Source organism: Callospermophilus lateralis, chromosome 9 (genome assembly GCF_048772815.1).
Source record: "Callospermophilus lateralis isolate mCalLat2 chromosome 9, mCalLat2.hap1, whole genome shotgun sequence".
Taxonomy (NCBI): domain Eukaryota; kingdom Metazoa; phylum Chordata; class Mammalia; order Rodentia; family Sciuridae; genus Callospermophilus; species Callospermophilus lateralis.
The window spans coordinates 22,058,126-23,072,232 of NC_135313.1; the positions used below are offsets into that span (position 1 = coordinate 22,058,126).

The following is a 1,014,107-nucleotide window of genomic DNA, read 5'->3' on the forward strand; positions in this document are numbered from 1 at the left end:
TTGTATTTATCTTTTAAATTTCAAAGGTTTGGTTTTGTCTAACTATATGAAGTGATTTTACTGAAGTTTAAAGTGAGTATATGGAGCTACTGACAAAGAGTTCAATAATATTTGAACTCACATGCTCTATTTTTCTTTTAACTGCACTAGTCAATGGTAGAAGGAATGTATGTTATCATCATCTGCATCAAAACTCAAAAGATGATTAGTATAAAGTAATGAATTCTAAAAGAAATGGAATAAACCAACAGTTGACTGTAGGTTATAATTGGGATGGAGCCAGTATAAAAGCTCTCCTACTTAGTTATATCAATAGTTGGATTAATACAGTGATTTGAACATGAGTTACTTTTTTCAGTCAACATGGATCTGGACTTGGAAACATAGCTAATAATAAAAACAGTGTAACTATTTCACAGTGAATAAGAGAAAGAAAAGTTAAAATAATAATATGAAAAAATCCATTTATTAAAAAGGATTTGTTAAAATCAAATGCATTTGTACTTTTGTCCACATCTTTGTTTTACTCAGGAGGTAAGCTCCTAGTGGGCAGGAAAGATATGCCCATGAAGTTTTTTTTACAGCAACTTGAGTCTAGTAATTTTATAATATCATTTGAACTAATTACTTCCATGTAATATATAAATATCATCATACAGTCTTGGAAATATAACCCTTTGAAATGTCCAAAATATTTGCATTTAGGCAATTTGCACAAAGATGCCACCATAAAAACTGTTTATGGAAGTTTCTTTAAATAATAATGAGGCATTGCCATTCATAGAGAATATGCCTTCTTAAATGGTGACCCTGACTGGTAAACTTCACTTAATATTAGTGCTTGGAAATGTTGGTAGTGGGGCTCTTATTTAAATGCTTAGAGTGACTAATTCACACAAAAGCTCTGGGGAAACTGTAATTTTTAGGAATATTAGATAAGGAAAAGTGTTGTGAAATATTTCATGTGTTTATCAAAAAGCTATCAGCTTCATGACAATATCACTAAGACTGCATATAGGACATTTTCAAATCACTTACAAATGTCACTCATTGGTTTATTTTCACATTATATTAAGAGCAATGGTAAAATATCTCATTTTATTCAATATATACAGATGATAATATTAAATAAGGTGAAGATAATGCTAGGCAACTTCATAAACTATTAGGCTATATTTGCATTTTAAGTTAGATATGCAAATTGTAGTAATAGTAAGATGGAAGGTAGTATATTCATGCCCTTTTTTAGAGAAAACTGATATTAGAATTCCTTCTAAAATTCTCTGACATTAGAATTCCTTTTGGGTAGTAGTGATAAAGAAGATGGATTTCTCTTAAAATATGTCAAAAATAATGAGTCATGAAAGAACAAGAAATTGCAAACCTATAATTCTACTTGAGAAGCTAGGAGCTCCCTTTGACAAAGCATTTTTTCCTCCTAAATTACTACAGAGGCTACAAACATAATAGGAGCATCTTAAAAAGCATAAATATATTTTACTAATTAGAGGATACATTTATATACATCTTACATATTTAGAAAGTTTATCTTGGAAGAAAGGGGAGTTTCTATGCGTCCTTATAATACTCCAGGAGTATCTGTCAATACATGCAAGATAAGCCATATAAAATACACATATGATTCTGCTTCAAAAGGACACAGAAAATGATCTCTTTGTAAGCCACAGGTAGGCATTAATGTGTCAGGTTATGATAAATGTACACTAAAAGGTAGAAATAGGGGTGTTATATCTACTTTATATAAACATTAAACATGCTTTTATTTTGTGAAATACATTTTAAAATCTGCATGGAGAATACAAGGCTTTCTTTTTAATATAATGAAGTTCTTAGGCTATTTTTTTTAAAAGCCTTCTTCATAATTGAGTGCTCTAGTGCAATTTAAGACACTATTAAGAAAAAATACATTAGAGAAACCAATAACATGATTATCTGAAGATTTTTTAATAAGAAAGCAAACACTGCTAAACTGAAGATTACTTCCCAGCTAAACTTTCACCCCTCCCCATATTGCTACATATGCTTTAAAATGACTGCATCTATATAAATATTTTTAGAAAACAAACATAACTCATATCATAAGATACACTTACCTAGTCACTGTGGAGGTTAATGGTGGTGGTGGGGGTCAAAGACCAATATGAACTTAAAGGTCAGGTATGTTTTAGGAAAGCAGTTCCTCTTTAATCACCCAAAGAATACATTTTCAGGCATGAACTAAAGGCAATCCATTCTCTCTACCTCCCATTTCAAAACACAGTCAAGAAGCAGTCTCCCACCCTTCCAGAGAGAAACACAGCAGACACACATAAGAAATACGCTTTGGACCTGTCTTCAGAATTCAAAGAAAGAAGCAATGCTGGTCCTGTAGAAATCCAGACCCCAGTAGCAGAATCATGTTGAACTTATTTTTAGCATTTTCTTAGATCCTTCTATGAAATTTCCTGGCTGATTACGCCTCCTCCACACATGAGTTCACTTACACAGTGTTTGCTACAGCAGTAGAGGTGATTTGGCTAGGCTCTGAGGATCACAAACAGCAACAGCGTACTGTAGCTTAAAGCCCGCTCCACTGGCAATACCATCAGCATCGTCCACGATATGTTGCTTGAATCCCTTCTTACACACCAGATAATGCTAACTGTGGACATGAAGGAAAGGAGCAACTTTAGCTGGGTTTCTGCATCACTGAGAGCAGTTTGCAGACTGCTGATTTGGAGCTCATTCTGCCGGCAGCCGGGAATTCCTCAGCACCACGGACAGCGCCAACAACTGGCTTCTGAGACCAGCTTGGTCGAAATCCCCGAGCTGCTTCTTTAGACCAGGCTAGAGTGTTCTCTAAGCAGTCGCACTTTATACAGCGATGCGTGCATTAGGAGGGGGGGAAGCATTCTACGTGCGCGACACTTATTTGCATTGAAATTACAATACAAAATTTAAAAATTATAATTATACCTAATGCATTCTTGGATGAGTTGCAGAAATGAAAGTTCCGGAAGAGAGATGCATTTAGATTTAAGCCATCTGCAGTACTTGATTATTATTAACAGATAAGGCATAATCGTTATCAAAGAACCTGAAAATGTATGCTCGCCTATTCTATGTGCCCCTTTGGTTGACAAAAGACTTTCCCTGTGCTACATGATTAAACTTCAGTCTTCTGCAGCTTGGGTCTTATTTAAAAAAAAAAAAAAAGAAGAAGAAGAAGAAGAAGAAGAAGAAGTAGCCGCGTTTTCCTGCAGTTTGTTCTCTAACATTAAAAATCAATCTCCTGTAATTCATCTAGTCTGTCATTAGGCGTCATTGTAAAGCTGTTTCTTCCAAAACCCTAGCAGAGATGCTCTGCTTCTAAATTCTTATCAAAATAAGGGAGGGGGGGGGGTTGGTGGGAAGACCCAGACACAAATAAATGAGCAAAAAGTTTTTTTCTTTATTTTATTGGTAACAGTATGAACACTACAAAACATGTCCAAAGCATGCTTTACAGCAAATTGTAAATGTTACCTAGTGGCATATTTAACCAGTTATTTACTGCTTTGGGACTCCAAGAAGCATTTTTAAGTCTTCAAGGGAATGCCCTCTGCAGTGGGATACGCTGCTGACTATTAAGACCACATTCGAATTGTGCCGTCTGAACCTCCAGAAAACAGACTCCTTCCATCCTGGGAAAACACCACCGTGTGTGCCTCACTCTCGTGGCCCATCAGTTTGTGAATCTGTCCAGATTTAAGATCTAGCAAATGGATAACCCCATTGCCACTCGCTTGAGCTAATACTCGACCTGAGAGAGAGAGAGAGAGAGAGAGAGAGAGAGAGAGAGAGAGAGGGAGGAGATTGATTTTATTTCAAGCAGTCACATCTTATAAGCAATAGAACTTTATATTTTATTTAATTGTGTTTCAGCAGACTATCATTTTACTATGTTAGATGTCAGTCATTTAATATAAACTAGCTCCTGCCTGTATAAAAACAATTTGAGTAAAAATTTAGACACATCAATGAATAGATTATAAAATTTTAGAATGGGAAAATGAAGTTTAATCCTCTGCCTACTTTATATGCAGAGGTCATCAAAGTGCTCTGCCATTCTCCTTATATTTGTGATTAATAAATCATTCTGAAAAGATGAGATTGAAAGCAGCTAAGCAAGGCAACTTTCTTCTTCAAATGACTATGTCAAAAAGTTTAAAATGGCATAGTTTTCAAATTTTACTTATGGAAAAATAGGATCTATATCTACAAGTATGTATCATGAATAATTTATATGGTATAATTGGTATTCTACTTTAAAATTATTTATCAAAATTATGCTAAATCATTGTTCAAAACTATAATAATATATATTTTTACTTTAAAAATGATAATACTCATGAACTCAGCAAATTTTCTCTGAAGTTGAAGTGAAAATAAATATCTCCATTTCAAAATGACTTGGGATTTTTATTTTAAGTTAAAATTCAAAAAAATTTTGAATAATAAAAATTTTTGTTATGTATTTTAGCTAAATAAAATACAGGGGATTACCATAATTTTTATGTTATATTCTTTTTAGTGAATCATTCCTTCATAGTGAAAACAAACCAAGAATTCAGTTTTGCTTTCTTTTGCTTTTTGAGGGTACCAGGGATTGAACTCAGAGGCACTCAACCACTGAGCCGCATCCTCAGACCTTTTTTTTTTGTATTTTATTTGGAGACAGGGTCTCACTGAGTTGCTTAGTGCCTCACTGCTGCTGAGACTAGCTTTGAACTTGGGATCCTTCTGCCTCAGCCTCCTGAGCCACTGGGATTACAGTTGTGCATCACCGTGCTCAGCAAGAATTTAGTTTTAATTAAAAGTTTTATTTTAAAAGCCTGGTAATAAATTATCAGGGAACTTAGAGGCAAATGAAGTCAATGGAAGGTTTTTATATAAGTTTAGCATTTACGATAAATAACTAGAACATTAGTTCTATCCACTGGAATATCTAATCATAGAAAACATGTTATCATTTCAGCAATGATGTTTAAAAATTTTTAAGCTCTCAACGTGCTAGATATCATACTTAGTGCTCAGTGTGGATAATCCCACACATTTCTTACAACATTCTAATGACAAGGAAAACAGCATTAATGCCAACGTGTGAGTGAAGAAGGAGAGGCTACAGAAAGCTAAGAAACCAGATCATGATGGCATTTTAGAGATGGAAGGAGCCAACATATAAGTACAAGTACTTCAAATCCACAGCCTGGGTTTTTAGCCACTATTTTTCACAAAAGGTACAGCATGGTTATCAATGATACCTTCTTCACAGATTTAGGTAGGTAACATATTGTGGAAACAGAATTTATCCATTTCATAATATGAATTCTAGAATGGTATCACCATGAAACCCATAGCGAAATATTTAATTCCAAATTATATCCCAAACATCATGAATATCTTGGAAACAAAGAGAATTTTAAAAGTTTAAAGCTAACCATGATAAATATGGCCTATTTGCAAACCTTTATAACTACTGGGCCTCTTCATCTAGAACAAAGCCTGACACAGCAAAGATCCTTAGGATGGATTAGAGTGTCCAAAGCAGCAGAGGTGAATATTTATTATAAACCCTCTTCTAGTAAGTCTTTGCTGACAGAGGCATTACATATGGTTTTCACTTCTTGCCACACTCTGTAGCAATTGCTGTTTGTGACTTTTCTAGGAATCAAAAACATAACTTTTTTCTTGTACTATTTTAAAAAATCTTTTTGTAGTTGTAGATGGAGAGCCTGACTTTATTTTTATTTATTTATTTTTTATGCAGTGCTAAGGATCGAACCCAGTGCCTCACATGTGCTAGGCAAGTGCTCTGCCACTGAGCTATAGCCTCAGCCCTCTTGTAATCTTTATACAATAGCTGTGAAGGGAGTCAATATTATTATTATTTTTTAATTTTTGAAACAAAATAAAACCAAAAAGGATCAAAGCTTATAATGGAAAAGGAAAATATTTAGCTATAAGCCATTAATATTTGGTTTACATATACAAGTCATTTGTTGTCCAAAAAAATCATAATTGGAAATGTTTATGAAGGCTCTGGGTAATTTCTGAAAGTTTTTTTTCAATAAGATGGAGAAAAATGATAATACTGGAACCTAATGATAGGAATATGTAATTCAGCAGTGCTGTGCCTCAGGTGTTTCAAAAAAAATATGTCTTTACTAGAGCAGATTTTGAATCAGCAAGTTTATGGTGAGGTTTTCAGGTTTACCTGAACTCATTTTCAAAAAATCAAAAAAATGTATACATATAATAACTAATTTCTAAAATGAATATAAATTTACAATTGCCTTCAACCTTATTTAAAGTAATTGGATTATTATATAGCATATAATGTCTCACTTAAAGATCAGTTTGGCTGGAAATGGGGAACTGAAATCCTTAGGTTACAAGATTGTCAAAATTGCTTCCCAGGATGTGGCAGTGACTACATTAATATCTAGTTGGTGTGTGAGAGAGGTGGTACTCTAAAAAAAAAAAAAAAGAAAAAAAAAATCAGCCTGATTATTTGTAGCATCTTTAGAAAGTAGAGTGTTTCTGGAAATGTATAAGGTCTCTTTTAAAACATCATGGTGAGGGGCTGCGGTTGTGGCTCAGCGGTAGGTAGAGTGCTTGCCTAGCATATGTGAGGTCCTGGGTTCAATCCTCAGCACCACATATAAATAAAGGTATGCAACTACAACTAAAAAATAAATAAATATTTTTTAAAAATATCGTGGTGATTGGTAAAGAAAACAAGCCACAATACACATCATTTGTCATCTGAATGTTAGAGTCTTAATGATAAATTTAGGAAGAATTAAATATTTATCTATATTAAAACAAGTCAATAGAATGAAAATATAATGGGATAAAATTTTAAGTAGTGCTGGAAAAATTCATGTAGAACCTGCATTAAAAATGTTCATGTTTAAAGAAAGTATGTCTTCTTAAAAATGTAAAATAATAAAACATAGGTTATAAAGTATATTTATTTCCACTTTATTTTATTACCTGGAAAAAACAAAATATGACAAAATTATTTTAACAGAAATTTCTACATAAATTATTTACTGTGTTATTTTAGTAGGAATAATTAACCAAAGTCTGCATATACACATTCCAGAGTTATGACATGACTGAAAATATATGATTTTTAAGAAGAGTAGTATAGTTTACTAAGACTGATTAAAAAAAATAAAATTTGCCAAAAAGTGTCTTACTTTTTCTCTTTTGTTTGCATTGGGTTTATTAAGGTGCACAAATTTTTCACAGAATGAGAAAAAAAATCTGATGATAAGATCAATTTAATTTTGTAATTGCTATTTTTATATGAATAACTCAGTATATATCAACAATGTCTGATTATGACTACCTCTTCACTCATAATCAATACTTATTTTTATATATCAAGACTTAAGAATATTTCTCATTGAGTAAATCAATATTTTTGTGGACCAGTAGAGTTCAATGAGGATAATATATCCTGCTATTTAGTTTATTTTTATTGGATGAATTCAACAACTTACTTTGGCTTTGGAAGGTAAGAACTAAATTTCTCCTAATCTCTGCTATTAAGTGAGCCAAACCTTATAGCGGCTCAACAAATAATAGCCAAGCTATAGAAACAACGTAGGTGTCCTTCAATGAAGGAATGGATGAAGAAAATATGGTATATATGCACAGTGAAATGTTACTCAGCCATAAAGAAGAAATAAATTATGGCATTTGCTGATAAGTAGATGGAACTGGAAATTATCATGCTAAGTGAAATAAGCCAATCCCAGAAAACCAAAGGTTGAATGTTTTCTTTGTTTTGTGGATGCTAACCCAAAACAAGGGAGGTTGGGAAGGGGAATAAGAGAAATCCATTGGATTAGAATTAAAACAAAGAGAGCCAAACTTTATTAGTGGAACTCTTGAAACTCAGTTCAAACAAATTTATAACCTTTATAAAACTAATAAAGCTTCTTTTTTTTAACTGTTGAGCATAAATTTTTTTCAAATTCTGCTTTTGTTTGTGAAATCAATCACTATATTTATTTAAATGTCTCCCCTCCAACTTCTGCTGGAATTGAAAAACCAAATTACCTGATTAAACCTTCCACATTATTTGACTGGGTTTTTTTTTTATTTTAATGTGTTCCTTTAGTTATACATGACAGTAGGATGTATTTGACAAAATATACATACATAGAGTATAACTTATTCTAGTTAGGATCTCACACTTGTACATGATGGAGAGTTACCCTGGTCATATATTCAAATACAAGGCAAGGAACGTTATTTCCACTTAACTCTACTGTCTTTCCTATTCCTCTCCTCTCTCCCTTCCCTTCATTCCCCTTTGTCTAGTCCAATGGATTTCTGTTATTTCCCTTTCCAACCTCCCTTGGTTTGGGTTAGCATCCACAAATCAGAGAGAACATTCAGCCTTTGGTTTTCTGGGATTGGCTTATTTCACTTAGCGTGATATTTTCTAGTTCCATCCATTTACCCATAAATGCCATAATTTCATTCTTCTTTATGGCTGAGTAACATTCCACTGTTCATATATACCACATTTTCTTTACCCCTCCTCCACTGAAGGATATTCTAGGTTGTTTCCATAGCTTGGCCATTGTGAGTTGAGCTGTTATAAACATTAATGTGGCTTCATCACATAGTAGTTTGTTTTTAAATCCTTTGGGTATAAACTTGAGGAGTGGGATAACTGGGTCAAATGGTGGTACCATTCCAAGATTTCTGAGGAATATCCATACTGCTTTCCTTAGTGGTTGCCCCAAACTGCAGTCCCACCAACTATGTATGAAAGTACCTTTCTCCCCACATCCTCACCACTATTTATTGTTACGTGTATTCTTAATAATTGCCATTCTGACTGAAGTGAGATAAAAATCTCAGTATAGTTTTAATTTGCATTTCTCTAACTGCTAGAATTTGAATATTTTTTGCATATATCTTTGACCATTCATTGGTTTATTTGTGTTTTGGGTTTTTGGTGTTAAGTTTTTTGAGTTCTTTCTATATCCTGTAGAATAATGCTCTGAGTTATAGGTGATAAAAAAATTTCTCTCAGTCTGTAAATCTCTGTTTATATCCTTGATTGGTTCCTTTGCTGTGAAGAAGCTTTTTAGTTTGATGTCATCTCATTCATTGATTCTTGATTTTACTTCTTGTGCTTTAAGAATCTTATTGAGGAAGTCAGTTCCTAAGCCAACATGAGAGTTGGGCTTACTTTTTCTTCTAGTAAGCACAAGGTCTCTGGCCTAATGCTTAGGTCCTTGATCCACTTAGAGTTAAGTTTTGTGCAGGGTGAGAGAGAGAGAGATTCAATTGCATTTTGCTACATATGGATTTCCAGTTTTCCCAGCGCCATTTGATGAAGAGCTATATTTTCTCCAATGTATGTTTTTGGGGCTTTTGTCTAGGAAGACATAACTGTATTTAATAACAGCTTCTTTATCCTTTGTTTCAACAAGCAACTTTTTGCAGGGGAACTAGTTCCACTAATATCTTGAATGAGGCAGTCATAAGTGGATTTGTTATAAAAAAATCAAATATTTGAATGCACTTACTAATTTAAACACCATCAGCAATAGAAGCCCTCAAAAATTTATAGAATGAGTTAACCCATGAAAATAGAGTGTAAAATTTTATCTGAGTATAATAACCACTGGATTAACAAACATAAGTAGGAAACTTATTATTCCATGCTAATTACAAAGAATAATAGTAAAGAATGCAAATAAAATATTGGCACTTTTTTATACTAAAGAATTTATTTTTATTTTTTTATTTATTTTTTTATTTTACTTTTTTATCTTTTTTTATTGGTTGTTCAAAACATTACAAAGCTCTTGACATATCATATTTCATACATTAGATTCAAGTGGGTTATGAACTCCCATTTTTACCCCAAATACAGACTGCAGAATCTAAAGAATTTTTAATGAACTTTAAGTAGATACATGTGTGAAAATTCAATTTGATTTGAAAGCCATACTGCTGGAATAGCTGAGTTATCTTAAATTCAATACTTACTTGCCTCCTTATTTGGAAAAATCCTCCAGGATTTGGCATGCTGCCTAGTATAGCAATAATTTCAATAGTTATGGAACTTGACATACTCATGGAAACACAGGAAAAGGTAGGAGCCCATTTCTTTGGCATTCATGTTTATTGGAGAGAGCTAATAGTAGCCATCAATTTTTCTGTATCTAGAACTCCACCTTTTACTTCATGTTTTCCACTCGCCCTTATGAAGTAGACATTCTCTCCTTTTAGTAAATGAAGCATGAACCCAGAGAAGGTCAAGCTTGGATTTGAAATGAAATCCTTATTATTTAAAAAGTCTTGGTTCATTTAATGGCGTTAGCATTTCTTTCACAAATTAAGATTCAGATAAGTGTGACACTTTGGGGCTTCTCTATGAATACCACTGAATTCCCTAGGTAAATAAGTTCTTAAATTTAATGCTGATGTAATCTCATAATTGTTTTACATAGTTTTGATTTTATTACTTTGTGAATCTCTGAAACTAAAACATTTATGTTCTTACAGGAATCATTATTCATGTGTGTGTGTGTGTGTGTGTGTCCATTAATCCTTAAATACATATATTTTAAAGCAAACAGTATCCTTACTAAAAGTCATACTTGATAATTTAAAAAATAATTTTACATATCTTCCCACATCTCCAGTCAAATTATCTCCTTAGTTCTCCCATTTCTATTATGAATACTAATTCTGTGTTCCATACTCCAAATTGTAGAAACATTAATTTCTTTCTCTCTCTACACTCAGGTTTGATCATTCTTCTTTATCAATTTTCTGTAGTAAACCTATTTCCATCTGTTATGTCTACCATTTTAAAATCTTCATTTTAAAATGTTGGGCCCACTGAAATGATTGCCAAAAGGAACTTTTTTTCATTAGTTTTTTTTTTACTTTTGAATCTACCTATATTCCTTCATAATGTATTTCTTCAATTATGTTACTGCCATCCTAGAATGCCATAAATATAAACAAATCAATAGCAAAAGCAGCAGCTGCAACATCAAAGAGGCACTTTACATCTCTTGACAGTCTTAGGGTTTTGTTTTTTGTTTTAAACCAACCATCTCATTTTACAAATGAAGGAGCTCAGGTGAAATGACTTGGCCAAGGTAGAAAGCACACACTCTGAGCCAGTTACAGTATCTGACTGAAATCAGAGCTTCAGCTCCTAAGTTGGTACTCTTTTTGCTATTTCTTTCTGACAATGGATGGTGTCCAAGACTTTCAGCATGATTTCTGATGCCTTGACACTCCCATATAAATCTGCATTTACTCACTCAGTACCCTCTCACATGAACCCTATGTTCTTCATCAATTTGCCCTCATTTCTTAAATATATTTTTCATTTCCCTACCTTTGGATTCTTGTTTCTGTTATTACCTCTGGTGGGATACTTTCCTTTCCAGTGATACTTTCCTTTTCAGTGAAGGAAAGTTATCCCTGGCCATATCTTTAACAAAAGTATTAAATCTCCATTCAAAATTATTTCCTTAACTCATTTGGTATAAGACATCCCTAGTAGCAGATCTTCCTCTCCTGAGCATTTCTTACATTTTAATAATGCACACATGGTAATAATATGCCATCAATAATGGTTAACCATGTATTTTTCTTATATTCTTTGATTAACTAAGGGATGGGTTTCGTGTCATGTTTTTGCATTTGCCTAGTTTAGCGAGCAGATTGTCATAATCAATACTTAGTGGATAACAGTAATAGTTGTCACAAGTATCAGTTCTAGAATGTATTATTTACCAAGCACTCTGATAATTCCTCTACATGCATTATCTCATTTTATCTTTACAACAATGCTTATGGGACATGTATATACCTGCATCACCCATTATAATAGGCACAATGCATGTGTTGCTATTGAGCACTTGAAATGCAGCTGGCACAAATTGAAATGTGCTGTAATTGTCAAATGCTCACTTGATTTAAAAGACTTATTATGAAAATGTAATATGTTTCGTTAATAATTTAATATTGATTATATGTTGAGATGTATTAAAATAGATTTATACATATTTTAAATATGCACAATATATTAATATAAACATACATTTTTATAAATGTAACTACTATTCTATTCATAATTATATTGGCCCACATTACATTTCTGTTGGATAGTGCTAGCATATACTCTGCTTTATAGAAGAGGAAGATGCGGTGTAGAGAGATTAAAGTGACTTCGCCAAGGCCTGCAGCTCATGACGTGGTGGAGTTTGAATCTGGGGTCCACGTGGCTCCAGAGCTCATGCTCCATTCTCCACGTCACGCTCCAATACCTCTGGATGAATTTTTATTGATCGACTCCCGTTGTCTCTCCCACTGTGATCAAGCCACCCTTACTAAAATGCAACATGACTCAGTAAACATCTCTTCTGTGGGCAGCTCCAATTTCCAGCTGAATATATGTATGCATGCTTCTAGGAATAATTTAAAATTAATTTTTCTTTAAGTATAAGAAGTGTTTAAAATTTTGCATTCCCTTTTTTTACTCCATTGGCTTTTTTTTTTTTTTTTTTTTTTTTTTTTTTTTTTTACTCCAAGTATCTGATTGCACAACTTGTGTCAGAGAATAAGTGAGGGAGTTAGAAGGGCTGCCTTTATTCTTTCAGAGCCTGAGGAGCCCATTTAATGTTCCCAGGATTCAAAAGTGCCTTAGTGGGCAGAAAAGATACCTCCACTTCTTTAGGTAAGTGTTTTATATTAAGATGTTATAGAAAATTCATTTCATTTTTGCTCTAGGGGAAACAAACCAGAATATGTCATCCTTCAGATGCCTATGCTTTCAAAATCGCAACTATCCTTTCAGTCTTACCTAAATAGTGAATACAATGGACATATTTGACCCAATTTCTTATACTAATTATTACTATAAAGAAAACTGTTCTTGTTTTGCTGAGATACTTCAACTGAATCTGTTTTTGCACGAAATACTTCTTAAAAATTAATAAGAAAAGAATTAATTTGTTAGCTTGATAAAGTCAAATTACCTAAGGTAAAGGCATTGAAACTCACTTGTGAACGTGGCAATTCCTAGCCCCTGAAAATTCAAGCAAACCTCACTGCAATGCATGAAACTTTTTAATGAAGCCATATTTTAAGAAGATGTATTTCAGAAACACTTTTCATAGCACTGTATTCACTGGTCAGAATCATGTCATTTTGTAATGGAACATCCAGATAAAAACATACATGATGCTGGCCATGAAATTATGCTGGCAGGAATCTGAATTTTTGTTGTTGGAGGAATGATTCACACCAGTGGTTAACATATCGAGAGCCAGGAACTGAGCTATCTTGGAGGACTCTCAATGAGCAATCAAATTTCCCCAGTGAAGCAGCAGTTGCCGAATACCAGTTGGCCACCCAACTGTGGATACATACATTAGTTGAGTCAAAGGTAAATATAGCCCTTTTAAATATGACTTACTAAATATTCTATCTGTTGAAACTTCAACTTTCTCTTTAGAAAATTAATTTAGAAGACATGATTTTCTTATTACTCTATACAGTGAACACATATATTAGGAAAAATGTTTCAGATTTCATTTATATGTTTGAACATGTTACAAAACATTATTTGCTAGCAATATTTTGAGTCCACAATTGGCTACAATGGCATATTTATACCATTAGAGACAGCATTATTCTGGACTGGACTCATGGAATCTGCGTGAACAAAATTCTGTCATAAGAAATAGAGGTAGCCTCAAAACTTTAAGGCTTATTATAAGTAATGAAAATGTGAATGAAATACATCATTACATTTCTCATTAGAATAAATTTCTCGTGGTTGTTCATGCTTTGATTAAATTTCAAGAACTATGTTCCCCCAAAGAAACAAAATCACTCATTTTATATTTCATTCAAATTAGTCTCACTCACAGATCTTAAGAAATTTGTTTATCACAAACATACAAGAATGGAGACTAAAACAATTGAGTGCCGTATATGAAATAACATATCAGAAAGGGGAAGACAGGCTTTGATCAATAAGGAAATGATTTTTATACACATCAGAACCAATTTGAAGCAATTCTCTCAATCAATACAGATAGGCAGAAATGCTTCTCAGCATTTATTACCTGTGGAGAGTGTTATTGATTAATTGTATTGATTTTTTGAATGCATGTGGAGAGGCATCTGTTGTTTCTTTAAAAGATGCCTCAAAATGAAAAGTATCAAGAAACTACTTAAATTTTGAGGATTTGCATTAATGGCCCATCCTGGGCCATTACTCGGAATTTCAAAAACACCACTGAAGAAGATGTGAAATGTGATTTAGTTTATTTTGCACCCTACTGTTGATCAATATAATATTTTCAGAAAAAATATTACTTGGAAATTTAACTTGCCTAAGTGCTTGTAACAATTTATAAACTTTCCCAGTATTTTTGATTATGTATACTCTTGCTGAGGGGACCAAACTTTTCCCTTGTAGGTAACACTACTTGAAGGAAGATGATTTGATGTTGCAGTGTAAATACAGAGTACAATAGTCCTAAAAATACATTTTAAATTTCTGTTGGAAGAAGCTAATTTCATAAAAATGATAAGAGAGAGGGCAAGGAAAACTGCAATGTCTTACTTTAGGACTTTGGTCAAGTAAGGATGTGGACTTTACTTAGAATACATGATGTGTTTAAATGATACAGCAAGCTGTATCTACCATTACTTTAACTTGGTATGGAATGTTATTTATTAAGCAAGTGAATTCTCTACAGAGAAGTTTTATAAGTTTTCCCTAAATAGACACATAGAAACAAAACAACATAAAAACCTGTTTTTTTTTTTTTTTTTGTTGTTGTTGTTGTTTTGTCTTTCACATAAAATTCACATCTTTCTTAGGAAGGCATTTCTCTCATATTTCCAAGTAAAATTTTTTTTCTGAAAATATTATATTGATCACACAGTAGGGTGCAAAATAAACTAAATCACATTTCACATATCTTCAATGGTGTTTTGAAATTCCCCAGAAGCATCTACACTGCAGCAGGTAAATAATTCCAACAATTTAAGCATCCTTTGCTAGGGACAAAACTTTTGGCCTTACTGTGTACAGTTTTCAAAATATTTCCCCCTTATTAGGAGAACATAAATGAATAGATTCTTGAACAGGTGCTTTCCTACATGAGCTGTCTTCTGGATATTACTGAAATCCTCTGTGAGATGCACCTAAAGTCCTAAAAATGTTCTAACTAATTATTGAATCTATTTAGAATATCAACAGCCACCTGCTTTCATTAAGAAATCCTTGTAGACCTGTTTCCTATCTTGGTCTTCACCTATGCAGCTGATCAGTGTTGGAACAGTATTTATTCAGGGACCCTATGCACCTGGAGCCTTGCAAAATTTCAGAAAAGCTTTTGCTGATGTCAGAGGAAACTAGAGTTTTGGTTTATTACTGAGGATCTGAGAAGCTATGGCTAAGTGTAGTTCAGATCAGACCACAGACCATACGGATTCTTCCCTATTGTTCTTGAGTAGGGAAAGAGCCAAAGACATCTGTTTTATACCAAAAAATTTAATTAAAATATAATCACTTATTATCTTATGAATTAATAAAATCACTTTTAGAATTTACCATATTTTAAGACTTGAAAAGTCAGAGCTCTCATATTTGGGGAATTTTTTTCTTAGTGCCAAAACTGGTGTCAAGAAAAACTTCATTATAAAGGAACCCCTGCTTCTTGAATATGGAGGTTTGTCTATTGGGAAAGAAAATAATCTTAACTTCTGCTAGTTAATATTAAGGTGGTGAATTGTTAGTATTTGCATCTTTAGTTTTAGAACTTCATTTTTTCCAACTCCAGGGAAATTTTGTCTGTTAGATAAAAGTGGTTAAGTGATACATCGGTGTCACTACACTATTATTATTTATAGTAAAAATGATGCAAATATGTGAGAACATAATTGTAGCTGAAGTGGATGCCTTCCCCACAGAGAAAAAAAATAGCTGGAAAAGTTAATGTCAAACTCTGTATGAATTTGTGGTGGCTAACTTAATTAAACATGCTATAATCTGCTAAATTTAAAGAAAGACCAAACTTCTTGAAATCGTAGAGAGATTAGTCCTCAATTCCACATCTTTCACAATTCATTTGCTGAGGAAGAAACACAAGCTTGACTCCTAGTGGCTACATTACCTTCAAAATCATTTGAAGTGATTGATAAGAAAAGGTAAAACCTCTAGGTTCCATTTACTGAATATCTACTTTTTTACTTATATTTTACACTTATTACAAGTTCATTAGCACCAAATTTGAAGGAAGCATCATTGCCATGTTACAGAGAAGGATAGAATCATGGAGAAATTAAGTGACTTTTTAAAGATAACAGGGTTATTGCGGAACAAGGATGCCCACTCAAGATTGTCCATAAAGACTTGGCTATCCAACAGCCTGAAGAGAAATGACAGTAGTTAGGTCAGGAAGATCAGCTAATTTGGCTGCTAGGTGAGTGCTCAATACATTTAGGTTAACTCATAATTCTGTAAAATCATCTTTGCAAATGTAACATTCTGTATATTATAGTTTGATGACCTCTAGCTTTATATTTCAGGGACAACTTAAAGCAACATGTGACTAGTTTGTTTACTTTCAGCATCTCTCAATCATATGTTCTTACTCTTTTATTATTATTATTATTTTTATTTGTTCTACTCAGTTGTACATGACAGCAGAATGCATTTCAATTCATCATATACAAACGGAGCGCAACATTTCAATTCTCTGGTTGTACATGGTGTAGAGATGCACCATTTGTGCAATCATACATGTACCTAGGGTAATGATTCCGTCTCATTCCACCATCTTTTCTACTCTCATAACCCATTCCCATCCTCCCCTTTGCCCAATCCAAAGTTCCTCCATTCTTTCCATATACTCCACCATCATAGATCAGTATCCACTAATCGAGAAAACATTTGGCCTTTAGTGTTTTAGGACTGGCTTACTTCGCTTAGTATAATATTCTCCAACTCCTTCCGTTTACCTTTAAATGCCATAACTTTATTCTCTTTTAATGCTGAGTAATAGTCCATTGTGTATATATACCACAGTTTCTTTATCCATTCATCTATTGATGGAGATCTAGGTTGGTTTCACAGTTTAGCTATTGTGAATTTAGCTGCTATAAACATTGGTGTGGCTATGTCACTACAGTATGCTGATTTTAAGTCATCTGGGTATAGACTGAGGAGTGGGATAGCTGGGTTGAATGGTGGTTCCATTCCAAGTTGGTTGCACCAATTTGCAGTCCCACCAAATGTATGAGTTTCCCTTTTCCCCTACATTCTCGCCAACATTTATTATTGCTTGAATTCTGGGTACACTTAATCTCTTCATCTAACATTCCACTTGAATAAAATGGGCTTTTGCTGAAAGCTAGTAGACAATTTGAGATTAAGGACACTGATGAATACTTCAGGTTAAAGAAATGAGGCAGACAGGATTTAGATATGTACATGAGGCATAAAAATAGCAAAGTTAACATTGTAATTTTTCTGAAAAAAAAATAGAGTGTCTGACTTGTCTGAATACAGGAAGTATCAGTTAGGACACTTTTAGTAGCAAGTAAAAGAAAATCAACTCAATGTGGCAAAGGGAAAAATAGTCTTAAGAATGTCTTTATAACATGCAGGACATTGGAGTGGTGCCACATGTGTTCCCCACTCCCTGCCTTTAATTTGTACTTTCTACAGTGCAAATTCACTTGCAGGCAGGCTCTCTACTTCGCAGTTCCATCAGGTTCACACCATAGCTTCCCAAATCCAAGGTACATAGAAAAAGTACCTCTATTTCCTCACAGTTTCACATTGGGTAAAAGTTGCTTCTAATTTTCTTGCATGGATCATGGTCTGTTTCTGAACGAACTAAGGTGACAGGCAGGTGGAAGGGTCTCACTGAGAGTCCACCATGACATTTGAGAGTGTACAATGAGAATGTTCAAATGGGAAACAAAATGCTCTTATTGTAGAATGAATGGATGCTTGAAATGGGGGAAAAAAGTCAACTTTAGATACTAATTTCAGATGTACAATTCGAAGTCATTTGTGGTGCTGGGAATTGAACCCAGGACCTTGTTCTTGTGAGGAAAGTACTCTATCAACTGAGCTATATCCCCAGCCTTCAAAGTCATTTTTGTAGTAAAAAAATCAAGCAAAACTAGCCACATTTTAGGCCACAGAAATAATGCTTTACCTTTTGTTCTATTTCTATTTGACATTCCATCTCATCTCATCCTCTTGCCTGCTTGAAAGACTCCTGTGCAAACAAACTCATCTGGACTTCTCAAGAAATCAGCACAATTATTTTGTTGAATAGACTGCCAGTGTTTGGAGTCCCTTGATTTATAATGGGGCTAATAAAATGCAAAAAAAAAAAAAAAAAAAAAAAAAAAAAGAAAGAAAAGAAAAGAATTCCAAGGAAAAACTATAGGGAAGTTGGAGGCAGGACTGGAAATTAGAGTCACAAAGAAACATAAAAGAGCTTGAACTAAAATATGGAAAATATTCCATAACTCAGGCTTTTTTCATTAACTACATATTAATAATCACATATTTAACATTATTCATATCTGAATAGACTATATTCAGGGTATACCACCTCAAAAGGCACACTATCCCAGCAAATTACATTGAATTTTCTGTATTAAATTAAGAAGAAAAGGAACCCATTATAATTATGAAAATAAGAACATGTCATGTTTTTATAAGGCTATCCTAATAGTCCTCATATTTTTAGGGGAAAACTTAAGAAAACTTTTTAAAGAGCTATTTTATCTAGGTTGATATGTTTTTTAGTTTCAGTGAGAATCTTGTACATATTCAAAAGATCTTGATTTGATTCTGTAAGGAGTTCTGAATACTAAAACAATTATCTCAACTAGTTCTAAAATAAAAATTACATTTAGAATACACACAAATACTCAGTTTTGGTTTAGATATGAGGTGTTCCCTAAAAAATCATGTGTGAATCAATGTAAAGACAGTTCAGAGGTAAAATGATTGGGTTATGAGAGCCTTAAACCTAATCAGCATGTTAATCCACTTCAATGGATTAACTGGGTGGTAACTGCAAGCAGGGTGTTGCTGGAAGTCACTGGAGGTGTTTGGGTGTGGTGAGGGGACCTCTCTCTTTGCTTCCTGACTTTCATGTTCTGGGCTGCTTTTCCTCCACACTCCCCACCATGATGTTCTGCTTCACCCCTGGCTGAGGGCAAAGAATTTAGCCACCTATGAACTGAGACCATGAGGCCCAAATAAATTCTTCCTCCCCTAAAGTGGTTCTCACCAGTTCTTCCAGTCACAATGGCAAAAAAAAAAAAAAAAAAAAAAAAAAAAAAAAAAAAAATTACTAAAACAACCACGCAAATTGATAAGGTTATTTTGTGAAGTCATTATCTTCATAAACAATGTCATTTTTTCTATAGTCAATATTTAAACTTGAATCAAGTTCTTTGGAAATTTTTTCAGAAATTTAATATAAACCATGAAAATGTGAGTGGAAGAGATCAATGGAACAAAATTCACAAAATGTTGACAATTGTTACACATGGGTGAGGGGTGAATGTGGTTTTAGTATACTATTTTTCTACTCTTATAAATGTTTAGAAAATAATAAAAACTGAAAGTTTCAAGAATTTTAATTATACAATAAGATGCCCATTATTGTTGCTGTTAGTCATTGTTTATATTTAGAAATAAAAATGTTTGATTATTCTCAGAATAGACAAAGTATTTTAGAACTGGGTACCTAAACAATGAGTTTAAGTAATTCTGTTAGCACCTATAGAAGCCAAATAGTGATAATTGAAGTTATTTTTTTTTTTTTTTTTTTTGTGGATTGGAGATGTGTACCAGGGATTGAACTCAGGGGCACTCAATTACTGGGCCACATCCCCAGTCCTATTTTGTACTTTATTTGGAAACAGGATCTCACTGAGTTGCTTAGCACCTTTCTTTTGTTGAGGTTGATTTTGAACTTGTGATCTTCCTGCCTCAGCCTCCCAAGCCACTGGAATTACAGGCATGCACTCCTGCTCCTGGGGATAACTGAAGATATTAAATATGATAATGTATTAAAAACAATCTGGAAGTCTTCACTAAAATGAAAAAATTCTGCTTTGCAAAAGACACCATTGAGAGAATAAAGATGAGCATCAAGGAAAAAAAGTATTTGCAAAAGGAATAGTGATAAAGAACCATTCTTTGAAATATACAAAAAATTCTAAAACTGAACAAAAGAACAAAAAAACCTGGATAAAATTGGGCCAAGTACCTTAACAGACACTTCACCAAAGAAGATATACAAATGGTAAATAAACATATGAATTTATGATCCACATCATATGTCATTAAGAAAATTCAAAATAAGTGACTATGAGATACTACCATATCCCTATTAGAAAGTCAATATCCAGAACACAGACAACAACAAATGTTGGTAAAGATGTGGAGCAACAGGAATGAATCCCCATTCATTGCTGATGGAAATCTAAACTGGCACAGCCATTTGGCAGACAGTGTGGTAGTTTCTTACAAAAATAAATAGAGTTCTACCATATAATCAAAAAATCATGCCCGTTGGCATTTACATAAAGGTATTGAAACCATATGTTTACACAAAAATCAGTTTAAAGATGTTCAGAGCAGCTTTATTCATAATTACACAAATTTGGAGCAACAAAGATATTCTTCAAAGTGAATAAATAAATAAGCTATGGTACATCTAAGTAATGGAGTATTATTCACTACTAAAAAGGAATAAGCTATATGTCATGAAAAGACATGAGGAATGTAAATGCATATTACTAATCACAAGAAGTCAACTTGAAAAGACCACACATACTGTATGATTCCAGCTATCAGACATTCTGGCAAAGGCAAAACTTTGGGGACAGTGGAAAGGTCAGTGATTGTCAAAGTTGTAATGAGGAGAATGAAAAGGCAGAGAATTTTTAGAGCAGTATTCTGTGTGATACTATAGTGGTGAAAACATGTAATAATATTCAAAACTATAGAAAGTGCACCACCAAGTGTGAATGCTAATGTTCCCTATGGATCTTGGATGCTAATAATATGTCAATGAAGGGTCACCAATTGTAACAAATGTGCCACTTTGGTGGAAGATGTTTATAATGCAGGAGACTATGTATGTGAGGGGACAGGAAGCACATGGGAAATTTCTGTATCTTCCTCTTTATTTTGCTGTAAACCTAAATCTGCTCTAAAAAGATAAAGTCTTTAAAAACAAAACTGAAAATTTCTAACCAAGATGCAATTACCAGCTCATTTCCCATTGTTAATTAAAAATAAAATTTATACATCACTTAGGATGTGTTATCCTAAGAGCTGAGAAATAGGAGCATTAAATGTTTCTTGAAAGTCTTTTATTCTTGCACATAATTTTGGATCAACATTCACAAATACAGTGCCTTCTCTAAATTGTGAACCATATGATTGTGAACCTTATGATTTTAAATAAATGAAGTATTCAAATTTATACACTAGTAGAGGCAGTATTTATTTCCTCAAAAGATTAATAGTACTAAGCCCAACTGATATTAACAAGTAAATTATAGCTCATACTACTCAATTCCTAAAATCATCACTGTATAACTCCAACTGATTTGAAGAGAGAGAGAGTGGGGTGGGGGGAGAGATTTAGATGAAGCTTATACAATGAGAACTAAATTAATATAAAGATTGTCATTAAAAAAAACCCTATCATAACAAGAAAGCAGGTTGAAAGCACAGAATGAATTTTCTGGCCCATATTCTATGAATTGGCCATTGGTAGTGCCCAATACACCAGATAATTGCTCCACCATCTGCTTCACATTGATTACATAGTTCTGGTGATACATTTCCTATGACTGAGAGGAATCCTATTTAAAAAATTAAAAAGAAAAAGAAAACTAGAGATCTGAGTGTTTAAAATTAGAACTCTCTTCAAAATAGTACAATATTGGCCTTTAAAACTCTTTGGAGCAAATCTAAAATTTTTTTATGTTTATTTTTATACTTTCAATATCTCCCAGGTATAATAGTTTCCTAAGTTTTCCCTATGTGAGTATTGTAAAGCACAAGGGGTCTAAACTAATTTTACTCTTAGTTTCAATCAAATGCAAAGCACCCTAAAAGAAATATAACATAATGTTAAATTCTATGCATATCATACACATACATTTTGACTTAAATTATTTTAATTGATAGGTATGACAGCTTCTTTTACTAGATGATTATTTTGCTATTTGGTAAAAATGTTTATCAAAATATTTTTCCTTTGGTCTAAAAATACTGATTCCCATCTAGTACATACTTAATTCAATCAATATTCTATCTTTTATGCTTATTCTTTAATGTATTAGAAAAAAAAACTACTTTTTTAAACCCAATTTTAGATTTCATTGACAAGGCTTCTCTGCCTAATAATAGTTAGGACAAGGTAAAATAAAACTAAATCTTACATGTTTTCTCCAGGCAATTCCAACCAAAGAACAGTGCATAACTGTAGGAAGACAACTATAACATTTAACCAAGACAGTTATAAGTTATCTACATGCTCTTTGAGATTAATGAAATATCATTAAACTACTTTCAAGAAGAGAGATTAGGGGATGGTTTACATGCAATATATTTATGTTTTAAATTAATTTTCACTTTTACCTGGGAAATATACATTTTAAGAAATAAACAAGGTTTATAATTAAAAATAGTTTGCATCCCAAGCCCTCTCCTACCACACACAGGTCCATTTCCAGAAGCATCCACTTGGAATTCTTTTATCTGCTTCAGCTGATGCTACCACATTGAGACTTTGGTATATATTCTATAGTTACCAATGTTTCAATGTGAAATTTACATTTTGGTTGACAAAATGTAGTGCCAAATTTCTATCTTTTAGTAAATAAATGAATTAATCTAAGTTTTAAGAATACCAACCTGCTCAAGAAGCTGAGGCAGGAGGATTCAAGTTCAAGGCCAGCCTCAACAACTAAACAAGGCCCTAAGCAATTTAGCAAGACCCTGTCTCAAAATAAAAAATAGAAAGTATTGAAGATGTGGCTCAGTGGTTGAGTGCCCTGGGTTCAATCTCTAGCATCAAACTAATTAGTTAAATAATATAGTGTAAAAGTTATTCCCCCAAATTCTGAGAAATACTAATTTGAATGAAAAACATGAACCCCCAAGTATTTCTATTTCTTCTTACTTAATTCTCACACACTAAGAATGTTTTACATGTATTCACCAATTTGTTCATCAAAATCGTCCCCATGATTATCCCAATCTTAGGGAAAATTAAAGCTACAGAGATAAAGAAAATTGCCCCCAAAATATCAGGGGCAACATTTTCATTCAGAAAGCTTGGGTCCAAGATGTCGTCTCTAAACCCTCTGCACATATCCTACCTATGCTCATACAGAGTTTGTGATCTCTACTGTAAAATCGTACCTTCTGGATCCCTTAATGTATCTAATCAAGTGTCCTCCATCCATGTCTGGTCACTACCTCAGAAATACTCTGGTCTATTTTCTGCATTTGCTTCAAGGCTTCTTTCCCATGGAAAACTCCTTTTATTTCCTGCCTATTAGTTTCATAGATGGGCTTGTCTCTTTTGGCAAGCCTGCTATAGATTGGCAGCTCAATTTTGGATCATCTTTTTGACTCTGATCTGGCTCTTCATTTGGAACTGTGCTTCTGGTAATGTTCCCCTTGGCTCTGCATGGTCCATCTAGTTGGATGCATGGTCCTGACCAACATGTCCCTCGAGAGCCAATGTTGTGTTCCCTGAATACCAGCCTTCTCCCATCTTCATTGGGAAGGGAGATGATGATGTTCTTCTGTGGTTCTAATTGGTTGGTATTGCATTTGAACGGTCCTTTCAATTTATAACTTTCAGTGATATTTAATTTGGCAATCAAAATATGACTGTTTTTAACCAATTTATGTTCAAAATGAGCCTAAAAGAAAATGGAAGCAGGGTGGTGTAGAAGAATAGTCACTTGTTTGGCTATCCAGAGAGCCAAGTTTAATTTTAGCCTTGAGAGAATTTGGAATCATTATAATTAGATGAGTATTAAAGCCTAGAAGTGAAAAGGACTCTTTCTCTTTTTCTTTTTCTAAAGCCTACCCCTTCATTTAGCATCAATTTACAACTGGCACTTCATCTCCCAAATGCTGTACCACTGAGCACACATACAGAGTTAAAGTACAATATATCTAGAGGAGTTCAAATAACTAGGAAGTAGGCCACTGCTAGAAGTGAGATATAGACTATGTAATTAACTTGAATGTCTGTAGATATGTAAGAAATATAAAATTTATATTCATTTGTGAAGAGAAAGATTGTATTATTGCATACATTTTATTTGAGATACATAATAATCAGATAGTTGGTTTAAAATGATATGTACCCTGCACACTGTGCTGGGCTTCCAGACAAATGTTGAGTAATAACCATTCCTGAGCTTGGGCTCCAAGGTTAATTTGAAGTGCACTCCAGAAAAATAGGCAATCATTTCACGCTCACTTCAAAATTCTATGTAAGTTCTGCTTCAAGTCCAGACTAATGCCCTGACTGAAGAATGTCAATGATATGATGTTCTGAGGAATCTTGAAAAAAAGATGAGACAATATAATGGGCAGTTTAGTTTTCTGCCCTGCAAAGAACTAAAATGTGTATGAGTGTTTTAATATTGAGGAAAAAATACATTAAAAAAAGACTTTGGAATTTCCAGAGCAAAATGAAAGCAGGCTCTCTTCTTTTAACATAAGCATGTTATTGTCAACAGTGGCATCTCTATTAAGCTTGTTCTCTTACCTAAACACTCCTATTACTGTCATCTCTCAGGTTTGTCATAACCACCACCCTGACAGTACAAACATTGCACTGTAAAATCTGTCAGAGAGGCCAGTAGATTTCCTACATCTTCTGACACATGCTGCTCTTTAATATCTGCCTGTCAGAACACCTGTGAGAAAGACACCTGCTTTCAGGCTTGGAGCTGGGGATGGGACTACACTGTAATCATTAGCCTTAGACGGCTAGGAAACTCTGCCTTTTGGAACTGTACAGCCTCCTGCTGGGAGATGCTGTTGGCATAAATTTATCACTCAGGTCAGACTGCACAAATTTTGGTAGAACCAGCTATTTTGAAAAACACTTTCTTTATGGTATGAATCTGATTTTAAGTTGTCTTTATGATAAGCTGTTTTGAAATGTGCATTGTATTTTCCTTTGCCACAATCAGGTGGTACCTGCATGGAAGTCTAGTGGTATATTTTTGGTTTGACTTTTCTTGATTATGTTCTATTCTTGTGGGTTATGTATGCCTCTGTATTCATTTTAAGTTTGTCTTATCCAAAGAGGAATATCCCCCTGGTTTCAAAATGTGATTGACTTAAGTAATTTCAGGGTGATATACTGGGCAGTCTTTTATTTACCAGAGATAGTTTTCCTGGAACCCCATTGGTAGGTCATAGAGCTTTTATGTTCTCTCCTCTTATCTGCTTCTCTTGAGGCATGTGTTTATGAGAGGCCTGGGGAGCAGTCTATTAATACAGCCGATGTTCTCAGAAAAATGTGGCTAATTTTGTCACAAATATAACAGAGTTTCTGAAACCAGTACATGTAGTATATTCGCATAGTCACCTTGGGAGACTGTGGGCTTATCCCAAAGACGCCTCCAAAGAATTACTTCTTTGGAATTCCTTGCTGTGTACATTCCTTGATAACCCCACTCAAAGCTATATTCAGTATTTGAAATTAAAAAGTTAACACATTATCACCATAATAATGAAAATCAATTACCTAAAATGAAAATGATGATCACAAACACACACACACACACACACACACACACACCCCAAACTCATCTTACCCCTGGTTTAATTTCTAATGAATGACACAGATTATAGTAATATGGTTTATATAATTCCATAGTTTTTATTTGCTTACAATTGCATATAAACAACATATCGTGGCCTTAAGTTTTTAGGAGGTATATATATTCTTTATTATATATTATGCATAATCTTTATATCTATGTATATTATTTACATATTTATAGATATTCTTTATATCTAACTATATATATTCTAAAGACCAAGTTAAAGAAGATCTTTATGCATATATAGTTAAAGAGGATCTGTATATGTATAAAGATCTTTTTTAACTTGGTCTTTATCCTTTTTTAATTTATTTTTTTACATTTTTATTTTGAAATAATAATAGATTCATAGGAAGTTGTAAAGGTAGTACAGAGGGGTCCCTGTGTTCCTTTTATTCAATTTTCTCCAATGTTATAACCTAAAAAACTTTAGAAAAATATCAAATATGGAAAATAGACATGGATGCAATGTTTGTATATACTTCTATGATATTTTATCATGCGTTGCAACCACCACATTAAGGTATAGAGCCATTATATCACCTCAGAGATTCCCATACAACCTCTCCCCAACCCTTTGAAACCACTCAATATTTCCTTATTATTTAAATTTTTTTCTTCTAATTTTTTCTAATTAGCTACACATGACTATTGAATGCATTTTGACACATCATATAAAAATGGAGTATAACTTCTCATTTTTCTGGTTGTACGTGATGTAGAGTTACAGATGTCATATAATCATGTGCATACAGGGTAATAATGTCTAATTAATTCATCTATCATTTCTACCCCCATACCCTCTCCCCTCCCTTCAGTCCCCTCTGTCTAGTCCAAAGTACCTCTATTCCCTCCCTCCTATTGTGAATTAGCATCCACATATCAGAGAAAACATTTGGTCATTGGTTCTTTGGGATTGGCTTATTTCACTTAACATAATATTCTCAAGTTTCACCCATTTATTCATTTTAAAATTCCATAACTTCATTCTGCTTTAAGGCTGAGTAATATTCCATTGTGTACACATAACGATTTCTTTTAATCCATTCATCTGTGGAAGGGCATCTAGGTTGGTTCCATAGTTTAGCTATTGTAAATTGAGCTGCTACAAATATTGATGTGGCTGCATCACTATAGTATGCTGATTTTAAGTACTTTAGGTATAAACCTAGGAGTGGGATGACTGGGTCAAATGGTGGTTCCCTTCCAAGTTTTCTAAGGAGTCTCCATATTGTGGTCTTTACCCTTTAATAATAAACTCTGGACACAGGCAGTTTTACCATGAAATTAGTGAATCATGAACTTCAGGGCCTCTGTTGGGTACCGGTTCGTTCAAGGCCTTGGGAAACGGAGATCAAAGCAATTTGCTGCTATAAATTTGTACTGTTTTTTCTTTAAGAGGGTCTCTGATTTTTTATATATCAGGATTCACAAAATATGAATCCATTCCTCGGTTTAGAGATGTTTTTAGACCATTATATCTAGAATATGTGCATTCCTTCAAAGTGTGAATCATTTCAACAGGGAAAAAGCAATATAATATGCCCAAAGATAACCCTTGCATTATAAGATATTAAAACATAGTAAGAATATGTCTTTTAATTATTTGGGGAGCAGTAAAGAAAAGTTATGATATAACTACCCTTGTTCTCTAGCATGCGCTTTTGCATTTTCAGAGATGGTGAATTGTTGGTTTCTAAGGATGGATTTCATTTTTTTATGGTGTCTTGCTTTTTTAAACTTGTTCTCATTAGTAATACATAACAGCAGTATGCATTACAGCTCATTGTACACAAATAGAGCACAACTTCTCATTTCTCTGGCGGTACATGATGCAGAGTTACACTGTTTGTGCAATCATACATATACATAGGATAATAATGATCATCTCATTCCACCATCCATCCTTCCCATCCCCAAAACCCCACCCCTCACCTCACTCCCCTCTGCACAATCCAAAGTTCTTCCCTAGGTGCCCTCCCCATGATGAATCAGCATGCCCATAGCAGGGAGAAAATTTGGCCTTTGGTTTATTGGGATTATGTGATTTCATTAAGCATGATATTCTTCAACTCCATCTATTTCCCTGTCAGTGCCATAATTTCATTCTTCTTTAAGATTAAGTAATATCCCACTCTGTGTGTGTGTTTGTGTTTGTGTGTGTGTGTGTGTATCATATTTTCTTTATCCATTCACTTAGGTTGGTTCCATAGTTTAGCTATTGTGAATTGAACTGCTATAAACATTAATGTGCCTGCATCTGTGTAGTATGGTGATTTAAGTCCTTTGCTTATAAACCAAGGAGTGGGATAGCTGGGTGAAAAGGTGGTTCCATTCCAAGTTTTCTGAGGAATCTCCATACTGCTTTCCATCGTGGTTGTACCAATTTGCAGTCCCACCAGCAAAGTATGAGTGTACCTTTCCCCCCATATTCTCACCAGCACTTACTATTGCTTGTATTCTTGATAATTGCCATTCTGAATGGAGTGAGATGAAATCTTAAAGTAGTTTTGATTTACAATTCTCTCATTGCTAAAGACGATAAACATTTTTTCATATGTTTGTAGATCAGTTGTATTTCTTTCTCTGAAAAGTGTCTATTCAGTTCCTTAGCCCATTTATTGATTGGGTTATCTGCATTTTTGGTGTTAAGATTTTGGAGTTCTTTATATACCCTAGACATTAGTGCTCTATCTGATGTGCATGTGGTAAAGATTTTTACCCATTCTGTAGGCCCTCTCTTCATGTTATTGATTGTTTCCTCTGCTGAGAAGAAACATTTTAGTTTCAATCCATCCTTTTTACTGATTCTTGATTTTATTTCTTGTGCTTTGGGAGTCCTGGTAAGGAAGTCACATTCTAAATTGACATACTGAAGATTTGAGCCCAGTTTTCCTTCTATTAGTCATAGGGTCTCTGTTCTAATTCCAAGGTCCTTGATCTACTAAAGAAAGAAATTGAAGACCACCTTAGGAGATGGAATGATCTCCCATGCTCCTGCATTGGCAGAATTAATATTGTCACAATGGCTATGCCACCAAAAGTGTTATACAGATTTAATGCAATTCCTATTAAAATCCCAGTGACATAGTGGAATGTGATGCACATCATTATCCAAAGTACATGTATGAATTGGGTGTCAACCTACTTTATATACAAACAGAGATACAAAAAATTGTGATATATATGTGTAATAAGAATTATAGTGCAAAATAAAACAAACTACATGTATAAAACATGAATTGGTGTGAACATACTTTATATAAAAAGATATGAAAAATTGTGCTCTAATCTGTGTAATAAGAATTATAATGCATTCTGCTCTCATGTATTTTAAAAAAATAAAATCAATAAAATCCCTGAAAATTTTATATATATATATATATATATATATATATATATATATATATATTACATCATAAAAATCCCAATGACATTCTTCATAGAAATAGAAAAAGAAATCATGAAATTTATTTGGAAAAATGAGACCCAAAATAGCCACAGCAATCTTTAGCAAGAAAGGTGAAGCAGGAGGCATCACAATAACCAGAACTTAAACTATACTACAGAGCTATACTAACAAAAATGACATGGTATTGGCACCAAAATATACTTGTAGACCAATGGTACAGAATAGAAGACACATAGACAAACTCACATAAATATAGTTATCTCATACTAGACAAAGACATCAAAGACATTGGAGAAAAAGATAGCCTCTCTTCAAGAATCAGTGCTGGGAAAATTGGAAATCCATATGTAGCAAAATGAAATTAATCTTCAATCTTTCACCCTGCACAAAGCTCAACTCAAAGTGGATCAAGGACCTAGGAATTAGAACAGAGACATTGTGGCCCAATAGAAGAAAAACTAGCCTCAAAAGTCAGCTGAGGATCTGACTTCCTTAACAAGACTCCTAAAGCACAAGGAATAAAAGTAAGAATCAGTAAATAGGAAGGATTAAAACTAGAAATTTCTTCTCAGCAACAATCAATAACATGAAGAGAGAGACTACAGAATGGGTAAAAAACCTTTACCATCTTTACCACATGCACATCAGATAGAGCATTAATGTCTAGGGTATATAAAGAAATCCAAAACCTTACACCAAAAAAAGCAAATAACCCAATCAATAAATGGCCTAAGGAACTGAATAGACACTTCACAGAGAAAGAGAATTCCTGGCAAGAATGCAAAATGGTACTTTTAAAGACAGTCTTAGAAGTCTAAACTTTTACCATACAATCCAAAAACTATTGTTTTCTGTTTACTCAAATGAATAGAAATTTATGTTCATTCAAAAAAAAAAGAAGAAATACAATTCATGAACAAACGTATGAAAAAAATGTTCATCATCTCTAGCAATTAGAGAAATGCAAATCAAAACTACTCTAAGATTTCATCTCACTCCATTCAGAATGGCAATTATCAAGAATACAAGCAATAATAAGTCCTGGTGAGAATATGGAGGGAAAGGTACACTCATACTTTGCTTGTGGGACTGCAAATTGGTGCAACCATTATGGAAAGCAGTATGGAGATTCCTTAGAAAACTTAGAATGGAGTCACCTTTGACCCAGCTATCCTATTCTTCCTCTTACAACCAAAGGACTTAAAATCAGCTACAGAGATGCAGGCACATTAATGTTTATAGCAGCTCAATTCACAATAGCTAAGCTATGGATCCAACCTAGATGCCCTTCAACAGATGAATGGATAAAGAAAATGTGGTGTATATACACAATGGAATATTACTCAGCCTTAAAGAACAACAAAATTATGGCATTCGCTGGTAAATGGATGGAACTAGAAAATATCATGCTAAGCAAACTAAGACAATCCAAAAAAACCAATGGCCAAAGTTTTCTATGATAAGCAGATGCTGATCCATATTGGGGTTGGGGGAATGAAGGAACTTCGGATTGTGTAGAGGGTAGTTGAAGGGAGGGGTGGGGCGCCAGGGATGGGAAGAATGGTGGAATGAGATAGACATTATTATTCTACCTACATGTTTGATTTCACTACTGGAGTGACTTTTCACCACTTACAGCCAGAGGAATGAGAAGGTGTGGTCCATTTGTGTATAGTGTATCAAAATGCATTCTACTGTCATATATAACTAATTAGAATGGATTAAAAAATTTTAAAGACTAAACACCCCTTCACCCCCCAAAAAGGAATGACGTTGGCCCTGGGATTAGTGTAGATGGCTTTTACCTTTTTTAGGTATGTTCCTACTATCCCTAATTTTTCTAGTGGTTTGACCGTGAAGCGGTGCTGCATTTTGTCTGATGCTTTTTCTGCATCTATTTATGATGATATGATTCTTTCCTTAAGTCTAATGATGTGATGAATTATGTTTATTGATTTCCATATGTTGAACCAACCTTGCATCCCTGGGTTGAACCGCACTTGATCATGGTGAACTATCTTTTTAATATATTTTTATATGAGATTTGCCAGAATTTTATTGAGAACTTTTACATCTATGTCCATCAGGGATATTGGTCTGAAGTTTTCTTTCCTTGATGTATCTTTGTCTAGTTTTAGTATCAGTGTGATACTAGCCTCATAGAATGAGTTTGGAAGGGTTCTCCTTTTTATTTCATGGAATAATTTGAGGAGAATTGGTGTTAATTCTTCTTTAAAGATCTTGTAGAACTCAGCTGAGAAACCATCTGGTTCTGGGCTTTTCTTTGTTTGTTGGATTTTGATGGCATCTTCTATTTCATTACTTGAAATTGATCTTTTAAAATCATGTATATACTCCTGATTCAGTTTGGTAGATAATATTTTTCTAGAAATTTGTTGATGTCATTAATATTTTCTATTTTATTGAAATATACATTTTCAAAATAGATTCTAATTATATTCTGTATTTCAACAGTGTCGGTTGTCATATTTCCCTTTTCACCATGAATTTCAGTAATTTGAGTTTTCTCTTTCTCTTTCTCTTCATTAGCATGGATAAGGGTTTATCAATTTTCTTTTCTTTTTTCCAAAGAACCAACTGTTTATTTTGTTAATTTTTTGAATTGTTTCTCTTGTTTCAATTTCATGATTTAAGCTCTGATTTTAATTATTTCCTGTCTTCTACTACTTTTGATGTTGATTTGTTGTTTTTCCAGGTCTTTGAGATATAATGTTTGAAAATTTATTTGTTGACTTTTTATTCTTTGGGCTTAATGCAATGAACTTTAGGATGGATTTTATTTCTTTGGAAAAAAAAACATTCATAGTCTGATAGAAAGTAGAGGATCAAACTGGAACAGTTCTACATTTGGCTGAAAATTGAATGTGAATGTATACCATTATCTTTCCTGTAATAGGTATACATTAAGAATCTACTATTTCTGGTTCCTGATGGATAAAACATGACCCCAGGTTTAAAAGTATAAGTAACATGTACATGGTAATCTTTATATTATGTACATGGCATTTTAAAAGCACCCACAAAAAAGGAGAGTTGGTAAATGTCCAAGAGTGTCAGACAATACTTGCATCATAAAGAATATGATGTTTGATATAAACCTGAAGACATAAAAGGAAGTTAAAGGGGAAGATGTGGTATATATACACAATGGAAAAAAGTAAAACTTTCCTGGTACAGAAGTGGTATGTAAAAAGATGCAGGTGTGTGAAGTTAGTTGACCTGTTTGGAGAAGTTACATTAATTGGTTTTGGAGTACTGGGCACTTCTAGCTACATGACTTATAGGAGCTATGATAGAAAAGGTAGGCAGGTGCTAAAAGACAAGCAGTTCTCCTCATTTTGTATTTTTATACACTGTCCTTATTTTCATACCTCAATGGTCCCTCTTGGAACAAAATTCATCCATTTGATAAACTTTGCTTTCTGTGGTGGTTAGCTGGTTTTTCCTCTGAAAATCTTCTATTTAAAAAACTATGTTCATGTCTTTGCTCTTTGGAACCATTTCACAAGGTGGTTATTATAAAAGGGACATATACCATAATAATCAAATTGAAGTATTAATAGAAATTCAGAATCATGAAAACAGAGAAAGCCCAAATGGCAACCAGCAAATTTAACACAATGACTTCATTACTGAGCTTTAACTTTGAATCCATGCTTGCTGACAGCTGAGTCAAAAATATAAGTTATAGTTTTTTTTTTTTTAAAAAGGTATAACGAAAAATAAAATATTTTGAATCCTTACATAAAAAACAAATAGTTAAGGTCATGGACTCTGAATGCCTTTGTGGTAGTTACTTATGCTTTCTTCATAACTCAAATGGAAATTTTCTGTAGTTTAAATAAGAGACCAATAAGTAAAATTTACACGGTGTTGACTATGTGCCAGGAACACATCTAAGAACTTTACATAAACTAAGTCACATAATTCTGACAATAACCCCGAAGGTGGGAACTGTTGTTATCTTCTATCCCATTTTCCAAATGAGGCACTGAGAAATTAAGTAACCCTCAACACATAACTACTTAGTGACACAGCCAGAGTCTGAACTCAGGTGCTCTGATGCTGGACCTCTGCTGCCCATCTGAAACAATGACAGCCATGAAACAGTGCCTGGCATCCCATGGGGACTTGATACCTCAGGACTCAATGTTATGACAAAGGACAGAGGATATTTTTAATACTATTTGATGGTAGACCATGGATTTTCTATGGCTGTCTCTTGTTGTCAGTGTTGAAAATATAAACACGACAATGAAATTCAGGGGCAGCAAGTCTGCAAAGGGGAAAATCTAATGTGTTCCTACTATGAGGACTTTAGGAGGGCCAACCCGCCCCAGGGATAGAACTGAGAGGAGGGAGGCATGACTTGGTTGCATGAAATGTATTACCTGCTCCCAAACATGATTTATTTTAGTTAGCTTTCAATATAACCAATTGACGAAGCAGCCATGTGCTTTGGAAATGGGATCAGCAGATGGCATGTTCCACGAACTTTTCTGTAAACTGAGGAAATGAGAAAGATTTCCTGCCTGGAAAACATGTTCTGCCACCAGCAAGTAAGTATATACCTTCTGCCTGGAGAGGGACGCAGAGTGTTCATGGTAGGGCATCCAAGATTGTGAGACATTGTTGAAGAAATAGGAAGGGAGGAGGAAAGGACAGATGTCCACTATGGAAGGAAAACTGGCCCAAACTTCCTCCTTCATGTGAATATGGCATCATTCTGAAACCCAGCACAGCTTCCTGAGTGAAAGATCACACTGGGGACAGGGAGGTGGAGTTAGTGGTACATTCATCCTCTTATTGCTCTGGCAATGGTCCTGTTTAACTTCTATAATCTGGTTGTCACAGGATCATCTTTAGAAAAAAAAAAGTGCTAATAAGTGCCAAAGTAGAAAAGGAGAATTCCATAGATAAAGTAAAATTTATTGGGGAAGAACTATTAGAATAAAAATAGCCCAAGCGGTAACTATTGCACTTTTGTGAAGAGCAAGTCACACCGACACGGCAATTCAGATATCTTCTGCAGTCAGAGGAAAGGAGGCACAGTGTATTTTATTGTATTAAGCTTTTTTGTTGCATATTCTTGAAAGAATGGGGACTTGGTTTTAAATTGAAATGCTCTGAGATGGTCTTGGACAGGTTAGTAGCTCCTATCCAAAACAATAATACTCTCAGTCTGAGTCTAGTGTCTTAAATATGTATTAATCACCTGGAGGAGAGATGCAATATGTCAGTGATAACACACTGATGGGCAAAGCTATTTCACCAACAGATAGTTGCTGTGTGAGTGGTTACATCAGCTTCCACTCTGGTCATTAAAATCTTCTTTTGTCTAAACAATTATACACAATAGCCAGAGTGAATTTTAAGAAATCGAAATCTGATCAAGTCACTTCCTATCCTTTGGGTTTCTGGTTGCCTTGTGGTCTACTTGTGGTCTACATAATCTCCCACTTACTTTTCATAAGATTTGCCCCCATCCTTGACCATTTAGATTCTCTGGCTGGAATGTTTTTCTCTTCACCTACCTCCTTCCTCACTGTTCTTCAAGTTCTAGTCTAAATTTCCCTCTTTAGAGGTACTTCCTTTGATCTTTCAGGAAATAGCTAGGACCCCTTATTATAGACCTTCAGAGTATCTGAACCTCTTTCTAGCACCATGCAACATGTAATTGCTTAAATAACTATTTGTGATAATCTTTTTTTCCCTACTGGACCATAAGTTCAGCAAAGGTTGGAACACGTCTGTTTTGTTCACTCTCTATTTCCAGGGACACAGAGTGGTATGCTCAGTAAGTTTCCTGACAGAATGGAGGTATACTTAGTGGGATCTGAGCGTGAGGAAGGGTGCAAGGTAGGATGGGGACTTGAGCATGGAGTAGAGCCATAGACATGGGTAGGCATGACAAGCCCTTGGTTTTGTGATGCACAGTGCTTTTTAATGAAAGGAGTTAGCAGCAGTACTGTTAGAGAGGCAGAGCCCAAAAATGCGATCTCAGGCCCCTTCTAGTCCATGATTTTCTATATCTGGTGTATCTTTTCACAACTCTCAGAGGAAAAAACCTACTCTTTGGCTGCATATTGAACAATTATTTGGAGACACAAAGGGACATGGACACAATCCTCTTCATTTAGAAAAAGACATAGAATTCAATATGGAAACTTTCAGTAAGCACAGACCAGTGTCATGTGCTTGATGAGTACTCAACAACTGAGCCATTGTTGCTGAGAGAGGATGGTGCCATCTTGAAGAATCTCTCCACCACTATTATCTTTTTCAAGCACATCCTCTTCCATGAGAGCGTTTACGTGTGAAGCCTATTACCTGCAATCACAAAATCTGCGGCACATAGCACCACCTGCCATGAGTTATAAAGCTACTTATTACACTTAATGTTGAGTCACTGGATAGGGACCCACCAAATCTAAAGTTAGATCTTGAAAAATATAGTTTCTGTTTTTCAACAAATATGTTTTGGTTTAAAGATGCTGAAGACTTCTATACAGGGAAGTTATGTTAACAAAAAAACATTTTACAAGGATGGATTATGCTTCTTTGCACATTTGCAATGGAATTTAGCCCTTAGTCACACACCAACAGGTTAGAGATATTTCCTTATTAATCAGATTTCTCTGAGATGTTATCTTTTTGGTTATTGACATCATTCAAGTGGGTGAGCCATAAATATTTTAATTATTTTCTATTCACCACATGGCATGGACTCTAGTTATAGAAGAGAGATTCAATGATTCTGTTGCTGCAAAACTTGGCTAACAAATCACTGTGATATTTGCTTTTCTTTTTCCAAATCTACAGGGAAATAAATTTATGGATCACTTAACCTTTCGCCCAAGGAACAAATCCAAGTCAGTTCTGAATTAATATTGCTCTCAGGATGCAAAGTGAGGCCTGGTTTTCAAAGCAAAGCTGAGGGTTAAGCAATACTTCAGATAACAGAGGCAGAACTGCTTGTCCTCACTGGAATTAAATGGTGTTCCAGCCATTGGTGGATTAGCACTGACATCTAATAGAATACTTTTGTTTTGCTCTGTTTTCTTTAACTTGAAATAAACAACAAATTGCCTATTGATTTGAATTGGGTTATTCAGGATCAGAAATATTGCAGTGGACCAGTATTCTGCAGATGACATGGTTGCTGATGTTGCCTATCACCTGAAAACCCTCATCTACCTTCACCCATCAAATCTGGCTACACTCAACATCAGAAATTGTGAAGAAATCATCAACAATTTTATAGATTGTTCTGTTTTCTACATTACATTTCAAAGTTTGCCAAATATTCTATAAATGTGATGTTCCAGCTCCCTATTCAAATAATGAAATTTCTCGAGCATTCTGAAAATATTTTACTCAAAATGAAAAGTGCTGGCAGAAAAAGAGGCAACTGACTTTGGGAAATATGCCTCCTCACGTCTCACACGTTTGCAGAAATTACTTGCCCATGTGGAAAAGCATCATTGCTCTTTCATACTTGCAATAACTTTATTGAGAGAAAAGTACCTCTTAATTTTGTTAAGTTACCAAAGATCTGGTTTGCTGCAAAAACTGTTGGAAGTTTAGCTTTAGCATGTATGTTCTTAATAGCAACTGAGGATTTATAACTCTTTAGAAAAATGGTCTCAGACTATTCCTTTGAACACAACTATGAATACATCATGAGTGTCCTTAAAACACCTGATAACCAGTACTTTGAAAGGTGCTGCTTCTTATATTTGTTTTTTTTTTTAAGCATACCAATTTTCTTGGTAGAAAAAGTGTCACTCTTCTTTCCCTTGCAAAGTGGAGAAAGAGTTTTACACATACAATTGTACCAAGAATTCCCTTAGGATCTGGAATCAGATCAGAGATTATCCGTACCCAGTGGATTCAGTAGTTATTTGGGGTCTTTCTCCCATATTTACTGAAACTGTCTTAATAAATTCTGCTTTGGAGAGCAAGAACCAATTACATCAGCGCAGAAGTGAAAGTAATACTTGAGCTTATGTCATGGAAAACATCCACTGGAAGTGGTGAGGCAAGCAGTGACCACCACATTCAAACCACAGCTGTGGTCATTTCTATTCTGAGATTTTAATTCACAACTACCGTGAAAAAATATCTGGTAAATTGGGAGAGACATTGAGTCATCTCATTTGAAAGACATACGCTGTTTTAATTTCTTTATATCTTGATTTGTCTCAAAATTAGAAATAAATTAAACAATGTATATGCCAGTAAATGATCTCTGGAAACCAACTCTAAGAGGGTCTTGTCTTTACTTTTTTATTAAAAAATAAAATAAAAGAACCTTGGGTCCCATTCTGCTTCTCATTTTCTGATATTAAAACTCTCACTCATTATTAACAGTTCTTGAACAATAAAGCAGAAGCAATCACACAGGACTGCATAAAATGTAATTTCAGTAGAGTTCAATAGAAGCGTTTCTGAAAATTGTTTTAGGCATTTTCTTGCAGATTGCCAGAAACTGGAAATGCTTTTTAAACACTAACATTTTGCAAAGGCTGAAAATTCTTGTGATGCTTATTGGGTAAAAAGACCTTTAGTTTCTACCCTACAAACACCAATAGTGGAATTTGCACTGTTTTGAAGGTCATCACTATAGTTTGGTCTTCATTGTTTGAGATCACTAAGTGATCCGTAAGTGTAGTTGAATAATGATACCAATTTCCCCCCTTTCAACACTGTATCACCATCTTGCTCTATTCTGGCCTTCCTCTCTGCTGATCAAATGTAGGTTTACAAAATTGTCACTTCTTTCTTTAGTTTATGCCTTCACATAACAATAGTGATTTGTTGTTGGTCAAGCTCTGCATGTGTAACAAGGATGCACTGTTCATAAGACACAGTGCCTACCATTATAAAATATTACAGCTCAGCCTATTCAAATTTAGTATTATTGGAGCTCTTTCTTAGAGACCTGAGCTATCTTGAGCTGTACACATGACCTGTGTACAATTTGTGTTGTTGCTTCTGAAAGATCTCTAGAAACAGAAGGATGTTAAGGGACAATTCTCTGTCTGATATCATTCCTCTGTAAATGCTTAGTGCTAAGGTAGAGGAAAGGTATATCTATCTAGAAAGCCAAACTATCCTAATCATTCCTAACAATAAATGTTATTGCACTTAGGTTTCCTTTACAATTAATTTTTGGGTAAAATAGATCTAAGGGGGTCACTATGCTACTAGATCCATTCTAGACATTTTTTTTTCTGGAACCAGACTATAGAAACTGTTTTTCATCTCTCTAATCCAAGAAAATTTGGGGAAAGTTTGCTGCTCTTCAGATTTCTCAGTCTGCTTATAGTGCATCAGAACCAGTCCTGGGATAACTCTTAAATTACAGGCACAGTGTTAAGAGAGGACAATTCCTGTAGGTTAATTCTATATAGATATCCAACTCTTGGAGTGGTCACTAAGCATACAGAAAGAACACAGGGTTTGGAATCCTACTGCCCAAAGGTTAATAACAGCTCTGATATTTACAGGGTTTGCAACTTAGCTTTCAAATTTCTGTGAAATTGTGGAAAATAATTCTCTGAAAGTTAGAGATTAAATAAAATAACCCAAAGTGTATAGTTCCATCCATACCTTAAAAGTATCCAATTAGTATCCTCTGTGTGTCCTCTTTTTTCCCTGTATGACTTTGTCTAGCTACAAAAGTGGTTAGGGAGAAAATTCTCCAGAACTACCATGTCGGATACTTGTAAAATATATATTAAAAAGTAGATTTCTTAACAGAAGTACATCACAGAAGACTACAATAATGTATAGACAGGAATGTATGAATAGTTATCAGTTTTCAAAGGGAATGTACCATTTTTAGGGATGATTCACAAGAGGTTATCTGCTGTCAATCTAATCCAGAGCTCAGTGACTTGCAGCAGGTATGCCAGACGGTGGGATGATGAGCCAAGGTGCTGGGCACATTGCCATTCCCCAGGTGGAGAAAAGTCCACACTAACTGCCAGTCTCAGCCTGGCAGAATGAGTCATGAGTTTTTACTAATTGCTGCTGCTTCTATTATACAATTGTCCTTACAGAGCAAGGGGAAACATGGCCAAGTAAAGGCTGGAGCTTGCTTCCTAGACCTGGAACTAAGGGCACCATGGAGCTTGCTTAACCACTTTCATTCCCAAGCTCCCCTAATCACAGAATTTTGAGATATGCCCTTTTCCTTTATTAATAGAACCTGATCTTGGTCAGCCATCTTCCCTGTCATAGGTAGCCCTTGATGGAGGCTCCCAGGATGGACCCTGATTAGTTCAAGTCTATCAAGGTAATTATGAGAAGTCTGATTCTTGCCTGCTAAAAGTGAATTAAAAAATGTTTAATTCCAATTGCTACTGGGAGCCTTCCCAAGTTAATAAGGGAACATAAGGTAACTGGTCTTAAGAGAAAAACAGAGATACAGAAAAAAATTAAGTGACATCATGATGACATTGCTGAGCAATGAAGTCACTCATTCTGCCCCGTATCAGAATTCTTAATATGTGGGCCACTGCACTTTTTTTTTTTTGCTGTTTTACTATTGAGTTTCCTGCTACTTAATGCCAAATATTATTCCTAATTGATTTACATGCCGTATAGTTCCCCACATAGTAACACACATTACTACAGATGTAGTTCCTTCTAACACATACGAACTCATGACAGTTCTGGAGATCAGAAGACTACAATGGGTTGTCAGAGCTGCATTCTCTAGGAAAGTTCTAGGGAAGAATCCATTTCTGTGCCTTCTCCAGTTCCTCCAGGATACTTGCAATTAATTCTTGGCTCATGGCTGCGTATTGCTCTATCTTACCTCTGCTTCTGCCATCACATTTCTTTCATTCTCTCTGATTCTCTTGCCTCTTTCTTACCAGGACCTTTGTAATTATATGGGGTTCACCAGAATAAACCACATGAATCTCTCATCTGTAAAAATCTTGTTCCCAAGTAAGGTAATATATTCTCAAATTCCAGGGGTTAGGGATGTGGGCATCTTGGGGAGAGGGCAGAGTCTGCTTTCCACATCTGCTTGACATAGTTACAAGGCCATCTTCCTAAGGAGGATCTCTGTGGTCTGCTACCAATAAGCATTACTTTCTAGGCTCTTCAGTTGTGTCATTTATCCAACACAGAAGACCGGCGCTAGACACTGTACTAAGCAAACATCTCAGTTATGAAGATGAATGTGTCTTTTTCCCCTCTTCATAAAGGTAAGACAGTTGGGAGACTTTAGAGAATGATGAGTCCTGTGGCAGAAGCTTTGTGAACAAAGGAACAAACCTCAATCTACTTTATAACAAAGTCTTTAATCACAGGTGCAGAAGATAGTGTCACTATAACACTAGATTATTATTAAGAAAGAAAAGTCAGGACTGGGATTGGCTCAGTGGCAGAGCACTTGCCTCACAAATATGAGGCACTGGGTTGGATCCTCAGCACCACATGAAAATAAATAAATAAAATAAAGGTATTATGTCCATCTACAGCTAAAAAATATATTAAAAAAGAAAGAAAAGTCAAAATCATCAATTTCTAATTGGGTCCTGTTATTTTAAATTTCAGAAAGTCTGGTTTTCTTAGGTCAAAAAGGCATGGTTGGATGAATGCTAAGAAATCTGAGAAATGTGAAAAAAGGTACATATGACTTTTTACAATATGCTTAATAGTTAATTCACGTCATAATCCATTTATTCAACCAATGTTTACTAAGTTATGAAGTTGTTACCAGGCGATGTGCTGCATCCCAGAGGCAATTCAAAGGTAATTAGGATGTCATAGTCTCTTGTACTCTAATTAGAAATAAGACAGGTATACAAATAACTAAAATGCACTTAATGTGTCTTATAATATTCAATTCTGCCATGAATTATTCAAGTATTAACTTCTGTTTTACCAGCATTTTGCTTTTTATTCACTTTATTTCCTCCTTATTGTTATCTAAAATATTTTAAAATACTAAAAATCATAAGTAAAAATATCCCCACAATGCAACTGCTTTAAATATAATGTTTTATAGAATCTAAGGCACATTATAAGATGTACTAAAACTTAAGTGACACTAAAGAAGATTAAAACATTTTCAGTTAAGTCAACATTATTGATTTTAAAACTATTTAAAATTAGAGTGATGTTAACTTGTGAAACTGCGGAAATATACCATAATATGGAGAAATCTCCCCTATCGCTTTCTCTTATACTATATGTAACCACTGTACTTAGTTCAATATCACTTTAGGTGTGGAAAAGTCATAAGAGGTGTGATGTTATATAGTTTCCAACTTTCCATGGCTCAGAATCTAAAACTCCAAAATCTATAGATATATTGATAGACATGAAAGCATACAGGTTTAATTTCTTCCTTCTTAACTAATTCACCACAAGTTAGCCATATGCACCCATAATATTTTAGAAACAGTGTTATAGAAGAGTGCTTTTTCTTGTATGTAGTTTGTGTGTATTTGTGTACATGTGTGTATCTGGGCTCTGGCATGCATTCATTCATTTATGGGTTGAGAGGCCGTGTGATGTAGGAGGTGATATGTTATGTAAACTACTTTCTAGGCACTGGAAATGAAGAGATAATATAAAAGCAGAGATAAAGAAAAAATAAACAAAGTAAAAGAGAAAAATCTTGGCCCTGTTTTATAAATGAGTTTTGGGCCTGCTTTCTAATAAGCTTCCTGAAAACTGTAATAGCACATTTTAGAGATATTTCAGCTTTTACATTTTCTAACATTTTCTCATATTTCCTTGGAAACCCAAACTCTTTTATTTACACTAGAAAACGATTTAAACTGAAGATCCATTTCAAAATTAGTTGAGGTTGGGAAAGGCCAGCAAGCACCGAGAAAAGAAGTGAACTGAGATTGCTGTACTTCCTAATCTTTGATACCCAAGTAGCTGGAGACTAGTTCTGTGACTGATTAAAGGTGAGGAGTCCTGCTCTCTGTTCCCACATGTGTACTCAAAGACTCAGATTCAATGCATACTAACAGGCTAATACCACACTTATGGGGTTTTTAAACTTAAATATCTAAATGCATAGGTTATCTTTCCACTCTACACTAAGGACTTAGGTGAAATTCAACAGTTGAGGATGTCATGCAGACCTTGTCTCATACATGCAAAGAAGTGGAAGACACAGTGCCTTCTCCAAGAAAGGAATTCAGATTTATTGAGTGCTTACTAAGAATCTCCCATCGAGTTCAATGATTTTGTTTGTGGTGTCTTATTTAATCGAATGAGGTATGCATCTACTTCGATGCAACTTTGGTGCAGAAATCAAATGTTCTATTTCATATAATGATTAGCTGAGTAAATTACTCTAGTTTAGCTCTGTTTGGGATCCCTGATTATTCAACACATTTGCTCTTGGGGCTGCAGGTGCAGTCTGCCTCTCCAATGTTTTGTACATTTTGAGAAATTTTTGATGTTCTGTTTGGCTCCATTCCAGCTGATAAAAGACTTTACGATATGAAATATTTTAGAAGAGTGAGTTTGTCAGGCAACAGGAGCTGGAGGAATCAGCTGATGAGGGATTTAAATGTGGACAAACATATTTCTTATTTCTGCTAAATATCCAGACAGGCTGATATCCTTATACTGGTAGCCCCTCAAATTTGCCATCCTTTTTAGTGTATAAATAGATATATTTCATTGTCAGGGTTAATTTCACCTCTGCCAAGTAGATTTTTGGATAATTTGCTTACTTGGAAATTCAATCTGAAGAAAATCATTCTGGATATTTTTAGAGTCATTTCCAGATTCTCTTCCTGGTATGTGGATGCCAAGCAGACAGTTTGGGAAAATCATTTAAAATAATTAGCATAAAGGCAGTGTATATGAAAAGATAAAATCCAAATTCTGTTGCATACTGCTCAAGGTGGGTCTTGTGCTAAGCTGGCCTGACCCTACCTCTGGGGCCCCCATTTCAGCTGTGGCTCCTCCTTGTTTTGCTTTAGCATTTTATCCAACATTTTATTCCTGTTTCGCTTGCTTTTAGTTCTTACTAGACTGACAAGGTCAAGGGCAAAAACTGTGTCTATTTTACCAGCTACTATTTCCCTGGAACTTAGTTTGATTTATACATACAGTGGATGCTCACAGAATTGTCACTGAAGGAACAAATTCCCAATCTTTCAGTTATAACTATAATTTATGAAATCATCATTTTAAAAAAGTAAAATCTGAAATTCTTTTATTACCATTCATCATTGGCAGTATATATTTAAAGAAATAAGAGAGCAGCAAAAATAGAAAATGTCTTGGACTGGGGTGTAGCTCAGTGGTAGAGTATTTGTGTAGCACGTGTGAGGCCCTGGGTTTGCTCCTCAGCATTGCAAACAAAGATATATATTATACATATTAATATATATGTATATTAAATGTTACACATCCCGTTGTATATGTTATAAACTGCCTACTTTCTCCATCTCTGCCTCTTCATGAAAGAAGGATCTTTTCTCACCTTAAACTTCAATTAGCAAAGTCATCTAGATCTCTCTTTTGCTGGGGCACCTACCAGAACTTTTGAATTTGGACCTTAGGACCATTGTTCTTGTGTGGTGGGGGCTTTGCTCTAGTGTTTCTCTGTCCCTTATTCTATAAATGACAATTAATGGATGAGCATTCCAAGTCATGTATAACTGTCTGAATGACAGTTGTAGATATTTTGTTTTTTTCAAGTGAATAATCTGTTAATTTTGACCTCACACAAACACATTAGATTTGATATTTTCCTTAGAGAATAATCAGCATCATGTTAAACCCCACAATGCAGGGCTCTTGTAATCACTTTCTTTGTTTTATAGTCATATCTCTTGTAATCATTGGTATCACGAAAGGGGAATATAATGCTAAATTTTGGTTTAGTCATATATCACTTCTCTATTACTGTCATAATATTGGTTAGCAGTAGGAAAGAGATATTTTTATTAAAGGTATCAAAAATTGCTCAAATTCCTCAGTATTATTATTTTATTCTGAAAGCAATTTTCTGAAGTAATTATTTCTCTTTATTAAGAAAGTCTGGAGGCATGTTTAACCTCACCAGGATTTTATAAATATGAAAAAACATATATTTTTACTTCATTTTCAATAGAACCTCTGATTTTTCTCACAGATGTGGGACTACCTAAAATATTCATCATGATTTTCCTTCCCTCTTGAATGTTGCTTTCCCATTCCAGAGCATCAGTAAATGTAGGTACTACCATTTGCTGGCACATATATTTGAATATTTCAATTTCAATATAAGTTTTATTTCTAATCTTAAAAATTGCAGCATAGGGGAATAAGTCTCACAGCATTTATTTGGGGAGGATGGTGGGCAGTGATAATAGAGGAATGGCTGGGAGTTTCTACTACATGATATATATATATATATTGCACTTTCTTTACTCCTTTTATCTAGGATATATGATATTATAAAATACTATAAATGGAAGAATGGCATATTCTTTTGTTCTAAATTGTAACCTTCTTGGGATCAAGTTTCTGAAATCCATGTAATCTCTGCATGTGTGAACAAATGACACAGAGAAAATGCTTGTGTGCTGACCTTGACACCCAACCTTTGTATCCTCAAGAATTTTCAAAGTTATGTTTTAAACAATATTAAACAGAAAAATTACTTGTTTTTTTTCTTACTTTTTTCCACAAACTTCTGTTTCATCCTTGACTGTATGCAGTTCTATTTTTTTTCATTTGTTGCAGGAAAGGAAGTCTGGTCTTTGATTTTGAAGCTTAAATGATGGAGACTAGTTACTTACACTATTATCATTCTTCAAGGAAAGCTGAGATTACTGTTTTTCCCATTTGGCCATGGAAAGGAAATAGATCACCTGACAGGATATTTATCCTTTCTAACTTAAAAATGCAACTTAAAACAGCATGGGATTTAGGTTGTTGAATGAGATTTATATAAGATTCTCAAACTTCAAACCGGGTGTGTGAAGAATCAGTAATATTTGATTGTGGTATAACTCTAGTAGTCCAAGTAGAAGAGACCTATGAAACTGAGAATCAATTCAAAATTAAGAGGAGACAAGGAAAGTTCTACTAATCAACTGTACATTATAAACATATATATATTTTATATTTCATATTGTTGGATTATATACATTTATTTTCCTGGCATAGAGCAGGTGCTAATGTGCAACATATCTTGATAAAAAACAGAGTAGTCTATTATTACATAAGAATGATGGCATTTCCCTGAAGCCCACTTGTGTTAGAGCAGATGCATTGGAGGATATCTTATAGCTATACTATATTTTAGAGGTCTTCAGTCAGACATAATGCATCCCCACTAACTGCTCACTTGAATCTGGGAACCTGACAGTTACCACTGCAGTGGAAGACCCTTAAACTCTGTAAAGTGACCTGGAACAACCACAGTGGATGGGAACTAAATTCCTAGAAGCAAAGCAGTCAGCTACAAATAGGCTTCAAAGTGGCAAAGAGTGTGAGGCCATGATAGAAAACTAGTTTGAAGTCTCACTTCATTTGTTCATATCCGAAACATAAGCTTATTATTATAGTTTCTTGCCACATAGGCCCATGAGAAATGTAGTAAGTTGGATTTTCCAAGAAACTGAATCTTTAAAGAAAGATCAACAGAAAGGCAGAAAGTTTGTGATCTTTCACCAACATCTCCCATTCCTCTACCTTCTAACTCCTGGTTTCTATGAGTGTGCTCTTCTCAGATTCTATATATAATTGAGAACATAGCATCTTATTCTAGGCTGTTTCTATGAGTGTGACTTTTTCAGATTCCACATATAAGTGAGAATATAATATGTTAACAATATTATATTATATACTTGAAAATTGCCAAGAGATTAGATCTTAAATGTTCTCAACAGAAAACAAAACAAGCAAATAAAAAAAAATGGTACCTAGGTAAGGTGATAGATGTATTTACTAACTTGGTTGTGATCATTTCACTCTACATGTATTACAAATCATCATATTATGAAGCACATGCAATGTTATGAATCAGTTGTACCTCAGTAAAGGTGAGGGAAAAATCTATATCTATGGTGAGCACTGTTGCTTTGCAATATGCAGCACAGCAACCAAAGTGAGAGGCAGGTAGGAGACAGGGTTACAGGTATGGACGGGATAGACAAAGAGGAATAGCTTTAATATACTTCTGTGACTTGTTTACTTAAAAAGTCCACTGAAAAAAAGGGCAGAATCCTACCATTTCTTTACATAATGACAGCTCAATGTGGAGATATTTATAGTGGAATTGCAAACAAACAACTGGTAAACAGGGATAAACAAGATTAGTAAAGAAACTAGAAGGTAAAAAACCTAGCAGGGATATATTATAACCATCAGAGAAAGATATCACCATAAAGTAGGTTCTGGACAACTATGTCAAGAACTATAGAGATAAGGACCAAGTGAAGGCCTAAGACTTGCCAATTTTCACATATTTGATCTTTGAAGAGAGTTTTAATACTCAGGTGAAGGTAGGAATATATATTCTCATTTTTAATTTTTTAAAGGATGAAGTAGATTGGTAGAGTGGGCAAATAATCCAAAGATGAGAGATTACTGATACCAGAGAAGTTATTGATGCAAGATCTAGAGGAAGAAAAATGTGACAAGATCAAATTACAGGTAAAGGGGTGGGGGTCAAGGAAATGAGGTACTTCACCTCGAGAAAGCATGGATAAATACAATAGTCCCCCCTCATTTGCTAGTTCACTTTCTCTGATTTGGGTTACCTTTGATCAACTGCATTCTAAAAGTATGAAGTAGAAATTTTTGAAAAATAAACAATTCATGAGTTTTAAATTGTGTGCTTTTCTAAGTTGTATGATAAAATCTTGTGTCATCCCACTACTCCATCTCACCTGGGATGTGAATCATCCCTCTGTCCAGAGTATCTACACTGTATATGCTACTTACCTGTTAGTCACTTAGTAGCTGTGTTGGCTACCAGATCAGTTGTTGTAGATGAGTAGCATTTGTGTTAAAGTAAGAAGCCTAATGCTATATTATAATGCCTGTTGTTATTCAGTTTGCCTCCTCTCATCACATTACTACTGTATAATCTCACAACATCACAAGCAGCAATGGCGGGAGGCTATGCAACTCATTGAGACCCTTTCTCTAAATACAAAAAAAAAAAAAAAAAAAAAAAAGACTGGGGATGTGGCTCAGTGGTCAAGTGCCCCTGAGTTTAATCCCCGGTACACCCCCACCCCCTCAGAAAGAAAAGATAAACACAGTACAATAAGATATATTGTGAAAGAGAGAGACCACATCAGATGACTTTTATGATAGCATATTTTATAATTATTATATTTCACTATTAGTGACTGTGCTTAATCTCTTTCTTGCTCGATAAAATTTATCACCTAAATTTTATCCTAGGTAGGTAGGTATTGAAAGAAACAGAGTTTAGGCTTCAGTAGTATCCGTGGTTTTGGCATCCACTGTTGGGGATGGTCTTGGAACATCCTGTGGATAAGAGAGAATAACTATTTTTAGATAAGTTTAGAAGGGAAATGAGGGGAATTCAAACCCTAATGATTTATATTATCTGGGTAAGAAAAGAGACAAAAAGAGCATATCATTTGCTGAGAATCAGGGGGCGTATGTCTTGGGACAAAAAGGAAATATATTATTGTAGAGAACAGGAAAAAAGAATCAGGAAGCAATATCAAGATAAAGTTGAACAGCATATAAGTCACAGACCCTATATCAGTGGAGAAAGAGGTAGAAGAAAACAGAGCCATTACTTATCAAGTGTGTGTCTGAGCCCATGTTATTTGCATCCTGTAACTTTCATAAAAAAAAAAATCCTACAAGATGATAATAAAAGTTAACTTCCTTTTAAAGAAAATAAAACTGAAACTTTCAACACTAGAAAACTAGCAGAGATTAGATTAAGATTCTGGTCCAAGTTAACTCCAAACCTGGTCTTTGTACTTTCCTTCATATACGGTCTATGCATTGAGATGGCCCTTAGATGGAGCTTAGTTGAGATTGACAATAGATGTACGAGAGATAAAGGAACTAAATAGGACCCAGGGTGCAGGAAATGAAACATGAAATGATTAACCATGGGTTCTTTCAGGAAAGGTGAGAAGTAAATCTAAAAGGGGGAAGACGAACTACGGAAAGTCGAAGTTATGATAGGAAAATTTCAATACTGAGATCACTGCCTTTCAAAAGAGAGCATTTTGTTGAGTACAGAGGAAATATGATGAAGGTTTCTGATGAAGAGATGATTAAAGGGATCGGGGGTGATGTGGGGGGAGCTAAAATATTGTAGGCAGAGATAGGAATTTCAGAATTCAAATTCTAAGAAGTATAAGGGTTTCAGCTAAAGACAAAGGTCCCAGGTATAGTCATGTGACTTGATTTCTAATTTTAATATTGGAGCATAAGGAGTTTAATTCATTAGTGTACCATCTTAGGATGGTACACCATCATCTCAGGATGACAGTAATAAAGGAGAGAGGGTAACAGTGAACCAGGTGCTCAGTGTTCCAAGAATAGGGACGGATGGCCCAGGGCTTGGTGGTTAGAGTGGGACTAAGTGGACATGTGTGGATGCTTTGTTTTAAGGCAGGAAGCTGCTTCAGGCTCATTGGAGACAAGTGATCCTGGATCAAATAAAGTGAAACAAAAAATCCTGTAAATTTCTCCTCCTTACCCTCTCAAAGAAAAAAAGAAAATGAATGACTTCCATTTGTGAAAAGTGCCTGTTGAATATTGTTATGAGAAGAGACCAAGTTCCAAGTAAGAAAACATATTCAGATATTCCTGACCATAGACTAGGAAATCAGAGGAAATATTAATCAGAGGAAATCAGAGAAAAGATTTGATAGGATTAATAAAGGGAGGGGCAAGATGGGGCAGGAAGCAGAAGGATATGTTTGAAGTATGGGCAGAAAAGGACACAGGATGTGACAGTTTACAAAAGAAAAATGTAGCTAGTAAGGTGGAAAAAAGAGTGATTTCAAAAATATGCTGATGACAGGGATTGATAAAGAGCATTTTCATGGTCTACTTATGAAACCAAAGGGGAAGACCAGTGTGCTTTATGGAAAGTTCAAGTTATGAGAGGAAAAATTCAATACTGGGATCTCTGCCTTTCAAAAGAGAACATTTTTTTCTATCTGCCGTATCCACACAAAAGCTTTTAAAGCTTTTAACCATGTATGTACATCACTTTGGCCTTCAAGAGATAGGTAAGAGAACTGGAAAAGAACATTCACATTTTGTGAGAATGACATTTATTGTGAGAAGAGATGGAAATTTATAGGATTAAAACATTCAGAATAACTATATTTTCTCAAGAAAATAAAATGGAGCAGGCTGACACAACAAGATTATAATCAGAGGAAAATTGTATCATAATGGAACAAATGGTCAGAGAAGAAAAGGGTACCAGAGAGTGTGGAGTATATTAATATGAGACAGCAATATCATTCTGTCTACACAATAACAAAAAAGATACGCTGGGAGTAAAGACCATTAGTTACTTTCATGCCCCAGAGCGCAGTCCTATTCCCTGAAGTAGCTTTTTTGAGTTCAGGGAAATTTCATCTCTTTTCCTTGTGGATCTTCTATTTCTAATCACATATCATAGAAATCTTTTCTGTTTTAACTATTGACAAAAAAAAGAATCATTTGCACTAAAAAGTCATTGATCCATAGGCTAATTACCCATTTAAGATTGATGTAGAATTTTTTTTCGGTTTCATAGAACTATTCGCACCCCTATTCACCCCTTCAAATGTGCATGAAGGATAACAACAATATGTATTTACAGATACTGAAATTAATCTACTGCAGCTAACTTTAAATTGTTTGCCTTGTCATAATAGACATGAAGTTCACTTACTGTATGTATGCTTTGAAGGAACTTCCAAATTTTCCACCTTTGAGAGTAGAAGTCATTTTTTTTTTTAACCAAATTTCAATCTTTTCTGTGCAAAGGCACTAAAGATGTCACAGGTTAAATTCCTTGACATAACATTTTAAGACAACAGAATGTTGTCTGTTAATTTTCCAATCCTGTCTCCTACTTGTTCCCACTCCAGGCCAAAGAAGAACAGTTGGAAACAGGCTCAGAGAAATGCAAGATAAATGTTTCTTCCTAACCATCTCTGTTTAGTTGTGCTCAGGAATTTAAGGCTTTGAGTCTGAAAATATTCTTGCCAATAAATTTTGGATTGTAACATGCTAGAAAGAACTGCTTAGGGGTAGCATTCATGCTAACAAATGTGGATTTTTCAACTGTATCGAGCTGTTTAGATAGTATATGTAGCCGAAGTGACAGCAGGTGGCAAGATCTAAAGCAGTTGGTTTAATTCCATGACTTATCTTTTTGTGCATTTACCTTTGTCCCTATTGTTCTATTTCCTTCTAGGGATTGGAAAGGCAGTATTCAAATCATGCTCTGATACATTTTATGGTAACTTAAACATAAATGATACACAATAAAATGTAAAAATATATATATAAATGATACAATGTGCAAATCTTAATTTAACACATATTCATTAAATTCCCCAATTCCCCGAGTTTGACATTGGGATTCTCATTTTTGGGGTTTATGTATACATTATATAAGATATATAATCCAACAGCATACTACAGGGACACAGTCACATCAATATTTATAGCAACACAATTCACAATAGCTAAACTGTGGAACCAACCTAAATGCCCTTCAGTAGATGAATGGATTAAAAAATGTGGCATATGTACACACAGGAATATTACTCAGCAATAAGAGAATAAAATCAGGCATTTGAGATGGATTGAGTTGGAAAAGATAATGCTAAGTGAAGTTAGCCAATTCCCCCTAAAAACAAATGGCGAATGTTTTCTCTGATATAAGGTGACTGACTCATAGTAGGGTAGGGAGAGGGAGCATGGGAGGAATAGAGGAACTCTAGATGGGCGGGAGGGGAATGGAGAGGGGAAGGGGTTAGCAATGATGGTAGAATGTGATGGACATCATTATCCAAAGTACATATATGAAGATATGAATTGGTGTGAGTATATTTTATATACAAACAGAGATATGAAAAATTGTGCTCTAAAAGAGAATAAGAATTGTGATGCATTCCGCTCTCATGTATTTAAAAAAATAAAAGCAATTTAAAAGGTGACTAATAAAAACAAAACAATACATATAATTCATAAATGAAAATTTGTATGCATACATATATACACATATGTGAGTACGTGTGTGTGTGTGTGTGTGTAACAGTTTTTGCACTGTGTTGGGTAATTGTTATCTGAGGAAATATTTGAATGTTCCTGGTAAATATTTATGGTCTTAAGAATAGTTTGCAAATGTAGGTCCTATCAAAATTCTTAATAGTGAAAAAAATCTATTGGCAGAAGCTATATACCTACTATGTGACTACTGTTGCAACTTTTATGATATATGAGTCTTTTAGAGATACATGACAAATACTACTGTTCTGATGACCAGTCTCTTGCATTGTTTTGAGGTACGCATTTACGGAAATCATTTTTATATTCAGTTTTTAGAATAAATTTATTGATGCTTTATCAAGGCTACTTAGAATTTGATAATAGAATACATCAGACTGTCACTTTGGGGAAGAAACAGACCTTGAACAGAGTGAAGAACTAGTTGTATATGACAGACTAATAAAGATGTCATCTCTTCCTACAACCTTTTTTTTTGAATGCCATTTTTCACAGCAGGGGAAATTAATGGATTTCAAAAGATACGAAGTATAGAAAACAGGCATCAGTCACCTCAACATTTTTAAAGGAAATACTGTGAGAAACTCATAATTTTAATCAACTTGTGGAATCTAAGATTTTTTTTCATTTACTCAGTGCTTAACACCACCCCATATTATATAAGGAGTAATACTGAAGGCGGATTTTCTTCTACTTAAAATGCGCAATGTTAGATTTTCTGTGTCGTGTTTTAATTTTGCTATTCACTTCACTGGTACTGATGCTTTATGCTTCAACTGTTATACCACATTTGGATGGCAACTTCCAATCAGTCAAAATGGCAGTCGTTTATTGAAGGCTGCTGTTAGCAGAAGAGTATGGTCTTGAATATCTTACCAAGTGACAGTTCCTCAAGTCGCTTAATAGGAAAAAGAAAGCAATCCTGATATGAAGAGTTTAAGTAAGTGCTGATATTCAAGTTCAAATTCATATTTGCTCTTCAAATTCACTATGTCCAAAATTGAACTCATAATCTTTTCCTGCAAACTCATGCTTCCTCTTGTATTTCCTATCTCTTGTTAAAAGCAGGAGTGTCCCTTCTGTCACTCAGGCTTGAAACCTCAGTTATCTTTTTTTCTCCCTTATCCTTTAGCAGCCACATTTTTTAGTTCTTTGGATGGTACCTTTACAATGTATCTCCTTACCATTCTTTTTTTTTCATTTCTCATTTACACATTTCTTCCTTTTTAGAATGTTGCAATATCTTTCTAATAGCTTTTGCAGCCTACATTCTATTTCATATGACATACTGACATCAGAATAATCTCCTAAAGTTATTAATTTGAATAAGCTGCTCCTCTATGCTTACCAATGTATAGAGCTCACTTATTTCCTGAGGAAAATAAAGTAAAATAAAATAGATACATTTATCTCTCTAAGTACCCCACAATCATTTATGAGCTACCACACCATTTTATTTGCCATGAATCCTTCCTCTAAACTCTCCCCTCTAAATTCTCTTCCTCTAAACTCTCCCCGTAGCCTTCTGGGCACTCTAAAAAACACTATACTTTCAGCTTAATCAGAGTGACATTCTCATCATGCCAGAATTGAGTCTGTTTATAAAACTACCCTGCTCAAATTCTATCTCCTCTATGAACATTTTAGTAAAATCACATTCATCTAAATATCCAAGCTTGTACTGATTGATCTTAGCATTGTAAAGATAATGAGGAAACCAAAATAAATATCATTCTGGTGCCTGTCCTCATGATGTTTGATGTCCAATGGGGAACATACAAACAATAACATTAATGTCACATAAGTGGAATATAATACTTACCTATAACAGAGTTATTAACAAAGTACCATGAGAACACAAGTGAGTAAGTACCTCGTCATTGGGGAGATGGAACATTTTATAGAGAAAGTATGATTTGAACTATTACTACAAGTAGAACAAAGGAAGGACATTCACCCCGGGTAAATAACATCCAAAGGCAGTAATCAGTTAATTAATTCAACAAATACTAATTTAGAGTCTACTATATGTCAGACACTAGTAATGAAGATAGCAATAGCAGGATGGAAGGAAAGGAGCAGGAAGTTTTGAGAAATGAATTAGTAGTATCAAAAGATAATGGTGACCCTTTAGAGGTGTGAGGGTATGAACACAGAAAGTCTACTAGGTATTTTGTTTATTAGAAGGTATGATGGACTAGAAGATATTAGGGAAGGAATCTCATTAAGTTATTTTGCACCTATTAAGTTTTAATTACTTGCAAGATGGTGAATGGAAATGTGGGTCAATAAGTCTCATGATGATCTAAGCAAAATTTTAAGGTATGGAGATTGACTTTAAAAATATGGGTTTGCAGATGTAGCTCAGTAGTAGAGCATTTGCCTAGCATGCATGAGGCCCTAGGTTTAATCACCAGTATTATAATCAATGAGTCAATAAAAATATGTACACTGATACTAGATGTTTCAGAAACAAAGAGAAAAGATGGCTCAAAGAAAGCGGGAATAGTCAGCAGTTCCATAGGAAGAGCAATGAAGACTGTTACATTAAAACATTAGAAGCTATTTTGGTTTTGATCTTTGAGAGCACAATTTTCAAAGGCTTCAGATATGAGGTGCTCCCCAAAAGCTCATGTGTAAGAAAATGCAAAGCAGCTCAGAGGTGAAATGATTGAGTTATCAGAGCCTTAACCCAATTAGTGAATTAATCCCCTGATGGGATTAACGGGGTGGTAACTGAAGACAGGTAGGGTATGGCTGGAGGAGGTGAGGCAGTAGGGGCATGGCTTTGGGGTATTATCTGGCAAGATGATTCTCAGTTTCCTAATCATCATGTGAGCAGCTTCACTTGGCTACGCTCTTCCACCATGTTGTCCTACCTCACCAGGAGCCCTAAGGAATGAAGACAGCTGTCTATGGTTGGAGACCTCTGAAACCACAAGCCCCCAAATAAACTGTTCTTCTTCTACACTTCTGGTCAGGTCTTTTAGGTACAGCAGCAAAAAAGCTGACTAAAACAGGTAGTTAGAAGACATTTCTATTTCAAGAAGCTTTTGAACTTTAAGGAAAGTGAAAATAGATGGAGAAGAGTTATTCTGGATGGGGAAGAAACTTGAGGTAAAAGTGGTAAGTTGAGGAAACACAATAACAGGAAAGTGGAGATTAAAGCTATAGGACAGAGAGGAGAGCTTGGCCTGACTCTGAACAGCACAGAGGGGATAAAATTCACTCTTGGTTGGAAAACTAGTCTAAGAAAGTTAAAGGAAGACAAGTAAAGATGAATGGAACTTTAGAGGGAGAGAAATGAGGGGAAAAGGGAGTTAAATAACCCTGATTGTACGTGGGTACGTGAATGGTTCCTAATTTATGTCACTATGGCATTTTTGTATTTCTTGATGAACATTCATCAAATTATGCCCTGACTCCTAGTTATTTGTGTTTATATTTTAATGTTCCAATAGCATTTTAAGATGCTTAAGTTCATGTATCACAGCTCTAGTTTACTGCATGTCCTCAATGTTCCTCGGGCAGTCTTGGCATATTGAAATTTAGGAAGGAATATAAAGTAACTTTATAACTATCTCATTAGATAGTAACTCTTAAACATAAGCATTACATTCTTTAACTAGCCAAAGTATAGAGGAAATGATGGACAACACTATAGACCAAGAGGCTGCAGAAGGTCAAAAGATTATCAGGATTCTGTGCATTAAGGAAAAAAAATGTGATATTAAGTGAAACCACCCATGGAAATGAAATAACTAGACAAAGTCATATTCACATATTCTGTTATCATCCTATACTTTCTCTCTATGGTGCATTGCATTAGTCCAGTGTAGTTGTTGCCCAGTTCCTTATATAACGAAATTAGGCTTGGCCATAAACTTGTTTTGGCTCCGCCATGTGAAAGAAGAGTATATTCACATTCTGATAAACTTGGGAATGGCCGTGTGACTTGCTTTACTCAATAAAGTGTGGAAGTGACAATTTTCCTCAGTTTTATTTTTTACATTGATTGTGATAAAATTGACTATGTCCCAAAATATTGGTTACTCCCTCAACCTGGGTCCAGTCCTACAGATGACCCAGAGTAGAACCTCAGCTCCTGCAATAGACATTTATGTGACTTTGCTCCTAAAAATTACTGAACAATTTTATTGATTGGTACATTCTCTGCAGATGAAATGGGATCATCAAAGATATTCTTCAATTGTAAATATAAGGGGCCTGTTACCTAGCATATACACAACCTGGCTGCAGCTAAAATATACACAAATTAAATATTTTAAATAAAATGAATAGAAATTACCACTAAGTGGAATATGATGTAAATTTGAAGTAAATATTTTTGTTCATAAAGATTGGGGATAGATGGAAAAATTGGTAAAAATCTTTACAGAATAATATATTTGGAATTGGGTTTTAAATGACATGACGGACAGAAACTAAAGAAAATAATAGGAAAGTGGTCTCCGACATACAAAATTGTTAGTCCAGAATCTTTTGAAGCTTGCCAAATTTTATGCTTAAAATGCAATGCAAAATTTGTGAGTATAACCATCTATACTAAAATAATCTTTCAAATTAGGTCTCTGCTTAAAACAAAACAGCTTAGAAGTAGAGTGTAAGTTGCTCTTGTTAAGGATATTTTTAGGAATAACTAAGGTTGAATGGAGGAACATGTCACAGTTTTCGACTGGCAGTTCACATTCAATGTGATCTGTGATGATAGACTAAAATTAGCAACAAAGGCAAGAACGTGTGTGTGTGTGTGTGTGTGTGTGTGTGTGTGTGTTCCTAAGAATTCTGCATTACCCTATAGCTACACTTCTAAATGATACAATTGTTGGCATTTCAACCAGTTGAGCAATAATAAGGTTTTATCAAATCAAAGTACATAACAGAGAAGGGTTTTTAAGTGTACATGTTGAAGAATCATATTGGTCATGCAGTCACATATATACATAAAGTAATAATGTCTGTTTCATTCTACTATCTTTCCTATACCCACATCCTCTCCCCTCCCCTCCCCTCCCATCACTTCCCCCTACTTAATATAAGGTAACACTATTCTTCTCTAGTGCCCCCTGCCTTATTGTGAATTAGCATCTGCATATTAGTGGTTTTGTGGGATAGCATGATATTATCCAACTACATCTATTTACTGGCGAATGCCATAATTTCACTCTTCTCAGAGAAAGGTTTTAATTTGCTGATTAATACTGAACTACAGGCAGTTTCTGACTACTACAGAGCAGAAGGCAATTTCAATTTCTAACTGTATTATCTTAAGGTGATTTCATCCATTTCAAAAAGTTTTGGGCATAGTATACTAATTTTAGTATGTAACTACATGGTGGTGGACTTTTGAATGAATTCATTTGTTTCTCCCTCAGAGTACCCTATTAAGTGGCAATTAAAATTTTGTTTACAAAATGATAAGGTGGCTCTAGAATCTTGTTTCTGTGAAAATGTTAGAGCTGAAAAAAAGATTATTCTAAATAATCTTAGAACTTTTATTCATATAAAACTTAGGGATTCCAAATTATTCAAGGTGGTTTAACATGACATGTCAATACCCCAGAGCTAGTTTATCTTTAGTGACTTTTCAGCCTGTAGCTGTTTAGAGGTATAAGATGTATGCTTGATTATCTAAATTTTTTTTTCTGTTGTTCCAAGGAATATTCATATACTTTAAATCTATTGAAATATCAGTTCATGTTAATTCTTAAAAACTAAGAATGCCTCAGTTATTTGGCTGGGAGAGCCATTAAGGCGAAGACACTAAAAACCTCCAAAAATCACAACTCATCTCATCTTAGGATAATTGTCCCTTTTGCTTTGTGCTGACACAATTGTGATTTGTGGCTGGCTGAAGGTAAGAGGGTAAAATTGCTTACCAAGTTCTGCTCAACAAGTTGAGAGGAAAACTTCCTGCCTGCTTTGAGTACAGCACCTGAGACCAATCTGCATTTTGACAGTGCTCATTAGTGAGCCAATTGTAGACTCAATCCTCTCCCTCAGAGGGACTTTAACCAAGTCAGAGCTCATTAGGAAGGAGTCCTTGGTGGCCAAACAAGTCTCCTGCAGATTATGCAGACCAAGCCTTCTTCATTTAAGCCTGGTTTTAATAATTTCTCTCAAAATTTTTCTCAATTAGAGCAAATCGACACTACATTTTCCTTAATACATTTAATTAATTCTTTAATGATAGATAGGGCATTGGGATACATTCTATTGCTCTGATCACTTATTTCTCTTGAAAATTCTGTTGAATTTAACTTAGGCCTTATGTTCCTCTGATATTTCCTCTATTAAAAATGTAAATAGAACCCTGGAGCGACCAATTTGAAAGTTAATAGTTCATCTGCAGTTGATGTAGAAATACAGGCTAGGGATGGCCATGAGAATTAAATGCTCTTCAAAAAGCCAAAGCATCAGGTTTTTTTTCCAGTTGTTAAAAATATTCTCCTTGTGTTCTAAAGTCGTATTAACTCTTTAGCATCAACAGAATGCCTTTGTTGTTTTGTCAACGAAAAATCCTGTTTTCTAAATTATTCAATATGATCTTAGGAGAAAAGGCTATTTCTTATGCATTAAAAAAGACACTGAGGCTGCCGTAGGGACACCCTGAGTTTAGACCCACCCCATCACTCAGGACAGCATGAACTTGGGAATTAACACTTCTGAGATTACTTGTCATTTTTGAAATGGGGATGGAAATGACACTTACTACATGGGTGGTTATGAGGGTTATAAAACTTGATACATGTGAAATAGCAGTGCCTGACACAGGGTACATCTTAGAATATGTAAGTTCTTACTACTGTTACCAGAGTTGTTGCTGTTATCATTATCACCTGGAAAATAGGAATAATAAAAAACAATATACACAGAAGCTAGCAGGGACTTACTATCCGTCTTCAATATTTGATTCTTCCTTTCCCCTTAAAAGGCTTAGCTATTAAAAATAACCAGTCATTACAAGAATAAAGGCAGCAAATTGATATGAATGCATTTCTTGTTATGATGTCAGATGGCTTCATACTCAGAAGGCAGAAATGATCATGGGAATATGAAATAACAAGATACATGACAAAGGGACACTGAAAATAGCCAGCAGAGTCATCTGATAAACCTGACAAATTTAAAGCGTATCTTTCTATGATGTTTTAGATGTGAGGGGTCCCCCCAAAACTCTTGTGAACCAAGACAATGACATTAAGAGGGGAAATTATTGGGTTACAAGAGTGTAAACCTAATCAGTGCATTGATACACTTGAATGTATACCTGGGTGGTAACTGTAGGCAGGTAGGGTATGGCTGGAGCAGGTGGGCCACTGGGGGTATGCCTTTGGGGCTTATATTTTGTCCCTGTTGAGTGGAGTTCTCTGCATTTCCTGATTGCCATGCTTTTAGCTGCTTTTCTCCACCACACCAATCTGTCATGATGTTCTGTCTTACCTTGGGCACACAACACTGGAATCATCTGTTTATAGACTGAGACCTCTGCAACTATGAGCCCCAAATAAACTTCACCCCCTCTAATTTTATTTTTGTCAGGTCTTTTGGTAGCAGCAACTAGAACATCTTCCTCCTGTTCTCTCTCTCTCTCTCTTTCTATCACCCAGCCATCCACAACTCCTATAATTACTACAAGTTGTTATCAACTCTCCATGATGAAATAAAGCCACCACAGCACTCCATTAGGGGCAGAGCTGGTCACAGTCCCACTCACAGAGGTGGTGTGAACAGCAGCAACACAGTCACTAGGTCTCTTCCTTGACAGGCATGAACCTATAGGTTCTGCTTTTGATAATAAAATAATATACATAAAATATACATTAAAATCCCTTTTAGTTCAAAGCATATAATGATACTATACAGATTAGGTTAAAAATAATTTTTACAAATGCATTACTTGGCTTGCTGGGAAGAGTAGGGTATAGTTAAGGAGTGAAAATAGAAAAAAATAAGCCACAGTTCTGAAACAAAGGGATAAATAAATCTGGAGTTTTCCCAGGGGCAATTGCCTATTTGTTTTATTTATTATCTCTTTTATATATTTATCTATTTTCCTAGCAAATCTTGTCCTATGGTGGACCAGTGATCTAGGGAAGAAAACCAAGCTTGGGTCTAAGCAGGGTAAGTAGGAAGATCAAAAGCTCTCATTTAAAAATGAGATGTCCAGGTGGTGACACCAATATCCCCAAACGAGGTTACAAACATCGCACACTGCACATCTCCAGGAGGTTCTTTTTACACTGCCCACGGTGTGAACGTTTCCCACTGAAGGAATACATGGCAGCATGGGTGACATCAACATTTAGTGAATTAGAGAAAAATATATATTACAGAAAGATATATCAAAGATAAGAGCATGTTCTGGCCATGGTTCTGAGAAGAAACATATTTTAATCTTGAAAACACTGCAAATCATGAATTAGCACTCCTAAGAATGTGAACCCAGAATTCTCATTAACTGTGTTTGAGGAGAGAAGCCTTGATTCCAACAATTTGGTGCTTTCTCAGGAAAGAAACATCCCCAGATGCTTGCCAGAAGCACAAGCAGATTCTTCTCCCGAAAGGAATCCCTTTACATCCAATTACCAAATAATTCCATTGGAACAAAGGTCACATAAAAAACAAAATAAAATAAATCAGATACCAAGCCACATGAGGGAGAGTTAGCATAAATAACAAGCAGCAGATCAAATCCATAAGGACTTCAGATAATGAAATTATCAACACAGAATATAAAATAAACACGTTGAGTGAATTTAAAAAGTAAAAGCATCAGAATATGATGACAAAACAAAGGCTATAAAAATTGACTAGTCATATCTTTAAAATAACCAAATGGAATTTCATAAATTAGAATAACTAAAATTAGACACTCAGTAGATGAGTCAAAGAATAGATTGGACTCTGTCGAATGGAAACTGGATAAACTAGAAGATGTAATAGGATGAAACACAGACAGACAAATAGCTGGAAACACAACAGAAAAGAGTGAAAGGAACCCACCTCTCTCTCATTGGCTGAGAGATTACAGAAAGGATGGGGAGATAAAGCATCCAAGAGAAAATGACTGTTAATTTTCCAGAACAGTTGAAAAGCACCAATTCTTAAAAAAATAAAAAAAGAAATCCATACTATGCACAAAATATGAAGTTTTAGAGGACCCAAGACACAAAGGAGATCATAAGGCAGCTAGAAAAAAGACAGGCATCACTCAAGGGGTGACTATTACTTTGAAAATGATATCTTTGTAACAGTGAGAGCCAGAAGAATGAGGAATGTCCTCCAAGTATTGAACAAAAGCTATTGACCTGCACATCTGTACTAATAACATTTCCATGGCCATAGACATATGAAGGTATTAGAGGCAAACATTGGGAGTACTTAAGATGAGCACATCACCAGTAATACATTCCAGAATGAAAATGACCACGAAAGAAAGGTGTGAGATGGAACAAGAAAACTTGGCTAAGAATATAGTAATCCTGTGGATAATACCACACCATTACTAAAATTTCAAAATAATCTATACTGTTAAAAAATAAGAAAGACTGAAAATACCACCTTACAGAAGTTTAGCTGAGAGGAAACAGGGTCCTGACTTAAATTGCTTGCAGGTCCTCGTATTGTTCTGCCATAGATTATCTTTATGGTGAATAGCTATGTTGAAATGTCTAGTGTAACTACTCAAATAGAAATAGAGATTGTAACTTCTGAGTTAAAAAGAGAGAAAAGCGAACTGAGATGGGGCTTCCAGTACAACCAAAAGAATTACAAAAGAAAAACTTAAAATGCATTTGAAAATGTGAAAGTTTTTAAACAAGTATTGTGTATTGTTTTGATCCCTGATAGGCACCAAATATCTTTTATAAAGAATGCTGATACATTATTGGAGGCCTAGATATTTCTATAATTTCTTACACTTCATGCAAATTAGAAACACTTGAATGTAAACTTAACTGTGCACATGAATTTTTGCACCCTCCAAGACCCCATAATTTCTGACTTTGTTCAAAAAAAAGGAAATGTGTTATGTGATGTTTATTCCACAGAAGAAATGTGTATTATTTGTAAGGAACATGATTGGGCAGAGACCACTGTCAGTGGAAATAATTGATTTCTCCAGCCCTTATTTTCAGATGTACACTTCTCATCATCCTAATTCAATCATAGCTAAGAGATATTCTCCCATACTAATACAAATACAACAGAAACAAGTTAGAAATTACAGGCTTTGATGTATTTTATGATAATAACTGCAATTATATGTTATCCCTGACCACATAAATATGTTGATTTTCATGTGATTAAAGGGGTATTGAGATTCAGGGGAAACTTAAATATCCTCAAAAATCTAAGGGAGGCATCACATCTTTACACAATTACATCTTTCATTCCTGAGTGATTCAGCTCTTCCTATTAGCATTTGATCTTTGGCTGACTGGGTATTTTGTTATCTATGAAACACACGGCTTAATTTATAAATGGAGTATCTGATCTGCTGACCTTCCTCTTGAAGAATGAATTTACTGAGACCTTCATCAAGGATTGCCCATATCTCTTGCAGATTGATTCTAGGTACTGGAACATTCCACAATTTAAGTCCTAAATTGTAGGTTTGAAAATGTGACTTTTTTTTAAATCCTTGATTATCCTGTGAGCCTCTGAGCATGGTAGTTAGGCTATGGAAATTTATTATACTGATCTCTCCAGGCACAGTATTATCACAGGATTTAGAAAATGAAATCAGTGCTGATTTTTTTCCTTCAAGTAATTTCATATATAATTAGTAGTAAATTTAAGAAATGTCGAATTAATCAGCTTGATTTTCATTCTTTTGGTGGAGTTATCTCCCTCTTTCTTGTCTGCAGGTTTTACAGGTTACTATGAACTTTATGTAATAATGTAACACTGATAGTTGGATTAAATCAATATTTATATTGATTTATCATGCCCCATTTGTAAGAGGATGATACAAAAGAATTCTATAGACCGCCCCCCCACACCCAGAAAAAGAACCAAGGAAGAAGCAAATAGAGAGGGCAGTTACTATATACCTCATGTTAAGTGTATTAAAGGATTTATAATGGGATCCTATAATAAGGATTTATGTCTAAAACCATTCAGGAGAGCTATGAACATGAGAGTGATAGAACATTACCTATGTGGACCTTTATACTATTTATTTACTTATTTAGCGGTGCCTGAGATCAAAGCCAGGGTCTTATATGTGCTAGGCAAGTACCTGCGGTTAAGGCACACCCCGAGTCCTACCTGTGCCTTTAATGGCTGCCTGGTCAATGTTATGAGAAAATAATTGAAAGCAAATTCAATCATAATATGAAAGTATGTTAAAATTAAATAATTAGCCCAAAGGCAGTATAAAAACTGAAGGATTATAAATAGTTTATACAGCCAGCAGTGAAAGGGCAAAAATATAAATAAAAAGGGAGAAGCAAAGCTCATATATTTACCAGGATTTTAAAAGTATACTTTAAAATGTCAAACAGTCTAAAATAATACAAACTTTAGAGAATACAAAATTCTGTAAGCAAGACCCAAAGAAGAAAAAAGAAGAAAATGTTAGGTAGTACTAAGTTACACACTTGTATACGTAACACACACATTATGCACCACAGAGGAAGAATGGGGGGGGATAAATCTCGTGGGTAACTAGTGTTACATTGCTGAGCTCTGAGTACTCAGACAGGATTTAAAGTCTAAGGAAAGTCCCAATAAAGGCAACATCTCTTGAAAAATGCTGTGAAAGCATTTGGAATTTTCAAATGTATCAGATAATAAAATACTTGGTTTTTATAATGTGTCACATCACCAAAATTAAAATGGCAAACATGTGAAGACCTTCAATACCCTATCAGAATTCTTGGGATGCTTGTTTACTAATGGATAAACATGAACTTATTGCTAGGTTTGGAATGTTGGTGTCCTTTCCAAATTCATGTGATGAAATCAAAAGCCCCAGCATGATGGTGTTAAGAAGTGAAGCTTTTGGAAGGTGACTGTCTCACAAGAGCTAAGTTTTCAGGAATGAGATTAGTTCCTTTATAAAAAAAGACCCGAGGGAGATTGTTTGCCCCCTTCAACATATGGCACAAGAAGCAGCCATCTAGGATCAGGAAATGGCCCCTCCCAGGACACCAAATCTGCAGGTCCTTTAATCTTAGACTTTTCTGACTCCAGATACCTTTCACATTTGGACATAGGATAGAAGTGATTCTAAAATAATGTGAAATGCATACACACACACACACACACACACACACACACACACACACACTTTCATGGTTTGCGTCTGGAATGTTCCCTAAATGCTCATGTGTTGAAGGCTTGGTCTCCAAGGCAGCAATGTCCAGAGTTGGGGCTTCTGAGAAGTGACTGCATCATGAGGGCTCTTACCTCATCAGTGGATTAATCTAGTGACAGATGAGTGGACTATAGGAGGTGGTGGAAAGAGCAGGCAGGTGGGACATGTTTGCAGGAAATAAGTCACTGGGGGCATAACTTTGGGATCTGTATCTTACCATTGACACCTTCACCATACACATCTCTCCCTCACCCTCCTTTGTGGCTATAATGACATGAGCAGCTTTCTTTGGGCACTCCCTTTTACCATGATGTCCTGTCTCACCTTCAGGCCTACAACAATTGAGCTGGCTGACAATGGATTTAAACCTCTGAAATTGTGAGCCAAAGTAAGCTTCTTCTCCTCCAAGTGTTTGTGTCAGATATTTTGGTCACAATAACAAAATGCTGCTAACACCCACCCACACACACACACACACACACACACACACACAGACTCCTTACTCTTTCTCCTTTAATAATTTCAATTTTGCTTTGCACATTAATTTTTTTTTCTAGATCTTTAGCTGAAACATTAGGCCTACTCTACAGCTTTTCTAGTCACAGTAAGAGTACAATAAAGCATTCCATTCAACATCTTTAGCAATTAGAGAAATGCAAGACAAAACTATTCTAAGATTTTATCTCACTGCAGTCAGAATGGCAGCTATTATGAATACAAACAACAATAAGTGTTGGTGAGGATGTGGGGAAATGGCACACTCATACACTGCTGGTGGGACTACAAATTGGTGCAGCCAATATGGAAAGCAGTATGGAGAATCCTTGGAAAACTGGGAATGGAACCATCATTTGACCCAGTTATCTTACTCCTCAGTCTATACCCAAAGGATTTAAAAAGAGCATACTACAGGGACACTGCCACATCAATATTTATAGCAGCAAAATTCACAGTAGAAAAACTATGGAACCAACCTAGATGCCCTTCAGTAGATAAATGAGTAAAGAAAATGTGGTATATATACACAATGTAATATTATTCAGCACTAAAAGAGAATAAAATCATGGCATTTGCAGGTAAATGAATGGAGCTGGAGAATATAATGCTAAGTGAAATTAGCTAATCCAAAAAAAAAATACTGAATGATTTCTCTGATTTAAGGATGCTGATTCATAATATGCTAAAGGTGGTAGGGAATGGGAGGATTAAATAAATTCTAGATAGGGCAAAGGGGAAAAGGGGAGGGAGGGGAAGGGAAGAGGTATAGAGAGGTAGGAAAGATGGTGGAATGTACCCTAAGTACAAGTATGAAAACACAAAGGATGTGATTCTACTTTGTATACAACCAGAGATATGAAAAATTGTGCTCTATGTGTGTAATATGAATTGTAATGCATTCTGTTGTCATATGTAGCAAATCAAAATTAAGAAAATTTAAAAAATCAAAAAAATTAAATTTTAAAAATAGCATTCCAACTTCTGGATCACCTATCCCCACTCCCAAGTAGTATCAACATCCCTATTTTGATCTAATTAATGCTTCTCTCCTTGTCTCAGTTCAGGCCTTCAGCAAGCTGGATGCTTGTAGTGGAGGAGGGGCATTCTTCAGTGTGAGTATAGTTGGTCCTCTTCAAAGTTTATGTACAAATTTAATCCCCATTGTGAGATATGAACTAGACATAAACTATATCAGATGATGGCATTGAGAAATAGAGTCTTTGGGAGGTAATTAGGATTAAATAATATCAGCAGGGTGAAGACCCCATGACTGAGTACCAATAGCTCTATAAAAAGAGGGAGACCAGAACACATGCATGTCCTCCCTGTCTCTGGACATGTAAAGCTGTGTACTTCCTAGAGACTTTGCCAGCAAGAAGAACATCACTTGGTGTAGCCCTCCAACCTTGAAACAGAATGATAAGCCAAAATAACCCCCTTTTCCTTATAACTTTCTCCATCTATGCTATTATGGTACTAGCCACAGAAAGTGGACTAAGACAGGTGTTTGGTCCAATTCTGTTTTCTTTCTTTACCCTAATTCTTTTTAAATTGATGTTTTGGAGGCAATACCAGAATGAGCTCAGAGGAAGATTTCTTTCTTTCATGGGTTTCCTTTGGAGATTTCTTAGAAGTCTCTTGCTGGGCTTGGAATGCCTATTGCAGACCCAGTGACCTGACACTGCCTTTATTCCTCCTGGCTACAAAGTCCTCTTCAGTCTTTGGGTTTCCAAAAGTTCCTTACTATATCAGGATCATATAGTATCCATAAGATTCTTTTAGGTATGGTAGCTCTTAAAATGAATCTGAGTCCTTCAGGGAGACAATGTGCAGACCCAGGGAAATACATGCTGTTGCTTCTTTCTATGGGAATGAATCTCACTCCCAGCCTAGCTTTTAGATAGCTTTCTTTCTTTCTTCTTCCTTTTTTCTGTTGACTCCATATAGCCTTTTGGTTTCAAATTTTTCCAAGTATAAGTAAGAAAATAATACCTGTGTCCCTCCAATAACAAAATAATCACCCACTGAGGATGGTTCTTTTTGGAGCCTGCTTCTAGGCTTAAGGAGAAAGGAACATTCTAGAACTCAGCAAGTATTATCTGTAATAAAAATCCCCTGGTTATACTTGACAACAGAAAAGACTTGACAAAGGAAAGAGAGAGGAATGGTAAAGACAGAAAAATAAAAAAGTATTCAATATGAACAATAAATAGAAGTAAAAATGCTCCCAAAATATCAGAGCTTCAGAGACCTGTGGAATATGTTGGAGGGCCTATTATTTTTGTAGGTGGAGTTGCAGAATAGATCAAAAGGAATGGAGCAAGAAAAGCATTTGAAGAAATATTGCTTGGCATTTTCCTAAATTTGTTGGAAGACACAAATTATAGATTCGGGAAAACCAGGAAACTAGACAGGACAACAGTAAGTCCAGTCAGCATCTTCAACATCCTGTCTAGAAGTCTCCTCAACTTGATCACTGGATTTACTAGTGCATTCCCTCTTTGGCACATTGCCACTGGCAGCACTATTGTCAAAATATCCCCAGATGTACAACCAGCAACTCCTTTCCTGCAGCTCCAATAATATCGCTTACAGTTTCCTCATTTTCTTCTGAATTTTCATCAATAACTCCTCAAGACTGCTGGCCATTTTCAAAACTAATGCCACACATTTTTGGTTTTAGTTTAATATCATCTCACTTTCAGTTACCACATTCTGTTTATCTACTGCTATGTAACAAACTAACCCCAAATCGAATGGCTCCAAATAACTATTTTTATGATTCATGATCTTTTATAAATTAGAAAGTTATGTAGAGTGTGATGATTCTTCTAGATGATCCTTTTGTTTCAAGTGGTATCAGTGGAGGTTATTCAGTGTTTTCATTTGATGAATGAACTAGTCTTGAGGGCCCCAAATAGCTTCACTCAAATGTCTGGTGCTTATTGGGAATGGCTGAAAGGATGGACTTGGCTGCCAGACGGTGTGAATATGAATGACCTCTTTAAAATGGTAGTGTCAGGGTAGTCAGGCTTCTTTCCTTGTGATTCAGGGCTCCAAAAGCAAGGTTTCTAGTGAATAAAATGTGGAAGATGCATGGTCTTCCCTCAGTTTTCTTTTAGCAAAAAAAAAAAAAAAATCACAAGCCTGTAGATATTTTGGAAGAGGGAACATAGATCCCATATTTTGATAGCAGTATCAAAGAATTTGTGACTATGATATAAAACCATTGCAAAAAGGCCTAGGGATCTGTGCTAGGGAGCACTGAGAAGAAAAAAAAAAGAAAGAATTAAAAAAAAAAAAAGAAATATAAATAAGAAATTTAAACCAGACACTCTTCATAAAAGAAGATACCAGGGCTGGGGAGGTGGCTCAGGCGGTAGCGCGCTCGCCTGGCATGCGTGCGGCCCGTGTTCGATCCTCAGCACCACATACAAACAAAGATGTTGTGTCCGCCAAAAAAAACCTAAAAAATAAATATTAAAAATTCTCTCTCTCTCTCTACCGCTCTATCTCTCTCGCTCTCTCTTAAAAAAAAAAAAAAAAGAAGAAGAAGAAGAAGAAGATACCAAAAATGACCAGTAAACATTTGAAAAAGTGTACCACACCTCACCAGTCATCAGAAAAGTGAATATTAAGCTGGCCATGGTGGCGCATTTCTGTAATCCCAGCAGCTTGGGAGGCTGAGGCAGGAGGATCATGAGTTCAAAGCCAGCCTCAACAGTTTAGGAAGGCTCTAATTAAACTTAATGAGACCCTGTATCTAAATAAAATATAAAAAGGGCTGGGGATGTGGCTTAAGTGCCCCAAGGTTTAATACCTGTTCCCAAAAATAAAAAAGAAAAAGAAAAGAAAGAAAACGAAAAGTGATGACCATTAAAACCTATAATGAAACTCTAATACACACCATATGGAATACTAAGATTTGAAAGAGAGACAAGACGAAGTGCTTAAACAGCACATAGGTAATCTCATATACTACTGGTTTGTATTCTGGGTACCACCATTTTAGATAACATTTTGGCATCAGTTTTATCAAAGTTAAACCTATACATATCCTATGTCATACCCTAATCATTACCCAACATACGTGCATGCACATGTTGACCAAAAGTTTGCACATGAATGCTCATACTTGCATTATTTATTAAGAGATAATCTGGAAACCACTAAAAAGTGAACAACACAGTGGATAAATAATTTATTCCATATTCATATAATAGAACTCTGAATAGCAGTAAAACTGACTAACTACACCTGGATGCAAAAACATGAATGAATCACTCAGATGTGATATTGAATCGAAGAAGTTGAGAATAGAATACATATGATGCACATTTTTCAGTTCAAAAACCAGCCAAACTAATATATGGTGTAATCAGGATAGCATTACTTCTGGAGAAGAGGGTGCAGAAAGAATTTGGGAGTGGGCCTGTGGGTGGCTTTTAAGAGGCTGATAATGTTTAATTCTGGACTTGAGTAGAGATTGCAGGTATACATTCATTTTTTAATATTAAGAAAAGTGCACACTAGGATCTATGCATTTTTTATTTGAGTTATAGTAAGTTTTTTAATAGAGCAGAAATAATATTATACATTGGAATGCAAGATAGCAAGCTGTTCAAGAGAAAATTCTGTCCGGGCAAGAGTATGAGTATGAGTTAAGGCAGAGACGGTGGGAAAGAAGGCAAAGGGAAAGTGGAGATTCTGATGGAAGCTTGTTTAATTGCTTGTCACTAACACAGACAGAATGGGAATTATCACATCCAAGAACTCAGAAATATTCATAGGATCTGCCTCTGTGATCAAGACAGAGACTAACAGCAGATAACGGCCAAATGTCAAGTCCAGACAAATGTAAGTCACCTTCAACAGTCTGCCAGAAAACTGTCGAAACCCAACTGTGGAGGGGCTGGGCTCTGGGTAGGTCTACAGCCCTAGAAGCATTGGAAGGACTGGGTTCAGGAAGCAAAGCCGAGACACTGGATTCACTAGTCAAACAAGATTAGCAACTTTCAAGTACCTCTTGCATTGGACTTTAAGTTCACCAAGAAGATTATTGTCCCCCATGACAGTCTAACAAAATGCAAGTATCTGGAAAATAATAGGCATGCAATAAATATTGACAAAGGGTCAATGAATAAAAAAATGAGGAGGAAATAAGCTAAGAAACCCCTCATCTCAACTGAGGTGTAAAGCAATGTAAAATGTGCATAAAGTAAAATTCCAGTTACTAGAACAAAGGTGAATTGCAGGAGTGGGAAGCAGTATCATTTGGAACAGGTAGCTCGAGATTATCTGTTTTCTTGGTTGTCAGGGATGTTGTCAGAGTATAGTTTTGGTCTGAAATTGGCAGCAAGTTTCCAGTGGTTCCAGGTTTGAATGTTATTCAACTGGAAGAACAGAGCCATGCATTCAGAAATGCTTATATTAAATCCCCATGTTACAGACTATGTGAATTATGGTTTGGATGACACTTTAGATAAGATCATGTTAGAAAAATCCAAGTTTAACCTTGATTTCCATTATTTATTAAAAATAAGAGAAACATTAAACTTTAAAAATATTGACCTTGCTGCTGGCTAATACTAAAGAAGGGCATAGAATCCTATTCAATAAAGAAGATTTTCAAAAGAACCTGTCAAAAGTTCATATTACAGTAGTAAAAATGATAATTTCTCCAAGCAATTCATATCTATAAAAAGCTAGGAATTCTATACCCAAACTAAAAGTCTTTTGATTTTTAAAGCTTTAAAAGCAAAGTCAAGTTGAAGCTTCCATCGTACTAGGAAAGCCAGTTTTTATTTCAAATACTTCAAAGCTATGACATTCTGATTTTTTAAAAGTTAAACAATTGAGAAGACTTTGACTTTATTAAGTGTTATCTCCTCTACACAAGAAAGTAAGGTTTTCAAAGGTCATTCAAATGCACAGCATCTACACATATCTTCCTTTTTCAATATATACTGATACTCTCTTGAATATAGAACAGTATTTTCAATAAATGGTACTTGATGATAAATGTGCTTTTTAGCAAAAGTATATGGGTTAAGAAAAAAAAAGAAAAGTTCTACGGTGGAAATGGAAACCTACTATTATTAAGGTAGGAGAACAAAAAATCCATTTGTTCTTCACAAGTTCGTTTGCATATGGCTGGGTTTGGGACTCAGAACTGCATCCCCAATATACTCATCTCAGTGTCATTGCTGGGTTTTGTCCATCTCATTGTTCATTCTCTTTTATTTTAAGCTCAGTAAGCCAGATATTCAATTTTATTAACTGCTCAGCAAAATTATTTACTGTATGGGGGTCATTCAGTTATACATTTGAGGTTTATTTGAAGTTTTAAAGTTAATTTAGAGAGCATTTTGTGGTAGAAAATAAATTGACTAAATAGAAAGAGCATTTAATTAATTTTTAAATCTATCACCTCTTGTATCTAAGTTTGTCTTAGTTGGCCTAAATGTGTGTGAGCGCCATAACCTGACAGGAATAATAGTATAATTACCGACATATAACTCCTAAACTAAAATTTGGTCTAATATAACTTATTTGTGAAAACATGCACAAACATTTCAGGATCTACAGTGCTTGGCCAAGTATTTTATATTTTACCTTTCAAATTTCATTTTTTTCTATCAGTTTCTAATGACGCAATATAGTCAAGCTTAAAATAATTTGCTTTATCCTCCTAACTCAAGCATATTAACAAAAGTAATATAGAAGAATCTGTGATTAAAAGAGTGTCTCCTGACACTTTTTTTCAGATATCTGATTCTGTAGTTTCTAATTTTACTTCTATATTTAGCTTGACTACTCTAGTGAATATGTACAACCCCATTTTTTTGCTTTATTTTCTTAAGTCAATATCTATTACTTGCTTCATAAGATAGAGGAGGACTTTTCTTACCATACCTTCTCTTCTTTCTCCTTCTGCTAATGTTTGATACAATCTTAACATATTTTTGACAATATCTTTCAACTTGCCATTTTGTAAGATGTACATTTTAACAACTGCAATTTCCTTCAATTTCCCTCCCACCTTTACTCCTTTCACTGTGACATCTTCCAAATCTCATCATTAGCCAGCTAACCTTTTATATCCTCGGTGTTGCTGAGAGTCACGTTCTATCCTTTGGCTTCAAAGAGTACTCACAATTTTATTCATGATTTGGCTCTAAAACTTGATAACAAATGGAGAATGTTTATATGCTTATGATTATATACAATTTGCACAATTAATGTACAAATATTATGACAGGCCAGGTAGATTTCATCCTGTCCCTAGGATGCTGTCACCTCTCAAGACACCCTTAGAGAAGGGTGTTCCTAGCATGAAGGGCAAATGGAGTTTTGCTTTATTAACATGTTAGTTACATAAAATTATTTTAGTTTATCTCACAAGACCATGAGATTTTGAGCAATTTGTTTTTCTTTTAGAGTTTCTAATTTTCTTTATTATTTTTCTTGCCCCAACTTTATTATATCCCCCAATTAAAAGAGAAAAATTCCAATTATATTACCTAGTCTTCTACTGAGTCTGATTTATGCCCTGAAGCTCTCCCTGCCAGGGTCCTGAGACTTCGAACTTGTTTTCCAGTTGTGCACAGAGTTAATCTAGAACATGCCTCCAGCTCTGTCCAGGGATGGGATGGATGTTTCCTGGACAATAAGTTTTTCTTGTTCTGTGGTTAAGAGGAAGTTCTTTTTCTACAGTATTCCTTAGCAAGCTACTAAAAGGGTGCAGTGAAAGTAAACTCTTTTTTTATGTCTGAAAATGTGTTTGTTCTGACATACTGTCAGATTGATAATTTAGCTAGCTAAAGACTTCTACATGGAAAGTATTTTCTCTCAGAACTTGAAAACTTTGATTTTTTTTTCCACCCAGAATCTGCAGATACTGATGAGAAGTCAAGACACTAATCTGATTCACATTTCTTTCTAAGTGATTTTTTTTAATCTCAAAAGCTTTATAATATTTTCATTTACAAGTTTTCTTCTCTGCAGACTCCTTGAAAATTTATAGTTCAAGGGTAATTCTATCTGTGGGTCTCTTATTCATACATTGTGCTGGGTTTTTAGTGATTTCTTTGAGTCTAAAGACTTGGATCTATCAATTGTGGGAAATTTGGTTCTATCATTTATTTTCTACCCTTACTGACATTTAATTTATTATTTCTAGTACTGCTGTTGAATGAATATTAGACCTCTTGAGTGGATCCTGATGTCTCTTATATTTTTCCATCTCTTGTTTTCTTTCTCTCCTCCTGCACACCCCCTTCTCTTACTACTTTCTAGAAGATTTCCAAATGGTTACGATTTCCTACTCTTTCTACTTAAATTTTCAAACTTAGCAATCACAATTTTCAACCTCAAACTGTTCTTTCTTTTTAAAATTGTTCTCTTAGTGACACTATGCAAGAAAATGAATATAGTATATTCACAAATCATTCTGGGCATAATAATTAGAATAGTAAAAGGTCTCTTCTGTTCCCCAGAGACAGGTTTTGTTTATTATCTTGATATTTTTTTCTTTCATGTTTATTTTAGTCAGTTTTTCATTGCATTGACCAAAAGAGCTGACAAGAACAACATAAAGGTGGAAAAGATGATTTGGGGTCACAATTTTAGAGGTTCAGTCCATAGGTAGCAGAGTCCATAGCCCTGGGCCCAAGGTGGGGCAGAACATCATGGTAGAAGGGCCTGGCAGAGGAAAGCACCTCAGAACATGGCATGGCAGCCAGGAAGCAGAGGAGAGCTCTCACTCACCAAGGACAAAAATAAAAACCCCAAAGGTATGAACTCATCGACCTGCTTCCTCCAGCCACACCCTTCCTGCCCACAGTTATACCCCCCAGTTAATCCTTATCAGTGGATATCCCAATGATTAGATTATACTTCCATAATCTAATTGTGAGAATTATGAGGCCTGCTGTGGCAATGACAGAAGTGCAGTTTCCCCAGGGCCCATCATGGTCTGGGGCAGTGCACTGCAATCCAGCAGGGAAAACTCCAATATTCACATTCACATTCAGATTCCTCTTCTTCTAAGAATGTGGAAATATTTTACATATATTTGAAAACCATTTTATTTTGTTATTTTTCAAATTAAGATCTTGTAAATTATTTAAGAAGAAATGCATATTCTTCTAGGATTATATGTTAACTATGATTTTAAAGACCACACGTACAAAAATGGATAATGTTGGAACAAATAAAAGGGTGTATGAAATGTTTGAAGAAAGTATCTGCCAATGTGTACCCTTCCCCCACATACTGTACATGGAAAGCAAATGATTGGAACAGAAGAATGAAGGATGTATGTCTGTCTTCAGGGAAAGTTAAAGAACAAAGACCTGGAGGTGAGATACCTATGAGTGATCAGTTACACATGCTTCTTATTCTCTTGCTTCCTTGTTTTTTTTTCAATCCTTTTCTTTCCTTTGGATATAATGCATTAGTTTTCAATTGCTATGTGACAAATTATCAAAAATTTAGAAGTTAAATAAGGAAATTTTTTATTTTGCAATTTCTGTGGGTCAGGAACCCATCATAGTGTAGATGGATTCATTGCTCAGGGTCCTCGTGGTCATAATCAAGGGGTCAGCTGAAGGTCCCATCTCATCTGAGGCTTGGGCTCCTCTTTGACAGACCCAGATGTAAAAAGGCTCATGTGATTAACTCAGGCCTGCTGGGATAATCTCCTTTTAGATTAACTGAATATTAACTGATAAATATAAAGAAAGTCACATCTACAAGATTCCTTTTGCCAAGAAATAAAACATAATCTAGGGAGTGTTATCTCATAATAATCATAAGTTCTGCCTACTGTGATGAAAGAATAGTAGCCTTTCTTCTTGCTATCACCCAAAAAAGTCCACAAGTCACTTCTTAACTGTTAACCCAAACTTCAGACAATTTTTGAACAATGTCATCAACCTCCAAATAACAGCTTACTTGAGGGGAAGGAATTATGGAAGGCAGGTATCATTGCCGGTCATTTTAGAATTCTGGCTGCCACATAAAGTCAAGTATAAATTGCAAGAAGATAGGGTGGGGTTTTAAAAACAATATGTCATTTCCTAAAAGGGAGTCTTCTCGGGATTGAAAAGTTTAATTTGCAGGAATGACAGATAAGTTAGGCATAAGAAAGAACCAGGGATGGGGTTGTGGCTCAGTAGTAGAGCACTTGCCTAGCATGTGTGAGGCACTGGGTTTGATTCTCAGCACCACATATAATAAGTTAGTAAAATAAAGGGCCATCGACAATTAAAAAACAAAACAAAACAGTAAGCATGCTTTTGGATACTACAAGCTGAGCTAAGTATTTTTCTGGCTGAAATAGAGAGGTTAAAGCCCTGAAAAGGCTTTACCACAAATTTCCTGTCAATAATTCCATAGAATGGCTTGATGTTCTTGAGGAGAGATGAAATCCTGAAGTAAAATTAAATTACAATATTATTTGACTATATCAATAGAAGGCCCATCCAGCATAAGCTCTATACTTATTTTACAAAATTAGTAAGCTTTGTCATTCTTCCTTTACTGTCATATTTTGATCAAATGCCTGGTTTATTTATAGACAAAGAGACATTGAGGAATGAGTAAATACATTAACATATACCTTTATAGTATAATCAACAGTTTTGAATAAACATGGCTTTTTAGTTTTCCATGATGAAAGAATAGTAGCCTTTCTTTATGGAATCACCCCAAAAGGCCACAAGTCACTTCTTAATTATTAACCCAAACTTCAGACAATTGTTGAACAATGTCATCAACCTCCAAATAACAGCTTACTTGAATCTAACCCTTTTGAGCAGAAGCAATCGCCCAAACTTCAGTCGATTGGGTATGTATTGCTGCGATAGTCTTAGAACTTGTGATTGCTGTGGTTGGGTTATCATTAATTAAGAACAGTTCTGTCTTGGCAGAAACATCAAATTATCAGTGACATTGATAATAGTAGTTACGGTCCAAATAACTGCTTCAATTGATAGTTGTCCAAGGAAGTCATTAAAAACAAAAATAAAGGAAATATTCTTTAGTGGCAATACTATATTCTAGGACCAGGGAAAATTAGGAGAATTATAGACAGGTTTTAGCTAATTACAGATAAAATGTAAAATATTTCACATTATTTCTTCCAAACCATTTTTAAGGACCCATTACAAATGGAAAAGCTGACAGAATTGAGGTTTGCTTTTTCATTCTTATTCCTGACCATCCTTATTCAGAAGTAAATTGATAATAAAGATTCCAGAGAGAAGCAAGAGAAGAGAAATAAAGGAAAGACAGGACCAATAACCTCATCTTTTAACCATAGGAATTCTATTAGAGAAACTTTTCTTGAACATTATAGAAAATTGATATCCCATCAATTCAAAATGGATTCTACTGATTTGATGAATGATATCAATATCATTTATTCCCTTTTCAGAGTGCATGACTAAAATAAATTGTTTAAAAATAGAAGAAATGTAACTTTGGGTTTCACCCAGATATAATTTTTTAAAGTGAGTGGAATCTTCAAATCATTAAAATTGAACAACGCACTTGCATTTGTACCTATTTAGGCAAATAACACATAATCTCTGGCACTAATTATGTGCCTTTGGAAGAAATAGGCTTTAAATTTCTAGAAGTAACTCAAGTTCTTTGCTAGAAAGAAAGTCCATCTTAAGGCCTCAAGTAATTCTTTAGTCACCTGCTTCGAAACCTCTTGTTTTCAAGTGGAAACATTTAATTTTCAGCTTAAAAAGGTAAAAACAAGAGAAAAAAACCAAAAACCTTGAATCATAGTGTTTGCTGATTTCCAAAGTACATATATTCTCATTATGGTCAAAATCAAACTATCAATATAACACCACTGAATGGAGGATTAGGATCAGATATGCACAGGAGACTCTCATGAGCCAGTGTGAATCAGACTGGATCATTCTCTACAGCCATGTGCTTCCTTATAAATAATTTCCACAGGGGATCTGTCGTTTTATTCACCTCCCTAAAATATAGGAATAGTTGAGCTGGTGTAACAGGGTGCAGCCAACTTTATATCTTAAAGATACTCCTCAATTAATTTGAAGTATAAAGCACAGTATTGCTGTTGACATGCGACTGCTCTGAAACTGGGAATCAACCACAGCAGTCCATATCTCTAGTATCTGCCCAGAAAATAATAAAATATACTTATGAAGGTCTTCTATCTAAATGTATCAGAGGGGAGAAAACATTATATGACAACATCGTTCAGTGTGTATAGCTATTTAAATCCAAAGTCAGTGTTTATCACCGGACCAAAGTCCAGAGGCTATGAGAAATGCATAACTGAAATATGCACACCAGCCTAAATCATCATTTGGATAACCATATGCAGTTTTTAATTTTTATTTAGATGATTAAAGGTATAAATTTTTATCTTCTTCCCTAATGTTATTTTAAAATGCTTATTTGAAAAAAAAAAAAAACAAACAACTTGGAGTTCTTTCTTATTTACCTGGGAAGTTCTTTCACTTTCAATGATTCTCCAGATTCCTGTGAGCCTTCTGGGTGATGGAAAGTGGACCTCATCTTTCTTAAATTTTAATAGTTTCTCCTTATTTGTAGATAATTCAAAGTCCTGAGTCTTGTGAGGCAATAATTTCCTCCATCAGAATATATTTTCATTCTCTCTTCTAGCTATCTGGCCAATAACTAGAGCTGGATCACACTAGGACCCACCTGGAGAAGTGCTGGATCTGCTACAAGAGAAAAGGAACCAGATACTGAAGGAGCTGTATGACCTAGCCAACCTATCATCCAGTACTGCGAGAGTGTACAAAGGACCAATTCAAGGAGCCCTGCAACTTCATGCAATGAAGATGTAGTTTCCAGAGGAAAATTCTTCAACTAGGGACACAGTAAAAGTTCTATTTAATTTTAAGCTATGGTGGCCACCTGGTCACTTCAGGCTCTTCAAGACAGGAAGCCACAAGTTAATCAGAGGACTCACCAACCTGGCTAGACTCACCCACCTGATGATCAGGAAGGGGTTAGGATCTTATAAAAGCAAGCAGGAAAGAGTATGTTTGGGGCTCAGGTGACCCACTTTGGCATTCTGTGGTTCTCCCTCTGCCCATTTGTCCAGATTTGGGCAGTAAACAGATAAGGCTACTGCAGCCTGAAAAAGCCATGGTGTCTAGATGCACAGGTACTTCAGCAACGAGGGACCAGGTCGCCCCACCAGACCTACAGAGATGCTGAGCAAGGGTGATGGAAATATAGAATGATGGTAAAGGGAATCTGTGAGAGTGTAGGAATAATTTCAGTATTGGAGCTGCAGTCTCTATTAAAGAAACCTTCTCCTAAAAGTTTCTTCAGGAGAGAGATTGACCAGAATATTTGAAGTACTGCTCCCAAATAGGGTGAATTTATTGCATGAAGCAAGTAGATCTGAAAAACACAGAGTAAGCTCCAGAGGATGTTATGATACTCCATTTGTACCTCCCATTCTGGGTCACCCATTCTCCTAGCTGCAGGAATCTTGAGTCCTTGGGAGAACAGCTGGGTCCACCTTTAGCAGGAAACTTCAGCTAAAAGAAGCTTCCCTGTCAAGAATCACCCCCCCTTCCTAAGGTCAGCTACTGAAGAATGATTAGTTGATACAGGCTTCAAAAGCTCCAAGTTCTTGATTTGATCTGGGACAGACTTGAAAAGACATTTCATCCCTAGAATGTCCTGTAGGATCCACTGAACTTCTCTTTCCACTGCACTGAACTTTTCTTTCTGTCCAATCTGCTTCTCCCATTCTCTTTCACGTGTTCATAAGAGCACTTTGCAAGAAGACTCCCAGATGCAGATCTCCATCTCTGAGTCTTACTTGGGGAGCCGGTGATAAGGCATTTCCCCTACATTTTCTTGTAACAATTCAATCTTCCCAATTTATCCCCAACTCTTTTCCTATTGAGCTAAAAGACCTAGCTGAGCTTGTCCCATAAAGTTTTTATTTTAAATTTTCCACTTTCTGACCTCTTTCATCTATTTCCCCTTCCTTTTCTCTCTAATGGTTCCACATACCTGGACTTTCAACTTGACATCTCATTGATGATACAGGGGCAAAGTTGAGACCTCTGCTAAAAGCATTCATTCTTTTATAGTCTTGTGATATTTCACCAGGTTAGGATACATCACAGGGCAGTGTTGCATTGATTTCTATACTCCAGGGAGAGTTCTTGGAAGAAAATCCTACTCGAAGGCAAGGCTTCAGCAGGAATCAACAAAAAGAAATGTCAGTCTGAAACTTCCTTTTCCATCTTTTTTTAAAAGTAGTTTGGTTTTTACATTTCCATACATAGTAGGTAAATTTTTAACTCTGTTCTAGAAATTTTTTCATTTCTCTCCCACTATCCAAATATGAATGGATTTTGGACACTCAGCAAAGTAATGTATACAAGCATCCACTGATTTCAATTTGCATTTTTTAACCTCTTTAGGTTGCTCTTTCTCATCACAGAAAATGTTATTTGATTCTTTGCTATCTATCTGTTTAATTTAATCAAGTAGAATAAATGAAGAATGTTGAAGGTTAAAATGATTTGCCAGAAATATCAAAGAGAAGCAAACAAAGACAAGGCAGAGAGATACATAAAATGTAGTAATGATCCTTTAAGGACTGGCTCCAAAGAACTGTAAATAATTTTAGAGGTTTTGAACTTTATTTTCTGCTGTGCTGGCCCCATCCTGTTGCACTCTGTGTCCCACAGAGCTGATTTGAGATGGAGCAATCCTGGGCTTCAAAGGCAGCTTTGTTCTGTAAGCAGCTCTGCCTCAGAATGGAATGAGAAACCTCCTTTGTTTCTGCATCACAGATTTGCTATTGTTCTTTTTGTCACAAAGATGCACTGCTACAAGGACATATTTCTAACCATCTTTGTATACTTGGCTAATCAAGTACCCTAGCTTCTCTGTGCCCCAGTTTTTGTATTTACATGATGAACAATTTAAGTTAGTTTCCTAAAAGGTCACTTCAAGCATTAAAACACCATGCACACATTTATTGGCCATTTGTATTTCTTCTTTAGAGATGTGTCTATTCTGATCATTTGCCCATTTTCTAATTGAATTACTTTCCTTGATTTTTAAGTATATTCTGAATATTAATTCTCTGTTAGGTGAGTAGCTGGGCAAATATTTTCTCCCATTCTGTAGGTTATCCATCAGGGAAATGCAAATCAAAACTCCAATGAGATAGCATCTCATCCCAGTCAGAATGCTAACATAACAAATGCTGGGTGGGGGATATGGAGATAATAAACAATATACACCTGTTGATAGGAATGCAAATTAGTACAGATACTATGGTAAACAGTATGGAGGTTCCTCAAACAGCTAAAAATAGAACCACCATATGATTCAGCTATACATTTCCTCAGTATGAATCCAAAGGATATCGGCAGACAAAAAAGATATCTGCACACTCATATTTACTATATTTCACTCACAATAGTCAAGATTTGGAATCAGCCTAGGTGCTTGTGCAGATGAATGGATTAAAAATATGGTAGATATATATACACAATACAGTATTATTCACTCATAAAGAAGAATGATATCCTGACATTTGCAGAACATGGATGGAACTGGAATATTCCATATTAAGCAAAATAAGCCAGGCACAGAATATAAGTATCACATGTTCTCTCTCACATGTGGAAACTAAAACAAAAAGTAGACCTGAAAGTAGAAGAGGGGCTGGCGAGTTTACTGGGAGAAAGCTGAGGGTCGAGGGGTGAATGTATATGATAAATGCACAATGTGTATAATTGTGGAAAATCATATACACAATGTGTATACCTGTGGAAAATCATAGTAAATCCCATTAATCAGTATAACTAATCAGTGTTAATATTTAAAAAAACACACACTAAATAAAAAATACACACCATGTTATTTCTACCATTCCTGGAATGTAATAAGTAATCAATGGATGCTGACTTTTATAGAATAATTATATGTAATAGTAATAATTACATGAAGGTAAGCTTTCACAAAATTAAGAAGTTCTAAGAGAAAAACCAACCCACAATATATCTGAAAAATAATAATGACATCATCAAAAGATAAACAGAAAAGTCCTGGATTATCATAAATAATTTTTATGTAAACTTTGATGAAATAATAGATTTAAAAATAGAGATGTCAGATTGAAATACACTTGTATCCAGCTGGACTGATCCCTTGTGTAATTCCTGTCTTTCAGTAAGCTCATGAAAGGAAATTATAGGAGTTTGAGGACCCAAAGTGTCCTGGGATACAACCTGGCATCATTTAACAAAATTCTCTAAACCTCTTCTAAACTTTGTCGGGTAACTCATGCTCACAAACTACTATCCAACATGAGTTCATAGCTTCTCTTTATTTCTTTCTTATTTAGATGGCTGCTCCTATCACAGAAGCTCCAGTAACATATATAAAGATGACACAGAATTAATTGATTGTCAGATCATTTGTTCCATGATCTCTAACCCACCCTGCTGATGCTCTAGTAACAATCAGACAAGTGACTGATTAGCCAGATGGGCCTTTTGCAAGGTCCCCTGCAGACCAGCAAAAACCAGACTTTTCAATCAGGAAGGATAAATCAATTTCAGAAAAAAATGAGCACTTGACAAAAAAAAAAAAAAAAAATCTATCCTAGATTTTCCCTTCTTACTCTCAAGAAAATTCAGGATCTCTTAAGGTAGTCTCTTGAAAATCTCATGACCCAAGAGGCGATGCAAAGAAAAAAATTATTTCTTTGATATCTAAAATCTGCACTTTATGACTTCAGATAAGTTAATAGCTTGCATTGCACTTAAAATGTATATGATAACCATGGGACTACTTGAACAATCAAGACTGTTAAAACATCTTCTTAAGAGTGCAAATGTAGGTTTGAATAAATACATTCAACAATTACTGATTGAATTCTTACTGTGTGCCAGTTACTAATTAGCAACGACAACCATGTGATTGGGTCTGTGTTCTGTGCTATAAAGTACAGTCTCTTTGATCCTCACATTTCTTAAAAGAATTACAATTTTGATCATCAAGAAACTGAGACACAAAGGAATTAAGTGACTTGGCCTAAGTTCTCCATGTACCCAGATGATGGAGTCAGGAGTCAAGCCCTTGTCTCTCTTTCAGTAGGAGCTGCCTCCTTACACTTTATTCATATCTGCTTCCTCTCTTTATCATGCAATTGGAATAATTGATCATCTAGCTGAATTGATTACAAATGTTGTATCTCACACACATAGTCTAGTTTGATTATAATAAGTATTTTTAAAAAATTCTTAAATTTAAAAAAAAACTAGAGGTTATAAAAGTATTTTTAAGGATGATGAATTTATTTGAGAGAAAGATAGTCACAATCTTATTGGTACTATAAAATATTCAACATATTCACCTAACATTTTGTCTTCTGCAGACTATTTGTAACAGTAGAACACTAGTCTAGTTAACACCAGGATATGGAAGAGTTGTAATATTTGGGACACACTTCATTCTGTTGGGGCTGAACAAATTTAGGCAAGTTCATTCACCACTCTGAACTTCTCTGTCTTCATCTTTGAGATTAGATTGTTTTAGTATCTGTCCCCCTTTGGCTATTCAATCATTCTATGAGTATTTGCACTTTGCTTACTCTGTTAGGTGACTATTACTAAAATAGCAAATTCCCACAAACTCTGTGGCTTAAAACAATACAAACTGATAATGGGCACGGTGGTGTACACCTGTAATCCCAGTGACCAGGAGGCTGAGGCAGGATGATTGCAAGTTCAAGGCCAACCTGGGCAACTTAGCAAGACCCTGTCTCCTCCTTCTCTTTCCTTCTTCTCCTTATCCTCCTCCTCATCATAAAATCTGGGGATATAACTCAGTGGTAGAGCAACCCTGGGTTCAATCCTAAGTACTAGGAAAAAAAAAAAATACAAGTTGACTTCCTCACAGCTCGGGAGGCCAGAAGTCTAAAGTCAATGTCACAAGGGCTGTACTCCCTCCTAGGGAGATTCTGCTCCTGGCCTTTTTCATACTCTGGTGGCTGTCAGCCTTCCTAGGCTTGTGACTACAATCCCCCAGCCTCTGTTCCCATCTTCACATTGTCTCCTCTGTGTGTCTGTGCTGTTGCCTAGACATAAAACTGGAGTTAGGTTGTACTGGAGTTAGGTCTCACCTGGGTAGAATAGGATGATCTCCTCTCAGGATTCTTAATTACATCTGAAAAGATCTTTTCTTCAAATACATTCCCATTGACAGGTTCTAGACTGCAGACATATTTGAGGGGGCCAGTCAACCCACTACACTTATTGGTATTTGGCAGGCACTGGGTTTGTTTTCTTGGCTACTTTGGAGAAAAAGATATGATCCTTACTCTCATGGAGGGCAGTTCAATTGCTGTAAACACTTTGGTAATTACAAAGTACTACAATAATGGACATTATTATCTCTTTAATATTACTCTTTCTGTTTTTGCTTTTTATCTCAGAAAAATAATGGAATTTTATACAAATATTACTCCTCATTTGTGACTAGAATACATGTAAAAGGAGGCTGATCAATATTGGGAAATTGTCTGGGAGTAACTTGAGGAAAGGATTGATCAGAGACTTACATTGGTAGCCGGGTGTGATGATGCATACCTGCAATCCCAGTGACCTGAGAGGTTGACTCAGAAGGATCACAAGTTCTAGGCCAGCCCCTGCAACCTAGTGAGGCCCTAAGCAACTTAGTGAGCCCCTGTTTAAAAAAAAAAAAAGAAAAGAAAAAGAAAAAAACGGGGTAGGTCTTGGTGTTGTATATGACTAAAAGAATAAATTATAAATTTAAAAATATTAATTAATTTAAAAATGCAATAAAGGGAGGATGGTAGCTAGGGATGTAGCTCAGTGGTACAGTGACCCTAGGCTCAATGCCCAGCACCAAGGAAGAAAGAAAGACAGACAGATATGTTGATCGGAATATCTTCCAAGTAGAATAAGAATAATGATGCTTAATGTGGCAAGATTTGACCCAAAGCCAAAATAATTTGTCAATGAATTTTAATTTGGTCCAATTTGTCAGATTTAATGTCCCTTCAAATGATGCCTCAATTTCAGACTTTTACAGATTAATTTATTTTAATCTTCAAGGATATTTATTATAATACCTCCCCACTTATTCCCACTTAAAAAGTCTAGAAAGAATAATGCCTTACCGACTAGCTCTCAAGACTTGGGAGAAAATAGTTTTGTTTCTTGATACTCAAAGTCTGGTCCACAGATTGGCATCATCTGTATCACCTGGCAATTTGCTAGACAGACAGGTGGGTTCTCATGTACCACCCACTGCTGCCAAATCAACACACATACTCAACAAGATCCATAGTAAGTAGCAGGCACATTATATTTTGAGAAATTAGTATGATTCTTCCCAACTAATACAATAGGCTGAAACAAGGCATCTGGTATAGCCCAACTACAGACTTGATTGGAATGTAGCAAGGTGTGAGACAAAAAGAGAAAAATAAGCTTATTTGTGAGTTTATGAAGCTAAACTTATTCAATTTAAAGAAATGTATTTTTCTCTGATAAAATGTATTTTCTATTATATTTGGTATTAAAATGTCATTTTTATGAAGTGATGGCAGCAGATGGTCATCTGTGACATATGCATACACATGCATATATGTTTCATTATTTTATTCATTTTAAAAATAAAGTTGATAAACCCCCACAGTAATCTTTCTGCTGAAATTACTGACCCATAAAATCCAAAAGTAACCTGGATATAAGATGAATAAGATAAAATTAGGAGAAAAGGAGAAAAGAGGGAAATGGGCAGAATATCAGAGAGGAATTTCTCTTTACTTGTTACATTTAAATACATTTTCTCTACCCTTTCTCCCCTTTGAGGCTGAACCTCTTTGCAGAGATCACACAGACATGGCTTGGAAAATAACCATAATGCCACTCAGCTTGGTAGTACTATTTGATAGACACTTTTTCATGCTAGAAATGTTCACAAAAGACATATCATATCTCATGAGCTACTAGGAAACTGCTTTTGAAGTAGTAGTTTCCCAACAAACCTCATTGTTTTTAATGCAAACAAAGTGGAAAAATATTAAGACCTAGAGTTCCTTGGGCAAGAAATCTTGCATGTACATTTCCATCAAATGTTCCCTCCTTTAGTTGTTTGAAAATAGAGGTTCCTGTTGGGACCTTACCCTGTGCTTCAGAGTTGACACCATTTCAATTATTCTTTATAAATATCAAAATATTTAAACCTCAGAATGAAAACTATGCACATGCATACTATTTCTTCAAAAGTAGTCTTTGAAAGAAATATCAAGGGGAGGTGAGAGGTTATGAAGTTCTTGCAAATGAATATAAAAACGTTTATGCATTCTTTGAATTAATTAGTGACATTTAAGGTGACTAAATTAACATTCTAATTTTTGTAAAGCAGTTCAATGATTCTAGAGGAAAAGTCTTTTTCCTTTTCCCAACAAACCCCATTGTTTTTAATGCAAACGTACACCATGCATTCATTAATTAAAGGTTACTCTATAACAGGTTCTTTTCTAATTTTCTAAAGATCAGATCTTTTAATCATTAGGACAAGAATGTTATTTAGTAAATAAAAAAATGCTTATGGATCAAAGACCAAAAAATTCAAGTCTGGAAATTATTCTTCTGTGGATTCCTTACAAATAGTTAATGTTCCTTACCTTTCTTATAAAATTCAAAGTAAAACACAAACACATGAGTAAATAAATATTTGATCTTTCCTACCCCATGCATTTTATAATTAATAGTGTGATGGGATTTTAAATGTTAAGGAAATAATAATTTGCCATCAACAAGGATGAGAGAATTTTGTTTATTAGTTCAGTGTGATTCAATTTGTGAAAATGTGCTTCATTGATCTTTGCAAAAGAACTTTAATTGGAAATGAATATCACAATCTATTTGCCACACCAATAAGTCCAAGTTGCTGCAGTTCATTAAGTACTACACCTGCTATTTAACTTTCTAGGCTGAGAAAAAAAAATCTTGGTTTAATACATTTAGGGGTGGCAGGTGTGGGAGCTCAAAAACAACAGTTTAGACTGCTTATTTTTCTACTCACTCAAGTAGTTAAAATGTGTTCTTATTCCCTGCTATGACCTAATACTTTATATGGGTATTCCTTCATATAGTTCCAAATTCTTAAGTAGAAGGATAATCCATGTAAAGAATATTACTTAAAAAGTATCTCAAATAAATAAGGAAAGTGTATTTTTTAATACCCGAGTACACAGTGTGTTTTATTCAAGGGTGCTGGACCATCTGTTAAAAGCAATCTGAAGCTCAGTGGGGTAGAGAGAAGAGGAAGCACAGGCTTATTATATCAGGATAAACCATGGAATGGACCCCAATAACTGCCCTCAAAGGACAGGTAACCTTCAACAAATACTCAAGAAAGAACTAACAAAGAACAGGGCAAATTCCTGAGATCAAAGAATTAAAAATAATTGACTAGCTTGCCCAAGAAATAATTCATAGCTTTTGGTATATTGAGGAAAAAATGAATTCTTAAATCACTGAGTAACTGGATTTGTAGGACTCCTCTATGTTTAAACTTGAAACAAAAGTAGGCTCATGAGCTTGATCCCACAAGTGTTAGTGCCACCAGGAAGCAGTTGGGTACTGATTCACGGTGTAATTGTAAGGCGACAGCGGGCCAAGGCTTATCACCCACTCAACCACCATTTTCCTGGAGAAATAGCTCATACTGAGTACTTTTAGTTTTCACAAATAATGGCTAGCACTTTTTTGGTGGCAGATCAGTGGGAGGGTTAGTATTTTAACCATATTTTAATTCTATTTGGAATAGTCAATAAAATTTATAATTTTAAATTTCTAGAGTCAAATGTCCCTCCATTAAAAAATAACCCCAATTTTATATAGAAGTCTATAAGAAAACAATTTACCTTTTAGAAATATATTTTCTTATCACTTTTCTTATTAATAAACTATTTTCACAAATAAAAATAGAGCTTCCTTATAGTATTTATTTGATTTCCAATAATATTTCACTCTATTAGGAAAACTCAGAATGAGTATAAGTAGAATTAAAAATAATTATAATTTAATATACAAAGGAATTATGTTCCAGATTTATTATTAGAATCTGTTAGAATTTTGACATATTAAAAAGTTTTCTAAAATTATTAAAATTCATGAAGTAATATTGACGATATTCTGGCTCTAAGTAAATTACAATGGTTTCGGCCATAGATCCATGTAGCCTTGTAAACAGGATGGAACCAGATCCACTACCTTCAACTGTGACTTTGGCAGCACACATGATGTCTCTGGTATGAATTGTGCCTACAATGGTCATTTGCAAATATGAATACTAACATTGAAAAATAATGCTTCCTTTATCCTACATGCTAACACTTATTAATATCTTCAATGGTGAGAATAAATATTCAAATATAGTTTTATTCATGTCTACACATGAATTTTACAAATTCCCTCTTCTCATTGAGACATGAAGACATATATCCTTCATTGCTTTTGCTATATTAAACCTCCAATGTGAAATTCTTTTATTCATATTCTTATCAAATAAGCCTATTTAAGATTAAGATATTCTAATTACTCTTTCTCTGATAAATGTCCTGGTAAAGAGCAAGTTTTCTTTTACTAGGAAAAAAGGAGCACAAGATAGATAAAATACTGCTTATTATAGTACTTTCATTATGTTCCAATATGTAGGCAGTATTTTTATTTACTAGCATATCAAGAGACTATAAGGGGATTAATGGACTTTTAAACAAACATTCATAAGTTTGCCAACTAATATATTTTAAATTATTTTTCTTCATTAATTAATGCATATATTAATTTTTAAAAAATTTATTGAGCAATTTCTAGGTACCAGGCTACATGCTAGACATTTTTGAGCCTGTTTACAAGGCTACATGTATCTATGGCTGAAACCATTGTAACAAGAAAGAAATGTAGTCAAACAGAGAGGCAATTAAGTCGTATGATGAATATTATGAAAAGAAAGGCTAGTGTGTCATGGAGCAAAGTAGAGGCCCACATGTGGTTGAGAAGATTTGGTATAATTTGGATTTGGGATATATTCTAAAGGTTTATAATAGTATCATGCTATTAGGAAGTGGTGGAACCTTAGGAGGTAGGGTCCAGTGCAAAGAAGTTAGGCTATTGTGTGTGCACCTTTGAAATATAGTCAAAACTCTATTGGGAGCCCAGGCCCTTCCTATCTCTGTTCTTAGATTTTTTTGCTACCATGAATTCAGTAGCCTTGCTCCAATACACAATCCTAGCATGATATCCTGCCTTATCAGGCCCAGAAACAACAAACCCAAGTGATCATAAACTAAATCTAAGAGCCCAAATCCATCTTTCCTCCTTCTACATTGTTTATCTCAGGTATTTTGTCACGAAGGTGAGTAACACATGAAAGTTCTGAAAGGAGGTAACTGCTGAATTCCTTAGGATGAGCAGGACTAGGACAGGAAAATGTATAAGTGGAATTAAAAATTCCAGGCAAAGCTGCCTACTGATACATAAAGACCCCAAGGAAAGAGCAGGCACTGAGAAATCCAAAGAGTAACTGTGGCTGATCAGAGAAATTTAGGGTTAGCACTAAGGTAAAGTAGTAAGAGATGAGAATCGATGGCATGGCAAGGGCTGGATCACACAGGTTCTTGAAAGCAATGTTAAATATCGGCCAACAGAAATAATCAAAATAGGCTGGGGATATAGCTCAGTTGGTAGAGTGCTTGCCTTGCATGCACAAGGCCCTGGGTTCAATTCCTGGCAACCCCCCTCCCCTGCAAAAAAAAAAAAAAAAGAAAAAAAGAAATATACAAAACAATGCCACTTGATATAGTTGATGATACTCGTTTTGATAATATATACAGGAAGCATCACAATACCATATCTTAAATTTTACTACAGAGCTATAGTAACAAAAATAGCATGGTCTTGGCACCAAAACAAACATGAAGACCAATGGTACAGAATAGAGGACACAGAGACAAAACCCACATAAATCTAGTTATCTAAGACAAAGGAAGCATAAACATACATTGGAGAAAAGATAGCCTATTCAACAAATGGTGCTGGGGAAACTGGAAATCCATATGTAGCAAAATGAAATGAAACCCCTATCTCTCACCCTGCACAAAAATCAACTCAAAGTGCATCAAGGACCTAGGAATTAAAACAGACACCTTGTGCCTAATAGAAAAAAAAAGTAGGTCCAAATCTTCATCATGTTGACTTAGGACCTGGCTTCCTTAACAAGACTCCTAAAGCACAAGAAGCAAAACTAAGAGTCCATACATGGGATAGTATTAAACTAAAAAGCTTCTTCACAGAAAATAATCCAAATTGTGAAGAGAGCCTACAGAATGAGCAAAAATCTTTGTCACCTGCACATCAGAGACAGCATTAATCTCCAAAATATATGAAGAACTCACAAAATTCAACACTAAAACCACAAGTAACCCAATTAATAAATGGGCAAAGGAACTGAGCAAACACTTCACAGAAGAAGAGATATGATTGGTGAACAAATATATGAAAAAAAATGTTCAACATCTCTAGCAGTTAGCGAAATGCAAATTAAAACTGCACTGAGATTTCATCTGACTCCAGTCAGAATGGCAATGGTCAAGAATACAAGTAACAATAAATGTTGGTGAGGGTGTGGGGGAAAGGTTCACCCATACATTGCTGGTGAGACTTCAAATTGGTACAGCCACTCTGGAAAGCAGTCTGGAGATTCCTCAGAAAACTTGGAATGGAACCACCTTTTGACTCAGTCTTCTCACCCCTCAGCATATACCCAAAGGACTTAAAATCAGCATACATTCTACTGTCATGTGTAACTAAAAAGAGCAAATAAAAAACATTTAAAAAAGAGTATATCCTGAAAAATGCTCTACAAAATAAAATTTTGTCTTAATTTATCACTGCAGTTAACTTCTTTCACTACTTCCAGCTGGTTTACCATGTCAGGTATAGCACTCCATTAATTTCCATACTTATTCCTTTGTAATGGGTTCTTCTGCTGCCATAATCTCCTGGGTTTGGGATTTTATCACCTCTATATTTTATGATTCCCAGTACTAGCCTCTTCTGTCCTACTCCCCTGTCTCACACAGGATACAGTGATTTCTCTGACACCCGGATTGCACTTTTACCTCTTTGTAAGTATTTCTTCTGGATCTCTCAGTTGGTTTTTATATAATCCAGGTAATTAAGCATGACATTAAGGAACTCTTCAGAATCTAAACCTAACTCTGCCTTTCAGATGTTTTCTCCACTTCTTTGAAGCATAACTAGAAGGGGAAGGGATAACTCATCCCAAACACATTCTTTGGCATTGTTTCAAGAGATAGCAAAGTAACATGAGCTTTGAACAGATTCTGGCTACATAATGGAAGAGTTATAGAAAGAACCATGTAAAACGTAAGATTTTGATAAAGTTTTAGTTGTGCATAATTTATGTAGCATCTCAGTCTGGACTTTCTCCCCTTCAGGTTTGGTTCTGGCAAAACTTTTAGAAGTAACTCTCTGCTGGAGCCAGTCTACTCGATGTGTTTTGAAGATATGCTGTCTACTCTTATTTCTACCTGCCCCACTTATAGAACTTGAAGCATCATCCTCTGCTTGAGATCTTGTCTAAACTCTGAGGCTCTATGAAGCCTGATTGTTACGAAGTTCACCCTCCTCTTCAAGTGCAGTCTGAGAGGGGAAGAAGAGGACAGCGAATCAAATCTTCCATCACTGCTTAAGTTAAAAGACTTGTTCTCTAATTGCCAGGATTCCTGTGTCTACGAGTAGAATAATGATTCTTCCAAGTGTGTCAAATCAATCATAATTGAACAGAAGGACATTTTCCCAGGTGCCATGTTATTGTATGCAACTGATGCTTTCATATTTGTAGCAAGCAGTAGGAACTTGTCAGATGCCAATGAATCCTGGGTTCTGATGCTTTACATCCTAAATATCTTTAAAAAACACAAACACGTCTAGTAATTATGAAATATGTCCCAGTTATATGATCTATCACTATTCTTCCCCATCACTTCCTAATTCCGTTTTACCATCAGAATTCTGATTTTGTCCAAATACTTGGAGGCTTATGCTTCATAGGAACTGCATGATGATTGCTCCAAATAGTTGTAGTAATTACATTTCCTTGGTGGTGATTGGTTTAGGTAAAGTAGCATGATACAATTCTGACTAATGAGCTATAATACCCTGGGAAGGGGAACTGGAATTAGCCACTCTCCCCAGCAAATCTTCAATTGAACATGATACCTAGATAGAGAGAGGTATCTGGAAAGCAAAGCCAATAAAATCACAGAGAACTAGATTATTTTTTGTAGTGCTTGGATTTATTTTTCCATCTGTGTATTATAATGTACAATGTACAATACATTATTTCATGACACATTTTAATGTAAAACTCAAACACGCAGAACTCTGTCTTTGATGGGTTTCACAAAAATTAGGGGGAAATCTTCTGCAACTGAAGTAATAATTAGCAGGAGAATCAAAATTTTTAAACTGATGAATTAACTACCTCTGGCTCTTCCTTCCTCTGGTCTACTTACTTGTTTTCTGAATAAAGAAACTCTTGGTATTTACATCACTTTTAGAAGTAACCACAGCTATACTTGTAGTCTAAAGCATCAAAACTATTCTAGAAATTTACTCACATGGGTTTGGGACTTGTAAGAGTCATGAATGATGGACAAGTATCTCTACTTGTGCTTGCTCATTTGAAAGACCCATGTTTCAGTCACATCTTGGATACTATAATATGGTCTGTTTCTAATGGAGCATGTGCTCAAATTATTTTTATGTTAATGTTAATGTTAATGACTTGCAATTTGTAGCAGTAAAATGAAGTGGAAAGAGCATTAGGCTGGAAGTCAGAAGACTTTGATTCTTGGCCTTATGTTGACAAAAAGTTTCCTGGTGACCTTGGTCAGAAAATTGAACACTGGCATGAGATTTTCTTAACTCCTAAATCAGGAATCTACACCTGGTTTTCTCTAGTGGGGCTCTAGTTCTAATTCTCTAAAGCTCAAACATACATGCCATTTTCATCCAGGAACTAGCAGCAGACTCTATGACCTGGAGTATTTCTAACAAGGGGATGCTCCTACTCCTAGTATATAGTTTTGTTATTAATACAGTGCTTAGAACTTGCTTAAAAACTGATTTGGATCACAGTTCTGTGTGCCCAGGGTCTGCCAAACTGTGGTCCATTGACCACTTGGTGAAATCCTGGACATAGCAGAATTGTGTATGAAAGTAGGGACTTTGAGAGTGCCTGATACTGGGCCAGTGTATCAGCTGCTTTTGAAGTTACCTGGGTGAGGGTAAGAAGACAAATATTTACATCATATAACACTAGTAATAGACAAAATATCCAAATTGAAAACTGAAAAAAGCCATTTTTTCCTTTTTCTTTAAGATAGAGGATCTAAAAATCTTATCCAGAATTATAAAAGTTAATATAGGAAATATAAAAATCTTATAATCAAATCTCAGGACCTTCTAAGGAGTGACAAGTTCTTCAAAGCTATTACCTGTAACTTGCATTACTCGTCCTTATGAAAAGTGCCCCTCATAAGAGAATTAGCAACAAAGCAGGTGAGAGTTAAAGTGGCTTGTAGTAGCATACACAAGAGACTCTGTCCCTAAGTGAAAATTAGGATCCATATTCAGCTTTTCTGCTGACAAGGTTAAGAAGGGTCTCTTGACCAGTAGCCCATGAATAAACTGGGGAGTCCTGCATCTCACCAAACTGCTTTTGATGATATCTCTGATGCTGGCTTTATTTGTTAATGGGTTTTCTGCTATATTGCATTTCTAGTACATGGTTTTGCAGTCCTTCAGTTCTACACAATAGGCCACCTAAAGAGGCACTTATTAAGCCACTTGGGAATCATAAGCTGCAAAGAAAATCTTTTAAAAAAGAAAAAGTTCAAAAGAGAACGTGGTCACCAAGGTGACCAAAGATTGGGTGATAGCCTAAAGAAGCTCATTACACAAAAGACTGCAACATCAGTACAATCACCTCTTCATTATTAATACTCCATGAACAAAACAAGTGAGGATGGATGACAAGATATTTCCAAATCTCATTCTATTCACCTGTGTCATTGGCTCAGAACAAGAGGTCTGTGCTACCTTGAAGCACGCATTTCCATATTAAACTAAGTCTAAGCAGACACAGCCAATCAGGGAAATGCTTAGGCATGATCTGGTAAAAGAACACAACTGCCTCAAGTGAACCCAGGTCTCTCCCCAGATGACCTCATTTTTACACTTTTTCTTCCATTTAAGTGGTAACACAGAACCTTTTTGAAATTTTTAAACTCAGGTTATGACAACTAAATGGTCAATAGGAAACAATAGTCTCTAAATCAGTTAAAGACGTTTAGTAATAAATAAGACCTATTCACAAATTCAACTTCAGGCTTGATTTGCAGAACAGTGGTTAAAAGGTAGAGAAAATAGGTAGTATGAATCTGCATATTTTTGGTGCCTGTCTGCACAAAAGAAGGCCCCTCAGGATGGCCTGCCTTTTTTCTGTCATTTCACTCTTAACTGCTTTCTGCCCCTATTGATGCTTGCCTCAGTTGGATCTTAATTTCTTTCCTTGCTATTGGAAAAAGTGGCTGGGGAAAAAAGGTGACTAGGAATGGTGACTAGAAAGTGACTAGGCACTTCTCTAATTAACATTTTTCCAGTACCTTCTGTTTTTTCACACTATCATATCCAGTTTAACCTTCTGAATGACCCATCTGGATTTTTAGTAGCTGCCTTCTTGTTTTCCTGGTGCTCACCTTTTCTTCTTTTCACATGCATGAATGACTCTCATGACAGTGTTCTAAGAGCAGCTTTCCTCATGACAACCCTCTGTCCAACTGATATTTTTCTTGATGTTCAAGGTCTCCCCTAATGTGAATTTACCTGACCTAAATACTACCCAACCCAATGGGTACATTTGCTACCTCAGTCTATTGTTTCTCTGGGTCTGTTGACTACTTCTTGGCCATGTCTTACATATTCTGTTCCATTTTATAGAATTTCATCTCTTTTTTGCCTCTGCTTATCTTAAAAGCAGTCCTCCTTCTAAATTCAAAAACACATATAACAAGATTTTAAGTCACATGCCTAGGACTTCTCTACAAGTGGTGAAGGTAGGATTCAAACTCTGGAAGATCAACTTAACGGTTTTTGCTCCTGACTGTTAAATGAATATTCAATTAAAAAATCTGAAATGGGACTTAATAATTTCATTCATGTTATAGAATTTGGAGATACTGATTAATGTCAGCATTTAGTGTAAACTTGGGGCTTCTCAGGGCAATTTCAGAATTCCTGAATAAATAAGCAGAAGTCAATTTTGGTGCTAATTTTCATCCCAAGTTTGAACATTATGCAGCCAAAGGCATAATTACATAAATGGAACTAACTTCAGAAGAAAATAATATTTTAATATGTAAAAGATGTTGTTCATGGGATAGTGATGAGTCCCTAAGAAAACATAATTCAAGGCAAAATTAAAGCTATGTACTTATTTTTAGAAGTGGAATAAGATAAACTCCCATGTGTTTTTAAAAAATTATCCATCTATTATGCAGTAACAATGTAATGTTAGTTACTAAACCACAGGAAAGTTGGAAGTAAATACAAAGTTATTAGGCCTAGATACAAATGCAACACCTCAGGTAGCAAAATCAATATGCTACTATTTAAGTAGTCTCATTTTGTATAATTATTAATGCAGAGTGGCATATTTAGAATCAGTAATAATCTCTTTAAAGTACTGAAGAATTATTATTGGCAGCTTAATGATGGTATGAAACATTGTTTAGTAGTATAGAAGTAGAAAAGAAAAAAGAAATCTTTTAAAAACTAAAAATCAAAGGAAAAAAATCATAAAATGCTATGCTACAATTCATTATTGAAGCTAATCACCATAAATATGGTCTTTATGTCTGATTTTTCATTTCAGGAATTTTATTTTGGAAATAAAAAGAATCTAGAGAAGGATATGGGTAGAGTAAAGAGATTTTAGATATTACAGAGAGTTCATATTAAATAAGAGAAAAATATAGAAATTATTTAGTTTGAAGAACCAGTCTTTAAATGGTAGAGATAATCATCAGAAATAACAAAAAACTTTTAAAAATAGCATTACTATGGACTGAGTCTAATACTGTCTTGTTCAAGCCTTGCTTAGGGTTAGCAATATTATATCCTATTTACTAAAAATAAAATTGTATGCTGAGGCTGTGAACTGTATCATTTAAGTCTTACAACAAGGCTTAAGGTTGGCAAAATTATATCATAAATTTTGTAAAAATAAAATGATATTTTGAAGAAGTTTCCTCAAATATATCATGAAATATCTGAATAAAATGAAAAAAATAATTGAATCCTTGGGAATACTCTGCAGGTGTAAATGAAAGATCTGGGTCAAGGGGGGAACTTAAAATAAAAAGCGCTGTGAAGTTCACAAAAGTTATTTTAGAAATGCACATAATTTAGTAGCTAATATTACTATTAGTTGGAGCAATTAGTGTCTATTGCACCATTCAAGAATATTGAGAGTGATTCTAATTTTCTTGATGATGGTGTTTAGGTCGGTAGATCATGCTTTCAATTTCATTAAAGTACATTTTGATTTGATATACCTATTTTTTTAAAAAAATGTTTCTTGATTTCTCATAATAATTGAATGTTTCTAGAATAGTTAATTTGTTTAAACCGATGTAACAAAGAATTTACAAGTGGTTTTTTTGATTTTCCTTACTATGGTCACAATTTTTTGATACTGTGAATTTGTGTTGTTTGGGCTTGTAATAAAAAAAAGGAGTAGCTTCCATTTTCCACTTCACTTTGACAGTGATGACCCTAACTTGAATGCTTTGTCAGCAGATCTGTCTCAATAGAAATAGAACTTAGATAATCTGTTTCAAAGAAAGCAAGAAATGGAAAGACTATCCAGAAATAGAATACACAAGAAAGCACTAATTATTTTACACTGTATTAGACTTTTTTCTTAGAACAAATGGATGATACTTCAGAAAATAAGTATATCATTGTTGTGTTCTAAAAATATACTGCAGTTAAAGCCAAATACTTTTACCACATACATAAAGTGGTAAAAATTATTAGTGTGAATGATCAACCATTTAGAAGTCAAATCAGCACAACCCATAAGGTTAGGGCACACAGGGGTCAATATATAGTTTTCATCCATGAGAAATTAGCATTTAGAGGAAGATTAATTTGCTCAGGAATGCACTAGGCCTATATCAAACAATAAGAACTCTATGAAAAGGGCTCAAAGTCAACTCTGGGTACACCTGGTGATATGATAAATTTACTCAAGATGAAAACTATTTTCTCTCTAGCCATTTGGGTTGAAATTATTAAAAGGATATAATGAGTTTTCTTTATCTCTGCATGAAACCAAATACATCTTAGTGCAGAAGATGAATTTACTAAGTGGTATTCAGTTGCATGAACAGAGATAGTACATCTCTAAAAATTACTGACTCACCCTGGGAAGGTTTTACCTTTGTTTTTAATTTGGATGACTCTGACATATAATTTTCAGTTTGGATTTAGGAAATTTATCATAACTGTTAAAAGATATGATTCACATCATTAAACATGATCATTTTCATAAGAAAGAAAATGATTTGCACAATAAAACCCATGTAAAATATTTTATTTTTTCTCTGAATAATTCATCTTGTAGGTATGGAAATACTTTTAGACTTATAAATTTACAATTTTTCATTTTCAAATGTACATAGTTTGTATTAATCTCTTTCATGTAGTAGTACTTTCTATTTCATTCTCTATAGTTTAAAAAGAATAACAAGGGTTTATGAAGGTAGGATCTATACTTTCTCTAAGTATACTGTGTAGGACTAAGAAGTTTCATTTATGCATTTCAGCCACACACCAGCAGAGATATCATTATTTCCTGGAGAACATCACATTTTGAATTTACCTAATTAAAGAGGAACATTTAGGAAGATGAATTAACTGAAGGTGGCCAAGAAAATGTTTGAGAATATGTAAGAGATTGGTTGGCTGGTCTGATCTCGTATTACTCCCATTCCAATTAAGAGAACTTAGTTTAGAGCTTGTGTCTAAGGGAGGGAAGGTATGCAAAATCCCTTAAGGATCTGTTGTTCCATAAATTGCTTATTGAGAGTAAGATTTAAAAAAGCTTAATAAATGTTAGCATAGTTAGCAAAAGTTGTTTCTTTAGAGTGTGGAATATGTTTACAACTTTGTTAAAATTATTCCTCGTGTATGTATGTGAGCAGAGCATTGGCTGTGTGATGAAGCATGCATTAATCAGAACTATCACATGGATTCATTAGCTGCAGAATAGCCTGCCTACTTTTGCTCCTTAGATGCCTACTTTCTGAATTGTCAGAAATAATAATTAAAGCAGAGATTCTGATGTCAAAAATTGAGTGTAGAACAAGATCTAATTCTTTATATTAATTCCAGGTGCCACTTCTTTTTACTCCTTAAACTCATTAAATGGTCAATGGACCTGACTTCAGTAGATCCTGAGCAGACAGCACTGAGACCATGACTAGATCCAGTGCCCACACAAGGATAAAGGCAAAACCATTATTCTCCACTAACCAAGTGTTCTCCATTCTGTGGACCAATGTAAGCCAAGGGTGCATTAGAACAATCATTAATGTTGGTAACATGCTCAAGGGTCCAGTCAGCTAGATTTGTAGTTTGGCATCATATATGCATCAAGGGAATGGCATTATGATTATGAGCATTACTGTCTCTTAATAAACTTGGGAGAAAAGAGGGGCATGTACAGGAATAAATTAGACTATTAGGACCAAGTAAGAGAATGCCCCTTCCATGGAGCCCCTGAAACTAACCCTGGGATTTGCTGCTGACATAGCATATTACCCAGAGTGAAGATTGACAGGTGGCAAGTGGGTTGTGGCAACTCGCAAACTCAAGTAGATAGATATTAACTGCCCATACCAAAGCCCAACTCACCCATACATTTAGTTGCCATTTCAGTTAGAACACTTGAAGCTAATATTCATGAAAATTGGGCATTTTAATTTCCATACCCACTGATTTTTTTAAGTACATGAATTAATTCCATTTCCAAAAGGTAATTTTCTATTGGTGTTGATATTTTCATTGAAATGCACTAATGCAAAGCATTCAATTGTAATGATTAGACAGAAAAATCAATAGTTTAAGATATTAATAGTTTAAAACTCAAAAAATAATTCTACCTCAAGTAGATGAGCAAAGGAAAGTGTTGCAATCTCTGAAAGCCCATACCCAATTATGGTTTGATCAAGTCACATTGGCAAGAAAATCCTACTCTGAGAGGATTGATTCCTTTTAAGGAGATTTAATCTCTTTGGATTCATTTAACTGCAGAACATCATTCTTTAAAATGTGAATATATCAAATACAATAATAAATCTGTGAACTGTCGGCTTATATTTTATTTCATGACGCTATTCCTATAATAGGATACAGAAAGAAATCACCGATAAGTTCTTGGAAAAAAAAGATAAAAGAAATGAAATTTGAAGAGTAGAGTTATTTCTGCTTTCAAGTACTATCAGTGCTTATGTGGATGGAGTTCAGCAATCATTCAAAGTCAACATTTCAATGCATGTAATCAATAGGAAGTGGTTTGGAAGGTAACAGCTGACGGTGCAAGGTGCTGGCATAGCTAAATATCCAAGGAAGAAAGACAAATAGGTTTGGACTTTTGATGATGTGATAACCAGATCCAGGGAATCTTATACCAAAATAAATCTGTGATTGAAAATACCCTTTATGAAGGACTTTATTTACTTATTACAGAATTCATCTTTTAAGTCTTAATTCTTGGCTAATCTATTAACTCTAAAGTCATTATAGTACACAGTGTTTCAAGGTAGTTATAATTCAATATAAGGAACAGAGAAGATAGGATCTACTGTTAGCCTACTAAAGGAAGCATTAATACTTTTGTGGGCATATCAATCTTTTTTAAGCATTCTAATGCGGTCAGTCAAGGAACATTAAGACAGGATATCATCATCATTTAAAAAACACTATTTAGTCCATTATACTATTATTTAAAGCTTTATGTAGATTTTGTGGAAAATATATTAGATAAGCATTTATAGAAACTTTTGTGATCTCTGGAAATTGTGTATGTGTGTGTGTTTTCGCATGCGTGTGCATGTGTGACTGTGTGTTGAGAAAACACAAGATCTGCTTTCTTTTAAAAATTCCAAGTGTACAATATTACATTATTACTTTCATATCAAATTCCAAGTATACAGCACAGTATTGTTGACTAGTCACATCACTATGTATTAAGTATTCATGACATGTTTATATTGCATAACTGAAACTTTGTACCTCTTGCCCAGCATTTCTCCCCTTACCCGCTCAGTCCCTGGCAACTATCATTGTATTCTCCACTTTCATGAAGTTGAATAAATAAGATCATGCAGTATTTATCTTTTGTATCTGGCTTACTTCATTAATGTCAAAATGATATGAGAAATCAACTCAAAATGGGTTTAAGACATAAGCATAAGGCCTGAAACTATAAGACTGACAGAAAATATAGAGTAAAAATCTTCTTAATATTGTTCTGGACAATGATTTATTTTGGACACAAAATTTAAGAACCAAGTCAAAAAATCATTTTGACACGTGAAAAATGCATCAAAATTAAAAGCTTCTGTACAGCAGAAGAAACAACCAGACGAGCAAAATTGCAATCTCTGGAATAGGAAAATATTTTCAAGGCAGATATCTGATAAGGGATTACTGTGCAAAATACATAAGAAAGTTTTATAACTCAATAGCAACAACAAACCAAAAAACACCATAAAATGATCCTTAGGCAAAGGACCAAAGTAGACATTACTCAAAAGAAAACATACAAATGCCAATGGGAAATATATGAGAAAGTGCTCACCATTACTGAGAGCTAACTGTGGTGTGTGGACTGCAGTGCTGTGGATGGTCAAAGGAGATGGAAAAGGTCACTTAAAGAGATGAAATTATTAAGGTGGGCTTTGGATGACAAATACAACCTATTAAGACAAAGGGGAGAAAAAAGAACAATATGACATAAAATAATGATTTTCTGTTAGTGATTTAGAAGAGGATATTTATTGTATTTTCCAACAAGCAGTCCTTTCCAGAGGACATTCACTACCAGGTTCCCTTCCTGCCTTGAAAAAGAGGGAGAAGAGAGGCTGTGGGATCCCTACTTAAGAATGTATGGCACCATTGCTAAATGCTGTTTGGAAGTCTCCTTACTGAAGAGCTCTCAAATCAATAGAATAAGTTTTTTTTATTAGTGTTTTCAGGACAACATCTTAATGAATGCTTCCATTGTACTTTATTTAATAAATTACTGATTTTATTGCCTCCTTCATGCATTGGTAATTTTAAAATTTTATAATGTTAATTTCTTAAGTGTTACACTTTTTTTAGTTTAAACTACAAGTGCTGCTGTACAAATAGGAAGAGTTGAAATTATCACACATGAGAGAGAAACTGGATAAAATCTTTATCCTTAGCTCCACAGTGTTCTATGTGTACTTAAGGCAATTTGCTCATTAAACAGAAACTAACAGAGCAGTAAAAATTCTGCCAATATCAGCAGAAAGTATTTGTTTGGAATGCAATTTTTACTTTCATTTTTGGCCAAACTGGTGAGCTTTTTCAAATTTGGAGCCAATTTTATTCTTTAAAAAAGTGACTGGCTAAAAGTATTATCTACAGACTTTTTTTTTTTTTCCTGCTCCACAACTTAATATTATCTTCTTCAATTTCCACGTCTATCACATGGGGGTAATGATAGCTTCAAACATAAGTGGTTTTTTTGTGACAATTAAAGGAATTTTAATATGTAATTATTTAGGAATATCTGAAGCATTTCAAGGAGTGCAAATATGTAAAGCATTATATAGTGCTAATATATAGCAGGCAGTAATTTAATCTCTCTGTTTTTGTTATTTCTTTTGTTGTTACTGTTGTTTCTTTTAGTGCTAAACCATAAATTAAAAGGAAGAAACCAATGTTACAATTTTAAGAAGTGGTTCACACATATAATTATGATAGCTCAACAAAATAACTGATACAGGAATGACAAAAAAATTACCCAGTCAATAAACCAGCGTACAATTTACAGACAAAAGACTGGTAAGACTAGTGACTGGGAATTGTTAATAATGACCACATTTGTGTACTTTTACTCACTCAGCTTCATTGTTTTGCTCATACATCAATGTTTTGGAATATTGGCTGCTGCTATCTATATATTTCACACAGAGTCAGTAGCACATTTAGGTAGTGATTATTATAAATTTTCCATCTGAACCTTTTTGTCTTTTCTCAACTAACCTGTCAGTCTAAGGTAAAGGCTTGTTACACCTCTTTAGATAATCCATTTATGCAACCACACATAATATATCAAGTTGAAGTAGCCTGCATGATGTCCCACAGCTTTAGCTTGGATACTGTCAGTCTTAGATTCTGGTTCTATCCCTATAGATAACTATCCTTTAGATCCTAAGGTAGTCATTTAATTAGGGTTCAATTTGCCCTTTGTATATTACATATTGATGCAATAGACTACAAGATTTATGTATTACTTTTCAACTCTAAAACTTAGATTCTAAGATTGTGAAAATATTAAATTTAAAAATTAAGCAACCATGTATATTTATCTCTATAGTCAAAGCCAAGAAGGATACATCTGGGAAAAAGAATATGTAGCCAGAAATATGAAATTGCACAATTTCAAGACAAAACTTCCCCTAAATTGAGAAATAATCTACCAATCGGCTAAACACAAATGTTTTGTAGAAAGCTAAATATACATCCATGGAATAAAGGATAAAAAAAATTACAGAATTAGAAACAAAACCCATTGGTCTTTGTTGGTGATACTCAAATTTTTTTTTCCTCACTACACTTATTGGGGCCATATTAAAGTGGCATTTTCTTCTTCCTTTTTTTGTTATAATCTTTCTTTTTCTTGAATTGAATCAATTTTACTTGAATTGAATCAATCTGAAACATTTTTAAGTTCTATTTCATTTTTGAATTCATAAATTCCTCTAAGTTTTTAAACATGCATTGTCACATTTAAAAAAGCATTATTAAAAAAATAAAATAAAATAAAACAAAAAGCATTATTGATGTATAATTGATCTACAATGACAAGTACATATATAAAATTTGATAAATTTAGACCTACATATATACATTTCCAAAGTCATGATCACAATGGAGAGAGTAAACATATCCAATGACTGTGAAAGTTCCCTGTGATCATTTGTGACTGCTTTAGTGTCATCCTGTAGCTTTTGATACATTTGCATTTTCATTTTTATTATTTTAATATAGTTTTTCCCTTTGATTCATCTTTAAGTTGTGGTTTTTCTGATTTCTAGGTATTTGAGGATTGAGTGAATTCTAATTTAATTTCATTTAGGTTAGAGAAATAATTGTGTGGCTTGAAACTTTTTAAATTTGTTAAAGCTCATTTTATGGTCCAGAATATTATATATCTTGGGAAATGTTTTGTATTCACTGAATGACTATTTATTGAGGTCTTGGTGGGTGGAATGCTCTATAAATATCATTTCGGTTGAGTTGGCTGACAGTGTTCATATTTTCTATGCTCTCACTGAGGTTTGTTGGTCTATCAGCTCTGGTTCTCTGAATTATTTAGAAAGGCATATTTACATTTGAAAATATAATTGTAGATTTACATCTACCATCTGCTTCATGTGTTTTGAGGCCTTATTAGATAGTTAAATACTTGATATCATTTCTTCTTAGTAAATTGATTATTATTAAAATTTTTATCTGTTAATATATTATTATAAGGTAATTTCATGCTGTTCTTCATTCTTAAAAAAAGAAGTCTAATATAGGAATCTAGCTTCTTTTGAATATTTGCATGGAATATCATTTTCCATCTGTGAACTTAACTTTTAACTATTTGTAACATTTTATTTAGAGTATGTCTCTGTTAAACAGAATATAACATTTACTTAGTTTATATGGTGAATTATATTGGTCTCATTATGTTTATTTAGTGTGATGGTTAGTTTTAAATCTATAATCTTTATTGATTCATTTTTCATTTTTACCATCTTTGTTCCCCCTTGGATAGTTTTGTCACTTCCTTTAAATTAACTGAACTTCTAATTTTCTATTTTATTCCTTGGCTCATTAGCTGAAATTCTTTTGGTTTTGTGAGTGCTTTAGAATGTATAGTACATTCTTTAATTTAGCACATTGTATCTTCAAGTTATATTGTCATTTCACATGTAAGAACAGGTGATGCAGCCATGTCAATGTTTATAGCAACTAAATTCACAATAGCTATACTATGGAACCAACCAAGGTGTCCTTCAAAAGATGAATGGATAAAGAAAACACTTATTTTTGATGTGTAGACTTCTAGCATCTGCTAGACACACATTCTTTTAATGATTTATATCTGAAAAACTCATTTTTGAGCTTTAATTTTATTTATTTATTTTTTTGCTGGGCATAGAATTCTAGGATTATAAGGGTTTTGTTTAATATTTTCAAGGTTCTAAAATTCTCAAAATATTGCTGACAAAGAAATTTGCCATAATCCCTAATTTTGTTCCTCTGTAAATAAATACCTTTTTGTTCTGGATGTTTTAAAATATTTTCTCCTTATTAGTGTTTTTGAAAATGCAATTATGATGTATAATTAGTGCAGTTTTCTCCACATGTTTTTGTGTTTTGGGTTCATTATTAGATTTGGGGGGTATACCCCTTCCATCAGATTTTGAAAACTTTGGTCATCATTTCTCCAATTTTATTCCTCCTTCTTCCATTTTAATGTATGCATGCATATTAAAAGTTGTCCAAGATTTCATTGAGATGATGAGATTTTCTTTTCTGTGTGTCAGAATCTAAGTATCATTATATTTGTACTCAGTAGTTTCTATTCCCTGTCTATCATTTTGGATAGTTTCCACAGCTTTGCCATTAAGTTCAAAACTTCCTTTTTATATATAATTTGCCATTGATCTTCTCCAGTTATTCTTCACCTCAAACTTTGTCATTTTTATATTTAGAATTTTTATTTGAGTCTGTCTTATAGCCTCCATGCCTTACTTAATATTTTTACTATAGGGAAATTTATTTGTAATAAATTTTAAAAACTCCTTATATGCTAATTCTAATGTCTATCTCCCTTCTGTATTGCTTTCAAGTGATTTTTTGTTTTCTTCCTAAGTATAGGATGTGTTTTTGTTCTCCTTTGTGTATCTGTTTATCTTTCATCACAATGGCAGACACTGGGGTTATTATCTTCTTAAATGCTAGACATTTTTTTAAAAACATTCATTTGAATATTCTTGAGCTTTGTTTCAAGATGTAATTAAGTTATCTGGAAATAGTTTGATCCTTTTGATCTAGATTTTAATATCTGTTAATAAGATTCAGAGCAGCATTTAATCTAGTTCTGATTTTCCCACTATTGATACAAAATCATTCCAAATCCTCTCCAAGTACTCTTTTCAATGCTCCATGAATTTTGATGTTTTTTTTTTTTCCTTTCTGGTTGAATTCAGAACCCTGCATGAGTGCTGGGAACTTTCATTTAATACTCTCAAATGTACCTATGTATTTTACTCATGTGTCCAGATCAGTACTCTGATGAATACTTGAGGATCATGTTATGCACTGTTTTCTCTTTTCTGGAGAGTTGTCCTCTCCAAAACTCTGTATCTGAATTCTAGAAGCCTTGCTATGCCTGCACTCTCATTTCATTATTTAGAGTTCACCAAGCTCCACTGGACTCTTCTTCCTTGAGTTGTAGCCCACAAACTTCTTCAGTGCAGTAAACAGACACAAATGTTAGGCTCAATTTATTAGTTTATCATCTCTGATAACTGTTCTACTTTCCCTGATGTTCAGTGTCTTGAAAATGCTCATTTTATACATTTGTTTTCTGTTTTTGTTATTTTTGCTATTATTTTTTTCTGGCATCAGGGTAAATTCAACCCTTGATTTTAGATGGAAATAGAAGTTAAGTACCATGTTCAGAATGAAAAATCTGCAAGGTTGTATAAAACACATTACAGGGTCAGCAGTGTTTGAATGATTTGCTTACAGAGACACTGATAATCATGGTTCCATATTTAGGTATTCAATAAATCTTGTTTTTTGAAGTTCAAAATGTAACCATGAAAACAATTACTTTAAGTTGACTATAGACACTAAGAGAAATTACTCTATTTGGAAAGTGATATTAGTGTATATGTACTATAGCAGTGCCCCAATATAAAAACGAGATTTAAAGGGAATAATTGAAAGCTAAAAATTTTCATGTTTGTCCTTCATGTTCCCTCATTTTATTTAACACAACATAATTTTTTTCCAAAATAGTGTATTTTAAAAGGATCAAGGTCTGTAATGCATTTTGATAATTTCCTTATATTTGAACAACATTTGAACAACAAGGACTGTATTAGTACTATAGTAGCTCAACTATAATATTGTATGATATAGTCCCTCTACTTAAACAAAATAAGATTGATACTATTCTGTATCCTGTACCATGTTAAATAGACAGGTTAGCCAACATCAATCATTATTTTAAAAGCTATGCAGACATAAATGAAACAACATAAAATTTTAAAGAAAAGCAAGAAATAGAACTTGTTTCTATGAAATATCAAATACATGGAGCACTATGCATCAATATTAGAAAAATTTTTGCAATGCTGGGTATCAGATCTAGAGCCTTATACATGCTATTCCTTTACCATTGAGCTACACTGCATCCCTAATTATTTTTATTTTGAACAAAATTATTCTCATTGATTTATTTTCAAATGAGACATACATTATGAGAAACACATGTAGACCAAAAATTATTCAAAGTTCAAACTTTAGACTAGTAAAGCTCAATGATATTCATATAAAACTAAATTAATTCTGCTGTTCTTTTTTCCTTCTTATTTTTTTGGTCCCCTAGGATTTTTCTTAATAAGGCTTCAATATATTGTTTGAAGTCATTTTCTTTCAAATTATTAGAATATTAAAAGTAACAACTTTTCAACAATCTTCAAAATTTATGAACTTTACTCAATCTAATTATTAAAGTGTATATAGATATTAAATTCAAAATGATTGATATAACAAGGAAACTGTCTACATTCAGAAAAAAATTTTAAAAATTTATTTATTCGCTAAATAAAAACAAAGCTTGCAGAAATCTTTATCTATTTCCATCATTAGTTTTGGGAAACCTACCTTCCTATGTTCCACAGAACCAAGTGTTTAAATAATAATGCACATTGGCTATGGATTCTATCTACTCATTAGTTTCAGAGTAAACAAAAAATGTAAATGAACAAGAGACATATACTGCGTCCTTCAAATTAATTTGCTGTCATATTCACATCTCAACTGTTACATTTTTTTTCAGCAACTGTATGCATATTCATTCAGCAAGTATTTGCTGGTTTTTCTTGTCTATCAGGCATTGTTTTCTGCATAGCGGGTATATAAGGTAGAGAAAGGTTCCTGTACTTATGGAACTCATACTTTGTTGGAGAAGATAGTCCAAAAATGCAATCTTTATTGTGATTAGTTCTATGAAAGAAATAGAAAAGGTCATTGGACAGAAAGTAACTCTGGAGGAGAAGCGCTCTAGATGAGTGGGTCAGAAAACATGACCTGGAGGAGGGATATTTAATCCAAGACCTATATAGTTATGGAGTCAACTATGAAACCAAAAAAAGGATAAGAATCCTGTGAATATGGGGAAACAAGTGGAAAGTCCTGAGATGGCAGAGAGTTAAGATATTGCAGAAATAGAGAGGCAGCCAATACTTTTGAATCTTAATAAAAGACACATTGACTGGAGATGAGTTGGGCATGTAGTCAGGAGCCATGTCATAAAGACTCGTATGTGCATTTTGAGGGATTTGGTTTTCTTATGTAATATATTGAAAGTAGAAAGTGACAGAACACTCATGTTCATATCTAGAAAGAAAATCCAGATTCCAAGATAGTTCTGTCATTTTATAAATCAACAGATACAGTGTCACATTTCTCTTTTGAAAGTACAAACTGCCAACAAAGCATTTCAAAGGTGTTCAATTTTGATTTTAAATATGTTTACATTATGATTCAAGAGAAAGTTCTAAACTGTTAAATACTTGAACAAAGACTATGAAAATGTATTAACTGGGCAGTTGTTAAGATGCAGCCAATGGTCATAATGCTACTATTTCATGTCTAATCTGGAATTTAATATTTATCTATATGAATTGACTACATTGGAAAGCTATACAATTTAACACAGTTTTGAGTGCATAATACTTTGCCTGGTGTTCTAAGAAACACAAAGATGAGTATGATAGATTTCCCACTTTAAAAAATTTAAAGTCCAATGCAGGGAGTAAAATATAACACCAAACACATTGAAACGAGTGGACCTAAAAATTAAAAGACATTTTGTTCTCACTTTTCTTAGTTTAATCTCTACGACCAACACATGGAAGGATCTTGATGAGGAAATAACATTTGCCCTTAAGCAAGCGTTTCAAAATAAGCTTAATTTTGAAGTAACTATCAGATAAGAGATCCCTCCTGTGACTCAGAGGTCATTATCTGGACTTCTGCTTTCAGCTTAACTGCTTGAGGTGGATTCATTTCTCAGACTTTCTTGATTTTGCAATTATTTTTCTCCTGAATGAAGATCTTCTTTTGAAATGCTTGGGGAAAAAGAATCTTCTATTATAACTACATGATATATGTTTTACCACCTCCTTCCCCCAATAAAAAGATTGGAGTTATAAAACACATGTAATATAATTCTATGACATTATAATTTGTAGTTTGGTGTAGAGTGGATTAAAATAGTTTTGAAAAAATTGAATATACCCTAACTTACTGAATTAAGTAAAATATGTATGCTTTAGAAAATATAGACATTTAACTAATTAAATAATAAATATGATTTATTAAAACAGTGCATACACACACATGAAGTAAGCATCTATAATTCAGTATAACCATGCAAAGAAACAGGTATTATGTCCAAAGATCAAAAGGAAATGACCTAAAACAGAAAACAATTATTGTATTTGAAGGGGGGCTTAGGCTGGGTGATTTATTTTCTACTCTAAAAATCCTATGAATGTCATAATATTTTATAACAAAAAATTTAAATTTAATTTCTCTTCAATAAGATACCATTCAGCATTTTTTATTATGATGTGATAATTTAATTTTCACATGCTTAAATTCAAACAAACACATTTGACTATCTATATATTTCCTGAATGCTCTAAGAAATAAATTCAACATTTTGATTCAAATTTATAGTGGAATTTAGAAACCTCCCAAATTGTTCTCATAAAATATCTTCTTGAAAAGGCAAGTGGTGGGCTGGGGTTGTGGCTCAGTGGTAGAGTGCTTGCCTAGCATATGTGAGGCACTGGGTTTGATTCTCAGCACCACATATAAATAAATAAAGTCCATTGACAACTAAAAAATATTAAAAAGAAAAACGAAAAAGGCAAGTGGCTGGTGGCTGTATTTACGTGACTCTATTTTTTTCTATAAATGAAAAGCCTCAAAAATAGTCACTAATTACAATTTTTAGGGTTTGACACTATTATTTTAATGATAAGACACCATTTTAGGTACCAAGGTAAAGAGAGTAGTTGATTTGGTGGATCAATATCATTCAAAAAAAAATTGTAACATTTACGTGCGGCACCTTTTTACTTAAAAATTATTACTGCTGAAGAATTAATATTGTCAAAATGGCCATACTACCAAAACTGTTATTCAGATTTAACGCAACTCCTATTAAAATCCCAATGACATTCTTCACAGAACTAGAAAAAAGCAATCATGAAAGTCATTTGGAAAAATAAGAGACACAGAATAGCCAAAACAATCCTTAACAAGAAGAGTGAAGTGAAAGGCATCACAATAGCAGACCTTAAACTGTATACTACAGAGAAATAGTAACAAAAAACAGCATGGTATTGGCACCAAAATAGACATGTAGAACAATGGTACAAAATAAAAGACACAGAGACAAACCCAAATAAATATAAAAATCTCACTCTAGACAAAGGTGTCAAGAACAAATATTGGAGAAAAGATAGCCTATTCAACAAATGATGCTGGAAAAATTGGAAATTCCTATGTAGCAAGTTGAAATTAAACTTCTATTTTTACCCTGAAAAATAATCAACTCAAAGTGGATCAAAGACTTAGGCACTAGAAAAGAGACCCTACTCCTAATAGAACAAAAATAGGCCCAACTCTTCATCTTGTCAGCTTAGGACCTGACTTCCTTAACAAGACTCCCAAAGCACAAAAAGTAAAATCAGGAACCAATATATGAGATAGATTCAAACTAAAAAGATTCTTCTCAGCAAAGGAAACAATAACATGCAGAGAGGCCTACAGAATGGGAAAAAAAAGTCTTTACCACACAGACCTTAGATAGAGCACTAATCTCCAGGATATATGAAGAACTCAAAAATCTTAACACCAAAAAATCAAATAACCCTATCAATAAATGGGCTAAAGAGCTGAACTGATACTTAACAAAAGAAGAAATGAAATTGATCAACAAACATATGGAAAAATGTCCTTCATCTCTAGCAATTAGAGAAATGCAAATCAAAATTACTCTGATTTTATCTCACTCTAGTCAGAATGGCAATTATCAAGAATACAAGCAATAATAAGTGTTGGTGAGGATGTGAGGGAAAAGGTACACTCATACATTACAGGTGGGACTGCAAATTGGTGCAACCCCTTTGGAAAGCAATATGGACATTCCTCAGAAAACTTGGAATGGAACCACCTTTTAACCCAGCTATGCCACTCCTTGGTTTATACTCAAAGGATTTAAAATCAGCATACTACAATGACACAGCCACATCAATGTTTATAGCAGTTCAATTTACAATAGCTAAACTATGGAACCAACCTAGAAGCCCTTCTACAAATGAATGGATAAAGAAACTCTGGTACATACACACAATGGCATAGTACTCAGCCTTAAAGAAAAATGAAATTGTGGCATTTGCTTGTAAATGGATGGAACAAGAGAACATCATGCTAAGTGAAGTAAGCCAATCCCAAAAAACCAAAGTCTAAATGTTTTCTCTCATAAGTGGGTGCTGATCCATGGTGGGAGAGAGTAGGGAAGCATGAAAGAAGTTTGAATTGTGCAGAGGGGAGTGAGAGTAGGGATGGGACTGTGGTGATAGGAAAGATAGTAGAATGAGACAGATATTATTACCCTACATACATGTATGATGACACTAAGGGTGTGACTCTGCACCATGTTTAGCCAGAGGAATGAGAAGTTGTGCTCCATTAGTGTACAATGTGTCAAAATGCATTCTAATGTCATCTATAGCTAATTAGAACAAATTAAAAAAATACAAGGGAGAGCTGTAGTATAGAAGAAGAGGATCAGGGGGAGGAAGGGGAGGGAACTGGGGAATGAAATTGATCAAAATATACTGTTTTATTGTGTGCACATATGGATGTATTATAACAAATCCCACTGTTTTGTAAAATTATAATGTGCCAACAAAAAGAAAAAAATACTGCTGAATGGCATAGCAAAAAAAAAAAAAAAGTTGTGTATTGGTCTGACATGCATAGGTGTGTCTGTCCAGAAAACCAGAGACAAATGGCATATTTAACAACACAATGAAGAACACACACCAATTTATACACAGAGATACACACACACACACACACACACACACACCTCATTCCCAAGTGTCCTACATTATATTTATTAAACAATGAATTCTCTATTTTTACTTTTTGTATAAACATAAAAGCAGCGACACTGGTTCTTCTTTCCAGGTTCTGGAAAGTAAAACATTTTCTTGGAATTCTATGATTCATTCTTCTATCACAGTCTACCTGGAAGGCTCTTTCCCCACCCCACTTCTCATCTTCCATCCACTTCCTAAAACTCTATCCATGTTTTTTCCCTTACAAAACCTATTGAAAATTATACTGGACTGTTCTGTTTTATTCTGACAAATGGCTTTAAGCCATAATACTTTGTATATCACCTGATACTTTTGAGTATCCCCCTATAGAACAAATACCCATGTTGTTAGTGGGGGAAAGTAAAAAAAAAAATACAAACAGTGTCTACACATCTAGCAGATGCATAATCAATTGGGTAGCTGGATGTTGGGTGAAACTCAGGTCTGATCTATTTAGACAGTAAATATTTATTCAGTGACTGTGATATGCCAAGTTCTGATCTATGTACTCATAATTTCTTCCTCAATAAAGATCACAATCTACCTTTAGGTCTATTCCTGACTTAACCACCGAATGACTTTGAATGAACTTCATTTTGTCTCTGTCTCATTTTGTCCATTTTAGAAATCAGTGTAACAGTACCTTCAAAAGTTATTGTGAGAATTAAATAAAACAAAGGATTGAATGTAACTGGCCAATTTAAAAGTGCTAAAGAAATTGCAGCTATCTTATTGTGGATTTTTTGTGTATTTTCATTTTTATTTTTGAAGTACTTTAATTTTATGTCCCCCAAAAGATAAAACAATTCTTGCATACAGAAGCCCTGCCATGTATTTCTTTGTAACCACCACAGTGCTTCAAGCAGTAATAATCATATTGGAGTTTGCCCTCCAACTGTTGCTGACTCTAATATGCTTCATCAAACCTTAGAAAAAAAGAAATATTTCACCCTTGCCTCCCTCATAAACATATGCAAATGACTGGCCATCAGAGTTTGTGGAAAAGTCCAAAATGATCTCAAATTTTCAAATAGATTATACCATATAAAATGACCAGAGAGAAATATTTAAGTGGCAGATGGTCACTTGGTCCCATTGGGTATATTGTGTGTTTGTGTGTTACTAGGGATCAAACTCATGATCAAACTTGCTAGGAAAGTGCTCTATCACTAAGCTATTCCCCAGTCTCCCCATTAGTTGTAATAACTCTCTGATGATAATATTTATAGTGTAAACAAGGCTACTCATCTCTTGTCTGTGGTAGGCAAATGTGCAAAGATATTTCATACATCAAGAATTTTACATAATGGCCTGAAAGCAGTCAAGGAATCAATTATGAAGACTCCTTGACTTTTGGCTTGTTCCAAGATTCAGTAGAAGCTATAAAAAGATTAGGTCACATGATTATTTCCCCATGTAGGAGAAAGAAAAGATAATTTATCAGTTAATCTAGCCCAGATTAGAATACATTCTTTCCCAATATTTGCTTAATAGAAACCCAAGTAAAATTAGTTGAAGCTAATTTGCATTTTGTAGAAAGACAAAGCAATCTATCTGACTCTTCTATTGACTGTTCAAAATGATTAAATACACCTTCTTTAAAAATAAAGTCTATTGGCAATAGACCAGGGGCTCTATAAACTTCCATGCAAATCATTTAATTTTCCTAAGAGTCACATTCTTTCTGTGGCATCATGCTTTAAATTCAGCTGGGCTTAATATACATTATAGACAAAACAAGAAAAATAGCTACACTTTTGTTCTAATCTTGTTGCATCTTCTATATGCTCCTTTTTCATTCCCATAAATTTTCTATCCTAGTTACTTGTAAAGACACTCATAGTTTAGGACTTTAATGTATATCATTATGCTTGAACGTATTAGTAAATGTTTTTCTTGTTCATTCATTTATTCATTAAATATTTACCATTAAATAATGTGCCAAGTACTCTGTTAAGACAGTGGAAATGGAGCTGCAGACAGGATGGGAACATGCATTCTAGACAAAGAAAAAGTAAGCATGCAAAAAGTTAAAGGACAATATGATTTTAGATAATGTTAGTGTTAGGGAAAAGAAGTAGAAAAATCAGACAGTGACTGGTTAATAGAGAATGCTTTACATAGCATGATCAGGAAAGATCCATTTAGTCATAATACAAATGAGGAGAAATAAAAAAAACATTAGAACTCATAAAACTTAGCTCAAAACGTGTTATAGACCCAAATGTAAAATGCAAAACTATAAAGTTTCTATAACATAACATAGGTGAGAATCTAGATGACCTTGGGCTTGGTGACAATTTTTACACATACAACACCATTTTTCATTCACAAAATGAAAAATTGATAGATTGGACTTCATTAAAATGAAAAATGTCTGCAAATGACGTTAAGAAAATAAAAAAGAACAGCCACAGCATGGAAAATATGTTTACAAAAATTGTATGATAGAGGACGTGTGTCCAAAATATACAATGAACTCTGAAAACTTAACAATAAGAAAACCATTAAAAACTGGGCAAAAGAGCTGCACATACATGCCATCAAATAAGATATGCAGATGGCAAGTAAACATATGAAAAATAGGCTCAATATCATATGCTATCAGGAAACTGCAAATTAAGACAACAATAATATACTACCATACCCCTATTAAAATGGCCTAATTCCACAACAGACAATAGCAAAAACTGGTAAGGATGTGGTGCTAACAGTAACTCTCATTTACTGTTGGTGGAAATGGTACAGCCACTTTGGAAGATAGCTTCATGGTTTCTTAAAAAACTAAACACTTACTCTTGCCATGAGATTCATCAATGGTGTTTTTTAGTATTTTCCCAAAGTAATTGAAATCTTATGTCTCCCCAAACCTGTACACAAATGGTTATAGCAAGCCTTTTCATAATTGGAAGCAACCAAGATGTCCTTTAATAGATGAATGGATAAGCACACTGTGGAATAATCATACAATGGAATATTAGTCAGTGTTAAAAATGAATACACTATCAAAATATTGAAAAGACATGGGAAAAACCTTATATGCATACTGCTTAGAGAGAAGAGCCAGTCTGCAAAAGCTCCATACTATATGATTCCAACTACATGACATTTGGAAAGGGCAAAATTATAGAGACTGTAATGGTGAAGGCGTTCCTGTACCCGCTGACTGACAGGGTCACAGCTCGGGAGATGCTGTGGCAAGGCCACACCATCTGGAAACTAGACCATTAGGAATATTAAGTGTTTTGTTTCTGATACTCATAATATCGATAACAGGGCATACATAAATCAATAATAAAAGTACATATTACCTGAGATTACAGGAAAATTCCCAGAATGAGACTAAGATACAATTGAGACATGTCATGAGTGCGTTTCAATGTCTCTCAGGATATAAACAATGGTGTTATTCCTCAGGCTTAAACAACAAGAAATATTTATCCCCTAGTTAACAATTTACACTAACCCCACCACCCCCCAACCCCATCCTAAAGCCACAACCTGTACAATAGCCTAGCTACAGAAAAACAATTGTGCCAACAGTACAAGGACCACCCTACGTAGCTTATGGTATCCCCTTGAGGGCAAGAGGCTAATAAAAATACCTTCCCCAACCAATAGACCCTCTTTTGCTTTACACAGAAACTTATGATGAAAATGGAAAACACATAGTTAATATAAATGACAAATGAGTTGAGGTGTAAAGCCTGCCCTTTAGTTAAAGATTAAAAACACATAAGAATTGGTGTGCTTTGACCAAGGATCAAGGAAGTTCTTTAAGAAAGCAGTTGAATAGGTCATATGAAAAAAGGAAATTACCTTGGAAATTAAAATAGAATAATGTAAAATTAACATAGATATATTTTAAAAGCACTTAAGAGTACTAGGATTTTAAATAATAGACTTTCACTACTTTAAGTGTGTTTTACTGGGATTTTAGTTTAGAAATAAGAAAGCTTACCAATAATCATAAGTATGCTTTAAAATTAAAGGTTAATGAAATAATTACAGGTATGCTTTTAAGTTAGAAGTGAATAATAGGTTAGGAGTCATGTAGTCTAGTTGCGTCGCCTAGCACTTAGTGATTGACGTGAAAATGTAAAAGCTTAATCATGATTGTCTAAGGTTACAGAAAAATATTTTGAACAATGTACTCAATATCTTAGGAAATCAATGTATGTCAGAAAAGATTGTAAGTCTTGAAAATTATGTAAATCAAAAAAGTTTGGGGCTTTGAAGCTATCCATTAATTACCTGAAAAAAACACATGTAAAAAAGGTATAAAAATAAAGGTCCCTCCAGGGGCAGAGAGATGTCTTCTGGAGGTTGCTGGTAACTTGAAACCTGTAGTCCTAACTCTTCTTCTTTTGCCAATGCCACTCCTCCTTCAGGACCACCCTGGACCCTCACTCCCCCCACCGGGACTGGACCTTGGCACTAAACACTTGCTCTTGCCATGAGATTCATCAATACTGCTTCTTAGTATTTGCCCAAAGTAATTGAAAGCTTATGCCTCCCCCAAACCTGCACACAAATGGTTATAGCAAGCCTTTTCTTAATTAGAAGCAACCAAGATGTCCTTTAATAGATGAATGGATAAACACACTGTGGAATAATCATACAATGGAATACTAGTCAGTGCTAAAAATGAATACACTATCAAGATATTGAAAATACATGGAAAAACCTTATATGCATAGTGCTTAGTGAGAAAAGATAGTCTGCAAAAGCTCCATACTATATGATTCCAACTACATGACATTTGGAAAGGGCAAAATTACAGAGACTGTAAAATTATCAGTGGTTGCCAGGTATTCATGAGGAAGGAGGAGAGATGAAAAGATGGAGCATGAGAGAATTTAGGTAAATGAAAGTATTCTGTATGAGACTATAATGATCTATACATGAGGTTATGTATTTGTCAAAACACATTGAACTGTATAGCACAAAAATGGATCCTAATGCAAAGTGTGGACAATAATGTATTTATATTCACTCATCAATCATAACAAATGTATTATTACACTATAAGATGTGAATAATAGGGGGGATATTGTATACCGAATGTGGAGAGGTGGAGAGAGATGGTATATGGTATATAAATTATATACTTTATGTCCAATTTTTCAGTAAATCTAACACTACTTTAAAAAATAGTCTATTAATTAAAAAAAAAAGCCATTAGAAGATCCATAGATCCATGGATCCTTGCTGGAATGCAGGGAAGAGAGGAGTGGGAGGAGATGAGTTCCTAGAGTGAGATGCAGCCATGACAGCTCTCAAAGGTCATGGAGAGGCTTTTAATCTATTCCAAGTGTAATGGATAACTATTCTGGGTTTTTATGCAGGATATTTGATCTATGATACCAATTTGACTATTGGGAGAAACGTGGATTTAGAGAAAATGAGGGGGATTATAGGCACAGAGAGGATTTTAACAAGGAAAACAGGGAGTGGTTTCAATAGTCCAGGCAGCCATGAACATTTCTGTAGTTTAAATGTTCTGCAAATGAGTTTCTTGTTTGTAATTATGATAGATGCCATTCTGTGCTTAATTTTAAAGTGCGGACTTCATAATTCTGATGAATTGTTCATAGATTTATTTCCATTACTCATTTAATTATATCCAAGATGTCAGTGAACTAAATTTCCCCCAAATGTATGCAAGTATAAATCAAATCCATTAAAATACAATCCTTTATAAAATGACCAATTTTGAAAGATATAGGCATAAATGTCTGTTATTGTCTCTATTTTAATCCAACACTACTTATTTTCACATGCCTTTCTATTTGCATTTTAGAAGTTAAAGAGCTTTTGAAGAAGTCATCCTGAGGGAATTTAGCTCAAAATTCCCAAATTAACTCTCTTTCCAGGCAAGTGCTAAGGAGTCCTCCATATGTTGATGTTAAGCCTGAAAGAATTTGGATTACCCTTTGTTTGTAGTTGTGCAGCTGTAATGCAATTCTGATCAATTCCATAGCTGCTAATGACTCAACACCTGAGACCTTGAAGTATAACAGCCAAGGTTATTTTGCAATGTGATGCAATAAATTATAGCACGATCTTCCAAATATGCAAAAGTACCCTGGAATTGCAAAGCTGATACAAAAACATATGTTTCTATCAAATGCTCAGAACATAAATGATTTCACTGCTGTAGACCTATGCATTCACATACATACAACCATAATCAAAATTCATTGCAAACCTTGTGAACAATTCAAAGCAGGTAAAGATATAAATAATCAGTAATTAAGAATTCACTTGAGAGGATAGACATGGGAATTATGCTGAGTCAAGAAGCTGAAATGCAAATGTGAAATTTATTCAGGTGTGGGGCCATTGCACCTGTGCCCTGCGTGAACCATTCAATCAAGAACAAACTTTTGGTTGTAAGATGAATAAGTTCTGGAGGTCTAATGTACATCACAGTGACTATATTTAAGAATATAGTATATATGTAAAAATTGCTGAAGCAGTAGATCTGGTTTTCACCAGAGTAAAAAAAATGGTAACTGTTTGAGATAATAAATATGTTAATTAGCTTGATTGTGGTAATAATTTCACAAGCATGCATTTCTCAAAACATCACATTGCATACCTAAAATATGTACAGTTTTTATTTCTCAATTAAACCTCAATGAATCTGGGGAAAATGAAATAAAATGAAACATAATATTTAAATAAAATCTTTATTTAAAATAATATTTATTTTTAAAAAGAAGCACAATTTAACATTAAAATTGCTGATTTATAGTAATAGGTTGAGGATGATCACAGTAAAGAAAGATTATATAGTGTAACACCACATCATCATTAATAATTTTATACTTTTTAATTTTACTATTTGTCATCATTTAAGTGTTCATCAGAATCAAGTACTCTTATTAGAGTCAGTAAAGCTTGGGATCAAATAACTAAGCTTAATCCCTTTTTATGAAAACAGAGGCCCACAGTGAAGTAAAAAATAGTCATTGACATGATATATAATAAAATTTTAATTAATTTAACATGATTCTTTTCAAATATTATCACTCTAAAAATATTTAATGACAAGTTTATGTATAACATAGGAATCATGAGAAGTTTATTTATTTCAAAAAATCCATTGCGATTGCTGATTCTGAGTGATCAAAACAGAAATATACCCATATCAAGACAATGACAAAAGAAAGACTACTTCCTTCAAAGTACTTGAAATGTTTTTTAAAAAATTATAAGTGAACATCAAGCTAAAATCATTTAAAGTATATGACAGGTAATTCAAGAGGATTTCCAAACATGGTACAGTTAGTTGGACACAATAGAATATTTTATGCACATGCTAGGTGAGTGCTCTACCGCCCAGCCACAACCCAGCCCCTATGGTACAGTTTTTTTTTTTAATTTTTTTTAATGGACCTTTATTTAATTTATTTATATGTGGTGCTGAGAATCAAACTCAGTGCCTCACACATGCTAGGCAGGTGTTGTACCACTGAGCTATAACCCCTGCCTCTATGGTACAGTTTTTAACATAAAAATACTTTCAAGAAATTAATCCCATAAGTTTTGATTTATCTGTCCTCATTTCTTGTTTCCTTGTACTATTATATATTTTTTTCATGGTAAGGATAATTTCAAAACATCTTCCTAACAGTATACAGAGGAAGTTGAATAGGAAAAGAAAAATTTTAAAAATAGAAAGTGGTTAGAAATAAGAAACATTATAGAAGAAGAACAATGATACCTTATGAGGTTATTTAGTGAATGTTAGATATGTATTTATAGTAGAAGTTACAATATTTGAAGCTAATAATATTTAGACATTATAGTGTCTAAAGAAGAATAAAATAGAACTATATGAAAATGTCCTTTATTCATGACAAAAATGAAACAATCTCACTTATAGAGATTTCTGTCTCATAATTCAGCATATGTCTTGGATTAGGCAGATGGTCTATGTTACCAAAATTTTTTGTTTGGTATTTGCTTCTAAATTGCATAGAAATCTCTCATGCAATGAGTTCAAGTTCTTTAGCATAAAAATTAAAATAGAAAATAATCTATTAAACTCTTGACTATAATTACAAATACACATATATTTATATTTTGATTTCTATTTTCAAGATGATAGAAAACAAAAATATTATTTAGTAAACTTATAAATGAATAATCTACTTTAAAATATTACCCTATAATTTTTATCTGAATAGCAAAAATTATAAATGTATAAGAGACAAATGCATATGGTAAAATAATATTTTAAAATATTAAGTAATATTCTCTAGTTTCCCAACCCCAAATCCTCCCCATCTTATAACCTTACTCTCTTCTAGCTAGCTTTTGACCATTCCATGCTTTTCAAAAGCAAAGCTTTTGGGTTTCAGAAGTCTAAATCCTTAGCATGAAGAGTTTTGCTTTAAAAACAAAGCTTCTGTAGTCATCAGGTAAGAAGAATCTCTTCTCTAGGGAAGTGCACCAAGATTAGCAATTGCTAAGATGCCAAGAAAAGGGGGGACTTCCAAAGCCTAGAAAGGTGTGTGTGTGTGTGTGTGTGTGTGTGTGTGTGAGAGGGGGGGGGGACTTCCAAAGCCTAGAAGGGTGTGTGTGTGTGTGTGTGTGTGTGTGTGTGTGTGTGTGTGAGAGAGAGAGAGAGAGAGAGAGAGAGAGAGAGAGAGAGAGAGAGAGAGAGAATGAATGGTGTTGTGAAGGGTTCACCAAGATCCCAGTATTCCACACTTTGTGGTGCCCAGAAAAAGGCAAAAATGCTGCTTTCCTGGAGCTGTCCTCAGGCTTTGTGTGCCTGAGCGTAGCACCAGAAATGGGGACAATGCTAACATATCTTGGAACTGTAGAACAAGGACCCAAGCTCTGGAGAGGATCCTGTGAATCAACCAGGAGAGAACAGGAATCCAAAGGGGTCCTGAGGTTGAAAAGAAAGCCATGCACAGATGGCAAATACCCAAGAAATAATTGATATTTTGGTGGATGCCAGTGTAGTTAAGTAAAGCAAGGAATAAATTATTTTCTTTCTTCTTTGGCACTTAAAAGCCATCTAGATTGAGGATATAACCTTTGGGAAGAGGATGGAGAGGATATTGAATTAACTGAGATCAACTTCCTACCTGGTAGCAGAGGTTTATAATAAAAAGTAAGGGTATTTTTGAAAAATTTAAAAAATTACATTGTCTCCATCCCTGAGGCTGAGATTCTATCTGCTTTATAAAAGAAAACACTGTCCCCAAATCAAAGCAAAGTCTTTATTATAAGTAGTTTTTAATTTATTTTCTTTAGCTACAGTGTCATAGCAGAGTAGTTTAACCCTCTCCTAAATGAATTTGTTTTCTTTCTTTGCATTAAAGCAGTGAAAATTACATAATTTTGGTAAAATGACACTCTCCTTTACCAAAGGTTTTTAGAACACCTTATTGTTCCTGAAATTTCATAATAAAACCATTTGGTCAATAGGAGGACTGCTCCAGTTTTATGGGACTCCCTATGTAGATAACTCATCTGGGTAATTCAGGAGTTCACTTAGAAAACAGATACAAGCACATATTCTGGGAATTCTGCTTTGGGTATTGTAAATACTCCTATCAAAACATACAACTTGAGAAAACACAAATACACTTGTGTATCCAAAGGCACTAGAAATAACAACAAAACAAAACAATAATCAACCAAACATAACCCCTCCTCCCAAAAATTGGGAGACAGAAAGTGAAGGAGAGTGAACAGTTTGAAGAGGAAAATGGCTCAGGGTATGCTGTGCATTATTTAGCTTTTAGCCAGAGGAAAGCCTCCCTCAGTCTATTTGATAGGGAGAGGAAAACGTTAATATAGAAATGTGTTGTCTTATTAAGAAAGAATCAAGGGGTAGAATTTGGGGCAAATATACCTAATGAACAGAATTGTGTGTGTGTGTGTGTTTGTGTGTGTGTGTACAGACACAGAAGAGAGCCAAAAAGTATATGAACATGAATTTTTGTATCCAAGCACAGTTACACATAAGTATATAAACTCTTCCCAAATATCTGGTTGATATCCGAATCAAGCATCCACAAGACAGATTTCAAGCAACTCAGGTATAGTTAAAACAACTAAACTGAAATTTGAATTTGTTGGTCACCTCCGAGGAGGTATACTTTATAGTATGAGTCTATTGAATTCAAATCAATCAACACTCTTGAGGGAAAAAAATATAGAAACCCAAATATCTACATCTTTTATTAGGGAAATCCAAGAGATATACACTCATTCTAAAATAAGTTCTCATACAAAGAAAAATGTGGTTCATTATTAGGGAGAAATTAAAATAGACTACAACCTCAAGAAGAACTAAATACTAAAATCAGCAAAGAAGGTGTCTGAAATAGCTATGATAATTATGTCCAAAGTCATAAAGAAAAATGTCCACATCAAATAAATAGAAAAAGTTTCAGTATAGAAATTGAAACTACAAAAAATTTGGAAATCGTACAAGAAAAAAATATCTGAATGGGATCTGAGATAGGATGAACAGCAAAGTAGAGATGACAAAAGGAAGAGAAGACTGAAGAAAAGACAATGACTGAAGATAAACAATTGTAAGTAATCCATTCTGAAGAGCAAAACCTAAAACAAATGAAAAATACCAAACAGTGTTAATTGCTAAAATGTAGTTAGCTTTGTGTCACTGAGACCAAAATACAGATGAGAACAACTTACAGGAGGAAATGCTTATTTTGGCTCCTGATTTCACCTCAGTCCATGGTTGGCTGGCTCCATGGCTCCGGGCCTGGGGCAGAACATCATGGTGGAAGGTCATGCCAGAGGAGAGCTGCTCAGCTCATGGCAGCCAGGAAGTGGAGAGGCTGGCAGGCAGGGACAGACATAGTCCAAGCCATGTCCCCAGTGACCTACTTTCTGCCACCACACCCTACCTGCCTATATTTACCACCCAGGAATCCATTATCTATTAATGGATCAATACCACAGATGGATTAGAACCCTAAATACAGGTCAGAACCACAAACACTGTCTAAAATCTTTACCTCCAAACCTTGGTGCTAGGGATCATGGTTTCAAAAACTGAGCTTTCAGGGGGACATTCCAGATCCAAACCATGACAATATGCCAAAAGGTTCTACCTCACAGGTAAAACAAACAAATAGCTTGAAAAACCAAATTTATAAAAACAGACACAAAATGAATCATAAAAATTTAGTAACTCTATATCTGCTATATATACTATTGTAAAGATAAACATTTCCATTAAAATATAGCTTTAGTAGTGAATTCTAACATTTAAGGAACAAATGACATCAATTCTACATAAACTCATCACACAGTGAGGAGAAAACACTTCCCACTGATTTTAGGAAGGTGATAAGTTCATAATACAGAATTTGTAAGACATAAACTATAGTCCCCCTCACATCCCTTGAAAATAATGTTTAAAAATCCAGTAATATATGAAAATAGCATGATCTTGTTTATGTTGAATTTATTCAGGGTTGATTTAACATTCAAAATTCAATCATTATATTCTCTTAATGAAGAATAAATTCTAAAATTTAATTAAATGATATTTTTGTTGTTACATTTTCATTGCTACAACAAATGCTTAGAAGAGTACCTGCCTGGCACATAACAGCTATTTAAGAAATATTTGCAGAGTGAATGCATTTCATTTAATCTCTTACTTTTAGTATTCTTGTTAGATATATATCAGACCTCTCAATATTTTTATATTTCTTTATCATATTATATTTTTTAAAAAATATTTTAGTTGTACATGGTCACAATACCTTTATTTATTTATTTATTTTTAAAGTTATGTTAATTAAGTATATATGACAGTAGAATGCAGTACAACTTTACATTTCTCTATGTTGTACATGATGTAGCATTGTACCATGTGTGCATTCATACATGTACCTAGGGTAATGATGTCCATCTCATTCCATCATCTTTCCTACCCCCATTACCCCCACCCCACCCTGCCCTTCCCTTTGCCCCATTCAAAGTTCTCCCATTTTTCCCATGTCCTCCTCATTGTAGATTAGCATCCACTTATCAGAGATAACACTCAGCCTTGGGGTTTTTAGGATTGGCTTACTTAACTTGGCATAATATTCTCCAACTCATCCATTTACCTGCAAATGCCATGATTTTATTCTCTTTTAATGCTGAGTAATATTCCGTTGTGTATATATACCAGTTTCTTTATCCATTCATCTATTGAAGGGTACCTAGGTTGCTTCCATTGTTTAGCTATTGTGAATTGAACTGCTATAAACACTGATGTGGCTGCCTTACTATGGTATGCTAATTTTAAGTCCTGTGGGTATAGACCAAGGAGTGGAATAGCTGGGTCAAATGGTGGTTACATTCCAAGTTTTCTAAAGAATCTTCATACTGCTTTCCAGATTGGCTGCACCAATTTGCAGTCCCACCAGCAATGAATGAGTGTGCCTTTCCCCCCACATCCTCACCAAAATGTAATGTTCTCTGTATTCTTGATAACTGCCATTCTGACTGGTGTGAGATAGAGAAAAAACCCACATAAATACAATTACCTCATACTAGTCAAAGGTGCCAAAAACATACATTGGAGAAAAGATCGCCTCTTCAACAAATGGTGCTAGGAGAACTGGAAATTCATATGCAACAAAATGAAAATAAACCTTTTCTCTCACCATGCACAAAACTGAGCTCAAAGTGGATCAAGGACCTAAAAATTAGACCAGAGACCCTGAGTCTAAAAGAGGAAAAAGTAGGCTCAAATCTTAATCATGTCAGATTAGGCCCTGACTTCCTTAACAAGACTCCTAAAGTGCAAGAAATAAAATCTAGAATTAATAAATGGGATGGACTCAAACTAAAAAAAAACCTCTTCTCAGCAAAGAAACAATCAATGAGGTGAACAGACAGCCTACATTTTGGGAGCAAATTTTTGCCACATGCACATCAGATACAGCACTAATCTCCAGAATATATAAAGAACTCAAAAAACTCAACAAAAACAACAACAAAAAAAACCAACCCAATCAATAAATGGGCTAAGGAGATGAACGGATATTTCTCAGAAGAAGATAAACATTTAATTAACAAATATATGAAAAAATGTTCAACATATCTAGTAATTAGAGAATTGCAAATCAAAACTACTTATTTATTTATTTTTATGTGGTGCTGAGATCAAACCCCATGCCTCACACATATAAGGCAAGAGCTGTGCTATATTTTGAGTGCATTTCTCAATGCCCTTTTATATACTATCTAGAGCTTACTCTCTGTTTTGTGTTTTTTCATTTTGATGCCTATAAATTTTTTTTGAGAGAGAGAGAGAGATGAGAGAGAGAGAATTTTAATATTTATTTATTTTTTTAGTTTTCGGCAGACACAACATCTTTGTTTGTATGTGATGCTGAGAATCGAACCCGGGCCGCAGGCATGCCAGGCGAGCGCGCTACCGCTTGAGCCACATATCCCCAGCCCAATGCCTATAAACTTTATTTTCATGACTTATTGAGTGAGTGTGTGTGTGTGTGTGTGTGTGTGTGTGTGTGTATGCATGCATGTGGGCATGCACATCCAGGGCCTCACACATGCTCTTATTGATCTTTTAAAAAAAATACCATCCTGTATGTTTTTGTTAGCTGTCTTCCTTAATATTATATTTTTTCAAGCATTCTTGAACTGTGTTTTCTACATTCATTTTAATTTGATTTTCCCTCCTCTACCTATCAATTTTCTTTTTCTCTTATGTTTACTTTTCTCATTCAAGTTGTTTTGAAGTTGCCTAGTCCTTTGAGACTCCGATTTGAAACCGGGTCTTAAATGTCACTTTAGACCTATTGTTCAGAGATGATATTGAGTCTATTGCACATACTGTCTTGTCTCAGCTTCAGCTTATAAAAATGTGCCCATCCTCCTATATCCTAGTTCAACATTTACTAGAAAACTATAGTTGCATACAGCAGGCAGAATTAAGTGGAGTAGAAGTAATGTCTCAAAGTATAAGTTTTACCAAATGTAGTAATGTCTCAAAGTATATGCTTTACCAAAATGTAGTAAGTGGATATTCTACATGGTTAGTTTTTAAATTGATACCCTAATTACTCATTTATTTCTTAGAGGCTTTTATTTTTTACTTTGGGTATGGGAGATTGATCTCAGGGGCACTCAACCACCACTGAGTCACATCACCAGCCCTAGAATAAAAAATCCATTCATTTGACAGTTAAATCAAGATGCTCTTAGTGCAGTAAAGATCTACACTAATGCAATATGAAAACTAGAAATAAAAACTATTGGACCTTTGATAAATCTATTCAAGATTCTTCTTTTTGGGGGGGGGGAGGGGCTTAAGGGAATATATCATTTCCATCATAATTAACATACAATTTTCCTGATACGTGATGAAAAAAAAATTTCAGTGCTGGTTATAAAGCTCATATTCTTGCATGTACTGGGCAAATGCTCTACCACAGAGCTATAGCTTCAACCCCATAATGAACTTCTTAGAGATTTCACTGATGAGAATTCAGGGAGGTTGGTTCAAAGTCACTTGTACATATATTTTGTAACCCGCCTTGTTGTCTCTAGGCTGGTGGTTAGCCCGTAGTATATCATGGATGAGAGTATACAGTGGAGCAAGATGCTCAACTCATTAAAGCTAAGAAGGAAAGAGAGAAGCATGGAGCAAAAGGGTTAAGTGTCAAAAGGCATATCAAGGGTACACCCCCAATGGCCTGAATTTCTTCCAGTAGGTTCCATCTCTTAAAGGTTCCACCACCTCCCAATAATACCGCAGGATGGCAACCAAGTCTCTACAACAGAGACCTCAGAAGGGCAAACTTATATAAACCATAGCAACTCTCCTGAGACTGTATTGGTTCTTGCTCCTTTTTTTTTTTTTTTATTGTTGGTTGTTCAAAACATTACATAGTTCTTGATATATCATATTTCACACTTTGATTCAAGTGGGTTATGAACTCCCATTTTTACCCCGTATACAAATTGCAGAATCACATCAGTTACACTTCCATTGATTTATATATTGCCATACCGTTCTTGCTCCTAATTAAATGAAAATACATGTTCTGTTTTTAAAGAGCTCATGATATAATAAATAGGAATATTGTAATAATATGTTGTCCTGAAATAATTCATGGGGCTTAGCTAACATATCTCTGCTAAAAACACGTCAGTAGTCAACTAAAAAGGCGGTTATGTTAGTTGGATTTTTGTCATTGTGACAAAATACCTGAGAAAATCAACTTAAAAGAGGAAAGATCTATTTTTGGTCCATGGATTTAGAAGTTCCAGTCCAGTGTTGGCTGGTTACATTGCTATAGATCTATGGGGAGGCAAAACACCATGTTGAAGAAGGCTTTGATGGAACAAAGGTTCACCTCATGGTGGCCAGGAGGCAAAGAGACACAGTAAGGAGTTGGTGAGGGCATTCCCCCCAGGACTCACTCCCTTCAAACTAGGTCCCACCTCCTACATTTTCCACCACCTCCCAATAGTCCATTAAAATTATAAATTATCAATGAATTATTCACTGATGATATTAGAGTCCTTACCACCCAATCATTTTCAAAGAGCCCTGTCTGTGAACACTGCTATTCTAGAGACCAAGCCTTCAACATAAGAATCTTTGGAGGACATTTAAGATCCAAACTGTAACAGTAGGATTTCGCTTTTTCACAAAATATAGAATTTGTGACATGAAATTATTTTTCCTTTACCTCATGAAAGCTACTGTATATGTAATAACAAATTATTCCCCAAAGAATATTCATGTAAAACAAAAATATGTCATATTTTTATTTCATACTTTTCATGACTGTAGAATTCAAGAAAGCCACAGTGGGAGGACTTCTTGCCTAAGAGTCTCTCCTGTGACTCTTAATTCAAGTCACGTGACTTGAATTTACACATTCTCACTCTAATGAAAGGTTGCATGAAGTTGAAACAATGGGAGCTGTGGAAGCTTGCAGTTTGGCGAGTCTTTCATGGGGCCTACTTAGAGCTTGCTAACAGAACAGTGGACTTAGGGCAGTCAAAAGCTGATAGGACAGCTCTAAGCTCTAGGGCAAGTGCTTCAGTAAACAAAACCTGAATTGTACAGCCCTTTTGACCAAGCCTCAAAGTCACCTAATGTTACTACTGTCATGCTCAGGGAAGGCACTGTAGACCTCAACCCTTGATGGAAGGAGTTGCAGGATCACATTGTGGTAAAGCACATTATACTACATTGTCGTAGAGAGCTATTGTTACCAACACTTCTGGAAAATATAATCTACCTTTGCCACTGAGAAATGAAGAAATCTCTTGATTCCTCAGAAGTCCCTCTGTTACTGGCAAAAGCAGAAACAGAAAATAAATATACTGAAACTATTTTTTCCTTTGTTAAAAAAAGGGCCTCCTAGAGGGTGCTAAAAGAAAAGTCAGGACTTAAAAACATACACAATGGGGGCATATACTAAAACTTTATCTATACAGGAATGTTTTTCCTGTACACATATATTATATAATGCAGATTCATGCATTTTATTATTTATTAACTCAAAAATTGTTTTAGGTCATTTGAAGAAAGCTAGTGATATTGGAACACTTATCAGGTAAATTAAAGTAACTTGTATATAAGGTTTTAATCCCAGTTTTAAATAAAAGTACAAAGGTCTGATATAATATATTGACATGAATACCTAATTTGAAGATCTGAAAATTATTTACTTGGACTAATTTGAAATATCCTTAGATTCTACCAGTAGAGGTCAGGTGCTACTATATGTACACACTTGAATTTACGCATGTTCAGTATAATGTAAAAAATGAAAGGATATCCTTCTTATGTATTGTGAATATGTACTTTAAAAATCCAAGATAGTTTTTTTTAATTTTTTTTAGTTGTTGATGGTCCTTTATTTTATTTTGCTTATTTATATGTGGTGCTGGGAATTGAATGCAGTGCCTCAGGTGTACAAGGCAAGCGCTCTATCACTGAGCTACAACTCCAGCCCCCCAAAATAGTTTTTTTAATAAAAAAATTTTAGACTAGTACCAAGTTTCTCTATAAAGCTGCTAGTCACTACATTACTAATTCATTTAATTTTATAGAGAAAAAAAATGTTCAATAACATCTGCTTTCCTAAACACCTTGATTTTCAAAATATAAAAATGCATCATTACAATACAGGGCCCAGGCCCTTAAAAATGTAGTGTGGAAGCACTTTCATCTAAGATAACTGGGTTATATTTGGGGGTTAGGGGAAAGGGCTGTTGGTGGAGAAACAAGAGCTCATTGGGGAAGAACAGAATATAGAGAGGATAACTACTAAACCATGCTGGGGTAGAGAGATATTAAAAGCATCCACATAAATCCTAAATCCATGGTTTCAGAATGTTAGTAAGAATAATATTTTTTTGTGCAGTAATTTGGCAATTATGGAGCAGCATGCAGAGCAGAAATTTACAGGTGGCATTTGAGGAGCATGCATAATTTATGGTTAGGAAGCAGATCCAGAGGATAGTTGTCCAAGCACATTGGAACAGAAGAAATGCAGCCAGTGGTGGCAGAAAGAGTGCAGGCTATCTCAGCCTCATGTAAGATTTCAAAAAATAGGGGCTGACGTTATGGCTCAGTGGTAGAGTGCTCGCTTACCATTGCATGAAGCATTGGGTTCAGTCCTCAGCACCACATAAAAATAAAATAAAGATATTGTGTCTACCTAAAAAACTAAAAAATAAATATTTTAAAAAAATAGCTTAGAAAGCTTAAAGTTAGAGAAGTTTGGATTAAAGACTCTTCTAGAAGATATAGGGAAGATAAGACAACAGAATTTTAAAAAAAATTATTTTAGTTGTAAATGGACACAATATCTTTATTTTTATGTGGTGCTGAGGATCAAACCCAATGCCTTACACAAGCGAGGCAAGCACTCTACTACTGAGCTACAGCCCCAGCCCAAGACTACAGAAATTTCTAAACCTAATTCTTGTTTTGCTGTACAAAGAATAAAAATAAATGCTGTATAACAAAAATTGATGAAAGTATAATGATGATCAGCTAAATTAGTCAATAGGAAAGATCATTATAATAAAAACAGAACTTCAATGTTATTAAAAAAAACACTGGTAGTCATTGGATTTTTTTTCAAAATAGCAATTTTTTTATTTAACTATTTTAAAGTTATCTAAAATTATTTTAATTATGTTTCAAAAGTTTTAATAATATTAAATTTCACTTATAATTATTTTAATATATGATAATAAGTATTTTAATATATGATCATTATTATTTAATTATATCTTGTCTACTTCGCTTATATCAGAGCCTCACAAACTACCAAGCTTGTTTTTTAAATTTCTACAAACACATGTAGAAAAATTTAAAAATTATATGAATAGTCTTTTTAAGTCTTCATTTTTTTTTTCAGAACTTCAGCTTATCATTAAAGAAGTTACCTGCTGAGTGAGCTAAAAATTCTAGTAATTAGTTACACACTAGTAAGTAAGCCTTTAATCCCAATGCCAATTAAATCTATTTATAATTGCATCAGAAGCTGATAAATAATAGGTCATATTTCCAGTTTTCCTATGGATTCTTTTTTTTTTTTTTTTTTTTTTGTACTAGGGATTGTACCCAAGGGCACTGAACCACATCCCCAAACCTTTCCTTTTTATTTTTTATGAAGAGGCAGGGTCTCATCTCACTAGGTTGCTTACACTTCACTAAATTGCTGAGGCTGGATTTGAACTTCCATTCTCAGCCTCCCAAGCCACTGGAATTTCAGTGCACCACCACACCTGCCTCAATTTTCCTATGGATTCTGATCCATGATAACATATAAAAAGGTATTATTTTACATATATACAATTTAAATGTGTTTATCTGAAGGCATTCTTTTGTTTTCTATGTGTATATAACTGGTTGAGTAGATTGCCAAGAAAGCCATTACAATAGGAATTTGTATCATACAAAGTATACTAAGATTTAAATTATAAAATAGGTATAAATGGCTGTGAAATTTCTAAATTTCAAGTTCAGAAATATAACTGATGATCACACAATAGTTTCCTGTCTTTCTGTTAGATAGGTAAAACCTGTCCCAAATCCTAAGGTGATTGTGAAGATCTGAGGAAACCCTTAATTTTAATTCACAACCTGTCCAGAGGAGTCAATACATTGGAACCCTACACACAACCATAAATTCAATAAGTACATCTTCAGAGAAGTGCCATGAAAATGGGGAGATTATCTGTGCTTTTTTTACTGGATTGCTAGTCCAAATTCTGCATTGTTTGACGCTTTGTAAGATACAATTTAAAAATCATTTTATTTAAAGTCTTAGTAAACTATTTGCCTATGTATTGATTGTTTATGATTGATAAACTCTTGAATACAATTGTTGACATATAAGTAAAGCATAAACATTAGTTCCCAAACAAGAAATATATAAATGCATATCCTTAAATACTTGTAACATATAAGAAATCAATAGCTTTATGTGATTATATCAAAGATGTCACCAAAAGACATATTCATCAATACAGAAGACTAATTAATGATTCACATTAACGTATAATTCCATGAAACACTCGGCCAGGTTCTTTAAATTAATTTTATGAACCCCTGCTCTAAGAAGGCAAGATTATCCAAAAATAAGCCACTATACTTTGAGAATATTTTGTGATTTTATATGGGAAATCTGTATGTTATAATTATGTTCTTTTTGTTCAGATCTTCAGTTCATCTCAAGGGGCTACTGAAAAGATAGTAAGCACTTAATGCCAGGATTTTCTTCCTTGATTATTGGAATAATGCACTAGAATAATGCTCCTTTTGGTTCTGTTTTCTACAAATTGATTAAAACTCATTTATCACCATAAAGAGACAAATTTTTCAAGACCTTGCATTAGGACTCTAGGCTCCCTTCTCTCTCCTCCTTCTCTGGACACTTAGTTACCCCTTCTATAAAATTGTATGATGCCTCAGGCTTTTATAAAGGCTTTTTATACCTGTTTTTCATTATAACCTAAAACATTTATCTTTTCCATTATTTGATTTTCCCCAGTCCCAAGCTTAAGAGAATTTAGTTATACTAATCAGAAAGTCATTCCTGAGGTAAGTTTTTATTTTATCAACCAGATAAAACAATAAATGCAGGGCTGCATCTACCCAAATGATGGTTAATAGATCACATTTGCATCTTATTAGAAGATGATGAATATGTCCTGACACAAGTCGTTACACATTTTGAATTTTTAATTTAAGAGACCTATGTATTTGAATTATGGTGACTTGGTGACATACGGATTTTGAATTATTTTTACACAGTGGGGATTTATTTTTTATTTATAATATAAATTAGTTATTGTGGCATATTTTCATTTTATCATAGCTGGGGATTAGAATACTCTTCTATTCAAAACTAATGGAAAATGCAGTTATTTCTTTTTTCAATTGTTTATATTTGGGATGAAATATTTAGGTAAATTCAGTGATTAGAGTTGAGAGGGTTCTTCCTGATCAGAAATTAGAAATTAGAAAAGAAGCAAAACTCAACATAACTTGATATGTTTCTGAAGTTCTTTCCCTTTTCTTGATATAGCTGAATCAGAATTTGATGGACTAATCCTTGTCTGCTTGTGATTTTGACAATCGAAAACTGTAATGAATCATCTCTGCCTTTGCATGTATTTTCCTTCGGCATTGAGAGTCCAGCCCACACCTTCATAGATCTGTGGGATGATTAACTGCCTGTCTACTCGAAATAGCTTATCTCCTGACTGGGTGAAAGTTATAAGCTAATTGTCTGAGGTTTGGAGTAGAGTCCCTGATCTCAGGAGCAAGAGAAGCTAACAGGTTGAAATAAGAATCGGATCTGTGACCTTAAATTCATAAAGTTCTCATTTTCTAACTGGCTGACCAAACCAGTCTGGGAAATACAGGAATGTAGTTATAGAAGGTTGGATCAGTTTTCTTAAGGTCTACTAATTTACCTCCTTGCCTCTAGGCAAGAGACCATTAAGTTGTATCAGACAAAAACTCTAGGATAGGAAACTCCAAAAGTTCTATCTCAGACTCTGACCATCACAGTGTTTTTAATGTTTTTTTTTTTTTTTTACAAAACTTAACATCTCTCTTATAGCAGTTTAAGTCTGCTTCCTTGTCCTATAATAATGGAAGATGAAGGGCAGTTGGTATGCTCTGTAAAATGATTAACTGCAAGGTTATTAAAGTATTCTCCTCCACTTTCTCTTCCAGTTGAAGCAACTGATTTTATTTCTTAGAGTAGTTATAGATTGATAGAAAATGAATATAGACTATGGAGAGTTCTTAATGGCAATTTATTTCTTTTTAACTAAATAGCAAAATTCCTATTTTTTTAAAAAAATGTGGTCACTGAAGAATGTTGAGTCAGTAATTAAGCCTTATATACTAAAGATACTTGGAAAGGGGCAATCACCTTTGAATAACAGTACACAACAATTTACTAGGCTAACAATATTAAAGTCTACAAAGGCAAAGTTAAGCTAGAAAAGATCTAATGGTTTCACATTTTCCAAAAGATGCATTTTCTGTGTCAATGTATAGCTGAGGGAAAATAAATTACCTATTCTTACTCATATACATATTTCATACAAAGAGTTGAGACTGTAGATATAACTTCTAATCTACTCTCAAATATTAAGACAGATATTGAAAGGAAAAGTTTACCAAATAAAAGTCATCCATCAGGATATGTATTTTTCATGATTATATTTTTCAGCATACAATTTACATTTAATTATATATGTGCTGTGTAATGAATTTCTCTTTCATATAAAATAAATGCTAATAGAGCTTATATAAATTCTAGGTCTCTATATACATTTCTGATGATGAATGATTTGAATTATGATCTCAATTATTATCTCAGATTCTTTTTATCTGGTGCAACTGACCAACTAATAAGAAGATACTGAATAGTATCTAGAAGGCATTATCTGAAAGAGATTGTATAGGTAAATTTTATGAATCCTTAAAGAACTTATATAAAGAAAACTGTATTTCTTTAAGGCTTTCAACTTGATTCTCATTTCCACACATACTTTCTAAACATTGCTTTAGTAGTCATATACATTAGGTAATGCGCTTGTGCAGTGTTTTTATTATTATTATTATTATTTACAAAACTTAACATCTCTCTTATGGCGGTTTAAGTCTGCTTCCTTGTCCTATAATAATGGAAGATGAAGGGCAGTTGGTCTGCTCTGTAAAATAATTAACTGCAAGGGTATTAAAGTATTCTCCTCCACTTTCTCTTCCAGTTGAAGCAATACTGTTTTAAGCTTCTGTTACATAAACTTTATTTTTTGATATTTTCTATTAACTGATTTTATTTCTTAGACCAGTTATAGATTGATAGAAAAATGAATATAGACTATGGAGAGTTCTTAACGACAATTTATTCCTTTTAACTAAATAGCAAAATTCCTTTTTTTAAAAAAAATATGGTCACTGAAGAATATTGAGTCAGTAATAAAGCCTTATGTACTAAAGATGCTTGGAAATTGGGGTGAATCAGATTGTTTCACAGGAACTTTATCTAAAAGTAAATTATTTATTCATTGTCCAAACTTGCTTATTCATCCAACATATTCCAGGCAATGAAAAAGTCTGAGGTGTACAATGATCAGTCGGACATCATAGACTCAAACCTTAAAGAGTACATGTTCTGATGTTGGGGTGGCTGGGGTTGTGGCTCAGTGGTAGAGTGCTCGAGTGCTTGTCTAGCATACATGAGGCACTGGGTTCGATCCTCAGTACCACATAAATGTAAAATAAAGATATTGTGTCCACCTAAAACTAAAAATTAAACATTAAAAAAAAGAATACGTGTTCTCTTTGGAAGTGTGCCTAAAAACAAGATGGATTGGACTTCATTCCTTGGAATTAATATGAAGGAAATTGCAATGAATAATTCAGTCTTCTTTCTCCTTTTTTATTATAATTATTAATGCAAATAAAGTGTACAAATTGATGGGTTTCACTGAGACACTTCCATATATGAATATATCTCTTTTCTTGTTCCTTATTTTACAGGAACTGCATTCAGTTTTCGCCCATTTAGTATTATGTTGTCTATAGGTTTACCATATATAGCCTTTATCATGCTGAGGTACAATTCTTCTGTACCTAATTTATTCAGGGCTTTTATTATGAAGGGATGTTGAATTTTATCAAAGGCTTATTCTGCACTTGTTAAAATGATTATGAGATTTTAATCTGTGATTCTATTTATATGTTGTATTATATTTACTTTTTGCAAATGTCAAAATATCCTTGCATCACTGGAGTTAAACTCATTTGATCATGATGTATGATTTTTTTTAATGTACTCTTGAATTCAACTTGCAAATTTTATTGAAGAATTTTGCATCTATGCTCATCAAAGATATTCATCTGTAGTTTTTATTTTTAGTTGTGTACTTATCAAGTTCTGGAAGCAGGGTAATACTATCTTTGTAAATAAATATGGAAAAGTTATTTTCCATTCTATTTTATGGATTAGCTTGAGCAGCATTGGTATTCTTTAAAAGTCTGATGAAATTCAGCAGTGACTCTCTCTAGTCCTGGGATTTTTTGTTTGAAGAATTTATTACTATTTGTTATTGATCATTGTTTGTTAGTGATCTATTTAGGATTTTTATCCTCTTAAATCCTAAATTTTGGTAGGTCACATGTGTCCAGAAATCTTACCATTTCTTCTAGATTGTCCAGTGTATTGTCATATTGTATTTCATTTTACGGGCATTCTGTTTTTAAAATATTCTAGGTTAATTTCTTCCTCTTGTTAATAATTCTCATTTGCTTACCTATTAGTTTAGTGAAACTTATTCTTTCCTGTTCTCTCTCATGATCGTGGTTACCTTTCTTACTCTTCTGGGTGTAGGATTACTTTACGTATCATCTGTGATGCTTGTTTAGTGTTAATGAATTTTCTTAGTTTGCTTAACAGAAATCTTTATTTTCTTTCTCAATTTTGAAGGATAACTTTGCTGGGTATAGTAATCTAAGATTTTTTTTTTTTTCAATACTTGAAAGACATCACTCCATGCTCTCCTGGCCTTTTGAGGTTTTGTTTAGAAAACTGCTAAAATATTGATGGTTTCGCTTTTAAATGTGACTTAGTACTTCTTCCTTCAGTTTCTTCCTTCATTTCTCTTTTCTGTATTTTTGGAAGTTTAACTACAATATGTCATGAAGAGGTACTTTTCTGGTCAGGTCTATTTGGGTTTCTAAAGGCCTCCTGAATCCGGATATTCATCCTTTGGCAAAGATTTTGGAAATTTTCTATCATTTGATTGTGATGGTTAACTTGAATTGTCGACTTGATTGGATTAAGAGATGCTGAAGGCCCTCGGCCCATTTATTTATTTATTTAAATTCAAAACATTTATTGAGTCCCTTTTATAGGTTAGGTGCTGTTACACTTTTGTTTTCTACAGTTTAACCAAATCTACGCATTTTTAAAAAGTTATTATTTTTTCTTTTTGGTTGTTGTGTATGGACACAATGCCTTTTTTTGTAATAAGAATCCACATTAATTCATTTTCTTTTTTGAAGTGACATTCTTTTTTATCATTGATTTTTAAAAAAAAATAAATGACAGCAGAATGCATAACAAGTCTTATTACACATATACAGCACGATTTTTCATCTCTCTGGTTGTATTTAAAGTGTGTTGACACAATTTGGGTCTTCATACCTGTACTTTGGATAGTGATGTCTATCACATTCCACCATCCTTGCTAATCCCATGCTCCCTTCCTTTCCCTCCCACCTCTCTGCCCTATCTAGAATTCATTTATTCCTCCCATGCTCCCCCTCCCTACCCCACTATAAGTTCAGCCTTCTTATATCAGAGTAAACATTCAGTGTTTGGTTTTTTGGGATTGGCTAAATTCACTTAGCATTATCTTCTTCAATGCCATCCATTTACCTGAAAATGCCATGGTTTTATTCTCTTTTATTGCTGAGTAAAATTTCATTGTGTATATATGTCACATTTTTTTTTTATCCATTCATCCACTGAAGGGCATCTAGTTTGGCTCCACAGTTTAGCTATTGTGATTGTGCTGCTATAAACATTGATGTGGCTGTGTCCCTGAAGTATAGACCAAGGAGAGTGATAGCTGGGTCAAAAGGTGGTTCCATTCCCAGATTTCCAAGTAATCTTCATGCTGCTTTCCATATTGGCTGCACCAATTTGCAGTCCCACCAGCAATGTATGAGTGTACCTTTTTCCCCACATCCTCACCAACACTTATTGTTGCTTGTCTTCATAATACTGCCATTCTGACTGGAGTGAGATGGGTGCCAAAAAACATGCATTAAACATGCATTAAAGATAGCATCTTTAACAAATGGTACTGGGAAAAATGGAAATCCATATGCAACAAAATGAAATTAAACCCCTCTCTCACCATGCACAAAACTCAACTCAAAGTGGATCAAGGACCTAGGAATTAAACCAGAGACTCTGTGTCTAATACAAGGAAATGTAGGCCTTAATCTTCATTATGTCGGATTAGGCCCCAGCTTCCTTAATAAGACTCCTATAGTACAAGAATTAAAACCAAGAATCAATAAATGGATGGAATCAAACTAAAAAGTTTCTTCTCAGCAAAAGAAATAATCTGTGAGGTGAAAAGAGAGCCCACATTCTGGGAGCAAATTTTTACCCCTCACACATCAGATAGAGCACTAATCACTAGGACATATAAAGAACTCAAAAAGCTAAGTACCTGGGATGGGGATGTGGCTCAAGAGGTAACACGATCGCCTGGCATTTGCATGGCGCTGGGTTCAATCCTCAGCACCACATTAAAATAAAATAAAGATGTTGTGTCCACTTAAAACTAAAAATTAAATATTAAAAAATTCTCTCTCTTTCTTAAAAAAAAAAAAAGCTAAGTACCAAAGAAACAAATAACCCAATCAACAAATGGGCCAAGGACCTGAACAGACACTTCTCAGAAGATGATATATAATCAATCAACAAATATATGAAAATGTTCATCATCTCTAGCAATTAGAGAAATGCAAACCTTGGCCCATTTATTGATTGGGTTATTTATTTATTTATTTAGTTGGTGTTTAGCTTTTTGAGTTCTTTATATACCCTAGAGATTAGTGCTCTATCTGATGTGTGAGGAGTAAAAATTTGCTCCCAGAATGTGGGCTCTCAATTCACCTCATTGTTTCTTTTGCTGAGAAGAAACTTTTTAGTTTGATTCCATCCCATTTATTGATTCTTGATTTTAATTCTTGTGCTATAGGAGTCTTATTAAGGAAGTTAGGGCCTAATCACCACTACTTTTTCTTCTGTTAGATACAGGATCTCTGGTCTAATTCCTAGGTCCTTGATCTACTTTGAGTTGAGTTTTGTGCATGGTGAGAGATAGGGGTTTAATTTAATTTTGTTGCATATGGATTTCCAGTTTTCCCAGCACCATTTGTTAAAGAGGTTATCTTTTCTCCAATGCATGTTTTGGACACCTTTGTCGTATAATATAATTGTCATTTTGTGGGTTAGTCTCTGTGTCCTCTATTCTGTACCATTAGTCTATCAGTCTGTTTGGTGCCAACACCATGCTGGTTTTGTTACTATTGCTCTTAAGCCAATCAATAAATGCACCAAGGACCTGAACAGACACATCTCAGAAGATGATAAACAATCAATCAACAAATATATGAAAAAAATGTTCATTATAGCTAGCAATTAGAGAAATACAAATCAAAACTATTCTAAGATTTCATCTCACTTCAGTCAGAATGGCAGTTATTATGAAGACAAACAACAATAAGAGTTGGCAAGGTTGTGGAAAAAAAGGCACACTCATACACTGCTGGTAGGACTGCAAATTGGTGCAACCAATATGGAAAGCATTATGGAGATTCCTTGGAGAACTGGGAATGGAACCACCATTTGACCCAGCTATTCCTCTCCTTGGTCTATACCCAAAGGACTTAAAAACAGCATACTACAAGGACACAACCTCATCAATGTTTATAGTAGCACAATTCACAATAGCTAAACTGTGGAACCAACCTAGATGCCCTTCAATAGATGAAGGGATAAAAACGTGGCATTTATACACAATGGAATGTTACTCAGCAATAAAAGAGAATAAAATCATGACATTTGAAGGTAAATGGATAGAGTTGGAGGAGATAAGCCATGTGAAGTTAGCCAATCCCAAAAAACCAAATGCCAAATGTTTTCTCTGATATAAGGAGGTTGATTCATAGTAGGGTAGGAATGGGGAACATGGGAGGAATAAGTGAACTCTAGATAGGGCAGGGAGGGGAGGGGAAGGAAGGAGGCATGGGGTTAGAAATAATGGTGGAATGTGATGGTCATCATTATCCAAAGTACATGTATGAAGACATGAATTGGTGTGAATATACTTTGTATACAACCAGAGATATGAAAAATTGTGCTCTATATGTGTAATATAAATTGTAAAGAATTCTGCTGTCATATATAAATTTTTAAAAAATTATTTTAAAAAAAGAGATTCTGAAGATTAAGATGCTTCTGGTGTGTCAATGAAGGTGTGTCTAAGAATGAGTGGCATGTGGGATATCAAACTGAAGTGGACACCCTCCCTAAGTGTGGTCAGCACCATCCAATAGGATGGTGGCTTGGATGGAATAAAAACCAGAAGAACAAGGTAGTAGCAGCAGATGCAATCTTAGTTCTTCTTGAACAGGTTCTTGATTGCTGCTGCAATCACCCTGAGGACATCAGACTCTTACTCTTAACTTTTCCAAAGCAGACTATGCCAGGGATTCTCCAGGGAGTTTCCAGAAGGCTTTAATTTTAGACTAGGGTTGCATCATTGATCCCTCTAATTCTAGAGCTCCAAGCCTCTTGGACTGCACAGCAGCTACTGGTTCCACCAGCTGTCCAGCCTATAGATAGCCACTGTGGACTATCCAGCTTGTGGTCATGTAAGACAATCTAATAAATCCCCTTTTTATAATCATACTTCCTGTTGATTTTGTTCCTCTAGAAAACCCTAACACACTCACTGAACAGGTTTTCTATGCTTTCTTCCTGTAGTTCTTTTTTGTCTATTGTGACTATGCTTATGTTTGGTTTCTTAATGGTGTCCCAGAGATCTTGCATGTTCTGTTCATTCTTTTTTATTTTTTTCTTTATTGCTATTATGAATGTAATGACTCTTTACTCTTATATTCAGGCCTTGATAGTTTTTCAATCATTTGATTTAGTTTATTGGTTGGTTTTTCAACTGAGTTTTTAATCTGATTTCTTTATCCTTTTGTTTCCAAGGTTTCTACTGGGTTCTTTTTCAAAGTCTCTGTCTCCTTATTAAATTGCTCATTCATTTCCTACATTATCTTCTTTAATTCATTCAGCTGTTTATTTTTGAATCACCTTGGAACTGAGCTTTTTAAAAATTGTCCCTTTGAATTCTTTTGTCTGGCATTGTATTTACTTTGAAATCTTCAGAATCAGTTTCCAGAGAGTCATTAACTTTAGGAATTGTTATGTTGCCTTTTTCCTCGTATTTCTTGTCTTTCTGCGTGGAGATTTTTAGCATCTAATGAGATGGATATATCACTTCCTCTTTTATGAGAGAACATTCTTAATAAACATCCTTCTCTTAATGTTGTGCCCTGTGATACTGAGCTGTTGTATAATGTTGAGTTTAATTCTAATTGGACTTCCCTGTGGCTTCTTCGATTGTGATTTGAAGGTTTTGAAACAATGCATAATATGTCAGAGGCTGATGATCCCATTTTCTCTATTTTCTCACAAGAGTAGGGTTCACTCTGGAAGTTCAGGCAGGTATAGTGTTGATAGCAGAATACAGGGTGCAACCTCCTCCAGTTTTGTCAGCAATGTATGTTCTCATAGGGTGTGGGATTGACCTATGCTGAGGCTGCACAGGTGAAGTAGCCACAACTACTGTGTTATTTCTCTTTGTTATTGCTATGAGGGTGAATGTCCAGTAGGAGACTATTCAGGGACAAGTGTTCAGCCACCTAACCATGCATACTTGCGGCTGGTTTAACAACTGGGGGTGGGGGGTGGATGGGGGTTATCTGCTGAAGTTTTGAGCAGGTTTTGGTCCTATGGGAAGTAACATGCAGTTTTTCTGAACTGGGCCAGGAGTATAGCTCAGATGTAAAGCACCTACCTAATGTGCTCCAAGTCCCAGACTCAACCCCCAGTGTTTCATAGAAAGAAGAAAACAACAGGAAAACTAACAACAAAACATAAAAAAAGTAAAAAAAAACAACAATCACAAAATCAACAACAGAGGAGAAAGGTGCAAAAATATTACAGAATAAAGTGAAAGTTTAAAAAAATAATAAAATAGAAAACTTTAAGAAAGTAAAAAATTTTAAAATAAAAGCAGGAGGACTAAGAAAAATAAAAATATTGAAAAGTAAAGAAGGAGGGGAAAGCAGGAGAAATGTGAAAAAAGGAAAACAGAAAAAATAAACATGAAAAGGAGAAAATGTATACTTTGTGTGTGTGTGTGTGTGTGTGTGTGTAGAGACAGCAATAACAGAGAAAGCATTAATAAAAAATAAATATTTTCTCCCCACAGAGGTGCTCAATTGTGTAAGCAAGAAGAAAGGATAACAACCTATGCCCTATGTAGATCAGAAATTTCTACAGGACCTTCTTAGGTTGTGTATCCACTGGAGAGAGCAAAGGCCAGAAGTTCTTTACCCCTCTTATTTCCCCTCTTGTGCTCACCAGCAGACCAGCAGGAAAAGTTTGTGGCCTCAGTGCTCTATATACCTGTCAGCTACCCCTTAGGCCCAAATGACCTGGGCAGAACTCACAGCTCTCCTGGCAAAGATTTGCTTCAGAGTTTGGGCTGCACACTCCTTGAGTGGGACAGACATTAACATTACAGCATGTCAAGAATGTGGAAAAAGCTGTCTTTTGTGCTGTGTACTGTGAGTGCAGGGAGAGGTTATAGAGTCATAACTCTCTGTTCCTGGAAGGGTGGCCACAGGCCACTTGTGATCTGTCACTGGTGACTCTGCTCTGACACTTAGCTCCTACTCAAGATCACACTCTGGTGCTCATTTTCCTGGACTCCTACACCTGGCTTCCCAAACTGTCCTATTTTGTTAATTTATTTTTATGTGGTATTGAGGATCGAACCCAGTGCCTCACATGTGTGAGGCAAGCGCTCTGCCACTGAGCCACAGTCCAGCCCCCAAACCATCATCTTTAATAAGGAAGCATCCTCTTTTCCCTTATATGTCATCCAGTTTCCCCAAACAGAATTATCAGCAGGTTTGTGTCAGAGGCTCTTCCAAGGGCCAAGCTGACGTGACGTCAAGGCAGCCACCCTCTGAGACAGTATAGTAATATTGTTGTGGGACTGAAGACAGGAAAATGCATGATACTTTCACTCCCAGAGCAGTCAGCTCAGACAAGATCTTCTCAGGATAGCTCCCTGTTCCAACACCATAAGAATATGCTGGAAAGTGCAGAGAAGTGCAGTTTGCTATGGAGATCCCAAGTCTACTGTCTGTTTAGATTGTATTTCTGAAAGGTGCCATTTCCTGTGCTAGTGGTGCTTACTGGGACTCTTCCTGTCTCTTCTATTCCAGTCCTCTGCCACACTTCCATGCGATCAGTGCTGTGGCATTCCATTTTATTCATGGTCCTCCCAGAAGTCCCCAGGTTTTCCAAGGATGTCTGTCCATTACTGAACTTCAGTATCTTCCACAGTCACCCAACTCAATACAAAGCTGCTCTCCAGTTGTATTAATTTTATCTCATGAGAAGTAAGTGTGTATGTGCCCTGTGCTTCTAATTCGCCATCTTAAATCTTCAAGAACTCAGTCTTCCAATGATAGTTTTTGATTGTTTTGAGACCCCTGGATAGGCAGTGATAGGGTTAAGCCTTTCCAACATAGCAAGATGGAAAGGGCATTGAGACATGAGGGAAGGATCTAACTGTAGTCCCTCCCCAAATGATCATGTGACTTGGGGATGACTAGTTGATTTATATACCTCTGTTTTCTTTCTCTAACAGCCATTCCACAGAGGCATGCAGTGTTTATCCTGAGTAGACACTAACTATTCAAATTTGATGGTGGAGGGTATGACTATGGTATGATGGTTTAGATATGAGGTATCCCAAAAAAAACTCACGTATGGGAAAATGCAAGAAAGTTCAGAGGTGATATTATTGGATTAGAGTAGCCTTAACATAATCAGTGCATGAATCCACTGATAATGGATTAACTGTGTGGTAAATGTAGGCAGGTAGGATGTGACTGGAGGATGTGACTGGGGGTATGCCTTTTTGGTTTTGTCCCTGGTGAGCGAGAGCTCCCCAACCCCTCATTCCTGGTGGCCATGTCCTGAACTGCTTTCCTTCACCAGGCCCTTCTGTAATAATGCCCTCTGCCTCACCTCCTTGGGTCCAGGGCTATGGATTCAGCCAACCAAGGACTAAACTTCTGGAACTGTGAACCCCCAAAACATTTTTCCTTCTCTAATTGTTCTTGTCAGATCTTTTGGTCACAGTGACAGAAAGCTGACTAAAACATATGGGTAGCACTTCCTTTTTGTTGTTGTTGTTTTCATTATAAATGAGATTTCAGATTTTTACATTCTCATAGTGAAGAGGAAATGTACCTGTGCTTCCCAATTTAGGTAGCTGATTTAAGACACTTTAATAACTAGATCCTTTGTTTGTTAACAATGATCACTCCTCTCAGAGATTCTGAGTGGAACAAACCATCCTCGTACTCTCTATCCCTGTCCCAACACAACTCTGATACTGTGCCATTTATGTCAAGGTCCTCAAGTAAGAGCTATCACATGTCTGTCAAAGTATCCAGCAAACTCAAAACAGAAAAATGTATCAAAGTTTTCTCTGATCATTAAAACTGTCTTAATGTATACCTATTAAAAATGAGTGTTTATATTTTTTCTCAAAGTCCTCCTTCATGCAAAATAAAAGAAATCATGAAGAGCGAGAGAGCTAACTAAATCTAGAGAAGCTATCTAGTTTTTAAAATGGGGATTCATTGTTTATTGGGTGTGAAGTTTTAGTTTTACAAGTAAATAATTCTAGAGATCAGTTGCACAACAATATGTATATGGGGAATACTGCAAAGCCATACACTTAAAAATGGTTCAGATTATAAATGTCAATTTATAATTGACACATTTAAATAAATGTGTCACATTTAAATAAATAAATAAGCCAGTTGTGAGTAACTATTTCAGAGCTATGACTCCAGTAGCCTCAAAGAAGACTTCATAGTTAGATTTCTAACTGGAGTTTTATGATGAATAACCATGTGTGGCAATTGAATACCAGGTGGTTTTTAATTTTTTTTTTTTTTTAGTTGTTGATGGACCTTTATTTTATTTATTTATATGTAGTGCTGAGAATCGAACCCGGTGCTTCACACATGCCAGGCAAGTGCAGTACCTGCTGAGCCCCAGCCCCAGCCCCTGAATGCCAGTTTTCATATAACAAATATCACTTCTAGAAAATGTTAGTTGTATATATGCTTATTGTTAGGAACTAAGATATTTCTATCAGGGAAAATAGTTGCTTAAAATATTTATTAGTCTTGTGAATTACATTTTTGTACGTAAACCACATAAGGAAATGAATATATGGAAAAAGGCAACTAGAAAACATGAAATTCTAAACTATCTCAGCTATTTATTATTTTATTTAATTTATATAATTTTCAATGAACAGTGCCTTCTTAATAGCAGCTATGTTAATTTAACAAAATATTATCAGCATATATTGAATTAATTTTTCTGATTAAAATGCAATTACAGTTTTACCATCTGAACTTGGCATCACTACTGATGGAACCCATTAACACTGGGAAATCTAATTCTTACGCCATTGAAAAGGTGACGTTAGGATTGTTTATAATGATATAAAATAATTCCTGAATAAAGCACAGCCTCATCTAAAGGGACTGACAGGATTAGAGGGGCAAATTCTATGAAAATTGTGCAGTATAAAATAAACAGTGTGTGGGGGGGTGATAACCCAAGCAGATGGAAACAGGCATAATTATCTCATTATCATATCCATTCATACTGTACAGTCCTATGATGAATTTGCAGAAGCACAAAAAGTTTGAAATAATAAATATTTGAGTTGCTAGCTTACATGGAAATATTGTATTTCTAAAATAAAAACAAATTGTATGATTACCTAAATGAAAGGTTGCTAATGTGGTAAATTTTCTTGATTTAGTGACAGTCTAAAACAAATTTCTGAAGCATAAGTTCTAATTTATAATTCAAATATTTGTTTTAGAATTATATATATAATGCTTTAATTTCTAAATATATAGCAACTATCCTATCAATTTATAAGAATAATACGAAAGTAGGGGAAGATGGCTGCTAAAGGAGTGCAGCACTCCCTTGTACTGCGTCACTGAGCAGGAAAAAGACAAGGTAGAATGGATAAAAGCTAGCTTGTTAGGAATTTCCAGCAAAATTGGGGTGCTCCGAAACCTAGAGGAAGGATTTCCATTGCATAAGGACCTGCTACTGGAGCTCAAACGCGAGAGATTTGTCCGCACGGAGGGTCACGCTGCGTATGCAGCAAAACGCCCCGCGGCCAGAGTCTGCAGCGCTCGCTGGGAAACGACGGTAAGATAACAACGCAAAGATACAGCACTACGGATTCTGCAGGCTCCCGCCAGCTGTGCAAATACTGTACTCAGAGCTGAATTCTGGGCTTGAGACGGGGAAGGAAGCCATCCAATTCGGTTCTCCACATCGGTCAGACCACAGAGGAAGCCAGCGGCCACCATCTTGGAGAGCTGACGTCATCATCTTTTTTTTTTCTTTTTTTTTTTTTTTTTTTGACTGATCACAGCTCTTTCAGCTATAGATCAGCGGGGAAAACTTAAGGGCCCCTCCCAGCTCTCCTGTGAGCGCAATAGCCAGACCGAGGGCGGCACGGGAGCCGGCGGCAGCCGCAGCTGCGGCAAGGAAGCCGGCGGCAGCCGCGGCTGCGGCAAGGGAGCCGGCAGCAGACACGGCTGCGGAGAGGGAGCCGGCCGGAACCGGCGGGAGCCGCAGCAGCGGCGCGGGAGCCGGTGGGAGCCGCGGCGGCGCTGGCACAGGAGCCGGCAGGAACCGCGCGGCGCGGGACTCCCAGCTACGGCTCCCACCAGTGCTGACAACTGAGGTCTCTTACACCGACTCGCCTTGGCGTGGGACTCACGGCTACCACTCCCACCAGTGCTGACAACTGAGATCTCTTGCATCAGATACGGGGGCGTGGCTACCAGAAGGTAAGAAAATTTGCTGGGGGTTCTCAGCCCCAAGCTCTACAAACTTAGGGCCTGAGGGAGGCAAACAAGGAGAGTGTGCCCAGGCACTAATGAAACAGCTGCTCCACGCGTGTGCAAGGTAGGCGGAACTGTGACCATCGACAAAACAGGCCCAGTGGACTGCCAGACACATCGCTCAGATTGGGGGAGGGGCAGAGCCGCCGGGCGCCTGCAAGTTACACAGACCTGCGACTCGCCAACAGATCAGGCCCAGCAACCGCGGAGCTGCAGAGCCACCCCCGGGCCTGCAAGGTAGGCGCACTTGCCACACACCAGCAGGTCAGGCCCAACAAACTGCGGAGGGGCACAGCTGCCCCACGAGCCTGCTAGGTAGGCAGTACCCTGACCACCAACAGAACAGGCTCAGAGGACGGCCAGACACATCGCCCTGCCCCGGTTGGGGGAGGGGCAGAGCCGCCAGGCGCCTGCAAGGTAGGCAAACCTGCGTCTCACCAGCATATCAGGCCCAGCAACCCGCGGAGCGGCAGAGCCACCCCCGGGCCTGCAAGGTAGGCGCACTTGCCACCCACCGGCAAGTTAGGCCCAGCAACTCTCGGAGGGACACAGCTGCTCCACGCACGTGCAAGGTAGGTGGAACCGTGACCACTGACAAAACAGGCCCAGTGGACCGCCAGATACATCGCCCCGGTTGGGGGAGGGGCAGAGCCGCCACCAGCACCTTTTAGGTAGACAGACCTGCAACCGACAGACAGAACAGGCCTAGTGGCCAGCGGAGGGGCAAAGCCGCTGCTCACGCCTGCAAGGTAGGCGGACCTGTGACCACCGAAACAACAGGCCCATCGAAAGTACAGGCACAGCGGCCTCCCGGCGTGGTAGGCACATTGCCTCAATTGGAAGAGGGGCAGAACCACCGCCAAAGCCTGAGAGGGAGACTTTGCAGCTATACAAGAGCAATATAAATATATAGGGGGAAAAATCAATAACACAACAGTTTCACCAAGCAGAAAGAAACGCGATCAATATGAAAAGACAAGGAAAGAAAGGACCACAAGCAATGCAGGTCAACTCAACTTTAGAAGAGGTAATAGCTGCAGCAGATGGAATGTCAGATAAAGAATTCAGGATATACATGCTGCAGATGATCTGGAGTCTCAAGGAAGACATTAGACAGCAAAATCAGACAATGAAAGACCACTTCGACCACTTTGACAATAAATTACATAAACAAATCCAAGAAGCAAAAGATCAATTATACAGGGAGATAGAGGTTATAAAAAACAAACAAACAGAAATCCTGGAAATGCAGGAAACAATAAACCAACTTAAAAACTCAATTGAGAATACTACCAGCAGAGTAGATCACTTAGAAGATAGAACATCAGACAATGAAGACAAAGTATTTCAACTGGAGAAGAACATAGACAGCTCAGCAAAGCTGTTAAGAAACCATGAGCAGAACATTCAAGAAATATGGGATAACATAAAGAGACCAAACTTAAGAGTCATTGGGATACAGGAAGGTACTGAGGTCCAAACCAAAGGAATGAGCAATCTATTCAACGAAATAATACGAGAAAACTTCCCAGACTTGAAGAACGAGACAGAATCCCAAATCCTAGAAGCCTACAGGACGCCGAATGTGCAAAATCATAAGAGATCCACACCTAGACACATTATAATGAAGATGCCCAACATACAGAATAAGGAGAGAATTTTAAAAGCTACAAGAGAAAGGAAGCAGATTACATTTAGGGGTAAACCAATCAGGATAACAGCTGATCTTTCAACACAGACTCTCAAAGCTAGAAGATCCTGGAATAACATATTTCAAACACTAAAAGAAAATGGGTTCCAACCAAGAATCGTGTATCCCGCGAAATTAAGCTTCAGGATGGAAGATGAAATTAAAACCTTCCATGATAAACAAAAGTTAAAAGAATTTGCAGCTAGAAAACCATCTCTTCAAAACATCCTCAGCAAAATATTACAGGAAGAGGAAATGGAAAATATCAATGAAAACCAACAGCGGGAGGTAGTACAGTAAAGGGGGGGGAATAATCAAAGAGGAAAACAAACCATGTTTAGTAACATAAATAAACAAATATGGCTGGAAGAACAACCCATATCTCAATAATAACCCTAAATGTTAATGGCTTAAACTCACCAATTAAGAGACACAGGCTAGTAGAATGGATCACAAAACAAGACCCAACAATATGCTGCCTTCAGGAGACGCATTTGATAGGAAAAGACATACATAGACTGAAGGTGAAAGGGTGGGAAAAATCATATCACTCATATGGACTTCGGAAACAAGCAGGAGTGTCCATACTCATATCAAATAAAATAGATTTCAAGCCAAAGTTAATCAAAAGGGATGAAGAGGGACACTACATACTTCTCAAGGGAACCATACACCAACAAGACATAACAATCATAAATATATATGCCCCAAACAATGGTGCAGCTATGTTCATCAAACAAACTCTTCTCAAGTTCAAGAGTCTAATAGACCACCATACAATAATCATGGGAGACTTCAACACACCTCTCTCACCACTGGACAGATCTTCCAAACAAAAGTTGAATAAGGAAACTATAGAGCTCAACAACACAATTAATAACCTAGACTTAATTGACATATATAGAATATACCACCCAACATCAAGCAGTTACACTTTTTTCTCAGCAGCACATGGATCCTTCTCAAAAATAGATCATATATTATGTCACAGGGCAACTCTTAGACAATATAAAGGAGTAGAGATAATACCATGCACCTTATCTGACCATAATGGAATGAAATTGAAAATTAACGATAAAAGAAGTAAGGAAAAATCATGCATCACTTGGAGAATGAACAATAGGTTACTGAATGATCAATGGGTTATAGAAGACATCAAGGAGGAAATTAAAAAATTCTTAGAGATAAATGAAAACACCGACACAACATATCGGAATCTATGGGACACATTGAAAGCAGTTCTAAGAGGAAAATTTATTGCTTGGAGTTCATTCCTTAGAAAAAGAAAAAACCAACAAATAAATGATCTAATACTTCAACTCAAAATCCTAGAAAAAGAAGAGCAAAACAACAGCAAAAGAAGTAGAAGACAAGAAATAATTAAAATCAGAGCTGAAATTAATGAAATCGAAACGAAAGAAACAATTGAAAAAATTGACAAAACTAAAAGTTGGTTCTTTGAAAAAATAAATAAAATCGACAGACCCTTAGCCACGCTAACGAAGAGAAGAAGAGAGAGAACTCAAATTACCAGCATACGGGATGAAAAAGGCAATATCACAACAGACACTTCAGAAATACAGAAGATTATCAGAAACTATTTTGAATCCTTATACTCCAATAAAATAGAAGATAGTGAAGGCATCGATAAATTTCTTAAGTCATATGATTTGCCCAGATTGAGTCAGGAGGATATTGACAACCTAAACAGACCAATATCAATTGAGGAAATAGAAGATACCATCAAAAGACTACCAACTAAGAAAAGCCCAGGACCGGATGGGTATACAGCAGAGTTTTACAAAACCTTTAAAGAGGAACTAATACCAATACTTTTCAAGCTATTTCAGGAAATAGAAAAAGAGGGAGAACTTCCAAATTCATTCTATGAGGCCAACATCACCCTGATTCCTAAACCAGACAAAGACACTTCAAAGAAAGAAAACTACAGACCAATATCTCTAATGAACCTAGATGCAAAAATCCTCAATAAACTTCTGGCGAACCGGATACAAAAACATATCAAAAAAATTGTGCACCATGATCAGGTAGGATTTATCCCTGGGATGCAAGGCTGGTTCAATATACGGAAATCAATAAGTGTTATTCACCACATCAATAGGCTTAAAAATAAGAACCATATGATCATCTCGATAGATGCGGAAAAAGCATTCGACAAAGTACAGCATCCCTTTATGTTCAAAACTCTAGAAAAAATAGGGATAACAGGAACATACCTCAATATTGTAAAAGCAATCTATGCCAAGCCTCAGGCTAGCATCATTCTGAATGGAGAAAAACTGAAGGCATTCCCTCTAAAATCTGGAACAAGACAGGGATGCCCTCTCTCACCACTTCTGTTCAACATAGTTCTCGAATCACTGGCCAGAGCAATTAGACAGACGAAAGAAATTAAAGGCATAAAAATAGGAAAAGAAGAACTCAAATTATCACTATTTGCAGATGACATGATTCTATACCTAGCAGACCCAAAAGGGTCTACAAAGAAACTATTAGAGCTAATAAATGAATTCAGCAAAGTGGCAGGCTATAAAATCAACACGCATAAATCAAAGGCATTCCTGTATATCAGCGACAAATCCTCTGAAATGGAAATGAGGACAACCACCCCATTCACAATATCCTCAAAAAAAATAAAATACTTGGGAATCAACCTAACAAAAGAGGTGAAAGACTTATACAATGAAAACTACAGAACCCTAAAGAGAGAAATAGAAGAAGATCTTAGAAGATGGAAAAATATACCCTGTTCATGGATAGGTAGAAGTAACATCATCAAAATGGCGATATTACCAAAAGTTCTCTATAGGTTTAATGCAATGCCAATCAAAATCCCAACGGCATTTCTTGTAGAAATAGAGAAAGCAATCATGAAATTCATATGGAAAAATAAAAGACCCAGAATAGCAAAAACAATGCTAAGCAGGAAGTGTGAATCAGGTGGTATAGCTATACCAGACTTCAAACTATACTACAGAGCAATAGTAACAAAAACAGCATGGTACTGGTACCAAAACAGGCGGGTGGACCAATGGTACAGAATAGAGGACACAGAAACCAATCCACAAAACTACAACTATCTTATATTCGATAAAGGGGCTAAAAGCATGCAATGGAAGAAGGATAGCATCTTCAACAAATGGTGTTGGGAAAACTGGAAATCCATTTGCAACAAAATGAAACTGAATCCCTTTCTCTCGCCATGCACAAAAGTTAACTCAAAGTGGATCAAGGAACTTGATATCAAATCAGAGACATGGCGTCTGATAGAAGAAAAAGTTGGCTATGATCTACATACTGTGGGGTCGGGCTCCAAATTCCTCAATAGGACACCCATAGCACAACAGTTAATAACTAGAATCAACAAATGGGACTTACTCAAACTAAAAAGTTTTTTCTCAGCAAAAGAAACAATAAGAGAGGTAAATAGGGAGCCTACGTCCTGGGAACAAATCTTTACTCCTCACACTTCAGACAGAGCCCTAATATCCAGAATATACAAAGAACTAAAAAAATTAGACAATGAGTCAACGAATAACCCAATCAACAAATGGGCCAAGGACCTGAACAGAAATTTCTCAGAGGAGGACATACAATCAATCAACAAGTATATGAAAAAATGCTCACCATCTCTAGCAGTCAGAGAAATGCAAATCAAAACCACCCTAAGATACCATCTCACTCCAGTAAGATTGGCAGCCATTAGGAAGTCAAACAGCAACAAGTGCTGGCGAGGATGTGGGGAAAAGGGTACTCTTGTACATTGCTGGTGGGACTGCAAATTGGTGCGGCCAATTTGGAAAGCAGTATGGAGATTTCTTGGAAAGCTCGGAATGGAACCACCATTTGATCCAGCTATTCCCCTACTCGGTCTATTCCCTAAAGACCTAAAAAGAGCACACTATAGGGACACTGCTACATCCATGTTCATAGCAGCACAATTCACAATAGCAAGACTGTGGAACCAACCTAGATGCCCTTCAATAGACGAATGGATAAAAAAAAATGTGGCATTTATACACAATGGAGTATTACTCTGCATTAAGAAATGACAAAATCATAGAATTTGGAGGGAAATGGATGGCATTAGAGCAGATTATGCTAAGTGAAGCTAGCCAATCCCTTAAAAACAAATGCCAAATGTCTTCTTTGATATAAGGAGAGTAGCTAAGAACAGAGTAGGGACAATGAGCATGAGAAGAAGATTAACATTAAACAGGGATGAGAGGTGGGAGGGAAAGGGAGAGAGAAGGGAAATTGCATGTAAATGGAAGGAGACCCTCAGGGGTATACAAAATTACATACAAGAGGAAGTGAGGGGAAAGGAGGAAAAATATAAGGGGGAGAAATGAATTACAGTAGAGGGGGTAGAGAGAGAAGAGGGGAGGGGAGGGGGGAGGGGGGATAGTAGAGGATAGAAAAGGCAGCAGAATACAACAGACACCAGAATGGCAATATGTAAATCAATGGTTGTGCAACTGATGTGATTCTGCAATCTGTATATGGGGTAAAAATGGGAGAGCATATCCCACTTGAATCAAAGTGTGAAATATGATATATCAAGAACTATGTAATGTTTTGAACAACCTACAATAAAAATTAATTAAAAAAAAAAAGAATAATACTATGGTGTCTAAATGTGAAACACAGGAATTAAAACCAGTGTAACTGTGAGTTTTAATCTGCACTCATAGAATTAATAAAAGTCACATGAAACTTCTTTTCTTATCTGTGCTCTTTCAAAAATGTACTTATATACTGTATATTTATATCCCAGATGACTTTTCATAAAGGAATTTAGGAAAAATAAGGTTATTTCCAAGAGAGAATTATCAAATCAAATCGTAGAAATGGAATTATGTTTCATATTATGCATACCATTATTTGATTTAGTACTCGTGACAAACAGTTGAATCAACAATATTTTGTTCCCTAGTTTATTAGTGCATTTTAAAGTAATGAAAGAAATAAACACAATTTTCAATGTAATTTCTCCAACTTTTCAGGAGGATAATATGCATTAATCATCTAAGTAAATGTATTAACGTTTGAAGGATATTCATAGTTCTTTTCAGAAATTCAGTAATGTAGAATTGTGAGAGCATCTCAGAAATACCTGAAAATACATGCTCCAGAGAGCAGTCCCCAGTGATTACATTTATGCCATTTATCTCATGAATCAACATTAACAGCCATTAGTGAATTAAGAGCCTGTATATTTTAACACTAGGAAGTTAAAATTTTTTTCCAAAGCCCTATAGACCATATCTCAGAATTCTCTTAAGATGTGCTTTATCTGTAGAAATATTATGTAAGATAAGAACAAACCCCTAAATTCAGAACATACGAATAATGATAATGGTATTTTTGCAAATGTTATAAAATTGTGCTTTCCTATGACTGCATTATTGATGACCCATCAGGGTTCATAATACTCCTGATTAAAAAAAAATTCTTAAAATAATGTTCTACCTGTTCTTTAATGATGAGGTTAAGGATCAGAAGTATATATTGTCCAATAGGAGAGAAGCGATCACTTTGGAGAGAATGTGTTCCTTTGAATAAAGTAGAAAATGCCAGGTAGAAGATTCAGAAAAGATATCATACACCTTTCCTAAAGAGAAGGACATGAGCTCTTTGACACTCAGCTTAGTTATAAGCTTCATGATTAGTTGTTATTCCACAGTCATTTTGGGGATGTAGGATGTGTTCAGGGAATTCCTTTGAATCCAAAGAATATTTAAGTTTCATTATCTAGAATCCTCTACATATGATTGTCACCTTATTTGATAAGCCATGATGATAAATGCTGGGAAATCAGATATATGAGTGTGAATGCAAAATTATATCTTTAAAAACTGTATTAATATCCAGTGTCCTTATATTAGTGGTTCTTTATAAGCACCCACAATTTTATAATTTTCATTGTGTTCAACTTAAATAGCTTAAACTGTATCTATCATGACTGTACCCAGGAAATAAATGCTCACTAGATGTAGCTGTAATTACTATTGAGCTTCAATTACAAGTACTAATTGATCTAAGTTTGCTAGCAGGACACCTGATGGGAATTATTTACACAATAATATGGTGTGGCAGATGGTTAGGCCCCAGTCATCAACGTCATGAATGAAATAAGTATATTTATACCTCTAGCATATTCTTTTAATATAACATGAAGAATTTAATGTGCATTTTCTTCCTCAAGAAAACCAATTATTTCCCGCCTCACTTAACACTTAACATACTGTACTACTGCATCTTTAAAATTAGTTTAAAAATTTAAGAAAGTTAAAAATAGACTGGTAAAAATTCTAATGGTACTAGTGCCAGTGGAGTGCAGCTACAGTGGGTATATACTGTGTGATATGGTAGCTATAACACAAAGAAACCCAACAACTCGATTGTAGGGTTGGAAATGAATGTTATTGCTATGACCAAAAGGAAATGAAACAAAAGCCGAATGGTTTAAACATTGAAATTGGCGATTCCTTTCACACTGGCATGAGGTAGAAAGAAAGGTGAATTAAGAAAAACTTGGTGAAAATTGGCCATTCCTCTGCTTCACTAGTGATAAGATTATTAGTGGAGTAAAGAAGAAGGAAGAAACTCTTGTTAAAACTCCTTTCAACACATATTTATTGAGTCAATTGTAAACTGGGGTCTAAAAAGTGTCTTTAGAGCTTTAGGAATTTAGTGCAAAACATCTCCATACCCAAAGGACAAGTTTAGCTCAGTATTTATTTGAGAAAGATAGTGTGCCATATGTATTTTAGAAATAAATATTTGAGAAAGGTCTAGCATGATATTCATTTTGGAAATTTTTGAAATCATTGAAATGTTAAGTTTAGACTTTATATTAATAAAATCACCTTATATTTTATTTCAGTTTGCTTTTCTCTAATATGTCACTGATGTTTTAGCTTGCTATCAATTAAAACTGACTAAATCAATATAAACATTAAGGGGCAGCCTTTCTACAAATACCACAAGATCTAGGTATACATTAATTTCTTAATCAATAGTGGCAGTCAACTGCAAAATAAATATATTTCCAAATTACTTTCCAAAGGATCATTATTTGAAAGAATTTTTTTTTTGTAATTTTCAGGACTGTGACTTCAATATTACAGAAAAGAAGTGAAGGGGTACAGGATCATTAGTTTTTTATTTTCTTTTCTGTTTTTTTTTTTTTTTTTGGTACCAGTGATTGAACTCAGGGGCACTCAACCACTGAGCCATATCCCCAGCTCTATTTTGTTTTTTATTTAGAGACAGGGTCTCAGAGTTGCTTAGCACCTCTAGGTTTCTGAGGCTGGCTTAGATCCTCCTGCCTCAGCCTCCCAAGCTTCTGGGATTATAGGCATACACCATTGTGCCCAGATGGTTGTTGATTTTCTTCCCTTGCATGTTAGAGATGTGTATGTGTTTGGGAATGGGATTGGAGTGAAGGGAATTATTTTGCTCTAGTGAAATCAGGTAAAGTTTAGGGTGAAATTCCGAGGCTGCTATTGATCTACTATGAGTCCTTGGAACATCACTTATACTCTTGGAATCTTGATTTTTCCTGGAAGTGTGTTCTGAGGTTAAATTGAAAATTATCAGAAAAGGGCATCTAAAGCATTTATACAATGCACATCCAGAAGAGAGAGGGGGAGAGAGAGAGATATTCGGCTGGGGTTGTGGCTCAGCAGTAGAGCAATCGCCTAGCATGTGTGAGGCCCTGGGTTAGATCCTTAGCACCACATAAAAATAAATAAATAAAATAAAGTATTGTGTTCAACTACAACTACACACACACACACACACACGCACACACACACACAAACACAAACACACACTCATTCCTTTCCCCTTACTCTAGAAGTGCATATTTTGAAGTGCGCCAAGTTGATGCCTCAAATATTGTGTTTCTTTGCTATGTTCCTATAAACAGGAGTGGCAATAGATGCAGCCCAGCTAATAATCCTTTTGTTCCTGAAATTTTCCCAGCATACTGAGCTTGGAAAAAGGGCTGGATGAGTTTGTGTAACTGTGTATTGCACATGTGCAAGTGTGTGTGTGTGTGTGTGTGTGTGTGTGTGTGTATGCACAACAAAAATAATAAAAAAGCAAAATCATTTTTTCATTCAAAGTATCTCCTATGATTCTGATACATTTTCTGTGGTGTTCCAAATGTACACCTGAATAAAACAATCTAAAAAAATGCCAAACTCTGGGTTTCTTGATTTTAACTTAAATTGTCTTCTCTTTTACATCCCTTACTACTTCCCCTTTCTTCTTCCTCCTTCTCCTTCTCCAGCATCGATATCGCCACCACCACCATCATCATTTGCTTTTACTGAGAATTAGGGCACACATACAGAAAACCACAGGGATTAATGACCTGTGTTACGGCCATCCAGGTCAAGAAAAAGAACACTGCTCACACCCCATGAGTACCTATCAGAGCCATTTCTACCACCACCATGGCTCTCCTCCAAAAGGAACCGTGCTAACACATAGGGTCACCCTTTTCTTGTCTTGCTGTGGAGTTCTGTATGGTACACATCCCTAAATCATGTCAAATAGTTTTGCCTGATTTTGAACCATTTATTAAAGGAATCAAGGATTATAAGAATTTCAAGGAACTAGAAGGGAGATCAACAGAGTAGAGGAAGGATAACAAAAGGGAGAGTGGAAGGGAGAGCATGAAGAAGTCCTGGGGAACAAATTCTACCAAATTATGTCCAGGTGTGAATATGCTGTGATGAATCTTGTTTTTATATTTAACTGTAATATACTAATTAAGAATAATAGAAGGGACACCAGTAGAGTAAGTAGAGCAAGGGAATCAAGAGGGGAGAAGAGGAGGAATAGGGAAGGTGCAAGTGACTGAGATAGATCAGATTATGTTAAGTACATGTACAAACATGGCATAATGATAATGAGTTCCACGATTATATATATATATATATATAATTGTAATGTACCAATAGAAGCTGTTGAGTGGCTTCTTTCATTCAACATGCTTTTCTGTGTTCTCATTCATTTTCATCGCTGCCTGTTTCCATTGCATAGAAAGGAACATTACATCGTATTTATCCATCCTACTGTTGATTGGTATTTAGGTTGCTTTCTTAGTGTTCTTCTAAACAAGAGGCCCTCAATTTTTGTAGTATGTATAGAAGTGGAGGAAAATATGTCACTTTATAATCTGGTGATAATTGTTTATATATAAGGTAGTCTTCTAAAATTGGCAAAGGAGCAATGGTAGGATGATACTAAATGATACCAAAAAGTCATTAGCTATACATTAAAATTCATTTATTATCTTACATATGTGACACTAATGATATTTAAAAGAGTTTAAGATGAGCTATGGTTCAAGACTATATTTAGCAGTTTTAGAATAGATTGAGCAAACAAGCAATACAATCAGAACCTCTGCTTCCACATCAAGAGGTGGTTGGTGATTTTATTAATATTTGAATGCATTCCTTTAATTTATACTCCTTAACACAGTTTCTGAAATATTCTCAGAATTTCTTATATAGTTATCAACTGTGACTATTTGAACTTTCCACTGTCACTGAAAACTCTAAATCAAATTTACCACCAATCCTACAGTTATCAAAAGACAAAATTAAACAGGAGAAGTAAAATAATAAAACTGAACTTTATTTCAATTTTGGATGAAATATTGAAATATTTAATACAAACAGAATACATTTAAGGTAAATGTATTTTCTGAGATGTATATTCTGCATTTTCTGAGATGCAGATTAAAATTGGTTTTAGGACAGAGACAATTATTGAAAAACATTGTTCCTCCAAAACGCCTTAAACTGGAATAACCACCATATCCTAAAACACTGCTTATCAAAGCAACTGAAATGAGTGTAGGATCAGATCAGGGCTTCATATGTTTATATTACTTATTGACAAAAATATTTTTAACATAATGTAACCTGGAATGGAAAAATAAAACAAATGCATCTAGAATGATAATAAAAATTATTACACTTAATTTTACTAGTGAATGACTTAAATGCAACAGTGTAATTCCAGATTAAAATTCTAAATTTGGCTTTCCATATTCCCAGAAAGGATAACAAACAAAATCTACCATATGTTTACTTTTTCCTACAGTGTCTTTCTTAGTTATGACTACAAGAACAAGAAAGTGTATTTAAAAATTTATGTGACAGAAAATAGTTATTAGTGCAAGCTAGTGTACTCTAAAACCAGTTTTATGTGATATTCAAACACCTTCTATCTTAAAAATATATCTGTTGAATTTTAAAAACATATCTACTATATTACAAAATAAATTATATATTTTGTTATATATTAATTAAGCAAACACTATTTGAATAAAGCCATATATGCTGGGATTTTTTGTAAAAAAATCACTTAAAATTTTATTCTCATTCATTGAAATAAAATGCTGAATTATTTTTTCTATTTTCATTGGTTCATTGTAGCTATATATAATGGTAGGATTGTTTATACATGCACATAATATTACAAAGTAATTTGGCCAATTTCATTCCCTTTATTTCTCCTTTCTTTCCTTTCCTCTCTCCCACTTCATGCTGAATCTTTAACCTTTAGTCTAGCAGTCAAAATACATGAATACATTTCCACACTCAAAAAGAAACCAGACAGTGGTCCCAAGGGAATTTCCCAATTGGCTTGAGAAAATTTTTAAGTTTCTTTAGGGACAAATGTGTGTGTGGTTTATTTTAAATTTCTTTTTTAACATCCCACATTGCCTCCCTTCTTCCTCTTGGGGTTCCATATTAGAGTAATGCCATCTGGCTACATGAAACCGACTACATAGATGATGTACTTTTCCCTTATTTTGATAAAAGACATAATTGCATAGGACTAAAACTCCTATTTAAATAGGAATTTCAGGGTTGGGGATAGAGCCCAGTTGGTAGAATGCTTGCCTCCCATGCACAATAAATAAATGAATAAATAAATAAATAAATAAATAGGAATTTCAAAATTCCAATTTTAATTGTAAAGTTTCAAAATAGAAAAATGCTTTAACTTCCTACACAGAGGAGCATTATAATATAGTATTTATAAGTTTATAAAAGCAGAATTGAGTATTGTCTATATCACTGTACCCTTCAAAATAAATAAAATTTTTGTCTCTTTTCTAAGTCATAGGTTTCTTCATCATTATGAGTTCTAATAAATAGCAATACTTCATATCTAAGGTAGCTTTTTAAACAATCTAGAAATCATGACTAATACATTGTTGCATTTAAGACATTCACTAGTAAAATTAAATGTAATATTTTTTATCATTATTTAGATGAATATGTTTACTTTTCCATTCTAGGTCACATTATGTTGAAAATATTTTTTGTTAATAAATAATATAAACAATATGAAACCCTGATCTGATCCGACACTCATTTGAGTTGCTTCTGTTAAGCAGTGTTCTAGGACATGGTTGTTATTCCAGTCTAAAGCATTTTGGATGAACAATGTTTCTTAACATCAACCATTAATACCCAAGATAGTAGAGATGGATTGGGTCTATTTGTCTCCCCCACTCTTTTTTTGGTGGGTGTTTACCAAGAATTGAATACTCAGGGACACTCAGCCAGTGAGCCACATCCCCAGCCCAATTCTGTATTTTTTTTAGAGACGGGGTCTCACTGAGTTGCTTAGTGCTTCACTTTTGCTGAGGCTGGCTTTGAACTTGCACTTGTGATCCTCCTGCCTCAGTCACCCAAGCTGCTGGGATTACTGGTGTGTGCTACCATGGCTGGCCTGTCCCATCTTGACCTACTTCCACTACCACTTCTGCTATTTCAATAATATCCTTTGCTTATTGTCTTCCCATTCACCATATGCCCAAAATAATCTCTCTGGGGAGTTGGATGCCAAATTAAAACCAGCCTATACTTAACAATATCTACTTGGATCTAGTCTAAGAATGATTGTTGTCCTTGGCAGAGTTCTTTTTTTCTTTTCTTTCTGGTACTTGGAATTGAACCCAGGGCACTGTACCACTGAGTTGCATTTCCAGCCTTTATATAATTCTTTAAGGTTGGCCTCAAATTTGCAATCCTCCTGCCTCATCCTCCTTAGTAACTGGGATTACAGGTGTGCACCATTGTGCCCAGCTAAAATTTTCTCTTTTAAATCTCATCCCTCCTGTACCATCATGTGCAGAGAGGTGTATTGTAATTCACTTCTGAGAGTAAAATACTATATTTATAAATGTCTAATACATTATGAACTTATTCTAAATGATCATAATATTTCTTCCTGAGATTAACTGTTGTTTTCAATACTTAGTGATATTTAATATTTATTATATTAAACTTCTGACAATATATTTATTTATCTCTTACCTTGCTGCAAAAAGAATTTGAGGAAGAGTCATAACTGCAGCTAACATGGACATTACTTGACTAATAGTGAAATTAATGTATCTCTCAGATATTCTAGAACTCAGTAATCCATAGGTTCACAAAGGACTAGCAATACCTCTCCTAACCTTGTCATGTTTATTTGTCTATCAGCTACACATTTTGGCTGATGAAGAAATTAGTTTGCTGATAAAAATATTTTCCAGAATCAAGTAAAAATAATGCCACACAATATAATTTAATACACAAAATACTCTAATCACTGTGGGTTCACTGCTGTAGAATAATTACAATGAAAAGACTGCTGCATATTAAAACTTCATTTTCATTGCTTCACATACGGAATATTTAGGGAAATGATTCTGACTTAGCTATTTTTTCTCCATCTGCTCCAATATATTAGGTGTTTGTCTGTTTTACATGCATCATACATAATTTTGGAAGGTAAGAGAAAACTCAATATAAACTCAAATCTGCAAAAATGAAATGGTTCAACATTACTGTGTTGAACTTAGCTGAGATTGTTATGAAAAGGATATATTTTGATTAATTTCATAATGCTATACGAACTCAGTAGCAGAAGAGAAGGTTATATAGATAATAGGTTTTTATTATAATTTATTCCACAATATGTTCAAGGTTGTCTTCTACTTCTGAATTGACTGTGCAAAGATTTTTTAGTGGCCTCAGGTCACCTTTTGTATTTGATTCCCCCCAGTAAAAAATAAGCATTGAGCCATTATTTTTCGTTTTTCAAATTAGAGAGGTTTTGTAAACATATTGAGTATACACTTAATTTTTGTGCTGTAAATATTTAAACTGCTGCATTCCAATAAGACTCAATTTAAAACTTTTTTTCTGTATTTCAAATATATATATATATATATATATATATATATTTATATATATATATATGTATATATATATATATATATACACATATATATAAAGATTCTTGAAAATGTCTGTACCCTTCTTTAGATAACAAATGGCAAAACAATAAATATTCATGCCATTCATTCTTTGTCATATGTATGTAGCTATTTTTATGGGTTAAGATCTTTTATCCTCTATTCTTCTGTCTGAGTAGGTATCACATATTCCAGGAAGTCATCTTTGACCTGCCTGACTCCCCTTCTCTTGAACATAGTCAGAAGAAACAAATTTTCTTTGTACTTATTTTGGTGCCCTTTATACATAGCACAATTTTTACATAGCACGCTTTATATATATATAGCATAATTTATATATGGCATATTTTATATATAGCATAATTTATACACAGTACAATTTATAATAGTCTCCTTTACATACAGTAATATACATATATATCTAGATAGATATATGGATATATAGATAATTTTGGTTGGTTTGTTTCTCCCAATAGACGCCAAGATCTTGAAGGACAATACTGTTTTGCTTATGGTTTTCCCACCTGTGCCTACCACAGTCACTAATATAAAGTATCTGCTAAAAGAGTAAAGGAAAGTTCATGGCAGGAACTAGGTAACATAATTCCTTGCAAATTTTCATTCCACCAGGGGAATAAACATCCTTTAGTATGTTCCCAACCTGCGCATCAATCATCTTTCCCTCTCCTCTCAGCATCATGCTGAGAGGCAACTCCTTACCTATCTTGGACTTTTCTTTCCCTTAGTTTTCTGTCCAATTAAGGTGAAAATTATGAGTTTATTATTTGTTAATGGAGACAATTGTTAGTGGAAGTCATATCAGGAACTGGCTATGTCATCAATTTAGTTGTGAAATTCTGAAAAAGTCAACCTTAACTTTCCTTATCTGTTAAAGTTTCCTAATAATGCTTTTGTCTTTTAATGCAGATTAAGTGATCTTTTGATGGTGAGAGTTCTTGAAAAGAAAATATAGGTCAGTGGTTGTCCAATGTTAGAAAGCCTCAGATGCACTTTGAGTTTAGAACACTGATGGTCAGGCCCCATACCCCAAGTTACTGATTTAGGAGTTCAGGAGCAGGGACTGACTATGAGTTTGTTCACTAGCTCCCAGGTGTTCCTGATGCGGCCCGTGTGGGTACCACACTTTTGAGAACTACTGAAGAGTGCATTACTAATATAAAATGGTTAAGTAGCTTTGTTTGTTCTTATAATCCTGCCTGTAAATATTCAAATATCTTGGTCATTCTGCTTTCCTAGCTATGCATTTTCTTCTCAATCTTTAGTAGTTTGAAAAATTATCTATGGAAATTGAGGTGAAATATCTCCTACCAAGACCTTATATTAACATGACAAATTATTTGATAAGCTGTGATATAATGCAATCCAAATTTTTAAAAGTGAAGAAGCATGCATTGAGAAAGAATTTCAATGGTATGCATATTGAATTATGGAAATCCATGGGTCATAAAATACAGTTGAAATTTGAAGAAAGTTAACAAACTCGAATAAAATTGATTAATGATGGGACTAAGTTCTTAAGAAAAAGTAGTTTGGATCATGAATTTAGACAATTTGATACATTAATCTACTTAGCCCCATCTACTAATTGGGATGCATGCTTACAGCATACTACACGACAGACTCCGTGAAAGATTATTTCTTTGCCAGGGCATATTCAATATTCAATTATTTTCTTGTTAATAATTTATCCTGCATAATAGAGAAAACACTGTAAATAACCATCTGTCTCAAGAAGCAGCTTTTATATTTACAAACAGTCACAGAAGAGAATTTTAGCAAGAAGCATGTAGAAAGAAGGGACATTTCAGGCTAAGTGCTTAAATGCAGGAATTTTCTAGACTTCCACCTCTAAAATAGTTGTTATTCTTAGCTCCTAGTTCAGATAGGACAGTGGCAATCTAAGATGAGTTTACAGGGGGAGAAGATAGTGAAGTAGGAAAATTAAGGACTTTAGGTGTGTACACTTATGTATATGTACATACATATAAAGGTAGTCTCCATAAGAAAAAAAATTCTTAATAGCACAAATGCCTGGCTATTCAAGGAGATGCTGGGATTTTCAAAATGGCTATCATTTGTGGTAGAAAGGAGAGAAGTGCTATAGAGAACCTGCAGGTGCAGCCAGTATTAGCGTAAACCAGGAAAGAAGAGGAAACTGCATAATATACAGAAAGTGGGGCTGTGCCAACAGACATGTTTGTTTTTGGCAGATGGGTAAGTACATATTGTAATACTGACTGGGAAAGGGGTGAAGCAAGAATGATAGGAAGAAAGATATATGTAGCTCTTTGGAATAGTGAAATACATTTTTAATATTCCTGGCTTTTATTTATTTATTGCTTTCTTGTTCGAAATGTAGTTTAGGTATATTTGGAAGAAAATGTTGAAACTACTCCTATTAATTTTAACATTAGTGAGGCAGCAAATTACTCTGATCATGATTATTCAGGATAAGATGTAGAATCTTTACAACTTCCATAGTCATTATTATTGGATCACAAATTAGTTGGAATAATTATCAGGAGGAAGGAAGAAATTTAGATGTTTAAGGCATGAAGTCTATATGAATTTTATTACTCAATTAGCAATAATTAATAATTTATGTTAAAAAACCTTTGTGAAAACCACTATATTAGACCTATTTACATCTTCTGTACTATTTCTTTGGAATGGCACATTGTTATACCTTTGAGATGCTCTTAACATTTAATTATCCTTGAGTTTTTGTTATCCATCCTTTATTGCAACTTAATCTGTTGTCTTATATCAATAAAAGATCAAAAGTAAAAGAAATCAGAGCATGTAAAGTGAAATTTTCAAGGTTGAAATTATTGAAATTTGAAAAAAAAATCAAGCATATCTGAAGATCCAGGGAATCAGTCCCAGCCACAAAGCTCCTTTTCTTTTCCCAAAGACTGAAATACTATCTGAGCAATCATTGAATTTCATGCTTTGTATCTCTGGTTTTTCAAAGTGCTGAAATATGAATTTAGGTGATTGTTATTGTGTTTAGCAAAATCAAGTTTGGGGGAGTTCTTGGGAGTGCTTTAAATAACTTTTGAACTACTCTGCTCTCCTTGACACAGCAACCATATTTTGCTGAATAGCAAAGGACCAAAATTTGGAGTGAGGCCTTAACCAAAGTTGCTTGTCTTTCAGACCTGACACTTCAAAACTGTAGCTGTAACTGCTTTCTGTTTGTGGCTGATGCTGTTTCGTGCACCCTTTACATTTGACTCTCAAGTTCTTTCCACTAAACGATGAGAGCCTTATTCCACACTCCTTAAATCTGGGCGTGGCCATGAGACTTGATTTGGCCAATAGAATGTTATCAAACTTCACAGAAGCAGAGGCTGAAAGAAATGCATGTACATCTCCGACTTTCCCTCTTCAATTTCACTATCATTGTGAGAAGAATCCCAGGCTAAACTGTCATAGAATGAAAGACCACAGGGCAGGGCTGAGTGACCCATCTAAGACTATATTAGACTATGTGAATAGCCTACAGGCAAGTAAAGAAGCCCAGCTGAGAACCGGTAGAACTTTAAAGAAGAAATGTCTCATGTTGGAGGCAATATGTTTGGATTGGTGTGATACACAGTGACTTGCAAATCAAATCCTTTACAAATGCTATCTCCAGCTCAGAACTGAAGTCCCACAGTTGGCTTTTTAGCACAAATAATCAGGCTCATGGATTCAAGAAGGCTGTCTATCCAAGGTTGGCGGGGGGGGATAGTACAAGTTCTAAACTGTATTGAACCAGAATATAAGATATTATATTATTAACTCATTTGTAATTGCTTCTGAGCATCTATCTACATTGACATTTAGTTGGTAAATTTAATTTGATAGCATACCCAGCTGAAGTGAATGAAATGAAACACACCTCCATATTTTATTCTAACAGTCTTTTTTAAAAAATCAGACACTATATTACAAATGAAATAAATGTTTTATGGGCCATCACAAATATGAAAGCACAAAAATTACAAACACTATTTTGCTTTTCTACTTGTTAATGTTTGAAGTTAATGAAAAGTATATGAAATAATGTGTGAACAGTTCTAGATATGAGGAATCATTTGTGATTGTTATATTTTTGGTAGCAATAAAATTTTCCCATATGTATGAAGAGAATTTAAATACACAAGTAAATTGTAATTCATGCATTGATATTTAATATATTGATATGCATGCCTCTCTTGTTTTCAATGTATATTCAGAATGCAGCCCTATGTCACTGCCTTTCCTGCAGCCAAATTCTAATACAACTTCTGTGGGTCATCACAATAGACTCCATATATCCGCATTCCCTGTCGTCTAATCTAAGGAGCAGCTAGATCAGTTCTTCTAAAATGTGAGAACACAGAGTGGATTCCCACCTTACTGACATTAAAAACACAAGCTCCTGAAAATAATCTGTAAGGCTCTATAAGATGTGGCCCCATCTCTTAACCCATGCACCACCCCATTTTGTCCACATTTCCTGTTACTCATCCTATTATTGGCTGTTTGTCTCCTGGATATGTTGGGCTTCCTTCCTTCCCCTTGAACACAGCAGAACATGCTTCAAATTTAAATTTTGTTCTTGCTGACCCCATCTCTCTACATGGCTTATTATGTTTCTTTCTTAATAAGTCTTTCCCCAATGATTTCATAAAAATTAGTAAACTCTTCCTTCTGGCAGTAATCCATACCCCTTCTTGTTTCAACTTCATCCATTGTCATCTGATATATTTATATATACATTTATATATATTTAGTTTATCTGTTAGTTTATTTTCTTATCATTGAACTTTGCCCCATGTCGTCTGGCAACCCTCACTAGAATGTAAGCTCCATGAGGTCAGGGTTGGTTTCACTCTATTCAATTGGTGCATGTGCTCTGCTTAGAATGCTGCCTCACCATATTAGGTGTTTGATAAATGAATAAATGTTTGTTTGTCATATTCATTTGGTTTCTTTGAACAAGAAAAATATCTTGAAAAGTCAAAATTTCCACGATTCTGCAGTAAACCTATGACTAAAGCCATTCTTCATATCCAAGAAATAAACAAACTAAGCTCTGTTTTCAGGATAATTATCTGTCTAGCTTTTCTTCAGAAATCTCTTAGCTTGCAGCTTCTCCTGCTGACTTAACTCTCAGGTTTTTCAGATGAAGTACATATTATTTGTTGATGGGAAAAATCACAAAATAGTTTTGAGTATTTATAATAAAATAAATTTGTATTAGGTACATGGTCGCCAAAATTATAGTATTCGTACCAAAGGATAAAATCATAAACCTCAATCATAATGATTTGTTCTTAATAGGAAATAATAAATATGCATCAATATATAACTTTATGGGACATTCACTGTTTTAATTTTAAGAAATTAGGTCATTGCAAAACATTTTAATTATTTAGTAAAGTGATCAACATGAAAGAAAAAATATGACTCTGGGTAGATAGATGGATTTGTGTAATGCCAAGCAAAGTGGTCAAAGAATCAGAAGCCTTAAGAAACTAGAATTGTATTCTGTAAATGGGTACAAGTTTGAAAAGTTTGATATTCAAAATATCAAATGATAATTTAATATTCAGTTTCTGTACAATTTTCCATTGAGATAGCAGCCACAGGAAGAGATGGTCTTTGCTCTTATACTATAAGTTCTAGCCAGAGTACATATATAGTATTGAACAGCAGGCCTTTCTGGAGAATACTATTTTATTAATTTACCTTATTCATTCTGCTCTCTATGGGAAACTTCTCTCCTCATCCTTTGAAACCCATTTGAAATGTTTCTTCCTATGGGTAGCCTTGCTCAATGCCTCAAATCCAAAATGTGCCCTCTGCTGATTGCCATGCTTTATTTCAATTTTTATGCATGTATCTCTCATCCACTACACAGTTCACTATGTAAAGGTGGAAAATATCTCTTACTCATACTGATAACACTGGTACAGTATTAGAATAAATATGACACCTAATAAATATTTAAAAAAATTATAATTGGAAGTAGATATTTTATTATAGTAGAAAATTCTTGATGAGAGGAAATATTTAATTTTGTTATCTCAAATGCTATTATCTAAATTATTCTATGCTTTAAATATCACCTCTTGAATTAATCAAACATTCCATTCCAGTAGATTGCATTTTATTGTTCTGAAGCAAAAATGCTAGACTTAAGTTTATGGGGTCTTTTTAAAGAATATCCCTCTTTTCTATGTTTTTTTCCTTGCAAGTTTGATTTTGTTTATATACCATATTATTTAGAAATAAATTTAAAAGTGAGCTTGCTACAATAAAATATCACAAGAGCCTACATGGGAAAATTACTATTCTAAGAAAATAAATCTCATAATAATGTAGTATTTATTATTATAATGGATACTTCAGTGAACACTTCAATTTTAGCACTTTACTAATGACCTGTGTTCTCTCAGCCTTTCTCAAGAGCTTTCGTTTTTTGAGTAAAGACTAAACATAGATTACCTCCCAGCGAGATAAAATCCCCCCAGGAAGATCCAAATGATCAGAAATAGTTCATAATAATGGAAATCTTTTAAGATGCAGATGTTTGTGATTACCAAGGGTTTCTGTAACATATTTCATATTTAAAAATGAAAGAAAAAAACATTTGATATTATCCATCAAAACTAAGTAAATGTCTTTTTTTTTGTCAAGAAACTCTCAACAAATGACTAAAAATTTAATAATGCAATTCTGAACATCCATTTCATCCAAGGAAATGGTTATTTCACTTTGCTTGCTTTTTAAAATCACCTGAGGAGTTTTTAAAAAATGCAACACAAGGCTCCACCTTCAAAGATTGCTTTTAATCTGTATGAGGCATGTCCAGTGGGCATTATTCAGAAGGTCTCAGGTAACTCTAAAGTGCAGCACAATAGAGAATCCTTGGATAGTTATTCCTAGGGTGTATCTCTTGAAAATGTATGTATTAGCTGAATTAGTCACAGGACTTGACTAAAAATGGATACTACTTAGCCTGTTGCTCTTAATTACATTAATAGCAACAAGTATTCTTTATATTGAGCAACTATGTCATGATATATGCAATAACAAATGCTATTTAAAACAAAAAGCACTGATTGGATCTTGTGATTCACATATTAGGTAATAAAATTTTTATTCAAAGATAAAAATATCAGGTTACAATTTGACTAAAAAGGATTACAAGATTTTGTGTTGATTGTCTAGATTATTTCTGACTGAAAATTCGTCATTTTACCCACTATGCTAAAAATAGGAAGGAAAATAATTTTCAGCACCTATTAATGCCTTGATTGATAATCACAGCTATTAGCTATGATTGATGGTATATCATATCACATTCACTAACACTTTTCAATGAAAATGGAAGTCATAAGGCATAAACATCTTTATTTAAAGTGATTATTTAGATACTTGCTAGTTCTTTTAATGTATTTTTCTCCAACTGGCACTTTACTAATTCTAATATAGTTCTCAAATAACATTGGTTGATTTTGTAATCAAACTAATGTTCTAAAAAAAATCATGATATTTCACTTATCAAAAACAAACCAAGTCATGAGAAATATGCACACTACTAAGAATGCAATTAATACTAAATTAAAAAAGAAAGAAACAAATATTTAGTATTCAGCAGTAAATGTCTTTTAATATAGAGAGTTCAAAGAGGAAAATACAAATCTTTACCAATATTTATAATGCACAGTGGGACCTCTAACATTGTGTGGGATTTTTTTGATGGGTTTATATTTCTGAAACATAATGATGAATATTTTGAATAGGGGAATTCTAAAATAAAGACAATATTTTATCCAGGATGCACTGAATACGCATGATGCCCAACTGAAAATATCTAAAGCAAAATGAAGAAATATGGGATCTCAAAATTGAGAAATTAGGTGGGTTTTGGTCTATTTCTATTTCTATAACAAAATACTGTAGGCTGAGTATTTTATAAAGAAATCTATTTCTCATACTTTTTGAGGCTTAGAAGTCCCACATCAAGGTCCTAGCCTCTGGGGAGGGCCTTCCTGCTCATCATCCCATGGCAAAGGGCAAGAGGGAGAGAGAGCAAGAACGAGCACAAGGGGCCAAACTTGACTTTATAATAAATCCACTCTGTGAATGACTAACCGTTCCTGTGGTAATGATGTTGATCTATTTATGAAGGCCAAGCCCTTAGGATCTAATCACTTCTTACCAAGCTCCACCCCCAAAACTGTTGCCTTGGGGATTAGGTTTCCAACACGTGGCCTTTAGGGGAGAAATTCAACCCAAAGCAAGTCGGGGAAGAAACTCCACCACTAATGCAGAGAGATGGAGATGTTCTTAAGACATGAGATGAAATGTCAGTGTAGTTTTAATTTACATTTCTCTAATTGCTGGATATGTTGAACATTTTGTATACAAATGTTTCATTAAATACAAAATTTTATTTTAGTGCATTATATTTATACATACTACTGGGGTTCATTCTCACATTATTATACAATCACGGAATATAATTTGCTCCAGTTCAGTTCCAAGTATTTCCCCTTCCCCCCTCCCTTGCCCTGTTCCTATTCCTCTACTGGATTTTCTTTTATTTATTTATAGATTTTTAATTAGTGCATTATAGAGATACATAAAGGTGAAATTCACTGAGGTATATTCACGTATGTATGTAAGACAGGATAGTTTGGTCAGTTTCCTTCTACCATTCTTCTTTTCCCTCCTGCTTCCCCCTCAAGTCCCTTCCTCTATTCCACAGATCTCTCTTTTATTTTCATAGGATTCCCCACCACCACCTGTCCACCTGCTCCCACCCCAGATTGGTCTAGTTTCCACATACAAGAGAAAACATTTGAATGTTGACTTTCAAATCTGGCTTATTTCAGACTTATTTTCAGACTAGCACAGTGTTATCTATTTCCATCTATTTATCAGCAAATACCTTTAATTTCATTCTTCTTTATGGCTTTGTTATGCTTTTAAGTTAAAAAAAAAATCCTTTGTGGATTAATTCATGACACTTCATTTGTACATAAACCATATCTTCTTTATCCATTCGTCCATTAATGGGCATCTGGGCTGGTTCTATAACTTGGCTATTGTGAATTGTACTCATATCAACATAGATGTGGCTGTATCATTATAGTTTGCTGATTTTAGATCTTTTGGGGAAATACCAAGGAGATAGCTGGGTCATATGGTGGTTCCAGTCCTAGTCTTTTGAGGAATCTTCATGTTGCTTTTCAGATTGTTTACACTAACTTGCAGTACCACCACCAGTTCATGAGAGTATTGTTTTCTCCCCATCTCCACTAGTATTTATTATTACTTGTATTTTTGATAATTGTCATCCTGACTGGAGAAAGATGAAATCCTGATATAGTTTTGATCTGTATTTCCCTGACTGTTAAGAGGTGTTGAAATTTTTTCATATATTTGTTGTTCATCTGTATTTATTCTTTTCCAGCAATATGGGGAAAATGAAGTAGGAGGGTTTCTCAATAAGATAAAGAAGGCAAAGCACAGAAAATAAACACATAGTAGGAGGGTTCTACACTGCATACTGTAGACATCTTTTACTGTGCTAATTTTATTATGTTTTTAAGTAAAAAAGCCCTTTGTGGATTAATTCATGATCCCTAAAATCACCTGAGAGTTTCCTATTTCCCTGGCACTACCTGAAGCTTAGAGAAAGAAACCAAACAGAAGTCTTGGTTCCCCAAGTCTGAAGTCCAGTTTGAACACATTCAACTCTAACAAATCCCATAACACTGGTGCGTACAAAGGGTCCTATTGAGAATGTGCAGAATCTTATTGATTTAAAAGTAACAATCTTAAATGCAATTAAAATTTGCCAGATTTTAAGTATTTCCATGCCTCAGGCAGTCAGTCCCTGGTAATCTCCAATGTCTGTAACTGCATACACCCAGAACCTGAAGACAAGCAGGTTTTCAGATGGCTGTGGGCAGGCTTGGAGGGAGAGCCGATTTTCTAGATAAAAGTTCTTAGCAGCTCAGATAGAAGACCATCTGCTTGAAGGATTCAGGCTTTCAAAACACGTGTTAGCTTTCTTATACAATACAATTTAAACTATTACCAATTATAAAACTTATATTAAAATTGGCATGCAATCATATTTCTAGACTTCTGTTTTTATACATTTTATTTTATATCTTGTATTTTATTAAAATCAATATTTAAAAATATTTTTTAGTTTTTTATGGACCTTTATTTTATTTATTTGTGTGGTGTTAGAATCAAACCCACTGCCTCATGCATTCGATGCAAACATGCTACTACTGAGCCACAACCCCAGCCCTTAAAATCAATATTTTGATGTACTTAGTTTTTTCATCTATATGGGCAAAATGTCCTTAATTAAACCATAAAGAATGGAGTATTAATACATTGAAAAACAATTCAATTATTAAGAGAGTGAACATGCCAATGCGTTTTGCTATGCAGCCTTTCTTCATGCCTAAGCTTATTCATAAGGTTTATGCTGTCTAGCTTCCATTATCAATTAACAGCAACTAAAGAAATAGTTGGTTTAGCATTTCAGATGGAAAATAAACATCTGGGAGCTTCCCACATACAGCAAATTATTTCAATAATTTATTTTAGTGTGAGAAAATTCATGTTACAGCAAACACACAGAGGGAAAATAAGAAGTTTTTCTAAGAATTTGGAGACGTTTATGAAATTGAGTGTGCTGAGAAACACAACAGCTGTATTCTAGGCACTCTATCCCTGATGTCTAAGAGAAGCTGGCACACAGTAGGTTCTCAATAAATTATTTTGATTTTCCTTTCTCATTTTTATTAATATTTGTAAAAATAGTATAAAATTAGTGAATATTTATATAGCACTTTATATATGCCAGGGAATTATCTTAAGTCCTCTAAATAAATACAGCCTTTTGTGTATATCTTGTTATAGACAATATTTTACACACACAAAACTAATCCCTATTTTATAATTTATTAAGTTTTTAATAAATACTATCCATTGTAAATAATAATCAATACTTTCTAACTTGTATTTGAAAACCACACAAGGTGGGAATTAAAAACAACCCTGATTATTCTAAGGCTGAATTTAAATATTGACTTAATATAGGAGACTCTTGACATTTCCAAATGCCCAAATTTGTGAATATCACAATTATATCTAATTATCCTCATAAAATGCAGTAAAGCTTAAATTTAAGTGATATCTTTGGATCCTTAATTGTTTCATAAGTATTAGACAAAAATAAAACCGTTAATTTTTGACAAGCACTATAGCTTTACTTTTTCTTATTTCTATTACCAAGACTGATAGTTGGATTTTTAATTTCCCCAGGCCATTTCTCACCAAACAATAATACTATCCAAGTCTCAAGACTTCCAACAATGATTTTAATTATTCTAGTAGCAGCTCACACAAGAAGAGTGGCCACTGGTAAATTACAAAGGATTAGAGGTGCTTTGTGTAAGGCCCTTGCTTAGCATCTGGAGGGCCATCTTAAGTGACAACTGCTAGTAAGGAAAAAGTTTCCCTTTCCTGCCCAAGGGCCTTTCTGAGAAAGGCTCACAACTCCCTCAAGCCAACCACACCCCTAACCACCCACATTCGGACCTCCCTGGCTCTGATTCCTGAACCCAAGGCTGTTTTGCCCCTCTCTCTGTCTATAGAGAAATGGCCTTTATTTGTCAGCTCTGACAAATAAACGCTCCTGTGTATCTCTGCCTGGTCTCCCCGTCTTTCATTTCTCACCCATCTCTCGTTCCTTGCTTTCCCTTCACTTGGGATCAGCTAAACCCCTGCCAATGACAGGTTACACAGGAGGCTGGCAGCCTGTTCTAAACTCATGACTCAACAAAGTTACAAATGATTAGACACATTCATCTTCATGGTCACTTGTGAAATTGCAAATGATCTGTCTTTCTATCTCAAGGATCTATAGTACATAATGACATATCAAAGGACATTCCAACCCCAAACGCCCTGCAGCTTAAAATCTCCATGATAGGAATGTGACATGTTCTACCTCTAATCCTTTCTCCCCAGCTTCTTCTGTCACAAGAGTGCAGGTTGGAGTTTTGATCTTAGTGGCAGGAACAAGGTGGGGTTGCTAACCAGGACAAAGACAGACAACCAGGTTAAAGATAGCCTGAAGGCAAAAGGGTAGGTCTTCAGTTCCTAGTATTTTCCTGACATTTCCTCTAGATTTGACACAACACCAATGTTTTAGGAGTCTGCTCTGCTCTCCATTGCTTCTACTCCCCAGAATGGCAGTTCTCAAAGTATGATGGCAGTTCTCAAAGGCTTCTGGGGGGTCCCCTAGACCCTTTTAGGGGCACCTTGTGATCTTCCATGTTCCAAACTCTGATCAGTGTGAAGCCTGATTTCCTCTTTCCATCAAAACAGCATATCACCAAAAAATTGACTACAGAGACAGATATGAGAAGATTTGAAAACTGAAACAATGCTAACATTTACCTTTATTTTTTAAAATACAGATTTTTCTCAAAGTGTTTATGCTAGGATGTCAAGAGCTTATTATACTTACTCTGAATAACTTAATATATATTTTAATATAAAATATAGTAAGTATCAAAAGACATAATCCAAATAGGCAAAAGGACTTACTGGTTCTCAATAATTTTTAAGAGTGGAAAGAGGTTTGGGGAATGAAAAGGTGGGAATGATAAGCTCTGATAGAAACAGTTTCATTACCACTTCAGAAGTCCCCCCACACATATGCACCTCATTTAAGCTACCTGGCACTCAGCAGACACTACCTCTGCCTTCACATTCTCATGATTTTCTCATCAAATAGCTCTCACCAATCTCAATTTCAAATGAAAATATGGAGGTTTATACACATTAGATGGTGGTGAAACATAACCCAACAAAATTGTGGCCTGTTCCTTTAGCATGTAGGAAGTATGTATAGCCTAGTGGAGTTGATTCGAGTAAGTCCATCATAGTTCCTGTGTTTATTAAGCACTCTTAAGCGTGGTAAGATAACCAACCTTCCTACATTTAGATTTGGAAGTGATCATTTCAAACTAGCCAGATAGATAGAGGATCAACTTTTGGAGCACCATGGTATTTAAAGCATTGGCATAACCTAGTCAGAGAGGGTCACTTATGTGCATTTAAATATGCAGAGCCTTTCCTTTAATTTTACAACTTCTTTTTCTTTTTCCCTTTGCTCTTCCTCAAGTCAATTAAAATGCAAACAGGAGGTTTGATAAGAGGCAGCAAGACAAGTGAGGCATGGGATAGCACTAAAATATGACTGGCTAATGTATGCAGAGTAATAGGAATAATTGGATTTTTAAAGTCTAAGCATTGCATGCTTTACCCTTTATCTCCCATTAAATCGATTGGTGCCTTGCTCTTTTTATATCTAAAATGTTAACCTTTATGAATTTTTAATAACTAAAACTTTGTAACACTTTTATTAAAATGTGAGGTTGTGTTAAATCTGCCACTTGGCTTTTATAAATCAATGTTCCTTATCTGAAATAATGGATTTTAATGTCTGATGGAAGTTTGTATTTGTTAATCTATAAAATAATGATTGTAAAAATGACCCTATAATTTAACATTATCTTAATCACACTTTTATATACCCTGTGTCTGTGCAGGGTGCCAATATAGAATTCTCATTACATGCTCATTTCTTTTCAACACAATATCTTCAACCAATGAATGATTAAGTTCAAACTGTACTAAAATGTTCTTAAATGATTATTGTTCTAAGTGTTCAAAACATTGAAAATTTTAAATATGCCAGCTTGCAACCTATAATTAAAATAAAGTTGTAAAATCAGTGGAGAATTCAATTAATGTATTTTGTAAAAGTGACAAAATATTACAGTTTTTACTCAAAAGTGGAAAATACATTTGTACTGCAAGAGTTCCCTGTGCTCCAGAATTTCTTTTCAAGATTTCCAGAACTCCTTCAAAGATTTTTGAATGACAAAACCCAAATGTCCCCCAAATTACAGTCCCAACACTTTTTCATTCACTGTAAGATAGTATTGTTTGTACATTTTGCCAATATCTGAAATTTCACACATAAAAAGCAGCGCTCATGATCTTCCTCCAGTCAATACTAATTTCTAAAATGATTCTTTTTTTTTTAACAGCATTCCTGTAAATCAGAATACTGATCACCTGAGGAAGCATTGTTTCCTCAGTCTGAGATCTGGATTATTTTATATTTTTCCATCTGCTTTCCAAGATCTTCCTACCTCCACCAAATCTAATGTCCTAAACAGGTTTGTAACATCATCACCATGATCAAGCAGGTGTTTTGTATCAAGTTCAATCACGTCTGCCTGTTAAGCAAGGATAACACCCAAATCCCCAACCTTCTCTCATTATCCTGCCAATTTACACTAAAATGTAGCTAATTTTATTTATTCATGTCTTTGAGACATGAATTTCCAATTCCTGCTTCTAAGATTTCATATATAACTCTTTGCATCAAGAAAGGTCTTTCCCTAACTTTTTGCATTAGTATCTGTTAGGCCTTTTCAAATTAACTCACCTTCTTAATTTTAATAGAAGAAAGATTGTCAGGTTTTTCTTGGAAACTAAGCCAAGAACTAAGATCTAGACTGAGTAACAACAAAGGTGAAATTTAAGCAAAAATAAAAGTAGTGGTCAAAACTACTCAGCAATATTGACAGAACAAGCTTATAGTGATGGCTGACAGGGAAGTGGATTGCAGCAGGCCGAAGAAACAGGGTCCTAATCAGCCCACACTGACTGTTTAGCAATAGCATTCTTATTGCAGCAACACAATAAAGTCACAAAGGAAACCGGCTGCTGTGACAATGGCTCATGCTCATTCATTCAGTCAGTCATTTTCTCCGATAATTCCATCATCAAATAAAAATTTTAAAAAATTCAGATTTAATGAGGAAAGACTTTATTTGAAACTCTGTGATAAAAGTCTTCATCCAAGACTTAGGAAGTTCCTGATGCAATAAGGAGAAGATGCTATGAGCCTAGAGAGAAAAATGCAAGATAAGATCTTCAAGCTTCTCAAGAAAGAAGTTAACAAAGCCAGACAGAATTGGGTATGAGGAAGTGGGATGAGAGAGCAGGAGGGAGAATTTCTTACTCTGAGGCCAATCTATTCTTTTCTTGGGAGGGCTTCTTTCAACACAATTCCAGAGGCAACTGTCAAACTCTGGAAATTTTTTTAGTTGTCCTACTGGGATAGTGCTACTATTTAGTGGGTTGAGACAACTAAACATCACACATTGCAGAGGAAAGCTCCTGTACTTGAATATTCAACCTAAAATGTCAATAATAGTTCTGCCGTACAATCTGTGCCTGCCCCTAGACTTGGGGAAGAATTCTGCCAGCTGGTCTCCTGTCCTGGCCCCAACACAGCTCCCTGCTGGTTCACCCTGCCTTATGTCCTTAAAGGGGTAGTTTCAGAGTGCTCAAGTGCTGTGGAATTGTGTGAAGTTATCATCGTTGCCTGAAAGTTAGGTTTAAGTGGCAGCTTCATGTGAACACTTATATAGACAAATTCAAGTGTGGGGAAAAGTGGAAAATTAGTCTGCTTGATGATTAAATATAAAGGTGTTAGTCTAGACTATGGTCCATGCATTATTTGGTTAGTGTGTAAAACAGGGAGTGGGTAAAATCAATTTTAAATATAAGAATTTCCTTCACGACTCTGACATGATCTGGAAATCTGGAAGGGTAGAGGAAGGGTCAAGAAGGGTGATGATGCAGCTGAGGCTGCGCTGTCCAGGAAGCTGATGAAGGGAATATGCAATCACACACAGAACAAAATGCTCAACAGGGGGGGAAAGGGTTTTGATTATTTTGAAAATAATGGTGGTCCAGGTGTTTCCAAAGGTTAATCTGAGAGATGAAACATCCATGTGGGGTAGAGTTTTCCATTCCAGTGATTTAAGCACAAGTCATGGTATTTCATGGTTCTTCCCTCAAAATTCCTGAGATCCCAAGACTCGATCTTCATTGGGTATTAGGAATCTTTCAGGATCTTTTAGTTTCAAGTGATGGAAATCAGATTCAAACTAACCAAAGAGAAGAGGACTGTTTTGAAATCACCTGACCAAGGGATGAAAAAGAGCTAGTTGTGAAAATTCTGGGAATAGACTACCACTTTCTATTTGTACCTCTGCTTGATGGCTTCAGCCTGTCTTTCTCCAGCCTGAGAGTGGTGATCTAGGGCCTACCTACAGTTTTGTACAGGTACAGGGCATAATCCCAGTAAATAACACAGAGAAGCTCCAGCCATTGTGGAGCTTCCACTTTAAAGGAGCCAAACAATGACATGTAACTGATGTATCAGGCAGTACCAAGGGCTGTGAACCAAAATGTAGGGACAAGCCAGACAGATGGCAGTGTAGGAGGGAGAAATTGCTTTAAAGGATAAGTCAAGCAAGTTACCACCTCTACGGAGGTGATATTTGAGCTGAAACTTGAAAGAAATAAGGGAAAGTAATTTGGATACCTGGGTGGTGAGCAGTCCTGGCAAAAGAAAGAGCAAATATAGACTGGGGTTGTGGCTCAGCAGTAGAGTGCTTGCCTAGCATGTGTGAGACGCTGGGTTCAATCCTCAGCACCACATAAAAATAAATAAATCAAATAAAGGTATTGTGTCCATCTACAACTAAAAAAAATAAAGAAAGAATAAATACAAAAGCAAAGAAAACTTGCCATGGTTAAGGAACAGAAAAGAAGCTGGAGCCAAGCAAGTAAGGGGGGAAATGATGAGTGAATTTGGAGAAGGAACCCAGGGGTAAACCAAATAGGGGATTTTCAGGACACAGAAGTATGGGTGCTATTTTAAATGTAATGTGATTTCGTTGGAGAATTTCGAGCTAAGGAATTACATAATTTGATTTACATTTAAAAAATATGATTGGCTCTTTGGACAATGACTTTCAGCTAGACATGAATGGGGATGAAGAACAATTAGGCACTAAATGGCAGGGATTGCCCAAAACCAGAGTGGTAAATTGGAAGTCAGAAGTGGCTCAGCTTTAGAATGCATTGCAAAAGAAAACCAACGGGACCTATGGATGGATTAAATGAAAGGTGTTATAGTTTGGATGTGAGGTGTCTCCCCAAATTCATATGTAAGACAATGCAAGAGGTTCAGAGGAGAAATAATTGGGCTCTGAGAGTCTTAACCCAGTCAGTGAATTCATCCCCTGGCAGGGATTAACTGAGTGGTAACTGAAGTGGTAGGGTGTGGCTAGAGGAGGTGGGAATTGGGGCATGGCTTTGGGGTATATATTTGTCTCTCTCTTTCTCTGTTTTCTGATCATCATGTGAGCCACAGCCCTCTGCCATACTCTTTTTTATATAACTTTTTATTCTATTTATTTATTTTTATGTGGCGCTGAGGGTGGAACCCAGTGCTTCACACATGCTAGGCAAGCCTTCTACCACTGAGCCACACCCCCAGCCCCCTCTGTCATACTCTTCTGCCATGATGTTCTTCTGCCTCACTTTGAGCCCTGAGGAAGGGAGCCAGCCATTTATGGACTGAGACCTCCAAAATGATGAGGCCCTAAATAAACCTTTCCTCCTTTATGGTTGTTCTGGTCAGGTCCTTTAGTTGCACAGCAGCGGAAAAAGCTGACTAAAACAAAAGGTATGAAAATTTTTACTCTGATCACATGCTCCTTTGGTGCTATTGTTTAGGCAAGAAAACTGGATAGAGCAGGCTTTGTTTACAGTTTGCTCACCATGCTTGGAAAACCCTTGGTAATGACTGATTGAGCAAATCCTGGACTACTTCTTGGAGCATTAGGGAGATGGGAGACTATAGCTTTCCCACACTGGTGTGTAATCAGGGAGATGAGGTTTGTTACCTCAAGAAAGAAATGAAGAAGTGCTAGGGGTACTACTGCTTCTACTAACCTGCTCCTTCTGAAAAGAAGTAAAACCTCTAAGAAGCCATCTTAATGGAAATAGGTCCATAATGGATTAGCCATCTATCATTCTTTGATCATTCACATTAATTCACTGGATTCTCAAAATATCCTAAAGACTTACCAGAATTTTCCTAGAGGTTGATTGTATACGAATACCAGTTCATTAACTGATACTTGCCTGCCTACTTAGGAATCACTTGAGAACCATGTGAAAAATATTACCACCGCCACCAACAAAAATAACCAAATTTTGATTCAGGGGATTAGAATGGGTCTCAGAATATTTTTTTAAATGTTCTTCTGGTGATTCTAATAAATAACCAAAGTGATCGAGGCTAATATATTCAATATTGGGTTTTGTGAGAGCCCTTTGCTAAAAAAAATAGTTATTTCATGACTTAAATCATTGCATGTCAATTCTAGGAAGAATGGAATATTCATAAGAGTCAAAAAATAAAATAAGTTACTTGCAATACCATCATCAATACAGTCATCATCAGATCAGTTTCAAGATCAATGTATCACATATTTAATGCCCTGTTCATCACTTAATATATGATTACTTCTTCCCTCTGTTGTCAAATATACTCTACCTATGAAGCACACAGTGCTTTTATTACATTAATGTCAACATATTTATATGCATGTATGCACACACATATTTACCAATTGTGGAGCTTTTGTATATGTCTCTATTTCAAATAATGACCATTTTACCTATAACCTTGAAATGTGCTTGATTACTTATTTTGAAAAAAAAATCCTGGTAACAGAATTCATGTGTCAAAGATATACACATTTCTAAAGTTGTTGATATTTACTGACTCCCATACACCTAAGAAAAATTATCTTATATGTTCACTAGTATGTACTGAACAAAATACTTCTTTCTATGTAGAGAGAGACTATCATTATTCTTTAAAATATATATATATATATATATATATATATATATATATATATATATATATATATATATATATATATATTTATATATTGTAGGTGGACACACAATATTTTTATTTCATTTTTACATGGTGCTGAGGATATAACCCAGTGCCTCATGCATGCCAGGCGAGCACTCTACCACTGAGTGACAACTCCAGCCCTATCATTATTCTTCAACTGTATGTTATGATTTGATTGAGACTGATTTTTCAACATCAAAGTTGAAGTTTTTCATATCTATCCTTTTCAACTGCTGCATTCTTCTCTATGACATATTGTCTATTGACCCACTTTTTATTGTATTTTTCTCTCATTGACTTTTAAGATCGATTTATAGATTAAGAATATTCATCTTTTATTTAAGAATTGTCACCTTTTCTATTAAACATTGAAGTGTTTTTCCCCTCAGCACATCTTTTGCTCTAAAATTCATCTTTTTCGTTTTTTAAATATTTATTTTTTAGTTATAGTTGGACACAACACCTTTTTTTAATTTATTTTTATGTAGTGCTGAGGATTGAACCCAGTTCTTTGCGTGTGCTAGGCAAGAGCTCTACCACTGAGCCACAACCCCAATTTATTTTGATTGTATGTTTTGAAGTACTTTTAGCTTTAATTGATGTCAATATATATTTTTAAATGTCTAGCCCAAGTTTAATAATAACCAGCATGAGACAATATGACTCTTCACTTTATTTTCTTGCAAGTATCTCAAGACTACCACATCAGGTCTTCAGTGCACTTAAGTCATCATCGCCATGGTGGAGGGGCAACCAACTTTGGATTATACTCCTTTCCTCAATTATTTACAATGCTCAGGAGGATGTGGTTTTTAGACTAATATAAACATGTTAACCCCCAATCAAATACACACTTCTAAAATGCTTAATTAGATCTTAGAAATCAATTTAAAGTTATGTTAAACAAAGATAATATCTTATGGTATTAGACTAAATGGCACTTTCAAATATTCAATATTATCATGAGGATCTGAAAACACAGTCTTTCATGAATGCCTTTTTAAATGTTTTCTTTGTGATATTGACTGGGAGATATGACACTTGCCCTCCTCTCTCCATCACCCTCTAACCCTGTCCTGGAGTTTCAGTTGATACAAATCACGGCTGACTCAAGTTGATCAAGCAGTTCGAGAAAACTGAAGGAGGGAGTATTGATTTCAGATGGTAATCTTGTTCAACATCTGGTATGTGTTGCAAACATTAAATTCTCCATTTTTCTTGACAAAGAGGATGAGTGCAAGATTGGGGTTGGTAAATGTTGGGTAATAAACACTGTTGCTGGGTTTTAGGAGGTTCCTTGGGGTTATCTCCATTTCCAAAATTAAACTTACTTTACTGGAATATGGACCCTTGTTAAATTAATCAATCAAGTAATCTTACTGGCTATGGAATGTTGCAGGTTAAATAACCTTAATTAAGCTCAATATACGTGGTAATGTCTAAGGTTTCTGGGCAAGGCCAAAACATCATTGGTATGAGCATACGTGCTAATAATTATTGGTTATAGTATTTTATTAGTATATTATTAGTATTGGTTATATTAATAAAATACCTGAAACTGGATTATGTGGTAAGACCAGGTCTTTACAGACCATTGTAAAGATACATATATTTCCATGGTCCATAATAGTTTATCAAAATGTTAAAGAGCAAGAGAAAGGAGCAGAGGACATCTCCTAGTAGCTTATTCATGAGTGGGTATGCTTTTAGTTTGAAATGGTTTTCTAAGAATATTTAAACATCTTGGGCTGGGGCTGGGGCTCAGTGGTAGCATACTTGCCTGGCTTGTGTGAGGCAATGAGTTCAATTCTCAGCACTGCATATAAATAAATAAAATAAAGGTCTATAAACAACTAAAATAATATTTAAAAAATAATATTTAAACATCTATTGGTTAATGAGAGCTTCTAAATTTTCAAATAAATCAGGGCCTTGTCAACTGTTATTTTATGGTTCTGGAGACAGTGGTAAGGGAGGGAGAGGTATAAGTGAAATTCCTAATTCTCAGGCTGTTATGGTTGTATACAATTACACTGGAGAGTTTCTGTTCTTTGGACTCATCTAGAGTTTCAGGTGTATCCCCAAGACTTTGGGCATGAAGAAAAGAAATAACAATCTAAGATACCATAGTAAGTACAGGAAGTAGAGAGGCACTTGAGACTTATTTTGAATCTGGAAACTAAATAGCAAAGGATCCTTTTTGCTAATGGGATCTAAGATTTTTATCATAGCAAGTGGAAAAAAAAGATCTATGTGGCAGCCATAAAAAGGAATGGTAAAAGACAAATGATTATTACAGAAAAAATTGGTTCAAAAAATAGAAAACTTCATACCATATCCATGAAAACAAAACAAAAAAACATATTAACCTACTGAAAGTTACTATGTGTCAGGAAATGCTATAATTACTTATTTCTTCCTCACCACAAAACTACTAAGTAGGTGCTACCATAATCCCCATTTTACAGAGAAAGACACTGATGCACAGGAATATTAAGTGCCCTGCTCATGGGCACAGAACTATTAATTCAGTTAGCAGAGTTGGGATTTAGATGCAGGCATTCTAGTCCTAAAACCAATATTCTTAACCATTACAAAATTCTCTTATAAGCATTATTCTGATGACTCCATTAAACAAAATAAAGAATAGTTTGAAATAATTTGAAAAAGATGAAGCACTTAAAGCCTTTGCTATGAGCACATTTATGAAGAAAAGCTAAGCATGAGAAATAAGGATCCTCAATGAAAATAAGGCTACCTTAGGAAGCTGATATTTGAGAAGAGCACCAAGGTACATGTAGATTGGTCAGCTCAGTGGTGAAGGGATAGGATCCATTGTCCAAGGAGGAAAAAGTCAAAACTTCCGAATCATAAATCACTGTTTCTTTACTAATTATAATATATACCCAACTTTATTGAAGGGGTAGGTAACATGATGAGAAAAGGAACAGGGAAGGAAGAGGATGGTCACAATAAATCCCAGGAATTGTTGAACAGCAAGCATCTGAACTGGGAGCATGCCATCTGATGACTGGAATCACTATTCCAGACCCAGAGTGGTGAAATAGGGAAAGGACACACTTACAAAAATTCTTTTTTGAAAGTACTATTTTGACCTGGGCATGTATCACACTTGGATACAAAGCTCTAAGAAATATTTCAACCATCTTTTGTGGTAAGGCTCTGAAGCAATTAAGGTATGTTCTTATCTTTAAGTATCTCAATTTTGAAGAACAAAAAAAAGGTTTAATTCTCAAATGTCATAGGTTGAAGTCCAACCACTAGGGTCTAGGTGACAGAAGTCCTTCTAGTGGAATTGTTTTCAGTAGGGATTTAAGTTTTCCAACAACTCTAAGAAACCTACTCCTTTCAGCCTTTCATGTGCTATTATATGAGAATTTACTTTAAGGTTGAGATGAAACCTTTGGCAATGGTTTCTATGACTTAGATCTTTCTATTTATTCTAGAATTCTTCTTCTTCTTTTTTTTTTTACATCAGTCTCTATATCCCCTCAATGACAACATATGTAGCCTTATTTAGTACATACCAACATATTTTATTTTATTTTGGAGTTTTGTGTCTTTGATTAAAGTGTAAGTGTCTTCAGACGAGATGTGCTTCCAAATTTTTTTATATAGCCAACTTGGTGTACAACAAATGCTTCTGTACTAACTATATAGTTTAAAGTCATACTTCTATGAATAAAAATTACCCAATGTATGCAATTTACAAGTATAAGTTGAAAAGATGAGATTACATTTGTCAGAAACTTTTAGTTTTTAACCCCCATATTAATAAAGACAATAAGATATCAAAAGCAAAATATGTTACCAATATAAATGTTTTAAAGAACTCTTAGTAACATCCCAGTGCCAGAAAATTAAATAAAACACAACATTGGAAATAATATTGAAATTTATTTTTAAATTGAATATTATCCAATTATCTTCATTATGATATGGTTATCTTCATCTTCAATAATAAATCCCTCAGATAGAGCAAAATGATGACTGTATTTTCATTTAATGTGAGTACATCATCTTTGTTGACAACATAAAACAGAATAATTTAGATTGCCAAAGCTGAAAACCTGTTTTGATATTCAACACTGATTTCACCTGGTGTGAGATTTTTTAAAAAATAGAACTTTAGCTTTTTTTTTTTTTTTTTTTTTGTACCAAAAGAGAAGGCAATTCTCTCAGGTCTGTTTCCCAGGATCATATTCTTTAACAGCTTAGCAGATAGAAGAAAAAATATCTGTAATGCCTCCTGTGGTGTCACCAAAGGAAAACTCAAATGAGACTATTTATTTCCTTTCTCTTCTATTTGAATGTGTTTTGATATTGATGCACTGGCCATATATACATGAATCCTAAATGCTGTTCTCTGTGTCTTGGCCTAGATAAGATTAGCTCAAACTCATGCTTTGAGGAAAGTACAATGTCCTTTTTAAAATTTGGTTAAATTTCCTCTCGTGCTTGTGATTTATGATCATCTGTGGCTCCTGCTCCCCACCTCTCTGCAGAAATCTTGGGCTTTGGTTGTTTTCTGGCATGGTTCCTTTTTCTCTGCCCGAGAACTCATCCTGTCCCTTATACTCATGGAGGGCCTTTTCGGTATTAGCACATCTTATCTTATTGAAGGGTTTTATATTCTAGGAATGCAGGCAAATTGAATCTAAACATTAATCATTTATTCTCTTAAAAGGCCATGAGCCATGTTATTCAGATCTTTATTTGCCCCTTCCTTCTTTTCCCAGATAGTTTTGTCCTCAATTCAAATATTGATATATCATAAAGCAACCATCAAATTAATGTCTCTGGGTTGTAAAAATATTTTTCACTTACACACTTCTCTCTAAATTACTGCTTTTGTTGGTAACATGACTTCTCCCTAAAACAAATTAAATGATAATGTCATAAGAAATATGATATTTGATATTACAATTCAGTGACAACAAACACATCAATTTATTTTTTCCAAAAGTTTATTGTCAGGGAATATCATGCAAACTATTCTAGAATTTTGGTTGGTATTGTGCAGTGAAACGCAGCTTACCATTCATTGTAGAGGACATGCTGAAGTGAACTAACTAGTATTATATGCAGCATGATAGTTAATGGTTTGAAAATAGATGCTTTTAAAGACATGAAAACTTTGTTCCTTTTAGGAGCTTAAACATTCTCCTTAGACTGTTACTTATTCTTTTCAAAGGTTTTCTTCAGAAATTCAAATTGTTGAGCATATGTAGGTCCATGATGTCATATTCTGTAATTAATAAGGTAAATTCATTCACACAGGAGCACAGAGGACAGTGCAGATGTCTGTCACGTACTCAGTGTCTAGAGAACTGATGACTTGGGATGGAATACATCATCACTTTTCAAATTAAAAGTAAGAAGAAGGACTGGGGACACACCGCAGTGGTAGAGTGCCCAAGACACTGCGTTCAACCCAGTCCCAAAAAATAAAAGTAAAAATTAGATTCTTTAAATTATTTGAACAATTAACAGCTAGATTTTACAGGAGCTAATTCAAAGTATTAAGTCAGAAATCTCTACTTCAGATTTAACTAATATCCTGAGGCAGAAGAAATGTCTTTGGAGTAAGAATTTATTGTACTCAACTGTAGCCATGTAGACAAATTTATCTCTATCTTTACAAAAAGAAGTGCCTTCAGTTATTTTGCTAATTGATTCATTAAATGGTGGCAGTCTGTATCCATACAGTACTGACACTACTTATCAGCAGACTTTTCTAGTATCTGGGCAAACACAAGAGCTGAGTTGATCCATTGGATCACCTATTAACTATCTGGAAGAAGCAAGTATCTTTAGAGTTACTCTATGTTTCAGATAGTGTCTTTACTTGTGCTGTAATTACTATTGGTCAAATATGTTGAACTTAATTTAACTACTTAAATAAAAGTTAATAGGCTGGGGGAGAAAGACACAGGCATTAAAGGTTAAATAATATTGCTTGTGTATTCAAGTTCTATATTTGTTTACTAAATCTTAAAATTAATCCCACCTTTTCAAAAATGTTGAATTTATAAATTTGTTATTTTTATTATTATATTTCTATAAATTTATATCTTATCATATCTTTCAAAAACATAAAGAAATACATAGTTGACATTATATTTAAGTTTTACTTCACATATGATTTAAACTAAAACAGTAAAATATTTCATGATACTTTGAAAATAAAGGATTTGAGTGAATTTGAAATTAATTTGTGCTTCTGAGGATTTTTACTTAGGATATTAGTTTAGAGTTCACTTGTGTGTTTGGCTTAATTCTACATTTAAAATAATCAAACAATAGGTCAATTCTCCTACCATGTTTGAAATGAAGTAGAAGTAGGTGATGTAAAAGATTAAGCATCATTTATGTGAAATCACAGTATTAATTACCTTTGGACCATTTCCAACAAATGGCTGGGTAAAACCTAACAGTAAATTTGACCTAAACATTACTGATAAAAGATGTAAGAATGGATGTGATCATACTTCTTAGTATAGTCATGATTTTTTTAGAGTCATGGTCTTCAATATTTTCATAAGAACCTTATCAATTAACAGAAGAAACTCCCTGGAAGAAACACAAAAACACCACAATGGTATTGTCAAGCTAACTGATATTATCACAAATAACTATTCATGTGATTTAAAAGAAAAAATATTAATATATAAATAACAGAAGTAGAGATCTAATGAAACATCTGAGAGAAGATTCATGAACTAAGTTGTACAGAACATTTAGAAGAATTTTATTGGTAATGCCAATAGTATTTTATTTGCATTGGCAATGATATTTTACTTCTTTAGTCAATGTGTAGGAAATTTAAGATTAGTCACTATGGGTATCTGCTATTAAGTACATTCACATTACAGACTGTGTCCAAAAGATGATGTTTTATTTTGAATTGAATCTTATTACTTTAAAGTGTCTGTGATTTCTAAACAGGGCTAACTGCCTTTTAAAATGATATTAACAACAAAATGTAAATATACATTCAGTCAGACTCCTTTCCATTTATTTTGTCTGTGAAAACTGCACATTCAGATGTATTCATTGATTTCAAAGTTATGGCTGAATAATATTTAATTTAAAATATGTTGTGTCAGAACTCTAAATAACATTGCAAGTCAATATTCGACCTACATTATTTTATAATATTCATCTGTTCTCAGAAATTCAGTGGATCATGGTCAGCTTAATTGCCCTAACTTTCTCTAAGTAATGTTCCGAAGCTCCATATTGACAGGTGGACCTGTCTTCTGTTAACTGTAGATCCCAGGGCAATTTACGTCTCTATTATTAATTGTGGCTGTTGGATTTGCACATTACCATACAAAGCTAGTATCAAGTGGTTTTCTCCCAACTTAGATTTCTCATCACTTATCCTTATGAGAACATACTCTGAAGTCATTTTTCAATCTTAAATAAAGCCAGAAAATTATAGGCTCTGTGGTTTTGATGGATTATGTTGTGCTATATGATTCACTGCATTATACTATCTTTCAGCTTTCTTCTACATTATTTTTAGCTGAAGCCTAAATTAGTGTACTGATTTTGATACCTAAATGTTAAATACAATTAAATTAAGATATTTGCCTCATTTGAATACGATGTATTTTGTTTTTATTCAACCTCTGATAATGCAATAGACCTAGAGATTGGTTTTGGATTTTATTTTTTTTCTTCAATGATCTTCTACACAATTTCCAAGCATCTTCTGCATTTTTCCTGGTTTGTACTGTGTTTTCGAGGTGGAATTAGGAGAATGTTCTGGGACTGAGTGGTATTCTACCTCTCTTCCATTGTAAGTTTAGCAATGATGGGTATCTCTATTCTGCATTTCCTTAACTATTATAGTCACCTAGGGATAGACTCTGTGTCCCCTATAATTATGTTAGGGTAGTTTCCCTTTTTATGCTAGTTAAGTGGAATCTAAACCATCATGAAGCTCCTTTAGAAATGGAAGTGTCATAGTAGCATCGAAATGTCAAGTCATTTCCTGCTTAAATTCTGATGTTAAAGATCATGAGATGCCAAGTCCTCATAAGGAGAAACAGGCGGGAGGGAGTTCAAATCACAAAGGGGAAAGCCTACATGGGCACTTTGGTTTCTGTCTCTCTGAGATGCTTTATTTTCCCCTCTCTACTAGATCATCACCTTCCTGGAGCATATAATGCTGGTGGCTCTGAGATGAAACATGGGATATAATTAGGAAAGCAGTGACAATCTTTCAGAAACATTTTTTATTATTATTAAATATGAGTGAATCTGGCTCTTGTAACTATCTGCACTTACTTTGTAAACTTTTATAGGAAAGCAATGTGACAGAGTGGAAAGACACTAGGTATTGCAGTTCCTCAGGCTGACTCCTGGGTATTTTTGCTACTCTCTAATGTTCTGGAAGATTTTATTTATTTACTGACTTTAAATGAAATTGTAACATTGGTGACTTCCAATTCATAACTACAGATTGAAATTCCATTTCAGAATTTAGACATATACAGTTACTTTTGAACTGGAATCTTCTAAAAGGAATCTCAAAATTGCTAAGTGAACTGCTGATTTCTCTCCTGAATCTGTTGTCTACACTCCTCAAGTCCCCTGAACCTCAGGGGTGGCACAGCCCACCAGTCAGTCACTGGGCCAAGCCAGAAACCTAGGGCTGTGGTCACTTTCCTTACACCCCACCTCATCCATAATCCATCACCTCGACCTTTCAGTCATCCCTCCAAAGCTTGTTCACCTCCACCCTCAGCCTTGCACTTCTATAATAGTGCCACCAGTGGTCTCTTCCTCGCCACCTCAGCCCCTCTTATTCTTTTCCTACAGTTGCTAGGGTGAATTTTAAAAATATAGATGGGATCATAGCAAGTCCTCTATGCTTCAGAGTTGTTAAGTCTAGCAATTCTTCAAATATATATATATATATATATATATATATATATATACACACACACACACACACACACACACACATATTTCAGCTTGGAATAAAATCCAAATATTTTCCTGTGGTTCCTGTCTGTAGCTTCATTTTCATCTCTCCATATTAGCATCCATGACCAATCATTCATCATCTCCTACACTTGATTTCTTTGTACTTCCTAGAGCTTTCAGGGAACTTTCCACCCTCAACACCCTCATCCTCATCATTTCTTGTGCTACTTGATAACACTTGTGCTACAAGTGTTACTTGATTTCCTGGCTGAATATTCTCATATTTTAGATCTCATATTGAATTCAAGAAGCTGTCCCTATGGGTTTTGCTGGTTATTTGCTCATTGTCCTTCTTTCATTTAATGTCATTAACATTTTTTATAATATAGTTATTTTTGCATTTTATTGCATCTGCACACTACATTAGACTATGAGCTTTGGAGGGTCCAGCTATCTTGGTTTTACTCACCACTCAATGTCAAGTATCTAGTACAGTGGCTATCATATATGGAATTTGTGTAATAAATCTGTATTAAGTAAAAAATATATATTCAGTTCTAGTAGTAAATGTGCAGAATTTTTTCCTTTACCAAGTGGATTCAGAAGCAGAGCTTTCTGACTAAAACAAAAAGCAAACAGACAAAAAAAAAAAAAAAAAAAAAACCTTTCCTTCCTTAATTCCTAGCACCACGATAAGCACACACGCAACCTTAGAGATCTAATATTTGCATCTGAGATCCACTGTTTGTGCTTACTAACTTTGAGACTTTGCAAGCGTCAGAAACATGGAGTCATTCTTCAACATGTGAAATGAGAATATTTATTTGATTGGGAAACCTCTCCTGTGTTATAAAGATCTAAAGTGATAAAGTATATAAATTTGTCTTGGACTAGTAGAATATACACAAATTTGAAGAATTATTGTTCTCGGGGATCAAATTAGGTGCTAATTTGACAATGTGCATTTTATTATGGGTACCCTTCCGCTCTTTTTCCTGCTTCAAATTTTCTTGTAGTTTCTGATACCAAATACTCATAGCTTACCAGAACGATTTATAAAGTTAAGTTTTCTGAGCCAAGTGTGGGGGGCATGGTCTATGAGTACATGACTGTGTATTAGTGCATATGCTTTGTGATTAGCATCGACCAGATAGATAGATGGCTTCACTGCATCTGACTTTGGAGACCAGGCATTACTTTTATCTTTAAACAAGCCTGAAGTAAACTTTCATACATCGCCATCTAGTGGTGACCACTAGAAAAAGCAAAAAGGCCTGCCATCTATCTATTTGAGCCCATCTGTCATATAATAATGCACTGCTCTAGAATCCGTCAGTGACCTTCTTAAATAATGCATTGCTTGTCCAAGTTGTGTTTGCCATTTGCTGACTATAATATTTTAGTATTATATAAAGAGTAAATCTCTTTAGAAGTCTCTAAAGAATGCCAACCAATATTACTGATGCAATGATACAGCTGAAAGGTACATTACTTTATTAACATTAAAAATGTAAAAATAAATGTTCTGGTTTTTGTACACAGAAATGACAACGTTGGGTGTTTTTTTTTTTCCACTAGAGATGACATTTTCACCAACATTGCTACATTTTCTCACTTGGCCTAATTTTGTTTACAAGCAAGTCTGAGAACACGAAATGGAGGATGGTGACCTGTGTTAAATATTAAAAAGGAAACACCATTTAGTGAGTCACTCCCTCTCATTGGCAACCTTGCACACATTCTGCAGGTAGGTGTTATGACTGCAGCTGCAGAGATGATGAACTGGATTCAGAAAAGTTAAGTAACCACCCAAGGTTACACAGCAGGTAAATCACACAGATCTATTACTGCCAGGGGACATCATTATAAAAACTGAACCACTCTGCCTGAATTCTTGGCAATAGCAGTTCTAAGTGCTACCAAATGAGCTAATACACACATTCACTTTCCCTCTTATGTGTGAAAGCATGTCCATGCACACACACACACACACGTGCATGCACAGATCTTATTTTGGATTGAATATTAATAAATTTTAATGAAGCTTTCAACATTTTAATTGCACAAATATATTTGACGGTGCAGCAGCAGCTGTGGGAAGTGCTTTTGGAGCCCCTCCCAGGTCTCTCGTTTCTGGCCAGTGCAGCATCCATCCCTCAGCTGCTGGAGGACTGGCTGCTAATTGTTCATAGGTGCAATTTTCTTTAAAAAAATAATAACTTTTGCTAAAAGCCATTTTTCCTGGAAATGTCTAAGAAATTATGCCTCACTCTGTATCCCCAGGTGACCCTTGAAGCCAATAGCTGAGTGATTCAGAGGTACAAAGCTTTGCCTCAAGGCTGGACAACTCAGTTGTCAATCATGTCCCAGAGCTCCCTGTGGGACCAGGCTGATGGTAGACTTCAGCTAAATCTTCATCAGTGCTTGGCTTCTGCCCCTTCTCTGACCTGCTTCTCTCATTCCATTATACTTTTCTCCTAAGAGCTCTCTCTCTCACAAATAATCTCCTCCCAGTTGCAAGGTCACAAGTTCTTTTTTTAGGGAACATGATGAAAGACAAAAGCATATTGCTGTTTCACTACTTATTTTTAAAAATGTATTATGACAGCAGAGCAATAAGCACATATAGGCAAAACTTGGCAAACAGAACATTTTGCTCACCCAAGGTCTCTGTTAATAAGGAGAATATTATACGAAGGAAATTTAAGGACAACAAAACCACCCCAAATACCATAAACTACCAGAAGGGTCTTTTTGGAAAATTAAAACACCAAAAAAATGATATAAAGATTATACAAAACTTAAAAATATAGAGGGTTCAATGAACAGAAAAAATATATAGTATATGACAAGAAAGAAAATGGCTTTTGGTAAAATGTATTACAAAAAAAAAAAAAAAAAAAAACATGGCTTAATGTGGCTAAATAAACTGAGCACATTAAATTCTATTTTCTCCTTGATTTTTGCTGCTGGAGATGACAGGACCAATCTTCATTAGAAGAACAAATCTTCATTTCTTTTTAATAAATAGAATTTAGAAGATTTTGCCAGCATTGTAAAGTTTCTCAGTAGTAAGTTTAACATTATTCATTAGTTGTTTTATATAGACACTGTTTTCTTAAAGTATCAGGAAAAAGAAAAAATATTAAAGAAAGTAGAGACATGAAGGAGAAAATGCCTATATAATTCTATACCAATCACTAACATGTCTTCCTTAGTATTTTGTGAAGTTATCACCAAAATGAACCCCATCACTGGAAAAGTCAAACTATTTAGTCTCCTGTTACCCTCTATTTTTTTTAAGATGATCATAAATCACTATAGAAGGTAATCATGGACTCGCTTGCCTTGCTCAAAGTTTTTACTCTTCACCTTAGTTTCTCTTGGAACAGTATTTACTGTCTTTATCAGTTCATTATTTGATCCTAGTTCTGATTTCTCAAGAGGAAATCCAAGGATTCTTTCAGACTGCTTAAGAAGCTACTAGAATTGAAACTCAGGAATCTGCACATTAAGAGCATTTTAAGCAATGGTCTTCAGATTGGCTTACATGTAACATCATCAGGATCATACAATATTTCATATGACTAGATGGATACATTACATAGGAATTATTTTTTAGAACCTGAACTTCAGTATGAATTCTTACCTAAAATTGGTTCACAAAATCCTATTTTTTTCTTTCCAATTTCCTTTTTATTAATCACATTGTCCCTACTTTGCTCAAGAGAAGTATATGAGTGACTTAGTTGCTATACTAACCAACAGGCAATTCAAAAATGCATAGCTCCTAATGGAAGAGTCAACAAGGAAGCAAAAAGAGCTCTGTTATAGAAGGTGACCACCCCCTCCCCAACCAAAAATGTCACAGCAAGTCCCCATGCTTCTTTCAAATGGTCTCCTATCTATCTATCTATTATCTAAATTCTACTTTTATACAGTTTAGATCATTTATACAGTCCAGAAGAATGGTCATCTGAAGCATATAAATCAACACTTTTATTTGAATTGATAATTATGTTAGAATTTTCTGACACATTGTCTGAATTGGCTAATTGTTTTGATGATGAATACAGAACTTTTACCATTTGCCATGTACTGAATAATCTACATCTGCAGCTAGAAGCTTTTGGCAAAATGTATTTATAGTACCTTTCTGTTTTAGCTAAGGCTGCGGAGCTACCACAGTATGGGCAACTTAAAAACTAGAGATTTCTTTCTCACATTTCTGGAGATTGGAAGTCCAAAAGCAGGGAGCCAGTCCCAGTTGTGGAAGGATTCTCTTCCTGGTTTACAGAGAGCTGCCTCCTTGGTGTTTCCTTTCATGGTGGAGAGAGAGAGGGATCTCTGCCCTCTTCCTCATCATGTGAGGCGTCTAATCCCACCACAGCGACCCCATTCTCATGACCTCATCAAAACTTAATTATGTCCTAAAGGCCCCACCTCCAAAAACCATCCCACTTAGGGTTAGGGCTTTGCTATAGGTTGGATCTGGAACACCACCAAGGCCCCTGTCTTAAGGCTTGGTCTCTACTCCAGGGCACTACTGGGAGGTGGTGGAAACTTTCATAGGTGGAACCTTCTGGGAGGAAGTTAGGTCATCAGGGGTGGGACCCTGGGATGGGATTTTGGGACCCTGGCTCCTTCCTGTCTATGTCTTTGCTTCCTGGCAACCATGAGGTAAACAGGCCCCCTCCACCATGTACTCCTGATGTACTGTGCTGTCACCGGCCCAAAACAACAGGGCCAAGCTGTTTGACTGAATCCTCTACATCTGTGAGTTGAAATAAACTCTGCCTCACTTTAAATTGGTTATCTCAGGAATCATGTCACAGTGACAGAAAACTGACTAACAGTCTTCAACATACAAATCTGGGGGGGACACAAGAATCTGGTTCATAAAGATGTATAATAGACAACACGCTGGAGGTAACAACCTTTGTGACCCTTTAAGCTGATGAAAATAATTTTAGATATCAATTTTGTATGAAGTATATATTATTTTTTTAAAATTTCAAACATATATGAGGAAAAACATTGAGATGCATGTTCAAAAATGTTCACATTATCTTTCCTAGATAAAATTCCAAAGCAAACAACACAATCTGGCAAGTGAGAAGAAGCTTGCAAAGGCCCCGCACATTTACTTTCCATCTTCATTATCTGCCTTTCAGTCCAAGGGGAGTACTGGAGGGAGGAGACAGACTATCCTTATTGAGACAGATATACAGGAAAGACCTGGAGAAAAGTCCAGTAACAATGTAGTATTAATGTTTTAGAGTCTGACCTATCTAACTGTATGTGACTTGGTGTGCAAGTCAATGTAGAAGAGCAGAAAGGGAAGAGGTCAGGCAGATCTGGATAATGCAAACAGGGATATGCAAGATGATTTCCAGGTAGTATGGCCATTTTGCAGATTGGTTCACTCAATTAAAATTGTTAGTCATCCCATTATTTCTAACCAGAAAATCCTAATTTGGGAAAATTCTAAGTGCTATTTACTGTGTTTTTAAAGGAGTTGTTAGTAGTTTTGGTAATGCAAAATATAATCTCTATTAGCTTAGTTTTTGACAGATTAGCACAGATATCTGCTTTAAGTAGTTACATAAATTAATTTACATGTAGAGGAATTAACTGTATAATTAAGTTGATTTTCTGAATCTCTTAAAAACCTCTCTCTTCCCTGGAGTATTTTCAATCACTCTATCAAAATATCGTGGAGAAAAATGTAAAAGAGGCATTTATGTATTCAAGACAGAAAAAAATATATATTTAGCATTTGCTGCTTTTGTGATAGCCTCCTAGGATCACATTTCACTGCAGTCTTAAAATTTTCTCCCAATTCAAGCCCATATTTAAAATGTATAAAATGCACAGGTAAAGTATAAGTGCACAGGGTTTTATCTAAAGGGTGTGGGGGGGCACTGTTTATATGATTTGGCATTTAAAATGGATATCAAAAAATTCTCAGTATCAGGATTTGTAGCATGACAATCAGGAATGTCCTGGAAGAGACACTGATAACCCTAACTGATGTGAGAAGCATTTGGTATTTTATGGCTTTGGGAATTTTTTAAGTGTGAACTGAATATTTTATAAAAATTCTTTTTAGTCTTCTGTTCTCAAAAGCCAGTTCTCCTGTTATTATTCCACATTAGTTCCATTTGCTGACTTGATGACTAAAGGCTTGGTGGCCAGATGCAAATTCTGCTTTCTGATGTTAATCTAACAAGCAGAATTGCTGGGGAGTCTAGCACTCCCCAGCCAAAATCTTGGAGGAGTCACAGAGAATCATTTTGAGAAGTACTTCACAAATCTAAGCAGTACAAGGTAATTATATGAATTGACTTGTTAGTTCTGAAAGTAAGCATTCATGTGGCTAAGAGAGAGAGAAAAAAAAAAAAAAACAACTACAAATTTTATACAAAGATCTGAGCTTTTTCTTGGTTAAGAGATGTTGCTACTTATAAGATACTACTTACACTATCTCTCCCAGATTATGTCCAGATGTCACAACATGCTGTTGATGAAGGACACAGAGAGATGAGTCAATGTGTGAATCAATGATTGATCAATGTGTGATCATCATGAAATTCATTGATGATTCCAGCATGAATAAAGGACGAGGTACAAGGATAGATATGTTGTTGAAGAAGTCTGAGATTAATTGCATTAACAGAGATTTTCACATTTGAAAAATAGGAGTTCAGTATAACATAAGAATAATTCCTAAAATTAGTATTCAGAAGCATAGCAGGTAAATATGAGGGTAAAACAGAGTTAAAAGTAAAGCCTTCTTGTCTCTGAAGACTGAGCACTTACATTTTCAAAGAGTTTGCATTTTTATGGGTATGAGAAAATATTCCATGTGGATTAAGTACCAAAGAATGTTTAGTTTTGAAATATAGGAAAATAAATCCAGATACTTAGTTTAATAGGTACTTTCTATTCTGAATGTGGAATTTCAATTATTCTAATTTATGGTTTGAAAAATCAGACATAATTAAAATAACTGCATCTAGACTTAATTTTCAGACACTGCATTATGATTATGCCTAAACTAAGTGCAGGAAGCATACACTTTGTTATATAGTGCTTTTGGCACAAGATGTGTGCTTTATCAACTTGTATTGAATGACTGCATACACAACATCATTGAGGAACGATAAGGAGCAAGAATAAGTTTCCCTTCAGATTTCTATTATGTTTTCAAATACACATAATGATAGGTCTTGTCAATGCTTTATTGGCAGTGCCTCTCAAATTTCTGTGGTAGACTTTTGTTCTCTAACATTAGTGAAGCAATCTTACCTGATCAAGCTGGTGATTTAGTTATTGGAAACACAGATGTTCAGAAGTGGAGATGCAAAAGAAGGGGGTGATATGAGCAAAGGGTCAAGTACTCTGACCTATTCAATTTCTCATAAACTCCAGTCTTATATTCTTGCAGTTCTAAATGAGTGGGCTGAAAAAAGCCTCAGCTTTCAAGGTCCATCTCATCTGAAAAATCTCTCAAGTATATTGTAACACACTTCAATGACAAATGAACAGAGCTTGGATAGAGAAAATGTACAAGTAGGAGACTTCCCCCGCCCCCCATTTCATTCTTTTCGGTGGCCAGCAGGAAAATGGTAAGGTCAAGAGATGTGGAGTTACAAGAGCAGCCTGAAAAGCTAGACAGCTGAGATTTGCTAAGGCAGATAGGCCTTAACCAGAGGTTCTTTCCCTTCCTTATTATTGCTTATGGTCCAATTTCCAGCCCTTCTCTTCCATACAGGACATGGAAGAGCTCCTGTTGCAGTTTCTCTTGCAACGAGGGGAGATATATTGTTCACACAGGTATAAGATATAAGCTTAAAATGCCAATAAGTTCTGAAAAAAACCCTCTGGATTTCTGATAAAAGGAACTGAAGTTTACGGGATGAATGAATGAAAGAGTAGATAGATGAGAACTTAGCTTTTATAATCAAAACAAATGGCAAAATTTGTTTTCCAAGATTGTGTTTTCCCATTTTTGAGCGATTTAACATGAACACGCATAATAAACGCAATTAGATAATGCACAAAATATCACCTCTTACCTGTGTTAAGTTTCTTAATCAAGATCAAAGAATAATTGAGAAATATTTAAAGTAAGCAATTCTTATGGATTATAATAGGAAAATACCATAAGTTTGTGCATGAATTATATATTGTGTATAAACATATACTTAAGATATAAATAGGTAGAGTATAAGAGATAAAAATAGGTGGAAAGGAGACATAAAGAAAGGATGAAGAATATATAATTTAAAGTTCTTCACCCTTTTCTACCCCTGTGAATCCTTAAGCCAGTTTCCTCCTAGGATGTCACTTCTAAATTTCTAGGAAATTATAAATCTGACTATGTATTGTTAATTAACAACTTCCTCCAACAGATTAAGCAAAGAGAGATACAATATTTAAAGAAACCTATAACTTTGGTGAACTTTTCAGTGCCATGTATTGATCAGTATTGATATGTATTGATAATGAAGACCAACTCAGCTAAGGATTCTGAGATTGACCAGATCAGCAAAAACCATCTTGAGGTCAGTAAACTGATATCATTTGTACATACGTTCCCATCTCCACTGTTCAATAAATTTCCTTTAAGAGAAGAGCTGGGAACTCCAAAAGGTGTCTCTCATTCTGGGAGATGGCCTGCATTCTCTTTTCAGTGTGTATTTCTTGCTTTACCTCAAAAGGCATTTCTCTCTTGAGATTGCCCCCATTCACTCTTGAATGTGTACTTTCTTTCTTTGACAAAATTCTATCTATGCCTGTGAAATTCTTTTCTCACATAAGTCAAGGACCCCTGTTGTTCCTGAGTTGATATCTCCTTTCTTTCTGGGAACTACTCAGACCCTTTTCTGGAGAAACCACCTCTTCTGTGACTTGGTTATTATTGAACACAAACTGTGCTTTTAACACATTCAAAAGAATGGTTCTGAGTGTGTAAACTTTGAAAAACTTCCACTTTTCCCTCCCTGTGAAACTAAGTGCATACTGTATATTTTGTGTTAAGCCCTTCTCATTCCCTCAGGTAGAACTCCATTTTGACAGTTCATGGTAGACTTAGTTTAACATGCATTTCCTCTATCCATCCCTTCTTTTCCAAGTGATATATAGGTGCCAGAGCACTTATATAACATTTCAGTGAGAGGAGATGATGACTGTGTGGTGCTCAGTCACTGTCATTCCTTCATGGCAATATTTACTGATTCACCTCAAAATGCCTGATTTCCTGGCTATACAATTTTTACAAGTTTATTAAATCATTTCAACATTAGTGTCACCATTGGTCTTAACCCAACAACTTCTCTTTCTTTCATCTGCTATCCCCCAACTCTGTTCCTCAATGGATTCCTTAGTTTAGAAAAGGGAAACATCCAAAATAACTAGGTTCTAAAACATCCTTCTTTCTTATGCGTAGACCATGGAAGTTACACTTGAGAGGTAAGAATCTAATGTTTTAAACAGTGGCTTCACTATGAGTCATCATAATTATTCCTCTGTGTAGCAATAGAGGGATCACTGAGAATAGTTCAAAGCGGTAAGTGAAAGTTGCATGGAAATCTTTGATTAATACATATCATTCTACAATTTACCCTATAAAGTGTGTTGAAGAAAAGAATTTTGTTATCCATTTTTATTTTTTGAACGTTAACTATTGTATTTCACATCTCTACCATACTAGGTAATGCTGAATGATTGGTAAAGAAGGCAAAGACTTTGCCCTAATAGAACTTACTTTTAGTGGAGGGGGGCAGGTTGTAAGCCATCAAAAAATAGAAAATGATGATTATATGTAAAAAATGAAAGAAAGGAAACAATGAAGGGATTGGGTGGTGTGTTCTCAGGCTGCCCAAATGTTGAGGGGAGGTCCCTCTGTTCTCTGATTCCCACATGACAATATATCCAATCAGCCTTGTGCCCCTTTGTCATGAACTGCATGGGAATAATTGAACAGGTGTCCAGTAACCCAATTTCCTTCTATCCTTTAAGATTTGCCTTTTGTGTGAAAACTTCTCATAACACTATTCAGGTATAGCTCTCTGCTTCTTGAAATAAAACAATGTATGTGCTTTTTCTATATCTGCTTAATGTTTAGGGAAATGCTTCTCCACAATTTCTCTAGTTTTCTTGACATTTAATTCATTTCACCATCATTCTATAAATTCCTTCTACCAGATAGGAATTCATTCAGGGACATTTATAACTAGTATATCTATTTATGCTAATATGTTTTGCTCTTTTTCTTATTTTGCTCCAAATTAGTACTCTCAATTCCAAATGCAAAGTAGTTCCACCTAGTAACTAAGAAATAAGCTTCTATATAATAACCAAAAGTTATCAGTTGGCACATTATGTGGCGGGAATTGTGCTCAATAATTTACATAAAATGTCTCATTTTATGCATATAATAACCTTATGAAATAGGTAGATCCACACTCAGAACAGTTATTTTCTTGTCTATACATGTTAGATTTCTGTGGAGTGTGCTTAGAAAGCAGTACTGCTTCTAGAATGAGCACTCTGTGAGGCATTTTTCAGTCTCTGTAAAAAATGTCCATTTTTGTTTGATGCAAATTTACCTTGTCAGCCATGTATGTTAATTATTTATGTTAATAAACAATGTCAATAAATATCCAGTTACCATATTCTTAATATTTATAGAACATTCTGGATGCAAAAATATTCACTTTCTTGAAGACTTGAAATCATTTCTATTTTGTGATTGTTATAAACTTCAGTGAAGGCTTTCTAGTTAAATTAAAACTCATTTTATAGAAGACCATATACCTAAAATCTGCCCAACTAAAAAGCAAAAAATTGAAGGCTTTAGGTTTTCAGTGATAAAAATGATTTGTTGAATTATGTGGCAATAATTATACTTATAACTTCTAGTATGAGATCAGTCAGCCATGTGCTGCCCTTTAAAAGAAACCAAAACTGCTGACAGATGTCTGCGAGCTATCAGGCAATAAGATTTTTATCAAATTATGCCCTTTTGTTTTTGGCTCTAAAACTGCCTGAAGATTCAACCCTAAGTAACACACAGGTGATATTCAACCAATGACTGGCCTCTAGTGTGCCACAGCTCTCCCTGAGAACATTGTGGGTTAGAAAAAAAGAAATGTGGACCTCTTTTTGCCATTCTGCAAGGCCAAAGAAATAAGCCTAACATTAATCTCTAATGTGTTAGCTCATGTCACCCAGTTACATTATATTAAAAATAAACTAGTGAAAATTAGCAACTATGGAGAACTATGGTTAGGCTAAGTGACTGATACTATAATCAACAAAGCTTGAAAGGGTTTCAACTAACTTTACATTTATGTGACATAAATAATCCTTGTTGAATTTCAATATCATATAGTGATGATCAAATTTTATGCAAGTGGCATACCAAGAATTGTACATTTTATCCTCTAGAATAAGAAATACAGAGAGATGTTTAGCATGTGTCAATGAACAGCAGAATACCAGACTATCAGCACAGACACTTCACGTGGCATGTGGCTGGTAAGCTGGCTCTGATGTGTCCACCCTTTCTTACTTTTCCATGACGAGGCAAATAAAAAATTGAAAGTAAGCATTTGAGAATATGTTCTGAAAATTGATGTGTAGTAAATATCACACTTAGAATAGCATAGACATAAACTTTATTGGTATAATGTGGCAGTTTTATATGAAAAACCTCGAATATTTTAAGAGATGTACTACTCGTGTATGTGACTTGGATTTACCTTAGCTATTGTTTACAGTTTCTTTATAAAGATGGGCTACTGTACTCAATGAGGCTTCAGTGAAATCTTTGGTCTTCAAAACAATCTATTTGGGGAAAAGACAAAAATCCTCCATTCTTCAGAGTAAAAAGATTTTCAGTACAAGCTTGAATTACATGGATGAAGAGAAAATGAACAGCAAGGACAGGTTTCTGAGATGAAATGAGAGAAGAGAGAGAGGGCTGAACTGTTCCCTGACTCTTTCACGGAGGCTTGCCATGTAGCAAGGTTCAAGTGAATGGGGAACAGTCTGTGTTCCCCATGTCTGTGTTCCCCCTCATCAACACAAACAGACATGTTCCAAGACCCCAGTGGATGCCAGAACTCATGCACAATACCGAACTATATAATGTTTATTCCTTTGCAAACATCCTATGATAGAGTTTAATTTATAAATTAGGCACAATAAGAGTTTAGCAACAACAATAAAATATAATATTTATAATATACTGTAATATAAGTTATACGAAAGTGATCTGTTTCTCTTTCTTTTTCTTTCAAAACATCTTATTGCATCGTACCTACACATTTTTTCTTGTGATTATTGTAGATGATGCTTAAAGGAAGAAAGTTTATGGCTTCACTTTGGTGTATCTGAATTACCAGCATTACTTCTTTTGCACTTTGCGAGGGGCATTGTTAAGTAAAACAAGGGTTACTTGAAACACATGCACTACAATATGATTAACTGACAACCAAAAGGGCTAATGATTGACTAATGGGTGGGTAGTATATACAGCTTGGATATATGTTGGTTCATGTTCCAGGTGGGACCTAGTGGAATGGAAAGATTTCACCTTGAACAATACACAATTTAAAACCTGTGTACTGTTTATCTCTGGAATTTTAATTTAATACTTTTGGACTGTATTTGACCAAGGGAAACTAAAACTACAGAAAGCAAAAGTGCTGATAACAGAAGGCTCTTCTAAGCAAAAATATGCTAGGGTTTTCTGGGAGAGCTTTTTCTTTCCTTGTTGATGGGGAATAAAAGCCACTGTCCCTTGCTGACTTGAGCCAGCCTGAAGCTACAGAAGCCACCTTTTATCCAAGGGAGAAAGGCCAAGACTTGCAGACACATGTACCCTGAGATTTTGAGTCACTGAGTCAATGCTAGGAGTTACTTGTCTCAAGAACCTACATTATAGAACAAAAGCAACTATTTGCCTACGCTTCTCTTCAGCAGATAGTCCATTATTTGTTCATGAGTGAACACCTATCTGATAATACAGCATATTAATCTCAAGAAACAAATTTAGACTCCCTGTGGGGATAGAAATGGATCTGCCTGTGGTTAAACTTGGGTTTAGATAACCACAAATAGACTAGGAGGTAGAAGACGTTTAGATTTTCAAAGTCAGAAAAGCAGGCAGAAATTCAAACAAAAATGGGCTATTTAAAAACAGTAAGGAAGCTTTTTTAAAGGAGCACTCAAAACTTATAGTTGCATTTCTATTCTCAATGAGTTTGTGTGTAGGATGGGAAGTATATGTGTGTGTTGGTGATGGATGGAATTTAATACAAGGAAGTTGTGATACCTAGAAGACATACAAATTTGGACTTCAAATCACTGTAATGCAGGAGGCGTGACAGTGAAAGGGGATTTTAACCACAACCTTGATTAGGTCAGAACCATCTTTCAGACATTTCCTGTTGTTTACATTTTAATGTGAAAATTATACCAACCTGCTTGACTTTTGGTTATTTGCCTAGACTAAAATATACAATTTCACATCTTATGGAAGTGACAATGACAGAGAATTGCAAGATGTTTTGCTTTATAAAATTTAAATTGGACATGCACAGAAGATAGTAGAAGTGGAAGAAGGAAAAAAAATGTAAAAATAGGACCCCGTCCTCTGGAAGTGCTTATGACCGTTATAGAGAATGTCTATGAGTGACTCAGATTTTACATGTTCATTCATAATGTCCCTTGAGTTCATAAGGCAGAATCAGTGACCAGCAGAGGCAGAAAGTAAGACAAAAGAGTGTCAAAAGAGGAATCTATGTCTAAAACCCACTTTGAGATGCCTAGATGGAGAAAAAAACAAATAAATGAAACTTCATGATTTTTGCCATGTCAATCAGGGATCTTTAATTTTGTATGACTACAGTAGCCAAGAACTATGGCTTCCCTTCTCTTTGCTCATTACATCATGTTCAACTGACATATGTTGACATAGTATGAGAAGAGATACATGTACACATATTTAATATGTAAATAACACATTTCTTATTTTAAATGGTCCTTTGTTTCATCTATTCACATTTATCACTTCCTCTTCTCAGATGTTTACTCCTAACCTATATTCTGAATTTTGTGTCAATTCAATACGTGGCAAACAATATTTGTCTTTTTTTTCCTGGTATTGGGGCACTTTACTACTGAGCTACATTACATCACCAATTCTTTTTATTTAATTATTTTTATTTTGAGACAGAGTCTGAGTTGCTTAGGGCCTCGCTAAGTTTCCTAAGCTAGCCTTGAACTTGTGATCCTCCTTACTCAGCCTCCCAAGTCACTGGAATTACAGGCATGCAACACCACACCTGGCTAATATTTGTCACTTTTTAATGAAAGTATTTCTAAATTTAGTTGGAAACATGAATTAATCTTAAGTAAAATTATCCAGATTTTTCTTTACTTTTAGATAGTTCAGAATGTTTGTATCTATTATAAAACCAATTTAAACTAATTGGTGATGAGTACATCTGAGACAGAGCACAAATTTGTAATGAAATTTACTCAAGACCAGAGATGGCTCCAGGTAGATTTGGTGTGAGTTTAATCAAGGCAGAGGTCAAAGCTTATGTTGCATCTAGCCTTCTATTTGTTCTAATATTGGAACTTTCACATTCAACCTTACTTGTTAATTATTCTGGAGAAGCTCCTTAGTGTATGAAAAATCTTATTCCAGGACCACTATCAGAGCTACATTGCAAAAAAAACCATTCATAATTTGTACTTAATTATAATAGTACATGGCTAGGTGGTCCAACTCTTGAGTATCCACTCCTTTATTAACTTTGGTCATTTATTCTATATCATTATAGGCACATTGGTTTTTTGACTGATACTTTGTTGTTACTGAATCAACTGGTCATTTAAACAGAGGCTAAAATGAGTCTTCAAAATGTCTGTTGATAATTGAATTAGATGGACACCATAATCTAGTTATGGCTAATTCAAATTTGTTTTGGTAATGCATAAGCACTGAACACTACTTCATAGATTATAATAGTACTATATACAAATTCTGAGTTCTTTATGGTCAACTGTCTGTTTGTACATAGATACCACAATATTGAACTTACTGCAGCCCACAGCATTGTCATGTGAGTGAATGGAGTTAGGACAAAAAAAAATTCCCATTCAGTTCTGTAAAAAAACCTAAAGTATCATGAAATATGCAGAAATGTCAGGCAAGCTTCATTCTTCCCTCAAGATATGTATAAAACAGGGGCTGGGGTGTGGCTCAGGGTTAGAGTGCTTGCCTAGCAGATGTGAGGCACTGGGTTTGATCCTCAGTACTACATAAAATAATAAACAAATAAAATAAAGTTTTTTTAAAAAAGATATGCATAAAACATATGAACTTGATCACAGGCTACTAGGTAAGTCCCCAATTTTCCTCTGAATTACACTCCTCTCATAGGAAATGAAGGTGTATGTTATAGTTTAGATTGGGTGACCAGAAAAAGCTCATGTGTAAGATAATGCAAAAAAATTTAGGGATGAAGAGATTTAGCCAAAGAAGGGAGTTGGCCATCTATGAACTAAAACTTCTGAAACTGTGAGCCCCCAAATAAACTTTTCCTCCTCTAATTGTTCTTGTCAATTATTTTGGCCATAGAAGCAAAAAAGCTGACTAGTATAGTGCTGTAGTTTCTGATGGCTCTAAAATATTCATCCTCATATTTAGTTATACAGATGTTAGTGTGTCATGAGAAGGGAGATGAAGGACATAGAACTTTATCTATATAATCTAGCATACACTCGTGAAATTTATCTATGGGGACATATATAAAATTGACAGTCTTTTTCCTGAATAACTGCTAACCTAGAAAAGGCTTAGTAATATCTGAACTATTCTAACACCAATTCTGTTTTTTTCTGAAAAATAATATTAAATATAAACTTAAATTCTAGCTACATGAAATCATTTTCCCATTCATAACATTCCTTATGATTTCAAATTAAATATTTAAAATGGTTTTTTTGGTGCATTATAGTTATGCATAGCAGTGGGGTTCATTTTGAAGCTATCATACATTCTTAGAATATGATTTACTCCATTTTAGTCCCCACTGCATTCTCTTTCCCTCTCCTCCTCCCTGCCTCTGTTCCTCTTCCTGTGTTCTACTGTTCTTCCTTCTAATTATTATTTACTTTAAATTGGTGCTTTATAGATATAAACATGGAATTCTCTGGGTATATTCACTTATGTGCATAGTGTAATTTTGCCAATTTAATTCCACAGTTCCTCCCTTTTCCCTTCCTTTCCCCATTCTCCTCAATCCCCTTCCTCTATTCCACTGATCTCCCCTATTTTCAGGAAATGTGTAACCCCACCCCGATTCTTTTTCCCCTCACTTTGTTTTAGCTTCCCTATATGAGAGAAAACATTTGATACTTGACTTCCCACATCTGTCTTATTTCACTTAGTAAGATGTCCCCAGGTTCCATCCATTTAACAGCAAATGACATAATTTCATTCTTTAGGGCTGAGTAAAACTCCGGATTTTCTTGATCCAGTAATCTGTTGACAGGTTCCTGGGCAGATTCCATCATCTTGGCTATTTTCAATTGTCCTGTTATATAGATTGATGTGGCTGTACCCCTAGAGTATGTTGACTTAGTTCTTTTGGATAAAAACAAAGTGGGATAGTTTGGTCATGTGGTGGTTCCATATCTGTCTTATGGGATCTCCATAATGCTTTCCATAGTGGTTGTGTTAATTTGTACTCCCCCACCAACAATATATGAATGTATCCCCACCACCATCCTCGCCAGCATTTAGTATTATTTGTACTCTTGATGATTGCCATTCTAACTGGATAAAATGAAATCTCAATTACATTTTGATTTGCATTTTCCTGATTGCAAGGCATATAGGATATTTTTTCATATATTTGTTGTACATATTTCATTTCACTTATACATATTTGCATTTATTCTTTTGAGAAATGTCTGTTTAGTTCTTTTGTCCATTTATTGATTGGGTTCTTTCTTTTTTTTTTTTTTTTTTGGTGTTAAGCTTCTGAGTTCTTTATATATTTTGGATATTAATTACCTACCAGAAGAGCAGTTAACAAAGATTTTCTTCCATTCTGCAGGCGCTCTCTTTATGCTTTTAATTATCTTATTACGGAAGTCAGTGTCTGTGCCAATATTTTGAAGTGTTGAATCTATATTTTCTTCTAGCAGTACAAAATTTCTGGCCCAATTTCTAGGTATTTCATCTATGTTTTATTTATTTTTAGTTATAGATGAACACAATATCTTTATTTTGTATATTTATTTTTATGTGGTGTTGAGGATCAAACCCAATGCCTCACATGTGTGAGGCAAGCACTCTGCTACTGAGCCACAACCCCAGGTCCCCTTGGTCTACTTTGACTTGACTTTTGTGCAGGGTGAAAGAAGGGGCCACATTTTATTCTTTCACATATGGATATGCAGTTTTTGCAGCACTGTTTGTTAAAAAATGCTATTATTCTCCAACATATATTTTTGGCACCTTTGTCAAGTATCAGATGACTGTAATTATGTGGATTGTCTCTGTGTCTTCTAGTCCACTGAAATTTAAATAAGATTTAAATTTAAATATACCCGTTATACGTGATTGACAAATACCAGCTGGCTAACTATTGCCAATAAACCTAGAGTCACGGTACATGTAAATATTTTCTGATAGTTATTGTCCTCAAGAAAATTTTCTGTAGTCATAAATAATTCATAAAGTATCTACTCTGTCAGAGGCATTATCTATGAGACTTATTTTATTTGACCTCTTAAGTTACCTACTACCAGCATTACTGATTGTATAAACAAACCAGATTAGAAGGAGCAGAAAGAAGTGAATACAGAGAGACCATTTAATGGTGAAAGGTGCTTTGACGTCATGGAGCAATTCTTTGTGGAAGAAGAATAATTCCTCTAGGAAAAGACGTGGCTTCAAACAGATGGTCTTCACTAAGCAAAACTGACAGAACTCCAGATATCTGGTTTCTTCTATAAAAGAGGCAGTTTATCCACTGGGGTTTCAGCACTAGAGGGCCTAATTATTTCTGACATATTGCCCATTTCATATGCTCACAACATTATGGCCAAATGGAAAAAAAATAATTATACCAACTGGTAGCATAGAACTCAATGGAACAACATAAACTTTACAAACATTACCAGAGAATGTGTTCTGTAACAATGCAGTGCTAGCCATATCTTCTAGTTTGGTAAAATATAAAGATCAAATAGTATTACAACAAATTCCTTGGCACCAGATGATTTTATTTCTGTCTTATACAATTTAGTTTTGTGTTACAAAATATTTCTATAAGTAGACAAGCTTTTAGAATTTGGCAATATTTTGTGTATTCAGTTCTTATAGCTATAATGTCTTGTCCTGGGCAAATGCATTATTTATTTTGGTGGAAATTTAAGATTTTATAGTAGGTCATCTTAGTTTGCAAAAGAAATGCCCAACAGTCCAAAGTAAACTTTATAGACATTCTATTCTATGAAAATGACAGCTATGCTTTTATTTACATAATATATATAATATAAACAATACTTCCAGGAGAAGAACTTTTGGAAGAACACATTTCAGAAGAATTTATCTCCAGAAAATGTTTCTTGTCAATAATATTTATCAGAATATTTCTATAAGAAAGTTTAGGGTATTAGAAGTTGGAAATCAGTAGTGTTACTATAATATTTTTTAAAAAAAATATGTGTGCTATAAAAAACATTTATACGTGCACATGTGATACATCTACAAGATATTTTTTAACATATTTTCATGAATAGTTCATATAAATCAACCTGCTTACATTTTAGGCATTCAAAAGAAATACACATTTTAAAGATCATCTTGAAATTCATTTTTAATTCAACTCTATCCACTCAAGAATTTTTTTTCTTGTTAGCAAGTTCTAGCTTTGGGATAAAATACACATATCCAGATGTTCCTTTAGCAAAAGAGTGCTGAACCAAGGCCATATTATTTTTTTGTTCAACCACCTGTGTATTAGCATCTGTTTCCAATTTTACATATTCAGTTTTCCACATTGATTACTATCACTTTCATTACTTTACTAACTATATAATATAGCAACCATAAGATTCTTACATTCCAATTTCCTAGATTGGTTTATAATAAAAATACAGCAGAGGGCTTGCAAAAATGTAATACATCCTGTCTAAAGAGAGATAATTCAGTAAAACAAGAAAATTTATTTCAAAAATATTCTAGTTAGTTCTAATTAGATTTAATAACATTTTAAATGGGATTTTTAGTTAGTAAAAATAAAAACCTATATTTTCTCTTATCTTCTTTTTCTTCACTGTATTATGCAAATATGTATAAATGCTTACATATTTGAGTTTATGTGATACAAATGAATAAAGTATAAATATATGCACTTTACAAAATTATATATCTCAATTTGGGCCAAATATACAGATACACATCTATATCCTATCTTTAAAACTTAAAATTTATCTTTAGCATTTCTCCATAATTAAGATATGTAAAATATTTACTTATAGAAATAAAATTATGGTCTTTATTCATTATTGCAAAGCTTTATTTGACACTAGTATAAATGCTATCAATATGCGGCAAACCACTGTGCTACATCATTAGTCATACAAGCAATACATCAATGCAAACTGGGAAAAACCAAATATACTAACTTCTGTAAGAAGATTTTTTTTTTTTTTAAGGCTACCTCTGGCATAATTCTTACACCGATTAGAAAGGAATTTATTTTGCCTAGGATGAAGTTGGGAGGAAAGTAAGGGAATGATGTTAGAAAAATTACCATTTGAATTGAATACTAAAGAATGAATAAGAGTTTGCCAGGCAGAATAGTGAAAGATGGAGAGTGATGGAGAATCCTGGGGAGTGCCTACAATTCTAAGATATGGCTGGTAAAGTGGTAGGTCCCATTAAGGATTTCAGAAAAGGGAGCTCCCATAGTCCATCAGTCTTCTCAAAGATAGTTCATCTCAGGAGGTAGATTTGGAAGCATTTTTACAAACAAAATAGATAGCTCTTGGTAATGGTCCATATGTTAAGAAAAATAAGTCAAAATTATTCAGGGGTTTTGAGCTTAGGCAATGTTTGAGTGGTTCTCCTTTCTACAGGTAGCAGGGTACATATGTCAAACAGGACAACAATTTCATATCCATTAGCGACAATCTGCCATTAACAGACTGTCATTCCAAATACAATCTTGAAATAACCTTAATTAATTTTCTAATAATTGCTCCATATTTATGATCATTTCAGGAGTCATTGTTTAGCACTAATTATAAACAAATATTGATATCTACAAATAGGTGTGTAAAATAAATCTAGTTTAAGATTTTAGCTCCTAGAAAAATAATGCCTAGAAAAAGAATAACAGAAAAGAATTGTATAACACTTTTCTTTTCTTGATAAAGAATGTGTGTGTGTGTGTGTGCGTGTGCGTGTGTGTGTGTGTGTGTGCGCACACAGAAACAAAATCCAAGTAGAGTCTCTTGTGGAACAGTGAGAAAGCCTAGGAAGCTTTCCAAAATTGACCATTACTGTGTTATTGTTATATTAGACAGTCAACCAAAGATTTGGGGAAAGATTGTCTTTTTGAGCTCCTTAGGAAAAAGAATATAAAACTTTACATTCTTAGGAATCAAAGGAAAAGTAAAGACATTTTTTTGTGAGCTAACTTTTAAAAAAATCTACAAAATTACAGAGTTATTTCACTTTCTTTGAGCATAGACAGAAGAGCCATTTGCTAAAATGAACCTTTGAAAGACAGCTTAGTAAGTTACTTGGAAAAATATAACTATACGGTAGAGTGAACTGATAAGTGAACTGATAGAGTGAACTGTTTGGAGGATTTTTTTTTTTTTTTCATTGTAATTTATATAATCCCTACAGGGCCGACTAAAGCTTCCAAACCTGGTATTCCTTTTCAGGTAGGACTACCTACAGCCCCTCAAATTCCAGTAATAATGTTGTTTTATTAAAAAAGTCATCTTCCAATCTGTAAAAGTATCTTTTTTATCCACTTTGATATGGTTCATGGGGTCTATTTCACTTCATAGCTCTGTGTCAGGGAATGGTGGTAAATGTTATATTTGAGTATACTGTCATCAATAAACAAATTTAATAAGTGCCTATGTAATGTGAAATCAGCCTAGAAACATAGTTAACAAATGTATTTTTCAGTGGGACACAAATGAATATCTTCTGATAGCTCCTGGACAAAACATACTCTTATTTATAAATAGTAGTAATCTTTTATTATGATAGAATACACCAAGGAAATCACACCATATAAAATGGCATACACCCCAATTCTCATTATTGTTTCCCTACCAGTCCCTGAACCCAAATGCCATTGCCCCTCATGACAGAAAGTATTCTCATCTGCACTTTTATATATAAGAAGATTTAGCTATTGAGGAATACAACATTTTATGCAAGGTCATCAAATAACAACAAAAAGGAAGGAGCATCTCACTCAGAACTAATGATATTAACATAATTTTTTTCTTACTGTTCAGATCAAAAACTATTTTCTTGCTTTGGTATCTAGCAAACTAAAAGTAGTCTAGAATGTCTGATTTTTCAAAAGCATTTAAATTGTTTGTTTCACCTATCTTCTATCATCTCTTTTTAAATGACTTCATTTTTGTTTTGGCCTTTTGGGTCTTCCATGCCCTGAGGTATACCAATCTCCACTAGCCAACAAAAGGGGAGGTGCTGATAATTAGCCCTGTCCTCTCTCAATCCTCATCTTGAGCAGCCTTAGTGCTGTACACTACATAGTACACTAAAGACCATGTTCCTTCATTGTTCAATCCCAGAACTTCTCTGAGTCCAATATTTCAGATGCCTGGCTCTCAAGCTTAACCTTCTTTTAGATTTTCCAAACTGTATCATGCTCCTCTAATCAATTCCTTGCTTAACTGAGGTAGGATATTCAGTTTCGATTGGTTACAACCCAAGAATTCTAATTACATAGTGTGGTTGGTACTGTTAGCTCTCCACCAATGGTTGAGCTCCGCTTCTGTAAAATAAAGTTGCTGCTGGAAATTGGCTGCTATGCAGAGAAATGGAATTCTCAGTCCTCCTACAAATTGGTAGGGCCAGGACACCAGCACTTTTCAACTGAAGGAAGTGGATATTTATTTATTGAGGCTCTTTGCCCCTGGTAGTAAACATTTATACTACATTTATGCAAAGGTAAGGATTAAGGAGCAAGTTTTCATTTTCTTCCTGCCCCTTTCCTGTCCACTGGCTAGATACTGATGCCCATAGTGATCTTTGAAGCAGCATGTTGAAAATGGAAGAACTTTGCCACTTGGGCCACTGAATGACTGTGTGAAACATAGTCATCTACACACTGATGTGTGTGAAAAGTAAATGTTTGTTAAACTATTTGTAATTAATTTTTATTATTTATAATTATGCTAAAATTTGCAGGTAACATTAACAGAACTTTTTTCAATACAAATAACTTTTCCTTAAAATATATAATCTTTATTATTCTTAAAGAACTTCAATCAATCTTGATATTTTCATCAAGAAAACATTGGAAATCCGCATGTTTAAGCCTGAGTTTTTCATGATTTATGGAACCATTCAATCTGTAGAACAGGATACAATCTCTTTTTATTACATAAGAGTGAGGGCTAATTGGCTGTTATACCATGTTAGTGTAAGGAGTCAATGTTCAATTTTGAAGCAAAGCAAAGTTTCTGGAAATGTGCTCGAATTTTAACTTTAAATGAGTTTAGTGAGAACTTTTCAGAAATTATCCAAAAAGTTTTTGAAAAAATACTGGATGATGACAAGAGCCAAAGGCCCTCAAAAGCCATTTTTATGTGTGTAGTTATCAATCAATGATATGTCTTCATTTGTTAGAATATATAAAAGGGGAAGATGAGTAACTCAGCAAAGTGCAGCAAAAGAACAAAATATGTTCTGTAAATCAGAAGAAAGAATACTAAAAAAGGAGAGTGTGGACATTCTCAACACCCATGAGCAATTTGTTTCTTTGTAAAGGAGTAAAAAATTGTCGATTTCAAGTATTTGCCATCATAATTTAGATCCAACATAACTACAGTGGTGGCACTAAGTAAAAGTCAGACCTTCAGATGAGAATTTCCTTATTTTCATCTCATTTCCTTAAAGTTGCAGTGATCTTGGAAAATTTTCATTGACTCTAGTTTCCAGGGTTAAGAAGTCCCAAAATATTGGCATCCTGTGATATAAAGGCAGAATGACAATTTTCTGACCCTGGTTGTCTTTCAGGAAAATCCAAATCCATCTCTGTTTCTAATATATGTAATACGAGATGTCAAGAGCTTTGTAATATTTTGAACAACCAATAATAAAAAAAAAAAAAAAAACAAATGGGAGCCTGTTCAGGATTTTAATGATAGAGTTTCAACTGGAATTAGAAATTTCTAATGGTAGAGGTGGTAGGATTTTATAATTTCTAACATTCTGAAGTGGCTAGAATTATATCATAGGTTCTTTCCTAGGAAAACTGGCTGCCACAGTTGCACAGCACCAAAGAAGGTACCTCAGCATGTCATGTAATCAAATTCACTCCTTCAAACCACAGGACATAATCACAAGCCACTTCTATTTCACACATCCAATTGACCTGAAATTGATCAATACTTGTTATATCCTGGAGATGGGTAGTATGAATAGCATAAATAAAAGAGTCATTTGATGATAACCTTGTTTCCTAAATCATAGGTTTTTATTACCTTCTCTGAATAAATGTTCCTTTTTCTGTAAGTATAACAGAGCAAGAGACACAAAGGCAACATGAACTGGCTAAGCTGTTGAACTTCCAAGGGATGCTTTCAGAAAAAGGATATGATGACCTTTAGAAGGTTTCAGTATCAATCCGGTGGTCTGCAGGAGCTAGGTAATCAGTAGATGAGGCTCTTGTATTTAATTCAGACACTAGATAGAACTGTAGTTCTAAAATTTTATATATATACACACATAAATAACATTTATCTATCTATCTATCTATCTATCTATCTATCTATCCATCCATCCATACCCCCTCCCACATAAAGTAATTTTTAATGACAGAAAAAATCATTTGAATTAAGATTTTTGCTATTGAACTTCTCTGAAATAGCAACAATGCATGTGGAATCAAGTGGTATAAAATTTTTAATGTTTATATGGCTTCATCTGGCTTCTAGCAATTTGTAACATTTTTAAATCAAAGAAAGGCACTTTGATGAACTCACCCAGGAGAGACAGGTATTTGACCATCTTAGTCCTACTGATGGACAGACCTTCAAATAGTTTTCCTGTATATTTTTCACTGTATTATTGGCAGAGATCATGCCATCCCCATTCTTTTCCCTGCTATGATCAACTTGCTCATCGCCAAGTTGGCCAGCTTAATACAAATACAATCCAGTCTCCAACCCTTTTAAGGATATTTTACAGGCAAATGATCCTGAATTTAACTTTGCAGATTCAAACAAATTAGCACATCAGTGTAATGAGGCTCTCAAGCATCTTGGAGAACTTTCTGATGATGTACATATGTCTTTTAGAAGAGAATATTTAATACCATACTATCTGCTAGACAAAAGCAGCTTCTGTTCAATAGCTGTCCGTCTTGCTACACTCAGGGGAAGGCAGCATTTCTCTCTAAAAAAATGAAGAGAATATCAATGGGGCTAATCTCTTCAAAGTGCATAGAGCTCAAAGCAATTGCCTGCAGTTGCAAAGAGTCCCCACCCTCATTATCTCCGCAAAAGAAAAATGACCAAAATGCAAAATACTGCCTGACTTTTGGGACAGAAATGCACTAAAGAAAGTTAAAATAAACATTCACCAACTCACTTCTTAGCTGAACACTTTGAATTTTAATTTGCTTTCTTAGAATAAAAGAGTCAAATTATGAACGTGTTCTTTCTCAATACAAAAATTAGGAGTTCAAGCAGCACAAAATGAAACTATATTGGTTAGCATCGAATAAATACATTAATTTACATCTCAAATACTGTGATACTTCAAGGAATGATGACTTTTACAATATGATTATAAATATCCAAGGGTTATCCAATTTTGAGTTACATGACATAACAAATTCTTTTCTGGGCATCTTATTTCATATGAGATTTTACTTAATGTTCTAACCTATAAAAGAAAAATTGGTGTTTCTAGAAATCACTAATAGAAGAAATTGGAAATTATCACACAAAATCATGATGACTTAATTTTGCAAATGAAATAAAATGTTTAATTCAACACTTAATTGTAGCATAGCATCCCACAGAAGAAATCCTCTGGTGAAGTAGCTGTATTTGAGATGAAAACAGTTGCTCAGGCTGTTCTGTCACAATGTCCCATAATTGTGCTTTCCCACCAGTCCTGCCACGTCCTTTGGAGTGTGGCTGGTACAGAGACCCTGGATCCTGCCTGGGAAGTTTGTTTCCCTCTGCTCTAGGCACCCTGCCCCGCATACCTCACTGCCCTTATTCATTCCACTGTAGTCACACAGTCACACCTTCTCAACCTTACTCTAACTTGGGTCTGTCTCCTGGGAGTCCCCTTTCTAGAATGCTCTCTGCCAAGACCTGTGTATGGCCTGTTGGTTCACTTCACACAGTTTGCTCTCTCCTAGAGGCTTTTCCTGAACATCTCATCTGAAATATCAAATATTTTAGCCAGCTTTTTGTCACTGTATCCAAAATACTTGGCAAGAAAAATTTAGAAGAGGAAAAGTTTATTTTGGCTTGTGGTTTCAGAAGTTCAGTTCATGGTTAGCCAACTCCATAACTCTGAGACTGAGATGATGCAGAAGAGTATCATGGCAGAAGTGTATGGTGGAAGAAAGTAGCTCAGGATATGGAATAATCAAGAAGCAGAGAGGATGCTCTGCTCACCAGGGACTCCAAAGGTATGCCCTGGAGAACTACTTCATCCAACGTCACCCTGCTTATCTACAGTTACCACCCAGTTAATCTATATCAGTGGGTTAACCCACTGATTAGGTTCAGGTTCTCATAACCAAATCATTTCACCTCTGAACAATCTTGCAGTGTCTCACACATGAACTTTTGGAGAACACCTCATTTCTAAACTATAACATGCTCTATACATTGAAATTAGCTTTGTTTTTTCCTATGTAGATTATAAATGCATGTGTGTGTTTTGTCTACTCACAGGTGAGACAGAGAGATGGAGAGAGAAGGATAGAGAGAAACAGTTACTTTACTGCTTTTCCCATTTGAATGTAAACAATGAGGGCAGAGAGTGTGTCTTGTTAACCATGTTATAATATGGATTATCTCATTAAAGCTCACAGAAACCACAACAGGTACTATTTTGTTATCCTCATTTTACAGAGGGAGAAATTTAGGCATAGAAAGATTAAGAAACTTGCCCAAGGTTAAAGAACTAATTGGTAATGGAATCTGGATTTAAAACCAGTCAGTGTCACTTCAAAGGCTACTGTTCCGAGTTGTTCTACTGTCTCTACACATAATTAAAGTGAAAACAATTATGAATATAATTAAAGTTAAAATATTATATTATCAAATACATATTAGATTGCAATTTTATATAAGTTTCATGATAAATATATAAATTGTTAGCTGATTAGTGTGATTTTATATGATTTATTTTTCTTTTATATATTTTATATTGTTTTTCAAAATTATCTGTAGTGATTATGAAAAATAACAAAAATAAACAGTTTAAAAATAACTGATGCCTCCTATAGCCATATAAAAGAAATTTGAATTTATTGTGATTTGACAGCATTAGTACAATATCTTTTTCTTTCCTCTCCAGTTTGGAACCACTTGAGGCATAGATACTGAATTTATAGAAATGGAGACCAAAATATCAGCAATAATGTGATCTAGCTGAATTAAAAACATAACATGAATTTTCAGCCTTGCAGGCATCCTAACACTTTTGACAATGAATTAACCTGCCCACTCAATTATTAGCAGAGTTGTAATAATTCAAATATCTACTACTGGGGATGTTTGCTGACAGCCATGGATGAAAAAACTGTGCAACCAGAGGACAGGCTGTCCCTGGAGGAAGTCCACCAGTAGAAGCTACATAGGGGAACCTATTTGTTTCCTTCTGAACTTGCCAGTTAGTGGAATACTCCTTTCACAAAGAAAGAGAGGAAGAAGGCACAGAGATGGAGCTGAAAGGGGATAGACGTTTTCTACTTAAAATTTCTTAACCCTGAGACAGTAGAGTGGAAATTTTCTTCCTTCCAGATGTAAATGGAGGCTAGAGATATGAAGCATCAACCTTTAATAGATGTAAACTTTCACTTGGCTTTTGATGAGACATGCTTATCTGCCTTTCTCCTTTCTTTCTAACATATTTTTGGAGGAGATTAGTAGGAATTAAATGCAAATGCAGGGAATCATTATACAATATAGCCAATTACATCAAGTTCAAAAGATTCTAGCTTTTTATGGTTTCATATCAACATTATTTATTTTCATGGTTTTTTTTCCTTCTTTCACATATAGGAACATTTTTATATTATTTTCTTCATGTTGAAAAATATTGTATATTTTCTTTATGTAATTTAGACATTCACAGAGAATTCCTACACTCATTTTGCTGGATGTCATACTAAGCCTTTTATGTGCATTTTTGTTAGTCAAGGTGTTGGCAGGAAACAAAAAGTGCATACTCAGATGTACATTTCAAAGAAACTTGTTAATGAAGGGAGTATTTACTGAGGGGACAAAAATAGAGGAATAATTGATGAAATAAATACATGAGAAACACAGGGAAGTTAGTACCAACACTAAGCTTCAAGGGAACTAGAGAAGAAATGACCCAGCTGGATCCTGGCTAATAACTGGAGCCCTGGAAGCTGGGGCTGCAGCTATAGAGCAAGTGGTGCAGCCACTGCTGTGAATGCACCAGGCAGGATGTGAGCAGATGGAGTAAACACCCCACTTCTCTTTCAGTCTACCCTCTAATCTCCTGTCAGTGTCTCCCATGGGACATTTCTAAACATATGTCAATGGGCAAGTCAGCTTCCCTAGGGAACAGAGGAGGGCAAAGAACATGGAAGGATATGAGTAGAGGGATAGGGCCAATGAGCATCACAGCATCCACCTGTCAATCTATCTAGACACTTACTATGAAATCATGTCCTAAACTCTCTTTTAATACTATGTTTATTTTTACTACATCATCGCTCCTATTATGCATGGCTCTTCTAAAAGGCCCTAGCAGATGCCTGAAACTGGGGATATTATCCAACACTACGTATGCTATGTTTTTTTTCCTATACATACATACTTATGGAAGAGGCTTAATTTATAAATTTGACATAGTAAGGAATTAACTACTAATATAATAGAACACTCATACAAATATAGTGTAATAAAATTTACATGATATGGTTTCCTCTCTCAACTGAATCACACAAAAGGGTGAGACCAAGTCCAGGTTAGATGGAACAGGATGGCATGAGATTTCATCATGCTACTCAGAACAGGAGGCAATTTAAAATTTATTGTTTATCTCTAACTTTCCATTAATACTTTTGAACTGTGGTTGACCAAGAGTATCTGAAACTATGAAACGTGAAAGAGCAGATAAGGAGGAGGAGACTAATGTGTACTTTAAAATCTTTTTGTTTCATTATATACACATTTATGCTATTTTAATAGTCACATGGTATTCTTTTGTATTTTTTTTAGTCATATTTGGACACAATACCTTTATTTTATTTATTTATTTTTATATGGTGCTGAGGATAGAACCCAGCATCTTGAACATGCTGGGCAAGCGCTCTACCACTGAGCCACAACTCCAGCCCCCACATGGTATTCTTTTAAATGGATTTTAGGTACTGCATTTGGACAAGCCTTATATTGAGACCTTTAATTTATTTTTGAATTATCTTCAGAGATTATCATCTTATGATTGATATTCAAAGATGCCCTTTCAAATTATTTTTAAAGATTATTTTATAATTAATATGAATAATGCTCTCTTTATTTTATTATTAAGCACCTAAATGAGAATCTCTAATATCATCACATGAAAAAGCTAATTGACTTTGAATTGTAGCAAATATGGTTCTGTTAAAACAAATTCTGTCATCATTATCAAAAATAGCAGAACAATGTGTAAATCTGGTTGACTGACATACGACAGGGTTGTTAAGCACTACCATCAACATATTTATCACATTATGACTTATTGGCCATTCCAAACTATAAAGCCAGGCCAGTGCTTTCTTACAAATAACCATATTTAACTGGGACTACAATTTTGGTGGTGGGGAACAGAGAAAAATTACAGGGTAGTTTGTGTCTAGGTAAAGGGAGAATGAAGGTTATGATTCTAGAAATATATGACTTTGTTCAACTGTCTTTAACAAACTAGATACCAACTTTGGCTTTATATAAAAGTAGTGATACAAAATATTTTTAAGTAGAAGTCATTTTTGATCATGAAAAAAATCCACAGGACTGAGGATTAGAAGATATGCTGGTAGAATGATATAAAAATCTACGAAGAGTTATACAGATATAATATATTGTCATATTTAAGACCCCTTTCTTGTTGAGATGAGATTCCTAAGCACTATTTTCCATTGCTTCAAAATTTCAGAAAAAATAAACAAAATGTTTCCAAATTCCTACCAATTCAATAAGTTTAAAAATGTATATAAATGCTTTTTACATACAAGCTTATGCAGGTGCAAAGATCTTCAAGGACAGTCTTAAAATAAGTTAATCATGAAATATCTGTCAGGAAGATAATAGTAAAGTTATGATCTTTCAAATGTTAGCAATATTAAAATACCTAAGTCTGTTTTGAGGTATTGATGGGGAAATTGCCTCTTGATGTGAGCCAGAAGAGGAGCAAATCCATGAGTTCATGTCTCCTTCTCAACAAACTCAGCAACTCATATAGTAATATGCCAGTTTTTGGAAGAAGAAAGTGTTGCAAACATAACATAGTTTAGGTAATTATTCCTTATTTTGATATTACCATTTGTTATCTAAAACATTTATATTTTTATTTTATCTAGTTGAGTCTGTGACTTAGGTCATACCACATTTTTGGACAATTCACTATGGTTTAACCATCCATAATTAACAGCAAACCAATTTGGTGGCTGACTTCATCAAATATATTGGCTCTCTTTTTAAATTACACGTTATTTTCTTTTGACAAGATTTTAATTGCTTCAGATCCCATCAAATGTACATGCATTTAAAAATTAAGATAATTTATTATAACAATCTTTTTAAGAATAAAAAAAGCAGACATTATTTGTGACATCTAAAAATGAATCAAATGTTATTGCAGAGTTCAGTGTTTTATTCCCTGCTCTGCCCTTCTATGAAGACAACATGTCCCATATACAATCTAGAATGAGAAGATACATATGGATTGGCTGAGCCTAGGAAAGTTGATTAGGCCTGAATTGTCCTGAAGCTCCTTCATAAGTGAACAAAATACAAATATTTCCAGAAGGAACATCATGGGTTTGTTTGTTACTGCAAAAAATATTGGCTAATAACACCTTCTAAAAAGTAAAAGGCACCATCAGAAAGTGAAGGCAGGTAAATAGAGAAGAGTTTTTTGTGACCTAATGTTGTGAAGGGTATTCTAAAGCAGTACTCTGCTGAAAAAAAAATTATTAGAGAAAAAATTGTTATGATATCATGAAGTCTTAAGATTTCAATTCAATAAGAGACAGGGTGGGTGAAATCAATAAATAGGCAACTGTTTGAGAAAAATCTACAATATTGAAACAAGTGTAAATACACAGATGATAGCAAAATCAGCAACTCCCAGGATGCAGGAGATCTAGTAGCAAGACCATGCAAAGGCGCTTCACAAATGAGGAAACCAGAAAGACTGACAAATATGTAAAAAAGGATGCTCAACATCACTAGTGATGAGGAAAATGTAAAAGTACACAATGCCCACTATATTGCAGGAGTTAGAAGACCAAATCTACCTAATTTTATCCTGATCCAGCTGCAATATTAAAATACCATAGACTGAGTGGCTTCAGTAACAGAGATTTATTTTACTTTATTTAGTGAGGAGGTCTTAGAAGTCTTAGATTAGGGTGCCAGCATTTTCAGGTTCTGGGTGAGGACACTCTTCCTGGACTGCAGAAAGCCACTTTCTGGCTGTGTCCTCACATAGCTTCCCTCAGCATGTATGGCAAGAGCTCCTGTAAAGCCACCAATTCGTGTGAATTCGGATCATATCCTTATGACCTCATTAATTTCTTAATTACCGTCTAAAAACCCTATCTTCAAATATGGTCCAACTATAGAGTTTATGATTTAAATATATGAATTTGGGGTCAGAGAGACACAATGTAGTGCATAGCACTACCAAATAATGAGAATGAAATTTCTTGAACTATAAACTAGTTCAGAAATAATAAATGGGAAATGTGTAGGGTTTACTAAGATTAGAAGATGATTACTCTCTGGCATAGCAATCCCATCCCTTAGTATATGCCAGGAGAAAGGCTCCCAGAAGCCCATTACTGGGATCTGCGTGAGAATGTATAGCAAAAACACCAGGAAGTAGCAGGGACTTTTCAGCAAGTGACACCAACACAATGGATAAATAAAGTGTAAAGATGAATAAAATGTAGCTCTTGTCAGTAGGAAGAATTGATAAATTTGATTATCAATTATTAATAGAATAAAAATTAAGAACATATTATGGAATGAAAAAATAAGAAATGTAATTGAGTTTATAGCAAAATAGAGGTTTTAGAAATCTTAAGTGACAAATACACAAAATAATTCTATAAATATATTCTTTAAGGACCCTTGGAAATATAAGAAAATATATCAAAGAGATTTGAAAATGTTCATGAAGATGAGACAGGAAAGGAGAAAAGTAACTAAATCTGATGATATTTATCTAATACATGCAAAGAAGTATGATTCACTGAGCTCTTTTTACCAGAGAAGCAGGTGGGACATATGAATGGAGAGAAAGGAGCTAAGAGGAAGAAGTGGAAAAGAAGTAGTAGAAGAAGTAGAAACTTCCATTATTACATCTAATTTGGGTAAAGATGCATATCTTGATTATCAAATATTAATAGAATAAAAATTAAGAACATACTATGGAATGAAAAAATAAGAAATGTAATTGAGTTTATAGCAAAATAGAGTTTTTAGAAATCTTAAATGACAAATAAACATATGCATATCTTTACCCAAATTAGATGTAATAATGGATGTTTCTAATGCAGTATGGATATAGGAACAAGTCAAATATTCTGGGAATCATACTGACTGAAGGGATAGCGAAGAAAGCAGGCATACTCAAAAGTGAAACTGAACACTGAGTTCATAAATTAAATTAAGTCCATTAGAACATATATGGGTGACTATAACTAACCTTATAGGACTTCCCCCTATCTTTTTTCCACCCCATATACCTACAAGGTATTCTTTTTTATAAACAACACTGGAATAACACATATAGAATATTATAGACAGAAGAGTTTAATGTATGGTTTATAGTATTCCCTGGTATTACTTGCAAATTCATGTCTATTGTTTTAATCTATCCTATAAATGGAGTCTTACCTATATCTTCATCACTGAATCCCAGAATTTAGTAAACAGCATATAATTGGCTTACATTAAATATTCATCACTTGAAATAACATAATTTCTATTATAATACCAAAAAAATGAGAGGGAATGATAACAATCTTGGACTAGAAGGCATATCTATTATACTAAGATATTTATCAAACTCATCATTTCAAAACATTTATAGAATTTTGATTTTCATAACAATACACTATGTCATTTTTTCCCCCATGGGTGGTAAAGTGTGTAGTAGGGAATGTTGCATAATGATATTGAGCAATTTTTATTTATGCTCTTCTTACATTACAAGTGAATGGAGATACTTCTTGGCTCAATCAGATTGAGCAGATAATATTGTAATATTGTTTGAAATTCAATTTTAGATAAATATAACTGCAGGTTATCACAAGTGCCAACTGTGCAGGCACCATCTCCAAGAGTAGTATGGTATTTGTTCTGGATTGATTTGCACATTTGTTGAACTGCATCTTCTCTTAAAGGATTATCCTATTAAAAAACATCAGCTTGGCAGATTAAAGATGATTATCTGTTCAATTTTGTACACACACACACACGATTAAAAGGAAGACAGATTCTTAGGCTTCTTGACTTTGGGCCACGTAGTATGTATGCTCTGCAAATTTTAACTATTACTTTTTAACCCAATAACTTGTATGTGCTATTTGATTAAAATAACATATTCTTCTTATGTTTTGAAAATGTGTATCCTTAGGAAAATTCAAAAGTCTAATTGTACCTTATTTCTTTATATAAATGCATTTTTATTCACTAAGATATGTACAAAAATGTCATTTTCCATATTTAAGAATGACCTGTGCTCAAAATATACACATAATTTCCATTGTATCTACAAACATACTAGCATAGCTAACTATATGTATTGGGATGTTTTATTTCCTAGATTATATTAAAGCATGGCTGGCTATACAACTCATTTCTCATACTTGTTACATAGAAATAAATCTTATTCAAAATTATTTAATTAAACTTGTTGAAAAATAATTTGATATTAGCACATACATTGTCAATATGCCTATAACTACCATAAATACCTTTGAAAATTTTTTTATTAAATAGCTTAACAAATTTATGTGAAACATGATGATATTAATTTAGGATTCATTGCTATTTGGGTATGTGCTAAATTTAAATTTTTTGTATATAAGCTTTATAAAAAAACAACTTCCAAGGAAATATTTTATTTATGTAAGAAAAAATTCCATGCATTTTTTAATTATCTGTACTCATAATGTTACAATTATACTTCTATGCAGTGCAACTGCATCTAAAATTATACTTGTTTTAAAATACTACAAAAAATGAAGGAATTAACACATGTGTGACTCTGTATCATTCATGTAACTGCAACTGTAATAGTTCATTGCACTTGTATAATACTGCACCTTTTAAAGCTGGTAAGTATTTTCTTCTCTAATTGTACCACAATTGGTCAGTCTTATATTATCTCATAGAATCCTATAGGAAGATTTGATCTAACTATTAATTTATTTATTAAAACACTGGAATTTGATAATTTTTTACCAAAATTCCTATGCTAGAGAGAATAAATATGTGCTGCTAGTATGTGAGAATAATAATTTAGTCTTGATGAACAATAGAGCTGCCACTTAAATCTAAGGCTCAATTTTTCAATAATATTGATTTTTGTATCAAATTCTATTTCTTTTTTGAACCAGTGAAAAATGAAATATTTTACTTTTATTTTGATGCTTCATTTTCATGTTTTAAAAATATCATTTAAGTGTTGATATTATTATTTTCATCCCAGTATACCATGTTCTAATTATACTGAACATAGGAACTGTAATAAAAATTGTCTAAAAGTTAGGTTGTAAACCTGGTGAGTCACTTAATCCAAACTTCTCATTTTACAGATCACAGAAGTAAGGTCAAGAGAGGTTAGATGTCCTGTTCAATTTCATATTACAAATCATAGACAAACTATAATTTCATTTCTTAGAACCTCCCCTTGTGCTTGACTCATGTCCTTTTCTGATTCATGAGATGTTTCTACAAATTCAATTCAGACACGAAAAAAGGATTTGTGGGAATTCAGGACCATAAAGCATTAATCCTAAGGCTATGAGGACAATTCCAAGAGGGAGGCTATATGGATTATGCAGTGATGTTACCATTAGATTAATATACAGTCTCTTGACCACATTTGAAAGGAAGAAGATTTAGTTACAAGTATAAATTCAATTATATTTTTGTAGAAGTCAGTTACTTTCATTTATATTAATCTATCATAAATTGTGAAATTCAAATGCATTTTAGTTCTCAGAATTTATGATCCATCAATGGGGTGATGTATAAATATGTAATAATTGATATAGCATGGTCACCAACCAACCAGAATTAGCATTTAGATTTATTAGAACAAGCTCATGGCCATAATACTCTTACTACTCTGAACTATCCCAAAATTAATGTATCTTTGGTTAATAAGTCTTTAACTAGATATTTCATGGTATCTCACTATTATTGGCATGTTATTTACAATACTTGCAGCAGGTAAATTAAATTGCTTCTAGCCAAGGGAATAATAAGAGAAAATCAAAGAAAAAATAGTTTAATTTAATAGGAAGAAAACACAACCAGTCCCTATGAATCTCCAGTTTTTTCTTTACAATTTGGAATTTATAGTAATTAAGCAAAATGCAATTCAGGCTTTCACAGAACTGTACAAGCATATAAATATATTATTGTAAATATGTAACTAAAGCTCTCAAACCCAACTCATAGTGCTGTGATGATTGAAAGGGCCTAGTTCTTAGAGCACAGCATACCTCACTCCAGGTATTGGTCATAGACCTGCATATCCAAAGGACTTCAGGACCAGATTTCCTTTGGTTTCTTTAGTATCAGAGGGACACATATCCTACTTAAGAACAAAATTGATTTGCACACACCATAGGACCACTCAAACAGGAAACTGACTAATAGGACTATAAAATAATGGAATTGGGTCACCTGGTCACCTTCTCTCCTTCATATTTTATCCTGTCTTTTTGTGATGCTGTCCCTAGGAGTGGGATGTGGCAGAATGGGCAGCTCCTCCTGAGATTTAGAGATAAAAGAAGTTGGCTTGCATTCTTCCTTTCTTATTTAAATTTCTAATTTTTATTTTTAATCATGCCATGCTTTAAATAAAAAACAAAAACTGAAGGGCCCTGCAGGGGTTGACACAATTCAGCCCTAATTACCTGGACAGGACTTTCTACTAGTGTGTGGCATTGAACTTCCAGCTCCCTGTAGGAGCATAAAGATATTTAGGATGCCTCCTATACACAAGACACACAAGAAACCTGGTAGATACACCAGGGACAGTCTCTTTTCCTCTTTTTCTTCCAGAGACAAGTAATTGATAACTAATGTCAACAATAGGATTCAGGTCTTAGCTCTGAGTAAAACATCTCCAAGTAGTCATTAATGGGATTATTTCAATGTTCACAGCAAATAAATCCTTTCTCCTAACAGATGTAATATATCAATATAAAACCAAACACTCTGATTACCATAACAATCATAGTATTAACATAAGTATCTAAATTCAGACTTCTTGGCTTGGAATTTCAACTCCAGATTTGTTTGGGTAGGTAATTTTGAGAGGATAGCTTTAATGTCTCTCAATCTCAGTTTCCTTATTTCTAAAAAGTAGACAAGAGTAACAGTCTCACTGAATTATAGTGGGGATTAAATAGATTAATACATGAGACAATTCATATGGTTCAAAGCTATTAATGAAAGGACCAGCTCCAGAGGTGTGAGCTAATGTTGCCTCACCTTGGAGGCAACACCTATCTCAGCACTCTATCTTAGCAAGTTTTTTTCCTCTAAAAAGCCAGATAGTAAGAATTTTAGATTTTGGAGGCCACTCAGTCAGTCTGTGTTACAATCTTAGACAATCTATAGATGAATGGGTGAAGCTCTGTTCCAATAAAACTTTGTATCTAAAAAGAGGACAAGTTGGCCTATGGACATAGTTTGCTGATTCTTGCTCTACTTTCTGTTCTTTTGAACTGCAGGGTTTTCCTGCTCTGGTTGATGGGAAGATGAATCATTTCTATACCTGTGCAAACTCCCAGGATTGTTTTTCTCTAATGCTCAAGCTGTCATGTACCTGTTCTTCTAATGCTCAAGCTGTCATGTACCTGTTCTTCTTCAGCTAGAGACTGGAGGGGACCCAACCTCTCCAAGGATCGCTCCCCGCTGCTCTCACCTCTCCAGTCCCTGACTGCCTCGGCCTCCAGGGACTGTCCATTCAGGCTTCTCACCTGGGAGATGGCAAAGTCACATTATGTCCCTCCCTGTGAGACCTACAAACTGTCTCCAGGCCAATAAACTGGAGCAGTCTTATGGCTTATGTTGCTTACTGACCTTACTGACCATCTCTCAGGAATCACTGTTGTTCATTTTGTCTCTCTCTGTCTCTCTCTCTCTCTCTCTCTCTCTCTCTCTCTCTCTTTCTCTCTCTTTCTTTTTCCCAGTTGTTCCAGGTGGAATGTAAATCAAATTGGTCCTTGTTACCACTATTAGGGCTGGAAGTAAAAAATCCTTATTTATTTAATTTTTTAAAAATACTTCAATATAATGAACTGAAATGTTTAGAAATTTCACCAAATCACTCAGCCACAAAGTAGTGGAGAAAAAATTCAAAACTAGGGCTCCTAACTTCTGAATGGGCACTCTCTCCACTATACTTTGCTGCTTGTATCAGAGGGAATTAACCATAATCTGCCTTTTAAATAGAAAACAATGCATTCTGGCCTTCACTAATAGAAGCTGATAAATCAAATTCAAACTGAAATGTGGGGGGAGGTAATTTCCTTTTGTTTTGAAAAATTGGGGCAGGGAGGTCTGATGTTTTTCTTGTTTTCCAATGAAGTCATTATTCACCTTCCATTTTAGCATTTCTATTGTGGTTCAGCCTGTGGAGAATATTTAGGATTTTCTCCAAATGATGGGAAACTTTGCCCATTTTAATGATCTGATACTGATAAGCTTTCTACTGGAAAGTCCCCATCTGGCTCCAATTTCAGCCTCTGCATTTTCTGGGGATGTGACTTCTTTACAAATGTACTGGAATTACCTTTTACAAAAGAAGAGAAAATATTTCTAAACCACATAAACACAGTAAAATGAGAGATGTATAAAAGTGCATGTATAAGTTCTCATTTTTATTACTTTCACTATGTAATTCCATTTAACATCTTCTGAAATAGCAATAAATTTTTGAATGGTAAAACATATGGCATTTTGAGTATGCCAAGTGAGAGATATTATTTAGATAGTGAATATTCACCAGAATTTGTGGCTTTATACTACTGGGACGCTGTTTGTTTAATGAGAAAGAAACACTTATCCCTTTACAAACACAGAGTTATAAATATGTACTAATATATGTATATATCTATAAACACAGATTATCCATATTTGTCACAAGTAATGTATCTGCAAATAAAACATTACTTAAATAATGTAGTGCCACATGCAACTTCTCTTCAATGTGTGACTGCTGATATAGCAACAGAACTCAACCCTAGATGGTGAGTTATATGTAACTTATGTAAGTTATATGTAACTTACTTCTTAGTTAACCATTTAATTTATACTTACTACTACATGAGAGTGTGGTTGTGGCTTTTGTTTCTTTTAATTTTTACTCACTGGTATTCACGTGGTCAATAGAAACATCCCATAGGGACACACAGCCTCAAGCATCTTGCACATTGATATGCTGACTCACTTTTCTTATTCCTAAAATGAACAAGACAACCTCTCGGAGCTCTTCCAGCTCTAAAAGATAAAACATGGCAGATGACTATGCTAAGAGTTCTTTACTGTGATGACGTAGGGTAAAAGAAATAAGAAATACAGGAAGGACAGGGAAATAAGATTTTCAATTCAGGAGTTCCACATGCTTTTCCACGCCTATCATTCTCTGGGCCAGCCTCTCTTCCAGCCCTGTCACTGCCAGATTCCTGAGAAATCTGTAAATCTACCTGTGCACTGTTGATTAAAGCCCCAATAAACAGATTATGAGAGACAAGGGAATTTCCAGCACTATTTACTAACCAGATAATGAAGACCACATCAGCTAAGGATCCAGAGGCATAAGACCACCAGAAATCATCTTGAAATCATCAGAGGGATATTATTGCTAGGTATTTTTCCATACCCACCCCTCACCAAGTTTCCTTTAAAAGAAGTGCTGGGAACCCCAAAGTACGTCTGTCTCTTGAGAGAGCCCACATTCTTGTCTAAATGTATATCTGTTTCCCAAAATAAATCTCTATATGCCTCTGACGGGCATGTGCTGGAATTCTTTTCCACCACATATGTCTAGTTCTGCCTTCTCTCTGGGAACTCCTCAATCCCTTCTTTGGAGATATTCTTTCTCTAAGACCATAAGATACTGTCATCCATTTGAATCCACATAATAACTGCACAACAATTATCTCCTTCATTATTTCTATGATGAATATTAGTTCAGGGAGATTAAATAATTTGCCTAAAGTCTGAAAGGTGCTGAATATGTGATTAAACCTAACGGTCTGAATTATGGCCTGTATTCTTTTTCTATACCTCTGGTTTTCAAATACTTTTGTCAAAGCTAATTGATATGCTATTAGGAATATTAATTTTAAAACAGATAAAGTACAATTCAGTAGAACATACTTACTTTTTATAAATGCAAAATGGAAATATTTGCTTATGAGCTTAATAAATAATGAAGCAATTTTGATATACATGAAAATTTGAAATGAAAGATAATGGACAACAGTTTCAGATTTTTATGGCCTTCATTTATAATTCATTTCTATATTGTGTTGGATTTGAAGTGATGAGAAATCTCTTATTTATAAAAATTGGTCATTATATGTGGAAACATTTTTTTAAGATACCTCATATCTTCCAGCTCTAGGATAAAACATGGCAGATGACTATGCTAAGAGGCATCTCAATATGCCCTTCAATTAAACTGATCCAGAAATATGAAATATGATTAGAAATTTTTAATTTCTATGATGGTCACTTAGAATATCGAACAACTGGATGCTATCCATAAATTTACATGTATTACCAGTATATATTGTTATGATAATACATGTATGTTTTCAATGACTTTTACTCAGATCCAAGAGCACAGCTAAGATAATCTACCAGACCCTCCACTCACACTGGGAAGTAGTCACAAGTAATGCTCTGAGTGTACATAAATACACAATTTAATTCCATCAAAGAATTAAACTTAATTAATGTGAGCACTCAACAAATGTTCATTACTGTCAGCAGTGTCAATGTATTCTGGAATCTTGGACAATTATTATATCTAATAGATTTGTACTGACTTGCCATTGGGAATAAGTAAAAGTATATTCACATGAATGCATATTTTGAATTTACTAATTTACTAATTTTCATTTGATTTTACTTTTAGATTCCATACATTTTCACAATATAATTCTTATACTTCTCTTTTAAATAATCCTTTTCTGAATAAATACCAAGTAGAAAAGATGTATCTCCATCCTTATTTCACTTTTGTTTGGCTCTGGGTTTACAGTCTTCTTTATTCTCTTGAGAGAGACATAATTTCTGGTGCTTTGTGATTTTCACCTCTCTGCTCAGACTCTCATTAGACTTTGTGTTTGCTCTCCTGAGTTTCGCCCACTTTTGATATATTTCAATCCTTTTAAATGAAGAGTCATTGAGGACTACTGTACAGAAGCACAGATTTCTCATTATTCAATGAGAAAAGCCTTATGACACTAATTTCTCAAGCACATAGAATTAAAACTAATTATCTCATGTTCCTTGAAGAAGCGGTCAAAAGGATGGGAAGGTCAGGTTCAAATTTTATTCCCTTAGACTAACAAAACATTTTTATTAGCAAGGGCTCTAGTTTACACTCTTTGTCTTTTGTTTCTTATTGTTCCACCCTTGATCTTCTGCACTTTCCATGATATTATCATATTACCAGGAATGCAATAGTCATGGAGAGAAAAAGTACATTTATTGTACCAAGAATTTTAACATTATATTGACAGAAGATGGATACTGATATTTATTTAAAATCATGTTTGTCTGACTATACAATGAACTTTCCAGCTGGATAACAAGGTCAGTAAAAAGCCAGTGACAATATATTTAATAATGACAATAAAATAGACAGCTATTTTAGTAGCAAGGTATCTCAAAATAGCTTTTAACATTTATTATTAGAAAGATCAACCAAAAGTTTTTAAATTTCAGAGTTCAGTTTCAAAGGTATGAATAGTTAAGTGCTTGCTCAAGATAATAAGAAAGGATTTAGGGATGTGAGATGCTTAGAGCTATGATGTTGGTGTAGAGTTCCATGTCAGAAAATATAAATTATATATTAATAACCTTTCACAGTATAAAGTAAAATTATTATAGTTAGGATCTCTTATTTTGTACAGTGTTTTCTTTTTGAATTCTGGCAGACCATAAATGTCCTAATGTCAAGAATGTTTCTAAAACTTTTTTAAAGGAGCTCTGTTAGTTATTTTTTTGTTACTGTGAAAAAAATTCCAAATAAGAACAACTTAGGAAAGGAAAAACTTATTTTGATTCATGGTTTCAGAAGTTCAGTCCATGATTAGCTGATTGCATTGCTCTGGGCCCAAAGTGAAACAGTCATCATGCAGAAGGGTATGGCAGAGGAAGGTCACTGCCCATGGCAGTGAGAAGCAGAGAGGAGCCAGGGAAACAAGATGAAACACCCCGAGACCTACTTCCTCCAGCTATGCCCAGTTACCAATCCTTTTAAATTATTAATTCATCCAATATGTTAATTCAATGATTAGGTTACATATCTCATAATCCTGTCATTTTAGCCATGAACATTTCTGTCCCAGAAGCTTGTTGGGGAACACTTTATGCCCAAGAATAACAGGAGCCATTGTTGTTAGGGTGGCTTTATACTGATTTACAATGAGAACATAGCTTCAATTTTTTTAAACATTTTTTTAGTTGTAGATGGACACAATATGTTTATTTTGTTTATTTATTTTTGTGTGGTGCTGAGGATCAAAGCCAGTACCCTCACACATGCAAGGCAAGCACTCTACCACTGAGCCACAACCTCAGGCACGTAGCTTCAATTTTAAGAAAAAAACTTACCATTTTCTAAATTTCAGATGAGTCATGACAGTATCATGAAACTAGTCCCAAGAGACATACAGCAATTATCTTATAACTAGAATTATACTTTTTTGTTGTTGTTGTTGCTTCATTTTTTTAAATTTATTTATTTTTATGTGGTCCTGAGGATTGAACTCAGTACCTCACACATGCTAGCTGAGCGCTCTACCACTGAGCCCAACCCAGCCCAACATAGAATACTTTTTAAAATAAAATTATTTCCTCCATATAAATTCTTTTTTACTTTTCCAAAATTTAAGTTTTTGCCATCTCTAAAATTTTGATCTACCATGAATAACTACATACATGAAAAAAGTCCCACATAAGTACATCTCACTCCGTGTATTTGTAAGTAGTTAGCATTGGTAATTTATATATCAGATAAAATAAAGTGATCTCAAAGAATTTAAAAAATTCTGAACACTTAAAAAAGTTTAAAACTTATATCTCACTAGCAAAGGATATTCTTTATTGAGCAAAAGCTCTCATTAAAGATACAGATGCAATTGTATTATCTGATTGATAATGTTTATATCAGTGCAGAAAAATGTTTCACATAATCATACAACAATGTTACAGAATGCTAAGCACATAATTGCAATAATCAGATAAATATACTTTTCAAATTAAATGTAAAATCTGGACAACATGTAGCAATTTATTAAATTTTATGACTAAACTATTACATTTAAAATGTTTCAAGTTTATTTTTACCAAACTTTTGTTCTTCTCTATTCTCAGTTATTTTTGCTTCAGAAAACCCCATTTTCTTACCTTGGATGGTGATTCCACGGGATGTGGGCTCTATGGTCATATGTGACAGCAAACCTGTGTCATCTATATTAACACACACGTTTCCCATCCTGTTTCTTTCTTTAACTATATGATTAATATAACTCTCCATAATATAATATTTGATATGTAATATGATCAAATATAATATATTGTAACACATTTTAATATAATGTTAAGAACAAATTTACATATGAAGAAATACAAGAAAATTTAAGGGGAAGCAAAATAGTTTCAGAACAAATACTAACATTTTCAGTTTGGTTACAAAAGTTAAAGCAAAACTATCCTACCTGATGAATCGAAGTTCACCTCATTGCCAGCACTTGGTCCAACGTCAATGGATACAATTGGTAAGAGTTTCCGAAAGTCCCACAGTTTTATAACCCCGCAAGCATCACAGGATGCTATCATGTGACCCTTCAAAATATAAAATAAACAAAAAAGTACATACATAGAGAAAATATCTATAAATATATATAGTAGACCACAGACAAGAGATGAAACCCTATACTAAATTTTAGAAGATAATATTTTCAGGAAGGCCTCATCATTATTTTAATTATATGAGAAAAAGTAAAAAATATACATACACTTGTGTAATTTGTCTACATATTATATATACATAAATATATACACACGATCATGTATCATACAAACAATATTTGTGAAAAATAAAAACTACATACATGAAAAATTACCTCATAAGTACATCTCACTCCATATATTTATAAGTAGTTAGCATTGGTGATTTATATATTAGATAAGATTAAAACAGAGGTTGGAAGAGAAATGGACACAGTGTGCCACAGTTGATGACAGGATGACTAAAGCCAGGTGAAATGGACTATAATTAAACTGTGCCCATTGTGGTCTGTTAGATAAAATTCACAGTAGGGATATTTGTGCTTGTTTGGACAACATATGGTAGAATAAAAAAGGAGGTACTTGAATAAAGGGAGACAAAACAGAAGGAAGAGTGGATGGATTGAAGTGTAATGGAAGTGAGGAAGGGTATTTTCCAGTGTAGTGGAAGCAACTGAGGCTCAATGTTTTGGGGCTCAGGGCTGTCCATGCTTTTCCTGCTCCCTGTCAGGAGGTATTCATTAAGCATCCACCTCTTATCAGTAGCCAGGCAAACATTGATGAGTAAGAGGGATTTTGCTCTCCAGCACCTCATAATCTACATCAGTCAAAATTCCATCATTAATTTCCTTGCTCATTCATAAATGTAATGAGTATCGCCTATATCAGAATCATCATTAATGTTTACCATAAGTCAATACTCTGTTTTCAATTTGATTTACAGTTTCTCTTTCAACTCCAGCTTAATTTTTTAACTGTCATGTCAAAGAAGGTCCTCTCGTTTTCTTTCTCAGTTTTTAAAAATGTTAAAAACTATTAACTTTTTATCATACAATTATTGTTATTATTGCTTTGATCTAGCTCACTTTTTTCTTATTCCAGTCCCGAATTCTTTCTATAAAAATTGCACATCCTGTATTTCAGTTCAAGTGGACATTTTGTTTTTCCCTAAACATCCAGTAATGCAATGAATGCCATTAGTTTTAAAATTCTATAACTGCTGTCACCAGCAAAGTAATACAAACGGCCTTGTCCCCAATCTAATAAATGAGATGCTTAATCTTTTTTATGACTTAAAAGGAACATAGAGAACTTGGAATGTTTTCAAATATGTAAACATGTATTGTAAGAATTGTGAGGAATCAGTGAATTTCATTTCAGAAAATAAAAGAATATATTTCTGTCTTAGCAGAGAATATTAATGTTATAAATTAGAAAAAAAACTTTTCCAAATATAAAGGCTTTATCTTTAGAAGTTACAAAATGGAAACACTTTCAATTTTGAGGACAGAGTAGATAATTTTTAATCATAACTTAATTTGGATGTACCTTTTACCAAAGACAAGTTATTGACTCAATGTGCTTAACTTGTCTGCCATCTCTGAATTAGGGATCATCCTAAAGTATCCTTTATTCCACTGTATATTAAAATTTGAGGAGTATACGAAAAATAAAAAATAGTTTCATCATGTGAAGTGAAATAAATACTAAACTAGTTTAAATATTTTTGTGTTTGACTGCTTCCTAATGATCAGTTGAATAGTTCAATAATATTAAAGTAACTCAATATTTATTAAATGCTTTTAATGAACCAAGCACTATGCTAAATGCTCCATTAATAAGAGTAGATACTAATTTACAAATTCTTTTGAACAACTAATAACATATTAGTTAGAATTTTCCATTGCCACGACAAAATATGCATTATGTAAAATGAATATAATAATGCATATTTTGTATATAATAACTTACTGAGTGATAGACATCAGTTTGTATTTAGATACAATAACTGAAGGATATTTAGTAATGAAAAAACATGGTTATACTAAGCAGGTGGAGCAGAGGGATGGCCTATAGCAGGCTTTGGAGCTTAATATAGTTCAACAAAAAATATTTGTTGAACTGATGAATTACTCAATGCTTTCTTAAAACTTAAACCTAAACATTTTATTTAGTCTGAGTCCCCCAGTAACAGTCTTGGGGTAAATGTCAATTCTAACCCTGATGGTTCTGAATCACTTATAAAAAAGAAAATGCTGAAAGAGGTAGAAAATACAGAACCCAAACTTGGAATATTCTCAAGACCCTGTATCCCTCCACCTCCCATTTCAGGCAATTTGGAGGGTCATCTGCCAACCTCCCTCCCTGGGATAAAACAAGAAACTGAAATAGTGCTAATCCAAACTGCATGGTGTGAGTCTGGAGGAGCCTGGAGGTAGAGAGATGTGGGAAAGGGATCAGTTGATGGACTGGGAGAAAACCATTATATTTAGAACATATGTAAGAAAGCAGAGAGAGCTACAGTGAGGTGCTTACCCTAGACTGAGAAAGATTTCAAAGAAAATGTTTTTTAAAGATAGATGGGACTGCATGATGATTTTAAAGAGAGTGAAGATTCAGGAGCTTTGGGAACCTCTCTAAAAGGTAGTTCTGGTTGTGTTACTGGTACTGGCACTCATGCTGAGGAGGGGAAGGTCCTGAAGGTGGCTGAGTAGACAACTCTCAAAAAAGTCCAAGTGCAGGTCTGTGGCTGTTTACAACAGCACCCAGCAGAGTTTCTGTTTCATGTTAGCCCTCGATTTTGAATAAAAAAAATGGAATGAGAATAAGGAAATAGAGAGTTATCAATGTTGACTGTATATCATTCGAAGCATTTTGTTCAAAAATATGGAAATGTTAAATGAGCTGAAACTCAGAAAAAAACTTTAACAAAAGACTCTAAGGAGATAAACAATGCAAATAAAACTTAGCAAAGTGAAGAAAGGTTAAAGATGTTGCCACCCTGACTGCCCTGGTTAAGCCTCCCATCACCAAAACAGATGCTATAATGGGAAAAGTCACACAGACATGAAGTTACCTAAAGAGTAGAAGAACACAGACCAAACTGGCTTCACCTAGGCTGAAGAAATATATTATAGGAAAGTTTAACTATACATAGCAAGGATCACGAGTGTGTTCATCTCTTAAAACTTTTACTATTGCTTCTGAAACTTAAATTAAATCAAATTTATAATAAAAATTAATACAGTACTATTTCTAAATAAAAATGAACATAAGTGAAATTTATAATGACAATCTAACATAGAAGAAATAAGCCTATTGCTACTGTGGATTCAGAAAACTTCTTTTATGCAAACCTGATACCAACTGCTGCCAGGAAACAGGTGAACTGAACTTCTATCTCTCTGCACAGAGGTTTCTAGCATATTTATATATTGTAAAACAAAGAAAGCAAAGGAGAAGAATGGAATGGTAATGGGGTAATTTATAATTTAAGTGAATTATAATTAAAATTTCAGTAAATAATAATTAAAAGGCTATTTTAACAAACCAATAGTATTCTTAATATAGAACATGTTATGGCTTTATATAATTTTTAAAGCAGATTTTACAAAGTTGGATATTAGAATAAGATTTGGGGTTAAGGGTCTATTTTTAAGAGAGGTTAAGAAATGTCATATATTCATATAATTTTCTAAAAGAAAGTTCTTATAGCATTGAATTACATGTTTGGAAGTTATAAAGAGGTTATCAAATGAAAAATACAGGTGCAATTTAATTATTATTTGAAACTTCATCCTGATGAGTCAGTTATGTCAGCTAAGTATTTTCTTGATTCAACTCACTAGGTTACACACACACACACACACACACAAATACATATTCATGTTTTATGTGTGTGTGTGTGTGTGTGTGTGTGTGTATACAACATGCATATTACTTATGTAACTTTATGCTTTTCTTTTTACCCATTTTCTTTTGGTAAGAAAACTTATAGAACATCTAAATAAATAAAATATTTTTAGGACTCTCATATTGCTTCCTTTCTGCAAAATTTCTTCAAGGTTAAACAGCAGGATAAATGTGTATAAAATGTTCTTTTCTCAAAGAGTTATACCGTTCATGATGGAAAAAAATAAATGAATGACCATATATCAACTATTCACCTAAGAATGGTATAAGCTCTGTAAGTTCCAAATATATATATTTGGAAGCAGACCTGTAAGGTAACAGAGACTAAAAGCTTTTTTTCAGATGGGAGATAAAAGCCAACTCACTATTAAAATCATGGGCAATGGAAAGTTTCCTGACGAAATGGTACTGACTGAGGTTGTTGTTGGCTGATGCTGTTTGAAGCTCCATTTTCATGAAGCTATACGTTTAAAGAGTCTGGTGGTAATATGCAGTCTCACAACTGGATCTAAATGAGGTTATATACTCAGATCTGGTTCTGTGGATTCAATATCAGAGAGGAGATTTTCTGAATCATAAGTGGAAAACCTGTCCTAGGAGATCCTGGGGTTACTGGCATGGGAGACCTGGAGACCTGGCACAGAGGAAATTGCTTCAGTGCTGATCATTATGAAAGGGTAAGTACAAATAGAGAGCAAAATGGAGAGAAGGGAGAAAAAGAGAGTCAGTTCTTTTAATCGCTGAAAAGAAACTAACACTTCTATAACAGGTAAAGAGATTTAAAGCTAGCAAACAGACAAAAATTGAAAGATGAAAATAGTCTGGGAAGATTAAAGTTATGAAAGACTGAAAAATATTTATAAGTTAGCATAAGAGTCTCAAGGATTTTAATGAGGAGCTAATTCTCATCCAAGAAATGGAAATTTAACAAAAATAGTCTAAAATGACTTCAGAAAAACCAACAGCAATGAAAAGTCAGTCATTGAAGGAAAACATTTCAATTGATAGGATGTCCTCTAATCTGAAGAAGATGAAAATAAAGTTAATGAACTCAGATATAATCTGGCAGATTCTACTGGTTTGGGACATGGATATAAAAAGATGAAAGCATGTAACCATTAAGAGAGTTGAGAGTAAAGGTGGAGTTGAGTTTGAATATTTGTCTAAAAAGCATAGCAAAAAATGGTAATGGAGAGAGAAGCAGAGAGCAGTATTTGAAGGCATGATAACTGAGATTTTTCTAGAATTCAAGAAAGATATAACATAATTGTCCCTCATTACTCATGGTGCATTAGTTCCAGAGTCCCCTACAGATGCAAAATCAGCAGATGTTCAAGGCCTTTGTATAAAATGGCATATTTTTTTTGTTACAACCTTTTTACATCCCCTCATATACCTTATCTCTAGATTATTCATAATACTTAATATAAAATATAACTGCTATGTAAATAATTGTTAGGTTGTATTATTTAGAGAGTAATAACCAGAAAAATAATGTCTATACTATTAAGTGGAAGGATGAATTTTTCCTCAAATCTTTTTTATTTGTTGTTGGCTGAATCCATGGATGTGGAATGCAGAGGTACACAGGGTCAACTTTATTAAGAATAAAAGTACACTCCGAATATTGATCTTGAGGCATAAAAATAAACCCCACATATACATTTTAGTAAAAAATCTGATTATTATGAAGAAAAATCTACCCATGAGAAAAAGATGACAGATTATCTATAAAAGAAAGACATTTTGATTTATAACCAAAAACTATATGTTAGAACCCATGAAATAATGTTCACATTGTATGGGAAAATAAAACAACCTAAAGTTGTATGCTTAGTTAAGAATCACAGGGTTTATGCATTTTCAAACCCTTAAAACCTAAAATGTTTAAATCTTCATACCTCATGGAAAGAATGTTAATGTTTGTATTTAACCTCAAAGGGAGAAATATCCTAAAGATAGCATATGTCAGAAGACACAATGAGGAACACAAATAATGAAACTCCAAAATGTTTTAAAATCAAAGTTAGTTAATTATTGACTATAAGAGAGAAAATTCTCACTGTAAACCCTCTTAACTTTATTTTTAAACATAGTTAGGAAATAAAAAGAAGAAAAAAAAGAAGATAAACAAAACACAATAGAATTATAATAGTAATAACTGTTAGTATATAATAAAATGCATATGTGCACAAATGGGATATATTAACAATTAAAAGTAAGAAAATCAACTGGTTTAAAAAATACAACTATGTGCAACTTATGGGAAAAACATTAAAACAAGCAACAACAGTAGCAAAATCAAAATACTCAGAGTAAAAATAAAGAAATTAAATTACTTAATAAACTATATAATAGGAAGCTGGTAGATGATATCAGTACCTGAAAAGATAAAATTTAAATGAAAAATAGTAACTAGAGCTAATAAAAGAAACTTTTATTACTATCTTTTGATAGTAACAAAAGAAACACTGTCAATAAGATGTAACTGATACATTTTTATAACTACAAATAAAGTTTCAAAATATAAAGGTAACCATAACTATAAATAAAAATTACAATTTTTCCAAAAAAGGGAGAAAGATTATTGCATCAGAATAATGTCACCCCCCCAAAAAAAATCAAATCAAATAAAAAACAAGGCTATATAATATTCAAAACTAAAAAACTAAAAACTTGATCTAAAATAAAAACCAGTGTTTTAAATATGTTAAAAAGTACAGACCACAAAATAATTCTCAAGGAATAGCAAAGAAGAAATGTTATAAGGGCTACAGTTTCATATAATGATGCAATTAAATTAAAAACTCAAAATTATAATTTTTTTTAAACAATGAAAGATGAAAGAGAAAATCACAATGTAAATTATATGTTTAGAATTAATCAAAATGAATGAATTCATATTATCTGTGTTGAATGAAGCTGAGCCATCATTAAAAAATTTATGATTCTATATGCATTTTAAGAATATAAATTTAAAATAAATATATAAAATATTCAATTGAAGACAGTTGAATAAAGAGAAAAATGTAGCAAGAACTAATTAACTGTGATAGAAATTTATGAAGAAACCAAATTAAAATAAGTTGATAAAAATAATAAAGAAAAGGTGAACAAAAGAAAAGTTGGTCTTTGAAAATAATATATTGATAGACAAATTGAAGAGTTTTGTCAAAAGGAGATACAGAAATTTTTATAAAGAAAAAATAAATAATTAAGCAACAAACTAACAGCAGCAAACTTTGGAAAGATTATCATAAATAGAACTAGAGAAAAGAAACTCAAGAAGAAAAGCACTAAGCCAGTAGAAAAATTGCTCTTTAAATAAGTAGTAGACAAAAGAAGGACTAATATATGAGACTCTTTTTTATAGACCCTAGTAATATAACAGTCTTCTGCTTTTTTTACTGGAAATATGTTCAAACCCCCAGTGGAAGCCTAAAATCTCAGAGAATTGAACCCTAAGGTACTATGATTTTACCTATCTATACATATCTATGATAAAGTTTAATTTATTAGTCACAGTAAGAGATTAACAAAAACAACAAAATAGAATAATTGTAACAACTTCCTCATATTTCTCAAACTAATGTTGAGAAACATAAGCTCTTCTGATTAAATGTATAATTTAAATCTACAAACATAATATTATTCTAATGTTCAGGTAGAGAACAATGAATAAACTGATCAGATAAAAATCTTTCAGAAAGTATGATGGTATTTTTGTTTTGACTTCAGCTTAATATCAGTAGCAGCAGTCACCTGCCCCATCTGCAGCTTAGCTTTGTGAGCCAATGAACACCTTAATTTTGCTTAAATTAGTTTAAGTTTGGAGTTTCAATTAAAACATGTCCTATTTTTCTATCAAATTAGAATTTTTTAATGATAACATTGCTATTATTAAGGGTACAAAACAAGCCCACTTATATCCCTTGTGGGTACACTAATAGATTAACAGTTTTTATTGCAATGAAATATTCTCAATGCTATTTGTAGTATTAATTCATTATGTGCAAAACATTATTCAGATGAAGAAAAATGGCTATAAAGGTAACACAAATTTCCTAAAATTACTTGGATAAAATGATTTCGAGTGAGAATTTGATTACATGTTCGGTTGACTTCAGAGTCAAAGATTTTATCCACCATAATTCAATTTGTTTCTGGAAATTAATACAACATATCACAAATGTTAAAAATATTAAAGATATGCCCTCACTAGAATACATTTAAGTGGTAAATAATTCATAAATTTTTGCCATATATAAATATTCCTTATACATTTTTTTTGTACTGGGGATTGAATTCAGGGGTATTTGACCACTGAGCCACATCCCCAGCCCTATTTTGTATTTTATTTAGAGTCTCACTGAGTTGCTTAGCACCTCGGTTTTTCTGAGGCTGACTTTGAACTCATGATCCTCCTGCCTTAACCTTCCAAGCCACTGGGATTACAGGTGTGCACCACTGCGCCTGGCTCATTTTTTTTTAAGGTAGGTAAAATATAAGAAGATAATTATCAATATATAATACACACACACACACACACACACACACACACACATATATATATATATATATATATATATATATATATATATAATATGTAACTATAAAATTAACCTACTATTTCAATTTTTATTATGGCATTGCCAAAGGTTACTAAAGGCAGGGGAAAACAAATATGTAGATCAATTTAAAAAGCAGCAAAAAAATATTGTCTACATGATACAAAAATATAAAGCATATATTGAAAACAAGATGCAGGAATTAAATCTGAATTGGTATGTTTAGATAGTAGGATGATTAATTTTAACTTTATTTGTTCTTTTTGAATTAAAAAATCAGAATTTTTGGATTTGGCATATAATAATTTTTATAATCATAAGATATTTTTAACATATAGCTAATGAAATCAGAACATCATACAGAATACCTGCCAAGTGACATCATTTTCATTTCCTAAGGTTCTCCTCTGTAAAATGGACAAGAACTCGGGGTCATCAAGCAAATGAAAGACACATTAGGCCCTAGAAAACATCAGCTGCTTCAATATGTGAAGGTAATGACCTGCAACTTGGTATTAAGGTATAACTATAATAAAATGTTTAGGCTCATTAGGAGGAAAATTAGTATTTCAAACATTTTTAGTACTGATACATTAGCATGTCTCTTAGGACAGGCCTATGCAGCATTAAGCAATAGCTCATTGCACCATTTCCCTGATACTGATGACACAAATAAGGCAAAGAAATTGTGGAATTAAAATGGAAAGGGAAGGTAAAGTTTGGTAATGTTCAAGGAGTTCAAGGAAAAAGAAGAAATACATAAAGCTCTGGAAAGAAGAGGATAAAAATCGCTGTTTCAGATATACTTCTTTCCTATCAATCTTTTAGGCATTACTAAATGTTGTATCACTAATCATGCCCCCTGGATATAGGGTTTGGAAATCTCAAAATAATGACTTAGCAGCTGAAGTACATAATGGAGAAACTACATATTCACATGATTTACTTTATGCAAATTAAAAGTGATATATGTGTTATTTAATTCTTTATCTCTGCTGTTAGATGTTTATATTACCCCATTTTATAAATGAGAAAATCAAGGCTTAAAATGTTATACAACTTTCTCCAAATCATTTACTTCATGAAACTGACTCAGGATTTAATCACTGGCAATCTGACTTAAATGCCCAAGCTTTTGCTTTCTTAATAAGGAACATATTCTGCATGCCTTGATGTACATGCTTGGGGAATGAGAGCTAATGAAGTGTCATTTAAGTGCCTAAAAGGCATTCTCTTTAAGGTAGATCATGCCAAAATAGCTAATCTAATTTAGAGAATATCAACAAGTGTGAATTAACAAAGAATAAATTGAGCAAACTGGTATTTAACTTTATAAGGCAAAAAAGTGACAAGAATTTGAAAATATGTACATAAAGGAACAAGCAATTTTTGAGTTCTATTGTTTCCCTCTCTTGGGACCAGTAGGAAGAGCTCTAAGAGATATAGACCCTCAATAACCTTAAGAATTAAATGCTGGAGGTAAGTAAAGGGGTATTTAGAGCACAACTTAAATATATACCATAAGACAGTGGGATCTAAGAAGTATCCTCTGGGAGTGTAGCCCAGGGCTGGGTTCATTGGGGGATACAGCTTCTGGAAATGATATTAGATAAATTAAGACTATGAACAAACAGTAAAGAGAAGGAAGAAGGGCATCATTTGTATTGAAAATGGCACAATGTTAGAACACAATAGCAGAAATGAACATATTACTCCATTGAAAATGTGGTAAATTTGGGCTGGAGATGTGGCTCAAGCGGTAACGAGGCTCGCCTGGCATGTGTGCGCCCCGGGTTCGATCCTCAGCACCACATACAAACAAAGATGTGTCCACCAAGAACTGAAAAATAAATATTAAAAAATTCTCTCTCTCTCTCTCTCTCTCTCTCTCTCTCTCTCTCTCTCTCTTTAGAAAAAAAAAGAAAATGTGGTAAATTTAAGAGGATTTTAACAATGTTCAGAAAGTCTGAGATTTTGAAGTTTACACTGATGAAAATGAAGTTTATATATGTTGTAAAAATGTTGTCATGCATTTTAGACATAAATTTGGATATGTTAAACAGAACTTGGAAAGCCAGTGGTAGTCTCTGAGTTAAGCAGCTATTATCAAGTGCAAAACTGTGTATCTGAGTCCTTGAAAAACAAAGCAAACATTTCTTTCCTGTTGTTTTAGTCAGATTTTCATTGCTGTGATCAAAATACCTTACAAGAATAACTTAGAGGAAGAAAAGTTTAAATTGTCATTTATGATTTCAGAGATTCAGTCCATGGTTGGCTGGCTCCAAGGCAGAAACCTCATAGGGGAGGGGGAAAGGCATGGTATAAGAAAGCTGCTCAGCTCATGGCAGAGGAGGCAGACTTGGGGGAGGGGGAAAAGAGAGAGAGAAAGAGAGAGAGAGAGAGAGAGAGAGAGAGAGAGAGAGAGATTGTTTGAGAGAAAGAGAGGAAGAGAACCAGGAACAAGATTTAGACCCTCAATAACTTTATGGTTCCCAAGGACATGTGACTTGTGACCTGCCCCACTTGCCTACAATCAGCCCCAGTAATCCATTCAGATTATCAATTCATCAAACATATTAATCCACTGATGAGTTTATAGTTCCTATGATCCACAATTTTCACCTCTGAACATTGCCTAACACATGAGCTTTTGTGGGGTACATTCCAGATGCACATAGTAACATCTGTGGTATTCTATTTCATCATAATTCTAAACAAGAGATAGACTGAATTAAGGCACATTTGTCTCAACCAGTAGAAAACCCATTGATTTATTCATCAAGTAAATATTTATTGAGCTTACTAGGCATTAGACATTAATGGGATGAAGGGTGACCCAACAAGAGGGAAAAGTTAGGTCAAAGGAACTGGGGCAAAAACACTAAAAGTAAATACTCCAGTACAGTTAGACTTCAAAGTCCCTGTTACCATGAGAAATCAGGGGAGAAAAAAAAAAAAAAAAAAAAAAACTAAAACTGAAACAAGACCATTGCTGTATGTTAAATGGATTGAAAAGACATATATATGGACGTCATTGGAAATTAAGACAGTTGTCATTAAACCTAGATGACTGGGGGCAGAAGAAGATTTTGCAATGATTTCAACTGTTAGCAAGGTATTTATGACTCCTAAATCTACATTTCCCAATTCACACCTCTCTTGAATTCCAGATCTTTATTTCTAACTATCCAAGTTACCTCTAGGTCAGCATACTCAAAGCCAAATTAATTTCTTCTTAAGACCTGACCCTCTGACTCTACCTCCCACTTTGATGAAAGGCTTTGCCTTCCTGTGATTGCCAGATCTTTCCTTCCCATTTCCTATCCCTGTCCTTTCCAGGCCTGTTCAGTTGAATTCTGCCTCCGCTCTGCACACGGGTTTATTTCACGCCCTCATCATCTCACACAGGGACACTTGGAGTAAATTCCTTGCTTTCGACCCTATATCTTTGCAGATTTCTCACAGCAATTTTCTTAAGTGGTGGCATTTTTTCCTCTTAGAGGACATTTGGCTATGTCTAAAGACATCTTTGGTTGTCACAGCTGGGATGAGTATCACATCATGGAAGTTCAGTTTTGGTTGAGGCCAGGGATAAATATCGTATACTATACAAGGCCCAGCCCCACAATTTGGAATTATTGATACATAAAATCAGTGTTGCTGTTGTTGGCAAACCTAGCTCTACATTAATGGCAGAGTATATTTTTCTTAAAATGCAAACTTAATTCCTCCCTAACTTGTCTCCTTCCTGCCTATCACCTCCTAAGTCTTCCCCACATTACTCTCTTTGTTATTCCTTAAATATATCAGGCCCACATGCTTTTCCCACTTCCTGAGATGCTCATTCCCTATTCATTCTCTGTTAAATATTCAATATATTTACTGCTTGGTTCAAACACAACTTCTAAAGTCCTCTAGGCAACATGTTATATTCATTCTCTTATTCTCATAGAACTAGGTCCCCAAAATTATACACCAAATTAATTTTTTGTGTGTGCGCCTGTCTTTTCCTCCTAGACTTACATTGTTTATTCTGTGTGGCTAGTTGAGTAATTTAAATGTAACCACGGCAACTGAGGAACTGCAATTTTAGATTTATTTAATCTTAATTAGTTGAAATTAAAATTTCCTCATGTAGTTGTTGACTACCGTGTTAGATGTTTTAGATAAAACATATTTCTATCATTACAAGAAGTTCTTTTGGCGAGTCCTGATCTAGAATACCTAAATTCAGTTGTGGGCTTACACTCTTAGCTAATATTTGAATAAATGAATGGCTGAATCATTTCTGTATCTGGATAGTCAAAACAAAACTACTTCTAAAGATTGTGATTGAACTCTCAAAAGTTATATAGGATATTCCCATTGATATTTTAAAATACCACTTTTAAAAGCAGTTTTAGGTTCACAGTATAATTAAGAAGAGGACTTTCCATGTGTTCCCTACTCCCTACATACAACATCTCCCACTACCAACATCCCTTTTAAAAGCAGTTTTAGGTTCACAGTATAATTAAGAAGAGGACTTTCCATGTGTTCCCTACTCCCTACATACAACATCCCCCATTAGCAACATCCTCCACCAGAGTACATTTATTACACTTGGTGAACCTACACAGCACGTTGTAATTACCCAAAGTCCATAGTTTAAGATTTACTCTTGGCGTTGCACATTCTATGGATTTGAACATATGTATATGTATTCATCATTATTTTATAATAATAGAGTAGTTTCATCATCCTAAAATGTTTTTATGTTTTCTCTATTCATCCTTCACTCCCTCCAACCTTTGGTAACCAATAGGGTTTTTTTTTTTTTTTTTAACTATCTTCTATAGTTTTGATTTTTCTGGTATTCCATCTAGATGAAATTATAGAATGTATATATAATTTTCAAATTGGCTTCTTTTACTTATTAATATGCACTTAAGATTCTTCCATGCTTTCTTCATGATGTATATAGCTCATTTCTCTTCAACACTGAATAGTATTCCATAGTCTGGATGTATCAGGGTTTATTGATCCATTCACCCACTGAAGGACATTGTGGCTGTTTCCAAGTTTTGATAATTATGAACACACTGGTTATAAACATCCTTGTGTGAGTTTATATGTAAACATAAGTTATCCACATTGACTTTTAGTTAGATCTCTTTCGTACTTATAATCCATTACCATGTACTGTTTTCTACTGTATGTATAAGATTTTTATTCTTAATTATATCCTGGTTCATTAAGGAAAAGGATTCTTTGAGTCTCTCACAGAACCTCAAATAATGCTTTTCATTTTACAGATGCTAAATACATTGAAAACACTTTTCTGGAAGAATTGAGGGTAGATCCCATCTACCAACTTCTTGTATGACAAATACATATAAAACTAGTGTCTTTCTGAAGGTAAAGAGAAGAAGAAGGCTTAATAAATCACTCAGAGTCTTTCTACTTAAAGGATAATTTTAAAACTAGCATCTCCTTCAAGGAGAAATGGAAATCCTTGCAGGGCCTATGAAATTTATGTATTCTGCCTTTGGCAATGAGCCCTTTCCAACAGCACTAAAGGTAAATTTTCTGACTTTCATGTGAGTTTTTTTCATTTTCAATGTCATTTTTGGCATTATTTCAGATATTCCTGTATGAGATCTTTGTCTTATAGACCCCTTGGTGATTTCTTTCGATGTGGCTTGTCCCATTGAGCAATCTTCAATGATATATTTACATAGTAACATATTATGTCATCAAAGTAGGGCAGAAGGATTATTGATATATGAAATAATAAACAAAATAAATGTGAAGTAAAAACTAAACCTTAGTACTTAATATCTAAGGAAAGAATGGTATTAAACTTTTCAGTTTGTCATTGCTACATATGTTGAACAAAGATTTCTGCTTTGTTGCTGGGCCTGCTAGTGAGTATTGAGTCCCAAAGACTTCCAGGTTCCAGAGAGGTCAGGCATTGAAATGAAATTCTTGCTTCCTTAAAAAGCCTTCTAAGTGGTACATTCATATTCTATGTTTTTTTCTCATTTTCTACAGAAAATATTAATGATTATTGATACATTTCTGAAAGAGAATATAACATTATCCAGATAAAAGACTTCCACAGATTGGAAAAAATGAAGGTTTGAGAAATTCAGGACTTATCTAAGGCTTCAGTGATATTCAGTGTCCAATTAGGACTACGATTCAAGTCTTCTGCAAACATACTATCAACCTTTATCTTTTACAAGAGGAAGGGACAACTGTAAATTTTAAAAAGCATGCTATTATTATTTCAACCACATATCTTCTAGTTAGATCTGCTGAAACTCAAAAACATATGGTAAGAAGACCTCTTTTACTAGTCACATGGAGTAACAGGGACCAGGTTACCTTCCTGCCTGAAACAACCAAAAAATGAACAAGGTGTATAAGACACTATGCATCAGACAACAAAGGACAATAATCAACAAGCCACAGCAAATAATTGAGGAGAGATAAAGCTAGAGTTTGGAGAGACAAGGAAGCTCAGGCTTGCAAGGCAAAGTACAAGAAAGGAGAGGACTGCTCAGAAAGGACCCTGGAGGACTGCAGAGCAACCCAGTATTTACCTGGGTATTATTTGGCATATCTATAAGTGAGGAAAATACTTAAAAACATGGGGAAAAAATCTGAAATTATTAGAGGGAACAGGAATAGGTCAACACACTAGTCTGGGAACGCTGCCTTTCCCAGAAGCCACACTGAAAACTTTGATTAAAAGTCATCGGGTAGAACAGAACACAAAGAAAGGTCTTGCTTTGGTAGTGGTAATCAGCACTACCCTGAGTGCTGCTCCAGTCCCACCTGACAAATCCTATGAGTAGACCCAAGTGTACCACACAGTTTAAGCACCCTAGCAGCATCTCAGAGCAAAACTGATTAATATTTATAGGACTACAAAAACATCTAGCATCCAAGAAGATTAACTTTATGGATTTATGAGAGATTGAGTAACGTCTCTGTTTTACATATAAGAACAATGAGTCTACTTCTAATATACACAACTTGTAAGTGTCCGCTGGAATCTGAAACTCAATCTGGTTGAGTTCAAATCCATTTGATAAACAAGTAGAAAGTTAGGTATATATTAATATGAAAATGAGATGGAAGGTCTTTATTCTGACCTTTTTGATTCATTTTGATATAAGTTATTTGATTTTGGCACAGTGATCTTGGACCTAACCAAAGTTGAGAATGGAACTGGGAGAGAAGCAGAGAAGTGTCAGCCATCAGTGAACAAAGCTAGACCAAGAAAACCTGGGTAGAGCTTAGAGTTTTATAATTACAATTTTCCTTTTCACCTGTCCCATTAAACGAAGGACTAGAAAAAAATAACAAAAACATGCTAATAGCTTTCCTATCCAGTCTTATAGCAATTACAATATCACATATATACATGATTAATATTGTCATCCAACAGGGCACTTTGAAATACACATGCATAGTATATATTTTTCAGAAATTATTATAACTTGTGACATTTTTGCCTCTGATCCTGAACTTATTTTCTTCTAAACAACTATCTTTAAATGAAATACTTATGTCATGTATTTGCAGTAGAATAGAGCCTGCACTGATAATCTTAGCTTCTGAAACAACCCATGATGATGGCTGGTCCAACTTGAGATTTAAAGAACATTCAAATGCTTTTAAATACCAATTTGCCAACTGCTGTATTTCTATAATCCTTTGATCCATTTAATCAAGCTGCTCTAACTGATCCTATTTCAGGCATATTCTATTTCTATTGCACCACTAGTCAATTTTCTTTTGTTATGATGAAAACATAACAAAAATGACCAAAGACATTTGCATATAATTTTAAAATATGAGAAAATCTTTTTTTTAAAAGAACTTTATTAAAATGATTGCCATTCCCTGTTAAAATGGCCTACTGGATGGAGTGTGGTAATGGAGAAAACAAGAAGGATGAGATAGTGAGAGCACAAGACATGGTACTAGACCTTGAAAAGCAATTTGAATCAACTTGGAGAGGTTAATTTGTAAATCACCTATGCAAAAATGACATGATCTGGCCTGCAACTGAACATTTTAAGAATATTTATAAGTTAAGAACAAAAGAAATATAGGTGAATCTTTTGATTCAGCACACTTGAAAATAGACATTATGGCTTTCTTCCCAAATTCTTTTCATTCCTGGACCAATATTCTGTTTGTTAACCTGGAACTCAGCTCCCTCCCTCTCTGCTATTTGCATTACCAAATCAAGAAAGGCAGCATTCCTTTTGAGGTCTGAAATAAATAGCATGTGATATCCTTGGAGCAGTTTTTGCATAAATTTACATAAGAAACTGAAGCTCACTGGGCCCCCTGAAGAGTAAAAGCTAGCCACAGTTGATACTGCTCTTGAAATAGTACACCACGGATGACAATTGTAATGATGCAGGCACTTAAATTCATTAACCTGTTGTCTTTTATCAAGGGAGGAAGCCAGTCCTCTTATATTCCCTAAGTAATGAAGGGGGAAGACAGGGAAAGTGACTAGAGGGCCAGCTAGCCTTCTCTTGCAAGGACTTGAGGTCAAAGAGGGACTTAGAACTATTGATGTCCACCTCAGTAGCTGACTTAACTACAGACTGCAGCATTCCAGATGAATCTATTCATTTCTTGGTTGGAAAATTATATGATTTTTTAATTCCTCCTAATTCCACAAACATTTACAAACAGCTTCCTATGAAAAATCTATAATACTAAGAGTAGTTTTAAAGCAATCATTTAAGTGTTTAGATATAGCTTTACCAAATAGGTATTTTTATACTTTATGGAAAAATAATTCAAATTATCTAGAAAAGAGGGAAGTTGAGTGTTAATTACTATTCTTAATAGCAAGTCTTTTTACTCTTTGATTGCTGCAGACTATATTACATGTAGATCCCCACAAATTCTCTCAGATTTATTTTATTCATTGCAATGGTGACCTAAGGTTTTACACTATTTGGCAAAAGTCTCTTTTAAAGTGGCCAATTATTATTGATTAATAGAGTATACACTGCAATAACTTTGCTAGGATAACCTGCAATGGATTTATTTTCTTTTAATTCGTACATAAGTATAGAGACATAAATTCAGAATAATTGTATTGTATAGATACCTCTGATAATATGAATAGGTTTGTGTCACCATAATGTTGACAGTCCTAAGGTCCATGTTCATGACAATAGGCTGTATCTGGCTATTGCCAAATTGAAGGAATTAGTTAAAAAAAACAAACAAACTATATTTTAATTCATAAAAATAGATTAGAGGATAAAACTTTATGTTTAACTAAATTTATAATCTTTCTAAAAACTATTTCTAAGATTTATACTCTATATAGGCTATTCTTCTGCTTGCTACTCCTAATTCTTTTGGAAATTCAACATTTTTTTTTCACTAGTGAGAAAATCATATTTCTTTGAAGATAGAAATTGTATCCATGAAAATGTTCTTTGGAGAAAGCAAAGTTATAATCTCAACAATGCATGAAAGTTTGTTTTACCATTTTAGATATACAAAACATAATGTGACAGGAAGCAATCCCTAATTTAATGACTTGGTTTCTTTAATAAGTTTGTATTTCGGTTAGTAAACTGAAAACTATTTCTAAGAAAAATAATCCCTTAGCCTAAGAGAAAATTTTGAATACCTTTTGCTAATTTTCATACAAAGCCCCATCAAAAGAAACAGACTATATCTAAGAGTCTTTGTCCTAATTTTTCCCAGCTCAGGTGTAAAAAAAGATCTAGACTCAATCAGGTATTTCAGTCAGAAACAAAAGTTCTTCTGCCTCACTATGACCGAAGCAGGCAATCAGGGATATTTGTTAATTCTTAAAAAGCAAAATATGAGTATGGGTATGGATAATAAATGTTTTAGGAAAAATATAATAAATTTCAGTTTCTGAATGCAGTGTAGATACAGCAGCATAGAAAGCTGTTGAGGTTTTGGATGGGGTGGGGTGAAAGGTGGAGCATGGTGATGATGAGGAGACCAATAACCTGGTAAAAGCTGCCATGGACATTCCAGCCCATTTTGCAGAGATGTAACTGTTACATCTCCCTGCAAGGTCACCCTGGTGAAACAAATTAAATCCCTTCCAGAAGAAGGGCAGCCTCTCCTGCTCTGCCTGTAGAGTAGCATGCTAACTAGCAGTCACTTATTAAAGTGTGGATTCACAGGGTCACATTCATTCGAGAACACACAATTAAGTGGGGAAAATTACATTAAAGGGGATAATCAAGTTTTCTTGTAATTATGCTTATGAGTAAATTGGTGTGACAATTCTTTTTGCTCTAATTATGCGATTCAGGAACAATGTATGATACATTAGACATTATATCTATATTTACAACAATCTTAAAAAATACATGCTATATTTTAACTCTATGTACAATAATCTTAAAAAACACATGCTGTATTTTATATATGTAGTTTTCATACTTTTAAAAATCATATGCAAGTTAAGACAGATCACAATTAATTCTAATAAGAAATAAATGTATGATTTTATACTGCTGTTCTGTAACTACTTAGAAAATTTTTTGCATATAAAACCTGTTTCAGACTTCTTTGTGCATGATCATTTGCCTAAATGGCCAACATTCTGAGAACAGACATTATTTCTTATAAAAATAATAAATGCATTTTGAACAATTTTGGCTATTATAGACTCAAAACAATCATATAGATACTCCAAATTTTTAAAATAAAATTTAAAATGAATAGTACAAAACAAATTCAATCATGTCATAGCAAACAATGTCTTAACTTTGTCCTCTTAAATATCCATTGAGTTCTGATCTGCAGTGACTTTCTGGTATTTCCTAATGAATATTTGTTAATTAGTTTCTGTTAACAAGAATTATGTCAAGATCTATTGGGTTAAAAAAAATATCAAGGTAATACACAAAAGAAACCATTATATTTCTCATAGTCATGGATCTTTGCATAAATAAACATTTTGGAAACTACAAGTGCATAGATAATGCTTTGGACTTATTCTAAAATGGTCTCAATCATATCGTGTCTCAGAAAAAAACAAAAACAAAAAACAAGCGAGTTAAAATTGCTTATCTATTAGGTGCAAAATAATCCACCTGCTTAATCTAACCCTAGCCCACTTCATGTTTCCTGGTTTTGCTCCCTCATCAGGAATTTGGCATTTGCTCTTGCTTCTGCCTAAGTTTTCTTCCTTCAGGTCTTCGCATCTTTCCTTAAATATAATTTTCTCAGAGTCTCTCCCTGTAAGTCTCTCCATTGTAAGTCCCAATTCTCACCTTGTTACCCATTTTTACTCTGATTTAGTCTTTTTTGAAAATTTTATTTTATTGGTTCTTCTTAGTTATATGTGATAGTAGAATTCATTTTTATAAATTATACAAGCACAGGAGATATCTTATTCTATTAGAATCCTATTCTTGTGAGTGGGCATGATGGTTCACTTAGGTAATTTCATATGTGTACACCAGTAGACTCGATTCATTCTACTGTCTTTTCTATTCCTTGCCTCCTTCCCTTTCTTTTGTTCCCCTTTGTCTACTTTAATGAACTTCTTATTGTGGTTTACCTTGATTTATCCTTGATAGGTACCACTTATTCTTGAAAGTATTCATATATTTATTCATTTGTTTAATTATTGCCTCTGGTTCTTCCCAGAATATGAGGCCAATGAGGACAGAACTTGATATTCTTCATTGCTGAGCCCTCAGTTTTTAGAGCAGTGCCCAGGACATAGTAGGTGCTTATTAAATGGTTACTGAATAAGAACTTCATTACTAAGCTTTTTTCATATGTGGTAAAATACCTTAAATCACCCATAAACAGAAAACAATTTATTAATTTTATAGTTGAAATATCAGGAAATATGATGTAAGCATTTCTAACTTTCAAGTGCCTATCAGGAAAAATACAAATGTATTCATTCATTTCTGAGACTAGGAGCTATAAGATTTTAAAATTGAGGGGTGATGTGGTGTTACTTTTTAGTCACTTACAGAATTAAATTTCTAATAACAAAGCAAAGTAGAAAAAAAGAGAAGACTTCTATGAATTTATTACATTTCTTTCATAATTTTCTAATTAAAATTTGAATATCTGGTTGTATAAACTCTTTGCTTTGCTTTACCTTTTTCAAAGTGTCTCATTTCAAGGAGGTTATTTCATAGAAGATTTAGTACAGAAAATTATATTGTATGGGATAAGCTTCAAAGACATAAAATAAATTGTTGAATACATAGGAACATTGAAATAATTCAAATATTATATAAAATAAAAGTGGCATTTTACATTTTCTTAAATTTCCTATTCTGTTCTTGTTTCCAATTTCTCTAGATGGACAGAACCTGCTTTAGTGTTTTTCACCACACATCTAAAAGTTTTGACTTATGCATCATCTAGGTGCAGTAATGAATAAGAACTGACATCAAATATCAATATTATTGGCTCAGCTAAATGGTAGCTGACATCAAGTTGGATTACTGAAGAAGTAAACAAAATTGAAATTTTTGTAGTGTATAAATACTGCCTGACATCATTTGTCCTTCAGAGGATCAATGACTGCATGACCTAAATATTGTTTTCATTTCTGTATATAAAATGGCTAGAAATTGAAACTAAGGACTTTCTGTTTGAGCTGAATCACAATATTAAAAAAAAGTCTGAAATCAACAATTTGGCTTCTTGTGTTAAAATGGAATAACCATAACTTCTTAAGGTAAGTAATTACACATACTTGTTTATGAATGAGGTTTTAAAAGTTAATGTGAATTAATGTATTTATGTTCACAAACTAGCAAGTTTGGAAAGCAATTAACCTATCACAGATAAAATTTGAAAGTGTAACTGCCTATTAATTGCATGTCATACCTTGATTTGAAAGGGACAAAATATTTCTACTGAATCATATCTATTCTTTAGTCAGAGTTAGATCAAGTTTAATATAGTTACAAAGTTCATTAGAAATAATTTTTAGAATTCTAGTATTTTAAGGTGCAAAATGTGTACTGCATCTTTATGTTTATCTTATTGATAAATATAAGCAATATGTTCAAATATTGGTAATACTTTCTTTGTATGGCAAAGTTAGAATTTGAAAAGTTCTAGGGGGAAGAAACATTAGTGAAATGGGTAATTGTTCCATAGTTCAAAGGCATGAGACACTACGATGCCATAGAAGATTTCTAAGGAATAGCTAATCTATCCTGGTAATTAAATGTGTATTAGCTCAATAGCTACAGAACTTGGAAGGCCAATGAAATTGAAATAAATAAGAGACCATGATATAATGCTGTAATAAAAGCCTCATGCTTACATTGGTTCAGAACTCTGCATTCATTTATCTGTTCATTGCTTTATTAGAATATTAAATGTGGAAAATAAGCTCTGATAGATGCTGGAGATATTGAGAACAAAATTGAAAATATCCTTTTCTCATTTATTTGCATTGAATTTTATTGTAGAGAAATTTCTGAAACATAGTAAACAGAAAGACCCAGGAGGTTTGCTAACTGTGACTCATTCTCCTGCTGCTATATGGGAATGGTACAGGATGGTATTTACTAAACTGATACAGGGGGAGAGGGATCAACTGGGATGGAAGAAAAGCAAGCTTTTTGTTTTTTTTTGTTTTTTTTTGTTTTTTTTTTTGTTTTATTGTTTTTTTTTTTAAATGAGAGGTCTCATAGATATTTACACTGAGATACAAAATAACTAATAGTGAATCTAGGGTCAGAGTGAGATTGACTTCAAAGTAGATCAGTTTTAGATGAAACTAAATGTCACAAGGTGCATGAGAGGAATTAAAAAAAGAATATGCTAGAGAACATGGTTTACTGTAAGAATGGGATCCTAATTAGAATAAGTGATACTCTGTGTATTATACTGTGTCAAAATACATGTAAAAAGAACAAATAAAAAAAGAAGAGAAAGTCTTCTACAGTGTGATATTGACCTGCCAGCCTACAGAAGATGCAGAACCTTGGATGGGAAAGAAGGATTGAGGATATTTTACTTCTCAGGACTCAACAGAGAAGAATGCTTTGATTGATGATGAAAAGTAAAGTTGGATGAAAATGGAACCAGCCACTGGATATAAGGATGTGGAAATCAAGAGTAGTATCTTGGACTGGACTTGATATTTACACTGGAATGGATAGAGAAAATGATATTAACAAATGTTTGAAAAACACGGAGGAATAAGATAACGCATAAATAACTGCCACAGAAAACTCATAGAAATTATGGATTAAAAGGAAAAAAAGAATGTAAAACCAGAAATCAAATAAGACATAATGAAATAGAGAGGAAAATTGAAGAATAATCCAAAAAAATATAGGAAAATATAGTAATTTAAATATATCATATTCAACACCAACTTTAAAAGTTTGGCTCATCAAGATTTAATGAATCGTAAAAGAGATCTGTAGAAATTAATCAGAATGTAACAAATAGAACTAAAGCATAAGAAGTATAGAAAAAGTATAAGGACACAGAGAATCGAATAAGTTTCAGTAAATACACAAAATAAGCTTTGAAAGGAGAGACCAAAAGAAATTCTAAGAAAACAATATTTAAAGAAACAATGGTTGAAAATTTTCCAGAATTGTAGGAAATCAAGGGTATTCAAATTGAGAAAATGAGGACATCAGGTCCTGGGAAAGACCAAAAAGAAACAACTCCACATGCTGATATATCACAGAAAAATGGAATATAAGAAAGATGTCAAAGATACTACAGTGTATCAGAGAAAGATCAAACAGATCATTTACAAAGGATCAACTACATGATTGAGAGTAGAGTCTCATCTGCAACTAGAGTGCCAGAAGAACATGGAATATCAGAATGAAAAGAAAATAATGGCATTTTCAGGTATAAAAACACCAATAATGTTTACTAGCTACACACTCTCCCTGAAAGAACTGCCAGAGAATATTCTTTAGCAAGAAGAAAATGAAACCTTGAAGGAAGGAGAGGAAAATAGTCAATTTTAGGCAAAGAAATAATAAAGCATACTGGTATATCTAAAATATACCAACTGTTTATATGGCTAAGTGCAAGGTGGTAATAAATGCCAAATAAAAATAATATGGGAAATAGGAGGACAAAGTCCAAAAAGAACCCCAGTCATAACAGGTCAACTTCCTGGAAAATGCGTTACAGGAGGCTCCTCCAATAGGGACACTGTCACTTTCCTGCCATGAATACAGGACATATACACATCTGTGTATTTTTTTTTAAACCTTTCCATATGTTCTCCATTAATACTTTCCTAGCAATCACTGTTAACATCCCTTTTGACTTGGGGTTTTGTTTTATAAGAAGGATTTAGTAAAGGAAAAAACTTTCAGAGTTTCTCAAAATATTTCATTACAGATTACTGTAAAAATAGTTCAAAATAAATATCTACTTTCAATAGTGAAGTCAGTCAGAAATGAAAACCTCAAAGGTCTAACATTATAAATCAAATAAAATTCCCAGATTTTCAGGGACATACATAAATATTGCATATTGTATATTTGGTTTTGTGACTCTTGATTGCTAGATGGATAACAGTGAATTCTGTATTTGTGATTCATGCTTGCAAATCTAAATTGTAGAATTTTCTTAAAATTGTGTCCACATAAATAGCTAACTACAATTTTAGCTAGTCATATAACATAAATGCCTCTCTCTAGAGGTATCAAACAATTAGCAAGTCTAATTCTGACTAATCAAAATCTCTCTCTGTGCACCATATAACACATTTGTTACTGCTACTTTGATAGATTATTTGAATGTGAACTATGTCACATTGCCATGTTTTCCAGAGACCTAAAGTCTTTGTGCTCTACAGTCACTGTGCTTCCCAACCTCCTGATGTTCCTTAGCAGGTATGTGACATAAGACAAATTTGAATTTTATTGTAGAGAAATTTCTGAAAAAAACAATACAAGTGACCAAAACTTTCACTTAGGAATATCAGTCATCATAACAAAACACAGTTTTCTTAATAGCTAATAAATACACACAGCAAAAAAGAGATGCACTAACAGAAACTTTTAATAAGGCTTTCAGATGTTGAAACAGTGTTGTTAATGTCCTTTTGGCTTGAACAAAGTGTGAAAACCAAAACAGGTTAGTCACTTTGATATTTAATACCTGGACCTCATATCATCATCTCACCTTTTGAAATATGCCTAATTAATGTGTGTCTCCCTTGATTGCCAAATCTAATTTGGCTATTTCCATATTTATTCATTCACTATTTAGAAAGTCGAATGGTGTGTCTTTTTCACCTATAGTATTGCCTATCAAAATAAGATTCCTGATTTACAAAAATGTTAGTTTACTTCATTTCAGCTTCCATTTAATTTTCCTCTAGCATGAGGAGCTATAACCATTTAATAGAGTTTTAATGTAAATATCCATATCATATGGGTCCCTGGTGTTTAAATGTGTCTTTATTCTGCTAGAAATAAAATTTTACTTGGTATCTAGAACCAGTTCATCCCATAATATTTTGGGACTAATTGGCTCACTACAGTCAATTAAGTGGAATATTTCTTACAAAGACAAATCTATTAAAGTCTAATTGTGGTTGAGCCCATCGTTAAAATTCTTGGGACTGACAGTGACAGGACACCAGAAAAATTTCAGCTGGAGCAATCAACATTTCTTCCTCAGTCAACATATAATTTTTAGTGAGCATATTTCTTCTTTCTAGAAGAAGAATAATAGCATGATAGTAACAGAATTTTGACTATACTGTCATTTTGAAGTTAGATGTTAGTAATCTATCAGATTTCTTTTTTAGCTAATTGGAAAAGAAAAGGAATAGGGAATCGGGGTTCTCATTCTACTGGGAACTTAGAGACAAATTAAGATGTTAGATATAATTAAATCAGAACTTTCAGGGACAGGAGAGGCCGTCTATCTAGTCAAATTGCTTTCATCTGAGAAGGTACAAGCTTAAATCATTCTTTCATGATTATTATCTGAACCCTTTTACAGATGTCCTCAATTAGCTTAGCAACTCAAAGCAATGTTTCACAGTTTTCACAGTTGGTGAAATCATCCTTATATCTGAATACCTCAAGCTGCAGATAAAATACTTTTGTTATCAGTTTATATGTTGCAAAGTGAAGAAAACTCCCCTTTTCTTTAATTGTTCTTTATTCTTCAGGTTTCCTTCCAATCTCCTCAGTTATTTTATGATTCTTCATTAAAATTTAATTCAGCCTCTCTTCCATTTGCTTTTCTTGATGCTCACACTGGACAAAGGGCTCTTAAAATGTGTTTTTAAGTAAAACTGAATATGACAGAACTCCTTTCACTGAGAACTTTGTGTATGTGTGTGTGTGAATGTGTAAGTTTCAAAGCTCAGCAATCCTTTACCAAACACACATTTTAATGATATTTATAATTAATTTCTAGATTTGTTCTCCACCCCAATGTTAAATTACCATCTACCTTGGGAAATTATTTCATAAGAATGAATTCACATATATGAAGAACTACAAGGATATATTAGAGAACTGAACTCACAGTAGGAGTGAAGGTGGCATCATTGATGGAATGCATGTGGCCATAAAGTGAATGTTCACATCTACCCTAGAAAGACAAAGAAGGAATCAAGTCAAATAAATTCCATTTGATATATGAAAGTGAATTGAATAATAATTGTATTCAAGCTTTAAAGTTTTTTTGTCCTGTAATAAAATTAATACATCCTCAAGATAGAAAATATTAGCTTTTGCCCTGTAGTACCACTCACAATCGGAGAGGGCTGATGAGCTGTCAGAGTACTGGTATCTACTCTGAAATTCCATTCCTGCTTTTATACCATGAGTGGGTTGTAAATCTTTCACATGGCTTCATTGGGCAGCTCATTTCAGAACAGCATTTCTACTATTGCTGGGGTGGGGGCTGGGTTTCTTCCCCCTTTTAAAATTATAAGACCACAGTTTAATTACAAAATTTTGTAAGTTCAGCATTAATATCATTCCATGTATAAAACTGTTATAAAACATACATGTTGACATTTTTAAATACACAATAAGCATTTGTTTTGTGAAAACTATACTTTGTATCAGTTTATCTCCCCTACCTCCCCACCTCAACTTAAATTTAACTACAAAACATTCAAAATTCAGCTTAAATGTTTCCAGGAACCATGGACCGATAACATGTTAGATTGGAGCTTTACACAAGGGGCCTTCATTTTGACACAAATGTTTCAAGGGTATTCTTGACTGTATTAGGCAAATAACCCAAATACTTTAACAGAACTAGGATAAATTATGTCTGGACTATTGTTCAGATAGTCTTGAAATTTGAAATCAACAATGATTTTTGAGCAATTAATATGTTAGGCACAAGTCTAGGTAATCAGTTGTGTCAACAAATGAAACAGAACTTTATCCTCTTGGACCTTCTATTAGTGGGGAGAGACAGATACTTTGCTAAAAAGTCATAAAGAGTGTTAGGGGATGAAAAATGTGTAAAGAAAAAAAATGTCTGACAGGGATATCATTATTTTGAGGGTTGGGTATATTAGATCTCAGAAAATAATACCCCAAAGTGTGATACTTTAACATACAGAGCTGAAGGAACAGTTTCAGGATCAAGGATCTCTGGTCTTCCCCGTTCCTCCCCCAGACACAAGGAGGGGCTCTCTCTGAAGCTTTCTTACCTGACTAAAGGAAGTCTTTCAAAAGTAATATGGTTATTTTGGACTTACTTCCCAATGTCTCATTATCCAGGGAAGGGAGACTGAGGATTGTTACCACAAGGAGCCTGTCGCAAGCTATTGTCCACTGTTCAGCTTCCAAGAGAACTATTTACAGTCTGGTGTCTATCCTTTGGGCCCAGTTGATTCCTCTCAAAGTCATTTACTTCTCCTCTGAAATTGCCTGAAGCTTCCCACTTCCTATTTCCTCATGAAAAGGGTACTTAAGCCTCAACCATTTGTCCCTTCTTTGGGCTTCATGTTGGAAGGGCTCCCATGCTGAGGCAGGTTAATAGCTTTGTGTGTAAGTTAATAATTTGTATGAAATTTCCCTCAGCCCCTTTGGCAGCCATAGGCAAATCACACTATCAAGCAGAGTGGTCTAGTTTGACCCGGCTCAAAAGGCAAGGTCTGAACAAAGACTGAAGATAGTAAAGGAGTTAGCCAGCAGATATCTGGAGGAAAAGGGTTCTAGGAAGAAAGACAAGCTGGAGCCAAAGTTCTTCAGGGTAGAGTTTGCCAGAAGCTTCTGGAACATCATGGAAGCCACTGGAGAGAAGTCAATCAGCAAGAGAGTAGATTTACTCAAAAGAGTAAATTGACATTCACTGTCTTATATTTACTAAGGCTAGAAAAGAGCTCATAGAAGAAAAACCCTACAAAATAAGATACTGAAGATAGATTATCATGATGTCCCCTTGTTGTGACCAGTCACTTGTTTCTAAACTAAATAAAATCGGAAAGGCTGCATAATTAAGTTCTACTTAGTCCGCACTTTCCCCATTATTTTCAGCAAGTACAATTTCAAATAGCTATTTTATAGAATCAGTGCATGCTATTAATCTCTATTCATAGAATAGAGAACTTTCCCCACATAAATTTCACCAAAAATATGTAGAAACACTTTGGCATTCCCTCAGGATCTTCTCTTTTCCCCGTTGTTATTCTACTTCCATATCTTGATACCATTAAAACTTTAAAGCAATTATACTGAGAACTTCAAATCATCTAAATTCCCAAAGTAGAAATAAATTACTCATAAAGCCAAATAGGCAAAATGTAAGATGTTATAATTTTTTTTATCTTAAGGACTTTTAAGTTTGATTTTCTTTAAGACCTAATACATAGTGATATAATATTATACTTGTAGAATGAATGTTAATATTTTTACAAAGTTTTAAATTGACAAATATGTCTTAAAATATATTTGTACTAATAAAAGTTTTGTATTTGGCCCTCTTCTAACTTGAGAATCTCTTAAACTATTTGATTAATTGGTAAGGAAAATGTAGCTTCCTGATTCAAATCCTGAATGCCAAGTTTTAATTCAAAGGAGGTCTCTAAGGCACTCTTGAAAAGTCCTGGAAATATGGGGTTATAATGGAAATGCTGACGGACCATATTTGTGCCGCTATAACAAAACCTGACTCGAAGATAAATGTTTCATGAATTAAGAAAAGTTAAAAAAGCTTTTCTTTCCAGCTTTGTTCCCAAGATAAAAGTGAATCTACTCTTTTTGAGGTAGAGGGAATATGTGGGTTACTAATATTCTAGTCTGCAAACAGCCTTAATCAAAAGCAATACCCAAACCAGGACATTAAGTTTTGGAATACCTTCTCTGATGAATTCTTGTCAGAATTGTTTTCTTTCAAAGGAATGGAAAAAAGGAAAAGGAGGAAAGAATTTAAAAAATATATATATCATGTGACCAAGAAACACTGCTTTAATATTTGATTCTCTCAAAGAAACTATGCCCAATAATGGTTTGTTATCACTGGCCCTGGGGGGTGGAAAGGCCTGGCTCTTGGTTTCTGGGTCTGCCACCTAATGGCCTTGTGACCTTAAACAAATTGCTTCACTTCACTGTGCTTCAGTTGCCAGCTGTGTACAATGATGTAATGGTATTTAAGCTTCAGTTTTGTTGGGTTAATTAATTGAGCTAACAATGCATTTGAAATGCTGGTATTCTGGCTAGCAAAAAGTAAGGGCATAACAAATAATAGCTCCTAATGCCACAGACATAAAGGCTGAGGCTTCCAGATTAACATCTCCCCCTTGTTCTCTCCACTGAGCTCTCAACTGAGTATCTTCGCCTTCTTTAAAGAGGTCTGGAGGCATCTGGGTGGTTTGTTCTGGGCCCTTAGGATTGCTCTACAGGCCCCCAACCAGTGGCATGACCTGTTCTCTGTGGACTCCATCACCTGGGCTCCCAGACTCTCTGGCTTCTGCTTGGATTTGGCAGGAAGAGACCTGCAGGATTCAGCAGAGCAGCAGGGTAGAGAAAATGGGCGAATCACCTCCTTCTGCTCTGTTCCTATTCAGCTTTGATTTTGTTAAAGGTCCCATCCTTTAGCAAATTCCACAACTCCTGCTGTGTGGGGCCTCTCCCACGCCTGCAGTGCCCCCTAAGGCCAGTAATGTCCTCCTTGCCCTGCCTTTTCAGACACAGTCAGTTATGGCTTCCCAGTTTTCTACCCATGTGTGTCCCTGTGTTGGTTCCTTAGCTTTGCCCACTTCTCTGGACACCTTGTGCATTTTACTCCCTGTGTATTTGTTTCCTGCTGGTGACCTTTCTGATAGAGCATGTCAGACACACCAGCAAAAGGAGACTTTGGGATTACTATTTCCCCACTGTATATCTTGACCCTCATCAAAGCTTTCTGTTATAAAACATACACACGACATCACCAGTTGCTCACACAAACAAGACACAAGGCAATCAAAGCTGGTGATCAGAATGCATCTCATTCTTCCCCAACGTCCCCCAACCCTCATCCAGCACAGTCAGCCCTACTATGTCCACAGCTGTCACTCTTCATTACTTTACCATGGGCAGAACATCATCTCATGGAAGCTGACGACAGCAGTCACCTTCACATTGGCCTCTTTTCTCCCACTCTTACACGACTGGTTGTCCATTCTGTTTGCCACAACCAGGGAATCAGTAAAGCCTGTATCAGAGCACATTATGCTCCAGCATAGTATGAGTACATTACCATTGTACCCAGAATCAATCCCAAGCTCTTTACTGAGATCCAAACACTCTATATGTGTCTACCTGTCTGACCTCTTTCTTTACCACTCTTCCTTCTCTTTTGCTGTGCTCCTTGAATATTTATTTTCATTTCTTCATTGTCAGAACTTTCAGAGTAAAGAGCAAAGGAATCTGGGTTAAAAGATGATTGAAAAACAACCATGAGATAAAGACATCCAGCAAGATTTCAGAACTACTCTCCCTGAGGCATTTGTTGACAGTTCTGTGGAATCAAACCTAGATGCTTCTCCTCCTTTCTAGGAGTTTTTTTTTTTTTTTTTTTTTTTTTTGTATTTCAGGGTAAAGTTTTCTTCAGTGTGCCTTTTCTGTCTATCCTCTACCTCTGTCTACCCACTCACCCTTTCCTGGAATTTCATAGTTTGGGGACTCCTTTCCATGGTACATAATAAACCCATGTACACACAAGGTACACCTGGTCTTCAATGCTTCCCCCAGGGGAAATTGGGTCATGGAAAATAACAAGCTGCTCTGTGAGTAAATAAATGGTTTGAGCTCAGATTCAGAAACCTCCTGTTTCCATCAGGAGAATGAATAAATAAACAGAGATATAAAACATAAAGCTGTCACACTGGCCTTTCCAATTATCTAACAGGCCTATCCTGCTGCTGCCTTAACTTTTTTGTTTTCTCTATTTTGGATGTTCTCATGCAGGTATATACACGTCGTTGTCCTCATTCTGCTTTCAATGCAAACACAATTTTCTCGGTGGCATCTGAGATCTAATATTCCTGACCACTCTGCTCCCTGTCATTTTAGTAGCAGAAAACATTTTATGAACCCCCCCCCCCTTTTTTTTCCCTCTTGGGGACAAAAGCTAGTCTTGAGTTCAGAGGTTTTCATGTGTTTCCTGCCCAGCGAAATGCAGGCCATTCTGAAAAACAACCCCTATAAGCCTGGCCTTCAGACTGTTCCACACAATCCTCCAGGCTCTTTATTTCCCCCACTTTATCAGCTCTAAGTATAAGGGCCCTAGATGGTGGAGAAGCAGCAAGTGGAAGGAGCCTGTATTTCTACACCACCACAAGGAGAAAAATCAGCAATTAGGATATTCCAACTGGATGGTCTTTAATGAGAACTGATCCTGATCACTGAACCTGAAACTTCAGGGTTCAACTATTTCCACAGCTGTCAAAACCCAACAAATATGTTCCCTTGTTTTGTTTCCTTTGTAACACTCATCTTTAGTTAAAATAACTTAATGAACTTCTTTATTGATTATTAGTCTTCTGCCACTAAACTTAGAATAGAAACTAGTTTTTACTACCAGATGATCCCCAAGACTCAAGACAGTTCTGCTAGGATTTGATAAACAGTTGTTGAGTGAAAGAGTGAACATTATACATGGAGATCACAGATGAAAACTGGAAAAACCTCCCTGTGGGTTATACCCATGGTTTTCAAGTGGCTTCTTTCAAGCTGATCAGTCATGGCATGCCACGTGTGCACTTCTGCTTCTCCCAAAACTTTGCTGCACATTGGACCATCGACTTTGCCACTGTCTCTTAACACTTGGAACAACTGTAGGAAAACAATGACTGCAGGTGGAGAAGGGTACTTTCCATTTATTGAGTGCTCATTATGTACTTAAAGTATTGTAATGGCGCTTTACCACCATCCTCACATTTAATTCTCAAAACAACTATTGTATTTACCATTCTAGAGATGAGCAAACAGACACACTTAACCCATGCTCACATAGATAAAAAAGTTACAGAGGCAGTAGCAACCCCTTTTTTTCTAATTCCAAAGTCATCTAACCCTTTACGTACAAGAAAAAGTGTGTGAGCCCATTTGTCACATTTTTCCTCTGTTCTTCCTTTCTGGTTAGAGATGTACATTCTGGTCCCACATTTGGTCATGTGAGGCCACATAATGAGCTCTGGTCTAAGAGCTGAGAGAGAAAATTCCATATAATACCCCTGTGATCTTGTCCCAACCCCTGTGACAATGTGTTTGGCTACTTATAATTTTATTATAGGCCTCTGGCCTTTGGTTGAGGTGCAGTACTCTCCAGGAGTCTCTTTCAGAAAGCAACATCAGTTAAGGCAATGGCTGCTAGGTCATCCTAGATCCCTGCATGAGTAAGATGAGTAGAGATACTCACCCCATTCACACCTATGGAGGATGCAAAAGAGGAACAAGATAAAGATGTTGTCAGATTTGGAGGTTATTTGTTACCATATACAAAAAGTTGGGTAGCCTAACCCAACTAACATAAACCCTATGTATGAAGACTGAGCTTGTTTTTACAGAATATTAAAAGCTTTGCTACTATTAATAGTGCCATGAGAAAATGTAGAAAAATATTAAAATAACATTAAAAGCCTAATAATGAAGGTGAAAAAAATAAAAACTTAAAAATTAAGCCTATAATAAAATTATAAGTAGTCAAACACATTATCACTAAAGTTATTAAAGAGCTAATGCTTATACATTTTATTTCTCATTATAATGACACTTATGTAGCCAATATATTCAATACCATTTTGAACATTTAAAACTTAAAAATATACAAGTAAGTCCATTCAACTCAGTTTCCTTCATCCCATGTGTATAATTTTTAAATGTCCTTTTTATATGTTAAAGCTATTTTTCTTAGTGGCATATATTTATATATAGTAAAATGCACAAATTTTAGGAGCTTGGCTCAATGAGTTTGTGTATATATATATATATATATATATATATATATATATATATATATATACAAATTAGATAAGTAAATTAGATAAGTAAAATTAGGATATACTCCAGAAATTCTCTCCTTCCTGTCTCAGGAAAAACATGCATTTTTAAGTTATCTATATTTTTGTAGAAAAAGAAATATAGGCATATGGCCATAAAATGAGAATAATGGAAGACTACCCAATAAAGAGTTGGTCTCCTGTCTCAGATGTGAACTCTATGAAGCATGACTGGTGTGCATTTCATATCCTAATCTATGTCTACATAACCACATTCCTCACTGTCTCAGGGGTCTATTTCAGTAATCATATAAAATAAATCATATCATCTGTGCATTTTATTACAAGGGGTAGTATACCATGGTGGTGAAGAACACAGTACTGGAGTAAACTTCAGAGCTTAGAACTTGGGTCATTGGGAAGTTATTGATAACATCTCTTACTTGTATAAGCCCTATGCTAAATACTTCATCCATGGTAACTCTTCATCTCTGTCATGTGAGATTGGTGATATTTTAAACCTCTACTTACAGTTGGAGAAATTTGTATGAAGTGATTAGCATAATGCATATGCAAGTAAGAGGTATTGACATTTTTAGATTAATTTGTAGTTTTCTTTTCTATTCCTTATTCTCCTTATTCATTTTTGTTGGCCACTGAGAATAAAAATGTCACCACTCTCCCAGGAGAAGATTCATTGGTCTATATCCATGGTAACAAACACAGGACTAGTTTTAAATTCATCTAATCAATTAGTAACAGCTTTGTAGCCCTGCTTACAACTAAGCAATCAGAACTGGTTTTAAAGCTATCTAATTAATCAATGACAACTAACTTCAGTGAACACTTCTCTAAATGCCAAACAGCAACAGACTCATGATTTGAAAGTCAGCCAATTGGCCAGAGATTCACTACAGTGAACCTGTTTCTAAGGCTGCTGTCATCCTCCTTCTGTCTTTGTAAACCACAAAAAGCATTGAAAAACACCATCCACTCTTCAAAGACAGCAACATACTCCCACCTCTATGAATCAGCATAATCCAGAGTAAATTCTTCACACAAACTACATATGAGATCAGCAAATGAATTTGCTCAATGAATATATCTTGGATCAGTTATAAACTGTTCTACCTGTAACTATACTATATATTCAGATTTTTGGATTTAGATATTGAATATTGTTTTCATCCTTTGAGACAATTAAGGGTGTATTAGTTTGCCTGGGCTGAGTTTCACATACTGAGTAGCTTAAACAACAGAAACATATTTCCTCACAGAAAAATATCTTCTAATTTTTGGAAGAGAGAAATCCAAGATCACAGTGCCAGCAAAGTTGGTTTCATTAATTCCTGAGGCCTTTCATCCAGGCTCACAGATGGTTGTGGTCTCCTCTTATCTTTACATGGTCTTTCCTCTGTATGTGACTGTCCTAATCTCTTTCTCTAAGGACATCAGTCACATTGAATAGGGCCCACTCCAATGACATCATATAACCTTAATTACCTGTTCAATTACCCTATCTCCAAATATAAACTCCTTCTTCAGTACTGGGAATTAAATATCAACATAGAGACTTGGAAGGACACAATTCAACCTATCACAAAGAACTTGGGATATCTTTGTTCTGCATTAACTGGTTGTAAATATTAAGTAGACATTACAGTTATCATATGTAGGAGGTATAAATTACATATATTACATAAATATCCTTTGGTATTATATGAAAGAAGTCTCAAAATGAAAAATTATGTATTTGTTGCCATATTTGAGTATATATGTACACTAACTTGAATACTGTATAAGCACAAATCTAATGGTTAAAAACTCTTTGTGAATAAGATAGGATAGATAATGGGCCCCTATTAAAGTTATTTTTTTCCAAGTGTAAAAGCCATTCCATGAAAATAATCAGAAACATTCCAAATATTCCAGCCAAGCCTTTGTCCCAGAGTGGCAGGAAAATGGAAGCAGGGGCAAACATGGATGGAGGTTACAGGAAAGTTTAAACTCAATGGCTTAGATGTCATAGGCCAAACTAATAGCCTTGATACTTTTCCAATACCTGTGTAGCTTAGGTTTTGACCAACAGCATTGGCACTTTTCCAAAACTAGAATTAGTATAGATATTGATCAATGCCCCTCCCCAGTGGCTATGTAAACCCCTAGACTAATACACTTAAGTAGCCACCCCAATTGGGTCCCCTATTGCATTGTGGGAGCTCTATCTCTTTTCTTCTCACTTAAATAAACACTACTCCTTTCACCCTTGCTTTCCATTATTGTCCCTGGATTTCATTCTTCAAATTTATAAGACAAGGAACTGGAAAGAAATTGGTGGTGAGCTGCTGGGGCCTGCTACAATACTGGCAGGCATAGACTGCCATTAAAAACTGCAATAGGCCACTGGATAGTAGTGGAGAAGAATCTGGCTTTGTCAGCTGTGACCCTCAGAGCCAACAGGCATCCCCTGCTGTGATTAGCTGCTAACACCAAAACAGGCTTTCTCAACTTTAGAGACCTGTAGCTTAGGTAGAGCCCACCCATCAGCTAAAATGGAGAATTGAGTTTCCTCTCAAACTCCAGTTTCATTTGGGTGTGAATTTGAGCTTTATTGCTTACTGTGTCCTTGGAATGATCTGACCCTGAGGGTTTTTTTTTTTTTTTTTTCATTTGTAAAATAGGAATAATAATAGGTTCTATATAATAATGCTATTTTTTGAAGATTTCACAAATTGATGCATGAAAAGTGCTTAGATTGTTTCCTACTAGTACACAGCAAGTAGTCAATCAGTATTAATTATTGTATAGTCATAATATGCAGCTTGCAAGGTCTATGGATAGCAGAGATGATGTTTATCATCTCTTCATAATCCCAACCACAGTGAATTTGCTCAATGAATATATCTTGGACCAGTTATAAACTAATGAACTGGCTCATAAGAGTGGTCAATAAATATTTTTAAACACACACATATACACACACTGATCCTAGGAAAGGTATTAAGTAAATTTGTTCTTCACCATTTTTCTTTTTGCTACCTCATGGTCCCTGACTTTTCAAGGTAATACGGGCAAACAGGTTAATCTGTCAGGTCTTTTGGTTTTATGAAAGACTTTTCATGCAGAACTCTAGGAAATGGAGCCTTGAGATTAGAATTTCACACCTATTAGACAGCTCCACAAAATAAGGTATTATGGACTGATTTTTGCCTGTCCACAGCACCTCCTGCTCTTCTTTCTCCCAAACACACCTGCTCACCCCACACATCACAATATGGAGGCACCTCTCCTTATGACCATTCCTGTGTATACTTTTAGAACAAAATAGAACTTTTTAAAGAAAACTAAATAAAGCATAATGAAGTTAAAAGATATTGTATAATTGTGCCCTGTGTATTTTGATATCAATTTCTATGACCAGTAAAGAATGCCATTGAATAAAAAAAGGAAATGATCTTCTTTCCCACCATAAAAAGAACAGTAGCCATCTCATAACCAGGTGGCTGTGGCTTGTTTCTACTACAGCTGCTACTTTAGTTACAAAGTTAAAAATTAATGTCAAAATAATTCTATGAGGACTCTTTAATTGAATAAGGTTAAATATTTTAATGTACTAAAGTAACATATAACATTCACGTTTCTGCCAATTTCTTAAAATATTTTTGTGAGGCCAAAGAATTTTAAACTCATAGGTTTATAAAATATTGAAGAAAAAACATATTCCATTGTTATTAGTGAAATAATCCCACTGGTATATAAATTAGAAACAGTAATCATTAACAAGGCTCCTGGTTTTTTGTTATTTCATGTAAATAACTAACCATGTCTGTGAAAGATTGATTGCAGCTTTAAAATGTTTGCTGAATCCATGTGTAATTAAGAGGAGTTAAATATGCAAATCAAGCCTAATTAGCTTCATTTATAAATGTTAGTTTGCCTTCCCTCTACAAAATTTCTCCTGTGGATCTTTTTTAGCACATAGGATTTTTGATTTCTTTGTTCTAGGTTGAATTGCCAAAGAAACAAGCTGTTTGCAGAAGAGGGAAATGCTTTCACGCAGGGTTCTTTATGTCATTTAGAAATGAGGTTTTAAAAAAATTCTCTCAGTAGCATGAAAACTGACTAAAATGCTATTTACGTGTGTGTATGTGTATTACATATATATATTTTTTCCACCTTACCTTAAACTATATTTAATTAATTCCATTTCATCAAAGTAGCAAACCCTCTGGGAATTTCTTTTGATGAAAATGAGCCTTTTGTTGCAATATGTCCAACACAGTGATTGAGCAGAATAGGGTACAGCGGCAGCATCTAATGAACCAAGGTTGTCTGTGGAAGTGCCTTTTGCTTGACAAAATATCTACATTTTCTTGCATTAACAAAACAAACCTCCAGATATAAAACTACCAGCCTCATGAAATTCATGTGGAAAACATCGCATGTCAGGTCTCCACATGAAACACAGTTATCAGAAACGATGCCAAGGGGAGTGAGTGTAAGGGTCCAAGGGAACAGGAGTGAAAACAAATATTAAAGTTCAGAGTCAATGTCACTGACTCCTAATGAACAAAAAGGAGCAAAAAAAAAAAAAAAAATCACCTCTCAGGGAAAATGTTCTGAATTTTCACACATTTCTCTTCTTTCATCTATTTAATCAATTCTCCTCACCACAACAACCTACAATTCAAGTTCCCCAAATTCACAATTGTTTCACATTATTATTGATTTTTTTTGCTTTCTTAAGAGCTTATATTACTTTTTAAAAGATTGTTTTTCCCAGTGGAAAATAATTCCTTTTTCTACAGCTTCTGGGGGACTATCTCTATATACAGCATGTTATGGTTAAAAAATAAATAAAATCTAGCATCTTAAATTTTTAACTGTAGAGACATTTGTTAACTATAAGTTCAATGTTGTATGACAGATCTCCAAACTTGTGTGTGTGTGTTTTTAATCTTGTAGCTAGAATTTTTTTTAATCTTGTAGCTAGAATTTTCATGACAGTATTTACTTCTCACATCATGAAGGCCATATAAATTTTCTATAATACTCAGATTGATGTTTAAGAACATTGATTAAAATTGAATAAAAAAGATTTAAAGAAAGAAAAAATTCTCAAATATTGAATATTCCTTCCCTCAACAAATATTCATTTAAAATCCAATAAGTGCCAAACAGCCTACTATAGCAATGGATGTTTACATTGGGAGTTTGAGCTGAGCCTGAGACAACAGAATCCTATTCTATAGTGGGAAACCACCATCACGTATGACAGTCATGTGTGATGAGCTTGAGGCTCTTTATCCATGTGGAGGATATAAAAGGGTTAGTAGTTGAAGTGGAGAAACAGGGTTTCTGTTTACCAGCATCCTCTGCTGCATGCCTCTGAGGTAAGGAAGGAAAACAACATGTCAGAGAGAGGCACAATTACTGAGAGGTGAATTTGACATGTGAGATCCCAGCAGTGTGGGGCCTGTGACAAGTGAATGCAGTGAGTGGTCAGCTTTAAACATGTGACTACTTCAGAAATGCTGAGCTAGACCTCTAATACACTAAGAGTTTGCAAGTTCCTTCTACTCATCCTCCTTCCCACACCCCAGCAATCCTGATGATTCTGAACCATCATTAGGCAAAGTAGGGAGGTGAGGGAGTGCAGGAAGTCCTGAAACAATTCTCCTCAGGGCCCCCATGATTCATGTCCTCCTACATACAACCCCCTTCCAAGTCCTATCAAAAGTTCTCATCCCATTACAGTGTCAGTTTAAGTTCAGAAACTTCTTATCTAAATCAGATCCAAGTGCTGGTGAGGCACCTGGGGTGTAATTTCTCAAACGTAGTTCCTGAAGTTTAATTCCTGTCAATCTGTTGATCTGAGACAATGAAAGACAAGTTATGTGCTAGCAAATACCCACTCTATGCTGAAGAGATAGGTGCAGTACAACCACTATAATGTTTCTATTCAAAAAATGGAAAAGAAGACATAGAGGATTCACCATTGCATAACAATTCTGAAATTCACCTGCACAAATTTTGTAAGTTCTGATTAGATATCAAGACCTGGGAATAATCCATCATGACTCTTAGTTATGCTCTGTAAATTACAGAAAAAAGCATGCCATGGGAGCAGGTATTTTAGGGCAGTAATCACAAACCTTTTGGATGCATAAGAACTAAGCAGTAAGTTTGCTTGAAATGTGTATTTTTACAGAAATGGAGTTTTCTTAAGAGCCTCCACTTAAAGAGTTTCTAAGTCATTATTACACACAAGGCTCAGGAATGTGTATCTTAATAAGAATGCTATGCCATTCTATCATGTACTTTTAGGAAAAAAAAACTGATCTAGTCCAGAGCTTCTCAAATTTTAATGTTCAACTAAATAACCCGAAGTTATTATTAAAATGCAGATTCTGAATTACTGTGTGGGATAGGCCAATGATGTGCTATCAAACTTATTTTTTGAAACAAAACAACCATGATTTGTAGCCTTTGCTAATTTCCATGATGTAAACATTCCCTTTGTGGACAGTTTCAAGCTATCAGCTCAATTTCACTGAACTCAGATTTGGGAAGCATCATGTACCTTCAGCTCTTTTCAGATGAAATGAGCCAATTTCTACACACTTCTGCATGGAGCTCAAGATTCTGAATTTCTAATAGCTCTCAAATGATATGAATGCTGCTGGTCCACAGACCATACCTTAATCATAATAAATTTAAAAACTAAAGAGTAAAATTGTAAATTTATAATGATAATAAAGGTCCAGAAGAGAATCATATCATAGAAAGCCTCCTGGGGAATGTGTGGGTATGTATTTGTTGTTGTTGTTATTGTTATTTTTGTTTGTTTTCTTCTGGTGCTAGAGATTTAATCCAGGTCCATGACCTTGCTATGTGTTCGCTCTACCACTGAGCTGTACCCCTAGCTTGGAAAGAGATACAGACTATATTAAGCAAAGTAATGGAGGACAAAGATCATCAGAGAGCGACTCTAGAGCATGCCCATTTATTTATATTGCTTATGGATGATTCCATGTTTTACAATGGCAGAGTTAAGTTGTGCAACAGAGATCCCACACTTGCTAAGCCAGAGTTTTATAGAAAACACTTTGCTGAATTCTGCACTAGAACCTTAATAACTGCTCTAGATATAACTATATAATGTTCTTATCATTTTGTGGTGACATATAGCTATAGAAAACACAAATATGTACACAACCATCAAATAGCAGAAACACATATGAACAAGTTTGCATACATATGTGCACAATACACATAACACATAAACAAAACATACATATACATGCACCAAGAATATAAGTATACTGTTATTTTAACTAAGTGAAATATATATATAGTATATGATATAAGTATTATATGTTTTATAATATATATACACACATTTAAATCCCAAGGGACATTTGATCACAAATATAGGAAAAATAAGAGCATATAAAAGAAAAATGCAGGTATCATTATGGTAACAAACTTGAAAAATCTAGAGTAAATGGATTAAATCATAAGAAAATACAAATAACCCAAATGAATTCATGAATTATTATATCAAGAGGCAATAGTTACAAACCATACCTTCTATTTCAAAACAAAGAATTAAAAGAATTTTATATCTAAGCATAAAATTGCTGCCTGGGTAAAGAAAAGGATTAAAAGAGAACGCTAAAGTATAATAGAGCTAGTAATTACAGAAGTGGGTGGGTACAATTCCTAGGGCTGAGGGACCAAGGGAAGTTTTAGTAATTAAATTAAATTAAGGACTTTGAGGAAGGGCTTAGACTCAGAACTCTAAGAGTGGTTGCTGTTTGGCAAGTGTTAGTGTCTCTGAATTGAGTGCAATGAGGTTCTACAAGTTTGGGGAAAACTGAAAATGGATTCAAGGCCTGCTGCTGCTGGAATGAAGAAGCAACTCACAAGAAACAACAGGAAGTAGACAAGTAGACAGCAAAGACCACGTCCTGGCTTCCTCCTTCAGCAGCATTTTCCCCTAGCTCCCCTGTAGGCAGAGTCAGCATGGAACCCACCTGTAAGCAGATGGGGAATGCAGGCTCTCCACCCTGGGACCACAGAGCCAAGATGGGAAGGATGATTTTGGATCTGACAAAATAAAATTAATAACTGGCATAAGTATAAGATGTGAAGACATTAACTGCAAAAACCTCAAAACAAAACTTTTCAATGGAAAAATATAGTATAAATAAGGTAATAGGAGAAAATTTGATTTGTTAAAAAAATACAATGCAGATAACAGCATGTATATATATTTATATATTTAATATAGAGAGAAAATATTCCTATAGAAATATGGACAAAGAATGTGAATAGATCCTTCACATAAGAGGAAATACAAATGGACAATGGATTCATGAAGAGATATTCAAATTCACTAGTCAGAGGAATACAAAATAAACTGATAGCTGCCAATTCACCTAATTTTGGCAGGCCTTCAGAATGAGGGTACTTTAATTTACTCATGGTGGAAATGTGAATTGTTATAGGCTTTTGGAAAGGCAAGTTGATGACATGGTTCTGACAGTTTTATAAACGCATACTTAATGTCTCTGTATGTATACAGTAAGTAGATACATTTAGTAAGTTAGTATGTACATTATCCTAGGAGATTCTGATACAACATCATTTGAATTTTTGTTTGAATACTAACTCTACTTTTGACCAGCTGTTTAATCTTCCCAGCTTGAGCAAGTAGCTCTATACTTCATTTTTTTCATTTGTACAATGAAATAATATTAGTACTTTTATTATAGTTTTTGAGAAATAAGTAAGATATGTAAAAAGAAAAAAAATGTATATAGTAAGTACTCAACAAACTTCAGCTATTATTGTTATTATGATGATCAAGGAGAGAGTTATGGAAGGGTTTATACACAAGCTGCTAATTTAGCTCAGCGGGATTGAACTTAAGGAAGTAAGAGAAATGTTGGGCTGGTGATATTGCTCAGTGATGGAGTGCTTGTCTATAATGCATGAGGTCCTGGGTTTGATCTCTAGTAGGCAAAGGAAAGAGAGGGAGAGGTTTATCTTTCTTTTTTTTGTTGTTTTGTTTTTCTATGAATCACTGATTGCCTTTCCTACTCTAGTACAGATAAAATGAATTTAAATGTAGCCAGCATTTTCAGAACTTAAAGATAAGATTTACACTCAGGGAGCAAAAAATCAAAATCTAATACTGTGAAATTTCATATTGTTCATTTATTTCTTCTCATTTTTGTATATTCCTTTCTTCAACACATATTTGTAGAATGTCTTCAAGGCACTAATGTTGGCCCTGGGGATATATCGGTGTGTACTTTTCCTCTGAAAGGGACTCAAAGATTTATGAAGGCAAGACAGACTTTAATAAAATGTCCACAATTGCTATGGCAAATATTAAGAAAGAAAATCAGGATGTTAGTCATAATATCACATAGGTTCCAGAAGTCTGGCAAAGCTTCACTAAGAAATTGCATTTGAGCTGAGATCTGAATGATAGAAGGAATAAAGTCCACAAAGAAATGAGGTTGAGGGCAACATTTCAGGCAAAAGCAACAGCTGTTGCTGAAGCCATTCTGTCTGAACTTATTCTTTCATTGTCTGGTTGATTGGTTCTGGATTCTGCTTGGATCAGTTCACATCCCACTTCCTTTTCCTTTGACCATGGATACTGTAGTTGAGAGGTATTAATAACTAAGTAAAGAGAATGTGCCTCTCTGGTGCAGTTGGGCTAGATTTGATGCACAGAGACCATCTTCCCACAGTGGATGCTTTTGAAAGACTTGTCGAGTTTCTCAGAATTGCAGAAGAATCTGAGTATTGCAGTCCATTTATCATTTTATTTTGAGCCTTTAAAATATCATAAAAATTACTCTACAAGTGGTTCAATCTCCTTTATGTTCTTGTATCTTCTTTTCCTTGTCTCCTCCTCCTCCATCTCCTCCTTTTTGAACTGTTTCCTCTTCCACTTCCTCTTTTCTTTCAAGTTTTCCTTCTTTCATTATCATCATCACATTTCATATCTGATATTTTGCAAAATTTATTATTTATTTTTATATGTATTCACATTTTATGATTATTTGTACAAACTTATGCCTGTGTATATATTATCAATGGGAAATATTTCTCATTAAAAAAAATTGAGGGGCTGGGCTTGTGGCTCAGCAGTAGAGCACTTGCCTTGCACATATGAGACCCTGGGTTCGATCCTCAGCAACACATGAAAATAAATATGTGAAATAAAGGTATTGTGTCCAACTACACCTAAAAAAATAAATATTTTAAAAAAATCAAAGCTTTCTTATAGTGGTGAAAAGAATAGACATTGGAAGAACAGGCCCACACATAGAGAGATTGGTTAGTTAACCCAGAGTAGATACTCATATATTACCATTGGACAGTTTAAATAGAGGAAGGAAGTTGGTAAGCATTTAGAAGATACTATCAACAACGTTAGGTAAAGGAATAGGCATAGATTGAATTTAGTGATGACTCCCAAATTTGGGTTTGTACAATTGGATGGTTTTTCTTAGTAAACTTTGAAGAAGAGCAAACTTTAAGGGAAAAAAATCATTAGAAGTAGAGTTTTATAAATGCTGTACGTAAGATATCTTTGAAATAATTAAGGGAGTGATGCTGAAAATGTCAGTGAATATGGAGTTCTAGACCCAGAAGACACAGTAGAATTGTGGACCAATGGGAAAGTCATCAGTGAGAAGACGGTAGTTTAAACAGTGGGCCTAGGTAAGAATGCAGAAGGACACTCCAGGTAAAAGGCCCAAGCATGTGCCTTAAAGATCTCCAACTTCAAAGGGAACTAAGAAGGAAGCAAGGCCAACAATGAAAATGTTTATATATGACCTTTACTATTTATTGAGAATAAGTTGAGAGGATAAATTACTAGATCAGACCCTTAAAGCTTTTAATTCATAATGCCAAAATGCTCTGCTGACCAAATTTATCAATTTGAATCCAACAATGTTTTTTTAACATTTTTTTACATATTGGTGAACCTTTATTTTATTCATTTATTTATATGTAGTGCTGAGAATGGAACCCAGTGCCTCATACATGCTAGCAAGCATTTTATCACTGAGCCACAATTCCCCCAACAATGTTTGTTTAAACATCAATCTCCCTTTACTCTTGTCCCAGTTAGAAATTATAAGTTACGGTTAGGCTTAATTTATTTGTATATTCTTATTTTGCCTAATATATTCTCAAATTTTTAAAAGTTTAAACAATAATTTTGAAGTCATTTAAGCATGTAAGATTTTGCTTATAATAAAAATGATTAAATACTAAAAAATAGCAGCCCTTGCATAGTCCTCTATAATTCCATTCTCTGGAGACACCAGATTGCAACACCTCCAGCTGTTTCATTTTATATAATCTTAGTATTTTCTACCACATGTTTAAACTGTTGTCAATTGATGCAGGCACATTAGATATCTTTTGATATATCATTTATTATAGATAATTATTAATCTCTCAAAATAGCATCATGTACTCCTCGCCCATACTTCTAATATAACATTTGTACTCACTTCTATACCATGGCTACATTGTTGGGGTTATGTTCATAAAGTTCACTTCTAAGCCAAAGTGATGTATGAAGACTGGAAATTACATTTATTTTCTTAAACTCCCCTCCTCTCAAATAATAATTAATTAGTTTAAAATTCTTTTCTAAATTTTATTTGGATCTCTTGTGAATAGCTCCCCTCCACTTCTGACAACTTCTCCATTCAATTTCCACATATTGAGAGAGATTTATTAATTGCTCTGGCAAGATATTAGAATGGGCACAGAGGATAAGCAGTAGCCAAAATGGACATCATCCCCATCCCATTTTGCTATAAAGGAGTTTACAGTTGAAGTTTTTTTTTTGTTTGTTTGTTTTTTTTTTTTTTTAGAGAGAGAGAGAGAGAGAGAGAGAGAGAGAGAGAGAGAACTTTATTATTTATTTTTTAGTTCTCTGCGGACACAAAATCTTTGTTTGTATGTGGTGCTGAGGATCGAACCCGGGCCACACACATGCCAGGCGAGCGCGCTACCATATGAGCCACATCCCCAGCCCCACAGTTGAAGTTTTTGATGAGGTGAGAATGGAAGAGATATAGAGCATGTCAATATATTTCATATTAAGAATATATTACTGTTTTTCTATGATATGCTTGATTCTGAGATTATTTCAGTATATGACTGAATTTCAGCTTTCAAATGTTACATTTTAGTTTACATCTATATTTTAAAGTGAAATTGATCTTCTGTTTTTATTGCTCTTAATTTTCTTTGCCATGTCTCCATTGCTGTCTTACTAGTATTGTAAAATGACCAGAGTACTTTTGTATTTCTCAGGTCCTGGAAGAATTCAAACATCACTGGAATTCTTGTGTCCTTTGAAGGGTGAGAAGACTCATTTGTAAAACCATCTGGTCTCAGCACCTGTTTCAGAGGTAGATACCTAGCTATTTCCATTTCTTCCACACATTTCTTCATGGTTCTACTGAGTTTATCTACTTAATTTTATTTTATTTTTTAAAATTTATATTTGTCCAGAACTTAACTCTTTGAACAAAGATTGAATGCTACTTTGCTGGTATTTGTCTTTGTTATGTCCTGGATTTTCATATATCAGAGGCAAAGTGTTTATTTTTTATTATAGCTAATGCATATTTCTTCCAGTAGACTTGTCATTTGTACTTCATTCTTTCCATTAGAAGGTATCTACTTGAAGGAATGAATGTAGTACTGTGACTGCTGGGGGCAGGGTCCACAGCTATGAAACAGGCTTGGATATGGTTTTATCATCTATGCCTACAGAAGTCTGGTAAGCTCTTTCAAACTATACACACAGGTATCTAGTTAGGCTGGAAAAAGTTTTGGCTATGAGTTGTGGTATTTTCTTCTTAAAAACTACTCATCTCTGTGATGACTCTTTGTTTTTAACCTTTGTAACTGCCATCTTCTATCTCATTTTTCCAACTGTTTCTTGTGTGCACGTGAATGTTTCCATTTTCATCCTCCACTCCCTAGTAAAGGTTATCAAAATTATCTTCCACACATTGATTCGATTTTCTATGGTATCAAATCTGCTGTTTTATAGTTAATATCCTTTCAATATATTATTAAATTGTATTTCTCTTCCTTTTCACATTGCAATTTTATTTTTATACATTTCCATCTTTGCTCTTTTTTATGTAACTATAACATCCTCATGAATTTTCTTTCTGGTATCATTTTTTAATGCATTTTTCTAATGTTCTCAGAGAATTATTTCCCAAGAACTATCCCTTTGTAGATCTTCTAGTTGTCCTTTCTGTTCATGGTCTCCATGTGTTTTCTATTTTCGTTCAGGCTCAAAAAAAAAAGGCAAGATTTGTCTAACCACTGATTTTGCCTATGCAACCAATATCTGAATGACACACTAAATTTTACTTGTGCTGCAGTGATCGACTCCATTTTCAAACTTCTAACTAGAGGTTTCTTTCTGTTTGCTGGGTAATATCTGCTCTTGAACAGGGCCTGACATCTTGTCCTCTGTCTCCTCTGGTCCTCCATGATAGTGATGGGTTACTCCTAGCATACCCTGTTCCCCAGTTTGTGCTCAGTGCCATTTTTCACTTGTTAATTTACACAATCATGGTGACATTTTTTAGGAAAATGTCCATATATTCTCACTCATCTCTGGTAACTTGTACTATTGCTTGAGACATATAGTAAGTACTTAATAAATATTTGAGTGATTAAATTAAAACATAAACTGTCCCATAATCAATTTGTGATAATTGTTGATAGTTTATTTATTTTTGGCATGTTGAGTAGGAAGAAAAAAAAAGAGGAATAATATAGTATGCATCACTTTTTGTATAATGTCTTACTTTTATTTGGCCTCTATGTGTATGTCTGTACATTTTCCCTACATTTTTGTGTTGCTTATTTAGGTAAAGGTAGGATAGGACAAAAATTTGCATTTAACTATTTTATTTATTCTCACTGTCATTTTGTTTCAAGATTGGAAGTTTTTAGAATGGAACCAATGGAAATATTTAGACTACATAGTAGCAATATGTTAGTTATAGTCCAGTACAAACCTGAGTAGAGGAGTTTAGAAATCACATAGTCAAGCCAGAGAAAGGAAAATAACAAAAGGGCATTGGTTTGAGGTAAAGGATCTGTCTTGTAAATTCAAAATAACTACTTCACATAAGTGAGCTGAATGGTGAAACAAACAGCTAAATCATTTGGTTTATTTGACACTGAAAAGTTAAAAATGCTGTTCTTTTACTGAATTTAATTTTCTTTTTTCTCCTTACCATGGTACCTAAAGACACTTTCTGAACATAGAGTTTGAAACATGGTTGATCTAATTTGCCTGTTTTAAATTTCATCTTCTGGGGGCAGTAGAGTATGGTGGAGACATAAAAAATATATGCAAGTGAATATAAACTATAAGGCTTTTACTTCTTGCTTGGCACAAAAGAAATTATCATCATAACTGTTAAACAAACAGTTATCTTGAACTATGAAGGTTCAAAAAAAAAAGACTGTAATGACCTTTGAAATAATGTTGAAAGCAATAACTCTAATTAATAGATACTTCATGTAAGGCAATATCTTGAAATGAAATTATATAAAATGCAAACCTCTTAGATGTTACTGTCAAAAGTAACACTGTATGGGAATGGACATGGGATGGTGACATCTGATAAATCTTTAAGTCACATTATTAAAAAGGTAGAATGACTATTCAGCAATTAAAAAAAAAGAGGGAAATCCTGCCATTCCCAGTAACATAGATGGAGCTAAAAATCATGTTTAGTGAAATAAGACACAGAAAGACAAGTATTACATCATCTCACTTATATAAGGAATCTAAAATAAAGTTATCTCATAGAAATTGCGGGAAGAATGGTTAATAGAAGCTGGGAAGAGTGGAGTGGAGGAGGAATGAGAAAAGCTTGATCAACGAGCACTTTGCTCAGTTAAATAGGAGCAAGAAGTTGTGTTGCGCTATTGCATAGTAGGGTGACTACAGATGGTGATAATATTCTGTATACTTCAAAAGGCAGAGGAAAGAATTTTGGAAGTTTTCATCATAAAGAAATGATAAATGTTTGAGGAAATGATACACTTAACCTGACCTAAACTACACAATGTACACATTATCAAAACATTACATGGTACCCCATTAATATGTATAATTTTTGTCTTTATGTTTCAGTTAAAAATTAAAAGGCAGAATAATATATGCAAGCAAAAAGAGACAATGAAATATGTTTAGAATAGTTCAAAATTTTAATCTTGAAAGCAGATGCATTTTTAAATAAAATGTTAAGGATGGACGGACTTTCAGAAGGCGGAGGAGGGAGACAATCTTCCAGGTAAAAGTAACACAAATCAAAGGCATAGGGAGGACAAGTTGGTGTCTTGTATAAATATCAGGCAGAAGTGTTGCTTGACTGGGACAATAAACCTTCCTATTTTGTATCAGCAGCTAATTAGACAGATAGGTCACTGGGGAAAGCCTTAAATGTCACAATGAAGAATTTGTCTTCAATGTAGTGGAGAGTGGGGTGCCCTGGAAATGTGACATGGCATGATAGGAATTGTTGTCTTTGTAGTCTGGATATTCAAAGGAAAGGAACTGAACCGTGGAATGAGGAAGATCAGAAGAAAATGAACAACAGGGGAAAGATACACAAGGCAATGTAACGGGAACATCTGCAAGATTTTACAAGTAATTGAATGTTTTGGAAAATTGGAAATAGAATCAAAGGTGATTATTATTTCCATTCCATATTATTACTACAATGATTGCCCTAAAAACAGGGCAATCACAGTTTGATCACTGCTTCAGTACATGAACATTCACAATGATCTTGGACTCATTCTTTTTGACCCTATTTTCTTTCCACTTTATACTCCAGTCAAACCACATTTCATAGGGCTTTATGCGTCTTTGACTTTATAACTGCTGTCCCATTAGCCTATTGTACTTGCCATCTCAAGTGACTAGTACTTATTAAAGACTCAAGTACCAACCTGATGTGAAACATTTCTTCCAGGTCCCTCATACAACATGAGTCACCCTCTTCTCTGACTCCCAACAGTCTTTTAGTGGTTCCTCTACAACAGCACTTAGGGCATGCCTTATTTACTTTTCTCACTCTGTCTTTTCCTCCAATATATGATAAGATCACTGCAAGGGGCAGTGTTTATTCTAATCCTTTGTCACCCCCAGGATATAATGCAGCCCTTGTCCAGAAGCAGATCCATAAAGAGTAGTAAAGAAATAAATAAACAGAAATATCAATGACACAGACATTTTGAGCCTAAGTCATTAGGAAATAAAACTCTCTTTTATTGAAACAGGAAATTGAATAGGCTAAGAAATTGGGGGAGAGACCAGTTGCCAAGTACAGTAGGCTACTGGGACGGCAGTTGAGTTTCAGCCCAGGTGAATAACTATAAAAATGAATATAAAGTGGGTATAGTGACAGAACCTTAATACTATCACCCACAGAATGAGCTAAGCCTAGAATATGGGAGAATAGATAATAGAAAGAAAAGAGATAGACCAAAAAGAAAGAAAGTTGTCAATAGGATGTTAATGATTTACTTGATGGATTATAAATGACCCCATTGATTCAAAGGGAGTTAAATAGTGTTGTGAGGTATAAGGAAAAATATCTTTAAATTAACTAAAAATCAAGGTGATTTTTTCAATAAGTATATAAGGGTGTGGGAGGGGGGAGAACCAAAAAAAAAATCACTTGAAGGAGTAATAGTATTGAGGATTTTTGTTGTTGTTGTTCAGTTTACAACCTTTCTGTTAGGTCCAGATTTTCAGGAAGAGAAAAATTATTTTTGCAGAGGGAGAAATTACAAATGTAATGAATTGATAAAGTCTTAGAGAGGGGGGAGGTTGAAGACACAATGAGAGAGCCACAGGAAAAGAATAGTCCTAAGGGGAAAGCACAAAGAGAAGAAAGATGGAGATAAAGTAAGGAAGAGGAAAGTAGGGAGTGTAATTGTTATACGGTTTCCTCAAAACTGCATGATCTGAGGTTGTTCACTGAAAATTTGGCAGGGGGGAGTGGTAGGATTTGATATTAGAACTCTAACAGTAGAGAAGGTAGAAATAACTATGAAAAGGAGGTAAATAATAAAGATATATAAGGAATAAAAATGATGTAATAATGAGGATCTATATTGGGTTAAAAGTAAGAACTACAGTATATTCAATAATATGACTTTGTTTCTCTAACAGTATGCAGCAAGACGAGTGGCTGGGGACAGGAATACTGCTCAATGGACTTCCAGATCAGATATGCAACACAAGGAAAACTGAGGAGCTTCATTAGTCTAAAATGTGTTGAGGTTCTCTTCCTCTCCTACTTTAAGAACCAATGGAGAAAAAGTTCCTGGCATCAGGGATCGGACACCAGATTTGCTATTGATATAGCTGAATTAGACAATACAGATCAGAAAGTCTTTTCTCTACGTAAATAATGGCTTACCATTGGTAGACCTATTGGCACAGCTGAAAAACTGCCTGGCAGAGAAGAAAAAACTGCAACCTTAACTCAGGAGAAGAATAAAGACTGACACATACATGCACAGGTCCTCCCCTAGCCTACCAGTCAGATGACTGCCAATCACATCCCCCTTTGCAGATGTGTCTGCCAGAGGCTCTGGAGAACAGGCTCCAGTATTCACCCAACACTTTCCTACTTGGAAGCATAAAGTCCCTCCCATCTGTGGAAAAATAACGACAGAATAGGCATTCCTTCCTGCTAGAAAGACCACATGTGCAGCTAGGTAGAACTAAAAGTGAAGTCATCAGGAAAAAATGAATTGGAAAAAGTCAAAGGACAAAATAGGGTCATAATAAAAACTAGGAGCATATTCCCCTTTAAAAAAACTGTTATAATTAGTTCAATGTCAGTTTGAGATTATGCTGGTGGATGGTAGAGTCATTTCAAGTGATGAGCTGCACAGCCTGTCTGAGTGATTAGGTGGGCGGAACAAAGTGATGAGGGTTCAGTTGGAAGTGAGGGACACTAAGCCTGGGAAGTAAGGCAAGTCTTTACCATAGAGGTGGAAACTGCTGAGCATAATGGTAGGCTGGTGATTATTGCCTGGAAAATGATTTTAAGAAATATGATGCTCCGGCCATCTTCAATTAAATTAGAATCTTGGCGGGGGAGGGGGCACTACTGGAAAATCTATTTTCTAAAGCTTTCCTGGTAATTCTATCTAATGTTAGCCAGAGTCAAAAACCACTGTACCTGACAATGGTGACAGGAAGACGAGGGTGAAACAAGTTCTAAAGACAGTGGTGAGTGTAGGATGAGGTTCTGAAGACGGAACACAGACAAGGACCAGAAAAGGGCAAAAGTGGGAAGATAACTGAATAGAGGCAATGGAACCGCAGCCTAAAAATAGGTAGTAGAACGAATATAAGACTCCACCTATCAGGGCCCCAAAAGTCAGGGGACAAGGAGGCGGTGGGGGAATGGAGTGCAGAGGAGGAAATGATGTTGTGTCTTCATTTAATGAAATAGACTGACAGAAATTTATGCAAAAGCAAAGTTGAGTGGACCTCTGAGGTAAGATGAGGACACTTCTATATTAAGTGTGGACTCAGGAATATATAAGAACTGGCAAATTAGGGTGGCAAGAGCCAAAGATCAAGGGCAAATGGAAAGTTTTACCAGATCCAGCTGCAGGACACTGCAGATATCAGAGCCAAGAACAGGGGGCAAGAAGACTGAGGAGAAAAGCCCAGGATCAGAGCCAAAACCAAATATTGAGCCAGGATGTTGAAGCCAAGGACAGACAGTTAAAACAGGGTCCAGTACTTGCCATACTTGATGTGGAGCCGGGTGTAATGGTCAGAAGAGTGTTCCATCAGGGAGAGCTTTCTTGCGTTCTGAGGCTGCAGGCTGAGGTGGCCACACTTAGCCCCACCCTCTTCCCCAACCCCCACCCCGCATCCTTTTTTTTTTTTTTTTTTTTTTTTTTTAGGTAAACACTCCTAAGGAGGAAAAGAGTGGGAGAAAACACTAAAACACTGTTGAGATTTGAGATTGGAGACAGATCTGAGAGTTAAGCTGAAAATCTCCAGGTACTGGGGAAAGGAGAGTGTGTTAGTCTCCTAGGGCTGCTGTAATGAAGCACCCTGAACAGAGTGGCATAAAGCAACAGAGCTCTACTCTCTCGTCTTGGTAGAGACAGGAAGTCTGAGATGGGGGTGTGAAGATGAGCCTGCTCTATGCCTCTCGGTACCGGTACCTGCAGATCGCTACAGTTCTGGACGTCCCGACCTTTGCCTGTCTTTATGTGGCATTCTGTGTATCTGCCTCTCCCTCTTTTTATAAAGATACCATTTTTGTTGAATTAGTGCCCACCCTACTCCAGAATGACTTCAACCTAGCGGATTACATTTTAGGACACTCTTATTTTCAAGCCAGTACCACTGAAAACAGCCACAAGTACTGGAGGTTAGGATTTTAATATATCATGTGGGAGGACACAATGTAATCAATATCAGAGGGTTTGTTATTAGGTAAAATTTGATTAAAGAAAGGACTTTAAAAACTATGTAGTTTAGAGCTATGCTATGTTCCTACTTCTGGAAAGATCATACTTAGGAAGATATCTCAGGTGAACTTTGATTTTCAGTGAAGGAATAGAGTCATATGGTGTTCTAAAATATATTCTTATAATTCTATGAATACAAATATATGTCCCTATTTATTTTACATTACTTTCTAGTCTTGTATTTGAAAGCATAGTATACACTACTATTTATTATATATTGTTTCTCAAAAGCGTGGCTCCCAGACTAGGCCCAAATTTGATAGAAATATTCTCCAGACCTATTGACATAGAAATTCTGGGGCAAACTGACCATCTGTTCTTTTATGAAACTTCCCATTATATGTGATGCTGGTTAAATCACACAGGTGATTTTGGTTAAAGATCCTTGCCTGATATTGAGAGAAATAGCTGTAAGATGAGGGTTGTGTTTATTTTGGTTGTGGTAATTAGCCTGAACAGCTTATGTCTAGAAGAGTTTGGTGAATAAAGAAGATAACTATAATACACTGTTATACTTCATTCTTCATAAGAAAATTTAAACTATCTTTCACGTGTTTACTGCTTTAAAAATGTCATCTTCTATAGAAATTGTTATTTGAGAAAGTTCTGGAACTAGTATCTTTCACTGAAGTCTGTTGAAGGTTTTAATGCTTCAAGTCTTCAGATGATTTGGCTGCCAATAAATCCTTGGCCTCAATTTTGTTTACTATATGCCAGGTACCCTGTATGCTTCATATATTAAATGATATAATTGAATTCTCACAAAAATCTTAACATAAATATTGTCATCACCCTTTTAAGAATGAAGAAACAGAGACTCCAATAGGTGAAGTAAAAGTAAATTGCCCCCATTTACACAAGGAGGACTCAAAAAATATATATATCAAATCCAGTTTGACTGCAAGGTTCACATTCCTTCAACTACATTACTTTGATTCTATTTAGAGACTTAAATTGCTGCCAAAATCAATTAGTTTGCTTTCTCAAATTCTCTTTTCCCATCTAAAACAAAAGCAAAAATCAGGGTCTTGGGAGGGGCAGAAGAAGCTCACAGATTCCTTTCAGACAAAAATCTGGTTCCTAAAATAAAGCAAGTCAAAATAGATAACAAAAGCTAAGATTTATATAGGGTTTCACAGTGCCCTTCATCTCATCAGTAGAAAACTTGGCTGGTTTTCCAACTTTGCCTGCTTGTTGCCATTCAATAAGAATAGCCAGATTCTACTGATTTCTTAAACTTGGTGGGAATATTAATGCAATGATTAAACTTATTCATTAATGCCTTCTGTGGAATTCTAACTAGCGGGGTTTATTTAGGAATTGCTGTACATAAGAAAACATTTTAACTGTAGTAAAATTTAGTGTTTTAAACATCACAAATTCAGAACACGACAAATTATTTAAACAAAGCAATTTCCCTACCAGATTGTGCAATTATTATTCTCAAGGGCAGTGAAATATAATTTGGTGAGTATTTATAGGCCTTCTATGGTGCCCTACATATTGTAGATTTCAAACAATTTGATAAATGCGTGAAAACCAAACAGTGCCTTCTGATGGTGAGGTGGGAAGAGAAAAAAAGCAATATATATATATTTTTCTCAGTGGTTGGAATATCTGGTTTTGATTTTATGTTTTCCTATCCTGCTGTGACTATCTTTACTCTTGACTATGCTTAGATGTGCCTTAGGCTTCTAAAAAGCAGTGGAAGGGCAGATATTTGAGGTGCCCTGAAAGATCAAACATTGGCCTCACAGGCCACTCAAAGAATGATGACCAAACCCTACCCCAACTTGTCACTCGCTTTTGCTTCATTTCACTGTGCCAGAGAGGGCAATGGTGCCAGTATCCTATCTGTCTCACCTTAGTCAATTGACTTGACTCCATGACTGTATGATTTCTGGAAACCTTAAATTCTCTTTCTTGTACTGATTTTTTTTTTTTTTTTGTGTGTGTGTGTGTGTGTGTGTATGTGTGTGTGTTTCTGGGGATTGAACCTAGGGCGTTGCGCATGTGAGGCTAGCACTCTACCAACTGAGCTATATCCCCAGCCCTCAGAAATTATTTTAATAAGTTCTTAGAATTACACCTGAAAATCAATTTAAAATATTTTGGTAGAGAAATATTCTTTAAATAAAAATCTGATAAATATGTATTATGTCATTGCTTCATTCTACAAAATAATCAGTAACAATTTCCTAAGGATTATTTTCTTATAGAAATGTGCCATTCTTATAGCAATACCTCATCAACTTAGAGCCGTTCAACTGTTTAGAGGGGGAAATGTCAAATGGAAGCACTTGAAAATTATCAAATTCACAGGGAAGGAGTAATAGCTAACAGAATAATCCCTTATTAATACATTTTTATTCTTTGTCAGATATCTTTTGGGATATCTCCCTGATGGCAATGGATCCTTCTCTTCTGGAAACAAGCTCCCTTGTACCCTGTAATTCACAGAATCATTTAGGTGGGTCCCTTTGTTGTGAGGACTTTGCCTTCCTCCCTTATGCACATTGAATCCTAGGGTTTCTAGAGCCAATGTAAATAAAAGCTCACTCTTATAACCTGAGTCCTCTAGAAAAAAGAGCTAGAATCAAGAATTAATGTGCTGATGCTTTATTTGGAAGGTGCAAACCTAAGAAAATTTAGGTAAGCAAAGACAGAAGTGAGGCAGGGATAAATGTGGGATGAACCATCACCACACTGGCCATACACAAAAGGGACAGCAAATTGCTCAGCCATTGTATGGCTTTCCATATGGGATTTCTGTGGACAGGACACAGAAAGATCATGGATATTACTCTGGATAATTTGTTGGATAAGAAGTGGCATTAAATTTAAGCTTGCTTCTTAGAAATCAGACTGCCACAAGCTTCTAGTGTGCATCATCTGGGTACTTTCACAGCCGGATTCCATGCCCACCCTGTGATGTTTCATGTAAGTCTGAAAGTGGTCAGTGGTGTGAGAATTCTTGGCACATGGTGGGTCCCTCTGCCTGCATGGGGGCAGCTGAAAGAGAGGGTAGAGTTTAGCATTGCTGGGATGAGTAACTGGATGTCTCTGGAGATAGTAGTGCTTGGGGCAATCAGTGCAAATGTACAAGACTTATATGTGAAATGATACCCTTTTCCAAAACTCAGAATAAGGACTTGAATTCTACTTTCATTTTGAGTTGTCCACTTGGAGGGATGGGACATAAAATCCAGCTTCTTTGGGAACATTTTGGACACATGTTCAGAGGAACAAATAAAGTCTGTCTATAGAAGAATAAAGAAGATAAACAGATTGAAGCAGAGACAAGAGTGAGGGAATATATTCTTAGGATCTCAGGCTTTTTATTCCTGGTTCCATTCCCTTGTAAGATGCTGTTATATTCTTGTCCTTAGGTATCCAGAGGATTTGATAACATTATTATTATTAAATATATTTTTCTAGTTGTTCAATTTTGTTCTGTCTGTTTGCATGTGGAGTCAAACCAAGATTCATATCAACACCTTGTAATATGCAAAATAAAATCTCTTCTTGGCTTCCCTTAAATGTTGTTCTTCTTCAGTTTCTAGATTCTAGGCCTTCCTCCACTGTCATACAATGCTCTCATTCTGGGGGCTTTGGTTCATCCCATAGCTTCCATTGCCACCTATGTATGATGATTCTGAAACCACATCTCTAGTTCCAATCTCACTAAATTCAACTTGCTATTGATTATTATTTGTAATAGCCCAAACCTAGAATACCTACAAATGTCTATAAACCATTGATCAATAAATACATAGGGCAGTTTCATTCATTGGAATACCATAAAACTATGAAAAATAATGAAATACTGATGATTCCCACTGATTATATCCCAAAGAGAATAAAGAAGATAAACAGATTGAAGCAGAGACAAGAGTGAGCACAAACCTCTTTATCTCCTTATGTGCCCCTGCTAACTTATTGACTTTGCCCAACCGAAAATGAACTATTAATTTATGTATTGTAGTCAAATTCTCACAATCACAGGTGCATATTCTTACAAGAACTGCAAGAGGTCAAGCAATTGCTTACAGATCCTAAAAGGAATGAATTCAGTATTTGAACACTATTTCAGCAGAATTTTAAGCCTGTTGGCCTTTTATTACAGCACACATTCTTTCTCAAAGCACACACATACAAAGGAATAGAACCAAGAAAGATTAATTGAGATACCACTAGTTTTCACTTAGGCCAATTTCTTAATTCTGCTTAACTTTTGGGCATGTCCTAATTTTAATTATTGATTTAATGATTAATTTACAGCTAATTCTCATTTATCAGTATTCTGCTAATAGTTTTGGATGAATATTAGTATAAAATACTTAATCCCTAGACAGCTTCTTTATGTTAACCATATGTTTTAGATATAATTCTTCAAGATCAGGTGTTGTGTCTTCAAGTAGTGCAGCCTAATTTTAATATCAGTCTAAACAAGCTCTAATCAAGAAGATAAATATGCCTCAAAAATCATGCAAAGCATTCTAAATTCAAATAGAAATGATACTTGGATTATTCACACCACTTTTTTTCCATTTATTTAAAACCTAAATATATATGCATTTTTGTGTCTGTATTTATATACACTACTATATAAAATATACATTTAAATATATAAAATAGATGTTCACATATAAAAAATACATTCAAATATAGACATACATATAACTTATCTTAATAAGTTCTTAATTCCATATAAGGGGATATGACTGAAAGAAATTTTCATTTGCTAATCAGTTGTAATCAAGGCAGAAATCTTTGCCTAAGAAAATTAACAATTACTATTGAAAAGTCTTAAACTAAAGCACAGTTCTTGAATTTACAATCTGTTGTTTCTTTACTGCAGACATCAGGATGCATTTTTTCCTTAAGCACAACACATGAAGACATAAAGAGAGATGATGATGTATACTGAGATAAAAATAAATCAGTTTCACTTACTCATCATCATGTTTGTATTTCCCTGTGTTGGACTAAATGAGTGGGGCTGCTTTTGAATTTTGCCTGTCTTAAGGATGTGTGTTTTATTTTTCCCCTGAGGGTGTGCAGTTTTTCTCTGCATATTTCTATTTTATTTTGTAAGAAAACATTTTTATTGGAGTATATAACATACAGCAAAGTGCTGAAATCGTAAGTGCTTAAACTGCTGATTTTATGCCAAGTGACTTGTCAATCATTACAGCATTATGAAACCTTCTTCCTGACCTTCCGATTTCTCTCTCTCCACAAACTAACTGCTATTTTGATTTTTATTAATGCAGATTATTTTTATGGTGTTGAATTTTTTAGAAATGGAATTACTAACTATTTACACTTTAATGTTTATTTACACTGTAATATTTGTCCATGTTGTATATAGCAGTATGTCATTATTTTTCATAGTTTTATGATATTCCAATGAATGAAACTGCCCTATGTACTTATTGATCAATGGTTTATAGATATTTGGAAATATTCTAGGTTTGGGCTATTACAAATAATGAATATGAATATGAATAAAAAATACAAATATTCTTTTTTCTAGTTGAAGTACATCCTTCCAAAGTTGAGATTTCACATGGTTTTTACTGTCAGGTATTTTAGTGGGTACATATTAATATCACATTGTGTTTCAATTGGCATCCCTGATGACTAAGGTTATTGAATGCTTTTTCAAATATTTATTAGTACTTTGAATATCTTTTTTTATGAATATCCTGTTCAAATATATAAGTTCAGAATTATCTTTTTCATATGATTTATAGGAGCACTTTATATTTTGTACTCTAAGGATTTTTTCAGATATTTTTTCTACTCTGGTTATCTTTTCAGTTTAATTTTTTTTTAATGGACAGAATTTCTTGACTTTGACAATATTCAATTTGTTGAGCTCTCTTTTTTTATGTGACCTTATAATTAGTCCTTACTTACTGGTCAAAGATGATTCATTCATTCTATTATCTTCAAGAAAATTATTGATTTACATTTTACCTTCAGATTTATGATTTGTTTAGAATGAATTTCTATGTATTATATAAATTGCAAAAAGCTTTTCCATATGACTATGAAATTGATCCTGTGTCAGTCTGGCAAACACCAATGTGCTATAACAGAATACCATAGAATGAGTGGTTTATAAACAATAGAACTTTATTTCTCCCAATTTTGGAGGGTGGAAGTCTGTGATCCGGGTGCCAACATTGTTTTTTTTCTGATTAGGACCCTCTTCCACACATGTTCTGTTTCATTCTCACAGAGCAGAAAGGAGGCAAGAGATTACTTTGGGGTTTCTTTGCTCAGGACTTTAATCCCATTCTTGAGGGTGTAGGTCTGATCTAATGACCTCCCAGATGTCCCACCTCCTAATACCATCACATTGGAGGTTAGGATCGTAACCTATCAGTTTTAGGGGGTCAAAATATTTAGTCCACTGCAATTATGATATCTCTTTTATTGAAAATCAGATGACAACATGCACATGGGTCTATATTTTTTCTTCAATCTTGTTCTATCACTGTATTTGTCTATATTTTAGATAATGCCACAATGTAGATAAATTATCAATAAGTCTTGATATTCGGTAGTTGAACTCTTCCAAATTTGTTTTCCTTTAAGATTGTTTTGACAACTCTTAACACTTTGAATTTCCATATAAATTTTAGAAACTATTTGTCTTTCCCTAAAAGAAACTGATGGAATTTTTTAAATTGGCATTACACTGAATTTATAAATCAATTTTGGAAAAATTGGTATCTTTATTACATATATATAATATATAATATATATATATATATATATATATATATATATATATATGGCATGTTCCTATAAAAATTTAGATTTTTTAAAATTTCCACCAATAACATCTTTTTAGATTTGTAGAAACTTCTACATCCTTTATTAAATTGTTGTCTAGGTGTTTAATTTGTTTTAAAATGCTACCTTAAGTAGCATATTTCTTTAAATTTTCTAGTTTTTTTCTGCAGGTTTATAAAACTCTAATTTATGTTTGCCCATTGATCTTATATCTAGCAGCTTTTCTAAAAGTGATAAAGTACAAGTAATTATTATTAGAATGTTCAATTATGAAAAGTTGGAATGGCCCTATACTTTTGTGTGTGTGCTTATTCACCCATGTGTTAAGGGCTTGATACAAACTATTAGGCTATTCCAACTTTTCATCGTAAAGTAAAACTTTCTAATTAGAATTACTCACAGTTTATCATTTTTAAAAAAAGCTGTTTAAAATGAACACTATCACAAAATACCATCTCCACGTATTAACTGATGTTGGAAATGTGTCTAATTGTGTTAAGTCTATGGACACATCTGAACATTACTGCTTTTTGGTGATTTTGTAATTTAATTAACACCTTTGGTCAATAAAATGAAGAAACACAAAAATATGATTATACTAGAAGTATAGAGACAAAATGTTACAGAAACTAAAATCAGGCCAATATTTTAGAATTGGGCTTTTTTCCTCTCTTATCCTTAAAATGTACTACTTTTCAATTTTAAAATTTCAAAAATAAATAAATAAATAAACCCTAGCTTTCCTCATTAAAAAGTATTTCATTCTGTTTATTTTCTGAGAGTTTTTACAACATAAACTTGGATTCTATTTTTAAACACATTAACTGTCAATCTTCAAGTTCATTCATTTGTCACCTAGATTTCACCATACACCTACATTTCTACCTACAAACACCTATATTATTAAATTTATATCAATTTTATTCAATAGCAGATTTCCCTAAACAGATTTCTAGTCTAGTGTTTTTCTTTAATGCCACTCTTAAATAATACAAAGCTGAAGGAAAATTCCTGACAAATAACATTTGGGGGAAGATGTTACTGGAGGTGAGTGGGATTGTTGTGGGTGTGATGTGCTGTGCTTAATAAGAACATACCTGCTAGCAATTTTCTTCAATAGAATTTGAGACATTGAGACAATAGAACATTCTTTTGAAATTAGAAAGACAGACCAGAAATAGCAACAACTTTCCTCATATCCTTCATTAGATATTTCTATTTTCTTTTTATATAAGACTTAAAACTTTGCTTTTCGTTGTTATAATTTTCTATGTCAGAATATTTCAAGGGACATTCACTTCTCTTTTATAAGAGGTACAAATTTTGTGCTTGCCATCTAAAGATGTGTGATAACTGGAAGCTGGAAATGCTAAGGGTCATAGATTTATTTTTAGAAAAGTACAGGGACAAAAAGTAATTTCTTGTAAATATTGCTTTTTTTGAAAATTCTGTTTGTGATTTTTGTAGATGTGAGGTTTTCTGAAGATAATAGCTTGTATATACTTCTGATGAATTAACTTTCAAATCCAAGATAAATGTCTAACTGAATTCCAGTGCAGTTGCCTTCAATAAATGAGGCAGAAATAAAAAGATAAAGCAACAAATGGGTTTCTCATCCTAGGTCCTAAACAATCAAAGGAAAACATCAAATGGAATCTAAAAATGAAGAAACAGGTCCACAAGCTCACCAAAAATCTTAGGGAATTTCAGCAATCCAAACCACTAATTGAAAGGAGCTAAGAAAGGCTGTTTGGCAGCTGAACCTCCTGTGAAATTAGCGTGATAAACATGGAGACATCCACTGATAACTGCCAAATTCATGTGGTATTTACATTGGGTTACTACATAAAAGTAAGCATGTTAGCTTTCCAAGGTCAGTCATCTATGTAAATAGTTCTCTGTGGATGTTTTCATTTTTTTTTACTTTCCCTTAATTCTGGATGATATCTAACTTGTCTTCCATATTCCGTAAATAAAATACTGTATTGTTTTATTTGTTATGGCTTTTCATGACAAACCATGGAGAAGTCTCTCTGAAGGTTTTGTTTTTAAAATTTTATTTAATTTTTACTGATGCATTATAATTATACACAATAGTGAGACTCATTATGCCATATTTGTACATGTACCTAACATGATTTGATCAATCTCATTCTTCATACCTTCATTTTACCTCTGGTACTTTCTTCCCTATCTGCTGGTTCTACTCTATTAATCTCCTTTCTATTACTTTAATTAGTGCGTGCACACACACACACACACACACACGAAGGAATGATTGTGGTACAGGGACACACCATAATGTGGTTCCATTCCCTAGTACAGTCCCTTGCCCTCCCCTCTTCACTCCCTTCCTATCCCCTTTTTATAATGTATTGGCCTTTTTTTTTTCCTATTTTTTCTATTGTTTTTGTAGATTCCCCCTTTTGTTTTCTGTTTTCCTTTTTAATTTTATTCCTTTCTTACTTGCTTCCTCTTTCTATTTTCCACATATGAGAAAAACATTGACTCTTGCCTTTTTGAGTCTGGCTTATTTCACTTAGCATGATTTTTTCCAGTTACATCTATTCACCCACAAAGGGCATGATTTCATTCTTCTTTATAATTGAGAAAAACAGCCGTAAATGTGTTATATGTATACCATATTTTCCATTTGTCTGTTGACAGACAGAATTTGCAGTCCTCCTGTCTCAGCCTTTGGAGCTGCTGGGATTACAGATGTGTACCACCACACCCAGCAGAAGTAATGATATTAATATACAGAGTTCTTTCAAATCCATTATAAGGAAAAAAAATCCCCAATAGGAAAACATGACCAGGACAAAAGCAACTAAAAAGAGAAGAAACACATAATTGTGAAAATAGTTATAAAAAGAACTCTTCTGGGACTGGGGTTGTGGCCTAATGGTAGAGTGCTTACCTAGCGTGTGTGAGACACTGGGTTCAATCCTCAGCACCACATAAAAACAAATCAATCAATCAATCAATAAACCAATAAAGGCTAAAAAAAGAATGCATTAAAAGAAAAAAAGAAAGAAGAACTTTACTGCACTTAGAGTCCAGTGTTACTAAGTAACATTACAGTCACCACTTTCTTGCACAAAGATCCCAATGAGAATGCCCTGGCTTTGCCCTAGTTGATATAAGGATCTAGGTTGTCCTCGGCATCTGTCTTCCATCTGTCCAGTGTTAGACATCAGAGAGGAAAGTGTTGAGATTTTTATATAAAAATTGTGACATCTTAGCAACTCTAAATTCCTTATTATATAGAGTGTATGTAGAGGTTTATAAAACGCTGAGGGCTCAAAGAAGATAGGAGGTAACAAGGCTGAACAAATGAGAGCTCATTATCATGTTCCCCCTGATAATGATCCCTCTATGCCTGTCCCCTGCTTTAGATCTAAACTGGGGTGAGGGTGAAGGAATGGAATTGGAAGGGGCCTGGAGAATTTCTGCTTAAAGCAGCTCTGAGTAATACACTGTCCTGACTCATCCTTGGACCCAGCCTTTGCCTGACTCATAGTTTATGGATGGATAAACCTAGCCAATAAAAAATCCTTAGATGCCTTTTGCCAAACAGTCCTTGCTTAGTCACAGGTATGGGGGAAGACTAATGGAAGCAAGACCAGAGAGAGCTCTGGTTGAACTCCCAAAAAGGAAAATAGAAATTTGACCTTAAGATAAACACCAAAGGACTCTGAGATGCTTATAACACACACTGCCAATAATAAAACAATATGCCAAGGGGAAAAAATGAAACCTTTCCAAATATCCTTAAACAATTGGTAGCAAAACAATATCCATGTATCAGAACGTTTATTCTCAAGCATCATAAAATTTTACACAAAATAATTTAAATATCCTCCAGGGTTTTACATTTTATCTTCCATAGGAAATAACCACATAGAAAGTTTGTGGAAGAGTAACAAATGATGTAGCATCAAGAGCAAAGCTCATGGAATATAATTTGATCATGTAGCATGTATAAAATAAGAACATATAGTTTGAGTATTTAGAAAAACAAGCTTTATAATTTCTTTCATCCTAAAATGGCATATCCTTGGCATATATATATATATAGTGTGACTAATTTCAGAGGTCATTTTGACCTTTACTTTCCAGAGTATAAAGTATTAAATTGGTTAAAAAAAAAGTTCATGGTTTAATGGATAAGGTGTCAGGGAATTGAAAAAAATGAGACTAAGCAAGAATACCCTGGTTCTTGGACTCTCTGTTATAAATAATGCTCTCATTAAAATTCTGCTTTGGAAGAAAGGCAAGTCCATTAGTCTGGGAGCTAATTTTTACTGGCTCCTTCAATGTATGCATATTAAAAATTCAGCTTTTATAATTGCCAGTCATCAAACACCTAGTCAATGCTGTTCTTGGAGTTTTTAATTATTTACTTCATTTGCATAGACACTCCAATTTATGATCAACCATTTAGTTGTCAAGGGACAGTTTAGTAATTTTTCTTTTACGTTTTTATTTATCCCTTTTGTATTCCTAGGAAAAGCTCTGAGTCAGACCTCGTACCACAGTGAGTCTTATTAGGAAATAAAAACTATGGCCATTTCCATGAGTACTATGTGGAAACCATGGTTACTGATAGAACTTGGGCAGATCGGGTTTTATTAGAACAAATCAAGTCTCTACATCCAGTTAAAATATGCTTCCCCTGAGTTCAGCATAATGGTTTGTGTGAAAACATCTAATAGAACAGTGCACACTAACAGTGCTTATTTTCTGTAATTTACTTTTGGGAGAGGATCTTTTCAGGAAAATATTAACAAAAAATAGCATAACTAAGCAAGGAAAATATAGTCATGTGTTGTTTATCATCCCAGTAATCGAAGGATCTCTTGTTAGGAATATGTGTGGTAATTTCCACTTTTAGGAATATGACTGCAAGATGCCAGAAATTAAGTGCCTATCTTTAATGATGTAGAAGCCAAGGATTGTCGAATGAATTCTGTGTTCCATACTGTACTATGGAAGGTTTTTTGTTGTTATACCACGTGGCCTCTATACAGATTCAATGTATTTGCATCACTTTTTAAATAGAGAGAGATGAAGATAGGGAGAGAGGAAGGAAGAGAGTTGAGTTCTAATTTGAATTCTGTTTACAGAGGTATACATATTGTTATTTTTTATTTAGTTTCATGTCCTATTCTCCAACTAAACACTGTCTCTCTAATCTCTGAATAATGTTTTATAATATCTCTTGCCTCAATTATAGTTAATGAATATTATATTTGGTGATAATAGATCGAAAGAAAGAGGGAGTAGGGAGAGCCCAAAAAGCAAACAAAAAGCACTACAATTACTTTATTTAGGACACTTAATGGCATAAATTTTTTTTCCCCAACAAAAATATGACTAGAGTTTTCTTGAACAGACTCTGGTGTGTCCAATACAGATGATTTTATTTCTATATCATTAAGATACCATACTTATAATGTTAGTTTTTGATGTTGTTGTTATAAAGGAATATACACACATATCTACATGCATAAAAATCTGTTTTCTTATCATTGACTGACTTTTGAGTGAATTTTATAAATTATTCAATAACAATACCTTAACTGAATCACCCCTAAAGTAAGGAATGTGAACCTTCCTTTCATCATGTGGACAGGTGTCCCAGATATTTTGGTTATATAGCTGAGGTAGAGCAGATCCTCCCCCAAATCTCATCAAAGATGCCTTGTAACATTTGATGGTCACAATGAGGGCCACAATTAAAACCTCCATTTCTATTGTGTGCACCTGTGTTTGAAACAATATACATATTTTCTCAAAAGAGTGGCATATTGAAAAAGGCTTCATCCCTCCACCCACCTAAGAAACAACTCAATTATTGAACAAAACCATTGCTTTGTCCATCATCTGTGTTCCGTTACTGGCTCTAGCAGCAATAAAAGTGATTGATTTGCAATCACTGTTCTCATTGCTCACCCTCCCTCTGCACTTTCTGGAGCTTTCTTCATACTGAACACTGAAAAGTTCATATGAATGGAGCCAAATCGCACCACCTGGATAGTGGGGAATTGATTACCAAGCCTTCCTGCACTGCAAGACTTCAGGGCCATTGTGTCCCATGCTCCTGGCATGCAATCTGCTGAAAATTCCCCAGAGAGCATAGTAGGTAAAGGACAACAGTGTAACAAAGGATGACACTTCTGGAAATTACAAAATCACTCCTTCCCCATGCAGACAAACATAGTAGCTGAAAATAATTTCACCCCGAAAACTTGAAATCAAAGAATAATTTTGGTTTATTTTTCTCTCTGCTCTTTTATTTCCCTTTTCTGAAAAGACATCCATCTAAATTCATCCAATTATCAATATAAGTGTTATCATGCTCCATTTCTATAATATAGAGTTATATTTTCTTTCTATGGGTATCTTTATTCTTTACATTTAAAATATTTTACTGTAGTTTTTAAGTTTAATATTTTTTCAGTAAACAACAAATATTTATTGTACTGGATTTTTTTTTCCTATAAATATTGCCCTATCCTAGGCACTGAGTAACAAAAAACTTAAATGAGCAATTGTACTCATTCATAAAGAGTTTGATATTAATAGGAAAAGAATAATGACAAGTAAAATAAATACACTGAGATGATATGCAGTAAGTTGAGTTTGAATAAAGTTTGATGGGGATATTTATTCTGATTTTGGGGTAAATGGCAGACCCTTGGAACAATGCCAGATGGCATTTTTCCTGTGCTTTGACACTTGAGGACAAAGGAAGAGCCACAACACTGCAAAAGCAAGATTCAGCATGAGATGATAGTAACTGTGTGTTAATGAGGTGTTCTCCATGCTTATAACCCAGGTGTCTTGCAGACTAATGGGAAGGTGAGCCAGAAAAGGTGGGTATGGCAAATATCTTTAATTTTGTGAAGAAGCTTTAGACCTTAATTTTATATGTAACATGGAATTAACAAGGTTTAATAACAGGTACATGTCTAAAAAGATAAACCTGGTGACAGTTAAGAAGGTGAACTTCTAGTGCAAGGACAATGACTTAAAGGTGATTTCTTTAGTTCCAGCAGCAAATGAGGACCTGCACTAATACACTAATGAGAAGATGATGTATATTCAAGAATCAGTACATACATAGAACCGAACACGACGTGATAGTTTCAAAGGGAGGGACAAGTTTGTGGGAAGGAGTGGGTCAAGGAGAAATTGAAGCATCATTAGTTTGCTGGACTATGTCAGAGTGATATTCCAAAGAAAAGTCTCCTAATGTAATGGAGAGGAATGGAGGACCCATCTGATCTTCAGAGAGGGTTTTATATTTTAACCAGACCCTCACTTGCTTCTGATGAATACAACGAACAGAGGAAATATATATCTGTTAGTTATGCAAATACTTTCTTTCTTTCTCTCCCCGCCCCCTGTCTCTCAGTAGCTTATTATGGAATATCTAGCATTTTCCATCTTTCTCTCTTTTATTTCTGATCCAATCGAGTAAACATTAGTCCCCTTCATTCGATTATTCCATTCTGAAATACTCACAGTTCCCCACACCAGTATCTTCTGCCCTTTCCTTCACTTTAAAGAACTAGAATGTTACAACAGAAAAAAGTTTCCTATATTTCGTTGATTTAAAATTATTGTGTACCTGCTATATTCCAATCACTAGGTATTATATTATGGAAGTTTATTTTTTTTCTATTTCTTTGTAGTTGTAGATAAATAGAATGCCTTTATTTCATTTGTTTATTTTTATGTGGTGCCCAGGATCAAACCCAGTGGCAAGTGTCTGCCACTGATCTTACAGCCCCAGCCCCTGCAATATGGAAGTTTTAAGTGAATTATTCATAATATATTTAAGGTCAAAAATCTCTTTTTAACTTAGGACTATTTTTAAAATAATTGACAATATTTAGTTTCACTCAGGGAAATGCATTAGTGACACAGTGCTTATGAATATAGACTTCAAGTGAAAATGCATATAATATTTAAGTTTTGACTATATTCCTACTAGCTCTGTTGACATGGGAAAATTACTTCATCTCTTTTAAATTTTTCATCTGTGAAAGTGGTAATGACATTGTTATTCACTTTATAGGTTTATTAACATATTACTATTATTAATATTTTGATGTGCCCAAAATGGATTAAAACATCTTACAAGTGATAAAATAAAAACTATTGTAAATTGTCCCTCTTTTTTGGTGTGTAGGAGCACATTTTTAATTTTAATCCATAGTTATTACTTGAATAAACACAATCAGTTGTATTACTACACAGAGTATTTAAACATCTTAAAAAAAATTAAAAATAAAAATCTTCAGTGATTTTATAAAATTATATTTAATAGTGGTTATAGTCTAGAAAACTGCCATGGAGCCCATGAGAACTAATTCAAATCACTACATCAAATGGACAAATGAAATATATTCATTTTCATTTGTATCTGATTTCTGTAATTCAGTTAGTAGGTCAACTTGCAATTTAAATGTAAAAGACTCTGAACTCAGGAAACAGCTTACCAAATCAATCCCAGAAATTAAAATGATGAAATACAGATGGTTCTATATATTCAAATAGTAAAGAAAGAAAAATTATATATATGAATAGTGAATATATATGAATAGAAAGAAAAACTATATATATATATACGAATAGTGAATATATATGAATATATATATGAATAGAAAGAAAAAAAATATATATGTATATATGTATATGAGGTCTCAGAGTTCTCTGCAGAAATACCTGCAGGGTTACACAATGGTGACCTCTAAGAGATGGATTTTAGCTAACTACATGACTTAGTTTTCAAAACATGACAATAATTGTTCATAATATCATATGAAATTAACAATTTTATACCTATAAATATTTAAATTATCACAAATAGCAGACTTATTATTCTAAAGTGCAATACAAAACTTATTATTCTAAAGTGTAATACAAAACTATGAACGTATCCCTCTCCTCTCTCTACTAATTCTACTTTCCAGAGAGATGTAATTAATAACAGCAACTAGATATGGGCTATTTTTTACAAATATATTTCTTCTTAAAAATAGCTCTCTTTATATTCACATATATTTTGACCAATAAAAGGATATACATGTATACAGATCTTCCACATGTTTTTTTCTTTTACCAGAAAATATTGAATGTCTTTCAAAGCCAAGACACATGACTTTACCTTGTTAAATCACTACATATTATTATACTGCATTTATTCTTTTCATTTATCCCACAAGTATTTATTGAGCTATATATATGAGGCATTATCTGGGAAGCTGAAGATACATAAATGAACAAAATAGTCCCAAATTCTTGCCCTCATAGGAGAGATTCTGGTGAGAGTAGAGACAGATAGTAAACAACAGATAAGGAATTCATGTATAACGAGTGATCAATGATATTTTGTACTTAGAGTATGATAAGAGGAATAGGATATGCAAAGGTAGCATGAGAAGGGGGTATATTAAATAGAAGAATTTGGCATGACCTCACTGAGATGGTGATATTTGAAAAAAGACTTAAAGGAGGTTTGAGAATAAGACATATAATTCTGGGGGAAGCAGTTCCAGGAAAAAGGAAATAACTGGTTCAGAGGCTATGCTGTGGTTTCCAAGCACCCCCATATTCTTGTGTTGAAACTTAGTCACTAATGGGATAGGATGGAGATAGAGCCTTTGGGAGGGAAACAGGTCATGAGGATGGAGCCCTCAGGAACAGGATTAGAAACCTTATGAAAGGGCTGGATGGAATGTTCCCATCCATCCTTCCTGCCTCATGAGGACACAGTGCTTCTCCTCTCTGGAGTACACAGCAACAGGCTCCATCTTGGAAGTAGGAAGAGTATCCCTCATCAGAGACCAATACTGCCATCACCTTGATCTTGGACTTTCTAGCCACTAGAACCATGAAAAATAAATATCTGTTGTCTATAAAATGGCCAGTTTGTGGTATTTCATTGTGGCAGCACAAATGGACTAAAATAGGTTATGTGGCAAAAGTGTCCCTGGTATGTTTCAGGAATATTATGAAAACTAGCTTAGAAAGGAGTGGCCTGGTGCTGGCTGTGCTGCCCAGTATGATATTCACTCTTCATATGTAGCTCGATGTAAGGAATGCTATGCCTGATATACCCTTATGTGGAAGGCAATGTATCAAAAATACTGAAAAAATGATTTTATACAACATGTTACTAATTTTTAAATTTTTAATTTTTTTAAATGTCATATTAAAAACTTTGAAGTTGTATATGTGATTCACATTATATTATTCGATAATGCTGAGTTGGAAGAATAGTAGGATGTGTGTTCAGAGACAAAGGGAAAGGGTAGATAATGGATGCTGGAAGGAAACTAGGATTTATTTGAAGAACCCTTGGTAAGCCGGGTGTGGAGTGAACACCTGTAATCCCAGTGGCTCCAGAGGCTGAGCCAGGAGGAACCACGGTCCAAAGCAAGCCTCAGCAATGTAGCAAGGCCCTAGGTAACTTAGTGAAACCCTGTTTCAAAATAAAAAAAATTAGGGCTGAAGGGCTGGGGATTTGGCTCAGTGGTTAAGTGCCCCCAGATTTAATCCCTGGTACCAAAAACAAACAAACAAACAAACAAACAAACAAAAAACCCTTGTTGAGACTGGACAGAGGAAGAACTGATGAGATTTACATATTGCACAAATTCCTCGGCTTATTACATTGAGAATAACTTAGGAGAGAGCAGAGACTGAGTCAAGAACAATTAGGAGGCTGATACAGTAAGAGAGATGCTGCCAACAGGATTTGTGATGAATTGGATGTGGAATCAAAATGGACAGTGCAGAGAGAAAGGCAGGTTTGAGGATGTGGTACTGAAGACCAGTTAAGTTTGAGTTTGAAATTTTAAGTCCAAGATCCATATTTAATATCAAAATAGAAATGTTATAGATGAATAGATAAAGAGGTGGTACATTTAATTTTACTCAGTCAAAAAGAACAAAAAATGTCAATTGCAGGAAAATAGAAGGAACTGGAGGACATCAAGCTAAGTGAAGTAAACCAGGTTCAGAAAGTCAAAAGCCACATGTTTTCTCTCACATGTGGAAGTTAGAAAAAAAAAAAGAAAAAAAAAAAAAGAAAAAGAAAAAGAATAAAAAGGGAATATCAAGAAAATAGAAGACCAGGAGAACAGAGGAAGGGGGGTCGGGGAAAGGGAGAAGGAGGTTTGAAATGAGAGGTACTGGAGAATAAAACTGCCCACATTATGTTATGTACATGTGTGAATGTATCACACTGAATTCCACTATTATGCATAATTATAATGCATGAATGAAACATAGAAATGGTGAGGAGGCATTTTAATATATCAGTGTAGAATTCAAAGAAAAGATATGTAAGTTCAGTATGTGCTGTTTTCCTGCTTCTTTCGATGCCTAGTAATTTCTGATTGCTAGTAAATATTGAAAACTGTACACTGCTGACTGCTAGTTGTTTTTGTTTGTTTTATTCTAATTTATGCCCTTGCATGAGGGGTTTTTCTGGGATGCAGTGATATTAGTTATAAATAGTTTCTTTCTTTGTTAGTTGGGTCGGAAGCAGCATTCAATCCAGAGCTGCTTATTCCCTACAACTCGGGCAATTTCTGAGTACTATAAAATAAGGAGTGTGTGGTTGTGTGCCAGCATGGCTAAACCCAGTATCCAGTTTTTGGTCAAACGCCAGTCAGGTATATTTTAGGTGCAATCGCTTATTTCAATCATTAGACTTCAAGTAAAGAGTTATCTTCCACAATGTGATGAGGCATTGTCTAATAAGTTGAAGGCATTAAAAGAAAAAAGACTGAGCTCCCCAAGGGATAGGAAATTCTGCCTCAAGACTGCTTTCAGATTTGAACTGCAATATCAGCTCTTCCCTGGTTCTCCAGCCTGTCAGGATGCCCTATGGGGTTTTATTTGCCACCCTCCATAATCACACGAGCCCAATGCCTTAAAATATGTGTATACACAGACACACATCCTAATGATTTGGTTTCTCTGAAAAACCCTTATAATGTGGTAAGAAAATAATAATTCCTTGCTGAGTTCTCAACACAATGCCCAATGAATTATGAGGTTTAGAATCTCTCTGGTTCTAACAGGCACTATGCCAGCACCATATGAGCTCCAGGCTTTCTTCCTACTAATCCTTTCATGCTGTCCTTTCCCCAGCCTGAAGTATCTTCCTCTCACTTGTGTGTTCATCAGTGTTCTGTTAAATGGTTGAGGAGGTCCTCTTACAGACCTTCACATACCTCTGTGCAGCATTCAGCTCCCAGTACGCTGTCCAGCAACCTCTGGCCCTTTCAACAACTCCCCCTTAGCCCAGGGAGATTGCCATAAGCCTTTGTCTGGAAATTGTTGAAAGGTTTGATCCTCAGGTGGGCTCCTCTGCCTTGTTCCCATCATTCAGGTAACACGCTGCTTCATTGCCTGATGATCAGTGTCTTAAAAAACATTGTTTTGGTCAAATATTTCTTCATTTATATTGCATGTTTTGGAATGCATTTTACTTTGGGAAGGAATTTTTCTGACACTTCTCATTTGTAACAGATAATTGAGATTCATTTTTTTTTTTCATTGTGTGGTTCCAACTCTCTGCCCCATGACCTCAAAGCAATCTTAATGGAATTTTGAACATTTGTTCAGATTTCACCAAGATATTTTAGGATTTGACCTTTTACATCATTAAATATTCCAACCTAGTGCAAAGAAAACTTATCCTTTCACACAAGTCTTTTTTTATTTCTCTAGAGAGTTTTAAAGTTTTATAAGTATTAAACATTGTTTATTGTTTCTATTCTAAGACTTTTATGGTTTCATTGTTATTATAAATGATCCTTTTTTCTTTTTCTTTTTGTTTTGTTTTCTGTCTGATATATGAACGTCCTGTAACCTGTCATCTTACCAAATTCTCTTATTTTTAAAAATCATTTGTTTTATTTTCTTGGATTTTAGAAATATACAATGACATGGTCCATAATAAACATTTTAATTTCTTTCTTAAGAAAATAAAGAACCTTGGGAACTTAAGCTTAAACACTTGTTTCTTCTTCTCCAAACTCTCTCTGGAGTAATTGAGATGGGGCTACAAGTTCACAAAGTTGGAGGATGATGTTAATATTCTGAAGATAAGGAAGGAAAATTCTCCTTAATAAGAATCAATTAAAAGAATCCTATAAATCTTCCTGGTGAGGAAGGACAGTGGTTTTGTGTGGGTTTTTAAAGGTCTCCTTGATCCCAGTCACTGTCTTTGACTTGGGGGAAACTCAGTCACCTTCCACATAGCTTCAATAGTTCCTGTGACTGATATAGGTAGGATTCTTACCTACGCCCAGGAAAAATAAGAATGAAGAATGCTGCACTAGCATAATTCAAGAAAGAGCAGCACATCTGGCAGAAAATGCTACTAGGCCCTAAGTCAAAAATGATTGCGCCTAACACTCTATTCTACTACTCCTAACCCCTACTGAAAGTCTGCCAGAGCTTGAAACTCACAATATTCCCATGTGTATCAAGGCCAAAAACATACATAATGAAAATATGTCAAAGAAAAAATACTTAAATGGCATTTTTGACCTTAGGGATGGTAAGTAGACTAAATACTATCTGCAAGTGGTATTTCCCAATAAAGTAGAATTGATGAAATTAACAAAGACACTAACATACAATAAATAGAAACATCAAAAGATCATAGACAATTTATGATTAAATCATGATTCATATATTATAAAATAAAATATTACATTTGATAAAATAAAAGTCTAGATCTGACTCAAACCTGTATTTAATAATAAGATTTAAAAGTGGAAGAAATAACAACAAAGGAAAAAAACCCACAAGAATACGATAATTAAAAGTGAGAGATTAAAGAACTAGAAGACAGATCCCAGAGATCTAACATGCCAATGGGAAGTGTTTCAGAAGAAAAAGTAATAAATGAAAAGGAACCAATCATTAAATGAGAATAATCTGTAAACTGAAAAAACAAAAAGACTTGATTCTTTGACAGTCCCAGGTTAAGAGAGAGTTTTAAAAAACATCCTTGATGACATCCCCCGATAAATCAACATAAAGAGCAAGATATTTTAAACAGGTAGGACATTTCATTCATGTCATATTTTATGTACATTATGGCAGAAAGAAGACAGAGAGTAGACTGAGAAAACAGAACTATCATGCCCAAATCCTATAACAAACCAAGAGCACAATGATCTCCAAACATCATTGTAGCAGTGGACTTTCTGGGCTCCCCTGTTTTTTGTTTTATTTTGTTTTTCATTCCAATAGGGTATATTTTCCTTTTTTAAGGAAATTAAAATTAAAATTTGTTCTAATTTGTCATACATGACAGCAGAATGCATCTCAATTTGTAGTACACATATGGAGCATAATTCTTCATTTCTCTGGTTGTACACAAAGTAAAGTCAAATCATTTGTGTCTTCATGCATGTACTTAAGGTAATGATGTCCCTCTCATTTCACCATCTTTCCTACCCCTTGTCCACTCCCTTCCCTGCCTTTCCCTTTATCCTATCTAAAGTTCCTCCATTCCTCCCATGTCCCCCCAACCACTCCAATTATGGATCAGCATCCACTTATCAGAGAAAACATTCAGTCCTTGGTATTTTGGGATTGGCTTACTTCACTTAGCATGATGTTTTCCAAATTAATCCATTTACCTGCAAATGCCAAGATTTTATTCTCTTTTAATGCTGATTAATATTCCAGTGTGTATATATACCACAGTTTCTTTATCCATTCATCTATTGAAGGACATCTAGGTTGGTTCCATAATTAAGCTATTGTAAACTGTGCTGCTATAAACATTGATGTGGCTATGGCACTGTAGTATGCTGTTTTTAAGTTCTTTGGGCATATATTTTCCTTTTGTATTCCAAAAGTTTTTGGAAATCTCTGATCTGTGATACCCTCTCATCTATTCTTTTCAGTATTTCAAGGAATCTTTTATTTGTTTTTCTTTACTTCAATGGGATTTGGAGTGGGAGGGGAAATAAATGTCCCTTTCCTTCCCTTCTCTCTCTCCCTACCCACCCTTGCCCTGTGTGTGCAATGTGTGTGTGTGTGTGTGTGTGTGTGTGTTACTGTATCTGGTAAAAACAGATATGGCATTTTGATTACATGGCTTGCATCACATAGGTAGGACCATTTCCACTTTGTACATAAGGAATTTACTGTTGTGTTCTTTCAGTTATTAGAAGACAAATCACATACACACAGTAGAGGGGGTATCAGGAGTCAAAGCTTCCTGTCTATTTGCCACTCTGTATTCCACTTAATAACTTGAAATTACCAGACATAAGTATAGTAATTATCTGATCAGCAACCAGGGATCACATCATTGAACTGATTATTTTAAATTGCTGTTGACAGAATCCACTCCAACTAAACAATAGTCTTTAACTTCATACTAAAATTTTCCAATTTAGTGACTTTTTTCTCTATTAAAATATGTCTTTCATAAATGATTGCATAAATGTTTGTTTTTTTCCTTTAATTTCTCACTCAAAATTTTTTGGAGGATAAGCCAAGAAACATGCTCCAACATAAGGATGACTGGTTAGGATGTATTTATTTATTAAGTTGGTTTGGTTGTAAGCAAAAGGTTTTTATAAATGAAGGCAACATCTTGTTTTTGCTGGAAACTACTGTTGGCACTCAGCCACCTTTATCCTAATTTTGCAATTTTTATGCCTCTGTGCTAGGCAGATGTTTATCTAAATCATTTAAATCTCTGTCTCTTACATTTTAGACACATTTAGTATTAAGAGATGCTCCCTGTGTAACACCATAGATTAAAAGTTAATTAAGAAGAAGTTAAAGAAGGAGAAAAGTAATTAGTTTTTCCATAGGCATTTGTTTCATTTTGGCAGGTTAAAATCAAGGTAATGGAATATATTCTTGAAAATAAGAAATATTTTTAAAAACAAGTATTGTTTTCTTTTTTGTATACTAAGAAGTGCCAACTTAATTAAGAAGAGTAATCCATTTAGTAATGCAGGATGGGCTAATGGGTTTTGAATCCTTAGTTTATAGGGATGATGTTTTTAAAGTTCTATACCTAAATTGTCCATAAAAATTGAAACCATAAATACATAATTGGAAATTTTCATAGGATCTCGAATAGTATAGGATGTGGAAAGAGGAATTTGGAGTTTTTATCCTGGCACTTTAACAACATATATATCTTTCTTGACAAAAATAATAAATTGATTTTACATATCTAATTTTATGCTACTGTGGCTTAATGGGGGAAAAATCCTGCTGAATAGCTGCAGAATTTTGGTATCCCTCACATGCTCTGCCACTCTCCTACTGTGAATATCACTTTAACCTTTCTATATCCCTAGAGATATTGTAGGCAAAAGTGTTATTTGGCCAAAGGAATTAGTGTATGGATATTATGAATCTCAGAAAAGTTCCAAATTAGGACAAATTTATTTCCAGCTTTCCCCAATAGAACACTGCTAATTGTCATATTTATATTAAATTCTTCATGATAATAAATACTACAATTAGAACTGTAAAATTACTGCCATTATAAACCAGCTTAATCACCTTAAAATGACACAAAGAAAATCTCTTTGGAGTGAAGGGATATACATAGCTATATAAGCAGAGAGGAATACCAATATCCTGATTTACAGATGCAAGTACTTTATAGGAGTTCAAGCTTCTCTATTGTTCATCAAAACAGGTAGCAAAAAATCATAACAAAACTATACTATATGTTTTAACTCTCATTCTCATGGGGGTATTTAATATGTTGGTATATATTTTCTTTATTGGGATCCATTCGACCTTAAAATTATGTTGAGTTTTGAAAAGTAAATATATTATTCCCATTTTTCCTCTTTTCTGCTTTTTAATGCTGCACAGAACAATATGTCTGATAAGAACAATTACATATCTTTGTATTAAGAATTATTGATGCATTTTAGTCATTAATTTGTATTTGACCATAAAGCAATGAAAGATTTTAGAAATTTTTTAAAAAGGGAAAATAAGAAATTACTTAATTGTTTTACTATTAACCTTTGAATTCCAAATAGCACATAAACAAAAGTAAATCATTTAAATCTATCACTAGTTATATGGATTAGTAAAATCTGAAGTTTGAAAGGACTTTTAAACTTCACCTACGATTGCAATGCGGAATAATGGGAATAATAGAAGCCTTGGAATCAAGAACCAAGGTTGCCATCTGAGTTGGTCGTTTATTGGCTGTGTGAGTCCATCTGGTCAACTCATTTCTCTGAGCTTCCGTTTCATCATTTGTATTGTTGTGATCACCACATGAGCAAATTTGTGTCACTCTGTGCCCTCACTACAATAATTTATGTACATCATCAAAATCAGTGATGGGACTTTGGTGCCACTAGGTCAGTTTTCCATGGGTAAAATAATCGAACAGTCTATAAATGGATTGTGCTCCAGGGAAAGGTTTCTCTTGCTTTCTATTTTTCTATCATAATCTTGCTTTAATTATGTTAAGGGGAATCAGAAGCAGTGATACTGCACAGGGATCCTAATACTTCCTCAGGGACTACCCCACCTTCAAAGGTCTGGTGAAGTACTGCACATACAGCCATACCCATTCTCAACTTCAACACATCTTTGCTTTGGTTTTAGGCAGCATTAATCAAAGACAAATTTTGTCAATTCTTAATTATAACTGAAGTATTTTATATTATAAAACAGAAGAAAATATATAAAAATCAACTAAATTATGAAGTTTTTCCTTTTTATTTCCTTTGAAGTTTATTGTGTACTCATGCTTTTTTGTTTATTGTTTTTATCTTTTATTTTTCTGTAAAGAGCAAGGAGAGGAGAAACATGAGAAAGAAATCAGTTTTGCATGGGAATGGGGTATTATATATAAATGGAACCAACACATAATTAAAATCAGAAGAAGGGACTTTTCCTTTTAATATTAGGAAAACAATAGCTCTTCCAGGTTGAATTCATGCTCTTGTGTTATTATATGATACAAAAGGAAAAATATACAAAACTAAGTCTGGAAGAGACTAGACTTCCTTAACTCCAGAGATCATTTGTATGTAATACTGCAGTCAGCACTTGGGTGGGTGACTGGTGCAGGTGAGAGTTTTCCTGAGTATGCATTATCTAGAAGTAAATTGGCTATGCCCCCAGGCCAAGGCGTCTCCTTTCCTTGGTAATTCTCTGCCACATTCTGAATTAAACTAGAAAAAAGCAAAAAATGTGGTGTGATTGAAACAAAGGTCATAGGACTTCTAACAGGTCCACTTTTGTATCAAAGAAGACTATGTGATAGCCAAAATACTTCTCTGGTCACCAAGCTCCTATCCAGTTAATTCAATTAACTTCAGGAAGCACTAGAGGAGGTTTCAGGTGGAAAACAATGTTAATGCTTATATTTTAAGAAACCTTATAAATTGAAGACTCTTCTCCATGCAAAACTAGTTTTACCAATACAAAAATAATTTCACAATAAAAAGTAAATAAAAATCACTTTAATAGAAATCAATAGAACTAATATGGTATATTCATGTGTTTGAAAATCACATGTAAGTGTATTCCATTTATTTTCTCTTACAAAATCATATTAAAATCATATATAAAAAGGAGAAATATATTTTTCATTAAATAAGTAGGACTATGTTAAAAATCTGCCTCTTGGGCAAAATTTTTCAAGTACATTTAACCATGTAGCATAAAAACCCTGCTTGCCACTTGACATCAGATTACCAAGGAAAGGAAAATCATGTACATCAGCCCTGAAGGCAGATTATCTGCAGGGATGTCATCTGTCAGACTGGAAGGCAGATCCCCTTTGGGTATGTCAGTATTCTTGCTGACTCTGTTGAAATACTTCTGTCTGAACTTCTCCATCATAGGTCACCTACTCTAGGTGGAAGAAAAGTTATATCTTAAGATTTTACTCCATCCAAATAAAACTGGAAAGAGCCTCGTTAGAATACTACAGTGTGGATAGTTCCTAATTTAGAAAACCAAATGAAAATTAGCACCCTCAAAGAAATAGAAAAACTTTGAAGTGGGTGAGATAGGGATAAAATAACAACCCAAAGAGCAAACAAGCTTGATAAAACTTTACTCTCTGAAGACTTACAACCCCTTAAATCTGACCATTTCATTATTCACACAATGGGCTTCTGCAAAGATTCCTCATTAGAAGCAGTAGTAAATGCTTTCTTGGCAATTTCTTCTTGAACTCCTTGTTCTACCCTTAGTTTGATAAATATCTTTTATTTTTGAGATATTATTCCTTTGCTACAAAATATTTTCAGAGAGAAAAAAAACAAAATAAAACAATGAGCTGGGGTTGGGGGTGTGGCTCAACGGTACAGCGCTCACCTAGCACATGTGAGGCCCTGTGTTCCATCCTCAGCACAACATAAGTAAAATAAAGGTCCAACTACAAATACAATATAAACAAATAAACACACACACACACACACACACACACACACACACACACAAAGACAATGAGCTGAGGAAGACACTGGTATGTAACACACTTGCATTTTCAAAATCATAGCATACCATTCTTGAAAGAAGGCCACGGGAGAGTTAACTAAAGTGCAGAGATACTCTTCAAGCTAAATTAAAATATAACAAACCACTGTGTTGTCAATATGAAAGGTTAAGACATTGCTAGGATTGTGTGTTTAAAAATAAATGCAGTCATAGTCCTCAGGGCAAGGAGCAGGCCATTCTACTGTCATGGCTCATTCATGGCTCATCCTTCTGCACAGTGTCTACCAGTGACTTCATGGTTTGGCTTAAAGCCTATAATCTCTTTTGGAGGTTAAACTTTTGTTTCAAAGCCAGTAGTGATTTTGGTGGGAGAAAGATTTCAGTTTGATCATGGAGGAGAAGAAATAGTGACAGATGGTAAGAGATGGAAGGAAAAAATGGGGGAAAGGAGAAAAAATTGGTTGGCCATGGAGTCCACAAAGTTTCAAGTGAATATCAAGAAATGATATTTTCAGAACATGACTTTTTTTTACTCACAGTTGTATTCCATAGAAATAAATGTATTTTTTACGGATCTGTTGTGAGGTGGGATTAAAATTTACCAACTCAGCTCTGAGTTTTGTATGGATTTAAAAATTATTAGTAAATAAAGCTACACAGTAGAAGTTAAAACATACAGTAATAATAACGCAGAACTATATTCTCTTTGAGATTTTAAGTTCATTCTTTCATGCGTGGAAGTAATTATTCATAAGCATGTATTGTTCTCCTATTCAGAGTTAGTGCGCAACCCATAAAGATACAAATGTGAGTGCAGACAGACATAGGCCCTGACTCTTTGAAGCTTACAGTATTGGGTGAAGAATTTCACTTCCGTGAGTGACTGTAGCAGTGACATTCTACCTAGTAAGGCTTATATGAGGAAGTGCTTTCATAGGTGTTGACTAGGAAAAGAGAGCTGGGAAGACCATTTGAGGGGACAGAACAATGTATAAAAAGACGCTGCTGAGGATGTACGTGGTGAGTAGAGGGACTGGAATCTCTTCCAGTTGGACTGAGTGAAGAGTCAAGGGGATTATGATGTGTCATGGAGTTGGAGAGGTAGGCAAAGGGCTAGGTTTTTGAGGTGTCATATGTTAAGGAGTCATATGTCAAGAAGTGAGGACATAGCCCTGCCTTTGAAGTCCTTTTCTTGAAAGACAGAACATGTTCATAGCCATACAGCTCTGTTATTCTATCCGTCAGATACTCAGAAGTGAGACAGTCTTGCTTTATTTTGTCCTTTCTCTTCTTTTAAATCCAAGATGACAGTACTTATGTGGTAATAACCATCTCTATGCCTGGACTCTGATGATTAAATCCATGAGTCATACCCATGACCTCTCTTTAAGAATCATTGTTCAAGGCTCATTTGATGTTCCCTCCAGAACATGCTTTCTTATTTTTTATAATATTAATAGGTTTATGATTTCCCTAATTTTCAAGTTCTGATTTCTTTTTGCTTAACAGTTCCCTTCTTAAATTCTTTTTTCTCTATTCACTTATCAAGAAACCAGGCCACAGCTTTGGCATTTAGCTTAGAAATCTCTTCAGTTCAGTATCTAAGTGTATCATATATAATTTCTGCTTTATGCAAAACTCGGGAACACAGTTCAGTCGAGTTCTTTGTTACTATAATAACAAGGGTTGCCTTTCCTCCAGTGTTCAATATGTTCCTGGTTTTCATCTGAACTCTCAGCAGAAGCTCCTCAACATCCAAGTATCTACCAACAATCACTTCAAGGCAATCTTTTAGGTCTTTGTTCCTGTATCACCCCCATTGCTTAATGCCCAAATCTATATTTGTTGTCTAGGACTATCATAACAAAATGTCATCAACTGGGTGGCTTAAGCAACAGAACTTTTTTGTTTGCTTTATTTTTAAGAAACAGGATCTATCTGGTATTTTTAAGAAACAGGGTCTCTCTCTGGCTCCAAACTACTGGTCTAAAACAACATAAATGTATTTTCTCACAGTTCTGGAGGCTTGAGATCTAGGCTCAGCAAGGTTGCTTTCTTCATCAACCACTCTAATTTGCTCACAGTGACTCCCTTGTGTCCTCTTATGGCTTTTTTTCTGTGGATGTGCATCCCTACTGTCTCTGTGTGTGTTCAAATTTCTTCTTATGATGATAACACAAGTCAGATTGGATTAGGGTCTACCAATCTGACCTCATTTTACCTTAATTACTACTTTAAAGGACCTGTCTCCAAATATAGTGACTTTATGAGGTACTGGAGGTTAGAGCTTCTACACACAAATTTGAGGGACACATTTGTGTTTGCAATAGTACACTTCTCATGCTCCTACTTATTTTCATAGTCGTCAATAGGGTATTCACCTGTTTGGCTGTAGTTTGATCATCTCATCTCATTTGTCTTTTGTTAGTCCTTTTATCCCATGGGTCAACCCTACCTTTACTATCATTTTAATCATCTGTGATCAGTTTTATGTTCAGATACTCAGTTCACAGATCTGAAATTCTGAGTTTTTGTAGTGAGAATGAAAAAAGTGTTGTCAGTATATATACAACAGTTTTACATAAATATGTGTTCTGCATAGGCTGTTTTCTAATTTTCTGCCATACATAATAAGAGTCTTAATTCTGTTCTGATTTCATGGATAACCATCTGTTGTTTAAGCAACATGATTATATCAAGTTCTTGAACAAGAACAAGATAACCTGAAGCTTTCCTAACACATTCCACCCGAATTCCTCAGATCAGACCATTAAAATACTGTTGTCAGAACAGAAAATGCCAGGTCACTGTTTCTCAAAGTATGCTCAGAGGAACATATATTGACTAGAAGTACTTGGAATATTTGTTAAAACACACATTCCTGGGATCCTCAAGATAAAAGGAATTAGGATTTCTTGAGCTGGAACCAGACTGCATTTAAACACACCTCATTAGATGATTCTTAAGCAAATTGGAGTGAAAAAACAATTATACCAGAGTATTATGCTCCTGCAGGTCTCCATGCTTGAGACTGCCACCTTGTCCCTAGGGAAAACAATTCTTTGTCTCTGGTTTTAGTTCTACCCTCTTGACACCAATTGGAGCTTAACCAGTCTTCTAATTGTTCTATGCCAGCCATGTAGAAATGAAGCCAACTCAAATCAACTTTGTACCTGTTCCTAATGAAAGGAACAAAATACTATACTGTAACAGGTACAAACTTTGATAATACATAATGTGAAAAATACAAAGCATGGTCACTTTATTAATATTTTCTGAAATAAAAAAATTCTAGGGCTGGGGCTGTATAGCTCAGTGGCAGAGCACTTGTCTTGTATGTGTGAGGCACTGGGTTCCATCCTCAGCACCACATAAAAATAAGGAAATACAATGAAGGCATTCTGTCCATTTACAACTACAAAAAAAAAAAAAAAAATCTAGCTGAAATGTGCACAAATAAAAACTAACTTTTATATATTTTTTCCATCAACCATTTCTTAAAACAAAACATGTCTTGTATCACTTCTGGATTTTTCAAATAATATTTCTATAAAATGTATTATTCAGCAAAGTATAATTTTTAAAATTTGTTTTTGTAATTACGCCTCGTAATTTGAGGTATGTTATATCAATTCTCTTCAAACATTATTTCCAAATTGGCCCAGTCCTGCCCTCTTGGGATTCTGCCCTCCGGAGTCCTGAGAGCTGTTTCTTGCTTTCTCACAGGAAACTCACAACAACTGTGTAGCTTGCTGCTTTCCAGCTACCTGGCAGGGAGCTTGCTGAATGTACATCAGCAAAATATAGTTTTGAGACACCTTGAAAAATTGTTCTATATGAATGAGCAACATTTATCTACAAGCATGAGGTTTTTTAAAAATTTATTTATTTATTTTTGCATTATAATTCTTTTTTTTTTTGAGGGAGGGAGGGAGGGAGAGAGAGGGGGGGAGAGAGAGAGAGAGAGAGAGAGAGAGAGAGAGAGAGAGAGAGAGAGAATATTTTTTAATATTTATTTTTTTTTTTAGTTTTTGGTGGACACAACATCTTTATTTTATTTTTATGCGGTGCTAAGGATCGAACCCAGCGCCCCGCGCATGCCAGGTGAGCGCGCTACCACTTGAGCCACATCCCCAGCCCTGCATTATAATTCTTAATACATCATTATATCATAATTTATTATATCTCTGATTATATGTAAGGTATGTTGACATCAAATTCACATCTTCATACATGTATTTTGTATAGTGATGAGGGTCTCCTTTCACCATCCATGCTATTCCCCTTTTCCCTCCCTTTCCCTCCCATCCCTATTCCCTATCTAGAGGTAATTTTCCTCCCTTACTCTCCCTCCCAACCCCATTTTGAGTCACCCCCCTTAAATCAGAGAAGACATTTGGCATTTGCAAGCATGTGATTTTAAAGTTTATAATTTTTATAAACTTCTAATATCAACTAGCAATAGGAATATATTATGATGAATATATATGGAACCAGAATAATTAATTCATTTTCATATATGTGTGTATGTATATTTGTTTATATATACACATATATGTGTATGTGTATATATATTAGTGTGTTTATATATATACACATATACATATGTATGTGTATATATATGTATGTGTGTGTATGTATGTAAGCATGTATGTGTATGTATAGATATATGTGTGTGTATGTGTATACATTTCTCCCAAATAGCACTGTTATTTCTGAAACAGACTTAAGAGATTACCAAAAGTCAAGAGAGTATAAGAGTTTTAAAAAGCAGCTGTTGTCCAGGTAAGATGTGGCAATCATTCATACAATCCAGATAAAAAATGATAAATATCTAAAGAAAAGGAGAGATGCTTCTTCTCAAAGGATAAAGATTGCTGTAAGTTTATTTTTATTTCAGGAAATGTCTGAACTACTGAGTTGTACTGAAATTTCACCAACAGGGAATAATGGATAAGAGCTGTTTGTTCCTTTCTTTAAAGCCATCTACCAAATTGTCCAGGGGTGGCTGTGACTTCAGAAAGCCTCCAAAGGCAACTGCTATTGATTGGGAGAAACTATAGCATTGTGACACAGGGAAGGTAAAAGTCAGTGAGTGGTGCGTCATTAACTGAGATGACTGAGATGATATTCACAGCACTTCTTAAAATTATTTTATTAGAGAATTGTAGAGTATGACAGTTTCTAGAGTTCTGTAGTGATTTATACATACACACCCACACACAGACAAACACACACATATGTTAGGACGGCAACTGCTTTCTTAAGATTACAGTTTTGTGGATGAAATAAGAAAACATGAAAAGTGTTGACACACAGAAGGAGAGAGTGAAAAGACAAGACCCCGCCAGAGTAATCTACAATATCTTTTGCTCAGAAAACAGGATGATAATATGTCATAATTATTTTTATATTTTAATAGTGCATTGCAATTATATATAATAGTGAGGTCCATTACGACATTCATATATGCACATAATGTAATTCATATATGCACATAATATAATTTGTTCCCTAGTATTTCCCCTCTCCCTCCTCTTTCCCCTTTTTTACTCTTCAGTTCTTCCTTTCATTTATTCATAGGTACTTTTTTATTGGTGTATTATACCTATATATAAAAGTGGGATTCAATGTGTTATATCTGCACATGTATACAGTATAATATGTTGGTTTTATTCGCTAATAATTTGTAGGGAGTAATTTGTTGTAATAATTTGGAGTCTCAACAACAATACGTAAATGTTTCTTTCTCCTTACATTCACACCAGCACTTATTATTTATATTCTTAGTGGCTGCCATTCTAGCTGGGGTGAGATGAAATCTCAAGTGCAGTTTACATTTGCATTTCCCTGATTGCTAATGATGTTGAATTTTTTTTCATATATTTATTGGCCATTTAATTTCTCCTTTTGAGAAATGTCTGCTTGTTTCATTTGTCCATTTATTGATATTTCTTATTCTGTGTGAAATTAGAGACTAAAAACAGGGAAGAACAAAAGGGGTTTGTTTGTTTGTTTGTTTGTTTGTTTATTATACCAGGGATTGAACTCAGGGGCACCTAAACACTGAACCACATACCTAGCCCTTTTTTTATATTTTTGAGACAGGGTCTCACTGTGTTGCTTAGGGCTTTGCTGAGACTGGCTTTGAAATTGCAATTCTCCTGCCTCAGCCTCCTCAGCTGTGCCACAGGGCCCAGCCTGGGGTTTATGTTTAAATAAGAAGATTTTAAATTTAGGACTTTTATTTACTAGAATGAGAATAAGGAAACACATGTGGATATGTGTAATATATATGTGCATTACATGAAATTACATGTATACACATATAATCTCTAATGCTACATGTACTGGGTTATATATGTATATATATGCATATATATGTATATATGTGTATATTTAATTTTCAAAACGGTATTTAATAAATCTCAGTTCAGTCTCAGATACAATGAATAATACCAATTACATAAGCAAGTAAGGTACTGCAGTGTTCCTTCAAATGAATGAATCTTCAGCTATGAAGTCTGCTATTTACATAGACAAAGGATAGAGCTAAAACCAAGTAAATGAATAATTCTAATTTCATGATCTAAATGAGCAGTCTTTCTTCCCCCTCCTAATATACTCATTTTTCTTCTAGTTATCTATTCAACTTAATAGATATTTTGGAGAAAAGAATAGGAGCCAGGCACAGTGGTACATGCCTACCATCCCAGGGGCTCTGGAGGCTGAGGCAGGGGAATTGCAAGTTCAAAGCCAGTCCCAGCAACTTAACAAGGCCTTCAGCAACTTAGTGATACCCTGTCTCAAAAAAAAAAAAAAAAAAAAAAGCACTCGGGATGTAGCTCAGGGGTTAGGCAACCATGGGTTCAATCCCTGCAACCAAAACAAACAACAATAACAAACAAACAAACAAAACAGGAAGTGCAAAAATGCAGCGATGAAAAGACATCAAATTTTTGGAAAGAAGGAATTAAAGCAGCGATCCATTAACAACCATAAACATCCGAGAGGTTTAAGTGCTGGGATAGAATGCCAGCACAAGCCCCATCCAATTTCCTTGTGAATTGGACATGGGTTGAATAGACTACTGATATTTGTTAGGAAGAAGATAAATTTATCTCTGAAATATGCTTCACATGGTGTTCTGAGTAAAAGTAAACTATAGAACCCCAGATCTATGAGGTCAATTGTTTTGAAAATGCTATCTAAGCTATATGTTAGAGTTGGTATGGAGATTTTTGTCATAATTTAAATCTTTTCACTGCATAAAGGTGATCCCAAAGCCCTCACATGAGATTTTATCTAATATTGTCCAGAAGCACATGGTTAATATGTAAAGATAGTCTCCATTGTAAGATTTTTGACATTATTTAGTAAAGCACGAATACTAGGTAAGATCTTAGATTCTCATTAAGTATGATTTCACAATCCTTTCCCTCACTACCCTCAAGTGATTCTAAGACCTTTTTTTAAAACAACTCAGTGTATTAACAAAGTAAAACTGTACTGTATTTGATTAAAACTCCCCTCTAATAAAGGTTGACAAGGAAAACCTTTTGTTTTTTTTTCTGCTAAGCACTTCGACCAACTGTGTAAACAAACAAACAAAAAAAGTGAAAAGAGCTTCATTGCTTCCCAAACTAGAAAGAGACTTTTGGATTTTGCCTCACAAATCAACAGGTACAAAATGAGAAGCAGATAAATAAGGTGTGGAGTGTGAAGCCAGAGCATCTCCGAGATTCTAGTGAGCATCTCCTCCACATGCTCAAACCTTCAACAAAGCCTACCAATTCTCAGGAGTAGTTGGGCTATGTGTATTTCTTGTAGGAACTCACCAAAGATAACATTATTTTCTATAATGAGGTAGGGAAAAAATAGAGAAGTTTTGCTATGGCATAGAAAGGAATCTGAAGGCCCTAAAACATATAAAATAGAAGTAAGGGTAATTTTTACTTCTTCATGTGATCAGATTATGGATTTGAAACAAGTTAATAAGTCTCAAAGGTTTGGAGAATTTCCAGTTGATAAGTTGTGATATATATGTTTTATATATTATTTGAAGTAATGTATTTATATATTATGTATTTATAATGTAGCCTAATTCATTTATCTAAAAATACAAGAGAAAATATACCCCCATGTATGAAAATACTAAGGAAGAAAAGCTCATAGCAATGATTACTGGGAAGAGAAAAATTACACAGGCAGCCAGAATACAATCTTCATGAAGATCATCAAAAAGAAGAAATAGTGTCTTGTGAGAAATTGTATGGTGCTGGGGTAAAAAAAAGAAGAAGTGAAAGGGAGAAATTTAGACTCTGCAGGACACAATAATAAAATACAACCAAAGAACTAATAATCTATCCCTCCTTAATATCCGCTTATTGCAAAAAAAAAAAAAAAATCCCACTCTATAATGAAACTATGCTTTCCCACACTGACAGCATAGGGCAGCTTTGAACTTAAAAAAGCAACACAAATCATCAGTCCATCCCATTAAGATGCAGAAGTAAAAACAGTCTTTCTTTAAGAAAAACTACTATAAAAATAAATCAGAGAATGAAAATACAATCAGTTCAATTTATAAGTCCCCCTTCCACAACTCACCAAAACCATCAGAGAAGAAGATAACTGTGACACAACACTCCACACTAAATTCCTTATCTCTAGGAAGCATAGTGAAATATGGAGGTGAGGTGGGTCAATCAGAAAAAACAAAACTAGAAAGAGAAAAAAATGTTTTTTTAAAAGACAAAATTATATATATATAAACTAAATTATAAGGCAAACAAGTAAAATATAATACAAAGGACAATATAATAAGGTTCATTAAAAATGAAAATGAAAAGAAACAAAAAGGGCAAGAAAGTGGTTGAAATGGGAGATAAGAAAAGGAAATCCAGTTTACTATAATTGGTGTCTCTAACCCAAGTAAATAAAATAATGGAAAAGAACTAATTTTTAAAAGAAGAAAACAGGAATTTCCTGCTCACAATAAGCAGGAGTAAGTCATTCAAACCTGCAAATGAGAAAGAAAGGAAGGGAGGGAAGGAGGGATGGAAGTAGGGAAGTGGGGGTGAGGGGGGGATAAGGACATTTAAAAATAATAATAAGTAAAAAGTTAACCCCTAGAAAAAAAATATGGCTTTCCCTAAACACCAAAGGAAATTTTAAAAAGAGGTAAAATAACCCTCATTTTATAAACATAGTAAACATAACATACTATACTTGATTATAGAAAATAATATGACAGTGTTGCAATCAAACATTTAATAATCATGAGAAATAATTATGAGATTAATAAAATAAATGAGAATGGATAGGCTTAGTTCTTCTTTTTTTTTTTAAAGAGAGAGAGAGAGAGGGAGAGAGAGAGAGAGAGAGAGAGAGAGAGAGAGAGAGAGAGAGAATTCCAATATTTATTTTTTAGATTTCGGTGGACACAATATCTTTGTATGTGGTGCTGAGGATCGAACCCGGGCCTCACGCATGCCAGGCGAGCACGCTACCGCTTGAGCCACATCCCCAGCCCGGCTTAGTTCTTCTATTAAAAGAAAATTATTTTTAATTTGGCTCACAAAGTAAATACCCAAATATATTCTGTATACAAGACACACACTTAAAATATAATTGAGAAAGGCTAATCATAAATGGACATAGGTACAACAGGCTTCTGGGAATAACAAAGCAAAGACAATACTGATATTGAACAAAGTAAATTTTAAATCAATAAGCATTAAATATGGCAAAGAGTACTCTTTTAATACTAAAAGTCTCAATACACAATGAACTATCAACTTCTATCTACCAAAATAACAGAGCAAACATCTTCATAAAGCAAAATTGAAACAACATGCAGAGAGAGTAGGAACACGTTGATCATAGGAAATGTTATACATCAGAATTAGTATGAAATCAATCAAATGGACACAGGACATGATAAAGGAGTCCTGCAAAACCAAATCAATAAGTGAGATAAAAATATAAACAGAAGTTTACATTCAGATAATAGTGAATGTTTTACTCAGGCCTTCATTGAGCACTCATAATTTAATCATATGCTGTCACAAAGATAAGCTTTCTAATGAAAAGTATTATAATTACAAAACTCTAATAATGTTAAAAACTAGGAATTATTTAAAAATAAAAAGGTGAGACTGTCATTTGACTGAAATAACAAAATATATTTCAAAAACTCATAAATAAGGACACAAAATAAAAATTAAAAATTTCTAAGAAAAGGAATAATAAACACTAACAAACATATCTGTACTACATCTATCTACCTATATTCAGGAGTCATAAAACAGTGTTCAAAGAAAATTGGACAACCTTAAACCATTTCTGAGCCCAAGTTTTAAAAATCCCTAAATGCATTAAATTATGTGCTTTGAAATATTTAAATATATAGAAATAAATCAATAGAAAACATAGGAAGGAAATAATTTAGAAGAAAGTAAAAATTAGTGTGGTTCTGACTTTTAGAATATTAATATTTCATGGACTAAAAAGTAAACAAAAAGGAATAGTAGAAAATCCTAAAATTAAACACATATTCAAAAAAACAAATGATCTAAATAACATTTTGAATAAAAAACATTAATGAGGAGGGCAGGGAGATATAAGTAATTGTAATTGTGGCGCACAGTACTTGAACGGTATGCTTCAGGCCAAACAAAAAGAACTCTAAACAAATAGTGAATATTACTTAGTGGGCTTCCTTTCTTAGAGCCTTGGCTAGTAATACCTAATCTACCTTCTGTAAATGGAGATAAAAAGCATATAAATAGTTATGTTGTAAATAATGGAACCTATGTTTGTCATGAGTGGAGAGAAGAGTTATAAATATTGAAAGAGGAAAAATTAAAACGAACCCTGTCATATTGGATTTGAATCAGAGGTACATGAACTCAGAGTTTTAATATAGCTAGTTGGTGGTATAAACAGATTCAGGTAGGGGTGTGTGTGCATACATTTATCTTTATATCTGCTTCTAGCTCTGTTTATTGAGGATGGCTCCTTTATGGTGATGGAAGGAGGAACCCAGATCTTGATCTTTAATGCCATTTTGCATCAAAAGGAACTAAGACTTTTGGAGAAAAGCTAATAACTCAGCCAAGACATGGAAAATACATCAGGACCCTGAAATACCTTGGCATAGAAGCAAGGGAACTGCTCAAAGATTTATAAGACAAGTCAAATGTACTCTGTGGCCTCATTAAAGGAGCTTCCATTGGCCAAGAAGGTGACAATCCGAGCATTCAAATAATAAGAACACAGGATTATAATCTGTCACGTGAGATAGAAATACTTTCATTTACTCTTATCTAAGTAATGAGGAAGAAGGGGAAGCTCTTCCTTTCAGGTGAAAACCAACTAATAAAAGAAAACATGATGGAATTATATAATAATCATAACTAATAATGATAATAATGAAGATGAGAAACATCAATAGATGTTAAAACTTGCTGATGAAATTTTGAGAATACACAAGATAGTTATATGGTCTCAAATTACTAAGATATTTATTAATTACAAAGTGATATATTCAATTTTCCAATGGAGAGACTTAGCTAAGTTTACCATGTTTAAGTGATCAAAGTTAACATCCCCAGGAATGAAGAGGTCAATAGCCTAGGCCTCCTGATATAATTCTCCCCAAAATCATCACTTCTGAAGTATTCCTGTTAAAATTGCATAAACTGAATCTAATCAAAAGGAAATATCAGACAAACACCAATTGAGGGACATTCTTAAATCACTGATCTGTACTCTGCAAAAATGTCAATATGATGAAACTATGAAAGGCTGAGGAACTGACCACTCCAGATTAAAGGAAACTGAAGAGATAAGACAACTGAATGTGTCACTGATCCTGGGCTTTCTTTGATTATAAAGGCATTATTGGGGCAGCTGCATAAATTTAAGGTCTGTATATTAGATAATTTAGTATACATTAGATAATTTTAATCTAATGCCAACTAACTGATTCAGATAATTTTTCTGAGGTTGTTTGACAGCATAAATAAAATCTTTCCTCATCCTCTTCATTGTTGCTATTTTTTTCTAAGCCCAACAAAGTCTTCTGATGAATTACCATTTCCTTATCCAAGTGCAGTCTCTTCTCAATAGGACTTCCAGAGTAGTTTTTTTGAAAATACACATCAGATCATACCATTCCTCCAAAAGAGCTCTGTTGAAGAACCAGAGCCCTTTCACACTGTACTCACATAACCTATTTATGTGTCTTTTCCAACAGTTAAACTGAAATTCCTTAAGTAAAGAATTGCATTGTATTCACACTGGCCTCACTTTCCCTTCCCCACACCTACACACCCATCAGAGAGCTGACACTCTGTAATGTTTGTTTTGTGAAATGAATCTATTTTTATACCAGTCTTGCAGGAAATATGTGATCAGGTCTTTGCTGCAATTTTCACCTACTTTACAAGTTTATTAGTTCTTATATAATACTACCTTAATCTATTAACTCTGCTTTGATCAAAAACATTTAACATTTCCTATCATTGAAGGAAAATGATATAGGTTTGACTCTGGAGTTCTGCTTTGTGTCTTTCTTTACTGTCTGATTTATCTGAAAGTTTTTTTCATGGCACGGTATGTGTGCTCTTTGGTAATAGTTTTTCAGATTTCTAAACAAGAACTTTGTTTCTTCTTTTTTTTTTTATGTAACAGCAAAAATGATTTTTTTTTTTTACATAATGGATAGTTTCATTTCTGAGGCCTAGATTATGCCTGAAGAAGAAAAGGATCATTGAGTATTTACCTATCCAAAGGCCTCATATCTCAACTTCTTCAAACTAGAAGCCCTATTATATCTCAAAGGTATATCTACATGTAAATTAATATAGAGCTAGGATTTTTATTTTACTTTCATCTTTCCTAAATTCTGCATTTTTCTATAGTTTCTGGATCTGATCCTTACCAAGGGATTACAACATGTGATTTCCGAGAATTCTGCCAAACTGTGACTCCAAAACTGCCTCCTAAATTACTTTGAAGCCTTATTCTAGGTGGCAGCACCTCCTGGTCCTCTGGCAAAGCCTTCCTTTTGTAAATTGGCCTAGGCTCCAAGAGTACCTGCTGCTCTGTTACTGATACAAGTTATCATTTTATCTTCTCAGTACGTCCCTAAATTTTCAGTTTCTTATTATTCATTCTGTACTTCATGGCTGTGTTCACTTGTAACTATTGACAAAATGATTAATCACAGAAAAAACACCCAATTCACCATTTGTGAAATCTATGCTAACATCACTGCAGTTGGTAAGGGAATGTTGAGCTCTACTCGATCTTTAAGAGTCTGTAAGCAAGAGACAGTGATTCAATAAAGGCAAGGAAGGGTGGAAAGCCAAAGCCACCCAGTATCCTTGCTTAATTTTCTGAGCAACATCCTCTTGTTTATCAACCAACTTGATTAAAAGCCCTCTGATTGGCTTGGTATGGGTTCCGTCAAAGTGTACCCTGAGAACAATACTTTGAAGGTCAGTCATCTATTTATGAAGTGAATCAGAAAGCACATGCCAGGGATTTAGGAAAGGGAAAAGAAGGGCAAAAGCCAATAAAGTGAGTGTTACAGGAAAACTCTGAGACAGGGACTCAGATTTATTAATGACTCTCTGAAGAACCACATGAAACTTGCTCCACACTTGTTCCACTGAGATACAGGGATGCCTAGGTACTTGTCCAGTGACTTTTATCTGTCCCCAAGAGCATAAGCTTCTTTGAACTTGAGCCCATGAAGCTGTGGCATCAGAGGAAGAGCCCTTACAAAGAGAGATACAGAAAGAAGCTCTTGCAGCATCAGTTTGATGATGGCCCCAGGAACTGTCCTGTAGGATTGCAGATGAATGTGAGGTTCTGGAGTGAAATACCAACAGCATCAGCTGCAGTATCCTAGGTTGAAATTGGAGGCTGACCTGGAGGAAACATACCTTTCCACTGATGTCTTGTAGAAAAGAATTAACTCGAAGGATTTAAATTATTGACAGAATACTTTGCACTTGATAAAACTAAAAACCTAGCATTTTATAAATGCAAAATAACATAAGTTTACTTGAAAAATAACAAAATAACATTAGTTACTTGAAAATCAAAATATGATATCAAAGTAATAAGTGAAAATAAATGTGTCTATCCATTCATCTGTTGATGGGTATTTGGGAAGTTTCACACTCTGACTATTGTGAATAATGCTTCAGTGAACTTGGGAGTGCAGATCTCTCTCAAGATCCTGATTCCAATTCTTTTAGATGTGTGTATACAAGGAGAATTGCCCAATCACATGCTGTATACATATAATATTTTTTAGCCATAAAAAGAAAATCCTATCATTTGTGACAACATGAATCAATTTGGAAGACATATACTAAGTGAAATAAACCAGTTTAGAAAGATAAATGCCGTATGATTCAACTTATAAGAAATAACCAAAATAATCCAACTTGTAGAATGAGAAAATAGAAGTGTAGTTGTGGGGGTTTGGAGGAAGGGGAAGGTGGAGAGATGCTGCTCAGTGTGTGTAAAATTTCAATTATGGAAGATGAAAAACTTTTAGAGATTTGCCAAAGAATGCCAACAGTTAACAACACAATATCGTGCAGTTAAAATTTTAAGAGAGTATCTTTCATGTTAAGTGTTTTAGCAATAAAAAACAAAACAAAACAAAACAAAAACATAAAAAAAGAGGAGAAAACTTTTGGATGTGGTGAATATGTTTATTACATTGATGGCAGTGGTAGTATGCATGGGTGAGCATATGTCCAGTGATCAAATCTATAACATTTTCTAAGCCCCTGTTTGTCTTCTCTTCTCCACATTTTTTCTCTTGTGTGTGTTAAATTTTCTTTAACCAGGCTCCTCTTTTTGCTACCACTCTGGTCCAAACTGCTGCTGTCTTTTGCACAGATGGAAAACAATAGCCTGATTTTGGAATACAAACTGATATTTCTGTTTCTACCATTATTTCCCCACCCCCTGCCCTCTAGTTTGATAAAAGCCAGACCCTTGCTCAAACCCTCCATTTTTTGCTTATATTACCCCACGTAATGGGAAAAGTTATCAAAATGACCTACTGAACTATGGAATTTATCCACCACTTCCTACCCCTCAACATTTCTCTAATCTCATTTTATGTTTTCCAATTGCCTTTCCTTTTATTCATCCACTCCAGTTACTCCTTGCTTATTTCTCAAACACACATAAGCACACTGCTACCCCAAGATTTTGTACCTGGAGTTTCTTCTATTTGGAATACTCTTTTTTCGGGTATCTATTGGTTCCCCTACCAAACTTTCTTGAGGCCTTTGTTCAAACAATATCATAATCAGAATTAAAATACCCTTCTTCTGCACCTGCCAAAGACTTATTATTCCCCTTTTTTCTCCAACCATATGTATCATCATTTAGTCAACTAGCTATTTTTGTCTTCTTACCTCCATGAAAAATCTCAACAAAGGCAGGGACTTTTGTCTGTTTTATTTTTTAAATATTTTTGTATTTAGAGAACTTGAATATTATCTGCTCCATGTTGGGCATTCAGTTTTTACATGCTTATTGGTTGTACTGCATTCAGTAGTAGATTTCAGTGTTCTAAAAACACACACATGTACATTTTTAAAAAATGTAAATCATTTTCATATATAACATTGATAAGTAGTAAAACTATTCAGAATGCCAGAACAACTGAATTCAATTTCACTACATCAGAGATATAAAGAATTCTTATTTAAGAAAATTCAAATATACCTTAAAATTTTATCAGATGCATATTAAAATTAAAATCTTGGGTAGAGACATCTTCTACAAAATTGCAACTGGGTATCAGAATGTATGTGACATTCTTTAAGTACAGAAAGAGAATAAAGGATGCAAACATTAAAAAGTAATAATGGACAACCTAACTTGTAATTTTGCTGAACTAAGAATGGTAATCAAGTTTTTGTAAATTCCAGATTGTTGTTTTGCTTCCTGAAGTGAATGGTCATGAAAAGTCCCCACTATCTGTCTCTTAAGTCCTGCACTTCTATGAACTACAGCACTGACAGCACTATGGTTCAAATCCTATGAGCCAGTGCATGAAGACTATCTCTGTTCCTTGGCATTCTGTGCCAGGATTCTCACAAACACCACTATTTCCCTCCACTGAGAGACTGCTAACCCCAGAAAATAACCATAAAAAATAAGGAGAAGATCTTGCTTGTTCACTGCAATTTGAGAACTGTAGTAGAATAATTTAGGTACAGCAGGGTGCTAGCTACCCACAATCTCACACTGTCATCTAACAACTGACAGATTCCACAAATTCCAGAAAACAACAGGGAAAAAAAGTAGGGGAAAGTGAAGTTACATTAAAAATATAGTAGTTACCTCATAGAACACACTTAATCATATATTTTACCATGTAGGCAATCAAACACAACACACACACACACACACACACACAAAAAAAAAAATGTAAGAGCACTTAATTTTCTAAGACAAAAATAGAAAAAGCTACCTAAAATTTAACCAAAAAATGTTAACTAATTTTAATTTTAAAGCAAACAAACAAGATATTCATATTATATATTAAAAATCTTAACTTCTATATCAAATAATTTAAATATGGAATACAGATTACATAGAAATCAATGTCAATGATAGACTGCATGACTGACTTACACTTAATGAATATAAAAACATTTTGACCATCCCAGAAGTTATACAGTTATTTATAAAGAATGGACAAGATCATTTTAACCTTTCAGATTGGCAAACTTGAAAGTGACTAGAGTGTTGAAAAGTAGGTACAATTGTGGATTGTAGAGGGAGTATATAACTAGATTTGGTCAACATTTTATAGAGCCTTTCCCATTTGATTCAAGTACTTTTTGGAAATGCAGCTCACACTACCTATAAACCTATCTTAATGAAACCCATTTGGCAAATGTGAGAAAAAAATGTCTTCTACAGTCTTATTTAGAGGATCAGATAATTAGAATCATTCCAAGTATCAATTAGTAGGAGATTGTTTAAACAAATAGTGATGCATCTATACATTTAACTGCAATGTATCCATGATACATTAATAAAGGAAAGGATGTATATATAATATTTAAAATATTCAAGATATGTTATTAAGTGAACAAAAATCAGCTCCTTTAATATTAGCTATGGAACAATCCTAAGCACACCAATAGAGGAAATTCAAGTGGAATTAATATCTATATAAAAATATAAATGGTTATAATGCTAAAATGTTATCATTAATCATTTTAAAGATTTTTAAAAATATTTCTTGTAAATTACACTTTTCCTATCTTTGACATTGTTTTATTGTGTAATAAAGAAATTGAAACATTAAAAAGCAAAACCTCATGAACAGTGGCATAAAGATTCTTCAAAGTAGATGAAACTCTAGCCCGTTATCCAAAGGTACATGAGGTTTAGATAAGGATTTAGGGATCAGCGACAGGAAGCTGAAATGAGGAAAGCTGGAGAAAAACAAATGACAAAGGATGATTCTACCAAAAGTCTCCAGGAGACTTTCCTTTGGAAATCAAGGGTTTCTATTATATATCACATATTTAGGACCTACTTCATAGATTAATAACCCAATCAATGTGATAGAATATCAATCTTTCTTTCTTTACTTCTATAACATTTTCTTTTATAGTAACTTTATAGTTTAGTACCTGGTAAAATAGTCATCCTTATCTATCTTTATTTCTTTCAATTATACTTCAATTTCTCTTATCTAACCATATATAAAATTTAGAGTATGCCTGACTTACACTTACACAATATCAAAAAATATTTAATGCAAAAATAATATCAGGATCTCCCCTGGAATTTCATTAAATCTATGAGGTATTTTACCAAGAAGCTAGGTATTGTGTGTCTCTCTCAATCAAAGAAACTGGTGTTTCCTTGGTGCATGCATGTCAATATTTATTTGTATCTTTCATTATTACTACTTAGATTCTTTCTATTACAAAAACATTTTTGTTTATATAGCATCACTTTTATTGATGTTGTTAATTTATATGTTTTTTGTTTTGCCAGCAGAGAGGAAAACTGCTAATTTTTCTATTTAATTTTATTGGGCTACTTTTGGACATTATTGCTTATAAAATTGTACATAAATATAACTTTTAGATTTAAGACATGTCCATATGTAGCAAATCATATACTTATATGGTAATAGTAAGGCAAAGTGGATTAAGCATGGTTTGTTATTGTCTTTTCCAAAGAAATAGTTTATGGATAAACAAATTCTACTTTCTCTTACCCCATTAAATTATGTTTTAACTTTGCTGTTTTTCTATTTGCCAATATTTTTCGGCCCTACCTCCCACCAAGTTTCATACATTGTAGGTATCTCAAAACCTGAAGTTATTCTTAGAAGCCGAGTTGTCAAAAAAACAAATGGCCATTTCAGTATATCTTTTACAGAAGCATTTAATTTTGTTGTGTGACTAAATTGAAGAGTTTTTGCCTTTATTTATAAAATATACAACTGCCCAAAACAGGAGGGTACACAAAGCAGCTTGTCTTCCTTTTTGGTGTTTTCTTTATTGAATGAAAGGCTTAAGTACAATGAACAATTTTAAAAAGGAACATGACTAGGTGCAGATTTTGTGATTATCCAAGATAAGTGCACTTTAATTTTAATTGTTAACAATTTTCTAGTGCTGCAGATTTATATAACAAGAGGTGTAGTTTTGCCTTATACCAATCACAACCACAGTAGGATGCCAGAAATACTTGCCAAAAATGCTGCATTTAATTTCTAGTTTCATCAATGATACCTAAAATTTATAATTAACACATAGTGCTACAATGAAGTTAAAGTTAAGTTTATCTTGAAGTACAGCCAAGCCATCATTATTGAAGCTTTAATGGATTGAATGTATAAAAAAAATAAATAACAGTGACAAAATAATTCCCTAATTTCTATATGTTGAACTGAATTAAGGAACTATAAGCAAGATGGGTCAAATAAACACTATATGGGCTGTGGAATTACACAATGATGTGAGGAATTACAGTCACTGAGTTCTCAAAGTAACAGCCACAGACAAAACGTGAGTCAAAACAATCTACAATGAAATTGTTCAGTTTCATTAAGCATCATTTAACCCATCAACCAAAGAGACAGAACATCAAATCATGAGAAGACTTGTCAGGAGCTTTCTCAGCTATCAGCTAGCAGAAAAATGACTGACCCTTTTTTACTTTAAAATCTAAAGTCTCAATGCTAATATTGAGATTCAAATATTATTTCTATTTAGAAAAAGAATGTTGAACTTCACAGGTATTAAATATTATGCTGTACCATACACAACCAGGAAGTAATGAAACCTGAATGCAAACTCTATTCTGTCTGACTTCCATACCTATATTTTCTCTATACCATACACAAGGCAGAAAAAAGCTGGAGGCCAGAAAGTATTTCTTTTATATACACACACACACACACACACACACACACACTCGTAGATGGACACATTAACTTTATTTTATTTATTTATTTTTATGTGGTGCTGAGGATTAGGGAAGCACTCTACCACTGAGCCACAACACCAGCCCCAGTTTCTTTTGGTGAAACACAGTCTGTGATTAAAGTACTCTCAATTTTTTATGTGATAATCCTATTAATTATGTTAATCAAATAGGTGCTGTTTTTAAAGAGACCATGCAAGATTCTACTACATCTCAAAATGTGGGCCCATTTCTCTCCTCTTGGTTTTAACTCCCCATCAATCATCTACACATATAATTCCACTGGCAATCTGAATAAAAGGAATTAATATCTGAATTCAGTAGAGTAAATAAACAAATATCTCTATTAAATTTGGGAAATAATAACATGGTTTTTACAAGAAAATTGCACTAAATGTTTGAATTTCACAAGATGCTAAACTTTTCCCTTTCCTAAGAACATATTTGGTGACACAGGGGAAAAGGCGATGAAGTTAAATTACACTCAGAGTGTGCTAATGTAATTTGGAACAGGATCGAACTCAGTGTCATAAGCAGATGCCTACAAATGTCTTAGATAACGAGGTTTCATTCATTGGATGTCATGTTAAAACTGAGATTGTATGATGGAGTACTAGTATGGCAGTATGTAAAAACGTGGATGTGCAGCCGATGTGATTCTGCAATCTGTATACAGGGTAAAAATGGGAGTTCATAATCCACTTGAATCAAATGTATGAAATATGTCAAGAGCTTTGTAATGTTTTGAACAACTAATAAAAAAATGGAATAAGGACTTTGATGCTGGAAGGAAATGTGCTGTGATCTCAAGATAAGCACAGTTGTAGACCTTTTAAAAAGTTATTTAATGTCTCTGATTTTCAAATTCTTCATCTATAATGTGGTTAAACAATTCTCTAACTTGCAGCATTGTTTGTGGTAGGTCCTGTCTAAAGTATCTGATAGAATAAATACGGGCTATTTTTATAACAGATATTGAAGAACATAACAGAAACAATTACATATTCTGTATTCAAATTTCATACCCTCCTAAACAATACAAATATTGTAACACTGATGAAAACCACCTATTTCAGCAATGGAATGAAAACTTCAAGCAAGCATGTGGGAAAATTATTTTGCAAAGATTTACCTCATGTTACCCCTACTCAAACGTGAGTTCTAGTGCCCAGTATATTTCTTTTGACCTCTTCCTTCTAATTCTAGAATGTAATCTGAGTCATACAATTCTACATAAAATATAGCACAAAAGTATCTTAACTATGTCAAAAGTGAGTGTTGTCAAGATTAAATTATTCTAAACAAATGATAATGGATTCTAACTATTCATATGCCCACCCACACCATATTTTTTGCATCTTTTTTGGGGAGAAATTTGAATTAAGTGCATGAAATAGGAGAGGATTACTTCTAAATCTGATAGAATTGAAATCTCATGGAATTTATCTGCATGTTAAGTTGGATATACAAAACTATGAATCATTGTTTCTATATCATAATATGATAATTTTTCAAAGCCTAATACCCAGATACAAAAATCTAGTCTTCCTCTTGCTAGACTCTATTATACTGTTTATATTAACTATAAAGGAAAAGAGGCAAAGATGATGCTATTTGATATATCTAGACAAAGGTTTTATGTCAGAAGTATGAGAAATACTACAAAATGCAGTATTTTATCAGAGAAATGATAATCTTTCAAAACCTTAAAGCATTTTAAATTGATCTATTAGTACACAGTGGTTTTACTGTGTATTGAAAATACTTATTTTAATTTTTTAGAAAACTAGGTTATTCATGCAAAATGCATTTCCACCTATAATACACAAACCATCTAATTTATAGTCTACGAAACAAAAATCTATGTATTTACACCTAAATTCAATAACAAATTTAAATTCTAACTTAAGTTCTAAAAAATCTTAGGCATTTCAGAAAACAAATATAATAAGTTGATTATTTAAATGAATATCTTAAGAATCAATTCATAGCTATCTACAGGCTACTTCTGCTAAGGAAAGATATGAAGGATAAGTCAATTGATGATATTTTTGAAAAACTTTCATTTTTTACACTTATTACTGAATTATTCTGAAAAAAGATACAATGTCTATCTTAATCAGTATAACATTCCTTAGCACACAGTTTCTACTGTAGTTTTAATGAAGTGAGAGGTACTATTTGGATAGGAGAAGCCTGTTGTACCTGATAACACTGGAGACTACACAGATACCCAGAGAAGAGTAAAGGGACAGAAGAGAAGTTTCATTTTTCTGAAATAAAAGCCATAGTGAATTAAAATAATTGAGAAAGAGAAAAATTAAATTATTTCAGAGGCAATGTTAGGGATGGATTGAAAGATAACTTGAGGATGTACTGGGGAATAAAATAGACCAAATTATGTTATGCACACGTATGAATATGTAACAATTAAACTTGCTATTATGTGTAATTATAATGTACCATTAAAAATCTAGTTAAATAAAAGAAGAAAGATAACTTGAGAATTCTGATGAGGATTACAGCAGCAGAGGAGGTAGATTATGCCATTTTGGGGAAAGCAGGGAGAGGATTGAGTTTGGTTGTAACCTGGAGAAACAAAATTGTGTAATTTATGTAGTTCATCTTTATTTAGTGCCAATTTTATGGTATGCCTTTGGCCTCAGTCTAACTGAAAAAAAAAAAGCAAAGCCAATGCAAATGAAATAAACTATATTTAAGGAAAGTGAAGCAAAGTATTTAGTTAGAAAAGACAAGATAGTAAGGTATTATTTCCCCTCCCTCCTTCCCACTTTTCCTTCTTTTCTATCCGACTCCCTTCTTCACTCTCTCCCTCCTTTCCTTTAACATTTGTTGAGCACCTACTATGCCAACCACTGTAAAAGCAGACAATAAATCTGAGTTTCATGTTAGAGAAAAATCAAACAAGTATAATGTGGTATGATAATTACTATAAGAAAATCTAAAACAGGTTGAGTTCTTATTAGTCACGCTGCTAAACATGTTGTGTAATTAATCACTTAAAGACCATCATGTCTGTTTTAGTCATCTTTTGTATCACTGACAAGAACAGTGAAGAGGAATAAAGGCTTATTTATGATTTTGAAGTCTCAGTTCATAGATGACCAACTCCATTTTGCTGGGCCTGCGGTAAATGTATCATGACATGAGGGTTTGGTAGAGGAAAGCAGCTTAGGACATGGCAGTCAAGAAGCAGTGAAATAAAGCTCCGCTCACCAGGGACAAAATATAAACCCCAAAGTCAGGTCACGAAGGCCCACCTCCTCCATTCATATCCTATCTGCCTACAGTTACCACCCAGTTAAGCCTTATCAGTGTATTAATGCACCTATTAAGTTAAGGCTCTCAAAACCCAATCATTTCACCTCTGAATTTTTTTTGTATTATCTCACACATTAGCTTTTGGGGACACCTCATATCTAAACCATAATAACATCCTTATATGAATAGTACAATTAATATTTAAACCAAAACAACATCCTTATGTAATCAGTACCATTATCCACACTTTACAAACGAGGAAATTGAAGCAAAACATTTTGTCCAACTGTCAAAGGTCACACTGCTAATAAGCAGCAAAATTTAGGTTTGAATCCAGGCAGAATGGCTATGTGCCACCACTGTGACTCTTTGATACAACATGAAGTATGTCTAGGGTTACATAGAAATACATAAGTACTGTCATTTTTTTTAAAAAAAATACATCTGCTTGTAGCACATTTCCAAAACCACTTGTCATTATATAATAATTATGATAGAATTGAAATCTGCTGGAATTTTTCTGAATCTTAATGGATTATACAAAACTATGAATCATTGTTTCCATTATCAAAATGTGATAATTTTTCAAAGCCTGATACCCAGATAAAAAAAAAAATCTAGTCTTCCTCTTGCTAGCCATTATAATGCTATTTATATTAACTATAAAGGAAAAGTATGAAAGAATGATATTATTTGTAATATCTAGGCAAAGGTTTTATGTGGAAGGTATGAGATACACTATAAAGAGCAGCATTTTATCAGTCTTGCTTGCAAATTGGTCATTCTTGGTTCTTGGTGGGAAAAGCAATTCGGCTCTCTCTTCAAGTTCAACATTTTAAGTAATTTATAAAGAAATAATTAGAAAAATAAATTCTAAGCAGTAAAGTTTTCTTGGTTGCCTCCAAAGAAGCAGTGGAGAGCCTGTGAAGGAAAATGAAGTAAGTCTTTCAAGACAGATGCAAATTCACCAGTGATAAGGGGAAATTATGTTAGGTAGATGAAATACCAAAGCAAAGCTTTTTTCCAAAAGTAAAATCATCATATGTGTTGTATAATTTCATGTGGTTAGGACTCGGTGTGTGTGATAACCTAGAGTGGCTAACACATATGAGGTGAGAGGACAGTAAGCTTTTTGCATAGTGTTTGTGCAATATGAAGATCTCTGAATAGAGGTCTCCAAAGCCAGTACAACACAATATCTGGGTACGATGCAGTAAGGCTTCTTTTACCTTGTGCAATACAGTCTGATGCTGCAGTTGAGAGAACTAAGAACATTTTTAAGTAGTTAATTTTATGCAAACTCATTCTTTGATGATTAGAACCCTCACAATCTTTTTGTAATAAGTCAAGAGACCAAGAAAAATGCTTTCTAACTCCAGAGAATTTCACAATTATTTTTTAACATAAAAAGCAGTTTTAATAATTGACCTTAAAGATAAGTTGTGCTTTTTTCTCAAAAATACAGGTATTCCTAATTTTTTGACCTTTTATGTGATGATGAGCATTTGGTAATGGTGTGCTATATGCAGATATTTTTGAAAATAATAATACAGTTAATCATCCCATCAAAGGAAAGGTGACATTTTAACAGTGAACAAAGACACTATTTTCAAAAGAAACTTGTGCTATACAACATTTGATAACATGTTTGACAGTGTTTCCCTTGCTGAATCTATGTAAGGACAGTGAACTTTAAAAGTTCTTGTATCTTTTTTCTTTCTATTTTTTTAATATTTGAAAATTTCTGATTATTTTATAAGACCAGTTGATGTACCTCAAGATAAAAGAAATTCCTAGCAAAAGTTTACAAAAATACCCCTGCATAATTGGTAGCTGCATTTGACAATCCAATCTGCCAATTTATAGGTACAGATTGTGGTGCTTTACTTTGCTTTAAGTTTTCTACCTTTATGAAGGATCATTTGCAGCCCTCATAGGTGCTAAATTCAATCACAGTTCTGACTCTTGAGTTGCAGTTGTTAACTGCAATCATTAAATTCAGTTTTTTTTTAAATATAAGCATAATCTTTTCTTACCATAGAGTCATTTTAATATTAGTGGTTCTTTTTCTTTCTTTCTTTCTTTTTTTTTGTCACAACCAACCAAAATTAGAGGCCATAAAATAACAATATGGAATTTCAATCACTGCCAATTGTATCCTCCTGTCATCTTTTATTTCAGTGGTATATGTGTATGTATGTGTATGTATGTTATTACATAAATGAAATGCCAGTTTAACAGCAAATGCTAATAGCACTCCCCCACCGGGAAAAAAAAATGGAGACTACTGTGGTAAAAACCTGAAGGTCAGGTTGATTATAGGAGCCACTGAAATAGCCAGGTACATGAAGAAGGTGGACCCCAGTTAAGAGGCAGCTTGGTTCCTGACTACAACTGACCACTTGGCTGATTTGGGCTACATATTTCCCAGAAGCTCTTTTTTTTCAATTCTGAAATAAAGATAATAACAATACCCACCCTAATCAGATTCCGATAAGCATTATATAGCTGTTGTAGGAAAAGTGAAGGCACATAAGATCTTCAGTAAATATAATTTCAGAATCAAACCCTGAGAAAAAAGTCATGAACTGGGCTTTTGTTTCTACATTCAGAGCTTCAAAGACTGTCATACTCCTCTGTGAGTTCACCAGAACCCGTGGGGAAAACCAACAGGGCTAATGCACCCTGAGGCTGGACTATGAAGTAGATGGGTCAGGCACAAACAGGAGCCAACAGGCTAACTTTTGGTGAGTTCATAGATTTTGACTTTATAGGAACTCACAGTGATTAGTTATTGGCTCATTTGGTCAAAGCTAAGACAGAAGAATGCTGAGTGCTGGATCCATGCATGAAGTTAGCTAGTTTGGGGAGTACGGCGTGGTCACTAAAGGTAACCCAGGCCACCAACACTCTGTCGGGTCACAAGAGATAAAATGTTAGCAATTCTGACCAATGCCACCCATCTCTGACACAGCTCTCAGGCAGATCACTCATCTCATTCTCATCCTGTGCTATACTATACAGAGAACATATTCTTTACTTCCAAAAAATTCCAAAAGCCTTAATATTTTCATTAGACTTGTGAATGACTAATAATCTCATTGCTATTATTTTAAGCAGGTTTCCAAATCAGTCATGTACTTTGGAATTTTTATGCTGCTTTTTGGGAGGACATTATAATTTTTCACTAAATTTATCACACAAAATATAATTTTCTGACAATAAAGCAATCTTTTTTTTCAATCTTAGTTGAATAGTTTTACTATTTAATAATGTTAACGAAAAATAAGGCAGCTCTATAAAGCAAAACAATTTCATGAGTTTCCAAACTACAAGTTCTTTTATAGCCTCTATTTGGTAATTATAGAGATTTATATCTCCCTCCTCATCCCCCACAAAATTCAAAACTGATCTGTCCATTTGACTTAGAGACTGACTTAGAGGTCTCCACATTCATTATCTTACATAATAAGCTGTTCAATTAAGTTAGTGATTTAAGACTAGTATATGTTTGAGAGTAGAAGAAAGAACTTTAAAACTTATTTATAGGAATATAATCTGCTGATCATTTTTACGTTTCATCAAAAAATATTTTAGAGGGAGTCTCGATAGTAATTGATCACATCAACATGACAAAATTCAGCATTATTGCTTCAGTAATAAGAAAAGGAAGTCATTCATCTTCCTTTAGGTCCAGACCTTCAGGATAACATAACAACTTACCATTTATCAAGGGATTAACATATTTTAAAATTATCAAGAAGGATATCATAGGTGTAGTTGATGTCACAAGTCAAAGAAAGTCATCTGTTATCAATACATTATGTTATTCGTACTATTACAAAGAAAAACCTATAGCAATCTTGGTTACCCTCTTCAATGGCTCATAATATTCAACTACAAACATAAATCAACTTCAACTCTTCCCTGATCCATTGGGAAAAACAACTAATAATTCCAGTCTTAGTAAAATATTCAGTTATATTATGTAAACAATATATCAGATAGCTTTAAAAACTATACATATAAAAGGCTAGGGACAAGCTCAGTTGATAGAGTGTTTGCCTCGCATGAATAAGACCCTGGATTCAATCCCCAGCACCACAAAAAAATAAAACTAAAAAAATAAATTATACATATAAAATGAATTTTTTAAAAACTGAGTAAATCATGGATTTTTCTTGTTTGATTTTTAAATAAATAATGTAATCTGAAACAAAGTTATCAGAACTACCTGATGCAACTCTGGTGAAATAATTCTGTTTAATTCTAGAGTTGTTGTATTTTATGTTTAAAATTTTGTATCAATATTTTAATTAACAGACTGCATTATCTAATTTTTAAAAACAAATTAATTACTACTCTTTTACAGAGTAGTCTTCTATAATACATAGTTATCAATTTAATTTTTTAAACCACTTGGTTGAAAATATTTTCATGAAATAATTTATTTCAATCAATAATGCATTTACCGTATACTTATGAATAACATTTAATTTGTATCAAAACATCTTAGAGTTCTTTTCCTGTATCAATGATCATGAAGCTAGTATGTATAATATTAATAACATTATAATATTAGCAATATAAATTTTAATTTGCCATTAAATCAATTAAAAATATATAAGCTTTTTGAAATCATATCTCTGGGACTCACTGACCAATGCACTTACATTTAATCCACATGTAATGCCACTACTATGCTTAGGCACATTGTTGTGCTGAGTCCCTCCTTTTCTCCTGATAGTATGGGGAATAAGAGTACCAGAGAAGGAGCTTTGCAACATCAGGGTGGAAGGTCACACTTGATAAGTAACTTTATGTATTTAAGGCACATATAGTAGAGGCAACTTTTCTTACAGATAATTACCAGAGATTCAGTTTTTCACATGAGATAAAGTAAATAAGAAATACGGTTTCTGAGAACATTCAGTTATAGCACTTAAAATAAGAATAATAATATAAAGTCAATAGAAAATGAGTCTTAAATTTAGGTCACTGAATATTTTCTCTCTTGGTTTCCTTTGAACAGTTACTTTTATTATATATTACACATTTAAGTTTTTAGAGCTAAATGCTTTGAAAATCTTGCTTTTCCATTGATGGTCCATTAACAGGAACAAATTCCCTTCATCAGGGTCTAAGCTATTTAAAGCAAGGAGGGGCATGTGGGAACTTTGAATCAAACAACAAATCATTCTGACCTCTTTCTTAAGTCATGTCTGGTACATTCTTCCCACAATGTCCCCCTGACTTCTGCTACCTCAGAATTCTACATCTCTGTGATACATGAAGCTGGTGATTAAGACACATGTTGCTCTGCTATTTTATCATACTATATAAGGCTGAGGACGTCTTATTCCCCACTGATCCGAAATGAATTCACCTCAGTGGACTAAGTAGGGCCTCACATACTGAACCTGCATCCCTGCCCATACCATTTGTATGTCCATCATAATACTCCTTTATGTCAAATATGCTTTGTATAAGAGAAGATAATGATATAAATTATAAAATGCTCTTCCTAATGGATCCTGGAACTAGAACTAGGGTTATTTTATATTTTCTTGGATAGTCACCTAGAGTCATTTTCTCTTTAATCCTCATCAAATGTTGCTAAGAATATGAATACATTGTCTTGCAAATTGTAACATTCTTCAAATGTAACATTCTTCAACAAACTTCTGTGCTCTCTCTTGTTTCCTGTATTTTTAGTTCTTTCTTCTCTGCCCTCTGCTCCCTAAATAAACATACATACTGGCTCCTATGGAACAAAGAACCTTTTATTTGACCTCTAGAGCTATAGTCTCTTCTCCTAAATCATTAGAAAATATAGTCTCCATATCCTGTTTCCATTTTTTTAGCATCAAATTCATTCTTAAAGCCATGTAATCCAGGACTGTCTGATTTTACCTATGAAAATCCCATGAACCAGGAGAACCCTCAATCTCAGACTAATCAGGAAAGTTGATCACTCTAAATTCCTCCTCATCCCATATCTCCACCTCTATTCACACCTCAAGTTCTGATACTTAGACTTATCTTTAGTACTTTCTCTCCTTTTCATCTCATAGTCAAGCTTCAGTTCAAATTCTCATCCACTCACAGCTCCTTTAGGAGACTAACTCCTTGCATTACTATCAAAGTAATCTATTAAAGGCAAACCTGGTTGTTACAATGTTTGTACAGCACTCTTCCTTCTATTCCTCTGAAATAATTCGAAACAGATACTTCATACATATACACTCTGGCCTTCCATTTCTCCTTTCTTCCTTTAGTTCTGAGAATGTGGCACTGCAGCCTCCCAACTCCATGGCTTTGTCATGTGCTCCCTGTCCTAGAATTCATCTCTCTCCAGATGCCCTGGTGCATCCTCCTTACTCTCCAAATCACAGCTCAAGCATAGCCTTCCTGGAAGCTGCTTACTCGCTCACAGCAGACGAGGCTCATTGCTTTCCCCTGGCATGTGTATGTTCTTATTTTATCACATACCTCACTTCATTAAAATAATCTCATTTCTATTTTCTTACAAACTGACAAACTCCTTGAGGGGAGCCTCATGCTTTCCTGTTTTTATCACCAGCAACAACAGAGTTTCTATCCCATATAATTGTTGAGTTAATCAAATTAATATTTGATGAAATGATTATATTGCTTTTATGTACTAGCAGTTAAGAGGCAGGATTTAGACACTGTAAGTAGGAACTTACTTTTACCCTCCTTTTAAAATCATACCCAATACCTGCAGAATGACTGAGTGACTACTTATCAAAACCTGGGAAAAGGGAGATGATTTGCTTACTGTTCGTGCATCCCATAAGGAGAGGGTCTTGTCTGCTGAACCTGTGAGAAGAGTGTTGGAAAAAGGAAAAAACTCAATGCTGTTCACAGAATCTGTATGTCCATACAAAGTATATCTGCATCTTTCACTGTATGGAGAGAAAACAAGAGGTAAAAATTTACTATCTGAATGTGTATGCTGTCTATACAAAGCTAATAAAAACAATTTTAGTATTTAAGGCATAACATGTAATTTTGTAAATGGAAAAAACCTTTATAAGTACATGTTAAAAAGGAAATTTAATAACCACATTTTATTCTAAACACTTTACAGAATTAGTAGCATCAACTTGACTAAATCTAAATTACCTTCAATTTATAGAATCACTTGGTAAAGTCATCTTTAGATTCTTATTTATATCATAAAATGACTACATACAAATTGTTTCCATCTAATAAAGAAAGGTGTTAAGAAAAGAAATCTAACACTAATTCATAAGATTGAATATACTTTTTCAGGTCATACTCTTTATTTTTTTCTTAACCTTGGCTGTATATTAGAATCACCCAAGACACTTAGAAAATATTGATATCCAGTTTCAAGCCCCAGATATTCTATTTCAATTGATCTGAGATGGAGCCTGGTATTAGTGTATTAACACCTCCCCTGGTAAATTGTATCTTGCCTTTAGGGATGAGAATCTGAGCCAGTGATTCTGAAAGTGTTTTACTCAGACTAGCAATATCAGCATCACTTGGGAACGTGTCCAAAATGCAAATTCTCAATCTCATCCCAAACTTGTTGTAACAGAAAGTCTGGAATAGGGCCCAACAATCTGTTTTAGCAACCCCTCCAGGAGATTCTGATGCTGAAGTTTGAGAAACACTGATTAAAACTATTAGAAATGATGGAGAAAAAAATACAACTGCCACTTTGTCTTTTGCCATAATTAGAAAGGGTATTTCTCAATGAAGCAAGGTACACACAGAATAGAATCACTCTTTGTTTGTAATGATTGTTTTTAAGTAACTTTAATAATAAACCTATTTTAAAAAGAGAGAAAGGATAGAAACAGAATAAGTTCTGAGAACAAAGGGCTAAATATAAATGCAATCCCTAAAATGATAATCATTTGATCTCTTGACCATCTGGTTCTTCTTTCACCTAAGTCATGCCTCATGTTATATTGTAAGATTGTGGGCAAAACTCTGTATGGGAGCCAAAAGATTGGATTCCAGTGCTGAGTATGACAAATCATAAATAAATAATTTAATTTCAGTGGCAGATTTCCTTCTTGCATGAATGAAATAATTTAACTCAATGAACTCAGAGACCCAGTCCAGTTCTAGCATTCTGAGATTCTTTAACTAAAGTAGTAAATATAAAGTAAAAAGGAAGAAATCAATTTGAGCATAGCATCTAAGGACTGTTAGGCATAGTTTGTTCTTTCCTTATTAAATTTTGGCATTTTTGAGAAGGCAAGAGAAATTACTGTTCATTTGTATATGAGTATGTATGTAAATTACTTAACAGCATGCCCCTTTACATATCAAGGCTAAGTATTATAGTAATTAGCAACTGGAGCAAGGAAATAAAATCAATAAATTTGTTAATTAGGGACATTTTATATAGTTCCTTTACCTCAATATCGAGCTATGCTGACAATATTTTGATGATTAAAGTTGATGATGTGTCAAAATATAGCAAGGTCAAGAAACCATGACCCATAGATTAACTGCTTATTTTTGTAAATAAGATTTTATTGGAACATGTTAATTTGTCTATACATGGTCTATTTCTGTTTTCCTAGTACAGTCACAGAATTGCATAGTTACAACAGAGATCATATAGTTCACAGCCTAAAATATTGAATACATGGCCCTATGCAAAAACTTTTGCTGCTGGCTGGGGTTGTAGCTCAGTGGTAGAGCACTTGCCTAGCATGTGTGAAGCACTGGGTTTGATCCTCAGCACCACATATAAAAATTAAATAAAATAAAAGTCCTTTGGCAACGAAAAAAATTATTAAAAAAAACAAACAAAACTTTTGCTTATCTGCTGTCAAATTCAAGAGTAAAGCCTAAGGACAGTAATAAAGAAAGTCTGTACTGTTGACTTGCTTGCATTCAAAATACCTGAGGAAAGGTATCTGAGTTAGGAATGGCAATAGTTTGTATGAGGATTCACATAAATTCTTGGCAAGGGTCATGACAGCATTTCCACAGAGTATGATTTCACAGGGCCTAGCAGAAATTCCCTTCTCTATTGTTGAGAGATTAGCAATGATACCAGAGATCAGACCCTGCTAGAAGACACTGGAGTTGAATGTTACCCAGAGTGAAGAGGCTTCACTGATTATCTCAGACTTTCAGGTGGCATTACAGAAAGGCTCTCACAGCAGTAAGGGTCAGGGTCATGAACTGAGTTTAAAATTAAAGTTTACTTATCTTACCAAAGAATAAAATCAAACATGGAAGGGCAAAAATAAAAATAATCTGTCCAGAATTCCACTGCTTGCTAGAATAGAAAGTATTAGCTTTTACAGGAAGACAACTAGGAGTTGTTCCCAAAATAATTATGTCACTAACAACATCCAGTGTGTATATATATATATATATATATATATATATATATATATATATATACACACACACACACACACACACACATACACATATATCTCATATATATGATCACTACATATATATACACATATATATAAAATCACAACATATATTATATATGTGTGTGTGTGTGTGTGTGTGTGTGTGTGTGTATGTATGAAATCACTGCATATATTAAGAGGTAGAAAGTTGTGAGCCACATCAAGGAAAACAAAGAGTAATAAAACTAGAAAACCTGAATCAGTTGTTGTAAATCAAAGACAAAGACTTCAAATGATCTATTATTTATTATTAAGTAATTTGTGCAAATTAATTACTTTGGAGAATGGAGAAAAACATTGGAAAACCATGGATATAGTCTCAGTAATAATTAGTGAAAAAATAAAACCACTATAACATGTATTATTAGGCTTTTGGAGGGGAGTAGAGAGGAGAAAAGGGGAGAAAAGGGGCAGAAACATTGTAAAAGAAATGATGGCTAAAATTTTCCTCAATTTAATAAAGGAGGTTAAGGCACAGATCCTAAAAGTTCTGAAAAATTCAAACAGGTTAATCACAGAATGTACCTAAGCATATCATATTCCAACTGTCAAAGCAAAATGTAAAACAAAAAACTCTGAAAGTATCCTTAGATAAAAGAAAAATTACTAGCTGGGGTCAGTGACAGAAATGGCAGCTGACGGTCAACACAAATAAACAAGGTAGAATAGTGTTATGGCAGCCTGAAAAGTCAATCTCCAGGTACAAATATATTTAACCATGAGCATAAAACAAACTTCCAAATCAATGAAAGTTGAGAAAATTCATCATCAGCATATCTTTCCTATAAGAAATTCAGAAAAGAAGTCATTCAGACTGAATGGAAATGACTCCAGATGCAAATATCTGTATGCAGAAAAGAACGAAGAATTGGAAGTGATCAACTTGAGAGTAAAAATGAAGTAATGTTTTCTTAATTTTTATAAGATGCAATCTATAGTAAAAATAGCTTATTTAGTATGTAGATGTAGAATACAAGATAGCAGTACCAAAAAGTGTAGGAGTATACCTAGAAATATATTATTTTAATTTCCTTGCATATTAGATGAAGTATCATATTAATCATAATGTTATGATTAATAAATAATAAGACATCGATTATTGCAATATTCTTTTAATCTCAAGAACACTTAATGAAAGAATCCAGGTTAATAAGCATACATATTATATGATTCAATTCATATGAAGCTCAAGAGTATTCATTCTATGACTATGGAAACCAGAATAGTAATTGCTACAAGGAGTGGGCTTTCATTAGATGAAAGCACAGGGAAGTAATGTTTTATATTTTTATAGGCTTTACTGATACATATGTTTGTCAAACTTCATCTGATTAAACATTTAATAGCTGTCCATTTCATCATATATATAATTTCAATGAAAAAAAAAATAATTATGGTTTGTCAGAATTCTTTCTCTTGTCTTCATTCTTCTGATATTTGAACCACAATACTTTGGAATATATATTTATTTGAGTATATGAATATTTTTGGTTATCCTGGCTTTTATTTTTTCTACTTTTTAAAGCTCATATACATCTTAAAGCACTTATACATTATAAAAGCACATATACATTATGTATATGCTGGGAAATGATTTTAATTAAAAAAGAAATTAAAAAAAAAAGGAAAGAAAGAATTTTTTTTAAAAATCCACAAAAGATTTATGAGAAAATTAAGTTAAGGAAAAGAAATAAAATAAATGTAATCAAGGGGAAAGAAAGATGGTCAGTAATAGCAGCAGTGAAATGTTAAAGTGGGATGAATATTTCTATAGAGTTCCACTTGTAACTAACATGAGGTTACCACATGTAAATACCTTATTAGTGGCCATTTTTAAAATAGAAGTAAATCAAAATTGGATTTTTATCATTTTTTTGTTATTTATTGGAAAGTTAAGCCATTTCAACTTATATAGAATTATACTTTAACCTTAAAATTTTTGCATATAGAATTTATCATTAAGCTAAAAATCTTCAATTTGAAATTTTGAGTAGTATTTTAGGCAAATATAGAAATTAAAACATATACATGTATCTTGTCACAATGATAATCTGATAAATATACATATACAAAGAATATATAATCTGGTAATATACATTCTGAAATACATATACACACTTTTGGTGAAATACTGTGCATATCAGAATTTATAGTATTCAGACATTGTCTTCTGTCATTAAAACCCAGTGCAATTATTTGGGAGTGTATTCATGTTTGGTAGTAGGATGGGGATAGCAGTTCTTCAATGATATATTATAGCTCACATAGTTTCCCCAAAAGATGGAAAAGCTAGGTCTTCACATAGCTTAAGGGAAGAAAGAACTGCTCAAGAGAGGAAGAAATCTGCTCAGGAGTCACTGGCTTAAGGTGTGGAGCATCCTGGGCAGACAGGCTGCAAGAGCAGGCTTGTGAGAGATTAATTAGCTGCCAGAGAAGGAAGGCCCATTCAGAATTCCTTCGCAAGGTGAAAATGGACTAAAGTGATGGAGCATGACAGTACCGCAAAGGATGAAAATGATTTGTACATTTCCATCAGCAACATAAACACTGGAGCCTGATGCAATTTTCTGTTTCTCTGTCTGCTGTTTTCCTATCATTTTGCAGGAAGAAGTTAGTTCATAAGCAATAGCTCTTTCCTAACTTACCTCCTGTTTTTCCTTTATTTTCTTTTGTCTCCTCTATTCGTTTTCCTTACACCCTTGATTTAATTTATTATTCTGGCAACTGAAAGATGGATATTTCTCTAAACTTTCAAATTGCTGTAAAACAAAGTTATCTGCTCCTCTAGGCCAGATATATTTCACTTAAAATGCATTTCCCATACATATGCAAACGCTAAGAGGACACTGTTTTAATACATGATTTTCCCTTGTGAGGCATTAAATTTTAGGGTTTTAATTTTCTTTTATATGTTTGTTTTAGTACTATTAATATTGAATGTGAAATGGCACCTTTAAAACCTTAGGCTTGTATGAACATGAGGGTCAACAAAATGTGTTTAATGGAATTATGGAACATTTACAGAAAGACAAACAGCAAGGTATTTTTGAGAGAATATGAAAAAAAATTAAATATATCTGTTTCAAAAGCAAATACTAGAATTCATTGCCATATTAACTGTTAGTAAGACTTGGGTTTTAAATAGCATTTAGATAATTTAACCAATATATAATGATAAAATTTATTTTTTTATTTTTTTTTTAGAGAGAATTTTTTTTTTAATATTTATTTTTTAGTTTTCGGACACAACAACATCTTTGTTTGTATGTGGTGCTGAGGATCGAACCCGGGCCGCACGCATGCCAGGCAAGCGCACTACCGCTTGAGCCATATCCCCAGCCCATGATAAAATTTATGATAGGCTTATCCTAAATAACATGAAATACCTAAACTTAATATTCCAACATGAACATAAGTGAAACCTATTTAAACCCCCATATGTGATTCATAACATCCAAGTTTAATGAGGGATTTCCCTATTTTCTAGTTAATTTAGAAATGTTATTTTTAAAAATTATTTATAAGTTATTTTTAAAAACCCATCAGAGTTCTGCACCTCAGCAAGGCAAAGTCCTCAGGTGACACAAGTTTTGACTTGAAGAGTCAAAATTATTTTATAATCAAAGTGCCTATTATCAAAAATAATATAAAATACTTCATCATACAATAGCTTCTTTCTCTGTGACCATGAAATTCAATTGAACATTTAGTGGTGGAGATGATATCTAAGTAAAATCTATCATGGAGTCTGCTGCAGGCACTATGAAAAACTTTATCACCATTTGTGTCTAGGTGAACATCAGTGGTTTGAAAGCATTACTCAGGTAGGGCAGAGACCAGTTCTCTCCTAGACAAGGCAATTTCTTGGCCAAAGCCCTTGACCCATAAACATAAGCTGAGAATCTCCCCCACATGGTCATAAGACCTAACGTGAAGGGCAGATTCCTGACAAGCTCTGCCTCTCAGGGCTCTGAGGGTATCTGTAGATTCAACCAACTAGGGATAGAAAATATTTGAAACAAAAATTGTGTATATACTGAACCTGTATAGACATGTTTTGTCTTCATTCCCAAAAAAATACATCATAACAACTATTTACGTAGCATTTGCATTGTATTAGCTATTGTAATTAATCTAGAGATCATTTAAAGTATAGAGGACAATGCTTATAGGTTATATGCAAATACTACTACACCACTTTATATAAGGTACTTGAGCAACATCAGATATTGGCGTGGGTTGGGAAGAGGTTGGTGGAGGGATGAAAAGCCTGGAGTGATGCGCACACTGATAACATGAGAAAAAGTGGAACAATGACAATATACAGGGAAACAAATTATATGTTATGTATTATTTTTATGCAAACTTTTAATTTGATATAATAAAAAGATCAAATAGCAAAATGGTAACTGAGGCAAGTTAATAAAGTCAAAGAAAATAACTTTATAACTAAACAATTCCTACATTTTATGTTATAGTTTAATTAACACTTATTGAATGCTTACTATTTTAAGCAATTTATACACATTAATGTAACAGTCAATTTGACTGTCAACTTGATTGGATTAAGAGATGACGAGGATTAAGAGGATTATAGATGTGTCTAGGAATGGTTGGCATGTGGGATAGCCAATTGAAATGAGATCTTCCCTAAATTTGGGTAGCATTGTCCAATAGGATGATGGCTTAGATGCAATAAAAATGGAAGAACAAGGAAGCAACAGCCGATATAAACTTGATTCTCCTTGATGGCTGCTGCAATTGTCTGAGGATATTAGACTCTCACTTCTTCACTCTTCCAAGCAGATTTACCAGAATCCTTTGGTCTTGGACTAGGGTTGATCTCTCTTATTCGCCGGCTTCAGCCTCTTGGACTGCACAGCTACTGATTCTTCCAGCTCTCCAGCCTGCAGATGGCCATTGTGGACTATCCAGCTTCGGGTGGTGGAAGCCAACCTAAGAAGTCCCTCTTTTATAATTATACTTCCTGTTGATTCTGTTGCTCTAGAGAACACTGACTAATACATTAATTAACAAGGACATGAAGTATAATCAACCCTCATTATTCATTGGTGATTTCATACTTCCAAATTTGCCTACTTGCCAAAATTTATTTCTATAGCAAAGATTTCTACTTGACAAAATCTAGTCAGGGTCCTGATGGTCTTTTCTCCACTAGGTATCATCCCTTGCCTATAAAAACTAGAAGAATCCTAACATAAATAATTTCATCTACTCCCCCTTGCCTATACTAAAATACTTAAATACTACCACAGCTTCCAACAGCTCAGGCTGCATGCAGAGGATGACCCTAGCCTTCCTTGAAGTGTCTGCCTGAGAAAACTCAAGGCTGTCAGGAGAATTTACTGGTTGTTCTAGCCAAAACCTGATGATAAGCCCCTGACTACCATTTCTTACAGGATTTACTAAAAAGGGCTTACAATTGTGAATCCTTCCTTTATCCCTTTGAGATGTATATGAATCGCTTACAACTCAGGAGTATCTCGCTCAAAGGACCTAAAAGCCATTCCTTTAGAATGTAATCATCAGCTAAGCTACAGTGAGAAGTAATAAATTCAAGTATTCTATTGCACAGTAGGGTAACTATAGACCAAGATAATGCACCATATGTTTCAGAAAAACTAGAAAAAAAGCATATGAATGTTTCTACCACAAAGAAATTACACATTTGAGGAGATATAATATATGTTTATCCTGATTTGAACATTGTATAATATGTATATGTATTGAAAAATCACAAGGTAACCTGGATATATGTACATTTTTAATGTCTTAATTTTAAACAATATAATAACCAGAAAGGACAGAGCTCTGGCCCAGTCTCAGCAGGAGGACAGAACTGTCTACACTAACTGACCTTTATGACTTCCACTATTCAAATTCTACTGAGTCACTTTTCTAGCTATTCCTAGTGTTCACTTTAAAATTCACCTTTACAAATCAGAGTGGAGTTCAGGTGATGCTGGACCCTCTTCCCTTTGACAATAGCATGACAGTGATTAAAATGTGACTTTACTAGTATCTAGCTTCATTTACCTTTGACAATAACCCCCAAATTAAAATGTGACTTTACTATCTTAACTAGTATCTAGCTTCATTTACCTTTGACAATAACCCCCAAATTAATACCCATAGCAGTATGTGTTCTTTTGCAGACAATGGGCTTGTGCGGAATGGTGAGAAATTTGAGTCACTGGATGTACTTTTCAAGCTGTGGTCAAACTAGGCAAAGTTCTGCCTTTTGCTTCAACTCTGACCTGTAAATAGTGTCACTTTCAGTCTATTTTGTACCAGGGTTTTCATATTTTTATATTTTTTCATTGGTGATTTTGCTCTTTAGAATATACCCAGGTGTGGTGTTGGAAGTGCTGCCTAAAGTTCCTGAGTCCAAGAAGGTTGTGTTGGTAAGTGTGTTAGCTTCATTTAGGTCTGAGCTATAGTGCCGTACTCTGCCAGTTCCATGTTAATAATTCTATAATGTCTATTGAATAAGGTATCTTTAACACATTGTGTCCCATAGTCCTATATAGAGGACACTAATAGAAACTTAAATTGAGCAATTTATAGGTATCCAATAAATGGTATAGGGTTTTACAGGCATCCCCTCCATACAACAATGAGACATAAGAGGTTAAATACAAATTCACAAAAAAGAAGGTTTGTATATTGGCTAATAAATCAGCTTGCAGGAAAATTAACCCAATATTTCTCCTGAAAACAATGATTCATATTTACTAATTCAGAATTTGGCAACACTAGAGAATGTTAACTAACTTTAATAACAAAAATAAGCAGCACTTATTATTTCCTTAATTTAAGAAAAGATATGAAAAATGAAACATAAAGAATCAAGATAATACTCCACATTTCACAAGGTTTGGAGTCAAGATTTCATCTCAAACAGTTGGCTCTAGACCAGGTAATTTTAACTAGTATCTACAGTAGCTTCCTTATTGTTCGAAGTAATATTAACATCAATTAAGGATCTTGGGTCATAAGCAATTGATGAAATTATGCTATGCAGGCACAAAAATATACCTAATACCATTTTTTTAAGTAAATAGTAACTATTGGAAATATTTTAATGCCTTCAGGTAAAACAGTGACTATCTGGAAAATTTATTTATGTTAATCTCTCCCCCACAATGCTCGATAAATCAACTTCTATGGATTGGAAACATTTTAAATTTAGATAAAACAAATGTTAATTGGTCTGATACAGTGGTGCATGTCGTTCATTTGTACTGGTCACATAGACAAAGGTACACATCCCTTCCCAACTCCATGTTCACTGAGTTCACTTGGTACCTTGAAATTGGTCATAGTGGGATTATTTAAACCAGGGAAATCAGCATATGTTATACATCATTGCTTTCATTTTGAGAGTGAATTTAAAAGCATACCATTTGCAGATGCTCAATATCCTCAATGGGATGGTTAATTTTATGCATCAACTTGACAAGGCTAACGAATGTCTATATAGCTAGAAAACAATAATACTGGGTATGTCTACTTCAGTGTTTCTGGAAGAGATTGCCATTTAAATCAGTAGACTAAGTAAAAAAGATCCACCTTCATGAATGTTGAAGGGTATCATCCAATCCACTAAGGGCTAGAGCAGAATAAAAAGGAGGAAGGGCAAATGTGTATCTGCTTCCATCAGGACATCTATCCCCTTCTGCCCTCAAACAACAGAATCTGATTCTTAGATCTTAGATCACAACTTCCATCAGTAGTTCCCTGGTCTCAGGCCTTTGGGTTTTACCCTAAAACTATACCAGCTTTCCTGGCTGGGTCTCCAACTTGCAGAGAGCAGATTATGGGACCTCATGGTCTCCATCATCACATGAGCCCTTCTCTCATACCTATTTCTGTATACCCACATATATTCTATTGGTTCTGTTTCTCTGGAGAATCCTAATACATTCAATTTACCTACAATTTATTTACCTTTTACATTTATGCTAATTACTTAAAAGATTTCTCTTAAAAACCCATTAATCATCTGCTTATTTTTCACATGAGTGAATTTTCTTGGCCTTCCTTATTTTATTTCTTTTGTGTTTTTTGTTTGTTTATTTTTAATATAGTTCATTTGATACTGTAATTCATACAAATGGATATGAGCACTAATATAAGTTCCTCTGCTTTTAAGAAAACAACTGCAACTGTTTCTTCAGTATTGCTACAACTCTGGTTTTTAGAACTTAGGTTTGTTACTGCCATCTGTATCATCTAGGTAAGTACTGTACATACCAAAGACTAAGTTGATATGAAATAGTTTCTTTGGATATTTTTATAAAGCACAAAACTAGAAGTAAAATATCACATTGCTGAGTTTATTCTCATGGTCTGGGGTATTGAAAGTTAATAGACTAAGCAAAATGGTTACTTGTGCTTTAGAGCCTGTCTTATGATGTGGAGCCATGAAAGCCAATCCTTCATGTGCCTGAACCCCAGGATTGAGTGAGAATGAACGAAAGCTCCTGGCTTCAATCATACGGCACTGCTTTTTTATGTTCTGCAGTTAGATCATTTTCTAAAAAGAACTTCAGCTTAAAAGTTCCATGATTTCAGTCCATTGCATAACCATTTATTGTCTTGTTTTATACATTTATAAAACACACACACACACACACATATATTTAAAGTCTAAAAAGTTCTTTTGAAGCATTTCTAATATATTATTTTGAAAAAATGTTTTACATGTACAAAGTAACAAATAATCATTGAAGGTGATTGTGACTAACTTCATCAACTCTTAAGTTGATAAAGAGACAAAACTTTGAATATTTTAATTCCAGAAAATACTTGTGAAATCTTTTATTCAAACTTCTTTCTACCAAGTGTTTTCACATCATGTACTCACAATAACCACATTGATATATTGAAATATTATACCTCTTAAAGCAAATAAAACCTTTGAAAATCAGTCTGAAAGTAGATGACCCGGCATGGGAAAAGTTAATGACAAAGACAAGATTTCAAGCACAGTAGCTTGGCTCTAGGAGAGTAGAGAGGCCAGCAAATGTAGTACGATGGAAAAAAACGTGGTCAAAATGAAGGGGCATCATTGTGAAGACATATTTCAACCCAGGTTTCCCTTTATATGCAAAGCTCAGTATCTTCTTACCATAAAGGGATGGAAAACTGAGAAGATCCCCAGTGCTCCACTCCGGCACATTATTCTATTTATTTCCTTATGTATTCATGTTCTGGTATTCTCTTGCTCTTGCCAGCCCTGCCTAGGGAGCACACCATGAGCACTCACAGTCTATGAATGACTACACAGTGGTACACAGCTAGCTGATAAAAGGTACTAAATAAAATTTGTTATATTTAATGAAACTAAAGATCTTCCTAATCTCTGAAGTGACAGTATTACTTTCCAACACTCGCTCCTCAATTCCAGTATATTTTCCTTTAAACTTTATATTAACACACCGAATCTGTTGTTTAAAAATAATTAAGCCAGGCGTGATGGCGTACTCCGGTACTCCCAGCTACATGGGAGACTGAGGCAGGAAGATCACGAGTTGAAAGCCAGCCTCAGTAACTGTGAGGCACTAAGCAACTCAGGTGAACCCTGTCTCTAAATAAAATACAAAATAGGGCGAACCCTGTCTCTAAATAAAATACAAAATAGGGCTGGGCATGTGGCTCACTGGTTGAGCGCCCCTGAATTCAATCCCTGGTTAACTACCCTCCACAAACTAATAGTCTTACTGAAATTTAAATGGATTTCAATGACCATAAAAGAGAAATGGTTAGAACTGGGGATATAGCTCTGTAAAGTGTGTATTCAGTATGTGCAAGGCCCTAGAACTGATACCTAGCACAGTCAAAAAATAAAGTTAAAAAAAAATTAAAAGGAGAAAGGATTATATGATCAACAAAAGGGATGCAATAATCAATTCCTTCTACAGGAACTACAGAAATGGCTGGTATTTTAGAGTTGTCTCCTCTTCTAAAAGCATAAATCTAGTAAACTTAAGTATCTGACTTCAGTTCACACTCCTATTTTTAGGATTGAAATATCCCTATGAGTATTAAATTGATAAATCCTTTGTTGCCATCTTTGATGCTATCAATCTGAGGGTATTATTTTTCTATTGTATTGCTTTCAAATGTTACCAAACATGAGCACTTTTACATGAAAGACAGAAGGCAAGATTTCAAGCACAGTAGCTTGGCTCTAGGAGAGTAGAGAGGCCAAAGAAAATGTGGGAAAACATGTAATCCCATCAGGGGACCTTTGGTTTGGGTATAATGTCAAGTACGTGACATTCCTCTTGATTTTCTCTTATTTTTGCTCCCATAATCTGTCAGAAATGATTTGATGCAAAATGGTGTAATCTCTCTCTTCCTGCCTCATTGGCTATATTCTTAGTTGAATAAGTCTTTCTGTTTTGCAGTGTTTGGTATCAAACCCATGGCCTTGCACCTGCTAGGAAAGTGCCCTACCACTGAGCTATATCCTCAGCCTTGAGTGGAATAAGTCCTATGTACTATTTCACATGGACTCATGGTGACATTCATTTTTTCATCATGTCAACAGAATACCAGATACAGCCTTCTTATAAAAAAGAGTTAGTTCAGAGTTTTGGAGCCTGAAAGTCCACGTGGCATATTGCAGGCTTGTCAAGGACTACTGTTGGCTGCATCACCTCATGTTGGATCTCAATGGCAATAGTACATGTCAGAGCAAGTGGGGACAGGAAGCAGAGAGTTGGGTGGAGCCAAGCTTGTTCCTTTTATTATATCTCCCAGGGAGAACTCAAGAGGCCACAGGAGAATTATCTCATACCCTCCAATGACATATCAACCTCCTGTTAAGTTTCACCTACCAGTAGTATAACCCTGGGGGATCCAAGTCTTTAATTACAATGGACTGTTGTAGACATTTTCAACATCTGAAGGCAAACAGTATGTAACTATCTATACAGTGCATTCCTTGGTTCCTGGGGTGTTTGCTATTTTCTTCATTTCTTACTCTTTCATAAAGTTTATAACAACTGAAGCCAAGGGATAAAGATGGGAATCAATGGCAAGGAAGTATGGAGGTGATGTGAAACTCTAGAAAAAAAATTTAGCTCAGTTTGAATTTCCCAAATTAGGATACATTTATTTGCAAATGACCTCCCTAGAAATTAAAGTACTGGAAATAGTAAATCAAATTTAAACACAAATAATTTTTCTCAATTTGTGCAACTTTCCTGTTTATCCAAAGATATCTTTGGATAAATAGAAAAGTATTTCTCCAGTATCCTTGTCCACTGAACAAGAATACAAAAATATGTGAAACATGAAAACAATACAAAATAAAACAGAAAAAGAAATCAGATGCACAAAACTAGAAAGGGCAAATATATTGGAACCAGCATCAGTAGGAGAGCTTTCTCATTATTTTATTTTCTTTGCCCTCTCCACCCTGCAGCCCACTGCCCATACTTGGTTGAACCCAGAGTCTTATACATGGTAGGCAAGCACTCCATCCCTGAGCTATATGCTAGACTTTTGTTTTTTTTTGAGACAGGGTCTTACTAAATTGATCGGGCTGGTCTCACACTTGTACTCTTCCTTCTATAGCCCCCTAAGTACCTGGGATTATAGGCATATGCCACCATACCTGCTACTATCTCTTATTTTTAGTACCTGTGATTCTATGGCCAACATACTTTTGCTTTTATTCAAGATATCTTTATGCTGAGTATTTTCTGGCAGTTCTTATTTTGTATAATTTTATTATTTTAAATAAATAAAATACATCAAATATCTTAAAGATCATTTAATTCCAATTTCTTTGAAATAGTTACATGTATAATGCACAAACCAAACTAAATGCATTGTCATAACTTAGCCATTAAATCTTTATGTTTTAAAATTGTACTTTGGAATTAATTTCTGCATCACAGTATTCCTAGTGATATCAATGTGGGAGGCTATTCCCTTATGAGAGCATAACTTATTGAAGTTTAATTCACATTAGAATTTCTGGTGATTTTCTCCTTATCTCTCTGTAGAAGCAGGGAAATAGACTTGGCAATCCCTTGTCTGGAATGTTCAATGGACAGAGAGCAGGCACTGCCTGGAGTCAAAGTGTTTCTCATCCTTTGTAAATCTCAAGCTCAAGCTAGTCATCTCTGAAGGCTGAGGAGACGCCTTTAAAGATAAAAAATGATGGTCTGTCCTGAGTCCCTTCGAGTGAAAGGGAAAGAAAGGAAAGAATTTAGTATCACTCCATTGCAGGGAAGTGATCAGATCTTAGGGAAGGTGGTCAGATCTTAGAGCAAACGGTCACCTCATTAATCTGAGAGCCTGGGTCCCAGGCCAAAGGCTCATCATCTGTCCAAAGATACTCCTTTTGTGACATCAAAGCAGCAGAAACAACCTGAAGACAGGGCATTGGACATCTCAGGGGTGGACAGATAAACCATATCTAGAAAAGGCTACTGAGGCACAGTGTTTCATAAGAAGAAAGAGACTGAGGACACAGAGACTGAAACCCACGTTAGCTTGACTTCTAGGGAACAAATGCAATATATCTGATTTGTAAGCAGAGAATCATTCATAGTGTGGTATGTATAAGTGCATACGTCACATCAGTCATAGCATTACTACCTATATCATTGATGACAAGAAAAGGCAGCAGTTAGGACAGGTGAAGTCAGACTCTTCTTGACTGCAGCATCAACACTTTGGAAATGCTTTCCTTGACTTCCCTGTGTCACCCTAAGATTCCTTGGGCTCCTTCCCTATGGAGTTTTACCTGACAATAGTCCTTGTTGCAGGCTTATCCTTAAAGGATTCTGCTGCTATTTCTAATACTTCGTGGCTTCTCCGATTCATCATTCTTACACAAGTGGATTTGTGCTGATGAAATGGGAGGGACACCTGAGATGGCTTCCTTTACATGGGAAAGTTCCCTCACTTTCCCCTTGGATCCATTCTACACGAGCATATTTTAATATTTACCTTTTAAATACCATAAAAATATTATATGACCACCATCAGAAAACTCCTTCTTCATTCTTTTTCTAAAAAAAATGTTATTACACTTGAAGAAATCTTAGTACATATAAGAAAAGACAAAACTAAGGTAATAAACAGATGGTAAAATATATACTCAGGGTCATTCAAGATCTTGTCATGACCCTTAAATTCTATGATAAAATTTAAGGATCTATGATTAAATTGCCTGAGTTTGAATTTATTTTCACTATGGAAATTATTTTGCTCCATTAATATATTTAACAAAACATTTATTTCCTTTATATTGTAATGGTAACATGGAAAGCAAAATTCAGAAGAGAAGCTACTTAATGCATCTATGAGCGCATGAGTAAATCAGTGAGATCTTAACCAGTGAATGGAAACAGAAGATTTAATGTAATTGCAATCATTCTTTTCTACTTGCTCCCTAATTTCCTAAAAAACAAAAGAAAAAGGAAAATTCATCGAAATAATAATTGGGCTATAAGATGCATAACTTATAACATCCTACATTTGATCTGTAACTAACTAACTAATGAAATTGTTCATTCCCTTGGTCTGAATTGACCCATGAGATTTTTAAGATGTTTTTTGAAGAATCTCTTCTCTCATTTTCACTTCTTTTATCCAAGTGACCCTTACTTTTATATTGAAAAAGAAGTCCTCTTTTTCTTGACCATTCATTTACTAGTGAGATAAAATAAGTCACTTGGCGATGCTCCTCACTGTCACTACCATGGATTGTATTAGGGTGGGTTGCATTTCACTGCCATCACAGTGGCTATTCACATTCCTCCCTGCAAAATCACACAAATGTGAACTAATTGCTGCTTTTAAATGAAAGCACAATTGGTTTGTTAGGCTCTGAACAAATTGTTGGAGAGGTTCTGTAGGATCCAACTGATTATTCTAAAGGTATATAATCTCATTGGTTGCATTGGGGGAATACCCCCAATTTTAAGGGAATCATAAAGAGAATGACATTCACATTCCTATCTCTCATCTGCCAGGTGCTTTTTACTTGTCACATGTGATATGTTGAAATCAGGGATGAAACTTTGTAGTAAGGACCTATATACAAATGCAGCAAAGTGGTCTGTTTAAGATATTAAAATGCCAGTTTGTTTTATGAGGTGATAAATATGTTCTATCATGTCTTTACATTTTATGATCTGTTTTATTCTTTGGTAGGTTCACATGTGACATCCATTTATTCATGTGAAGATTTAAAGCGAACAGTTTTTCAATAAAGAAGCACATCCTCTATTATTTTTTATTTTTTACTATGCTTTTATCTTTGGACTCAATGTTTTTTCTTAAATAAAACCCAGATTTTATGCGGGGAAACATTGTTTTCATTTTGAATACATCTCTTTTAAAAGCTATGTAGATTTTTATGAAGTCAGTATTTCTGTCACTTACTGTTGGCTCTCCTCTGCTTTCTGAACTGAACCTAGAATTGGATTCAATATGCATAAAATTTCCAGAACTGAATTGAGATTGAAAGAGCAGTTCCATTACAGTTATGCTTTCAGGTGTTTACTTTTGAGTATCTATTTTCCTTAAGAACAATCATAATCAGCACATTGTTTATACATATGTGAGTGACACATTGACAGTATTTCTGGTCAAATGACTTCACCTGTTTCATTAAATCATATATATGTGGCAATATCTTCTGCACTGTGTGATTGGGCTATTAACCTTGATGTTTCCTGGTCAAAAGAGGGTATTGGAAAGGCTGATTCATGTCACACAACAGCTTCCTCACAAATTACATAAATAAATAAATATGACTCCTGTATATTCTGTCCTTTGGGTGTTAGCAGCAGCTGTTACCTGCAGGGTGTCATTCTCTGCGAGCTGTCTCCTAGTTTCACGATGAACGTACTCTTCTGTTTAAATGAGGCAGTGAAGCAGCTCAAGCTCTGCTTGCTTCAAGCCAACATGATCTGCTTATGCTTGTGCCTGTCACTTCTTAGCTCATTATGTTGCTGTTAGTTTTGCTTGAAGTATTTTGTTCATCCTTTGGGTATGACTACCCTCCTTCAGATAGCCACATAATTGTTTTCTCATTCAGGTACCATCCATTTTCATTACATGACTGGTCAGCACGGCTGAAAGTTGATAAGGATGACTTATATGCCTATTAGACATCTGTATTATAAGACTAACTTTTATATGACTTTGTTTTATCATTTGTAAATAGCACCATTTATGCATGATAGAAATATCAACTGATGCATGTAAACATTGTCAGTTATTCCCAACAAATCTTCAGGCTTATGTAATTAGCACTTCTTTAGTTCAGCTAAATAACTTATTATGAAATTTCAGTACCTATTAGTTGGTACTAGTCTGTTAATTTTTGTTCACACAGTAATTCTTAATTCTGTATGAATTGATAGTCTCTTTGGAAAAAAAAACCCATAAAGCTCCATCTACTAAATTGAAATGAATTATTAGATGATATAGGCCTGTCTATAATGCAAAAAATAAACAGAAAATAGTTTATATCAAAATAATGTGCTTTTCAAAATATAAATGTTTATGCCCAACTGTGCTAAGACAAATAATGGTAGAGACAGAGGCTCAAACTACATATGGAATCATCATAGTTGTAACTACCATAAATGTAAGCTATTAAGGTGTGCTGTTTAGAAAACTCAAATTTAAATGGTCTTACTGCCAGGGAGGTGATTTTCTACATTGGTCAACAACTTTTGGTGAAGTTCTGACAAAAATTCAGTAAAATATTCCCTTGATGTATATAGTAGTTTAACTATACAATGTTTAACTATGTATCCTGAAAAAGGATACATAGTTAAACATTGTAAACAATGCTTGTGTTTATTTTTAAAGTGGATTTGGGTCTAGGCTAAAAATAAAAAAATTAAAAAGATTATAAATAAGCTTTTTCTTTGACTTTATGAACACAGAGAGGACTATTTGGAAGTCATGCAGCAGCATGTTTTCATGTGCAGGATGGCCCTACTCATCACATGACATTCAGTCTGCCTGATCCCACTCACTATATGAAAGTGCTGATGATTCACTGACTCTAGGAAAAACAAAACAAAAAAAAACCCAAAAACCTCTGGTTTATCAAAATATCCCCCTGGAGTGGTACTGCCCACTGTTCTGGAGAACCACTGGCTTAACGATTACATAGACTTTTCTATTTATTGTTATTGCTCAGTGTGTTGCCCAGTAAAGAAGACTTGGAAACCAGCCTGTGGAAGATTCCATGAAAAGCAGTTTTGCACTTTTTATTGCTCTTTCTAAATCAGTCTAAAATATAGAGTGGCTGCAGGTGGGTCATGACCAGCTCCCAGTGGCTGGAGTATCAGAAGTTGGCAAAGCAGCAAAGGATAAGGGGAGGGGTGTCAGGAGGACTAGGATGTGGGAAATAAACTGAGTCCAATTAAAAATTGGAATGTGAAGAAGCCAAACCAGAGAAAGGTAGGAGCAGAAGAATTTAGAAAAGAAACTAACTGGGAAGGTCCCCACCTTTTGTTGTCCACTTCTTTTGGTTCCCTCACTCAACGCTCATTGTGAAGAAAGTGGCTCATGTGACAAGACTTCTCAGCTGTTTTAAAAGTCTCAGAGAGTATCTTTTTGCATGGCTTCTCAGAGAAATTAAAAAGGATATACTACAAAAAAGTAAGACTTTTTTGAAAAGTGAAACTTCTAATAATGGTCTTTCTCCACAATGCAACTCTAGTACTTTTGCTAACTGAAATTTATCATTTGTATACATATACAATAATGTTCAATTGTAAATATAAAATACACATCTACGTATGTTATCTTTATATAATTTTCCATTTGTAAGTACACACATATATCTAATTAACCTATTTCAAAGCAAAGAGATGAGATATAAATTGAAAGGAGAAGTTATTCAATTTAGATCTGTCATCTTTATAGAAAATTAAGATTATAACTTATTAAATCCCTCTGAAATCAGGTAGGAAAAAACATATAAACCATTTAAATCAATGAAAGACTGAAACATTAATGGCTATTCCAAAACCTTTAAGGTAAGTTTTATTTGTTGCAATACTGATGCTATATTCCACTGACTCTATAATAACACTGCACTTCCAAAGCTTTTTGCTGCTGTTGTTTTGTTTTGGTTTTTGTAGGAGGAATCAAACCCAGAGGCACTTAACCATCAAGTAGCATCACCAGCCCTTTTTATGTTTTATTTTGAGACAAAGTCTCACTAAATTCCATAGGAACTCACTTAATTGCTGAGGCTGGCTTTTGAATTTGCAGCCCTCCTACCTCAGCCTCCTGAGCTGCTGAGATTACAGGTGTGTGCCACTGTGCTTAACGCTTCCTAAGGTTTTACAAAAGAATACTAGGTATGGGATTTGGGCTTATAAACCAATTTTGCCATTGATAAAACCATGAGAATATAACATTTACTTCCCACATTAATGTATAATGAAGATAAAATAAAACATGTCTGAAAACCATTAGAAAATTACAAAATGTTGCCAGCATTACTAACCAACATAATTAACTCCACTTATATGCATATTGAGGAGATAGGACTTTGATTATTCCCATCTGAAATTATTCCCATTTGATTATTTTTCCATCTGCTAGATGCCACATCTTATATAGATAGAATAGTCCACTTCAGAGTTGGCTGGTCAACTCTGAAGACATGAGGATTGAGGAAAGTAGGGTTTTCTACTAAGGCCATGCTCAATTGAATGCTCAAGATAATTTTTTTTAAACCCAGGGAAATCCCCATAATGCACCTTATGATAACACAAATGTAATCCAATGGATATTTGCTCTTGCTTCCTACACACTGGCCTGGCGAAAGTCTTATCTTCTATATAGCGGACTTTGAGGATACTGTGAGAAAGGGAGGCAGGTAAACATTAGGAAACTCTCAGAAAAGGCAGAAGGATGGATATTGTATCCTCAGTATTCTCATGCCCAACTTACAGAGTTAGAGTCCACAAAACAGGCAGTAACTAACTGGAAGGGACATTATTCTTACTATCCTGGTAGTCTCCTCCCATTATAGAATCTATATCATCCTGATTGCTATTTTATCCACCATAGAAGTCCATTATAAGACACCATCCTGCAACTTGGCCCAGCAAAAGTTTGGATTCATCAGGTAAATAGCTGAAATCCTGGCCTGTTAGTTACATAGTTTTGCCCTGTCATTTCAACAGCTGCAATAGTATGTTCCAAATTTTACACAATTGGAGTTTTTCATCTATCTCTATATTCGTCAGGTTTTTCTTTGTTATGACTGAAGACCTGACAAGGACAACTTTAAAGGAGGAAATGTTTATCTGGGGGCTCACGATTTCAGAGTTCTGAGTCTGTAGATAGTTGACTCCATTCTTCAGGCCCAAGGTGAGGCAAGAACATCATGATAAAAGTGTGGTGGAGAGAAGCAGCTTACAAGATGATCAGGAAGCAGAAAGAGACTCCACTTGTCAGATACAAAATATATATCCTAAAGGCACATCCTCAGGGTCCTACCTCCACCAGCTACTCCTTACCCACCCTCAGTTTCCATTCAGTTTATCCTTTAAGGGGATTAATTCACTGATTGGTTTAAGGCTCTCATAACCCAATCATTTCTCTTCTAACCCTTCTTGAATTATCTCATACATGAGCTTTTGGGGGATACCTCACATCCAAATCATAACACTCTACAAAAATCATTCCCAGGATTTTGATAGGAAATATATGAAACCCATATATCAATTTGGGGATACTTCATATCTTTACCATATTGAGTTTTCTAATCCATAAACATTGTATGCCATTTATTTAGATCTTCTTGGATTTCATTCTCTAACTCTCTTTTTAGATTAATTGTGAATGTTATCTTTTAAATTTCTGGTACACTGAAATGTATATAGAAATAGTATATAGAAATAAGGTGATTGATTTTTGTGTGTTCACTTTGTGTTCTGTAATCTTCCTGAATTCTATCTCACAATTTTTATGTAGTATCTTTTATCCTGATCAGATTTTTTTCTAATTCCCTTCCATTTTCTTCTTTGACCACTGAGTTATTAAAATGGATTATTTAACTTAAAAATGTGTGGATATTTTTCCGGATATCTTTCTGTTATTGATTTCTAATTTGATGCCATTTTGTTCAGGAAACATACTTTGTAAGACTTAAATCATTTTAAATGTATTGATCTTGTTTTTTGGCCCAACTTTCAGTCTATTTTGGTGATGCTCCATGTGTACTTAAAAGGAATACACATTCTGGTGTTGTTCAGGGGAGTGCTCTATAAGCTTCCATTAGGGAAATTTGCTTTATAGTGTTATTCAAGATGTTTTTTAATCTTTACTGATTTTCTGTTTATTTGTTCTATCAAGTACTCATAGAATGAATTGTATGAATGATCTTGGTTTATTTTAAGGGATTAGAACACCCCCTTGCAACAGTTTAGGCATTTAAAAGCCCACTAATTGTATATCTTATTTGTACAATCATTTCCAGTCCCCAGGTTTTCGGTCCCTTCCTTCTCCCATTTCAGTTGGCTGGCTCTTGCAATTGTAAAATTTACCTTAAAATGTTTCCTTCCTAGAAACTCTAGAAATTATTTTCAATAATCTGCTCAAATTAGATACAGATCTTCTATATGCATTTCTTTTAATAACATTTATTAGAACTTAAATCCTTTATAGTTAGAGAATGAATTTTTTCTGATAAGTGTAGAGCTCATGATAAGACCCTCCCTTCATCACATTGTCACATCTATGCTTACTTGAGAAACCAAATAATCAACCAAGTAGGTAAAACTACAATTGTCTAGCATTAGGTTTCTAAACTAAGGCAGAAGCCAGAGAGCTAAAAATTGGAAAATTAATGGAGGTTATCTCATCAGTCTATGAAGAGCATTTCTAGAGTCAAACCAGCAATAGAAGTTCTGATCTAACTTTGGTTTATCAAAAATGTTTGTTTTAAAGTTAACTCAATTTATCAAAAAATCAGTTTAAGAAAGTATAGATAGCATGAACATTAAGTAAGATCAGGACTATACAATTACTAGATGCAAAATTCAGCCTGATTATCCTTTGATGATTAGTGAGACTTGGAAGTTCTAATTCAGATCTAATGATATCAACAGAATAAAGTAAGCAGGCAATAACCTTGGCAAAAAAGTTGGGAAGTATCCATTTCTGAGCTGATCCACATGAAAAGGAGTGTAACAATCAAGCTGCACAGCATACAGGAGGAATTCAGACTAAAGTGCATAAATGATGAATAAATATAATGCATGACCTGAGAAAACTACCTTGACTTTTTGCCAATGAACTTCAGATGTTCTATTTTTCCCTACTGAGATTCCCACAGTGTATAAATATGCTCAGATCTCAGGATCAATAAAAATAAATGCCTTGTAACATTTTGTTTTGTCCCATTTTTGACATAAAATAAACTTTATTTTTAAAAGTCTTATGATACTTTCTTAGACTTTTTTTTAAAAATATCAGGGGCAAAATAACTAACTAGAAAGTCTTCAGTTAACTGGTGTTACTTAAAAAGACAAATTTTTATACTGTTTTATTAAAATGCTATAGTTTTATATATATATATATATATATATATATATATATATATATATATATATATATATAATCTAATTTCTTTTATTCCAAAATTCACAAGGTAGTTATAAGGCATGGTTTAAAACCTGTTATATTTCCTAAAGAAATATGAAATACTGAACATTTTTCAATTTAAGAGTAATATGAAAATAGTTGCTTGAAAGCAAAGTTTCTCCCAAATGGTATACATTATTTTTATCACTGAAGTTTTCCAACAAATCATTTTAATTGTGTTTTGTAACTGCTCTAGTATTTCATAAGTTTTAAAATAAAGTATTTCATAAGATCTTAATTTTATCTTATGTTCAAAATATGTTATTTTTTCATAGATTTCTGTGTATTTCTAAGGCAAAATATATGCAAATCTTATTGTATGATCCTTTAAAATCATTATACTTAAAAGTATATGTCACATAAATGTCTTTAAAATATGTGGATAGCTTATAATTAACCAAATGAAAATAAAACATGGCACAGAAGAAACTAAATAATGAGAAAAATATAATTCAACCAATCATATCTACACATGGCTCCTTTGAATATTTCTATTCTGGAGCTCTGTTTGCTCTCTTAAAATATCTTCCTGATCCTCAGGTTATCTAAATTGTATCCAAACTTCAAGGCCTAGGTCAAGTTTCACTTTCTATGTGAAATTTTCCTGTATCACCATGAAAAGGCAAAGTCTTTTCGTCTGCATTCCTGTAGCCTCACTAATCTTTTAGCATCTCCACTCTCTGTCTTGCATTCATCACTACAGTCAGTTTAAATATTGAATCCATATTTCTTGCAGTGAAGGAAACAATGCCTTTTCCTAATGCCTCCATATAGAAAGAGGAGTTAGAATTTGATTTATCCATATACATGACAGAAAAAAGAGCAGACTCACTAGTGTGTGGGTCACTGCATCTTGAAGATACATTCCCATACAAAACTCTGTTCTTTCCCTGAGCTCATGAAGATACGACTGGCTCTTAACAGCCTCTGCCAAGTCCCTGACCAACTTTTATTCTCCTCCATATAAAAGATTTCATTAGTAGAATGATTATCCATTTGGATACTATTCTTTTATTTCTTCTCTATGTATATGCTCTAAGAGTGCTTGTTATTGTTATAGTTTGCAGCCAGTCCAAAGTTTGCTTCATCTCAGTTTCTAGATTTTGTCTACTTGACTTTGGTGCTTTTGTGTATAGATAAATAGCTCTGTGGTCACTTTCCTTGGAGAAAGATATTATAAATAAGGATTTGGGTGTCATACGAGTTCTTTAGCAAAATAATATAAATGTTTATCAAAACTTCACTAATACTACAAAACAGATTACATTGGTCAGCTTTTCATTGATGTGACAAAATTACTGACACAACTTGAAGGATGAAAGTCTACTTTGGCAAACAGTTTCAGAAATTTCAGTCCATGGCCAACAGATTCTATTGGTATGAGTCTGAGATGAGGCAAAACATCATGGTAGAAGGGCATAGGGAAAGGGTGAGGCAGAGCAAAACTGCTGACTCACAGCAGCCAGGTAGCAGAGATAAAAGGTGGGGGGAAGGAACCAGGGACAAATTGTACTGCCCAATGGCACACTCTAATGACTTTCTCTAATCATGCCCCACCCGTCTACAATTTTTACCACTTCTGAGTAGTCCATTCAAATTATTAATCTATCAAATGGATTAATCCCTCATGATCCAGGTATTTTTGAAAAGCCCCATTCCTGGACATAGCTATATTGGGAAGCAAGCCTTCAACTCATGAGCATTTGGGTACACATGAGATCCAAACCAGAATACAGGTTTAAATTTCAGTATAGATTTGGCATTTGTTGGATATAAGGATGGTTTTATAAACTATTTTTATTCTAATTTTAAACTGAGTTAATAATTTACAGAATTCTTTTTAATAGCATCAAATAGAATTTGTGCTACATAGCATGCTCATTTTAATAAATCAAATAATTTTTTTCGAACTGTTTTCAGACACAGAAATTTTATTAAAAAATAAATTTTATTCAGAAGCCCATTTTGTTAAACAGGGAAAAAAGGTTAATGTATGTGTAAGGAGCCTATTTCTTAATTTAACCATTCATTCAGCAAATACATTTTGAGGATTTCCTATTTTCTAACCTCTATTTCTAGCAGTAGGATATAGTGTAATTGTGATAAACCCTTCCTCTCAGAAAGCTTCTATTCTTGTATTTGTGTGTATGAAACAGTAAGCAAATAAATTATTTAAAACATCTTAATAAGATAAGTTTAATATAGAGAACTAAGTTTAGTGGAAGGTACTATTTAGGCAGAAATTTGAGAAGTCTTCTGTGGTACCATGATTGAAGAACGGAGATTTGAATGAAGTGAAGGAATAAGTCTTGTGGATATCTGAGAAAGTAACTTCCAGATAGAGGAAGGCCACTGAGGCATAGGCCTGTTTGGGGAAGCAGCAGAGAAACCAGTGGCATCAGGACTGGAGCAAGGTATAGGGGAATGGTGGCAGAAAGAGTGAAAGGCCACTTCTCATATGGTGCTAGAACCACAACCAGGATGTTGGCTTTCCTCCCCTATTAGCCATTTGCTTCACCAAAGGTACAACTAAGGCACCTCCTCAAAACACCATGGCCCCATGAAGCCTAGTTTTATAATGATGATAGACATAATGAAAGATACTCCAACTAGGATGATCCGTTGACCAATTCCTGCATCCTATACAATGCAGTGGGTTTTGGAGATACAACATTGTATAAAACATATCAAGAACACCATAGAGCTATTGTATAGGCCAGAGGAACTAAGGAAACTAGTGGTACTGGAGGATTATGGTCTAGTCATCCAAGTTTAAAGGGTATCAAGAAAGTCTGATGAATTGTATCAACTTCTATACATTGTATATGGGTCTGTGAGTATATATGCATATACATGTGTATATGTGTGTGGGTGTATACAGGGACAGTCCTGTAGGCAATGTCAATTTAAAACATATCAAAAAGAACCTCAGTAATAAGTTCTCTAATCAGCAATTAGACTTTTAGTCTGTTGATAATATTTGTATAATTGGATTTGATAGAATAACATATCAATTATCTCAATCATATTCATTCATGTGTATAATGATATAAGCAGCATTTCACTTCTCTATTGAGACTTCTAGCTAAAACACATGGAGTCCTACATGAGTCACAAAATCCTGAGGTTAATCTCACTCAGTTCCACATTTCTTTTCTTTCATTGTCTCTTCTATTTTGATGTATATTATTTTATACATAACATCATAAGGATTTTATCATAACTTGCATGCTGATGATATAATTAAGATACCCTATGTTTAGTAATCTAAAGTTATCATGTTCTATCTATGTGAAATTCTAAACACGAGGACAAGAACAGTAGGTCAAGGGCTTCCACCACTTCTCAATTGTCATGGCACACAATCAATATCATTTTCTAATGACAGAAAAGCTATATGAGGCTCAAGAAAAACACATTTTATTTGAGGAAAGTGTGAAAATGTTGATTCAAAACTCATACTGTTTATAGATGGTACAGTAATTGGTTCTGACAATTCTTCTTTCATGAAACATCATCATCTTTTCAAAGTATCTTCACAAGTATGCTAAATTTGATTCTGATTTGCTAATTCATAAACTATTAGAGGCTTTACAAATTTTGAGAATGTTCAGCAGTTTCTGGCAGGGGTGGGTGGCTGGGGAGATAGGGGGGTAGAGTCATCTAAGGCATGGGTAAGAAGATAACAAGTAACCAAGGACAAAAGAGGCTGAATTTGACATAAAGTAGCATCTGGGACTAAAATGAATTACTATTTTCATTTTTATTTGTGGAAAACAAGCTACCCTCAAAACTTTTTTTTTAAATGAAGCTTGAACTAGCTCACTCTAAACTTATTATTTTCACAGCAAAATACAAGTGCCTTTTAAATGACTGGTATGTTTAACACTTCCAAGTAATTTTAACAATCTTAAAATCTATAAGGTATTATAGTTATTTACATTAAATCATAAGCAAACAGGTAAAAGCATAAGCCTTTGTTTTTAACAATGATTCTTTTAAGTTCACATATTTCAATAGCAGCAGCTAATAATTATTCTGTAATGTATATCATTATTTCCAAAGCTTAGAATTATAGAATATAGTATGATTTAAAGAAAAGGTTCAAGATTGCAAAATTGTTAGGAGTTGTATTTTGAAGGGTGAAAAGTAATTTTAGGTGACTATTTTAAAGTATAGTAATAATGAAAATCATTAATATAATCACAATGCTGTTACAATATATTTTGCAATTTTTCTATGATATACCCTTTCCGAGAAATTTTTTGTTGGTCTAAATTAGCAAATCAAGAGAAGAAATGAATGTGATATTTCCAAACTCCGTAAGGTTAATTTTCTAAGGTATTTTATTAATTATTTCTGAGGTATATTCTCAATTATCTTCGGCTGGTATGTTGTCAAAATTATTTAAGTTAAATACTTCACTATTTTATAATCTTAAGTGAACTACACCATCCCCATGCATACTACCTCTCTCTCTTTCTGTGTCTTACACAAACATATAAACTCACTCACACACACTAGAAACTATACCTTGGTGATAGGTTTTGTGTTTCTTTTTTGCAATTTATTTCAATTTGTATTACTACATTATAATAACACATAATAGTGTGACTTAATGGGACATATCCACACATGCTCATAATTATACATAATAGTGTGATTCATTGTGACATATTTTTGCTTCCTTTAAATAAGGGAAGATTTATTTTATTTGTAAATAGGTATTGTTTCCTATTAAAAGCTAAAAAAGTGCTTTATATTTTTTTAAATATAATATAAATATATTTACATTTTGCTTTCATTTGCCAAGGTAATAATATAATAATATCTTAATTCATTAGTAAGAATGGTAAAATTGAGAATGTAATTAAGATAGTTAAATAATTGACTTCACTTATTTTGAGAGAAAAAAACAGATTTTGTGAGTTTTTATTGAAAACAATTTCAAAAATTGGATCAAAATATATGGATACATGATAGCTTGTTACTATATTTGTTTTTTAAACTATTCTGTTACAACCATTTCTTTTATTGACCTTAAAATACAAGCTGATAGCCCACAGGATGGCTCACGCCTGTAATCCCAGTGGCTCCACAGTCTGAGGCAGGAGGATGAAGAGTTCAATGCCAACCTCAACAAAAGCAAGGCACTAAGCAACTCAGTGAGAACCTGTCTCTAAATTAAATACAACATAGAACTGGGCATGTGGCTTAGTGGCCGAGTGCTCAATCCCTGGTATTCCCCCCAAAATAAATAAACAAACAAATAAATGAACAAATAAATAAATAAAAGCTGATAAATTTAACTTAAATTGTAGCTAATATGATATATAATGCTACCTAGAACTTAAAGTCATTATAATGGCATCATTTTATATTTTATCAAGAATGTATTTCTTACACCTTTACTATAACATATTTGTTAACTTTAGTATATTCAATATCCTGTCAATATCTCAGTCATAAACTTCATATTTTCCTTAAAAACAGAAAAATATATAATTTCTAAAAACATGTAGTATTTTGATATGTAAAAACTCAAAACTTGAATATTAATCCAAGAAACTGGAATCCTTTCTGAATTAAGTTGATTTACTTATAAACTTTTTGCCAACTAAGGCATTTGGGTATTGTGAGCATGTGTATAGTCTGTCTGGAAGGATTCCCTAAGATGATCCACAGAACACCAGCAGCTTTGTGTGAGAGTGAGACTGCTGCATGTAGTGAGTAGCTGTGCTCACTGTTCTACTAAGAAGCCACTCAAATTAGTGAGGACATATTTGGTCCTCTAGAGGTAAACACTATTTTTAATCTATTACTATTGGTATCATACAGGTATATTTTGTCTATTTACTTTTAAAAAAAAAGTGTTTCAACTACTATGTACAATATTAAACAAGAACTTTTTAGAAAACAAAACTGAAGAAATATGCATTTCCTGAGAAGTAGCAAAAAAGAAAGTTCATATGCCATAAGCAATGAATTTACTGGTAACACGAATATATGAAAAGCTAACAATCTGGACTCAAGTTAAGAAAAACAATGTAAATAAATGCACATCCTTATAGAAGAACAAAGCCATGTGAAAACTACTATATCCCCCAAATCCAAGCACTATATTCTTTTTTTCTCAAAACAAGCACTGTAGACTGGATTATTCCCCTTCCAAATTTGTATGTTGAAGCCCTATTTCACCCTTTTGAATAATTGCAATAGGGGGTTAATATGCACTAAATGAGTTCATATAGGTTAGACACTGATCTGATAAGATCAGAGTCTTTGGAAGCAACAACAGAGAGCACACCCTTTTTGCCTGTGAGATCAAAGCCAAAAGGCAGCCCCCTGCAAGCCAAGAAGAAAGCCATCACAGGAGCTGACTCAGCTGGTACCTTATTTTGGACTTCCCAGCCTCCAGACTGTGAAAAACAAATACGTATTCTGTAAGTTACCCAGTCTTGGGTATTGTGATGGTAGCCTACCGTGGCAGGGAGACCTATATAGATTTTCATCAGAATGTATTTATTCTTATTATTCATGTGATTCTAGTTAGTCTGGTTCTATAGTATACACATTTATTTCAAGCAAAAATATAGTAATCTGGAAGAACAACGAGAGAAGTTACCAGTCTGGACACATCCCAGCGAAGTAAGACAAAGGTAAATTGAAGGCTAGACATAAAAGAACTGGAAAAGATAGTGGTGACGATTTGAAAAGCTCAGCAATATAGGAACATTATGAATGCTGGAAAATAACACTACACACAGCAGGAGATCCCCCAAGGCATCCTATTTTAATAAAGGAGAAAAGGTGTGAGGTTTTAGGTCAGGTATAATGTTTTGGTAGGTTAAGCCTCAATTGTTTCAGTAGTACTATACTGAATAAGAGTCTTTTCTTCCCCAAGACAAACTATCCTATAAAACAAAATATAATCCATTATTAAAGATATTTTTGAAAGAAGTATATGATTCCTTGGGGCTGGAGGGTGTTACTGTAGTAGTCAGTCTCCAAGAGACTCCCATGACCCCTAACTCCTGAGAGTCACACTTTCCCATATTCCCTCTCACATTATACCTGAGATGCTATATGTGACCAATAATAGACTCTGTCACAAGTTATGGTATGTCATTCCTGAGATACCTTTTGAAAGATAATGTATTTTCCATTTTTAATATATATTTTCTTTCCCTCCCTTCCCCCTCTTTCTTGGTGCCTCCCCCACCCTTCCTCATTTCTTCCTGGGAAAGCTGGCCGATCCTTCACATACAGCACTATGAAGAAGACCATATAGTGAAAATTTCCCTGCCAACATCCATGAGACTGAACTTGGAAACAAATTTTCCTGCCCCAATTACATTTTCAGAATATTTCAGCACCAAATAATAATTTCTCTGAAGTATCATGAGAGAGTTTCTGCCAATAGCACCTCGCTAAGCCACTCACAGACTCCTGGCACTTAAAAACTGTGAGGCAGTAAATGTTTGCAGTTCAAATCCACGAAATCACTAAGTTTTGATGTAGCTTTTATGCAGCAATAAATAAATGTTGCAGTTTTGGGAACTTGGAAGTAGTGTGGTGCCATAATAATCACCTAATGTGTGGAATCACTTTGGAACCACACAGTGTGGAGTAGCTAGAAGGGTTTTAAGAAGATTTTAAGTGAATGCCTTGAACAGATGTCCAACATGTTGGACTCTGAGGAGACTGCATGTGAGGACCTAAAGGAAAAGTGAGGAAGTTTTTATTAGAAACTGGAAAAGTTTCCATGATATTTAGTGGCCTAATATGCAACACTGTTATCTGAAACAATATGGATGACAGAAAATGCACATGGTGACTGGGTGATCTAGCTAAGGAGACTTTCAGTCAGAATGCTGAATATACTCCTTGATTCTCAAGCTACTTAGAGTAAAATAAAAGTGAAGAGTTGTAAGATAAAGAAAGGCTACTAAACCAAGAGAAGTCAGGACTTATCAGTTTGGAGCATTTCCATGTCCCAGGATAGAAAACCAGGCTAAAATTAAACAAGCAAACAAACAAACAAAAAACAATAGTGCAGCTTTCAAATCCTTTGCTATAACTTCAAAACATCAAAGGTGGTGCCTCTTAGTACTTTATGGTCAGGAAAAACAGCCCTCTGAAGAATTTATGGGTGTATTCATAAAGCACCCCCCCTCCCCTAAGTGAACATGTTAATATGGGGGAGAGAAAGAAAGGAATTGCAATTGTATAATCTTTTAAGAACATTAAGGGTATAGTAACTCATCTCTGTAGAAGGATGCAGAGAAACAATTTCTGGAAAAAAAATGTATGAACATGGATTTTTGTCAATGGAGTGATCCTCAAAAAGATACACAGCATTTAAAATGGATCATATCACCAGAATTGTCAGTTTGAATTGAAAAGGACAAACAGTCCAAAATGAAAAGAGCTGTTTAGAAAAAATAGAATCAGAGGGTGGATGCTATGGTTTGGATGTGATTTGTTCCCCAAAAGTTCATGTGTTCCAGCATGCTCTTCAGTGTGGCCATGAACAGAATGGCGAGAGCATTAAGAGATGAAGCCTCATAAGAGGTCATCAGGTTGTTGAAGATGTTGCCCTTAAGAAGGAAATAATACAGTTCTCATGAGACCCTGGTTAGTTCTCCAGAGAGGGTTGATATAGAGAGTGTGCCTACTCTGGTGTGTATTTACTGTCTTACTGTGCAATCTCTTCCCTGATACATACTTCTATCATGATGCCATCTGCAGTGATGTTAACAAGCAGCAGGGCCCTCACAAAAGCCAGATTGGTGGGGCTACCCGATATTTTGACTTTCAGCCTCCAAAACTGTATCCTGAATAAATCTCTGTTCTTTGGAAAGCATCCTGCCTCTAGTAATTTTGTTGTAACAATGAATAAAGAACTAATAAAGCATACTATCAAAGCTGCTAAGTGAGGACATATGCTACCTTTCATGAAAAGAAATAATGACTCAAAGGAAGAAACCAATATCCCAGAGGCCCAAATCAAAAAGTATGGAAGGCATTCAACAGCACAAGCAGGAGTCAGTAATAATCAAAAACTCCCAATATTTTTCCAGCTGGGTTTAGAATTGCTATGGATCCATGTCTCTTTTGTGCCTTCTGTTTGCTTCCCTTTTTGAACAGTAACATCTACAGCAGTCATCCTCTATCTAACCACTGTATGTTGGGTATGTGAAGCCAAATAACTTGCCTCATTAGTTCTAGATAGAGGAGCTATACTTAAGAATTGTATTTTAGCAACTTTACCTGAAGTGCCATACTTTGAACACTATACTCCTGGAATCTCATATCTGTGTCTGTGCCAGTTTAGATGGCAAGATTTAGATTTCAGACTGATGCTATAATGGGTAAAATTTCAGGGTGCCCTCAGAGTTGAAGAGAGTATTCTTCAGATGCAAAGGATTGGTATTTTGGGGATCAGAAGGTAGGGTATAGTAACTAACCTCCAATATGGTCCCTGATGATCCCACCTCATTCCTACTTCCTACTCTTACCTTTATAGAGTATTGTATAATACCCAAAGCAAAGAGGGGAGGTAAACACCCTGGTTAAACAACTTCAAGAAGAGTGAAGACTGGCAAGTAAGCACATTTAACTCAAGGGTTAGGGTTAGAGAAATTACTTGCTCCTGAGAGGAGTATTGGTGAAAATTGGTAAACTCTAGCATGCTGTTCTGCTAAACTAATAGTTAATGATTATCAAGAGCTAAGTAAGGATGATGGTTACTCAAAGGGACTGGAATCCCCATAAGTTGAAGCCCAGTGAGGCCTGTACTTCAGAAGAAGACGAGGAGGACTGGGATGAGACAGGTCATGACTCAAAAGGTAAGACAGATCAACCACAGTCAGTGGGAGTGGACATGGAGGATGTGCCCCCTCCTGTCTGTCACATGTATACCTCTATGAGAGATTATATTGCTGCTGAGTTGGTACAACTATAAGAAGTTTAGGCAGAAAGTCAGGAAAGATCTCATAGAATATCTGTTGCAGCTTAGGAACACTGTTGTTGAAATATACTCTTATCAGGGAATGAAATGAGTAAAATCACTTGAATCACCACATTCCCTACTCTGGATGCATTTCTCTTCACCTGTTAATGAGAATTATGCCACCTCTTTATTGTTCTGGCTGATATCTGCCTGTAGAGATGCTTGGCCTGATACAGGGGAGTTACTCATGATTCTTCCAAGATATCCATAGAACTAGAGATGAAACAGGGCATTTATGCAGCAAACTACCCTAGTCCTGATAATGAAACATTCACAGTAGGGATAAGGAAACCATTTCCCAAGCAGCTCCAGAGCAATATTATGAAGCTCTGCTACAATTCGGAGACCTTTAGTGGTCCTTCTTGTTTCTTAAGCAGCTGATATGGAGGAAACAGAAATCATTAGGAAGTGAGAGATATGAAGTATGGATCAAAAGGTGGAAGAAATGGAGTGCAACACTAAAAGCAACTAAATATAAAAGATGGATCCTTGACAATGTGAACCCACAACTCTGGATGGCCATCAGGACCATCAATGAACATAGCTATAGTACTGCCTCCTGAACCTGCATGATATTGGCATAAGTACCTGATAAATCCATCTGGATTCAGATAATGATTTTAAGGACATCTGCACTCCATAAATGGTAGCACAAGATAAATTGCTGCTGCTGCTGCCACCACAGAACCTGCCATAGTGGACTCATGGTCTACTGGCCATCAAAATAGCAAATAGGGCCTTGATGCTGTGGTTTCATAGTCCCATGAACAAAGACATTAGAACAAGACATAGAAATAAATAAATATATATCCTGGAGATAAGCTCTCTATCTATTAGTTTTATATATAAATAGTTCTCTATCTATTAGTTTTATATATAAAACTAACCCCTGGCTTCTAATCTTTGAGGGACAATCTGTCATTTCATTATTATCTGTAATGCCAAAAACACAGCAACCACTGGGGTAAGAAATGCGGTATTATAAAGCTAGGGATGGGCCAAAGACTGGTAATACTATCACTCAGAATGATCTGATTACTCATGTAGTATTGAATGATCAAGACTTGCCAGTTTTAACACACACCACAATGCATCCATCAAGCAAATACATTTGCAGAATGATCAAATACCATTGTGGAGGTGCAGAATAAAAAGGGGATTGCTGAGGATGCAGTGAGTTGCCTCTGTCCTCCTCCCCTGGTCTTCCATGTCATCTTCAGCCAGCCACAATGGTACAATGGAAGCAGATGTTAAAATAGGACAATATTCACCATTCACAGAAAGAGCTATACAATTCCCACATGAATGTAGATATAAATTTACCTTCTTATTTATTTATTTTTATTGGTGAATTATATTATACAGCAGTAAGATTCATTATGCCATAGTCATATATCCACATAATTTGATCAACCTCATTCCCTAGTACTTCTCATTCCCCTCCTCTCTCCTCTTCCCCTGATAGGCTTGCTCTACTCTACTCTACTAATATCATCATTATTTTAATTGTATATAGTTAAAATTTATATATACGTATATACACATTATTTATATATATGTATATGCACATATATCTATATGATCATTGTGGAATATTTGTACATGGAAACAGCACCATTTGGTAGATTTCATTCTCTGTATTTCCCTGTTTGTTCTTTCCTCCTCACTCACTCTTCTTTTTCTTCCACTCTATAGGTTTTATTTCTAGTTTTATAAAAACCCCTCTAATTGTTAATTTGAATTGTCAACTTGATTGAATTAAGATATGCCAAAGATTAAGAAGCTTCTGGATGTGTTGATGAGGGTGTGTCTAGGAATGACTGGCATGTAGGATACCAAATTGAAGTGGAGATCCTCCTTAAGGGTAGGCAGCCAGTAGTTTGGAGGCTTGGATGGAATAAAAACTGGAAGAACAAGAAAGGTTCAGTAGCTATAAGCTTGATTCTTCTTGAATGGTTTCTTGATTGCTGCTGTGATTGCCTGAGGATATCAGAATTTCACTCCTTTACTCTTCCAAAGTCAACTCTATTAGTGATTCTCCAGGGAGTTTTCAGAAGCCTTCAGTCTCAGACTTAGGTAGCATCATTGATCCTTCTTGTTTTGAGGCTGCAGCATCAGTGTCTGGATGTATAAGCCAATTTCATTAATCCCCTTTTTATGATCATATCTCCTGTTGGTTCTATTCCTCTAGAGGACCCTGACTAATACACTCCCTTTTTGTTGTTCAGTTTTCCCCAAATCTTTTTAGTTTCTTTTTAAAAATTTATTTATTTATTTAGTAGTAGAATGCATTTTGACATATTGTACACAAATGGAGCACAACTTCTCATTTCTCTGGCTGTATTTGGTGCATAGTTGCTCCAGTAGTGTAATCATACATGTATATAGGGTAATATTGTCTCATCCTACTGTCCTTCCCATCCCCACAACCACACACCTCCCCTCATTTCCCTCTAGATAACCCAAAGTTCCTTCATTCTTCCCTATCCCCATCCCACTATGGATAAACATCTACTTATCAGAGAAAACATTCAGCTTTTGATTTTAGGGGATTGGCTTATTTCACATAGCATGATAAGTGCTTTCCCCCCCCCACACATATCTTCACCAACACTTATTATTGCTTGTATTCTTGATAATTGACATTCTGACTGGATTGAGATAAAATCTTAGAGTAGTTTTTATTTGCATTTCTCTAATTGCAAGAGATGATGAACATTTTTTTTCATACATTTGTTGATGACTGTATTTCTTTTTCTGGAAAGTGTTCAGTTCCTTAGCCCTTTTATTGATTGGGTTATTATTATTATTTTTTTGTTATTAAGTTTTGTGAGTTCTTTATATATCCTGGAGATTAGTTCTCTATCTGAGGTGTGTGTGGTAAATTTTTTTTACCATTTTCTAGGCTCTTCTCATCACATTTCTGATTGTTTCAACATATGAGAGAAAACAATCAACCATTGACTTTCTGAGTTTGGCTTATTTCATTTAGCATGATGTTTTCCAGTTCCATGTATTTACCCACAAAGGACATAATTTCATTCTTTTTAGATCCGAATAAAACACCATTGAGAATATAGACAACATTTTATTTATCCAATAATCTGTTCAGGTGCCTAGGCTGTTTTCTTAACCTGTCTATTATAAATTGCACTTTTAAAAACATTGGCATGCATGTATCACTAGAGCATGGTGATTTTAGATCTTTTAGATAAATACCAAGGAGTGGGATAGCCGGGTCATATGGTGGTTCCATTCCCAGTCTTTGAGGAATCTCCATACTGCTTTCTAAAGTAGTTGTACCAATTTCCATTCCCACTAATGATGTATAAGTGTACCTTTTCCACTATATCCTTGCCAGCCAAAGCTAACGTCATACTGATTGCAGAAAAATTAAAAGCATTTCTTCTCAAATCAAGAACACAACAATGTCTTTTCTCACCATTTCTATTCAATGTAGTTTTTTTAAAAAATATTTATTTTTTAGCTTTATGTGAACACAATATCTTTATTTTAATTTTACGAGGTGCTGAGGATTGAACCCAGTGCCTTGCGCATGCCAGGCGAGCACACAACTACCTGAGCCATATCCCCAGACCCCTTCAATATAGTTTTTGAAATTCTAGTCACAGAAAACAAACAAGATAAACATACTAAGGAAAGTATCAGAAAATAAGATCAACATACAAAATCAATAGCTTTCCTATAATCCAAAAATGAATATTCTCAGGAAGAATTAAAACAATTCCATTCACAATAGCCTCAAAATAAAATAAAAGAATTTGGAATAAATTTAACTAAAGAGGTGAAAGATATCTTTAATGAAAATTATATAATGCTGAAGAAAAAAATAAAGACCTTAGAATATGTAAAGGCCTCTCATGTTCATGGATAGGCAAAATTAATATTGCCAAGATGGCCATATTATCAAAAGCAATATATAGCTTCAGTGCCATCCCCATTAAAATATATTTTTCAATGACATTTTTGAAAGAACTAGAAAATACAATTTTATTGCTTGTATTCTTGATAATTGCCAAGAACATGAGAGGCCTTTCCATATTCTAAAATCCATATGGAAAAATAAACTACTCAGAATAGTCAATGTAATCCTGATCAATAAGAGCAATCCTGGAGACATTATGATAGCTGATTTCAAATTATATACTACAGAGCTACAATAATATAAACAGCTTGGTACTGGCATAAAACAGAAATGAAAACCAATGGAATAGAACAAAAGACACAGATAAAAATCCACATAGATAAAGTTACCTGCTTTTGACAAAGGTGCCAAAAATATATGTTGGAAGAAAGGTAGCCTTTTTAACAAACAGTGCTGGGAAAACCGGATGTCCCTATGTGAAAGGCCAAAACTAGATTCCTACTTCTCACTCTGCACAAAACTCAACTCCAAGTGGGTCAAAGACCCAGAAATAGGATCAGGAACACTGAAATTAATTGTTTTAGTCAGCTTTTTGTTGCTATGACCAAAAGGTCTTACAAGAACAACATAGAAGAGGAAAAGTTTATTTGACTCATGGTTTCTGAGTATCAGTCAATAGTCATCTGACTCCATTGTTATGATGAGCCCAAGCTGAGGCAGAACACCATGATAGAAGGCGGGCAGAGGAAGACAGCTCAAAATGTGGCAAACACCTAAGAATCAAAAGACCAAACTAAGAGTTATTGGGATAGAGGAAAACACAGAGTTTCAAACCAAAAGAATGCACAATCTCTTCAATGAGATAATATCAGAAAATTCAAAGCATGAAGAGTGAATTGGAAAACCAAACATAAGAGGCTTACAGGATACCATATGTACAAAATTACAACTGATATACACCAAGGCACATTATAATGAAAATGCCTAGCATACAGAATAAGGATAGTATATTAAAAGCCACAAGAGAGAGGAATTAGATCACATATAGGGGGAGACCAATTTGTATCTCAGCAGATTTTTCAACCCAGACCCTCAAAGATAGGATATCGTGGAACAACACATACCAAGCTCTGAAAGAAAATGAATGCTAACCAAGAATCTTATACTCAGAAAAACTAAGCTTTAGATTTGATGAAGAAATAAAAACCTTCCATGATAAGTAAAAGTTAAAAGAGTGTACAACTAGAAAGCCCACACTTCAGAACATCCTCAGCAAAATATTCCATGAAGAGGAAATGAAAAATAAAGATAAAAATCAGCAGAGGGAGGGATTATACTAAAGGAAAACCTAATCAGAGGAGAAATCAAGTAATATTAAATACCAAAAATAAACAAAAATGGCTGCAAATACAAACCATGTCTCAAGAATAACCCTGAATGTTAATGAACTAAACTCACCAATCAAAAGACAGAGACTAGCAGATTGGATAAAAAAAAAAAAAAAAAAAAACAGAAAAACCCCAACAATATGCTGCCTCCAAGAGACTCATATCATAGGAAAAGACACCCACAGACTAAAGGTAAAGGGTTGGGGAAAATCATACCACTCACATGGACTGTGGAAGCAAGCAGGGGTTTCCATCCTCTTATCAAATAAAGCAGACTTCAAGCCAAAGTTAATCAAAAAATGTAAAGAAGGACACTACATACTTCTTACGGCAACCATACACCAGCAAGACTTGACAATTATAAATATACATGCCCCAAACAATGGGACATCTACATTCATCAAACAAACTCATCTCAAGTTCAAGAGTCAAATAGACCACAACACAATAATTTTAGGTGACTTAAACACACCTCTTTCACCACTGGATAGATATTCTAAACAAAAGCTGAACAAAGAAACTATAGAACTTAATAATACAATCAATAACTTAGACTTAACTGACATATACAGAATATTTCATCCTTCAACAAGCAAGTACACTTTGTTCTCAGCAGCACATGGGTCCTTCTCAAAAACAGACCATATATTATGCCACAAAGCAACTCTTAGCAAATATAAAAATGTAGAGATCCTACCATGCATTGAATGAGATCATAATGGAATGAATTTAGAAATCAATGTTAAAATAAGAAATAAAAGCTACTCCAACACTTGGAGACTAAATAATATGCTATTGAATGAACAATGGGTTGCAGAAGACATCAGGGAGGAGATTTTTAAAAATTTGGAGGTGAATAAGAACACAGACACAGCATATCAAAATTTTTGGAACACGATGAAGGAAGTTCTAAGAAGAAAGTTCATTGCATGAAGTTCATTCCTTAAAAGAAGGGAAAGTTAACAAATAAATGACTTAACATTACATCTCAAAGCCCTAAAAAAAGAAAAACAAATCTACACTAAAAGCAGTAGAAGACAGGAAATCATTAAAATCAGAAATGAAATTAATGAAATTGAAACAAAAGAAACAATTAAAAAATTTTAGAGAACAAAAATTTAGTTCTTGGAAAAATAAATAAAATTGAAAGACCCTTAGCCATGCTAATAAAGAGAAGAAGAGAGAAAACTCAAATTACTAACATATGTGATGAAAAGGAAATATCACAACAGAAACTAAAGAAATACAGAAGATAATTAGACATTATTTTGAAAACTTGTACTCCAATGAAATAGAAAATATCAAAGGCATCAACAAATTTCCAGAGTCTTATGATTTGCCCAAATTAAATCAGGATGATATACACAATTTAAACAGATCAATTTCAAGAGATGAAATAGAATACACCATCATAAGCCTACCAACCAAGAAAAGCCCAGGATCAGATGGATACACATCTGAGTTCTACAACACCTTTAAGGAAGAACTAATACCAATACTCTTCAATTTATTTCAGGAAATAGAAAAAGAGGCAGCACTTCCAAACTCATTCTAGGAAGCCAATATCACCCTGACTCCAAAACCAGGCAAAGACACATCAAAAAAAAAAAAAAAAAAAAAAAAAAAAAAGAAAGAAAAGAAAGAAAGAAAGAAAAAAAGAAAAAGAAAACTTTAAACCAATATCTGTAATGAACATACATGCAAACATTCTCAATAAAATTCTGGCAAATTGAATACAAAAACATCTCAAAAAGATCATGCAACATGACTGAGTGGGATTCAACCCAGGGATGCAAGGATGGTTCAATATACAGAAAGCAATAAATGTAGTTCCTCATATCAACAGACTTAAAATAAGAACCATATGATCATCTCAATAGACACAGAGAAAGCATTTGACAAAATCCAACACCGCTTCATGTTCAAAACACTAGAAAAATTAGGGATAGCAGGAACATCTCTCAACATCATAAAGGCTATCTATGCTAAGCCCCAAGCCAACATCATTCGAAATGGAGAAAAATTGAAGGCATTCCCTCTAAAAACTGGAATAAGACAGGGATACCCTCTTTCGCCACTGATATTTAACATAGTTCTTGAAACACTGGCCAGAGCAATTAGACAGACAAAAGAAATTAAAGGGATACATATAGGAAAAGAAGAACTCAAATTAGCGCTATTTGCTGATGATATGATTCTATACCTAGAAGACCCAAAAGGTTCTACCAGAAAGTTTCTAGAATTAGTCAATGAATTCAGCAATAGCAAGACATAAAATCAACACCCATAAACCAAATGAATTTCTATGTATCAGTGACAACTCCTCAGAAAGAGAAAGAGAAATGAGGAAAACTACCCCATTTACAATAGCCTCAAGAAAATAAAGTAAAATATTTGTGAATCAATGAAAGAGATGAAAGATCAATACAACAAAAACTATAGAACCCTAAAGAAAGAAATTTAAAAAAGACTTAGAAGATGAAAATATCTACCTTGCTCTTAGGTAGGCAGAATTAATATTGTCAAAATGACTATACTACCAAAAGCAATGCAATTCCAATCAAAATCCCAATGACATTCCTCATAGAAATAGAAAAAGCAGTCATGAAATTCATCTGGAAAAATAAGAGGCCCAGAGTAGCTAAAGAAATCCTTAGCAGGAAGAGTGAAGCAGGTGGCATCACTATACCAGACGTTAAACTATACTACAGAGCAATAGTAACAAAAACAGCATGGCATTGGCACAAAACAGACTGGAAGACCAATGGTACAGAATAGAGGACACAGAGACTAATTCACAAAATTACAAGTATCTTATATTAGACAAAGGTGCCAAGAACACTTATTGGAGAAAAGAGAGCTTCTTCAAAAAATGGTTCTAGGAAAATTGGAAATCCATATGCAACAAAATGAAATTAAACCCCTATCTCTCACCATGTACAAAACTCAACTCAAAATGGATCAAAGACTTGGGAATATAACCAGAGACCCTGTGTCTAATAGAAGAAAAAGTAGGCCCTAATTTCCATGATGTGGGATTAGCCCCAACTTCCTTAATAAGACTCCAATAGCACAAGAATTAAAATCAAGAATCAATAAATGGGATGGATTCAAACTAAAAAGTTTCTTCTCAGCAAAGAAACAATCTGTGAGACCAATAGAGAGCTTACTTCTTTTGAGCAAATTTTTACCCATCACATATCAGATACAGCACTAATCTCTAGGGTATATAAAAGAACTCAAAAAACTAAACACTAAAAAAAAAAAAAAAAAAAGCAAATAGCCAAATCAACCAATGGGCCAAGGACTTGGACAGACACTTCTCAGAAGATGATATACAACCAATCAACAAATATATGAAAAAATGTTCATCATCGCTAGCAACTAGGGAAATGCAAATCAAAACTACTCTAAGATTTCATCCCACTCCAGTCATAATGGCAGATATTATGAAGACAAATAACAAAAAGTGTTGACGTGGATGTGGGGGAAAGGTACACTCATACACTGCTGGTGGGACTGCAAATTGGTGAAGCCAATATGGAAAGCAGTATGAAGATTCCTTGGAAAATTGGGAATGGAACCACCATTGGACCCAGCTATCCCTCTCCTTGGTCTATACTCAAAGGACTTAATAACAGCATATTACAGGGATACAGCTCATCAATGTTTATAGCAGCACAATTCACAATAGCTAAATTGTGCAAGCAACTTAGATGCCCTTCAATAGATGAATGGATAAAAAAAATGTGGCATTTGTACACAAATATTATTCAGCAATAAAAGAGAATAAAATCATGGCATTTGCAGGTAAATGGATGGAGTTGGAGGAGATAATACTAAATGAAGTTAGACAATCCCCCCCCAAAAAAAGAAACAATGCCAAATGTTTTCTCTGATATAAGAAGGCTGATTCATAGTGGGGTAGGGAGGGGGAGCATGGGAGGAACAGATGAACTCTAGATAGGGCAGAGGGGTGGGAGGTAAGGGAGGGGCCATGGGGTTAGAAATGATGGTGGAATGTTATGGTCATCATTTTCCAAAGTACATGTATGAAGACATGAATTGGTGTGAATATACTTTGTATACAACCAGAGATAGGAAAAAATGTGTTCTATATGTGTAATATGAATTGTAATGCATTCTGCTGTCATATATAAATTTTTAAAAATTAATAAAATAAAAAAGATTTCTACACCAAAAATATAAATAAATAAAGGCTAATTCAGAGGTACTCTGTTTGATGGTTTGGAGTGGCTAAGGGCAAGTGCAAAAAAGGTAGAAATGAGAAGGAAATTTTCTCTCTTTATAGAAAGAAGCAATGACAGTAATATCTCCAACTTCTGTAAGTATGAGTTAGACTGCTATCAACCAATGTATTTCAATCTTTGTACTCATAGACCCTGACTACTTGGGATTGTAAAATCAAATAACATGTTCTGGGGTATATGCCTCTCTTGGGGGATGATTATGGACATGTGGCACCCTTGGGTAACCATACCTGCTTCATAACTGGATTTGCTGATGCACTTGAAAATGACTTTATATACCAACCTTTATACCTCCCACTTTGATCCTCACTAATTAGTACCTAGTAAAAAAGGTTAGATATAATGTAACTCAAACTGACTGGTAACATTATTCACTTCCCATACTTCCTTCTCAAGCAGTAAACGCTGACATTGAGTTCCAGGACAAGGCTTCAGCTAAACACACTGCTACTGTCTTCAATAATATTCACAGAACCAGAATTTTACTTAGTGAAGAAACTATCCAGAGAAAAATGGTGCTAGATATGCCTACTGCAGCAAGGGGTGGGGGTACCTGTGCACTCTTTAAAAAAATATTGTGTATGTATCCCTGATAATTAAAATGTGTCCTGTCTCTGCATAAGTTTCAAATCCATATTATAGCTACAAGTAAACTTTGTATTGATTAAGTTTCTCCTTCAGTACAACCTCCCTGGAAATATGTTACACTGTCTGCTTGTTCTTATAGCAAGGCTCCTTACATTCTGTTGTTATCCCTATGGCTGTCATGAAATTCATTTACAACATATACCATGTTATGGTTAAGGTATGAACCTCCAGAAACTCATGTGTGAGACAATGCAAGAAGGTGCACTGATCAGAGATGAAATGCTTAGATTATGAAGCATAACCTAATTAGTAGATTAATCCACTGATAGTAATTAACTGGGTGGTAATTGTGGGCAAACAGAATGTGACTGAAGGAGATGGGTCACTGGGGTCATGGCTTTGGGTTTACACTTTGTCTCTGGGGAAGGTAGAGCTTTCTCTGTCTGCTACCTGGTGGCCATGCCCTTCCCCCATGAAGATTTTTTCTCACTCAGGTCCAGAGCTACAGCGTCGGCCGTCTATGGATTGAGACCTCTGAAATCATGAGCCAAATAAACTTTTTCTCTTTTAATTGTTTTTGTCAGGTCTTTTGGTCACAGTGATGAAAAAGATAACTAAAAACATACACTGATATGTCCCATGAGGGACACTAAAAGATGGATACCATAAGATTGTATCATCCCCAAAGCAAAGCAGGAACAGAAAAACTTATATTCCTGAATGTCCCTTTTCTATTCCCCCAAATCTAGCCAACTCAAGGGAATAATGAGAGAAATACTGGGCTGGAAAATCCAAATACATATTATCTGAAAGGACACTGGCTTTCTCTTAAGCACACTGGGAACTAGGACAAGCTAGGGTTTTCTGTAGAAAGCTGCTTTCCTACATGTACACCAGGACAGCTGCTATTATGAAGACAAACAACAATAAGTGTTGACTCTTCCCCCATGAAGGGAAAAAGGCACACTCATACATTGCTGGTGGAATTGCAAATTGGTGCAGACAATATGGAAAGCAGTATGGAGATTCCTTGGAAAACTGCGAATAGAACCACCATTTTACCCAGCTATTCCTCTCAAAGGACTTAAAATCAGCATACTACAGGGACACAGCCACATCAGTGTTTATAGCAGCTCAATTCACAATAGTTAAACAGTGGAAGCAATCTAGATGCCCTTCAATAGACGAATGGATAAAGAAACAGTGTTATATATACATATGAAACATTACTCAGTATTAAAAGAGAATAAAATTATATTATTTGCAGGTAAATGGATGGAGTTGGAGAATATCATGCTAAGCAAAGTAAGCCAATCCCCCAAAATCAAAGGCTGAATGTTCTCTTTGACAAGTGAATGCTGATCCAGAAAGGGGAAGGGAAAGGCAAGGGAAAACTGGAGGAACTTTCATTGGCAAAGGGGAGGGAGGTTAGGGAGGGTGCATGGGGGCAGGAAAAATGGCGGAATGAGGTGGACATCATTATCCTAGGTACATGTATGACTACATATATGGTGTGATGCTACATTGTGTACAACCATAGAAATGTAAAGTTGTACTGCAATTGTATACAATGAATCAAAATGAATTCTGCTGTCATATATACCTAATTAAAATAAATAAATTAATAATAATAAAAAAAATTTCAGAGGTGCAGTCACAATCAACATTGGCTACTTCCTCATAAGAGATCCTTATCCAGAATCACCTGGCTGCATTGCTTCCAGATTCCTAATGCTCAGAAACAATGTGAAATAAAAATAGCTGTTTCAAGCAACTAAATATTGGAATAAATTATTATGGATCAATATATAACTGGTACAATTGGCCCTATATATATGCAGGTTCTACATCACTGTATTCAACCAGTCACAAAGTGAAAATGCATTAAAAAAAGAATTTTTTTATGCTAAAAGTGTACAAGCTTTTTTTCACTCATCATCATTCTCTAAATCAAATAGTGTAACAACAATATATGCGGCATTTAGACTGTATTAGGTATTGTAAATAATCTAGAAATGACTTAAAGTTACAGAAGGACATACACAGGTTATATGCAAATATTCCACTTACAGATATGGCATGGAACAAATCTCATGGATTCCAAAGAACAAGGTACAATGTTTCCTCATTGGGTGTGCATCCTTGCACATGCTTGTGTGGTTACTTGCTTCCTCACTTTGTTTTTTCTTTCTTTAGTAGGCACACTAGAGTTTTTGCTATCCTATTGTGGTGGAACTCTTCTTCATCTTAACAAAGAACCATTCCATGGATTCTTAAAAAATATTTTAAAAAATTCTTTAAAAATTATTAATTTTTAAATTTTCTAATATATTAACATGTTATTTTTCTTGTTTTCTCCTATACATTATTGAACATGTTATACTTCATCTATTTCTACTATACTTTATTTAAGTATAAAATTCTTTAGGGTATTTCTTTTTTCTTTTTCTTTTTCTTTTTTTCTTTTTTTGGTGGGGGCTATTGGGAATTAAACTCGGACACTGAGCTATGGAGCCACAAACCCAGCTCTATTTTGTATTTTATTTAGAGACAGCATTTCACTGAGTTGCTTAGGATTCACTAAGTTGCTGAGGCTGGCATGAAAGACTGCACCTGGCTTCTTTACAGTATTTCTTTAATAATTTTTTCCTCATCATCCACTATAGTTGAAAATATAATATTGACATTTCCCTTAGTTAACCAAAATTATATATTTACATGTTAAAATTCCATTGGGTTTATTTTAGGAGATGTTATTAATTGTCATGTTGTTAAATATTTTGGTTAACATTTTACCATTCATTTCTAGTTTAGTATTAATAAGAACTGGGAATGTGGCATACCCATTTCAAATATATGCTGGGAGCCATTAGCCAAGTAGGTATGACAATTTCCTTGCCAGCGTACCCCCATGTTGGTTAGTGGAAGGTGACCTTGCTCAAGGACCAGGGCGGATTCGAGTTTAGGGCGTTGCTGGTTTAGGAAGATTATTCCTGCCCGGAATAGGGCGTATCCTGCTGCCTGAGTTCCTCTTGAGTTCTTAGGGACAGTATTTTTGGGAGACAGAAGCCCAGTGGAGGTGTGGATTTGGGCAGAGAACGTGGATTTCCCCAGAACGTGTTTGTAGACGGCCGGTGTGAGTTCGGGAATAAAGAATTGCTGTTTGAATCTACAAGCTGTGTGGAGGCTCGTGATTTGTGCCCAGCCAGAGACTGCGGCAAATATATTTCTATATTTGGCCCAATATTATAAGTTTATCAACTTAAAAACATTCTATGAGTATTTGAGAAGAGAATATATTGTTTGATTTTTAGGGGAGAAGTTGGTTTTGTGGGGGGTTTTTGTTTGTTTTTTGTTTGTGTGTGTGTTTGTGTGTGAATATCTCATTAGTATTTATCACATTTAAAATCAATGAATTTTAATTTATTTTTTCTCTTTAATCCCTCAAGGATTTAGAAAGTAAACTGTAGCTATTTCTCACTGTGATGGTAGTTTTCTTAATGTCTCTCTGCAGATTTTGATATTTGTGTTAGTGATGTCTTAATGACATTATGATGTTTGATGAGTGTTACAAGGAGAGACAGTGATATGTAACAGTGTTAAAGACTGTAGAGCCTGAATGAATGGATTCAAATCCCAGCTTTTCCACTTTCTGGTTATATGGCAAGACAAGTTCCTTAATTTATTTAGGTCTCAAGAGTCCTCATTCTTAATATGGCTCTGTTGATTTAAAAAATAAGTACAAAAGATGTAATCATGTAAACTAAATGGGTGAATACTCTTTTATCAAATATTCATTCAGCACAAATATTGTTGAGCATTAACTCTGTATGATAAACTTATACATGTAACACTACGTTAATTTTCTATATTCATTCATATCCTTGGAAGAAGGACATGCACACATTATTCCAGTGAGATCAGGTTGTACTTTTTCCTAAAGCACAGTGCCTACAGACCCCATGTCCAGGCACTTTCATTAACTGCATAGTATTATAAAGTTTTAGCATTGTTCAACTAATGATGTCTCACTACTGCTGAGGTCTGAATGCTTGTATCCCCCAACTTTCAAAGGTTGAAGTCTAATTTGCAACACACTAGTATTAACAGGTGGGGCCTTTGGGAGATTAGGTTATTAGAATAGAATCCTTACAAAGCGGGTTAGTGCCCTTATAAAAGAAGCCTGAAGAAATATTTCTGCCCCTTCTGCCACAAGAGGACACATCAACAAGGTGTTTTTGTTTGTTTGTTTGTTTATTATCAGAGATTGAACCCAGGAGCACTTAACCACTGAGCCCACATCCTCAGTCCTTTTTATTTCTTGAGACAGGGTCTCTCTAGGTCACTGAGGCTGGTTTTGGAATTGGGTTCCTCCTGCCTCAGCCTCTTATAGGTATGTGCCACCACACCCTGTAGCAGAAAGTGCCATCTTTGAAGCACTGAGAAACCCTAACCAGACACCAAATCTACTGACTCCTTGATTTTGAACTTTCTAGGTTTCAGAACTGTGGGAAATAAGTTTCTGCTTTTGTAAATTACTTAATCTACAGCAGTTTGAATGGACTGAGACAATTACTGTGCCATTTGTATCATTAAGAATTCTTATTTATTTTATCTACTTTCAGCTCATTCATGAGTTCAGGTTGTGAGGTGTTCATAATTATCTTAATCTATTTGTAGTGCTAAAACAAAATACCTGAGGCAAGGAATCTTTAAAGAAGAAAATTTCATTTATAATAATTTTAGAGGTGGAGAAGTCCAAGATCAAGGTACCAGCAAGGTCAGTGTCAGGTGAGGGTCCAGTCTCTGTTTGCAAGATAGTGCCTTACATGACAAAAGGGACAGGAAGAAAAGCAAAGCCAAATGGTATGCAAAGTTTCTTTTATAAATGCCTTTTATAAATAGCTACAAGAGAGGAGCCCTCAAGACCTAGTGACCTTCTGGGGGGCCCACCTTTTAATATTGTTGCATTGAAGATTAAGTTCCAGCGTGAATTCTTCAGGAAGCACAAACATCTTCTATTGTCATCAGATTTCAAATCCAAAATGTATAAGATATAGATATCAATTGTATATTTGGGGTGAATTATTAAAGAGCTCCAATAGCTCCTTACTCAACACAGGAAAAGGTCCAGTTTCCTAACTTGGCCTCCATGGCTCTTTGCCTTTTGTCTCAAAATGTTTTACAAATCTCAGTTGCTATTATGTCTCCTACTATATCCTACTGTACCAAAGACAATCTCACCTCACTCTACACTGTGCTACCTGTAACACCTATTTCTTGGATTGTGTTTATATCTTCATTTTGCACTCTTTTTCCCTCTCCCTTTAAACACAACTCAAATTTTAGACAGCTGTTCCTCTGCAAGACTCCTATACTATTCGCACATCTATATATTATCTGAGTCTTTGTATGAATACTATTTATATTTGTCTCCTCCACTAAGATGAGAGTGCTTAAGTCAAAAGGCAACTCAGGCTGGGCATGGTGGTGCATGCTTGTAATCCCAGCCACTGGGGAGGCTGAGACAAAAGGATTACATCCAAAGCCAGCCTCAGCAATGGTGAGGCATTAAGCAACTAGTAAGACCCTGTCTGTAAGTAAAATACAAAATAGGGCTGGGGATGTGGCTCAGTGGTTGAGTATCAAAAAAAAAAAAAAAAAAAAAGCAACTTAGCATAAAAATTGATGTTTAATATCTATGTGCTATGTGCAAAAGTTAGAATAAAGCTCTTCAGTTTATAAAACATTTTATAGTTGTTATTGCAATTGTTTATCTTAAGGTAATAGGTATTATAAATCTCATTTACTTAAGAAATATGTCAAATATCTAGTAACATCTAACAGAGCCAAGATTTAAATCTAAAACTTTCAACTTCATATTTGCAGCTATCACTTAGAGAATGGAAATTAAAATTACTGCCCAAGGATATGACTTGACTTCAGTTCTTCTGATTCTAAGCCAAGTGAATTTTCCATTCCATCTGTAGCCTGACAATGCAGGCTTAAAACCAGTAGTTGATATTTTGATTTGTGGATGAATCAATGGATTCAGACACCTATGTGGACGGTCCATACAGTATTTTGTACATTGTAGGACTAAATTTACATGTTGAAATATATTTTAATTGGCCATTAAATAAATAAAAGAAGACGTACAAATGAACAGCATATATATGAAAAAAAATGTTCAATATCACTAATCATCAAGGAAATGCAAATTAAAACTATAGTGAGAAATACCTCACTCTAGTATGAATGGCTATTACCAACAAGTCTAAAGATAATAAGTGCTGACAGGAACATGGAGAAAATGAAGCTTTTGCACATGATTGGTGGTAGTGTAAATTTGCATAGCCATTATGGAAATAGTACGGGTGTTCCTCAAAATATTAAAAATAGAAGTACCATTTCATCTAGCAATCTCACTACCAGACATATAATCAGAAGAAATGAAGTCAGTGTGTCAAAGAGATTTCTACACGCCCATGTTTATTGCAGCACTATTTAAAATAGCCAAGAAACAGAAATAGCCTCAGTAAGCATCAATTGATAATTTAAAAAATAAAATGTGGTACATACACAAAATAAAATACTATTCAGCCATAAAAAATAAGTAAATCCTACCAGTTGAGACAACAGAGATGGAACTAGAGATAATTATGTTAAGTGAAATAAGCCAGGCAAAGAAAGATAAGCACTGCATGAGCTCATTCATATAGGGAATCTGAAAAAGTTGATTATTCATAGAGTTGAGAGTAAATTGGAGATTTCCTGAGATTGGGAAGAGTAGAAGAGAATCAGGGATGGGGGAAGATTGATCAGTGGGTACTAAGCTAGAGTTAGGTAAGACGTTCTGGTGTGTTATTTCACAGTAGGGTGACTGTTCAAAATGATAATGTACTATGGACTTCAAAGAATTAGTAGAAAGAAGTTTAGATATTTTCACCATAAAGAAATTCTAAACATTTGAAGGGATAAGTATATTTAACCCAATTTAAACATTATAATATGTACATATGTATCAAAATATTACATGGTGCTCTATAAATATGTATAGTTTTGTTTTATGTATTAATTAAAATAAATTTATATTTTAAAAAGGAAAAAATAAATCATTAATGTGACATAAAAGGAAGGACAAACATCATAAACCTCTGTTATCATTTAAAGTACTGCTATTATCCTTCAAATTCCATAAAAATGACCTAGATGTAGTATACACAGTGATTATGCAAACTGCCTCTACATTCCATAAAATGTGCAGAAAGCCCATAAAACACCATACTCCTACAATATATAAAAACTTAAAATTAAAATACTAGTTCTAAAAAACATAAAAATTGATGACAATTTCATTTATATTTTTTTATTTCACTCTTTAGTAATCATAGCATAGCTTAAAGTGGCATTTTGATCAGTGCTCTATCAAAAGTTTATATTTAAATATTTTGTGTCTATATATTTTTTGTATTGAAGTTAACTATTTAAAATTGACGTTACAATCACAAATTATTCTTTTTTTTCTTCTCAAATAGCTGCACTAGCATCTGAATATTTTAAAATCCTAATTATTTCATCTGTGTGTTTAGCATATGTCTCCTTTTGTTTCTCTTTGATCATTTATTTACCTACAAGATTTGGTTCTGTTGCATTTGAGGGGTTTATCTAATAAAATTCAAAGTGACAAAAAACCAATTTCCTAAAGTATACCTAAAGACAGAAAAACAGATTTCTTGACTGCCATATTTTATGAGTTCAACATAAAGATGGTGCTGATGGGGCACTTCTGTCAGAATATAGTTTGAGGTGAAACAGTGATAGAACCTAGCATAATTTTTATATTCTTATAAAAGCATGTAAATAAGTATATTAAGCATGTTGAATATAACAGATTCTAATAAAAAATCACATGAATACTGAAGAAGACTTGAATTTACAGGCAAACAAATAAGTGGAACTGATTTGCACTAAATTACTCAAAAGGTAAAGCAGCCTGAGAACCTCCTGTGGAGTCCACTTAAGCTCTGGGCTCCAAAACTGAACGCTGTCTGAATCTCTCTAAGCTCCATTCGACCTGCAAGAATTATAGCAGCTTGCAGCAAGAAAGGAATAGAAGAAATAACTGTCCAGGTTTGAATTTCATCATACTCCATGCTTCTCTTAATCAACGGAGGAACAGAGGTGACTGAGGAGGTCACATGCCATAGTAATCAAGATGAAATAGTAGAGTCAGCAAAGACAGGCTCAGATGACTGGAGAAAAGCGATGGAGCAAGCATATCACCAAGCAATTAGTAAATTTCATGTGGACAGTCTAAAACAGGCACTACATTTTGAACAAAGTTTATTTCTTCAATTACTAAACAGTTAAATGTAGATTTTAGGAGATTTGGAAAATATGCAAAGATGTGTTGAAGAAAATAAAAATAACACTTAATCACATGGCTCACAAATAATTATTTTAAATTATTATTTTTATACATTTTAGCAAATTTAAGAAATTACCTCTTGCCTATTATTCTCAGTTATGTCTGTATTAATATTTTTAAAGGGACTATATAGTATAGACACTTTGTTTCTGCTTTCTAATAATTTGATATTAGGGATAGTTCCTTGTTATGAATTAATGTTTTGTGATATAGATGTATATATTTTATTTCATACATGTCTTTGTATATAAATATAAGAACTCTATAATTTCTGACATTTTTGGTTTATAAAACTCAATTCATCCTTATATTGTTTTCCTCTAAACATTCCCTAATTGTTTCTAATTTAATTATTATAGACTTAAATACACTTTATATGCTCAGTACATTGTATATTTTGATATACAATGGGTTAGTCTCTGTTGCTTTCAATTATGAAATTGATTTCTCATTTTCATATATCTAAAAAAATTTAAATCTATTTTATCCAAATTATTAAAAAAAAAAAATCCCATGGTTGGAAACCCGGTAGTAAGGGAGATGATAGTTTCGCCAGCCTGATTTTAAGAGGAACACCTCTAAAGTTTTACCACTGAGGAAAAGATTGGCAAGAAATTTTAGACAGTCTTATATTTGTTAAATAATTCTTCTCCAATTGCCCGCTTGTGAATTATTTTGGTTTTGAATCAGAAATATGTATTAAAATTGATCCGTTCATTTTTGCAAATAGGCAAATGAATGCATATATATTTTTAAATTGTGGTAAAATACAAGTAACATAAGATTTACTAACTTAACCATTTCAAGAGTAATGCTAAGCGTACTCACATGATTGTTCAGTCCTATCTCCAGAACAGTCTTCATCTTGTAAAACTGAAACTCTGTGCTCAATCACTAAATAAAAATTCTTCATTTCCCCCTGTGCCCTAAATCCCTTGCAACTACCATTCATTCTCTCATCTTTATCAATGTGGCCATTGTAGACAACTCCCATAAGTAGAATCATACAATATTTGTGGTTTCCTCACTGGCTTATTTCACTGGGCATAAAGTCCTCAATGTTCATATAGGTGGCAGCATGTTACATAATATCCTTCCTTCTTAAAGTTGAATAATTCCATTGAATGTTTATACCACATTTTGTTTATCCATTAATTTGTTGGTATGCACTTAGGTTGCTTCTATCTTTTGGCTTTTGTGAATAATGGGTGATCGAATCATTAAAATGACTCCACATTTAGTTCTCAAAGGTTTGTATCCAGAAGGGGAATTGCTAGATCACATGATAATTTTCTTTTAATTACTGAAAGAACAATCTATTTTTATCCATAGCATGTATACCATTTTACATTTCCATAAGAGTATAGAAGGATTTCAATTTCTCTACATTCTTGAAAACATTTGTTTTGATAGGGGTCATCCTAATGGGTGTGAGGAGGTATTTCATTGTGGTTTTGATGTATATTTCCCTAATGATCATCCTAATGGGTGTGAGGAGGTATTTCATTGTGGTTTTGATGTATATTTCCCTAATGATCAGTGACATTGAACATTGTTTCATCTTTTTCTTTTTTTTTTTTTGCCATTTGTAGATCACCTTGGAGAAATGTCTATTCAAGTCTTACCAAGTTTTTAATTGAGTTGCTTATTTTTTGTTGTTGTAGGTGTTCTTTACATACATTTTCTATAACTCCTTATCAGATATAAGATTTAAACATTTTTTGTATTCCATAGATTGTTTTTCCACATTCTGATCATGTCATTTGATGAATAGAAGTTTTAAATTTTAATTAGGTACAGTTTATGTATTTTTATTTATAATTCCTATATTCTTGGGATCATATCTAAGAAATCTCTGCCAAACCCAATATTGTGAAGATGTTTTATTCCAATAATACAATAGTTTTAGGTCCTATTTGTAGTCTTTATTCCATTTTTGAGCTAACTTTTGTTTATAAAGGTCCAACTTCATGTTTTTCATGTAGATATGGAGTTTTCACAAAATATTTGGTCAAAAATCTGTCCCTTCTCCACAATATTGGCATGCTTGTCAAAAATCATTTAGTCATATATACAAAGATTTATTTCTGGGCTCTGCCTTCTATCCCATTTGCCTATATATCTTTGTTTATGCAAGTACCAAATTGTTTTGATTACAGTAGCATTGAAGTGCATTCATTTACTATATTATAATAACTTTCTTAACATAAAACTAGCTTGAATTTTTATGTAATTCACTCTATTATTTTAGCATTTCTAGACTAGACTTACCTAAAACAATGTTCAAAATTTTGAAATTTATGTTGATAAAAATGTAAATGTATGTTTGCATATGAATATTGCTATATTTACAATATTCTGTTTGCTATTTTCAAGCACTAATTGTTGTTGTATTCCTCACAACAAAAACACTCAGGGGCTACACAAACTAACCACACAAGAGACAGAGATACCTTTTTCTTTGGGGCCCTGTGACAGCTCCTCTGACAATACGGGCCCCAAGAAAGAGAGCAAGTGAGCATGTGCTGAACCCTTTTATTAAGGAGAAGCCATTCAAATGAGGCAAGGGGACAGGTTTCAGGGGGCTGAGTCTAGCTTCATGATGTCTGCTGTCAGCAGGTTGACTGACATCTAGGAAGACCACACCCAAAGTCAGAGCAAGAGAAGGGGACACACAAAGGGCGTTTCCATGGAACATTCTATCCCAAACAGGGCAAAGGGGTAATATCACAAAGGAACAGGTGAGCGTAGCTCAATTCATGGGGCTACACACCTACGTCTGAAGACACATTCTGCTACTTCAAGGATGGGGCAATATCCAGGTCACTACGAATGTGACTGACAGAGTCTCTCCTATCATGGGAAGGACACCCTCAGTTACACAAAAGAGAAGAAATATGTCCTTTGCTTGACTATTTGAAAGCCTAAATGTGGATCAACATTAGCTAAAGAGTTATTACAAGACACAATGGGTATGTTCCTGGCTGCATTTCGTCTATTCAATGTCTATTCCTTCTTTTTCTTTCCAACTTATACTTTTGTCATTTATTATTTATCCTTGTGAACTTATTTAAATCACTTCTGGAAAAAAAATAACATAGATAAATAAAATTAAGAGTGGAAATTAAGACTGGCTCACACATTCTACTGCCTCTTATTCATATTTTCTCTGTTCTATGTTTTTCTTTTCAGTATAGATATATAAAATAAGTGGAGAAATTGTGGCAGCCTTTGCTATGTTTCTACCTTGACAGTTTCTCTACCTTAAAGAGATGTGATATTATAGTGATGTTGAATTCATATCCACTCTAGAATGTCTACTATATTTAGATTAATTTTAATCTAAATTTATTGTAATTTGTATTCATATTTGAATGTCAAGTTTATACCATCATTGTAGCCAAATTTTAAATGCCACAAGTTTTTTTTTAATGTAAAGGAAAGTACATTTTATACACACTAAAATTTTCCTCAATTTTCTTATTCATTCAGAGTTTAAAAGTCATCCTCAAATTATAAAATTTTAAATTTCTAATAGGAGAATTTGATTACTATTATTTTACAAGTTTGAATATGAAGATGGTATTTTAAAAATCTTGGTTATCAAAGTAAAAGTATTTGAAAGGACAAATATTAATCAACTGATACGAAATGCATTATAAAGAAACAAATATATGAAAAGATGTTCAACATCTTTACCAATTGGATAAATGTAAATTTAAACTATACTGAGATTTCATCTTACTTCAGGGGGCCGAGTCTAGCTTCATTGCCAGAATGGCAATTATGAAGAATACAAGCAACAATAAATATTGGTGAGGATGTGGGAAAAAAATCTACATTTATACATTGCTGGTTGGACTGCAAATTAAAGCAATCACTCTGGAAAGCAGTGGGGAGATTCCTCAGGAAACATGGAATGGAGCCACTATTTGACACAATTATCTCACTCCTCAGTTTATACCAAAAGGACTTAAAATCAGCATACTACAATGACAAAGCCATATCAGTGTTTATAGCAACTCAATTCACAATAACTAAACTATGGAACCAATGTAGGTGCCCTTCAACAGATGAATGGATAAAGAAAATGTGTTATATGTATACAATGGAATATTACTCAGCCTTAAAAAAGAATGAATTATGGTATTTGTGGGTAAATGGATGAACTAGAGAATATCATGCTCAGCGAAATAAGCCAATCCCAAAGAACCAAAGGCCAAATTTTTTCTCTGATATGTGGATGATAATTCACAATAATGGGGTGGGGCTAGGGAAGAATAGAGATAATTTGGATTACACAGAAGGAAATGAAAGGAGTAGAGGGAGTATGGGGTTAGAAAGTATAGTAGAATGGATTGCACATTATTACCGTGTGTGTGTGTGTGTGTGTGTGTGTGTGTGTATTTACAAGACCTGCATAATTCTTCATAATGTACAATCAGAAGAATGAGAAGTTTTTTATACTCCATTTATGTATGATGTGTCAAAGTATACTCTATAACTAAATATAACAAATTTTAAATAAGGAGAACTATGTATAAATGGGAAATGAACAACAACTCTTTCCTAAACAGGACTGTCTTTAATTATTATTAATTAATTAACTAATGGTACTTGGATTGAACTCAGGAGTGCTCTACCATTTAGCTATATCTCCAGTCCTTTTTACTTTTGAGACAGGGTCTTGCTGAATTGCTGAGGCTGACCTAGAACTTGCAATCCTCCTGCTTCAGCTATGTGAGTCACTAGGATTATAGAAGTAGGTCACTGCACCCAGATTGAGCATTATATTTTAAAAGCTTTTATTAATGCATTCGAGTTATACCCAATAGTTGGGTTCATTTTAACATATGAGCATAGAATCTCATTTGCTCCCTTTCAGTACCCAGTGCTGTTTCCCCCCACTACTCCCTGTCCATTAATTTACTGATCTTTCTTCTATTTTTTATTTTCTTAAATTGGTGTTTTATAGATATTTAAATATGGATACACTGTGTTGTATTTATACATGTACAAAGCATAATTTTGTCAAATTCATTCTACATTTCCTCCCCTTTCTCATCTTTCCTCCTTTCCTCACAATCCCCTTCTTCTATTCCACTGATCTCCCTTCTATTCTTGTGAATTCTGAACCCCCTTTCCCCCCTTACTTTGCTCTAACTTCCACATATGAGAGAAAGCATTTAATCCTTGATTTTCTGAGGATCTTATTTCACTCAGCATGATGTTCTCCAGTTCCATCCACTTACTTACAAATGCCATAATTCCTTTTTTTTATTATGGCTGAGTAAAATTCAATTCTGTGTGTGTGTGTGTGTGTGTGTGTGTGTGTGTGTATCTCTCTCTCTCTCTCTCTCTATATATATATATATATATATATATGACATATACTTATATGATATATATAATATGAGATAGATATCTATACCTATATATCTATATCTATCTATCTATCTATATATCTATATATGTATCTTACATTTTTTTATTCCTGTTGATGGACATCTGGGCTGGTTCTATAACTTGGTTATTGTGAATTTGCTGCTGTAAACATTGATGTGCCTTTAAAGTATCTTGAGAAATACAAAGGTAATTAGGAAACTCATAATTAGTCAAATCCCTGTAGACTTTTCTAATGTGGAAGCCATTGTTTAAGGGCTTTGTGAGGCGTTTCCATTTCTACTGTATGGAAGCCCACCAGAGATGAAGAAGAAAGGCTTAATGATGAGATGACTGTGCCTGTGCATGCACCTTGCCAATAGCACAGACATGTGGAGCAAGAGCTCTGTGTCTCTGTGGAAAGAAAAGAGGTCATTTGGCATTTAAATTTTTTTTTTCAAAATCTCATTTTTCTTACCTTTTAGAAGAATATAGGGAAATAATAATGCATTTGCAAAGCTTGGCGTAGGCCACAGGAACTAGAATCCAAATGAGAAGAGCTGGTCATTGCATGAAACTTTTTATTTTATATAATGTGACCAGCTTATCTAATTTAAGCCAGAATATATTAGCAGTGCATAACAGTTTAAGATTCAGGAGAATCCTCCTCTCGTGAAACAGAACTCATGAATAAGAAATATATGCCAGTTTGTGTCACCTAACCATAGATATATGCAATAAAGGAGACTTCAATTACTTCTAATCCAACATTATGTATTTTTATGTCATCTGAATAAAAACTACATTTTGTTCAAACGTGTAAGGTTTGTATTCAGTGAAGTATAGTTATACAGCAAAGATTTGCTATTGGGGCAGAAAGAAGTCATTTTAATTAATGTTAGTTTTAGAAAATAACCTGAATCTGTTGCTTCGCATTTCTTCACCTACACGTAAGATCACAAACATCTCTGTACATAGTTTTTGTGTGAATTTAATTTTGTCAGACTCAAACTTTCTTTCATATGCTTCATTATGCAATCAAAATAAAGGGCACACGTGGGCATGGTTAATAATATTTAAAGTTAAATATTCAGTGAGACTATTCTTTCAATCCTCCAGTCAAAACTTATTTACTTTGATGAGCAAGGTTGAGTACCGAAGACTTCACAATGCAAACAAATACATGTCTGAAACTAAAAAGTTGTGATCATTTTGGCAAAGTTATTTTTAATTAATTAGCAATTTTCAGTGTTTGATTGGTAAAAATTGCACATTACAATGGACTGTTGTGGTTGAATGGTGCCCTTGCCCTAGAAAAAATAAAGAATAGTAGACATCATTTCCATTCAATATGAACACTTTCACCGCTCTCTTTGTGAACAGTATATTAATAAACTACCTGAAGAGAAAAATTCTTCAAAAATATCCTTATTTAGTTCACTCAGTACAAATATGCAAAGACCCTAATGCAGGAGATAGGGAATGAAAAGAAGTTACATTGGATTATTTATTTAGGATCATGCCCTGCAGGTTACATACCATTCTAAGAAGAAAGGAGTTGTGAGGAGTATTAACTATAATGCAATTTTACAAAAGCTGTAACAGAAGTATATATGGGAGATTGCAGAAAATAGTCATTTATTTTGAAAAGAGATCAAGATTTAAGAAAAAATTCTAAGGGAACACGTGAGGCAAAGGATGGGATAATATGGTATTAGTTAACTAGTACAGGCTCCACAGAGTATTTACCAGGGAGAGAAAACTAGCAATTGTGATGTGGCATAGACACAGTAAAGATAAAGAGAACTAGAGCAGAAACATGAATGCTTTATGACATAGAACAAATTATTCATAAAACTCAGTAGAAAGAGGACGCATGAGCCTTAGGCACCAGCAAAGCAGCTGCAACAAATTGAGGAGGGTTATAAAGGGCAAAGATAAAAGGAGGAGGGTTAAATAGTCAGAATTTTTTAAATAATTTAATATTAATGATATAATAGATTAGTAACAATTGAATCTTCAGGGAAAAATATCAAAATTTGATGGGCTTTCTTACATATTCATTTTTGCTTATTTCAATTTTAAAATTTTGAATGATATATGAGAATAGTACATTTGTGTACATTTGAATTTTTGTGTATATGTATATGATAAGGTCTTAAAAACTCACAATTGAACCTCCTAAGGAAAAAGAAATAGGAAAGAAAAGTGTGGACTTCAGAGATTGAGGTTAGACAGGAGAAGTTTCCTAGAAAGGGGGAGTGTTCAACTCAAATTTGGGGGTAAGGTATAAGTGGACTGCTGGACTGAGTCTAAAAGGCAATTGAGTCTGAGAGGCAGCATGAATAAATTAAAAAAAAAAAAGAATACTTTGAATCCCAGATAGATTGATAAAACCAGATTCAGGCAATTGCAACATCTTTATTTACTCCCCCCCCACAAAAAAAAGGATTAATAAGACACCAAAGCAAAACTTAACTAGAAAGGGAATATGGAAATGTACTGATAACCAGGTAAACAAGACTGATGTGATTTTTCATTAGAGGAAAAAATAGAGCCACCAAGACAAAGAAACCAGAAGAGTCAAAACAATAAAGAAAACGAGGGAAACGCACTGAAGGAATCACACTAACTGATTTTAAAACTTATTGTATAGTTGTTTGTAAGAAAATAAACAATAAATAAGAAAAAATTTGAAAAACTGATATTTCACCAAAGAGGACATACATATAGCAAATAAATACATTTAAAAAAAAAAGATGTTTGAGCATCATTATATATTAGAGAAATACCAGTTAAAACCCATGATGAGACATCACTACATAGCTGTTAAAATGACTAGTATTTTGGTACTATTTGATAGTACCAAATGCAGAGAAACTATTTCTCATGTATTACCAATGAGAAGGTAAAATAACATAGTGACAATGTTGTAAAAGTTGGCAGTTTTTTGTAACATTAAATATACATTTACCATACTACTCGGCATATCTCTTGGATAAGTACCCAAGAGAAATAAAAACTTAAGTTCACACAAAATCGTGTACATGAATTTTCACTACAACTTTATTTGTAATAACTCCAAATTAGATTCTAACCAGATGTCCTTTAAGGGGTGAATGGATAAACAAATTGTGACATACATGTACAATGGGCTATTTTTCAGCAAGAAAAAGGAATGAACTATTGATATGTACAATATATGGATGTATCTCAGGGGCTTTAGGCCTAATGAAAAAAAAAAAAAGACAGTCTTCAATGATACATACCATATGATTCTTCCATGTAATAATTTTAAATTGACAATTATAATAATAGAGAGCATAGTTTGGTCAGTGATTGCCAAGGGTAAGAGTTAAAAGATTAAGTGTGTTGACTTTTTTTTAAGTATTTTTTTTTTAGTTGTAGGTGGACACAATATCTTTATTTATTTTTATGCGGTGCTGAGGATTGAACCCAATGCCTCACGCATGCAAGGCAAGTGCTGTGCAAGGCAAGCACTGTACCACTGAGCTACAGCCCCAGCCCCATGTGTGTTGATTAAGGAAAAACACGAAGGAATTTCTTAGTGGTGTAGGATCCAACTTTCGTTTTCAATGTTTATTCAGATCCTCATATTAATAAAATTTCATATAACTACACATACACGCATGTGTGCATGTACACACACACAAACTACTGAATGTTGAAACTGGTGAAATCCAGTTAAGGTCTGTGCTTAATAGTATTGTAACAATATAAAAGTCCTGGTTTAAATAGTATGCAATGGTTATATAAGATATTATCACTGGGAAAATCTAGGTAAAGGGTACAGGGAAAATATTTCATTTTCAAATTATTGTAAGCATTAAACAAGTTCAAAATAAGAAGGTACAAAAAAGTAAAGGATTATTTGAGATTTATTTAGCAGATAAGTACAAAAAACCTAAAATTACTTCAACAATTGATTTGTGAGAATTTCTTCAGTAATCTATGTGTAAGAATTCAGAAGTCAGACCCCGTTTTATCCTAAGAATGATATTTAAAGTTGTCTTCATGCACCTATACTAACTGAAGAATCATCAATTCTGATTATATACAGCTAACAAATTCCCACAATACTGTATTTACATTTGCAAGCAAGATACTGTTTAAGAAGAATAATGGGTTAGAAAGAGGGTATATTATTTACAAAATGGTTGCTTAGTTTGATACACTGGATAGCTAAAATAATAAGTATTTATTTCTGATGGCTTTGAGGGCTAGAAAATCCAAGGTCAAGGTACCAGCCGATCCTATGACTAGTAAAAGCCCATTGCATTGGTTTGCAGATGGCTGTCTTCACAATCTATGTGCACCTGGTAAAGAGCAAAGAGAGAGGAAACAAGATCTTGTCTCTTCTTGTAAGAAAACTAATCCTATTCATGAGGGATATACCCTGATCACCTAATTATCTCCCAAAGTCCCACCTCTAAATACCATCACACTAGGATTTAAGTTTCAAGGTGAATTTTAGGCTAATGCATTTAACCCACAGATATTGTCTTTTTTTTTTTTTTTTATATTTTATATGCTTGTTCACTCCTATATACAGTTCTCCCACATTAACTCTAACCCCAAGTCATGTGACTGACTTTGGTCTTTAATGAATTTTCAAGACAAAGATTAGGCAAGTTCTTGTGCACTTTGCTTTTGCTCTATCCTGTTGTTGTACCATTTCTGCTACCATGTGGAAAAGCTCAGGCGTGCTTGCTAATGGATGAGAAATCACATAGAGTAACCTCAACTGCCCGGTTGAAGTTTTGGGAATCTAAATAAGTCCATCTCAGACAACCTATAGGTAAGCCAGTCTAGAACAGAACCATCCAACCAATACCCAGGGATAAAGACAGAAAATGTAAGTCATTGGTGGATTTGGAGGTAGAAGATAGAGTAGTTTTCTTCTGATTCCTTCCATTTGCTTTGTGAAGTAAAAATCCAGACAATTAGCTCAGAGGGTAAAGGAACAGGGAACGTGTTAAGGATTGAGAGACAGAAGAGAAAGACATGAAATCTTTGTCTCATATAGTAGAAAGTAAATTGACAGAGGAGATGCTATAGATTCAGCTTGATGAGTTGAGAGTATAAATACAGTGTTAGCACGATTCTGTGATTTTTCTTTAGTCATGCTCAGAAGACCAAATGCAGGCAGAGAATTTGGTTTAACCAGAGTTGGGGTTTGACAGGGAATAAATTTAGGGGAAGAAAGAAGCAAGGGAATTGACAATGTGGGAGAATGAGAGATCCATATAGTGGACCCTAACAGTTACCCACTCAATAAAAAGGCAAGGAGAGGGAGACCTGTTATCAAGGGAGAAAAATGGTAGAGACAATTAATTTCCACTACCACTGGAATCAACACATTTTTTCAGTGTGCTATTAGAGTATACCAGCTGGAGAGAAGAAAAATGATGCTGCCTAAGATCAAGATTTGAAAGTTGTTGAAAATATGGAAGTAAATAAACTAAAGCTCAAGGGTATTTATTGGATTTTCTGCTTGGATATTAATGTTGCAGTTAATGAGGACAATAAGCCAAGTGCTAAATTAGTCAAAATATGATGAGGATGACATGGAGGAGTGGCCAATGGTATAGTCTCAAAGCATGTACTTACATAAAGAACTGTGGTTTGTGGTCAAGATTAACAGTGAAGAGTAAAGAATGATTATAAATAATTAATTTAAATACTAATTCAACAAACATTTTCTTTCCCAGTATATGTCCAGATCTATTCTAGTTACTGGTAACATAATAGTGAAGGAACCTTACTGTCCAAGAGGATTGAATTTTTATTAGTATTAACTTTATATTTATCTATGTGTAAATTAATATATGAAAACTCTAAGGTGAGATTATAAATGTGTTAAGAGGAAATAAAAGCAAGGAGTAAGAAGTGATTGCATATATAATTAACGTGTTTGTCACTTGTGTTAAGAGATTTATAGCTAATAATGAATATTAAGCAATAAGTTGTATTTTGGTTCTACAGAAAAATTATTATAATTTTATATACCTATGATACATTAATTCATTTATGTATAATAGTAAAATTAAATTTATTTTGTAGATACTGACACTAGTTTTTTTCCAAATGTGTATTTAATTTGTCTTATATCCAGGAAAATAGGCAATGAAATAAACTGTAGGTCACCTCTAAAATTAAATGCTTTTAAAGACTTGTCCACTATTTGGGTGATTTTAATCAAGAAAAAGTGTTAAATACTCACTTTATTTTATGGTAATTATGCTTTTATATAAAGTTATGTGTTGTGTTTCAAGGCTCAAATATTATACCTTTAAAATGCATATTTAGAAAATTGTAATGAATTTCCAATGGTAAGTTTAAGTTTTGAATTTGTGGATAAGATATTTTATTTGGGCAAGTATTGAAATGATAATAAACAAAATATCTATAATTAATACATTCTATATCTTCAACTTTCCTATAGTATTTCACATAATGAAAAAACAAAATTTTAACCTCTCTTGAGTTCAACTGCATTTTTAAGAAATCAAATAATTTAGTATGCATTTTCCTAACTGTAGGTAAAAATTTTAAACAGGTTGGGATATAACACTTCTTCACATTTCTAATTCTTATTTCTGAACAGCATTTTAGATTGATTCTTGCTAATGTATATTATTCTTCTTTACTCAAAACAAAAAGCAAACTGACATAATAACCCCAAAACAAATTGAAATAGAACCATCACAGGAAAGTTCAGCCTTCATGTGAAAACTCCTTTAAACTATCTTAATTGGATGCTTTTTGCGTGACAGGTACCTACGCGCTACTAATAAAACCAAATGCCAATGATTAAAAACTCAATTTCTGAGAAAGATTAGAAGACTCAGCTCAGCGCTATTGTAAATGTAAACCTCATTGTTAGCTTATTACTCCTATTTCCAGCCATAGAGACCTAGGTCTCACTTGTGACATCTGAAAGACAGTCACTCTCAGTAGTGCTCTGTTTTGATCTCTAGAGAAAAGGAATTTTTTTATTTTTTTTTAACAATGGCAAAATCAGAGCTTGTCTAATGATTTATGTGGCATGGACAATCAGTGACACTTTCCTCTAATTTAAGCTCCACAAAGATGAGAGCTTATATTATCCAAGTCAGTGCTACATTATCACCTTCAGGGATATAAACCAGCCCACGGTACATAAACATTGAACAAATAAATAACCAGTTTCTAAGACAGAAAGAGGTTTTTGGTTCTTATGTGGTGAAATCCAGTGAATGATAAATATGGGGGAAATCAGCTGTGATGAGTTCTGTAGAGGGTGAAGCTCTCCTAGAAACATGCTTTTGCAGTGTTCATTCTAGATTTCTGGGGGACCAGAGGTCAGACTAGATGATAATCATTCCACGTTGCTTGAATGAGGATGGCCTGGTCCACTTTTACCCAGGTCACCAAATTCTGTTTATTAGGAAATGTTAGGATTTTGCACAAACTCATGTCAGACAATGTGATTTATATTATTTAAATTTTTCTATGGAAATTATATTTTCCAATGCTTTAGGAAAACAATTTTACCTTTATTATCCACATAGAATGGAGAAGGAAAAGTTTATTTGGGCTCATGGTTTCAGACCTGAGGTGAGGTAGAACATCATGGCAGAAGAGTGTGGTGGAGGAAGGTTGTTCTACTCATGGCAGGCAGGAAGGATTGGGGTGGGAGGGCAAGGAGAGAGAGAGGGCGGGTGGAGAGAAGCACCAGGGACAAGATATAGTCCTGACTAGGCCCCAAGGGATCTATTTCCTTTAGCCATGTCCCACCTGCCCACAGTTATCACTAAATATTCCTTTCAATTATTAATCCAGCAAATGGATTAATCCACTGATGAGGTTACTGTTCTCATAATCTAATTATTTCACCTCTGAACATTCCTGCATTGCTTAACACACAAGCTCTTGGGGGATATTAAAGATCCAAACCCACAACATGGGTATTCATATATCTGCAAACATATAAAATTAAATCTTAAACATAAAGAAAATAAATTGTTTGCCTTTTATCTCATGTTTACTATGGCTGCATATAATTTTATTTCAACATATATTAGTGAAGAAATGTATTTAAACCCTTTTAGTCATTAGCATTACATGAAGATTCATATAATAACCAGATAATTTTTTATGAGTATGGAAAAGGGGAATTGTATATTTTATGTTTAAAATACTTGCTTTGATTGGTAACAATAGAGCAAATAATATATCATGTTTTCAGATACATTCATTCACTCAAGTTGAAATATCTTTAGTTTCATTAATATTCACCCAAAATCTGTCTTCCTTCCTTCCTTCCTTCCTTCCTTCCTTCCTTCCTTCCTTTTTCTCTTTCATTTTATTTTTTTGTGATGCTGGAGATTGAACCCAGGGGCCTTGTGTGTGCATGCTTGGCAAGCACTCTACTAACTGAGCTATATCCCCAGCCCCCTAATTATTTCTAATATTCAGTTTATTTGGTATATGAGATAAATAGAAATGTACCTTGCTTAGCACAAATTAGAAATTGTACAATACATATATGTGAAATGTTATTTTTATGTAAATATTAATAATTTTATGATACTTATGACATCTCTTTTATTTACAGGTCCACACATATTGTTATGAAAGGACACACATCAAGATTACTGTAGTGGACACTTGCTTGAGCCACTTCACACATATACACAAAGTTTTATTGGTTTTGAGGGAAATCCCTAATTTTTAAATCAAAATAATACTTAATAAATAAAAGATGAACTTTAGCCTTAATATATTTCACTCCATATAATGAGTATTTCTTCAATGAAATACTGTTTGAGGGAGAAATACACTGTTTGAGGGAGAAATGAAAGTGAAAAAATACATGCTATGTTCTCTTTTTATACTTGGTGTTTATTCAATATGTTTATGCTCAATAATATTGAGATATCACTTCAAGCCCATATTTCAAGGGGGAACTACTATTTGAATATAAATAAAAATATTTTAAAAATGTAATATTTGATTTATTATTCTGGTGGTACAGGATAAATTAATCACAAGAGGTCAATTTAAGTATCTTATCATTTCTTATGATATTATTATGTTTCAAGCATTACTTCAGCAGTTTGTTAATATATACCTTGGGTGCCTTTTCAAGTACAAGAAGGCAACCGGAGATCTTCACAATACAAGACAGATATTAATGTACCAATAATCCATGCCCTTGAATCTTAATATTTCTTACATTATTATGTTTTAAAGCCATTAATATTGTATAATATGCCCTTCTTTGCTAGCATAGCCAACTTTGCAAATGAATCATAAAGAACACAAAATATATTAATGGAATGTTTTATATTATAGATACTAAAACCCATTTTTATTACTTTTCTAATAAAAATATTGTTTTGTAATAAAGAAATTTCTCTCATTTTGGAGTCAAACTTGGTGCATTATTTGCCCCAAAGAAATTAATAGTACATATCATTAGCAAAAGATAACTCACTTTATTATATTATAGAATCTAATATTCCATATTTTAATTGGTTTCTTTACCTGTAGCCTTATGTTTCCTTCATCTCACCCAATCCAGGAGGTTTGACTGGCCAAAGAATCATTAAGTTAAGAAAGAAGTGATGCCAGTAGTCAGAAAGGAACTTTCAATAGAAACGTTACATGAACGATGAGAAGGCATTCCTCATTCTACAGCTCTTTCTGAAATGTGAGTTGATGCATCCCATTGGAAAAATCTTTTATAAAGTTTATAGTGATGTTCTAATATAAAGAGAATGAGGCTTTTGCCTTTCAGGTATTTCAAAATATAACAGGTAATTTGTTTTTTTCTTTCTCTCACAAATCACAAATACCTTAGAAATTCCTGTTGGCTTTATCTTGCAAATCTGTCCAGAATATAAATAATGTTTACTACTTCACTGGTCCTGTCTTGGCTCAAACCTTCCCTATCTTTTGCCTGTATTATTGCACTAGCCTTCTACCAGCTTTTACCCTTTTAGTCCTCCTCTACCACAGTTTAATAGTAAAACAACAACCAGAACCAAATTGTTAAAGTGTAAAATATATTGAGATTTCTGCTCGAAACAATACAGCAAATTTCCATTTCATTGAGATTTGAAATGGGATGCATGGCCCTTTGTTACATGCACACATTCATCTGCTCATTTTCTCCAGTTATATTGACCTCTTTGCTGTTCACCAGTCATATGAGCCCTGCTACGACCATAGAAGAGTTTAGAACATTCTCCTGCAGATAGATATCTGCTTGGTGTGTTACCTGACTTTGTGTACATTACACAAATGTCAATTTTACAGTAAAAAAATTCTTAACCTTCCTGTTTAAAATCACAATCTTTTCCATTGCTCACCATTCCATTTTCATCTTCCATGACTTATTTTTTTCTATAAAATATACCATCTCTAACTACTATCTAAAATGTTTTGTTTGTTGGTTTGTTTGTTGGGATTTGGATTATTCTCTGGCTACCAATAGAATGCCATCTTCATTTGTCAATTTTGCTCACTGCTATAGCTTAATGATTAGAACAATGCATAAACTAAATTCTCAGTGCATATTTGTTGGGACTATAAACAAATACATAAAATTGAAAGGTCAACCAAATGGAAGTCACTATATTTTATCAGCATACCTAAAATAGTAACCCTGATCCTCATCAGTTAATAGGGTCACTGTTACTATAAAATTGAAATTTTTGGTGTTTTTAATAGCCTAAATGGCTTAAATGAAATAATCATTATTGAATCAATGTTCTAATGATGAGGACACAATTGTCCCATATTGTCTTATGATTTATAACCTTATTTATTTATTTACTTAGTATTCTTATTAGTTAAACATGAAAATAGAATGTATTTTGACATATTATACATATATAGAGAATAACTTCCCATTCTTCTGGTTGTACATAATGTGGGATTAAATAGGCAGTGTGTTCATATATGCATATAGGAAAGTAATGTCCAATTCATTCTATCTTATATATTCCCATTCCCCTTCTTTCCCTTCATTCCTCTTTGGATAATCGAAAGTTCTTCCATTCTTCTCTACTAGCCTCCCTTACTGTGAATTAGCATTTTATATCAGAGAGAATATTCAGTCTTTGATTTTTTGGGACTGGCTTATTTCACTTGGCATGATATTTCCCAGAACCATCTATCTACTAGCAAATGCCACAATTTCATTCATTTTTATGGCAGAGTACTATTCCATTATGCATATATACCCCATTATTTTTTTTTAATCCATTCATCTGTTGAAGGCTACCTACACTGGTTCCATAGTTTGGCTATTATGAATTGGGCTGCTCTAAACATTGATGTGGCTGCATCACTACCATAATAATTTTAAGTCCTTTGGCTATAAACTGAGGAGTGGCATAAGTGGGTCAAATGGTGGTTCCATTCCAAGTTTTCTGAGGAATCTTCATACTACTTTCCAGAGTAGTTGCACAACTTTGCAGTCCCATCAGCAAGTATGAGTGTACCTTTTCTTCCACATCCTCACTAAGATTTATTGTTACTTGTATTCTTGATAATTGCCATTCTGACTGGATTAAGATGAAATTTCATTATATAGTTTTAATTTGCATTTCTCTAACTGCTAGAGCAGTATAACCATTCTTAATGGTGTTAACTTCCATGCAAACCAATCATTCTATTTGCCACTGGCAAATAGGACTTCATAGGCTCCAAGAGTATTGTAGGAGACATTAAGATTAGAAGTAAGGGGGCAGGGATTGTGACTCAGTGGTAGAGCACTTGCCTTGAATGTGTGAGGCACTGGGTTTGATTCTCAGCACCATATGTAAATAAAAATAAAGGTTTGTTTTTTTTTTTTTAAAAAAGATTAGAAGTAAGAAGGGATAGGCAAAGAAAAAGTAGAGACAAGTAAGTAGACATTTATTATCAGCACAAAATTTCCATTAATATCCCATTCAAGCAATTTTGAGAACACTTCAGAACTTGTCTTAGATGCCTTAATAATACATCCATGAAGGGAAAACATTTCACCTGAAAAACAGTCATAGAACTCTTATATTGGATGGGACAAGCTAAAGTGCTACAATAAATAGGCTGGAAACATAATGTCTTAAGTAAAACAGAAGTTTATCTCTTCATTTTTGAAGAATTCAGAAAGTTTTGTAGGCTAACTAGAGGTAGAGAATGGGGACAGCTTTATCTCAAGAAGTTGCTCTGTTATTTTGCACAATTGGCGTCTCAGATTACTGTGGACATTGCCATTGACATCCCATCCCATCTCAAATGTGAAAGAACACGGCCATCACTTAGATGATTTCTTGGTACAGAACTCAGTTGACACTGCAGCACTTAACAGGGAGGCTGAGAAATTACCATTTAGATAGATGCAGGGTTCCGAACCAATGTGGAAGAATGAGAAAGTGGATCCCAGTGAATTGCTAATAGTCTCTGTCATGGCCTTTGATTCACCAAATATCTGTGCCATCCTTTCTTTCACATATAGAGCCATCACTAATTTCTTTCTGTCATCCCAAAAAGAAGACAACCCAAAGTCCCAGTCACTTACTGCAGTTATCTCAGAGTCTACAATTTGCGGATGATACAATCTGCTCCATTGAATCCATAGTTGTCACTTGTATTGGGTGACCAACTAAATAAAACAAAGTTTTTAGTTCCCCACAACTACCACCACAACAAAATGCATAATGGTGAGCAGGAACAGAATAAATGCTGTACTATCTTCAGTAGAGAAAACAGGAAAATGGGAAACTCAAGAGCATCAGTGGTCCTAACAGAGACACAACCCTGGAAAGGCATCATGAGGAACTTTGCCATGGCACTGAAGACAGCTTCTCTATTGGACCATGGCAAGCTCCCAAGAGACCCTCCTTTGCTCATTATTTTTAGTGGCTTTAGGCTTTGTTCTATGGCCGATTCTTATTTGTCTGTTACCCTCTGTGGCTATATCAGAGGTGGGTGCTGTGGTCTTTGCCCTCTTTAGGAATTGTGCAACACTGGAATTCATTTCCTTTGGATGGAAAATTTGGGACTCTGAGAAGTATTTTAAAGTTCGAAAAGTGAAGGAGCTATGAAGAATATGCTCCAGGTTTCCTTGTCAATACAATTCACTCAAAAACTTGGTAAGTTTCTAATACATTTTCTTTCAGATAACTTGATGCAACAGAAATTGCAATGTAATCTAGTTTTTAAGTATGCTTTACTTTCTCCACATGATTTCAAGAGATTCTGAAACAACACACTTGATATAAGGACAACAGATTTACCTCTCATCATTTGGGATCCAGAATTTGTTGAATTTTGCACATCTCTCAATATCTGTGTAATATCTTGTTAAAGCAGGTGGGACAGCAACACTAAGTACAATCTTGGCTATTTCCAAATCCCTTTCCCTAAAGCTAAAAGCTAAGCAGGCATATGGTATGCTTCACAAATATCAGAGTGAGAGTATGATATAGCTGCTCAGCCAAATGCCCGGCTACCTTGGAAGAAAAGCATTCAGGAGTCTACCAGAATACCCAATGTGATATTATAAACAGCAGATGCATTACATATTCTCTGATTGCTTCAAAATTCCTATATTTTTAAATTATTTATAATCTCATGAGCAGTGATTGAGTCTGAAAATTTTTTGTCAGTGACATGCCCCAACACTGTTAAGTCATTTTATGAACACTTATTGATTAATGTTGCTTAAATGCCTAGAAAGAAACAGATTATTTTTCATAACTGGCTGAGATATTTTCTGATTTCCTATCCATTTTTATCATTTTTTTTAGATTTATGTAGGATAACAAAGCACAATTATAGTACAGTATTACAGTTTGAATGAGGTTAGGACAGGCACATTTTGAATACATTTTTCATATGTACCTGAGGATTCACTTGTCATTCATTTATGCAACCAAACTACTGTGTACCAAGCATATTCTACAGTGTGTGTGTGTGTTTGTGTGTGTGCATGTATATGTTTTCAAGGGTGCATGTGTGCTTTAAGACTGATTTTTGAATAATATATTTAAAAGTTGAAATTAATGATCATTAGTTGAAACTCACATACATTTCTGTTTCACATGTATGAACATTATGATGATCACCAAAGTGCTACTGTCAATCATTTGTAGAACTTCTGTAAATGGAACTAATGCAGACTAAAAGTGTCATTGATGTTGCTCAGAGATTCTTATTAGCACTTAGTGAATATGGATCTTTATCTGGAATTTTTACATTGATTATGCTTCACAGTGATCCAACTTTTTGGTGAGAAACTACAGGGTGGTTATTCCAAGTAATATTCAATACAGGAGCAGTTGCAGGACTAGAGATATGACATCAACTAATGGATATTCAAAACTGAGCCAGGAGTTCAAAGGGAAAGGTGGATGGAACAGAAGAGAATATATTCTAAATTCTTCCCTCTCTGATAAACATCAGAATATATATATATATATATATATATATATATATATATATACACACACACACACACACACATACATATGTATATTATAAGTTGTGTTTCATTAGGAACTAAGAGGCATCAAGATAAGAGAATATAACACAACAAATCATAGATTCTACCAACACCCATCTTACCAAAGTAAATAACCTCTTCCCTAAAGTCCTTAAGCTAGTTCAAATAATCTGAAATTTTAAAGCAAGACACTAGTTGGGACATAGCTAATGTAGTATTGATCCATGAGTAATTACAAATTATAACTTGGTGCTTTGATTGTAATGCTGAAAGATAGCTGCTACATAGACAATTTCTCCCTCATATGTCAATATTTACCCACTACTTCAGCTTGAAAATTAGTATAATTTTGTCCTCTATGATAAGGCTAAGCTCTTGACATTGAAGGGAAATTTTAAATTTAAAGAATTTTGGCATTAATGAGGAGTAGTTTTGATCTGTAATATCAATATGTAGCAGACATCAATAAGAAGACAGTATTTGAATACAGGGATGGGGGGGTGGGTCACACGGAAAAGTTGTCATGTCAAGGTGTTTGAAATCATTCAAAATAGGGTTGCGTCTACTGGGAATCAGTTTTTTAACCATACTTTGCTTTAAACATTCTAAATGGTTACAGGATCTGAAGGTATATTGTGTTTTAGAATGGACTATAGTCTTCTACTAGAAAGTTGGTCTAAATCCAAAGTGATAAAAAACAAAATTATATACATGTTAAAATTCCAGTAGCCTATAATAATAAACCTTTATGAAATCTGATCTCATAATATAGAAGCCTAATATAATTAAGAATTATATATGACCAATTATTCTAGATAAAATATGAATTAAAATATGTTTTAAGTTATCACTGTGAATTAAAACATGTCTTTAGTTATCACTATTCTAGACAGAAAATAGGTTAAAAAAGAAAAAACCAAAAAGCATCATTCAGAGCCATACTTTCTCAGTGTTTAGCGGTAGTTTTCAAACTCTACTGGATTATCCTATTTATCCACACATATTTGGGTTTGCTGAGGGTCAGTCAGGAAGGAAACATGCACTTACCATTTTAATAATACAAACTTAATGGAATTATTAATTATTACAGAAAATAAGTAACTAAAAAGAGAAAAAGAGAACTTGAAGGTATTGTGAAGACAGTAGCTTCAAGAAAGATCTGCTAACCTTAAAACTAAGAGAACAAAGGGAATAAGATACAATTATTAATTCTCCGACTTTCAGGGTTAGGGGTGTAGCTCGGTGGCAGGGCACTCGCCTTGGATTCATTTCCTGTGTTAACAACATAAATGCATAAATTAAATTCAAGAATCTTAAAGAGAGATTCTTCCAAGCTGAAACCTGGCCCTCTGAAGAGAAGATTGTTGTTTGCTAGTACTGATGTCCTCTGTTCAGAGTGAGGGCCTACAAGAGCTGGGAACTCAGACGGCTGAGAAGGGACACCTGCTTGCTGAGGCTACTTGCTGAGGCTACTGTCACTGGTGATGCCATGGTGAGGCTGTTTGTGCAGGTGTTAGAAGAAACCTAGCACCTAGATTCTGTTGGGAAAAAAAAAAAAAAAAAGAAGCTGCATTGTGGAGGTAAAGGACCAGGGCAGGCCCACAAGAAGCCCAAAGGGAGGACACAGGAAGAAACGAGTTCCTTTAGGCCAGCCCTCCAGACTTGCAGTCTCCTACAATAACCCCTATCCACAAAGCCTAAGAGGCAGCAGGCAAAGCAACAGTGTGGTTTGCAGAGCCCTGGTCCAGTATCACAACAGCAGAGAATAGAAGGATAAGTTTGGTGCCAAGACAGGGGCTGAATAATGCCAGATGGTCTTAGAAATAATCAATTCTGCATGGAACTTAGCACACTCTTTCATTTAATCCTCCCAGAAAAAATTTTGACTTCTACAAGTAACTACTTGTCCTTGCTTGGAAAAAATGTGTTCAAGGTACCTGTAATGCACAGACCCTAAATCAACAGTCCCTGTTCTTAAAGTGACTCCATCTTTCTTTTCCAAAATGAATTACATAGTATCTGTGACAAAATTGGACCTAAATTTTCAAAGAATCTCTATCCTTATTTTGGGACCTGGGCATTGATTTAATAGTGAAAATGGCCAGATGTTTGACATATGATCTATAGTCTCTTAGTTAAAATAATTATGATATTTGATAATAGCTAAACTTACCTGTTTGTATCATATTTGCATACCTAACAAAATATAATAACCATTCCCAATAATATGGATGGCATAATTTTTGATACTTCAAACATAATGTGTTTGTCTATCTTGAATTAAGATCAAAGCATAAAACTTCCACATCCATTAGACTGTATAGAACTTTGCATACAATGAATTGCATTATTTCTTATAATTTGTCAATTGCTAAAAAGCATTTAATTAGGAAGAACATTATGATATACTAAAATTATGCATAAATCAAGTAACTATTAATATCTTATGCAAGACTTAAACTAAATTCTATAGTACAGAAAGATAGTAAACCTGAGGTAGGTGCAACTAAAAAGTTAAGTCCTTAAAATATGTATTTGTTCTAACCTATTTAAAATAAACAGGCTCCAAATGAAGCAATTCTAATCTTATTACACAAGCTTGATCTTACTACCTGCATTTAGAAATGAATTATTATATCAACAAAGATTAATGGAGTTAGAAATGGATTTCACTAAGATTATTTAAGCAGCTTTCTAAAACCGTATCAACTAACAGTTTCTTTTGATGTTTCCCAGTGGTAGTATGGAGGTGGAAAAAAAATTTAGTCATATATACATGTCAATATACAGGGCTGATGTTTAAAGTATGCCTTCTTACCTATTAACATCCCAGATTTTGCTAGTTGTATCCAGTGAGGCAGAAGCCACAAAATCGCCACAAGAGTGCCAAGTGCAAGACCATACTGCATGGCTGTGTCCTTCGAAGGTCAAAAGGCAATTGCCTTTAAGGAGGTCCCATAATTTAACTGTAGTGTCACCACTGCAAGTAGCCAACTTGTTGTCACTGCATTCAAAAACATAAAAATATAATTTATTCAAGATAATCCATAATTAATTTTATAAATGCCTGTGTTCTATGAGTAATGTGTGTGCATGTGTGTATACTGAAGTTATTTTTACTTTCAATGAAATATCTGATTGAATCTTATAATATTATTTGGGTATACACATTAGATTGTTAGTGACTCAAGCTGATGAGAAAACTGCTATTGTGCAGTTTTATATTAATCTTAAAGCCTAGATTATTCTCAAATAATTCACTAAGTTAGTGTTTTTGTTACTCTGCATGAAATCAAGGTTATATGTTTGGCTCTATAAATAATGTGACCACAGAATGATGAAAATTTAGACCTGATCTATGATAATTTCAAAAACATACCACAATATAAAACAGTAAGTCAACATTGCTTGCTTATGTTTAGATTAACTAACTCCCAATGTGTAGTTTATATGATGAAGGAAGAAAGTAATCAGGAATGAGATGGCTTTTGAGCAAGATCATGAGAGATGAAAGAGTTTAAGGGCTAGATGTTTGAGGAAAAAGCACTGGATCTTCCATTAAGGTCATTAGAAGATGTTAAAAAAACAAAAACAAACAACAACCAAAAAAAAAAAAAAAAAAAAAACAGTGGCTTCCCAATAGTGGACACAGGAGCTTAAGAAATGAGTGATGTCAGTTATATCAGCAGAAGTCCCTAGGTTTTTGTTTCTGTTTTTGTTTTTTAGCAAAATGCCAGCTGCAAGGAAATTTCACTTTCATTACCTTGTACATATCCTTTTGCATTGGACACACTATGTGTGCACCTTTTCCTCACTGACTAGTAATAAGCTATTTATTTACACTCTTCCCCAGGCTGTATTTTATGATGGACAAATATGTTTCTTTTCTCTGTTTCTATTACATCAAGCATCATGATTGACCAATGGAGATACTCTGAAAATACTTCAGAATAAATAAGTGTATGAATGGATGAATGCATGAAGTCATTCTATAAATGGAGAAGAAAGAGTGTGTGGTATCTCTAAAAGAGGAAATGGCGAGTTTCATTTGCTTGCTCATATATTTGGTTATTTTTATGCTAAGAGGAAAATTAAAATTCTTTATTTGCACTGGAGAAACAGCTATAATTGAGAGGGAGAGCTTGAAAGTGCTGCAGAGGTGAGGGATTAGACCATGCAGAGATTCTCATCAAAATTAGAAAAGGACATTAATTTTTCACATTAGCATAGTTGAAAAAAACCACTATATGACAGGTCCTTCAAAAAGACAATGAAGTGTTCTTTGCTTTGTGGTGATTGTTTATTTGTACATATGTCTCCATATAGCATTTTGTTTTTAACATTATATACCACACAATATTTTTATCTAAAAATTTGAGCAAATATAAAAACAAATAATTATGTATTATTAAGGTTTGCCATTCACTCAAATCTCTTTCCAATGGTTAGTATGCTATTATAGATGAAAATATTGGCCTAAAATAAGAATTACTATAGTATATTTCTGCCTGTGGCTGAAAAACTCTCATATAACCTTAATATACTTGTCTCTTAACTTTAAGCCATGTGCCAGGAGAAACAAAAATCATAACTGGAATAATTGCAAATGGAATGAAGTAGTATTATTTCTTTATGAGTACCATAAACTGATATTTAGTAAATAATAAGAAATGCATTTCTAAGTTTACAAGTAATAAATGTAGACAATGTTCTTATGTTTCTAATATACTAAGAATATAGTTGATGTGTACAAACTCCACTAAAGTCAAAATAAATAGTGTACAAATTTCTGAATATTTTTTGAAGTTTTTTTGCCTTTAAAAAGACATGGTTTGAAATACAAAAAGCTGTATGATTTTGGTTTATAAGAAAATAAAGAACATCTCTAAGGATTGAGAAAGATTGAATGAGAGATAAAATGGCATACTAAAATTTAAAGGTAGGCTTTAAGTGATGTAAAGGCAGGACTTCCCTGGGCTTTACACAAACAGGAAAAACCAAAACCTCTAAAAGAGAAAAAGTGGATTCTACAGACTGAATATTTGTGTCCTTCATGCCAAAATCTAGTGGTGAAAACCTATTTCCCAATGTGATAGTATTTGGAGTTCTAGCCTCATGCATATGAGGATGCCTTAGAGGAATTAGCATCCATATAAGAAAACAGTCTAGAGCTCACTTTCTCTCTGCATTGTGAGAACAGAGCAAGAGATAGCAACATGCAAGCCTAGAAAACAATCCTCACCAGAACCCAAGCATGTTGATCTTGGCCTTCCAGTCTCCATAACTAGGAGAAATAAATTTTTTATTGCATAAACTACCCATTCTATAGCATTTTGTTACAAGAGCCTGAATTAAATATGAGATGGATCCAGGTCATTGGTATTTAGCCTAAGTCATTCCAATTGAGGCTCCTGACATTTTACAGACATAAGTCAATAAAATCTAAACTTCAGAAAAATTATCAAACACATAATAGGAATAAGAAGTTATGACTGAAGATGAGCTGATAAAATTAACAAAGACTTATACTCTGGAGAGCTCTAGTTGTTGTAATTTTCAGTACCAAATATAACATGACTATGAATAAAATGTAAAAGAAATTACTGAAATAAAAATAAGCAACAAAAGAATACAAGATTAATCTGCAACTGTGAAAAAAGTAGAACATTTAAACATGTAAAAATCTAAATATTGAAATTAATAAGTCTGTGGCTGGGTTAATAGCAGATTCAACACAGCAAAAGAAATTAAAAAATTGGAAGATGAATCTAAAATTAAATATAAATTACCCTAAATAAAAATAGAACAGGAATAACAGTATAGAAGTAAAGAAATAAGGAAGGTAGAATGAAAGGCTTTCTATATAAAATGCCAGAAGAGCATGGAAATTAAAAACAGGATAAACTGAACATAAGAACTGAAGGTTGAAAAAGTACAGGAACTAGAAAATGTAAGAAGCAGAAAAACAAATTCTAGAAATATGGTGTTTGCAATAGGATATACAGTGCAAACAAAAAGAATTCTATTTTTAGATACATATGTATGAATTCTAGAACACCATAGGCAACAACAATAAAAAGTATAGGAAGAATAATGAGGATAGGAAAACGGAGGAAGAAAAGCATTTTATTTATATTATAGCTAATATATGCCACACACACACACACATGCACACACACACTACACACACACAAGGTAGGTACCATTATTATCTCCAAAACATTTAAACTACATCATCCTAAAACAAATACGTTACAGAAATGAAATGTATTTACTCATATAAAAATAAATAATGTTATTCCATAATCAAAGAGGAAAAAAAAATTCAGCTAAGCAGGCCTCCCCTATAGGAACGCAAAAAAAAAAAAAAAAAAATTATAAAAGATCCTATAAGGAAACATTTGAAATGAAGAAGTAGTGAATAAACAATTTGATAAATATTTAAATATATTCAAATATTTGTGTAGAAAAATGAACAAATTGTTTAAAAAATAAAAATAACACAACTAATAATATTTTTTTATTTTTTTATTGATTGTTCAAAACATTACAGAGCTCATGATATATCATCTTTCATACATTTGACTCGATTTATCAATTCCCATTTTTTCCCCAAATACAAATTGCAGAATCACATTGGTTACACACTCACATTTTTACATAATGGCATATTAGTGACTATTGTGTTCTGCTACCATTCCTATCCCCTATTATCCCCCCTCCCCTCCCCTCCCCTCCCATCTTCCCTCTGTACCTCCTCTGCTGTTGTTTAATTCTCTCCCTTTTTTCCCCTCCTCCTTTCCCTTCACAACCTCTTATAATATTGTGTAACATTGAAGGTCTCCTACTTTTTCCATATGCTTTCCCTTCTCTCTCACTTTCTCTCCCCCCTCTCGTCTTTGTTTAATGTTAGTCTTTTCCTCACAACTAATAATATTGAGAGGGAGATGTTCATGTATTTTTCAGAAAGGAAGGTAAGACATTGCTTAATTTTATAATTTAGTAAATCAAGTCTGCATGGTATAACATCATTTTGTTATTTATTTATTTATTTATTTTCCACTTTCTCTATTCTGGAGATTCTGTGTGTCTGTGGGTGGGTATGAGTATATGCTGAATGTGTTCTCACAGTGCAGATATGTTTGGATACATATGTACATATATATATATATATGTCAACATTCATATAATTTTACTTTCATCTTAATTGCTTTCTTCTATCCCTGTTTATTATTTAGCCTTGGTTTGACTTGGGTGGAATGTAATTATACATGGATTTGAATTGTTTTGATCTTACATTTTCTTGTTTGTTCATACCTTATTTATTGTTCTTCTTATTGCCTCCTTTTCACTCTCTTCCCCTGTAAATATCCAAATTTTCCTGTTCCCTCCTCCTCATTTTAATTTTTTAAATACTTTTAGTTAGTTTTGTATTCCTCCTCTTTGCAGTTAACATCTGCTCCTTATCTCCTGACACTCCTCTATTTACTTTTTAAAATATTTAAAATGCTCACTTGCCTTCTTATCCTATTTTATGTTTACTTAAGAAACTGTAATTCCACTAATAGGTTATATAGTTTATGTAATCCCTACCATATTCATGTTGTTGTAATTATTAATACAGTGGATGATGTAATAGACACCTGCTGGTTAATACATAATCTAGTTCATGGTTTTTAAATTGTTGGTGCTGATGGTAAGTACTGACCCCACTATCCCTATATTGAAGACAATCAGTATTATTGATATCAAAGTAGATTCTGGATATTATTTTAAGGGTGTATATCTGTTGCTAACATTTGTGCTATTCTTGGCTCCCCCATCCTCTAAGAGGGACTAAAAAGTAATTGGGACACTTCAAGTCCACAGAACAGAGATCTTACTGCTTAACAATACTCACAACTCAGTGAAAGAATAGTTAACACTGCACACATGATCTAGCCTCACCTGAGCCTTAACAATACTTCAACACATAGAATAGGGGAGAAGAAAACCCAATACCATCAGCTATGCCCCAAGGAGGTACAACCAGACAGGGTGCTCAGTTCTCACTCTTGGACATCTATACTCATATATAAAAAACAGAGTGAAATCAGAACAACAACAACAACAAAAAATAACTACACACATATGGAATGCATACAAAAGAGGAAAAGGAATCCATTTCAATTGAGGTGAAAGTCCAAGGCCTCTGAAAACATAAGAAAAAAAGCAAATAGATCTCCTACCAAAATGCATGATTCCCCCCCCAAATAATTTCACAGATATGAAAGTAAATGAAATTCCAGAGATATCAGAACACAGGGATAATATCATGAGAACAAACCTGAGATAAAAGAAAAGACTGGGATAAAAGAAAACTTGGAGATATAGGATAAAGGGATTAAGAACACTTTCTATGAGGTAGTAACAGACAAATGTCCTCAGATCAGAACTGAGATCACATAGACAAGATCAGAATATAACCTCTCCAATTATAATCAAAATGCCTAAAATAGAAAATAAAGAAAGAATATTAAAAGCTGCAAGAAAAAAAATTGTCATGTCACAGTTAGAGGCAAGCTAATAAGTTTACTTCTGATTCCCAACTCAAACCCTAAAATCCAGGAGGTCCTAGTATCAATATTCTGAGCTGTAAAAAATAAAAATAACAACAAAAATTGCCAGCCAAGATTGCTATATTCAGAAAAAATTTCTTTTAAATAACAGGAAGAAATAAAAACTTTTCATGACAAGGGTAAACTAAAAGAATTCATGACTACCAACCCAGAACTACAAAGAATATTCAAAGAAAAACTACACACAGAGGAACTCAAAACCAAACTGCAAAGCTCCTAAAGAAATTAATATCACTAAGAGCAACCAACTTAATGAAAATCAAGATAGTTTTAAAGTCAGCAAACAAACCAAATGTCAGGAAACTACAAACGCATATACATAATAATGCTGAATATAAATAATAGTGAATGTAAAGGCATCCCCAGGCTGAAGGTAAAAAAATGGGAAAAAAATTCCATGCAAATGAAGTCTGTAAAGAAGCAGGAGTAGCTATTCTCATACCTGACAAAGCAAATTTCAAGCCAAAATTAATCAGAAGAGACAAAGAAGGCCACTGTATACTGGTAAAGGACCAATCCTACAAGAAGATATAATGAAAATAAATATATGTACACACACACACACACACACACTATATATATATATATATAAAAAAATACATATATATATGTATTTTATATATAAATTTTATATAAAATCGACCTCCTCGATTTTAGGATTTGAGTTGGGAATCAGAAGTAAACTATTAGCTTGCCTCTAACTGTGACATGACAATTTTTTTTCTTGCAGCTTTTAATATCCTTTCTTTATTTTCTATTTTAGGCATTTTGATTATAATTGGAGAGGTTATATTCTGATCTTGTCTATGTGATCTCAGTTCTGATCTGAGGACATATATATATTTTCCAAATGTCAGTGCACCTAACTACATTTAAAAAACTTCTTAATACTTTTTGAAAAATCCTAGATAGACCCCAATACAATAATACAGGGTAATTTCAACATATCTCTATCACCAATGAACAGGCCATCCACAAAAAAAATCAATAGATATTTCCAATCTAAATAGTACTTTAAATAAAGGACCTAATAGACATCTCTGGAATATTATCCCAAAATAGCGAATTTACCTTATTCTCATCTGCTCACGAAATCTTTTCCAAAATAGACCATGTTCTAGGTCAAGTGTAAGTCTTAGCAAATGCAAAGAAAAAATAAAGATATAAACCTGTGCATCCTACCAGATCATAATGGAATGAAACTAGAAATCTACAGCAAAGAAAATAATAGAAACCACATAAACACAGAGAGTTTGAAAAATATGCTTTCTAATGAAGAAATGGATCATAGAAGAAATGATAGAAAGAAATCAAGAAATTCTTAGAAACAAATATGAACATGGATACAACATATCAAAATCTCTGTACAGTATGAAGGCAGTTCTAAGAGTAAAATTTATAGCATGGATTTCCTATATTAAAAAAAAAACCCAAAAACAAAAAACAAACAAACAATAACAATAACAACAACAAAAAAATCAGATTCCAAGATTAAGCTCCACCTCAAGACTTTAGAAAACAACAAACTAACCCCCAAATCAGTAGAAGACAGAAAATAATATTCAGAGCCAAAATTAATGAAATTGAGAATAAAATAATGACACATAAGATCAATGCAATGAAGAGTTATTTCATCAAAAACATAAGATTGATTTGCTTTTCTCTAATTGCTAGAGATGTTAAACATTTTTTCATGTATTTGTTGTTTGATTGTATGTCATCTTCTAAAAAGTATCTGTTCAGTTCCTTGGCCCATTTACTAATTTGGTTATTTGTCTTTTTGGTGATTGGCTTTTTGAATTCTTTAAATATCCTAGGGATTAGTGCTCTATCTGATGTGCAAATGGTAAAACTTTGCTCCTAAAATGTAGGCTTTCTATTCACCTCACTGATTGTTTCTTTTGCTGAGAAGAAGCTTTTTAGTTTGAATCCATCCCATTTATTGATTCTAGTCAGAATCCCAGCTATTAAGAATACAAACAACAACAAGTGTTGGCAAGGATGTGGGGGAAAAGGCACACTCACACACTGCTGGTGGGACTGCCAGTCTGGTACAACCAGTCTGGTAAGCTCTATGGAGATTTCTTGGAAAACTGGGAATGGAACCACCATTTGACCCAACTATCCCACTCCTCGGTCTATACCTAAAGGACTTAAAAATAGAATATACAGGGACATATTATATAAATGTTTATAGCAACACAATTCACAATAGCTAAATTGTAGAACCAATCTAGATGCCTGTCAGTAGATGAATGGATAAAGAAAAGATGGTGTATATATACACAATGGAATATCAGTCAGCAATAAAAGAGAATAATAGCACATGCAGGTAAATGGATGAAGTTAGAGAAGGTAATGCTAAGTGAAGTTAGCCAATCCCCAAAAGACAAATGCCAAATGTTTTCTCTGATATAAGAAGGCTTCAAAGTGGGGCTGAGAGGGGGAGCATGCGAGGATTAGACAAACTCTGGATAGGGCAAAGATGTAGCAGAGGAAGGGAGGGGGCAAGGGGGTAGAAAAGATGGTGGAATGAGATGGACATCATTACCCTAACTACATGTATGAAGACAAGAATTGGTCTAAGTATACTTTGTATATAAACAGAGATATGAAAAATTGTGCTCTATATATGCAATATGAATTGTAATGCATTCTGCTGTCATACATAACAAATTAAAATTAAAAAAAATAAGTTAAAAAATGGAATGGTTATCAGAAAAAATGATAAGATTGAAAACACTTAGCTAAACTCACCAAAAGAAAGAGAGAAAATGCAAATCAAAATTAAAGATGAAAAAAGAGATATCACTACAAACACCTGTAAAAAACAGATGATCTTTAGAAATTACTCCAAAAATTTGTACTCCAATAAAACTGCAAAATCTTAAAGACACTGATAAATTTTTAGACACACATTTCCTGCCCAATTGAATTAGGAAGATATAGAAAATCTAAGCACAATATCAAATAATGAAATTAGAACAGCAATCAAAAGCCTAGCAACAAAGAAAAGCCCAGGACCATATAGATTCTCGGCAGAGTTCTACCAGACCTTTAAACAAGAACTAATACCAGTCTTACTCAACATTTTTAATGAAGGTTTAAAGGGAGGGAGCACTTCCAAATATATTCTATGAAGCTAGTTTAACTCTGATACCAAAACCAGACAAAGACACATCAAGTAAAGAAAACTATAGACCCTGATGAAATATTAGCAAACCACATTTGAAAACACATCAAGAAAATAATACACCATGATCAAGTGAGTTACATCTCAGGGATGCAAGTTTGGTTCAAGATACTCAAATCAATAAATGTAATTCTACACATAAATAGAATTAAGGAAAAGAATCATGTGGTCATCTCAATAGATGCAGAAAAGCTCTTCAATAAAATCCAGCACCGATTCATATTTGAAATGCTAGAGAAACTAGGGATAGCAGAAATGTATCTCAACATTATAAAGGCTAAGACAAGCCCCAAACCAACATCACGCTGAACAGAGAAAACCTGAAAGCACTTTCTCTAAAATCAGGAAATAAAAAGGATGTCCACTCTCACCACTTATATACAATATAGTTCTCAGCACCCTAGCCATAGCAATCAGAAAAGAAAATTAAAGGAAAACAAATAGGAAAAGAAGAAGTCAAACTATCTGTTTGCTGATGATGTGATCTTATAGCTAGAAGACACAAAATACTCCACCAAAAGAATTCTAGAGCTGATAAATGAATTCAGCAAAGTAGCTTCATTCCTGTGATCCAACAGTGACTTTTTCTGAGAAGGAAATTAGAATAACCATTTCACTCACAATAACCTCAATAAATAAATAAAAATACTTAGGAATTAATCTAACTAAGGATGTAAAACATTTCTACAATGAAAATTATAGAACACTGAATACGGAAATCGAAAAAGACCTCAGAAAATGGAATAACTTCCAATATTCATAGGTAGGCAGATTTAATATTGTCAAAATGATCCAATTAATAAGGGACAAAAGAACTAAACAGATACTTCTCAAAAGAAATACAAATTAACACAAACATATGAAAAATGTTCAACAACTTTAGTGATTAGGAAAATGTAAATCAAAACTACATTAATATTTTATCTCACTCTAGTCAATATTAAAATTATCAAGAACACAAATAATAAATGCTGGCAAGGATGTGGGGAAAAAGTTTAGGTGTAAAATGATTGTGTTATGAGAGAGTTTTAACATAATTAGTGTATAACTCCCCTGATAGGGATTAACTGTGAGGTAACTAGACAGGTGGGGTGTGGCTGGAGAAGGTGGGCCCCTGATGGCATGTCTTCAGGGCATATATTTTGTCCTTGTTGAGTATAACTCTCTGCTTCCTGATGCCACATACTTCCACCATGATGTTCTGCCTCACTTCAGGCCCCAAGGAATGGAGTTGGCCAACTATGGACTGAGACCTCTGAAACTGTGAGGACCCAAATAAACTTATTCTTCTTAAAATTGTTCTGTTCATATCTTTTGGTCATAACAGCAAAAAACACTGACTAAAACATACACAAGGAAGTTTTACTCATTTATAAAAAATGAAATTTGAGCGTAAATGGATGGAAATGGAGAACATTGTGCTAAGTGAAAGAAGGTGACTTAGAATAACAAGGATGGCATGTTTTCTCTCATATGTGAAAGGTAGAGTAAAATAAGAAAAATAAGTGAGGAGGCAGGATCAGATATCCTAAAGATCTAGGGATGATCACTGGAGTAGAAGAAGGCAATTTAGTGGGAGAGAGTAGCAACAGGAAAGGGGAGGAAATGTAGAATGATTTAATAAAATCAGGCTGTGTGGGTATATAAATGTACTACAGGGAATTTCACCTTTATGTATGTATTGAAAGCACAAATCAAGGATGGATAAATGGATGAGAAAGAGGGAAAATGTGAAGTGGAATGGGAATTGGATAGAAAGAGGATGAGGAGAAGGAATGGGGATTGAATTGGAGTGGGTCAGATTCCATGCATGTATAATTTTGTAAGGTTGAACCCAGCTACTGGTGTATAATGCTCTCATAAAACATAATAATGATAAACAAAATAAAAGACAGTAAAAATACTCAGCCAAAAGAAAATGGAAAGAAAGATGAAATACATCAGACAAAAGACCTTACGGCAAAAAGTGTTGCTATGGGTAAAAAGAATACCTACACTGAAGTAAAATATTTCATTCCTAGAAAGGCATGACAAGTAAATTATGTAAAAATATTAAATGTCCTTACTGATAAAAAAACAATAATGTTAGAACTGCAGAAACAACAATAACCATTCTATTGTCAAAGTGAAAGATTTGCAAACCTCTCTCCATTTTGTTTTCTATTTTAAAATATAGGGATATAGATTTGAAAAACACAAATTAAAAATCTTAACAGTCATATTCATATCATTTCCCCAAAACTAGAGACTACATATTCTTTGCAGGTACATATAGAACATTTATAAAAATAGATCATATAGTATTCCAGAAAGCAAGACTTAAATTCAACAGGATTATTATTGTAGACACTATATTTTCTGACAACAACTTGATTGTTGTAAATGAATAATAGAGTTAAATATCTGAAAAGCCTATATATGTGCAAATTTTAAAATAGTTTGAATAACTTACATATCAAAGGACTTGTTTGAAAAAGAAGCTGAATGAAAGCACAACATATAAAACCTATGATTTGAGGTAAAGCCAATATTTTGAAGGGAACTGAGTTCATTAATTGCTTATTATAAAAAGAAGACTGGCTGAAAATTTTTGTGTTAAGCATGAATTTTATGGTTAGAAAAAATAAACTATAGAATAGTACAATGCAAGATCAACAAAGACTAAAATGATTATTTGAAAAAAAACAAAATCTGCTAAGGATGAAAAAGGAAAAGAAAAAGGTTCCTCCAGTTCACAATCTATTAAGCCAAAAACTAAACATAAAATTTTAAGAAAATGTAAAATTCTGCTATTCTTTTGATAAAGTTTTTATTTAGGGATCAAGCAGATTTTTTATAAAAATGTTATTTAAATTAAGATGCAGTGACTTTATTACAGGTTTTAAATTAATAAATAAATATACATATATTTAAAATTTGTCTTAATTTGTTTTACAGTAGGCATCATTAGATATAATCCCCTAAAAAAATCTCTTCGGTGTACTTAACAACATTTAGGATGATAAATAGGTTTCCAGTAGCTAATTTGATGAGCCAACTTGGATAGGTCTCAGTACCCAGATATTTTGTCAAACATCAGTTTAAATATCTCTGCTAAAAGTACGTTTTAGATGAGGTTAACATTTAAATCAGTAGTCTTTGAGTAAAGCAGATTATTCCGCCTAATGTGAATAGGCCTCTTCCAATCAGCTGAACGCCTTAAAAGACAATTTCCCCCAGGAAGAAGGTATTAGACCTCTTGACTGCCTCTGATCAAGCTGCGACATTAAACATCAATTCTTCTGTGAGTCCCTAGTCTACTCTCTGGCTCTATAATTTATGGACTTGATAACCCCCACAATTATATGGGCCAGTTTCTCAAAATAAATCTCTGTCTTTCTCTTTTTCTGTCATTCTCTTTTTCCCCCAAACACACACACACACACACACACACACACACACACACACACACACACACCCTATACAGGTCCTCTTACCTTAGGGGGTGATGAACACAAACATTCAAACCAAAAGTTCTTTTGAGAACTTCTGTCAAAGAAAAACTTTCAGACATATCCTCCATTATATAAAATCTCCAGATATAATGTTCTTTGAATCATTGCGTACATTTGCAAAAATTGGATATCACACTAATAACTTTTTAGTATATGTAAAATAAAATATGAGAAAATAACACAATGGTATTACAGACCAGTAGAAATGAATAAAATACAGCTACACAAAACAATGTAAATAAAAATACTGTTGAGAAAATAAGATTCAGTTTATGATATACAGTATGATATATTATAATGAAATAAAAATAATATATTCAAATGTAAAACATGTTATCATTTTTGTATATTTATACATATATACATACATTTATATATGGATAAAATTATTTTTAGAAAAGCAAAATTCTAAAAATAATTTTATCCATATATAAATATATGTATATATGTATACATATACAAAATGTTCAAGTTGGGTTCAAAATGTTCAACTTGGGTCACTATCTTTAGGTACTAAGTGAAGGGATATGTCAAGAAAAGACAAATAGATAATTTCTATCATAGAAGTAATTATAACTATTGATTAGCTATAATTTGTAACAAACTGCTCCAACTGTCAGTAGTTTAAAATAACAATTATTTTCTTTATGCTCATGGTTTGTAGGTCAGCAGGGCAACATCATCAGGCTGTGGTAGGTGGGGCAGCTTTTAGTTTTCCATAGGTCTGCTGGGGCAATTCCATTCCACACAAGTGCACAGGAGAATTACAGGCCACTAAGGGCATACATTCTATTTGCTTGGTTGATAAAACCTAACATCCCTTCTATCAAAACAAGTCATACAAACTAACAGAAAGTTAAAGAGTAGAAAAGTATACTATTTCCTGGAAAGTAGGGGAGTGAAGAAGAAATAATTTGAATAATAATCTAATTTATCACAATAATTTTGTTCTAACTATAGCCTGAATTTCTCAGTTATTTTTTCTTTTCATTTATCAGGTATTCTTGATCTTTTCTATGATTTGGGAAATATATATGTCATATTTCATATTTTATTCTGCAAATTTTCCTAGTAAAATTAAATGTAGATCTATGAAAGAAAAGATAAAACGTATCATTAAAAAAGACAGTGCATGACTGGGGTTGTGGCTCAGCAGTAGGAATGCTCACCTAACACATGGGAGGCCCTAGATTTGATCCTCAACATCACATAAAAAAATAAATAAAATAAGGGTATTGTGTCCAACTACAACTAAAAAATAAATATTAGGAAAAAAGGCAATGGGTATGTTGGTTCTCATCTTGGAATAAGAATATATATAATTAATAACATCTACATTTCTTTCCTAGAATTCTTTTTCATTTCTTTCCTAGAATAAAATTAAAATATTATTCAAGTGCACATTTAATTGAGTTATGTCTAAATATAAGTTAATAAACCTTTTGGCAGTAAAGAGAAGTAAGCAAAGAAAACTAGGATATTATTGCTAATTATAAAGTGTTTCAATACTATTATTTTCATTAAATCTATTCAATTTGTCAGGAAAATATAGTTGATAGATTAACCTAGCTGAAACATTATGAGTTGCAGAAATGTATAGATAGTTCATAAGTATTTGATCTTCAAAATAATATGTTGTACATTGACTATACATCCAGGTGTTACGTGCGTATTCAAATTCTATCCATCTCATCATGAATAATACTTTTAAACTGATTTTTTAAAACTTATTATGATCTTTTCTTGCTAATTGTTTCTTTCATTGTTCTTTTTACTTTGCCTTTCTCTGCTAACTCCATCAAAGCATGTTCTTTCTTCAGGGTTAGCTCTCTCTCACCTCTTAATCCTATCCCCTCTTTCTATGGAAAACATTTCTGTGTGAAAAATCCTTTATACCATACACTTTTTTTGGCATTAAGTAATCCAAAACTTTTTCCTTTTTGCAGCTCATGAAAAGTATACAAATACAATATATTAAGTTTGAATCAAGCTAATTATACTTTGCAAATAATAAGCACTAAGTATCACTTATTTTTGGAAATACACTGAATTTTCTGTAATTGTTCTAGTCTATATTTTGCATGTTCTATGTGTAAATTCTTGACATTTTTCTATTGTTTGTATATAACTGCAGAAATATTGGAGTTCCTTACTATTGAAGATGACTTTAATTTTGAGAACTAATGATATTATCGGCTCTGGATTGTTGCTACTTGCCTTTGAAAGCAATGTGCTGAGTATTTCATGAAAGAAGGGAGGAGGAGAAGGAATCAATGCCTCTGTGTCACAAAATAGGAAGTGGAAAGCATAGAAGGAAGAAGACACAGCTAACTTCTCATTCTGGCTCTGCTAGATGATGCACGTGACCTTGGATAGGTCATTCAATATTTACATTTTGTATCTCTGAAGGTTGTTGCCTTTATTTCAAAACATGGACAACAAATTATTTTCAATATATCTATAAGGGTTGTTTTAAAGAACTAATAAGAGAATTATTACAATGCATTTTTTAATTCTTGGTACTCTTCAAACTTAAAATTGTTTTTTAAAAGGTTTCCCTGTGACTTCTAGTTAGATTTTTATTTAGAGTGTTTAGTTCTATTTCCATAAGTAGTGGAATAAAATAAATTATTACCACTATATTGTAGTCCCATTTACTAATATCTATCTATTTAATAGGACTATTTGAATTTGCAAAAAGACTATCAGTTACATGGCTCTCAGCTACCAAAAAAATATATAGATATTACTTTATTCAGCAGAATAACATATAAGCAATATTAAATTTAATTAAACAAAAATATGTTCTTGCATTTTATTTGTAAAGGTAAAAGATATGATTTTGGTTTCACTAATCTTGTAAATTGATTGTATGAAGAAAAACTCACTTAATACTTCAGGTTATTTGAAAAATATTGACATATATGATATATATTTAGTGCATAAATTTTGTGAGAGCCCCTAAACTTTGAGTTGAAATAGAAGGCTACTTTCATGTAGGTCCCTTTAAATTTTAGCTTTTGATACAGAGCTTCTAGTTGCATGAGGGCTGAGGGTAGGGGTAAGAGCACTGTGAGAGTTAAGAGCAAGGTAAGTACAAATCCACAGAAAATGATCTTGGTTGGTTTCTGATGTACACAGTTCCCACATCCATGTGTTCTTGCCTTCACTACCAATTGATATGCAGTTCTCACATATATAAATTGAAAAGCAAGCAAGAAACACAAACAAAATGAACTGAGAAGACAGCCTGGCGTGCAGAAAATCCAGATTTGAGCAAAATGAGAAAGGTGGCATCAAGAGCTCAGGGAAGAAATCTGCCAATGAGTGTCTCAGAGAAGTTCAGGGAGTGTGTGATCACAGAGGGAGACAGATATCAAGAGAAATTTTAAAAAGAACCAGAAAGGAGAAAAGTAGTTTCATAGTGCCCAAGAAGGCCCTAGGAACATTTGTAATAACTTAGCACTGAGTTTCTTGCTGAGGGACTCTAGATATTTCCTTTAGATGTACTGAATTATAGGGCAGGGAGAGAGCAATGACATGAGTGAAGCATGGAAAGAAAGTCACCTCCAGACGAAGGCCTTCCTAGCCTTGCTCCAGAACTACTGTCCTCTCCTGGGTGGATGTATTGCTTGCAGCTCCAGGGTCACCACAGTCTGATGTCTGAGCACTTTTAATCAGATTTTTTTTGTTAAACATTTCATCTTTGACACAAAAATGGGGACATTCAGGGAAGCAGCTCAGATTCAGCTTTATTTGATTTTGGTCTACCTGCTATTTTTTTATCCATGGCTTTATTTCCTTTTTCACTGGAAGATTTCACAAATAAGTAATAAAAAATAATATGGAACTGAGTGACAGCATTGTTTTCAGAAGACATGTATTTTCCACAACATTGTTCCCACCTTGTCCTGCACCTTACCTGTTTCTCTCACACTACTGCTGGCCAAGTGATTTTTCAATCACTGATCGCATCAACTTGTGTAAACATAGAACATATGCATTAGGTTGGACCTTATGGCTATATTTAAACTTCCTCCTACTTTGGGTCCAAAGAAGTCTGGTGGCAAGTATTAAGAATATTTTGCTCTTAGATCTACAGTGCAATAAATTTTAAGGTGAATGTGCAATGGAGAATAGAAAGGACAGAGAAACAGGCATACCCAGCCAGAATGTCATTGTATACATGTGTGAAACAACCACATCTATAGTTCTCATAGTTGACTTCCCTATGTCTCCTGAACTGTATTTATATGAGTTACTATTGACTGGCTGAATGCATGAATGATGTATGTAATAAGAGAAAAGGATTTCAGTTGGAAATCTGTGTTAATAGAGTGGTATACTCCATAAAATGTATAATTTCAGGTTATGAAACAAGTTCATGTACAGTCCATAGACTTGGTAAAAAGGATAGAAAAATACATAATTACAAAACTACTATCATGTTACTGGTTCTTTTAATTTTGTTTTATCTTTTATATTGACGCTATGTTTAAGTTGCAGTGGAGAAAAATGTAAGTAAGATTATTAAACTTTACAAAGAGATCAAGAATAATGATCCCATCCTGCAAATAAGATAAAGATGTCCTCAAAATTTCTTAAAACTTTCAAGTATTGATTTAAATATTTGAGTTTCTTTTATAATTTAGTTTTCTCATTACATTAGATATGCTTCTGGGTATTCTCTAAGCTATCATTAATGCAAAGGTATGCATATGACACTAAAATTGAATACTTTTGAAAAACATAATCTTGGCTAATCAGATTATTTTGATGCATATACATAGTTAAATGCTGTTCTCATATTTTAAAACTTAAGTTTCTATGTATGCCTTAGGTTTTTAGTAGAAAAATATTTTTGAAAAATTAAATTTAAATATGTTTCCTATCTCAAGACTGTTAGAGTTAAGGCTGTTTTCTTTGACAAACATGCTATCGTTCTTTAAAAAAATTCTTAATTCTATATAAAATATTGAGTAAAAAGTATTCATTTGATTATATAATAGTCTTACCATATTAAACAAAAAAATTTAAATGTATAATTACTAATACAACTCAACTAATGTTTACTATGACCCAACTATTCCAGAGCCACACTGCTGGCAAAGGAGGGTTAAACCAGGGAGACAAGGTTTCTAGAAGCATATGTTCTACTAAATAATGAAATAATCAAGTAAATAAATTCACAAGATAGTTTCAGATAATGATAAATTATATGAATGGAATGAAACATAGTAAGATGCTTAGGGTTGTGCACAGCAAGGAGGGGACAAAGAGAGAGAGGAATGAGGTGCCCCATCAAAAGCCAGAGTCCACATCCTAGGAGGAGCAGAGCATAATGTTTGCCTATAGCCTGAGGTGGGCGTGAGTTGCTCAAGGAAGCTGAAGGTGAATGTGGCAGGGGATGGGAGGCAGAGCAGGTAAGGACAGAGGTGTCAATGCAGAGGCCTGAGAAGTAGGAGGAACCAGACCTGCCACAGGGCCTTACAGGTCCTCAGGTGTAAGGTTTTTGGAATTTAGTCTGAATGCTAGGATATTTCAACACAGGAGAATCGTGTGCTCATTTCTTAGCTGGTTACAATGCTCCAGACACAGTGAGCAGCACCCCCTGTGCTTCTAACACATCAACATACTCCCCCAGGACATCTGCGCACACTCTTCCTCTAGCATGAGGATACAGTCCCCTGATACTTCCATGGCTTGCTCCATGACTTCAGTAATCTTTTCCTCCAACTTCACCTGATCATGGAGGTTGTCTCTGAAAACCCCTTTAAAATTGTATCTCTGCAGGGAAATGGATGGCACTAGAGCAAATTATGCTAAGTGAAGTTAGCCAATCCCTAAAAAGCAAATGTTGAATGTCTTCTCTGATATAAGGGAGGTGACTCAAAACAGAGTAGGGAGGAAGAGCATGAGAAGAAGATTACCACGAAATAAGGAAAAGAGGAGGGAGGGAAAGGGAGGGAGAAGGGGAAATGCACAGAAGACGGAAGGAGACCCTCATGGGTTCACAAAATACATATACAATGGTGTGAGGGGGAAGGGAAGAAAAAAAAAGAGAGAGAGAGAAGGGTCACAGTAGAATGGGTGGACAATAGGGATGGGAGGGGAGGGGAGGAGAAGAGGGATAGGGAGGGCAGCAGAATACAACTGACACTAGGACTGCTGTATGTATACACATGGATGTATAACAAATGTGATCCTGCAATCTGCACATGTGGAAAAATGAGAATCCATACCCTATTTAAATCAAATGTATGATATGTCAAGATCATTGTATTGTCTTGAACAACTAATAAAAAAATAAAAATAAATTAAAAAAAATAAAATTGTATCTCCCAATTTTTCCCTTCTCTTTGTTCCCTTCATTGCTTTTTCCCCCCTCTATACCACATCAATAACTGAGAAATTATCACTTTATTTATTATCTCTATCCCTGCCCACAGAATGTAATTTTCATGAAGGCAAAACCTTTTATTTTTAATTTACTGCTGCATCCCTAATGTCTAGCCTGGTGCTTGGCACAAATGCATTTTCAAGGTATAGCTGTTGAATCAAGGAACCGTTGGATAAAAACTATTGACTAATATAACATGATCCCTAAACTCCTGCTGTTAATAGGTGATTCAAACACTTCTTCAGATTTTATAAATACAAACAAAAATATAAGTAAGTGGGTCCTATGCCCCATTTTTACAATGAATATTTAATTTGGATATTAATTTTCTTTAAAAAGCTTTATTTCATGACAGGGCAAATTGTTTCCTTCTGAATTCTGCCCCACCTAATATAAAATTTCAGGCCAGGCTAGAGAATGTCAACATACAACCTCAGGAAATGAACATATCCCCAATCACTTCATTTCTTTTTTTCATTTCATTTTTTATAGATGCATGACACACAAATTTAGTGAATAAACAACTCATTCTCATAAGTAAAGCTGTAAAAATAATACATCTTCTGTTCTTTATGGAAAGTCAAACTTTCTGAGACTTTAGATCCTGTGGATTCATATTAGTATACCAAATTCCAAGTCTGAATAATACCAGTCATCTCCAAACTGGTCTTTCTGTTTAGGCCCTTGTTCTTCTACAATCTATCTTCATTACAGAAGCCTAAAAGTCCTGTTCACAATACTCCTCAGCTATAAAATCTCCAAGGGTTTTCACCTCCTTCAGTGAAAATTAAAGCCTTAACCATAAAATAAAACCCCACACAATCTACTCACCACCCATCTATTTGCCATCCTGAATTTTTTCTCCTCCTGCTTATCTCCAATCCATCTATTCACACTTCACAAAAAGTCTTTGAAGTCACTATTCTTTAGTTCTGGAATGTTGTCTCCAAGAAAACTAATGACATTTTTCTTCCTTTCCTTACAGCTTTATAGAAAAACACATCAGGAAAGTCTACCTAAGTTGTTATTTCACCTGTGATGCTAGACCCCTTTCCACTTTCTTTGTTGTTTATTTGTTTGGTTTGGGGTTTTAGTATGTGTTTTACTGATTTCTTTGATTTATGTCTGTACTCAAGTTCTTACACTTTGTGGACCTCTGATTTAACCTAGATTTTATTCCTTGGCATATCCACGGATAATGAATGTCTTTTAAGTTAAACTCCATGCCCTGCCTGAATCTAGTTCTTAGAGAAGATTACTAAAAGCCTCAATCCCACCACTGTGCAGAGTTTTAAATTATCATCTCTCCAGGCCTACAATTCAGATACCCCATTACTGCTCCTGCTTCTCACACTGCACCGGGAGGTACCTCATTCTCATTAGAACAGGGTCCAGGTTTTCTTCTCATAGCCCAAGATGCAAGACTTCTCCAGTTCTAAGTCCGTTGTCTGCTTCTTGTTGTTCTTCTTATGGTCCATAGGACAGGGAAGTCACTCATTATTATAAAAGATATGGGGGGGTTAGGGATTTGGTTTTTGTTGTTGATGTATATACCAGGCCTTCTCTGTAATCAATCTTGGCCCTGCACACCACAGAGTCTGCTCACATAACTGAGGCAATGTCTACAGCTCAACATCTCTGGTGCTGGAATCTCCTCCAACCTGATTTGTTATAATTGAATCATTACATTTTTAAATTCATAATTTTTTTCAATTCTTCTTGTTACCAACTTTTTACTAGGAATTCAAAAGATAGGAAGCATATAAAGTGTGCACATCCCTACAAGATTTACATTTTTTTCTCTTGAATTAAATTGTGAGAATTGGAAGAATATATTCAAGAAATATATTCAAGAAATCACTCCACCTTTCCTTCACTTCCATAGAATTGCTTTTACTGAATTGCCTGTGATAGTGTTCCTCAGCCCTGCAATAAGGGATGTTATAAGATACAACACTATCTATATGGTTAAAAGGTGACTGTTGAGGCCATTGCTTAATAGATTATAATTACATAAGAATATCATACACCACTCTTAATGCAGACCCAGTGGCAAAATGTTTTCAGGTGTTACTTAAAGGAGTCATAATACAGCTGTTCAACAGCTGGAGGTGATTTCTTCTGTTGAAAATGAGAATCACATATCTGATGAGGCCTATGTTTTGTTTTGTTTTGTTTTCCCCAGTAGTGGGGATCTAACCTAGGACCTTACACATGCTAAAAAAAAAAAAAAAAAAAAAAAAAAAAAAAAAAAAAAAGTGCTCTACCACTGAACTTCATCCCCAGCCTTAGAGTCACATTTAATAAAAAAAGATTTAAGGCAGATAACATGTATTTCAAGTATTGACTTGTGGCTTCATCTTATTTTACTTCTCTCTAGTAAGCCTTAATCTTACATATCTTTCAATAAAAAAGTTTTTAAAAACCTCATATTTGCATGTTCTCTTAGTTCTCTTAGTTAGGAAAATGAATAATATGAAGTTTAATTTTAAATGAAATGTACTATGCCATAGAAATACAAAGATGAATGAAATAAACTCTTTCCTCAAGGACCTTGTTATGGTTTAGATATTAGGTGTCTCCCAAAAGCTCAAAAGCTCATGTGTGAGATAATGAAGAAAGTTGATGGAGAAATTATTGGGTTGGTTGGGATTGTGGCTCAGCGGTAGGACACTCGCCTAGCACAGGCGGGACCCAGATTTGATCCTCAGCACCACATAAAAATAAAGGCATTGCATTGTGTCCATCTACACCTTAAAAATAAATATTAAAAAAAGGCAAAAGAAAGTTTAATTAATATAAGGTATAAAAGGCAGATGCTGTAAGAGAGGAGCAAAACAACAACAAAAAAAGAAATTATTGAGTTATGAGAGTTTTAACCAAATTAGTACATTAATTCTCTAATAGGAATTAACTGTATGGTAACTATAGGCAGGTAGGGTGTAGCCAAAAGAGGTCGATCATTTATGCCATTGGTATACATATTTTGTCCTTGGTGAGAGGAACTGTCTCTCTGCTTCCTGGTGCCAAGGGCTGAGCTGTTTTCTTCCATCACATACTTCCGCCATAATGTTCTGCCTCATATCAGGCCCCGACCAATGGAGTCAGCTGTCTATAAACTGAGACCTCTGAATCAGTGAGTCCCAAATAAACTTTTCCTCCTCCATGTCAGTTCTATTGGATACAGTGGTAAAAAGCTGATTAAAACAGACCTCATGGTCTAATAAGGTATATAAATATATAACCAATTAATTATTATATTTTTCTTGGTATTTTAATAGGTGAACATACAGGATATAAGTGACAAGACAGAGAAAAGCACAATTTTGTAATTTTTTAATGTGGTCATGAGGCCTTTAAAAATGCAAAAAGAGGGGCTAGGGTTGTGGCTCAATGGTAGAGCACTTGCCTAGTATGTGTGAGGCACTGGGTCTGATCCTCAGCTCTACATTAAAATAAATAAATAAAATATAAGTATGGTGTCCAACCACAACTAAAACAATATTTTTTTTTTAAAAAAGCAGAAACATCTGAACAGAATCTATATACATAAACAAATGCTCACAATGTAAAAATGGGGATGAAGAGGCTGAGTGTTTAGCATGTGGAAAATCTTAAAATATTTTGCATTTAAGGGAAGCAAAGGAAAATCAGACAGAATAGATAAGCCACAGTCAAATACAAAAGGCCTTTCCAACAGTCCTAAGGAATTTTAATCAGTAAGCTATGAGGAGAGATTACACGGGGTTTTAAGAAAAGTTGGTGAGGTAATCAGATATTACTTTTAAGATGATAACTCTCGGGACCTGATAAAGACCAGGTTTGTTGCAGGAGGAAGGCAGAAGCTGTGCTGAAGATTTGATAAAATTTTCTAATATAGACTTGCACTTAATTATTGAACTTAATTATGTGTGCTTTGCATAATCACAGTCTTTCCAAGATTTGGGTAAATGAGTCCTAAGTCAAGGTCTCAGTCTCACACTTGTCTTTTTCATTCAGCTGCAGGATTTTGCCAAGTAAATTGTAGTGAATGGGAGGTGCCCTTGTAGCAATGATAAGCCCTCCTGTGGGGCTGCTGCTTCCATACCTTCTTTTGACCTCTGAGCTGAGTTAGTAAACTTCTGAATTGAAGAGTTTCTCAATGTACCCTTTTCTGACTTTCAGGAATACATGGTAAGCAAAATATGAGTGTGATACTAAGTTCAAGTCTTAGGAGAATTGTTTTGACAATATATTCTAGGTGAACAGAAGCAGGACACATTTTCCATCACCTGCCTAAACTAAATATGGAATGAAATACTTTCTTAACTGTTGAGAGCCACAGCCTAAGAGACCCCAGCAAAATTCCAGCTGATTGGCTCCTCTGCGGTGATGCTCATTGGGCTGTTTCCCCGCCCTTTCAGACCATGGAGCTGCTCATTGGGGAACTCTTTTGGCTCTGCCCACAAGATCCAGCCAATTGGCCTCAAGAGCGGGAGTGGCGGGGGCGGGGGGGGGGGGGGGGGGGGGGGGGGGGGGAGTGTTGAGAGGCTCACTGGAAGCCGGTGGTGGCAGTTGGGCTCTGAGGGAATTTCTGAAGAGCTCATTTGGTGGGTGTGTGTGTTCTAAAAATAAAGTTCCTTTCTGCTTGACAAGTGGCTGGTGAATTATGCCCAGCCAGACTGCGGCACTTAACAGCCTCTGCTTTTGTAGAAGAGTTGTTGAATGAACTTGCATCAAGACAAGCACCACAGTAAAGTTCATTGCTTTTTACAAACTTGTGAAAGTTTTAAGTAAAATTGAGGACAATATTTTCCAAACAATTATTCTCTATCCTAATCTGAAAGGTGGAAATAGAAAATGCTTTTGATAGCATGTTTGAGGAGCATTATATATAGATTTATTCATGATACACATTTGTCAAAGGCATTGTATTTGAAAGTTCCATGATGAATTGGAGCCGTATATCACTGGGGTCCCAAAAGCAACAGTTGCCTTTCTTTCTGGCATAAAATTAGATGCTTTACATAATTGATGATATTATAACAACTGGGAAAAATATGAAGCAAGTTTGCTAAAAGTATGTTCATGAATCACAAATTCTAGAATTCCAAGTCTGGAAGAGTCTTTAAATTCATCTAATTTAATCATATTATCCCTCATGTTAATTATTTCTACTAATATTCTATCTATTCTTTCACTTCATCACCTATCGCTATTTAAAACATCCAGTAACTGGATCTTCACCTTCACTTTATTTAGTTGTGAGTAGATCTGTTATAGTCTTCCTATTTTTTTTTTTTTAGAGATGATTTTCTTCTATATAAGCCTTCTCCTCATTAAAGTTAGAAATGTTTGGCATCATTCAGAATTTGAAAAAAATTCCTCTTTCTCTCAATATCCTTCAGAATATAGGAGGAAAGCTCTCATGTCCTGTAAAATACCACATTAATCTTCTTTATCACCCATACACTTTACTTGGTGCTTCCACTTTGCAAGTAGTACATGGAACTCAAAGAGCTGTACATTATTCTACACCAACTCACAACAGTTCTACTTTTATTGACTAGAGCATACATGTCCATTAATCTAATTCAGTCTTAGGCACCATTTATCCAAATTCTGGTAATAAATACATGATCATATTAATTTCCTCACATTAAAATATGAGATCCACTGTTTATATTTCCATTGTATGGCATTAGATACTTGTTTCTTTGCCAATCACTTTTCATTTCTACCATTTTTCTGTGACAGACCCATTTATCTAATAACCAGCCTCACCTATAAGTTGAAGCTGTGATAGAATCAGCTTATTTCAAGACAAACAGAGCACTCTCTAATAGTCTGAGCTATATTTGTTCCTAACCAGGAACCCAATTAATGAAGTTTAACAGTCTACTCTTCAGAAATCCAAATACCATTAATTGGATCCATGCTTAAATTTAGCTTTTTACTTGTGTTCCTCCATCCCTGCAAGTATAGGCAAAAGAAGTAATAGTAATGACACATTTATAACCAAGTCCTCAAATTTTCTGTCAAGTATTTCCTAGTCACTAAATCACTTCTTTGGTCCTTCTGGGAACACCATCTGTTTCACCATAAATTCAGTGCATTGGGTGGGGAGCAATAGATATGACCCCAGAAGGGGTCTAGCACAGTTCTAACTGGCTCTGGAAAACCTGAACAAAGTTTACCTGAATTTTCCAAAACATTATAGATCTTTCACCAGGGCTATGCCATTGACAAAGAAACAGATAACCATCAGGGTAGGCATTTAGTTGATTATTTAACTGTATGAATTCTTCCCCACAGCTTTATAACTGTAAGTAAATAAGAATCTTTAAGTATACTAGATTTAGTATTCAATAGCACTTAATTGTTCTGGAAATAAAATAAACTAGAGCATTAGCAGAAATCAGATTATGTTCTAATCACATCATTGCTATTTTGAAGTCTTATTGCTTGTGAAACATACTTAGTTATTCCATATTTTCATCTGTAAAGGGAGAAATGGTAACTCTCCATTGTGATTCTGTAGTGCAGATCAAACTAAGGCTATGTAGCCAATATACAACCCACACAGCACATTTGTGGGCACTGAGACATGAAACTTGAGGATCTTTATATAATGGCATTTAATGACTTTTTAGTTGCATGAAAAACACTGCTATGAAGAAATTTTAGAACGCAGTAATTGAAGAATAAGAAATTAATTTTTTAGAATGGTAATTTCTCATTTCCATTTCCTTTCTTTCAGAAAATTGTGAGCATAATAAATGTGAACCTTCTCTGTGCAATTATTCCCTATAAGGACTAAATTACTGGCTATAGAACAGTTTGCTGGAATTATTAATTAGATGTACACCATCAGAGATGAGGATCACCACAGTGGGTGATAAGTTTAATGCCTAGGAGTGCTACCCACAATAGCAATGCACAAACTTTGTCATGAGACTAGCAACAGACATGACTCTTGGAAGTTGAAATCTCTAGAAAATATTATAGCATGAAAATGAAAGCATAAAGAAAAGCAAATTGGTGGTTATAGAAACATAAAGGAAGGTAGGCCATATTTTAAAGATATCCAAGAAATTAATAAACTTACAGTTGTAAAATAATTGAGCATGAAGAAAGTGATATTAAAGTTTAAAATGCTATTGCAATATTCAAGGAAAAGTCTGCAGAAATCAAGTGGGCACAAAAAGCAGCATAGAGCATAATTATTAGAGAATTACAATCACATTCTTATTGAGCAGGTACTGGTATTCAAATGTGAACGTCCACTTATAAACTATAACCAAAGTTTCATCAGTGTCAATTTGCTGATAAATATATTATACCATAAATTGTTTTGTGATTTTTAATGACCTTTCCCCCCTAAACTAATTCTAAATATGTTTTATCTAAAATAGAAAAATATGAATTTGCTTGATGTCTACTGATCAATTGGTGACTTGATTTTTGTCAATTTGGGGTCAGATCATCTGAATCCGAAATACAGTTTTATCTGCCTAGGTGCTATGGTTGGTATCCCAAAAAGAAACAATTTAAGAAAAACCTGAAAAACTGTAAAATATTACTTAAATATAACACTCATCTCTGGCTTTCATGAAGACTGACATATTTGGGGACATATAACATGTATATAAAAGATGAGCTTTATTTTGGTCTCTTCAAAGTTTCCATAAATATATTTTTAAATTTTATTTATATTAGCACTATTTGAGACTCTTAATAGTAACCCATTGATATCCCAAATATGCATGGTAAAGTTATGTTATATTTTTTTTATATATATTTTATTTAGTGGGGCTAGTGATTAGACCCAGGGTCTCATGCATGGTAGGCAAGCTCTCTACTAATTACTACTGAGGTACATTCCCAATCCCTATAATGCTTTATAATTTGTGTATGTATGCATATATATACATATATATGAATGCATACATGTGTATAAATATATATATATATATATATGCATATATATGAGTATATTTATATATAGCAAGGTAAAAAATTAAATCAGAAGGAAAATTGTCAACAATTTTAAAATTAAAAATAATATATCACAGTTCATAAATATTCCAGAGAAAATATGGTAGAAACATGAAAAAAACATAATTAAATATTAATCAAATTTTTATAGGTAGGAAGAATGATTTCCTGAATTCTATATTCATAGAAAATCTCTCTCTACTCCATGCAGACCTCCAAAATGTTGAAAATCTAATTCCATTAAATCCCAAACTCCAATAATACTTCAAATAACATTTAACTAAAAGAAAAATGGAATAGTAAAATATGCTATTAATATTTTGTTAAACATAGAAATATATTTCAACTGTAACTCATTCATGCAAATTGAAAATAATTGTGCAAAAATTTAATAACTAGATAATTAACAACATAGAAAATTCCACTGGTCTACACAAAGAATAATGGTGTAGGGGCCAAAAGTGTCATACCTTTCCTCACCTATGATACGAATTATGGTCCACATTCCCATGAGAAAGACAGGTCAGTATGAAAAAAGTATGTAAAATAATGTGAGAGGAGTACCTTCAGTATTGAAGACCTAGAGATCCAACAAAATCTATTTTGATGCTTAGGTTTGATGAAGAATAGACACCCATGAAGAAATATAATTGGATAAAAGGGTGTGATCTAATGGGAAACCTAGCAAGGGCTGTAATTCAGATTTTTCTTCATCTCTTGTGTAGCATGGCCTTTCACCCAAGTATGGGGCAAGAACTTTTAGAATAAGGGTCTTCAAGGGGAAAAGAGGAGAACAACTGCAATGGTTTGGATGCTAAATATCTCCCATAGTGCCATTTGTGACAGGTTTGCTCCCCACAGTGGCACTAAGAGGTAGAACCTAGTGGAAAGTTTTTAATTCATTGTGTATATACCCTGGAAGGGGATTATAAGATCCTGGTCTCTTTTACTACCTGGTCACAAGGTCAACAATTTTATTCCATCATGTTCTGCTGCCATGATGCTAACTTGCCACAATCCCAAAGTCATAGTGCCAACCTATCACCGAATGGAAACCTCCAACATTGTTAGCCAAAAAACCTTTTTTTCCCCTGTAAGCTGATTATCTCAGGTATTTTGTTACAGTGATAAAACCAAAAAAAAATGTTAAAGTGATCTCTCTAGGCTAGCTAGCTTCCTCTGGAGAAAACAGTTCTCATTTCTATAACTCCAGTTCTGCTTGGGAAAGAGGAATTCTGCTTTCTGACTCACTTTGGGAGAAAAGAAAGGGCAGGAGAGGAAGATGGGAGAAGTTTACCAAGACCTTGTTTCTGACTCCCTCTCAACTGCCTTCAGTTCAAGGTACTCAGCATGCCAATGTACCATTCTTTGGAATATTGTGTTCTGAGCCCCAATATCGGTTAATAAAACTAATTCCAAAAATTAAGTAGAAATGAAAATATCTTTTCTATTTATCAAAATAACAAATCAAAGTCTTTAAGTTTTTGCTATTCATGACTAAATTGTTACATTTTTTTCATGAAGATGTTGGAAATAAGAAAACAATTGAAATACTTCAGATTCCACTACCTGCTTTTAAGACTTCTCAGTTTTATAATAGACTATTTATAAATAATTATATGTGTTTTGAATCACTCATGTTTATTTAGTCTTCAAATCTGGAACAATATTCTTGGTGCAAATTATTAATTGAAAGTCACTGAGAAATACAAGAAGATTATTGAAAGGAAAATGCCACTCACCAAATGAATTTTTTGATTTAACATGAAGGCTTATCTGTTTAGATTTCACATTTCTGTATTCAGAACTTTCCTTCACATAACCTCTGGGCATGTAATAATGCCACTGAAGTCATTACCTTAGAAATTTTCTAAAAAAGTGTCTCTACTCAACAATATTTATAAGGCCTGAAATTGCTTAATTGGCCTAAAGGATGTGGAAGTATGGCTGATACTGGTTTTTTGAAATTAACTTGAATTGTACAATTTTTATAAAGATAGCTAAAAGCAAATTACTTAATGATATCAATGTTTCCATATTACAATTATCCTATTTATATCTATTACCTTTCAGTTTACAAAATTATTCCTTGACAATTTCTTTTTTTCAAATAAAAGGAGTAGGAAATTTTCATATTATATTCAGAAGTTGTCAAACAATTTAAAATGATGCAACATTTTGGGTATTGAAGTCTAAATATTTAATAGATTATAAGTTTGCTGTGGGCAGGTTTTTACATCATTTTCCTTACCTATCAGACTTGAAAGGATACTTTACATAAGCAGGTAGTTTAATGTTAAAAAAGAGATATATCTTAAAAAACAACTTGTTTTCAGCATTGCTTCCCCACCTTGAAATATATTTAGATGGGAAAAATACATTATTTTGTTGTTTAAGGAAATAAAATAACCATAAGCCTGAGGCTTCCTTGGGGTTTAGTATAATAATTACTTGTTTAGGTAATTCTCATGAAATTCTCTCATTGTGCTATGTGTTGAGAAAATATTTTACATGAGTGTTTAGGCATCTTTTAGATGATATTTGCTATACTGAGAAGGAGATTTGTTACTTTATACATAAAGTTAAAATGTTTTATTTTTATAGGTAATTTTAATTCAGATTTTTGGATACAAATGTTTTTGACTTTGCAAAATACATATTGATATTTCCATCAAACTGTATATTTGTTCAAGATTTGGATACATAGCTTATGAAACAAATAAACAATGACACTTAAGATATGACTTTTCGAAAACCCCTAAAAGTTATTTATAAATATTTTATGGAGCTTTAAAAGTAATTAGTATTAAATAGAACAAATATGAAAGTAGAAATACAGCATTTCAACATAAGTCATTCATATAAATAGCATTTAATTACTATGAAGTGGATTTAATTTTGTTTTTTATATTCATGACTATAACAGCATTTTCCCTTTGGATAGGAGAAATGTTTCCCTCCAAATTTGCTTTTATTCTTCAGTCTGGTGAGTATCTCACTAGAATAATTAGGAATAAACTCTACAAACTCTAAGCTCTTGTCACTCAGCTACCTAATATACAATAGCAATACTTTGTTAATATAAAAGGAGAATAGTGGTATTATTGAAATGACATAAATACAGTATTTTGTTACTCTTTATCTTAGGAAAAAGGTCTACTTTTTAGCTATTTAACTATTAAACATGAGAGAGCTTTACTAACACTTGCAATTTTTCCTACCACTGACTTCCATTTGTACTCATGGTGCCCAGATTTGTGTATTTAATGTGATTTTTCAAGAAAAAGGATTAGAGTTACTTGTAGGGCAGTTAATTTGATGGTTTGAGACCATAAAAAAGATAATAAGATGGCTTAGGAATGTCATTTTGTTTCCATAAAGCAAGATTGCTTTCAAAAAAATCTGGTGTAGTGTTGAAAGATTAAGGGAACGGGATTGCTTTTAAGCAAGTTGTGTCATTACACATTTTGGAAAACCAAAGCAAGTTACAATCAGTTATGACTTCAAAATGATGAGTTGTGAGCATAACAGGGTAAAACAATAGGGTATGTTTAATCACTGACTATCTCAGTAAGTAGATGGCTATTGTCAGGATTTGGATCTGGAATGTCCACCAAAGTCTCATGTGTTGAAGACTCAGTCCCCAGTGCAGCAATGTTCAGAAGTGGGGCTTTAAGGAAATGACTGGATCATAAGAGTTCTAATCTTATTAGTGGATTATTTCATTTTATGGATAAATAATTTGAATGGTCTATTGGAAGGTGATTAAAACTTTAGGAGGTGGGACCTAGTTGGAGGAAATACCTCACTGGGGGAATGCACTAAAACCGTATTTCCTGTACTCAATCCCTTTATCTCCCCCCCTCCCAACTACTAGTTATTTCCCACTCCCATGTTCGTTCCCTTTGCTTTCCAGCTGCCATGGACTAAAAAGCTTTCTTCTGCTATTCCCTCCCTCTGTGATGATGCACTGCCTCATCTTAGGCCCAAAGCAATGGAACTTGCTAAGAATGGAGTGAGACCTCTGAAACTATGAGTCAAAATAAATCTTTCTTCCTTGAAGTCATTTACAGCTACAAAAACCTGATTAATGTAGCTATTTTTGTCTTTTTTAATTGTTTATCTAATTTTAAAGAGTAGACATGTATCAGTTTCTGTCAGTTTAGTAGAAGAGAGTAAAAATTAGAAGCATCTAAAATAGTCCAGAAAAACCAGGGGTCCTATACTCAAAAGAGAAAGGAATTATAAACAATGGAAATTATACAAATAACCATAGGGAAGGATGATTCAATAGTGTGCCAAAATAAACTAGTTTATAGATCAGTCCTTCATCTTCTGGGAGATGATCATTTGGGGGGGCAGGTAGTTCCTAATGTGTAGTCCCAGCAAAAAGCATTAGCATCATAGGGGGACTTGTGGGATCAAACTCTCTGACCCCACTCTGAATTTCCTGAATCACATGGGGCTTAGGCTCATGCATTTGTATCTTAACAGTTGGTACATGAAGAAGCACGATTGCCTTCCCAAGCACCTTTGCATATCACAGAGCTTAAAAAACTATAAAACCCATATGTTTTTCATGTTTCAGATAACACAAACCTAAGGATATGGCTAAAAGAACCTTGCTTCTAGCTGTACTATCAATTAACCAGAAAACATTATACCAAAAAAAAAATGGTTGAAAGGTTAAAAATTTTAAGTTCAGTCTCGTTTGATGTCTGTTGAAATGGAAAATACATAAAAGAGAAAGGGAGAGACAGGCCAAGCAGCCTCTCAATGCTGCATCCCTTGGGGTTAGGAATTGGAGGAAGAAGACACTGTGGTGGACCAAAGGGAGATCAGGAAAAGGAGACATAAGATACATGTAAAAATAAAGCAAAATGATAATATAAAAAAAGAAGTATAGTTCTACATACCAGAACACTCATATTTTCAAATTCTCTCTCCCAACCTTAAGAGTCTGAAATGGAATCCAATTCGTAGTTAGAATATTGTTTGGTGGTCATAAAATTAGGCCAAAAGAGGCCTAACTTCATAACTGTGATACACTAATGCAATTGTCATTACTATATAAGGTTTCCTATCACACATCTTCTACTTTAGAAGAAGTTTGAGAACCTGAAAAATTCTTTTTTCTTGGCTCACTGACTCCATAAAGAACATTTTTTTCTGCCAACATATATTTTCCACAAACAAGTTCTATAAATAAGATTGTTTCCATTTACAGTATTTTTCATTAATTACTTTCCAGGCAAATCTTTACAATTTCCATCAATAGTCAAATAGGATATGACTCAAACTAATTAATTTTGGAGGGTTAAAGGCCATAAGTTTGGATCCAAAATGGCTTACAGAATGATTGTCTTAACTCAATTGTTGGTAGCTGTTTTTTAATAGGATAATTGTATTTGTACATCATATTTTATAGAAATTCTCAAATATGGAACTTTTGGTCTGAGTTTTTAAGCCTAGAATAATATAACTGACATTAAAATTTATCAAGATAAAATAGGTTATTTTTTCCCTTTAAAAGAAGCATGCCACTCTGCAGTGGGTTCTTCAAAGTGCAGGGTTTCTCAGAACACATGGATTAAATTAGATATTGTTAAAGAATATCTCTACTAGGTGTCAAAAATATATGTTGTAGAAAGATAGCCTTTTAACAAATGGTATGGAGAAAACTGAATATGCACATGTGAAAGAATGAAATTAGATCCCTCTCACCCTGCACAAAAATCAAATCAAAATGGATCAAAGACCTTGGAAATAGGCTAGAAAGAAGGCCAGAAACTTTGCAACTGCTAGAAGAAAACATGGGGTCATCACTCCAGCATATTGGTGCAGGCACTGACTTCTTCAACACAACCCCTGAAGTAGAAGAAATAAAACCAATAATTAATAATTTGATGGGATACCATCAAATTAAAAGCTTCTTTACAGCAAAGGAAATGATTAAAAGTGTGAAGATAGAGCCTACAGAATGGGAGAAAATCTTTGCTAGCTACTCCTTTGATATGGGATTAATATCTAGAATACATAAAGAACTAAAAAAAAACCCCTCAACACTTAAAAAAACAGACAACCCATACATTAAATGAACTAAACAGATATTTCTCAAAAGAAGGTACACAAATGGACAACAATTGTATGAAAATAAACGTATGAAAAATGTTCAATATCTCTAGCATTCAGGGAAATGCAAACCAAAACTACACTAAGATTTCATCTCCCTCTAATCATAATGGCAATTATCAAGAAAACAAATCATAACAGATGGTAATAAGGATGGGGGGGAGCAGTGCACTGATACATTGTTTGTGGGTCTGAAAATCAGTGTAACCACTCCAGAAAGCAGTAGAGTCTGGAGATTCCTCAAATAACTAGGAATGGAACCACAGTATGACCTTGCCATCCCACTCTTGATATTTATCCAAAAGAACTAAAATCAGCATATTATAGTGAAACAGCTACTTCAATGTTTATAGCAGTACAATTCACAATAGCCAAATTGTAGAATGAGCCCAGATGTTCATTAATAGATGAATTAATCAAGAACAGGTGATATATATATACACATATATGAATTTGCTAGTAAATGGATGCAAATGGTTAAAGTCATGCTAAGTGAAATAAGCCAAATTCTGAAAATCAAGGGTTGAATTTTCTCTCACGTGAAAGCTAGAGCAAAATAAGGGAAAGAAGGTGTAACATAAACGTATAAGGAAAATCAGAAAGTTAAAGAAGAACAAGAAGGAAGGATGGGAAAGGAGAGGAAATATGAAATAAATTTAACAAAATCATGATTTATGCATATATAAATGTACCAAAGAAAATTTCACCTTTATGTATATTTAGAGAGTTCTAATCAAAAATAAATAAATAAATGAAAGAAAGGCGTATAAGTAGAGTAGTGGAAGGAGAATAGTAGAAGGGAGGAGAGGAGGGAAATGGGGAAGTGATGGGAATTAAAATCAAATTGCTTACATGTATGATTTTATCAAAATGAACCCAAATATTATTTATAACCATAATGCTCTAATTAAAATGAATTTTTAAAAAAGAATATGTTTACTGAGCTAGCCACTTGCTAACCAGAAAGAATTCAATATAAAAGGGTATCAACTGTTCTTCATCTCAAGCTAATTACAACAGAAGAAACTGACAATCTAATAAATTACCGAAGCCTGTCACTTTCTTTTTCTGTTCTGGGTGGGAAGGTGGAAGTAGGTGTTGCTGGGGATAAAACCTGGGGTTTTGTATATATTAGGCAAGCACTGTAGCATTAAACTTCACCCCATCTCTGAATATCTTTTTATTATTATTATTATTTTTAGTTGTTGATGGACCTTTATTTTATTTATTTGTATGTAGTGCTGAGGATCGAGCCCAGTGTCTCACACATGCTAGGCAAATGCTCAACCACTGGGCTACAACCCTAACCCTGAATATCTTTTTTAATTAAAGTGATATAAATATTAAAAATTATAAAAAGTACAATGAAAAAGTAAGAAAAGATAAAGTAAAATTTAATAATATATCCCCAAATTTCACCATCCATTATCTGAATTCTCCTAAAAAAAAGTGAATTAAACTGCTGGGACTTTTGAACTTTAAGAAATTTCTTTTTCAACCCACTTTTTTTTTTTTTTTTTTTTTTATAAAAAAGAGAAATCCAAGAAGTTAATTTTTAAGTTACATATTTTATCAGCTGATACTATATAATCAAGACACATCAACTCTGTGTTATCTTCTCAGAAATCACTAAGTTTGATCAAGAGAAACATCTGACAAATGCAATTTGAGGGTAATTTTACAAAATACATAGGCAGTACTTTACAGAAATGCCATGATCATAATGATCAAAAATGAAGGAAATGTCACAGATTGGAGATGAAAAAGACCTAACCACCAAAAGCAGCAAAGGATCCTGAAGTGGACTCTAGAACAGATAAAGAGCATCAGTGGAAAAACTGGAGGATTCCAATTAAATTATATAGTTAAGAGCATTACACCCATATTAATTTCTTGTGTTGCCAACTGTACCATGGTTATATAAGATATTAATATTAAAGTAAGAGAGAATGAAGACAATATGAAAACCCTGCTATTGTTACTTCTCTAGGTCTAAAATTACAGCACACTAAAAATTGGAATTTTTTTTTACTTATACAAAATTCTGAAAACACCCAGCCCAGAAGCACACAAAAGTTAGAATTGCTAAACTTCTATTTCTTGCCAGATTCTTATAGTTATTATTTTCCTCAAGTTTTGTAATATATACCAACATACAGAGTCCTAATTTTAAATGACTTTGATGATCTTTAACAGTTCTTAATCCACCATTTCTTTTTACAATATTTATTTTCATTTTATTTATTTATCTATTTATTTATCTGTTGTTGGATGAATGTTCTTGCCATATATATATATATATATATATATATATATATATATATATATTTTTTTTTTTTTTTTTTTCCCAAGAAGGGCTTACAAGTTCCATGCCCTCAAGTCTTAGTACATTTAAGGAGACTTGTTTTTGCTGTAACAGACTTGCTGTTTTTTTCTCAGAGTTTGCTGGCGCTAACCCAGTATTCTCTGGTGTGGAATATCATGCCAGTCCTTGCCACTGCATTTCCAATCATCACTCGTGAGGATGGATTTTATTCTCAGGTTTTTCTGCTACTGATGTGGTGTTGTTTTCTTCAACAAGGCCAAGCATGTGGACTACTTATTTGGGGATGATTTACATTGTTTGGGTAGACATGATGTACATGGATGGTAGTTTTCTTCCTCTAAACACTTTGCAGATATTACTTTATTATTTTCTGGCAAGCACATGGAAAAGCCTGAAAACAGCCTGTTTTGTCTTGTTTTCTTTGTAAGTAATTTCTTTTTCTCTCTGCTTATTTGAGGACTTATTTTATTGTTGAAATTCAGTAATTAACAAGGCTGTATTTTGGTATATCTGTGTGCCACTATGGAATTTGCTCACAGATAGTAATTAATTCTTATGAATTATTCTGCTTTAATATCATCATCCTTAATGCCCTCTGTCATTTACCTAAAATCTGTTTTTCTTCACCTCTAGAGTTAAGTACCCAAAGTTTTTGTCTTTCATTTTATACCATTAGAGTGTGCATGAGTATATGTATTTGTGTGTATGTGTGTGTGTGTGAGAGAGAGAGAGAGGAGAGAGAGAGAGAGAGAGAGAGAGAGAGAGGGAGAGGGAGAGGGAGAGGGAGAGGGAGAGGGAGAGGGAGAGGGAGAGGGAGAGGGAGAGGGAGAGGGAGAGAGGGAGAGAGGGAGAGAGAGAGAGAGAGAGAGGGAGAGAGACTAGGAGAAGAGGAGAAGAGCAGCTTGACTGGATCATGTGAAGTTTTGTTTGAGAGGGTAGAGAGATGACCTGCGGATTGCTAATTTTTCTGATTTTTAGAAATATTCCTTACAAGTACTGAGCTTCTTTAATTAAGAATATTGTTTTCACCTAAGGCTAGTTCGAGGAACTGGGGCTTTCCATTGATTTATATGGAGCTCTGGAAGATCAGATAGTCATATGTCTTCTCCACTTAAAGAGAACTGTGGTGGTTGGAAGTTACTTCTGTTCCTAGGACTTTTCATTTATTTTTCCTTGGCTACCTTGCTGTCTGTTCATTTCTACATCTCCAAATGGTAGATTAGTGTTGATAAGTCCTAATACTCTTTTAAATCAGAGCATACTGATGATACAGAGTGGTAGGTTTCATTGTATCATATTTATAAATGCTTACACATTTTGATCAAATTCATTCCCCACTATCTCTGATAACCTTCCCCACTACCATCCCCTGATCCTCTTCTTCTATAAAGTCTCCACTGTATATTCATGACATCCCCCACCCTTCCTCCAGCTTCCACATATGACAGAAAACATGCAACAAATGCAATACTTTTCTTCTTGATTCTCGTTTATTTTCCCTAAATAAGCTATGTTCTCCTGTTCCTTTCATTTTTATGCAAATGACAACATCTCATTTTTTCTATGTGACTAAGTACAACTTCAGTATATACATACCACATTTTCATTATGTATTCATCTATCAAGGGGCACCCAGACTGATTCCATAATTTGACTACTGAGAACTGTGCTGTGATGAACATGTGTACTCATGTCACAGAACTATGCTAACTTTAATTCTTCTGAGTAAATATCAAAGCACAGGTTATCTGCATCATATAAGTAGTTCAATTTTTAACATTTTGAGAAATTTCCAAATTCATTTCCTATAACAGCAACTTGTATAAGAGTTCCTTTCTCCGAACTTCCTCACCAATATTTGTTATTATTTATATTCTTGATGCTTGCCATTTTAACTGGGGTAAGTTAAGTCTCAGTATAGTTTTGATATGCATTTCCCTGATTGCTTAGGATGTTGAACATTTTTTTCACATTTTAACTGGCAATATGCTTTTCTTCTTTTGATATGTCTCTTTAGTTCATTTGCCTATTTATTCGTTGGGTTATTGTTTTTTATGATAAGTTTTTTTGTGTGTTCTTTATTCTGAATATAATCCTCTGCTGGAAGAGTACCTACCAAAGATTTCATCCCATTCTATATGTTATCTAATCACACTATTATTTCCTCTGCCATGTAGAAGAGTTTTAATTTTATGTTATCCTGTTTATTGGTTCTTGTTATTACTTCTTGTGTGTAGGAGTCCTATTTAGGAAACCACTGTCTACCCCTCTGTGTTGAAGCATTTCTCCTAAGTTCTCTTCTAGCAGTTTCAAAGTTTCTGGTCTTATACCTGGGTCTTTTGTCCATGGTGAGTTGACTTTTGTACAGCATGAAGAACAGGGATCAAGTTTCATTCTTCTACATATTGATATCTATTTTCCCCAGCAATATTTATTAAAGAGGTTGTCTTTTCTGCAGTGTATATTTTTGCCACCTTGTCAAGAATGAGGAGACTACAGGTGTATGGGCTTGTCTCATTGTCTTCTATCCTATTCCATTGGTGTGTCTGTGTATTTTGATGCCAGGACCATGCTGTTTTCATTACTAGGGCTCAGTAGTATAATTTGAAATCAGGTATTGTGAAGCCTTCAGCATTTCTCTCTTTGATAGTCATAGTAATGCTTTACTATGACTATTCTAGGTCTTTTGTCCTTCCTTATGAATTTTAGGATCTTTTTTCCTACTTCTGTGAAAAACTTCATTGATATTTTGATGGGGACTGCATTGAATCTGTAGATTACTTTTAGTAAAATGGTCATTTTTAACAAATATTATTTCTGCCTCTCCATAAACATGGATGGTCTTTCCATCTTCTACTGTGTTTTTCAATTTCTTTATTCAGAATTCTACAACTGTCCTCGTAGAAGTCTTTTGCCTTGTTGGTTATATTTATTCCTAGGTTTTGTTTTGTTTTCGTTTTTGTTTTGTGTTTTCTTTCTTTCTAAGCTATTACAATGGGATTTTTTTTTCCTGATCTCTTTTTCAGCAGATTCATTATTGGTGTATAAAAAGTATTGGTTTCTTTTTTTTTTTTTCCCTTGTATCAGGAATTGAACCCAGGGGTGCTTAACCACTGAACCATATCATAAGCTTTGTGTTTATATATTTTATTTTGATACAGGATCTTGCTAAGTTTCTTGGGCCTCGCTAAGTTGTTGAAGCTGGCTTTGAACTCACAATCCTCACACCTTACCCTCGAAAGCTGCTGAAATTACAGGTATGTGCTACCACACCCAGCTGTATATTGGCTTTCTGTACAGCTATTTCATTCTATTTGTTTATAAGGTCTAGAAATCTTCTGATGGAAGTTTTAGGGTCCTCTAAAAATAGGATTATGTTATTGGCAAATACAGATAATTTGACTTCTTTTCTGCTTGTATTTATTTAGTTTATTTCTCTTTTCTAATTAGTATGATTAAAATTTCAACTACAGTTTTGAGTAGGAATGGTGAGATTGGATGTTATTCTCGTGTTCCTTATTGAAGCAGAAATGCTTTCAGTTCTTCTACATTCAATATGATGTTGCTTTGGGTTTGTTGTATGTAGCCTTAATTTTGTTAAGTTTCTTCTACCCCTAGTTCCTTCAGGGTTTTTAATCATGATGTAGTGTGGAATTTTGTCAAAGGCTTGTTCTGTGTTTATTGAAATGATCATGTGGTTCTATTTATGTACTGTGCTGCATTTATTTGCACATATTGAATCAATCTTGCATCTATGAAATGAAACCAACTTGATCATTATGTACAATTATTATTGTTGTGATAATGAATTCAGTTTGCAAGTATTTTATTAAGGATTTCTACATCTATATTTGTTGAGGTATTCATGTGTGAGACAATGAAAGAAAGTTTAGAGGTGAAATGACTGTGTTATGAAAGCTTTTATCTAACCAGTACATTAATCTGCTGATAGGGATTAACTGGGTGGTAACTATAGGCAGGTAAGTGTGACTAGAGAAAGTGGAACTGTAGGGCCTTTGGGGGTTTATATTTTGTCCATTGTGAGAGGAACTCTCTCTGCTTCCTGGTGCCATGTACCCAGCTGCTTTCCTTTACCACATCCTTCTACCACAATGTTTTGCCTCATCTTAGACACAGCAATGAAGCCAGGGGTCTGTGGGCTGAGACCTCAGAAACCATGAACCTCTAAGTAACCTTTTCATCCTCTTGTTTTTATCAGATTCTTTAGTCACAGCAATGATAAAGCTGATTTTAAAAAGTATATTGGTCTATAACCTGGTATTACCCTGATTCCAAAACTGTATAAAGATATATCAAGGATCTTTCCAGTTGCATAGACTGAGTTTGAAAATATCTCCTTCCTTTCTTTTTCATGGAATAATATGAAGAGCATTGATGTCAGTACTCCTTTAAAGATCTGGTCAAATTCAGCTGTTTATCCATCCAGGCCTAGGCTTTGTTTGTTGGGAGGACTTTGTTTCTGTTTCAGTCTCATTGTTTATTATTTGTTTGTGCATATTTTTCTGTTTTCTCAGTTTGGGTTGGTCAAATGTGTCTAAAAAATTTGTCTATTTCTTAGAGGTATTTCAATATATTGGAATATAAGTTTTCAAAATAGAATCTAATGATTCTCTGACCTACAGTGGTATCTTTCATAATATCCTCCATTTTCAACTTTAATTTTATTAACTTGGGTCTTCTTTCTCTTTCTGTGGTTAGTTTGGATAAGGGTTTATCAATTTTATCTGTTAAAAGAATAAACTCTCTGTTTTATTGATCCTGAGAATTGCAATTTAACTTTGTTTCATTAATGTCAGCTCTGATCCTTATTTCTTTTCTTCCACTGATTTGGGGAGTGTTGTTTTATGAGTTTGAGATGTATTATTAGGTTATTTGAGTTCTCTCTGTTTTTGTTTTTGTTTTAGTTTTATCAGAGGCACTCCTAGTTTTATATTTTCCCCTTAGTACCACCTTTATCATATCCCACAGATTCTGATATATTGAATTTCCATTTTTGTTTGATTATAAGAATTTTATCATTTTCCTCAATTTTTTCAATGACCCACTATTATTATTCAAAAGCATATGGTTTAATTTCCATGTATTTGTATAGTTTCTGCAGTTTTTCTTCCTGTTCATTGCTAATTTTATTACATTATGGTCTGAAAAGATGCAAGATATCTTTTCATTTTTCTCTATATGCCAAGATTTGCTTTGTGTCCTAATAATCAGTCTTGGAGAACTTCCCATAAGTGGCTGAAATTCAGAACGTCTATTCAGCTGGAGTTGAATAAAATATTCAGCATATGTCTGCTAAGTTCATTTGATCTCTATTAGATTAAATCTATTGTGTCTTTGTTGATTTTCTGTCTTGGTATCTATCTCTTGGTGAGAGAGATATAATGAAGTCCCCCACTATTACTGTTTTGGAGCCTGTCTCATTTTATCAAGTAATATTTGCTTTATGAAATTATCTGCATCATGGTTCAGAGCATAAATATTTAAAAACATTACGTCCTCTTGTTAGATTTTTCCTTTACCAAGATGTAATGACCTTCTTTGTTTCTTATTGCTCATTTTGGCTTGAAGTCAGCTTTTTTTGGTATGTGAGTATATAATCCTGCTTGCTTTTGGATTTCATTTGCATGGAATATTATTTTCCAATCTTTCACTTTCAATCTGTGAATGTCTTTGTCTGTGATGAGTTTTTCTTGGAGACAACATACAATTAGGTCTTGTGTTTTAATTCAACCCACCAGTCCATGTCTTTTAATTGGAGAACTAAGACCATCTACATTCACCACTACTATAGAAATCATGGCATTTGCAGGTAAATGGATGGCATTGGAGAAGACAATGCTAAGCAAAGTTAGCCAATCCCAAAAAACAAATGCTGAATGTTTTCTCTGATACAAGGAGGCGGATTTATAGTGTGGTAGGGAGGGGGATCATGGGAGGAATACATGAACTCTAGAGAGGAAAGAGGGGTGGGAGGGAAAAGAAGGGGCAGGGGATTAGCAAGGATGGTGGAATGTGATACAAATCTTTATCCAAAGTACATGTATGAAGACATGAATTGGTGTCAACATACTTTTTTTAAAAAATTTTTTTAAATAAATTTTTATTTTTATTTATTTTTATGTGGTGCTGAGGATGGAACCCAGGGCCTTGCACATGCGAGGCTAGTGCTCTACCACTGAGCCACAACCCCAGCCCAACATACTTTATATACAACCAGAGATATGAAAAATTGTGCTGTATATGTGTAATAAGAATTTTAATGCATTCCACTGTCATTTATTTTTAAAAAGTCAATAAAAAATACTGATAAAACTCAATAGAGAAATGCAGAAATGGGAAAATTGTTATCATTTTTTGCAAGAATTGAAGGTTCACAATCAACATAGCAATGTTACTGGTCTGCGGGATTTGATTTAAGTCATGTGCAAAGTAAGAGCAGGAGACATGTGTTAAGGTGGACACTCTGGGCATCTGGACGGGAGCCCACATGAAAGCACAGGCTTCAGGATCCAGTGCATCGTCTTGCTTATAGCTGCTGTCATGTTCTAAGTGTGTGCCTGTGGCCGTGGGTTGGTAATGATGACTTATTCTTAAAAATAAAATAAATACTAATACATTTTTACACACACAAAGAAAGCTATGTATTACTATGTCATTTTACTTCGATGTTAGAATTATTGATAATTTTAATTTATTTATTCTTTTAATGATATTTATTCTTCCCATACTCTTGGTTACTTTAATTTTTCTCTTCTGTTTGTATTGTTCCTTTGAGTATCTTCTGCTACATTGGCTTAGTTTTGATGAATTCATTTAGTTCATGCTTATCTTGGAAGGTTTTTATTTCTTCCTTGATTCTAATAGATATTTTTGCCATATGTAGCAGTCTAGGTGGTGGTTATTATCTTTCAGTTCTTGGAATATATTTTTCTATGCCCTCCTGGCCTTTACATTTTCGGCTAAGGACTATGATGTTATTCTGAAGGATTTGGCTTTATAAATGTCTCAGTTGCTTCTCTCTTGATGTTTTTACAACTCTTTTCTTATTATTAATTTTTGGCATTTTATCTATAAATGTCCTGGAGCAATTCTTTCCTGTCCTTGTCCTTAGAGTTATAATGCCTCCAGTACCAGTATATCCATATCTTTCCCATGATTAGGGACATTTTCTGCTATTATTTCAGTGAGTAAGATTGGTCTGTATCTATTCTCCTTCCTCAAGACTTAGGAGTTTGAATTTTGTCCTTTTAGTGTTGTCCCAGAGATCTTGCGTATTTTCATATATTCATAGTTTCATTTCTTTCTTCTTTTTCTTTCCTTTATTACTATCTGTTTTTTTCTACTACATCTATCTTGTCTTTTAGGTCTGCTATTCTTTTATTCTGCTTGATCTAACCTATTAGTGAGATATCAGACTGAATTTTTATTTGATTTGTTGAATTTTTTATTTCTTTTATTTTTGTTTGTTTTTTTCTATGAAAGTAGAAAAATCAGATAGTAATAAAGAAAAAAGGAAGAAAAAATGAAACTATGAGCATATGAAAATATGCAAGATCTCTGGGAAAACAAATAAAAAAAAGAAAAAATTCTTTTTCAGAATTTCTATCCCTTTATTAAAATGCTCTTTCATATCCAGCACTTTTCTCATAGTTCATTCCTTAAATCTTCTTTTAATTCATTGATAATTTATCCATCAACTTTTTGAATTATTTGGTATTTTCTCCACTTTCCTACCTCTGGGTTAAGTTACTGAAGAGTTACTAACTTTGGAGATTTCTTATTACCTTGTTTTCTCATGATTCCTGTGTTTCTATGGTGAATTTGTGCATTTGCTGAAATTGATATTTCTCCCACTATTATGTGTGGGTCCTTTTAGTGATCTTAGATATGTGCCCCAGGATGGGGGTATATTTCAGCATCAAAGGGCACACTCAACATGTTCAAATATAATAATTAATCCCCAGCACCATTTTGAAAGGAGACAATCATCACCAGTAACCATGATCATCATGTACAATTCTAATACTTTATAATTCAACGTTCCTGGTCATATAGGTAGGATTGAGAAAAACACTGAACACCTAAAGTACGACAACAGAATCTTTCTATTTAGCTACCTTCTGAACAAGTTTACATCAGGATGTCATATGCATTGTATTCTTCAGTGGTTGCTAATGAAGTGTTTTGCCATGTATTGCCATTTTCTATTAAATTTTATTTGAATAAAAGGAAGAAATGCTGTCTGATCCATCTTGATCTATAATATCCCAAGTAACTCTCTGATGTCTTCTTTTTCCTCAGTTTTATCAATTAAGGTGTTATACTATGTTGACACATGTTGATCAAAATTATGTATTCAGTCATAAATTATCAATTGATTTTTATGAAAACATGTTCATTATTAATAATACTGTTTCCAGTTCTGCTTATTGTTGAATTTTCCAAACTACTAAAATATGGAGATGATAAAGGAAATATAAAATTTTCCTTAATGGTGAATAATAAAACCTGACAGAACCATAATTGAAACAGTGGTATTTGAAAGGAAAAAGAAACCACTTCAGAGTGTAAGGTTGTGGATGGACAGGTAAGAAGTTGGATAACATCCAATGTGAACAAGGAAATAATGTAGAAAGTTCATATCAAACCTAAGAGCAGGAAGAAGTAGTCTATGCTCAATCTCTAAGTTCCTCCATCTAGAATTAAATGCTTGTGATGGAGAAAACAGGATGTGACAAGGTCAAAAGTTGATCTTGGACAATTTATGGAGGATCTTGAATGTTACTCTAAGGAGCATCATTTTATTCCATAAATAGCAGAAAGTGACAGAGTGTGCTGGAATTTAACATGATATAAGCAGTGTTTAACGTTAACAAAATTTGTTAGGCATGGACTAATTTTCAGAGAGACAAACAGAAAAGTAAGGCAATTTGAATCATGATGCATGAATGAGATTAAGAAATCTTAAATAGCAGCTAGATCAGTGGTCAAATGACAAATATTTTTCAGTGCCATCAGGTGTTGGAAATTCAGAACAGAACATTAGGGTTCCCAGGTCTGCTCTAGAAGCATTCACAATCCATTCTTAAAAAAAACACCTGAGTGATGGGTGCTAATAAGATGTGAGATGAAAAGTTTACTGGGAAATTATCCTAATTTCAGAAGATCAGGAAAATGTCCTTAAAAAGTGAATTTGAAAGGTAAGCCAGGAAGACAGGTTATGAATTTTGTAATGTTTTGAATAACCAATTAAAAAAAAGGGCAAGGGAAGGGACAGTTTGAACACTATTCTAGGCAGAAAGAATAAAACATGTAAAAGATACTGAGGTTCAAGACAAATATTAAGATCAGTTTCCTGGAATCTTCTATAATATCCAAAAGTCTTATGAGTAAATTGATTAAAAAGACTTAATTATTACTAAGCTTAAAAATTCAGGGCAGAATCATATTGCTAAGCATATTTTACCTCTGAAAATTATATAAAGAATTTTACAGTTGTTGGACTCAAGATAAATATTTATGAAAATGGGGCTTGTAAAAGCTCTTCAAAGTCCACGAAGTTCAGTGATACATGGTATGACATCAGAGTAAGAACCTTAATACAGAAATCATGGACAGGCAGAAAAATACATGATTTGGAAATGAATTCTACATCATGGCATTATGACAGAAAGTCAGCTAATAGCTATAACAAAGATCAGATTAGTATGAGAGAGGGCCATTTAGCTAAGAACGGGGAGAGAGAGAGGAAGGGGGAAAGTAAACATTTTAATCAAATTCAATACCTTGTTATTGATTTCTTTTTGCCAGACTTACCTTGTAGAATACTTATAATGCTTTTGACATTGAGATATTTGGCCAAAGCTATTGGATTAGTCAGGGTAAAAGCTCAGCTACTGGTGTAATCTCTTGTATTTCATTTAAATGTGATTTATTCCTTTCTCCACAAGAAGGCTCTTTTTATTGATAAAATAAATGAAATTGAAAATCTCAAAGGGAATTTGATGTCCATTTACACAAAATAGGTTTGCCAAGTCTAAGTAGCAGAGAAGAAAAGGATTCAACTATGTAAAGACTATAGCCTTCATCTCCTTTTCCTTTTTTTCTTTTTCTTTCTTCTTTTTATTGTTAAGTCAATAATAGTAAGATTTTCTTTTCCTTTATGTGTTATCAAATTAGTTATTCTCTAAGTTTTAAATTACAGGTTTTGTTATTCAAAAAAATTAATGTTATTTACTGCCATTAAGGCCGCACCTGTTAGTAGATGTAAACTCTTACAAAATGTCAAATCTGCAAAGCATTTCACAGTAAACTCTACTAGGGAAATTGGTGTTTTCTTATTTGTTTCATAAAAGTTAGGACAATTGTCAAAAACATCTTGGCAAGCCTTAAAGCTGTCATATTTAATATACTCAGCAAGATTCTAGATCAGGTTAAAATATCACAGCTTCCCAAATTTTTGAAAATAGTGTCCTGGTTAATATTTAGTATAACTACAGTAGATCATAGTGAGTTTTATGTCAACCAAAGAATCAAATACAAAAGAAAAATGAATTTATAGTCTTAAAATTAGAAAAATTCCTAATGAATACTTGTCAGACCATTTTTATTTAGTGTCAAAAATGATGGAAAGTTAATAAATAAAAGCTGCAGTTCTTAGTTCTTACACCTTTGGCTTTAGTCTGGCATCTATATTTAGCAATCAGGCATAGAGACTGTTAGTACTCAGAGGAACTCAATTCCTCAAAGTCCAGCCCCTATTGTTTTAAGACCTTGACTAGCCAAATTAGAGGTTCAACTATCAGTCAGTGTGAGAGCAAGAATTAGGATTAACTCTTTTTATTCCCTGAAATGGCTCCTCTGAAACCACTCAAGAAGAAGTTTCTAGTTGACAAATGCAATAGGCAACCTCATTCCATAGTGTATTTCATGCTTGGTGGTGCTGACCTTGCCATTTAGCCCTATTTCATGCAGGACTTCTCTGCTGTGTTTTTAAGAACCATTCTGTCCTGGTACATCTCCTGCTTCTTGGCACTCTTTCAAGTATATTAATCTTAACCTTATTCTTCTGCTCACTTCACATATTCTGCTTCAATGAGTGCATCTATTCCTATTCAAAGTCCCCCTCAGCAAAGATGTGGAGATTAGGCTGTCCTGCTCTAAATTACTCCGTAAAGTACAGAACAGTATATTTCAAAGTATGCCTAACCTCAAGTTAAAGGGGTGATTTGCCATTAGTTACTCTATTTTTCAGTTTAAGTGCAGAGTTGGAACACCTTGTTTGTACAAGTAAACCACCACCATCTGCCTAGTACAACCACAATACAAAACCTGATGAATAAAATAATCATGCTAATAAAAACGACCACCTGTAAATGGAGCAAATGAATCAAAAGCAAATGGATGCATGGATGTATCAATTCATATTGGAAAAACCAGACCACCAAATGAATTCACCCCCTCATTTGAGACCTGTAAAAGGAGAAGCACCCTGAAACCCAGTGCAGCAACACCTTGATCCCATCACTTAGTCCCTTATCATGAGCCCTGTCCAGGAAAATCACCACAGTGATGAGCCTGAAATCTCTTATTCTCAGGCTTCAGCATAGCATGGTTTCTTCTGCTTCTGATGACCACACATGACCCGCTTCAAACTTACATCTCAAGTGGACACTATGAACCTGCAATCTGTCTGAACCCTGGCCTAGAATAAGTTCCTGAGCTCTCACTGTTCTGAACCCTGAACAAGTTCTTTGGCTGGCTCATAATCTTATCTGACCACATATAGTGACTCTTCCCATTCTCTTTCCTCTCAGTTTAGCCTCCTGAATTCCCATGGCTACCTTGACCCTTTTGTACCCCTTGTATCACACACACTCATACACACACACACACACACACACACACACACACACGCGTGTGTGTGTGTAAACTGTGACTTGAGTATCACTCTATGATAGATTATAGTAAGCATTTGATATAGCCTTAAAGAGAGTTGAAAATAAATGTAATAGCCATCTCTATTCATCTGGTTACCTGCATGCACATGGCCCTAATGCACATTTACATCAAAACACATTGTGGACCCAGAGTGGAACTCCTGGCCTGAGGGCTAGATGTCTTTCAAGGTGTTACAAGCTCTCAATTATAATGCCTTCAGATATATTAAAATGCATTTCTAAGGTGAGCACTCTGAGCTTTACTGATATTTCTTGGGCAGTGAGAAAATTTTCTACAAACTGCAGCAACTTGCCAAGATTTCCTCTAATTTAATCAGGCCATCAATCAGCAAGGTTAGGTCATACAAGTTAATATTTATTTACAGCTTAGATACAGTTGAATGATTCTTGGTTTAACTGGAGGCAAAATGTTAGTTCCTCATGACATTTAACAGTTCCTGGAGTCATTATTTTGACAGCATCTATTTGACCTGAGAAACTTCTTGCCTTCAGAAATAGTCTTTAAGAAAAATTTGCTTATATAAAAACTCAAGAGTGAAAATGACCTTAAAGGTCAAATTTAATCATCTATTAAAAATGAATATGGGCTTCCAAGTAAGATGATGACATGGAATCAACCTTCTAACTTTCCTCACTCAATATACATAAAAATAACCATAAAAACAAAACAAAACAACAACCAAAAAAAAAAAAAAAAGGAATATGTGTTCCATGCTTGGAAACTAGTGAATTTGTCATCAAATGGCCAATATTTCAAGGAATTTCTGCTAAATACACTACAGAAAAATTGATTGAAGTTTTGTTTTATAGTTTCCTTCCCTATAAATGAATAGCAGCAGAAGAAAACTGCAGTAAGGGGAATTTTTTCTAGAACAAGTGGCTAAAACACAAGCAGAATATCCAGCTCCCTCTAGATTTAAGTGAAGAGCCTTACGGGTCACAAAACCTCAGAAGCAGGCCTTCCTTTTGGGTAAAGGACTAACAGAAACAAAGGACTCTTTAGTCCTTAAGCCTTTTTTTCTGAAATGGGCAAATACAAGTCATCATTCTTAGGTAAGTTTCCTATTGAGTTACTTCTTCTTTTGTCTCTCTAAACCATAAAATCTTTGAAATAATGCTAAAATCAAAGGAAGGAAACAATTTTAAAAAATAGTTCTCTTTTGAAATTTCGTCATTAACAAAGGAGAAAAATTATAAAGCTGCCAAATCATGTTTCCAAATGGTTCAAGACAGTGTGTTAATACCCATGAAATTAAAGCAAGTAGCATCAAGGGAGGAAAATTCCAAGATAAACATAGTATAATGCAGTGGGGGTAGAGGGTTTGTAAAAATAAATACAGGTTGATAAAGTCCATCTAGGGAAAGCATTAAAAACCACACTTAATTTCTATATTCAATGAATATACATTTTCTTAAGCTAAATATACCAGTTACATGTGATTATATATTTTCCTCTTGTTTTGTGCTCCCCCTATCCAAAAGCCTTTAGATTGCCTTGAACAGCTTCTCAGGTTGATCAGATAAGAAGAGTGTCACAGTTTCCTGAACATGCAGCAGGAGTTTGCTGAGGACCTAAGGGAGCTCGGAGTGGCTGTACTGAGAGTCTCCCTTCCCATCTGCCTCATCATTATATTCCAAGTTGAGAAATGAATGTAGAATCCAATACTATATTCTAAAAAATCTGTCAAGTATAAATCGTACTCCAAATATACATGTGGAAACTGAATATTTGTCTACTATGCAATATGTCAGTTTGAAGCCTTAGCTTGCTGTCTGGTAGAAAGAGCAAGACGGCATTCCATGACAATTCTGTGGAAGTCAAATATTTGCATGTGGACCCAATCAGATATTCTGAACACTGCAGTGGTGGATAGTGTGCATGAGGCCAACTGGAGACCTAGAAAAAGAAGAGGAGAGCTGAGGTTGCTTCCAGATACTCCAGGGAAAGATACTGTGCAAGCCCCTGGCCTGGGTTATACCTGTGTGGTATTTAATTGTTTACTGTTAAAAGAACCACATGGGACTTTCCATGTCACAATGTAAAATGTGATTATCAAACTAAAAGGGAGATATAAATATAAGTTATTTTACAAATGTTAATTACTAAAGAAAAAAATATTTCTTTAACTTCACTCCTAATGGAAGGGCAAAGAGATGAATTCAGGTTGATAAAAATGGAGGAGTTTTGGGAAATCAAATACAAGTTTAATCAAATACAGGAAAATGTCAGAAAGAAAAACAAAAAGATAAATCTGAAAAATTAATTATAAAAATAATATAATTAAATTCCTTGAATTGAAGATATAAAATTTAGATTTAACATTTTCTATTCATAATGAGAAAATGTGTGCTTATCAGGAATCAATGAATTAAGAAATACTATTGATCCATGTTTGAAGGCATCCAATAATTATCAAAATGTAAGTAAAAAAAAAAGTTAAAACTAGGAAAATCTTGGTTTAAAAGTATCAGTAGAAAGTGATATTATCAACTATAGAATTTTTAAACATCATGTATGAAAGTAAATCTTGACAATAAACTACATAAGCAAAAATATTTTAACTATCTGAGAAATCTTTATATTTACATATCATAAAATGGTTATACTGAACAAGTAAAACACTCTTATAAAATTTTAAAAATTAGAAAAAAGTCAAATAAGCTACTCAAACAAAGAAATGCAAATGACTACAAGAAAAGATCAGTTGCACTAATTGCAGTTTTAAGCATCAACGGCACACTCATTATTTATCTGATCATCAGGTAATAGACACTTGGATTGTTTCCACTTTTTAGCTATCATGAATAATGCCACTATAAACATTTGAATACAAATTTCTGTGTGAGCAAATGCTTTCATTTCTCTTGGATACACCCAGGTGTGGAATTTCTGGGTCATATGGTAATTCTGTGTGACATTTTGAGGAAGTGCTAAACATTTTTCCAAAACAGCTATAGTATTTTAAAATCCTATCAGCAGTGTATGAGAATTTCAATTTCTCCACATTCTCTCCCACAGTTGTTTGTTCAAGCCATTTTAATGGTTGAAGTAGTATCTCATCATGCTTTCTGTTTGTATTCCTCTAATAAGTAATGATGTTGAGCATCATTCATGAGTTTATTGACCTTTAACAAAAATACCTATTCAATAATTTTACAGAAATGTCTTTTAATCATTTTTAATACTGTTATCTTTTTTGTATTGAGCTGAAAGTATTGTCTTTATAATCTGGATAAAAGTCCTTTATCAGTTATGATAAAGCCCTTAATAATTTGCAAACAATTTCTCCTAATACATGGTTTATCTTTTTAATTTCTTGATGCTGTTGTCCTTTGAAACATAAAACTTTTTCATATTATGAAGTTATTTCTATTGTCATTCATGTTTGGGATCATAATTTAGAAACTATCATTTAATTCCAAAAGAACGAAGATTCATTTTATGTTTTCTTCTAAGGGCTTTATAATTTTTATTGTTACTTTTTTTTTTTTTTTTCGTACCAGGGACTGAACCCAAAGGGGGCTTAATCACTGAGCCATATCCCAACTCTTTTTTTTTTATTGTTTATTTAGAGAAAAGTCTTGCCAAGTTGCTGAGACTGGATTTGAAATGGTGATCCTCCTGCCTCAGCTTCCCCAAGCAGCTGGAATCACAGGCATGTGCCCCAGCACCCAGCTTATTGTTACCTTTAAGTCTATGAGATATTTGAGTTAATTTTTGGTTATGATGTGAGGTAGGAATTTAAATTCATCCTTCTGTATGCTCATATGGAATTGTTCCATACCATTTTTATTTATTAATTTAAAAAAAATAAATGACAGAGGAATGCATTACAATTCTTATTACACGTATACAGCACAATTTTTCATATCTCTGGTTGTATATAAAGTATGTTGACACTAATTCGTGTCTTACTACATGTACTTTGGATAATGATGTCCATCACATTCCACCATCCTTGCTAATCCCCTGCCCACTACCTTTCCCTCCTACCCCTCTGCCCTATATAGAATCCATCTATTCCTCCCATACTCCCCCTCACTATCCCACTATGAGTCAGCCTCCTTATATCAGAGAAAACATTCAGCATTTTTGGTGGGGAGGGGGGAGATTGGCTAACTTCATTTAGCATTATCTTCTTCAACGCCATCCATACGATTTGTTTAAAAAAAAAAATACCTATTCCTTTCCCCCGATGAATTGCCTTGCCATCCTTGTTGAAAATCAACTGGCTCTTAATGTAAATTGAGTTTATTTTTCAACTTCCAATTCTTTGTTGTTCTAAAGGTCTCTTCTCTTGTCATTATTACAGTGTCCTGATTACTATAGCTTTGTACTAAGTTTTAGAATTGGGAAACATGGGTCTTCCATTTTTCTTCTTTTTCATCAAAACTGTTTCAGGTAGTCCAGGTCCTTTCTGTTTTCATATAAATTTTAAGATCAATTTATCAATTTCTGCAAAATAATAATCAAGCTATTGCTACTTTGATAGGGATTGCATTGAACCTATAGATTAACTTGAGTTGCATTGTCATCTTAACATACGCTTCCAAACCATGATGCATTTTTGCATTTTTGGAGGGCTTCTTCAGTGTCATTCAGTGATGTCACATAGTTTGAATGTATAAGTTGTGGTAGGCTGAATAATGCACTCTCCTCCTGCACAGATATGTACATTACAATTACTATGACCTGTAAATATTACTTTATATGGCAAAAGGGATTTTGCAAATGTGACTAAAGATCTTGAGATGTAGAAATGATCTTGGATTACTGGTTGGGTTCACTGTAATCAGAAGGTATCTTAAGAGGAAAAGAGGAGATCAAACAGACAAAAATGGATGTGATTATGGAAGCAGAAGTACAGAGGATACAGGAAGAGAGAGAGAGAGAGAGAGAGAGAGAGAGAGAGAGACTAGAAGATGCCAAACAACTGACTTTGAAGTTAGAAAGTGACCTTGATCCAAGGAACACAGGAAGCTTTCAGAATTTGGAAAATATAATGAAATAGGTCTATCACTAGAGTTCTAGGAAGGACCATAGCCCAGTTTACACCTTTGTGTGAGCTCCATGGAACCCATTTCCAATCTATCTCTAGAGCTATAATAATTTTGTGTTGTTTTATGCCACTGTATTTGTGGCAATTTGCATCAGCAGCAATAAAAACTAGCTTAAAGTCCAAAATACATGAAGTAAAAGTGACAGGACTAATAGGAGGAATCTATAATTCAACAATAACATTTGGGATGATAAATGAACCATTTTCAATAACTAGGCATAAAATCAACAACAAACAAAATAGAAGATTTAGTACTACCAGTCTACTAACCCTAACAGGCATCAAAGTACACATGCACACTTAACATTCTTTAATATAATATGTTAATGCATATATAAAGTAAGATGGTAAATTTGACAAAGTTAATCAGATAATGTATTTTTTCAGCTACAAGGGAATTAAAATGGAACTCAAATGACAGCAGAAAATTTGATAAATTCACAAATACATTGAAACTGAATAGCATACTCTAAATAGCCAGTTGACCAAAGAAATCATAAGAAAAATGGAAAACAGTTTCATATAAGTGAAAACAAGAATACACACAGAAAAACTTATGAGATTTTTTATACAATTGCTTAGAAAGAAATCCATAGCTATAAATGGTACATTAACAAATAAAGACATGAAATGATAACATAAGTTTGTACCTTAAGAAAGCAGAAAAAGAAAAGCAAACTAAATCCAAATGAGGCAGAAGGAAGAAAATGTTATTACAATGGAAAGAAATGTAAGAGAATTAAAATATATAAAATTGACAATAAACATTTGTTCTTTAAAAAAGCAATAAAATGCACTACTCTTTAGTTAAATTCATCAAATTATATGTGATTTGATATAATTCAGATTATCAAACCCAAGAATGATAAGAGCATCAATAACAAATTTATAGAACTATAAATGATTATAAGACAGATTGTGAACAACATGAAACAAAGGTGACAACAAATTAGAAAGCCTAGATTAAATGGACAGCGTCTTACAATTGAATTAGCAACCATCACCTTTCCACAAAGAAAAGTCAAGGAGCAGATGGTTTCAAAGGTGAATTTTGCCAAATGTTCAAAGAATTCATACTAATTCTTCACAAATTCTTTCAAGAAACAGAAGAGTAGGGTATACTTCCAAGTTCATTCTGTGAAGCCAGTATTTCTGTGATGGCAAAAGTAGGCAATGATAACACAAGAAAACTACAAACTAACACCGTATGAATATAGATCTGAATATCTTTTAAAAAATACTAGCAAACCTAAGCCAGTAGCACATTAAAAGGGCTTTACATAATGACTAACTATATTTTATTTCAGTAATGTAACTTTGATTCAACAAATAAAAATTAATTTAATATACAATATTGATAGAATAAAATATGAAAGCTATGAGAAAGTGAATATTCTTGGCTTGATAAGGACATTTACAAATACCCCACAGCTGTAAAAGACTAAACACTACAGCCCTAAGATCAGAAATCAATCAAGGATGTCTACTCTCACCACTTCTAGTCAACATTATGTTAGAGGCTTTAGCCAGAGCAACTAGATTAAAAAAAAAAAAAAAGAATTAAAAGGCATCCATTTCTATGAGGAATGTTGTTAGGATTTTAATTGGAATTGCATTAAATCTGTATAACATTTTGGGTAGTATGGCCATTTTGGTAATATTAATTCTTCCTTTCCAAGAAAAATGGGAGATCTTTCCATCTTCTAAGGTCTTCTTTAATGTCTTTATTTAGGTTATGTAGTTTTCATTGTAGAGGTCTTTCACCTCTTTTTATAAATTGGTTTCCAACTATTTTATTTTATGTTATTGAAGCTATTGTGAATGGGGTAGTTTTCTTAATTTCTCTTTCTGAGGGTTCATCACTGATGGAAAAAAATGCATTTGATTTATGGGTGTTGATTTTATATCCCGCTACTTTGCTGAATTCATTTATTAATTCTAGAAGTTTTCTAGTGGAATTTTTTTTTGGATAGTCTAAGTACAGAATCATGTGGTCAGCAAATAGTGATAGTTTGAGCTCTTCTTTTCCTATTCTTATCCCTTTAATTTATTTAATCTGTCTGATTGCTCTGGCTAGAGTTTCAAGGAGTGGTGAGAGAGGTCATCCTTGCTTTGTTCCAATTTTTAGAGGGAATGCTTCCCATTTTTCTCCATTTAGAATACTATTAGCCTTGGGCTTAGCATAGATAGATTTTACAATGTTGAAGTATGTTCCTACCATCCCTAGTTTTTCTAGTGTTCTGAACAATGAAAGGGTGCTATATTCTATCAAATACTTTTTCTGCATCCATTGAGATGATCATATGATTTTCATCTTTAAGTCTTTTGATGTGATGAATTACATTTATTGATTTTCATATGTTGAACCCAATTTATATCTCTGGGATGAACCCCACTTCATCATTGTGCACTATCTTTTTAATATATTTTTGTATGTGATTTACCAGAATTTTATTGAGCATTTTTGCCTCTATGTTCATCAGGGATATTGATCTGAAATTTTCTTTCCTTGATGTGTCTGTCTTGCTTAGGTATCAGGGTGATACTAGCCTCATAGAATGAGTTCGAAAGCCTGCCCTCCTTTTCTATTTCATGGAATAAATTGAGGAGTATTGGTGTTACTTCTTTTTTAAAGGTCTTGTAGAACCTGGCTGAGAATCTGACTGGTCCTGGGCTTTTCTTGGTTGGTAGGCCTTTGATAGCATCTTCTGTTTTATTGTTTGAAATTGATCTGTTTAAATTGTATATGCCCTCCTGATTCAGTTTAAATTGTATATGCCCTCCTGATTCAGTTTGGGCATCTCATAGTTCTCTACAAATTTGTTGGTGTCATCAATATTTTCTATTTTATTGGAGTATAAATTTTCAAAATAGTTTCTAATGATCTTCTGTATTTCAATGGTATCTGTTGTGATATTTCTTTTTCATTATGAATTTTAGTAATGGGGGCATGGGGAGAATGGAGAAATTTGGGCAAAGAGGAGGAAATGGACAAAGGTGAGGGAGAAAAGGGGAGGTGGCTTGGGGGCAGAAAGATGATGGAATGAGATGAACATCATTACCCTAGTTACATATATGACTGAACATATGGTATGACTCTACATCATGTACAACTAGAGAAAAGAAAAGTTGTGCTCCATTTGTGTATAATGAATCCAAATGCATTCTGCTGTTATATATAACTAATTAGAACAAATTTTAAAAAGGCATCCAGATTAGAAAAATATCATCTGTTTTTCAAAGAAGAAAGGGAAATAAACCTGGAGGCAATATTGTTTTTCAGAGAAAACCAGACAATGGTATTATCTTCCTCCTATCAAAGAGCAACCATAAAGCTACTTTTACTGAATGTTTACTCTAAGCACAGGACTGTGCCAAATGCTCTATGTAAGAGTTTCTCATGTAACTTTCATGAAAATCCTATGAAGTAGCTTATTCCCATTTTCAACTGAGCAACTGAGGCTCTCAAAGTTTAAATAAAATGACATATTAGGTACTTTGTCACATTCATACTTAAAAACAAGTCTAACTTTAATAAAAATTACATCTTATTTTCCACCAGATTTGGCAGCTTACTGAAGGAATGCTTTGCGGCAGTCTTTCTAAGTTTATTTCTTTATCTATGGAACATAAAATTTTACTTTGAAGGGTAATTAACACCAGCAGCCACAACACACAAACCATTCAATCATGAACATTAATAAAGCAAAAAGGATGTCTTGACCATATCACATTTCAATTGGAGAATGAGCTACCATACTCCATCATAAAATTATCCTGCTGGGCCAGTGGTCCTGAATATAGGGGACAAGAAAATATAGGACTCAAACTTTGCTCTCCAATCTGCCACAGCTGGAAGTGTCACTTCCATTAATATTTCATTGACCATAATTCAGTCATATTGCCTCAGTTCAACTATAGAGGAGACAGTAAGGTACTATGCTATGTGCAGAGGAAGAGGAAGCAGAGTGTAAATGCACAGATACCACTCTTACTTGCACTTGCTATAAGTGCTACTCAGAAGATCCTCTTTAAAGATAACCTCTATAAACGCTCAAACCAGCACTTCCAGGACACAGAGTTAAAAGAACTCTCTCTTCAAATTTCCTTCCACAATATTAACTGATAAAACATAAAAAACCAACATATATATATGCATATGTGCATATACACACGTACACATACATACATGGACATTTCTATGAATAAAACAAAGATGAGTAAGGAATAGTCAGTCAAAAATGATTGATGACACATGGGGAATTAAGTTATTTGCAAATATGTATGAAACTCAAATTAATACTTGCAGAGAAAACGTGGTTTCACTAAGCAGTGGGACTATGGATATATTTATTTTCTTCTTACCACATTTTCCCATGCATTAATTTTAGAATTAGACCAAAAAAAAGCTATTTAGAGACATGTACTTTTAATTTCAACACCTGGCCCCTTTATAGGTGACAACTACATTAAAAATAGAAGCATAACATACTCCTCTTTAAGTAATATAAAGTAGAATGATTATTTTAAAAGTAGATGTCAAAATAATCTTTTCTAAAATACAGTGAGTTTTCCAGATCCTGGAAGCATCTATGTCTGCAGCTAGGAATGAAAGCGCAATATCACATTGTAGGGAGATGATTTAGCAATATCTTCATTATGTTTTGAAATATGAACAGTCAGGTTAATGCTTACACCAAATAAAAAGGTTATCTATGCTTTTGTTTTAAAATAACTAAATGATATACTTGTCAAGAAGCTTTCAGACTATGGTTTTAGGCACTACATAAATACATGAATAGGCAACCTGTACGGGGAAGGGAGAGTATGAAGTATTTTGGAGAGGTCCATTTATTCACAATTCATAAATCAGCTCATAAGGGTAGAAGTTATATTTAACAGGATGCTGTCAGCTCTATTTCTGCCTCAGGCGGTGAACTCAGGATAAAATGCAGCACTGTGAAATTGTTTAAACCTCTAATCCCGCTGCTTTCATTTATAGAGATATGTGGAGAGATACATGCTGTTTCACATAATAAGTTGTACCATACAGAAGAAAACGCAACCCCAAGCATCAGCCAACTGGACCTTATATTTACATTTAAAGCCATGTCCCTGTTATGGAACTGTTCCCTGATAAAGGTAAAGACCAACTAATATATTATTATGGTAGTATAGTGCAAGTTTCATCTAATAATATTACCCTAGAAATTAATATGCAAGTCTGTGATCCAGTTTCCCAAAGCCACCCTAAATGAGTCAAAATAATGGAACATGTCCATGAGTAAAGGAAGTCGAACACTACATACTTTACATTCCTCAAAAGATAAAAATAAAAACCACAATGATCATTTTAAAAAAGGGATTTTATTGGTGTTTCTGGGGAGAAAAAGGTTTTTCCTTCTAAAATAAAACCTAAAGCAAAAAAAGAAGAAGAAGAAGAGGAGGAGGAGGAGGAGGAGGAGGATGAAGAGGAGGAGGAAGAGGAGGAGGAGGAGGAGAAAGAAAAAAAGGCAAAGGCAAGAAAAAAAAGAATGAAAATATACAGAATTCTGACTCTTGTCAGTTAAAATATGATGAGCTCGATACAATTGATAAAGCAATATTTATATTTTTTAAGAGTTAACAACAGAGCTGGGGTTGTAGCTCAGTGGCACATTGTTTGCCTAGCACATGTGAGCCATTGGGGTTCGATTCTTAATATTACATAAAAATAAACAAATAAAAAAAGGCATGCTGTCCATTCACAACTACCAAAAATTTTTTTCTTTAATTAAAGAAAAAGAGTTAAGAACACCTGGATAGCATGTATCTTTTCACATTAATTTTACTCATCTGTTTTTTATCTTATAACTATTTTCACATTTAACTTGGTAAGAATTTGAAATAGACTTTCCAAATAAACGTTTCATAATATTTTTCTAATGGAACTTGGTGTAACCCAGACATCACAATGGATTTTTCCCTTCCTAACTCATTGCATTCAAGGCTAACAGTTTTTTAACAATTTTTGTGCTATTTTTTTGAGTTATCAAAATTCTTATCAAGAAATAAGAAGTAACAGTAGATAACATTTATTAAGCATATTTGTGCAAGCAGGAGCACTTGCGATTTTCAAGTATAGTATTTAACTTTCACAATCACCCTACAATGTAAGTATCACTATTATTCCCATTTAACAGATGAGAAAACTGATGAGCAAAGGTGAAGCTAGGATTCTAACATAGCCACTTGAATTTTTGACTCTATGAGTTGATTTAAAGTATGACTTCTCTCTTGCCCCTAGGGTGTACATTTCTAGCTTTGGGCTCTAGACATTTCACACTTTTAATAGTGCAAAGGTAGTGTCTATGCACAGTCCCTGCATTGTTTTACTCACTTATTTTCAGTAACTGATGAATCATTTTCAGCAACTAATTCATCAGTCTTCCAAGTGAAATCAAAGTTGCTTAATCTTGTCAGTGTCTGATCTGATCTCCATCTAGGGGTCCATGTTCTATAACAGCACATTATTCAGTGTCTTCAAATACTAGTCCTACACTAGTCCTACTAAGCAACTTAAAAACTTATATTCAAAAGAACCAATTCTACTATAAAAATGACAATGATATGTATAATATTATTTTGAATCTATAAAGCCTTTGGGAAACTCTTTTATAATAAAAAGTTTTAAATGCCTTCAATTTGCATAAAATCTACATAATGTGCATATAAAACTTAGAGTAAAAAGCTTTCCAGTCAGGGCACATTGGCATGCTACTTAGGACACTGGGAGACTGGGAGGCTGAGACAGGAGGATCACAAGTTAGAGGCCAACCTCAACAACTTAACAAACCCTGTCTCAAAAAAAAAAAAATAAATAAAAATAAATAAAAAGGGTTAGGGATGTGACTTAGTGGTTAAGTGCCCCTGGGTTCAATCCACAGGACAAAAAATATATACACATAAATGTATCCACATTCATTTCCTTTTTCTGAGTATAAGTATGTTAGAAAATGTCAGTGTGACTACAATTTAATAAAAATAATCATTATTATTAAGGGGAAAAATATGGTCAACTACAGAAGTAACAAGGCTTCCATACTGTGAGAGCTTGGACAGATTTCTGCACTGTTTTGGTGCATTATCTACATTCTTACCTGTTTGGCTTTATGTTAACCACTTTGACCTATCTCCTGTCAACACTTATTTTTGTGCCCTTAATTCTGTGGCATCCAGTTTTATATCCACCTGGCAGAGCTTTATTGCCAGCTGTTTCAAAATCCATTTCCCTTCTCAATTTCAACACAGGAAGCTTAAAAATATATGCAAACATATGTGGCTCAACAGGTATCAAAGTTAGATTTTATGCAACCATTTTAAGTATAATATATATGATATATATATGTGTGTGTGTGTATATATATATATATATATATATATATATGTATTTTTAGAAACTTCTCAAAAGAAAAAAATAACAAAAAGAGAGAAAATAAAAGTTAATTTTAATTAATATATCACAAGATATACTTATAGTTGAATTATTTTTGTATTCCCTGCTTTCTAAATAAAAAATCTTACTTATTGTTCACTACTTTTTGTGAACATTGAATTTCATTTTCTACACTCTTGCTTATTAGGCTTAAAATGATGTTTATGCATATGTTTAACACTAGTAATAAAATTCCTTTTCAATTACTCATCCTTGGAAAATTTAACAAACCTGAAAATTAACTTTTATTTCCTTTATCTTTATTTCCTCTCTCTTTTTTGTTTTATTCTCTTTTCTTTTGATAAGTTTCTAAAAACACAGTCTAAAATTGCTAAAGATGAAAATGTACATAGAACTTTAAAATTCAGCTTCTTCCACTAATTTTAATCTAGTCTGGGCTCCTCCTCCATTTTCGTCAGTGCTGATAATGTTTAATTTCATAGAAATCTACATTTCATCAGAAATTCCAAATGTATATCTATTTCAGTTCCTTGTGTATGTGGTATTAACTGCTTCCAAACTGTTTCAGTTTATATTTCTTAGTCTAATTTTATTTCTCCAATAGTTTTCCAAAATGCTTATTTTATTTTAATTCCTTCTTTTATTATTTTTTCTTGAAAAAAATTCTGAAGATATGTACATATGTGTGTATGTGTGTGTGTGTGTGTGTGTGTGTATAACAAACCTGAAAATTAACTTTTATTTTCTCTTGTTTGTTTTTTTCTATTTTGTTTTGATTTTCTAAAAATACATATGTGTGTACATATATGTACACACACATATATACACACACTACATGTGTGTGTGAATATATATATATTTCACACACACAATACATACATGCACAGACATTTTCTGGATATATATTATGTATATTCAGAATATATCCCAATTATGTATCTGTAAGTGTTTGTTTTTGTGTGTTTGTGTGTGTGTGTCTAATTTTATTAATTTCTACTTTCCTTTAATTTATTCTTTTGTTTTTCTTTATTTTATAGGCCAGTTTTACTTTTAATTTAATTTATATTTCAATTCATTTTCTCTTTTCTTGATTAATAAGAAAGCATTTTTAAGCTACAGATTTAGTCTGAATATAGCTTTGGATACTTTTGTATAAATATAGAGGTTTTATCAAGATTTTATAGATCTTCTTTGAACTAATATTCATTTATGTACTTTTTTAATAATTCAGACTTTACAGTATTCATCACTTTTTTATTGAATTTGGGTCAAAATTTATAACATACAATTTCAATTCTGAGAAACTCACTAATGCTAAATTTGGGGTACAGGATGTATTTTCAAAAACAGAACCACAGGGGAGGTCCAACTTGGCAGATTAGCATGAGGCAGCATTTCTCTTAGCTCAGCTACTATTTTAGTCAGCTCTTTCACTGCTATGACTAAAGGACCCCACCAGAACAATTATAGGGAAAGAAACATTTATTTAAAGGCTCACAGTTTCAGAGGTCTCAGTCCCTAGGAGGCTGGCTCCATTCCTTGGGCTCAAGGTGAAGCAGAACTTCATGGTGGAAGAGGGTGGGAGAGGGAAGCAGTTCTTATGATGATCAGAAAGCAGGGAGACAGGTCTCCACTTGCCAGACACAAATATAGACCCTAAAGCCACACCCCCAATGCTCCATGTCTTCCAGCCACACCCCACCTTCCTTCATTTACCACTGAATTAATCCCATGAGGTGATTAATTCACTGATTGGGTTAAGACTCTCATAACCCAATCATTTTTTTTTTTTTTCCTGAACCTTCTTGCATTCTCTCACACATCAGCTTTTTAGGGGACGCCACATCCAAACCATAACAGCTACTTAGAACTAAAGCAGCGTGAATACCATGTTTCTCCAAGGGTTAGAGTGAAAAATCCTGAGACCTAGAGGGGGCATTCTGCCCTAGCCTAACCAGGGACTGTTTGACTCAATAATAGGGCATAAAAAAACCTCTCCACCAGAGTTTATCAGTCCTCCACAGTAAGCCGATTTAGGAGCCAGAGACTGCAGCATGGCAGAGACTATGAAAACTGTAAACCCAGATCTGTGAGTTTGTAGCTAGGTCTGCATAGGCATGTCTGAGCTAGCAAACCTGTGCAAGTTCAGAAACAGAGATTTTAAACTAGGGAACATAGGATAGAGGGGCTCTCTCTAGCACTGTGAACCTTACAGCTCAAAGAGTCTGATGGAACTGGTTATGGTGGGTCAGAAGGTTGGAAAAGAGTGTGTGAGGATATTTTTCTCTCAGCTCACCCAGGCAGCTGGTCTGGCACCCATGGGGTTCTTGGGGCCAACCCAGACTGGCACTTGCCTGGTCCCCGACTCTCTCTCTATTCTGGCATCCCCAGTCTCCTGGACCTGCTAAGTCTAGCACCAGTCAGGAACCCAACAGGGCCCTCTGGTTGCCCAGTTTCTGGTATCCCAACCCCTAACCCCAGACTTGATCCATTGTTCTACTGCCTAAGCCTGCAGGGCAGCGACTGACTCATGCTTCCCCAGTAGACCTGTGACCAGCCTGCAGGTCATGGCACCTAGCTCATACCCACCCAGTGAAGACCATCTGGGCACCCCCTGAATATGGCCAGAGCCAAACTTGCCCCACAGGCCTCTTTGCTAACAGACTCACCAGGTCCAATACACAGCTTCATGGCAGGATCACAAAATCCAGCACTATGAACTGATCCACCTGCCCCCAAATGTGGCCAGTAGCTTTGTTGCCAGCCTGCAGCCCAGCCCACCCACACTAATCTCTAAAGAAGGAAAATTAGAAGCCTTAAACCCCATCTAGTTAGATGGGTAGACACACAAACAATATGAAAAAGCAAGGAAACAAAACATTCCAAATAACCCAGACTATTTCAAATTAGACTCCTTTGACACCATAGTGGAGGAAATTTCAGAGACAGAATTCAGAAAGTTCATGTTAAAACTGATTACAAGGGAAATTATAATGTAATAAATAAAATCAGAGAGAATATACAAGTAGTGAAAGATCCTTTCAACAAGGAGATAGAGTTCTTGAAGAAGGATCAGTTAGAATTCCTTGAAATGAAGGAATCAATAAACCAAAACAAAAACTCAATGGAAAGCATCACTATGGGTTAGAATACTTGAAAGACAAAAGTTTCAGGCAATGAAGACAAAATATATAATCTAGAAAATAAATTTGATCATGGGGAAAAGATCATGGGCTAACATGAAAAGACCAAATTTAAGATTTATCAGGATGGATGTAGGCTCAGAGATACAAATCAAAGGAATGAACAATCTTTTCTAATGAAATAATATCAGAAAATTTCTCAAACCTTAAGAATGAATTGGAAAACCAAATACAAGAGGCTTACAAAACTCCAAGACCCACTCCAAGGCACATTATCATGAAAATGCCTAACATATAGAATAAGGATACAATTTTAAAGGCTGCCAGGAAAAAAAAAAAAGGTCACCACCTTTATAGTAAAACGAATATGAATCTCACATGATTTCTAATCCCAGAGCCCCAAAGCTAGGAGGTGTTGGAATAATATATATCAAGTTCTGAAACAAAATGGACGCCAGACAAGAATACTATATCCAGAAAAATTAAGCTTCAGAATTGACTATGAGAAAAAACCTTCCATGATAAACAAAAGTTAAAATAATTCACATTTGGAAAGCCTGCACTACAAAACATACTCAATAAAATACTTCATGAAGAAGAAATGAAAAATAAAAGTGAAAACCATCAAAGGGAGGAACTACACTAGAATAGTCAATCAAAGGAGAAGCTAATTAAAATTAAAAACAAGAAATAAATCAAAATGACAGGGAATAAAAAGCATATCTCAATAATAACACAGAACGTAAATGGCCTAAACTCATTAATCAAAAGACACAGACTAGAAGATTAGATTAAAAAACAGAACCCAACAATATGCTGTCTCTAAGAGACGTACCTCATAACACAAAGCATGATATTGTCACAAAAACAGAACTGTGCATAAGTGGAACAGAATAAAAGACAAAGATACGTACCCACATAAATATGGTTATCCCATGCTAGACAAAGGGGCCATAAATGTACATTGGAGAAAAGATAGCCTCTGCAACAAATAGTGCTGGGAAAACTAGACATCCATGTGTAGCAAAATGAAATTAAACCCCTCTCCCTCACCTTGTGCAAAACTCATCTCAAACTGGATCAGGGACCTAGGTATTAGACCAGAGACCCAGTGCCTACTAGAAGAAAAAGTCGGCCCAACTCTCCATCATGTCAGTTTAGGGGCTGAATTCTTCAACAAGAATCCTAGAGCACAATAAGTAAATTAAGAATCAATAAATGGTATAGCATCAAACTAAAAAGTTTCTTCACAGCAAAGGAAAGAATCAAGAATGTGAGGGGAGAGCCTACAGAATGGGAGAAAATCTTTCTCATCTGCACCTCAGATAGAGCATTAATCTCCCCACTATACAAAAAACTCAAAAAACTTAACTCCTAAAAAAACAATTGACTCAATCAGTAGTCCAGCAAAGGAACTGAACAGGAACTTCACAGAACAAGAAATATGAATGGTTAACAAACCATTAATAGAACATGAAAAAATGTTCAACATCCCTAGCACTTAGAGAAATGCAAATTAAAACTACACTGAGATTCACTCTCACTTCAGTCAAAATGGCTATTCTCAAGAATACAAGTAACAAATGTTGGTGAGGATTTGGGGGAAAAGGTTCATTCATATATTGCTGTTGGGGCTGTAAATTGGTGAAACCACTCTGGAAAGCAGTAGGAAGATTTCTTAGAAAACTTGAAATGGAATCACCATTTGACCCAGTTATCCCAATCTTCGGCTTATTCCTCAATAGCCAAGATATGGAACCAACCTAAGTGCCCTTCAACAGATGAACAGATAAAGAAAATGTGAGATACAAGCATGCACGCACACACACACACACACACACACTGGACTATTTCTCAGCTATAAAGAAGAATTAAATTATGGCATTTGCTGGTAAATGGATGGAACTGGAAAATATCATACTAAGTGAAATAAGCCAGTCCCAAAAAACCAAAGGTCAAATGTTCTCTCTGATATGTGGATGCTAACCCATAACAAGGGAGGGTGGGGAGGGGAAGTATAGAAATTCATTGGATTAGACAAAGTAGAATGAAGGGAGAGGGGAGGTAAGAATAGGAAAGACAGTAGAATGAATCAGACATAAATTTCCTATGCTCACATATGAATACACGACCGTTATAACTCACAACATGTTCAACCACAAGAATGGGATCAAAATTATAATGGGTTACATCCCATGTATGTATAATATGTGAAAATATAACCTATGCTCATGTATATCCAAAAACAACAAGTAATGACAAATAAAATCACAAATGATCTTGAAGTATCTATCCATATGTTCTCAATGAAGTAGAGTTCAATCTTATTTCACTGATGAGATACTGAAAGAGAAATTTCAACAACTTCAATTCTAATGATTATGGTTTTGTATGACATCTTTTGCTTCATGTATCTAAAGACCATATTATCTGAATCTTCATGTGACAGTTAGATCTTCTCTATTTTTTACCTGTCAATCTTCTTTGCCTGATGTTGACATTGTTATGGCTGTTGTATTTGTTGTTTATGCATTTAAGATATTTACTATCGCAAGTGAAACAGGACAATGAAGACTGATTTGGGCCAGTCATATCAAGTAGGATTGACTCTCCTGAACACCCCCGCACAATTGGGGGTTGTTACTGTGGCAGAAGAGACAATGACTGTAATGCTGGCTAGTGTCAAAATCAGACAGGAGCCAGCTGGAAGTTACAGAAACACTCTACTAGGAACAGTAGAAATTAAAAATAAAGAAAATATATGCGTTTATTTTTCCTATGGGAAGAACATAGGAGGTAAGCAAATGTTGGTATATACTATGTCCACCAGAGGCCTTTTTCTATTGAGCAAAATCTACCTTATCCTATAATTTGATTGTAAGGAAGACTACAATTAACCAGATTAAATTCAGATTAAAATATAATTTTTAAATCAAATCTTTGTTAGATTTTTAAATTATAGGTGAAGGTAAGAAAATTTATTTCTAATAATGAACTATATTTTACTGACTAAATTATATATCCCATAGTAAAAATAATACGTTGCAAATTTAATTTTCAGAAAGTGTGAATTAAGTAACTTTTAAGATGTTAATATTATACATATGTACACATAATTCATATGCATATATTCTTCATTGATAACTTGCAATCATTAAGCATTATAAAACAAAATCAGAATTTATTTCCACCTCAACCCAAAAGAGGTTATTTTTGTTGTTTCTAATAATCACTTATTCTTTTTCAATAATTTTCCAAAAAGAACATTTGTTATTCAATATGTATCACTTGAAACTGCTTATGGTTAAATGTATTTTCTCCCATTACTTTTTCCTGTGTACTGAAAAAAAAAAAAAAAAAACTAACAGGGTAGGAATATTTACTACAATTCTGCCCTAAGAAAGCACTAAAAGTAAATTCATAGTATAAGTGAATAATGGTGTATCTCACCTCATTTTACTCTCAGTAATTGAGAGGGGAAACAGAAGATCTATTAAAAGGACCATTGCTGGTCAAGCACTAATGAGAAAATTTCTGAGTCACTGGCTGTCATGGTAACAGGGCATTATCAAAATCTGATTAGTATGCCCAGTAGCTATATAAGTGATAGACTACACTTCTAATTGTGTTGTCTCTGCTTGCAAGATGGGCTTCATGTTTCTCAGAGGTGAGAGGGTGTCACAGCTCTGCTTATCAGATGTGGGATTCTCTTCATGTTCATAAATTAAGTTCAAACATCTAGTACTAAGGATAAATTAAATTTTGAGAAGAGTTTTAAAAATTAAAACTAAAACATCTGTTTAGTTCAGTCTTGTCATTAACTTATAAATTTCTCTATAAGTTTATTTTTTTCCAATCTAATTTCATTGACATTCATACCAAAGATAAAACAAAGATGGATAAAGAAAAAGAAATTTCATGAAAATGAATAAAGAGTCCTCCTAAGGACAAAATTCCCAAATGGAGTAGTTTAGAAACTGCATCAAGAACTACAGATGTCCAGGAGTAGTTTAGAGTGATGTTAGCAACAGATGAACTCAAGAATGTTTAAAAATATTAAGAAAAACAGAAAATGGGATTGGTGGTAGGAGCTGACCACAGAAACTGTGGACAGAGCTTTCAGTCCACCAGAAGCCTTGCATCTCTGTGTTTACAATGTCCTTTCTTCTGCCTTTTATCTTTGGGGTACAAAATTTCAGTGCACTCTGAAAATTACAGAGCTCAATGTTTTCAGAACTGCTTTACTCTCTTAAATATCTTGAGTGTCCTTGAATTTTTAAAGAAATTGATCACTGCCTTCTGATCTTTTCTGGTAGATGATTTAATTCTAAAAGGAAAACCTGCAAGATTAGCAGAGGCAAAGTAAACACTGGCATGCATTATTGACTGGAAATCCATATGCCTTTTCAGGACTTGTGAGCATAAGGAGCATTAATAATGCTTGCCCTGAGAAGCTTATTACTCTTGTTAAATGCATCAGCATGTGGACTTACATGTACCAAATATCAAAAGCAATCAATCTAAAGTCAATATAACAAAAGTCAAAGGCACAATTATCTACATGTTTCTAAATTCTATGGGAGGTATAAAGTTGCAGAGAGAAAAGTCATAGTCAAGGCCAGCGGAGTGAGGAAACGGTAAACAAGAGCATTTCCTGTAGGAATTAGCTATTTCTGGGGTCATGTGCACTGACCTGGGATGGAGGCTGCAGTCTGAAAGCCAGTCAGTGTGGCCGAATCCTGTGAGAAGTACATTGCCTTTTGGGAGGCCCACCACCTTCCAGAGGCGATCCTCGCTGCAGGAGACTAAAATGTCTTTGCAGGGGTGGATGATGATACTGCAATGGGAGAGAGAAGAAGTGTCAGGGGGCGATAAGTGCAAATGGTTTCAGAATGTGAGTACATGAAATGGCAGTGGTGGTCCTTTTTCATCAAGGCAGGGTGGTTCCCAGTGCTGTCCCAGAAGTCAGAGGAAGCCCATTCCACAACTACTGTAGCTCTAACAAGAGGAGCTTCTGATGGTCATCAATGTAATAACCTCACTGGACCTCAGATTCCTCATTTGCCAAAAGAAGTAGTTGGTTTAGAAGACTGTTCATGACTAATTCTGGCTTTAAGACCATAATTATATTTTTTCTTTTAAAGAGGAAATGTAATTCCAGTGATATGTTGGTGTTAGAATAGTTGGACCGGTGGCCATGCTTTTTATAAACAATCAAAATTCTGTTCCAATGATAGTTTGTCTTAAATCAGGCAATATCTAGGACAAGATCATGAATCACAACCACATTACCAAAGTTCTATAATAAATACTATAAATGAAACATTAACTATGTGGCCCACTATCTATACAAAGTGAAGGAGCACAAATTCTGTGCTAACACACCACTTTAACTGACTTCAGTCAATGCACAGTACAACAAATTACAGTAATGTATTCAAGATGCATAAAGCAATTCCCATTCTACAAAGGCATAGAGGGAAATGAGAAAGACATATGCAAAATTAATGATTAACACATTAAGCACTATTATTTGAACCAGGCTCTGATCATCATAACTATTTAAATATTGAAGCTAAACTATTCTAAAATCAAGAATCTACAAGGTTAATGCCTGATATTTTATCCACTGCAATGCTTTAATTTTATTTATATAGAGTTCCATCTACACCTTACAATGTAATGGGAACAAATGTGTCCAATGTTAAGCACCTATTAAAATACAAGCCTAAATATTAGCAACAAATGGTTCAATTTCAGTTGGACCATTTCAACTCAAAGATGGAAAACATGTACTTCCCTAGATAGTACAAGGAAACAAATGATGACTTTAGAAAATAGCAATCACATATTCTTTTTTCCCATAATCCATTCTATGAATGGCCTTGTTATTTTTCTTCTACAATATAGATTTTTAGGTTGAAAGAAATTATGGCTCTGGTCCATAATTGTGTAACTCTAGGGCTTACATGAGAGCAAAACTTTTTTCGTTATCTCTCTCTTCTACCAATATCATTAAGTCCCCGGTTGTGAGATGAAAAGTCATTTTCTTGGATTAGACCAATATGGTTTTGGAATTCAAGGAGTATCTGTGTTAAGTTCACAGCACTGCAATCGCTATGGGAAAGGCCTTTTTTCTAGTGAAACACTGTTTCATTTTTTGTAATATTTTACTACTCAAAATAAACACAGTAGAAAGAAAATTATTCATTTTGCAATTCATCATAATGTTGGTTTGTGACTTTCAGGAGGCCAATTCAAGAAAAAATTTATTATGGTTGAAACTGGGTAGAGGATACATTTATGGAACTTAATTAGAAGAAAAATATGATGAGAGGTAAAAATGTCAGATTGAAATGAATTCTATATTCAAATACATACAAGAAAGCAAACCAAATCCTTGAAGCTACTGAGGATGATGTATGTTGGTGCACAGTTTCCCTGGCAGACACATGCACACTTGACTAGATGATAAATTACCCTCTTTAAGAGAAGATAACTAAACTCATTGATGTCTTTACGAACTTTGAAAGATAAGTTTCCAAAATGACTTTTGTGAGGGGAGCTATTTGTAGAAGTTAAGGGAAAAACAGAAACCCGCTAGTAGACAATCAGTTTGGAAGTATTTTTCTCCAATTCTCCTTCCTTCCACTTTGTGGACTTCTCTGTACCATGGTGACTTCTATTTCCACTCCACAGGGACTGATTTCCTGATTCCTTATCTAATGTCTAACATATGCTTGTGCATGCACACACACACACATACATACACACATAAAGTAGCCCTCCGTGTATTTCGCAAAAAAGGAAAGGAAACGAATAGAGTAGAGGAAGGAGATGCAGAGGGAGGTAGGAGGGGGGTATGGAAGTACTGGGAACAAAAGCTACTCGATGAGGCTGTGTCCATGTACAAATATGCCACAGTGAATCATACATACATACACATATATTTACATATAAATTATAATAATGTACTAATTAAAATAATAACAATGATAGAAGAGAGCATGTGAATCATGGGGGGGGTAGGAGAGAAGAGAAAGGGAAGAGAAGGTACTCGAGAAGGGGATTGAGCAATAATTTTGTACATATGTACAAATACAGAATAATGAATCCAACTACTATGGAAAAATATAGTGAACCAATTTAAAAAAGTATCCCTCCCCCTTATCTGTGAGGGGTATACTTCAAGACCACCACAGGATGCATAATCCATGGATAGTGACAAACTACATCTACAGTGTTTTCTCCTATCAATACATACCTATGATAAGGTTAAATTTATAAATTAGACACAGTAAAAGATTAATAACTAATGGCAAAATAGAAAAAATATAACACACATTTTTATGTTCATGTAGTCCATTCAAAATTTGCTGCCTATCTTAACTAAGCATTTAATCACACACTGTGGCAATAGCTTTTGAAGTCTGAGGTGTGATAGGAATGTTGGTGCAAATTACTTTCCTTCTTCATGATTTCATTGTCAGAAGATTTGGCCTTACACATATATTTTATATAACATTTGAGCAAGAAAATAAAGATCTCAAATGCAACATATAGTTCATCTTCCCAGAAGCCTATGTAAACAGATCATAGGAGCCATGCCACTAACACACTGTGGTTTCTCCTACAGCATCAGAGCATCTTAACTGCAAAGGGTAGGGTCTCCTAGTCTTCTGAGACTGGCGTCTGGTGGTACCCAGCTCTGATCTATATGCTGACAGTTCCTAGATATATATATATATATATATATATATATATATATATATATATATATAGATATAGATATAGATATAGATATAGATATATTATAAAATTATATATAATTAAATATACATAAATATATCTACATACTATATATATATATATTCTACAAATGTGTGTATATATATATTCTGCAAATGACCTTTCCTGATAATTCTGCAAATATCTCATTCAGGCACTGATTTTCGATTTTTCAAACAATATAATATTTTAGGGCATCAGTAAGTCTTAATAAAAAAGACCCTCAATCAAGAATTGCAAATCACAGTACAGATAACTCATGGGACATGGGAAACACATGTTAGAGACACAAACCAGAAATACTTCCCCACATACAGACATTCAGCATTACTACCAAATTCATAATGAGGCACTTGTCTGACCTCAACAACATCATCATTATCATCATCAACCTTTAATGGTAATAATATTTAACATTGTTTGAAAACTTAATGTACTCCCCCTTTACTAAAGAGTTCTTCCTAGTAGAATGAAAGCTCATGAGAGCAGGTGCTTATTTACCTATTTTGCTATGCTCAAAACATATGTGGTTGGCACATAGTAGCTAGTCAGTAAATGTTTGTCATTGTATGACTACGTGCTTGATGTTGGTTCTTTTAGTATTGTTATTTTATGTCTAAGTAGACAAAGGTCCAGATATTATATAAATTGCTCAAGTTCATATTCAGTAAAATGGATGAAGGCTGACTTTGAATCCAAGATAGTGTGGCTTTGAGGCTCATGATTTCAATTACTTCCAATAAGTATGAATCTTTCCTTGTTTCTGTATATTATAAATAACAATAATTCTTTTTCTAGAGCTGTCATGTAATAATTATCATTCCCACTAACTCTTTAAGCCATTTATTATTATTACATCTGAAGTAATTAACCTGTCTAGGAACTGTCAGCATATAGATCAGAGCTGGGTACCACCAGACACCAATCTCAAAAGAATAGGAGACCCTACCCTTTGCAGTTAAGATGCTCTGATGCTGTAGGAGAAACCACAGGGTGTTAGTGGCATGGCTCCTGTGATCTGTTTACATAGGCTTCTGGGAAGATGGACTATATGCTGCATTTGAAATCTTTATTTTCTTGCTCAAATGTTATAAGTCTTATATTGTTTATTAAGCTGTCAGAGGGTATTGACATTTTATTCAGTTAGTTTCATAGAAGTCTCTATAGAGAACAAATGTAAAAGAATATGTAATAGGCATCAATTCCACAGGCTATTTGCTCATTGAAGATTTCCCCACTATATTCAGGTCTCCATTTTACCATTCTGCTGATCTGAAAATAATCAATCTTTTGAAGAATCTGAAGAACAGGAATAACAACTAATACCTTATAGGAGTCAGTTCCTGATCCCTAAATTGCATATATTAACTCATTGAATGGTTATAATACTCCTGTGAGTTAGGTGTAATGTCATCTCCATTTTTGAACTGGAACACACAGAGGTTAGGTGACCTGAGCAAGATCACAAAGCTAGGAAATGTCACAACCAGGATGGATGAGGTTGAACAGACTGTCTCTATAGACCATCTTTTCTCAGTATAGTGAACTTGGAACCTCAATTGTCTTTTCCTTTTCTAGATGACAATAACAGACAATGTTCTCATTTACTGAGATTCATTTTGAAAATTCTAAAGAACTGGTTTCTGAAAACATTTTCTAATAATGTGTCAAGAGCTACAACTATTGTGACTTGTTCTTTTCTGGAACCTAGGCACTGGATATGTCCAGAGTGATGGAGGGGTAGATTAAACAAAGACAATTGAGAGCAAAGTGCTTGTGGTCTGAAGCACAGGTCAGCAAGTTTTCCTGTCTGGAGCCAGATGAGAAATATCTCAGGCTATGGGTTCTATTCTCTGTTGCAAGTATTTAATTTTACCTTAGTAGCATGGAAGCATCAATAGACAAAACAGAAATGAAAGAGCATGGTCTATTCCAATAAAAATTTATTTACAAAACCAAGTGATAGGCCAGATTTGACCCATAGGTCATACTTTGCTGATCCCCATTTCTACAGCATTTGCATGATATGGAATAGACGGATGTTTCACAGTATGGGCTCTGGAGGAGGATGTGAGTTTAGACTCTTGCTCCAGGCTTTACTAGCTGTGTATCTTTAGATAACTTCCTTCTCTTACTTTTGCCTCAGCTTCTTATCTGAAAAATGAGAATACTCAAGTACTGGTAGCACAGATTTGTTGTGAGAATAAAGAAAGTAAATACATGGAAAGGGCTTAGAAAAGTGCCAGGTACACAATGAAAACTCAGTGAATATTATCACTAGGGGCCAGCCAGCCTAGATTTGAAAAATGACTTAAAACTTATTTACTAGCTGATTGTGTTGTAGAACCTCTCAACCTTGGCTCATTTGCAAAAAGTAGATAAAAGTGGAAGTGATTCACAGGACTGTTGCAAAGAAAAACTAAGTTGATATATATAAAATGTTTTTCACAAATGCTAAATCCACTGTAAACAATAATTTCACAAGTGAACATAAGAAATTTTGTGAATTATTTTTCATGATATGGTTTTCTAGAATATACTGAGGGAAACAGTGGAGACTATATATACGTCCACTCTTACCTGTGCCTTCACCCACGCAACTGGCACAAAGTAGTTGCTGATAGTGAGAAATGGACCTTGCTAGGTCTTCAGAAGGCCAACGTGAATATAGCATGAACCATCCTTCAAACTCTGCACATAAATAGATGTTCTTCTTATATCTATAGTGTACTTTCCCTCTCAAAGGTGTCTTCAAAAAGTTCTAATTAATAAGAAAAAAAAGTTCTTACTTAATGTCTTCCTGGCGCCTGCTCTAAGTGCCACAAAGTCATTTTACTTTAAACTTTGAATATAAACTTTCTGCTTCCCTTTAACTTACTATTAATTATAATTATAAGATATGAAGACAAAGGCCTTGTCACCTCATTCTAAGTTAATAAGCTTGTGAACTAGGATGAAAATAGTACAGGAAAACATCTTAGAGATTCAAAAAAAGAAAATGTGGGTGAATGCTAATCCTGCTTCTTACTCACGTCGTGTCCTAATAATGTATCCATAAAATATTTTGTTAAACAATACACCTGGCATATTACATAAAATATTGTTCTCTGGCAGAGAATTTTGTCTCTTTTGTAATAAGACACATTCCTTATAATAGACTGCATGATGTATACTTCAAAAGTTCTCGGTAACTGAAATTCTTCTTTCCAGTGGTGTTGTTACTCAAGGATATTCTGGAAGGAATGTGTGGAGGTGTACGGCGAACACTATTAATTATCAGTAGAGTGGTGACATAAGCATCACTGTTAGGTTTTTCAAAAGAGAAGATATTAATAAAAAAAATTGTCAGAAGAAAAACTAATTAAATACCTGTGTCTTCCCTTTAAGTCACTCAGCTTGTAAATGTTTCCTTCACTTCTGTTTACAGGTCTAATTATTGCCAAAACAGAAGATGCATACTGGGTTGAAAATAAATCAATAGCAAAATGCACACCCCATGAACATTATGTGACCACTTACCTGTTTGTTCTTAAATAAAAAAAAAAAAAAAGGCACACTCACATATTATAAATGCTTTTATCTGGCCTGCCAGGAAAAAATGCGTGTAAGAGTCCTCTGCTGTAAACTACATCTTACATTCAAATGTGTATCAGGATTTACAGAGCATTCTAACATGCATCTTTTCTCATTATTTCCACAAATATTATTTGAGAAACTATAGTGTAGTATGCAAAAAAGACATCTTTGAACCTCACATTGGCGGGGGGCAAATTAATTGAACAAGACAATTCAGTTAAAGAAAATACAAGAAAGTAATACGACAATGATTTGGGGAGAAGGCTGTTTTTAATTAGGTAACCAGAGGAGTTCTCAGTGAGGACATGGAGCTCTAGGTGAAACCAGAATGAAAAGGAGGAAGCACCTTTAGGATGACCTAAGAGCAGACAGTGCCAGCACAGGTGACTGCAAGTGCAAAAGTGCTAGGGCTGAAAGGGTTCAGTGTGTCCAAGGGACACAGGAAGGCCAGGATGACTAAAGAGAGCCAGCAAGGAAAACTGGGTTGGAGTGGATGAGGGGTTCAAGGAGGGCTACTACCAAGTCATGTAGGGCTTTGGAGGCTGGGAAAGAAGGCTAGGGTTTGTTCTGAATTCATTTCATGATTTTAAGTAGGTGCTATGGTTTTCTGAATATTGTTTGAATGTGTTCCCCAAAAGTTGTGTTTGAGGCTTGGGGATAGTATGTCAATGTGAGAAGTGGTAGACCCTTTAAGAAGTAGGGCCTATGAGGAGGTGATTGCGTCACTGAAGGTGCTACCCTTGGAAGGGATTAATGTTGGTCTTGTGGAATTTGTTTCACAAGAGTGGGTTAATATAGAAAAGTGAGCCTAATACCGTAATTTGTCTGGATACTTGCCTGTGATCTCTTCTACATGTGCTCCTTCCATGGCGATACCATCTGGGATGAGACCCTCACTAGAACTGAGCAAAAGCCAGCACCATGCTCTTGAACCTCAAGGACTATGAGATAAATAAACCTCTTCATATATTATCCAGCAACAGGTGTTTTATTATTATTAATGGAAATTGGATGAATACTGTAGGTGAATGATAAATCACTGCTATTTTTTAAAAAAGATCTCTCTAGCTGCTGTGTGGAAAATGGAAAGTTGAGAACAAGAAGCAAAGATAACTCAAGATAATGACTTTAGATCTATTTAACCTGCAGCTCCTCATTATTATGACAGATATCACTTTAATGTATTCATATTTTCACCACTATCTTCAATAAAAGAAAGCCCATAGTTTCTTTGCCATTAAAGACTATTGAGTAACTGGTGTACTTAAAGTGCCAAGGTAAACACAATAAGTCATAAAATAAATGTGTGTACAAATCACAATAAGTAAAATCTGTCAAAATATGATGTTGAGTCTCACTCACGTTCAGAACATTGTTAGGAAAATATAATAAAATGAAATATTATTACTTCCTTGGCATTTTAAGTTTTAAAAATTATGATGTAAATTTTATTCAAATCAGAATAGGATTTATATTGCCAGGGTCTGGAATGTAATACTTTAATTTTTATTAAGTAGGTAGGGTATTTTCACAGTTCCTGTTCTAATTAATAATGCCTTTAAGCATTGTGATAAAATCTAAGCCTCCCTTTTCTTTTTCTTGTTCAATGTTCTTCCAACAATATATTTACATTGAATTTGTAGCCGGAAAGAAGTACCAATAGTCCTCCCCTTGCCTGGCTACCTATTGATCACAATATTGGAAAGGCAAGAAGCAGCCCAAGATCTGAACAATTACTTAGACCTAATAGATATTGTGACTGAATTTCACCTATGATATATGACATTATAATATTCTTGAATATTATCACTTTAAAACCTCAACTCAGATCCATTTTAACATGATATAAATTGTTGGTCTTTATAATCCCATGTTAAGAAGCAATTTTCCAAAACCCTGTATTTTATTCTTCAGGTAGCAAAACTTAACTTTTATAGTAAAGTTTTAGTTTAATTTCAAACACAATCAGTCCTCTAGTAAAAATCTTCAGGCTGTATAAAGTCAAATTTTAGCTAAACTTAATAAAATGGCTAAAGGAGGATAATACTGTTTTTGCCTTTTCTATATACTAACATAAGTGATTATTTGAAATTTATAGATTTCAATTTTATAAGAAAAAAATTCCCTAAACATAAATCTAAACATTTACATTTTATAACATTCAACTGAGAAGTCATTTATGAAAAGTCAGGGTATATGCAAATATGCAGCTTAATAACCTTTCCTAAGGCCCCATGACCCCAACTTCATCAGCACACTTTTCCCCTAATGCTATTGCACAGCTGGATATCTGTGTTTCTTAGCAGGATGGAAGGCAGGTGGATTCTACTTTAGTAAGTTCAAATGCCAGGCCATTTTCTAATTAGCTCTAAAAAAATTCTTAAGACCAGAAACTAGTAGCTTTGAACAAAAGTCACTTAACCATTTGTTCCACTGTATGCTTTAAAATGTGATATAATTTATCTTGTCTTTTTACTTAAGCATGATACTCCAAACTATGGCACCTGCCATGCTGAATACTCTGAGCTGAAGGAGATTGGAAAGACCCTTGAAAAAAGGATTTCTCTGACCTCCTGCTATCCTGTCCCTCTGCCTCCAGGGTCTCTCTCCACGAAGCAAATCATAGAAATAAAAATTCTTCTTCCCCAAAGCGAGTCATACTTCCCCAAAGTAGCCAGAATGCCTAGAGAGGTCACTCTCTACTCCTTTTTTGACCCTGATTCCGGAAGGGTCTTGCCCCCTAACCCAGGAATGAAAAATGCTACACAGAGAAGCCAGGAAGAATGTGAACAGACACATCTTTCTGGATTTCCCCATCAGCCTATTTGACCATAAATCATACACTTTTCTACATAACTGTCCATTTTTCATTGGATCTAAACATAAACATAGTTTTCCCTGGGTTTTCGTTTCCTAAAGCTCTTATAAGTATAAATCTCATTACTTAAATTTGTTGTGCTTTTCTCTGTTACTCTGTCTTCTGTTATATAAGTGTTGGCTAAGATCTTTAATGGGTGAAGAAAGGTATCACACCCATCCACACCTACAACCTATACATTACCATTTCCATTTTCTCCAGAGGTTGTCAAACATTGTAATGTGTAAAAGACATCATTTTAAATTGCATACAGTCTTTATGAAAAGAAAATTGATAAACCCCAAAGACAGAGGAAGTCAGTCACCACAACTTTGATAAGTGAATGAGAAAGCTCAATGAAACAGGTTAACTATTTCCTGATTTATGAAAGTATCTCTTGGAATCTTCCTGCTACCTTAGCAGCTGAATATTTCACGCTACATAGTTTTATATGTACTGTGCTTCATGCTATAAAATTGCTATAGTTCCTTATGGTTTAACAAGTTTAAGAAGTTATATTACATATTTATGTTCTTAAAACTCATTTCAATAATAAAGTTTATTTGGTTATTTCACGTTTCAGCAATTTACAAGGATTTTGTGGTGTTATGAATATAAAAATTTCCATTTCACATCTCCTTTAATATATTAGGGACACAGAATAGACTTTTGTTTTAAGGTAAAGCCAAATTTGTTCATGGTTAAGGGCTTTATAATGACAGATCTCTTTTTGAGAAGACTATTTTGAAATATAAACTATACATAATTTCAAAAGAATTAAAAAATGACTATTTAAGATATGGATTTGTGGTAAATTTACATGTTGTAGTACAGAATTCTAATCTGAGCATGGCTCTAATTTATCACATACCACCAAGCCAATACAATGACTGTAATCATGTTTGAATACTGACATTTTTGATATCTACTTGATAAATTAATAAAAAGCAAAATTCAATTATTATGATTGTTTTATTATTGAAGTGTCCTCCCTAAAATTTATCACCTTCTCATAAAATATGGTTTGGTATTTAGGAGGAATATATATTCAAATTGACATCATACATATATATATATCTCTTAAGAACTATGAATACATTTCTGTCATCAGACCTCATTTGAAAATTGATGAGCATAATGAGAAGTACAAATTTAAGGGGCAGAATTAGGTAGTCAATTGGGCCAAGAGTAAGAACTGATAAACACATTGCAGGACATAAATCTCAACAAGGGAGCTAATTAGACAGAAATGGGTTCAAATGATGGCAAATTAACAAATCAAGGAACAGATATAAAATGGATCCTGATGCTCTGTTGTGCAGTAGGATGCAACTTTGTGGTTTATTCCCATGTATCTACCTCTGCATCCTACATGCTGCTGACAGCTTTCTTTTTCTAACTCATACAAAGAAGGAAAAATGATGGGGTGTCTACTGTTTACCTTGCCACCTATCCACTTTGGGGTAGGAAACAGTGACAGGTAGCGCATCTAAGCAGTAACCTGCTGCAATCCCAAATAAAGTGCTTGAACATCTGCTTTCACCCAAATTTTACAAGCTGTTCGAACAGGAGTGACTCCATAGATATGCAATTACATGATTTATTATCTATACTGAGTTCTACAAAATTCAGAGAGAAATAAAAAGTATGCACCACTCCCAGTTCTCTCAGGCACATAGCTTAATCAGCCTTCCTTTTCTGAATAGCTCACTGTTTATTGCAAACTTCAATGCTGGCAGCACAGACCCTTCTCAAAATTACTCAAAGCTTCCCTTAAAACATATGGTACTGCCTCCATTTGCTATATGTTTGTGTGTATGTGGTTTGTTTATGTTTTAACATTTTGTTGTCTTTAGCAAGGAGAGGGGATCTCCCTGCAAGGACAATGTGTTTGCTGTAGTGTAGTGTTCGTCATCCCTGCCTGCTTCAATTCTCTCTGGGCCCTGTTGTCCTCAGTTATGTCACTCATGTAGGCACAAGTATTCACAAGAGGTTCTGCTTCTGATGCTGGTTCACCCTGCTTTGTCTTTTTTCAATATAAGATTTTGACATGTAAAATTTCCCCTAATTTAGCGACTTCAACTCAGTGTCTTTCCAGGTCTTATTCAATGTAACCCCTGCTAACCCACCCCCTAGTGACCTTTATCCATATTGCCCACTCACAATTGCATTCATTAAGGCAATGCTCAAATTGTCCAGGGCAAAAAAATAATGTTGGTGGCAGATAAAAACAGTTCTTAGGTACATTTTCAGTAAATTTTGGCACTGACAATTCTGAACACAAAACTTATATATATTAATAAATATAGTTCTTATTATAGAATGTTTTTGCCCAAAACAAATTATTTTGTAATACATACAGTATTAGTTGGAGAAAAATTTTTTAAAAAAGATTTCAAGGGCTGGGCTTGTGGCTCAAGCAGTAGCGCGCTCTCTTGGCATGTGTGCAGCCCGGGTTGGATCCTCAGCACCACATACAAAGATGTTGTGTCTGCCGAAAACTAAAAAATAAATATATAAAAAAATTCTCTCTCTCTCTCTCTCTCTCTCTCTCTCTCTCTCTCTCTCTCTCTCTTTAAAAAAAAAAGATTTCAGATGTCATGATCAAACATTTTATGGCTAAAGCAATCAGAGCGACCATTTAAAGAAAGGAATGCTATGTAGCAGTTACACTCAGGTTTCGTGGTTTGTGTACTGCTATGGTTTGAATGTGTTTACAAAGATTATGTGTTGGAAAATTTATTCTCAAATTCTTACCCCTCTCCAAATTTCTGGTATTTGGAGAGGGGTACTTTGGGAGGCAATTAGGATTACATGGAGTCATGGGGGTGGGACTCCCACGAAGGGATTAGTGGCTTTATCAGAAGAGGAAGAGAGATGTGAGCTTGCTAGCTCCTGCTCTCTTTCCTATGAGGCCTTTCCCAAGCTATGATGCAGGAAGAAGACCCTCATCCTATCAGCCCTCTGTTTGGGACTTCCCATCCTCCAGAATTGTAAGAAATAGATGTTTTTTTTTCTTGACAAGTTCCCAGTCTCAAGTATTCTGTTATACTTACACAAACTAAGACCTGCATCCTGTTCCAGGCACTTAGAAAACATGCTTAAGACTCAGTTTCCTCTTTTCCAATGTGGTTAAAATAATAATTTTTATCTCATACAAAAAACTAATTGAGATAATTCATAAATAGTGCTTAGCACACTGCTTGGTATTCAATATAAAGTTTAACTACTTCAATTATTATTTTAAGTAATGAGTTTTGACAGTTCTTTCTCACATTGCAGATGTTTAATGAATTCTACTGGTAGACAAAGTTGTCTCACAAAGATATCTTTCTATGCCCAAATTCTGGAACTTGTGAATATACTTGAAATTGGGCAATTTTCCTGAAGGTGGGTTTAGTATCATTTCAGAAACTCTTAAAACTATATCACGAAAACTATATCAGTTTAAACTCTTAAAAAAGGAGAAATGAGGCAGATATAGGACAGAGAGACTCAAATCAACAGGAAACTTGATCTACCTTGCTGGCTTTGAAAATGAAGGAAGGGGCCAGGCATGGTAGTGCATGCCTGTGATTCCAACGACTTGGGAGGCTGAGGCAGGAGGACTGCAAGTTCAAAGCCAGCCTCAGCAACTTAGCAAGACCCCATCTCAAATTAAAACATAAAAGAGCTGAGGATTGCTTAGTGGTTAAGCACTACTGGGTCCACTCCCTGATACAAAAAAAAAAAAAAAAGAAAAGAAAAAGAAAAAGAAAGAAAGAAAGGAAGGAAGGAAGGATGGAAGGAAGAAAAGTAAAGAAAAAAGTAGACGAAGGGTATCAGGAGTCATTGGTGACCTTCAAAAGCTGAGAAACACACCACCCAACAGTCATTCAGGACTGAAATGGGAACACGAATTTATCTCAAACTTGGGAACTTCAGTCCGACAGCCATCTGGGACAAACTTCTGCCCACAACCTGAATGAGCCTAGATGCATGCTTTCTCCCAGAGAGCCTCCAGGTAGCACCCAGATATGCTGACAGATTTTAGCTCAGATTCTAAGCAGAGGACCCAGCTAAGCCTTCTCAGATAGCTGACATACATAATAACTTTTTATTTAAAGCTACTTAATTTGTGGTAATTTCTTATACTAGCAATAGAAAATGAATAGTCTTATAGTGCACAGCAAAGGAAATTAAATTCAAGTCAAAATACATATGATGTACTTCACTGAATATGAAATTACAGTTTCTAATATTTTAAATCTAGTATAAAAGAGACTTACTCTATTAGCTTAGTTTTTTCAATAAAAACAAAACTATTATTATCTCATTTATAAATACACTATTTTTTGTCAAGACAAATAATCCTAGATAGAACAAAATATTATGTTATGGACTGGCTTTCTTAAATATGTTATTATCAGTCTTGAACCAAACAGGAACATTGTAATTTAGTCAGAATAAGGTAGTCCAAGAAAGGTAAGCAAAATAAGCTACTTGAACTTCCATCTTAACAAACTGATGAAATACATTTTATTCTTTGATTTTATTTAGGCATTTATTTTTAGCAGTTAATTCTAGCAAGGACATATACATGTATGTACACAAATTATATCATATACTATTACAACATAAATTATCATATACTTTGATATAATATATTGTGTATATGTTTATATGTTCTAAATATTCTTTCCAAACATTGATTTTATCATATCTTTGGATTATGGATTATAAATTATCCATAATTTATAATTAAATTAAATTTTTAGGGAAAGTCCTCTTTCCCTAAAAGAGAAATGTCAAACTAGATTTTAAAACAATATTTTAATTTTTAATTTTCTGATTTTTTAAGGAGCTATTACAGATTTTAAAAATATTTATGGTGTGTTTTAATTTGTGAAAAATAATTGAGGCACATGAATTTATCTCAAACTATCTCAATGATTAATGAATAATTTGCCATGTATGGTTCTTTTTTTCCTACAAATAACCTTTGATTACTCTCATTATAGTCAAAATATATGACCCCAACATAAAAAAAATAATTAGAAATAATTATTAAAAGTATATTCTCCTGTACTTTTTTAAAGCACTATCAGTAAAAGTAAAAATATCTGTTAGAATAAATTGTATATTTTTACATAGATACATCCTTGCAGAAATTATTTTAGACAAAATTTATCTCTTCTGAAATGTTTCATTCCATATAACAGATACACATCTGTTCTTGACGCCACTGCTCTTTTCTCTGCCACCCATGCCGTTATTCAACCTCTCTGAAATGTAACTTTGTAGTATTTCCCTTAAATCTGAAGCCAAGTCTGACCATGTAACTCATGCTAGCCAATGAGAAGCTGATGATATGGTACATGCAGGAGGCTTGAAAAGTGTTTTGGGAATTAGCATTGCCTTAGGTTTTGCCTTCTATCATTGCCAGATAGAAGGACCTATCTGCCTAGCCTGATGGAGGATGAGAGAGATTGAACAGAGCCACAAGGTTCTGATTTTCACGAAAACTATATCAGTTGACCCCCAAATCTGAGTTCAGTCAAGGCCAAAAGAAGCATGTGTCCCTGCCGGCTATAAACAGCAGACCTTCACTGATCCCCCAGGAGTCTAAGCATTAAACATTTCTGTAATATGGGGTTTTATGGCTTTTGTTTTCTTTTACTTTTAACACAGAAATAAGGCAACAAAAACTAATACAGATGCATTCTTTTATAATATTCTGTATCATATAAATATTCCATTTTTAGAATCAGAAAAAATGTGCTTTTCATATTTTTACCCATGTATTGCTATTGAAATAAAAAATTCTTGTGTATCTATTACTTTAAACTTATTAACATATTTTATGCTGCATCATAAGAATTTATAAATGTTAAAATACTAACAATTTTTGAACTTTTTTCATTTAACATATGTTGTTGTTTTTTTTTCTCTTTTTGAGTAGTACAGATTGAACCCAAAAGCTGCATGAGCTATATCCCCAGCACTTTTTTATTCTTTTGAGACAGATCTCACTAAGTTGTTGAGACTAGCCTAGAACTTGGAAACCTCCTGCTTAAGCCTCCTGATTCACTGAAATTATTGTGGACCACCACACCTGGCTAACTGCATTTGATTTTTTGGTGATGGTGTTTGTTGTTGGTGGGTTTTGTTTGTTTGCTTTGTGGTACTAGGAATGGAACCCAGGAGTACTCTACCAATGAGCTGTACCCACAGTCTTTTTATTTTCTATTTTAAGATAGAGTCTCCCTAAATTGTAGATACTGGCCTTGAATTTTTGATCCTCCTGTCTCAGCCTCCCCAGTTGCTGGGATTATAGGTGTGCACCATCGTGCCTGGCTGCATTTGTTTGGAATGACAAGTGTGCACAGGGAAAGTGCTTTGGCTGTCTTATAAATTATAGCATTTAGAGTCACAGTCATTTGATATTTGAGGTAACAAAGTTTATTATCCATTTGGATATATATATAGGTTCACCATATGATGCCACTTAGTATATTTTTCATTTCATCCTCTGTTTTAAATTTTTTTATACTGCTATATGTGGAAGTTTGTTATTATCCTATGACAACCTATATTTGGGGAATAATAACACATATAGATGAGTGAGTAAAAACTATTTTTAATTACCATTGATGATATGGTTTCCCTCTACTGGTAAAGATGATAAAAACTTAGGCATAGCTTTGAATATTTAAAATTAATTTTTAAATTATCTATGCTCTTTAAAGTCTATATCTTATCTATAATCAACTACCATATATGGATGATATACTGAGTTCAGGATTTTACAAATCAATAAAGCAAGGAAAAAGGAAGGTATCTTTTATGTTATGGAACTTGTAATCTGTAGTACTTAATTTGCCTTCTGAAAACTGGTGAGTACTTTGAATATTATATAAAATTTGGTAATTTTCAAATTTCACATATTAATATTTTGACCTAGTAATCTTTTACTTTTCAGAAATTTCATGCTTTTTTTGTAAGTCCTTTCAGTCTTATCAGAAGTCAAAGATGACTGAAATCAGTTTTCATTCCTTTCTATCAATTATGTTCCCTCTTTATCAATATATGATTTCCCTATAATTTTTGTTCTTCTATTTTTTTCTTCAACTTTTCCATTTGATGTTTGGATGTTAATTAGGCTGAGACAAAATGCTTGTGTGGGATAATCCTCCCACCTCACCTTTCCCATCCATTATTTTAGATTTCATTTGGTCATTCTACTGACTTGCCGGAAATATCAAAAGAAGTAGAAAACATTTATGCAAAATGAATGTTCCCTGTTCTAGCCCTCTGTTCTCTGACATTTTGCAGATATGAGGACAGCAATTAGGAGACAACTAGCTTCCTGACCTTTAGGTTTTAGCTTTCTTATTTCTGATGTTACCGCCACCCAAACCTGCTAGTATGAACTGTAAACAATTGACAGCTTTTGCAAATGGCCCCCGTAATTAAAATTGTTCTAATTTTTGTATTATAATTATTATAATAATCATAACAACTCTCAATGAGATATAGACTTGATTAAGGAAAGAAACTATTTATTGGCTTTCTGACTTTTAAATCTTGAGAAAAAGATAAGCACTAGCATTTGAAAGACAGATGTTACGTGGTTTTCATAACCTTGGGAATGCTGACTTTGATCATAGTAGTATTTATGGTTTGAATATGAGTTGTCCCCCAAAAGATTCTGTTAATGCAAGAATATTCAGAGGCAAATGGTTATATTATGAGAGATGTGACCTAATCATTCCTTCTTAGTGTAAATGGATTGACTTGGTGGTAACTGTAGGCAGATGAGGTATGGCTGGAGAACTGGGGTCATGTCCTGGAAGGGTGTATCTCCCAGCAACCTCTTTCCCAGCCCCTTCTCTCTCTTTGCTTCATGAACCTTCCATGAGCTGAGCAGCTTTCCTTCTCTGTACCCTTCCTCCACAATGTGCTGTCTCATCTTGGGACCAGAGCAGGGGAGTTGGCCATCTAAGGACTGAGACTTAAAACATCATGAGACCCAAATAAACTTTTCCTCCTCTAAGTTGTTCTTGTCAGGTGTTTTGGTCACAGTAATACAAAAACTAACTGAAACAGGTATTTTCTAGTGTACTTTCTGCTTTTGGGTTTGCTGGTGTTTTGTGGATTTTTACTAGATTTGAATATAATGGAAGCCAAGTGCATGGATTAGTAACCATGGGTAGTGTTGTTCTGTATGTCTGAGTTCATGAAACAATTTTCAAACAATACGAAATATTAAGCCTATAATCCCAGCAGCCCAAGAGGGAGACTGAGGTAGGAGTATCACAAGTTCAAAGGTAGCTGCAGCAATTTATTGAGACCTCATCTCAAAATAAATAAAAGTAAAATCAGACTGAGGATGTGTATCACTGGTTAAGAATCCCTGGAGTTCAATCCCTGTTACCAATAAAAAAAAGGAAAAAACCATTAAAATTTAAACATCTCTTCCTAGAACAGCTTATAAAAATATAAACTGCCTTTCTATACTTTTTTTAAGAACTTCTGCAAGAATGGCACCTAAGAACACATTTTTTCCAGGTAAGTTTGTTTTGTGTCTCAGCATTCCCTGAAAATAAAAGAACTTAAATATATCATAAGGGAAATGTCTGCCTTTCTAAAAATTCACATGCAGAAAGATATGAACATATACCAACTCATTTTGCAATGAACTGATATCCACAATATCCATTTGGAGAAGATTAATAATATCAAATTATTATTAATAATAATAAAAAAGTCATTTGGCAAGCAGTGAATTAAGTTCAATACATTCATCTCTCATATTTAACAAAATATTCACTAGAAAATTTATCTAACTGGCAAAATATGTAATAGAATTGAATTCTTAGATGCAAATTGTATAATTTTTGTAAAAAATATATACATCCTATTTCTTACTAGTAAGTGAACCATAACAAAACACCAACTAGGTCTGAGAGACTACCAGAAAAAAAGTCTTCTTTCAAGATACACAAGTACATGATATATGTACTACAACAATAATATATGTACTCAGATTAAGTTCTTCATCCCATACCTGTGTTTTTAATCCAGTACTTGCTTCCCAATATGAAAGAATTTGATTGTATAAGGTTCTAACATGTTGTGAATTCAGGAAAAAAATAAGACTAAAGTCTTTAGAAAAAAGTCTTCAAAATCCACAATTATTAACTCATTTATTATATAAAGTATTGTATGTTCATTTTTATTATCCTTAAAATGGTTATATAACACATCTACTTCAAAAGACTATAGAAATGAACATGAATACTTAATTATAAACTTGAAATCATTTAGTAATTTTCTCCCATACAATTTTTTTGCTATTGAAATATTCTGTTTCTTACCATTATCAGAAAAGTGGATCCTAAAAGTGAATTCAGGGGATTTTTTTAGTAAAATAACTCACATTTTAATACTTGTGCCACTAAATCCCCAAAACATAAGTGTACACAATTTATTAAGGTTTTGAAGATCTAATACTGTGTGTATAATTTGACACCATAAATGGCTATAATTACAGTCTAGAAGAAAGAGTATTCCCTGTACTTAAAAAGAGAAGTCCTCAATTACCAAATAAGCAACATTATATTACATTAACTTAACTATCTTGTTCTATGTTAAATGAGAAAAGTAATGAAACCTTGAAAATACATTAACAAATAAGTCAAAACTGCAATTATGAGCCAGGTGTGGTGATGCATGCCTTTAATCTCAGAAGCTTGGGAGGCTGATGCTGAAGGATCACAAGTTCAAAGCCAGTTTCAGGAACTTAGTGAGGCCCTAAGCCAATTAGGGAGAACATGTCTCAAAAAAAAAAAAAAAAAAAGAAAGAAAGAAAGAAAGAAAGAAAAAGAAAAACAAACTAGAGATGTGGCTCAGTGGTTAAGCACTCCTAGGCTTAATCCCTGTTACCAAAAAAATAGAAGAAAAGAAAAAAAGAAAAAACAACCTGCAATCATGAAAACAAGCAAAGCTAAGATGAAGCAAATTATTCTTACAGTTAAGTGACTTCCAAATGCTAACTTTATTTCTGTTAAAATAAATATCTCACTCATTTTACTAAGGAAGAAATAGATTTCTCCTGGAAAAAAAAAAAACAAAACACTGATGTCCATCAGGTAAATAGTCCAGCAATTAAGTCAACCAAGGTATTAAAATGAACATGAATCCTTGTTTTCCTAGCACCACCACGCAGAATACCACAGTGCTCTCAAGTCCTGGGCCATCAGTTTCCCACCAAGTGAAGAAACAAACTTGCCAATGGGGCCTACTCATCGCACTTATCTACCACGTTACGCTCTTAAATGCTCTTGATTATTTTCTTCAGATGTGTTAGGGCATGAAAAATAGACATTTTCTTTCTCCCTCAGTTATCCTTCTAAGGGCAATCAATCACAAAACAAACAAAATAATAATAATAATATTTTTCTATTGAAGGAAATAAATTGAAATGTTATATATCTAGATAAATTAGTTACAGTAAATGAACTTCTCTGGATTCATGAAGCCTATCTAAGATAGTATAAGAACTGTTCTCAGGAAACATTTTCAGGACCTACTATGTGCCTCAGCATATCTTCTTTATTCTCTATTCATTTATAATGATTATTATTATAATTTTTGGTCTTTGTTTCCAATACTCTTCCATCAAACTGTGTTACTCTCCAGTCCACAAACAAAAACACTAAACAAGAAATACTGTGCTTTCAACCTTGTTGTTTGCTTTTTCTATCACTAGAGTTGTCTAGTGTCAGCTTATTCTTCCACAGGATACATGCCACCCTACCCCATTCACTTATTCTTGTCCTATTTGAGATTTAGAAATCTTCTCTAAAAAAATGACCTCTTCCAAGAGGCTTTACTTAATTTCCTGTGGTCACCAAAAGCTTGGTCCTTGTTGCTGATGCTAATCCTATAACAAGGACACAACTTTGAGAAAATAGAAAAAGAAATTTTATTGCTTTGCTAGCAAAGGAGAAGTAATGGTACTCCCATCCCAGAGGCTATGATTCTGCCCATCAGGGAGAACAAAGTATTTTAGAAGAAGTGATTCATTCCATGTGTTCCCTGTGCTGAGGGGAAGGGAGAGCCAGTCATTTCTTAGATCTTACAGAATAGTCCATGAAGTCTGAATTACTTGGATTCTATGGGGTTGTGTGCTCAAAGACAGGTAACTCAGTCTAGGATGGGAAAAAGGTAATCCTGTTTTCCCCAAGGTTAGGGAGGGGAGAGGGAGGAGAGGACACGAAAACATGTCCATTTTAAAATAAGCCTTAGCAGCAGAGCAGCAAGAGTTATATTCAAAGCCTGAGGGTGGACCTCTGTTACACTCTGGCTGTCTCCCAGACTTGACCTTCCAAGGTGTTTATAGTAGACAAAATGTTTACCATACTCTACTTTGGATTCTTCTTCCCAAATTGTGAATAGTGATCAAACTCTTTAAACTTCTGGGTGATTGCCAGGTGCCAAACAACTGCTTGTTAATTTCTCATCATCTTTTAAATGGATTCTTACTGAAATGGAAACCAGTGCTAGAGTCTGTCACATACTGGCAAGAAAAAGAAGTTTCTATCCCATTGTGAGAGGCTGAGAACCTCCTGAGCCAGTTGCATAAATTTCAGGCCCTTTATTCAGCTAACTAAAAAGGGTAATGTAATGTCCTCTGGATGGTTTCATTTCAATTATTGAGATAATTACTTCCATTCTTTTATTCAGTAGCATAATAAAAACCTGGCCTAAATATGCTTATTATTAAAATTAAGTGATTAAAAATATAAATTCCTTCTCTATCTACTTCGTTTCCTATCAACATTTTAATGTGTAATCCTAATTTCCAAGTGTGAAAATATTATCCAAATTTGAGGCAACAACAAAAATATATGTCTTATTTTGAAAATGGCCTGGTTTAGAAGCCCTGAGGTCACCTCAAGAGTAATTACAAAACTGGAATATGGAAAGTTTGTTGGACAAAAAATGTCTTTCCCTTTGGAGACATTAACCTAAATGCTCTTTTCCTACCTTTTCTGTTTCTTCCATTTCATAATAGGAGCCATCTTCCCCTCCCTTCTACCCTCCTCATCTTCTTTCTATAACGGTTAGCAGGAAGTCACAAATTTCATTTCAAAAGGGAAGTTTTTAAATGGTAACTCATGAGAAAATGGGTAATTCTCCACTATTGGAATTGTACTGTAGTATAATCAAACGCTGAAATTTCCTTGATGGATGACACGGTTGGATGGATGCCACACACTGTACACATCAACTTTACTGCTGCGCAACAATAATGTCACATTCTAGGCTGTGAAATATGTTCTCTTTTAAGGAAACTTGTAATACATAATAAAAAAAGATCTCATTTTAGAATTGTTGTTTTTGGCTAGGTACCATATGTGAGAGAGTTCTCAAATGTTTTAGAATCTTGCAAGTTGATTAGTATATATAACTCTAAGTATCATTTATTGTAAATCATGTTATACCCAATATCTCGATAGGGAAAGTTTATTTAGATTGTTACTGAGTCCTAGGTCAGAAGCATGAGTCTGGGGATCCAATAAGTGCGGTCCAGCCAATCACCACAAAAAACAGTGAAGGTAATGGAAAAGCATGAGAGGAACTTTAACCAGTATAGACAAGGGGACACATATCCTTAACCCTGTCTTCAAGGGGCTGCCAATGACCTTGAGGTTTTACTAAAAGGGAAATGAGTACAAGGATTGGGGGTTTACATAGCTGGGCACTTTTCACAGGGGCCAAAGCAGGTGATCTTGACCAGATATGGTCTGTCAATCATCATGTGAAGATTGATCAGGGGTCCCTGGTCCCAGATAAGAAAGATGTTGCCTGGTAAGTGGGTGCAGAGGTACTAAATCTTTAATACTGCTTTTAGACACCTAGCAGATATTTGCAGGCAAAAGTGAAGAATCTAATTCTGTGTTACAGAATTATATGAGATTCCAATACTTTTTTTTTTTTGTAAGAGTGGGAAAGAGATCATGAAAAATATTTACACATATATATAGAAAATATATTTTTAATAACTTTATTAAATTTTTAAACTGCAAGTACTTTCTTTTTGAATCAAAGAATAATAAGCAAAGCAAAAGATTTGACTAATTCTTAGTAGATGTGATAATCATTCACCATGTATTTCTGCAGAAGCATTATGCGGCTCAGTATTTTAAGTGAGATTAGCAGTTGAAGAATTGGGGTATCTATAGTAGAGTTGGCCAATCCACATTACAGGTAGCACTCATTTGAATTTGTACTTTGCAGACTCTGAGTATTGGCTCCCAAATAATTCACAATCTCTTTTTGTATTGTTTTCTCCTCTCTACAGAGATCAGAAAGCTAAAACACCTTCTAGACTGTCTTGACTATTAGTAATCATGTGATGTAGTTTTGCTTAATGAGACATATTTGCTTAAAACTGAAATTCATGGGAAGTATATTCTTTCCTGCATATGTCAGAGACAAGGACAAAGCTCTTTGCCCTTTGCATTTTTTTTCCTTCTTCTTCTTCTCCCTCACCAATCATGGACATTATGCCTAGAAGTACAGCAACAAGTCTCAGGACCATGGGGACTAAAACAAGGCATTGGTGGAGCTTAGGACATAACACATCAAAACACAGCACTAGGAAACCCAGAATATTCATTGCCAAAATATGCCTCTTTTTCATTTTAATTATTTTGAACTGGTTATTTTGAGAAACCACAAATTCAGGAGTAGCTCTGAAAAAGAACATCCTTTTGTAAAGAGAAATTTTTCTTCTACAAAGGAAATCTCCATTTGTAAGAGCCTTTCCCTCTTTGTGTTAGGGAGAGAAGGATGACTAATTCATTGGAGATTCTTAAAAACTGAGAAGGCACTGACTTAAGTCTGCATAAATAACCTTACCTGTATTCATAAGGAGCTTTTCCTGGCCCCCTCGTTTTAACTACCCTTTCCCTTATACACTTTATTGTAAGCCTTTGAGATCCACTCTAGAGATTTACTAATTCCTCTGAGTTTTCTCTTTCCTGCACAGGAGATATACACATTAATACTATTTTTGTTTTTCTCTTGCTAATCTGTCTTTAGTTATAGGGAGTCCCAGTTAAGAATTATATAGGGTCAAGAGGAAATTATTTTTTCCTTCCCTATAACACAAGAGTGACAATCCATGAAGAAAAAAGTAATCAAACTCCATGATGATTTTGTTGAGCCATTCTACCTGCTCTCTGCACTGCATGCGATAATGAAATTCCTAACATGTTTATATTACTCTTGATCATATTATGTCTTGTAAGCTAAGCACATCCTAACTGATGTTTAGATTGGCCCCTGAAAGTGAGTTGCTACCATGTCGGCACCTAAGACATAGAACTGCTCTAGCAAGAAGACACATGTTAAGGTCCAATAATTTTGAGCTATACATTTAGTCACCCTTCTAATATATTGGTGAATTATTTGCTCAAGTTCACAAATGCTATATGCATCCCACACCTATCAAATCAAATGGATGAGTAAATTATTGTTCTGTTCCTATTGAAATAAAATTGCTATTAACTTTCAAATATACAATTGCTTGAGACTCAATATTCACATTTCTTCCATTTCCACCCAGACAATTAGGCAACACCATAATTTAAGGAAGGCAGAATAGGCTGATTTTAGGATTGTCATTGTTGGAGCTAAGAAATGATACCCCAAGATATAGCATGTTGCATGTTGATTACTTTGAACCAAAGGAGACTGGATCAGGTGTGATAGTACATACCTGTGATCCCAGTTACTTGGAAGGTTGAGACAGAAGGATCACAAGTGCTAAACCAGCTTCAGTAACTTAGTGAGATTTTTTCTCAAAAATAAAGTACAAAAAAAGGCAAGGATATAGCTAGGTGGTAGAGCACTTGCCTAGCATGTGTGAGGCCCTAGGTTCAATCCCTAGTCCCACTAAATGAATACAGAAATTGAAAGATTCAGAAATAACCTTAGAAACAAGGTATTTTCCCTCCAGAAGCAGAGTTTTTGGTTTTTTGTTTTCTCTGAAGTTTCCTTATCTAAGGAAAATTCCTCTGGAGTGTGAGAATCAGAAAGTTTGCTGGTCCATTTTCAGAATACAGTATTTAGCTGTGATTGAAAAGTAAGATCCAATCGTGGCCATCTTAGAATCCAATTGTAGCCATTTTAACTATACCCCTTACCTTTGCCCACTGCAATTTTAAAATGAGCTAATTGCACAGATTATAATCCCAAGATCCTCCTACCAGGGCTCAGGACAGCCCTAGGCCAACTGCCTGCCTAGGTGCAGGTGCTAACCATGTAGCTTGCCCTTCTGCACAGGTAAGGTTTGCCTTGCTGAATCACTACTGAGGCCATGTTTGATTTCTTGCAGCACCTCAGTGTTTCTAACAGAAGAAACTCAGTTGCCTTGGGATCCTCCCCTGTAGTCTAATCAAACAGAAAGAATTAACTAACAGGGAAGGAGAATAGAGTTTACTCTATAACCAGAACTAAAACAAACTTTGTTCAAGACCATTGTCTATTTTGGAACCTAATCACTTTCCCCCCAAATAATTTACTCCTCCTCTAAAAATCGCAGAGAAACCGTACTTCCTTGTCCTGTCTGAAGAGGACAGAGAATCTTTCAGACTTCACTGGGGTATTGGTTACTCACTTTTCATTCTTGTGATACTTCAACACAAAATGGCTCTGAATACCTTTTCTCCTGTTAATCTGTTTACTATCAGTTTATTTTAACAGATTTAATTATAGCCCTTCATAGGAAAGAGGCGAAGTTCATTTTGTACCCTATATCAAACACACACACACACACACACACACACGCACACACACCAGGTCCCACATTTGCTTAACCACAGAGTCACAGCCCCAGCCCTTTTTTATATTTAATTTACAGACAGGGTCTTGCTGAGTTGCTTAGGGCCTCGCTAAGATGCTGAGACTAGCTTTGAACTCAAAATCCTTCTGCCTCAGCTTTCTGAGCCTCTGGGATTACAAGTGTGTGCCACCACACCCAACTCACCATATATTTTTAAATATATTTAAGAATTAGCAACAGCCAGTATACACAGTTTTATAAATGCACATAATGTTGGCCACTGATGGTTCTCCTGTCAGAAGCTGCTTCTTCTTCGAGGAAGGTACTCATCTCTTTTCAGAGAATCACAAACTGCTGAAAGCTGATTTCTAATATAGTCTAAGACAACATAAATTGTCTATGATATGGACATTTTTATGTATTATTGTTGCAGCAACAATTTCTGTAGCACTGGCCACTCTTTTGGGAGTTGTCCCTTGCAGAGTTGCTTCATTGCCTTTCTAAATTCTAAAGAAAATCTACCAATCTAACAAAAGAGGTGAAAGATCTCTACAATGAAAACTACAGAACACTAAAGAAAGAAATTGAAGAAGACCTTAGAAGACGGAAAGAGCTCCCCTGTTCACGGATAGGGAAAATATTGTCAAAATGGCCATATTGTCAAAAGTACTATACAGATTTAATGCAATTCCTATTAAAATTCCAATGATGTTTTTCATAGAAATAGAAAAAGCAGTCATGAAATTCATTTAGAAAAATAAGAGGCCCAGAATAGCCAAAGCAATTCTTAATGAGAAAAGTGAAACAGAGGCATCATAATACCAGACAGACCTCAAGTTATACTACAGAGCTATGGTAACCAAAATGACTTGGTATTGGCAACAAAACAGATAGGTAGACCAATGGTACAGAATGGAAGACAAAGAGAAAAACCCACATAAATATACTTATCTCATACTAAACAAAGGTTCCAAAAACAAATGTTAGAGAAAAGAGAGCCTCTTCAACAAATGGTTCTGGGAAAACTGGAAATTCATATGTAGCAAAATAAAATTAAACTCCCATCTCTCACCTTGCACAAAACTCATCTCAAAGTTGATCAAGAACCTAGGCATTCAACCAGAGACCCTGCACCTACTAGAAGAAAATGTAGGCCCACGTCTCCATCATGTCAGCATAGGAACTGAATTCCTTAACAAGACTCATAAAGCACAAGAAATAAAACCAAGAATCAATAAATGAGATGGTATAAACTAAAAAGCTTCTTCACAGCAAAGAAAACAATCAAGAATATGAAGGGAGAGCCTATGGAATGGGAGAAAATATTTGGCACCTGCACCTTCAGACACAGCATTAATCTTCAGGATATAGAAGGAATTTAGAAAACTTAACACCAAAAAAATAAACAACCCAATCAATACATGGGCTAAGGAGCTGGGCAGACCATTCTCATATGATATATAATCAATCAACAAATATATAATAAAATGTTCAATATCTCTAGTAATTAGTAAAATGCAAATTAAAACTACTCTAAGATCTCATCTTACTCCAGTCAGAATGGCAGTTATCAAGAATACAAACAACAATAATGTTGGTGAGGATGTGGGGAAAAAGGTACACTCGAGCATTGCTAGTCAGACTGCAAATTGGTGCTGCTGACCTGGAAAGCAGTATGGAGATTGCTTAGAAAACTTGCAATGCAACCACCATTTGACTCCCAAAGGACTTAAAAACAGCATACTACAGTAACACAGTTACATCAATGTTCATGATACCACAATTCACAATAGCCACACTGTGAAACCAACCTAGATACCCTTCAATAGATGAATGGATAAAGAAACTATGGTAAATATACACAATGGAGTATTTCTCAACAATCAAAAAGAATAAAATATGGCATTTGCTGGTAAATGGATGGAGTTAAGAGAATATTATCCTAAGTGAAGTAAGCCAATCCCCCAAAATCAAAGGCTGAATGTTTTCTTTTATAAGTGGAGACTAATGCATAATGGGGTATTAGTATCAGGGGACAGGGATGAATAGAGGAGCTTTGAATGGGGCAAAGGGGAGGGGGAGGGGTACGAGAGTATGAAAATGGTGAAATGAGATGGACATTATTACCCTAGGTACATGTATGATTGCACGAATGGTGTGACCCTACTTTTGGTACAATCAGAGAAGTAAAAATTGTGCTACATTTGTGTATAATGAATGGAAGAACATTCTGTTGTCATGTATAACTGATTAGAACAAATAAACATATTAAAAAGAAACCATGTTAAGATTCCATGTAACTCCAGTCAGAATGGCAATTATCAAGAATGTAAGTAAAAATAAATGTTGTTTATTTATTGTGAACATAGGAATGTGGGGAGGATGTGGGGAAAACGGATCACTCATACTTTGCTGGTGGGAATGCAAATTGGTGCAACCACTATGGAAAGTAGCATGGAGAGTCCTGAGAAAACCTGGAATAGAACTACCATTTTACCCAGTTATCCCATTCCTCGATATATATCCAAAGGACTTAAATGCAGCATACTACAGTGGCACATCAATGTTTACAGCAGCTCAATTCACAATAGTCAAGCTATGGAACCAACATAGATGCCATTCAACAGATGAATGGATAAAGAAAATGTAGAACATGTACACAATGGAATATTACTCAGCCTTAAAGAAGAATGATATTATGGCATTTACCAGTAAATGGATGAAACTGGAGGCCATCATGCTAAGTGAAATAAGCAAATCCCAAATCAAAGGATAAATATTCAGATGATAACACACAATAAGGGTGAGGGTATAGGGAAGAATAGAAGTTCACTGGATTAGACAAAGGGGTATGAAGTAAAGGAAGTGAGAACGAGGGGGTGGAAATAGGAAAGACAATAGAATGAATCAATCTTTCCTGTGTTCACATATGAGTACATGACCAGTATAACTCCAAATCATGTACAACCATAAGAATGGGAAGTTATGCTCCACGTATTTATAATGTCGAATTCATTTTACTGTCATGTATAATAACTAAAAAGTCCAAATAAATAAATTTTAAAAACTGATACAATTTTAAAAAAAAGAAAGAAAATCCATACCTAAGTGATTAGGATGTTAAATGCTAAATAATCTTTCTTTAGATTTAGGGAATCCAGAACATTTGGTGACTTCCAGGTAACCTCAGTACATGTAACAGCACTTGTCATTCTTAAACCTGTGCATCAACAAACACAAAGGATGTGATCTTCTGTGGCAGAGCTGGTCCTTTCAGAGGCTCTAAGACAGACTGTATTTCCTTGCCTTTTCTAGTTTTTAGAGGTCACCTGAATTCCTTGGCCCCACTGTCCATTTTCAAAACCAGCAGCATATAAATTTCAAATTTCCTCTTTGGCTCTGACTCTGCTTCCATCATCACAATCTCCTGGACTTGCTGCTTCTCTCTTTCTCTTCTATGGACCCATATGCTTACTTTGGACTTGTCCAAATAATCCAGGATAATCTCCCCATTTTAACATTTTTAACATAATCACAAATTATGTTGAAATTCCTTCTGCTATATAAGGTAGCATATTCACAGATTCTGAGAATTGGCACATGGACTTTTTGGGGAAAATATTATTCTGCTGAACATAATATTCTTTTTACCTTTAGGAAAAATACAAAATAAAACACTGATGACTTTAACATTGCCATGAAAATAACCCAATATGCTAAACTGCAAAATAACAACATTAAACTGGGTCGGTAAAGAAAAGTACATTTTAAAAAATCTATAAAGCATTCTAAAAGGTATAGGTGACTTTTGCATGTAAGTTACTTACAGATACAATTTGGCACAAGTGGAACAACATTTATGATTTTCATTTACGAAGAGCATGGAAGTTGTCTGGATATAAATAATGTTTATTTTAAGATGTATTGGGACATAACAGAAAGAACTCCTTTTATATTTGGTCTAAGGCCTATATAGTAAAGAGATGCAAATTTCTCCTGTTTTATTCTCTAGCACAACACTAAGCTATTATCTAGAATGGTGACACTCCAAGAAGATGGAAATATTGTATGACCACAGAAATATATTTCATGGTTCACTCCTATACTGTAGTATTTGCAAAGGAGCAAAGCCATGAAGAACCTGGTGGATGACTAAAGAAATGACTGTAATAAGCATAACGAGAATTAAATTTCAGAGTCTCTGATAAATTCAGAGGTATCAATAAGATCCCTGAAGCTGATCCAGGGAAACAATGAATTTGTGTGTGTCTGTGTCTGTGTTTGTGTGTGTGGGGGGGGGCTTTGTGTGTGTGTGTGTGTGTGTGTGTGTGTGTGTGTGAGAGAGAGAGAGAGAGAGAGAGAGAGAGAGAGAAAGGGAGAAATGAGAAATACATATTTAGGGACTAATATCTTTCCCTTCATTTCACATAGTGAAGTCATTGCTGGAGGGATAAAAATTGTAAAGTTTGGAAAAAGTTTCCATAAATCCCACCAGAGTTTCTGTTTGGCACTGATAAATTTCCAAAAGGGCATTTGGATAGCAGTTTATCATCCTGAAGTTTTGATAAAGCAACCTAATACCCAGTGGAAATTAGAAATAATCACAGTAGTGGTTTAGAATCTCCATTATATTTGAGTTAGATTAAAAAGTATATTAATAATTTAACCACATTTTTAAAAAATTTATATAAGTCCAAGATTTCCACTAACATATATTCTCACATATTTAGTTAAGAAAAAAACTGGAAAAACTGCTTTTTCTTTTGGCTAATATATTTCTAGGTGTGCCTCTAAAGGAAAAAACATGCAATGAGTAATTATAATACCTGATAGCCTCAGAAAAAATTTTGTTTTCTAAGACGTTGTAAAAGAAGGAATACTTAAGTTTTTAGTTTGGATTTGTTCTTAGGGATGAGACTCCTACTAATTCATTGCATCCACTGAAGCTTTTAGATACCTTTGGACTAAGATAATTAGCAGATAAGTTATCTCCCAGTAACCCAATTTCCACTGATTTTTTTTCCATTTAAAGAAATCTATATATAAAAATATACAAACGCAGTTATTTTCAAAGCACATAATAAAATGGCTATAGGTTCTACTTTCCTCTTTTTAAACCACAGTTAAATAATGGAATCTGTGAAAAAGTCATTACTACTCCTGTTCATCAGTTCTTACTCTGCTTCAAGTGAGAAATCATAACCTTTTGGTATTAAAAGAGCAAATTGGTAAACACATGATTCATCCTGGTTTGGAGTTACTATTCCATTACCTCCAAATTGATATTTTTCCAAAAATAGTATATAAAAAAAATTAACATATTTAAAAACAAAATTAGCTTAAACTTTAGGACATAAATATCCCACTGCGGTGATTCTCATCATGTAATCACTTATAATGAAAAAAGAAAACAAAAGGACAATATAGATGCATATAATAAAAGGAAAAACAGGAGACCTATCTAAAGAGGACATACATTTGCAGGGGTTCTAGAGAAATGTGACTGAGAGGCAAAGTCATCAATGAGCCTTAGATTGAAAAGAAATAGTTGTAATAGGTCATGGTGTTTTCTAAGATCTTTATGAGATAAGCTGACTGGGACTGAGGCTTAACATTTGTTATATTGGATTATAAAACAGAAGTTTCTATGATTTATTTAGATCTCTGTTTTTAACAAAGAAAAATGAGTTTCAAGCTATAGAGGGTAAAACAAATATGGCACAAGAGCAGGAAAATCACAGCACTAGAATCAGGCATTTCTGTGTTCCAAAGCTTGATCAATATTTGAGCCCACTGAAAGTTATTTAATCTCTCAGTTTTGTTTTGGTATGTGGATAAAATTTCTTTGCCCTTGGTTTTCTTAAGTTCTCATCAAAATATCCATCAAATCAGAGAAGAAACCCCCCCCAAACACTCTATTTTAATTCTACCAACCTGTAATCAGAGACTAGGAAAATAGTCTGATGAGTAGGAGTTCAAAATGTCTTTTTCAACTTGAAACAATATCCAATAAAAATAATATTGGACCAAAGGAAACTTGTAAGATATTTTAATATACCCATTTATGTATCACCTAAGTCAGACATAAGATTATAAACTGATCATAAAACCTGTCATTTCTCCTTCCTCTGAAAGGGTACTACTTCTGAAGGGAAACAGAATATCATGACTACTTCATTTAATACCTCTCTTTTCTATATTAGTTCAGATTCTGTAATTGTTGGGACTCAAGAGTATAATATATCAAAGCATGGCACTTTGACATGTTGATTATTTTGAACTGAAAAAGATCGGGAGGACCTCAGAATCATTGCTCCCTGATCTTTCCCCACTCCCCTTCCTCTCCCATGGATTGTCACAGAAACCAGATTTTTTTTCCCTGAAACAAACCATAAAACCTAGAAATATCACTTTTTTATCACTCTCTCTCCTTTTCCATATTGCTGGGGATCAAACCTAGGGTCTTTCACATTCTATATACTATCACTGACCTATATCCCCAGGTCTGATCTCCCTCTCTTGAAATTAGATCATAAGACCCTTCTTACAGAAAAGTCCTGCCTCACACCTAGGTAAAGGAGTGCTATACAGAGAGGCCAGGAAGAATCCGAACAAACAGATTTTGCCAAGTTCCCCCTAGTTGATTACCATCTGATCTAATCTTGTTTCTTCATAACTATCCACTTGTTTTCTAAGGCAGCATAAAAGCAGATTTCTCTGGGTCTTCAGATATTCATTTTGAAGGCCCCCATATCATATTAAACTTTTGTAAAGTAAACATGCTTCATCCTGCTAACTCATCTTTTGACAAAGGAGTGTTGGCAAGATAAATGCAAGATTAGTTTTGCATTTACTAGCTACATGATAATGGGTAAAAACCTATCTGCATTTCTGTTTCCTCATCCATAAAATAAGGAAATAGCAATATCTTCAACATAGAAATATTAAGAGGATTAAATAAATTACTACTTGTAAAGTTTTAGAACAATAAATGTTGGCTATCACTTAAAATACCCAATAGATGGTGTGGGCGCTTAAACTCTCTTAGAATATACAGAATGTTCAGGAGATGGGCAAGGATTGCTAGACTTAAGTGTTTAGTTTCCTTAAAAGGAACTTTTATCATTGAATAGAAATAAAAATCAAAGATGCAAATGGCAAAAAAGTTTTCTTGAGCTAAAAATAAACAAACAAATGTAAAACAAAACTAAACAACCCCTATAACAGAGACAACCAGAAGAACTATGAATGTTGATTACAAGGACTTAACTAATTCAAAATAAATGCAAAAAGGAATACTCTGAAAGTTTTTTAAAACTTAAACTAAACTAAAAACCTAACAGGATTTTGACAGGGAAAACAACAGTTGCAATCAAAGACAAAAACTCATGCTTAATTTTTCAATAGTAAATTAGAATAAAATGAAGTAACCAAAGAATTCAGAAAGAAATTGTAAATCAGATCTTACTCTGCCAAATATTATTCACATATAAAGGTCATTTTAAGACATTCTAAGCTATTCACATTTAAGGATATACAACACTTATAATAAATGTCTTGAAAAATAAACACTTAAAATATTTGTGAGTCAACAAAATATGAATCAAAGAAGAACTCAGGTTTGGGGAATTAGTGGTATAAAATAATTGGCAGTAAACATTTAAGAGAAGTCACAGAAACCAGAATAAAATCAACTATAGGATGAAATAAAAATCTTGGTATAAATGTGGATCCAAAATGGAATACAAAGATTAAATCATAATTTTTGAAAATTAATAACATGTTTTATATGAAATAATACTTTATTGATAAAATAGCAATTTACTAATAACATTCTAAGCATAATTATAAGCATAACCTTTATAATAAAAATATAAAATTTAAAAATTATATCATTATAATCTGATGAAATAATGCAGGTAAAAGAATGTTTTGCAAATTTACATCTATCCCAGTAGAACTGGAAAGGTTCCCAATTTACTGCAGAAAAAAGGTAAGAAAATTCTCTATAAAACAGAATTTAAAAAATGAAGTCAGTACTTTGCATTAATGCATAAAAACAACAGAAAATATAAAAGAATAAAGAATTTAAGAGAACAAGAATTCACAGAATCCAAGAAAATTGAAAACATAATAAAATTTATCTGTAGTCTATACTAAATACAAAAGTGTTAAAGAAAAAATGGGCATTTATCAGAATTCAGGAAAAATTCCTGATATTTATTTATTTATTTATTTATTTTATTTGTTAGTCATTTCCAAGCATATAGATCCTTGCCCAATAGGCAAAGGTAGCACACATTGAATAATTGGTTTAACTTGAAAATAAACAGAAGCATATGGAACAAACATTGTGAAAATACAATAAAGTAAGGTAGATAGCACTGTTTTTATACAATTAGCAAGTGCTTTAAGATGGTAAAACTGGTAACATGGGTCAGTTAATATTAATAGAACATACATCACAATGATGTTATAAAACCATAAATCTACATACATTTGGCATATATCTTCAAAATATACATATGTAGCAAATCTAAAACAATTTATTTTGAAGTCTATGATTTTTATTTCAATAATTAACAGATTAAATAGACAAAAGAAATATATGCACAAAATAAATAATATAATGTTCTCAGAAAGTTCCTTGAACTTTATATTCAGCAAACCAAAAATATACCGTAAGTGTCTATGACAACTGAAATGGAGGTATTTCAAATATCAATTCTTACGAAAGCTACCGGAAGATCACTCTGGTCCTAACTCAAATCTCAGGGACCCATCAGAAAAGAACACATATATTAAGATATATATAGGCTTAAACGAACAAAAAATAAACGATAAAACGAACAAAAAATTCTCCTGCAAGACAGGTACCAAAAATCAATAAATACTTCAGCTTCTATTCTCAAAATTAGTTCCATAAAGGCCCATTCATTTATTCATTTACAAAACAAATAATTAAGCATCTTTGCTAGTAGCTGAGATTATAAGGATAAGTAAGAAAGAGTCCCCATTAAATTTTGAGAAGGCAGATAATAAGATGAACAAATAGGTAATAAAATGGTGGCTTGTGATTAGTCCTATTCTCAGGGCTTACAGTCAATGGTGCTTTTCCAGGGAAGTTTTTGAACTTCCAAAAAAATAAAATTTTCATGTTATGTTCTAAATAATCTTTTTCCAGAAAACAGAAAGAAATACAAAGCTACTTGTTTAGAGTTGGATATTGAGGTACTACTATATGGCTATGAAGCCTGATTTAAATAAGGACCATGGCAGTAAGAAAGCAAAGATATTCAATGTTTTTGTATATGTTAATGCTCTGTTTTATAAAGAAATGCATCAATATGTTTTACTATCTATATATTTAAGAGATGTGAGTGAAGGCTACCTTTCCATTACACAAAGATATAAAATTATGTGTTCTAGATATTGATGAAAATATTTTCCAAAATGTTAAGCAGATAGGAAACAGTATAAACTGTGTTAAATAGTTTATCAACTTTCAATACAAAAATTTTAACACTTAAAAGTATTATAAATATTATACTTAGAATAAATTTTTCACTTCAGAAAATGAAATATTGAGTTAATTTGATTATAAATATATGTCCTATGATCTTGCCATAATATTCACAGATGTATAGGCATCCCAAATGCATATGTACTTTAACCAAAAGATGTGCATGAATGTTCATAGCTATATGTTATGAAATGTCTGAAACTGTAAACAAACAACATGGCCATCAATAGTAGAGTGGGAAAATAATTTTAGTTTACTCACACTAAAGTGTACTTACACCCCCCCACACCAAAATGACCAAACTGTAGCTGTATGTAATAGCATGAATAAGTCACACACATAATACCATGTCAACAAGAAAGTGAATACTTTCTAATATGATTAAAGATCAAAAAGATCAGATACTTCGGGTGGGGTGTGTGAGTGAACTACAAGGGAGCAAAACAGGGGACTTCAGGGTGCTGATAATGTTCTGTCTCTTGATCTAAGTTTACTTTGTGAAAATCATCTAGTTGTATAATTTTTGTAAATTCATGTATGTTATACTTCACAAAAACATTTTCTTTAAATAATTTGATGTTGAAATTCTTTGTTCAAATTAACTCTTATTCAAACTATATTTTGATAAAATTAGTGGCATAACCCTCAATTATGAGATAATTTTATATAAATTAATCATTCAATTGAAAAAATACAGATATGCCCTGGGTAATAAGCACTTAATTATAAATAATTATTATATATTATAATAAATAAAACATATTAACATGTCCACTCTTTTTTTAAAAAAAGGCCATAGTGAGATAAAGATTAATTATCTAGTTATTACAAATGAGGCTTAAAGTTAGCTGTAGAAAGGACTGGGTTCTCATAGAAGGGATCTAAATGATTCCTTTTAGTCCTCAGGGTACCTGCATATTAAATAACCTACTTTTCAATCTCTTGGAAACCTGCTTATATGAAATTTTCAAAATTTGAAAAACCTGCCTCTAAGGAAATTTTTTTTAACAATCAGGTTTATTGAGGTATAATTTACCTACAGTGAAATTAGTACTTTATAAATGCACAATTTAATGAGTTGACGGATTCACACCGTGCTGTAACCACCAGTACAATCATGACGTAGAAAATTTCCATCATCTCCACAAATTCCCTTGTGCCCTTCCTTCACAGTTAATTACCTTCTCTACAATTCTAACTCCAATCAACCACTACCTGCTTTCTTTCCCAATAGTTTTTCCTTTTCTAGATGTTGTATAAATGAAATTAATACAGTATGCAGCTATTTGCATTTGTCTTCTTTAACTTAATACAATGCTGTCAAAATAAAACCTTTTGTTGCATGTATCAGTTATTTCAAGTTGCTCAAATTTACTGTAACTTATTGATTGACAAGAACGTTGTGGCATATATTTATTCCACAGTTGTTTGTTGGTGTGCTCCATACATATTAATTAGTTCAAGGTGGTTGATAGTGCCATTTGGGTTTTTTTCTTCATCTCTCCTCCTTCTGTCCTCATGTTCTACTGATCACTGAGAGAGAATTGTTAAAGTCCTCTACTGTAAATGTGGATTTATCAATTTCTCCTTTCAGTTCTATGTTTTTTTGCTTCATGGGTTTGAAGCTTCGGGCTGTTATGCTGTCTTGAAGAATCAATCCCCTTCTTCGTATAACGTCCTTATTATTGGCCAATGATTCTCTGAGTGTCCTTTTGTGATACTTGTTGTGGATGAATTTTATGTGTTAACTTGGCTAGACTATGGTGTTCAGTGGTTTGGTCAAAATAGAGCTAGATGTTGCTGTATATTTTTAGATGTAATTAACACTGAAACCACTACACACTGGATAAAGCAAATTACCTTCTGTAATTGAATGAGTCACATGCAACCAGTCAAAGGCACAAAGAATTCACGAATTTCCCAAAAAAGAGGTAATTCTGCAGAATGAGAAATTCTGCTTGAGTTTCCAGAGTGCAGATTTTGAACTCAAGATTGCAGCATCACTGGATCCTCACCCTGTCATCTGGATTTACAAATTTGGGACTTAATTGTACCTAAAATTATGTCAATCCCTTACACTTTATATCTACTATCTATCTCTCTATCTATCACACTCTCTCAATTTTGCTGCTACTGAGTCCTCAATCTTTGATACACACCTGTGCAACTGAGCCTCCAGATTTGGATTTCTCAGGATTTCTTCCATTCCTCTGTATGTTGGCTAAACTCTGTTTTGTATTTCTTTGCAAAGTGGTGGGAGGGTGTGGTGCAAAGGGAACATCTCATGGTTGGAAATGAGTTTTTTGTACCTGGAACCTCTGCTTCTAATAAGCGTGAAAATCTGGAACTGAGCATCCTTCTTGCTCCTGTTTCATTGGCAAATTTTTCTTCTACTTGTACTCTATTAGCTGCTCACCTCTGTCTAGGACCAGAGGTCAGGAGGATTTTCTACCCCTCTTTTACCAGAAAATAGCTTTTGCTTAAAATGAGGCAGTGTGAGAAGCACAGAGTTTTCTGCCTTAACCCTGGAGGGAGCTCTCTCAATATCTGGTGAAAATCTGTGGGGAAGGTGCTGATTCACCTTGTGTCTGGTATCCCTCCGGATTCTGCCCTGCTTCACTAGGCCCATTGTTGAACTTTAGGGATTTAACAACATTTTTGTTCTTGTTTCTTGCCCATTGTTATGGTTTCCACCTTGTTCTCCCTGGTTGTGCTGAAGGTGATCTAATCTGTGTGAACTGTCTCTTTTTGAAGGTGTTTGTCACCTTTTTGGAATTTAGTTCCCTTAGTTTCCTATGACCTTGGTTCTGTGACAGACTGAAAAATTCTGATTTTTTAGTTGATCTTGTTTGTTCTCATCATTAGGGTTGAAGTCACATTCTTATATGTCTGTTTTTAAAGTAAAGTAAAGCAGAATTCTCAAAGGACACTTTCAAGTAAAAAAAAATAAAGGAAACAATTTTATAACTTAAATTTTAATTTCTTTTTTGCTTACCCAATTTGTGACTACAGATTAAAGGCAATTTCCCAATATTTAAAAATTCTATTCTTTTAATCTAAATATAAAAGTCTCATGACATTATTGCATATTACTTGAAACTCAAAAACATAAATACCTTGAAAAACAATGCACCAATGCAACAAAACAAAAAGAAAAAAAACAAGCTTTGTTTTTAAAAACGCGCATCCCTGCTTCCTAAAGGAATGAAAGGACTGGCCCAGTTAATATAATCCAGAAGAGTAAAATAATACATATCCATCGCATGAATGAATGGATGACTGAATCAAAATTCACTATAGATTAAGTAGTTCTAAAATCATTGTGATACCAAATGTTTCAGATCGCAAGAGTAAAAAATACTAGCATGTTCTAGGGTCAAAATGCACTATAAATTGCAATCTCTTCTCAGAACCAATACACTGACTGGCACCTTCTTCCCCCAATCAAAGTTCCCCTGGGTTCAATCCCCAGTATCAAAATGAAAAAGATAAAAAGAAAAATAATTTCAGTTCTCAACCACCTGACTGATTAAATGTGATCACTGAGAAGGCTGGATTTCCTTCTCAGCAAATAGACAGTAGGGACATCTGCCCCTTGACCTATATCTAGCTAATCTCTTTCCCACTCTGTCTGGTCCCTTTGTCCGTTGGCAGTGAGATGTGCAGGAAAATGGGAAGGAACAGAGAAGAGAAACAAAAGAAGAGAGGGACTCCCAGCTTGTCATCTAAGGAGACCACTCCATACTGCAAGCCCTCTAATCTCTTCAGTGCAATAGAAAAAAATTCCTTACATATGCAGACACATGCCATTTAAGAGTTTTATAAGAGAATAAACTAGAGGGAAAGAGAAAGGAAAGCAAAGCCTTATACTGCCATGCTTTATGTGTCATAGCTAATGATTACAATGATCTGTTTATTATGGAACCTAATTATTGATCCTTTAGAAAAGGTGTACCTTAATTGTAGTCATTAATAAATGAGATTTTGTATTTCCAGGAAGTATATTGAGTGACATAAGTCTTAACATTCACACTTTCAAACCAACAGTAACATCTTGGTTTGAAAATAAGTGTATAAATAAAATATTAATGCATGTTCTAATTATTCTTTAAAATGTGTGCATTAAGTATTGCCTACTTCTCAAATACAATAAAAGTCAACATGAAAACAAGATTTCCAGACCATGCTAGCTTCCTCACTGCTACTCTCTTGTTCTCCACATTATGCGCAACCCAGGCCTGGAAGGAGGAGCAAGCAGCAGCTCTGCTGTCCCTTTGTCAGTAGGGACCAAGTCACTGTTCTGAATCAGAACTGTCTTTCTGAAAAAGAAGACCTGCCACAAACTTGACATCTTGTCATGTGCGTATTTCCAACATCAGGCAAGATATTTCCTGGGATCTTCAGCCAGTTCTGTACCAAACAACTTAGACCAATATCAGAATACTTGAGGCTCATTCCCCACGTTTAGTAATCTTCCAACACCAAACTGACGGCCAGCCTTTCTCTAACGTTCTCATTCTTCTGGCCTGCTTTGCTCCTTGCTCTTCCTACTATATTGTTTACCTTCTCATGAGTCCTTCTGATGTGTCCTCTGTATTTCAGACTTTCCTCATCTGTTGGCTGAACACATTTTCCTTTGTTTAAACAGATGACACATTCCCCACATCTACACCACTGGAATGCAGTCGTGGGGAGGCTGATAATAGTCTCTTGGATGACTGTCATTTCTTCTAATAGTTTGTCTTTTCTGAAAGATCATGCCTTCATGTCATACGGACTCTAGGTATGAGCTACATTCCAAGCCCTTTCCATTTTTTTTTTTTTTAATTTTGAGACAGAGTCTTACTAATTTGTTGAGGCTAGCCTCTAACTTATAACCCTCATGGCCCAGGTCACTGAGAATGCAGGTGTGCACCATCACACCGGCTCTACTTTTCTCTTTGACACTTCAATCACCTGAATTCCCTAGATATTCTTTGACTTTGCCAAAATGTGGGAGAGATCACATTTTTTATTTCCAACCAAATTCTCAGTATAATATTATAGAGCTTTGGAATTCATATCAGTGGTTTCTAATATCCCTAAATTTAAAAAAAAAAAATCCTAGAATTTTTTAATGCACATGCTATTTTCAGTCCACTTTGGCAATAAAATCATAATGTTATAGTTAGCTCTCACCTTAAAAGGGTTCACTTAAAACAATGGAAACACCAACACTGCATGATCTGACAAAGGCTTCTACTCTCCTGGACTCTCATGTTCTCACTTTTATGATTCACAGGAATTTTAAAATAAAATATTAGCCCCTGGGTAAGTCCTTTCTTCCCCTGACCTATCAGCACCCTGAGGGCTCCTATCCTTTTCTCACTAAGTGTGCATCCCATGGTGTATGGTTTACCATTTGAACTAGTCTCCTGCCAGTGTCCTCAATTACCATGGACCCCATGCTTCTATCACATGCACCAAGAAAAAAGCAGGTGCAGATCAGTTCTACAGCTACCTACCTGATTTCTATAAATAGACTGTCACAAAGGAAAATATGCACCCACACCCATAAATGTATGCATGTCAAGATCAGTAAAACTGATACACCTGCCTCCTCTTAAATAAAAATCTATTATCTAGGTCTTCAGCATTTTGTTTATCAACCTTTTCATTTTTCAAACTTTTCTCATTTCCTTATGGATATCTTTAAACCTCTACGTTTTCCCTCCAGCTTGCTAACACTTTTCCTGTCCTCATCTAATGACCTTGCAGCCTGCTACATTGAGAAAAATGAGAACATCAATTACTTCAATTCCTCTTTCCCTGTTCCCTTCACACCTCAAATACATTAAATTTTGTACAGTCAAATATTTTCTCTAGTCTTGATAGAATATGTTTTTTCTCATTGTTTTAGTCAGCTTTTTCAATGCTGTGACCAAAAGAGCTAACAAGAACAATTTTAGAGGAGAAAAAGTTAATTTGAGGGCTCACAGTTTCAGAGGTCTCACTCGATAGACAGCTGGCTCCATTTCTCAGGATGAGGCAAAATGTCATGGCAGAAGAGTATAGAAGGAAGTGGCTTACGACATCACACCAGGAAGCAGAGAGAGAGAGAGACTAAGTTCAGCTCACCAAATAAGTACCTACAAAGTATGCCCCTTGGGTCATACATCCTCCAGCTACAACTCACATTTACCATCCAACAGGGGACTAATTCACTGATTGGGTAAATCATAACCCAATCATTTCATAACCCAACCATTTCACCTCTGAGACAATGCATGTCTCACACATATGAGCTTTTTGGGGTCACCTAACATCTAAACCATAACACTCATTCAAAGGTATTGTATTATTAGTAGAAATATTTTTTTAAATGATCATTTCCTGTTCTGTGTTGTACACATAATGAGTTTGTTAGAACAGACTTTCTTATTCCAGTATCAGGTACATCCTGAAGTTCAGTTCCAATAGAATCTTCTTTGTTCAGTGTTTCCGCAGAATCTCTCAGATTCCTATTTCTCCTGATGTAGACTATCTGACTTTCTCAGAGAACTCCTACTAATTGATCAGCACAATAAATCCAGATTGCCTGAAGCCAAAAGCCACTGTATTCCACTTCTGAGAAGGCCACTTCTTGTCCTTGCTTTATTAATAGGGAGACCCACAGATGTATGGATTCTTCCATAAGATGTAAAACCATTTGTATAGCAAATTCATGGCATACCTGTCTGTACAAAGATAAGACTAAGGATCCTTTAACATCTTTTATCTTGCTGATTCTAGCCATACAAGATTCCTTTGCACCACCCAAAGGGCTCTTTGTTAATTCATGAGGTTGTGAAATCTGTTCTGATTCTTACATAATGTGAGACAGCTCTGATAGGATACATCTGTGATGTGTGATAAGCCAACACTTAAGGTTAACTCTTGACACCACAACCAGGAACTTTCACCACTAAGCGCTGCTTTCTGAAACTGTTTCTTTTACCTCTCCTCCTCTGCATTCCCTTTTATTTAACTCTGTATATACCCTTAGGATTTCTCAATCCTAAAACAATAGAAACAAAAGTAAAGGAGCACTATTTGAACTTTGTCATTTCCTCTAGTTACTTACAATCTCTCCTATTTGCCCCATTTGGGCACTTTGAAAAAAAGTCCATCACTCCAATTACAATACATCCTGCTAGCTTTAGGCTTGTAGCCATGTTCACAGGACAGCCACAGCACTCACACCCCTGATCACATACTACCTTCCTCCTACAGCCCTTTACTGGCTTTTCTCTCCAGACATTAAACTCATCCTCTGACCATCTGGTCTCCTCTTATGTCTCTGATTACCTTTCACACACAATTGTCTAGCTACACTGTTGTTTCCTTTTCTAGCCTCTTCCTTAGGACCTTTGCATTAGCTGTTCATGCTGCCTAAAAGGCTCTTCCACAAAATCTTTGTCAGGGCGACACTGTTTTTTTTTTAGCATTTGCAATCTCAGCTCAGTTTTCAACATCTCACAGCAGTTTTCCAAACATCCCCAATGCGCTTCAACACAGAACAATACCTGTTTTTAGAACTTTGTAGCATTCTACACTCTTGAAATCACCTGGAATAGTGGTTTATTTATTTGTCCCTATATACACATCAGTTTGTGTGTTCCTTGACTTCTAGGGCTTTTCTGCTCTTCCTTACTTACAAACAAGTGGTTTGTACAATATTTGGCACATAGCAGGTACACACTCTAACACTGTTTTTCCTCAGAGGAATAGTCTCACTCATGGCCCCTTCAGAAAATTAACTCATTATTGCACAATTGCAGATCCCACCAGATAATATCTTATTCTTTCCAGGTTTCTTGATTGAAATTAAAAGTGAGATTGTGCTGCAACTTATTTTCATTCGTGCAGAAAATTTGGCACTGAGATATATCACAAGCCACTAGCTAACCTTGTGGGGACAATGACTGTTGGTTGTTCCCTACTCCCGGCCAGGCAGAAAAATGTGTGTGAGGTATATATCAAAGACATATTTGAGCTGATGGTCCTTTCAATAGAAATAACCAATATAAATAAAATTTCTTACATCAAATAAATTTATGAATCAATAATATATACTGGCTCAACTTTATGGTTAGATCTAAAATGTCTACCCTATAAATTAAGGTATACTTGCTCAATTGTAAAGCTATTACTGTCCATAGCAGAAATAAAGTTTCAAAACCTTCTATAAATATCCTACTTCTTCATGAAAGTGACAACAGTTTGGAGCCTCTATTGTACAGTAACTTTTTCTTTCTTTTGATACTTTTACAGAAGGTGAAATATTATGCAGGAGAACTAGCCTCACCCCTTTAACCACTCAGTGCCATGAAGAAAGGAAATATGCTAGCATAAAAGAGACATCTCAAGAAGGTAGCTGGACATGAGTCTGGAGGTCAGTGGGAAGAAGTGGGCTGAAGTAGGCATCTGGGAGTCTCCTTCATAAACTACCACCTAGAGGAAAGGGAATGAATGATGACATTAGGTAAATACTGTTGAGGGAGAACACAGGTGGTCCCATATCTCTGACCTCCAGAGTCTTCCCTATCCAAATAAGCTGGGATTGGGGGATGGTGACTATGGATGTGCATGGTGTCTCAGAAGGACACCATGTTTTAAGGAGGACAGCACAATCTGCTTTATCTCATGCTGTTGAGAGATGAAGACCAAAATGGTCTATTGTTTGGCAAAGAAGGTTCATCCATAACAAGTGATTATAACCAGATAACTTTCTTAGACATGAGTATTTCTTTTGTCATGGTAGAATACTAAGTCTGATTTATAGGTCTAAAAAGTTAGTGGATATAAGGAGCAGGATTTTTAAAGAACTGAAAAAAACACCAGAACATCAATGTGAATTAATATGGAAAACAGCTAATGCTTCCTCAAACTTTTGAAAATATTTAATTAGTCATACAATTATTATTTAAAGAAACATGGTTATACCTTTGGAAGGTTATACATTTTTAAAGCAATTTTAAAAAATGCTTAGGTTCTAAATGAGTAAATTTTATTTTTTATTTATTAAAACCCATTAGGTAATTTACAATAACATATGTGATTTTATCTTAGTTGTAATATTTTTAATCATTTTAAAAACCATATACATCTTGGCTCAACTATTATATGTGTATTCTTTGGTTTACTTAAAATGTGCATAAAGTTTTTATAATTACTGGTATTTATGAATCCAGTGACAATACTTAGAAAGATACAGTAACTATTAACATATAAAAGATGAAATACTTGCCTGATTCACTGAAACATATTCATGGAAATTCCTGGTGAGACTTTTCTTTAATAAAAAGAAATATGAGTTCATGCAAATACTTAAAATTATGAATTTAATTTCAAAATTTTACTTTAGCTAATACTTTCAATCTTTATCATTACCATATTTTCTATAAAAGCTATTTAAAATGTCTAAATTGTCTGTTTTGGCTTAATATAATTAGGTAAAAAATATGAAAGAACCTTGGCTATTAACTTTTACCTAAGTAATGCCTACTTCTGCCATCTGGTGGCCAATCAAAAGGTATCTTCATGATTGGCATAAACCAGGCCTCATTGAACAATCCTAAATTAATCTCCCAGATAGCAAGTATTATCTTTCACTTGAAAAACGTCAACATTTACAGATGTTTTTGTTTTTATATGACAATGCTCTCTGTAGTTGTTTGGAGCATTGCAATATGCATGCTGAGCATATTAATAATGCCTCATGCTAACAAAGGAACTATCAATTTTGTACCAACAATCAAGTTAGACATAAAACCTGATAATAATTCTCCACTTATTTCGCAAATATGGCAATTTCTAGAATATCTACTTTTTTATTAACATTCAATACATTTAAAAAATTCAAAAGGCTTGCTGTTTGTTGTATAACTTATGACTTGCTACACTGCCTAGAACTTGTCTTTACTGTGCCTTTGGCATTACAAATACCATTGTTAGATGAAGACATTTTAAAATTAAAAGAAAAATTGTTTGAACTATGAGCAAGTTCATTTGCATTACAGGCATTTTGCCATATTTTTTATATTTGGGTTCTTCATTTAATAAATTTTAAAGGTTGCATGTAATTACATATCAGAGAATCAGAATGCAGGAGTTAGAAGAGCTCTTAGACTTCACAAGTTTCATTTCTCTGCCCAAAGGACAAACATTTTCTACAATGTCACTAATAAGTGGTTATTCAACTCTGCTTACATACTTTCAATAAGAAAGTGCTATACAATTATGATGACATCATCCTAAGAAAATTACTCTAAACACTTAAAATGTACTTACCAGTATCTTATCCCATTGGTCTTAGTTTTTTCCTCTGGAGCCTTACAGAATAAATTAGACTCATTAAAGGTGGTTGCCATGTTCTAACTATCATTTTCTCTTCTTTAGGATGAACATATCTATTTCCTTCATCCATTGCTCGTCAAGCCAAAACATCAATTTCTCCATCAATCTTTTATTCTTTAATTTTTCTTCAAATTTATAAATATAGGGCTGTGGGTGACACAGCTTACTCATGAGACCCTGGTTTGATGCCCAGCAACACAAAATAATTAAAAACAATAATTTCTAACAGTCCAGAACTGCCTTTTCTTCTCCAGGTATCACCTGGCAATCAACTTTGGTATTGACCATTATGTTCTTTCTATGTGTGCTCTTTCTCTTTTATATTAGACAACTTGGATTAAAAGGAGGAGACAGGTGAAATGAAATTGTGAGTTTGAGTTCAACTCCATCACTTATTAGCTCTATATCCATAAATATGTCTGATAATGTCTTTGAATTTTAGACTCCTCAATAGTAACATTAGTGTAATAAGATTTAATGAAATGCAGGTCATTAGTCACATTACAACCAGCTAATATTTCTAATAAGTGCTTTTTATTATTATGTTATACCCTGCTTAAAGACTTCAATGACTTTCTATTGCTTTAAGTATGAAAATAAAGCTTCTTAGTTTGGCTTAACAGGCTCTACATGAATTGGCCTCCAGTATCATATCCGGGTCTTATCACATGCCACATTTCCCAAAGTGCTCTCATTCTGGGTACTTGGATCTCCTCTCCATTTCCTACTCTAACCATGCTTGATAGGGCTTTTCCATCTGTGCTCCTTCTTTACTGCTCTTTACTATTGTCCTTCCTTAACCAGCTCTTTATAAATCCTTAATCAGAGAAAAAGCTTCATTTCCTGACAAAATCCTGTCCTTAACCTCCCCAGTAGTGAGGTCAAACTCACCTAGCATTCAGTTTGTAGCACCATGTATTTTTCTTCTGCTCACCCAACTCCAGTTTTATTATTTCATTTATTTTTTAAACTTTTTTTGTACTTGCTTGATTATTTTCTTGAGTCCTCTTGTAGAATTTAAATTGCACGAGGGCAAAGACCACATCTCTATGTGTGCTCAATTGTTCTTTAGCCTCTTTCCCAGTACTTGGTCTGTAATCGGTCACCAATAAGTATTTGTGCATAATAAACTGAAGTTCAGGGTTATCAATGAAATGAAAAACTTAGAGATGGAAATTCTGGAAAGAGGAAAGGCACAGAAATATGAGTCTAGTGTTTGTCAGTGGTTTTCTCCTCAAGAAATTTTCTAAGATGCAGAGGTTTGGAAACTTATAAGTTAAGGAGAAAACCACTGAAATATGTAGTGGAATTTTCAGTAGTTTTGTGGTACCAGAAGTTGGAGGTAGGAACCTAGTGAGTACCACAAGCCCTCAGTCAGTAACCCTGGAACTACACATGTACATATTGAGGATTTGCCTCTTGAGACTACTTGCCATGCCTCAGAAGAGCCTGAAACACAGTTAAACATGCAACTGATAATATAATTCAAAAATAAAATCTACCTCGCTTACCTTTGTATCTTCCCTTTTAACATTCATATCATCGAATATTTGTTGTAAGATATCCTCTCTCACTTTTTGGTTTATTATACCTCATTACCCTTTCTCTACATTTTAGTAGGTCATACTGAGTTACTGACTCTCAGAAAGTGATTCAAGTCCAGTCTATCTTCCTACTATCCTCCAGGGCACATTTCTATCTGTTATCATTGATGACCATCAAAGGCAATTTTTCCATGGTCCTACTAATAGGCTGCCTACCTTTTCTAGACTTGCCTGCTTTACTCAAATTCCCTATTATTCATCTGTTTCTACTTTCATAGATACTATACAGATATATCTACTTTACAGATTGATATTAGTTTAAAACAGAAAAACAAAAGATTCTGATATATTAGTGCCCTGGAGTATAAGCCATATGAGATAAAATACTACCAATTCACTTAATATAGCTGCCAGAACTCTTTCATTTTCATGCATAGTAATGTTAGGTTAGGTACTGATGATTTTCAAGTTTCCTTCTGGGTAAGTATTTTTTAGTTTACTTTCTTTGGAAACAATAATAATGGTGAAAGGAAAGCATTTAGATTTAAAAAGAGAAGCAAAGAGTAAGAACAATTCACTAAATGAAAAATAAACAAATTAAACTCTGAGTCATCTGTTGATATGTTTTATTCTTCTAAAACCATTGGTTCTATTGTAAAATCATGAGCATTCTTAATATTATTCCTCTTAGGAATTGAATGTTGGTTCTTTTAGTACAAGTATTCATTGTTATCATTGTCTTCAAAATCAAGGCAGATACTTGTTTTAACTTGTTTCCAGTGAAGTTGTTATTTCTCATGCCATCTCTGGAAAAAAAGTAATAGGCAAGTATCTCTGAAAATTATAGACTATACACTCAGATCATAAGGAACTGTGTTCCAAACTCATATGCAACACATGTAAGAAGACACAAATCATTTGGTTTTTTTCTTTTCAAAGTAAAATTTTGATATCTCAGAAGTCAGTAACTCAAATTAGGAATAGTGATAAGCAGAATATAACTGTCTTTTTTCTTAATGTCTTCTGATCCCCGTCTTCTTACTTCTGCAGAGTTAATCATGGACATGCCAAGATCTAAAGCATTTCTCACTCATCATCTCTCTTCAACAAGTCTCCATTTCCTGAAAGCCACGGCAGGTGGTTTAAAAGTAAGTGAAAAAGAAAGGGAGTTAAGAGAACTCAAGTTCTCTTTATGACACAGAAAACACTCAAACAAACAAAGTGACCTTTTCTCATGTTGTTTTCAGTCACTGTTTGTGTATTGGTGACCTGAAAATATTAAGAGGCAATTTGCCACAAATGATACTATGTTTAAGTAGATTCCTATACTTCAAATTATAACAATGTGACTATTGACTTATAAACTTTTTCAGTATGATTTTATAAATTAATAGAGCAAATTCAAATCTTGTCAAATTAGTTATTATTACATTAAATATTTCATTTCCTCATAATTGTCAGAAGCTCAATCTTAGAATACTGACATCTTCTCCTAAATTCAGGGGCTTATCATTATAAATGAATGGGCTTGAGATTGACAGTTCATTATTGGGAGCTGTGAATGGATTATAGGTTTGTTTGAGCCATCTCAAAGTGCGGGGGTGCTTTTCTGAGAACTCTCAGTGAAATTCCACCAGTTGCGAGACCGCTCACATTGTGTTGACACCCTGCCTTTTGGCTCAGACAGGCCTAGTTTCAAACCCAGCAGCCCAGAGTAAAGGAGGTGGGCTTCTTCCTAAGCCCCAACCAAGTTGTCTTTGCCATCTTCTTCCTGTTTTCCTCAGGAAGTCCTTCACTCTGAAACCCACTGGTGTTCCTACCCATTTAAATAAAGCAGGCAGGCTCCATTTTGTTGTTAGATCCAGTCTTCTTTAGCAGAGCTGGATCATTTTGCCCCCGTTTTCCACTTATTTCCATGTCTTAACTTTATTTCTTAAACTTATCACACCTTTAATATTTCTAATCTAACTCATCGCCCTAGTTCGAGGAGACTGAGTAAATGTCACATGAGTCGTGAGAGTTCATCTTCCTCAAGATTTCATCTCAGATTTTCTGTTCTTACCATCCTGCTTTATCTTTCAACCTCCATTTTCCCCTTGTCTCAGACCTGGGCTCATTCTTTTGTATTTATGTGTTGTCAGTGGATGTTTTTGTACTACCACAGCATCACTGAGTAGTTGCAACAGAGACTGTAAGAACCAAAAGTCTGAAGTATTTCTTACCTGGTACATTAAGGAAAGGTTTTCTAACTTTGGTAAAAGAAATAAAAGTTGTAAATGAGGTCCCAATAAAGTTTTCAGAAGGGTGCATATCAGTGCATGAATGCTGAAGAAAGTACCCTACCCTATGGAAAGAACCTAGAGAAAAGATTAGAGGAAATGACAGCTCATCTTTACATAGAGCCAGATGCCTATTCCCACCAGCCAGCATGGCAGCATGGAAACAAGCATAATCCACCAGGCACTAACCCACAGGACTCGGAAAGGTTTTTTGTTCATGTTTTTGTTTTTTTAACTAATTAGCCTTAAGCTAAACATTGTTTCAGTCTTACATACAAAATATTAAAAATAAGGCCTCAAAGGATTAAACTGTTTACAAGAATCTTAAATGTGTTCCAGAATAAAGTTCAACAATATTCATAGGAATCAGAAATATCCAGGACTGCTATGGTTTGGGATATGGTTTATCTCCCAAAGGCTTTGTGTGTGAAATCTAATCCTCACTCTGAGGTATTAAGTGGGTAAAAAGGACTGGGTATACAGTTCAGTGGTAGAGCATATGCTTAGCATGCACAAGGCCCTGGGCTTAATCCCCAACACCAACTAGATAAAATAAAAAAATACCAAGGAAGCAAGCAAGCAAGATGTTGGAAACAATCTAATTATGGTGTTGTAAAATGTAGCCTTTGGAAGATGGTCAGGATAAGGTCATTAGAATGGGGAGTTTATGATAAATCCCAGTAGCTCTAGCAGTAGAGGGAGAAAGACCTAAAGAGAGATATTTACCCTCGTATGCTTGTTGTCACTTGCCCTGTGATGCCTTGCACTGCCTTGGGACATGGCTAGCAAGAAGGCCACCATTAGATGAGACCACTCAACCTTGCAGAACCATGAGCCAAAATAAACCTCTTTTATTATTCACCCATTCTGTGGCATTAAAGTGTTAGGAACAGAAGCCAGCCTAATATGTACCTATTTTATAGATTTGACCTGCTGTGTCCCAAATTTAACAAAGACTCTTGTCTTCATCCCTAGTAGCAACTTGTTAATGATATCTTCTACAGTAATGTATTTTTGTTATGTTTCTTACTCATGTTCACATCCATATTTATAATTCTAAAATTGATATTTTATTCCTACTCAGATGCATAACAATTTGGCTTAATATTTTTACTCAATTGTGGATTCTAGTAAATCTCATAATAGGTTAACTTTTCTAACAAGTAACCATTGATACAAGTTTTTTGTAGAAATTATGAAAAATACAGACATTATTAAATGTAAAAACAGAATAAATGTTTCATGCATTCCAATTATATTCATATAAAATTATGCCTATATTTTTAAAACTTAGAAAGGGAAAAATATAACAACATATCAGCATTATTATAATAGGATACCAACAATGTTTTTGGTGAGAATGGACTCACAGAATATTTTTCTCCAAAAATATTATAATGTTATTGTTAGGTATCTAGGTTGTATTTTTTGGTAGTCATATGAAAATATCAGAACCAGTAAGGTTGCAGTATACAGAATTGACATACAAAAACAAACTGCATTTCTATATACCAGCAATGAACAAACTGAAAATAAAATAAAGAATTCCATTTACACAGATCCAAGAAGAAGGAAAATACCTAGGAATAAATTTAACAAAATTGAACAACTCATGTACTCAAAATTACAAAAACAAAAACAAAAGCTGAAACAATTTAAACAGAGACTTAAAATAAATGGAACAACACCCTATGCTAATAGAGCAGAATGCCCCCTAAATTGGCCTACAGAAGTGCAATCATTATCAAACCATCACTCCCCCCTTATTTTTTCAGAAATTGACAAGCTGATACTGTAGCCATGACCATAGCCCTCCCCATGGAGTGGCCTTCACCTTGGGACAACAGACATGGCCTGGAGGCAGCTGCATCTCCAAACAGACATCCCAAAGTCATTATCAGGCCCACCCTTTCAGCCCCATCTCTTAAAGTGGTTGCATTCATTTTGGGACACACCCACTGCTATCTCTAGTTACCTTGACTATTGCCACCACCACCTTTAGTTGCAGTAGCATCCATCTTGGGACACCAGCTGGGGACTAGAAGCCCAAAACCATGGTAAGGTACAGGTAATCTGTAGGGACACTATAAGATTATATGGTAGAAATTGTAATTCCTCAGATCCACACTGCAAGAAAGGAAGAAACATAGACGCATGAATAAACAAAGGAAGAAAGTGGCCCAAACAAACCAAGATACTACAATAATAGAATCCACTGATAGCACAGTTGATGAAATGTCAGAGAAGGAGTTCAGAATATGCATAATTAAAATGATCTGAGAATTGAGGAATAACAAAACAGTAAATATAGGCAAAAATTGATCACTATAACAAATATAAGAGAGCAAATACAGGCATCCATGGATCACACCAACAAAGAGATAAGGGAGCAAATACAGATAGCCAAAGATTACTTAAAGAAAGAGACAGAGATTCTGGAATTAAAAAAAAATCAGAGGGGCTGGGGATGTGGCTCAAGTGGTAGCGCGCTCGCCTGGCATGCGTGCGGCCCGGGTTCGATTCTCAGCACCACGTACAAACAAAGATGTTGTGTCCGCCGATAACTAAAAAAATAAATATTAAAAAAATGCTCTCTCTCTCTCTCTCCTCTCTCACTCTCTCTTAAAAAAAAAATCAGAAATCCTTCTATGAAGGAAACAAGAAGCCAAATAAAAAACTCAGTAGACAGCATCATAAACAGACTAGATCACTTGGAAGACAGAATGTCACATAATGAAAACAAAATATACAATCTTGAAAATAAAGTTGACCACACAGTGAAGATGGTAAGAAACCATCAATAGAACATCTAAGAATTATGGGATAGGATTGAAAGACCAAATCTAAGATTTATTGGGATACAGGAAGGAACAGAAATTCAAACCAAAGGAATGCACAATCTCTTCAATGAAATCATATCAGAAATTTCCCAAACATGAAGAATAAATTGGGAAATCAAATATAAGAGGTTTACAGCACACCAAAGGTACAAAATTACAACAGATCTACACCAAGGCACGTTATAATGAAAATGCCTAGTATACAGTATAAGGACAGAATCTCAAAGACCACAAGAGAGAGGAATCAGATCACATATAGGGGATACTAATTTGGATCTCAGAAGATTCTTCAATGCAGACACTCAAGGCCAGGAGATCCTGGACCAACACATACCAAGCTCTGAAAGAAAATGGATGTCAAACAAGAATCTTATATCCAGAAAAATTAAGCTTCAGATTTGATGATAAATAAAAACTTTTCATGATAAACAAAAATTAAAAGAATTTACAGCATGAAAACCTATATTCTCAGCAAAATATTCCAGGAGGAGGAAATGAAAAACAACAATAAAAATCAGCAAAGGGGGGAACTACACTGAAGGAAAGGATAATCAAAGGAGAAACCAAGTCAAGTTAAAAAACAAAAATGAACCAAAAAGTCCAGGAATACAAACCATATTTCAATAATAACCCTGAATGTGATTGGCCTAAACTCATCAATTAAAAGACATAGACTGACAGATTGGATATTTTAAAAAAGAACCAATAATATGCTTCATTTAAGGGTCTCATCTCACAGAAAAAGACATCCACAGACTGAAGATAAAAGGGTGCAAAAAAAGTACCACTCACATGGACCACATAAACAAGCAGGGGTTTTCCATCCTCATACCAGATAAAGAGACTTCAAACCAAAGCTAGTGAAAAGGGATAAAAAAGGACATTTCATATTGCTTAAGGGACTCATATCAAGAAGACGTAACAATCATAAATATCTATGCACCAAACAATGGAGCATCTATTTATATTTAAAAAAAACCCTTCTCAACTATAAGAAGCAGATAGACCACAACACAATAATATTGGATGACTTTAATATACCTCTCTCACCACTGGATAGATCTTTCAACAAAAACTAAACAAAGTAGCTATATAACTCAATAAAACAAGCAATAATTTGGACTTAGCAGACATATATAAAATATTCCATCAATGAACGGATACACTTTCTTCTCAGCAGCACATAGATCCTTCCTCAAAGTAGACCATATGTTATGCCACAAAGCAAGTCTTAGCAAATACAAAAAAATAGGCATACTACCCTGGATTCTATCTGAACATAATGGATTCAAATTAGAAATCAATGATAAAATAAAAAATAGGATCTACTCCAACACCTGGAGACTAAATAATATGCTATTGAGTAAAGCATGGATAACAGAAGGGAAGAGATAAAAAAAATTCTTAGAGGTAAGTGAGAACTCAGATACAACTTATCAAAAATCTTTGGACACTATGAAGGCAGGGCTAAGAGGAAAGTTCATTGCATTAAGCTCATTTATTAGAAAAATTAAAAGTCAATATATAAACAACCTGATATTATATCTCAAAGCCCTAGAAAAAGAAAAACAAACTAACACCCAAAGTAGTAGATAGGAAATAATTAAAATCAGGGATGAAATTGAAACAAAAGAAATAAATGAAAATTTGACAAAATAAAAAGCTGGTTCTTTGAAAAATGAATAAAATTAACAAACTCTTAGCCACCCTAATGAAAAGAAAGAGAGAGAAACTTCAAATTACTAAAATTTGTGATGAAAAAGAAAATATCATGAGAGACACTATTGAAATACAGAAGATAATTCGAAACTATTTTGAAAGTTTATACTCCAGTAAAATAGAAAACCTCGAAGACACCAACAAATTTCTAGAGGCATATTAACAACCCAAACTGAGTCAAGAGGACATACACGTTTAAACAGATCAATTTCAAGCAAGGAAAGAAAAGTTGCCATCAAAAGTCTACCAACAAAGAAATGCCCAGGACCAGATGTATATACAGCTGAGTTCTATAAGACCTACAAAGAAGAATTAACACCAATACTCCTCAAATTATTCCATGAAATAGAAAAGGAGGGGACCCTTCTAAACTTATTCTATGAAGCTAGAATCATCCTGATACCAAAACTAGGCAGAGACACATCAAAGAAAGAAAATTTCAGACCAATATCCCTGCTGAACATGGATGCATAAAATCTCAATAAAACTCTGGCAAATTGCATACAAAAACATATTTTAAAAAAAACAGTGCACTATGATCAAGTGGGGTTCATTCCAGGGATGCAGGGTTAGTTTACATACAGAAATCCATAAATGTAATTCATCATATCAATACACTTAAAGAATCATATGATTGTATCAACTGATTCAAAGAAAGTATTTGACAAAATACATCACCCTTCCATGTTCAAAACACTAGAAAAACTAGGCATAGCAGGAATATACCTCAATATTGTAAAAGCTGTCTATGCTAAACCCAAGGCCAACATCATTCTAAATAAAGAAAAATTGGAGGCATTCCCTCTAAAAACTGAAACAAGATAGGAATGCCCTCATTCACCACTTCTATTCACCATAGTCCTTGAAAATCTACCCAGAACAATTAGACAGATTAAAGAAATTAAAGGAATACAAATAGGAAAAGAACACAAACTATCACTATTTGCTAATTACATGATTCTATACCTAAAGCATATAAAAAAATCCACCAGAAAATTTCTAGAATTAATAAATGAATTCTGCAAAATAGCAAATATAAACTCAATACCCATAAGTCAAATGCATTTCTATACATCAGTGATGAATCCTCTGAAAGAGAAATTAGGAAAACTACCCCATTCACAATAGCCTCAAAAATTAAAATACTTGGGAATCAATTTAATAAAAGAGGTGAAAGATTTTCACAATGAAAACTATAAAACATTAAAGAAAGAAATTGAAGAAGACCTTGGAAGATGAAAAGGTCTCCCATGTTCTTGGATAAGCAAACTTAATATTATAAAAATTGCCATACTACCCAAAGCACTATAGAGAGTCAATGTGATTCCAATTAAAATCCCAAAGTCATTCTTTATAGAAATAGAAAGAGCAATTGTGAAATTCATATGGAAAAATAAGAGACACAGAATAGCCAAAGCAATCTTTAGCAAGAAGAGTGAAGCAGGAGGTATCACAATACCAAAACTTAAACTATACTACAAAGCTATAGTAACAAAAAAGTCATGGGATTGGCACCAAAATAGACATGCAGACCAATGGTACAGAAGATAGACAAAACCCCACATATATACAGTTATCTCATACTAGACAAAGGCACCAAAAACATATATCTGAGAAAACACAGCCTCTTCAACAAATGATGCCAGGAAAGTTGAAAAGCCATATGCAGCAAAATTAAACTAAACCCCTATCTTTCACCATGCACAAAACTCAAATGAAAGTGGATCTAGAATCTAGGAATTATACCAGAGATCCTGCACCTGACAGAGGAAAACAATAAACCCAAATCTTCATCACGTCAATTAGGCCCACTTCCTTAAGAAGACTCAGAAAGCATAAGAAAAAAAATTTAAGAATTAAGAAACGGGATGGATTCAAGCTAAAAAGCTTCCTCTTAACAAACGAAACAATCAATGATTTGAAGAGAGAGCCTACATGTGGGAGCAAATTTTTGCCACATGAAACCTCAGATAGAGCATTAATCTCCAGGATAGGAACTCAAAAAACTTAACACCAAAAAACAAACAACCCAATCAATAAATGGGCTAAGGAACTGAACAGACAATTCTCAGAAGATATGCTATCGGCCAACAAATACATGAAAAAATGTTCAACATCTCTAGTATTTACAGAAATGCAAATCAACACTAATCTAAGATTTCCTCTCATGCCAGTCAGAATGGCAGTTACCAAGAATACAAACAACCATAAGTATTGGCAAGGATGTGGGGGGAAAGGCACACTCATACATTGATGGTGGCTCTGCAAATTGGTGCAACCAATCTAAAAAGCAGTATGGTGATTCCTTAGAAAACTTGGAATGGAACCACCATTTGATCCAGCTATCCCACTCCTTGGTCTATACCCAAAGGACTGACAATCAGCATACTATAGTAACACAGCCACATCAATATTTATAGCAGTTCAATTCACAATACCTAAACTATGGAACCAATCTAGATGCCCTTCAATAGATGAATGGATAAAGAAACTAAAAATATACACAATGGAATATTACTCAGCATTAAAAGAGAATAAAATTATGGCATTTGCAGGTAAATGAATGGATTTGAAGAATATCATGCTAAGCGAAGTAAGTGAATCCCAAAAAAGCAGAGTCCGAATATTCTCTCTGATAAGTGGATGCTGATCCATTACGGGGGTGGAAGGCATAGGAAAAATGGAGGAACTGTGACTGGCAAACAGGAGGGAGTGAAGGGAAGGGGACTTTGGTGCAGGAAAAATGATAGAATGAGATGGATATAATTACCCTAGGTATATCTATGAATGTAAATATGGTGTGATGCTACATTGTGTACAACCCGAGAAATGGAAAGTTATGCTGCAATTGTGTACAATGAATCAAAATGCATTCTGTTGTCATATATACCAAATTAGAATAAATTAATTAATTAAATTTTTTTAAAAACACAATATATACTCTGGCATAGCAAGTGTCAGGAATACGAACAAGAATAAATAATAGAAAATCAGTATGTTTTCTGTAGGCAGAAATGAGACCATCTTAATTATGGATACATTAGTAAAAATAGAAACATCCTGAAAGTATGAGAATTTAAAGGACACAAAGATATAATTGTGTGGAAATGGTTTTTGGTATTAGTATCATTTTCATATATTGATCAATTATAATCAAATTTTACACACTGAGTACTGTACAAATAGCTCATATCTAACATTAGTCTAAAAGTACAAACATTATAAAAGTAATTTTCCAGAATTTGCCACTATAGATCTTTAATCATTGCTAAACATAAAATCTCATTACTTGTAATGTTTACAGAATCTATATCACAACTTCCACACTAGACAGAACTTTATCAGATTTTTAGAATTAAGTCTCAATTTATCCATGAGTACATACTTAAATGGAGCTCACCACTAATTTTCTCAATCTATACTGGTTTTTAGTGTGATTGGTTCACATAATGACCATAACCTTTCAACCATCTCTTAATGCATGCTCAGAACTATGTATTAATTTTAAGACTTGTCAAATAGTGAAAATTAATAAAGCCAAATTTAAGCAAGTTTTATATAATCTAAATGTTTAGATTTATATCATTTAGCAATTTCAGAAAAATCAAAGCATGATTTTTAATACAGACCTTTGCTTCAATTCAGTTTCTTATAAACCATAATCTTGGATATTATTTATTTTACCTAACTCTAAGTCAGTTTTTGAATTTATAAAAGCAGGGGCATAATTTGAGTATCTTTTTCCAGGTATGGATTATGTAAGATAATGTTTTAAGATTTTTTAACCTATCTTGTTTGATATCAGGTTTATCTTCTAAAATATAGTTTGTCTTTTATCTGTCAGTACAACAATTTTATTGCCCCTATCTTAACAATCTCATTGGAAGTAAGTGTTTTGGAAAGAAAATTTCAAAAGGAAAGATATAAGCAACCTAAGGGAATGGAAAAAGACAAAGCAAAATAGGAAAAGGAATATGCAGGAAACAAGGAATTTATTTTAGTAGCCCCTTCTATTTTCAGAGAGCCTAGTCACTTTGCATTAAAAATATTGCTTATAAAACTGTGCTACCATTATGATATGAGGTATCATTTACATACCAAAACTGTATAATGTGCATATAAGTTATGCCCAAGACAATTTCACTTCTTGAATGAGCTCATATGGAACCAACTGCCAGAGAGAAATATCATATTGACTTTTCTGTCACTGTAATTAAAATAATTTTCATTTCAAAATCAGCAAGTCTTTTTAGAATACAATAGGAGAATTATCCCCTGATATTAAGAGTGTTCTGAATAGGAATAAAATAGCAGTTTAGGACAAAGTTTTCACCTTAATTCAAAACTCCCTGGCTTTAGCACAGTTCATTGACTCAGTCAGACATACTCGGTGAAATGTTGAAGTGTTTTTTTTTTTTAATTATTATTTATATATGAATGTAAAGGTTAAGAATTTGATGGATGATGTTTATGAACAAAAGACCTGGTTAAATTCCAGGGTGTTAGATATTTGAGAAACAATGTATATTCACAATCCAGTGACAAATATCTAATATATGTAAGAGCCATCAGGAATTATATAGGTAGATAATACATAGATGAAGGTTCTGTTTTATGATTTCTTAGATGTTCAAACTGGACTACTGAGGGAAGAAACTAGCACTTTAAAAAGGCAACACGAATACCTTGTCTTTTTATTTCTCATCTTAGGAACAAAATCTTGCTATAGCCATTTAACATCTTTTAGAAAATTCCATTTTAAATTGTTACCAGTACTTATAGCAATCATATGTGTAGGTGGACCATACATCTTATGTAAATCGTAGAAACTTAGAAACTTGAAATCAGTTTTCCTGAAGTATTTTTCAAAGAATATTAAAGTTGTTACAAACCATCAAACAACTAGTTGCTAGGTATTTGAAACTAAATTTGAGAGTAAATTATATGTACATAAATCAGACTGGTGTTTTATTTACTCACAGTGACTGGAAAGTGAGGGAAAGAAAGAATATACAGAGAATTCTTTCAAAAAAATTTTGACTCTGGGAGGAAAGATGTATGATGGTAGCTGAAGGATACAGAATCAACATTTGCATATTTTGTGGTTTTTCTGAATGATTTTTGTAGTTCATTTTGTTTTTTTATACAAACAACAAAAACATTTTAAATTACTGATAGAAAGAATGTAAAAGATTCATACAAAAGAAATACTAGGTAGAGAAGGAAAAATTGCTTAAAGTTCTGAGAATGTTGGGGTTGTGAGATTCAGACCTGTGATTGGGAGAATACCACCATTTCACTAGGAAAAGAGGCAGGTAAACTTCAGAGATGCCACAGCAGGACCCAATGACTTTCAGAAAGATTCAGGTTTTCACTGAGATCCAGGCATCACCCGATGATCAATGCAGCTGGATTGTCAGTAAACAAATAGGAGAGTAGAACATGCTTCACGTCATCAGTTCAAACTGGGAAAACTGAGTTGAAAGGCTGAACTTATCAATAGTGTGAGGCAAAATTAAGTTATAGAACATGGGAATTTCTGTAGCATTTTAGAGCTGTTAAACTAAATTTCTGTACATAATCCGCACAACAACACATTTGAGGGAGACATAATTGTTGCTTCTTTATAGACAGGAAAAGAAAAGATCAGTGAAATCAAATAGGATCTTCCTTAGTTAGCACAGTGAATACAATGTACTTCCACTGAGCAACAGGCATGGGATTCCTTTGCAGTTTAATTTTATGTGCTATATACCATGGGCTACTGCAAAGCAGTTCTTAGTTCCATTGTATTCTCTGCCAGAAAGTTTTATTTTATTTTTAATTGGTGAAATTTTAAAACAACATTTCTGAGAATTTTTCTTGATGAATGCCATTTTGGTACTTGGGGGAGAAAATGTGTTTGGGTTGGAAAAAAAATCTCAGTCTGAAATAATTTTAAGGAAAGTTAGTTTAAATATGTTGCAAAATAGTGTCTTTAGAATGTTAATGAGTGACCTGAATTTAATGTATAATGACATAACATGTGCAATATTTTCAAAACATTTATTCATGAATCCTTTTTTTTCATAAAACATCCTGTAGGACTTATTCCCCAGAACAGAACAAACATTGAGAAATGTAACTTAAAACATTTTTACACTCACTCCTAATCCTTTCCATTAAATGATAAGGACCTGTATTATGCTTAACTTATATTTTGAAATAATAGATTTTAGAAAATCCATATGGATCTTATAAACACTTTTTTATTATTTAAATTATTTACTGTATATTTAAGAATGAACATGTTTTTCATGTTCAGGATTAGAATACACACATTTCCTTTCTCATTCAAGTTCCACATTTACGCAACTCACCCCATTACTGAGGGAATACTACTCTAATCCCTTTACATGGTTTAATGCTCTTTTTTTATGTATCCTTTAAGCTGTTGTCAAATAGTCTTCCCTAAAAAATTATGATTATCTAGTCAGGAGTAGAACCTCAAATCTACTTTCTTTGTATAAATAAATAGAAGATGTATTAAAGATCAGTAATAGTATTTGCTTGCCACTTTTACAGAAAATGTCTTATGATTTTAAAATGAGGGGTTTATGTAAAGGATTTACTTTTTGAGAAAACTTAAGATTTATCCAATCAGGAGTTCATTTTTCCAGTATAAGCTTTAAAACAAACAAAAAACAACTACTCAATAAAGGTTTGTAAAGGAGGTTTGACTATAAAAACCCCTACATTAGTTTTTCTCTAAAATAAATTTGGCAAACAAAAGTTTGTTTAATATTTTGACACTGATTACCATGTCCATACCACTGAAAATTTATTGCTAAATTAACTACAATTTGAGACCATTTTATATTATTTCTTTTAAAAAAATCAGTGATAATTAAACCACCAGGGATTTCTCAGTGAATACTTGTGTGTTATTTTCATCTAAAATATTATTCCCAATTTAGTTAAGTAAAGAACAGATTAAAGAAAAATAGTCAGCAGCTGCTGGATGATAAGTAAAAGTGAGACAATAAAGGTTGGAACAGACAGAAGAAAGTTATTTAAGACAAACTAAAATACAATTTAAAATGATGTGGAGTGGTGAGCTGTACCATGAGAAAATTGTTAAATAGTAAAAAATGCCTTCCTACACCTTAGGCTATCTTCATTGTTCTACCTCTGTTAGTGCACACACACACACACACACACACACACACACATACACAGCCTCAAGTATGCATAAGCATATGTACAAACAAACCTGGTCATATGTACATTGTATGCAATCAGGCATTTTTTTTTGCTCAGAATATAAAATATAATTATACAAATATTGTAATAAAAGACATTTTTTTAAAAAAACTAATATTAATATTTTGAATAGATTTGTACAAATGTTAGAGAAATTGACAGATGTTTTCATAAATAACCTACTAAGCCTTCATAAAAGGGATAGTATTAAAGTTACACCAAAATCTATATTTTTATTATAATGGCCAGAGTTGTGTGCAAAATTTAAGTGAATGAGAATAATGCTTTAGAAAAGAAATGTTCTGGGGCAGGGATATAGTTCAGCAATAGAGCATGTGCAAAGCCCTCAATTCAATCCCTATCACTGGAAAATACTAACAAACAAACAGTACATACAAAAGAGATATAAAGAAAGAAAGGAAAACATGCTTGGAGAAGTAGAATAAAAAAATTCACTGGCTTGAACCCCAAATAAAAGGGATGGGAGTTAAAAGTCGGAGGTGAGGCATTCAGAGTACTTAGAAGTGAATTATAGAGCTGAAAAGACTGGGAAATTATTGTTGAGAGTTTTTAATGCCAAAACCGAAATTGAATCTTATTTTATAGCAGTGATGAGTCATCCATGATATTTAATAATTAAATATTTGAAGAGCAATGTTGTTCACAGAAAAGGGTACTATATTAGTGAAAGAAGAGGGAGTGGAAGGTGATACAGTTAGAAGGTAACTGAAATAACAATAATTCTGCTAAATGATACTGAGAGGCAGTAGCACATAGATAAAAAGATCAGAAAAGATGAAAGACATAAGGTTCAGGGTAATTTTTGAAGGGTAGACTTTAAAATGAATGGTTAAGAAAGATCTAGCAAAGTTCAGAGTCAAAATAATGTCGCAAAAAAGTCAAAGATTTGATTCAAAATAGATTGGATGAAAATAACGTCATCTTCAAAGATGGAAACAAAGGATTCATGAATTACTTTAACTCTTGTACTTAAAAAAATTTGAGGCAAAAAATTGAGCATGTTTTGAGTTTGAAAGTGTATTAATAGGAAAGGAAGTTAGATTTTAGTTGAAAAATAAAACCACTTAGAATTTCAAGGATCACAGAGCCTATGGGTAAAGTATAAATGGAATATGAGAAGACTGGGGTTCATTTGAAACATTACAACATTTAAATGAAGAAGGCATTGCTAAACAAAACTCTAAAATGCTGGATGCAGTTTATTGAATTTTTTTAAAACCAGTAGTGAATAAATAAAATGACCAAAAAAAATTAATGTTTTAAGGTCTGCAAACAATGTTTCCAGCAAAATACCATACTGTGGTCTCAGGAGAGATGCCAGATATCCGCTCAGACACATCTTAACCTAAAGGCAAAGATAATTCTCAGAATTATGATATTACTTATTAAATGAGCATAGCTACTGATTAGTTATTCTTATTGGTGAATACGATAAGGGCAAATCTCAATGAGAAACCATACAAATTACTAAAGTCAATTTATTAAAATGTTTGATAAAACATCAAGAGCCACATTAAATGTCAAGAACAGAATTAACCTTACTCAGTTATTAACCCCACATGAAATACTTGATAATTTTTCTTCCAACTTCAAAGTAATCAAATGAATGAATACATTTATTGAAGAAATTCCAAACCTTTTTTTATATTCCATTACATGCACTTTTAAAAGCTCCACTACAATCACAGTGATTAAAATGGCCCTTCCAAAGTATTTGCAATAGATTGCTTATCTTTAAGTATACCAACATTTTTCTTTCAACACAGCAAACAGGAAAAATGCTATGATGTCCTACTTTTCACCTATCCTTCTAAAGAAAACATGATGCCGAAAAGGAACAATCTTAATTAGAATTAATATCAATAGAAAGAATACTACAGAAATTGAGAAGTGATTTGCTAGCTATCACCTTATTATGAAGACATAAATATACTGTCAATTTGTCACATTCATAAAACAAGCAAATGAAAGCAATAACAAGAGCGAGGGGCTGATTTAGTAGTTACCCTGTCCTTTCCATTATTTATTGATTTCAATATATGCTAGGGAATATAGAATTTATTTTTGAACAAACAGATTGAATCAACCTGATACAAATAACAATACAACAGGTCCCAGTGATGCAGTATTCTTGCTAAGGGATGTAGCATCTCAGGCGTAAACCTCTAGGTGAAGGACTTGTGGACCTCCTGAAAGGACAAGGGCTTTCTGGAGATTTGTAATGCAATCCACAATTCACATAAATTAGTTTTTTTTTAGTGTTACTAATTAAATAATGATGCAGTAAAGGTTAGGAAGTAGAGCTAAATAGCACTACAAAAACAAAAACAACACCTAAAATTCCACTATTACAGCATTGCCACTACAAATGCTTAGGGTATATTTTAATAATATTCATGTATTACTATACAGAGATCAACTCAAAGGATAAAGAATTATTTCTACTACTGAATAAAAATACTCTGCAAAGCAGAAATACCATATTGATAAGTACTTCAGTATCTAATAATTATTAATTTTTGTTCAATAGCATTACAATGAAATGAAAATACAATAATGATTGAGAGTAGAAAAACTGAAATTGAGACTGCTTTTCCTAATGAAACTGTTATTCTGAAATTAATATTCCTAATATAAAATGTAAAATACTAGTGATAATTTGTGCAGCCTTCAAAGTTGCAAGATCATCACTGTGTTCAGTGTTTGTCTTCCTGTAGAAAAGCAGTGAAGAGGTTTAATGTTATAAAATAATATTAGAAATTTTAATCTCATACAATGTTTATTTTAAAGAAGTTTTTTGTATTTACAAAATAATCTTGTGGATTCAATTTATTAATTTAGAAATTCACATGTATTTATATATTTAAAATATATCTAGGGAGTCCAAAGTCAAAATGCTAGCAATGATTACCTAAGAGGAGAAGTGGATGAAAGAGAGGAAAAGTTCAACTTTTTCATTACATGCTTCCATAGTGCTTAAATTCTGGACAATGTGTGTTTATTTTTCTAATAATAAATACGTAATAAACCCTTCAAGCACAGACTATATGCCTAGCACCAAGTTTGGCCTTGTAAAATTATGATGAAAGGAAGCTAATCTTCATATTCAACAAACCAAGGACATGATTAGAATAAATTGTGAAACATAATTGCAAATAATATCAATACATGTGGAAATTATAAATAGCCTCACCCACAAAATTTCAAGCACAAAATATAAAAATTAACTCTGAAAAACTAGATTTGTTCAGAAGTGCAGGCCCAATTTTCCAACAAAATGGAAGTGTAAGAAGTTTACGACAATTCTCTGTTCTTTACCTTAGACTGGAATCTTTGAGAGCAGGGAGTATATTTCTATCCTACAATTCCCATAGTTCTTAGTGCTCTTTCATGGAATGACTACCCCAAATTAAATAACACAATGGAAGTCTTCTTAACAGAAAAAATGACAACTATAAGAGAATTATTATTTTTCAGGGCATCTATTGGTGTGTTCTCTCTCTCTCTCTCTCTCTCTCTAAATATATATATATATATATATGAAATTTCATATATATAATTATATATATATATATATATATATATATATATATATATATATATATATATATATATATATATATATGTAATTCTCTATATAACTAACATTGTAATAGGAGTCAACATCCCACTGCTAGTCCTCTCTGGTATTTTTTGTCATTGAATCTTCCTGAGCTTCAGCTTCCTCATTTGTAAAATCTTATACAACCTATTTTACCTACTTCATAGGGTTGTTGTAAAGCTTCCAAAAATTTGATATTACCACAAATAAGTATAACCATAATTTCCACCTTCAATTTCACCTTCCTTCATTATCTTTTTATAATTAATGGATAATTTCTTTTTGACAGGGATTACATATCATCATAAAATAAATAGTTCTTTTGAAGTTAGTGATGTAATCCTTTGGAGTTGTTATATTTGGAACTGTGTAACTATATGACTATTATAACTACTTCATTCCTATTGGATGTTTTCTGATTAGGTACCACACTCCGCCGTGTTAAATGCTTACTTTCCTTTTGAGACTACCCTGTGCTCACAAATGAGCTTTTATATCACTGTTCAGAGTTAAGGCTTATTAATCATTTTAAAATTTTTGAAGAAAAACACTAAAAATCAGTTTCCTTCCTTCCCATCCATTTCATTCTTTCTTCCCTCTCTTTTCTTCTTTCCTTCCCTTTTTTCCCCATCTCTCTTCCTTCATTCCTTTCTTTATTTCTTCTATTTTATTTACTTTTTTAGAAAACTCTAAAGAAGAATATTACAGCTTTGAGTACAAGAAAAATCAGCTTTAAGTAATAAAATAAATTCAGACTTTTATATGAGATAGTATTTCATTTTTGGCACATATTACACTAATGTAAATTGAGGTGCTATAATTCAGTAAGCAGGAAGCTTTCCATCAAATTGACAGTCTTATTAGCCTCTGAAGAGGTGAAACACAGAGGAGGTAGTTATTGTTATAGAAAACATGCTTCTGTTAGCTCTTTTTACTCTAGTAATAAAATGCACTATGAAATTATTTTCCAAATAGATTTGAGATTCTAAATGGTAATCTAAATTATTAAATTTTATCATTCTTTATTTTATTTTGACCTTTATATTCCAAAAGACCATCACAGGAGGAAAAAAGTCCTTCAATGAATAAATTCAAGAACAGTTTTTCTCATGATCAAACTACAAATAGAAAGTTGCCCATATCATGTGACTTCTAAATGTCCAGAAAACATTCCCTAGTTCCAAGAGTTCTCTCCCAGGGACAGGGTGGATGCCTGAAAATCTAAAATGGAACATATGACCACCTTTGAACTTACATACCATTGTAAATGGGACTCATGTAAAGATTTATTATTCATTTATGAGGTGTAAAGGAAAGTATCTGATCCTCCCATGGGGAAGGAATTATCAGGGGAGGGGTGAGGAGAATGAGCACTCGGGAGCACAGGGCTGGAACTGATAGAGTAGAAAGCCTGGGAGTGGTGGAGGGAGAGGCACTGAAGTTTGCGTTCATTCTTTTATTTTTATTGTGTAAAGGCAACACCTTATATCCATTAATGCCCTTTATAAAAAGCAAATAATTTCTCAGTGAATGATAGAGACAAAAATAGAGGAGTCCTCATTGTTTTTTCACCTCCCCACAAGAGAGGAGACTTAGACAAAGAGCAGCCATCAGGAAAGGGAAGTGTGAACAGCTAACGTAGAAGCCTTGAGGGATGGAGGTACCAAGGGGAAGACACAGCCCACAAGAATCTTTAAGAAGTTTTGCTGAGTGCTGTGTAATGTGTATATTGTCAAATCTGTTGCCACCTTCTCAAAAGCCAATTTTGTATTATATATGTTTTCTCCCAAACTCATAACTGGATTATACAGATTAAATACATAATGTTTTAAAATAGCCAAAAAACAATAGCCAGCACCTTTGCCATGAAATTTATTATAATCTCAAAAGCAAAACTATTAACTAGAAATTCAAGGGTCCTTATGCTTTGCTCTTCAGGAAGATGACATTTCAGTGTGCAACTAGATTGACTGCAGAAGACCTTGAGTGGAACTGCATTAGGGGCAACTGGAGTGCAATTAAATTGTGCTTAAACACTGACCAGTTGCTGGAGAACTACAGGAAGATATGGACTTACTAAATGGTCAAAAAGCTGGCTTTAAGTAGGAAAAGCAATACTGCCTTTACTGAATTATACTAATGAAATAAGGAAATGTTCTCAGTTGTAAAGGAACAAATAAGTGAATAAACCTGTGATTTAGGTTTATTTTAACTAAGTTTAATTGTATTTAAAAAATTAAATAATTTATTTTTCTTTTCTTTATCTTAAGTATATAATCCCAAATATGCTTGTTTTCCATTATTATAGACCCATTAAAATGCTTATATTTGTTAAAATTATAATACACACACACACACTCATATATATATATATATGTAAAACATCTTTGGACACATATACCATGAAGAATATTGTTCAGACCTTGAGAATTTTTGAATAGTGGCAAGATGTTATGAGATTTTTCTCTCCTTGAGAGGTCTTTCGGTCTGAAAAAATATTTCTCTACACTTGTATTTAAAATTAATATTTCTAAAAATGTTACTGTTTCTTCCAGCTTTCTTCTAGCTTTCTATTTTCTTTCTTATTTTATTCACCAGGCAAACTAAAAATGGGATAAGAGAAAAAATATATTTTTCCATTTGCCTCCATAATTTTCAAAAATTGATGTGCATAAAATTTTTTTGTTTGTTTTGGTCTTGTATTAGATTCTATTGCTGCTGTAGCAAATCATCACAAAGTTGGCTTAAGAGAAAACAAAACAAAATATTACCTTACCCTCAGGTCAGAAGTCAGACATGAGTTTCACTGGACTAAAATCAAGAGACCAGGAGAACCACATTTCCTCCTAGAGTCAATGGTGGATTCCATACCTTTGTCAGTTACTAGTGATCACCCACATTCCCTGGCTCATGGCCCCCTCCCCCATCTCCCAAGACAACAATGTGGCATCTGACTATTCTTCTGCAGTCACATGTCCCATGAAATCCGGAAGGATTTCTCTGCTTTTAAGGACTCCTATGATCATACATGGCTCACCAAGATAATCCAATCAACTCTACAAATCAAGGTCCTAAATGTAATCACAGCAACCAAGTTCCCATTGCCATATAAGGTAACAAATTCATAAATTTTGGAGATTAGAATATAGACAACTTTGGGTTGGGGAGGGATTATTCTGCGTGCCACAGGCCTTGAATTGTACATAATTAAAGATGAAATGATTTATTTTGCTTATATTATCTAGTATATATCTAAACCAATGTGGTAAATACAACACACAGTCCTTGGGAAGAAAGAAATTTCAGCTATTTGGGGCTTATTTATTGGGGGTTTACTACAAATCCCTAACTCAAAAAACTAGTGTTTTTTTTTTTTAGCTTTGATAGTATAAACAAATATGAACCCCCAAAATGCAGTTTCCAATTAATAAATATAAGGCATAGAATAAATATAAGAATTCATAAAAGATCATTTAAAAAGGTATCAGTAATACCTACTTAAAAATATAAAGAAAGTTTCAAAAAAGATAACCCTTACATAAGGAATCTCACATAGTCAAACTCAGAAGCAGAGAGTAGAATGGTGATAAGCAGGAACTGAAAAAGTAGGAAAAGAGGAAGGTATTGATCAAAGGGTTCAAAGTTTTATTTATGCAAGATGTCTAAGTCATAGGGATCTACTTATAGCATAGTGGCTGTACAAGTCACTTAAAAACTTGGCTAAAAGGGTAGTTTTAATTGTTCTTATTCTAAGAACAATTTCATAATAATGATAAATTAAGAGGAGTGATAGATATGTTTATGAAATACATCATTGGGATGGTTTTGCTGAGATTTATTTATCTCCAGACTTACCAAGTTGCATATATTAAATATGTACAGTTTTTGTATGTCAATTAAACCTCAATACAAAGGTTAATAAAAGAGCACTGCAAGCACAAGAACAAACAAAGTGGCAGGAAAAACCATGATTTATAACCTATCAGAGAACTGAATTTGCCAAGAATATTAACTGAAATCAACAGTGTAAGGACTCCAACTTAAAAAGGACAGTACTTTCATCCTCAACAGAGCCTCAGGAAGAGGATACAGTGATCATAAGTTGGATTATGCTATTAGTATTTGCAGTCTAAAGGAGCTTGTCTCATGTCCCTATTCTATTGTAAGTGAACTAAGGATGAGACACATCTGGCTTCTACACTTTTCAGTTTTCTCTATAGTGGAAGGAGTGCTCTGCAACCCACTGAGATATAAAGGTGGAAGAATTACTTAGAATAAAATTGTCCATAAGAGGTTGACAAATATATACCCAATCATTTCACTCTTTAGCTTTTTATTTTATTTTATTGGTTCTTCTCAGTTATATACAACAGTGGAATGCATTTTGATATAATTACACAAGCATGGGATATAATCCTAATTCAGACTCTTTCCCCTTTCCTTTCCTGATCCCTGCCTCCCTTCTCTCTATTGATCTTTCTGCCATTTACCCATAGTTATTTTTTAATTTAAAAAAACATAAAAATCAATTATTTATTTTTTAAAATTAATTTCTTGTGGATGGTGAGATTCACTATGGTATACTCACATATATACCTAGGAAAGCTGTGTATATATGTGAATATACCATATATACATATATACACAGTCCTTGGGAAGAAAGAAATTTCAGATTCATTCCACACTTTCCTTTTTCTATCCCCCCTCCCTTCCCTTCATTCCCCTGTCTAATTCACTGAGAACTGACTTATTCACTCTACTTTCTCTTTGGACTCTTTGATGTTTGGATTTAGTCCCAGCATTTTACTGAAAGTGCTCTTGCTGAGGCTACCAATGACTTCCTTAATGCTAAGTGACCTTGGTTCTTTTCCAATCCTTTCCTTTCTAACCTTTAACCTCTTTATAATACCACTAATTCTTCTTGTATCTAAACATTTCTTTGTGTGGATTTCAAGACTCTGCTCTTCTGGTTTCCCTCTTACCTCCATGATCCTTTCTTACCCATTCTCCTTTCATATGTCCTCCTTCATTTTTCCAGTCCACCCTTATGTGTAAATATTTGTGTTCATCTGGATACTTTTCTAAGCATTCTGATACATACTTTTCCTGCCTGATCACATATTTAATCATGTCCATTGTGACTAATAGAAAGTTTCCAAACTTATAGATAGGACTCAGATATACTTTCTGAGCCATATACCCATATATATGATTGACCACCTGGTATTTCCACTTGGTTTTCAGAGAGAGATCACAAACTCACCATGTCCAAAATTTATTTTCTTCCTTCTAAACATATTCTCCATTTTCTCCCTTTTTGAATAAATGGTACATTGTCTATCCAGTTGTCCATATAAAAAATTTAGATCCTTCCCCACAATTTCCATGTCCAATCACCAGTATTCATTCAAGTTAAATTCAAAAGATTTGTAGGCATTTGTACATGTTCTTTCCTCTTTGTTAGATACCTTTTCCTTCTACTTGCCTCTTTTTCTTGCAGAGTAGGTCTAGTATTAATAAACACACTGTTTTGTTTATCTGGGGATATTATCTTCCATAGTTTTTAAGGACAATTTTGCTGATAAAAGCTTCCTTGGTTAAAATGTTTTTCTTTTAATACTTTAAATATATCTTTCTTCTGTCTCTAGAGTTTCTAATGTGAAATCTCCAGATAATTTTGTGGTTCTTTGTATGTAACAAATAGCTTTTCTCCTGCTGCTTTCAAGATTCTCTTTGTCTTTCAAAAGTATGATTATACTATGTCTTGGTGTACATGTTTTCGAATTTATCTTCTCTAGGTTTGGTTGCACTTTTTAAATGTTTATACTCATGTATTTCATCAAATTTAGAAAGTTTTCCGGACACAGTAGTGAATGCCTGTAATCTGAGCTACTCAGGATCCTGGGGCAGAAGGATTTCAATCATAAGGCCACTGAGATCCTGTCTCAAAATAAAATGAAAAAGAACTGTGGATGTAGTTCTGTGGTCAAGTACTTGCCAAGTATGTGCTGGGCCCTGTGTCTGATCCTCAGCACCACAAGGTGGAGAAAAAAGAAAAGTTTTCAACCATTATTTCTCTCTACCCCTTCTCTTGCTCTTTCTGTGACTCCCCCAGTGTGATTTTTGATTCTCTAAATGGTGCCCTACAGCTCTCCAAGTCTGTTCACTTTTTTCCTCATCTATTTTTCCCTTTCTGTTCTTCCAGTCCACTAAGAGTTGTTTCCTCTGACTACCTAAAGTTGCCTTTGAATCTCCCTAGTGAATTCTTCATTGCAGTTATTTTACTTTTCAGTTCCAGAATTTCTTTTTGGTCTCTCTTTGGGTTGTCTCCTTACCAACATTTTCATTTTGCTCATCTATGTTTTTCTTGATTTTCTCCACACCTTCCTTTAGTATTCTGACCATCTTTACAAGAGTTTTTTTGTTTTTGTTTCCTTAAGAATTTTGTCCTATAGATCTGCATTAGGACTTAACCAGGGTCTTTTGTTTAACTTAGTTTTTAATATATTTATTAATTCTAATTTTGTGAGGGGGTGTCTTTAAAGATTTTCTATATCCCAGTCCTTTGAATTGGCCATACTTTTCTGTTTCTTTATATAGCTGTGAGATTTGTTTAGAAATGGACATCTGATTCTAATAATGTGATAATTCTGGAAATCAGATTCTCCCTCCTCCTGGGTCTGCTATTTTCTTTTCCATTTTATTTTATCCTAATTCTACCTGTTTTGATTGCTATAGGCTGTCTCTTTCACAGGGCATCTCTGTGCCGAAGATCAGGTCTTCTAATCCAGCAAGTTTAACAGGCATAATGATCTTCTAATTTTTGTCATATATGTCCTTTCTTTTAAATATCCTACTCTTTAATGTCTATCTTCCAAAAGAGGGAAATACAGAAAAATAAATGGGAGAAGAACAAAGGCCCTTTTTTTCCTTGGAAGTCACTTCAGTCATAAGGAAGGATACTTGAACCAACGGATGGAGGTGCATCAATGCATTCCTGACTCTTTGTATGCATTTTTGTGATCAGAAGCAGCAATCAGTGATCAGAATGGCAATATTTGGAGAACAAGTCCATTTTGTCCACTGACTTCTATAAGCTGTGTACAGATCACTCCAGTAATATGTGCACAGATACTGAATGCTGAAATTGACTTAAAATAACCACAAATTTACATTCAAGCTTTCCCCTGAATACTGCATGTTTTTAATAGACTTCACAGTTTCAAAAATGTTATATGAAATGAATTATGCCAGTAGAGTCATTGTCTAGGTGAAAAGAGTTTTCTGTTGTGTCTTACTCCATCTTATTCTCAAAATCATCTCTCCATACTGCTTTGATTCCTGTATTTTTATAACATTTTTGAGTCAGGAAGTGTGGGGCCTCCTGCTCTATTATACTGTTTGTTTTGGCTCCTCATGGTCCTTTATGGCTCCATATGAATTTCAGGACTGTTTTTTTCTAGTTCAGCTAAAAAAAAATGCCACTGTGTTTTGATAGGAATTATAGTGAATCTGTGGAAAGCTTTAAGTAGTATGGACATTTTAATACTACTGAGTCTTCTAATATTTGAACACAGGATATCTTTCCTTTTTTTCCTAGTTTTCTAAATTTCAGCAATGTTTTTTAGTTTTCAACACAAAGTATTTTACTTCTTTTGTTAAATTTTTATCTGCAAGTATTGTATTGTTTTATGCTATTATAAATGTTGAGATTTAACTTTTTTCAGTTTTGCATTGTCTGTTGTAGTATATGAAAACCAATGATTGTTGCATTTTTATTTTGTAACCTAAAACTTTGCTTAATATATTTATTAATTCTAATTTTGTGAGGGGGTGTCTTTAAAGATTTCTATATCCCAGTTCATTTCTTTGTGTACTCTTTCTCACATACAGATTACCCATGACATTTTTATACATCTATGCATTCAACAACACTTAACAGAAACTAGCCACTAATAACTCTGAGATGCTGATTGAAAATAATTTCCATCATTTTATTGCCAAAACTAATTTTCTCTTTTTAGGATATGAAGAGTTTAATATCTTTTTTAAAAATAAATACATGTGCATACACACACAATCGAGATCACAGAATTTTAATCAATCTGGTGGTATATGTTAACAAATTTGAAGTTCCCATTCCTAGAGATCCTATAATCTACTGACCTCTTGGAAATGTCTGGTGTTTACATTTTTGTAATACGAAGGTTATAGACTAACAAATGGTATATCCTGTAGCTACAAATCCAAACCTACAGTACCCCAAAGGCCTTGCTCAATTAGTCGAGAGATTTATCTGGGCATAAGTTAGGCTTTCTAAATCCACAGCATTACAAAAATTACTTCTGCTTGATTATTTTAACTCTCTGTGGAAGGTCCCTAACCTTTTACTTTGTCATGTTCATTCTTACTAAGATGTGAGTTTGCTATCAGAGTTCCTCAGATATAGTCATAGTTCACTCAGCCTATTTATTAGTTAGGTGTATGATCGATCCTTGCAAGATTTTAAAAATTGTATTATTTGACATGTATTTGGAGATAGATACTGATAAATCAAATGGATAATAAAGGTCATTTTTGTTCTTTTGTATTATTTTTCTTATATATTTGAATGAGTTGACCATAGAACTTCAGTTTCTCATGCTAAAGAGTTTCCATAGATTACTCTGTTTGCCATCATCTCAATTATTAGCAGCAGCAACCTGGAATTGTTTACTTGTTTACTTCTCACTTGACTCATCAGAATCTATTCTCTACAAGACCAATGACTTCATCTTCTTTAAGATCAAATCTCTGTGCCTAGGAGTTCAGGAAGCACATTAACATGAAATGGCAAAAGAAGAGTGCTTTCTTTCTTTCACACACATAGTACAAAAGGTACTACATATGGTATATTCTCACAGTCTGAATTGAATTTTGTATTTACAGTACCTACCTGTTTGGTGAATCACTTGAATTATCTATATGTTTCAAAGGAAAAATGTTGACCCTAACAGGATTTTATTTTCTAAATAATAATTTTTTTCATATTTTATTGCATCTATAAAACATGATATCAATAAAACTTATTTTCAAATATTTAACTTGAATAACCAGGTGAAAATATTTAAATTCAGTGTAAAACTTCACTGTCTTTCATATCTTTCTCAGACCTGTGATGTATAGATTAATAAGACTAGAATAAAACATCTTTCCACTTGAAAGAATAGTTGACTTGTAACTACAAACAACAATAATTACCTCAAAAATAAAATTTAACCCGCCAGTTACATGAAATATTCTTTCTAGCATCATATAATTATATCATCATAAAGAATAAAATTGAATATTATTGACAAAAAAAGTTGTTATCATTTGATCAGTATGCCTGTTTGCATATTACTTCTCAGTACCTTTTAGACATATCCAGATTCAATAATGAAAACCTAGAATTACTTAGGAAATAGTAATTACAACTTTGAAAAGACTGGATTGCAACCTCCAGCAGAAAGCTCAAGTGCCAACAGCATGATATCACTATTCAACTGTTTCTTATAATAAGTTGCCTTCAAAAAGTCAGCAGGTGAAATTAAAATCACATTTCTTAACATCTCCTAGAGCCTCTACAGTTTAATGCAGCTGAGCACATTCCAGATGACAACTCTAAATAACAGGCATTCTTGTATTCATCGAGTGAAAAGAAACTAGCAATGGTCTGTAAAACTTCATTTTTAACATGATGCATACCATCATGTTAAAAACATGATATTTTTGGGCTGGGGATGTGGCTCAAGCCGTAGCGTGTGGCCCGGGTTCAATCCTCAGCACCACACACAAAACAAAAGATGTTGTGTCTGCCGAAAAACTAAAAAAGAAATATTAAAAAAATTCTCTCTCTCTCTCTCTCTCTCTCTCTCTCTCTCTCTCTCTCTCTCTTTAAAAAAACATGATATTTATTTCAACATGATATTTAAGATATGATTTTGATTAATAATAAGACTTTCCCAGCACTATTTAGAAAGCTTATTTACTAAAGGAAAAAGGGAATGTTTTCAAATCTATGAAGGTTAAACATTTAAATCTTAGAAGCTATGTTTAATATGGTTGTGCATTGTTTCATCTTGATTTGAAGCTAAACTGACTAAACATAATCTTTAGGCACTCGTTATAAAAAGCAGATTGGAACATGATGAAGGTAAAATGAATTTCTATATTTTATTGCCACATTCAACTACTATGGGGAAAAAAAACATGAATATGAGCAATGTCTCCTTAGTTCCATCCTTTTCCAGCTTCACTTCATTGCAGGCATAAAACCCTCCAACTACTGGCAAAGTTCTCCAAGCCTTTGGCTGCATTGTAAGGCTGATAGTAGATTAGGAAGACTGGCCTTGGTACATCTCATGTCAAATTTCCAGTCAGGGAGCAAGTGGGGAAAAGAAAGGTCTGGAATTTATCTTCTTATTCTAAACTCAGCATTTGGTACATCTAGAGATGCACTGCCAAGTTTTCAGATTCATAAGGATCGCTCAGGGAGGTTGATATAGGTTATAAGATCCTAATCTGAAGCTTGGTAACTACAGCAGGTCTGATATTCTAAATTTTTAACAAGAACTTCAGAAAGTTTTAATGATCACATTTTGATAAATACTAAGTTAGAATTAACTCTCAAGACTACCTCTGTGCCCAGTGAGCTACAACCTTCTTTTCTAACCTATGCCGTGGCTCCCTGAGCACGCAAGTGGAATTATGCTTTTGTTTTTTGATTGTAGCCTATCTTTCTACCTGTAACTACTGAGACCTCAACATGCCTGAAAATTAATGCCATGAGAAATTAACATCCTTTATTTGGATGTATATTCTAATACTTATTTTGCAAGTGTGCAATATATGCAAATATGTAATAGTTTATATATGTATGCACATATATTAAAATTATCTCACAAATAGCCTGAAAAATATCTTAAGTAATCAGAAATCGCCTAGAATAATCTCTCTCTGTCTCTCTCTCTCTCTTCCTCTTTCCACTGACATCTCATGTCAAATTTCCCTAAACTTACATGGAAAAAAATACTAAGTTAAATAAAATAATATAGAAAAAATAATAATTGTGAGTCAGCATATCAAGTAAAACCAAGGCAATACTGGAATTTCAATATGCAAATATACTAATGTGGAACTTTAGATCTGAAATATCAGGCATCAAACAACCATAAGAAAAGATAATAAAATCATGAAAAAGGAGAGGATAAACAAGCTATTATCAAATCTCCATATGTTTCAAGAAAACTTAAAACTCTTGTCAGTTAATAGATATTTTCAGGAGAAAGAAAATACTACTTACCATAGTTATTATAATTACAGAATAAAGAAAAAAATAAGTGGAGGAAAGAGTAGTAGATGGGAAAGAGGTCAGGAAAGGTTGAGGGTAATAATATTCTAGTCTCACAAAGAGGGAAGTCAAAAATATTACTTCAAAAATTGATGAAAATGAGATAAAAGTATAAATATACTATGTAAAATGAAAAACACAATAAAGAAGTAAAAATGGCAATATAACCATATTGAATGATTCTTTGGAAAAGAGATGGGAAGGAGGATAAGAGATAAGATACTTATCTAGATCAGCAGAAAATCAACAGAACATGGCAAATCAGTATTGTTGGAATATTCAAGTTCCAAGACATAAAGTAATCAAAACCCAGAAATATTTAAAAGTGATTATCTCAGCTGCAATGAAAGAAATAGGAGTGGTGGAGCCTGGGAGATATAATTTTTTAATGACAGAACCAGCTATACTTTATTGGTTGATTTATTGTGATTTTAATTTGTTATGGCTTGTCCCTAATTTGGTTTTGTGGCCGCTCACTTGAGAGTGGCCTTAAACTCCATCCCTTCCCTTAGCTGAAATTTAAGAGATTGGTCAGAGATATTTACAGTGTACCTTTCCCAGGATACTTTGAACCTGGTGGCTTAATGACTAAGTGTCCAACTTGTGATCAGTTGTTCCTCTCACAAGGAACTTGTTTACACAGGAAGAGGCTCTTATGGCTCTTACATGACTTGTATTTACTTTAGTCCTGCAAAGATAGACACTAAGAGAACCCTGACTGGAAACAAGGCTAGGTTCAAGGGTAAGGTATCAACTAAGGCACAAGTAGGAAGTGAAACTAAAGTGGGAGAAATAAAAGATGTTTATTACTTACAGGTCAGTGAGGATAGGGGTATCAGCAGGAGCCAATGGGGAGTCCAGAGGTGGCAGGCAGCTCAACCAGTGGGGTGGGCAGGCAGTAAGGCAGAGGACCTGAGGGACTATGGATTTATTCAAGCCCATGGTTTTGTCCTTGAGCTTTACCTCAGGGAATGTGAATTAGCTGGTCTAAGGAAAACCCGCTGTGAAGAGGAGAATGGAATTTCTATGACTCTGTTGTTGACACCATTAGTTTTACCATGATGAGCAGCTGTGGTTTGTGTTGAGCTTTGAGCCAGCAGGATGAGGAACAAGCTGGCTATCATGCAAACAAGCACATGTGAAGCAGAGAATTTAATTAGGTGAAGGGATGGGGTACATCTAGGTTTCAAATATTTTGCTATATTAAACAGATTGATATTAAGCAAATTTATGACTTTAATTCAGTGAATACATTTCTCCGGGTAAAAATTAATTGACATAAGTAAATAATATTTAAAGTATGTTATTGTTAATTATTATCAGTTCCAAAACAAAGGATAAACAGAAAAAGATACATCATGAAATCTTAGATGAATTTCAGAACACAGAAGGCTGAAAACAGACTTTAAATTGTATTTAATACTGTCACCATGAGGGTCACAGGACTAGATCAGAGGAAAGCTAAAGCATCATCTATAATCTAGAAGCTGGCCATGATTAGGAGGCTGTTGTGACAAGGATATGGCTCTGGTAAAGGGAACCACGATCCTGTTACAGCACCATAGAGATGGTAGATAATTTCCACCAGGTGTTTATTTGAAGAAAAATCTCAGAAACTTAGCCTCAACTCCTTTCCTCCCAAATTTTAGTCAAGGGAATTTAACTGGCAGAAACTAGATTACTAACAAAATTCAAGTCTCAAGTGGTTCTGGGAAATGTAGTTTTTTGACTTCCCAGTCTTTGCAGTAGAGAAAGGCAGAGAGAGGTGAAGAAGTGTCAACCCATAATAGAAAGAATTTCTACCTTAAATAGAAAGAAATATAAAATTTTAATTTCTTGGAATTAAAATATTACACCAATAAGAGGGCTATGCCATAAAATAGGATGGATGCAGTAAGTATAAAGCATCTGTAAAAACTATATTATGACAAAATCTTTTAGATTTTTGTAAATAGAGTTCTATAATAAAAATTTAAATATTCCATTTTATTCATTTATAACCACAGCAGGTAACACGAAGGTATGCTTTAATTTCTTCATTTGTAATTGTGATACATGTTTCAATTTAATTTAACTATTATTGTCATTTTACTCAGTGTTTCATATCATATTGAAATTGAAGTTAAATTGTCTCTTTGAATGCAGGCAGCTGGCATTACTAATCTTGTTAGGGAAAATATGTGCTTGCATAGCTGTAGCAATGTTAACCTTTACAAAGACTTTTATGATACTTTCCATGTTTACTCTGTTAGTAATTCAAGTTAGTTGGAGTACTTTTCCTGCCAGTACATAACAAAGCAAAAATTAATTGTTATTTTGTTCCCTTATCAGTCAACATAGTTAATGTTTCTAGGCTAGAAACACCACAAACAAGCAAAATATAAAACAACATCTGGCCTTGGGATGCAATTCAAGGGAACTGATAATGGATGATGAGTGGAAAATAAGATTAAAAGTATCTCAACCCAGGTTTTACTGATAATGAGGCTTCCATTTTCCTACATAATAAAACACGTGTCTCCATAGGTGCCTGTTACATCATTATGACAAAACTCCTAAGATTAGTAAAGTTAAAGGGAGAAAGATTTATTTTAGCTCAGTTTCAGAGGTTTCAGTCCATGTTTTCTGGCCTGGTTGCTTTGGGGCCTGTGATGAGGCAGAACATCATGGCAGATGTTTGTGGCAAAGGAAAGCTGCTCACATCATGGAGCCCAGAAAAGAGAGAGAGAAAGAGAGTGGGGGGGGGGGAGATGCAGGGAGGGAGAGAAAGGAAGAGGTCCTTTTATATAAGAAAGCCCTTCCCCACAAAGTCATAAAGGTATAAATAGATAAACGGGTTAATCCACTCAGGAGGTCACAGTACTGCTCATGATCCAATCCCCAAAGCCCTACCTCTGAACATTGCTGAACTGAGGACCAAACCTTCTACACGTGAGTTTCTAGGGGACATCTAAGATCCAAACCAAAACGGTACCTATCACTCAAGATGTGAAAAATAGTTGTAGTTAGGAGAAAAATTAGTCAAGAGAAAACCTAGGCTTGAAAACACACATACAGCCCCCCAAAAAGAAATTAAAGAAAGGAAAGTAGAAAAACAACATAAAATAAAATTAACAAAAAGAATATCAATTTAAGATTTAATAAGCAAGGATATTTTCATTAAGAGTAGTAGCTAAACCACCAAGATCATTAGCTAATAAGTCCAACACAGTCCTACAGTTAAATCTATAATATACCACATATTCATTTTCCTTCTTATTTTAAGAAAATCAAACTTATACACTGATTCTGGACACAAGTCCAGATTCAAGGGGGATAAGATTTCTTCTTCAATGCTGCTTTCACCTTAGTGTTCACATGACTATCAGTTACATGCCCTTATCAGTCACCCTCACCAGATTCTGGGTCTCCTACCACACCTAGTACAGACTTACACAGGGAGAGGAAAACCAGACAGAATAACTGACAATGACCTCATCAACTCCACATATGTTGCCAGAGTATATTGACTTGGAGAACATACAAAAACATAAAATGACCATAGATATTAAGAGAAAAAAGGAAGATAAAGTGGGATGTAAGCGGCAGCATCCGGAGCCTTTTGGAATAGTTTTTTAACAGCAGAATAAGTCAAATGAAAATATTTTTACACAAAGAAAAACCCTCAATAAGAAATTTGCTCTTTATATCTAAAAACAATTAAATTAGTTGTTCATCTAGATGTCAATAACTTTAGCACAAGTATGTTTTCTGAATATGGAAAATTCATAAAAGTATGATAATATTACTTATACTTTCATTTAATCTGAAGAGGTTATGTGTTAATCACTTACACAGATAAATACTAAACAGTTAATATATTCAATTAATAACTTTAAGTAAAATGAGGCTTTTCTTCCATTTCTTCTTATATTTTTAATGAACTAATAAAAACTAACAAACTAATAACTATTTAATTAGTTTGAAAATATTTTAATATGGATACATTAATGGTTGGTTCATACTTTTTCAATTTTAATAAAAATAAAAAATGCAAACTTAAAAAAAAGAAACATAAATTCATAACAATGCAGTTTTATGTTGTTTTTTAAAAAGACATAAATTTGTTTTTCAGGAAATTAAAGCCACTTGTGTTTTATCTGAAGGAGTATAAACTAATATTCACTCAAGTTCCATTTATTAAGCAGACCTGAATAAATGTACTTCTGAAACATGAAAAACAATGTATTTTTTTTTTAAGTAAGGATATGTTTATTTTTAAAGTTTACCATAAAACATTCTTGACAAAAAATAATTCTACCCTCTAAGGCTATTTTTTGTAACATGCTATACATGGACCATGTTGTTGGTTTATGATTGATACTAAAAGAAAAAAATTGGTAAAATTTTTAAATAATTCAAAAGAATTAAAGTAATATTTATTTAAAAGAGATATTGCTAAAGTAATCTACCAATTTGAATAAGTTATTTGCTATACAGAATTGAGTTTTATACAGATAGCAAAGTTCAAAGTTCATCCACCTCAATTACAGCATACTTCTAAATGATAAAATGTATTCTATTGTGGTAAGAGTTTTGAATATCAGATAAAGGATCTGTTATAGCAAATTATTAAGATAGCTTTTCAGATAATATTATTCTCAATAATTACAGAACCCCTCAACTCACATGTATGAACTTACATGTATGGCATGACTTACATGTATGACATAAAATACTTCATACTCCAAAACACTTCAATACCTTAATGGATAAAGTGTGATGAAAATACATATATTGTTTTGAGAATGGCCAATATGTCTATGAGGGAAAATACACCAAGGCTCAACCTTTCAATAAATATTTTTCTCTCTTCATAGGTCAAAGCAGCTTATTTTATGAGGAACTGAGGCAATCGAGTGTTCATCATTGACTTCAATCAGGAGAGATCTATAACTCTGAACATCAGAGCATGAATAAATTTTATAAAAAATCAAGCCATAAAGAGATCAAACTTTGTATCTCTATATAAGTTAGATATAAATCAAACATTTATTTTCAAATTTTAAGTGTTCATTTTCCATGATTTTGCTAAGTTTAGCATTTCTGATAATCTCTTTTATTATCAATATCCTAATCTTCCAGGTCAAAATAATCTTCCTTTACACCAAATAGATATCTCCTTTGAAAGTTGATTATTGTAAGATATTTTAATAATTTTGGCATTTGAATAAATAAAGACAAACACATAAAGAAGTGAAATATTTAGGTGAAGTTCAACACTATTTATAAATATGATAATTATTGAAAATTAAGATGATGATGTTAATCTTTACATTTGTATATATACAAATGTAAATGCACATATTAAATGTAAAGTTCAAAGAATATTGAATAAGCAGGAAATAGCTATATATTTAGAAAGATGAATAGTCCAGAAATAGTGATAAAATTGATTTATATTATAAGTAGAATTTCAAAATGGAAGACATATTTGTAATTAACTATTTGCATTGTACAATTGATTAACTCTGAAAAAAAAGGAAATGTATGTTTATTAAAAGAATTTCCAATGAATTTAAAATCAGGTTAAAATGAATAGACAATAATTCTAGAAAAATATATAGATGAATTTATGTTTGATCTTTGAGAAAGGGTTGATTTATGTCATATAAAGCACAAAATCAAGAAATGATCATGACATTTTTAAAAACTGGTAAATGTCATATTACAGGTAAGAATGTACTTTACAAAATGTTCAGCACTGAATATTTTGTTATAGCAAGGAAAAACATACCAATACTTGCTAGAACTATATTTTAGTCAGGAAATAGATTCAATATAATTATTTTAAAAAGACAAGTAGCATGTTAGAAATTGACAAGTATTAGGGATTAAGACATAAAGCAAACTAAGCGGGAATCAAAAGCTTCTATGTAGATGAAGTGATCATCTGATGTGGTTAATAATGTTTAAATCTAAAAACAAATAAAACTATTAATTAAATAAATATCTTGTTAGGTTATCCTAATAATAGGTTGAAATTAAAACATACAACAGAAGTACCATGTCATTCAAGAGAGGTACAAAAGGAACAAAGATATTCTAACATTCCTATATCTTTAATAAGGAGAATAAAAGTACTTATCATTATTACAACTGAAGTATGTAAGACATGATCTCTAAATTCCTACACACATTAGTAAATAATTTATAAGTTCTAAACTTATAGGAAAACTTTTAATTGAAAATGCTCTTATAATAAAAAGGAAACCAAGAACATAATGAAATATTGAATACTATGTATTGATACATATCAAGTACTAAACCAAAAGGAATATTTAAACCCAAACATGTTAGTAGTATTTGAACTATACATTGAGTTATACTCCAATTAAAAACAAATGATGAAGAATAGAATTAAAAACCAAAACTATATGCCACTTACAAAAGACTGTTCTAAAAAATAATTTTACAGAGAGGTTGTATAAAGAATGAAAAGTTACACAATGCAAATACAAAGCCAAATAAAGCTTTTCTGTGTGTGTGTGTGTGTGTGTGTGTGTGTGTGCGCGCGCACGCGCGCGCGCGCGAACACACACACACACAAATATCAGGCATGAGATTTTAGGGAGAAGAAGTTTTAAGTTGAATAATTTTAATGTGATAAAGGTTTAATTATCTAGGTAGATATAATTGCAAATTTGAATGTGATAAATAACATAATCTTTAAATATATAAAGCAAAATTTAAAATAGACCCATCAAAATTGTTATCATATATATTAATGACTAATTTAATATTTAGAAATTTTACACTGCAATGAAGATGACCTTAAAAACCTTCCATTTTATTTTGCTTTTTTAAAAAAATCTGAAACCAATATAATAATCTCTGCTTGACTTTATTTGCATTGAATTAATACGTCTTTGCTTAATCTTTAATTGATAAACTTTACCATTTCATTTAGTTAATAGTTTATTTTTTTCCTGAGTCTTTTAGAAAGGTAAAATTATTTAGAATTATGATCTGTTATGGTTCGTTTATGAGGTGTCCCCCCAAATCTCCCATGCTATGCAAGAATATTCAGAGGTAAAATGATTGGCCTGTGAGAGCTATAACCTGATCAGTCCATCCTGTTTGAATGGACTGACTGGCTGGTAAAGTATGCAGGTGGGACAAGCTGGAGGAAGTGGGGCATGGAGGGGCATACTCTGGGAGGGTTCTTCTTCCCAGTGGTCCCTTCCCCTCCTCCCTGTCCTCTCCTTCCTGGCCAGTCATGAGGGAAGCAACTTCCCTCTGTTGTGCCCTTTCCTCATGATGTGCTGCCTCACCTTAGACCCAAAGCAATGGATTTGACCATCTGTGGACTGAGAACTCTGAAATTGTGAGCCCCAAATAAAGTATTCCTCCTCTAAGTTGTTCTTATCTGGTATTTTGGTACAACAATGCAAAACTGAGTAAAACATGGTCCTAATAGTATCTGAATTTACTTTTGTTTTTGAAGATGATAGAGCATATTCAGATGGGGTGGGGGGCAGTGGGAGGTGGTGGGGATTGGTATTCATTCAATTCAATTCAAGCTCTGACATATACTAGTAGGCATATCCCTCAATCTCTCTGATCCTAAGCTCCTTTATTTTTTAAAATAGAAACAGTAATAACAACAATAATAAAAATATAATGATCATACACTTCCACATATTAAGTGTTTAAATAGTGACTCTAGATAATATACTCAATAAGGGGTATTTTTTAATTCTTGATTTTTTACAGAGTTTTTATTGTGTTCTTGCTTTTACAATGTTTTATATTTCACCTTAAAAAACATTTTTATTTCTTTTGATTACCACATTCATTAAAAGTATGAGGTATTAAACAAATATTAGAATGCTGAGTACCTGCTGTTTTATACCTAAAATGTCCCACATATGTTAAACTCATATTATGGTAATATATACTTTAAGAGAAATTTTTAGAAGATTGAAATAATACTTTTGGTTTCAATTTTTTTGAAAGTGTTTTCTATACTCAGCAACCCATGATATTACATCCCTGGTGGCGAAATGGGTTCCATGTGAATGGCCCTTATTTTGTACACAGCTCAGCCTTACTTAGGGTGTCATTGTGGGTGTTCAGGCAACAGTTACCCTTTATTTATTTACTTATTTCTTTGTCGGGCTGACCCCTCCATAGCGTTCTCATTAAGGGAAGGGGTGGGGGAGCAAGCTGTCCTTGTAATGTTCATTTTAAACAATCTATTTTCCTTTTACCTAGTAAAAGTCTGTGGCATATTGCTCCATGCTGAGATGGATTTTCCCCTTGTACTCACTCATTCTCATTTGCTCATTTCAATCCTTGTGATGAGAGAAGGACAAATGTTGAAGGCCTGAAGTTATATCACAATTTTTCCAGAAGATTTTAAATGGACTTGTTGGAAAGACATGTGGCTGTGTTCACATGGACAGCCTTGGTTCAACTCTTCTTGATACCTAGCTATTGTTCCTTTCAAGTTTGCTTCCCTAACAGAGCCTTCAAAGTTCAAAGTTCATACATACTTTCTTTGTTACAGAAACTTCACTCAACTTATACAGCTTCCAGTTTAGATTCTATATACCTGGAAACAAATGTTTAAGCTTACAAAATTGATATTTTTGTATTGCTTATTTTGCCACTCAGCTCTGATTCAGGAAAAATTACAGGAAATAATTTGAGATTTTAGTATGATATGATTTAACAAGATATTAAATTTAATGTTAATTTTTAAGTAAATGTGATATTGATTTCTTATTCTAAGGAAACTTATTTTATAAAATCCTAATTATTAATAAGGACAAAATAAATCTTCATTGTCCAAAAGAATTAATAGTATTTTTGCCCTAGAAATTCTAGTAAGATCTTCCAAGTGTATTTGGAATATGCCAATATAAGTTCCAATCATATTTAATCTATTAAGGAAATGCAGATATGTTAAATTACTAATGCTATAATATTGTGTTGAAACAATTATTTTCATGAATGATATTCCAGAGAATGCTCCCTTAAATAACACATGCCAGGAATATTCTCATAGATGAGTCATTAAGAGATTTGTTTATGAATAATTCCTGATAAACTTGTGGATATATTTATAAATTAAACTAAAAACAAGTGGCACTTATACAGAGATAATTTTCAAAATGAATCAATAGATATATATTCATTAATTTATTCAACCAACATTTACTCTGCAAATGAAATATTGCTACATAATTTATTATTATAATTCTTAATTAATTGAAGAAAAGCAAAGAAACCTACACCATAAAGATCATAAATTAAGTAGTTATGAAATTAACTACATAGAGAATAAGTAATGGGAGGCCAAATTAACCAAGCCACCTTTTCATGCTGGGGCTACAAATTACAAGAATCAATAATTTGAAATCAGAACTTTTCACTAATCATTTGGAATAAAGTGCTACTAGAACTAATTAGATGGAAAAAAAAATTTGGATGAGCAAATGATCCAAATAAAATAAGAACTGGATTTCCTGTAGTGAGCAGAATTCAATTTGTTATGCTGCAGTGAAAATCCCCAAATCACAGCTGTTTAAATAAACAAAGGCTTATTCCCTGCTTGTCCTATAATATGGCTAGTTATGGTGACAGAGGGGGAAAGAACTCCATAGAATCTCACAGTGGTAATGAAATCTGGCCAGAAGATATTTCTATTCCAAACTGACTGGCCAGACTTCTCTTAAAAGTCCTACCTCACCAAAAAGGGGACCATCTGTCCAAAAAATGAAGAGTAGGAAATAACTGATGAAAAGTATCCCAGTATCAAAACTATCATTTTCCACAGAGTATATTTTTACTTGTGTTTAACTAACGATGACAATAAAGATTTTAAAATAAAAGCTAATACGAGAAATCAATGATTAAAAATTTAAAGCTTTCACTCAACATTTTATGTTGTTCCTATGTTGATTTAAATAATAAGGCTCTGATATATATCACATGACTCCTAATTCTGAAAACTTTATAATGATATTTCCCATTATATTTTTATATGCCAAGAATATTAATTTAACCTCTGTTATAAAATCATCCTCTAAATTAATTTTATATTTTTAAATACTTTATATTTTAAGGAATGTAACAAAACTTTTACAGATCTTTTCCTGTTATGTTTACCTTCTGAACAATTTTTATCAGCAATCCCATATGTCTTATTTAATTATAGTGGTTCTACAAAATGTTCAAGAAGACAACTCTGGAATGTAATCCACATGCAGGCAATGAAATCATAACCAATGTGATCCTAATGATCTTGCACCATAAAGCAAAATCTACAATGTAATTTCAATACTACAGTTGATACATGGTGCTTGGAAAGACTTGGAAAGTGCTTGAAATGCTACAATGGGGAGAAGCACTCAAGAAATTCCGCGAATGACTGATAATTGTGGCTAAGAAAAAAAAAAAAAAAGGAACAGAAACATTTCTAGAAAATGAATAGGTAAACCAGGCACAGTGGTACTCTGGAGGCTAAGGCAGGAAGTTCTCAAGTTTGAGGCCATTCAGGAAAATACAGCAAGACCCTGACTCAAAATAAAAAATAAAAAATGGCTATAGTTATAGTTCAGTGGTGCTTGCCCAGCTTGTGCAAGATCCTTGGTTGGATACCCAGCACTGCAAATTTGAAAAAACAAATACAACAACCAAAGGATAAGTATTAACTATAGAGAGAAATAGTGATGAAATTAAGCCAAAATGTCATGCTGACACAAATTAAAAGTAACTTTTCAAGCTGTTTACTAATGCTAAGAAGAAAGTATACATGTGAGAAAATACAATGAGAAATGCAAAAGTTGGAATTATTAAATATGACCAACTTACAATAGCATAAGTGAATGTTTTGAATCTATTAAAAAGACTAATTCTGAAGACTCTACAGAAATAAATGATCACAGCAAGACACAAGAAAAATATATAGATGTAAGTAGTTATTAACTGCAAACACATAATACATGTATGCATGAAGAAACTAGTAGAAGAAAGGGCAAATATGAGCAGTGTATATTTCTTTTTCTGCTCATATTCTTTTAGTTTTATTGTATCCTAATTTTTTCTAAAAAATTATGTGAAACTGAAGTCAAAGTTCATAAAATCTTTATAAAAATAATGAATAAAATAAAACTATAACAAGACATCATCTTGAAGATATGTTGAATTGATTTGAAACTGATAAAATGTGGCTGTCTTAACAGGGTCCTTAACTATTGACATCCACGGCATTTTTTAAAGTATAGCTACATAATTAGATTAATTTCTAAATCTTTAGATTTATTTTTCAATTTGGTACTAAGGCCTCCATTTAACAAACAGGCAATTTTTTATTTATTGCCCCTCTGAAATTCATTTTCTATCATTTTTATCTTATTAAAAGCTGAACCTAAGATTGGACATGGTGATGCACACCTGTAATCCCAGCAACTCGAGAGACTAAGGCAGAAGAATCACAGGTTCAAGGCCAGCCTCAGCAACTTAGCAAGGCCCTAAGCAACTCAGTGAAACCCTGTCTCAAATTTTTAAAAATTTAAAATGGTAGGGGATATGGCTTGGTGGTTAAGCACCCCTGGGTCCAATCCCTGGTATAAAACAAAGAACAACAACAAAATCTATTTTACTAGAGAAATACTAATGAAAGCACATCTCCAAAAAGGAAGTGTTATGTTGGTTTGAGGTGGCTAAGGGAACAAAGCATCAAGCAACCTGCAGGTGGAAAGAACAACCAATCAGAAACCAACAGATGAGCAGAGATAACCACCTGTCAATCAGCGGAGTCCCTTGACTAATCCTGGAAGGACTTGGAGATCAGCAAGATGTTCCAACCAACCCAGAAGGACAAGGCACCCTAAAAACCTCCCTTTCCTGTCCCAAGCCCTCCCTTCTTGCCCTAAACTCAATAAAATTCTAATCCAGCAAAGTCAGGTAAGACTCCCCGAGACTGGCTCTGTTGGACTGGTCTCACCCCAGAGGGAATCTCAATAAAGCCTTGTTCAGCAGCTTTTAACCTGTCTCCTTTTGGCCACCAGTTCCTGAACTTACAGGGAGCCCACATAAAGGCAGAGGTTTAATCCAAAGATTAAAAAAGAATATTCTCTCTCATTCATGCTTCTCCATCAAACCAACACGAGTTTCAGTGTAATAAAAGAGTAGCTTATACCTGAGAAAGTTACAAGACAAAGATCTAGTCGGAAGAGGAATACTTAAAATGTCCAAAGTCAAGAAAAGACACACACACACACACACACACACACACACACACACAATTCCCCTTATAGAAACGTGAAGCATCCTGCACCTACAGTGACTTCAAGCATTGAACACAGAGCAGGTTCTATCCTGTTTATGTTTATCTTAACATAAACACTCACACTAAAGGCCTACTTATCTCTATTTTCTATATCAGTCTTTTTAACAAGAACAAAAAGTATAACAAGTAATACAAAAAGGTAGGAAAAAACACAAAAGGATGAGATAAATCAAACTCAGATATGATACAAATGTTGGAATTATCAAAGATCTGAAATTAGCTATGTTTAATATACTAAGGACGACAGTGGCAAAAGTGGACAATATGGAAGAAAATATAGGTAATGTAATAGAGAGATGGAGACGAGAAGAAACAATGGAAATAAAAAACATTATAATAGAAAAAAATGGTTTTGATGTGTTTATTAGCAAACTCAGCACAGGGAAGGGCAGAATCAGAAAGTGGCTAGCTAGAAACTTCCCAACCTGAAATATAAAGGAAAAAAAAAAAAGAATGGGCAGGGGAAGCAATAGAACATTTTGGAACTATGAAACAATCAAATTGTACAACAGATACATATCTGGAATATAATGAGGAGAAGAAAGAGAACACAAAAAACATTTTGAAGTTTTAATGACTTAGAATTCCTACATAAATAACAGACACCAAAACAAATATCCAGGTAGCTCAGAGAACAAGAAAAATAAGAACATATTTAAAGTACAAAAAATCCAAAGTCAAAGATAAAAAAATCTCAAAAGAGGTTGTGGACAGGGGGAGATGACTAACTTACAGAGGAACAATAATAATTACAGTGGATTTCTTGTCAGAAAAAAATGTGGAATAAAATATTGGAAGTATGGAAAGAAAGCAATTATAAGACTATAGTTCTATATTCAGCAAAATCATACTTCAAAAGTAGAGAAAAATATAAAGTGGAAGGAACTGAATGAAAACAGCCAAGCTGTTCCAGTTGTCTGGTACTATATCCAAAAGGGCACGAGCTGCTCCCATAGTTAAAACATGATGCAGATCATTCTATAATTGTATTTTTATTTCTACCTTCCCCTTTACCCAGTCTATTTATGTTTTGGCATCAACTACCACCTCCAAGTCTTCCTTGGAGAGGTCACTAGTATTACAGTGAGAGAGGTTCACCCTATCAGAAAGAAGACTTCTCTGAGGGTTAAACCTGACCCAGGAAATGAGATAAAGGACAAATTTAAGCCCTGATGGTTTCTCAGGGTGACCTGATACAATCTTGGAAAAAGACTATGCTTGTGATGAAAATGAAACCACTGGTTCTATAACTGGGAGCAAGAGCGTCTGAACTGAGTTTCTCAGTTTGTGCAATTTAGAAAAGGGACATTTCCTCAATCAAATGATGGAGAGTTCATCTGTGTGATGATCAGGCCCCTTAAATGTAAGGGGCCTGATCATCACACAGCTGAGGGATAATGTGGGTCTGTTCTCATCAAGGGATAAAGAGAGTTTTGTCCACCACAGTCTCACTTTTTCTCTGGATACACTGTGTTTACTAAACAAACGTCTCATTCTTTACTTACTATTATTCCAAAATATCCTTATTTTGGAAGGAAGGTGCCATGAATGGGGCACATGAACATAGTTGCTCTAGATTACTTTAAATTAATCAGTTATACGTTTTGCTTATACACAGTATTACGAGTTGACAGATAGATTTAGGCTTTGAAAATACAGTTTGATCAATTCCAGAATATTAAAAGGCTGAGGAACACAAGGCCACTGTCAAGATGATACTGCTTGTGAAGATTCCTTGTGTGTTAGTCAGATTTCCATCACTATAATAAAGTATCTGAGACAATCATCTTAAAAAGAGTAAATATTTATTTTGGCTGACAGTTTCAGAGGTTTCAGTCCATGACAGTGGAACCTTTTGCTTTTGGGCCTATGGTGAATCAGAACATGATGATGGGGAATGTCTTGGGGAAGCTACAAAGCTCATAGTGGCTGGGAAACAAATAGGGAGGAAGTAGAGACACTTAGGTCCCTATATTCCTTTCAAGGGCATATCAGTGATCTAATTGCCTCCCACTAGTCTTTAAGAGTCTTCACCTCTTAAAGGTCCACCATCTCCCAATAGTGCCACAGGATGGGGACCAAACTGGACCACTGGGCCATTGGGAGATCTTTTGGATTCAAACTATAGCACTTTGATAATTGTATTTTTATTTCTACTCAGCTTGTTCCCAGCCAAACTCTGCATCTCTGTCTTTCTTGTTGTTTGTTTTCTTCTTTATTAGCTACAATGAGCTAAATAATCCCTATTTACCTTACAGTGTTTGTGTGGACAATATTTTGTTTGATTTTCATAACACTGAAAAGTGAACAGTGTAAGTGGTAATGTGACCATTTCAGAAAAGAAATAAATCTCAAGGAGGGTAAAGAGTCATCCAAAGTCACACAGGAAATTGTGTCAGACTAAACATCATTTTCTATCCAATAATTTGTTTATGTTAAGAATATTTTTCAGAATATTAGCTATGTGAGGTTATCCGTTAAATTTTTTTGATTTTTTTAAAAAAATTGCATGCTACTTTTGGTGAGGTAAAAACAAAGACACAGAAGGCTGCAAGAAATCTTTTGTTAAAAAAAATCCAGAATTTCTTATCATGACTTCTGAAGCAATTTTCATACAAAAACTATTAATACCCCCCCCCCCAATAATGGAATTAAGCAAACAGAATGATGTTGGAAATTCTTCTGTGCACCTTCTTGCTGTATCCACTAGTAGCACTGGCTGTCACCATTTCTCCCTTGAACAAAAGCAACAGACGCCTATTATCTCTGTTTTGGCCATAATTTCCTGTGGCAGAGACCATAATGTGTTCTCCAAAACTCATTTCCTATTCCTCCTGCACATAGCTTTAGACAGCATCTCCCTGCTCCTTTGCTGTTAGGTAAGGCCAAATCATTGAGTTCTGGCAAGTGAATTGCTGGGAGAAAAAATATTAGCCACTTCTCAACGGCGCTCCTTCTCTCATATCTTGAGGTAGAAGGAAGCGGCAGAAACTCTGAAGAAGCCACAAGATACATAAGCCTGACTCCCTAGCTTCTGTCTTGGAGCAGAGTACTTCTCTGCCAAACACATTCATTTAGTTACATGAATAAGAATTTTTTAAAAAGTTATTGTGTTAAGTCACTGAGATGTGAGAGCTTTTTAAAAAGCCATTTGCTTCATCTGACTAATACATCCCTTTCCCTTGCTAACATGTTAGCTAGATGATGATATTCAAATTTAAGTTAATTCATGCCATTCTTGTGCTCAGAACACTTAGATGGTTTCCCATTTTACTCAGACTAAAAACCAAAGTCCTTAACGTGGCTCTCAGAGCCCTGTTACAGGTGCAGACCCATTGCTGCCTGTCTTAACTCCTACTACTCCCTTTCTCATTCATTCTCTCCAAATTTAGTGACTGCTTAGAAACATTTTCACATGAGTGTCCTGTGTCAGTTTGGCTCTGCTTAATATGCTCTTCCTGCAATCCTGGCAGGGCTCACTCTCACCCACTTTGTTTAGGCTCAATACTCCTGGTGACTTTTTCCATAACTACCTTATTTATAATTGCTTACTGAAGCCTCCAGACCCGCCTCTATATCTTGTCACACTCCTTTGATTTATATATTTGTTCTCTGTGGCACTTATCAACAACTAAATTATTTTAAATTTTTTAAGCTAACAGTCCCTCCTCTAAAATTAATCTCCATGAAGGCAGGTGTTTTTGCACTGTATTTTATGGTCACTGCTTAATTTCTGGTGCCTTGCATGAATGATTAATTGATTGAATCAGCAAATACAACAGGCTAGAAAACTGATGTTTCTACATAATATGAAATATAATGACTTTTTTCCTCTAGGCATGGCTGGTAAACACATTTAGGTTAAATTTCAGTGTGTGTTCATTATGTCCTGAGAAGTTGGGGATGGTGAATTGATAATGTTAGATTCCTACCAAAACATCCATAAAGACAATGATTAATAACAAGTTGGAATGCATGAGAATGGAAAAGTACATAAAATTTTCCAAAGATAAAATTCTGCCTTGAGTATGTTCTCAAGATTAAACTTGCAGATAAGAAATGTTTAATGCATGTATATATTGTTCTCTATCTTTTGAGAACTAAACTGAAAGGACTGAATTGGAACAAACAATCTGACATTTGCCTCTAACATTAAGACTCCTAATTACCCCACAAAGAGCTCCATCTCTGTCAGACTCATCAGTTCCTCCAGCACTACTGGGCATTTTAAAACAACCCATGGATGTGATCACACTAATGCAACCAAGTAGACACCTCTCCTGACATGGCTGCTTCTGCTAGTCCAGCTCCTGAAACTTTCAGAGTGAATGCCAGATGCCAGTTAGTGACCAGTGTAGTGTAAGGCCTATGAGACACGTTTCTAATAAAATAAAAAGGCACATTCCTAATTTATTTTCATATTGCTCAAAATGTGACTGCCATTTCAGCAGCTAAAATTTTTAACTTTTTTTTTCAAAGCAAGGATTGGAAACTAATAATCTCTAACTGTATTCTCACAACTAAACACATTTGATAAATGATATTTTGCATAGGAAAGGTTATGTTCAGTTAGCCTAGTCTATGATGATTACAACTAAGACAACAAGGGAAAGATGGCTAATCAAATATACATTAAGCCGCCTATCACCGTGGAGGTCTGGATATTAACCTTGCTGAAGAACCTCCACAGTGGAGGACACATGCCTCAGAGATACTGAAACTTAAGGGTGGAAGAGGTATACTGACTACCGCCAGAGACTGCAGGTGCTCCTCATAGGCTTTAATGTCCCATCACCTTGGGACTGACACATAGTTGGGCAAAATGGATTTCAACAGTGATAGAAAGTGCTCAGCATTTCTTGGCCCATTATGTTGACAGCTAGAAATCAGGCTAGCTTGCAATATAGGGAGGTGGTGGGAAGATATGGACAGAATAGTGACTGCATTTGCCCTTGATGTTAAATACTCAAGAAGAGCTGTCTCCTGATGTGAGCTTTGGGTAGAAGACTGCAGGTTTCTAGTTACCCCTAGTTTCTTTCTTTGTCCTAATCAAGAAGCACGGTGTCTTGGCCACTCTGTGAACTAGCCACTGGCATAAATTTCCCTGTTAAACCCAAGCCAAGGCCCTGAACATTTCTAGGCACTGATAAAGCTGTTTAGATTGTTGATCAAAAACAATGAAAGATAAAACCTGTTGCCAAACACAGAAACTATCTCCAGCCTTGAGGCAATTCTTGAAACCCTCACATACACTCCATAACCAGGCCTCCTCATTTCAGATACCTTTAAGTAGAGAATCTCTTTTTGTACTGTCAGTTGCTAAGACATACTGCAGACAACTTTCTCTATAAGGTTCCCTAATAAATACTTTGGACTAATTTGTCTGGCATTTAATGTTTCCTTTTTGAAATCCCAGCCAATCTCACGTTAGGAAGCTTTGATCTCTTACTATTTCTAAACTCTGACCTCAGTGATACAATCTGTATTCTGAATTTCATAATCACATAATATTCTACCACCCTAATTCCAGTTTTGTATAACCAAACCACAGCTAGAGTTAGCCCAAAAGTTGTGAGAGTCCTTCAAGTATCTGCTTCAAACTTTCCTAACACAATGAGCTTCCTAATACCTTACCCTTAAGTTTGTTCCTAAATTCCAGAGTGGTGAAACTGGACAGCCACAGACCACCCATACAATTGAATCCTTTGGGCATTAAAAGAAGGAGACAGGCTAAGAGAGACATATCTCCATATAAGCAAACTCCCTGAGTCTCACCATGTGATGTCATGCACCTGCTTAGACTTTGCCAGCAAGAAGGGCATTACCATCTGCAGCTCCTTGACCTTGGACCTCAAGAATTGTGATCCAAAATAAACCTATCTTTGTTAAAACTTACCCACTCTGGGTTATTATGTTATTGACAATAGAAAATGTACTAATGCATCACCCATTTTTTTCCTGTATGGCTCTGACATTTTTGCATAGAACTGGGGTCAGTTATTTAGGTGTTGATGCCATACCGTTTGACTAGACAATCCGGATTCAATCTGCTTGTTACTAGCTTAGTCTTTTGATATCCAATGGATCCTTTGTCTAATACAACATTTCAATCCTGACTTCATTTGAAATACCTTCTCTTGTTGCTATCAGCAGCAAATAGTGACTCCATCTCAAGTACTGGTATCTGATAGCTGCTTTAGTTTGACTTGCCCTAAGTGCCTGAAATATGTGTTCTGTACATTCCCTTCTGTTTCCTGTCCTGTGTAGCTAGGCCTATGGAAATGAAGAAAGGTAGAGAAGTTAGGAAAATATATTTTCTAAATCATGTCATGAAGGGTGAATGTGGTTCAGGTGCTATACAGTCAGATACTTCAAACCAGCACCAACTGTCAATTCAGGTTTTCTGATCCTTAATACTGTCTTTTTTTTCCCCAAAAAATTAAGAGTAAGAGAGGCTATCTTCTAAGGGGAAGGGGATTAACTTGTATTCTATATTCACCTGAATTTATCCTTCATATTTGAGCTTAAGTCTCACTCACCACTTCTATAATTATTCCTGTCTAATCTCTATTTCTCCCACTTTTAAATATTTTGCCTATAGTTTTAAATATGAATTTAGACAATAATTAGTCTCTGTGTATAACATTTTTTTCCTTTTTGAGAGGAACAAGTCAGTATGAAATAGTCTTTAGTATTCCACATTTCAGTGATTAAAATGTCTAATACATTGAGGAAGTAGATTGTACCTTTTATAAACACATTTTTTTCATTGTAGCATTTCCTTTAAAATAGTGCTTGTACTATGATTATAGGTTAATCACACATTTAAATGCATAAACCCTTTATTAAACGACTCTTGTTGGTTCTTTCATTCTTTTTCTTCCAGGAAAAAATGAGATCAAATAAGAAATCATTAACATGAATGAATGCATTGTACTCTGGTAATCTTACCACTTCAATATGATGCTAATTAGCAATCTTAAAATTACTAAATGACTGGCATACTAGAGTTCACTACTTGACTTGTACTTTTCCATGCTGAGAAAAAAAATACACCCTCAGTATGCCTCAGTGCTGACTAATGAATACTATGAGTAAGTCAGGACATTTATAGTTTGCAATGAATGGTTATTACCAAGATTCATTATTTAAAGAGGAAAAGTGGTATGATTAAGTATCTTAACCAATCGGGTCAATGGAAATACAAATTTGTCAGTTATATCCATAATTCAAATTATAACATCTCTTAATGACCAACACTAAATATGAAATATATGCACTTAAGTTTTGCTCTTAGTTGATTAGCAAGATTTACTGCTAAAATTGGAGTTATAATAACAATAACAATAGATAGTGTTTTAAAGGCTTACTTACGCCAGGCACTGGGGTAGACAATTTACATGCATCTCAATTCTTTCTAACATCCCTGAGGGACAGATATTTTAATTTCCATTTTATAAAATGGAAACTAAGATCTTCAGTGGTTAGGTGATATGACAATCCACATCTTGCTTATTGAGCAGAGAAATCAGTTTGTTCCTTTCTATTGCTAAATCTGTCTATTTATTTTCTCAGATTTTAGGGATGGCACTACATACTTTCTAAGCTGCTATAGGAGTTAATAGCAGATAATGGATGCAAGATGTCTAACACAGTGAAAATACTAAAGTAATACATTTTAGATACTCCTGGCTTTCCCTTTCTTCTATTTATCTTTATTGCTGAAAATGTGGTTCCCAGAGCAGAACCTGTAAACTTTTTGGAAAAATAGAATTTAAGGTCTTCAGACCTATTGAGTTGAATTTACATTTTATTGAGATTTTCAGTTGTTATACACACTGAAGATAAAAAAACTCTGCTTTCTATAGTAGAGCTACGTAAGAAATGGGAGGAACAGAGAAGGTAGGGTCCCTATGGTGTTTGTATTTGGCCTTATAAAAACAAATAATATTCTATTTTTATTTATCCATGTTAAACAATATTCCCATCTTAACAGCTCTAAGTATATTAACCAACTTTATCAGGAAAAAAAATGGAAGCACCAACTATGAACCAAAGAATGTACAGTAAACCAAAGAAAAACATTAAAGGCTTAGATAAAAGTAAAAGTGGCAGAATTTAGGAGTATATATCTGAATTTCTCTTTCAGCTTGTCAATACATTTTAATTGTATGTGTGCTTACCACACCAAGTCTTACAGAGTCCAAATAGAATTTTTAGAATTATAGTAATGACAAAGTAGGGACAAGACTATACCAGAACCTAAAAATTGTAGCTAAATGTGGATTTAAAATTATACAGAGTTGATCTTGAAGGTAATTAGAAAAGATAGATTAAAGAAAAGAAGTAAATTGCCCTTGCTAGAATGACAAATGAAAGATAAACTGATTTACCCTCAAAATCCAGTTGGTAAATGATCACAAATGATACTTACAATAATAGTAGGTTAAGATTTCAACTTCCTAGTTGGTGAAGATTCTTATTTTCCATCTTGGTTAAAGAAAACACCATCATTATTTTGTTTCTCCCACATACTTTTTTTTTTCAATCTAAATTTTGGGTTTACTTCTATCTCTCATTTTAAAAATGTTTGTTTACAGTATACATTTCTGTATTCACTGACACCCCCAAATTACCTCATATATCATCTGTTCAACATTTCAAGCTGCAATATGATAGAACTGTGTATGGACCTATGTAAATCATTTTATCTTAGTCACAATTTTGTTAGGTAGTGCAGTGATAGAGCAAGTTGAATATTTTATTGCATGTTAATTGTAATTTGAAAACTAAAAGTTTTTTAACCATTCAAATATCTCAAAAATGAAATGTATTTGAGACAAAACTGAAATAGAACTAAAAGAGAGTGCATATTTACCATATGTTTACATACCAAGGAAAGAGAACCAAATTAGAAGTCAGGAGTGGAATTCAGAAAATTCCTGAGAAGGTGACTGCTTTATTTGAGGCCCAGATGAAGCCAATTTTAACCCTGATGATATGGTTTTACTATTTCCTACTGGAGAAAATACTCTGTAGTTATTTTGCATCTTCCACAATTACCTAATTATCTCATCCATGTAGAAGGATGATATCCCAGTACCCTCCCCATTGTTATCATGTCAAAAATAGAATACCTTTGCTTCGTCAGTGGTTAATAAAATCCTAAGGATCTTCCCCATTCACATAAGTGCAACAAAGTTGCTTCATGAAATATTAGCTTCCCCTGAGGGGAACCATGTGTCTTTTGTGGCATGTAGAAATTAACCTCAAAGAGCAGTGTCACTAATGTAGTTTCTTCTAATGCCAGGTTGATAAAAGGAAAATGTTTTAGTAAAATATAGATAGCATTAATTATCTTTTGTGTATCAGTAACTGTGCTAATTGCTTTACAGTAAAAATTTCATGTGGTACATACAATACACCACGAGGAAGGTAATGATGCTTCCAGATGAGGCAGAGGAAGAAGAGAGTGTTTGCATCAGGTTTCCCAGGTTATATCAAAGGTTCTAGGATCCAAACCATTTTCACTTCAGCAAACTTTCTTAGCCATTTATAGTACATAATCCCAAGTGTCTGTCATGAGTTATTGAATCTGATCCTTTATTTTATGATGTATTCTTACAGTTTCAGACCCACATACAAAAATGACGGATACAACATAATTTATCTAACTCTTACATCCAATCAATCTTTAACTCCTTTTTATTATATCTTGATAGATAGATGGAAAGAAAGATAAATTGTCTAGCTCAACCTATTTATCTGTCTTGAATCTCATTTCTGTCCTTCCCATTGCCACTACTCAGTTGGAGAAACCATCAACTCACAATATTCTTTCTGATGTACCTATTTTCTTCCATGTCTGTACCCCTCCTAAGCAGTCCCAATGCAGAAGTCAGTATGATTATATCCAAAAGCAAATTCTATCAAAGGAAAAAAATCATTTTGAAACTCTTCAATCGCTTCTAATAGCCAGCTACAGGACAAAGTAAGCAATCAGAACATCAGAATGAACAAAGAATTATAGTTTTAGAGCAATTTTGTTATTGTCTCCCTCTTTCCATTCAAACCTGCTTAGTGGGAGTGGGTTCCATATGTCTGAAAAATGACAAAAATATAGCAGGTCCATGACATTTGCCTTCACTTTTAGCTTTTAAAGTTAGGGATTGTGCACTCTGGAACCAGACTGCTTGTGTTTAAATCTCAAACTTCCACTTACAAATTCTATTCACCTTTGGCAAGTCATTTACCTGCGTGCATCAGTTTTCTTCCATATAAAGTGCAGATCATTACCACACCTCACATCTTGGGGTTATTGTGAGAATTAAAGGAATTAATAGATATAAAAACTATTAGAATCATTTTTGGCACATAGTAAGGGCAATATATGCTACTTCTTCTTTTAACTAGGGAATGAGAAAATTCCAGGTGACTCCAATCAATGTCAAAGATAAAGTACAATTTAGCAATTTAATGATTATAAATACTCTATTCCATATGATTAATCTAGGTTTCCAATTTTGTTTAATCATGAGATTTCTTTTACTCTCCTTCCCTCCCACTAGCTGGCTTCTGTTTCTGCTTCACCTCTAAGGGAAGAAAGGAAGAAGGAAACTAAGGTTCTTAACTAACTGGAATTATTTTAAGATGACTTAGCAATTTCTGAGCATGACAAATATTTAAAGTTTTCTTAGGAAATGTGTTTTTAGGATTCTCAGTAGATAGATACCACAAGAGAATGTTGAGAATATTGAGAATATTCCACTTTATAGCCTGAGGTACAGGCAATAAATCTTCCTCTAGTTTTTTGTACCCATTAAACCCCTGGTTTTCTGTTTTTTTCCTCACCTCTTTGAGACAGCCCATCTCCACAGTCAGTATCTTAGGCAGACCCAAGAACACTGTTCACATCTACCTTTAGTTAGTAGAATAGCTCTGAATAGCTAGAAACAAGGCTCTTCCTGCGTTCCCATAACAATTTATTTTTCATATAATTTACTTGTAATATTTTGTTGTCATTATTATTCATGAACACATATTAGAATGAACTAAGATGGATAAAATGCAAAAAGAATTTGACTTTATGCTTTGTACAATTTCCCCTTTAAATGACTTCTTCCCTGAGATGAATGAAATTTCAATTAAATTACATTGGTTTTCAGGTTATGTCTTGTTATAAAAAAATCCCAGTCCAGTCTGATATAAAAGCCATGAGATCTTGTCCACTTTCATCTTCTCTTTTGCAGTTTGACTTGACATAAACAAGACAGGGAGTTGTTCCTTCTTGTCTATTGCATTACCCTGAGTTTTTATGCCATATTGCCTCTGACCCCTCCAGGTAGGATAGAGAAGCAGTGAGCATCAGAGAAAACCTTAAATGTCTGGCACAGTTGTCATATGTCATTGATATATATGACATATCTGTAATGGTTCATGCACAAAATCTGTTTTGTTTTTCTTTTATGACTTAATCAGAGCCTTCACTAGAGATCTCTATTTGTTTATCCTAAGAACATAATGCCACCCCAATGCAGAACACTTATAGTGTCCCTTAGCACTTTGTTTCCCTGCGGTTACTATAGTCCTTTAGAAGATAATCCTGGACAAACCCATTTCAAGACTTCTCACAATTATCTCTCATGTGGCATCCCTATCAGATCTACAAGAAAAATGATCCATACTTGAAATCTCAAGAGTCCTTCTTGCCTAGGACAGTATCTCCTTGCCCTGATGAAGGGTAATCAGGGAATCTATTCTTTTGACTAAAAACATTTTTATTTTATGTGCAGATTCTTTTAAAAGTAATTCATATATCAGCTTAAATACTTCTCCAATTCCAGAAAAACTTTTCAGAATGATTTTCTTGGAGACACCTTTACCTGGAATGGAAGAAAAGAAAATTTTTTCACCTTCCCTAAAAGTAAAAAAGGGCAATCCACAGGTATTTGACTTCTCTTCTCTCAAAGAAATTCTCTCTTTCAAGTTTAAATCTGAATGAATTCTCAATCTTGTCTTATTAAATGTGGAGGGTGAATGATACTGGCAGACCCATATCTCTTGTCACCTTTTTCAATTCTGGCAGAGATAGTTCAGCACTTGGTTTGGAAGGCAAAGATATTTCCTGTCTAGATTCTGAGAGCTATTATAGAGCTCTGAAAACAGTCAAAATCTCCTTTCCTGGTGGTCACTTACATAGTTTCTTCTTTTTAATTCTTATATCATTAATTTTTTTTCAATCACCAGAATAAGTTTTTGATAAAACTTATTAACATCCTCTTATGCTAACACATATGATATTTTCAAGATAGTATAATGTCTATTTTACTAATATATGGATTTCCATAATTCTTAGCTCATTAGAATGAATTTAAATATTTATCAAATAAATTGGAATGCATTTAATTTTGAGTCTGCTAGCCAGATTTTTTAGAGATGGACTGAAACACTCATTGTTATTATATATATTTTCACATGTATATAGATACATATACATATGCATACATGTGAACACATGTCAATAAATATACATGGCCATGGCACTGCACACCCAGGTCACAACCATTCTCCTAGATGATCTACATTCAAGTCTAAGTAAATTAAATGCACTTCTGAGAATATCATTTATCAGGAACAGTACAAATTCTTAGATGTAAACATTATGTGAGTGTGAAAATGTGCATTCCCTGGCATCTGGGAATAGCTAATAGATTCAATTATTAAACTTTATTAAATTTTCTGAATGGGGAACGCTGTTAGATGGTACAAATGGTATTAAATGTTTAGAGATAAATAAACCAAAACAGAAAATTATAAAAACAAATAATAATGATTACAAGTATATGCAGCATATATACATATATAAACATAGAAAAATGATTTGAATATATTTTAATAAGTTGAAGATATTTTATTAGGACAACTAGAAACAAATATTTTTTTGTTCAGTTTTAAATATTTCTGTATAGAAGCATACATTATTTTCAAAATATTACTTTTTAATGATCTTTAAATATTAATACTTTAATTTTTCAGATGAAATCAACATGTATTTCTCATTTCAATACTAAAAAAGTGACAAAAAATATTCATCCAAAAATCACTATTAATACCTGAGAAAAAACATACAACTTCAAATTTGAGTGATTGAGGGAATAAATTGCAAGACTGAACCATGCTAAATTAGTAATATTAATTATTTATGATGCTGCATCAATAAACACCAACAGCTAAAATTGCTGACTGAAAATACAACTAAGGATTTATTTGAACAGTGTTTTACAAGAAATATCTGGAATAATCATCATGTTACAAATGCACTAAAACTTTCCTGGTAGTCACTTACAGAGTTACTTATTTTTAATTCTTACATATTAATTTTTTTAAATCACTAAAATAGTTTTTTGATAAAATAAGTCATTTGTTTCCCTTCTGTTTTTTTTTAACATGTTATGAGAAACTAATATGTTCATTACTCAATGATTTAAAACTTATTAAATAGCAAGTTCCAAATAATTTCTGTAAAGATAGTTGAAAAGATAATTTACCACTTTGTTCACATCTTGAGTCAATTTGATTCCAGTGTAAATTCTTAAAATAGACTCCTAACACCAATGGTATGAATTTCTTAAATTTAAAACTTACTGATCGCTGTTGGTTAGCCATAAAAATAGGAACACTTCAGAGGAAAACTATTCTAGATGTAAAGAGAAAATCCATTTCACTAAAGTTTCCTCAAAAAATTATGTCATATTTACTTCCCCCTAATTGTGACAGCAACTTGTCAGTGTCCTCATGCTAATACATCAACACAACACATCCATGCAGTGTGACACACCTCCCAAGTATATTTTTGAATATGAATATAGAACTATACATTTGTCATAAATATTGTATTACTATTTAGTGCATAAATGTGTGTTTACATTCTGGATCTTGAGATATAAAATATCGTGGGATTAGATATAATGAATTGAGCTTTAAAATATGATATAATTGTATATGAAATACATATGATTCTATAATTTTCCTTAAGATTTATGTCCTCTGCTATAAGGTCTAAATATTTATACACAGACTTGAACTTATTTGTTGTTTCAATATCCAAATATTCAAATTGTAGTGAACTCCATTTTAAAAGTAAAATTTGTCTTTGAATTAAAAATTTGTATTTAGTCATTGATTAAACTAGTATATTCCAAGAAATGAACTTAAAAGTCATAAAGCATACTTTGTCATCCTCTGAAGGAAATGTGTCTCTACTGTGTCTTTACAAGGAATTGGAAGATGAGGAATCAGGTATGTAAAAATAATTATAATAACCAAAGTTTTAATAACTTTTCCTTATTGGTTAATAAAATTCCACCTTTTACTTGAAAAACCAGAGAGTTAGGTCCATAATATGATCTTTTAATGACTTTTATTTTTCCCTTTTAGAATCTTGATTTCTTTGTAATATGTGTCAAATTGGCAAGAGTAAAAGGAGCCACTGTTCAATCAACAGAAACTCTTTTCATGATAGATACATAAAACAGGCTAAAACTTTGATGAATTGAACCTCAGTTCACAATATTATATGTGAACTTCCTAAATTTTTATGTCACAAGAAATTAGAAAATTTGTAAGAATATGGCAAATATTCCCAATTCTAGAAGCAAATGGTCTGACTTTCCTACAGACTGATCTTAAACAAGTGTCATAGACTGAAAAGCAGCCCTACATCCAACTTTTCCAATGTACCTGTTCCAACCACATAAAATAATACATTTTCAAGGATATTTTTAAAAGGTGCTTGGATAACATATAAATAATACCAATATACAAGAATGCAGTGGATTATCGTAAACTTGTTACCAAATACTATATTAAATCTTGATATATAAAATGGTGCATTCAAGGTGATCATTACAGTTTGAGACCTTGTCTGCCCCATACATTCCGCTATGGGCAGTCTAAGAATAAACTGAACCCCAAAGGAGTAAATACCAGACTGTGAGTCTAATCAGGTCAGGGCTTAGAACAGGTAACCAATAAGAAAGTTCTATTCAGACTGCTTATATATGCAGATATCATATCAACTACTTGAAGAACTTAGAGATCCAAATATTTAATCAGTAAGAGGGAACATGAACTACCCTTTCCCTGCTTCCTTCCATTTAATTATTACTTAACATTTCAAAAGAAATAAATATCCTAGTATGTTTAAAATATTAAAAACATTATCTGAAATTTTACCACTGAACTATTCTTCTTAGGTGCTACTATTTCTATAAATGCTATGTAAAATATAATTTCTTATTGTGAAATGTGATTTGGTTACACTCTGTGGCATGTTTAATGAGGGGGAAATTGACATATTTAATGGGTATGTTTAAAATTCACTGAAGTGTCTCTGAGTGATTTTTGTTATATGTAGTTAATAAGTAATTCTGTTTTGCCAGATGATATTTTTTATCTTTAAAACTGGAAAATAATATGTAGGTGATTTGTGATTTTAAATTTAAAGGTAAGAAAAATTTGCCTGTATTTTGAACATAGCATTGTAATTTCACAGCTTTTAAAGAAAAATGTAATTTGGTAGAAATATCTTAATTTGGGGGGCTGGGGATATGGCTCAAGTGGTAGCGCGCTCGCCTGGCACACGTGCGGCCCAGGTTCGATCCTCAGCACCACATACAAAGATGTTGTATCCGCCGAAAAAAAAAAATATTAAAAAATTCTCTCTCTCTCTCTCTTAAAAAGAAAAGAAATATCTTAATGTTCACTGGTTCTCAGGTGTCATTGTATTGATCTGTAAAATAAAAAATAAATAAAATCATTTTAACCAGTCTATCATTGATCATTGCAAGAAAAATATAGGATCTGTATCTGTGAAATCCAAAATTTAGCAGTATTATCTCAGAGAACCAAACCCTGGCATTGACATATTACAGCAGTTTTTCTTTTCCGTTTTCAAGTTTTATAAAGAAAAATAAGTCAAAACACTGTGTCCGTGTGTGTGCGCGCGCTGCACGTGCATCTATGTTACTAGGGATTGAACCCAGGGAAGCTCTATCACTGAGCTACATCCAAAGTCCTTTTTATTTTTTATTTTAAGACAGGGTCTCCCTAAGCTGCCAAGGCTGGCATTTAACTCCAGATCTTCCTACCTCAGCATCCTGAGTTGCTGGGATTGCAGGCACGCACCCCCATGCCCAAATACTAAAAACATTATAGAAGATTTTACATCTTAGGTTGTCTTCATTTCCTTATAAAACCAGTAGATATATATTTACTGAATAATAGTAAAGATATTCTTTCATTTATTTTGATGATCATTTATTCACTGAACAAATATTCCTAAATTATAGGTACAGGACAGGCAGTGAGGAAGAATGATAAAATATGCAAGGTTCTTGCCTTCATACTTATCCATCTGTTAGTTTACATATAAAAGGGAAAAACTAATTATAAAATAGTGTGATAAATAATAAGACTAAATACTATGGGGGCATAGTACCAAGTCAAAGGAAAACTTTCAGATTGAAAAAACATTATGATTAAGAAGACAAAGTAAAACTTTCAGAAAAGGTTGCATCTAGTAACCTCACCCAAAGAATGAGCAGTGAGTTATTTAGAAGAATGGGAATATAAGATCAGAGAGAGTGAAAACAATATGAAGAAAGGTTTGCTGTTATCATTCGTGAATGGAGTGTGATCCATTTGTGGATGGAGCGTGATCCACGGAGCAGCAGAACGAAGTTGAAGATGTGACAAATGGTCATATCATGATGAGAAGATGCCATTTCATATCAGGAAGTATTTTTGAAAGCAGAGTCTAAAAGTTTGAACTTCACCCAAGTAAATGAAAATCAGTTGAGATAACAAACCTACAAGATGGTGCCGAGTGATTTTTACCACCTATCATTCACACTCCTGTGTGCTCCTCTCCTATAATGAATCACTGTTTGCTTATATAACCAATAGATTATGGCAAGAGTGATGAAATAAGTTCTGAGATTAGGTCAAAAAGGTCAGTTAATAATCTTGCCTTGCCTTCTTGAATCACTCATGGTAAACTTGCGATCATATTGTGAGGACCCTCAAGCAATCTTGTGGAGAGAAACCAACTATCATCAATACCATATAAGTGAGCCTCTTTAGAAATGGATCCTCCAGGTTTGGTCAAGCCTTGATATAACTACAGTTATAGCCAATAGATCATTATAACCTCATGAGATAATTCAAGCCACAACCATCCAGCCAAGCCATTCCAGCCATTCCAGAATCATGAACCCATAGAAAATGTGGCAGAGAGGGGAGGATTTTTATTATTTTGAGCAACAAAGTTTTGTTATGAATCCTTATATAGTGTTAGTTAATGAATTAACCTACTATAAATTTTTAAAGAGGTGAGACAATAAAATATTTAAACAGGAGTGCCATGTTAGATACTCATTTTGGAAAAATCTCTTAGAAAATCTATAGAAAGACTGCAGGAATACAAAGTGGGAGGTAAGGATACTATATGTCAGTATTTCAGGTAAGAGGTGTTGGTGCTCCAAATGAGGGGAAACATTCAGTATTGCATTAATCTTCACTGTTAATTTCTATTTACTGATTATTTTTAAAATAAAATAGAAATTCTTTCTAGAAAAAAATATAGGATACTAATACATGAAAATCAATTATTGCTTAGATTTTCCATTTAATTCAATACTCACAAAACAGCATAGAGTTCTAGAAAGACAAGCAAGTTAGGAGAAGTTTTATTCACTCAACCATTATCACTTGAAGTTTTGCCAAGTGAGAACAGAGTCTGGCACTTTTCTGCCTTCTGAAATTGATGTCAGCTATTCAGCAGACTCAAACAAATAGCCTCAATAGTGCTAACACGTTGTGACCCTGCCACCTCAGTTCCACAATGACTTCAAAATCTCTGCTGTGGTAGTGTGCAATAACCACATTCAGTAGCAATTTCCAAAATGATACACTTTACTTTGCCAGGTCTGTAGCAGATGCAACACAATTTGCCAAAGCACAAGAGAGTAAAGTGCATCTTGTTTCCCTACTTTCCCTACAATTATCTATATTGCTTGAGAGAGACTCAACTCACTATTCTTTATGAACAATATCTATTTTCTCTAACTACTAAAGTGTATGAAATTTGCATAAATCCCATATGGGATTTTCATAAGTCCCAGAATATTTTTTAAAGTAAAGCTGCTTTGGGGGGAGCTTGCTTAATGCCTTTTACAAACTTATCAAACAACTCCACTATGACTGACTCTCCTCTTCATATTTAAGTGACAATTCCAAGATGTTTTAAATCCTTTTTCAAAAGACAAGAATGTGATTATTGTGTTAAAAGTAGTTTAGAAATTGCTAAACTAGAAGAACATGAATCTGGATGTTAAATGTGCTTTATTTGTATGTGTCCCTTAAAATACAGACTTTCTTAATAATATCATAAATGCACTATTTCTAAAACAAATTATTCCATATCTTTCATTACATTCATGCCTATAATTTCACACTTTTCTCCCCTTTGTTCCTCATTCATTGCCTTCTTAATAGATAATATACAATTGGGGGGGAGGACTTTAACAATCACTTTATTCAAATAACTCATTTTCTAAAATGAGTAAACTGAAACCCAGATTAATTTAGTGTCCAGACCAATGGGACACATCCTGATGGCAAGATTAAATGGCAAGATTAAATCTATAGAGTTTCTTAAACTTTCTCTCAAATCTATTTTTCCAATTCCCATTGCCACTACTATAGTTTAGACATGCATCTCCTGTAGTCTGGATAAATTCTACTATTTCCTATTTCCATTGATGGCTTAGTTCACTCCATTGACCACGTTACAAGACTGACCTTCTGAACATCTAAATCTGAGTATCAGTCCCTACTTAAATCTAATCAATAACTCCTTAATAGCCTAAAAATAAAGTCCAGATTCACTGAGTTGGCTTTAAAAGGTCCTTTATTGATTTGTCCTTTATTTCTTTCAGTTCTTTTTTTCCTCCCTAATTAATAATAACCAATAAATAATTATTCATAGTGATTAACACTTGTCATATATCCATTCCAACAAACAGAGAGGCAGGCATGCAGGTAGGCTCTTTACAGGTCTTATGAGAGAGGGAGTAAAGTGTAGCTTAAGTAAGTGGGATATAATGTCACTGTCTAGACTCCAGTCCCTGCTCAGTCCATTTTTAACTGTGTGTTCTGTACCCTCTGTTTGCCCCAGTAGCCACACCTGCTAAAATGAATTAGTGCCTGAGAAGTCTGCCATATAGTGAGCACTTAATAAACTTTAGTTATTAATTCTGCTCAAAATTCAAGGAGGAAATTATTTCTATTAGTGTCATTTTACACTTGAGAAAATTATAAGGGAGAATATTTCATTTCAAAATCTTAACAGAAACAAGGCTCTGTGCCTGGTTATATTGTTATAAATCTGCTGTACATTACTGTTCTGTGATAGAGCATGATTATCTCGCTCATGTAAAGCTTCCCAATAACTAAACACAAGAGGAGACAGGTGTTGACAACAGCTATAAGAAGACGGGACACGCTTCTATTTGGTCCTGACATTATATCTAGGCCGGGACTCCCCCCAAATAGCTAGATACTGTGCAAGTTTGTTTATCTGGGAACAGAAACCAAGCTAAAGCCAGGAGTACAGACATTTTAGAAAATAATATATGTGAAGATACAGGAGGTTTCAGGATTGGGTAGCAGGAACTGCCAGACTGTAATGCAGATCTGACAAAATCTGTGCCAGCCCAGCAGAGAACCTAGGAGCACAAATTATCTATTGGAGAAGAGCCCTGCCTGCACCATATTCTTGCATAGTCATGAACTGAGGCTACTCTGAGAAAAGCATGCCTCCATTCAGGCTGAGGGAGACTTGAAGGAATTCACAGATGGTCCTCACAAATGGGCAATGTGTTCTTTCTTGAAGGGGGAGCTCATCTGTGGATGCAAAGAGCTATTCAATTGCAAGCCAGCTGAAGGAAAGACTGCCTTCAAGATCCTTTGGTTGTGGGATTCCATATGGAATTGAGGAATCAGTAAAAATAGGGGGAAACATACTAATTCTGGATTTGTTTCAATTTTCTGACACCTAATTTTAATAGTCTTTGAAATATCAGTGCTCTTTCAGCACTGGAGACTCAACGGAGTGTCTTATGAAGACATTTTGGTCATAATATTAAAAATAAAGCAGCGGAACTAGAGAACAAGATAGTGAAGTCACTCAGTCTTGGAGAAAACCTGTTTAATTTAACATGGGCTGGGCTGTATTTTGGCATAATAATAATAATAATAATAATAATAAATAATAAATAAATTTCAAAATGTCAGTAACTTATACAGGTTTACTTCTCACTTTTTATGAGTCATGCTGGTTGATTGCAGCTTTTTCATATCATCTTCTTTTTGAACAAAACATGTCTTTCATCACAAGAGAGGGAAAAAGAACAAAACAACATGCAGTGGTTCTTAAAGCTTCCACCAGGAAGTAACACCCTTCCCTCTGCTGACGCTTTATTGACTGCAGCACATCAGAAGGCTGAGGGACTTCAGCATTGGGCACATATAATCCTCCCACAGAGAAGGGCAGTATGTACTGGTGAAAAGTAACAATTTCCATGACAAAACCCAAGGAGGAGCCACCTCATGAGATCTGAATGCTAGCACTAATATCAGGCCTCACCTCTCATGAAGAATGTTTTTATTTTGGGACAATCTTTAAATCACCTTGATTTATATCACCTATGAAAATGACCTTACCAAAGAATGGTCAAAAGAAAAACCATTGGGGATTTTAATTTGTCAAATTACTCCTCCTTATAACTCAATAAACTTGTCCATGTTGGTATACCAACTTCTGTATTCTATGTATTATGGACACACACACACACACACACACACACACACACATACACATACATATATATTCATATGAAACATTATTGTCATGATAAGATTATTTTTAAAAGTTAAATGGACTACACAAAGGTGAATATTATTATTGTTTTTTCATTATAATTATTTTTTACTTTTTCATTATAATTATTTTCTAACCCAATAGCCTTTAGATTCCCAATTCTACAGACTATAATCCTCTCTACATATAGATTATCATTTAAAAGATGAAGAAAGAAAAGTAATGTTAAAGATTATCCATGAAGGGGCTGGGGTTGTGGTTCTTTGGTAAAGTGCTTGTCTAACATGTGTGAGGCACTGGGTTCAATCCTCAGCACCACATAAAAATAAATAAATATTTTAAATAAACAAACAAACAAATAAATAAAAATAATATCCAAGAAATCCTTAATGGAAGGAAATAAAGAATTTTAAAAATCTGTAGAATGAGGATTAAAAATGGTCTCATATAGCTTCATTGAACTCTTATCAATGGACAACACTCATTCTGATTTAGGATTATCTTTATTTTCCTTTTGTACATGATGCATTATAAATATAAAAGAAAATTTTATGTATAAAATAATTACTGAGAAATAAATGTGATATCCACAATATGATTATCCTTTCATTAAGAAATAAGTAACATTCTAGGAAGTGTTGTGATTCTAATTACAATATGATGGAATACACATTTGTCTGGAAAATAGCACATTCAAAAAATATGTAATATTCATTTTAACAGCCACAAAAATAAAGGACATAAATATCATGTGTTATATTTCTACTTCACAAATGATGCCTAAATAGTTTAGGTCATAAGTTTCAAAGGAAGATGAGATGATTTGAAAATGAACTATGTTCATTTGTACATTCAGTTCATGTATAAATCATAAAAGAAATCTGTGTATATTTCTATGGAAATAATTTCTTAAGAAATTTGCAACTCAAATTAAGTGAAAACAGGAGTGGAGTTACCAATAGTAGGCTGTGAACATCAAAGTTGTTGAAGAGGTGGAAACTGCTAGAGAAACATTTAATGGGAAACAGAAGTGCCATGGTAATAATTAGCAGCAGATACAGTTCTTAAAGAGGAAAAGATGGAAGCTAGCAGTAATAGTAATTGCCAACATTTATTGACCATAGACTACATGCCAGATACCATGCCTTGTGCTTGATGTGTACCATCTCATCTAATCATAACTGTTTAGGGAATTTTTACTATACTATAAATTAAGGTGGTAAATCACTTGGTATTGCAGGTATTAAGAGAGCAAAACAGAATTTAAATTCAGTGAAGTGATCTTGGACCTAATATACTTACTCCCGATATCCTGATATGAATATACTGTGGATCCTAACACCAACAGAGACTGTCATTCCAATTCAGTCCTCTCAGAGTGACAATAAGGTGTAAAAGAAGCGTATATGTGGCCAAGGGAGCACTCTGAATTTCAAACAGAAAATTTTGAGTGATCAATATGTAGATAATAAGTGATATTCTGAAAATAGGTAAAATTATTCAAGGATAGCGTGTGCCTTGAGAAGAAAATGGAGCTCTGTTAGAAACACTAAGGAAAAAAGAAAAGGACAGCTCATTGAGGAAAGAAGAACAGACAGGAAAAATAAATAAAAAGTAACCAAAAAATTTAAAAATATATTTTTAAATATTTAGAACCCAATAGGAAGATATACCACCAGAATGAGGGAATCAATTGATTAACAAAGAGGTTGAAAAGGCAGAAATGAAGAGTGCACTAGAATTGAGAATGGAAACTAAAAAACTCAACCTCAGAAAACAACCATTCAATAAATGGTCAAATGAACTGAACACATGAACACACTCCAAGAAGAAATACAAATGGCCAACAATTACATGAAAAGTTCAACATCTTTAGCTATTAGGGAAATGAAAATTGAAACTATACTGAGAGTCCATTTCACTCTAATGGCAATCATAGAGATTAAAAATAACAACAAATGCTGGCGAGGATTGGGTGGGTGGAAGAACTGTTGCACACAGCTGGTGGCAATGTAAATTAGTAGAATTTGTAGAATTTGTACAACCACTATGAAAATCAGCATGTGGCTTCCTCAACAAACTAAAAATTGAACCACCATTTGATCTAGCTATCAATACTACTTCTTGGTATTTATCTAAAAGAATTAAACTCAGCATATCTAAGACATACATGTTTTTGACAGCATAATTCAATATAGGCAAGTAACAGAATCAGCCTAGATGTCCATCAACAGATGAATAAGTAAAGAAAACATGGTACATATACACAGTGGAGTTTTATTCGGCCTTAACAAATGACAAAACTGTCATTTGCAGAAAAATGGATGGAACCGGAGAGCATCATGGTAAGCTAAATAAGCCAGACACAGAAATTCTCTGACAAATTCTATATGTTTTCTCTCATATTTGGAAGCTGAGAGGCAGAGGGATGAAAAAAAAGTGTGCCATAAAAGTAAAAACAAAACTACTAGAGAAGAAGAGGAGGAACAGGGAAAGGGAGGAGGGAAGAGTAGGGGGAAATATTAGGGAGTAACAGTTATCAAATTATATTATATGTATATACAAAGATGCCACAATGAAAGAGTAGTCTGTATTTTTAATAATTACCAATAATTAAATTTAAAAAAATAAGAGAGTTAATAAAATTTAAAAGAATAAAAGTACCCCCAAAAAACTTGTGTTGTTTTAAAGCACTCAGGTTGAGGAAGTTTGTTACAGCAGCAGTCAGAAAATAACACAGCCCACTAATTAATTTCTCCTTCTTTATATTTTTACCCTTTCCCTTCATTAAGGCTATTTCTTATTAGAATGTTTAGAGTCTCCTTTAAAATAAATCAGAAACAAAAACAGAGAGAAAAAATATTTCTTAACTCCACTTGCTCAGTTCTAGCTACCATGCCATTTTATGGTCCTTTGAAAAACTACAAGTTTTTACTTTAATCATCTCCTTCTTGCTTCCCATCCATTCTTCATCCAATTCCAACTGTCTTCAACTCTTATTATTCTAGTAAACTGCTCTCAATATTGAGAATGGGAGAATCTATTTCTTGCCTCTTCCAGCTTCTCGTTGTCAGCATTCCCAGTTTATGGCTACATTACTCCAAATTCTTCTTCTGTTGTATTACTTTCTTCTCTTCTATAATCAATCTTCCTTTGCTTCTATCTTGTAAGGGCATTTGTGACTAAATTTACAACAGATCTAGATAATCAGGATAATCTCATCATATTCAGACCCTTAATTATATCTGCAAAATCCTTTTTTTTTTCCCATAGGAAGTAACATTCACAGGTTCCAGAGATTAGAACTTCCATATCTCTGAGGACTATTATTCACCTACCATATGGTAGAAGTTTCAAGGTGCACAAGCAGGCTGTTTTTTATCTACCTATGTGATGATAAATGACAAATGTTATTCTCTAATGCTTCAAAACATCACTACAGTGTATATTTATTCTGATACTATCAAAAACACCTTCTTTTGATCCTTCTTTCTTTTATAATAAAGTGTCCCTGCTTTTATCAAATTCTTATCTTCCATATGTACTCTAGCTCCACAGGCTGCTCACATCCTAATGAACTTGGCTCCTGCAATGATTAATTTCCCTTGCACTGAATCAATCTTTGCAGTATATTCACCTTCAGCTATCATTCCTCTTCCTCATCCCTCTTATTAGAAGAGTTGTCTTGTATCTCTGTCCTGTCCATCCCCCATTTCCTCTTCAAATGACTTATCATTCCATTGAAGTAGCTCTTATAACAAATGACACCACCATGCTAATTTCAAGAGTTATTTCAATGTTTCAATTTTCCTAGAAATATCAGCTAAATAGTTAACTCTTTTCTTCTTCTCGAGGTACCTGCTTTTCTTAGTTCTGTGGCATCACTCTTCCTAGTCTTCTTTATGCTTTCTTTCCTTTCCATTCCTTCCTTCTCCAGAAGTGTGCCTTGAATTTTTTCTCTTCCCTCACTATTTTTTTCTCCATATTATCTCACTGGACTGTCCAATTTACCACTCATGTTATTGGGTCCTCAATATTAACATTCAATGATGACTCTCTTCAGAAACTCCAAACTCACATACAGTCTCCTCATGCATGGTTCATAAGTATTTCAAATCTGGCATGACTAGTACTTAATTCAGAATTGTAACTTTACCTTTATCTGAAAAATATTTCTCTTTTATTATCTTCAATTTTGTGGATGATATGACAAAATTATTCAAATAAACAACAACCAAAAATCTAGGAGTTATTCTTGTTCCTTAGCTATTACTAACTTCCCATATTGAATGGAACAAGTATTTCTGGCTCCACACTTTAAATACATTTTCAGAAGTCAAATAATGTTCTGTTTCCCTACTATCACCCTAAAGTCAAGCCACCATTATCTCTCACCTATATCACTTGAATTACCTGCTTAATGATATCTTTTCTTTTTCCTCACCTACTTTCTCCAATAATCAATGTGGCTTCGGCTTTTTAAGTCCCATGCTTAACAACCACTAAAGACTTCCTTTGTAACTCGCGTTTGGCTCATGATTGATTCTCTGATCTCATGGTCCATTGTTTTTTCCCACGATCTTCAACTAGATTCACACTAAGGGAACACTAATTCATTTGCCAAGGTAGAACTCACGTGTTTATTCTTCCCCAGGAATTCACATTCTCTTCCTTTATGTCTTCTTAGGCCTGGCCCCTTCCAGTCATTCAAATCTCTAACCAAATATCATTTCTTCAGGGAAGCCTCTCTCCCCACCGGGTATTAAAAGCACTCAGTCATATAACCACTCTGTCTTATCACTCTGCAAAATTCTTATTACTGGCTGATAACTAATATTACTTTACTAATTGCTAATAATCTCCTTTCAATGGAATATAATCTTCTGCAAAAAGCATCCCAATATGTGCTATTTATTACTATGGCCCAAAGCCCTGAACAGAGCTTATCACAAAGTAGGTGATCGATATATTTTATGAAATGAGAATTTTAAAAAGGTAGTTTTGGCAGATGATATATGGACCATGGTGAAAAAATTACCCTAAGAAATATGTTCCTTTTTCTATGCTGTCTTGTTTAGTAGATAAAAGAAGTAAGGAAATTTAGAGAGATTTCTTCTGATGCTCCTATGTTAAGAAAGAAAAAATTATAGCAAAAAAGAAAAAAAAAGCTTGAGTTGAGTGAGAATGATCTGAAATACACTGCGAAGAATAAGAAAAATGCAAGGTTAAATATATGTTGAAGAATCTAAAGAATTGTAAGGTCCAATCAAATTTGATGATCATAAATCTAAAGCATTATCATTGTAAATGACTGTGTGACAGCTTTTAGGAGTGGAGGAGTATAGGTGAGAGACATAGGCAAACACAACCTGGAATTTTACGTGTCAATTCCATAAAATCCAATATTGAAAGACTATAGATTCTGATATAAAATCAATAATATAAAAGATCCTGAAAATTAGCTTGATTAAAAGAAAACCTCAAATCCTTGGGGGTTAGGGAAAGTTATTATAGAATTAAAATGCAAGAATTGTAGAATGTAATAAGGGTAAAAAATAGATGCATTGTAGTGATAACATTTAAGGAGGAAGGAAATGAACAAGGAAGGGGAAAAGAAAAGGAGAAATGAAGCAAGGCAAAGAGGGAGGAGGGAGTAGGCAGGGTAGGCCATGAGTTGAAAATCCCAACTCAGGATTTGAGTTATGGAGCATTTTCATCAATAACCAGATTCTGGCCTTGGGAATGCCAAACTGAAGCAAAACGAAGATGATGCCTTTTAGAATTCAGGGAGGTCAATCTACTGAGAGGCTAAGGTGTTAGGAATGCAATCCATATGATCACTGATGTTTCCCCCTCTACCACATCCCCACAGAAACTAGAAAATCAGGCATATGGAACATAAAAACTGTTTTTAAATATATGGATAAAGGAGTTAATGAACAGATGAGTATAATAGAATGTGAGTGTTAAGTAAGATTGTGAAAAAATATCCAAGACTTGTATGAATGAGAGGTGAGAAATTAGGAAAAAGATAATAGCAATGAAGAGAAACAGAAGATGATATAGCTGGATTGCAGAAGGCTTTATTCAGTTTGAACTGAACCTGCTTTTCTGTACAGATCTCAAGGTAATATATAAATTTTACCTTTTCTTTTTTTTCTTCTTCTTCATTTTTTCTTTGCATAGGCACAAAAGAATGAAGCAGATTTCAAAAGAACAAGGAAATTTTTGATATCTACTAGTTAGGAAATTTGACCTGTATTTCCCACTTTTCTTGAAGAAACAAAATACTTGTCACCTCTGGTCCCATAGTCTGGCATGGAAACCATTAATAGAGCTTAGCAGTGACTGCTTCATTTTAAAGAAATTTATAGGCTTCAACCCAAATTATACCCACTTCATACAATTTACTTTGTCCTAGGTCCTGTGGCATTTGGTTTGGGTTCCTGAATCAAAGCAACAGAAGAAACCACTTAGCCTCACACGAAAGATGTGTTTTTCCACCAAATAATAAATATATTCAAGTCACTTTTTATATAGTTTATTTTTATAAAATATAAAGTTTATTTTTATATACAGTTTCATTTCCACTGGAGCAACTGACTTGACTTAGTGTCCTGTTATGACATTCAGTTTTACAAGGAGAGGATTAAGATAGGGGTAATATTAGAATAGAATCTGGTAGTAAAACTTAGAAAAATTCTAAATTATTTAGCAAACCATGTATTATTGTATAATGTTCTTTTCTTTTTTTAAAAAAAATGTACAAGTTGTATAGTGGGAAGGTTAAACGTATTAAGTAGCCCTGTCCTATTGAGAAACATTTCATTATGATGCTATAGGGCTTGGTCTTTAATTTTGGTTTTGCTCCAAATTTAGGCTAAATTTTAGCCTTTGCCTTTTGCCTTGACATCACATCTTGATTTGTATGTTGCTTCTGTGCTTTCCATCAAGACTGATGTTTCCAAGCACCCTCAATAGTGGGCCTCATTGCTTTCAGTTGCGTGTGCCAATGACTAAATTCATGGAGTGTGAGAGTTGATAAATTACCCAATCAGCTCTCTAAGATGTTCAAGTTCAAAAGGCATTAAAAAGGATTAGTATAAATTCACATAAGATCTAAGCTTTCAGAAGTATGCTTGTCATTTTCTTTTGTTATTGTTTGCTTAGAAATACATATTGGTATGCAAATTAGAAGTCAAACATTGATGATTCTCCTATAATAATATAAAGATGCCAGTTATATATTTAAAAATAAGTCTACCTTAAAATTTGTTTTTAAGGTAGCAGGGATTGAACCCAGAGGCATTTTACATGGAGGTACATCCCTGGACCTTTTATTTTTATTTTGCAATAGGGTCATAGTGAATTATAGAGGCTGCCCTCCAACTTGCAATCTTCTGTTTCTGCCTCCCTGTCACTGGGATTACAGGCATGTGCCATCAGGCTCAGCCACCGAACTGTTTTAAAAATTCAAATCCTGTATTTTTAATGGGTTTTCAATGAACATTATTTTTTTCATTTGTTCTAATTAGTTATACATGACAGTAGAATACATTTTGACACATCATACATAAATGGAGTATAAACTTCATTTGTCTGGTTGTGCATGATGGCAAGTTACACAGGCCATGTAATTATATAGCACATAGGGTAATAATGTCTGATTCATTCTACTATCATTCCTACTCCTATGCCCCCTCTCCTCAGTGAACATTCTTAAAATGTATTTTGTACTTAAAAACTTGTAGCCATTCTTCACCTCATTTACTCAACCAAGAAATGAAATTGTTTTAAAGATAAAACAACTTAAAGGAAACAGTAAGGCATCATTCTCACACATACACACAAAAAAAATGCATCTGAGCTGTGCTTGGGCACCAGACACAATGAATCAATTTCTCTTCCTCTGCTTTTTAGTTTTTAAATATACATTATATATTTTTAGGACAAATCTCTGGCAAGCATTCCATTAAACCATGTGAAACTGATGTTACATCCATATAACTCAAATTATGTTAATTCTCTAATTAATCTAAAATGAATAAAATAAATTCTTGTATTAAAAATGTAGCTATGGGGCTGGGATTGTGGCTCAGTGGTAGAGTGCTCGCCTAGCACGGGCGAGACCCGGGTTTGATCCTCAGCACCACATACAAATAAAGGCATTGTGTTGTGTCCATCTACAGTCCATCTACACTTAAAAAAATAAGTATTAAAAAACTGTAGTTATGTGTACTCAAATTTCAATTGTTACTTTTCACTAAAATATTTAGTCTTTTATTTATTGACTCATGTCAGAATTTCATACTAATCTAAAATCACTGCAAAGAGATACATAATGGTCTAATATTTGAAAGTAATTTCATAAGATGTCCATTTTTCCCTCTAGTTTGCTAATTACAAGTCCCTCATTTGGTAGGCACTCCATATATATTTGTTGATGTCCTAATTTAGCCTTTGGGCTTTGGTAATATGTCATAATTAAGGTGGATTTATGATCATCTGTATAGAACTCTTGTTTAACTTTTTATGATAGACTTCTGCCTTCTTCGCTCATTCTTTCTACAAATATTTATTGAGTCTCTACTATGTACTGAACACACTGTTTTAGACAAATGAGACAATGATTACCACCTTCTAAGAGCTTTTAGTCTTTATAATGTAATAAATATAATAAATCAGCAAGTCATACAGTATACTAAAGGATAATAAATTCCAAGGGGGGAAAAAGGTAAAGCAGAAGATTAAAAACTGAAGTGCAGGGCAAAGGGTTTTTCTAGTTTTCCTTGCTTACAAACCACTCCAAATCTTGGTGTCTTTAAGCAATTTATTATGACCTTCTATAGTACAGTGGCTTAACTTGGATCAGCTCATTGGTTCTCACTTGAGATTTTATATATTCTTGCAAACCTGTATCAGCCAGGAATTTAGTCTTTGCTGGTGGAGGTCCAAGATTCCCTCCCCAATCCGTGCACACAAAGCTGATATTCAGCGTTGATGTTGCATATCAGTTGGAAGCTCAGTCAAAATTATGGATGATAGTGTCTGGAGGTGACCTCTCTGTTTGACTCTGGCTTAGCAGTATGAAGATTGGTTCTGAGAGATGGTGTCATGAGAGTACTGTATGGATAGTTAGCATTTCAAGGGCTCAAGTCAGAAGCTTCAAGGATTCCTTTAAGTTATCCTCAAAGGTTCTAGTTTGTCACATCTGCTGCATTCTCACAAGTTAAGTTACAAGTTACAGTCATCCCAGATTCCAAAGGAGAGGGATAAAAGAAGATTGATTGAAGGTAATCTAGAGCTTGACCATGATAGGAAATTACTGCAATGTTATGTCAGGTAATCAGGCTTATTGAGGAATTAGATCTTGAAAAGGGGGAGTGAGTTAGCCAGGCAGATATCAAAGAAAGGGTGTTTCAAGCAGAGAGAACAGCTAATGGTATATCCTATGGTAAAATCATACCTACTATGTTTGAATAATGAAAAGGAAATGTATTAGGTTAAGGAGGAATTAGCAAAAAATTGAGGTCAAACATTACAAAAATCATATTACTTAGACCAAAATTAAATTATTAGATCTGGTAAACTGATAGTAGTGACCTGATTATTCATAAGATAATAAAAATAAGATTGAAATAGATTTTTTGGAGGCAGAGGCAGGAGGATTTGAGTTCAAAGCCAGCCTTAGCAACTTAGCGAAGCTCTAAGCAACTCAGAAAAACCTTGTCTCTAATAAAATACAAAAAGGGACTGGAGATGTGGCTCAGTGCCCCAGGAGGTTCAATCACCATTACCAAAAGAAAGAAAAAAAGAAAGAAAGAAAATAAAAAATAATAAATAAGTGAGGTAAAGAAGTGTTAATAAATTTTCCAGAAGTAGAAAGAGTTGGGAATCTAAAGAATCCAAGGTGCCCACAGCAGCACACTTAAACAGAACATGCCCTAGGGCATAACACTGTCTGTTCTCTATGCTTCAAATGCTCTTTCTTCAGAAGAAAGCAAGAAAAGACTGAAGATATTCAAATAATTCCCCTTAACAGCAGCTGGGCAGGGATAAGGACATGTCTATCAGGATTCTACCCAAGGCTATGAAAAGAGGCACCTGAAGAGGGAACAATATTCTGATTCAACACTCTGGGAAGTAGACAAGGAAATCTTGTGATTATAGGGGTGTTGGGTAGGCAGCTTAGAAATGTGTGAAAAAGGGCCCAAGACTAAATGGTGTTATGTTTCCATTAAGTTTAACAGCAGGAGGACCCAGAAGGATCAAACTGTTTCTAAAAAACTATTTCTAAGAACAAAGCTTAACAATGTTTATAGAACAACAAAAAAAACCAGAAACAAAAAAAGTAAACATCACCATGTCTGTCATCCACAAAAAAATTACCAGATATGCAAAAAAGAGAATGTGAACCCTATGAAGAGAAAAGTCAATCAATCAAAACTGATCCACAAATGATAGTGATACAAAATTAATAGACAAGAACAATTGAGAAGTCATTATGACTGTATTTAAAATGTTCAAAAAGGTAAGGGGAAAGATTAGTCAAATTGCTCAAAACCAGTGCTAAAGAAGAAACCTGGATAGTGGTCAGAGAAAAAAGACATCACTCCAGAGGATGACAGGATGCCAGACACTTTCTAGAAGAAAACAATGCAAGTGGAAAGGCAGGAATGGTGTCTTTAAAAATAAAAATAAAATATTTCATCAAGAGCTTCCCAATCAGAAAAACTATTCAAAAATAAGACACTTTAAGACAAAGGTAAATCAATTTGTCCCTGAAACACTCCTATATTTAAAAAAAAAAAAGTCCTCTAGTAAAATGGTACCAAAATCTTCAAATAGGAAATAGGATTTCTTATTTGAATCAATATATATTTTTCTTAATAGTTAAATATATTCCAATGATTTGTGAGTTTTACGTCATGTAAAATAATAAAAGAAAGCTTGAGAGAAGAGAAGTGGAAGTATATTCTTATGTTACTTTTACTATATGCGAAGGGGCACATCACTATTACTTGATCATAGAAAACACCACTAAAATAATCAAAGAATTATAGCAAATAAAATAATAGCACACATAAAGTGAAATAATAAAAACAATCAAAAGAATGTAGAAAAGAGGAAAAATTATAAAGAAAAAAGGAGACAAATAGAAAGCAAGCAGAAAATGTAGATTAATACCTACCCATGCTAAGAGTCATTAAATATAAATAAACTAGATAGTCCAATTAAAAGGTAGAGATTATCAAATAGGAATAAGAGAAAGACATAATTATTTTCTTTCTGCAGGAACTCACTTTAATACAAAGATGAAACCAAGTTAAAAGTAAAAAAAGGAAAATGATATGCCATGCTAATAATCAAAAGAAAACTGGGGTGGCTCTATTAATATCAAATGAAATCAATTTCAGAGAAAGGAATCATTACATGGGAGTCATTAGGAAACTTGTATCTTTGGATATGTTAGTAAACCCATTTGTGGTTTTATGGTTATATAAGTAAGTAAAAATTTGTTAAATTTTACACTTTTAATCTGTACATTCATTGTATTACAGTCATGTATCTACATAATGAACAACGTTTCAGTCAATGGGGGACAGCATATACAATGAGGATCCCATAAGATATTAGCAGAGTTGAAAAATTCCTAGCATGTAGTAACATCATAGCTGTCATAATGTTGCAATGTATTGCTTATGTGTTCCTGGTAATGCTGACTTAATCAAATTTACTACACTGCCACTCATATAAAAAGGTATAACATACAACTTTGTATAGTACAGAATATCTGATAGTGATAAAATGTGATTGTGTTACTGGTTTATATATTTACTATATTAGTGTTATTGTTACTCCTTCAACTTACTTTAAAAAATAAAAAAAAGGTTACAGTAAAACAGTATTCCATGCTACGCTGGCAACAGCTGCATAGATTGTGTTTACTACATCTCTTGATTGCATCAAGAGCCCACATCAAGTGACTGACCTGTACCATCTAGGCATTCACAAGACAAATTTGCCTAATGATGCACTTATCAAAACATTTCTGTCGTCAAGTGATGCATGACCATTTAGGACAGCTAATCCTCTATCTGAATTAACAGCAATTAAAAAGAAAAAGAATGAAGTAGTATGCTTTCATGCTTCTGGGAATGTAGTGTAGATTGAAAAATGATGATAAACCAGGAGAAGAATTGCTGGAGTGATGTCCTTGAGTAATCTTGAATGTTTGTAGTTTATTCATGAATTTCTACCCATATTGCTCTGTTCCCACTGACTTCTCTCCATAATTATTACCACCACTCTACTCTAAATTACTATCTTCTCCTTCTGGGACCACCGAAATCCTTTACTCTTAGAATAAAACCCAAACTCCTATAAATGGCCTTTGGGGGGTATCATGATCTGTCCACTGCCTATTGCTCCATCTTCTAATAATATCAAGTTGCCTTTAATTCTCCCTTTTCAATCAACACTGACATGCTCTCAGTCCTTGTATTCCTTTTCTAGGGTAGCTTTAATAAAGTACCACAAACTGAGTGACTTAGAACAACAGCAATTTACTGTTTCATACTTCTAGAAGCCAAAAGTCCACAGTCCATCTGTCAACAAGGCTATGTTTCTGCTGAAGTTGCTAGGAAAGGATCTGCTCCAGTTCTCTCTCTTGATTTCTGCTAAGCATTTCCTGGCTTAAAGACAGCTATCTGCTCGCTATTTCTCTTCCCATAGTTTTTTTCCTGGGCATATCTCTGTCCAATATTTCTTTTTAAGGACACAAGTCACACTGGATTAGGGCCTACAGTAATGATCTCAATTAAATGAGATCAAAATCCATTAATCTGCCAAGAACCTATTTTTAATTGTTTACATTCTGAGGTACTGGGGGTTAGAACTTCAGCATGTCTTTTTAAGGTGACACTGTTCAACCTCTAGCTGACTCTGTGCTTGTTGAACTCCATCTGCCAACAAGCTTTTATACACCTTTTCTGCCTGGGCAGATCTTTCTCTTACTCTCTAAGATGAAATTCCTACCTAGACCTAAAATCCTTTGTATCTAAATTTAAGAAATGTCTCACCAAAAATACTCTTCTGATCTGCTTTATGTCAAATCCCTATTATAGACTCATATAGTTTTGGAAACCTTTTCTTCACAGCACTTGTTAGAACTATGATTCTGCAGTGTTGGATATGTAAGTAGACATATCTTGCCCCCACCTCCAATTGTTAACCTCATGATGATAGCTAATTTATCGGCTTTGAATACCATTTTATTCCAATGATTATTCAAAGTCCAGAGAATATAGTACATTATCAATAAAGTATGTTACATAATAAGCTTATTATAAATGATTTATTCATTTATGACTTCAAGTAACACAGTCTTTTTTAAAGATATTTTAATTTTTTTTAGTTAAACATGGACACAATATCTTTATTTTGTTTATTTATTTATTGTTCATGTGGTGCTGAGGATCGAACCCAGTGCCTCACATGTGTGAGGCAAGCACTCTGCCACTGAGCCACAACCCCAACCCCTTGAAAGATATTTCTAAAATTGCTATTAGCAAGCAAAAGAGTCATAAGGGTCTGATAATTTTATTTACTTATTTAATACATGTAATTTAAATAGAACTTTTAATAAGTTTTTCACTATTCTATATTGTAGAAAGTTGGACATATTTTTTAAGTTTATATTTCTTTTTTTAAATTTTTTTCAAAGAGAGAGAGAGAATTTTAATATTTGTTTTTTAGTTTTCGGTGGACACAACATCTTTGTATGTGGTGCTGAGGATCGAACCTGGGCCTCACGCATGCCAGGTATGTGCGCTACCGCTTGAGCTACATCCCCAGCCCATGTTGGACATATTTTGATGTTTTAAATAAAACTAACTTTGGTCTAACATGAAAAATTGAGTGCAAAATCAATTCTAGAATAATTTTCAAAGAAAAGAGATATTTTACCCTATTTTGCCACTCATAGCAAATACCAAAATTGCTCCTATTTGTATACTCTGATCTAATTTTAATTAAAATTTTCCATACTCCTTTTCATACTGTTGTTTTAGGTATAAACTAAATAAAGACTTATAATATCTCATTTCTTAATGAGATAAATATGTATATATAGAACATATAACTTATGAGTTAGTCACATATTGTATTATAGAACTGATGGACTTTTTGAGCTCTATTAGCAATCAAAGTTAATTTAATTAATCCTCAGTAGAATGCCAATATTGACAAAATAGTTTTAAGTATTTGCAAGCCTTCTGGTCACTGCTAAGTTTAAATCTGACAGACAACACTGACTACATTTTTCAGGTGCCTATCCAATGTGGTCAGATTGAAACGTATTCTTTTTACTTACTTACAAATCCACAAAATTGAAGAAAGAAGTTATGGTTAGACTAACACAGAATCCCTTTCTAGATTTGAAGTTAGAATATCTAACATTTCTATAAGCTGTTGATCCATATATTTAGAATGGAAAAATTCCAAGTAAAAGAAAAATTCCAAATAAAAACAATTTTTTTCAAAAATAATCATAGTACATTGACTAAGATTTTTGAAATGTAACATTGCTAAATATCAACCAAATTAGGGTACATGCCTATAGTATCAGTAATATAGAAAAAGAAAGCTAAAACTATAAATAAATAAATGCATAAGTGTAAATAAATAAAATTATAAGAAAGGCATGAAATTCTCCAGCTAAGAAGTAAAATGTTGTTTGTATATTTATGTTTTTTTGTGCTTGATTTGAAAAAGTAAATGATGATACAGGAATAAAATATTTCAGTGTAAAAAAATTAATATCTAGAAAATAGTCATGTCTCCTAATTATGTAATTTTCTGCCCAGGAAATAAAAATGTTATTATTTAATTCTATGAATTTGACTTACATGTTTTAAACTAAAAATAATTGAGCTTCCTCAATAAATATTGAGCTTCCTCAATAAGGGAATACAAAAAAAAAAAAAAAAGTGAAAAGATTTTTATTCAACATGAAGTCATTGATGGGACTCAACATTCAGTTTGTGGCTTTAAAATGTAGTTTTGTCATATTTAAGCCAGCCTATCTCTTTGTTCTGTGATCATTAGATAAAGCAAAATAGCCATAAATAATTTTTAAAATTATTTGAACTAAATAACTAGTACAAATAACATAGCATAAATACTTTCAAGTAATAAAGAAATTGCCATAATTGTCATCATCAAAAGTGTCTATTATCAAATGGGTGTGGAATAAAAAGAACCACAACATTTAATTCCTATGCCCATAGGTATTATAATCTGGTTTTGGAAATAAAACAAATGTGACAAACTATGTAACAACCCTAAGTGATATTTTTTGTTATAGTTGAGTACCTTATGTGGCTTATTGAATATCTGTATCTGAAAAACATTGGCAACACAATGCTCTGAGTAGTACTGGTTGTTTGCCCTGAGATCACATGAATGACTGGGAGCCATGACTCATTGCCACTGCTGTCCAACAGCTGGAGAGAGTATCTTACTGCTATTACTAGTGTGGTGAAAAGACAAAAATGCAAATTTCCAATTAAGGTATCTATTGCATGTTGCCTTCCCAGCACTATAAGGCAGAAAACCTGGGAGTTGAACCATTAGAAGTCAGGATCTGTCTTCACAATACCGTTCACACTACTCTAAGATGAGAATCCCTCCCTCACCAAAGTGATAAAGGAGACAATTAACATTTTTTGTGCATGTATCTCAACACCATTGGAACATCCTCTGATGGCCCACTTATTTAGTGTTCCTTTTCAGGTATCTTCTTAGAATCTCACCCATTTGTTGAAAAATAAGCAAAAATGATCTGTTTTTTTCAAAATTAATACTTTTATCACATTCATTGAAAAATTGTAATCTTGATTACCATAAGAACCATAATATTAGTGGATAATAAAATTCCTATCCAGAGTAAGTGTACAGATATTTTCTTCGCAGATAAAATGGCAAACACTTAAATCCTTAGAACATGAATTGTGAAATACAAAGAGGAGAAGGAAGTAGGAAGTGAAGAAAAATTGTTCTTCACAGATATCCTTTAAATGTATTTACAGTTTCAGTGACATCTGGTAAGTGTGAGAAAGGGGGGTTAAGACAAAATTACAAATGTTCTTACTATACAGATCAGCAGTACAATTTTAGATCAAATTGTACTTTTGTTTGGGTGGTTCTACCTTATGGACTACTAGACGTAGAGGAAGTAGTAAGGCTGCAAAAGAATAGAAATTTTCAATTATTATCTGGTTCTTAATAATAGAAATTCAAATTCTAAGGGGAGCAACAAAGAAAATTGTAAATACAAGTGATCCTTCTCAGGTTTCCAGTAAAAGCAATTTTAGATTGTTACTGTATACATAATGGTAAACAAACTTATAAATCTGTTGCTTGTCATAGAACAAGCTCAAATTGATATTTAGATCTACATTAAGAATTTTCGCCCCCGGGTATCCATTAGTAAGAGCTGTTTGGGATGCAAGGGAAAGTCTTAAAAGGATGTTTGATGTGTGCCTGAGATCAGGCAATCAAGTAAAGGAAGCAGCAGCAGATAGCAAAGTGCATATCCCCAGGTGCAGCCTCTATCTAAACTTCCCTTGCAAGTTCTGGTAGTTGATGGCTGAAGGTCAAGGAGCCATAGCACAATGCCAGGGAGGGGTCTGGGGCCAAGTGATGGAGAATAGAAGACAGGGGTATTGTTGCCAATTTCTGCATCCCAAACAGAAGGATCCTGTTAGACAAAACCAAAAGGAAATGCTGTTCATTTAAATCTCCCTTCCTCCCTCCCTTCCTTCCTTCCTTCTTTCCATTTTAGGGGAGCAGAAGACAGTGTTGTAGGCAGAAAATGGTATTGTCCCAAGGCAGCTCTCACTGTCTTCAAGGGAATTATTTTGCAGTAGAAGATAATGAGAGAAAATATGGAAGTATTGTTTAGTGAAGGTAAGAGACTATAGGACTTGGGTGAAAATAAGGGAGAATTTCCAAAATGAAGCTAGGAGAGACTGCCATACTGAGGGTACACAGAGAGAGTACATGGGTGGGAGTGAAGGCCAGGCAAGTCCAGATTACAGTGACTTAAAGAATGATTATCACATCTTGTTCACCCCAAAGATATATATGTTATCTTAAAGACTATAGTTATAAACTATAAAATATTATGAATACTGCTATAAGATTATAACAGCATGTCATTTTTGACTGGTACAAAGTGAATATTATTATTGCTCTTATTATTTGAGTCTCCATATTCAATGGAAATGCATATAGTAAATTAAATTTGTATACAAATTATAAAACCTCCCACGTAAAGATAAGCAATATATTTTTTCTCAACTAAATAATATCACCAATTTTTGAAACCTTAGAAACAAGATAAACATAATGAAACAAGATAAAAATATTTACATAAAATAAACTGTGTGTATCTGTGTATGAACATATATTTTTGTACATATATTAGACTATGTACCCTCTTTTGCAATGTTCTCTTCCTCTTTCAACAATATTTACAGACATATGTCAATACAAACACATACTTAACTTCAAGACTGTGCAATTTCCCAGTATATTGAAGTACCATAATTTATGTTTCCATATTCATGATTTTTTCCTACCCTATTATACTATCAAGGCCCAATAACTACCTGTAAAGTGAGCCTAAAATTTATTATACATTAGCAGAACAAACCTCTCTACCTATACTAACATAGTAATGACTATATTGGGATTAGTCTTAAAAGTGACATTCTTGTAAACCTTTTTATTTCTAGAAATAAAATTTTCTATTTTTAAAATATCTCAACTCAAAGATTGCTAACTCATGTTGTGTGAGGAAAATACAGACAGAGAATATCAAAGACTGAAGTAGTCTGATAATTTCATGAGGGTGGTGGTAATTGCATCCTTGAAGGATGGGGAGGTTTTGAATATAGAGGAAAGAGATTTTAAAATTCCTTCAACAAATATCTACATGAACATCATCAATGAAGGCAAAAAGTGGCAAAACAAGGGAGGGAATTAGAGACCCAATCACTGATGACAACTAGTTATTTCGAAAAAAGCCCTTTTAGGCATAGATGATGCTTTCATTTCCAAGTGCACTTGAGATGAGGCAACAGTGTGACATCCACCTAAACGTTTTAAAAGCACTTGTGAATATGTTCAGGAACAGATAACATACAGTGAAGAGATGCAAAAAAAAAAAAAAAATGCATGTCTTGAGAGTAGACTTAATAGGACAGAAAAGCAAAAAGGTATATATGTAGTGGGAGAACAGCAGTAGGCAGTCAAAAAGATGACAGAGGAAACCAAAAACCAGGACCAACAGAGTAGTCAGTGAAACAAGAAAAATAAACACAAGGCTAGAAATTCTTCCTTGGAAAAAAATGTAATCCAAGAAGGGTTCATTGTCAACTAGAAATGTTAAAAAATGAAAGGGAGAAAAAAGAGCTGAGAGAAACCTTTGTTCTATTAGAAGGAAATATATCTAAATTCTGTTAGGAACTAAGGGAGAAAAAGAAGGAAAATTAAGACCAATATTTATCATGATAGTTCTGGTCTCCGGAAGAGAAATGAAAGTCACAATGGCAATGAAGAAGTAAAACATCCAAGTAATTCAGTGGATTCTGAAATTAAACCTTGTACACTTCACAGCTTTCTAACAGTCTAAAAAAGCCTTTCTTTTCTCTAGTCCTTTAATTGTAACTCCATATCACTGTGGCCTATTTCATATATTGGTTCATATATTGGTTTCCTAAAAAGAAAAACTTCATATATCTATGTCTCATGTGCTGATGATCTATAATAAATATATTTAGGTATTTAATATATAATAAATACATACCATTTAGATAAACAGTAATAATAAAGTATTAGCAAATTGGGTTCTAGTCTCAGGTCTACATATAAATCAGTTGCTATATGGTGACTCTTAGGCCTCAGTTTCCTCATCTGTGACATGCATGTGTTAGAGGTGACATCAGACTGTCATCTTCAGCTTTCCAACAGACTAAATGAGCATGTCCTACTCACAGCTATTCATACACCTGACAGCCTAAAGCACCTAACATGGAAAGCCTAACATAAGAGCATCCAAATATAGAAGGTCTGGAAAAGAACTTTTGGGAATGCCAACAGCAAATACCACAGTAATTAAGTATTTATGTCAAAGTTGAAACAAAAAAGGATGGATAGCAAAAGAAATATTGTGGAGGATATGGGGAATGGGAGGTAGCAGAGACAACAGGGGAGAGGGAGACATGCTTCAAGGAGAGAGGCAGTGATGCAGCATCTCTGAAATGCTGTCTTGGTTACAGTTCCAATCTCCAACCCAGTCATGTGTGTCTTCCCCCTAAAACAAGAATCCTTGCTCCACGAGTATTTTGGGAAGTCTTGACTCCTTGCATCAAGTAATGCCTACAGAGATGGAAGGGCTTCTCTGGACCACCCTTTAATCAACCCCACGCAGCCTGGAACCACTTCAGACTGACTGCCACAGCCAGTGTCCTAAACAGAGCCTTAGTTTGTCCTTATTTTTTTTTAAAATTAAGAGAAAATTGGAGGGATATATTGAAGCAAATTATATTGTGTGCATATGAGTTTGTCACAATTATCCCTACTACTATGTATAATTATACTGCACTAATAAAAACATAAAAGAAAATTATTTAAAGCATGAAAATGACATTTACTTTTACACTTATAAATTTTCTTTTACTTTACCCTAAGCTTTTTAAAAATTTTATATTTTTTAAATATGTTAAAATAAATACTCACATATTGGGAAGTCTCTCATGATACATCCAATAGCCTTAAAATTATATTATTTGGGGCTTCTTTCAGTTTGAAAACAATCTGGGAACCAATCATGAATGAGAGTAGGGAATAATTTTCATTGTCATATTCACAATTAAAAACACTTTAAAGTAAATATGTGATGGCTTCTGATTTGTAGAGCAGGCTTCTAGGAGTCATTAGACAATTATGATCTCCTTGTTTGGTATAAGAATTACCTATATTTCTGTCTTTCTGTCTGGAAATCCTGTTCTCATTTCTTAATGGCATGCTAATATATAATGGCATTTGATAAATTTAAAAAAAAAAAAACAATCCCAAAGTTCTAAAACATTACAAACACATTTAAAATCCAGAAATAACAGAGAAGAAAGAAGTTTTATATTAGAATGCACAGGGTGAACAAATTAGTGTTCTGGTGATCAATCTGCAGTAGTTAGAACAGTTAGCTTTGGAATATTAATGCATGTACTATCAGTATGTGGGTGGAAAAACCCTTATTTTTCCTAGGACTCATAAAGCATATTAATATTTAAACTCTCAAGGAGAAAATATTTTATTTAAAAAGGCCAAAGTATCATTTTAAAATCATCCCTTTCAGAAAAAAATCATAAATCAGTGATTCAAAAAATAATAAAATGACCCTCTCCCCAAATCTACACCATATACCACAGTTTATGAGACACATTACTTTGTGATATGAAACTAATTATTAGTATTAAATTTTAAAAGTATTAGTACTAAGGAGTAATTATATAACAAACAATGACTTATTCAACAATCATTTTTCAGACAATTTAGGAATCAGAGAAAGCATGTTTGCCAAATAAAAAGTAGAAGTAAAAAATCTGCATTTTCATATGCTTCTAAATCTAATCGCTCAGGAAGAAACAGTAAAAAAAAAAAAAAAAAAATCAGATGCTGCTGAAGCAAGACTGCTTTCACCAGGAACATGAAGTCACTAAGAGTCACCGTTTCTATTGCAGGAGGTGAGAAGGCAGGAACGGAAGCAAGTGAGAGGGAAAGAATGGGAGATATGGGATTTGCCTGGAAGTTATTACTGTGCTAATAACGATTGCCACAGTTTAAAAATTCTCTTTCCTTTCATTCCAGCAGAAAGCCTCTCATTAAACCCAGGGGCTTTGAATTCCCAATCTGAGAATCAGATTGGTCTAGTGAGGAAATCTCTCTTATTTTAACATTAAGGAATATATGACTTTTAAAGTTTTTGTCTTCTTCTTCATTTATTGATTTATTTTCAATAAGGAAGGCTCAGAAAACCTTTATTTGGTTTTACTGAACATTAGAGTTTTGTGCTTAACTATGCATTTTCTATTTGTTGATATCTCTGAAAACTCATTTTAAAAAATGAAGAAAGGACTTCTAAAGACTTCTCATAGTGAAACTAAGATAAATGATGTTTTTCTTAGAGGCTGCCTTAAAGGGAATACTATAGCCAAAACAACAAAGTCCTGTGGCAAGAGTAGTAATAAGGATGTGAAATTTTTACTCTTCTATCCCAAGGTTCAAGCTTTAATAGCCATGTAACTCTGGTTACATGCTACTAATGTGAATCACACTTTTCCTAAAGAAAACATAAACGGGATTAAAGCAAACACAATATTAATATCATACCTATGAATTAAGAATGCCACTGGGAAACCTTCCCAAATGCAGTTTAAAAATTTGAAAACAAATCCCCACCCAAACAAAATTAAACTGATTTTGACAATTTTACACAGTTAATAACTGTAAATAAGCAAACATACAATCATAAGTATTTTAAACTAGTAAGCAAGAGGCAAAATTTGCATTTTAATATAATGACAAAATTTATGGCTATCTTCCAAAGAGACTCTTTTAAATACTATCAGGTTCCTCAAAAAAATGTGTATTAATAATGCAGTGTACTACCAAAAGAGCTATGCTAAGTATTAATTATATGAGAGTGAAGTGAAAATGTACCACTCTAAATATTTAATAGAATTCAATCTGTAAATAAAATTATAATGCCCAGCTTTAATTAAGACATTACATACTAATTTTCCTTGGATGCACACAATCATGATTATTGCATGCATGGGTGAGTCCCTGAATTGTCTTAATAGAATAGTCTGAGTCCTGGTGTCTCTAAGGCCAATAGTTTATGGACATTTTTTAAAAGCACCCATATCAGCCCTAAAACATAATTAGTAAAATTATCTACACATGGGCAATCTATATTTTTTGCAAAATGAAATTTTATTTAAATAAGCTCAGTAAGTACATAAAATTAATTAAGTACCCAACCCTAGCTATGTACTTCACTATCTTTAAAAATAAAGCATTTTGTTAAACAAACAAACAAACAAACAAATGTTCACTCACCACGTTATCACATTTCTTCTCATCTCTAAGTGTGTGAGACATGACTTTTCATCATTTATCATTGCTGCATTCAGCCAATAATGACTTCTGTTTTTAATTACTCTTGCACATCAGTGCTCCACACCTTAGAATAAGATGATGTCTAAGGTAAAGACTATGTCAGTGCCTCCTTTAAAGAGCATGTCTCAGGGTCAATCTTGTTGCCATTGTAGTAGCATCACTTCGTGTGTGTGTGTGTGTGTGTGTGTGTGTGTGTGTGTGTGTATGTATTTTTTTTCGAGGGGGGGTCAGTGGACCTTTATTTATTTACTTATATGTGGTGCTGAGAATCAAACCCAGTGCCTCACACATGCTAGGCAAGTGCTCTACCACTGAGCCACAACCCCAGCCCCACTTCCTTTCCTGTAGCATCTTAGAAAAGCATGCAAAACAGTTTCCTCACCTCTCTGTTGAAAGTCATGTGACTTGCTGAATATTACCTGTGAGGACTGTCTTAGAGATCACTGAGTTTACCTGTTAAGTTACTACCCAAGAATCTAAGGTACCAAGAAGCTAACTTGTCCAATGTCCCATAGCAGGTGGGAGAGCTGGGTTTGGATTTAGTGCTTTTTATAGACTTCCTGACCTCTGCTAGCTGCTCTTTACAGATCTATTTCAAAATTTCCTCTTTGAATTTCCTAATAATCTGTTTTACATTACAGTAATCATTTTATTTTACCCTCAACATCTGACCCATGTACTATGTTCCCATGGTTCAACTCTAAGCCCAACACAGAAATATTCTCTATTTAGATTTATGTTCATGTTTTATTCTTTTGAAAACACTTTTTTCTATGAAAAATCTGAAGTAGATACTCAAGAATGAGAACATTACTAAGAGGACAATAAATCTTTTCTCTACTACCTTTTCAATCACCATGCTCACCCTAACAGGCAAGAGATCTTAAAATTTACTATTATGTGCCTGCACTTTACACAGAGATGTGTGAAGATCCCTCATTAAGATGCTCCAATACCAGAGCCTCCACCATCTCCAGCCTTCCATTTCATTATAACTGTCACCTTCCAAGGCCACGGAGGTACCACTTCTCTGGACTCTGGTAATTTTTGTTTTGCTGGCCTTCTTTCCCCAGTTACAAACCATGTGACCAAATCCCAATATGACTCTTAACATCTCCTCCACTTCCATTAACCACATCAAACCCTCTATTTATAAATACACAACACTTGAATTCCTATAAAATAAATGGCAACAGGTCTGTTTTTCTCACTTCTGAACTGAATAGTTTTATAGTTCAAAGTTGGTGAAGGCAAACCTTTGTAAAACTATCAGCTGGACATTAGTAAGAGTTAAGTAAATGAAAACAAATCCCTGGTTGTGATATTAGTGTTAGGCCAAGTTTGAAGGATCTTTACAAATATGATTCATGCTGTTCTATATTTTGTAAGACTGGGCATGGAGATGGGAAAACTGCTGATATCACTTGAGGGAGGGTTTGCTGTTGGTAGTGGTGGATTTTATTTTATTTGGGTTTCTTGTTGACTACCAGAATCTTGCTAACAGTTAAGAAATGCCAGGCTGAACAGCACGCATCCAAATTGTATGAGTTGGCAATAGCTAAACAGTTAAAAGGAACAAGGCTCAGAAAAAAATCATAGTGTCAGTCTATAAAATAGACTTGAAGGAATGAAGCCACATCCTTCCATGAAAATTTTTGGTTTTTAACACATTATGGCTCCACAGGTATAACTAGTATAATTGCTAAATAAAATGAGCAGGAAAAGAGATAAGTCTCATAATAACAAAAATAAAGATTGTTAAGAAATATTGTTTTGAAATAAACTTAGTTATTGTGATATACTAAATAGCCAAGTGTAGTATTTCACTCTTTAGGTGTGATCCCAACATTGTAAGATTTCCAAAAATCTATTACCTAAGTTTTTCAAATGTAGGGACAACTATTATTAAATGTGATATGCTTGAAAGGCCAAAGAGATAGCTAAAAACAGAAAAAATAAAAATAAAAAGCAAAAGCATATAGACCTGTTCACAAAACTGGAATGCTAAATGTTATTTTTAGTATTAATATTTACCAAGAGGTAAATATTAATTTCAAAAGCAATACAAAATGCTCATCTGCAAAGTCAGTGAGTGTGATAAGGAGATATAAAGACTCTACTCTCAAATTTCTCTGTACAGTGTTTAAACCAAGTCACATAATAGAGTAAGCAACTCACTCTATTACAAAGCATAATAAAACAATTGCTTAACTGGGTTATAAAAAAGAGTGCTGACATGCTTGGAGAAAGGAAAAGTACAGTTCAAACTGAAGGGAGGTTCGTAAGAAAGTATGGGAATTCTGACAGTACCATTGGGCCTTCCGTGAGGCAAAAGATTTCATAAAGTGAAAGAGGGGCTGATAATAGTCAACTGGCGAGGAAAGGTCATTTCAAATGGCACCTGCCCCAGTCTAAGCTCTTGATCACTCCAGGTTCCACCTTGAAACTCCTCTTCATCATCATGATTTCAGTAAATGGCATCTACCAAGTTGATCATATCATAGACTCCTTCTTTCAGACCTGAAATTCTATAGCACTAAATAAATCCCCAAAATTCTATTTCCTAGAACAAATCCCTCCAGCTCTCACACCCTCACTTAGTCAAGTTGGGACTGCTACCATAGCTTATAACTGGTCTTCCTGCTGCCCTCTCTGCCCGCTCTTACATACTCTTCACATAGCAGCCAGAGTAACACCATAAACTCAAACAATGTGATATTTAAAACCTTTTCAGTGTCTTTCTATTTCACTTGGAATGAATAAAATTTCCATAACCTGGACAAACTTTTATGATCCCTCTTTACTTTCCAACAGGATTTCTTACCATGTTTCCCATTGTTCGTGTGGATCCATTTAAATTTGACCCTTTTTCTCTCAATCCTTTGAGCACACATTAGTTCCTTTTCGCTCTGTTTTTGTTTGTTTGTCTGATTGTGCTAAACATTTTTGTTCTTTTTATATGATTAGAGTATTCTCATTCTTCATACTAAAAATAACATTTTATTAGAGTCCTAATACCAGTCAAAATTCAAGTCATTACCCCACTTATTAACTTACATGGAACACTGTCAGTGTGTAATTGTGGTATATTTATTTGTACATTGTCATCATTAATGTTTTATTACCTCACTATAATTCACAATTTTATTTTTTAATGATTGTGTATCTAGCACTGAGGAATGTTTGGAGAATGAATGAATGGATGAATAGCACTACAACACCTAGTGCTAAAATATATACCTGCATTTTATTCACTGGCAGATAAGACTTCTTAGGGAATCCAGGCTTCTTGGGGACCCCGTCTTAGTGCAGCAATCAGAAGGCTCTGGTAAGTACCCTCAATTGGATACCATAGGGCCATATTATTGAGTTTTTCATTCTCACCACTCAAAAAATAACAGTCTAGGGGCTGGGGATGTGGCTCAAGCGGTAACGCACTCGCCTGGCATGTTCGGGGCGCTGGGTTTGATCCTCAGCATCACATAAAAATAAATAAAGATGTTGTGTCCACCGAAAGCTGAAAAATAAATATTAAAAAATTCTCTCTCTCTCTCTCTCTCTCTCTCTCTCTCTCTCTCTCTCTCTCTCTCTCTCTTTCTCTCTCTCCTCTCTCTCTTTAAAAAAAAAATAACAGTCTAATATCAGCTTGTTACTTTTTTTTTTTATTTTGAGAGAGGGTCTCCCTAAATTTCCCAAGTTGGCCTTGAACTTACGATACTCCTACCTCAGCCTCCCAAGTAGCTAGGATAACAGGTTTGTGCCACCATGCCTGGCTAATTCATGAATTATTTTCTGTATTTTATTCACTGACAATTAAACACAAACAACATATCTTTTGACAAGCTAGAATAAAGATTTTAATTGATTACCATTTTCCTTCAAGGAAAAACAATTACATTGCCATTTTTACACTAAATTGGAATCATTAACTTTATGTCTATATTTGGCATTAAGGTCTTCAAAATCCATTGTTTTTAAATTAGAACAAACAAATAAGAATATCCTATTTTTGCATATTGGGGCATGTAAAATATTGAGTAACCTATTTAAGTTTAAGTAAAATTGAGGTAGGATAGAGAAGTCTAATGAGCTTATTTCTAGAATTACATTCATGATAGAGAAAAACAAATACTTGGAAACAATGTGAATGTAAAATTAAATGTGGATTTTAATTAAAATATGCACATTACAATAATTATTATAATATATATCTCTTTTCCATTTTTACCCAAATTCATAAAATAAATCTACTCACTAAAAAAGCAATATAAATGTCATTAAGAATCAAGGTAATTATTTTATTAACATTAGTAAGACTTTCACTTAAAGTTTACTGAGGCATATTCTATAAAGATTTTTCAACATCTATAATTACGTACACTTTGTGCACTGAAAAAAAAACTCCACATACATACATAAAAATAGCATAAAATTGCTATTTATAAACAACAACAAAAATTAGTTTTGCTTAACTCTGCTTCTTCATGGAGTTAAAAGCAATCACTAGCACATAGAAAAAATAATCTAGTAGTTAGAAAATGTATAAAATACCAATTGGTAACATAATGTCACTGAAACAACAACAACAAAAAATTACATCTGCCTCCTTCCAGATAACATATTGTGCTTAATTATGTTTGAAAATTCTGGTAAGTTCCTTTGTGAATTCACCACCAACAAGCCTTGATTATCCCCCTTGATCTTTATTTAATACTCAAACTACCAGCTTTAGTTGTATCATTCAGAGGGAATTGAGTATAAAAATTATAACCCTATAATCTGTGGGATGTCTTTATTTATATCTCTATAAAAGTATGAATCACCTAACTTTGTAATTGCAGATTTTTTAAACACAAAATCCTTTAATTTTATCATTTTCATTATTACAGATTTATTACTTAAAGGTTTATCTGTGAGTCAATGGGATTCTTTTTTATTTTCTTTAATATGTCTGGGCCCTCACCATAAGGCTGTACAATTAGAGTATCTAGGATATTACCCTGAAAATACACACATTCTATATGTTTCTGCAGTGTTTCTCATGCACTTTAATTTAATACTTGAAAATAATTGCTTTCACGTATAACATATGTAACAAAGAAATTTGTAATAGCAATGGATACTTAGATAAAATGTATGAAGAACATAGAAAAATACAGAAAAGTTTTAGACATCATTTTAAACATGCACATGCACTAATTACACAGCAGAATGGCTCTTAGCCTTGTTTTTCATATAAATTACCTCAAATTCTATCCACCCTTCAGCACCTCTCTAGAGATGTAAGTTCACTATGGTTACAATTAAGCCCAAAGGCTCTGAAGTCAACTACTTGTATTTGATCCAGCTCTGCTACCCACCCACTACTTCACATTTTATTAACTCAGCTGCCTCACCTGCAAAATAATACATCACAATGAATATAGCATAAGTTAATATATGTAAGGTGCTTAGCACCGTGCTTGCTCTATGATACCTAGCTCATTAAATGTTAGCTCTTTATGCTACAGGGATAAACAAGATAGATGTTCCTGCTGCTTGTGGCTTGAAGCCAGATATTTCAACACATATACAAAAGCATGATGAGGGCAACACAGGAATAATACAGAGGAAGGGAACATGGTCTAGCTTGGAGGAACTCAGGGAGCAGAGGAGCTGGGGTGAGGAAGAAACTAGTAATCTAAATCACAAGGAAGGGTTACTGAGGCGGGTGTTGGGGGCACAAGGCACATTCTGTTTTAGCAAGTGTAAGAAATAAGAGTGTGCACCAGAAAGAGAAGAAGACTTAAAATGAAACTAGAGAGGTGGTATTGCCAAGATCTGAAGAACTGATGCCAGGCACGGTGGCACACACCTGTAATACTAGCAATTTGGGATGCCGAGGCAAGAGGATCACAAGCTTAAGGCCAGCCTCAGCAACTTAGTGAGACTGTCTCAAAATGAAAAATAAAAAGGGCTGAGGATGTGGTTCAGTAGTTAAGCACTCCGGGTTCAATCCCCAGTCCCAAGAAACAAACAAACTAAAGAAATTAAGAGCCCAGACAGACAGGGAAAAGGTCTTATTTATATTTAAAATGTAGCTAAAACCTACAGAACAGACAATATGGAGATTGCAGAGATTCTCCATGAAGTCTTCAAGGTTCTTTCTAATATACACATTCAAAATACAAATTCCTATAATTAAATTGTCAATTTTGAAGCATATAAAATATTAAGAGTCTTCAAATTAAAGTGTTTTTATTAAAATTAGTTCACTAAGTTGGAAATAAACTGTAACCTCATTCACTCCTATACGATGCACATAGGCTTCTTTGTTAATTGAATAAAAAGCAGAGATCTTCCTTGCCTGATGAGCAAACAAAACAAACATGGCACGTATAGATATATGAGAATAAAACACCACAAAGCCTGGCTCCTTTGACAATCCTTGAGGCAAAATGATATATAAATCTCTCAAATAAATGATTCCAGTCATGATAAAAATGGTGTCGACCAAAACAATTAATACGTGTTTATAATAGCAGAAGTGCTTTTGAAGTAAAGTGTATTTTCCTCAGGATATTCACTTGAGTCCATAGTAGTGTATTAGGGCTGAGAAGAAAGTTCACAATATCAAAGTTATTTTTTTCTTAAATGAAGACTAACAGCTATTAGGAATAAAGGATTTCATAACCCAAATATACTGTCTTATAAGCACTTTAAATTTCAAAAACTACCAGAAATAGTTTACAGAGATGACTAGGAAATTCTACAAGATTCTCCAAATAATTTTGTATATTTTTTAATATGAATCTCAAAATCAACTAAAGGCCAGGGGTGGTGGTTGCACACCTGTAATCTCAGTGACTCCTGAGGCTGAAACAGGAGGATTGCAAGTTCAAAGCCAGCCTCAGCAAAAGTGAGGCACTAAGCAACTCAGTGGACTCTATCTCTATATAAAATACAAAACAGGGCTGGGGATGTGGCTCAGTGGTTGAGTGCCCCTGAGTTCAATTCCTGGTACCCCCCCAATCGCCCCCAAAAACAAGCTATTTCCTTTTTACTTATAAAACTGGAACTTGACTCAGATGCAATCAAAACCTATTCAATTTTCTTATATATGATTAGGGATTAATTGTATTTAAATTTTAATCTTTAAGCTATATTATTATGAAGCAGTTGATGGGATTTGATCAACCAAGGGTAGTCAACAAGAACTTTATTCAAGTACAGATTTTGAGGTAAGGCTCATCCTGAAAATCAATACACTTGTATGGCCAGACAATATTTTGATTTTGCGATAAAACAATATTTTCATCATCCGAGCAGCCTCTCTTTGCAGTTACTACTCTGGCAAAGGAAATCGCTATTCTAACTTATAACAGCATGACATACCACACCACCTAACATGTCATTTAGTTATACACATGTAAAACAAGCTCCAATCCAATGTTAGTTAGGGAAATGGTGGAGTACGTTGAGTGCTGTTGTTTCAAACTCACAAACTATAATTTTGCTTTGCTTAGAGGTTTGATCTGTAGTCTGGGACTCAAAGTTTCAGGATAAATAATTTTATTTTTCTTCTTCTACCTGATATCCAGCCAAGTTTTTTTTTTAAACATTGATGATGATGATGATGATGATGATGATATAGATCCATTTTAAGTTCACAACAAAAGTGAACAAAAGACACAGAGATTTCTCATGCCTCCCAGCCTTACACATCCAACATTCCTCATCAGAATGATACATTTATTACAACTGAAAAACCTACATGAACACAGATTATCATCCAAATTTCACACTTCAACAAGAGTGTCTCATGGATTTGGACAAATTTATGACAATTACCACACAGAGTAGACCCAAGTCCTATTTTAGTCAGAATATAATGCTCATTGTATATTTATAATGATGTAATCACTATGACCATCTAGTATTTTACTATACTCTTCAGTTTCGAAGAGTCCTTGTTTATTTGCTCTCTAAACTAAATTTCCCCTAATTGCTCAAATTCTTAAACTATTTTTAATGATTTTCATGTTATTCCTTTTTTCTCCTTTACTGATATATAATGGTGTCATTTATAGTTGTAAGAGGATTCCGATTTTAAAGTCTACTCTATCTTTACGTTGAAACTTCTATTAGCTAACTTAGGAAAACAGATGCTCAAGCAGCTTTTGGAATTGCAGGTCACTGGAATAATTTTCTTGAGAATTATTATTTGATAAGTCTTGAAGCATGTTATTTAGATGTACCTTTTATGTTAACATGTTAAATATCAGTTGTATTCTCAATATTTTAAGTTTCAGACTAGTGATATTTGAGTAAGTGAACATGTGAATTAAAGCAATTTTAGAGTTTTACATTATTCAGGTTATTGATTTAGTATTGATTATCACAGAGGTAATGGAAAATGCAGCAGATCTAATTTAAACTACAAAGCTGCAATCATCTACCTTGGAGTCTACAGATTCATTTTTATATTTACAAAGTGACATTTTATTTTCCTAAAGTTATTTCAAATTATCAAGGACCTCTATTAAAAATTAATATTATAAAAATGTAACATTCACCTAAGTAAAACTTTTGTATTTTTCAATAGTCAAATACATACAACAATTACTTTATGAAAAATAAATGCAACTACATTCAATCTGTATGTTTCATACATAAAATAATCATTAAACATATATATATATTATAAATAATATTATACAGTATTAAAATGTGATTTATATGATAGAAATTAACCAGAGATAATGACTATTTAAAGTTCTAAAGAACAAAAATACTAATTTAAAGAGGGTCAATTTTAGGGATTTGATCTACTTTGGCATACATGTAATTGTGAAAAATGGCTGCATCTTTGGGTTTGTCATTATACATATTATTTTCTTTTCAAATGTCATTTTTGCTCAACAATTAGATATTCATAAGTCTTTGCTTAAAGATTAAAATCATAAAGACATTGATCTGCATAATTAGAATGAAAAATTTCCAACAAATTATCTCAATATTTAAAGGTAGTTACTATCCAGCTTTATAAAGAGAAATATAAGCGTAGGCTACAAAACTTAGAACAATGGGGAAAAATTATTAAGAGTGCTTAGTATTTCAAAGGGCCTATGACAAGTATTTGTCCCATAAGTTCCTGATATTCAAATCTTATATTGAGACTACAGAAAAATTGAGTGTATCCATCCTTTTTCTTGTTAGGATGAGTAAGAATATTCATATCATCGTCCAAAATATCTTCAACCAAAGGCAGAAGTTGTCCAAGATTTCCTTATATTTGTTTGCATAAGAAAATGGTCAGGCATATAATGTGGTGGCTATGCAATCTGTCCTAACCCCAAAGCAGAAAAGAGACTGTTGTGATGGCACTGAAATTTTCTTTGGGAAAGGAGAGGAAAGTGTGAGCAACTAGAGAGAATATGCAGGGAAGTGAACCTAGGTCAGGAGTGGGCAAAAGACGAACATGAACAGTTTAAATATGAAATGCAGAACAAATTCTTAGAAGACAAAGGAAATGATTTTCGGCACTAAGAGCCAGGCAAAGAATTCCTAGACATTACACCAAAATCATGATCCATGAGAGAAAAGATAGCTAAATTGCACTTAATCAAGGTTAAAGATTTTTGCTCTGTGAAAGACTCTGGTCAGAAGATAAAGAAACAACCTATGAATTAGGAGTGCCTATTTGTAAACCATATATATATCTAACAAAGAATCATATCTAGACTATGTAAAGAACTCTAGAGACTCAAAAGTAAAAAACAAACATCCAATTCCAAATTAAACAAGACACATTTATAAACAAATGAAAAGATATCCAATATCATAAGTTACTAGGGAAACAAATTATTAGAATGATGAGGTATCAACTCAGTATCTATCAGAAGAGATGAAATGAGAACATGACAATATAAAATACAGGGAAAGACTCAAAGATTTTCTAAGAGAAAGTTATCTTTTATACGTTGTTGGTGGAAACATGAAATGGTGCAGTTTCTTATAAAAGTAAGTATATAAATAAAGTTAGTGTGTGTTGTGTCAAAACAAGTTCAAAAGATATATGTGCATCTTATATCAAAATGGTCCTCAATTTATGGTTCAACTTAATTTTTTTACTGTTTGCTGATATGTAAACAATTCTGATTCAGTAGAATCTACTTCAAATTTTGAGATACAGGATTCTGTCAGGCTACAATATGTGTTATAAAACTCTTGAAATTCTGGCTAGTGGTAGCAATCATGAAGCTAAGCAACATACTCTACGGTGCCTGTGTTGCTAAGCTATGGTGTATGGTAGGTTAGGTTTAGTAAGCACATTTCCATCTTAGAATATTATCAGCTACAGAGGTTTATGAGGAAGATAACCCCATCATAAGTGAAGGAAAATGTGTGTTTATATATATATATATGTGAGTGTGTGTGTGTGTGTGTGTGTGTGTGTGATATGTGTGTGTCTCACAGCATGTACAAAAGATTATTGAGAATAACCACACATTTTAGGACAACATGATACAGGAAAGCGTAGAAAAATGAATATATAAAAAAGCTATTGTTAATACATAAAAATTATTGGTGAATATTATTGGTGGACATCCATGGAAAAGATTAATAAATTAAATTAATTTAAATAAACAAAAAATCCTAATCCCTTCCCTAGTATATTTCATATGTGGGAAACACAGAACTTAATATTAAGCATTATTATAAGCAGTATAAGTGATGATGATGACACTTGATTTTACACTGTGTCCAGAACTTGTGCTCTTAGTTACTACAAAATGAGTTTGTTAAGAGAGAGGATAGAATTGCTAAATTGAGATGCCTTAAATTGCCAAAGACCAAAAGTATATGCACACATACCAGTCAGAAATAAGTCTGGGAAATTACTGCAAACAGGAATGTAGAAATTTCTCAAACCTATATAAAACTGCATCTGATTCATGCTTTATATTTTCTACATGGTTGAGTATACAAGAAATGGACCTTGATGAATGTGTGCAGGGGCTCAGACTGAGGAAACAGATTCGGGGTTCCAGCAGGTGGAAGAAGATGGAAGACACAGGAGAGTAGACATGCTGTATTCATAGGTGGCAGCAGTCTCCAGTCTCCAGCTTCAGCTACAGCCCCCAACCAATTCCACTTTGTCCTCATTAGCCCCCAAGTCTTTCCAAAGGCTCTTTTTATACTCAGGCCAAACAAAAAAAGCATTCTGCCAAGAGGTTACATATGAGGTTGCATGCTCACAATGTTTATGATCTTGAGAACGTACACTGAATCAGAGTGTTCCTGGCCTTGATTAACCATAATATAGCCGGTTCCCAGTCCTGGCTACACACAAAAAATCATAATATCTTCCCCTACAATGGAAGAAATAAACTTTCAAAACCAAACTTCAAAATATACACAGTACACAAACAATATAAAAACAACAAAGAGTACCTTGTGGTAGCTTAATGTGTGAACAAAGTGAAGCAGCTAATTCACAATTCATAAGTGACCAATAAAGATTTTGTGGAAAAAGAAAAAGATTTATACTGTACATAAATATAAACAATAGGTGCTTGTGAGAATTTTCTTACATTGTTCATTTAGGGCTTTTTTCCCCAAACTAAATATATTTTGGTCATTTGTTCCCTTCACATCGTTAAGGTTCTATCAACCACATCCTGTTATTGTAGCCACAAGATTAGGCAACACATCTAAACTGTGTCAACTATGTGCCCAGTCCCATCAGAAACATCATGTGACTGGAACTTAGGAATCAGAGCTAAGTAAATTTTTCAAATTTGGTTGAAAGAATAGGATATAATGTTATTTTCTGCTTGCAGTTTGTGGGTTTAAGACAGAAAGCTTTCAGACTCATATCTGAAAGAATAAAGAAATAAAGAGAGATGCAGTGATAAGACACTGAAGTGCTTACCTTTATAAATTTTTATTTATTTATTTATTTATTTATTTATTTATTTATTTATTTGTGTGTGTGTGTGTGTGTGTGTGTGTGTGTGTGTGTGTGTGCAGGAGAGAGAGAGAGAGAGAGATGGTGAGAGAGACAAGACTGATGCGGGAATCTTTTCCTCCCTTTTTGCGATGCTGCTTTAATCTAGGTTTTACAATGAGCTTATATAAAAGTTAGTGAATTCATTGCATTGCTGAAGCTGCAGGTGGTCTATAGCTTCATCAAGGTGTTAATTGGCTGGCACTAAGTGTGGTTTGAGGTTAGTGTGGCAGATGGAGCCCAATGAATGTAGAATTTGGTTATACAAACTATAGATGTACTTAAGCTTTCTACATCTGTGCTATATATTTTTTTTCAAGTAGACATGGTGATAAAACACCTGCTACTTAATTAACACCCTTTGTAGTCACTCACAAAGTTAGATTACTCTCAAACCTGCTCTGCTAGATATAAATGTTAAAATTCTGCTTGCTATTTCTGGAGCTTCATCTTTCCTTTATTTTGCAAAGAGTTGAAAAATATTCAAGGCTTGAAAATGAAGATATATTAAAATTATTTTTAAAATGGGTGAATGAATAGAGAAATAAATAAAAATTCCTATAATTTGAGATGATAATGCTGTCAAAATGAAAACTTGTTAAATTAAAAGAATCTTTTCAGAAAGTAGATGCTGCTGGGCAAACAAATTTTTAAACATATTAATTCCCCCTTTACTCTCAAATTTAACACATCAAACTCCTATGACTCAATAATTTGATTAGCACTAGCAATAAATTGAAGATAGTGACTAAGCTTCTTTTATCCTGATGAATATATTTGGGGCATGATTTGTACCCCCAGGGAAGACAGTGACTGGGGCCTGGTGATAGAGAAGCCTGTGGTTTACATTAGTCTGAGACAAACACTAGCAGGAGCTTGACCTATTGAGATCCTTGGATCCACATGTTGCATTAGTGGGCCTGTTGACAGCTAAGTTCTGAAGACTGTCAACAGCAGACCCACTAATGTTTCTCTGCATGACACAGGCTGGGAGACCTCAAGAAGTCTAGTTGAGATTCTTTCCTTCTGGGGCTTCAACAAGAAACTTCCAATCTGCCTGGTGCTAAATCAAAGACCCAAAAAACAGTGTAAACATCATTCACTGCGCTAGGGATCACTGCAATAAAAGGCAGTGGGACTTGAATGCTAAACAAATGGAACAAATGGAGAAAAGAAAATAATAGTAATACTTATTTTCTTTCTCTCACCCCAATGGGAATTGAACCTAGATGCACTTAACCACTGAGCCACATCCCAGCCCTTTTTATTTATTTATTTATTTATTTATTTATTTATTTATTTATTTATTTATTTATTTATTTATTTATTTTGAGACAGGGTCTCACTTAGTAGCTTAGGGCCTTGCTAAGTTACTTAGGATGGCTTTGAACTCAGGATCTTCCAAATCACTGAGATTACAGGATGTATCACCACACCCAGCCAATAATACCATGTTCTTAAACATGAGTTCTAAAGAAAGAAGAAAGAAACAGAAGACTCAAAACCAGCCCCTAGAAAAATAATTCCTCTGAAGTAAACAAATGGTCACCTTGTTTCCCAAACTATGATGCATAGAATTTTCTGTCACAAACCTGGATACTTTCATAACTCGTCCCTATGTGGCTCTCTATGTTTACGTGTTTGTTCATCCTTTTTGATTAGTGTAAAAAGCAATTGAGAACCTACCATATAATGCAAAAAGTAGGATCTCACCCACATTCATACCTGTTTATGTGATCTTTGCTCATTCCATTCCCTGTGTTCCATCAGCCAAGACAACCACCCTCCTGAAGCCTGTTTATTACATTCTTTCCTTTACATATAGTTTTGTCTCATCTGCATTTCTTTCTAAATTTTTATTTTTATTTTAATAGTTTTATGTATAATTGCTGAGGATGTGTATTTATAGGACTTTTTTAGGAGTTATCCATATTGTTGTATACCACTGTAGTTTATTCATTTTGCGGTTTTATAACAGCCTATTACACTATATTCATCCACTTTTCTACTAGAGAAGCATCTGATTTGCTTCCGCATATTTACTGTTGGAAAGAGAGCTACTATAAACATCCTTGTTCATACCTCCAGTGTACATACGAAAAATTTTTCTCCTGGATCTACTGCCAGCATTACTTTATCGTGCAATAAGCAAAATTATGCACAATAATACCAAACTGCTTTCCAAAGCATTTGAACCAATTTATGTTTAAAGAAACAATGTATAAAAAACCCTGAGGACTCACATTCTCTTAATCACTTGGTAAAATGAGTTTTTCATTTTATTTTTACAATCAAATGGATGTAAAATAGAGTTCATTATGATATAATATGCAATTCTCTGATCATTGTTGAATGTAAAACACCTCTTCATATGTTTATTGGCAATATATATTTCCTCTTCTGTAAAGTTCTATTCATGATATAGGCCCATTTATCTATTGAATCACCTGTGGTTTTTAAATCTCTTGGTAGAATTAATTTATATATTCTTGATAATTAACAACTTGATTGTGTAGGATACAATGGTTTCTCCTGATCTGTAACTTATAATTTTATTCCTGAAGGTGTCTTTTACCGATGTAAAATTATTCAAATATAATCAAATTTACCAATCTACTTTGTAGCTAGTACCATATATATAATTTTTTTTAAAGAAACCCTACCTCTGAAGGAATCCTTACTTTTCAAATTCAACTAGAAGTCTTAAAATTTTGTTTTTGACATTTCATTCCTAGGTCCATCTGGAGTTGGTCCTATATGAAGTGAAGTCAAATTCCATCTTCTGTTGTCATTGTTCATGTGGAAAACAATTTTCTGAGACTATATTAGTGAGAGAGAAGTCCCACCCAAATGAAAAGTATTTGGGGATAAAACTGTAACCAAGAAGTTTCAGAAAGTGTATCAATGGATAATCATGATTGAGAATCATATTAGCAATCTGGCATATTTAATGGAAGGAATACCAAAAGAAAGTAAGAGATGGATATTAAGAAGGAAAAAATATGAAGCTCAAGAGTTGAAATCATAAAAACCTAACTATGGATAACAGAATTTTAGAAAAGGATGAAATGTTTGCAGGAAAAGCAATATTTAACATTGGAGAAAATTTTCATTTGCTTAAAATAATGGAGTCTTTAGATTAAAAGGATCAACAATGATGACAGAAACAATGAGAAAAATAGGGGGATATTCTTGTCAAGTCTGTGAAGCCCAAGTTTACAAAAACAAACATAAACAAAACCTCATAACCTCCCAGCAGAACATATGAAACAGGAAAAAAAAATCAAACAAACAATAAACTATCCAATATAATTTAAATATTCATATCAATGGATTATTCCTCATATAAATTTTAGGAAAACAGGAATAGGCAAAAATAAATATGACAAATAGTACATAACATAATCAAAAATGTCATTCTAAATAAAATCAACTAAACTAAAATCAAGAATCAAGAATTAGAGCATGATTATTTAACATTAGAGTTTAAAGCAATTACATTAAGAAAAGAATATAAAAATATTTTTGTATTGATATGAATATACACCTAGAAAGTCTGAGATATTCCCAGAAACTACTAATGGATTAAATCATTCATAAACTTATTCTATAGATGTATATGTACAAAATATCATAACTGTTTTCTATTCTACAAACCCTGAATAATAATATCCTAGATATTATAATACATATATCTCTATATTACTCATACTCCAACATAATGTTGTAAAGATCAGATGGGTTAGTCTACTTACTTTCAAAATAATTTAATGCTATCTTGATGTAATTTAACTAATTTTCTTATAGACAAAAATATGAGAAAAGAGTCATTAAAACTGCATAGATTCTGAACACCAACATAAACTCTGTAATTTCTAAATGAGTACACTTGACAGATTGTGGTTTTATTAATAATTGAACTTGACAAATGTTTAAAAAGTTGAATTGAGACAGCATTACTCTAGCATCATCACAATGTTAATCTATATGTATTGACAAGTATAAAATTATAAGACATACTAGGTATTATTATTGTTTTGCTAAAGCTTTTCCTTCTAGACCAAAGTGCAATGGATAGGGATATGTAAAAGTCACAGCAATTTCTGTATTGCAATTCCTATCCTTTGCATTTCCTATGAACTTTATAGCCATACTGTTCTACTCAGCAAACTACCATGTGCCAAACCCTGTGTACAAAGTAGTAGGGGGAACGCAGGAGCCTGTAGTTTAGTATATCCCCAGTTTAGAAGATAGAATAGAAAAATTAATCAAAAAAATCTTCAGGGATTGCAAATGATAATTAATCCTGCATGGTAGTCTTTTTAATATGGCTGGGGAAAGTGTTATAATGGAGCAAGAGGGGCATTATATTAAAATCAAACTATGTGACTCAGTGTTCTCAAAGCTGGTTGCTAAGGATCTAAATTCTAATGTAAGTACTGATTATTATTTGTACAGTACAGGGAGAAAAATATTTTCTTCTTGACAACCAAGGTGTACTTCTTTCAAATACTGGTCAGCAATGATACTGGCCAGTTAAGCTTCTACTCAAATAAAATGTTCTCTCATAAAGTCTCTCCTTTTGACCAAGTCTCCTTCACAGAATTAATCATTTCCTCTTTCTGCTCACCAAAGCAGTTCCTGTCACTGTTGTAGGAATTTCAGTGTGTATCATTTTAGTTCTTTTCCACATCCTTTATCATATTGCCTACTCTTAGAGCATCATGTTGTTTTATTTAAAGTGTCTAAAAACAAGAGAAACTCAATAATTGATTGTTGAAAGAATGAGAAGGACAGAATAAATTGACAAACAATTGACCTGAGTAACCAAATAGTCCTTAGATCTCAAACATACCAAAAGTATGCTAAGGAGATGTTCCACATAGTAAGTCCACCTTCCTTCTGGATGATGAAGCTCAGAAATGGCAGAGCCCATTTTACACTGAAGTCAAGGTCTGTTGTGCAGCTATCATACCACAAAATAGCTGGACATCTTCATGAGATCACTGATAATATTCTTTCCTCTAGTCATTCAATCACCAACGTCCAAAGTAGTACCTGCCTTTCTGCTAACCCAGAAATGTTGCTGTTGAGGATCTGTAGGATTTTTATTCTATTCAAAGGGAAAAAATGATGTGAGCCTTAGGAAAAAATGATATGATATGATATGTGAGTGAAAATGCTTCACTCACATTTTGATGCCCTTCATTAATTAAAAAGTCAGTAAACAAAATTGTGCTTCTAACTCTAGCTTAAAATTATATTTCTCAGTATTATCAGAGTCAAGTTTTCACAAATTTCTGAATATACAGTTATGGTTCAATTGTGAGATTAAGTTATCTTAGCTGCTGGATTTCTAGTCTTTTCTCATGGGTCAGAAAAATCCTGAGCATTTTCCAGGATGAACATATTTCTAGTTTCACAAATAGTACTAAGACCTGAATGGGGGCTCCTGATTCCTCCCAGGAGTCTAGTAAAGCACAAAGCAAATTCTACCTATTTATGACCCTTCTGTGCACCTAAAATTGCACCTGGTCCTCTCTAGTTTTTATGTACTGAAGGGGTTTAGACTCTTTATTATCTTCATAAAGTTATGAAGAGTATTATTGTCCACCTGTAGGGGCATTATTCAAAGCACTATACAATTTCAAAGAAAAAAAGAGGTATTTGCCAGATTTAGAAAACTGGACAAAGAAGTACAAATACCTAATGCCTGATCATAGTATACTGCATAATAGACCCATCTATGTTATGTATCAGGGCATAACTCCATAAAAATTTTCTTTTACTTAATACTGTCCATATTCCTTTTCTAATATGGATTGCTTTGAAGTGTTTACATTCCATATCTAGTCTTTACAGTATTTAATCTTTTTGTGGGTATCATTACATTTCTCCAAATGGTCTATGTCACTTTAAATTTTTAAAATTTTTAAATCTATGCCTTATCAAAGTATTAACTATGTTGTTTACCTTATGAATAAGGTAACTACATTTTATTTACATATTCATTTCTTGAATGTGCTATATGTATCAAACACTGTGGTAGGTACTGAAAATAAAGATATGAATAGTGCTGAACTTACCTTCAAAGCACCTAAGATAAAGAGAACGAAAGAGAAAAAGTAAGGTGGGTGTTCTATTAACATAGCGTTCTAAACCCTTTGATGGACATGAAAGATCACATAAGCTAAGGACTACAGAAAAAGTAGAAAGGCATCAGCACAGTTAAAAGAGAATCTCTAACACAAGCTTAGCTGTTATGTGATGATGGTTGACTTGTCTTTTTAACAGCCTCTCTGTGAGGCAATGACAGATTAGTCAAGCACCCAGAATCACTGTAGCCACTTCTTTAGAACCACTGTAACCAACATCTGCAGGTATTACTCACCCACAGTTACAGCTGCAATACCTGGACCAGCAACTACCAATATCAGGGCAATTAATTTAGGGGTAAGTAGAGCTCAAAATATATTCCATGACACTCCTGTATGCAAGACCAAAAGAGAGCCATAAAATAAACTCTATTATATTTTTTTAATCTTTTAACCAATATTTTTTGTTTGAACTCTATTTTTTGTTGGAAACCAACAAAAAAGATTAATGATGAGTAACATATTGAACCTGTTGCTATGAAGAGTTGTACCTATGTCCCATTGTGGGGACAGGGGACAATTTGCACTCTGCTCACTTGTGAAAAGGAATGTCAGGCCTGATTCATTCAGCCTTCAGATCTATTCCTTCAGCCTCTCCTATTCTTCTCAGGGTGTGCAGATGGGGGTGATATAAAAGCCATTTTCCTCCAGAGTTCCCTATCGGTTGGCTTTTGGTTGGTTCAGCCAATAGAAAGTGCCAACTGAAGGCAGGTAACTTGAAGAGAGCAGCCAGCATATATTTCCTCAATTCCCCCTTTATGGGACATTGATAGAAAGTGCCATGCCTCTTTCATGGGTCTGGGTTTGGTTTCCAAGACATAGACACAGCTTCCTCACTCCAGGGAACTCTGGTCCCTGGCTTCAGGAACACTGTCTTTTCACTTTATTCTTCTAGTCTAGGGATAGCAACACTCTGTCACTACTGTCTCCGTTGTTTCATTGTCTCATTGGGTTTCACAGTAAAAATTCCCTCTGTTTCAACCACTTACAGATGTCTCTGATTTCATTGTCTGATATTAAGTACATGAGTTAAACCATCAATTATATCATTTTGAGATAATGGTAAGTCATTATATATGTAACAATTGATAATCAAAACCAATATAAACATGCTAATGTTTCTTTTACCATGCATTATGGTGGGTTAGGGCATATGTTAAAACATCCTTCAGTAAGTTATTCTATAATACTTTAAGATTAGCAAAATGATAAATGCCAAATACAAAAAGTCCAAGAATAGATAGAAGAACCACAAATGATTCAGAGAGCTACAAACAACATTTTCCACCATAACCAAGTTTTAGGTAAGTCATGCCTGGAAGACCAATGGAGACACTCCAACACTCCTCAAGAATAAGCTCAAATGGAAGTAGGACTTACAAAAAAAGGGCTATCTAGACATGATCTTTGCCATACTGGAGCCTAAATTCTATCAACAGAACTAGTCAATAAAGAAATAATGAACAAATACATGAATAATAATATATTTTAAGGACAAATGATACCAGAAGAAGATTACATAGTAATGGAGTGACTGGAGAGGGCCTGTGTGGGGTAGTGGTGGTAGAAATTAGACTCAACAGTAAGGGAAGGCTATTATACAAAGGTCCCAAGAAGCAGAAACCCAATGCTGAGACAAAGCTAACTTTATGAAAATTCAGGGAAAACACTGTGGGCAAAGTAACAATAAATGACAAGACCCAGAGGGTAATAAATTTGGCCTATTTTGAGAATTAGAAAGACAAACTTGTGTCTCAATAACTTGTACCTGCTAGCCATTCAAATGGCAAAACAACAACAATAACAAATTTGAACATGTATTCAAGTAGCAAAAAGTTCATTTCAAAATGAAAAATTCCATGGGATATATAATCCTGAACAATGTAAACTCTCTGAAAACATTCCCCTATAAACCACTGCTAAATTACTTGAGCACTATGTTCTGTTGTTTATTCTGAATGTTTTAAATATATTAATTTATGTAATATTCGTAACTACCTTATTAGGTAAATGCTTTTACATATATTATTATTAACATCTCCAGTTTAAACTGAAAAACTCGGAAACAGGTTTAAGTTAAGTCGTCTAAGATCATGCAACTGCAAACACAGTGTATGCTTGAATCCAGGTTATCTGACTCAACAGCTCGATAAAATACCTTCTGAACCACTGTATCCAGGTATTGCAGTCAAAGGTGTGGCAAACTGGGTTCAAATCCAGTTCTGTCATTTAATTTTCAGTGTTTTAACATAGCTTCACAGGCAAAACACATTTACTCTCATTATTGTAATTAAGTCCTACCCTACATAGAGTTTTAGCCTTTCCTTCCCAGGCCCTAAGGCTGAACTTCATAAAAACTTTCCTAATTTGACACTTTGTGAGGTATCTTCATCCAGTATTGCTTTTACATCTTAAAATTTTTTGTTGGTGCATTATTATCATACATAATAGTGGGATTCATATGTACGTTTTAAATTTTTAAAAGAATGTTAGAGATTATTCTTAGAAAAAAGAAGCATAGTCCAAATAATTTTTGAAGATGTTTTTTAAAATTCTGCTTGCTTCTGGAGTCATATTAGAGATTAATGTGTCTTCTAAATGGACTATGTTGTTATTTTATTTTTTAAAGATGATGATAAATAGCCTAAATTATTCTTCAACCATTAATATTCTCCCTTTAAAGGAAAAAATTACCATAATATAATTTGTTCAAGTGCAAGCATTTGTAATTCAGAATACTGATAATCAAAACCTAGAATGCAGATATTTTTCTTCTAGTTTAACTTCTACAAGGTTTTCAGGTATTAAAAAATAAAGACACAAGAGGAAGAGGTTTCCCTTAAATTGGTATAAATTCGTTAAACCATAGTTTAATTACCAATTAAGCCACACATTATTAATCTAATAAAGTACTTTAATTTTATTATTCTGTTACATTGTTAATTTGACATGATAGAATATTCTAGCAACACATAACCTTCTAATAGATACATTGATATGGGCTAAAAATTCACCTTAAGAGTATATTTATTGTTATAGCATTTCGATATTGAAAGACAAATGAAGACAGAAATAGGAGTGGAATCATCAATGTTTATTATACCTTAGATAATGATTTACACAACTTTTTATGATTTTTACAAGACAATTTTTCATTATTAACCAAAAAGACTGTCATTAATACATTACTATAGCTTTTAAAATTGTCTACCCTGATTAAATATTTATGGCTGAAACAATCTGCCCCTTTATCAATTTAAGTTATTATTTATAGAAATAGATTAAATGAATATAGATCACCATTTATAAAATTGGAGACTAGTTGAACTGCTAGTAGAACATTACTATTCCTGGAATACAACAACAACAACAAAATAAACCTAAAATATTATATAATGGGTACATCATATACATCATATAAAAATAGAATACGAAAAAGAAAACCCTGACTACTCTAGATAAACCTAAATGGAGATGCTTCATGAATACTTTACAGGCTCTTCTAATGTCTATTTTATCTATTACAAGGGAAACAGAATTCACAGTTCAGAAAAATACAAATTTTACCTTCTACTTAGTGACAACAGTGAAAAGAAAAGCTTCATAGACACAATGAACCAGTAATTGTTCATATTTTTTAAAAAAGGAAAGCAGTGGATTTATGTACTAAACACCAATGTCAGTAAAAACTTCTTTAATATAAACATTCAACTCATAGAAGAAAACAAATTCTGCAATTAACTTCACACGGCAATGTCCATGAAACCCCTACACCCATCAGTAACAGGGTGCAGAAATTTCCAAATTTGAATGTCAATATCTAGCTAATTTAAGGCAGGGGAATGATCTGATTTTTCAAAGCATAAAGAATAAAGAATAAAATTTTACAGATTCAGGAAGCATAAACTAAAGTCTTCATTACTCTTCACATTCTTTCCACATGTGACTAAATAACACATGACATTATACAAATGATTCAACCTGATGCAATGACAGTGAAAGGTATAGAGTTCATTTATTTTCCTAGATGTTGATTTAATCTTAAAAAATGCAAAAAGAAAAATAATGTGAAAGTCAAAACTTTCTCCCAAAGATTCAAAATCTTTAAATGACCCACCATTGATAAAATATACAATTACTATCCTAAACTCTTCAGAGTTCTCTATAATCTACTCTAAAATACATTTTCAAACACTACTATTTTACTACTTCAATATTTACTTAATACTTTCTGGTCATATTCACATCCTCTCTATCTTATGGACAATTTCTACTTCCTTTCCTATCTCCCTCTAGCAACCATTTCTTGAATGTCTCACCCAGCAATATTTTGCCTCGAAATTAGACAATTTTCTGAGCTCTTTGAAAATTCCCCCTCTATCATAAAGCCTTTCTTACTAATCAAACCAACAGTAGCCTCCTCTTAAGAACACAGCCCCTTCTTTGTAAAACAGATTGGTATTTATATAAAATATTCTTCCTTAACTATAACATTTATTGTTTGTATTACTATTTGTCTTTTCATGAATATATCCTGGTTCCCCAAATAGATAGTAATCTTTAAGGTCTATGGTAACATTCCTTCTCTATGATGCGAAATTTTAAATATAAAATAAAATAAGCTCTTTTTCAAATATTAGATTGCTAATGAATAGGAAAGTACTTATACCGTATAAATTAAATACATGAATATGCACAAGCAAAATATTTTATACAAAAACTTCCATTTTAAGCAGATAAAGTGAGTGTACAATTTTCTTATTTATAATTAGCCCAAAGTGTCCTGTCTTACTTTTCCTGATTGTGATAATTACTTTCATTTTAAAATGTATGTTTGTTTATAATAACAGTAAATTTCAGGCTACTCTCTGTAAATACTAGATTCCAGTCCTATGAACTTAAGTGTGAACTTCCTATAACAATTGTTTCATTCCCAAGAATATTAATGCCAATGGAATATACATGTTAATATCCTTTGCATTATTCTCTGGGAAAAGCAGTAATTACACTGAATATGTAGTAATTAAAATTGATGATATTAACTTTTCAAATTGATAATTTAAAATATTGATTGTCTGTCAGTAACTAAAAATAAATTGGTGTATTTAAACTATGTCCATTGATCTTTCCCCCATATTCTATAAATGCATGAAATCATATTAATTATATATTATATGGAATAATAAATATTTTTATGTGACATTAAAATTAACATAATATGAAAACCACAATCAATCCTTGTCAGAATTCAATGATTTGAGAAGATAATATAAATATTGATCATTAATTTGATCATTTATAATAAAACCTCAGAGCTTTTTTCCTATCACAAATGCTAATATTATTCCAAGTTTCTACTCAACAAAATTACCCAAATAAGCTTCTTATCTATCCACATAGGATTAAATATAGGTTAAAAAGCTAGTTTTTAATTAAAAAAAAAAAATCATGGTATATGTCAGTCATTGGTATATGTCACTTGCCCAAACAGGAGTAGGCTCATACAGGTTCTCAAGACTCATGGATTTGAATGTAAAACCCCTGGTCTGTCTGAATTTCTCAAATACTATAATAGTCTTTTTGTAAGCAAGAACTAAAATAAATATAAAAAATATAATTATATTTGCCAACATATTTCTAAACTCTACTGTAATCACCACCATTTATGTTTAAGGCCTAAAACCTCTCATTTTCCCTGATCACTGTTTAAAATTTAAACACTGACTAGAAAGACTAACTTAAATTTTGCTTTACAATTGTAATGTGTTTTTCATTCATATCAAGCCACATTTACACTTACATTCACAAAATAACACTTGTTTGAAAATAACATAATTTTGTTAATATGAGCCAACTAGTTAACATTGTATTAGAATAATTTTACTAAGAGAATAACCATATTTGAAATATTGATTTGTATAATGTATGAACTAGTATAAACAGAAAGGTAGGGAACTCTATAGTGATAACCTTCCAATAAAAGGAAGATAAATGAAGAAATCATGGAGTGTCACAAGGTCCAGCAACCCAATCTCCAATCTATCCTGTGACTTTTCTCTCTCTTAAATTCTGTAGAGGCAAAGAAAAAGAGATTCTCATGGAAAATGAAAGACAATAGCACATTTAGCAAACACATCAACAGTGGTGTGTCAAGGAGGGGAGTGAATGGTGAGATGTGGTAAAAATAGGGTGGAAAGAAAAGGCCTCCCATGCAATTGCTAAGGAGAACTGCATAATGAGAACCATTTATTCAAGCAGCAAACATACATTCATTCATTCCTACTTGAAATAAGTGGCAGTCTTAATCATACTCTGCTGGAGAAGAAACAGACTTCACAATTTATGTGGGAAGCAGGCAGGCAGAGTGAGACACATGCAACAAGTAAACAAATGCATAAATAAATAATCTCAGAGAACGTGGGTGCTGCGAAGGAGAAGCGTGGTGCTAGGCTAGGGAGTAATCGGAAAGTGAGCACAGAACGGAGGCAGGTGCAGGGCTGGAAAAGAATATGACAATCTCTTTTTTAGAAAATGTTATTTGGGCTGAATAACAAATCCTGAGAAGGATGGAGAAAAGTGTTTTGGTGCAGAGTTCTAGGAAGAGGGAATATGAAGACCGAGAGCAAACAAGGATAGTTAAAGGCTTGGACCCTAAAGTTTTAAGACTAACTGTATGTAAATCAACGGACTAACTAAAATGGATACTGCTGAACAGAAAAAAGTTGCTTATTTTTGCTATATTTTCACAACAAGACATTATTGAATTCATCAAAATAGGGGGGCTATAGATTAAAACTTAGTCTTCTTGGACTGAGGATAGAGGAATAACTATTTCTCCACAAAGGGAAAGCCTTATTGACACACAGCACTGCCAAAGGCTGGACTGAGGCCTTTGAAAGCTCTAGCACTCTTGCCACTTGATGGCATTACAGATCATAAATGACATTTAAATGTCCCATTTTTTCTATAAGTAAAGGCTGTTTTTTTTATGTATGTATGTGCGTGTGTGTGTGTACACGCGCACATGCATGTGCAAGCATTTAGTGGTAGATGGACCACAATGATTTTATTTAATTTATTTTTATGTAGTACTGAGGATCAAACCCAGTGCCTCACACATGCTAGCTAGGCAAGTGCCGAACCACTGAACTACAACTCCAGCCCTGAAGACTACTTCTTAAGAGGTTCTTATGGATACAATACCAGGGTTCAATTAGCAATGAAACTCAATGGTCAGGTAATATACTCTATAAAAGGCAATTGTGTTTAAAATGTTGAGCATTAAATTATCTTAATAGTGCCTAGATTCCTTATTACAGTTGTCTTTGCCCCACTATTCCAACTAGTTTACAGGGTCCCAATTACCCATTTGACAAGGGTCTAACACATGAACTGTGCTACTCCAGAGCAAAGACATTAAAACATGGCTGTCATTCAACCAGTCTGGGTCATAGTGCCTGACTAGATTGTTCATGTTATGAACATGTTTTCTAGGTCCCAAAGGTCAACTTCCTTTTTTTCCAGTTCCCAATACTGCTTCTTCTGCTTCAATAAATTTTGTTAGCTATCAGCAAATTCCTGTTTGTTTAAATTAGCCAGATTACCATAGCATAGATAAAGTACCCTAACATATCCAGGTATAGTGGTCCATGCCTGTAATCATAGCAACTCAGGAAGCTGAGACAGGAGGATCACAAGGACAAGGCCAGCCCCGGCAACCTAGCAAGACCCTCTGCCCTTAGCAACGTAGCAAGACTCTGTCTCAAAATAAAAAACCAAAAAGGACTAGGGATGTGGATCCGAGGTAAAGTACATCTGGTTCAATCCCAGTGCCAAAAAGAAAAAGAAAAAAAAAATACAAATTATTCTAACTGAACATATTGACCCAGAATGAAATAGATTCTGAGTGTCCTAATATTTATTATGCTGGAGTAGAAAACAAATTCAAAAAAAATCATCAAGTAAATATTTCAAAAAATGTCCCATTAAGGACTGTGCTCTAAGAGCCAGATTCAATAGTTTGGGTTGGACTCCAATACTCTGCATGTTTAATCAGCTTGCTTACAATTCTAAACCAGACAGAAAGCTAGATTATCTTCTAGATTCCCTCTATTGCCTCTTTGCTTTACTGCTCTCAGGTTCAAAATGACATACTCTCAGAGGGCCAAGGGTGGCAGCTGTAGCTGTACTTGTAGATGTTTGTTTCCTGCCTCCCTGTGTTCAAGAAGTTAATGGGATGTTTCTGTGTAAAGGGCCTCCTGCAGAGTAGCAGACTCCTTAGGGAGAGAAAAGTAAATAAGAAATAGTTAACTGTGCCAACACTTTAATTTATAGTATAATCTGCTTAATTATGTAGTAAAATTAGACAGAACAATTTGCTAGAGGATATTTCTTTTCATTCAGAGAACAGGAATTGACTTCACATATTCTCTTGTCTTGAATAAAGCTAGGAAAATGTCACTATACCACTTGTGTTTGAATCCTCACTCTCCTACTTACTAGCTACATGGCTTTGAGCATTCATTAACCAGATTGATCTCCCAGGCAAAATGAAGTAATTCCATAGGATTATTGTGAAAAGTAGCATTCTGTAAACTGCATGACATAATAAACATACTATTAATACAGCTGTCATCTAGTTCTTAACTATCTTTTAACTGCAGCTATTTACAGAAGACAAACAAATATTTTCTAATGTTATATGATACAATGCAATGTACCAATTTGTTAAAATTATTAGGTTGCTTTATTTAAGTTATTAGATTATCATGTCTACACTTGAAAATTAAAGCTTCTTTTAAAAGGTAGCTCTCATGCATAAAATCTTAAGAATCCAAACACACACTATTTACTGCTAATTAACAAGTTTGATGTTCCTCTTCATGGGTTTTGATACTTAGCATATCATAGTGATTATAACCACGTTTGTTGTCTATATCATCTCATGAGAATAACTGGGCAAATAATAAATTCTTGCAAAATAATAGCCAACTTGACCTTAGGTGAAACACTTAACAACTCAGAGACTCAGTTTTTATCAGTAAAATGGTTCAAATTGAAAGCACATGCAAAATGGTGGCCAGCCACCTCAAGGGTCTGGGTTTTATGGCCTTAGTAGAGCTGGGTGCTATGGCCTTAGCAGAGCTAGGTCATTGGAGGGGCTAGTTACTTTTGGCAGGCCCTCTTGGCAGGTAGGGCCAGGTAATGGAAAGAGTTTAGGGTGAGTCACGAGAAGAGGTAGGTAACCATATCCTTCACAAATAATACCAACTTTGAAGGATGGTTTAAAGAATTAATGTAAATGTACAAGAAAGAATTTAACACAGTCTTAGCAGTAAAAGTTCAATGGAAAGAATGATTTCCTTCTCTACCCTCTTCCACAAGCCTTTGGGAAATGTTATAGAACTCCTGCCAACATTTCTTATACAGATATCATTAAACATAATTTAAGCCTTTACTATAAGCATAAATTGTGAACCAAAGTGCAATCGTAACCAACCTTACTATATTAATATCTCATTAATATCTTATGACAGCAAATAAGTGAGTTTCACACATGAACTGAAAAAAGAGTAGTTGATTTCAAGATATAAATATCGGGCTGGGGATGTTGTTCAAGTGGTTGCGCGCTCGCCTGGTATGCGTGCGGCCCGGGTTCGATCCTCAGCACCACATACAAAGATGTTGTGTCCGCCGATAACTTAAAAAATAAATACTAAAAAAAAAAATTCTCTCTCTCTCCCTCTCTCACTCTCTCTTTAAAAAAAAAAAAAAAAAGATATAAATATCAAATTTGTGTAACAATCCAGCTGGGACTTTCCTAACATTTTTTATCCCTCTAACCAGCAAATGGAGTGCCTGGAATTCAAGAAATGGGGACCAAGTTTTGAAGGAAACTAAGAGAGGCTGTTGTGATGAGTGTTCCATTCTCTCATGCCTCTGGAAGACTGATAACCAGAAGGCCCATCTGCAATAGACCAGGCTTCAAACACTGCATTAATCAGAATTTAAAGTAAATTGCATCTCTCTATTCTTTCTGTCTCAGAGAGACTGAAGCCTATTGATTACCATCAATAACTGTCTTCTGGAGCTGGCACTAAGAGAAAGTAAGGAAGGAAAGGAAAAGTAAGATAAGGATGATGTATGCCATGTATCTTATTATGACCTCAGCATTCATTTAAATGAAATTTCTTATAAAAATCCAGATTGCACAAGAACTAAATTTAGTAAGCCACTTGCAGGGCATTAAAATCCTAGTGAATGCTGAGAACTTTCGTTTTATGTTGGCAAAACAGACCTGGCTTTATATAATAATTCCAGAATACCCCTCTCTCCATACACATACCCCAGCCAACAATGTCTCAGTGAATAAATACTTTGGGAAACACTACTTACCATACCCCTGATTCAAAACATTCTCCTAACAAAACATGAAAATGGGATGAATTTGAAAGTGGGTTTTTAGCCTGTTCCCAAAGCTAAAGGAGCCCTTACTCCCTAACTAGACCACATGACAAAGTGATAGAAGAGAAGATTCCTCATAACATTTGAGTTTCTCTTTGGAACTTTTGAGCTTAAGGATTTCCGTTCGTAGTTTATCCTAAGAAATGCCTTTCTCACTCACTTCCAAATTTTCATCATTATAGGAGGAAAAGTAAAAAGAACCATTAATGCAATCACAAGATATTGCTGCATATTTATTATGCATCAAAGACTGGACTTTTTAGTGGGGCCATCCTTACAGGAAAGTATATTTTAGAGAAAAGGCAGAGAATAAGATTCTAAGTAGAGACACAAGCTAAGATGAAAACAATCAGAAAAGGTAGATAGGAACTGTCACAAGCAGGCTTACAGTATTTAAATAGAAATAGCCTCAATGAGGAGCTGTCATATGAATAAGGACTAAAGTAGGTGAGGTACAAAAAGTTATCTGAGGGAGAATAATTTCAGATAAATGCAAAGGCCCTGACAAAGGAATTCCCAGATCTACTCTAACAAAGTCAAAGAGACAAGAATAGCAAGGATAGCATTAAGAAAGGGGGATGAATTAAGATTCAAGATCATAGAGTAACAGGACTCCAAATAATGTAAATCTTATTGATCATTAGAAGGACTTTGGCTTTTATTTTAAGCTAAATAATAACTAATGGCTTTTGTGAGCAGAAGAGTACATTGATCTGATTTTATTTTAAAGGCTCTTTCTAGTAACCATATTGAGAATAAACTCATTTGGGTGAAAGAGAATAAGGATAAGCAGAGAGACCAGTTTGGAGGTTACGATAATAATCAAGGTGATATATAGTGGTAACTACAAATGGTTAAAAATGTAGACAGTGAGAAGTGATCAGCTGATGTGTATATATATATATACATATATATATATATATATACTTTGAAGAAACCAAACGGTTTTCCCTAAATATTAGAATATTTGGCATGGGAGGGGAAATAAAAGAATTCTAGAATGATTCCACCATTTTAAACCAAATAACTATAAAAATATAGTTTCCATTTGTTGATACAGGAAAAGGTTTGAGAGATACATCTATACATGTTAAGTTTTAAATGTTTATTAGACATCCAAATGATGCAAAGTCAGCTGCTGAAGTTCAGAGGACATGTTACGGCCAAGGGCAATCATTTGAAAATCATTGAAAAAAATATGAAAAAGATGCAATTCTGAGAGACCTAAAGAATTTATAATAACCAATCCTAGGGTATTTAAACTTTCAGTTATTCATACTTTATGTGTAAAATATATTAATATTGATACTTTTCCTCTGAATCCTGTATGAACTTGTTATTTAGTTACTTAATTTCTTAATTAACCCATTAAGTCCCACCTCACCAAACACCTATAAAAACTTAAACTGAGCAACAAATATATGATTTATGATAATTTTTAAAATAAATATTACATTTTAAAAATTTTCTCTTTTGAGAAAAGCAAGAGGCAGCTGGAAACACATACATCTATATGTTTCCATATATTTATGAAAAATATGAATAATATACAAGCTCCAAATTAGGATTTTAATTTCATTTTAATGCACCTGTGTAAATTTTGTTGAGATATTCACAGAACCAAAAATCTGGGACTTAATATGTTAAGAAAAATAATTAAAGGTTAATTAGCCACACTTAAAGATGAGAGACATAATATCTCATATTGAAATATCCACCAATCACTTCAAATCCTTGCTTAATTTTCAGTGTAAATACTTAGTATCTACAAATTAGCCAAATTTGTATTTCAAACACACACACACACACACACACTGGGTTTTGAGGTCAATAAGTAAATGTCATTGCAATGTATTTCTATAAACCACTGTGACTTTATTATCAACATCATTATTATTGCATCATCAACTTCAGCTTCTTGATTTCCATAACTCCACCCAGAGAAGTTACTGATTGTGGAGAAGATTCTGTAAGTCATATTATAAATTGGTAGATTTATGTAAAGCAAAGAGGGAAGTTTGCTTTTAAATACAAAATAAAAAGGGGAAAATATAAAGTACATTCCTGGTTTCAATTGTAATATATTTGTGCGAAACAAAGATCTCTTTACATATCTAAAAGGAAACCCAATATTTGCTCACTTACATTTTTCTGTATTACATAATATAATAGCATATGTTTATGTGAGAAAAATGTTTTTCCTAGTGAAAAATTCCATTTCTCCTGGGAATTCCATTACTAGTTTGCATAACAAATTTACTGAAAATGGTGCAGTTAACAATGCAGCTGTCTGTGAAGTAAATAAGATAAAAGACAGAACTCAAAATATTATTAACTAGACACTTCATTTAATCCAAACAAAGCCATAAAAAATGGATTGAATTCTTCTACATTCTACCTTGTTTAGCTTTTCAAGATATTTAAAAGTTTTTAATTTAAACATTACATATATTTTTAAGTAATATATTAGTCTAGATTACTTAATATAAAATGATTTAAAATACTAATATATTTACTTACTGATCATCATCTTAATGTTCTTGACTATTTTATTTCACCAAAAATATATTTAATAATAAAATATACAAAAATATTTGCTGTGGTTTGGATATGACTTGACTCAAGGCTTCATGTGGTGAAATTTAACCCCATGAGATATTGTAAGGGAGAATCTTAATCCAACTATATAGTATTTAGAGGTGGAGCCTATGGAAATGATGAAGATTAGGTAAGGTCATTAGGGGAACCCCTGACATTGATACTAGTTGCATTATAAGAAGAGGGAGAGATACTACACATGTGTGTTCCCTGTTTAATGCCATGTGATGCCTTGCACATCTAGGAGCTGAGAAGATGGTCAAAATCAGTAGAAGGTTTGGGGGCCTACAGAATTGTGAGCCAAATAAAATTATTTTCTTTATAAATTTGTTTATAAACCTTATGTATTTCATAATGCAAAATGGACAAATACAATATTATTAATAAAATTGGAAAAAGGAAGACAAAAAATAAATTTGAAATACAATCATAGGGTATTTAAATAAAATGGCCATAATTATTACATTGAGACCATGACAGAGGAGCTAATAGGGATTCTAACCCAGAGCCTCAGACAACCATGATCTGGCCTGATCAAATCCTAATAAGGGACTCCTTTCTCTGCCACTGGTGGGTACATTAGAAGGATTATGAAAGGCAAAAATATTTATTTAGAAAATCTGAAAAGGGTATGAATAAAATTATATCCATACATATATCAACAGAACACCACCATTACTGCCATCATTCAAAGTGAAACTAAAAATTAACCTTCAATTTACTAAGTGTGAGAAAAAATAAGGTAAACTGATAAGAATCATGTTAAATAATAGGGTAGGGTCATTGCTGTGACTAAACTGACTGTGTGGTTCAGAAGCTTTAGAAACTTTTCTGGAGTTTGTGGGAGGAATTTTTAGAAGTTTTGAGATATAAGCTGGAAAAGTTTTAGAATGTTGTAAGCAGAACTTAAAGGGCAATTCTGGTGGAAGCTCAGAAGACCAGAATGGTGATAGGACTGTGGACATTAAAGACTAGGTTCATGAGGTTTCAGAGGAAGAGAATTCTATTGGAGATTGGACTAGGGCCATTCATGTTATGCTCTGGCAAAGAAGGTATCTATATTTTGCCTGTGTCCTGGAATTTAAAAGTGATGGACTAATTAATCTGTTGTAGGAAATTTCAAGGCAGCACTACATTCAGGCAGTGGTGTAGATAACACTGGCAGCTTTTTACCAAGTTTACTGTGATAATCAGGAACAGAAAACAAAAAAGAATGATATGAAAAACTTGCAGTTTGGGCAGAAAAGTGTAAATAAAACTGGGGCTAAGCAGATATGATTGTTAAAGAGATGAAAGCAAGTAAAGAAATGCTAAATACTTACCCTACCCGGAAACAACAGGAAATATGATGACTTGAGAGCATCTCGGGATTTGGCAGGAGGATACCCATCTCAGGCTCAAGGGTGTAAAAGTAAAAATTCCTTTGCAAAGAAACCATATTTGCACTAGGTTAGGGAGGTGTAGGAAGTTTTTGTTTGTTTTGTTTTGTTTTTAACCATATTTAGCTGCCAAGACTCTAAGAAGTTCCTGCAGCCATGGTCCCAGAAAGCTATGCTACTGCTTGAAATGGTGGCAGACCTTGGAGTCAACCATGTGACAATGGTTCTGCAGGACTGCAGGATGCTAGTGTTAGTGGGTCTGGAGGCTTCTATCAATATTTCAAAGAAGGCCTGGAAGGACAGGCAAAGGATAGCAAAATCAGAGTCCCTGCAGGCAGCTCCTAAAAGAATAGTGCATGAAAATGTGAGAAGAAAACAAAGCTGCAGTGGAGACCCTCAACATGCCAGTAACATGGGATGTCAGCAGAAGAAAGCTATAGGAATCAAGCAGAAACAAGTCAAGAATGAAGCCATGTAGGCTACAACCAGCAAGACCATAGGGGTGGGGTTACACAAGCCCTATGAAGAGAACATCATTATGCCACATCCCCAAGAAGCTGGATATAGAGCCACAGGACTTGTTTGCTATGTTGGACTTCAATTCTACTTTGTCCCCATCTCTTCTTTCTATGCCCCTATTTCTCCCTGGGAAATGGAAATGTTTACTCTGTGCCATTATATATTGGAGATATATACATACACACATGTCTTGCTTTTGATTTTTATAGGGGCTCATGATGAAAGTTTTTCTTGAGTCTCACATGAGATTTTGCACTTGGACTCTGGGGTACTGCTGAAACTGTTAAGATTATGAGAACTTTTATAAATGGACTAAATGTATTCTGAAGTATGAAATGGATATGAGATTGTGGGGACTAGGGACAGAATGTTATGGTTTGGATATGTGGTGTCTTCCAAAACTCATGTGTAAGACAATGTAAAAATGTTTAGAGATAAAATGATTAGATTATGTGACCTAATCAGTGGATTAATCTGGTAAGAATTAATTGAGTGATAAGTGTAGGTAGGTAGGGTGTGTATGGAGAAGGTAGGTCATTGGTTGCATGTCTTTAGGATTTACATTTTCTCCTGGGTGAATGGAGCTCTCTCTCTCTCTGCTTTCTGTCTTCATGTACTGAGCTGAATTATTTTGCTGGATCCTTTCACCATGATGTTCTGCCTCACCTCAGGCTCAGAGCTATGGAATTGGCTATCTATGAATTGATACCTCTGAAAACATAGTCAAAATAAAATTTTCCTCCTCTAATTATTATTCAGGTCTTTTGGCCACAGTAACAACAACAAAAAAAGCTCAATAAGTTCTTGATGTAAGTTGTTTCTATATAATTACATACATGTGAAGTATGCATATACTTCATGATGCAAAGAACAGCAAGCTGCATACATAAGATATGTATACTTTATTGAATGTAAATTATATCTTTATTTTAAAAGTCCTCATCTTTTATAATGTATTCTAGAATACTTATAGATGAAATAGTGTGTCTCATTTTTTGCTTTGAAATTATCCAATGTGTTGGGGTAATCAGGCTTATATGAAGTAGCATTGGCATGCTTCACAATTCTTGTTGGATACATGATGTTCACTACACTTTTACTGTTGTCTTATTATTATATATGTCTGAAATCTTTTATCTTTCATCAATTGATATATACTGTATATACATAAAATTTATACTTGTGTGTGTGTATATATATATACTTATATATGTATATTTATATAGAGAGAAAGATATTTGACAATGAGAAATTAAGACAAAAGAATTTAATGTATACAAAAAAATCTTATGAGGAATTTTTTAGTGAAGCAAAGTAGAAAAATGAGACAGTAGATGAAAGAGACTGTGGAATAAATGGAATATTGTATATTTTGAATTCATTTGTTTTCCTTGAAGCCAATGGAGAAGAGTTTAAGAACTATAATCAGGGAAGCCAGATGACTGAAATTTTTTAAGACTCACTGTATAAAGAGAGGATTATAGAAAGGAATAGGAATGATGAATAAATTCAACTGTATTAAAATATAAATGACAGTTCATCAAAACATGGTATAATCAAAGTGACAAAACAAGCCACAGGTAGAGAAAAGGTACAAAAGATGCATATAAGTGACAGAGGATTAGCATAAAACTGTACTCTTAAAATTTCCTTTCAAAGCTGTAAAAAAATATAAACAATACAGTAGAAAAATAAGCAATTATTTCAAAGAAAGGAAAAAAATACAGACTCTGTCCCTGACCACATGGAGTTTAAAGACTAGATTTTAATGAACAATCATCTTGACTCAGAGACTTCTCCTTCATTCTTGGTTCCAACATGAAAAGACCCTGGCAGAATCCATCAGGACTGAACTAAACTCCTCATATAATTTAACATGATATAAATTTTTGTTGTTGTTAAATACTAAAGGATTTTAAATTATTCATTATTGCAGAAAAAGCTGACCCAACTTGTACTAAACGAAAATATGCATCCTAAGTGAATTAAAGACTAAATGCATAATGTAAGTCCATAAAGGTAAGAGAGAATGCAGTAGAATATTATTGCAATCAGCAGAGGAAAAAGAATTCTGAAACACTCAAAATGGTAGGTGGGGTGCATGGCAAAAGAAAAGTTAAAGGATTAATTCATTGAAAGATGTCACATATAAAACTAAGAAATGGGTAAGCATCTAAAAGGTATATAAAACATTTAAAATCAACAATTGACGAATAATATGCAGGTCAGTAGGTCATTATTACAAATTATTTTCTCCCTATTTTGGGGTGTGAAATATGTACCTATTGTTTTCACATTATTCATTTCAGGTTTAATGTGCCCAGAATTAAGAAAAAGAAAATTTTTACTCAAAGCTATGTTATTGAGAACCATTCATTTTGCTTTAGAAATATTTAGTTCTATCTTCTCTATAGTTTATCATATACACATACCCTAGTGATACAAAAGAAAAGTCATATCGAAAGTCTAACTATATGATGAATATATACATACACAAAGAGATTTGTGCAAAATTCCCATTTGATGAAAATTTAATGTACAAGTCCAAGAGATATGCATGTTTAATTTTACTAAGTACTGCCAAACTGTTCTCTAAACAATTTATACTCCCACCAACAAATACATCATAGCTACAATGTCACCAACAATTAAATTATAGAAAAATAAAAAGGTATAGAAAGTTGATATCTGCAAAATACACAGCAATGTTTTAAAGGACAACTTATCTGTATTTCCAGTTAGAAAAAGAAGGTAATTTCACTATTTACCACGGTGGCTGGAGTTCAATTAATGTTTGTTAATCATAAAAAGAATTAAAGTGTATAGTGATACATGCATACCCATGTTTATTGGCAAAATAATTCACAATAGCCAAACTATATGGAATCATTCCAGGTATCTTTCAACAGATGAATAGATAGAGAATATGATATGTGTGGGTGTGCCTAGAGAAATAGATAGATACACAATAGAGTTTTATTCAGCCACAAAGAAAGATGAATTTATGCCATTTGCAGAAAAATGGTTGGAACTTGAGAGCACTATGTTAAATAAACTGAGCAAAAAATAAAAAGTGAAGGGTTTTCTCTCATGTGTAAGCTAGAGAAAAAAAAGTGTGTGGGATTTGGGGAATCTCATTTAAATAGAAGGGAGGCCAGTAGAGTAGAGGAAGAAATCAGACTACCGGGAGGAAAAGGGAAGATTCTGAGGAATGATCTTGACCAAATTTTATTGTTATATTGTGTGCATGTACAAATATGTAACAAGGAATCCCACTGTTATGGTTTAGATGTGGAGTCCCCCAAAAACTCAAGTGTGAGACAATGCAAGAAAATTTGGAGGAGATGTGATTGGGTTATACCCTTTATCTAATCAGTGAATTAATCCCTCATGGGATTAACTAAGTGGTGAATGGAGGTAGGTGGGGTGTGCCTGAAGGAAGTGGTTCATTGGGGATGTGGCCTTGGGGTGTATCTTCTGTAACTGCAGAATGGAGGCTCTCTCTGCTTACTGATCACCGTGTGAGCTGCTTCTTTCTGCCACACTCTTCTGCCATGGTATTATGCCTCAGCTTGAGCCCAAAGAAATGGAGCCAGCCTTCTATGGACTAAGCTCTGAAACCATGAGCCTTCTAATAAACTTTTCCTGCTCTACAATTGTTCTGGTTGGGTCCTTAAATAACATCAGAGAAAAAACTGACTAAAACAGAAATTGGTACTTAGAGTTGGGGTCTCCTTGCTATGGCTCACATAACCATGTGGTTCAGAAGCTTTTGGAGCATTTTAAAATTGGTGGGAGGAATTTTGCAATGCTTAGCAGTGCAAAGCTCAGAAGACCAGAATGCTGATTGGACCACGGACAGTGAAGGGAGGGCTCAAGAAGGTATGAAGGAAAAGGAGAAAATGATCGTTAATTGGACTAGGGGCCATTCATGTTATGTTCTGGCTGAGAAGTTGTCTGCATTTTGCCGACGTCCTGAGACTTTCTGTGAGACTGATTTTAAAAGTGATAAACTTCTTAACCTGGTGGAAGAAATTTCTAGACAGCATAGCATTCAAACTGTGGCACAGATATTGCCAGAATCTTTTAGCCAAGTTTATTGTGATATTTAGGAGCTGAAAGCAGAACAGAATTATTTTAAAAACTTGAACTTGAAAGGCAGGAGTAAAAGTAGGACTAAGGAAACTGCAGTTGTTAAAGATGTTACTGACACTAAAGAAATACTAATGACTTTGCCCAGAGACAATAAAAAAGATGACTTGAAAGCATCTCAAGAGCTGGCAAGACCACACTCATCTCTGGCTCAAGGGAGTAAAAGTGAAAATTCTCTTGTGAAGAGACCAGTGGGGAATCCTTCTTGCACAAGGGGCTATAGGAATTTTTTTCAACAAGCTCACAAACCCAGACACTCAGAGGCTACCAAGGGTGCCCTGAGGCTTGCTCCTGCTTGAGATGGCAGCAGACCTTAGTATCAACCACATGGTGCTGATCCTGCAGGAATTCAGAATGCTGGGGTTAGGAATTCATGGGGGCTTCCACCAAGATTTCAAAGGAAGGCCTGGGAGGCCAGACAAAGTGCAGCAGGGTTGGGGTCCCTCTGAGAAAGCTAAATGTGGGGATTTCAGGAGGAAGCCAAAGCTTCAGTGGAGACCCCAGAGATTGAGAAATGCCAAGTGAGGGCAGTCAAGCCTGCCCTGCTGGCTGTGGTAGGTGGGGCCATGAGTGACATCACCAAAGAGACCAAGTTTGAGGTCCCTGAGCTCCCATCAGTTCCTCTGCTTTGTTCTGCTAGCCCTGAATGTTGTAAATTAGAACCCAAAGCTACCTGCCACTCATCTGAAGAGGATGACTGCAACTCTGTCCAGGGCCAGCAGCTTTACTGAAATGATGTGTATCCTAAAGGACTTTCACAGGATAAAAAAGAGCAAAGATCTGACCTGGAGTTTAACGAAGAAGGAAGGCCCTGCTGTGCTTATCTCTGAGGTCATAAGGAGAAAGTTTTCTTTGAAGGAAGAAGCTATAACTAGAAAAGAAAGCTAATGGCACTCCAATCTGCAAACTGTCTGGTGCTCCTGGAATTCCTTCAATAGCCGCCTTCCTCACCACAGTATTTCTACCTCTCAATTAGAACAGTCTTGCTGACAAACTAGAGTTTGAACTGAAAGAGAAGAGCTAGATTACATGTTTCCCATTTGAGCTGAGACATTTTTTTCAGGTAGTTATATCTGGTGAAGAGTCTCAGCTTATGGGGAAAGATAGAATTTTTTTGTTTGTTTTTCCTTGCCCCTGTGCAAAAATAGGCCCTAAATGACTTACTTACTTCACTATAACTGGTCCCACCAGACACTTTGTGCCAGCTGTCACTCACTCTCAGCAGCTTTCTTGCAGCAGAGCAGGGCTGAGGGGAAGGAGTTGCAAGTATTTATGCACATGTTCACAAGGCAGGGAATATCTTATGCTGCTCCATCATAAACCTACACCAATGCCCAGCAATCACCCTTGCCCTGTCTAGATGTAGAGCTCAGGCCACTGGACCAGCCAATACTTGGGCTGCTATTGTGAGAACTAGGCTATTTTTTTTCTTAAATATGATTTATAATACTGTACAACAAAATCTATCCTCCAAGGCCCTGAGGCCTCTCATTTCCACTGACTGAAAACTTTTTCTTCCACAGACTCTAGTAAGTCCAGTAGGAAAGAGAAATGGGGAGTAGAAAGAGCATACTATTCTTCTTCCAGGCCCTTGACTGACTGTTCCATTAAATTGGGCCAAGGTCTGTACTTAATGAGTCATGTGTGCATGACTCAGATGCCCTCAGGGACCTTTCTCTAGGTGTGTATACTGTGTATTATTGGGTTGAAACACTAGCTGATACTAAATGAAGGATTTGGAGAAATAATACATTTTCTTTGTCCATCTCTGAGTTGTGATTATCCATCATCCTTTAACGATAGAGGACTTCATTTAATTTTAAGGTACATGAGCTTTTTTAAACAGGCTCCTGGCTTCCCTTTTTTTTTTTTTTTCTGATAAGGTCCTGCACATTAGTAAAAGAAAACTTCCCAAGGAAGTTTCTTTCCCCTTTCTGGAGAGATTTTGCCCTAAACTCTTAAAAGCAATTCCATCTTATACTTATAAGTTTGTCCCCAAGAGGTTGTTTAAGCCTCAGGTACTCTACCTGCAACATGAGAAACTGCCACCTTGTGGACTTTGGGTAAGAAAGGGCCAAATAAAACCTGTGTTCGGGGCAATGACAGAATACATTAAAAAGCTGCTTTTTCAAAAAGTTAAAAAAAAAAAAGAAAGAAAGAAATGCCAGTAACATGGAACTTCATTCTAGGAAAGCTGCAGGAATTAAGCAGAGACAAGTCAACAGAAAGGACACTTGGGCTGTAACCAACATGGCCAGAGTGGTGAAAAGCCCTTTGGAAAGAACATCACAATGCCATGTGTCCCATATCCTGGACATGGAGCTACAGGACTTGTTTGCCTAGTTAGATTTCAGTCTTGCTTTGGTCCTATCCCTTTCTTTCTATGCACCTAATTTTGTGAATGGAAATTTACTCTCTACCATTATATATTGGATACTTGTAAATTGCTTTTAATTTTATAGAATCTCACAATGTGAGAGTGCCTTAAGCCTCAGAGAAGACTTTGGACTTTGAGCAATCTCAGAACTGTTGAGACTTTGAGGATTCTTGAGAATGGACCAAATATATGTGCATTGTCAGATGAGCATGAGCTTTTAGGGGCCAGGGACAGAATATTATGGTTTAGATGTGATTTTCCCCCAAAAGCTCTCCTGTAAAACAATGCAAGAAGATTTGGAGGAGATGTGATTGAGTTGTTTCCTAAGCTAATCTGTGAATTCACTCTCCTTGGATTAACTAAGTGGTGAATGGAGGCAGGTTGGGTGTGCCTGGAGGAAGTGGTTCATTGGGGACATGGCACTGGGGTATATCTTTTGTATCTGGAGGCTCTCTCTGCTTCCTGATCACCATATGAGCTGCTTCCTTCTGCAAAACTCTTCTGCCATGGTGTTATGCCTCATCTTGAGCCCAGAGGAATGGAGCCGACCTTCTATGGACTAAAACTCTGAAACTATGAGCCCTCGAATAAACTTTTTCTTCTCTACAATTGTTCTAGTTGGGTCCTTAAATCACAGCCTTGAAAAGCTGACTAAAACACCCATTATTATGGATTATTATAATGTACCAATTAAAATATGGAAAAATGTTTGTTAAACAATTTTTGGAGAATGACTCTTCAGAATTTGCTCAGAAACCTAAAGCCTTCATAGTAATAAGGCAAATTAATTCTGACCTTGATGATTTTGTATCACTTAGGAAAAGGGAGGAAATAAAAGAAAATGCAAAGAATTCATAGCTGAAAACCCAACATTCTATCATATTCCTCAGGGAGGAATAATAAATTAGAATATTGAAAATCTGAAGTGCATAGTGTGTGTGTGTATGGGGAGGGTACATGTATATGCACAAGACTCTTGGAATGCAGAATCAGCAAAAGAGGATTGACTATGAGACTGAGAAGAAAAGATTATTCAGTTTTCTTGGTGCTTTTTTTATAAAACAAATTTAACTTTTTTAATTTAAAGAGAAAATATTTTAAGTATGAACTTTTCACCCATGATTTATTTCAGTGGGCTTGAGAATAGTTTGAATTATAAGACATCTATAGTTGATCTTTAATAATACCATCAAAAGGAGCACATAATTCTCATACAGCCCTCCAGATGTATTTCCTGAAGAACTGTTCCTCCTCTTCACTTTAATCACAGGACTATTTATATATTAAAGTTATTAAAAATAAACTGAGTTTTAAGACTATATTTGTTCACCAAATCTTTAAATTCTGTAAAGAATATTTTACTTATGAATGTTTCTTCTTAAAGAACAAATAAACAGATCATAAGCTTTTATAATATAACAAAATGACACTGAAGAGACATAACCTTTCCTAATAAGCATTTGTTCAATTTAGATGACACAAAGTTAATACTTTCAAAGGTCAACTCTCTGAGTCAAATATTTCATATTCAAAGGCAATAAGTAACCAGGTTGACTACAAAGTTTGTTTTCCCTCTGAAGCTTATGTAACATTGAAATTAGTTGTGTTTTATCTCTAAGCCTCATTATCAAAATATGACAGCACCCTCTTCCCTCACAAAAGAGAAAATGTGTGCAATTCTAATTTTATTATTTCATTTGAGGTCTTTATTGACTTTAATATACATTGAAAAAAAACCAATATAGAACATACAAAGATCAATTCATGACAGTAAGTTAGATCATTCTTAAACTTTATTTAATCCTTGAAATACAATTGGGCTCACAGTCTTGAATGATTCCAAATTTTTCTCAGTGATTATCATAAAAACAGGTGCTCATTGGCTGCCCAGTATATAGATGACCAGATATTATCTTTGTAAGGAAAAAAGCTAAAAGGTAATCAAATATCATAATTTTGCTTGGTGACTATGGGATCAGATTGGCAAAAGTGTTCGATGTCAAAACTCTAATGGATAGTCAGCTGCATTGTTTCCATAATTGGTGTATTCCTGAGAGCTCACTCCATATTTTTGGCTTTCATAAATCTCCTTTTCCTTATCTTCTCTGTTAGTTTTTCATTGTGGTACCCAAAATATCCATCAAGAACAACTTAGAGAAAGAAAGGTTTATTTTAGTTCACAATTTCAGAGGAGTAGTCCATGGTTACTGGTTCAATTGCTTTGAATCTTAGATGAGGTAGAGCATCATGGTAAAAGGACACGTTAAGGAGGAAAGCTGCTCCATTCATGGTGACCGTGAAGCACAGGGAGAGAGGGGAATGGGCCCACAGGGAAGACTACTTCTTCCAGTGTACATCCCCAATGACCCACCTCCTCCAGCCACATTCCACCTACCTAGAGTTGCCATCCAGTTAGTTCATTCAAACTAGGATGGACTTATTGGGTTATAGCTCTCATAATCTAATCATTTCATTTTTTAATATTCCTAAATTAACACAGGAGCTTTTGGGGGAATAACACATATCCAAACCAGAACACCTTCCAATAACATATAAATGACTAAGACTGCTGGGTTCCACTTAAATTTTTAATCTTTATTTACTATATCTTTTCTAGTGGCCAAAATAAATGAGCATCCAAAAGTACTAAAAGTTTTACACCACAGTTATATCATTTGAAAATATGTTTAACCATATACTTAAATGTCAGTCCTAAAAATAGCATCTGTAATTTAGGTCAGAAAGAAAGAAGCCTCACATTTGAAGGATTTTAAACTTATATTTTCATATTTCATATTTATTATAATGCACCAATTAAAATATGGAAAAATGAGTCAAACTCTAGTGTGTTTTGAGGTAATATCAGCATGACATGAACAAAGATTAGAAACAATGCAGATCTGTACAACTTGATACCTAAATGCTATTTTAATAAAAGTTAACTCTTAAGTGCCCTGAAGAAACCAAAATTATAAAATAAATCAAATTTGATGAGAGAGATAAGGGTGTATCACTTATTCAAGGTTCAAATCAACACACACAAAAAAAATCTCTGCACTATTACTCAAAAGCTTACAACCTCTTTCTGCTTTGAACCAATTCATTATTATTCCCATAAAGAAACGTGCCTGGCCTATTGCTTATTAAATTAAAATGCATTATTCTATTTATTTGATATACTATCAGTTTGATCTTTGAATTTGTTATAATAAGAAGAAAAATAAAGAAATGTTGCTGGTAATTAATACTCATTTTGTGATTTGGCATTGAACAGCAAAATGATCTATCTAGATGAGAATGACACAGGATGAGCATTAACTTTCAGTCAGTTACTAATTAATACAGCACAAAAGCACATTGATGAAGTACACAATGGCAATCAAAGTGAATGTTAATATATTAATGGATAATAAATGCAGTAACTTACAGAATGAATATATTTAATTTTGATAAAAATTCTTATCACACAATAAAGATTTTTCCCATTTATATACAATGATTACTTGATTAACATTTATGAAGTATAAATTAAAATAATCCTCAAAAATTTTAAATTCTAATATTTGTTGACTTGGTTGAAATTGAAAGTCCTATATATTACTGAAGGCAGCAATTTGTTTATAGCTAGAAATACATATTTCTACTCTAGTGTTTTATGACTTAATATAAAGATCTTCATGTGGAATAACAAGTATAAAATTATTAGCACTACAAGTACCTAAAAATTCAAATTATCTAAACTTCTGATAATTACCACAAAAATATTTTAAATAATCCTAAAGAGTACAAAAGGTGTCAAGTTTGATGTTACAAGAAAAACTGTATTTCTTCTTAAACTGATGATAGAACATATATTATCTTTGTCTAACTTTTTCCAGCTGGATAAATTTAATTATTCCTGAACTTGATAAAAGTAAACCACTCTATTAATAATGAAAATAATCACATTAAAATTTTTACTATAATTTCCCAGTAAGTTTCAATAAATTGCATGACAGTTAAGAGACACAAGGTAAAAAGAAAAAGTTCATAGGTTAGAATGAATTCTTTTGCATTTGTTACTCTTATTTTTGGTCGGATAGCAGCCTATCATTTGCATGCTTCAAAAATTAAATTGTATCATGCTTCTAGATTATCCTCTAAAATTTGAGTACAATTTCTCTTTCCTCAGGAAGTTCATCTATTATACTTAACAGTGTAGTTACATTCCTAATGTGTCACACATTAAATACAGAAGGTGAAGGAAGTACTCAAACATAACTCTAAAAACCTGAGCTCATGTAGATAGATAGGTAAATAGGTAGATGGGTAGACAGGTACACAGACACACAGACAAACATGGGTTTGGATATTATAATAGTAAGTGAATTCTAAATCATTTGACCCTCATACTATTAAGAAACAAAATATATACTAAAATACTGGAGAGTACAGCTTGACCTCGCACATCATAGATATAAGATAAAGATTTTAAATAGAATGGAAGTTTGGTTCAGTTTACCGAACATCACTTGATCATCTCCTAAGTGTTTACCTACCACTGAGTAGAAAGTAGATACTAGACTGAAGTCAAAGAAGAAATGTTGAAGGTAATGAAATAAAAGGCCACTGAAATAATTTATGTGAGGCATTCTAAGGGTCTGACTTAAGAGATTGCCAGTAGAAATGCAAAGAATGTGACACATTGAAATATGTGCATGAATCATAGCTACAGGAATTGGTGTTTGATGAGAGCAAAGGGACATAGGAAGTCTACTTTGATTCTCTGGCTAGGGTATATCCAGGATCTAATAGGTGACATAGATACAGAAACTGACCCGGAAAAGAGAAGGAAATCATTCTGAAGAATTCCAAAGAAAATATTAGTAACTAACCTGGCAAAAAAGATGACTTACCACATTACAGTAAATCTTCAGGATACATCCAAATGTCAGTAATACATATGTCATATTATTTGAATTTTCAAAGTAAAAATACCTACAATTTTGGAAGGAAAAGCATATAAAAAGTACGTTGTTAACTTAAAAGCAGTCATAAGAACTCAAAGGCAGAAATAAAACATAGATAAAGGGTGGGAACCAATAAGAAAGACCAAATATTCATAGTTCAAATTCATTCTATGAATTTGACCAAGGTTGATGAAAAGTCTTTATATGCAAGATCTGTTCAGATGCCAGGAAATGACAATGAAACTACAATGTGAGATCTGACAGGGGTATAATTAGAAGGTACCCAGGAAAATAGCAAGCAGGTTGAAATAGAACTCCAATGTAACACATCACAGTTTTTCTTCTTCTGAGGTGGCTTCCAGGAAAAGACATTAGTTAATCTCTGAATAAGTAATAGATAAATTAGGTGTTTTCCAACAAGTAGAAAAAATAGGATTGAAGCCATTTTGCTAATCAGATAAAAGATGGAATACAGAAAACTGGAAAACATTATGGTGTTAGAGGTGTAGATTTATTAAAGTGGAGATTGATGTAATTTTAAAGTCTTTGAAATATATTACACTATATTATACTTGTGTGTTAGAAGAGCTGCCCTCAAACAGGAAGAGGAAAAGGAGAAATGGTCTCTGTGAGTGCCACCTGTTACAAGAACAGCTCGTTTCATCCTGACAAAGTGGTTACTCCATTTAGAGATTCATTCACATCAATAACCTCAAATTTCATGCTCTGTGTTGCACAGCAAGGAGCTTCATTAGCTCCATTCAAACTCTGAACTTCCTCCCTTCATGGAGAACAGACATGGATAACAGTTCTTATCCTTAAATGAATATCCTTCCTGTGAAAAGGGACTTCATGCAGGACTCCAAAGAACTTCATGGGTAAAAAGAAGTAGGGTATCATCTAGTATATTATTCTCATTGTTAAGAATGTCAGATGCTTCTCGGATATCAAATATCAGGTGGTAGGGAAGGATTGTAAATACATGTATCTAATTTGTTAAGTAGTTGTATTTTTCAACCAATATTATGACTATGTAAATATTAAGAAGCTTTAAATTTTAAAGTAATACTTCAGAACAAATAATTAACACACAGAATTACCAAACTTTCATTTAATTTTTTCCTAATAGAAATATAAAAATACAAGATTGATATAATTAAGACAAACATTGTACTAGTTCAGAGATACCTTGTAAAGACAGTCATTTCATACATGAGTAAAGTATGATTCAGTATTTTGTATGTGTGCACATGTAGTTATTTTTAGATTTTAAATATATATTATCATATTTCAATATTTAGAAAAAGACAAAGCAAAGCTTTCTTTTCACAGTTTTGCTGAAATTTGAGGTAACTTCTTTTCATTTGATGAAGTCTTAACTGTAATGATGAAAGTTTTATTCTCTACATTATTTTTTAAAAAACATAAGTAAAATTTCCAACATAAATGAGATATGTGATGTAAGAAACTTTGAATGTGGTGAAAAAATTCCCTCCTTAACCAAACAAGCTCTGCTCAGACTCTCCTGAATTCTGGTCTCAGACTCTAAGCTTTGAGCTTTCATGTTCATCTTTATATTTTCTGGTCAGTGTGGCCGGAATTCCCCATCCTACATATCTGATCATTCTCCACCAGCCCCAAGGTGATGTGATCACTGTGGCCTCCATCTAGCAAGAACACTAAACTGCTTTAGCCAGAATCCCTCCTAATCCCTAATGTTTCCTCTTAGTAAATTTCTAACCACCTGCTCTTTGGCCTCAAATTCCTGTTTTCCCTTGTTGTAGTCAGAGTTCAGCCCAATCTTTCTCCCTGACAAAACAAAAACAAAAACAAACCACAAATTAAAACAGCAATTATTCTTAAAACTATCATGATGATTCTGAATAATATCTGCCTTATTACTTTTTAAAATGTCTCACTGAATAATTTTTTCATTAACCCTAGATATATGTTAGAGATAAAACTACCACAATAAATTATTAAGTGTTATTTGTATATATTAAAATTCAATCTATAATTCTGAACCACCTGGCCTATCTTAGAGTCTTTCCCTTCCCCTGGAACACATAACTAAAAAAAATTATATGTATATAAAATTCTTAGTATTAATTGATGTTGGCAATTACCTCAGAAACTTGAATAACTGAAAAAGGGTTTCTAGAAGCATGAATGCTTAAAATTATTTGAGAACATATCTTTATAAGGGTCAGATGAGATAATAGTTCCTTAACATATTCAGATAATTCATCCATCTTAAAATGTGTGCTCCAGATTGTAATATAGCTTATTTAACAGATTACTATGTTTTATACCAAATAGAAGAGGATGGAACAAAATCATACAAGTATGTGTAAAAATTGTTAGAATTTAAGTGTTATAGTTACTGTAGGAAACTAATCATTCTCTACCATAATTTTCAGAACAAAAGCTTTGATCTTTTAATATGCTAATGTGTCTTTTTTTGCTATCAAGTTGGTTGAGTATTAGAGTAGGAACGTGAACACATTTCAGAAGGTCCATACTATGCAGGTCTGTAAAAGAATGAGAAGGAACACTATTACTCCCAAGATATAGATGGCAAAATTAATAAAATCCCTAAGCAACTGGAATCCCCAGTGTTCAAGAGAAACTATTCTGGAGAAAAGGTAAAGCTGTGGTGGAGATCTTTGGGTAATGGGTGATGAGGAGTGGGCCCTATACTGGCACAGGAAATGTCTAAAGAAACTTGATTTGACAGTAAGAACCACAGTCACCCTTCCATTTGCTCTAATTTGTGCTAAAAATTTAGAAGAGCAACAGTGGAAAAATTAGAAGTCAACTTTGATCATTAAAACTAAAAGTTTTGGGGCTGGGATTGTGGCTCAGTGGTAGAGCGCTTGCCTTGCATTTATGAGGTACTGGGTTCGATACTCAGCACCACATAGAAATAAATAAATAAAATGAAGGTACTGTATTCATCTACAACTAATATATATATATATATATATATATATATATATATATATATACACATACACATATATGTATACATATATTTTTTAAATAAAGGCATGCTGTTCACCTATAATTACAAAAACATTTTTAAAAACAAAATTTTAAGTTGACATGAATAATGAGTCAATAAAATACTACACATATTTAGCAAAGTAAATCATAAAAAAAGTATTTCAAGTAGGAGGATAAGTTTATGCTTCCAGTAATATAAAGCAATTGTAATATGTTTTTCTGACATTTAAAAATTTTGGCAACCTACATGAATTCAACAGAGCTAGAAAAACTTTATACATAAATATAGTCATATAAGCACTCTATATTATTATGTTCACAAAAGAGTATTATACAATCTAATGAACAACTTACTATTATAGCAGTTTTATTTTTCTGAGCATAATAAATACCTTATGATTAATATAATAAAATTTTAAAAATCATAATATAAGGCTTTCTTTTTCTAATAAACATTCAATCAAGATTATCCTTTAAATTTGAACTAAGTGTTCTAAACCAGAAATTTTCTAGCACATGAGAACCTTAATTTAAGAACTGATTATACTTTCTGATACTTTGCTATTCAATTGTGGTTTCTCAAAATTTATAGGAAGTTTTATCATAATGTCACTACATTGTATTTTTGGATTTTCTTGTAAAAAAATATCACAAACCTATGAGTTGGTCAGTGTTTTGCTTAAAAATAATTTTAAAGCTTTCCAACTGTCAAAATCATTGTCACATTAAATTACTATAGGCTTTAATTGTAATAGTCCATATTCAATTTCCTGTTAATATAAGGATATGAGGATGCATTCTTCTTGATTGATAAGTAATGGACAACATATAAATATTCTATTAAAAAAGATAAAAAGGAGGAAATTAACTGAAACTGTTTTAAATTATTCATATGCTTTTGATGTTTAACATATTGCTTAAATTTTAAAAAAATGCCTTTCACACACTACTTGGGTTACAATTCTAAATCCCATAGAAGAACGATTAGCTCTAATTCTAAAAAAATCACTGGAATGAACATAAGAACACCAGGTGATTCCCAAATCATAACTTCAAAGTTCAGATAGTTTCCCTAAGTTTCAGATATATATCCAATTTCCTATTAGTAATCTTGATTTTTCATGGGTTCCATAAACTCAGTATCTCTCTCAGTATCTCTCTATACTCCACCTTCTGGACAGTCTTCTAATTATGTTCCTAATTTTTAGGAGTAATTCTACCATCTGTTTGGTGACCTAAGCTGGATAGTAAGATTTCTTCATTTTAAGCATTTGACTAGATTCTACTTCCAAAATCATTTTTAATTTTTCTAGGTTCTTCTATCCCCCAAACTGTTGCCTTAGTACAGGTCCTCCTTGCCTCTCATTGGAATTTTAATTATATCTCATCTTTCAGCCCCTAATATTAATAATTTCTAACCCATCTTCTTTTTTAAAATGTATAACATAATGTCATTCTCTTGCTTAAAATCCATCAGTAATTCCAAATGACTTATAAGACCAGTCTCAAACTCCTTTTTATAGTCACCATGTAGCATCGGTTGTGATTCAGCCTTTCCACACAACTCTATTCTCATCCTGTCCATTTACATGTTGTTCCAACTGTCCAATTTTCTTCAGGCTTTTTTCACATGTAAGTTGTTTTTTGCAACATGTTCAGTCTCTCACAGTTTTCTCTATATATGATGATTTTCTGCCTTTCTAGGTATTTCTAAAATATGATCCCTTTTCTCACTTCACTCATTATCACTATTTGAGTCACCTTTTTCACTGCTGTGAATAAAAGATCTTACCAGAACAATTTTAAAGGATGAAATGTTTATTTGAAAGGTCATGGTTTCAGAAGTCTCAGTCCATAGAAGGCCAGCTCCATTCCTTTGGGCTTGAGGTGAGGCTGAACATCATCATAGGAGAGAGAGTGGGGGGGGGGGCACAGCTCACATGATGTTCAGTGGGCAGAGACAGACTCCACTCTCCAGATTCAAAATACATACCCCATAGCCACGCCCCCATGAACCTCTTTCTCTAGCCACACCCTGTCTGCCTTCTTCACACCCAGTTAATCCCATCAGGGGTTGATTCACTGATTAGGTTAAGGATTGAACCCAATCATTTCTCATCCATACTATCTTGCATTGTCTCACATGTGAACTTTTAGGGGACACTACATCTAAACCACAATAATCATCCACTTTCTTTCCAGCATCCAGTCCATTCCCAATTGCTAAACTAAATAATAAAATCATCAGTTCAATACTCATCTACATTAGAATGCTTTTTCTGATGAACTTCACAGGCAAACTTAGAAACTCCTCTCTTGTTATTTGCATGTATATATCATTTAATATTTAGGATTTTATTTGGTTTTTAGTTGTCATATTTTTTAATTTCCTGTGGAAGTCAAGTACCAAATGTTTGATGTCTGAATACCTAAGGTAGCCCAGAACACAGCACATAATACACTTTCATAAATGTTTGCATAATTACATAAAAATTAATTAAGAAACATTTTAAATCTATAATGGAAACTTTTTCATTGCAAGTACCAGAAATCATCTTAGGCAAAATAGGAATTTATTAGTAATTATAATTGGACAGTTCTGTGAATGTTCTGGGCTGGCTATAAATACTGATGGACACAGATCCATATGATGCTATTATATCACTGCTCCTTGACTCTCAGTTCACCCTGTATCTGCACTGAGAACTCTTACATTAGCTTTCTTCACTTCACAAATGGCTCCAGTACATCTGGACTGGCTAGGTCTTTGGCGGTTTGCAATTACAGAGGAACACCCTGGATGTTTTCATTTGCTCTAGCAAAATTAGTAGGAAATAGTGATTGGCCACTTCTAGGGCACATAGCAATGCTTTCAGTGAGGTTAGCTGTGATAAAAACACAAAATTTGTCACTGCTGTTGTAAACTGTCAAGGAGATGGCAGGCTGATTAAAAATGTAAGTCCATTCAAATTACGTCAGAATGATTTTTCATTAAATGAATGAATGACCTACCCTCCAAATTTTCAATTTCCCTAAGTACAGAATCTTAAAAAATTTTAAATTTCATCAGAAAATTACTGTTTGTTCTAAGTTAGGCAATATAAAAGTATTCCTAACATCAACATTTATGTTATTTTTGTAGGTTTATGTTATTACATAGTATCTATTGATATTCTCTTTACATATATAATGGCAGCATTACAAATAGAACAGTTATGAAGACCTTATAAAATAAAGATAAAAATTATTTTGAATTATTTAATTAAGAAAAATATACATTTTGATCATTGCTTAAAGAGATGTTTACATCGTAGGTATAGGATATTCTGGCTGAAGAAGTGTATGTCAGAAAAAAATTTTGCTAAATTTCATGTGATTTAAAATGTATTAATACAGTCTATAAGGTAACATGGTAATAAATGAATTTAACACCAACAGATTAAGTATGTGGCAAATAGTAATTGGCTTTTATTTTGTTGTTTCAAAGGATATGTTTTTTCCATTAACCCACAATGAAAAACAAAGGAATGTTAAAAGGTGAAATGAATACTTAAAAAAAAAAAAAAACAACAACAACTGGTGAACATTGAAGAGTTGAAATTATATGTGTTGATTTGTTTAAATGAAATTAGCAGTATAAATAGTTTGGCTAGCTATGTTTTAGAGTTACAATTATATATACTGAACAAATGGCTGAAAGATTGCTTTTACCAAATTGTAATTTTGATCTTTATCTCTTACTAATCTCTTTCCTAAACCCTGAATTTTCAAGGAACAAAATAAAAATATTTACTCTTTTTACAGTTCCATTGTGATTTATATGCTAAAGAAATACAGAATTATTGTTTGGCAAGATATATTTTAAGCTAGAGAAACATGATATTGTTTTGAATTGACAGTATTATGTCAAGGCTAATTTTTATAATTGTGACTAAAAAAATCTACCCATGCTTATTGTGGTTGTTTTGCACAAACACAATGCACCTGTAAAGGTTACCAATTCCAACACAGTCTGTGGATTATGGTGATCTATAATCATTCTTTCTAATTAATTAGGTAGATCACCTTCAAGATTCATCTTTTTGAGCTCAAATGAAAAAGACACAGAGATGGTGATATATAGTTTAATGGTAGAGTGTGAACTTAGTGTATGTGAGGCCCTGGGTTCAATCTGCATTTTCACCCTCTGTCATCATGCTCTTCAAACACTCCAAATATGGTTCCCACTGGCCCCAGTGTGGGATGCACTGCACCAAGCAAGGCTGTGAGGACCTGGCTGTTTTCATGCAAATTTCAAAGGATACCCTATATAGTCTCAGGGTTCAGGCAGAAAACTGTTTCATGGGTAGAGCTATCACAGAGAGCCCCCCACTAGGTCAGTGCCAATAGAACCAAGGAGACAGGGTTGTCCTTGAGAGTACATATCTATAGAGCTACCAATGCAAGACTCCAACCTGGGGACCACAGCCACAAGACCCATGCACAGAGCTGCTGCAGAGGTGGGGCCAACACAGATGGAACTAGTTACACAGACACCACAGGGGTGGGGCTGCCCAAAGACATTGGAGCAGGGCCACCACCTAATAGGTCTGAAGACAAAGCCTCAAGTCAAAGATTTTTTCGAAGCTTTAACATTCTGGACTTACTTGGAACATTTTGCCCCCTTTTTCTTTCTTCTTATCCCTTTTGGAATGGTAATGTCTGTCGTGTGCTTGAAAGTATACTGCACGCTTGCTTTCACAGATTAACATCAATTTGCCTCAGAATAAGTCTCACCCATATTTCATTTAGATGAGACATTAAATTTAGACTTTAAAGTGGATGTTGGACTTAGTTAAAACTTTGGGGGCTGTTAGGATGAAATGCAGGTATTTTATATGGGAGAAGAAAACTTGGGGGGCTCAAGATGGAATGTTATGGACTGAATATTTGTTTGCCTTAAATTCATATACTGAAGTTTTTGCCCCCACCTCCACCCCCATGGTGATGATATTAGGAGGTGGGGCCTTTGAGAGATTATTGGGTCCTGAGAGTGAAGTCTTACAACTAGGAATCTGCTCTTATCAAAGAGGCCCCTGAGAGCTGCCTTGCCTCCTTCCACTATGCAAATGGCACTGAGCTAGTGAGGGACAATGGGCCCTTCCTAGACTCAGCATCTCCAACACTTTGATTAGGTACTTCTCAAGTGTCGCCTCTATAATGGTGAGAAGTAAATTCTGTTTATAAGCTGCCTATAGGTCGTGGCATTTTATTATAGCAGCTTCAGTGAGCTAAGAAACAGACTTATCACAGTTTTAAAGTAATTTTTTATTTCAAATAGCCAATATCTCCTCACCCTCACCGAGTACTAGGGATTAAACCCTGGGGTGCTCTAACACTAAGTATATATAGGCTGAACCATTGTGTGTGTGTGTGTGTGTGTGTGTGTGGTTGTTATTTATTTTTATTCTTTTTAATTTTGAGTCAGGGTCTCACTAGGTTGCCCAGGCTGGTCTTGGACTTGTGAGTCTCCTGTCTTTTCCTCCTGAGTCACTGTCATTACAGACATTCACCACTGTCCCCAGCTCAAATAGCTAGTTTTCTACTGAAAAAATATCCTCACAATAAGATTTTAAATAACTTAGTGATTGCTATGGCTAAGAAGCCTTAGAGTTGAGTATACTATTTCTTTATTATATAATTCTTAAAAATCGGAATCTGAATGTATGCTATACTTCAGTACATTCATCATGATATGTATCATAATATGTCATGGGATGATTAGATTAAATGCTTTCCTTGCAAAATGAGGGGGATAGTTAATAAATGTTTCAAAAGCAGTCCCTTGCAATCTTTTTGGTACTATTTCCTGTCATAAACAAGAGTCATAACTCAAACCAAGGCTGACAATTCTGTCACTTGCAAAAATGATTTGTAAAGGTTAACTTATGCAAATATGAATGTTTACAAATTAATTTATTAATTTGACAGAGCTTATATTTTACCTCTCTAAAAACAGAAACTTAACTATATTTTTGAGTAAATGTAATCACTCTAAAACTAAACAAAAATTGCTGAGTTACATGGGTGAAATTAGTATGTTTAGCAGGAGATAAACAATCATCTTTTATTGCCTTCAAACAAGGTCTTCTGAAAGATCTTTCATCATTAACATGTAGAATTCAGGAAATTATATTTTAAGGATTATTAAAGGCTATTAATCACACAAGACATTAAAAAGAAATAAGATCACCTTTTAAGCCATGATTCTTCTAACACACAAGTACACGTTAGTTGACTCTTTATTATTAAAATACTATACTCCTTATATATCCATAAATCCTTAAAGTGATACGGACAGTGTATAATAATCATGAATGAATTTATCTGACCAACTCCTTTTTGGATCTACTGCCCAGATTTACATTATCCTTTCCTAAATTTTCCAATTTTTCACTATCCAGCTTCTGATATTTTCTCCTGGTTAGAAAATACTACCTTAATCAAATAATGAACACACTGTATGGCATGATGTAACATGTGGGGCATGTTGCATTAGAAAAGAGGAAACCTAACTTGCTGGCTGCTACCCACTTCCGGGTCCTGAGGCCAACACACGGCTAGGAAGGCGCCTGGCCATCAGCCAGAAGGCGTTACCATGGATTGTGACGAAAAATCAGACCACTTCTAGGATAGGCTCAGAACCCTTCCACCCTCGTGGACAGCTTGTGTCACTCATTACTGCCTGTAGGATGAGAGTACCTGTGAACTCTCCCCACCCTGCTGACCTTTATCCTGATTGGCTCCTGTACATTATATTGGCTGTGTGTGTTTTCTCAATACATGAGCTCCTGCTTTGACTGGTCTCCCTGAGGCGTCTGATTGTCCTCCAGCAAGGGAGGGCTGGGTGCAGGTGGTCAGTAGGCCCTCTCCTTTCTTGGTTCATCCTGGTCTGGGTGTGCTCTTCCATCTCTCCCACAGGTCTGGAGGGAACGAGGGCTAAAAACCCTGACAGCACACAATTCTGTGATTTCTTCTTCCAAGGACTCTGATCGTTCCCTTTTCCACTATATAGTAAGATAAGTTCCTGGGCAAAACTGAACCCTAATCTTAATTTCATTTTTAACCTCACCATTATTTCCTCATTTTCTATTGACATTTTCTAGTCACAGTATGTCCCCATTGCAATTGGAAGGTTCCAATATCAGTAACCCAGCTGTGTTTCTCAGAAGTTGGCTTCAAATGCTAATCATACAAAATCTCTAATGAAGTATTAGTAGGATTAAAAAAAAAAAAAAAACAGATTTGGTTAAGACTCAGCATTAGTGGGCTAAACACTCTGCCAGGTAACCAAGATCATCAGAACTGTGTCACAAAACACTTAGCTTCAAAGATATTCTAATTTTATTAAAATTTAAATTTCTACAATTAGGTTAGTCCATGATTTTTCATAAAATATCTGAATGTCAGGTATTCTTTTATTTAATTAGCCTTACAGTGGCTGAAAGTCTGTACTCTTTGTCATTTACTGCCACATTTTGAAATCTCAAATTATTTTTGTTTTCTTCTCATTTAATACAAACTATCCCAAGCTGGGTTTTTTATTGATTTTTTTAAAATAAATGACAGCAGAATGCATTACAATTCTTATTACGTATATAGAGCACAATTTTTCATATCTCTGGTTGTATAGAAAGTGTGTTCACACCAATTCGTGTCTTCATACATGTACATTGCGTAATGATGTCCATCACATTCCATCACCATTTCTAACCCCCTTTCCCCTCCCTTACCCTCCTACCCCTCTGCCCTAATTGGAATTCACCTATTCCTCCCGTGTTCCTGTTCCCTACCCCACTATGAGTCAGCCTCCTTATATCAGAGAAAATATTTGGCATTTTTGGGGGGAGGGATTGGCAAACTTCACTTAGCATTATCTTCTCCAATGCCATCCCTTTACCTGCCAATGCCATGATTTTATTATCTTTTATTGTTGAGTATTATCCCATTGTGTATACTGCCACATTTTTTTTTATCCATTCATCTGCTGACGGGCATCTAGGTTGGTTCCATAGTTTAGCTATTGTGAATTGTGCTGCTATAAACATTGATGTGGCTGTGTCCCTGTAGTATGCTGTTTTTAAGTCCTTTGGGTATAGAACAAGGAGAGGGATAGCTGGGTCAAATGGTGGTACCATTCCCAGTTTTCCAAGGAATCTCCATACTGCTTTCCATATAGGTTGCACCAGTTTGCAGTCCCACCAGTGCACCTTTTTCCCCACAACCTCGCCAACACTTGTTATTGTCTTCCTAATAGCTGCCATTCTGTCAAGAGAGAGATAATATCTTAGAGTAGTTTAGATTTGCATTTCTATAATTGCTAGAGATGCTGAGCATTTTTTCATATATTTGATTTATTGTATATCCTCTTCTGAGAAGTATCTGTCTGTTCAGGCCCTTGGCCCATTTATTAATTGTGTTATTTGATTTTTTGCTGTTTAGCTTTTTGTGTTCTTTATATCCCCTAGAGATTAGTGCTCTATCTGATGTATGGGGGAAAAAATTTGCTCCCAAGATGAAGGCTCTCTATTCACCTCACAGATTGTTTCTTTTGCTGAGAAGAAACTTTTTAAAATTTTTTTTTATTGTAGTTTGACACAATACCTTTATTTATTTATTTTTATGTGGTGCTTGAGATCGAACCCAGGTCTTCACATGTGCTAGGCGAGAGCTCTATTGCTGAGCCACAATCCCAGTCCCGAAGAAACTTTTTAGTTTGATTCCATCCTACTTATTGATTCTTGGTTTTAATTCTTGTATTATACAAGTCTTATTAAGGAAATTGGAGCCTAATCCCACATGATGAAGATTAGGGCCTACTTTTTCTTCTGTTAAACACAGAGTCTCTGGTTTAATTCCTAGGTCCTTGATCCACTTTGATTTGAGTTTTGTGCATGGTGAGAGATAGGAAGTTAATTTCATTTTGTTGCATATGGATTTCCAGTTTTTCCAGCACCATTTGTTGAAGAGGCTATTGTTTATCCAATGCATCTTTTTGGCTCATTACCTAATATAAGATAATTGTAATTTTGTGGTTTAGGCTCTTTGTCCTCTATTCTGCAGCATTGGTTTACCAGTCTGTTTTGGTGCCAATACCATGCTGTTTTTGTTACTATGGCTCTGTAGTATAGTTTAAACTCTGGTAGTAGTGATGCCACCTACTTCACTCTTCCTGCTAAGGATTGCTTTAGCTATTCTGAGTCTCTTATTTTTCAAGATGAATTTCATGATTGCTTTTTGTATTTCTATGAGAAATGCCATTGGTGTTTTGATCAGAATTGCATTAAATCTGTACAATGCTTTTTGTAGTATAGTCATTTTAATAATTTTAATTCTGCCTATTCAAGAGCAAGGTAGATCTTCCCATCTTCCAAGGTCGTCTGTGATTTCTTTCTTTAGGGTTCTGTAGTTTTTGTTGAATAGATCTTTCACCTCTTTCATTAAGTTGATTCCCAATTTTTATTTTTATTTTATTTTTTTTGAGGCTATTGTAAATGGGGTAGTTTTCCTTATCTCCCTTTCTGATGATTTGTCACTGATGTACAGAAATGCCTTTGTTATGGGTGTTGATTTTATATCCTGCTACTTTGCTGAATTCATTTACTAGTTCTAGAAGTTTTCTGGTGGGACTTTTTGGGTCTTCTAGGTATAGAATCATATCATCAGCAAATAGTGCTAATTTGAGTTCTTCTTTCCCTATGTGTATTCCTTTAATTTCTTTCATCTGTCTAATTGCTCTGGCCAGTGTTTCAAGAACTGTGTTAAATAAAAGTGGTGAAAGAGGGCATCCCTGTCTTGTTGCAGTTTTTAGAGGGAAAGCATTCAATATTTCTCCATTTAGAATGATGTTGGCCTGGGGCTTAGCATAGTCTTTATGATGGTGAGATATGTTCCTGTTATCCCAAATTTTTCTAGTGTTTTGAACATGAAGGGGTGCTGTATTTTGTCAAATGCTTTTTCTGTGTCTATTGAAATGATCATATGATTCTTATCTTTCAGTCTATTTGGTAGGATGTATTATATATTTCTTGATTTCCATATGTTGAACCAACCTTGCATCCCTGGGATGAATTGTACTTGATCATGGTGCACTATCTTTTTGATATGTTTTTGTATTCAATTTGCCATAATTTTATTGAGAATTTGTATGTCTGTTCTCATTAGAGGTATTGGTCTGAAGTTTTCTTTATTTGATGTGTCTTTTCCTTGTTTTGGAATCAGGGTGATATTGACCTCCAAATGAATTTGGAGTTGCTGCAACTTTTTTCTATTTCCTGAAATAAATTAAAGAATATTAGTTCTTCTTTAAAGGTCTTGTAGAACTTGGCTGTGTATCCATCAGTTCTGAGCTTTTCTTGATTGGTAGGCTTCTGATGGCATCTTCTATCTCATCAATTGATATATGTCTGTTTAAATTGTGTATATCATCCTGATTCAATCTGGGCAAATTGTATGACTTAAGAAATTTTTCAATGCCTTCAATATCTTCTGCTTTATTGGATTATAAGTTTTCAAAATAATTTCTAATTATCCTCTGTATTTCTGTGATATTACCTTTTTCATCACTTATAATGGTAATTTGATTTTTCTCTCTTTCTCTTTGTTAGCATAGCTAAAGGCCTAACAATTTTATTTATTTTTTTGAAGAACCAACTTTTTGTTCTGTAAATTTTTTCAATTGTTTCTTTTGTGTCTATTTCATTGATTTCAGCTCTAATTTTAATTATTTATTTCTTGCCTTCTACTTCTTTTTCTGCTGACTTGTTCTTTTTCCTGGTGTTTTGAGATGTAGTATGAGGTTATTTATTTGTTGAATTTTTCTTCTTTAAAGGAATGAACTCCATGCAATAAACTTTCCTCTTAGTACTGCTTTCATAGTGTCCCATAGAATTTAATATGTTGTGTCTATGTTCTCATAGACACAACATATTAAATTTGAATTTTTAATCTCCTCTTTGATGTCTTCTGCAACCAATTTCTCATTCAGTAGCATATTTTTTAGTCTTCAGGTGTTGAAGTAATTTTTTATGTTTTATTTTGTCATAGATTTCCAATTTCATTCCATTATTATCTGATAAAATGCATGGTAGTATCTCTACATTTTTGTATTTGCTAAGAGTTGCTTTGTAGCATATTATATGATCTATTTTAGAGAAGGATCTATGTGCTGCTAAGAATAAAGTGTACTAGCTTGTTGAAGGATGAAATATTCTAAATACATCAGTTAAGTCAAAGTTATTAATTGTATTATTGATATCTATACTTCCTTTATTCAACTTTTGTTTGAAAGATCTATCCAGTAGTGAGACATGTGTGTTAAAGTCACCCAAGTTTATTGTGTTGTGGTCAATTTGACTCTTGAACTTGAGAAGTATTTGTTTGCTGAACATACCTGCTCCACTGTTTGGGGCATATATATTTATGATTGTTATATCTTGTTGGTGTATGGTTCCCTTGAGCAGTATGTAATGTCCATCTTTATCTCATTTGATTAACTTTGGCTTGAAGTCTCTTTTATTTGATACAAAGATGGAAATCCCTGCTTGCTTCCACAGTCCATGTGAGTGGTATGATATTTCATACCACTTCAGTCTGTGTATATATTTTCCTATCAGATGAGTCTTCTGGAGGCAGCATATTGTTGGATCTATTTTTAATCCAATCTGCTAGCCTATGTCTTTGATGGGTGAGTTTAAGCCATTAACATTCAGGGTTATTATTGAGACATGGTTTATATTCCCAGTCATATTTGTTTATTTTGTTATTTAATTTGACTTGATTTTCTTCTTTGATTAGTTTTTACTTTAGGGTACTACCTCCCTGTGCTGATTTTCATTGTTGTTTTTCATTTCCTCTTCATGGAACATTTTTCCAAGGATGTTTTGTAGTGCCAGTTTTCTAGATATAAATTCTTTTAACTTTTGTTTATCATGGAAGGTTTTTATTTCATCATCAAATCTAAAGCTTAATTTTGCTGGATACAAGATTCTTGGTTGACATCCATTTTCTTTCAGAGATTGATATATGTTGTTCCAGGATCTTCTAGCTTTCAGGGTCTGTGTTGAAAAATCTACAGCTATCCTAATTGGTTTTCCCTTATATGTAATTTGATTCCTTACTCTGGTGGCTTTTAAAATTCTTTCCTTATTCTGTATGTATTTGATTAGCCTTAGAGTGGCTAAAGGTCTGTACTCATTTTCTTTGTAATCTACTGCCACATTTTGAAATCTCAAATTAACTTTCATTTAATAGAAAATATCCCATGCTTTTTTTAAAAAAAAATAATAGATATACAGAATTTTCAAAAATATTTCCCTTGGGGCTGGGGATGTGGCTCAAGCGGTAGCGCGCTCACCTGGCATGTTTGCGGCCCGGGTTCGATCCTCAGCACCACATACAAACAAAGATGTTGTGTCCACCAATAACTGAAAAGAATAAATATTAAAAAGACTTCTCTCTCTCTCTCTCTCACTCTCTCTAACTCTCTCTTTAAAAAAAAAAAATTCCCTTTCATTGTGTAATTGAATTATTTTAACAATTACTCAAAGTCAGGGAGAAATACTTGTGGAAAAAACTTTTCTCTTCCTTTTTTATAAATGCCAACATCCCATTTTTATTTATGTCTGACACAATGCCTCCAGTGCTGGGGAAGGAGAAAGTGCAACATGGGATTCTACCTTCTGTTATTTCTAAAGAAAGTAAAATTTTTTATATGATTTTTAAAAATGATATGCCGCAAAATATGTCTCCAAGAGAAGTTACAATGAAGAATTGAAGAAAAATTGTCAATCATCATCAAAAATAGAAAAAAAATTAAATATAATATCTCAAACATTTATTTGAGACTAAATTCTTTCAAAATCAGACATAACTTGTCTGATTTGAAAATGATTGCACATTGTCATGTGTTTCATTCTATATGGAAAAGAGTCCATTTTTTTCAGGAAATATATATTATTGGCAAAAATATCTAAAATAGGTCCTCAATTTAACTTTCATACCAATATAGCTCATTGGTTTTTTCTTTTTAAATACACTCTATATTGTGTACATTGTACTCACAATTAAAAGAAAAATACATATAACATAGCCTAATTTGCTTAAATGATATAGCCATTAACTTGTCATTAAGCAAAATAGGAAATAACATTAAATAAATGTTAGTGTACATATTTCATTTTTAATTTTCATCTTTTTAAATATTTAAGCAGATATAACATGTACACTACTGCTTACTGATAGTGATTCATATAATTAGTCACTTGTGCCTAAACAAAAAAATTCTATATAAAAATGATCCACTTTGAGTTGACTTTTGTTCAGGATCAGAGATAGGGATTCAATTCCAGTCTATGAAATATGGATTTTCGGTTTTCCCAGTACCATTTCTTGAAGGGGCTATCTTTTCTCCAATGTATGTTTTTCATGACTTTGTCTAGTATGAGATAACTTCATTTATGTATATTTGTCTCTTTGTCTTTTCTTTGTTCAATTGGTCTTCAAAATGTCTATTTTGGTGCAAATACCATGCTGATTTTGTTACTATGGCTCAATAGTATCATTTGAGGTCTGATATCATAACACCTTGTGCTTCACTTTTCTCACTAAAGGTTGCTTTGGCTATTCTGGGCCTCTTATTTTTTTCAAATGAATTTAATGACTGCTTTTTTCATTTCTATGAAGAACATCATTGGAATTTTTATGGGAACTGCACTGAATCTGTATAACACTTTTGGTAATATGGCCATTTTGACTAGGAGAAAATGTGTGCCCAACACTCCAATACATTGGCTCAGGAACTGACTTCCCTAACAAGACTCCTTAAGTATAAGAAATAAAATCTGAAATCAATAAATAGACCCAATCAACAAATGGGCTAATAAAATGAACAGACACTTCTCAGAAGAAGATATACAATTAATCAACAAATAGATAAGAAAAATGTTCAACATCTCTAGTAATTAGAGAAATGCAAATCAAAACTACATTTCATCTCACTCTAGTCAAATGGTAATTATCAAGAATACAAGCAATAATAAGTGTGGATGAGGATGTGGAGAAAAAGGTACATAAATACATTGCTAGTGGCAATGACAGCTGGTGTAACCACTCTGGAAAGCAGTATGGACATTCCTTAGAAGACTTGGAATGAAACCACCATTGACCCAGCTATCCTACTCCTTGGTCTATATCCAAAGGAATTAAAATCAATATATCATAGTGACACAGCCACATCAATGATTATAGCAGCTCAATTCACAAGAGCTAAACTGTGGAGCCAACCTAGATGCCCTTCAACAGATGAATGGAAAAGAAACTGTGGTATATATACATAATGGACTATTACTCAGCATTAAAATAGAATAAAATTATGACATTTTCAGATATATGGATAGACTTGGAGAATATCATGCTAAGCAAAGTTAGCCAATACAAAAAATCCAAAGGTCCAGTGTTCTGATAAGTGGATGCTGACCCATAATGGGGTGGGAGCTTGGGGAGAATGAAAGAAGTTTGAGCCAAGGGGAGGGAGGAAAGAGGAAGGGGCATGGGAGTAGGAAAGATGGTGGAAAGAGATGAACATCATTACTCTAGGTACACATATGCCTGCACATGTGGTGCAACTCTACATCATGTACAACCAGAGAAATGAAAAGGTGTGCTCCATTTGTATACAAAGAATCGAAATGCATTCTGCTATCACGTATAACTAATTAGAATAAATTTAAAAAGAAATCAATAAATAGGATGACATCAAACTAAAAATCTTCTTCCCACCAAAAAAAAAATCAAGAATGTGAATAGAGAATAACATATGGAATGAAAGAAAATCTTTGACACCTGCACCTCAGATAAAGCTGTAATTTCCAAGATATGCAAAAAACTTAACACCAAAAACAAATAAATAAATAAATGGGCAAAGGTACTGAACACACACTTTCTAAAAGAAGAAATATGAATGGTCAACAAACACATGAAAAAAATGTTCAACATCTGTAGCAATTAGAGAAAATGCAAATTAAAACTACACTGAGATTTCATCTGACTCCAATCAGAATGGCAATTATCAAGAATACAAGTAACAATAAATGTTGGTGAAGATATGGGGAAAGGGTACACTCATGTATTGCTGGTGGGACTGTAAACTGGTGCAACCCATTTGGAAAGCAGGACGGTGATTCCTCAGAAAACTAGGAATGGAACTCCCATTTCACCCACCTATCTCACTACTTGGTATATATCCAAAGGATTTAAAATCAGCATACTACAGTGATGCAGCCACATCAAGGTTTATAGCAGCTCAATTAACAATAGTTAAGCTATGGAGCCCACTTAGGTGCCCTTCAACAGGCAAATAGATAAAAAGAAAATGTGGTATATATACACAATGGAGTATTACTCAGAAATTAATAATGACTTTATGACATTTGCCAGTAAATGATTGGATCTGGAGAATATCAGGCTAAGTGAAAAAATCCAATCGCAAAAAATCAAAAAGGTCAAATATTTTCTCTGATTTCAGGAAGCCAACCCACAATAAGTGTGTAGGGGGGTGGGAATAGAAGGTCAATAGATTAGACAAAGGAGAATGAAGGAAAATGAGGGAGACAGCAATGGGAAAGACAGTGGAATAAGTTTGGCATAATTTTCCTAAAAATATGATATATTCATATGTATGTATAAATATATCAAAATGAATCTCATTTTCATGTACATCAACAAGTCTGGGGTCCTAATTTGAATTAGATATAATCCATAAGATATAATCCATCCTTGTATAATTAAATAAAAATGGATTCTACTGTTATGTATAAGTAAAAAGAACCAATAAAAAATAAAAATAAAAACAAACAAATAATAATTTTAAAAATTCATGTTCTCAAGGATTAAGGGTGTAGCTCAGTGGTAGAAGATGTACTTAGCATATGTGAGATTCTAAGTTCAATCCTAGCATATTTCTGATATGGGGAAGCCAACAAATAAACAAAACAAATAAATAAACAAAACAAACTACTTATTGCATAATACTTCACCCTCCTACCAAAATGTAAGCAGTTTAAACAAGAAAGTAACCTAAGTCCCTTAATTTACTGGAAAAATTTAATTTTCAACCAGTATCAGGAATTCCCTATGACCTTGAGTTACTAAATTTGCCTCCGTGCACTGAACACAGGCCATCCTACAAACACAGTGCCCTTTCTAAATACATCTCTCTAGAACAGAATACAGCTTCAAATATATCAAAATATCAAAATACTTGAATATTGATAAACTTAATATCAAAAACTCTTCTTTTTAAAGTTCCGTATTTCCACTTCTTGATTATTGTCTCAATCTCTGAATGCTATAGCTTCTAATATAGCATAGTTCATGACCTCATGGGTTCATGTTCCATAGCCAATGCTGTGTACTCAGGCACCTTCCAGTTATAGAATGTTTTGTAACCTAACAAGACCTGTTTGTTCAGATTCTTCTCTGTGTTCCTGTATTTTAAGCAATAAGAATAATCTTTTCCTTTGATTATGGGTGGGCATTTCTGAATGAGGGTCCTAGGTTTAAGGCTTGCTTCAAGGGGATAGGGGCTAGAATAAGGTGAGAGTAACTTTCCTGTTTCTCAGGGCCATATTCTGTAGGTAGTATGTTCTGCACACCTTCAGTATTCAGACAAAGGTCAATAATCTCCTGATATATATGTATAGTCAACATCAAGATTACCACTATGCTTTTCATTTGATATCATAGATGATTACAATGTTATCTCTTCCATATTAATTGACAAATAAAAAGTGATTGATGCAGAGAGCAAGAGGAGAAGTATAACTGATTACTTTAATCTTATTGTTTTAATTAACATAATAGACATATTATCAAAAAGTTGTATATAACAAAGCTGCACCCTATCTACAAACTCCTGGATGCCTGGATTCCCACAGATATAACAGTGGCTGTCATCACTGAAACAGAGCCCTATACTCTGCATTAGGCCTGCTTAGATCCATGTGAGTTTCTCCCAGAACTAAAGAATTCTTTCTTACAGGACAAAAATAATGAGAAATTAATTTGTACAAAAAAGCAAATTCAAAGTATTCAAATGAAAATGGCCTATAGAAATACAATATTAACCATCAACTCAAGATATACACTAAAAATACTTTGAGGTTAACATTCTAAACTTTGCACAACAGAACACTGATTCAATTATTTTGTTATTTTATAACAATGCAGATTCTTAAAGCTGCTGTACACTGAGAATTTTTTTTCTTTTGTGGGGCACAGGTCTGGGGATTGAATTCAGGGGTACTAAATCACTGACCACATCCCTAGCTCTATTTTGTATTTTATTTAGAGTCAGGGTCTCACTGAATTGTTTTGCACCCCGCCTTTGCTAAGGCTGGCTTTGAACTCATGATCCTCCTGCCTTCACCTCCAGAGCTTCTGGGATTATAGACACATGCCAACATGTCCAGCCCTGTGAAAGATTTCAAATGGACTTTATAAAAAAAAAAGTTACTTGGGCTACTGTTATGAGTTTCTCTGAATTACATTAATAGCATATATTAAAAGAATGGGATGAACTCTGGTCATGTAAGTAAAATCCCAGATTTTCAAGAAAAACAAAGAACCAAAGATGATATTTATCACCTTAATTTTAAAAAAACTAAAATCTTTATATTAATACCAGTAGAAAAAAGAATTTTTTTCATCTGACCACATACCTAATGAGATAAAACTCACAAAATCTTAATTCTCTTTTTTTTTTTTTTACATTTGAATCAAATGGGGTATAATTTCTCATTTTTCTGAGTGTACAGGTTGCAGAATCGCATTGGTCATACAGTCACGTATATACATACAGCAATACTAGTGTCTAATTTGTTCTGCTGTCCTTCCTATCCCCCTTTCCCCTCCCCTTCCCTCCCATCACTTCTTGATTCTCTTTACCTCTAAGTCACTCTAATTTCATTAAAGTGACATTTTCTATTAAAATAGTGTCTTAATTCCTAGTTTTTATTTGTAATTCCATAAAATAGGCATTTTATATATATTGTTCATCAGAAGACTGCCTCACTTTAAACTTTGAAATGTTTTATTTTTAAAGTAATATCAAAAATGTAAGAGAGGAGCTGGGGCTACACTTCAGTGGTAGAGCACTTGCCTAGCACATGTGAGGACTGGGTTCAATCCTCACTCAGCACCACATAAAAATAAATAAATAAAATAAAGGCATGGTGTCCATCTACAACCACAAAAATTTTTTAATATAAGAGGAATATAGCAAAGATATTAATACAAATTATTTTATACCTCTGATATTATATATATAATATTTATATATAATGTTTAAATATAGAGAGCTTTCCACATTATTTTTGCATTTTATATTAATTTATAGTTTTCTCACACTTTGAACAAGGTTCCTTGCACAGCTGTCATATCTGAAACTCAAATCATCAGTGTTGAAATTAGTGAACATCCTTAAAATCTTATGCTCTTTCAGATAGGAAAAAATATAACTTGTGAATAACTATGATATTGTTAAGGCAGATGGAAGTGGCAGATTACAATTGTTATATCTGGGGCATGTCTCTGCAATCAACTTCTTTTCATCAATGGTTCTTTGGCTGTTTGACTCTATGACTTTCATCTTTCTTCTGTCATCACAGCTGCCTGGAGCCAGGATAGATATTTGACCATACAGAGATGTGTTATGATAATGAAAGCTCATAAGAGGTTTAGTTATTTCAGAGTAAAAATCGAGTGTAAGCAGAACCTTCTTCTGAGAGGTGAGCGGAACAGAAATAAAAGAGAATGCAGCAGAGAGCTGCTGCCCCCAGGAAAAGAGTGAGAAGGTACTTTTAGAGTATGTATAAATTACATATTGACAACTAAATAATATGAAGAGAAAAACTGAGTCTTGTGAGATTTTTAACTTTGGGAAAAAATGAAATTCCAAATAAAAGGTAAAGGGAAATGAAAATAGAGTAGTTTATGGACCTATTACCAGAAATTGCATTTTATGATGAAATAACTATTTTGGGAGGAGGGGAACAGAGATTAATAACTGATGAATGGCCAGGTACAAGTACTATTTATGAAAACAATACTGCATAAGCCCTATAACACATAAGGGAGCACCCCAAGAAAATTAAGCTATATCTGTCAGTTCATTTACTAATGGAAATGAACTATAATGTTGATATGAGTTGTTAAACAATTCTTTCAATAAGCAATTGAACAAATGAAAGTATAATATGGAATAATACTGCATTACATAATTTCTAGCAATTAGAAATCTGCAAGACAGTACATAGACCAATGATACATCAATGCTATACTGAACAACCTGAGTTGACAGTGAAACTTACTATGTAGTTTTACTTCATGAAGCTATTATAAGAAAACTTTCCTTGGAGGATATAGTTGATAACTTCCAATGTAAGGCTTAAGAAAAAATTATGACAACAGACCTCTAGTGGATAACAAGGAAAACAAAGGAAATCAGTGAATACCATTTAATTTAAAAATACTATTATTTTGTTTTTTTTAAGGAGTCAAGATAATTATGCCCAAATAAAACAAAACCCTATAAAATTATCAAGTGTCATTGTGGGCTGTTTTGACAGACTAAAATTCAAAGGTAATATCTTGATATTTAAACTAATGATTCAATTTGGAATATGAGTATTATTTGGTTTCCTGGGGAATAAATACTCTTATCAGATATTGAGCCAGTCTCTTATCCTCAATCATTTCACAGAAAAACAAGAATTTTAGAGGGTCTAATAGCATTGTGCTGATGAATGGTAACAATTCATGGGGTTTAGTTTTTGGAAGAAGCAAGAAAATTTAGACCATTTGTCAATGCAAAAGGATCTTAGGACTAAGAAGAAGGAAGGTGAAGGGGCAATAATTGGTAATGTGCTTGGAAATTATACATACATTGACTTCAGTGATAAAGCAGAAAAGCAATCTACAGAATGTGATGTGAACCATTATTATGTGTGCATTATATATACACAAATACCCACAAATTTTGTTTATGTGTGTGTGTGTCTATGTATAAAAAGAGAAACTGATTAGATAATGTCCTATGGTGCACATCATAACTAGTACCCTAATTCACAACTAGCCAAGATAAAAATAAAGCTGTTATATACAGTTTATAATTCCATGATATGTACATGATTGTGGGTTCTAAGAAGTCCACAAAAAGTAAAGATGTGGAATTAACATTACCACAACTAGTAGGATTTAACATTATCCAGTAATATAAGTCCATATTTATGTGTAATACATGTTTATCCCCTGATATTTGTCTTGGCACATGTGATTTCCTTCCATTCCAAACACCATAATTAGCTCCCTATAAAACATCTCCAGTACCAGTGTTTCTTAACACAGTTACTCCAATGTAGAATGCTACTTGTTTCCCTGAAGGTTTGGCTTTGTCCTCTTCCCCCTAATTTTCTATACATGAAAAGTATAAATAACCATAGTTTGGAGGTGAATTAGTTAATACACAAAATCAAGGGAACAATCATGGAAAGTAATGTGATCATAAATTTTATTGTAAATGGTCCTATCAAGTTTAATGAAAAACTAAATAAATAAGATTAATTTTTCTAAAAAGTTTTAGGAAGGATATACTGATAGTATATAATCCATAAATGAAAATAATAAACTTGCTAACACTCAGTTTTGCTTGACGAAAAAACAAAAAAATCAGAATATAAAGTTATCTATGTCTTTACTTCTCAAATTATGGTCTAAGAGCCAGCAGCATAGATATCACCTGACAGTTTGTTAGAGGTGCTAATCTCACATCCCAGGTAATCCTTCCTACTAACTTGAACCTTACTTTGTAACAAGATCTTAAGTTTGATGCACACCTGTTTGGATTATCTTACACTTTAGACTTTTACATATTTTATAAATATTTTCATATAATTACCAAAATTAAGTATTTAGTCAAAGTCTGTGGAAACATTCAGGAAATCATCAGAAATTTTTGTATTAGCAAAATATATCTTCACAGAAATTTATGACAAAATTAAAAGAATTCAAAAATTGAAATAAGAAACCAGAGACCACAAACACATTACCTGCAAAATATACCTGAAAAAGACTCTCCTAAAACAATTAAAGCAGCAGCAAGGTAAAGATGGTGCAATATTTCAAGTGAATTTTACATAAACACAAGTTAACTGCCTATATTTTAGCATTAAGGAATGGCTACAGTTTACCAAAAATGCAATTATATTTGGACTGCAAACAAAAAAGTCAATAACATATCAAGTGCCTACAGATTAATGTAAATTTTAGTGTAAGTTTCCATTTTCTTTTTAAATCATAGTATCCTGTGGAAGAACAGAGATATCAAAACTTGTCACAGAGAAATAAATATGGATTGCTACATATAATTATAATTAATCAAGGGTTAAAATCTAAAATCTGAATTGATTAGAATCTATGTTGATTAAAAAAAAATAAAAGAAAGAAAAAAGGACATTCAACTTTGTCTCCAGAGTTTTGGGTCACTCTATTACAGTTCTGTTTACATCTGACTTTTCTAATCAGAAGATTTCAACAGCACTGGCAAAGTCTCAAGATAAGCCAGAAGGATGAAAATCATATCATCAGCTATTAATTATGTGGAGATTATTTGAAACTGTTTGCCAAATACTAAAACAGTTTTATAAGAAAATTAAGTGCCAGAGTTAAAAGAATAATTCAGTACATTTAAGAAATGATTCTGATAGTGGGTCTCACAATCTGTTAAGATAGAACAATATATATCAAATCTGGTAATCATATCAAGAAATCCAAGCCAAACATTTTCAAATCAGATACTCTGAGAAAGCACAATTTCTTAACCATACCATCATCAGAATGACCATTAATTTGGCTTGGAATCAGATTGCTATGCAGATGTTGCACAAAAATAATTAAAAATTCTAATTGATTTTTAGTTGACAGAGGGTATACCAGATGTTACATAGTGAGCTGAGGTCATTATTCCATTGTCAAAAATTACTGTGAAGAATATCAATTTACTTATAATTGTAATAAACTAATAACTATAAAATTGAAGGCTTTCTCCTCTCAACAGTTGTCTGATTTTTAAAGTAGTAAAAATCACTTTTCCTCAAATAATAGGAATCTTTAAAGGATTAAAGAATAAAATAATTGAATGAGGGACAGAAAAATTAACAGCAAAGGATATTCTTTTCCTTTTAAATGATTCCCCTGTTAAAGTTAAAGCCTTTTAAATGAAAACACTAATTGTATGACTTTTCCAATGTTTCCAATGTTTCAGAGAGGACTTAACTTCTCAATTTTAATTCCTACCAGCATTCTTTCCAATTTCACCTTTAAATTCTGGTAATTCCTATATCCATATAGTTTCTTGTTGTTCAATTGTTATTATTTTTTACCGTTATTTCAATGAACCAATGCTGTTTTTAATTAGATCATACAATTATTTTCCCCTTTACTACAGCAAATCATTTACTTTGCCATATTCGGAAATTTGCCATTATTCATTTTCTGCACTGTTTAATGGAAAAACTGTCTTTTCACTCACATTTTCCTTCATCCAGTCACCATGACCTCTAGTTTTGAAGACATTCCTGTTTTTCAAAGCTAAGTATCATCCTCTCTGGCTTTCACTGCCAATACTGTATGGACCCCATAATCATTTAATTCAACATAATATTAACAGGACCAACATTTTCCTCTTCAGCTCTCTATTTCTACCAAATGTCTCCAACAATCCCTATCCTTGCATCAAAGCATCAAAATGTTCTCTTTTGCTTTTGGTATTCATCTAATGGGCTGATTCAAAACTTATATAACAGTCCTTTTGAGCTCTGGATTATTACTGGTTGAGTCTTACTCTTAATTATATCCATACAGGATCTCAAACCAAAAGCCAGGGAGTTTGTTTCTTTGTAGGCCTTTTATTCCCTTTTTTTGATTGCTGAAAACCCTAGTGTGTTTCTTTATCTCAGCTTCCTCTCCTCAACTATCCAGCCTTTCAATAGCAGCTTTCAAATTGAGAACCAGAGGACTAGTAGTTTCAACTGGTAGATTCACCTATTTAGTTTTCCTTTATCCACGGATTTTGACTTTTTTGAATCCCACTACTTGAGTACAGATATTTTATATTTTTCCCAGGTTTCTAGATCTTAATGAAAGAATTACTTTAGGAAAAAAACTAGTTGCTGGACTCAGAGATCTATATTGTTTATATATATAAACAATATAGATATATTTATATATTTATATATATTTATATTTATGTATATAAATATATATATTATTTGTTCTTTATATATATATATATATGACAGTAGAGTATATTTTGACATATTTATACAAACATGGTGTATATCTAAGTCTAATTGTGATCCAAGTTTTGTTATATTTACACATGGGCTATGTCTCCTCCTTGAATATATGTTTCCTAAAGAAAATAACTTTGTCTTCTGGCCATTGCTGTCTCCCACACACTTAAAATTGAGCACAGAATGTACATATAAAGTAGCGCATAATGAGTGATATGAATTAGAACAGAAAAACAAAAAGCTAAGATCAGAAATGGAAAGAAGAAGAGTTATTTTTCTCTCTGTCATGTGAAGGCACAGCCAGAGGGAGCTTTCTGCAAGCTAGGAAAAGGACTCTCACTGGAACCTGGCCATGCTGGTAAACAACTCAGGAGCCCAGGAATTAGTATGTGGTGGTACTGAGGTAATCTAGTTCTAGTATTTTTGCCACATAAAGTAATACCAACACATCTCATTTAAGCAATTCTTCCAAAAAATTATTACTACATTTGTTAAGAATAAATATGTCAGGGGCTGGGGATATAGCTCAGTTGGTAGAGTGCTTGCCTTGCATGCACAAGGCCCTGAGTTCAACCCCCAGCACCACACATACACAAAGAATAAATATGTCATTATAAAGTGACCATAAAATAACCAGTAAGTTTTTGAATTTTACATATTCTTATTTTTGATATCATAACACATTCATCACAGTAGTGATATAATTAAACTTGAAGGCTCAGGGCTAGACAACAAGATTGAATCTTGGTTCCATCATTCAGTATTTGTTTCACCTGGGGCGAGTCTCTTAATTGTCCTAGGTTCAGTTTCTTAATCTGTAACATGTGTTAATAGAGTTAATTGTGACATAAAACTTACAGGATTCTTGTGCATATTAATGAAGTTAATAAATGTTTAAGTACTAAAAACAGTGCCTAACACAGGAGATGTGTTCAATAAATGTTAGCAGGTGATATTCGTTGTAATGTCAAGAAATACTTCTTAAATTGTTCATGTGCTTCAGGGCATGTACTATAACTTGTCACAGTAATTTATAAATAATTTCATTTAAAATATTATACCTCTATATTAAGTTACTTCACAAATTTTTATGAAAGTTTGGTGATAGTCTCAATTTTTTCTCCCTTCATTCCTGGTTTGTAATGACAGACTAGATACACATATTGCTTTAGGCTCCCTCCTCTTATCTTTTAGTAAATCACTGAAATGACATCAAGAACAAAATACTTACATTCATAACAATACAAAGAAGGTAAACAGGACAGGAAAGGCAGATATCCAAAGCTGAGGAAGTTGTAATTCACTAAGCACAAGAGAAGGCCTAATGTAGGTGTAGGTTATTATTATTATTATTATTATTATTATTATTATTATTATTTTAGTAATAAAGATCCCTTTCCTTCTACTCCTCCCTAACTGGTAAATTGGGAGAATGGGAGAATCTGATGGTTTGTGAATCTACATATCCTCCCACATATATGTCACTTGCGGTAAGTATGATCATTCAGAGTATGGTAATGTAGTGACAAAGGAACAAGAGAAAACCAGTTACATGAATCCATTTATCCTTCATTAAGAAATATTTGCAAACAGTAAAACACTAAGGAGAATGAATAGAACAAAAGCAAGAGTAAACCAAAATACAAAGATTACATACTCATATGAAGTGAATTATGTGCTCTAAAATTCATTATGTTGACACCTGGACACAGGGCTTTTTAGGAGGTAACAAAGGTTTTAAAAGGTCATAGGAGGGAGTCCTGTTCCACTAAAATTGGTTTCCTTAGGGGAAGAGGAAAGAAGAAGAGTTATTTTTCTCTCTGTCATGTGAAGGCACAGCCAGAGGGAGCTTTCTGCAAGGTACGAAAAGGACCCTCACCAGAACCTGACCATGCTGGGACATAAGGCTTTCAGCCTCCGGAGAACTGTGAGAAAATAAATTTCTTTTGCTTAAGCCACCAAATCTGTAGAATTTTGTTATATTACCAAAAGTTCTCTATAGGTTTAATGCAATGCCAATCAAAATCCCAACGGCATTTCTTGTAGAAATAGATAAACCAATCATGAAATTCATCTGGAAAAATAAAAGACCCAGAATAGCAAAAACATCTCTAAGCAGGAAGTGTGAATCAGGTGGTATAGCGATACCAGACCTCAAACTATACTACAAAGCAATAGTAACAAAAAAAACATGGTACTGGTACCAAAACAGGCAGGTGGACCAATGGTACAGAATAGAGGACACAGAAACCAATCCACAAAATTACAACTATCTTATATTTGATAAAGGGACTAAAAGCATGCAATGGAGAAAGGATAGCATCTTCAACAAATGGTGCTGGGAAAACTGGAAATCCATATGCAACAAAATGAAACTGAATCCCTTTCTCTCGCCATGCACAAAAGTTAACTCAAAATGGATCAAGGAGCTAGATATCAAATCAAAGACTCTGCGTCTGATAGAAGAAAATGTTGGCTACGATCTACATACTGTGGGGTCGGGCTCCAAATTCCTCAATAGGACACCCATAGCACAAGAGTTAATAGATAGAATCAACAAATGGGACTTACTCAAACTAAAAAGTTTTTTTCTCAGCAACAGAAACAATAAGAGAGGTAAATAGGGAGCCTACATCCTGGGAACAAATCTTTACTCCTCACACTTCATATAGAGCCCTAATATCCAGAGTATACAAAGAACTCAAAAAATTAAACAATAAGAAAACAAATAACCCAATCAACAAATGGGCCAAGGACCTGAACAGACACTTCTCAGAGAAGGACATACAATCAATCAAAAAGTACATGAAAAAATGCTCACCATCTCTAGCAGTCAGAGAAATGCAAATCAAAACCACCCTAAGATACCATTTCACTCCAGTAAGATTGGCAGCCATTATGAAGTCAAACAACAACAAGTGCTGGCAAGGATGTGGGGAAAAGGGTACACTTGCACATTGCTGGTGGGACTGCAAATTGTTGCGGCCAATTTGGAAAGCAGTATGGAGATTTCTTGGAAAGCTGGGAATGGAACCACCATTTGACCCAGCTATTCCCCTTCTCGGTCTATTCCCTAAAGACCTAAAAAGAGCATACTACAGGGACACTGCTACATCCATGTTCATAGCAGCACAATTCACAATAGCAAGACTGTGGAACCAACCTAGATGCCCTTCAATAGACGAATGGATAAAAAAAAATGTGGCATTTATACACAATGGAGTATTACTCTGCACTAAAAAATGACAAAATCATAGAATTTGCAGGGAAATGGATGGCATTAGAGCAGATTATGCTAAGTGAAGCTAGCCAATCCCTAAAAAACAAATGCCAAATGTCTTCTTTGATATAAGGAGAGTAACTAAGAACAGAGTAGGGAGGAAGAGCATGAGAAGAAGATTAACATTAAACAGGGATGAGAGGTGGGAGGGAAAGGGAGAGAGAAGGGAAATTGCATGAAAATGGAAGGAGACCCTCATGGTTATACAAAATTACATACAAGAGGAAGTGAGGGGAAAGGGAAAAAAAAAACAATGGGGAGAAATGAATTACAGTAGAGGGGTACAGAGAGAAGAGGGGAGGGGAGGGGAGGGGAGGGGGGATAGTAGAGGATAGGAAAGGCAGCAGAATACAACAGACCCTAGTATGGCAATATGTAAATCAGTGGATGTGTAACTGATGTGATTCTGCAATCTGTATACGGGGTAAAAATGGGAGTTCATAACCCACTTGAACCAAAGTGTGAAATATGATATGTCAAGAACTATGTAATGTTTTGAACAACCAACAATAAAAATTAAAAAGAAATTATTGAGAATTAAAAAAAAACAATATAATAAGCAATACATGTTCACATACAGACTGGTGTGGTAGGAAGAAAGTTGCACTCTTACATTTGACTTTTATAATTGATTTTATTTTATATATGTAGAAATTATGATCTAATAGCACAAAATGAAAGATAATACTTATATGAATTATAAGCATGATAGCAGAATACTGTGTTTAACATACTGATTACCATTAACAAAACTAATGTAAGACTTATCCTATTAAGTGTTGCCTTATTGAAAAGGAGCCAATTTTTTTGGTCTTTGAAGCATAAGCTGTATGTATATATATTTGTAATTAGAAAAATATCATCTGTATAAATCCTTAATCTAAGACCCTACTGGAAATTTACATCTGTAGATTTTTAAAAAGTCAACACAAATTTTACAAAGAATCCCACTACAATTTAAAAAATTCTACAAAATTTTGAATATTTTAGCATGTTATACATCATTCATTGGGCCAGTAATTAAAATAAGAATATATACACTGAAATTTTACAAATATAATTACAAAGTATTTTAAACTATAACCAACATTCAACGTCTAATATGCAATTTGTAATTTAGATTAAATCTGTAAAGAGCCAGACCAGCAAACATAAATTTATGTAATTTATGTAAACTGGCATATACCCGTCAACTTCTTCTCAGTGACATTTCTTTCCTCTTGTTTCTCCTTAAAACATGACTATAATTACCAGCAGTGATTTGATGCAACTGACACTAATTACATTATTTCTCTAAAAACTTACATGCATTACATTGTCATCACAAGGTTTGAAGTTTATAAATTTACTGGTCTTGTAAGTTGAAATGAGAATAAACCGTGCCTTTCTATATGAAAATTGTAGGCACTTCACAGGTGATTCAAGAAAATGGTTGTAATTTTTTATTTTTATTTATTTTTAATTTTTAATTTATTTTTAAAAAATAAATGACAGCCGAAAGCATTACAATTTTTATAACACATATACAGCACAATTTTTCATATCTCTTGTATATAAAGTATGTTGTTTCTTGTATATAAAGTATGTTGTTTCTTGTATATAAAGTATGTTGACACCAATTCATGTCTTCATGCATGTACTTTGGATAATGATGTCTATCATATTCCACCATCCTTGCTACCCCTTGCCCCGTCCCCACAAATAAAAGTCCTGAGCAGTGGCAAACACACATAATCCCAGCAGCTTGGGAGGCTGAGACAGGAGGATCTCCAGTTCAAAGCCAGCCTCAGTAATGGCGAGGCACTAAGCAAATCAGTGAGTTATATATTTTATATTTCAAAATATAAAATAGGGCTGGGGATGTGGCTCCAGTGGTCAAGTGCCCCTAAATTCAATCTTTTTTTTTAAAGAGAGAGAGAGAGAGAGAGAGAGAGAGAGAGAGAGAGAGAGAGAGAGAGAGAATTTTTTAATATTTATTTTTCAGTTTTTGGTGGGCACAACATCTTTATTTTATTTTTATTTGGTGCTGAGGATCGAACTCAGCGCCCTACGCATGCCAGGCGAGCGGGTTACCGCTTGAGCCACATCCCCAGCCCTCCTTTTTTTTTTTTTCAAAAAAAAAAAAAGCAAATATAAAAACTATGATTTAGGACCACAGTTGTTATTTTGTTTTAAAAGAGTCAGGCTAGAAAAGTAATACTCGTATTTGCCTTTTTATTTTATTGAAGAGATAAAATTAATGGCTTTATTTCTTGAATATTTCATTTATAGTTTGTAAGCCTAAAATGAATTCTATACAACTGAAAGAAATGAAATTATATTAGGGATTTACTGAGTGGTAACTAAAGGTGGGTAGGGTATGGCTGGAGGAGATGGGTCCCTGGGGGCTGCCTTGGGTATATATTTTGTATCTGGCAAGTGACTAAATCAGAGTTGCCTGTCTGTCTGCCTGTCTGTCTCTCCCCACCCTTTTCTAATCATGTCCTGAGCCTCTTCCTTCTGCCATATTCCTATATCATAAGGTTCTGCCTCACCTGGAGCCCCCAAAAATGAAGCCAGCTATCTATGAACTGAGACCTCTGAAATGGTGAGCCCACAAATAAACTTTTCCTTCTCTAAAATTGTTGTTCTTGTCAGGTCTTTACAGAGATAAACATTAAACTATTTATGAGTGAAATTTATATGAAATCAGGTTTTGCTTCAAAATATCTCAGGAAAGAAGAGAGAATGGGAAAATATGAAATAAAATGTAAAACTGACCGACCATTTCCAAAGCTGAGTAATTTTACCATGCTACTTTTCTGGGTCTTTGAAGTTTTCTTTAAGAAAATAAACTAAAAATGAAATTCCAAACATAGCCAAATTATAACCAAAAGTGTTATATTTTCTGATTTTGTTTGCATGACAGAATCATAGTGTGTTTCCAAATGCTCTTGATTTGATTATAATTAGATTACTAACATTATATTAGTTGACCTCTTGAAGATAAGAACTTTTTTTAATAGAATGTTTTTCAGAGCAGTACTGGGTTCATAACAAAACTGCAAAGAAGATTCAGAAGATTCTTACACTGCATTGCATTTCAAGTCCCTAGTACATAACTAGTATGAAAAGGTGTTGAATGAGATGCTGATAGAATAATAAATAAGGCTAAATTAAGAAATGAGAATTTAAAATATTATACTAATAATTTTGTTACCATTTTATAAAATCTGTCATTAAAATCTCCCAGTGTTCTTCTCATAATAAAACCATATTCACTTACCAATATTTAGTAATTTTAAAGGATATCCTGAGCTTAAATATGAGTTAATCTGTCTCACAATTTTAATTTCTGGAACTTGCCAGTGCAATGTAGGAGGCAAAAGAAGAATGTGTCTGTGACACTGATTTTCAGTTACCTATTAGTCACCAATATGTTTCTATTCATTCAAGTACTAATGCTATGAACATTAAACCAATAGAATAATATTGTGCAAGACAAGATTGATAAAGCATAGTCACAAGATCATTATTTAATCGGTTACTCTAGAATGTTGATTTCAAAATAAAATTCCTTAATTTAACTGTGAAAATACATATCCTTCAGAAATGAAAACATACATAATTTTTGAACAGTTTATTCTATTCTCTATGAAGAGAATATGATTATACTTATGAATACATGATTATTGGAATACACCTTAAATGTAATTAAGTTAAAGAATAAAATTAATTTAGTGATGTTAAATGAAGTCAGTATACATTTTTTAAACTTGAAAAACAGCCTTTTCAAAATGCACACTCTTAAATAAATATAATCTATCCATTTTTATTTTCATTTTACCATGCACAACTTTTCATCTTTTTATTTCTCTTTCTGATTTTTCCATATATCAGTTCCAAGGAAGAATCAACAAATTGAATGGTTTTCAAAATATTTCACTCTTACTGATTAATATAACTCTACTTACATACCATCATATGTCATAAAAATGTAAAGTAAAAGACAAAGTACTTGAAGGGTTTACAATTTTTCTGTTTTCCCAAACTATCCCCATATATTTTATCTATATACTATTAAAAGGGTTGGAGTGTGGATCTATGGTGCATGCATGCCATTAAAAGCAAAACACTGTTAGAAGGAAAGGGATTGTAAGGGATTAAAAATGAGTGTTATGGAGATAGCTATGGGCTATAATAATTAAGAGCTCTAACTGGCACTGTTCTGACCCTGTTTGTTATTCACTCATCTGACTAGCAAAAAAAAAAAAAAAAAAAAAAAAAAAAATCCATCAACTGAGGAAAATAACATGAGTTAACGTTTTAGGTTAAATTATAATAATTTGAGGACTGGAGTCATAATGCTCACTCTTAAACATTTTATTTCAGTGGAATACTTTCTGACTTCTGATATGATGCCATTGTGAATGATATTATTTCAGAAATCAGGCAGATAAATAAATAGAGAAAGGAAGAATGAAAATGAGTACAATCAGAAATGTAAGTTGTAAATGGACTGTGTCTGTGCTGCTTACACTAAGAAACAAGTGAATATGAACTCGTTTCTGATGAAAATCATGATCTCACTGAAGGGAGGTTTTTATTCCAAGGAAAAAATCTAGTAAGAAAGAAATCTTAAGTCAATAACCATTCCACAAATATAATAAGCAAGGTGTACAGTCACTCAGTTAAAAGGAGGATCTGACTTTCTATGAAAAACATCTGGTGACCCATTTGATACAGAAAGTAAATGATCAAAACACGAAAAAGAAACATTCATATTCCTTCCTTAAATGTAACATATAGATATTACTTATGAAATAGAGATATTGGAAAATATGAAAAATTAGAGATTTGGCTCATAAAACAAAATTCATTTAAATACTAAACAAGACAGAGATAAGAAAAAGGATTTGATTCAAACAGTTAATAACTACAGTAAACTATTATAAAATCATACCTTCAATATTTCTGTATACTTTTGAAAACAGCATATAAAATCAGAATATTTTAAGAATTAAAAAGTTCTAAGAATTAAAATGTCAATTTGAATATACCAATTTGCTTTAAAATGCCATGTCTTGTTTACATTTAAATTTCTTCAAAATTCAAACTAAAATACATATTTGTTGTTATGTAAACTGAAATTAAAATTTAACATTTTTGTATTTGATAGGTAAAAATTATAATATATATATGTATATGGTTTAAAACAAAATGCTCTAATATGTATACTTTGTATAAAGGCTAAATCAAGCTCTTTTACACATGTATCACTTCACATATCTCTCTTTTTTGTGATGAGAACACTTATTATGTTCAGTATTTTTCAAATATATAATATATTGCTATTAACTGTGTTCACCATGGTGTATGGGAATTTCTTGAACTTACTCCTTTTAGCAGAAAGTTTGGGCCTCGGACTAACATCTCCCCAGTCTCCCCAACCCCCAACCTTCTATGAGTTAGACATTTTTTTACACTCCACACATCAGTGAGATCATCCAGTATTTGTGTTTTGTGCACAGCTTATTTTACTTAGGACAATATCTTCCATACAATGTTCATCCATGTTCTCCCAAATGATAGAACTTTCATATTTTTATGGCTGGACAGAATTCCAGTGTGTACCTGTATCACATTTTATTTTTCCATTGATCCATTCATGAACCATTGAGTTGACTCTGTATCTTGGCTATTGCAAATAATGCTGCAAAGAATGGGATTTCACATAACACTTAAACACACTGACTTCATTTGTTTTAAATGTATACCTTGTAGTGGCATATGGTTGTCCTCTTTTAAATATTTTAAGGAACTTCCATACTGTTTTTCATGATAAGAATGTTAATTTACACTTCTATCAACAAAATCCAAGGGTTTCCTTTTCTTTACATTCTTGACAACACTTGTTATTTTTCATCTTTTTTCATAATAAGCATTCTAACAGGTGGGAGGTGATATCTCATTGCATTTTAAACCTGCATTTACCTGATATTAGTGATGCTCATCATTTTTCCATATAACTGTTGTTCATTTATACATTGTCTTTCAACAAATCTCTATTCAGATCCTTTCTATAATTTTAATAAGGTTATTTATTTTCTCACATTATTGAAATGTGTGAGTTCCTATATTTTGAATATTAACCCTTTATCAGGTGTGTTTGCAAATAAACTCTCTCATTCTGTAAGTCGTATTTTCACTCTGTTATTTGTTTCCTTTGTTGCACAGAAGCTGTCAGCTTGCTGTAATCCCATTTGACTACTTTTGTGTTTGATGCTTATGTTTTTAGAGTCATATCCAAAAAATCTTTGCCCAGACCCATGTCATAGAGCTTTTCCCCTTCATTTTCTTCTAGTGGTTTCACATATTCAGGTCTTATGTTTGAGTTATTAATCCATTAATAATTTACTTTTCTATACATGGTATGGATGAGGGCAAATCTTAATTCTCCTGCACATTGTTAATGAGTTTTCCCAGGACCATTTATTGAAGAGACTTTCCTTCCCCTATTATATTTTCTTGGCAACTTGGCTGAAAATCAATTGATCACAAATGTGTGTTTATTTCTGGACCTCTATTCTGTTCCATTGGTCTATAGGTGAACATCATGCTATTTTGGTTAATATAGCTTTGTAATAGATTTTCAAGTAATATAGTATGATGCCTCCTCTTTGTTTTTGCTCAAGATTGTTTGGCTACTTGAGATGTTTTCCGGTTTCACACAGATATTATGATTTTTTTCTATTTATGTGAAATCTGTTAACAGAATATTCATAGGTATTGCATTGAATCTATACATTACTTTGAGTAGTATGGGTATGTAATAATATTATTATTTTTTCAATCTAAAGCATGAGATACCTTCCCATTTATTTGTGTGTTCATCAGTATCTTTCCTTGGTGCTTTTTAATTTTCATTGTAGCAATTTTTCACCTCCTTAGGTAAATTTATTCGTAAGTATTTTATTTTTAAAGCTATTATAAATAGAATTGTTCTCTTGATTTATTTTTTAGATAGCAATATATTAGTGTGCAGAAATGCTATGTATTTTTGCATGCTGATTTTGTATCCTGCAACTTCACTGAATTAAAAGTTGTAACTATTTTTCAGTGAAGTGTTTTGATTTTTCTATATAAGATAAAATCATCCACAAACAGACATAAATTTGCTCTTTTCATTTTGACTTGGATGCCTTTACTTCTTTTTCTTGTTTGTGAGCTCTTCCTACTACTTTTGTAAGTACTATGTTGCATACATGTGACAAGAGTGGGAATCTTTGGTACCTAATCATAGAATGCTATTAATTTTTCACTAATGAGCATGATGTCAGCTGTGAACTTGTTGAATATAGCTGTCTTGAAGTACATTCCTTCCATACCTAATTGGTTGAGAGCTTTTAATATGAAAGAATTTTGAATTTTGAAAAAAATATCCATTTGTGCATCTTTTGATATGATTGCATTATCATTCTGTTAATGTGTTGTATCATATATTTGACTTACCTGTATTGAACCATCCTTGCATCCCAGAGATACATTCCAAAGAAATGTGGTGAATAATCCTTTTTAAAATATTTTTGTTGTTTTTAGATATACATGATAGTAGAGTGTATTTTGACATATTATACATATATGGAGTATGACCCATTCCAAATAGGATCCCATTCTAGTGGTTGCACATGATGTGGTCATGTATTCATATATGAACATAGGAAAGTTATTTCTGATAAATTCTACTGTCTTTCCAATTACCTTCTCCAATCCCTATACTTCATACCCCTTTGTCTAATCCAATGAACTTTTATTTTTCCCTTGATACCCTACCTTATTGTGAGTTAGCATCCACATATCAGGCAGAAAATTTAGCCTTTGCTTTCTGGAATTGGCTTTTTTCACTTAGCATGATATTCCTCACTTCCATCCATTTACTGGTAAATGCCATAATTTCATAATTTCATTCTTCTTTATGGCTGAGTAATATTCCAGTGTGTGTGTGTGTGTGTGTGTGTGTGTGTGTGTGTGTGTGTGTGTTTTCTTTACCCATTCATCTGTTGAAGGGCAACTAGGTTAGTTCCAGTTTAGCTACTGTGAATTCAGCTGCGATAACCATTGATGTGGCAGTGTCACTACAGTATGCTGATTTTAAGTCCTATGAGTATAGACCAAGGAGTAGGATAACTAGCAAATGGTGCTTCCATTCCAAATTTTCTGAGGAATCTCCCTACAGCTTTGCAGAGTGGTTGCACCAATTTACAGTCTCACTAGCAATGTATGAGTGAACTTTTTTCCCAACATCCTTGTAACATTTTTGTTACTTATATTCCTAATAATTGCCATTCTAATTAGAGGTAAATGCAATCTCAGTGTAGTTTTAATTTGCATTTCTCTAATTTGTAGAGATGTTGAACATTTTTTCATGTTTCTGTCCATATGTATTTCTCCTTTCGAAGTGCTTGTTCAGTTTCTTTGCCCATTGATTATATTTTTTTTGAGTTCTTTGTATATCCTGAATATTAATGCTCTATTGAGGTGCAGGTGGTAAAGATTTTCTCCCATTCTGTCAGCTCTGTCTTCGTGTTCTTGATTGTTTACTATGAAGATTTGTAGTTTGATAACATCCCATTTATTGATTCTTGATTTTATTCCTTGCACTTTATGAATCTTATTGAAGAAGTTGGTTCCTAAGAAAACATGATGAAGAGTTGGGCCTACTTTTGCTTCTAGTAGACACAGGTATCTGCTCTAATGCCTAGGACCCTACTTTGAGTTGAGTTTTGTGCAGGATGAGAGGTAGGGGTTTAATTTCATTTTGCTGCATAGGGATTTCCAGTTTTCTCAGCACCATTTCTTGAAGAGGCTGTCTTTTTTTGTGCATGTTTTTTGTGCCTTTGTCTAGGTTGAGATAACTGTATTTATGTGGGTTTGTCTCTGTGTCTTCTATTCTGTACTATTGGTCTACATGTCTATTTTGGTGCCAATACCATGCCATTTTGTTAGAAAAGCTCTATAGTATAATTTAAGTTCTGGTATTGTGATGCCTCCTATATCACTTTTCTAAGGATTATTTTGGGTATTCTGGGCCTCTTTTATTTCCAAATGAATTTCATGACTGATTTTATTTACTATTTATATGAAGGATGTTATTGGAGTTTTAATGTGAATTGCATTAAATCTGTATAGCACTTTTAATAGTATGGCAATTTAGACAATATTAATGCTGTGTATCCAAGAACATAGGAGATCTTTCCATTTTATAAGGTCCTCTTCAATTTCTTTCTTCAGAGTTCTGTAGTTTCATTGTAGAAGTCTTTCACCTCTTTTGTTAAATTGATTCCCAAGTATTTTGCTTTATTTTTTGAGCCTACTTTTGTTTTATTTTTGAGGCTGAATGGGATAGTTCTCCTTATTTCTCTTTCAGTTGATTTATTACTAACGTATAGGAATGAAATAGATTTTGGAATGTTAAATTTTTATCATGCTAATTTGCTAAATTCATTTATGAATTCAAGAAGCTTTCTGGTGAAATTTTCTAGGTGTTCTAAATAGAGAATCATGTAATTGGTAAATAGGGGGATATCTTGAGCTCTTCTTTTCCTATTCCTATCCCTTTAATTTCTTTCCTTTGTCTAATTGCTCTGGCTAGTGTTTCAAGGACTATGTTGAATAGGAGTGGTGAAAGAGGACATCCCTGTCATGTTCCAGTTTTTACCAGGAATAATTTACATTATTTTCCTTTTAGAATGATGTTGGTCTTGGATTTAACATACATAGTTTTACAATGTTGAAGAGTGTTCCTATTGTCCCTAGTTTTTCTAATGTTTTGAGCATGAATGAATGCTGAATTTGACAAATGATTTTTCTGTATCTATTGAGATAATCATTTGGTTCTTGTCCATAAGTTTTTGGATGTGATGGAACATATTTATTGATTTCCATATGTTGAACCAATCTTACATTTCTGGAATGAAACCCACTTGATCATGATGCACTATCATTTTAAAATGTTTTGTACTCATTTGTCAGTTTTATTGAGAATATTTGCATCTATGTTCATCAGGGATATTGGTCTTTAGTTTTATTTCCTTGATGTGTCTTTGTCTGGTTTTGCTATTAGTATGATACTAGCTTCATATAATATGTTTGGAAGGGTTCCCTCTTTTCTATTTCATGGAATAATTTGAGGAGTACTGCTGTGAGATCTTCTTTGAGGGTCTGGTAGAACTTGGCTGATAATCCATGTGGTCCTAGACTTTTCTTTGTTGTCAGTAGGCTTTTGATAGCATCTTCAAGTTCATTGCTTGAAATTGATATATTTAAATTTTCTACATTCTCTGGATTCGACTTGGGTAGGTCATATGTCTTTAGAAATTCATTGATGTCTTCATGATTTTCTATTTTCTTGGAGAATAGATTTTCAAAGTAGTTTCTGACTAACATCTGTATTTCAATAGTGTCAGAGGTGATATTTCCTTTTTTAATCATGAATTTTTGTGGTTTGCATTTTTCCTCTCCTTTTCCATATTAGCATGACTAAGGGTTTGTTCTTATCAGCCTTTTTGCTGCTGTGATGAAAAGATCTGACCAGAACAATTTTAGGGGAGGAAAAGTTTATTTGGGGGCTCACGGTTTCAGAGATCTCAGTCCATGGATGGCAAGCTCCATTCTTCAGGGCTCAATTTGAGTGTGAACATCATGGTAGAAGAGTATGGAAGATAGCAATATAGCTCACATGATGATAGAAAGCAGAAAGAGAGGTCCCCATTTGCCAGATACAAATATATACCCTAAAGCCATGCCTTTAATTCTCACCTCCTCCAGACACACCCTACCATTTCAGTTACCACTCAGTTAATCGCTATCAGGGGATTAATTCACTGTGTTAAGACTCTCACAATCTAATCATTTCTTCTTTGAACTTTCCTGCATTGTCTCACATGTGAGCTTTTGGAGGACACCAAAACATAACAGGATTTATCAATTGCATTTATTGTTTCCAGAACAAACTTTTTGTTTCAATTTCAATTTCATTGATTTAGCTCTGATTTTAATATTTCCTGTCTCCTACTGCTTTTAGTGTTTACTTTTTTCTTTTTCTAGGGCCTTCAGCTGTAATGTCAGGTTATTTATTTGGACACTGTCAGACATTCTTTTAAAGGATGCACTCAGTGCAATGAACATTTCTCTTAGAATGGCTTTCATAGAGTCCCAGATATTTTGATAAGTTGTGTCACTATTCTCATTTACCTCTAAGTATTTTTGCATTTCATCTCTAATTTCTTCTATTATCCATTGGTCATTCCATAACATATTATTTAGTATTCAGGTGTTAGAGTAGCTTCTAATTTTTTAATTTTATCATTGATTTCTAATTTAATTCCACTATGATCATATAGAGTTGCCTTATGGCCTAAGATATGGTCTATTTTAGAGGAGGATCTGTGTGCTGTTGAGAAGAAAGCATATTCAGTCTTTTTTTTTTAAGGTTTTAAAATTATATTTACTGTATTTCTTTTTTATGTACTTTTAAAATTTATATGGCAGAAGAATGCATTACAATTCTTATTACATATATAGAATATAATTTTTCACATCTCTGGTTGTATGCATAGTATATTCATACCAATTTGTGTCTTCATACATGTACATTGGATAGTACTGATCATCACATTCCACTCTCATTAATTACCCCATGCCCCCACCCTTCCCCTCCAATCCCTAGCCCTATATATATATGTGTGTGTATATATATCTATATTCACACACACATATATACAACACACACATACAGAGGTAAATGTTCCCCTATTTTATTTTTATATTATGTCTATGTAATTTCCTTACTCTTAAAATTCCATCCAGAATTTATTTTTATATAAGATTTGAATTAGGAATATGACATGCCTTTCCAAAAACTGATGACCACATAATTCTTTGAACAATGCTACTTTTCCACACACTTATAAATTCTATGATTATGATATTCAAATTCTAGTTTTCTTTTTGTTATGGTCTAACATCCTGATACTATTCTAACACTATTCAAATTATGTGATAACTTTTAATGTATATTTAAATATTTATTTCTCTTTATCCTAGGATTTGCATCTTCCAGAAAATGTTCAGCAGTTCACTCAGTTCTTTAGCAAAACACGCTTCTGAGATTTTACTTGGAGTATATTTTATTTATAGTTTATTAAGATAATTTATATCTTCTCAATACTGAGCAATCCCATTGAACAATATGTCGTGTCACTCCCATTATTCTTTGCCATTTCATCATATCAGATCTACAAGATTCCTGTTAAATTTTATTTACTTGTTCAATATTATGTTCATTATTTGGATACCATGTTCCCATGTTTATACTTCTTATTTCACTTACCTGTCTAAATGTATTGGCTAAAATTTCCATAAAAAATATCTTTGTAAAAATAATGGAGCTAAAAGTAAGCACTTGTAATTTATTGCTGACTTCTATAGTTAAAATAGTACTTGTGACAGTGGCTGTGAATGTGGAGTGGAGTAGACATTTTAAATTATGTTTATGCTTTTATACCTACTTTATTATGATTATTTTGAAAAGTCCAGATTGGTTACTTTTAAAATTCTGGATACTTATGATTAGCACTTTTTCATCCATTAACATAATTGATTGCATTGACACATATTTTTATATTTTGTTATTCTTAATTCTCAGAATAATCTGATTTGGCCTTCACACTTCATTGTTTATGAGTATAGGTCATAAGTATCAGTAACAAAATTGAAATAAGCATAAAAACAAAAGGAGAAGGGATAATTAACTAGGTAGAATGAATAAATCATTAAATCAATAAAAATTCAGATTTTTTTTTTTTAGCTCCGGTAGCTAGGGATTTAAAGATATCTACACTTGCCTTCTTACTCATAATTTTGTCTTTCTTTGATCATTGTGTCCCTTATTTTTTCCTACTGCTTACAATTTTCTTATGTTGCCAAGAATAAAGTTGCTTTAAGTATTATTTCTTTGAAAGAGACACCTGAATTTTTCTGGTTCCTAGTCTAGAATATTTAGAAGGCTTTTCTCCCATGCATTGGACCAAGCAGTCTTAACCAGGATAAAGGTGCATAATATTGTTGATCCTACAGCAACAATGTAGATTTGTGTTAGGTTTGAGAATCATATTCCCAGAAAAATGTTGCCATGGCACAAAATTTCATAGGTTTTCATTCCAAGAATAATTGTTCTTTACTTACTAAGTTTTATTTAAAATTTTGCAAATTATGATGTAAATTAGATTATCAAATGATTTTTCAAGGTTTATTTTCACTATTAGTCAGGTTTTAGTATGAGGAATTTTTTGGCCAAATTAAATAAACTTGGAACATGTCTGTCATTTCATAGTTCTGTCAAAGAATATGCAGGTTTATATTCAGATATTTAAGTAATTAATAATTGAAAAAAATCTATTTCCTGTGGTCTTCTTCTATGAAGCAAGATTTTTGGGTGGCCATAAAAATGCAGAGAGTTTCTCAGAAGTCATCTGTATGACAGAGACACTCATTTTCAATTGCTTTACTGTGTTTGTAAGAGCAGTTTCAATTTTGAATAGTAACTATATTTGTAAATATTTAAAAATCTTAAAAGAAACTATCAATTTGAGATTTCCCTAAATATGTATCAAATAAACTATGTAATTTAATATTTTAGGGAAAGGTATATAAAAAATTGTAAATAGGTTATAGGAAAATTGCTCGAAGTCTATAATATAATAACTCTCCTATCCGAATGTTATATTTTAGGTCTTTACCCAGAATAATGTATTAAAATTTTTAAAAGTTAAGAAAAAATATAGATGGATGGATAGAAATAAAAGTAATCACATTAAAATTGAGTTCTATTTTGTTTTCTGTGATCCCAGATAGAATCCCAAAATGTTCAAGAATATAGCTCATGATAAAGTTAACATCATAAAATATATCAAGAAAAAGATTATTTAAATAGCATTGTAACAACTCAGTGATATCTGGGAAGAAAGTATATCCACACTTTATATGATAAAGCAGGATAAATTCTAAGCATATGCTGCATTAAAATATCAAGTATACAATCATAAAACATCAGAAGAATTTGGAGTAAACCCACAAAACTTTCAGTGAAGAAAGCTTTTGTAAAGTTTAATTAAAAACTTAAAAATTAAAGACCACAGGCAAACATTGTCAAGCTGTGAATATTTGCAACTTATAGCACAGAAAAAAATAATCTCTTAGAAATCCTGGAAACTGATAACTCAGTCTAAAAGAAAAATGGGAAAAATATGATTAGAGAATCCACAGAAAAGAAATAACAATAATGAATTTTAAAATGATTATCATTCACATTTATAATATGAAAAATACAAATTAAAACTGTCCTAAATATTCTATTGGCACTATCAGCTTTGTACAAATCCAAACTCTCAAACAAATACTTTAGAAAAATGAATTCTCTCAACTTATTGGGACAATACAAGGTAATACAAGCTGATACAATAAGGGAAGTTTGACAATATTAATATTCTTCAAAATTAAAAATCCCTGGATCTTTACATTTAATAATTATACTTCTGGGTCTTTTCCCCACAAATTTTCATGTATAAAACAATATAGGTATGTATAATTGATTATAACAGCATATTATTGGGCAAAAGCTTTATATGCATAAATCAGAGACACATTAAATGAATCATGGTATTATAGTTTAGATGTGAGGTGAGGGGCCTGAGGTGAGGCAGAAGAAAGTGATGGAAGGTCTTGGAGAGGAAAGCCCCCAAAAGCCCATTAGTGAGCCGACCTAAGAATTTTCAAAGGTGAAATTACTAGGTTTAGACAGGTGTCATTTAATGAGTGGATTAACCCACTGACAGGGATTAACTGAGCAGTAACTCTGGCAGATGGGGTGTAGCTGGAGAAGGTAGGTCACTGGGGGCATGCCACTGAGATTTATATTTTGTCCCTGGTGAACTGGACTCTCTTGCTGCTTCCTGGCTACCGTTTTTTGAGCTGTTTTCCTCTCCATGTCCTTCTATCACTTTCTTCTGCCTCACCTCAGGCCCAGAGCTCTGCAGCCTGGCCAACCAGGCATTGAAACTCTGGAATCTGGCTGGGGATGTGGCTCAAGCGGTAGCGCTCGCTTGCCATGCGTGCGGCCGGGTTTGATCCTCAGCACCACATACAAACAAAGATGTTGTGTCCGCCAAAAACTAAAAAATAAATATTAATATTCTCTCTCTCTTTAAAAAAAATACTTTAAAAAATAAATAAATAAATAAATAAAAAGAAACTCCGGAATCATAGACAAAATGAGCTTTTCCTCCTCTAAGTTGTTCTTTTCAGTGTCAGGTATTTGGGACATGGCAGGATAAAAGCTGACTAAAACACATGGCACATCATAAATATATAGATAACTTAATGAGGAAGCTTTATATACCCAATATAGAAAGATCTCTATGACATTAAGTAATACAAAGCAATGTACAGAACAAATTTAAAATATGCTAAGTTTTGGTACATAAGGGCAAGCAAGAATATATATTTAATGTTGTTTATATATGAATAAAACTTTTGAAGGCTACACAACATACATTACATCCTTACTTTAAGGTGGAATATGAGAAATTTGGGTAGAGTCAGGATGATTGTGAGCAAGAAAATTTTTCAATGTATCTAATTTTATATATACCATTTTAGACCACATAATATCCAGTTTATTCCCCCAAATAAAAATACTCCTTACTTTCAAATCATAATCATACTCCTATATGTCAAACACCATGATTTGAAAATCTTCTATGCTGGGTACTGTGGTACACACTTGTAATCCCAAGGACTCGGGTGGCTGAGGCAAGAGGATCATGAGTTCAAAGCCAGCCTCAGCAAAAGCGAGGCCCTAAGCAACTCAGTGAGACCCTGTCTCTGAATAAAATACAAATTAGGGATGGGAATGTGGTCAAGTGCCCTTGAGTTCAATCCCCAGTTTCTCCCCCTACATACACAAAAAATCTTCTAAAATAGATTTTAACTGAGGTTAATATTATTTAAATATTTATATTTAATGATTCTAGCAGACAAGAGCTCTTTTAAATGAAACCACAATCATATAAATATCTGCAAGATATTTAAAAGAAAATAAATTATGAATTTGAGTAGAACAAATAAATGTTCACTTTCAAAGAAATGCACAGGAAAGTATTTGATATTGTTTCTCTTTCAATAAAAAAGCAAGAAAATAAAGACTATATCTTGGGCTATTTTTACTGAGAAAATTGCATTTTGGGAGGCCTCTGTTTTATCATTTCAAACTATAAAAAGGTGTTATTGCTAACATGATATTTTGTCAATGATATTGTCACAGGAAGAAACTATATCAATGATATATTAGGTTATCTTCTGATAATGATTTTTTAAAGAGCCCTGAGGTTATTACTTAAATAGAAAAAGTAAATGAAACTTAGTTTGAATTCTGAAGGGAGATCCACAATAAAATACATTATTTTAATATATGTTCCATAAGTGAGATGTAATATATTTCTATTAGCCTCAGGTCGCTTTCCTTCTTTCCTCCTGCTCCATAAACAAAGGAATATAACTGCATTATACATCTTTTTTCAATAACAATTTAAATTTCCAAAGGGTATTTAAACCATACATTCATTAACCAACTTTATTTTTCCAATTCTCTAAAGTTAGGGAAACATGGAGTAGAGAGATAATTCTGGTAAGGTAATTATAACCCCCACTTACCATTACAAGTCTCATTCTTATTTCAAAGTAAATTTTTCAGTAATTCATTTGCTCCTTGTTCGGAGAACATAAAAAAAAATTAAGTAGTAAGGAAGACCATACTTGAACAACATATTTAAAATATATTCCCACTCAGTTTCTCTTTTTCTGCCTTATTTTTCATCATAGCACTTAACCACCAACTTCAATCATTATATATTTTTCAGATATTATCTCTTACCTACAAGAATGGAATTCACATTGCCTACAACAATGATTATATTTAGTAACATATTCCTTCAGTTAAATTATTATTACTACATGTTCTCGTATGTTGTTATATAATGAAACTTTCATAGAATTCTTCCTGTTGAAGAGACTAACCTGAGCATGATGTATAAATGCATAGGGAAAAAATACCTCTGACTTCAGGCTTTAACACAGCATGGTACAGATTTATCAAAAAACAGGGAGAACAATAACACACACACATTTGTTGAAAGCAGGAGACACCTCTCATTTTAATCTGCAATATAAGAAGCTGGAAACAAATGGAGAGATGATAATGACTTAGCCGAGAAGATGAAGAAGGCAAACCTAAGTGTTGATATAAAAGAGAAAGATTCAAGCACAAAATCAAGTAAAGGTAGAGGAACTAGGTCTTCCTAAGAAGTAGCATGACTGAGAATTCTTGTCTTATCTCCTCATTCACAAAAAAGTAGAAAGATTTATTATCTAAAGAAATTCAACCACAGAAGTTCTGCATTTAGGGATCCCATTTCAGTAGAGGACAAAGGTAAGGGGCTAGACCACAGATAAGAAGAGAAAGTGGCATTCCATAAAATGAATAGTAACCCCTCTATGGTAAGCTAGCCCTCTTCCAATCAGTTCTGAGACACCAGAAATCAGCCTCATATCCCTGGAAGTTCATATAAGGAAGCCCACCCTCTACATGGAGAAAAGTTCTATGAATGTTAGTTAACATACGGGATGTCCCGATTAAAAAGATCTTTTTGGACTACTCAATCACACAAACTCCTCCATCGCATGAAGTGCCTCCCATTCTTAAACATGAATGGAAACATGAATGTTGAGCCAATAATGTAGGAATCCTAACTGCCGCCTGTGCAGTCTCCAGGCATAAGCAGCCACACAGGACCCCCAGCCACCCTCCTGCACAGGAATCCCAGCCACCACTCCCACATAGGACCCCTGGCCACTGCCCAAGCACAGGACCTCCAGCTGCCACTCCTGTGTGGACCCCCATCTACCAACATGGGGCTTCCCCAATTGCCTCCTTCTTGGGACACTGCACCACTACCATAGCCCCCTACATGTGGTGGCCTGCACCTGGGGACACTGGACAGGGTCTGGAGACAGGCGCCAGGCATAACACTGCATGCCACAGAGCTGTATCTCTGAGCATACTGCCCAATGCCACCATCCATCCCAACCTAGAACCCCATTTCTGAAAGCAGCCGCCTCCATCTTGGGACACTTTTGTCACCATCTTTAGTCGGGCAACTCCCAGCTGGGAACACAGGTGAGGCTTAGAAGCAATATCAAAGTACCTTTAGTCCCCAACTCCTCCCTTTCTCCCCTGACAGCCACTAACTCAGCAAAGTGCTTGAGGCTAAGCTGCGGGTCCATAGCTCACAAAACCTGTCCCTGAACTGCCCACTACAAAACAGCTCTCCGAGACAGGTACACAGCCCCCAAGTGAAACCCACAAGACTTCAGGAGAGAGAAATTCCTGATAGGGAAGTAGAGAGGGAAGGGGTGAAATACAGTTTAGAGACTGAATTAGAGACCAGGAATTGTGAGGTCTACAGGCGATATATGGATATAAGACCAGGCGCCCATATCACATGAGCGGGCCCCAAAGGGCCTTGGGGTGCCATCTCCCACTGAGGACCGGAATGTGCTATATCCCACTTCCAGGAGCTCTACCCTCAAGACCTACCCTCCCACCCTAATAACCTTCACCATGCTGATGGTGGAGAAAACAGTAGACAACCCCACCTATTGGATGAGAAAGAAAGATACTAAACTCCAACAAAAGCACTCCTTGTATTTTTTTCTTTTCTCTTTCATCCCCCACCTCTTTCTCTCTCTCTCTCTCTCTCTCTCTCTCTCTCTCCCCTGTCCTCACATCCTCAACATTTGTGAAACCATGAATTAGGCTACTGAGGACTGGGATGTCTGAATAGTATATTATAGTTGTGTTATATATTCTTATCTGCTATTTTTATATTTTTTATTTTTTTTAATTTATATTTGTTTTTTGTACTCTATTATCTTCCCACTTACTTGTCTCCACTCAAATCACTTTCTCTCTTTTCTCCTGCTACTAGCCAAATTCTTTAGATTCCTCTTTCATACTTCCTAAGATCTAATAATTCTATATCTTCACCTCCTACCTCCTTAACATCTATCTTCACTTCTCCCCTGGTTCTCTCTTTGTCCACCATGAGAAAATGTACACCCTTTTGCAAACCTACTGTTCATATTGTAGATAATAATTGAACTCGCCATTTCTGTTTATTGTGATCAAACTGTAAATATCTTAATAGGAGCTCTTTGTTTTAAGGCTGTATATTGTTTGGAATTGGGATCTGTTAATATTGTTCTCCCCCTTAAAGTACAGGTTTTAGAACCCTGAAGGCACACTTTGAGCCTATAAGGTAAAAAATGTAATACCTCAGATCTGCAGTGCTAGAAGGGAAGACAAAGGAACAACATGAAAAAACAAGGGAAGAAAGTGCCCCAAAACAAACCAAAATATTACATTATTAGAATCCATGGCCAGCATAGCAGAAGAAATGACAGAGAAGGTGTTCAGGATGTACATAATTAAAATGTTTGTGAATTAAATATAAGAGAGCAAATACGGGGAGCAAAAGATCATTTTGATAAAGAGCTACATAAGCAAATAGGAAGCAAAAGATTACTTCAAGAAGGAGATACAGGTTCTGAAAAAACACCAAATAGAAAGAATATAAGTAACAATAAATGTTGGCAAGGATGTGGAGTTAAGGTACATTCATACATTGTTGGTGGGACTGCAAATTGGTATAACCACTTGGTAAGCAGTATGGAGATTTCTCAGAAAACTTAGAATGTAATCACCATTTGACTCAGTTATCCCACTCCTCAGTTTATTTGAACAATAACAAAATACAGCACTCCTTCATGTTCTTTATTTGGTATATGTTTATTTCTCTGAAATTATGGTTCCTTATATAACTAACCACTTATGTTAATTATTAACTTTAATAATCAACTTAAAATAAATACTGTCTTCCAAAATCATCTTCACATGGTCTAGCACTCCCTTCTTACTTAGACCTCTGTTTTTTTCATGGCCCCTTTCTTAACCTTTAATTTTCACTGTAAAAAAAATTATCACAAAAGTGCCAGATATATAAACCAGAAAATTATGGAATCTATAGCATTGAGAAAGCCAATATCAATAGGAACAAATAATTGTATTAACTATGCAGAAGTAAATCACCTCCAGTCTCTACTTGTAATTATGAACACAAAAGAAACTTCCAAATTTCTCCATATTTTTTTTATATTCCCTCTTTTTGCTCATAATTTTCCTATTCACAGGTCTGGCAATTTGGTGGTTGTGAAAATTAAAGGCTAAGATATAATATTCAATTTTTAAATCACAGCATTGGCTACTCTAATTAAAGTGTATAATTAAATGCCAGTTCATTGAACATTCTCCAACTTTAAAAATAATGAACTACTCTAAATGAAACATTTATAAAATATACAGTATTATTTTCCACAATAGGAAAATATTCCTTTAACTGTTAAAGTCTTCTAATTTCTCTGTTTGACTGAAAAATAATTACCAAAGCAATTACCTCAAGGGTGAGACACATTGTTAATTAATGAGGAAAGAAAATAACAATAAAAAATGAAATATAATGGCTGGGGATGTGGCTCAAGCGGTAACCCACTTGCCTGGCATGCGCAGGGCACTGGGTTCAATCCTTAGCACCACATACAAATAAAGTAAAGATGTTGTGTCCACCGAAAACTGAAAAATAAATGTAAAAAAATCTCTCTCGCTCTCTCTCTCTCTCTCTCTCTCTCTCTCTCTCTCTCTCTGTCTCTTTAAAAAAATTAAATATAAGAAAATATGAAATGTTTATTGATTTATATCAAGGTAACTTATATCAACCATTTTAGGGTAGTGGTTACATTTATGAAAACAGATGACAATCATATATATTATTTATATAAATATTTAATAAGTATATAATATATAGAGAAGACAGAATAATAATATTTAGATCACCTGAGACTTTGTGTGATATAGAGTTAGTATACTGTGATGTTCTAATGTAGCTTTAAAAAAAAAGTAAAAACTAAAAACAATAAGCAAGTCTTAAGTTGCTTATGGGCTTGTCAATTTAACTCCATTAATGACATTTCAGTCTTCAAGATTAAAATATCATTATGCAAATAAAAACTGTTTTAATTCATTTATCTGAATTGTGTTAAGGTGATTAGGACATAAAAACTATGTATGTCAGAACATTAAAATATGATATAAAAAAAATCAAAAGACTCATAATGCCAAACATAGTATTTTAACTTCTGTCCTTAGGCAAATTGTTTAAAGTTACAACACTGTTGATTTTTGAACATCAGTAGCAATCTGAAAATCACTTTCATTAATACTATACCTTATTTGTTAAATTAAGCTTTCAGCAAAATTAGCATACTTAATTGTATGATTTATTAACAAGAACAATTTTAGCACTTACTTTCTGTTAGGTTACAACTCAGTGAAGCATTAAATTATTCTTGTAACAAGAAGTCGCTAAATGATGCTTTTCGGGTTTTTTTTTTTAGTTGAAAATTTACAATTGCCTGCTGATTTTGCCACAAACCAAAATAGCTGTGCTAAGTACAAAGAAACAAACATTTTGTAGTAAAAACTTGTTTGGACTTTTTCATGAATATCTAGTGATAGTTGTACAAATTGAAAGTTATAAGACTCAAACATTTTCAAGTATTTTATGTCAGCGAGGTTTTTTTTTTATGTTGAGCTTAGTTATACTCAGTCAATGTAGTTAATAAGCACATCAAATATTGTGTTCTCTTACTATAATTTAGATAAAATGCATATTGGAGATTTGGCAAGTGGCCTGAAGGAGCAGTATCCAGCTACCACAAGATCAATTACTTCAGATTCAACATTCCCTGGAATATTAAAAACAGCAATTCTAAAAATCTGATTTTACCACTATCAAAGAGCAGCTTGAACTACATATATCTATGGAATTTATAGCTTTTAAGAGCAAGTGAAATGATTGCTCAAATGCTGTCCGAAATTACCAGAAGACAGATCCTAATCTAAGGAAGCACTATCATCTGAGATGATAACCAGCATATATTTATACTTTTAAGTTTGAATGAAATAAAATGCATTTTTGGAGATTGCTATTACATTTTCAGAGTATGTTTTAGCTGATTAAATGTTCAGAGAATGTATTTAATCCAGCAAGGCGACAAAAAAGGAAATGATATGTCCTATTAATGATAATTCTATTTGTTTGTGTGTGGAAGATAAATGATTTGATAGTCTGTTATAAGAAATTATTTTTTTAGTTTGATTTAAAAATGTTACAATGTCTTATATTAAATAAGTCAATGATAAATTTATCAATCATTGAGGGCAATATAAAGTAGGGAGGAGAAACTTATAGTGATTGTAGAATGCTTTGATCCAACTGTTTTCTTCATTTAAAAAAATGTGATTATAAATATATCCCCTCTGTAACCATGTGCAATAACTGACTTCCTTAATATTAACTATGCATTTGTGAATTTTATTTTATTAAGAATAGGGTTTTCATAAATAAATATTTTAGTTTTCTTTTAAAATATGAAGGAAGTTCCCCCATAGGAAGTTACAAAATATATTCATTATACATGCTTAGGAAGATTTCAATTAAGATGTATCCTAATTTTCTTATGAATACACATAATAAATTTGATATAAGATGCCAACTTAAACGCAAGTCTATAACATCACATTTTACCTAATCTTAATTGAAGTGACCAAAGGAATTTGAAATAAGGAAGACTCTGAGTCACAGTGGTATCTAGGAAAATGTATCAATCCACATCCACATTAAAGAAATTTTATGCTATATGTAGGGAAGTTGGGACCATATTAAAGAAAGATAATTAGAGTCATTGTCAAATATCCAATTCTGAGAAAGACAGTATAAGAAGATGTTCACTTACTATAGGGGTTAGGAGCTCCTTCCTGCTCTGAGGTGTGAACTGGCTGGGAAAATTTTTTAAAAGTCTGAAAATAATCAATAAGGAACAAAAGACAATAGGCAGGAAATAGTTTTCAAGGCAGAAGCCTGGTGGGTCTTACAGCCCTGATAGGAACTGGAACTGAACAAGGAGAAAGGCCCAAATTCTTTATTAAAAGGAAAAATACATCAAAATGTTTCAGTGTGGTAGGTTTCTTGAGGAAAACACGATTAAGATGGGAAAAACACGTTGTTTGGGGTGACAGAGGTTATGCCAACCTCTGGGAGCTGCATTTGAATTTAGGGCTGTGAGCTAAAGTAGGGGTCAGCTTTAATCTGAGCAATTTGCAACTGGTGGATTCACACCAGGAGCTCTCAGAGAAGCAACCCCCATGCCTTTCAATGGCTCAAACAAATCTACAATTCATACATAGCCTTCAACAACTTACAATAAATTGGATTTACATCTTGTTTTTATTTATTTTGTGATTATTAACTAGTTTGATAGACAAAACCTCCTTAAAACTTGAGAGAAGCTTTCTGATAACACCAGAACATACTCCAGTATTGAAAAATGGATGAATCAAAGCATAAAAAGTACATGATCCATCCTGGTTTTGTCGGCTGTTTTGCTGCTGTAACCAAAAGACTTGAGAAGAACAATTTTAGAGGAGGAAATATTTATTTGGGGGCTCAAAGTTTCAGAGGTCTCAGTCCATAGAAAGCCAGCTCTATTCCTCAGAACTGGAGGCAAGGCAGAACATCATGGTGGAAGGGTGTGGCTGAGAAAATTTATAACCAAAGCCATACCCCAGTGATCCACCTCCTCCAGCCACACATATGAGCTGACAGTTACCAACCTATCAGGATTAATGTACTCATTAGGATAAGGCTCTCTTAATCCAATTATTTTACCTCTATACTTTCTGGCATTGTTTCACACTTGAGTGTTTTGAGGGAACACCTAATATTGAAATCATAACATTGCCTGTCCTGATACTTTCTAAATTAAAGAGTACTGGTATAAACAAGGTGACCTAAGGAAGATCTGCTGCCAAGTAGGTGAAATACACCAGGAAGCAGCTGTCCTGAGATATCAAGCAAATATAACCAGCCCACAATTAAGGGCAGCAGGCAACTGGACAATATGATATCGTCAGCTTCTTTTCCTTGATGGAATAGACTATAAAACCAAGAAGCAGAACAAACAAAAGCAAAATAAATATCTAGACTGTAAACTAAGCCAAACTGAAGGCAAAATACAGAAATACATTGATACAAAGGTAGCTTTGTTATAGAAACATCACAAAGACCAAAAAAGTCCTGAGTGTGGAAGAGAGATTTATATGCTTGTCTGGGCTAACCCTCACTGCTCTCCATTACTTTCTAAGTGCAATATCACTGAACTTATTGACAGCAGAATTCTACCATAATGTCTGGGACATTTTTCATGCATCCACCTTCAGTGATTTTTAAGCAGTTTTAAAGCCGACCCACATGATATTGCCATTATATGGCACTTTTTACAAGGACATAAATGACAACTGTAAATAGTTTAACCCAGTGCTTGATCCAAATTGTGATTTCCTCTACAAATTTGAGTAAAGACAAGAAGAAAAACATCAAAATATCTTTGAAAATAATATGAACTATAAAAGAAATATCAAAATTGCAGAGGAAAAATAAAACATTTTGAATAAAAGCTAATACACAAATTTTAAACACACACACAACTTAAGTTTGTTATATATAAGTTTCCTTATTATAATTTCTAGCAAGACTTTAGTTGTTTTACCTTACTAAATCTTCACAGCAATCCTGTAAGGTGTAATCAGTTATCCACATTATATTATATGTAATTGATTGCTATCAATATCCAATGAAAAAACTCATTCAACATTTTAATGAGAATATGGTACTGTGTGTTAGCCTGTACTCCTAACTGCTATCAAACATGTATGTCTTCTCTTTATATGTCATAATAAATATACACATTCCATAAACTTATAACAGTTAAAAATAGCACTTTTAAAAATCAATGAGAAAATGATTGGTTACAAAATAATTAGTGTTTTAAATATCTTTACATAATATAGAAAAAAAATCACATCATGTTTAACACTATACATTTAAGGCTCTATTTCAATATAGAATTAAAACTGCCATGAAATTGGGCTGGGGTTATGGCTCAATGGTGGAGTGTTTGTCTAGCATGTATGAGGCACTAGGTTTGATCCCCAGCATGACACACAAAAAACTAAATAAATAAAACAAAACGCCAAGAAATTACAAGAAAGATTGTGCGGCTATTTTATCTTAAAATGGTGCATGAGCTTATTACAAATGCAGAGAAAAGTATAGACAGACATAATGGACATTTTTCATATTAGACATTATAATTTTCATCTCTAGAAGTTACACTTGTGTTTTATATTTTCTATGACTCTACTTAACATGTTTATGCTTTCTTTTAAGTTATTAAACATATAAAGATTTTATTATCCTTGTAGTGTATGCTCTACATGTCATTTCCAAGTCACTTTGAATTGATTGATGGTTACATAGTCATTTGGGGTCATGTGTTTTTATGTTTGTTTGTTTGTTTTTGTTTTATATCTTGGCATGCCTGATAATTTTTGTTTGGATGCCTAATGCTGTGATTTTACTTTGTTGGGTTTTAAATTATAAAATTTATTTAAATATTCTTTATTCTTGTTCAAACAAATACAATACACTAAATGGTTTAAATTACAGAAATTTATGTCCTTTAATTTCAGAGGTCCAAGATAAAGTTTTAGCACGGTTCATTTATTCTGAGGCCTCTTTCCTTGGCTCATAAATAGCTGTCTTCTTACTGTGTCTTCACATAGTTTTCCTGTTTGTGTTCTCATCTCTCCTTTTAAGAATTTCAGTCACCTACTCAAATTTATTTTACTTTAATTATCTCTTTAAATTCCTATTTGTAAATAAGGTCACCTTCTAAAGTACTGGGAACGAGGACTTCAACATGAATTTGCGATCAACCCAGTTTAGCTAATAACAGTTCAGTGGGTTGAGTGTGACAAACACAAATCAATGATCTCTAATGCCCTGCATGAGCAGACATTACCAAAACCTCTAGAACTTGCATTTGTCCATTCTATTCTTTCTCCTATCTCTTTCATGAAGGAAACACTCTCTAGATTTCTAATCCTATAGATCATTTACCCCTATTGTTGAACTTCATAGAAACAGTCATATAGAAAATATTATATTTGTGTCTTTCTTCTTTCAAAAAGAATTGTTTTTTTCTTTTTGTTTGTTTTTATCCAAAGGCAAAAATCAGTTTTTATTTTATCCTGTAATACCTTTTTATTTGTTTGCAAAACTACTATTGCAAATAATTTGTTGTGTGTCATGTTCTTCTTTGATACTGATTAACATATATAGTGCTAGGTGCTGTGCTAAATGCTCTACATTCCTGAAACCATTTATTTTCTTATTAGTTCTTTTTAGTTACACATCATTAGGATTCATTTTGACATAATTATAAAAGCATAGAATATAATTTGCTCTAAATCAATCCCCAGTACTTCCCCTTTCCCTCCTATCCTCCCTCCCTATTTATTCCCCTCTATTACTGATCTTTCAGGTATTCATTTATAGTTTTTGTTAAATAGTGCTTTACATTATTAGTGTAATACAGAATGGTGAGATTCACTGTGGTATATTCATATATGTACATAGGAAAGTTTGGTCAGATTCATTCCACTGTTCTTCCCTTATCCTTTTCTGAGTCTTCCCTTCACTTCAATTCCATTCCTCTATTCCACTGATCTTTCCAAGAGCATGTTTTTGAGATTCATCTTCATTGATGTGTTAACTCATAGTTCATTATTTGTAATGCTGACTAGTGCTTCACTTTATTAATATACCACATATTTTATTTATTGTTTATGTAAATGTGTGTTACTTTAATAGTATGTTATTGTGAAATGTGACAATAAATATTTTGTACAAGTCTTTTGTGGGCATATATTTTCAATCATTTGGGGTAAACACCTATAAACAAAGTTCCTGGATAATAAAGAATATGTGTGTTTAACTTTTTGAGAAACTGCCAACCAGTTTTTCATACAGAATATGCTGAAATAAACATTTTAAATTAAAGCTGAAAATATAAAAGCTGCATGCCTCCAACATTATATGTGTGTGTGTATATATGTATGTATGTATGTATATATATATATATATATATATATATATATATATTTATGCACAAATATGATTAAACGATAATATAAAAATGCCAATAGCAATTATCTTTAATAGTAGTGTTATAAATGTTTTTATTTCTTATTTTTATTTTCTCATATATTCATAGTTTTTGAATAGAAATAGATTGTGTTTCTATTTGAAGGCAAAGGTTCTTTACTTAAAAGAATATGCAAAATAACCCCTCATTACTTTTTAATTTCAAAGAATTCTTCATGAACTTTTAAAATGAATATTATGATTAACTTCTTGTGCCATTTAGTTAATTAAATACAAATTCAGAAAGAGGATGGCACCTATTGCAGGAGTTTCATAATAGAATAAAGAATAGAATGAGAGTTCTGTTAGAGTTAGTGTCTTGCAACCCAAGGAGAATACGCACAAATTGTTTGTCAGTGAAGATAAATGTTTCTGCCTTTCAGTCTGAAAAGTGTCAGCTTACCACTAACCACTCAATAAAAGTGATATGTGATGCAGAATGCTAAATCAAAGGAGGAAGGACCAGGACTTTGAAAATTCTGCTTAATCTGGTGTTGAAATACATATACATAAATTAAAACATAGTATGTATACACTATATACAGCCATATGTGAAATTTTTACATAAAAATGAAATATGATAGCATATGATGTATGTGCATGTACATGTTTATGTTCACAGCTAACATTATAAATATACATGTAAAAACTTTGTAAATAAATATATTTCCATTCTACAATGCAAAGAAATTAAATTCTAAAAATAATTACCATAGTTGCATCCATAGCAGTATAAATAAATATTAATCAGGAAAAGTATTTGTATATGGTTGTATCACTAGAAAAAAAACACTTGTTCTTATATAAATTATTTAGTATTTATTAAATACAGAGTTAATCTTTAAATGACTAACAAATTAGAAAACTAATTTGAAGATAGAAAAATAAAAAGTTGTAGCATATGGCTTAAAATAGAAAATGAAAAGAAAAAACATTATTTTAATATCAATAAAATACTTAGAAAAGCTCCAACATTCTCCTCCCCAAACCAACAAAACAATTAATCGACAACAACCAGAACATAAGAAGACAAAAATATTCACTTCCTATATGATTATATAAGAGTAAGTAGTAATTACATTAGTAATAATGTAACAATACTTTTCAAATATATTAGTATAGACAATGCCAATGAACTGATTTGGAGACGTTTATATAAACAATTTTCTCCCCCCCACACACACAGATGATACCTAGATCGAAAAATACAGAAACCATTATATGTGTTTGCATTGCATTTCAAAAGATTACATACCAAATTAATTTTGTATAATAATATTTTAATATAATAATTGTTGAGAGCCACAGTTTAGACTGTGGCAAATAATCTTAAAGTGAAAAAGTTGTAGTGACAGGAAATACATCAGAGATCACCAACAGACAAAAAAAAAAATTAAAAGATAAAAATTCCTGATAGTGATACTTCCTAAAAGCAAGCAAAAAAAAAAAAAAAAATCCTGTTGGTACTTAGTATTTAGCTAAAGTACTCATATCAAAATACAGAAACAAAACTATATAGAGAGGGGAGAATGGAGGAATACAGGGTGTACTCTCCAACTGCTTAGCTCCAGACTGAAACAGGAGGAAGACTGTGCCTTAGCAAGGCGGTTGCTAACGGAATACATTGAAATTCAATATTAGACAGTAAAACACTCAAAGAGAGAGAGAAAGTCAAAAGCTTCGAGCATAAAATAAGAAATAATATGTTCTAGATGGACCAGCTTGGGTGGTGACAGCAGAGGCAGCACTGATAGTCCACTGCAGAGGGAAGAGGGAGTATAGGCAGAAAGAAAGTGAGGTGAATAAAATTGGGTTAGGGGAAAGAAGAAGGCTAACTTAACTGACCCAGAGATGGTGGTGGAAGTTAATTAGTGAAAAGTGATCACAATCATTGGACTGATGGGCATAGAGTCCTGGTGGAAACCCAATATAAGTAGCCTTGTGACGGGGAGCAAAGGTGGGAAATCAGGAGCCCATAAATGAACCTTGCCAGTCTGACCCAACAGTTGCCTGTCATGAGGTTCAGAGTGTGCCTGGACCAGCATGACTGAAATAGGTGCAAAGGATTGTGTAGGTGATCCAGGTGGGAGATACTGAAGGGTGAGATCTGCTTTTGTTGCTGGTGGCCCATAGGAGCAATTAGGAAGAGTTAAGAAATCAGCCAAACAGGCACAACTGCATTGCAAATCTGATCCTGGGTAACTCACATACTCAGCAGGGGAATAGGTGAGACTAGTGGGGGATTCCATCCCTCACCTTAAGAGTGGAATTTTTGTTAAGTGTGTGAGAGCCAAGCATCCAAAAAAAAGATCATCATCTGACCAGCAAGAAGGAATATGGATCTGATTTCAAATACCCTCTGAGAGAATTCCAAAGGACAGCCAAAATTAAACCCCAGATGCTGGAACTTCCAATTTAGAACTGTGCATCACTTCTGCTCTGGGAAAACATCATTTGTCAGTACTCCCCTGTCTATTCTATCCTAAATTGTATGACAGTAAGCTGAAAGCTTCTACAAACCAGTTTAGGCTCCAGGCCACAATGGCTGGCAGTTTGGTAAGCAATACAAAGAAGTGGGATTTTACAAACCCCAGCCCTTGGCGAAGGGTTACAGAAATGCAAAGAATGGTAAAACAGCATAAGCAATGAACAATTTTGACCACCTCACTGGAAACAAGACCTGTATTTCTCATTATGAATTTTTTTCCTATTTCTCCCCCTTTTTAAGGTTTTTTTTTTTTTTTTTTTTTTTTTTTGTTTTTTTTCAGAAGAAGGAAAAAGAAGATTTATTGATTTGCTAAGAAAAGAGCACAGGGGACTCCTATCCCAAAGGTTGTGATTCTCCCAATCAGGGGAAACAGAAGGTTTTTAAAAAGTTGGTTCAACAGCTACATTCCAGATGCCCTGATTGGGTAATAATTCACTTGTAAATTTGGGAGATTTCCTAGATATTCTGGCACCTTCCCAGATATCTGAATTACTTCATTCCTATGGTAGGGTATGTGCTCAAGGACAGATAACTAAGCTTAGGATAGGTAGAAGGGTAATTCAGTTTGCACCCAAGATTAGATAGAGGAAAGATTAGTTAGGAAAAATTATCAAAAATATATGAAATATTTCTTAAATTAAGAAATACAAATGGCTCACAAATATATATATATATATATATATATATATATATATATTTTTTTTTTTTTTTTTAAAAGAGGAGAGAGAGAGAGAGAGAGAGAGAGAGAGAGAGAGAGAGAGAGAATTTTTTTTTTAATATTTATTTTTTAGTTTTCGGTGGACACAACATCTTTGTTTGTATGTGGTGCTGAGAATCAAACCCGGGCCTCACGCATGCCAGGCGAGCGCGCTACCGCTTGAGCCACATCCCCAGCCCACAAATATATTTTTTAAAAATGTTTAACATTCCTGGCAATCAGGGAAATGCAAAGCAAAACAACATTGAGATTTCATCTCACTCCAGTTATAATGGCAGTCGTTAAGAATCTAAAGAATAACACATGTTGGCAAGGATATGGAGGAAATGTTACACTAATACAATGTTGGTGGGACTGCAAATTAGTACAATGACTTTAGAAAGCAGTATGGAGATGTTTGGAGGAATAGGTATAGTACTACCATATGACCCAGTTATCCTATTCCTGGGTATTTATACAAAAGAACTAAAATTAGTATACTATAGTCATACAGGTACCTCAAGGTTGATAGCAGTACAATTCATAATAGTCATGTTGTGAAAACAGCCTAGGTGTCAACAGATGAATGGATTAAGAAAATGGGTGTGATATGTATATAAATGGAGTTTTACTAATCATAAAGAAGAATGAAATTCTGACAAAGAAGAGATAAGTGAAATAAACCAAACTCAGAAAGTAAAGGGTCAAATGATTTTACTCATGTGGAAGCTAGAGCAAAGTAAGAGGAAAAGGGCAGGCAGTGTCAAATCTCACAAAAATAAGAGAGAAGATCAGTGTATTAGAGGAAGAAGATTGATGGTGAGGTAGGAAGGATAGGGAAAAGAAGACAAATTGACAAGATCAAACTATTTCCATGTTAAATATTCCATGGTGAATTCTACCTGTATGAGTATACAGAAAACAGAAATTTAAAATAAATAAATACATAGAAGGAAGGCCTGAAGAGTGAAGGAAGGGGAATGGAGGGAGGGAAAAGAAGAGGGAAAGAGGAAGCACTGGAAACTGAAATGGAGCAAATTAAATTTCATGCATATATGATTAGTCAAATACCCCTACTATATATAACTATAATGCACTAACAAAGTAATTTTTAAAAACTCCATAGAAATACCTGATAGGCCCAAACAAGGGTACTGGGATGGTTCACCGATCACGGAATTCCAAATATATTTACTACCATAGGTTCAATAATCATGATGTTTCCAATACAAATTCCAATTATTCATATTATTTTCAAGAAAAAGTGAAATAAAACTATAGGAAAATGAGGTCAATAGAAGAACCTTAATAGATGAGAGATTTCAAAAACTTCTGGGGATATAAAGGCAGACTGTAATCTTCATTATGTGGAATAGAAAAAGGAAACTATAAGTTAGAATGAATGGATATTATCTGCACCAGAGAAAGATGCACCTCTCTCAAAACTCTACAGGAGCATTGGGCTTGAATCTGTAGGACCTGTACAAAAGTCTGGAAGGCTTGGATAGAAATGGGAGTAAGAAATTGTAGATATTGCCACAAAGATACTTGTCACAGCTGAAAGGAAGGGTGAGAATATTACTCCAGAGTTAGGATTAACTGAAATTAAATTCTAAATCATGAGATTTTTCAGTCATCTTCTGTCCTTCAGCCAAAGAAAGGAACTGAATGCTTCTTCTCTAGAAAACACAAAAGAGCCTAGAGAAAACCCCTATAGACACTAAACTTTTGAGGCTCCCCACCCTTATAATGTATTCTTGATAAGCCTAATATGCATCCTTACAATAGAAGGTACTTTATCAAAACTTTGACATTCTGAAGAAAAATTATTTTGACCTAGGAACTTGTTCAATCAAATATAAACAGATACAATTACAAAATGCAAAGTCTCAAAACTTTCATCTCATTTGCCTTTCTCAGAAAGCCAATGGAGAATGTATTTGATCAAAATGAGAGAAAAAAAAAGAGAACAAAACATGCTGTCCCCAAAGTGGGATTCAATAGAGACAGGCCAAGCAGTTTCCCAGGATGCTGTAAAATGATGCTACGCAACCTAGAGAGCACATGGTCCAGAACAGAGGAGCTGGACAATGGGTTGCAAGAGAGATCTCTGACTCCAAAAGGAAAGAAAACGAAAGCCAATCTGACCAAAAGGAGTTTTACATGTTTATCAAAATATTCAGAATGTATTTGTAATAGGTGTACAGAATTGAATAATAGGTGTACAGAATTGAAATTGTACAGAGTGAAAGTAAGTCAGTTATTTACCTTCAGATAGAAGCTTGTAAAAACTTGATTCTCTTGAAAATAATCTCCACAGTCATATAATACTGAAGAAACAATAAATGTGCATTTAAAGGGAAAGTGAGTGTATGTGGGTTGGTAGAGGAAAAAGAAGTGTGTGATTATTTGAGCACGATATTTTTGTATTAAGAAATTCATAGTGAGAAATTAAATTACAAGATGAAAATAGAAGAATCAATTTAACAATGTAATTTAGGTAAATATGAAGAAAATGGGTTAAAATGTTTAATTTCAGAGACCCAAGATAGGAAGACAATAGTGGATAATGATACTTATCTCATTTTATACTTGTAGTTTTATTTGTAAAAATAATACATACATGTGTGACCTGGCTAATTACAAAATGTGTAGAAAGTAAAAAATTGAAAATATGTATAAACACATAAAGACAGATACAAATAGGTGTAATTATAAATATTTTAGAGCCTACTCATGGGAAAAATTATGTAGAAAATTATACATTTGAACATAATAACATTATCAAATTAATAGATATTGAATAGAAAAGATAATCTTACCATCATATGGGCAGAAATATAAACAATATGAAAAATAAAGGGAACAAGTCAACCCAAATAGCTCACCACGTGACAACAATTCAACCCATTGACACCATAGTGTAAGAAATGTTAAATAAGCAACTTATAAAGCTTATAGTTAACATGTCTAATGAAGGAAAAGAAAACCAAATGAATGAACTAAGAGAGGAAATACAAGAAGTGGAAGAACATTTTAATAAAGATGCAAGAGGCATTTAGAACCCCAAATAGATATGATCATATAAGACCTCTCTCCAAGACACGTTATAAATAAAATATCTAATATACAGAACAAGGATAGAATTTTTAAAGCCACAGGAGAAAAACAGCAGGTCTCATTTAGAGGTAAGCAATTTAGACTTTGTGTTATCTCTCAGCCTGGATTCTAATATCCAGAAAGGGATGAAATAGGTATTCCACACTTTGTAAGATAATAGGTGCCAACTAAGATGCCATACCCAACAAAGCTGTCCTTCAGAATTGAAGATGAAATAAAATGGAACCATCATAAGACCAAGCTATCCTGATGTTTACAGCAGCACAATTCACAATAGCCAAGTTACAGGTCCAACCCAGGTATAGTCAACAAATGGATAAAGAAAAAATGCCATATATACACAAGGCAGTTTTACTCAGCCATAAGGAAGGAAATTATGTAATTTGCTGCTTAATGAATAGAACATTATGCTAAGTGAAAAAAGTCAAAGTTCAAATTTTTCTCTCATAGCAGAAGTTAGGAAGAAATAAGAAAATTAAAAAGGGGGGATCTTATGAAAATAGAAGGAAAAACAGTGGAATAAAGGAATGGGACAAAGTGGGAGGAAGGAGAGATGAAGAAGGGGAGGAAACAGTGGAATGAAATCAAATTGTGCTATGCACATGTATGAACTATTACAATGAATTCCACTTTTTTGTGTATGTATAATGCATCGACTAACAAAAAATAAATAGGAAGATCAGTAGAATGGAAGAAGGGGAACAGGCAGAGGAAGTAAAGGGAGGAAAATGGAAGTAATGGGAATTGAAATGGAACAAACTATGTTTCATGCACATATGAATATGTCAAAGAAACTTTACTATTATGCATAACTATAATATACAGATAAAATGTTTATTTTAATCCCCCCCAAAGAGAGAAACAATTTGGAGCCCAATAATGGGGAAAGTGATATATAAAATTAGATATTAGAATGTAATCATTATCCAATTAACTGATATTGAATATAATAATTTCATGAAATTGATTGAGAACTTGGAAACCAAGTTTCTTTGAAACAGTCGCTACATTAAAAAGCAATTATTTGAAAGAACACATTTTCAAACATGACTGCTATTGAACTCTGTAAGCCATAATTGGAACTTTTGTAGAATATTTTGTAAAACATTATTTTAATATTAACCTGGGCCTTCTACTCACCAACACCAGCTCAGAGGATAGTTGAAAAAGTTCCATAAACGATATTCATGCAAGGAATGTCTGTCTCTCATAAGACATGGCTTAAGACTGGCCTGGAAGTTCCTAAGTTATGGACTGAACACAAGAAAGGCTATCAAGTGGAAGCTATTTATGTCATTTTAGAGCAGGAGTCTTAAAAGTCCTTAAAGGATATAAGACCTGCAATCTTGGAAAAGTCCTGGAAATATGCTACCAAGCCTGAGGATAAGGTAGGATGACCATCCTTGGATATTACAGACTGGAACCAGCTCTGCAGATCAGAATGTGAGCAGTTGAAAGCTTACAAATAGATGGGAAAGAGCCCACATACAGATTCCTGAATTATCCAGTGTTCAATGGAAATGAGAAGTTACTAAACATTAGCAAATCAGAACTGTTCCAACAGCCCAATCCTGTTGGATACTGTGGAAGAATTATCATACCAACAAGCAGGAGCAATCCACTGCTCAGATCACCTTCCTGGAACCAGAGTCCAGACACTGGAGTTTTGAAAAGAGCCCACAGGCACAAGTCTAGGAGCTCCTCAGGGCATTTGCACACATAGGACAGAGAGGATCCCAGGAAGAATAAAAGGGGATTGGGCACCCTACAAACCACCCAAAAGATGAAACTGCCCTCCTCAGACATTCCCAGATGCAAAAGACAAAATGAAAGTCATTTGATATGTAGGACCTTTGAGAATCAGGGCAAAAGCAGCCTGAGTTTAAGGGTGATACTGGCTATTTATCCTTAATTAATACAACTGAAACCCTATCTGAGAGACTGTTTCCAAAGAACCCCGTGAGACAATAATTCACTTGTGAATAATAAAATGAAAATTGTGAAATGTTTTGTATTTTTTTCAAAAGATTTAATTTCCAAGAAGTTTCCAAACCAAGCAATAAGGAACATACAATTTCCTATGGCTTCTGCAACCAAGTACCACAAAGTGGATAGCTTAAAATATCAAAGGTTTGTGACTCACAGTTCTGTAGGTCAGAAATCTGAACACAAGTTGTGGAGGACCAGTTTCTTATGAAGGTTGTGAAGAAACCATCCATGACTTTCCCCTAACTTCTGATGGTTGTTGACACTACTAGTTATTCCTTGGCTTCTGATAAAATTTCTCTTTGTATGTGTGTATTTGTGTCTGTGTCTCCTCTCTTTGTATAAGGACACCTGTCATTTTTAATTGGGGGCCACAATAATATAGTATAACCTTAACTTGGTTATATCTAGAAAGACCTTATTTTCTAATATGATCATATTCATGGATACTGTGGGTGAGTTCAACATATCTTTCTAGGGATATAATTCAACTCTAAACAAACACCATACTATGAAAATACATTTTTTCATCATATTTTCTTGTACAGATGCTATAGGAGAATTAAATACAAAGACATTCTACATTGGTAAAGTGGGACTGTTCCTAAAAATAAATGTTAAAATTCTTAGGCACAGTTTTAATTATAGCTCAAGGAGAAAAAGTTAAATCAATAAGAAAATGTAAGTTGTCAGAAAATTACAAGCTTTATATTCAAGCTTTTCTAATGAAAAAGTGATAACAGATCAAGGGACACTAAATAAATTCATGATTATTAAAAATCAATTATATTGAAACTTTTAAAATTTTTCCCTTTCATGGGAAAAACAATCAAATTATTTTTGATAAAAATTCTCTTCTCTGGGTCTGGGGTTGTGGCTCGATGGTAGAGCACTTGCCTTGCATGTGTGAGGTCTTGGGTTCCATCCTCAGTACCACATAGATAGATAGATAGATAGATAGATAGATAGATAGATAGATAGATAGATAGACAGACAAAGGTACTGTGTCCAATTACAACTAAAAATGTTTTTTAAAATAATCTTTTAAAAAATTCCCTTCTCACCTAATAGATAAATTTTGCAACATTAACTCAAAGAAAACCAATAACAGGAAGCTTTCTAGATATCCCACTCTACCTCATTGGTGGCTGTTATGTTGTTTTCATAAGTATGTCACCAACTAGATTTTTGAATTCTTGTAGACAGGGACAGTCTTTATGTCTATGATTCCTCCAGCTATAATAATGCCTGACACATATTTAAAGCTAAATCATTATTCTAGAATGAATGGAAAAATTAATGTATAGTCCATGATTAAAAGAACTATAACTTGGGTTGGGATCATGGCTCAGTGGTAAAGCACTTGCCTAGCACATGCAAGGCACTGGGTTCAATCCTTAGCATTAAATAAAAATAAATAAATAAAATAAAGGTATTATGTCTAATACAAACTAAAAAAAAGAATTATGACTGATTATAACTCAACCTTTAACCAAGAGTCATTTCTTACAAAGAAAGAATAATAGATCATTCTTTAATTACAAAAAGTCTCTAAAATTAGTTCATTATTCAAAAAAAAAAGTAAAATGCTACAAAAAAAAACACTTCAGCTTCATCTTGTTATCACATTAGCAAATACATGGTTACATGTGCTATCACGTTAACAAATATAAGGAAAAAATGATTGGTCCTCAGTGATGAATTGGTTAATTTTATTAAACCATTATAAATATTTAATACACAAAAAGAACTGGGTAAAAATTTTTCATAGCAGAAGTAAATTTTTGAGTAAAAGTTCATATATGAAAGAAATATAATTTTTATCTTTCCCTGCATTAACTAAATTTCTCCTTAGAGCATAATTTGTTAGGGTTATCCATTTGATTTCAAATATGGGGATAGGACCATCACAGCCCAATAACTTTTGGCTTAATAGACATCACTGAAATAATTCATTAAATATGCACAAAGTCTCACTAGAGATCTCTAGTTCTTTTCTTTCTGTCCTGTATTTGCTCAGAAGTTTCTGCTATTTTTGTTCTATTTTTGGTAACACAGAAAAATTTCTCAATTCCTACTCCATGTCAGATTGCTGAAACTCTGTAATGCTATCTTCCCAGGCCCACAGTGCAATAATTTCACTTGGCAGCATGGGGCAGGGGGTATTGCCATATGTATATGGTTATACTTAGGGAGTAAGAGACAGGTGTCATGTGTTATTTGGATACTTCAAAATTATATGAAGGTAAAGGGGTAAAGTTCTTAACTTGTTTTATTTGTTCTGATATGATATAGATATCAAAGGAGCATGTTCTGCTCCCTTAAGGACTTTTAAAACACGAAGTAAGAAAAATAACCTCCCTCCCCCACTCTCTACAACACATTTACTAGAATGAGGTATCCCCCAAAATGTTCATGTGTGAGACAATGCAAGAATATTTAGAGTGAAATGATTAGATTATAAGAATTATAACATGGATAATGAATTAATCCACTTGAATGGATTAACTTTGTGAGAATTATAGGAGGATGGGATTGATTACAAAAGGTGGGCTACTAAGGGTGTGCCTTTGGGGTTTATATTTTGTCCCAATGAGCAGAGCTCTTTCTTTCTGCTTTCTGGTTGTCATGAACTGAGCTACTTTCACACACCCTTCCACCATGATGTTCTGCCTCACCTAGGACCAGAGCTATGGAGTCTATTAACTGTGAATTGAGCTTCTAAAACTGTGATCCAAAATAAACTTTTCCTTTTCTAAGTTGTTCCTGTCAGTTATTTTGCTCACAGCAATGCAAAGCTAACTAAAACAACTGACATACCCTCCCCTTGTGTCAGGAAACATAGCAAATACATCAGTGTAGCTCAACAAACACACCAATTCAGAGCAGGACAAAAGGCTAGCTAGCGAGGCAGGGACCTAAATGGAGAGGGATTTGTTTTTTCTTCTTACATTACAGAAATTCATCAATGTAAGCTTTAAAAAGGGATGTTAGCTATTGGGTTTCAATGATTTAAAAGAAAAACTAAGTCACTTTAGGAGTAAACTGGAGTTAAGAGGTATCACTAAGGGATACTGAAGCCAAGTAAGATATCAGGAGGAACCCTAAGTACATGTATGAAGGCAAGAATGGTGTGACTCTACATTGTGTACAACCAGAGATCGAAAAATTGTGCTCTATATGTGTACTATAAATTGAAATGCATTCTGCTATCATATATAACAAATTAGAATAAATTTTTAAAAAGACAGATATCAGGAGAATCTAAACTAAGTAACTTTTATATTGAATCATGGCATTTCTTTTAAAAATACAATTAAATATTTTCTACAAATACACATTAAATATAAACTATTTAATACCTCAAATATTTATGTATTTTATTTCATACGTGGATAAAAAATATCTATTTTACAAAAAAACAAGTCACCTGTGACAATCTTGATTATTTTGAATTAAAAATCAACTTACTATAAGCAGTAAAATTTGAATTATTATTAAGAGTTAAAGACCCTTGGTGCTGACAGTTGAACTATAATAATTCATCACATTAAAATATCTTTAGGACAGCATCTGAAATTAATCTAGAAAAATGTGTAGATTACTTATATAATCAAAATGATTATATCCATTAGAGTAACATAATAGAATTCCATGTTAAAAATGCATAATAATTAATTATCTAGGGTTTAGAGCAATTAGCATAAATTCATATCTTCACAATCATAAATAATTTAATGTTATAAATTATATTTTATTTTCGGTCTGTGAGAATGGGAAAAGTTACAATTATAATTATATACTGACATTACGCTAAATTTCTAATAGTAAATTTTTTAAAAGTAAACTATATTTTAATGAAAAACTATAATTAAGATATTTAACATTATCTTTACAGTTCAGTGCTTATTATATTTAGCCTAAATTTTCATTACAAGTGAAACCTTTATCTAGGAAATAAAGTTAATGCACAGAGCACAGCATGATAAATAAATAACTTCATTTCCTTAGTTCCCACTTATTCCTTAATAAACTAAAATGTGAGAAATAATTTCATAACTCATTTTAAATGGTATATAGTGAATGTATTAAGGACCATCTTGTTTCCAAAATCAGTATCTTTGTAATCCTCATACGTTGGTCTATCTTTTTGAAACTTCTTATTTGAGTTTTTTGACACCATTCTCCCTTAACTGTCATATTGATAGCATATTAACTGAATAATCTATTTACTGCTTCTTTTTTCCTTACAGGATCCCTAATTTTGCCAGGTGTTCCTTACAGTATTTTTCTTTGTGACTAAATATGTAAGAAAACACTTATAGTATGTGATTGAGAGAATGGTTTATCTTCTTCTCTCCCAGCGTACAGAACCTTTGCTGCTACAGCTATTTCATACACATGGAGGTAATTAGACTATGTTTAAACCAGGAAGACAATGTGAGTGATGCTAACCATAGCACAAAATGCCCATGTTCTGCGTAGCTATTTCTTGATGCCATGTATTTATGTTCAGATATTGTATAACACTTCCAGGTCTGGCCATACAACTCCCAGGGAGAAAACTCACTCCCCATTTGCCCTTCTCAGAACCTTGAAAGTTGTGTGAAAGATGCTAGTGTTACAAAAATAGAAATATTCTACCTCCCTGAGATTCTTTGGGTTACTATTTGGAAAAGAGATCTCAAAAAAGCTACCCAAGTGGGAAAATCTGCATTGCTTAGGTTTGAATGATAAATAAATTTTCATTGTAGGATTCCCTGAAACTCATATCACTTAAGAATATGCATAGGAATGAAATATTGGATGCAATATAGGCCTGAAGGTACCTATCCTCAAAGTGGTACATCCATTGAAAGCAGAGAATGAATCAGCCACAATGCATGACATTGTCACCTTTGGAATGAACCAATGCAAATACAGAGCATAGAAAAGTTTACAGGATGTGTATCCTAAGGTTTTTACAATACAATAGTTCTTTAAAAATTGTTTGTCAAGGACAGAAAGACAAACAATTAGGTACTAAAGTTTACCAAGGAAATACAAAACCAAACACATATATGATAGTATAGAAAAGTGTCATAGAATAGGTAGCATTAAACCAAGCATAGCTTTAAAAAGAGTTAGCTGACAGTGGTACATCTTGACTTCATTAATAACCTCAGCAGGTTCCAGGAGCACTCTGACATCACTAAAGAACTAATGTTGCTGATAAAATTAATATCTGTGAAGGAAAAGAAAGCTGAGGATATTGGGAATTATCAGCAGCAGTTTAGAGCTTTTTAAAGTCAGAGGTGCAGAGGTAGCTATAAAAACTAGTCATAGGTATTCTGAACATGGAAATGTACAGGGAAGCAGTCCCCGGGTGAGAGTGAACAAACTCCCTGGGATGTGGGGGAGGGTAACTGGTGCCATGTTTCCCACACCTGGAATGCCCAGAAGTTTCCCCTTGAAGCTATTAAGACAACTAGGCAGGTGCACTATCTAATTTCTATGGTGATGTCCTTGGAGAAAAGGGGCTCTGTGTTTGTATTAACCTGAACCTTATCTCAGTTAGCTAGCACTTGGGGTTAAAGGAACACTAAGTTAGAATGTAGTCATGGTAATGGAGAGGGCGAGCTATGTAACTTTTGAGATAATAAATTGGCTGCTGGGAGGAGCAGCCACTTCTCTTCTTGCCTCTGCATTGTATGTGTATATTTCTCTTTAGTTCACTTCTTTACAGGTTTCTTTACAAGAATATTCTTTACAACTAGTTTTTAGTATTAGAAGATTTTAAAGAAAATGGGGGTTCAAAACACTCAGGTTCCACCAAACACAAAAAGCCCCTTGAAGGGGGGACTCATATTCTTTTCATCAACAGACAATGATATATGTGGGGGATACAAACTTTTGGAAAATTCTGGTGATGTCTGGTAGAACTTTTAGGGACAGAAAGCGAAAGCCAACTGGCCTACATAATAGCGGGCTGCATCCCCTTGGTTTATACAACTACACTCCATCCCTCCTGTACAATGACCTAATGAAAGCTCAAGACTCATTCCCCCAGAATTGCCAGAACTATAAATTAAAATACCAATTCACACAGACAAATTGCCAGGTGCGATAGTCAGTTTCTATCACTATGAAAAAATACCTGAGAAAAACAACTTAGAAAGAGGAAAGATTTATTTTAGCTCAAGGTTTCAAAGGTTCAGTCCATGGTCTCTCGGTCTCATTGCCATTGGCCTCAGGTAGCACAGTACACGGTGGTGGGAGTGCATATTGAAAGCTGCTATTCACCATATGGCAGTGGGAAAACAAAGACAGAGACAGGAAGGGACCAGGGACCCCAATGTGCTCTTTAAGAGCACTGCCCCAATGATCTCAATGACCTACCTTCCTTCTATCCACCAGGACCCATTCTTAAAGGTTCCACTATTTCCCAAGTGAGCCATGGGCTTAGGAAACAAGTCTTTAACACATGGGCCTTTGTGGGACACATTCACAATGTAGCACAAGATAATGTTAATCAACAGCTTCTGATTGTGTATCATTTTTTCATTATTCATTTCAAAGCAGGTCACTCACAGAGTACAGTTTAACAGAACAATTTGCTGATGCAATATGATTTGACAAGTGATGTTTGCCTAGAGTCCTCTCCCTTTCCCCTTCTCTCCAATTTATTTATTATACTATTTATTTTGAGTAGAATGGAAAATTTATATCCCCTATCCAAAAGTTCTAGCTTATGTATTATAAAGTTATTTTCTTTCCCATTTGCAAGCATTTCTACCTTTCACTAGTTTTTCAGTGATGCTGAAAATTTGTTTCAACATTGCAGTAACAAATTCTAAGTATGACTTTTATATATTGATAACCATGACTGTTACAATTTTAGTTAATCAAGCTAAAAATATAATTGGCAATTCTCTATAACAAGAATGGATTATTTAGTTATTCTCCAAAATGGGAAAATTACACATATATTTTTCTGGGCATCATGAAGAAAATTAAGCTTACAACCTATGTATTCTAAATACAAATGCTATATACTAAAATAAGAGTTTTAAAATCACTGTTTTTATAATTATATTATTTATAGATTTATTTCCATTGTTACATAGCTACTTCAAGAATAAGAATAAAATGAACAGGAAAATACAATACTATAATTTTGAAGAGTAAGAAATATCACCACAATAATTAATGGTTGCCAATAGAAAAAATGAAGTTTAAAATATAAAGCCAACATGTATTGTTTTTTTTATTAATTTTTATTGTTGGTTGTTCAAAACATTACATAGTTCTTGATGTATCATATTTCACACTTTGATTCAAGTGGGTTATGAACTCCCATTTTTACCCCGTATACAGATTGCAGACTCACATCAGTTACACATCCATCGATTTACATATTGCCATACTAGTGTCTGTTGTATTCTGCTGCCTTTCCTATCCTCTACTATCCCCCCTCCCCTCCCCTCCCCTCCCCTCTTCTCTCTCTACCCCCTCTACTGTAATTCATTTCTCCCCCTTGTATTTTTTTTCCCTTTCCCCTCACTTCCTCTTGTATGTAATTTTGTATAACCCTGAGGGTCTCCTTCCACTTCCATGCAATTTCCCTTCTCTCTCCCTTTCCCTCCCACTTCTCATCCCTGTTTAATGTTAATCTTCTTCTCATGCTCTTCCTCCTTACTCTGTTCTTAGTTACTCTCCTTATATCAAAGAAGACATTTGGCATTTGTTTTTTAGGGATTGGCTAGCTTCACTTAGCATAATCTGCTCTAATGCCATCCATTTCCCTGCAAATTCTATGATTTTGTCATTTTTTAATGCAGAGTAATACTCCATTGTGTATAAATGCCACATTTTTTTTATCCATTCGTCTATTGAAGGGCATCTAGGTTGTTTCCACAGTCTTGCTATTGTGAATTGTGCTGCTATGAACATAGATGTAGCAGTGTCCCTATAGCATGCTCTTTTTAGGTTTTGGGAATAGACCGAGAAGGGGAATAGCTGGGTCAAATGGTGGTTCCATTCCCAGCTTTCCAAGAAATCTCCATACTGCTTTCCAAATTGGCTGCACCAATTTGCAGTCCCATCAGCAATGTACAAGTGTACCCTTTTCCCCACATCCTCGCCAGCACTTGTTGTTGTTTGACTTCCTAATGGCTGCCAATCTTACTGGAGTGAGATGGTATCTTAGGGTGGTTTTGATTTGCATTTCTCTGACTACTAGAGATGGTGAGCATTTTTTCATGTACTTGTTGATTGATTGTATGTCCTCCTCTGAGAAGTGTCTTTTCAGGTCCTTGGCCCATTTGTTGATTGGGTTATTTGTTATCTTATTGTCTAATTTTTTGAGTTCTTTGTGTACTCTGGATATTAGGGCTCTATCTGACGTGTGAGGAGTAAAGATTTGTTCCCAGGATGTAGGCTTCCTATTTACCTCTTAAATTTTTAAAAATAACAGAAATAATAATATATGGTTCAATAATAATATTGAACCATACAATATTTATTTTCTTAAATCAAAGTTACCTTTTAAAATCACTTCTTTTCAAATCACCACTACTAAAAATATTGAATTCTGGTTCAAAAGACACTAAGTGATTTATTTAATTATACATATGCAAATATGAAAACAGAGGTATTTTATTTCAAACGATCCTTTAAATTATGTTAGTTTTTTACTTTGATATTTTAAAAGTAGAAGCATTTGAAATTCATTCCATCTCAAAAACTCCAGTTCCCTACCTGATCTGTCTACCCTTGTTCAGTTAACATAAAAGTTAATAACATCATATAAAAATATTCCATCTGGTCAATCTGAGTGTGAGTCAATGTGTAAACATTTTAATACAAACAGCATAGCTTTGGGGAAAAGAGACAAATTATTTAAAAAATTTCAGCTCTTTATATTAATCCTTACACTCAAATATTCATAAATCCATAAACTATTTTGCATTGTTTAGATTTTTGTTGAAAATTAGGTTTCCAAACGATTTTCAAAATTGGAATGCTATTATTATCATGACTGAGATATTCTTCACGCACTTACATGGCACTTTTAAACATCATTAAATTGAAAGGAAATATTTCAATCTTTGGCTTCCATAAAATGAGTTATACAAAACTTTCAAAATGTAAGAAATATTAAATTGCTAGGAATATAAGTAACATCATATATTACAATTTTAGAAATAGACATGCTTTAAGTGTTTACCATAATATATACACTCCTCAATCATAGTTCTTACTAAATGCCTATTAATTCACATGGGCATATTATATAAAGTGCTTATTATAAGACATATTTTTTTCATTTATTCACAGTTCTATAAAGTAGTTGCTTCATAGTTAAGTGCATTCATCAGGTGAGAAAATCATGCCTGAGTGAGGGTCACTTATCACCACAAACATTTGCAAGGCAAACAAGTAATAAATCCCAGGCAGCTTAACTCCAGAACACATTGCTGAATCCTGAGATCTAACAATATCTCAGTTAAAATGTTTACATATGCATGTATTCAGAGTCAAACATATTCCTTGGCAATCATGTTGAAATTTAATATAAATTACATATATATTTTTTTCAAGGGCCTTAAGTATTCACGATTCAATTTAAAGTTCATCATATGCTTAAGAGGTGACAGTATGGTTCAGTAACATATGTGACCATTATCTGTAAATAAAATAAAATAGTAAAGAATATACTTAGCTATCTCACCAAATTTACAAAGTTCATTTTAATCTGGCAAAACATTTTTGGTAAAAATCAAGCTAAACATCAGGTATGTCCTTTAGCTGTGATTGAGCATGAAAATTCACAGATTATACCAGAAAACTTTTGCTTTTATAGGTGGAACAAAATCTTCAGAACGTATTTGAAGTGATGGTGAAAATAATTAGGATTTAAGTTTCATAAAGTTCCACCAGAGAGATGTCTAAATTGTCTAGAATCTAGTGAAAATGATTTTCGTATTCATGATGTATTTTTTACAGTTAAAAAATATCCTGACTTTTGGCTTTTTGTTCAAAGCACACAAAATTAAATAAAACAAAGATGTGCATTTTATTGGCTTCTGATTATAAAATTGATACACAAATGGTAAATACATGTTCTATCATCAAGAAAGCCCTTGACTTTGGTATTTATAGTTCATCAATAGATAAAGATAAATGAATGGATGAATGTATGAATAGATGGATGGACAGAAGGATCCATGGACAGAAACATAAAACTGCCTATTTCTTTTTCTTCTTTTTCTGACCTTAACTTGCATAATAATGCACTAAAAATTCATGCAAAGGTTTAATAAGTCATTGTGAATCACTCAGAAACATTTAGGAAACATGTTTATGGTATCATAAATTATTTCAGTTTACTCTGAAAATATTTATAGAAAATATCAACATCAGTCAATCAAAGGCTATGGGACTTTTAATTATTAGTCTTACTTATCATTTAAACTGTCAAAGCAAAGCACACAATGTGATGGATACTGTTTCCATTTAGCAGGACTAAAGTATAAATCATGTATTTTACCTGAAGATCTTGCTCTAGCCAAAAAGTAATCTACTTTTCTAAAACTATTATCTCTTGAAAGGCACTATTGATCCATGGTTGTTTACTCACCAAATAATAATAATAAGGGATAAAGAAGGGTCAAAGCTGAAATATACACATCTTCTAGAGTAACACAGGTTAGAGGCTAAGAGGATGGAAAACAGCTGGCAGCAGAGATCCAGAGGCAAGAACAAGTCATTCTGTCCACAAGTTAACACAATCTCTAGTCAAGCACCAGAAACTGAAGACGAGTTTCAAGAGATGTAGTAACACTTAGAGGACGGTGTTAATAGAGTGTCTTAAAGATACAGTCATAGTAATAAAGCTCTGTCTCAAGTGACTACCACTGAGAAGGAGGACTATTTTGGATAAATAAAAATAAATAATATCTGCTGAGCATATACAATGCTCCAAGAACCATGCCATGCATTATTATGTAGACAATTTAATTTAATCCATAAACCATCCTGAGAAATGTTTTCCTTTGTTTGGTCTGTCTAGAACACAGCCATTCAGATAATCTGATAACCATCACCACCTTAATAATTTTCTGTCAATACAGTGGTTATTCTTCCTAGTCACAGTTTTCAACTCTGCAGTGGCATTTAACATGATCAGTCTATTAAACAGGGATACTTTTGCTTAAACCTGCAGGAATGGAACCTCTCCCTCTCCTACTGCAAGAGCTGTGGAAAGAGACTCTCCTTCTTTCCCTTGATGACACTGTGAAAGGATATGAAGACTTGAACTGTTTCAGCCATTTCTCTTCCATGAAAGGAGACAAGGGAGCTTGAAGTCAATACTGAATACAGAAAAAAAAACAGAGGAATAGGGTACTTTGTGATATCTTTAAAACAGCAAATGAAGCTTGACCTGAAGTTACCCCTGATCTTTACAATTAATGAATCTAGTAATTTTATAATCAGTTTTTGTTGTAGCATCTTCAATGTAAAGTATTCCAATTTATACTGATGGTAAATGGAATTTCATCTGGACTCAAGCAATAAATAGGATACAAAATGGTTATCAGGAAAGGTAATTAATATGGCCCCTGCATGAAGAGCTGAGATGAGGATGGGCATAAAAGAAAGCAAGGACTTCTAATCATCTGGAGCTTGAAAGCTTGAATGACTTTCAGGACTTGTCAAAAGGACTTGGAAGGGAATTTGGTAGGCAGCAATATAATTATACTTTAAGACCATAAAAATATATCATCAAATAAACTAAATGGAAGAACATGTATAGATCATATAAAATATTAAAGAAGTATCAAATTTATATGATATACATATTTTTAAAACTGAATGTTTTAATATTACTAAAACATACAGTTTAGTAAAAAAAAAATCCCTACAAGTAACTGGCTAAAAAATAATTAAGGTTTTTCTACATAATACATAAAAACAAAATATTAATCACTGTATCAAGAATTAACCAGTGTTTTGTCTAATGTCTCATTTATTTAAATTAAGCAGAAGTAGTACAGGAAAATTCATAGAAATAGGTTATAGTTCAATTCTATAAGCTAATTTAACCCCAGAAATATATTATACTCATAAACATATAAATAGAAAAAATGCAAAATATCATAAATAATAAAGACATTTAAACAAAGACCTATGTAAAATGTAACCACAGTTGTCTTTTTATAAAAAAATAAAAACTAATAACTGTATTTTTATATAGATGTATTAATATCATCAGATATCAAACAAGGATGGGATAATTAACATAGAAGGATATCTATAATGCTTTAACTGCATGAAGCAAGTTTCAGACAGGTTTTATAAGCTGGACCAGGGAAAGTGGGACGAGGGAAAGGGTCTGTAAAAGAATTTTGAAAGTTTAATAGTAATCACATGTGCTAATAGCATTGTCTGATTTGATATTTGGAGGGTGGAACAAGAAGAAGTATGTATTATTTTAATAAGAAAAAAAGAATAATGCTATTTTCAGTTTTGATAAAAATAATACACGTACTTAAACATCATTTTCTCTAAACTTACAAAGTTGCCAAAAGTTGTAAGTAATATTTATCAATTTCTCTTGCAATTAAAGCTGTCATTATCAATTCCTTACTCTAACCAAATAAACAATTTCCCTCTTTTATAATATTGTTGGTAAATCAATATCATAAATACTAAAATATATACAATCTTTGAATACAAGATACGACAGTATGATACGTTCATATGACAGTTTTGCACAGTAATACCACAAGGATATAATATAGTCATCCCTTAGTATGTACATGGGATTGATTTCAGGACACTTCCCCATGAATTACAAAATACATGGATACTTAAACCCCTTATATAAGATAGTACAGCATTTGAATATAATTTCAAGATTATTTATAATACCTAATACAATGTAATGTGATGAAAACAGTTGTTACACTCTTACCATTTTAGGAATAATAACAAATAGTTCAGTAGAGATGAGAGCATCATCATTCTAAATGCATATTTGTGGTTAGTTAGATCTTGGATTCATAGAGAGTCCATTGTATTGTAGAAGCTTACTCAAAATCTCAAATAATTCAAAAAATAAAAATAAATAAATCAAAAACAATTATATAATAAAGAAAATAGTTGTTCATACATAAATCTCATCTCAACTGCAGCTCTTAGTTTTGACATTGTCCATTTGAAATTGATACCACCTATCCATTTCTATCACAACAATCTTAAATCACCATTATATATAATCTGTACAATGCAGGTAAAATTAAAGGTCACTGTTGTCAAGTAGAAAGATGTAACTATGTTTACACAAAACATTTGCTGCTTTAAATGATAACGAATCTGAAATGTCAATAATACAAATTATATTTTGAGTACATGCCAGTGTTTATATGTTCTTTGAACAGAAATAAGTGTTCTTCTAGATTCTGAAGCAAGTCTGAGGGGAAAAGACCATAAGCAGAGAGCACAATGCCAGCACAGACCATTATAAAGGGCACAAATTTTCTTTCAGCACCAGCAAGACTGTTACACTGACAGGTGAAGCACAAAGTCAGGGTGAAAATCAATGGGAGATTTGTTTAGAGGTTGCTACACACTTGTGTATCTTGAATGTTCATTTCCAAAGAGTCAGTTAGCCAGACTTCAACCCCACTGGCCTATAGCTTGATGTTTTTACATACTCACTGGTCTTTTCCCATCAAACGTAGATTGTTTCTTAGAACTTTGATTGTTTCTTAGATTTCATAAAATGTACAATTTTATAGCCCATCGGCTTGGCATTATTTTGGTATTTCTAGATTCTTCCATTTTGCTGGTTGTTCAATTTTTTCTAACTTCAATTCACTAACTACATCTATTATCTTTAGTCTACATTTACCTAATCTTCTTTAAACTTTTTCTAATATATGACATGTTTATTAATCATATAAAGAAAACATTCCTGTCTTTATATGGACAGTGAAAACCATTTTTCTTAATTTTCTTGTTCAACTTTCTTATTTGCTGCCTTTTATTTTCAGATTTTTAAGCTGTTGATTTTTATTATTTAAATACATTCCACATTTATTAACTAAATATTTACCTTGATTAAAATTTAAATGTTTTTAATTCTGTTAGTAAATTATTTATTTAATTTTACATTCTTAAGTTCTTATCTTTTCTATTTCACTGGCATTCACCAATTTCCCTCTACTCCTTCTGTTCTTATTGAATTATTACTTTTTAAGGGGAGCTGAGAACTAAGGGAAAAATTTCCCCAAACAAGGGAAGGTAGAAGTCTTTGTTCCCCAGTTTCCCCTGAATAATTCCCTATGACTTCCACATATGGGTGCTCAGCCTTTTCATGAATATTTCTCAAAATTTGGAACACTTAAATCTACTGACATCTAAATCTTTTAGGTTAAGCCACTAAGGTTTGAAGAGGTCTCACTGCTGAAATATCTGAATACAGAAGGAAGGGACATAGAGTTGGATAAGACAGCAAAAACCATATTAGAAAACATCTATGGGCCTTGTTCAAGAGTTTAGAATCTCTGTTAATAACAGGCACTCTTGGAGGTCCTTGAGAACAGAGTAACGTAGTCTGCTTCAAATTAGAACAGGTGGGATCTAGGAACCATGTTCATCAGCTCTAAGACAAGGTGCTTCTAAGGTAAGTAGATGCATACCAAAGGCTAAGCTAAGCTATCATTTAAAGAGGAAGGCTGAATTTCCCACCCAGTATCTTCTTTCCCAAATTCTAAAGATGAGAATGTTAAGGTGGAAAACTTTTTCTAAATGTGATTTTTTTAAAGTTGGTAACTGATAAAAGCATCAAAATTATGATCTTTCTCCAGCAAATGGATAGTTATCACTTTATGAATAATAAATTGTCATTGCAAGTGTGGATCCATTTTTTTCTCAGAAAATTATTTTGAATCATTTTATTCTACCTTACTTTAGTAAATGTATATTTTACTCCCTTAAATATATTTTGGCAATGTAGAATACAAATGGAAACTTTTACTTCTCTAGGTTAAAATAAGATCAATACATTTATTTCTTAAACTATACTTATATTTTGTGGTAGTGGAGATTGCACTCAGGGGCACTCTACCACTGAGCTACAACCCCATCCCTTTTAACTTTTTATTTTGAGATGGGAGGTCTCATTAAATTGCCCTAGTTGACCTGGAACTTGTGATACTCCTGCCTCAGTATCCCAAATAGCTGGGATTACAGATGTGTACCACTGCATTCAGCAATTTAAACTTATTGAGTTAAATAATCTAAAAAAGTTCTATTTAACTTTTAAACTTCGTATGACTAAATTCTTAGGCAAACCCCAAAAACTAAATAGAAGATTCTGTCAACCTTAAATACAAAATATTCCTTACCAAAAATTGGAATTTCATTTTTATCTGTAGCAATTCCCCATCAAAGTAATATTCTTTAACTATACTACTTAGAATGTCAAGTTACTTACTATCAAACATTTTATATAGTACTTACAATTGTTAAGTTAGATGTTAATTTATTTAGGCATCATAACAGCCCCTTTGGTTAGGTTTTATAGATGAAGAAATAAAGGGCTGGGGTTGTGACTCAGCAGTAGAACACTCGCCTAGCACGTGCAAGGTCCTGGGTTTGATCCTCAGTACCACATAAAAATAAATAAATAAAATAAAGGTATTGTGTAAAATAAATAAATAAAATAAAAAGAAAGAAATAGAGATTATATACTTTGCCCAAGGCAACAGGCTAACATAAAGAAATACATAGGTCAACCAGCCAAAAATCACAGTGTTTAGTGTGGAGCCCAAGACTTAAACACAGGCCAGATCTTACCAGCAGTTTGTTTGTTTGTTTGGTTGGTTGGTTTTGGTACCAGGCAGTTTTTAATCTTAACTGCTTACCTATCTTGTTTCCCTAAAGTCATACCATTATTTTTTTTAAAAAATCATATTAATCGGAAATACAGATGAAGCAAATAAAATCAATAAAGAATAAAGCACCAAACATTCCAAAATCTCAAGCTCTTCATTAGTAAATGGGTAAATATATTAGTACCATATTCATATATTGTTTATGAGTTTTTCATGAGACTATATACAAGAAGGCTTTAACATTTATATTTGTTCAAGTTCTCAGTAAATGTTCATTGTGATCTTCATGGTAGCATCACCTAAGACTTAAGGACAAATGGCCAGCTAATCTCTAAAGTACAAAGAAACTGATAAAGTTAGTTGACATATTTTCATTCCACTCACTATATCATATTTTCTACTTTTAACTAAATGACTGTGTTAATTTTTCATCACTATGACACAATTCCTAAGATAATCAACTTAAAGGAGCAAAGACTTATTTTTAACTCAGCCTCTCAGAAGTTTCAGTCTATGATTGGCTGACTCCATTGTTTCTGGGCCTTTGGGCGAGATCACAGCCTAAGGGCATGCTAGAACAAAGCTGGTTCACCTCATGGCAGCCAGGAAACAGAGACAGAGACAGAGACAGAAAGAGAGAGGATGGAAGGATAAAGCCTTCCAGAGACTGACCCCAGTGAATACATTTTCCAACAAGACCCCACCTTCTATAGTTTCAACCACCTACAAATAATCCATTAAATTATGAACCCATACTGGATTAATCCACTGATGAGATCAGAGCCCTCATGAACCAATCACTTCCCCAAAGTTCCACTTTGAACATTGCTGTTGCTGCATTGGGGATTAATCTTTTAACACATAAGCCTTTGGGTAACATTCCAGATTCAGACTCTAACAGTGATTTTGTGGTTAAGAGAAACAAATGAAAAAAAAAATATTTTTAAGGGTAGATCCTGCCATAAAAGGAATAACTTTCGAAATTAAAAATAATATTTACTACATATTATTCAAGGGTAAATGCCACCTTTTAAATAAAAAATCACTGTGGAAATAGCTGAGCAATTACACACACACACACACACACACACACACACACACACATAATTCTTAAATCACTTTGTTGAATAGCCTAAGACCTCATTTGACTTAACATTTAATTTTTTTCCATTAACAAATTTATGATTTCTCTTTTGTTTGTTTCTTCTTTAAAAATAAAAGTGGTCAAAAAGCAAGATAAGAAACAATAAAGATTTAGATTAATAAAATTCTATGAATAACTAAGACTCTGTATATAGCCAAATATCTATTTTCAGTATCTAGGAAAACATTACAAATAAATATACATTCTTTAGCACAAAAATGAAAAGTATACTCAATGAGATATACTCAACAATTATATTTAAGTCTCAAAATTATCAAAATTAGCACAAAGAAATTGTGATAGTCATTTCTAAATTATTCTGTTTAAACACACAGAGTAGGCCTTAAGAAAGACCTACTAAATCCAGCTTTGTCTGAAGAGAATTTCAGATTTTAATTATTATGTTAAAATAATGTCAATGTTTTATATAAGAAAATGTTACAAATAAAAGCTGAGAAATTTTAGAAATGGAAATGTCATATTAGTTGTTTTGGTTTTCCAAAGCACAAATGTAAAACAAATCCAAGTAAATTCTTTCTATTCCTAGATCATAATTCCTCAGGTAGTTAGTTTTACCAGTTTAAGAAATGTTCCATATTAGGGCTGGAGCTGTGGCTCAGTGGGAGAGCGCTTGCCTCGAATATACAGTGAGGCACTGGGTTTAATCCTCAGCACCACATAAAAATAAATAAACAAAATAAAGATATTGTGTCCAACTACAACTAAAAAATATTTTTAAAAAATCATTGATAATAGCTCAGTTTCCAAAAAACAACATGGAAATTTTAAAGCTTGTCACTGGTATCTGCAAGAATTGATGGATACAATTTACTTTGGAAATGTTTGGTCTACACATCATATTGAGATCAGAAATGAAATTACTCTTTTTCTCCCTTTCCACCAGAGTTACCAACATTTTATATAGGAAAAGCCTACAATCCTCTATCACAAGACCTGTGTCTCAGTACCTTTGACATACAACCTGTTTAAATATACTCCCCCATCCTGATACTCCTCCAATGGGATCTAGAGTTATTTGGAAAGTAGGAGGCCAAAATGCTTTTTCAAGCATCTCTTACCGTCTTCTGAGTAAAATATGCAAAAAGAACACTCTGGGGTAATGTAAACTATTTAATCTCCATTCTAGGATAAGACAGCTGGGGTCCTATTTCCAAGTTTCCTCCAAGCCCACTCCTAGGCTTATAATCAATAAGTGGGTTTCTAGATCATCCTAATAAAATAATAAGATGATACACAGAAATAAACCCCTCTGCCTTCCTTCCCTCTACCTTATTCCCAATGTTTAAGTCACATGGTAGGATTTTAAATGTATGTAGTAACAGACTGGCATCTATTCACTGCTTCTTCCTTCCTTATAGGTGCCCAATTTTGCCAGGTGTAAGGATACAGCATTTTTTTCATATGTATAACATTTGTGTATCAATATTACTTAGAATGGAATTTTTCCTTTTTATATATTATTATTATTGTACATGTATTATACAGTCATCATAAACCCATGGATTCATTCTAGAATAGACAATATATATTATGTTTATATTTGTTGATGATCTTTCCCATAAAAACATTCTTCAGGCTTGTCAGATATATTCTCACTTCCCAAATGGAGAATAACGTGGAGTAGAGTTGCCAATAAAATGCCGTTGGACTGATAGGAAATAGAATAGGGAGATGATGGAACAGTCACCTAGATTACAGGTTAGCATGTTGAAGACAAATGTTAGTTGGCTGTAAAAATTCAGAATCAAGTCAAGAAAGTTAAATATTCAAGAAGAAAGCAGCAAAGCAGAGAGTCAGGTATCCAGTAGTAGTCCTAGGGATACTTAAAAAAGAAATGTGTGGAAACTGAGAGAAGATAGTACAACATAGAAGAAAGGGGGAATGATGATTGATACTAACAAACAAGACTAAGAAACTTAGAAAGTCAGGCAAATAAAGAAGGCTGTGTTAGTGCGGCCACTTTTAAATTCTCCGATGAATATGAGAGAACTGGACCTTGATTGAGAGTGCATGAAGGAGGTAACTATAGTTATTGTGAGAGGAATGAGTATGCCAATTGTGATTCTGACTATAGCATTTGTGGAAACATTTGAATATTCAAGCTAAATTAATTTTAAAGGCAGCATGACACTGCATGATACATAAGTTATAAGTGGGTACTATATGTTTTAAAAAAAGAAGATATAGACTATAAGGGCACAAAGTATTTATATCGTTGTGCTCTCCAGAGTCCTTAGGGAATTGGGAAACACAGACTCATAAATAAACCACTGGAATTAAACCTGATATGTTCTGTGTATCATTATGTTAAGAATCCTCTATATTATGTAATTACTGCCAAGAGACCAGAAAGAAAATTTGGTTTAGGGATGACAATACACGTTAGGTAGCTTGAGTATTTGCAAAAGAGAAAAGGAAATAATATTCATTCCAGTCAAAGAAACATTAGCCAATACATGAAATCCTTAAGCAAATCCTTATGAATTCAGTGCAGAATGGGTATAGGTGGCAAAAGGCACAACAGAACTAGAAAATATGTTGGAGCAAAATTGGGAAAAAACAAATGTATCTTCAGGACTTGGAAAATAAAGATTTGAAGTGAAAAATAAGATAACAGATCTTCATTTTAGAAAGACTGGAATGATGATAGTATAAAAAATAAATTCCAGTTGAAAGAGTGACTACAGGCAGAGAGCCTTGGGGGAGCCTAAATAACAGGTGATGGACTTTAATAGAAGTGAATGACTGAACAACTAATGGTGGATGTAGTATACACAGGCTTACGTGATCAATTGTGATAAATTAGTGGTAAGGAAGACCTTAAAAAAGACTCAAAGGTCACCTTAGATTACTATATAAATGATATAACACTAACTTAAATGGGAGAGAAAAGAGTGGCAGCAAAAGAGAATTGGCTTTTAGAACTGCTAAATTTGAGGTGTTCACAGATATGCAAGTTAAAATGTCCTATTTTATGAGGTACTCTAAATTAATGGTTATTGCCTTGGGATAATGTCAGTAGTTTTAAATTAAAGTTGAATTCAGAGCATAAATATTGTTATGTACATTAAGTGCATAAGTCTAATAAGAAGTTTTATTGCTTTCTATTGGATTATAAAAGCACTATTAATATGAAAAAAATTAATGATATTAAGCCAAAGTGACAATATCATCCTAATTATGGCCTCATAAAAAGTTTCTAAAATTGGATATTTAGACCTATCTGCATAAGCACTGATGTTTACAATTCATTTATCATATAATTGTGAATATCAAGAAAAAACAATTATGGTATGCCATTCCATACTTTAAGATGGACAAAAGACAAAATTTTAGCAAGTTTAGGGAGGAACCCCACTAAACAATGGCAGAAATCACTGGAACTACTAATTATTCATACTTCATCCAGTCTTGCCACTTCTAATTATTTAAACAAAATTAAATGTGTGAATATAATATAGATTCAAATACTAAATAAGTTGTTAAAAAAAGAGGTATATCAGTATTTGTCCTAAACAACCTTCCCTGACATTCTACATTACAAAATTAACCTTTGCTTTGAATTTCCATTTCTCTTTCTTTTACATAGTAGATAATAAAAAATACCAGTATTTGGGGGTGGGGATGTGGCTCAAGCGATATCGCTCTCACCTGGCTTGCATGCAGCCCAGGTTCGATCCTCAGCACCACATACAAAAAACAAAGATGTTGTGTCTGCCGAAAACTAAAAAATAAATATTAAAATTTCTCTCTCTCTCTCTCTCTCTCTCTCTCTCTCTCTCTCTTTTTAAAAAAAATACCAGCATTAATGAAGGAAGATGAAATGAGATATGTTTTCTATATTTACTGGAATATTATTAATGCACTGCCATTCCATGGAAATAGACCTGCCTTGTCATAATAATAGACCCCAGAAAAAGTTTTATAGAAAAACTAAATGTCTTAATTTGGCAAAAAATAAAACTATGTCCTAAGGGAGACAAGCATAGTTTCATATTTTTAACAACCTTAGTTAATAGGTGGGATTTTTATGCATTGTTGGCACTACACATAATTGCTATATATAATTATAATATGTCAAACAATACCTTCTTGTAGGTCACTGTGGTTATTACTATGGATCTAGATAATTAAAAGAGAATGAAAAATGGTTATAGCCCCAGAAGGGCAACTGTCGGTCTCTCACTGAGTCAATGAAACACAGGAATTGAAAATGCTTTACGCATCATCTGTGACCAATGTAAAAGCCCTTCCATAATTTTAGCTGTAAGTTGACTAAAAACAAATCAGAACACCTTCTGGAAGATGACAGCTGCTCAACAAACCTAAAGTATCTAAACAAATTTAAAGTTGAAAGAAAGATACACTCAAGGACACTAAAGACAATCTGAAATAAATGGAAAATCTAATCTACTAATTAGATGATGTGTTTATTCATGGAACATACCCCCCAAAATAAATAGCTCATTAAAATGAATGTTTACCTTTACCATAAATTCATGCACATCTCACTTCTTAAAAGTTAATGGCATAAATATTACTGTATCTTTATATAATGGAAGCTAACAGAATACCTTAGTACTTTGATAGTAAATTATAAAATGGGTAGAATATATCTTTATGTTATAGAAAATGTTTTAAGTTATTCTGTACACTACTTAAAAATGATTATAATTATTTAAAACTGCATGTAACTATTATCCTTCTACAGAAAATGTTCTTGAAGCTTCAAGGAACTGTAAGCTCTTTCCCTTTGACAATTCAAAATTTAAATGCCTACTTTGTTCTACGTTGCCTGCTTGTTTTAAGGAGATATAAATATTCTAAAAATTATACATAATATCATTTTATTATTAATATAAATTTTGGAGTATAAATACATGTAAAGATAATACTTAATTTCAAAATTCACAATTTAAATATGACTTTTAATCACATGAAAACATATAATTTACAAGGAAAACAACAAATAAGATTTAGACTGAGCAATGTTTAAAAATTACATTTCTACAATGCCCATTCTTTCACACTAAAAGCACTTTATTTCTAGTATCTGTTTCTGTGGAAGTGCCTGGAATAGTAGGGACAGGAACCTGGCTACTTGCCTGTCATCAGTGGTCGTGCAGTTTGCTTGCTGCACAGTCAGGTATCCCATCCACATCTCAGTACATTTGGAAGTTTAACAGTCATCTAAACTTAACAAGTCCAGTCCCAGTCCAAACTTGCCCCTCATAATTTAGTCTTCCCCACATAAATTAAGGCTCGCTCACTGAGAGATCTAATGATGAAAATGGAGGGCAAGGACTTTGGAAATCAAAAGGAGTTCTAGGGTTTTCCTTGACATAGTTTGTACAGGGTGGTGCTTTTGAAAAAAATGGGGAGTATTCAGAGAAGACCAAGTTTTCTGGAGAACAAAAGTTCTTTTTTAGACATGACAACTTGGAGAAGCCTATTAGATATTCAAGCTCAGGGGAAATGCCAAGGGTAAAGTTATCACCACACGGAGAGTACTTAAAACTGGAGAAAGAATGAGGCCAAGAAAGAAAGTGTAGGTGTGGGAGCTAGAGTCCAGGAGCTGTCTATTATCCAGAAATCTAACCCAAGAGGAGTAGTAACTGAAGATGCTGAGAGGGACGCGTGTGGGAGTCAGCACGAAAACAAGGAGTCAGAAGAGCAAACAGAAGCTGAGGAGTGAAGAAAAGCAGAATCTATAAATGTTTCTGGTGGTGGACATGGGAATTGGCTGAGAACTCTAACAAGAGCAGTCTCCTTTCAAAGGAGAGGGAAGGGAGGAAGGAACTCCATTGCTGGGGAGAATGGGAAGAGCAAGTATCTGTGTTTGGCCAGCTCTTTGCCAAACTTTTCAGTGAAAAACAGTGGGGCATAAGGAAAGAGCACAGACACGGTGGGGAGTTCTCTGGACAAGAAAGGAAATTGTTTTTTAACTAATGGAAGTTGCTGAAGCACATTTTCTAGGCTGAAGGGAACCATTCTATAAGAGTAATAGACACCTACCTAAATTAGAACTTTAAAATTCTCTTAACTAATTTAATTTAAAATCCTTCTGGTTCTTTGACCTATGAAATTGCACTCTATAAAAATGCAAATTAGTAAGACATTAAGAATTTTTAAATTATCTGGATTTTAATATGCATTTATTTTATGATGACCTTATTTGAAAAACATAGTAAAACATACATTTTGATAAATCTGTTTTTCCAGAGGAAGAATACATAATTAGCAAATTATATACTTAAACACAATCTAATTTAAAGCAGTTATCCTAGGCCATGCTTATTTATCTATCATAAGGAAAAGGATTTTGGCCTAAATCATGAGTCATATAGTTGTAAATTACTGGTAAATTATATGTCGAACTACAAAAATAGAGATTATGTCCTTAGAATTTTTCTTTAAAATAATGTGTAGTTCACTTGTTGCATTTGAGATCTGATACAAATTTTTTTCTGTGATTCTCAAGGTGTCTGAGCTGTGTGTGTATGTGTGTGAGTGTGTAGTGTGACAGAGAGATAAAGGAACAATAACTGCCTTAGTGACATGAAGGTCGGAGATAGTGTGTCTAAAGCAGATGAATCTTGGCATTTATAGGTGCTTAGTAAACATTCTTATTATTGATATTCCGTTCACTATTATTGTCATTACTATTACTATATTTTACAAATTAAGACAGCTATATACCATAGTTGAAGAACTTTCTTTTCACTGAAGGTAATTGCCAATCCAAAATAAATAAATAAATTGATGGTCATTTTTTAACAAAGCTTTTTTCTTCCCTCAAGAAACATATAACTTAGTCAATAAACACTTCATTGAAGATCTACTTAGTACAAAGACTGTTTTTCTGTGTATGGCAGGGACATAATTTGATTTTAAAATTAAGAAAAGAGACTTTGAAAACTTTTGAGAAATATTAAGAGTTTTAAATTGAATTTTATATTATTACTACTAAGGATTGATAGTATAGAATGAGAATGAAGAGAAGGAAGTGGTAGAACAAAATAAGTAGTAGACACATAAACACATGGCAAAGAAGACATGGTGGTGTACAGATGCAGAGACATGTTGAAAATGAAGCAGACAGGTTAAAAAAAAAAAAAAAGGTAAATTACTTGTTCCAAAGTGACAACTTTTCCATACTTTTCTTTGCAGATATGTTATCCTAAGAGATTAGATAACATATATCCTTTCCACTGATGTTTCATTTTTCTGCTTCCTAACTCATAAAGCTAGATCCTCCTCTACTGATAAGCCAGCTAGTAAAGATTATGACAGAAATTATTCCCTGTATTGCAGTAGCTGTCATCAGGGCAGCTATATTTCCAGAGGCTGGAAATCCAGATTTTATCTTTGACTAAGAACTAAATGTTTCCTTCCTCCTCTTCTCCACATTTTTATTTGACAGAAGTTTTTCCTTTAACCTCCACTAAATTGCCGGACTGACCAAATTTTCCTATTCTTGCTGTGAAACACACAAGTTGTGCTTATAAGCTACACTCCAACCACTCAGAGCTCTCCAATCATATTCAAGTAAATAAGCACCTGCTCCCATCAGCCAAAGTCTCTGACTGCAACTGTCAAAGCAGTTTGTTATTAAACCTGTTATAAACCTGTTGTGTTTTCCACTGTAATGTAATTAAATATTAATTAAGGTGATGAAATACAAGTATGATACAATCATTGTCAATAATTAATGTTATAAAAGGTGGTAAGAGCATCTTCCAAATGCCTGAAGTTCTTATTTTAGATTGAAGAAATAACAAATTAAAAATATAGATGAAACATTGTTGGCATAACTTATGTAAGAAATACAGTGCAGAATACCAATGAACAGACAATTTAAGAAAAAGTCATGACCTTACATCAAAACACTGGCATGTGTATGCATATACACCTGTCTGAAGTTAGAACATTAACACATGTGTTTATTATTTTATGTTACCCTTCATGTATTCATTAACCTACTGATTTTGGTCATGGCAACTAAGATGCTATTATGCTCCTTAAAAAATATGAAAAATGAGGAAAGATAAAAATATCATGAATGGAAGAAGGCATACTACTAAGAAAGAGTATTTCAAATTTTAGAAGGTAAAAGAGGAATATCTGTATAGCTTACTCCAGGAAATATAACTGAGATCAAATGCATATATACTTTGAAAATATATTTGACCAAACTGAAGATATTGAAAGAATGCATTATTAATAAGGAGAAAATAATAAATCAAAGACAATATTCTTGCTACTAGGAACTAGTCAAACAATTAGGGTTTAGGAAGTACATTACACATAACAGAAGATTCAAGTGGAGGAAACTATGAAAATTTTTCTGAGTACTTTTGTATAAATTATAGGTTTCTTTGAAGAATGATTATATGTACTTTTAATTATAAGACCAAATATAAGAAAATAATATTATTACCTAAGTCATAATCAAAATGATACAACCATGATTATCAAAAATTTTAATGTACCATAGGATATATAAAACATGCAGAATCTCCACAGAAATATTTTTCTCAAAAAATCTGAATAATACAACTATGACTTTTATAAGTTTCATTTTATATATTAGTTTCCATTTATATATATATATATATATATATATATATACATATATTCATAAAACAATATATTTTAATAAATGTCAAGTAATAAGTTTTTTAAGCCAGTATTATTTTAGCTCATGTAATTATGGTCCTCAAAAAAAAAAAAACTGAAAAGGATATATTGACAGGGAAGAAGTACAATCATAATAGTTGCTGAGATCCCAGCTCTAAAATAATCCTAGAAACTTCTCTAAAAATGATTTGTGTATTATTTTAAGCCAGAACTCTAACCTCTACAATAATAATACATAATAGTGTACTTAGTCTATACTGCCACCAAGTGCCTAAACCAATTAATTTTAAGATTATTGTAGCAGTTATAAGCAGATTCTTTTAGTGCTGTGACTAGAAATTTGGAAACAAGCTAAGAGTAAACCAGAGTCCCACAATTCAGACTTAACAACAAAATCTCAAAAGCATTATTAATAAAACATCAAGAATCCTACCAGCTCACTGGAAGTTCATGAAGTCTAAAAATGTTACTCAGCTTGTAGTCAAATTTTGCTGGAGGAAGATTTTCTTTACATAAATTCAAGTTTGGATTTGGTTGTATATTGATGGGAAATTCTGAATCCTAGAAAAAAATGAAGAGCTTTTTTCAAATTTCCAAATCACTATACATATTGATAATCTTTCTTATTTAATATTAAATTAAAACATAAATATTTTATTCTCCTCTGACTCTTCAGTCCTTTGTTTTCTACTTGCATTTTGAAAAAAAATATGAAAGAAAGACACATGACATACACATAAGCAATTTTAATCCTACACTGCATGTTACAAGTTAAAAATTACTTTAAAACACATCCTTGGTGAATTCCAATGAAATACACAATAACATTGTCTTATATTATGGTTAATTGTCATTTTTCAACGAGCTTTCCAGACCCAAGAGAAACGTCCAAAAGTACTTGCAGAGGGCAACAAAACAGTGCTTATTTACAGATTAACTGTGGTTTTACTCTTAAAATCCCAGGAAACAGGATTAATATAATGGCACATGCTGAAGGTAAAAGACCTCTGTCATAATCCTTTTGAATCACATAACTTAAAATTCATGTCTGCCATTTGTGGGTAACCTCTTTCCCCACCAAGCAAACTCCGGGGGTAACTTAGTCTATGAGAAAGGAGTCCCTCACATGTGGAAAGAAGACATGCTATGCACAGGTACTCAATACTAATGATGGATGGATGAATTGCTCAAGTCCACATATACACAAAAGGAAGTAATCAATTCTCTTCTATTTCACTTAACTCTTTAAAATTGACTTTACAGATGGAGGCATATATTCAATTTCCATCATTCATTTATTCAAAAACCATTTAGAAGTACTACTTTATCCCAAACAATATTCTAGGCATGAGACATGCATGAATGAGCAAAGCAGATGAACAAGTCTTGCCTTCACAGAGGTTACATTCTAATGAATTCTTTAATATACTCTCAGAGCTGAAAAAATGATAAAGTTGATTTTCAAAAGTGAGATAACATTTTTCTGATTAACAAAGTAATACATATTCATATAGAAATTTTGTGCATTTCATGATACTACAAAGAAGCAAATTAATGCAATCTTAGTCTCACCACTGAGATATAATTACTATTAACATTTTGGTTTAATTACTTAATTTGTTCCCTTTCTTTTTCTCACTTTTTACAAAGTTGGGTTGATGCTCAATTATTCATCATCTAGTTTTCATCTACCACTGTATAACTGCATTGTCACATCACTGAGCCTGTTTTGAAAGAATGCTAAGTGCCTTATTTTATGTAATATTCAACTACATTTGTCTCTTTTATGGTTATCAACATTATAAACAGCTTTCGTTCTATAAATCTCTACTTCACTGATTATTTCTTTAAAGCAGAGTTCTAGAAATGCAAATAAATAATTCAAATAAAATAAATATTTGACAAAAACATACTACCTCTTCATAGACTGCTTTGCACAAATGCTATTTAAATTATACTTCTGCCAGTCACATAGCACTGCCTGCAATTCACTACCACATTTTTGTTAATAGTACACACACACATACACACACAATATATATATATATATATATATATATATATATATATATATATATATATATATATAATTACATTTCTTCAACAATTATTTCTCTTTTGGCTAAAATTTATTATTAAGTCTCTATTTTGTGATAGGAACAAATTTCAGTTCTTATACTACAGAACAAAACAAAATAGATGAAATTAACTTCCATGTGGAGTTTGCATTCTAGGAGAAGAATACAAAATACAATAACTATATGAATGATAATTGATATTTATCAAAAATGATAAAATAAACTATATCTATGAGGTGTAAAGTCCATGGAAAACATTAATTCACATATAAAACTATCTCATTTACATTTTTAAAATAATTGTTTAGGTTACACTTCTTATGTATTTCTCCTTTTGTTCCTGTACTTAATTTTTTCTAAACTGCATTTTTATGTCTTTTGACCCTTTGTTTTATTGTTGTGGTAATATTTCATTTTAAAAATCATTTTAATGATGCCACTGGGGTTGGAAATGGAGGGAGGGTATATGTAAAAAAATATAGCAAAGTAGATCAAAGTCCAGACTTATATAATTTTTGACTGTATATAAATATCTCCAATCATAAACTTATTACCTACATCAATTTTATCAGCATTTCTAAGAAAATTATTATATAAACAAATAAATCCAGGTATTTAATTAAACCCAACCAGCTAGGTGCTATTGCCCATGTTTCTAGCTCAGAAGAAGATAAGAAAATATAACAATAACTGAATAACTATTTAAAATGGGTTTCCAAAAAGAGCTGCAGTTTCCTGGTAATATTAATCCTATATAATCCTATATAGATGCATTTGCAAAACCAAAACATAAAACTCATATTACCCAGCCAATATGCTGCAAAACTCCAAGAGATATCAGTCATTGAAAGGTAAGCAGCATCAGTGAGATAAACGTAGAATACATAAATAAGGACAATGCATAAAAGACAGGAAGAAAAATGAGTCATAAAACCATTCTTTCAAGCTACATAACCATTACCATTTCTTTGTATTGACAAGGTACAATGGGAAGGCACACTCAGCTCTCAGTAATATGCTTTGAAAGTTAGTAGTTCTCAACTCTGACTATGCATTTGAAATCACTGGGTAACTTTAAAAAGAATTCCACAATCACTGGTCCCACCCCAAACCAATTGAATGTAATAATTTCTGAGAGTGAGGCTCTGACACAAGCATTATTTTGAAGCCCCCTATATGAAATAAAAGTCAGAGTTGAAAATCATGGCTTTTTTAGTAATTTAGTTTTAATGAAATTGGTCAAGCTATTTAACAAATTTTCATAGTTATATTTTCCTGTCTGTAAATTATAACCAAAAAAATGGAATCAAGTTTTTATTTTCTAGTTTAATACCTAAAGGCATATAAATACCTTTCCTTTGGAGTTACCTTCTAAAAAATAAAAAGAACTGCACAGTAATTTTTAATACTAAAAAATAAAGCTAAGCCCTTATACATTTTATAAACAAAATTATACCTGTTCCATAGGCTACTGTAAGAATTGAGTGAGATAACGTCTGTAAAGCACTCATCATTATGACTAGAGCCTAGTAAATCTTTAATAAACATTAGCTATTTCTGTTTCTAATTTTATTATTTTTGTAGTCAATGACACGTTAATTCCAACTACTTAGTAAATTCATTTTGAATCATTTCATACCTATTTATTGTAAAATAATTTTATATTAACCAAATTATACATTTAATATTCTCCTAGAATACTGATTGAAGCAAACTTGATTTCAGTGGGTTCCTACTTGTCAGAATCCAAGTCCTATATCTGCTTAACAATTGGCTATCTTGATGTGTCTCAGCATCAGTGATAATAGAATTTCTTGCTTCATGAGCCATTTGGAATTAAATCTTGTCTTGCTCTTTATATGCAAAGGATGGAGGACCTGAATGGTATCAATTTCTCTGTTTCAGTAATATATCATCTAGGGATTGCATGCATCTCTCCCTATGAATAAACCAAGCTATGTACTGAGACTCTTTCCACATGAGTCTATTGGGTATCCAGGCCCTGTACCCATGCCACGTGACAGGAGACTGCTTTTCTGTCTTGTTCTTAGCCTTCCATTGAACCAACATTCATGGGAATTATCCCAAGCAATTTCTGAACAAGTTCAAAATTATTCACTCAGGCCTACACTCAACACTTCTCTACTCTGTGTCAGGCACTATCTTAATTGCCAGTTCACAAATATAAGTAGAATACATTTGTTCCACTCCAAAGACTCCAATTTCTATAAGAAAACAACATATATGAAAGACCATATCATTGATAAACACTTAAGTAGAAATATGAAGAAGCTATTATGGTAAATAAGTAAGTGATAAAACTATTGGAATAGGGGCATTCAATTGTCATTAATTGTAGATAATGTGAAGTCAAAAGGAGAAAGGATCTTTAAATAGACCATATTACTTCAGATGATTAATAATAATGAGTGAACTTCACATATGCAATGAATGACATAAAGTTATAAAATAAAAATATTCCATTAACTCTAGTAACAATGATATAAAATATACAATAAAACACTAATAAGAAATGTGTTTCTTTAAAGACAGAAAACTACTTCATTCAGAGATACACAAACCAAGGCCTGATTAGTTTAGATATTTCAGGGACTCAACAAGTCTGTTGACAAAAGTTTTAAGTTTGATTTAAGATTGAATTCAATATGAATTTGGGGGCTTATCTTAGAATAGTTAGTCTTGCTCTCACTGACAAAACATGTTAGGAAATGATGATAATTAATCATTGGCCATTTACATTAATTTTTAAAAAGATAAGGTTAAAACTTTAATGTTTTAAGGTCAAACTTTTAAAAATAAACCTCATTCAAATAGATTTTAATCAGGGTTTTCTTTATTTATCTTAACTCCCCATGTGAACAAGAATTTATAGAATGGAGGATTTTGTTCAGGCTTCCATGCCCTCATTATTTCATTCATCACTCAAGCAGTCCACAGTACCTGTGGACTTCACACATCACTATGAATGAGTGACAGCTGACATTATCAGCAAGCTCTGATTGAGCTAATTGACACTCCCAGTCAGTAAGAAAATTACAGTGAGCCAGGGAAAGCTTTACTTATAAATTTCTTCAACTCTTGAATGTCATGTCCATTTGCATTTTTGTGGCCTTTCATTATAGAAAGAAGTATTACACTTGAAAAATACTGTTTTCCTAAATGTACTTAAGTATTTTTTTTATTTAGGTCTCCTAAATATCTAATTATTCTTTAGTCTTTCTATCATTGAGACATTCTGTACTTTGACCCATATCAAATTAAGCTGAAACAAAAAGACTCACAAAAATAAAATATACAGACATTGAACTATCACTTGAAAACTCCACAATGTCACCACATTTTTAAAGTGTATTTCTAGACTAAGCAGTTTATTCATGCCATAAACTAATAGAACAGAGGTCCAAGGTGTGCCTGATTTAAAAGCATAGGGAATGATGTTAAATTTAGACTTAGAATGTGCAATATTTTTCATGAAAGGAAGTGTTAAGAAATACTTTGATTAAAGGCTAAAACAAAAAAATTGACATGCTTAGAAAATAATTATCTTTCAAATTTAAATAATTGTATTTTTATTATGTTAAATAATAATGAATATTATTTTTAAAAATTTAACCTCCATTAGTCAACTTTAGCAGTTAACATCACCATCAGCTGGAAACTTAGGTGAAATGCAAATTCTCAAGCTCCACCTTGAACTTATAAAAGCAGAAACTCTGGGAATGGGGCCCAATAATCTGTTTTTAACCAGCTCTCCAGGTGATTCTGATGCTTGCTAAGTTTGAGACTCCATCTGAATAAAAACACATCTTTCAAAATTTAACAAATAGCAAACTTAGCTGAAAATATTTATAGAGCATTATATATAACATTATAATAGGATTATATATATAGTAGGATATCCATATATATATGTGTGTATGGACATACACACACATGTATATACATATATCTTTATGATCCTCATTTTTGAGATGAGACTATATTTCCTGCTTTGCCAATTTCCTTCGGGGTTCTTGGCTCACAAATTTGAATAAAATCCATTGACAATAACAGGAGGGAAGTCTACGTGCAGTAGGATTTATGTAAGCATGAGAAGAGAAAGTACACTCTCAATATGTGGGAGGAGGCCAGAGAGCAGGGGGAACAAAAACCCTTTGGTATGCTAGCTTAGGAGCTTATATAGGACTGGGTAGAGCGTAGAGCCAAATCTATATGAAACAGGCATTGAGAATACCACATCATCATTGGTCAAAATCTAGGTCAAACAGGCATGGAAAGCAGCACCAATATCACTGGTCAATATCTATGTAAGGTGAAATACAGGGTTTTAATTTCAATTTACTACACATGGATTTCCAGTTTTCCTAGCACCATTTGTTGAAGAGGCTATCTTTTCTCTAAGGTATGTTTATGGAGACTTTGTCTAGTAAAAGATAACTGTTTTTATGTGGGTATGTCTCTATGTCTTCTGTTCCATTGATCTTCAAAAATTTTGTGCAATACTATGCTGTTTTTGTTACTACAGCTCTGCAGTATAATTTGAGATCTGGTATCATGATGCCCCATGCATTACTTTTCTCCCTAAGGACTGTTTTGGCTATTTAGGGCCTCTTATTTTTCCAAATAAATTCCATTACTTCTTTTTCTATTTCTATAAATAACATCACTGAAATTTGAATAGGAATTGTATTAAATCTGTATACACTTTAGACCAGAGACCTTGCACCTACTAGAAGAAAAAGTAGGCCCAACTCTCCATCATATCAGCTCAGGAATGGACTTCCTCAGAATTAAAGAATTAAAATCAAGAATCAATAAATGGGATGAAATCAAACTAAAAATCTTCATAGCAAAGGAAACAATCAAGAGCATAAACAGAGAGCCTACAGTATGGGAAAAAAATAATTTTTATTGGGGCTGGGATTGTGGCTCAGTGTGAAGTGCTTGCCTTGCACAAAAGAGGTACTGGGTTCGATTCTTGGCACCACATATACATAAATAAATAAAATAAAGATCCATAAACTAAAAGAAAAAATTAAAAAAAATCTTTATCACCTGCACCTTAGATAGATCATTAATCTCCAGGATACACAAACAAATAAAAACTCTTAACACCCAAAAAATAAATAACCCAATCAATAAATGGGCAAAGGAACTGAACAGGCACTTCACAGAAGAAATATGAATGGTCACCATATATATATATATATATATATATATATATATATATATATATATATAATCAATAAATGGGATGGAATCAAACTAAATATATACACACACACACACACACACACACACACAAATTAAAATTATACTGAAATTCCATCTCACTCCAATCAGATATTGGCAAGGATGTGGAGAAAAAGGTTCACTCATACACAGCTGGTAGGACTGCAAATTGGTGCAACCACTTTGGAAGGCAGTCTTGAGATTACCCAGAAAACTTGGAATGAAACCACCATTTGACCTAGTTATTCCATTTCATGTCATATACCCAAAAGACTTAAAAGCACCATAGTGTAGTGACACAGTCACATCAATATTTATTGCAGTTCAAATCAGTTCATAATAACTAATCTATGGAACCAGCCAAGGTTCCCTTCAACAAGTGAAAGGATAAAGAAAATGTGGTATATATACACAATGGACTATTACTCAGCCATAAAAAAGAATAAATTTATGGAATTTGCCAGTAAATTGATTGAACTGGAGACTATCATGCTAAGTGAAATAATCCAGTCCCAAAAAACCAAAGGCTGAATGTTCTCTTTGATATGTGGATGTTCCCACACAATAAGGGGGACAGGGGTTGGGGAAGAATAGAAGTTCATTGAACTAGACAAAAGGGAATGAAGGGAAGGGAGCAGGAATGAAATAGGAAAGAAAGTATAATTAATTGGACATAACTTTCCTATGTTCCTATATTAATAAATGACCAGTGTAACTCCACATCATGTACAACCACAGAATGGGATCAATACTGGAATGGGTTGCACTCCATTTATGTATAATATGTCAAAATAGACCCTACTGTCATGTATATCTAAAAACAACACATTTTTAAAAATCTATCTAAAACAGGGATTTAAAAAGTATTGGCTATGTCCTTTGGCCTAAGTTTTCCTAATTCCCATCTGGGTTCACTCTCACCTTCCATTTTCCCATCTTTTGTTTTCCCCCTATGGGACAAAGGAGGAGACAAAGGAAGTGGTCTCATGAATTTGGACTTGAGGGTGCTCATTAATTTTTTTTTTTTTATAGGAGGCAGTGAACACAGAGGGGCTGAACAACTGAGCCACATCCCCAGCTCTTTCACTTTTTATTTTCAAAAGGGTGTCTCAACATACAATCAATCAACAAGTACATGAAAAAATGCTCACCATCTCTAGCAATCAGAGAAATGCAAATCAAAACCACCCTAAGATACCATCTCACTCCAGTAAGATTGGCAGCCATTAGGAAGTCAAACAACAACAAGTGCTGGCGAGGATGTGGGGAAAAGGGTTCACTTGTACATTGCTGGTGGGACTGCAAATTGGTGGGGCCAATTTGGAAAGCAGTATGGAGATTTCTTGGAAAGCTGGGAATGGAACCACCATTTGACCCAGCTATTCCCCTACTTGGTCTATTCCCTAAAGACCTAAAAAGAGCACACTATAGGGACACTGCTACATCTATGTTCATAGCAGCACAATTCACAATAGCAAGACTGTGGAACCAACCTAGATGCCCTTCAATAGACGAATGGATAAAAAAAATGTGGCATTTATACACAATGGAGTATTACTCTGCATTAAAAAATGACAAAATCATAGAATTTGCAGGGAAATGGATGGCATTAGAGCAGATTATGCTAAGTGAAGCTAGCCAATCCCTTAAAAACAAATGCCAAATGTCTTCTTTGATATAAGGAGAGTAACTAAGAACAGAGTAGGGACGAAGAGCATGAGAAGAAGATTAACATTAAACAGGGATGAGAGGTGGGAGGGAAAGGGAGAGAGAAGGGAAATTGCATGGAAATGGAAGGAGACCCTCAGGGGTATACAAAATTACATACAAGAGGAAGTGAGGGGAAAGGGGGAAAAATATAAGGGGGAGAAATGAATTACAGTAGAGGGGGTAGAGAGAGAAGAGGGGAGGGGAGGGGGGGAGGAGGGATAGTAGAGGATAAGAAAGGCAGCAGAATACAACAGACACTAGTATGGCAATATGTAAATCAATGGATGTGCAACTGATGTGATTCTGCAATCTGTAAACGGGGTAAAAATGGGAGTTCATATCCCACTTGAATCAAAGTGTGAAATATGATATATCAAGAACTATGTAATGTTTTGAACAACCAACAATAAAAATTAATTTTTAAAAAAAGGGTGTCTCAATGTTGCTTAAGTCCTCACTGAGTTGCTGAGGCAGGTTTGGAACATGTGTTCCTCTTGCTTCAGCCTCCTGAGCCACTGGGATTGAAGGCATGTGCTACCATACCTTGTCTGGTGTTCATTAAAATTTCTACCTGTTAGCCTCCAAGTGTAGTTTTGGCATTTGAACAAGACCTCAATTGGGGCCCATCAATTCTGACTGCTGAACATTAACTATTCTTGTTCAATAATAATATTTTATACACAAACACACACGCACTATATATGTATGTGTATGGATACATATGCTACTATATATATATATATATATATATATATATATATATTTCCTCTTTATAGATCCTTACATATAATATGTGTGTGTGTGTGTATATATATATATATGTATATATATATATATATCCTCATATGATGTATCCTATATATCATATATAAAAATATATACTACATAGAGAATATATACAAATATATATATGTATGTGTGTATATATCCTATTATAATGCTTTTATGAGAAGGTAAAAATAGTTTTTTGGCATTCAATATCTTAAATAATCTCTATAATACTAAAATGATTAGTTATATCAATAAAATGTAATACACATATATTTATGTGACCCATCACAGCCTCTTATTATTTAACTCACTGAAGTAGCATCAAAAGAATGTAACAAAATCCTAGCGAGTCAGGAATCAACTGTAAATATCTTGGTATATTTTAGGCAAATAAAGACTCACACCTTTCATTTATTATATATAATAATTTTTATTCATATAACTATACTCATTTAAAATTGTCAGCTTACAACTAAACTTGGGAGAAAAGATAAGAACCAGTAGAAGATAGTATACTTATAATTATTATTCAAAATAATTTCTACCATTTATTTAATAACATATATATATGTTATATATATATATATATATATATATATATATATATACCATCTCAAATATTGTAACAGTTCTGTGTATTATATACAGATGCAGAAAAATGGAGCTCGATAGAATAACGACATTCACAAGGCAGAAAACCTCCTCAATCAGTGTTAACAGGATTCAGATTCCACCTTCCTAGTCACAGAGCCTGAGTTTTTTCTTTGCCCTACAGCTCCAGAAACCGTATCAGTATTCTTGTGTCCCCAACCGGATCCTGTTAACTAAGCTCCAATAATGAAATTCAAGTAATTCTTAGGATGTGTTTTTTCTTCCAGAATGACTTAGCATGCCTGACAGTACAAACAAATACAAAAAGAGTTCTTGGTATTGCTGAGGAGAATGTCTTGTCCATTTGGGAAGGAGTAAAGGGGGTATAAACACAGTGAAACTGTGAGTCCCTGTCATTACAATGCTGCTGCTGTATAAGAGTCATTTATCACTCCCATTTTATTGATGGGCACATTTAGGTTAAAATAATTTAGCTTAAATTATGTTATGGATTTATTAGGTTAAGAAGCTCAAATTAAAATCCAAGTTTTCTTGACTCCAGTATTTTTTCATTAATCCATATTTTCTCAGTTCTTTCATCAAGGCCTACTGTTTTAAACTTTTACAGTCTTCTTAAACATAAATAAATGAATAAGATGATGAAGTCTTTTTGTAAATAACTTGGTAATCTTTATGAACACTACCAATAATACATCTGCCTACTTCTTCGGTCTTCCTCTTTCCTGCTGTTTCTAATATTCTATAGGTCACAAAATAACACAACTAGACTTATAAACTATGCCAATAAGATTCTGTATTAGGACCTGTACATAGGTGCACAGTGATTTTCACTCAGGGCCTTGTCTCTAGTGAGATCCCCACACTCTTCACTTCCTTTGGAGTGTAAGACTATATTTTTGAAAACTGAAGTCTTGAACAGAGTCAAAGTGGAGTATTCAATTGGAACTGTTCTGAAAACTGTAAGTTTGGGGGAAGAAAATCTTACCTTGCATACAAAATTAATTCTAGTTGGATTAGGGTTCAATGATTTTAAAATATTATAAAAGACCAGGAAAAGCATAAGGAAAACAATATGATATTAGAATAATGAACCCCTTCCTAAATATAACATTAAGGAAGAAATTATAAGGAAAAGACAGTTATATTTAATTGCATAATATTTTAAACTTCTGAAGCTAAAAAGTCAAAGGAAAATGTCATTATATAATAGTAATAATAATAAAAATTATACAAAAATTTTTGAATCAATCTTAAAAATATAGGTCTTATAAGTAAAAAAGGTCTGTGGAATATACATAAACAAGACACATAATACTCAGACAACACGTAAAAAAGTTTAAGTCTTACTAATAAATCAAATAAATACAATAAAATAACAAATGAGGCTGGAGATGTGGCTCAGTGGCATAGCACTTGCCTAGCCTGCAGGAGGACCTGGGTCTAATATCCAGAATGAATGAATAAATAAATAAATAAAATGATATGTTATCCATTCACAAACTGATGAACTATATTTTAAATAAGAAAAATGATGAAGTATATTACTTAGATATAAACTTTCTAGAAAGACATTTGACAATATGTATCAAACATAATTAAAAATGATCAAATTCTTTTACCAGTAATTCTATTTCTAAAAATGTATTCCAAAAAATTTTCAGACCAATGTACTAAGATAAATATTATTTATTGTAGCAAAAGATTAGAACATCCAAATTCTACTAAAAGGAAGCTAGTTCACTGAATTACAAAATACCATGTATCCACATGATAAGACATATTTACCTATTAAATTACATTCATGAAGAAATATTTACAGACATACAAAAGTGTTCACATAATAGAAAGGACATATGTATATTTATATGTATATGTACAACTAAATAAAGTATAATCATTCACCACGTAACAACAATTTAGTCAATGATAGACTGCAGATACAATGGTGGTCCTCTGAGATTATGAGCTAAAAAATTAATTTCACCTAGTGATGCAGTAGATACTGTTTGTAGGGCAACACATTACTCATGTATTTATGGTGATGCTAAACAAACCTACTGTTGAAAAAATACAGAACATACAATTATGAATAATAAATAATCCTTGATAACAATAAAAATGACTTTGTTTCTAGTTTCTGTATTTACTATACTATAATTTTGTTGTTAGAATATACTCCTCTACTTATAAAAATGTTTATTCTAAAACAGACTGGCAATAGCCTCATATAATTAATGTTCACCAAATGTCTTGACTGCACCAAGAGGTCACATCAAGTGATGGGCTTATATCCTTGGTTTGTGTAAGTACACTCTATAATGTTTTCACAAGAAGAAAATTGCTTGAGGCTAAGTCTATAAAAATGTGCCCCTGTCCTTAAATAACATATGACTGCATACCAGAAGGTTATTAGAAATTAATTTGGTGTGCTTTTTAGATTATTTTGTATGTATATCTAGATTTTCAAGTTTTTCTACAAGGAATTAAGATTATTTTTAACATTTTAAAAGTGTGGTATTAAGTTATGTGCATGATATAGAAACATTTTAAAGAATATAAGCATATTATCTAATTTAATCATTTATCCATTTAACATTAGTTTCCTTTTAATATAATTGGGTTTTAACCACTTTATTAACAACCTAGATGTTGGCCACACAATTCTGCACTCTAATCATAACCAGCCTTTTTCTCAGTATATTATAAAATCTAAGTGGGGCCGTAATCAAATATTTCAGACAGCAGGTTCCACTGATGGTTCATAATTATCTACGAAGAACATAATTATATATGAATTCATTTTATTATTTAACAAAATAAACATATGAATTAAAAGAATCATGGTACCATTCATTTTTATAAATCTTCTTCCTTTTAAATAAGAATATGCTTGTAATCTGACAACTGCCAAAACCCAGTAAGTGGTACTCATGGTAGTTCCTGACATTTCCTTAAATGGAGACCAATTCAGCTTTGAAAAGTTCAGCGGTATTAGGGTTATTTGCAAATGCCAACGCTCTGCCTTCTTGAAGCCATGTCATGTGGCCATGTGATTTATCTAATTAATGAAATCTGAACAAAAACAACATGAGGTACTTCTAGAAGAAAACTGGAAGTTCCTGCATGCTTTGCCACTCCTTTGGTCCCTTCCTTTAATGATACAAAAACATGCGTTAAGCACTCCTCCATCAGCCTGTGTTCCCGAAGGATTACTAGGAGCAGAGCCCCTTTGCTGACCCACATGGCCATGCAGTACAAAAGATACGCTGTTGTCTTCAGCCACTGAGATATCTGAGTTCAATTTTTATGCAAACACTAGTATTTGAAACTTATGTAGATAAGACCATACATACTAAGAAATTTGGTCAGGTTTCATGTTCTGTTCTCATTAAAAGTCAAGATATGTTATTACTGTATATAATCCCCAAGGCAAAGTAAGCATTTCAGTAATGTTCTCATTTCCTTCATGTACAAAGTCACCACAATGGGCTGGGGTTGTGGCTCAGTGGTAGAGCAGTTGCCTAGCACATGTAAGGCACTGGGTTCGATCCTCAGCACCACATAAAAATAAATAAACAAAATAAAGGTATTTTACCCATCTACAACTAAAAGTAGGTATTTTTGAATGTCCTAATAAAACTTTATTCATAGACACTGAAATTTGAATTTTATATAATTTTCATATATTGCAAAGTATTATCTTTTCATTTTTTTAAAAATCACTTAAAAACCATTCTGAGCCCTTTGGTAATACTTTCTGCCCATTCTTCCCCGTCCCTCTCCTCCCAGTATCTCCAAGTAACCACTAATCTTCTTTTGGTACCTATAGATTAGTTTAAAATTTCTAGGCATTTTATACAAGTATAACCAAGCAATGAGCTCTTTTTTGTATGGCTGCTTTCACTCAATATAATAAGACTCATCCATGTTGTTGCATTTATCAAAAGTTTGTTTCTTTTTTCTGAATAACATTCTATTACATACCACAGTTTATTCATTCACCTGTTGCTGGACCTTTGAGTTTTTTCCAGTTTCTGGCTATTATAAATAAAACTGCTATGAATATTCATGCACAAATCTTTATATGCACAGGTATTTCTCTTGAGTAAATGTAGAATGGCTGGATCACATGGCTGGTATATATTTAATATTTTAGGAAAATAAAAATATTTTTTAGAAAAATCACCGTAATGGCAGCCACAATAAATACACTTATATTATAAAGCAAAGAAACAAGTCTATGTCCTTCTCTTGAATAGAATTTTCTGAGAAATGGGAATAATGATCAGATTCATTTGTGTTCCCTTAGCTAAAACTTCCCTTCTGGGAATGCAAGAAATACCCAATGGCTTTCTGTTCACTATGCATATTTCCAGAGGACAGTCAGCTGGCACAGTTCCTGTTCCTGGCACAAAGAGCACACAGCTGGGTTACTTATCTTTTTATTTCTTTGGAAGCCATCCTGATGGCTCCCATAATCCCCAAGGGCCTAAACAGATGTGAAGCAAAATGAAGCAGGACTCAAGGAGGTCAGGGGTCATTCAGACAGCATCTAATTATTGCTTATGGGTAACTATAAAATTTATAGGCATTTATTTTGTCAAGAGTTTTAAATCAGGTTAGTCCAGTACTGTGAAAAAAAAAGGTTGCAGCAACTTTTTAAACTTTGAGAACAAAAATGCAAACAATTAATTGAAAAATGACAAAAATCCATAAAGGAGGTATTTAACAGTAAAGTAAGGTAATTCTTCATTAGCAGTTTACTCTGAAAATAAATGAAGATGTTCTAAGCCTTTGTTAATTATCCTCACCTAGCAACATGTAAACTAAAATTGATAGAAGTGGAAATTTCAGTGACTTTTAGATTATATCCCACTCATTAAAATCTTCCTATAAAACAAACAGTTGTTTGTTCATAATCTTTATGAAGCATCGACCAAAAATAAGACTTATAAAGGTTAAATTTGCCTGAAAATATATCTGACCAGCTAGAAACTGCTGAATTGGATGAATTGTCTAGTTGCATTGACTACCTAATATATTCTCCAGTTGGCAAGCTTCCAAAATGTAAAATAAGCATGCATTTTATAATTGAAACTGTAATACAGAGTAGTTATCTTATTCTGACTTTAATGCTATTAACTTAATAGTTGTAATTTAATAAAAATTGCTTTAATTTGTTCCATATTTCATTTTGATAAATGTTATAAAATGGTGCAAATATCTAAGAAATGTCAACTTTAAATGTAAATACATATATGTAGATGTAAAATAATCCTAGACAATAAATTATAACTTTTGTTTAACATATTGTAATCACATAAAAGTGTTACAAATATAAAAATATTCAAAGGGAGGGTTTAAAAAACTGAAAGAAAGACAAGGAAAAAAAGCACATAAAATTTCAGAGAAGAGTATGCCATAATCACCACACAAGTGACCATATCTGTTAGTACTGGGCACTGAAGCAGTGCTAGATAATGCTTTATGAGAAAGTCAATAAAAATATGGAAAATAATGAAAATGATGACCCTCTTTTAAATACATTTATGAACAAACTATAATTTACACCTCTATCTATTCAAAGTATGGAATTTCCTTGAGTAAATGTCAAATATTTTCTGATTAGTTTTATGAATAGAAAGTATAGAAAATTACTGACATCTCTACTTACAAGATTCATATGCTTTCATTCCTCAAAAACAATTCAAAACTTTCCTGTAACAAAGTTAAATTATTTGTGTCAGTGTCTAAGGGGACAAGCTTAATACTCCTGCTCTAACAGGTTGACATCTTTTTTCTTTACATGCCCACATATAAATGCATGTATATGTCTAATGTGATAATATCTTGGCCAACTGATGTTTTCATGCTCTTTGGATGTCCTCAAGGATTATCTGCTGGGTAAACTGGTAACTTACAATGTTATGAAGCTTCACAATAAAATAACCAACTTCCACTCTTAGTATTCAAGGTACTTGGTATTAATATAAATCTTCTGCAATATATATCTTATTTTGTTAGTGCATACTTTAATGCTCCTTCTTTTCTCAGGATTTCAAAGAAGGTTGTGGTTATGATTATTTAGAGCAGAGGTCAAGCAGTCAAAAGCTACACATTAATAAGATAATTCAAATAAATTAACTGGTGGACATATGACATAAACATTTTATCTATTTAACACAGATCAATTTTTCCACTTCTACCTAGAAATCTAATCTCTCCCTTTTTTTTCAGAAAACATATAACTTTCCTGCTCTTTCTTATACCTTTTTATGATAAGGAAATGAGTATAAATCAGTTAGTTTTCCTCTTTACTCTAAATAAAAGAAAATAAGAAACATAAAGGTTAACACCAATATATAAAAACCTCAGAACTAAAAGACGATTGGGACAGTGATTGATAACTGTAAGGACTGAGGAGTGCGTGAATGTCTTGCCCAAAGGAATGGTTGCCACAGAGTTACAACCAAGGATGGAATGTGGGAATATAAACCCAATGTCAAATAGTGGCTATTGTTTTTTTTTTCCCCCAAAAGAGTCAGATACTTGGGGTTTTCATCGAGCTATTCAACAAGTGTTTATTGAGAGTCCTAACTTACCAAATGCTATTCTAACCTCCTAAAATATACTGCAAACCAAGAGAAAAACAAACATTCCAGTTATCATAGAGCTTATAATATGTTGGTGAAAGAGAAAATAAATAATAACCATATACAAATAAATCACATAAAATATTAGAATGCAAATACTTTTGGAGAAAGACAGGAAACCAAGAAGGATAAGAGAGGCTAAGAATGCACTGGGCAGGGGAAACTTCACTGAGGGCACTCTGCAGAGTTCTCATAGAAAAGGTTACATTTAAGCAGAGACTTGAAGGCAGTGGTGGAGATGGCCATGACAAAATTTAGGGGAAGAGCATTTCAGGCAAAGGGAGGAGCCCGTTCAAAGACCTGAAGAGTGCAGAGTACCTTTTAAGTAAAAAGAGGCAATGTGGCTGGAGAAGGGAATACATTTTCAAGGGAATTCAAAGGAATTTGAAATGTTAACAGTAATTATTTTTAATTACAAGTATTTAACCCTGAGAAATGTCAACATTGGAAAGACCAAACAAAATACATGTATCAACTTTAAATTTTCTATCCCTATTGCTGATTTACAAATCATTAAATTTACTAGAAATTATATGACTTTTGGTCTTAAAAAACTGAAACTTCTAAGGATATTCAGACAATAAATGGATAACAATAAAGAAATCCTTCTTAATCTTCGCTTCCACTTCCTCCCATTTATAGGGTAGATATAAAGCAGAAAAACTTCCAGAATGGTCAAATAGTTTCTATTAATTCATTTAAAAAATGAGATAATTGTATTTATGTCTGTCTTCTATTCTGTACCATTGTACCATTTAATGCCTATACCATGCCATATTTGTTACTATAGCTCTGTAGTAAAATTTAAGGTCCAGTATTGTGATGCCTCCTGCTTCACTTTTCTTGCTAGGAATTAGTTTGGCTATTCTTGGTGTCTTACTTTTCCAAATGAATTTCATGACTGCTTTTTATATTTCTAAGAAGAATGTAATTGGGATTTTAATAGGAATTTCATTAACTCTGTATAGCCCTTTTGGTAGTACAGCCATTTTGGCAATATTAATTAGGCCTATCCAAGAACATGGGAGATCTTTCCATCTTCTAATGTCTTCTTCAATTTCTTCCTTTAATGTTCTGTAAAGGCACCAAAAATACACATTGGAGAAAAGACAGCCTCTTTAACAAATGGTGCTGGGAAAACTAGAAATCCATATGCAGCAACATAAAATTAAACCCCTAGCTCTCACCCTGCACAAAACTCAAAGTAGATCAAGGACCTAGGCATTAGACCAGAGACCCTGCTCCTATTAAAAGAAAAAGTAGGCCCAATTCTCCATCATGTTGGCCAAGGGGTCAAATTCCTCAATAAGACACCTAAAGCACAAGTAGTAAAATCAATAATCAATAAACAGGATGGTATCAAACTAAAATGCTTCTTCACAGGAAAGGAAACAATCAAGAACATGAACAGAGAGGCTACAGAATGGGAGAAAATCTTTGCCACCTGCACCTCAGATAGACCATTAATCTCCAGGATACATAAAGAACTCAAAAAAATCTTAACACCAAAAAAATAAATAATCCAATCAATAGATAAATGGGCAATGGAATTGAACAGGCATTTCACAGAAGAAGAAATATGGCTAGTAAACAAATATATTTAAAAATGTTCAACATTTGTAGTTAGAGAAATGAATTAAAACTATACTAAGATTTCATTTCACTCTACTCAGAATAGCAATTTCCAAGAATACAAATAATAATAAATGTTGGCAAGGATATGGGGACGAAAAGTACATTATTAACATTGCTGGTGGGACTGCAAATTAATGCAACTACTCTGGAAAGCAGTATGGAGGTTCCTCAGAAAAGTTGGAATGGAACCACCATTTGATCCAGTTATCCCATTTCTTGATTGATATCCAAAGGACTGAAAATCAGCATATTACAATGACACAGCAAAATCAATGTTATAGCAACTCAATTCAAATAGTCAAGCTATGGAACAAGCCCAGGTGCCCTTCAACAGATGAATATATAATGAAAATATGATATATATACATAGTAGAATACTACTCAGCCATAAAGAAGAATGAAATTATGATATTTGCTGGTAAATGGATGGAACTGGAGATTATCATGCTAAATGAAATAAGTCAACCCCCAAAAAGCAAAGGCCAAAGGTTCTCTCTGATATGCTGATGCTAACTAACAATAAGGGGATGGGGGCAAGGGAAGAATAAAAGTTTGTTGGACTAGACAAAGGGGAAGGGAAGGGAGGAGAAATGGAAATAGGAAAGATAGTAGAATGAATAAGACATTACTTTCCTATGTGCATATATTATTACATGACCAATGTACTTCTATATCCTGTACAACCAGAAAAATGATAAGTTATACTCTTTATGTCAGGATACATTCTACAGTCATGCATAACTAATATGAATAAAAAATCATTTTAGAAATATACTAATGTACAAGTAGTATGCTAGATACCTGGAGAATCAAAGATAATGAAGGTATTTCATGGTTCAAGGGTTTACAGTTACCTACAGAGAAACTCTTGCCAGTGAATTATCTTTAGGAGTAAATATGAGGGAGCACTTTTCATAAATACAATATACTAATACCTTCATGTCCACAGACACCAAGAATAAGTCACATTTCTATATGCTTTTCATTTGTAAAAGTAGTACTTACTGTAGACTCCTAGCTGTGCTTGAGGATGAGCCCTTCCAAGAGATATTTGCTCAGCAGGAGCCTGAGGCTGCCAAGCCTGCAGAAGTTAGTCAGGTGTCAGCCACGGCCCTGATGAATTTCAATTCCTTATCTAGGAGGTGGATATAGAGGAAGTCAGAGAGATGGTGGTCTGTGCAGGCAAGAGCCAGTTGGTAAAGATCCCAAAAGGCTGGGTTTAGGGTTTTCAGAACCATAGCGGCTTCCATGGCATCCAGTGTTTGCTCCACTCATCTTGAGATAGTTTTTTCACATCCTGGAAGAAGGTATGGCTGCTGTGCTATTTTGGCATCTTTATTAAAGGCTCAGCATGTCTTGTGCTTCCCATTTTCCAGTTCATGGAAGTGGCCCATACTCTCTAAATCCACATGCTCACAACTGAAACAGACACCGGTGAGAAGTACATTGTAGGAAGCCTGCAGATGTAAATTGACCAGCCAAATTGATGGTAGCCTCCACTTCAGTGGGATACTTTTGATCTGCCTGGGAGCTCAAGGCTGATCAGCAATGAGGATATAACAACAACAAAAGTATAGGCTAATCTTGGTAATAGGAAATGGCTAGCATGATGATCCTAGAGATTGCCAATGAAGAGGAGATTGGAGCAGTCTGACACTGGAAGAGAGAGAATCTCCCCAGGTCTGTTCTGACCAAATAATTTTGAAGGAAGGGACAGATTCAAAGGACCACAGACAGGTTGATTAAATTCTGTTTTTAAACTTCCAACCAAATCAGTTCCATGTTTTACATTCATGATCAGGATTAATGGAACATGGCAGCCATCATTCTAATCTATCTAAATGACATTTTAAAATCCATCTTTTTGTCTCCTTTCAATTGCTCCTTTCTTACACAGGTTTCCATTGTTGCTTCTAACAATCTCCCTGCTTGATGAATCCTCAAACAAAAGGACATTACTAAAATAAATACGTAATCATACATCATTGCTTTATGTATTACCATTAAATGACTCTATTGTCCATGGGGTCAAGTTTAAACTTCTAAGAACAGTCTATAAGGCTATCCACGGGGGATTATGCATGCCTCTCTCTCTCTCTAAAATCACCTTCCACTGTTTCCCAAAATATCTGCCCTAATATAAGCCATGACACATGACCTCTTTCTTTTTGCTATCCTTCTTATTAATGTGGAACAATAGCTCTTAACAAAAAAAATTGCAATTGTGCCATTACAAACTCTTTCCACTCAACTATGAGCTTCCAGAAAGACAGGATATCATATTATTCATTTCCATTTCTCCAGCATAGTATCTTACATATAAGAGACACTCCATAAATGCCTATTTAGTGAACAAATGGCCCTCCCACAAGTGAAGGTATTGTTTATATTTCATTTATAGAACACAGTCAACATATCTCTCTGAGGTAGACATGTCACAAAATAACATTATGATTTATATTTTTGTGCATGGACTTATGCAGAAATTTTATTTCCCTAATTCATTCACTAGGTGGTAAATTCTGTAAGACACTGGCTTGAGACATTATTCATTTTTTCACTGTATAATGATTTAGTGGCTCTAAAAATGCATTAGCTGATTTATTTTGACCAACTGTAGTATTATGTAAATATGGGTTTTTAAGCCTTTACACATTTATATTTTAGTAATACCTTTCATAGATTCTGATTCAAGTTCTATATTTTGGCTTCTAGCCATGCACCTATATACTAAATTTACTATGCTTTCATAACAAAATTAAAGCTTAAGAGCAATAATTCAAGAATATCTGCATTTAAATGGTTGCAAACATTCGTCTGATGGTCAAAATTAGCTAATTACTTTGCCAAAACATCACTTCATTCCTTTTTGAGGCTTCCTGCAACATTAGTAGGCATACACAACAAAGTAAAGCACATTTATCTACAACCATGTAATTTCAGCATAGTGAGAAAACTGGGAATGAGAGGGGTCCTGGTGTGGATCTATCCTGATATAATGACATTAGACTTATTATACAGATATTAAAAATTAATTGCAAGTTCAATGGCATCACAACAATGTAGACAGAAAATGGTATTTGAAGAAGACAGTAACAGAATTTGGACTCTGGGAAAATAAAAATTTAGTACTGCAAGTATGTTTTTTTAAAGACAGAGGTGAAAATATGAAAAGCAAATGTGAGAACAAAAACAGAGCAGAAGTAGGTAAGGCTGAAAACTTTTGAGAGGTGAGTGGCAGAAGACCAAGAAGGAAGAAGACCAGACAAACTAATGGGCTTTTATAACACTAAAGACACTGATATTTCTGGGAAAGAATATGATTCTAGCAAATATTACATTTTAAAAAAATGAAAATGTATTCAATTTAAAATTAGTCTATAGAAGGTAAATCACATATAAAAATCTAAACTTGTAAAGTATTTCTGCTTAAAGCAGAAAAAATTATTGGAAGTGAGATTATTATTTGGAATTTATCTTCTCCTGAGGCTTAAAATGCTGTCAGGCCATTCTTGTAGAGACACTGAAATAAGGACTAAAATTTAAGCTGGAGGCCAACCAAATGATCTGTTCTGATAAACACTCCAGGCTTTGAATTGAGAGTCTGAGGCATACATTCCAGGAATGACAGTGACCTAGAAATATACATGACTTTTCAGAGACTGAAGGAACACGTCTAGTCATCTCTACCTCTAATTTGATTAAGATGATATGAAACTGATAGTGCTTTCAGCACAGTTTTCTGCAAGATGTCCATATAAACCTTCTTCAGAAGAAGATAATATCCTCTTGGGATTCAAACTAGTCTTAAATTCTGAAAGAAGTAATGTCTGATACTCTTAAATCTGAATTTTGATACTCTAAAATTTTAATCAAAATCAAAACAAGCAAAAACTGGTATATGAAGTGTAATACAATGTAACTAAAAGTCAAGAGAATTTGTTAGAAACACAGATAATGCAGACAATGAAAAAAACAATCACAGACTTTGTGAACTGGAAGACTAAACTAAAGGAAAAAATCTGGCTGACTCAGACAGAAGTTAAAATAAAAAGAAAAGAATATAAGACACAAAGGGAATAAATGTAAGTGTCTATAAAAATATAAGTAGGAGTCCCAAATGGGAATAGACAGAAATTGAGGAAGAAACAATATGTGAGAAGAGAATGGCTGAGAATTTTCCAAATATTAATGACATTAAGATATTAATTAAAAAGCAAGAAACACCACAAATAGTATAAATAACAAGAAAACAATATCATGTATATCATAATGTACCTGATCAAAATCAAAGATAAAAACTTATAAGCAGCTAAAGGAAAATTGGACACATTGTGTTCAAATGAAGTAAAGCAAAATGATAATCAACTTCTCAACAGAACAAGGGAAGCCGGAAGATGACAGAACAGTATTTTCAAAGTCCTGAGAGAAAATATTTACCACCCAAAGACTGTATACTCTGATACTCTGAAAATAGATTTCAAAACAAGATTTTTAAAAATTCAGACAAAATAAACTGGAGAATGTGTTATAAATCAGGAAATTCAAGGATCTCTTAAAAAATAGTTTTCATAATTTGGAAGGAAAATTATCATAGTTGAAAACTCAGGGATATATGAAGTTATTCTGAGAAATGACAGATAAACTTATGGATATATCTAAGAGAAAATCACTTGTGTTTAATATAGTAACGAAGTCTTGTGGAGTTTAACATATATACAAATAAAAATATGTGATAACTGTGAAATAATAAAAAAACAAGAGATGTAAATGAAGTTTGAAAATCCTGGGAAGATGTAGAAGTATCAACTTATATTAGTGTAATGAGCAAAGAATGCCAGTAGTAATCTCTAGTATGTCTACTAAGCATTATCAGGCTAAAGGGAAAAATGATTGACAATAATAAACCAATAAAAATAGAAGAGAAAAGTAAAAATAATAAAATTTAACCCAGTACATCATCTTATTATATTAAATATAAATAGATTAAATGCTCTACTCAACATAAAAAGGTTGTCAAACAGAACAGAAAAGCAATATTCAAGTATATGCTGTTCAATATGCAAAACTAAAATATACAGACATATAAACTGATCAAAATAGAACCATAAGAACTATAAAACATGAAGTTACCAAAATTAAATTCAGCTTAAATTACATTAGAATAATGTAAGACTTTAATACAAAACTTTTCAAAATAAGATAAAAGAAATATTTGTGATGTTAAAAATTCAAATCATTGAGTAGATATAATATTGTAAAGTTTCTGCATGTAGCCTCAAAATATAAACCTCAAATATTTAAAAATAATGGTGCCCTTGGAAGCATCCCAGTAGATTTCCTCCAAAAATAATCAATAAAAGTGCAAAGTACAAGAAAACACAAAGGTTAAACTTTTAGCATAATTTATCCAAATATAAAAATAACTACAATATATACAGAAAAATGTCAAATTTTAGCAAGCAGACCATCATGTCTCTACTTCAAGACCTCATACAGGTAGAGCAGGCTAAGGAAAAAACTGCATGGAAAAGAGGAAAGCCAGAGAGGAATAACTACCAACAGAAATAAATACCCGAAACAGTAAAATTGTTTCCTGGTAGAGGGTAGAAACTTGAAAAACTTGAAAAAGCAAAAGACAAAAATGCAAGGCAAAAAATGCACAACACAAAAGAAAACTAAAATATTGAAAGACAAATCACTCTGCCAACAAGAAGAAAAAAACTTAAGAAATCAGCTTTGCTGTATAGATAGATGATGGTATTAACACATTAGAAATTTTCAAAGCAATACAAAATGCACAAAACTGGTTATAAAAAACTTAATCTGTATAGAGTTGTTATAAAAATAAGGAAAAATATTGTTTAAATTTGAATTAGTGAAAAATCCCCCACAAAAATTAATCCTGAGGCAGAAGAAACTCTAGATACAATTCAAAACTGAATTAGATACACTCAAAGAAGCTCTTCAGGAAAAAGCATCTTGAATTGGAAATTCAAACAATAAAGAAATAAATGGACATCAAAGGTAAAGACTAACTGAACTCAGGAAAGAAACTGAAGAAAAAGATTAAAGTATTTCAGGAATAAAAATAAATTACATACTACTTAAGAAAAAAATAGATTCAAATGAAAAATTATTAAGGAGTATTGAATAAAGGTAAAGAAACAACCAAGGCAATTATATTTTTATTATATCAAAAATTCTGTTGTATTTGCTATTTGGACAATAGGTGTCTTGCTTCTAAGTCACTTCCTCACCATCAATACTTTTTCCAAATCACACACTACAGTAGAGTTAGGGTCAAAGTGAATACAATTAGTGATTTCAGCTCCTCAGGCTGTAGACTGAAAAGAGAGCAAGGTAAAGCTTGGTACTTGAATATTCTAGAAGAGCCTAATTTCAACAAATTCTATGAGTACAGAATAAAATATCTTTTAAAACCCTGGGTAGCAATGGGAGACATAAAAAAATCTTAATTTTATAATAATATTACAAACAATAACACAATATAGAACATTTTGAAGTATGTTATGCAAAAAAAGCATATTCAAGTTTTTCTTTCTCCTTAGGTGAAATGTCAGATTACAGTAATAAATATTATCTCACTTTTAAGAAATTCCATTAATAATGAGAAAACTTTGGGGCTCCAGTTAATAGCATATAAAAATAGGTTAAAAGTCAAATTTCAAAAATAATTTAATTATATGGCATTTGACAACTAGGTAGTTGTAAAATTTATATTTCAAAATTGATAATAAAATAACTTTTTTCCACCAAATTAGAATTAAAATCAGATGTTCTCAAGGTGCTCAGAATAACTCTAGAAGTTTATAACAGAATCCAACAAAACCATAGGAGATAGACAGAATATGATCAGATCAATTTTAAACTTCTGAAAGAACCATTTACCTAACAAGAAGGAAAAATACATTTGTGTTTGGGTTACAACATTTCATGCACTCTAATCAAGCCACAAGATATAAGATAATCAGAGATTAATTTAAACCCTGGGGCATGTAGAACCTGCCTACTCCATTTTTAGTTTTGGATATGTATTAAAAAATGACTAAAAAAGAGCTCAGGCCTGTAGTTAAGCTTATGAGAAAAATGGCCCATCATGTTAGAAATAGATCTTCAATCCCAGCCAGAATCTCTGCTTAATAATAACATCAGGCTTCTCAGAAAGACTCTACTAAGAATCAAACCTGTCTATCTACCTGGTGTTAATATATTTTTACTTCTTGGAAATTTTTGATTTAGTATAGACATGAAAAACAAAAATTAACCTATGATATTATTTGGGGATCATATTTCCAAGGATATTGTAAAGATGGTGTCAATTTTAATTTGATTAAATACCTTTTAAATATATAAAATTTATGAAATTATAAGTAGCAAGACAAATATAGATAAACTCTGATGATGAATTTCTCTATAGACTAAAATACAAATATGAACATTAAATATAGGGTCATGTCATCAGCAAATAGCAATAGTTTGAGTTCTTCTTTGTTGATTGTAGATTTGTATCCCTTTAATTTTTCTTTCTTTTTTTCTTTCTTTTTTTTTTTGCCTAATTCCTCTGGTAGAGTTTCAAGGATTTTGTTGAATATAAGTGGTAAAAGAGAGCAATCCTGTTTTGCTCCAGTTTTTACAGGAAATGCTTTTAGTTTTTCTGCATTTAGAATGATGTGGTACTATGGCTTTATCTATACAGCTTTTATAATGTTGAAGTATATTCCTATTATCCCTAGTTTTTCTAGTATTTTGAACACAAATGGATGATGCATTTTGTCAAATGATTTTTCTGCATCTATTGAGATAATCATGTAATTCTTTAAGTTTAATGATGTGATGAATTACATTCATTGATTTCTCCATGTTGAATCAACCTTGAATCCCTGGGATGAAATCCACTTGATCATGGTGCACTAGACAAAGACACCATAAACACACCATGGAAAAAGATAGCTTCTTCAACAAATGTGCTAGAAACACTGCAAATCTGTATGTAGCAGAATGATATTGAAACCCTATCTCTCACCCTGCACAAAACTCAACTCAAACTGGATCAAGGACTTATAGAACAGAGACCCTGCACTTAATAGAAGAAAAAGTAGCCCAACACTTCAACATGCCAAATTAGGAATAAAATTTCTCAATAAGACTGAAAGCACCAGAAGTAAAATCAATTATCAATAAATGGGATAGTATCAAACTAAAAGCTTTTACAGAGTGAAGAAAACAATCAAGAGCATGAAGAGGGAGCCTACAATATGGGAGAAAATTCTTGATATCTTTACCTCAGATAAAGCATTATTCTCAAGGATATATAAAGAAATCAAAAGTATTAGCACCAAAAAATAAATAACTCAATCAATAAATGGGCAAGGGAACTGAACACTTTACAAAAGAAGAGATATGAATGGTCAACAAATACATGAAAAAATGTTCAGCTTCTCTAGCAGTTAGAGAAATGCAAATTAAAACTAAATGAGATTTCATCTCACTCCAGTCAGAATGGCAACAATCAAGAAAACAAGAAATAATAAATGTTGGTGAGGATGTGGGGGAAAAGGCACATTCATACATTGCTGGTGGGACTGCAACTTGGTGTAATCACTCTGGAAAGCAGTATGAAGATTCCTCCAAAAAGTTGGAATGGAACCACCATTTGACCCAGCTATCCCACTCCTTGGTCTATAACCAAAGGACTTAAAAACAGCATACTACAGTGACACAGCCACATCAATGTTTAGAGCAGCTTAATTCAAATAGTTAAGCTTTGGAACCAATCTAGTTACCCTTCAACAGATGAATGAATAAAGAAAATGTGGTATACATACACAAATGGAATATTATTTAGCTATAAAAATTAATGACTTTATGGCACTTTCCAGTAAACAGATGTATCTAGAGATTATCATGCCAAGTGAAATAAGCTAATCCCAGGAAACCAAATGTGAGATGTTTTCTCTGATATGTGCATGCTAACAAATAACAAAGTGAGGAGGGCAAAATAGAAGTTCAGTGGATTAGACAAAGGAGACAAAGGCAAGGAAGTAGGGATAGGAATAGGAAAGATAATAGAATGAATCTGACAGAAATTACCTATGCACATATGTGAATACACAAAAATCTCCACAACCTGTACAACCACAAGACTGAGATCCCAATTAGAATAAGATATTCTCCATATTCATTTAAGTATGGACATACAACACTCTACTGTTCATATATATATATAGAGAGAGAGAGAACAAATAAATTTAAAAATATAAGGACATTAAAAATTAAATAAGTAACATATTGAGTGTTTCAGTGGTAGGATTTGGAAATAAAATGTACACTGCTTAAAAAAATACATTCAACATTTTTGAGATGTAAAAAAATTACAACATCAGAATAAATACAGAAATTTCTTCTGCATTTTCTATTATATGAACATCATAAAGTCTTCATGCAAAAGATAGAAAAAGATACAGATAATATGGTCCTGATCTCAATTTAAATGGAGAGTTGTGGTTACATACTCTCTATCTGCCATGGGATAAAAATATACCTAGGATTCCTGATTATGTAAAGTACTTTAATATTAAAGTATTAAGGAAAATAGTAGAGTCAAGGATAGGGACACGCAGAAAATTCAAGGAATAGAGGAACAAAGGAGAAAGAGAAAAAAGAATAGATGTAAGGAGAATGAGAAGGGTAAAATTAAACTCCATCATCAGCGAACTCACTTTTTAATATAGAACTCTACCTGCTTCCCTCTGAAATGTTTTTGAACACAATTGCAAACACCACCAAATCTAATTGTAAGATTCCACTGAAGTTTCCCCTAATATATTTCTACTTGTTCCACAGAGCAAGTTCATTTCACTGCCTTTCTTTGCCACGATACTGTGCAGGTAGGCCAAGAAAGGAGAGAAGAGGCCTCTATGTGCCACAATCACTGCTCGGTGCCTGATGTCTTCAGGCACAGTAATCAGGAGCTTTGTTCTGACTTCTGGCCTTTCAAAGCTACTCCCCACAAACAGATGCCCAATGGCCTTCTACAAGCACACCATCCTCCAAAATCTTTCATATGATCTCCATCATCTCCTTCACCACAATTTCCCATTTCATTACTATTATAAATCATGAAAACATTAAACTGATTAACATTAAACTGATTCTCAATTTGCTTTTGAATATATCCAGGACAAGTGTTGAACAGTCAGTATGGTAATTTATTTTTATAATATGCTAAAAATATATGGTCACTGAAAAATAGTAGTTTTGGAATTAGCTCTCATTTCAAATACCATCTCTCTTACTTAGTAACTCTTTATATTCATCCACTCAAAAATCACTTCTTATTATGAGCCATTCAATATGAGAAAGTGAAGATATAGCAATAAGCAAAACAAGAGTTCCTGCTCTCTCCGAGCTTGCAGTGGGGAAAAGAGACATTAATCAAGAATGATGAAAGCCATGTTCTAAGAAGAAAATATTAAAATAAAGTTTAGGTTCTATGGGATATGGGATAACAAAAGAAGACCAACTAGAATGAACAGGGAAAAGTTAATGAGACTTCTGTTTTTATCTAAAGGATATATAGGAACTGGTGAGCCTTCAAAATTTTTAATTCAAAAAGATCCATTCAGAAGAAAACTCAAAGCCTAATATTTTGTATGTTGTATTTTATTCATGTTCTATTAATTAATAATAACAACATATTTATATGGAAAACAAATTTTATTAGTCTAGTTGATACAATACCCTGTCTTTTAAAAGCAGGATTTAAGTTCTGACAGAGCATGTGCAAAAGCTCCATTACAGGAGAGGGCATGGTATCCCAGAACACCCCTGATAGTCAAGGGAATTTAATGCAAAATTTATTAAGCAGTGGCAGTGGCTAGAGTTTCCCACTGTTAGTTTTTCCTATGCTAATAGTTTTGTCCTTATCTTAACAACAACGGAAAGCTACTGTGATATGTGATATAAAAAGAACCGAATTTTTATAAGATCAGTGTTTCCTGACTGAGTAAATGTAGCAGGAGAATATTGTAATACCCTCAGAAACACAATGAGGGTGATTTGACTAGGTATATAGCAATAGAGATGGAAAAACAGGATATACTGGTGATTTGAAAAAAGAAAAGAAAAAAAATTATAAATTTGTGATAAATTGGATATATAAGGAAAGACATAGAGGAGTACCAAGATGGTTTTGAATTTTCTGCTTACTTCATGGGAATGATGATGACAGCTATTTGAAGAGGTTCCAAAGCAGATGTGATAGATAACATGGGTTCCCATGTGGATGTGTTGATGTTGACACACTTGAGATATCCAAAATAATGTTTTGATTAAGCAGTTGGCTAAACACATATGTATTTCTAAGAAAATATATAAACTTAAGATGTAAAATTGGGAATTAATTATAGAGAAGAGAATGGAAACTGAGAGGATGGGAGAAATCACCTGGGAAGAGAAGGTGATGTCCATTTCTATTAAAACTAAAGCTCCTTTTAATTAAAAATAATTAATGCATCATTTCTATCATGGAATGGGATAAATATCATTTCTTACATACATAATATCATAATGTTCATGAAAGTATGCCACGATGTAGAAAATTATCTACCTATGGTTCTCTCCCCTCTGACCAAAAAAATGATTGAATGTGTTGCCTAAAAGCAATAAAAGAAAACTTAATGAAATGTGTACTAACTATGGATTACAAAAACACAATAGTAAAAATATACATAATTGGGGCTGGGGTTGTGGCTCAGCAGAAGAGCGCTCGCCTCGCACGTGAGAGGCCCCTCAGCACCACAAAAATTAATAAAATTGAGATATTGTGTTCAATTACAACTAAAAAATAGATATTTAAAAATATATATATAAATAATTATCTGTTGGATCAATTTTGCCTCAAGTTTAAATTAATTCCCTTTAAAGTTAAGTAAACTATAATAAGCTCTTTATAAAGCATGGTCCCAACAACATAGTTCAACAATATAGGGAATATTACTTTCCAGATATATTTACTAGGTATTAATTAACTCATTCTAGTTTTGTTTGTTCTTTTACTTTTTGTCCCAGGGATATAACCCAGGGACACTTAACTACTGAGCCACATCCCCAGCCCTTTGTTGTATTTTATTTAAAGGATCTCCCTGAGTTAATCCTATTAAAATTCCAATGATGTTCTTCATAGAAATACAAAAAGCAATCATAAAATTCATTTCAAAAATAAGAAACTCAGAATACTCAATTATTATGACTGAGGTCATTTTCTAGTCAGTGAAGGTGGGATTATTCTTAGCTTCTTATGATAACTCACAAGCCTTTGTCACATGGCCTACAAAAAAAGTTAACAACTTGATTTCTTTCAAGCTTAACAAGAGAAAGTGCTTCTGACTTCCTTTGCTTCCAATTTACACTCTTTCATAAGAACTCATCTAATTTCAGACAGGTGTGCCCTGGATAGTCCATCTTTTGATTAATGCAATTAATTAGGGACTTTGATTGTACTTGCAAATATCCTTTTACCACAGAAAGAAACAAAATCCAAGGAATATTACCTCATCATATTCACAGGTCTTGCCTATAATCAAGGAAAAGGGATTACATAAAAATCTGAGTCCTTGAGGAACATCTTTTGAATTCTACCTAGAAAAGTTAGCAAATATTTTCTTTAAAGACCAAAGGGGAAATATTTTTTATGGACCATAGTCTCTGTTATAACTACTCCACTATGCCTTTTTAGTATAAAAGTCATCAAAAGACTTTTAATGAACAGGTATATCTATATTCTAATAAAACATTGCAAAATAAGTAATGGGCCAAATTTGGACAAGAGCAGACTTAAACAAACCTCACATACTCAGGTCTTGGATTGGACACATGAAACAAGCATGGCCTATCAGAGCACTCCCCACTCCTGGTCATTATGACTATGTCAAAGATGGGTATGTGATGTAAGCAGAATCATCGTATCTAAAAATAAAACTTAATAGCAGCAAAAAGCCAAAAGACAGAAGTAATCTGAAAAGCAGAAAGTGAAACAGACACAGAAAAAGAGAAAGAACTAGAAACAAAGAAAAAAATATTGGTTGATCCTCTCAGATTCAACCATCCTTCAACCATAACTGGCACTTGGCTTATCGGTTACATTAATTAATAATTTCCCATCTTTTAGCTAAAACTAAGCTATTTTGATATGAGTTTTGACTTGTTAGTTTCAAATGGATTTATGTCACTAGAAATCAAAAGAACCTGATATAATAGTGACAGCGGGGCCCATAATATGTATTGTTTTGACTAATGAAAACGATCTATACATTTTGCTTCCTATAAAGAGAAACAGTGGGAAGAATAATGTAAATAGAAGAGCAGTTTGATACCAAGGGTGAAGTCAGTTAAGATTTACTATGTGTTTGCTCACTCAAGTACCTAAGTTTCTCTGGGCATGTTAAATAATAGGGCGTGATGTTGGGATTGGGATACAAAGTAAAGTTCACTGAGGCAGAAATATCAAGGGATCATATATGGGGGCACTGAAGTCACCTTTCTACTGACAGGATTTGTAATAGTATAAATTTAATTTAAGTAAGAATGCATATCTTACAAAATTAATAAACAAAAACATTTTTAAGAAACAAGTTAAAAATGTAGAATTGTTTTCATTAGTAATAACAACATAATGGCTTGCCTTATACTGAGTACTGGACCAAGTGCTTTGCAAACATTTTATTATTTAACTCTCATAAAAGTTATTTTTAAATGGGATATTATGATTCTGATTTTATAGAGGAGAACATTGAAGGTCAGAGAAATTAATTTCCCAAGTTCCCAAAGTTAGTAAGAGACAAGGCATGGGCAATGTGATTTTAAATGTCATACTTTTCACCACAACATTTAATGACTAAGAGGGCTCTCATAGTAATTTCTTTCCATTATATTATATACTACACTAAGAAAAAAAACATTGGAAATCAAGAAACATAAAAACATTTAGTCCAGAGGTACTACTAGTGGTAATTAATACAAAGGTTCCTATAAAGAAATTTCCTGATATTTGGAAAAGAATTATATAGTAATTGGAAATAAATATCATTTCAGATAAAAATTTGCTTTTAATAAACTAAATACTTTCAAATATCATGAAAATGAGTCATGAGATTCAATTTTCAAGATTTGTTAAATATATACCATTATAGGTTGTTAGTAAATGAAATATAATATGTAACAGAATAAAACCAGTACTTTTTAATCCCTAAATAATTCATAAGCTACTTGACAAGATAAAACAAATTTAATGGCATGATAAGAGAAAAACAATATAACAATAAAATGTATTAAAAGCAATTTTATTTGTGTTAAATTATATAGATTTTTATAAATCTATAGTATTACACATTTTTATAAAGGCCAATATTTCCATTGCTTGCCATAAAAAATAAATAAAATAAAATTTAACTGCTTTCACAAGAAAGTAAACTGATCTTTTGTACTATGCCACTCTCTACTCAATGCCTGCACTAGCCAATAACATTTCTCCTAACTTGCTCTTTTGAAAATCACATAGAACTTCTTTCAATTGCATAATTTATTTCTATTCACATACTAAAAATCACTAATGAAACATCTGTAGAAAAATATGATTAAAGAATTCACTTAACAAGTAGCTATAACTGATATAAACAGATATAAACAACAGACCTTAGAAGGACACTCAGGCCGAATGTACTTTCAGTTACATCTGACTGCAAATTTGAAAATGACTTACATTAGTTCTCACCCATCTAAGTTAATGAAAAAATGGAAATTAAAAGACAGAGAATTTAAAGAATAAAATGTTTATCTAGAAATGAGAATGTAACTAAGTAAAGAGTTAGATGATTCCAAAGACAAGAGTTAAGTTAGCTAAAATTGTATAGCTATGAAGTAGCATTAAGATTATCATGAGAGCTTTAACACATCTTAAAGATTGCTAACCTTGACTCTACATACATATTTTATGTCTGTTATTTGATGAAGCACATTAAAATACATAATTTGGTATAGTCAAATGAATTAAGATTTATTTTCTGTTCTCAAAAATTACTATAATGAGATACAATTCTATAATTCTTTTAGATTCAATAAATATTTAAAAAATTAGATTCCAGAGAGCCACCGCCCGCGCCTGCAAGGTAGGCGGACTTGCGACTGGCAGAACAGGCCCAGCAGCCCAGGAGGGGCAGAGCCGTTGCCCACGCCTGCAGGGTGGGCAGACCTGTGACCAACCAACAGAATAGGCCCAGCGGCCCAGGAGGGGCAGAGCTGCAGCCCGCGCCTGCAAGGTAGGCGGACTTGCAACCGACCAGCAGAACAGGCGCAGCGGCCCACCAGCATGGTAGGCACATTGCCTCAGTTGGAGGAGGGGCAGAGTCACTGCCCACACCTGCAAGGGAGACTTTGCAACTATACAAGAGAATATAAATATATAGGGGGAAAATTCAATAACACAACATTTTCACCAAGCAGAAAGAAACACGAGCAGTATGAAAAGGCAAGAAAAGAAAGGACCACAAGCAATGCAGGCCAACTCAACATTAGAAGAGGTAATATCTGCAGCAGATGGAATGTCAGATAAAGAATTCAGGATATACATGCTTCAGATGATCTGGAGTCTCAAGGAAGACATTAGACAGCAAAATCAGACAATGAAAGACCACTTTGAAAATGAATTACATAAACAAATCCAAGAAGCAAAAGATCAACTATACATGGAGATAGAGGTTATAAAAAACAAACAAACAGAAATCCTAGAAATGCAGAAAGCAATAATCCAACTTAAAAACTCAAATGAGAATACTACCAGCAGAGTAGAACACCTAGAAGATAGAACATCAGACAATGAAGACAAAGTATTTCAACTTGAAAAGAACATAGACAGCTCAGCAAGACTGTTAAGAAACCATGAGCACATACAATCAACCAACAAGTACATGAAAAAATGCTCACCATCTCTAGCAGTCAGAGAAATGCAAATCAAAACCACCCTAAGATACCATCTCACTCCAGTAAGATTGGCAGCCATTATGAAGTCAAGCAACAACAAGTGCTGGCGAGGATGTGGGGAAAAGGGTACTCTTGTACATTGCTGGTGGGACTGCAAATTGGTGCAGCCAATTTGTAAAGCAGTATGGAGATTCCTGGGAAAGCTGGTAATGGAACCACCATTTGACCCAGCTATTGCCCTTCTCAGACTATTCCCTGAAGACCTTAAAAGAGCGTACTACAGGAATACTGCCACATCGATGTTCATAGCAGCACAAATCGCAATAGCTAGACTGTGGAATCAACCCAGATGCCCTTCAATAGATGAATGGATTAAAAAAATGTGGCATTTATACACCATGGAGTATTATGCAGCACTAAAAAATGACAAAATCATGGAATTTGCAGCGAAATGGATGGCACTAGAGCAGATTATGCTTAGTGAAGCTAGCCAATCCCTAAAAAACAAATACCAAATGTCTTCTTTGATATAATGAGAGCAGCTAAGAACAGAGCAGGGAGCAAGAGCAGGAAGAAAAGATTAACATTAAACAGAGACATGAGGTGGGAGGGACAGGGAGAGAAAAGGGAAATTGCATGGAAATGGAGGGAGACCCTCATTGCTATACAAAATTACATATAAGAGGTTGTGAGGGAAATGGGAAAATAAACAAGGAGAGAAATGAATTACAGTAGATGGGGTAGAGAGAGAAGATGGGAGGGGAGGGGAGGGGGGATGATAGAGGATAGGAAAGGTAGCAGAATACAACAGCTACTAATAGGGCATTATGTAAAATTGTGGATGTGTAACCGATGTGATTCTGCAATCTGTATTTGGGGTAAAAATGGGAGTTCATAACCCACTTGAATCTAATGTATGAAATATGATATGTCAAGAGCTTTGTAATGTTTTGAACAACCAATAAAAAAAGTGAAAATATAAAAAACAGACAATAAAATAAAGTGATGAATTTACTAAAATAAAATTAAAAACTTCTTTGATGAAAGTTACTGTAAACAGATTCAAAACGTAATAGAAAACTGACAAAAATATTTTCAAAGTACATGAAGGAATGGGAGTTAGTGTCCTTATTCAATAAAGAACTTTTATAAATCATAAAATATGATTTATACATTTTTATATTTGTACATATAATACTGAATATGTACAAACATTTCATTGAGAACTGCAAATGGCTAACAAATAACAATTTTTAATTCACCACTAATCAAATAAATGTTAATTAAAATAAGAATATGAATTTGTTTCACCTATCGTATTGGCAGATATGATAATATATATTGGAAAGAGTATGGGAAAATGCTTCCTGACTCTATGACATGTTCCAGGCTAATCATATATGTTCTCTGGCTTCTTATCATCAGTCATTTCTCAAGGAGCCCTGTTTCCTTTCATTAGAGAATAGATACCACCATTTTTAACATATTAAAATACCACATCAATATGTGAAATAAGATTTTTGAGTTTTTAACATGAATTAATCAATGTACTGGGAAATTTATAAAATGTTATATAACAGTGTATAAAATGTTAATAGAATGTGTTAGAATATTAACAGTACAGTAGAAATGGAGATACAGAACTTTTGCTGTGACAATTTTACACATCAATATTTATATGCATAAGTATTTTATGGCTACACATTCATGTCTGTTCTTGCCTTGAGTATATTCTTTATTCTTGACAAAATACTAGACACAGGCTTCAAATTTTGCTTCTTTTCAAAGGCTTGCCAAACTATAAAATCTCCCCAAAGACCTCAGCAAAGAAATGAATACAACTTGGGTGTTCAATGCTGAACCAAGCAGAGCTTTCATTTGCAAGCCCAGAGCCTCAGAGAATAACATGCCTGAGAAGAAAACCCTACAGAAGACCCTTAAAATCTCAGATTCTCAAAGCTCAAATAGTCGATATATCTTTTAAATAGTCTGAGGAATATAGCGTCTCAAGAGTGAGTCCCAGTACTAATTAAACAGAATATCATTCAGCACTAATGGCAAATAAATTTTTCACGTCATTAAAGTCATATAGATATTAGGAAATTAACATTTTCAAGGATAAGGATTGAATATGAAATGAAAAATAAAGAAGTTCTCTTTAAAATGACCTTGATAGGCACTGAGGTATGTGCCTGAAGTCCCATTACTAAGGAGGCTGAGGCAGGAGGATCACTGGAGACCAGAAGTTCCAGGTGACCCTGGGAAATACAAGCAAGACCATATCACCAAAAAAAAAAAAATCAATTAATTAAAAAGATAACTCTTCCAATAAATTAGCTATAAAGAGAAGATGACTCATTAAGAATGTTTTAATGATATATTTTTAATATAACTCTGCTAATGCCAAGTACAATTGTGTGCATCTTGTCAAATTAGATGTAAAGTCAGTTGTTAAAAATTAATATGATTAAATATAAATTCAAATTTTTATAAAATGACATATTCTTGCACATAAATTATTTCATTATTGAAAGTTATTTAGTCTCCTGTTTCTACTGATAATGATTTGGCCTAAATTAGATTATGAAGAAGAATGTGTTTGAGAATTTCCCTTCTCATATTCCTTGCCCACTAACTGTTTCTTTTTCCCAATTTCCTTTTTCACACTGTGACTTCAAGGTTCAAGGCATCTCCTGTACTATCCTGACTGAACTAATTTTCCCCTAAAATAATCCTTTGTCCCATCCTGCTTTCCCTCTATATCTATACTAGGTATAGAGGAAAACTAAATTTTTCAAGAAAATATTCAATTACCACATCATATCATAAAATTAAATAACTTGTAAGTCCCAGCTGTAAATACAGGAAATGTACTCTGCTAAAATGCTCTGTAAAAATAAGACATCTTTGATAATATTAGTTATCACTAAGTCTCCTCATTACAACAAAAGTCAGCAAATAAAGGAGACTGCATCTTAAAGGAGAGAAGCAAAGGTTTTGGAAAAAGTCTTAGATTTGAGCTTAGTTTTGACTCATACTGATTGATTTATCTGGTGCAAGTTAATAGACTTCCTGAGTAGTATCTTTACCTACAACATGAGAATAACATTTCCTCTTTCAGGATTGCAAAAGGAGCAAAATGAAAAACCATATACTATATTTAATAGTGTTATGATTATCATAATATGATTAATAGTGGCTAATGATTGAGATGCAACTGTTTTAAATCACTAAGATTCACAATATTTTCAGTCCCTTTTACAGATGAAGCCACTAAGGCACAGAGAATCTAACTGAGCCTAAAAAGTACACAGCTAGTATGTGACCATGCTACCATCTGAGAGTACAGACACCCTTGATCTGTGCAGAGCCTTTAATCTTTGCCACCCTGCTATTCTGCATCATTAATTTTAATGTAACTCAAATATGCACTGAAATATTTCTAAAACATCTATTTATATGTCTAATATTTGGAGTTCAATACAAAAGAATTAAACCAAATTCTGACATGTGAAAGGGAATTTTCTTCTGCATATTTGATTCTACCCTTAACAACACACACACACACACACACACACACACACACACACACACACACACTCACATACACACATTAGAGGAACATTAAAATTTTAGGTAATAAGAATGCACTAGCTCAAAATGTATTATGAAATGAGATAATTTTCTTCCATTTAACACAAATCCAGAGAATGCTCTGTCTCCCCAAATGAGATAAAAGTCAACCTTGCGTAGCCAAACCACTACCTGCTGCCAGTCTTATCAGAAAATATGTCCATGAGAGACAAGCTTCTAGTGTGTGAGGGAATAGGCTGCAGAGAGCAGGCCTAGGATGAAGATAGCCTTGAAATAGAAGACAAGAGGGTGGCGGCAGGGATGGAAGTACTGAGAATACCTGAGTTGTCACTAAAGACTGAGGCAGCTGTTGGAGGTGTTCTATCCAACTCTGGAAGCTGAGACTCTAAAAGCAAACGTTAGCTCTCAGACTTGAACCAAAATAGAAAAAAATTGTCCTCATAAAGCTAAGTTTTGATATGAAGAAACCATTAAGTCAACATACACCAAGGAATAAAATGCACAGCTTAAAAGAATTTCCCATCTTGGGATCAAACTAGAAAATGATATGCTTATGTATATGGAGGCAGGGGACATTAGAGGAAGTAACTCTGTGATATCTGGTAGGTACCATTTCTATTTATTCTATCAATATATCAAGCAAACTGGAATTTCTGCCTGGGACTATAAATAAATAGTGGTATTGCTTCCTTTTTTATAAATACAAAAGAATGGTTAATTTTCAAAAATAAAATAAAATAAAAGGCTAACAAATTACTATAGAACCCAGAATCTATTTATGAGTGGTAATGCATTCATTTTTGGCTTCACACAACAACGTATTTTCTTCTGATTTCTTTTTATCATCTCAGAAATGGATAATATCAGTCTCTGAAGAAAAATGCAACATAAAAAGTATGGACACACTCTCAAGGGATGCTCTGACAATGTCTTATGATAGTTTATTCCAAACAACACATACCACTGCTCTTATCTTTCATCATCATATTAAATGCATCATTTATCCAGAGTTTATTCCCCATTAAGAGTTAAGCTGCAAAAGAAAGCAATATATACCACTTCTTCTTTGACATGCATTTAAAATGTCAGGGGAAGACATGCTACATGCTACACAACAATGCAACTGAGATACAGTATAAATGAAATGAAAATTGTAAACCAATATATATTGATTTTATTATTTTTGATATCTGATAAAATATATTACTTCATTTTAACATGTTAAAATTGGATATTGTTAATTCAGCAAATCCTATCTATAGAGGCTCATAAATGCAACCTGTCATTTGTTCATCTGCTTTATGAGCAGGGAGAAACCTACACATAAATTATTTCCTTAATGCATGTTTTTAGCTCATGAGAGTTCTACAGAGTCCAAGCTGCTGCAGTAGTTGTAAGGGGAAGTGTTCTTAGCATGACTTATTCACAGTGATCTCTTACATTATTGTTTTAGGAAGGCTTTCATTGCAGTGACCAAAAGACCCAACAAGAACAATTTATAGGAGGAAAAGTTTGTTTTGGTTCAAGGTTCCCGAGATTCAGACCGTGGTCAACCAACTCCATAACTAACTAGTCCAAGATGAGGCAGAACAATGTGGCAGAAGGTATGGTAGAGAAAAGCAGCTCAGGACACAGCAACAGGAAGAAAGAGAAAGTTCTGCTCACCAAGGACAAAATATAAGACCCAGAGACATAACCACTGTGACTTATTTCCTCTAGTAGTGCACTAAAGGCCTATATTTACAACCCAGTTAATCCATATTACTGGAGTAATCTACTGAGGTTAAGGCTCTCCTAATCTAATCATTTCACCTCTGACAATTCTTGCATTGTCTTACATATCAGCTCTTATCCAACCCATAACAATTTAATTAAATTGCCCTCATATTTTATATTTAACATTTCATTGTAAATCACCCTTTCAATTCAAAACCTATTATCTAATATGCCAAGCCACAATATAGACCATGTAATAATAAGCAAGCAACTTGCATATAATGTGAATTGTCCTTTGCAAAGAAGATATGTGACCTAGCTTGGGAATGAAAGAAAAAAAAAATAACACACGCTTTTAATGCACAATTATTTTAAGAGAAAAATAATATTTCTTTTCAAAAACGTCAGGGTTAGCAGCACCTCAAGTGCTAATTCTTGCTTGGAGGTGTGAATCAACTGGGAAAATAAAAAGTCTGAAAATAATCAATAAGCAATAGATTAAAAGACAATAGACAGCAGATAGTTTTAAAAGCAGGGGGCTGGTGGGTCTTCCAGCCCTGAAAGGAACTCGAACTGAATGAGGGGGAAAGGCCCACATCCTTTATTTAAGGGGAAATATATCAAAAAGTTTCAGTGTGGCAGTCTTCTTGAGAAAAACAGGCTAAAGATGGGAAAAACAGATTGCTTGAGGCTAGGGAGGTAACACCCTCCTCCAGGAGCTGTAACTAAGCTGTGAGCTAAGATAGGGCATCAGCTTTAATCCAAACAGTCTGCAACCAGTGGATTCACACCAAGAATTCCCAGAAGAGCAACCCCCCTGCCTTGTGGTGGCTCAAACAAATTCATAATTCATAATTCATACACGGCCTCCAACACAAAAACACGCACCATTTGTTTTAGTCAGTTATTTTGCTTATGACTAAATGATCTAACCTGAACAATCCTTCCATTCCTATGGGGGCTCACAGTTTCAGAGGTCTCAATCCACAGACAGCAGGCTCCGTTCCTTGGGGCTTAAGGTGAGGCAGAACATCATGGCAGAAGAGTGTAGCAGAGGAAAGGAGCTCACAAGATGATCAGGAAGCAGAGAGACACTCTCCACATTCCAGATATGAAATATATACCCCAAAGCCACATCCCCAATGTTCCACTTTCTCCAGCCACAACACACCTGCCTTCAGTTACCACTCAATTAACCCCCATCAGGTGATTAATTCACTGATTGGGTTCAAGTTCTTGTAACCTAATCATTTCTTCTGTGTATCTTCTTTCATAGTCTCACACATGTGCCTTTTGGGGACACCTCACATCCAAACCATAAACCTTTTAATCATTATTTTATCTTATTATTTCTTGAGTGTTTACTAGTTCATAATTGTAATACAAATATTATAAATTTCAGAATATTATCCTTTCTTATAAGTAATTTCCTCTTCATCCCTTATTTTCATTTGGCTTCAACTAGTGCTACTAAGATAACCTCCTGTATAAGCTCAATACTGAGGATGAAAGAGGTAGTAGAATGAAAATAAAAAGGTAAACGGCTTACATATTTAGATTAAAAGAAAATATAAAGCTTTAATCTTAGCAAGATAAAGAAAACAAAACAGGATACCAAGAGATAAGAGAGAGTGACTGGACAATATTGACTGAGGAAACAGGAGGGAGAACCACAGCCAGAATTTTCATGAAAGTTAAAGCTCAAAGACAACTAACTTGATCATCATATTCACACAAAGACTACAACTAGGAAAAAGCAGGGAAGTTTTACGACAGCAGAAAGGAGGAGTATTAGAAACAGAGGGTTCACTGGTCCACACAGGCAGGTGACTTTTTTACTCCCACTCCTTGCCAGTACCCTTACACGTACACCACACTATTCCTGCAGTAGCAGGAATTAGGAGCTAGGAATTTAAACCTGGGACAGAGGGATATTCGTTTCTCAAGAAATTTATCAAAATTCAGAGAAAAAATAACAAATAAATCAAATAACATTTAATATCAGTGTTAGCAATTAAAATAGTGCCCCTTAGCAAAGTCCCTAAATTCTGGCATTTAAATGCCCCAGAGCAGTGATCTGCTACCCACCCAACCACTATATACCAAGGTTGCCAAAGGACATACGAACTAATCTATGCAGAAGTCCCACTCATATTTAATATTGAACCACTCTTTTTTAAATACTTTTATTTTATTTATTTATATGTGATGCTGATGATCGAACCCAGGGCCTCACACATGATAGGCGAGCGCTCTACCATTGAGCCACAACTCCAGCCCCTGAACCACTCTTTATAGTAAACATAAAATCAATATTCAGATGTCATTTGTGGTATTCCTGTAGCATTATAGGAGAGAACTTTTTTTTTTAAATAAAAGAAATTTCCAGATAAAAGTTCAGTGCCAAGGTCAAAAAAAAAAAAAAAACTTAATTGTTATCCTGAAAGAATGTATTGTACTCATTAAGATCCATTAAACAAGAACAGGAGTTCATGAAAAATATCACAAAACAAGAAACAGCTCTTTGAAATCAAATGTATAATTCTCAAAACAAAATTTATAATAGAAATGAAGATGGGAAATATGGGAGAATGTATAAATGTAACACAGATTAATTCAGAGGATTCATACACAACTAAGATTCCAGAAAGAACACTAGTTAAAAACATACAATATTTTTCTGAGACACATGATTCTATAAAACCAAATTGTAGAGTATTAAATTTATCATAGCAAATTCAAAAAAAAAAAAACAATAATCTGCCAGGCTTGGTAGAACATACTTATAAACCCAGATATTCAGAGGCTGAGGCATGAGTATTACAAGTTTGAGGCCAGATTCAGCAACTTAATGAGGAACTAAGAAACTTAGTAAGACCCTGTATCAATATAAATAAAAAACATTTTCATTTTGAGGATGTGACTCAGTCATTAAGCAGTCCTGGACTCAATCCCTGGTATAAGAGAGAGAGAATATCCTAAAAGGAAAGAGAATTAAGTTGCAGCAGGCCCAGAGACCACCCCCTAACAGCACTGAAGACAGAAGGTATCCAAGGAAGACCTTCAAGGAAATGTGGAAGTAGAGAGTATACTTCATTAAATAGATAATATGTTATGACTGAGAATCTGGGAAAACTTGAGTACAGAGTAAAGGAAGAGAACACACAGAAATATAAGGGCAAAGAAAAATAAATAACTACAAAGGAAAGTCAGCGTCCAAATACAAAGCAACTAACTCACTAGCACTGGAAATAACAAACTTCAAAAGAATAAAATAGACTCCAGGTGATAGATGTTTAAGTATCAGAAGTACAGGAGAAAAAAGTTAACTTCTTACAGAAAATAAGAAAGGTAATTACACATTTGAGTGGAAAATCTGTACCAAAATAAAGCATGTGACAATATGCAAAATACTAAAATCTGGCTTGATTTTGAGTATTCATGAGATGCAAAAACAAAATATTATCCTTGGACATTCTGTATTCATGAAGAAATAGGTCAAAAACAAAGTATAAAAACACACACCACTATACTGGGTAACTATGTGCCCCAGCTTTTATAACTGCAATCATCTGAAAAGCCATGAAGGACAATCTGTCTTTTGATTAAGAAAATTGGAATGGGTCACCACTACACATGCAGCCAGCCAAAGAACTGAGATTTTAATAATTTTATCTTTCACAAATGCAAGTGTTCATAGGGAGCAACTTTTCATTTATTGATGAAGTTTCAATGTTTTCATACACAAACACACAAGGACATATACAAAGTCAACATTGTAATAATGCACTTTCATGGAGTTGAAACAATAACAAATATATAAAACAAATGAGAATTGTGTCTTTATACAATTTATACTTTCAGTATTGGAATTTATGATTTGTAAAAGCTAATGTGACACTTTCAATTTTGTCTTGTTTCTTAAAAAGCAAAATAACAAAAGCAAATAAAAAACAAAAAAAATAACATATGAAAAAGAATATTCTAAGGAAAGAGTATGAACAATCACATTGAGATAGTCCATAACAGCTGGCTAACTTTCATGAGCATTAATTACATTTGAAGACTGCATGAAGATGATTAGCTTCTTTTCCTTTTCCTGTGCTCTTTCCAGGGCTCTCCTAGGTATACATGTTCACATTAATTTCCTACTCAGCACAGCCTTTTTGAAACTCTGTGATTGGATAGACACTGACATAAGCATTCCCTATTAAATTTTCCCACTTTCTGCACCATGCTTCTATGTGGCCTTGTGCATGTGGAAATAAGCTTTTCGTGCATTTTTATACAGAGCACAAATTTGGCAGAAACAATACTGGTGACGGAACAGCAAAACTGCTGCATGTATTACTCTGCGTGTAATTATTTTTGAATCAGTAGTTTCATTCGCTTCTTCAGACATGTCTGGCTTTCATTCATGGAGAGTTCCTGAAATTTCATCAGCTGCAAGGCATTCCAACAGAGCTAAACAACACATTTTGAAACTGAAGTTTTTGTTGTCATATCTCAAGCCCAATCATTTCCCCAGAATTTGGCTCTCCCTTTATTTCAGTCTCTTCTTTTATGGAATTTGGAATATTCTGGATACGGGCTTTTAGGAATTCAAAGTTTGGGATTTTAATATTTTGGGATTGTGAGTTTTGTGATCCCAAGACTTTAAGGATTTTGATCTTTTGGGATTTCAACATGTGGAATTATGGCATTCGGGGGCTAGGGATGTGACTAAGTGGTAAGTGCTTGCCTGGCATGCCCTGGTTCAACCCTCAGTACTACAAAAGAGGAAAAGAAAAAAAAAACTTCTTTATAATTAAGCCATGCAGGGTTGTATCATTCTAAATTATGATCAGCACTAGAAGAAGAATGTATTCACAGAACACTATTTAGTTTTGTAGCAAATAATAATTTCAATAATTATAGTAATTAAAATTTTACTAGTGTTTAATTTTTGTGAACTATCTATGGACAATGCTATAGCTTGGATTTTGAGTTACCCCTAAAGTTTCATATCTTAAAGCTTGGTCCCCAGGGTGGAGCATTGAGAGGAAACAGAACCTTTAACAGTTGGAGCTTAGGGATGGAGATTTTAAGTCACTGGCAGGGATGGGGGTATCCCCAGATGGATTGTAGGACTCTGACCTGTTCCTATCTCGCTTTTTTCTTCTTGATAATGAGGCGAATAGTTTTGTTCTGTCATACTCCCCCCCACTGTGACATGCTGTCTCAACATAGTCACAAAGTAATGGGGCCAACTGGTTATAGACTGGAACTTCTGAAATTATAAGCCAAAATATGCCTTCTCTTTTTATAAGTTGATTAGCTCATATATTTTGTTTCAGTGATATAAAGCTGACTAAAACAGCATGAAAGATATAAAATTTAAATTACTGGTTATATATTAGAATGCAATTCTTATTGACCTTAAAAAATAAAAGCACAGGTGTCAATATTTCAGAAAATAGCAGGGCGAATGAGGGGCAAAGAAATGGAAAGAACTGACAAAAGCTACATACAAGAGACATTTAGCCAGCTTATGAAACAAACTATATCTAAAATACAGAAAATGTATTAATTTTTTTCCAGCAAAGCAACTAAAGACAGTGATACAACTACACAATTGTACCAAGAATGTGACAAGAAAGTTGAAATTAGAGTAACCCTAAATCTTCAACCAACAGAAGAAAGTCAATAAATAAGATCAAAGTTTATAAGCTGAGAAATAAAATATGGGAATATTATTAAGTAATGTAATTTAACTACAAGAAAGCAACACAAACACAGAAGTTTAAACATAGATGCCTCACAAAAGAAAATCTGAGGTAGCTAAGAGTACATATAGTAGGACAATTGTACTACCTTCTGTAAAATTTAACTTTTTTTTCTTAATTTGTTTTTGTTCTTCTTAGTTATAAATTACAGTAAAATCAATTTTGATATAATTATACAAGGATAGAATATATCTTATTCTAATTAGAACCCCATTCTTATGGATATACATGATAGTGAGATTCACTGTAGTGTATTCATACATGTACGTAGGAAAGTTATGTCAGATTCATTCTACTGTCTTACCTATTCCAATTCCCCTTCCTTTACCTTCATTCTGCTTTGTCTAATCCACTGACCTATTCTACTCCTTCCTGCCACCCCTCCCTTATTTGAGTTAGCTTCCATATATCAGTGAAAACATTTGACCTTTGTTTTTGTTTTTTATTTATTTATTGAGATTGGCTTATTTCATTTAGCATGAGAGCTCCAGATCCATCAATTTACTGGAAAAATGTCATAAAGTCATACTCTGTATGGTTGAGTGATATTATATTGTGTATATATACTACATTTTCTTTATCCATTCATCTTTTGATGGCTATCTAGGTTGGTTCCATACCTTAGCTACTGTGAATTGAGCTGCTATAAACATTGTTGTGACTGAATCATTATGGTATGCTGGTTTTAAATCCTTTGGATATACGCCAAAGAATGGCATAACTGGGTCAAATGGTGGTTCCTTTTTTAGTTTTTTTTTTTTTTTTTTTTTTTTTTTTTTTTTTGAGGAATCTCCAGAATGGCTACACCCATTTGTAGCCCCACCTACAATGTATGAGCATTTCCTTTTCCACACATCCTCACCAACATTTTTTGTTCTTGAATTCTTGATAATTGCCATTCTGACTGAAATGAGATGAAATCTCAGTGTAGTTTTAAAAATTTGCTTGTCTTTGACTGGTAGAGATGTTGAACATTTTTTCATATATGTTGACCATTTATAATTCTTCTTTGAGAAGGATCTGTTCAGTTCATTTGCCCATTTATTGATTGGATTATTTGTTTTTTTGGTGGCAAACTTTTTGAGTTCTTTGTATATCCTAGATATTAACACTATCTGAGGTGCAGGTGAGATTTATCCCCTTCTCTAGATTCTCTCTTAATGCACTTGATTGTTTCCTTTGCTGTGAAGAAGCTTTTTAACTTAATGCCATCCCACTGCTTTTCTTAGTTTCATTTGTTACAATCAAATGCAGTCTGAAAGTATTAAATGAAAAATTCCAGAAACAATTTCTAAGTTTTAGATTGTGTGCCTTTCTAAGTTACATGATAAAATCTTGTGCCATCCCACTTAGTCCTCCCCAGGATGAAAATCTTTCCTTTATCTTGTATATCCAACCTGTATGCACTACCTGCATTTAGTAGCTATCTTAGTTAACAGATTGACTCTCCTAATGTTATAGTCCTTATATCCAAGTAACCCTTAATCAGCCACCAGATGCTATGACATAGTACTTACATCAAGCTCTTCACTTCTTCTGATCATCATATTATCTCACACTACTTCAAAAATAATGATGAATACAGTTTGATAAGATATTTTGACAGAGACCACATTCATCTGTTATTACAGTACATTGTTACTGATGGTTCTATTTTATTATTCCTTATTATTACTAATCCATTATTATTTCTAATTTAACAATTAAACTTTACCATATGTATGTTTGTATGTATAAGAAAAAACATTATACACACACACACACACACACACACACACACATATAGAAGATTTGATATTACCTGCAATTTCAAGCACCCACTGTGAATCTTGGAATATGTCACCCACAGATGAGGGGAAACTACTGTATTTCCAACTGTCTTACATTCTTTATAAAGTAGCTTGTGCTGGTTAATTTTAGGTGTCAATTTGGATTAGGAATATCTAGAGAACCAGTAAAGCATCATCTTGATTGTGTCTTTGATAGTGTTCCAGAGGGACTGACATATGTGGGTGAGTGCACACAGTGGGTGAGTGCACACAGTGGGGAAATAGAGACACTTAATGGGGAACAAGTACTGTTTTAGTGAGCTCTTCATTTCTGTGACCAAAATACCTGACAAGAACAACTTACAAGTGAAAAAGTTTACTTTGGCTCATCATTTCAGAGGTCTCAGTCAATGATCTGGGGACTCCAGTACTCTGGCCATAAATAAGGCTAAATATCATAGGCAGAGGGCATGGTAGAGGAAAGCCACTCAGCTCATAGCAGCCAGAAAGCAAAGAGAGTGAGAAAGAAGCCAAAGGGACACAATATAATCCCCAAGGGTACCTACTGCCTGCTGCCACACCCCACCTGCCTACAATTAACACCCAGCATTCCAATCCAATTATTAATCCATTAAATGGATTAATCCACTATTATGTTAACTTCTCGTCATCTAATTATTTCACCTTAAATATTCCTATACTGTCTCACATGAGCTTTTGGGAGACAATCCATACCCAAATGATAACAAGCACCATCCAACAGGCTATAGGCCTAAGCAGAACAAAAACAGGAAAAGTGAACTGGTCTCTCTTCTCTACTGGAGCTGGTATACATTCTTTTGCTCTCAAACATCAACACTATACAATCTGGCCCTTAGACTCCAGAGCCCTTCTTGCACCTTCTGAGTTTGAGGGCCTCTGAACTTAACTAAGCCATGCTACTAGCATCCTAAGACAGCACCCCAGGGTCTCTAATTTATAAATGGTCTGTTGTCAGACACCTAATTCTCTATATTTGGAGACTAAAAAAATAAAATTTCTTTTAAATCTATTTATACCAATATCCTATTGGTTCTGTCTCTCTGGAGGATCCTCTCACTAATACAGAGAGAAATTGTTGTTTGCAAAATTAAAAAGAGACAATGCAAGTTAAGCAGGCAATGCAGTTCCTAGCACATAGTATAAACCAATAAAATGTTAGTTACTTCCTTCTTATCTATGCTCAGTAATAGTCTATGGAATCACTATGCTTTGCCAAATAATCTAATTTTAGAAAAATAAAACATATGCACAATCTGCATATTACTGTGCCATTTCCCTCAATAAGCCTCAAAAATGTTGTAAGAATGTTCATTTCATAATATAAACTACACTTCATAATAAAGCAATTTCTGTAAAGAGTCAAAACTCCCACTCAAATGAATTATTTACTGTAAATATTTTGGTAAGTTGAAATAGAGGAGAGCACTTTAAGAACTCTAAGTTAAAAAAATTTTAACTTGAACATGGATATCACATTTGATTTATTAATGTATCACTCCAAAAAAGGTAAATCAAGCATTAAGTATCAGTACAAAGATATATTATCCAAAAATTGTTACATAATAACAAATTTTACTGCATTTATATCATATCTCTTTCATTATTTCTAACCACTTAAAAGTTGGAAGACAATAAATTTCAAAGTTTGGCGTTCTGAAAAAGAAAGAAATAGGAGGAAAAGTGGAAGTAAGAGATCTTCTATTTAAGTGATAAATTAAGTAAATATTTATTCATATGGAAACAATTTATATATAAGCAAAAAGTAAATTTTCAAATTATATATAATATGGTCCCATTTTTTCAAAACCAAAACAAGCAAATGTATACATAACCATGTGTTTACAATTGTGGATTTATAACATGCATAATGCTAGGTAAATAAAAAAAACTTTATTCAAACTATAATAATATCTCAAAGTAATAGGATTTTAGGTTACTAACTAATTCATTGCAATTTTCTGTATTTTCTGAAAGTTTTTCAATGAGAATGTACTACTGAAAATATAAGATACTGAGAGAAACTCTGTTATGATATACCAAAATTAATTAACACCTAAATCAGCAGGAACATAGTTTTCATAAAGAAATTTATAAGCATTCCATATTTGTATATGACTATATGACACTGGGAATTCTATAGGTCAGAAACAATGAAACAGGTCTATTTCTCTATGTAATATCTCTAATATAATATATATTGCACAAACTAATTTCTCAAATATATGATGTCATCTTCTGTAAATGAGATACTGTGGAGATATAAAAAATCACTAAGCAGATATCAGAATCCCTGGCTTGTACTTTTCTATTTCATTCATAAGAGCTCTGACTCAAAGTCAGAAATGCTGAGGACATGACATCATGGACCAAAAGTGACTTACCATTTCACAAACTTAAGAAAAGTGGTATGTAAAAAGATTATCTTGCATGGACTGCAGAAATACTGGGAATATATTCCTCTTCTCAACATTCACAGCACCATATTAACATATATATTTGGAACTCATCACCTATGTCACCTAAGTAATTCATTCTCTTACATGCATGTGTTCTCTTCCCTAAAAGACAAAGCATTTGGAGAACAGATATATTCAATTCATTTTTGTATCCCCACAAAGCAGTGTTTCCCAGTTGATTTGCCACAAATGGGTATGGCTTTGCTCCAAATACTGTCCCTTATATTGGATTTTTAAAAATGTTTTCTGAATATTATAATATTTTGACATCTAAATTCTTGGTACTTGCAAATTCTTAAAGACAGCCAGGATCATGACATTGATATGTTAGCTAGCCAGTCCAGAGTTTTACCCAGCCTATATACCCCACGAAGCAAAAGTCCTCTGCCTTAATCATCCCAGAGCTCAGTACTGTAGAGTTTAAACCCCTAGAGTTTAAAGCCCTCCAAAATCACTCAAACTAGTTTATCCTATATTGTTCACCTTGCCCTTTCCTTTCCTATGAAAATCTTAATAAATGTTTTTGGCCTTTCCCTGTACCTGTCTTCTGCCTCTGGACTACCCTAGTATCCTTCTTGTGTGGCATAGTATGTTCCACCTCCTGACTCTACAACTCTGAGTATAATAATTTTTTATGAACATCTCATAAAAAATAAAACATTCATATTTAGCCCTCCATATAGTCAAGACAGACCTAGGACTGTCAGAGCCCAATGGGAGGAAGTACAAATATTTATCCAAGCACTGTATGAGGGGAAAAAATGTTAATAAATAATACTATCTAAAAAATTAGGTTTAGTACAGTATGCTGTGCTCACAACAAGAGTGGGGGCCACATACCCTGGGATAGTGTTTATAGTTAGGTTGATCTAGATTTATAGTGAATCCTACATTGACCTACTTTGGACTCTTAAGCTTATGACTATGGGACCTCTAACCTTGAACCTTAATACATTCTGAGAATCTGTGTAAACAGCTGCCTGTAAACTCACCGACAATTTGAGTGTGTTTGTATGTGTGTGTGTGTGTGTGTGTGAGAGAGAGAGAGAGAGAAAGTGAAAGAGAGAAAGAGAGAGAGATTGATTTAGACTGCATCTGAAGTCCCCCCTCTACCACAAACTAGAACTTTGTAAGCATCTTCTACCTAAGATGACATAAAGTTTCTCCCAACCCCTTTAGACAGTCAGGGGCTTCTGTTACAGATTCTTTTTGCTAAACTTGGGCCAGAAAACCCCAACCCATGAGGTCCTGCCTGTCAGGTTACCACACAATACACGTGCCTCCTCTGGCCTCTGTGCTCTCCCACCATCACATCTTCATGCCATTCCAACTGTGTGAGCACTCCTCACTGTGTGCTTAGGTCATTGCTGAATCGTGGCTAATCAACTCCCCTGTGTACTCAACACCTTTGCAAAGCACTGTTTCCCTTTCCTGCCTTAGTTGAAAACAGGTTCCTACCCTAGCTCCTCCTTCCTCATGAAACCAGAGGCCCTCCATTTTCCTCCTACCACAAAGATTGTGAGTTGAGTTTCTCCTGAACTACAGTCTCATGAGTATAATGATCAATTGGGCAGCTTACTCTCAAATTTCATCATGACATAATTCAACTAATGAGCATTTCTCCAAAACTTTTACCTTTTTCCCATGTCTTCTGGGGATTATATTATGTATAATTATTTTATGTATAATTACAATGTGTTAATAAAACGTAATAAAAAATTTAGTGCTAGAAAACCACCTATACAGTGGTGTTACATTCAAATATTGATGAAAAAGATAGTCCAAAACTATCTTCAAGTCATTAAATAAATGTCATTTTCTTAGCTAGCATGCTAATTTCTTACTTAATTTTCTATCCTCTAATAGTAGATGCTATCTAAATATTAATTGTGGTGACTTAATTACTTAATGAATATATAGACTAAGAGATAATTTGTTAGCCAGGCTCAATAACACACAACTATAATCCCAATGACTCAGGAGGCCAAGGCAGGAGGATTACAAGTTTAAGGGCAGCCTTAGCAATTTAGTGAGCTTTCAGCAACTTAGGGAGACACTGTCTCCATAAATAAATAAATAGGGCTGGGGATGTAGCTCTGTGGTAAAGTGTTCCTGGACTCAGTCCCTAGTACTCCCAAAAAATAAAAACAAATGAAACAATTTGTTAATTTAATTTCTATAAAGATTCTTAACTATAAGAAAAATTAATCATTTAAAAGAGAAAAAGACACAGAACAAAACATTTTCTTTTACAAGTAAAGACACAGGGTCCTAAAAAATGTGATAAGTTTTCAAAGGTATAAACACTTTTAAGTCAGAAAATATTACCAAAATGTTAGTGAAGTATACTTTTTACTATATCACAAAATAACAGTACACTCTAACAAGACAGGAACTGTGACATCAGTTACTTATGTGTGTGTATAATATATATATATATATATATATATATATATATATATATATATATATATATTATTAAGAATTAAATTAGAACTTAAAGTCCACCTTTGTCATTTAGAATGATTCTAGTCAAATTTGGGTTTTAGTGGTTATTAATTATTTTGCATTAAACTTCAAAATATTAAGGCTACCTACGAAGTCACAGTGTCTAAATTTTTATACTAGATATATATTAAAAGAATAGGCAATTTATCACTTTTGTGATACACTGTCACTTTTGTATTAATCATGTGATAGTTTTCAGTGGGGGATGAATCTAAAAACTTCATTTTTATATTTGTTTTAAAATAAGACATTGAAAACCTAAAATTCATAATCTAAATTAAGAATAATATTTAAAATTTAGATGACATAAATTAAAATTAAAAATTTAAATACTGTTTTATATATAAAGACTTGAGATTTATTTTTTTAAAAGCCATGTTAATTCAAGGACTAATCTTAAACAAATGATGAAAGTTTTAGATAATAATCTGAACTATTTTTTATTAAAAGGTGCAAATTATTTCTAAATAATTAATACTAAAAGAAAGCTAATATTTTATTAGCAAGAATGTACACTCATACATTGCCAGTGGGACCACAAATTGGAACAACCATTCTGGAAATCAGTATGGAGATTCCTGAGAAAACGTGGAATGGAATCACCATTTAACCCAGTTATCCCACTCCTCCATATAGACCAAAGGACTTAAAAATCACCATTCTACAATCAGGTGGTCATTTCAGTGTTTTTAGAAGCTCAATTCACAATATCTGAGCTAAATAAAACAAACTTAGGTTACCTTCAACAAATGAATGGATAAAGAAAATATGGTGTGTGTGTGTGTATATATATATATATATATATACACACATACATATATATATATGATGGAATACTACTCAGCCATAAAGAAGAATGAAATTATGGCATTTGTCAGTAAATGGACGGACGGAACTGGAGATTACCATGCTAAGTGAAATAAGCCAATCTCAGAACACCAGAGGCTAAATATTTTCTCTGATGTGTGGCTGCTAACTCACAATAAGGGGAGCGGGGGGAGAAAAGAAAAAAGTTCACTGGATTAGGGAAGGGAGTAGGGATAGGAATAGGAAAGACAGTAGAATAAACTGGACATAACTTTTCTATGTTCATATATGAATACATGACCAGTGTAATTCCACCTCATGTACAATGACAAAAATGGAATCCTAACTTATACTGCCTGTATGTATATCAAAATACACTCTACTGTCATGTATTATCTAAATAGAACAATTTTTTTAAATATTAAAAAGCAAGCTAATATTTTTCTTGAGATCTTATTTTTTGTGATGTACCTTTTATGAACTCCAAAATTCTAACAATGTTTTCATCTAATATAAAAACAGTCAAAATGTATAACACCTAAGGGCACAAATAAGTTTATTATATTACTTTAAAAAAAAAGGCAGAGAGAGGCTAGGGTTGTATCTCAGTGGCAGAGCACACACCTGGCAAGTGTGAGGCACTGGGTTAGATCCTCAGCACCATGTAAAAATAAACAAATAAATATTGTGTCCATCTACAACTAAAAAAAAATTTTTAAGGCAGAGAAATATAAGGTAAACGAATTTCCAAATCTAAATGATTTTAAATTAATGTAGGCTGTCTGCCACATGCAATAAAATTTCAATAATGATGTAGTTTCAATCACAGAAAAAAAGTACTCTAAGATCCTAGAACAAAGTACTCTGTGATAACTAATTTGTAACTTTACTCTGAGTGTCCTTGTGTGGCCCCAGAGAGTATTGAAAACTAATGAAGAAACTATGTAAAGGCTGAGAGATAAAGCCAGAATCAGAGAGATGCACATATAATGGTATGTATATTTAACTATTTAAAGTTTTAGTACAAAGCAGTAATAGGCACATTCTCTGCATCTCTGGAGAGAATTCTAAGGGAGGGAGGAGAGCAGAATCATAAAATTTTTTAAAAATCAAATATCTAACTTTTTCCATAAAATGTAAAAGATTGCCTCATGAACAGTAAATGCCTTGCCCTTGGAAATGATCATATAAAAGAATTCTAACTCAGGACAAATATTAAATGAATACAAATAATTCTCTCTTAAATACTAATGAAATATTTTGCATATGATCTAATAATTGCATATTCACAGATTAACAAAACCTTGTAAAATTTCCTACCTTCTATTATTGCTTATGGTTCTAGGGATTGGCTGGACCTCAGGTAGATGCTTAACATATGGTATGTATCATGCAGTTACAACTAGAAAGTGTTTGGGGCTAAAGTCATCTGGGGCTTTAACTGGCTCAATGTCTAAGAAGGATTATTTAATCATGCCCAGTATCTAAGATAGAATTAGATACTGAATAGTTAGCCAGGCCTCTAGGTGGCTTTCTTAATGTCGTGAGAATTCTCTACATGGTGGTCTAAGGGGCAAACAGTTACATGGTGGTTGATTTATACCACAGAGTGTTCAAGAGACCAAAAAAACTTCAGAAATTACAATCCTTTTTTATGACCCAGTCTGAGAGATCATGCAGCATCAACTCAACTGTATTTGATTGGGTGTCCCCCAAAAGCTCATGTGCAAGACAACGTAAGAAAGTTTAGAGGTGAAATGATTGGGTTATGAGAGTCTTAACCTAAATAGTGCATTAAATCCCAAAAGGAATTAAATGAATGGTGATTGTAGGCGGATAGGGTTTGGCTGGAGGAGGTGGGTCAGTGGGGGCACAACTTTGGAACATATATTTTGTTTCTGATGAAGCATGCATGCGCTCTCCTTTCTCTCTCTCTCTCTTCCCCTCTCTTTGCTTCCTGGTGCCATGTTTTCCTCTGCCACACCCTTCCACAATGATGTTCTGTCTCATCTTAGGCCCTAAGCAATGAAGTGAGCCATCTATGGATTGAGACTGCTGAAAACATGAGCTTTTCCTCCTCTAATTCTTCTTGACATGTCTCTTTGGTCACAACAGCAAAAAAGCTTGACTAAAACACATGGTTCACTTAAGAAATCTCTCTTTGAAGACTATCTCTACATACACTTTTCATTTAATGTTTCCTAATTTATACACTGGAAGAAAGTAAATAAAATAAATTATAAAACAGAATTCCCATGGTTCTTTGAGGAGAATAAATAAAATCAGAAAGCACAGCTACTTATTCCTTTATATTCTGAGTTAAACTTGATTGTAAGTATCTGAAGAATAATGATAATCTGATTTTTAAAAAAAGAAACAGGTCAGTTATATCTATTACTCTATTTCTCAAGACCCAGAGCATCTGTTCAATCTTCCACAAATCTGTACTATAAACTATTCCAAAGAACTGATAAAAAGGTTACAGCAGATACTCAACACTATCAGATAGAAAAGTAAAACTGTGCTTGTGCTGTCCAAGCTAAATAAGATGACATGATGAGGTTCCTAATACTCAGAGATGAGGTATGGAAGCATATGGGTTGATTTTTATTAATTCTCCCTATCATTTTAATGATCAACTTAACCATTCTTTGTTAAATCACCTAATCTCTCAGAATCCTTAATTGTACACCAATTTGCTGCTTTAAACACCTTAATTTAAAATTAATCTTTAAAAAATATATTTAAAATTCAAAAGAAAATTAAGTTTTGAATAGTTTATGTAGTTTTCTTAACACAGAAAGTTTTTAAATTTCATAGGATAATTTTAAAAGGGGAAAAAATAGAAAGTATACTCAATTCCTGGCTCATAGCATCAGTGCTCAAAATTTTACTTAGTATGTAAATAAATATGCATATAGACAATTATACATAAAAATTATCTTTCTAGGATGAAAACTTTTTATTCCTGAATTTTTTATCTACACTTGAGACTATTTCATAAACCTGATACTCCAAAATAATACTTAAATAATATCTAATTTATAGATACCAAGCTTTAGTTAATGACATTTATAAAATTATTGATATAGTAGAGTTTTTCTCTAGATATTCATGTTCAGAAAATACAATAAAGATATCTTGTAACACAATTATTAATTCCTACTTTACTAAAATCATTATTATTGTCTTTTACCATACTAATTAATAGCATTATCAAAGATGATTCATGAATATCTTATATTATAGACTGAAAGAGCTAAATACAATACATATGCAGTTAATTTACCCACTATTATAAATTTAATGTTAAAGATATTTTAAAAAATTCATAATGATATTTTAAATTGATTTCTTTACCCATTCTGATAAGGAAACTCATTATTTCTTTATAATTTTCATTTTTTAATCTCTCCTTTGTATTCTATTATTTCTAAACTTAAGTATTTTTCCTCTGTAATATGGGAATGTTCTTCATCATAATAGAATCACATATGTTTACATTTTGTTAATTGAAATCTAATGCTTTCAATGATTTTGGTTAATGAGATTACCTCATAAATTACTAAATAAAATCAATAACATTAATCTATAGTTAAATAAAATATTGTAATACTACCTTATTCTCAATTAGTATATATGCACTAATGTACCAAAGTTAGCAGTTTAGAATTAAGTATAAGGATAATTTTTCTTTCTGAGTGTTATGGTTTAGGTGTTAGGTGTCTCCCAAAAGCTCGTGTATGAAAAAATATAAGATTTAGGGTGAAAAGACTGGGTTATGAAAGCCTTGATCCAATCAGCGAATTAATCCCCGGATAGGGATTAACTTGGTGGTAACTGAAGGAGGTAAGGTTACTAGAGGAGATAGGCCACTGGGTTGTGCCTTTGGGATATATATTTTGTCCCTGGAAAGCAAGAGCTCTCTCTTTGTTTCCTGATCCCCATGTTCTAAGCTGCTTTCCTCTGCCACACCCTTTCACCATGGCAATATGCCCCACATCAGGCCCAGAGAACAAGGGCCAGTTATCTATGAGCTGAGACCACTGAAACCATGATTGCCAAATAAACATTTCTTCTAAATTGTTCTTGTCAGGTCTTTTGTTCAAAGAAACAAAAAAGCTGACTAAAGAACTGAGTAAAACATCCATTTGCTCTAACAGGTGAAATTCTCAAAACCAGGATTCTTCCATGTCCCTTGGTTATCTTCCATTCATCCCACAGCCTCCCATGTGGTAGGTATTTAATAAATTTCTGATGAGAGGAAAGAATAAAGAAACTGCATACAGATTTTATGCCTTCGTTTCTATGACCAAGCCTCCAATATCTGAATGGTATTAAAAAGTAGAAATTTTTTTTGGCGGGGAGCTGGGGATGTGACTCAAGCGGTAGCATGCTTGCCAGGCATGCGCGGGACGCTGGGTTCGATCCTCAACACCACATAAAAATAAAACAAATATATTGTGTCCTCCCCAAGATAAATATTTTTTTAAAAAAGTAAAAATATTTTTTGGAAAAAAGAACACTATTGAAAAGGATGAGAAAATGGCAGGTATACGAAACCACTACTCCTTTACCTTTATCAGTTAAAAGAAGCTAAACTTAAGGCAACCTCTCTTGTGAGTATTTATAATTTTAATTTACCTTATGCCTTTTCTTGTTATTCAGTCTAAATCCAAACATCATTCTGGTATCAGTTCAGTTCTAATAAGCCCTATACTGACCAAACTAAATATTTACTTTCTCTCATCCTACCTAGAACAAATAAAACTAATTAAAAATTGGGATTATGAGTTGAATATAAAATATTTGATTCCCAAATAAAGCACTTAAATATTATAATTTATTTCTGTGGATTAAATATAGATAACTATTTACTTACAATATCCTAAAAGATACATAAAATGAAAAATCTAATTACTAAAATTAAGTGTTGAACAACTGGTTCCAGTAATCTGTAAGACTACATACACTGAAGGATTTTGCCACTAAAAAACAACTAGAACATAAGTAAAACAGGTTGACTTTATTGTAAAACAGGTTGACTTTATTGTATTGTTACACTCAACAGAAAAAAAAACAGAAACAAAGGAAAACAGCTGAACATGAACTATAAACATTAAACACAAGCAAAAAAATGTGTTGTTATGATGATAAGTACAAAACTCAGAAATGTAATCTGGAGAGTAAACTTTAAGTCACCCATAATGTCGGGAAGCATACTGATAGAAATGTTGAAATAAATAAAATGCATACACAAAGTGATGTGTAAGCAAGAAAGAGCTATCAACAAGTATCAACATTTTAAAAAATAAATGCAGCCTTTAAAAATTAAGATATATAGATTCATATATAAGAACACAAAAGATGGATTCAAAAAGAGTCAACATATAGAGAGAATAAGAAAAGCACAGAAATATTTTAAAAAGAAGCACAAGCAATTATATGAAAAAATTGAAAGAGCCTAAGAAATGCAAAAAAAGAATAAAACAGAATAATATACACTAATTGCAACCCAAAAATGAATGAATTTTTTACATGTAGGAAGGCAATATGTTCTGCAATAATGAGTAGGAGTTTTGAGAAATAATAAAAGACATGCTACCTAAACAGGAATCATATTTCAAAATTACTTATGTTAATATAGTTGCTAGATAAAAAAGACAAACATGAGCCATTGAAACAGAAAAATAAATTTCACATAAATCATAAATTACCTTTATAATTTTGTTATGTTGAAAGACAGAACCAATTATCAGACAAAAAATATGTAAATAAGTAAAGTTTTGATCTGGGTTAAAGTGTTTGAACTTTTTATTATTCAATTAATTCTAATTGGTATAAAACAAAAAGAATTCATCTAGCTTAAGCATTTGTAGAGGTCAGCTAATAGGAACTGGACTCAGTCATTGATCCTCCTATCTTTCATCAGGATAGAGGCAAACTGACTCACACTGTTTTCTATGGCAAAAGCAAAAGAAAGCAAACCTAAATATGCAAGCATATACCAAGGTTCCATTATGTCTGGTTTTTTAAATTATCAATGGTCTTAAATAAGTGACATGGCCAAGCTCTGCATCAATGATCAGAGAAGTAAAGTACTATCCTTTTTTGAAAGTAAAGAGTAAGTTCTTCTAAAACAATTCCACAGGTACACACCAATTAAGTGCATGCTCTTTTGGCATAATTTAGCATCACAGTCATATCTATGCGTAAAAACAAAGATGAGATATATAAGCATCTAATTATGACCAATTATATCATGCAAACTATAGGGATAAAGGAAATATATCTGAGTAAAAATTAGCAATCTGTACCACAGTAATTCCAAAGAAATTTCAAGGATTGGTTTCATATAGACTATGTATTCTGACCATGATTTATTCCAACTACAAATATACAATAACAACACAAAAAAATAAGAAAATTCAAAGCCTATGCATATGTACATTTGAAAATATCTTTAAACAAAACAATGAATGAAGACCAAATCATAATAAAGTACTTAAAAATGAACAAAAATGTAAATGCTATATATAAACAACTGTGTGATACATTTAAAACAGTATTTAGGAGAAAAACTGTTCTATTAAATATTTAGAAAGGCCAAAAATTAATTAACTATGCAGTCAGTCAACATAAAAAGCAGGAAGAAGAAAGAACACAAAGAATGTAAACAGAAGGAAATCGCAATAATGAAAACACAAAGAAAGAAAAAACTAAGTATAGTAACAAATCATAAAACTCAAAAATGTCAGATCTTCCCACATGCCAATAAATTTCATAACTCTCCAAGAAGACTATTGAGAAATGAGGAGGGAAGGAAGAACCGTTGGAGAAGGAGACAAAAAAAGAAAATTAACAAATAAAAACAATACAATTATATGTCTATTGGAAATCTAAAAGATGATAAAAATCTGACATATACCTTTAAGCTCTTTATTTGAATACTCAAAACTGTTCATATTACCTTACAGATTACAAAAATTGATTTGAGAAGAAATAAGCTCTATAGTTCTATTAGAAAGAAAGCAGAGTCCATAATGCAAAATATTACTGCAAGTACATAATAATTTCAATTAGTTATACAGAAGATTTCTACTGTATGTGTTAGGTACAGATCTTCAACGATATAATAACACTTCAAAAAAAGAAAGAGGGAATATTCCCACTTTATTCAATTTACCACAATTATAAAAAGACAGTGACTATAGGGAAACTAAAGACCAATTCCATTCATAAACAGAAACATCTTATTAAAAAATAGTCAACTAGATTCAGTGGTATATAAATCAAACAACACACAAGAAATAAGTTAGTTTTATCCTAGGACTTATAGGTAATGTTTAAATTAGAAAATACATAATGTCATTTACCATATCAAAATATTAATGGAGAATGGGGTCAAAGTTGTGGCTCAGTAGAAGAGGGCTTGCCTAGCATGCGTGATTTTGATAAACTCTCTATTTCTATAGTTTATGTGTAGTTTTTTTTAAGGATTTTCCTCTTAAATATCATTTGTAAAAAATGGTAGCTGTGATTTTTCCTTTTCTAGTCCTAGAAAAATTTATTTGTGTTTCTTCTCATTGTATCTTGTCTAGAACCTCCAGAAAGCAGTTAAGCAGAAATGGTTAGAGTAGGCATCCATATCCTGTTTAAAAATTTTAAGGGGATGCTTTGGATGATTCAACATAAGGAATATTTGTTGTTCTAGGTAGATATTCTTTATTAAGGTTCAAAACATACCCTTCCCACTACATTTGCTAAGTTTTTGTTTTATCATAAGTGTGTTAGTTCTTTTTATCATAAAATAATGATACATTTTTATCTAATTAAATATTAAGATTTTCTTTTACCATGATTATTAATTTTTTTCTTAGATAATTTTCTCCATTTTTAAAATTTTTTATTTTTTTAGTGTAGATGAACACAATACCTTTATTTTATTTGTTTTTATTTTTATATGGTGCTGGGGATTGAGCCCAGCGCCTCACGCGTGCTAGGCCCTGTTCATATTACCTTACAGATTACAAAAATTTATTTGGGAAGAAATAAGCTCTATAGTTCTATTAGAAAGAAAGAGCCTCAAAACAAGGGCATATCTAGGTTGTTTTGCAAACACATGGGAAGCTAGTGGGCTGCAAATGAATAGAAGGCGGAGAGAAGCAAGAAATAAGGACCAAGAGTTAAAAGGGGCCAGACCCACATAATCTCAGAAGTTATAACAACTTCACCTGTAACTTTAAGTAAGATAGGAAGCCACTGGAAATTTTTCAGCAGTGTCATGGATAACATGTTTTAAGATCATTCTGGCTGCTGTGCTTAAAAGACACGAAAGGAAAACAAAGACAGAAGTAGAGAGTAGTTAGAAGGATTGGAATAATCCAAGATAGATATGAGGACAGAACAAAGAAACAACAACAATGCTAGATGTAAGAAAAGATGAAAGTATAGACTTTTTTCAAAGATATAACCCAAATCATTTCTTTCATATTGAATGGGAGGTATGAGAGAAAGAGAGAAATGACTCAAGGATGACTCTAGAGATTTTCTGGCCAAAAAACAAAAAGAAAAGATAGAACTTCTATTATTTAAGACTGAAGAAAAATCACAGGAGAAATAATTATAGTAGGAAATTGATATCTAGTTGCACACGCCAAGTAGGCAACCCATTATATAAAAATGTAATTCGGAGAAGAGATCTCAGTAAATGATAGAAATGAAGGAGTCATTAACATATAGGTAGTAAAAGTCATGTCATACCTTGATAGTGATAAAACAGAGAAAATATATGTTCATGATAGAAGGAGGGAGAGGGAATGAAAGCAGCAATGAGAAGCAGAGATCATTTATCTGACCTCTGTCTAGGTCCAATAACATGACTGAGTATATAGTAGAACAATTTGTTCTGGTGGTGTTGTAAGACTTCATGTACTAGAGCTGGCTCATACTGACCCAAGAACTCTGTGAATATCAATTCCCAATTCTCATTCATTCAAATAAAATTATAGCCTGAAGATCTACAGTGTGAGTATTTATAGCACAGAAACTGGAAGACATTACAAATCCAGGCTTTTTTCTTCTTCTTTTTTTCAAAGAGCTGATCATTAAACATTTACTAGAACCCTACTGGCTACAGGAAAAACTACCTAATTTAGGGAAAGCTAAATTTTCATTAGCACAAAAGGAAAGGAATATTTCACTGCTCACTAACCTTGAGTTCCAATGAGTATAGAGAAAGAGTCAGGGAAGTCAGAAAAGAGGAAAGAGAGATTGGGTCAGAAAAAGTGATACAAGGTATCTTAGGGACGATGAGAGTTCTGAAAATAAAGGATGAAACGGGAATATTGAGCTTCTAATGAATACTAAGAAGAACATGGATAAAAGTGTAGATGTTGATGAAAGATGCATTGGAGGACGACAAGCCAAGAAGACTGTTGCTCAGAACTTCCCACTTGGCTCCCGCTGACAGAGGCAAGATGTTCTGTAGGTGGGTGGTCTTATTCTGAATGTTGGTGCACTCTGTTGTCTCTTGCCAATGATGTTCTGCAGAGGTGTAGTCTTATTCCAAGTTTGAGTATTCCCTCTCCACTCCTTCTGATGAAGAACTGGAGTTGGACAGAGGGTTGATCTTGCACTGAGCTCAAAAGCTCCCTCTTGAGTTCTGTTGAAGGAGGCCTCAAAGCCAAGAGAGGAACAGGTTATTTTATTTTAAGATAACATTTACAATAACAAAGTTATAAGACCTTAGAATTACATTTAATATGAACACTATAAGGTCTGTATAGAGAAAATTATAAAAATGTTAATGAAAAACATCTACAGAGAGTCAAGATACACAGGGCAATAAACCATGCTCATTCATTTATTCATGGAAAGATGCAATATCATAAAGATGCTGGAATCTTCACATTAATTTATAAAGTCAAAGACATTCCAAAAAAATCACAAGAAAAATAATATTTAAGGAATTTGGAAAGCCTATTTTAAAATTTATAAAGAAAAGATATAAAAGAATAGCTAACATGCTTCTAAAAATAAATATAAGGTTGAGGGAATTGACTTAAATAAAATACATTCAAACTTATTAAAAACTGTAATAAAAAGTGTACTACTGCAGGAGGAGTGAATAAACTCACCAATGAGAAGTCCAGAAGCAAATTCATGTATACATGGGAACTAAATAAATGATGGAGCTGGTTCTTCACTAGGGAGAAGAACCATATAATAAACTATACTAGGACAAGCAATTATCTGATGAAAAAAAGTAAAACTGGATTCCCACTATATTCCACATATACAAATTAATTTCAAGGTAATTAAATATTTAAAATAGAAAAGCAAATGACCTGTCCAGAAAAGATGGTGTAGAATCATCTCTCCACCTGCTCTTCCCTACTAAGTATAACTATAAACCCTAGCAATGATGTAAGAGACAATGTAAGGGGAACTCTGACAAGTTGAAACAGGTAGGATAACTGGTGATGCATGACAGGACTGAAGAAATAGTATAATGACAAGACATGTTACCATTTCCTACCCAACAGACAAAAAAGGTGATTCAGGCTTTATCCCCAACCTACCAACAAAAGGTAATGTTTTCTGTTCATGGTGGAAATCAAACTAGGAATCAAACAGGAAAATCTCTAAATAATTAGAAGCTGAACACACTTTATTAAAATCATCTATGAGAGTCACAGAGAGTAAAAAGAGGAAGACTAAAAAAGAAATGAAAACTATGTAAAACTAAATGAAAACCAAAATACAACATATTAAAATATATTGAACAAACTTTTAACCCACAAAACAGTTTGGATGAATCGCAAATGAAGTATGCAGAGGGTAAAAGTCAAGTCCAAAAAGTCAAAAAGTGTATTATTACATTTAAATATCAATCTTAAAATGAAAAAAATATAGACAGAGAACAGATTAGTGGTGGCCTAGGGTTAGGAATTGGGGGATAGGAGATAGAGGAAGGTAATAAGGGCTATAAATGGGCAATACCAGAATCCTTATGATTCTATATTTTCATTTTATCCATGTCATCATCCTGGTTATAATAGTGTACTACATTTTGCAAGACATTATTGTTGGTGAAATATAGAAAAAGGGTACAGAGAATCTCACTGATTTATATTTTACAAGTGCATGTGAATCTAAAACTATATACAGATAAAAAGGTTAAGTTTTCTAAAAAATATAGGCACAGTGGAATATAAAATTTAAATAAAATCTGTAAATTAAATAAAAGCAATGTTATCAATGTTAACCTCTTAATTTAAATAATTATATTGTGCTTTTGTAAGCAAAGTCTGTTTTTAGAAATTATAGATTGAAAAAAATTCCTTAAGCAAGTAACAACAAATGTTAACATAAAAAGATGCACTGATAAAGCTGATTACATTAAAATTAAGAATTTACGATCATTAAAAAAATCATAAATAAATAGAAAATATAAGTCCCTAATCTGGAACAAGATAATCTGCATTCATAAAATTGATTAAGACATTTTTGCTCATAATCCACTTGAATCAAAGTGTGAAATATGATATGTCAAGAACTATGTAATGTTTTAAACAACCAACAATAAAAATTAAAAATAAAATAAAAAATAAATGTATCTTTTGAAAGATACATTTTATTTTTTTTAATTTTTTTAGTTGTAGTTAGACACAATACCTTTATTTTACTTATTTTTATGCAGTGCTGAAGATGGAACCCAGTGCCTTGCACATGCTAGGTGAACCCTCTACCACTGAGCCACAGCCTCTGCCCAACCCCCAGAAAGATACATTTTAAATGATACATTTCAAAAATGTATCTCTTGAAATTAATGAAGAAATATATATTTGTATGTCAAACATATTTCAAATATTTTTTAAAGACCAACAATCTTAACAGAAAAATGGGCAAAAGTTATGAAGTATTATTTCACAGAAGCTAATACACGAATTGCCTATAATAAAAAAATCACATGTCACATTTAGTAATCAGAAAAATGAAAATTAAGATCTAATAGGGTAATGCTTTAATCATTATATTGGCAAAAAATCAAGAACCCTGGTAAATATCAATTGTTGGCAAGACTGCACAGTAATAAAGAATTCTGGGGAAGGTCTGTAAATATGACCAATTGGTTTGAAAAGAATATGACACGATCTAGTAAAATCTCAATCTCCATTCCCAGATTTAATGCCCTACAGAAAAAGTTCCATAGATTCCCAGGGAGATGTATAGAATAATCTCCATGATATCACTGTCTAATAAACCAAGACTTTGGAAGCAATCTGAACATTCTTTAACAACAGACATAGAAATAAATGCTATAAATTGTACTATAGCCACATATAGCAATGTGGAAGAACCTTAAAAACAAAACACTAAGTCAAAAAGCAAGTAGCAGAAAACTACATACACTGCATTTCATGTCATCTACTTTGTCATATATGTATTTCATTTATACATTATATTCAAATACACATGTCTCAATTAATCATTAATTAAATATATTTATTTTAAACTGTGGCATCATAAATTGTATTTTAAAATATGGATACTATATTGATTGAAGTTTTCAAAATGTTGTAAATCCTGAGCATATTTTTTCACTACAAATTCATTTCCATATTTTCTAAATTATTTGTGGTTTTACATATAATTCAAAATAAATGGTAGAGTTTAAGACCTAAGAATAATCAGCATCTCTTTTGTTCTGATTCACATTTACTTCTTTTTATTTAGTGTAATAATGTAAGTATATTTTTTAATTTTCTACTCAAAACAGAAGTAAACACATTGATTTAATTTTTATCTATTTAACATGGCACAATACTTTGAATAAATATACTGTTAATATATTTCCTGAGGAATTTTTAAGTAAATTACTTCAACTGTTGAAGACATCACCAATGTTTTCAAATTATTATTAAAATTCCCTTGGCACACAATGATAGGTTTCTTCACACCTTCTACATTATAAAACCCTGAAAAAATGCAAAACTATTTTCTTATCAACTACATATATGAAAATTAGAATGGTTAACATTCTGATGCAATATTTTAAATTACTGGAAAATATCAATCAGATCCTAGATTGATGCCAGAGTCACAAAGATTCTTTAGGCAAAAATAAAAATAGCTGCATAGAAATATTCCAGAACATGGGGGTAAACGCAACTAAATTCAATGTAATAAATGCAAGGTATCAGCTGAAAACTCTTGAAGACCACCATTATGAGAGGCATAATACAAGGACACATGCCATCACATGAGAATTGATGGGAATCCTCTCTCTACATTTTCATACAATTTTATTTAAACTATAATCTATTTTATATAATTACTACTGGCAGATGTCATAATAAATATATTAAACAAGATTCCATTTGTTAGCTGAGCAAAGTAGTGCACACATGTACTTCTAGATCCTCAGAAAGCTGAAGTAGGAGAATCACTTGAGCCCACAAGTTTAAAATGAGCCTAGGCAACATAATGAGACTCACATTAAAAAACAAACAAAAAATCCATTTCTTTTTTTTCATTAAAGGAATCAAAACAGAGAACAGCACCCAAAGAAGTCGAGAGTTGTATACTTTTAATGAGCATTTAAGCACTTTCAAATATATATCAGAGGATGTGCAAATGTTATAGAGTACAGAAAAATTAGCCACCATCGATTTCTAAGTTCCATACTGCTATTTGTATATTAACTAAATTAGGAAAACTATACCTACAATTAGGTAAATCTTTTGCTAAATTATTCATGCCATTACATAATGAAATGACTACATGGTTAAAAAGTAATAAATACGGAAGTCTTTAAAAGAATTATAGTCAGTAGATTCATATAGTACTTTAAACAAAAGAGAAAAATAGTATTAAAAATTAAAGATCGGGGGGGCTGGGGTTATGGCTCAGTGATAGAGCACTTGCCTCGCACATGCAAAGCCCTGGGTTCAATCCTCAGCACCATATAAAAATGAATAAATAAATAAAGTTATAAAAAAAATTGAAGATCATTTATCTTAACCTGTAACCTTTTCTATAGAAACACTATCATTACCTAAGTATAAATTCTCTAATAGGAACTGTGTTAGAGATCTTACATATATTATTTCATTTCCTGACAAAAACTCTTTGATGAATATATTATTCTTAGTGTTTAGAAATGAAAACATGAAATAACATGCTATGTTTGTACAAGAAATAAGTGGTAGATCTGGATTTCAATTATAGATTAGACTTCACAGAATATTGCACACTCTTAAAACAGCATCTACTGAAGTATATGCTATATAGTATGTTGGTAGATTCTATGCTGAAGGCAAACAGATTATGATAGTTAACTTATGCAAAGTTAAACTATGAAAGAACTCAATGAAGGCTAAAAATATATTCCTTTAACAAAATATATCATTTCTAAATATCTAACTGAATTAAAATAAATGGATTAAAATGAAAACTCACCCATAGCTTATGAGAAAATTGTTGTTTTAATAGCTATATTTATGGTATTAACTAAGTTTTAAAAAGTAATTTTTATATAACATGTATTATTAATGATAAAATAAATGAATAAACTAATGCATCTAAAATTATTAATTATAAGTTATTAATGAAAATTTAAATCCATTTCTAAAGGTTTAGGAAAAGTTTTGTCTTATAATAAGATATAATAAGGTATAATAATTGTGGCTAATTCAATCATTGTTGCCTGAGCATATAATCTAAAAATTTCAGTAAAAACTTTTTAACTGCTCTTCTAAAAAACATTTAATTTTTATTTAAATAGTAAGATGATGTGAAACTACCCAGAAATGAAACAGGTATTTTTTTAACTGGCTACATTTGAATTATTAAGATATAAAATATCATAAAAAATTTTATACACACTATAATGTTTATGAATCAGTTGATGCCTTAATTATATGCCCTCTTCAGCATATCCTCTGTTTCTATCCATCCAAAGAAAACATTTTATTTTTCCCAAATTTTTTATTATACTAAAATCACATAAGATTTATGCTTTTAACAAAGTTAAGGATAGAGTAGTTCAGGGGTTATAATGGCATTTATAACTGTGAAATTACCCTCATCCACATCCCAAACAGTTTTCATCTTGTAAAACCGAAAATCTATACTCACTAAATAATAACTCCTCATTTTCCATTTTACCCAGCTCTGACAACCATCATTCTATACTCTCTGTATCCAGAAATTTTACTACATAAAGCATAAGTTTGACAAATCAATAAAATGGAATCAGACAGCATTTGTCTGTTACTGGCCTGTTTCACGTAACATAATGCCCATGCTATGTACTATAGCATGTACTTCATATCCATGTTCTTGCCATTTTTTTTTGTCTATTGTAAATAACATGCTATGAACATGGATATATAAATACATCTTTAAAATCCTCCTTTCCATTCTATGGTATAGTAATCAGAAGTGTAATTGCTGAATCATATGGTAAATACTAATTCTATTTTTAACTTTTTGAGGAACTACCATACTGTTAAACATTTTTTCATGTGCTTATTAGCCATTTTTATACCTTCTTTGGAGAAATCTCTAAAGCAGACGGAGATGCTAGGGAGAAGTATGAGACAATACATTTGAAAATCTTAAATCTTCAGATTTCCCTGAACTCCCTGGACCCATAGAAGTGGCCTTGCTCTCCATGTTAAAACTAGCATGCTTCCCTTGACCAAAGACAATTCAAATTCTTCTGCCTTGAAAGACAACACATATCCTTACAAAATATTCCTCATCCTCTCTTCTGGCCAATATATCAAAATCTATTTAAGTCACGATAAAACCTTGCCTAAAATGTAATTACTCTGTTAAGGCATTATAAGAACTACTCCTAAAGGAACTTTAGGAATGAGCCAACATTTATTTGTAGTGCAGGACATATATGTAGGCTTAGATTATGATGAGACAGGGAACTAGAAAATAATGTCAGATATAGGAGAATTTATCAGTATGAGAGTAAAATCCTATGATATAGGATTTAATGCCCTAGACAAGGACCCTGATTAGTATGATCTGAGGGAGGATGGTTCTTAGAAAGTTGGAAAGAAATGACAGATTAAATAAAGTGTAAACACAAGTCGACCATAACAAATGATGGAAGGAGGCTCAAAAATCTCAAAGTGAGCATGTACAAGAGAACACAATATGCAAAGTGAAAAATTCCGTGAGATAACCCTGTACACAGATGACCAGAAGAAACAACAGTTAGTAAAGCAATAAGAATTGCACTGGTGAGAGGGGCAGTAACATCACTGAGAATCTCAGTGGTGATTCCACTCTAGGATGATAATAAGAGATGTCATTGATGAACTAGACTTCCTGAAAGCAATGGAAAGATCCTCTGAATGTAGTGGTCAGGCAAAGCAAAGTGGGTATAATGTTAGAAAAAAGCAATGAAGTCAGAACAGCTGTTAGTATGGTGTTAACCATAAAAAATTAGGGAGACAGTAAAATATAACATCTTTAGGGGCCAGAACAATGGGAAATCAACAGGCATAATGTTGTTCAGTCTATACAACCATAAAAAAATGAGAATGAAACATCAAGATGCTGAGGGCAGGCACCTCATTAAAAAGTCACAAATGATTGTCTGTATTCCATGCCTGGACCATTTTCATCCACTGAACTTACTGACTATAGGAGAAGTCGAATCTCCAGGAAAAAAGATCCTGCGAAGAGACAGTAACTATACACAATGATTTTTACATTCTTCCCCCAAAAGTATCAATGGCCATTTACTCAGGAAACTATACTTTAGAAAAGAAAGAATACTCAAACATTGTGAGACTACTGACACAGAGACTAGCATGGTATTAACATTTTGGAACTCACAGGGTTATAATGTCCCTGATTATACATTATTGTTGAGGTCAGAATATAAAGGGAACAGATTATAAATAGGGAACTTTTTAAGTCTGACTCACAATGAGATAGGATCCATGAACACATCTACTAGTCATTTCGCAATCTCCAAATGAACAATTTGAAAGTATACACTTAATAGTTGGCAGATCTCCCACATTTATTCTTGGCTTGTAGGATAAGGGTTTTTATAGAAGGGAATGCTAAATGGCAGCATTTAAAACAACTCCCTTTCCTAATCAAGATAATAATAAGTAACATGCTTACTGGAGAGGTTTGTAGAAAGTGGCAGAGATTAAACAAAGGATGTAAATATTGTAGTTCCCATGATATTCTCAGATAATACCCCAATCAGATCTCTATACAAACAAAGATCCTGGAAGATAACAGTAGACTACTGCAAATTTAACCAAGCAGCAGCCTAAACTGCAGTTGTTCTGCTTCATGTGGCATCTTTGCAACAGCAGATTAAAGGTACTCAAGTAAATGGTGTGCAGCCATTAATTTGGCAAATGTGTTCTTTTTCATCCTATCAGAAAATAAGATTTGAAGCACTGTACATTCAATTCAGTACACAATAATATATGTTTATATTCCTTCTCAGGTTAACATTCCTACCCACAGCCATAAAATAGTCAGAAGTGATCTGTGCTGTCAAAAAATATCATAGAACCTCATTAATCATTATGTTCATCATAACAGATAAACAAGATGTTTACAGAGGTTTACTAAACTTTGGATTTCATGATAAATATACAAAAGAGGTGGTTGGTGCAAACAGAAGGACAATAATTCATGGCTCATATTTTTTTACTATCTATAGATATGCTTAAGGATAGGGACAGTTTTAGAATGTCAAGAAAACTTAAGGTCCCATAAACTTGTAAAAAGAATCTTCTACTACACTTCCATGGTAACCTATTCAGACTTCATATCCACTCATGAGTGCATACCATGATTTAAGATGATTCGTATGATCTTTATGCAAAACAATTAAGATCTATAAAGTAAACAAAGTTGTAATTTAGACATCTCTGCCAACCAATTAGACCCTTAAATTCATTTTGCACTGCATTATGAAAAGCTAAGAATAAGTGAAGCATGAAATTAAGCCAAGGTGGGTCAACAAGGTGCTAAGCACTCTGATCTAAGTATTATGTGAGGAGGTACATTTTTTTCTGGGATATAGGGTTTGTGCCATACGTGGTATCTTTACTGGAGCAGATCAAAACACTCCCTAATACTTATGATGAGGCTACTGATTTCATAAATGCTTTCTTCTCAATTCCCAGAGTAACGGTAAATTTTTAAAGTTGCTTTTACATAGCAAAGTCAGCAATAAAACTAACATCTTTTGCCCAAGGCAATATAAACTCCCCTACTCTTTTAAAATATAGTGATCTTGAACATCTTTATGTTCTACTACATCAGAAAAAATCACCTTAAATGGGTATGATGAGCAGAAAGTGATAAGTGTCCTATATGTCTTAGACACGTGTGCCAGAAAATAAATAAACATGAAAGAAAGGCTGAGGCCTAGAGCATGTGCAATATTACTTCTAAACAAAAGGGAAGTCAATGTATGTTTTATCCTCTATCTTGCCAACATGGTTTAAACAATCTCTGAACTAAGTAAAACTTTGCAATAGAAGATACACTGCCTCTTGGGCCTTACAACCTAGCAGATCTACTGGTTCTCAAACTGCTATGGAAAATGTGGATGCTGTAGAGGTCTATAACAAGCCCCAATAGGAGAACCACAGTACTGATTATTTTAGACTTCTGGAGAAAAGTCACTTTCATCCTTATTAATAAATATTATTAACTGTTTTCCTTTTAGGAATTAGCTCCTACTATGGTCATGAGCTCTGGCAGAAAATGTGAACACTTTTTTTAATTTTTATTTTTTTTAGTTGTAGGTGAATACAATACCTTTATTTTATTTATTTATATGTGGTACTGAGGATTGAACCCAGTGCCTCACATGTGCTACGTGAGCACTCAAACTGCTGAGCCACAAACCCAGCCCAAAATGGTGAACTTTTAATACAAAGTGACTTCATGGCCTGGATTGCTCAACATGTATCAGAAGCATAAAGGCATGAATCTAGACATGCAAACAATAATTCACTTTAAATAGCAAGAATTATAATTGAAATTGAGCCTGAGCACATCAACAAAGCACAAATAAACTCCATTGTATAGATGGTTCAGACTTCCAAACTTCTGTTCCCAGTTCAATGCTATATCTCCCTCACTATGACATTCTTTAAGATAATAGAAAAAATTCTATCATGGTTTCCAGATGAACAAGTAAATTCAGTGCACTATAATTCTATCAAGGTAAGTTCTTAATTTTAAGTGGTAGATGGAAAGCCTTCATGTAAATAGAAATTTGGGCACTATATATGGCCATCTACTTTGCCATGTAAGATGGATCTATATTTATTTCTTCGCAGTGGCTCTCATTTTGGCTGATTGGTTAGGGGTTTATAGAAAAATAACACTAGCAATTTTGAGATAAAATCTAGGAAAACAGTGGCAGGATCTCTTAAAATGGGCAAAAGTATGAGAACATCTGGGTCCCATTGGTATACTAATCAAAAGACATACCTTGCAGATAATGTCTTCAATTGTCAGGTAGATAATGTGCCCTTTCCTGTGAATGTTGTTCTTTCTCCTTGCTTGTGTATTCAATGGCTTATATAGGCACTTTCTTAAGATGGAAGTTATGCAAAGGCTTAATAAGAAGAACTTTCTTTAAGCAAAGTTCACCTGGCTAGCATCCAATGCTGAATGTCTAGTTTGCCAACAGAAGCGAACCAGGAACCTTTGTCATCTAGGGGCAGTTTCATTATATTGGACCACTTCCAATTTAGAGAGCTAGGGATGTGTTTTCACTGGACAAAATATATATTTTTTGTAGATTCAAAAACATAAAGACAACTATAAATTTTCCTCCAAGCCTTCCTCAAAGGACAGTGACAATTTACTATGGCAACTGTTGTACCTCAGACCTTTCAGAAATAATTAGAAACTGACTCTGAATGGATACCCTTTCCTGAGCACTCAAAAATGGTGGTTATGATCTAACACCTGTGGAATTAGTGGTAGACTGTCACCCAGCAACAGTTATATAGAAAAATGCAGTCATTTATCAAAAGTTCAGTGATTATTTTAGTTTAAAAAAAATAACCTCCAATGTTGTTTTTAGATAGTCAAAAAAATCAAGGGTTCACAGAGATAGAAAGAGCTCTTCTCATTATTATATCTTAAAGTCAGCCTGTAGACGTTTTTCTTCCTATCCTCAACAACCCGACTCTGTTAGATGGGCTTAATTTGAAAGGGAAGAATGCTTCCACCTTGGCATATTGGATAGGTGCCATCAAATTGGAAGTTAAGTCTACCATTTAGGATTCAGGGATCTCTGCGACAGTTCAGCTCTCAATTACTATGTAGATATTTGGGTTACTGCTAAATGATGGTCTTAGAGAGGACATTCTGGATCCCAGAATAAAAAAATGGGGATATATATCTCATTACTTCCACATTAAATAGTAAATGTCAAAGGAAAGTTACAGTATAAGACGGCAGTTTCACTACATATTCAGACTCTCCAAGATTGAAGATTCAAATCACGAGGTAAACAATTCCAATAAGCCAGGGTGCTAACTATGCAAAGGCAAACACTGAATGAGAACTAGAAAGAAGGAAGAAGCATACTAGCTATGCAACATGACAGAAAACAGACTGCTCAGCTATGAATATTTTTAAAATATATATATATTAAATATATATATATTTTTTTTCTTGTCCCTCCCCTAATATGTGTTAGAAGGTCTTTCCTTACAGTCATGTCTTCCATGGCTCCATCTACTAGAGAGCTCTTTTCTCAACAATATAACTCCTATCAGATGGCCCCAACTTTTGGACTCTTATTTTCCCATTGTGCTTCCAATATAAGATGGTAGCAATGTCCTGCTATTATCCAGCTCTAGACTTTCTCTGTGTCTTCTGACACCTTAACTCTTCTATCATCTCTGTAACCATCTTTAAGTCATTGTGAACAAAAGACCTAAAGCAGTTCTGTTTTCCTACTGAAGTTCTTAACATTTTCCTAACTTTACCTAAAGATGACAAACATCAGAGAAATTCACCAAATAACTGCTTTAGAATTTAAAAGCAGAGAAATAATTTCCCTTACCTACTTTATTCTCCCTTTTACCCAAAGGATACGTATAGTATCCTCCTTTGCATATAGACTTTTGCATATAGACTAAAACTGTTCCCTAAATAAAGTAAACAAACTACTGGGGTGATATGCATGTATATGGTGGAACTCAACTGAAAAGCAAAGTCTGGAGTAATGGTAGAGCCTTCCTCTCATCACTAGTAATATGTGGCATCTTACCATGAGGAAAGGTACAGGAGGATATGGGGAAAGGGGAGAAAAGGAAAGTCAGTATAAGTAAAATACACTGTTTCAAATCCAAAGTTCCATAATTGCTGCATTTACTGAGCCAAGGTAAGTATTTCATTCAGCTTAACCTCTCCATCTGCTCTGCTCCAGTTTTTCTGACATGTGAATCTCCCACCCACTAACAAAGAACCTACAGTCAGTCCTCAAGTCCTTTGGGTATAAACTGAGGAGTGGGATAACTGGCATCAAATGGTAGTTCTATTCCAACTCTTCTGAGCAATCTCCGTACTGCTTTCCAATTGCACCAATTTGCAGCCCCACCAGCAATGTCTGAGTGTACCTTTTCCCCCCAAACCTCACCAACATTTATTGTTGTTTTTATTCTTGATAACTGCTACTCTTGAATGAGTGAGATGGAATCTCAGGATAGTTCTGAGTGCATTTCTCTAATTACTAGAGATTTTGAGCATTTTTTTATATATTTGTTGATCATTTGTATTTCTTCTTCTGTGAAGTGCCTGTTCAGTTCTTTGCCATTTATGGATTGGGTTACTTAAGTTTCTGGGTTGTTGTTGTCATTGTTGTAGACACAATACCTTTGCTTTATTTATTTATTTTTATGTGGTGCTGAGGATTGAACCCAGTGCCTCAACATGCGCTAGACAAGCACTCTACCACTGAGCTACAACCCAACCCTGGTGTTAAGTTTTTTGAGTTCTTTATATATCCTGGATTTTAATGCTCTATCTAATGTACATGTGGTAAAGATTTTCCTCTCATTCTGTAGGCTGTCTCTTCATATTATTGTTTTCATTGCTGTGAAGAAGTCTTTTAGTTTGATTCCATCCCATTTATTGATTATTGATTTTACTTTTAATGCTTTAAGAATCTTGTTAAGAAAGTCAGTTCCTAAGCTTATATGGTAGAGATTTGGACCTACTTTTTCTATTAAGCACAGGGTCTCTGTTCTAGTGTCTAAGTCCTCGATCCACTTTGAGTTTTGTGCAGGGTGAGAGATAGGGGTTTAGTTTCATTTTGCTACATGGATTCCCAGTTTTCACAATACCATTTGTTGAAGTGGCTATCTTTTCTCCAATATGTTTTTGGCACCTTTGTCAAGTATAAGATAACTGTATTTATGTGGGTTTGTCTCTATGTCTTCTATTCTGTACCATTGGCCTATGTGTGTTGTGTTACTATGGCTCTGTAGTATAAGGTCTGGTATGGTGATGCCTCCTTCACTTTTCTCACTAAGGATTACTTTGGCTATTCTCTGTCTCTTATTTTTCCAAATAAATTTCACGGTTGCTTTTTCTATGAAGAATGTCATTGGGATTTTAATAGGGATGGCATTAAATCTGTAAAAGTTTGTGGTAGCATGGCTTTTGACAATATTAATTCTGCCTATCCAAGAACATGGGAGATCTTTCCATCTTCAAAGGTCTTCTTCTATTTCTTTCTTTAGCGTTCTGTAGTTTTTATTGTAGAGGTCTTTTGCCTTTTTTGTTATATGGATTCCCAAATATATATATATATATTTAATTTTCTAATTTCTCTTTCAGAGGATTCATCACTGATGTATAGGAACACATTTGTTTTATGGGTATTAATTTTTATATCCTGCTACTTTGTCGAATTCATTTATTCATTCTAGAAGTTTTGTGGTGGAATTGCTTGAATCTTATAAATATAATAGAATGATATCATTGGTAAATAGTGATAGTTTTGAGTTCTTATTTTCCTATTCATATCCCTTTAATTTTCTTCTTCTGTCTAATTGCTCTGGCTAGAGTTTCAAGGACAATGTTGTCTAAAAGTGATGAAAGAGGGCATCCTTATCTCATTCCAGTTCTTAGAGGGAATGCTTTCACTTTTTTTTTTTTTTTTTACATTTAGAATGATGTTGGCTTTGGGTTTACATATATAGCTGTGGTTACAATGTTAAGGTATGTTACTATTATCTCTAGTTTTTCTAGTGTTTTGAACATGAAGAGGCACTGTATTTTGTCAAGTACTTTTTAATGTATCTATTGAGATAATCATATGATTCTTGTCTTTGAGTCTACTGATGTGATGAATTAAGTGTATTGATTTGTATATATTAAACCAATTTTGCATCCGTGGGAAGAACCCAACTTGATCATGGTGCACTAACTTTTTAATATGTTTTTTCATGCAATTAGCCAGTATTTAATTAAAGATTTTTGCATCTATGTTCATCAGGAATATTGCTCTTTAGTTATGTTTTCTTGATGTATCTTTGTTTTGGGCATCAGAGTGATACTAGCTTCACAGAATGAGTTTGCAAGTGTTCTCTCTTTTTCTATTTGTGGAATGACTTAAGATGTATTGGTATTAATTCTTCTTTGAAGGTCTTATAGAACTCAGCTAAGAATTCACCAGCTCCTGGACTTTTCTTAATTAGTAGTTTTTGATGGTGTATTCTATTTAATTGTTTGAAATTGATCTGATTAAATTGTGCATGTCCTCCTGATTCAGTTTAGGTAGGTCATATGTCTCTAGAAATCTGTGGATGGCTTCAAAATTTTCTATTTCATTGAAGTACAAATTTTCAAAATAGTTTCTGATTATCTTCTGCATTTCAATAGTGTCTGTCATGTTATTTCCTTTTGTCACTAATTTTAGTAATTAGATTTTTCTCTCTCTTCATTAGAATGGTTAAGGGTTTATCAACTTTATTTTCTCAAAGAACCAACTCTTTATTTTGTCAATTTTTTGAGTTGTTTCTTTTTAAAAAAGAGAGAAAGAGGAAGGAGAGAGAGAGAGAGAGAGAGAGAGAGAGAGAGAGAGAGAGAAAGAGAGAGAGAGAATTTTTAATATTTATTTTTCAGTTTTCGGTGGACACAACATCTTTATTTTATGTGGTGCTGAGGATCGAACCCAGCGCCCTGCGCATGCCAGGCGAGTGTGTTACCGCTTGAGCCATATCCCTAGCCTTGAGTTGTTTCTTTTGTGTCAATTTCAATAATTTCAGTTCTGATTTTAATTATTTCCTGTCTTCTGCTGGTGGTATTGATTTGCTCTTCTTTTTCTAGGACTTTTGAGATTTAATATTAGGTCATTTATTCATTATCTTTCTATTCTTTGAGTGAACAAACAGTGCAATGAACTTTCCTCTTAGCACTGCATTCATAGTGTTCCAGAGATTTTTATATGTTGTATCACTATTCTCATTTACCTCTAAGTATTTTTTTTATTTCATCCTTGACTTCCTCTGCTATCCATTTGTCACTCAATAGCATATTATTTAGTCTCCAGGTGTTAAAGTAGCTTCTATTTTTTATTTTATCGTTGATTTCTAATTTCATTCTATCATGATCTGATAGAATGCAGGGTGGTATCACTATTTTTTTTCATATTTCCTAAGAGTTGCTTTGTGGCATAAGATATGGTCTATTTTAGAGAAGAATCCAAGTGCTGCTGAGAAGAAAGGGTATTCAATCACTGATGGATGAAATCTTCTATGTATGTCTGTTAATTATAAATTATCAATTGTATTATTTAGTTCTATAGTTTGTTTAGTTTTTGTTTGGACAATCTATTCATAGTAAGAGAGGAGTGTTAAAGTCATTCAGTATTATTATGTTGTGGTCTATCTGTTGAAATTGAGTAGGGTCTCTTTGATATATGTAGTTGCCCCATTGTTTAGGGCATTGATATTTACAATTGTTATGGCTTATTGTTGTATAATTCCCTTAAGCAGTATGAAATGTACTACTTTGTCCCTTCTGATTCACTTTGGCTTGAAGTCCACTTTATCTGATACAAGTATACAAACCCCTCTCTTGCTTAAGCCATCCATGAGAGTGATGTTTCCTTGCCATTCTTCCACCTTACTCTGTGGATGTCTTTGCTTATGAGGTGAATGTAAGAGAAATCTCTCATGTGAGTGATATTCCTCCAAGGCTTGGGGATGAGAGCCATAGTCCAAAACCCAGTGTAAGCCTCTAATAAGAAATCCCACTGATGTTTGTTCTTTGTATCTGGAAAGCCCAGTATGGATCAGTGCCTAATTTGCATTCTATGACATCAAGGGAAAAAGCTTACTCAGATGGAAAACTACTTCCCTTCTAACCATAAATGCAGATACTAGAATACAATAGCAGGAGAAATATTGGTCAGAAGTTTTTTTAAAAAATATCACAAAGGGTGACCTGACAGGAACAAAAGACAAGTAAGGAAAAAAAAACTATATATATATATATATATATATATATATATATATATATATATATATATATATGAAGATATATCACTAGTGGGAATAAAGAGAGGTGACCCACCAGGAAGTACTGCTAAAGGAAAAAAAAATTCCTCAAAGGAGCTGGTATGGGAGTATGAAGAAGCTGATAGTGTTCATCAGAAAAGGGACTTTCAGTGTTATTTCTTTGAAAAACTAAGAAAAGTAAGAAGTTATAAGAAAAAAAGAAATAATGAGAGAGGACAAAGTGAGAAATAAGTAACAAGGACCACTGAATGTAAGCTAGGGAAGTGGCTATATTTAAAAAAGCAGTCTCTGTGCTCATTTAATTTGGATATTCCATTTCCTTCTCTGTGGTTTTAATCATGATAGTTAATTCTACAGTAAATTATATTTACTTAAAGAAAATGCACTTAAATGTTGTTTTGTGCAATTAATTTATACTACTAATTTACAGATAAAGCATAGAAAATAGAATTATGATGGTACTATATATACTAATATAACTCAAATCAGTAAAGTGACCTGTCTCTTAATTTCCACAAGGTAGTCAATAAATAGCATCTAAAGTGAATAAAACATAAACTGGAAACTGAACTCAGGTACATTATAATAACAGCTGCAAGAAAATTATAAGAAAAATATTAATAAAAATGATTATTCAGTGAGGATGAGAAGGCTTCACTTTATCCTATACCTAGGCTCTTAATTAAGGCCTCATTTTCTTTTATCGAATTGTAGGTATTACATTAAATATTTTAATGCAATAACAAAAACGGAAATACTATGCATAAATGTATAATATGACTACTATATTATCATAGTTTTCATCACATGAAAAATCAACCTTGAAAAAAAATCAACCTTGCGTTTACTAATATGGTTTTATAAGCCATAAGCAGTTAATGAATAAATCAACACATCATTTCTAAGCATGATGCACTACTTAAAAGAATACTTATACCAAGAGAAGATGAAACATTCTTGATGACAATCACAACATCATCAAAAATTCTTAACTCTTATTTGCCTCTATCTCTAATACCATAATCCATGAATTAATAGTGAAGATAGATAAAGAGTAAAACAGTAATTTGAATATCATCCAAAGATTATTTTGTCAAGAACTTAGTATAACCTATAACTGTTTGTTTATTTTATTTGAATATTTATACAATAATTGAGTCTAGTGTAAACCTTCAAGGGAAAGTTATTGATATTATCTAAGTAAATGCTATAATTTGAGTTTATAAAAATCTCTTTTTGAATTACTACCACTAACATTAGAATTATAAATATTTCCATTTTACAACAAATGCCAGATGTAGAACTCTCTGGCAACAACCATCTTTATAAGAAAATTCATTATCTCAGCTAGAATTTTCATAACAAGAAACTAAACCCCTTGTACTTCTTATGTAATTTTCTTTCTTCTTAAATTTCATTTCATTGACCAGATAATTTTAATATCATTATTATACAAGATTTAAATTATAGGTCTAATTGCAAAGCAAAAATACTCCAGATACATACAAATTCTTAAATGAGGCATGATTCTGTTGCATGTTATTCTAAAGGAAAAGAAAACTGAGAAAAGTTAGAAATTCTACTATTAAAAAGAGAAACTACAAGAGATGTTTTGGGAGTTATTTCTTTTATATAGCATTAATTTTAAGCAGAAAATTGAGTGTGGTACAGAGATGCTTTGAGGTGTCTTAAACACTAATAAAGCATGTGTCTCCAAATTAACTAGTTACTAGTAATAATTGCGGACTTCAATTTTCCCTCCATAAACCCAGAGGATTATTATATATAACCACTAAGTTTCTTTTCTAGTTAAAAAAATGATGCTATATAAGTGCATGGATCTAAATATGTGAGAATTAAGGTAAAGTTAATGTATAAACATGAATAAATATCATACCTTTGCATTGTCTTTCATCTTTGTTTTACATTTGTTTTGTTCCCTGGCTTTACGAAGACCTTTCTGAGTAGGACCTTCTGGCATATTTTCTTTTTCAATACTGTGACCAACTACAAGAAATAAAATTTAATCTTAATTTTTGTAATATTTATTTTTTAAAAAATACGATAATTTTCAAATGTTAATCATAGTCTTATTAATACATATATTTATTAAATATAAAACAAATGATAGTCACACCAACCAAAATACTTTAAGTGGGGTCTTCAAAATTCAGGTCCCAAAAATGCAGGGTGGCATTAGAGGTTTTGTGTATTTATAAATAAAGTGAGAAAAGGCCAAGGCAAAGAAAAAGAAATAAAATTTTCCGAGTGGAATTATATAATAAATACAAGACTTTTAAAAGGAGAATTTCATAATAATAAAATTTTATTATCTATGATTCTTGATGTTGAGAGAAACAGACAAGAAAAAAACACAAGGTACTATTCACACCTAGTTGTAACTCTGATTACCTAACTATCCAGGACTTCAGCAATCTTATAGAACCAAGTGTGTGTGTGTGTGGGCGGGGGGGGGCGGTTGTGATGGGAAAAGTCTTTTCTTTCATATCTTTCACTATTCATATTTAGGTACACATAATTTATACCTATATTTATAAATAAAAACTTGATTTCAAATAACTAATAAGGTTTTATTCATTAGCACACAAATAAAAGAAATTACTCAATGTCATAAATCACAAAACTGGCTGGGCACACTGATGCATGCCTCTAATCCCAGCAGCCTGGGAGGCTGAGGCAGGAGAATAACAAGTTCAAAGCCAGCGTTGGCAATTTAGCAAGTCCTTAAACAACTTAGTGAGATCATTTTAAAATAAAAAATAAAATGGGCTAGGTATGTTGCTCAGTGATTAAGCATCCCTGGGTTCAATATCATTGGTGTCAAAAAAAAATCACAACGCTAGATTCATAATACAGAAAAGATTACATACACAAAAATGCACGGACGATTTCAATGTCTAGGCGCTTTTAACAGATCTTGAGGTTATAAAAGCAAGGGAGCACACAACTGGCATTTATTTTTTTCTGGATATAATTTTTCCAATTAGTATCAGCTTTAGATAAAGCAGAAGATCCTCCAAATTACCTCCACAATAACAGAAAAACAATGTTCCATGAACCAGCATTACACAACAGAATTAGAAAGTCTTGAGTATCCAGACTGTCTGTCCTCTGGCAATGTTGCTACAAGTTACAGTTCCACAGTATCTTGGAAGTCAAAGTCTCAAATAAAGGCTGCAATTACAGCTTGCTGAGATAGAGAGAAAAATTTCACTTCTAATTCTCTTTTATTATAGTTGCTTCTTCAAAGACCAATTTTTCAACTGATAATAATTAAAAATATAATTAGCATTCATTCTTAATTTATCTTTTACTATGTAATAGCCACTGTTCTAAACATTATGTCATGCAATTGTGTCAATATTCCTCTGTAGGTCACTGTCTTTTGTTCCCTTTATATACCTGAAGGGAAATTCATATAGTAATAAACACAAGGAAGAAAGGAGAAAGTAGTAAAAGAGAAACTCAGAATTCAAACAGATACTTGCATGAATCTGAAAAAGTTTCATGTGGTATACAAGACAGTATTACTAAGAATCACTTCATAAAAGAAAGTTTAAAAACAAGAAAAAAAACAAATTTGATCAGGATAACACATGAAAGTATAAAATCCAAAAGGGTTTGGCCTATGAATGTATGTTGTTATTCCACAAGCAAAACAGAATTAGAAAAATGTATATTCTAATAAAATATCATAAAAATATTTAACACTTCAAACAAAACTTGAGAACAAACATTGCAGAAAGTACACTATACCAGAAGAGAGATAATGTTCTCAATTATTTCCCACTGTATAAAGAATTAAAATTATCTCTATTTCCCATCAAATAAATATTATTTATTTATATAAACATTTTTTACAACAAATGAGAGGCTCAGACATTAAAGTTTCTGCCATATTCATGTTTAAGTACATATAATTCTCAAATGCCACACAATACTTCTTAATGTTTAGTTATATCCAAGCAAAGTCCATGTCTTCATCATAGCATCTTTTTTCCTATCATTTTATGATTCTTAATGACAAGGCCAAATTTTATTTATTTATTGTACTCCAGTATGAAACTTCACCCATTCAATCATTCCTTTATTTATGTACACATTGAAACAATGTTCTTTGAACCTACTGAGGACCCTGAATAAATATCAGAAAACTATGGAAAAATTCACTTAACAAATATTTATGAAGTACCTATCTTTGCAAATCCCTGACTCCTTTATAGACCAAACACAAATATAAAGAGAAATATTTAACTGTAAAAAGCTTTTGAAGAAATAACGCATAATTTAACCCAGAAGAATAAATAGAAAATATCTAAGAGATTAGGACAGGTGTAAAGTGAAATGCAGAAACCAAGTATATACCTAATTAGAATTCAGAAAAAGTCAAGAGTTAAAGGGGAAAACATTTGAAAAGATAGGATCTCTAAATTAAACCACAAAGTCCACGTGCAATTCCAAGAGCAACAAAACATTAAAGTTAAAAAGCAGCAGTTAATTTAACTTTGTGAAATAAAGAATTCTGTGCTTTACTATATGTGGAGTATAAAAAGGAGTACTATGTTCTCTTAATATAGGAGTACTATTGATGTGGTGGATTACATTTATTGATTTCCTTATATTGAAGCAGCCTTGAATCCCAGGGATGGATCCTATTTGATCATGGTGCACGATCTTATTAATATGTTTTTGTATCTGCTTTGCCAGAATTTTATTGAGGATTTTTGCATCTATGTTCATTAGAGATATTGGTCTATAGTTTTCTTTCTTTCAAGTGTCTTTATCTGGTTTAGGAATCAGGGTGATGTTGGCCTCGTAGAATGAATTTGGAAGTACTCCCTCTTTTTCTATTTCGTGAAATAGCTTGAAAAGTATTGGTATTAGTTCTTCTTTAAAGGCTTTGTAAAACTCTGCTGTATACCCATCTGGTCCTGGGCTTTTCTTGGTTGGTAGTCTTTTGATGGCTTCTTCTATTTCCTCAATTGATATTGGTCTGTTTAAGTTGTGTATATCCTCTTGACTCAATCTGGGCAGATCATATGCTAAGCCTCAGGCTAGCATCATTCTAAACGGAGAAAAACTGAAGGAATTCCCTCTAAAATCTGGAACAAGAGAGGGAGGGATGCCCTCTCTCACCACTCCTATTCAACATAGCTCTCGAAACACTGGCCATAGCAATAAGACAGATGATAGAAATTAAAGGCATAAAAATAGGAAAAGAAGAACTGAAATTAGCACTATTTTCAGGTGACATGATCCTATACCTAACGGACCCAAAAGGTTCTATCAAACAACTTCTAGAACTAGTAAATGAATTCAGCAAAGTGGCGGGATATAAAATCAACACTCATAAGTCTAAGGCATTCCTGTACATCAGTGACAAACCCTCTGAAAGGTAAATCAGGACAACCACCCCATTCACAATATCCTCAAAAAAATAAAATACTTGGAAATCAATCTAACAAAAGAGGTGAAATACCTTTACAACGAAAACTACAGAACCCTGAAGAGAGAAATAGAAGAAGACCTTAGAAGACAGAAAGATATATCTTTTTCCTGGATAGGCAGAATTAATATCATTAAAATGGCCATATTACCAAAAGTACTCTATAGGTTTAATGCAATGCCAATCAAAATCCCAATGGCATTCCTCGCAGAAATAGAAAAAGCAATCATGAAATTCACCTGGTGAAATAAAAGACTCAGAATAGCTAAAGCAATTCTAAGCAGGAAGAATGAAACAGGTGGTATAGCGATACCAGATTTTAAACTATACTACAGAGCAATAGTAACAAAAATAGCATGGTACTGGTACCAAAACAGGTGGGTAGACCAATGGTACAGAAAAGAGGACACAGAGGCCAACCCACAAAATTCCAACTACCTTATATTAGACAAAGGTGCTAAAAGCATGCAATGGAGAAAGGATAGCATCTTCAACAAATGGTGCTGGAAGAACTGGAAATCCATATGCAACAAAATGAAATTGAATCCCTTTCTCTCACTATGCACAAAAGTTAACTCAAAATGGATCAAGGAGCTAGGAATCAAACCAGAGACTCTGCATCTAATAGAATAAAAGTTGGCCCTAATCTCCATCTCGTGGGGTCAGGCTCCAAATTCCTTAATAGGACACCAAGAGCACAAGAATTAAAATCAAGAATCAACAAATTGGACATATTCAAACTAAAAAATTTTTTCTCAGCAAGAGAAATAATAAGAGAGGCAAACAGGGAGCCTACATACTGGGAACAAATTTTTACCCCTCACACTTCAGATAGAGCACGAATCTCCAGAGTATACAAAGAACTCAAAAAGTTAAACAAACAAAAAAAAAAAAACAAAAACAAATAACCCAATCAACAAATGGGCCAAAGATCTAAACAGACAGAGAAGGATATACAATCAATCAACAAGTACATGAAAAAATGCTCACCATCTCTAGCAATCAGAGAAGTGCAAATTGAAAACACTCTAAGATACCATCTCATAAGAATGACAGCCATTATGAAGTCAAACAATAACAAGTGCTGGTGAGGATGTGGGGAAAAAGTTACACTTGTACATTGCTGGTGGGACTGCAAATTGGTGCAGCCAATTTGGAGGGCAGTATGGAGATTCCGTGGAAAGCTGGGAATGGAACCACCATTTGACCCAGCTATTCCCCTTCTCAGACTATACCCAAAAGACCTAAAAAGAGCATACTACAGGGACACAGCTACATCAATGTTCATAGCAGCACAATTCACAATATCTAGATTGTGGAACCAACCTAGGTGCCCTTCAACAGATGAATGGATAAAAAAAAAAATGTGGCATTTATACACAATGGAATATTACTCAGCACTAACATATAACAAAGTCATGGCATTTGCAGGGAAATGGATGGCACTAGAGCAGATTATGCTAAGCAAAGTTAGCCAATCCCTAAAAAACAAATGCCAAATGTCTTCTCTGATATAAGGGAGGTGACTCAAAACAGAGTAGGGAGGAAGAGCATGAGAAGACGATTACAACAAAACAAGGAAAAGAGGTGGGAGGGAATGGGAGGGAGAAGGGGAATTGCATGGAAGATGGAAGGAGACGCTCATGGTTTCACAAAATACATGTATGATGTGTGAGGGGGAAGGGAAGAAAAAAAAAGAGAGAGAGAGATAACTGTCACAGTAGAATGGGTAGAGAGAGGTGACGGGAGGGGAGGGGAGGGAAGGATAGGAAGGGCAGCAGAATACAACTGACACTAGGATTGCTGTATGTATACACATGGATGTATGACCAATGTGATCCTGTAATCTGTACACGTCGAAAAATGAGAATTCATACCCTATTGGATTCAAATGTATGATATGTCAAGATCATTGTATTGTCTTGAGCAACTAATAAAAAAATAATAATAATAAAAATATATAGGAGTACTATATTAAGGGTACTTTGCTTAACTACAAAGAATATTTATTTCATTTGTAAAACTCTGATGTCAACGTTCACAAATTTTCACTTTACCAAAAATGTTCAATTTCGAGTTAGTCACTCATTCTTCATTCATAATTTTCTATGAAAAATTATGATATATTAAGATACCATTAAGGCTGGAGTTGTGGCTTAGTGGTAGAGCACTTGCCTAGTGCATGTGAGGCCCTGGGTTCAAGCCTCAGCACCACATAAAAATAAATAAGTAAAATAAAGATATTGTGCCCAATTACAACTAAAAAATAAATATTAAAAAAAGATACCATTATATATATCATATTGTGGTTTGGAAATAAGCATTATTACATTCAAATGCCAACCTATAGAAAACTAAATTAATATAAATAACAATCATAATAATCAAAACCAGCATAAACTTTTTAAAAAATGCATAATTCACAAAACTTCAGTTTTATCTCATATTATGTAATAATAAGTGTTTTCTGGGCAGTTCCTGAGAAATATTTGATATATGTTACCTAACAATAAAAGTAAATATAATCCACAATTGTCAGTGTAAGTATCTAATCAATAATAATTTATTACTTTATAATGTCACCTAGGAATTTTTTATTAATCTATCTAATAAATGCAAAACTAATAAAAACCCTTTTCATGTGTAAAGAGTAGGTATTAAAGTAACAAAATTCTGTGTGGTAGTAATTATGTGTGGCTTTTACAAAAATATAACATTGTCTAAAATTCCTATAATCAACATGGCACTTTATGGACCAAAAACAAAGTACATTGAAAATTCTTTGATAACTCTGATCCAAATCAATCCACTTTTTATCTTATTTCCCACATTTTAATTAAATAACAATAATTTCTCTTCTTGCTAAAGTTCAGAGAAAAACACAATTTGTTGTCCTCTAACTTCAGAGTGTACATATATGATTTGAAGAATCTCAACTGCCATACAAATTTATTCCCCAAATAAATAAATTGATGAATAAATGAATAAATGAGTGGATGACAGAGGGAGGAGGAGGAGCAGGAGGAGGGGAAGAAGAAGAGGAAGAGGACAGGAGGAGGAGGGTGGAGGAGAAAAATTAAACTTAAATGAACAAGTGAAGAGAGAAGGCATAAAATATGAAAATCATGATGAATAAGTTAATAATATATTTAATAGTTGTGGGGCTGAAGGTGTAGTTATTGGTAGAAAATTTCTTTAGTTGAGGTCCTGGTTTTAATCCCTATCATCTCAAAAAAATGTAGAAGATGGCAAGATTTATGAAGAGCCATCATTAATCCAACTTTTTAAAAAAATAAATCCCCTTGGTAAGTAATATCCCAAGTTCAGGCAACTGGAGCACTGAAAGAGTCTTGAGATCACACAATCAAATGCTGAGATCAGAAGTTTAGGAAAAGGTACTGCAACTATAGTATCTAAAACTAGAGAGTATGTTTATAAAGCATATAAAATTATTCAATATAGATTTTAAAGTATTTATTTTGTTCAGATAATTGGGATATGCAACTAAAAAAAACTATTTCTTCATGTTGGGTAAGAATTCATTCCTTTCAACTAAGTCATTTCAAATTAGCACAGATCAAAACACAATTGCAAACTTGATCTTCAAAGTAATTTGTAAATTATCAGTCTAGAAAAACATGCAATATGTTCTTTTATACATTAAATTAAATACAAGGAGTTAATATCATATAGGAGCTATCTGAAACCACCACTATATTTTGATGAAAATGTCAAAGATAACTATATATAATTATAAACTATTAGAAAAAGAATGAATGAATCATTAGAGATCAATGATTATAACAATCAACCCAATGTGCAAAGTTCTTCAGTCTTCAAGACACCATGCATATTCTTTTTTACAATTTTAGTCATTTAGGAATTGAATTCCTAACAGTTTTTGTTCTATAAGGCAGTTCTGTTTTTGTTTGATTGTTTTGATATTCTTGGCTTAATTTTGTCCTTTATTTGGGTAGTTTTATGTAAAGTCCTAAGGTACCCAGGTCTTCTTACTTAGCAAAACTTAAACTCTGTCTCTTCTAAAACTCATGTGTAAGCTTTGTTTCTGCTTTTATAGCATCAGTATAGGATACTGAATATTAATGTATTGTAATAATGTGTGAAAGAGTTCTCCTCAACTAGGGATAGTTGGAATTGGAAATGTCTATCAATTCTGCCTGGCCTACAGAATTTCTAGTCTGTTCTTAGTCCTGTAGACTTTTATCCCTCTGTTAAGTCTCAAGTACTCTTGTTATATACATGCAGCCCAACCATCAGCTACAGACTTATAGTTACTGAGGCCACTCTTTTGAGCTCCCTCTTCTCTAAAGCACTTTCCTACAGATTCTAGTTTCAAAGTTATGAACAATGTTATCTGCCTTTTCAGTTTTCTTTTTGGCATCCATTTCCAAGAAGCTTGGCTTGGAAATTTCCTCAAGCATGAAGTCATGATTGAAGGTAGATCATTTCCTTCTGCAATCTGAGATGTCTGTTTTTCAGATGCTAATAGTTGCCTCATCTATAGCTTAATTTTGGAGTTATTTATGAAGACAAAGCTAGTCTGACCTGGTACTCCATCATGATCAGAACAGAAGTTCTTCCAAGATGGCTAACTCACATAGTTCTCAAAAATATATCTATATATTATCATGTCTGCATTTCCTTAATTGTTTAATTAAAATTTTGCTTTATCAAATAATTATCTCCCCACTTACTCACTTTTAAATATCTCTAGAATGTTGATCTCTGATAAGATTAAGAAATCATCCCCAATATTAAGCTAGAATTATATTTTACTTTTACCTTTAATTTCAGGAATATGAAAATTATGTCCTATATCTATGTTCTTCAGTGTTGCTTGAAGTCCAGAAATCTAAAAAAAAAGTCAAATATATAGGGTTATGTACTAAATGACCTTAAATGGCTAAGTAAAATAAAATGATTGAAAAATATCAAAAATATTATTTCTCTTGAATAAAAGCCTATAATTTTAAATGTCAAACATGAACTTTAACAAAAGGAAAATAATTTTTAGTCACTATTGAATTCTGCAGGCAAGTATTAATTATCATGGATAAGAAACTGAAACATTTATTTTACAACACAGTTTTATCATAATTCAGCTCTCTACTTTGAGAGAGGTTTGTCCTCTGTTTATATTTCTTCATGATAACTTATCTTCTATCTATAAACTGTGAGGTTAAGTATTATTTGGAAAAGTAAAATATGAAAAGACTGTTTATACACCTAAACCTCTTAGTTCATTTCCACCCACACATACTCCATTTTGTTAAATATGTCTTATAATTAGGAACATTTATTAGCTGGGTGGCATATCATTTGCCTGAACAATAGATTTAAATTTAAAATCAGCCTTTAAAAGCTATATCATCCCTCACTGTACATGATTATGCAAACACAAAATACCATCTGTTTAATTATACACAGAAATACATTTTTCTACTATCACTGAATAGCAATATTTCTTTATTAATAAAAATTGCAGATAATTTATAATTAATAGATTAGTGTTAACAAAATGCCTGTGATTAAAAAAAGTAACAGATTAATATCAATTCTTACAGATCAGATGGATTATAAATTTTAAAAATAAAATTCTTATTTAGATAGCATAGGATTTTCAAAATAGTTGCTAATATATGGCTTAGAGTTCCTGTATGCTTACAGCCTTTTTCCCCTGTTAATATGCATTAAGGTGGTACATTTATCACAAACAATAAACCAGTATTAATGTCTGCTGAAGTCCCTTTCTGTTGGATTTTGTTAATTTTTATGTTCTAGGGGCCCACCCATAACACTACATTACATTCACTTATTACATCTCCCTAGCTTTCTCTGGATCAGGGTGGTTCTTTAGACTTTCCCTGATTTTAATGGCCTTAAATATATTTTTTATTTAAAAATATACATATATATATTAGTTGTAGATGAAACTTTATTTTAATATATTTATTTATATACAGTGCTGGGAAACCCAGTGCCTCACACATGCTAGGCAAGCGCTCTACCACTGCGCCACAACATCAGCCCGGGGCCTTGAATATTTATAAATACTAATCAAGTAATATTTTACAGAATGGCCTTAAATTTGGGTAGTCTGATGTTTACCCCATAGTTAAGCTATACTTATAGGATTTGGCAAAGAAGACAACAGGGGTGAAATGCCATTATAAGCACAACATATCACAGGTATATGCTGCCAGCATGACTTAAAACTTTTATGTTAACCTTGATCACCCAGCTAAGGTAGTTTACCAGGTTTCTCCACTCTAAAGTTACTTTTCCCCTTATATCTATTGTACTTTTGAAAGCAAGTAGTGAAGTACAGCCAGTACTTCATAGATAAGTTGCCCAGATCCATCTCCTTCAGGGAAGGATTATCTACATATATTATGTAATATTCAACTGTATGGGAGATTTATCTATTCTCCTCCCACTTATTTATTCAATGATTTATTTATACCATTGTAGAATTGGAGATATTTATTTTATGCTTTGAGTAATAATCCAATACTACATAATTTATATTGTTGCTTAAATTGTGACAACTTTAGGATCCTAAAAAAAAAGAATCTCACTCAATTTTCTTCCCCTCATGTCCCACATCAGGGCAAGCTAATAAGAAACCCTAGTTACTATTTCCTTGGCATTGGCAGGAAATTTAAATTATGCAAGCCCCTCCCTCAACATAAAAATGCTCACCCTGCCCTAAACCCCAATCATAATAAAATATAAGCCAGTCTCCTTTCCCTGATCTTACTCATACATTTCAGAAATGCTTAGGGGCATATGCTGCTCTCTGAGACAACTCAATTACGAAAGTAATAAAATTTTTCACTCCCTTGCTGTGTGGATGGTACTATTAGCCCTAATATCCAAACCAAATTTGAATGGAGATCCACCTAGCTCTGTCTACCATAGTTCCTTTATCTCTTGACAAATTCCATTGTTTTCTTGAGGTTCTTTTTTCTTTTCATTTTACAAATATTTTTAATAAATTCGTTCTGTGACATCATGACACACTGTATGTTCCTATGGCTGTACACCCACACCTGATAAGTATGCTCCAACAGGAAAAAAAAAATTGGTTGGTAATAAATTGTTCTTTGTATGAGAGGTATCCAGACAGGTTCACTTCTTTTTTTTAAACGGTTATTTCATTTGTTTATTTTTATGTGGTGCGGGGACCAAACCCAGGGCCTCGAGTGCTAAGTGAGTGCTCTACTGCTAAGCCACAGCCACAGCCCCCAGGTTCAGTTCTTTAAATGGTAACCTTGGCTTGTTCTCCAAAGACACACATGGAGAGATGGACTAAAACTACATTCTCTGCCCTAATTTGGAGAATCAACTAATTGATCCTAGGTTAAATTATTATTATTGTAGAATTATTATATTATTATTATATATTATTATATCAATTAGAATGTTGTACAGAGAGATATGACAATCATCTCACCAGTTAGTAACCTGAATTTAAAACTACAAGTCTTCCACTTGTTGCTATAGATATCAGACGTTTACACAGCCTATCCCTAACAAGCACACAGATAATAATGAATCTCCCTCCAGTGCCAAGGAGATAGCACTTAGGCACCATCAATCTTGTGTAGTCATTTTGGATTTTGAAAAACATGTACTGATGTGAGGAATCATGTACAGTGCAGAACTTAACCTGAGGATGGTGACTGCTGTGGTCAATTTCCATTCACATGTATAAGACAATTCTAAAAGAGCACTGAATGTCCATTTTCAGTAATGTCCATACTGAAATCTACAGTGGCAGCAACAGGATTTCCTATTTAAATCTTGATTTTCTCAAACTGTACAGAATCTACTATCTTGAACAGCAGATGTGGTTGAGAGGAATGCTATTTCTAAATCCAAACTGTTCCATTTTAGATATCAAGAAATAAGCTCTTTAGAATTTTTCCATTAGTAAGTATTTTCTAAATAAGGATTTTATTTTTATTTTTTGTTTTTTTTAGGATGAAGTGGAAGCCATTAAAAATTATCCTGTGGAAACAGGTGTGAGGACTGTCTGAGACAAATAAGGATATAGGGTGGGTTGTAATATAGAAGAAGACAGAAAAGTCATCCCATCCAATAGAACCAAAACATATAAAGGGAAAGTCTATGCCTGAGCAAGAGGTCAGACATAAGAGTGTGGGTTTCCCTCTCAAGTTAAAAATCCAAGTGGGCCTACTAAGAACAAAGTTCAAATAAAACTACATAGTCTGGGGATACTCCAAATAGAGAGTATACTTGCTCCTAGTTTCTCAGGAAATGGTGTAGGAATGATGACAGTCACTTAAAAAGTCCTTCATGATTTTCACGGTGCTAGAAAAATAGTGCTCTCTAGGTAGTGTAAAAATTGACTGAAAATGATGTATCAATGTAGACAGACCTTAACTGCTTTCTAAATTGCTTATGGCTTGTATCTGCATTATAGGGAAATCAGAAGCGTCTGCATACTTCTGTGAGGTAAATAGAAATGTTAACATCTGAAGCACTGGACCAGAAAAAAAGTATTAGAATCAGGACAATGAGACTACAGATGTTAAGAAGCTCACAGATGTTGTGACAGAGACCATGCGTTTAACAAGGTATACAGAGTTTACACTCAACCCACTGAAAACTATGCACCTGAACATCAGGAATATGATCAAATAAGTCACACTACATAGGAAAGTAAAGACAAAGAATAGCATGTAGAGTCCATGCTATAAGATTCATAAGTATTCTTTATAATAGGGAGAATGAGAAGATGCCGCCATCTGAAGGAAGAAAATTAATACTGATAATTATCTCTCAGCCAACCAACCAGTTACTATAATATTTACATACTAGGGGATAAACTTACAGAAGCTGTTTTAACCTAGAAAGATCTAGACAGTCTTCAGCAGGCAGGTTATCTTTTTCTTTGCCTTCAGGAGTATCCGGGAGTTTAAGCACAAAACAAAACAGTTGCAGCTAATAAATATACAACCAAACAGAAGTATATAAAATTCAACCTTGACTCACAGAGTGATTTTAACTTTTTAAATATGTTTTCATTTTAGATATATATAAATTATAAGGCAAATAATTTATCTTTGATTAATATGTGAGAAAACAAACTACATGTAAATGACCTGAAGATTCACACTTTACCCCAAAACTGAGATTCAAACTCACTACTCCTAATCCTTAACATTTTTATTTTTACTAAACCAGTGAGGAATGATCTGGAACCCAGGGATTTAAAATGGATAGAATACTTTTTTAATATTTCCAAATGAATTTTTTACATAAAAATTTTAAAGTTTACCTCAGAATCAAAATCAGTGTTTCTACTTGTACTTAAAAAATGATTAAAATAACGATTAAAACTTGTTTCAAAGTAGCTTTTGATTGTCTGTTTACCTGTCCAACAGCTCTGTCTCTTTCCAAGGAGGTCAGCATTTTCTCCTTCAGTAAAGCATGGTGCTTCTCATGTAACACCCTTATAGTTGGTTCATAGGATGCATAATGTAACTTCAACCTATAAAAAATAAAAGGACTGTTGCATCTTAAAGGGTAAAAGAATTAAATAAATGATTCCCATCTAACATCTGAACTGATTTTCTTTTATTTTTTGAAGGAGGAATAAAAATGACTAACTATATAAAGGTCAACACACTAGAGCCAAGAAGCACAGTAAGTATTATTTAGCATGCCATTTCAATGCAAAAACCTGGGGGTGAGGAGTGAGATAAGGGAGGAGAGGAAAATACCACATTTGCCTTCACTAGTTTTCTATTTCCTATTAGCACCTTTTGTTGTATTTAAGTATATACTCAGCAGATTGCTTCAATTCTTTGAGATTTAAGAAACTGCAGGTCCTTTAATCAATTCAGAAATAATTTTCACAAAAGTAGGGCCACAAACAATGGATGAATAAACAGAAAGTATCGTTCATACCAAAACAAAGGATGGTCTTGAAAACAAGACAATGTTAAGTATAAAAGTATTTTGATATGTAAGTTAATACTACTGAACATGTGATACAAAATCATTAAAATCTATCTTATTTGAAAATGACCACAAAATATTAACATTTGTAATTGAAGTATAATGTACATGAGGTAAAATTTACAGATCGTCAGTGTTCAAAGAGTTTTGAGAACTATGTGTACTCATGTAGTCCACATTTATAATATCTCAGAAAATTCTGGACTTTATATATGTGGTATCATAGAATATGTTCTCTTTGGAAATGCTTCTTTCACTCAGCATAATGTCTTTTAGATTTCTTGTTGTCTTATGTATCAGTACCTATACTTCATTCCTTTTTATTGTGAGTATACTTCCTTGTATTACATTCTCTGATATGATATATTATTCTGATGATGAAAATCTGAAGTTAGGATATCATAACTAATGCTGCTCTGAACATTTTTATCCAAGTCATGCAAGACACTTTTGATCACAGATCTTCATTTCTTTTAGATAAATACCTAGGAGTTGAATTGCTGAGTTGTAATTTATACTTCCAACAGGAATATGTGATGGTCCTGGCTACACTTTGCCAACAGTTTTGTAATAATCAGCCTATCTGTGGTTTATAATTTTAATGTACTTTCAAATAACCAATATTTTACTTTATAGTTTTGTCTTAGTTTCTCCATTTCCTACTTTATTGATTTTAGCCATTTTTATTTCATTTTTTTCTATGTAATTTGCTCTTTTTTAAAAGCTTTTAAGACATAAAAAGATTATATAACTTATTATAAAACTTCTCCTTTTTAATACAGGCATTTAAAGCTATCAGGTTTAAGCTGCTTTTGCTACATTCCACAAATTTTTATATGTTGCATTTTTGATCACTCAGTTCACAATATTTTCCAATTTCCTTTTTTGACTCATGGGTTATTTGAAGTTCAAATTATTTTCTAATTTCCTTCCTGGATTCATGGATTCCTTGAAGTGCATTAATTAATTTCTAAATATTTTGTAAACTACTAGATAACATTTTGTTGTTGATTCCTAATTTAATTTGATTTTGTCAGAAAATATTCTTTGTGCAATTCAATCCTTTGAAATTTAAAGAGACTTCATTTATTGCTCAATATATATTTTGGTAAATATTCCATGTACACCTGAAAAGTTCAAAACAGAATTCTAGAAATATTAATTATGTTTAATTGATTGATGGTGCTACTCTATAAACAGAGAATTTGTCTATGTTTTCTAATAATTATAAAGAGTCTTAAAAATCTCAAATTACAAATGTAGAAATAACTTTTTCTTACAATTGTATCAGATTTTGCTCCATGTATTAGATTCATGAATATTTAATATGTTTTCCTGATGAATGGACCCATTTAAAATAAAATGTCCCCATTTTTTCCCTAGTTCTCAGGATTGATTCCCTGAGTATGTTAACTCTCTAGTCCCTTTCCCCAGCCACTATAGGTTCACAGAGGTATCCCCCACCCCTTTCCTGGATGAACTGAATGCTTCACCTGTGGTACAAGATGCTTCAGAGGCTTCTCTTTTCCCCATGGTTAATAGATGCCCCTCTGGAAGTGCCCCTACCTTCTCTCCTGAATGCCAAGCTGATATTGTGACAAGAGAAGATAGAGACTCTGTATCAAAAATGCTACAAGAATTAGCATACACTGACAGGAACCAGAACACTCACATTGGTTTGAGGTACTTGAAAAAAAGGTTAGAATGTAAGATTGGACAAACAATAATTCATTTACTGTGAAGCATTTTCTTTAGAAAACTGACTTAACCACATAGTAAGAACTCCAGGGAATGGGATAAATTAACTGCTAGGACACACCTTAGGAATTTCAAGAAGTGGGTGCCAACACTCATCAAAGTAAAATGCCTGAGCTGCCCTGGTAGCCAGTATAGGAGGACTCCATAACATTCAAGAAATTTTCCACCTTATAATAGCCTCAGTTCTTCTGCAAAATTGTCTATGGCCATTTACTTCAGTGATTATACCTGTTGGAAGTTTCTGTTGATATTCAGAAACCCAAAGTGAACATTATGATCCCTCTATTAGAATGGAAGTCAACAGAAACAAGATACTAAGTGCAGTCCTGGCTAAAGGATGGCTCACAGTTAGCTTATTTAGTCCAAATATCCATCAAGTGGTCAATTTAAACATTCCTGTGTGAATAATTTGAACTCATTCTTGGCAACTGAAGTAAGTTAGCAGTAGAATCAGAAAGTCCAACTCCTCTTCTAGGATTCCAAATACAAACATCATGGACCACTTGATAATGACCCACAGGTTATTTTTTCAGTTTCTTCTTTTTGATGCTTTGATAATTACTATATAGCTTTTTTCCTTTATGCTTCAGCTTCATTATTTTCTATTTTCCTGTTTTTATGTTCACTCATCATTTTGTTGACAATGTCCAATCTGCCAATACAACCTATTTATGAATTGTTCATAGCTAATATTATGCCCTTCAGTTCTAGAATTTCCACTTGGCTCTTCATTTATAGTTTTATGTCACTGTTGAAATTTCCCATCTCTTTACACATTATAATCATTTTCGTTAAAACCCTAAGCATATCATAACAGCTGTTTTAAAGTCCTTATCTGACAATTTTATTGTTTCTGTCCTCTCTGGTTCTGGTACTAATTCTTACTGTTGAGAGTACATGATTTTCTGCTTCTATTTTTCTATACAGAGATACATTGGTATATATTTATCTATTTATTCACTCTATGTTGCACATAAGCATACTTGTTTGAATTTTGTCATCTTTTAGACAAATTAACTTTATCTGCCTGAAAACCTCTCTAAAAGATGACAAAATTCAAGCAAATTAACTTTATCTGCCTGAAAAACTCTCTAAGGATTGAGCTTGAGCCTTTCAGAGCTTGTCACATTACTTTTAAAATTTTCTTAGGGCAAGTCTAAAATACTGCCTATTCTAGGACTGGTCTAAACCTATTTCTATGGCATGGCTTATTACAGGTCTTACTGAATGTTCTGAATGTTTATTAAGGATCTGTTATAACTGTTCAGAACTCTTGCATCTATTGCATCTTCCAGCACTGTCCAGCCTCTGAAATCTCTACTTTGTTCACAGCTTCCCCAGAGCTGATCTGACAGGTTTCAAGTTCTCTTCACTTGTATTTCTACAAGTTAGTGTTTTGGCCAAAAACTAAAGAGAACCATAACAGATATTTCCTAAGTTCCTTTTCATGTATACCCTTCCTTTTGTGTATAATTTTCTGAAAATTCCAGATCCCTCTGCCATCAAGAACTATGATCTCTGCTTCCTCAGCTCAGCAATGATCACTGTGTCTGCTTGTATTCTATCTTCTCATGCTGTGGTCTACAAAATGCATTCAGGAAGAAATTGGGATGATCACACTGCTCAGTTCATATGTTTCCCTTTTCTTAGACATCACAAGTACTGCTTTGCTGATTTTCTAATATCTTAAAAACAATTGACTCCTATATTTTGTCTAGTTTTGTACTCTAGGACCATTTGGAAGGTTAGTTCTATAGTAATTATTCTGATATGACCCAAAGCATATTGGGTATCATTATTTTTTCTATTGAAATATTAAAATGGTAGCCTTCATTTTATTCAATACAATTTTCATTAAATTATTTATAAAACTCATTGATTTCCAAATCATACTTCATTTGTGATAGTAATACAACTTAAATATTGAAGTAGTTATTACACATTTAATGTGTGCTAAATCAACCATACTCATAAAAGAGAGAAACAAAAATAAAAAATTTTTGTAGTATGTACAATTCCATTTTCCATTTGTGTTTATGTGCTTAGCATATATGTACTTTATTATATACCTCCAAAACAGTATACATTTATAAACACATATTCAGGTACAAAATTGTATACCAAAAAAAGGTGTGCTATAAATTATGGACAGTTAAAGAAATACTTTGTGAGAAATACTGAAGACAAACTCTCCCCTTATTTAACTCTGGCATATATAGGATGTCCCCCAAAAACTCACAAGTGAGACAATGCAAGAATATTCAGAGGTGAAATGATTAAGTTATGACAGTTTTAACTTAATCAGTGGATTGATTAATTCACTTATATGGATTTACTATAGGCAGGTATAACTATTGGCAGGTAGGGTGTGGCTAGAAGAAGTAGGTGACTGGGGTGTGCTTTGGGGGTTTATATTTAGTGCCTGGTGAGCAGAGCTCTGTTTCCTGATTGCCATGTTCTGAGTTGCTTTTCTCTACCTCACCCTTCTGCCATGATATTCTGATTCTCCTCAGGGCCAGAGCTATAGGATTGGCCAACCAGACTAAACCTTTAAACCATGAGCCAAAATCACTTTTCCTATTCTAACTTGTTTTTATCAGGTCTTTTAGTCACAGCAATGCAAAGCTGACTCAAACAGGCATCTAACTCATTTATGAAATGTGGCCTTGACTAAACTTTGTTCAGAGAATTAGCAACACAAAACACTACTGTCATATAACATGCAAACAACATTCAAAGAAACTGTCCAATTAGTATGTCTGTTCTATAAATTCCGTAGAACTTCATAATTAGTTTACAATTTCTGTATTTGATAATAATTCTCAAAATATATACATCATAATAAGACATTCATATTAAATCTCAGTGTAATTTTATTTTGAATTTTGAATTTCTCAAATTGCTAGAGATGTTGAACATTTTCATGTATTTATTGAACATGTATATTTCTTCTTTTGAGAAGTGTCTGTTTAGCCCTTTGTCCATATATCAATTAGCTTGGGGGTTTCTGTTTGGTTGGTTGGTTGGTTAGTTGGTTTTTGGTGTTAGGCTTTGAGTTCTTTTTATATTCTAGAAATAGATGCCTTATCTAAGGTACAGGTGGCAAAGATTTTCTCCCATTCTATAGGCTCTCTTCTCACCCTCTTCTTTCTTTTGCTGTAAAAAAGCTTTTTAGTTTTATACCATCCAATTTATTGATTTTTTATTTTACTTCTTGAGCTTTAGGAGTCTTATAGTAGATGGAGCATTTCTGGTATAATGCCTAGGTCTTTGATCCATTTTGTGTTTTGTGCAGTTTGATAGGGGTTAAATTTCATTCTGCTACATATGGATTTCCAGGTTTCCAAGCACCATTTTTGAAAAGGATATGTTTTCACCAGTGTATGTTTTTGGTGCCTTTGTCTAGTATGAGATAACTGTATTTATGTGGGCTTATCTCTGTGTCTTCTATTCTGTTACACTGGTCTTCATGCTTGTTTTGGTTCCAATACAATGCTGTTTTTATTACTATGACTCTGTAGTATAATCTAAGGTCTGGTATTACCTCACTCCAGTCAGAAATGACAGTTATCAAGTATATAAGCAACAATAAATGTTGGCAAGGATGTGGGGGGAAAAGGTACACTCATACTTTGCTGGTAGGACTGCAAATTTAAGCCACCACTCTGGAAAGCAATATGAAGATTCCTCAAAAAATCTGGAATGGAACCACCATTTGACCCAGTTGTACCACTTCTCAGTATATACCCAAAAGAGTTAAAAATTAGTATACTACAGTGACATGGCTATATCAATGTTAATCACAGGTCAATTGACAATAGTGAACCAATTTCAGTGCCCTTCCACAGTTGACAGGATAAAGAAAATGTGGTATATCTACATAGTGGAATATTACTATAATATAAAGCCATAAAGTAAAATGACTTTATGACATCTGCCAGTAAATGGATGAATTTAGTGACTATCATGCTAAATGAAACAAGTCAATCCCCAAAACCCAAAGATTCAATGTTCTCTCTGATATGTGGATGCTAACACAAAACAAGGAATTGGGGGAGAAGAGAAGTTCAGTGGATTACACAAATAAGGATGAAGGGAAGGGATGGGAAATAGGAACAGAAAACACAGTGGAATGAATATGACATAATTTTCCTATGTACATATATGAATACACCACAGTGTTATCTCCACATTATGTATATCCATAAGACTAGGATCCTAATTAGAATAAGATATATTCCATGTTTTTATAAATATGTCAAAATTGACTCTACTGCCATGTATAACTAAAAGTATTTTTTTAAATTCATGTTAAATGGGAAATACTGTAAAAGTTATTATCAAATTAGCTGAACAATTTACCAAAAAAGTTCCACTTTTAATGATTGAAAATGAAAGGAAATATGGATATACAATTGAAATATTCGGGTAAAATATGACACAAAGAATTCAAATTCTAATTTAGCCATGTATCACAAGTGACTAACTTTGATGACTCATTTTTTTATGTGACTCTTATGGCATAACTAAAGTTTTGTTCTAGGAACTTAGGAAAAGCACACTAGTGATTCAACAGATGGTAAAATGGAAACATTATTCCTAATGATTAAATGAAGAAATAAAGGGCATCTGAGTATAGAGCAAGTATGGATGTATCACAAGGTAATATGGATTTTTTATTCACCTGAAGTAATGAAATATGAACAAAGGTAGAATCTAAATTGATAAATTTTTATGCAATTAATTATAATAGAGTTTCCCTTAAACATAGTTGGATGTTTAACAAGTACGATATATTTTAAATATAAAGACTTAGCTGGCAATTGTCTTTCAGGGTACAGATACTTACATCATCACATAAAGTTCTATTAGATAGCCTGGCCCTAGAGCAAGCAAAAGAGAAGTTTAAGACCATAAAGTCCATTTTTAGTTTCTTATGGAAGGGAAAGTAGGTTGTGTGGAAAAGTAAATCTAAATAATGTATTCAGAATAATTTCTGAAAGTGTCATCATAAATTCAAGGTCATTTAGGATATCCTCCTATCCTGCAAAGCCACATCTGCAGTTTGCTCTTTATGCTTACAATTTGGTAAGCATGGCATGCTCTTACATGACTTGTTGCCTTTGCACAGAATATACCAAGAGTACTCTACTGCCTCCACTCCCTCACTGTATTTACTCTTACTTACACTTCACTATTTAGTTCCTCTGAAAATACATCCTGATCCCTCTCACACTTTAGTATCATTGAGATGACTACCCTCCTGGTTGATTTAGCAACAACTGTATCAACCATCACAACCATCATACACTGCAGAGGGGCCTGGAGTCCTTGACAGCAAAGGCCTAAATTTATTCATTCTTGAGTTTTAAACATATAACATAGTATTTGGTACATACTATATGCTCAGTACATATTGAGTGAATAATTTTATCAAAAAGGTTCTGTCATATTCAAATTACTTAACACTAATAACTTTAATATATATGCCAACAAATATGGTCAGCTTACCCTTTGAGGTCATTAATTAATTTATTTTTTTCTTGGACTATTCTCTTGTGATGCATTCGATGAAAATCACGTTCTTTCTGAGTTTTCAGCAGATCTTCTCTAGCCTTGCTGAAAAACATTAATAAAAATAATTTAAAAAATCATTCCTACTTCCTTTCTGCAAAACTGTTAAGTCTTCAATTCATATTCAGCCTTGGGCAATTCAAGATATAATTGAAGCATAAAGAGTCCACTATAATTCTCACTGAATGATCACATGTAACATATTTTGTATGGAGGTAATAATGTGAAGGGGGGTAGAGGATGAAAAAATGAAACATAGTTTCAAAAATATGATTCACTCACATTTAACTAAATTAAAATTAACAGTTTGCTGCCAGATACATTCAAATAAAATTCCACATACTTTTAAAGAGAATTTGTTCAGTGTACATATTTGAAATACAAATTTTAAAAAGTAATTCAAAATAATTATGAATAAAATAAAAACTCCATGGAATTTAATTCTAAACTTCCTACATAGAGGATTAGGAGAATATACTATATTTATTTCTGAAAAGAAAACATATAAATTCTGAAAAACAAAAAATTTCTTCTGTTAATTTGTAGTTAATTCTCATAAGATATATATACCAGTTGATCCATTATTAGAAATAATTGGTGAGCTTATTAAAATATTTTTCTGAATCTATCAGAGAGCTGAAGTGACAAAACAACCAAGTATCATGAAATCCAAATACAGGTGAGCCAATTCCATAAAAGCTATGAATATGAACTATAGCCAACAGGGAGAAAGAATACCAGAAATCAGATGAAAGTTTAAAGTATCAAGTATATCATCTGAGGGTTAGGGCAATTTGAAATAGCTAGGAAATTTGAACTCACTTATAAATTCTTTCCTGCAGGCCTCCATTGAGTGTTAGGGGCAGGCAGGGTGACCAAAGAGAGCTTCTTTATGTGGTGATGTCATGCAGGCAATAACCAGTGGATGCTGGGGAAAAGGCACAAAACACATAGGCCCCCGAGGAAAGGGCAAAACACATATCTCTGGGGCTGAGGCTGCAGCACTGTAGCTCAGTGGCAGAGCACTTACCTACTATGTGTGAGGACTGGGTTTGATTTTAGCAAGACATAAAAATAAACAAACAAGGACTGGGGATATAGCTCAGTTGGTAAAGTGCTTGCCTCATATGCACAAGGCCCTGGGTTCAATCCCCAGCACCATAAATAAATAAAAAATAAAAACATAAAGGCAAGCTATCCATGTCTATAACTACAAAAATAATAATAATAAAAAAAACCCACACATTTCCCCATACTAAGTAGAAGTCTCCTACTCCTAAATCAGGGTATAAAACTACCACTAAGAGCAACTACAGATACAAGGAAGACTTTAGCTACAATACTGAGGAGACCAGAAGAGTCAAGAATGCTGAGGAAGTGGCTCAGGCCACATAAAGCCTCCCTAAAAGTGAAGATGAACTAAACCAGAAAGAAATTCTCGGACACCTCCATGAATTAGAGAGCAGTAAATAAAGAGCAGGAGATTGTAAGAGGGAATGGAAAAAAAGAAATGGTTGGTCTTTCCTGGGGAAAAGGTTTAGAGAATAGATAAATTGTTTTCAAAACAGAACAATGAATCTGTTGTTGTTGTTGTTGTTGTTGTTTTAAACCTCTGCATTAAGAATGATGTATGAGATCCTAGAACACAGATTTCAAGCCCATATTTTAAGTGTTCCAAAGAATATCCTTATAGGTATATGAAAACAACTTAGCTCTACAGTGTCAACTTGAATGAGAGTTTATCTCAAAAATGATACTATATTTGTTTTAGAACAGTTGTTAAAAATCAAATATAATGTCTCCATAAATAATCAGCTCACAGGTCCAGTTGCTTCATTAGAGTAATACAGTATAATAATTCCATACACAATATTGAAAATTCTTCATAGCAACGTGACCTTGGGAAGCTATATAACTTATGTATAGTATTTACAAAATATCTGTACAAGGGACTTGTATGTATATTCAACTGAATGATTCAGTAAAATGGCTTATGGCCTTGTATACACTAAATATTCAATAAATGTAACCATCATAATCATGATCAAATAACCATCATCATATTACAACTAGTGTTTATTATAGTAGAATGATATAATTATTCCTATAATAGGAGGTATAGCAATAATTAGTTAAATCTACTCCAATGAACTAAAAATATCAGGATTAATGATTATTAGTAACACTATCTTTTTAAAAAGTAAATTAAACTTTAATGAACATCTACTTTAAGTCCACTAAAATATTTTCAATAGATTGATGAATTGTATAAATACACATTTCATTTATTTTATCCAAAATGTAAACCCACAATAGGTTAAAAAATACTTATAAAAAATAATGCTCTATATTTCTTAACCAGAACCACAACGTGCATTGCATCAACTCCCTTTTTTAATACACATTTAGAAACCTATTTGTGCTCATCCCAGGAAGGAAAGCATAGGAATTGATTGAAGTATTAGACCTTAAAGTTTTTCTGACCATTAAATTGGTTTTCAGGGACTTGCTTTCTGTCTGCACAAATGAAGTCTACTCCGTAAAACAATTTAAATTCATTTCATGGTGATGCTTCTCGTATTATGACCTTCCTGCTACCCAACTACTTAATAAAAGGAAAATAAAAGTTGTGCTAAAGGATAATTGTAAATATTCACATAAGCAACTAATATTTTAACTATATAGGATTTCTTCACCACATTAGTAGATGGGAAAACATCTCTGTGTTTAAAAAAAAAAAAAAACTTTCATTAACACAGAAGCAAACATTGAGATTCTATTTCAAATACAATGAAGTCATTCAGTGAAACATTCTACTTGAATTTATATTTCATAAAGTATATAATTCAGTTATGCTTTGTCTTAATGAGATGATATGATGACTATCTAACCTCCCTATTCCAGGAAACCAGCATGTCAAAGTCTAAAATTCAAGGATATAATATTAAGATCTACATATTGTTATCTTACTATAAAATTCCGTTATTCAACACAATATGAATATGATTCAGAAGCATACTCTTAAAAATTTTTAAATGAATATTCCTGCAGAAATCATTGTATTAACTGAATAGTTTAATTCTTTTGGAATGATCAATTAAAAATAAATTTATTCTGTTATCATTTGGCTAAATAAATCAAAAATTTTCTTATTGCACCAACATATTTCATCTTTGCTATATTTTTTCCTTATGTGCAATCTTGAAACAAAGTAATTTCTTAAAACAATAATTATACAAATACCACAATATTTCATTATCTTCCATGGGCCTTAAATGAATTAATTTAACCCATTAAAATTAATATTTGGAATAACTGTTGAACAGTCAAATAGAATTCAGTCAAATTAGAGAAAACCTCTTATTATAATCTTAATAAAAAAGAAAGAGGTATACCCATGTCCAGAAAAAAATACCTTAATTTAACAAGCAATTACCTAAACACTAAAGCATGAAATTTTATGGGCTACATTATTATCTTTATTTTCACAGTGTTTGTTTCTGAAAGTCATTAAATTAAATGGATCTTCATAAAAGCTGTGCATTCTTTGACCTTGTATAGAAGTCAATTTTGTAAGTGAAAGCAGGGTCTTTTAGTAAAGAATCTATTTTTTTTCTCAATGTTAATTGCTATTTAATTTCAATTTTTTTCATGCCTATATTTTCTGGTAGAAGGTAATCATATTTCATTATTTTTAAAGTCTTACTTTTCCATTTTTTAGTTAATAATATCAGTCAGTATTATTTCTTGCCAAATCTTCAGGGCTCTCAACAGACCCTTTCTGATCCACATTACGTGTTCTTAATGTAAGAACCCAAAAAAGAAAGATAGTACATTAAATGAGTCAAGACTTAACTTAATGGAATGTTGCTTAAATTTCTGTCATGAAAAGAAAATGTGGCCTACTTCATAAAAATGTTATGAAGTCAGCAAAAAACATCAATTAACTATTCTAAATTTATTAAAAGCTTAACTATAGAGCTAAATGCTATCAACACATAGTCACTTAAGTGCCTACTATGTGCTAGGCATAGTGATAGGCCCTGGGGATATAATGAACACAAGACCCAGTCTTTGTTATATAGAGCTCACAATTCAACAGGAAAAAATAGATAATAATTAAATGTTAAAGTCATAAATTTATTCTTTTATTAATACACAACATTAAAGGTAACTTTAATAAATGGATGGATATGCCATGTAAAGGGAACACTAAACCTTAGGAATCTATTGATCCTCCTCCTCTCAATATATGTGTACACATACACATGCATACACACACTCTCCCCAAATTAAGTTATATATTCAACTCAATCTCAATTCTAACCTCACCAGGCCTTTCTATGGAAACTTGTAAAGCAATTCTAAAGTTTCTCTTTTTTATTATTTTTTATTTTTTTAACTACACGACAGCAGTGGAAAGCATTACAATTCTTATTACACATATAGGGCACAATTTTTGCAATTCTAAAGTTTCTATGAAACTACAAAGAACCTAGATGAGCTAAACTATATTGAAAAAGAACAAAGGTGGAAGACTAACAATACCTGACTTTAAGACTCAATTAAAACTAAAATATTTAAGAGTATGGTGTTGGTATAAGGATAAGCAAATATATAAATGAAAAATATAGTCTAGAAACAGACTCAGCCATTATAAGGTCAAGTGATTTTCAACAAAAGTGCCAGAAGAAATTCTTTACCTTACACTATATACAAAAATTAGCGACTGAAATAAAATTCTAAATCTTTAAAGATTTTAGAAGAAAGTATACAAGAATACTTCTGTAACCTAAGGGTAAGCAGGTATATATTAGACCGGATATTAACAGCAATGTAATAAAATAGATACAATTAAATTTCATCTAAATTTAAAACATCTGTCCATCAAAAGGAGGCATTTAGAAAATGAAGAAGCAAGCCATGGCCTGAGAGATAATATTCACAATTTTCTGACAAAGGACATGTATATTGAAGATACAAAGAATTCTTATAATTAAATGGTGAGAAAAACAAACCTATAAAAAATAAGCAAAAGTCTTAAACACATCAAAAGCAAAGCACATATATGGTCAATAATCACAAAAAATTGTTCAATAGCACTTGTTATAAAGAAAATTCACAAGATGATAATACACAATCGTTAAAATAGCTAAAAATTAAAATACTAACAAAACTCCATGTTGGTGACTGTGTAGAGTAATTGAAATTCTCATATATTGCTACTAAGAAAGATGGTCTAACTTGTTGGAAAAGGGACTAGCAATTTCTTACAAAGGTCGACATCCACAATTGATCCAGAAATTCTATTCTAAGTTTTAATTCAAAAGAAATGAAAACACATCTCCATGAAAGATTTGTACATAAATGTTTATATAAGGTTTATTCGTAGTAACAGAAACAGCCTTATGGAAATTGTGGTATATATTATACAGCAGAATACTATTCAGTAATAAAAAGGAACAAACTACTGATGCGTGAAAAAGTTATAGGTTAATTGCACAAACTTTATGCTGAATACAAGATGCCAAACACACAAAAGAACATTCTATGATTCCATTGTTGAAGTTCTCAAACATGCAAATCCAATCCGACATAGAAAACATCAGTGATTTATAGGCCAGAAATGATGGTGAAGGGACACAAAAGTAATTTCTAGATAGAAATCATATATTCTGAATATATTATATTTAAATGTGTGGGAATTGAGTTTGTCAAAATTATAAAGCTAATATTTCCACATTTTAAAGTAAATAAATGATAAAAATCATTTTAAAAAAGGCATTATTATATATTGCTTACTTTCTTTAAGTTGTGTAATAAGATCACAACATGAGATCCACCCTTTTAATAATTTTTTAAGTGGAAAATACTTCATTTTATCTGACTTAAACTTTATGACCATTAATTAGAAACACATTCTCTATTACCCTTAGCCCCTAGCAACCACCATTCTGTCTTATGATTCTATGAATTTGACTATTTTAGGAACCGCATATAAGTAGAATCATGCAGGATTTTTCTATGATTATCTCATATAAATTAGTATAATATTTTCAAAGTTCATTTATACTGTCACATATTACAGAATTTTCTTCTTTTTAAAGGCTAAATAATATTCCACTGCATGATTATATCATGTGTATTTACCCATTTATCTGTCAACGCACATTTAGGTCATTTTCACATATATGCTGTTGTGAAGAGTGATACTGGGGGTGAAAATCTCTTTATGGATACTGATTTTCATTCTTGTGAATGAATGCCTATAAGTGGTATTGCTGGATAATATGTAGGTAGTTCTATTATTACATTTTTGAGGATTTTCTATACCATTTTCCATTGGTAACTACACAGTTTGCATTCCCATCAACAGTGTGTAAGATTCCAACTCTTCTGTATCCTTACCAATACTTTTATTTGGGGAATTTGTTTTATGACAATAACCACCCTAAGAAATATGAGGTAATTTCTCATTTGGTTTCAATTCCCATTTCTCTGATGATTAGTGACACTGAACATTTTTTCCATATGCCCTGTTGGTCATTGAAGAGACTGAGGGAGAAGGCCATGTGTAAACTTGGGGAGATGGAACTCTGGAAAGGGTAAAGAGAAGTATAAAGAACATATGGTACTCCACATCATGTACAACCACAAGAATGAGAAGTTGTACTCCATGTATGCATTATATGTCAAAATATATTCTTCTGTCATGTGTAACTAAAAAGAACAAGTAAAAAAAATTAAAAGAACATATGGTGGGGACAGCTTGGTTTGTTAAGAGACAGATTAGCATAAAGACCACAGTGGCTACAACAAGCAGGTTTTTGTTACATAAAGTCTTTGGAGAAATGTCTATTCAAGTTCTTAATTTATTTTTCAATTGGATTATTAGGCTTTTTGAGTTCTCATATATTTTGTAAATGAACTCCTTATAAGCTATATGATTTGCAAATATTTCCTCCCATTCTAAAGGTTGCCTTTTCATTTTGTCATTTCTTTGCTGCATAGAAGGTTTTCAGTTTGATGTTGTCCCATTTGTTTATTTTGAGTTTTTTTGGTTTTTGTTTATTTATTTTTTTTTTGTCTATGCTTTTGGTATCATCCCCAAAATCATTGCCAATTACCAGTGTCATAAAGCTTTTCTATTTTCTTCTAGAAGTTTTATGGTTCAGTTCTTATAATTAAGCTTTTAATCCATTTAAGTTGATTGTTTTGTATAGAGTGTAAGACAAGGGTTTGAATACATTCTTTTGCATGTAGACATCCACTTTTTCCAATACCACTTGTTGAACAGACTGTCCTTTAACCATTGTGTATTCTTTGTACCCTTGCAGAAAATCAGTTCACCATATAAGCATGGATTTATTTCTAGGATCTCTATTCTATTTCTTTGGGGTATATTTTTGAGAATTTAAAATTTAATATATGTAAATAAATTTTGACTTTACTTCTATAAGAAAGGCCACATTTGGCTATTTATTCAGTGTTATGCTGCCAAGGCTAATTACAAGGATAATGCAGATAATGATGATGGTAATGCTATTTTATCCACTCAATAATGGATAAAACAAGCACCAGCTTTGAGCTCAACTTTACAAGACTCTAGAAAAAATGAACAAGTAAATAAAATGTTTATCTATGTAATCATAAACTATATTGTTATGAAAGGAAAAAGTGCCCTAACACAGAATGCTGATTTAACTGTTATTGAGTACTCATTATGTGACAGACACTGTACTACACAAACGGTAGAAAATACTACCCACTTACATATGAGGAAACTGAATAATAATTAAATTCTTCTCTTTAATAAATGGCAAAACATCAAGTAGCTGTGTTATTCTAGACACAATACCTGATCAGTCATCTGTTCTGAACCAAAGTTTACATGGGGGCAATAATGCAGAGATTAATGTCAGCAAGTGTTGTCCTTGAAAAAACCTAATTGTCCCATATGAAGCTTGCCTGATTTAATTATTACTATGCAGTTAACCAGTTAAGTCAATCCATAAGGTTATGCCAAATATACTGTTCTCCCTGTTTCCATAACGTCCTTCTACCTAGTCTATTTTCCATGCAGAAGCCTTCTCACATTATGATTCTACTCAAAATTGTTCCTTAGCTTCATATTCCACTCAAAGAAAGAAAAAAAAAGCAAAGTTCTATCAAAGGGGCCTATTACTAACCCATTTGGTGAAACCAATATGGCCTCCTCCATGCTAACTCTCTTCTAGCAAAGTAAGTTGTCCCCACCACATATTCTTTTTTAAAAAATATTTATTTTTTAATTGTAGTTGGACACAATACCTTTATTTTATTTATTTATCTTTATGTGGTGTTGAGGATCAAACCAGAGCCTCGCGTGCTAGGCATGTGCTCTACCGCTGAGCCACAACCCCAACCCCAAACTACATATTCTTTACACTTCCCTTTATTTACCATGACCAGAACTCCATCTCCCCAATTTACACATGGCCTTCTCCCATAGTCTCTTCAGATATCTAAGAGGACTTCCTCCACCACCCTACATGGAAAAGCACCCCCACTGACTTCTGTCTCTTTTGCCTATGTTACTTTTCTTCCTAGCAATTACCATTGATAATTGTTAAGTTTGTTGATATCTACATGTGGTTGGTCAGTGGTTATCTTATTGGACTAACAGAGTATAAACAATGTGGAGGCAAGAAAAGTAAAAGGAGCCTATTGAAAGGTAGAAAGAGGGGCAGAACAGCATGCTGCCACAGAAGATGAGAGAAGATAGGGATAAAAAATAGAACACAGAAAAGGAAAAGAGACTTCTATATTCATCAGCAAAGAGTACTTCTGTGTTCAAGAAAGCCATGTGAGAAAAGGTGATATGAAAGCCATACTACAGGAAGTTAAAGAACAAGTACACAGGCTCTTTCAGAAGTTATCAAACTCAGTTTATGCACATTGTCTATCTTATAAGAAAAAGACATAAAATGTAAATGAAATTAGGCAACAAGATCAAGCAAACAGGTTTCTAATTAAAATTCAAAGTAGTTACTTATGGACCTCAGACTAATCTGAATCTTTTAGTATGTCAATTTTCAAATAAAGTTTATGAAGTATTGCCTTAATTGTGAAAGATATTAGAATTCTAATTATATTTTCTAGTTTTCATCCAATCACTAATTCTCTGCAAATGTGAGGTTGATCACTTTACTCCTAGATTTCTGCATTTAAGAAAACAATTAGTCCATGTTTCATTTGAAACTGAAGTTATACTCTCCTTTTGCAAGAAAGGGTATCACATATCACTTATGACTTACCAGTATCCAAAATGTAATATCCTTTTACCTTTGCTATAACAATAAATCTTTTCTAGTAATAATTTTCTCCTTAAATAAACTGTAAAAAACATTTCTCAACAATTATTTCCCAAATTTCGTATTTTAGGTAAAAATTTTTATTTGTAGCAAGTATAAGGGGAAACACTATTGCTCAGGAATTGAGAATACTTATACCATGGACAATCCCTCAAATCAATTACAGAAATTCAAATGATATTTTAGCATGAAATATTTCCTCTTTTATTTCTTCTTCCATGCTCCATTATTGCTGAACTTCAAAAATATTAATGATGTGACAATTTTTTTAAAACCTAGGATGAAAACCTTTAGAGATATTGATAGTAATAAGTGACATTTCAAAGCACTTTGCAATTTCACACAGCTCTTTAACATAGATTGTCTCATTTAATTATCACATCATTCTCTAGGACTTAATAATGTTACCCATAATTACTCCCAGTTTAACAATAAGAAAACTGAGTTAATAAGTGGCAGAATATTAGAAGCTAGGTAGTTAGGTTCATTACTCTTTCTATGGTTACTCTCTCTCAGATGCATACTAAATTTATAGCTATGAATTTCTATTCAGTTTTCTCAATAGTTCCTTAAATGCTACCAGTACAATCTAGGATAATATATGACATATCTGTAAACTAACTCTTTTTGCATTTTAAATATTAAATATTTCTAAAATATTGTACTTATAAAATTATCTTAAGAAACAGCCTAATCCTAAAATGGCAAACATTGATCAAATTCCATCAAGAGAATCATATTTATCACTAACTGCTATTGGAAAAATATGCTCATATGTCAAATTGAAAATCCTGGGTGTTGAAACATTAAAATTTGGAGCAAGCTTATAGCATGGTAAGACATAGTTTGGGAAACTTTTTACAAAATTTCATTCTACATTTTCTGAGAATGTATCAGGTTACTTCACTAAAAGTATTGAGATGTACTTTATCATGCTTAATATTCACTCAACAAAGTAACAATTAAACATCTTTAAGAGTCAAGCCGCTTTCTTTCAAATCTACCATGTCAGGTAGATTAAAGCAAATACATATTTTCATTTTCTAATGTGTTAAGAAATATACTGAATGAGATAAAAATTAAGAAATAAACATGAACCACTGAAATAAAAATTATAATTTTATATTTTAGCAAACAAGCAAAATGTCAATTGAATGGCAACTGTTCTAAATATGGCTTCTTTTAACATTAAAGTAATAATTTGCATAAGTGATAGTTTACATAATTTTGATTGTTATTTTCAAATGCAGTATTCAATAAACATCCAGCAATCAATGATTATTTAATACTACAGTGGTAAAACGCACTACATAAAGAGACTGTATCTCACCAAAAGAAAACTAGCAAACTCAAGCCATAATTCAAAGGTAATGAGGAATTAAAACAGTATGCCAGGCATCACTGTTGAAAATGTTCTGTCAAATTTCTAGTATACTCACGAGGTACCTATTCAAAATCGCTGTAATGTCCAAGCAAAGAGTAGACCAGTTCTGAGATATGGAACCAACAATAGAGGGAATAATAGTTCTAGAAACATATTTTGGTGAATCATTCATACAAAACTATATAAAATATAAAATTCTACATAGCACATCCACAGATAATATGAAATATATATACTGGGCAAAAACAAACCTGGCAAAAACATTTCTATACATTCCTAATAATTGAATACATAATCATAGAAATTATTTTTCATGTACTGATACTTTTTAAAAGTATAAGCTTACTTTAAATGCTTACTTTATTTTGCAATTCAGTCATGTTTCTTCTCATTAAATATTTTTCATATATCTTAAAAATATATAATTATAATATATGTCATGTTAAGGTAGTTTTAGCGTAAATGTGATTCTTGAACAGAGAAAGCCTCATCTTAAATGTTTAATCAAAATGAATGAATGAATAATGAGCTTTCTTCCATATGTAAGCAATGATTTTTTTTCATATAATATTGGCTCACATGAGTAAATTCTCCCCTGTCAACATATTCACATATTTCTTTACCAGAATAGTACTATCTATCTATTATTGTTCCCCAAAACTGCTTGTCTTCCATTAACTTTAGGAAGAAAAAATGCGGAAAAATTTGGCTTCTGATAAGTTTCTCCTCTGTACATAAATTTATGTCAGGAAATTACAAAAAAAAAAAGATTTCCTTTCAGAAATTTTTTAAAAGTTTTTAGAATAAAATCTGTGTTCATAAAAATATGTTTATCATTTTTATTGAATGAAAAGTTACAAAATATAAGGCATTATTACAACTTTATCTAAAAGTTACCCACACATACATATATATATTCATACATACATAAATGTATTTACATATATATGTACATTCACTGAGAAAAGTTCAAAGAGCTGTTTAAGAAAATGGAAACAGTGGCCGTGTCTTGGGAGGTTTAGGCAGTAGATGAAGAGTTCAAAGCCAGCCTCAGCAAAAGCAAGGTGGCTAAGCAACTCAGTGAGAACCTCCCCGAAAAGAAAATATGAAATAGGGCTGGGGATGTGGCTCAGTGGTCGAGTGCCCTGAGTTCAATATCCAGTAGCTCAAAAAAATAAATAAATAAAATGGAAACAATAGTTGGCCAGGTGAGTAAGATTATAGGTAGTTCATTTTTCTCTCTCTCATTTTTCTTCATGCAACAATCTTGATCATACAGAATGGTGAGTCTCATTAGAGCATATTTATACATATAAATACAATTTAATCAATTTCACTCATGTCAATATAATATTTCTGAAGCAGTTTTAGGTTCACATAAAAAATAATCAGAAGATCCTAAGATGTCTCATATGCCTCCTATCCCTACACATGCATAGCCTACTCCATTTTCAACATCACCCAACAAAATGGTATATTTGTTACATCTGATAATTTACCATCCCTAAGTCCATGGCTTACATTATTCCTTTGGGGGATTTTTCAAATATCTAAATTCTTCTACTAAGAACAAACTAACTAGCTCCTTTCTTCCACTCTGTTTTTTAGAATTTTATTATTATTTCAGAAATTAGATTATCTTCATGGAAGAAAATTTTACAAGCTATAAAACAACTGCCAAGTACAAAGGGAAGTGACTTATAGCAAATTTAAACATCTCCTACACAACACTCTGCATTCTACTCTGTCAGTGAATTTCAATTGTGAGAATTCTGGTCATCTGGTTTAATTAATTTGTTAGTAAAGCTTTTCACATTTTTTAGAACTACAATTTAAATATAATTCAGCTCTCCAGAATAAAAGTTCTCATATATTACACATCAACTCTATGCAACTCATTTTTATTTAGTCCAAAATGAAAAGGAAAAAAATAGTCATTTAAAAATAACATACTCAGCTGCCTGTTTGATGTGCTTTAAGTCTTTCTTCAAATTTTTGTTTTCATTATCTAAAAGCATAATCTGAGTGTAGACATCTGGAACACTCCCAACAGTTCTAAGTTCAGTTATCCCCTTCTGTATTAACTCATACCTAGAAAAAATCAAACAAACGATTTTGTCATTTCTCTCCACTAAATTACCTTAACTTACATGCAATTAAAAAAATTAAGTCTCAGTGAATTTTATGGTAATTAGTTGCCATATTACATTTATAAATTAAAATGTTAACATTCATAATATATTGTTAAAATAAAGTATTAATGAATTGCTAGGTACTAATACCATCATGGTATATAATAAGGAAAGAGATTTTACTCTGAATCAGATTGAAGCCATGAGGAAGGATTTGAAACAAGTAACACTGATCAGATTTATTTTATAGATAGATAAGTAAGTTGGATGAAACAGACTGGAGAAGAGAATGCATTGAATCAGAGACTAATTAGTAGGCTGCAGCAATAGTCCAGGAAAGACAGAATAGTGAGCTGAACAAAGTGGATAGCAGCTGAGGTTATAAGAAGTGCTGTCCAGATAGAGCTAACAGGATTCTCTGATGAATGTTGTCAGATATTAGAAAAGGAGAGAAGTCAAGGATGACTTCAAGGTTTCCGTCTATGCAACACACAGCCATTTACTAAGTGGGGACAAATGCAGTAAGGATGGGTGATTGGAGGAATCAAGGAACTGTTTCCATTTGTGGTAAAGGTAACATGTCTAGCAATCAAGTGAAGATAAAAGTTAGATATACATGTCAAGAGTTCAGGGAAAATGTCAAAATAGGCAATTTAAATATGAGAACCATCAGTATATAAATGCTACTTAAACTCATGAGACTAGAAAAGACTAGATAGACAGTGAATGTAACAAGAAAAATGATGAAGTCCCAGGCCTGACCCATAAAACACTCCATCATTTCAAAGTTGAAAACTACCACAAGAATTCAAAAGAAAGAGAGGTCAGTGAAGTAATACGAGACTATGAGAAAGCTGTGGGCAAGGGTCAGGTGGAGAAATGTTTGAATAAGGAAGAAACAAGCACTGGTGACAATGCTGGTAAGAGTTTGAAAGAATACTGAGAATCAAATATCTGGAATTGGCAATGTGAAAGTCACTGAAAAAAAGTTTACTCAGCTAAGCATTGGGATAAAAGGGGTTGGGAAATAAGAAAGTGGCAACAAATTTTTTCAAGGAAACAAGGCATTAAAGTATAGACTAGGAAATTAAGATGAACTTCAAAGAGGATGTAATAAAGTTCAGGTGCTTCATTTTTCTTTTTTTTAGAATGTATGAGATATTATTACACATCAACAAGCTTATGGGAATGACCCAGAAGAGAGGCACAAAAATAATAAGAAAGAGAGAGACAAATACAGGAGGGATAATGTCCTTGAGTAGATGAGAGGAGCTAGAATACAGTTAATAAGAACAGGGCAGGACACAGACAACAACCTTCATCATCTGTGATAGGTAAGAAGAAAGAAGGCCTGAAGACACAGCAGCAGGTGGTTAAAGGGGGAGGTGCTACTCTTTCTCCTTTTTCCTCAATACACTAAAAAGAAACATCAGAGAATTATTGATAGATTGTAAAGAATTATAATCACTATATGCAACAATCGTTAAAGCTAAATAGAAAAACAAACAACATAGAAAAACATTTACATAATAAAGGTATTAACAAAGCAATACCTACAAAGGTTATTATAGGTAAGGTAAGTAACAAAAATATTTTAAATTAGTATTTTCATATTACAAACCATAAATTCACATTAAATTTTAATAAGTAGTTCTCTATTTTTATGATATTTATCCCATCTGATAATAAAATACCTGCAAAAAGACTCCTATACAATACACTGAAGGTTAAAATAGTTATATCAATATATTGTACTATTTACCACAATTTATTAAAAAAAGGTAACCATTTAATCATAAATTCAATATTTTATCTGTTTTTGAAATGTGATTTATACTTATCTCAAAAGAGAAGACATAGAGGTTGACTGAAGTACTAGACCACAAAGTTTTTCTAACCATAAAATTGGTTTTTAGCATCTTACTTTTATGTAGTGCAGAAATTAAAAATTCACTAATGAAATTATATCTGTGAGGACAAAAAGCTATTTAACAGTTGCCCTCTAAATCAAATATCATGTAAATAAAATAAATGTGGTAAGAGAAGCAAAAATCAAATATATGACATTTATCATAGGTCATTCAGAAGTCATTCATCATACAAAATGTCTTCCATGCATGAAAGAAGAATTAAGACTTCAAAGTCACTATAAGTAGTTGGAAAATTTAATCTCAAACTCCAGAAATACAATTCTAAAAAAATCCCACATTCTCCAAAGATTTTTAGCTTTGTTTTGGTTTTGCATGTATGTACAATTTTATTTTATTTTATTTTTTACAATTCAATTTTTTATTTATTTCTTACATACATGACAATAGTGTAGTGCATTACATTCATATTTATCCATTCACAGCACAATTTTTTGTAACTCTGTATATAAAGTATGTTCACGCCAAATTATGCCATTATACATGAGCTCTCTTATTTTTTTGGCATACAATTCTTAATACACCTTTATACCACTATTTATCATATCTGTTTGTATATAAAGTATGTTGACACCTAATTCACATCTTCATACATGTATTTTGTATAATGATGACCGTCTGCAGTTTTATTGTTAAGAAATAACTTTGGCATACTACATATACAGCCACATCGATATTTATAGCAGCTCAATTCACAATAGCTAAACTGTGGAACCAACCTAGACACCCTTCAGTAGATGAATGGATAAAGAAACTGTGGTATATATATACACAATGGAATATTACTCAGCATTAAAAGAGAATAAAATTATGGCATTTGCAAGAAAATGGATGGAACTGGAGAATATCATGCTAAGCAAAATAACCCAATCCCAAAAAAAACAAAGGTCAAAAGTTTTCTCTGAAATGTGGATGCTGATCCATTATGGGGGGTCGGCGGGGCATGGGGGGTACATGGGAAGAATAGAGGAACTTTGGATTGAGCAGAGGGGAGTAAGGGGAGGGAATGAGGCACGGGGATAGGAAAGATGATGGAATGAGATGGACATGCAGGAGTGGTATTACTCTATATCGTGCACAGCCAGAGAAATGAAAGGTGCTGCTCCATTTGTGTACAATGAATTGAAATGCTTTCTGCTGTCATGTATAGCTAATTAGAAAAAAATAAAAAGAAAAAAAGAATTACCCTGGCCATTTTATTTCTTCCTTATTATCTCATCATTAGAATAAGACTGAAAAAAAATGTTCATGTAGAAAAAGATTGTTATAACTATTAGAAAATAAAATTCATTCCCAACAAAACTGCCAATAAAATTACATTAATCTGCTTTGTATTTACCATAAGTCTATAAACTACTTGAAATTATATGTAAATGGAGAATAGGTATGCATTTTCATGAGAAATTAGAGAGTTTTTGTAATATTTGTATACAAACCAAAGAGTTTTAGATCACCACCACAAAAGACAGATAGCATGATAAAATACCAGCAAAGATATAAACAGTGTCAGACTAGACAGGATATATAACCTATGATACAACATAGGTTATAAAAAATAGGGAAAAGGTCATTTAAACAGAAGCATCAAATGAGAATTTTTTTCTCTTGTTTTCAGAGTTAGGAAAGTATTTTACCAACAAAGGCAAAAATCTCTTAATTACTGCTAAAACTAAGTATATTGGAATTGCCAACTCCATGAGAGATGGCACTTCACAGGAAACATATATAGTACATTTGAAAAGTTAAATGCAAGTACTATGATTCTTCAGGCCAACATGGAAAATAGGCACAAATCTGAACTCTAAAATCAAGACATCTCTTAAATTTTTTGTCTCTTGTCAAGCTGGAAAGCATCTTTCTCATTTTTTTTCAAGACTCCCTTGTACAATTCTACAATATAGCATTGTGGTTAGAAGAATAGTCTCTAAGATGCATCTAGCTTGAGTTGACTCTGCCACTTGCTGATATTTACTAAGGCAGATGTCCTAGTGATGAATGAGTTTACCATTTCCTCATCCATAAAATTGATGATATGTTAGTATCTATTTGCTACATATAATTGTTGGGAGAAATGTTAAATAATGCATAAGAACACACTATATCAATAAAATGATACAAAGTAAATTTTTGAATGATAAGCCTAAGGCTTTATCTTTTAGTATTTTAAATCCTTCACATTTAATGAATGCTCTAGTATTTTTACTCTAGATTTTAAACTTAATATTCACCTACAAGGCTACCTTCTTGATATCATAGTACATAAATATATGAAAATATATTTACAGGGCTCAAATTTAGCATATTACAATACAATTACAAGTTAACATGACAGAAGAGTCAGAACATTCCTGTGTTTAGTTCTTAAGTGACACATAACCAAAAGCCAACTCGTCAACTGAAGAAACATTGATAGATTTAAATAATGAAGGAACAAGTAGTTGTGTAGTATTTACTGAGTCAGTAATCTATACAAAACACCACATATACTTCCTATAATACTGGGAATGTAAGGGCTTTTTCAACAGAAGTTTTAATTCTAGGCTCTGCCTTTGTTACCTCACTATCCCTAGAAAATTGTAACTATACTGCCCACAATTGGATAATTATATATTATGCCAATTTTTATTGGCTGAAAGCTGCAACATATATCTTTATAAACTAAAAAAAAATTCTTAATTTACAGTCTCTTCTATAATAAGTAAATTAAATTAGTAATTAAATCTTATAAATAATCATCCTATTACCTTTGATAGAATTTTTACCAACACCCTACCTTCACTGAAATGGTAGGAAAAGAGGCCAAATTAGAAAGAACCAAGGATGAAAATATTAATCAAAAAATAAAGAAAGACTAAATTAAAAACTCTGTTTTCAAAGCATTAGCTGGAAAGAGAGAAAGAGTCAGAGAAAGTGTGCTAATAAAAGGGAAAGGCAAAGAAGAGCCAAGAATGTACATTAAGAGTGACTGAATACTGAACACATTAACAGCCAGGAGAATAGTCCAGTTAGGAAGGGAGGTGGCTGACATATGCCACTCTTTGATTTTGCCCTCCTCCAAGGTAAATTACCATTCTCCATAGAGTATTCCTAAAATAGACATAAAAATAGCATTGACTAACCCCAGAATGAAAATGTTTTGGTGATTCATAGAGCAAATTACTAATACATTCACATATATATTATAAAGGGTAGGGATTGAAAACTCTTTTTGAAAAGGGACAGAAATTTAATATTTTAGAAATCACAAAAACTGCTTTGCAGGCTATATAGTCCCTGTTGTGACTAGTTACCTTTTCTTTTGTTGCATGAAAACAGTCACAGACAAATATCTAAAAGATAGATCATGGCTATATTCCAATAAAATTTTATTTACGAAATCAGGAGGGCAGGCCAGATTTGGCCAAAGGGGCTTAGTTTTCTGACTCAGGACTTAAAGGATTTACTACTTGAGAATTGAAAGACATAAGTCAAAGTTTACTGCCCAGTTTTTTGTTTTCTTTTGCTTTTCACAAATTAACAACAGGAAAACATTGTTTGGTTTCCTTTTGCAAGATCAAGTGAATTCAAAGCAAAGATATATACTAGTGGTTTTTACAGTAAGAAAAATGATGAAAATAATACATAAATATCCCATAGTACAGGAAAAGGTTTCTGATCAAAATGAAAATGTTTCATTTGAAATAATTATACAATACATTGCAGATATAGCAGCTAGGGATTTAAACTCGCAGCTACAGATAAGGTTAAAATTATCTTAACTATAATATTACTAAACCTATATTATAAAAAGACACAGTACATAATTGTTACCTTCTAACTGCAACATCACACTGCATCCCAGTAATCACATAGTTTCCTAAAATGTCATCTCATCAATTCAGAGTGATCAATTTTAAAGGATGATAACAATTATCTAATTACTAAAAGTCTATTTGTATGAATATTTCTCTAAGGGAATCATTTCACACTTCACACTGGCCTAACAAGTTAAGTACCATGTTTCCTAATACACATTCTTAGAAGACAAAAAAGTAATTGAATCATATTAATTTCTCATTTAATTAATCACTTGCAAATTAATCACTGACATACATTTATAAAAATGTATTTTCTAATATATCTATAATTATTTCTTCAGAACATTTTTAAAATCATTCATACAACTTGCAGTTTTAAAATAAGCAGTATTATTTTTCTACCACCAAACTCAATTTTTTTCTTAGATTGTATTAATAAAAATTGGTTCTCATTAAATTTATTCACATTCAATATGATTAAACAATGAAACCAATTATTCTTATATGCATGTTCTCAGTATATGAGATGGGAAAAAAACATAAAATTAGAATTATATCACAACCAGATTAGTAAAAATTGCAAATTACCTCAACATTTAAAAATCAGGATTTAATCCAAAACAGTATAGATTAATCTGTATATATCTTATATATACATATTTTATTTCTTTCTTTCTACAACATACAATGATTATTAAAAATCAAAAATATTTCAAATCCAGTCATTTAATAGTATTATTTTAAAGAATGCCAGGAATTCAAAAATATGCCTGGTGACCTTATTGTTATAGCAAAGGAATAAAACCGCATGCCTGCTGATTTTCATAATCAGTAAGTTACTTAAATTTTCAATTATAACAGAAAAATATTATTTTTAGATAATATTTGAAAATACAATGCCCCTTACTTCTAAAGGAAAGACTATACATTCAAAAATAATCAGGTACATAAGATGGGAAAGGCAGGTGTTTAACAATTCATAAAGCAAGCAATGTAGTACTGTTAACAGAATGTCAGTGTAGGACATATTAGTAATGACACAAAAACAGTAGGAAAATATTTCATAAAAATATTTTTGTTATATAACTCCAGGAGATATTCAATTTTCTTAATATTTTTTAAAGATAATTAAATTTGAATATTTTAGAAAGATGTTTAATAAAATTTCTTGGCAACTATACATGATTGTGTATCTGTGCACTTACGTGTTTATATGAGTGTGTGTTGTAGTTTCAAAGGTGAAGATAGGAAAGGTTTCTATCTGTGTAAATTGCATCACTTCACAGTCTTTTAAGGCAGTTGAACATGCACACAGTAAATGCTATTACCATTTCTAGAGAACTATTTACCCACAAAATTGTTTACCATTCAGATTGAAAGCAATCAAGAGTTCTGGTCATTCCCATTTTGATCAGAAAATTGCAGAGAAAGTCTTCTATTACTTCAGGAACTGCATGCCTTGAAGGAAGAATTGTTTTCTGCTCCTGAAATATAAATGTAAAATTATTAATTCTGTAAACATAAATGCTCTGATTAGTGGTACAAATAGGTTTTCATTCGGTCATTCATTCATTTTTTAACAATTTTTCTTAAATATTAAATGCCAGGGACTATTTTAATCCCTAGGCTTAAAGCACTGATGAAAACAAACAAGTGTCTGCCCTCATATATGACAGTCATATGAATGAAGACAGAATATGGATGACTAAATAAAACATATACAACATGGCAGAGAGTACCAAGTGCTGAGGGCAAGGGTAGGGGTAGAAAGCAGAGGCTTAAAGATAGGGAGAGGCAAACTTAAGGCAAGAACATGCATGAAAATAGGGAGTTACCATGCATTTGGTAACTCCCTATTTGGTGGAGGAAGATTGCACTGAAATATGAGATTTGAGTCATAATCTAAAAAAAAAAAAAAAAAAAAAAAAACTCAAGTACTGAAATCCAGAATGATCAAAATTCCTAAGGTATAAGATCCTGAAGGGCCAAAATCCCAAAAATATAATTCTAAAAATTTTTTTAACTCTTTACAAAGATATTTATTACTTTTTAAAATGATTTAAGAAACAATATCATGACTGAACACATCAAAGGCCACTTTACACAATAATATAGGCAACAATAACAAACATTTTTATTAGCATAAACATTCAGGTATACTAAGTACAGTTGTACAGGTATAACTGATGTAAACAGACAAAATTATTTATAATAGGTTAAAAACAAAAGGTAGGCTAGGGTTGTGGCTCAGTGGCAGAGCACTTGCATGGCATGTGTGAGGCACTGCGTTTGATTCTCAGCACCACATATGAACAAATAAATAAAATAAAGGTCCATCAAAAACCAAAACCATATTTTTAAAAAGCAAAAGATATAAATATATACCACTATAGTTAGTAGTTATGTGCACACAGTTTTATAGCTGTAATCATACTAAGTACCATCATGAACAATCTCAATCTTTGATGAAATCAATCAAAAACCAGGATGGGTCACACAAACACATATGTAGTCACCCAAAAGCTACAATCTCAAGAAACATTTTTCACAAATGCACATGTATAAAAAAGGACATCGATTCATTTATTGAGGAAGTTTCAAGGTTTTTACAAACTTGCAATGCTTATATACAAAGTCAATAATGTTTTAATGCACTTTTACAAAGCCAAACTTGCAAAAAAAATAACTGTGTAAAATGAATTAGTTATCTAAAACTCTTCACAAAATTTTGACGTCCAATACTATAAATCATATGAAGATGAAATACAAAGGACAGTGAATACTAAAAATATAATAATGATGTTAACATAAAATAGTGGAAAGGAAAAAAAAGAAAAAAATCAACATGAAAATACACATTACAAAGATAGATTATGGGCAACTGCACATATGTAGTCCATAGGATCTAGAAGACTTTCATAATCATTAAGTCTATTTTGAAGTCTTGCACATAATGAAGACTGTTGTTTTAAAGTATAGCTCTCAGAGAATATGTTCACATTCATTTTCTATGTGGCACTGCTCTTTTCTGAAGTTCTTCTATGATTTGATATATTTCTTCTATGTTTGATATCACTGAGATGAACACTCACTATGAAATTTTCCCACCTCCCATGCTGTCTTATGTTATTGTGGATACTCAGAAATCCCTTCTTCATGCATTCATAGAAAGACCACAAATTTGGCAGAAATGATACTGGTGACAGTACAGCAACATCATTGTAAATGTGTCTTCTTTTTTTCTTCTTTTTTAAATTTTTTTTTATATGTGACAGTGGAATGCATTACAATTCTTATTACACATATAGAGCACAATTTTTCATATCTCTGGTTGTACACAAAGTATATTCACACCAATCTGTGTCTTCATACATGTACTTTTAATAATAATGTCCATCACATTCCACCATCATTTCTAACCCCATGTCCCCTCTCTTCCCCTCCAACCCTGCTGCCCTACCTAGAGTTCATCTATATCTCCCATGCTTCCTCTCCCAACCCCACTATGAATCAGTCTCCTTATATCAGAGAAAATATTCGGCATTTGTTTTTTTGGGATTGGCTAACTTTACTTAGCATTATCTTCTCTAACTCCATCCATTTACCTGTAAATGCCATGATTTTATTCTCTTTTACTGCAAATATTTCATTATATATATATATATATATATATATATATATATATATATATATATGTCACATTTTTTAATCCATTAATCTATTGAAGGACAACTTGGTTGGTTCCACAGTTTAGCTATTTTGAATTGTGCTGCTATAAACATTGACGTGGCTCTGTCCCTATAGTATGCTGTTTTTAAGTCCTTTGGATATAGACTGAGGAGAGGGATAGATGGGTCAAATGGTGATTCCATTCCCAATTTTCCAAGAAATCTCCATACTGCTTTCCATATTGGCTGTACCAATTTGCAGTCCCACCAGCAGTATATCAGTGTATCTATTTCCCCACATCCTCACCAACACTTGTTGTTGTTTGTCTTCATAATAGCTGCCCTGTAAATGTGTCTTCTTATCCTAGGACACACGTAAATATTTCCAAGCCAATCAGTAACTTCACTGGCTTCTCAGGCATTTGTGACTTTCATTCAGTGAAAGTTCCTGAAATTTCATCAGCTAGAAGAAAAGCCAATGTAGACAAATTATGAATTTTTAAACTGAAGTTTTCATCCTTGCTATATTGTATAGCCAATAAACCTGCCTAACTTTTCTACCAAACATATTAGGCTGAATGGATTTTTTTTTTACTTGAGAATACCTTGAACTTCACTTTTAGATCTTTGATTGCATCTGATTCCAAATATGTCATTATGATGTGGTGATTCAATTAAGATCTGTTTCTTAGTGAAGTCTACCATATATCTCCAAACAAGCATTTATAAAGTGCTTCACTTTATTTAAGATCCAACACAGGCATGAACGTCATATAGCTGATTTTTAAAAAAATACAAACATGTCTGTTTTGCAAATGCCATGAGAATTATGATCGCACTGGATACAGTGCTATATTAGCACAAATATAGACAAAAAAAGAATGACTTGTGTTTCAGATGTGTATCAGGTAGAGCAAAGACCCTGAGGCAAGAGTGTGATAGGATTCTTTCACTAAGGAGGTGAGCTTTCCCTTCCAATAGCACATAATACACTTAAAAGGAGGAGCGGGTGGATAATAATGTAGGGACCTTTTGATTCTCTTAATTTTATTATTTTTAATATATAACAATTTTGGTATATTTATTTTTAGAAAAACTATGGAAGAAATGTGTGATTGAAGAAGCTATATTCTATAATGAAAGTAAGTACTTCTATCAGGAGTCAGCTCACTGTTCTCATGAATAAAGTTTAAGAGAACACAACTATATCCATTTGTTTACACACTGTCTATGGCTCTTTTACAGTACATGAGACAGCTGACTCGTTGCTAGAGACATCTGATGGCTCTTTTTTTTCATTTACCATATTGACAGAACATCTTTTGATAGCTAGCCTAGAAAAATGGAGATATTTCAGTAAGTGACATACAAAATCAGATAAATCAAGTATATCACATAAGCACTGTATAAATAAAACAAATCAAGAAATGGGTAGTTTCCATCTCTTCCTGAACATATCTGAAACACATACCCTGAAACACTCACATGGAACAGATATACAACCACCTCACCTGCTGTGGTTCTTACTTATACATATAAATGTATATCAGGAGTAGAGGTGTTAAGTAAGAACCATAGTTGAGTCTCCTTAAAAACCCTCATTTACTTATCCAAGATAATTATATATTGATTTAACTAGCAATATAAATATATTTGCTAGTTAAATCAATATATAAAGGAGAAAAGTACTTCGATTATCTTGGATACATAAATGAGGGCTTTTAATGAGACTCAAGTATGGTTCTTATTTAACACCTCTAATCCTGATATACCTATATCTTAACCCACAGTCCTTCTGTATTTACACAATATACACACACACTCCACGCTATAATGTGATAATAAATGTCTCTTGTATTTTTACACAAAATATTTACTCAACATAGATTTGGTGAACATTCCCCATTGCTAAACACTGTGAAAGTTGTGAGGAATTCAACAAGACACAGTCCTGTCTCAGGAATTGAAAGACTGCTTGAGTAAAAACTAAGCATTACAATATAGAACTCTTCTATTTATGATAAGATTAGATTACAAAGGTCTGTTCATAAATTTACACAGACATCATACACACAACCAATATGCATATTTACATAATTTAAGTAGCACTTTTATCTCAATTATACATTATTTACAACTCTCATTATGACTTTGTAACTAAATTATGATGTTAATAAAACTCCCCAGAATAAGCACACAAAAAAGCAATGAACACAAACTAGCAAAAATGTGCATCACTTTACAGATTGCTGAATTACTAAAAGTATTCTACTCTTATGGACTCAGAAATCTGAAGATAAATTAAAGTGGCTCTGGCCAAGTACCTTCATTTCACAATGACAGTTCTAAAGTTGACATTTTTTAAGTAGAGTTTTCTATGTTATGTCACTATTGATACAGTGATTTGCTAGATAAATCAATATATAAAGGAGAAAAGTACTTCAATTATCTTGGATAGGTAAATGATGGCTTTTAAGGAGACTCAGGTTGACTTTATAGAAAACAAGGAAGTTCAACTGGCAAAGAAAGAGACATGGGAATTCAAGGCAAGAAAAAGAACTGCGGCAAAGACAAGGTGTGACAGTTCAATTCATTTGTACTCAAGATCTTAACAGCAGAAGGACCAAAGATACAGTTGGAAAGACAGCAAGCATATCAAAAAGTCAAAGGCAGGTAGAAGGGTGGTGACAGTGAGGATTTAAGTTTTAAGAGATAAATTCAAATCTGCATTTGGAAACATCATTTAAGCAGGAGAGAAGGAAGCACAGTTGCATGCAGTAGCTCACCTGAGAGAACAAAACACAGGTCCAAGAGACTAAGTGAGGGATGAAGATGAGGAGAAGAATATGAGAGATGAAGACAGGTAGAATTACACAGACATCATACTGACTCACACATACCAAAATCATCTTACTTTCAACTATTTCTAAAGTCAGTGGTTTCCTCTGCAAACTGATGTTGACCAGTGAAAAAAGAAAATAACATTAAAATACAGGTATTCTTACTCTGTCTCAAATTAAAAATAAGAAGGGTTGATTTGGCTAAACACCCCTGGGTTCCAATTCCCAGTGCCAAAGGGGGTAAAAAATCCAAGTGGTCTTAAAATATAAAACTTATTTTATTTGGGAATTCCATCACATTCATTCCTCAATTTACTTTAAGCCAAATATAACAGCTTGGCTAGTCTATAGGTAAGGCTTTGAGCACATGCCTGGTTATTTAAATTGAAATTAAATGTGTACCTCAAGAGAATGGAAACTTACTAATGACAAATAGTTCTTTTTATTATGACTTAGCAACTGAGCCTATAAATAATGAAAATTATTTTGTGTATTTAATTCATTAACACTATATAGGCAAAATTTGAAATAATTGCACTAATCTCACATGAGATCAAGGTCTAAATAAAATGAATCTAAATTTACTAATCCTAGACTACTTTTCTTGTTAGCCAATATATTTCTTACCAAGGATATTAAAAATATCTTAGGATATAATTCATTAAAACCTATTAAATTTTATAATCTCCAGAACACTTTTATACTCTTAAAAAAATTGCCAAATTCTCCAGAGACTATTTTTACATGAGATTATATAAATCAAGACTTATTATAAATTAAATTTTAAAATATTTAATTTATAATAAAAGATTTACATGCTAACATAGATTAACATATTTTTACAAAAAATAACTACATTTTCCAAAACAGAAAATAATTACTAAGAAAAGTGGCACTGTTATAAATTAAAGCATTTTCTCAGTATTTAACCTGTTGTGGTATGTTGTCTTAGTTGAGCTATATGAAGAAAATCCAATCTCAGGCAGATGGTTAGAAAATAGAGAACAAAATAAAAACTCTGAGAGGGTTCCGGGGACCTCAAACATACTTCCTACAATACTTTGAAAACTACTGAAAAATATGCTAACCAACAATATAGCCTGGGTTAGTCGTCAATTAGCCTTCTCCAAAAATACTTGAATGTTCTATAGAAATGCTTAATGTCTACCTAAATTCTTAGAGGAGAAGAAGGTGCAAGAAGAGGAGGAAGAGGAAATAGAAAGGAGAAAAGGAGGAAGAGGAAAGAGAACCTGTCAGGAAATCTCACATTTATATGAGTTGAGTACCTTACTACTATTATCTTTAAAGATTAAAACTCTGATTTTATAAAACTTGGAAATTATTATCAAATGGCAGCAATATAAAGGACCTTTGAGACTGAACCTCAAAAATTAACAAAACAACCAAGAACCAAAGAGGCTAAAGAATTATCCAAAAAATGACGATAGCATACTTATAAAAGGCTCACAATTTAGATGGGGAAACCCAGCTAAAATGGAATAGTACTTTCTTTTCATACAATTACATGCATATAGCTCAAGAATGTACACATACTTAGAGAAAGAAATGTATGCGTGCATGTGTGCTTACATATGTATATATTCCCATCTTTACTTATATTAAGACTTGGAAAAGACTTCAGTTTTAAGAAACAATAAGTAGCATAACTTAATCACTCAAATGTTAAATTAATAACATCTCCTATTATTTTTTTTCAGGAATCACTTCAAATATAATGAAAATACATTTTATTCAGAATTCAGACCATGGTACCTACTAAAAAAACAGGCAGTGTTTCAAATACACAATTTAGGGAAAAACTGATCAATAGATAACTAAACTATAATTAGACAGGAAGAAGAAGTTCTAGTGTAGTACTGTGTAACATAGTGACTACAGGTAACAATAATATACTGTACATTTCAAAAAGCTAGAAGAAAGACTTAAGGTTTTACCAAGAATAAATGTTGAGGAGATAGGTATGACTACCCAGATTAAACATTACAAGCATACAGATTCCAAAAAACCATATTATTCCACTAATACACATAATTTTTTATGTTTGTGTCAGTTAAAAATAAAATTAATTTTTTAAAAATATGCTTCTAAAATAAAGCACACCATCAATTCTCTAACTTGTACTCTATACACCAATTTTTTAAAAAATTATAACAACTTATTTAAATATCAACTTTTTAAGTCTATTAATTTCTTAATAAGAATATTTACTGTATTTCTACTTAACTTTTCTAATAGTACCATGACATTTTACTTGTATCTTTAATGTAAATGTTTAAAGATCTCATTCCTACTGCATCCTCTAACATATAAGAAAATATATCTTGTTTATGACCAATGTAATAAGATAATGAAAGAAAAATTATTTTGTAAGAAACAAATATTCTTTAAAACAGAAAGCCCAAGCCACAAGTCAAAGCTACTTTTGGGAGATTAAAATAAAAAATAAATTATAAAATATCACAAATATATTTATGATAAAATGAATCCATATTTAATTTTAATAGCATAAGGGAAACTTCTGTGAATTTTCTACATAGCACTGTTTCTCTAAAGAACCAAAGAACTCAAAACCATGTTGAAATAAAACTAAATTCTATAAATCCATAGAAGTTAATTCCTGCAAGGTTATGATTTTTAAAAGCTTTTGAAAACAGGTGGAAGAAGAATTATAGATATTAGGCTCAATAGATATGAAAGATACTACAATTTACAATATTTCTTCCCCAACTGTCCTCCTTTGATTATCTTTGCATTTACAAACACATTTGAGCATGATAACAGATGCAAAGAAGCAAATTTACAGTTTGATTTCTATTTTTCTTTCCATGATTTATTTACTGATTCACTAACTCAACTATTTAGTGCCAACTATGTTCAAAGCACTGTACTAGACATATCTACTTTCCCAAATACCAATACAAATGAGTGGTACATAAAATATTTTTAAGAATCCGTCTTTATATAGATGATGCAAAGTAAGAGGTAAGATGATTGATTCAAAAGTTGTAATTCATTCAAAAATGCTCTATCTTCAAACTATTCCTATAACTCAGAAGCACATACCTCTAATTCCTACTTGGGAGGCTGAGACAGGAAGATCACTAGTTCAAGGCCCTCTCAAAATTTAAAAAAAAAAATGGCCTGGGAAAGTAACTCTGTGGTAGAACGCCTCTAGATTCAATCCCCAGAACCACAGATAATAAATAAATAAATAAATAATAAAACTATTCCTATTAATTAATGCATTGAGAAATTAAACAGACTAAAAAGTCTGTGTAGTAGAAGACCTCACTTGTGGCTACCTAGAAAGAACTTTTCTAAAGGATAGATTAGAAAATGCAGTTTACTATGAGATGGAGCCCTCATTTTTAACAGTATAAATCAATTGTGACTTCATGAAATCTTCCTCATGAGTTTTTATTTTCCCAATCTGACTAAGCAGATAATTAGGAAAGGAGGTTAATTCTAGATTAAGCAAATCTATCAAATATGGAAAATTTGAAATAGACATAATATGGTATAATGTCTCACATATTTTCTTACCCTGAAGAAGTCAAATTTTCAACTAAACAAAAATATCATTTTTAATTAATTAATATTTGTATGAAAATATAAAGCTCTTAAAATATTTTTGGTAGCATCATTAAATTATTATAAATTTTAAATGTTTTTTAATTTTATAGCTATGTCATCAGTCTTATGTGTTTTGTTATTAAAATCAAAAAGCATCCTATATCATATTCCTTAATGAAATTAGTTTGCACACCTTACAAGAAAATCTTATAACATATTAAGCATTCCCTAAAAGCTGAATATTTATTTCCATGAAAAATAGATGCAAATGTTTATAAAGCCAGCTGGATTAATATGCATATAATACCAAATTCTGAACATGAGTGTTAAGATTTTTTGGTTTAATATCCATGAGATTAATCAGAGTTCTGAAGGAAAGTATCTCTTGTTGCAGTCACAGAAGAGGCGTCATGATGTGGAGGACGACAATCCAAATGAGAATAAATAAGACTGCTTACTTTAAGTAAGGATCAATGACAAAATGAAGTGGAAAAAGAATACATAGGTGATAGGCATCATATAACAAAGTACTTAAAGTTTAAATGATTTTTAAAACTTCATATAAAAAGTATTAATGCTAAACTATAGGATACAATAGTATTCAATATTGATACTCACCAAAATTTGAGTATCTGTAGCCTGCTCTTGAACTATCTGAATTGCTTTTGCCAGATCTTCTTCACCTTCTGGAATACTGAAATTGTCATCTGGTATCTAGATCACAAGGAAGAAAATAGGAAGAGAGCAGAAATATAAAGTGACATAAAATAGCTCCCTCTTATTGACAGAGAATATGTCCTAAGACATTCTACAGATACCCAAAACCACAGATTGTACCAAACCTTATATGTGCTATATTTGTTCCATACATACACATATGTAATAAAGTTTAATTTATAAATTAGGCACAGTGAGCAATTTAAAAAACTAATAATAAAAATTATAATAATATACTACAATAAAAGTTATTTAAAACTTATGAATTATTTATTTCTGGAATTTTCTATTTAATATTTTTGGACCACAACTGATGATGAGTAATACCACAGAAATTGAAACCACAGATAAGGAGAGACTACAGTATTTCATTCCATAAATAATTCTTCTTCACAAACTAAAGCATCAAAGAAATAAATATATAAAAGACATCATATCATCCTAAAGATGTATGAAAAATAGATAACAGGCAGCTTTTATTCCTTATAAAAGGTCGTTCAATGTCACTTCTAATAAATTCAATATTACCAACAGACAACTGCCTTTATCTATAAAGACAAATACAGTCTAACAGTTCTTCTGAAAAAAAAAATGTTAGATTATCTTAATGCCACAAAACTCTTCCAATCCCAGGTTTTCTCCAATATTTTTCATAACAACTAGAAACAGTAAATCTCTAGTTTATTATTTTAAAAATTTCACTGAATATTAAAATCTTAGAAGAATGCAATGGATAATAATTATTTAAGGATAGTTAACACTAATCACATCCTTCTTATGTGCTGAAAACCATTTTCAGCCCTTTGTATTAAATCCATTCAGTAACTTCATATGGTACATATTATGTCCATTTTGACAAAGGTCTGCCTCCTTTGTTTGACCTGTCTATTGATTTTCCAGGTCCCATATTGCCAGGCTTGCTTTCACATAGTTTCATTCACAGCTTCTGTCATCTAAAATTTACTTTATTCTCTGAGTTTCAGAAGTAATGATAGGTCTCATGGGAACACTTAATTAAAGGAAAGGTTTGGGACAGGAAATATATTTTACAGAAGTACAGTTAAGCTGGAAGGCGGCATGAGTCCTGTGCTCCAGTTGGGTAATGGGAATATGGGAATTCCTGCCAGTAACAGGAATTGGGAAATGTAACAGCCGATGGGAAATGCTTTCTAGACAGAGATGACCGTCTATAGCACAGATCCACATGGCAAATGATAAGGAGCTGAATTTGAAGAATAATTAATAGAAAACATAAAAGAGCCAGATATATTATCCAAACTAAATGTTTAACTAAAATTTTCCCATCTTATTCTTAACCAACTGATAATAGGTAGCTTCAGTTTAAAAACTAATTTCTTTTTTTAACATCAACTAAATTTTTTTTCTTTTTTTTAATCTTGTTATATATGACAGCAGAATGCATTCCAATTCATATTACACATACAGAGCACAATTTTTCATATTTCCGGTTGTACACAAAGTAGAGTCACACCATTCATGTCTTCTTACAAGTACATAGGGTAATGGTGTCCATCTCATTCCACCATCTCTCCTACCCCCATACCCCTCTTTCCCCTCCCTCCCCTTTTCCCCTTTTCCCTATCTAGAGTTCATCTAATCCTCCCATGTCCCCCACCACCACATTATGAATCAGCATCCTTGAATCAGAGAAAACATTCAGCATTTGGTTTTTTAGGATTGGCTAACTTCATTTAGCATTATATTCTTCAATTCCACCCATCTACCTGCAAATCCCATGATTTTATTCTTTCTTAATGCTGAATAATATTCTATTGGGTATATATATCACATTTTTTAATCCATTCACCTAATGGAGGGCATTAGGTTGACTCCACAGTTTAGCTATTGTGAATTGTGCTCCTATAAATATTGATGTGGCTTGTGTCCCTGTAGTATGCTGTTTTTAAGTCCTTTGGGTATAAACAGAGGAAAGAAGAGTAAAGCAGATGGCATCACTATACCAGAAAATCATTGTCTTTTAAGGGAAAAAGATTATATGTTTCAGAAAATAAAACAGTTCATGAGAATAACTGCAATCAATTTATGGAATAAATACTTAAAAGTGTAAAAATTACCTCTTCATATTCATAATCATCTTCAGATGCCTCAGTTATGGTAACCTCTGAATATCTTGTCAAGTTTAAATCTCAAAATATATAGAATATTATTATATGAGAATTGATTTCACTTAAAATTCAATATTGGATCTAATTACCTCATCAGGAACTTTATAAATAAATAATTTAAAAAAAAAATTCTCCATAAAGCTTATAAATTTAGATATAAAATATTTTAATGAGTATTTTTATTTTTTACACAATCCAAATACATGAAAAACTGCATTTATATCTAACTACTATCTAATGATTTCTTGCTTACATCCAAAAATTTTACAAGAATACCCAGGTATAATAAGACAATATAAATTAGAAAGAGATATTTTAAAAATAGTAAATTTTTAAAATTATCTTTACCCAAACTAAATTTTCCACAGCTCCTGAATCAATTATTCACAATGTAGCAGTTTATTTTGATTAAAATATTGTGATTGAAATAAACAAAATAAACACCAATATTTAAGTAAAAGTGAAAAACATATTTATATGTTTTCCTCAATAAAATTTACCTACATCTCTAATTTTCTTCTATAACTCAACTTTTTAGTTAAATTTAGTTTATGTGAAAGATTCCCTAAATTTTAAGCAAATATAAACTATAAAGTAATCAAAATTCATATTTTATTAATGCTTAAGCAATTAAATAGCAATGGAAAAGATTCTAATGAAAAGAATTCTGAGAGCACTACCACAAGACTTTAAAAAATTGCAAACATAATAACAAAACATTAAGATAATACTTTACATTAAAATAAATAATATAACAGTCGTGATTCTTTGATTTTGGTTTTGGTTGGTATATTTACATTTTTTAAATTATTATACTGACATGGTATGTCAAGCTTAAAAGGTGTGAATTAAACACTTTATTTCAAAGTAATGGTTATAAAAATCAAAGATGAGGTTAGCCTATTTTTCATTTCCCTGCTGGTTATAAAAAATTGTCTATTAGAAACTAGACTTGACTGAATGACATCTCTGTTGTTTGTAACAAGAAGAGATAACATTTACACAGTATTTAATAGAATCCAGGTACTCCTCTACTAGTTTTCCATGTATTAAATCATTTTATCCTCACCCTGTCTATGAGGCTAGAACTATTATTATCTCCATCTTATAAATCAGCAATCAGAAGAACCAGGTTTCAAAGCTAGGACACAAGTGGGTTGGGAATCAGCTTCAGAAATTCAGGCTTTACTAGGAGACATCACAATATCAAACCTTAAATTATACTATAGAGCTGTAATAACAAAAACAGCATAGTATTGGCACCAAAACAGACATGAAGACACAGAGATAAAATCACATTTAAACAGTTATCTCATACTAGACAAAGGTTGCCATAAATACATAGGAGAAAATATAGCCTCTTCAACAAATAGTGCTAGGAAAACTGGAAATCCATAGTAGCAAAATGAAATTAAACCCCTAATTACTCACCCTGCACAAAACTCAACTCAAAGTGGATCAAGGATCAGAGACCCTGTACCTACTAGAAGAAAAAGTAGGCCCAACTCTCCATCATGTGAACTTAGGAACCAAATTCCTCAACAAGACTCCTAAACCACAAAAAGTAAAATCAAAAATCAATAAACAGGGGCTGGTGTTGTAGCTCAGTGGTAGAGTGCTTGCCTTGCATGTGTGATACACTGGGTTTGATCCTCAGCACCACATAAAAATAAAAAAAATTTTAAAAATAAAGATATGTGTCCATCCTCAGCTAAAAACATTTAAAAAAAGAATAAATGGGATGGTATCAAACTAAAGGAAAGGAAAAAATCAAGAATGTGAAGAGAGAGCCAACAGAATGGGAAAAAATCTTTGCCACCTGCACCTCAGAGCATTATTTTCCAAGATATATAAAGGACTCAGAAAACTTAACACCAAACAAAAACGAATAACCCAATCAATAACTGGGCAAAGGAATGGAACAGATACTTCACAGAATAAATACAAATGGTCAACAAATATGTGAAAAAATGAACATATCCAAGCAAATGCAATTATCAAGAATATAAATAACAATAAATGTTGGCGAGGATGTGGGGGAAAAGGTACACTCATACTTTGCTGGTGGGACTGCAAATTAGTGCAACTACTCTGGAAGGCAGTATGGAGATTGCTCAGAAAACCTGGAATGGAATCACCATTTGACCCAGTTATCCCACTCCTCAGTTTATACCCAAAGGACTTAAAATCAGACTATTACAATGATGCAGCCACATCAATGTTTTTAGCAGCTTATTTCACAATAGCTATGAAATCAACCTAGGTGCCCTTCAAGAGATAAATGGACAAAGAAAATGTGGTATAAATACATGATGGAATATTACTCAGCCATAAAGAAGAATGAAATTATGGTATTTACCAGAAAATGGATGGAACTAGTAACTGTCATACTAAGTAAAATAAACCAATCCTATAAAACCAAGGCCAAGTGTTCTCTTTGATATGCAGATGCTAATACACAGTAAGTTGTGGGACAGGGAAGAATAGAAGTTCATTAGATTAGACAATGAGGAATGAAGGGAAGGGAGAGAGGATGGAAATAGGAAAGACAGTAGAATGAATCAAACATAACATTTCCTATGTTCATATATGAAGACAAGAGCAGTGTAACTCCACATCATGTACAACCACAAGAATTGGAAGTTATACTTCATGTATGTATATTATATCAAACTATACTCTAGTATCTTGTATATCTAAAAAGAACAAATTTTTTTTTAAAAGTTCAGGCTTCACAGTGTTGTACTGCCTCTTCACAGTGTTGTAAGACTCTTCACAGGTTTTCTGGGCTGTATACATACTCGGTGTTCCAATTATCTTTTAAGAAAGTTCTAAACCTCTCAATGCATTCTTTTCTCAGCTCTATCATAAGTAATCACACTATACTCTCTGCCCTATCCCTATCACTACCACTTATAGGAGACACTTAAGCTAGTTCTAATAGGACCAATCCTCAGATACTAGATAATTTGTCACAAAAAAATAAAATAGTATCTTACAATCAAACATGAATGCCTCTCCCAATGGTATAGTAAAAACTAATCAGAGTCAAAAAAAAAAAAACTAGTTAAAATAGTATGTATCCTGTAACTTAAATCCATCCATATTAAGTACTACAAGAACTGAAGTGCCTAGTTATATAAGTTATCTATTTCAATAGTATTTGCCTCATTCTCCTATAATCTGTTGCCAACAGCCTCCGCAGAAAACACTAGGCTTCCAGTAGCAATCCATTCAATGTATTTTAGCTTTCACTAACATATAATTAAAGGACTTCTAATATCTGCTAATCCCCAGTTCCAAAGATATTCTGTTACTTTAAAATATTTCTTATGTTAGCACCCCACTCAAGGTACCAAAATCTCTTTGTTATTAGTTACTGCATAACAAACAAACTGCCTCAAATATAAGACTTGGAAAATCAAAAAGTAAATGCTGTCATTTCTCCCAGTGTAGATGAACCTAGGGGGAATTATTTTAAGTCAAATAAATCAGACAGAAAAATAAGCTGAATATAATATCTCTTAAGTGCAGAATCTAAAAAAAAAAATCCAACTCACAAAAATAAACAGTATTTCTACTGTCCTTTGGCAGTAGAAGAAATGGGAAATGTTGGTCAAACAGCAGAAACTTACAGTTGTAAAAAGAATAAGTTCTGAAGACCTAATGTACAGCCTGGTGACTATAGTTAATGAAAATGTGTTGTATACTTGAAATTTGTGGAGAATAGATTTTAAGTATTTTCACCAAAAAGTTAAAAAAAAATAACTATATGAGATAAAAACATTAACTACCTCAATTGTGGTAATCACTTCACAATGTATAAGATAATGTGCATCAAAATACTACACTGTAAACCTTAAATATATAAATTTTGTCAATCACATTTTAATAAAACTTTTTAAAGGGAACAACAGAATTTATTAACTCAGAGTTTCTGTGCATCAATAATTTGTGAGCCACTTAGCTAGAACAGTTTGATTTAGGAGTCTTTCACTGTCAAGATGACAGCAGGTGGCAGTCATAAGAAGGCTAAGCTAATTCAGCAGCATCGATTCCCAAGAATTATTCACTGAAACTATAGCAATTGTTGGCTGAAGGCCTCAGTTCTTCTCCATATGGATTTCTCAACAGGCTTCTTGAACATCTTCAAGATCAGTGGCTAACTACCCTCAGAACCAGCAGTTCAAGAGGTGGAAGTCACAATAACTTTTACAACAATCACTCCTCATCATTTTTTCAATATCCTATCAGTTACACAGGTCAACCCTATTCACTATGGGAGGACTATACGAAAGCAAGAATACCAAGAGGTAGAGATTACTGAGCATCATTTTAGAGGCTGGCTAGCTACCATATTGCCTTACAGGGTTTTAAGAGATTTAAAAGAGATAATATATGGAAAGCATTTAGAATGGTGCCAAGTTTATAGCAGATGCTATACAACTATTTGCTATTACTATTTTCCTTACTCTGGAAAGATATGAATATCTGTGGAGAAATTTCATTAGTCTCCCTGCTCCACTCCTCCCATAGGTTAAGGTTAGGATGAATAGGTAAATAAAAGATATCCTAAATTTCCCTCCAGTTCTACATTTTTTTTCTGATATAATTTACTTAAAGTGATAAAATTTTCTGAACTTCAGCTAGAGGAAGTTAGTCGCTTTATTATGGAAAAGTGTGCCCCCTTCTGAGAGCTACTAGAAAGTGACTTTGAAAGCATTCCTTTTTAACAGTCTCCAGAAAAGCAATACCATCCTTCATATTCATACTATATGACACTGAAAAAGTAAATATTCCAAAATCACCTGAACAGACTAAAACTGTAAATAAGTCAACCACAGACTAGATTTTATGAGGAAGAGGTGCCACATCATAGGTTGCTGAACACAGTTGTATAGAGAGGAGAAAAGGGATTTATCTTTACAGCACTGGAAATTCCAGACATCTGTAACTCCTATCCAGCAAATACTCTATACAATGGCTTTAAATCACTAATAACATATTGTTTCCTCACAATCAAAAAATATTATTAGGAAAATAAGTAACATTTTATGAAGCATAACTCCCAATTTATTTTCACATGGACCATAACCATATTAATTTTGACATAAACTTATAAGATCAAATGAAACAGATATTGCCATCTCTAAGCTAAAAATTAAGAGACTGAATCTGGGAAATCAAGAGATTTGCCCAAGATCACATAGCTAAGAATGACAGAAACAAGTTTTTTTCTAACATAAACATCATGGATTTTCTACTATACTACATTGTCTCTACAATGACAAAATAGCAATGTGCAATTTTTTATCAATATCCCAGGTAATGAGCACACATCACATATTTTTTTCCGAACTCTCTAGCATGTAACCAAGAGTTAAATCAAAGTCACTTAAACAGCTCAATTTGAAAACCCCAGAGGAGAGAGAAGAATAAAAGACCCAAAGACCCAAAGATTAATTTAACCAAGGCCAAAAGATTAATGAGACAAAAAAGTCAAGCAAAGGACAAAACACCCAAAACAGGAACATGTATCCTCTTTGATTGATATTTGTAAGTGCCCACAATATGACTTGTACAGAAAATCATCTCAGAAGCAATTCAGTTTAAATGTCATATTGCAGTGTTATTGAAGAAATAAATGTGCTTTGGCATGCATGTTTGTATGCATCTGTCTATGTGGCTAGCAAGCAACATAGGTACAAACACACAAACTAAATAATTATAAAGTGGCAGTTTACAAATCTGCATGTCATAACAAATATTTAAAAAATGAATGTGGAACTTAAGAGAGAAAGGAAACAGTAGAAATAAAGATAAAAGAAAATATGTAGCATATGTCATGGGTCTCATGCTAAGCCACAGGTTTGACTCCAAGACTCCCATCAGTCAAGGTAAAGATGGGACTATAATCAGATATCAATACAGTATTCACCCAATGAAAACATATGAGTTTCTCAGCAGATGTACAACACTTTCTGGTTTTAATGCCTCAGAGAAATTACACTCTTGAGTTCTCATAAAGAAAATGCTATATTGTACAGATATTGATCCCCTTGGCCCTTAGGACAGCCTTAAAGACAATGAAGTAACGTCTGCTAGAGCACCATGTGTAAAAAAGTTTGTAAAGCACTTCTTTGAACAGCAATCTTGCCAGAGTGGAAAAGGGCAATTCATCAAGAATTGTCTAAAAGACAAAACCCTTTAATCTGGTCCTACTTTTGCTGAGCAACTTTCTCATCTGTAATTTAATGTTGTAGGTGATCCTGAACTCCAGAAAATATCCATACAATTAAGTTGATCACAGTTCTCATGCTGTCATTTTTCCACTGAAATAATAAGCTAGCATTCTGGCTCATGATCAGTTTCAAAATGCCAAGCAGGCTCTGAACCCTTACAAAACTCACGAATTCCCAGTATTCCTTCAAAGTACACAGCTGAACCCCAGTTCCAAAATTCAGTTTTTACCACCTTATTTGTTGTCCTCAGATCTGACTGTTTGACCTTGACTGGTCTTGCTCAGGGTACTTCCTATGACTATTTTCTCTGAAGCCAGAGCCCACAGCACCACCTACTTCTATATCCTAAAGTCACAGTATAGACATAGATTGAGGCTCCCACTTCATCCCATCTCCACTTGTTCTGGAAGGAATTTAGGAGGACTCGTGATTTTTGTCTAATACAAATCAGTTCCAGAGTATTCGGTCATTATAGATGAACTAAAAGTTTCTCCACTAGCAGAATCTACAACAGCTCCTGACATTGAAGGTCCTATCATAAAATAGACCCACATAACACCTAAACTGAAATTGCCAGGTCAAACACCACCAACCATGGTACTATAGAAGGCACAACTTTGAGACTATCTCAAAGAAGCATTTCTGCTGGACCAACGGAGCAGAACTTGTGGTCAGAGTTGGTTAGAAGGAATCACAAAGAAAGTTCTGCAAATAGACCAGAATCAGAAACTAATTAACAGTTTTTAGATGTGAGCAACATACAAAGTTCCTCATATGCCAGTCTCTTCTGTTGCCTCATTTACAGGAGCTGACCAAGATCAGCAGCAGCATCTTTATAAAGAAATACAGTGAAAAATAGTTAATTATATTTTACATGATTTCCCAAAGCTACTGTAGACAAAAATTGCTTTGTAATATTGGCCATCACCTCAGACCCAATGTACACAGAAGTAATCTAAAATCTAACCTGGATTGTCCATAATCAACATTTTACTTGCTCAATTATAAAGGTATTATAAAGAACAGGCCCAGCGGCCTGCAGAGGGTCAGAGCCACCGTCCGCGCCTGCAAGGTAGGCGGACCTGCGACCCACCGGCAGAACAGGCCCAGTGGCCCGCCATCGCCCCGGTTGGAAGAGGGGCAGAGCCGCCACCAGTGCCTGCTAGGTAGACAGACCTGCAACCAACAGACAGAACAGGCCTAGTGGCCCGCAGAGGGGAAGAGCCGCTGCCCGCACCTGCAAGGTAGGCGGACCTGCGACCACCGAAAGAACAGGCCCAGCGGCCTGCCGCTATGGTAGGCACATTGCCCCTATTGGAAGAGGGGCAGAGCCACCGCCAGCGCATTCGAGGGAGACTTTGCAACTATACAAGAGCAATATAAATATATAGGGGGGAAAATTAATAACACAACAGTTTCACCAAGCAGAAAGAAACGCGAACAGTATGAAAAGACAAGGAAAGAAAGGGCCACAAGCAATGCAGGTCAACTCAACTTTAGAAGAGGTAATATCTGCAGCAGATGGAATGTCAGATAAAGAATTCAGGATATACATGCTTCAAATGATCTGGAGTCTCAAGGAAGACATTAGACAGCAAAATCAGACAATGAAAGAACACTTCGACCACTTTGACAATGAATTACATAAACAAATCCAAGAAGCAAAAGATCAATTATACAGGGAGATAGAGGTTATAAAAAACAAACAAACAGAAATCCTAGAAATGCAGGAAGCAATAAACCAACTTAAAAACTCAATTGAGAATACTACCAGCAGAGTAGAACACGTAGAAGATAGAACATCAGACAATGAAGACAAAGTATTTCAACTTGAAAAGAACATAGACAGCTCAGCGATACTATTAAGAAATCATGAGCAGAACATCCAAAAAATATGGGATAACATAAAGAGACCAAACTTAAGAGTCATTGGGATACAGGAAGGTATAGAGGTCCAAACAAAAGGAATGAGCAATCTATTCAATGAAATAATACGAGAAAACTTCCCAGACTTGAAGAATGAGACAGAATCCCAAATCCTAGAAGCCTACAGGACGCCGAATGTGCAAAATCATAAGAGATCCACACCTAGACACATTATAATGAAGATGCCCAACATACAGAATAAGGAGAGAATTTTAAAAGCTACAAGAGAAAGGAAGCAGATTACATTTAGGGGTAAAACAATCAGGATAACAGCTGATCTTTCAACACAGACTCTGAAAGCTAGAAGATCCTGGAATAACACATTTCAAACACTGAAAGAAAATGGGTTCCAACCAAGAATTGTGTATCCAGCAAAATTAAGCTTCTGGATGGAAGATGAAATTAAAACCTTCCACGATAAACAAAAGTTAAAAGAATTTGCAGCTAGAAAACCATCTCTACAAAACATCCTCGGCAAAATATTACAGGAAGAGGAAATGGAAAATATCAATGAAAACCAACAGCGGGAGGTAGTACAGTAAAGTGGGGGGGGGGAATAATCAAAGAAGAAAACAAACCATGTTTAGTAACATAAATAAACAAATATGGCTGGAAGAACAACCCATATCTCAATAATAACCCTAAATGTTAATGGCTTAAACTCACCAATTAAGAGACACAGGTTAGTAGAATGGATCACAAAACAAGACCCAACAATATGCTGCCTTCAGGAGACGCATTTGATAGGAAAAGACATACATAGACTGAAGGTGAAAGGTTGGAAAAAATCATATCACTCATATGGACTTTGGAAACAAGCAGGAGTGTCCATACTCATATCAAATAAAATAGATTTCAAGCCAAAGTTAATCAAAAGGTATAAAGAGGGACACTACATACTGCTCAAGGGAACCATACACCAACAAGACATAACAATCATAAATATGTATGCCCCAAACAATGATGCAGCTATGTTCATCAAACAAACTCTTCTCAAGCTCAAGAGTCTAATAGACCACCATACAATAATCATGGGAGACTTCAACACACCTCTCTCACCACTGGACAGATCTTCCAAACAAAAGTTGAATAAGGAAACTATAGAACTCAATAACATAATTAATAACCTAGACTTAATTGACATATATAGAATATACCACCCAACATCATGCAGTTACACTTTTTTCTCAGCAGCACATGGATCCTTCTCAAAGATAGATCATATATTATGTCACAGGGCAACTCTTAGACAATATAAAGGAGTAGAGATAATACCATGCATCTTATCTGATCATAATGGAATGAAACTGAAAACGATAAAAGAAGTAAGGAAAAATCATGCATCACTTGGAGAATGAACAATAGGTTACTGAATGATCAATGGGTTATAAAAGACATCAAGGAGGAAATTAAAAAATTCTTAGAGATAAATGAAAACACAGACACAACATATCGGAATCTATGGGACACACTGAAAGCAGTTCTAAGAGGAAAATTCATTACTTGGAGTTCATTCCTTAAAAAAAGAAAAAACCAACAAATAAATGATCTAATACTTCATCTCAAAATCCTAGAAAAAGAAGAGCAAAACAACCGCAAAAGAAGTAGAAGGCAAGAAGTAATTAAAATCAGAGCTGAAATTAATGAAATCGAAACAAAAGAAACAATTGAAAAAATTGACAAAACTAAAAGTTGGTTCTTTGAAAAAATAAATAAAATCGACAGACCCTTAGCCACGCTAACAAAAAGAAGAAGAGAGAGAACTCAAATTACTAGCATATGGGATGAAAAAGGCAATATCACAACAGACACTTCAGAAATACAGAAGGTTATCAAGAATTATTTTGAATCCTTATACTCCAATAAAACAGAAGATAGTGAAGGCATCAATAAATTTCTTAAGTCATATGATCTGCCCAGATTGAGACAGGAGGATATTGACAACCTAAACAGACCAATATCATTTGAGGAAATAAGAAACCATCAAAAGACTACCAACTAAGAAAAGCCCAGGACCGGATGGGTATACAGCAGAGTTTTACAAAACCTTTAAAGAGGAACTAATACCAATACTTTTCAAGCTATTTCAGGAAATAGAAAAAGAGGGGGAACTTTCAAATTCATTCTATGAGGCCAACATCACCCTGATTCCTAAACCAGACAAAGACACTTCAAAGAAAGAAAACTACAGACCAATATCTCTAATGAACCTAGATGCAAAAATCCTCAATAAAATTCTGGCGAATCGGATACAAAAACATATCAAAAAAATTGTGCACCATGATCAGGTAGGATTTATCCCTGGGATAAGGCTGGTTCAATATACGGAAATCAATAAATGTTATTCACCACATCAATAGGCTTAAAAATAAGAACCATATGATCATCTCGATAGATGCAGAAAAAGCATTCGACAAAGTAAAGCATCCCTTTATGTTCAAAACTCTAGAAAAACTAGGGATAACAGGAACATACCTCAATATTGTAAAAGCAATCTATGCTAAGCCTCAGGCCAGCATCATTCTGAATGGAGAAAAACTTAAGGCATTCCCTCTAAAATCTGGAACAAGACAAAGATGCCCTCTCTTACCACTTCTGTTCAACATAGTTCTTGAATCAATGGCCAGAGCAATTAGACAGACAAAAGAAATTAAAGGCATAAAAATAGGAAAAGAAAAACTCAAATTATCACTATTTGCAGATGACATGATTCTATACCTAGCAGAACCAAAAGGGTCTACAAAGAAACTATTAGAGCTAATAAATGAATTCAACAAAGTGACAGGATTAAAATCAACACGCATAAATCAAAGGCATTCCTGTATATCAGCAACAAATCCTCTGAAACGGAAATGAGGACAACCACTCCATTCACAATATCCTCAAAAAAAAAAAAAAAAATACTTGGGAATCAACCTAACAAAAGAGGTGAAAGACTTATACAATGAAAACTACAGAACCCCAAAGAGAGAAATAGAAGAAGATCTTAGAAGATGGAAAAATATACCCTGTTCATGGATAGGTAGAACTAACATCATCAAAATGGCGATATTACCAAAAGTTGTCTGTAGGTTTAATGCAATGCCAATCAAAATCCCAATGGCATTTCTTGTAGAAATAGAGAAAGCAATCATGAAATTCATATGGAAAAATAAAAGACCCAGAATAGCAAAAACAATGCTAAGCAGGAAGTGTGAATCAGGCGGTATAGTGATACCAGAATTCAAACTATACTACAGAGCAATAGTAACAAAAACAGCATGGTACTGGTACCAAAACAGGCAGGTGGACCAATGGTACAGAATAGAGGACACAGAAACCAATCCACAAAACTACAACTATCTTATATTTGATAAAGGGGCTAAAAGCATGCAATGGAGGAAGGATAGCATCTTCAACAAATGGTGCTAGGAAAACTGGAAATCCATATGCAACAAAATGAAACTGAATCCCTTTCTCTCGCCATGCACAAATGTTAACTCAAAGTGGATCAAGGAACTTGATATCAAATCAGAGACACGGCGTCTGTTAGAAGAAAAAGTTGGCTACGATCTACATACTGTGGGGTTGGGCTCCAAATTCCTCAATAGGACACCCATAGCACAAGAGTTAATAACTAGAATCAACAAATGGGACTTACTCAAACTAAAAAGTTTTTTCTCAGCAAAAGAAACAATAAGAGAGGTAAATAGGGAGCCTACATCCTGGGAACAAATCTTTACTCCTCACACTTCAGACGGAGCCCTAATATCCAGAATATACAAAGAACTCAAAAAATTAGACAATAAGATAACAAATAACCCAATCAACAAATGGGCCAGGAACCTGAACAGACATTTCTCAGAGGAGAACATACAATCAATCAACAAGTACATGAAAAAATGCTCACCATCTCTAGCAGTCAGAGAAATGCAAATCAAAAACACCCTAAGATACCATCTCACTCCAGTAAGATTGGCAGCCATTAGGAAGTCAAACAACAACAAGTGCTGGTGAGGATGTGGGGAAAAGGATTCACTTGTAGATTGCTGGTGGGACTGCAAATTGGTGGGGCCAATTTGGAAAGCAGTATGGAGATTTCTTGGAAAGCTGGGAATGGAACCACTATTTGACCCAGGTATTCCCCTTCTCGGTCTATTCCCTAAAGACCTAAAAAGAGCATACTACAGGGACACTGCTACATCCATGTTCATAGCAGCACAATTCACAATAGCAAGACTGTGGAACCAACCTAGATGCCCTTCAATAGACGAATGGATAAAAAAAAATGTGGCATTTATACACAATGGAGTATTACTCTGCATTAAAAAATGACAAAATCATAGAATTTGCAGGGAAATGGATGGCATTAGAGCAGATTATGCTAAGTGAAGCTAGCCAATCCCTTAAAAACAAATGCCAAATGTCTTCTTTGATATAAGGAGAGTAACTAAGAACAGAGTAGGGACGAAGAGCATGAGAAGAAGATTAACATTAAACAGAGATGAGAGGTGGGAAGGAAAGGGAGAGGGAAGGGAAATTGCATGGAAATAGAAGGAGACCCTCAGGGGTATACAAAATTACATACAAGAGGAAGTGAGGGGAAAGGGAAAAAAAATACAAGGGGGAGAAATGAATTACAGTAGAGGGGGTAGAGAGAGAAGGGGCGGGGGATAGTAGAGGATAGGAAAGGCAGCAGAATACAACAGACACTAGTATGACAACATGTAAATCAATGGATGTGTAACTGATGTGATTCTGCAATCTGTATACGGGGTAAAAATGGGAGTTCATATCCCACTTGAATCAAAGTGTGAAATATGATATATCAAGAACTATGTAATGTTTTGAACAACCAACAATAAAAATTAATAAAAAAAATAAATAAAATAAATAAAAATCTACCTAAATAAAAATAAATAAATAAATAAAAGTATTATCAATAGCAAACATCACAGTCATCTTCCCTTTCTTAGGAATGCCAGTATAAAGGTAGCTGAATAATACAGATCAAAGATGGCAAAAAATCGTGCTATCACCTTCCTCCATTATTTTTCTGCTCCTAGCAGTCCTTACCACCAAGTCCTCCTGAGGTCTAAGAATTATTATAATGCCTCATATCAAGGAGTCAGTACCAAGTGAATAGATTGAAAAGAGTAAAAACATAGTGGCAATTCCTGTCCTAGATAGTTATCACACACCTTAGAAGCCAGAAAATACGTTTTTCATGTTTTTCCACATAGAAGACTCATACATCTTATAGTGGGTGATGATGTCTTTCCAACTTCTAAATCAAAATATCCAAATAAATCAGCTCTACATAACTATAGTCCTTTCTGAAAATGTAAAAGGTAAAGATCAAGATAATTGTCTACGGGCTTGCTACTGCAATTATAATCCTTAGAAAAGCAACACCAGCATCACCTGGGAGCTTGTTAGCACTGCGGAATTTCAGTCCTCACCTGGTTTTACTATATTGGAATCTTCATTTAATGATCCATGGATGATTCATGTGCACATTAAGTTTCCCTAGATTAGAGGACATAGAACAAAACACAATTTCTTCCATCTGAATAGCCTAAACATTTTTGGGTTTTGGGGGGTTTGTTTTGTTGTGTTTTTTTTTTGGGGGGGGGAGGGAGGATTGAACCCAGGAGCACTTAACCACTGGGCCACATACCCAGCCCAGTTTGTTTGCTTTTTAATCTTGAAACAGGATCTCACTAAGTTGCTCAGGGCCTTGCCAAATTGCTGAGGCTAGCTCTGAACATGTGCTCCTCCTGCCTCAGCCTCCAGAGCCCTAGGATTACAGGAATGAGCCACCGCTCCCAATATACAACTTTCACACATGTAAAATTAAACAACCTGGATTTAGTAACACGGCTCTTGGTCTATTTCTACATTCCAATTGTCTATTCTTATTTGAATATGTGTAGGGTACATATATTATAATATCTAACCACTCATGGACAAAGTTGGTTTTCAAGTGGTAATAGTAAATACACTGAGTACGTAATGATTATTTTACAAATGTCTTTCAACTTAGTAATATAAACATTTTGGAGAAGGTTCATTTTACAATAAAAGAAAATGAGGTTTTCAAAGGGAACAATTCATCTAAGGGTATAATAAAGGAAGGGAGGGAAACATTCAGGTTTCTAGTTCCCTTTACTTAATTACAGTTATGCTTGTTTCTGCAAAAATAAATGCCAAAAACAATAATAAAAGCAAAAATGACAAAAAGCTTAATTAAATTTATCAGTGAACATTACTATTTCAGTGAAAGACTAAATATTTCACTTAAGACAAATATTCATCCTATATGGGAGATAACACAGCCCAGTCTAGGGCTATCTCCTACTTAAGGATTTTGCAATTTCAGAAACAGGTGACTTTGGGACTCCATCCATAGATGATTAGCCTCAAAAGACTGGCTTAACCTCACTTGAGATATTGCTGATGGGAATGGAGGAAACCTTTTCAGTGGCCAGCAAACTATATTCATAGTCTAAGAAAACAAATTCTTAGTAGGTATAGAAGGATGAAATAAGCAAAAGGTAATTAGGGGAGGAGCATGCATAAAGGGAGACTGGTAACAAATACTTCGAGGGCTCCACTATTTCTAAGGTCTATGCATTCCATTACTCTTCCTTACTTAACAAGGTCTTTCTTTGACAAGTAACAAGAAAACCAATTAACCTTTAGCTTTCTTAGTAAAAATTCATTCTAGCTTGCCTCTGCCAATTGGAATTGGGCACTGCCAAATGGCCACAGTCATAACTTCACAAGCAGCCAACCCCTAGACACTCCTATAATCCAGGGGATGGAGTTGTAGCTCAGTGGCATAGCCCTTACCTAGCATGTGTGAGGCACTGGATTCAATTCTCAGCACCACATAAACATAAGGAAATAAAATAAAGGTATTTTGACCATCTACAACTAAAAAAAAACAATTTTTAAAATACTCAGGCAACTTAACGTTGGCTTGTAATAGAGTACTCATTCACAAAAGACAACCAACCTTCTTTCCAAGTTCTGGAGACACCTACTCAGTCCTCTACATTCCTATTTATAGTGCTGCAGATATTTTCACAATTAAGAGTTCTACAGAGGATTCCTGTACTTCATAACTGGATTTCTTAAAGCTTTAATGATAGCTGAAAACTATGTTGCTTATGTTTGTATATGAACTTATTGAAGTTTAAAACGTAAGAGCAATGATATTGTGAAGCTCTTCAGAAAAGAAATAGGAGGCATTGATACAGCTAGGAGATTAAAGAAAAGGGCTTTATTAATTTCCTTACTAAATATTGATTGTTCACTGTCTATATTAGGAGCATCTGCTCAATCATAAATAAGGGAAGGCCAGGACCAAATGCATAATTAAGGTTACATAATTAAGTATGTGTGCAAAGTGGAGGACATCGTATTTCTGACTCATCTGAATATATTATAATTTTATTTATCCACTGAAGTAGCTCAATTAAATTACCTGAGAGCTAAAGTCTTTAAACCCAAGAAAGTCTCACTTCGGTAACTATCATAATTGCCTTAAGAAACAATGTCAAATAACATTATACAGTCAACTCTTAATTATGCATGTGAAGAGAGCCCAGGGATACTAGGATAATTGGCATTCACAAGTAATCTTCAAATTTCATTTTAACTAAAAGTTAAAGCCTCTCCCATGACTAAACCTCTTCCCCGAACATTGAATAGAGCAAAACTGACTGCTTAAATGTTTTACTTTGCTATCCCCTGACTGACTTCTGATTCAAACACAAAATCGTAATCAGTCAACCAGAGAGATGGAAGAAAAGCAAATGAGCCAGATAATTCACAAATTGGATAATACAATTCTGAAGTTTGAGTTACTTATATTTATGTGTTAATGTGATTATTTGAAGAAGACAAGGTATGCAAACTGCTACATGTTGGCAGCTGTGACTCAGTTTTCTCCCTGCAAATTAAATAAATCGGATTTTCACTGTTGGAATCCTATCATTTCATTATATTGGAATCCTATCATCTATTTTACAAAGATATCTGCAAAAAGTTTATCTTATTGTGGTATTCTCATGTTAAGAACTAAATATTCATAGAAATTATTTTACTGCAGACAATTATGACACGATGCTTGGTGGTTGTTTGCTAGTTAAGGATATTGGAAAACTATAATTGACATAGATAAGCTCAGAAAGAATAATCTGAACCATTTTTAATTTGAAAGGAATATTACTGGAAAAAAACAGACTGTTAGGGCTATGAAAACATTTTTGTGACATTAAATCACACATATCTTTCATTCCAACGGACTTTGAAACATTTAAACTTATATTCCTGTAAATATCATTTTTACATCCAATAAAATGTGACATATTTTCTGTAATTGTTCCACTAAATTCTTTATGGCTTCTTAAAAGCATGGATTTGTACTGAGACTGAGTCAGGACAGGTTAATCGGCCTGCCAAAGTCCACAAAAAAAAAATAATTGCTGAATCTCTAACATCTTGAATTAAAAGCAGGGGGATAATTGGACAAAAAAGTGGGGAGGGGATTTTGGCGTTTGATACCTTTAGGAGTAGACTATATACCCATTTCTCTCTTATTTGCCCAAAGAAAGACGTTAGATATGTTTTTCCCACAAACCCTCCAAATCTATCCAGTTCCATTAACCTATACACCTAGAGGAAGGGAACTCTTAAAGGCTTAAAAATAAACAATGAACCTAATTATCCATATATGGTTATTCAATTTTGGTCGCAGAGGAAAATAGCTATTATTGTTGTTTTTATTATTATTTAGCCAAAATTTAAAGAATTCAGAAAGGTGATGCTACTGAGATAAATCATTTAAGCACATACAACCGGACCACCTACAGGATCATGGGTGAGAGAATCTAAGCTTCAGCTCATTAGAGCCCAAGGACAGAAGTCTTTCCCTATTCTCTTGGCATTTCCCAAGTTAACTTATTGTGACAGTTATCTAAAAGCTTGGGGATTTATTTAGGAAACCCATTAAGTGAAAGGTGGGTTGAGACACTTTTAACATAAAAAGCAACCCTCTATCCAACATGTAGGGAGTGGTTGCTAAGTTCGAGGTCCTGGAAGGTCTCCTAACTCTTCTTCTAAGAGGAACATTCCTAAAGGGAGAAATACAGTGAATGGCTATTAGGGGACCGCGGTGACAAGACTCCACCTTGAGGTCCCACAACCTCTGGGCCTGCTGGGTTACCCCAGCCTCCACAGACTACCCCTCACCCTCAACACGCATCCCCACAGCCGAGCGCTGAGGGCCACGCCTACACGGGAAGGATACGCTCCAAGTAGTAGGCGCCCTCGGCGGCCACCGCAGCCCCCACGTCCCCGTCTGCCGTCAAACCCATGCCCAAAGCTTCTTCCAGGTCCCGCAGAGCGGAGTCGGGCGCGCCTGCCTGAGCAGCCATCGGCCCTGCTCCCGGCCTCCGCCCCTGGCGGGCCCACTGTCGTCCCTAAGGGCAACTGCGAGCGAGAACGCTTTCCGACTGCCCCAAGCAGCTCTCGCGAGATTCCAGCATCCCCGGGGCCAGTCCCGGACCCGGGAAAGCTGACCACGCGGGTGCGCTTCCCCGGTTACTAGGGTAACGCCGTTGCCTAGTTACCACGGAACTCAGCGAGCCGCTGCAGGAGTGGATGAGAGGCTAGAAACTGTGGGCTTGGATTACATCTTCTGACTGAGACAGCTGGGTTTCCTTTCGTTTTGACCCTATCATTTCCTTCTCACTTCGTTTTCTTCCCTAAATTGCCTTTCTCTTGGCTCTTATGTGCCCATTATTAGTGCCCGAATTTTAGATGTATGTAGAGTTCAATATACTCAATGCCTGGAAGAAAAAATAAAGTTTTAGAAATCATAATTGAGAAGTTGACCCAGGAGAACTACCAGACGGTCCTCAGACTCTCAGCAATCAAGAATGAGGGCGATTGCCTTAGTCAATTCCTTTCTTCATTCTTTAATGCGTTTATCTAGACATCCATTTTCAATTTGGTTTCAAACCCTGGGACTTAGGGTAGTATTTGATTTGGTTTTGATAAGACAAAGTTACATACATGGCCCTACAGAAAGTATAATAGATGCTCTTTGCCCAATCACGTGCAGTTCTATTGCTGACAGAGTCTTAATTTATACTGTGTATATATCAGAAGCATTTTTAAGACCTTTTCCTCTGCAGATTCTTCTTTATTCTACATTTCTTAATATCAATGTTAAACAGTGACTCTATAAAGCTCTCATTTATTATCAAAAGTAGTGGGAGCTTTCTAAGGAGGTGATTTGAGAACTTTGATGTTGGAGCCAAAGAGGCTGCAATCAGAACCTGATTCCACCACTTACTCCCCGTGAAAACTTGGATACTGTCCTATGCACTACTTAATCCTTCTAGGCTTCAGTTTCCTCATTTACAAAGTGGTGATAATATTACCCACCTCAATGTGTTGTTGTTAGGATTAAAACAACATAAAACATTAAGAATTTACTATACATAGTAACACTAAGAGATAGCAGTTATTTCTATTACATCTAATTGATTTTTGCTTTGTTTTGTTTTTAAAATAAACAAGAGTCACAACTGCACATGATAGGTGGAGAGTTGCAAAGTATTTATTCTTTACCTAACCTACTCTTTGTCATTGAGTTCTCACATCAAACATCTCCTGAGTGTTCATTAAATGCAAGGAACAATTACAGGGATCTGAAAATGTAGAAGTTTTTTGAAACTGGGAAATTCACTGCTTTTATACAAAGTCTGCTCTTTGTTTCAAAGTGAGGCATTACCTCATCTCTCAAGGTTGTTTCCTGTAAATCCAGCCCTGAAAAATGACCTGGGTAAGGAGTGGTCTGGGCCTTGCACTTTTGGCACACCCAGCAATACATGTGGAAACATGAGAGCTACAAAGCAGGGTCTCTCAGAACAATTAATGTTTACTTTTACTTATTTTGTCTGTTACATCCTTTTTCTTGATTCTTAGATGTAGTATGTCTTCTTCTACAGATAGAATTGTATACTAGCCCTCCTGTGTTACCTTATTAACTTAAGCTCTCTAAGCCTTAGTTTCCTATTCTCTAAAACAGTGGGTTTAAATATCTAGCTTACTAAATATAGAGTACCTGAAATAAGTGAAAAACATTTAACATATCTGGTATATGTTAAATGTAATAAGTAATTGGAAAAACTGCTAAAAATATTGAGGGAATATGCCAAGCCCAAACTGGATATTATATTTGTAAGGAATTTATATGAGCAGTTTTGAGATAAAATATAAATAATTTAGAAATATTTAGTATTTTTAAAAGGTAAATAGTTTAATATAGTCATAAAAAATATGACTGGTATCCACTGCATAAAGCAGAGAAGAAGTAGGAAAGATTCTTATCAAAAGGGCTTAAAAGTAAGTTTTGTAACTCTAAGAAGTATCACTAACTACCTTCCAAAAAAAGTAAACCTGTGAGTTTATTTCTCTAAAAATTCCAAATAACTAAGGTTTTAATTGAGTTACCAATCTGTTTATGTCCATATAATGGATTGCAAATTTAAAGTTTACAAAATGGTGATAATATCTGTGGCAAATATCTGTGGTATCTGTGGCAAATCTACAATCTGCAACACACTTTAGAGACCTAACCATCAATGCTTTTAAAAATTTTAATTAAAAGAAACTTTAACATTTTATTTTGTAAATCTTAACAAATGAAAACAGAATCAGTAATCGCTATTATCTTAGAAGTAGTATGTCTTTGTAAGGAATGAACTTTAAACAAAAAGATTTTATGCTAGAATTCTCATTCTGCTAATTGCTGCTTTATTTAGAAAGGGGTGTAAAGGCCTTATTAATGGACAATAGAAAAATGTAGATCACAGTAGTGGTTTGAATTATAATTCATTTTAATCCTATAGTCTTTCCTTTTTAGTATATTTTACAAACTTCCTTAAATGGTGGGGAGGGGGGAGAAAGTGCCTTAACATTTTGATGAATGAACAGCAACCTGTCTACTTTCTTTTTAAGTCTGTTTCTGAAAGAGGTAAATAAGGAAACCAATGGAGACAGTAAAAATGAAGCATTACAAAGGACAAATTTTATCTTCTCTTGCCGCAGTCTGGCTGGGCACAAATCACGAGCCACGAGCCACTTGATTTGTGCCCAGCCAGACTGCGGCATCCTCTGAGTCTAAATGCTCCAATTTTGCAAAAGTGAAATTATTTTTAAAAGCAAAACCAGAAAAGAATCTGACAATGGATGTACTATCTGCATTTATACTTTCAAAGCAAAGAATACACATATGCAAATATATACTAAAGTAGTATTCAATTTTGTGAAGTTATAGGCATTCATTTGCTATAATAGAGCCCAAACCATTTACGGATGTATCTTTTATAAAAGAAGCTGTCTTATTTTTTTCCAAAAGTTTACAGTAAGTGGTAGCCACTTTTAAAATTCCTGAATTCATAGAAGTAGTAATAATTATGGTATTAAATTATCAAATTTTAAAGCATACAGTACATATTTTTCCTTTTACACTACCATCCATTTAAAACTCCTTTATCCCATATTCTTTGCCCATTTGGTTCAAAGAGTGTCAATCCAGTGTCTCTGATGAAAAGTCCATGATACAGACTTACCTAAAAAGCACATCTTATTTCTAAAATAGAATTCCCAATTCATTTCTCAGGGAAGTTTTCTGGAGTTGACATGTTTTTAAAAAAAAAAAAAATGTCAAATTCCATCCAGTAGAAATTTGTTGGGGATTCTGGATAATAGACTCCTATCCTCTCCCTCTGGTTTAAGTTCAGAGTTAGCTATAGCCATCTTGCAAGTATGAAGAAAGTTTCTAAAAATTGCATCAACAGGGAAGGACTAGGTAAAAGAAAAAGAAAATCATTTGAATCCTAATACACACACCTATATTCCCTTGCTCATCCACCTGGGAAAGCTCAGAAGCACCACATCCCTATAAAAATGAGCACAGCTAACATCCCAACATTAGTTTCTAATATTCTCCAATAAAAGGAATGAGGGCCTCTTAGAGAAACATCTTAATGTAGGACTAAGCCATAAATATACAAGATGACATTGGAGAGTCTTACAGTGCAAAAGTAAAAATATTCTCCCCTACTAAAAATTTCACAGTGATGAGGATATATAAAATGGACAGAACAACCAACTGAAAGATCTCCTAATGAACAAAACTAGGACAATTTGAGCAACAAAATTAATACAATAGTATTGGAGTATAGTTCACAATACAAAATATCTATGAATCCACACTGATATAAATGATTGGCAAATAAATGGGGAAGAATGGACTACATTTCTATGAAGAATAATTATAAATAATTTATATAGACGCTCCATATTCCAGGAGGTGGAGCATGATAGCCATTTCTGTGGTGTGGGCTACTTATAATGAGTCCCTTTCAAAAAGCATAGTATGGAATGTGGGACTGGCCTGGGGATCCCAGTTTCACAGAAGAGAAAGCTGAAAACCACTACCTCAACCTGTTGATCAAGACTAGTGTCAACAGTGATAAATTGTGTTCGCAGTACATACAATTCATATGGTACGATGAAAATGGTATTTCACTTCTGCAGTCTTACTCCCCTAAACACATAACTCCAGATAATCATAAAAAACACATTAAACAAGGGCTTTAAGCTTGGAAGATCCCAGTGAAGACCTGATGGCTCCGCTCCTGCCTGCACTTGCTTGCTGCCCCACTTCAGCCAGGAGCACCCGCCAGCACCCCTGGAAGGTCAGATCATCCATGGTCTTTATCTGGGAGATGCCTAGCTATTGCACAATGCTTTACTATAAGACCCAAAACAAAGACTGGAAGCTGAACTGATTTCCTCTACATAGCAAAGAAAGATTTGAAAAGTGGTTAAAGAATATGAAAGGGAATAATTGGGTTCCTAGCAAATACCAGTTCCTGTGTAGTAGCCATTTACTCCTGACTCTTCTGACATGGGATGGGGTATTCATCATCTAAAACAAAGGCAATTTCAACAATATTTTCCTTGCCTGAAGACTGTCAGGGTAAAGATCCTTCAAAAAAAAAATCTCAGAAGAAAAAATTAGAATATGAGAAAAGCCATGTTAGAAGAATCCTTTGCATCAAATGAGACAAAGAAAATTATAGTTACCACAATTGTGCTTCTGAACATTCAAAATTGCTCGATTCTTCTGCCATGATGAAGCCACCAGTTCTAAAGCCAGGAAGCATACAAAATAAAATATTAACTCTTAATCTAGTTGAGCAAAACATAGAAAAATTAGAATCTACTCTGTAAATATCAATTAAAACCAATGTTTAAGAGTAGTAGGATATCATGCATCTTTTGAGAATCAAAATTATACAGCTTTTACTTTGGCAACTTCAAATTCAAAAGGGATTTAGCAGTTTTTGAAAACCCAAGAAATACTTGAAATAACTACCAATCATTTTGCTAATCCACACTTTAGAAACAATTCCATGGAAATTAAACCAGCACAGGAAAATCCATTCTTATTCAGCAAAATTAATCAAACAGTTGAAGATTTAAACACAAATAAAGAATCTGTTATGACCATCTTTGTACCCACAGAAAATTCTAAACCTGTAGTTACATCTGTTTTACCTATCACAAAAGAATCAATGGAAATGAGAGACAGACATTAAAGATTCCTCATATAAGGATGTAGACCATGGGGCAGAAGTTCTACAAACTCCAGACAAGACATAAACAAACAGTATCTTTGGCAAAACATCTCTAAGCTATATTCAAAGATAATTCTTCTTCAGAAACTCTTATAATCCAGTTAAAACACGAAAACTAGCTATCTGAAGAAAATGTCAAGATTTTAAAAAACTTTTTGTTTCTCAAATTTATATTTTAAATAACAACTAAGCACATGTTATAAACTACATCACTAAGAAACCATCTGCCCATTTTTATACAGACCATTCACATTCTATTACATTTTCAGGTGCTAAGCTGTGGTTTTCAGATAACTGAAAGACCAAAATAATCAAGACCAAAAGCCACTGCGTTGTAGGCAAAAAAAAAAATTCCAAATACCTATTGGTGTTTAATAGGCATTGAGAAAAAAAAAAAAAAGCATCAAACAGTAAAAAAAAAAAAAAAAAAAAAAAAAAAAAAAAAAAAAAAAGATTTTAAAAAACTATTTCACAATATATGAATTTACAATGATGCAAAGAAGTTTTATTTTTTTTATTGGTTATTCAAAACATTACAAAGATTGCAGAATCACATCGGTTACACATCCACATTTTTACATAATACCATAATAGTAACTGTTGTATTCTGCTACCTTTCCTATCCTCTACTATCCCCTCTCCCCTCCCCTCCCATCTTCTCTCTCTACCCCATCTACTGTAATTCATTTCTCTCCTTATTTTTTTCCCATTCCCCTCACAAACTCTTATATGTAATTTTGTATAACAATGAGGGTCTCCTTCCATTTCCATGCAATTTCCCTTTTCTCTCCCTTTCCCTCCCACTTCATGACTCTGTTTAATGTTAATCTTTTCCTCCTGCTCTTCCTCCCTGCTCTGTTCTTAGTTCCTCTCATTATATCAAAGAAGACATTTGGCATTTGTTTTTTAGGGATTGGCTAGCTTCACTTATGCTCTAATGCCATCCATTTCCCTGCAAATTCCATGATTTTGTCATTTCTTAGTGTTGCGTAGTACTCCATTGTGTATAAATGCCACATTTTTTAAATAATTTTATACATCCTTTTTCCAGATAAACCAAATTTCATGTAAAGTTTGCTCTTTCCTACATACTCTTCTCATCTAAATGAAACTATGAAAGTGCTCTAATATTATGAACTGCATCCTATTCTTCAAATGTTCGTTAATAAGAAAAATTAGAGAGCTGTTGGAATGAAGAGGAAAATAGTTATATTACTAATAGTCTCCAAAATTAAAATGCAGTGAATAAATAATAAGAGTCCATCATAAAATGAAAAAAACAATGATATGGTCAAAACATCTCAGAATATATCAGTACAGGTTCTACCAGTGGTATATAACTTTACCAAGGTACTTATCAAGATTGAGTCTCAGTTCGTAATCTGTAAAATAAGGCCCTTAGTAGTAGTCTGTTTCCTTGTAGTTTCTTCCCTTCCTATTTATTAAAATATTTTCATTAGAAAATATTTTCTATAAGATAGTGTTTACTTATGTAATAGAAATTATGTTGAATTTCATGTTAACTCTTAGATTATCAATATTTATTAAATTCTCTTTGACACTTTGAAAATAGTTTGGTATCTGTAAGATAAAAGGAAATCTTACTATTATAATTTTATTTCAGATGAACTCAGCTCTTAGGAGAGGTACTTTAAACTCGAAAGAATATATACTTCAGTACCTTATATATGCTGACAATCTTAATACATAGTCATTTAAGTTTCTTAACATTTCTATTTTTAAAGTTATAAAGCAAAAAAATTAATGAGGTTAATTTTAAATATATATATTTTAGAAATCATGGCTTGTATTTATTTAATAGGTATAGTTTTTAAAGTATGCACTTGGCATTTTTTTTAAATCCAAACAATACATTGACCCTTTATTACAATTCCAATTGTAATAAACCAATACATTGGTCCTTTATTACAATTCCCACTTATGTATATTTTACTCAAATATATAAGCAAAAATATAGATATGTGATGATGGCCTTAGATAGATAAAGCTGTTATCTTAGGAAAAAGAAGTGATGGTGATATAAATAAAATATAATGCTTGTATCACATGAATTTACAAAAATAAGTATAAAATCGAAACCTTTGTGGAAACAACACAAATGTGAACAATGGATGGTATGCTTCCTGACATTGTTAAATAAAAAAAAAAAAAAAAAAAAAAAAAACACTACTATCAAAAAGGATGGCTTTGAGAATTCCACAAGGTGACAGACATGGTTTGGACCTGAAAAATAGGAGGTACTCAATAAATATTAGTTGACTAAATAGCAGAGAAGAAGACAATTAATATTAGATAAATCTCAATTGAGACACTCCCCAACACAGCTTATCAATAATCTTCAAAAGTAACAACGTCATTAAAAACAAAGAAAAGTGTAAGAAATGTTATGAGCAAAGAAGCACTTAAAAAGGCACAACAACAAAATGTAATATGAATTCTCAGAACCCAAACAAATGCACAGTAAGAAAAAATGAAGGACACCTGAATAAAGTGTAGAATTTAGTTAATAATAATGTGTCCATATTGGTTTATGAGATGAGAGAAATGTACCATATTAATAAGATGTTAATAATAAGGAAATCTAGATATTTATTTACTCTTTATGCTGTGATTTGAAAACAAAGTATCAAAAGCTCCTGTGTTATATAAGAATGTTTGGAAGTGAAATGATTGGACTGTGAGAGCTGTAACCTAACCAGTCTACCCTAGTTTGAATGCACTAACTGGGGGATAACTGTAGGGAGGTGGAACTGACTAGAAGAGGTGGGAGCCTTGGATCTTCTCTGCAGACCCTTCGCTCTCTGATTCCTGGTTGCTATGAGCAAAGAAGTTTCCCTCCTTCCATGATCAAGCTCTTCCTCTCCTTGAGCCCTGAACAGTGAAATCAGCTTACCCTGGACTAAATCTCTAAAACCATGAGCCAAAATAAACTTTTCCTCCTCTCACTTGTTTTTGTCAAGTATTTTGATCTGAATGATGCCAAGCTGATCAACACATTTTACAACTTCTGGGTAAATCTAAAGAACAATTGTAAAATTTTTAAATATTTTTATAAAAAATTGTTAGAACTCTGATTGCCTTAAAACAAGCCTCATCCCTTGACCTTTTATTAGAATTAGTAAATTCGTTTTGCTTAAGCCAGTTTCTGTTGGGCTATATGTCACTTTCAGTGGAACAAGACCTAGCTGATAAATGAACTCTATAGAGAATCTTTGATACTTCCATACTATTTGAACAGATATTTTACTGCTGATGGGTTTTTTTTCCCTAAAAACATTTAATATATAACAATGCAGTATTTGACACTCACAACACTTTAAATTTGTTGAGAGGGTAGATCTCATGTTCAGCATTATTACCATACAAAAAGTCTGATTTGACGTACCCTTATGCATTTATACCTGAAAGTGCTTTTCACCACACATATAAGGAAGAAATCTAGTTTGCTTTAGTAGAGGAGAGAATGGAGTGGGTATTTTTAGGAATCCAGGGAAACCCTCCTCTATATTGTCCACTCATTAGGTACTTCAAAATCTATAGATTTGGACAAGGGAGATAAAAAGTAGAGAGCAACAATGCCAACGTTGGGAAGGAGAGAGAAATTGTTCAGAGAGCAGTGGCAGATTGGAGGTAGGAGTTGGGAAATGGTGTAGATAGAAAAAGGAATTCTGACTTGGGAAAGCATCTTGACAATTCTGGCAGTGAACACACATTCAGTCACCTTTTCAAGCAGTGAAGACTGTCTAGGGGCGTTCCACTGCTTAATAGGCTGGAGTGTGCTCAGCACTTTCCAAGATAGCCTTGTCAGATGAAGCCTTCTTCCAGGCATTGCAGATTCTCCTGATCGGTAATTGTCACACCTCATGCCTAAGCAACATTGACTATAACATTGATTAGCAAGCCCACAATTGTCCACACCACCAGAAAACATAAACAGAAAGATTGCTGGGGGACACAGGAAGGAAGGGAGGGAGGAAGAAGTCTGGAGGGAAGGAGGGAGGGTGGGAGGGGAGGGTGGGAGGGAGGAAGGGGGAAAAAACTTTTCCTCTAAGATTTATAATACGATGTGCAGTTCTTTTGCAATGATCAGAAGTAGAGTTTGAATATTTCCATTCTTAAGAGATAATTATTTTTAGTTCCATTCCTTTTCCCTGTTGGGAAAGCAGGTCTGATAGTAGTTAGGCCAGTTAGTACATTGTATCTAGGTTAGTAGGTTCCTGGGACTGTTGGCATAGGGAGTTGTATTTCCAAGGATTTATCAAAACCAGTGGCCCATAAGTTTGTCCAGGCACAAGGCACAGGACCACAAAAGTCACAGACTCAGGGAAAATGAGAATAATGGATAAAATAGTTGGTAACAAGGAAAAATCCTCATTCCGTATGTGAAAAACAAAAGTTTTTAGATTATAATTATTATGCTGAGAGCATGTTGTATTTTTTATGATAATCCAATTCTTTGGTTCAGTATGGGTACTTGCTTTAAACCCTACTTTGAATCTAAATTACTTCTCTTGGGTTAAACAATATCCTTCTCCAACCTGACACAGACACACCCAAGTTTTCATTAGCATATTTGATAAATTCTCATCAATTATTTTATAAATTAATTGAACACAAGACTGCATTTCTAAGGTTTTGATTATCCTTCTTCTAGTGACTTACAAGAACATCACAAAGGCTTCAGAGATGACAGTTGCTCATGACAAACAAGAGAAAGGGCTCCTCAGGCCAGGATGGTACAGCTATGCTGACAATCATGAAGGCTCTGACTTGCCTACATTATCAGCAAATCATGAAAACAGACATAAATATTCCCTAACATTACTCTTGCATTTCCAGCAGAATATTATTTTTGAATTCTTTAATAATTCCAATATCAGACAAAGTTTACTTATGCAAATCTGCTCATTCATTACCATTTTTTCCACCTTCACAATTTAATAGTCAATACCTTGGAATCCTTTTTTGTTTGTTTTTACAAAGAAACATTTGAAACATTAAAAAGAAATAGAATTTAAAATATTCAGAAGACTGATATTAGCAACTAGATAACATTTAAGAAGGCACCATTGTTCCCAGAGCCAAAAGAAGTTGAAAATTATTGCTGCATGGACAAGAGATTTAATAAACATCCCAGAAAGTCCAATGGCTACTAAATTGTCAATTTGAATTTAGAGAGAAATCAATGTTCTATCTTCTAAGAAAGCTTCAGTTGTAGAAAATCTGACTGTTTGGGGTTACTGAAAAATGAAAAGTAATCTGAAAAAACGTTTCTGAAAATCTGGTTTTCCACATGACTTTGCAACCGTGAAAATCATCCAGCTAACTTTCTACCAGTACCCGGAACACTCCTATACCCCTGGGCTTTGGTGATACCACCTATATGAAGACATCTGCTCCTTGGAGGGGTGAGCTGGGCACAAGATAAAGTCTTAACTCAAAGTGATTTCATGGTTTTTGTTGTTTTTCCAATGCTGAGAATAAGGACAATGGTAACCATCACTTTCTGAGTACTTTATCAGCAACATTTCATTTGAACCCACAACAACCCTTTGAAGCAATTACTGGGGGAGAGATGAGGAAACTCAGATGCAGAGAGAATAAATAGCACCTACAATCTCTTCATTCAAGCAGTGCTAACTCCCATGAAGTCTTCACCTTGGGACATTCAAGTGGTCTCTGATCCAGTCTGGTGGCAAGTCCAGTCTCCCCACCTCTCACGTACTCCTGAGATAGATCCATCTCTTACTGTAAGTCCCCTCATACAGTAGTCAAAGTCCATCCCTTGTAGTTAACCTGTTTATTCGGGGTCAGGATGTTCTATCACATCAACCAACAAATATAAGGATTAGAGAGTAGTGATTCATTTTTCCTCCCTCTCAATAAATATATTCTTTTCAATGTGAAAATAAATAAATAAATGAAAACAGTTTCCTATTTCTGGTATTTCTTTTCAAAGACACTCTGCTACAAAATGCATACAGTAGGCTACCAACTGTATATGGAAAAATAATGGGCTTGCATAAGCTTGTCTATTTTTCCTTAACATTATTTTAGACATTAATCCATGTCAGTATAGAGAGAAATGGCACGTTGTTTTTAGTAGCTATACAGTATTCCTTGATGTGGATGTTTTACTTTATTTTAAAAAATATTTGAAGCCTATTCTGGCATTTCTTCAAAATATGGCACCCCACCAAAGTTAACAATGAGAAGGATAAGCTTTCCTTCTTCCTAACCCAAACTGAACAGATTGGAAGGGTCAGGAATACACTACTTACTTCCCTGGAAATGTTCCTTTCTCCCATTTTCTGTCTCTAGAATTCCTTATGCCAATTCTTTGTTGATAATTGTATAGAATCTTGTCCTTCGTATATATTAAAGTGTTAAACATTTAAAATTTTATAATTATTGTTTTTAAATGTTAAAAAAATAAATGTAAAGCAAGTAACGGTTTGGAGAGCATTCTGAAGTTCTAGAAAAGCAGGTCTTATTATTTTCTGACTGTTATTATTCATGGGTGTATTTCAAAGTAACAATCATCACATTTAAAAAGGTAATACTTAAGTCGTAGTGATTGACCAACTTTCTGGACACGAATGCCTAAATCATTTACATATTCTGCAGAGCTCTTTTTGTACCACTCATTGGAGCAATAATAAACTCCAGAATTTTAACAAGGAGAGACATATATCTCTACTCAAAGTCACATTTCTAAATCAACTTTTATATCACTAAAGGTTAACATATCAATGAAGGGACCACGTGACTTTCTTGGTGTCCTGATCTTTGGCACAGTCACTGTAAGCAGTGTGTCTGGCATGAAACAGCAGATGCCACTAAAGGTCAGAATGAGGAGTCAAGCAGGAATTGCACATGGAAATCACTGCTGCCATATTTAAGAATATGGACCTCATCCTAAAATTATCAGGAAGCCAAAGAGAAATGTAAACAGGGGTTAAATGGCCTGATGTTAGGGGTCTTAACATTTAAAATATAAACTGCTTGTAACTTATACTTTTAATTAAAATTATAATATAAATAAATACATAAATGCACACGTATGTGGTCATCTCTGTGCCTAATAAATGCAATCTTTTTCATTTCATTTGCTCATTTTTCCTCATCTTTTTATGCTTCCCCCTACATCTACTTAGTCCTTTTGTGGATACTCATGTCGAAAGTATAATACATGTTCTATATTTTTCCTGATGCTAATTTACAGCTCACTATGGCCCCTAAGTGTTATTTCTTTCTTCAGTGAGTGTGCCTGACTGCAAGGCTTATCAGTTTCTTGATACTGCGAAGTTTTCTCATCACAAATATAACAAAATATGTCAACGGTATCACAACTGGACCACACATGCATAACTCCTTGCTCCCTGCAGGAGGAGGCCTGATTCGTTTGCTGCATACTACAATGTGTTCTGCTTGCTCAAAAAGGGCTGGGCTCTTGCCTTGCTCTAGAGTTCCATCTAAATGCATATTTAAATACAATTATAAATACAGATAGCTTTTATTGTTATTTATGTTTTACCAAAATGAATGACATATTTATCTTCTCTTGATTTTCTTACTCAAAAATACCTTATAGAAAATCATCCAAGTCAATTTGTATTAATAAATTTATTTTTAGCAGCTGGATTTTATTCTTTGATGTACATAAAATAGAAAATATTTAACCTTCCCCATATAAGGCCACCCTGAGCACTACTGCAATAAAATTCAAGCACATATAACTTTAATTAACGGTGCTTTGATTTCAATTGTATAAAATCTGTGGAATTGTGGAAGAATTGGATCAAAGGATATGTTCACTTTTAATTTCAGTAGCTATTGCCAGAATGAATTTTTTAAACTATAAAACTTTCCATTAATGTCTACAATGTATCCACAATGTATAGTTGTATCACTTTCTCAATAATTTTTGACTGCTAAAGCAAAATGAAATCTTAATATTACTTCAATTTTTATTCCTCAATACATAGTGAACTATATATTGTCTTTTTAATGTTTATAGCATTTCAATTTGAATTATTTTAAAAGGTTGCTTGTCCTTTTCCTATTTTCTATTTTGGTCAATTTCTTAAATATTGATATTGGGATTTTCCATATGAATCATCTTACAAATATTTTTTCACGTTTATCGTCTTGCTATTGACTTTATTTATAACATATTTTGAAATGAAATAGTTTCCATTTTCTATACTCAATCATGTTATATTATCTTTTGTGACTTCTACTTTTACAACCTTGATTAGGAATAATTTGCCAAAGCTGGGCTTGATGGCTCATGCCTGTAATCTCAGCAACCCGGGAGGCCAAAACAGGAGGATCACAAGTTTGAGGCCTCTCTAAGTAATTTAGTGATCCCTGTCTCAAAATTAAAAAATTAAAAGGGCTTGGGGTGTGACCTAGTGGTAAAACATCCCTGAGTTCAATCTTTACTACCAAAAAAAAAAAAAAAAAAAAAGAAGAGTATTTTGCCAAACACAAGATTATATAAACACCCTCTTCAATATAATTGCAAGGTGCTTATTTTCCATATTACAGATTAAGAAATGGAGGTATAGAAAAATTAAGTAATTTACCCATGATATTCCCTTAAACACGTGCTTGCCCTATGAGCCAATTTAAGTAGTAACTCAGGTGAAATGAGAAGATTCAGCCACACAAGGACTTGCATATAAAAGTTCAGTTAAAATTTATTGTACAAAATTATGATGTATTCAGTAAGAAAGAAGAAATTACTTTTAAAAAGATTCTAGTATTATTGGTTAGCTATATGAAAAAAATAGAACTGGAATCTATTTATCTCACACAAAACTGAGTTCCAGATGAGTTAAAACTTAAATGTGAAAAATAAAAATAATAAGAAATTTGCAATTATATTGAAGAGGATTTTTTTTTGGTAACAGATACTGAACTTAGGGATACTCAACCACTGAGCCACATCCCCAGCCCTATTTTGCATTTTATTTAAACACAAGGTCTCACTAAGTAGTTTAGCACCTCACTTTTTCACTGAGGCTGGGTTTGAACTCACAATCCTCCTGTCTCAGCCTCCCAAGCCACCTGTAAGTAGAAATGAGCATTGTAGGTAGAATAAATCAATAAATATGTATTGAATTAAATGCTTCACATTTGATTACAGGGATGCGTCACTGCACCCGGCCTGAAGAGGATTTTTATATAATATTGTGTTTGGCAAAATACTCTATATCAATGCCATATTGATTTATGTTTAGTTGTTTTCAAATTTTGATATTCTGATGTGTGAAATGTTAAGTTCCTTTTCTTGGTCGTTTTTTCCATTTTCTTAGCTTTATTTCAGGTAATGAATATTCATATTGTTTTATAAATGTCCCATCCCCCGAATACACACTTTAGAATCAAATAAAATTCAATAAATGATTCTAATTTGAAACATCAATTATATATGTTAATTTGTTATAATTGATTTCCTAACAATATTGTCTTTCTATTCCAAAATAAGACTTTCAAGTTGTTCAATCTTATTTTATATCATTCAAAAATACTTTATATTTTTACTATTATGAAGTATTTCAATCTCAAACATGTAACAATAATGATGATCATTTACTGCGTACACTTTACAAAAGTCACATAAGGTTTCTCTCAATTGAAAATATATTTTATGTGTAATTTCCAGTTATTATGAAAAATCATAATTTGTCCTGAGAAACATTTTTTACTATTTCATTTTATTTTACATAATAGTGATTAGATTTAACTAGTGTCCTCTTTATTTTTTTATTCTGTTCTAACTCATATCTGATCAATATTTCTGCATTGATTGCTTCTGCTTGATATAAACCTATAAAACACCAAATAAATAACAAAGAAACATGGTACAAATAAAGGTTTTAATAAATTAAGATTCTAAATGATTCAAATTTAATCTTTTCATAATACCTTTTCTTCTTGGAGACCCCTATTAGTCTTTTATTCTTCCCTGTCTCCTTTTCTTTCCCTCTTCCTTATATTTAAATTTCAGACTATTTCAAACTTTTCATGGAACTTTTTCATTCCTTAGTTAAAAAAAAAAAAAAACATATCGTCAAAATGTGAAGTATTTAATTCAATACATATTTATTGATTTCTCCTACCTACAATGTTCAGTTCTACTTACAGGTGAAAGGAGGGGAATGGTATTCAAAGATGAACAGCAATGATTCTGTACATAAGGAAGCTTAAATTTCAATAAATGGTCCTAATTTGAAACATTATTCAGGAAAGAATTACTCTTCCACTAGCTTACAGCAGTTATAAAATCAGAAAAATGTCACCAAAATAAAAGGGAGAGGCAGAATTTGAATTAAGAATAAAATGAAGACAAATGAGGAGGAAAAAGATTCAAACTATTAAAAGAGGAAAAGCAGATTCTATAATACATGACAGCATATACCTACACAGAGCACACTTTTTTATCTTTTTAAATTTGTTCTGATTAGTTGTACAGGACAGTAGAATGCATTTTGACACATGGAGCACAACTTCTCATTCCCCTGGTTGCACACAGAGCACATTTGAAAAAACAATCATCCTTCTTTCAAGTCGCTCTCTAAGGGTAGTGTTCAGACTTGCAGTTGGGCAAGTTGCAATATCAACTGGGAAACTGTTAGAAATGTACATTCTGGGATCCAGCATGAATTTTACTGAACCAGAATCTCCCAAGTTTGGCCCTATAATCTGTGCTTTCACAAATTTCCCAGATGATTCTGAAGGACACTGAAGTTTGAGAATCACTAGTCTACCATATTTTTCCTACTAGATTTTCAGCAGGTATTCTCAGGATTTGAGTGTGTATGAAGGATGCAAAAACAGTATTTATAAAGAGATGTTTGGCATAGTGCTTTCTTCTAATGATTAATAAATATTGTAATTGTTTCTGGCCAGTCATTTAATAGTTTGAGGGTTTACTAATAGGTGCATAATAACTAGTTAACAAACTTTGATCTCTAAATAATCCAGTCCTATTTTCCCCTTGGTACTGGGCAATTAATCCAGGTTTACTTTACCATGGAGCTAAGTCTCCAGCCCTATTTATTTTTTATTTTAAGACAGGGTCTTGTTAAGTTGCTCAAGTTGGCCTCAAACTTGGGGTATTCCTACCTCAACCTCGTGAATAGCTGGAATTACAGGCATATTCCACTGTACCTGACTCCAGTCCAATTTTCATTTCCTAATCAGAAAAGTTTTCCCAGAAGATAATTATGCAGTTACATTAATTACCACCCAGTAGGAAACAAACAGCATTGTTCCAAGTGATCGATGAAATTAATTCCACCTTCAAAATGGCTACTATTTATACTGCCCTGAGAGTCTCCATAGTCTCAAATCCTCCGTCTCCCCAAAGTCAAAAATCAAAAGCATTTCAACAGCTTGATATAACATTTCCTAAATAACCGGGAACCTGAGCAAAAGAAATTGAAATGATGCACCCAAGTGCATTTGGAGTAGTTGAATGGATTTTACAGAGGTGAGATTTACAGCCACTTCAAGTAAAATGATACAGCTCTTAAGGTTAGGAAAGAAAAAAAAACTTACATATAAATAATTAGGATACCTTGATTGAGTGTACCCGACAAAACTCATGTTGAGATTGAATTGCCATCATGACAGTATTAAGAGGTGGGCCTTTATGAGATGATGAGGTCTTGAAGGCTGTACCCACGTGAATAGATCGATGCTGTTATTGAAGGAGATGCTGGTTCCATGTTCTTGGACTCCCCAGCCTCCAGAACCATGTGTCAAAAATACTTCCATCATTTATATTTTATCCAGTTTGTGTCTTCTGTAACAGCAAAAGAAAATGATCTAAGACGTAGGGTTTTATCTAGTAATAGTACTGATTTCAAAATAGAAGTATCATAGACACATATGCCTCTCAAAGACACCTATGCTACATCATTGTCATCATCACCTGGCAAGTGAATGGAGCAAAGGCAGGTGAAGCTCTAGAAACAACTTTGTGAACTGGCATCCGATGATTGTTGAAGTTACAACACATATGAAATTGAGGAAAAACCCAAGGACAGGAAGAGAATATTGGTGACTACAGTCATAAATTCTGCAAGCTCTGGAGCAATCAATCATTTACCAGCAAGTTGACATTAGTAAGGTACATCACTGTCATGGGCCTCAATTACTCATTCATAAAATGGGATCATAAAATAATTCATATGGTGTTGTAGCAAAGTTTTTGGAACGTTGTAAGAACTGAAAATTTTCACATATTATTAGTTGTTTTTATAGACTCATCTAAAATTGAGTAGTCTCTGAGGGCTTAGCAGAGCTGCGGTACTTCAGAAACTTGCATAATGATAAAGCTGAGCAGTTTCCCCCAAAACACTCCTCTTGGTTTTCTGTTGCCCTAGAGCTTCTCTTACCTTTTTAACAAATTAAGTAAGCAAGAACAGGAAGCCTAAGATCAGAAACTTCCAAAATACATTCCAGTTTTCTGCAAAATAAATTTTACTAAAATCATTCCTAGATTTCTATTTGTATCCACTTCAAAATAGAAAACATTTCTTCTATTTTAAAGATGTTTCTTTACCAACAGAGTTGGAAGCTCGGTAAGGAAATTGTCTAATAACAGAAGGTCATACAAGGAGGTGAAAATCCCACAGTCTCTCAAATAGTATCTCCAAATTCAGTCTAATTGACAGCAAATTCGCAAATTCACCAAATTTAACCTGGATTTCATCATACCTACATATTTACAAACACTTTATTATCTAATCATTAATTTAGAAATAAGGACTATAATGTTGCGGTTAACTCACTGTCTTGAATTTAAGACCACAGGAAGTATCCATTTCTCTTTCTCAAAGTCAGCTTCTAAAAAGAGTATTATATCTCCTGAATTTCAATTTGATATTTAAATAAATGTGGAAGCACAAATAATATTTGGTAGGAAAAGAAGAAAATATACTTAAGTGAAGAAAAGGGTACAGTAGGATACCACCCAATGATAGGAATTAGTGGTTGGTTTTGCAGAAGTTATCAGGTTGTTTCATTTATTTGCTCTAAGACTAATATATTACTTATTATAAATTCCATATGGCTACTGTAATGATGCTTATAAGGCAGTAATGTTATTATTCAGCCTGTTGGAAAATATTTAATAATCATACTAAATCCAAAGAAACAACCAATTGTCCAAATCATTGTTAACTGAAAAAAAAATCAAAAAATAAATTAGCATTATGTCAGAAATATATCCATACTTTTTCCTGTTGATACAGTCATCATTATTGTTCTAGGAAATTTCCATTTGTAAATTTGAAAACATAACTTCTTCTGCCTCATTCATATCATCTATCATCTGTTTGAGGGTGCAATTTTTTTTTCTTTACATTTTCTTTTCATCCATTTCTATATCCATCTCCTGGTTCTAATAAAGTATTTTAGTCTGTTTTTCATTTCTGTGACCAAAATACCTGAACAGTTTGGAGGAGTAAAAATTTATTTCAAGAGCTGGGGCTGTAGCTCAGTGGTAAAGCACTTGCCTCACATGTGTGAGGCACTGGGCTCTACCCTCAGCACCACATAAAAATAAGTAAAGATACTATGTGTTCAACTACAAATATATATATATATATATTTTTTTTTTTTAAAAAATACTGTGTGTTCATTTATTTTTTATATATAATTTTACATAATATAATTTTATATATATAATTTATATATATAATTTTAAAAAATTTATTTCAAGCTCACAGTGTTGGAGGTCCCATCCATGGATGGTGGACTTCATCCCTCTGGGCCTGAGGCGAAGCAGAACATCATGGTGGAAGAATGTGGGGGAGGAAAGCTGCTGAGTTCATAACAGCCAGAAAGCAGAAAGTGCTCCACTCATCAGGAACAAAATTTAAACCCCAAAGGTGCATCCCCCAGTGACCTACTTCCTCCAGTCACACCCTGGCTGCCTATAGTCACCACCCAGTACAATAGCCGTTTCAAATTATCCATCCATCAAATGGATTAATCCAGTGATTAGGTTACAGCTCTCATAACCTATCACATTACCACCCGATATTCCTGCATTGTCTCACACAGGCGCTTTTGGAGGATATATAGTATCTAAAGCAGAACATAAAGCCACATAAAGTTTGAGCTCTTCCTATTTAAAAGCTTCTTTCACATTGTTTGAACAACCAGTTATTTCACATACAGAAGATATTGCAGTTAAGTGGCTATAAGTATTTAAACAAAGCAACACCTGACTTCAAAGTGACTTTCTAATGTGACCTCCCTCCAAAGAAACCAGATGATTTTCTGCTAAGGATCTGGAATTGCTACAATAGGAGCATAAAGTGTAATCAATCTATATGTTATTTATAAGATATGAAACTTTTTGACTTAGGAGAAATAAAATCCTTTGATTGAATTTACTCCCACACCAAAAATAGATTAAATCAAAACTGTAACATTTTCCTACTTAGATTGACCTTTGCTCAGTGAATCAAGTATAAGATCGTCTGATATTTTTGAAATAACAAATTTTGAAAGGAAAGAGGAAGGTAGAAATAAAAGAAAGGTGGGACAGAAAATAAAAGGCAAAATTTAATTCATGTTATTGTGTAAGTAGTAGTTGTTTTTAAAATATTAAATATATATAATAAAATCTTGAATAACCGATTGTATTAGATAAAGGAAATCAGGAAACTTCAAAAAGCTACAAATTATGGAAACCAAGCTATCCATAACTCCTTGAATAATTTAATAATTTGGATAGTCAGATTTTATAGGCCTATGTTGTTTTATCTCTAAATAATAAAAAGCAAAATTTTGCTAAGTGAAAGTTTCTAAAATGTATTATACATTTCTCTGAATTGACAAATAAAGAATTTTGCTGAGATTCTAAGGCTTTGTCCAGATTATAGAACATCATTAATTTGAATGTCTGCTTTTTCACTACCCATAAATTTAAGGTATATAAGCCTATGTGGTCTATTTAGATATTTCTAGAGTTTAATGTTTTATGGTCATATATCTGCTTTCAATAATTTTGTGGCTTCTTCAGTTGTACATACCTGCTCTAGCTTACATCTACATTTACCAGTGTGACTGAATCATTCTAGAGTTTATTATATTGCTTATTATCTGCAAAGGGCATGTTAAAATTGTATGCAAAATATTGATGAACATCTTCTGAAAGAAGACCAAATGAAATAAGGTATCAGTAAGTTAAGTAGTATTTCTTTGGCAGAAAGATTTTTTTGCTTAATTCTTAACAGTAGGGAGGATTTTTCCTCAAAATAGTCAGTTTTGCTTGCCAGGAAATTCTAAATGAGTGAAATGCTATCGTCTGGAGAGAATACAATTAACATTAAAAAAATAATAATACATTTAGAATCAGACTCTTAATGCAAACCAATTTATATACTCTAAAGAGCCTGTAATTTAAAGAATAAATTATACCAGTGTTTTTAAAGGCAATTATCATCAATAAAAAGAGGCAATATTAAAATAATCATATTTAAATTATTATAATTTGTGCGTTTCTCATTAAGAGAGATAAAAAATAAATTTTAAAATATTTCTGTTATTAATGTGTCAGAATCTTAGAATCATAGAGTTTTAGACCTAGAAGCTTTGAAGATGATTTTCATAACCCTTTCCTTTGTACATGGCAGCCTGGTTCCTAGATCAATGTGTAAGTTCATGACTGAACAAAGAGAACTGGAAGCGGATAAACTCTTATCTAGATTATCTAGATTTGTGATAGGTTTTTTTTCTTTTTTACTATTTCTACTGATATATGAATTTAATGCTCAAAAGAATAATTCTAATGAATGTTGTTTTAGTCAGGTTTTTCACTGCTGTGACCAAACACCTGACAAGAACAGTTTTAGAGGAGGAAAACTTTATTCAGTGCCTGCAATTTCTGGGGTCTCAGTTCATAGATGGTTGACTCCATTGCTCTGGGTAAGGCAGAACTCCAGGGCAGAAGAGCATCATGAAAAAAAGCAGCCCAGGCCATGGCAATCAGGAAGCTGATACAGAAAGCTCTGCTCACCAGAGCAAGCCCCCAGTGAACTGTCTCTTCCAGTCACATTCTACCTGCTTATAGTTATCACCCAGTTCATCCATTCAAATGGATTATCCATTCAAATGGATTAATGCACTATTTCGGTTAAGTCTCTGATAAATCAATCATTTCACCTCCAAACTTACTTGCATTGTCTTACACATGAACTTTTGGGGGATATCTCATATCTAAACCATAACAGATGTCAACTGTCAAACCTTACACCAAGACCATGAAAATAGCTGTCAATCAAGCAAAGCTGAATGCACTAAATTTACTTCAGCAAGAGGGAATCTCTTCTTAATGATCCTAGTAATTTATCAGTGGTAGATGTTAGAGGATATTCAGAGAATATTAGTCTGTGCTCAAGTGGCTTTAGACAGATCTTTCAACAGGGAACTAGTTAGAATTAGCAAAGTTAATGTCCTAATATTTTAGCATTAGAAAGATGGAAACCTTAAAGTAAGTCTGATAAAATAATTAATGCAGTAATGGGTGAGTTATTTGTTCAGATAAGCAAATTGATGTTCTGACTAGATATTTGCCCAGAAGAACAAACAGTTTACCCAGAAAAATTGCTTTGCAAAAACGTTTCTGAAGCAAACAGCCAAATTGTTTATTGGTTTGGATTCTGATTTAAAATGTCCTGGATCAAGATAATGTTGACAGAGGTAATCTCAGATATTTTCTGAGGTTTGGTTTGACCTAAGGAAAACCACTTAATCAGTTAGTGTCTCATATTTTTCATAAGCAAAATAAAACTGAATTTCTAAGTAATCACAACATCTTGAACCTTTTGTCAGTCAGCAATTTTATAAAAAAAAAAATGTGACTATACAGATCCCGCCAAAATTCAGAATAGACAACAATAAAATTTTATTTTTTATGTATGGGAATGTGAAATATTTGAAGTCAGCTGATCTAGTTGGCTCAGCTGACCTTGACTTAGAACTCTGGGCTAAATCCAAGTATTTTCCACGTGACTTCCATCCTCCTTAGAAAACAGGCTACACAAAGCATGTTCTTCTTTGGCAAATGCAAGAGCATGATGAGAGGGTGAATCAACCACTCAAGCTTATTTCAGGCCTTTTCACATGTTGTGCCTTCTAAAAGCTCCATTGACCAAAGTAAAACTTTAAAATCAAGTCCAAAATTCTACCCAAAATGAAGCTATAAAATGAAAACAAAACTCTCCTTGCCATGAGGCCCTGTCAAGGACAGAAGAATTGGGCCCAGTAATTTGATCTACTAAATCCTTTGAAAGAAACCCTCTTAAATTTAGCCTTCAACCAGCTTTAGACATATGGGAAAATGGTCCAGTGTAATATGGTTTGTCAAATTAGAAAGCCTCTTTGCAGGCACAGAAAAGTACTCAAATATGACTAGCAGGGCTAGTTTCTCCTCACATCATTCATTGTATCATTTCCACAGATCAGATGATGGTCTGTTAGCATTAGAATCTAATAAAAATGTTGGCATTAGGCCAGTCAAGGAAAACAGAGAATACTGAAATTCTGATTTCCCATGAGATTTTTTCTATGATAAAGCAATTAAATGTACTTGATAAATCTATCAATTTATAATGAATCAAAAGGAATCTTACAAATTTTATAACTGTGAGATAAAGCAGCTCCAATACCCCTTACTTATTCAAGTATCCCCCAAAGAACTATCACTGTTCAAGTTATGTTCTTCCTTATTTATTTCCAAGATTTCAATTGCTATTTCCAAAACTACAATGTTCTTTTGCTCCTACAAGAATTCACTATGTCCTTTTATATAACTACTATAACAAAACTAATGAGTACAGGATGAATTATAAAATACAAAATAAGTGTTTAAAATTCCACAGTAAACCAATTAGTGATTCAAGCCAAATTATCAATACATAGTTATAGTTTGTTTTTAATTTGGTTTTAATATTTTTTTAGTTATAGATGGACACAATACCTTTATTTTGTTTATTTTTATTTTTATGTGGTGCCAGGATTGAACCTAGTGCCTCACGAATGCTTGGCAAGCACTCTAACACTGAGCCACAACCCTGGCCCATAGTTTGTGATTTTTCAAGGAGATAATCCTGAAATGGTATTGGTCATACAGCCAAATGTAAACCCTAAAAGAATGAGAGTGTCAAATCATCAAGTCCACAGTCTTACCTGCAGGTGAGACACAGAGCTAGCGCAACTCATGAGTCCTAGATAGAGCTGTTTCTTTCACTTGTATGACAATGCCAGTAATTTACTAACACTGTGTGGTGAATAAAGGAGAAGAATACATGGAAGAATAAACAATATCACTGAGACTCAATCCGATATTAGAAAAGTAACTATTTTGATGCTAAATTTTAATTCTAAAAGTTTGACAGAAGTTAATAGCTCTAGAAAAAATTAATATTTCTACACTCTTCCAGAGTGTTCTACCATACACTTGTAAAAATTACTAACATTAAATGTAAAAACAAAGATGTATAGCATATCATGACTGTTTTTACCCTCTCGATATTAAGTCTATAGTACCTGTTATTTTTTAAAATATCACAAAATATTTCTATGAACTTTCAATAATACTAATAATGACACATCCCCTCATACCTGTTACTATGACTATTTTTGGCACAGATGTGGAAAATTGGAATGTTATGCATACACCATTGGTGGGAATGTAAAATGGTGCAGCCACAATGTGCAGTAGTGCAGACATACTGCAGAAAATTGAAAGTAGAGCTATCACATGACACAGCATTCTCATTTCCAAGTGCATATCCAAAGGAAATAACATCAGTAACTCAAAGAGATATCTTACATTTCCATATTCATTGCAGCATTATTCATAATGTCCACCAATGGATGAGTAATATACGTAATAATATCAATATATAATAGATTATAATTAAAACTAAAAAGAATGAAATTCTGCCATTTGACATACTACAGATAAACTTAGAGAAAATTATGCTAAGTAAAATAAGCCAGATACAAAAAGACAAATACTGAATGATTTGTCTTAAATACTGAACCTGGAAATCTCAAACTCATAGAAACAGACAGTAGGGTGGTTACCAGGATTCAAGAGGTAAGAGAAATGAAAAGATGTTGATCAAACTTTCAGTTATAAGATGGATAAATTCTGGAAAACTGATATACAGCATGGTGATTACAGTTAATAAGAGTATACATTAAAATTTGAAAAGAAAATTAGTCCTAAGTTTTCTTAACACAAAAAGTAACCATGTGAGGTAATGAAATGTTAATTAGCTTGATTGTGGTAATTATTTCACATGTGTATGTGTTTACATATATATATATATATATATATATATATATATATATATATATATATATATATATAAAATATACCATGCTGTACACCTTAAATGTATATAATCGTTATTTACTCCTTGGGGGAAAATATCCTCCAAAGTGACTTGATATGTCATCAGCAACTAGATTTCTAAATAATATTATTGAAACTATGTTTAGTTACATCTAGAACATTTTATGAACTTAATATATTTGAAATTGCTTTATGTAAATATTCAGTGACAGATATATGCTATTGCTATAATCAGGCCCACATCTACTTCTTGTACCTAAAGTAATAATTGACGATAGAGACATTCTGATTTGCAGAAACTAAGAATATTTTTAATGACTTCACAATCCCTGAAATACTCCCAGGCCTAGTTTATGCAATATCTCTATTCTTGGTGAAAGAAACAATTTTCTATGGAAGCTTATATAAGCAAGATCCTTTTTTTTTTTTTTTTTTTTTTTTTTTTTTGTATCATAGTAGCTTCTTGGTTCCCTGTCAATCCAATTCCTTCCAATACCATAACAACCTATGTTCAGGCAATGTCATTACCAGGTGAGGCAGAATTGGAGCTTTTGGTATTTTATGTTCTACAGCAATTCAGCTATAAAAACTCTAGATGCATCATAGCTCTTGACTATTTCATGTCTGAGTGTGCCATTACAATTCCATGTCCTCCCCCAGCTGTCAGGAACCTCACAACAAACTCCTAAATTACATAAATCTCACAGAGAAGCTAAAGCTAAAAAGATCTCCCTCAATTTATTCCCATAAACACCAACTAGGTTATGAAAAAAAATTTCTTGAAAGAATGGTTTGAGAGAGAGACCAGGAAAATTATCTGTTCTGGGGGAAAGTATTGTCTAGCATAAAGGCAAAGAGAGACAAAGGAAGACAGTCCCCCACAGTCATGAAATAGTTTCACTATGCAAGTCAATTACCAAATGCACTTCACCCCCTTTTTTTTTTAATATCAGGCTACAGAAAATCTATTTGAACAACATGCCTTTGGAAATCATAATGGGACTGCTAATAACAGCAACTCTTGAAATACAGGGTTTCCTCAAGCTTTACAGGTGAGGAAATTGCACAGTGAGGCTAAACACTTTTCTAAGGACACCCGGTACCCAAGTAGCAGTGCTGGGATTAGATCAGATTAGGCACATTCGGGGTGGTATAGCTGGCTGTGGACTGTGCTTGAATTAGAACTTTAACTTTGGGCCACAAACAACTTGCTTCTTCTTTTGCATCAAGAAAGTAACCAATTCCACTGGGACTGAAGCCTCAGTCTTCATCTGTCCTAGAGAATGTACTTAGCTAATAACTCTTCTCATTATTCATTTATTAAATGCTTATTACATACCAGATATCACACTAAATCCTCTGCTTTGTCTAGACTCATTATATCCAATAAATTAAGTGCTAATATCTTCATATTATAGATTAGGAAATGGAGGTATAGAAAAATTAAGTAATTTATCTGTGATAGTCCCTTAAACATATGCTTGCCCTATGACCCATTTAAGTATTAACTCAGGTGAAATGAGAAGATACAGCCACTTAAAGGACTTGCATATAAATGTTCATGGTGTTTTACTTGTAACACTTAAGAATTGAAAATAACCAATTGCTATTGACAGATAACCAACTCATGGCTCAACATGTTATGAATACTACTTAAGAAAGAGCAAAATTCTGAGAAAATAGAAAGAGAGAGAAAATTGTGCATACTAGATAATTTCGTTTATATGAAATCCTAAAACAAGGAAAACTATTCATGGGTGTCTTATTCCAGTTGGAATGTACCCTGTGTGCCATATGTGTTACAAAATACCTTTTTTAATGTATATTTTTTAATTGCAGGTTAACACAATATTTTTATTTATTTATTTATTTTTATGTGCTGAGATTGAACCCAGTGCCTCACACGTGTTAGGCAAGCATTCTACCACTGAGTCACAACCCCAGCTCCTACAAAATACTTTTTTTTAAGGTGTAAGGTACAACTTCTACACTGACTATTCCTAGGAAATTTCCCTTTCACTTTTTGGAAAATATAAATCCATATTTATTGTGACCCTATGTAAGTCTTTTGCCTTGATCTTCCTTCCTCCTTCATCATCTTCTCCTGTAGCAGCATCTCTGGTTCAGTGTGTTTATCTTAAAATAATGTTCCAGGGCCCTTCAAAGGTCCTGGGGGAAAACCTAGGAATAAATTCACACTTGGGTAAATGTGAATTTTGCAAAAAATAAGATGTTCTAACTACTATCAACAAAGATATCTGTCTCTTTTCCACTCTTTTGCTCTCCCATAGAATTTTCATCCTGAATAAAGGGAAACTAAAGTGATCACAGGTATTTTTGGTGTACTTTGATCACTGGATCTTTTTACAGACTTACCTAGGATTGTGACAGCTATGTGAAATGGCAGAAGTTGTGTTTCTATATGAATAAGCCCCTGACAATGAGAACTGAAAGAATGTGTGGAATGGAGGAAGAAAATATTTTGAACTGTGCAAATCCAGAAAGTTTCTTCCAATAACCAAACTGATAAAATTATGAGCAAAGGATTTCATTCTTGAGATTGGCAAGTCAAAACTGAAGTGTTCTCCAGTCAGAATAAACTTGGTAATGCAACATTTGCTATTATAAACATCTCCCACATTTTATCTCTCTTTTTTAATGAGAATCATATGAAATATGATTAATTGGAGTTCCTGTGAAGGACATCAACCTAAAAGCCATGATGTCTGTGTGTAAAATCACATTTTATTTATTGTAACACATTAAATCACAGCGTAACAAGTCTTGAGGCTGAAATAAACTTTTCTGAAATATTAGTAGTAGAAAACAAACATTAATTTAACATGATAGAGAAAACCTCAATTAATTATTTCCTTTATAAAAAAATGTTAAAAACTCATCATGAAATGAGGTTATCAAAGAATAGGCAGCCAGAAATACAGGCCAAAATGAGTGTTATGAAGAGCTAATTAATAAAAATATTGACATTTTTCCATTTTTTCTGATACTTGTGTTTGTCAGCTTTGCAAAATTGTGATTCATTGGCATTTATTTTTATTGTTCAAAATAAAATTTTGCTTAATTTTATCTTCAGAATTCTATATTTCCCTTAAATAAGGATCTTAAAATGATATAAACTTCAAGTCCAACAAAACTGAATTCTCAAGTAAGAGTAGAAATCATATTGGAGAAGTAAAGTTACAGACAAGAAGGCTATGTAATAGCTTTAAAACGTAGGGTGGGCAATTTTGCCTCCCAGCACACATTTGGCAATGTCTAGAGACATATTTAGTTGGCATGACTGTAGAGACTATGCCTGGCACCGAGGAGGCAGAGGTCAGGGATGTCACTCAAATAACAAGACGGCCCTCCATGACAAATAATTATCTGATCCAAAACATCAATAGTGCCAAGTGAACCCTTGGGGAACACATTCCAACCATATCTAAACCACAGCACTTCAAACCTCAAATGCCTAAAAGAAACCTCAGAAATACTAAAATTGTCTATACTAAGAATGCCAGAGAGAAGATGAAATTATATCAATGCTAATAAAAGGAAATAGACATTCTTATATGGATTCCTGCGAACCAAAATGAGATGCTGACCATTCCGGATTGTACCAACTAATAGTATAGAACTGTCAAGAGACAATCAGGCGAGAATTAGGAAATCTATTTTCTTGACATTGCACACCTACAATTTTCATTAATATCTTAGGAGAGAAGATTGACAAGTAGCATTGAATTCACACTGCCACTATGCCATGTAACGTGCTGTTGCTTTCTAAGTCTCAATTTTCTCACCTGTAAAAAGGAGATAAATATTCTTTGCAGCATTTTAAAGATTTTTAAAAGTGCCTAGTGCCTCTTTCTTATAGTCATTACACCATGTTAGAACTGGCCTGGTATGAGACTCCCACACCACCTTTACGCCTAAAGGCCAGCACTGCCAGGAGAGATGTCAATGGAAAAAAAAAAAAAAACAGAAAACCTAGAGAAAATTCTTAACTTTTAAGTTTCAAAAAGCCAGCCCCAGTATGAAGTATTTAGAAGAATTCCTGCTGAGGAAGGTAGTTATTTTGCTTTGCTTTGCTTTTCAGAACAGATAAGTGCTTCCAAGGTGGGTAAAGGAAGAAACCAAACGGGTCAAAGTGAGAAAATGGCTCCCTGGTCTCAAAAATACTGATTCTGGTTCTCCTTTAGATCAAGTAGGTAGTAAAGAACAAGGAAATGCAGAGAGCAAGAAAAGCTCTGAATGAGGTTGGTGATCCAAGAAGAAAAATGGCCCACAAATGTGGAACTCCTAGAAGCAGTAGTTTCCTTCAGTGTCTGACACTGTGGAGCAGGACAGTAGAGACAGTTGCATGAGCTGCAAGATAGGGTTGGACAATCTGAAGCAGCCTCAGCAACCTTCCCATAGCCTGATGATTTAGGTCAAATTTAGGCAGAAAAAAAAAAAAGGAAGAAAGATGAAATCCTGAATTTAACTGAGTTTGTGTTAGTTTGTTTTCAGTTACTATAATGGAATCCAAGAAGCTGGTTACCTTGTAAAGAAAAGAACTTTATTTAGCTCATACTAAATGGAGACTGAAAGTCCAAAATCAGGCAGCCACTTTAATTTAGCCTCTGGTGAGCCTTACCCACTACCCTTATGCCTGGGTCATGTATCACAGCTGATAGTATCACATGGTGAGACAGGAAGCAAGCAAGAGGGTAGGGGCCAGTCTACTTAATTACCTTGCACTAGGCCCCACGTCTTAAATGTCTCACCACCTCCCACATCACCACACTGGGGACTAAGTCCCCAACATATGAACCCTTGGGGAACCCACTCCGAACATGTCTAAACCACAGCACTTCAAACCTCAAGTCCCTAAAAGAAACTTCAGAAATACTAAAATTGTCTACTCATAATTATATGACAATTTGTAAGTTTAGTTACATGATTACACACATCAATATATAACTTCTATAAATCATACACTTACATATATTTTTCCTATATTTCTTAACTAATCTCAGCATTATCTTGATGAAGTCTCAAATTCAAAAAATAAATCTAACCCAGTAACAGGAATCTCCAGGTATTTTTAAAAGAAAGACATATGAACCGAGTGGAAGCTAATGTTTTTAGGGAACTTCTTGCTCCTTAGAGAGGAAAGAAGAAAGAATCAATACCCTGCTTAAAACATAGAATGTTGGGTATCTCCTGACAGATTAAGCTTTGAAGAGCAAATTGTCAGGCTTAGCAGAAAGCCAACTGTCCTAGTTAAAGTTTTAACAAGTACTTTATTGAGCAACATACTAGCCTGTATATAATACTATGGAGCAAAAAGAGGGATAAGAACATTCTTTGACTCAAAGGAATATGAGTGTACTTTTCCGGTTTGACAGTAGAGTACCTACAATATCTACGGAGTTCAAAGGCCAAGCCTTATACAGATTCCAGTGAAAATAGGGAGGTCAAAGCCTTGAACCTGATTGACTTGGACCAAATTGAAATCGAAATTAGAGATAAATTTGTCTCAGTAACTTTAATTATCAATAAGACTGAATCATTCAGGAGCCGCTGCAGGCTATTTGGCTTCTAATACCAGTTGTAAATACAAAGAATAGCAGTAATTTGGTCCTGATTCAGCAATACTTGTTGGGGTAGTATAATCAAATGATGCTAGGCATCTAAATAAAATGCAATGTTGGATCTTTTTGAATCTTCTTATAAAATGTGCATCACCTTGCTAGGCGAGGTGGTACACACCTGTAATCCCAGGGCTCAGGAGGCTGAAACAGGAGGATCCTGTGTTCAAAACCAATCTCAGCAAAAGTGAGGTGCTAAGTAAGTCAGTGAGATCCTGTCTCACTGAAAATACAAAACAGGGCTAAGGATATGACTCAGTGGGCGAGTGCCCCTGAGTTCAATCCCTGGCCCCCTGCCCTCCCCAAAGAAAACCCATGTTTCACATTTATTTATACCATTTCTATTTAAATATGAAATTGCCAAATCACATATTTAAAATTCAGCTTTTTCTTGACTTTAGTAGTATATGAGATATAATGAAAAGGGGAGTCATTACGTGCATTTTATATCCACATTATAAAATACAAGAAAACAAAAGCAAATGAAAGAGATCCTGTGTATATTGAAGAAAATTGCATACATACACCCAGGACTGAACGTAATAGACATCTGTCAATTTCTGAGATGGAGGGAAGCATTAATGGCCAATAAAACAAAAGCAGATAATCTCCCTTGAGTTGCTTCCAAATCCCTCTTTTATCAATATATTAATTCACACTCTCAATCAACTATGAAAATCCTAAGAAGGCAAACTAGATCCTCTCCCCTGCTCCCCAATGAAAAATCATAGGATGGTAAACCCGATCTTTCTGATTGGACCAAAATAAAAAATTACGAGAAGGGATTGACATGCTTCACCGCTCCTGTAAAAGGAACATTAGCAAGAAGTTTTAGAGAAATGCTTGCAAACCCATTTGTGCCTGTCAATAGTATTCACCTTTTCAAGCTACTAATCCATTAGTGACTAATGGCTGATTCAGTATTAAGCTGGACAATAGAAACCACACATTCATTGCAGGGAAAAGCAGTGAACTAAGTTTTTGTTGTTGTTGCTATTGTTGTTTTGTTTGTTTTAGGATAAAAATTAGCACTAAATGGATTTGGGTTTGACAAAAGAGCTGATGGGAGGTAATTTCAACAATTTGTATGAAAATGTAAATAGAAGAAATCTTCCTAATGGAAATTGAGTTGGCTCTTCCCCATCAGGATCAGCCCTGGGCCACATGCAGTGCTCCTGAAGAGGTATGAAAACTACCAATGAATGAAGACTATTCTCCCGATCATGAAGAGAGAGATTTTTCGTAGCATTATTTATGTAAGACTTTGTTCTGTTGTACCAGCAAATGCACTGAAATCATTTAAAAGAAAATCATTAGACATAAAAGGACTTTAGGCTACTCAAAGGGTACAGCTTATAGTAAAGGCTTGCTTCTTTTAAACAAGAGGGTAGGAAAAGAAGAAAGCTTGACATCATTTCATATTAATAATGCTTTTCCAGATTGATTCTTGGATGGCAATCTTTTTTGCCTTAATTGAAAAAAATGTTTGCATTTTGTGAGCTCAGTCAGCTCTGAGTCAGCACATTGTTAGAAAATGACAATAGTGACATCTACTGCCCCAGCACAGTAACACCATTTCAGGTTGACAAGAAGGTTTCTTGTCCAACACTGACTGAAATCTGATAATGATTTGATATTTCTTTAAAATATTTAAGAAGATGAAGAGACTCTTTTCACCCAGAAAAGTTCACTCCGTGCTTTTCCCCACAAGTTACTTTTATATGCACTTATATATTACCTAAAGCAGTTTTACAAACATTACAAAAACCAAAATAAAATAAATTGAAAATGTACCCTAAATGGTAGCAGTAAAGACTTCATGGATAATTTTGGACTAATAGCCCCCTCTTCCTAAATTTATTTTTTTCATTAGCTTCCAGACTGTTTTCTAAATCTAATTAGCAATGAAAATTTGCTTGTTAAATTTAGAGAATTTGTTTTTGGAGGCAACTGTGCAAAGCAAGATAGTAAAAGAAACACATGATGTCTTTATAACTTTACCATATTGCTGCTAAGCATTGCTAATAATGAGCTTTAAATGATAATTGTGAATCCCTTAATGTACTTTATATATTAACTATCCTATAGAAGAGAAAGTTTACAGTTCCTGAGTACCACACACATGGCATTCTAATTAAGAGGAACACAGATTAATTGCATTTGTTACATAAGTGGTGAAGGCCTCCTAGACCTAAACAGTGACAAAAATTAATTAGACCTAGAAGAAAATAGGCTTCAGTCAAAGAATACTTTTTAAAATATGCCATCTGACCTAAGGAGCACACAGGCTTACTAAGGCTATTGATAAGTTTCAAAATAGGGCAATTCGCAAGAAATGAGTTGGTTGTATTTAAATACAAAAAAAAAAGAAAAAAGAAAAATTAGAGTCAAGAATACTCTACCATATTTTTTTAATTAATGCAAAAATAGTTTCAAGGACAGTAGGCTTCCAAGTGATAGTGTTGGGATTAGAACCTCATCAGTTGGCTCCAAACAAATTGCTCATTCTTTTGAACCTAGGATGAAACCACTTAGTGATGAAAGCCTGAATCTTCATCTGTCCTGGAAAATGTCCTTAGTTATCAATAATTCTCATTAGTTCATATATTGAATATTTATTCTACGTTAGACACCCCAGTAAAATCCTTGGTATTGACTAGACTTAGATGCTTAAAATCTCCATTTTACAGATTAGGATATGGAGTTATAGGTAAATGAAGAAATTTACATATGATATTCCCTTCCATATATGCTTGCCATTTTGTCACCATTGCTCCTAGATTACTGCTACCTACCATTCTGACTCAATTTAGGCATTGATCCAAGTGAAATGAGGACAGACAGGCACATAAACTACAAACCCACAGCTCAGCTCCTTCTTTATTCCAATCCTCTTCATCAGTAATATGCCAATATTAACACCGTGAGAGTCATTATTATGCAAGTTAAGAAACTTTCTTGTTGTACTGAAGCACAGCTAGAAGTGGATGGGAGGAGCAAGGTGGAACTACACAGGAATGATGCTTGACTTACAGCCAAAGGTCCTGTGTTTATTACCTGAAGATATGTTGTACTTGAAGTTATAAAAGCTCTCTAGCCATTTCAGTCCAGTTTTTTTTTCTTTTCTTTTTTATTTCTTTCTTTCTTTCTTTCTTTTTTTTTTTTTACAGTTCTCAGTAGTCCCTGAATTCCATCCTTTGTCTTTATTTTACCAGATATCTCTAACCCCATGCAAAATATTACTCAGGTATGTTGCAGAATTAGAGATTAAAAAGTTATCTTCTTTGGGTTTTGTCAGAGAAGTCAACTTAAATTAGAGTACTTCAGTTGTTTTTCATTTCATCTTTTTGTTTACATTTTTGCTCCTTCAAATTGTTTTCTGTGGTCACATGTATCATTCTGTGTTCCAGTATAAAACTGGAGAATGCCTAGCTTTTGTTTACTATCCAATCAGTTATTTTTTTCCCAATGCAAATGTAAGCATAACTTATTCTTGGCACAATCCCTATTGTGAGCATTAGCACAGCTGTCCACTTGTTTGAAACAAATCTCATTTCCATAAAATCAAAAGCAGGCAGCAGACTTGGTTCACACAACAGATCACAACTGGATCCTGTAAAGTAATAATCTGTACCCTTGACTGACACCAAGGAGAGACTGGCAGCTCCCGAAAACAATGAAGGAAAATCTGCTTCAAAATTGGGCAATAAAGGAATAGCCAAGATATGGAGAGAAGAACTTTTCAGATATAAGGACAGAAGAAAACTCTGTGTTTGTATGACAAAGATCTTAGAGGAAGTGGATACATTCTGAATTAGACGATGGAGTAGAAGAGGGGTAAGTCAGTAACTGAGCACAGCAAGGGAAGAGCCCCAGGGTATTGGGGACACAGAGAAGGCTGGAAAGGGGGAGCCTCAGGGAGACAAGGAGTAACCAGATCAAATAAGGCAGGGATCAATGTCATAGAGACACTGAAGAAGTCACATATGTCAACGAGATTGGGTAATCAATGGCAACCCAGTGTGGGAGAGGTCTGGGTTGTGACTGCAGCCCTGTGAGTGATTTCAGGCAAACTTGAGCTTTTGGAATCAACAGAACCAATGAACAGATGGCAGAATAAGTTAGTGTACTCAGAACACAACAGAAGATTCGGCATTAAGGAGAAAGGCATCCAGGCAAGGAATCAGGTAACATACATGATTTAGGAATGCAGGAGGCAGGTGAAACCAGATGGCAGAAATTTGGAGCCTGGGATAAGACAGTGGTCAACATTCATGCAACTGATTCTGCAATGCCACAGAATGTCAGCAGCAAGAAAATTGTGATTCAAACCAAGATACTAAGTACATTTGGTCTTATGCTTTTAACTTCCTGACACAGAGAAATCTCACAGTGAATCCAACTTAAGTCCCATAAATTAAAATGCAGTTAGATTTGTGTGCAATAATAAGTGGGAAAATATGGAGCAAAGATACATGTTACCATCAAGGGGGTATGCAATGAGGACTATGAAATCTGAGAGAGAAGCTTTTTGAAGTTTTGTGCCAGGGAAGCAGCATGTGAGGAACTCAGTCTGGTACTGGTGCTATGAGTGAACAGGAAGGCTAGGAAGTTGCACCAGAATCAGCAAAAACTGTTTTTGGAAAACAAAGAAATATGGTGTCATGGTTTAGTTCAAAGGTTCTTCTCTGCTTTACTCATAACCATCTTCTACAAAAGAGTCAAATATCCTGTCAGTACTAATATCAGAGGACAGAGCTCATGCTTGCCTTACAAGCTCCTTGTGCTACCTGAAAATTTTTTTGCTCCCAAGGGAAATGCTTTGACCCTTCCCCTGTGAGATGATGTATAATCCGAAACCTAATAGGATGGCACCGGGAGGTAGGAGAGATGGACAATAACAATTCTCCTAATTGCTACAGTAATATGTTTAAATTCATTAAATTGTACATTTCTTGAGGATAAAGAACATGCCTCATTCCAAAAGTTTCAGCACTTTTCATCTCAAAATAAAAGGTTTATTGGATCAAGTTGTATAGGAGGTTTCTGTGTTAATATTTTAGAATGCTCTTTTATTACAAAGTTAAGTTTGGGAAAATCATTCACTACTTAAAATCCAAAGTAAAAAATATTTTATTTCCTCAAATTCTGAAAACTACCAAGAATATCCATGTATATGGCACTTTGGAGCACATTCTATGATATTTACAAGTTAAGAAAAAAAAATCAAGAATGAAGTCTGCTTAGAGTCATTCATGGTCACAAGAAAAATAAATGTAATATTTTGTTTTGATAAAATTAATAATTTGTGCAGGAGAAATCAAGCATTAGGAACATTTTAAATTAGATATTGGAAAAATTCTAATCTGTCCTTTTAAGGCATGTTTATTAAATTTTATTATAACAATAATCAACCCACATAAGTTGGAACAGTTAAGTGACTTCTCTATAAGAAAATATTTTTCAAAGAAAGCAAGCAACTTTTTATATTGTGGGCATGCAGAAATTATGTATATGGCATTGGGGAAATTTATGTTTTGTCACTATAATTCATAACATTTATTTCTGAGGAAAAATTATTTATAGCAAATGATTTCAACATGCATATATAATTGCCAATTATTTTCTTCATGACACCATTTACATTCACAGGTCATTAGCGCCTCCTTGTGGTTATATATATGAATATTTTGCATTTAAGGTGCTTTCATACCTGAGAATAATTTTAAGATTTTGAAGTACCTTGTTTCAACAGATTATTTAAAACCCAATGCAAAGTATTCATTTATTTGTAAACATATATATCATACATCCACATATGTGTATATACATGTGTACAAATATGTAAATATTGTACAATATACATACATAAGTAGATCTCAAAATATCATGTGCTTCATATAAATGTCAATGAAATTTATGATGATCTCAAGCATAGCTCCAAGGATACCTCCTCAGTTTTCTACACTTTCAAAATTATAAAGGGGCTTTTCAGCTCCCAATAGCCTTGATCTAGAGTGGTTCTCAAACTTGACTGAATATTAAAATTATCAGAGATATTAATAACAACAATAATAATATCATGTCTGAGTGTCACCATACAGAATTAATAATAATTCCTGAAGATAGGTCTGGGAACCTATAGTTTTATAGCCAATGTTTTAAACCTTTGATCTAAAAGTTGTGCATATGAATTCTTCAATTGGAAAAATATAGGGGGAGAAAATAAATTTTGAATCTTATCATTCAACACTACATGGTTTTGCACAAGGAGCATTATGATAAAATTATAAGAATGAGGACAGATATTTTGCCTTCTAGAGACTTCAGAACTATTTTCCGAATGTACCAGATTCACTCATTAAAATATATCATGTGTAAAATAAATAGAGAGCACATAGAAAGAGATGTGGAGGGACTGAGTTTTCAGGAGAAAATATATGCCCAATATGCAAATCTGTTATCACATTTTGATCAGTCTCTGGGCAAATGGACAGATGTTTATTTTTCAGGTTTTCGGGTAATTAATCTCAGTTTGAAACACTTCAAAATAATCAGAATTTGTATCTTAGATGTTTAAAAAGTGTTATATGAACTTTTAGACCATTGCAAAAGCCAAGCTTTTTTAATGAAAAGCCCTGTTTTACTGCCAGTAGACACCTAAATACACTCTGCAGCTCATATTAATAAGACTGGATGTAATTGAATGTCAGCAGATACGATGATTTATAAAGTACTTCATACCCTGTGTATAATGAAAACCCTTGGCACTGAGTCCTAATATTTGATGAAACTTGATAGTGGCTTTATTTCCAATAGCCAACTTGACCTAGAACTTTCTATCGTTTTTATAGTGATCTACTTTCTTTCATTTCTACCTGTGCCTCAGGTTTGCATCTGAAGGGGGGAAATTATATAATTTAAATTTTTGCTTCTTTTTTTCCTTCCTTCAGCTATTGGGTACATTTTCAAGGCAATAAAATAACATTTCAGCAAATGCATTGGAAGTACATGTGTTTAAATGAATGTAGACTTCTTGAAAGCAGACACCTAAGAAAATCAAACATTTGCTGAAAATATTTTTTGAATTCATATTTGGAAACTGCTTCTTAAGCTGATAGCATATTTTTTGAATATGTACTTCCATAACAAAACATGGCTTTGGGTGATGGATTTGAATTGTTGAACAGCATTAAAAAGCATTTGCAGCCAAGACTAATGGGTAATTGCATTAAGCTGGGTAATGAATAAAATAAAATAAAACAAAATTAAATTTAAAAGGTGTTTGTGTCCATAATGTATTAAGCATGATGGAGGGAGTGTGCAGATATAAATTAACTTTAAAGGCTATTTTTAAACCATTCTTAAAGCATCAAAGAGACATTTTCCAAATAAATTCAGCAACTGCAGAACTTTGTGCACAAAAGTCTTGCCACAAGCCCCCTCTTTTAAGGGTAGAGAGTATGCTAGACTGGTATAGGTTGCCCCTATTATTGAAATATTTATTGAAGTATTTATTAAATATTTATTAAATTGAAATGATGTTAAATTGAAAAACAATTATAATAAAGTGTTTATATAAAAAGAGGAGTGAATATATATTTTAAGCATATAGCTCAATTATCACAAAATGAATACACCCATGCAACTAATACCCAGATTGAGAAAGAGAGCAGTTAGCCAAATTTATAAAGCAATTCAATGCTTCACATTCACTTATAATAAAAATAATGTTGTGAAACAAAATATGTTGTAAAACATAACCTAGAAAATTGCAATTGCAATTTGAAAAACAAGTTCATAGTTCATTTCAATCTGTTAAATTTTAAATATATTAGCACTATAATAAGTATGGAATGCTTTAACTAAGCATACTTCATAAACACTTTGATAATTAAATATTTTTTAAGGATTTGAGAGAAAATAAGGAATAATAAGCAAATTTTTAAGATTTCTAACATTTCCCATCTTTTAAAATGTAAAATTCACATTTGAAAGACAAAATTCATAATTTTGATAACATTTGAATGTATATTTTAATTCTTTAATATGAAAACAAGCTTCTTAAACGTTAATCTCAAATGTTAATGTCCATATTATTCACCTGCAGGATGTTGTTAAAATGCAGATCCTTCATTCCGTCTGGCTGTGCAAGGGCCCAGAGATCAGCATTCTAAGTTCCCAATCCGTATGAACTTTGTTAGTCCTTCAATTGCAACTTCAATGGCAAGAGTGGGGACTGGACTTGAATGTAATTATAATCACATAATAGTCTATCCTTCTCTTTCTAGTTCTATCTATCAATTTATTTATGTATGTATGTATGTATTTATTTAGAGTTATAGATGGACACAATACCTTTATTTTATTTGTTTATTTTTATGTGGTGCCAGGGATTGAACCCAGTGCCTCATGCATGCTAGGCAAGTGTTCTACCACTAATTCACAACCCTGGCTCCTCTTTATAGTTTTTTAAACATTTTTCTTAACCCCCAAATGTGCTATTGATTTTTCATCTCTTTTCTGGTTGGTAAAAATATAAAGGTCCAGCACTGTGGATTGTCTAATTCTTTATGCCTTCAAAAGGTTCTCCCTGCTTCCCCTTTTCCTGACTTATTCCTCTCTCACTTCCATATCTGCAAGTTCCTGTACCCACTTTGATTTCAGTTTGGTCTCTAGCTCCTCCTAATGCCCTCCTTCATTCTCTAGTTGTGGTTCTATGTAGTAAAATGAAACTGTAATATCAATGCCATGGGCCCATAAAGGTCAGAAAGGTCAATGATTCATCAATTAAAAAAAAAATCAATTCTGCTTAAAAACAAACAAAATCCAGAGACAAAGAAGGCAGCTATGCCGTAATACTGCAGTTCATCACCAAATCTCATTATCTGATAAATTTTTACAACCTTGAAATAGCCCTTGTCTTTATGTGTTGGTCAATTTTTAAAAAAATCAATTCCTTTTATATCAATTTTCCAAGATTGAGGTGGAAATTTTGAAGAATTCAAAAGAGGGGTAAATGATTTCCAGTATGAAAACAGAAACGTAAGCTAACTTGAAAGGTTATAAGGTAAAAACAGAACATAGAATTATAAATGCAATTATGACCCAGTATTAACAGCTTTGAATAGATGGTTAAATTTTCAAATAACATAGGATTTATCTTGCACAAACTTTTAATTTAAAAACTTCGTAATTAAGGCAATAAAAAATAACATTTAAGCCATGACAAAAAAAAAAAAAAAAAAAAAAAGTCTTGGTAATGTTTCTTTAATGCCAAATTTGGAGAATGAGAGAAAGAAAAGAAACTTATCATAAACTGGATATATGGACATTATTTAGTAATTTGAAGTATTTATTAAATATTTATCAAATTGCTTAGAATAGAATTTTCTGATCTGAAAATTCTATAATTGTTAATGACATATACAGATGTATAGATAGTAAATCAGAAAAATCAGTTAACTCTGAATCTTTCCAAGATAAATTCATGTATATTGTTACATATGTCTATAAGTTTCTTCAATTTCTCTCTCTAGTAATCAGATCCTAATTTTTAATTCTCATTATAATTATGAAACTACAGCGACATGTAAACATGCCAAAAATAATTAAATATTGATCTGTATTTCTGGTCCATCCTAAACTAGAATGGCCTAGAGACCTGGTCTGAGAATTGAAAACTTAAGACCTAATTTTGTTCCTAATCCTAATTAACTTGTGATCTGGAAATGTCAACTAAATTCTGACTTCTGGTGTCTGACTCTGGGACAAATTTTTGATACTAGACAGGAAGATTTGTAAGAGTCCCAGAAATAAGATCAGAATCTCGTGTCATTCTGATCTTAAACCCAACTTCTAGGTTCTTGGCTTAACTCTCAGGCCTGGACATCTTTGTCTCCATTTTTTGGTCTCTCTCTGGCCTCTCATGTCTGCTTTGGTTTCCATCCAGGACCAAAGTTCCTCCGGGACTGCAAAGTCCTCTAGGACTTCACAACACTTTCCTAACACTTGAGACTTTCCTCCAAAATATAGTAAAATGAAACTATAATATCAATGCCATGGGCCAAGCTCCATTCTTCACCTTGACCCTCAAACCACCGAGACTTTTGGCTGCTTGGCTCACCTCAACCCTCTTGATTCTGAGATTGGTCTGCCTGCTGCCAAATCGCTCCTTATGACAGGGCCTGTCTAGCTTGGTTTCATAAGGTTTCCTGGTCCCACTCAGGACCCAGCTTATGAAAAGAACAAAGGCGTGGAAATAACACTAACCTGAAATGTCAGGGTCTAGGCATGGGATGACGGTCTAAGGGTGACAAACTGAAGACACCATGGCAACGAGGCAAATAGTTCAGGTGGAAAATGAGTGAGCAAGAAGAGTAGGTTGCATCATGGAGTAGAAGGTTTTTTTTACGGAATACTATTGTCATGAAGATCAGCAGATTAAGAGAACAAATAAGCATAAACAACTGCTACTAATAACAGTCCTGACATCATGGTAGTGAGAGGTTCATTTTCCACAGGTCATTCAAGGTGCATTGCTATGCCAAGTATCTGTGTTTCTTACCAATGTCTCAACAATGGGAGGCTCTCATTTAAACAACTGGGTCTACATTGAAAGAAGAACTCAGATCAGCACTGACTGTTCAGGATTTACTTATTTCGTTATTTGAACGAATTTACTTCATTGAATTATTTCCTTTCCTTGCTCTGCCCTATATACTGTGCCTATATTTTAAAAGAGCAAGAGAGGATCAGCATGCAACAGTGTTAATACATGGCCAATATTTGAATATCTGGTTATTCTTACTTCATCAAACCCTGCTTCTTCAGTCACTTGTGATCTTTTCTGATAACTGATTGTTTTAAAAACTCTGATTTTGACCAATGGCTTATCTTTAACAAGTTCTTAAAAATAAAAACTTGTCTGTGCATAAAAATATGGGTTCCTGAGATGATAGATTTAGAATTTCCTGGTGTGACCTAGAATCTGCATTCACAAACTAACCATGTCATTCTGATGCTGCCATTCAGCAGAGGCCACCAAAGAACAATTGCTGTGCATTCATTTTAATTTATTCCCTCTTTCTAAAATGTTAGGAGGCAATAGCTTTGTTTGGTGAGCACAGTTGTTTTAAAAAATGAAGATAGCTTAGGTCTATTTAAGCTGAGTGTGCTAACCTCTCAATTCCCAAAGCAACTCAGCAACTCCAGAGGATTGTTAGATACCTGGGTCCTTGAAGCACTGAAATTCACTTTTCTTAACCTAACTTATTCAAGGAAAATTATCTGTTGCAAAAAAAGATAGTTAAGCAAATAAGATAGAGGAGGAACTGTGATGACATATTGTTTAGTTCAAAGAGGCTTCTTTTCTTTTTGTTATGGAGATGTCCAAGAGTTGGAAATCCCAATAGCCAATGTTAACTTAAAGAGTAAGAACCATCCTTCCATTATAGTATTTTTTTAAAAATTATAAATAAGACTTGAGTTACATTTTTTTGCACAATGGTTTTCTAATAAAGGTAATACTTTTTAAAAATAATCCATGATGCTTCAAGAGACATGAAATCATTCTCAAATACTGGAGATTATTTTAAGTATGGGTCACTTAAGTAATTTTGAAAATCCAGTTAAAGTTTTTGAACATCATTATATTTTAGACATTCAATGACCAAAATATGGTTGTAATAAAATGAAAAACTATTTCTAATCTTCCTTGGGTTAATGAGAACTTACATATTAATATATGTTGTATATAGGTATGTGTTCATGTATACAACATAGATAGATGAATAAACAATTCCACCTTTTTGGAGGGTGGGTACAATATACTAAACTCAGGAATGCTTAACTATGAGATAAATTCCAAGCCCTTTTTATTTTTATTTTTTTATTTTGAGACAGGGTCTTGCTATGTTTCTGAGGCTGACCTTAAACTTGTGACCCTTTTGCCTCAGCCTCTCAAATCTCTTGGATTACAGGCATGCATCACCATGCAAAAATCACAATGTTTTAACACAGAAATGTAAAAAAAAAAAAAAAAAGTGAGTACTAAACAATGCTCTCTCAAAGAAGAAAGAGTTTTAACTCATTTATTTGTTTTGCACGTTTAGCATTTTTATAGATAAATAGTTATATTAGGTCAAAGAAAAAGGAAACCGACACCCACGCAGTAGTTTTGTGTCTTTTTTATTCTTTCAAATATCTACTTATTCTTAAAACCACAATGTCTACAACTAACATCATTCTATTATAAAAATAAACCTTCATACAAGTCCTTATTTCTAAACACATAGCATAGGAAACTTATCCTGGGTTTGCATCTGTATGAAGAGTTAGTGTTTACAGTTATTTCTTTCATTTATCAATCAAGTGTATATTAGAAACAAACTACATGCCTTCTTCATTATCTAGATATTTCATTATAATTGGGGAATAAAAATGACCATTATATTTTTTTGTCTCATTCCCTAATATTTTGAAACAATCTCCATTTTTATAAATGTGAATTATTTCTGACTGTTTTCATGTCTATAAGTCACATGATATCCAAATATTAGAAAGATAGAAATTCCCAATTTAGTTATCCTGGAAAAGTTATTATTTGTATATTTTTTGTAGCTCATGGACATTTAATATGAATGAATCTGATATTCTGTTTCTTTAATATTATGTCACTTACTCTTGAACTCTCAAAATGACTTTGGCAACACCCCAAGCAAAGGGTGTTACACGTTTATCTGTTTAATCCTAGGTTGAGCAACAAAAACTGCTTTTGTTCAAAGAATAACTAACAGATGAGTAATGAAGTCCCTCACTCAAAGCCAAATTCCATTGTCAATAAGAGGAGATTTGGACTGCACAGTTTCATTTAACAATTATGTTGGAATTTAGTTTTTCTAGCTAAAGTCAGAAAATGACTGGTCATTTAACCAGACTATTATTTCTCAAGAATACACCAGAAATCCATGAGGTGTTTTCAACTGTTCAGTCCTTCTAGAAAAGCTCTCAGTCTTGTGTTATATCATAAGCTGAAACAAATTGGTGTTTTCCTATTATCAGGAGAAGTCTTGTGTTTTGTCGTTGTTGTTATTTTTGGTAGATTTTTTGAAAGCTGTAGGGGTTTCTCTGATTTTGTTTGGTTTCACTTTATTTTGCTTCTTTTCTAAATAATTGTAATGTTCATTTAACAATGGAGTCGAAGTGGAACTAAGAAGGCAATTCTTTAATTATTTCCAAACTTTAATTCCCAGGACCATTACTATTATTATATAAATATTTTTGTCCTTAAGGCATGATACAAATTGAATAAGGACATATCCACTATCAAAATGTAGAAATTCAGGGTCAATGAGAAGTAGATATCAATGGACTTTTGTTGTTGGGGAAATAAATTTATCTAGCTATCTATTTATCTTTCTATCTATCTGTCATCTACCTACCTTTACTTCTGAAAATGCCTACTGTTTAGATAGGAGAATATCTATCCTAAATTCTGTGGGGCACCTGCCAAAGATGGGTTTAGTGCTTTTAGATTCAGTGCTTCTAGATATAGGAATAAATGTTAAAATAAAGTAGATAAAAATTTATTCTTCCTTCTCCTGTGGAAACATTACAACATTGCCCATGGAAAAGCTGGTTACAGACACATTTTCAATAGATTTATATTATTTGTACACTCTGAACTTGAGAATTAGCAGGGTTCTGGCCACAAAATTATTTCCTTGCTCAGACATCATATTTTTACATTTTTGGAATGGATATCTTTGCTTCATTTTATAAACACATTTTTCTATCATCTTTTTTTTTTCTTCAGCAACCACTCTTCTGATAAGCTTTGACTTTCACATGATGATGTTAATTTTTGGTGTCATGTTTCTATAAGGTTCCTTTCTTGAGAACACCAGGATTTATGAAAGTGCCTCTCTTCTCTCCTGCGAACACTTACTGAATCTAACAGACTTGGGCTCTGAGAAACGAATACAAGTCTCAAGCTGCCTTTAATTCCACCCATGCTTTTAAGCCTATTTCTTAATTTTGAAGCTTCCCCATAACCCAGAATCAGTCAAAGAATTATTTCTAGTTTCTAATGCTAAAAGAACTCTGACTGCTTATTTACATGGCACAACTATCGCCAGGAAATGTTTAGAATATGGCATTTTAGCATCCGTGAAAAATGAGAACATAATCTTGTCTTAAACCTGTAAACTTTTCCAACACCAGCACAATAGAATAGTCACTAATAAAATTTATGTTGAGGGTCACAAGTGGCGGATCAATGCATGAGTAAGAACATAGGCCTTGCTTTTCTTTTTTTCTTTTTTTTCTGTAACCACAGCACAGTTAATCTAATAGTTTTTCACTGTTCTTTGAACCCTCAGGTAATGACTATAGATAAAGACAGGATATTAGGTCATCTAATTATCTGATTTATGGTTATATGTTATACATGTTTATATTTTCAGATTTTTCACTATGATGACAAAAAATTTAGACCTGAAGGAGGCTGTTTATATGAGGTTTCTGAAATATTCATTGGATTTATCTAAGGATTCTAATGGGGACTTTCTGTGTGGTCTCTTTCAAGTTTATTGAAATTCAAAGCAATTAATTGAAGTAAAGCCCTGTATTTGTGCATGTGTTCTGAGTAATTAACTGAAGTGAAACACATGTATTGCTAATCTTGCATGCTGTGATTAAGACAAAAATGAAGACATCCATCAAACTAGATTACTTCTTCATCAACGAAGCTCAGAAATATCTCTACAGCTGTTTGGCTCATTTTAATTGTATCAAAGCTACTCATTTCTTGGGTTTAACTGAGGCACTACTTCTCTCCATTAAAAAAAGAGAGAATGGGAAAGCAGTTGAGTGTGCTAATCAGCATGTGAAAGGAATCACAATATATGTAAAGGTTTCTTCACTGGTAAAATTAAATTAGCTAAGGAAACAAAAGGCATTTGTATGTTTATAGATCTATTCTCACAATTAAATGCACAAACACAGAACTTGAGGGACCAACTGGACCCTTGTTTCCAATATCAAACATGCCTACAGGATTCTCTCTATCTCCTTTATTTGAAAAAAAGAGCAGGGAAAGATACTACTTTCCATGATAAAAAAGAAAGAAAGAATTATAATCAATGATCTAAAAGATATATTTGTTACCTTTTCCTTGAGTTAACATCCCTCTTTTTCAGTAAGATTATAGGCTTTAAAAACACCTAATTACTCCAAAAATAAAGGCAACTTAGTCAACCAATTTTTTTTTTTTTTTTTTTTTTTTGGTTAGTTACTCAGAATTGTCCCTAGTATATAAACTTGGTATTGGGGTTACTCAACAGATCTGGGGAATAACAGAATAAGACTAGAAGTTGTCTCAGAATAATGAATGATTTGACACAAAGTGATTTCTTAAAAGCCAAAGTTACCATTTCAGGAAATTCATTCTTTTGTGATTCAGTGAGCCTCGAGGGAGGTGAACTGAACAGAATGAAAATAAATCAAATTTGGACATTCCATGGATATAGAGGCCTTTCTTTGGATATCTCAAGATGCTGCAAGAAGCACCAATTCTCATCTCTCTAATGTGATTGATCTACTGAGTTTCATCTTTAAAACTAAATAAGTGAAAAAATGTGAACTTGGTCATTTAAGACAGAAATATACATCCATAATCATAACATAAACCAGCAAAAAATACCTTTCCTGTTGAATTATAATTACTTTTAACTATTAGCTATGAGAAAGAAAATTTTTGCTTTAATTAACATGTATTTTTTTCTCTACTCTTTTAGATTTAAGGATTCATATGATATTCATTTCAATAAGTCTTCAAGTTGAGGACAGACCAAATATGACTATAGACCCTCAGACTTTAGGAGTCAGTGGTTCAACTGAAAATGCAGAAACATATTAGATCTGTGGTGACAAAATGGTTAAACACTACACTTTGCTTAATTTGGACAAGTAAATATTCATCATAACCACACACACACACACACACACACACACACACACACACACACGTGCGCTGGACAAAGCATTAAAAGTGATGTTGAAAGTAATGTGTATACTGAACAGAATTTAAATATTGAAAGTATCTGTATGCTTTACAACTTTAATTACAATTACTTAATCAAATGGTGGTATTAATGCTAAATAATTTGAAAAGGCAGAAAAAAATAGGAAATTGGAATGGCCTATAATAATTAAAAATGCTGTTATTAAAAGGAATTTATTGATATTATATCATGCTAAATTTTAAAAGTAAGTTATGAATTGGCTCCTATGTTCTATACTCTATCATATAATACCACAAATATTATATTATATATAATAACAATCAACTATATAAAATAAATAACATTATCTATTTTTCTGTGAATTACATATTCCAGAAGAAAGTACAATAAAATTTTCATTATAGCCATATAAAATGGTGAGAGTGTATTCATGACTCTTAATCATCTTTGTGTCGTCTAATTTTTCTACAGTGAATATGTATTCCTAGTATGAAAGTTGTCTTTCTTTAATTCTAGAGCCTAGGGCTCATTTTGGCAGTTAGTTAACCATATGTGACTCAGTCTCCCCCGCCTTTCCAATAAAATATCCATGGAAACACAACAAACAATGAAGTTTCTCAAGAGCACAGAAACTCAGCTGAGTTCCTCCTGAAGGATTCACTCCTAAGTACAACCTGAATGAAATACATTGAGAAATAATGAGCAACCAGTCACAGAAGACTGCTCCCTCCCCACTCATTCCTCCTGCCTCCAAGAACTCCTAAAACAGAGATGCAGGGCCTCAGACCAGAAAAACCTAAACACTGTGGGTTTTCACAAATTGCCTGCTGATGTCAGCATAGTCTTCTGTTCTGATATCAGGTCTTCCCTTTTTTTATGAGAAATTGCTGGGTCGTGCTCACAATGATCTAACAGGGCCAGGGGACATGAAGAACCACTGTGGAAAATAGAAAAGAAACCTTAAGAACAGCAGGAACTTAAGAATTAGAAACTGCAATTAAAGAAGAAAAACCCAAACCAATCAGAACAGTCTCTTCTCCTTGGAGGCAGATGTCAAAGTGGAGACAGAAGCTGTATCCCTACAGGAAAGAAAAAGAGTACAAGAGCTTCTTCTGCCCAGGAGACTGGGTTATTCTTAAACCAAAGCCAATGAGATAGAAACAGTCATATCTCTTTCAGGGAAATGCCCACCAAGCTCAGAAAGATAAATATTTAGCTCAAAATCACATAAAAGAGATCATGAAATTCTGAACCCTCATTATCCACCTCACTGGTACCCCAAATAACGAGGTCAGTGTTTTAAATTACAAATGCCCAAAGGAAAAAAAATGATCAAAGGGAAGCATCAATGACCTATGTGTTTTAATTCATTCTGTTTTCAAACTAATGGTTTCCTTATTTATGTAGTGGTTCTGGTTTTTCTTGAGCCAGTGAAAGTGATAAAAAATTATCATTATTATGATTTATTTATAGAAAAACAATTGAACAAACAAATACAGCCAACAGCCTCCTGGAAGTCCCTCATCACCATGATCTACCATTATTGCAATAATCATTGATGGTGGGATTTAATTCGTCTCTACCAATAGTTTATTAACTGCTTGAGAAGAGGAATGATATCTGTAACTAACTGTACAATTTCTCTATATCCTGTTTTGCCTTCTATTTGAATGTTAAAATATTTTTTAAGAGAAAATTATGGTGGTAGGATCACTTTTTCTTTATGGAACTTTTACATTTCTCTTGAACTTTCAACTATAAATGGAAATTCTGCCTAAATTTTGTTTGATAGAAGAATCAAATAGTCTCAACCAAGGACAACAACCTTCCAGTTCATACCAAACAGGACTTTAAGTGCTACTAAGTCCAGGATCAGCTAAGGAGAAGCGTAGATAAGGAAAATTTTACCAACTAATGGAGATCATTTTTATTTGAAAGAGGATAACCTTTTACTGATAATCTAATATACAAGCTTAGTGTACAATTTATGCAATTATGTCATTATTATTTTGTTTCTTCTACAGATTAGTAAATACACCTCTGTATGTAGCAATCCGCGACCTGTAAGGAAGATAAAATGCTTTTTACATAAAAGAGGTAGAAAAGACAATTAATCTAGGTTTTGCATCAAATAGCCTTTGATTTGATACTTCATATTAATTGTTTTTAACTGTGTGAATGTTATGTTATTTAGTGTGTCTAAACCACAAATGGCTCCTGGCAAGACCTCATACCATTACAACGAGATTAGCAGAGGAAAATTAAAAAACACTCATGGGGATTGTTTGTACTGGTTTTTTTTTTCTTGGGTATGTTTTGCTCTGTGGGATAGAAGACAGTTTAAAACAGCACTGGATGAAAAAAGAAGCAACTGACCGCAGGTTGCGAGCATGCTTCAGTGAGGCAGAGGTTTCTACAGCTCCAGCTCAGCAAAGGGGAGTTTTCTAACGGTCCCCTGCTGACTTCAAATGTGTTCACAGCCTGCACACAGCAGCCACAGTGGAAACTTACCGGTGTGATAATAATCACTTAGAGTGAGACTGTGGCGCAGACCCTCTTCCCCCAACCAGAAATCCCCTGAGTAAAAGCTGCACCCCCTGGGGAGACGCAGAGATGCAAAGACACGAAAACAGGTGTATCTTTCCCTGACATTCAGAAAAACTGGGTATGAGCAGTGTTTCACTCTTGATACTCTCAGAGTCCAAAAGTTAGCAGAAGCACAGTGTTGCCTAATCTTTGGCCATGGGCCTTAGAAGTGCCTTAATACATTTGTTGCAACCATTTTTAATATGTAAAAAAATAGATAATTCTTGTTAAAAGAAAAATGAGTTTCTGGTGAAACAGAAATACACAGGGTGTGTGTGTGTGTGTGTGTGTGTGTGTGTGTGTGTGTCTGTGCTTATATGTAAATAAAAACCTTGCCTCTGGGACTTGAAGTACAGGACAGAATCGGAACTATTCCTTTTATATTTTACATTTCTGCATTGTTTGCATTTGTCACAGTCACCACATAGGGCTTTTAAAATTATTTTAAAATCTCGCCTTTTATGATGACTTTAGAAGGTGAACTATGCTCTCTAACTTTTTACAAAAGGTTATAGAAGTAAATACACATAACAAAATGTCCTTCAAGGATCAACATTAAGGATTATTAATTTCATGAAAGTAAATTTTACATTCAACATTTATGTCACTTTCCAAATTACAAAGTGCTTTGCCCATTCATGGCTACATTTAAAGCCGTGACAGCCCTCTGTGGTAGTTATCACACTTAGGAAATCATGACACTTATATTAAGATATTATAATAACACATTTAAGGATCAATATAATAAAAGTAAATCTGAAAATATCCACATCCAAGAAAACATTCCATACCATCAACATATTTTGGCTACACTGAATTGAGATACCATGGAATGTTGTCGAACCATTCTCTAACAAGAACACAAAATGCTGGTACTTCACAGTATCAAAATCTCACTCAGCAATTGAGACAAACTTGCGAGGAATGAACATAACAAAAAGCATAAAAGAGGAGCTGTTATTCACACACAGTGGCCATAGTGATGCCCCTCAGGAATGCTGACATTTTATTCAATCTCTCACACTTCCTTATGTGCCACTCTAGTGGTACATATTATTACAGAAGGTTGGAAAACAAAATTTCTGAGAAATCAAGAGCACGTTCCCTCTACAGCTGTGGCTGCCAATGCCCATGGAAAACTAATCTTACCCACAGATTTAAAAGGTCTGTGAGAGCAAAATGACAGCCTAATTAGGGACACAGGTTTAGAATCACCCAGGGATCATTCTGAATACAGATTTCCCAGGGCAGGCCAAACTGAAGAGAAGTCCAGGGAGCAGGGATATGAACCCCTCACATACCTATGTGTACTCAATATGGTCATATTTAATCTTCCACAGGTGACTAAAAGGCCCTGATTATGACATATTTATAGAGGAACCTAGGATAACAAAAAAAATTTTTTAAAAATCTAGTGGCAAAATTATTTAAAGATATATACTCCATTTATCTAATTCCAAGATTGACTATTATTTGTCTGCCTTTCATAAACTTGCTATAACAGTCAATTTAATCTGTGTCCTTACATAATGTTAATCTAAATCATGACTACCTCAACATTAGGCCACTCTGGTGAAGTAAAGTTGCTATTTGCTAAATTTCTCTTATTGGTGTACAAGAATTTTTAATTTTATAAAAGTTAAATATCAGAAACTTTTCGTAAGAAAATGAAAAAAACTCATCAAGAAAATAAATTCAAGTTAAATGAGCAGTTTCTTGTGTATAAGCATGGAACCCTTCCACATTTTTCTATCACAAAACACTCATAATCCTAGCAAATGTGACCCACTGGCATCAACTCTCCTATCCACATTGCTTTCTGCAAAAGAACTCAGGGGTTTATGGATGTATGGATGCTCAATCATCACTCCAATATCCCCATGTGTAGGAGAGAAGAGTTAATATTCTCTCTCTCTCTCTCTCTCTCCATACACACACACACACACACACACACACACACTGTACAGTGTGTGTGTGTGTGTGTGTGTGTGTGTGTATAAAATTGAGGCATACACATATTAATAAGTTAACAGGACTCTGTAGCTAGGCCAGGAATAGAATCCAGGTTATATATTTTTAGACTAGTGTCTCTTTGATATTTCACACACAATATGATACTTATCCATATGCTTTAAAAGGACTCAGCTTTCAGCAAGGAGTGTAGAGTGAAAGAGAATTTGTATAACCCTAGAACTGAATAAAAATCTGCGTGGCATGGGCACAAGTGTGTTTAAGTCTTCTCTTTAAGCCACTCATGCATTCCTTCAAATCTTTTTTTTTTTGCCCTCCTTCCCCTCAAGCTCTGCTCTCCACTTTTCCTTATGCTAAGGAAACATGTAGCTCTCAAGGATGTAACAATGAAAACAGCTGGTATTATTGATGCAAATTATTTATGCAGTGGTCATAACAACCCTATGTGGTATGTGTTATTGCTGCTTTGTAGATAAGGAAACTGAGGCTCTATGATTTACTAAATGAAAACTTTAGTTCCTTGAATAAATTTCTGAAGATAATTAAATTCTCATATTTTGGGCTTTTCTGTTTGAATTTGGGTTTACTCCAAGTTCCTTCATGAAGAGGAGAAGGAAAACTCAGTGGTGACCAATACTTGGTTTCACTCCTAATGCACATATTAAAGAAGAAAATATTGAGGGGTTTGTGAAGAGGCAATGAAGCATGTAGGTACTCTAGGATTATTCTGCCAGGTTTAAATACTAACTTTGCAATTTACTGCCTTCTTTTTATGTTGGACAAACTAATATCTGTTAACAATTTCCCTTCTTTAAAAATGGTATCAATGCTTCCTATCTCACAGGATTGTTGTGGGGATAAGAAAAGATGACAAGGTATGGAAATGTTTAGTTTCCCACATGGCACATAACCCATTCTCAACAAATATCAGCCACTGTTATTCCAGAAAGCCTACACTGTTGAGACTTAGGTGAGGACCCGAACACTACTGCAGTTGATTACATTCTCTATTATCAGTAACAGCAGACAGCCAACCAAAGCACAGTCTCTGGTCAATCACATGTTCTCAAATAGTATATCATTACTTAACATGATATAAGGAAGATTTTCTGCACATTTTGTTTACTTGAATTATCACTATTATCTGGACTATATGTTAATTAATTTTCAAAATAACACTATGAAAAAAGATGTTATCATTACAAATAGAAAATAGATGCATAAAGAAGTTAATTTACTTCAGCATTTAAAAAATAGCAGATGATAGGTAGTGAATCTGGGATTCATATCCTGATATTCTGGTCAGAAAGTGAATACTCCTATGCATTTTACTACCATGCATCTCACCACGCTTTGTATTTCATAATTTTATTCCCATCAGTCTGCTTCACAGAAGGAATCTATAAACTTGCTTTATTACTCCCCATTCCCAGTATTTTAAAGGCTTGGGGTTTTTTGCAAGATTAGATAGGCATCATCCAGGCTGAGTCATGGAAGAGGGTAGAGAAGATGTGATTTCTTACTAACTGACAGGACCTTTGCTTTGGGATTATAGCCCTGCAGAGTTCCACACCTGATCACACCATTTGCTGCTATGTGCTCCTTATGTCAAGTCAGCATATTACCAATGTCCTTTGAGTATTAAAAATTGAAAAACAGTGACCATAAAATTTGATGCTGCTCATTAAATTAAATGTACAATGAAAATCTTGCATAAATAAAATTTAGTGTTAACTCTTTTTAACATGAAGGGTAATATATTAAGAACAGTGTGTTTTAATACGATGAAAGAATTTCAACACTACAAGTCAGCTTCTTGCTGATTGGGTTGTATGCCGCCATCCTGGTGATATCACAGTACAGATTCCTCAGAAAGAGATTCTCTATATCTGCCAGTTAATTCAAGTTTCTAGCCACTTAGGTAAAACAAGATTTGTTTTCAATCCTCCAATCTCATCTTCAGTTGAACACAGAGCACGAGACTCAGTGAATAAAGATAGCAATTAAGTGTATTTTCTTATAAACCATGTATGCATGTACACACATACACAGAGAGAGTGAGAGCCAGAGCCAGAGAACCTTGCTTTCAGTGTATTATTCATGTGACTACATGGGCTTAGTCTCGTTTTTTTCTACTCAAGCTCAGAGGTGTATCTCAACTTTGAGACAGACAGGAGAAGCTGATGGAAACCTAAGTAGACTCCTCTATTTAGCCCCCAGCATTATGTATATATTGTCACTTTCAACACATACCATATGTTCCAAGGTTGGAAAGCATCAGCCAAGATACTGTTCAGGGCTCTAGTTAAGTGTGCAAATAGAATCTTTGTCAATCACCTGTGCGCACCTTTACAATGAACAACTAAGTACAGCTTGTAATTAGGGTTTTACATGTTTGAGGTCTGGGTTTGTTGTTATCTTAGTTTTATTTTTAAAGTAATTTGTTCTTAATATATGATGGATCTGGTTTGTTGTTGTGTTCTTTAACTTCACTTTTAAAGTAATTCATTCTTATTTTACAAACCTATCTTCCCATGATAAAGTGAGGGAAATATGGTCTTTTGACACAGTTAGAGAAGGACTTGCTAGCGGATTCCTCTACTTCGATAAAAAGGAAGCTGAGGGGCTGGGATTATGGCTCAGAGGTAGAGCTCTTGCCTAGCAGGCGTGAGGCACTGGGTTCAATCCTCAGCACCACATAAAAATAAAGATATTATGTCCGCCTACAACTAAAAGATAACTTTTAAAAAAATGAAGTTGAGCCTCTGCTCCCTTCCAGTGCTGGAGTCTCCCCACATGCTTATTAATTGAGAAGGTCAGATTTGATTTTATCTTCTCAATACTCAAGCGAGAACTCAAACCTGCTTCTATAAGGCTGGAGAAATCAGTCACTCCTTGATGACCACTGCCCAAAGCTCTACTACTTTTTTGTGAAATCTGGCTAGTAAGAAGACATGCTTCCGTTTGCCTCCATTTGGCTAGTGCTACAGCATCTTTTCCTTGCCAGTGACACCTTACCAGGGCTGCCCATGACTAATGCCATTTCTGTCTATTATAATTTTCTGGAACTTTGACTGTCAAAACACTTCATTCATTATTACTTGAAATGCCAAGTGTTTGAGTTCACTGGAAAGCATGATGTGGCTTGCCCTGAGGTTAACAGAGATAGCATGTGATCACCTTTCCTAATGGATTCCATTGTGTCATGAATGCAGAATCATCATCCTAATTCACCAAACTGACCTGGGTAGGGGTCGTCCCAGCAGTCCCATTTATTTCTACTTTTATGGTAACTTTATCTTAGACAAAAATTTCCTTTGTATGTTTCATTACCAACATGAAGGCTACCCTAGCTCACCTTCCAAAATTCTAACAACCTTGAACCTCATGGAAGAAGTTCAGGGTCTTGATTCATTTTCTACTAAATAGCCACTGGGCTTGATCACCTCCTTCACCTGCAAACTTCAAACTTTGCTCATTAATAGCCTTCGCAAAAGGATATGCATCACATATATTAATTCTGCTTCTCTAGAAACCCCTTTACATATTTTTAAATTTTTGTTAACCTTAACATTTTTCATACATCACAGTTCATTTTAGAATTTAGCACCTCTGACATTATCCTGACAGTCAGGATCATCATAATATTTAAGTATGTGGATTTTCTTCTTATGTCTCACCAATTTAAAATCTGATCTTGTCAGTAATTTCCTGGGAAGTTACACTGGTTTCTTTCAGAACTTACTTCCAATTTCCTTTCCATCCAGCTCATATGCAAATGCATAGGTTGATAATAACAATTTCCCTAATAACTTTCCTTACCTTTTGCGAGATGAAACTATCAGTGAGACAAGACAATGACTTACCAAATCTGTTTTCATGAAATGAGATTTTCAGCTGAATGCGTACTTAACATTCAGCTGTGTCATTTGTACCATATGAATATAATCTATTCACTTTATTTGGTCAAGTCCTCTCTAACACACTATTACAATGATAATAGTGGTTAATATTTATTGAGTATTCATTCCCTTTATGCCAGGGAATTTATATTTAGACTTACTTAATCATCTCAACAACCCAATGAGATAGATTCTATCATCAGCCACATTCCACAGATTAAGAATTTGAAGCACAGAAAGATTAAATAAATTGTCCAGGATTCCAAGCTGTAAGTGACATATTCAGGATAGAAGCCCAGGCAATCCAACTTCAAAGTTCAACCTGTAAGTACCATAACATGCTCCCCAATTTTGTTTCTAATCTCCTTGTAGTTTCACAAAAACATCCTTCACAATTCTACAGATTTTCATGAAGGAATATCTCTTTGTAGCACACAGTTTTATTCTATCTTTCCTAGTAATAGTTTGGTTTCTTTTAAACTGAAGATCACCACATCCTGTCTTTATGTATTCCAGGGGCAAAGCTACTCATTCTCAGATTCTCAGGCCATATTTACTTCCTTTTGTCACAAGTTCAGTTTCATTTTGTTTATTAATCACTTTTTCAACTATATTGGTCCTTAGGTAATGCAAATAAAACAGATGGCCTGACCAGAGTAATCTAATACACCTTCCTCAAAAGTATATTGGAATTTGACAAATAGAAAGAGGAGCATATCCTTTTATTCCCATTACTTACCTAAATTATTTTGTAAGCAAGGATATTGAAAAAGGGTCATTTACAAGGCCAAATTTGGAAGAGATTTTGGAATTCATCTAGTTCAATGCCTCCTTTTACCTTTGAAAAACTGATGCCTGGATATGTCAAATGATCTGCCTGTAGTTAAAAGAGGTACTTCCTTAAATTATTTTTTCATAACAATGACTTTGGTAAGTGATCAGTCCTTAAAATAATAGCTTTAAATTTATTTATATAAATCTCCTCATTCTCCAACATCTTCTCTCCAAATTTAATAGGCAATAAGTGTAAAATATATCCTTTTAAATTTTTTCATTTTGAGTTTCTGAGGGTATACCTGTTTTAATTATATGTATAGTGTAAGATCTGAATAGATAAAAGATGAGATACTGTGACATATAAAGGTCTTTAAATAGGCAGCCCATATTCTGGATAATACATGTGATAGCAGTGTACACCAAAATGTATAACATTTATGATGAAGAAAACTTTCTAAAAATGCCAAATATGGGCAGAAGGAGAATAATAAAAATAGTACACAAGTTCAAAAAGTAATCTCAACAAGAGGAAAGTATCTATTCGGAGGCAATGATGCAGCCACCTTTTAGTCTGTTAGTTTTAGTCCCCTTCTCTCAAAATTTAACAGATCTCTTCTCTCATCCTCTCTCATCCTAGGAACACAGTATTTGATAAGAGTACACACGAGTTACCTGTGGTTGCTTAATTCATTATTTAAAAAAAATTTAGTTGTACATGGACACAATACCTTTATTCATTTATTTGTATGTGGTGCTGAGGACTGAACTCAGTGCCTCACATGTGCTAGACAAGGGCTCCACCATTAAGCTATATCTCCAGCCCCTTAATTCATTAATTTAATTCATAAATGTTATTTACTAACATGCTTTATTAAAATATTGTTGCAAATGTAAGGTTGGCTTAAAAAAAAAGAACAGAGCATTATGAAGAAAACGTTTTCAAAATCTACAATTTGATGATAAAAATCTGCAGGAGTCTATCAAAGTGGATATCAAGGAAGTCTGAGAAAATTGAAATTTATTCAGAGAAGTTTCAAATGTGTAATTATAACCAAACTCATATCCATTTCATACATTGGATCTTCATATTAAAAATGAGATCCAAAGATAACGTGGAAACTAAATTCCACTCTACAATATAGACTTCAGTTATGAGAACACAAATTTGCAAATGGGTTGTGGGGCAATGTGACAATGACTTAAGGGAAAAGTAATAGTCTCAGCACAAAGGAGTCAGTTTCTTTTCAGCTTTCTCCTACCCCATCCACCCCCAGCATTAATCAACTATGTAACAAGGGTTTCCAGCTAATATGGTGGGATTCACCTGGGCCCTTCTGTTCCACGTGTGACTCATCCTCAGAAAGGAGGAGACTGCCAGCAGACTAACATGCACCACCTGCTTTTAAGGCCTATAGTTGCAAACATGGACAGATATGTATTTCAAAAACTGAATACTTTGCTCTTTCAAATGAAAACAGTATTCTGGTCATGAAAACCAACCTGGCTTTACAAGCATCCTCAGAAAAGTGGGGGATAGAGGAGGGATCCTTCTTTAATGAATACAGGGTCTCCAGTGCTTGAGCTCCTTGTGCAAATTTGTGCCTAAAAATTGCTAAATAAATTGAGGAAAGTCACTCTGTTCTTTAGCTTTCTTAACCATGAAGCTGAGATGACGCCATTTGATACATGTTCTTCATTTATTGTTTAATTTTATTTATATATTTATTCATACTTCAATTTCATCTCAAAAGACAGTTTCAAAGAATAGAGTTTATGTTTAAAAAGTAAGACAATAAAAAGAAAGGAACAAAGAGAGTGTAAACTAAAATGAAATCAGGAAAAGGGTTGGTAGTTTGCATGACCTTAAGTTTGAGCTTCCTACAGCCAATGATTCTCATCTTGTGTGAATTGAGGTCCTTACTGTCAGAGACAATCCTTTGATAATGGGATGCGGTAGAGAAAGCATAAAAATCCTTAAATCTTTCAGGGAGGGGCTGGGATTGTGGCTCAGAAGTAGAGTGCTTGAGTAGCACGTGTGAGACACTAGGTTCGATCCTCAGCACCACATAAAAACAAATAAAATAAAGGTATTGTGTCCAACTACAACTAAAAAAAATTTTTTTTAAATCCCTGAGGGAATAGGATTGGAAAACATTCTTTAATTATTTTACTGTTTTGCCTCAAATGATATATTCCTAAAAAGAAAGGAACGTATTTCTAAAACTTAATTTAGGCCAATTTTGTGTGGGTTGGGCTGTATATTGCAATCATCATGTCATTTTTTAAATAAAAATCATATCATTCTAGAAATTAGATCTTTTCACTGCTGATATAGAAAATAATCCTGTAAAATATTTACTTTGTTTGGCATTATCATTATTAAAAACATACAGAAATTTCAGGTTTAACTAAATCTCACAAACATTTTCTTTCCTTTTTTGCCATGCTCCAATTTGTATAAGCATTTTTCAATATCTTTCAGATGGATTTCCTTCCAACCCAAAAGGAGCATTAATAATGTTAGTGCTCTAGACTCGTTCCATAGCAACTGTTGCAGGAGCTTTTACATAGACACACATTTCTTGAGAAATTATGTTTGTTACTAACAATAATACAAAGAGACTCACAGTAAAATCATCTTTTGCCTCTGGTAGGAGAAATAGGAGTACTTCAAAGATCTTCAGGTAGTTTCTTAAGAGTGCTCTCAGGGTCAATTAAGTTGTATTATTTTGCAACCAGTCTCCTGTCTTTTTAAAGCAAGATTCAGAGTCTGGAAGTGATACTATTTCTTCTAGCAAAGTGATTTAAGTGATGGTGGTTTTCAAAAGATAAAAAATGAGGATAATTTGGCCATGATATTTTGTAATTTCCTTTCTTACATGTAAAATAATTTTATTCCTCTAAGAAAACTTGCTAAGTTAATATAGAAGACATTTCCACTACAGGTACTAAAAAATCAGTCACCGTTACAGTTCATAGAAAGAAAATCAAATGCTATTTTAGTGAAGTTTTCATAGCAGCCTTTTGGTAATAATGTTGAAGAATCATGATATATTTAAGAGATATTAATTCTAGTAATAGTCATTTATCTTTGATGTCAGAGAGAGACAAAGGCTTGGGAAATAGAAGATTTACGATGACATATTATAGACTCACTTGGTAGATGTTAGATTTTTTTTCACTCTTCCTCTGAAACGACAGATAATGAAGCTTTATCAACTTCCTTTTATTAAGGCTAAAAATATATCCTATAATAGGATCATAAACATTTAATGAAACTCACAGCTGTACTGAATTTTAAAATTAGGTGAGGATGGCCAAGTAGTTCATAGAAAAGTAAATCAGCATAACTCACCATTATGAGTTTAAAACCTTGCTTGTTCTAATTTAATATGTCTCTGAGTCTGACCTCTCCCCTGAAGTCCAGACATACATTGCCAACTTCCAAAATGAAGCTGGATGTCCAAAAAGAGTTGAGATTTTTTTCCAAGCACACTTGAGACATGTTCATGGAGAAAGCTCAAATTCAAGAAGATAAAAGATGCCTGATCTTGCCTTGCTTCTGCTCATTTAGGAGGTGGGGAGAAGATTAAAAGTCTTGTTATCTTTCTGCCTAAAGTTGGGTTCCCCAGAGATAGACTCTGAGATGAGGACTCATGTGAATGTGACAAATAGGAAGTTCTTCCCAGGACAAGTGAGGTAAGGAAGCTAAGCAGGGGCATGTGACCAGGCAGTTTCATGGAGGGTAACTTTGGTTCTATCCCACAGGAAATATCTGAAGACAGATTTATTCTGATCAAACTGAAGCATCTGGAATACTTTTATCCCGGCACCTCTCCTTGATTGGTTGAGAACTGACTCTGGAGGGACACAAGGCATCAGGCCCTTCTAATAAAGTGGACCCAAGACGGTTTGAGCACCCTGAGGCCAATCCTCCTACAAAGAGATGCAGGCTGGTAACTTAATAGTAAAAGCCTGTGGGGAGCCACAGTGCCTGAGAATGCAAAAAGATGGAAGCAATTATGTAGTGCCCTATGTCCACCCCAGTCTTCATGCAGGTCACTATGTAAACTTAAGACCTATGCTTGTCTTTATTCTTTGTTTATTTATTTGTTCATATATTTTCTCCTCTTTTATTCCTCAGTGTGCCTTGTGAGTGGGGTTAGGGACAATCAATTGCAGACATCAGAGTGCCACCTTATGCATTAGGGTTCAATTCCTTCATTCCATTGTGCTCCATAGCTTAATAAAGCCAGGAAATGTGGTTTTACTTTTATTCTTGACAAGTTTAGAATTTTAAAATTTTTAATATGAATAGTTTTTTCTCTAATTCACCAGAATCTCCTGTTAGGAGATTTGACTCAACTGTATATAAAAACAATCAATGTAACAGTTGTTTTCAAGCATAATTCTCCAAACCAGCTGTATCAGCATTGCCCAGCGGTGGTCAACAGATAGTATGGCCCTCCTCCTCCTCCTCCTCCTCTTCCTCCTCCTCCTCCTTTATATTATTATTATTATTATTATTATTATTATTATTATTATTATTAGTTCCTTTTAGCTATACATGACAGTAGAATCCATTTTAAAATAATTACACAAGAATGCAATTTGTCTTATTTTAATTAGGATATTATTCTTGTATATATGATGGTGAGATTCACTGTGGTGTATTCATATATGTACATAGGAAAGTGGTGTCAGATTCATTCCATTGTCTTTCTTTTTCCCATGCCCCCTCCTTTCCCTTCATTCCCTTTGTCTAATCCACGGAACTTGTATTCTTCCCCTCCCCATCCCTAACTGTGGATTAGCTTTCACATATCAGCAAAAACATTGGACCTTCGGTTCTTTGGAATTGGCTTGATTGTCTCCAGATCATCCATTTACTGGCAAATGTCATAAAGTCATGTTCTTTATGGCTGAGTAATACTCCATTGTGTATATATACCACAATTTCTTCATATGGCTGATTTAAGCTACCAGCTTGACCTCACTGAACAGAGATGGGGCGAGACGTGCACAAATGGCTCTCCTAAGTCTGGCCAGCTCCAGCATCGTACTATCCAGAATTCTAATAAGTGACCATCTCTAGTTATAAGGGAAGCTTCAAAATAAAGCCATTTCATAGAGTTGTGGAGTACAGGATGTACACGGAGTCATGTACTCAGAGTAAAACTGGGGGTTATATTATTAAAAAGGAAAGAAAAAATGACTTTTTTGCAAACTCTGGCTTTGTCTGTCACCACATTACTTCCCAGCTGTTTTATACACATTTTCATCCATCCGGCTTGGAGTCTGTAGAAATAAGTCTTTGCCTGAGATGGTGCTAAAATTCTAATCAGAGGGTTTTCAACAAATAGTAGCTCACCAAAAAAGACTAGGCAATGTATTATGAGTGCCAATATATCTCAAAATACATTGCATGTGATCATGCATGAAGAATAGCCCTTAATAGACAAAGGTCATTCAGCAACTAAAACATGTGCTTCTTTGACATAGGGGGAAAAAATTACAGTATTAAATTTTTCATTTTAGGATGCTGCAAGAAGCCACGGGAAACTATGGAGAAGCACACATCTATTGACTCACAGGCTTGGTTTCAAGTCTCAACCCTTCTACTTAGGCTTTGCAAAAGTTTGTTCTTATTTTTGAAAACTATGTCCTCATAGGTAAGTGAGTACATATACTAGAGTTCTAATTTCAGTTCTGTCGTGGATTCTTAATGAAATTGTGGGTAGTCTATTTTACTACCCAAAATTTCTTCATATTTTTCATATTTGATCTTGGGTTTTTTCCCAGTTTTTAGTGTATAATGATCAGGTATGGAATCTGTCCTAAGGAAGAAATATCTTTTTCAAGGGACAGTACTGTTCTCTTTATGTGAAATGTAAAGAGAAGATAATCTTGAGACAAATTCCTGTCAGGAAATATCAGTTGGTTTCATATGTGCATCAGTACTTGTGACATGAAGACAAAATGTTCTACAACAAGAAGTAGTTCCCTCTTGCTTCTTGGAATGCTAAAACTCTATTTGACCCCGGATAAACCTGAATAGAAAACAATCAGTTATTTTAAAAAAAAGATTAGCTTTGTAGCTTCTGGTGACTCACTTAGCACTTGGACTTGCCCACACTGGTTCACTCTGTGTTAGCCAGCCAAATACAAACTAAACAGGTCTCAATTTCTAATATGGTCTAAACCTGTTGTATTTTTAAAGATTTAGATGGATTTGTCCTCATTCATCTATAATTTCTCCCAAGTAAAACTTTTGTGTGTTTATTTAGAAGTCATACATCCTGAACCTGGGGGAGTTACAAGCACTCTATCAGAACTTTACAAAATCGGTTTTGTAGGGCCAGCCTCAATTTAAAATAATAATCATGATGTTTCTGAAAAAGTTCACTTAAAAATATTTCATCCCTTCCACTATGTTTGATGCTTCTAATTGTTTAAACATAAATGATGTACTCTTTCTTCGATGCAAATGATCATTGAAAAAGTATTGTATTAACAATTATGAGTTATGAACAATTTAGTTTATTGTTTTTCCAGTTGTGTAATTTATTGAGATAAGACTTTTGTCATTGAAGGAACAGATTAAATGTAAAGGAAATTGTCTAAGAATGATAGTCAATGAAGGGATCTCTCAATACTGGAAGAATGGCGTCATGAAAGATTATGTAGACCCTGAAGGGAAATATAGAATCTCATCTGAAAACAAAAAAAAAAAAAAAAAATTCAACCCTTTAACAAATATCCTAGTCAGGTTGGGCTACTATAACAGTACAGAATACTAGAGATTGGATGACAGACAAAAGACATTTATTTCTCATAGTCTAGAGACTAGAAAAGTCCAAGTTCAAAGGGCAAGCAGATTCAGTGAATGGGGAGAATCACTTTCTAATTTGCAGATGGCCATTTTTCATTAAACCCTCACATGGAAGAAACCAAAAAGAGAACATGCTCTTCTGTCTCTTTTAAGGGCACTAATCCCATTCGTAAGTGCTCCACCCTAATGACCAATCATCTCCCAAAAGTTCCACCTCTCAACACCATCATATTGGGAGTTAGGGTCTCACCATATGAATCTAGTACAGAGGAAGCAAACTTTCAGTTCAGAGCAACATTTGTCCCTAGAAAATACAGAACTTCAGCTACATCACATTCGAGTTCTGGAGTATAGAAATTATTTAAAGATATATCAAAATATAGCATTTATTTGTGAATCTAAAAAGCCTCTCATCTGATTTGTCATGGCATTGATGCAGTGATGTTTGTAGAGAAATCGACAGTTCTTCATAGCTTCAAAACAAGCATGAATCCAGCATGAATAGCATCAAATAATAAAGACATAAGATTACTTTTTAACTCTACCTTCACATACGTAGCAAACACAGGTCATTCATTTTTTCTAGTTTTGTCCTCATTTTCACCATTAACATAGAGCTATTTGTACCTTCTGTTTTTCACAAATCTGTACTGAGTTTTATACCTTTTGTAATAAATTTTGCCAGTCTCAATCAGTTCCTAGATTTTTAGTGTTAATCTTCCTTATTTTTTTAGCTTAATTCATTAATTTGTACATTTGCTCATCATTTTCTACTTTAACTCGTTTTTTGGTATTTCATGTTTTCTTTTAGGTATATAAAGAGACCATGTGAAGAGTAATGTCTAAGTACATAATATATTGTGATCCCCAAAAGTTATAATGTCATGTATTCACTGAAGTCCTGTTCTAGGATTATCATTTACATTACTTCCTTTATTTAGGATTTAGATTTTTTAATTTACTAAGACTGGGGACTTTTATTTATTTTATAAACTAATTGCATTTTTGCCTGAAAATACATGCCAATTTCTTGTTATATAGAGAAATTTCTTATAAGCTTAATAAATAGATTGTAGTTATAAATAATCTATGTGTGTTTGGAAGAATATGTTCCTTTCTACATGTTTTGAAAGCATGTATTGAATAGAAATAAAGCAAATTTTTAAGTAGTTCATTCAAATTTTCTTTACCATTATTACTTCTGCTTATCTTGATATTAACTTTTGAAGAGGATGTTAAATTGCCAATTCTGTTTCTTCTTGTATATCTGTTCATTTTTACTTCATACATTTTGAGGCAACATTGTTTCATACCTATACACAGAGAAATGTTTCATCTTTCTATTTAAAGTTATAATTGTGTACAACTACTAAAGATAAGAATTTTTCTCAATACTTGTCTTCTCTTTTTCTCACTCTACACATTCAATCACGTTTTAAGTGAATCTCTTATAAAAACTGTATGTATACTTGAGCTTTCAAAAAACTAGTTTTAGAATCTTTGTCCTTTAACTGGAAAATATAACTAAAAGAACTTATGATGATGATACCCATGATATTTGAATTTCTTTCTGCCGTATTATTTGAACTCTGTGTTTATCATGCCATTTCTTTATTTCTTTTTTTTTTTTTTTACCCTTCTTGTCTTCTAATGGGGTAATTTTCTTTCTTTCTCCACCTCCCCCCACTGATTTGGAAGTTTATTTCTATAATTTTAATGATTATCCTTAGTATATAACATGACTACTTAATTAATAATGTTTAAAGATAATCATCATACTTTATAAGAGGAGTCTCTTAAATAATTTATTTCATTTCAAACAGTAGGTTATTATTTAGTCCTATATGTAGTAAACACAGGCAATCCTATATATACTGATACAGAACAATCTCCAATTATAACAGTTTAATAAGAAAATGCTAGAGACAGTTATTAATGTGTAATATGCTACTATTTTTGTAGAAATACATATACACCCATAATTATATATGCTAATAAAGGAATGCATGCAAAATATCTCCATAAATCTACCTACGAAACTGGTTAACAGTGGTTGCCTCTAAAAAGAGGAAACAAGCTCATGTGGAACAAACATGAAATGGAAAATACTTGTCACTGAATGCTCTTTGTACATTTAATACATTTTATGTATTAAAAAGGCAATAATAATTTTCTAAAAGTTAACTTGAGAAACTTCAAATGTTTTAAATCAAAATTTCCTTGCTTCTTTACCTGATTGGTATTTAATGTATCAGAGTTTGATACTTACCTAACAAAAAAATCCCAGGAGCATTCAACAATCAACAATAATTTCCCAGCTGGTTGTGCCTGGACTCAGCTGGACATGATAGGACTGAACATTGGGTCCAAACTCTGCCTTGGTTCCAGATCTGTGTCTGATGTGTCTCCTCATCTTTGAACCAGCAGCTACCTGATTCACACTATCCTCGTTGCAAAAGCAGGGAAAAATGCAATAGGATTGCAATTTCAAACCTTTTCTCTCAGTGTATCTATCAACTCCCACTGACCAAAGCAAGTTACAAGTCCAAGTCCAATATCAGTGAGGTGGTGAAATATGCTCCCCCATGGATCTGGAGGGTAGAGAGTGAATGAATTCTTGTTGAATGGTAATCTAATCTATCACACCCAGTAAGTTAGTTCTTTACTTTTAAATGTCTCCCAAATTACTCTCTTTTTAACATTCAGTATTTACTTTGAATTGCATAAGTCCTTACCAATTTATTTGCCAAACATTGCTCCTTGCATTCCATTCTTTTTTATTTAGTCCAATTTTCCTCTCAGTAAAACAAATACTTTAGTACATAGTTCCTTTAGTAAGAGTCCTTGAGTAGTAAATTCTCACTTTCTTTGCCTAGAAATGTGTCTTGAATGATAACATGGCTGACTATAGAACAGAAATAGTTGGAACTTAGATTTAATAATTAAGTGGATAGTTAACAGTATTAAAATATAACCTGAATTCACACCCCCCTGCCAAGTCTTTTGTGCAACATTTAGAATTAGGAAGTGAATGAACCCTAGAAAATGAATTAAGCCCATCTATGTGTCCTCCAATATATCTCAGAATCTATGAAATCTGCCTAAATATCCTTTGCCACCAGAAACAGTCATTCCTCTTCTATCTGAGAAGACACACAAGCAAGACAACTCCAAAATAACCTCATGAAGGGAATCACTTTGCAAAAGAAATCCTATTCCCAACACTTACTCCAATATCCCAAAGTCAAATTTTAGTAAGCCCCAAGGGAAAGTTCGAAGTCTTACAATACATAATGCATTCTAAGATTTCTGTAATTTATATCAACAAATTTCTGAGGAGTATGAATTCTAAGAAATTAGACAAATAGGTTGGGCTACAACACTGGACCAGGCCAAAATTATCAATATGATACACTTATCAGAAATTCTGAATTTAATGTATAAACTCCAATAGTTGACTTCAATACTTAGTGGAGATTTTGTTCTCACTTTTGTTTGTTGTTTTGCTTTACTGAAATCTAGACTCACTGATGGACTATGATTAGTGAGCATGGGATTCCAGAACTTCCCTTGCATAATATAGAAGAAACAGCAATGTTCAGGTAGATAGGAAGGTCAAGGTGCATATATGGTATACGTGTATAGATGGTGCATGTATGTTTTTTGCATCCACCTTTCCATCATATCTCACAGGAGGGGCCAAAGCATACTGCCTTCTTTAAGATATTGAGAAATGCAAAAGAGGGGGCCACTAGCATTTTTGAATAGCTCTGTAAAATCTGATCTACTTGGGCTGGGGAAAATGGTGAGAAATGCCATCACTGACTTGTACTTCCTGATTTCAAAGAGTATGACGGAGTCTTCAAATGCCGAAGCCAAGTAGGTGTGATTACCTAACAGATAGCAAAGGTACAGGAGACTGGCTAGACAACAGTAGACATTTCCATCTTATATTCTACTTTAAGACACCTGAAATACATGTGCACAAATTATCTCTTAAGACAATGTTCTCAACCATATATGAGTGTGACAATTATTTGGAGGGAAATGTCAAAAGTCTGGTGATTTGTATCGGGGTCTTAAGTGTTAGCATCCTCTCTTAACCTAGACCTGGTAACTAAGCCCTGAATTTCAAAACTGAAGCCTTAAGTAACCTCACTCTCTAAATATAGTAGCAAGTAATCGAGTAAATCAGAGAAGCTAGATACCCATTTTGAAGATAAACAGGCAGCTGGACAGACAATCCTCTCCTCTGGCACAATCATCACAGCTGCACCCTGCCTCACTGACCCTGTAACCAGAGAACATAGGAGGAGTGAAGTACTGTGATTTTAGCTGCCCTCCTCCCCATAGCTGGAAGAAGACAACCAGATGGGGTGGGTATTCCCTTTCCAAAGCCCAATAAGAGAAGAACTCAATCACTAATTAAAAAAATATCTATCTATCTATCTATCTATCCATCCATCTATCCAATAGATTTATTGTTTTGCCTGGGCCAACCAGAGCCAAGAAAAATATAATTGAAAAACAATAACTGGACAAAGGCAAGGCAACAGTCAGCTTCTATTACCATGTAAGATGGTGATGGCAGGGGTGTCTAAATGTCCTATGAGTAAAGGAAAAAAAAAATTTTAAAACGAAAGGCAGCAGGTTTGAACTCTCTTACTGGTCCAAGTGCCAGGTGAGGAGATCATCAGCAGCGGGAAGCCATGATGAAAAGCACAGCAACTGAAGAGTGTTAAAGAGGAAAGACATCTGAGCAATGCTGGTGCAGGGTGCTCCAGGAGAATAGGATCTTCTCTGAATGCCATTATAGGATGGCAATGCTTTGACTGTTAGCTGGAAACAGTGATTCAGGAAAAACTTTGTTTTGGTTTTTTGTTTGTTTCACAGTAAGTTTTAAATTTTCAGTTAATAGGTTGTAAGTCAGTGGCATGTTGAACGTGGGTGAGCCAAAGAAGACTCAGGTGTCGACTTTCGACAAATTAGAAAATGATGATTTTTCTGAACCAAAGGAAAATAAAGAGAGAACAAATTGGGAGGATGCTGGGAAAAAAAAAAAAAAAAAACTGGTAGCCTGGGCTTTAGATATTTAAGTTTCATTGGATGCTGGGATTTCCAAATGGAAATACCCAGGAGGTAACTGGAAATGCATGAAAGAAAAACAAGGGAGGTCAAGAAGGGCAGGGATGGCAGTCACTCAGAGGGATGATCAACAATACTGCAAGTGAAAGCCAATGAATTCTCCATGCCAGGGTGCTCATTAAGGACACCCAGACACCTCACTAAGTCATAAGACAGGGTTCCTTTTATCTCCTTTAGGATGCAACAGAAAATTAAAATTTGTATATATTGCATTAAAATAATGAGGAAAAAATAAAAACAGTGGCCTGTGTCTGTGTCTTAGCTCTTCTTATTACTTTATTAATGAAACCCTAAACTCTTACATTTGATGGTAGTATTGTATTTAAAATGAAATCTATTCTCTCTCTCTCTCTCTCTCTCTCTCTCTCTCTCTTTTAATGAAAAGGACATGCCTTTCTTTTCAAGAAAGCCAAAACTTGTTGAAAGATCCTGTCACTTAATAACCCCAGCTTTGCTATTTAAACAGCCTGGATTTGTCCTTAATGACCAGACAGGCTTCTGTCACTGTAAAATTAGGCAAGTTGAACTTCTTAACTTCTAGAAAGTTAAAGTTAACTTTCAGAGAACCATGCTTCACAGAGTTGAGGGGGACAAAATGTTTAAGGGCCTAATTTCCTTGACATGCAATCTTTATCAACAAAAAATAAGTGTTGTATTTATTTTCACCTGTGAGTTTAACTTACATCACTGGAACTTTGTTCATAAAAACTAAAAAAAAAAAAAAAAAAAAATTGGGCTGTACATTTAAAACAGGACAAGTGTGTGTATTGGATGTTCCTGGTATTTAATAAAGCATACCCTAATATGAATAAAGGGAAAAAAAGACAAAAACACCTTTCATCTGAAAGCAAGGGTGTTTTCCCCCCTGTGGCACTTTATGACACTTGGCAGCTCATTATCACACTTCACAGAATCTCGTGTCAGCATGTCAGATTTCTCTAAATTTTGACAGAATTAAAGTAGTGCCATTTGATATAATTGATATTGTACAGTTAATCAGGCAGTGGCTCCATCACAGAGTAACATTCTCAAAAGGCTTAATTACTGAACTGTGAAGATTTACTGCCATCTGGAAGTTCCTTCCCAAAGTTCTGTTCCTGAATTTTATGTAGGGTTCACAAAAATAACTTGGTCCATTTAGAAATCATGCCCTCGATATGGAAATTAAAATTGTTATTTTGGGAATCTCATTTGGCCTAGAGATCATAGAAACCTTATGAAAAATAAAGGAGCAACAGCAAACGAGGGGGGGGGGGGAAATAAAAGTGGAAGCTCTCAAAATTATTTTCTTTATGTAATGTTTAAGAATCTGGACTCTGGAGCCAGATGGCTAGATTTCAAACCCCGGTTCACTACTGATGTGACCTTGGAGAAGTTACTTAAACTCTCTGTGCCTCAGTTTCTTCTTCTGTAAAATGAAGACATGAATGGCATCTGCATTATAGGGTTAGAGTGAAGATTAAATAAGTTCCAATGGAAAAGTGTCACCTGACACATTGTAGAGCAATATTGTGTCTGCTATTATGATTAAGATTTTAAAATTACTTTGTATTAAGATCGTTCTCACTTAAAAAAACAAGCATACCATTTAAAAAGCAGTAAACCTCCCATGTCTAAAGATGAATTAAAGTAAAAAGTAGCACCATTATTTCTTGGGAACCCAAAAGCTGGGATCTTTTGAGTAAAAGGTGGAATTGGGTTCCTTCTAAATTCTAAGAGTTTTTGATTCCATATCGTCTATAAAAACAGTTTCAGTGGCTATTGTACTGGATAAGACATTTCAGAAATGGAGGCTTTGATATAGAAAAAAACAAATTCATCATCTTCTATCCTGCTAATGTAATACCTCTGAAAAAGAAAGATAAGGGAAAGAGAAGGAGAAGGAAGAGAAAGGAGAGTGTGAAGGTAAGAAAAGAGGAGCAGAATCTTGGGAGTTCTCTATTGGTAAGAATTTGGAAGCAATTCCCAGAAAGGAAATAAGGACATCGGTAGTTTGAGTAGAAACCCCACCCCTGGAGGGATTTAGCAACTTATACAGGAAAAAAGAAAAGATAAAACAAGTAGATAAAATTTAGCCACTCCCAAGAATAAGCCAACATAGCCAGACTTTCTGATCTGAAACCTACTTTATTGTATATCACTATATATTCTTATATTTTTTCATTAGGGATTCAGGATTTTATTGAATGAACATACCACTATTTAGTTAACACATCCTGAAGTGATGGAAATTTACATGTGTAAATTTATGATGTAACAAGTTCTTATAACTAAAATATTCTTAAGCACTCCCCAGATTCCTTCAGATTTATCTTCCCGCCACCCCAGTACTGGGGATTAAATCCAGGCACAGGACAAGCTAGATAAGGGTTCTACCACTAAATTCACAGCCCTTTGCATTGCTTATGAGACAGGATCTTGATAAATTTGAGTCTTGCTAAATTGCCCATGCTGACCTTGAATTTACAATCCTCCTGCCTCAGCCCACCGAGTTGCTGGATTATAGTCATATGCCAGCATTCTTAGCTCTTTATTTCAGACACATCTGTGGCAATCAGTACTCTCAGCAGCTTTACACTGATGCATGCAGACAAAATGTTGGTTCAGGCACCTATGATAAGTGTATCTTCTTTCATCCCAGGCATTCTCCATTGACTCCAGAGATTCCAGAGAACCACTTGTTCTTATTCCCTGGATAAAGCTTTGATCAGAACGAACAAAAACTGTTGGATAGATGCTTATCACTTTTCTCTCCCTGTATGGAGAGACACAATACGCATTTTATTTGGTTTCTCAGATGGTTCTACAGGATTTAGTACACAAGTGTCTATAGAGGTTTTCCTCTTTCTTTGCTTTGTTTCTCTTGTTCAACCTCTTCAAATAAATCACCCACACATCGCCTTTGTTTTTGTTTCTATTCTCTGGGGGAAAACAGATCATGAAAGATGTTATCAGGCATGACCTTGGAAATCAGGAGTGAAAAGTAGAATGCAGAGTTTCAGTACATGATTTTAGAACTGGGTAACCTAATGGTCAGGCATTGATAAGAAACACACACACACACACACACACACACACACACACGGTAAAATCTGTTATAGAATGATATCACAACCACCAAGTTTTCTTCTTTGGTTGATTTGAGATGAGGTATAGGTGGAAGTTGAAACATCTGAATGGTATGGGGATAAACTTACCTTCCTATTACAATCATATGCATGGTATGGAGGTAAACTTACAGTTATAATCGTATGTATTTTGGTAAGGGTAGCTTCTGTTAACTGTGTTGGAAGTTTGGAAAAAGAAAATGAAGTCTCAGAATAGCGAATTGTCAAGGCTAGCAAACCCAGAAGTCTCTGTGACCAATGAAAGGGGAATCTCATCTCATCCACATGTAATGGATTAAACAATCTAATCTACCACAGGGCAGATATGGCTGAAAATCCATCTCAGTATACAATTGCAAGGACAACAGAGCTTAAGTGAGATTATGAAGCAGTATTCTGACAGAGCTTCTAGACCACAGTCAGAGTTCATATTGGTAAAGGGTAGGATTTGAGTGGGCCAGCCTGAAAATCACAAACCCTCACCTTTTTCTGAAACCTCCACTTTGCTGAAGGAGGCCCTTTGTCAGAAGATGGGTGTTTTCCCTTGAATGAAGAATTTAGCAATGACCTTAATTGAGGCTGGTACATTGGAAGATAATACTAGACCTGTCTTTGAAATGACTTATTGTCTCCAAGCCAATGACCCAGGTCAAATGTTTAAGTGGCTATTATGTGCAGTCTCCATTCTTGGAAGAAATAGCTTAAACACCAATGAATTATAATACCTGGCTAATATGTATTAGCAGGATTCAAGAGAACTTGTAGGAGTGAATTATAGATATAGATAATTAGGATGTTAGAATAAAAGCCTGGACAGGGGAGATTTTTTGATGTGAACATAACTTAGGATTCAATGTACTGTTAAAAGCATGTGGATAGAACTTAATACTCTCCTGGGGATGAATTCTTAAAACTTGATCTAGAACCAGTGAGATTGGTGTAGATAACAGAATTTCTTGGAATAGTATTGAGAAAGTACTAAAAGTTTATGGAGATGGCAATGTAAAAATGCAATGTGTGAGTCCAGAGAATGCACAGGATGATTGTATTTTCCAAAGATGGCCACAACAAAGTCTCTTATCCCACATGCTTCTTGAAACTTTCCACTCTTCTATCAAGAGGTGGAATCCAACTCCCCTTGCGCTAAATCTAAGAAGGCTTATGCCTATTTCTATGACTAGAATGCAACAGAATTGACTGTACAAGATTTCCAAGATTAGGTTACTAGTTGATCTTCTATACAGATTACATCACAATAATTGTTGGACTAGGTGAACAGCAGATGGCAAGTGTCCTGTATTTGTTTGAAAATCAATAGGTATTAAAAGTTGGATGGTAAGCCCCATAAAAATTTAGTGGTCTGTAACATCTGTAAAGTTTGTGTGGGCCCATTGGTCTGAGCATGATACAGCATCCTCCTAAAATAAAGATGTGAAAACATGACCCAGACACCCCATGCCAACTCGCTCTGTTGCAATACTCCCACATTTTCATTTCAAACATGAATTCAAGAGGGGTAAATATTTTCTCTATTGTCCAACTCATGAATAAGAAAGTAATTGGTTGATAGATAGGTTAATGAGATATTTTGGTGTTAGCTAAAAATGAGCTGGTGCTACTTTATAGAGCAACTCAGGGATGACCCAAATGACGGGATAAAGGAAAATTATCCAAGTGAAAAAATTGAACAGTACATTTGGTATTCAATTCATATGAAAAGAAAAGTGATCTGGGTAGGAATGTACATGGAAGCTTAGGCAGTGGCAAATGGTTAGGCTGAGTTTTAGGTGAGCTAAAAAGAATAATTAGAAAACTAATGATGAGAAATCTATGGAAGAGGCATGTGATTGCACCTGTCACATTTGGCACAAAGCATGAGAATTTGTGTTTAACATTTGTGCCCACCTGAGTATATCCACCACAAAGAAGAATATGACATCCTGTGGATTCTCAGTTTGACTCTCTTCTTAGTCATACTAGTGCTGAATGCAGTGGTAACAGTGGCCATGTGTAAACTATGCATGAACTCTACAGTATGGCCTCCCTCTTCTCAAAGTTGACCTAACTGCTACCACTGCTGAATAGCCAATCTGCCAGCAGCAGAGATCAAGACCATACAGGATCTTCCTTCAGGAGATGAGCCAGCCAAGTTTGAGCTGGTCAATTACATTGGATTCCTTGCTCTCTGGGGACCAAATGCTGGCCAAGATTGAGGGAAATCTTGAATTGGTGGTGAAGGAGAGCAATGATAAATAGTAATTACAATCTTAGGACCCGCTACATCCACGGACATTGTAGGTTTTCTTAGTTTGTTTTGTGTTTGTTTTTTACTCATTTTATACTGTCTTTGCAGAGACTGTGGCTATCTTCCACCTTGAAGGAGTCTCTGGCATATTTGTTTTGTACATCTATCTTTCAAGGAAGGAGTACAACTTGTTCTCAAAAAAAAAAAAAAAAAAAAAAAAAAAATGAAGGCTGCATAATATGGGAAAGGAGATACACACACAACCAGAAACACAAGCAGAACTAAGTGTTGCATGGGATGAACTTTACTGAACATCTCCTAGGCACCATTTCAGATCCACTCAGTTTCATATTTCAGATACTTCAGGACATTGATCAGTTTCAGACAAGTGGAAACAGCACCTCGTGATTCTATGAGAGTGGGGGAGAAGGAGGAGCTCCTGAAGTGCATCTTGGAAATGTGGTAGAGTTAACTTCTTGTGGGGTGAATGCTTATCCAGTAAGACATAGGACCGGGTAAATAAGTACACCTCTTCCTCCCTTGAATAGAAAACTTTAGACATATTTCATATGAATTCCCCCCAAATTCTGCAATAATGAGCAACTTCTTGCCCATAAAGATGACTGAGTGGATAATGTATCTTTTTTCTGACTCTCCTTCTTCCCTCTCTTTGAACTCTGCCCTTATTGCTCCCTGTGATGACCCTCCAATAGAGGACTCACCCATAAACCTTGGTTTCAGGGTATGTTTTGAACATAGGTTTACATACTGTATTTTCCCTTAGATGCATGTTTTCTTAGAAAAAATTCCCCCTAGAATTGCTAGTGCATGTTGCCAAAATTGTTTTCCAGAAAGATTTTGCAGTTCACTCTCATGTGTTCATTATCATAAAGAATGTCATTTCCCCACATATTCATTAAAGAGTGGCATCCTGTTTTTTAAACTATTCTGTACTTTAATGTGTAAAAATGATACGTCCTATTTAAAATTTTTATTTTTCAATGTAAAAATTAATTTGGATTTTATTCAATGAGCATAGGATTTTTGGCCAATTATTTGTGTTTGAACAAGTATACGTGCTTCGTTATTGTTATAAATTTTTTATATAATTTCAAGAGATCTTTACTCATTACAGTTATGAATAAAACCATTATCTTCCTTACATGTTGAATGTATCTTTCTATTTTATTGTTTACATTTTAATTTTGCTTATGATGTTTTGGACATACAAAAGCTGACTTTTGTTGTTGTTTTAGAGGCCATTAAGCTAGCTCTTTCTAAGTCAGAATTACATTGTTTTATTATGACAGTTTTATGCTCTTCTAATGCAATGTAAGCTTCCCATTTTCTTTGTCCAATTTTAAAAAATATTGGTTATTCTCACCTAGTTATTCTTTCCAAAATCTCATTGGAATATTGAATTTTAACAAATGACTCTGAACATCTGATCTAGGTATTCATGTGCCTTTTTCATCTTGACTTATTTACATTGTAAATTCTAGCAGTATATTCTAAAATCAAACAACTTCTAAATCTCTTGACTGAAGATGACATGATCTCTTTCTATTCTCACTGCCGCTACCTTGGACCTATACCATTTTGTACCTGGTTTATTATGATAGCCTCCCTAAAAGACTAAATACTTATAACCTCATCTCCTCTCCAAACAATTCTAATAAGGTTTTATTCATATAATTATATCTGATGAGTTTTCCAAGTTGATATCCTTTAGCATGAAGTCCACTTAACATGTCATATGAAGTCCTTCACATATTCTTTGGCTATCTCTCCTACTTCCTCCTTTACTACTTCCTCTGCCTTTTCCCACCCTAACCCAAAGTGGTCCTTTGTGGTCTTTTATTTGTTCCCAGAATGGACAATAAACTCTGTCCTTGGTGCTTCTGCTCAGGCTACTCTGCAAAAAAGAGACCTCATCCTCTTACTGTTCATCCTGACCTGTCATGTCCAATCCTGGTACTCAGATTGGCCTTCATCTTCTTAAGATGTCTTTCTTGACACAATTTTGAATTTACTTTCTTTGCTATGTAGTCCCAGCATATCCCAAGCACACCACTATCTTTACAAAGCTCATACTCAACTGTCATTGTTAACCAATCTTTGAAGTTAAGAATGATAACTAATATTTTTGCACTCCCAGAGTCTAACACAGTATCTGGGATATAAAAGTCAGTTAACATTTGGTGGTAAATAGAATGAATAACTCTCGGTTTCCACACTTGAAAAATGAGAATATTTCATTTGAGCAATATTATATGATGGTCAAATTTAATACTTAAAGGGTTTTGAACACTGGAAATTGATAAAGAAATACCAGGCAAGAATCAAAGCTATAAAGTTATATCCCAAATGTTCAGAGTGATGGAAATGTGACTGCATAGATTAAAGAAGAAAATTTAATTAGCTGCATATTGAATTCAGTTTAATCCAGTGAATCTCAGGAACAATTTTTAGTTTTAACATTTTAGTTGGGACTTTTTTGAGTCAGTACTTAAAAATGTGCTCATGATACATAATCACAGTTACTTTTACCTAACCTTTATATTTGGGCACATTCTCAGGTTTAGAAACTTTCCTTTTGTTAAAAGGTTACATTTGACTTTTTCTTCTTCTTTTTTTTTTTAACACAAAGCAGTTTCATCAATTGTATCTGCAGAATAAATAATATTTTTATAATCTAAAAACTGTGGCTATCTATATTAATTTGTGAATGTTTTTAAAGAGCAAGTATGCATCCTAAATAACAGGTTACATTTATTAAATGAATAGAGTAAAAGTCAAAAAAACGATCATAAATGTCTAAAGTTGCTGACATTCTATCATGTAAACAAGAGCATGCAATGAAAGGTTTTTAAGTTACTCATTTAAAAAGTAGGAGATAAATGAATTCAAATGCTATAATTTTCTTTAAAAAATTAAAGACAACTTATATGTTAGTAAATTATCCAACTTATCTATAAAACCATTCAATCTTGCTGAAAACTTTAAAATATTTTTCTTTAAAAATGTTTACTTATGTTTGTTTTAATATAATAGAAAATTTATTATGTAATTCTGTATCAATTATTTTAATTCAATATAGTTGTGATAAATTTACTGTATAATCAGTTTAAGCACTAAAATTTAACTTGAGAAAGAGAAGTAGTGAATCCTGTCACTATTTAACTCATATTTAATTTGTTGACTACATATAACTCTAAAACATACAGAAAATTTTTATAAGAACTCACTTCCAATTTTATTTTTATGATCTTCTAAAAATACATACTTCCTATATTAAACTTCCCCTTTGGAATGATTAATTACTCAAATATTTGTGTGTCTTTTTAAATTTCTTTCTTTCTTTTTTTTTTTTTTTAGTTGTAGATAGACATGATACCTTTATTTTCATGTGGTGCTGAGGGTCAAACCCAGTGCCTCACATCACATGTGAGAAGCAAACTGTCCACTACTGAGATGCAACCCTAGGCTCTAATTTCTTAATAGTGTAAGTAACTAGCATTGGTTTGATCTCTCTTTTGAATTTCTTTACTAATTACACATTTGATGGAACAATCTTTATCTTTCTTAAAATTTTCAGATCAGGGCTTGATTCAAAATATCATGAATTAAGACAATGCATTCCTCAGGAAAAACACCTCTTTGGGGTGTGTGTTGGGGAGAGGTAGAGGGAGCAGTTGCCCTAAGAAAATTCCAAACACTAAATTGCCCTTGCACTTTATCAATTCTTACCCTTAAAGCCTTTTTTGTTTGTTGTTTTCTTCTTTCTGGCTTCCAGGATTTGACACTAACCTTCCCCAGGAGCTATATATCTTTTCACAGTTAACTCCCTCTCTGGAAGTTCCTGGCCCTTTCTTGCTTTGTCCTTATGCCAAACATCTATTCCAACAGTTACAAAAGCAAACATGAATATATAGCTACATCTGTGAATATGTCTCTTTTGTTAAAAAAAAAAAAAAAGTGGATGGTGGAGAGTATGATACATAATCAAAGCCCAATCATCATTCCTTTCTTGTTGAATCTTTCAATACTGAGTAAAGAAGTCCTACATGTTGCTACTTAAATGGACTCATGATAAATAAAAATACATTTTTTCATCATTTGGCACTAGGCTTGTTGAAAGTAGTTCAGAATGCTGTTTCACTTCCACTTGAAATGCCAGCATGGAATTTTTAGCATCATGAGTATGTTGTGGGATCAGTACAACAGACTGAATATTGAGTCTGTAAAAAGCAAACTTTAAAGTATATTCTTTACTTGTTAGGAAGTAAAGAGGAAAAAAAACAAAAAAGATCAAAAAAATTAGATTGACAGAGGATATCTAATGTTAGGGTTGGAATAGATAGTTGACAAAGAACTTCTTATACTTCATAGCTAGAGTACGGCATATTTCATCTTTTAAAATAAGTCCATTAAAAAATCATATATGCGTTTAAAAAATTGAACAAATCAAAAGCAATACTTTACATTGTAAGCAAACAATACTTCATGTATTATGAAAGAGAAATTACTTACAACTGTCTAAGATCTTAACAGATGTGCTACCAATACTGGAAATCTGATGCACACTTTTCACAGAAGGGACAGAACTCCACTTTAAGAGATAGACATACTTTGAAGACAAACTTGGCTGGTGACAGAGCTTCTGTCTTCTACTACCCAGCTGTGTTTCTCAAACTGTCTTCTCAAGGATCACGGGGCCTTTTTAGACAGCATAAAATTTTCAGGAATGCTCTAAGTCTTGTGTTTTGAAAATATTTAAACCCATAGACACTATAAGGCTTTTCTTCCTCTAGTTTTGGAACCTCCTCATCAAGCAAAAGTATTTTATCTATTTTCATTTTCTGATTTTTGTTGTTTTATAAACACACTTTTCTCCATGTGAAATATGCTTTTCATTTCTGCAAATGGTTGTTTTTAAAATGAAAACAGCTTGCTTTTCTAATTAACTAAATATCATATGCTCAATGTAAATAATTTAGACCGTTTTTAACCACTTTTCATCGTATGTACTTCTATTTTTACTTTGTACATAAATGGGATCCTATGATAACCTACTTTGCTCACTTAATGTTTCATCTTGGAGATTCCATCTATGTATTCAGAAAGCTTATCTACTATTTTGTATATTTTTAATGACTAAAGAATATTCCCTTGTAAAACTGATATATTAATGGGCTCATTCAATCCGCTATTTATTGATGTCAAATTTGTTTCCTGTTTTCACCATCTGAAATGATCTTACATTTCTACATACATTTTTGCTCACCTATTTGGCTACTTATTTATGATAAAAATCTAAGAACTGCACATGCTTACAATATGTTACACATAGTCAAATTGCCCTGGGGAGTATTCGTATCCATGTATTCTCCCACCATTGGTGTGACACCAATTTTTTAAAACAACTTACTGAGAAACAATATTTTTATTATTTAATTTGAGTTCCTTATTTTCTAGTGAAATTAATGATTTTTGTTTTTTTGCTTTCAAAATAATGGTCAGGAAATATTTCCTGTTAAAGACTTATTTGGTAATTGTTTCACCAAATATTCCTGTGTTGAAGGTCTAGCCCCAGTGTGATTATATTTGGAGATATAAAGAGGCAATTAAAGTTAAATGTGGCCATAGGGGTATGTCCCTAATCAAATATGACCCACATTTTTAGAGAAAGAGAAGGAAACACAAGAAGTGCACATTCAAAGGGAAAAAAATTCATATAAGAACACAGCAAGTAAAGAGGCCACAGAACTACCAGCACCTTGATCTTGGACTCTCAGACTCTGGAACTAAAAATAAATAAATAATTTTCTGTTGTTTACGCTGTGGAAACTTTGTCATTGTAGCTCTAGCCGATTACTAATAGGTGTCTCCACCACAAGATTCTAATAGTATTTGACTACATTTTCTCTTACTTTATGATCTCATTTTTTTTGTCATTTAAATCTCTTATTTTAAATTTCAATATACAGTTAAGTGGGAGGTAGGGTTCCAAAATTATATTTTTGCAAATACTAGCCATTGTTTCAATATATTTAATTTAAATCAACTCAACAGATTGATTTGAACTGTAACTTTTAGTACTTGCTAAATTCCCACAGTTTATACACTTAGGTTTGTTTCTGGACTCTTCAATCTCCTCCCTTGGCCTGCTGTTTATCTCAGGCTGGGATCACGCCCTAAAACACAGTTTCTACTGTCACACTTCAACAACACAGTTGATTACATCATAAGTAAATTCCTACTTCTTATTCTTGCTTCTCAGAATGTTTCTGGATATCCCTGCATATTTAGTTTTCCAAATAAATGAAGATTATGTTGTCATGTCAAGAAAATGGAATTTATGTTATATTTACAAATAAATTTATAGGAAATGTACATCTTCACAACATCTGTCCTCCCAACAAGGACAGGTAACGTCTTTCTATTCACTCTCATATTCTTTTGGTACTTCATTTGGTGGTTGGTGTGTGTTTTTTCTTGATACAGGTTCTATATATTTCTTGTTAAATTTATTCTTAGCATCCTTTGTAGCAGTGGTCTGGACTTTACAGGGGACAATAAAATGCCCTGCTGTGTTGGTTTGAATCTGAAACTTATCCCCCCTTTTCTGGCTTGGCTTATTTCTGAAAACACCACCTTAAAGAACTTCGACGGCCTCCTGTACATGTTGTTCTTGAGAACTCTGCGGTTTAAAATACAGAACCAGAAATCTTGAATTGAGAGGCTTCTCCCTGCTTCCCTACATCCACCTTGTCACTGATTCTCAATAGCAGCAAACGTGACCTGGGAAAGCTTTGGTCGCTTAGCAACAAATGGGACTAGCTCCTCCCCTCCCCATTCTTCTAGACATAAAGGCTTAAGCCTCAGGGCCCTGAAGGGAAACATCAGTTTGAACTGGCAGTAAAGAGCCTTTCTTCCTTAATCTGCCTTTGCTTATTTCCAAAACCCTGTGCTGCATTCCAAGCTTTGGTCACAGGATGGATTTATAAAAGCATGTCTCATCACACGTGAGAGGGGGCTCGCTCTGCAAAGTGCTTCAGAGAGTCCAGGGTGCCAAGAATCCCCAGCTCTCCATTCTCCGGGAGAACCCTATCAGCATCCCAACTTTACCCATAGAAACACAACTTAGAGGAAGTCTCCGCTGCTGTCATTTCAGTGCTATCAGAGCAGGGAACAGGGGCAGAGACTGTTTCCTGCTGCAGAGACATACAATGTTCTTGCAGTTCCATTTTCTGCCTGACAGCCTAGACCAGTTGTGGATCCCTATGTCTCTTTTCTTCCTGCACTTCATTTAAGGCCAGGAGGAGTTACCAGTTCACTCCACCACCACACTTGTTTTCAGCTCCTTTACTTCATTGTGCAAGCATTAAAAAATAAATCTGATCCTCTCCAAAGATTTTCAGCCAGGATCCAAAGCAGAGAATACTAGGTTGTCCTTGGTCAGGAGTCGGTTCCTGGACAAGTTAGCTATAATCAAGGGTGGCCTACTGTCAGATGATAAGGAATGTGGCCTTTATTCCTGTGGTTGGGATACTATTGCAAGCGGTCAAGGTGAGTGGGCTTTAGTGAGCAGCTTTTCCAGCAGGCTGCCCTTTACTTAATTTATAATTCTTTTGTTTCAGTTGCTTCCTTTACACACCATATGGATGATTTTCCAACCTAATTTAAGGGTTTTTCTGTTAACTAAATGTCCCCTTTTCATTTAGACTTAATAATAGTAATATTTGATTTCATCACTTAAGCTAAATGTATTAGATTATTTAATAAAAGCAATTGACACATATAAACACTTGCTAAGTGCTATCATAATCCCTTTGAATATAAATGGCATGTTATTGTTTAACTCTAACATGTATGTTGTTTATTATTCCCATTTTTAGATGAGGAAATTAAGGCAAAAAACAGGTTAAGATTACCCAGTAGCACACACCCAGTAATTGATGTGTGTTCACTAGGGCCCAGTGAACTCAGGCAGACTGCAGAGGGCAAGCTTTGTTCTCTCATCTTAGTTTCAGTTTCCAGGCTTTGTCCTGTTTTCCCCAGTTTTTAATTGCCCTGTAGTCAGGATTCTCTTCTCTGGCTCCTCTGATGTTCTCATTCCTGTTACTTTCCACTTCAGATCTTTGCTCTTCACATTAGGGTGATCCCTGCTTTCACCTGAGGGAACTCAGTAACTATGAAAAAGCCAGATCAGAGAAACAGAGTGGACAGGGGCTGGGTGCTGGCTTGACATTCCAGAGATGCCAGCACAGCTTGGAATGTTGTTGAACTATGGTGGGAAAGAGGCTCCAGCCCTGGCTCCTCCAATCCCAGCAGAGGTTTGCCACAATCTCCTCTACTTCCCAGAAGACCAATACACCCTCTAAAAATACGATATCTTTCTCTAATTTGGTTCTAAATGCTACTATATTTGAAAGAGGTTCTTTGACCTTGGTGATGTGTTTGGTGTCATTCCCAAATTCAGCACTACCCTCCTGCCCACTTCACTGTATCTGTCCTTGCTTTTCCTTGATAAAAGAGATACTTTTTTTGGCTGGGGGTAGAACATGTGCTCTTATGCCGCCACCATTCTAGAATTGTTGTCTTCCTTTGGATTCATCATACTTTAGGTAATTTTAATTCATTCCACCTACATGAGAAAAAAATGTTCAGCTATCCATTATAACCATTGTAAAAAAAACTATGCTAAATACATTGGTGATGAATAACGAGCAAAACTTTGTTTCTAGACATAGAGTCCATCTAACTAGGGTGCCGAAAAAAAGTAAATTTGAGGGAAAATCATAATGACAATAATAATACATGATAATGTTAATATTTTATACAAGATCATTAAGTATGTGTATATATTATAAGTTAATACATATCTACCAGGAATCTAAATGTCATTATAAATGGTACATATTTATCAAAAAAATTCCACTGAGACCAGGAAAAACATTAAAAGAACATTACCATTGCTCTATGGTACAAAGTTCTCCGGTTTCTCGTTTGTAGTTCATATTCTGGGATGTAGCAATGAATTAGGTGCTGGATGACTGACAAAATTTCACTGACCCCAGTAAAAGTCAATGGAAGTTTTGCATGAGTCAGATCATGTTCTTTAAGTTATTTAAACACTAAGTATGAATTTGGACTCAAGATAGAAGAGAAATTGATTAAGGTCAAGCAGTTTGTAATTAATGTGTGGGCCAATAAGCATTGCAGAAACTTTAATTCCAGGAGTTATGCCAAATAAGACAAAATAATTTAAAAATTAACCAAGAGAAAGCTCATCAAATCTTACATTTTATTTAAAAAAGGCAAACATAAAGTTGCAATGACTCTTCTTTTAAAGATATTCTAAGTGTCAACTGAAAAAATGTTCATACTCAAGTAGAATCACCTGCCACATCATTCTTGGAATTCTATTAATAAAAATAGGAATACTTACATATATATGTATACATACATATATATGTTTCACTAATGTGTCACAAACAAGTATAAGAAAAAACTTTGCTTTCTTTCAGCTACAGAAATATTGCAGTAAAAAAGACTAAATATAATATCTACTAAACCTCATAAAATCAGAATCCTTTTTCACCACTAGAGTCTTATAAGGGGAATGCAACTTGGTCAGAATTATTTCTGGTTTTGCAAACATCAATTATGAAAACCATTAGGATTATGTTTTTACCAGCAACTGCTTACCACATATCTGGGAATCTGGTATAATTTTCACAAATGAGGCAGCTAATGCAGTTTTATGCTATAACTTACCTCAAAATAGCACCACACCTCTCAAGGAGCATCCTAGGTCTTGGACATATTGAATGCCACACAGGAAATTCTATCTATGCTCTGCAGGAAAATGAAAAATGTCAGAAGACTTGTAAACCCATGAAAAGGAAGGGAGGTGGAGCAGAAAGAGAACAAAGAGGGCTGAGAAAGGGATAAAAATTTTAAAAGAAAATTACAACTGCTATTTGGCTATAAAGGAACCATTCTGGTTTTATTGTGAAATATTTTTCATTGCTTTTTAGTTATATTTCATACATCCTCCATGGAAGAAAAAAATCACTTAAAAGAGTTATAGCATATGGTTGACAGCTAACCTTATGTCCTCAGTGAGAGAGCAATTAACTCGGACAGTGTTCAGTATCCAAATGTAGCCCAATGATCCTACATTCACCTAATGACAAATCTGGTACATGGCTATTTGATAGATAATTTTTCTATACTAAATCACTTCTGTAATAAATTATTTTGTGGCTCTTTTTTCTATTATACCAGAATTGTTGCTTTACTTCAAAAAAATTAAAGTAGAATGAGGCTTCTTTGCCGTATTTACCATATTTGGACAAAGATTTTTAAAAATCTCTTTTGACCTGCTAGTCTCAACTTGAGGACAGATCAAAGCTAGTATATTGATATTCCTTGCATATTATTATTCATATTCCTTATATATCAATATTGCCTTCTCTAAGAAGATATATCAAACTTGCATATTATTATCCAAGAGAAGGTAGTAATTCTCCTTAAAAACAGCTCCTGAAACATCCACATTCCAGCAGCTACATGCAGTGTGCCAGCCTCTCAGTTCAACAAAAGGAAAGTAAAGGATTTCCAGTTGATGAAGAATAATCTTTATTTGCACAGAGAACCATATTTAAGAAGTGGAGTATTTCTAACTTGTCCTTTTGCTCCCACAACTGACCCTGACCTGGATCTAATGAAGCTGGACTGGTGACATATAATTTCACAAGCAATGTGGCATTTGAGACAAATAACATGAAATACAGTGTAGAATGGGATAAATGAAATGGAAATGACCCAGGAATAAAAAAGGGGGGCTACTGCTAGCTAACAAAGTCCAAAGTTAAAAGGGCTAGGCAGGTAATACAGATGAGTGAATAGGGCCTGAAACGATGGATCCTTAGCTAAGTGGGTAGAGGAAACTGCCAAATTTTATAGAGTCCTGTCAACAATAGATAAATTAACTGCTGATTAATATATGTACATACCTACATTTTTTTATTTTTTATTTATTTATTTATTTTTTATTGGTTATTCAAAACATTACAAAGATTGCAGAATCACATCGGTTACACATCCACATTTTCATACCTTTCAAGTATCCTCATCCAGTCCCTGACTTTAAAAACTTTATATACAAATCATAGAAAATGTCATAATCCAGTCCAAACTACTCATTTGAATCCCACACTGTCATACTCAGGTTTCCATTTGACATTTCTACTTGGATATGTACTGGGCATCTCAAAAATGGGAGATTCTTAATACTTCTCACTTCTGAAATCCAAACAGTGTCTCCTTTTTCCCATCCCAGTGAATGGTTCCATCATTCACAATTCTTCACATCAAAACCTTGAGGTCATCCTTGACACTCTCATTTTTCTATCCTCAAATCCATTAGCAAGACCTGTGAACTCCACATTCAAAACATACTCAGAGCGAGTCCACTCCTCACCATGCCCACCATTACAAATCCAGTTTTTTCTCTGCCCTGGTGATTATGAATAACCTCTTAACTCTATCCATGCTTCCACTATTGTTTCTTTGTAGACCCTTCTCTACATAGCAGCTAGAAATTCTTTTAGATAATAAATTGAAATTGTAAGCATAGACTGTCCTAGAAACTTTTAGTATCAAGATCATCATAGTGAACCAGCTCTTCAGGAATCCTCTACATTAGAGATATACTTGACTCCCCACCCCCCATATCTTGAATGCACATTTATCTCATTGCAACCACTACTCTAAAGCACTTCATTGTCATCTGACAGATTATACTTGCTCTCTTATTAATTGTCATTTATTCTTCTGAAACAAAAGTTTCAAAGGGCAGGTTTTGTTCTTCACTATTGGAAAAACCATGCCAGGCACACAGTGGTTGTTCAAAAATGAATGAATAGATGGGTGTATAGTTATGGTTTAAATTCAGACATATTGTCTCAAAACTTATGGGTTTTTGTTTTTCAGCTAAATCAGTTGACTCCTGGAACAGTCTCAAGTCATGAAGGGCTTCAAGAGCCACAGCAAAAAGAGTTTCAATTCTATTGTGAAGGTTAAGAAATCATTTGAGGGGTTTTACATGGAAGAGTGACACAGTTAAATTCACACTTAAGAAAGATTGCTTTGACAGCATCCTGAAGGATGTTTGGGATGGTGGGAACCTACTTGGAAATATTTGCAATACCTAAGTAAGAGACACTGGTGGCTAGCAGAAACAGCCAATTAGAAAATGACTTATAAGATATATTCAACAGAAATAGTAATTAATTAACTGGGAGAGGTAGGGGACTATAGGGTCAGGATAATCCACAGGTGCCTTTCTCTGCAGGTTTGGGGAAATGGTTCATTCAAAGTGAGAAGCTGAGTTTAGATATCAGTAGAGCATACACATGGAAATATCCTAAGACTGGTTAGATATACTCAATATAGAAATGTAGCCTGGGGGTTCAGTCTTTGGAATCATTCAGTAGACAGATCATAATTTGAGCAATGGCAGAAGGGACCAGCTGAACAGAGCAGGAAGATTAGTTATCAAAGAGAAACTAGGATAGAATCATGAGGAAAGTCATTCAAGACACAGGCAGAGGAAGAAAAGCTTGCAAAGGAAAATAAGGAGGAATGGTTGGTGGGTTTAAGTAAAATCTTCTATTGTTTGCCCAGAAAGAACTAAAGCAGCTTACTGCAGTGCCTAATATATTCTCAAGAAGTAGTGTGCACCAGGAGACTTTGAATCAAATTACAACATCATTCAAAAGAGCTGATGTGTAAAGCCATCAGAACAGAGTAGATAGACAAGCTGGAAAGACATAATGGGTTGATCAATACGATGTCATGATTGGTATTAAATATGGTATATGATAAATAAGCAATAACAGCAAGGTGCTGGGAAATGTCAAGTAGAGAAACGATGACAGAAGAAATAAAAGAAAGGGAAAGGAATTCTCATACAAAGCTAACAGCCTATATATACCCATTTTACCTGAATCTTCCCTCTACACTCATCATATACTTGTAAAATTTTGCAACACTTTGAAATCTCTTGAGACTGCTCCTTCTCAATATATATGGAAATAACGACACTTTTAGTTAGCGAACTTTCATATGGGTTTCATTGTAATTCTGTTGTACACAGCCAGTCATGTTTCTGACTAGTCTTATGATAAAGAATCAGTAATTCTAATGGCAAAATCAGCTATTTTGGCAATATCAGAGTGACATTGCAAGATCTCTTAGACTGGTGTTTGGACATTTGTAAATGTCATTAATTTTCAATAAAATTTTACATAATAGGACACTCAGTGTAAAAGTTGAGATTAATATCAAAAAATCTCTCTGAGTAACAGATCACATATATTGAATAATTCTTATCTTTGGGATTCTTTTAAATATCATGTGTATCAAGTAATATAACTCCACAATAACCTTAGAGAATGGAGTCTATTATTGCTGTCATTTTTCGAATGGAGAAAAGGAAACCCCCAAAGCTTGAGTGTTTTGCTTGCTGAGTGGCAGGGCCGGGAATTCTTGTGTTCTGATTCCAGCATCCATAGTCACTTTCCTTGCAGTTGTTTTGCCTCCAATATTTCGTCATGTTGCCCATTCACTTACCAACATTTGTTCTGTGGTTAGAGCCAAGTCTCATATAGAGAGTCATCTCAATCACTTTATATGGGACAGCATTAATTTTTTTATATATATTTACAGTAGAAGCAAATTCTATTGTGTTGTTTTCTGAACTGAACAATCACATACAAACTAAACTCAATAATGAAGCACTTACATATAGATTTTAATATGAAATAAATATAAAACTGTGATCAATATTTAATCTCTTACAAATAATGGGCTTATTTCCATTTCCTGGTGAGAAAATCTCTAGAGATCTGATCAGCTGACAGTGAGGACTGTGAAGGGTACAAGTGTATCCAAAGTAGTTCCTGAATGCTTACTCTCTTTGCACTGAGATTATTTAAAGCCATGCACATGATGTTTTCTAAGTTCTTCTTGCTATATCTCCCCTTTGTTGTCATAAATGTTCAGTTTTTGGTAATTTCTTATACTACTATCAATGTAGTTATGGGCTGATATGCTTTTCTGGCTATAATTTGACTCTTAGAGGACATTAACAATACAGATACAATTCTTATTTTTAACATTTTACATTTATTTTGGCATTTAATATTTGCAATGAATTTAAATGTCTTTTTAAAACTACTATGTGCATTTATGCTTTAATATTTTTCATACAAGATTTTAAAGTCATGTGTTTCTGATAAATGTGGGGAAAATGTGGTGTGTCAAAGGGAAAATTAGATCTTGGAGTCCCTGAACCAGACAGCAAAGTCACTGGTTTGATTTTAATAATAATAATAAATAGGTCCCCATAATTCAAATAAATGAAAATTGAGTGTGGAGTAAATATATGAGTGAGACCTTGTATTCTCTTCTATTCTAGATTGAGAGATAATTGATGCGGGGAGACACTGGAGAAAAGTAAATGTACAAAAATACATAGATGTGCCTGTTATTGGGTGTTGTTCAGAGAAATTTACATCAGAGGTCCATGATTATCAGCAAGTGAACCTGGTATTTTGTGTGAAAATAGCATGTACTAGTAGAGGTGCTTGATTCATAAAGGTTTTTTGTTTTTCTTTTATTTTTGGCGGGGGACGTGATTTGTTCATTTTTAAAACTAATTTTCATTTCAAAAGGTAAATACAGAGAGTACAGGAGGGAAGTGGGTGTAGTGTTGGAACTGTTCAGTATCTTGAGAGATAAAGGAACAAAAAAAATTGTAAAATTTTGAAGAACTTTCCACTCATGCCGATACACACACACACACTCACGCATGCGCTGCACTGCCAAATAAATGAAAACAGAAAAGTCTGAATAAGATTGTTTGGATTGTATCAATATTAGTAATCTCATTGGAATATCATATTATGGTTTAGCAAAATGTTATCTTTGGGAGAAATTGAGCAAAATGCATGAGGAATCTTTCTGCTTTATTTCTCATAGTGACATGTGAATATATATATGTATCTAAACAAAAATTTCAATTTTAATAAAAACCAATTATATAATTCTAAATCAACTTTTTTTAGACAGTGAATAAAAACCATATTAGTTTTAAAATCCTATTTTCCTTTATTAAATTAATTTTAAAGGCCAATGTATCTACCTTAGTTTAACTTACATATTCATAACTTTGGGGTTTGTTTGTTTGTTTGTTTGTTGGTATTGAGGATTGAAACGAGGGTCACTTTACCGCTTACCTACATCCCCAGCTCTTTTTATTTTGTATTTTGAGACACAGTCTCACTAATTGCCCAGGTCAGCCTCAAAATTTCAATCCTCCTGCATCAGTTTCCTGAGTTACTGGAATAACAGATGTCACCACCCTTCCAGGCACTAGTTTGCATTAATAAGTATTTATGAGATCCACCATCAATCAAAGTTCTTTGATTTTATTAATTCATTAAAAAATCTTATACCAATATTAAAATATTGATATAATTATTCCCATTTTACAGATGAGACCAAGAAAAGTAAAATAATTCTGCCAAGGTCAAATACAGTAAGATGATATATATGCCATATGAAATAAATACAGTAAGATACATCAAGATCAAATAGAGTGTCAAGACATGAATTAAAAACAAGGAAGATTACTTTCTTTCGAACTTTGGCTAGCTTATTGTAAACCCCTCTCTTACACAAGATAAGACCTCATTAGCTAACTAAAAGGTCAAATATTCAGCTTTGGCTAGAATTACATCCACAGAATGATAACACTGATTTGTTGTTGTTGTTGTTGTTGTTGTTGTTAATGGAACTTTGGATTAACTGTTATTACATCTTAGGGATTTCTGTTATCCATGGTGAAGAAAGTATAAAACAGAAATCACTGTTTCAGTATTATGTATAAGCACAAAGAAACAGAAGCAAACAAGCAAAGTCAAACAGTGAAACAATGATGTTTTACATTTAGTTTATTCAACAGCTTTATAATTAATATGTGTTAACTACAGCATGGTGCTAATGAGATCAAATGCACAAGTTCACAAGTTTGATTTATTCTTTGTACAAACATTTATTAGGCATTGCTGTATGCAAGAAAGTATTCTGAAAGCTAGATAAAACATGGAAATATGTAAAATGGAAATATGTAAATTTCTTGCCCTTAAGGAGCTCAAATCTGTGAGAAAAGATAAATTCAGTACAAGGCAGCACGTAGCGAGATTAAATAAGTGTGAAAAGTAAAATATCTGGTAGATCAGCATAACATAATTCAGAAAGGTGTCTCAGTTATGATACTTAACCAGTTTTAAGTCAATAAAAGGTAATCTATTGACTTACAAACTCAAAAGATTCCAAGGTGGTATGAGTTGCAGCAAGAGTTCCAGAGGCTCTGTGGTGTTTGACCAGGAGCAGTTTTGTTTCTTGAGTCTTCTTTCTGTTGTGGACAATTTATTTCAGGGTTGGTTAGCCTTGTAGTTACAAAATGCCTACCAATAAAGGGTGGAGATGAGAGAAAGAAAGAGAATGATTGATTGATTAAATTTCATACTCAAAGCATCAACTAAAATCGTATGCCCTTTCCAAACTAACCTCTGCTTTAAGGAAACCCATGACTGTGTCATTTGGAGTGGCATCAGCTAGGCAGCATCCAACTTTAGGGAAGCTGGAATGACTTAATTTTTCCACTAACATGTGGTCATTAGACAAGGAAGGTAATGCAGAAGAATACTAGGTGGTACCCAACTCTGTCCACTCCATACCTATACATGCCTTCCTTCCCATTATAAAAGCCTTCTTCAAAGGGGTAGCTTTTGAGGTTGCCACTGAAGAACAGGAAATAATTACACAACTATTCAATTTTTTCTTGAAAATTTAAGGAGGCACATCAAGATCTTTCAGTAAGTTAAGGGCATCATCATCATCATATTCAATTTACTGAGGTAAAGAAATTATGAAATCTTAATTATTCTAATCCTCCAGATAATGATTCAGTTACAGACAGAAAAAGCTATTCTAAAGGCAGCATTGTTTTGGTTCCTATATCCTATGAAGAGTTCTCTTCTCTCTCCTCCCCCCAAGTCACCTCTAAAATTCAAGTTTCCAGAACTGAAACATGATCAGTTGCATGTGTGAGGGTAGGTGCTTAAGCATAATGAGACATTATATTCTAGATGTTGAAACTAATCCTTGTGTGTCCATCTTCGTGGAGAGATTTGCCTCTGCTGATATCCTCTGCCTGGAAATATCTTTGATGTTCTTCAGAGATATTTGAATTAACTTCTTCCCTAATTCCTATTAGTCATACCAATTTCCTGAGGTCTAAAACCCCTGCTTCTCAACACTTGCTTTTCAACACTCAAATCTGATTCTACTCTTCTCTGCTTCCATTTTCTACAGTGAATCCATTTCTCCTACTATAACAGTAGAACATTTCTATTTCACTTATATAAACTCCACTTGCACAGTACCTTATTTATAGTTGTTACCAAAAAATGATAAGAAAAGTCCTCATTTTCTGACTTTATTTTAATTCTCAATGAATTCCCTTCCCCCTCTCCCTCCTCCTCCTTCTCTCCCTCCTTCTCCTTCTCCTTTTCTCTTCTTTTTGAACCCAGGAGTGCTTAGCCACTGAGTCACATCCCAAGTTCTTTTTATTTTTTATTTTGAGAAAAGATATCACTAAGTTGCTTAGGGCCTAAGTTGCTAAGCCTGGCTTAGAACTTGGGATCATCCTGCCTCAGCCTCCCAAGCTGCTAGGATTACAGGTGTGAACCACTGGGCCCAACTCATTATTTTCAAAATTTCAGATTTTGTCTCATGTTTTCCTCCTAGTGTTTAAAATTTGGGGGCTATCCTCAACAATTTTGAACTCTATGAAACTGATATGGTATAATGAATTTAAAATCTTGATCTCCTTCAAATACACTCTGCTATGTGTATAACCATCATGGTTTTCCACCATGACCAACTTTGCTAATGGTATTTCACAAGTCTCAGCCTTGATCCTTTCCCTCTTGGAACAAAATCGTGCCTTCCATCTGTTTCTCTCCCACTGGAACAACTCTACTTCTCAATTCAGAGCTACAATTATTTGATCCCGTCTACATCAAACAGTCCAGTTGACACTTCTTGCTACAATCTTCTGATTGGAATACATTATTGATATTTACTATTCTAAAAAAATAAGGTTACATTTCACTCATTTCTATCATTCTTTTGTTTATCTCATTTTTCTTGACCCATGTCCTATATATCCCCAAATGCCATCATGGAGAGTCCTGCTTGGTTTAATGCTATACTCAACACAACTGTGTAATGATTCTTTTCCTTACCCAAAATGATACTAACTATCATTTTTTAAGCAACCATTCAGTGAGTGGCATGCTATGCACATCATGGATAATACAATGCTCATAAAACTGTGACACGTTAAGTATGAGGAAATGAGAGTGTAGGGAGAGATTTGGAAGCTTTCCCAGTGTTCCACATCTAGTGAATGGCAGAGCTCAGAATCAGCCCCAGGTTCCCCACACAGAAAAAGCTTTGATTTGTCCCGCAAGGCTTTCCTTAATCTGTTTGCATTTTTTAGTTTCTCTCTCATTGTTCTCCAATAAGGATTACACATTCTAGTTAGACTGGTTTAATTGCTACCCAGTGAACCCATCCATGATTATTTTCATCTTGTAATCTTTGTTCACTCTCTTTTCTGTATGAAGAAGAAAGTGTAGAAGGCTGTTCTTACTGCTAAATTTACCCCCATCCTCCATTTCTAAGGAACCAACTACAACTTCTACCACCACTTGACTTTCTCTGCCAATCAAGCACACAGTGGTCTGTCTTCTCAAATGTCATGGCACTTGTCTTTACAACTTACTTGGAACATTATTATTTGAATTTCTTGATATTTAATTTGTCATATGTGTATGTGGGTTCTCATTCCTAAAAATGTCAGATCCTTCAGGGCAGGGTCTATGTCTTGTGTCTCTCTGTGCCTTCCACATAGTGCTAAGTACTCGAGGAGGGCACAATATGGAATTGTTGAGTGAAGAAAATGAAGAAAATTTTGATTCTAAGGTGGCAGATCTCTAATTCAGCCTTCTCTCATATGAATATGCAATATCTTATTTAAACATTGCTTGCTGATAGACTAATGGAACATTGGAAAAGGAAAGATTACAAGTCAGTAAGTTTTCTTAGAATGCAATGTAGTGGACAAGCTTGGAATCAGCAAAATTTGGGTTTGAATCCAATCTTATCATATGTGTGAGTATGAGCAAGTTTCTTAACTTCTCTCTAACGCTCACTTATTAAAATGAAGATTATTCTACTACCAGTCACATGTGTTTTTTTTAAGGGTAAAGTATTTAGCACTTGGCTGAGTACCTAAGAAGGGTTCAAAAAATATTAAATATTATTATTATCAGATATTTTAGGGAATTACTATGAGGCTAGCTGGATATGCACAAACTAAAAAACACTAACCCCAAAGAATATTAATTTTATTACATATATGTTTGGCAACAGGGAGCTTGCAAAGACCCCAAATCCTGTGATGTAGAGCAATTAAGATTCTCCACTGAGAAGCATCTTTTGATGCCAAAGTCCACTCCTCATTCCAAGTTGTTGCTGGAGTCATCCTAGGCAATGAAAATTCTTTGTGGAGATAATTTCTTTCTCTTTTTCCTACATCTAATCAGCACCTTTCTGTCCTAAATCTCCCCTCAATCAGTGGCCAATCTCAACTACATAGTGTACTCTAACATTTGGATGCATTAGAAACCCATCAGAAGTGGTTTCTCATATTCTATGCAGGAATTTTCAATTTTTAATTACTTCTTGGATTATGTAAGTATTTTTCTTCCAGAGCCGAAAAGTTTAAAAATCAGATGCTTTTTTTTTTTTTTTTTTCCTGGGGTTGAGTTCATTCTGGTGGATGAACTCAAGGGCACTAGACCACTGAGCCACATCCCCTGCCCTATTTTGTATTTTATTTAGAGACAGGGTCTCACTGAGTTGTTTAGCACCTTGCTTTTACTGAGGCTGACTTTGAACTTGAGGTCCTCCTGCCTCAGCCCCCAAGCTGCTGGAATTGTAAGCGTGTGCCACTACATCAGGCTTAAAAAGAAGATACTTTTGATGAAAGATTTTATATGTCAACTTGGCTGGACTAAGGGATGCCCAGAAACCTGGCAAAAGATTATTTCTGAGTGTATTTGTGAGGGTGTTTCCAGAAGAGATTAGCATTTGAATCAGTACATCAAGTAAAGAAAATCACCCTCCTAATCCTTTGAGGGTCCCAACAGAACAAAAAGACTGTGAATTTTCTTTCTCTCTCTCTTCTTAGGCTGGAAATGCTATCTTCTCATGCTCTTGGTCCTTGCGCCTTTGAACTCTGGGACATACTCCAACCCTCCCACTTCACACCCTGCTGCCCAGTTCTCAGGTCTTCAGACTCAGACTGAATTGCATCACAGTTTTCCTGATTCAACAACTTGCAGACAGCAGGCGACGGACATAATCACATGAAAAAAAATTCCATAGTAAATACATACATATACATACATATCTGTGTACACACACACACACACACACACACACACACACACACACACACTTATATATGCTATTAGTTCTTTTTCTTTGGAGAACCCAACTTGTATAAAGCCACATAATAAATTCCTTCCGCTTAAGGCTTCTTTTTCTATTGGTAACACTTCTTACTCTTTATGCAGAGTAGGTATGACCAAGTTTTTTTTTTTTCACAGTCATTCAACAAATATTTATGGCGTGCTAATTATATGTCAGACACAGTCTCTACCTGTAGATTAGAACCTCTGCTCCCAAGAGACTTACCTGATAAAGACATGGGGTTTAAACAACAAAAGGACAGTCACACTCCCTCGTTTTGAGTTCATGCATTCTCCTCTTTCAGCTATCAGTCAACAAGCTGCAAGCTACTACAAACTCATCCAAAGATTGGAAGCTTTACTGGCCTTTCAAATACGGGTCTACTCCTCAGGATGTATCTTTTTTTCTCATCCAAGGGTTGACAGGGAACTTCAATGGACTCCGGGTTCACTTTCATTAAACAGTAAATAGAAATTGTCAGTTACTTAGGTATATTGATGACAAGCTGTATCTTAAATGAAGCTGAATGCTCATCAGCCCCTCAAATATTTGCCCAGAGGGCAGCTTTAAACTCTCTTATATTTACTTAAGGAGGCCAGAGGTCATGGCTGTGAATTCTTATTCTAACTGAGCAGAATGTTTTTGTTATTCTAAATCCCTGGATATGGCTGTGGTATCTTCTTACATAAAACTTGGAATTGTTATCCTGACCTATTACAGTAACATTAAATACACATAATTTCAAAAAACAAAAAGTAAAGCAATCCAACAAAACCAAACAAAAACTTTAAAATAATTGTTTTGGAGCTGAGTTTGAATTATATAGTCAAATTTTAATAAGATTTTTGCAACATTTTCATATACATCTAAAACTATTCCGAAATAAAAAAGTTTATTTTCAGAATGGTTTCTGACTAAAAAGAATGGAAAGGAACGTTGATGCCATTTTCTTCCTATTTTAGTCTTTCTATTGCTTCATATTTGCTTCTTGCTATGAAACTATTGGGTAGCAAAATAAAAATCCTATTCATTATATAAGTTAAATTTAAGATTTATATCCTTTTCCTTTCTAAAATCTCTTGCTTGATTTGCTGAGAGTCTATCAGATTAAAAAAATAAAAGTCATGCTAACCTTCATACCAGATAAAGAAAAGACTTAAGTGCATTTAACATAATGTGTTGTCCTTCATATATAATCATAAGGCTGACATTCTGTCAATAGCACTCAGCTTTGAGCTGAGCAGTGATGACAGGTTGAAGCTGAGCTATTCACAGAGAGCGGGAGAGCATTTCAGGGGAAGATGCGTTGAAGCTTGGCTGGAAGTGGGATGGGGCTAAACTTGATTTTGGAATACTTTGGATGAGAGTCAAAACAGTGCTAGGGGCAAACTATGCCTAAGGCATAAAATTCTTCCTGCCTTTGGCCAAGAGGATTACTAGGAACTAAGCATAGACTACTTTTGCTGATCTTGATCCCAATATTGTACTCTTTATCCCAATGGTTTCATAAGTGGTGGATGTGCACCTTAAGAGGGCCACAGAAAAATCTTTCAGGGTTAAAACAAGCAAAACACATTAGAATTTATACTTACATTTATTATTTTTATCTAAAAGTAAATGCATTAAACTTAACTAAATTTAATATATAAGTTGACCCTGGTATCTTCTCTAGATGTGTTTGTTAAGTGATTTTCAATAGAGAGGAAGATGCTTTTTACACACTTTCTTTCTAATAGAAGAGATATTCTTAAGCAAACTCTTGGCCTTTCCATTTCTTAAACTCAATGTTGTCAATCTATATGGGTGATGCCTGCCCTCATCTACCAAAACCTGGACAGAATGGGTTAGTCTGTAAATACTGAGGTCCCATTATCAGGCTGCTATGATTTGGGTAAGTGTCTTCTAAAGGTCTTTTAGTGAAGGCTTGGTCCTCAAAGTGGTGCTATTTTCAAGTCAAATTTCAACAAAATCTGTGCATAACTTTGTTGGCAGGATTGAAAACTGAGTATCATAACCCTTTTAGTGCAGAAAAAAGATGTAAATATATATATGTTCATATATATATATACACACATATACATATATATTTCTTTCATTTTGTTCTATATCTGATTGTTAAGTATCTTTGTCACAATCATTACATCTAAGTATTACAATGAGCTGAACTTCCAAACAGATCTCTTAATTGCTTTAGCAGTGAGTTTTAACCAAAGTTTTCAAAAATTGAAGTTTTTGTAATATGAAGTAAAATAATTTAAAATAGAAAAAGCCTATTTGCCTAAATCATTGAGTGGTATGTTATTCATCATAAATCCATAGTAATATGTAATGGAAGTAAAAATAAATGTTCAGTATTAAGGTACTAAGATTTAAGTGTTTAGTTATGGCATCTATATCACCTTGATCCATACAGAAATTGATGCCTACATAGGTGTAACTATTATAACAAAACCCCCAAATAAGTGGCATTGGTTTAGTGACTGGCTAGCTAAGAATGAGGATAAAATACAGTAGAATAGATATCTGGAAAGTTCTACTGTTCCTCAGCAAACTTTCAGTAAAGCCATTAAGGGAGAATGTGGAAGGCAAGCCACACATCTGCCTGGTCTGTAGCTCTAGGGGAAGTAGATGGAACTGTCAGAGAGTACGACGCCTACAACTTAAGCAAGAAGGAGATGCACTGAGGTGAATTAGGGCTAATTTCCAAGCAGAGAGTAGAGAAAAGAAAATTCAGGGATCAACGTGCGATGCGGTTGAAAAGTTGATACCTCTTGGATTCATAATAAAAAACGGCCCTGAGTGACAAAGGGCCAGTGAGATTTCTCAAACAACTCAGCCCTTCAGTAAACATCAGATTAAGAGAGAACCTTTTCTACCATAGCAAACTGTTTCTGATAGCCTCAAGATATTTGCCATTAACTTGAAGGAAAATCATGGGAACTGAGAAACAAAGGCAGTATTAACAACGGTGTCTAGTAAAAACCTTGGTGCATGGAACCTTGATGAAAAGCTTATGAAGAAATGTTTTAAGGAATTGTAGTGGACAGAAAAAACCCCACGAGCTAGGGTAGAACCTCAAGCAACCCTTGGGAAGGAAGAGAAATATGAAAACTGCCCAACCCTCAAGGAGAGGATATTCCTCAACAACCAATTCAGATAATTCTGTGAGGATAATGGTTAAGGAAGAAACCCTCAGAGAGAGTACCCAAGGATCACAGAAAGAAGAATCAGGAACAGACACCCCACCACCACCCCCACACACAACAAACAAACAACAACAACAACAACAAAATACTATCCCAAGTTTTGAGTACTGAGAGTACCTACCCAGATATATTTAATTTCTACAGATCCCTCACTGCTATGTGGATTCTATTCCTCCCTTTTTGAATGGAAGCTTTAATTCAGTTATACTGGTAGACAAAAATAGATCATCAGACCTAGAGCTGGCTACACAATTTTCAGGGCCTGATACAAAATTAAAATGCAGGACCACTTGTTCAAAAAATTAAAGAAAATGTGCCACTAAAAGTACTAAACCGTAGGGGCTGGGGCTGTAGCTCAGTGGCAGAGTACTTGCCTAGCACTTATGAGGCAAGCACTTATGAGTTCGATCCTTAGCACTATGTAGAAATAAACAAACAAACAAAAAAATTAAAAGCATGCTGTTCATCTACAGCTCCCCCCCCGAAAAAAAAAATTAAAAAAGAAAGTACTAAATTATAAAGCTCTTTCTTCTGTAGTATGTTTGACTTGTCATGGTCTTTTATATTTGCTACTTAATACCCTTTTAAATAAAGAAAAGTTCAATTTTACTCTCCATCTTTATATTGTGCAAGCCAATTTGAAATGCAAAAACAAGAGTGTTTAACTAATATGCAGAATTATCGAAATGACATAATTCATATTTCATGGTTTGTACATGTATTTTGTTCTTCCCAAACATAGAAATGCTGCAAACAACTAATTCAATTGTTTTTATTTTGGTTCTTAGTATGTGCACATTCCAGCAGTACTTTCTACCTTTGATTTACTGATGAGTAAGGAATGACTAAAAGAAGAAGAAATTATGGTTGCTCTATCTCTTTCTTTCTTTTTTTATGATATCATTTTAGTGTAAGTCACTAATACAAGGAAAGAAAAAGGATATAAAAATGTTTTGGGTTGTTTTTTTTTTTTTTTTCATATCTTAGGACATCATATGTTCCAAGCATGGTTTGGTTCAAATGGAAAATGTGTTTTCTCAGGATAGACAGTGTCCTGCTCACTCGTAGCTATAACATGGTTATCTTCTAGTCTTTCACTTTACATCTTGCTCAACTCCCCAGAAACATAGATGTACCAGAATTCTGTGCTCATGAGGGTATCATAAATGCTAAACATGAATAGGGCATCAAAGACTCTAGGCCACACATACCTAGTCTCATGTGCTTTTCTATTACCCCATCAGTCTTGACTTTCAAAACACAAGTTCAAAGATAAACTTATTAGTAATTTCTAAATAGTGTTAACAAGGGATTAAATGAATTACAGGGGCCCATGTGAATGTTGGGCCTTATGCAACTGAACAGTTCTCACACCCGTGAGGGCAGTAAAAACTGGGCCTAAGAGACCCACAAGAAATATAACCTGGAGGTCCTGGAATTTGAGTTAGAGTCAGGGACTGAGTAGGGCATTGGATGATCTCAATTGGATTGAAGATGAATAAATTCTTTGCATGGGAAAGAGTTGAAAGAATTTTTCTAATAGAGTGTGTGTATGTGTGTGTGTAAAGATAGATGATTGATTCACCAAAATCTATTTTTTTTTCCTATGAGACACAAATCATATTCCCCAGACACTCTCATAGTTATGTGTGCCATGAAACAGAGTTTATCCAATGGAATTTGGGCAAAAGTGATGGATACTAGTTTTGTATATGACCCCCTGAAAACTTCGCCTACGATCTCTCTTCCTTCCCTTTTCTGACAGGCATCTGCAGAAAATTAATAAAGTACTCAAATTCCCCAAAGGAGTGATTTAATAATTGTTTAGAAAGGTCTGGAATCTCACCAAATGTTTTGAGCAATTGATAAGCCAATGAGATTTGTGGGAAGCATGTTTGCTACAGATATTAACCTCTTTTGAAGAGAACACTCTGTAGTAAAAATAATCTAGTTTCCACTCAGGAACTTATCATCAGGGCTACTCAAGTTACAATAAGAAAAATCAGGTCAAGAATTTGCCCTTGACTTTGGAAACTGGATAGACAAAAAGGAACAATTCAGAAGTGTGAAAGAAATTTTGGTGGTGGGGGATCATTGTTTGCAGAGAGGCCACTCATGGATTATAAAACCTGGGAATGAAGCTACCTCTGGAAAAGTATGTTCAACAACCATAGTTTTAAAATGTGGTGTTCCACAGCTAGGGTAGAGATTTTTGCTTAAATTTGTGTTATTTTCTTCAAGAGGCCTTCAGTGATACCTTGTAGCATCCCTCTATACCCACTGCTTCATTCCTTATTGTGACATTTTATTTCTTCCATGACACATGATACACAATTTGATTACATAGTTTATTAACCTCTGTGTCTAATAGAGTGGATAGCACTGAATAAATGAAAAAAATATACATATAAACCATACTCACTCATTGTGACATTTACTGCTTTATGCTCTTTTTAATTGCTTCCTACTTTGTCCCCTGGTATCACAGTGAATGGATAGCCTACTTCTGCACTCAGTCTTTCTTGACTGAATCTCTGTCTTATGCAGTGGTGCCTCAACAACACGGCCCACCCCACGACATAGACCTCTGTCCTTTGGCTGCCATTTTGACCTTTGCATCAAACCTACCCCACCTCCACTTAGTTATATCCCCTGCGCTTTCTTCCCTTGATTGGACTTTGTCCTGGGTATTTGTTCCCATCTCTCATTCCTGATCTATCTTGAGACTGAAAATTCTGTGTTTGTTACCAGTATAACTGGCACTAGCTTCACTTCCAGGTCCAAGATCATATATCCAATTGCTGCCATTTTGAATCAAAGTGTGCCCAGTAAGCAGCTGCCTCTGAATTCTGTCTTGCCACATTTTCTTAGTATTCAACAGAACAGCTTGCTGGGGCTCAGCTAACTAATACTCCTAAACTAATTGTGGTTCATATCAAACATGTACACTTTAAAAAATAAAATGAAACGGCTTAAGTAAAAGTGATATGGATTTAATTAAAAACATTCAGTAGTTCTGACAAAAGGTGGTACTAATAATTAGGCATTAATCTCAAAGAAGGATTTGGGAAGTCAGGCATTGCATCTTTACTACTTTAGCTCATTCGCAACACCTAATACAGAACTACACCTGTAACAAGGACTCAACAAATATCTCTTTATTGATTGCTTGGTTATTGAGTCTCAAAATTCATAATTTTGACAAATATTGATATAATAAAACATGTCACAAAGTCTGTTCCTACTTCCAGTCCTCTTTAGCAGCCTTGGCACACTATCCAAATTATTATGTTCTTATGTCCCTCCCAGCCACATTTCATTACAGGAGTGACAGCAGTGAAGTGGCTGAGTGAACGTAGTGCCTGTTCATAAAATCATTTCAAGCAAAGGGCTTCAAGATCCTTCCAGCTGTTATTCAAATCTGTATCATTATTTACTGTAGAACATAAAACATCAAGGTCTCAATATATTTTCTCCCTTCTTGAACTAACACCAGGCAAGCTATGTGTCAGAGCATTGAAGTATAATAAAGTTGGTCACCTCAGAATTTGTTTCCTCAAACATTCTATTTTTTCTCTAAACTGTGGATAATTAGAATTGACTGTCACATGAACTTTAAGGAAATTAAATTCAGGTTAAAGCTTTAGTGCTTTGAAAGGTGTGGGCAACATGTAATGGGTACAGATCATGGAGAAGTTACTATGTATCAATTTTGAGATTAAACACTTTGGTGTTGCTGACATTCTGTAACTTTTTATTATGTTTTTTTTTTTTAAATAAGCCACACTGGTTGCCATGGAAGTTATTATGACATCACAGAGGATGATGACTTCTCATAATCTATAAGCAGCCAGAGCAGATGTGCTTGTAAGAAACAAAGATCTTGTTTTCATACAAATGTTCTCAAAATAAAACACAAAGGAAGAAAAAAATACCCACAGCACATAATGCAAAGAAAAAGAATTGCTTTTAAATAGGATGTTTTACAAAGTTTTCCATAAAGCCTCAGCTGTTCCTCAAAGCACAACCAGCTTGAACATAGATAGACGTGAAATTACAGTATTCACAAAATTAGTATTCAGCTTTCAGAATCTCTCCTTTCAAAGGCTTCATGCATACTTTATGCGTGCACAATTATAGAAGCAGGTAATGAGAGAAATTCTGATCCCCCCCCATTGTTATTATTGAATTTAGCTATGTAAGTCTTAATAAAAATCACTTTGTTAAAAATAAGTCTAAGCAATAATTTATTAACTCTATTGAAAAGATCTTTTGGCTCTTATTATAAAATACATTGGATGTTCTCTCTAAAACGTACATTCTTTTCAGAGATAGGTACAAATATCTGCTTTTAGTTAAGAATCAAAGTTGAGCAACAATTAATCTGCAAGCTATAATAATTTTTTACAATTTTATTATTTCACATCACAATTAATTTCACTTCAATTACTAGAGATTTTTTTAAAGGATATTCAAAGTTTATGGCTATGACCTCCTGAAATATAATAGATATGATAAACAATATATCAAATGAATGGATTGTGTCAAAATAGATTACAATGTTTTCATTACATCATTTTGAATTTAATCCTATATACCTCATGGCCATTGATATCCTCCTAAATTAATTCTTCATATTCTCAAATATCTTTCTCAGTAACCTCAAATATTTCTTAGAATTAATCAAAGTTTATGTAATAAAAATGAATTAATTATAATAAAGTTCTCACTCCTCACTCCTTGCAATAAAAAACCTGACATTCAACTTGCAACATGAATGTGCCAATAAAATTTCTAAGTTCTTATATAACTGAGAGATATGAACAGTGAAAAGGAGATAAATTAAATGTTTTGACAATTCCTAAGTTATTCTTCTCTTTAAGAAATCTATTGTAGAATATGCTTTTGCATGAAAACAGAAAAGATAAAGACTCAGATACATTGATTGGTTAGAATTCTGCGTTACTATTAAGTGCATATGTATTTAACTTTCAACTTCACATTCAAAATTATTTTTTCATTGAGAAACAGAAGATACTATAAGAATTACATAAAAAAATAAAAACACTATAGGCAAAGAATCAAAAGTAAAAGTTCACTATGTTTTCTAGCCTGAGTTAAAAGAAATTGAGAATAAGTTAACAGGTGCTCTTTGATCCTCCTTTTAGTTCTGTGATCATATTGAAGTCATACACTATTTTAAGACATAAGCTCACTTTTAAAGTACATAATATAAATACAGTACTTTAAATGGACACCAATGTTTGAGATGTATATTGAGAACTGAAAGACCATGATAATGTAATTTCTAAATAAGAGTGCTGAAAACACTTGGAAGGATTTTTATAAACACTGAAAAGATTGAGGAGAAACCAAAGAAATGTTGGTTTAAGAACTGGAGAAGACAATAATAGCTGGGTTGATTTAGGCAAAGAGCAAAGGCCTAAATAAAAAATTGCATAGGTATTTGTACAAAAAGAGAAAAGAAAATGCATTTAAAGTTCTTTTTAATGAATGAGTGATTAGATAGTGTTGAAATATTTTACAATAATGTATTGAAGAAGGACTCCATCTCTATGATAATTTTTACTAACAAAGATAACACTAAATCTGTGTAAAGCTCTATATTAGGAAATAAGAACACGATAAAAAAAGATGACCCAGACTTTTGCTAAAATTGCTGTAACATGGTATGGCAGAAAAAGACATATACTACATGAAAATATATATTTTATTGTGAGCTAAATGATAACATTATTGATGTAGACAGTAGATGCTAACTAAATTAACTTACATGAAATTACAAAACATGTATTCAAGTACATGGCTATCAGCATAGTTCAGGGATAAATAGAGATGTGATGTAGTGATTTATAATAAAAGTACATGTAAGGTATGATAGGCCATTTTGGATTTTCATATACAAAGATTTTATCTCTAGGGTTTTTTTTTTTAATCTTTGATTTGCCTTCATTTAAAAATGCTCAAGCCAATTAAAAATGCTTTAAAAAATTTTTTTTCAATTAAAGAAATGCTTAAGCCAAAATTTTCCATTTTAAATACTCCTAATAAGTTCAAATGAACAAAAACAGAACAGTTTTTAGTCTTTGAAGGAGAAAGTTGGCAAATAGCCCTAAACTGTGTGCTCCCTACCAGAGTCTAGATTAGTTTAGCTGATTGCTGCCGTGTGATTTTTTTTCCTAGATAAGGACAGATGCTCTGCTTTATAGCTGGCTGAGTTCCCCTTAGAAAAATCTTAATGTAGTATATTTTATTGGGAATATTGCATTTTGAAGAGCAAGTATGAGAAATTGGTCCTCTAATATGTGTGGTAGAAAATATGTTTTTATTTGATTTTTCTTTTAAAAATATTCACTACCTAATGTAGCCAGGCATGATGGTGCTTGCCTGTAATCCCAGTCACTCAGGAGGCTGAAGCAGGAGGATCCCAAGTTTCAGGACAGCCTTGGCAATTTAGCAAGACCATGTCTCAGAATAAAGATAAATAAATAAAAAGGCCTGGGAATGTGGTTCAGTGGAAGAACAGCCCTGGGTTCAATCCCCAGTACCAAAACAAAACAAAACAAACAAAAAAATATATAAAAATTTTAAAATATTGGGAAGAAAATTAATAGGAAAATAAAGTTCAAAGCAATGGTTGGTTTTATTCACTGCTGTAATTAACTATAATAACTTCAATCACTCTAATTCAAGAATGTCCTTAGTAAAACTGCCTTTCAGAATATTTGCTTGCTTGGTTTATTAAGGAAATAAAGAGGATCTAACTCTTATCAGAGAGCAGATATTCTCAGCTTTGATTTGATCAGTTACAAATATTAACAGATTTAATCTTTATTTTAAAAAAATTTCAGAAATAAGCACTGTTATTTTTATCTACTTTTAACAGATGAGGAAACTGAGGTTAATGACTAGTCCATCTGTAAAGTAACAGTAAGTAGTAGATCTAGGATTTGAACTTAGGCCTTTTGGATTGAAAGCTCTTGATCATTGTACCACCAAAGATACTTTTGTCAGTGTCCCCTAGGGAAGAAAAAACAAAAAATCAAAACTCTAAAACAAAACATATATAAAACAACATATAATGCAATGTATGTTGCATATATATATATATATATGTATATACACACTATATATATGTATATGAATGTGTATATATGTACGTAGCTAGACATGTACGTCTGACACATATGTACATATACACGCATGCACGCATGCTGTGTGTATACATGTATATATATATATATATATATATATATATATATTTTATCATTGTTTTATATATATTATCATTGTTGTTTGGGTTGATGATTTCACAGGTTTCCTAGACAAATAGGGCTATGTAACCTATAGTGTGTTTCCTATTTTAGCTGGTTGCTATGATTTCAGAAGTTAAGTTTTGTATCCATTTGTGTTTTTTTTTTTTAATTCTTTATTTTTTTTAAAGAGAGAGGAGAGAGAGAGAGAGAGAGAGAGAGAGAGAGAGAGAATTTTTTAATATTAATTTTTTAGTTTTCGGCGGACACAACATCTTTGTTTGTATGTGGTGCTGAGGATCGAACCCAGGCCGCACACATGCCAGGCGAGCGCACTACCATTTGAGCCATATCCCCAGCCCCGTTTGTGTTTTTTTTCATAATCAGAATTTCTTGATTGTTTTTCTTCTTTCTCTTTTCCTTCTTAATTTCTTATACACACACATACATACACACACACCCATATGTGTATATACATATATTTTTTTCTTATTGTTCTCTGGATTTAACAGGATTCAAATTATTTTAGGAAATATTGGTAGATAAATCAAACAACTTCAAACAATAGCCACAAATCAGTCTTGAGTAGAATTCCTTCCTGTTTTCAAACTTATAAAGCAAAGAACTGCTGTCAATCATTTAAAATAAATCTTGGCTAAACTAAACTGAAAGTTCATCCAAAACCAGTGATTTTAACTTCTTATAATATTTAACAATAGAAAAATAGACACATTTATTTATATTTGGCCTTTTCAAAACATTCATTCACTCATTCATTCATTAGCAATGGAAGAACCTGTGATTACTAGGCCTACTTGGTATAGTGAAGATAAGGATCATGGTATTATGGTGGAGTTTTGTTTTGTTTGTTTTTTAGTACTAGGAATTGAACCTAGGAATATTGTACCACCCAGTCCATTTTATTTTTTATTTTGCTCAATTGCTGAGGCTGGCTTCAAACTTATGAACCTCCTGCCTCAGCCTCCCAAATCATGGGGATTATAGGCCTGTGCCATTGGACCTGACTAATGATGATCTCCTAGTTTTGCAATCCTAGATAAAATGATACCATGTTTGTTATTTCTTCAAAGATTAGAGAATTATAAACAGTGTTTCTATATGACTGAGTTCTGCTACTAATTTTGAGAAATCATTTACATTATGATTTGCTTGTTTCATAGATCCTCCTTTTATTACAGAAGTTTGCTTTTTGCAACTTGAGATTTTGGTTACTTTTTAGTATTATTATTTAATTTCATGTATGAGGAAGCCAGGACAAAAGCAATGAAGTGACCCAGTCAGAGTAAAACTATCAGTAAGTGGTGGGGTTGGAATTAAAAATGACTACTAGAATAGTGTTCTTTAAGGAATCAAATATTGCAAATATACCCCAACCTTCTGTCTCTCAATGTGAAGCTTACTGCTATTCTGAAACTAATGCCCTTCTTTCCCATTTTATCATATCTTACTGCATACAAACATGTAAATAGGCAACATAATATTATTTTCCATGTTTTTAATTGTCAACTAACAATTAATATAATACTCTTTCTACAATTGGCTTATTTCACCCAACAAAACATTTTAGAGATCTATGTAGTAGTGCATATGTATTAATATATAGCATATATATACATGTATTGTTAAATGTTGTTACTATAGTTGTTGTATAGTATTTTAATGAAATGATACAGTTAAATTTATTTACACATTCTCTTGACTAGTGGCTTTCAACTCGTTTACTAATGATGCAATCCATACAGGGCAAAACACATAGTGATTCTATAGATGAGACATGTATGTCTGAAATGAAACCTACCTTTCATTTATCATTATTATGTGTGATGAACTCTTATTAGATTCTATTTAATCTTTTCAGATGCTGGTTATTACTCACTAAATACATAACCAATGGATAGGTCATAACCAGGTGTTTGAAAATTCTATTGTAGCCCCCTATAATGTTTTTCAAAGTGCTATACTTCAAATACCTGCTACAGTTTCTGTAGATGGAGTGTATAGCTTGGGTAGAGGGAAAATTTTAGGTAATTATTTGTTTTTATATATTACACATATATAACAAATATATTAATAGTAATACATTACACATGTGGACTGCTTAGGTACAACAAAAAACAAGTTTGTGAACAATGGTTTTTTGGTCGATCTCTTAACATGAGATAATTTTTTTTAAAAAAAATGGTGTATGGGGGCTGGGGATGTGGCTCAAGCGGTAGTGCGCTCGCCTGGCATGCGTGCGGCCCAGGTTCAATCCTCAGCACCACATACAAACAAAGATGTTGTGTCCACCGAAAACTAAAAAATAAATATTAAAATTCTCTCTCTCTTTCTCTCTCTCTCTCTCTCTTTAAAAAAAAAATACTTAAAAAATGGTGTATGGATTCATAGTTTGAATTGATGCTTCAAGCCTACTATTTTAAAAATTTCTATGGACAGTCTAATTATAATTAGAAATATGTTTACAAATGAGAAAAATGACCCATTTAAACTTATATTTCATTTGTCATAGTGATTGAAAAAAGCCCATAGTTCATGGAAATGGCTTTACTTACCTCTCCATATGCTACATTGATAAGCTTTGTCTCAGTTGCATTACCCTATATTGTTTCAAGACTTAAATACAAATGAAATTATTGACTCAAAGTTGGTCTCCTATGATGATGTTGTAATGGGGATTTCTATGTTTAGTGGGTGGGGATCATACCTTCTTTAAAAAATAATCTTCAATTCCAAAACAGGAATTGGAATTGAATGCCTATATGTTATATTGATCTTGAAGTTGTATTATAGCCTGTGGCTATGACTAGAGACATAAGAATATTTTGCTTTTAACAAGAGTGGTAATTTCTACTTGCTTTTTACATTGTCATGTGACAATGATAATCCTTTGTCATCAGCTCTCAGTATACAATGCTTGACAAAATCTAGTGCCTTCAATGAATAATCCAGTCTTCAGATGATCCAGAGAAGAGGCTTTAAGCCGCCTTGTTTTCTTACCCTCATTTTGAAGAAAATAATGGAGTTGAGTTGGCAGAAAAGTCCAAATCTGTCAAGACTCAGAATAAAGAACTCTTACACTGTAAGTGCGAAGGAAAGCAAGTGTTAGGAGGCTATTGGCCTTATTAGGAGTCACTGTACAGCAGGGGTATGCAGGAACTTGGACTCTGGTGATCATTTATAAAAGTTTCTGGCCTAAATGTTTCATTTTATAGTAAAATAACTGCTGTAATCACTGCCCACTGGGTAAAGATATAAATAACAATGGGCACATTTAACCCCTGAGGCTTGCTTGTCCATCTGACTCCAGATTGAGGGAGGAAGAAAGCTGATAGGGAGAATGAAATGTAATATGGGAGCTCCAGCTGAGGTCAACTCACCCTTTTGCATTCTCGGTTACAACACTGCCTGGTACCTCCCCTACCCTAACTCAATATTCTACTGCTCAATAACCTACCAAGTTTTTCTTGATATGGCACCCCAAAGTCCAAATCCAAACAACATCACCCCCACTTCTTTAAAAGCACATTTATTTCTTAAACAAAACAAACAGACAAAGGGCTAGGGTTGTGGCTCAGTGGTAGAGTGCTTGCCTAGCATGTGTGAGACACTGGGTTTGATTCTCAGCACTGCATATAAATAAATAAAATAAAGGTCAATTGACAACTAAAAAATATTTTAATAAAACGGAGAAAAGCAAACAAACAAAAACCCAAAAAACCCTCTTCCTTGAGTTTACTACTCCCTTCTTAGCTAAGGTGAGTGTGTGATTTTACATAGAATCAAGGAGAAATTTCAAAGAGTGAAAGGGGGAACTATTGATAATTATATTAGGACACAGATGTAAACTGAGACTGTTCTTGGAGAAACCAGTTCTTAAGGTTATCCTTCATTTGGTCCTCTCAAGTGAAGATAACTCATTTTCCTACAATTCACTTGATAAGGGTTAACCAAACCTCAGCTTCCCCTATGCCATCAAAGACATTTTCAGAACATATATACTTGTTGAAGACCCAGTTCTTCTGATTGCCAATTCTTTACTGATACTTCCTCATGATCCTTTATTTTTGCTGTTATTTATCAGCGTTTATCACATAGCTACAGCCCCAATTCTATTTCTTTTAATTAAATTTAGCTTCTTTGATTCAATGTCTTCTAGCTCTATATCTGACAATTTTTTTTTACATTGTATCAATACTTTTTCTGATTATACTGGGGCTGTGCATTCAGCTATTGCTACAGCATTGAGTACATTGATGGATTATTTGTGATCAACAGCCTCAAATGGGTCTACTTGCCAATTTTTGTAGACCTTTTCAGTTAGCCTCTCTCAATAACCTGCCCAATAACCTCCTTCTTGCTATGGCACCCGAAAGTCCAAATCTATTCTCCATCATCCCACTTCCTTAAAACCATATTTATTTCCTAAAACAAAATGGAAAACTAACTCTTCCTTGAGGCTTCTTCATAGCAGTTATTTCAGTCTTACTCAATGTACTAACTTTTCCCTTTGTCCTTAGTAAATGACATTGATGTCATCTTAAAAACCTTCCTCAACTTTTCATCATGATAACTAACAAACTTATTTGCATTGTACCCATTCTATCTTACTTCTCCAGTTCAAGAGGTGTGTCCTCTCCTATCTGAAGCTAATCATGCCACCTGCACAATAGATTCTTTTTTTCCCCCTTAACATTTGGGGACTTCCCTTTTCTAGTTTTCTTCTGTCTTTAATCTGTTATTTGTACTGATGCTTTCATATTAGCATTGGGTATTCTGAAGTCTTAAAAACAAAACAAAGCAAACACCTCTCAACCCATATTGTCCTCTATCTACTAGATTTTACCTTTCTTCTTATACCTAAACTTTTAAAATTTAATGTCTATACTCACAGCCTCTATTCTCTCACTTCTTGTTCTCTCCTCAACAACTTTAACCTGCCTCTTGTGTCTACAGGCAACATTTGATACTCATGTTTTTTCCTTTCTCATTCTTAGATTTTCTGTTTTTTTTTTTTTTTTTCTCTGAGGGGCACCATTTAGACAGCCTAGCTAAAAATGACTGCATGTTCTTTATGAATCTCCTTAAGTGGGATGACTTGACTGAGGGTGAATGATCCACTGAAATTCCCAAGCAGCCAAAAGAATGAGTCTATGATATTCTCAAGGGATACTACAAATGACAGGGGCTTCATGTGCTCCAAGGTCCAGGGTCTGGCCATTAGCTTGAGGCATTGCAGAAACTCAAGTGTATAGGTACAATACTGTACTGTTTTTAGGAAGCACAACTATATATTTCTCAACTCATAAGAACTGGGTGTACAAAACCCAGAAATAACATTCATTTATAAATAAAATTATAATTATATATTTTCTCTCTTCATAAGAGAATCATATGGAAAGTGAAAATATAAGAAAGATGCTAATGTTGAGTTTAGAATTGATGAAGGGGTTTTATGTATATAGTCTCTGATAATAACAGGCCGTATAGCCTGCAATGTCTAGCTCACATCGTAAATGACCTCTGAAGACAATATTTTCAAAGACTTGCAAGTAGGGTGTCCATGTATCTTCCATATCATATTGTGAAGAAATGCAATTCCTGTTTTACCAGTCAACCAGTGTGATGTCAACTCGTCCTCTAACATAAATATTGGGAAATTAAATTTGCAAAAAAAAAATATACTATGAACATATCAGATACTATGTTCATTTATTTCTTGGCTGCCTCCTGATGTTTTGGGTAGCTCTTGTGGATTAGAACAGGAATTTCAAAATGTCCTACAGTGAAGTTTCCCCAAAATGATTAATAAGCTTCCTTCATAAATAATGTTTGTTATCAAATGAAACCATTATTTCTTTCTGTGTTTAGAAAAAACCATTATTTCTTTCTGTGTTTAGAAAAACTACGTAGCTTTCATGCCTATGCAAACTGGGATAGAAAAGTCTAATCAAAATAATATAGTTATTTTTTTTTACTCCCATAGTTACTATATTTGTAAATTAAATATGAGAGAAAAATCCTAATCTCACAGGTTTCACTTAACAGACTGTAACAAAATGTTCAAAGTGATTTACTCTAAACTGAGAGCTGCTCCCTGCTAGAAAACAAATGTTTCCTGAGAAATTCAGAATATCATTTAGCAACACCATAACCATTTACAATTACAGTGTTCATCACAGAAAGTCATTCATTCTTTGCACAAGTAAGTGAAGTAAGTCTATAAAAGGAAGAAGGATGATCCATGTGTCTAGAAGCAATGAATCAGAAAGGATCTCCTTTGAAACAAAATGTGCAAATATGTTCTTATCTATATCTCTTTGTCATTAATTGTTACTCAGGGTGTTTTGTGTGTGTGTGTGTGTGTGTGTGTATGGTTCTGGGGATATACCCAGGGCCTTGTGCATGAAAGGCAAGCATTCTACCAACTGAACTGTATCCCAGCCCCTCAGTTCTTTATAGGATGGTTATATTTTAATTTATTCCCAGTGTCTCCCTCATGTCTTTTACTTGTTCAGAAGCACTCAAAGTAGGTGTTAATAAATAACTGGTAGTACAACACTAAAACACTAAATATCAGATCACATGTGATACATAGAAAGCATCAGGTTTGGCAGATTTCATATTCCATATTCAATTGACCTTCTGAGAACATTCTGGACATTCAGTTTCCTTTCAAGAGATTTAATACTGTTACCCAAAGCACAGTACTTAACTACAGCAACAGGTCTATATGATTGACAAAGATATTTGGTTATGTAGGAGACAATATAGAATGATGGTCATAAATATGGTCTTTATAGAACTTAAAAATGTCTTTGGCACTGTCTATCTTTAACACTGTGGAACTCAGAACATTTAATTAAGTCTCCAAGCTTCAATTTCTTCAAATAAAAATAAGGATAACATTACCTTTGTTAAAATGACAGTGGGCGTCAAATGAGATAATACATGTGATGTGCCTGTCCTAGTGCCTGGCATAAAATAAATGCCTATAATGATAATGATAATTATACATAGCTTTCCAAGTCTCACTGATACTCCAGTTTCATTGAAATCAGTTATATCATCAATCTGAAATACTATATTCCGTATATGCATTTATTTCTCAATAATGGTATACTTTAAAAACACAATTCTCCAAATGGAATATAGTTTGTAGGACATTTAGTGATATTCTTACTCTAATGGGTAGGACTTTCCCAGGTATCTAGGAGCTCACCATGATGTCAGGTTTCAGTTATGTTTCTGAACATAGCTGCTAGGAGGATAGATACTGATATTCTTTCTTTGTATATCATGTCTTGTGACAGTTCAGAATGCCACACTAACTTCTATATTAAGCTAACCTTTCTCTAAACCTCAAGTCTTGAGAATAAAAGGGAGGTGGTAGAGGGAGGTGACATTTGACTTTACTACCTGTAAATGACCTTTCTTTAATTCAAACCCCCTTTCCATAGCACACACTCTCTTTCACTATTATCAAACAGCAAATGGCTCCGAAGTTCTATCCCTGAAGGGCTCTAAATTTCCTAGGTTGCCACCATCTGACCATAAAAAGCAAGAAGGTGGAGTTCCGGGATTCACTTTCTGTTGGAAATTAATTCCTCTATTTTCTTCAGCCCATGTAGAATTATTTAAGCAAGTAATCAGATTTTGCTGCACTGTGAAAGAATGATGGTTCACAAAGAGTTGAAGCTTCTCACAAACACTGGGCATGTACTTCACAAGCTTTTCACAGGATTAAAAAGACAGGATCATACTGCCATTGGCACTGTTTTAACTAACAAATGCTTCCCTGGAGATGCAACCTGTGGTAACTCTGCTTTAGAATACAGATCCATCTAGCAGATCCCACCTTTGGAATTACAGATCGTTAGGCTAGCCTGTCCTATTTTCTCCTCCTACTCTAAAGTCAAAAGATCACTTTGGTTTTTCCTTCTTATCCCTAGCAAAATAACTTTCTTAATTTCTTGTATTTAGTTGCAAAAAATATTCTGGAAAAACGAAGGTGGTTTTTATCCTATATCTAAATGAATACTCACTAGACAATGTCTACTTGTTTTATTGTTATCATCTATTTGTATGTTTATACAAAGTTGTCTTTTTCTTTTCTTGTATTAACACTTTATTGAGGATCCCAATATCATGGCTCTATAGCTTGTTTGCTAAAATTTGAAGGTTTCTTAGAATGTTTTTCTGCAATGCCTTTTGACAGGGTTTTTGAGCATTATCACTTGACCCAGCTCCCAGTTACATTTTTGCATGAATGGCACTAATTTACTCAAAAACTGAATACATCTGCATTTTAAAACCAACTGTGATGGATTTTAATGACATCTTTAAAAATGTATACTTTCATTGTTATTTAGAAACTTCTCTGATCCTCACCTTCTTTGTCTAACTCCCTCAATTTATAATTCTCTCCTAGGATAGATATTTTTTATCATCTGCTCTACATCAAAATGAGCTCTTTAGAGAAATCTAACATTATTCTATCCAAGTGTGAATTTAAGTCACAATGTTACCTTTTCTAGGGACAGGGGTATTTGGCACAAGAGCCTATCTCTAATTGCAAAGTGACACACTTAAGAATTGTTTAAAAGGACCTATTGTTCAAAATAGATAGAATAAGAAGACCCTTACCATACGGGACTCACATGCCAGCCAGCTAGACTTCAGGCCACCTGAAGTATTAATATATTTACTTATAAAAGGGATTTGGGATCTTAGAATGTTTTCTTTGAAACTATGCTTCCATTTCTGGCTTCTTTACTTCTTCAGTGCTGATCTAGGTCTACAGGAGAAAAGTGAGACTGTTGTTCCATGTCCTGCTTAAAAAGATAACATTACTTCAAAGACAAGAACAATAACACCTGACAAAAATAAAACAAATTATCAGTTTAAAAACACTGTGCCTGGGGCTGGCTTTGTGGCTCAGTGGTAGAGCACTTGCCTTGAATGTATGAGGCACTGGGTTCGATTTTCAGCACTACATATAAATAAAAAATAAAGATCCATCAACAACTAAAATTAAAAAATAAAATTTAAAAACCCCACTGTGCCTATGTATGCTTCTTAATCTTAACTTTTTCCGGGAATTAAAGTTATTTTGGGGTACTTACTCATGCAATTTTGTTCTACATCTAGCACCATAAAACCATCTAAATATATATAACACATATATATATATTTCCAAAAATTTCTTCTTTGATATGAGAGAATTTTTCTAAACCCTTCTCCCCTTAAAACGAAACCAAAACTTAAAAACATGGAGTTAATTCCTTGAACAAACAAAAGTTAGATTTTACCCAATTTGCTTTAAAGAAAATGGAATTTATTTTCTTTTTTTGGAGGGGGAAAGGGGATCAGGGATTGCACCCAGGGGAACTTAACCATTAAGTCACATATTTTTAGTTTTTATTTTTAGAAAACATCTGCTAAGTTGCTTTGGGCCTAGCTAAATTGGTGAGACTGGCTTTGAACTTGTAATCCTCCTGCCTCAGCCTCCCAAATTGCTGGGATTATAGGAATGCACCACCACGCCTGGCAAAAAGGGAATTTCCTTTAAATCTAAGACAGATAATACAAACCACCCAAAGAAAACAAAACCAAGACTTAAGAACATACTTTTTAGCACTACAGCCTTGTAATATTTTTCTTTAGGTAATTGCACTTAATTGTTATAAATTTAAATATGTTGCACTTCTTGATAGTCACCCTGGCTCTTGAACTGTCAGGTAGTGAGATGAAATAAGCTGTTGATGAAACAAAGGAGTCACATAAATGTTTTTTAATCAAAATTGCATTTACATACAATTATAGTCACTTTTTCAATTTATACTTATACATTTATTTGATAACATCTACCAAGAGGTTCTGTGGACTACAAACCAGAGTTGACATGTTAAGGATATATGTAACATGATTTATGAATAAAGATTTGACCAAATTGTGGAATAAGAATGTATCTTTGATATTTTTTAAAACAGTTTAATATTCTAAAGGTAGATATGTAATTTCCTTCAAATTCATTCATTCAATAAATGTTTGAGTGCCAACTTGTGCCAAATACTATTCTAGTTCCTAGAAAACAGTGAATATCAGGACACACATAATCCCTGCCCTTAAAAATGATCACACTCTGGTGGGAGAGACTGATTTTAAAACTCAACACATGAATAAAATATTTACAAATTATGTTATGAAGGAAATATACAAGTTGAAAACTAGGATTTGGTGCTGGGAAGAAGTTTCTACAGGGTAAAGCTATGTGAAAAATGGAAGAGGTAAGGTATGTTTTCTCCCTGTCTTGTCACCCCCTTGTCAAATTGAAAATTCAACTCACCAACTGGATACAATGGCAAAAGAATATGGGTATTTCATTTCCCTGGTAGCATATTTTCATGTGCAGTGCAATTATGGCAAAGAACACAAATATATGCATCCTGTAATTACTACCAAAATACTGTGGAGAAAATCTTGAATTACTGCAATTTATATAAGGGTTCCTTCCCATGATTGGGTTTCATTGTAAGTTTTAGTGCCAGGACCATAGCTCCAGAAGCATGAAATAGAACCCCAATCCCAGCATGTAAACAACCTTGACTTCCCTGAATGAGTTGAATACACTATGATCTGCAAATGAGAAAGGAGCATGTGATGTTAAAGAAAGGAAAGGTGTACA

The 1,014,107-nt window shown here is 33.8% G+C and overlaps 1 protein-coding gene and 1 pseudogene across 1 annotated transcript; one reads left to right on the forward strand and one right to left on the reverse strand.

Moving 5' to 3' along the window:
* Positions 1–3,626: 3,626 nt before the first annotated feature.
* Positions 3,627–899,305, reverse strand: Spag16 (sperm associated antigen 16). Its single transcript, XM_076866456.2, has 16 exons — positions 899,179–899,305; positions 881,662–881,708; positions 879,467–879,562; positions 870,112–870,230; positions 862,843–862,980; positions 850,090–850,197; positions 842,233–842,350; positions 837,613–837,682; positions 829,240–829,349; positions 748,840–748,967; positions 481,440–481,583; positions 413,806–413,991; positions 339,198–339,324; positions 256,750–256,815; positions 230,659–230,785; positions 3,627–3,802 (listed from the first exon to the last, which is right to left on the reverse strand). Exons 1-16 carry the CDS (start codon positions 899,303–899,305, stop codon positions 3,627–3,629), a joined length of 1,887 nt encoding a protein of 628 aa, XP_076722571.1.
* Positions 899,306–903,718: 4,413 nt separating this feature from the next.
* Positions 903,719–904,767, forward strand: LOC143407288 (THAP domain-containing protein 5 pseudogene; annotated as a pseudogene).
* The last annotated feature ends 109,340 nt before the right edge of the window (positions 904,768–1,014,107 follow it).

What these genes read in the sequence shown, in the direction of transcription:
- Spag16 (XM_076866456.2), bottom strand. Translation starts at nt 899,305, where the DNA reads ATGGCTGCTCAGGCAGGCGCGCCCGACTCCGCTCTGCGGGACCTGGAA. An exon ending in CTACAGATACTCAAATTTTG is followed by an intron (nt 870,231 to 879,466) that starts GTGAGTATCAAT and finishes TTTATATTTCAG; the next exon opens with GAGCAGAAAACAATTCTTCC. An exon ending in GACTGCAGCCTCCATCCCAG is followed by an intron (nt 413,992 to 481,439) that starts GTCAGTGCACAT and finishes TTTTGAATGCAG; the next exon opens with TGACAACAAGTTGGCTACTT.